The sequence below is a fragment of the Schistocerca piceifrons genome, chromosome X (genome assembly GCF_021461385.2).
Source record: "Schistocerca piceifrons isolate TAMUIC-IGC-003096 chromosome X, iqSchPice1.1, whole genome shotgun sequence".
In the NCBI taxonomy this organism is placed as follows: Eukaryota; Metazoa; Arthropoda; class Insecta; order Orthoptera; family Acrididae; genus Schistocerca; species Schistocerca piceifrons.
The window spans coordinates 313350899-314504331 of NC_060149.1; the positions used below are offsets into that span (position 1 = coordinate 313350899).

Genomic DNA, 1153433 nt, shown 5'->3' on the forward strand with positions numbered 1-1153433 from the left:
AATGACGAGCTCGGTTTCTAATTGTTTGTATCTGACATCGAAACTCTGCTCATAGAAACTAACTCTCGTAGAGCCCCAGATGCGTCCACAAAATGATGGATACTTCAGCAATTATATGGGCTGCGAAAAATCTACCATACCAATGAAAAACATTAAACTGGCGCAATGCTTAAACCAGGCAAAACCTCCTGAAAATCCTGAATTCACCAACTTATACAATTTCTGATAAAAAAACCATTCGGTCATTCTTATGTAATCCGGCGCTGATCAGTACACGTCACGAGAGGTGAACCCGCCATTATAAAAGGAGGTGGAGAGTATTATGTTGTACAGAAGCAGTAACAGCAGAACAGGTCAGTCAGGATAGTTAAGTGACTTCGAACGTTGACTAGTCACTGGATATCATCCGAATAAAAAAAATCCATCAGGGATATTTAAACCCTTTTAAAGCTCACAATCCACATATTTCTGTAGTCGATGGTAAGCGGCGCTTGAGGTGGCGGGAAGAGGGCACCACTGGACACTGGATGACTGTAACCGAGTGATTCGGAGCTCTGACTCACGCTGTACCCTGCGGCAATCCGATGGAACGGTTGTAGTTTGACGAATGTTTGGAGAACGTTGCCTGCCTTCGCGTGTAGTGCCAGCAGTGAAGTACAAAGGCAGTGGTGAAGCGGTACGGGGGTGTTTTTCGTGGTTAGGGTGTCGTGCCTTTATTATGCTTAAGAAAACGCTATCAGAGGAAGGATAGGACACATTTTACAGAACCGTGTACGGCGGACAGTAGAGGAAGAATTCGGAGATGACGAGTGTTTGCATCAGTATAACAATGCACCCTGTCATAAAGCATTTTCTTTGACGCAATGTTTTGGTCACAATAACACTTCTGTAATGGTCTAGCCTTCCCAGAGTCCCAACCTCAGTCCAATGGAGCACCTTTGGGAACAATCAGAAGGTCGACGTTGCTACAGCCCCAGCGTCCAGAATCAAAACATTCTGTGCTTTCGGCTCTTGAGGAAAAATGTGCTGTGCCATTCCTCAATAGACACTCAGACACCAGATTGTATGTGGTGTCCACAACAGATATCAAGGCATTATAAAAGCGAAGTGTAGACACGTCCCATATTAACGTACACTTACAGTTGTTCGGATACTTTTGATCAGATACGGTATTCTTATTTCGTGCTGTCTGTAGTCTGAACACAAAAACGATTTTCCGACGTAAGATAAAGAGAAACTGGTATACAGGCACAGTCAGCTCTTTCGACCTGATGAACGGAATGGCGCGTAGTGGAATAGATCCCACGAGACACCAAAGGCACCAAAGGCATTGAAGGGTAAAGTACCCCATAACCACTCAACCACCGCCCATAACCATCTGCAGAATTATCGAATCTGCAGTGCTCGTACGTATCACTCTATGGTGTCCGTGATGTGTCAATAGGATTAAGGTCGGAGATGTTTCCAGCAAGTGTTACGATCAGATAGCCTGGAGGGTTAGAGACGGGGACGGGGACAGGGTGATAGAAGACGCCCCAAGTCTAGAATTTGTTTTTCAGACAATTCGGGAGCGACGGCCTGATCAGATGAAGTTACTATACATCCATGTTGTGCTGTAGGCGCGACCGCTACGGTCGCAGGTTCGAATCCTGCCACGGGCATGGATGTGTGTGATGTCCTTAGGTTAGTTAGGTTTAAGTAGTTATAAGTTCTAGGGGACTGATGACCACAGATGTTAAGTCCCATAGAGCTCAGAGCCATTTGAACCATTTTTGTGCTGTAGGCAAGAAAACGGATGTAAATGGTCGGATAATAGTTTATGTGACATTCGTCTGTGAGAGACAATGGAAAAGGCGTCAGGATTTCCATTTCAGGGCATGTCTCTCCATTGGCAGCCTGGAAAGTGCACCGTTTCGTGTCCCCATCCGGCCGTCCAGGCTTAGGTTTTGCTTGATTTCCCTAAATCACTACAAGCAAATTTCGCCATGTTTCCCTTGAAAAGGGCACGGTCGATTTCCTTCCCCATTCTGTCGTAATCCGATTTTGTGCTGCGTCTCTAATGACCTCGCTGTCGGCGGGACATTAAACATTAACCTTCCTTCCTTTTTTGAAAGGTGCACCAACATGCACTGCGACTTGTTAGATCTTCTCACATGCCATGTGACGTCTCTGATGCGCACCACATGTTGTCAAGCAATGAATTACCGAGTTATAAGAGGCGATCAAAAAGCTTCTGTCTGAGAGCGTTGCTGCAGTTTATATGCAACGTAGCGTGACTCCAATGCGGGTATACGTATATGCACTGACATGTATACAAGGGATTAGTGTAGCATTCGTGTCTTTTCGATCTGAGTGAGGTAAAAGCAGGAACGTGAACTATGGAAACGTGCTGTTATTCTTTTCGTGTCTGTCGAAGGACAAACACCGGTAGACATCCATCGGAGAATGAGGAACGTGTATGAGGCAGAATGTCTGTCGAAAGCCACGGTTGTGAAATGAGCACCAAGTTCCGTCATGGTCGCTGCTTCATAATAGCGCACGTCTCCATATCGCAAAAGTCGTAATGCAAAAGTTAAGCCAACTCAAGTGGAAGACACTCGAGAACCCGCCCTGTAGTCCTGACCTCACATCATGTGATTATCACGCCTTCGGTCCATTAAAATAGGTCCTGAAGGGTCGATGATTCCAATTGGACGAGGATGTGCAGCAGGCAGTTACGGACTTCTTCACCCAGCAGGAGACGGTGTTTTACCAGACAGTTGTCTTCAATATGGTACGTCGGTGGGAAGGTTATCTCAATGCTCACGGCAAGTTTACCTGATTGGCATACCTATTCTGGACCTACGGCCTTCGAACGGAAACTTTTTTATTGTCCCTTATATTTGCAGTATTTTGGCTTATCTATCCATTGTTACAATCCGTCCTAGTCGACGCGCGTGTCCTTTCATCAACTCGTTGTTGCCCGCTGCCATAATCTGCGTCAGCGACCATTTTTCTCGAATCAAGGTAAGTACGGTACATGATTTAAACGTGACCCTAGAAATCCCAGTGCCTGCGCAAGTTCGAAATCATAACGCCCCACTCGTCAGTCAAAAATGGTTCAAATGGCTCTGAGCACTATGGGACTTAACATCTGTGGTCATCAGTCCCCTAGAACTTAGAACTACTTAAACCTAACTAACCTAAGGACATCACACACATCCATGCCCGAGGCAGGATTCGAACCTGCGACCGTCACCAACTATCAAATGTACTAATGTCACCCGCCGATTTCCTCCCCATCTTTCCTCAAACAGAGCTTGTGTTCCATTTCCAATGGTTTCGTCCTTAGATCCTAATTCTGCTTTTCTTTCTTCCAATTATTGACGCAAATATTATTAAATACGCTGAATTTCACATTTGCACCTGTCTACATGTATATTTCATCCTAATGCGCCAGCTTTCTCTTATTTTACAATATTAATAAGCGAGGCCCTTTTTTACAGACTTGACGGAACTTTATAGTGTTGAATTGTTCATTTTGATTAGTTATCCATTATGTTCAGTACTCTAACAATGAGCAAACATTAATATTTTCCGCCTGAACAGGGTCTATGAAAATGTAGTGGGTGTGGGTCATGCAATGCTGCTGAACAGAAGTTAGGAAATTTGACTACTGAAATTAATTTATAACCACCAAAAAATTTATCAAGGTCATCTTTCTTTGTCAGAATATATTAAGAAGTATAACTTTACAAACTATTAAGTGTGTTTTCTCGACTGACAGGTAGATCAAAAATTAACCGTGTTTTTCATAAATATGTCGCTTGATGTCACGAAGCGGAGACGTAGCATGAAGGATTTACAATACTCTGTACTAGAGCAGAAAGAACTCGTTCATCTTTTTTGACAGATTCTCTTGTTCTGTTAAGTACACAGATTACGATGCTGGACGAAAAAATATTATTTACTTTTTGTCCGCCGAATATATTTGATGGAGCGCATTTTGCTGGCGTTAAACATCGCTGAACGTTGAAGAAAATTTAAACCATTGAAGCCCACTACCAATTTTCATAACGGAAGAGTGATAGTCTTCCGATTCTGCAATGAATTCGATGACTCTTCAGAATACTGATGTGGGGTCAAAGATTCACCAAGTATTCACGTAAGGCTGAAGGGCGATTACCGCAGGATGACGGCTTAAAGCTTGCAATCTTCCTACCAATGCGTTTGCTACACTGGATGTGGCTTCACAAGAAGATTCGCATACACATTCCGTGTATGCATCGCTACCCTGTACATAGACGTTAATTTTGCTGTACCAAACTGACGCATGTTTCTATAGAATTCAAACTTGATCAAAATTATGAAAATGGATTGGTTAACTCTATATCTGCGGGTTCTGTTTGTGCTGTTTCATGTGCTCTAAGCTTTGGCTAAACTTCGTCGTATACTGCAAAACTTTTTGGGCTGTAGCTACTTTTAAAATTTTCTATTGCTTGATATAACAAAGCCTTTTGTCAGATAACTTCAAAAACAGAGTTTCATAAGTTTCGATTAAATTCGTGTGGTCGGAAATAAGGAGACCTAGACTTCCGGACCTCCCATATCCACAGATTTACAGACATCCACACGCGAAACATGCACAACTTGTCTGTAGAGTGCATCTCTCATGAACAACATTTACCTTTATTATGGTACCGACGACGCAAGAAGCTTCTCTGAATCGGATAGTAACACTCACAGCTGGAAACATTGCAGTTATTTCTCATTCCTGGTAGAATGCAAGCTTCGGCTTCGCTCTTCTTTCTCCTTCGGTAGGTCACCGTCATCGAGGAACTAAAGGCTAGATTACAAAGTTTACCCGTGCTCTAGAGAGTTTCCTAAAATATGCAGTAGCCAAGCCTTGCTGACCTCACGAAATTAAAAAGTAACGGGGAACGAGGCCATTAATCACCAAATATTATATTGCGTGAAAATGTGCCGTCATCGACATAGCGTTGTAAAAGGTTAGGCTTTAAAGTTCCACAGGCAACGAGGTCATATATAAACTCAAAATAGGCGTTGCTGATGCTATTTCTGTAATACAAATACGTTCATCACGCAGCTACCAAAAGCCTTAACATTTCGTTAAGCTCTGATGACGGTAGCGACGCGATGTGGAATGAACGCAAAAAGACACGAAGAGGGTTGGGGCCCCATCCAGATCATTACTCGCTTACACATCACCTACAAATGGTTGGAGATAGGTTTAAGGCGTGAAAATGTCTCCAGAAGTCGTCCGAGATTTGCACTGTTGTGTAGGATCAATCCCAAATGTCAGGTGATCCGCAGAGATGATGAAGAGAGGGACCAACAACAAGCAGTCCCATGTCCGTGGAGCGTTCCTCAAAGTATTCCGAAAGTTTTGGGAGCCGTGTGATGGTGCGCTGTCTGGATAAGGTACAGGTCGTCTGTAGAAAGGAAGTAGGTTAGTGGATTACGTTCGTGTTATTAACTCTTCATTTCTGGACACTATCCCTATGTCGTTTGCTGGTGAAATATGATGGCTGACGCATAGAGAACCCCATGTCAACCTCTCCAACACAAGGCAACGGTGCCTTATTGGCACGCCTAAACAGCTTTTCGCCCTTAATCGTACACGGTTTTTCGTGTGTAACAAGGAGTATCGTGACTGATCAGTCCACACACCGTTCTTATCCATACTTCGAGAGTGGTGGTCCCATACTAAGCTGTTTGTCATGTGACCTGCGATGCGGAGAGTTATATGGGTGACATGGTGTTTCAGTACACCTCAGCGGCTATTTGGTTCTGCATGGTATGGCTGTACACTGATTTTGTTTAGCAAGTTGACTGCCATGAAGCCACCGGCGGACACAGGAGAGGTTCTCACCTGACGATTATCTTGTTAAAGGTTTTGAACTTCGTTTTACTGCAGCTTTTCACACCATCACCTGATAGACTGTACTAAACAGAGTGCATTGTGTGACCGCCGGAAAGTACAGGGCGTCAGGCGTGAGACACTAGCACAAAATAAACAGTATACAGAAAAAAAACAAGGGGCAACTTCTTTGATTTGTATCAAGTCAAGCGTTGCGCTCGGTACCATACCAAAAGCGCTTAAGGGCGAAACGAAAGCTGTTTACTAGTACGGTCTGAAATGGACGTTCTTAAGAAACGGTAGTAATGTAACAGGCTAAATGAAAACATTTACGAAAGGAAACGGTAAGAAAACAGTTTGTGGTAAATCTGTAGCCAGCAACCTCTCACAAAAGCTTTTAAATTCATTGTGGTTCACATATGCAAGCTGCCATTGCTTTTAGATTCAGGTGACAGTGAAGCTGCTTTGTTTTGTAAATATCTACTTTTTTGCAGAAATTTTATTTTACTTCTTAATTTTTTTTCTTGGACTTTGAGCTGCTAAATCAACTTCACTTCCAACAGAAACAGCTGTTATGGGACACTCTGCAGGAGTATCAGTGTTTGTATCAATGATGAAATTTTCATTTATGTTTTGAGCCTGAAAGTAACACACACGCACATTGCTTTAAATAAAGACGGTATGCTGCATTAAAATTTAATTTATATAAATGTTTTGAATTAAGCCCAGACCTATAAGTTCTGTTTAACATATTAGGTAATATGGATCATAGTTGTTCAATATTGAAACTTCTGTCAAGCTTTGTCCTAAATAAGAGACATGTTTCAATTTATTCCATTTTGTAACTATTGGTGTAGAATGTCTTCGTCTTGGTCATTTTCTTCAGCAGTAAGTAAAACAATAAATCGCGATCACTAATTTCAGAAACGTGCGTCTTCTTCAACAAATTGTTCACGACTGGGCTGCAGGCTACTTCCACGTGGAGCCGTCTGTAAGACCTGTTTTCTCCATGCTGCACTCAGATGTGGCTTCCCTTCCAAGTCTGACAACAATTTCAGTAAGTTAGCTACGTTTATTACAGAGCAACGTATCACCTTACATGGGGTATAAAGGGACTACAAGGTCATCAGTCCACCTTATATGGCTCAATCGTAAACTAGCCAGCGACCACACTTCGCTCTTCAACCCCTTAAAATTTTATGTTCAGATTACTTGGCAATTAAGTATCACAGTAATTGATTGGTTGGTTGATTTCGGGGAGGGGACCAAACAGCGAGGTCATCGGTCCCATCGGATTAGGTAAGGATGGGGAAGGAAGTCGGCAGTGCACTTTCAAAGGAACCATCCCGGCATTTGCCTGAAGCGATTTAGGAAAATCACGGAAAACCTAAATCAGAATGGCCGGTCGTGGGTTTTAGCTGTCGTCCTCCCGAATGCGAGTCCAGTGTGCTAACCACTCGCCATCTCGCTCGGTATCACAGTAACTATGACGGATGTCGAAAAAATAGACACTTTACTATCGAACTGTGATATGAAACTGTAAGATACGAAATAAATCAGTTTTGTGTGCCAGTGAGTTTCCTCACACTTAAATGAGAGGTATTATATACAGCAGTGAAGAAAACGCAAGTAGAACCTATGGTGTCACCGCCAGACACCACACTTGCTAGGTGGTAGCCTTTAAATCGGCCGCGGTCCGGTAGTATACGTCGGACCCGCGTGTCGCCACTATCAGTGATTGCAGACCGAGCGCCGCCACACGGCAGGTCTAGAGAGACGTCCTAGCACTCGCCCCAGTTGTAAAGCCGACTTTGCTAGCGATGGTTCACTGACAAATTACGCTCTCATTTGCCGAGACGATAGTTAGCATAGCCTTCAGCTACGTCATTTGCTACGACCTAGCAAGGCGCCATTATCATTTGCTATTTATCTTGTGATGCATGTACCGTCAGACCGATGTTCACCAATTATGGATTAAAGTTAAGTATTCCAGAAGCTACGTACTATTTTTGCTACTTGTCCTGTTCCAGACCTCACGCCATCCTGCGTGAACTTAAACGCGTGCCCTTCGGCCTCCCGTCCTAGTGGATTGGCTTCATTTACACACAGTATTCTTTACAGTTTAATGAGCTCGTATTCCTTACAGCAAGAAAATCGTAAAACTCATTTTTCTCGTGTAGTGTCATCAGCTGCTTCGTGGGGACCGTTCGTTACTTGATTATGTGGCATTTTCTCTCACCCCTGTACATTATATATTTATAACATTAATAGTACATCAAACAACTGTTTACTTTTAGGTAGGCCCATCACCTAAAACGCACAATAAATAAAATAAACAAAACGCCTGCGTTAGACTTTGGCTTCAGACGTGACTGTCCACTCAGTTTCAATATGGCAGACTTCGCGCATGCGCACTAGATTTTGGCGCATGAATTGGAGCTGCGTTTCCATTCTGTATACTCTCTGTTTTGTCTTCTAGTACAGGGGATCTCACGCATAGAAAATCGCGCGCGTGCAAAGGGAGGGGCAGAGAGTGCCTGCACGGTGCATCGATGCGACTCGACTTAATTCGGCCTACTCGGCTTTCATGGTGAAGCCGCTGTGGAGCGCCGCCGAGTGTGTTGATTGAGAGCTAACTCAGATTGAAGCAGAAAAGCGCAAGACAGTTTCTAGAATAATGGAACATCCTGCTACGAAAAAAGCAAAGATTTCCAAAATTCTATTTAAACTGGAGTGGAAAATTCCTTGTATTTTTGTTAGTTGTGACGATAAAGCCAAATGCTTAATCTGCAGTACAGTCATGACGTGTATAAGAAAATCGTCTGCTGAAGGACACTACAGCAAATTGCATTCACAAAAGTATAGTGAATTTGTAGGGGACGCCAGAGAAGAAGAATTAAGGATATTTTAAACTCTAGCAGAAGAGAATTCTAATCCAAAAATGAGGTTTGTAACATTGCTTTAGCATGTTCATGTTGGTTGAAGATCCTGAAAAACGCTCTGAAGTTCGTTTATATTCCTCCTAAATTTGTGTTCGTTTTCGTTTTCGCTTATATTATTCCCAACACAATATTTTTCTATAATTTAGGGCGAAGAAGATGAAGGATGCTGCGAAAGGACTCTTATAGCTGGTATAAAGTCGCTTTAAATCTAGCAAGAGGTGGGAAGCCGTTCATTGAAGGGCCATTAATAAAGTATATTTTGTTGGATGTAGAAGAGACAGTGAATCCCTCATTAGTTCCCGTATACAGCAGCATTCCACTTCCCAGTATGACAATATCTTGCCGAATCAGTGACTCTGCTAAAAATTTGCATGGACAGTTGGCATCCAAAATTGAAAACCTCCTATTGTACTTCATGAGTCCACAGATATTAGCGACACAGATCAGTTAGTCATTTTTTGCGCGGTGTGGACGACGACCTATACGTAACGGAAGAGGTCCTGGATGTGATTTCGATGAAGGACACTATAACAGGGGCGGATATTTTGAAAGCGGTAACCACAGATGGGTCGCCAGCAATGCACGGTAAAGTAAAAGATATTATTGGTTTACTGAGGGAAAACGTTAACATGCCGAATTTAACTTCCGTTCATTGTTTCAGACACCAAGAAGCTTTTTGTGCAAAGGGTATTGGTCTTCAATAGCTGATGAACGTAGTGGTGCGTATCGTGAACTATATTCGTTCTGAAGGGCTCAATCATCGTCAGTTCAAAGAAATTTTGATTTCATTTGAAGAGGAGAATCCATGCTGAGGTACGGTGGTTGAGCAAAGGGAAAGTGATGACCCGAATTTTTTTCAGTCTGGAACCGCGCGACCGCTACGGACGCAGGTTCGAATCCTGCCTCGGGCATGGATGTGTGTAATGTCCTTAGGTTAGATAGGTTTAAGTAGTTCTAGGTTCTAGGGGACTGATGACCTCAGATGTTAAGTCCCATAGTGCTCAGAGCCATTTGAACCATTTTGAACCCGAATTTTTCGACTACGCCACGCCGTGGCTCAGTTTTTCGAGATCATTGGACGTCTGGAGCCACTATTGCATCACCCTGAATCGATAGTTGATTTAGGATTTTTGGCAGACGTTACGGCTGTCCTAACCGGCTTAAGACTTAAACTCCAAAAATAAAATAATCTCATCAACGATATGGCGGGCAAAATAAAAGCTTTACAACGTTAACTTTAGCTCCTCAAAACCAACCGTTCAGAGAAAAGTATGGAACACTTTATAGAGCTAGGTAAGCGAAACATAAATTTTGCCTTTATTAGGGCATCCGTATTTTGAAAATTGCTTTATTCAGAATGGTACTATGATTTTTTTTTCTTCTGACAGCATCCGTGTGGGATGAAACGTGCTTTGAAAAATACGCCGTGGTGCTACAATCCATTGAAAATTAGTTCAGAAACCGATACCAGGTAATGTACCAATACGTCACTAACAGCAAAATAGAGTCGATTTTGTTAAATGTACAAGTGTTACAATATATTAAAGACTACAGTCCACAGCAACTGATTATTAAAACATTTCTCCTTTTAGTACTTCAAAGCAAGTTTACACATTAATTTCATTTATTGATGTTTATGTAATGGAAAATTACTAACTTTCAGCCAATAACTGATGCGTTTGTAAAGCCATTTTCCATAGCAACTGAGACAAGTACGTCTCTCGATTTACGTTTCCAGCTAATAAATTTGCAAACCAATGATCACCAAAAAGACGTATTTTACGACATCAAAGATTTTCTCTAATTCTACCAGAATTTGTCGAAGGAAGAATATCCCAAACTGCACAGAGAAGGAGCGAAGATTATTTATATGCCTGGTTCTCCATGTGTATGTGAAAGGTTTGTTTCCTGTTTTGTCATGTGCGAAAACTAGACTGCGTGCAAGTATTTCTGACTGTAATTTTGAAAATGCTCTAAGAATTGCTGTCAGGCGATCTCTCGTTCCAGATCTTCGTAGCATAACTGCAAATAGAAAAAGGGGAAAATAGAAGAGATAATTTTCTGTTGAAACCAAATTTAAAATTATTATTACTGTCATAGTCATCATCATCATCATTATCATCATCATCATCATCATCATTGCTATTATCATTTAAATTTCTTTTTCACCGGTAATCTTCACCTCCAAACTAAGCTCTCCGCCCACTGCACGTAAACATTTGGCTATAACGAAGAAAACAGACGTGTAGTTTTGGAAAAGATCGAGACAGGAGGGGCGAGCGAGAAAAGCGTAAGGAAAGAGAGAGACGGCGTTACTGTGCGAAGGCGGGGAGTGGGGGTTTGCTCCGTCGTCAACATAATGAAGGCGTCCTCTCGACTCTACACTGCCCGATGCGCTGGCACAAACATCCCGAGAGCCCCTGCTGTAGTATGTCCGCTGGGGCCTCGCGGCAGCCAAAATGGTTCAAATGGCTCTAAGCACTACGGGACTTAACAGCTGAGTTCATCAGTCCCCTAAACTTAGAACTACTTAAACCTAACTAACCTAAGGACATCTCACACATCCATGCCCGAGGCAGGATTCGAACCTGTGACCGTAGCAGCCGCGTGGTTCCGGACTGAAGCGCCTAGAACCGCTCGACCACTGCGGCCGGCCGTGGCAGCCAACGTGTTAATTAGAGTGTGTTTTACCGTACTACGGCTTACGAGTGTATATCCAACGCTATAATGTCCAATATACGACGGCGCCTTCTGATGTAAACACGTTTTTTACTACTGGGATGGGGTGTCTCCTGACTCTGTCATATGTGCTGATATCGTGCATCTTGGCCATCCTGCCTTCCACACATTTGCCAACATCCTAGTCACGTGATTTGTCGATATATTAATCAACTGTTTGTGGAAGACGATAAACCTTTCTTACAGACTGCTGTCGCAGATTTCTGTTTATTAAAATATAAAGATTGTCATTCCACATAAAGCTAACCTTCTTATCTGCAGCTTTGTGTCGTAAATGTGTAGATCAACTACAGTGTTCATATGTAACTAAGAAAACTATACTTTAGCAAGTGCTAAATAGGACGAGGGTAAGACTGTGATTAGTTCGAATTTCTTACGTTTTCCTGTAAGAATTAATGGATTTACAGTCAAATGTACACACCTGGTCATCAAAAATACAACAACAACAATGATAGCAAGCAACGAAATTTTACATGTCGCGTGTATACAGCAGAGTTGAAAGAACACATGCTTGAATTTGAAGGTAATTTGCTGATATACAGGGTCCGAAATACAGTATACAGGTGTGTCACCTCTTGCACCAACAATTGGACAAACCCGACTGGACATCGAGTCGAACTAATTTGGATAAAAGTTACAGGTACAGTGTTTCCAGTGGGTGAAAGATTTGGAGAAAGTGCAGCCGAGCTCGAAAATCGAACACCCTCTGTATCAAGGTAGCTCTTGACAGCAGGGCAGCATACAGTCTTGCAATATCGTGTTTAAATCTAATGTCACAGATACCTCCAGGACAGGGTACAGCCTCTGAGCTTAACATGCCAGAAATGGGCACCACTTATAGAAATTAGGGGCTATATGGACTCAATTGCACCCCAAACCGTGACTACAGGTTACAAGCTTGTGTATCGACGACGAATGCTGTATAGCAATATTCGCTCCCCTCGGATCCTGCACATATTAATTCGTTCACGCAGAACCTGGACTATACTGCAAAGACGACGTCGTGCCGCTTCTTAACCTGTGTTGCCATTGGGTGCACCATTGGCCGCGTCAAGGAAAACCGCAGGAATGGTCTCCGTCCTGTATGTGCTCCAGATGTTATCGTTCTATCGGTGTGGATACTTCTGTTGGCACACACCAGCTCATTTCCTGACTCAAAGAGAGTGATGTGGCTATGCGATCCTGCCAAATCCAGCGAAAAATATGTCAGTCCTCTTGAGTGCTAGTCGCATAGGGCCGTTAGGATCCTGTATGGCTTTGAGCAAGGCTCTTCTGAACCCATAGTTTCTGTATTTCCGTGACAGTCATAGGATACCGACCGATACGAGCAGAAATATTTCGGAACGATTAACTGCGAACGATAAGCTGCTGCCATGATTCTGTGGCAGTTCAATTCCAGCACCTGCTGGTTGAAGTTTCTCCTTCTTACATGTGGTATAACATGATCTTATCACATGCACTAACATTCAGATGCGATTTCTGAATTAGAAACCCGCTCTGTAATCTTCCCTTTTCTACAGTCTACTTGTCTTACTCCTAACGACCTATCCAAGTTTGTAGTACACTTCATGGCGATTTGTTGCATGCCACCTTCATGGTTTTTCCGTTTTAACGGCCAGCAGTGCTTTTTTAAATGTTCACTACATGCAGGTCGTACAATCATTCGTTGTGGAGCAATATTTTATTTTGAGCAGTTGTTGTGCAAGTTCTTCCTTTAGCCTCAATGTGTCGGTTGGGCTCGTACATTTATCACAGAAACTCTGCCACATATAGCAAAACGTGTGAAAATTGTGAGTTCGAAACTCCTACACTGCTTTTTATTTGCCGGCGACTATGCTTTAGAGACGCAGTGGAGTGCTAAAAGAATCGTCAGAGACCGCTCCCCACCTCGGATTCCGATAGCTCGCTTGACACTCTTCTCCATCGGAAAGGATATTGGGAAAGAGAGATCTGCAGGGCCTTTCAACGCACGAACATCTCTTAAGAGCTGTCTGGTAAGAAAGGAGGCACAGATGAATATTAGATTTCTGCGTTGTGTGATTGTATTGTTTCAAAGGTCGAAAGCACTAGGAAGCATGAAACTATTATCTGGGACTCTGCTAAAGTCACATAGTCTCTCGTACTGTGTTCGCATTTTGTGATACAGGTTTCTAGGAGTTGATAAATGCGACACAAATGTTGGAGCTTTTGTTCGTTGTGATTTTAAGCCGAAGCTAGTCGGATGACAGCGCTGAAATATGGGGTGAGTTAACGTTCACCGAAATTAATATGTCTCATTAAAAAATCTATGAAGTGACCAAATACTCGTCCTCGGATCTACCCAGCACGTCCCACCGTAAACTGAATGACAGGTATATTGCAGAATAATCAGGTTCGTACTAAGACGTTGATTATGTCCTTTCGTACTAAGACGTTGATTATGCCCTAAGGTAGCTATCTTTAGGCCCTAGCACATTGCCAACAAACACCACACACTAATTCTCAAGTAAAAACTATCACAAAAATACGGATCAATGAATTCTGGTATATTTATTGGTTTTTGTGATCACATAACCGACAAATTATGTTCAATTTACTACTCTTAGGCTAATATGGGAAACGGAGTTGTACAGCACGCAGGTATGTAAACGTATTAATTGTAACGTCTTAGTGAGTGTTCAAATATACGGAGTCAGTAAATAATGAAAAGATGGCAAAATACAATCGTAAATTTTTAGTAAAAAATATGTAGGTCAGGTTCTGCGTGTTACAGCTGAATTCGTTTTAATGACGAACAATAAGAATGCTGAACACAAAGGTCTATTCGTTCTAATGCTACGAAGAATATATAAATCAGGGAAACAGGTTCGCTCGCGTAAAGCGGAAAATCCGGGTTAGACTAACAGTCCGACACAAATTTTCATTATCATCATTCCACTATACTGCTGATAGTTGTACGTATTCGCAACTGTGAATGTATTGTATGAATGGCATCAGTGGACCGGCCGGGTTGGCCGAGCGGTTCTAGGCACTACAGTCTGGAACCGCGCGACCGCTACGGTCGCAGGTTCGAATCCTGCCTCGGGCATTGACGTGTGTGATCTCCTTAGGCTATTTAGGTTTAAGTAGTTCTAAGTTCTAGGGGACTGATGACCTCAGAAGTTAAGTCCCATAGTGCTCAGAATCATTTGACATCAGTGGTGCCAAGTTGTCTTTTGCGCCAGTTGTCTTTTGGGCCTGAAAAGACCACGTACATGCTATTGAAAGGGTATCTTTGAAGAGACACGATCATGAAATTAAATGACAGGTCGATAAAGAGAGCTTCCGTCACTAGATACTTAGCCGTCTTTTTGGACGAACGACAAAATTATAGTACACGTGTTGAAGAAATGAGCAAGAGAGGCAGTAACAAGATGAACAAAATTATTAGTCTAACCTGTTACGATTATAAGCTTCCAATGCAAAGAGAAAAACCGTGTCATAACGCTATCTTAAGTCGATGGTGGGATACTGTGCAACTGATTGAGCACGCAGACTTCTGCTCATAGCGCCAGCACGGGTAATTAACAGAATCTAACGCGGAAAACTTCGATTGACAGGAACTTTTGGCACAGTGTCAGTTGAGGTCTTGAAGAATACTTGGAAGATGTCCATTTGATCTCTAGATACGGAAAAAGGCGGCTATGTATTCGCTGAATAAAGAACAATAGCATGAAGTACTGAATTTAATAGGAATACACTATCAGATACTTCATCTACGGCAGAAACGATGGGATGGTACCCATACAGCGTTGCGCACTTATAGTTTTAGACGAAGTATTAAAGAGAGTATGGGATTTAAGCAACTGAATTCCTCAAGAGGCGTGACAGACTTCTTGACTAGTCATGGGCCCTACAGCGCCACCGATTTGGTAGAAGACAAACCTCAGACTGTGCCTGTGGTGAAGAACTTACGTCACAACAAACCATCTGGGGATGTCCGCTATATGCCGATTTGATAATACTCATTGGCTGCAGTAGATTTATATATTTATTTAGCGTATGGCGCTACACACATGGTTTACACTTATTTCATTATGCAATTATATGATAAAATACACTATAAAATACATAAGTGAAGGATACATATTCAGATAAAATATAATACATAAACACAACAAAAAGTAACATCACAGCAGATATTTTGCGTTACGCAAGTCTTCAAATTCTGGCGTCCAAATTGGCGATCCATTCGAGGCAGGACGGTGTGGCGTTGAAGAAGTCAGCCCGACTACCCTGGTAGGCTCTTAATTCACAGTCCTGGGCGATGTGCTGTATTGTTTGACTAGGTGCCCCACAGTCACAGCTAGGGCTGGGAAGCTTTCCCCACTTGAGTAGATTGTGTGCACATAGTCCATGTCCTGTTCGGATTCCTTTTAGGCTTTTCCATAGCTGTCGTGGAAGTTCAAAGCCCTTAGGTTTCTCTGATGGAAAGATAAGTTCACGGTTGTCAGGGGATGCACTATCACTCCAGCTCTCGTGCCATTTAGTATCCATGATGAAGTTGGCAGCTGACAGTTGTTGAGCCAATCTTAAAGGGGGATTTTGGAGCGGAGTCGTGTTCTTTCCAAAGTGGGGACATCGTAATGGATAGGAAGTAGGGGGTTATTCATTATTTTTGTGTATTCCTTCATCAGAGCTTCCTGTCTTCGTAGGGAGGGTGGAGCTATATGACTAACTGTTGGAAGCCAATATAATGGGGTAGTCTTTAAGCATCCAGTTATGGTTCTTATAGCAGCGTTGAGTTGGGCATCCACCTTGTTTACATGCTTGCTGGTTAACCACGCCGGTGCACAGTACTCGGCTGCAGAGTACACTATGGCGAGTGCAGAGGTTCGTAGTGTGTCTACTGCTGCTCCCCAGTTAGTGCTGCAGAGTCTCTGAATGAGGCTGTTCCGTGGGCTTATTTTATTGGATACATTTTCCAGGGGTCTTTTGAAGGATAAAGTTCTATCTAGAGTGACCCCCAGGTACTTTGGATATGGCTGATATCGCAGTTGACTGTTATTCATATGAGCCTTCAGCTCGCAGTCAAGAATTTTTAAACTCGTCTGAAATAGTTACTCGCTCCCCACCTGAGACAGCTGCTGGCGCTCATATGACTTGCAGTCTCACGTGGTGTGACGTACGCACCAAGGCCTGTCCCCCTTGTGGGCATTGCTAGAACCGAGGTGACGTAGGCCGCCGTGTGGGTGCACTCCTTAGGCCGTCGGTTCACGTGACGAGCTATAACTAACGGTGACGTGGCGGTCTACAGGTTTTGTGAGATCAATTCCTGCTGTTTCACGTTGAGGAGCTGTTTCTTGACGTGAAATACGAAATAATTCCTGCAACATTTCGGCAACGTGCCACATAAAGTAGAAGCAATAGGAAGCAACAACTCTCGCTACATCACAAGCAGAAATGAAGACGCCATACTGTATTTTTCGTGTCCACCAGAAGCCCATAATCGGTGGTGTTGATGTTATGCGATACACCCTACGAATATATGCTGTTTTTAAGCAACAGCACATTGAATTTCTAGAGAAAAAATCGTTATTGGTACGATTTGTTGTAATGAAATGACGAGAAACGTCATATTGGTGGTTAACTAACTTCCGTATTCAATTTTCGTTTTATAGCTCTTGTGTTCTAAGAGTAAGTAAGCCATTTGATGGCAATGACCCACTGATGATTCGTGAAAAAGATGCTGTTCTTTTTAGGATTTGTTATAATTAAGTGTCAATTATTAACATTTCGGCGATTAAAGCGTCTAGAAGGCTGTAACATAAAGTACGAAGTCACTGCTAGCTGAGTTTCAGTATGGCGTAGTTGACTGAGACACCAGAACAGAGGGTGGATCCTGTTGTATCAAATTTATGTTTCTCACCTTCGCGTTTTCTAAAAGGTTGTAGGGCTTTCTATGAAATTAATGGAAATATTTCCGGAGCAATTGATATTATGTAAATATAAGTGCACTCTACGTAAGTAGTTACTTTGTTTGATTTGGGAAACTTTGATATGATTATGTCCTTACTGGGTAGACATGTACCTTTCATTTCTTCTGATTACATGTTCTCAGATATTGCAGTTTTTATTTATGTATACAACAGACATAACGTGACTAGCATATGGTCAAGGGAGGCAACGTGAATTTTAATAGAGCTAACATAGGAATTCTGCGCTCGTCCATTTCTGTGAACAAACTGTATGGGTTGCGATCCAAATAAAGCCGACAACTACCGCTGCACAACGCTAAGCTCGCCCCACGTGCAATGACGCTTTGTCTCGTGACATTGGATATCCTGTCTGCATGCACGTCAACGTTAGCTGCCTGGTCCCGTGTGCCGGCGGCTTTACCGACACCAACGATGCTCCCTCAGAACAGGGGAGTCGTCCTCTGTAACCAGGGAGAGAACAAATAACGGAAAGGCACAGGCAACGACAACGCGTTGCCGGCCGCTGTGGCCGAGCGTTTCTAGGCGCTTCAGTCTGAAACCGTGCGACTGCTACGGTCGCAGGCTCGAATCCTGCCTCCAGCATGGATGTGTGTGATGTCCTTAGGTTAGATAGGTTTAAGTAGTTCTAAGTTCCAGGGGACGGATGACCTCAGATGTTACGTCCCATAGTGCTCAGAGCCATTTTTGACAACGCCTTTCTCTGCGCCCACAGAACCTGCAGACCATGCGCACGGACCGAGTGCGAATAAGTGCACTGTGGACTGTGACAGCAACTGACGTCATTATAATCGTAGCAAATACAGTTAGATTTGGTAGTAGGGGTAGTTTATATTTATAGATGAAATAGTTTTTCTAATTATTATTATTATTATTATTATTATTATTATTATTATTTTTGTTATTATTAGTTGTATTAGTAGTAGTAGTAGAAATAGTTCGCGTGATGGACGGCAGAATTGTGCAGAAGATAATAAAGCATATTGCAAAATTTGTATAAGAATATACAAGGGTTGGAACTTTAATAGTGGCAACTATTTATTTACAGCTCGTGCAAAATAGATACGTGTTTCAAAGTTTTACTGACCTTCAAAGTAGTCACCAGCATTGTGTATAACCCGTTGCCAGCGATGTGGAGGTCGTAGGATACTCTTAGGAGGGCCAGTTGTGTTGACAGTTCGAGCGTCGTTGTCTATTGCTCGACGAATGTGTAGCAGTTCTGAAGCGAATGCCGTGAAGTGTTTCCTTCAATTTAGAAATCGAGTTGAACTTACGAGGGCTTAAGTCAGGGGAGTGCAGTAGGGGGTATAGCACTTAGCCCCATCAGACAAATAAATCAGTAACAGCTTCCACTGTACGTGCTTGAGCATTGTCCTGCAAAATGATGGTCAGGTCCTGCAGAAAGTGTCATCACATCTGTTTCTAAGCTGGTCGTAGGCTGTGTTCCAAAAATGAACAGCATAGAGACAGAAGTTATGACACTTTCTGCAGGACCTGACCATCATTTTGCAGGACAATGCTCAAGCACGTCCGGTGGAAGCTGTTACTGATTTATTTGTCTGATGGGGCTGCTAAGTGCTATAACTCCTACTGCACTCACCTGACTTAAGCCCTCGTAAGTTCAACTCGATTTCTAAATTGAAGAAAACACCTCACGGCATTCGCTTCAGAACTGCTACAAATTCGTGGGGCAATAGACCGCGCCGCTCCAACTGTCAACACAGCTGGTACTGCTAACAAGGGAACCTCCCCATCGCACCCCCCTCAGATTTAGTTATAAATTGGCACAGTGGATAGGCCTTGATAAACTGAACACAGATCAATTGAGAAAACAGGAAGAAGTTGTGTGGAACTGTGAAAAAATAAGCAAAATATACAAACTGAGTAGTCCACGGGTCGCATATGCAACATCATGGACAAAGTGAGCTGAGAAGCGTCGTGGTCCTGTGGTAGCGTGAGCAGTTGCTAAACGAGAGGTCCTTGGTTCAAGTCTTCCCTCGAGTGAAAATTTTATTTTCTTTATTTTTGCATAGTTATTATCTGTCCGTTCGTTCATTGACGTCTCTGTTCACTGTAATATTAGTAGACGAAAGGACGTGCCTCTCCAATGGGAACCGAAAACTTTTGATCGCAAGGTCATAGGTCAACCGATTCCTCCACAGGAAAACACATCTGATATATTCTATACGACACTGGTGACGGCATGTGCGTCACATGACAGGAATATGTTGTCGACCCACCTAACTTGTACACTTGGCGAAGGGGTGAAAAGATTCTTCTTCCTTGCCCGATTTAGGTTTTCTTGTGGATGTGATAATCACTCCCAAAAAAGTGATGAAAACATAAGAGTTTGTCACATAAACTGAAAATAAAAAATTAAACTTTTTACTCGATGGAAGATTTGAACCAAGGACCTTTCGTTCCGCAGCTGCTCACGTTACCACGAGACCACGGCGCTCCAGCGTTCCCAGTGTCCTTGACGTTGCCTATCTTCCCATAAACTACTCAGTTTGTATATTTTGCTTATTTGTTCATAGTTCTACACAACTTCTTCCTGTTTTCTCAATTGATCTGTTTTCAGTTTTTCAACGCCTATCCACTGTGCCAACTTATAACTAAATCTGAGGGGGGTGCGATGGGGAGGTTCCCTTGTCAGTATCCCTATAGAAGTTACCGACGGATGAATAAAGCAGCTGGAAGTACTGTTACTACTAATACTATTTTGCAGTTTTTAAACATTGCAGAATCCAGTGGAATGTAAGTGTAAACCCTAGCAATCATAATTTCTGAATTGCTTGGTTTCTCCCTCTAATTATCCCAATCGTAGATTCCTGGTTTGCTAGTGACGGACTAGGAAAAAGCCTAGCCACATGCATTGCAGCTGACGAATGGTATCTTTTAACACAAGCAGCAGTTTATAACACTATTACTGGCGTTCGCGTGCGTGTGTGCCACAGTGTTTCCAAATAACATAACTTACAAACCTGTCACTAGGAAGCCAAATACAACACTACCACTGCAGTTTGCCTAAATATGGCTTAAATGCACAGTAAACGTTACCCTCTGGGAGGATTATTTTAATTTGACCGTGTGTTACCTAACAGACAGAGAGAATCGGACGTCAATTTCGTAATGGTAGCAGTTAGTAGATACGAGAAAGACTAAAATTTTGCAAGAAGTTACAGTAACAGAGTTCTTGTAAATGAAATAATAAAACGGTCGCCAGCCTAGTTAGGCACAATAATGTGAAAACATTATTTTGAATGAATCTATCTTTACTCTTGGTAAAGGAAATTTCATTAATTCTTTCTCATTAAAGTGCAATGAACACCTGCAATAAGCAGACGAACTACACAGTGAATAGCAGTAGTTACAAACAGCATACATAAACAATCATAAAAAATTTGGACTTTATCCCTGTTGACCGTAATCTTCACTTTTTCATCTCACTACTTTAGCACAGGAATCATTCCCAAACGCTCTCACAAAATCAAGTCGCATCTGATGAGAATTAAAGTTTGACTAACACACATATACACATTACAAATGCAATAAGATAAACAGATCACATGCCTTTTTTTATATATTCTTTTAAATGATTACTTCAGGTTTCTTTAGCTAGAAAACATCTATTTAGTTTGATTTCTACCTGATATAACAGATTGGAAAAGGGGCCCACACACTATCCCTTCTTTATATACACAAACAATGCACACTTTCATAAACTTTTACAATTATGATGAAAGCTGAATTACTTCCTCACTTAAGATCCTATATCTTACGATATTTTAATACCATTTGCACCGACAATACTCTCTACAAACTTCAGCAAAGACTTTAATTGAAAGTTAACTTCAAATTGGATTAAAATTTAAGTGCCTCATAAGCAAGTGGTTTTAAATTAACCTCAGTTTTGTTCATCAATACCATAACTTTGGCACTTTCCAACTGTAGCAATTCATAGTAAATTAAATCTTTTCATCTGATAAATATTATGTGCCCCTTACATTACTCGTGAAGCGAGTAATTTTCACTGACAATCTTAATGTTCCTACACATTAAACAATGACACTTGTAAAGTAGAAACTATTCAAAGTAACTTGGAGTTTTTCATAAATTCAACGTAAAATAAAATAGATTAATATCAGTCTTTCACAAACAGGACACTCGGACTGAATTACTTTGAGGAAAGGACCCTACTTGGTTAATTGAAGAGGAAAATTTCATAGTTCAAATACCTGTTTTTGCAACACTTGAATTATTATTGCAAAACTGAACATACACATACACACAGGTTCATACTGATATACAATTCAAACCTCCTGAAGTTGTTGGAGCAGTGGCGCACTAGCGGTGGTGAGCACGTGGCAGCTACCTGGTCTCTCATCTGGCGGATTATTGCTCTATTTCATTTGTTCTTGGGATCGTAAATATTAATTTTAGAGCCATTCCCAATGCGAGAGCACCCTTCTATAGCAGTAACCCCATCCGAGGCTGTTCCATCGTAGATGAGGATACCGAACGCCTCACTCGGCACCTGCGGTTTTGACTCCACAACAGCTGGCCTCTGACTCATGTGCTCTCTCGCTTCCCGCTCAGCCTGGCCGCCACGTCCACCTTTTCTTTGCGCGCCAAACCACTTCCGTAGCGGAGGGGAATCACTATGTCTTTTGTATTATACAATGCAAAATCCCTAAGTATGAACCAGTTTTTGCATTGCAGCTTCTCATACAGAAACAAACATATTTAATAAAATTCCATTATTTAAGCACACTGTTACGTTAAACAATTTATACATCATAAAGTACCAGCTCCCTCCAATGATCCAAAGAACTTAACTAGTAACGCGTAAATACTTCTTAAATAAAATTGCACTGTACCGATTGCTCACAATCGATTGTGGTGTTACAAGTTCTGTGAACCGACTCTACAGGTGAGCAAGGAGCTTCTGGTTCGAACATGGTCGCTTAGACCGAAATCGTGTTCAAGAATTAATAGAAAAAGAATTGTTGCGATCTGGTCTGAGTGTTTCTGTTATCCTGTTAAAGATCATTGCTGTCGTTCTACTACGACATGAGGAATTATTGTTTTATGTATCTCAGGAAGAAATTTTAACACCTTCATATAGCTTACTAAGCATCACACATGTTGTACAGCAACATCCCTCGGTCTTCCATCGCTGTGTCAGTTCTGAACTCAGTTGTCGCTATGTTTTGGTGGCCTTCTTGAACTCAAGAATAGTTAGAGAATTGCGTTTCTAATGTCTGAAAAGCGGTATGTGCAATTTTTTAGAGCAATGCTGTTGATCGTACCCTCGTGTAAGTGATGATTCAGATTGAAAATAACAAAGTAGGTTGAAACTGATCAGTCGTGAGCTATACATAATTCTTTGTTGTATAAAAAAGCCTTGTTCTTGGAATAATAATACAGTGTCAGTAGTTAGGTCATTGTCCAAAACGTGGGTACCTCACAGTTTTATTTTGATAAGTTCGTGTGAGTAAATATACATTTATCTGGTAACATACAAGTACACTACTACTTCGCGTTGTGTCTTAACCGCATACACAACTCACAAACTACAGCACATTGAGCAATGAGGATACACAGCGCAAAGGTGGTAATTGTTCCCCTGTCTATTTCATTCGTGAATGGTAAGGTTGAAAACCGACTGCCAGACGACTAGCTCGTGAATCCAAATTTGATTCAAAATGGTTGAAACGGCTCTGAGCACTATGGGACTTAAACAGCTGAGGTCATCAGTCACCTAGAACTTAGAACTACTTAAACCTAACTAACCTAAGGACATCACACACATCCACGCCCGAGGCAGGATTCGAACCTGCGCGCGGTTCCAGACTGAAGCGCGTAGAACCGCTCGGCCACCACGACCGGCAATCCAAATTTTACGCATATTAATTTTACACTGGTCTTCATTATGTATTATATATGGGGGGTAGCAATTTCATCCTAAGAGAAATACAAAAATACAAGAAACTGCATTGGAATTTTGACAAATAGCTTGAGGCTAATTCAAAGTAAATGAAATATTTCTATGTCCTCCTGTGAAGTATAAGCAGTCTTGTGGTGAATTTTTATTTGAACCTATACATATCGTAAATATGTCGTAGTAAACTGAGATAAAACTGCTTGAATTCCACAGCCCACTCCAGTGTCTTTGTCAACAGAGCAACTGACTACCACAGAGAAGACGGGAATCCACAAATGTGACGTCTGTAGAAGCGCCCCTTGGACAAAAGACTAAACCGGCCTCAACGGTAATGCGTCACCTGCATAGAATTGTTCTCATCACACTATAAACTATGAAACGCATTTCTTCATGGGGTCTCTGTATCGCTTACATGCACTGCTAAGTACGTAGCAAGAAGTTTTAAAATTATCAAAGAGCGTTTTTATTTCGGCAGTTTTTTTGACAACTTAATCCTAGTAATTTGAGACATATGGAAAAATCAGATATGTTTCTTGATGCATGTGATCATCAAGCCAGGAATTGGCAACGTTCCTGAACGAACGCTCTTTTTTATTCTTGAAGTAATAGTTGTGTAGGCAAATAAACGAGACAGACTTATCTGTGTGCATCAGAATTGTATGTGCAACTACCGCTGACCAAAACTACGTAACATGAAGCGACGTTGTTCTCCTAATTTCCCGAAGTATGAATTCCACAAAAGTGGTCTGTCAAATTAATTTTGTTAGGTGTCCTCGAAATTCACTCTGAAGTACTAGCTCCTAAGTCTTAGTAAACAGGTCAATGAAATTCAATAAACCATATTTGTTTTAGATGTCAGTGAAAACTAAATACAAACGAATGCTATAATGACAATGTAGGTTGACGTAAGCTAAGAAACTAAAGAATTTTTTCCTAGAAATACAGTAAAATTGAGTCGGATATCTATCTGTATTTTTTTCGCTGTAGGTTCACTGTTCCACAAAGTGCTGTTAAGTCACTACAACAGGGATTAAATATAATTTTCGATTGTGTTTTCGTTATATTTGGAAGTTTTATAGCCCGCTATTTATTTCATCGATTCCTTTCTCTTCCGGAGACTGTGATTTCACGCGGGCAAACGGAGGAAATCCAGAGCTCTCACAGCGGTGGCAGTGTCGTTGCAGTACTGGCATGAACGAGCATGTTCGCCGTACTTTCTTACAATATTACTCCTCCCCAGCTTCCTACTCAGCCCTTCAGAGACATTGCAGCCAACTCCAGAGTGACACTCATGCTGGCTGTACTCCACCCCACGGTTCATTGCTCCCCTAACTGCCACCGTCAGCGTCTGAGTGGATGAAGTTTTTCCCTGACGGTGATTTTTAGTGTAGGCGAATTTATACCAAACAATTCGTGTGAGAGTTTTCGCCAAGCAAGAGACAGAAGATAAAGGAAAGACTCGTTGTGTAGCTGTCATTTATGTTCTAAGAAAGAGTTATTTAGGTGCTAATAGGAGCGCTCTCAAAAAATGTTCAAATGTGTATGAAATCTTATGGGACTTAACTGCTAAGGTCATCAGTCCCTAAGCATCCACACTGCTTAACATAAATTATCCTAAGAACACACACACACACACACACACACACACACACACACACACACACATGCCAGAGGGAGAACTCGAACCTCCGCCGAGATCAGCCGCACAGTCCATGACTGTAGCGCCTAAGACCGCTCGGCTAATCCCGCGCGGCAGGAGCGCTCTAACGCAACGCTTGGACACAGGACTAGGAGCGCAATTAAAATCACAGCTGGGTCATTTGTTTGTCCGCACTCAGTCTGGTCACATTTCAATCAGTTTTTGGCGTAGCCGGCCGATCAGTGCTTCATCGTTCGTATTAGGCAAATCAGGATGACACTATTGCTGGTGCACCTGCTCAGTACACCTTTTCTACAGGTCTTTAATGTTTGTTTTGAAAGAGCAGACTTACCTTTTCTCCATCAAGAAGTTGGTGAATTTGTCTCTCTAAAGTAAGAGGATCTCTAAGCCCCACCGTCCCCCATCAAGAAAAAATTCTTGCTGATACCGGAGATCGAAGCAGAACTCCCGTACGCTAGTAGCAGAGTCTGAACACTCATCTGCACAGAGGAATTACGTTCCCACTGATGCCATAAATCACACCTAACGAACGGCAGGTTGGTCACCCAGAATCACCACTGCAGAATGTTTCACCCAAACTTTTCATTATGATTTCGATGTCGACGATGCATTATCCGCAATCTTCCTCTCCGAAACAAGTACAAAAGGGCACGCCTAAGGGAAAAAATTGTTCAGTTGTGATGAAACCGCTGACGTAATATTAAAAACAAAAGCAGAGTATTGAAAGGCTGTTTAAATTATTCGTGTTTGAAATGTATTTTAACTTTCGAAACTGAACAGTATATCGACGGAACAAGTAGCTGTGAGTATACAGCTGTGCACCGCCAACCGTCGGTTCTTCATTCCCCGTAAGTACCGAGAACAGTAAACAGAGTTAACACACGGTCTTTGTCAAGCTGCAGCTCCACCGGGTACCGGATCCCAGCGCTGTAGTTACTGGACACACCAAATGTTCTCTTCTACGGGGGAATGACGAGGCAGCCGTAAAGTTTTCTTTTTGACGTCGATTGGTTTTCAGAGGCGTGAGAGTTGAGTTCAAAGCTTTAGCGAGCTGGGAATCAGTACGCCAGTTTGCAGAGTTGTTTGCCTGGAGTATATCGACAAACGCTTTTGTTTGTGTCACATTACTTGTGGAAAGGTGAACACTATGACCTTTTTCCTTCTTTTACGCCTGTCTCTCTCTCTCTCTCTCTCTCTCTCTCTCTCTCTCTCTCTGTGTGTGTGTGTATGTGTGTGTGAGTGGAGAGAGAGAGAGAGAGAGAGAGAGAGAGAGAGAGAGAGAGAGGGAGGGAGAGAGAGAGAGAGAGAGAGAGAGAGAGACGGAGAGACAGACAGACAGGGAGTGTGTATTCTGTCCCATTTTGACGAGGTGAGAATCGGCCACGGGTGATAGTTCTGGTTTTCCCAGTTGTTTATTACAACAGTGTTCGTAGTACCTATTGTTAACTTTATACTACAGCCACCCAACATAACGTTCTATTTCATTTCTAAACGTTATCCCATATAGTTGAATGTAATATCATTTGACTTGTGATCACTTTTTGTCTTGTCTGTTTTCTGTTGAGCTAAGTTTTTGATTACTGCGAAGATTTGTAGTCTTCCAAAGAAATAATTAACCAATTTAATTTAACCCTAGCATTACCAACGTATTTTTTGTTACATGTAATACCAACGGGGGGGCCTCAAAGGCCCATAAAGAATACCACAATTAATTTTACCATAAATCAAGTTTATTTACTTCTGATACCTCTAATAACAATTCAAAATGCTTAGACATTGTTTTTGTATACTGGATAATAAAAGATGTTATTATAATAGGAATAAAATGAACAAATCACGAGATTCAGTTTATATATTTTTTGGAATAATGTTTCAAAATAGTGTTTTCTTATAAAAACGACTTTTTTAATTCGATACACTACATGAAGCAAACAAAATTTACTGTCTCATTCTGCAACGCATTTTTCACACAACACTGTCTTCCTGCAGTGTTTCCCACAGACGTGTTTGTGGCACTGAGAGCAGGTAACAGTTGACTTTCCCAGCTTGTTGTACTTGATCTTTTTAGATGCAGCTTCTTGGCAGCATAGGTGGCACCGTCCACGTGTTCCTGGTTCTGCTGTTGAGGATGATGGTTCTACAGAGCAGCTGAGCTTCCGTTGTGTGATGCTTTCCATTGCCATTATTACTGGCTTCTGAAGTCCATACAAACTTGAGATCTTATTAGTTTGAGACCTAAGTTAGTGATAAAAACTCTTCTGCGGTTTAGCAAATTCTTTTTCCAATTCGGAAAGTTGAGGAGGAAGAGTGAATATGCATTTATTGCTGCTATGTCAATGAGTGTGTAGAAGAGGGACAAAGGCCATCTTCTTGTTCCTCTCTTTGTGCTGTAGTGTCTTGCCATCTGGTCTATGGTGTCCACGCCTCCCTTTGTAGAATTATAAAAAAGATTTATGTTAGTCTTTTTTGAGTCTTCATTCAACACCCCTTCTGAGTGATAAGTTGAAAGCATCAACAGCAGTCGTTTTGGCTTCTCGCGGACTAGCGTTGATGCAAGAGTAACTGGTGGCCTCTGTGTCTGAGGGTCAGTATAAGCAAAGATGGAAGAGTGTAAACTGCGGCCAGTTGTAGTCTTCAGCTCTTCAGGTATGTGTCGTCTGTTAGACTGTAGGGTGCCAACAAGTGTGAGGTGAAAATCATTCCATAGAGTCTCAGCAAGCTCCACTGAAGTATAGTACCGATCTGTGGTAACATTACGGCCTGATTTTTCAATAGGTTTTATTAGTCTCTTTACAATTTCCATCGGTCCATTTGAATGCTGTGTATTTCCTGACTTGCCTGTATAGATGTCCATGCTGATCACATATCTAGTCTCAGAATCAGACAGCATTCGAATTAGAATGCCGTATTTTCCAGGTTTTTCTTTTAGAAACACCTTGAATGGACAGCGACCACGGAACAAAGACAACATCTCATCCACTGTTGTATGTAGACCAGGAATGAAATACAATGGAAGTGAAGAATTGAAGCTTTGAAAAATTTCACTCATTGGAGCAAACTTGTCAGTCTGGCGACGAATTTCTCTTGTGTTCTTATCATCAAACCTCAATATTTTAGTCAATTCGAAAAATCGGGTCCGACTCATTGATCCATAGTACACTTGTCGGCCCTGAAGCAAAGACCATAAATCTTGGACAGGTATCTTATTGTCATGATTTGAACCCATGATTAGCAAGAGTCCTACATAACAAAATAACTCATCTTCATCTGTATGCTGAATATCTAGTCGAGAAGCCTCTTCATTTGAGTGTAGTTTTATTAGATTCATAATTTGAGGTGTAAAAAAGAGCTCTATAGCCTCTTTCGGAGACGCAGTTCTTCCTTGTTGTCCTAGCCCCATTCTTTCTCGCACTATATTTTGTACAGAACGCCGATATTGTCGAGATGGCTTCGTAATATACTCTCGTCCACTTTTTGCAATGAATTTATCACATTCCGTATCATTATCATCTGGTGGATTGGCTTCAACCTCATCTTCATTCTCAGACGATGAATCAGTTCTAATTTCTTCCACATCATCATCCACTTCACTTTCCTCTAAATCTGATTCGTTCAAAACTTCTTCTAGCACTCTTTCAATGGAACTATCACGTAAACGATGTCTACTCATGTTGCTGGTTCAACAGCAGCAGAAACACTGAAAATAACAATGGTCCGCTTCATAATAATATGTCTGAAGGCAACAATGCCAAAATTCGTTTCATGGTAAGAATTTGAAACGAGAGACTCAACCTCGTAAATCTTTCCTTGCTATTACCAACGGGTGGGCTTCTAAGGCCCACAGAGAATTAAATCAAGTAAATGAATTTTAATTACATTTTTATTCCGAAATTCTGTAATGACTCAATAGTACATTCAATAACGAACAATTACCTTTGCTTTCAAGTTCATATATCAAAGGGTGTGGATACAACATAGAAAAACTGAGTCAGTGGGCCTACGAGGCCCCCCCGTTGGTAATGCTAGGGTTAATCTGCGATTAGAATTGCGTACGCGATATTAGCGCTATTTTACTGATCTCACTATTTCAATGAACTCAGTCACATAAAAGCAGCAAAGAAGTCAGTCTCAGAAAAATTCATAAAACAATTTATATTTTTTCTGTGGGTTAATCTCAAGTTTTCCTTCCGTGTTTCACAACTTATGTCATAACCCAGAAAACTTTTTTCTCACTGTTTTTTGACTAACACACATGTACACATCAAAAATGAAATACGATAAACAGATCACATACATTTTTTATACATTTTTTTAAATGATTACTTCAGGTTTCTTTAGCTAGAAAACAACTATTTAGTTTGGATTCTACCTGATATAACAGATTGGAAAGGGGGCCCACGAAGTATCCCTTCTTTATATATGCAAACAATACATATTTTTCGTAAATTTTTAGAATTATGGTGAAAGCTGAGTTACTTCGTCACTTAAGATCATTTATCTTACGATATTTTAATACAATCTGCACCGACAAAACTCTCTACAAATTTCCGCAAAGACTTTAATTGAAAGTTAACTTCAAATCAGATTAAAATTCAAGTGCCTCATAACACCACTTGTGAAGCAAGTGGTCTTAAATTAACCTCAGTTTTGTTCATCAGTGCTATAACTTTGGCACTTTACAACTGTAGCAATTCACAGTAAATCAAAACTCTTCATGTGATGAATATTATGTGCCCCTTATACTACTCGTTCAAATGGTTCAAATGGCTTCAAGCTCTAGGGGACTTAACATCTGAGGTCATCAGTCCCCTAGACATAGAAATACTTAAACTTAACAAACCCAAGGACAACACGCACATCCATGCACGAGGCAGTATTCGAACCTGCGACGGTAGTAGCACCGCGGTACCGGACTAAAGCGCCTAGAACCGCTCGGACATCAAGAAATGCAAAACAAGAATAATACAGTACAGTCGAATCCAATCAGAGGATGCTGAGAGAATTAGATTAGGAAACGGAACACTTAAAGTAGTAGATGAGTTTTGCGATTTGGGCAGCAAACGATGATGCCTGAAGTAGAAAACATATGAAACATAAACTGACAATGACACTAAATGTGTTTCTGGAGAAGAGAAATTTGTTAACGTTGAATATAGATTTATGTTTCAGCAAAACTTTTCGGGAAGTATTTCTATGGAGTGGAGCCATGTATGGAAGTGAAACATGGACGGTAAATAGTTTACACAAGGAGAGAACAGAAGCTTTTGAAATGTGGTGCTACAGCAGAATGCTGAATATTAGGTGGGTAGATCACGTAACTAATGAGGAGGCACTGATTATAATCGAGGAGAAAAGAAATCTTTGGCACAGCCTGACTATAAGAAGGTGTCGGTTGATACTACAAATTCTGAGACATCAATGGATCATCTATTTAGTACTGGAGCGAAGTGAGGGAGTTATAAAACGTAGAGGGAGATCAAAAGATGAATACAGTAAGCAGATTCATAAGTATGTACGTTGCAGTAATTATTCGGAGATGAAGACGTTTGCAAAGGAAAGAGTAACATGGAGAGCTGCATCAAACTAGTCTTCCGACTGAAGACCACAACAACAACATGTTGCAATGAAATATACAATAAGAGCAAATTAATAAAAAGGTTTTTTATCTAAGGATAAATTGATTTATATGACACCGCAAGATTTATGCTGAGCAAACTGATGATTTATTCAGTACGTCATTTAAAAGAAAAACATAGAAAATATGGGTCTACAGTAATTCATTTAAACGTTATCTCACATGGTGATTTTTCTGTTACTGTACTACAAGGTGTGGTCGCTGGGACCCCTATGTTTAAACCGAGATGTATGATGTAAATAATTTGAAGATTTTAATTATTTTTTTCAAATTAAGTGTTCGTTAAATACCCTTGGCTGATTTTATCGCATTAAATAAAGCCCGTAGTATTTTACTTTTTATTAGACCAAATCAAATACTTTTGCGAGGTTCTTTATATAGCACACATAAACGACGTATTACAGAACTGGTTTTACATTCTGAAAAATTATAGTACCACTGTAGCAAGTAAGTTTTCACACAAAACTAAATTGTAGGGTATAACTTGCACATAAAAATTTCACTCGATAGGTACAAAAAGGAAGTCTGCAATATTGGTATTCAGCGTTCTGATCTATGTTTTCTTTTACCAACACTTTTGAGTAACAGTTTAGGTACACTATGTGATCAAAAGTATCCGGACACCTGGTTGAAAATGACTTACCAGTTCGTGGGGCCTGCCATCGGTAATGCTGGAATTCAGTATCGTGTTGGCCCACTCTTAGCCTTGATGACAGCTTCCACTCTCGCAGACATACGTTCAGTCATGTGCTGGAAGGTTCCTTGGGGAATGGCAGCCCCTTCTTCACAGAGTGCTACACTGAGGAGAGGTATCGATGTCAGTCGGTGAGTCCTGGTAGGAAGTCGGCGTTCCAAAAAAACCAAAAGTGTTCTATAGGATTCCGGTCTGGACTCTGTGCAGGCCAGTCTATTACAAGGATGTTATGGTAGTGTAACCACTCAGCCACAGGCCGTGCGCTGTGAACAGGTGCTTGATCGTGTTGAAAGATGCAGTCGCCATCTCCGAATTGCTCTTCAACAGTGGGAAGCAATAAGATGCTTAAAACACGAATGTAGATTTGTGCTATGACAGTGCCACTCAAAACAACAAAAGGTGCAAGCCCCTTCCATGAAAAACACGACCACACCATAACACTACCGCATCTAAATGTTACTGTTGGCACTACACATGCTGGCAGATGACATTCACTGGACATTCGCCATACCCACACACTGCCAACGGATCACCACATTGTGTACCGTGATTCATCAGTCCACACAACGTTTTTCCACTGTTCAGTCGTCCAATGTTTACGCACCTTACACCAAGCCAGACGTCGTTTGGCATTTACCGGCGTGATGTGTGGCTTATGAGCAGCCGCTTGACCATGAAATCCAAGTTTTTTCACCTCCCGCCTGTCATAGTACTTGCAGTGGATCTTGATGCAGTTTGGAATTCCTGTGTGATGGTCTGGATAGATGTCTGCATATTACACGTTACGACCCTCATCAACTGTCGGCGGTCTCTGTGCTGTACGTGTCCCTTCAGGTTTCCACTTCACTATGACTTCGAAAACGTGGACCTACGGATGTTTAGGAGTGTGAAAATTTCGCGTACAGACGTATGACACAAGTGACACCCAATCACCTGACCACGTTCGAAGTCCGTGAGTTCGGCGGAGCGCCCCATTCTGCTCTCTCACGATGTCTATTGACGACTGAGGTCGCTGATATGGAGTACCTGACAGTAGGTAGCAACCCAATGCACACAATATGAAAAATGTATGTTTTTGGGGGTCTCCGGATACTTTTGATCACATAGTGTATTTAAAGAATACACAGAAAGGTTCCTATCACCATTGTCCTAAAGTTCTTCCTGTGAACCATTCTCGTGTCCGCCAGGAGTGTTATGATCACTGGCTACTGCAAAATCATCGTCTGTTGCGTCTATTTGCTGATCTATATCGCTGACATCTTTCTCAACCGAACAACTAACAATTTCATCAAACTTAGGATCGTAGTCCATTACAATGATCAACATATCAAAATCTGTGGAATTATGAGCAGTTTCACACAATTTATTCACTATTAATTCCAAAAAAGCAAGTGAATGGAGCTGAAGTTCTATAACGCACATTCTATGCAGTTCGTGAGCTATTGGAGTTCCCATTAAATGCCAGAATCGAAGTCGTGCTTGCGAATTTTAGAGTATTCGCGCAGCTGCTTGCCACACAAAAGCAAACTCTGTACCACACTATCAGCTCCCTGAAGTTTTACACGAAGACTGCTCTGCACCAGTGCTGACTACTGAAAGCCGTTTCCAAGAGCGACTTCATGACAGAATGCTTGAGCAACTGTCATTTAGCGCCGATGAGATCCCACGTTTCCGCACCAAAATTCACAACTACTTAAAAGTACAGAAAATGAACCGGCAGTTGAATAGTAATCAAGTAAACAATTTCAGACATGACTTCAATAAAAATTTTTTCTCCTCCTGGTTCCATCAAAACCAAACGCATTATCCTATATATAGAAGCTTGGACACAAATAATTAAATCATGGATCTACCGTAAACAGGCTTATGATAAATAACAAAGAAATACACGTTAAAACACATGAAATAATAAACACGGCCCGCTCTATTGACGCATCTTCTTACGTCCAATATATTGTTGGTATCAAATCTTACAAACAGTTTACCATTTTTTAAGTTAAGGTTTTTTTAATACTGCTTGACTGAACTTATAGTACACTACAATAGGAAGCAATTAATAACCTAGACAAATGTAATATGGGACTTAACATCTGAGGTCATCAGTCCCCTAGAACTTAGAACTACTTAAACCTAACTAACCTAAGGACATCACACACATCCATGCCCAAGGCAGGATTCGAACCTGCGGCCGTAGCAGTCGCGCGGTTCCCGACTGAGGCGCCTGGAACCGCTCGGCTACCGCGGCCGGCACAAAGTTACATAACTAAAAATAATTAGCATACATAAAAATGCAGTAAATAAAGTACGTAGAAATGTATGGTTTCCTGTGAAGACAGGTTCAGTGTTACGCTCTCATACATCATTTTGTTTGTCGTGATCAAATGGTTCACATGGCTCTGAGCACTATGGGACTTAACATCTTAGGTCATCAGTCCCCTAGAACTTAGAACTACTTAAACCTAACTAACCTAAGGACGTCACACACATCCATGCCCGAGGCAGGATTCGAACCTGCGACCGTAGCAGCCCCGCGGTTCCGGACTGAAGCGCCTAGAACCGCATGGCCACCGCGGCCGGCTTTTGTCATGATCGTATGATTTGTCGAATAGTTAATTGCACTCAACAATTTTTGTCAGAGTATTCATTTACTGCAATCACCTAACTTCTATAAGTGTTTGAGATAGATGTTACGTTACTGTGTTAGTAAATGCGCCTCAGCATAGTGGGTATGTTATATGATTGGATTTGGATTGTGATGGATTGTATTATCTCTGAATTACAAAGTGTTTCAAGGTAGCTATATTGTATCATGTTGCAAATACCACCATTTTACATTTCACTCACACACCAAACCAGGCTTGCTCCCGACCAGCTGCTTCCCCAACTCCTGCTTCCTGGGAAAAACCACCGATCAGCTGTTGCCAGGCGCTCGTTTGTCGGCGATAGAGTGCTCCCGCGGAAGTCTTCAAGCCATCAGCTTTCGCCACGGCTCCTTCAGCCGACACAACACTTAAAATCCAAAACTCAAAAGCTTCACTTAGCTGATATCTCCTAGCATATGGTTTTCGTTGCACCAGTCAAAGATCTGCACATTTCTTAACACCGTTTCTGTTTCACCCAGTGTGAAATTTTCGGCTTCAATCTGTTTTTTCTTTCGCTTTGAGACTTCTTGTTGTCTTAACTTTGTAACCTTTTTCCACATTGTCCTAACTGCGAGTCATGTGAGAATGTAACATTTTATTATCATTCTTAGTATAGGGAGGGATTAAGGCTAGAGTCAATGTGCCACTCACAAGAAGAAAGTAAATACACCCTCGTACTTACACGTATTGTTTAAACACCAATCTTCGTGCCGGCCGTTGTGGCTGAGCGGTTCTAGGCGCTTTAGTCCCGAACTGCGCTGCTGCTACGGTCGCAGGTTCGAGTCCTGTCTTGGGCATGGATGTGTGTGATGTCCTTAGATTAGTCAGGTTTAAGTAGTTCTAAGTCTAGGGGACTAATGACCTCAGATGGTAAGTCCTATAGTGCTGAGAGCCATCTGAACCATTTGAACCAATCTTCGTCATTGTTATGTAGGTCTGTTATTTCATATTGCTTCATAAGAGTTTTTCGCGCTCACTTTTCTCACTCTCTCTGTTGCAAGTTGATTAAGACGTAAGTAGTCTGTGTTCAAAATGCGATATAATGGCTGTGCTGGTCCTAGCGTTTGTTACATGTTCCGAAATTCATTTCTGCACTTTATTTATTTATTCTATTGTAGCCTGTTAGATACAATTTAAACACCAGTTATATCGATGCTTACATACCCGGGTTGGAACTTTAATAGTGGCAACTATTTATTTGCATCTCGTACAAAATAGATACGTGTTTCAAAGTTTTACTGACCTTCAAAGGAGTCACCAGCAATGTGTATAACCCGTTGCCAGCGATGTGGAGGTCGTGTAATACTCTTACAAGGGAACCTCCCCATCGCACCCCCCTCAGATTTAGTTATAAGTTGCCACAGTGGATAGACCTTGAAAAACTGAACACAGATCAGTCGAGAAAACAGGAAGGAGTTGTATGGAACTATGAAAAAATAAGCAAAATATACAAAGTGAGTAGTCCATGTCCACGATAGGCAACATAAAGGACCGACAAACCACAGCAGCGCCGTGGTCCCGTGGTTAGCGTGAGCAGCTGCGGAGCTAGAGGTCCTTGGTTCAAGTCTTCCTTCGAGCAAAAAGATTAATTTTTTGTTTTCAGACAATTATGAAAGTTCAGGCACTCACACATAATCAGCTTCGCTCTCCAAAATTCCAGGACATGTTCAGATTTGCTTGGACATATGCAGGATTTGACGGTCTACACACGGAAAAATTTGAAAACGTAAAAAACATATGTTTTGACAGAGCACAGGGAAAAGTGTGCGAGTGTGAGACTTTTGGATTCATTTGTTGCAGTTTATGTGACAAACTCTTATGCTTTCATCACTTTTTGGGAGTAATTATCACATCCACAAGAAAACCTAAATCGGGCAACGAAGAAGAATCTTTTTACCCATTCGCCAAGTGTACAAGTTAGGTGGGTCGACAACATACTCCTGTCATGTGACGCACATGCCGTCACCAGTGTCTTATAGAATATATCAGACGTGTTTTCCTGTGGAGGATTCGGTTGACCTATGACCTTGCGATCAAAAGTTTTCGGTTCCCATTGGAGAGGCACGTCCTTTCGTCTACTAATCGCACGGTTTTGCGGTGCGGCCACAAAACACAGACACTAAACTTATTACAGTGAACAGAGACGTCAATGAACGAATGGATACATCATAACTTTGCTAAAATAAATAAAAAATTTTCGCTTGAGGGGAGACTTGAACCAAGGACCTCTCGTTCCGCAGCTGCTCACGCTAACCACGGGACCACGGCGCTCTTAATCCCGGAATGTCCATGATGTTGTCTATCTTCGCGTGGACTACTCAGTTTGTATATTTTGCTTATTTTTTTATAATTTCATACAACTTCTTCCTGTTTTCTCGATTGATCTGTGTTCGGTTTTTCAAGGCCTATCCACTGTGCTAACTTACAACTAAATCTGAGGGGGTGCGATGGGGAGGATCCCTTGTGAGCACTATGGGACTTAACATCTATGGTCATCAGTCCCCTAGAACTTAGAATTACTTAAACCTAACTAACCTAAGGACAGCACACAACACCCAGCCGTCACGAGGCAGAGAAAATCCCTGACCCCGCCGGGAATCGAACACGGGAACCCGGGCGTGGGAAGCGAGAACGCTACCGCACGACCACGAGATGCGGGCGGTAATGTAGCGGCCACATGCAGTAAGCGTTGCTTCACGCAGTGGAGAATGGCAAAACAGAGGCAGCCGGCGATCGCGGCATTGCGAAGTAGGCGCGGCACAGATAGCCTTGCTGACAGTTGCAGTCTACCAAACGGCTGACGCAAGGACGCACGCAGACCGAGCGCCAAGCGAAGCCTGGAGAGTGCTGAGTAAGGGAAGTGAGGCCAGCACGCTAAGTTACGGTGCAATATACTGTGGGAGTAATAACAAGAAGCTGCCACCAAGGGTAAAACACGTCCTCCTGCCGGATATAAATAGTGGAGAGCAGGCAGCAAAGGACAGAAGCCGTTAGGAAGCAGTTCGGATCTGAGGACGGACGTGCTCCGTGTCCGAATGTTCAATCTTCGTAGGTGACGATTCCGGAAGTCTGTTCCAGCTCGCAGGAGCCATTCGTTCGCCGCCAGATGTCACCTTCAGCTCTGGGGGTCTGCCCGAGTCCGGTCGGCACCATGACTGACTAACTACAGCGAGAACTTCCAGCAGGACCGGCCGCAGCGCGGTCTTGGGCGCAGGCGCCCCCGGGGACAGACGCCCGGACTCCACAGCAACCCGGCCCCACGGCGCGTGGTCCGTCCATGACGGCAGCTCGCGGACATCGCGACTGACTGCTTCCCAGCCGCCGGTGCAGCAGGCGGCGGCAGCTGACCTCACGGCGACGCGGCTCCGTGGGGGTGCCATACTGGGCTGCCGAGCGGCGACGAGTTCATCTCAACCACAGGGCATCCTGACTTCAGCGGAGCATTGGTGGCGCGCGTTGTGCGCATTGTCGGAGAATCTACACAGCAGCAGCCAGGCGGAAGGATCCGCAGGGCTGGGTAGCAACGACGAGGGAGAAATTGTAAAGAAAGCTCAATAAATAATTGTAAAACTCCACGCCGTCTCAGTCTTTGGCGCAGCCACTGTGTCTATTGCTAACGAGTACTGCAGAAGTCATAACAAGTGGCCAACTGACATAACAGTAGTGATTAAGCGGTGCCAAGCAGAGATGAGGTGATGGCTCCATCAACAAAGGCAAACACTCTACAGTGACGGTATCAATAAACTGGTATGTCGTTTCGAGAAATGTGTTCCTCACCAGGGTGACTTTGTTGAGAAATAAATATGCAGACATGAAGAATAAGGATGAGGATTGTTAATAACGTCTGTTTTGTTTAAAAAGCTTAACGAATTTTCACATAAAAAATACGAAAGCTGTACTTTTTAGCACGGCCTCGTAAAAAGCTATTGCTAAACTGTTCATTCCTTACTCAACATCAGTCACTGCACACAGCGAACACACTGTCAGCTGACATTAGGACCAAGGTGATAATGTTAGATTACCGTGTAGAGCATCACAACTAGCAAATTTGCTTGTCTAAAAATTTTCAGCACTCTCGTGTAATGATTAACATACCAAGCTGAGAAAGGTGATAAAATGACGAAATCTCTCGGACCTCCATCCGGGTGGCTGTGTTGTAATTCTGTGACGTCTCAATGAGTGTCACTCTCATCATCTTCTAATGAAGGCATCACCAGAAGATTACGAAATGTTACTGAATGTTAATGTAGTCACTCGGATGAAACCCGAAAAGATTTCTTCAGCAGTATACGACGGGAAGTCTACATTCTCGTACAAAGAGGATAAGATGCGAGTGCTACGCAATTCAGAGTTTAAGTGTGATATTTTACAGAAAAAATACTGTGGTATGAAAGTGTGTTACATTTCTTTTAAATCTCTACTCTGAGTAATATAAGTAATCTTTCACAGTATAGAGTTTGCCCTTAACAGGTACTTTTAAATTTTCTTTTTGAGCCGGCCGGTGTGGCCGTGCGGTTCTAGGCGTTTCAGTTTGTGACCGCTGCGGTCGCAGGTTCGAATCCTGCCTCGGGCATTGATGTGTGTGATGTCCTTAGGCTAGTTCGGTTTAAGTAGTTCCCAGTTTTAGGGGACTGATGACCACAGATGTTAAGTTCCATAGTGCTGAGAGCCATTTGAACCATTTTCTTTTTGAGTAAGTTTGCTTTAGTAATCTCCTTAGTCTCCTCAGGAAATTCATGTGAAGTTTTGTTCTTTGGCAGAAAACTTGATTTTAGTTTTCTGTTTATTCCTTTCTGGTAAATGTAAGTTCATTGTAGATCCTGTTCCATAATTATGGACGGAGCTGTTAGCAAGATTTTTCATCTGGGTACTCCTGTGATTAATGTACTCATTTTGTGCTGTTAAAACCACCAATTTTTGAATAAATTTTTACCATAAGCCGCTCGATAATTATTTTTCGTTAGTATTCTTACGGTCTTTTTCTTTGGCTGAAAAACTGTATTCATAGTTTGTGCATTTCTTCCCCAGAAAAGAATACAGTAGCTAAGAGACGAAAGTATATATGGATAGTATGAAACTGAAAGGCACTGACTATTCCGCACTGATGAGAGGGCTCCAAGGGCATAGCATGCTGACGAAATTCCTACAGTCTGTATAAATTCGTAGAAATTTTGCGTTTGTTGCGCATTTTATGCAAAACACTGTCTTCATAATTTGTGCATTAATTCCCGAGAAAAGAATGCAATAGGTACGAGACGAGAGTATATACGAATACTAGTATGAAACTGAAAGGACACTGACTGTTACACTATGATGACAGGCCTCCAAGGGCATAACATGCTAATGAAATTCTGACAGTATGTATACATTACCAGAAACTTTGCGTTTGCTGCGCATTTTACGCAAATATAAAAAAAATATATATATAAAAATAGATGTTCGATAATTTGTCTTGTTGCTAACGTGTCATGCTGTTAGGTTTCTTTTTATTACTTGGTTTCACGTTGTATTTGCAGCAGATGTTTCGAACGCTGTTAAGAGTGATAGACACTTCGCAATGTCTACAAAGCACACGCAGAGAAAGGCTTCCTGATAACTGAACTGACAGACGGAACGTTCCTTTTTATTTGATGCAGATTTAAAATTCTTTCCCAACTGAAGAATTCATCAAACATTTAAACACCTTGCTCATGGAGTACCAAACGATATGAACTGAAAAAATTGCTGGTACCCTGAGGACTGTGAAAGCTAACAATCTTTTTTATTCGTATTCACGTATGACGGTTTGCAGTTTGGTGAAGAGAGGGTGCATGTAGCTGCTTGTTAGAGCGTGTCTGAAAATTTGTGTTGTGAAAGTGAATAATAACTACTGAAAATCAAAGGCGAAGTTGGTCTCTACGTAGCTGGTGTGAACTAAATGTCCTGAGAATGGAACAACAGCAGTGAAGGGCAGTCATCATGCTTAGCGCTTCACAGTTTTCGAACTGGATTTTCATGTCTTTAAGAATATAGACAAGTTTTATACGATTTATACAAAAGCTCCACAGCGTTTGCCAATGTAGCTGAAGAAACTAAAGAATTTCCCATCGGGAAGGGCGTAAAAAAAGGTGACTTTCTATCTTCACAAATTTTCTCAGCAGTCCTCGAAAAAGCAGTGTCTAAATTAGATTCGAAAAGAAAGGGAATCCAAATTCTGGGAAAGAGATTAAACAAGCTGAGGTTCGCTGATGATATTTAACTATTTGCGAATAGTATAGGAGTTCAAATGCTGGTTAGTGAAGTTGAGTCGGTCTGCTATGTAGCTGGCCTCAAAATGAACTACGATAAAACCAAGGTTATAATGAATGAATGTACACCGTAGAGAAATTTATTTGTTGGAAGCATGCAGCTTCAAATGGTCTGGGTCAATTGCTAAATATGACAGTAGACATAAAACCAGAAGTATTCTACATCTACATGGTTACTCTGCAATTCACACTTAAGTGCCTGGCAGAGGGTTCATCGAACCATTTTCATACTACTTCTCTACCATTCCACTCTCGAATAGCGCGTGGGAAAAAGTAACACCTAAATCTTTCCGTTCGAACTCTGACTTCTCTTATTTTATTATGATGATCATTTCTCCCTACGTAGGTGGGTGTCAAGAAAATAATTACGCATTGAGAAGAGAAATATGGTGATTGAAATTTCGTAAATAAATCTCGCGGCAAAGAAAACCGCCTTTGTTTCAGTGACTGCCACCCCAACTCGCGTATCATATCTCACCTCTATTGCGTGATGACACGAAACGACGTATCAAATTAGGCTAGCTAACTTATGGAACATGCTCCTCAGTTTTGTAGTCCAAGATGTAGTCGGAGCTAAATAGAACAGTCTTTGACCAATGTATACCGCCAGTAATAACTTATGGCTGTGAGTAATGGACACTGAATGAGTTCATTGTCAGAAAACTAACAGTGCCCAAAGAGGAATGGAAAGATCAATGTTGGGCTACAGAAGGGAAGACACAAAGAAAGCAGTTGATATCAGACAGCGATAACAAAGGTCAGTGACATAATGGGAAGATAAATACCTCGAAATGGCAGCGGGCTGGTCGTGTCGCTCGGAGAAAATATGGTAGGTGGTCAAAAGAAGTACTACATTGAAGAGCCAAAGAAACTGCTACACCTGCCTAATATCGCGTACGGCCCCGAGAGCACGCAGAAGTGCCGCACCGTGACGTGGTATAGACTCGAATAATGTCTGAAGTAGTGCTGGGGGGGTAACTAACACAATGAATTCTGCAGGGCTGTCCATAAATCCGTAAGAGTATGAGGGGATGGAGATCTCTTCTGAACAGCACGTTGCAAGGAATGCCAGATATTCTCAATAATGTTCATGTCTGGGGAGCCTGGCGGACAGTGGAAGTGTTTAAACGCAGAAGGGCCGGCCGAAGTGGCCGTGCGGCTAAAGGCGCTGCAGTCTGGAACCGCAAGACCGCTACGGTCGCAGGTTCGAATCCTGCCTCGGGCATGGATGTTTGTGATGTCCTTAGGTTAGTTAGGTTTAACTAGTTCTAAGTTCTAGCGGACTAATGACCTCAGCAGTTGAGTCCCATAGTGCTCAGAGCCATTTGAACCATTTTTTAAACCCAGAAGAGTGTTCCTGAAGCCACTCTGTGGTATTTCTGGACGTGTGGGGTCCTGCTGGAATTCCACAAGTCCATCGGAATGCACAATGGACTTGGATGACTCAGGTGATCAGACAGGATGTTTATATATGTGTCACCCGTCAGAGTCATATCTAGGCGTATCAGGGGTCCCATATCACTCTACCTCCACAGGCCCCACACCATTACAGAGCCTCCATCAACTTGAACAGTTCCCTGCTGACATGCAGGGTCCACGGATTCATGACGTTATCTCCATAGCCATACACGTCCATCCGCTCGATACAATTTGAAACGAGACTCGTCTGACCAGGAGAAATGTTTCTAGTCATCAACAGTCCAATGCTGGTGTTGACAGGGTCAGGCAGCGTAAAGCTTTGTGCCGTGCAGTCCTTAAGGCTACACAACCACCATGACTTAAAGCAGAACTGTTCCCATGAGTGCATATGAAACTGGAGGGCCGCCAGATCTTACAGATTGGTAAGACATTCGTGAATTACTTTCGAGAAAGAAATTAGGATTAGAAAACGTAGTTATTTTCTCCTCTTGGTTTCAATACGTGCGATGATACATTTGTGTAACACTTATGAGATGTGAAACTCCTAGACGTTGAAGTTGTGAAATTTAAATAACAAAAGAAAATAACAAATGTTTGAAGAGTTAAGTACTGAGGTTTCCGTTCAATACACAAAATCATAATCGTAATCACACCATCGGAAATCAGTGCACGATAATAGTTGAAATTGGACATTGTGGCAGCAAGGGGGATTGTAGGATACATATACCACTGAGATTCAGTGACTTGCATAATACGAAAAGGGAGTAAAACAAGTTAAAACATACTGCTACATGACAAGCGAAAGATACTTGCGTACTGCGACTGCAGTACCCTTTCAATTTACTACAAATGACTTACTATGAAAATTTTGCCAATTTCTTGTATCAAGACTAGCTATTTCCAACAGCTTGAAATATAAATCTTATTTTTAACTTGGCATATAACGGAGATGCTGACCCATCCTGGATTTCCATTGTTTGATTTTATTTTTAACTTAGTACAATAAGCACATATGAATTTCCTGTAATTTTAACGTAACACAGCTTACTTATTTCCTGGCAAATTTTATGTCTCAGCTACTGTTACATATAACATGTGTTGTATCCGCCGACTTGATATTTACCGCAATTTTGTCTTTTCACTGGCCATCTAGTTTCACTGTCTTAGAATTTTACTGTGTACTTCTCCCTACACACTTGCAACACGCAGTATTTGTTTTACATACCTGGATGATTGTGGAACCCAGTAATTCAGCGAGACTGACAGCCTCTGTTTGTTTAGGCAGTCTTAGCTACACAGGAGGTACCGAAACAAGCGAGTTTATGGAGGAATAACAATGCCAGCATACAGATGCTTCATTAAATACAGTCTGCAGTAGCTCTGTATGCAAATGAACTGAACACTTCCAAGCGGAATACACTGTCTTGTGGCAAAACACCACTTATGGTGCCGTACGTGAAGGTTCTAAGACACATTTCATTGACTTATTAAAGGATAAACGTTTTTATTCCAACTGATGTATCTTTGATTCCCAACACATTAGGCCTACTCCCTTCAGTCACCTTTTGCAGTTAAGAAGTCGTAATACTTGGGATAATCTAAGGTCAACAGAGGATATAAGATTTTTCCCAATAGAGTTTGGATAATATTTCCAGTGTAATGGCGCCTTAATGATAAATTTTATTACGCTAATGAAACAATGACACATTGTAATTCATACTACTATGTCTGGAGCGTATGTAGTAACTGTTTCTTGAAAATTAAGACTTATGATTCTATTAAAGCATCATAACTTCCCTCTTAATACTTGCAGTCCAATCTGTTAGTGCATGTAAGCCAACTCACTTGGAACGTGAATGTAGTCTATGAGAGAGTCAGATAATTGTTTAAAATTCATGCGGTAATATTTGCGTATTTGCTTAGCGTATGTGATTGATTAAAAAAGAAGGGCCTAACATTTGTGAAAATGACCATCGAATATTGCTGAGCAACTCTTTGAGATTTTAAATATCTGTCGGACATTTTTCAACAATGTCATTTACAGTTTATGACTTGTAAACTAAGATGGTCATATCTCTCTCATACTTGACAAAAGCCGGCCTTAGTGGCTGAGCGGTTCTAGGCGCTACAGTCTGGAACCGTGCGACCGCTACGGTCGCAGGTTCGAATCCTGCCTGGGGCATGGATGTGTGTGATGTCCTTAGGTTAGTTAGGTTTAAGTAGTTCTAAGTTCTAGGGGACTGATGACCTCAGAAGTTAAGTCCCATAGTGCTCAGAGCCATTTGAATCACTTGACAAAATTTAGCTGTCACGTAAGGCAAGAAACACATATAATAAATATCTCAGACTTCAAAAAGTGCTGTAAGAAATGAAACAATGCGGAACATAAATTTAAATAAATGATGACAAATTATTTCTAGAGGATAGACACGTAGTTAGCCCGCATCTCGTGGTCGTGCGGTAGCGTTCTCGCTTTCCACGCCCGGGTTCCCGGGTTCGATTCCCGGCGGGGTCAGGGATTTTCTCTGCCTCGTGATGGCTGGGTGTTGTGTGCTGTCCTTAGGTTAGTTAGGTTTAATTAGTTCTAAGTTCTAGGCGACTGATGACCTCAGCAGTTGAGTCGCATAGTGCTCAGAGCCATTTGAACCAACACGTAGTGGTTCGTAATACTTTGTACGATATTGCTTCATAAGGCATAAAATCTTCTACCTCGTCTCTTGAGAGAGCAGGAATGGGTGTGTTTGATTGCTTGTGTTGAGAGTTGGTAAGTGGAAACTGTTTAAACGACTAGAATGCAATATTCATGTGACGAAATGATTTCGCATTTCACTAGAAATTTGAAGTAGCGCAAAAGCGTTTGTCATTGCTGGATGACACAATTTTCCTTGTCCATTCTTTCTTGATTGTGAAAAACCGAGTCGCTGATTCCCATAACAGGTAGGACGCATAAATCTAAAAATCTAGTCAAGTAGGAACGTCACACGTGTGTAGATATAGACCTATATGCGTATTATCGGAGAAACAGATTTGGTAGTTATCTGGTCTCAGTGCATGATCTGCTACTGCCTATTTGTGTTTCTTAAGGTGGATATTAAGGTTTCTTTTTCTAGTTCCTATGTACATTTGACTGCATGTGCAGGGGAATTTATTTTCAAAAAGTGTGTCATCAAATCAGAAGTGTTGCTACGAGGATTGTATGGTTTACCAAAAATTCATAATCCTACCATTCCATCAAGGCTTATCATTACCTGGACTGACAGTCCGATCTAAGTGACTGCCAAACGCTTGGCTACTCTCCTGCAGCCGTGTGTAGGAAAAACTAACACCTCTATTAAAGGTTCTGTCATATTATCGAAAAATTAACATCCTTCAGTTTGAGTCTAAGAGATATGTACGCTTGTCTGCGTAAGCTTGGGACAGCTGCCATTGATAGCCATCGTCACCACTGATACAGAGCTCACCCTACAACTTTGAATTTTATGTAGCGGTTGTGTCATAATTGCAGTTGTGGCAGTTTAATCAAAATGTACGACTACTACGGAACAAAATGTTCCGCGGTTAGGTAAGTCGTCGTCACTAAAGCATGAACATAAATTCCGGCAGCAGAGTTCTGGCAGTGGAGTCGAGAGTTCGTCAAACCCAAGCCCAGTTAATGCCGACAGAGCTTACCGAGGTGCTCGCCACTTCGCTCGACTTAGGTAGCACGTGCAGCTCATCTAATCTATTTCTACATCTAATGCTACAGAAGCGGAACGCATTAGACTCCATGACAGCAGAGATGTAAGGTGGGCAGACGACAGCCCCCTGCGTATGAGCTGTAGTTTAGTGGTACGGCAGCTACCTCCTGCCCTGCACTTCCGGAGCGCATGCAAAGGGATGTGCTTCCGCAGTGACAGAATGCACGTGACCAACCGCTGCTACTTTGATACGTAACTGGCCTCAAGTTTCTCGCTGACAGAGTACATAGCTCTTAGCTCTCTCACAGTGCGGGGAGCCTCACGGATGGAAGACAGCTGCTTGTTACAGATTTCCGAGGTGGAATTGGGCCACCCAGTTTAATACAGCAACATATTTAGAGCAATATATGAGCTGTATGAGTTGTTACAAGAGCCAATTAAGATAGCAGTACCGGCAGATTGGATTTCATTGCAGAGGGGAGAATCTCTTGATGTAAACGAGTAAAACACATAAAAATTACTTTTAAAAATTGTGAATCCGTCACTGTTTTCACTAAAAATAGTGAATTTCATTGCTATGTGCTTAACATTTATGAGAATTTAGGTGGCCCTGTCGGTTGTAAAGAAATGACATCAAAAACATTTCCTTCGCCACATAACGAAAAACTTTCAGAGTACTATATTTAATAAATTAAATAACTGAAATATCTAGTCACATCTTTGATCGTCTGCAACGTGATTTAAAGCATACATTTGTTTTATAAGATATACATCTATCAAAAAAGTATTGCATCACACGTCCCCAAAACTCCAGAAGATAGACGTTGACTTTGGATATTGTATCAGAGAGACAGTCCCTTTGACTGTTCAGAGATGTCACTGAACCAGCCCAAAGATGTAAACAACCATGCATGAGCAGCTCCTATTGGACGAAGTTGGTCCGACAGCCGATCAGTTCCAGTCGTTCCACCAGGAAGGAGGTACATGGCTCATGCTGTCTGTAGTTCAACCATGCCTAGACGGTCTATACCGTGGTTTGTGCCAGGAAGGGCCCTTAACAAGGGAAGTGTCCAGGCATCTCGGAGTGAACCAAAACGATGTTGTTCAGATATGGAGGAGATACAGAGAGACAGGAACTGTCGACGACATGCCTCGCTCAGGCAGCCCAAGGGCTACTACTGCAGCGGATGACCGCTACCTACGGATTATGGCTCGGAGGAATCCTGGCAGCAACGACACCACGTTCACTAATGCTTCACGTGCAGCCACAGGACATCGTGTTACGACTCAAACTGTGCGCATTAGGCTGCATTATGCGCAACTTCACTCCCAACGTCCATGGCGAGGTCCATCTTTGCAACCACGACACGGGTACAGATGATGATGATGATGTTTGTTTTGCGGGTCGTTCAACTGCGCAATCATCAGTGCCCCTGTAAACTCCAAATTTTTACGCAGCCAAATTTTTTTCATAGTCCAATCTAGCCACTGCCACGAATGATGATGATAATGAAAGATGAGGACAACACAAACACCCAGTTCCCGGGCAGAGAAAATCCCCAACCTGGCCGGGAGCACGGTACAGATGGGCCCAACAATATGCCGAATGGTCTGCACAGGATTGGCATCACGTTCTCTTCACTGATGAGTGTCTCATATTCCTTCAACCAGACAATCGTCGGAGACGTGTTTGGAGGCAACTTGGTCAGGCTGAACGCCTTTGACACACTGTCCAGCGAATGCAACAGGGTGGAGGTTCCCTGCTGTTTTACGGTAGCATTATGTGGGCCGACGCACGCCGTTGGTGGTAATGCAAGGCGCCGTAACGGCTGTATGATACGTGAAGCCATCCTCCAACTGATAGTACAACCATATCGGCAGCATATTGGCGAGGCATTCGTCTTCATGAATTACAATTCGCGCCCCCATCGTCCACATCTTGTGAATGACTTCCTTCAGGATAACGACATCCCTCGAACAGAGTGACCATGTTATCCAGACATGAATCCCATCCACCATGTCTGGAATGGATTTAAAAGGGCTGTTTATGGGCGATGTGACCCACCAGCCACTCTGAGGGATCTACGCCGAATCGCCGTTGAGGAGTGCGACAATCTGGACCAACAGTGTCATCATGAACTTGTAGATAGTATGCCATGACGAATATAGGCACGCATCAATGCAAGAGGACGTGCTACTGGGTATTAGACGTACCGCTGTGTACAGCAGTCTGGACCACCATTTCTGAAGATCTCGCTCTATGGTGGTAAAACATGCAACGTGTGGTGTTCATGAGCAATAAAATGGGGGGAAATGATGTTTATGTTGATCTCTGTTCCAATTTTCTGTACAAGTCCCGGAGCTCTCGAAACCGGGGTGATGCAGAACTTTTTTTGGTGTGTGTAGAAGGAAAAATGAAATGGCTCTGAGCACTATGGTCATCAGTCCCCTAGAACTTAGAACTACTTAAACCTAACTAACCTAAGGACATCACACAACACCCAGGCATCACGAGGCAGAGAAAATCCCTGACTCCGCCGGGAATCGAACTGGGAACCCGGGCGCGGGAAGCGAGAAAGCTATCGCACGACCACGAGCTGCGGCGTGTGTAGAAGGAAAGAAGACTAATAAGAGTTTAACATCCGTATAACATCGAGAATGTTAGAGATGGAGGGGAATGTCGGAAGTAATTGTTCTTGGTCTTTTCGCAGCAGCCATCCTGGCAATCGGCTGCAGTTTCGTGAGTACGCAATACCAAACCTATCTATGGCGTGTTGGTAATGAAAGCAAGTCTAGCCCCTAAGCGTCTACATTTGCCTGACAAAACGAAAAAATTCACAAATATGAGTGCCTTGCTCCACAGAAAATATTCTACATTTTTCACGGGTTTTTCATGATTCACTCAATAAACTGCTGCACATTAGTGTGAAGTCCAGTTAAATCCAAAATTTTTTAATAGGATCAGGAGAATGAGTCACCAGAGTCGGCACTCCACAAACTCAAGACGTTGGGCAGATGGGATGTGCACGTCAGTCAACCCCTGAGTCTCAAGGATCTAGATGCTGTAGCTCACAACTTAATCAGCATTTGCATAAGAACTCCTGTTGTTTATCACTCAGCTTCTATCCAGGATACTTTATTGAGGATATTTTCGCTGATCGTGGAAGAGTCCCAATTTGGAATTTTATGGAACTGAAGTGGACTGTGGCAAGCGTCATCACTAATCGGAATCGGAAGTGTGCATTACTGATTACAGACTTGCAAGCTCAGGAAAAAAATACCTATAGATGAATATTATTCGACGCAAATATATCTTGTTGAAAAAACTTTTGGTTAATTTTATCTAAATATCGGATTTATCCCAAGTATTTATTCGCGAGTTTTGTGGTAACAGAGATTGGTAAAATTTCTGATAAGACTGGACATAGTATCAGATGTTGTAACACAAATGAAACAGTAAACGGCATTTGTTTTTCCATATTGCTCTTTTCCTATTTTATCCCAGACACTCAGCATTTAATTTTTACTATTTATAGTTCGACATTCTGCAAATATATCATATTTAGTTCCCACAAAGCAGGATGGAAAACTTTTCATGGTATTTATTAATACTAATAACGTTTATTGCATTAATTTTACCTGCGTCTTTTCATGTTTTTTGTAGTTGAGAACTGTAATTTTTGTACACGCTCTCGTAATGTACCACTGGGCTTATATCTTATTTGTTCGTTGCACATTCGCCTCTAGTGATCTAATTTCATGCCAGTAACCTAAGATTAAATTTTATGCGCCATTGCTGTGGCCGGATTGTGAACACTTGCAGCCGGTGCGATTAACCAGTATACCTCCGCTTAGGAAAGCTCTCATTTAAATGCTAATGTCGAATAAAGTGACGAAGAATATGAGAGGGTTCTCGAAATGTAACTTTAGTTTCTAGGAGAAAGAATGACATACGAAGTACGCAGCAGCAGTGGGTCAATGCCAGTACTGGGCAGAAATGTGCTGACATCAGCATCAGTGTGTTCTTTCTTGGAGTTATCTAACAGCTGACACAACTACACTTGTCACATTTCGTGGAAATCAGCATCAGCACTTCCTTATCTCCATGGTCATTCCAGGAACTGCATCTGGCCACGTGCACTGTACTCCCCACACCTCCACCACCTGTGCCTCCACTTGGCAGCCTATTGCATGCAATGCAGTAGAGAACCTGTGATCTTGTGATATCACAAGAATAATATAATATGTAAAATGCATAATATCAACATACATGCCAAATATGATAAAGTCTGTTTTTCCTAAAATACCGAAAATTTTGTGAACTGTGTTTGTATAAGTGACTTCCAAAACTTCATTTAAGGAATGGCTCACTTGTCACACCGGTAAATTTCATTTCAAGCTATGTATCATTCGCCACGGAATATTGCAATGAGTAGAGAGCATATTTCTCTATAGACAATTAAAAACCAACAGTTGCTTGTAAAATATAATAAAAAAATATGATTACACAATTTTTGAACATGAATTTTATCCTAAATAGGAAACGAGCATAGTTCAATGTTTGTACCACAATTTTCCTACTGTCGCCAACTGTCGAAGTATTCGTAATAAAGTTCCCGAATTTACTGCCCTCCAGGAAAGTTCTCGTGCTCAAATTATTCTTGGAAGCGAGTGCTGACTGAAACCCAAAGTGGAAAGCTCTAAGATATTTAGCGAGTCGTGGAATATATATAGAGAAGACGGATTAGAGGTCATAGGAGGAGGAATGCCCATTGCTGTTGTCAAAAATATTGTCTCCATTGAGGCTGAAGTTGTGTGTGACAGTGAAGTCATCTGGTCACATATAACAGGTGTAGGTGAAACCAAGTTAATTCTTAGACGTTTCTACCGGTCACCCAATTCTGCTGTGACAGTTCTAGATTTACTCAAAGAAAGTCTACGGTCAATAGCGCGTAAATACCCAGATTATGCAATATTAGTTCTAAAGTCATTCAACTAAGTCATTTAACTAAGGCGTTTGATAGTGTTGATCACAAAATATTGCTCCAGAAGTTGGACATCATGGAATACGGGGAGTAGCTCACTTCAACAACAGACAGTAAAAGGTCATTATCCACAGTGTTGAGCATGGCTATGATGTGGGTTCTGACTGGGGCATAGTCAAATCGGGGGTGCCCCAGAGATCAGTGGTGCGACGACTCCTGTTCCTTATTCATATAAATAATATGCCGTCAAGTATTATAGGTGATTCTAAAAATATTTCTGTTTGCTGATGACACTAGCTTGGTAGTAAAGGATGTTGTGTGGCTTTCAGATACTAGGCAAAACTCCAATCTGCATTTAGATCGCTCTTCCGTGACTCTTATGCAGAAATGTGCCTGCTGCATCCATTTTCAGTAAGCTAATAGAAGAATTCAAAAATCTTAGCAGTAGTCCACGCGCTTTCAAATCGAAACTAAAGAGTTTCCTAATGGGTCACTCCAGCTATTCTGTCGAACAGTTCCTTGAAAAATCAAGCTGATTTCTGTGTTATGTTGTTGATTACGTTTACATAAACTTATGGCTTATCTTTTACTGGGCTCGTGAATATTTTATTTTGTCTGTTGTTAGTTTTATGTTGTAATTTCATGTACTAACACGTTCCATGACCTTGCAGATTTGCTCCTCAGTTTTGTCCTACGGGGCTAGACGTGTAAATTAAAAATAAATAGAATAGTCGTAGGCGACTTGAACCTACCGAGTGTAGACTGGAGTGTCTATGGATTCATTACAGGGGGCAAAACAGACAGTCATGCGAAATACTTTTGGAAACATTTTCCAAAAGTAATCTTGAGCAGCTAGCTCGGCTGCCTACATGCAGTGGAAATATCTTACACCTCGTAGCTACAAACAGGCCGAACTTTATCGACATGTCAGTATAGAAAACGGGATTAGAGATCATAATGTCATTATAGTAACTATGATTACGAAAGTTATTAAATCAGTTAAGACAGCTAGGACAGTGTTTCTGTTAGACAGAGCAGATAAGCAGTTATTAACGTGTCACTTAGACAGTGAATTGGCATCACTTAGTTCCATTAAGATATATGTAGAGGAATTACATCCAAAGTTTAAGCAGATTGTAAATCGTGGTCTGGAGACTTATGTGCCTAGTATGTGGATAAAGGATGGAAAAGACCCACCATGCTTTAATAACAAAATACGGCGGATTCTGAGGAAGCAGAGGATGTTGCTCTCTCTCTCTGTTCAAAAGGGAATGCATAAAAGACGACTAGCGAAGGTTAGTAGACATTCGTGCGTCTGTGAGAAGATTGATACGCGAAGCATACAACTACCACTGTCGCAACTTAGCAAAAGACCTGGCAGAGAACCCGAGAAAATTCTGGTCGTATGTAAAATCGCTAAGCGGGTCTAAGGCTTCTATTCAGTCCCTTCTTGACCAGTTCGGTGCGGCAGGTGAAGATAGCAAAACGAAAGCTAAAGTTTTAAATTTCACGTTAAAGAAATAGTTCACACAGGAGAATCGTACAAACGTACCGTCATTTGATCATCGTACAGACTACTGTATGGACGACATTGTAATAAGCATGCCTGGCGTAGGGAAACAGCAGAAGGATTTGAAAGCAAATAAATCACCAGGTCCGAATGGAATCCCAGTTCGATTTTACAAAGAGTACTCTGAGGCATTGGCCCCTTACCTAGCTTGCATTTATCGTGCATTTCTCCCAAATCGCCAAGTCCCAAGCAACTGGAAGAAAGCGCAGGTGACTTCAGTATATAAGAAAGGTAAAAGAACGGACACGCAACATTACATACCAAAATCCCCAACCTCTGTTTCTTGTAGAATCCTTGAATATAATCTCAGTTCGAACAAAATAAACTTTCTTGAGATAGAAGCTCTTGAGCATGAATCAGCATGGTTTTAGAAAGAACCGCTCGTTCGGAGCTCAGGTTGCCCTCTCTCACATGATATACTGCAAACTATGGATGAAGGGCAACAGAGAGATTCCATATTTCTAAATTTCCGAAAGCATTTGATACGGTGCCCCATTGCAGGCTTTTAACGAAGGTACGAGCATATGGAATAAGTTCACAGATAAGTCTCGAAGACTTATTAAGTAATACAACCCAATATGTTGTCTTCGATGGTGATCGTTCATTGAAGACAAGAGTATCGTCAAGAGTACCCTACGGAAGTGTGATAGGGCCGCTCTGTATACATAAATAATTTGACGGACAGGGTGGGCAGCAACCTGCGGTTGTTTGCTGATGTGCCGTGGTGTACGGTAAGGTATCACAGTTGAGTGACTCTAGGAAGACACAAGACGACTTAGACAAAATTTCCAGTTGGTGTGATGAATGGCAGCTATCTCTAAATGTGGAAAACTGTAAGGTAAAGCGGATTAGTAAGGAAAAGAAACCCGTAATGTTCGAATACGGTATTACTAGTGTCCTACTTGACACAGTCAAGTCGTTTAAATATCTGGGCATTACGTTGCAGAGAGATATGTGGTGGAGCGAGCAGGTGCGAACTGTGTTAGGTAGGGCGAATGGTCGACTTCGCTTTAATGGGAGAATTTTAGGAAAGAGTGGTTCAGCTGTAAACGAGACCGCATATGGGACGCTGGTACGACCTATTCTTGAGTACTGCTTGAGTGTTTTGGATCCGTACCTGGTCAGATTCAAGGAAGACATCGAAGCAATTCAGAGGTGGGCTTCTAGGTTTGTTAGCGGTAGGTTCGAACAACACCTAAATGTTACGGAGATGCTTCGGGAACTCAAATGGGAATCCCTGGAGGGAAGGCGACGTCTTTTCGAGAAACACTATTGAGAAAGTTTGGAGAACCGGCATTTGAAGCTGATTGCTGAACGGTTCTACTGCAGCCAACATACATTACGCGTAAGTCCCATGAAGATAAGATACGAGAGATTAGAGCTCATACGCAGCTATATATATATATATATATATATATATATATATATATATATATATATATATATATATATATATATATATATACTAGCAGAATTAGCTCCCAAATTCTACGTACTCCAATGCTTGTTTTCCATGCCTGATAATAGTTGATACTTAGGAAGGTAGGCCAAAGGAACCGAACTTGTGAAACTAACCTGTCTATACTTATAACTGCAGAAAAACACGTGTTAGATGAAATTCTAAGCTATACAGGCCAGCACACAAGCAAATTGACAGTCTGAATGTAACCAATTAGGACTACTCTTGGTGGAAGTCACAATATACCCTCAAATTTCGGAATTAACTTCTTTTCAATCATCCTTTTAGGAAGGTCAAAGGTAAAGCATCATGTTGTTCAGTAGAAAAAAAAATATAATTGATGATACTGATTGTCAATTTTTCCTACTGTTACAAATGACAGAGGCCTACAGGAGGATATGTATAATAACAACTTTCGAAAAGTTTGAATCAGAGCAACAGTGGCAAGGCTCTCTAAAAGTTTTATAGACTGTATTTTCTACCTTATTTTCCACATCTACAATGTTTCAATATTTTAAAATGTCAACAAAATACATCAGCAGCGTGAAAAGTGCGACATTTACATTGATTATCTGTGTCCTGATTGAGGTTAGGTGCAAGGAAAAACGCCAGAAGACTCAAATAAATTACTTTACCACATTTACAACGTCACAATATAATAAAATGCGTCAGAACGTGTAATGTTAGCGTTGCATCAGTATCTAAATGCATAAATTGTGTATTCGATCTGTGCGGCTGCACTACAGGAAACTGTGACTCCTGAAAATAAAACCTGTAATCAGCTACACCAACAACTAATTAATGTACCACACACACACACACACACACACACACACACACACACACACACACACGTACACACAATTGTCTTGTTGGGAAAGAAAGGAATAAGTGTTTGATTTTAGGAAGGGACAAGACGCTTCATTCCGATATATCACTTTAACAGCAGAATACAGGAACTGTTTGTAAATACACACTGATGGGGGAGACTACCGAAGACGGTAACAGTGAAAAATGTGATATTTACAAAGACAATGTCAGAGTCGATATCTCGGAAATAAATAAAATTATTTACCACTAATTGTGAGGTGTCGCACGTTTTTCGAGCGCAATGAAGCTCAAAAAATTAAATATTGTACACTAACTGAAGCCAAGCCGGAACAATGAAAATGACAAAATCAATAATTTTTGGGTTTTTATGTTATAAAACATTTGGAGTCTTCTGTTAGTTGTTGATGCGTAAGTGGCCGTGGTGCACTAGTGTCTCAACTCGGACAGCACTATTCATTTTCTTTAGCAAGGTTTTTTTTTTGTAGATTTGGCAACCCTTTTTTTTTTTTTCAACTTTATAGGCCTTGATATCTGTGACCAATGAATATTCAGATGCCTTGACACAGAAGGCATGCGGTGTTTCTTGACTTGTAGAGTTTTCTGTCTTTTCATTATTTACACATGAGATTTTGAGTAGTTGACGAATTCTGCTCATAACTGATTTACGTATTTTGTTTATGGCTGTAAATATGCCCTATTTTAGCAATGAAGCATTTAAGAATAGAAGCAATGAGTGGAATAATAAAGCTTTTGTGGTTTCGATGGGAGTTCTGTTCATTCTATTTCACTAACCTCTACAAATCTGTGCAAGTAAACTTCTTCCAGCAATAAACTTGTTGGCTGCATAAAAAAAATTTGAAAAACATGAAAGCAACGATGATGTAAATGAAATAATTGACATTTTATTGCTATTTAAATTCTTGAAACAATGTATTATGCCAAGTTTGCAAAGAAAGAGTACTCGAGTTAAACCTTATTTCACACATTGGTTTGGCACGTAATACGTTACTGAAGTGTGACAAATGTGGTGTAGAAGTTTAATTTTCTAATTCGAATAGTATTTTTCGTATTGACAACAGTGGAAAAAATATGTATGAAATAAATGTTATGCTAGTGTATGTCATGGGTTGTACGTGATAGGACTGTGCTCCAGAAATAATGATTATGTGGAATTACGACTGTGACAAAACCACCAACCAAGCTTGGAGTTTATAACGGCCTGTTGTGATCTGCTGCTGAAGATGTTGCATGGGCAACAATGAAGAATGCAGTTGAATAATCTCTGTCAGGTAATAGAAATTGGACTAGAGAACTGACTGTTGCTTCAGATTGGTCATGGCAATGGAGAGGTCATAAATCTCTAAATGGAGTAGTGACAGCTATCAGTGGTGTCAGTTGTAAAATTCATGGTGTTGCTGTTCCCTCCAAACATTATAGATGTAAGGGGAATTACAAAGAACACAGTGAACTTTGTGAAGCAAATTTTCATGGCACGAGTGGAACAATTGAGTGAGGGAGTGAAAAAAGTTTTTTCCCAAATCAGAGGAGTGGTATAATATACTATATATTAACAATCTATGGAATAGTGGTTGTAACAGATACACAACTGTAGAAGATCTCAAACATTATGGCAATGAAGGTCACAATAACAATCAGGAAAGCATTTCACATATGCAGAATTTCACGGAAGCTGCGCATACTGAAGCAGACATTAAGATCCCTGAAGCTAAGAGATGAGTCAACTGATAGATTGCAGAGGTATTAGGGCTGTGCAAATAGGTGAAACACAGGTAATGTTGAGCATATGAGAAGAGCAGTATAGGCATTATTTTTTCATACTGAATCAACAAATGAGTATCGAAAATGCTCACTGTGCCCCGCAGGTGATGACTCTTGGTGTAAGTACCAATCACAAAATAAGTATGACCACAAAACAGTTTGTCAGATGTTGTAATTGATGTAAGCAAGCCAGTATTCAAGGATTTATCACAGCCAAGTTTATTGGAAAAGTGCCCATATGGGAAAGCACAACGTCACAATGTAAGTGTGAAAAATTTAATTTGGGTTAGGATTCCAAAAAGAGTGTTTACACACATAGAAACTTTGCGCTTTGGAAAGTATGATACAGTGTCAACATACAATGCAAGAAACGTGATCAAATGGTCAAGGGCGTGCATCGTGTGGCCCAATAGCCGCTCACTGACTGTAAAGAGTGTCTGCTAGGTGATGATGAGGTCTCCGCATATGATGCAGCAAGCACAGGCGCCGACTCCATGGGGCTTGAGGGGGCCCAAGCCCCCTTCAAAAATTATTAGTTGTATTATGATTTGTAAAATCACAAAATAATATTGGAATTTTTATTTTCCTTGTTTGACAATATTTGCCTTTTAAAATACATTCAGTAATGAGTTAAAACAAATAATTATTACGGTAGTAAGCAAGTTAAACTGAAAACGAGTGGTATGAATCATGGTAGTGTTACAGTGCTGCGGGCACACTTAGAATTTGGCCCGGAGCGTGAACATGCGAGTAAAGTCTGGCGCCGGCGGACCAACGCTGCGGCCACCGCGACATCAAAAGGACTGGAGCAGAAGCACCTGGAACCCTCCGCCTCACGTCGTCTTGACACTTCGAGGCATTACGACGACGCGGCTACATTAAGCCCACCCTGCTGTCGCAGTCATTCAGTGTGGATAGTTCCGTTCAGTGCATGCTGCAGACGTGTTTAGTGTTCAGAATTTAGTGTCTAGTGGATATTTTATATGACTATGTTTTATATAGTCTCTTAGTGTATTGTGAATTAAGTTTGCAATGGATAAATTTGTTACCAATAAGGCACGCTTCGAAGTTGATGATACTGCAAGTCAACCTCCAACAATTATTGTGTTGTCAATTGCTTCGTCGTCTTCAGGCGAGAACCGTTCACATCTGAAACCTGGACAATCCAGTTAAGGGAAGATCATTTCAGTAGTCTTGGTTGATGAAACATACATGGATAGAATTTGAAGCATCTACCGAAAAAGTATTTTGCAAAACCTGCAAAGAGGCAGATGCTAAAAATCTATTACAATTTTCTTCAAAAAAGAAGATGCATTTACTTCCGTAGGGTTTTATAACTGGAAAAAGGATTTTGAAAAATTCCTCTTCATGAAAATACGTTTACACATAATGAAGGTGTTCTGAAACTAAATTCTATCACTAACCGAAGTGTGGCCTCCCAATTGAATGAACCGTTAGATAGTGATATGAAAAAAGGCCGTTTACCTCTTGAGGCAATTTTTACTGCCATGCAATTTCTATGCCGACAACGACTAGCAATTAAAGGGCACGAGGATGTAAACTCAAATTTTTTTCAGTTGTTGGAACTCCGGAAGAATGACATACCTGAGTTTAAAGACTGGTTAGGGCGATCGGTGTATAAGTGGACGTCCCACGATATTCAAAACGAGATCATTGTTTTGAGAAAGGTATTGGCTTCAATGAGAAGACTGAACACTTCTCTATTATGGTTGACGAAACAAGTGATTTTTCGATCCACGAAAAAGTGTCATTTTGCATACGCACTGTCGATGATTCCTTAATCATCAATGAAGACTTTATTGGCTTATACGAGACCCCCAGCACTGAATCACAATCTCTGTTTAGTATTTAAAAGAAGTTGTTGCTTGTCTTGATTTGTCAGGATAACTTGAGAGGACAGTGCTATCATGGTGCCTCGAATATGAGAGGTAAGTTCAAAGGACTGAAAAAGTTAGTTTTGGATATACAACCAAAAGCACGTTATGTGCACTGCACTGCTCACAGTTTAAATTTGGCAGTTGCAGACAGTCTCCGCCATCTTACGTCTATGAGGGATGTTGTTGTTGTTGTGGTCTTCAGTCCTGATATCGGTTTGATGCAGCTCTCCATGCTACCCTATCCTGTGCAAGCTTCTTCATCTCCCAGTACCTACTGCAACCTACATCCTTCTGAATCTGCTTAGTGTATTCATCTCTTGGTCTCCCTCTACGATTTTTACCCTCCACGCTGCCCTACAATGCTAAATTTGTGATCCCTTGATGCCTCAGAACATGTCCTACCAACCGGTCCCTTCTTCTCGTCAAGTTGCGCCACAAACTCCTCTTCTCCCCAATTCTATTCAATACCTCCTCATTAGTGATGTGATCTACCCATCTAATCTTCAGCATTCTTCTGTAGCACCACATTTAGAAAGCTTCTATTCTCTTCCTGTCCATACTATTTACCGTCCATGTTTCACTTCCATACATGGCTACACTCACCGTCCATGTTTCACTTCCATACATGGCTACACTCCATACAAATACTTTCAGAAACGATTCCTGACACTTGAATCTATAGTCGATGTTAACAAATTTCTCTTCTTCAGAAACGCTTTCCTTCTCATTGCCAGTCTACATTTTATATCTTCTCTACTTCGACCATTATCAGTTATTTTGCTCCCCAAATAGCAAAACTCCTTTACTACTCTAAGTGTATCATTTCCTAATCTACTTCTCTCACCATCACCCGACTTAATTCGACTACATTCCATTATCCTCGTTTTGCTTTTGTGTATGTTCATCTTATATCCTCCTTTCAAAACACTGTCCATTCCATTCAACTGCTCTTCCAAGTCCTTTGCTGTCTCTGACAGAATTACAATGTCATCGGCGAACCTCAAAGTTTTTATTTCTTCTCCATGGATTTTAATACCTACTCCGAATTTTTCCTTTGTTTCGTTCACTACTTGCTCAATATACAGATTGAATAACATCGGGGAGAGGCTACAACCCTGTCTCACTCCCTTCCCAACCACAGCTTCCCTTTCATGCCCCTCAACTCTTATAACTGCCATTTGGTTTCTATACAAATTGTAAATAGCCTTTCGCTCCCTATATTTTACCCCTGACACCTTCAGAATTTGAAAGAGAGTATTCCAGTCAACATTGTCAAAAGCTTTCTCTAAGTCTACAAATGCTAGAAACGTAGGTTTGCCTTTTCCTAATCTTTCTTCTAAGATAAGTCGTAAGGTCAGTATTGCCTCACGTGTTCCAATATTTCTACGGAATCCAAACTGATCTTGCCCGATGTCAGCTTCTACCAGTTTTTCCATTCGTCTGTAAAGAATTCGTGTTAGTAATTTGCAGCTGTGACTTATTAAACTGATAGTTCGGTAATTTTCACATTTGTCAACACCTGCTTTCTTTGGGATTGGAATTATTATATTCTTCTTTAAGTCTGAGGGTACTTCGCCTGTCTCATACATTTTGCTCACCAGAGCGTAGAGTTTTGTCAGGACTGGCTCTCCCAAGGCCGTCAGCAGTTCTAATGGAATGTTGTCTACTCCTGGGGCCTCGTTTCGGCTCAGGTCTTTCAGTGCTCTATCAAACTCCTCACGCAGTATCGTATCTCCCATTTCATCTGCATCTACATTCTCTTCCATTTCTATAATATTGTCCTCAAGTACATCGCACTTGTATAGACTCTCTATATACTCCTTCCATCTTTCTGCTTTCCCTTCTTTGGTTAGAACTGGGTTTCCATCTGAGCTCTTGATATTCATACAAGTGGTTCTTTTTTCTCCAAACGTATCTCTAATTGTCCTGTGAGCAGTATCTATCTTACTACGAGTGAGATAAGCCTCTACATCCTTACATTTGTCCTCTAGCCATCCGTGCTTAGCCATTTTGCACTTCCTGTCGATCTCATTTTTGAGACGTTTGTATTGCTTTTTGCCTGCTTCATTTACTGCATTTTTATATTTTCTCCTTTCATCAATTAAATTCAATATTTCTTCTGTTACCCAAGGATTTCTACTAGCCCTCGTCTTTTTACCTACTTGATCCTCTGCTGCCTTCACTACTTCATCCCTTAGAGCTACCCATTCTTCTTCTATGTCTTTAGACAAGGACTTAATAAACAGCGTAAGGGAGTCCAACAAAAGGATGGGACTTTTCAGAAGCATACGCTATGAGAGTGTCAACGACCAAGCTGGTCTACGGCCCCTTTGCCCGAATCGATGGACTATGCGAGCTTCTAGTATCTTGAGAATATTGAAAAACTTTGAAGAACTTCAAGAGTTTTTTGAAACACTTCCTGCAGAGGAAAAAAGAGAGGCAGGTTATAAATGTGCAGGCTACCTCGAGTCAATGTTACAATTCAAGACGTATTCCTTTTTACGTCTTTATTGCCATGCAATGAACCCAGTACAGGATGTCAATAAAAAAATACAATGCTCTCTTGTAAGTGTTGCTGATCTGGAAAAAATATTCAGGGCTTGATTTGTATATTGAATGGAAGGCGTGATAGCTTTGAATCCTTTTGGGAATTATGTTTAAAAGAAAAGCCTTCTCAAGTTGATGATCCTCCGCTTCCTCGGAATCGGAGTATACCAAAGAAGTATGAAAACAACGAAGCCAGCTCACCGCACACTTTCAAAACCCAAGGGAATACTACAAAGCTATCTACACTGAAGTTTGTGAAACGGTGCAATCTTGCATTACTGAGCAGTTTGCTTCAACTGGACTCACACTGGTCATTGCAGTTGAACAAGAGTGCTTGCTTTTAGTAAACAGAGATGAAAGAAATTTGGAAAAATCAACTGAGTTTCTCAAAAATTACCTAGACATTGAGAGACTGCGCTTACACTTGGATATGTCAGCCGATATCGCTAATAAAAAAACAACTGGTCCTAAAAAACATGCTTGATGTAAGAAAGTACATTACATAATAACCTGCAGTTCAAGAAATGTTAAATGAAGTAGTGAAGTGCATTAAGCTTCTCCAAGTAGTTACAGTCACGACAGCAACAGCAGAACAGTCTTTAAGCGCCCTTAGACGTCTGAAGTCATATCTCCGATCAAGAATGGGACAGAAGCGATTGAACAACTTGGCTGCTCTTCATGCCCACCGAGATGTTTTGGATGAATTGGATATCCGACCAGTCATCAGCGACTTTTTATTCAGTAATCCAGTCACACGGTCGACATTTGCACCTTTCTAAAGACACTCTAGCCCTAATAATGGCATTTAGAAAAATATTAAATACATACGTAACGTTAAATTTTCAGTTTCGAAATATTAGTACTAGGTTAGTACTGTATTTCTATATTACTATAGTACTGTATTAGTCATTTTCAAATACCTAAATATTTTTAGGGTGTTAGACCTAATTAAAACCAGCTATTTACATACTTTTTGACTGAAAGTATTGGGCATACTGTATTAACTTTATTAACTGTATTAAAGCATTAACTTTGAGATATTGTTATTATTTAATGAACCCTGAGCCTTGTTCAGAGTAAGCTTACATTTGCTATTTCACTTATTAATCGAAGTGTTATTACTACGTGACAGTAATATTTTACGTTTTATTCTTTTAATGATAATTTAGGATTTATTTAAATATAATTTCAGTTTTTTCAGAGATATACATTCACTGATAATATGACTCTAAAATGCTTAAAAAAACTTTAAAACTCACTATTTTTCATCTAAAATTTAGAAAATATCCCGGGGCAAGACCCAATATTTTTTATAAGTCGGCGCTCCTGGCAGCAAGTAGTCTCTCTCACCGCAAGAATCATATAGCTGGGAACAGGATGGATTGTGATTTTGACCCTGTGCAAGACGCCTTAAGTGTATTGAACACCAGCAAACAGTATTTCCAATGTGGTCCTCTCCACTCTGTATCAGCTGCTTCCATGTTATGTCAGTTAAAGAGTAACTTACAGAATAGCCCTCTGCGTGTTTAACAACGTTTCCACAGTTTATATACTAGTATACAGGTAAATCATCAACTATATTCTATCTGTATACAGGTTCAATAAATGCACTCTGACCTAGACAAATACGACATAAAGATGCTATATTAGAACAGGGGGATAACACTGTTCTCCACGACACAGACAGCGGCACAGTCTGTCCGTAATGAGCTGGAGCTCCGTCGCACACAAATTAAATTATTCCGTTACTTTATTACTCGGCTCCATTTTGCGGAATAAACTGCTACGTCATTAATTTATGCACACCACATTGGGATTCACATAGTATTCTGCCTCACAAGGCTGCACTATAAATTTACTTCAACGGATTTGAGACGCTCTACGTGATTCTTCATTGTCATGCAGCAATGGTAGGAACGAGCCTGCTTTGGTAATAGTATAAAGCCTCCTGGGTGGAGCATATCGTTCGTTTCGAGGTGACATCTCACATATAAAACGACACCTGGAGTTACACTATTCGGTAAGGTAGTTGGGTTTAACTGTTTAGACTAGATGACCTCCAAGTGTAGAGTAAAACTTATTTAATGTAGTTATAGGTCAAATCACAAGCTCAGGGGTGAGCAAAGATGTTAGTAACCACCTTATATTTTATAACGTCAACAAGCACGCGACTACGGGAAACTTTTGCGTCTTCTTGGCTAGAGAAGACGTTATTGTGAAGCAGGACACCACTATAGTAAAGAACGCGTGTTTCATCCCTGTCAACACTATTTAGATATGTACACAATGACTCTCATCTTTCTTTTCAATTACTCTGTTATGGAATATAATTATGATACTTCAACAGAGCTATCTCTGCTGTAATCACATTATTTCGTCCTTGTTTTCTGTGTATTACGATGTCGATATCATTGTATCTGCAAACTGGAAATGTCTTGCCGTCGCTCTCGCACACACTGCAATGTTGAAGTACCATAGTTGATAATACTTACAGCCATTTGGTTTAAGCTTTGATTGTTGGGGTCCAAAAATGAACGATATGATGAAGGACTTGATATTAAGCGAACACTTCAGCTTTAACAACGTTAGTGGTTGGTGGAATCTCTGACTGCATTTGTTGTTGTGACCCACCGAAGTTTAAAATGCAACTACTTCCGCATCTACATCCACCAATCAGAACGTTGTAGAGAATAACATCACGCATTACGGGATTTGTTTAGTATTTATAGTAGTACTCATACAATGGTACGCTTAGAGGGAATGTCTTGCGTCACGCGCTAGACATATTTGATGCCTCTTTTTGCTTGCACTGTGTGCGAATCCTTACATATAATACGAATTTATTTTTGCTCGAATTTTTGTAGACGTCTTGTGTATATTAAACGATAAGCATGCATGTTAATGAGCTATACAGGCAATTGAGATGTCGCAATATTTAATTTTCGGAGCTTCATTGGGCTTATGAAGTGTGAGGCGCCTCACAATAGAAGGTAAGTAATTTAACTTATTTCTGAGATATCGACATTGACACTGACTTTGTAGATGTGACATCCCCCACTGCTGTCATCTTCACTAGTCTTACACGTGACTGTCAGTTTTAAACAGCTCCTATCGTTCTGCAGTTAAGTTCAAATGCTTCAAATGGCTCCAAGCACTATGGGACTCAACGTCTGAGGCCATCAGTCCCCTACACTTAGAACTACTTAAACCTAACTAACCTAAGGACATCACACACATCCACGCCCGAGGCAGGATTCGAACCTGCTACCGAAGCGCCTGAAGCGCCTAGAACCGATCGGCCACAGAGGCCGGCGTAGTTTAAGTGATTTATTATAATAAAGCACCTTATTACACCTTACTCGTTTCTTACCTAATAAGACGCGCGCGTGTGTGTGCGTGTGTGTGTGTGTGTGTGTGTGTGTGTGTGTGTGTGTGTGGACCGGCCGTTGTGACCGAACGGTTCTAGGCGCTTCAGTCTGGAGCCGCTACGGTCGCACGTTCGAATCCTGCCTCGGGCATGGATGTGTGTGATGTCCTTAGGTTAGTTAGGTTTAAGTAGTTCTAAGTTCTAGGGGACTGATGACCTCAGATGTTAACTCCCATAGTGCTCAAAGCCATTTTGTGTGTGTGTGCACATGTGGTGGTACTTTAATTACCTGTTGGTGTAGCTGGTTACATGTTTTATTTTCGAGAGCTACAGTTTCCTGAAATGCAGCTGCGCAGATTGAATACACATTCCATGTATTTGAATCCTGATGCAATGTAAACATTTCATTTTCTGTCGCATTTTAGAGCATTGTGGATCAAAATGGCTCTGAGTACTATTGGAGTTAACAGTCCCCTAGAACCTAGAACTACTTAAACCTAAACCTAACTAACCCAAGGACATCACACACATCCATGCCCAAGGCAGGATTCGAACCTGTGACCGTAGCGGTCGCGCGGTTCCAGACTGAAGCGCCTAGAACCGCTCGGCCACACCGCCGGCCGAGCATTGTGGCATCGTTGATTTGTAAAGTTATTGCTCTGAGGGTTGCAGCGTTTTTTATGTACTTACCTTCAACTAGGTCCTAGATAATCGACATAAACACCGCACTTTTGCTGTTGCTGACGTACTGTGGTGAAATTTTAGAATATTGTGACGTCATAGATATGGAAAATAAGATAGTAAATACAGTATATAAAGCTTTTAGAGAGCCTGCCATCACAGATATGATTACAGTGTTCGTCAAAAGGTGCTGTAGTACATAGCCTCCAGTAGGCCTGTGTCGTTTCGTAATAATAGCAAAAACTGACATTAATACTATCAGTTATATTCTGTCTAGTGACATCACAATGTCTGAATGTAGCTGGCGTGCCAACAGTACTCTGCAGATCCACACAGTGACCCATCCAAGTGCTAGCCAAGCCCGGCAGCGCTTAACTTCAGTGATCTGATGGGAACCAGTGTTACCACTGCAGCAAGGACGTGGAAAATAATTGATTTTTGACTCTGTTGCTTGTTGAATCAAGTGTTGTACTTAAAAAGAAGCAATTATTGTTTTTACGAGTGCAGACATCGTTTTCTATAGTGCAGCCATCTGTTGGCGACAATAAATAACTCATAGTACAACAAATCAACACTGCATTTTTTTCTACAGTGCAGTTATTTGTTGGTGACAGTAGGAAAATCGTGTTATAAAATCGAACTATGCTCTTTTATACAGAAAATCCATCTGCTAGTGGCAGGAGCAAGTGGGATGTGAAACAGGACTCGATTTTATTTCGCATTTTCATGGTCTGAGGATACTATTCGAGTTGTAATTCATGTTCAGTAACTGTATGTTCCTAATTCATTATTTAGGGTGGAGAAAAATTCTATCACGAAATTTTAACCCTGGATAGCTAATGCCAGTAGGAACCAAGATTACTAATGTTGTGTAGGTCGGCAACGCACAATTTTTAAACTATGGAAACTTGGCGCCACGTGCTCCGATTGGCTGCGGGATTGCTCTATTGCCAGATGCTGTGAACAATGCATGACGGTGAATGCTTCGTCTGCCAGGGATCGCGATGAATCCATGGCGGCCTGCATGCTCGGTGGTAACGCGGCAGCCTCCCACTCTGGGGGCGAATCCGCCGGGGTCCCAAAACATCCATTGTAGTTTCATAAGACGTACCGGGAACCAACCCGTCAACACCTGTTAGTTCGCGTGCAGAAAGTCTTTTACAAACTGCGTCAGTCACCAAAAAGGGCCTAGGACGTTGTTTACTCAAGGCAAGTGCTCGAACTGGCGACCCTCTGATGCGACAAAAGCTTGGTACGTCGAACGGTATTTTGGCGAACTCTCTTAAAGATTCCTGGCATTGCCCTGATGTGATTGGCGGCATGTTGAATGGGATCCATTAATTCCTCTTCGTTTCTAGGTGGTTCGCGTCCGGGTGGGTGAACTAGAATACTGAAGAATCCCCACAGTATGATGTCCGGTGGCGTGAGGTCTTGTGATCGCGGGGACCATGTCTTACGAGCACCGCTGCCAATTACCCGGCCGTCGAAGAGTTCATTTAAATATCGGCGCACAGCACGACTGTTACGTGCGGACGCCCCATCATGCTGCAACACCATGCATAGTCGTATGTCCAGGGGAACATTTTCCAGGAGGCTGGGTAGAGTTTGGTTCAAATGGGTCTGAGCATATGGGACTTAACTGCTGTGGTCATCAGTCCCCTAGAACTTAGAACTACTTAAACCTAACTAACCTAAGGACATCACACACATCAATGCCCGAGGCAGGATTCGAACCTGCGACCGTAGCGGTCGCACGGTTCCAGACTGTTGCGCCTAGAACCGCTCGGCCACTCCGGCCGGCTGGGTAGAGTTTCTTGCAAAATGTGAGATAATTTGCCTCGGTAAGTCGAGGAGGTAGGCAACGATCCCAATCAGATGGTCACCCTCAATTCCTGTCCAAATGTTGAGCGAAAATCGTTCCTGGTGTCCGTGGACGTTCGTGACGTGAGGATTTCCCCTTGCCCGGTAATGAACGTTTCTAGTGTTTTAAAGGCCATACCGATGGAAGTTGCACTTGTCGGCAAACAACAAAATGGTGGGGCAGTCGGGATCTCATGCGACACGTCGCAGAAATCACCCGCAAACCCTAGCCCGAGTTCATAATCCGCCACCGAATTTAATTCTTGGGCAGGGTGGAAACCAAATGGATGCTGGCCGTCGTCTCTAGTAGCTGTAGATGTAGGAAGTATGCAGCAGACCTCAGCAGTTACGGTGGCTAGGACAGTTGCAAAGTCTAAGAGAAAGAAGAAGATTCTGATGTTAGGTAGTTCTCATGGTAGAGGTGTAGGCCAGCAGTTGCAGGAAGTGTTGGGGAGTGAGTACCAGGTCACCATAATTGTGAAGCCTAATGCAGGATTGGCTCAGGTGACTGTTAACATAGGGGGGTTATGTAGGGATTTTACTAAAGAGGACCAGGTAGTGATTGTGGGTGGGGTTGGTAATAGTATTGACAGGGATGGAGAGTATGACATAGATGGTGACCTGGAAAAGATAGCCACTCAGACTGGCAACACGAATGTGCATTTCGTGGAACTGTTCCAGCGTCACGATCGGCCTCATCTTAATACAACCGTCAGGCGTAATAACATGAGACTTGGGGGTGCGCTAATGACAGAAGGCATGAGTCACATTTCAGTGGTGTCGGTGGAGTCTATCAGCAGGACGGGTTTCACTAGACATGGCCTGCACCTCAACAGGTATGGAAAGGGGAGGTTGCCAAAGCTTATAGGTGAGAACATAGGTGGGGGTGGTGGGATCACTCTTCGGAAAATTCCTGTAGTAGTGGGTGTTAGAGCTGTACCTTTTTTAGATTGAAGTCAGCTGATAGGTATTCCTGCTTAAGGGAGGTCTCTCTAACAAAGAAACCACTTTCGGCAAAGCTTAGGTATCCGATTAATGAGGGAATTAGTATATTTTATCAAAATATACAAGGTATTAGAGATAAAGTTAGTGAACTGCTTATAGATGTTGACTCTGAAATTATTGGTATATCTGAACACTTCTTAAATAAGGAGATAATTCAGAGGCTTCCTTTACCAGGATACAGGTTGGCTGGCAGCTTTTCTAGGAGCTCTTTGCGGTGTGGGGGAGTAGCCACGTACGTGGAAAACGGTATCCCATTTGATTCAATTGATGTTTCAAAGTACGGCACTGAAAAGGTGTTTGAATGTTGTGCAGGTGTGGTTAAATTTAGTGGAGTTGATCCAGTTGCTGTAGAGACGTTTGTAAACCTTATCAAGGAACGAGAGTGGCAAGATGTTTATAGTGGTGATACAGTAGACGATAAATATAATACTTTCCTCAAGACTTTTCTCGTGCTCTTTGAAAGTTGCTTTCCGTTAGAACGTTCAAAACAGGCTACTAGCACAAACAGGCAGCCTGGGTGGCTGACTAGAGGGATAAGAATATCCTGTAGAACAAAGTGGCAATTATATCAAAACGTTAGAAATAGTCAAAATCCAAATGCAGCAGCCCATTGCAAACAGTATTGTAAGGTGCTTAAAAAAGTTATTAGGAAGGCAAAAAGTACGTGGTATGCAGATAGAATAGCTAAGTCTCAGGATAAAATTAAAACCATATGGTCAGTCGTAAAGGAAGTGGCTGATCTGCAGAGACAGGTCCAGGATATAGAATCAGGGCGTAGTGGGAATGTCCGTGTTACTGATAAGTCGCATATATGTACAGTATTTAATAATCACTTTCTGAATATAGCAGGTGAACTAAATAGAAACCTAGTCCCAACAGGGAATCATATAGCGCTCGTAGAAAAAAGTGTTCCGAGACTGTTACCTGAAATGCTCCTCCATGATACTGACAAGAGGGAGATTGAGTTAATAATTAAATCACTAAAGAACTCTCATGGATATGACGGGGTATCTAGCAGAATACCGAAGTATTGTTCTATGTATGTTAGCCCAGTACTAAGTATATCTGTAACTTTTCCTTTAGGAGTGGTCGGTTTCCTGACCGATTAAAGTACTCGGTGGTGGAGCCACTTTATAAAAAGGGAGACAGGGATAATGTTGACAGTTATAGACCTATTTCTATGCCATCGGTGTTTGCTAAATTTATCGAGAGGGTTGCATATACAAGGTTACTGGAGCATTTAAATTCACATAATTTGCTGTCAAATGTACAGTTTGGTTTTAGAAATGGTTTAACAACTGAAAATGTTATATTCTATTTTCTCTGTGAGGTTTTGGACGGATTAAATAAAAGGTTGCGAACGCTAGGTGTTTTCTTTGATTTAACGAAGGTTTTTGACTGTGCTGACCACAATATATTACTGCAGAAGTTGGACCATTATGGAGTAAGGGGAGTAGCTTACAATTGGTTCGCCTCTTACTTTAAGAACAGAAAGCAGAAGGTAATTCTCCGCAATATTGAGAGTGGTAGTGATGTTCAGTCCCAATGGGGCACTGTTAAGTGGGGCGTTCCCCAAGGGTCGGTGCTGGGGCCACTGCTGTTTCTTATTTATATAAATGATATGCCTTCTAGTATTAAAGGTAATTCAAAAATATTTCTGTTTGCTGATGAAACCAGCTTGGTAGTGAAGGACCTTGTGTGTAATATTGAAACAGTATAAAATAATGTAGTTCATGATATAAGTTCGTGGCTTGTGGAAAAGAATTTAATTGCTAAATCACAGTAAGACTCAGTTTTTACAGTTTCTAACTCACAATTCAACAAGAACCGATATTTTGATCAGACAGAATGGGCATATTATAAGCGAGACGGAACAGTTCAAGTTCCTAGGCGTTCGGATAAATAGTAAGGTGTTGTGGAAAGCCTATGTTCAGGATCTTGTTCAGAAACTAAATGCTGCTTTATTTACGATTAGAACAGTATCTGAAATAAGTGACAGTTCATCACGAAATGTAGTCTACTTCACATATTTTCATACGCTTGTGTCATATGGTATTATTTTTTGGGGTAATTCTTCTGATTCAAAAAGGGTATTTTTGGCTCAAAAACGGGCTGTTCGAGGTATGTGTGGTTTAAGTTCGAGAACCTCTTGTCGACCGCTATTCAATAGTCTGAAAATTCTGACATTGCCCTCACAGTATATATTTTCTTTAATGTCGTTTGTTGTTAGCAATATTAGCTTATTCTCAAGAGTTAGCAGCTTTCACTCAGTTAATACTAGGCAGAAATCAATTCTGCATGTGTAATGCACTTCCCTGACTCTTGTGCAGAAAGGAGTGCAGTATTCTGCTGCATCAATTTTCAATAAGCTACCACAAGAACTCAAAAATCTTAGCAGTAGCCCAAACACTTAAGTCTAAACTGAAGAGTTTCCTCATGGCTCACTCCTTCTATTCTGACGAGGAGCTCCTGGAAGAGCTGAAAAATTAAGCAAATTCCAGTGTTACATTGTTGATTTTTTTTATTTAAACTTACGAATTGTCGCCTGAATATGTTACTTATATTTCATTTTATCTGTTTCTACTATCGTGTTATAATTTCATGTATTGACTCGTTCCATGACCATGGAGACTTCTCCTTAATTTGGTCCCACGGACCAATAAATAAATAAATAAATAAAATCCCTCAAAACCTCCAAGACTAACCGATGAGTGACCCCCACGTCGCGTCCAACCGCTCGAGTACTTGTCATAGGTGCTTCCTTGAAGCGCTCGAGAACAATCTCTTCAAATGCACCATCCCGTCGTGTTCGAGGTCTTACAGCATCACCATGATGTCCCGCTAACGAGCCTGTTTCGCCAGGTCGCCGGTGAATTGCTGTAAACGTTTGCACATGTGGGTGGCGTCTTGTTGGGTACCTCTTCTCATACAACCTTCGAGCTTCATGGGCATTACCGTCGGAGAGTCCATAAACAAAAACCATATCTCGTTGTTTTTCAAATGAATACTGAGCTGCCAGTCTTAGTGTATGATTAAATCGCAGGTGACGTGTGCTCCGAAGCGAAGCTTATGTGTGAATACCTCTGATGTGAGGTGGAGACGAACATCAAGACTTATTCGACACGTTTGCGAATGACGTTGGGGCAGTGACGAGGCGAGGGATGTTTATATGTGTGAAATGGTTCAAATGGCTCTGAGCACTATGGGACTCAACTGCTGAGGTCATTAGTCCCCTAGAACTTAGAACTAGTTAAACCTAACGACATCACAAACATCCATGCCCGAGGCAGGATTCGAACCTGCGACCGTAGCGGTCTCGCGGTTCGAGACTGCAGCGCCTTTAACCGCACGGCCACTTCGGCCGGCTTATATGTGTGAACTCACAACCATAGCGCAGCCCGTCAACCGCCGAACCACAACAGGGCAATCCCACGGCCAATGAGAGCGCGTGGCGCTAAGTTTCCGTAGTTTAAAAATTGTGCGTTGTCCACCTACACAACATTAGTAAATTTGGTTCCTACTGGCATCAGCTACCCAGGGTTAAAATTTCGTGACCCCATTTTTCTCCACCCTTCATATATTTTATAGGCAAATGTTGGTTTTAATTGTTTGTAGAGAAATACGCTACCTACTCGTTCCCAATATTCCATGGCGAATGATATGTAGCCTCAAACGAAATTTGCCAATGTGACTGGTGAGGTAATCCTTAAACGATTTCTTGGGAGTCATTAACACAAACATTGCAGAGAAAATGTTTAATATATTATACCACCAGAAAAGAAATTCTCTACTGCATTGCATGCAGTTAGCTGCCTAGAGGATGGTGGGAAGTGAGGGAGGGGGACAGGGGCACGAGCGTGACAGCACATGACCAGATGCGGTTTCTGGCATGAACTTGAAGATAAGGAAGTGCTGATGCTGATGTCGGCGAAATATGACAAGAATAGTTGTGTCAGCTGCAATATGACATAAGAGATAATGAAGTGCTGACAATGACGTCGGCACTTTACTACGCAGTACTGACAGTGACCCACTACTTGCAATGACCATCCGAAACTATAGTTCTGAAGGACTCTGTTTCGGTTTATTAAACTGTTAGCTGCACGGGACCCCCCATGTCGTCAGCAGCACATCAGAGCATAGCATTTTTGTTTGTGTGTTGTGTAGCGGCCCAGGATGAGAGTGGTCACTGCAATGTAGTAGTCGTGGAGTGGTGTGTTTTGTAGATGGTGGTGCCGTGCAGAGGTGGCTACGAAAACTGAATTAAAAGTTATAACATTTTATTTAGTCTTGAGCTACAATGTTGAACCTCTCTGACGACCCCAGATATGTGCTCTGAAGGTGCTTGGTTTACTTGTAGTAACAGTGACATCAGAAGGTCACAGCAGCAGGATGGTCGTTTCATGAATGCATCCTGCTTTTCTGACGCTGTTTACCTCACTTGGAAGCACATGCCTGAGATAGCAATACGTGGCCCTGAGTGAGCAGTGATAGTGATGCAAAAGCCCACTATGGGACTTAATATATGAGGTTATCAGTCCCCTAGACTTAAAACTACTTAAACTTAACTAACCTAAGGACATCACACACAGCCATGCCCGATGCAGGATTCGAACCTGAGACCGTAGCAGCAGGGCGTTTCCGTTGAAGCGCCTAGAACCTCTCGGCCACAGCGGCTGGCTCCCTCATGTCTCCAAATGAGTCAGCTACTGAAAATTGCCCCATTGACTGATCGCATTGATGATTTCCCCTCACCTTTGGTCAAGGGGGAGGTCGTTTCAAGGTGTGGCAGGCAGCGAAACACTTTTCAGGAGAGCAAACAAAAGGTCTCCCCAGTTCGTCTGAAAAATGGGTTTCAGGTGCTATCTGTGGCTGACCAAGATACTGAGCCAGATGTAGTCGTTTGTCCTGTTCCAAAGTAAGCATATCGACGCGCTAGATCTCGACATTCACAGTCGGTGGGAGTACTTGTAGAATGGGAGCTACACTGTCAGGCGCGTAATGAGGCGCCTTAGAGATAGGGCTTACATGGAGGGGAGGAAATTCAGTGTGCACTCTGCGTGCATGCTGAAAGGGGTCATTCCAGATGTGGAACGAGTGATTCTGGGTGCCGTGAAGAACACAGGGTGCCTCCAACTGCATTTAATGGCACATGTCGTTAACAATGATATGTGTCGCTTTTGATCAGAAGAGATTCTCTCTGGTTTTGAGTTGCTAGCTGAAGTGGCAAGGACTGCCAGTCTTGACGCCTTCCTGAGAGACAATCTCCAGTCCGTCCCACCTAACTATGTAAGTGTAGACCAGATGTGGCTTAAATTGAAAGAAATAGGATATGCGGCAATTGAGAGAGTTACATCGAATGAATTAATAGAAGATAGTACTAATACACATAGTTCGCAAAACAGTAAAGGACGCTGTTGCAGAAGCAACGAGAAAAGCATGCAAAAAAAAAAAAGAGAAACCAGAAAGAATCCAAGGTTGGAGATGTTTTACTGAAGCTAGAAACTTAGCGTGGGCTTCAATTCGATATGCTTTTAATACCGTCCTCTTTATCTCGATATCTGACAGAAAATACAAAGAGATTCCGGTCGTATCTAAAGTAAACTAGCAGAAAGACACAATCAATACCTTTTCCGTGTGATACCAATTATACCGTTACCGATGACAGCGCTACTAAAGCGGAGTTATTAAACAAAGTTTTCCGAAATACTTTCTTCAAATAAGACGAAGTAAATATTCCACAACTTGAATAAAGAACAACTGTCAACAACAGTAACTTAGAAACAGATATCCCCGGTGCAGCGAAACAGCTAATCACTTAAAGCAAATCTTCCAGTACAGATAGTATACCAGTTAGCCAGTTAGGTTCCATTCATAGTACACTGAAAACATGTACAAACGTTGGTCCGACGGAAGATCCATACCAAAAAACTGAAAAGTTACACAGGTCACACCAATACTTCAGAAGGAAATACGAGTAGATGAGTTAGAGACCCATGACACTGTCATCGATTTGCAGGAGGATTTTGGAACATATACTGCGTTCGAACATTGCGAATTGTCTCGATGGTGACACATAGTGATACAGTGAGCACAGATTCAGAAAATGTCGTTCTTGTGAAACACAGCTACCTCTTTATTCGCACGAAGTAATGAATACTGTAGACAGGGGATCTGAAATTGATTCCATAGTTCCATATTTATAGACACCGTTCCTCACAAGAGACTTATAGGCAAATTGCATGTCTATGAACTATTTCCTCAGTTGTGCAACTAGATTCGTAATTTCCTGTCAGAAGGGTCACAGTACGTAGTAATCGACAGAAAACCATCGATTAAAGAAGAAATCGCAGAGGGAGGCCAAGACATGAATACACTAAGCAGATTCAGAAGGATGTTGGTTGCAGTAGCTACTCGGAGATGAAGAAGCTTGCACAGGATAGAGTACCGTGGAGAGCTGCACCAAACCAGTCTCTGGACTGAAGACCGCCACAACAACAAAGGAGAAGTGAAATCCGGCGTTCCTCAATGAAGTGTTATAGATCCACTACTGTTTGTAATCCACATAAACGATTTATGAGATAACCTGAGCAGTCCTCTCAGATTCTTTGCAGATTATTCTGTCATTTACCGTCGTGTAAAGTCATCAGAAGATGAAAACCAATTGCAAAATAACTTAGACGGGATATCTGAATGATACAAAAAGTGGCAATTGTCTCTGAGTAAGGGAAAGTGTGAGGTTATCCACTTGCGTACGAAAATAAATCCGTTGCATTTCGTTTACACCTTAAACCACACAAACTTAAAGGTTGTAAATTGAACTAAATACCTAGGAATTATAGCTATGAACTTAAATTGGAACGAGCACGTAGGTATTGTTGTGGGAAGGCAAACCAAAGACTGCATTTCACTGGTAGAACGCTTATCACATGCAACAGGCCTGCTGAAAATAGTGCCTACAATACTCTTGTCTGTCTTCCCGTAGAGGATTGCCATTGCTATTTGGGATGGGATCCTTACCAGACAAGACTGACGGAGAACATTGAAAAAGTCCAAAGAAAGACAGCTCGTTTCTTATTATTACGAAATAGGGGAGAGACTGTCACGGATGTGATAAGTGATTAGGGGTGGTAATCATTAAAACAACGGCGTTTTTCGCTGTGGCGAAACATCTTCAGGAAATTTCAATAGCAAGCTTTCTAATCTGAATGAAAATATTTTACTGTTGCCAACCTACATAGAAAGGAATGATCATCAGAATAAAAATACAGAAATTGGGTCTTGTACAGAAAGATTTAAATGTTCATTGTTACCTCACCGTACAAGAGAGTGCAAGGGTTGAGAAATACTCTGAAGGTAGTTCGAAAAACCCTCTGTCACGGACTTACTGCAGAGTAGTCATGCAGATGACGTCATTATCGAAGAACAAGAACCACAAAACTGAAATACATGAACCCTTTTTAGTAATATGCTGAAACCGTATAGTAAAAGTCATCAAAACTCATTCTCAGAAGTGTGAATAACGTAATGAAATGTTATGGTGAAGTATCCTTCCAGTTAAAAATGACAAAAATATTTACTACTTAAATTACTTCCCCTAATCGACGCTTCTCAACTTTTTAATGAAAGATGGGAACGCAAATTGTTTTCTTAACGTCAGTTTTCTACAGAAAGCGACATTGTACGAGAATAGTGCCACCCCTTACGCAGCTGATATTTACTGTGGAATAACAACTGAAACAGATACTGATACATTGCAGGCAGTTCACTGCATGCGCCATCGTAGCTGCAATGAAGAGATATTTACTTCTCGAGTTAGATGGCTCGTAATGATTCGTTACTGAGTGACTGTATTGTCTTTGGGTCCTAGAACATCAGAAGGTAGTTTGCTTTTTATGCAATGGACTGACCGTTAACAACGCTTCGGTATGTGGTACGTAATAAATCCCTCATGTTACTGGTACTCAAAGTTAAGAATATTTCATTCAAATATTCATCTGATTGTACTGATTAAATTTTACCGCGGTTTTCACATATCGCTCAATACGATAGTTAGGACTGTTCCTCAAATCGGCCTACCTAAAATCTTCAAAATTCTCCTCCTTAAGTACAAAAGCAACAAGGGTTTCTATACCAAAATGGGAGGAATAAGGCAGATTTCGCAGATCAATGAGATTTGTTAGGTAATCATCCGTATATTCCGTTCTGTCGTTTTGGAACTAAATAGTCCTCTTGGCAGGAAGAAGTCTGTGTGCGCATCCAAGTTACTGCCATTCTTTTCTTCTGTCGATACTTGCAAATATGTGCCAGTTACACGATATCCTAAGGGAATGATTTCGAGCGAACTGAACATACTCTGATTTGATCATCATCGGTCTCACTCACCTTGCATAACGCACTTTACGTTACGACAAGAAAGATAAGGGCACGTGCCTACAGTGTTTATCCCAAGTCTGGATGCTGTTTCCCTCGGTAAGCTTTCTCAAACGAACGTTGAATATGTAAAGGAGGTTACTTGCAACGGAAGCTGCAAGCGGATTGCTCGTCTGATCAGAGAGAGTCCTGGAATGCATAGAAAAATTCTGGAATGCATAGAGAGCAGAGGCATACCGTCAATTCTAAATATGTTTGCGTTAAGTTGTAAATCGGCATTATTTACTTAAAGCATTATGCGGAATGCATAGAGAGCAGAGGCATACCGTCAATTCTAAATATGTTTGCGTTAAGTTGTAAATCGGCATTATTTACTTAAAGCATTATGCCTTTCGACCAGTTGAATCGTTAAATATCATTTACTTTTAGTCTTTACGCCTGGTCTTCGGCGTCCACTCAGCGGAAGACCCTGACAGCGGCTCATAAAATCGTGAGAAATGTGCACTGCTCTTCCACTCTAAATGATACCTCCATTTCTGAGGGTGTTCTATGAAGGTATTATTTAGGTTACTGATGTGAATTAATGTGTCTCTATCTCTAAGGTACACTTATGGCCGGTAGGAGAACCAGAATTTCCGAAGCCTAGATTTCACTAAATCCTCGCTCCTCTACCTTTCCTTCGAATTGTGTATGATGTTTCGTTTATTCGTCCTCGACGTGAAAGGAAAGAGGGTGTTCACGTTACAAAGAAACTATTTCTGGTAGCCAAGTATAACGTAAGAGCTTTATTTAACGTCTAAGCGTTCGCCTCCGGTAGCTGAGTGGTCAGCGCGACAGTATGTCAATCCTAAGGGCCCGGGTTTGTTTCCCGGCTGGGTCTGAAATGTTCTCCGCTCAGGGACTGGGTGTTGTGTTGTCCTAATCATCATCATTTCATCCCCATCGACACTCAAGTCGCCGAACTGGCGTCAAATCGAAAGACTTGCATCCGGCAAACGGTCTACCCGACGGGAGGCCCTAGTCACACGACATTTACATTTTACATTTAACGTCTAAACACCATAAAATCATAAAATATTCAAGAATGGTAGTAGGAGTAATCCACTAAATTACAGACTCATGTCATTAACGTCGATATACAGCAGCATTTTGGAACATATAGTGTATTCGAACATTATGCATTACCTCGAGGAGAACGTTCTATTGACACACAGTCAACACGGATTTAGAAACCATCGTTCTTGTGAAACATAACTAGCTCTTTACTCACACGAAGTGTTGGGTGCTATTGACAAGGGATTTCAAATTGATTCCGTATTTCTAGATTTCCAGAAGGCTTTTGACACGGTACCTCAAAAGCGGCTAGTAGTGAAATTGCGTGGTTATGGAATATCGTATCAGTTATGTGATTGAATACGTGATTTTCTGACAGAGACGTCACAGTTCGTAGTAACTCACGGAAAGTCACCCAGTAAAACAAAAGTGATTTCTGGCGTTCCCCAAGGTAGTGTTGTAGGCCCTTTGCTATTTCTTATACACATAAATGATTTAGGAGACTATCTGAGCAGCCGTCTTAGGTTATTTGCACATGATGCTGTCGTTTATCGACTAGTAAAGTCATCAGAAGATCAAAAGATCAAAACAAATGGCAAAATGCTTTAGATAAGATTTGTGTATGGTGAAAAAATTGGAAATTGATCCTAAATAACGAAACTGTGAGATCATCCACATGAGTGCTAAAAGGAATCCGTTAAACTTCCATTACACGATACATGAGTCAAATCTAAAGGCCGTAAGTTCAACTAAATACCTAGGAATTACAATTACAAACAACTTAAATCGGAAGGAACACATAGAACATGTTGTGAGGAAGGCTAACCAAAGACTGCGTTTTATTGTCAGGACACTTAGAAAATGTAACAGATCTAGTAAAGAGACTCCCTACACTACGATTGTCCGCCCTCTTTTAGAATACTGCTGCGCGGTGTGGGATCTTTACCACATAGGACTGACGAAGTAGATCGGTAAAGTTCAAAAAGGGCAGCATGTTTTGCATTATTGTGAAATAGGGGAGAGAGTGTCAGTGAAATGATACACGATTTGTAGTGGACATCATTAAAACAAAGGCGTTGTTCGTTGCGACTGACTCGAATAGCGGTAAGGAATACAGTAGAAGACGAATAAGTATCTTCAACAGATGAAATAGTGAAGGCAGCAAAGGATCAAATAGATAAAAAGACAAGGACTAGTAGGAATCCTTGACTAACACTGGAGATTTTGAAATTGAGGAAAGGAGAAAACATAAACAATTCAACAAATGAAGCAGGCACAAGGGAATACATAAATTTAAAAATGAGACTGACAAGAAGTGCAAAATTGCTAAGCAGGAATAGCTAGAGGACAAATATAACGATACAGAAAAATAGATCACTAGATGAAAGATAGATGTTGCCTACAGGAAAACTGAAGAGCTCTTTGGAGAAGAGAGAAGAAGCTGTATGAATATCAATATCTCAGATGGAATATCAGTTCTAAGCAAAGAATGAAAAGTTGAAAGGTGGAAGGAGTGTACAGAGGAGCTATACAAAGGAGAGGAACCTGCAGGCAATATTATAGAAATAGAAGTGGACATAGGTGAAGGTGAGGTGTGAGATATGATACTGCGAGAAGAATTCGACAGACAATGAAAGAACTAAGTGTGGTGTCACCGCCAGACACCACACTTGCTAGGTGGTAGCCTTTAAATCGGCCGCGGTCCATTAGTATACGTCGGACCCGCGTGTCGCCACTGTCAGTGATTGCAGACCGAGCGCCGCTACACTGCAGGTCTAGAGAGACTTCCTTGCACTCGCCCCAGTTGTACAGCCGACGTTAATAGCAATGGTTCACTGACAAATACGCTCTCATTTGCCGAGACGATAGTTAGCATAGCCTTCAGCTACGTCATTTGCTACGACCTAGCAAGGCGCCATTACCAGTTTATATTCAGTGTAATAATGTCTAAACAAGAGCGATGTTCTCCAATTGTGGATTAAAGTTAAGTATTCCAAGAACTACGTTCTTTTCTTTATAGGATAATTACTTTACCTTGTTCCAGACCTCACGCCAATCTACGTGAGCTTAACGCGTGCCTTTCGGCTACCTCCGAGTGGCTTGGCTGTCTTGCCACGCCACTACACTAAGTCTTAACAAGGCCCAGTAGCAGACATCATGGAAGAGTAACGATGACAAAACTCTTCCATCTGGTGTGGAAAATGTATGAAACAGGCGAAATATCCTCATACTTTAAGAAGAATATAACAATTCAAATTCCAAAGAAAGCGGGTGGTGACAGGTGTAAGTATTACCGAATTATCACTTTGAAAATTCATGGTTGGAAAATACTAATACGAGTCCCTTACAGAAGGATTGAAAAGCTGGTAGAAGCCGATCTTGGCGAACATCAGTTTGGCTTCCAGAGAAATGTAGGAACACAAGAGGCACTACTGATTCTATGACTTCTCGTAGAAGATAGATTAAGGAAAGGCAAGCCCATGTTTATAGCATTTGAGTTCTGTTGGCGGGTCTACCTCTGGACATCACTCCAGACCACACATGGATGGATCCGCCCTGAACTTAATGTTGGTGGATCCACTTCTGCACCTTAACCTGAACCTCTCCCAGACAGTGGGGGCCTTCACTAGAAACCAACACACAAATATCGTAATTAAGCCATGTTTGTTCACGGTAGGATAAAGTCAGTTCCTCCAACATTATTATTATTACTATCTGTTATATAAATGTTGTAGTTTAGACAATACATACAAGGATTTGACAGCTGTAGCTGGACTGCATTCTGTGTTATTAACAGATGAGAAAGTGCCCAAGGATGACATCGTTGTAATGTGGTCATGGAGTGATATTTTTTGTGACTCAGCAGACATAAAGTTGTATATAACAATCATGTAGAGTCAACACACACACATAAATATATATATGTAAAAATTAAAATTTAATTGTGATGGGGGGCTGGAATTCGATAGTAGACAAAGGAAGGAATAGAAAAATTGTAGGTAGCTACGGATGGGGGGAAACGAATGAAACAGAGAGGCAGCTGGTAATAAATGGGTTGGCTTCATCAGTTAGCACTGTGTATTGATGAAATCCTTTTTTCTCTGGTTCGACATTTGGAGCAGGAAGAAGAACAAGGCATTTTGCAGACACACTGTTGGTTCTCTCTGGTTTTGTGGAGGGATCCAAGTCACTACTGGATACTCAAGGTACTTGGTAGCGTAAGCAGTAGAAGAAGAAATATTCTTTACACATAGAATAAAGATAAGACTATGGAAAATATGGAAAAATATAGAACACAGTAAAAAACTATGGAAAATATATAGAGTAAATAGAGAAGATTCACAGAAAAGCAACACGTTTCATTACAGATTTATTTAGTGAACGGAAAATTGTCGCGGACATGATCAGTCAACTCCAATAGCAGACGGTGGAAGAGAGGTATTATACTTCACGTTACGGTCTACTGTTAAAATTTTCAAGAACATACATTCCTAGAAGAGTCAACCAATATATCTCTTCTTCCCAGGTGTATCTCGCGAGAAGACCATGAAGTTAAAATTAGAGAGATTCAAGCCTGCGTAGAGGCTTCCCAGCAATTATTCTACTAGCAAAACAAACGCTACTGGAACAGGAAAATGGGGAAATTGACAGTGGTACACAAAGTACCCTCCACCACACATCGCAAGGGGCATACGGAATACAGGTCTAGATGTAAAAATATTTACAGTATGGTGAAGAAATATGGAAAATTGTGATACCAAAATGGGAACACATAATATCTGCAGTCATACAGGCAGAGTAATCGAAATTTGTAAAATAAGCACCAGATATGTATGATGACAGCTTCTGTTGACTGTTATAAAAACTTGGTAAGATAATCAATAAGCGCAGATATTCTTGTACATGTAATAATAAAATGTGGAAGAAAATATAAAAATGAAGAACATGAAATATGTGGAAAAGTATGGAAAAGAATCTGATAGGAGAGGGAATTAATAATTCAGGATATCTATATTTATAAAAAGAGAGAATTGAAATTTGTGGATTATACATTACATGAACGTAGGCGATCGATGACACCACACATTCAATGTGAAAAAAGAGGATTGTGTACAATGAGTAATCAGAATTTGCAGAAGAGGCTGTAGGACTTTATGAAAAACATAGATGTAAGTGAAGGCATGGTGACAAGACAAAATTACCATATTCTCCTACATACGGGTCATGCTGTTTCAGCAACTGAAACATCGGAACATGTTTTAGTAGGGAAATGCATGAAGCCATTTGGAGTAAATACAAAGAAGCTGTGGATATATCATATAAAGCAGAGCTGACTAATGTGAAAATGCATACCGGTATTCTTATGTAAAAAGCGTCTGGGCTATTGCATCACCTTTGCTGACATAATGCAAGGCTTCGCTGGGACTTTTCAACAATGAAGGATTTTGTACTGGTTGCTTTATATTGCATTAGAGACAAATATTCTCAGAATCTACAGTCATTTCCTCAGGGATTGCCATATATCACCTATAAATGGGCTTGGTTGATTTGGGCCACGTGTGGTTTGTTAGGGTGATGGCATTGTCCCATCAGAGCCGTTCTTATCTGAGATCGTAGCGCTGTCTGGAACAACCAGCAAACGCCAGTCGATGCCCCATAGTTTCATGTTTAACATATGCCATCGTGCATTATTATTTTAAATAAACACATACACTCTTGTTACATACTAGAACTAGCCAACTTTAAAATGAGTGTTCTAGTGGAATGATTGTCTGTGTTAGTACTGTCCAAAGATTTTGATGGATACTGCATGATATTCTACCCTATGCATCTGATTCCATTACTCTGCTGGATCCCTGACTACTCTTCATGAGGAAACTACATTTCAAAATTGAGGGGCTGCATATATAGCATAGAAGAATTGTTTTAAGGGAACATTTGGTAGTGGTGGAAGGTGGTATCATACAAAAGTACTGACAATCATATTGGAGACTGTCGCTTGGTGAAATTCTGTGTTACACACGTGATTCTATTGCACTGCTGCAGGGATGACTATTCGTTGTAAGCAAATTACGTATCAAACTCAGTATGGGATGTATATCCTCTAGAAGACTGTAGTATAGTTGGAACATTTGCTAACATCAGAAGGTAGTAGTACACACATCATTACTGAACTTATAAAGTAAGACTAACAGATACACTGTCATCTATGATATAAGTGTTACTTCAAGACATTATGTTTCTCTAATTTTCCTTCCAAGGCGGCAGGAGTTGCATTACGATCCTTGTGTATAATGGACATGTTTACTGTTGAAAAATCGCAGGGAATATGCTGCAGGCAATATATTACTTCCTCGCACAAATGTGATGTGAAACGGCCCCAATGAGGAATTTACAAGTGCTTACCAAGATTCCTAACATAAACCAGTTGGCAGTTATAACAGTCGAGGGGCATGAAAGGGAAGCAGTGGTTCGGAAGGGAGTGAGACAGGGTTGTAGCCTCTCCCCAATGTTATTCAATCTGTATATTGAGCAAGCAGTAAAGGAAACAAAAGAAAAATTCGGAGTAAGTATTAAAGTCCATGGAGAAGAAATAAAAACGTTGAGGTTCGCCGATGACATTGTAATTCTGTCAGAGACAGCAAAGGACTTGGAAGAGCAGTTGAACGGAATAGACAATGTCTTGAGAGGAGGATATAAGATGAACATCAACAAAAGCAAAACGAGGATAATGGAGTGTAGTCGAGTTGGGTCGGGTGATGCTGAGGGAATTAGATTAGGAAATAAGACACTTAAAGTAGTAAAGGAGTTTTGCCATTTGGGGAGCAAAATAACTGATGATGGTCGAAGTAGAGAAGATATAAAATGTAGACTGGCAATGGCAAGGAAAGCGTTTCTGAAGAAGAGAAATTTGTTTACATCGAGTATAGATTTAAGTGTCAGGAAGTCATTTCTGAAAGTATTTGTATGGAGTGTAGCCATGTATGGAAGTGAAACATGGACGTTAAATAGTTTAGACAAGAAGAGAATAGAAGCTTTCAAAATGCGGTGCTACAGAAGAATGCTGAAGATTAGATGGGTAGATCACATAACTAATGAGGAGGTATTAAATAGAATTGGGGAGAAGAGGAGTTTGTGGCACAACTCGACAAGGAGAAGGGACCGGTTGGTGGGACATGTTCTGAGGCATCAAGGGATCACAAATTTAGCATTGGAGGGCAGGGTGGAGGGTAAAAATCGTAGAGGGAAACCAAGAGATGAATACACTAAGCAGATTCAGAAGGATGTAGGTTGCAGTAGGTACTGGGAGATGAAGAAGGTTGCACGGGATAGAGTAGCATGGAGAGCTGCATCAAACCAGTCTCAGGACTGAAGACAACAACAACAACAACCTAGATTCGTTCTTTCCATTGGAATGGAGCAGGATGAGAATTAATGTACTCTCCGTCACAAACCGTAAAATGGTATGTGGATTGACGAATCTTATTTATTAGCACAGTCGCTATATGTCTATACACTAGAATCGGCTCTAGAAGCTGTTGTATTTTGAATGTCATTTAGGCCCCTATAAGAAATACGTAGATCACACACGTGGACAAGTTTGCCCAGCGCCCATGTCAGGTTTTGGGATATACCTTTCTCTAGGTGGAATCTAATATCATATATATCATAGACTAAGCACAGTATAATTGAAACTAATGGTTTATTTGGTATTGCTGTGGGGAAATATAACTACATCTCCTCCTATATTCTCAGCATTAAAAACTGTTATCATCAAGACACACAGCAAATTTCTTCTTGCTTTTGAAAAAAAGTTACATTCTTGTCATCAGCCATTCTGTTTCCGTCATTGTTACATCACAGTTTTGCCAATGGTTCGACAGAGTAGAGGATACTTTGTGCGGATTTTATCTCAATAATTTTAATAATCACCCATTTCGATATGCTTAATTCTTCTCACCTGTTAATTTCTCTATTCTCTAAAAACAGCTTGTGTTTAAATTAGAGTACACTCACGCAAATGATGATCAGTCGTATGTATACAGGGTGTTTCAGAAGTGATAGTCAATAATTCACACATGGGAAGTACAGGCCAAAAGTAGCTAAAAATCTCCAGAAAACATTGGTCCCAGAACCAACCGTTACCGAGATACCGCATTTATTCTGGTTGGGAACCAACTGTAAACGTACCTGGATACCGCGGTATTTACGCTGGTAACTCAAGGTTTGGGATCGACTGTCTGTTTGTTTACGCATGCACACTACTTCCCTTTCCCCCTCCGTGCACTGTGCCGTATCGGCCTCACAATGAGTTACGAGAATGAAGGCATCATGGAAAGATGTTACACTAATGAAGAGTACGCTGGCATGAACCTCAAGTATGGCAAAGCAAATGGCAGTGTCCTGGAGGCTGCACGATTGCAAGAAGATGCTTTTCCTCTCCGCAGGTAGTCCGACAGGCGCACATTTATCCGGTTACATCAGCGCCTTAGAGAAACTGCGAGTTTCGTACACCATGTACGAGAAAGTCGTCCCAGATCCATAACACCCGATGTTGAGGAAAGGATGTTACACATTGTACACAAACTTCATAGCACTTCAACAAGTAGGATTGCTACCCAAGAACGTGTCCTGAGTTATAGCAGTGTGTGGGGATTTTACATCGGCAAGTACTCTATCCATATCATCTCCAGCGAGTGAAAGCCGTCAACAATGGAAACTTCCCCCCTAGGGAAAATTTTTGCCAATGGGCGCAACAACAGTGTACATTGAATCCCCTTTTGTAAGAAGTATTCTGTTCACAGATGAGGCTGGATTTAGCCGTGACACTATTTTTAGCTACTATAATTGTCACATTTGGGCCGATGTCAGTCCTAATGCAACAAATGTATCACGACATCACGGGCGTTACTCGTTGAACGTCTGCAGGACTGCTCGGAGACCGCATAATTGGATCATACTTTCTACCACACAGACTAACGGGATAGCAGTACATGCGGTTTATGCGGACTGTACTTCCGGATGTACGTGATAATGTCTCACTGAACCGTTTTTGTTGATATTCAGCTTATACCCTCCTTTCGAGACACTATCTAATCCGTTCAGCTGCTCTTACAAGTCCTTTGCGGTCTCTGACAGAACTGCAACGTCATCAGAAAACCTCAAAATTTTTATTTCTTCTCCCTAAACTTTAATTCCTTCTCCAAATTTTGCTTCAGTTTCCTTTACAGCTTGCACAATGTCCAGACTGAATAACATCAGGGATAAGCTACAACCCTGTCTCAGTCCCTTCTAAATCACTGATTCATTTTCATGCCCCTCGACTCTTATAACTGCCGTCTGGCTACTGTACAGATCGTAAATAGTCATTCGCTCCTTATATTTTATCCTTGCTGTGTCTCATTACTGGAAATGTTCTCGGTTATTACAGAAGTGTAATAAAAACAGTTTAGACTCTTTCTAAGACTGCCATCATATTGTGTCTGCAATCTGTTTCTGATAGCATACACACTGCCTCTACTCTCAGTTGCGTAGGTGCTGCTGGCAGGTGGGCGTCTTTAAAAAGTGGTACGACAGATTTCTGGAAGAGGCAGGTGCAAATTCCACGCTGGTGAATGCTTGACTGCCACCGAGAGCAAGATAGGACACGGGATTCTCCATTTAAGAGGTATGCATAATTTTATGTCCTGCGTGACGTGGGTAGAAACTGTTGATCCTCGCTTGCTCTAAGGCGTACACAGAACCCCAGCGAAACGAATAGACGTTGCTGAAAGTCCTGAACAGACTGAGTTCACGGACTGAACCAAGCACTAACAGGACCGGGACGTAGCGACGTTAGCGTAGGTATACAATAGTTCCAAATCAGTAACCACTTTAGATCGGAAACAACTTGGCAAGGCACTGGCGCGATACAAAGTGTTACAGAGTACAGCAACAAATGAGCCACATCGCGAGCCCGAGCCACAGGCTCAGCGGCAAACAGTCGCCACCGGTGGCGCTGCGTGACGTGGACATCTCGGCGGTGGCTCCCCGTAAGACGGCGCGCCGCAGTCGCAGCCGCAGCTCGCAGTCTTAGTAAGTTTGTTGTATTTACGTCCGTGCTAGGAGAGGAATCCGAATCGCTAACGGATGCAAAACATAGGTAATTTTTCGGCAGTTTCTGTTCGTCCACACGTTGAAGCCTGTTAGTTGCAGGAAGAGGCGTGGCAGTGATTATCTGAGCCAGACGGTGCATGCATGTGATGTATAGAGGTGTTGGCTCCCTCACTCAAATACGAGCATTTTTGAGGAGAGCACTCGGTCCTGCTAACATTACCCTGGGACCACCGCGCAGAGATATGCTATGGTGAGATTCGTGTGGAGCCTTGAGACTATTAAATGTGGGATTTCACGTATCATTTTTTTTAGTTTCTTTCTTTTGAAAAAAGTGCTCATCCAATGCTAGTGGTGGATATTGCTTATAGTGTAAAATTGGTGATGTGTTGTGAGTTTATGTACACTACTGGCCATTAAACTTGCTACACCACGAAGATGACGTGCTACAGGCGCGAAATTTAACCGACAGGAAAAAGATGCTGTGATAAGCAAGTGATTAGCTTTTCAGAGCATTCACACAAGGTTGGCGCCGGTGGCGTCACCTACAACGTCCTGACATGAGGAAAGTTTCCAACCGATTTCCCATACACAAACAGCAGTTGACCGGCGTTGCCTGGTGAAACGTTGTTGTGACGCCTCGTGTAAGGAGGATAAATGGGTATCATCACGATACCGGCTTTGATAAAGGTCGGATTGTAGAAAAAAATGTTCAAATGTGTGTGAAATCTTGTGGGACTTAACTGCTAAGTTCATCAGTCCCTAAGCTTACACTCTACTTAACCTAAATTATCCTAAGGACAAACACACACATCCATGCCCGAGGGAGGACTCGAACCTCCGCCGGGACCAGCCGACAGTCCATGACTGCAGCGCCTGAGACCGCTCGGCTAATCCCGCGTGGCGGGATTGTAGCCTATCGCGATTGCGGTTTATCGTATCGCGACATTACTGCTCGCGTTCGTCGAGATCCAATGACTGTTAGCAGAATATGGAATCGGTGAGTTCAGGAGGGTAATTCGGAACGCCGTGCTGGATCCCAATGGCCTCGTATCACTAGCAGTCGACATGTCAGGCATCTTATCCGCATAGATGTAACGGATAGTGCAGCCACATCTCGATCCCTGAGGTAACAGACGGGACGTTTGCAAGACAACAACCATCTGCACGAACAGTTCGACGACGTTTGCAGTAGCATGGACTATCAGCTGGGAGACCATGGCTGCAGTTGCCCTTGACGCTGCATCACAGACAGGAGCGCCTGCGATGGTGCACTCAACGACGAACCTGGGTTCACGAATGGTAAAACGTCATTTTTTCGGATGAATCCAGGTTCTGTTTACAGCAACATGATGGTCTCATCCGTGTTTGGCGACATCGCGGTGAACGCACATTGCAAGCGTGTATTCGTCATCTCCATACTGGCGTATCACCCAGCGTGATGGTATGGGGTGCCATTGGTTACACGTCTCGGTCACCTCTTGTTCCCACTGACGGTACTTTGAACAGTGGACGTTAAATTTCAGATGTGTTACGACCCGTGGCTCTACCCTTCATTCGATCCCTGCGAAACCCTACATTTCAGCAGGATAATGCACGACCGCATGTTGCAGGTCCTGTACGGGCATTTCTGGATACAGAAAATGTTCGACTGCTGCCCTGCCCAGCACATTCTCCAGATCTCTCACCAACTGAAACGTCTGGTCAATGGTGGCCGAACAACTGGCTCGTCACAATACGGCAGTCGCTACTCTTGATGAACTGTGATATCTCGTTGAAGGTGCATGAGCAGCTGTACCTGCACACGCCATCCATGCTCTGTTTGACTCAATGCCCAGGCGTATCAAGGCCGTCATCACGGCCAGAGCGTCCGCAGCTGGTGGTCGTGCGGTAGCGTTCTCGCTTCCCGCGCTCGGGTTCCCGGGTTCGATTCCCGGCGAGGTCAGGGATTTTCTATGCCTCGTGATGACTGGGTGTTGTGTGATGTCCTTAGGTTATTTGGGTTTAAGTAGTTCTAAGTTCTAGGGGACTGATGACCATAGATGTTAAGTCCCATAGTGCTCAGAGCCATTTGAACCATTTTTGAACGGCCAGAGGTTGTTGTTCTGGGTACTGATTTCTCTGGATCTATGCACCCAAATTGCGTGAAAATGTAATCATACGTCAGTTCTAGTACAATGTATTTGTCCAATGAATACCCGTTTATCATCTGCATTTCTTCTTGGTGTAGCAATTTTAATGGCCAGTAGTGTATTTAAGGGTAAAATTAAGGAGTGATAAGAAATTACACGAAAACGTAAAAGTGAAGACGAATGAGAGACAGATCTGCTGGAAGAATTTTCAAAAACTGCATCTGTATAGAAAGTTGCATACAAAATCCTAATTCGGCCAATTTTATGGTACCATTCCCGACGTTTGGTGCCCTTATCAATTACGGGGGCGTGCTGAAAAGTAGTGCCTATCAATTTTTATGCGAAAACTATTAAAGGTTCTTAAATGAAACAAACGTCACTTATATTCTACATCTTTATTCTTCATATCTACACATTGGCAGCACTCTGCCACTGGAGGGCTCCGAATTGTAGCGTGTAACATGGTGATACGTAACGTAACTATGTCGGTGCGTGAGTTTCGAATTCGAAGAGTTAATCCACACATAGCAAACCTGTGATTCCACACTGCAATGCCAGACCACACACGAGTGCTGCGACATCTGCGGCAATCCGACACCTTGGGTTCACTATAATCGATCATCCTCCATACATTCCCGACTTGACCTCATATATACTAGTCTGTTTACAAAACTTAAAGTGTTCCTTCGAGGACTTCACTTTAATACTGATGAAGGGGTGCGAACAGAAGTGATGTTGTGATACCGTCAACGAAGTCAAACATTGTACAGTGACGGTATTAACAAAATGGTCTCTCGATGGGAGAAATGTGTTTGTGACTGCTGAGAAATAAATATGTGGACGTGAAGAATAAAGATTTAGACTGTTAATAACGTCGGTTTTATTTAAAAATCTTTAACGGTTTTCACATTAAAATATCAGTGGCATTACGTTTTAGCTCTCCGTCACATGCATGGCCACAGATAATGGAATATATGAAGAGACGTTCTAGTAGGGTTGTACCAGGCGTTTATATGCCATATAGAAGTGTAACAGTGATGCTAGAGAACTTAAAGGTGAATTTTGAAAGAAATGTGACGTAGCTCTTGCGAAAACCTGTTGGGTAAAAGTATAGAACTTGTGTTCGAGAAAGACTGTGCGATCATTCTGTTGCCTTGCTCGAATAAATCAAGAGAATGAGATTAGGAAGACCAGGACGCCAGCAGAAGCATGTAGATTGTCTTTTTCCGCTCGCTTAAGACGCTGATGGAATGGGACAGAAAATCACCGACATTGTTGTGAAGTACTCTCTGTCTCTACCTTGCATTGTAACGTATAACGTCTTGAGTCATCAATGGAACGAGAAATGAACTACTGAATTTGGTACAAGAGAGATGTCTCAGTTACTAAAAATTGTATTCGTGTTCATGTGGAGAGAAGTTCAGTTTCCCTTCTCGTATCGTTTTTCAAGTTTCCCTGAATATGTTTCAATAAAACACAGGACGGTTACATTTAAGAGGCCATAAATGAAGTCCTTCCCTATCCTTTCAGAATCCGAATTGATGCACGGGCTATGACATCCATAATGACGAAGCAGTAAATTTTATATCCCTCTTCCTGCAACCTGGACCTGGACCTTAATTATGTTTCATGAAAAGTATGATTAAGTATTTAACACACTACATTAGTTGTAATATAATTTGACGAACTGGAACTGAATACGTCAATCAGAAGTTGAAAGTGAGGTAAAGATATTTTACAGTATCTTAAGAATTTGTTGATGCCTCCGGTCAGCCTCTGACTCGTTATTAAAATGAATATTACTCACCTGTAAAAGCTAATGAAATGATGATTCTGCTACAAAGGAAAGAAATCGATTCCATATATTCCATGAAACTTCCCTCTCCTTCGAAGATGATCTATCAACTAAAATTAAATATGTGCTATCTTCTGTCGTTCCTTAACTTGATTATGACAATGTTCTATGCGGCAAAGTGAGTAATATATAGAACAGAATCATACGGAACAACAACTTACCGCAACTTCAGATCACCACCAATTTAATGCTTATTGAAAGAAAGCATACACACACACACACACACACACACACACACACACACACACACGTTTCTCCCTCTCTAAATGCGCCCCCTTTTCACTTCAGTACCACCCCAGCCTCCGCACAGAGTTACATTCAACAACACGAAAAAAAAAAAAAAAAACGAAAGCTGAACTGCATCGCAGCACAAAAAATAAAACACAAGAACGCACCACAGCAGATGGCAACACTACAGGCAGTAAACAGGCGTTTAAAAACATTCTAATAGAACATGAACTGGAAATTTTTTTGTGTCTGCAAATGTTGATAACAGGCCATACTGAACTGTAAAGGACAGCAAAATACAGTTTCACTGAGGCACAGATGCAGAAAAAAGGCCACAAAAATCTCAAATACAGAAAAATATGTACTGCTGGCCGCAGACGATGGTTTAAAAATAACAGAAACGGAATGTGTATTGCTGGCGTTTCCGCATACATTAAGCCTTTCTTACCAGTTTTGGTGCTATTGAAATACTATACCGTATTCCTAAATTGGTATATTTTAAGCTAAAGAATTCATTAGAGAACTTTGCTTTGCATTTTCGTAACTTCGTAGTACATGCTCATCAAGCTACCTCCGTCTCTAGCAAATAGCAAGAGCCGGCCGCGGTGGTCTAGCGGTTCAGGCGCTCAGTCCGGAACCGCGCGACTGCTACGGTCGCAGGTTCGAATCCTGCCTCGGGCATGGATGTGTGTGATGTCCTTAGGATAGTTAGATTTAAGTAGTTCTAAGTTCTGGGGGACTGATGACCACGGATGTAAAGTCCCAAAGTGCTCAGAACCATTTGAACCAAATAGCAAGAAGCAGCAGCAAATGGTAACTCAATAAATGCAAGCGTTTCAGTGCAGCATTTGACGTCTATTTAAGTGTGTTCAGCCAGACAAACTGATTTCTTCGCACAGTATCTGTACATGATTTAAGTTATTTGGCATACAGTTTTGATGGTTTTTCCCGTTATGACATAATACTGTCCATTTGTCAAAACTGTTGATTACAGAGAAGTATATTGTTTTGAGTAAGAGTGTCTCCTACCATTATAAGTGTAAAAGCGATGTCAAAACACGTGGTCGGTTTACTTTGTCAGTCACAACAAACATATCGATTTCGTTTCAGGTGAAACAATCCGGCTCTCTGCTTGGACCTGCAGAACTGGAGACAGCAGCTGCTATGAATCAAAGCTTTTCGAGTTTTCCTTTTAAGTTTTGAGTTTGTGTTTTTTTGTACAGAGACCTCAACACAACCCTCATAATCAGTTCAGTGATACGAGACCTTGTTTTTAATCATTTCACTATAGTAAATCATGTCAGTCATGATGAAGTGGGTGAGAGTTTACGAAGGGAAGCACTGTCACACGTAGACACCGGAATAGGATACTGCTTCTCCGGCGGAAATTGATTCCCGAAGATAGTGCAGCAGGAACTACGAGAAGTGATGGCCTATCTCCTCCACCGCCTTGCGCGGCTATCAGAAATTGACGTTGAATGTCAGGTATTGCCGACAACGTGGCTGCGGTTGTGAAAAAAGTTGATATCTTTGTGAAAGGGTATAAACGACTGTATTTTCCCCGAGCTTCAGTATAACGTAAGCGATCACACGTCTTCAGTTCCTGTATTTCCGTTCCTTAATTCGCGGACCGGGGAAGTCGTTCGTTCCCGCAATTTACAAAGACCAGTCGTAGCGAACATGGTGAATCTTCATAAAGGGGCCGGCCACATTCTCCACAAATGGTGTCGTAAGTAAATCGGGAAGACATATCCCAAGGCGCCAGCATTTAAAGCATCACAGCTGGAATGGTAAATATGGCCACTCATCGCAGTGACATATCACGATTTTGACCTTACCCGGAGGCTAATACCCTTAAAGGCAAGCACAACATAGGAAGTGAGTCTTTCGTTTCTCCAGATGTTCCCGTAGCTCTTCACACGCCTGCAGCGTTAGGTCCCAGCGAAAAACTAAACCCTGCACCATGTTTAGGTTCTCATGGGTGTTATAGAATCAGGTAGATAACCAAGCTGATCAGAAGAGAGTTACGCCAGGGACTGGGTAGGGACTGCCATCTTAATTAAGATGGAACCGCTTTGTACTTTACTGAGGGTAGAAAGTTCGCTAAACACATTTTCAATATTCTCTACAAACAACAATATCGTAGTGGAGAGAAAGGGCACTCCATGTGTTCGGTGTAAAAAAGAAACTGAGAGAAGTAAGTGACTCCACGTCACTTAGTTTGGCTTTCCTCCGATGGCGTGGCCGAGGAGGGAAAGTTACTACGGTCATAAAGGTTTGCACTGAATTTTGGCCAGTCTGAAGAGACTTTTACAACCTTGCGGCCACCTGCTGCTTACTCCCGTCTTTCCGTAACGCCAAATATCCGCCATGATGCTGGCTAATCTGAACGAACGCTCTTCCTACAAGCGCCATCTAGCCAGGGCAAAGGCCACCTGCCTTTACGCTGATCCCTGCAAAACAAAAATTCTCGCAACTGAATATGACGTAAGAGAGTTAGTCATCGGTGCGAGTGAAATTGTGCTTCCCTTCTCTGTGTTACTACAGATTGTAAGTAATTGCCTGCATTTATCCTGGAGTAGTAGAATGTGTAAGGGACCTAGCTGCGTCTGGCCACATCGGAGTAAAACACTGAATTTCTCAAATATCTACCAATCTGGTGTCTTGAAGTGATGTCGTCGTCCTAGCGCAGAGGTAGCACGTAGATCGTAAGTCCTCTGCTTTCGGTATGAATCTTCAGTGAAACAACGAAACAGGGTACGTGACGGATCGTGCAATAATAGTGTGTTCCCTACACGACTAGGGAGCTACCGTTCTATGGGTACCTCCGCTCCCCTATGGACTGGATACTGTGGTGTGTATTGGGTGATCCATCCCGAACAGATCGCACTTCTGTAAAAAGATTTGAAAAGATGAAGGTCAAATGTAGATGTGAGTACCAAGCATAAGTTAATCGACATATGTGATGCAAAATAAAGGAATGAAGTGGGGGAAGTAGAGTTGCACTCTATCAAATCTACGGTTCGGTGGTTTTGGTACAGTACATAAATGACATGGTACATTGTAGGATTATCGGTAGTACTGGTAGCATTGATAGAAAAAGAAACATAATTGAATGTATCAGCGAGAAACTGGAAGAGGAAGACTTCTCTTTATTGTTTGTTTGTTTGCACATAATCAAAACCGCATATCATTCAGTATTAGACCACTGAGTGTTTTATGTCTTTCAAAATATAAATTACATTTTATCAGCAATAACAATTACTTCATCACGTCACTTCTACGCTTTCGTGTAACCAAATCAATTACTATGAATGCAAACGCAGTTTACATACATGACTATATAAAATTTATGTTATTATTGTTGTTATTTTGTATTCAGTAGAAAGTTCTTGACCATGATTATAGGCAAGAGTTTTCTGTTACAACTCATAAATGTGAAAGTTGTTTATTAATAACAGAAACATGTTTTATAAACTCTAGGAGGTATTGAAGCGATGTTTGATACGTTTTTGATTGGTATTTCTTCACGGTAAGAAAACATCCTACGAGAACTGCTGGAATCTGCGGAGCGCTCATCTCACGGGATAGTTCGTGAATTTGTATCGTTGACAGATGTTCTACGGGTTGCTCCAAAAACCGTGTGCTCTCTCGAGGCAATACTTGCCCGTGTTATATAGGGCCGCGATGTAGATGCTTCCCTTTTTCGGCGCCCACTTCCGTCACGGGGACTCTCAGGAATTTATGGCATGCGGCGGCGCCCAGCTGCTCACGGAGGCCGCAGCTTCGCATTCAACATGTATGGCCGCAGCCACCAGCGGACGCTGGGGCATTCCTACGCTCTCGCACAATTTCTCTCGTCTTAATTGCTCCAACTAATAAGAATTCTTCAGTCTGTCGGAAGTGGCTTTTCTCTTTATCCCTAACTCCTACGTACGAGAGCCGAAGGCATTGGAATATAAGTCGAATATTTGATGAACATTTCAAGCTGCCATCTTTTGTGAGTACCTACGAAGCGAACATGGGGTTTAAGCTATTGCAGTACTACATGCTTCCCTGCGCTCAAATTTTGCTCTCTGACCACATCGTTCTTCATTCTTATCCTCTAGAACAGAGTGTCTACTGACAACCTACCTCGCTCGTAGGACGTACATTATGACTTCTCCCCACAGCTGTAAAGCTACCGTAGGCTTTCATAAGTAAGCGTAGACTACAGTAGTTTTCCTAGTAGCATTAGTCGTTTAGGATCGTAACTGCGTCACCTGTGTGTTGCGTACACTGATAAGCCGAAACATTATGACTACTGTCCACGGCGACATAGGATGCCGCCTGATGGCGTTCCGGGCACCTGACGCGGTGACAAGCGGAGCAGACACGGACGGGGGATCTCCCTAACGAAGATATGGGCTGCAAATGGGGAAATCCATTGCGATAAGCCACTTTGACAAAGGGCAGATTATCATTACACTGAGCCTATGAACAAGTATCTCGAAGATGGCGAAACTGATAGAAAGTTCACGTGCTACTGTCGTCAGCATCTATGGAAAGAGGTAGAAGGACAGTGAAACTGTCACTGGGTGCTAAATGTTTGGACGTTCACGATTCTTCACAGAATTTTGGGTTTGGTGGTTTGTCTGGTCTGTAAAGTAGGATAGATGGTCATCTGTGGAATCTTTGCAAAACGAGCACAATGCAGGTGCACGCACAAGCGTTTCGGAGAACAACCTTCATCGTACATTTTTGAACATGGAGCTCCGCAGAAGACCACCCTTATGTGTTCACATGTTGACCCAACGGCATCGTCAACTAAGATTGCAGTGGGTACGGGACCATTGGGATTCGACCGTCGATCAACGGAAACATGTCGGATCTTCGGGTGAAATACATTTTTGCTACACTAGGTCGATGGTCGTCTCTACAAACGCCGTCATCGAGGTGAACGGCGGGTCCAAACTTGCAGCGCGCCACGGACGCAGGCTGGTGGGAGCAGTATTGTACTACGTAAGACATTCTCCTGCGCTTGCATGGGACCTGTGGTAGTAATCAAAGACATGCTGACAGCTGCGAATCATCTGCATCCCTTCATGCTTGATGTCTTCCTCAACGCCGACGTCATCTTTTGGCAGTATAATTGTCCTTGTCTCGGAGCAAGAAGAACCGTCCTACGTAGTTTAAAGAGCATTATATTGAACTCACGTTGATGTCTCGACGACCATATTCGCCTGATGTAAATCCCATGGAACCGATCTGGGTTGATATCGGGCACGACACCGAGCGGGTTAGCGCTATGGTTAGCGCCCTGCACTCGCATTCGGGAGGACGACGGTTCAAACCCGCGTCAAGTTATCCGTGATTTCCATTGATCGCTTAAGGCAAATGCCAGGCTCGTTCCTTCGAAAAGGCACGGCCGCTTTCCTTTTCCGTCCTTCCCTAATCCTAGCTTGTGCCCCGTCTCTAATGACATCGTTGTCGACGGGACGTTAAACACTATTCTCCTCCTCCTCCTCCTCCTCTAGTGCCATCACTGAGTACGCAAATCAGCGGCACGTTATTTACACGAATTACATGACCTGTGCATGGACGTCTACTGCCACATACCTCCACAAACCTACCAACAAATCGTCAGAGGCCTGATGCGTAGAATCAATTACATATATCGTTCCCAAGACGGACAAAAAAGCTATTAAGCAGGTAGTCATACTGTTTTGGCTCATTATTGAACATATCGGCAATACCTCATTTCGATCGCTTTGTTTTCACATGCGATCAGTGTCTTTCTAGATTCCCATAGAAACCGGAAATGGTGGATCTTCTAGAAACTGAGTGATGGTACATAAAATGCCGCATAACCTATGGAATATGTTTGTTTTGCGTAGTTATCTTCGTGTGTGTTACTTAAAATGAACAGTATTTACAGCAAAATGTAAATTGCCAATGTTTCGTTCAGGTTTTATTCGAAAATTGTTGATTTGTAATGTGAAACAGAAGGATGATGCTTTAAAACTAGGAAACAGCGCAGAGTTATCATACAGCGCTAGTAAACGCCGTTTCCTGAAAAAAAGGAACGGAGACAATTTAAAGGAAAGGAGTTACGTAAATTTCCACATATACACTTGAATACTTTGCTATCGTAACACGAGGAGAATGTACAGTCTTAGACAGTAAAACTGACCGCCGGCCGGCCGCCACAGAGACAAAGTCCGAGTCATTCACTTAAGGTTGCCAAAAACACTGACCGCCCCTGACAACTTTAAGTCCGGCAATCTGCACAATCTCGCAACACTGTAAGATGCGGAAGTGTCAGGAGGAAGTATTATCTACTTCCGAGACGTTGTCGGACTACATGAACCCGTTGTCTAGTGGCAAGCGTCGTGCGTTCTAAACTTATAGTCGCCTGTTCGCGTCCAATTGTATTTCTTTTATTTTTTTTTTTTTTTACCACAGTCGGTCAAAACTTATGAGTCTGACTGAACATCGAAGATAATTCGCTTAACATTCTACCCACCAGCAATAACAAGTATTCCAGAAACAATTCCACAGGATAGCTCGTGGCTGCGAAGCGATCATAACAGCTTACGCTCGAGCGTTTCCTCGCACTGCAGCGGCTACCGGCCACCGGCCAGACGCCACCCGCCGCCTGAAATCCGGCGCCGCCCAGGTGAACGCGTCGCGACGCTGTCAGTGTGTGTCTCAACTTTCATTTTCGAATTTGAAGTTCTAGTTATCATCTGGCAGCTAAGCAATGGATTTCGCAAACTTGAAAATCATGAACTACAGTTAAACATTGTAAAATTGAGTCGCAAGTGGAAATAGGTGTAACATCTGCAACACAACGTTTCCTTTTGGTATAACAGAGGGGTGAATGCAGAGGAGGCAGCTAGAAAGATTTGAATTGTGTGTGGAGCGAGTGCTTTTGGGAAAAATACGCCAGAAAAAGATATTCTTGTTTCAACGAAGATCGTTCTGGCATGAATGATTTTCCACATTAAGGAAGTCTCGACTACTGATATATGTGATAGATTACCATTTTACCATCACGCGACATTTGCATTCAACAAGCAAAGTTCAGAAGTCTGGTGTAGGAGTACTGCATGCTCTAATTCCAATGCTAGGGGCTACAGTCTGGAACCGCGGGACGGCTCCGGTTGTGGGTTCGAATCCTGCCGCGGGCATGGATGTGTGTGATGTCCTTAGGTTAGTTAGGTTTAAGTAATTCTGAGTTCTAGGGGACTGATGACCTAAGATGTTAAGTCCCACAGTGCTCAGAGCCATTTGAACCATCTAATTCCAAACAACAAAAATCAACGGAGTGACTATTATTGAATGTCATCAGGTCGCTCATTGAGCATTCGTATCCAGTACTGTTACTGGTAACGTGTTATGATGCCTTTGTCGTTAACTTCCTAAGAAGAAATGAAATGCTGAGCCCCTCCAAAAGACATAAACTCGAGCAAAGAGTAGTATGAACATAATATTTTACATCTGATAGCTCCAAAAGTGTGTTTTGGGCTACGAATTCTGCCCCAAGGGCTGTGTGCAACACATCTGGAATTTGTTGCCAACAACTGAGACACCTTTCGGTCTTAGCGTAAGAAAATCGAGCAACACAACTACATCACATGTGCTACTGTATGATAACACACTTCTTGATTTGAGAAACAAAACTATCCAGGAGATTGAAATTAAAGTCGTCTCTCAAGCACTTGTATTGATAGAGAAGTCCTCTCTCAAGCACTTGTCCCTCTCGTCATATATTCGTAAAGATTTACCTTTCCCGCTCTTGATCGATCAACCGTCAACGCAATTCATTTCTAGACGAAAATACTCTTAAAACTATTCTGGTATAATGATATCGTTGGAACCAGTAGGTTTCTACTGGCGTGGAATTTGTAAATAACTTTAGCATTGTCAGATCGTTTTAGATATCGTGAAAGAAAATTCTTTTGCTGATTCATTTCTCTTTGATGATTACTGTTGCGTTTAGTAAACTAATGGAAAATCCAATTAAAATATTCACTGTACTAATACAAATTAAACTCAGCTTACTACAGAAACATCACGACGGCATACTATATTAATAAAGCATTAAGTATCTGTAAGACGATTGAGCCTATTTTAACACGAATTAGTAGGACATTACCGACTTTTGACTTCGAAAAGATCTGTATACACATTTCCTGTATCGTTCGCAATTATTATGAAAATGTGGCATTTCATAGATAAAATTATGTATTCACAAACAACAAAAAATATGTCGTCATTATGAATTTGGCAGTACCGTAAGGTTTTCGCTCTGACACTAAGGGTTACTGAAAGTAGCAAGGCGCATTTTGCTCGAGCGTTGTCTTACGATTCCCTTATTGCGTTTGTATCTGCCTGATTATAGCTCTGCTAGAAAAGAATTAAAAATCTGGCTCTCAGCGAGTCTCGAAAGGCGAACGAAAGCAGCTTGCACCTGGTAGCCAAACATGTTTCTCGGGAACAGGCTACTTCCTAAAGTAGGAAGACATTCTTTTGTGGTTGAATTGTTGGCAAATGTCAGTCAGACGTGTGCCGTTGGTCTAAGCGTTTCGGTGTGTTGAATTTGTACCAATTATTTTTCTACAGGTTTTTTCTGTCCCAAATAGAGAGTTGAAGTCTCCCATTAGTATTTTCACGACTTCTTGGTGAATTTTGCTCATAGTATTTTCGAGTGTATATCTTTTATAGGGGCTCTGAATGAACATAGTCATAAGTCGATTGTTGATGGATGCGATTTCTTTGACAGAGTTGATGATAGATCTGTATTCGAGAAATGCAGTGCCGAAGATTGGTACGCCTTTCGCTACCTTTCGTAGTATTTTTCTCTTGAAGATGCCATGGTTTCCGTAATGCAAGTTTTAATTGTCAACTAATCGTGGTTCTTGAAGAGCAATGACGAGAATTTTGTGGCGGACGATTTCTTTTGTGAGATTATTGAGGTTTCTTGTTTGGAGCAATGTACCGATGCTTAGTTTTTAAATGAATGTTTTCTGCTTGTAGGGAAATTTACCAGAGATCTTCGATATTCTCTGCCGTGCTAACCTGGATTCCCCAGAGTGCGAAAATCCAGCTGACGCCTATCGGTGGCCAGGTTAGGTACCACCTGGGGTAAAGTTACCTTTGCTTGCATAGTTCATGTTTTCTTGTGTTTCATTGGTTTGGCCTGGGTGATACCAGGACCGGGCAGGACCAGAGGGTGTTGAAGCCTTTGTAAGCAAATATTTTCAGCCAAGCTCATTGAGATAACAGACGGTGACCAGAGTAGAGGTGATTATCACTCAGATGTGTCTGGATTTTGGGTTTAACGGATTGAGTAGCCGTTCAGGATTGTGTTAGTATTTGGTTCACCCCAAGTATTTCAAAAATGGTTCAAATTGGCTCTGAGCACTATGGGACTTAACATCTATGGTCAGCAGTCCCCTAGAACTTAGAACTACTTAAACCTAACTAACCTAAGGACAGCACACAACACCCAGTCATCACGAGGCAGAGAAAATCCCTGACTCCGCCGGGAATCGAACCCGGGAACCCGGGCGTGGGAAGCGAGAACGCTACCGCACGACCACGAGCTGCGGACTCACCCCATGTATTTGATTTCCTCGGTACCACCCATATGGGGGACGGTTTCCCCTATCGGCCACAGGGGATTATTATTATTATTATTATTATTATTATGTCATCAGCAAATCTGATATGGAGTATCTTCCCTCTACTGAAATAGATGTGTATTATTCGATTCAATATGTCCATCAGATAAATTTGGGTTATAATTACGTTACATTGCTGCTAGTCGACATATTTCTCACTTTTTCTTAGACAGTTGCTAGCTTTTACTCCATCATAGGAATTTATGTGAGCAGAACTGTAGCAATAGAGACGTTCAAATTAGCCGATTTCTGTAATTTCATTTCGATACAAGATCGTCCTAATCGGATTCAGCCAGTCAGTCTTAATGTGGATATCCGATTACGACTCTCATCATATGATACACTGGGTGAACCACATTCTTAATCGGACTGATGAATCCAGATCACTTATCTATGACAGGGAATGAATTCTTAAACACTGTGGAAAATAATAATCCATTGTGGTTATTACAAATACGTTATTTAAATATAAATATATGAACTAACGAGATAACAATGTATTTACAGGAGCAGAGACCCATCCATCATAGTAGAGCAGCGGGAGATTAGTTTCAGGGCCAAGAGAGGATAAAGCTGTTGCCGTTTGTTCCACGATCACCGAACATCAACCAGATAGAGAATATGTGGGCAGAGGTAACAAGGTCATTGCCATGTGTCCCTACAAATGCAAGCGACCTTTGGACGAATATAGAAAACGTATGGTGGGAAGTAAACCATCACGCTACACTGTCGACGACTTAATGAAATCAATTCCCCTACGCCCTCGAGAAATCTTACGTAATGATCGTGGGTGGGTTGGTTACTAAAAGTATACTCGTCCACAAAGCCCATGTGGACAATTATCTGATAATCGGTCAAGCTTTGCTTTGTCGCAGCTCTTTAGCATACAACAAGTCCATTTACGTTCACTCCCCTCCTTACAATTCTTGCAATGCAAGGTAATTGAAAAATCTCATCCACTCTACGCCAACTGAGGAACTGACTGGTGCATGTGTTGTTCAACCCACAATAGTTGTCACCCTCACTGGAATCAATGACTGTTTGTGTTTGTGTTTGTGTTTGTGTGTGTGTGTTAGCGCACATGTGTGTATTCAGCAATGACTGCCAGCTGCCACAACACTTCACAGAATCCTTGCGGCAGGCAACACAACTGTGCGTGCACTTCAGACTTCATTCAGTGAGACGTCAGGAGATGGATGAAAACGCCAAATTAACGTCGGTTAACGCGCGCGCGGGCGCGCGCGCATGCGTTTGTGTGTGTGTGTGTGTGTGTGTGTGTGTGTGTGTGTGTGTGTGTGTGTGTGTGTTTTCGTGTTAACGCACAATCTGAATCAATACTATTAACATTAGAGAAACAACCAACAATAAATATTGCATCAAATATGACTGTAAAGTACTTTAATGCGATGGGAAGTTACAAACTGAATTTTTACCCATCCCACCTCCTGCGTATTACTTTAAGTAAGAGGTATTAACTCCATAGTATCGTTAGCAGAGACAGTGCGCTCTTGTTGTCGAGGCTCGCGACAAGTGCAGCGATGAGCAGTGCCCAATGCCGCCGCCATTTGTTTATGTTGGCTGAGCGTGGACACTGCAGCAGACGCTTCGCCCTAAACAAAAAGAAATCACCTTTGCTCTGACTGCAGTGAGCGGATATCACTGCCTGCATGTTCTTATAGTAACCAACGTGAGACTCTACTTACAGGTGCCATGGAGCAATTGCAACGGGTATCATGTCATTAGTCATCAGAATACTAAACAGTGATGAAATGTCCACTGTATTTGAATCCCAAGAAAATAGGAACCTTCTCACAAAGGAATGTGAGATGATATCAAAATATATCCAACATACAAAAATTAATTGGAGGGCTTTCATGTATGCAGTAATAGCACACAAGGAAATATTATGTCTTGGAAGCGTATATTTCATTTCCTCTTCTCATATTAACGCCCTTGTTTTAATATGAAGTGAGAAAATAAACACGAAAAACTAAAGTTCCTGAGAAGCATATAAGTCATTTCCTCTTCTCATATCACAACTTTTGTTTTAGTATGAAGTAAAAATAAACAGAGTTCTGAAGCATGATATGACACCAGATTCTTATCGTAGGCGCTATCCGAAACGCCAAAAGCAGGGAGCTGTCCATTATTTTGTCCAACAGTCTGTTTCCTTTCATGTATTACTCCCACTAGGAGATTCTTATTTAAGGACTTGTGGGCATCAAGTTCTTCAGCAGAACAAGCCTTATGTTATAGTGCTAATTACGGTATGGAAAAAATGTAACAAAGAGGAGTTCCGCTAGAGCAGTGAGGATATTTGCACATGTGTGTATTCAGCAATGACTGCCAGCTGCCACAACACTTCACAGAATCCTTGCGACAGGCAACACAACTGTGCGTGCACTTCAGACTTCATTCAGTGAGACGTCAGGAGATGGATGAAAACGTCAAATTAACGTCGCTTTCCGAGTCGTATTCAATCCAGAATGAAGTGTTACTAAGGTAGTTGAGCGTTCTAGCAATTACACTTTTATGATTCCCATATGAGTATTTCGAAAGCCAAAAGAACCCGTTAGTGTGAAACTATCGGGAACTGCATAAATATCAAACTGCAAGAACTTGAGACAATACGTGGACTCTTCGCTGGGGGACCTATTACTGTTATTTAGCACTCTCTCCGTCCTAGTCGTAATGCAAATGGAACTTCAGAGGCGCTTTCCGCTATTCTTGACAAACATCAGCAACCTGTAATCACTGAGAGTCACAACTGCGTGATGATAATGGTTCAGGTTGTCAGTAGTTGTGGTGGTGTTGTGCTGTCAAACTTCTTACAGTAACATGAATGGTGGCGCACATAATTTAGCGCTGACTACCTCCTTAAGTAAAGATAGTGTTGTCGCGTCATCGCTTGTCTGTATTTGGCCTCAGCTTGAGTAATCCGATTCAACTAACATAGTACTCCAATTGCGGGCTCCTAATACAGTATGACAGCAGAGATTATCGTGCGGGTATTACATTATTTCTGCAATGAAATGCTTAACAAATCTTACTCTCAGCTATGCAGCTGGAATGACTCATTACACAGGTACTCCATGTTGCACTTGGTTAAGTGATCCGTTCGCTGCAATCCTGCTTGTACTGTTCATAAATACTCGTATACTTCAGAAATGGTTCAAATGGCTCTGAGCACTATGGGACTTAACTTCTGAGGTTATCAGTCCGCTAGAACTTAGAACTACTTAAACCTAACTAACCTAAGGACATCAGCCACATCCATGTCCGAGACAGGATTCGAACCTGCGACCGTAGCGGTCGCGCGGTTCCCGACTGTAGCGCCTGGAACCGCTCGGCCACCCCGGCCTGCATACTTGTATACTGACCATTCTTTATTTGACTAAATATGAACTACAATCTGATTCGCATGTATATGACTTGGGTTAGCGCTGGCACAAAGGTATGACTATGGGTTGGATGCCGTTGAAGTCCTGTTACATTGATGGCAAGACAAATGTTCGCAAATCACCTCTATTGCCTCAAAAAACAATTGCATCTTAAGTAACGAAGGACCGACGTCCACACTGTCACAGCGCGTTGAAATACAGCAACGACGGCAGATGAAAATTTGTGATAGACTGGGCTTCGAACCCAGACCTTCTGCTTACTAGACAGACGTTCTGATGACTGGACTATTATTTTTTTGTTTAATTTTTGAGAAGACTTTCAGCACCAGGTAGGCGGAGGCAAAGAGGGCGGGGGTCGAAGATCCGAGGCCTGGCCACAATGCCCCTCCCATACCTGCACTGAGCAGCTGCTATTATTCCCATGTATTCCATGTTTGCACCCGTATATTCTTTTAAATTGTAGAACAAAACTGAAGTAGTAATTTAGGTAAAATAAATTACAGATTGCCGCCTCCAGTGGAGTGCGTTCCTTGTAGAACATAACTTATAACAATGGAAAGGGTGACGGAAAAATCCATAACAAACATTCATTCAGAAATATATTCACATTTTAATTTATTATGCACTGGATGCATATGAGGTCTGTAAGGAAGCCATATATTTTTCAACAAATAAAAGAAATTTCGGAGCCGGTGGGATTTTGCCAAATTAGAACAGTTCTGATTTTAGATCCAACGTAAAAGAGGATTCCAGGAATAAAAAAAGTGAAAGAATAGTATTCCTTTTCTAATGAATAAAAGTGCCCACCGCTTTGTAGATAAAAAATTTAAAACCATTCCTTATATTTATTATTCTTCTTCAGCTTGAAATGTTCTACTGCAATATAGAACATGTACTCTACTAAGTTTTGTTTTTTTATGACGTAAAACACACACTGTCCCAGAAGCCACGAATAACTGTTATTCTTTGCGGACGGGTAACATTTCCAGTCGGGTTGTAAAGCTTCAGTTATCGGTATTTGACGTTCTGCGGTTCTATTGACAGTGCTAACTTCTTCGTAGTCCAGTTCCAAATTCTGATTCTGTTTTCACATGAGAAGATGTGCGCTACAGGTTCTATAAGCCGTCATTTGTCGCCGTATGGAGATGGTCTCAATTTGATTTTACATAATCGTTCCACTGTGGGTATGGTTTCGTTTACAAAGTCGCACCATACGGCACTTACTCTAGTTGGTATAATTTTATTGTTGATATTTTTCCAGACGTTCCTCCAGTTTTTTGTAGGATAAGTTACCGGAATTGGTTTGTGAGGACGATGTCTGGTAATATAATCATAAACGGTTCTAGTGTTGGTTTGTGCTCGTGGAAGTCTTATACAGCTCCAAACGCCATAGTACTTTCGGACGTAATCTAGGCTGGCGTGCTACATTAACAGGAGCGTTCCTATCCCCAGGATCTAACGAGAGGAACAGAAGTTTCGTGATGCCTGTGTTAGTGGCGTGTATTAGTTTAAAAACACGTCTTTAATTCCAAGTCTTCCGTTTTGCCTCTGCAAAGTCGCCGTGCCGAAGGATACTTTGATGATATTTTGTTTCCACAGATACCAAGAGGCTACAGCTTATATTTTTATGTGCAGTGACCTGCAGTATCGGTAAGACTGCTCCGACGTAATATATTTTTCTAAGTATGTATGTATTTATAATCTGAACTTTGTGCAGTCGGTCTAACGATCGCATGTCATGGTCCTTCAACATGGTTCTGATGACATTAAGTTTCCGCTCCCGATTGTTCGTGGCCATGCGCTTGGGATTCGCCCTTAACTACAATCCGAGTTGGAGTCTCTCTTCAGTTACATCCAACCAGTGCGCACCTATTGCACTATTGTAAGAACCGAGATGCAGTATTTTGGTATTAAAGTTTTGTAAATCCAGGTTCGAATCTGGTCAGGCACAAATTTTCATCTGACGCTGTTGTTCTATTTTAATGCCCATGACAGCCTGGACATCTGTCGTTCAATCTTTAATTGATTAAGAAGTCTGTCTATTTCGATTCGTAGTGTCTGTTCTTTCGGAAATGCCCTAAGAACAGACATACACGCGCACACACACACACGCACACACACACAGACACACACACACACACACACACACACACACACACACACACACACACATTTATATCATAAGTGCTATTCGGAAAACGTTTGGCAACTCAGTGATAGTGCCGGACTGGAGCTGCATCAACCTACTCATTTCACTAGATATTGTTGTAATTTTCTGAACAATTCCTGTTTAATAAGTGACAGCGACAGTGTCTCTCATCGTTTACTTTGTCGGAAACCTGCTTCTTTCTGCCCTAGGCTATACTATAACAATGAGTGATTGCTCACATTCTTGATACCTCACTGGACGTGCTACTGCAACTGTAGCCAAAGATTCAAATCCCACTGGAAAAGTATGTTTCAAGTCAGATGGTTCTGCTCCTCCCCTACTGTCATTGAAAACGATCACAACGAAATTAAGTATAGGTATTCTATGAAACCCTTGAGTTCATACTGCGGTGCTGTGAAGATGAAAAAGTAGTTTTCACAATTATCAGATGACAGATGGAACTTGTCAGATTCCACTAATTATGGTTGCATCATTAACTGTTGGTTCACAGGCACTTTTCTGCCGCTTATTGTAACTGTTATTTGTATGTTAGAGCTGGAAGAATAGAAACATCAAATTTTCGCCATATGGAATGTTCGAATTCACCTTACGTCTTCACGTTTCGAGCAAAGGCAGAATATCCAACAGGAAAGCTGACAACAATAAGCCAGGCCATGCCTGTCTTCTGGTGGATGTGCCAATGACAGTGATTGTACAGCAAAGAGGCATTGCCAACTCAACCACTGGAGAAGCTCCAAAATTGTGAATCGCGTCTGGTGAATACGCTTTCAAGGTTTCGATCCGATTAAGACAGTAAAACACAAATAATTGTCGCAGTTATTAATATATGACATTTACTTTGCATTCAGTGCATCGATGTATTACAAGTAATTGCACTCTAGCCTCTAAACCTAGTTACAGAAATGCGAATAAGACTCATGGGCATATAATGAGGATCTTGCGGCCCTTGCCACCCGCAACTTTGAGATGAAGCTGTAGTCACTTCCGAGGTCACTCACAGAACACATCAGCTGGTATCCTTCCTGGCACGATAACTGAAACTTGGCAACAGCGCAGAATATGTTTGGCAACTCTGTGACCGACGAGTTACTTCCTTGATGGCACAGAACTATCCTGCTAAATTCACTTGATATTATCGTGTCATTTCAATTGAATACTGTAAGTGATTTTCTCTTGAGACGTGACATAAGGATATCAGTTAATGCTTTTGAGTCAACGAAAGTGGTTTCACACGGGAAATACAACTACTCTCGTCTCTTATGTTGCGATTTATTTGCCATAGCGACTACTGAGCCAGTAAGTACGTCAAAGACCCGCACCTGTTCGCTAGCTCCTAGGTAACGTGCTTGCCTGTCAGGTGCACGCTGCCTTTGTTCGCCTTTCGACATTCGCTGAATGCAAAATTTTTAATTCTTTTGTAGCAGAACTACAAGCAGGCAGATACAAATTCAATGAGGGAATGGTAAGACAACGCTCTAGCAAAATTCGTCTTGCTACTTTTAGTAACCCTTAGTGTCAAAGCGAAAAACCTTACGGTACTGCCAAATTCATAATGCCACTTTTATTTTCTGCCGACATACTTGTTGTTGTTGTGAATACGTAATTTTAACTATGAACTGCCACATTTTCATAATACTTACGAAGCAAATCATGTGAGGTAACACTTCACCAACTTGTCGGGAAGGTGGAAAAAGCACTACCCTTTCTGGATGCTATCTGTATCTTCCTGGATGTCGAGGGGGCTCTAGTAATACGACCTTCGAGTAAATGGTTAGAGATGAAGAACCTAGTGGTGAATGAACTCATAGATGAGCTGAATGCGAGAGACTACTCTTGAAAAGAATAAGTAGACGATTTATTCACAGTAAGACTTAGAACATTTGATAGTATTGTTAAACCTATGTGCACTGAACATTGTGAAAAAGTATTTAAAGACAAGCCGCACGAAAATTGGTGTAGTATTATTTATGGGGAAGCATGTCCAGCACATATACTGAAAAATTATGTTCCTCGATGAAACTTTAGAGAGGGTTGAAGTGTATCTAGAGGAAAACTATTATGGACACCTCACATAAAGAATATATTCCACTGCGAAAGATAATCTTATAAGCACTAGAAGCTGCTGTATGGTAAACGGGGGTCTAAACCCAGTACGTACTGGATATACACCTCTACAAAAATACCAATGATAATTTATTGTCATATAATATGAACAGTGTCGAACAGAAGGTGGCTGCTAGGGAGTCTCGCAAAGTGCAGAGACTGGCCTGCTTTCACAAACAGACGGAATTAGCAGGACATCCACTCTTGGGATGGATATTAGGCTAGACATGCCCGCCTTACACCTGTGGCTTAAAATGGAGGCCGCAGCAGGGACATAAAGGCTAAAAATTGTAAGTAACTGGATATAGTTAGAATATACGGAATCCCAAATCAGTATGGCGATGGCTGGGGAAATGCCGACTAACTATACAGTAACTTCTAGCTGCTTCAATAAACCTTGCCATGTAACAGTTGGAAGCAGGGAGCAGTGGAAGAACGAACCACTACACCGTTCAGGAGACATAATATAGTGGTATACCGACAGGTCGAAAACAGATGAAACCACCGGGTCTGGTGTACTGCCTAGAATCTCTTTCGGGAAGATGGCCACAGTATTACATAGTATCTTCTATCGGCATGTGCGCGGAGGAGAATTAGAGTAGACCCTACAAAAATCGTAGCATCTACTTTTATTCAGACAGTCAAGCAGCTCTGAAATCTCTATCAGCCCCTGCGACCGAAGGTCGTTGCAGAACGCCATGAAGCATTTTCTTTCGGACATATCCGAAAGAACAGACACCATACATATATCCATACACAGAGTGTTTCAGGAGGAACATTAGATATTTTAGTAGGTGGTAGTACAGACGAATTGCATAAAAAAATTCCATATAAATGCGACCACTTTTTATTTTGTACAGAGATACAGCTGTTAGTACGTAACCCTAACAAACTCAAAGCAAAGGCAACGAGGACATTCAAAGTTGATTTTCAAAAATTCCCCCACCAACTTCAATGCACATTTGACTTCTCTTGATAACACCACGTGTAGGTCGTCTTTGCGTTCTTTTATGAGGGTTGCACTATTCATAATCCGAACGATCAAATCGGCTCTTGGGTTTACTTTTTCTTTGTAGACTTCGCCTTTAATCATCCCCGCAGGCAAAAATCGAAAGACATAAGGTCCGGGGACCTTGAAGGCCAAGAAAAGTGCCCATATCCAATGATCCATCTTCCAGGAAATGTTAGGTTTGGATAATGTGTCACCTGACGACTAGAATGTCCAGGAGCCCCGTCATACTGGAGGAACATACGCATTCTTGTAGCCAAATGAACCTCTTCCAATGAGGCTGGAAGCTCATTTTCAAGGAAGTGTAGACAACTGGGTCCTGTAAGGACCAACATACGAAACGAAAATGCATTGAAACCAGCTATCTGTATGTTCAAAAAAATTGGACGCATGTTATATGTCATTATTTCAACAATTTGTCTATACTACCATCTCCTAGAATACTTACTATTCCTTCTGAAACATTCTGTATAATTATTTGGGTCTCCACGGGTCATCGAAAGATTTCAGTGCTAGATGCACGACATCGTCCGACCCTCGCGGGAATATAGTGTGGACGCAAGCTAATGGAACAATGGCCGGGTGGTACCGCGCATGTGGTATGCGGCAAAAATGGGAATTCGCGTCTGACGAGGAGCGTGTGTAGATAGGTGCTGCAGAGTTGACTGCTGTGTCATCATACTATCCAGCGTCGGTGGTTCGAATCCTCCCTCCGGCATGGGTGTGTGTGTTGTCCATAGCGTAAGTTAGTTTAAGTTAGATTAAGTAATGTGTAAGCTTAGGGACCGATGACCTAAGCAGCTTGGTCTCATAAGTTCTTACCACAAATTTAAAAAAATTTAATACCAAAATACTGCACCTCGGTTCTTACAATAGTGCAATAGATGCGCACTGGTTAGATGTAACTGAAGAGAGTCTCCAACTCCGACTGTGGTTAAGGGGGAATCCCAAGCGCATGGCCACTAACAACTGGAAGCGGAACCTTGTTGAAGGACCATGACAGGACCGGATCTTCGACCCCTGAACTCTTTGCCTCCGCCTATCTGGTGCTGAAAGTCTTCTCAAACATTATCAAAAAAAATTGTCCAGTCATCAGAACGTCTGTCTAGTAAGCAGGAGGTCTGGGTTCGAATCCCTGTCGGTCACAAATTTTCATCTGCCGTCGTTGCTGTATTTCAACGCGCTGTGACAGTGTGGTCGTCGGTCCTTCGATATTTAAGATGCAATTCTTTTTGAGGCAATAGAGGTGATTTGCGAACATTTGCCTTGCCATCAATGTAACAGGACTTCAACGGCATCCAACCCTTAGTGATTACTTTGTGCCAACGCTAGCCGATGTCATATATATGCGAATTAGATTGTAGTTCATATTTAGTCAAATAACGAATGGTCAGTATACAAATATGCAGCCGGGGTGGCCGAGCGGTTCCAGGCGCTACAGTCGGGAACCGCGCGACCGCTACGGTCGCAGGTTCGAATCCTGTCTCGGACATGGATGTGGCTGATGTCCTTAGGTTAGTTAGGTTTAAGTAGTTCTAAGTTCTAGCGGACTGATAACCTCAGAAGTTAAGTCCCATAGTGCTCAGAGCCATTTGAACCATTTCTGAAGTATACGAGTATTTACGAACAGTACAAGCAGGATTGCAGCGAACGGATCACTTAACCAAGTGTAACATTGAGTACCTGTGTAATGAGTCATTCCAGCTGCATAGCTGAGGGTAAGATTTGTACTATGTTCGTTAAATCGGATTACTCAAGCTGAGGCCAAATAAAGACAAGCGACGACGCCACATCACTATCTTTACTTAAGTAGGTAGTCAGCGCTAAATTATGTGCGCCACCATTCATGTTACTGTAAGCAGTTTGACAGCATAACACCACCACAACTACTGACAACCTGAACCATTATCATCACGCAGTTGTGACTCTCAGTGATTACAGGTTGCTGATGTTTGTCAAGAATAGCGGAAAGCGCCTCTGAAGTTCCATTTGCATTACGACTAGGACGGAGAGAGTGCTAAATAACAGTAATAGGTCCCCCAGCAAAGAGAAGAGTCCACGTATTGTCTCAAGTTCTTGCAGTTTGATATTTATGCAGTTCCCGATAGTTTCACACTAACGGGTTCTTTTGGCTTTCGAAATACTCATATGGGAATCATAAAAGTGTAATTGCTAGAACGCTCACTACCTTAGTAACACCTCATTCTGGATTGAATACGACTCGGAAAGCGACGTTAATTTGACGTTTTCATCCATCTCCTGACGTCTCACTGAATGAAGTCTGAAGTGCACGCACAGTTGTGTTGCCTGTCGCAAGGATTCTGTGAAGTGTTGTGGCAGCTGGCAGTCATTGCTGAATACACACATGTGCGCTAACACACACATACAAACACAAACACAAACAGTCATTGATTCCAGTGAGGGTGACAACTACTGTGGGTTGAACAACAGATGCACCACCCAGTTCCTCAGTTGGCGTAGAGTGGATGAGATTTTTCAATTACCTTGCATTGCAAGAATTGTAAGGAGGGGAGTGAACGTAAATGGACTTGTTGTATGCTAAAGAGCTGCGACAAAGCAAAGCTTGACCGATTATCAGATAATTGTCCACATGGGCTTTGTGGACGAGTATACGTTTAGTAACCAACCCACCCACGATGATCACGTAAGATTTCTCGAGGGCGTAGGGGAATTGATTTCATTAAGTCGTCGACAGTGTAGCGTGATGAATTACTTCCCACCATACGTTTTCTATATTCGTCCAAAGGTCGCTTGCATTTGTAGGGACACATGGAAATGACCTTGTTACCTCTGCGTTAACACGAAAACACACACACACACACACACACACACACACACACACGCTAGCGCACACACACACGCAAATAGTCATTGATTCCAGTGAGGATGACAACTACTGTGTGTTGAACAACACATGCACCAGTCAGTTCCTCAGCTGTCTATCTGGCCCTGAAACGAATCTCACACTGCCCTGCTATGATGGATGAATCTCTGCTCTTGTAAATAAACTGTTATCTCGTTAGATCATATATTTATATTTAAATAACGTATTTGTAATAATCACATTGGATTATTATTTTCCACAGTGTTTAAGAATTCAGGCCCTGTCATAGATAAGTGATCTGGATTCAACAGTCCGATTAAGAATGTGGTTCACCCAGTCTATCATATGATGAGAGTCGTAGTCGGATATCCAAATTAAGACTGACTGGCTGAATCCGATTAGGACGATCTTGTATCGAAATGAAATTATAGAAATCGGATAATTTGAACGTCTGTATTGCAACAATGCTGCGCACATAAATTCCTATGATGCAGTAACAGCTAGCAACTGTCTAAGAAAAAGTGAGAAATATGTCGACTAGCAGCAATGTAACGAAATTATAATCCATATTTATCTGATGGAAATTTTGAATCGAACAATACACATCTATTTCAGTGGAGGGAAGATACTCCAAATCAGATTTACTGATGACATAATAATAATAATAATAATAATAATAATAATAATCCCGTGTGGTCGATAAGGGAAACCGTCCCCCATATGGGTGGTACCGAAGAAATCGAATACTTGGGGTGAACCAAATACTAACACGATCCTGAACGGCTACTCAATCCGTTGAACCCAAAATCCAGACACATCTGAGTGAAAATCACCGCTACTCTGGTCACCGTCTGTTAGCTCAATGAGCTTGGCTGAAAATATTTGCTTCCAAAGGCTTCAACACCCTCTGGTCCTGTCCGGACCTGGTATCACCCAGGCCAAACCAATGAAACACAAGAAAACATGAACTATGCAAGCAAAGGTAACTTTACCCCAGGTGGTACACAACCTGGCCACCGATAGGCGTCAGTTGGATTTTCGCGCTCTGGGGAGTCCAGGTTAGCACGGCAGAGAATATCGAAGATCTCTGGTAAATTTCCCTACAAGCAGAAAACATTCATTTGAAAACTAAACATCGATACATTGACCCAAACAAGAAACCTCAATAATCTCACAAAAGAAATCGTCCGCCAAAGAATACAACGAAAGGTAGCGAAAGGCGTACCAATCTTCGGCACTGCATTTCTCGAACACAGATCTATCATCAACTCTGTCAAAGAAATCGCATCCATCAACAATCGACTTATGACTATGCTCATTCAGAGCCCCTATAAAAGATATACACTCGAAAATACTATGAGCAAAGTTCACCAAGAAGTCGTGAAAATACTAATGGGAGACTTCAACTCTCTATTTGGGACAGAAAAAACCTGTAGAAAAATAATTGGTTCAAATTCAACACACCGAAACGCTTAGACCAACGGCACACGTCTGACTGACATTTGCCAACAATTCAACCACAAAAGAATGTCTTCCCACTTTAGGAAGTAGCCTGTTCCCGAGAAACATGTTTGGCTACCAGGTGCAAGCTGCTTTCGTTCGCCTTTCGAGACTCGCTGAGAGCCAGATTTTTAATTCTTTTGTAGCAGAGCTACAATCAGGCAGATACAAACGCAATAAGGGAATCGTATGACAACGCTCGAGCAAAATGCGCCTTGCTACTTTCAGTAACCCTTAGTGTCAGAGCGAAAACCTTACGGTACTGCCAAATTCATAATGACGACATATTTTTTGTTGTTTGTGAATACATAATTTTATCTATGAAATGCCACATTTTCATAATAATTGCGAACGATACAGGAAATGTATATACAGATCTTTTCGAAGTCAAAAGTCGGTAATGTCCTACTAACTCGTGTTAAAATAGGCTCAATTGTCTTACAGATACTTAATGCTTTATTAATATAGTATGCCGTCGTGATGTTTCTGTAGTAAGCTGAATTTAATTTGTATTAGTACAGTGAATATTTTAATTGGATTTTCCATTAGTTTACTAAACGCAACAGTAATCATCAAAGAGAAATGAATCAGCAAAAGAATTTTCTTTCACGATATCTAAAACGATCTGACAATGCCAAAGGTGTTTACAAATTCCACGCCAGTAGAAACCTACTGGTTCCAACGATATCATTATACCAGAATAGTTTTAAGAGTATTTTCGTCTAGAAATGAATTGCGTTGACGGTTGATCGATCAAGAGCGGGAAAGGTAAATCTTTACGAATATATGACGAGAGGGACAAGTGCTTGAGAGAGGACTTCTCTATCAATACAAGTGCTTGAGAGACGACTTTAATTTCAATCTCCTGGATAGTTTTGTTTCTCAAATCAAGAAGTGTTTTATCATACAGTAGCACATGTGATGTAGTTGTGTTGCTCGATTTTCTTACGCTAAGACCGAAAGGTGTCTCAGTTGTTGGCAACAAATTCCAGATGTGTTGCACACAGCCCTTGGGGCAGAATTCGTAGCCCAAAACACACTTTTGGAGCTATCAGATGTAAAATATTATGTTCATACTACTCTTTGCTCGAGTTTATGTCTTTTGGAGGGGCTCAGCATTTCATTTCTTCTTAGGAAGTTAACGACAAAGGCATCATAACGCGTCACCAGTAACAGTACTGGATACGAATGCTCAATGAGCGACCTGATGACATTCAATAATAGTCACTCCGTTGATTTTTGCTGTTTGGAATTAGAGCATGCAGTACTCCTACACCAGACTTCTGAACTTTGCCTGTTGAATGCAAATGTCGCGTGATGGTAAAATGGTAATCTATCACATATATCAGTAGTCGAGACTTCCTTAATGTGGAAAATCATTCATGCCAGAACGATCTTCGTTGAAACAAGAATATCTTTTTCTGGCGTATTTTTCCCAAAAGCACTCGCTCCACACACAATTCAAATCTTTCTAGCTGCCTCCTCTGCATTCACTCCTCTGTTATACCAAAAGTAAACGTTGTGTTGCAGATGTTACACCTATTTCCAATTACGACTCAATTTTACAATGTTTAACTGTAGTTCATGATTTTCAAGTTTGCAAAATCCATTGCTTAACTGCCAGATGGTAACTAGAACTTCAAATTCTAAAATGAAAGTTGAGACACACACTGACAGCGTCGCGACGCGTTCACCTGGGCGGCGCCGGATTTCAGGCGGCGGGTGGCGTCTGGCCGGTGGCCGGTAGCCGCTGCAGTGCGAGGAAACGCTCGAGCGTAAGCTGTTATGATCGCGGCGCAGCCACGAGCTATCCTGCGGAATTGTTTCTGGAATACTTGTTATTGCTGGTGGGTAGAATGTTAAGCGAATTATCTTCGATATTCAGTCAGACTCATAAGTTTTGACCGACTGTGGTAAAAAAAAAAAAAAAAAAAAAAAAAAAAAAAAAAAAAAAAGAAATACAGTTCGACGCGAACAGGCGACTATAAGTTTAGATCGCACGACGCTTGCCACTAGACAACGGGCTCATGTAGTCCGACAACGTCTCGGAAGTAGATAACACTTCCTCCTGACACTTCCGCATCTTACAGTGTTGCGAGATTGTGCAGATTGCCGGACTTAAAGTTGTCAGGGGCGGTCAGTTTTATTGGCCACCTTAAGTGAATGGCTCCGACTTAGTCTCTGTGGCGGCCTGCCGGCGGTCAGTTTTATTGTCTAAGACTGTACAACAAAATTATTTGTCAGTATGCTCTGTCTTTTACCATCACATCAGGTTCCTGTTGCGTAATTATTCTTTTTTCCTCATTTCAGCGTTACTGGTTTCATATGAGCAATATCTCCTAGAAAAAATCCTTTGTTTGCAAGTAAATAAAGAGCTATGCGGGAAGTAAGTTCTGATGGGTCGCGAAATGGAAACCACTGCGAAAATAAAAAATTTTTTATTTGCATTAATTAGCTACACCTTACAGCTATTTCTTTTCATAGGGCCGCGCCAACTTAGACATTTTCCGTAGCTTTGTACCAACTTTCCAATACCCTTGTCGCAGAGGGCAGCTGCCAGTGCTTTCCCCCAATTCTCTACGCTGGTCTCCAGTTCGTTGCCTTTGTCAAAATGTTGTCTTCATACCCAGAGGTTCACGTGAGCAGAGATGAAACTCTGAGAGAGGCAGTTACGGGCTGTATTGTGGGTGATCAAACACTTCCCTTCGTAAATGCTGCAGAAGCATCTTCATTGGCCCTGCAGAATGTGGCTGAGAATTGACTTCAAGAAGGAAACACATGACTATTATTTTATGTAGGCTGCATAGCACTCCATCTTCAGGCCACAAGTGGCCCATCGGGACCATCCGACCGCCGTGTCATCCTCAGATGAGGATGCGGATAGGAGGGGCGTGTGGTCAGCACACCACTCTCCCGGTCGTTATGATGGTTTTCTTTGACCGAAGGCGCTACTATTCGGTCGAGTAGCTCCTCAATTGGCATCAAGAGGCTGAGCGCACCCCGAAAAATGGCAACAGCGCATGGCGGCTGGATGGTCACCCATCCAAGTGCCGGCCACGCCCGACAACGCTTAACTTCGGTGATTTCATGGGAACCGGTGTAGCCACTGCGGCAAGGCCGTTGCACTAGGCTGCATAGGTTTACGCGAAATTTCTCTCCCGGCACTCGTAGGCGGAAGGAATATTTTCCAAGCATATTTATGTGGTCACTGTGCGCTCAGAGCGAAGTGACGCGATCGACGGGCGTATTGATGACATTTCCGAACACATATGTGCATAGCTTCATCGGAGCTTCACAGTGGTTTCCCTTTCGCGACCGATCGAAACTTACTTCCGAATGTCCCTCGTAGAATTTGAAGGCACATTGACGAAATAAAGTAGAGGAGTCTTACTAGGCACAATCTAATAAATTATTAATCAGCTTAAAGCATTTATACAGATAAATGTAGACACCTTACGGTGTGTGGTGCCGGACACTTCTATTCCTGATCTCATGCCCCTCTTTCTAGTTCCATTCCTGAATGGTGCTTAGGAAGGACGAAAATCGGTAAACCTCTGTTTGATCTCTAACTTCCTCCATGTTCTCGTCATGGTAAGTTCGTGAGATGTATGTGGGAACAAGTTATATGTTTCTCGACTCTTCTTGGGAAGTACTCCCTTGGAATTTCAACAGTAATCCTCCTCATCTTACACAACGCCTCTTTTGTAGTATCTACCAATGGAGTTTCCTGACAATTTCCGCCACGCTCTCTCGCTTACTAAATTACCCCACTACGAAACGGGCCGCTGTTCGTTGGATAACTTCAGTCTCTTCTGTTAACATGCTCAGGGAAGGGGCCCAGACTAATGAACAGTATTGCAGAATCGGTCGAGCAAGTGTTTTATAATTTACTTCCTTCGTGTTTCTTTCGTGGGTGAATTATATTCCAGTAAAATTCTTCTAATGAATCTCAGTCAAGCATCTGATTTTTATACAATGTGGTCGTTCTCTCTTAGGTCATTCCACATTGTTATTCGTAAGTATTTTATGGTTGTCATCGTTTCCAGTGTGTTATCGAGAACAGGGTACTCCAACAGTAACGAACATTTATACGTAATAAGTTACATTTATTAACCTTCAGCCCGATGATAGAAAGGAAGAACAGTACTCCCACAATTCACAGTGAATCTGTTTCAGAAGTGAATCGATTATTGGATTTAAAAAAAATCGTTTTGACCTTACCCATTTATCTACCTTTGTGGAAAGTTTAAACCGAGTCGTACTGGTTTAACGTAGAGATGTGGCGCACTGCAAAAGCCTGTCAGAAAAACCAGTTTTTTTTTGGCGTAAAATCCAAATGAACCAATTTTTTTTTCAAATAGGTCCGATATATCGGTGGACCGAATTTGAAACATCAGTCTCGCTCCAGTCGGCAGTTATTTAAGGGTGATGCTTTTGAACGTAAAATCCGAATGGTGCACGTACAAATTGTGATACTGGCTGAGCCAATTGCCTCGGGGCGAGCTCCGGTTCGTCGTTCAAACCTTGCCTAATATACTGTAATGTAGGTACAGTAAGACAGATGTTAGAATGGCTATACAAATGGCAGCTTGTTCGGGCTGAAATAAATGATTTGTACCCCATGTTCCTAGCTCAGATAGGAACCGAGAACCAAACCCCCCGCCCCCGATATCGCAAATCTGCGCACGGCCTTCTCAGGCATATTTGTTACAGCGCTTCCGTACCGAAACTACTAGAGCGAGATGGTCAATGATCACTTCAATGTGGATGCACAAACACGCCCGGACTCCTATGGGAATCAGCGATCGCTGCGAGTAATGAGGGTAATGGGCAGGGGCCCTACGGCAGTAGTGTGTGGATAAGTTGGAGATTTGACACGCGTGTTATTATGGCCGCGTAGGTCAAGGCGACCGTTCGCGAGAAATGGAAGAATCTGGGTTCGAGTCCTGGTCCAGCACAGATTTTCAACTTTCCTAGTTGATTTAATTCAATGAGCAATAGCAGGTTGTGTCGTTATTCCTCTGATTAATTTCAGAAGTCTTATTTCAGTACTTTGGCCCTGTCTCTATCATATTCGTTTTGGTACTGGATAGATGAGGTTGATCTGCGTACTGATTTTAGGAAAACTAAAACTTCTGAGAGTTTTTAGTCAAATAGTGGTCAAAATTTTACATTCGAATTCACTCAACGCTTTTTCATTGCTCTCCTTATGCTCGTCTTGACTTCTTCAGTGCTTTGATTTGGTTTAAATCTGTGACAAAGCTTTTTATGACTTCATAGCAACTTTCTAATATAGCTATTTAACAACTAAGAACTTTCCCAACCCTGACAAGCTTGCTCGACACGTACGAGTCTAGCGTGTAATACACGACGCTTTTCAAATTTATCCACTTGTGCTCCCCATTCCCGTCCTCAGAGTTGACTATTCGATACTGACTGCTCATATACTTTACTAGTTCTATTCACTCACTCTTGCTTAGCAAATACCCTTTTCCCCCCTTTTGTAACATTGTTTTTAATGCCTGTAGTCATTAATGTTATCACTGCCTTATGACCACTGATGTCCTCCTGTAGGTTTACTGATTCGAAAAGATAGGATATATTAGCTGCTATGAGATCTAGTACTTCTCAAAGACTCTCTTTCATGTACTTTTCTGCCAGATTTTTCCATAAAAACCTCAAACGAATCGAACTTTTGGATTGCTAATATTATTATTGTTAGAAACATGTTATATTCAAACTTTCTGTAAATTGACTTCTTGGTAACAAACAATTAAATACGAAGAAACGTTCAAACACACACACAGTAAGTCTTTTCACGCCGCCAACATGAAACGAAAAAAAACCTAATGCTTAGTTGAATTGTTTACTTATTTTATTGTACAATATAATTCTCAGAAAAGTACGAAGACACTATTGTCTTCGAGATACGGACACAGGAAGAAGTAAAACGTGTTATGAAAAAGTATGGTGAATGGAATGACAAAATGAGGACATGTACAAGCTCATCGAGACACATGTCGAGATGCGTCACGTAAATCGAATACCCTAAGGTAAACAGATTTACCAACTGTTGCCTTATCAGCATAGTTAGTGAGAATACTTCGCTTACCGTGAAAGCAGTTATGAATAAACATAATATTTATTACAGAAAGGCAAAAGATAGGAATAGACATGCATACGATATTAATGAAAGTAAAGGCAAAGGAAGCTGTGAGGACAAAATGCATTCACGAGTCGTTGAAACGCTTCCGAAGATTCATGAAAATTATCGGTAATGTGCTACACTGAAGCTGATCACCAACAAATACTATCAACGGAAACATCATCAAAATGTGACATATGCTGTCACAAAGTCGGTGACTGTTTCAGATTGATATAAAAGGGATTGGAGATTAGCATGGCCGCTGTTAACGTTATCAGTTACAAAGATCTGGTGTTCTAATTTGTACCACACAAACTGATTATCCAAGAAAGAGAGAGTAGGTTGGAAACCTCTGGAAACCTCACTGAGTTACTGCAAAGTATTCCAACAGAAGATAATGCCTGCTGCAAACAGTTTCTTTTGGAGTGGCGCAGGCAACCAACACATTTCGACAAATACACTGCGCAAGGGAATTAGATGATCACGTTTTCGAAAATACGTGATTCCCACTCACTGTGACGCTTAAGTTTGAAATTTGGCTCAAAGTTGCGTACAGCCTTCCTCTGTAACAGTGCAAATGCGTGGCGTTCTGCAGCGTCACCCTCGGGCTCGACGAAGTTTCAGACAGAAAGATGTTGACGCCCACGAAGAAGAAGCCACAGCCCAGAAATTCATGTGACGTATAAGATGGGTTAATGATATAACATTGGCACCCAATCTCACTACAATTCTGCTCAATGCCTCCGTGGCTAAGTCACACGATCGGTGGGTCGTCACAGCCCATCTTACCCACAGTTCACTCTTCTTTAGACACCTCTGCGATGGACGTCAGAATCGCGTCACCCAGCACTGAAATCACGCAGTTTTCTTATGAATGGTCGAGGGAAACAATCCAGACACACCGCCGCTCGGAATCGGTACGAAAAGGCGGCAGGGGGCGGCATAAAGTGCGTCAATGAAACCATCTGTTTCCCTGGAGTGTTAATTCCCACACATTTCGCGGTCTGAAACGACAGTTCTCAGTGCGATGAGCAACAGGGAGATGTTCTTGACAACCTTTTGACACTGCTGACATCCTCGGACGTTGCAACCCTTCTCGAAGGACATAGTGGGGCTGCATCCCCACGAACGTGATGGCACCCGTTTGAAGAACAGCGCCACAGCGAGTTTTGCTCTCGTGTGCTCGTTGGAACCACTAGAAAACGTTCAGAACCATTCGACAAAATTTGATGGTGATCCGAAGGAGCTAAGGGCACATATGATTTTTCAGTGTTCCTATTTTGTGTCCTCCTGGGCGTGATCACGGGGAAATGAGTTATTGAGACATGCATGAATAATACTGCAAAGAGTCCCTCTAAAATTCTCCAGCTCGGAGAAACCCTCTGTGGCAGCTGCCCACCTTTATTGAGACGTCCTTGGCGCGAGCAGATTGGAACCCCTTTGCCACTCTCCGATTCCGTATGATCTACTATCAGGCGCAAGAGCAGAATCGTAGCGGCAAGGGAGCAGTTCCGTAGCCTGCCTGCGGACACCTGGTACTCTCGTCACGGGTCCTGTCTCTATAGGTTAATTTTTAAAATTCTCAGTGAAGATGGGTGGGTGCCACCGAGGGATCAGCCGAACTGAGGGGTATTACAGGAACTCTTTACTGTCTTACTCACGCATGTGTAGATGTCGCATCCCCCCTTCATCACGTCACAGGAGAACGCAAAGTAGGGGCGCTGAAAAAGCTTCTAAAAAGGATCATGTTGATGTTTATGGGGTCCGGCACATACGTTCACTCATCGCCGCTGATATCGCACACATCGTGATGTAGCTGATATCAATAGCCCCTTTCCTTTCGTTTCCTTTCTGCTCCTTTTTCCTAAATTCACATAATTTGCATCACAGGATTCTGCGTGGTGTCTGTTCTTCCGGACAAGTCCGAAAAAACAGGCACCACGCGTTCATACAGTTTGTAGGATTGCTTGTAACTCAGATCGCTTAAAACGCAGAAAATTACAACGAAACCTGTCAACATCAACGTATCGGTATCCGAAAACTATTATATATTATAGCATTACACTACTCCTTAACCCTTGAACTTTTATTGTTGAAATATTTACTACGTAGCAAACACTAAAAACAGAAATATTCCATCTGTAGGAAAGCACTTTCAAGAGAGAAAGTGTTTCTCCTCACTAACCTGTTCCACTCTCAATAATGAGCAGCTTCAGGAACACGCGTCCTTTGCAAGCAGGTGGATGCGCGCTTTATAGGCATCACACCCGGTATCCTACCAGTAACGCGTCCCGATGTAATACGATGCGCATCAACAGGTGTATGTCTACAACACTGCCGCAACATACCAATAAATATATGTGATTAAACTGTTTATTTGCTTGGTCACACCAAATCTTCTTATGTAGTCACCGCCGATTGCTGTCCACTATATTTCATTATCTATGCAGAAAGTAACGCTTTATCTAATGACTTCTTCACAAGAGCCTCAGTAGGCCTCTTTCTACATATATGTTATTTTTGTTCAATTCTTTTGCGATGTCTTGGTCATCGATAACGGCACAAATCGGCAATGTCGTATATCATATAGTAACTGTAACTGAAATAAATAATCGATATAACATTTATTTAAATTAGCAACTCAGTCATTCTCCAGATTTAGAAAATCTTCTAACCGATATTCCTGGGACGATGTATAGAGTTTTACTGAATGACTATCTGAATACCCGGCGTTGCCCAGGTATGTATACATTTCAATTATTTGTTAGCTCTTCCCTTCATTCCCTCCTCTTTCTTCACGTTATCAGTCCCACTGCAACAGGAGGCTGATGGTTCTTACCCACACAATATTCATCTCAGATCGTCAACAATATGTGTACCAAATCTGATTTCAATCATTCCAGGGGTTTAGGACGAGATTTTTACCTGTGGCTTTGCACGCGTATACACATGTAAATATATATTTCTCATATATGTAACAGATTTAACACGTATTTATACACACATTCCACCTGTCTCTCTAGCGAATTTCGCCCTGCAGTGTGAATTCGACGGAGCTCAGTTTTTAATGGCGTCGTATCTCCTGAACTACGTGCCGTACAATGATACAATTTTGTAAGGACATTGAGCAGCACATGTGAATACCGTCTGTGAAATGTGTTGTGAATACAGTTAGTAGCAAAGAACTAATCAATTTAGGCTTCATGCATAATACGGTAGTTCTTCGCGTATCTCAGTGTTTATGACGTCATATCTTCTGAGCTACGTATTCTATAATCATAATTTGGCAGGTACGTTCAGTGGTCTATGTAAATGTCGTCTGCAAAATGTGTCGCAAATACAGTTAGTAGTAAAGGAATAATAGACTGAAACGCCATGTTTCACTCGGCACTTTTACTGAATGAACAGCGAAAATGTAATAAGCGATAAACTTTTTACGGTTCATCATTTCGTGGAGGCTGTCAGCGAGAGAAAGTTTTGTAAAGATTTGAAATTACGTGTAAAGTTCGTTGCAAGTCACTAAGCGATCTCTCAAATACTGGATGAATATGTCTGGGTATTCACACGCCATGGGATAAACTGTTTTTCCACCCCGACCTCTTTCGTAAGTAGATGGTTCTTACACCAACAGCGATTGTTTCCAGGCAGTAAGTGATACGTGTACCAAGTTTGATTGAATTTGCTCCAGTAGTTTAGGAGGAGATGTGGAACATACAGAATTCGCTAGACTCCTCAGGTTATGATTCTGCTGAACTGCATTTTCTACCAGCATTTTCTACCAAGGAATAAAACTTTACAATAAATTAGCAAAAGAGATTAAAGAAAGTGCAAAAATACACTTATTTAAAAAGGCAGGTAAAAAGTAGCTGTTATGCAATACATTTTATACATTGAAGAATTACTTAGATAAAACAGAGTGGGGGTTTGGTAAGAAAAAGTTACACAAACAAATAATAATAATCATTCTAAAAATCCAACATTCCACATAACACCTTCAGACTACGTTTTTCCCCTTCGTTTTTCCTGTTCTATAAATACTTACCCCCAAGCTGTGCATAGCACAACACTAACACCTCTTCCTCTTTCTGAGCTCAACATCTCACTCATTATAGAGGGATGCTGATTCAGTTTTTCAGGATAGCAAATGGGAAGTTGTGGTACGGAAAATGGGCCAGAGAGCACCGGTGTGTGCGTGTGCGTGTGCGTGCGTGTGTGTGTGTGTGTAGTCAGTGAAGTGTTACGAAACAATGTGTGTATATTGTGTACAGTGACTGACAGTGAGATATGAGTGAACAGTGTGGCATTACATTATTTAATAAGTTATTTGCAAAAGAAGTATTATATACCAGGAGTAAATGTAATGATAGTCTCTAACTAGAAGTCTGTAAATGTATGTGTATACGAATTAGCATATTTTAAATTACTCTAAACTTGTAAATATTTTGAGATGTCTTACATCCTTGTAAAAAGAGATCTACGGATAAATGAAGCTACTAGTACTACTAACTGCATAGCTTTATTGTCTATTAACACCGTATAACCTGCAAAGGAACGAAGAGCTACCAGCGTATTGTATACACGCGTTAAGTCGAAAAGCTTTCCGAGTACTGTCAGACTCTCCCACATTTAAATAAATGTGGGAGAATACATTGCTGCTGATTAACTTATCTCCTACATGTATTTGCTTTGTTGAATAAATTGACGAAAAAAAGCTATGTAGTATCCACTGCACTAATACAAAAGACTTACAACTGATCATAATAAATTTACGAAAATAAGTTACTGTTAATAAAACAAAGTACCTCAAATTGTCACGAAACAGGAGGATAATACGCACTTTCGCCTTCGAAACTGCCTGTGTCTGCATCCAGTCCACAGTTGTATTGAAAAAGCATTACAAGACTACTACAAAAATATTCAAAAGTAGTAGCCGCGGAAGTACATAACAAAATCCGGATAACTGACTGTTCAGTGCAACAGTTAAACCAATAAAATTCACAGAAGCACGAAAAGCCGACTGTAAGAATTGCAATCCAGCAAATTTTTCACTTTAGATCTACAGGGTACAGAATCAAGATAGTGAGAAAGCGTATGGGAGAGGAGTTTTGCTTGTTTTTTTTTTTTTTTTTTTTAATTAATTGTCGAGCTCTCTGCTTGTAGCTCTTTTACAGAACATATACAAATCTTGTCTGCAGTGACGTTAGAACCGAAAATTAAAACTGGCTTCCGCTTCAAGGGAGAAATCTTTAATGCTACGGTATCATACAACTGCATCAGACTCCTTTCTTGTTCAAATCGTGGCTAAGCAAGAGAGTTATTCACAACTTAAATGACAGAGTAAGCTGAACTTTTTGTTGGAACGAGCTTCCTGTACTCCAAAACAGATATTTGCTACTTCTATCTCATGTCCGTTAGTGAGAATAATTCAGATTATTTAATCTAAATAACACGAAAATATCGAGTGAATCCACCAGGCCAATTCTGATGGAATCCAGTATTTAAAGTGAGGGCACTTGGTTGCCAAACGTATTCTGTAATGTTGCCAATTCTCCATTGTACTAGTGACAGGCAGAACATGTTTGCTCAGGCGATGTGTTGCTTGAGCTGGCTGGCACTGGGGAAGATCGCCCTTAGAAACGCGGCGTCGCCGGATGCCACAGCATTGACTGGGAGCAGAAATACCTCGGTAGCTGTCGTCGGCATTTTTGTTTTCCTGCCTTAAGCGAACTGCAGATTAAATAACTCATTCACCGAAAGCGATTCTGTCTTTCAGCATCACCAGATGCTGTTACCATAGTGAGTAAATGACATTCATTTTAATAATATATACCCGATAACATTTTTCCTTATGAATGCTTGCATTCGCGCCACCTCTAATAAGAAATGACACAAATGAAAAGACAACAATAAATGTTTGTGGATGCTCGCAGATTGTAATCAAATTTCATGAACTGTGAATAACATATAGTTTCAACTCAGAAAAGCAAACCGTCCAACAACTCTTTCGCAATGACCGAAAAATAGGACTCGAAAGCCGCCAAGATAATTAAACAAGTGAATCATTGCAGTGCATGTTCGATTCCTAATTCTGATAACCTGAAAGAAGAAGCAGTTGTGATTAAAATGAGAAACTAAAAAGGAACAATACCGACAGTAATGTGTCAAATATGTCATTCTTAAGCAAAATGGCGATTCATTCTACAAAAACCAAAGAGACGAAAAGCATCGTCTACTCGTAACGATTACGATATAACTGCTGGTGGTGCTTTTTCAATAAAAATGAGAAGCGCCTGAAGACTGAGCTTTTCAATCTGAGATAACATAAGACAGAGAGGAACCAAAGTAACAAGTCGAGGCTATCCTAGACGAGTGTAGGAAGGAATTTCTATGCAGTATCTCGCAGTTGACGCGTTTCCCTCGTAGTTTATTTTCCGGTTATTTCTCGCTAATGACACCTGTAGACTATCACAACCTTCATGTGAGAATTAGAGAAGTGTAATTGTTGAAACAGACTTCTAATTCTAATACAACGACACTTTTGGCCTGATTTGGCTCAGTGGAAAACGTTAACGGAAAGGCCTAATAACGTTTGAAAGATGGATCCTGTGCATATCAACTTGTCTCCTGATACAGTTCCTAATCGGCTCTAGCTTAACTAAATAGCTGAGAATCACATAGATAGGATAAAACCAGAAAGCCAAATCGGCATGTAAATTGGACAAGTGTCTCCTTACAACACTGCGGAATAACTGGAAAAAGCTAGGCATTGGCAAGGCAACGAATTTAGATGAAATGAAGTTGATGAATGGAATTTACCGTTCAAGATAAAACCTAAATCATTTTATCCATAGCCGGCCGCGGTGGCCGTGCGGTTCTAGGCGCTGCAGTCCGGAACCGCGGGACTGCTACGGTCGCAGGTTCGAATCCTGCCTCGGGCATGGATGTGTGTGATGTCCTTAGGTTAGTTAGGTTTAAGCAGTTCTAAGTTATAGGGGGCTGATGACCTAAGATGTTAAGTCCCATAGTGCTCAGAGCAATTTGAACCATTTGAACCATTTTTTCCATAAAAATTTCCGTTTTGAAATCGCCAGTACATAGTGAACAATCGCCAAATACGAAAACGTCTTTATTAGTATAACAAAGTAGCCCACATTGTCAGACGTTAGCAAGATAATACGCACTTTCGCCTTTGAAACTGTCTATGATTACGTTCAGTCCACAGTCGTACTGGAAAAGCGCTACACGAGTACCACAAAAGTATGCAAATAAAGCAGTAGCCAAGATACATAACAAAATTCAGATAAATAACTGTTCAGTGCAACAGTTAAGTCAATACAACTGATAGAAGCAGGAAAACCAAGCTGTAACAATTGCAATTCAGCATGTTTTTCACTTACAGCTACGCGGTACAGAATCAAGGTAGCGAGAAAACGTATAGAGGAGTTGTCCCGACTATCGACCTGCCTGCTAGTGGCTCTTTCACAGAAGAGGTAAAAATCTTGTCTTCAGCGAGTTTAACGGACTATTGACGTGTTCGTTATAAGTAAATCCACCAAAGTATGTGCCGTTTTGCCTGTCAACCCTACAGTGCATGCTTTTACTGGCAAGTGAAGAACTACATTCGCTCATTACGGAAGAGTCGTACTGCTATCGCACACCAAACGGAAACCACAAGTAGAAGCGATGCAATTAATGAAATACACTCCAGATCTGTAATCAACTGCGGGCTCCAGCTGTCGAAAATATGATTGACATGCCTGGTCTGACGCGAAATTATCGCCAGGTCGCGAGGTATTTAGCGCCGTTAACAAGGTTTCTTTCCGTAATGATATTCTGACTACATACTAAAATATGTGGATGTGCCATACAACTTTACCACTTTGCTCGTGGTGTCTGACTACATGCTTTTAATGTTTTTATGATATATAACCATGGGGAATGCACTACTGTAAGGTGGGCAATTCATTTTGATTTTTGTATGTTATCGATACCCACGTCAGAGAGAGAGAGCAAGTTCTGTTACTGTTAAACAACCTTTGGCCTTGATGTGGCACAGTCTTCGCCTCTGCGCAGTCTGATACAATCTTAGATGAAGTGTGGAAGGTGATGGGCATATTTAGCAGTGCTGTGTAGACTTTTAATGGTATCTGTTATATGAAGAAAAATATATTGTAAAGGACAGCAAGGAAGGATATGATGTACATACTCAGAGGCTAAAGGAATATAAATTTTGAATAATGTTATTATTTTTGAAGAGAATAAGTTTGAGATAAGACCGCAGCACTGCGCACCTAATTTATTGAAATAATTATTGGCAGCTAGTTAATTTTTTTCACTCGCTCAGAGCTGAGAGGACGATCACCCCACTCCTCTGAGTCATACATTAACATATTATCCGATTAAGCTATCTCTTTTTTATAGAAATTCTGTGTTAACGTGGTACCCTTTTAAAATCATTGTTCACTTTGTTAAGCATTGTACTTTTCAGACCAATGTTACATGTGAAGATCATGCGAAGTTTTACTCTGTCTTTTTGACTACATACCTCATTCTAAAATCGTTGTCTTGGAATATCAGTTCATAGGAATAGTTACTGTCCCAATCCCACTGTTTAAAGGTTTATCATAAGCATTACCACATTCCACCATATGGTATGCAACAGTTTCAAAATTGATAGGAAATTTTATTTAAAAATAGAACTATAGCTTAACCACTTCTGCTTGCTGTTTGCGGTTGTGCTTTAGAGACATCTGCAACAATGTTGACAAGACGCGAGGTAAGTGGAAATTTTGATTAGGGCCAGATAAATGTTTTATTTCAGTTCCGCATTTAATATAAAGAAAAGTTGTATTTAGACCAGTTACAGTTCAGTTCAAATTAGGTTCTCTTTAGTAGAAGATTAGCATATGTATTTATATATATGGAAAGCGCTGGACGCAGCAAGTGAAGCAGAAGAGGGTATTAAAACAGGATTATAAATAAATGTGCTGGTTTTTGAAGATGACCAGGGAACTAATCGCTGAAAATCCGGATGAACTTAAAATATTGGCAAAAAGAGTCTTTCAAGAAACAAACGAAATTCGATTAGAAGTAAACGATGAAAAAACCAAATTCATGGGGGTATAAAGAAATAACAGAACAAAAATACGGGAAACTCTGCAGATCGATAACCGCATGTTTGAGGAAGTAAATGAGTTCAAATATCTGGGGGTAGTAGTAAACAACAAAAACGATGACAAACAAGAAATAGAGGCGAGGATCAAAGCTGCATCCAGAGCATTGTACTCAACCAACAAACTACTGTCACCTAAAATTTTTTCAAGAGGAACTAAAGTAAGAATATATAAAACCATACTCAGACCAGTATTACTACATGAGGTGGAAATATGTGGAATAGATAAATACACGGAGAGAAAGACAAAAGTTTTTGACAATAAAATCATGCGGAAAATATTTGGACCAACTTATGTGGGGGGAAAATGGCGAAGAAGAAAGAACAAGGAACTCAGGCAGCTACATAATGAACCACATGTAATTGCATAAGCCAAGACAAGAAGACAAAGATGGGCCGGCCATGTACATAAAAGAGAGCAGGGATCTTTACAGCGAGAAGTCTCAGAGCATAAACCGGAAAAGACGATACCTCTAGGCAGGCCGAAAATGAGATGGAGAGAGCAGGTTCTCAAGGATCTCCAGGTTCTGGCACCAAGGAAAGAAGATGCCGAAGACAGAATACTGTGGAAGAGGCTACTCGACGAGGCCAAAAACCGACTGCGGTTTGTGGTATCAGGGGTGTAAGAGTAAATAAGTGTACATCGCAATGAGGTGAGAAAAGTCCTGGGATACCTCCTATATCATGTCGAGCCTTCTTTTCCTCTGCATAGTGTAGCAATTCGAACTGGTGTGGCTTCAGCAAGTCGGTGGAAGTCCCCCGCAGAAATATTGAGCCATTCTGCCTTTATAGCTGTCCGTAACTGCGAATGTGTTGCTGCTGCAAGATTTTGTGCATGAACTGATCTCTCGATTATGTCCCATAAATGTCTGATAGGATTCGCATTGGGCGATCTGATTGGGGAAATAGTTTGCTCAATCTGCCCAGAATGTTCTTCAAACCAATCGTGAACAATTGTGGCCGATTATTTGGTGCACTGTGATCAATAAAAATTCCATACTTGTATGCGATAACCAAGTCCATGAACATCTGAAAATGATCTCCAGGTAGCCGAACATAACCATTTCCAGTCAATGATTATTTGAGCTGGATGAGAGAACCTAGTCCAGTCTATGTAAATACAGCCCACACCATTATGAAGCCGCCACCAGCTTGCACAGTGCCTTGCTGACAACATGGGGGGCATGGGGTCTGCAACACACTCGAATCCTCCCATTACCCGCTGAAATCAGGACTCATCCGACCCGGCCTCGGTTTTACAGTCGTCTAGGGTCCAACTGATACGATCAGAAGCCCAGGAGAGAAGCTGCAGACGATGCCGTGCTATTAGCAAAGACTCTTGGGTCGGTCGTCTGCTGCCACAGCCCGTTAACGCCAAATTTCGCAGCACTGTCCTAACAGATATGGTCGTCGTACGTCCCACATTGATTTCTGCAGTTATTTTACATAGTGTTGCTTGTCTATTAGCACTGACAACACTATGCAAACGCCGCTGCTGTCAGTCGTTAAGTGAAGGTTGTCGACCGCTGTGTTGTCCGTGGTGAGAGGTAATACGTGAAATTTGGTATTCTCGATTCAGTCTTGACACTTTATATCTCGAAATATTGAATTCCCTAACGATTTTCAAACTGTAATGTCCCATGCATCTATCTCCAAGTATCATTCCGCTTTCAAAGTCTGCTAATTTCCGTTGTGCGGCCATAATCAAGTCGGAAACCTTTCCCCATGAGTCACCTGAGAACAAATGACAGCACCGCCACTGCATCGCTGTATTATACCTTGTGTTCGCGATACAACCGCCATCTGTTTATGTGCATATTGCTATCCCATGACTTCTGCTACTTCATTATCTTCAGGATGAATCACTTAAAATTTGGACCGAAAATATGGCAGATATGAAATGTGCTATTGATGTGCGGTTTTCACAGAGTGGCTCCTGCCAATAAACAGATTGTAATAATAATTAGAAAGTGTATTTTTTAAGAATATAAACTTTTGTAAATGGAACAATGCCTGTTGACAATTTAGATTAGGTGGAATTAGAATATCAAATTGGTTCAAATGGCTCTGAGCACTATGCGACTTAACTTCTGAGGTCATCAGTCACCTAGAACTTAGAACTAATTAAACCTAACTAACCTAAGGACATCACACACATCCATGCCCGAGGCATGATTCGAACCTGCTACCGCAGCGGTCGCTCGGTTCCAGACTGCAGCGCCGAGAACCGCACGGCCACTCCGGCTGGCTAGAATATCAGTAGGGTTTGTTGCCGGATTCTAGTGGGAGTCGTTTATGAGAGATCGTATTTTGAAAAATGTCCACAAGGATACATGTTCGTTCCATTCAACCTACATAGTTGCTAGGTACGATGTTCTTATGTTTGCTTACAGTATGCTTGTGTTGTTCCCGAATGCATTGGGACTTGCTAGTCAGTTATTGTGATACAGTCCTACGAGGATAAGGAGATTAGTGTTTAACGTCCCGTCGACAACGATGAGAAGAGATAGGGAAGGAAATTGGCCATGCCCTTTCAAAGGAACCATTCCGGCATTTGCCTGAAGCTATTTAGGGAAATAACGGAAAGCCTAAATCAGGATGGCCAGAATGGGAGTCCAGTGTGCTAACCACTGCACCACCTCTCTCGGCGTGTGACAGGCCAACCAGTAGGTCTTGAATGGATGATGGGATTTACCAATGCTGAAAAAGCCGATATGCTCATGGTGTATGGAGAGTGTAGGAAGAATGCAATTCGTTCTTGTATGGTGTTCTAACATTCTGAGTGGTGTCTGTTTGTTCTATATCGTGTCTCCCTACCACTTTCGCACAACGACGCTCTGAGCGTGTTTTTTAGGGAATTGACTAGTTTGAACCTGGGACCTGTTGCTGGTAAGGAGACGCCAGACCACACATGACATGCAGAATCAGAAGAGTTCAGTGAGACTAGCGATGATATAACTAAATACTTAATGATTTCAAGGTCAGCTCCACTGCACTCCCTGTAAAAGAATCTTAATACTAACTAAATTTAGTGGAAGGGGTTCAAGGCTTTCCTATTTTTAGTTAGCTAGTAAAATAACGTCGAAAAAGCAGTTAAGTTTACCATTGGAAATTTTATTCTACTCACAAAACATTGTTTATAAATTGCACTATTGATAAAGGGAAATGTTTTAATACAGGATGGTAAAAACCAACTGCGTTCAATAAAAATGTGAACGAATATTCCCTGAGTGGGTTTCCAAGTTCTACAATGGATCGAAGGATGACCTATGCCATATCACATCTATAATCTAGGTTTAAATTAAGTTTCACAAAAGAGAAAACTATCAAAATGGTCTACAGTGACCCTCAATTATCTTTAATTACTTAATTAACTTGTCGTAAATTACAGTGGCTGATGTGGCTTCTCAATAACTATATAACAGAAAAATCATCGCGTTTCAGATTTTTACTTCAAGTGGCAAATGTGAACACCATGAGCTTTAATTGACGATCGACACTAGTATTACGCAAAAAGGGGGTGTAACAGATGAGACTTCTGCAGTTCTGAGTGAAGCTTCATGCGCTGTTATGCGGCATCGCGTGCGTTCATTACCTTGTCGGTGTTCGTCAGGAAGCGGCGGGCAGCACAGCTCCGCTCACCTCGCCGTCTCCGAAGCAACTCTCTCCTAACTTCTCCTTACTACAATTTACCGAAGTTGGTTAAAAAAAAAACTATCTGGCTGTGTTTTCATCTGACCAATCATGGTCTCAATGTTAACCTTAAGCTCCGCCTACAAAAATTCTGTCTATCCAATGAGAAACGTTATACTTTTCGTGGAAGGGCAATGTTTTTAAAGTTTGCAACGTAACAGAGACGCGATAAAGTCTCACGCTAAAACTTGCAGCTGGTGTGGTCCTTTTAATGTTATCGTAAGATCTATACTGTTCTTCTGGAGGGCTCTATCTTTTAACATGGTCTGGGGGGTGGTCCTGACGTAACACAGACACGAAAAAGTCTCACGCTAAAACTTGCGGGTGGTGTAGCCCTTTATGTGTTATTGTAAGATCTATACTGTTCTTCTGGAGGGCTCTAGCTTTTAACACTGGCTGGGGGGTGGTCCTGACGTAACAGCGACGCGAAAAAGTCTCACGCTCCTTTTGCGGGTGGTGTGGTCCTAGCGGTTATCTGGCGACGTGGGTGTCCGTCTGTCCCTTATCGTAGGGCCTTCCAGCTTAACACGGTTCTGCTCTCGGCTTCTGTTCTCGTTTCTCCCCTCGGAACTGCGTCTGTCTCACAGTGGGAAGGTATGACATGCATTTAGGCATTCTTGTGTTAGTCTGTGGTATTCCATTTGCTCACTCGTTACTCGTATTACTTTGGTTAATTTAATGTCACGATTTATTCGGAGCTATGTGATATACTACTGGATTTGCTTATCATGTCAGGGTTTTCATGGAAGGTGTTGGATTTGCCTGACACCTTACAGTGTACGTGGCAACATTTCCCAAAAAGACTTCAACCACATCGGCAATTATTTATCAACTTCTTCAGCCAGTTACGTGGAAGTGGTAGTGTAACACATAGAGAACGTAACAGAAGAAAACAAGAGATGACAGAAGAGGGAGAAATTAATGTTGTTGTAGCTGTTGCAGTTAACCCACACGTTTGTTCCCGCGCAATCACAAGAGGAAGAGGCGTGTGTCACCCAAGTGCCGTATGCATTCTCCATTGGCATGGATTTCATCCCTAACCCATCTCTCTCCATTAGAAGCTGAGAAGAAACGATTATGAGAATCGTGTTAGTTTCTGTACATGACCATTAAGACAGGATATTCCAGTGGTAGTTTGTCTCTTGTTTAGTGATGAAGCTACAATTACCAGGCATGGCACCGCCCCCTGTGACCGAGCGGTTCTAGGCGCTACAGTCTGGAACAGCGAGACAGCTACGGTCGCAGGTTCGAATCCTGCCTCGGGCATGGATGTGTGTGATGTCCTTAGGTTAATTAGGTTTAAGTAGTTCTGAGTTCTAGGGGACTGATGACCTCAGAGGTTAAGTCCCATGGTGCGCAGAGCCATTTGAACAATTTTGTTGACAATTTCCGGTGGCTTCGTCATGTGGAACGTCAGCATCCATGGAATGTAAACGTGTGGTATGGGATAGGAAATCATCAACTCATAGGCACGTTCTTCACAGACGTAACAGTGAACGCGCAAGAGTATTGCAGCTGCCTAAAAGACCATCTCCCACGGACGTTAGGAGACGTTCCTCTGCAGACAAGGAGGAACCTGTGGTACCGACAAGATGGCTGTCCAGATCATAGTGCACGAATACTACAGTGTGTCTTCACGAATTGTTTCTAACTCGTTAGAATGGATGCAGGGCACCTGTATCTTGGTAGGTAAGTCCCACGGATCTGACGCCTGAAGACTTTTTCTGTGAGGAAAGCTGAAAGACGCTGTCTACAAGGACATACCAACGATACATGATGATATGCAACGACATATTACGGCGGCCTACAAGGGCATCTCCGCTGAAATGCTAGCACGTGAGCAGCAGTCGTTCCATATCAGACTGGAAGCATGTACTGTCGCTGCCGGTGGTCATTTTGAACACAGGCTGTGATGGTCAGTTGTCTCGTTACTGATCAGGATACACATAAGTAGTATACTTACTTGTGTTGTTCTTTAGTGTGTGCTATCACAAGTGTCTGTATGGGAACTTTTCAAAATACGATATCTCGTAAACGACTCGCCCTAGAATCCTGCAACAAACACCACTGACATTCTAATTTACCCTAATTTTAGTTTGTTAATGTTCGATTTAAAAAAAATTGTATGTTTGCACGAAAATACACTTTCTAAGTTTTACTGCAATGTGTTTATTGGCTAACAAAATGGTTCAAATGTCTCTGAGCACTATGGGACTTAACGTCTATGGTCATCAGTCCCCTAAAACTTAGAACTACTTAAACCTAACTAACCTAAGGACATCACACAACACCCAGTCATCACGAGGCAGAGAAAATCCCTGACCCCGCCGGGAATCGAACCCGGGTATTGGCTAACAGTATGAGCCCCTGACTACCAAGCAATTCCGTGAAAACCGCACATGAATAACAAAAAAAAAGACAGGACTGGATTTGAACATGGAGCACAAAAATACGAAACCGTGCCCTCAGCCGCTGCACTACTGACTTTCTTGGTTTTATGTTATGCAGGATATCTGATGCAGCAGTGTCAGAGCTTTGATTGTCATTTTCTCGGAAACTATTGAGGTTTAAGGCAGCAATCTATGGCGGGTTCCCTTGCAAGATATAGTTTAGGGAAACTGCTGATGTAATTTTACGCCCGCTCATGGAATATGGCGTTCGTTCAGTATTTCCGCTCAAGAAACGTAGCTCTGCCAATTCCTACGGACTGAGAAACTCATATGCTACCGAAAGTAATCACCACATTCCGCGTCCTTCAAGACTGCTAAATGATATTACGCTTGTTGCAATAAGATGAAACCGTATGATGCCGGGAAAACCGACATGTTTCATTTCAAGTGATTTGTGGACTTTTTTATTTTCGTTTTTAGACTCTATTCCTGAAACTATATCATTTGTGGGCTTTCAGCTTTTCGATAACATTTCTGGGTGCTAGTTGAGAATTTCTTCGCACTGGGACTGGGATGACGATAGTACTGTGTGGTGGAAACTCCCCACTGTGACATCGAGTTACCGAAGTCTTTAAAACATATAACTTGAAATTCATTTGTAGTAATACAGTGCATAACAAATAACGTTTTTGTTAATTCATTGAACACAGCAGATAAGTAAAAGAGATAAATTAATCAGCAGGAAAGGATTCTCCCACACTATCTAAACCAGTCTGACAATGTTCAGATGGTTTTCCGATTTCACGGCTGTAGATAACTCGTTCATAACATTTCTTCTCCTCACTTGTTATACTGCGTTAACAGAGAGCAAAGCTGTGCAGTTCAGCTTAACGATGGTACTAGGGGCCTCGCGAATTCTGTCAACGATTGTACTTTCATTTTTATAATATGTAAGGATGTATGGATATTTCAGTGCACCTTAATTTATGTAACCGATTACATCCAAGCAACGTTATGACTATTCATTCTACTACTATAGTGCCCATTCCAACATCACCGCTCATCACTATGTAATTTTATTGTTAGCAACAAACACGCAAATACATCCACTACAGAGGGGAAGAGATGTTCAAATTACTCCATGTTGATTCATCAAATTTCTTCAATGAACTTAGTGTTGTTAGACTCAAACTAATCACCATCAGAATCATGATATATAGTCAGGCAAGGAAAATCCCTTTAAAATTTGAGGATTTCAATAATCAATATCCATGCGAAACGGAAAGAAAGACAAACGTCAATTGACATTTAGGCAGGAAGAGAAGTAGTTCTACGTTTTAGAGCTGTACGCTGGTTCCTTGACCAATATTTGCACACTCTTTCAGCTGACAGTTATTCACTGAATATCTACCTGCTTTTCAGTACAAGCACTATTCTGATCCCTGTCTAACCATGTGTTGAAACTAACCAGTCAGAAACTGTGAAAACGTGCAAAATATCGTCCGAATTGCAATGTAAAACATCAACCATGCATACCTTTTGAAACGTACAATTTCATTAAACTCAGTAACGTATAAAAAAACTTAATATTTATCATTGCTCATATGCATTTGAAAAACGTGTGTCCATAAAAGTAAGCTTGCCTTTACTGCTATTTTCAGAATCACAGTAATATTTAGTAATTAAACGGCTTCTGCCTTTTGGCGTTCAATTTATCGAAGTGCTGCAACAGCAGCAAGTGAACTGAAACCCAAATGCTACACGCTAAGTGTGATTGCTGTGATAACTTTGGCTAATAGTAAGATATTTGGCAATTGAATCAGGAGATAAAATACAGCCCTGAGAAACTGTGAATTTGTCGTTAATGTTTAGGGATGTATGTTGTACCTGGAGGATGGTGTACGTAAGAACACATGATGTTCACTGGTCGGTATTTCAATCTAGTGACCGATTTTCGAATCACATGAAGGACCGTGCGCTAGAGACCGCCGTAAACAATAGTCATTTCCTACAGTTTTTGTTGTTGTGAGACATGAGCTTGTGTTTCACGCAACGTTTCTAAACATTACATGTTCAACGTATTTAAGTGCTGTACAATATAGTAAAGAGGTTTTGAGCATATTGTTAATTCTTCAGTTGCAGAGTTTTATGGTGAATACAGTTATGTATATTTTTAAAACTGGAACATAACGTGTGGACGGTCAAGCCATACTTCGTCAGCCGTGCACGAATGTTGCACCTTGAAAAGGAACGCTTATTACCATGGAACACTTGATATTTGCAAATGAACTGAGTTTACCTGTCTCTAATATGTAAATCTGTGTTAGTTATCATAGCTTTTATTCTATTTTTTTAACGTGTGTCTGAGATTTGATTATACATCTTCTTTAGTGCAGTAGAGTAAAAATGTAACACAGAGACTATTACTTACAATATTGACAATATTTCATCGACTGAAACGATTTTAATTTTTGGTATAACATTTGTTCCTAGGTACATAGCCATTTTGTACCTTGGAACAGTTTTTCACATTTGATAAAACCTTACTTTTACGAAATAATTTTTGTAGTTTCAAAGGAGGACTGCAGCACACATAAAGTGTATGCGGTCATTTAAAAGCGGTGTAAGAAAATATATCAAAAGGTGAAAAGTGTTGCAATGGTACAACACTCCCCCACTCACAAATTACTTTTTCTGGCACACTGATTCAATTATTCCCGAAGATCATATCCGTACGCCATAACAAAATTTACAAAGCTACTATCAGAATATTTTCCAAACTTTTTACAAAAAATTAACGTATTACTAACACTACGTACTGAACTAACATAAGTTGTGGAACATAAATCAACTTATTTTTCTGCGTAAAATCCTTCTGACAGGCTGGTTGCTGATGGCTGTCCATGGATATTGAACACCATAAATACGTTCATTATTCTTCAGGCACTGCTTGTCATCCATTTTAAAGATCAGTACTTTAATGTGGAATCCGAAACCAAAACAATGTATCGTTAGTTATGAAGGTCACAATGTACGACTAGAATACAAATCAGCAAAACGTAAGGTGAACCAAGGATCGATTCTCTGTTTCTGGAATTTTAATATGACACTCCAATGCACAACCGCCAAGCCACATCACAAGACTGAAGTACCTGAAATTCATGACGTAAGATCTTTACCTCAAATTAGGCTCTTAAAGCGATTACTGTAGGAGATATGTGGGTCGTAACATGGTCCAACGAAGTTCTCATCTGCGATAAATGTGATATATTTGCAGTGTCAAATAAAACATGAAATTGTTAAACTAGAAAAGTTCCACCATCAGAGAAATCTGTATATTTCAGGGTGTGAAATAGTGAAGTGATCTTCACTCTTTAAGGACAGAAATTTGCGAACGTATTCAAATTCCTATGTAGGGTGTAGTAGAAGTGTAGATGTTAACTTTCCAGTACTAAATGACTCTCCCACAGTGCAGCACTAAACTTGGTCACTATGGTAATCAATAATTTTGTGCCTTTTCATCGAATTCCTAGGATTCTGGACAGTCATTTCTACAACAGTGGAACATAATGTTGAGTACAACATTAGTTTCTCACGCGTTTATTGATTAGACACCAGAACTTATTCCTGCAGTACCAGTGCTGATGTCTATTAGGCGTGCAGTATCAGAGTAACTGAGCAAGTGTTGGTATCTAACGAGGGTAGGGCAGAAGGCTGTGGTTGTTCCGGTGCCGGGGAGCGGTACAGCTGCGGCGCTAATATGCATTCTGGGGCCAGGTAGCCTTGCGAAACAAAGGAGGCGAGAGGCGGCGTTGACCAGAATTAGCCCCGAAGCCTTCCTTTGTTCCTCAAAGGCACGCGCCGCTGAGCCCGGAAAGCCTGTAGCAGCCCTTCACTTCATAATGGGAATCACAAGGACGATGTAATAAGACTTTGTGGGAGTACATTCTGTTCTTGCGGAGAAGGAGTGTCCACTGTAATTAAAGAAAATCGCGACGTCGGGGGAGAAACGTTTTAATTAACGGTAACTACTTTGTTCTAAAGAGTCTCCAATGGGACTCATTTAAAACACAGATTGTGAATGAATATCATTTGGCCTCTTGCATGAATAGGAATGTACTAACACAAAAATCTGTTAATTTGCTTCCATGGTGATGTGACCAGAACTTCTGGTATTTCTGCGACTCTATTGTTGAATCAGCCATGTATTTCCAACACCGTGTCGATTTTATCTTTCGTCTGTTAACAAATTATCAACTGTACTTTCTTTTGTAATTATTACATAAGCTAATATTATAATCTGAAAGCAACCGAGAAGATGATGATAACTGCAGGAACCGAATTTTATCTTTCTGGGATAGCCCATATTAACATGATGTGATGCCAGGGTATTTGTTTTTCTCCTGCTAGACTGACTATTGCAAGTAACGTTTTAATGTACCCACAAAAGACAGACTGTCTTTTAATGTCAAGAAATATTATTCCTTTCTCAAGGTTAGATTAGGTAGATATTTTAAGGTTATATTAGGTTACGTTGGGGGTGCCTGTCCCTCCCTGATACAAGTATACCAAGCTGAAGTAAAACAGTATCAAATAGTAGCCATTTAGAGAGTAATAAAAACTCCTACTACTTAGAATTAGATAAGTATTCTTTATTATTCATAGCCTCTTGCAGATGTTACCGAAAAGAAGCTTTTTTAAGGTGTACCGTAGTTAAAGCGCGAGAAATTACATATGTTGTAGTAGTTGTACCAATGTAAGTCGTACCAAAAGGGAAGCTTTCGACTACTTTTCAGAAAAAGTAGTAACTGCTCTAAATAATACTAGCGCCTTAATTTTTCTAAATCTGATGTTCCAAATGCCATATCCAGTGATTATTTTTGTTAGTGGTTCTTTTATTTTTATTGGAAGTACACGGAAGACGTAAAGTTCTAAGACTTTTCTGTAGACGCCACTACTGTTTTACAAATATACGTTGTGACTGGATCAAAGAGCTGGTCCGAAAATCATTGTCAAGAGATAATGTCGTACAATAAGCTGTAATACAGCACTGTAACAGTTCATATGTAACAGAGCAGCACAATGACGATAGGAAAACTTTCAAGTAAAATCTCGACATCATTCTGCCAACATGTTAATTACTTTATACGTAAAAGACTGACATCAAAAACAGCTCTACCTAAAATTTTAGACTTTAGATTTTATTATTTGTGCTTTCTGTTTTCGTGACTTACTTGTTGACTTTCTTTTACATAGATGACAGCAAAAACGGGGCCAATTTTGGAAGGATATCGGAACTGCACTTATTCTCATTACAGGCTATTGGCTTAGCACCATCACTTCCATGTCATTCGCAGCGAACTGTAAATTATTATATTGTAGACTGTACTCTCTAACTTTTTTATATACATAAAAAGAAATAGTAAGCGCTGGCTGCTCCACGCAACAGACGTATTACATAGCGCGCCAGACAGTAGAACATTAAACTCATCCACCACGGACACGTTGCAAGTTTTCTACAATATAGCTGAATGTCTTTTTCCTGCAGCAATAGAATCGATTCATCCCTCGCCCCTTCCCACTCGCCCCATGCCACCCAGTATCTTTCGACCTTACTAATTAGCCATTTTGAGTAATATAGCCGATAATAAGCCATGAAAAACCTGATATAAAATGCTGATAGGGGGAGTATGGGACATATACGAGCTGTGTAGCACTCCACGCCATAAGCAAAAAAGGGATCCGTATTGTGGTCCCAGCAGTAGCAGTAAAATGTTGTTACAACCAACTACGAAGTTCTAAGAAAGTTTCGTCTAGATGGAAGGAAGCAGTGACAGTGAAGTGCCCTGAGACTTCAGTTTTCCTTATACGTATTTGTTGCAAGGTTCTCAGTAATAGAATCTTGCAGTGCCTGTGTTGTTAAGAAGAACGATGCAATGTTCTTTCGGACACGCACGCATACAGCCGCTATGAAATACATGAAATTTTTTCGCAGTTGCGAATACGGACAACTACCAGCTGTATAAGGGAATGACGACACTGAAAATTTGTGCCGGACCGGGACTCAAAACCGGATTTCATACTTTTCACGAGCGGTCGCCTCAATCGCTTTGGCTGTCCGTATACGACTAACGGACAAACCAAAACTTCCATACATCGTCGTTCCTGCATCACAAACTGTACTAAAAAAATGTTCAAATGTGTGTGAAATCTTATGGGACTTAGCTGCTACGGTCATCAGTCCCTAAGCTTACACACTACTTAACCTAAATTATCCTAAGCACAAACACACACATCCATGCCCGAGGGAGGACTCGAGCCTCCGCCGGGACCAGCCGCACAGTCCATGACTGCAGCGCCTAAGACCGCTCGGCTAATCCCGCGCGGCGAAACTGTACTCGTACACACATTATGTGCAAATATTTTGTAAAAAAAAATCATTATGTTGATTTATATACATTAACTACGTAACTGTATTGTTACGAAATATTGTCATTTGGATACGTTAGAGAATATTACATTTAAGATAGGTAACGCCCGAAACTAGTGCGGTGAAATACAATACTACCACAAAGCAGCTTACGCCGAACAGTTAATTAATAAGATGACATATTTATAGTTTCTTCAAGTTGGAGAGTACGAAACGTACGAGACATTTACATGCTTACTAGCGTAATATTGTATTCGTCTCTCTCTCTCTCTCTCTCTCTCTCTCTCTCTCTCTCTCTCTGTGTGTGTGTGTGTGTGTGTGTGTTCTCTCTCTCTCTCTGTGTGTGTGTGTGTGTGTGTGTGTGTGTGTGTGTGTGTGTGCGCGTACATTACACACACACACACACAGAGAGAGAGAGAGAGAGAGAGAGAGAGAGAGAGTTATAGATGAATAATGTTCCTGGCCCCATACAGAGCGCAATCGCTGGGTAGAAGAATCGGCGTGTACAGTTACCATTTTCGTTCCGTATGTTGCACGCAGCTAGGGGTCTTAGCGTTCGTCCGCTTATTTTATCACGTAAAGCACTTCTCTCCTGCAACTGCTGTGCAGTTGACTGCTTGCATTCATTCCTGTATGGAGAATCTATTTGTCCTCGAAACACTGACGTTTAACAGTAGAATGAAAACCCAGTCCAAGTTGCAAATATTTACTTTTTATTCATTCGATAACTAGTTTCTGGACGACACCTATTTTCAAATCATCATAACACAGTCGAAAATTGCATTTCCGAAGATGTCAAAAATGTGCAATGCACATTTACAGCCCATATTCTGAGTTGTCTGTATGCACTGTAAATGACATTTTTGATGTCTTCGGAAATGCGATTTTCGATTAAATTATGATGAGTTTAAAATGCACATTTACAGCCCATATTCTGAGTTGTCTGTATGCACTGTAAATGACATTTTTGATGTCTTCGGAAATGCGATTTTCGATTAAATTATGATGAGTTTAAAATGGGTCTCTTCCCGAAACAAGTCATCGAAAGAATAAAAAGTTAATCGTTCTACTGATTAACAGAAGTTGCTGACCCAAGCTGCTCCAGCATGCTGGAAGTTCGTAGTGACGTTTAAGGCTATAGCGAATGAATGAATGCAGACAGTGTTGTACAGAACGACAGACGACGGTTTGTTGTGACTTGTTCTAACAGGAAACACTTCTAAGGTGTTCAACGAATTCGAAAGTGAATTTATGTCAATCGCTGTGACAGAACATCCTAAGCAGGTTTGGTCTTACGTTAAATCAGTAAACGAATCAGCCAGTCACTCAATGGCCATATCGTCACCCAAAAAGTGAATGACAGATGGAAGGCAGAAATACTAAATTCCGTATTTCGCAGTTGTTTCACTGACTAAAACTGTATTCCTCCGAATACGAAATTGACTGACGCACTAACAAATGAGGAAAATTGCTCAACGGAAGAAAGGCGATTGGTCATGGTGGGGTATCTACACGATACTACATAGGATGTGCGAAAGAGATAACTCCTCTAATAGCAGCAATCTATCCTAGGTCACTGAAGAAAATAAATGTTACAGCTGATTGGAAAACCGCGCAGAGCATTCCCATTATCAAGAAGGGTCTCCTAACAGTCACGCATCTCTAATCCTATCTCACTGATGTCAATCTGTTGCAAAATTTCGAAGCACGTTCTACTCTCGGAGAATTACGAAATCTCTCGAAACCGAAAATCTATTGTCTCAGAATCAACAAAAATGTCAACTTGTGAAAACCAGCTCGCTTTATTCTCCCAAGAGACCTACAAGGGACCTACGGTCGCAGGTTCGAATCCTGCCTCGGGCATGGATGTGTGTGATGTCCATAGGTTAGTTAGGTTTAAGTAATTCTAAGTTCTAGGGGACTGATGACCTCAGAAGGTGAGTCCCATAGTGCTCAGAGCCATTTGAACCACCTACAAGGGACCCGAACTGGTACCGTCATTCTTGACTTACGGAAGGTGATGGATACAGTTCTGCAGAGCCTGGTAACGAACAAAATGTGAGCGTATGAGAAACGACACCAGCTTTATGGCTGGAAGTTTCAAGACATTCTTCAAGAGTGATACTGTTGTAAAAAGAGAACAGAGAAGTCTGAATTCTGGATAAGGTAGCTGTTTTTTTCATGTTAGCACTTGCTTTGTTGTCTGCAACCTACTACAGGGCTTGCTTGAATTTTGCCATTCTTATTACTATCCAAACATGTTAATTTCCAGTTATTTTGCCTCACATTAGCATATGTGCCATGGTTCCAACCCAATAGTGTGTTAGCTGTTGGACATACTACATTAGGTATAGTCGGGATTAGTGAAGGTCGGTAGCAGGATGAACAAGACTTCTAGTCAGGGGAGTACAGGGTTATAAATACAAAATCAATGCAGGAGTAGGTGTAATAATGAATAGGGAAATGGGAATATGGTAAGCTATTATAAATAGCATAGTCAGCGCATAATCTTAGAGAGGATGGACACAGACAAAACTCACCACATTAATACAAAATTATACGCCAACTAACTCTGCGGATGATGAAGAGATGAAAAAAGGAATAATAAGATAAAAGAGATTATTGAAATATATAAGGGAGAGGAAAATTTAATTGTGATAGGGGACTGGAATGCGATGATAGGAAAATGAAGACAAGGATAAGTAGGAGGAGAATATGGACTGAGGGAAAAGAATGGAAGAGGTAGCTGTCTTGCAGTAATTTGAGCAGAGTATAATTTAGTCATCTCTACATCTACATCTACATCTACATTGATACTCCGCAAGCCACCCAACGGTGTGTGGCGGAGGGCACTTTACGTGCCACTGTCATTACCTCCCTTTCCTGTTCCAGTCGCGTATAGTTCGCGGGAAGAACGACTGTCTGAAAGCCTCCGTGCGCGCTCTAATCTCTCTAATTTTACATTCGTGATCTCCTCGGGAAGTATAAGTAGGGGGAAGCAATATATTCGATACCTCATCCAGAAACGCACCCTCTCGAAACCTGGCGAGCAAGCTACACCGCGATGCAGAGCGCCTCTCTTGCAGAGTCTGCCACTTGAGTTTATTAAACATCTCCGTAACGCTATCACGGTTACCAAATAACCCAGTGACGAAACGCGCCGCTCTTCTTTGGATCTTCTCTATCTCCTCCGTCAACCCGACCTGGTACGGATCCCACACTGATGAGCAATACTCAAGTATAGGTCGAACGAGTGTTTTGTAAGCCACCTCCTTTGTTGATGGACTACATTTTCTAAGCACTCTCCCAATGAATCTCAACCTGGTACCCGCCTTACCAACAATTAGTTTTATATGATCATTCCACTTCAAATCGTTCCGTACGCATACTCCCAGATATTTTACAGAAGTAACTGCTACCAGTGTTTGTTCCGCTATCATATAATCATACAATAAAGGATCCTTCTTTCTATGTATTCGCAATACATTACATTTGTCTATGTTAAGGGTCAGTTGCCACTCCCTGCACCAAGTGCCTATCCGCTGCAGATCTTCCTGTATTTCGCTACAATTTTCTAATGCAGCAACTTCTCTGTATACTACAGCATCATCCGCGAAAAGCCGCATGGAACTTCCGACACTATCTACTAAGTCATTTATATATATTGTGAAAAGCTTTCTATAAGAATCATGAAACAAGGTTGTATACGTGGAGGAGAACTGGAGGCATCTTTAAGTTTTAGACTGATTATACACTGAAGAGCCAAAAAACTGGTACGCCTGCCTAACATCGAGTAAGGCCCCCGTGAGCAAGTATATGTGACGCAATACGAAGTGGCATAGACTTGACTATGTCTGAGGTAGTGCTGGAGGGAGCTGACAGCACGAGTCCTGCAGGGCTTTTCATAAATCCGTAAGATTACGAGGGGGTGGAGATCCCCTCTGATCAGCACGTTGGAAGGCATCCCTGATACCTTCAGTGGGGAGTTTGGCACCCAGCAGAAGCGTTTAAACTCAGAAGTGTGATCCTGAAGCCACTCTGTAGCAATTCTGGACGTGTGAGGTGTCGCACTGCCCTGATGGAATTGCCAAAGTCCGTCGGAAGTCGGAATTCACAATGGACATGAATGGGTGCAGTTGATCAGACAGGATGCTTACACAACTGTAACCTGTCAGAGTCGTATCTGCACGTATATGGGGTCCCATATCACTCCAACTGCACACGCCCCACGCCATTACAGAGCCCCCACTAGCTTGAACAGTCCCCTACTGACATGCAGGGTCCACGCATTCATGAGGTTGTCTCCACACCCGTACACGTCCATCTTCTCGATACAATTTGAAGCTAGACTCGTCTGACCAGGCAATAGGTTTCTAGTCATCAAAAGTCCAACGTCGGTGTTGATGAGCCCAGGCGAGACGTAAAGCTTTGTGTCGTGCAGTCATCTAGGGTATACGAGTGCGCCTTTGGCTCCAAAAGCCCATGTTGATGATGTTTCATTGAACGATTCGCACGCTGACACTAGTTGAAGGCCCAGCATTGAAATCTGCAGCAATTAGCGGAAGGGGTGCACTTCTGTCACGTTGAAAGTTTCTCTTCAGTCGTCGTTGATCCTGTTCTTGCAGGTTCTTCTTCTGGCCGCAGCGATGTCGGAGATTTGATGTTTTACCGGGTTCCTGATATTTACGGTACACTCGTGAAATGGTCATACGGGAAAATCCCCACTTCATCGTTACCTCCGACAGGTTGTGTCCCATCGCTCGAGCGCCGACTATAACACCACGTTCAAACTCACTTAAATCTTGGTAAGCTGCCAGCAGTAACTGATCTAACAACTGCGCCAGACACTTGTCTTATATAGGCGCTGCCGACCGTAGAGCCGTATTCTGCCTGTTTACATATCTCTGTATTTGAATACTCGTGTCTATATTAGTTTCTTTGGCGCTTCAGTGTATAACGGCACGACCAAAATTTCGGAACCATGTTTCGAATCTTAAGACATTTCCAGATGCAGATGTCGACTTGCAAAGGGAAATGACCCTGAAGGTAAAATTGAAGAAAGGGAGGAGGAAGTACATGAAGACGTGATATGACACGATACTGCGAGAAGAATCTGACAGAGCACTGAAAGAGCTAGACCAAACAAGTCCCCTAGATTAGATGGTATTCCCTAAGAATAGGCAGCCATGGCAAAACTTGAGTGCAAGATGTAAGAGAGAGTAGAAATAGCCTCATACTTCAAGAAGAATGCTATAACTCCAGTTTCACAGAAAGCGGATGGTGACAGGTGTGAATATTACTGCCTTTCTACATCTACGTCTATGTTCTCACGATCCCTGTAGGAGTGAAATGTAGGGAGTTGCAGAATATTCGTTGAGTCATCACTAAAAGCTGGTTCATGAAATTTCGTTAGTACACTATCTCGGGATAGTTGCCGTGTATGCTCAAGGGTCTGCCAGTTTGGTTCCTTTAACATCCCTGTGTCACTCTCACGTGGGTCAGACAAACTGGTGACTGTTCTTGCAGCCCTTCTCTGTATACATTCAATATTCCCTGTTAGTCCTATCTGATACAGGTCCCAAATAACTGTACAATATTCGAGGACTGGTTGCACGAGTGATTATTAAGCCTCCTCCTTTGTAGAATGATAGCATTATTTTACCAATAACTCTAAGTCTGCTCCCTACTTCACCTATGAATGATTCTATATCATTCCCTTTCATATCACTACTAAGTTTTATACCCACGTATTTCTATGAGTGGCTGATTCCAACTGTGGCTCACTGATATTATATAAATAGGATACTATGATTTTTCATCTTTTGAAGTACATAGTTTAATATTTCTGAACATTTGAAGTAAATTGATAGTCTTCACATCACTTTGAAACCTTATCAAGATTTGACTGAATTCTTGTGTAGCATCGTTCAGACTGCACTTTGTAACAACTAACTGCATCATCTGCGAAAAGTCTTAGGTTACTACTAACGCTATTCATAAGGTCATTAATACACTACATGAACAGGAAAGAAATCCGCACACTTCCCTGGGGCAAACCCGAATTTAGAGCGACATCTGTTGATGGCTCCCCATCCAGCATAACTTGCTTTGTGTTGCCTACCAAGATATCTTCAATTCAGTAATAAGTTTTGTCTGACAGCCGGCCGAAGTGGCCGAGCGTTGCTAGGCGCTACAGTCTGGAACCGCGCAACCGCTACGGCCGCAGGTTCGAATGCTGCCTCGGGCATGGATGTGTGTGATGTCCTTAGGTTAGTTAGGTTTAAGTAGTTCTAAGTTCTAGGGGACTGATGACCACAGCAGTTAAGTCCCATAGTGCTCAGAGCCATTTGAACCATTTTTTTGCCTGATATCCCATTTGATCGTACTTATTGTGACAAGAAAGAGTGTGTTACTGAGTCAAATGCTTTTCTCAAATCGAGAAATACTGCATGTCTCTGACTGTCTTGGTCCATGGTTTTCGGTACGTCTTGTGAGGAAAGTGCGAGTTGGGTTTCAAGCAGCAGCTCACACCAGGAACAACCCAGGTTACCTAGAGCCTCCACAATACTTGTAGTATACCCCTTATTCTAGGTCAAAATGACCTATTTTCAATTAAAAAACACATATTTTAGTATAAATTACTTAGAAAAATTAATAAAAATGAATATTTTTATCGTCACATTCACTCATTATAAATTGATAATTTCTTCTCACTAAAGGTGAATGTAATGAAATAAATTAAATATTTTTTATAAAAGTTAACATAAGAAAATAAATAAAATGAATTATAGTGAATCTAAGAAATCTATTCCTTACCTAAGATTTTCCTAATTCTCTCTTCTTGAGCAGCCATAAGGTTTTTATGAGCAGTTGTTTTCAAACGTTTTTAGAGATCATTCTTGACTACACTTCTACCACATTCTCATGTAACTTTAATTTTCAGATATTCATTACAACATTATTTACATTTATTATGATATCCATCTTTTTCATACTTATCTTTATAAACTCCTTCATTATTTCTTTTATCCACACAATTACAACACTGCATTAGCTGTCTGGTATTATCCATTTAAAAGATATAAAATTGAATATAAAAATGAAAGTTTTATAAAATTCACATTGAGAATTCAATATTAGGAAATCTATCATTTCTATTTATAAGTTTCTTCATTTCTTTATAGTTCAGTTTCATCTGTTCTTTTTCAGTTAATTGTAAATCCCAATCAGTAATTAAATTATATTATCTATCTGGTAACATAAACCTAAGTTTATTATTAATCTCAATATAAATTTTTACTCGATATCCACTAATTAATATTCATATCCAGTAATATTATATAAAACATTTACCTCTAACCCAGTTTTTTAATCTCTTTCAAGATTCTTATGTTGTTAAGATTCTTGATTAGCCTCTCTTTTGTATAGAAAACATTTCATTAAATTTTTTTTTTATAATTTGTAATATCTATATGGTAATTTATCTATTTTATTTTCCAAAATATATGTTTTGTCATCAAATGGTCTCAGTGCTTTCTTTTTTATTTAAGCTGTGTATATTTTGTGTTTTCACTTCAAATCATATCTCTACTGTTAAACAAACAATCGTTATAATCCTCAAGGCTTGTCCTATTTTTACAATACACATCTTATCTCCTTTAGATTTTTTTCTATTTTATCACCAACTTTATAAGTGTACATTTTTTCTCTCAAATCACAAAATTCTTGCACTATATTTTAATTGCATTTATCTTTCATTTTTCCTAAACATGTCTTGTTTACATTCAATCAATTTAAAAGATCAATGTTATGAAGAAATTGAACATCCAGACTGAAAGGAATATGGCTTCAGCTCTAGCTGCTACTGATAAGCAGTGGGTAACCAAAGTACAGACTGCTACAGAAGCTGCTACCAAGGAGTCAAGGATAAAGAAAAGAACGAAGGGAAATATTAGGAGGATAAGAAAACAGGAGGCAAGCTGGAGTATGCAGCTAGAATGTTATAAACAAGCATAGTGGTATGTTAATAAATCTGTAAATTTTCTTTTGCAATTTACCGAAAACTTGAATTTTCTATCATTCAGGTACACTTTTCTCCCAACTGACTGAAGTTAACTCACAAAAATTGGTACAGATATTTAGAATGACCTCCTCTACCTCCCTTGCGTACTATTTCCTGAACTGATGATGATTTCTGTGATATTTGAGGTACATTTTTAAATACTTTTGCTGTAGTAAAATAAATTACTTGTTTTTCCACAGATTATATTCAAATCAGCATATGAATAAACACAAATTATAAAAACAAAACTCGACAAAAACATTAAAGAATGATCAGCATCCGGGAAGGAAATTGGAGGCATAAAACACTTATGTGAATGTTGTCTGTATTCTGACTCTTTTCCCAAGCTGTTTAATTAGTGGTTAAAAAGAAAATGTTACCACAGTGAAATAGTGTTCCATTTTTTATACTATTACAAATATTGATTTCTGTATCAAAATCAAATAAATATCTCAAAGATTTTTTGGGAAATTATTTGATTAATGAACCAAATTCTGTTAAGAATATTAGAGACCCCTTGCACTATGAGGGTGAGGATAATTCCAAAAAAGCAGCCCATTAAGGGGCATGTTCTCAATCATAAATAATCATTTAATAATTCAAATGGTTGTTTGCCATTTTCAACACTGCATCCCAAGACAAACCATGCATAGTAAACTGCCAAGATGGATCACGACCATATGCTTTTATACAAGTTTATCTAAAATTTATAAAAAGCACATCAGACAATAATACATCAGTTTTAGAATATAGATCATGATATTCAACAAGATATTTAAAACTAAATTTTCTCCAAACTATTTTGCATGTTTATAACCTTCATCACTTATTTCACAGTCATTCAGTTTATTATAAAACTCTTCTTTTGCTGGTAATTGTGTCTCTTCAGAGTTCTTCCAAGACTTCATTTAATGATATGGATATGCACCTTTTCTGATCACATATTTAATAAATCTTCAGAACAAAACTTACGAAAATTTTTCATTTGACCACTGTTCAGATTTTTAAAAGTTTATCAAATGAAGAAGCCATAAATTTAAATATGTTAATAAATACCATTTTTAAAATTTATGTCATCTTACCAGAACTAATAGAGCTATCTTTGTCGTTTGGGCTTAAGTCTATTTCTTTCCATGATAACGAAGTTCCTTCACAAACAGATGCAGATCATATCTTGATAAATTATGTAAACAAATTGGTACAAAGTAAGGATGTTTTAATGTTAAATTATGATTATTACATGACAGATTTATATATTCTCCAATAAACTGATCATGATGTCGAACCTTTACATTTTTTTGTGAGTAATGACAGTTACGCAGTGTACAAACTTTAGATATATTATGTTTCAATTTTTCTTCAGGAGTTAATAGTTTCATTTCCTCAATTTCAGAATAAATCCTTCCAATTTCTTTAACCACTTTTTATAATACATTCTATAAATTTCTTATGACAAGTTGACCCTCTATAAACAACAGACCTTTTATAATCACCATTCATATATTTAATATAATAGCACAAAGCACTAGGATCCACCTAGTGCCTCTGCCGCCGTTGGATAAGCAGCTGCCAGCAGCAAGTCGTATAATCTTAGCTCACTTATTTGTTACATAGTTTAATTCTTAATTTTTTGCGTGTTTTTGGGTACTTGCATTGTTTAATTCATAAATTTCGGGCGTAATATAGTATTTGAAAGTGGTAGCATCGCGTTTTAGTACCTGAATAGTGTAAAATCGCGTAGTCTCCTTCTGCCACCGAGCAGTGTGTCAGCAGTGCGCAAGTAGCAGCATTACTGCTTTTACTAGGCAGTCTTGTATTTTAATAACCGTTTAAATTTTGTGTCGAATTGTTTGTGCTCTCTGTAGATTAGTTCAGACGTTCTTTGCACAATAGTATTTAGCATGGACAGGGACTGCAACTGCTATGTTCGGATGCAGGCTGAGTTGTCATCCCTTCGCCCCCAGCTTCAGGCAGTGTGGTCTTTGGTCACACAGCTTGAGGCTGTTCCCAATGGGCATCACTGTGGGGGCCGGACGGGGGTTTGTCGGGGCGGCCAGCTCGTCCCATGCATCCCCCGACTGGACTACGGCTGTGGCTGCCCAGAATCACATTGAGGCTGACCCCTCACCTGTGCTAGAATGGGAGGTTGTCTCGAGGTGTGGCAGGGGGCGAAAGACATTCCGGAGGGCTGAATGGAGGGCCTCTCCAGTTTGTCTGGAAAATCTTGGACATACTGATAACAAACAGACCCGAATTTTTCGACTCTGTAAGCACAGAACAGAGAATTAGTGATCATAAGGTCGTTGCAGCATCCTTGAATATGGAAGTAAATAGGAATATAAAAAAAGGGAGGAAGGTTAATCTGCCTAGCAAGAGTAATAGGAGGCAGATTTCAGACTAACTAACAGATCAAAACGAAAATTTCTGTTCCGACACTGACAATGTTGAGTGGTTATGGAAAAAGTTCAAGGCAATCGCTAATGCGTTTTAGACACGTACGTGCCGAGTAAAACTGTGAGGGACGGGAAAAACCCACCGTGGTTCAACAACAAAGTTAGGAAACTACTGCGAAAGCAAAGAGAGCTTCACTGCAAGTTTAAACGCAGCCTAAACCTCTCAGACAAACAGAAGCTAAACGATGTCAAAGTTAGCGTAAGGAGGGCTATGCGTGAAGCGATCAGTGAATTCGAATGTAAAATTCTGTGTAGCGACTTGACAGAAGATCCTAGAAAGTTCTGGTCTTACGTTAAATCAGTAAATGGATCGAAACAGAATATCCAGACACTCTGGGATGACGTTGGCATTGAAACAGAGGGTGACAAGCGTAAAGCTGAAATACTAAACTCCTTTTTCCATAGCTGTTCCACAGAGGAAGACCGCACTGCAGTTCCTTCTCTAAATCCTCGCACGAACGAAAAAATGGCTGAAATCGAAATAAGTGTCCAAGGAATAGAAAAGCAACTGAAATCACTCAACAGAGGAAAGTCCACTGGACCTGACGGGATACCAATTCGATTCTACACAGAGTACGCGAAAGAACTTGCCCTCCTTCTAACAGCCGTGTACTGCAAGTCTCTAGAGGAACGGAAGGTTCCAAATGATTGGAAAAGAGCACAGATAGTCCCAGTTTTCAAGACGGGTCGTCGAGCAGATGCGCAAAACTGTAGGCCTGTATCTCTGACATCGATCTGTTGTAGAATTTTAGGACATGTTTTTTGCTGGCGTATCATGTCATTTCCGGAAACCCGGAATGTACTCTGTAGGAATCAACATGGATTCCGGAAACAGAGATCGTGTGAGACCCAACTCGCTTTATTTGTTCATGTGACCCACAAAATATTAGATACAGGCCCCCAGGTAGATGTCATTTTCCTTGTCTTCCGGAAGGCGTTCGATACAGTTCCGCACTGTCGCCTGATAAACAAAGTAAGAGCCTACGGAATATCAGACCAGTTGTGTGGCTGGATTGAAGAGTTTTTAGCAAACAGAACACAGCATGTTGTTCTCAATGGAGAGACGTCTACAGACGTTAAAGTAACCTCCGGCGTGCCACAGGGGAGTGTTATGGGACCACTGCTTTTCAAAATATATATAAATGACTTAGTGGATAGTGTCGGAAGTTCCATGCTGCTTTTCGCGGATGATGCTGTAGTATACAGAGAAGTTTCAGTGTTAGAAAATTGTAGCGAAATGCTGGAAGATCTGCAGCAGATAGGCACTTGGTGCAGGGAGTGGCAACTGACCCTAAACATAGACAAATGCAATGTATTGCGAATATATAGAAAGAATTATCCTTTATTGTATGATTATATGATAGTGGAACAAACAGTGGTAGCAATTACTTCTGTAAAATATCTGGGAGTATGCGTACAGAACGATTTGAAGTGGAATGATCATATAAAATTAATTCTTGGTAAAGCGGGTACCAGGTTGAGATTCATTGGGACAGTCCTTAGAAAATGCAGTCCATCAACAAAGAAGGTGGCTTACAAAACACTCGTTGGACCTATACTTGAGTATTCCTAATCAGTGTGGGATCCATACCAGATTGGGTTGACGGAGGAGATAGAGAAGATCCAAAGAAGAGCGGCGCATTTCGCCACAGGATTATTTGGTAAGCGTGATAGCGTTACGGAGATCTTTAGCAAACTCAAGTGGCAGACGCTGTAAGAGAGGCGCTCTGCATCACGGTGTAGCTTGCACGCCAGGTTTCGAGAGGGTGCGTTTCTGGATGAGGTATCGAATATAATGCTTCCCCCTACTTATACCGCCCGAGAAGATCACGAAATTAGAGAGATTCGAGCGCGCACGGAGGCTTTCAGACAGTCGTTCTTCCCATGAACCATAAGCGACTGGAACAGAAAAGGGAGATAATGACAGTGGCACATAAAGTGCCCTCTGCCTCACACCGTTGGGTTGCTTGCGGAGTATAAATGTAGATGTACATGTAGATATTCTAAAATATACTTTCCATTAAATTTATTTTGAAATTCTATTATAAAGTATTCAGACAATATCTGATCACTTATGTATATATTCCCAATTTACTTTATCTTTAAATTCTCTTATAAATTCTTCACATGACCTTGATCACATGATATTTCAATCCATTTAATTTATCCTGAATTCCTCACATAAATTTTTCAGATATATTTGGTGGCAACGATATATAATCCAATCTAATTTCTCCAGAAGTTCTCTCATAGTGATTACAAGTAATTTTTGAATCAATGATAATGTATATATATATATATATATATATATATATATATATATATATATCCTACCTAATTTATCCAGAATTGCTTTTACAATACTTTGAAGTAAATTTTTTTATTTGGTACTATACACCAATTCAATTTGTCCTGAAATTCTCGACTAAATTATTTTGGTAATTTTTCACAGTTTGATATATTATCCCAGTTTACCTTATTCTATTAATCTATGATAAATTTTTAAGGTAAGATTTCTTTATCTGATATAATATTGCAGTCTTATATGTCCTCAAATTCTGATATGAATTTTAGTCAGTTTACAGTGTGATATAATTCTCCAGTTTAATATGCCTCAAAATTTTCTCATGAATGTAGATTTAAATTACGATATGATATTCAATTCCAAATTAATTTCTTTATGAATTCTCTTATAAAATTTTCATATAATTTTTTATATCTCGACAAATGTCTCAATCTAATTTATCTTGAATTTTTGTAATACATTCTTGACGCAAATATCGTTCCAGTATTTGCATAATATTCCAATCTATTTTATCTTGTAATTCTCTCATAAAATCCAATCTGCCCTCATGTCTATTTCTATCCATATTCAATCAAACCTTCATTATCAACAATTTTAGTTCTATATGTATCAACTGTTGTCAGTTACAATTTTCAAAATTACAATTAGTCAATGCAATGAGTTATCCTTTAATTCCTAATTCTTGACTTTACCTTTTAGTTACATTGTAATATAATTTTTCACATCAATGGAACAATTATAGCAGTCTTCAGACTTTATCTTGGTGTTGTTACTAATTTCTTCATTATTAAGGTTTTTTAATAAGCTCAATAAATAGATGTTTTCTCAGTTTTGACAAACGCTTAAGTCCTAAATGATTTGAGGTACCTTTCAATTCTTTGGCTTTTAGACTAATTACTCTCCATTTATTAAGAAATAAATTTTATTAGAATTGTAAAAAATGTAAAAACGTCATTTTCCTTTTAATAAATCAGCCCAGAGTTTGAGGAAAGGAATGTGTTAAATACAAATGATATTAAATCATTTTTATACCAAGTTTCTGGCACCAAAGATCTGACACCTGAAATTCCATAATGAATAAGAGATACAAGAGTCAGAATTTCTATTGGAAAATATAATAGCTTATAAAATTTATTTTTAATGAATGGCTACTATTCCAAGTACATATAATGCAGTTGTTACTAATTCAGAAAAAAATATGGTTCATATGTTATAATTTATTCAAAAAAAATCATTAATTAGATTTACAAATATGGTTTAAAGATATTGAGGTTCCTTTATTTCATCAAGAAACTAATGATGTTTTAATAAATAATAATATTTTATGTTTTATTAAGTATGAACTTTCAGAAATTTCAAATAAATAAAAAAGTATGTATTGGACTGCATTAAAAGGTATAATCTAGAATATATAGAAACAAATTATAATGATTCATTAGCTTTAGAATATGTATGTATACAGAATTATATATTTATATTTATATTTCGTTCATCTTTTTTTAATAATTTCTGGGTCATATTTTGCAAACATTTATTAGAGGTGAAAAAGTTTAATGATACACTCTTAACATCTAATATTTATATTTACCATTCTTGTGCCAGTAAGAGCTAGCTTTAGCTAGTGGCTTGTTTAACATTTGTGCTTGATGTTTGTGTTGTTATGAAACTGGGTATTTTATTTCTGAACTTAATTTCAATTGGTTTTCTAAACAATTGTAAAAAATGCTAATTTAACATCCCAACATTTACTACACACTTCTATGAAAAAATAAAATTTTAAATCACCCCAACAAACTCGTGATAAATATGACTTAAAATAATGTCCTCGTGTCTGAAAGTATTTAAGAAATTACAGTTCTCTATAACTAATTGTTTTGGTATTTTTGAATAAGTTTGAGCTAAATAAAAACAATCTATTCGTTTATGTCTTCCTTTAGTAAAATATTCTCTAACTGTATTCAGATTTTCAAGAATGACGGCATCAAATACTACTACTGAATTATCTAGACACTGATCTAATGGAATAATTTCTTCATTATTCTCAATAAAAGCAATAATGTTTTCGTTATTGATGTCTTCAATTTTTTATGTCTTTTTATAAATTCTTGACATTTTGGTTGATCTAATCATTTTGAATAAACATACAAATCATTAATTGTATTCCAATTCAACCATTGTGGAGCTGCAAAATAAATACTTTTCCACAACCACTTTGTCATATTATTGCACACTGAATAGTCTACCATTTTTAGTCTTTGATTTCTTTACTGGAATTATATATTTTGGGTCCATATCTGTCCTTTATTTTAATAATTGTTTTTTAGTATAGATGGATCAATTATTACAGTTAAGTGGTAAGTCATCTATTCTTAAAAACAGATTAACTGTTCCAATAAGAGAAACTTATAAAATTAATTGGTTCTTATACAACTTTTTTAACTCCAAATATTACACTGAAAAATAATAGCCTATACTGAAATGGAGAAATGAAAAAATCCTGTAGGTCAGTATAGTTTAAAAAATTTAGAAAAATTTATTCATTAAAAAAATCCAAATATTCACATTAATGCTGTTGAAATTTTAGATAGGGTTACTACTGAGAGTGAAGTTAAATTGTATATATACTCCTGGAAATTGAAATAAGAACACCGTGAATTCATTGTCCCAGGAAGGGGAAACTTTATTGACACATTCCTGGGGTCAGATACATCACATGATCACACTGACAGAACCACAGGCACATAGACACAGGCAACAGAGCATGCACAATGTCGGCACTAGTACAGTGTATATCCACCTTTCGCAGCAATGCAGGCTGCTATTCTCCCATGGAGACGATCATAGAGATGCTGGATGTAGTCCTGTGGAACGGCTTGCCATGCCATTTCCACCTGGCGCCTCAGTTGGACCAGCGTTCGTGCTGGACGTGCAGACCGCATGAGACGACGCTTCATCCAGTCCCAAACATGCTCAATGGGGGACAGATCCGGAGATCTTGCTGGCCAGGGTAGTTGACTTACACCTTCTAGAGCACGTTGGGTGGCACAGGATACATGCGCACGTGCATTGTCCTGTTGGAACACCAAGTTCCCTTGCCGGTCTAGGAATGGTACAACGATGGGTTCGATGACGGTTTGGATGTACCGTGCACTATTCAGTGTCCCCTCGACGATCACCAGTGGTGTACGGCCAGTGTAGGAGATCGCTCCCCACACCATGATGCCGGGTGTTGGCCCTGTGTGCCTCGGTCGTATGCAGTCCTGATTGTGGCGCTCACCTGCACGGCGCCAAACACGCATACGACCATCATTGGCACCAAGGCAGAAGCGACTCTCATCGCTGAAGACGACACGTCTCCATTCGTCCCTTCATTCACGCCTGTCGCGACACCACTGGAGGCGGGCTGCACGATGTTGCGGTGTGAGCGGGAGACGGCCTAACGGTGTGCGGGACCGTAGCCCAGCTTCATGGAGACGGTTGCGAATGGTCCTCGCCGATACCCCAGGAGCAACAGTGTCCCTAATTTGCTGGGAAGTGGCAGTGCGGTCCCCTACGGCACTGCGTAGGATCCTACGGTCTTGGCGTGCATCCGTGCGTCGCTGCGGTCCGGTCCCAGGTCGACGGGCACGTGCACCTTCCGCCGACCACTGGCGACAACATCGATGTACTGTGGAGACCTCACGCCCCACGTGTTGAGCAATTCGGCGGTACGTCCACCCGGCCTCCCGCATGCCCACTATACGCCCTCGCTCAAAGTCCGTCATCTGCACATACGGTTCACGTCCACGCTGTCGCGGCATGCTACCAGTGTTAAAGACTGCGATGGAGCTCCGTATGCCACGGCAAACTGGCTGACACTGACGGCGGCGGTGCACAAATGCTGCGCAGCTAGCGCCATTCGACGGCCAACACCGCGGTTCCTGGTGTGTCCGCTGTGCCGTGCGTGTGATCATTGCTTGTACAGCCCTCTCGCAGTGTCCGGAGCAAGTATGGTGGGTCTGACACACCGTTGTCAATGTGTTCTTTTTTCCATTTCCAGGAGTGTATATACAAAAGGTAGTAGTGGAAATGTCTTTGGGTTTAGCAGACAAGCTGCTGAAGCCAATAGAAAGATTGTTGATAATGATGATCCTAAAATTATTCCATTCGAAAATAAAATATAAATTTTAATGTAGCCGATGGAATGGATGTTAAACATACTGATCAATTTCATTGAGAAACTAATGTTATTACATCATCTAAACCAAATGCTGATCATGGAAGACCGATAATATATGAGCCAAATTAACTTCTAGGTATTCCTATTTTTGTTACTATTCAAAATTTCCAAATTACTATAACTGACAAAAGTGACAGTGTGATAGACTTTAATGATGCTTGTCTAACAGTTGTTTTAAGAGATCTTAATAAATTTCGTTCTTAATAAATCATGAAAAAAATCGAGAGTTAAGGTTTACTCATCCCCTGTTAATGAGAAACCAAAAAAATTATTTAAATACACCCAACAAGCATACAGAGATTGAAATAAAAATTGGTGATATATGGCTTCATCTGCACAATTAGCCTTTACATACGACCAGAATTTCTTTGGGTCGTTCAACTGTATTCTGGTCAGTCATTGAAGGCTTCATGTATTACTCTCTTGACTCCTAAATGCGTATCATTAAGAGGCTGTCTATCTATAGCCTTATGCTTTGTTTCATTTTTATTATGCAGTAGAGTTACTGCTGCGCCTGTATTTAAAGGTTTCGGTGTATGTTGTATACTACTTCCTCTGCCAGTACGTCTCTGACCTACGGGTTAACACACCCGTCGCCCACATGGAACCCTTCTCCGGAGACTATTTACTAATACCACATGGGCATCACATGTTAAAAGACACAATACTAGCCCACCACAGTGTTATTACGCTTTGTCACCCGTGGCCGTTATCGGAAACACGTGATGATTTGACAGTAAACAAGTACAATGGTGAACAAGGAAACCGAATGGTACTGTGAGTGATTTCAAGACATTTGTGCACATACTAACAAGTGTTTACGCTTGTCTTCGTGATATATCATGATAAAAACTCGCGATAAGCCGACTGAAGCGCCCTCACTCACTCCCAGGGGCAATAATATCGCGGTCGACCAATTCTGCATACAAACAATCTGTTGATTCACCGTTTGTTACAGGCTCCACCGGGAGCACAGGCTGCGCTTCCGAGCAGGTCAAACACTAGGAGACTGGCGGCAGTGCTATTGAGGAAACAAGTGCCGTCCGCAGGTCAGGTGGTCGCGGACGTACCTCCTCCGGCTGAATACTTAAGTCCAAGCACAGCCTCCACCAGAACAGTCACTTGCTCACTCAGTTCCGGAGCAGAAGGCGACTACACTCGTAGCTCATGAATCAGAACACGCTGAGACTACCCAGACTGCTCCGTTCCCTACCGCCATCTCCGCACTCCACGTTAATCCATACGGAGCGGAGCCTTTTCTCTGAATTTTTAACATGCCAGTGAGCTTTGTTTCCGTTATTCTAACGCGATCACGAACGATCTTGAAGTTCCTTTTGGAACAAAATATTTGTGAATTTGTGCCGTGAATAAATTGTGTATCTTACTTCAACTTGGGGACATCACTTACTACATCATGCATCACCAAGAAGTAGGATATAATAGTGCAGTCCGACAAAAATGTGATTCAGACATGCATGTATGTCTCAAGGAACAAACACTATTGATAATCTACAACCGTATTAATTAATGAAATCTATTCGCAAATTGTGAAAACGATATTACATCAGCTGTTTGGTTTACTACTGACACATGAAAATTTGAGCGAGACCGGGACTCGAATTAAGATTTCCCTTCTATCGTTGGCGGTCGCCTCAGCCACTTTGGCTATCCACGCAAGCCTCCCGTATCGATACAAACATCCGTATATCAATATTTCTACGTCCCAACGTTCGTTTGATTCTTTTCTTCTCGTCAGATGGCCTTGCTTTGGCTTGAAATACGCTAGTGAAGTATCTGTATCTCACAGTGCCTGTATAGTTTGATGAAAATATCCTAGAGATATGCACGCACGCATTTTTGTATTTATTCTTCCTGTAACAGCCTCATGGTCACCGATAACAATTTCGATGTGAACATCCTCAAAGAAGTCGAGTCTTTTATTGTCATTACGAGGGGCATTTGAAAAGTCCGTGCAAAAATAAAAACTACTTACGTGTTTGGGGTAAACCTTTTTCTATTTTTCGACACAGTCTCCTTTTAGACTTATACATTTCGTCGAACGCTGTTCTAATTTTTTGATCCCTTCCGAATAATAGGGATTGTCCAAGTCTGCAAAATAGCTGAAATCACCTCCTCGTTTGAATGAAATCTTTGTCCCACCAGCCATTTCTTCAAATCGGGGAACAATTAGTACTCCGAGGGAGCCAAGTCTGGAGAACAGGGGGAATGTGAAACGAGTTGGAATCCGATTTCCGTTAATTTTGCGACCACAACTGCTGAGGTGCGTGCTGGTGCATTGTCGTGATGGAAAAGGACTTTTTTTGCAGTCCAATTGCCGACGTTTTTCTTGCAGCTCGGTTTTCAAACGGTCCAGTAACTATGAATAATATGCACCTGCAATAGTTTTATCCTTTTTCCGATAGTCGATGAGGATTATCCGTTCCGAATCCCAAAAGACAGTCGCCATAAACTTTCCGGCCGAAGGAATGGTCTTCGCCTTTTTTTGGTGCAGATTCTCTCTTGGTAACCCATTGTTTAGATTGTTGTTTGGTCTAAAGAGTATATTAATGTATCCGTGTTTCATCCACAGTGGCGAAACGACGATTAAACTCCTGCAGATTCTTCCTGAACAGCTGCAAACCATCATTGCAACACTTCACACGATTCCGTTTTTGGTCAAGCGGATAGGTTTCTTATGTCCAAATGTTTATGCAAAATATTATGTACCTGTACATTCGGGATGCCCACAGCACTAGCAATCTCACACACCTTAATTCTTCTGTCATCCATCACCATATCATTGATTTTATCAATGATTTTTGGAGTCATAACCCCCACAGGGTGTCCAGAACGTTCAGCATCACTTGTACCCATATGGCCTCTCCGAAAATTTTGAAATCACTTATAAACTGTTCTAATCGAAGGTGCAGAGTCACCGTAATGTTTATCAAGGTTCTATTTAGTCTCCTGAGGCGTTTTTGCTTTCATAAATGTTTAATCACCACACGACATTCTCTTTCGTCCATTTTTTGACAATCACTCGACTTCCTTGATTCACTCGAATGCCAAACACAAAGAAATAGACCAATATGACTGAAAAATTGTGTGCGTTCGTTCCAAAGATGCTACTAACTAAACATGATCTCGATACGCGCCAGTGGTTCCATCTCTCGGACTTTGCACCGACTTTTCAAGCACCCCTCGTACATGTAATATATTTCCATCATGTGGAGGGTCCCGAACTATCAGTTTAACAAGTAATGGTTCCAAAACACTGATACGAATTATTTACATAAGAATCGCAAAATGGTAGGAGCCATCCTCAGGGAGAAACAGTTTGTGTTTTGCAGAAATATTGTAATACGCGAGACAATACAGACCCTATGACTTATCATAGAAGATATATTAAGATAAGGCAAACCACGTTAACTGCCTTTGTATATTTGGAGAAAGTTTTTGACAATGTTGAGTGGAATGCACTATCTAAATTTCTTAATGCAGCATAGGTAAAATAGAGAGAGCGAAAAGTTATCTACAACTTTTACAGAAAACAGACGGCCATCATAAGAGTGGAATGGTATGAAAGCGAAGCAGTGGTTAAGAAGGGAGTTAACAGGGTTGTAGAATATCACAAATGTTATTCAATCTGTACACCGAGCAAGCTGTGAAAGGATGCAGAGAGAAAGTTGGAAAAGTAATTAAAGTTCAGGGAGAACAATTAAAATTTTGTCGCTTGCCAATCACACTGTAATTCTGTCAGACACAGCAAACGACCTGGAAGAGGAGTTGAGCAGAATGGATAGTGTCTTGAAAGTAAATTACAAGAAGTGTATTAAAAAAAGCAAAACAATGGAATGGAATGCAGCCGAATTAAACCAACAATGCTGAGGGAATTAGGTTGGGAAATGTGACACTGAAAGTAGCAGATGAGTTTTGCTATTTAGGCAGTAAAATTATTGATGATGGCCGAAGTAGAAATGATATAAAATATAGAACGACAGTGGCAAGAAAAGAATTTCTGAAGAAGATACATTTGTTAACATCGGATATAAATATAATAAAGTCTCCCAGGTATATTCCCGAGTCCTTTAATATCAAAAGTATATCAAAATTTTTATTTGACAGTAAAAACAAATTGCTACCTTTCGCATCGTCTGGTGTATATAAAATCACATGACAGTAGTCTGAAAAAGTATATACTGGTCAGTCAGACAGAGCTGTGGCAATTAAATTATCTGAAAGTGAGAGAAGCTGTAGTTTAAGTAAGAAAGATTCAACCTTTGTTGATCATCTTTTAACAGAAACCCATTCATATGATGTAGAATATGAAGTTTTACGTTCTGTTGAGAAAAGCTGAGAGACGACTCCACTGGAAGTACTATAAGTCAACAAACACATGACTCAGTTACATTTTTCCCTGTTTGTAAATTAAAAATTTTCGTTACAAATACTAGATTCAGATTGTAAATTCATCTTATTTCTCATCAATTTTTAAATGTATCCCCACATAAAAATTTTGTTTCTCTATTTTTTAGTTAATTTAATTATTTGTATGCGATAAAAAGTGAAAGTTTCCTACGTAAACACTACACATCTTTTGGGTATCCTCTGTATCATTAGCACCTGTGTAAGTCGCAAATCATTATTATTTGTTTGTGACATTTATTTGTAACCTGAAGATGGCCTAAGAAACCAAGGTTCATAAACGAATAAATAGTATTTTCCACTACATTAGACATTGTTTTCCTTTTAACGTAAATTTAAGAGTTAGAAAGGGTTTTCTCTGGAGTGTAGCCCTCTACAGAAGTGAAACGTGGATAATAAGCAGTTCAGACAAGAAGAGAATAGAGGCTTTTGAAATGTGATGCTATAGATGAATGCTGAAGATTAGATGGGTAGACCGCGTAACTTATGACGAGGTACTGAAGAGTGAAGGAATTTGTGACATAACGTGAATAAAAGAAGGAATTTGTTAATAGAATACACTCTGAGACATCCAGAAATCGTCAGTTTAGTATTAGAGGGACTTGTGTGTGTGTTCAGGTGGAGTGGGGGTAGAGACGTGCAAGGATAAAAATTGCAGAGGGAGACGGGTATAACAAGGAGGTTCAAACGGATGTGTGTTGGGGTTGTTGCTCGGAGAAGATGAGACTCGCACAGGACAGAGTAGAGTGCAGAGCTGCATCAAATCAGCCTTCGGAATGAAATCCGTAACACTTATACTGTATACTGATATTTTCATATTTTAACTCCATATACTTCACTTTTTACTTTTATAAGGAACAGTTGTTCTCTCCACTTTGCCGCCATTTATATAATGGATAATGTGAATGACACCGGCCATTTTCGTTGATTACAGCGCTTGCATTTCAGTATCCAAAATTATGGTATTACTCTTTATGTGAAAAGGTTAAGCATATTATTTATACATTATAATGGTTATTAGGAAATGTCCAATACGTCTCTGTGGCATACACCGACGGAAAAAATGCAACACCAAGAACAAGTTGTGCGACATAAACGAAAGGTGGTAGGCATGTTTATACACCTGACAGACGATGTCTATTCAAATTTCGTGCCCGTCGCATAAGAGTGGAGTTAGTAGCGCCAGTGGGAGGATGCAAGTCAGATTTACTTTACATACACACTGTAACGGTCATGAGCGATAGCTACATTTGAGACGGGACGTAGTGAGTTGATGTCAATCACTAACGCCTTTAAAGCGACAAAGACGCCATGATGTACATCTCACTGAGTTTGAACGACGGCGGGTAAGAGAGCTGCGAGAAGCAGGATGTTTCTTCTGTGATATTGCAGAAAAACTTGACAGGAAGGTAGCCACTATATATTATTGCTGGCAGCAGTGGTCAAGAGAATGTACGGTCGCAAGAAGACCCGGCTCCCGACGACCACGTGGCACTACGACAGGGAAGATCATCGTGTTCGGCGTATGGCTCTGGCGCATCGTACTGCATCTGCAGCAGCAATATGAGCAGCAGTTGGCAACACAGTGGCACAACGAACTGTTACAAATCTGTTACCTCAAGGACAGCTCCGAGCCAGATGCACTGTAGCGTGCATTCCACTGACCCCAAACCACCGCCATTTGCCACTTCAGTGATGTCAACCGAGAGCTCGTTGGAGGGCAGAGTGGAGGTCTGTTGAGTTTTCTGATGAAAGCTGGTTCTGCCTCGGTTCCAGTGATGGCCGTGTGTTGATTAAAAGGAGGCCAGTTTCGGACGTGCAAGTAAACTGTCTGCGTGCTAGACGCACTGAAACTACACCAGGATTTATGGTCTGGTGTGCGATTTCGTATGACAGCAGCAGCCGTCTCATGTTTGTCCCACGCTCCCAGACAGCAAATTTGTACGTCAATCTGGTGATTCAATCTGCTGTGGTGCCATTCATTAACTACATACCACCGGGTGTTCTCCAACAGGTTATCGGTCGCCCACGTACCGCTGTTGTAACCCAACATGCTCTGCAGCTTGTCGACATTAGCCTTGGCCTGTTCGATAACTAGGATCTGTCTGCAATAGAGACATCATCAGACGACAACTTCAGCCTCATCTACAAATAGCATTCATCGTTCTTGTGTCAAACGGCAAAGTGCAACAGATATGCAACTCCGTCGCACTAACTGACATCCGGCTCCTGTACAACACAATGCGTGCACGTTTGCATTCAGTATTCTGGCGGTTACATCGGTTATTAACCCACCAGCGTTTCAAATTTGCAGCGCTTTATCTCGCGCATACGTTAACCTATGATCTTGCAAGGTTAATCACTGAAATATATTACCTACACAAATATATTCGAGAAGTTTCATTGCTCTATATTAATACTTTTTGGGTGTTCTGGTTTTTTTCGTCAATGTTTTTGTAAATGTTGTACGTTTATACTAACACTTGCATTAGGCCTTCATCCTACTACTAGCTTTATATTCCTTATGCTCAACACTCGTTATATGACGCAGTCACAAAGTCTGTGTCTCATATTAGCACGTACATTAGGTTGGTACGGAATATTACACTTCTAACATCAGATAAGATACGTTTTACATTGATACATTTGTGTTTGTTCTTTCTTATTAGCATTCGCTTTTCTGTCTCCAGTCTGCTCAAGATTTGATGTTGGCCAATCTTTAACACTTGTTATGTGATTCATCTGCCCGTTTTGTTCCTTATGTTAGTATGTGCGTGATGATTACATTATGCTACTGTACTAGATTTCAGTCATGTAACATTAGATGTGATAAGACGTATCTGCTCCTCTTTCATGTCAGTTGTATGCAGAATAAGAGAATGATCTTCTTCATTTACACCGATTGAAATGTTTACACATCTGTACCAAAAGCTATATTATGTGTTTATCCTTGATGAGAAATTGTGATGCTTATTACCTAGACATGAAGAAAGCGCTGTACTTGTTATATGACTTAGATGTAATTACGTTTCTTTCATGTAATGCATTATTCAAGTCCTCCTTATTTACTATCTACATCTACATGTTATTCTATGTTATTCTTCGGTTTCACTTGTTTATGCTATTGATTCTTAAATTTTACTAGTTTAATTTTCCCTTTACTCACTAAACTGTAATTTCTAGTAGCTTTTTTACTGCTTTTCTATCTAGAGTCGATATTTTACGTAACATGTAATTTCTTTTAACAGTGAATGCATGAATTTGCACGAGTTATCCCTTTGCTTATTTTTTGTTTTTCATAACAAACATCTATGTTCGGATATTCTTTGATGTGTTTTATACTTAGGTGATGACTAGTTATAACTCTGATTTCACACTGGACACACCAACTCCTTTGCAATTACGTCTCTTTCGTTCTGTGGATGTCTAACGCTTCAGATGGGGCGATAATTATATGGGTTGCCATACTGGTGTGCTATAACATATTGTAATCTGATCCTTCGCAAGTATTAAGTTAAAACAATAATATGTAACTGACAGGACATAAGAAATTTCTATTTACTTCATGTGCTGTTTTAAAGTACACAGATACCGTGATAATAGTGTGAACCGAAAACGGTAATTACAGTAAAAGACAATTAAATCTGTGGGACGTGCATTACCTAACATCTATTGGCAATCGTCTTCAAAAAATCCTAGAGACCTGTAGTGAAATGGAGGGTTTATTTTTCGTTCAGGTACTGGCAGATGACCCTCAACTCATATATATAACTTATCACATACAAATGCGCGAAATACTCACTATACTCACTACTTTTTTATTAACTGTTTGTCGACAATCACTGCAAAAGTGTCACGTCCATTAAGTATCTGGCAGCATTCGTTCGGAGAAATCTGAAGCAGAACGGCCACATAAAACTATAGATAGGATTGGTAAGTACCTGATTGAGATTAATTGAAAGATTCATTAGGAAGCTTAGTCTTCCTACGAAGCAGGTAGTTTACAAAACCCTTGTTAGATCTGTACTTGATCATTGTTCCTTTGGAAATCTACAAGGTAGAACTGATACAGTACACAGAGAAGATCGAAAGAATAGTAGCGCGTTTCATCATCGGTTCGTTTAGTTAGAGTAAAATTGATACGGGATTCTCGTCGAGCTGTAATGGAAGTTGTTGCGGGACAGGCGTTGTGTATCTCACGAAAACCCTATGGATGTAAAATTAGGTAGATTAGAGCTCATGCAGCGTCTTGCCAGCGGTCGTTCGTACACCACTGCCGTTTGGGACAGGAAAAGAAAGGGAAAAGGAAGAGTTGAAGTGTAAGTTATAAACGAAGAACCCTTCGTCACACACCACAAAAAGTTCAAGGAGTAAGGGCATAGATGTAGACATACCCTCTGACACACAGACTAGTGCTACAGGGAGCACATTCTGATCATTTAATGAACAGAATAATATTAAGTGTTATAGAAACTGGTGTGACTCAAATGAAAGCTTTGTTCTTGACTAGCCTTACGTTGTGTGATCAGTGGATCATTCCGCTGTCTGGGTAAATTTCACACTTGGATTTACGTATAAATTGGGAAAAATGAACGAAAATTTAAAAAAGGAACGAAATTCTTGTAGAGCTCTGGGAGCACTCCAGCTTCCTTCGTCTTTTTACTGTAGTTAATATCTGTCAAATTCAGTCAGACTACTTCCAAAACTGAAACTATGGTTGTGGCCCTGAAATACAGCACACCGTGTTTTCCAGGCACATGTGAGAACCGATTGCAACTTGAATTCATCGGAACATGTTTATTTTGAGTTCCACCTTCCTTTAACGGGTGCAGCTGATAGTGCATTCGATGTGTTTTAAAAATGATAGGGGTGATTTAATTTCTGCTGTCACTGTCAGGAATATTTTGGTCTTTGTTTGGAACGGAGCAAATGGTAGTAATATTAGCGTCATGAGCTCATGGCAGGGAAATAACTGTTCAGACAGTTCCTCATTAACTTACATCCAGTATTGCACCCCATCATCTCAGATGTCACTCTTTTGCTAGTTTAGCGCTCTGCGATCTTCTCGTATGACGTTCAATGCTGGTTGGATACGGCTGTAATAATGGTTTAGTGGCCCGCCCAGTTGGCCGTGCGGTCTACCGCACGCCTTTCCGGGCGGGAAGGAACGCCTGGTCCCCGGCACGAATCCGTTTTGCGGATTTGTGTCGAGGTCCGGTGATCGGGCCAGTCTGTGGATGGTTTTTAGGCGGTTTTCCATCTGCCTCGGCGAATACGGGCTGGTTCCCCTTATTCCGCCTCAGTTACACTATGTCGGCGATTGCTGCGCACAGAAGTTCTCCACGTACGCGTACACCACTATTACTCCACCACGCATAACATAGGGGTTACACTCGTCTGGTGTGAGACGTTCCCTGAGGGGGCCACCGGGGGCAGAACCGCACAATAACCTTGGGTTCGGTGTGGGGCGGCGGAGGGGTGAAGTGGACTTCGGCAGTCGTCGTGGGGCTGTGGACTACTGCGGCGGGGACAGAGCCTCTCCGTCGTTTATAGGTCCCAGGTTTACATACAGTACAATACAAGTGGTTTATTGCACGCTTCAGAATCAGTGAAAACTGTAGTAGGTGGTTTAATAGATGCTAACAAGGGAACCTCCCCATCGCACCCCCCTCAGATTTAGTTATAAGTTGGCACAGTGGATAGACCTTGAAAAACTGAACACAGATCAATCGAGAAAACAGGAAGAAGTTGTGTGGAACTATGAAAAAAATAAGCAAAATATACAAAATGAGTAGTCCATGCGCAACATAGGCCACATCAAGGAGAGTGTGAGTTCGGGAGCGCCGTGGTCCCGTGGTTAGCGTGAGCAGCTGCGGAACGAGAGGTCCTTGGTTCAAGTTTTCCCTCGAGTGAAAAGTTTACTTTCTTTATTTTCGCAAAGTTATGATCTGTCCGTTCGTTCATTGACGTCTCTGTTCCCTGTAATAAGTTAAGTGTTTGTGTTTTGCGACCGCACCGCAGAACCGTGCGATTAGTAGACGAAAGGACGGGACTCTCCAATGGGAACCGAAAACATTTGATCACAAGGTCATAGGTCAACCTATTCCTCCACAGGAAGACACGTCTGATATATTCTATACGACACTGGTGACGGCATGTGCGTCACATGACAGGAATATGTTGTCGACCCACCTAACTTGTACACTTAGTCCGCAGCTCGTGGTCGTGCGGTAGCGTTCTCGCTTCCCACGCCCGGGTTCCCGGGTTCGATTCCCGGCGGGGTCAGGGATTTTCTCTGCCTCGTGATGACTGAGTGTTGTGTGCTGTCCTTAGGTTAGTTAGGTTTAAGTAGTTCTAAGTTCTAGGGGACTGATGACCATAGATGTTAAGTCCCATAGTGCTCAGAGCCATTTGAACCATTTATTTTTGTACACTTGGCGAATGGGTATAAAGATTCTTCTACCTTGCCCGATTTAGGTTTTCTTGTGGATGTGATAATCACTCCCAAAAATGTGATGAAAACACAAGAGTTTGTCACATAAACTGCAACAAACGAATGCAACAGTTTCACAGTCCCACAGTCTTCCCTGTGCTCTGTCAAAACGTATGTTTTTTAACGATTTCAAATTTTTTCGTATGTAGACCGTCAAGCAAATCTGAACATGTCCTGGAATTTTGGAGAGTGAAGTTGATTATGTGTGAGTGCCTGAACTTTGATGATTGTCTGAAAATAAAAAATTAAACTTTTCGCTTGGGGGAAGACTTGAACCAAGAACCTCTCGTTGCGCAGCTGCTCACACTAACCACGGGACCACGGAGCTCCCGAACTCATATTATCCTTGATGTGGCCTATCTTGCGCATGGACTACTCATTTTGTATATTTTGCTTATTTTTTTCATAGTTCCACACAACTTCTTCCTGTTTTCTCAATTGATCTGTGTTCAGTTTTTCAAGGTCTATCCACTGTGCCAACTTATAACTAAATCTGAGGGGGGTGCGATGGGGAGGTTCCCTTGTAAGTACAAATCAGCCCTAAGAAAAATATACGCTATTTGATTTCTCCAACGTAACTCTAATCACTGTGACTCTATTCACTTTAAGAAACGGGGACAAAAATATCAGTTAACTCTCGTCAAGAAAGTATGACTGCATATGCGTTGTATTTCTATGAAACACGATCAGAGAAAATGTACAATTAATTACCACAAAGACTTCATGATCTACACCTGCCCACTATTACACCCTCGTGTTAAACGAGTTTCGAGATCCACGAAACAATGCAAGGTGTTGTGATTACATATGCCCTAAAAAGAGTCCTTGCAATCTTATGACACATGGCACACTGATATGAATACAAGGTACACCATGAAACCAGCCATTCGCAGTGAATATCAAAGAGTGTGGTGTCCGTCCGCCACGGCTATACATAACGCCAACACTGGGTGTGAAATCTCTGGATGCCAATACACAGCACACAAATGCGTTTGGGAAACTAGTTTGCCTACCTTATTATCATCATTCCTTATTGATTTACTTACCTTATTAACCCTCCTATCCCTATCCTTCGAAATTCGAACCCGGGTTCTCCGATTCCCAGCCAGTTATCTTGGCCGTTGCTCTATCGATGATGGCGGCGAGATGTGTTTACCATGTGGGTACAAAAGCGGCAGTTGTAAAAGTTTCTTACCTCGATTTCTGGAAAAGTTTGCGTTTGCGGACCCCATACCTGACGATGAAAAATGCTCTATTTACAATTATCTATCGATCCCTCCAGTTTTGAGTCGATTGCTCGTCATAACCTTTAGGGGTGATTTTCTCAAACTTGCGGGGGTGTTGATCCAAAATATCTTAGAGTCCTTCATTTCAGGTTGTACACAAGCGACCTGCCAAATTTGAGCCGAATCGGTTGGACGTGTCTGAGGCCTTCCCCTTTGAAGCCATATCAGTTAGTTGTGATGCTGACATGAGCTACAACAGATTAAGGGGGAGTAATCTAGGAAGGAGGCTGCAATGTTGCTAGGCTTGGTCCGATGGACTGCTACATGAAGTAGAATGCCCTCTTGCAGGTGCCCATGATACTTAACTGTGCTGCTTAAGCGTTGCCACATTACGTTGTCAGCTCAGCGGGAAATTTTTGTATGCGTTAATCTTGGCGACTGGTGATCCATTGCCATAACGGACTCACACACTATGAGGGACGATACGACATTTCATAAAGCACGGGGTCTCTTTTGTAAAGAGAGCGCGTTTAGCAGGTCTCCAAGCACACAGGATAAGCTCTCCAAACCGAAGACTGAAGATACGCAGTCGGACGGGAAGTGTATGGTTTGGAGGTTGCCGCGAAACTGCTATCCGTGGCGCCTGCTGTTACGGCTGGAAGGCCTCGGGCAATGAGGTAAGATAACTCTCTAGTTACTGACTTTTAGTACGTTGTTGTCCATATCCATTATCCCTTTTAGAATTTCCTCTTTCGTAGAATCTTCTCCATAATCGTAAAACCACATTGCCACCTATGATACTTTCCGGCAAGTGCTGACTGTAGCTGGTCTCTAATCTGTGAGTGATATGGCCAGGCGCATTGTCATCATATTGTGTTCCATGTGACATCCTGCTTCCTTCCAACACGGCTGCTGTTGCTGAACGCACAGAATATATGGTCAGAACCATTATATCCAGTACCTCTACTTATACGGATTATTGTAGGCACAGTAAGCACTCTTGTACTTACGTACGATATTGCGTGTTTACTTACTGTCTCGAAGAAGTTTAGTCCGCACTATTTCGAATCTCTGTAATAAGTTATTTTAAATACATGAACGTAGATAAATGTAAATACTACCTCTTCCCTATTATGACTCCGTCTAGATTCTCGAAGATTTCCAATTTCGTAATTTTATAAGCCTCTACTTGTGTTAGAGGCCTATATCGACCGATCCAGTTTCTGTATTTGCCTGTTTTACGCAACGCCCATATACTTTCGAGTTTCCCCGTGCTTATCTTCCTACTAATCCTGTCGTATCAGCGATTTCATTTTATTTCAAGTATCTCAGTTCTACCTTCTCATCATCGTCACTAAACATGATGCCCAGTACCTTCGAATACCGTGTCTAGCGCTTTCGTAGCCTACCGGTTTTGAAAGCTAATCTCCAAAGTGAGATCTCCGATAATATTACTTACTCCACCAATCATGACTCAAAACATCACTAATTTCTATGATATAAATAAAAGGGCATTACAAACAATGGTTATCTAGCATTTATAATGCACTTTAATTTACCGTACGGTACCTCATCGAGAGTGTTCTCAGTGTAAAGTTAAGTAGCAACTCAGTTCTTCCAGGGCTCTGAGGAGAACTTGGTAATGCTACTGCAGGAAACATTTAGCTTTCATCTGCATTGTTCTATTACAAAACGACGAAAAAAATTCTAATTGATGGGGGAGAAATCAGTAATCTGTGTCTAGTTCTTTTGGAAATCAGTCTACAGTCCAACAATGGAGCAGCCGCTCCCAATAAAGAAAAACACCTGCAAATTTCGATAAGTATAGCAACTGTAGAAACTAATCACTCCCAGTAGCATTTTATGAGACATAAAACATTATTGATCGTATTCCTCCAGCAGGTGATGATTTTCGCTCTCCTTCAGATAAAAAGTTTATGTTCTGGCACCAACATTTACCCTGTATCCTCTCCCAAATACATTACCAACAAATCAAGTCTACTGTTACAACGTTACGCAGCACAAGTATTCGCCACAGTCAACGGCACTATACAGTTACGCATCAGGCAGATGGAAATTTGAAGTACTATCAAACTGTTATGTTTCTACCATGCATGAGTCACTGTGGACTCAAAGATCTAAGAATGTCCTCATTCGACTTTTCATAGGAAAGACATACTATGCAGATTGTGTCACAGATATTTGCTTCCTTTAAGGAATAAAATGAATCACAAGTGCGCATAAAAATCAGATAGCGATATCATAGGGAAGACTTACTTGAGAAGATTCTTAACTTCGTTTTGACTCATGACTCAATTAATGTTGTATCAGTTCTTAGTATTCCTTCCGCGTCACACGGAGATTAAAAGTGAAGGAAAATGTTACTTTTTATTATTTGGTAAAGTGAGAGAATTTTCAGTAATATGTTTTTGGTGTCTATAATGCCAAAGATACTTCGTATATTTTCGTTGATTTGAAAGTTTTCGTGTATTAATTACGACTGAGCCATTTTAGAAGCTTCGTTCCTGTGTGCGAAGCAGCTGAATGCTCAACATACAGGTAGTCTCATTAACAGACAGACTGGTATTTATTTAAATACATCTTTGGTACGGCCTATTACACTACAGGGCGGGGAAATAGATGGCAGGATAACAGAATTCCGGGATAGAAAGAAACACAGCAGAGGAAAGGAAATACAGTACTAACCCGACTATAGCAGTTGCTGAAAGTGACCACCACTCATCTCTTGGCACTTTTGGGCTTTGGTCAGCATGTTGCTGAAGGCGGATCGAAGCTGGACTGCTGGAATTGCAGCAGTCTCAAGGGAAATTTTCTGCTGCAGTTCCTGTTGCGATATACCTTAGACTTGACGGCTCCCCACACAGAGTAATCGCACACTGACAGATCGGGTGACCTGAGTTGCCAGCTAGGGCAGCGACAAGACTGACCTCTGCTAACAACTCTGTCAGGCGTGAAGATCGTGTAAATGTGCTCCAAGGTTCGGCCGGCTGTACGGGCAGTTACTCCATCCTGCTGGAAGATGCTCACTTTTCTACATCTGCTACAGTCACGTTACTATTGTATTTTCTTTCCTCTGGTGTGTTTGTTTGTACTTCGGAACTCTGCTCTCCGGGCCACTTTTATTTGTCATACCCTGTACAAGGACGCGGGGTCGCCGTGTTTCTTCTGTGGCATCTATGGTATTCATTGAATAGCGTAAAAGAATCCCAGAGAAGCAACCGATGACGCTAAATACGATATTTCAGTGCCTGCATTGTCCAGAAATATTATGCAAAAATCTTTCGGACATGCATGCACGTCTAAGAAACAGGTACTGTGGCGACTACAGCCGCTATGAAATGCACGAAATGTATTCGTATCTGCGAGTATGAACAACCATCAGCTGTATAATGGAATTTAAGACAGCGAAAATTTGTGCCGGACCGGGATTCGAATGTGAATTTTCCGCCTATAGCGGACGGTCACCTTCCTATTAGGCTACCCGAGCACGACTCACGGCAGGACCCAAACTTCCAAGTGTTGTCAAACATGTGTCTACAATTTGCACTCGTATATTCATTATGTATATGCCCATACAAAGCACACATTTTAATTTAAAGTCACTTGCCCGGTGTCGACAAATACACACGACGTTGCGGTGCTTGTGTTGTTTGGAAATACGATGCAAAGTTCCTACAGGCGTGCATGCATATCGGAAGGAACAGTCACTGTGGCGACTACAGCCGTTATTAAATAAATGAAACACATAGCCGAAAAAAATACACCCTTTCAAAGGCTTCCAGTTCACTCAAAATTTATTGTTGCAACAGTGCACTTGTAGTACATGATCACTAGCACAGGCGGTTCTGAGGTATCAGATATCGACCCATGCTGAAACACCCACACTAGTACGTGGTGCAGCCTCCACGGGCAGAAATTCAGGCACCGGCGCTGGCATCCAGTCGGTCCTGGGATACGGTATACCACGTCTGCTCTACCATTTCACGTAGTTGTGTAAGATTTATTGGTTGACGGATCGCATGATCCACTTCTCGTCCCCTCGTATCCCACACGTGCTCAATTGGAGAGAAGTCTGGAAATCGTGCTGGCCAGAGAAGTTGAGTTTTATGGGCAGCGTGTAGGCGGGCATTATCCTGTTGGAACAGCACATTACCTTCCTTTTGCGAAAACGGAAAAAGGACGTCTCGAACAACATTCTGCACGTACCGAGCGCTCCAGAGACACCAAAGGTGATCGAGAGTTGTAGCTTACCGTACCCCAGACCATAAGGATTGCGGTGAGGCCAGTCTGCCTGGGACGAATGTGCTCTACGAGACAGCGCTCACTAGGTCTACGTCGTACACGCAAACGGCCATCACTTGCGTACAGGCAGAATCCGCTTTCATCGCTGAAAATGGCGGCGCGCCACTACATCTTCCAAATTATTCTCTGACGGCACCAGTCGAGTCGTGCACGTCGATGCTGTGGCTCATAAGCCATCTTATCTGTGATGTCGTAACTGTACTATCTTCCGCTGCTGCCCTTAAAACACAACGACCCTGGTGGGCCTCTGTACTGCGTGGACGTCCAGAACCTCCTCTACTGGTGTGAGAATGTTCACGTTGCACAACAAATGCAGCATGTCCACTTTATGTGACAGTTCTACAAAAGCGCCATCCCCCCATTCGGAAAGCCACAATTTGACCCCTTCCAAACTCGCTCAGTTGGTTTTACGAAGCATGACTGATTCTCCGTGGCGTGGTTGCCTGTTTGCTTCACATGCTTTCACCACATGGAGCCCTCTGGTTTGAGCATTTCCTACTGTAGGGCAGACACAAAAGGCGCTCTGGTAGCTATGCAATTACGCTATTCGTGGTGGACGACGTTGAAACCAGAAACAGTACATCTACTATCCACCAGGAGGCATATATCGTCATCGGATCAAAATAATTGTCGTCTTTCTAAGTATACATTTTTTTCCGTCAGTCTATATTCGCATTTGCAAATATGAACAGCCGTCAGCAGTATAATGGAACGACGACAGCGAAAATTTATGCCGGACCGGGACTCAAATCCGGATTTTCCGCTTATCGCGAGCCACCGCATCACCATCTTTTTCAATGGAACCTACCTGCCGCCAACAGGGAGGGGTGGGGGAAAGTGCGCAGAGGTTGCAACCTGCGGCCTGGCCACCATGTCCCGTTCCCTTCCAATGGAACATAGGAAATCGTACTACCGCGAGCGGCCACCTTATAATTTTTTTCAGTAGAATCTGCCGGTCGCCAAGAAGGAGGGGAGGAGGAAAGTGAACTGTGACCGCAACCTGAGGCCTGGCCACTACGTCCTGTTCTCTCCCCCTAGAACGGGAACACTAAGCGTAGCAGGGAACCGACATCGAGAGATGGTGGGAGTGGCATTTCGCCACACTCGGTGGGTTTATTTAAACAAAGATTTTCAGAGAAGAACATTGCAACGACTAAATAATAACTGGTAAGAAGGTGTGTTAGATGCGTCAATCGGCTCCTCATTGCAGGAATACCCCAACTCTGGGGTGGATTAAGAAAGACACTACAAAGAAAATTAGAGAAAAAAAGCCTGAATTGGAGACTACAGACAACTAAACAATGTCGTTCATTAAGGAAGTGTCAAAAATCAAGGACATCTTTCTCGCTGTCAACAGACAAGTAGTGAACTGCCTGTCGACAAATCCAGTTCACGGAATTCGTCTTCGTTTGTGGAAAGTATCCCAGCTCCGGAAACGGAGCATATGATAAGGAATCTGATGAGGAGTCATATGGCTAATTAAGGCCAGCATCTGCCGCACCAATAACCAGATACATGTCACCGATCTGCACACCAGCTGATACTCATCTGTGCGCAGAACATCACTGATCCGCACACCAGGCGATGCTCGTCCATGTCTAGAACATCAGCGACTCACAACGGGGTGTCTGCAAGGTGAATCCCATGAAAGCGTGACCGGCAAGGAAGGTACCATGCCGACTGTCCGTCGGTTGTAAGATAAAGAACGCACACCAGGCGCCTGACGCCACGCCAGTCGACGTAGGGATGCTTCCCCTCCATCACATTCGATTACCTATTCTGCTGAAGATAGCTATAGACCACTATCGTGGACTTCAAGCGCGTCGGAAATATCCTAGTGCAGACATAGCTGAGTTCAAGGTAAAAATCGTGGTAGTAAAAGAAGGGTGGTGGGATGTCCGAAACCTGAATAGGGGCTGAGAGAGTGTGTGGTGCAATTGCCTCCAGCAACTGGCTGGTAAGGCACATAGGACAACGACGCCGCAGCACCATTTGAGAGCTAACTAAAAGGGCTATCGCTCTGTCAGGGACTTGGCACAGGTCTAAACCGTCCCTGGGCCATGTGAGGTGAGTGTCTCGTACCTAATATTGAACAGCAAGCTGTGGAAAACTACGAACCAAATGCCACTAGCATACGGCGGGCCTTGGATGATGGAATGGGAAGTGTCCATTCAAGGTGGAGGATACGTGACGCCAATTATACATTCACATACTGTGTCCATTGCAGAAGATGGAGTGCTCATAAACGATGGTCTAGTTGCCCAGCTCTTAATTGGGACAGTAAGTGCCGGCAGTTGAGGGCAATCTTGCGCCGCAGATAATTCGAGATATCGAGTCCTGAGCATGAGATAGTAGCAGTTACACGACATGGAGCAGCGATGTCCTCAGCAAGCCCCACACCTACAACCTTAGCGCTAAAGCTGCGGACATTAAGGCAGCTACCAGAAGTAACTCCCTGACCTCAGCCCCGCTACAAAGAAAGAGAACGAAATTGTCTGCATAAACAGTGTAGTGAAAAACATGGTCACCGAGAGACATCCCACACAGACGTTTAAGGAGACCACATGCAACGTTTCCATGGCGAAAGCAAGCAACAGTACAGAGAGTGGACAACTGTGATGCACCGAACAAAGGATCAAGATGGAAGGAGCTAGATGGTAATTTTTGAGCACACGCGATGTCCCTTCATGATGTGGACGCATTACGACATAAACGGTAGTATCACGGTAACCCATATTGTGGAGCGCCCTTTCCAGATAGTCATCATCAATCCTTCGGAACTCCTGTGTAGTCAAGTGCGGACAAAATTCCAGGCACATGACGAGCATGAGGAAGAGCGATTATGTCTCGATAGTGACAAAGGGCAGTGAGGATTTTATTGACACTTACCAAATACGTTTGATCAGGTGAAACCACATACCAGGCCGTCTGCTTAAGCCATGCAGTCAACCGTCAGGTATGATCTCCGTGTCACTATTGAGCAATGCTAAGGGGGAACAATCGCATATCCGTGATTTAACCTGAGGATTTTGGATGGGAATGAGGAGACCGTCGTGGAAATCGTCTGGAATCTGCACGATATGCGACATAAGGTCCAGAAAAATTTGGGACCACACTGGCGCCAGAAGGGAACGAAATATCCTATATCACTAGTGGCAGGCCATCAGGGCCAGGGGACTTGTTCGTAGAACCCGCCAGGGTAGCAGCATGAACTGTGCCCTCTGTGATGTCGGCAAGCAGATCCATCGTTGCACCTCAAGGAATCAAGCCCAAAGAGAGTCAGAAGACTGCTGTAATTTTGGCAGGATGGAGGCGCTGTGCGGAGTACAATGTAACATAATGTGAGTGGAGGGCAGACCCTATATCCCGCTGAGTAATAAGTGCCGCCCATCCACAGTTGTAAGAACATCAATTAAAGTCTCATGACGGTAGCACCATTCCGCTTTCACGTGGTACGTAGATGGCTGCTCCTGCACGAACCCGTTGTGTGTGTGTGCCCTGACCATGGCCCCTTCAAAGTAATGTCGAGAGGGGACAGTGAGCAGTGCCTTGGCGCGATTCAAATTACCTAAAGCTCTTGCGAATATGGCATCATAGTGTGTTCCTGGAGAATGATAAAGTAGAAATTCTGGGCTCGTCGCCGCCACCCTATGACCTTCCTTCAGCAACCAATCAAGGCCTTGCAGTGGGCTGACTTTGTGCAGAGGACCCACTATGACAGGACAGACTGGTATGTATCGTGGCGTCGACAACAGACTGTCCACATTGTCTGAATGAGCTGCCGGCAGTGCGTTGAAATAAGTTATATCGTGTTCAGTTTCCATGGTCCCCGACCATGCCACGCCCTTTGGCGGCAGAGATTGACGGCACAGATATAGGCGTCACGGTCAGTGAATGCTATAGGCTTGATTTCAGCAGCCTGCATCCCACTGACAATATAAACACAATCGAGGTGCCTGGAAGAATGTCCAGTGAAAAGCCTACAAGATTGAGGTGACAGGCAATTACAGCTAGTGCCACACATGGAGAGTGACACAGCAGTTGGTCTTTGGGTGCCATCATGGATTTGAAGTCGCCTCCCATGACCAAGGCATCCTGTCAACCCAGGAAGAATGACTGCCATGGAGAAGAAAGTGGAGCATTCATGGGGGCTATCCAACCCAGATGGCTGAAAAATGTTGATGAACCTGTCGCCACCAAAAGTGAAAGCCCGGCCTCTGGTGTCCGGGAGGTAGGCAACTGCATCAGCTACAATACCACCCACTAGCAGTAGGGTTAGCATGGGAGATATGTGCCTTAAAAGCCATGGTGAGCACAAAAAGTTGCAAAAAGCACCTCCTGAAGGAAGGCAACGTCAACGTCACAGCATACAGCATTTCATACAGTACTGCCAATTTATGGCTATGTGGTAAGTTTGAAAAGCTGGCATCGCCAGGAGGGTGGGCCGTGCCCATTAGGCTGCCGTGGAAGGACACATTAGTGTGACAGGAAGGAAGCCGACCCCACCAAGGGGGTTCCATCGGCCTGTATACCTCTAGAACGTCCACCTTCAGCGTCGACGTTGTGCGCTGAGGAGGCAGACGTCTCGTCAGGCTAGTTCAGTGGAACACCAACAGAGGTGCAGCAACATGTAGCGTCAGACACAGATTGGGGGAGAAGGGCTACTGCATCAGATGCAGGTGGGAGAAGATCGAAATTCGTATTTTGATGCAGACTGGAGGTGGAGAGAAACGTCACGTTGTCTAGTGCCAGGACATCGGAGGACAGCGCATCATCTATAGGAGGGTCGTCATCCTGTACACACATCTGATGGAGGCAACCATCAGAAGACGTACGGCGCAGTCGCTTCCATTTTCTTGATGAGAATTGCTACCTATCATGCGTTTCCGTGTTGGATGGCCGACGACTGTCGTCCGACATGTGGACATATGGCAGAAAAAACGGAGGTCGGTACAACCCCAAGATCAAATACCATGGAGTCGGGACAGATGGGTAGTGTCTGCTGGCGGCCATCGCTCGTTGGTACTGCCTCCGACGGCAGTGTAGGAAAGACAGGTAAAACGTCCATCGCGTCGTCCAGAGGAGTCAACGCCCGTACTGAATGGTACACAGTGGGCGCAGCAGGCAGCCCCGCAGCGGAGGCAACACAGTGGGCACTGCAGAGAGAGCGATGTCTCTAATCAGCATCTGAACCATTCTACGTCGGAGACATTCAGAAGGGACATGGCTTTCCTGGCCATAACCTGCACAAGTGCACGGCTGGCCATCGTACATGAAGACAGCCCTGCAACCTTCAATAACCAAATAAGAAGGCACGTTTTTCCTCAGATCAATTTTTATCTGACGGACAGCACTGAGCTCACGATAGAATGTCTTGCACATTTCAGCAACGTGGTTGATGAAGTTTCCATAACGTCTACAGAAATCATTTACAACGTTCGTCTTCACCTCAAACGGGAGTTCGAAAACCATCAACGTTTGGGGGGCCAAAAACAGCATGATCAACCACGACAGCCCCTATATTGAGATCATTAACATGTTACCGTACAACATTGGCGGACAGCTCTTCATTCGCCATCTTTATGTACGTAGTGGTGCTAAGGATTGAAAAAAGTATTCCGATAACATCTTGCGCTGGAGACTCATTTCTTCCCTTTTAAACCATTCCAGTTGGTACGCTTATGATCGTTCATGAACCAAAGGAACAGTAATTTAACCGTGGACTAGAAGCAGGAAAACGTCATGATGGTCGATGAAATCAGACACGAATACAAGCTACTAAATAGAAGTAAACAATCGTGAACTCGCTCGCAAGCAGCACAGTAGGTGAGAAGCATACAAGACGTGCTCGCCTCACCACTGATGAAAGCAGACTGCGGTTACGCTACCTGAGCACGACTCACTGCCAGACCCAAACTTCCATATGTCGTCAAAAATGTGTCTACAATCTGCACTCATACATGCATTATGTGTTTTCCCGTACAGGGTAGACATTTTAACTGAATGTCGCTTGACAGGTATCGGCGGATAAATAAATATTGCAGTGCCCATGCTGTTCAGAAATATGGCAAAATTCCTACGGACATGCATGCATGTCCGATGGAACAGGCACTGCGGCGACTATAACCCTTATGAAATACATGAAGTAAGTATATTTGCATTTGCGAATATGAACGACCATCATAGGCGAATCTATTTCGTGGATAAAGCTATAGGTTGCGACGATTGCAACAACTGACTGATTGTGAGACTAGTTTGACGCCACGTTATGATTTGAACAGTTAATCTGACCCTTCATTCATTAGGCTCCTTCATGGCACAAAAACAGCAAAAATGTCTGGGGTCGAAATATCGGGTGGTGTCGATTATTACGTCAGACAGCGAGATGCCAAAAATAAAAATTCTAAAATAAAGTTACTTACCGGCAGGTGGCTCCGTTGTGGCAGGTATTTTGCTGCAGGTTGCAGAGGGGCCCAAAGCCGCAGTGTGAGCCCCAGAAACTTGGCCGACATATGCACTCATATTGCCTGAAACACACCAACAGCCAAGCGTCACGTCTAAACAGGTACTGTTATGTCATTTACTGGCTAAAATAATACAAATATCTTTTTACAAAACAGCCTGTTGGAGTGGACAGAAACATAGTTTATTCTGGACTGAAGTGTCATAAACAATCCACAGCTATATGTACTGAAAAGAGAACTGCTGCTGTTGTCTACAACTCTGATGGTGTTACCACAAACAAATGTTATTTAACTGCAGAGACACTTTTGGAGACAACTTAAAAAATGTCCTCCGAACGTGTCACGTTGGGTGCAACAGCTTCGTTTCAATAGATTATTACGCCCCGTACAAACACCTTGTCTCCAAAGACATCGAGTGAGACTAGGCAATGGTAAATATCCGAGGTGCATATGTGAGAAATCCAAAGAAATGGATGATGGCGAATTATATGCTCAACGTACGAAGAAGTCTACGAAACCGTCTGATGCATAACCCACAGAAACCACAGTTCGCTTACAAGAAGCTCTTGAGTGCTAGGTCACAGGTTCGATACTTAGTAAAACTCATTTGAAAGCGCTGTGTTAACAATTACGACAGGTAAAGCATTAGCTGCTAATGACTCATGTGCATCAGGAGAGCTACAGAGCATGAGTGCCCGGGAGGTGCAGAGGTCAACCTTCTATGGAATGTATGTATTGCGCTTCACAAAGTGGACATCGTCGACATTTCAAAAAATGTTGAAAACGAACCATTAACTTGCACCATGAACACTTAATGAAAAATGGCACCCCACAATGACCACAAATGTTTGCACCATCGAGATCGAATGCGAACGCCTTAGGAGTTACAAACTGTGCAGTACTTTCAGCTAGATATCCAGTCTTAAAGAACGCGCAGAGAATCACATTGATGTAACGGGGTCATGAGATCCGATGGGACGGGACGGCATGCAACCGAATATGAAGTCGTGGAGCTTGTCGTGCAGCTGGGTATCCTTTAAGGCGTAGCTGTAGCTAATGTCATAATATATTTTATAGACAGGAAAAAAAACATCCAGATACTGAATTTGTCTAGTGGTTCCAGGTGTTACAAACTGCGTCGTCACACACTTTCCGGGACGGATAATTTGCTCTAAAGGAGTAATATTTTTATACGCAGACCGAGAATCAAACAATAGCAAGTTATTTTTACCAGCCATTGGCTCATATCTTACGTCTATTTTCCCATTCTTACTGTTACGTACATATTTCTTCCTGCCCTTGCAAGATGACGCACACGAGAAAGAATCGTAGGGGTCAGCGAACCTCAACTTATCGCAGCAAATAAATAGCTTTCCAGCCAATTTAACATCCAGGCTAACAGTCAGCATAAACTGTATATGAATGTGTTAAGGCATTGATGTTGGCTGGTCTTGATACAACTCTCTTGGTATATCTAATTTTCGGGACACCTTTCATATGCATTTCCTCTTCAATGTCAGATCGGTCGGAGTTAAAAGCTACTTCCGTAATGAACGGTGGGTTACGTTTGTTTAGCTCGTCTACAAATTTTCGGGCTGATTCCGCAATTTGCTGTGCATGATGAAGTTGATGATTCGTTTGAAATTTGGTTATCTTATGTCTTCCAACTCTGTAACACTATTCGAGGCTATGCAACTGTCCACTGCTTCCCTTGAAATCACTGTAATCGATGTCGCACGAAATTTGATGTGCATAACGTAGTAGGTCACTATCAGGCACAGCCCATAAGATATTTCGAGTATCCTTGAAACCTGCAAACACCAATTTTTGTAACAAGTGCGCCTTGTCCTCCCTTGTATATCTGAAGTTTTTGTTATGCACTACACGGTCGTAATGTTGCGGAATTATTCGAAATCTGTTCATAATTGTTTTTTTACTACGTTATGGATGCTCTCCCATGTACTTAATTGTTTTCAGTGCCTGCTCCTTGGACGATTGTCCTTTACTACGTTAGACTGGAGGTGGTATTTGTGACTACCTGTCCGACAAGGATGATGATCTAGGTGGCACGACACCTGTTTCATTATCACTTTCACTTGTTAAGCTCGTATCGTCATTATTGTACTCCTCATGTACATTGTCACAGTCGAGCGTATACGACACTTTACATTCCACTGGTTCATGTTGCAGAAATGCTTTACAGCAACCAGCCACAAATTGGTTTTAGGTCACTTTATTCAAAAAGTATCGTTACCGGTTTCGAATTTTTTATAGTTCATCATCAGACTGTGTATTTATTTTCGTGTACTACAAATCAAAACATGTGGTGCGCATTGAAAATTCGTTTTGTGACCGAACGAAGGTGGTTTACAATGCAATGCAACGTTTTTCCTTGAGAATGTACTTCATGCCAAGAAAACTGCTAATACAAATGCACCAGATTGGCATTTCGCGGCAACTCACAAGAAACCAGTGTATAATCTGTATTGATGAAAGCATGAAAAAACCGTCGGATGATGAACTGTAAAATATTCGAAGCCGTTAACGATACTTTTAGAATAAAGTAACCTAAAACAAATTCGTGGCTGGTTGCTGTACACCATCAACAATTTAAATCCACGTTCTATTATGGAGTATAAGACAGACACACGAAAAGTTGCGATACTCTTCTTGGATTTGCACTCGAATCCTCAAGCCCAACTGACAAAATATTTCGACGGTGCAACTGGTCATCGCCTTCAGGTGAGACGCTGCTGTTGCTGAGTGTCGTCGAATGGATCCCAAACTTTCTTCTTCACTTCCCGGTCTTTATAGGCCAGTAGATGGTGCTAGGCGCATGAGCGAAATACTGTGATCGCGCCATCGGTGGTAAAGGGAAACAAAAACGAGGTAGCGCTGCCGTAACTAATCGTCAAAATCTTCTGCCGATTGAATCAAAGAATGTCGTCTGAAATGCTTGTCAGTGCACGTTTCCACGACTTTCTCAGAGGATAGCCCATTTCTCTGTTAATGAGATTAACAGCCAAAATAATTTCAATGGACTCTTTCAGAACATTATTTTAGTAACAGGAAGCGGTAGCAAACAGTTGTATAGTATTAAACTGCATCGTGTGTGCATCGCCTAAGGAATGCTCCACTAACGCATTTCTGTTGGGATGTTGTAACCTTGAGTGGTGGCGATGTTTCACACATCTGTCCTCAACAGTACGAATAATTTGACCAATGCATGCTCCGCGACAGTGGCATGCAATCTTCCTCGAATAGACACTGCGCTACCTTAGCCCAAAACGATGGATATGCCAAGAGATTTTAAGAGAAACTCAGATTTTTTTTATCTACAAGATAACTGTTACAACTTTTTAGAATAATTTCCATTATCCCTTATACACTTTTCCATCCTTTGAAACCACTTCAAAAAGTGTCAATCCAATCTCCTTTAGGGAAGCCACTTACAGCACTGTTGTACGCTGCGATAGCCTTCATCGGATGGAAAACGCCACCCAAGAACTTTTTCCTTCGGTTTTGGGAACAGGAAGAAGTCAAACGTGGTCATGTCATTACAGACAGAGCACAATCTCGGAATAGGGAAGGATGGGGAAGGAAATCGCTCGTATCCTTTCAAAGGAACTATCCCAGCATTTGCCTGAAGTGATTTGGGATAATCATGGAAAACCTAAATCAGGATGGCCGGACGCGGGTTTGAACTGTCGTCCTCCCGAATGCGTGTCCAGTACGCTAATTACTGCGTTACCTTGCTCGGTTTTACACTGAATATAGATTAAACAGCTTATAGGAATAAACAAAGTTTAAAGTTTAACGTTCCATCTACTTCGAAATCATTGCAGGTGGCGGAGAAGACCTAGTGGACGAAATGTTGGAGAAAAGCGACTTTGTTAAGTAAATTATTGTCGGATGCTTTTACCGGCCATCCGATTCCGTCTTGAGAGTTTTCATATAATTCTTTTTGTGCAGTAGTTTTAAATACTTTTTTTCTCAAAACTGTCTTGAGCAGCTAGTTCGACAGCCCCACTCAGTGGAAGTATTTGGCACCTTGTATCCTCCGGCGGGCCTTGCCTTATCTCCGGCTTCAGTATAGAGATGTTGATTAGTTATCACGATGTCATCACAGCGACTATGGTCACTAAAACTAAAAAATCGATCAAAATCTAAATGACTACTTTGAGATTAAAACTTAAGTGCCTGGTAAAGGGTTCTTCAAACCAACTTCAGAATATTTGTCTACAGTACCTCTCTCTAATAGCACGTGGGCAAAATAAGTTGTTACCAGAGGAATTTTAAGAAAAGTGATTTGTTCCAGCGAAGGGAAGCCAACTGCGCCCTACATCAGGAGTAAACCGCACAAGGGTAGGATTCTGTTAATCGATGAAAGTTCAGAATTAAGGAGAACAGTGGCATTTGTTAGGCAAATAACAGTAAGGAATAAGAAAGATCATCTTGTGCACTCAATGTGAATGCCCTGGCACCAACTGAGCAATTTGAAAATGCTGTTCTGGGAGCCATGGAGAGAGCAAGAGGCGACACAGTGTGGTGCACGGCCGGCCGCTGTGGCCGAGCAGTTCTAGGGGCTTCAGTCTGGAGCCACCCGACCGCTACGGTCGCAGGTTCTAATCTTCCCTCGGGCATGGATGCGTGTGATGTCCTTAGGTTAGTTAGGTTTAAGTAGTTCTAAGTTCTAGGGGACTGATGATCTCAGATGTTAAGTCCCATAGTGCTCAGAGCCATTTGAACCATTTTTGCGGTGCCCGATTGAACGAAAACAGCTGTCGCCTTGCCTTCGGGGCCATATTAAGATCATTCCAGTAACACAGAGTAAGATGAGATCAGCTTTTCCTCTCGAAATTTCAATGACGCTTACAATCTGCAGTATTGTCTCAGGAGCTCATCGTCCAGTTCTTGATGTTGAGAAGCTCGGGAAGATTGTGCCAAGGGCTTACAAGTTCTGTGACATACTAGCATGTGACTTCTTTGACCTGCGCCAGAGGGATGAGAACTGTAGGGTCCTTCTAAATGTCTCAGGGTGTGGCGCTGTAATTTCTCCCGAGCTGCGGTGAGACGGGTGTGCCCGGTCGAGAATGGACGTGGCAGTGTGATGGACAGAGAGTGGCCATCGCGTGGCCACACAACGATGCGAAGCCAAGCCCTCTCGTACTGACCAGTTAAAGGCGAGAGGCGGCCTCGCCAAATTTTCAGACTTAGGCGTGAACAAATTTTCCGTTGTACTGATCATCTGAGCACGTGTTATACTAGTGTTCGAAGCGTTTCACTTATTTGGTTGTATCGCATGAGCCTCACTAGATACAGAAAAGCAAGAAATATTCTTTTAATGAGCGTGACTCGTTGAACATTTTGATAACGCATTAGCATTGCCAATAGGTAATTTACCTGAGAGTCCTTAGGGCACACAAAACTGTCTCATAAAAAATCTTGCAAGATTAAAAACTATTTGGCCAATGGTGATACTGTATCGATCTAAATGGGAGATTAAATAGGTGGGCAACATACATCTGTTGATTTACCCATCTTTGTTGGCAATATTATTAGAGTGATAAAATTAATTTCTATACAAATTTGAGAAAAATCCTGTCTGTCGAGAAAATCAGCAACCAGTTGCACAAAAGAAGTTCTATTCCTTTGCCGGTTTCAGGCGCCTAGTGCCATTCTTCAGAACATTGTAATTATCGCATTATTAGCGAGCTCCAAAACTAAATAGGGGTATGCAGCACATCGCTGTAGTAAAATATGTTATACGGAAAATATCATAGCAATATTGACTGATTGTGTATTGCTTGTGTAACGACAGAGAGGCTTCGTCCCGTCGTAGCCCTCAGTGGTTCACAACCCCCTCAACAGGCCACAGAGGTCCACCCAGCCCCCCCCCCCCCCCACACACACACACACACCGAACCCAGGGTTACTGTGCGGTTCGGACCCAGTGGACCCCCCCTTCCACCCTCCCCCCCCCCCCCCACTTCCTCCAGGGAACGTCTCATACCAGACGAGTGTAACCCCAAATGTTTGCGTGGTAGAATATTTATGGTACAGGGTGATTCAAAAAGAATACCACAACTTTAGGAATTTAAAACTCTGCAACGACAAAAGGCAGAGCTAAGCACTATCTGTCGGCGAATTAAGGGAGCTATAAAGTTTCATTTAGTTGTACATTTGTTCGCTTGAGGCGCTGTTGACTAGGCGTCAGCGTCTGTTGATGCTAAGATGGCGACCGCTCAACAGAAAGCTTTTTGTGTTATTGAGTACGGCAGAAGTGAATGGACGACAGTTGTTCAGCGTGCATTTCGAACGAAGTATGGTGTTAAACCTCCTGATAGGTGGTGTATTAAACGTTGGTATAAACAGTTTACAGAGAATGGGTGTTTGTGCAAAGGGAAAAGTTCTGGACGGCCGAGAACGAGTGATGAAAATGTAGCAAGCATCCAGCAAGCATTTGTTCGTAGCCCAGGAAAATCGACTCGCAGAGCTAGCAGAGAGCTGCAAATTCCACAATCAACTGTATGGAGAGTCCTACGAAAAAGGTTAGTTATGAAACCTGAACGTCAACTACCCGAGGCGATGGATCGGCTGCCATGCAGCCCGTGACAGAGCACTTCATCACTGGCCTCCAAGAACCCCTGATCTTACCCCCTGCGATTTTTTCTTATGGGGGTATGTTAAGGATATGGTGTTTCGGCCACCTCTCCCGGCCACCATTGATGATTTGAAACGAGAAATAACAGCAGCTACCCAAACTGTTACGCCTGATATGCTACAGAGAGTGTGGAACGAGTTGGAGTATCGGGTTGATATTGCTCGAGTGTCTGGAGGGGACCATATTGAATATCTCTGAACTTGTTTTTGAGTGAAAAAAAAACCTTTTTAAATACACTTTGTAATGATGTATAACAGAAGGTTATATTATGTTTCTTTCATTAAATACACATTTTTAAAGTTGTGGTATTCTTTTTGAATCACCCTGTATACGCGTACTTGGAACTGCAACTGAGGCGGAATAAGGGGAACCAGCCCGCATTCGCTGAGGTAGATGGAAAATCGCCTTAAAATCCATCCACAGACTGGCCGACGCACCGCACCTCGACACTAATCTTCCGGTCGGATTCTACATCTACATTTACACCATACACCGCCAGCCACCTAATGGTGTGTGGTGAAGGGTACTTTCGGTACCAATATCTGATCCCTCCAACCCTGTTCCACTCGCCAATAGTGCCTGGGAAGAATGATTGTCGGTGAGCCTCTCTATTGGCTCTAATTTCTCGAATTTTCTCCTCGTGGTCAATACGTGAGATGTATGTCGCTATTTGGCGTGTTTACTCTAATAATCATGTCGTTATCAGACATATACTACGCTGCTGGCCCTAAAGAAGGAAAACATTTTGTAATTGGGCAAATTCTGAGCTGAAAGGCAGGTATTTCTGGGAGGTTCAGACCGAGGATGTACAACGACGGGACTGACGCTGGAATGATGAGAGAGTTTCGGGCGACGATCGGCGCTGGGCTTTTGTTAATCTGCACAGTGAATCGTCCACATATTTCGTTTTGAGACTTTTGGCCATTAGGGCGTTTGTGCCCTCAGCATTTGTATAAACCCGGACATTTGGCCATGTTTAGGAATCCGATTTCGTTTAGTGGTTTCTTTGACTTTAATTTTTCAAGTGCATTTACGAGAACTAGTATTGTTTCCAGTTGCGAGTGCTGGTCGACTGTTTTCCAAACAGTGAATTATTCTGCACATTAGCGTCCATCACACAGAAATTTTGCAGGTGTTTGATAAGAAAGATTTGTCTCAGCTACAGTAATTTACAATAGATTGCCTGCTCACTATCCTAACATTTGTTATAGACTATGCCCTAAAAACAAACGACACTGACATAATGTTCCACAGTATTTGTTATTTTACAAGCCACCATCGTCAGGTACAAAGAGAAATCTTCTTAATAAGCGCGTTTGGGACATGATGTGAAATTAAGCACACATGGAGCAAAAAAGTACAAGCCAGTCATTGAGGTAAACATAGGGCGATAAATTACATGAAGTTGTCAACGACACTGAAAGTAGTATCTCGGAACAGTCATAACTTTTTAAAATGCAGTTAATAGTATAAATTAAATGAATTAGCAGTACGTGCTGTCAGATAAAGAATACAATAGGACACAATTAGTCGGTAAAGAAGAAGGTGGTGTTGCACTAAATTGTCAATGCAGCATCTACAAAAATGGTTCAAATGGTTCTGAGCACTATGGGACTTAACTTCTGCGGTCATTAGTCCCCCAGAATTTAGAACTACTTAAACCTAACTAACCTAAGGACATCACACATCCATGCCCGAGGCAGGATTCGAACCTGCTACCGGAGCGGTCGCGTGGTTCCAAACTGAAGCGCTTAGAACCGCACAGCCACACCGGCCGGCGCAGCATCTACAAACCAAATTGTTTGCTGAGTAGTGGATTATCCGTGAACGTGATTCTGGATGCTGGAGATGTATTGTCTCTGTAATTACTGGCGTACTATAGATTATGAGGACACTGGCACAGAACTTGATAAGGAGGGCCGGCCTGAGGGCCGAGCGGTTCTAGGCGCTACAGTCTGGAACCGCGCGAACGCTACGGTCGCAGGTTCGAATCCTGCCTCGGGCATGGGCGTGTGTGATGTCTTTAGGTTAGTTAGGTTTAATTAGTTCTAAGTTCTAGGGGACTGATGACCTCAGCAGTTAAGTCCCCTAGTGCTCAGAGCCATTTGAACCATTTTTGATAAGGAGGGGAAGAGGAATCATTTTCCAAAAGAAGCGTTTGCTGCAAGGCAGGGAAATGATGCCGATGGAAACAGACTTTACAGTAGAACAGATTCAGGGCAAAGTAGATGAAGTGATGCGGAGTGTGTGTGTGTGTGTGTGTGTGTGTGTGTGTGTGTTTACAATGACATTACGTAGTACTGTTTTTGTCTCTGTGTTCAAAGATATGCAGGGCGTCTGTTTTAACTGAAGACACTGAAATATCTCGGAAACTACAATACAAATCGGATCAAAAAGAATCATAATTTCAAAAATGGTTCAAATGGCTCTGAGCACTATGGGACTTAACAGCTGTGGTCATCAGTCCCCTAGAACTTAGAACTACTTAAACCTAACTAACCTAAGGACATCACACACATCCATGCCCGAGGCAGGATTCGAACCTGCGACCGTAGCAGTCGCGCGGTTCCGGACTGCGCGCCTAGAACCGCGAGAAGTCATAATTTCAATTTGTTTGTCCTGGAGTGGGACACCCAACGATACCACACTCGAACCTCCCCCTCACCCCGTGCGTGAGTGGCAGGCGGCTACTTCGAAGTCTTAGATGGGAACCCCTATTTTTTTATTGCAGATTAAGATTCTACGGAAAAATCTACACACCTTTTGTCTGAAGCATTTTCTTCGTTTCGCCACACATGGCGCTGTAATCGATGAAATAGAAATGGGCACACAATAGTAATTTACGACGTGCTAGTCAACGGCCCTTGAACATCCAATGGCAAGTGGGACCCCTATTCGGAACGTTGTATTCCTCCGACATATCGAACAGAGGACTCGACGCGCCATTATGGCCATGTAGCGAACTACGACGTATCGTAATAGTCAGTGCACTGCGACCATAGTTCACGTATCGTGCAGACGTAAAACGGATAACGGCTCTAAAACATTACAATACTCGTGCAGTTTTTATTGCCTGAACACCTACCTATCTTTTGGAGAACAGGATTTGCAAGTGGACGATGAATGTTGCAACCACAGAAGAAATAATTGAAATGATCATGATATACGGGGAATGTAGCGCAAATGTTGGGGCTGCTGTTACCTTGTATGCCGAGCGTTTTCCAGAGAAAGCTCTCTCGTTTGTTCTTCTACAAGGTTGCGAACACCGGCAAAAGGAAACGAAGCGAACGTGTTAAAGCTTGAGCTAACGAAATAGCTGCACTAGCGGCAGTTCACCGTAACCCACGGATAAACCCTCGGCAATTACACCGCGATTCCGGTGTATCGGTTCGTAGTATTGTCACAATACTGCATCGTCGTAAGTATCATCTATACCACGGGCCACTGCATCAAGAACTTCATGGTGCCGATTTCCATAACCGGTTAGTGTTTTGTGAATGGGCACGTCAACAAATGCAAACGAACCCCTCGTTCTTTGCCGGGGTGCTGTTTTCAGTTGAGTGTACATTCACAAACCATCGCAGCCTTAATCGTCATAACACGCATTACTGAAGTGTAGGCAACCCCTACTGGTTACGGCAAGTTGATCATCAGCGTCCGTGGTCGGTTAACGTATGGAGTGGCATCGTGTGGAACGAACTCATAGGTCTGTATTTTATCAACGGCACGTTGAATGTACGCAAATATCGAAAGTGTTTGGAACAGGAACTAAGGGTACTATTGGAGGATGTTACCCTGGACATTCTGCAACGTATGTGGTTTCAGTATGATGGTTTCCCAGCGCATTACGCAGCTGAAGAACTGGAGGTATTAGACCGTGTTTACACTGGTCAGTGGATCGGCAAAGGTGGTGCTATCAACTGGGTCTCTAGGTCACCGGATTTAACGTCGCTGGATTTCTTTCTGTGGGGATATTTAAAAGATAAAATGTACCAGCAAGTGCTAACAGGTCGTGAAGACATGGTCAACCCAGTCAGAAACGCATGTGCAGAAATTCCCGCAGATATGATTCTGTCCTGAGTACAGTCATCTGACAAGTGGACCACGAAGTGTATTGAAGTTTAATGTTAAAAAATATGTCGGCTCAACCACTTGTTTATAGTGTAAAACACTAAGATTGACGCGTTTCGGAAGTCAAGCTTCCATCATCAGAATAATAAAAAGTAAAAGAACCTGTTAAAACTCGCTAAAATGGAACATTCACCAGGCAAAATAAAATTGACAATAAAATTAAAACATCGTGGCTACTTCCCTTGTTGCAGCCGTGTCTTTCAAGGTGCATCTCCACATAGTCGTCAAAATATTAAAAACTCTAAAATGGTGTCGCCTACGGTGTTCGACATCTAACCACATGTGTTTGGCTACGTGGTGTGTGATATCAACGAAGACGCACGGGCGGTTTACGACGATAGAGGGGAGAGCCATGACTTTAAGTCATTTTCAGCCAGGTGTCCGGATACTTTTGGTGACATGGTGTATATCTTGTTTTAAAAACACTGGTCCCTTAACTATTGTAAGTAAACAACTGAAATGTTCTAATTAAAATGTTATATTCTGTGTTATTTATGTCTACTGCCTTTCATTTGTGTGTCTGTTGGTAAAATAACTGAAATGAGTGATGAACAAGATCATACCTCAGTTGTTGTTGTTGTTGTGGTCTTCAGTCCTGAGACTGGTTTGATGCAGCTCTCCATGCTGCTCTATCCTGTGCAAGCTTCATCATCTCCCAGTACTTACTGCAACCTACATCCTTCTGAATCTGCTTAATGTATTCATCTCTTGGTCTCCCTATACGAATTCCCCCCCCCCCCCCCCCCACGCTGCCCTCCAATGCCAAATTTGTGATCCCTTGATGCCTCAGAACATGCCCTAGAAACCGGTCCCTTCTTCTACTCAAGTTGTGCCACAAACTCCTCTGCTCCCCCATTCTATTCAATACCTCCTCATTAGTTACGTGATCTACTCATCTAATCTTCAGCATTCTTCTGTAGCACCACATTTCGAAAGCTTCTATTCTCTTCCTGTCCAAACTATTTATCGTCCATGTTTCACTTCCATACATGGCTACACTCCATACAAATACTTTCAGAAACGACTTCCTGACACTTAAATCTATACTCGATGTTAACAAATTCCTCTTCTTCAGAAACGCTTTCCTTGCGATTGCCAGTCTACATTTTATATCCTCTCTACTTTGACCATCATCAGTTATTTTGCTGCCCAAATAGCAAATCTCATTTACTACTTTGAGCGTCTCATTTCCTAATCTAATTCCCTCAGCTTCACCCGTACCTCAGTTAACTGATATATATTGTCATTTTGCTAGTCTAGTTCTATTTAAGAGATACATTTAAAGGTAAATGTTGATAACAATGGTACAGAGAAAAATGGCTCTAAGAACTATGAGACTTAACCTCTGAGGTCATCAGTCGCCTAGGACTTAGAACTAATGAAACCTTACTAACCTAAGGACATCACACACATCCATGCCCGAGGCAGGATTCGAACCTGCGACCAAAGCAGCATGAGACGAAAGATTCCCTCCCAGAGCAGGACAGGTGCGCTCAGAAAGAAGAGACGTTCGACAGAAGAGAGCCGTGTTGAGGCTGCGTGAAGTTCAGAGAACCAAGCCGTCCCCACTGGCCAAGTAGAAACATCTGCCACGCGCAGATGTGGGGCTTGGGCGTGACCAGATGCTCCGCTGTCTGGTCAGGTGAGTACGAGTAAAAAGAAAGGAAGGAAGATTAGGATTTAACGTCCTGTCGGCTGATAGGTCATTAGAGACAGAGCACGGCTCGGAATGATTCGAGGATGGAGATCGATCCGGCAGTGCCCTTTGAAAGGAACGATCACGTGGGATATATCTGAACCGTCGTCCTCCGAATGTGAGACCAAGTTGTTTAAAAGAAATGCGCCACGTCGCTCAGTGAGTACTAGCAACGTTACTTTTGGAAACGTGTTACTCAACTGTTTGTATAACAGTAACCTTACGAGATACAGAGAAGCCAGGTGCATTTTTCTATAAAGCGCAAGCCCCTGAACATTTCAATACAAGCCGACCGGGGTGGCCGAGCGGTTCTAGGTGCTACAGTCTGGAACCGCGTGACCGCTACGGTGGCAGGTTCGAATCCTGCCTTGGGCGTAGATGTGTGTGATGTCCTTAGGTTAGTTAAGTTTAAGTAGTTCTAAGTTCTAGGGACTGATGAACTAAGATGTTAAGTCCCATAGTTCTCAGAGCCATTTGAACCATTTCAATACAAGATTTTTATCGGTACCGTCTAACATGACAGATATTCACCAGGCTTCAGGAAATGGTCTCTGAAAAATATTTTCAAATCCAAAACCATTTGACCAACTGTGATACAGTGATAATCAAGGTATCGGATTAAAGATTGTAAATACTATCTTGTCGACAATATCACATTTCACCGATAAAGTACGTTTTGTACTAATTTGATCAACCTTCTGTTTAATTTGCTAAACAAGACCATGATACTTGATTTATTTGATAAATTAGTTTATTTTCAGTCAAGTGATGTTTTCGTAATAACTTCGCCTTTTATTGAATTTCACTTAATGTTATGAGAAAGCTAATTGTGCCACGAGAAAGAGGAGTTAATTGGACTTGAGAATATTATGCCACGTTTTTCGTTAGTAATAAATTTTAGTTTAGTAAAATTGTGCATTGTTATTTATTACATTTTTACTAATTTTTGGCTGCAACGTCCATTGTGAAACTTTCTTTGACTTCGCAACTAAATCAGGGCAAAAGTATGGAAGACCCAATGCAATTAGATTTGACCCCAGCCGTGAGGATATGGAAATTGTGGTTTCATACTTTAGAAAATTCGGAAAGAATAGTAGGTAGTTTTGGAAAGACAGGGGAAGGCAGCCCGGGAGGTGGAACCCAGTTTTTGACCACGGTCGACGCTGAATGGATGTCGGTTGGCACAGCGAATCGACCGTTTGTTCCTGTTTGAACTTAAAATAAATAACGTGTGTGCCTTCCGGACCTTAAAACCCCCCGGTGATTACAGTCCGACTCTATTTAGTAGTTTCTCTAACTTTGCCCATTTTTCCGAATGGATGTCCAAGAACTTGTAACATTACTGTTTGTGACTGCGTGCCGAGTAGTTGAATTTTCATCTGGTGGCTACGGTCGGGTTTTGTATTCGTTTGAAGCTGGTGGGCCAACAGGACTTTAAATTATTTGTCATGGTCACAGCTCGAACAAGTATTTCTTTTTGTAGTACAATAAACTGTCGGGACTTCCATATTATATTTTCCGAACAGTAGTTTACTTTGAAAATAAGCGCTAAGAACTTAGAATTTTTACACAGTTGTTTACACTGAATGGGTGCTCACGACTCTACCTACACACATTAAATTTTTTGTTTTAAGCACATGGATAACACAGCAACTTAAATGAATGGTAGCAAAGATAAGACAGAAGTTACATGCTCCATTTTCAAATCCTCCCTCTAGAAAGGATGATGCAGCGGTTCTGCCGAAGTTTAATTCTCGTACCACTGCAAAGATGAATCACATACACGTTAGTGGCAACATACTTGAGAAACAGAAGAAATAGTTAAAACTTAACAATGTCGCTGGGTCGGGTGGAATCATTGTTACATTCGAGTCAAATAATTTGTAATTCAGCTAACCCCTCTCTTAACCATAATCTCCCATAGATGCCTCGAACAAAAGCACTGTGCTGTAGTTGGAAGGAAACGCAGGTCCCTCTCCACTAAAAGAAGAGATCCACAAACGTAACGTTCATTATCATTGACAGGCATCTATTATAAGCCACCAGAAGATATTCTGAGTTTAAAAATGATGAGAATTACCTCCTTCATGCCTAACAACATGGATTCTGGTAACAAACAGTCTCGAAAATCCAGCCTTTTTTTTCACCTGGCGTCATGAAAGTCATTGATCAAGGTAACCAGGTAGATGTAGTATTGAGCATGCACTTTTCTCAAGTCAAGAAAGACTTCACCAATGCTTACTAACAAACGTCAATCATGCGTTGTAAAAAACGCTGTTGGTGACTTGACTTCTTGTTGGAAGGATACAACATGTTATATTAAATGAATAGTCATCGACAGATGCGGAACTAACATCAGGTGTTCCCAGGGAAGTGTGTTGGCACTCTTTTTGTTCATGTTGGACATTAAAGAAATGACAGACAGCGTGAATGGTAACTTAAGACTTTTGAAAGTGATTGTACATCAGTAAACGCAGAAACATTTTATAGTATGACTGTAATATCATCGAATCATAGCTGGAAACAGTCAAATACAAACACCTCGGTTTAATAAGTTGTAGGAATATGAAACTGAATGATCGCAAAAGCGAAGCCGGAGAAATCGGGTGGAATGTTTCGGTTCGTTGGCACAATATTGGAAAAACGAAGTCAGTCTGAAATGGAAATCGTTTACAATCCTTTCTTGCAACCCATTTTTGAATATTTCTCATATGTGTAGGACCTATACAAGACATACCTAACAAGGGATCTAAAAGAGTCGAAAGAAAGGCAGCACAAATTGAGACAGGAGGAGAAGCACGTAAACGGCGAAAACACTGAGACAGCAGACGCTTCAACATATATGCCAAATATTCCGCGACAACCAACTAGCAATATTTGAAGAAACAGTATTACGGAAGGAGTCTACGGTATTATTACAACCTGCGAAGTATCGCTGCCCCCCCATCCCCCCCCCCCCCCCCCCCCCCCACACATACACACGCACTATGTTCCTTGGACCTTGCCGTTAGTGGGGAGGCTTGCGCACCTCAACGATACAGATAGCCGTACCGTAGGTGCAACCACAACGGAGGGATATCCGTTGAGAGGCCAGACAAACGTGTGGTTCCTGAAGAGAGGCAGCAGCCTTTTCAGTAGTTGCTGGGGCAACAGTCTGGATGATTGACTGATCTGGCCTAACGAAAAAGGCCTTGCTGGGCTGGTACTGCGAACGGGAAAACTACAGCCGTAATTTTTCCCGAGGGCATGCAGCTTTTCTGTATGAATAAATGATGATGGCGTCCTCTTGGGTAGGATATTCCGGGGGTAAAATAGTCTCCCATTCGGATCGCTGGGCGGGGACTACTCAGGAGGATGTCGTTATCAGGAGAAAGAAAACTGGAATTCTACGGATCGGAGCGTCGAATGTCAGATCCCTTAATCGGGCAAGTACGTTAGAAAATTTAAAACGGGAAATTGATAGGTTGAAGTTAGATATAGTGGGAATTAGTCAAGTTCGATGGCAGGAGGAAAAAGACTTCTGGTAAGGTGAATACACGGTTATAAATACAAAATCAAATAGGGGTAATGCAGGAGTAGATTTAACAATGTATAGGAAAATAGGAACGCGGGTAACCTACTACAAACAGCATAGTGAACGCATTATTGTGGCTAAGATAGATACGAAGCCCAACCCTACCACAGTGGTTCAAGTTTAAATGCCCACTAGCTCCGCAGATGACGAAGGGATTGATGAAATGTATGATGAGATAAAAGAAATTATTCAGATAGTGAAGGGAGACGAAAATTTAATAGTCATGGGTGACTGGAACTCGATAGTAGGAAACGGAAGATAAGGAAACGTAGTAGGCGAATGTGGAATGGGAGTAAGGAATGAAAGAGGAAGCCGCCTGGTAAAATTTTGCACAGAGCATAACTTAATCATAACTAACACTTGGTTCAAGAATCATAAAAGAAGGTTGTATACGTGGAAGAGGCCTGGAGATACTGGAAGGTCACACATAGATTATATTATGGTAAGACAGAGATTCAGGAACCAGGTTTTAAATTGTAAGACATTTCCAGGGGCAGATGTAGACTCTGACCACAATTTATTGCTTATGAACTGTAGATTAAAACTGAAGAAACTGCAAATAGGTGGGAATCTGAGGAGATGGGACCTGGATAAACTGAAAGAACCATAGGTTGTAGAGAGCTTCAGGAAGAGCATTAGGGAACGATTGACAGGAATGAGGGAAGGAAATACAGTAGAAGAAGAATGGGTAGCTTCGGGAGACGAAATAGTGAAGGTAGCAGAGGATCAAGTAGGTAAAAAGACGAGGGCTAGTAGCAATCCTTGTGTAACAGAAGAGATATTGAATTTAATTGATGAGAAGAGAAAATATAAAAATGCAGTAATTGAAGCAAGCAAAAAGGAATACAATCGTCTGAAAAATGAGATCGACAGGAAGTGCAAAATGGCTAAGCAGGGATGGCTAGAGGACAAATGTAAGAATGAAGAGGCGCATGTCACTAGAGTTAAGATAGATACTGCTGACAGGAAAATTAAAGAGACCTTTGGAGCAAAGAGAACCACTTATATCAAGAGGTCAGCTGGAAACCCAGTTCTAAGTAAAGAAGGGGAAGCAGAGAGGTGGACGGAGTATATAGAGGGTCTATACAAGGGCGATGTTCTTGAAGACAATATTATAGAAATGGAAGAGAATGTAGATGAATATGAAATAAGAGATAGGAGATATGATACTGCGTGAAGAGTTTGACAGAGCACTGAAAGACCTAAGTCGAGACAAGGCCCCGGGAGTAGACAACATTCCATTAAACTACTGACAGCGTTGGGGGGGGGGGGGGGGGGGGGCAGGCCTAGATTTATGAGACAGGCGAACTACCCTCAGACTTCAAGAAGAATATAATAATTCCAATCTCAAAGAAAGCAGGTGTTGACAAATGCGAAAATTACCAAACTACCAAATTAATAAGACACGGCTGCAAAGTACTAACACGAATCCTTTAGAGACGAATGGAAAAACAGGTAGAAGCCGACATCGGAGAAGATCAGTTGGGATTCCGTAGAAATGCTGGAACATGTGAGGCAATACTGACCCTACGGCTTATCTTAGAAATAGATTAAGGAAAGGCAAACCTACGTTTCTAGCATTTGTAGACTTAGAAAAAGCTTTTAACAATGTTGACTGGAATACTCTCTTTCAAATTCGAAAGGTGGCAGGGGTAAAATACAGGGAGCGAAAGGCGGTTTACAATTTGTAAAGAAACCAGATGGCAGTTATAAGAGTCGAGGGGTATGAAAGGGAAGCAGTGGTTGGGAAGGGAGTGAGACAGGACTGTAGTCTATCCCCGACGTTATTCAATCTGTCTATAGAGCAAGCAGTAAAGGAAACAAAAGAAAAATTCGGAGTAGGAATTAAAATCCATGGAGAAGAAATAAAAACTTCGAGGTTTGCCTATGACATTGTACTTCTGTCAGAGACAGCAAAGGACTTGGAAGAGCAGCTGAACGGAATGGACAGTGTCTTGAAAGGATGATATAAGATGAACATCAACAAAAGCAAGACGAGGATAATGGATTGTAGTCGAATTAAATCGGGGAATAAGAGAAAGAAATGAGACGCTCAGAGTAGTAAATGAGATTTGCTATTTGGGGAGCAAAATAACTGATGATGGTCGAAGCAGAGAGGATATAAAATGTAGACTGGCAATGGCAAGGAAAGCGTTTCTGGAGAAGAAAAATTTGTTAACGTCGAGTATAGATTTAAGTGTCAGGAAATCGTTTCTGAAAGTATTTTTATGGAGTGTAGCCATGTATGCAAGTGAAACGTGGACGATAAATAGTTTAGACAAGTAGAGAATAGAAGCTTTCGTAATGTGGTGCTACAGAAGAATGCTGAAGATTAGATGGGTAGATTACATAACTAATGGGGAGGTATTGATTGGAATTGGAGAGAAGAGAAATTTGTGGCACAACTTGACTAGAAGAAGGGATCGGTTGGTAGCGCATATTCTGAGGAATCAAGGGATCACCAATTTAGTATTGGAGGGCCGGGTGGAGGGAAAAAATCGTAGAGGGAGACCAAGAGATGAATACACTAAGCAGATTCAGAAGGATGTAGGTTGCAGTAGGTACTGGGAGAACCTTGTCCAAGATAGAGTGGCATGGAGAGTTGCATCAAACTAGTCTCGGGACTGAAGGCCACATTAAAGAACGTATCGCTGCTTAAGGACTGCGAAGACGGTAGATCGCAGGGGTTTGCAGACTATAGACGTAGATGTAGACAGTCGTATGTTGTCACCACACTCCTGAATAAAAATACAAGTGTAAAATGAAACAATGTCATCCTGGAAGAAAGTGCTCTTTCTAGGAAACTACACTGTAATGTAGCACAAGATATTCTACCCCAGAGAAACGATAAGGAAATACCGCGTTTCATCTACATCTACGTGACTACTCTGTAATTCACACTTAAGTGACTGGCAGAGGGTTCTTCGCACTAGCTTCCGACTATTCCTCTACCGTTCCACTCTCTAACAGATTCAAATGGCTCTAAGCACTATTGGACTTAACATCTGAGGTCATCAGTCCCCTAGACAAAGAACTACTTAAACCTAACTAACCTAAGTACATCACACACATCAGTGCCCGAGGCAGGATTCGAACCTGCGACCGTAGCAGCAGCGCCGTACCGGACTGAAACGTCTAGAACCGCTCGGCCACTCTCTAACACTTGAATCATTCAGTACGAGCTCTGATTTCTCTTGTTTTATTATGATGGCCATTTCTCCTTATGTAGATTGGTGACAATAAAATATTTTAACGTTCAGAGCGAAAGTTCGTGATTGAAATCTAGTGAAAAGATCCTGCAACAACGAAAGTCGCTTGTGTTTTAATGACTGTCATCCTAACTCGCTTATCATATCCTTGACACTCTCTTCTTTTTTCACGCGATAACACAAAACGAGTTGCCCTTCTTTGAACTTTCTATGTCCTAAGTCAATTCTATCTTGTAAGAATCCTATACTGCACACCAATACTCCAGCAGAGAACGAACAATCGTTGTGTAGGCTGTCTCTTTAGTAGACCAGTTCCATTTTGTCAGTGTGCGTTTTCACGTGAAGTACAAGGTAACAGAACCATCGCTGACACATATAGCTGTAGTCCTTTAAAAGAGTATTATGGATTAATGCAGCTGTCATTAAAACGTCAGATTACAATAATTATTGTTATATGTAATAGATGCAGCTGTGATTAAAATGCCAGTTAACGTTTCATGAGGATTTAGTAATTTTTTTATTTTTAACACTTAACATGAATGATTATACCTAAAAATTACAATTATAATGCGATTTCTTCCCTATCATCATCTACTTATAAATGCACTGGTGTGCGAAACGTAAGGACGAAAGTATCTTTGGCATGACGTGACACTGCCAAGTAACATAGCTCGATGAAACTTGGACCAGACATAGGAAAAACTGCTGCTGTGCAACGCAAAAGGTAACTGAAAGAAAGACGCTATGAGACAAACAGGAATGACACTTTTATTCAAGGACAGTAATTACACTGTTGTCACCGCAATTCACGGTTGTCCCATGAACACTGTGAAAGGTTGAACATTGTTTTTAATAGGATGTGTGTTCACCACGGTCAGTAATACCTGCTAAGCAACATGCTCCCATGCGAATCACGATACTGGTACCGAGCGTGGCTGACAACTATTGGGTGGTCGTTGGAGCGTATGGACATGCTGTAGTAAGTCACCCTATCGCATCGCACAAATCATCCATTGGATTTAAATCGGATGAATGGGTAGGCCAGTCAATTCGCCGAATATCCTACGTTCGAAAAGCTCCTTTATCTGCGCTCTTTGCTGGGGTCACTCATTGTCATATATAAAAAGGATGTCAGGGCCCAGTGCACACTTGAAAAGTCGCACACAGAGAAGGAGTACAGTGCCACAGAAACGTTGATCGGTGCGTGTGCCGTGTTCAAAGATTTAGATGTCAGTACCCCCATGCAACATTATGCTTCCTGTAAGAACCAGAGGGTAATCTTCTCTCTTGCAAATTGACTCTATCGATGCCGGTTTCACTGATAATGAATCGCTGGATACTATGTTTGGTCGATAGTTGTGTAATTTCTAGCTTTTTCTGGAGAGCTACTTTTTACTGAATTAATTCGTTCTTTCTATTTCTTTATCCTATCATATAGTTATGAGTGGTGGGTTTACGGATTCCGCTTAATAGATCAGAAGTTCACTACTCATTAGAAGCAGCTACACTGGTAGCGGTGGTTGTGTGTAGGGACTGAGAGGTTTTTTATGTTAGAGTGTCTCGGGAAGCTACCGAAAGAGCATGCGTCTAAAACGGTACAGGGCAAACACAGGACGGTAGACCTAACAATAACCGGTATTCTACACTCATGTTCATAAATTAAGGATAATGCTGATACATGGTGAAACAACGCTCTGGTGGCCGGTTTGTGGGTTTTAATCACCTCGGGGTATGATCATGCGGTGCATTTGACCTGCGGTCGTCGCACGGTGCCACTGGCAGCAGTCCATATATGCAGAGGTGTGTTGGTGCATATCAGAGTACGAATGGTTCAAATGGCTCTGAGCACTATGCGACTTAGCTTCTGAGGTCATCAGTCGCCTAGAACTTAGAACTAATTAAACCTAACTAACCTAAGGACATCACATACATCCATGCCCGAGGCAGGATTCGAACCTGCGACCGTAGCGGTCGCTCGGCTCCAGACTGTAGCGCCTAGAACCGCACGGCCACTCCGGCCGGCATATCAGAGTACGGTGCAGTGAGTAAGTGTGCAGACGTGCAAATGGTTGTGAAAACATACTTGAACTGCCATCAACAAATAGCAGTATGTTTTCACAACCATTTACACTTCGATTGGGCTCCTGAACTGATCATTCAAAACAATTTTCTGAAAAAGCATTCAGTACAATTTCGGACGTCGTTTTGTGGCTACAATCGGCCATCAACAAATAGGGGGACACTGCAGGAGCCTCCACGAAGTTTGCGTTCACCACTCGAACAACAAGCAATCAGGCGTCCCCTGGAAACGACCTAGTCGGCCAATCCTGCGAACACCGGAGCACCAAAACCAAAGATGACAAAACAACTCTCCGAAGAGACTCAAAAAAGGCCTTTATCAAGACCATCGCTAGTGACAACTTCCTGCAATATTGAAGGCTTATCTGTAAAGAAAGAAATTTTATTATCTGACATGTGCAAACGAAACAACCGTGATGTTTTAGTGATACAAGAAACACACAGAGCACCAACTAGCCATAGACCAAAAATACAGGGCATGAAATTAGTTCTTGAGAGACCACACGAAAGGTACGGAAGTGCTATATTTGTGAAACCGAACTTAGACGTTTGCTCCTGTGCTCTGACCTGCGAAGAAAATATAGAAATTTTAACTATTGAACTACATTCATGTACTGTAACATCCGTGTACAAACCACTCAGTGCGAGGTTCAAATTTACGGAGCCTGGAAATTTCCATTCAAAAAACATTAAAGTTGTACTAGGAGATTTTAACTGTCACGGTCTCGCATGGGGTTATAAAGAGACAAATGACGATGGCGAAATGCTGGAGATCTGGGCAGACCAGGCTAAACGGAAATTGATACATCCAAAGTTGCCTGCATCATTTGACAGCGGAAGATGGAAACGATGATATAATCCAGATAACATCTTTGTCTCCGAAAAGGTATCCCTGCAAACTGTAAAGCAAATCGAGGACCCAATTCCAAGATCGCAACACAGAGCAATAACTTGCTGCATTACTGCAGTAATCAAATCAGATGTAATGCCCTTCAAGAGACGCTTCAATTTCAAAAAAGCTCATTGGGAACTTTTCACAGAGGACCTTGATAAGGAGATCTTGGAAATTAAACCAGAGATACAATCATATGAAACTTTTATAGACCTTGTCAAGAAAATCTCTCGACGGCGCATACCTAGAGGGTGCCGCACCCAGTATATCGCTGGACTCAATGGTAGCAGCAAGGAAGCTCTGAGAAAGTATGAAGAACTGTACAATAAGGACCCCTTCTCAGAGGAAACGATCCAGGCAGGTGAGGTACTGATGTCTGGTATCTCCAAAGCGAGAAAGGAGAAAGGAAAAGTGGTGTAACCTCCTACAAGAGACGAACATGAAGCACAGCAGTAGGAAGGCATGGAATCTGGTCAAAAGTCTCAACAACGACCCAACAGAACCACAACCAAATTACAGTGAAGTTACACATGATCAGATAGCTCACTAACTACTCATGAACGGAAAAACTAAACAGAAGATCAGGAATGGCAAAATTAAAAGAAAATTGAACGAGGAGATTAGCTTCCTAGCTCGCCCGTTCTTCATTCAGGAGCTACAAGATGCCATCAACGATTTGAAGAACAATAAGGCCGCTGGCCTCGACGATCTGAGATCTGAGCAAATTAAACATTTTGGACCGGGAGTGCAAGCATGGATCCTAGAGCTAATGAATAACTGTATTACAACAATGCAAATTCCTAAACTGTGGAGGAAAGCTCGGGTTATTGCGTTACTAAAACCAGGCAAAGACCCAGCTGAAGCTAAAAATTTCCGGCCTGTCTCACTGCTTTGTCATTTATTTAAAGTGCTGGAGCGAATGATCCTCAAACGCATAGCTGATTATGTGGACAAAGCCCTCATTAACGAACAAGCTGGATTTCGACCAGGAAAATCATGCTGTGGCCAAATCCTTAATCTCACACAGTACATCGAAGACGGCTATCAGAGAGGAGAAGTAACTGGGTCGCATTCCTGGATCTCAGTGCTGTATATGACACAGCTAACCATAAGTTGCTTACACAGAAAGTGTATAATGTCACTAAGGACTACACCCTTTCTACGTTCGTGCAATGCATGCTACAGAACAGACGCTACTATGTAACCTTACAATCTAAAAACAGCCGATGGAGGACACAGAAAAATGGACTTGCACAGGGTAGTGTCTTAGCTCCAATATTATTTAACATCTATACCAATGATCTTCCCATCAGCCACCAGACACGAATGTTCATATATGCTGATGATGCAGCAGTGGCCACACAGGATAAAACCTTTGAATAAGTGGAGGAGAATCTCACAGGAGCCTTAACAGAACTTGCTACCTATTACGACGGCAATAATCTCAAACCAAACCCTAGTAAATCTCAAATATCCGCCTTCCATCTTAGGAACAAACAAGCCAAACGGAAACTCCGAGTCATGTGGCAAGGGGAAGAGCTGAAACATACAAACAGCCCAAAATACCTGGGAGTAACATTGGACAGAGCACTTACTTTTAAGCAGCACTGTCACAACATTAAAAAAAAGGTCTGTGCCAGGAACAACATACTGCGGAAGCTAACAGGTTCATCGTGGGGAGCTCAACCACATGTTTTGCGCACCACGGGTCTGGTGCTGAGTATCTCAGCAGCGGAATATGCGGCGCCAGTTTGGAGGAACTCTGCTCACACTAAGCAAGTTGACGTCGCCGTAAACGAAACTGTACGTATTGCCACAGGATGCCTCAAACCAACTCCCAAACTACCACAGACATCATTTATCCCATCATAGGCATAGCACCACCCACTATCCGCAGACAAGTAGCCGCCGAGATCGAAAGATCAAAACAAAAGCATGATCCTCGGCACCCGATGCATATGCACCGTAAACAACGTGTCCGGCTGAAATCCCGCAGGAGTTTCATTGAAACTACCGAAGAGCTCGCCACCAAGCCCGAAGCAAGGCGGCTATCTCTTTGGGAAGAAATGGTGCCACACTCCACAATGGAACTACTTGAGGAGGGATCTGCAGGGTTTCAACTACCTTTTACAACTTGGAGGTCATTAAACCGGCTGCGCACTGGAGTAACTGGGTGGAAATCAAACCTATTTAAATGGGGTTACAGTGATAGCGATAGGTGTGAATGCGGAGCAATACAGGACTTGGACCACCTACTGATTTGCCCAGATATGTCTACAACATGCACTAAAGATGATATTTTGAAAGTCAATGACAAAGCAAACTACGTTGCTAATTACTGGGAAGGGAAGATATAATTGGTGCATCCGGACACGGAAGATGAATCAACAAATAATCCTGAGAAAACAAGGAGCATCGTGATGGATACATAAATTAGTGACCATAAGGTTCATATTGCGAGACTGTATGTCATAACATCCAAACCCACCACAAAAAAACACAAAGTACTTCTATGTAAAAAGTAGATAAAAATTCGCTTGAAACAAATCTAAAAGACAGCCGTAACTCATTATGATCTGATTATTTCAGTGTTAATCACAAATGGTTGAAAATCAGAGAAAATGTTGAGAGAGGACAAGTCACTTTCTCACATATTTTCATATTCATGGCTACCCTTTAATGTTGTTATTACACCCTAAAAATCATTTTAGTGAGACAACAGGAAGTTATCAACATCAGCAGGCGTTAATGGGAGCATGTACATTGTCGCTGCATGCGGGATATTTGTGGTAGCCCTCCCTCGAATAATATTTTCTGGAGTTGAGAACAAAGAGGCAGTTTGGTTATTTAACAGTAATTCTTGCAGTAGACATTTGGGGCTTGGGAACACGTGCGGATTCGAGAGAAGAATATTTCAAAGCACTTACCAGGGATAGAACGCTGGTCCCAGGGATTTCTCACACCAGTGTGGAGACAATGCTTCGACCAAAGAGACGATAAACTGTCTACCTGGATCTAGGAGAGAAGTGTGTCGCCCACCCAAGGCGTTTCAGCAGTGAGATTCTGGGTTCACCTTTGATCTATTGATAGACCCGTCACGTGGTGTCGCTCCTTTGCCTGCCAAGTTCCTTGGGAAGCTTCAGCCTTCAGGAAAATTTTAGGATGGCATACAACATTTATAGTGGCTCTGAAATAATATTTGTTTGTACACAAAAGAACTTCTCTTAGTTCACCTGAGGTTCCAGGTCGGATATGCTGTAACGTTCGGCTTATCCTGATAATGATCTCTGTGATAAATGTGTTATTCACTTCAGGCCTAAACGGGAAGTTAAAACACACTGTCCAAAGTGGCTGCGGGAAAAACAATTCAGTAGTGTAACTTCGTCTCCTCCCTGTGCAGGATTTTGTGTGTAAGGGACTGGCTGCTTCTCCAGCAGGGGAAAGAATATTATTAACTCTGGTTAGGACTGGCTGGATGGCAGAGCAGATGAGCAAGAGGGAAGAGATGGCATTCGTGGAGTCTTGTGATTGGCACGAAACCCTTGTAGGGGAGGTTGTGTGGGTGCCCTTTTCGAATTTCCTGAAGTTAGATAGAAAGGGATAAGTTGAGGAACGTGGATTCTTATTCAGACTCCGGTCTGGCAAGAAAATTCTGCTCTAGACTCTAGTTATGAGTGGGCTAGATTTTGGACACTCGTCCTGACCATTAGTTTGCACAGGTGCTGTCTTCACTGGGAAGCCTGTGGTGAAGTCAGCAGTACAAACAGTTTAAACCTCAGTCATCTCGACAACTCGCTGTGCTGAGGAGAATCTTATTTAGGTCAGGTCTGCTGCCTTGATGTTTGATTTCCTTGTTCTCTCTGCCGTATAGTGGAGTCAAACTGGTCCATTGTGGACCAGTGAACGGGAGTTTCACACTCTGGAATCTGCCAAGATTTCAGGGCTCCATCAGAGAGGAACTGTGATCCATCTAATAGATCACCAGTCCATGACTTCGCATATTTCGTGCCTGCGACAACGAATAACAGACGCAGCACATTGCTACTCTGAAGACACTTGCAGCAGTACTGTGCACGGTACCGCCACTTGTTATCAACTGCAAAAACATAGTATACTTTCTGTGTAGAATAAATCCATCAAAGTCTATTAGATAATTTCAGATTGCGTTATTCATGCTTTGAGCCAGGGTGACTGGATTAAACAGATAAACAGTCAACCAAATGCCACCCAGTGGAGTGCTCGTTATTTGTTGCTTTTATTTGCGTTGGCAACATTTTGTGATATATTTGTCACCCTGCTTAACTTTTGTTGTTTGTCCTATTTCATGATCAATAAAAATTTGCCCTATTTTTATAAAATATTAATCCCATGTTGATGTATTATTCACCCATCAATCACTGATTACAGTAGTAACATGGCCACCGTTTCATTAAATTATTTCAGCATTCAAGCTTCATTTAAGATTGTGATAAAAGTGATGACCTCCAATGTAGGCTATCAACAACAACCAGTGTCAGAGGCCAAAATAAATTTAGCAGATGCGTGGCTAGGTAGACAAGTAGATGGCTTACAAGTTAAAGTGACTGCAGTCAGGGAATAAACTTACAGTCGCCTGTAGCATTTCAAACTGCAACACCAGTGTAGTCTTCGTATTTGGTGATCGTGGACTAGGATCCTGAAGTGATGGCACCTTCTCTGACCGTCAGATGTGATTTCCACTACAAGGTTTCTGTTTTCCCATGTTGAAATTCATTTGATGCAATGAGGTAAATCAGTTTTGCGTAACCATAAGAAATGCTGGCGCTGAATACACTGATAATTTGTAAATTTTTTTTTGTTGTTCTGTTGTATTTTCATTCATTTGTAGTTGTGATTTCTGTGTCACTTGTCGATTCTTCCTAATAGAGAACGTCGTTGTGTCAACGTTTAGGATGGCAGATCATTTAAGGCTCATGTACGTTGTCGTAGATTAGGAAGTGTTTTTTATGTGATATACGTTGACAGGTATATAGAATTAGTGGTTCGCTATAGTAAATTTCAGGGCAGAATTATGTGTCATTGCGGTGAGGAGCAATTGAAACCTCTTAGGAATAGGAATCTCAATGCATGCTTACGAGAAGCAAGGCACGTTCGCTCCAAAGTAGTGATAATATTCGAATCTCATCACAAATGGATCAATGTCAGACCGTTAGCACTAATCAAGAGGAAAGTGCGGAGAATTCTCAGTCGAATGTAGTAGCTGACCTTGCGGATATGTCGAACGCAAGATTTTCTGATTACGACCAGATAATTCAGTCAGGCAACAAAAGCGAAGGTGAAAACGTAGCAGAGCGCTATGTATACTCTGCAGACATGGCAAGACGTACCGTTAGTGAGAGTGGCGGATGACACTCACGAACAAAGCCTCACAGAGTGATGGAATCGCGTCTGTCTAGTCCTGAAAGTATTAGCGGAGGATCTCAATTTGAGGCCCTCATGCGATTCGTGCAGGGAGGGGAGAAGAAGACGCAAGAAGCAGAGAGGGAGAGGCAGGGGAGTGAGCAGATAGCCATGAAGGAGTGGGGGCATTAATCACGAAGAAGATGAAGGAGATACAGATGGTAGCTGAACAACTTGTTGAAAGTATAGAACTGGTTAAGAGGGAAATATTGAGTATTAAAGAAGAGGTGGTGTAGGGAAGCAGCCTACTCACGCTGTAGTAAATTCACATCAGTTTCCATTGTCTGCCAGCCAGTCTGCTGTAACTAGCTCTGACATCATAAATGTTGCGCAATACTTTAAAAATCAAGCAAATGACCTAAAACTTTTCTAGCATGTCAGGAATAATACTAAATTAATGTGTGTTAAATATCAGTTCGATAACTTCAGCCATTTTCGAAATTTGGACGTTTTTCTGAAAAAATCATTGGCGCAACAGAAAAGAGCTAGAGACTTCAAAATTTATGTTTAGATTCATCTTTCATAATGATTTAATAAAAACAGTACTTTGGATTTCACAAATTAAGATTTTAGTGGAAATCCGTGATTTTCTGGTTTTCGTCTCAAAACTGAAGGAAGCAAGATAGATTAAGTAGGCTAATAAATAAGGCTAGGATGTTTAGATTTAAATAGGTTGAAGGTCCGCTATGACTATGAAGATGTGAAAAGTTTCTTTTGAATACCTATAAAATTATAGCGATAGCGGATCTCAAAAGGGCCAGTTCAGAGCTCATCTACTGCGTGCAGTGTAATTTAATTAATTCTCTCGCCCAAAATATTTAACTTAGCCACGTCAAAAATTTATTATCAATACTTACCTGCGTGCTGAATGCACATTTAAATTAAGAGCTTCATCGGCCATCAGCAAAAGAAGCTATAATTTATTATGTAACTTGAAGTGGTGCGTTACTAGCCCAGAGGCTAGTCGGGAAAGCCGATTTGATCAGGCGTTCCCTTAGCCGTCCGCACCGCGGCTTTATATATAAGAACGTTGCGCGAAGAGAAAAGGCCCCAGTTCTCTCCAGACACTGAATAACATGCCATCTGCGTCGCGAGTCGCGTCGCATCGGTATCACTGCTGCAAACAGCCTCGGGTGCCGTATTAAGTTACTAGAGATACGCGGAACCATGAAATCATTTCAAGTGAAGTGTTATTTCTGGGATGATTTTCATTAACTAGCTTCAGTTTGCGTATTGTCGTATTTTCACGTGCCGTCGCGGGACAGACATGCTACCAATTATTTAGCGTGGCGTTTAATGAAATACTCTCATCAAATTATGGCGAGCATTCATTTTTAACATTTAATTCGGACATTTATAGTTGCATCAGCGCATTAGACTCTGAACTGCTCTGTTAGTTAGGTTGTAGGGATACTTGTGTTTTTTATCAGTGAATTTCAGAATATACTCAACTATTTTGGAAAATCGTTTTTGATTAGAAATCCCGGACATCTCCTAATTCCTCAGAGCTATAAGCTGCAGCTATAATTGTATTCTCAGATGAAGTGGGCACTAGGAACTCTAATTACAGGCTTCACGTTTTGTTAAATCACGTTCTGGGTGCTAAAAAGTAAATAGAGAGCCAGTGTTGAGAACGGCGAAAGACAGCATTAACAACATTCTAAAAGCCAGAAACTGATTCAACATGCAAGCATTTATACAGCAACAATATTTTTCAATAAGTTATTCGCCGCCCCACATATGGTGCATCGGCCGGGAAATCAACTAAGTGAAAGTGATTTTTAACTATTCGGATTCGCGAGTGAAATGCGACATGCAACTGAGTATAGAACAGTGAATGTGTTACGTGTGCATGTGGATGACGCAATTGGATTAACAACACATCTGGATTGACGGAGCTGGCACTGAGTCTAGCGGTGCTGCCGGCATCGCGAGAAGCCAGTCTCGCCGCACCGAAGTCGTCCGCTGGAGCAGCCGGCGCAGCGCGTGCAATTGCGGGCCACGCAAACACACAACAGCCGTCGGAGAGCCGTCTGCAGTTCAACGTGCCACATCGCATCAGGAATCCTGGTACGCCGCGCCGGCAACGCCATACGTCGTGCAGAAGGAACTAAGTTAAGTGAAAAGCTGTTAAAAATTTTACTAACCTGCACTAAAAGACTGTCGGCGATGGAACCGCCAAAAGAAACTGAGGTTAAACTTACATCAGAACCTATGTCTGTTGAGGGAACTGTAAATCCAGACAACGGTTCAAGTGTAAATATGCATGAAAGTAGTAATGTTAAAGTGAAATATGAAGTATTGTCTCCTGACAGTAGTGTGGGAAGGGGCAATGATTCAATAATAGAGACCCCTGTAGTAAAGCAGAAAGCAGAAATTGTTAATTTATTGGATGATAGTTTCTCTGTTGAATTAAAAATGAATCAGGCAACAGAGGTGGTAGAGTTTAAGAAGGAGAAGTTAGATATGACTAATCAATCAGAAGTTTCATTTAGTTTTGATGATTCTGGTGTTGGAGCTAGTTTTTCGTCAGCTGAGTGTGATAAAAAGCCAGCTAGTGAGCAACCCAAAGATGCTGGGGCTGTTGATTTAAATGTTATATTACAAGCAATAGCTGCCAGTCAAACAAATTTTAATAAACGGTTTGAGGCAATGGACAATAAATTAGAATCCAATAATGCTGAATTAAAGTATGAGATTATGGCCAGCCAAACTAATTTTAATAAACGATTGGAGGTAATGGACGATACCTTCAAGGCTGGTTGCAATAAGTTGAAAGAGGATCTAGACAGTTTGAATTATAAAATTGATTACAATCATGAAGATATTAAGAAAAGGATTGCTCAACAATTTTCTGGAATGTATAAGACAATAAAATCCGAAGTCGCTGAGGTTCGCAAAGACTTCCATATGGAAGATGCGAAGCTGGAGCACAAGTTAACAGAAAAGATCGAGGCGGAATCTGAACTGTGCTCAGATAGATTTAAAGATGTTAATATAAAAGTAAACATATGTCAAGCAGAAGTAGGAGCAATCAAAACTGACACTACTCATATTGTACAAAGAGTAGATAATGTTGAAATGAAAGTAGAAAATATTAGTACTAACATTGCTGACATTGAGAGTAAAGTAGCTTCAGTAACTTCTGGTAATGGTAGTATACAACAAGTTGTAGCTGCAAACGCCGCTTTTATCGGGTGTCGGCAGTTCTTGCGGTTCGATCCAGATAAAAATATCCACCCGCTAGATTTCTGGAACGATTTTGAAGATGTGATTCCACCAACTTGGTCTGAACGAGAGAAAATCTCATTTATTAGAAGCCATTTAGCAGGTGACGCCATGCGTTGGTCAGCTGATGTTATGTTGAAGTGTAAAACATTAGCGGAGTTTAAAACAGCTTTCTTTAATGAATATTGGTCTAGTAATAAGCAAAATGAAGTGTTGAGAGAATTTTGGAGTGGAAAACGCTTCAATGCAGGCAAGGAATCTATTGAAGAGTTTGCTAGGTCATGGATTTCACGTTTATCGCATTTGGACGAAAAGCTGAAACCTGAAATGATAATACTGGGTCTTGAAGCCAAACTGCCATGGTATTGGCAAACTAGAATTATATCTGCCCCTAGAGACAATCTGGATCGTTTCATTGAGTATCTGGAACGTGTAAAACGTGTTGCGGCCAATGAGGAGCAATCACGTAATGACAGAAATTCTAATAACCATAGTAGTAATTTTAGGAACGAGCAAAATGGCAATGTAAACATCAGAACAGTAGGTGTTCGCCATCCTAAGAGAGGTAGCAATTGGGGAAATAATTATCAGAACCAACAATGGCATCCAAATGACAGTAATGTTGTTCCAAACAGAATTATGCGGGTAAACAACAGTGCGGAAAGCAATGCTATGCCAGCTAACTATAATGAAACTAAAGGAAACAGTAGTAGGCCGAGGCAGGAAAACTATTCCCGTCTATGAGGACACTGGCGCTCACCAGGCGGTTACTTTTCCTAAGCCAGTAGTTACGGGAATTGGTAAGACAAATCAGAATACTCAAACTGAACAGGTGGATGAAGTGTCGGTAGCATCTAAGGATACAACAGAAATATTAGATCACTCACAGTATTTGATAGATACCGTGTTAGAGACGCTTTCTAAGTGGGAAGAGAAAGAGAAGGCGCAGCAGTGTAACGATAGGGAGGAGCTACAAAATACTGAATTGACAGGTGAAGAAGCAGAAGAAATTCATGCTTATATTTACGATGAAGATGATGTGCTCTTATCTAAAGTGCCTGTGCAGGATGTTGATAATGTACTAATAGATTTAGGACAGGAGATAAGTGAGAATGTAGAGGGTAGGCTGTTGAGGGTCGATGAACCCAGTAGCTGTGACCAGTTGTCACTTGAGAAGGAAACCGATGATAATGGTAAAAGTGGTTTAGCTGTAACTAGTGTTATGCCCGGTCTGGAGACGCAGAATCGCTCAGACTACAGTAATTTGGATTATGTTCAGCAAACTAAATGTAATGAAGTCGTGCGGTGTTTCGATTTAAAATTAATAGACCGACTGGAAAAGGCAGCTGAAAATGTAATTCAGGAAACCCCTACACTCTGTGACCTAAATGTAATGAAGACAGATGTCGATCACTTTAGTTGGAGACAAATCCAAAAGGAACTACTAGATGAATTTGAGGAACCACCTGTACAACCTAGAATAAGCCACCCTATAATAATAGTGAATATGTTGGGTATCAATGTACGTTGTCTCTTAGACAGTGGAAGTGAGGTGAGTGCAATATCTCAGTCCTCCTTTGATGCATTACCTGGTAAAGACAAGCTTACAGTAATGAGGGTATCAGGACTAAGAATAATTGGTGCTACTGGCAAGGTTTCAAAAACGGTAAAGCAAGAAGCTTTACTACCCTTTAACATTAATGGTAATTTAATTGATCATCCATATTTAATTGTAAACAATCTCAGTATTGAGGTTTTAATTGGCATAGATTTCTTGTCAAAATATCAGAGTGTTGTTGACTTTGAAAGAAGCCAGTTAAAAATGGTCTTGCCAATAACTGGAGTAATTATAGTACCTTTTAGTGATAAACATGTAGTAACTGATCATGAAACTTGGGGGCTGCCTATACGAGTTCTGAAAAATAGGAGGTATTGGGACGAAGGTGTTAATCTTAGTAACAGTAAGCTGAACACAGAAGAAGAAGCAATTATTTTAGACAAAATAGAAGCTAAATTGCAGGAAATCGATAAGTTTTCAGCCAATCAGAAGGAAGAACTGAGACAGGTTCTAAAAAGGCATCATAAGGTATTTTCAGATCGACCTGGCATAGTCAAAGGTTATTAATGAATGCTGTAGGGAGGAGGTTGTTCTGTAACCTCTACACAGTGTGGCAGCTGTGCAGTCCCAGCTGTGTGAGATCTTCTTTCCCTTTCAGGTCTCACTCATTCTTCCTCTTTCCTGTCCTCAAAAAAATTTTCGACCTTTCCTTTCCAAATACTAAAATTTTCCGTTATGACTATCAAGCCAGCATTAAGCTAATGAATGCTGTACGGAGGAGGTTGTTCTGTAACCTCTACACAGTGTGGCAGCTGTGCAGTCCCAGCTGTGTGAGATCTTCTTTCCCTTTCAGGTCTCACTCATTCTTCCTCTTTCCTGTCCTCAAAAATTTCGACCTCTTCTTTCCAGACATGAAAATTTTCTGTCATGTCTATCAAGCCATGAGTTATGTAACCATTCTATCTACCGATTAGTGAAGAAAAATACCTAATGTGACAAACCTAATAGTGACAAACAATAGAGAAGTATGACGTAATTAAGATACAAATGTATTTGAGTAACAATTATGTATAGTACCCTGGTAATATAGTAAGTACAAAGTGTTGTTTTATTAGAAATGGTCCACCAACAGTAATTTAAAAAGATATATGAATTCATGTACAAGCAGGATCTGAAGTGGTAGTGAAACCTAGTGTATGCATTAGAGCTAACTAAGAAATAGAAAAAGAGATTGCTTCGTGTTAGGAAAAATATGCAGATAAGTTGTAAGGATGAACTCACCTTGTGTAGCAAAGAAAGGCAGTGTAATAGAATTGAGCAGTGTTTGTGGTTGAGACGTGAAGGACACGTCCCTGAAGTATTTATAAGGTTGAAGCTGGCCGTTATTTGGTGTAGTGTGTAACAGGACACACCTACACGTATTGAGGTTATTAGTTGGAGGCGTGAATGCGACCATAGGTACCCTTATGTTAGATGAGACAGAGCAGCTCATGGTGTCCTATAGGTTTAAGGAATTTAGCATTACGCTTGGCCATAATTACTTAATGCATTTTAGTGGTAGGTCGAGAGAGACTACCTGAGGTTTCAGCGTCCGATCGAGTGGAAATGGATTGCCACGTGAGCAAACTAATCAGCTGCAATACACTATGAATATGAAATAAATGTGCTATCCTATGCTTTAAATATTAATAGAGTGAGTGTTAAATAAGTACATACACTAGCAAAATAAATAAATAACATACTGACAGACGTGAAACATTATTTTAGCTCAGCATAAATACACTTCAAAGTAAGTAAGTACCTAATTGCAGATGTGGAACTGACAACAGCAGAGGACCAATAAGTGGATTTAGTAGTCAACTAAACGTAGTGTGTTTTGAACACTCACAACCTGCGTTACTCATATGTACAAAGAAGCTGAGAAAACTACTAATCAAATCATACTCATACTATCTCTAAGAATAAGGTAATCAAAGATGAGTCAGTTAAGTGCTTAAAATACAAATGTATCAGGAATGTACCGAGCATTGGTTCAGTATTCCGGCCCAGAAATAATAAATTCAGATTAAATATGATTTATAATTATATGCCTTGAGCATAAATTTTCTCTAGTACGTGACTAACGGCGTTTTGAGCCATTTGTTTAACGATTTTATGACAGATAAGTAACTGTAAGAGTAAAATTGAAAAAGTTCTGTTAACTTTGTTCCAGTAATATATTGAAGGATAAAATGTATATAACTCCATTTCATTGTGACCCACCCATAGATATTAAGTGAACAGAGCCTGAGGCACTCTTTTTGTTTGTTCTACAGGACAAACCAGATAATGGCAGCCTGGTAGCTGCGTGAAAGCGTGGAGTGACTTGGACACAACTCACAGTGACCCCTCCCCTTTCCCCCATGTAATTTAGAGAGAACGTGACGGACGCACACCATAGCAACTTCCCCTCCTCTACCCTTGTGAATGGAAGTGTAGGACGCCAGCCAAAGCGGCTACAACCACGTGTGTAAAAATTATTTGTGAACTTTTCTTTCAGGTTTAGAAAAGACTGCTAAGAGATAATCATCTGTTGTTGTATCATCAATAACTGTGTTATTTTCTGTGAATTTGTGTATGTAAAAATGTATTTAATGGATTTAAGATTTTCATAATTTTACATATTTTTGTGTGTTTGTTTGTCTAAGGCAATATGTATGCCAAAGTGTTTCATTGATTTTGCTTAAATTTTGAGGGATAATATTGCTTGAAAGGCAGTGAACATGCCCGCAATTTAAATAATTAATGTAGGTAGTCAGTTTTCTTTTAGTGTTTCTACATGTTTATATTTCAATTTTGATTTTTCATAGGTAGTTACACTGTACTCTTGCTTCACTTTTTGTAATTAAATTTTTTTTCATTCATTAACATTCATAAACAAAAAATTTAAGCAGAGGGTGATGTAGGGAAGCAGCCTACTCACGCTGTAGTAAATTCACATCAGTTTCCATTGTGTGCCAGCCAGTCTGCTGTAACTAGCTCTGACGTCATAAATGTTGCGCAATACTTTAAAAATCAAGCAAATGACCTAAAACTTTTCTAGCATGTCAGGAATAATACTAAATTAATGTGTGTTAAATATCAGTTCAATAACTTCAGCCATTTTCGAAATTTGGACGTTTTTCTGAAAAAATCATTGGCGCAACAGAAAAGAGCTAGAGACTTCAAAATTTATATTTAGATTCATCTTTCATAATGATTTAATAAAAACAGTACTTTGGATTTCACAAATTAAGATTTTAGTGGAAATTCATGATTTTCTGGTTTTCGTCTCAAAACTGAAGGAAGCACGATAGATTAAGTAGGCTAATAAATAAGGCTAGGATGTTTAGATTTAAATAGGTTGGAGGTCCGCTACGACTATGAAGATGTGAAAAGTTTCTTTTGAATACCTATAAAATTATAGCGATAGCGGATCTCAAAAGGGCCAGTTCAGAGCTCATCTACTGCATGCAGTGTAATTTTATTAATTCTCTCGCCCAAAATATTTAACTTAGCCATTTCAAAAATTTATTATCAATACTTACCTGCGTGCTGAATGCACATTTAAATTAAGAGCTTCATCGGCCATCAGCAAAAGAAGCTATAATTTATTGTGTAACTTGAAGTGGTGTGTTACTAGCCCAGCGGCTAGTCGGGAGAGCCGGTTTGATCAGGCGTTCCCTTAGCCGTCCGCACCGCGGCTTTATATATAAGAACGTTGCGCGAAGAGAAAAGGCCCCAGTTCTCTCCAGACACTGAATAACACGCCATCTGTGTCGGGAGTCGCGTCGCATCGGTATCACTGCTACAAACAGCCTCGGGTGCCGTATTAAGTTACTAGAGATACGCGGAACCATGAAATCATTTCAAGTGAAGTGTTAATTCTGGGATGATTTTCATTAACTAGCTTCAGTTTGCGTATTGTCGTATTTTCATGTGCCGTCGCGGGACAGACATTCTACCAATTATTTAACGTGGCGTTTGATGAAATACTCTCATCAAATTATGGCGAGCATTCATTTTTAACATTTAATTCGGACATTTATAGTTGCATCAGCGCATTAGACTCTGAACTGCTCTGTTAGTTAGGTTGTAGGGATACTTGTGTTTTTTATCAGTGAATTTCAGAATATACTCAACTATTTTGGAAAATCGTTTTTGATTAGAAATCCCGGACATCTCCTAATTCCTCAGAGCTATAAGCTGCAGCTATAATTGTATTCTCAGATGAAGTGGGCACTAGGAACTCTAATTACAGGCTTCACGTTTTGTTAAATCACGTTCTGGGTGCTAAAAAGTAAATAGAGAGCCAGTGTTGAGAACGGCGAAAGACAGCATTAACAACATTCTAAAAGCCAGAAACTGATTCAACATGCAAGCATTTATACAGCAACAATATTTTTCAATAAGTTATTCGCCGCCCCACAGTGGAGAGCGTCCAGAAAACATCAACAGAGACGCGAGAGGTCATTGATTGGAGAGTATGAGGATCAACGTACATCAGGGAACTAATTTACCGTTTTGTCTATTGTTACAGTGGCGATCCAAACGGAGAAAGAATGGAGACATTTTTTGTAACACGTAAAGCAACACGTAACTGGGAACTGATGACAGTCATAAGTTTTAGATGTGTGGTTGCAGGAGCAGCTGTCATGAGAGAGAGCATCTACGCAGACGAATGGGAGCGGCGTTTCAGACCACTTTGGAACTAGGTGACGGTGCCTCCGGAAGTACTAAGAATACGAGTATATATAGCATAGTCATAATCTAAGAGTAGAGAGGGCTTAGAGGTAAAGGTGACAAGTGTTGGGCAAAGAGAATAAGTTAATACTAAGTCTTGTGTGAAGGGAGTATGTTTGAGTGATGAGTGGATGCAGTGCTGGCCTATCATGGGGATATGTGTGATGGGCAATGGTATATACACAAATGTCACCCACAGACCAGAGATACTTCACACCATATTTTTAAGACAATTGTAACCGTTACAGATGTCATGTTTAGTCAGTATGATAACAATTATTTCTTTTCTTCATTTTATTACAGTCACTCAATCATACATGGGCCCATACTGTATTTATTCAAAAAGCTTGTTGCTCTATTCATAAGAAACTATTTGTAAAAATCGATATAAAACCTTGGCACTGGCACGTGCCATAAGGGTGTGCAGATCTTGGGAGCTGTCAAACCTGGTATCGATGTAGCCTGGGGGACGTTGCGAGGTAGCACACTGTGGTCAGTGACGCCGACCTCAAGAAGAATAGCTGCAGCGCAGATGGCGCACAGAGCAGCCGAGTGCCGAGTAGAGGGTCGGTTGGCAGCGCCGAATCAATGCAGGGACAGTTGGGGATCAGTTAGCCGCCTTTGCAACCTCACTAGAGTGAATGCGAAGGGGAAATTGTGCCACGTGCTGCGGCTGCCATAAACCAGCCTACCCCGAGTGGCTATGAAGGGTGTCGGCCCGCTAGAGAAGCGACCCAGTGAATGCGAATTGGACCTGCTAGGCAGGAGGCTCGTCCATGACGTCACACCACGCCCTCAAAGGACCTGCAGACAAGCCAGGACCCCAACAAGTCCTGGAGGAATCCCCCAGGCGGACACACGGTTTACGGAAGGCGTGCAGAGTCGGATGGCCACTATCCCCAGTAGTCGTGCACTATGACACAGACAAGCCGCCACCTGACGACTGTGGAGACGTCACACGCTATCCACTGGGACACTGAGAGACAAGAACTCATCACTAGCAGATGGGTTGTGCACTAAACGCAACTCTAAATTCAAATCGTTCAAATGGCTCTGAGCACTATGGGACTTAACAACTGAGGTCATCAGCCCCCAGAACTTAGAACTACTTAAACCTAACTAACCTAAGGACATCACACACATCCATGCCCGAGGCAGGATTCGAACCTGCGTCCATACTGAAGCGCCTAGAACCGCTCGGTCACAACGGCCTGCTAAATGCAACTCTGTCTCACCATATAATTTGACAGAAGACTATACTCCTTCAGCTACCCAGTCGACAGGCTGGAGATGTTGGATGGCGTCCATCAACACCGGTGTCTCATTTCCTCCCACCACACATCATATCCATCACACCCATATCCATCACTCCAGGCTACCAATTGCTGCCAGGTAGAGATGATTCAACAGCCCAGCTGCCTTTCTAATGCTGCTATGGACTAGATGTGAGGACCAGAGCTATCCACTGCTGCTTCTACATTAAGTGTTGAGGAAGGGCAACCCTCACTCTGGCGCAACCTTGCTGCACCTTGATGCTCCAGCCAGTCCTGAGACTGAGTGTGTGTTTAGTGCCATGGTTTATATGTGTGGCGTTGTAAATGCAAATCATCTCGCCAGAGGCCCTCGCAGAGGGAGTGATACGTTGTTTTGATTTTTTTTTGTAAATTTGTGGTAAATACTATGGGACCAAACTACTAAGGTAATCGGTCCCCAAGCTTACACACTACTTAATCTAACTTAAACTAACTTACGTTAAGGAGACACACACACCCATACCCGAGGTAGGACTCGAACCTCCGACGGGGGGTAGCGAATCGTGACAAGCAGCCCTAGACCGCGTGGCTACACCGCGCGGCTAGGTTGTTTCATGTAACTCATATTCTCATGTAATTCTGTATATTTTCTTGTGAAACGGATTTAATCTATTCTAATAATGAAGATAGTTTGTCAAGAATTTATGTATTGTATTGTATGTTAACCCCGGGGGCCTAGAAACGACGGAGAGGCTCCGTTCCTGCCGCAGCATCAGTGGTCCACAACCCCACGACGACTACCGAAAGTCCACTTCACCCCTCCGCCACCCCACACCGAACCACTCTTTCAGAGTTATTGTGTGGTTCGGCCCCCGGTGGACCCCCCCTCCCCCCCCGGAAACGTCACACGCCAGACGAGTGTAACCCCTATGTTTGCGTGGTAGAATAATGGTGGTGTACGCGTACGTGGAGAACTTGTTTGCGCAGCAGTCGCCGACGTAGTGTAGCTGAGGCAGAATTATGGGAACCAGCCCGCATTCGGCGAGGCAGATGAAAAACCGCCTAGAAACCGTGAAACCACCCATGGCAGGCTCACCGGACCTCGACACAAGTCCGCCGGGCGGATTCGTGCCGGGGACCAGGCGCTCCTTCCCAATCTGGAAAGCCGTGCGTTACATCGCACGGCTAACCGGGCGGGCAGCATTTGCGTAAATTCTATTTGAAAAGCGTGATAGGCAAATTTCTTGCAGGTAGTAGAAACAATATTACACTGCCTCAGGAAATAAGAACAACAGATGTTTCTTAAATTATAATTATTGTTCGTTGATGTATTATGGGTGACTGAAACCTGTTATATGACAGAGCAGGGGTAAATCATTGAGGCGGAGAACGGTTAAAAATTCATGGAATTGTAATATGCTTAGGGACAATAGCCGTCTCTGACCTCAGAAATTATATGAATGAGTAAAAATACTGTTGCAAGACGTTCTTAACCGCTTAGCACTTGTTTATCTGAAGGCTGTGATGTAGCAGTGGCCCTAGGATGCACATGAATCATACTACACTCACCAATGTTCATATGTTCTTCTTGCAGGCATGCAGCTTTGTGTAAGTGTGTGACCCCTGTGTTGAACGAGGTTAAGTGAAAGTGGTTCTCTCATGTGTGGTCTTGGTAGGCAAAGTCGTAACACTTACGTTCTCATGGCGAGACCTCAATAATAAAAAAAATAGTTAAAATGGCTCTGAGCACTATGGGACTTAACATCTCAGGTCATCAGTCCCCTAGAACTTAGAACTATTTAAACCTAACTAACCTAAGGACATCACACACATCCATGCCCGAGGCAGGATTCGAACCTGCGACCGGAGCGGTCGCGCGGTTCCAGACTGAAGCGCCTAGAACCGCTCGGCCACCAACAGCCGGCACCTCAATAGTATTTCCTGATTTTCTCTGTACCACGTCACACTATAATATTTTGAAGTGAGATACTACACAGGCGAAAATCAACCATAGATGGAGGCAGTGAGAGAGGACAAGACACTCTCTCACTTATATCAATATTCAAGGTTACTCTTTAATGTTGTTATTACACCCCACATATCATTTTGGTGAGATGACAGGAAGTTATTAACATTGGCAGGCACTGATGGGAGCACGTACATTGTTAATGCGTGTAGGATCTTTATGGTAGCTCTCCTTCGAATAGTACTTTCTGGCGTTGCGAACAAGGAGGTAGTTTGGTTATTAACAGTGAACCTTGCAGTGGACATTTGGGACTTGGTAGCTATGTGCAGCTGTTAGGGAGAATGGCTCTGAGCACTATGGGACTTAACATCTATGGTCATCAGTCCCCTAGAACTTAGAACTACTTAAACCTAACTAACCTAAGGACATCACACAACACCCAGCCATCACGAGGCAGAGAAAATCCCTGACCCAGCCGGGAATCGAACCCGGGAACCCGGGCGTGGGAAGCGAGAACGCTACCGCACGACCACGAGATGCGGGCTGTTAGGGAGAGGAACATTTCAAAACCCTTAAGGGGACAGAAATCTGGTCACAAGAATTTCTCGCTCCGGTGTGCAGATGATGCTAGCAGCCAAATAGCTGAAAAACTGTCTCACTGGATGTACCTGTTAGGCGTTTCTGGCCACAGCAGCAACAGCAGCACAGGAAAGAAGTTGGTCGCCAAGGCAAGGTGTTTCAACAGTGTGGTAAATGCCCACTTTGTAAAGGGAATGCATCCATAAAAATCCGCGAGGTGCCATTTTCGCTTTGGACTGGACTCTGTTGAAGGAGCCATCTGGTGGTGTCGCCCCTCTGATTGCAGAGCTTTTTGGGAAGCTTCAGGTGTTCCAGAGAATTTTAGGATGGATCATAATATTTATGGCGGTCCTGATGTGGTCTATATTGAGACAAACAAGTACTTCTCTTAGTTTAGCCGAGGTCCCTGATCGGAGATACTGTAAAGTTCGGTCCATCCAGATAAAGATCTCTGTGATAGATGTTTTGTTAACTTTATGCCTAAACAAAAACTCAGAACACACTGCTTAAAGTGGGAAAAACAATTCGGGAGCATAACATCTTCTCCTCCATGCGTAGGATTTTATGAGTCAGGGATTGGCTGTTTCTCCAGCAGGAAAAAGAATGTTATTAGCTTTGGTTACGATTGGCAGGAAGGTAGAGTAGATGAGCGAGAGGGAAGACATGGAACTCGTGCAGTCTTGTGACTGAGGCGAAACCGTTGTAGGGGCGGTTGCGTGGGTGCTCTTTTCGAGTTTACTGAGGTTTGATGGAAAGAGCGGCTTCTCATTCAGACTCCGGTCTAGAGAGGAGATTACGCTCTTGACTCTTATTATGAGTGGTTTATACTTTGGACACTCATCCGGAGCATGATTTTACAATGGCACTTTTCTTGGCTGGCGAGCCTGTGGTGAAGTCTTAGCTGTACCGACAGTTTTGACCCAAGCCATCTCTGACAATTCAGTGTGCCGAGGTGAATCTTCTCAAATAAGATCTGCTGCCTTGATGTATAATCTCCTTGTGCATACTGCCATATAAGGAAGTCAAATTGGTCCATGGTAGGACTGACGGGCGATAGTGTCACACACTTGAATCCTGGATTTCAGGGCTCTATCAGAGAGTAATTGCGATCCATCTAACACATCGCCGACCCGTGACTTTGAATATTTCATGCCTGTGATAACGTATTGTAGGCACTGAACATTGCTACTCTGCAAACATTTGTACCACGACGGTCATCTGAGACAGCGCTGCGCATCGAGAAAGGAGTACAGTGTTGCTGCTCTGACTTGACAGGGGAAACAGAATCACAGTCTCGCCACATGTTCTCAGCTTCAAAAACATGGTATAAGGTCTGTGTAGAATAAAACCATCAAAACATATTCAGCGTTAGATAATTTCTGATTGCATTATCCATGTTTTGATCCAAGGTGACTGGATGAAACAGGTAAACCTTAGTCTTTACCAACCAAACTCCACCCAGTGGAATGCCAGTTGTTCGTTGCTTCTATTTGTGTTGCGACAGTTCATGATTTATTTGTTATCTCGCTTAACTAGTGTTGTTTGTCTCATTTTATGATCAATAAACTTTTGCCTTTTTGTTGTAAAATATTAGTCTCAAATTGGTATATTAATCACCCATCAATAGTTGACAACAATAATAACAGGAACCCAATTTCATTAAATTATTTCAGCATTCAAGCTCTATTTAAGATTCTGATAAAAGTGGTAACCTCCAATGCAGGCTATCGACAACAATCATTGTCACAGGACAGAATCAATTTAGAAAATGGATGGCCAGGCAGAAATGTGGAAGGCTTACAAATTAAACTGACTGCTGTCAGGATATAAACTTACAGTCGCTTGTAGCCTTTAAAATCATACCGCAAGAGCAGTGTAGCGTTGCATAGTATGGACGGCAGTTGAGAATTATGCAGGGTGAGTCACTAACCATTGCCACCTAGAATAACTCCGAAAGTAAGATAGTAGCTGAAAAGTTTGTGAGACAAATGTTGCATGGGACAACGGGAACCATAATATGACGTTGGTTTTTTGTTGCTAAGTGGGGTCGCGTCAGAGATATGAAGGTCAACTTTGTTTTTGTAAATGGGATACGAACATTTGGTACTTATTTTGTGATAGCGACTATCGAGACGAATCCAATGATGTGTAACAGTAAGGTCTTTGAAGGTCAACGAAGGTCAAAAAGGTGGCATGAACGTCCATTTACAGAAGGTGTTCGAAGTGATGACCATTGGTATGAATGCAGTGCTGCAATCTTCTTATCATGGACTGAGTAATATTGGTTATCACTTCGGCACTTATCGAAGCCCATGCTCTGACAATTCTCTCTCGTATATCGGGCAAATAGTAAATATTCGCCGAATACGGCGTATCCATCTAAGCTGCCACTGACATGTAAACACCATTCGACGGTTTCGCAATACAATACTTATATGAACGGTAAGTCTGGTATCGTCGAATCAAGCGAATGTAAATTACGTCATTCTTCGACGAACAAGTCGATATCCTTCTCATTTATGGAGAATGCCAACGAATTTCAGTGAGAACTAGAGACTTATACACTGAAAGATATCCTCGACGTACTCACCCTACAAGTCATACATTTAAATATGAGTATGATAAGTTGAGAACAACTGGATATTTAACGTATTGGAAACATATCCGGCAATGGAAAGTTACTAACGAGGAAACGGAAATTGGTACTCTTGCCACTGTGGTTCGAGATCCTTGGGTTAGTTAGCGCCAAATCACAAGGGAATCTGGCATGAGCCAGAGTAATGTTGTTCGTGTCCTGCATAGCCATAAATATCATCCTTACCACATCAGTCCCTACCAAGAATTAAATGGTACGGATTGTATGCGTCGCATTGAATTCTGCTGATGGCCTCAACTTCAGAGGGATGATACATTTATTAATTTGATTTTATTTACTGACAAGGCTACATTTACGAACCACGAAAATGTTAATTTGCATAAAATGCATTATTGGGCAACTGAAAATCCTTGTTGGTTGCGATAAGTTTCACACCAAAAACCGTAGTCGGCGAACGTATGGCATGTGGGATTCTGGAGGACAGAGTTATAGGCCCCAATTCATTGAAGGAAATCTTAATGGCAGGAAGTACACAACATTCCTGCAAGAAACATTACGTCTGTTACTGGAAAAAATACCTTTAGGAACAAGGAACAGAATGTGGTATCAACACGATGGGTGTCCAGCACATTTTTCGCTGATGGCTAGAAATAAGTTGCAGAGACAATTTCCAAATCGTTGGATTGGACGCGGAGGAGATGTGTCGTGGCCGGCTCGTTCGCCAGACTTGACGTCTCTGGATTTTTTCTTGTGGGGATTCGTAAAAGACATTGTTGATAAAGACGTTCCAGCTACACCTGAAGATATGCGAGAGAGAATTGTCGGCGGCCGGAGTGGCCGAGCGGTTCTAGGCGCTGCAGTCTGGAACCGCGCGACCGCTACGGTCGCAGGTTCGAATCCTGCTTCGGGCATGGATGTGTGTGATGTCCTTAGGTTAGTTAGGCTTAAGTAGTTCTTGGTTCTAGGGGACTGATGACCTCAGTAGTTAGGTCCTATAGTGCTCAGAGCCATTTGAACACTCGGCCCTCCACCTCATCCCGTGCGTGATAAGGAATACCACTCAATACATGATAAGAAGACTGCAGCACTGCATTCATACCAATGGTCATCACTTCGAACAACTTCTATAAATGGACGTTCATGCCACCTTTGTGGCCTTCGTTGACCTTCAAAGAGCTTACTGTTACACATCATTGGATTCTTCTCGATAGTCGCTGTCACAAAATAAGTACCAAATGTTCGCATCTCATTTACAAAAACAAAGTTGACCTTCATATCTCTGAAGCGACCCCATCTAGCAATAAAATACCAGCGTCATATTATGGGCCCCGTTGTCCCATGCAACTTCTGTCCCACAAACTTTTTCACCTCCTATCATACTCTCGGAGTTATACTTGGTGGAAATAGGTAGTGACTCACCCTATATACCAAATAAATCAGTAAGAGATGCCACTGACGCCCATAGTACACAAAACGGATCAGATCGGTGTTGGAGAAGCAACGAATAAAATCATGCCAAATTTACAAGAACGCAAAATTCCCGATATTCGAGAAGTTTTACAGAAGATCGAAATTTATCGCTAACTTCAATTCGAGATGTTTTTAATAGTTTCGAAATTTTGCGGAAAACCCACCGAGACTTCGGTCGTATGTAAAAAACACAAGTGGCAATATGCAATCCTTACCTTCACTGCGCGATAACAGTGGTGGTATCTCCGATGACAGTCCCCGTAAAGGAGAGTTACTAAACACGGTTTTTCGATACTCCTTCACCAAAGAAGACGAAGTAAGTATTCCATAATTCTAATCTAGAACAACTGCCATCATGTGTGATTTGGAAGTAGATATCCTCACTGTAGTGAAGCAGCTTGAATCATTTAATGAAGACATGGCCTCCGGTCTAGATTTTATGCCAGTCAGCTTCACTTAAGAGAATGCTCCATATGCTGATAAACAGCTCCACACTTAGCGCTCATGTAAAACCACTGGCTGGTCGAATGATCCGTGCCCAAAGACTGGAAAGTTGCAAAAGTCACACCAGTATTCAATACAGCAAATAAGGGTAACACACTAAATTACTGACCCATATCACTAACGTAGATTTTTTGTAGGATTCTGGAACATACACTATAATCGAACGTTATGAATTACCTTGAACAAAACGATTCATTGACAAATAGTCTGCACAGATTCAGAAAATACCGTTCTTGTGAAACACAACCAGCTCTTCATTCTCACGAAGTAATGAGTGCTATCGTCAGGGAGTGTCAATGCGATTCCATATTTCCGACGGCCAAAGTCACCGTTCCCCACAAGTGACTTCTAATCAAATTGCGTGCCTATGGAGTATCGCCTCAGTTGTGCGACTGGATTCTTGAGATCCTATCAGAAAAGTCACACTTCGTAGTACTTAACGGAAAGTCATCGAGTAAAACAGAGGTAACATCTGGAGTCCCTGAAGGAAGTGTTACAGACCATCTGCTGTTCCTGATTGACATAGACGACATAGGAGACAATCCCAGCAGCCCTCATAGATTGTTTGCAGATGAAGCTATCATTTACTGTCTTGTAAAGCCGTTAGATGATCAAACCCATTTGCAAAATGATTTAGATACGATGTCTATATGGTTCGAAAAGTGGCAACCGATTATAAATAATGAAAAGTGTGAAGTCATCCAGCACTAAAAGAAATTTCGTTCATACGATAAACTACACAAATCTAAATTCATCTGAAAAATTAAGGATTACAATGACGAATAATATAAATCGGAGCGATCATATGGATAATGTCGTAGAGAAAGTAAACCAAAGAGTCCGATTTATTGGCAGGGCACTTAGAAGATGCAACAAGTCTACTAATGAGATTGCTAACACCTCGTTTGTCGACGCTCTCCTGGAGTATTGCTGAGCTGTGTGGGATCCCCTTTTGACGGGATTGATGGAGGACATCGAAGAAGTTCTAAGGAGACAGCTCGTTTTGTATCAACCCAAAATAGGAGAGAGAGTGCCACGGACATGATAAGTAAACTGAAGTGGCAATCATTAAAACAAAGGCGTTTTCGTTGCGGCAGGATCTTCTCGTGAAATTTCCATCAGAGACTTTCTCCTCCGATTGCGAAAATTATTGTGGGCTGCCACCTACATAGGGAGAAATGAACATCGTAATAAAATGAGAGAGATCAGAGGTTGGATAGAAACATTTAAGTGCTCGTTCCTCCAGCTCGCCGTTCGAGAATGGAACGGCAGAGAAATTGCTAAAATGTGGGTCTATGAACCCCTGCCATATACTTAATTTGTGAATTGTAGCGTAATCATGTAGATATGAAAATATTCAGCATGCTTCTCACAGGAAAATACGTACATACTGAAGAACTAGTCATCCAGGTATTCTAACAATGAATTCAAACATTATTGGTAAAAATAGTAACTATAATCAACCATACAAATTATACATTTTAATGATGCTGAAATTCAACGTTTAAACGTACGAGAACAAATGTCACAATTTACATTTTAACACCAATGTAACACCGTTGAACGTTATCCTTGTATAATGACTGTCTTTGGTAGTAGGTTGGCGCCAAGTGTGGTTCGAAAGTTATAATTAAGTAATGCACCGTGATGGTACTGTAATGGGCTACTAACGAACAGTTTGTGCCATTAGTGTAAGTTTTTCAATATCTGCCAGATTAAATGCAAAGATATGTATTTTCAATATGACAGGAAACTTCGTAACAGAAGTCTGGAATTTCAAAAAAGTACTGCAGTCGTTTTGTACAAAAAAGTACTACAGTCGTTTTGTAACAACTCAGACCTATACACTGACACCGCAAGAAGATAATCTGAAACGATTTTTTTCTGTTTTTTTTACCACTGCTGCCGTTACAAATTTCACGTATTTGCGATAAATGTGGTTACGCATAATACGCAGCGCAAATATAATTAACAGTCACAATTCATTACTAATAATAGCTCAACAGTAGTGGTGGCTTCTGACTCCCGACCACCGTATCACTTGGACCACGAAAACGACCACGTTCGGCACTGTCCCCTTGTATATTACGTGTTCCCACATCTCGCCATATAAGGGTACGTAATACATCGAATAACACTGCCGAACAAGATCGTTTTGGTTGTGATTTTATGTTGTGGGGAGGCATTATGCTGTTTAGCCATACTGACCTCCAAATCTTTGAACACGGTACACTCTCTGGTCAAAGTTATTGTGAAATCGGACTTCTTACCTATGTACACCTTTTCAGGGGTGCATTCGGCCCTGAATTCATTTTTATGGATGTCAGTGCGCGACCGCATCCAACAGCGCCGCTGAAGGAGCTCTTGGCGCGAGAGGATAGTAGGCCAATGGAGTGGCCTGCCCTATCACCCGACTTCCGTACCATAGAAGACATGCGCGATGCGTTGGGAAGACATATTGCAGCACGCACATACGCACCAACGACCATCCAGCAGTCGTCAAAAGCGTTGGTGGAGGTGTGGAGCGTCCTACCACAGAACTCCTTTGCAAACTTGTGGCCAACACGGGAGCACGTTGCAGAGCACGCATTGTCATCCGTGGTGACCACACACTCTAATAGACCCAAGACCCATGTCCCGAATTTTTTAATGTCCACCTGGTCATCATGCCTCGCAGTGATTACAATCTAATTATTGTCTTTGAATAAAAGTGACACTTCTGTGTGTCTCACTGCGTATTTCCTTCAATTATCTTCAGTACTGCACTGTAGCAGTTCACTGTACACTCGAAGGCAAAAAAAAAAAAAAAGACACACCGTGAAGGAATTATCCGAATGGGACGGAAATTGTTAGATGAGATTTGCATGTACAAACAATGATTACAGTTTCAGAAAAATTGAATGATTTATTCAAAGAAAGTGCTTCACAAATTGAGCGAATCAGTAACACGTTGGTCCACCTCTGGCCCTTATGCAAACAGTTACTCGGTTAGGCATTGGTTGATAGGGTTACTTGATGTCCTCCTGCGAGATCTCGAGCAAACATTTTGTCCATCTGGGCGTTAGATCGTCAAAATCACAAGCTGGCTGGAGAGGCCCACCCATAATGCTCCAGACGTTCTCGATTCGGGAGAGCTCCAGAGACGTTACAGGTCGAGGCAGGGTTTGACAGGCACGAAGGCAAACAATAGAAAATCTCGCCGCGTGCGGGCGGCCGGGCATTGTCTTGCTGAAATGTAAGCCCAGGATGGATTACCATGAATGGCAACAAAATATAGTCGACGTACCGCTGTGCTGCAAGGGCGCTGCAGATGGTAACCGACGTGGTTCTCCTATGAAAAGAAATGACTCCCCAGACTATCAGTCTTGGTTGTCGAGCCATATGGCGGGCGACAGTCAGGTTGGTGTCGCACTGCTGTCCGGGGCGACTAAAGACACGGCCTCACCCACTGATCTCATTGACTGGCATAGAATTGTATTCAGTGAATAATTCCACTTCAGACTGAGCTCCGATAACCCGGCAAAGATGAGTATGGAAACGCTCCGGACAGCTGTGGGAGTCTTACTGTCGCCCACCATACTGTCTGAGAACCAGTGGTGATGGTCTGGGCAGTCATTTCTTTTTAGAGTAGGACCCCTCTGGTTGTCATCTGCGGCAGTGCACAGCGGTACGTCGATCCACCGTTTCGTTGTCCTTCATGGAAAGCCACCCTGGGCTTACATTTCAGCAAGATAATGCTCCCTCCCACATGGGAAGGGTTTCTAGCGCTTGTTTTTGTGCTTGAAAACACTACCTTGGGCAACAGAGTCGCTGGATCTCTTCACAAATGGAAACATTTGGAGCACTATTGGCAGGGCCCTGCAGGCAGATCTGCATTTTGATGCCCTGACGCGCCGATTAGACAGAATTTGGAGTAACATCCCTCAGGAGACATACAGCAACGCTATCAATCAATGCCAAGCCTCATAATAATAAGTAAGGATTGTACAGTAAACTCAGCAGTGGCTAACTAATAAACAGTATTTTTTGTGAAGTATGTAACGCAGCTGCCGATGAAGTAGTAACGGGTCACCTGGTGTTACAGTAACTTTTCTCGTGTTCCCAGCATTATTCTCTTTTTAGCTGCAGCAATCAGGCCCCCTAAGTGAATATCCCTTCATGCCTCGAGTGGACCATTTTTACTTTTCACTCTGAAATATACTCCAGTAGATACGACTGGTGAAAAAGTACATCTTTGATAACCGGAAAAATGAGTCAAGAGGGCTGACTCGTGCTTTTTGTGAGATTAAACTGATTGATGGCGGTCGGTATTTACGTAGAAGAAAAGTATGTGTGGAGAGTGTGGTACACTTCTTTAGAAATTGGTAAGTCGTTTGATTTACGCGTTGTGAATAATCAAATTTTGAGAGGCATTCATTGCCCTGTGTGTGGAGGTGAAGTCGCTCTCCTGCTGGCAGGGCACGTGTAGGTCCTCGTGCGTCAGAGCGCCGCCCTTACAGCGTCAGCACGAGTAATCCGAAACTTCCAGCGTTGCGTCAGGAGCTACCAGCTGTCGTTCCTTTGCGCAGCATCCCTCTCTCCCAATGGCAAACTACAGCTTTATGCATTCTTCTTACAACCAAATAATATTAAAAAGTCGGTTGGAACAACAGTTGTGTGACATTCAGTCAAACCAGCAGAAATGTGGCTACTGGCGGCAAACTGAATCCGTAAAATTAACTGTGAAAGAACAAATACTTTCCTAGCCAAAATTTACATAAAAAGAATCGCCAGTAAGCTGATATTCCGTCTATTATGTACAGGAGTGAACTATAAGAGGCGAAGATTCAGCAGGAGACGTTTGGCAATATAGTGGATCTTTAAGATATTTACTGTTTTCTTCGAGGTGAGATAACTACATATAATGAGTTGAACTCCTTGTGTTACCGACGAACTGAAGCAGAGGTAAACGTTATTGACGATTGACAGGTCATATAGAATAATTGCAGTTGGAAAATAAGATATTGCGAGATGAATGGGTGTCGAGCTTTCAGACCATTATGTATCCCAAATATACGAACTTTCTTTTGCTGTGGAGGCAGAATATGAACCGAGAATGAAACAAAAAAGAAGTAATGGAAGTTGAAATAAAAAATACAACGTCGACGGACAATAAAGATGAAATATTCTTAGTCCACTAAACTAAGATCAATAGACTGAATCGATCCTAAGAATGACAGGCTAAAAATAATATCTATAAGTACTGAACACCATCTAGTTGTTGTAGAGACTGAAATCAAAGGTTACTGCAACTGTTGACCGCAAAAAAGGTAGAGTCGTGAGTAATAAGTTAGAGCCGACAAGTAAGATGTGTCCACTGATTACACAGGGTGATTTTTTACGCCATGTACAAACTCTAGGTATTGATCTATGAGAGGATACGGAACAAAAAAGGCCTAATGATCTTAAATTCGGAAATGTATGGTTTCCTTCTGGGGACCATATATTCAGTCATATATTGTTACAGGGATTGCTGTCTAATACTCGCTGTACCGTGTAGCCAAATATTCAGTATGTGTTGAAAATGGTTTTTTGTGCCTCAACGCATACGTGTACGTGCCGCAGCATGTTCTGTCTCCTACGTTCACATCGGCCAGTCTGCATCCCAACAATGTCAAAGACAGCATGAACACACTGCTCCAGTGTCTCCACATCTGGAATGGGTGCTGTATACACGATATTTTTGAGATGGCCCCATAACCAGAAATCGGTCGGGTTGAGATCCGGTGAACAAGCAAGGCATGAAATTGGACCAACTCGTTCGATCCATCACCCAGGGAAGACACGAGTGAGATGCCTCCGGACGTTAAAGGTCAAGTGGGCTGGAGCACCATCATGCAGCAGCCACATAACCCTTCGAATCATCAATGGCACTTCTTCCAACAGGGGAGGCAAAGAAACGCCGATAGTTCCTGTCTGTTAGGCGACGTGGAAAGAAGACTGGTCCCAAAACACTGTCACCAATTATCTCGGCACACGCATTCTGATGATGATGATTCGCTGTCACTACACCATGGGGGTTCTGCATACTATCCCTCAGATGACCGTTATGAAAGTTGAAGATACTACTCCACATAAAGGTGGCCTCATCTATGAATAGGATGGATGACACAAATACCGGAATCGTGGTTGCCTGGTGAAGAAACCAGTGACAAAACTGCTCCCAATGTTTTCTCATGCCGCAGAGATCGTGTTCCGTATAATTTATTATTATACAGTGAGATTAAACGAGATAAATACTGCTAAGTTCCCCAGAATGGTGACAGCATTACGAATTATTGATTCCGACGGTTCGGCCAAAGGTATGGAGAAGGATAATTACAGATCATTTCATATTTGCAGTCGCTCTATTGCGTGGCGGGAAGAGTTCGGCCACATCCACTACGAGGAGACCACCAGCTGACGTCATGGAAACACATTTTAATGTACTCGTGGACTGTGTAGATGAGATGGTTTACCAACAAAAAATGTCGCCATATGCATATCACGAAATCAGCCAGCAAACATTCCACTTCATTTTGCGTCAATGGTGGGCCGGCTCATTGAATTAGAGGCTATGGCTGATCATTTGTTCGTGGAAGGTAACATGAAAGATTAAAACCTGAATGAACTTGTAACTCCAATGTTCGCATCAATAACGTACAGAGCTGAAAAAAGAAGAAAAACGACAGGCGATACTATACGGGTGAGTTGGAAGAGGACTGTCAGAATCAACAGTCAGATTACTTAGTCAAAGGAGAAACCCTCCTCAGTTACGCTAAGCTTGCTGATGAGAACATGAATACGGGAAAGTGTAATGTTAGTATATGTACTAACGTCCACTTTTGTTAAAAGCATACTTCTGACATCGGCCTTTAGAAGCCTGTCGTTTGGAGCTTACGGAACTCGAGATAAAGTAAAAAGTCGTGCCACAGAAAACTGTGAAAATACGGACCTCTGAACAAGTTCGCTTCACTCTATGTATGATACTTTTAAAGCAAAAGCTGTCGAATTGCAGGAACCATGACATATATACTGTGAATGAAGTTAAATACAAGATCATGTATGCAAGGACATGTTACTATACTTCTTCCCAGATTAGTTCACTAAAGGTTAACAAATAACCTTACAGTTGACAGAGGAATCAGATAGCATTCTGTTTCTATCACAATCTTTCTTTTTTTGTCATCTGAGAGGAAAAACTTATTAGAGGTATAGACACGCATGCAGGAAGCGGTGAGCGTAGAAATAGTGGCAAAGACTTCTTTATGGTGCACTGAGTACATAGTCAAAACCCTTACAGCTGTCACCTAAATATATCATTCATATTAGGTAGACTTAATCGCATGTAAAATTTGAGAATGAACGTCATGAGGGATGGAATGGTAATGACGCATATGTGCAGCTCTTTTGAGCAGCTGAGGGTGGACGTGAGTGGGTGAAGAACCTTACACGAGAAATGATGTCATACAATACTTCTCAGCTACAGCAGTTCACGGGCAAGTTAATTCTAAGGCGCTGACTGTAATACATTATTATTTATAGGATTGGAGATTTTCACTCATTACACAAGTGGCACTTTTATGCGACGAACATAACCTGCTTAACCCTAGAATACTCAAGCTATTTTATCACTGTATATAGCTGAGTGAATCTGTGAGACTCGTTAGTATTTTTCTTTATAATATTATTTTTGCACTAAGACAACAATCAAAATATGAACAAATACTACTTCAGCAACGTTTTATTAATATCAATATAGAAATTTAATGTGGTGAAAAAACAGAAAATGGCTCTGAGAACTATGCGACTTAACTCCTGAGGTCATCAGTCACCTAGAACTTAGAACTAATGAAACCTAACTAACCTAAGGACATCACACACATCCGTGCCCGAGGCAGGATTCGAACCTGCGACCGTAGCAGTCGCTCGGTTCCAGACTGTAACGCCTAGGACCGCACAGCCACTCCGGCCGGTCGAAGAAACAGAGTTCTTATTTATTTTTCTAAGATTCACTGAATGATAGACCGTGCAAAAACAGATCCTGTATAATTGTTATAAATTTTTATCTCATATTGGTAAACTTTATTCCTGAAAAAGTTATTTTCGTGTTTTGTTGTCACAGAGAGCAGTTGTTCTACATTATTACAGAGGCTGAATGCTCACCACATACATTTCTTCTGCAGTTACTACAAACAATTTTCTGCAATCTTCCTTTTTTAGGTTCGCACGTGTAACAACGCTTTTTCTTTGCAGCGGTTCTTTTTCTGTTATTACTAAACTGGAATCTTAAGGATCATGCAATGGAGAACAGGTTAATGAAGTTCCTGTTTTGGTGTTCATTTCATATGTCGTTATGTCGTTGAACCAAAACTTCAAAGAGTTCGGCAAGAAATTTCTAACGTCTATATTTCCCCTTTTTGATCTGATATGTCCAGTTTTTATTGAAAAATACTACATATGTAGCAACTCCACAAACATCAACTGATTTCGTGAATAAGGGCAGGGGCCATCTTCTTTTTCTTTTCTAGGTGCTGACAGGTGTGTAAATTACTGATCTACCAGTGTAATAAGTCACGGTTGCAATTCCTTACAGAAGAATGGAAAATCTGGTAGAAGCCGACCTCGGGGATGATCAGTTTGAGTTCCAGAGAAATGTAGGAACAGGGGTTTCAATACTGACCCTACGACTTGTCATAGAAGATAAGTTAAGAGAAGTTATAGAGAAAACATTTTATAATCTTGATTGGAATACTCTCTTCCAAATTCTAAAGGTAGCAGGGGCGACGGACTGGGAGCAAAAGGCAATTTACGATTTGTACAGAAACCAGATAGCCGTTATAAGAGTCGAGGGGCACGAAAGGGTAGCAATAGTTGAGAAGGGAGTGAGGCAGTGCTGTAGCCAACCCCCAACGTTACTTAATTTGCATATTGAGTAAGCAGTAAATGAGACAAAAGAAAAGTTTGGCGTATGAATTAAAGTCCAGGGAGAAGAAATAAAAACTTTGAGGTTTGCCGATGTCATCGTAATTCTGTCGGAGACAGCAAAGGAGTTGGAAGAGCAGCTGAACGGAATTGGCAGTGTCTTGAAAGGAGGATATCAGATGAACATCAACAACAGCAAAACGAGAATACTGGCACGTAGTCGAATTAGATTAGGAATCATGGCAGTGTCTTGAAAGCAGGATATCATACGAACATCAACAACAGCAAAACGACGATACTGGCATGTAGTCGAATTAGATTAGGAAACAAGACACTTAAAGTAGTAGATGTGTTTTGCTATTTGGGCAGCAAAATAACTGCTGATGGTGGAAGTAGAGTGGATATAAAATGTAGAATGGCAATGGGAAGAAAATCGTTTCTGAAGACTTGTTAACATCAAGTATAGATTTAAATGTCAGGAAGTCATTCCTGAAAGTATTTGCATGGAGTGTTGCCACGTTTGGAAGTGAAACATGGACGATAAACAGTTTAGGAACGAAGTGAAAAGCAGCTTTTGAAATGTGGTGCTATAGAAGAATGCTCAAGTTTAGATAGATAGATCACGTAATTAATGAAATTTGTGGTACAATCTGACTAGAAGAAAGGATCGGTTGGTAGGATACATTCAGAGGCACAAAGGGATCACTAATTTAGTACTGGAGGGAAGCGTGGGGGGTAAAAATCGTAGAGGAGAGCAAGAAATGAATACAGTAAGCAGATGCAGAAAGATGTAGGTTGTAGTAATTACTCGGAGATGAAGAGGCTTACACGGGATAGAGTAGCATGGAGAGCTGCATCAAACCAGTCTTTGGACTGAGGACAACACAAGTATGCACCATCTGACGTAAAGAGTCTACCCCAACTTTCGTCTAATTATAATATGGGTACATGAGGTACACTATTTTTACGAATCACACATATAAAAATAAAGAGACGGAAACACTTTATTACTTCGTTAATGCAGGAATAATGGAACACAATACATAAGAGAATTCACATGTTTGAGTGCCTATTTTCCAACCTGATCAAAGAAGATAAAACTAAAATAATTTATTTTTATACAAGCTATCTGCTTTTGGTGGTCGATGTATCGCTATTGTCATGATATTAGCCCCCCCCCCCCCTCCCCCCTGCTTTTGTCAACTGAAGGGCGCTGCACTACAGTTTATACACAAACCACTACACTATATGTCGCTGTTACCTGAAGCCCTTTGATATGCGGAAAGCGGCATTTAATGTCTACCGGTTCGTGAGCGGCTAGGGGATGAAAGGCGCCGAAGAAAGTAGTGAAACAGTCGGAGGCATCTGTGACCGGCTGGGGATCGTGTTAGAATTTGATAACCAGTCGATGTAAGATGGCCTTATGTGGTCAGTTTTAGCAATATTCTTGTGTCATTCATGTCAAGGACGAAGGTTTTGTCTGAGAGACACAAAACTTTGAATGGGCCTTTTGATCGCCCCTTCGCGAACCCAGACGAAGGAGCAGGGATGCAAATCTTTATGACAGAAGATGGGTTTAAACCATGAGGCGGAAGTTGTGGTGGCGCAAGTGCGTCCAAAGAAGTATATAACTGCAATGTGTGTCGGAAGAATTCAAAAACATCAAGATGCATGTCAGGGACGAGGGAAGGAGCAAAAAATCGTCTTTAACCCTCAGAGATTCGCCATACGTAAGCTGGGCGGGGAACAGCCGATATCTTCTTTTAAGGCTGTGCGCAGGCCAAGCAATACCATGGGCACGGCGTCCGGCCATGAGACAGACTGACACGTCGTTGCTGCTTTTAAGGTACGGTGTAGGCGTTCTACCATCCCTTTACTTCCAGTACGTTAGCTGGTAGTGCCGACGTGACCACACTCAAATAAACACAATACCTCTGGAAATAATTGGCACTCAAACTGTTTGTCCCTGTCCATTGTAACGGTGTGTTGGATGCCAAAACGTGCAAACCACGTAATTATCAAAGCTCGAACAATGGAAGCAGCAGACATATACGTAACAGGGACAGCTTCCGGCCACCGTGTAAGCCAGTCAGTTACCGTACAATGTAGTGGAAGCCTTGTGAAATAGGAAGAGGGGCAAAGATATCCACATGGATATGAGTGAAACGTCCTGAAGCGGCATGGAAAGAGGATACCAGCACGGATACATGAGGGCAAATCGTTGTAATTAATCCACAAAGGCCGGCAGCATTGGCAACATCTAGATCACTGGCGACAATCACGCTGTAAACCGGGCCAGAACACTTTATAAGCTAGCAGTTTAGCGGTAGCTCTGATTCCCGAGTGAGCTAGGTCATGGTAAATATTGAAACTAGGTGGCGCCACCGAACAGGGATGAGCGGGCGCATTTTGTTTCACACTGCATCACACCAAACTTTTTGTTGAGAGCCTTGCATAGCGAGGAGCTTGAGATATAATCCATTGCATTACCTATCCTGACGACACTGCCGGAGGAAAGGGTCAGCTTCCTGACTGGTGACCACTGCGTGCCAATCGATGATGGTGAGAGACACGCAATCCCATGACAGGAAGTCGGCCACGACATTGGCACGGCCGGTGATGTGCCAGATGTCGGTGGTGAACTGCGCTTTGCAATCCGCTTGGCAGAATTGGTGAAGAGAGCTGAGCTCAGTTACTTGTTGCAACAGGGATGTTAGAGGCTTGTGGTCTGTAAATACCGTGAAAATGTGTCCTTCAAGCCAGGGTCTGAAATGATTGATGGCCATAAATATTGCGCGCAGCTCTGAATCAGCGGCACTCCAGCGCTGTTGTTGCTGTGAGATATTTTTTGGAAAAAGTGCCAGTGGATGCCTAGAGGACGACACAAGTTTTATTAATACAGCTCCCACTGCAGATTGGGTAGCATCAACCATCAAACCCAGTGGTGCCCCGTTGATAGATAGTTTTAATAAGAAGGCCGTAGCAAGTGACAATTTGACAGAATTAAAGGCAGAAATTCCTTCATGTAACAAAATGTGAATGGCTAATATTGCAATATGCATAGGGCGCTGCCATGTTTGTGCTGCGTTGCGAAGGCCGAATGGCATCATATTGTGTTCTAAGAGTCCGAAGTCCGTAATTATGGCTGTTTTGTGCTTATTTCTCTTTGCCATCGGTATCCGCGAAAAAGCTTTGGTGAAGTCAGTAACGCTAAAGTTACAGGTGCCCGTGTTATTAGAGTTCATGACATTCGGAACAAGGTACCTGCCTGGTACGGCACGGCACTGCGGGCCCGATAGTGACCGCACAAACGGCGTATGTTCTGTTTTCTTCTTGACCAAGTGCTAAGCTGAAGCCCATGAGCTGTGAGACCTTGTCACTGATTCATCTGATAGCATTTTAGTGAACTCACATTTAGCTACGTGCAACTTATCCGGAGGGAGACGTTACGCTTTCGCAGCATCTGGATGCCCAGCAGTAGCGGGAATGAAATGAAACGTAGATTGGCAACGGTTTTTACGGGCCAGCGCAGGGTCAGTAAGGGCAGGATACTCTGGCAGCAGCTGTCTGCCAAGGTCTCCATCCTCCGAACGCAGGAAGGTGAAAGAGAAAGAGCAAGGGTCTCCTGTACTGGCCGTGCGCTGACAATTACGAAGAGTGGCACACGCGTCGCTAATTTTGCAGAAATGACGGACACTTTTTTGTACATAGCTGCATTGCTTTCGCGCAGGCTTTTGATGGCACTCTGTTTGGCATTGCGGCGGGCTTGTGCAGAAATTTGACCCGTAAGCCTGTGATAACTCTCCTGTATCTTCATTATATTTCCGGCAGAACGAGTCGGTACCTTATCGCGCGACGCACGCGTGGGCTTCCCGCATGGGTACGGAAACGGTAACAAAACCTTTTGACGCCGTACCGCTGACATGGTTTTCGCGCCTATCTTCGAGTGACGGATCCCTACGAAATGAAACAAAGCGTACCGACGAGGTGGAGGTAGTAGGAGAGAGTGATATTTTGTATAGACATTGATGCACTTAACCCGGTATCGCAGCAAAATTACGCAAAAAATCAGCGCCATAAATCAGCTAAATTTCGATTACGCTAAAAACCACACAAATCTGAAGGCTGTGAATTCAACTAAATACTTAGGGATTACAATTACAAATAACCTACCTTTGACATCATCAACCACGAACGTCCAAGTGGGTTGCAACTCATCACTGAAATCGAAAGTTACGACGGTGGGAACTTTAATAGTGACAACTATTTATTTACAGTTGGTACAAAATAGATACGTGTTTCAAAGATTTACTGATCTTCCAAGTAGTCACCAGCATTGCTTATAACTCGTTGCCAGCGATGTGGGAGTCGTAGGATACTCTTAGCAGTGCCAGTTGTGTTGACCGTTCGAGCGGTGCGGTTTATTGCCCGACAGTTTGTAGCAGTTCTGAAGCAAATGCCGTGAAGTGTTTCCTTCAGTTTAGAAATCGAGTTGAACTCACGAGGGCTTAACTCAGGGGAGTGCAGTTGGTGGTATAGCACTCAGCAGCCCCATCAGTCAGACAAATCAGTAACAGCTTGCAATGTACGTGCTTGAGCATTGTCCTGCAAAATGATGGTCAGGTCCTGCAGAAAGTGTCATCACTTCTGTCTCTATGCTGTTCATTTTTGGAACACAACCTACGACCAGCTTAGAGACAGAAGTGTTGACACTTTCGGCAGGATCTGACCATCACTTTGCAGGACAATGCTCAAGCACGTACAGTGCAAGCTGTTACTGATTTGTTTGACTGATGGGGCTGCTGAGTGCTATACCACCTACTGCACTCCCCTGACTTAGGCCCTCGTGAGTACAACTCGATTTATAAAGTGAAGAGCCGGCCGAAGTGGCCGTGCGGTTAAAGGCGCTGCAGTCTGGAACCGCAAGACCGCTACGGTCGCAGGTTTGAATCCTGCCTCGGGCATGGATGCTTGTGATGTCCTTAGGTTAGTTAGGTTTAACTATTTCTAAGTTCTAGGGGACTAATGACCTCAGCAGTTGAGTCCCATAGTGCTCAGAGCCATTTGAACCATTCTAAAGTGAAGGAAACACTTCGCTTCAGAACTGCTACAAATTGTCGGGCAATAGACAGCACCGCTCGAACTGTCAACACAACTGGCACTGCTAAGAGTATCTTACGACTTCCACATCGCTGGCAACGGGTTATACACATTTCTAGTGACCACTTTAAAGGTCAGCAAAACTTGAAACACGTATCCATTTTGTACGAGCTGTAAATAAATAGTTGCCACTATTAAAGTTACAACCCTCGTAATTGCTTCGTTCCAAACGTGGTAATGAAGTGTTAAGGGCCCTCTATTGTTCCTGATTTATATTAACAACATAGGAGACAATCTGATTAGCCGTCTTAGATAGTTTGCAGATGATGCTGTCCTTTACCGTCTTGTAAAGTCATCAGATCATCACAACGACTTGCAAAATGATTTTGATAAGATATCTGTATGGTGCGAGAAGTGTAAATTGATCCTAAATCAGGAAAAGTGAGATGTTATTCACATGAGTACTAAAAGAAATCAGCTAAATTTCGATTACGCGAAAAGTCACACAAATCTGAAGGTTGTGAATTCAACTAAATACTTAGGGATTACAATTACAAATAACGTACACTACCTTCCATTAAAATTGCTACACCACGAAGATGACGTGCTACAGTCGGGAAATTTAACCGACAGGAAGAAGATGCTGTGATATGCAAATGAGTAGCTTTTCAGAGCATTCACACAAGGCTGGCACCGGTGGCGACACCTACAACATGCTGACATGAGGAAAGTTTCCAACCGATTTCTCATACACACACAGCAATTGGTCAGCGTTGCCTGGTGAAACGTTGTTGTGATGCCTCGTGTAAGGAGGAGAAATGCGTAACATCACGTTTCCGACTTTGATAAAGGTTGAATTGTAGCCTATCGCGATTGCGGTTTATCGTATCGCGACATTGCTGCTCGCGCTGGTCGAGATCCAATGACTGTTAGCAGAATATGGAGTCGGTGGGTTAAGGAGGATAATACGGAACGACGTGCTGGATCCCAACGACCTCGTATCACTAGCAGTCGAGATGACAGCTATCTTATCCGCATGGCTGTAACGGATCGTGCAGCCACGTCTCGATCCATGAGTCAAAAGATGGGGACTTTTGCAAGACAACAACCATCTGCACGAACAGTTCTGAGTCAACAGATGGGGACTTTTGCAAGACAACAACCATCTGCACGAACAGTTCTGAGTCAACAGATGGGGACCTCTGCAAGACAACAACCATCTGCACGAACAGTTCGACGACGTTTGCAGCAGCATGGACTATCAGCTCGGAGACCATGGTTGAGGTTACCCTTGACGCTGCATCACAGACAGGAGCGCCTGCGAAAGTGTACTCAACGACGAACCTGGGTGCACGAATGGCAAAACGTCATTTTTTCGGATGAATCCAGGTTCTGCTTGCAGCATCATGGTGGTCGCATCCGTATTTGGCGACATCGCGGTGAACGTACATTGGAAGCGTGTATTCGCCATGGCCATACTGGTGTATCACCCGGCGTGATGGTATGGGGTGCCATTATTTACACGGCTCGGTCACCTCTTGTTCGCATTGACGGCACTTTGAACAGTGGACGTTACATTTCAGATGTGTTACTACCCGTGACTCTACCCTTCATTCGATCCCTGCGAATTCCTACATTTCAGCAGAATAATGCAAGACCGCATTTTGCAGGTCCTGTACGGGCCTTCCTGGATACAGAAAATGTTCAACAGCTGCCCTGGCTAGCATATTACCCAGATCTTTCACCAACTGAAAACGTCTGGTGAATGTTGGCCGAGCAACTGGCTCGTCACAATACGTCAGTCACTACTCTTGATGAACTGTGGTATGGTGTTGAAGCTGCATGGGTAGGTGTACCTGTACACGCCATCCAAGCTCTGTTTGACTCAATGCCCAGGCGTATCAAGGTCGTTATTACCGCCAAAGATGGTTGTTCTGGGTACTGATTTCTCATGATCTATGCACACAAATTGCGTGAAAATGTAATCACATGTCAGTTCTAGTATAATACAGTATATTTTTGCAATGAATACCCGTTTATCATCTGCATTTCTGCTTGGTGTAGCAATTTTAATGGCCAACAGTGTAAATTGAAACGATCACATAGGTAATATTGTGGGTAGAGCAAACCAATGACGGATTCATTGACAGAACACTCAGAAGGTGCAACAGGTCTACTATAGAGACTGCTTACACCACGCTTGTCTGCCCTATTCTGGAGTATTCCTGTGCGGTGTGGGATCCGCATCAGGTGGGACTGACGGTTGACATCCAAAAATTACAAAGAAGGGCAGCTGGTTCTGTATTATCGCGAAATAGGGGAGATAGTGTCAACGACATGACACGTGAATTGGAATGGCAATTATTAACAAACGCTTTTTCGTTGCGACGAGATCTTCTCAGGAAATTTCAATCACCAATTTTCTCCTCCGGTTGCGAAAACATTCTGTTGGCACCTACCTAAGTAGCGAGAAAAGATCATCACGATAAAATAAGAGAAATCAAGGCTCGCACAGAAAAATTTAAGTGCTCGTTTTTCCAGCATGCTGTTCGAGAGTGGAACAGTAGAGAGACATCTTGAAAGTGGTTTACTGAACCCTCTGCCACAGGCACTTTATTGTGAATAGCATAATAATCACGTAGATGTAGATGTAGAAATGTGAGAGAAGTTAGCTGCAGTGAGAATACGCACTTGCTCAGTAGAGTGGCTCATATTCTGCGACTTAGGATAAACACTTATCTCAGATCCTGAGTCCACTAAACAATTGTCCTTTACGAAATGTCTGTGTGAACCTGTCACTATAGACACATTCCTTACTAAACGGATGACATCTACAAAATATCAGAATCGTAATGCTGAAATTCTTGCTGTTAAGATCAGTCAACATGCTCGAAAACACTACTGTGTACCAACATTTACAGCCAGCGTAATATAAGGGAAAAGAGCTCATGCACAAATAGACGAACTCCTCTCTCTCTACCTTTAGAGTGGCACATAGTACCATAAGGAACATGTGTCTGTATGTGTTCTAAGAATAATTACGAGGCTACATCATGGTCGAATGATTGTCTTATAGATGACCTAGAACTCGGCTGCCAGTATAGCTGTATCCTGTATCAATTTCCAGGTTAAAACTAAAAACACTCAACATATTGATTTATGAGCCATTATAAGCCATGATTGTCTTTTATTTTTAAGTAGAGTATCAAAATATTGCATCCTAGCATTAGCGAACATTCCATAAAAACTACAGTCTTCCATAACATGTACATATCCAGCTAAAACTATGAGATGGATTCGAATTTTAGCAGACATAATCAGAAAACACGTCTCAATCAGTTCCATCAAAGCTAGTATTACTCACCTCCAGTAGATAAATGGTGAAATAATTTTAGGTAGAAATATTCGGTAATTTTAATAGGTTTCCTTTACAAATAATACATCCTATAGCATTAGCAATGCATAAATTATTCTGTATCACCACCAGCCAGACTCTCTACAGCAGATGCGTAATTGTTCTTTCCATACGCAGATTTACTCTCACTAGGATTTGCCATACTGATTCATTTAAAACGAATAAACAGTGACGTGCATGTGCAACATCAGCACTGTCAATATGTCAATACACCGGGGTTTGGCACTTTGTGTAAGCCTTCATCACTTCGTTTTGGTGGGGTGGTTGTGCTTCCACAGAGTCATACCTACATTAAATCTCTGGATGGCAGTGGGTTGATTCAAGGTCTGTCTATCTTAATAATTTTATATGGCTGTCACTTTTATTACTCTGTAGGTCAAACCCTGGAATGCATATTATGACGTTAAATAACTAAAACTATAGGGATACAGTTCTATAACCGATTATTCGTCCTTTGTGTCAGGAATTCATGGGACTTTTTACACGCCAACCACATCTACCTTAACTCCCTGGAATGTTGTGTTTTAGATCTCATAAGGACCTGTCTTAGTATTTACCACTTCTCTCTCTCTCTCATGTATTCCCTTTTGCATGCATATCGTAAATATAGGATGATGATTATTCGTAGTGGTGACAGAAAACCATTTTGTGGCTAAAGATGGAAGCACTTTCGGTCATATAGGGTCATTACGTTTCAACAACCTAATATACAACTGATCAACACATTAAATCCTTTAGATATCAATACAACCACTACTTAGGCCTTACCTTTCCATTATAAGTACTATTCTCACAAGATTTTTGTCCCAACATTCTTAACATACCATTAAAATTGACTTAAGAGGAATATCGAGCTGTGCTTGGAAAAAATAAATCTCGGTTATAAGCAAAAATTCTTCAAATAATTTAACAACCAGTGGACTACGACAGGAGGAGCTCGCAGGATGGCAGACAGAACAGTCGACTCAGCAGTGATGCACAGGACCTACCAAACCGAGCAGCAATGAGATATGAACTGTTGGTGACGCTCGATTACAGCGTCCCTGATGATTCGGTTATCACAGCAGCCGTGATCTACCATACAGATCTGCTGTTGTGGTCAATATTGATTGTGGCTATCAGTCCTAATTCGGCGATAATTTTATCTGGTGGTATTGTCGAGTAATACTTACGTCGTGGCGGCCGGAGTGACCGATCGGTTCTAGGCACTACAGCCTGGAACCGCGCGACCGCTACGGTGTCAGTTTCGAATCCTGCCTCGGGAATGGATGTCTGTGATGTCCTTAGGTTAGTTAGGTTTAAGTAGTTCTAAGTTCTAGTGGACTGATGACCTTAGAATTTAAGTCCCATAGTGCTGAGAGCCATTTGAACCATTTGAACTTACGTCGTCTTTGTCGGAGACGGAGTTAAGAATCTCCATGTAGTAGATAATTAAAACTGAATGCAAACAGAACATAATTAATAAGCTTTCGTCGGTCTTGCCTCTCAGGACTGTTTAAGACAATTTTAGAGCATTCTTACTACTTCCAGTAGATGAACTGCCGCTGTTCCTCAAGTTGTCCATTAGCACACAGTGTAGTGGAGCACACTGTAAATACTTTTTGTTATAGTTCCAAAATGTTCAAATGTGTGTGAATTCCTAAGGGACGAAACTGCTGAGGTCAACGGTCCCTAGACTTAGACACTACTTAAACTAACTTATGCCAAGAACAACACACACACCCATGCCCGAGGGAGGACTCGAACCTCCGGCGGGACGGGCCGCGCAATCCGTGACATGGCTCGTCAAAACGCGCGTTCGTTCAGCGCGGCGTTGTAGTTCCAAAACACTTAAGCAGTCTTGTACTGGGTCAAACACACCACCCATTCTGTATTTGCATAGTGTAGTTTCCAGCCTAGTAATACAACGACGTTCAGCCACGGAGTATGTAAAAACTCCTCATAATCACCTATGTGGACATTTTATAAATTCTATAAGGTGCTTGTAACAATAACTTTGTTCATGCCTGGGTTTGTGATTTGGCGTATAAACTTATTGTATACCTTTAATCTAAAATAGGTGGTCATCCACTTTGAGCAATCTGTTCAGCCTGTCTTATCGTTGCGCGCAATCAAGTAGTTGTTTCCTTGGCAGTCTCCTACCATGTAGAAATCGTAGTATGATTTTACGTACTCGATATATGTGGCGTCACCAATACTAGAGTATCTAGTCATTAAAGCTCCTCTGGACGGATTATACCCAATCTGTATAATACACTCCTGGAAATGGAAAAAGAACACATTGGCACCGGTGTGTCAGACCCACCATACTTGCTCCTGACACTGCGAGAGGGCTGTACAAGCAATGATCACACGCACGGCACAGCGGACACACCAGGAACCGCGGTGTTGGCCGTCGAATGGCGCTAGCTGCGCAGCATTTGTGCACCGCCGCCGTCAGTGTCAGCCAGTTTGCCGTGGCATACGGAGCTCCATCGCAGTCTTTAACACTGGTAGCATGCCGCGACAGCGTGGACGTGAACCGTATGTGCAGCTGACGGACTTTAAGGGAGGGCGTATAGTGGGCATGCGGGAGGCCGGGTGGACGTACCGCCGAATTGCTCAACACGTGGGGCGTGAGGTCTCCACAGTACATCGATGTTGTCGCCAGTGGTCGGCGGAAGGTGCACGTGCCCGTCGACCTGGGACTGGACCGCAGCGACGCACGGGTGCACGCCAAGACCGTAGGATCCTACGCAGTGCCGTAGGGGACCGCACCGCCACTTCCCAGCAAATTAGGGACACTGTTGCTCCTGGGGTATCGGCGAGGACCATTCGCAACCGTCTCCATGAAGCTGGGCTACGGTCCCGCACACCGTTAGGCCGTCTTCCGCTCACGCCCCAACATCGTGCACCCCGCCTCCAGTGGTGTCGCGACAGGCGTGAATAGAGGGATGAATGGAGACGTGTCGTCTTCAGCGATGAGCGTCGCTTCTGCCTTGGTGCCAATGATGGTCGTATGCGTGTTTGGCGCCGTGCAGGTGAGCACCTCAATCAGGACTGCATACGACCGAGGCACACAGGGCCAACACCCGGCATCATGGTGTGGGGAGCGATCTCCTACACAGGCCGTACACCACTGGTGATCGTCGAGGGGACACTGAATAGTGCACGGTACATCCAAACCGTCATCGAACCCATCGTTCTACCATTCCTAGACCGGCAAGGGAACTTGCTGTTCCAACAGGACAATGCACGTCCGCTAGTATCCCGTGCCACCCAACGTGCTCTACAAGGTGTAAGTTAACTACCATGGCCAGCAAGATCTCCGGATCTGTCCCCCATTGAGCATGTTTGGGACTGGATGAAGCGTCGTCTCACGCGGTCTGCACGTCCAGCACGAACGCTGGTCCAACTGAGGCGCCAGGTGGAAATGGCATGGCAAGCCGTTCCACAGGACTACATCCAGCATCTCTACGATCGTCTCCATGGGAGAATAGCAGCCTGCATTGCTGCGAAAGGTGGATATACACTGTACTAGTGCCGACATTGTGCATGCTCTGTTGCCTGTGTCTATGTGCCTGTGGTTCTGTCAGTGTGATCATGTGATGTATCTGACCCCAGGAATGTGTCAATAAAGTTTCCCCTTCCTGGGACAATGAATTCACGGTGTTCTTATTTCAATTTCCAGGAGTGTAATTATGTTTTCTCTAAGTACAACTGTGACGCCATGTTTTTCACTTCTTCTGTATAAGTAATAACATATATATATATATATATATATATGTGTGTGTGTGTGTGTGTGTGTGTGTATGTATATGTATATGTATAAATATATTAGAGATGAACGATGAAAATGTATTCTCAACCTTTAGCACGGATATCAGTCCATTAAGAGGCATACTTCTCTGTGATTCTAATAGGCCACTCATACTCATAGTTTTCTAGGAAAGCATCCAAGAGTTCTCCCCCAGGCACTTCAGTGTAGTGTTTATGTCGCATCTGGACTACACTCCAAGTATAAATGCAGGTATCCAATGTGACCTTATAGTATCCAGATTTCCTACCAAATTTTCTGACATTTCCTACATTTTCCAATATTTCCCATTTTGTTCACATTCAATAAATAAATGTACACGTATAACTGTTCTCTTATTGCTTAGACGACCAGATGTGGCTTGATTTTTTTATGCCATTAAACTTTAATACAGAGCCAGAGATCAGCCAGGGTATGTACTTCTTCCTCCAAATGGTAACTATATTAGAATCACTGCGCAATGTCCCTCCAAATGACTGAGATCTATGCTAAAGACTGGGAAAGCAATCTCATCGTAGAACTCTAGGAAAAGAGTTACATATTTTGTTGTTACTTATACAGAGGAAGTGATAGACATTGCGTCACAGATGTGGTTAGAAAATACGTAATCGTTATACATATCGCGTAATTGGTCGAGAGGAGTTGTAATTAGTAGTTATTGGGGTAGTGGTGGCGCCACATATAGCGATTACGTAACGTCAGACCAAGACTTCCACATGGTACGAGACTGACAGGGAAACAACTATGTGAATGTGTGCAACTGTAAGAAATGTACAAAGTTATTCGTAACCACCTTATAGATTTTATAAAGTGTTCGGACATGTGACTATGAGAAAGTTTCACGTACTCCTTAGCTAAATAAACACCGTTGTATTACCAGGCTTGAGGTTACAATAGAAAACTACAGAAGTAATCGTGTGTTTGACCCAGTACAAGACTGTTTAAGTGTTTTTGAAGTATAACAAACAGTATTTACAATGTGCTCCACTATACTGTGTGCCAATTACATCCATGTGGTGTCCACTAAGGGATAACGTGTGGAACAGCAGCAGTTCATCTACTGGAGGTAGTAAGTATACTCTAAAATTGCCTTGAACAGTCCTGAGACTCAAGACCGAGGAAAGGTTATTAATTATGTTCTGTCTACATACAATTTTAATTATCTACTACATGGAGACTCTTAACATTGTATCCAACAAATACGACACAGGAGTTACTCAGAAGTACTGTATTAAATCACGAGAAATATATTTATCTCAGTTCCGGACAGTGTTCTAGACAAAACCATCAGATAAAGGTGTCGACGAATTGGGACTGGCACCCCCCAAATCATGTTGAGCACAATAGCAGCTCTGTGTGGTGGGTCACGGCTGCTGTCATGACTGAATCATCAGGGACACCGTAATCGAGAGCCACGCACCAGTTCATATCTTATTGCTGCTGGATGCGGTAGTTCATGTCCATCATTGCTCAGTCCCTTAGGGTCGACGGCTATTCTATCTGCCATCCTGCGAGTCCTCCTGCCGTAGTCCACCGGTTGTAAAAATATTTGAAAATTATTGCTGATAAACCAGATTTATTTTTTCCAAGCACTGCTCGATATTCCTCTTAAGTAAATTTTGATGGTGTGTTAAGAATATTGGGAACAAAAACCTTGTGACAATAATTCTGGTAATACAAAGGTAAGGCCTAACTGGTTGTTGTATAGATATCTAAAGGATTTAATGTGTTGAGCAGTTGTGTATGAGGTGGTTGAAAGGGTATTGACCCTATATGACCAAACGTTCTTTACTCACAATGTTGTTTTCTATCATCAGTACGAGTAATAGTCATCCTATATTTGCGATACGCATACAAAAGAGATTAGAGAGAGAGAGAGAAGTGGTAAATACTAAGACTGGTCGAGATGAGATATAAAACACAACATTCCTGGTAGTTAAGGTAGGTATGGTAGAAATGTACAGAGTCCCATGTAATCATGACAATAAGGGCAAATAATCGGTTATAGAACTGTATCCCTACAGTTTTAATTATTCAGAGTCGAAATATATATTCCAGGGTTTGACCTACAGGATAATAGAAGTGACAGATAAAATTATTAAGATAGACAGACGTGGGATAAACCTAGTACCATCCAGAAAATTAGTGTAGATACGATTGGGTGGAAGTACATCCACCCCAGCAAAATCAAGTGATAAATGGTTACACAAAATACCAAACTGTGTACTGACAGTATTGATGTTGCACGTGCAGACGACTGTCTATTCGCTTTAAGCAAATCAGTACGGAAAATTATAGCGACAATAAACCTGAGAACGCAAAGAACAACTACGCATCCGCTGTAGAGGGTCGGGCTAGTTGTGATTCAAAATAAATTATGCTTTAATAATATCATGGGATACATTATTTGTCAAGGAGACCTCTTACAATTACCAAAGATGTATACCTAAGACAGTTCCGCAATTTGCCTACTGGAGGTGAGTAATACTAGCTGTGATGGAGTTGGTTGTGACGTCTTTTCTGATTATGACTGCTAAAATTTGAATACATCTTAAATTTTTAGCTGGGTGTACACATGTTGTTAGGTTTAAGTAGTTCTAAGTCCAGGGGACTGATGACCTCAGATGTTAAGTCCCATAGTGCTGAGAGCCATTTGAATCATTTGTAAATGTTGTGAAAGGCAGTGGTTTTAATGGATTATTCAGTAATTGTAGAATGCAAAGCTTTTATACTCTTCTCAAAAAAAGGACAATCAGGACATATAACGGTTTATAAAAGAATATGCTGTATGCCTACAATTTTAATGTGGAAATCGATTACTCAAAATAGTCAGTCACACTGGCTACCAAGCTCTAGATCACTTATGGAAAGATTATTCGATCATGACGTAGCCTCCTAATTATTTTTGGAACACAAATAGACACATGTTACTTATGGTACCATCTGCCACTCGAAAGCTAGAAAGAGAGAAACGCATCTATTTGTATATGGTCTATTTTCCCTTATATTACGTTGGCTCTGAAATTGATTCTCAGTAGTGTTTTCGAGCGTGTTGAATGATCTTATTAGTAAAAATTCCAGCAATAGTTTAGTAAGGAATGTGTCATAGCGACACAAGTCATTTCTAAGAATCAGGTCAGCAACCTAACAAAACACAATGGTTCATCATAGCTTTTTTTTCTTCTTTGTACGAAACAGTGCCCGAGTCTGTCTTGTGGGACATCGATAGTAATGTAACACTGCATACGTTGTCAGAGTGACTTTTAATGAGTTCCATTGCGATAGCAAGAACGACATACGTTACTGCATATTTATCTCAGAAGTTTTTCCTAGTACAGTCGACTTAATAAAATCTCGTTGTGTGCCTAGACTCCACTACCGGAGCTCCCAGAATTATTAGGCTCCTGATTTATGCTTCGTCATCAACGACTTTGTGCTGCCGGAACTCTAACGACATATGAGAGGTGGATTCTAGATAGAATTTTAATGTCCAAAATCTGCTGATATTGCAAGTAGGGAGTGTTTTTCCGAGTAAATAATGCTTTTTTTTTGTTAGTAAGACTGTACACAGCAGACCACAACGTGAAATATAAATTAATTTTAGAGTGTATACAGGGTGTTACAAAAAGGTGCGGCCAAACTTTCAGGAAACATTCCTCACATACAAATAAAGAAAAGATGTTATGTGGATATGTGTCCGGAAACGCTTAATTTCCATGTTAGAGCTCATTTTAGTTTGTTCTTCCACCTACGCTCAATGGAGCACGTTATAATGATTTCATACGGGATACTCTACCTGTACTGCTAGAACATGTGCCTTTACAAGTACGACACAACATCTGGTTCATGCACGATGGAGCTCCTGCACATTTCAGTCGAAGTGTTCGTACGCTTCTCAACAACAGATTCGGTGACCGATGGATTGGTAGAGGCGGACCAATTCCATGGCCTCCACGCTCTCATGATCTCAACCCTCTTGACTTTCATTTATGGGGGCATTTGAAAGCTCTTGTCTAGGCAACCCCGGTACCAAATGTAGAGACTCTTCGTACTCGTATTGTGGACGGCTGTGATACAATACGCCATTCTCCAGGGCTGCATCAGCGCATCGGGGATTCCATGCGACGGAGAGTGGATGCATGTATCCTCGCTAACGGAGGACATTTTGAACATTTCCTGTAAGAAAGTGTTTGAAGTCACGCTGGTTCGTTCTGTTGCTGTGTGGTTCCATTCCATGATTAATGTGATTTGAAGAGAAGTAATAAAATGAGCTCTAACATGGAATGTAAGCGTTTCCGGACACATGTCCACATAACATATTTAATTTCTTTGTGTGTGAGGAATGTTTCCTGAAAGTTTGGCCGTACCTTTTTGTAACCCTGGTACCCTGGTAGCATTATCAAGAAGGCCTCTAGAGTTTCAAGCAGCGCGTGGGCAATCCTGTGCTAGAATTTCTCACCTGCCGCATTGCGACCGACAAACTGTTACTTATCATACTACAGCCGTTGGAAAGGAAATCTGGAGCTTTGCTCTTCGGTCACTGCCCTCCGTCTCCCAGTTTGCGTATGATTTTTCCCGCGGTTACTTGGAGCCAATGAGATGGCTCTTCCACATGAGTAGTGGGCACATATACGGGAATGTGTTGCACGAATGATGTTTTCTCATTATTCACAGGTCTGTCTGAAGACTCACAGTGGCTTCTGTAGTAGTGAGGTCCTGGGTACATAGAAACAAACATCTTTTCGTCATAAATACGGTGCTGACTGCACAGTTCTCAAATACATACGATACGTTTTCCTAGTAGCCATTAGGCATATGTTGTTTGGATTTTTAAAAATCATGTTGGTAATTGGTCTTTGGAGGATATGCTTATCAGTATACGGTGCTTGATGTCTGAGGTCACATTTTATACTACGAGGGCTATCCACAAAGTACATTACGTTTTCGTTTGTGTCCGTTAGGGGCGGGGCTAGCGCGGCCATCTTGGTGTCATGGCATTCCGCCGCTCAGTCGGCATCCTGCCGTGCTTAGTGAGAGGTTCGTGCTGTACTCCGTTGAAGTTACTGTAACAGTTTGAAATGTCAGCGTTAATTTAAAATCCCGTGAAGTGTGAAGTGCGTGCTGTAATAAGATTTTTGACTGCAAAAAACTGTACACCGATAGAAATCTATCGGCAGCTTTGTGAAGTGTATGGGGACAACATAATCACTGAAGGTGGAGTGCGTCAATGGGTCATAAAATTTAAAAATGGCCGAACTAACGTTCACGACGAAGAGCGAAGTGGAAGACCCAGCACAGTGACTGCCGAACTTGGAAAAGTCGATGCCGCGGTCCGTGAAAACCGTAATTTCACAATAACGGAACTCTCCATGAGTATTCCACAAATTTCACGAAGTTTGTTGCACGAAATCATTACCGAAAAGCTTGGTTACCACAAGTTTTGTGCAAGATGGATACCAAAAATCGTGACAGAGATTCACAAAAATCAGCGAATGGCTGCAGCGTTAACGTTTTTGGACGCTTACGAGAAAGATGGAGACTCATTACTCGTTCGCATCGTTACTAGTGACGAAACATGGGTTAAGCATGTGAACTACGAGACAAAATTGCAGTCAATGCAGTGGGGGCACACAAATTCCTCCCCAAAACCCAAGAAATGCATGCAGACAATGTCGGCAAGGAAGGTGATGGCGACTGTCTTTTGGGACAGAAAAGGTGTGATTTTTGTGGATTTCCTGGAAAGAGGCACTACAATAAACTGTCAAAGGTATTGCCAAACTCTGTACAACCTCAGAAGAGCAATACAAATCAAGCGCAGGGGAAAGTTGGGATCAAAGATCTTGCCGATTCACGGCAACGCCCGGGCTCACACGGCAAATGCCACTCGTGAAGTTCTCGAATCTTTTAAGTGGGAGTTGTTTCCTCATCCACCGTACAGTCTCGACTTGGCACCGAGCGACTTCCACTTATTCCCAGCAATGAAGAAGTGGTTGGCTATGCAGCGTTTTGATGATGACGCACAGCTTCAAGAAGAGGTAACCACGTGGTTGAAGGCGCAGGCGGCCAAATTTTACGACGAAGGAATTTCCAAGCTCGTCCATCGCTACGATAAGTGCCTTAATTTAAATGGCGACTATGTAGAAAAGTAGTATTTAAGTGTGGCTTTCATCTGTATATAATAAAAAATTTCCAATACTTTATTTATTTTTAATTCCAAAACGTAATGTACTTTGTGGATAGCCCTTGTATAATGACATGTGCGAGTCCATCTATGACTTGGTATATAGGACGAGTTAATTTTTTTCTGCTGCTCTGTAACCATTTCTGTATCTCCTTTGTGTGTGGTGATGTCATACATGATTATTTCCAAATCTATTTACGTGTCTTATAGTGACGTAATATTGCTAGACCCCTCTGCCCCATGAAACATGGACTTTTCCATTGGTGGGGAGGCTTGCGTGCCTCAGCGACACAGATAGCCGTACCCTTGGTGCAACCACAACAGAGGGGTATCTGTTGAGAGGCCAGACAAACTTGTGGTTCCTGAAGAGGGGCAGCAGCCTTTCCAGCAGTTTCAGGGTCAATAGTCTGGATATAACATCAACCAAAACGGCGTTGCTGTGCTGGTACTGTGAACGGCTGAAAACAAGGGGAAAATACAGTAGTAATTTTTCTCGAAGTCATGCAGCTTTACTGTATGGTTAAATGATGATGGCGTCCTCTTGGGTAAAACATTTCGGAGGTAAAACAGTCCCCCATTCGGGTCTCACAGATGGGGACTACTCAGGAAGACGACGTTATCAGCAGAAACAAAACTGGCGTCCTACGGATCGGAGCGTGGAATGTCAGATCCCTTAATCGGGCAGGAAGGTTAAAAAACTTAAAAAGGGAAATGGATAGTTTCAAGGTAGATATAGTGAGGATAAGTGAAGTTCGGTGGCATGAGGAACAAGATTTCTGGTCAGGTGAATACAGGGTTATAAACACAAAATCAAATAGGGGTTATGCAGGAGTAGGTTTAATATTGAGTAAAAAAAGTAGGAACGCGAATAAGCTACTACGAAGACAAGATAGTCAAGATAGACACGAAGCCCACGTGTACTACAGGAGTACAAGTTTATATGCCACCTAGCTCCGTAGATGATGAAGAGATTGAAGAAATGTATGACGCGATAAAAGAAATTATTCAGATAGTTACGAGAGACGAAAATTTAATATGGGGGACTGGAATTCGATGGTACGAAAAGTAAGACAAGGAAAAGTAGAAGGTGAATACGGACTGGGGGTAAGCAAGGAAGGAGGCCTGGTGACACTGGAAGGTTTCGTATAGATTATATAATGGTAAGACAGCGATTTAGGAACCAAATATTAAACTGTAAGACATATCCAGGGGCAGATGTGGACTCTGACCACAATTTATTGGTAATGAACTGTAAACTAAAACTGAAGAAACTGCAAAAAGGTAGCAATTTAAAGAAATGGGATCTGGATATACTGAAAGAACCAGAGGCAGTAGAGAGTTTTGGAGAGAGCATTAGGGAACGATTGACAAGAACAGGGGAAAGAGATACAGTAGAAGAAGAATGAGTAGCTTTGAGAGATGAAATAGTGAAGGCAGCAGAAGATCAAGTAGGTAAAAGGACCAGGGCCAGTAGAAATCCATGGGTAACAGAAGAGATACTGAATTTGGTTAATGAAAGGAGAAAATATAAAAATGCAGTAAATGAAGCAGACGAAAAGGAATACAAACGACACAAAAATGAGATCGACAGGATGTGTAAAATGGCTAAGCAGGTATGGCTAGAGAACAAATGTAAGGATGTAGAAGCATGTATCACTAGGGGTAAGACGGATAATGCCTACAGGAAAATTAAAGAGACCTTTGGAGAAAAGAGAACCACCTGTATGAATATCAAGAGCTCAGATGGAAAACCAGTCCTAAGCAAAAATGGGAAAGCAGAAAGATGGACAGAGTATATAGAGGGTCTATACAAGGGCGATGTACTTTAGGACAATGTTATGGAAATGGAAGAGGACGTAGATGAAGTGGGAGATATGATACTGCGTGAAGAATTTGACAGAGCATTGAAAGACCTATGTCAGAACAAGGCCCCGGGAGTAGACGACATTCCATTAGAACTATTGATAGCTTTGGGAGGGTCAGCCATGACAAAACTCTTCAATTTGGTGAGCAAGGTATATGAGGCAGCCGAAATACCATCAGACTTCAAGAAGAATATAATAATTCCAATCCCAAAGAAAGCACATGCCGACAGGTGATAAAATTACCTTACTATCAGTTTCACAAGTTACAGTTGCAAAATATTAACACGAATTCTTTACATAAGAATGGAAAAACTGGTAGAAGCCGACATCGTGTAAGATTAGATTGGATTTCGTAGAAATGTTGGACCACGAGAGGCAAGTCTCTACGACTTATCTCAGAAGATAGGTTAAGGGAAGGCAAAAACACGTCTCTAGCATTTGTAGATTTACAGAAAGCTTTTGACAATGTTGACTGGAAAATTCTCTTTGAAATTCTGAAGGTGGCAGGTATAAAATAGAGGGAGCGAAAGGTTGTTTACAATTTGTACAGAAACCAGATGGCAGTTGTAAGAATCGAGGGACATGAAAGGGAAACAGTGGTTGAGAAAGGAGTGAGACAGGGTTGTAGCCTATCACCGGTGCTATTTAATCTGTATATTGAGCAAGCAGTAATGGAAACAAAAGAAAAATTTGGAGTAGGAATTAAAATCCATGGAAATGAAATAAAAACTCTGAGGTTTGCGGACGATATTGTAATTCTGTCAGAGACAGCAAAGGACCTGGAAGAACAGCTGAACGGAATTGACAGTGTGTTGATGGAGGATATAAGATGAACATCAACAAAAGAAAAACGAGGATAATGGAATGTAGTCGAATTAAATCAGGTGACGCTGAGGGGATTAGATTAGGAAATGAGACACTTAAAGTAGTAGGTGAGTTTTGCTATTTGGGAAGCAAAATAACTGATGACTCGTAGTAGGGAGGATATAAAATTTAGACTGGCTATGGCAAGGAAAGTCTTTCTGAAGAAGAGAAAATTGTTAAAATCGAGTATAGATTTAAGTACCAGGAAGTCTTTTCTGAAAGTACTTGTATGGAATGTAGCCATAGACGGAAGTGAAACATGGGCGATAAATAGTTTAGACAAGAAGAGAATAGAAGCTTTCGAAATGTGGTGCTACTGGAGAATACTGAAGATTAGATGGGTAGATCACGTAACTAATGAGGAGGTACTGAACAGAATTGGGGAGAAAAGGAATTTGCGGCACATCTTGACTAGAAGAAGGGATTGGTTGGTAGGACACGTTCTGAGGCATCAAGGGATCACCAATTTAGTATTGGAGGGCAGCGTGGAGGGTGAAAATCGTAAAGTGAGACGAAGAGATGAACACACGAAGAAGATTCAGGAGGATGTAGGTTGCAGTAGTTACTCGAAGATGAAGAGTCTTGCACAGGACAGAGTAGCATGGAGAGCTGCATCAAACCAGTCACTGGACTGAAGACCACAACAACAACAACAATACTGCTAGAGTTACATGTCTGCCAGATGTAGTCTACCGTCAACGGTCTCCTAGGATTGTACATTGTACAGTATTTAGTAGCTAAATTACTTTCCCCGAAGTACCGGTATGGATCACGTGGGGGGCGGTGGGGGAGGTTGCCGGGGGAATGCATATGTTTCATCTGTCCTGTTCGTGTCTGAGGTATACTCATTATTAATGAACAGATAAGTTTTCGTAGCAAATGCACCAGTGGGATGACTGTGCAGCAAATGATTTTAGAATTCTATGGATCTGTCGAAATTACACATCATACGCATATTTTTCCGTGCTTAGTATACGAGGCTTATAGTAATGTCGCATATACTTGCAGGATTTATTTTGTTACGAGTGTTCATTGTACCTGGAAGGCAGCCTATTTGAAAATGAAGTCACCCAAGCTAGTTCAAAAGCATGACGATTGGAGGGAGAAGGAGGGGAATACGTGTTTGGCTGGTTCGGAAAGAAAGGATGGTGGGCAGAGATGTGTTTGTCACTTAAACTGTTAGCAGCGGTTATCCGCCCGTAAAGAAGTCGAAATATTTCCTCTGGCGAGAGTGTAGGTACCTACGAGTTAAGAGTGGTTTGTCTATTTTTTCCACAGAGAAATTATAGATGAGCTGCGAGAAGGAGTGCTTGGAGCTTAAATTGTTAGCAGTGTTAATCTGAAAAAGCGTCGACATATTAGGACAGGTTTTTGCTGTGGTGGTACGTCCTCTCCCTGTACGACTGAGAGCCATTTTGTGACAGCTGCTAGGTCAGAGGAGATTACACCTACACTGTACAAATTTCGTTACTACGTCTGGGGAGACGATCTGGCGTAGTGTTAGACAGACATGTGGACCTCTCCCGTTCGCGAACTGATGACAACGATCGGATATGGAGTTCAGTACAGTATCGGCATTATTCAGTGAATAAATGTGAGTGTGTACCGTTCTTTGATATTATCATCTACCACGTTGGATCAGTTTGTCGATATTGTCCAGAGCTCGGGAGCTCTTCGCCAGAACTGATATAGCGGCAGTGTTAGGCACCAACAGCAATTTTCTCGGCAATTGCTGGGTACTCGAGAGGTGCGCTATGAATAATCTCTCTTTAGTTGGAAGCATCATAATTTTAATATGACCTCACATAATCTAGTAATGTAGTGTGGTATTTCTTATACAGTGTCTATGGCTTATGGAATTCTCTATGACGACACTATTTAGGACATCGTGTTCGTTTCCAACACTATGATGTCATGGAGTGGTGGCTTAGCATTGATATATAAATCGGGACCAAAGCTGAGAACATAATGACGTCGATGTGACGCGATGCGACGTAGTGACGCGAAGCGGCGCAACACGACTCTGTGAAGTGACGACGGGACATGACACTACTCGATGTTGACACATAACTCACGTAATTGGGTACAGTGTGCAAAATTGTGGAGAATAAGTAGAAATCAAAGTACTTACATATTATCTACCTGGATGTGGCATCTGCTGGTGCCTCGAAATATTAAACAAATACACTTAGAATATCATAATTTGTTATAAACAAATACACAAAATCTCTACCGAGTGAGGTGGCGCAGTGGTTAGACACTGGACTCGCATTCGGGAGGACGACGGTTCAATCCCGCGTCCGGCCATCCTGATTTAGGTTTTCCGTGATTTCCCTAAATCGCTCCAGGCAAATGCCGGGATGGTTCCTTTCAAAGGGCACGGCCGACTTCCTTCCCCGTCCTTCACTAATCCGATGAGACCGATGACCTCGCTGTCTGGTCTCCTTCCCCGAAAGAACCAACCAACCACAAAATCTCTCTCTATGCTCCAGAGTGCCTCTAGTCATGAAATAGGAAAACTGTGGAAAATACTTAAAACTGGGGAGATTATAGAGAAATACGCAAAAATGGGAGTACTTACGCCTCTGTCTGTGTGTGGCCTCTGTTGGCATCACATAATATTGGTGTTAAAAAATAGAACTCCAGTGACGTGACTTAACGTATTTGTTATTAATAAATGGACACATCCTCTTTGTATGCTGTCCAGCCGCACAGTAATCCCTTGCACACGAGTGTCGCAGTTGTACACTGTAGCGCCAAAGAAACCGATATAGGCATGCGTATTCATGTACAGAGATATGTAAACAGGCAGAATACGGCTCTGCGGTCGGCAACGCCTACATAAGACAAGTGTGTGACGCAGTTGTTAGATCAGTTACTGCTGCTGCAATGGCAGGTTATCAATATTTAAGTGAGTTTGAACGTCGTGTTATAATTGGCGGACAAGCGATGGGACACAGCATCTCCGGGATAGTGATGAATTGGAGATTCTTCCGTACGACCATTTCACGAGTGTACCATGAATATCATGAATCTCCTAAAACATCAAATCTCCGACATTGCTGCTGCCGGAAAAAGATCCTACAAGAACGGGACCAACGACGACTGAAGAGAATCGTTCAACGTGACAGAAGTGCAACCTTTCCACAAATTGCTGCAGATTTCAATGCTGGGCCATCAACAAGTGTCAGCGTGTGAACCATTCAACGAAACGTCATCGACATGGACTTTTAGGAGCCGAAGGCTTACTCGTGTACTCTTGACGACTGCACGACACAAAGCCTTACGTCTTTCCTGGGCCCATCAACAGCGACACTGGACGGTTTATGACTCGAAACATGTTGCCTGGTCGGACGAGTCTCGTTTCAAATTGTATCGAGCGGATAGACGCGTACCAGTATGGAGATAACCTCATGAATCCATGGACCCTGCATATCAGCAGGGGACTGTCGAAGGCCGTGAAGGCTGTGTAATGGTGTAGGGCGTGTGCAGTTGGAGTGATATGGCATCCCTGAAGCATCCCGTCTGATCACCTACAACCATTCATGTCCATTGTGCATTCCGACCGACTTGGTTATTTCCAGCAGGACAATGCGACACCCATACATCTAGAAATGCTACAGAATGGCTCCAGGAACACTCTTCTAAATTTAAACACTTCCGCTGGCCACCAAAGTCTCCAGGTATGAACATTATTGAAGATATCTGGGATGCATTGCAACGTGCTACTCAAAAGAGATGTCCACCCCCTCGCACTCGTAAAGATTTATGGGCAGCCCTGCAGGATCATGGTGTCGATTCCTTCCAGCACCGCTTCAGACATTAGTCGAGTCCATGCCATGTGTTGCGGCATTTCTGTGTGCACGCGGGTGCCCTACACGATATTACGCAGGTGTACAAGTTTCTTTGGCTCTTCAGTGTGAAAGATGAAGGTGTGGTTCCAGAGGGGAGGGGATGGGGCTCTCGCCATATATTTGTCACATGACACAGTTGTATGGGTGTTCGCGTGGGTGACCTTGATAGATTCCCGATGGTCCCCCGCGAGGGGGGGGGGGGGAATTGATTGGGGGAAGAACGTAGTGTGTAGCCCAATACAGAATGTGTAACATGACACCGGATGCGATATGATCGTTATCTCAGCAAGCACTGGCTCTGTATTCCTGCTTGCGTCGTACAGCAATAATCAGCCGGTATGACAGATGGTTTCAGGCGTAATCAGGAGAACAGTTTATAGCTACTAAATTTTACGCACAGTTCTGATGCGAATGTCCTTCAATCTCCAGTTTTTGTCTTTACTAATAATTTCTTTGAAGAGCCGACTTTATACGCATGAGTACCTTCGAATAGATGAACTCATTTGTGAAGAATCTTATTCAATGAAATATGATGGCGTGTCTTCACTTTACATAGCGCCTAGAACCGCTCGGCCACCGTGGCCGGCTGAGTCAGTCTGGTTTCAATACATGTGAGCGTGGTATTTAAAACGTCTGCAGTCTTCCAATTCCCAAAGGCTGAGAACCAGTGGTAGTATGGACTCTACTGTAGACAACTCTGACGTACTTTGACCCTGGATCCACACTCACTGTAGGGATGATTCGGTGGCATTGCTTGCGAGTGTTTCCTGCGGGCACTTATGGGCGGTTTAATTACTGCTCTATCATTGATCTCATCTTCTTCAATTTTCTACCTTTAGCTACGATAATTGTACTACCTCTTCATAATAGCTGGGTGTAACTCTTTTACTGGGCTTTACCAACAGGAAATTTCTCACAAGCTTTATCCAACTAGTCTGTAGTCCTTGTCCATACTAAATTTCTTACTAGTTTCAGACAAGTCTGTGGCAGTAATTCGTTTTAATCTAAGGTAAAAACTTTCACAATTTCAGTCGTAGAAAATGAAGATCAACATTTTCTGAACATTTTCCCTCAAACTACGTCTGCCCCTATTGCATTCCATATGCGTCAATTTCAGCAAGTGTCCTACCATTTGTCAACTTCTCGAAAATTATATTATATGAAATCACTGCCAAGACGTTTTGATACGTTCCTATTTTTCTTCTTTTAAGTTTAGAACACATACGTTGCAACAGGCAGAATTATACTGTTACTGCTGCGCCAAGATCCCATCCATCCTCTTTGTACATCTTCTGGCAAATATACCCTCACTGTTTTGTGGTCTCTTCTCAGCACTGATCCCAACGGATTTCTAATCCAAAGGAGCTAACACAGCAGTCGCGCTCTCTGCCCGGTGACGTAAAGCGTAACGAATGGTTCAAATGTCTCTGAGCACTATGGGACTTAACATCTGAGGTCATCAGTCCCCTAGAACTTAGAACTACTTAAACCTAACTAACCTAAGGACATCACATCCATGCCTGAGGCAGGATTCGAACCTGCGACCGTAGCAGTCACGCGGTTCCGGACTGAAGCGCCTAGAACCGCACGGCCACGGCGGCGGGCAGCACGTAACGGATTAGTGACCGTGCGAGACCTTCCTACAGAGTACTACTCGCTACTTTGTTCACAGTGTCGTGTGACAGATTGGCTACAAATATATGTGCTATTGGACATTAATAATGACTGCATTGCAATATTTTCCGTGTTAGGATCAAAAATGCGTCAAATGACTCTAAGCACTATGGGACTTAATATCTGAGGCCAAAAGGGGAAAAAGGTGGGGGAGGACGAAGGGGGGAGAGTGGAGATGACAGTGGCAGAGGAGATGGGGGAGGGAAGAAGGTATGGGGGGTAGGGGAAACGCGGAGGGAGGAGAGGGGAGGAAGGGAGGAGGGAGAGAAGGTAGAGAGGGTGCCCTGAGGAAAAAAACACAGGAAGTGGAAGAGGAGGAACAAAGTTGATAGGAGGGGTAGGTGGAGGGAATGAGGGCATCATCAGGCAGGGGGAGCTGGTGGAAGCCACCTTGGGAGAGGGTAAGGAGAGTGGAGATTAGTGTAATACTAATTTACCACGTATTTTAAGTTTGCTTAACCGTTAACGGTCGCAGGTTGCGCTAGTCAAACGTATACATGTGAGGTTAGAATTCACTGTCAGTATCACTATTCCTAATCAAACGTATAAAAACTGCTACCTTCAATGTATCGAGTCTAAATTACACTAATAAACGTGAATACATCACATCGTGGTGCTCATCGAACCGCGCATGTACACTGCAAGCCATGTGACACGTTGCATTATCCTGCTGGTAGATGGCGTCCTGCCATGGTAAAACAAACGGCTTATGATGATGATGTTTGGTTTGTGTGGCACTCAACTACGTGGTCGCCAGTGCCTCTACAAAATCCCAATTTTTTCACAGTCCAATTCTTTTCACAGTCGAATCTATCCACTGTCAGGAATGATGATGATGATGATGAACTGATGAAGACAACACAAACAACGAGTCCCCAGGCAGAGAAAAACCCCAACCCGGCCTGGAATCAAACAGCTTATAGAGGCGAACATGGTCGTTAAAGTTAGATGCATACTTGTGTTGATCTATTGTGCTTTTCAGAATGACCAGATCACCCAAGCGCTTACTGTGGAGGCCTATACGCAGTAACGTTCGCCAAACGGTCGTTGAGGGGACGTAGCTGTTAGCACCTTGGTTCATCTGCGCAGTCAGTTGCATAACAGTTGCACTTCTAATCGCCTGTACACCATGCCTCAGCCATCATTCGCCCCCTCCATCTATGGTCCATGGTGCACAGATGCCGAGGCTACTGTTTTGGATAGCGCCAATTTGCCATGCGTGGTAAACTTTATCCATGGCGGCATGTGAACAGATTACACACTCAGCCATTTCGGAATTTCTTTTACCCTTGGCTCGAGAGCCAATGATCATGCTCTACTGGACGTCAGATAAATTGCTCCATTTGCGCATTATGACAACGATGAACTGTTTCCTGCGTCACCCTGACATGCATTATATGTTCTCAATTGCTATTGCTGCCACTTGCCACCTATGAGTGGTTATTGACGTCCAACATAGCCGTTAATCACACTAATGTAACTGGACCTTGGAATTATAGTATGTAGTGTCTCAGTTCCTGTGTCTGAAGTTGTGATTTGCCAAATAAATTTTCACTTCCCACACAGCTAGTATTGACTGCTCAAATATATATCATTTTCTGTAAAATAACTTAAAATTAGGACTTTTAGTTTTGTACAGCCGACGACATTGCCGCAACGGTGATACAGGTTCTCGTCAGGTCACTGACGTCATGCGCTGTCGGGATTGGCTAGGACTTGGATAAGTGACCGTCCGGGCTGCCGAGCGCTTTTAGCAAGCGGGGACCGCGAATGGCCGCCAGCTGACCCCTGTTGTGTGTGCGACGAGGGGCAGGGACGCAATTTTAGGACACAGGCAGGCACGGAAAATGCATTGAGATAAGGTTTTACGGTGCAGCCCAGTACCAGTTTTCACTATCTACGGAACAATACCGGCAAACTCGCCCTCCACTAAGTCGGCATAGTAAGGAATCTTCCCAGCAGAGGAGCGACCTACTTTTTATTGTGCGGCTCTCGGTCCCCCACCTCCCTTAAAAAAAACACGGCCTGTCTTTTAAGCTCAGCTGGAGGTTCAGCGAAGTTCGTAGAAGACGGGAGTGAGAAGGCCCGTTTTTACACATTCCTATATTTTCTATAGTTTGCTCTGGTCTGGAAACAAGTAACACCTTCCAAAAGATATCTTGTTTGCCGTCATTTACCACGAAGTGCAGAGGTGACTGGTGGACGCCACCACAGTGGGATTGGAGGACTTTGCAACCCACAGGCCGAAAGAAGCATCCTGAGAACACGTGAAAACACAGTGCTGTTTCAATACTTTTCCTTATGAAACGATCAGTTGGTTGACTAAGAAACATGCGTTCATGATGGAATTCCTAGGCACAGAATTCTTAGTACAGAGCAGGCCGACTGACACTGGATTGGAAGCGATGGTTTTTATAATCTTTGGTGAGAGTAAAACTAAAAATCGTATCTGCTAGAAGTAGGAAAATTCTAGTTATTGATGAACAAAATACCTTAACGCGAAATCACTCGCACAGCAGACGCTGGGAGCACAGTGTCTTCACTCATAGCCAGACCTTTGCATTATACTCACTTCGCTTTAGACTCTTCATCAGACTGCAGTTGTCTTCACTTCACGTCACTTCACAGGGAGCGTGGATGTTTGTGGACACAGAGATGGAGAGAGGTGAAGGCAATATCTGCAACTAGCTTTTAGCTGTCAGAATTGTGGTGACTTCCACCTACACATCTGCAGTCATCACATCTGTTCAGATTTGTGGGAAGTTTGGACAGCGGCTTCGGTGGGTTAGGTTGCAATGAAGTTAGGAATTTGCCGAATTCAAGCAAATTCAAGCAGGCTCATCATTACTGAAATGTAAATTAAAGGTGGGAGGGGAGGGAGAAAGGAAAGAGAAGGGGTTATTGATAGCTGCATCTGGACTTTTCGCGGAATCAGAGGCGATGAGTGAAAATGTGTACCGGACCAGGATTCGAACCCGGGACCACCTGCTTACTACACAGTTGAGTCACCTACTGCGCCACGCGGATGCAGTGGTTGTTGCAACTCCGCGCTCTATTCTGCACGCCTCTTGGCCGACCCACACTGCCACGTAAGTGCCACCTACCCGCAGTTCCTGTCGGTATCCTCCATGCTCACTTCATGGAGATTCTACATCAGCACTGCAGAAGGTGGATTCTTTGCCCATCGAAACCAATCAATTATACAAATGGTTGGTGTCTGTTCTTTTGGACGTATTTGAAAGAACAGACACCCTGCATATATATAATCACCACGACTGAATTCATAGGCTTGGTGTACGATAGCTCTCGTTATTTCTTTCTGTCATGCCATCACTGTATTCACGGATACACATTTCGTTTAATGATTGTGTTAGGAAGTGGTTTATCACTGTCATACATATCCTCATCGACATCCTTCCCAGACACTTTGTGTGCTTTCTTTTACAAACAATTTCATGTGTCAGTTTTGTGTTCTTGAATTGCGTGTAGGGAAATATTGTAATAATTTTTGTTAATCTCTGCACACAATAACATGTAATATAATTGTGGAAATCTCGGTATTTGGAATTCAATGCTAGAGCCACCTTGTCATTAAAATTGCTTTAATATAACTCAGTTGTGGAACTTCATTAGGCATTGGGATATCAGGGAGAAATCTGCCTCTAGTAGTCCATTTGATTCAGATCGGGCTCGATCACAATGCCATTTCACACAGTAGTGATATAGGAAATTCTTGCACGTAAACGCTTTTCTTTTTTTCCTAGTGTTAACTTATAGCCACATGCTGGCAGGAGCAGTTTAGCCCCCAGCGGCAGCTACAGAAGCAGCAGCAGGAGCAGATGCGGGAACTGCTCAAACGGAATGCAGACTTGCTCCGTACTCACACTGCACTGATGACTAGCCAAGCATCTCTATAGCAGCCTTCTCTCCCTCGCCATCCCCGATGCCAATCGCCGGTTTCGAAGAGTTTGGGAAAAGGTGGGAGAATTAACTGCTCCGGGTCATGCTGCACTACCAGGTAAGGCGTATCGTCAGTCCAGCTGATAAGGCCGCTTTGTCATTGTCCAGCGGTGGGGATTTGTGCAAAATCTTGCAAAATTTGAAGCCCCCTGCTGAGCCCGAGTAACTTCGAGGAGCTTTGTCAGTTGCTCGAGCAGTATTTTAGACATCAAACCCATGAGGTGACGGCACACTTGTAATTTCACCAGCGCTAAAAACGCCCCGGGCAGTTGTATGCGACCTGGATCAAGGACCTGCAAGGTCTGTCGTGCAAGCTTCGGTTAGAGTGTCCTCGTCTGCGGACTGGCTGATTAGGGACGTGATTTCGCTGTATGCACCTGTTTCTGAGGTACAAACTAGAACATATGCCTTGTCCGACCCCTCCATAGCCGAAGTGGCCCAGATTGCTGAATTACGGAAACTTACGGCAGGAGCAAGGGACATACTTTCCAGTAACTGGTAGGTGGCGAAGTTAGATATGTTCGTTAAACAGCCACTAGTACCACGTGGGATAGACCAGGCGACCATGCCTTCCATTGAGTCGCCGTGTGATGAGACCTACGACGATTTGGGTGCGCTGACATTAAGGTACTCCCTACCATCACCCTCGGCAGCATCGGCGGGTACAAATAAGTCAAAGATTCCTGGTCCTTCTCGCCACGTTTTTTGGGTTCTCAGCTTCGCTCTCCTTCTGTATTTGTTATCGCTCAATAGGCCAGACGGTGGTGTTGCCTCGATTGTCATGTGGTATATACTTGACAGGACTGTCCATTACAGACCCCAAGTGTAGTGTATGTAGCAGCAGTCTGTGACGTTCAGCGACCCGCAGGACGGCCGTCGGAGGACCTAGAGCTTTCCCTGGATCTATAGACTGTCTCCGACATCATACAAGCGTTGTCCCGGCACATTCTGCTAATGTTGGTCGCTGGCGCGCGAGCGACTGCGTTTCAGGTAGATATGGAAGCGATGGTCGCGCTCATTAAATTAGATATGTACAGCATCTTGGGTGGGCCTGCGTTGCATTGGCCATTATGTAAAGCTGTAACTTATAGTAAACAGTATGTCATTTTGCGGGAACAGTTTTCCGCCTCAGCACATTTCGGGAATGTGGAGGAACAACTTGTGTTGCTGGTAGTTATTTCACAATTTGCGCAAAATACTTTTGGGTTAGGCGCCTTTCTGGTTTTGGCTTCTGGACAATGGACAAAGAACATTTGGAGTCTCAGTTGGTCCACTTTCAAGATTTGGATTCTTTGCTATGGTCATTTAACCAGATTTTTGAGAATACCTTGGGTTGGGCAGAAAATTTCTAGATACACGTCTCCCTGGAGCCGTCAGCAATATGTAAATTTTGTTCTCTGCCATTGGCCATGTGAGACAGGGTTGCAGCATTGGCAGGACCTTGGCGTCGTTTCTCCTGTTTCATGAAGTCAGTGGGCCACCCATTTGGTGGTGCATCAACAGACAGATTGCGTCGTGAGTCTTTGCGGTGATTTTAAACAAAATTCCATGGCCGGAGCAGCTGTTGACGAATTTGTCAGGTGATCAGTATTTTTCATGTATCGACTTGCGCACTCCATACCTACAGTTGCCGTTGGACACCGCTTCTCGGAATTTATTCGTGGCCAATAGCCCTTTGGACTTCATGAGTTTAATCCATGGCCCTTCTGAATTTCGTCTGCGCCAGAAATTTATCTACGATATTTCGAGCAGTTAAATCGGGACATCCCCTGTCGCGTCAGCTACCTCCAACCGCATCTGGGCCATAGGCTCCACAAAAGAGTATCATTTAAAAACTAAGCAGGCCATTTTCCAACGTCTTCTTTGTATGCTGAAAAATGTAATATTTTTCTCCAGTGGCATATTTCTTACGTCAAATGCTTAGCAAAAATGCCCTTGTCTCTACATATGAGTATATCAAAGCCATCATCAACCTACCTGTGTGCAAGAACCTGAAGGTATCCTAGTCCTATTTGGGCAAGGTTTCATATTATGCTAACTTCATCCCCCTGGCCATGCACATTTGCCATCCGGTTATCTGACTTTGCCAAAAGAGCGTCAGATTTGTATGATCTGTAGGCTGTCAACGGGTTTTTCAGTAACTCAAGCAGTGTTGCCTTATTTTACGCAGGGTAAATCATTAACTGTGGCTGACGACGTGCCCCAGTATGACACAGGAGGAGCCGTGTTGCACCTGAACCCAAATGGCACCGAGCAGCGGTATAGATTATGTACCGTAGAAACCTTCAGTGGTGCAATGTAATTATTCACAGGTGGCAAAGGAAGCACTAACTATTATTTTTTGGCATTAAAAAGTTTCACGTTTTCTTTTATGGTGTGAAGTTCCCATTCATCACCAACAACAAACCACTGGTTTCCTTATTCACCCCTTGTTCCAAGCTAATGATAGGACTGTTCATCAATTGTAGAGGCGGGTGCTCTTTCTCAGCTGGTTGGTTGATTGATTTGTTAATATGCGGAATGGGACCAAACAGCGAGATCATCGGTCCTATCGGATTAGGGAAGAAAGTCGGCCGTGTTCTTTCGAAGGAACCATCCCGGCATTTGCCAGAAGTGATTTAGGGAAACCACGGAAAACCTAAATGAGGATGGCCGGAAGCGGGTTTGAACCGACGTCCTCCCGAATGAGAGTCCACTGTGCTAACCATTGCGCCATCTCTATCGGTGATCTTTTTCAGTAACTATTGCTAGGACTCCCCCCCCCTCCCTCATCCCAGCATGTTAATGGGGATGCACTATCGCAGTTACCAGTGGGACCATATCAGAATTTCGATCGAAAGGAGATCTTCGTTTTCGTTTTCGCATTGGATGATGCCTTGCAGCGGATATTGGCCGATTTTCCTTTGACGTCACGGGAGGCTGCAGCCCACACGATCTCCGACCCGACCTTTTGGAAAAACTGTTCAGAGCACAATTAGCGAGGTGTACGTTTTTCTTCCTGTGTGAAAACCCCATACTTGCCGTGGGGGAGCAAATCTGTCGAGTGGTCGTCCTTCCAGTATTGTGCGCTAGCATACTCCAGTTGCTGCCTGCGACGTTCTGAGGTAGGTCTCGTCTGAAGGCTTTGACGTGACCTCACATCTACAGGCTCTCGATCGAGTGTGTTACTAAGCATCTTGTGTGGGCTTGAATGGCTGTGCTCAGAACCAGGCTCTGACAGTGCATCAGATTTCCTCTTGGCCAGTCCCAGAGCACCAGTGTGATTCGGCGATTGTCGATTTTGAGGATAACTTTTTGGGAAGCAAGTGGTTTGATAGTGTTGTCCAGTTTTCGATATGAAGTGAAACGATCTTCCACGATATCTACGACTTCTATTCGTATGTTGTCCATTATTTTGGCTATTGAAGGCTCCCCCCCCCCCTTCCTCCTCCCAGACCGTCGTATCTAATAAAGGTGGGCAATGTGTGTCATGGGAGTTTGAAGATTTTGGCATTCGCAATGATGTCCAAAATCTGACTGCCACTCTGTTTCACCCAGCTTCTAACTCGGAGGTGTAGCACTTCAGTTGGGAGCAGATGACTTGTTATTCCGATCAGCTGCGTTCGCGAGCTTCTTGATTCGTGGCGCCATCATCTTCATAACAGCCAGGCGGAGGAGTTGGTCACGGCGATTCCACAGTACGACCCCCCCCCCCCCCCCCCCCGCCGCAAAAGCTTCAGCTCCGTGCATACCCTCCGTCGCCCTCATTTTCTCTTGCAGAATAGGGCGCCGGGGCAGTGTCTCCTGCGATTTTCACGTGGAGCCGGTGCCCTCCTTTCCTCACTCTCCGTGGGCGGGTCCTCACTTGCTCCAATACAGGACCAGCCGTTCTGCCAGCCTCCGCAATCTGCCGCCACTCCACCATAGCTGTCGCCTGTACCAGTGTTGCTTACTTCGGGACTAGTCCACTTCCAGGGAATCTCGGGCCCTCTATCGTCTTGTGACGGAGGTCGTGGGACAATCCTGGCCATTTTCGGTCCTACGCAACCTTTTCATAGGGTGTGGATATCGATATGGACGCAAACGTACTGGTGTCGGTCTCGCGACACAATAGTGCGGCAAGCTGTCATTTATGACGCGCGTGAATTATTTTACGGATAGAACAATCGACTCAGATGTTTACCTGTTGGCGAATATAGGCCAGGATCGTCATTTCTTTCGATGATTTCAACTGCCTCGGACCTGGCCTTTGCCTTGCACCGTTCACTGTTTCCGTGTGGTTAGTTGTAGATCGACTCGCACATCGAGTTTCGCTGCCTCTTCCGGGATTCAGTTTGGTAGTCGAACCACCGTCGGCTAGTATAGGTAAGTCTGTGCCAATAGTGACCACGACGTTGTCAAGCCCTGTGCAGATACAAAACAGGCCGTAATTTATTCCACGACTATGATACACGTTTGTCCTGCTAGCAACAATCCAGATAATTCTTAAGGCGCTCATGTTTAGATTCAGCGATGAGAAATTTCCTGAGTTAACAACAGTAAATCATTTCATATGTCACAGAATACTCTAGTGAAAACTAACCCTTTTGCTGAGATGGCAGTAGAACTTTTGTGTTGGCCATCATGCCGATGTGGGCGTGGAGAGGCTCCACCTATTAGAAAGACTGGTTAGACAGCGTAGTGGATATTGTACGGGACTGACATGGGGAAGTTGGTGGGTTCGAATTTCACCAGGTGCCTTAAATTCTTTTTCAACTTTATCCAATGAGTTTGATCATTACTTTTATTCAGTTAATGGGTTTAAATGTAATTTTTTATTTATATTCTCTTGTCATGTTATTTTGATCACCATAACTTTTTTCAGTTGGTCTCGCATTTTTCTTTATATCATTGTCCCCCACCCCCCCCCCCCCCCGCCGCCCCGTAAATTTTATGGATGCAATTTAATTATATTTATGTATCTCTTATAATATTGTAACATTTGATAATGAAGATCTAGCGGTTAAAAAACAAAATACCAAATAATCTCTTTATATTGACAATGCAATGATGTCGAAAATTGGACAAAGCAACGCAGATGAAGATTTAAACGAAAGAAGGGGTTGTAAGTAAAACGAAATTCGAGCAAAAGAATGAATGCAATAACATAGACGAAAATACAGTGTGATAAAACGAAAGAAATTAAATCGGAATTACTACATAAAATTAATTAAAATCACATGAACAAAGATTCCACGTGTAAAAAGAATGCTGACAAGAAAAATGAGAGCAAATGAAAAAGTCGATTCGATGATTAAAAGGATTTGACAAACGCATAAGATTAAAGAATTACATTTAATCCAATTAACTAAATAAATATAATTATCAAAGTCATTGTGATTAGGTTTAAAAACAATTTCAAGTACCAGACGAAATTCGAGTCCACATGTGAGGCTCTTACCATACTCATTGCGCTACCAAATCAAGCTACATCACACCATCTTCTTAAAACTATTGCACGTCACGTAAAATTCCAGAATAGTTTTTTGTCGGTTACTTGCAAACTATGGCCCACGAAGGTGAATGGCTGCAGCCTGTGATACCTGGGAGCTTAGTCTACATCATCATATAGAATTATAGATGGTTTCAAAAAGTCGATCCCACTGCTGGGGACCTCTCCTTGTTAGACGTTATGATGAATAGGAAGATGGCAAGAAATTACAATTTTAGCTGATACAGAATGCACTGTGATGCTAGAGTACTTTAAAGTACTCATCTGCTGAGTCCCTGAAGTTTACCTTTTGGTACAGTCAAGAATGAAAAACGTTCGTAGCGAACATTTAGAAAATGTGAGAGACAAAACTGGTACCAAATTTAAATTAATAAAGTTGGTTCAGCAAGTGCTCACAGCCAAGTTTCTTGCAGTCACTTAATTTGTTGTATCAAAATTCATAGGAAAGTGGAGAAAGACATGGATTACATTCAAAACAGCGTGACTCTTTCTGAACACTTTAACAAAACTTCGATTTCAAATTTGTTAATTTTCTGCTACAGACACAATTTTTATGGACAAAAAGGCATTCTGGATGCCATTTGAGTTGGTTGTTCTTCTCTTTCTTGGGATACACGCAGAAGTTTGTCTGTCGCGGTTGTAAAGATGCGAGTCGTGTATTGGGAAGCGCGCGGCAGCACGAAAGTCACGAGAAGAGTCTTCCACGGAGGTGAGATGACACTAGCAGCAGGCAGTGACGAGGCCAGATTTATCGGCCAATTACGTCGTGAGCGACTTCGACACGTGGCTGGCTGGCGCTGCGGCGCGGAATCACTTGAGGCAGCGAGCAGCGAGCGTGCAAAGCCAGCCCCTTCCGCTCTCCTATATGCGCCGTCTTCACGCGGCTCACTGCCCGTGACGCATACGGAATGTGACGGCACAGATCAATTTTTAACATCTACATCTCTCCGAAATTCTCACATGCTGTATTATTCGACAGTGACAAACACGGACTTCCTTTCCTTAGTGCTCTGATATACGCACAGGTTCAGTAGTACTCCGGGACTGCACTAAGGTATTTTTAGTGCTCATATACATTCTCGTAGAAGCAATTCTAAAGTTACTTGTAACCGTCAAACGCTCTTCGTTTGATGACGTATACGAAGGACGTAGAAACTTCCCTTGAATTTCTTTATTAAACCGTTCTTCATTTCAGTATTTCTCGAACTCTACGATTTGTTATACATTATAGTCATGTAGCGAAAAGCATATGCGGCACGAAATTTCCTTCTGGGTTTACGCTATAAATACTTCGTAAGAGGAAAAGCTTAGAAGCTTTACAAACTTCCACATATAACAGTTTGCTTTCTGAGGCTACTAATACCGTGGGTTAAGACGAATCCCCTGTTTGTTGATCATGTTTCTCTCAAAATGTTTGTTATCCTGACGGTAGGAAGCTTTTTTCTAGACCTATTCTGAAACTTTGGACTTATTACGCAATGCAGTTACAAAGGCTTCGATTGGTATTTGGTTCATTGCTATTACTGGGTGCAAAGGTAGTTCACGTCCGTAGTAAAATACTACACGTACACCATGGGTAACGCTAAAGAACTACAAGGATACTGGCAGACATACAAATTTGGGATCTCGTGGTAATTAAATAGGGTGAACATTAATAAAACCGACAAACTGCAGGGACGGATTCCTGACTGAAAATAGAGTAAAAAAAGAGCCTATTAACATGTGTCTGGAAATGCATCCTTTCCATGGTTGATGGCGCTGACAAATGACAGTTCCTCTGACAATGTGCTGTGTGTACCTTGTGTGTTGCAGGCTGTGTGATTGACGCAGCGTACGGTAAACAGCAGAATGATCCGGTATTCATTTCGGGAACAAGCCGAGATGACGTCTGTGAACGGCCAGGCAAATGGATATGGTCGAGAGATCGCACGGCTATACCAGAACAAGTACACTCACAGACACCAACCACATGACACAACAATTCAAGCCCTTTCTGGGCGTTTGTGTGATCATGGATCCTTTCAGACAGACGAACGTGCAGGGAAGTGGAGGACTGTGCACATACCAGATTTGGAGGACCAGGTTTTACAGGATATTGAGACGGAACCTAGTACAGGGTCCAGGCAAGAGACCCGCCAACATGGTGTAAGCTGAAGTACGATTATGTGTATCCTGCATGACAATCGCTACTATCCCTATCACCTGCAGTCCCATGGTGGCCACTTGGAACATCTCTTATGACGTGGGTGCGATGCAGCTCTGTATGTGTTGCGGGACGATTTGTTGTCGTTGCACGCACACCATCCACTTCCGGACACATGTTCATAGAACCTTTTCTCCTTCATTTCCAGTAAGGAATTTATCCCTGCAGTTTGTCGGTTTTAATAATGTTCACCCTGTATACAGGTGGCATATGAAACAAAGGAAACCTGATTAGATAAACCGGAGACTTAATCCGAATCTACCTACTGAATAATAAAGACATAAGAAAATCAAAATGGTAATACTAACAAGTATTCTTTGATAATAAGATTGACGTTGCTCTCGTACATGAAGATCATCTAAAAAACGACGAACAGGCACAGTACAGAGCTAAAGGTCCTGGGTATGACATCACTGGCATCACCTGTCATCGTGCATGGGGTATAATTACCTATGCCCGAAGTGATAATGAAAATGTTCTCCTGGTCTCTACTAATACCAATAACGATATCCGATCGATCTTAGTAACTTTTGTCGACTTAAGTGCAGTAAACGTATATACGTTACCTATTACCTGATGGCCTGGTCTAGTGCTACAAACTCGTTCACATCCAACGAAATACAGCTGTACTGAAGACGTTAGCAACCACTCACTATACAGCAGAAACGTTCTGAATGGCGAAGCTGTAGCCCAATGGGCTAAGCAGCATTATCTTCACATTGTGTTCGATGCCAAAGATCACAGGAAGCTTTAAGTCTGAGGCGCGAAATAGGAAACACAACCCTGACTAGGCTTTTGTAACAACAAGTGAAAGTAGAATGAGATTTTCACTCTGCAGCGGAGTGTGCGCTGATATGAAACTTCCTGGCAGATTAAAACTGTGTGCCCGACCGAGACTCGAACTCGGGACCTTTGCCTTTCGCGGGCAAGTGCTCTACCAACTGAGCTACCGAAGCACGACTCACGGCCGGTACTCACAGCTTTACTTCTGCCAGTACCTCGTCTCCTACCTTCTAAACTTTACAGAAGCTCTCCTGCGCAGGAGAGCTTCTGTAAAGTTTAGAAGGTAGGAGACGAGGTACTGGCAGAAGTAAAGCTGTGAGTACCGGCCGTGAGTCGTGCTTCGGTAGCTCAGCTGGTAGAGCACTTGCCCGCGAAAGGCAAAGGTCCCGAGTTCGAGTCTCAGTCGGGCACACAGTTTTAATCTGCCAGGAAGTTTCAACAAGTGAAAGTAATAAAGCGATTCAGACTTTCAGAAATGTTCTCAAAGACTTCTCGAGAAGCTAATACCACCCAATAGCACTGGAAATAGGAATTCGAACTGCGATAATAACATCCTTTCCGAGACCCCAATGGAACTTCAAGAAGCCGTGCTAGACTAATTCTATATCTAATAGTGAGAAATGCTTTGAACGAATATCCCCCTTCAACCCACCTACCACCACACCACTCGAAATAACTACAAGCTGTTATTAGGAGTTCTAATTTATAATAGATCAAAAACACCACAAGACGATACCGCAAGTAATACATACCAGGCTGGAACAATATAGCAAAAATCTCCATCAACAGGTCGTGGAAAGCAGAGACTCCGAAATTGCGGATGACATACTCCGAACGCTAGATGTTGCACGAAGACAAAAATGGTCTGAGCTGACTGAGAATACAGACTTCAAGCACTCCAGTGAGTATAATGGAGCCTACTAAAGACGCTGGGAGCTAGTCAACTGATACACCGGGAAGAACCAGGAATGATTGCAAATCAAGTACCAGCCCCATTTAACATCACTATCAGGAACTTCTAAAGACTGACCGAGCTCCATACAAGAGGTATTAAAAAGACCTGGACCATTTAAAAGAAACACGTCGAGAAAAAACGAAATGCGTAGTGCCTTTTACTTCTTTTACTCAACAGCTCAAAAGAAGAGCCAAATCTCCAGGCTTCGACGGAACACACACTGAATTCATCACTAATTTCTGTAAACATGACACTAAATGGTTACCCAACTTCTTCTCTGATATAGTGAAATCTAATTACCTTGCAAAGGTTTCGAGAAAACAAAAGTGATAGTCATTCTAAAACTATAGAAACAAAAGGCAAAGCTGAGAGGTACTGACCTGTGGCTCTTCTAACTTCCTGTTACTAACTACTGGAGAAAATGATTCTTAACAAAATAGTACATGATATCAATGTAAGCATTCCAATCGAACTAACTAGATTTAGACACGGGCAAGGCTGTATAGAACAGGTACTCGATGTAACAACACATACTGAAGTTGGTTTCCAATAACGACAAAAAACATCAGGGTTATCTATACACTTCACTACGGCCTATGGCTCAGTGTGAAGTGAAGGTTTGCTGTATAAATTTCTTCGTGTAATTCCGTGTAGAGCACAAGCTTGGCTCCTGAACAACAAGCTTGTTGACAGATCCTTCCAAGTAATTCTGATCAGAAATAAAAGTTCCTAGATGCATTAAGTGTTCCCACTTCTCGCCATTATCAAACGTGATCGTTTTGGTAGCCCAGTTGGAGGAGACATAATATTGCAAGGGTGTAGTGACTTTCAACTCTTTGAACACAATACACTCACCGGTTTTATTGTGACTCTGTACTCTTTGCCCATGTGCGTCTTTTCAGGGCTGAATTCGCCCCTGACTACATTGTTATAGATGGCAATAAGCGGCCGGCGCAGGTGGAGGAACTCTTACAACGAGGGGATATTCGGCAGATGGACCAGCCTGCTCCTTTCCCCAACTTAAATTCCAGCTGAAATGCGTGGGGTGCGATAGGAAGACGCATTGCACAACATCCACAAGCAGCAACAACCATCCAGCAGTTATCAACCGCACCGGTGGAGGAATGAAGCGACCTACCACTAAAGCCCCTTACCAATATTGTGACTAGCATGAGAGCACGTTACGGAGCATGCATTGCTGTCCGCGGTAATCACACACCCTATTAAGATCCATGTCCCGCCTCTAATTGCAAATTTCTTACACTTGCCTTCTGTACTATACTAAAGCATTTCTTTCCATCTATGGTCCGAGTTTCATCTGCGTATGTTACTTGCCAGTGACACGTCATACAACAGTCACTTTTGTCTTTACGTTTTGCAAACTAGTGTGTTCTCGAATACCTGGCAAGCCATGAAGAATACTACAGAAAGTGGAGACTGACCCCAAATGCATGAAGGACGGAATGTTTTTGATTCCATCTGAATAACAAAAATTTGAATCGAAAACTCCAAATAAATTTTACTAGGTTTCAAATTAAATACAATACTATCTCAAACCATCTAGGAACTACACTGGAAGGACTCTTACCTACCAACAGCAGTTGACCAGTACAGCTGGTGAGGTTGTCTCAAGGAACAACATAATACAGAAGCTCTTCGGACCGACCTGGCTGCATCAGCCACAGTTCTCCGATACTCGGCCCTGGGTATATTGAATAGCACACCAGAATATGGTGCACCAGTTATGGATCGATAGCCATCATATAGGGGAACTAGATATTCAGCGCAACAATGATAGTCATCATTGATTGCGTTACCCCCCCTCCAACTGACTCCAATGCTCAGCACCATTTATGCCCGACAACTCCGCCGACAAGAGGCCTTGGCACGTGAACACAAGAAGATCAATGGGGTACCGCTCCTGCTCATCCGCAAAGATAATGCTGGTGTCTCCTAAACAAGACTGGAGTCCCACCACCCCGCATTCAGATTAGCTGAGGATCTAGTCTCTACTAATTTTACCGTCATCCGCCCCCGGTACGTGAAGTGGTCAGCGCAACAGACTATTAATCCTTTGGGGCCGGGTTCGATTCCCGGCAGTGTCGGAGATTTTCATCGCTCAGGGACTGGGTGTTGTGTTGTACTAATCATCATCATTTCATCCCCATCGCAGAAGTGGCGTCAAATCGAAAGACTTGCACCCGGCGAACCGTATACTCGACGGGAGGCCCTAGTCACCCGACATTTATTTATTTATTTTACCGTCCAACTTGAATGGCTAGACGTTTGGAGAAACACAGTGCCAGAAACTACATTGAAGCGACAAAGAAATTGGTATAGGCTTGCATATTCAAATACAGAGATATCTAAACAGGCAGAATACGGCGCTGCGGTCGGCAACGCCTATATAAGACGACAAGTGTCTGGCGCAGTTTTTAGATCGGTTACTGCTACTACAGTGGCAGGTTATCAAGATTTAAGTGAGTCTGAACGTGGTGTTATAGTCGGCGCACGATTGATGGGACACAGCATCTCCGAGCTAGCGATGAAATGGAAATTTTCCCGTACGACCATTTTACGAGTGACACCACGAATATCAGGAATCCGGTAAAACATCAAATCTCCGACATCGCTGCGGCCGGAAAAATTCAACGTGACAGAAGAGCAACCCTTCGGCAAATTGCTGCAGATTTCAATGCTGGACCATCAACAAGTGTCAGCGTGCGAACCATTCAACGAAACATCATCGCCATGGGCTTTAGGATCCGAAGGTTCACTCGTGTATCCTTGACGACTGCACGACACAAAGCTTTATGCCTCGCCTGGCACGTCAAAGCCGACACTGGACTGTTGGCGACTGGAAACAAGTTGCCTGGTCGGACGAGCCTTGTTTCAAATTGTATCGAGCGGATGGACGTGCACGGGTATGGAGACAGCCTTATGAATGCATGGGCCCTGCATGTGAGTAGGGACTGTTCAAGCTGGTGGTGGCTCTTTAATTGGATGGGGCGTGGTCAGTTGGTGTGGTATGGGTCTCATGATACTATACGTCTAGATATGACTCTGACAGGTGTCACGTACGGAAGCATCCTGTCTCATCACCTGCATCCATTCATGTCCATTGTGCATTCCAACGGGCTTGGGCAATTCCAACAAGACAATGCGACACGCCACACGTCCAGAATTGCTAGAGAGTGACTCCAGGAACACTCTTCTGAATTTAAACACTTCCGCTAGCCACCAAACTCCCGAAACATGAACATTATTGAACATATGTGGGATGCCTTGCAACGTGCTGTTCAGAAGAGATCTCCACCCCCTCGTACTGTCACGGCTTTGTGGACAGCCGCGCAGGATTCATGGTGTCAGTTCCCTCCAGCACTACTTCAGACATTAGTCGAGTACATGTCACGTTGTGTTGCTGCATTTCTGCGAGCTCGCGAGGGTCGTACACGACATTAGGCAAGTGAACCAGTTCCTTTGGCCCTTCAGAGTATTAATAGCCATATTAACATGGCTAATAAATCTAGCAGCTTGGAGCTGCCACGTAAAGAATGGACAGCTGTCAAAAGAATACGTACAGGTTATGGCAGAAGTGCGGATTTGCTGTTTAACTTGGATACACTACATACACGCCATCGTGACTGTGGTGCGGAGCGCTAGACAGTATTCCATATCGGTCAAGTTTGCCAAAAACGAGCATGTTAAGGTAACTTCGTGGACGTGCTCAAATTATCCCCAGCTGCTACAGAGTGGACTGAAAATTAGATATTAAAATTTAGTTAACGGTTGTATTTTATTTTTGACCATGAATTTGCTTGTCTTTCACCATTAAAATGTCCCTGTATAAACAATATTTTAGCTTATATGTGGTATGTATCATACGATAAATAAATAAATACAGTTATTCCAGAGTTTATACAGGCTCCAAAAACTCCTCTAAGGTTCCCCTCAGTGTTGGCATACATCTATGGAATTTTTTCGATACTTTCGCCATTAAAACCTTTCTGTTGGCATAATGAGAGGGAACTTCACTGCCAGACCATAGCTACAAGTCTCAATAGCTAATCTGTATATTTGCTACGGCAGACAGAACGATTCTTTAAACCAACGAGTAAGAACACTCAGCGGACGTAGCTCAACAGAGAAGCCTCAAAGCTATGTGAAATGAAGTCAGGTCCAGTCATGTAAAAGTTGAACTTTAACGCTCAACAAGCTGGCTAGCAGAAGAAAGATTAATATGAGGATAGGGTAATTATGAGGGATAAGATTATAATCCATCACTCCCAGTCATAAGAGTGGTCTTACAGACTTAAATAATGATAAAGATAGCTGGACTGTAACAGAAAATAATCTGAGAGAATAGTTGTGTTGGCTATTAAAAAAATCCGAGAGGAGCGAAGCCGTGTTTAAGGCACTGAATACAAATTTCGGCCAGGTGGAGATCAAATCCATTGCACTACTCCCTGCAACTAACGACGCACTAAAGTAATGAAATTCATACACCAGTTTAAGAATATGCAGAATAGAGCATTTGACAATTCGTACGAAAGTGTCGTTCACATATCACTGACAAAGGAGTCAAAAGTCTGCCAGTTCGTTTAATAAGTAAGCAGTGCAGTATTTCAAGAAAATCCATCGAATCCATTTCCAGTCACGCAGAGTAAGTAAAATGTATATGAGACGATAATGTGAGAACATTTCCTTATATTGCCTGCGTTTCTAAGTCCAGGCTGAGAGGCTTACTTTGGTAACCAAGCCTGTAATAGTTCCGTTGAGTGTCTAATCTAATTAGGAAATCCTGTATAGTGTATGTAGCAAGGGTCTGCAGTCTCCTCTGAATAGTGAATCGATCGGCATCACGAGAAGCGTAATTGGTTTAGGACTGTACACTGATAAGGCTGCTACAGCTACAGCCCCAGTAATCAGGTTGGACAGCCCACTGCCCCTTAAAGCTCCCCTATGCAAGTCTTTTCTTAAACAACAACGTAGCTGAGGATTTCTAAGAAGCATCAGACTCGCACGCTGGTGGAAAAGGGTTAAATCCTATGTCCGTCCAATAGCGTTTAATTAATGAAATCGATTAAGCAGTGGCTATAACAGTAACTGTTTGTAAGATTGTGTTGAGAAGGAGAGGCGAGATTTTTGAAGATGGTGATTCCTCGCACCAATAATGCGGCCCATTGGAGACATTAGCCGCTGAACACAGTGCTATGGTAAGTCAGAGCATCAGCTCGTTCACATCTGCGCTGAACCCATTGGTGATATGTCGTACTATAGGATCTCTTGAGACACTTGCTGGTTCTATCGATCAGCTATCGAGATCCTGTGTCGTATAGTCGTCATCTGTTGAGCCAAACAGCAACGACCTGGTGTGTCTTGTGGTCTGTCCTATTTCGATAGGGGATTATTTTTTGGCCAGTAAGTGACTTTATGTGAACATGACCAACTATCTTTTGGGGATACAGGGATTCATTCGTCTTTGTCCACCTGTTTGATTCTGGCACAAACCTGACACTCATATTTTTACAGTCGGAGTGAAAATCAAAGTTTTCTGTACTGATTCGCCTTTGTAGCTACACTGTCAGTTACTAGTGTTAATCGCTACCTCACTTGCCTGTTCTTTTTCAGATTGTCTCCAATGGGCCGCCTTATTGGCGCGAGGAATCACCATCTTCAAAAATCTCGCCTCTCTTTCTCAACACTATCGTCTGTTTGTGCAGAGACAGTTGCGTTGTGTCCAAGCTCCTTAACCGTGGCAGCGAAAGATGCTGCACGGGACGGTGACTTTGGTAATATTGTAGCTCTTTCATACTTCCGAATACCGAAGTCATTTTGGCACTTCAATTTGATTCCAGCTAGAGATTTTACCAGGCTTCAAGTGTTGTGTTACTATTACTTTTTTCCTTTGCGTATAAATTATCCTCATACACATTGCCCATTCCTACATGTGTATTAAGTATTACTCGTGCCAGCACACCATCCGAGCCGCTGTGAGTATTTTTATAAGACCTGCCATATTTGATTCCCAAGGGTAACTGTGGATATACAACTAGAGTTAAACAGAGCGCTGAAACTTGAGCAAGCCTAAAAGAACACTGGTGTGGCAGATACCAAGCATACTAATCGCTAACGACTATTTCGTCGCAGTACCCATTCATTCTAGTGACACGAAAGACACCTTGAGACTGAAGGTTTTCTGTCAGAAATTTGTATCGTCTTTGCGATCCAAGGAACGAAACAAAGACGAATTTCCCTTTGGCACACAACCTTCTACCATCGCGCTCCACCGTCATCTTCGAAGCTAGCCAAGAGATTTGTTTTTAGAGGGCTGACAGTGATAACCAGCATCCAGCTGGGGAACCCCAGAGTTTTAAATCCTGTACCGTTTAAAATAGCCGACTTTATTGAGATGTTCTTTATTTGCCACAATTCAGAGGCCACATGTAGATTATTGGACACGGCGCACATAATTCCACAACGAATGCATCATTGTCCTCCTTACAATGTCAATAACGGAGCAATTCTGTCTATAATGTCTCGATAACCAACCACAACGTGCATGTGTACAACTTAGTGCAGAGCGTAACTCATTATCTAGAGTCACATCATTATCCATAGTTAGAGTTTCGCCGGTGGTTGAAAACGGTGCAGTAAGATTAGTCAAAAGAAAAAGTTGGTTGAAAATTGTTTAATAACTGGTTTAAATTGTACAGATGGATGGGCTGAGGAAAAAAACAAGGACGTGCTGGAAAGTAATGACTCAGAATTTTTATATGAAAAATCTTGAAGCTTGTTAATTACAACAGACGTTAGTAGCATTCTACATCTTTACTGTCCATGTTGACATATTTACAGTGTTTCCCAATATAGTCACTCTGGCGATGAACTCGTTTCTCCCAACAAGATGCCAGTGTGCTGATACCGCCTCTGTGAAATGTCTGACTTTGTTAATGGAGCCACAACCTAACCTCATTTTCTCCTCTTCATCACTATCAAAGTGAAGTCCTCGAAGGTGTTTTTATGTTTTGGAAACAAATGGGAATCGAACGCGGCACGTCGGACTATATGAAGAATGAACGGTGAGAGTGACGAGAAGATATCGGACTGCTGCAGATGCCACAGCGGTCATGTGTGCTCTTACATTGTGATGCTGAAGGTGAGGATGCCTCATGTGTGGACGTACTCTTTGAATTCGAAACTGGATTACAGCACGCTGTTTCTTATCCACCGACATAGTTGCATTACACAATGCCATGTTACACGCTGCAATTCTAAACCCTCTAGCGGCAGACGACTGCAGATATGTACACATGAAGAATAAAGATGCGCAGTGTTGATAACGTTTTTTTTTATTTAGATGGCTTTAAGAGTTTGACACAAAAATTTTGGAGGCATTACGTTTCAAATCGGCCTCGTACATCTTAAGAGATTATATTCTATATTTTAGACTCAACATTTACGGTTATTGTGTGAAATAATTACTTCATATCAAAATAAATTTGTTCCAGGCAACAGTTTTGCAAATGATTTTATTCCAGTCTTTGATCACAATATCAATTCTTTAGACGATGACCGGTTTCAGTCCGTAATGACCATCTTCAGATGGACATGGTGTAAAAAACATCTGAGGATGGTCATTACGGACTGAAACCGGTCATCGTCTAAAGAATTGATATTGTGATCAAAGACTGGAATAAAAAACATTTGACAGTATTGGATCACTGTTTGTATACGCGACTGTGTTCTACATATACATCTACACGGATACTCTGCAAATCACATTTAAGTGCCTAGCAGAGGGTTCATCGAACCACCTTCACATATCTCTATTATTCCAATCTCGTATAGCACGCGGGAAGAATGAACACCTATATCTTTCCGTATGAGCTCTCATTTCCCTTATTTTATCTTTGTGCTCGTTCCTCCCTATGTAAGTCGGTGTCAACAAAATATTTTCGCATTCGGCGGAGAAAGTTGGTGATTGGAATATTGTGAGAAGATTCCGTCACAACGAAAAACGCCTTTCTTTTAATGATGTCCATCCCAAATACTGTATCATTTCTGTGACACTTTTTCCCATATTTCGCGATAATACAAACGTGCTGCCTTTCTTTGAACTTTTTCGATATACTCAGTCAGTCCTATCTGGTAAGGATCCCACACCGCGCAACAGTATTCTAAAAGAGGACGGACAAGCGTAGTGTAGGCAGTCTCCTTAGTAGGTCTGTTACATTTTCTAAGCGTCCTGCCAATGAAACGCAGCCTTTAGTTAGCCTTCCCCACAACATTGGGGAACATGTTGCAGTTGGTGAAACAGTTTTGCACTTGGAACAGACGAAATAACTGCAGGAAACAGAAGATAGCAGCACTTCCTTGTTGCTTGAAGTTAAATATCAACTGATTTGTCAAATACTCACACAGTTATTGACTCATTTGCAATATAGAAACACTGAGTTCCCACGCGATGAAATAAAGGCACTTGAGGTTTCCGTATATCTGTTCGACCAGGATTGTATCTGAGCTTTCACCGCACTGTCAACAATTTTTCTGTTCGTACTGGAGCCAAACTGTTTTAGGCTTTGGCTTGAATCCGTCCATGAATGGACCAGCTGCGTCCTAACGAAGGTAGTACATTTAAAATCGTGGCTGCCAAAGTGCACAAAGTTTGCTTAGGGCACAGTCCACCAACTCGGTGGAGACACGGAATTAACAGCAGCCCAGAGAAAATCTTTCCAAAAGAATTTAACACCAGCTCGATTCTGTGTTGGATTTGCAACAAGAATTCCGGAATCAAATTGGAGAAAATTACTTAGAGTTGCTACATAGTTCATTGCTTGACTTTCTTCATTTGCAGTAAGAGATCCTACCTCATATCGCGGGTCCAGAAGGTTTGCTGCAGGGTGGATCGTATTGCACCTAAACTCTTTCCTACTTTTCACGCCATGTCTTATAACCTATTGGCCTTCAGAAGAAGATAATATAGTCTCCTGCAGCACTGCCTCTTTGTGAGAAGATGTCACAGAAAAAAGCTTCCGACAAAATAGTGCTGTCTGCTTCTGCTCGCGTTTTAGCGTCGGGCATAACTGTGTTACGGTTACCGCAAAGCCTCTTCTAGTTTCTATCACGACTCATTCTCTGGTGCGGCAGTCTTCACGACCTTGTCGAGCTGTACTTGGGAAAAACAGTTGTTCCCAGAGCAGTTTCCCTTTTCTGTAACAAGCTATCAAAACATATTGCTACAGCAGCCCATCGCGTTCGAGGTGGCTATTGACTGTGACGGATAATGTGAGGTATTTCTCTATCCTCTTAGCCTCCAGTATTGCATCGGCAGCATGGCTGTACTCCTGAGATTTAACAACCCTTTTGGGCACACACAGCAAAGTTCATGAGGTGGTTTTATAGCCATAACGTCTTTCATAAGTTGGCTGATGGTGTGCGATGCACAGTCTGTGCTGGCGATCTGCGGCTATCGTTGGTGGAAAATGTTTGTTGCAGCCAGTATATTTAAACCGCTGTCTGTTATAACAGCAACGAACTTTTCAATGTATCTTATCGATAACGTCGTTGATAGTATCCGCACACTATTGGGAAGCACCCTTTGGCCCTCCAACATGAATACTCTTTTAAAATATTGGATGCAGTGTGGTTATTACGAAATTAATCACACTTTGGTCGGTAACATCTGTTTAGCCATCCACAATTACTACGAGATAATGTGACTTCTGGATCTTCTGCATAACAGCTGCGTACAGACGGTGGTAATCAGCGTATAGAAGGCTTCCTGCAAGTGCGCGACGCGTAAATGACTCATAATTAGCTCGTATCTTCTGGAAGGAATCTCTTCAGTATTTTGTTTCTAACAGTGAAAGCGGCAGAATATGCACTGCTCTAGTAATACATTTGTCAACTCTGTTGTCGGCGATAGTCACAGATGGAATAGCAGACGCTGGTATCGGTAACGGTACTTTAGTCAGCTTAGATACCTCTACAACCCACGACATGCTCTCTGAGGAAGAAGGCGAAGGCACAACACTACTTCTTTCGGTTTCTATTTGCGACTGTCTCTGTGTCTTTCTTGTCGCACGTTGTGACAAAACTATGGATTATTTAATAGATTGTGGACATACCTGTCGTTCATGCATCTACAAAGAGGTAATATAGTGATACCATACAATGACCGTTTAAATAAAGTCACTGAGAACTGCCGCAGTGCTGTAGACGGCATACTACCAGCATAATGAGCATGTAAGAGGCGTGTGTGATTTAATGGTGAGTGGTTTGTCGCTTCAAGAGTCGTACTGTATTAGTAAATTTTATGAACATGTCTAAAAGGCGTATAATTAATTCGAATAAGGTCGTATTGCAGGCCTACGGAAGTCTGAACCGTCCGTTAGAAAAATTGCTGAACAGACTGGACGCAACGTGTCAGCTGTATGTCACTGCCGGTGCACCATCCGAGGAATGCATGTTCATAGTCGTGGCTCTGGCCGGTAGCATCGTTCCAGTAATGACGAGCAGTCATTTCTGAATGCATGGCGACTACAGGACATACTATCAACAATGTTGTGCCCAGAGTATCTATTAAGAGACTTACGATCTGTTTCGTGGAAATAAGCTACCTGGATTCCCCTCATATTTCACCAACATGTACGCCTTATTCAATGACGCTATGAGAGGCACTAGTGGAGAGACAGTAACGAGAACAGTCCTCCGCGTACTGTAGAGAGCATTGTCGTTCATGATAGTGGCAACCACCGGTGTGCACCGAACATTGACTCGCAGGATCAACTTTGCGCAGTGTGGCATGGAAGGCCATAGTCAAAAGTTACCTTATACCTCTGCCGTTTTTTGGGAACGATAAACAGCGCTGACTACATCCAGAAAATCATTCGTGCCACTTTCTTGATATTTCTAAGTCAGCGTGGTATACCTTAGCGGAAGAGACAGATTCCGGTGAGAGCTATCTGTCGGTATGCATGTGATAAAAAGTGTCAAGTGTTTCGGATAGCAGTTGGTCTAGGGGCCATTTGTATACTGAACTGAAGGATGGCCTGTCACTTTCCTACAGTACAGGGACGAAGTATGAATGTTACACTCTTCCTTCTGCTTAGGCAAACGGAGCATTAGTTCATGGGCGGTTCCTCGGAAAGTTCCACAAAAATGGTTTCGTTGCTATATTTTCACCGTCACCGGCGGACGAATTCGCAGATGAGGATTCTGAGACCGCCACACACAGAAAATTGTCAAAATTCTTACTACATATTCCTAAGCTTCCGATCTCGATCAAACTGGAAAATTTTCTTGATATCTTTATACACTACTGGCCACTAAAATTGCTACACCACGAAGATGACGTGCTACAGACGCGAAATTTAACCGACAGGAAGAAGATGCTGTGATATGCAAATGATTAGCTTTTCAGAGAATTCACACAAGGTTGGCGCCGGTGACGACACCTACAACGTGCTGACATGAGGAAAGTTTCCAACCGATTTCTCATACACAAACAGCAGTTGACCGGCGTTGCCTAGAGAAATGTTGTTGTGATGCCTCGAGTAAGAAGGAGAAATGCGTACCATCACGTTTCCGACTGTGATAAAGGTCGGATTGAAGCCAATCGCGATTGCGGTTTATTGTATCGCGACATTGCTGCTCGCGTTGGTCGAGATCCAATGACTGTTAGCAGAATATGGAATCGGTGGGTTCAGGAGGTTTATACGGAACGCCGTGCTGGATCCCAACCGTCTCGTATCACTAGCATGGCTGTAAGGGATCGTGCAGCCACGTCTCGATCCCTGAGTCAACAGATGGGGACGTTTGCAAGACAACTATCTGCACGAACAGTTCGACGACGTTTGCAGCAGCATGGACTATCAGCTCGGAGACCATGGCTGCGGTTACCCTTGACGCTGCATCACAGACAGGAGCGCCTGCGATGGTGTACTCAACGACGAACCTGGGTGCACGAATGGCAAAACGTCATTTTTTCGGATGAATCCAGGTTCTGTTTCCAGCATCATGATGGTCGCATCCGTGTTTGGCGACATCGCGGTGAACGCACATTGGAAGCGTGTATTCGTCATCGCCATACTGGCGTATCACCCGGCGTGGTGGTATGGGGTGCCATTGGTTACACGTCTCGGTCACCTCTTGTTCGCATTGACGGCACTTTGAACAGTGGACGTTACATTTCAGATGTGTTACGACCCGTGGCTCTACCCTTCATTCGATCCCTGTGAAACCCTACATTTCAGCAGGATAATGCACGACCGCATGTTGCAGGTCCTGTACGGGACTTTCTGGATACAGAAAATGTTCGACTGCTGCCCTGGCCAGCACATTCTCCAGATTTCTCACCAACTGAAAACGTCTGGTCAATGGTGGCCTGGCAACTGGCTCGTCATAATACGCCAGTCACTAATCTTGATGAACTGTGGTATCGTGTTGAATCTGCATGGGCAGCTGTACCTGTACACGCCATTCAAGCTCTGTTTGACTCAATGCCCAGGCGTATCAAGGCCGTTATTACGGCCAGAGGTAGTTGTTCTGGGTACTGATTTCTCAGGATCTATGCACCCAAATTGCGTGAAAATATAATCACATGTCAGTTGTAGTATAATATATTTGTCCAATGAATACCCGTTTATCATCCGCATTTCTTGATGGTGTAGCAATTTTAATGACCAGTAGTGTATTTCTTTTCATGTGAGTTACATACTTAGCTGCAGGAGGGAGAAGAAGACACTCAGCGTAAAAATGCTCCTATTGGAGTACAATAAAGGCGAATATGTTCCTGTTTATTTAAAAGACTGTAAAGAGGGGTGCCAGCTACCGCGTTCTACCATCCTCAACAGCGTTGAAAATTTTACCAAAAATTTTGGCATGCGGTCATATCCATCCATTTTTATGCTGAGAGAGAAGAAACTGGCAGTGGCAAACAGACAGACAGACATACTGAAATACTGGAAGATAGTAGACAGTGGTTGCGTTATGGAAAGGGCGAAAGAGACAATGGCAGTGTGGGAGAAAGACAGGTACACAGTGACATAGTTGACAGTGGCAGAACGATGCTAGGAAAAGAATGAAGGAGACAGTGCCGGGGTGGGTTGGGGGGGGGGGAGTGATAAAGAGAAAGGTAAAATGAAAGTGGATGTTAACCAGTCATTGTGAGAAACAGAGTACATGACAATGACAACGATGAAGAGAAAGATATTGAAAGTGAGAAGAGAGAGCAGCAGTACGAAGAAAGGAATGAGATATTAGCAGTAAAAGAGAGATAGTGACAGTAAGGGGAGACTGTAATAGTAGAACAGAACGAAGGGGACTGTGGCTGTGTCACTGTAGACAATGACGGGGAGACGCAAAGAGATGAAAATGAGTTGGGCTGAATGAGTAAGTGACAAAGGGCAACCGAGTGGGTGGGTATGAGTGACTTGCAGCGATGAACTAACGAGTGTGAGTGAGTTACAGATAGGGGAGCATATGGGAGTTTGAGATGAGTTGCATACTAAAAAAAAGGGCGAATATTTTCGAATGCCATAATTTTTAGGAATATTCTTAAAGGTGCTGAGGAAGGTAGGATGAGGCAGCTGGTACCCCGCTTTTCAGTCAGAATCCTTTAAATAAACAGGAATTTATTAGCATTGTTTTGCTCTGATATGATAATCTCTTGCTAATAAATGAATATCCCTTCATTATTCACAAGTTTGCTTAGCTGACGGGAGGCCATCACTAATTACCATATTTGATTACCGTTGAGAATCTACAAAATTAACGGAATATTTCATACAAGAGTATGCACTAATATTGAGACCTAGGTATTGTAACGAATATAAATGTAAACGAAGATCAAAATTAGATGACACTGAATGCGAATATTAGGATCGTCAATTATCCGAGGAACAGACGTGCAGTCCTGAGTCCATAACTGGAAAGAGGGAGGTGAGAGACGCCCTAATTATTGTGTCAGCATAAAATTAACATGTGTTTTGACTCTTTTCAAAGATAATTACGTAATATAACTGCTACAAGTCACGATGATTCATGGGATACTTAAGATAGATATATACTGTTTAATACCAATTTGACCAGAAATTAAGCGTTAATATCATGATAAAATTATTTAGTAAATATCATGTGTTGCTGAACTTTTCGTGTCTGATGCATCAAAACAGTGTTGCCCTTCCAAACTCGAATGTGGCGGTGGTGGCGGGGGAGGGGTGGGGGGAGATAACTGAAATAGATGCATTTGTGTCAGGTAACTCTGTCAGTTTCGTAGGTTGTCTAGTCTCGTTGATAAAGGTTTTGTCGTGAGATATGCTAACTTGAGGACGTGAGCTTTCGGAGTGATTTTGTGTTTGGAGCATAATGAGCAACTCGTGATACTTCAACTTTTGAAGGGATTTAGCGCTGGGAGTGATAGTGGACTGTATCCTCTAAACGTTGTTGGAATCTAGGACAGTTAGGCGGTGCTTCGGTGGGACATGGTAGAATTTAATTCAAGGAGTCAGTTATTCCCGACTAGTTCTACAGTTCACCACACTCTGCACCCATATCTGAAGATAATAAACTATTTAATAAACTATTAACTGAACTTAAGTTCTCAAGAGTCAAGTACCGTAACCAGAAATCAACCTTATATCATAATCATTTTTTTACATATGTTTTGGATTAACAATATTTTCAGGAACAGAATGCAAAAGTACCTGGAAACCACTTTGACCACAAACATTAAGTAGCTATCTGCACACTGCGTTCCATTACCCCGGCAAGATCGTCGACATTAATAAAAATAAACATTTTATCTTAAAACCACAGACAGAGGCAGAAGCATCGCAGAGTATTTGGTATCGAACGGGTAGACGCAAAGAGAGATAGTATGAGGAATCATTGTCGTATCAAGCAGCCGCGGAAAATATGTACTGTCTCTAGACATTCTATCTTAACTTTTTTTCACCTGACATCTACCTCCAGAAGTGCTTAGAGCTCGTCCTATGAACAACTGCATGTGATGATAACACTGCTCGCAGGACAACTTGAGCCTGTCATGAAGATTATAGTGCACCTTGCGAAAAAACTGCGTCGTCAGGGTTCAAATCACTTTGAGTTAAAAACTCTGTCCAACACATATGATTACATACCTTACCAACAGCAACTACTCGAATGCCTGCGATTCGGGACAAAATCCCACTGTTGAGGTAAACGAAAGATAAACCATAGTTATCAGTGCACTTATTTAATCACTAACATACCGTGGGAGAGCCAAACATGACGAATCTGTTCTGCCAAAGCAAGATACACTAAAAAAATAAAAAAAAACGACGCACCACGAAGGAATTATCCGAATGGGACGGGAATCGGTGGGTATGATTACATGTTCAGACAACCAAATGATAACAATTTCAGGAGCAAAATTGAATGATTTATTCTGGAGAAAGCGCTTCACAAATTGCGCATATCAGTAACGCCTTAGTCCATCTCTGGGCCTTAATGCAAGCGATTATTCGGCTTGGCGTAACTGATAGGGTTGTTGGATATCCTCCTGAGGAATATCGTGCTAAATTCTGGGCAACTGGTGCGTTAGATCGTCAAAATCCCGACCTGGTTCGAGGGGCCTGCCCATAATATCCCAAAAGTTTTCAATTTGTCAGAGACCCAGCGACCTTGACGATCAGTGTGGGGTTTGGCAAGCACGAAGACAATCAGTAGAAGCTCCTTCAGTGTGGGAGGTGGCATCATCTAGCTGAAATCTAAGCCGAGGATGGCTTTCTACGAAGGACAACAAAATAGACCATAGAATATCGTCGATATACCGCTGTCCTGTAACAGTGCCGAGAATGACAACCAATGGGGCATTGCTATGAAAAGAAATGGCACCCCAGACCATCACTACTGGTAGTCAGACAGTATGGCAGGCGACAATCAGGATGTATCCCACTACTGTCCGGGACGTACCCTCACGTCTCTGGACTGGAATCTTACTGACTGGAGTAGAATAGTACTCAGCGATGAGTTCCACTTGGAACTGAGCCCCAGTGACCAGCAAACATGTGTCTGCAGACGCTCTGGACAGTGGTGTCACACCAGCCTGAGTGTCACCCACCATACGGCCCGACCACTAGGAGTATTGATCTGGGGTACCATTTCATTTCATAGCAGGAATCCTTTGGTTGTCACCCGCGGCACCCTTACAGAGTAGCGGTACGTCGACGATATTATACGCCCCGTTTTATTGCACTTCATGGAAGGCCATCCTGGGCTTACATTTAAGCAAGAGTTTCTACTGCTTGCCGCGCGGGGTAGCCGTGCTGCCTTGGACGTCTTGTCACGGTTTGCACGGCTGCCGTCGTCGGAGGTTCGAGTTCCCCCTCGGGCATGGGCGTGTGTATGTGTTGTTGTTAGCGTAAGTTAGTTTAAGTTAAATTAAGTAGTTCGTAGGCCTAGGGACCGATGACATCAGCAGTTTGGTTCCACAGTACTTACAACAAATTTCCAAATTTTTTTTTACTGTTTGTCTTCGGGGTTGCCAAACAGAGTCTTGGCCAACAAGGTCGCCAGATCAATCCTCAACTGGGAACGTCTGTAACAGGTCTCTTCAACCAGCTCGGGATTTTGACGATCTAACGCGCCGATTGGATAGAATTTGGACAGATATCGCTCAGGAGTACAGCCTAAAACTCTGTCAAACAGTGTCAAGCCAAATAACAGTTTACATAAGGGCCAGAGGTGGACCAACCTGTTGCTGTCTTGCTCAATTTGTGAAGCTCTTTCTCCTGAATAAATCGTCCAGATTTTCTGAAATTGCAATCATTTGTTTGTCTGTACATCATCATCATTCATCATTTTCTTGGGCCTTTGTCCCACTTCAATGCGGGGTCGGCCCTGTTACTATGGATTTGGCGACGTTAGTATCAGAGGGTGGCAGGATGCCCTTCCTGTCGCCACCCCGTACCCCTGGGACGGAATTAGTGTACCCCAGCTGTCTGCATCTAGTGTAAGCCTTGCAAGTGCGAACGAATGGTTCAAATGGCTCTAAGCACTATGGGACTTAACATCTGATGTCATCAGTCCCCTAGACTTAGAACTACTTAAACCTAGCTAACCTAAGAACATCTCACACATCCATGCTCAAGGCTGGATTCGAACCTGCGACTGTAGCAGCAGCGCGGTTCCGGACTGAAGCGCCTAGAACCGCTCGGCCACAGTGGCCGGCTAGTGCGAACGTTTTCAAATATCTGCGAGTCGTGTAACAGAGGCGGGACGTGGGGACCAGCACAGTATTAACCAATTGGGATATGGAAAACTGCTTAAAAACCACATGCAGGCTTGCTGGCACACCGGCCCTCGTCGTTAATCCGCCTTGCCCATGTTGGCCAAAAAACGTCATGAAATTACGAGGGTCGTTCAATAAGTAATGCCCCACATTGCTTCATAAAGTCATTAACATACATAGACAAACGTCTATGTAAGTGCTTCCCATTTGATGTTTGTTCCGTGCGCCGGTCGTCGTGGCCGAGCGGTTCTAGGCGCTTCAATCTGGAACCGCGCGACCGCTACGGTCGAAGGTTCGAATCCTGCCTCGGTCATGGATGTGTGTGATGTCCTTAGGTTAGTTAGGTTTAAGTAGTTCTCAGTTATAGGGGACTGATGACCTTGGAAGTTAAGTTCCATAGTGCTCAGAGCGATTTTGTGCGGCGGTGAAGTTCCGAACCTTTCTGGCAAATGGGAGAGCTGTAGTACAGAGTCAAAATGGCGTCTACATACGACTCACGTTACAAACAGCGTTCTGTTATTGAATTGTTGTCTGTAAAAAAAGAAACAGTGGTGAACATCCATAAACGTTTGTGTGCAGTGTATGCCGATGCTGCAAATGATAGGAGTACAGTTGGGCGATGGGTAAAGTAAGTTAAGCCTCAGGACATGCAGAAACAGAGCCCTATGACCAGCCACGCTCGGGACATCCTATTACGGCAACTGCTCCAGACGTGCTGAATCATGCCGATACCATTATTCGTGCCGACTGGCGCATCACACCTCGACAATTGGCTCTACAGTGGTGGGTCAGCATTGTAAGCTGCGTCTGCAGTGCTCGAGACTGTCGGATATTCAAATAGGTGCTCATGATCGGTTCCACGAATGAACAGTGGACCACAAAATTCAAAGAAAGGCCATTTGATGTGCATTGTTGGAGCGTTTTCAGACCGATGGAGAGGCCTTTCTGTCACGGATCGATATGGGGGAAGAAATCTGGGTGCATCACTTTGCGCCGGAAGCAAAAAGGCAGTCCATGGAGTGGCGTCATCCTCATTCATCACAAAAGAAGAAATTCAAGACAACCTCCTCTGCCGGAAAAATCATACAGACAGTCTGCTGGGATTGTGATGCCGTCATTCTCGTGGATGTGATGCCAAGATGGTCCACCATCATTTCGGAGGCCTCCGTGAATACTCTGAATAAACTCAAGAAGTTTCCGAAGTGTTCGATTCGAGAAGAATCCAGAACAGATCTTGCTCCAACACGATAAAGCAAGCCCACACAAAAATCCGAGAACCCAGGAACACATCGCCAAATTGGGTTGGACATCTTTGCCTCACCCACCCTACAGTCCAGACGTGCACCCTCGGATTTCCATTTCTTTGGGTCGCTTAAAAATTCAGTACGGGGAACACACTTTGAAGATGACGAGAGTGTCAGTCATGCAGTGAAAACATGGCTACGCCTATAGGACAACAGCTTTTACCAGCAGGGAATACATGTTCTTCCACAACGTTGGCGTACGGCCATATAGCGTGATGGAGACTATGTAGAAAAACAGGACATGGACAAGACACGTTGATGTATATGGTCACCAGACATGTTCTGAAAAAAAAAATGTGAGGCATTACTTATTGAACAACCCTTGTATTAATAATTCGAACGGAATTTGGTATCTGGAGGGCAACCATGGTGTACTAAATTTTTATTTAATTGTCTTGATCGAAAAAGTTTTCTGAATAGAATTACCAATTTCTCCTACGCAATTGCTATCTTGAGAATCTACAGTGAGTACTAGCACATTACGCACATTAAGATTTTAAAACAAAGCACAGAAGTTGTAACAAAAACACTACATGCGTCTCATTCTGCCGTGCGGTTATAGGCACTTCAGTCTGGAACCGTGCGATCGCTACGGTCGCAGGTTCGAATCCTGCCTTGGGCATGGATGTGTGTGATGTCCTTAGGTTAGATAGGTTTAAGTAGTTCTGTTCTAGGGGACTGATGACCTCAGATGTTAAGTCCTATAGTGCTCAGAGCCATTTGAACCATTTTTGAAGCTATCATTGCACATGTTGTGTTTTTTTTCCGTGTGGTAATTTCGTTTTCCTGCCTCATACAGGCAGGGGAGGGCTGGCAGCAGCTCAGTCCACTGTTCTTCAGCCAACTGGCTTTTCAAAAATACAGAATGGTGATTACATAGAAAGGGGGGATAAAAAGGGGGACATAAAAACACAGTAAATGGAGATGATGGGAGTTAAAATATACACTAAGATGGGGACATGCACTGGGGGACAGTTTAAAAAGTAGACATAAAGTTAAAAGAACACATCTGGCAAATCAAAGTGCACTTAAAAAAAAGGCAAACACAAGTCGGCAACAGGATAAAAATCACACAGAGCATGACACGTAAAAAAACCACTGGAAACGACGGAGCACTCATGAAGAAAAAAGAATCGCTTGTAGGGACCTTCCTAGGGAGTGGATACTGGAGACGAGGGAAAAAGAGGAGAGGAAGGTGCAGTGTGGGGGCTGGGGGGTGGTAGGAAGAGGAAAACAAGGGGCAGGAGGCGCACCATTGGGCAGGAGACGAACAGGGCGGGAGCTGAAGAGGGAATTCAAGGCAGGAGCGAATGCAGAGACACTGAAGGGGAATACGGGAGAGGGAGGGGGTGTAGGAGGAGGAAAGCCGCTCAGGAGAAGGGAGGTGGAGGAGAGGGAGCCCTGAAGAGGAGGCAGGATGAAGGTGGGGTTAGAGTTGGTAGGAGGCGTAGACGGCACAGCGAAGTTCATCATCCGGGAGCGGTAGGTGCTGCAAGTTGTGATGGGAAAGGAGGTGGAGGGTATAGAGATGGAGAGAGGGCAGGAAACAACTGTAAAGATGCGACAACAGGCTGGGAGTGGAGAGGAAGTGGTGACACGAGGGGCTGGGGGGAGGGGGGGGGGGAATCGAGTCGGCGGGCAATATACAGGGTGTGGATGTGTTCAAGAAAAAGAAGAAGGTGGGGGAAGGAGATGTGGTCATAGAGGACGTGCATGGGGGACAGAAGGTGGATACGGAAGGCGAGGCAGAGTGCATGGCGCTCGAGGATTTGGAGGGCGTTATAGAGCCTGTGAGGGCAAGTTGTGGTGGCTCTGAAGTTACTCTTACAAAGGAAGAAAACGTAATAAACATGGAGAACATTCATATTGTCGTGTTTCTCGTAGTCCAGTTTATATTTTGATTAGAACAGCAAATAATGAAACTGAAAATGAGACATGGATGGATGCAAAGTAATGATAAAAGGTAAATTACAAGACTATTTCAATAAAATAAAATACAGATAATATAGTCTATAGTGAATAGCTAGATGGCACTAGTTTCTCATAGGAAATAACTTGGAATGACGAGTGATATGTGGCATCTAGCGATGATCACTGCATATCACCACCTTCCCACTATAAATTATGCTATCTGTTCCTTATTGTTGTTGTGGTCTTCAATCCAGAGACTGGTTTGATGCAGCTCTCCATGCTACTCTATCCTGTGCAAGCTTCTTCATCTCCCAGTGCCTACTGCAACCTACATGCTTCTGAATCTGTTTAGTGTATTCATCTCTTGGTCTCCCTCTACGATTTTTACCCTCCACGCTGCCCACCAATACTAAATTGGTGATCCCTTAATGCCTCAGAATATGTCGTACCAACCGATTTCTTCTAGTCAAGTTGTTCCACAAATTCCTCTTCGCCCCAGTTCTATTCAGTGCCTCCTCATAAGTTACGTGATCTACCCATCTAATTTTCAGCATTCTTCTGTAGCACCATATTTCGAAAGCTTCTATTCTCTTCTTGTGTAAATTATTTATCGTCCACCTTTCACTTCCATGCATGGCTACACTCCATACAAATACTTTCAGAAACGATTTCCTGACACTTAAATCTATATTTGACGTTAACAAATTTCTCTTCTTCAGAAACGCTTTTCTTGTCATTGCCAATCTACATTTATATCCTCTCTACTTCGACCTTATTTTATTGATATACCCTTGTGGTTTACTCCTGATCTTTACGTCTGGTCCTGTTTCATTTTTATTTCTATTACTTGCTGTTCTACTCAGAATATAAATCAGAATATGAGAAACAGGACTATCTGAAAGTTCCCTGAAGTTTATTACGTCTTCTTCTTTCATAAGACTAATTTTAGAGCCACTGACTCATTAGTTTCTAGGCATCACCTTCCAAAATATTAATCCCTCTCAACAACCCCCGTACCCTTCAGCAAATTTACGTTGCTGCCTGCTCAGTACTCCATGTGAACACCCAAGCCACTCTTCCAGGTAAGGACAGCATTCCACCGACTTACTGGCACCCATGCCATGCCTCACTATCCATTCCTTCACAACAACCTTCCCTTACCCAACGACCTGTGCCAAGCCAAACTCTTTGCGTCCTATCTCTCTGACATCTTCTTCTCACTTTGATTATTCCCAGTTCCCTACTGCTAAGAACACAGAGATACCACAGTCCCACCCTACCCTCCCACCTTTCAGTACTTCAACAACATACCGGAAACAGGATTAAAAACCCCAATCACAGCACAGAACATAAAAGAAGTACTCCCAAAACGAGGTTCACTTCGTTTTCACCTGTCTTGAGATACTTGCGTAAATCTCTCCACTACTAAGACCTGCTATCCACTTCCTATCATCTCATCATGGCGTGACTGCACTATAGTATCCCAATAGCAACATCCACTCCCTATCCGCCAACCACCCTCTTTTATGCATACACTGTCCGGACATAACACTGATACCTTCATCCTCAATGCAACGTTCCTCCAACCACATCACATCATCTGTCCGTCTCCCTGTATCCTCTACCACACTCATAACCCTCTCCCCTGCCCACAAGAGGAGTAGAAACTGACCATTACAGTAACACCTCCACCTGGCCACAATCATTACTCAACCATCCCACCAAACACCCTATCCTTAGGCTCTTCTTCAAAACCATCACTTTTACCTGTGCTACCGTCCACATCTGATGCAACAGTCGCATCCTCTATGATTTCCTCACCCACATCGACCATCATTTTCCTACTTTATTATTGCCATTGACCAAATCCTTCCAACGTGACAGTGTCACTATCCCACAGCACACTCATCCTGAAAAAAAAATCCCCATGTAATCCTAGCATCTCCAAACCTCCTTGGATTCCTCACTGCAGAAGTACTTTATCCAATTGGAAATGGTCATCCACCTGTTCTCCTCGCCATATTCTGCACACTACCCCTTACCCATGCACCCCATCCCAATATCCATCCAAAAGTTATCCATGACTATTGCTGTATCAATTGCAATGCCTACTGGAAACTTATTGATACCTGGATTGAAAGTCACCAGATGGAAGCGACTCATTGATATCTCCCATGCCACAGTCTCCCTGCTACAGACCTTGTAAGATGCTGTCACCACTCATATCCATACTAACATTATCTATCTTCATCACCCCACTCTCCCATCACAACCCATACTCCTCTGTAAATCTCATCACTTACATCGATCCTTCCTCTGGGCTTGGGACTGGCTGGGATGCACTCACATGCCACCAGTAAATACAAAAGCATTTTAGAAATTTACTCAGTGTCAAAAAAACAAAAAAAGAAGAAGACTGGCACCAGAGATGCAGCAGACTCAGCGCAACACTCCCAGATAACTCTTCCAGGTACAAGACAGCATTCCACCGACTTACTGGCACCCATGCCATGCCTCACTATCCATTCCTTCACAACAACCTTCCCTTACCCGACGGCCTGAGCCATTCAAAACACTTCGCATCCTGTCTCTCTGAAATCTTCTTCTCACTTTGATTACTCCCAGTGTCCCACTGCTAAGAACACAGAGATACCACAGTCCCACCCTACCCTCCCACCTTCCAGAAACAGGATTAAAAACCCCACTTACAGCACAGGACACAACAGCAGTACTTCACAGAAAATACAAACATACCCTGGTCGTGACTGTGCTGCCTATCGCCAGCACAAAGAATGCCCATCTCCTCTCTCTTTACCCTTGCCACTCTGTATACTATCATCCTCTCCAATGGCTACTACCATGACCATTGGAAAATCTCCAAATCTTTTCCTCAAGCCAAAAAACCACCATTGATACCCCCTGATACAAATCCACCTGCATCCCCTCATTGTTTAGCAACGACTTTGAATCCATATTCTCCCTACTCATTCTCTGCCATCTGCAGCAACACCATGTACTTCCTGTCATCCAGTGTGGCTTCCACCTCTTCTTCTCTGCTGATGACGAACTCCTCTCCCACCAAATCAACAAATGTAAATCCACCATCTTTGTCTCCCTTTACCTAGAGAAAGCATAGAACCAAGTATGGAATTCTGGTCTCCATTCCAAAATCCAGACTTATGCACTCCCAATCAACTATGCCCACCTTATTATAGCCTTCCTCTCCAGTCACCCATCCTACGTTGTTGTTAAGAACACCAGTTCCTGTACCTTGCACCACACTTCAAGGGTGCCCCAAGGTTCTGTTCTCTCTCCATTCCTTCACCTCTTATACATTACCAATATGCCAAAAACACCTGCTTCCACCAACCTCCTGTAGTATGCTGATGACACTACTCTCCTCATCCGCTATCCTATGCTCCAGAAACCCCAATGATAGCTCCAAATCCAACGCAATTAGTTTACCTCCTGGTGTAACTAATGGCTCGGTAATATTAACCATTCCAAGAGCCACGAAATAAAAATAGAACACACCAAGTGAATCTTTCGTTCTGTGACTTCTATGTCACCATTTACGACCACCCCATCAAGGTAACTAACACAGTGAAATACCTTGGACTATTTTTCGACTGGCAACTATTGTGGAATCCTCACCTACTAACATTCCAGCAGAAAGTTCATAATAGACTAAAACTACTAACTGGTCAACCATGGGGACCACATCCTTCCACTGTCCTTCATAGGTACAAATGCCTGACCACCCCATCTTTTGTTATGCAAATTCCCTCCTCACCTCACTCACATTGAACACCTCTGAATAACTTACATCATTCGTAAACTCAGCTCTATCAATCCTATTGTGTCCCTTCTCCTTTTCAATCCTAGTGTGCTGTCACACCTCTGCCTACACATTCCACCAATCCTTCACCTGCACACACTCCATGTCCCTCCCAAAGAAATTTCAACTGTTTCCCTCTCCCATACCACGAACTCTGCCCTGACATACACCCATCCTACCAAATCTGAATCCATCCTGCCCTATCCAAACTCCCACGGGCTTCCTCCTCCTCCTCCATCTCTTCCCCTACAACACCTTCTCCTTTTCCCTTTCCCTGTCGTCCCTCCACCTTATTTTCCTCACCAATCTATAGATACCAATACCAGTTACTCATCTCTCAGTGTCATCCACAGCCACCTCTGTCTCTTCACCACTACTCTCCTACCTCCCTCCATACCCACCCTTCTTTTCATGTACAATCTACCATCCCAGGGAAGTTGCTTTTTCAGTTTTAGTGGAAGTTGGTACTGCTCCATTTTTAATGGTCAGTGTATCTTCTGTCATGTTCAGTGTTTCAAGTGTTTTCTTTCCAAGTGTTTTGTGTTCATCAAGTGTTTTTCAAGTATTTTTAACTATGCTGTCTGCCCACGTTTTTATCAGTTTTTCTAAACACTTCATAAAGACATCATTATATTATTTGTATTTCTCCCATTCACATCACCTTTTCAACTAGTTTTAAATTCATAATAGATATGTTTCCTTGTTTATGTTTTTGTTTTGTTTTCGCATCTAAGCTAGCAGTAAGCTCTACTAGCTGACGAGCAGGTGACTTGTAACGCTGCCAGCCCAGAAACCCACCCACGTGGGGCGAGGAAGAATGGAGTGCCAACAAAGAAAAAAAATCGTAATATTCGATGGTGATTTAGTCCCTCTCCCACTGCAGACCTGCCCTGAAAGTAATCCCACCCCTGAAGTTATCTTCACCTCTCCTAACCTCCTTGGATGCATTACTGCAGAGGCCATCCACCCCATTGTAAGCAATCATCTCTCTCTCCTATTCACCATCCCTTAAACCACACATTCCACCCTGTACCCACTCCTCCTGCCTCTCCCAAACACAACCAGGACTACTCAATACCAATTGAGATGCCTACACGGAATTCATTGCTACCCTATTCAGAAGCCACCCCTTAACCTCCCAAATCAATAAAGACATCCACCACGCAGCCAACGTCCTACAACAGATCTCGCCAAACACCATAACTCAACACATCCAGACAAATCCAATCCATCCACACCATCCCACACTTCCTCCAGGTGCTCTTTTACTCCTCCATGAATCGTGTCGCCTTTATCGATCTTTTCTGTAGATCCATTTCAAGGACACACATGCACGCCACTGAGAGCTACAGTGGTACATCTGCAATATGCTGAACGCTAAGAAACTCCACGTTTGGCGCCAAACATGTACGAACCTCAATGTCGCACTGCCCATAAACTCTTCCAAGTACTGGGAGGCATTTCAACGTTTTACAGGCAACAACCCTGCTCCATTCTAACCCCTCCTGAAAGATAATCACCCTGTCCCTCACAAACTAGACAAAGCCAACCACATTTAATCTTACCTCTCTCACACCGTCACCATCCCAGACGACCCCCACATCGATTATTTCTTATTCTCGACAGTGAACGAGCGTACGAATACCTCCCTCACACTCCCAGCCCATAGCTTCTAGTACCTCGACAACATTCTACAGACAGAACTCAATATTTCAATTAACAATACTAGATCTTCAACACATATCCCTTAACAAACGCAATACTGCTACGAGTCACGACAGCATCACCTACAGACATCTGAAAGAATGCTGCCTTTCGCCCCTAGAAATCCTCGTTAACTTTTATAATATAACCCTTCGCATGGACACCTATCCTGAGGCATGGAAAACCTTTCAGTCCTTCTCTTCATGAAACCTAACAAATCTGCCACTGACACCTCCCCCTTCTGTCTCATCAACCTCATCTCCGCGTTTAGCAAGGGTTTTAAATGCATCCTGTCATGCCATATCCATAAACACCTACAACAATACCTACCCATTCCTGTTCATCAGTGTGGCTTCCATCCCAATTTTCTTTCTCTTGATCTCTAAAAAGAATATCACAGTGCACAGCATTCTGATCTCCTCTTTAAGCTCCAGATGTATGCACTTCCTATAAATTATGTCCGCTTCATAGAATCCTTTCTCTCTGAACGCATCTCTTATGTCACCATGAACAACACCAACTCCTGTCCCTTAAATCCCAGTACAGGTGTAGCACAAGGTTCCATTCTCTCTCCTCTCGCCGTAGCCTCTTCCTTCCATTCATGTCCTCAAGTATGCGAGTGGTAACACGTTCCTCGTCCTTTACCTTACCCTCAAGAAATCCCAACGATTCCTCCTACTTCATTTAAATCAGTTCACCTCCTGGACCAACCATTAGCTTCTCAAAATCAACCTACCAAAATTCAGGCAGTAATTATAGGCCGAACTACCTGCAGCTTCCGCCCCACGACTTTTACCTTAGTATTTATGACCATCATATCCAGTTAACTAACACACTAAAATACCTTCAACTTACACTTGATCGCCAACTGCCATGGAAGCCTTATCTACCAACGATTCAACAGAAAGCCCAGAATGGACTAAAACTACTAACTAGCTGAACATGGGGATTACATCCTTCCACAGTCCACCACATCTACAAATCTCCGAACTGACCCACGATCTACTATGCAAATGTGGCACTGACTTCCACTCTTCCTTCCTTTTATCGCACCCTGCAGGTCCCCAAACGCCATGCACTCTTCTTATGCACTCTTCTCGGACTTTCGGATCCACTTACCCTCCCACACCCACATCCTCTACCAACTTATCGAATTCCCCTCCCTTGTCTTCCATCTTGAACACCTCTGAATATCCAACGTCACCTAAAAACTCGACACTACCCATCACCTAGTTTCTTTCCTGCTAACTGATCCTGGTACTCTGCTGTGCCTCTACCACCACATTCCCCCAACACTACACCTTCGCACCCTCCACATCTGCTCACAATGTAACTTTAATCGCCTTCGCTTACCAGACCGTGCAGTCCGCCCTGATATATACCTGTCCTACCAAACCTAAAGGAACCCACCCCCCTCCCCCTGCCCGAGCTGCCTTCCTCTCCACTCCTTTCTACCCACATTCTAACGCTTGGCCCGGTACAGCATTCCCCTTCACTCTCCCAAATCCGTTCTCCAGACATCCACCCACACAAACACCCTCTTATACACTACCTCGACTGCTGCTTTCAACTGATAACCCACTCCCTGGGAGTCTATGCCCACTCGTCACTTCACTCGTCCGTGTCCCAATCTTAATCAGTCAACATGTCAGCTTTTACGTTTTAACTTACGCAACTGCCCATTCGTCTTTTATATTTTATCTTTTGACTTATGCAACTCATTATCTGTCTTTTCACTGTCTGAAACATTCATTTTGTCTTCCACCATGTCCAATTTTATAAAATGTTTTAGAATTTTTACTCCTTTATGGCTGAAGAGCGGCGACTTGAATCCGCTGACAGTCAGGCGAGGAGGATGAAATGACAGTAAACGAAAAAACTACACCAAAATGTATTCAATTTTTGATGTAATCAGTTTTATTTTAAAATTTTGTTAAATTCTGGCCAGATTTAAGCTGTCAGAAGACTAATAACTTTTTCATGGGTTTACACATTCTTTAAAAACATGTAGCTTTTTTATGTGTAACTGAATTTTAATGAACTGTACTTTTAAATGAACTTGCTTTTAATTACATTGTATAACTGCTGTACGTTACGTATGCATCAACAACCTTTAGGACACTTTTGCATCGCATATACAACCGGTTGAAGCTTGTGTGGCTGTTATGATTCATGTTAATTTTTACCTATTATGACTTGGTGTACTGGAGCAGAATGACAGTCATATAGTGTATTTGTTATAACTTCTGGCACGTTTTAATCTCTCAATATGGTAGTTACTAACGTACTTTTTTTACTCCCAGTGTACATTCTGAAACATTCTATTCAAGAAACTTCGCCATTCTACTTTCAAAATACACAGAAACACCAGCGACATCATATCTATGTCTAACTCAAATTATTTCTTCGAACTAAGTTCAAATGGCTCTGAGTACTATGGGACTCAACTGCTGTGGTCATCAGTCCCCTAGGACTTAGAACTACTTAAACCTAACTAACCTAAGGACATCACACACACCAATGCCCGAGGCAGGATTCGAACCTGTGACCATAGCAGCAGCGCGGCTCCGGACTGGAGCGCCTAGAACCGCCGAACTAAGTGTTTTCTTTTAATGACTGAATAGAAAATGAACTTAAACAAAGGAAGATTAGGGTATAATGTACTGTCTACTACGAGGTAACCAGAGCTGGGGCAATGCCTAGGGCGGTGTGCGGGTATGGAATTAATTCCGCAGTGTGATTTTGAAAGGAAGCATTTACACTAAAAGATTTGAAAGGCTGGACGGAGTTTGAACCGCCAACCCTCCGTACAGTAGTCGTCCTCTCTCAGTACTTTCCACATCCAACACTGAAGACAGTTATCCTTTTGCATTTGATAGGAATTCGAATCCAAATACATCGAAACTTGTAAATACACAGAAACGTCACATTTCACATATTTAATAAATTTGTCATCCTTTTCCTCCACCTTGACTTTTCTTTTGTCAAAAGTAACCTTTTACAATCACATTTCCTTAGTATCAACATCCTTGTCCCCTTAGTTTTGATGGTGTGTACATAGCCCTATCTTCTGGCGTCAACTTTCCTGTTTGTAGCAGCTTGAGGGTGCTTGTGAGCCTCCTGTAGAGCGAGCAGGACAATAAATTGAACCATTCCAAACTTTATTTTTTATTTACTTTCAGTTCATAGGTTACCGTAAAACAAGGAACCATTGAAGATTCCCGATGAATGATGAACTACGACGCTATGCACTGCTATGCAATAATATACACATTTTTAGTAGTTACCGTATACAAAATACATTTCTTCTTCCAGGAATGTAGTTGAAACCAAGACATAACGCACACTTCTATGCCCTTGTTTTAAGCTGAGGCAATAAATTTGCCTATAATTATTGAATTATTCATTTAAGATATCAGTTATGAATAATAATACTGAAGCGTCCATATTTCTCAATGATGAGTGCATGGAAAAACAGTACGCCCTGCATCGTTTTTTCACACATCCACTGGCTAGCCTCTACCGACTACGGACGCCAAGCTGCTGTCCTCACTGCTGAAGACGTAGTGTGTCGTACACTTACGCGCCTCGAGACACCTAAAGTTGCCGATGCAACATCAACAAACGCCAGCAAGACCTTAATTAAGTGTGTACCCTACAGCGAGAAGACAAAGCCCGGTCCTCCTCTGGACGCTAGGTCTATGCCAGCAATCACAGCTTCAATCTCTGGATGATATCGCACCGTCTACGTCAGCCAAAAGGGCCGTCTCTCAGACGTAACCCCTGTAACTGTCATAATTAGCCGCTCTACAAACCTGAAGACGAAACAATACGTATTATTTACATAATGGCATCTTTCTTCGTAAGGTATCGCAGACGCAACACCCCTAGCCACACGGCTCGCCGAGACGGTGGCATCGATGTCCCGCCGCTGGTCCTCGGGCTGTTGAACCCATCATCTCGAAAGGAGGTCCTAGACGGCCTTCCTGGCACACTTACAGGCCTCTTCGGTAAATAAAAGCACAGTGAGCTACGATTCTGTTGCCTGCCTTGGGCACTATTTGTGATGTTGAAGTCTGCTTTCAGGATCCCATAGTGTGAACTCCACGTGTCAAAAAGAGCACTGGGCAGCCACCTCGATTTACGACCGATCATCGGCTGCCCGCTGCACACAGAGATTGGGGTGTGCTGGGTTGAAGGTGCGTCCATCTCGCAAATTCCAGATGTGCTTAGAAACATTGAAGTCAGGTTACCTGAGGGACCAAACATACATCTTCATGTTTATCGAGTGCCCCTGAAACCACTATGACAAAACAGGATGTCGATTGGGTAATGACCTTATTACTGCAAACAGCAGGTCGCCTGTAGATTGCTGTGGGGCACTAAACTGTTGCACATAATCGCATAGTAGGTTCCAATGGCCGGTGGAAGATATAATATATGCCTCAAGAACCTCACTTTAATTCCATTTGAGCGTGCTCCAGATGAGACTACGTTCACAAGCTATCTGAACGAAGCACTGATAGGGAGTGGAATACATTGTCTCACGCATTTTTTGAGGAGCACTCAGCCTACAAACTTCGTCTATCACGACTTATCTATCAAGGCGACCTTTCTGCATGCTTCGAGCGTTGAATTTTGTTATTTCTTTGCCAATGCTGGTTTCTGTGATCTACTCGTATGGCGCTCAGTGAGCAGAGGTTCATGTGTGTGCTGTGGGTTGTGCTTCCAATAGCAAATAGGTGGTTTCGAAAAGTTAACTGCCATCCCTGTCTTAATTACGTTGTTGCTCACCGGATTCAAATCTGGCGGCTGTTTTCCTTGAACTGAGTTATTCAGTAGAACGTACTTCACACAATGGTATATGTACATCTTTATACCTGGACGGCATCAGAGGTTCAGTATTCCTTGAGTCAGACATTGATTCCCAGCGAGATCAAATACACAGATACCAAGCATTTTGCCCATCCTGTGCATGACATTCCATTGACGACTAGCATAAGTTCTGGCGACACCCATGTCATGTGGCACTTCAGACTATTGCATTGACCGTAGTAGAAGGACACATCTCTCTCTCTCTCTCTCTCTCTCTCTCTCTCTCTCTCTCTCTCTCCTCTTCAGCTACCTCCATATTAAAACTGATCACTGTGTGGTAAGCATAAGCTATTTTCCATTCAATAAGAATCTCAGTTTGTAGAGCTGCCTCGAGTAAATGTATTTTTCGAACGCATAGCTACTGAGCCGAAGTGAAATAAATTACTATGTTTTGTGTAGAACAGGAAAATATCCGCTGAAATATCTGAAACATCATAGCCGATGTATAACTGCTTTTATCACCACTTAATGGTTAAACGCGCGGTTCATTAACGTCGCCGACAGAAATATCACCGACTCAAATTAATACGACCACCTGTTTGCATCCGCAGCAATCGATTTATGCAGCAGACGAAGCGTTTGTAAGAGATCGTAATAAACAGAACTCCTGTTTCGACAGATATTCGGTGCCACGCTGCCAGCACTATGTCCAAGAATCCTTGAACGTTAAGTGGCGGTGTGTATACAGCAAACACGACTACGTAAGCTGTGCAAAAGAAATTGGAAAGAATTAATAAATGAAAAAAATTGAGGATAGGAGGAAAGGATGTGGTGAGAAATACTTTGATGTCTTTAACGTGCCCTTCGAGCCATTGTCTGAGAATTCAAACCGTCTGAAAAGCAGCAGTTCTTTAGCTATGTGCCGGTGACCGTCATATACAGAGTGAACATGAATAAAACCGGCAAACTGTAGGGACGGAACCCTGACTGGAAGTGGAGAAAAGAAGGTCCTATGAACATGTTAATGGAAATGCACCGTTGTCACGGTAGATGGTGCTGACGTATGAAAGTCCTCTGATCGCGTGTGGTGTGTTTCTTGCGTGCTGCAGGCTGTGTGATTGACGCAGCGTACTGTAAGCAAAAGAATGGTCGGGTATTCATGTTGGCAAGAAGCCGAAGTGGTGTTTGTGTACGGCCAAGCAGATGCAAACGGACGAGAGGAAGCACGGTTATACGAAAACAAGTACCCTCACAGACACAAACCACATAACACAACATTTGAAGCCCCTTTTGGACGTTTGTGTCATCATGGATCCCCTAAGACAGACGAACGTGCAGGAGGTGGTGGACAGTGGGTACACGAGATTTGGAGAAGCGGATTCTACGAGATATTGAGACGAACAAAGTACAAGTTTCAGACAAGTGGTCCTTCAACATGGTGTGATCCAATGCCGCACGACAACCAGTACTATCCCTATCACCTTCAACGAGTGCAAGGATTATCGGCAGTGAATTTCCCTCTACGGGAAGGATTTTGTCGGTAATTTTGGATCAGACCATAACACTTATGAGATTTCTGTCATCAGTCCTCTTTACCGACGAAGAAACCTTTACCAGAACTGGCATCATCAGTCTGCATAATTGTCACCTGTGCGCCACAGACACTCCTTGGAGAGTGGTTGTGGCGTCTCATCAGCATCAGTGTGTGGGCAGGGATTCTTGGCGACCACATACTTGGACCGGTTATTATGCCACAACCGCTCGACGGGGGAACGTACCAGGACTTCCTGCGGAATACTCTACCTCGACTGCATGAGAATGTGCCGTTTACGTTGTTTCCGCATGACGAAACACCTACCATTTCCTCGTGACAGTTTCCCGACACCTCAACATCATCTTCTGAGAACGTTGGCTAGGAGGTGGAGGCCCTGTAACATAGGGTGGTAGGTCACCGGACTTAACCTCCCTGGATTCCTATCTCTGGGGGCACCTGAAAAGCGTTTTATATTCCCCCATTCAGATCTCCGGCCGGGGACAACTCAGGAGGACGTCATTATCAGAAGAAAGAAAACCAGCATTCTACGGATCGGAGCGTGGAATATCAGATCCCTTAATGGGGCAGGTAGGTTAGAAAATTTAAAAAGGGAAGTGGATAGTTTAAGCTTAGATATAGTTGGAATTAGTGAAGTTCAGTGGCAGGAGTTAAAAGACTTCTGGTCAGGTGACTACAAGGTTATAAATACAAAATCAAATAGGGATAATGCAGGACTAGGTTTAATAATGAATATAAAAATAGGAATGCGGGTAAGCTACTAAAAACAACATAGCGAACGTATTATTGTGGCCAAGATAGACACGAAGCCCACGCCTACCACAGTAGTACAAGTTTATATGCCAACTAGCTCCGTAGATGACGAAGATATTGATGAAATGTATGATGAGATAAAAGAAATTATTCACATAGTGAAGGGAGACAAAAATTTAATAGTCATGGGTGACTGGAACTCGATATTAGGAAACGGAAGAGAAGGAAACGTAGTAGGTCAATATGGAATGGGGGTAAGGAATGAAAGAGGAAGCCGCCTGGTGGAATTGTGCACAGGGCATATCTTAATCATAGCTAACACTTGGTTCAAGAATCATGGAAGAAGGTTGTATACATGGAAGAGGCCTAGAGATACTGCAATGTTTCAGATAGCTTATATAATTGTAAGACAGAGATCTAGGAACCAGGTTTTAAATTGTAAGACATTTCCAGCGGCAGATGTGGACTCTGACCACAATGTATTGGTTATGAACTGCAGACTAAAACTGAAGAAACTTCAAAAAGGTGGAAATTTAAGCATATGGGACTTGGATAATCTGAAAGAACCAGAGGTTGTGGAGAGTTTCAGGAAGAGAATTAGGGAACGATTCATAAGAATGGGGGAAAGAAATACAGTAGATGAAGAATGGGTAGCTTTGAGAGATGAAATAGTGAAGGCAGCAGAGGATCAAGAAGGTAGAAAGACGAGGGCTAGTAGAAATCCTTGGGTAAATGAAGAAATATTGAATTTAATTGATGTAAGGAGAAAACATGAAAATGCAGTAAATGAAGCAGGCAAAAAGAAATACAAATATATGTAAGGATGTAGAGGAATGTATCACTAGGGGTAAGATAGATAGTGCCTACATAAAAATTAAAGAGAGCTTTGGAAAAATATTAAGACCTCAGATGGAAACCCAGTTCTAAACAAAGAAGGGAAAGCAGAAAGGTGGAAGGAATATACAGAGGGTCTACACAAGGGCGATGTTCTTGAGGACAATATTATGTAAATGAAAGAGGAGGTAGAAGAAGATGAAGTGGGAGATATGATACAGCGTGAAGAGTTTGACAGAGCACTGAAAGACCTAAGGCGAAACAAGACCCTGGCAGTGACAGCATTCCATTAGAACTACTGATAGCCTTGGGAGAGCCAGCCCTGACAAAACTCTACCATCTGATGAGCAAGATGTATGAGACAGGTGAAATACCCTCAGACTTCAAGAAGAATATAGTAATTTCGAATGAAAGCAGGTGTTGACAGATGTGAAAAGTACCGGACTATCAGTTTAAAAATTCACGGCTGCAAAATACTAACACGAATTGCTTACAGACGAATGGAAAAACTGGTAGAAGCCGACCTCGGGGAGGATCAGTTTGGATTCCATAGAAATCTTGGGACACGTGAGGTAATATTGACCCTGCGACTTATCTTAAAAGATAGATTAAGGAATGGCAAACTTATGTTTCTAGCATTTGTAGACTTAGAGAAAGCTTTTGACAAATTCTGAAGGTGGCAGGTGTAAAATACAGGGAGTGAAAAGTTATTTACAATTTGTACAGAAACCAGATGGCAGTTATAAGAGTGGAGGGGCATGAAAGGGAAGCAGTGGTTGCTTATTCAATCTATGTATTATTCAATCTATATATTGAGCAAGCAGTAAAAGAAATAAAAGAAAAATTCGGAGTAGGAATTAAAATCCTTCGAGAAGAAATAAAAATTTTGAGGTTCGCCGATGACATTGTAATTCTGTCAGAGACAGCCAAGGATCTGGAAGAGCAGTTGAACGGAATGGACAGTGTCTTGAAAGCGGGATATAAGATGAACATCAACAAAAGCGAAACGAGGATAATGGAATGTAGTGGAATTAAATCGGGTGGTGCTGAGGGAATTAGATTAGGAAATGAGACACTTGAAGTAGTAAATGAATTTTGTTATTTTGGAAGCAAAGTAACTGATCATGGTCGAAGTAGAGAGGATATAAAATGTAGACTGGCAATGGCAGGTAAAGCATTTCTGAAGAAGAGAAATTTGTTAATATCGTGTATAGATTTAAATGTCAGGAATTCGTTTCTGAAAGTATTTGTGTGGAGTGTAGCCATGTATGTAAGTGAAACATGGACGATAAATAGTTTAGACAAGAAGAGAATAGAAGCTTTCGAAATGTGGTGCTACAGAAGAATGCTGAATATTAGATGGGTAGATCACATAACTAATGAGAATGTACTGAATAGAATTTGGGAGAAGAGAAATTTGTAGCACAACTTGATTAGAAGAGGGGTAGGTTAATAGGACATGTTCTGAGACATCAAGGGTTCACAAATTTAGTATAGGAGGGTGGCGTGGAGGGTAAAAATCGTAAGGGAGACCAAGAGATGAATAAACTAAGCAGATCCAGAAGGATGTATGTTGCAGTAGGTACTGGGAGATGAAGACGTTGCACAGGATAGAGTAGCATGGAGGGCTGCATCAAACCAGTCTCTGAACTGAAGGCCACAACAACAACAACATGCTGAACCAGATTCTATGTGCAGACCCTTCAACAGCGTGTACACGACTCCTGTGACGCTATTCGGAGAGAGGCCATAACGTACGAAAGTGTGCAACAATCCATGATGCGACGAATCAACGCGTGCATTGCACTCCATGGAGGGCACTTTGAATATCTGTTGTGACATGGATGCGTTGCAGTTCTATACTGTGTTCCGTGACGATCTGTTCTCGCTGCACGCACACCGTCCATTTCCGTACGCAGATTCGTATTACTTTTTTCGCCCATTTCCAGTCAACAATCCGTCCTTGCAGTTTTTCGGTTTTATAAATGTTCACCCGGTATATTAATGGTAATAGTGGGTTCCTCGAACATGGTCCCCACACTCCGACATACATCCCTTTCATGACGTAGAGAACACGACTCACCGATAAAGGTAACCAGTCAGCAATCATCAGTTCAATTCAGTGCAGTGGAGTTTTGATAATGATGAGAAAATTCTGTTTTCTCAGGCTGATGCATCGTTGTTCCCAAGGGTACCGGCATCATCCGCTAGCTTCACAAAAAAGTTCGCTGAAATGATACAGTGGACTTGAGGCTGTTTGGCTTAATTAGATTGGGGGAGGGCTAGGGGGAGAGCTGTTACTTTGTAGGATATCGTTTCACCTTCACACAGTGCCGTAAGAGTTATTTAGAGTAGAGATTATTGGCACACGGAGCTCTCGCTATTGTTTCCATTACTAACACACTTTAACCACAGGTGGGTGTAAAGGTTTCTGAACTATCGGCTTTCATGAGCCGAAAACAGATCTTTGAACATGATACTCTCCTCGAGTGAATCTCTTCCTCTACCCACACCAATGGCAAGCGAAATGCGTTAAGACAGCGTGCCAATAACTTCATGTTGCTCCAACGTCAGTGGATTACGCGGGAGTTGCTAAAGATACACCGTACCTACACGTTTACTCTGCTAGACGCTATAAAATACGTCACAATGGGTCCTTCGTACCAATATTAGCTCTTTCATTCGCGTATGCTTCTGATTGGTTGGTTGGTTAATTCGAGGGATGAGACAAAACAGCGAGGTCATCGGTCCCATAGGATTATGGAAAGATGGTGAAGGAAAGCGGCCGTGTCCTTTCAAAGGAACCATCCAGGCATTTTCCTGAACCGATTTAGGGAAATCACGGGAAACCGAAATCAGGATGCCGGACGCGGGTTTGAAACGTCGTCCCTCCGAATGCGAGTCCAGTGTGCTAGCCACTGCGCCACCTCGTCTGGTTATGCTTCTGAACGCATCCAAATTCCCCTTACCTTATTCTCATAGTCCCTATCTGAATTATATGATTGTGCTACAACAATCATCGGACAGTCTTCCTCGAATACTTTCTTTCTTCCGAAGGTTTACATTTAAGCTCCCTTAGCGTCTCTACTAAACTTTCATATGGGCTAAAAAATGGTTCAAATGGCTCTGAGCACTATGGGACTTAACATCTGAGGTCATCAGTCCCCTAGAACTTAGAATTACTTAAACCTAACTAACCTAAGGACATAGCACACATCCATGCCCGAGGCAGGATTCGAACCTGCGACCGTAGCAGCCGCGCTGTTTCGGACTGAAGCGTCTAGAACCGCTCGGCCACCGCTGCCGGCAATATGGATTATATCGAGCTGTTACAAACCTAGGAGGACGTCTCTTATTTCGTTCTGTCTGGTGTTAAGGCTACTTTATAAAGATACCTACCTCTAGAGCAATACTCAAGAATTGGTTGCAGTTGAGTATTGAATGCAATTCCCTTACGGATGTAACGTTCCTTCCCAAAACCCTTCTAAGTGTTCCATATAGTAGACCTTTGCCACTAATTTTGTAATCGGAAGCCATCTGGTTGCATTTCTTTGTTACAGAAATTGTTTTGCATTTATCCACATCTGAAAACATTTGCCAGTCATTACAGCAACTGAAAATTTTTTTCCAAATAATGAAATATCGCTGCATTTCCTTAAGATCGTTCAACAGTAATACTTACGTACAGGCAAGAGCGTCGACAGCGATAAATCTAATAGTGTTGTTGACTCTACTTGATAAATTCTTTATGTATATTGAGAGTATTAGCGGTTCTATTATACTTCGTTGGGGATGCTTGATGTCACGTTCGTTTTTATCAAACTTTTACCGACTAGTACAAAGTACTGGGTTCTAACAGTTCTGCATGAGTATGGTAATAATATCCATATTTGCTTTACGGTCATTAGAAGAATCTGAATTCCGTCTTCGTAACTACCACAAAATAAGATGATTATTACATTTATTAAATGAGATTTTTTAGTTTATTGGCTTTCCGGACCTGTCCATACAGCAATCTTGATAGTGGAATGTCACGAATTACGGAACCAACGCGAGGAAAACAGAACAAACACTCCCTAAACGGAGAAAATCTCCGACTCAGTCGGGAATCGAACCAAAACACCTTCTGTTAACAGCCCGCAGCGCTGATGTGCAGCTACCGAGGAGGACAAAGTAAATGAGTTCTAACAACATAATATTCATTGAATCATACACACGGTGTGCTCGTGTTCTGGTGCTTAGCCGACGATCGGGTAAAGTGTCTCGGAAGTCTTTCAATGGGCTGCCAAGACAAACTCTACCTGTTCACCAGTGTCCATTGCTCTGTTTTTTTTTTTTTCAAGATTATGTGTGAATGAAGCAAGCTGAGTTTCACACGAATGATTTTTCTTGGTTCGGGATGATTCTGTGAAGAAAATTTATTTTCCTCTAGGAATTTCATAACTTTCGGCCTATAATATGATCAAGTATCCTGCAATAGGCGGACGTCAGCGATAAAGGTGTGTAATTCTGCGCATCCATACATTTAGAATTTTTCCAAACAGGAGTGGCCAGCGCTCTTTCCGTCCTCGCGGGACTCTTCATTGTGAGAGGTTTTTCGATAAACAGGAGCCACAAAAGGGGATAATTTCGCAACATATTTAATGTGAAATATAATTGGAAATCTGCCAGGCCCTGGTGCATTGTTCAGTTTGAGTGGTCTCTGTTGTTTTTCAATTCTGTCGGTGCTTACATCAATAAGTGCCATTTGTGAGCTCTGCAGCGGTCAACCAGTGCCATGGCAGTAGCATAATGTGAAATTATTTTTTCTGAAATAAGGAATTTAAGGTTTCATCTTTGTGTCTGGTGTCATCAGTTTCAGCGTCAGATTGATCCACTAGAGACATAATGGAATATTTGGATCCGTTCGTCACTTAACGAATAAGCAGAACTTCCTAGGAATTCTGTTGCACCTTCCGTGAGCATCTGTCTGTAAAAATTATGTTGGGCTTCATCCACAGCCCTTCTCAAGCAAGCACGGGTTGCTAAGTTTACTCTAACAGTTTCCATGTAATCAACTGTGGGTAGTAGTCTCTGTTTTCGAAACGTTCTCCGAACGGCACCACTAAAGCAACATAGGTATTTTCTGCCTTTTATCAGTTTACTTGCCATGTATTTATCTTCACTGCACTTTGCATTGTAACTGAGCTTTGATCATAATTGTTCTATATTTGCTACATCTAAAATAAACGGTCTCAGTTCGTCTTTTAAGTCGGTTGTTATTAATTGCCTATCCGTTCTGCCATCTTAACTTTCTTCATTACTTTTTCGTCTCTGGTGACCATTGTGGCTGTAATAGCATTAATGTTCATTAACCTCTTTGTCTGTGGTGAAACTCCCTGGAAGATCTCGTCTCTTTGGGGTCAGGAGGTATAAAGTGCGGTGGGTTGTCATAAAGTTGAAATTATTATCTCGAAAAATAGGTGGATAATTACTTTTCGTTTTCTTGCAGGTGCATGTCTACAGTCCTGGAAAAGATTAAATGTTCAATAAAACCGTAACACGACAGTGGAGGAGCCAAAATAAAATGGAGAAGCCCATTAATAATATGTAGTATCGCGCGGTAATTCTTTTTCTGCATTTGAGGGACATAACGCCTCAACAATCCGTGCTGATTTGGTGAGCGTATACAGCAACAATGCACCATCATATCACACAGTGGTGCGGTGGGTTGTCATAAGGTTTAAATTATTATCTCGAAAAATAGGTGGATAATTACTTTTCGTTTTCTTGCAGGTGCATGTCTACAGTCCTGGAAAAGATTAAATGTTCAATAAAACCGTAACACGACAGTGGAGGAGCCAAAATAAAATGGAGAAGCCCATTAATAATATGTAGTATCGCGCGGTAATTCTTTTTCTGCATTTGAGGGACATAACGCCTCAACAATCCGTGCTGATTTGGTGAGCGTATACAGCAACAATGCACCATCATAACACACAGTGGTTAGGTAGTGCAGTTGCTTTCAGTGTCGTCAAACAAGAATGAGTTAAAAAGAACGGAGAGGTGGAGTCTTTCTTTGGAAAATTGGGAATTTCAAGAGAGATGGAGGCCATTGTGCTAGATGTTCGGTTTATTACAATTTAGGTGATAGCGATAAAAGTGAAAATCAGTCATGGATGTTACCAATATCTTGCACGACATTTTGTACATGACAAATTTCACCGACCGTTGGGTGGCACGACTGTTCAGACCCATTCAAAACGGATACCGAAGGCAATCTGCTGTCGAAATGTTGCAGCTCTTTGAGGCCAGTCCAAATGACTTCTTTAACGGCTTAACGAAGAAAGCAGTGTTAACATCATATTACTTCGTGGACACTTGGCTTCAACGTCGAAAACAGTGAAGATCCTGTCACCGTCAGGCAATGTACTGCACGTTGTTTCATGGGATTACTATTGTGTGGCGCTAACATGAGGTAAACAGCCACAGAAACACACAACCTAAATCTCCTGACGAAGTTGCGGGAGAAACCGAGGAGGAAGCTGTCCAAGTGGGTATTTTTCTGCTCCAAGACAACGCCCTAGTTCATTCTGCACAGCCCATTGCCTCTCACGCTGCGTCGCTGTGCTATCAGATTTTTCATTGCCCTTCATGTTCTCCTGACACGACACCCAGTCACTTCTTTGTATTTCCCCTGATGAAGAAATTACTGTGTTGGAGGAATGTTCAAAATGACGACGAGGTGATTATCGAGTTACAGCGTTTCCTAAGTAGCAAAAACAAAGACTTTTATAATCAGCGATCAAAAAGTTTCCGTTTTAGGGCGTTGCTGCAGCTTATATGCAACCCAGCGCGTCTTCGATGCGGGAATACGAGGTCTATTCTGAAAGTACATCCACATCTACATTTATACTCCGCAAGCCACCCAACGGTTTGTGGCGGAGGGCACTTTACGTGTCGCTGTCATTACCTCCCTTACATTTGTGATCTCCTCATGAGGTATAAAGAGGGGGAAGCAATATATTCGATACCTCATCCAGAAACGCACCCTCTCGAAACCTGGACAGCAAGCTACACCGCGATGCACAGCGCCTCTCTTGCAGAGTCTGCCACTTGAGTTTGCTAAACATCTCCGTAACGCTATTACGCTTACCAAATAACCCTGTGACGAAACGCGCCGCTCTTCTTTTGATCTTCTCTATCTCCTCAGTCAACCCGACCTGGTACGGATTCCACACTGATGAGCCATACTCAAGTATAGGTCGAACGAGTGTTTTGTAAGCCACCTCCTTTGTTGATGGACTGCATTTTCTAAGGACTCACCCAATGAATATCAACCTGGCACCCGCCTTACCAACAATTAATTTTACATGATCATTCCTCTTCAAATAGTTCCGTAGGCATACTCCCAGATATTTTACAGAAGTAACTGCTACCAGTGTTTGTTCCGCTATCATATAATCATACAATAAAGGATCCTTCTTTCTATGTATTCGCAATACATTACATTTGTCTATGTTAAGGGTCAGTTGCCACTCCCTGCACCAAGTGCCTATCTGCTGCATATCTTTCTGCATTTCGCTGCAGTTTTCTAATGCTGCAACTTCTCTGTATACTACAGCATCATCCGCGAAAAGCCGCATGGAACTTCCGACACTATCTACTATGTCATTTATATATGTTGTGAAAGGCAATGGTCCCATAAAACTCCCCTGTGGCACGCCAGAGGTTACTTTAACGTCTGTAGACGTCTCTCCATTGAGAACAACATGCTGTGTCCTGTTTGCTAATAACTTTTCAATCCAACCACACAGCTGGTCTGTTATTCTGTAGGCTCTTACTTTGTTTATCAGGTGACAGTGCGGAACTGTGTCGAACGCCTTCCGGAGGAAAAGGGCATCTACCTGGGAGCCTGTATTTAATATTTTCTGAGTCTCATGAACAAATAAAGCGAAACATGAACAAATAAAGCGAAACGATCACTGTTTCCGGAATCCATGTTGATTCCTACAGAGTAGATTCTGGGTTTCCAGAAATGACATGATACGCGAGCAAAAAACATGTTCTCTATGTCAGAGATATAGGCCTATAGTTTTGCGCATCTGCTCGACGACCCTTCTTGAAAACTGGTCGGATGGGTCGCGAAATGGAAACCACAGTGAAAATAAAAAATGGTTTATCTGCAACAGTTTCCTACACCTTCTAGATACTTCTCTACATAGCCGCCGCTCCGACTTAGAGATTTGTCGTAGCGTTGTACCAACTTTCCAATGCCCTCGTCATAGAAGGCAGCAGACTGTGCTTTCCGCAACTTGACTGCACTGGTGCAGTTTGTTGTCAGTGCCAAAATATTGTCTTCATAGCCAGCAGTTCATGTGAGCAGAGATGAACATCTGAGCTAGCCAAGTCCCAGTTGCACGGTGGGTGACGAAGCACCTTCCGTGTAAACACTGCAGTGACTTCCTCATTGCCTCTCCAGTGTGCGGCCGTGAACTGTCATGACAGCGCAATGCATGACAGTACATCATGTGGGGTTGCATGAAATCAGGCGAAACCTAGCAGCGGGCACCCATACTTGGCGTGAAACACTATTGTTTGAGGCATCTTTACGTGCTCACTGTGTGCTCAGATCTGGAATGAGCGACGTGACGCGATCGACAAACATACTAGAGACGCTGTCCAACAAATCTGTGCAAATCTTCATCGGATTTTCGCTGTCGTTTCCATTTGGCGACCTATCAGACCTTACTTTTCGAATATCTCTCGTATAAGCACCGACGTACAGGCAAGGGGTTAAGACGTCGGCACACGGACCATGCATCCGAACGTTGAGCGTTGAGCGTGCCGAATTTCTGACGTCATAGCGTGGAAGAGCACGTTCTGGAGTGTTTCCGAACGTCCAGAGGAATGAATATCTGGCATGTCAGATATTCTGAGCGTGCGTCTGAGCGTTGACCAATGAGGTGGAACAACGCCACCTACATCACACGCACGCCATCTCCCTTCAGTACAGAGTTGTAAGGAGCCATATTGACAGTCATTTCAAGCCTATATGTATATATGCTGTTTCTGAGCACCAGCAAATTGAGAAGCACTGGAAAATCCGTTGTTAACTGTGTGATTCATTCCAATAAAATAATGAGAAACATCATATTCGTGGCAAAAGAATTATTGTAACTTGCGTATTATGAGAGTAGGCTATTTGAAGACAGCCACACACTGAAGATCCTCCCAAAACGCATTGTTCTTGGTACAATTTGTCATAATTAAATTTCAATTAGTAACATATCTACGATTAAGGTTTCCAGCAAGGGTAACATAATATGATCAGCTCCTCAGGGTTTGATGTTGGTTTAGCGTGCTGGCACGGTAGCTCAGCGTTTTCGGTCAGAGGGCTATGTGCCCTCCGGAAAAAAAACGAACTGAGTTAATCGATCGTCAACGAACATAAACGGATGTCTTACGACGTCCGCCCCGAGCAGATGCAATGAACAAAAGCGAACAAAATGAGATTAAAAAAAAAGCGTAGTGAGCAGCGTTACTGTCCCACAGTAAAATGTTTGTTGGGGCGGTGGTTCGCGTCTTGACATTGCCCATTTTTTTGCGTTTTTATTAGGTTCTGATACTGTATTATTAGTTTAATATAAGTATATACTATAATATTTGATGTTATGTAAATATTAGTTCACCTCTTTTTGAGGGGTGACTTAGTTCGATTGGCTTAATTTACAGGACAGCTTGCGCTATTTGTATAAAGATATTTTGATCCTTTTTTTTTTTTTTACGCTTCGTAATTCACATGTTGCAAAGATCCTGCTACTGGGCGGGAACAGTGATCAAGTACGCGGAGAAGTATTCCAAATTTGTACCGCACTGTTTGTAATGGAACTTTTGTAGGGCTGTGTCCTTATTGATTGGACATGGTACTTTCCTTTTCGTGGACGATGGAGGAAATGTGCGTTTTAATAGAGCTAACGTGGGAATTTTACTCTCGCCCCTCGAGTAAACAGTGTGATTTACGAACTAGAAACATCCCTCAACTGCAGCTGGAGTGCGATGCGATCGCGTATACCACGTTCGGGCCCACGTACCGTATGAACAAGTCGTATCGTTCCTGAACGTTCAGCAGCACGTTGAACTTGGCGCGCTCAACGTTCACGTTGACAGCACAGTCCGTGTGCCGACGGCTTTAGTGCGGCCTTGGAATGGAAACGTTTTGATCACCCCATAGAACCAAAGATTTCGTTAAGTCGTACATCGATGGAAAAAATGAGTCGCATTGAAGGATGAATATGAAGAGTTCAATTGCGTCTCCCAGTATTTAATACAAAGAAATATATCGATAGTGTGACATCAACTTACGAGAAGTCTGCTGCTGCGACGCAGTCACCGTTGAAGGAGCACTCGAGCGCGTTGCAGGTGTGCGCGTGGACGGGTGCTCCGACCTCGAACGTAATGTTGAAACCGTAGACGTCGAGCAGCGTGTCGAGCACGCGCAGGTGGTGGCCTTCGAGTGCGTCCAGCTGGAAGTCGATGATGAGCGCGGGGTAGCCGGACCACAGCCACTTGGTCTCCGTCACGTTTTGGTCCGTAACGCGGTGTACCACTTTGCGCCCGTAGTTGTACGACTCGCTCTCGTAGTAGCTGTATTCCGTCACACTCAGCCCCGACGTCACGTACACCTGGTAAAAGCATTCTCTGTCAACAACTTAATAGTGCTAATAACCATCTTCGGCGATTTTATTTCAGATGTGTAACTAGACTGAACTTAACCCTTTAATGCGCTACTTTGCACATCTGCAAAGCATAATTTGAACTGATTTTTCTCTGCTGTGGGTCAGAATTTCACATTGAAGATTCTTTTGCTTATTGTAACTGACGATGCCCTAAACGGATACTGCTAAATGTGACCACCTACACGTAGTTTCGCAGATACGAAAAATTATTTTATATAAAGTGAAAGATTGACGATAATTTTTCCTATATTCCTTGGCAATCCTGCACGTTCTAACAATACCACCACTTGCAAAATTGTTAGAAATCAGATTAATAATGTTGCTCACGCAGCATATGTTCGCTTTATCGGGCAGCAACAAAGTTATTGACTGTGAATGGAATCGTCAAAATGGAAATAATGAAGTCACTATAAAAGTCATTAATTTTGGCACTTATCTTGAATGGATTCCCACGTAGATTTCGTCGAAGTTGTTATGGCTCATGTTGTTGATTCTAGGGTGATTCCACTTTGACTGCTAAAAGGTTCAGATCTGTATTTTAGCAATATTTGAAGACCTAACAAATGCGGTTTTCAGGAAATTATTAATGTCCAAACAATCCCAGATCAGAACAATCGTATGATAGAAATAATTTTCGACTTGGTGTTCACGATTCACATTTATATTAAAATTCTTGTAAATTCACACATACTACTTCTTAATTGTCACATCATCAAGAAAAGTTTTGTATTAATCTTCATATATTTAATTTCCACTTTTACCAAACACAAGACTTGACCGTGCTTTTACAAAGCGAAATAACAACTTAACTTCTGCAAAGTGAAACAAAGACTGCTCTGTGCTCATTCGCGCCAAAACGGTTACAAGTAAGTCAAAGATTATGACAGTCTCACAGAAATGAATACACACAAGAACCATGTCACTGTAATATATCGATACATCGGAGTACCTATACATTAATAAAACCAAATGTGAATATTGTCACAAAAATATGTCTGTTACTTCGCAGAAAAGTAGTACGATATTACTGGTATCGAGAACTGGGGTTGGAGTGCCGTAATGGTAACGTAAATAAAGAACCATTACAATGTGAAAATAATTATTAACGGTTATTTAAAGAAAATGCAGAATAAAGGGTTAAACGAGCTTTCATCTTCCAAACTTTATAAATGAAATGACAATTTCTGTCTTTATGAAGTTAGTAGCATTATCGTGAGATAACAACCGTTAATAGATCTTATCATACAGTTCAACTTTATTCAGACAAATGATGTAGCGAGCGAGACAACATTCCTGGATTCATCAGATGCTGTCGATACATTACAACGAACTTAGATTTCACTCTTGTGCACCGCGGACCGTCACTTGGGACGAAAAATTACAATAGTGTCTAGGTGGAGAACCTGAAATGTTGGCAGATGCCTAGAGTGCTGCATTTGTGCCATTTGGATTAATAAATCGTCGTTTCCTTAGCTGGAAGGTGCTCCCACCGTTCACGTAGTCTCTTGATAAGCTATTTTCGATATTTTTCTTTCTTAAGCAATATCAGAAACATTAGGTCTGTGATATTACTTCTTGTAATACGGTTTTTGCTTTGGAGGCAAGTAATGGTCGTGTGACTACATACTGTGATCTCTTAACTGATATAGCCGTTTATAAACTGTAGAACACTTTACCTGATCAGATGTATCTGGACACCTATATGTAGTGCGGAATCGACCACTACACGAGTAACAGACCCATCAGGGACATTTTATTCCTTCCATAAATGTCATTGTGAAATGAAAAGGTTAATGAAAAGTTAAACCAAGGCCAGGCAGACCTCATGTGTTGACGGAAAGGGACCATAGAGCACTGTGCAAGGTGGTAGTACAAAATCGCATGAAATAAGCTGAAAGAACAACTCGTGAGTTTCAGAATGCTACTAGAAGTCCAGCTTGTACAATGACTATAGGAATACATTGGTCGAGGAGCTCCTTGTAAGTCACCCAGTTACGTAGTCAATGCTGGGCAACGCATGGGGTGCTATGGAGGGCGTCGTCCTTGGACAGTACATGACTGGAAACGGGTGATTTGGAGGGACGAATCAGGCCATGCCCTGTGGAAGGGTTTAGTGTTAGTGAATGCCTCGAGTAAGTTTCTTGCCAGCAGTGAAATATGGAGGAGGGGATGTTTCGTAGGTTTTCGTGGTTTGTACACTACTGGCCATTAAAATTGCTACACCAAGAAGAAACGAAGATGATAAACGGGTATTCATTGGACAAATACATTATACTAGAACTGACATGTGATTACATTTTCAAGAGATTTCCGTGCATAGGTCCTGAGAAATCAGTACTCAGAACGTCCACCTCTGGCAGTAATAACGGCCTTAGTACACCTGGGCATTGAGTTAAACAGAGCTTGGCTGGCGTGTACAGGTACAGCTGCCCATGCAGCTTCAACACGATACCACAGTAGATCAAGAGTAGTGACTGGCGTATTGTGACGAGCCAGTTGCTCGGCCACCATTGACCAGACGTTTTCAATTGGTGAGAGATCTGGAGAATGTGCTGGCCAGGGCAGTAGTCGAACATTTTCTGTATCCAGAAAGGCCCGTACAGGACCTGCAACAAGAGGTCGTGCATTATCCTTCTGAAATATAGGGTTTCGCAGGGATCAATGCGAACAAGAGGTGACCGAGAAGTGTAACCAATGGCACCCCATACCATCACGCTAGGTGATACACCAGTGTGGCGATGACGAATACATGCTTCCAATGTGCGTTCACCGCGATGTCGCCAAACATGGATGCGACCATCATGATGCTGTAAATAGAACCTGGATTCATCCGAAAAAATGACGTTTTGCCATTCCTGCACCCAGTTCGTCGTTGAGTACACCATCGCAGGCGCTCCTGTCTGTGATGCAGCGTCAAGGGTAACCGTAGCCATGGTCTCCGAGCTGATAGTCCATGCTGCTGCAAACGTCGTCGAACTGTTCGTGCAGATGGTTGCTGTCTTGCAAACGTCCCCATCTGTTGACTCAGGGATCGAGACGTGGCTGCACGATCCCTTACAGCCATGCGGATAAGCTGCCTGTCATCACGACTGCTAGTGATACGAGGCCGTTGGGATCCAGCACAGCGTTCCGTATCACCCTCCTGAACCCACCGATTCCATATTCTGCTAACAGTCATTGGAACTCCACCAACGCGAGCAGCAATGTCACGATACGATAAACCGCAATTGCAATAGGCTACAATCCGACCTTTATCAAAGTCGGAAACGTGATGGTACGCATTTCTCCTCATTACACGAAGCATCACAACGACGTTTCAGCAGGCAACGCCGGTCAACTGCTGTTTGTGTATGAATAATCGGTTGGAAACTTTCCTCATGTCAGCACGTTGTAGGTGTCGCCACCGGCGCCAACCTTGTGTGAATGCTCTGTAAAGCTAATCATTTGCATATCACGGCATCTTTTTCCTGTCGGATAAATTTCGCGTCTGTAGCACGTCAACCTCGTGGTGTAGCAATTTTAATGGCCAGTAGTGTATAGGGATTCCTGGCTGTGTTTAAAAATTATTGAATGCAGAAGGATATCAACAGATTTTATACGATAGAGAAACATTTCGGAGACGACAACTGTACCAGCACCCAGTGGTTTGTGGTCAATAACATCCTTGAATGTAGGTGCCTCCCCAGAGTCCTGACCTGTACCTAATGGAACATCTTTGAGATAAGTTAAAACGTTGACTTCGCTCCGGACTCTAACGTCCAAAATCACTACCTTCTCTGGTTTAAGTCTTGAGGAAGAAATGACAGCCAATCCTCCAAAAACATTCAGAAACCCGACTCAAAAGTGCCCATAGCAGAGTTAATGCCGTCAAAGAGGTGAAGAGTGGACACACCACATATTAATGTCCACTGATAGGTATCCGGATACTTTTGATCAGATGATTTATAAGCACAATTAGTAGCATTTGTTCGTGTTTTTTTTTATTTAACTTGTAGAACAGCCCTGCTTTGACCTTCGTCAATGTGAAAGCCAGCCTCAAAACTAGGTTATTACTGTAAATAGTCTTCACGGGTTTGCCGCCGGATCACGTTGTGAAAATTTCACAATCAACTGTCCAACATCTTCAGGTGGTTCAACCCTGCTCGTGGCTAGGTACGACTGACGGTATCCACACGCCGACGCCCCGTTATTAGAACGCGCAAGAAGAATGCGCAGCCACGGACATCGCATATGCGCAGTGATTTGCCATATTCAAACTCCCTCTGCCGAATATCGCAGAGCAGCTCTCCCGCGCGTGCGCTCTACGCTGCGTTTGTCAACAGTGCTGCCAGACGTTACTCACCAACGGCCGTACTAGGCCAGTGTTATGATGGGCCTGTTATCGAAGAATCTTGATCTTCGCGTCGTGATTTAATAGCAGCCAACGCAGAGTTCCAGGCTGTGCTAAGCTGAAATCCGGTATCCTTGTTGATGAGTTTATGGGCTGTACGGATATGTATTGCTTCCTTAACGACACAGTCCCAGAAATATGATGCCGTTGAAAAAACTTCCGTCTTTTCATAAGTCATACAATGTTCTGTATTCAGGCAGTGTTCCGTAATTGCCGACTTATTATTATCAGTAATTGCCTTCACTTCCGAGCCCACATCGTGATTGTGGATTTACAGCGTTCAATAGCGAGGTTACTGGTGATCTCACTAAAATAGTCTGAGACGAATGAAATGAAAACATGTAAAACTATAAGTATACAAAGCACTAACCATCTTACCGAAATTAGTTTCGCATTTTCCTCTCACATTGACCTACGCAGTCAAGCCCAATAGCACAGATTGTAAAAATATGCAAAACATGTTGTTAAGATCTTAATTTACATAAAAAGTAAAAGCTAAACTAATAACTCATTACTAGCTTATCACATTCATCTCATCGTTTAATAAACTAGAGAGCGGGTCACACGGTAAATTAGCCTTTGTCCTTCGCAAACTGAAGAATCCTTTCGTCGGTGCAGAAAGAAATGTTTCGTTGGTCTGTGCACCACCTGCAGTTGAGTGAGAAGAATTTCTTCATCTCGCCTCAGTGGCTGGAATGAAATAGCCATAGCTGGGTAGTTGATTTTACTAGCTGCAGATTTTTGTCTCACTTCCAGCCACTCTGCTTCCCACCGCCATGAGGCTCGGTACCTCAACACGATTGTATAGGGTATAGAGGGACGACACACTGATACACGGAGGTTTTCGTACAAGGTTCCTTACCTGCCACGACCGCTATTAATCTCTCTGAATTTTTACGTGCCCAGATATTCAGCAGAATGACACCTCCTTTCTCAGTAATTGTGGGGGGGGGGGGGGGGGGGAGAGGGAGGGGGGCAGGGTGTTAGGCAGATATTTTCTAAAAGTATTATTTTGATGGCTGCCTGCAATGTGTAGACTAAAGGACACATAGATGGTCAAAGCAGACGACGAATCTCACAGTACAAATACTTCCACCTTCAACAACCCCCTCAAGCTTGGATGTAATGACGACTACGGTAAACTAGTTTGGTAGACGAATTTTGAGGCCACACTCAGGGAAAGCAGCCAGGAGCGCCTCCCTTCTTAGACCTATCTTCGAATATTACCGTATAATAGTGGTACTGTTTTAGAATGTCTTGAAACATTGAGTTAAAAAGAAACGCAGAAGTGCAATCTTTATTGCAGCACAGTAATTAAAAAAAGACATGGGCAGCCAGACTTCCAGGTTTTTCCAACCCTATATTTGGGTAGCTTTTTATCCTGAAACAAATGCCACTACTGGGTGCCTAGCATTGATCTCAAATACCCTCGTCACTCGCAATTTCCTTTGTCGAAATGTGCATTGATAACGGGTGAGCACAGGTTTAGTGTGATACTTTTTCTGGAAGAGCAAAATCCAATAAAATTGAGGCATCAATACTAGCTTACGCCAGACGGAAAGTGACGGCTTCGCAGTCTCACAAGTCACAAAACATACCTGGTTAGTCCTAAACGCCAGCGTAATTCACGTGTGATGGACAGCGATTAATACTCTTGTGATACGTAGGTGTCGCTGATACATAAACCACGTGTCCATAATCTAGCCAGTACCTTATGAAAACTTTATAAAACTGAAGCAGACGCATCTTGGCTGCTCTCCGGGACCTATGACTAATTTACGTCGAGATATCTGCTGCAACTCGTAAGTCATTATTTCAACAACTCGATGTAAACGAAAAGTTTGGACAGAAAAAACAATATGTCACATTGATGAAGAATATTGTGATATCGTACGCCGTTCCTGCGTGAAAAAATATTATGTGATATCTTCCAGAACAACATATTTCACAGTAATCTCCGACAGAATCAGGGCATGGTTAATGCAGGGAGACATCCTGAGTCCGCAGTGATAGGAACTAAGGAGTTTGTGGTCATTACGATCAAGACCTGGCAACGGTTTAGCATATGTTCCAACGAAGGAAGACAGGGTTTAGCATCCCGTCGACATAGAAGTCATTAAAGACGGAGCAAAAGCTCGGATTGTGTCCAGGATGGTAATGGATATCGGGCGTGCCATTTAGAAGACCCAACCAGGCATTTGCCTGTGCGATTTAGGTAAATCATGGAAAACCTAGATCTGGATGGCCGGATGCGGTCTGGAACCATTGTATTCTCGAACGTGAGTCCAGTGTGCTAACCACTGCACTGCCTCTCTCGGTCATATGCTCCAAGATCTTTCCTGCCCATCTAGTTAAGGCAACACTTCACAAGCAACAGGTGCATGTAACGTACTTCACTGATTTCAAGAAGGAAACCAAAATTGTATTCTCTATTAGCGCACTACAACACAGACTTAAAAAGTACGAATTCACTAGTGTGAGCAGTGGAGCTATTAATACTGTGAATGTAAACACCAGTAGTAGGGCAACAAGGACGCCGGCGCGTTTTGTTAGTGTGGTTGCCTATATCAGGAGCAGGTATGCACTCAGGGGCTAACTTATTGTTCTCCTTTGATTGACAGGTCATTAACCTGTTGTTCACCTTTGATTGACAGGTCCTTAACCTATTGTTCCTCTGCCCCCTCACCCTCCCCCACCCGCAGGAAACCTCCAACCCTGGCAATCCCCTCACAGCTACAGCCACACTTTCAGGTCTGAGTTATTGGAATAGCCCCTCTTATCAATTTAATTGACTACTTGATTAAACTGATCAATTAATTAACACCTCCCTATCTGGTAAATAGCCCCTCCCTGAAATTGGCAGGAAAAAGACTCAGTTGATCAGTCATTTGGAGGGAATTCGATCGCAGTGTATGGAATATTGTTTAAACAATTTAGACAATGTGTGGAATATTGTTTAATTAAAAAAATTATGGGTTTCAAAGCAGTGTATGGAATAAATGTAAATTGGTGGCTCTGTGGTGGAGAGGAAGGATCTCATAACATGAAATTCAAGGGTATATTGTTTCCTTATAAAAAATTCAGTTTGCGGGGGTTAGATATATCTTGCTCATCATTCTCTGCTGTTTGGAATGATTTAGGTCTTGTATGAAGAAATTATATGGGAAAAACATGTTACATAACCTAATGTTTGTCACTGTAGTCTAGGTGTCTTAACCTAATGTTTGGCCCTTTGTCGGCAATTTACGTATTGTTCTGTTAAGTGGTTTTCAACGTCACCCCAATCCTTTTAATCTATTTAACCGCCTTTGATACCAAATTAAGTAACTAGTTATGTCCTCCAACCATTTTCTAGTACATTTCTTGAATTTCACACGTTTTAGAACGCCATTTCTGGCGCACTCTTCTTTGTCACCCACCCCCATCCCCTTAAATTGTTGTACTGTGTTTTACAAAAAAGCTTTTGCAAATTAATTATGCTGAGTAATCTATTGTTCTGCACTCAGTCTGCTCTTCTGCTCCTTGTCACCCACCCTCCCACCCCACCCCTCAATCACTAACACCATACTGATATAAAAAATTTATGCGAATTGATTAAATCGATGTCCTTGACATGTGTGGAGTACTTTTTATAATTCCCAACATCCTATTGGTGAGGGAAATCGATGGAATATAGTTTAAACAAAAGATCGCTAAAAAAACATCCTGCCACCCAACACTGACCCCGCCGACTCCCACACGCGCTTTGCAGGGCCACCAGCGAGACAAACGCCGGACCACGACCCACCACTCTCAGGCCACTGCCATCTGCCACCAGCAGATGAAAGTCGCGTCTATTTTCAGCTATACAGTTTGAATTCTTCGAGTGTTATACTGATGTCACATTTCTATGTAAATAACAGCCATGTCCCCCTCTGTATGCGCTATAAAAATACGGGTCATTCCGTCTCACATGAGAGACACGTCGGCCGCGCCCACGTGATTACCTGCTCTGTATGGCTGACGCATAGAAGCGAGATGTGTGCACAGTGTGGCTGTAATTTTCGTGGTTCTACAGCTACTGGTCTGTAGTTGCCCTAACGCCGCAGTGTCAGATGAGGGACAGCATCACGCCAGAGATGGATGCTCTGCTTCAACTTGTCTTTGAACACATGAACAAAGAATATATCATATAGGTCCAAAAAGAGGGTCACTATTCTTCCAACTGTCTAGTTTAAACTACTTTTCTAGGTTATCCAACTACCCACTTTCCACAACCGAAATACACTCCTGGAAATTGAAATAAGAAAACCGTGAATTCATTGTCCCAGGAAGGGGAAACTTTATTGACACATTCCTGGGGTCAGATACATCACATGATCACACTGACAGAACCACAGGCACATAGACACAGGCAACAGAGCATACACAATGTCGGCACTAGTACAGTGCATATCCACCTTTCGCAGCAATGCAGGCTGCTATTCTCCCATGGAGACGATCGTAGAGATGCTGGATGTAGTCCTGTGGAACGGCTTGCCATGCCATTTCCACCTGGCGCCTCAGTTGGACCAGCGTTCGTGCTGGACGTGCAGACCGCGTGAGACGACGCTTCATCCAGTCCCAAACATGCTCAATGGGGGACAGATCCGGAGATCTTGCTGGCCAGGGTAGTTGACTTACACCTTCTAGAGCACGTTGGGTGGCACGGGATACATGCGGACGTGCATTGTCCTGTTGGAACAGCAAGTTCCCTTGCCGGTCTAGGAATGGTAGAACGATGGGTTCGATGACGGTTTGGATGTACCGTGCACTATTCAGTGTCCCCTCGACGATCACCAGTGGTGTACGGCCAGTGTAGGAGATCGCTCCCCACACCATGATGCCGGGTGTTGGCCCTGTGTGCCTCGGTCGTATGCAGTCCTGATTGTGGCGCTCACCTGCACGGCGCCAAACACGCATACGACCATCATTGGCACCAAGGCAGAAGCGACTCTCATCGCCGAAGACGACACGTCTCCATTCGTCCCTCCATTCACGCCTGTCGCGACACCACTGGAGGCCGGCTGCAATATGTTGGGGCGTGAGCGGAAGACGGCCTAACGGTGTGCGGGACCGTAGCCCAGCTCCATGGAGACGGTTGCGAATGGTCCTCGCCGATACCCCAGGAGCAACAGTGTCCCTAATTTGCTGGGAAGTGGCGGTGCGGTCCCCTACGGCACTGCGTAGGATCCTACGGTCTTGGCGTGCATCCGTGCGTCGCTGCGGTCCGGTCCCAGGTCGACGGGCACGTGCACCTTCCGCCGACCACTGGCGACAACATCGATGTACTGTGGAGACCTCACGCCCCACGTGTTGAGCAATTCGGCGGTACGTCCACCCGGCCTCCCGCATGCCCACTATACGCCCTCGCTCAAAGTCCGTCAACTGCACATACGGTTCACGTCCACGCTCTCGCGGCATGCTACCAGTGTTAAAGACTGCGATGGAGCTCCGTATGCCACGGCAAACTGGCTGACACTGACGGCAGGGGTGCACAAATGCTGCGCAGCTAGCGCCATTCGCCGGCCAACACCGCGGTTCCTGGTGTGTCCGCTGTGCCGTGCGTGTGATCATTGCTTGTACAGCCCTCTCGCAGTGTCCGGAGCAAGTATGGTGGGTCTGACACACCGGTGTCAATGTGTTCTTTTTTCCATTTCCAGGAGTGTACATGCCCATGGATCATTGTATATAGGACTTGTCAGAAGATTTTTGGTAGATTAGCGAAGAAGACAAACAAATACTCTAATACCAAATCTTTATTAATTTTTGCCTTTACATTTACGTACAGATAACAACTCTTTCCTTAGTTTTGTTAGGTGTAGTTTTAATAATGTTCAATTTCATTTTTAAATTATCAGTTAAATTCACGTCTGAATCATCTGTTTCTTTATCAAGCCACTAATTTGACAAACACGAGGAAGGTATGTTTTCGAGGTCCAGTATACATCTAATTTTTTTCCTGCTAATTATCTCTTTTATGGCTTTGCCAATTAGTTCTTTTCCATACGGCAGTTTTTCTAGACTAGAGCATTAGGGACCTTTACTTTTTCCTCTTATTTTATCCATGACACTGTTGTTATAACACTCCACATCCTCCTGGGTGTAAGCTGCAAGTTCTTCTGCTGCACATTCTTGCTTAATTTCGGGATGGAACTGTAAGTTTACAACTTTTGCAAACGAATTGCCATTAAAGGAAGTTATTCCGTTCGTTTTAAGCTCTGCAAATGGTTGTTCTATAGCTATGTGTATGACACTGAGCTCATCACATTTAGCCAGCCGAAGTGGCCGAGCGGTTCTAAGCGCTACAGTCTGGAACCGCGCGACCGCTACCGTCGCAGGTTCGAATCTTGCCTTGGGCATGGATGTGTGTGATGTCCTTAGGATAGTTAGGTTTAAGTAGTTCTAAGTTCTAGGGGACTGATGACCTCAAATGTTAAGTCCCATAGTGTTCAGAGCCGTCTGAACCATTTGCATCATCACATTTCAATGTAATGTATCCGCCCTTTTCAGCAGCTCCAAGGAGGAATGGAGGTTGATAAAGATATTTTTCGTGTGTCCTTTATGCTCCAGTCCGTCGTTTTCGGCCAGTACTCCTACATATGGACACTCACCACTGCTCTTTACAGTGAACGATATTATCTTGTATTCCCCAGTCGTAGCTACATTTATGCATACACTGTGTTTAAAGCCATCCGTAAATCTGGCCTGCACATCCGCAATAGCCTCTCCTTTTTTTCTATTTGCAGCTTAAATTCTTTCTTTACATCGGCTGTCTTCTCTGTATTCTCAGTTTTTTTCGTTACTCCGAAGTCTTCCATTTCCTGTTTCCTTTTCCGTGCACATAGCGCATTAACTGTAGCTAAAGGTGTAATCTCTCTAATGGGAAATGGTATAAGTCTGTGTGATACATGTACTATTTTCCTTAGGACTTGTGGAATGAGGTTGTTCATGTCAAACAATCCCAGTTATTCAATACCTACATTGGCCGGTACTGTGGAGAACAGTGTTCTGGACTGAGAAAAATAAGTTACTCCTGTTTTAACATAACATTTTTGTATATTCCTTATATGGTCTTTATTCGAGTCAGAGTTAAGAATGTCCACGTAGTTTATAGGTAGATAATAAAAACTGTATGCAGACAGAACATAGCTGATGATGTGTTGGCAGAAGAGCCAACACCGTTTTGCTAGAGGAGGCCGAAATGCACGCCTTTAATCTCACGCAGACTGGCGTGAGGTCTGGAACAGTTAAAGGAGTTATACGATGAAGAAAAGAACGTAGCGGCTGGAATACTTAACTTTAATCCATAATTGGAGAACATCGCTCTTGATGATACATAATTACAATCTCAATATAAACTAGTAATGGCGCCTTGCCAGGTCGTAGCAAATGACGAAGCTGAAGGCTATGCTAACTATAGTCTCGGCAAATGAGAGCGTATTTGTCAGTGTAGCATCGCTAGTAAAGTCGGCTGTACAACTGGGGCGAGTGCTAGGACGTCTCTTTAGACCTGCCGTGTGGTGGCACTCGGTCTGCAATCACTGACAGTGGCGACACGCGGGTCCGACGTATACTAACGGACTGCGGCCGATTTAAAGGCTACCACCTAGCAAGTGTGGTGTCTGGCGGTGACACCACAGCTGATAAGCTTTTCCCTGTCTGGAGTATCTGGAAGACTTACTTGTACACCTGTCAATTTTCGGGTGTTCGTGTTACCCCACTACACAAACTGTAGAACGTTATTAGACACAACACAACAGTTATTCTGTACGTTACAGGTTAAATGACACCACATGGAAGCAAGTGCCACAGAGTAAAGTTGAGCACATTGTAAATACTGTTCATTAGTGTCTAATACACTAGAACACTCTTGCACAGGGTCGAATACACAATCCATTCTGTAGTTGTATATTGTAGCCTCCAACATAGTAATGTCATGCTGTTTTGCCAAGGAAGATCTAAAAGTTTCTCGCGGTCCCATGTGTGGACACTTTATAAAATTTATAATTTCCCATTGTTGCTGTACCGGCAAGCAGTGCTGACTCAAAGCTGATTTATTGCAATTTATGCTACTCAGAATTCATTATTGAACGCCTGCTGCGACGAGGAAGCTATTTCAGATACGTAGGCCAGCTTAAGAATCTCGCTAATTGTGGGTCTGACGATCCCAGTGCCAAACCTAAACTCTTTGTCCGGAGCGTGAGAGACCTGGCAAATCTGTGGACCACGCTGCGCAAGACTGGCCATACTTATTTGCACATGGTTTAAATTTGAACCTTGCAGTCACAATGTGAATTTGTTGAGTGAAATGTTCGCTCAGCAAATCACACAATTCTTCGAACGGAAGACTGTATGGTATAACTGCTTAAGACAATAAGAAGGAAGTTTGATATTCACGATCCGAAATGTTACTAACATTGCAGTAGAGAAGGAAAAGACTGAGATAGATCTCCTGGTGCTCCCATACGTTCACATATCTTTTATCCAACATTTCTATGTATCTATTACAGTGTGGGTAAGGTCCTTTTCCACAGTTTAGCAGCGCAGTAGAGCGCAAACCCACACGTAAACTTTCAGATTCACAGGCGTGAGCAGCGAAACTGCGAACACTGCGAACGTAAACACCCGTCTAGCAGGCTGTCTGTTCAGGCTGTGATCAGAGCAGCATACGGAGAACCAGTAATAGAAGTCGTAGTTGTCGTATACCAGACACAAAATTCCAATAGCAGACAACAAGAAAAACAAATAAAATATCCGAGTCGATGTAACAGGTCTAATATGACGCGTAACTATAAGCTTCATTCAGAGCTTTAGTGCGCCGTGAAGCCAGCTTTATATCCTTGTCTCCAGCAAAGAACGTAGCTAATGCAGCCGCTTCTTGCGCCTCCCTGTGAAACAGGCCTCAATCCTAGATCGCTATAGCTTGCAGACGTTGTCAGTATCTTCTGTAGGACACAAGTTCCCCCTTTACGAGTTGGGCAGCTAACTACTCTGTCATATCTTACTAAAAAAATTTTGTAGAAGCATTTGCTTTGATATCTCTCCAAGGTACCGCAATTTGCTGTACTTAAATGGGTTATGACTAGGCATTTTCTGACGGGGCTCAGTGTTAATTCCAGCTCCCACATTAGTAACCGGCAATTGCGTGCCTCAGTTATACTTGACTTGAGATCCACCTGACCTACTTCTACCATCGCTTTATATTGACTGGATGTTGGATCCAGAATGGCAGTAACTATTTTCTTAGTTAAATGCTTCGCATTGTCTGGGCGATGTGTCTGGGTGTTGTCTGACGACATAGCTCATTCATTACAGCTGTTGTACATGTCTCACTGGGTTTTCCGGAAATTCTAATTATGGGTTTCCATACTTGAGCCGAGTTAGTGGAAAGATTTAAAGAGTTTGGGAATTCTTGCTACTTCCCCTTCTTGATTTCCTGAGTGCTTGAAAAATTAGGTAGAATTTGGTCCTTGACGTTAGAAATGTTTCGGGATCTTTGCAGTTGGTCGGCAACTGAACCCGCAGAGAATCACCTGCTATAACTTGATCACAGTGCAGCACTTCTCATTCCAAAAGAGTACTGGAGGTGCCCATAGGCAACCAGAAGACTTTGGGGCCGATACACCAATGGTTTAATAAATCACCACCGTACTCTGTGTCGATGCTCGAACAGCCATTTGGCTGTACAGCATCCAGTGACTCTTACTGAGCATCCAATTTGGCGCCTTATTTTCAGACACTGCTTGTATACCATAAGCATTCATATGTAGAAACTACCATTGGAGCAGAAAACATTTTCCGTTTCCCACTGAGCAGGGTTGACCAGAGTACGAGATCTATTTTAGTGACGGACCCAATAACAGCTCTGAACTGCGAGCTCTATTCTTTGCTCATGAGGCGCAACACTTCCAAGGAATAAGACATGCGTCAAGTGAGGGAAATATTGTGGTAGATTTTATAGCACACAACTTGGATTTAGATCCAAACACAGGAGCAGTGGGTGGGGGAGCTGTGCGCCAGATCCCTAACTCAGCCAAGAGAGGCAATTCCCTGAGAACGATAGGAAAGGTCATATGAAGCTTCAAGGAAGCGTTACGGAATCGGCGAGGATTAATCCTAGTCTTCTTTGGGTGTATTTAATTCATTAAATCTGTTTGACAACCACTGGTGACCACAGTCAATAACACAGGTTCGCTGAAGTCACTCAGAGCTCGTTTTGGGCTACACCCATTTTTATAATTCAAAGAAAATAATGAGAACAACGCACTATTTTGTTCGTTATACGATCGCATGAGGTGAAATGCACATTTATTAGATTTTTGTACATTGAAGTCGTGACAGCGAGAATAGTTCTTCACTTTCCGTGATTCAAGTAACTGTACAAAGCATTATTTTTGTCACGGACAGCAGGAAAATGACTCGTATTCAGAAAGGCTCGAACTGAATTAATTAAATTATGTGCGAAGGAAAGATGTGATGAACTTCTTCTTTACGGGAGATATGAAAACTGTAAATGAAGCGCTTTAATTGGAGTGTGATTTAGCTGGAAAATGATGACCGCCAGATAATAAGGCCCGTAAGCTTTTCATTGGATGCATACAGTCTCTGGCATAGGGAAATATCCACTATCTTTTGAGACTAAGTTTCTGGTGTAACTGCTAGCAATCGAGTTAGTGCTAATGCTGAAACAGGACAGAGACAACCAGAAAAATTTTCATAATGAAATTTCAGAACTGACTTGTCACATTTTCTGGAAAGTGACCGATAATCAGCGCTAAGAGCTACAGATAGACAGAGCACGTTCATTTATCTTCTTAGGTTATTTGACGAATGTGGTGATGTGATGGGCATCTAACAACCAAGTAAAATAAAACAGGTCTACCAAATCATGAAAAACAGAGGACACCGTACAACGGAATAAACTCTAGAAAAGAGAGAACGTGAGACTGACAACGTTTTATGTCGAAAAAAAACGCTGCATCTGTCTAGTTAGTTTAATGAGGTATCTGAAAACGTATTCTGTTCGAGAGTAATCTTGAAGGAAAGTGCCGATACGACTTTAAGAAAGATAAAAGTAAATGATCAAATACCTCCTGGATCACCATTTCTTTTATTAATGATACCGATTTTGAGCTGCACTGTAGATCAGATTTGAGGCCTTAAAGGTGCGCTTTGTCAACAGTGGGATGAATGATATTGATATTAGCGTTGACAAACTGCACTTTGCGGTGCCAGATCTGAAGATAATCTGCAATGGAGATCAAAAGTGGTAGCTGTTAATAAAAGAAATTGTGATCCTGGCGGTGTTTGATGATTTATTATAACCACTGAGATCACAGACCCTGAGTCATAGTCTCAATTACGAAAGATAACAGAACTTATTTTAATGGAAATAATTACTGTATACTACTATTCTAGATTACTGCTTCCATTCTTCAGACACTTTTCAAAACATGTGAAAAGTTTTTAATAGTACCGCTGTAAAAAGTTTCCACGTGTAACGATAATCACATGGTGATGGCTACTGCCTTCGAAGAACGGTTAATAAAGGAACGATTTAATATGGAGAAACAGGATAAAATCACTGAGAGACTATCCATCGCCGTAGAGACGGCGAGGTAACTGTTTTTCAGCCAAACCTATGCTCTTTACTGTACAAATCCTTGCATCTTGAACTGAATCACAATTTTTTCCGACATCCTATCCTTATGAACCTAGTACAATTTAGAGGCGAATCTCTGTTACTAAAGTATTTCATGGCTTCGAAACATTACCCTGAACATACATAAGCTGGCCATTTCGATCCTTATCATCTAGATGAACACATGTCGCCACTTTTATACCGTTAATACAGTTCAAGCTGTTTTTAGAACAAAATCACGTTAAGAGCGCAGTGTCTTTAGTAGTCGCGAACGAATCACACACTTTAAAGAAAAAAAGAAAAAAAGTCAGCTTCCTGTTTGGATATACGAAAGCCAAACAAGTCTATAGTTTACACCACTGCTCGTTAAAGTAATAACGCTTGTGTTCGTAATTGTCGCTCATAGTATTAACCAATCTTAAAAAATACTAAAGTAAAATCAGTTCCTTCTAAATCCTAAGACTATCTAAACTCTTTTTTATCATTTCTCCGTCTTCCACTCCACCTGATCACATTAAGTGACTAGAAAAAATAGTTTCAGTACCAGTAATGTAGTCGACAGAAACTGTAGCCGTTTGATTGTGTCATTGTGACTGACAAGTGGAAATAATATATAAATAAAGACTGTTTCATGTTGCAGCTGATTTTGCAAAGTATACCGTAGTTTGATTAATGGCGCTAATGTTTTGATCAAACAAACTTGTCATTTCAGTAGAGTGGAAAATCTTGTACAGTAACAGAAATTCTACAGCAAATACTTTGAAATTCAGAGGTAATACCAACAGGCAAAATAAAAATTTTATTGAGTATAGCCAGTGATGTGATGAAGCATTCATAGAAAGACATAAAATTCCTTTAGGGTAGAAGTTTTGCGGGAATATTCATATTTTCACCAACATTAGGTGCTTCAGCTGAGTCACCGAGCGAGGTGGCGCAATGATTAGCACACTGGAATCGCATTCGGAAGGACGACGGTTCAAATCCGCGTCCGGCCATCCTGATTTAGGTTTTCCACGATTTCCCTAAATTTCTCCGGAATGGTTCCTTTGAAAGGGTACGGCTGATTTCTTTCCCCGTCCTTGACAGAATCCGAGCTTGTGCTCCGTTTATAATGACCTCGATGTCGACGGGACGTTAAACCCAATATTCCTCCTTCTGCAGCTGAGTCTGCTCTTTGTGTTGTGCCGAAGAGCCGTTACCAGTTACGAAATTCTAAACATCTATTAAGAAACAAAATGTACGTCCAGATCAATTTTAACGACAAGTTCGCATTAATTTACAGTTATACCATTCATCAAAGTGTCTGTGGTCAGAGTGCTAACACTATAAACGCATTGTTTATTACCTGAGTGAGATAGACGACAATGCTGGGCGAAGGCGAGTTTGTGAGGATGATCCAGCGGCAGCGGATCGGCACGGGGAATGGGCGCGGGAAGTTGGGCGTGTGGATGACCCCGCGCGCGGAGCTGTTGAAGAGGCCGCCGCACGCCTCCTCCGCCCCCACCGCCGCCGCACCCAGCCACGCCGCCCACACCAGCATCGCCGTCCTCATTTCCTGCGCAGACAAAGCCCTCTGCAGGTATGTGCGGCTCCGGGGCGAGGAGCAGCGCGCGTTCCGCCTTACGGTAACACTGCACACAGAGACGAACCGCCTCGGCACCTCTCCAATGCGACAGCTGTCTCATTCACTGCGTCAGCCATTGTGTGCTAAAATAATTCATTAAGAGGTGTGTGGATAAGGAAACAACTGCGTAACAACTTGTTTGTTGACGCAGCCAACGCTGTTACAGATGTTATAATGGTTCAAATGGCTCTGAAAACTATGGGACTTAACATCTATGGTCATCAGTCCCCTAGAACTTACAACTACTTAAACCTAACTAACCTAAGGACAGCACACAACACCCAGCCATCACGAGGCAGAGAAAATTCCTGACCCCGCCGGGAATCGAACCCGGGAACCCGGGCGTGGGAAGCGAGAACGCTACCGCACGACCACACAGATGTTATACTACTGTCAAAGTTAAATAGGTAAATGCTCCACAAGGTTATCTAGTTCCTACAGCCCTAGAACTGTCTATATCTACATCTACATCACTACTCTGCAATTTACACTTAAGTGCCTCGCAGAGGGTTCACGGAAACATCTTCACACAATTTCTCTACCCTTCCGTTCTCGAACATTTCGGGAGAAAAACGAGGACTTCTGTGTTTCCGGGCGCGCACTGGTTTCTATTATTTCATTACGATAATCATTTCGCCCTATGTAGTTTGGCGTCGGCAACGTATTTAGACATTCGGAGGACAATTCTGGCATTGAAATTTCATCCAAAGATCTCAGTGGAACGAAAACCGCCTTGTTCTACAATGAGTTGGCAAAAACCATGGAATACCTACTAATATCGTGTCGGATCTCTTTCCGCCCGACGTAGTGCAGCAGTTCGACGTGTTGTGGACTCAATAAGTCGTTGGAAGTCCTTGCAGAAATACTGAGCCATGTCACCTCTACAGCCGATCCTAATTGCGGACCTTCTGATGGTGCAGAACGTTGTGCACCAACTGGCCTCTCGATTATGTTCCATATATGTTCGGTGGGATTCGTGTCAGGCGATGTGGGTGGCCAAATCATTTGCTCGAACTGTCCAGAATTTTCATCAAACCAATCGAGAACATTTGGGGTCCAGTCACATAACGCATTGTCATCCACAATAATTCCTTGGTTGTTTGGCAACGTAAAGTCCATGAATGGCTGCAAAAAGTCTCCAAGTAACCGAACATAATCGTTTTCAATAAATGACCTGTTCAGTTTCACCAGAGGATCCAGTTCATTTCACGTAAAAACAACCCACACCATTATGGAGCCATCACCAGCGTGCACAGTCCCTTGTTGACATCTTAGGTGCATGGATCCATGGGATCTGGCTACACTCTAACCATAACATCAGCTCTTACCAACTGAAGTTGGGACTCATCTGACCAGAAAACGGTTTTCCAGTCGTCTAGGGTCCAAAAGATAAGGCCATGAGCCCACGAAAGGCGCTGCAGGCGATGTCGTGCTGTTAGAAAGGGCACTCGTGTCTATCGTCTGCTGCCATAGCCAATTAAAGCTAAATTTCGTGTCACTGTCTTAACGGATACGTTTGTCGTTCGCCCCACATTGATTTCTGCGGTTATTTCACGCGGTGTTGCTTGTCTGATAGCACTAACAACTATAAACAAACGTCGCTGCTCTCTGCTGTTAAGTGAAGGCCATCGGCCACTGCGTTGTCCGTAGTGAGAGGTAATGCCTGAAATTGGGTTTTCTCGGAACACTCTTGATACTGTGGATCTTGGAATATTGAATACTCTAAATATTTCGGAAATGGAACGTCCCATGTGTCTTGCAGCAACTACAATTCCATGTTCAGACTCCGTTAACACCCGGCGTAAGGCCATAATCACGTCGGAAACCTTTTCACGTGCATCACCGGAGAGAAGCTCCGCCAATGCACTTCCCTTTTATACCTTGTGTACGCGATGATACCGTCAGCTGTATATGTGCATGTCGCCATCCTATGGCTTTGGTCGCCTCAGTGTAATTATTGCCACCCAACCTCTCTTTTCACGTCCGTGATGCTCTCCTCCGTATTTCACGATAATAGAAAACGATCTACCCTTTTTTGATCACTTTCGATGTTCTCCACCAATTATATCCGGTGCGGATTCCATAGCACGCAGCATTACTGCATAAGACTGATGAAAAGCGTAGTGTAGACCCGCTGCATCTTCGAAGTGTTCTGATAGCGAAACGTAGTCTTTGGTTCGCCTTCCCCACAACGGTGTCTATGCGATGGCTCCACTTCAGGTTGTTCGCCACTATACTACCTAGGTATTTAGTTGAACTTGTAAGTGACGTGCACTTGAGTGGTGTTTATGAAGTGAGTGGAGCCCTGAGCCATATTCTGATGGCTATGAAAGCCACACGCAAATGGAAACACTAGCTGACATTAAAATCAAAGTAAAAGGCTGGATCGCCACAAACTCTAGCCACACGATAAACAAGAGGTTCGATTGAGTTGGAAAATTAATTAATTTAGTCATTAGAAAAAAAACTCATGAATGAACATTCGTTGTAATGTCATAAAAATTGAACGCAATTATTAATATGATCCAGGGATTGTTCACGTACGTCAAATATTAAATTAAAGTAAAAAGTGCGTGAACGCTGTGAATAAGAGCAGCTTGCAGCAACATTCCTGAAAACAAGATCTGTTCTAAAGAAATTGTTTTACATAAAAAGGAACACTAATTATTGGACCTGTGCCCATGGAAACGCTATGTATGGGCTAACAAGGAAACTACAAGGTGAATGGCGTAGGTAAAAAGAGACGTAACATCGGCACACTGGATAAGACTTGAAACAAAATTACATATTTCTTAAGACAATGATATAAGACATCTATATAGCTGCTGCTGCCTGGTAACTACGTACGATTGCTTGTGAAACGCTATACAATTTACAACAGAATTTCTTAATTTAGAATCGCGATCGGAATTAGAGGGTGGCAGGAAAGGTTTAATATTCGCATTCAGACCCTCGGAGAGCTAGAAGTAGACAGCCCATCTCACACTAAAGCTTCTCCCACGAAACCCCGTGGCCACGAAGCCCAGAGATGAGTCTTCCGCCACCAACCTAACCCCGGTAACTTTCACACTAGGGGAACAAACCTGTTTTTGCCTACCTTAAAACTACAAGGGTAGGCCATTCTGTAAGACTACCGCTGATTCTCTGCAGCAGACTAAACCACCGTAAAGTAAAATGAAACACACCCACATTCATTTACTCACGCATACCAGAGAGTTCTGGAATAGGAGAACAAGGGATAAACATTTTATGGAACCATAGTCGTGAGTTGGGTTACATATAAGAACATGGAAGACTTATAATTTCATACTACCGTGTAACCTAAATTTAACGGAGTCCTGTTAGTACTCACGCCGATGACATCTCACTTTTCATTATTTAGAATCAATTGTCACTTTTCGCACCACTCAGATATCTTGTCTAAATCATTTAGCAGTTGGTTTTGAGGTTCTCTAGACTTTACGAGGCGGTAAATGACAGCATTATCTGCAGGCAGCCTAAGAGGTCTCCTCAATTTACCTGCTAAGTCGTTTATATAGATAAGGGGCAACAGAGGGCCGGTAACACTTCTCTGGGGAACGCCACATATCACTTCTGTCTTATTAAACGACTTTTCATCAATTTCTATGAACTGTGATCTTTTTAATTGGAAATCACGAATAGAGTCACACAACTCAGAAGATACTCCACAGTCACGCAATTTGATTAGTAGTCGCTTGTGAGAAACGGTGTCAAAAGCATTCTGAAATTCTATAGATATACAGGGTGTCCCAGCTATCTTGTCCACCCAAAATATCTTTGGAACAATAACAGCTATTGGAAAACGACTTTCACCGGTATCAATGTAGGGCTGGGGCCCATGAATGTACATATTTGGAAACATTCTAAAACGAAAGCATATGTGTTTTTTAACACAAACTGATGGTTTTTTTTAATGGACCTCCTATATTTTTTCTTCAGCAATCTATAGCATGACAAAGCACATACACAATGGCGTTGATTGCATCGCAATATTCCCATTACATCCCGAGATATTAAGACGCGAAGTTGACGCTTGAAACACCCGACATGCGCTGCTAGCGCACGTCCTGAGGCTCAGGCGTGAACCCCATGCTGCCCGTAATCGCGATGTGATTGACATGTGTAGTCACACCTCCATACTTATCAAGAGGTCCGAAACGAATAATATGGTCTGCTGCCATCAACTCTCATAAGCACATAATGGTTTCCCTCTTGCACGTATTACGTATCTACGTACACAATATGAACCAGTACCGATCGGTGTACACCCGTCAGGTTGTCTTATTTATCCTGCACACCCAAAATAAGGTTTATCTAATGCGTTATATGACCCATCGTGCCTGTCGCGCAGGGCCTGGCTCTACCTAGTCAAGTGTCCAACGTAGTTGCCACTACTGCCACAGTTACCACTTCGCCTTTTTTATGATTTGTGACCCATGCAAACTCCTGTACTCCACCACCCTCCGAGCATCCCATTTATTGTTGCTTTGGCGTGCACTACACCGCTTGCCAGTGTAGTCGTGCATCAGAGTAATCTAGTGACGGCACGGAGGTAGTACACATTGTGAATAAACGTTGTGTTGTGGAACTTATACTGTATAGTATAATGTACACACATGAAGATATGGTAGAAATGCTGCTGATCTATGCAGAATGTACATTGACGGGAAATACGTTATGAGATTGCTTGTTTGTTGATAGTACTGTTAGCGAACATTATGATTATTACGTTAATATGTCTGTTTTCTACGCTACTCTACATACCTGTACTGTACCCTGTTGTAGGTGGACGAAATGCTGTTCAGGCAGAACGACTGTACAGAAGACGATTCCCTGACAAGCCATCGCCTTCGCGCCGGATGTTTGGTCGTCTCACATCTCGTCTACGTGAAACGGGAAGCTTAAATCCAAGACCTCGACATCGTCTTAGAACACGCACAGATGAACGTGCTGAAGTTGCACTGCTCGCTACCATAGCTGTGAATCCTCAAATCAGCACACGTCAAATTGAACGTGAAGTTGGTGTGTCGAAATAAAGTGCACAGCGTATTCTTAAACGTCATAAATTTCATCCTTACCATGTTCATTTACACCAGGATCTTCATGGAAATGACTTCCGCAATAGGGTAACATTTTGTCGGTGGGCTCAGCAAAAACTTCTGACTAATCCAAATTTTTTTGCAGACGTTCTCTTTACCGCCGAGGCATCATTCTCTAACAATTGTCAATATGAGGAATATGCTTTACTGGTCCGCAGACAATCCAAAATGGCTCCGTCAGGTAGAGCATCAACGTCCGTGGAAAGTTAATGTTTGGTGTGGGATTATTGGAGATACCATTATCGGACCTTTCTTTATAAATGGCATCCAAAATGGCAGACAATACTCCAGATTTATCCGACACAATCTTCCTGCTCTCTTAGACACCGTATCTCTGAACCGGAGAATGGTCATGTGGTATCAGCATGACGGATGCCCTGCACATAACGCCTTACGAGCACGACGACTTCTGAACCGTAAGTTCCCTGGTAGGTGGGTTAGACGAGGTGTCCCAGTTAGGTGGCCTGCCCAATCTCTGGACCTTACACCGCTGGATTATTTTCTTTGGGGAGCAGTGAAGGACGCTGTTTACCAACGTGAATCAACAACACCAGAGGACATGAAGCAACGCATTATTGATGCTTGTACAGCCATCAAAGAGGAAACAGTAGCACGAAGTAGGGCATCCTTCATCCGCAGAGTGACCCTATGTATGCAAGCCAATGGGCATCACTTTGAGCATGAGATGTGAACGCTATGTATAGTATGTAATGCTGGTATCACAGTGGAAGTTTCTACAAAGGGCCATTTTACCCAGTGATGTTAAGAAACATTTGTTTGCAACAATTTCTCATTTAACGCATTAGATGAACATAACATTGATAATTATGTGATAATAAAACTAATTGGTTAAAAATGTTTGCATTCATCTTCTATGTCCTACCTGAACTTCCCAAATCAAAACATTTTTACCTAAACAACGGTAAAAATTTTAGTCCACTTGCTCGTTTCACTAAAACCATCAACATGAATATTACTATTACGAGTGAATGATTAACTGTCACTTGCGCTAGATTTACAGTAAAGTAAAGTTTTAACGTTGAACGGCATTACCTTTTTAGTAACGGATTAACGATAAGCGAAGTTAACTTTGTGAGTAACGTTGCGGTACACAGATATGCTACAGAACCGCATCACCCGTAGCCTATGGGATAAATACCTGCTGGAATTTACGACGTTAATGCAGGATGGCAGCAGACCGTATTATTCGTTTCGGACCTCTTGATAAGTATGGAAGTGTGATTACGCACGTCAATCACATCGCGATTACGGGCAGCATGGGGTTCGCGCCTGAGCCTCAGGACGTGCGCTAGCAGCGCATGTCGGGTGTTTCAAGCGTCAACTTCGCGTCTTAATATCGCGGGATGTAATGGGAATATTGCGATGCAATCAACGCCATTGTGTATGTGCTTTGTCATGCTATGGATTGCTGAAAAAAAAAGGAGATCCATTTAAAAAAAAACATAAGTTTGTGTTAAAAAACACATATGCTTTTGTTTTAGAATGTTTCCCAATATGTACATTCATGGGCCCCAGCCCTACATTGATACCGGTGAAAGTCGTTTTCCAATACCTGTTATTGTTCCAGAGATATTTTGGATTGACAAGATAGCTGGGACACCCTGTAGAATCAATTTGCGATATCACTAATTAGCTGGGGCAACCGGCTTCGCTCAGGGAGCTGATAGTTGGAGTAAATGGATGAACTTTAAAGTATAAGACACAAAAAATTACTGAAAATATATTCTAACTACTTACAATACTTGTTTCTAAACAACATTCTTCATTTCGTTATACGAGATACACACATTAAAAAAAGTTTTACATCACCCCGGTTGCCAGAACTCCTGAAGATAGACGTTGAATGTTGATATTGTATCACAGACACAGTCCCTTTCACTGTTCGGAGGTGTCACTAAACACGCCAAAAGATGTAAACAACTATGCACGAGCAGCGCCTATTAGACGGAAGGCACTCGACAGCCGATCAGTTCCAGTCATTCCACCAGGAAGGAGGTACACGGCTCGTGTTGTCTGTAGTTCAAGCATGACTAGACGGTCAATACCGTCCGCGTCCGCATTGTTACTTTGTGTCAGGATCGGCTCTCGACAAGGGAAGTGTCCAGGCGTCTCGGAGTGAACCAAAGCGATGGTGTCAGGACATGGAGGAGCTACAGAGAGAGAGATACTGTCGATGACATGCCTAGGTCAGGTTGCCCAAGGGCTACTATTGCTGTGGATGACCGCTACCTACGGATTATGGATCGGGGGAGCCATGACAGCAACGCCATCATGTTGAATAATGCTTTTCGTGTAGCCACAGGACGTCGTGTTCGACTCAAACTGTGCGCATTTGGCTGCATGATGCGCAACTTCACTCCCGACGTCCATGGCGAGGTCCATTTTTGCAACGACGACACCATGCAGCGCGGTACAGATGGGCCCAACAACATGCCGAATGGACCGCTCAGGAAAGGCATCATGTTCTCTTCGCCGATTAGTGTCGCATATTCCTTCAACCAGAAAATCGTCGGAGGCGTGTTTGGAGGCAACCCGGTCAGGCTGAACGCCTTAGATGCATTGTCCAGCGAGCGCAGGAAGGTGGAGGTTCTCTGCCACATTGAGGTGGCATTATGTGTGGCCGACGTACGCCGCTGGTAGTCGTGGAAGGCGTCGTAACGGCTCTACGATACGTGATTGCTATCCTACGACCGATAGTGCAACCATATCGGCAGCATGCTGGCGAGGCACTCGTTTTCTTGGACGACAATTCGCGCCCCCATGGTGCACATCTTGTGAATGACTTCTTTCAGGATAACGAAATCGCTCGACTAAAGTGGTCAGCAAGTTATCCAGACATGAACCCTATCGAACATGCCTGGCACAGATTGAAAAGGGCTGTTTACGGATGACGTGACCCACCAACCACTCCGAGGGATCTATGCCGAATCGCCGTTGAGGAGAGGCACGATCTGGCCCAACAGTGCCTTGATGAACTTATGGATAGTATGCCACAACGAATACAGGCATGCATCAATGCAAGAGGACGTGCTACTGGATATTAGAGGTACCGGTCTGTACAGTAACCTGGACCACCACCTCTGAAGGTCTTGCTGTATGATGGTCCAACATGCAATGTGTGGATTTCATGAGAAATAAAAGGGCGGAAATCATTTTTAAGTTGATCTCTATTCCAATTTTCTGTAAAGGTTCCGGAACTCTCGGAACTGAGATGATGCCAAACCTTTTTTGATGTGTACAAATATGAACAAATTATTCGAATACTGGAGAGGAAGCCACGTATAGGTAACCGTGGGAAAAGCAGTAGTCTTTGAGGCTGATGCCGCAATGTTTTAAAGGTAACCTTTCATTTTGATAATTGTAAAACTGTAAGATAATTTGATTGGAAATTGCAGTCTTTCAAATAAGAATGCCTGTTTAGTAGAGCTTGCTGGTATTTTGGAAATAAACAGTATGTTCTTTCTTCTTTCCAGATGTTGTTAGACTGCTGATTGACGATCATCCTTGCTCCATTACATAGTTTTGGTGAGATGAGATTTCTAAGTAGTATGATCGGAAATCTAATTTTAGTCGAAGGCCGTGTAATGGAATTCCTGGTACCTGCAAAGATTTTAGAAATTCTGGTCAACAGTTACATCGTGTAGATCGATATGTATATTCTCCCTTCACCGGAATTTTCTTTTGACTATTAAGATGTAGTGAAAGCTAGAGGTGATTATCCTCATGACTAAGCGCCAATTTTCATTTATAAATAGTAAGTAAATTAATCTTCAGACATACTCCTAATTACATATGAGACCCTCTCAGTACTCTAGTATTATGTCGTATTTGGACCACAATTTTGCAGTTAATATTAGATAGACAATTAATATATTAAAGAGATATGAATCACTTCGTACATTATCGTCTTTGCAACAAATGACCGCTCAGTGATGCGGTTTGCGCCAACAAGGGTATCATAAGTATGATGGCACAGTGTTGGGGCGTATGCGATTAACCTCGTTCATCTGAAATCACAAAAGACTAAATAAAGCGTTTAGTAATATGTAATACGACTTGTGACATTTTAATAATATTTGTTTTTCCGTTACAAAATGGTAGAAAGTTTGAATTTTGACTCACAAGGCTAATAGTGATTTTATCGCGTCGCTTTGACAGCTTATAATCATGTTAGCTACTAAAACAATAACAAACAGAAATGTGGAACACAAACAGGGTAAACAATTTCTCCCCCCCCCCTCTCTCTCTCTCTCTCTCTCTCTCTCTCTGCCCCCTGCCTCTCTCATCCTCCCTTCCTCCCTCGCTCCCTCACACTCACAAACACACACAAACACACACACACACACACACACACACACACACACACACACACAGAGCAAATCAATAAATATCAAACCACACACAACACAAAGAAAAGACGAAAGATAAACGCACAGTGACCGTTGCCAACACTACATACTGCACACACACACACACACACACACACACACACACACACACATACACACGTTCAACACACAATTAAAAGTGCAAGTGAGATGTTGTAATAACTGCGGGTGAAAAAACGTCAGAAATCGGCCATCTGGAGTATAGGGACTGAGAAAACATATCTCCAAGACCACACACATGGACCAGCAACACTGGAAATCGTATATAATACCAAACGGTAATTTAACCTCACGAAACTAGTCCTGCAAAAGTTTCTTCTAACCTGCAAAACAATCCTACCACATAATGCATATACTAAACATATTAAAACAGGCCACTGAAGATGCTTTAGAAGTTAAATAAGGGAAACGAGTTTTGTAAAAAACAAAATGCCTTTCATTTAACTGCAAAGACGGAACCGCTCGGCCACAACGAATACCCACAAATTTCAGGTCACATGAGCTGCATCATATATTTCATGAGGAAGCAAGTTGTGTCGAAGTCCATATATTGTCAACCACCACAGAAACGATGATTCAAATGCTATAAGGAAATGGACATCCAGAAAAAACAAGAAGCCATTTGCTGTAGTATATGATCAACATAATTGAAAAATGATGTAAGAATCTAGCGAAAAATCCGGTGATGTTGACGTTCGGTATTTAAAATAACTCCGCCCGGACAGGTGTTGAAGGCACAATGGTACCGACAGACTGCCGCGCCATCCTCAGTCTACAGGCGTCATTGGATGCGGATATGGAGGGGCATGTGCTCAGCACACCGCTCTCCCAGTCGTTGCCAGCTTTCGTGACCGCAGCCACTACTACTCAGTCAAGTAGCTCCCAGATTTGCCTCACAAGGGCTGAGTACACCACACTTGCCACCAGCGCTCGGTATACCGGACGGTCACCTAGCCAAGTGCTATCCAAGCCCGACAGTGCTTAACTGCGGGACCTGACGAGAAACGGTGTTACCACGGCGGCGAGACCGATGGCGACTGCCGATGTTTACATGACGTTACTCGTGACGAATTTCCCCTGTGTGATCGTCTACGATGACTCCGTTGTATTGCCGCTATCAGCGTTGACTGTGGTTTGTGCACCTATCTGTGCTGGACTTAGGTTTTTATCTTAAGAATCGAACTGAGATTCGATTTCTTTTCTACTTCCTCCAAATGAGGCACTTATGGCTGGAAATACCTGAATGTGTATTAGCTCTTATGGCGTGGGTTAGGAGGTAGAAAAAGAGGTACGCCGGTCGCTGTGGCCGAGCGGTTGTAAGCGCTTCAGTCTGGAACCGCGTGACCGCTACGGTCGCAGCTTCGAATCCTGCCTCAGGCATGGATGTGTGTGATGTCCTTAGGTTAGTTAGGTTTAAGTATTTCTAAGGTATAGGGGGTTGGTGACCTCAGATGTTAAGTCCCATAGTGCTCAGAGCCATTTGAATCATTTGAAAAGAGGTACCATCTTCCTACAAGGGACATTTCATAAATAATGCACACAATTTTTTTTGCATATCTGTTTACATTGCTTCAGTATAGTCTACTAACTTCTCTATGACTGAATCGTAACGTCTCGGAAGCTCTGTTATTCCATCCAGGACATCACTTCTGGTCATTTGTCGAATGGCTCGGGTAACGGCGATAGAAAACTCTTCTGGAGAAACATAATGACGCCCACGCATAGGTTTTTTCAACTTCGGGAGCAAGATGAAGTCTGGTGGACTCATTTCCGGGCTGTACATAGAATGCGGCAACACTTAACACTAAGTATTTGCGCAGTTTTTGGGCCAGAACATTGTGGGAGAGCATTGTCGTGGAGAATGAGTGACCCAGCTTCGAGTAATTGAGATCGGGTGTTGTGCATTTTTCTGCGCAGGCTTTGCATGAAGTTATGATAATACACTGGTGTGACACTTGTTCCACCTAGGGCTCTATCTGTCATGATAATTCGTTGGTAATCATAATCAAAAATCATCATTTGCTTGAGCTTTGATTGGGAAGATTGATTTTATTTTATTTTATTTATTTATTTATTTATTTATTTTTGACGTCGAGGACCTACAGCTCTCCACTCATTAGACTGTGATTTCCACTCTGGTTCAATGTCTCTACTCCACATTTCATGAATAGCGACAATTCGACACTAGAATGCTTGATCTATACAGTCGAATCATTTTTTGAGCAAAGTTGCAATGTCCAGGCATTTCTGCTTCTCTTCAGCTATCAAACAGTGTGGGCCCCACCTCGCAGAAATTTTTCCCTTCTTCAGATCTATTTTCAGAATAAGGAATAATGATGTTGGGAGAATTCCCGTGGCTTCAGAGAGTTCCTCACAAGTGATACTGCGCTCTTCTTCAAGGGCATCTGCCACAAGTTTCACATTTCGTTCATTGTTGACGTTCTTGGCCTTCGCTGTCTCGGATTATTGCCTGTGCTCATACGATCAGCACGAAAACGATTAACCCAACGTGAAACTGTGCTATAGCCCTCTGTAAACTCGCCACAAGCTTCACTTAACACGCTGGATTTCTGTCGGGTTCTTGCCACGAGGGTTTCGATCTTGATATACGACCTCTATTCTTCAGCAGTCACAATACCCGAGACCCTCGTAGGGTCCAGTTCTTCTCGCCAATTTTATGTTAGAGTACATAGAGTAAAAACAAAAACAGGTGCTTCTTCCTCAAGCTCCCAAATACATCTGACATAAATTTCATTGTTGTTGCATTAGACAATCCAAAGTAATACCAACCTGTGAATTATTTACGAAATGTCCCCCGTGCAAACTGTTGGGGCGATGTGGATGTCTGTCTGCGTCGAAATCTGTCAAGGTCGGCGTTGTCGACGAGGAGGAGCTTAAACTGGTGGTTTTGGTAGTGTCTTCTATGAAGGCCCCGGGCAGAATAAGGCCCAGTAATGTCCCCAAACTAGGAAGTGGAAGAGCTGAAGCTGCCTCTGTTCTGGCCATGGTCTAGTTGCGGTAGGCACTGGTTGTAACTAGAAGGTGTAGGGAGTTGGCGGTGGTGTTGTCTAGTGGGTTGCAAAATGTTCAAATGTGTGTGAAATCTTATGGGACTTAACTGCTAAGGTCATCAGTCCCTAAGCTTACACACTACTTAACCTAAATTTTCCTAAGGACAAACACACACAGCCATGCCCGAGGGAGGACTCGAACCTCCGCCAGGATCATCCGCACAGTCCATGACTGCAGCGCCTGAGACCGCTCGGCTAATCCCTCGCGGCTCTAGTGGGTTGCGTTGTGGTCGTTTGTTCTAGGCTACGGTGCCCGCCGGGTAATAACTGCTGGTGACTAAGGCTGCGGTTGTCGCTGGAGTGGGTACAGCGTCTACCGCTGATTGAAGCGGAAATTTGGAAATTTGTGGTAAGGTCTTATGGGTCAAAATTACTGAGGTCATCGGCCCCCAAGCTTGCAGACTATTTAATCTAACTGAAACTAACTTACGCTAAGGACAACTCCCATACACCCATGCCCAAGGGAGGACTCGAACCTCCGACGCGGGGAGCTGCGCGGGCCGTGATATGACGCTCAGACCGCGTGGCTGATTGAGATGGTGGCAGAGTTGGCTGCCCTCAGTGGAGACCACAAACATGTGGCGTCCGCGGGACTGAGTAACGGTGGCGGGCGTCCAAACACATCTGTGCCCAAATGTGTGAGCTCAGAGTGGCGGGAACAGTGTTGTACTTTGTAATGTTGGACAGGTTCCAGCGGCGTCGGATACAGTAGACAGAAGAAGGAGTAATGTGGCCAAGAGTGGACAGTTTCAGTCGGGTTTCTTTGCCAGTGTAAAGGTGTGTAAGAGAAATATAAGAGCACACTTTCATGTGAAACGTTATACTACCTTGAACATGTGTGCATAAAAGGGTTACACTATATGCTGTTACATGAGCTGTAACATTGCGAGTGTAATGAGTAGTTTTGTGATACAAACTGATGGCCTTTGTGGATCATGACAATCAGAGACAAGTACTCAGTTGTGTAGCATTTCATCAACGTGGTTATTATTCCCTATAACGTGATGGAAGCCTCACAGGTGTAACAAGGGCTCTTCAATAGTGTGGTGACGACAGCAAGGTACATAGCGTTGAGGGGTGGCCACACGTGGTCTTAATGGGCGTGGTGTAATGTTTCACCGAAGATAGGCAACAGTGAACAAGACTGCGATGCTGTTACTAGCCATGTTGCGCACTACGTACACGCCTTAGCGATAATTTCAGTTTCAGTGCACACGCATTAAGTTTTTCCCTGATCATCGTCTAGTTGCTACAGACAACCAATCCATGTACACAAAGTCGGAGGGATGACTAGTCAGTGTTTTGCATGTACTGCCCTCAGAAACAGGATCCATTGCCATTCGGTGCGAAGGGTACAGTAGTTGTGCAGGACTGGGTTGCTGGCTGTCGAGATCTTTCATTATGTTCTTAAACGTCATGCGGACACTTATTAGCGGGATAAAATTAACGATTTACGCTTCAAGGAACACTTCCCAATCGAGGTTCACGTGGCAGGTAGAATAGCGACACAAAGAAAACCATCAGAATGCAAGCTCACAATGGCTACTTACATGCAGTACTGCCAGCTGGTTATATTTAAACATCGCGACAGCGTTCAGGATGGAGAAATCACATTACGAAAGTGATCCATTTCGCCTCTGAGGCATTCATTCTATAGTCTTCAGGCCAACTACAGAGGCAGACTGTTTCTGAAGGAACGACCAGCGTCGAATTGCTAACAGGGGTCGGCGTCCAACTCTGCAAAGGTAATATTGCCGAACAACTTCAGAAACCTCGTCGCGTATCGAGTTGCGACGGCAACAGTCGATGTAGAATAAAGGCAGCAGAAACGGGTCGTCGCAGATGCTCCTGGACAAAATTAGCAGTTCCACTACATCAGTAATAGCATGGGAAGCCCTCAGGAAACACAGACTGTCAAGAGAAGCTGAACTGAGGAAGGAGGACTTCGAAACAAAACATATAGATATTAGAAACCAGGAGAGCATTTCACTGCCATTGTCGATGTGGATCTGCCAACTGTGTCTTCTATGTGATGGCGGTTGGTCACGAAATCTAACAATCCTGAGACCTACAACAGCCCCTTCACCATTTGGGAGATGGATCGGTAACATTTGACGCTCGCGTTTCTGCACATGATCACGACATAATAACCGTTTTTAATATAATACACCGGTGTACAAAATTTAAAGACGAAATAAACTTTTCCAAGATGTGTCACTACCAAGTAACATATGTCATTGAAACTTGGACCATACGTAGAACGAACTGCTTCAGTGTAATACAGATGGAGCTGAAAGAAAGTGGTATTTAATCGGCGGAACGACTAGTCCTTTCCATTCGCCGAGTGAGCTGTCGTTCCAAAAACTCCTCCAGTTACGCTGTTCGATGTGGTCATGTATTGTCGTCCATAAAAATAAAGTCATGGCCGTATGTACCCCTGAAAAGACGCACATGGGGAGGAATAAAATGTCAGAATAACGATGACTGGTGAGAGTACCGTATCCAAAGATTTCAACTAAAAGACTTAGTTTCTATTTGGAAAGTGCAGTTTCGTAAACACAGGTTGCTGTTTTTGGACGAATGAAGACCATATAAACGACAATGAATAAATCGCAGGATTTCAGTCATTCAAAAACGTTAGTCAAGTTTCCCGTAGGAAAGGCTTTGGCAATAATGCGAGTGCTTGCTGAAAAGTAATGCCTCCGAATTTGTATGCGAAAAGTCTTAAAGCGTTTTAAATAAAACAAATGTTATTAACATCGTACAACTTTATTCCTCATGTCTATTTATTTGCGACACTCTGTCACTCCGAAATGTAGGATGTAACATGGTGGTGTGTAATGTAATTACATCGGTGTGTGAAATGCAGCGTGCTGTAACCGGGTTCCGAATTCAAAGGGTCGTCCACACATGGAGCACCCTCTCCTTGAGCGTCAAAACACCAGACCACACACGAGAGCTGCAACATCTGCAACAACCCGACGTCTTGTGTTCCCTGTCGATCATAATTCATACAGTTCCGAATTGGCCCACCAGACTTTCAAGTATTTCAAAAACGTAAATAACACCTTCGAGGACCTCTTTTTGATAGTGATGAAGTGGTTCAAGCAGAGGTCAGGTTCTGGCTCCATGAACAAAGGCAAACATTCTACAGTGATGGTATCAACGGGGGAGAAATGTGTTTGTCACCAGAGAGACTTCGTTAAGAAATAAATATGTAGACATGAACAATAAGGATGTAGAATGCTAATAACATTTGTTGTATTTCAAATGGTTTAAGAGCTTTCACGTAAAATATCCGAAGACATCTCTTTTCAGCACTTCCTCGTAGTTTCCTCTCTCACATATGACAATAGGGAAGTTCTTCGTGGCAATACCGTAAGTAGAAATGTGCGCTGTTTGTGCAATAAAGTTTGTTTTATTTCATATGTTTTAAGAGTTTTCATATAAAAAATCCGGAGACATTTCTTTCCAGCACGTACTCGTAGTTTTCTCTCTTACACATGACATACACGGAAGTTCTATGCGGCAATTCTGTTAGTAGAAACGTGCGTGCTGTGGGTTTTTGACGTCTTCGTTCATAGCGAAAGACTGTATACTGCCTAAATTGACCTTACACATGTCGTTAATGAGTGTACACCTGCAGCAGGAGACATATCGATGTTGAGTAATTTAATGGTTGTAAGGAACTCGACGATGGGCAAGTAGTAGAAACTTTTGATTAAATTTCACAGTAAAAATTTTATATCCACTTTCAGGTGGACACAGATGCGTCGCTTCAAAGTTGCACTCTCAATTGTTAAAAGACAGTGACTAGCAGATTCCTAGAAGCTTGCTATTTTATTCACAGGTCTCTTTCAAAAGAACTACTGGTGCACTATCAAACTTGTTACTCACACAACGAGTTTCAGAAAATACCTGAATATCATTTCTGCCCTCGGGTGGTCTGTGTCGCACACTTGGAGAGACTCTTCTGCACGAATGAGCTCGGGTAGCAACATTTGTATCTCATATCAAGCTACAGTCACAGGTGGCAATATCTCCTTTTATCTGCACTCTGTCCATCCCATGTACCATTAAAAAAGACATGAAGTCGAAATTTGACCATTGCTCTAGCTTGGCGTACTGGAGTTCATAATCTCTGTCACGCTGCTTGCTCCTCTTCATCTTTATAAGAAACGCAGTGGGAATTTACAGCCGTGTAGACGTGAAACGTACCATTAAGACGCTTGCAGTAATCGGCTCTTATCCCATTTCGAGGCCTTATGAGCTGTTTGTCACGTTAAAGGGAAGCATAGTTGAGCAGAAGTGGAATTATCGGATGCACCCAACGCGAAGGATCTGAAAAACGTTATGAGGGTTAACATGCCACGCCACTGTCGCTATCGACGTTCGCCACTCTGGATGACCATCATACCCCTCATACTCTAAAGACTGTTTGAACAACTGTAGGACACATACTGGCCTGAGTGAACGATGAGCAGCAGGAAGATATTGTAATTAAGAGCACTCCAAAGCAATAACTCACACAAAATTTGGATACACTGTTTTTCACAACTTCGAGTAGCCAGGGTGATGTAATATTAACAAAATACAACTTTTTCATCATGTTGTTGAATGGCTTGGTTTCTTCCAGCGACTGTAGAGGTTACAAGATGACTTAGAAGAAAATTCTAGCCGGTTTGATGAATGACAGATAGCTCTAAATGTAGAAAAATATAATTTTACGCGTAATGTTAGAATACAGCATTATTACTGTGCTGCTTGACACAGTCACGTCGATTAAATGTTTAGGCGTAGCGTTCCAAAGCGATATGTAATGGAACGAGCATGTAAGAATCGTAGTAGGGAAGGCGAATGATCGACTTCGGTTTATTGGGAGAAATTTATAAAAGTGTGGTTCATCGATAAAGGGTACGCTAGTAAAAGCCATTCTTGAATATTAATTGAGTGATTGCGATCCGTTCCAGTTCGGATTAAACGAAGACATCGCAGCAATTCAGAGGTCGGCTGCTATACTTGTTGTGGTGTCACCGCCAGACACCACACTTGCTAGGTGGTAGCCTTTAAATCGGCCGCGGTCCGTTAGTATACGTCGGACCCGTGTGTCGCCACTATCAGTGATTGCAGACCGAGCGCCACCACACGGCAGGTCCAGTCTAGAGAGACTCCCTAGCACTCGCCCCAGTTCTACAGCCGACTTTGCTCGCGATGGTTCACTGTCTACATACGCTCTCATTTGCAGAGACGACAGTTTAGCATAGCCTTCAGCTACATTTGCTACGACCTAGCAAGGCGCCATATTCAGTTACTATCATTACTATCTTCAAGAATGTATTCTGAACAGATAATATTGTGAATCATGTACTATCAAGAGCGACGTTCATCATTAATGGATTAAAGTTAAGAATCAAACTAATTACGTCCGCTTTCTGAATTCTCATTCCTTGTAAAGTTCTAGACCTCACGTCAGTATAGTTCTTCCCTCCTCACGCCAGCCTGCATGATCTAAAACGCGTGCATTTCGGCCTCCACTCGTAACACGGTGTTGGCTCTTCTGCTAACACAAACCTTGTTACCGGTATGCTTGAACAACACGCCATTATTACAGTAATTCTTCTCGAAGTCAATGCGAAGTTCTTTCCACGGGGCACTTTTGAGGAAATGTAGAGGACCAGCGTCTGAGGCTGACTGCAGAAGGATTCTACTGACACCGACGTAAATTTTGTGTAAGGATAACCAAGATAAGTGATGAGAAATTAGGGCCCTCGCGGAGGCATATGGATAATAGTTTTTCTCTCGCTCTACTTGCGAGTGGAACATTAATAGAAATGACTAGTAGTCGTATAAGATACCCTCCGCTACAAACCTGACTGTGGCTTGCGGTGTATGTTTGTATATGTAGATGTAGAAAGTAGGGTATAAAGCCAATCAACTACATCTTGTAGCAACAGACTTTCTACCAAAATCCTATCGCCGGAAATGATTACTGAATCTTCCGCCCATAATAAAGTAACATGTGGGCGGCAACTTTTAAATTCCGCGACCTGTGTTTGAGCGTCACTTTCATTATCTTGTGTCGAAATCAACATTCACATATAAATCAGCGTGCACTTTCTATTTCCCACTTAACGGAAATGTTACGTAATATCAAAGCACTGCGAAAAAGAAGCACATTCAATTTGGATGTCAGGATTCGATGGGGATGTTCAGTTACTGAAAGACAGATTAGGCAACCTGTTCTATGTTTTAAGCCGATCTACTAATATGTGAACCCAGGTGCTCTTTTACTCTTTCCCGTGGGCCCTGATCGGGAATTCGATTCCTCGGAGGTGTTCTGCTTCCTGATCGTTGCTAAAGCTTTTGTGCTCTCTAGAGCTTTTCTAAAACACGGAAGCCACGGACAATGGTAGCGCTTCACAGGAAATCCAGCTACTGGGTGTTTGTAAAAGTACGTCTAAGGGGACGGGTGTTAGCCGGCCAGTGTGGTCGAGCTGTTTCAGCCGGCACGGTAGCTCAGCGTGTTCGGTCAGAGGGCTAGCTGCCCTCTGTAATAAAAAACTGAGTTAATGAATCAACAACGAACTGAAACGGGTGTCTTTCGACGTCCGCCCAGAGCAGATACAACGAACGAAAAAACGAACAAAATGAGAATAAAAAAAAAAATGGTTCTAGGCGCTTCAGTGCGGAACCGGGCGACCGCTACGGTCGCAGATTCGAATCCTGCCTCAGGCGTGGATGTGTGTGATGTCCTTAGGATAGTTACATTTAAGTAGTTCCAAGTTGTAGGGGATTGATGACCTCAGATGTTAAGTACCATAGTGCTCAGAGCCATTGACGGGTGTTAAGACCCACCTTTGTCAACATACACTCCTGGAAATGGAAAAAAGAACACATTGACACCGGTGTGTCAGACCCACCATACTTGCTCCGGACACTGCGAGAGGGCTGTACAAGCAATGATCACACGCACGGCACAGCGGACACACCAGGAACCGCGGTGTTGGCCGTCGAATGGCGCTAGCTGCGCAGCATTTGTGCACCGCCGCCGTCAGTGTCAGCCAGTTTGCCGTGGCATACGGAGCTCCATCGCAGTCTTTAACACTGGTAGCATGCCGCGACAGCGTGGACGTGAACCGTATGTGCAGTTGACGGACTTTGAGCGAGGGCGTATAGTGGGCATGCGGGAGGCCGGGTGGACGTACCGCCGAATTGCTCAACACGTGGGGCGTGAGGTCTCCACAGTACATCGATGTTGTCGCCAGTGGTCGGCGGAAGGTGCACGTGCCCGTCGACCTGGGACCGGACCGCAGCGACGCACGGATGCACGCCAAGACCGTAGGATCCTACGCAGTGCCGTAGGGGACCGCACCGCCACTTCCCAGCAAATTAGGGACACTGTTGCTCCTGGGGTATCGGCGAGGACCATTCGCAACCGTCTCCATGAAGCTGGGCTACGGTCCCGCACACCGTTAGGCCGTCTTCCGCTCACGCCCCAACATCGTGCAACCCGCCTCCAGTGGTGTCGCGACAGGCGTGAATGGAGGGACGAATGGAGACGTGTCGTCTTCAGCGATGAGAGTCGCTTCTGCCTTGGTGCCAATGATGGTCGTATGCGTGTTTGGCGCCGGGCAGGTGAGCGCCACAATCAGGACTGCATACGACCGAGGCACACAGGGCCAACACCCGGCATCATGGTGTGGGGAGCGATCTCCTACACTGGCCGTACACCACTGGTGATCGTCGAGGGGACACTGAATAGTGCACGGTACATCCAAACCGTCATCGAACCCATCGTTCTACCATTCCTAGACCGGCAAGGGAACTTGCTGTTTCAACAGGACAATGCACGTCCGCATGTATCCCGTGCCACCCAACGTGCTCTAGAAGGTGTAAGTCAACTACCCTGGCCAGCAAGATCTCCGGATCTGTCCCCCATTGAGCATGTTTGGGACTGGATGAAGCGTCGTCTCACGCGGTCTGCACGTCCAGCACGAACGCTGGTCCAACTGAGGCGCCAGGTGGAAATGGCATGGCAAGCCGTTCCACAGGACTACATCCAGCATCTCTACGATCGTCTCCATGGGAGAATAGCAGCCTGCATTGCTGCGAAAGGTGGATATACACTGTACTAGTGCCGACATTGTGCATGCTCTGTTGCCTGTGTCTATGTGCCTGTGGTTCTGTCAGTGTGATCATGTGATGTATCTGACCCCAGGAATGTGTCAATAAAGTTTCCCCTTCCTGGGACAATGAATTCACGGTGTTCTTATTTCAATTTCCAGGAGTGTATATCGTTTTGCGCTCGACCTTTCATCGTAATAGCAAGTGATACTGATAGAAATTACTGTGGCTACTTCTCACTTTTCTCTTTGTTATGTGGTACACGCTACACCACTTCGCCCGTAGAAGAGGAATATCCAATACTTAACCTATACAGTCTCGGCTGCTGATGGCATGGTTCTCGCCACAAATAGACACTTTATGCTAGAGATTTGCGTGCGATGCAAGTTTTATAGGTGGCTTTGCCACGGTTCCGCAATTTTCCTGGCCATTAAATGCTAGCACAGCGTGTCGGAAAACACTGGTTCCTAAAATATCATGAAGTATTTGGTGTGTAGGACTGGTTTTTTAAGCTGATTATGTCTGCTTTCTTAACACATATAGCAGATCTTGAAAGTTGCTATAATATTGCTTCTACAGTTCACAGTTGACTTTTTAATAATACTTCGTTAGTCAGTAATCCTTTGGCTCTCTGTGTAATTCGTGAAGGTTTTTTAGGTTAGAGAAACGTATCTGTATACCGGATTCGCAGTTGGAAACAGTATGCCACAGAGAAAATATCGGTAAACCGATTAGTGGACATTTATAATGGGTGTGGCTACCCTTCGTCTTCATGGCGCCTTGAATAGAATCTTACCTGTCAAGATGTCAAAAACCTTAAAACGTTTTAGTCACGCTTAAAGTCAGTAAATGGACCAATGTCTTTTGTTTAGCTACTCGTCGATCATGGAGACACCAAAACGAAGACATTGACATTGAGGCCAAAATAATAACTGTGGTTGACGAAACTACTTACAGACAAAGATCACAAAGCAGCCTCGAACTTCGGCAGCCGCACTGGTCTAAAAATGCCACATATACAAGTATGTACGTGCATACCAGGAAATCAGAAAGACTCACTCAATACAGGAAAGGCAACTCAGTTTGATACAGTGCTCGTTAAATTCTATATGGAAGATGTGAAAAACTGTAAAGCTATCATACTGACGTCAATGTACCAAAGACTTATGGAAACATTCTGTGCACCTATACAGTAGATTTACTATAATAATGCACTTAATTTCCGAAAGCTCATACATTTCTTTTACGATCGTCATATTGCAGCGCAGATTCATAAGGTGATACTTGAATCTAGAAAACAAACGAAACACAAGTAGCGCCTGACCGTCAACCACTAAACAAAATACGTGTGTACAGGATATTCGATTACTTGTGCGATTGGGTTGAGGGCATAGTCGCGAGCACCACCAGACTTATTTATCGTAATAGGGAGATATCCTCACTGGCGGAAACAGCGTCCTGCATACCTCAAATTAGTCTTAAATTTTTGTCAAATTGAGAATCAATTTTTCAAACTTCGATAAATGTAAAAAAATAAATTTTTGATGAAACACATTTTTAAATATCATACGCAAATACTATATATATATATATATATATATATATATACGAGACAATTAAACATTTACGACGCATTCGTAGGCACAAGTCTGATTGTGCGTTTGATTACTCTAAATGTTTCATTTTTCATATCAGAGTTTTTTAAAAGTCAATAAATTCAAAGATGGAAGTTACAGATTTTGTTAATATACACATTCAAGGTTTTTTCTTTATCATTTTTATTTTCAACATTAATTAGAGAGAAGGCTACATTACTGTTAAATTAGCATAGACATACAATAATACGTGGATATCATATTTTTCCGTAAATTTTTAATAAGCACAACTGCAAAACAGCAATAAACGTTGTTGAAATACAACACAGACTACTGGTTATAAGAATACTAAACTGGAAATCTATTAATGACTTTAGTGCACTGTACTTCCCTATTCCCTATTTTTATTAGTATGCCATGTTGTTCCAACACTTTATAGTATTCAGTCGGTGAAAGAATGTATTCCATTCTTTGGTAGCCTTTCCCCACTCTACCAAACACGTTGGTAGGAGGCCTATAGCTGTGACCATGAATAGGGAAATAATACCCCAGCTAATTAAATTTCCAGCTTTCTTCTAAGGCCATTAGTAGGCACATAATTACTGTATTTTCATTCTGAATTGTTTTGTCTGTGCTCAGGAATGAATCGTAATGCACCAATAGTATAGCCAAATCTGTCTCGAATACAATATTTCACCTCAGGAGAGCTTTGTTATTGGCTGATTCTCTTGCATATCAAAATATACTTTAATCAGATTTGGATTTTTGCATAGAACTTTTTTACATGAAGCTGTGCAACCAATGGTGTGTTATTAATTGTTTCTTTTTCTCCAGATTAAGTTCCTTTTTTAATGTCAGTAGACGAATCCAACTTATTGAGTATGTATCTGTATGGGGAGTTTCAAGTCACAAATTAAGGCAGTGACAGAAAATATGTTTGTACATGAGAAAAGAGCAGGTGGGAGGACCTGGTGAGTCCCCCTTTTTTCAGAAATGTTTCCACGTTTTTATTGTATTCAGCTCAGATGGTAAACACCCTCATTTCAACTTTTTCTTGAATAAGGGCTACCTCTTTACCCATATGTTTCTATATAATCTTTTATAGCTTCTATCATTTTCTTAACTTTATTATTGGTGTAGTCTCCCCCATAGTTTTCAGTCAGTAACTTCTCTATTAAATGAACTTTATTGGCCAAATCTGAGAGTCTGTTTTAAGACATCCCTGATGTTGCTTGAAATGTTGCGGCACATACGGGTACTACTTTCTGGCCATTTTCTTTCCTTATATCGTACTTCATCGAAACAAAATTCTTCCTTTTTGCTTCCTTCTTGATGTCTTGCAGTTTGGTGATGTGATTAACATGTATTTTAGTAATAATTCATCCTGGACTGTTTTGCTAAAACTGTTCACATGATAATGAACAGTTGTGATATTATCGTAAGTGAGATCAGCTGCTCTATATTCTTCTCTTCTTAAGGATTTTCAGTTAGCTTGTATATCTGGCATCCCATGTGGACAGGCAATAGCTGGCGTTTTCTTCTTCTTCTTGGATGCTTTCACTCTCGACCTGTACCTCCTACCACCTGGGCACCCAGTTACATGCAATTAACCTCCATTTTCTAGTTTAACAGCCTCCTCTTTTAGTGCAAACCTTTCTCTGACAAAGCTGGCTGATGGGACTTAACGTTGTTGTGTATATATATTGTTGGTTCTGGTGGCACGAGCTTGGCCACAGTTTAAGCTTCTTTCCGGGAGACTCTCTCAAATCATAATTGACGATGGTGTCCTACATTGTTATTCTTACTTCTGTCTTCAGAAGATTGCATTTATCTACTTTTGCTTTTACTAGCTGCGAGACAATGGAGGTTTTTTCCAGAGTCGTAGTTTTCAACACTCTATAACAACATCAGGTATTAAATTTTGACCAGACCGTTTCAATAGATCCCGCATGGCTACAAACTTGATTTATAAGTACAAAAATATGAATTTTGAAAAACTGAGCATTTATCGGCTTTTGAAAAAACGCTCCTCAACTGTTAAGAACTGCAGAGAGACTTGTTGATAATAGGCGTGTACTGCAAAAACTAGCAGCTGACTGTCAACATACGTAACTACAGAGTTATTTATGCAATTACACAGGAAATAAACATTCTATCATATTTGAATATATAATCACTTAAAGTAATCTGTCGCAACAGTCAATGTCTAGATGCATACATCTGGATTTAAGATGAAACGACCGCATAAACCTTGTCGTGAGGAAAACCGGTGCTCTTTTAGATATATTAGAATAATCCTGTGTACGTATAACGGTCGTGTGAAGGCACTCATATACAGCACCTTCCTCTGGCATGTTCTTAGTATTTTCTGACCGTCTGTAACGCTCATCAAGTTGGATTAATCGTGTTCATGTAAGGGGACAAGATTTGGCACCTTACAGTGCTTTCGAACCACATTGTGACAGGTACTTACAGTGTGTTTTGATATCATTTGACAAGCCTGGTGCCGTTTTATTATGAAAATAGACTATCATTGACATAGTCAAGTACACCTTGGTACAAATAACTGAATTTCACTTGTATGTTGGGTTATTGGATTTAATGTAGCGTGGCTTTGTAAAACTCAGTGGAGAGAAGCGAAACTGGTTTCACCGTCGCCGTGCGGCGAGGCGTTGGGGCAACAGGAGGCACAGTCGGGAATCGGATGGCGACAGGCGCTCAAAAGCCATTTCTGCGGAGGAACTCAACTCCAAGAGATCTCTAGGGACAAGCAGCCGACCCGGGTGCCACCGAAGGCGCCAACTTTCGCGAGGATACGACCATAACTAAATCCGAAGGACTCAATGACTGCCAGTGGTTGGTTGATGCCGAGATGTCTGGACACAAACCTTTTAAACAATGCAGAAGCAGTCCGGAATGTGTCGAGCAGCACTACGGCGTCACCAACCGTTAGCACGCTAACACATCCGCCAGCCTGTTTCCACGATTTTATCGCGAACGTCTTCGATGACTGTATTTGTATGACTAGATGGGAGAAGGAGTTCGTCACAGGAGGTTCAACTGGAGAAACAAAACTTGAGTAAGTGGTTGGCTGGAGCTTTTTAGAGTGAGAAGAGTGGAAGTACGAACTGGGGGTACTGAGAATGTGATTCTCCCGTCCTTACTTAGGGAAGAGATAGCGTGAGGTGAGCTGGAAAATGGTTCAAATGGCTCTGAGCACTATGGGACATAACAGCTGAGGTCATCCGTCCCCTAGAACTTAGAACTACTTAAACCTAACTAACCTAAGGACATCACACACATCCATGTCCGAGGCAGGATCCGAACCTAAGACCGTAGCGGTCGCATGGTTCCAGACTGATGAGCTGGAAAGCCAGCAGTTATAGAGAAGAGGACTTCTGTCTGAGCCTCCAAACTGAGAGGACGTCTGTTAGCGGAGTGGCCGCGCGATTTGAGGCCCCATGTCACGGATTGCGCAGCCCCTTCCGCAGGAGGTTCGAGTCCTCTCTCGGTCATGGGTGTATGTGTTGTTCTTGGCATAAGTTGGTTTAAGTAGTGTGTAAGAGTCTAGGGACCCATGACCTTATCAGATTGGTCCCTTAGGAATTCACACCCATTTGACATTTGAACATGTGAACACTTCTGTTATAGCCCCCCCCCCCCGGCCCCATTCCCGGGCTAAAGAGGACTTCTGTTTTCTCTTCCAGCGTTTACCATACCATACAGTTATCGGCGTAGCCCTTTTTTGGCTATACACTTGTGTGTGAGAGGTTCCTGGATTCCGACTTCGGCTGGGAGTTCCCGTCTTACGTTTGTCGTTGACAATGAAGAGATTTAGACAGAATTTGGTCTTAGCGGTTTGTGGACAGTGGTCTGTTGTAAGACGGTTTAGGTTTCAGTGCACTGAAAACATTGCGAGACTGCAGCCTTGTCTCACAGTGCACGATACCTCAAGAGTTGTCACTGTGTGCTGTTTTAGATAGTGAAATAGGAACCCACTCCGGTATTCAGGGAAGACAGTGTAAACTGCTGGGATCAACTGCAAAAGTTTTTTCACTAAGGTTTCAAGTCAACTGATTACAGTAATACAGAAGCGAGGTCAGTCAATTCATGTAGTGTCTCAGATCACATTATTCACAACTGAGCAGAATTAGGTAGCAGAGAGCCACTATCAATTTATTGCAGTCACTTAATGTTTTTTTGTGTTCGATGGATATTTTGTAACTTGTTTATTGCTCATGTTGGCTGAACTGGTTTATTTTGAAATAAATTGTATAGTCAAGAGTAGAACTTGTTCATTCAGTTGAAGCATAGTTTACCATTCATCATTTGATGTGCTGTTATTGCGCTTACCAAATAACGTTCAGAGGAAGTAGTTGATTTGTATCAGTAGGGCATGAAACTGAGCATTTGGCATTTGATTATCCTCACATTAATTGGGACAGGCTCCCAGGTAGATGCTATTTTTCTTGACTTCCGGAAGGCGTTCGATACAGTTCCGCACTGTCGCCTGATAAACAAAGTAAGATCCTACGGAATATCAGACCAGCTGTGTGGCTGGATTGAAGAGTTTTGAGCAAACACAACACAGCATGTTGTTATCAATGGAGAGACGTCTACAGACGTTAAAGTAACCTCTGGCGTGCCACAGGGGAGTGTTATGGGACCATTGCTTTTCACAATATATATAAATGACCTAGTAGATAGTGTCGGAAGTCCCATGCGGCTTTTCGCGGATGATGCTGTAGTATACAGAGAAGTTGCAGCATTAGAAAATTGTAGCGAAATGCAGGAAGATCTGCAGCGGATAGGCACTTGGTGCAGGGAGTGGCAACTGACCCTTGACATAGACAAATGTAAAGTATTGCGAATACATAGAAAGAAGTATCCTTTATTGTATGATTATATGATAGCGGAACAAACACTGGTAGCAGTTACTTCTGTAAAATATCTGGGAGTATGCGTGCGGAACGATTTGAAGTGGAACGATCATATAAAATTAATTGTTGGTAAAGCGGGTACCAGGTTGAGATTCATTGGGAGAGTCCTTAGAAAATGTAGTCCATCAACAAAGGAGGTGGCTTACAAAACACTCGTTCGACCTATACTTGAGTATTGCTCATCAGTGTGGGATCCGTACCAGATCGGGTTGACGGAGGAGATAGAGAAGATCCAAAGAAGAGCGGCGCGTTTCGTCACAGGGTTATTTGGTAACCGTGATAGCGTTACGGAGATGTTTAGCAAACTCAAGTGGCAGACTCTGCAAGAGAGGCGCTCTGCATCGCGGTGTAGCTTGCTCGCCAGGTTTCGAGAGGGTGCGTTTCTGGATGAGGTATCGAATATATTGCTTCCCCCTACTTATACCTCCAGAGGAGATCACGAATGTAAAATTAGAGAGATTAGAGCGCGCACGGAGGCTTTCAGACAGTCTTTCTTCCCGCGAACCATACGCGACTGGAACAGGAGAGGGAGGTAATGACAGTGGCACGTAAAGTGCCCTCCGCCACACACCGTTGGGTGGCTTGCGGAGTATAAATGTAGATGTAGATGTAGACAATCCACAAGATAATTTCGTTTCGCAAGGTACTCATATTGTGGAACAATTAATGTTTTATATATGCACTAAACCAGGGCCGACCACGGCGTGCCAAGCTTCACACGTGCCGTGTGTGCGTGCCACGGACGGGTCTAGGCACGGCCATTCACTCGGCTTTGCTCGATGCTTCTCGGAAATACGCCGTACAGCGCGATATTTCATGTAGCATTACGGTGCGGCATATTTCAGATGGCACAACTCTCTGAGTTCAGCAGAATCTTGCTGTCAGCGCCGTTTACCCTTGGCTATTTGTTCGTGATATGAACGACGTTCGCAGGCTCAGTGGCTATTTGCACAAAAAGTGAAGAGACTTAGACAGAGTTTAGCGGTTTTTGGGCAGTTGTCTGCTGTCTGACGGTTTAGGTTTCAGTGCACTGAAAACATGGCGGGGCTGCAGCCTTGTTCACAGTGCACGATACCTCAAGACTTGTCATTGCATTCCGGCAACACACAAAAAGAGGCAGTCCTACAGATCTGTCGTCGCAATCCTTTAAAACGAGTGGAAATGACACAAGAGAGGAATGAGAATTCTCAGTACTGCTGATCTGCTATGAAAGAAATTACAATACCATGCAGAAAGAATTTAAATATTTAGCTGATAATGAAAGAGCAAAAGATTACAACGATCGGCAGACGGGATTCATTGTTCTGTATATCAACAAGCACACTGTGTTAATTTTGCAGACCTAGCACACGTGAAGTATTTAGTGGTAGGAATACTAAAATTTCTGAAGTCAGACGCATTGTATCATTCTCAGTTGCAACCGTTTCCAATGGAACTGACCGATGAGTATATATATTCATATATACTGCAAAGTACATTGGTGAAGTCAGAAATAATGCCTGGAACGATTTTTCGATTTAAAACTCGCTGTTGTTGAATTTACAAAGGAAAAAGAAGTACAAGAACGAAAACTAGAAAATCCAGAATGGAGTGCAGAATTTGCATTTAAGTGGACTTGACTGCAGACTGCCCGCACCGTTTGCCGTTTCAGTTGAAAGCACCCCTGTGCATGTGCAGATGTAACTGATTGATCTGCAAGGTAATACCAGTTTTAACGACAAACTTTTTTACGTTAAAACTGTCCACGCCGTCTACAATTATTTCCTCAGGCAGCGTTCCAAAATCTCTATAATGAGGTTGAAAAAGTTATACAATATTTCGATCTACATATTTGTGTGAAAGACCTTTTTTTAAGTGTGAAACCAAGTTAGTCACGCTTATGTGGTAACGTGAGACGAAACTATAAAATGGTCCATTTTCTGACAGTTAGTACCAGATAAAAATTATACTCGTTCTTAGCGCACCAAAGATAATGAAATAATTCCAAAAGCGTTTTTTGTTTGTGGTCTGCAGGCTGCAATGTTTAAATCCGGAAAAAGCTCAATTTGAATTTCCCGCCATATCGTTGTTCCACCAGAGGTCGCGATTGGCGTTCTTGAAAGCCATAGGCATATAGTAAACAGCCAAAACCTCAGAATGGCCGAGATGTTAAGGACAAGTGCGGAGTACAACTGAAGAGCTGCGATTATCGAAAACATTCACGCTTGGCGTTCGCGCACTGAAATAGTTCGATTCTTCGGGTACATAAGATCAACTGTTTGTGATATCGCGGTCAAGTGTAATGCTTCGGAGAAGTGTGGGAAAGAAAATCTCATTCGAGGAAACGCGTGTCACGAACTGCTGTAGTCATCAGGCGCTGATCATCAGGCGCTGATCTCGGAGGACCCGGGGCCACAGCTGAGGATATTGGCGTCAGTATTGAATGTCAGCGAGCGAACAATGCGTCGGGTGGCAGAGGAGAACCTCATATGAGCCATTTAGTCCAAAACTGGCTCTCGGCTAACGTTGACATATTCTGGTCAAAGGAGTTCTGACCTACCAATAGCCCGGATCTGAACACCCTCGACTCTATGTTTGGAGGTTCTAGGCGCGACAGTCTGGAACTGCGCGACCGCTACGGTCGCAGGTTCGAATCCTGCCTCGGGAATGGATGTGTGTGATGTCCTTAGGTTAGTTAGGTTTAAGTAGTTCTAAGTTCTAGGGGACTGATGACCTCACGAGTTAAGTCCCATAGTGCTCAGAGCCATTTTCTATGTTTGAAGCGTAGTCGAAAGAGTTACCAATAAGACGAGTCACCCTAATATTGTATCTCTACTTACCGCTACCGATGCAGCAAACGCGAATATGGACAGCGCTGTTTTTATGAGTTCGTGCGATCGCTTCAGGACAAGATCGGAGGCGGTCTGGCAGAAGGGGTTACATCGCATAATGTTACTCTTGAAAGAAACCACTACTAATATGTAAGAAGATTTTCATTTTCATTTGGATTTTGTTTTAATAAATTTGCTTTCACGAAAAGTTTCATTTTTCCAGATTGAAGTGCCGCACCCTATATGTTGATGCAAAATGTGAAATATAAAACCATGCATTCCTCAGTGCGACTGCACTGCCATTTTAATGTGGCACAGTTTCCCCCTCTTCCCAATCCTCATAATCACACAGCGTGGCGTGTCGGTGGGGGAAATGCGCCAGCCAGGTTGCGCGCTTTGGCAATCTTGCAGTGGCACGGCCCAGGAGCCAAAATCTTACCACCTCTGCTCTAAACATCTCCTCCAGAGAGTATTTATGGGTGACAGGGCCACTCTAGTAGTAGGCTAAACGATGTTCTACACCACTTTTGATATAAAATTGATATGAAAATTAATTAGATTGTTACAGCTGATTGATATATGACCTTAAACTGTTTTTCTGCTGAGTGGATTTTCATGTAAAACTCCCTCTTCCTCTCCCCTTAACCTATTGTTGTGTTAATTGATTTATGACCCCTGGGGATTATCCGTCCTTTTGAGAAACCCCCACCTCTTCCCGTCCCCCTCCTCCTTATCCCCTCCCCCCTAGGAAATGTCTAGCCCCTTTCCCATCCCTCTCGCCAATAGATGCACAATCTTGATGTCAAATTCATTGACTAATTAATTAAATCGATCAATTAAGTAACCATTAACCCTCTGGGAAATCCCTCATCCATCCCCTCCGATACTTCAGCCACCCTCCCCTCCCCATCTGAAAATTGGTGGCAAAAGGACTCATTCTGTGATACAGGGGAAGGATCTCAAGGTACAAAATTGTAGTCATTGTCAATTACATAGCAGAGGATACACAGTTTATTTACGAAATTCTTCTTCCAGTGGCTGAATCTCTTTATTTGGTGGGGAAAGATCACATCTAGCAACTACATGTCCTAATTATGTAATTACACTGCTAGAGATTCGAGGTGTTGTCTTGTTGGAAAATTTTTGTGTGTGTTACCATGTTGACATGCAGGGATCAACTGAGCTAGTTCACAATGCCACCACCAGAGGACGTCCCACCCCTAACCCTTACACCCTCCCTCTGCACCTCTTCCAGGAAAAACTGATAGGAAAAAAGACAGGGTCTGTGCTGGAGAGGAAGTATCTCACAACAAAAAACGCAAATCAATGTCCATAATATATTGATGCAGACTTTTTATTTAAGCAGTTTGCGAAAGAGAGGGCTCCCCCACATGGATAGAGCTCATGTCGACAACACCCACCCCCACTTCTTATGATGTAATAACTGTAAGCATCGAGGAATGGAATGAAGTACAGTGTAGTCGCCGCCGTTTGAGGTCGCCCTGTGCATGTATCTGTCGTCTGTTCGTCATCACAGAGGTTACACATTGTCCTAATTACAGATCACAATACTAAATACCACCAACCATAGACCGAATGTTGGCCTCCTTTGATCTAGCGACCCCAAAACAATCTTAAAGTGGCGGCATTCTGATGATCGAAAAATTCCACACTCGCTTCCTGTTGGTGTCTCTCTCAAGTGACTACTACCTGTTTGTGTGTGTGAACCAACGTCTCCAAATACACAGACAGGGATTTTCATCTTTCCTCAGAATACATCGACATCTACATCTACATACGTACTCCGAAATCCACCATACGGTGCGTGGCGGAGGGTACCTAGTACCACAACTAGTATGTTCTCTCCCTGTTCCACTCCCAAACAGAACGAAGGAAAAATGACTGCCTATATGCCTCTGTACGAGCCCTAATCTCTCTTATCTTATCTTTGTGGTCTTCCCGCGAAATGTAATTGGTGGCAGTAAAATTGTACTGCAGCCTGCCTCAAATGCTGGTTCTCTAAATTTCCTCAGTAGCGATTCACGAAAGGAACGCCTCCTTTCCTCTAGAGACTCCCACCCTAGTTCCTGAAGCGTTTCCGTAACACTCGCGTGATGATCAAACCTACCAGTCACAAATCTGGCAGCCCGCCTCGAATTGCTTCTATGTCCTCCCTCAATCCGACCTGATAGGGATCCCAAACGCTGGAGCAGTACTCAAGAGTAGGTCGTACTAGCGTTTTATAAGCGGTCTCCTTTACAGATGAACCACACCTTCCCAAAATTCTACCAATGAACCGAAGACGACTATCCGCCTTCCCCACAACTGCCATTACATGCTTGTCCCACTTCATATCGCTCTGCAATGTTACGCACAAATATTTAATCGACATGACTGTGTCAAGCGCTACACTACTAATGGAGTCTTCAAACATTACAGGATTATTTTTCCTATTCATCTGCATTAATTTACGTTTATCTATATTTAGAGTTAGCTGCCATTCTTTACACCAATCAAAAATCCTGTCCAAGTCATCTTGTATCCTCCTACAGTCACTCAATGACGACAACTTCCCGTACACCACAGCGTTATCAGCAAACAGCCGCACATTGCTATCCACCCTATCCAAAAGATCATTTATGTAGATAGAAAACAACAGCGGACCTACCACACTTTCCTGGGGCACTCCAGATGATAACCTCACCTCCGATGAACACTCACCATCGAGGACAACGTACTGGGTTCTATTACTTAAGAAGTCTTAGAGCCACTCACATACTTGGAAACGAATCCCATATGCTCGTACCTTAGTTAGGAGTCTGCAGCGGGGCACTGAGTCAAACGCTTTCCGGAAGTCAAGGAATATGGCATCCGTCTGATACCCTTCATCCATGGTTCGCAAGATATCATGTGAAAAAAGGGCGAGCTGCGTTTCGCAGGAGCGGTGTTTCTAAAGCCGTGCTGATGCATCGACAGCAACTTCTCTGTCTCAAGGAAATTCATTATATTCGAACTGAGAATATATTCGAGAATTCTGTAACAAACCGATGTTAAGGATATTGGTCTGTAATTTTCAGCATCCGTCCTTCTGCACTTTTTATATACAGGCGTCACCTGCGCTTTTCTCCAGTCCCTCGGGACTTTACGTTTGGCAAGGGATTCGCGATAAATGCAAGCTAAGTAAGGAGCCAATGCAGTAGAGTACTCTCTGTAAAACCGAATTGGAATCCCATCACGACTTGGCGATTTATATATTTTCAACCCATTCAGCTGCTTCACAACCCCAGGGATGTCTATTACTATGTCCTCCATACGGGAATCTGTACGAGACTCAAACGGCGGTATGTTTGTACGATCCTCCTGCGTGAAAGATTTCTCAGATGCTAAATTTAAAATTTCAGCTTTCGTTTTGCTGTCTTCCGTTGCCAGTGTGTGACTGGATGGAAGCCTTCGACCTGCTTACCGATTTTACGTAAGACCAAAATTTCCTTGGGTTTTCAGCAAGATCTTTTGCTAAGGTATGACGGTGGTAGTGGTTGAATGCTTCGCGCAACGCTCTTTTTACAGCAGCACGAATCTCTACTAACTTTTGTCTGTCTTCATTCTCCCGATCTTTGCCGGCCGAAGTGGCCGTGCGGTTAAAGGCACTGCAGTCTGGAACCGCAAGACCGCTACGCTCGCAGGTTCGAATCCTGCCTCGGGCATGGATGTTTGTGATGTCCTTAGGTTAGTTAGGTTTAACTACTTCTAAGTTCTAGGGGACTAATGACCTCAGCAGTTGAGTTCCATAGTGCTCAGAGCCATTTGAACCATCTCCCGATCTTTCTTGTACCGCGAGTGCAACTGCCTTTGCTTCCTGAGCATTCTCCGAATTACGCTGTTAAACCACGCTGGGTCTTTTCCGTCCGTAACCCACTTTTACGGCACATACTTGTTCAATGCGTGATTTACAATGTGTTTAAAATTTGCCCTTAATTCTTCCACGTCCATCGTACCGGAAGTAAATGAAGTCGATTCATTTACTAAGTGGGATGCTAACAACTGCTTATCTGCTCTTTCTAGTAAGAATACTCTCCTAGCCTTCTTGACCGCCTTTTAACTTTCGTAACCATAGTCGTAATGACAACATCATGATCACTAATCCCTGTCTCAACACTGACACCGTTGATGAGGTCTGGTCTGTTCGTGGCTACCGTGTTCCTATTGGCTAATCCTGGGGACAAAGGGAGACCTGATGCCATCTGATATCAAAAACAGAGGGAAATATTCCATTTGCACTACCCTACCCAAGTAATTGTATAATAATTGACAGGAGCCAAAAAGATCGCATAAAATACTCACCACCATGTTACGATGACCCTTATTTATAATAAAAAAAATTCTTAACGTTTGAGTATCACACACAAACATTATGAAGATCAACTAATTTAATTTCCGCCACAAATGGATCTGAGCGCTAGATATATGTGAGGTCCTGTGTGCACCAACAGTTCAGGACACAAGCATCCTGCTTCACCACAACATTGCTACTACACATATCTGGCGAAAACATCCTACCGTTCACACACATCAGCGATCGCAAAGAGTGTGCTGTCCGCCAACTGCTACGAGCAATGGCCGAGCAGCTGACAGGGACATTGCATATTCTCACGGAAGCTGCTCAGGAAAGACCCACACATGCATTGGCCACGCCGACAGTTGCAGGGCCATCTCCTGGCGTCAATTCACTGACCCTGCTGAACACTCAGAGGTCGGAGGGACTGTCACCATCAATCTGCATGGAGGGAATTATCGTCCAGCTCAAACACCCATCATAGTGAACCTTCTCATGCAACACACGTCCGCTTCTGTCACCTCTCATCCAGCATGCTACACACTTTGGTAGTCAGCCATCCAGAGAACGCTGCCGCCAGGACTTGTCCCCACTGCCACGAGCAAGAGTCGAAATATCGGCGCATTCTTTGGAACTAATTTGTGACTTCAGGTCGACCGAAGTCCTGTCCACATTCTTGCCGCCGGCAACGTTGCACTGTGAGACAAGCAGCAGTAGCTTGGATGTACACCCCTTATTGCAGTTCCACCCAACGCAGACTCCCCCCAGTTTTAAAAAGCCACTTTACTCAATCCGAGACAGGGATGTCGATGACCATAAACCTTGAATTTTTCACGTGAAATGTAGATTCCTCTCTTTTACACAAGTTATTTTCGAAGGCAGAAGTAATCATCAGGGCTTACATGCATTTCCTTAGGCTATATTTCCACTAAGTATTCTCTCACAAGGTAAAAAAAAAAAAAAAAAAAAAAAAAACACTATTCGAATTAGCTTAATATCTGTTATGTCCTGAATCACAGAACTGGAATATTAATCTCATTTTTGACTCATGACGGAGAGCTAAGATCTACCTCTGTCACAGGATGCTCCCTCACTTTCGAACTCTCTTAAAATAATCAAATGCTTTGTCACATAAGAAGTCTCACAAGGAACCAGGGCAGAAAATTGTAAAAATCAGGGTTATACTGTGTACCACATTGTAAATTCGGTAATACAGAGAAATTAGGGCTCATAAAGAGGCATATATTTAGTCTGTGCACTCGCTCTATCTGCGAGAGGAGTAGGAAAGGGAATGACTAGTAGTGGTACAGGGTACCCTCCGCCACACACCGTATGATGACTTGCGAAGTAAGCGTATAGATGTAAATGTACTCTACACATTAAGATAACATTCCATCCAGCTGTAGGCCCATAAACCTCACAGAATATTGTTGCTTCTTATTAATCGAAAAACCAAAAGATGGAGCCTCTGCATGTAACCTCCTTCATCCTAATCGGCCTATTGGATTGTAATATAAGTGACCATGATCACATATGCCTAATGAAACTTTACAGTGAATAAGGCTTTTGTTACCGAAACAAATAACGGCAGGTAGTAGGACAAATGTGCAACAGACCCTTCTGAAGGAACAATCTATTGTAAACGTAATCTAAATACTGACGATAATTTTGAAATGGGTGGAATATAGTGCAATCGCTCATGAACCTCACGGGGGGAAAAGTGTACCATGTAATATTTACTATAAAAAATACGGGTGAAACAAAGAATATTGATTAGCTAAAAAGAGGATAATTAAACGGTCGCCAACCCACTAGGGCAATGAATCTCCAGAATCTTACGCAAGGTAATGGCAAAGAAATTTGAGGAAAGAATCAGTGGCATGGCAATAGAAGTTTGTCACACTTTTCCACAACGCAACAGTTTATGAGAAAATAAATGAGTGAGAAATCACTGAGTTTACAGTTACTTATTCTGAAATACTAAGTTTTTAAAGTAAAGTTAAATGAAGTTACTGGTTAAATAAATTACTGGCAACAACTTAAATTTTGTTATATAAAAAATGACTTTCAGTAACCTCAGCGTAACTTAATACAGAATTTAGAAGAAAGGCAAACAATTTACTTTTGACTATTGAAAAACTGAATTGAATTTACTTTAAGTAAATGGCCAACTGATTATTTTTAATATAACAACTGTAAAATGCATACCAGGCCAGCAGAAGTCACTCGCTAAGCTACGTACAGAATAAATGAAACTGTGCACTCTTAATGTGTGTTGCCGGCCGTGCGGTTCTAGGCGCTACAGTCTGGAACCGAGCGACCGCTACGGTCGCAGGTTTGAATCCTGCCTCGGCCATGGATGTGTGTGATGTCCTTAGGTTAGTTAGGTTTAATTAGTTCTAAGTTCTAGGCGACTGATGACCTGAGAAGTTAAGTCGCATAGTGCTCAGAGCCATTTGAACCATTTTTAATGTGTGCTGTACTTATGTTATTAGTTTGGGCAATGAATTTTTATGTTACTTTAAGCGAATGAAGTTAATACTAAATACTGCAAAGTAGTTAAGCCTCTGTTATGAAAGAGAAGAATGAACAGTTACTGGTGTATAAAATTTAGACTGAAACTGGTCATTAACAAACAAACAACACTGGTAGTAAACAGTGAATCAGTTTTCATAATCTTACAATAGTCCGTGATTGCATGGAAAGGAAAAGACCCTGCTTGGTAATGCTGTCTGAGGACAGTGACAACACAGGTGTCCTACAAGTTTTAACTATTGCAGGTTATTATTCATGTTAGTCACACTTTGTGAAAGAAATGCGACAGCATAATGCATCCACAATGTTAGTTACATTTTCTCACTTAACAATCTTATGACGCTGTAGCAGTTAGGATGATGAAGAACGTGGCCAATGACAATGCTGAGCTGCTGCTGTTGTTGCTCCAGCTGCTGGTTAAGAACCCGAATTGCCTTCAGAGTCATGGATAATTATGGCACAGGCAACAGTTAAAACTGAAACTTCCTCTGCCTGTCCACTCCTACCGTGCTCTCAATACTCGCTCGTAATGAATTAAGTGCGCCTACACAGCTGCAATCATAGCTGAACATCGCATCTGTGGTAGCTCCCAACAACCAATTCCTCAATCTTTCATGACTCAAGCTGCTCTGGTTCCTCTGTGCTCATAGTGTGACACAAACACTCCATACACAAAGATGAACAATGCACAGCTACTGCCACTTCGTCGTTGCTATCGACACAGTAAATATAAAGTTCCCTTGGCTATTACCCAGCAATTAACGTTATTTACGATATACTTTCAATCAATTATACATATTCAGAAATACATACACTACTACACCCATTACTGATTAAATATAGTTTCTGTAAGAAGGCATACGGATTCAGAATTAGAAGAACAGTAAAAGTTTTCAATGGATATTCAACGCCGAAAATTTCTGGATGGTGCAGAAAGTATTTTATCTATGTGTTCGGTATTACATGCTGCTGATTGTCTTTCAGTAAAAATCTTCTTATTAGCTCCCCGTTTTCTCACTATGGTCACTTCTTCAGACATATCTGAGCGTTTGTAATGCAGGTGCCCACAACACGTAGAAGAACCGAGACAGAGCTCACCTCAAACCTCCCCTTTCGTCAGTGTATCATTATCTGATGTATCTCACGAATCTTCCAGTCTTTATACATAGCTTTTGAATCCACATGATTTAAATGAATAACAGATGTGCCCCGCCAAGTCTCAGACCCCTACTAACCCTCTTGAAATCCCATCACATTCTGAGAGCACTGTTACATTTCCGTTAGCTAATAAGCTGTCTAGTCCTCCACCTGTCACTGACTGGCAGAGAGCTATCACACCAAGAAAAATAGCACATTAACGTACAGGAGGAAATCCACAACCACGCTGAGTACACACGGACTGCATAAACAAATTCAGAAGCAAAACACCTACGATTCATAGATATCGAATGACGGTTTATAAATATCACCTTGTGAATGTCCTGATCTCCTTTATCATATTCCTATGATTACTACATTGGAAATACAACAATGCAATGATGTCAGAGACTTCGTTGACAGCACAGTATCTCTCTCTCTCTCTCTCTCTCTCTCTCTCTCTCTCTCTCTCTCTCTCCCTCTCTCTCTCTCTTTCTCCCTCTCTCCCCCCTCCCTCTCTCTCTCACTCTGCTCGTTATTTTTATAACATCCAATGGAGTAAAACTATGAACTATAAAGCTTCACTAACATCACCCAGTAGAGAACTCAATAAGGTATTAACACGTATCTGTCTTCCGACATATCAAGTGCCCTGTAAGCCATAAAAATGAATGGTGGTGTCCAAAGATTTGGTGGTCAGGATGACTGCCAACTAGGACCCCGAAACAGCAATCTTATACCTTGGTGCGACAGGCCCCACCAGTATGAGGAATGAATGCTTTTGGTTTCTCCAAAAATGGAACAAATATTTGTCGATAAGAACCACCGCCTATGTTGTTGGAGCAGCTCAACTTACACCATGTGATGTCCAGCTTTCTATGAGAGCCGGTGGCTTGAAATGTGTTAATGCAGGTGTAGCGCTTGATGCAGACCTCAAAGTCATGGTGGAAATACAAAAGTATGGCTTTGTACAAAGCTGGAATCACACACTGCTTGGATGTTTTACAGAAGAAAAACATTGTATCAAACTGTGTAGGAAATAATGACATAGGAACCCTCTCTTGTGACTGATGGTCTGTGGAATACGGCCGATAGAGCTTTACGCAAGTCTGTGCAAGCGACTTCGAGCATTGGCCACATGCTCCAATGGACCAATAAAATTATATTTGATGTGCTTGACGTCAACATACAAATGGTGCTTGTTTCTGACATATCGGAAGAGAGAGATGTGTTAATATATCATCGACATCTCTACTGTGTGACATTAGGGAAGTTTTTACTGTTGATAGTTTATCTCCGTTGGATGTTATAAAAATAATGAGCAGAAGAGAGAGAGGAAAAGAGAGAAAGAGAAAGAGAGAGAGAGAGAGAGAGAGAGAGAGAGAGAGAGAGATTGCTGTCAACGAATTTCCTGATGCCATTACACTGTCGTATTTCTAACGTAGCAATCATAGGAGTACAACAAAGGAGATCAGAACATGTACAGGGTGATGTTTATAGAACCCCATTCGATATCTATGAATTGTAGGCATTTTGCTTCTGAATTTCTTTGGTCAGTCCGTGTATGCTCTGTATTGTTGTGAATTTCCCCGTATACGTTAGGGTGCCATTTTTCTCTCTGTGCTGGCTCGATGTCTACGCAGTGATGGGTAGAGGACTAGATAGCCTTTTAACTAATGGAAATGGAAAAGTGCTGTCAGAATGTGATTGGATTTCGAGAGAATTAGCAGGGGTCTGGGATTTAGCTGCGGACATCACTTACCCGTGGAAATCGTGTGGATTCAAATACTGTATATCGAAGACTGGAAGATTCGTGAGAGTATGGCAGATAAGCGGTACACTGACGAAAGGGGAGGTAAGAGGTGAGCTCACTATCGATTTATCTAAGTGTTGTGGACACACATATAACAACATCTCAACGAACCAACTGGAATCTAATACGAGGATTTTTACTTAGGGACAATGACCAGCAGAAGTTCCATCTTTTGTTTTATCAATAAATAGAAGACAACTTTTTTCTGTGATGTTTGTGTGCCTATAAATGGATGGGATAACATCTTAATAGGCAGAGTAAATTTACATTTACATCTATATGCTTACTCCGCAAGCCTTTGTGTGGTACGTGGCTGAGGGTTTCCTTTACCACTACTAGTTATTCCCTCTCCTATTCCACTCACTCCTTATGGACACTAATTTCTTGTATTTTAAGTTCGTAGTCATTATATTGGCGGTGGTAGATTCATTCTGCAGTGAGCTTCAAATGTCGGTTCTCCGTAGTGTTCCTTGATAAGAACATCTCCTTCCCTCCAGGCATTTCCATTTGAGCTACTGGCGACTGTAATCAGACAACTGTAAAAGAATTATTCACCATGCAAAATGACTCTCATGATCAGATTAATTAACTAGACTATCAATTTGATACCATTGATGTGGCGTCAGGTTGGTGGAGGCGAGGGCTAGAGTACCACCGACATGAGTCGTGAGCTGGAGTGATAATCAGGCGATTTTTCGTTTTAGCGAGATCTTTTAACGAAATTTCAATTTCCCATTTACACAGGAGAGATCCATATTACCGAATGTTTAATGTGATATGAGGTAGAAACCCTATATTTACAACTTCTCTGTGATGTTACTTAAGGGATTTCATATGTGACAAAGCATTTGATTACTTTCAGAGAGTTTGAAAGCGAGCAAGCATCCTGTGACAGAGGTAGATCTTAAAACTTCATCGTGAGCGAAAAGTGAGTTTAACACTGTAGTCCTGTGATGCAAGACGTACCGGATATCAAGCTGAATAGAACATTTCTCTTTTTAACCCTATGAGTGAATAACTAGAGGAAATATGGCCTCTGCCATATTGTTACAGGATTTTCATAACAAGTAACGGTACTTTAGCAATATGAAATGGCGTGTAAGCCCTGATTTCTTCTGTCTCCAAAAATAGCTCGTATGATAGTGAGAGATCTACATGTCGCATGAGAAATTCAACGTGTGTTGTCAACAACATCCCTGTCTCGGATTGCGCAAAGTGGATCTTTCAAACTGGGGAGTGTCTATTTTGGGGTGGAATTGGAACTAGAACTATACATCCAAGCTGCTACTCCATGTCCTATAGTGCGCCTCATCTGGTGACAGAAGTTGCCAAGATGCTTTGGTCGACCAGAAATCACTGATTAGTTAAAAATTGTGCGCCAATCTGTTGGCTCTTGCACGCGGCAGCAAGGACAAGTCCCAGTGGCGACATTCACTAGATGACTGACTGGCAAACAGATTAGTATGGCCGGTGAGTGGCAACACAAGCAGACGTGAGTGTTTTGTGGGAACATTCAATATGATGGGTGTTTGTGGTGGACGGTTATTCCCCTATGTAGACTGATCAGTTTACCGCTTGGTGACAGTCTCTCTGACCTCAGAGCATTCGGTAGGGCTGGCGTGTGGATGCTAAGGGATGGGTGTGGAGCTGCCAGCATGGCTGATAGGTGTGCGGGACTCTGCTGACTGCCACCCATGAGACATTGCGAAATCTCTGCCGATGGCGCGGCCACAGTTATCAGGAGTCAGCAAGGGTATGAATGCTCTTCTGAATCACGAGTGTGTGTGATCGGAAGTATTTTTCACCAGATATGTTTAGTGGAAAAATTACGGTGGTGGAGGGTGCTTGTGTTCTGAAACATCAATGCGTACAAGACCTCAGAAATATTTGATATATTTGAGGGGAAAATTTTATTACTTGATTTGCATAATGTTTGCATGTGATACTGAAACAATCAAAATATGTTTTTATTAGGAAGAAGGATCACCATAAGGTGGTTTTCAGTTTCTTATGTGATCTGTTTGACTCCTGTAAATTGTTAAACAATTATTCTGATAGGGTAATGCAAGTGGAATATTTCCCTCTATTTTTGGTATCAAAATTGCATCAGTTTTCCCTTTGTCCCCAGAATTAGCCATGGGAACACAGTATTCTTCTTGCTTCTTTGCATATGTTGGTTCATACACATAAGCAGGAAGCAGCTGCTTGAGAGAGACAGGAACAAGAAGCGAGTCTGGAATTTTCCAATCAACAGGATGCTGCCACTTGATGCCTTGTTCGGGGTCGTGAGGTCAAAGAAGGGGCCGACATCCGGTCCGTTGTCGGTGGTATTTAGTACCACTATCTAATTAGGGCACTGGGTGCTTTTGACCTCTGTGGCAGAGCCTCACAACAGACTCACATGTGGGTGACCCCAAACAGCGGATACTATACCGCACTTCATTCAGTTTCTCGGTGCTTACAGTTATTACACCACTGGCCATTAAAATTGCTACACCAAGAAGAAATCCAGATGATAAAGGGGTATTCAATGGACAAATACATTATACTAGAACTGACATTTGATTACATTTTCACGCAATTTTAGTGCATAGATCATAAGAAATCAGTACCCAGAACAACCACCTCTGGCTGTAATAACGGCCTTGATATGCCTGGGAATTGAGTCAGACAGAGCTTGGATGGCGTGTACAGGTACAGCTGCCCATGCAGCTTCAACACGATTCCACAGTTCATCAGGAGTAGTGACTGGCGAATTGTGACGAGCCGGTTGCTCGGCCACCATTGACCAGACGTTTCCAATTGGTGGGAGATCAGGAGAATGTGCGGGCCAGGGCAGCAGTCGAACATTTTCTGTATCCAGAAAGGCCCGTACAGGACCTGCAACATGCGGTCGTGCATTATCCTGCTGAAATGTAGGCTTTCGCAGGGATAGCATGAAGGGTAGAGCCACGGGTCGTAACACATCTGAAATGTAACGTACACTGTTCAAAGTGCCGTCAATGCGAACAAGAGGTGACCGAGACATGTAACCAATGGCACCTCTTACCATCACGCCGGGTGATACGCCAGTATGGCGATGACGAATACACGCTTCCAATGTGCGATCACCACGATGTCGCCAAACACGGATGCGACCATCATGATGCTGGAAACAGAACCTGGATTCATCCGAAAAAATGACGTTTTGCCATTCGTGCACCCAGGTTCGTCGTTGAGTACACCATCGCAGGCGCTCCTGTCTGTGATGCAGAGTCAAGGGTAACCGCCGCCATGGTCTCCGAGCTGATAGTCCATGCTGCTGCAAACGTCGTCGAACTGTTCGTGCAGATGGCTGTTGTCTTGCAAACGTCCCCATGTGTCGAGTCAGGGATCGAGACGTGGCTGCACGATCCGCTACAGCCATGTGGATGTCTGCCATAACGACTGCTGGTGATACGAGGCCGTTGGAATCCAGGAGGGCGTTCCGTATTGCCCTCCTGAACCCACAGTCATTGTATCTCGACCGACGCGAGCAGCAATGTCGCGATACGATAAACCGCAATCGCCATAGGCTACAATCCGACCTTTATCAAAGTCTGAAACGTGATGGTACGCATTTCTCCTCCTTACACGAGGCATCACAACAACGTTTCACCAGGCAACGCCGGTCAGCTGCTGTTTGTGTATTAGAAATCGTTTGGAAACCTTTCTCATGTCAGCACCTTGTAGGTGTCGCCACCGGCGCCAAACGTGTGTGAATGATCTGAGAAGCTAATCATTTGCATATTACAGCATCTTCTTCCTGTCGGTTAAATTTCGCGTCTGTAGCACGTCATCTTCGTGGTGTAGCAATTTTAATGGCCAGTAGTGTACATAATGGGAAATGAGGATGGAGGGAGATCTACGCAAGAGGGGGAGCCCTGTCTCCCAGTAACTGATTAAATAAAGAACGTACATAAATATATTATTGACACTGAGTTTGAATTTTGTGTTGTGAGATGTTCCCTCTCCATCACAGACTGAGTCTTTTTCCAGCCAATTTTTTTCTGCGAGGGGTGGAGAGAAATGGGGTGAGGGGTCATGGTCTGTTGCCGGCATTGTACACTAGCTCAGTCAATCCCTGTATGTCAGCGTGAGCACACTTACACAAACTTTCCAACAAGACAACACCTCCAATTTGTAGCAGTTTAATTACGTAATTAGGACATGAAGTTGCTTGCTGTGAGCTTTCTCTACCAAATAAGGAGAATCAACCCCTGGAAATTGAATTTTATAAGTAGAGAGTATAGCCTCTACTCTTTAATTGACACTGACTTCAATTTCATATCATGAGGTCCTTCTTCTCCAGCACAGACTGAGTCCTTTTCCCGTCAATTTCCAGAAGGGAGAAGCAAAGGGGAATCGGGCATTGGAGGGGACTGCTGTGGGATTTCGCAGGAGAGAAGGGGTTGATTAACTGATCGATTTAAATAATTAACCAATTATTTTGATATCAGAATTGGGCTTGTAGCGGCGAGGGGGAGGGAAGAGTAGTTCGAGCTTCCCAAGAAGGGTGGGAGAGGAGGAAAGAGAAGGGAAGGAGTGAGGGGTTTCTAGGGGTCATAAATCAATTAACAAAACAATAGCTTAAGAGGAGTTGGATAGGGAGAATTACATGAAAAGTCACTTACCAGAACAATAGGTTATGGTCATAAATCAATTAGCTGTTACAATTTGATTAATAATATCAGTTTAATATAAAAAATTTTCGTAGAAAATTATTTACCCTACCACTCACCCTTAAATATGCCATTTAAAATTACGTTGCGTAATGAATACACCGACAGATACCCTTAGTTTGCATATCTAGATACTGCTCATCAGAGAGGTATAAAATTGCACACACAGGTTTGTTTCGTCTGCATGTAAGTGAGAGACACTACTAGGGAGACATTGCCTATCACGTTGAGTATTACATTACAAAAGGAGTTACTATGTATAATAATTTCTCCATAATATATCGCTTGTAATTACCAAGACCGTAAAATTAAAGAAGTAGGTACCTGTAGGTATCGGTATCGACAGTCTCTTTCCCTGCTTACTATTGGCACCAAAGTACCTCCCGAAAGCTAAGCGCGTTTAAGTGATCGCTAAGGGGAGGCGCGCCGACCCTGGATCGAATCCGTCCGGCGGATAAACAAGAGCCAATGTGCCGGCACCCTTAAAGTGGGTTTTAGGCCGATTCCCAGGTAGGTGAACAGCGGGGTGATGAGCACATCGCGCCTCAGGTACACGATTCGTAAACACTTAAAAAACGTTCTTACACTTGCAGATGATGTAACACCTGACACAGACAGATGAGGTATCAAATTCCGTTTCGGAGGGATGTGGTGGTGTCAGGATGGGCGTTTGGGCACCCACTTTCACAAACAATGTCAAACGTAAAACATCATAGCGACCCTGTGTAGACACGGGATGAGGTCAGCAGGAAGAAAAATCCGCAATCGCATCATAATCGAGGAGAAATCATTCTGGGTACACAGGGCGCTATCCACCGCACGCCATATGGTTGTCGACAGCGTAAAGATGTAGCTGTGGATGTGGGTGTAATTAAATTATATTCCCGCAAGTCAGGTCTCCCAGTTAAAATTATCTAGCTAAATACAAGGGCGTTATGGAGCTCCGTCAGTCTGCGGTACGCACCGGGCCGTTTATCATTATACAACAGTGTAGATCCTACAGCTACACACCGCAAGATGTTGTGGTTGTTGGTATGTTTAAGGGGGGACTAAACAGCGAAGGTCATCAGTCCCCCATTCCAAAATCAGGCGAGCCGAAAAGCTAAGGAGCAGATAAAAACCAAAGGGGGAGGAGACGTCCCCCCAGGCGCTAAAAGAACACAAATGCAGCAACAAACACTACAGACAAGAACAGGACAGAGGAACACCAGACAGAAAGAAACAGAAGAAAGTAAGATGGCCGGAGACTGGTTGACTGACCACGAGAACAAAAATGGGAAAGAGCCAACCATCTCACGGCACACCAGAACAGCAACAGACACAAGGACAAAAGACACAGAAAGGGAAAGGCGCAGGACCTCCCTAAATCGAACCATAAAACGGACTACCACGGATAAAATTTAAAACGTCATCAGCCATGGAGGCATCGTCAGATAAAACCAAAGCCAAAGTGCCCGGGAGATTAAAAGATTGCCGGAGTGTGCGCAGTCGAGGACACTCCAGCAAAATGTGGCCGACCGTCAGCCGGGACCCACACCGACACAAGGGGGGATCCTCCTGACGCAACAGATGGCCGTGCGTCAGGTAGGTATGGCCGATGCGCAGCCGACACAGGACTACCGAGTCCCTGCGAGAAGCCCGCAGGGAGGAACGCCACACATCGGTCGTCTCCTTGACAGCCCGCAGTTTATTCGGGGCTGTCATGCCACGCCACTCAGCAGCCCACATCCCACTCAGCTTACGGCGCAACACCAGCTGCTGGTCGCGAGCCGTAAGGCCGATCTCCAAAGCCGGGGCGTCGATCGCCCCTTTGGCCAGCCTGTCTACACGTTCGTTCCCTGGGATGCCAACATGACCGGGCGTCCAAACCAGGACCACCGAACGACCAGATCGGGCAATGGCGGAAACAGATACCTGAATGGAGGACACCAGAGGAGAGAAGGGATAGCAGCGGTCAATGGCCTGAAGGCTGCTCAGGGAGTCACTGCAGATGACGACGGACCTACCTGAGCAGAAACGCATATGCTCAAGAGCGCGCAATATGGCCACCAGCTCTGCAGTAAAAATACTGCAGCCAGCCGGCAAGGAGCGCTGCTCAACATGGGTACCATGAGCAAAAGAGTAGGCAGTGCGACCATCAACCAGGGAACCATCAGTGTAGACAGTCGCACAGTCCGAAAATGAGGCGAGGAGAGCAAGAAAACGGCGACGGAGGGCCACAGGCGGAACCGAGTCCTTGGGTCCCTGTGCCAAGTCCAGACGGACGGACGGCCGGGACAAACACCAGGGAGGCGTAGGTGTACGGACCCGGAAGGGAGGCAGAAGAGGGAATGACCCCAGTTCTGACAGCAGGGACTGGACACGGACAGCTATGGAAAGCCCAGACCTAGGGCGCCGTTTGGGCAGATGGAGGACCATAGCAGGGAAAAGCAGGCGACGATTGGGATGATCTGGCGAGCAATGAACATGGACAGCATAGTCGACAAGCAGACGATGGCGGTGAATCCGCAGTGGAGGAACCCCGGCCTCCACCAGTAGACTATCCACGGGGCTGGTGCGAAAAGCGCCAGTGGCAAGCCTAACCCCACAGTGGTGTATGGGGTCTAACAACTTTAACACTGAGGGGGACGCAGACCCATAGGCCAGGCTCCCATAATCAAGCCGGGACTGCACAAGGGCTCTGTACAACCGCAGCAACGTGCAGCGATCTGCACCCCAAGACGTGTGGCTAAGGCAGCGGAGGGCGTTGAGGTGCCGCCAGCATGTTTGCTTCAGCTGAGTAACATGAGGAACCCATGTGAGCCGGGCATCAAACACGAGTCCCAAGAAGCGGCAAGTGTCCACCACTTCAAGCAGGTGGCCGTCGAGGTAAAGTGCAGGATGAGGGTGGACCGTCCGACGCCTGCAGAAGTGCATTACTCGAGTCTTGGCAGCAGAGAACTGGAAGCCATGAGTCAGTGCCCATGATGCTGCCTTGCGAACGGCGACTTGCAGCCTGCGTTCGGCGACTCCCGTAGTCGTGGAGCTAAATGAGATGCAGAAGTCGTCGGCATACAAAGAAGGAGACACCGACGACCCCACTGCTGCTGCCAGACCATTAATGGCCACTAAAAATAAGGAGACGCTCAACACCGAGCCCTGCGGGACTCCATTTTCCTGTATATAAGAGGAACTAGAGGTGGCACCGACTTGCACCCGGAAAGAGCGGCGCAATAAAAAGTTTTGAAGAAAAGCCGGGAGCCGACCACGAAGACCCCACCCATGCGACGTGGCAAGGATGTGATGCCTCCATGTGGTGTCATACGCCTTCCGCAGATCGAAAAATACAGCAACAAGATGCTGACGTCGGGCAAAAGCCGTACGGACAGCAGATTCCAGCCGCACCAAATTGTCCACTGCAGACCGGCCCCGACGGAAGCCACCCTGGGATGGAGCGAGGAGACCGCGCGACTCAAGGACCCAACACAAACGCCGCCCCACCATACGTTCGAGCAATTTGCACAAAACGTTGGTGAGGGTAATGGGACGATAGCTGTCCACCGCCAGTGGGTCCGCACCGGGTTTCAAGATGGGGACAATAACGCCCTCCCGCCATTGCGACGGGAACACGCCTTCGCTCCAAATGCGATTAAATATCGCGAGAATGTGTCTCGGGCAGTCCCTGGAGAGATGCTTCAGCATCTGCGCGTGGATGCAGTCTGTGCCTGGTGCTGTATCAGGGCAATCGGCGAGGGCGGCGAGGAATTCCCTCTCGCTGAAAGGAGCATTGTATGTTTCAGAACGACGCGTGTGGAATGAGAATGGCGTCCGCTCGGCTCGCTCCTTTAGAGAGCGAAAGGCGGGGGGATAGGATGCAGTCGCAGAGCTCTGAGCAAAGTGCGCGGCTAGCCGTTCAGCAATGGCGGCAGCGTCCGTGCAGACAGCGCCGTCCAAGGAGAGCCCAGGGACACCCACAGGGGTCTGGGAGCCATAAATCCGCCGGATCCGGGACCACACGTGCGAGGACGAGACACGGGAGCCCAGGGAGGAGACATACCTCTCCCAGCACTCCTGCTTACGCCGTGCAATAAGACGACGGGCGAAGGCACGGAGCCTCTTAAAGGCGATGAGGGTCTCCAGAGACGGGTGCCGCCTATGACGCTGGAGAGCCCGCCTACGGTCGCGAATAGCCTCAGCAATCTCCGGCGACCACCAGGGGACAGCCTTCCGCCGAGGGAGGCCAGAGGAACGGGGGATGGCAGCCTCGGCCGCCGAAATGATGGACGTGGTGAAAACACGGACGACCTCGTCAATGTCACCCTGTGGTGGAGACGCAATGGTTACAGCGGAAGTAAAAGCTGGCCAGTCAGCCCTGTGGAGAGCCCAGCGGGGCAAGCGCCCAGAAGAATGACACTGTGGCAGTGACAAATAGATGGGAAAATGGTCACTGCCACACAGGTCAGGATGCACCCTCCAGTGGAGGGATGGGACAAGTCCAGGGCTGCAAATAGAGAGATCGATGGCCGAGAACGAGCCATGGGCCACACTGAAATGCGTGGGAGCACCGGTGTTCAAGAGGCTAAGGTCGAGCTGAGCCAACACATGCTCCACGGCCCGACCGCGATCATCGGAGACAGTCCCACCCCATAGAGGATTGTGGGCATTGAAATCGCCCAGAAGCAGCAATGGTGGCGGGAGTTGAGCCAGCAGCGCAGCCAAGACATGGCGGGGGAGCTCCCCATCCGGAGGAATGTAAACAGAGCAAACAGTAATAGCCGGCGAGAGCTCAACCCTGGCAGCAACTGCCTCTAAAGGCGTCTGAAGGGTACTGGCGAGCTACAGACAGAGTGGTGAACAAAGAGGCAAACCCCACCTGACGCTCGTTGTCAGGCAGCACGGTTCTTATAGTATCCCCGATAACCGCGAAGGGCGGGGGTCCGCAGTGCAGGAAACCAAGTTTCCTGCAGAGCAATGCAGAGAACAGGGGAATCACTCAGAAGCATCCGGAGCTCTGGCAGGTGGCGGAAATAACCGCCGCAGTTCCATTGGAGAATGGAAGCAGGAAGGGACTGGGAGGGCGTGAATGCGACTAAGAGGCAGACAGCGCTTCAGAGCCAACCGCCGCCACTGGGGGAGAGTCAGCTGAGTCCATAGGAGAGGCCCCCAAGGGTTCCGTGAGGGCGAGATCCGCGGCAGAGGCGAGGATCTCCACCTCATCCCCGGAGCCAGGACGATGTACAGCAGGCGGTGCTGAAACCGCCGGAACGTCCTTCTTCTTGGACACATTCCGTTCCTTCTTCTCACGTCTGCCCTTGGGGTGAGAGGGCTGGGAGAGCTTCTCTGAAGGAGCGTCGGAGGCTGACGACGACGCAGAAGCCCTACGACCAGCAGGTGGCGGAACCTTCAGCCACTGGCTGACATCTGGCTGGGAAGGAGAAGAAACGGAGGAAGGGAGAGCCCCGAGGGACCCCTTCCGCGAGAGAGGAACCGGCGGAGGCAACGCCGCCGGAGAAGGAGGGGGAGGAATCGAGCCTCCCGGTTGTGGAGCAGATGTCACTCCCGAAGTAAGCTTGGGGGGAGCGACAGAAGAGGGTTTGCCCCCAACTGCTAAGGGGGCAAGAGAGGAAGGCTTGCCCCCAGGCACGAGGGGGGCAGACAGAGATACATGGCCCCGAGGGCCCACTGAAGGCGGCACAGATGAAGCGACAACCGTCGCTCGTGCGGGCGACGATAACGTGGCTGCAGCATAAGATGTTCGAAGGGAAGCAGGATACAACCTTTCATATTTCTGTTTAGCCTCTCGATAAGTAAGCCGGTCCAGGGTCTTAAATTCCATGATCTTCCGCTCCTTATGAAGAACGGGGCAATCCGGCGAGCATGGAGAGTGGTGCTCCCCACAGTTGACACATACAGGCGGAGGCGCACATGGAGAATCGGGATGAGAGGGGCGTCCGCAATCTCGACATGTAGCGCTGGATGGACAACGGGAGGACATATGCCCAAACTTCCAGCACTGGAAGCACCGCATCGGGGGAGGGACGTATGGCTTCACGTCGCAACGGTAAACCATTACCTTGACCTTCTCGGGCAAGACATCACCCTCAAAGGCCAAGATAAAGGCACCGGTGGCCACCCTGTTTGTCTTGGGTCCTCGATGGACACGACGGACAAAATGCACACCGCGTCGTTCCAAGTCGGCTCTCAGCTCGTCATCGGATTGCAACAAGAGGTCACGATGGTAAATAATCCCCTGGACCATATTTAAGCTACTGTGGGGAGTGACCGTAACAGGGACGTCACCCAGCTTATCACACGAGAGCAACGCTCGTGACTGGGCTGGGGAGGACGTCTTGAGGAGGATGGACCCATTCCTCATTTTTGACAACCCCGCCACTTCCCCAAACTTATCCTCCAGGTGTTCCACAAAAAACATAGGCTTCGTCGGAAGAAAGGAGTCACCATCAGTCCTGCTGCAGACAAGGTATTGCGGTACGTAAGGCTCCCGCTTCGCACTAGATCGGCGTCCCTCCCATGGCGCAGCCAACGAGGGGAACGTCTGAGGGTCATACTGCGCAGCATCGAAGTCGACTCTACCTCGCTTAGAGACGCTGGTGGCCGTGCGACCACCAGCTTGATGTGATTTGTTGCGCTTCATTGCGCCACATCCGCCCAGATGCCACCTACTCCGAACGAGGGCTCTCCCCAAGGGCGCCACCCAGCCAAAGCAACGGGTACCTGGCCGATATCCCGTTGCCCGGAGTCCCCGTGCCCCAGACAAGATGGGCACATACTCCTTGGCATGCATGGGGAGGAAACAGCTCAGGCATCTGTAGTGCGATCCCTGCGTGGTCAGGGGGCTACCACCAAGAGGGTACATGACGACCCCACCACAACGGACTGGCTACCGTGCTGGATTTTAGGTGTTTAAAGGGTCCACAGTTGTCGTAGGCGCTAAGAAGAAGAGTGCGCACAAGGCGAGAAGGAGACCACCCAGAAGATGTTGGGCGTAGTCCCCCCCACACGACAATAGGTAACATGCAAGATGGTGGAGCATGATGGACCAATACAAAAACACCACGTAAGGTGTCCTTCCCCAAATGGCACGCACTGACGACGGAAATTTGGAAGAAAAAAGGAGGTCAAACCCAAGAGGGGACCATCACAGAAGGCCGAAACGTTTGAGACTCCTTTTAGTCGCCTCTTACGACAGGCAGGAATACCGCGGGCCTATCCTTACCCCCGAACCCGCAGGGGGTACACCGCAAGATATCTTATGGTGTGTGGAGGAGGTTATTTTGTTTTCCACTGTAAGTTCTTTCCTTTCCTGTTCCAGTCGTGAATAGTGCGCTGGACGAACTACTGTTGCCAAGTCTCGGTGTCAGGTCGAATCTTTCTAATTTCATTTAAACTTAACTCGCAGTGACACCACTGTGTCCCTCTTGTAATGTTTGCCACTGGAGTTGGATGTGTATGTCCGTGATACTTTCGCCATTAGTAAACGATCCTGTGACGGGACGCACCGGTCTATTCTCTGTTTTCCTGGTCCCAGACTGACGAGCAATATTCTAGCATCATTGGAACGAGGCTTTTGTTAAATTATCTCCTTCGCGGCTGGACTAAACTTTCTCAGAATACTTTAAACGAATCTCAGTCTGGCATCTACCTTATTTTCGATTGGTTTTGTGTGGTCGTTCCTCTTTAAATCACTCTGTACGCATACTCGCATTTCTTTAACAACTGTGATTGCTTCCAGAGATCGTTCTGCAGTCCTATAATGATACAATAACCTTTCTTTCAGTCTATACGTTATATTCACATATGTTGAAGGTTGGCTTCCAACACCTGTTCTTCCTCAGTATTCTAGCGTTGCTACTTAGCTATATATAAAAGCATCATCCGCGAACAGTCTCATGGGGCTTACGACGCTATCTGCTTGCTCATTTTTATCCAGGGTATTCTATTTATCTTGGATTCCCACCATAACTTCTTATCCACAAGCAAAATAAAAATAAATGTATTGATTAAATAATGTTCAGCTTACAGCCAGTCATTGGCAAGCAAGATTATCTTTCTTGTATCCTTGTTCGTTACGAAGATATGAACATCAGTATCTCTGTTTAAATAGCACCCTATAATTTTTATTCGGTAATCCACTTCCTCTCCTCAAGACCTTTTCTGTAGTACTGCAATCCATTCTGAGCACAATAATACGTAGAACGTCCGTTGGTGTTGAAAGTGGTGATCATGGACAGTCATATATTCATCCATGCGTTGGATGAAAGAATTCATCGTTGCTCCCAGTGTTGCCTCTTGAAGTGAATTACAAGCAAGCACGATACGTTGTTGCATGTAGTTTGGGTTGTTGGAATATCGAGAAAGATATCGCCTTTTATGCATACCCAAAGAGTAAAATGAAAAGAACCTAAGTCAGGAGACCGAGAAGCCGATGCACTGTTAGTCCACGACCAGCTCATGTGGCAGGATATCTCAGATTCAGAACATGACGTGCACGCAAGGCATTACGTGCTGAACATCCATCGTGCCGGTACCACACAAGCATCTTGGTTCATAGCGGCACTTAATCTACAAGACGGCGAAGAGTTCTCATAAGGAAGTTGGCATATTTCCTGCCATTTAGGTTACCATTAATGAAGTAAGGGCCAATAATTGTATTACCAATCATCCAACACCAGACAATAACTCTCAACTGACGCTGATGTTCCACCTGACTAAGGCATCGTGGGATTCCGCTGTACCAATAATGCATATTCTCTGTATTTACCTGTATTTTGTTTGAGAAGGAACATTCATCGGTAAAAAGAACATCAGAGAAAAACTTCTGATTGGTGAGGATTTGATGCCGTGTCCACTAACAGAACTGTACACGATCCTAGAAATCATTGCCATGAAATTCTTTGCTTAAATGTACGTGTTAAAAATGGAACTGGTGACATGTTAGAGTGCTATGTACATAGATTTTAGGAATGCTAATCGCCTGTCCTAGCTTTCGTGTGCTAATATGTAGATTCATCGTAACAGAAGCGAGAACATTAAATTCAGCGGCTTCGTCTGAGGGAGCTCTACATCAGCGATGCCTTGGACTGAAACCACCCGTTTCGTAAAATGTTGCAAAAAGAAGAAAAAAAAATCCGTCTGGAGGTAATGCCTGAAATTCGGCATTCTCGGCACACGCTTAACACTGCGAATCTCAGAATACTGAATTCCCTAACGATTTCCGAAATGAAATACCTCAGGCGTCTAGCTCCAACTACCATTCTGCGTTCGAAATCTGTTTATTGCCATCGTGCCGCCATAGTCCCATCGGAAACCTTTTCACATGAATCATCTGAGCACAAATGATATCTCCGCCAATGCATTGCTCTTTTATACTTTGTGTACAAGACTACCGCCATCTGTATGCGTGCATATCGCTATCCCATGACTTCTGTCAGCTCAGTGTATTTTCGTTTGTTTGCTGTTAAGTCCAACAAGTGGACGAGTTACGTTGCCCTGGGTATCTGCACTGTGTGCCGGCCGGAGTGGCCATGTGGTTCTAGGCGCTACAGTCTGGAGCCGAGCGACCGCTACGGTCGGAGGTTCGAATCCTGCCCCGAGCATGGATGTGTGTGATGTCCTTAGGTTATTTAGGTTTAATTAGTTCTAAGTTCTAGGCGACTGATGACCTCAGACATTAAGTTGCATAGTGCTCAGAGCCATTTAAACCATTTTTTTGCACTGTGTGCTAGTGCTGGAGGTTCAGACTACGTTTTCTGTTACATTTTCAATAACATCATGTTTACATGAATCATACACAGTGATATATTTTTGAATAAATCTTGAGGAGAGAATATGGGTTATCGAATAAAAAATACGTGGTGACCTTTAAAAAAGACCTACTGCTGTTCATATCTCCGTAATGTACAAAGTTATAAGTCAGGCAGTCACGTTTGGCTGACATCCCTCTGGTAGATAACAGCGTTTGGGCTATAGATTTTTTTATTTTTCTTCTGGACAAAACACTTAATTTGGGGTGGTCAGAGGAAACTGGGAACCCTGTATGGCTCGATAACACACCATTGAGGTAAGCTAGAAGTTAATTTGAGATCTGAATATTTCTCTCCACTAAGGATGGCGTGAGGTGTGTAGCTTTCCAGAAAAGTAGTACCACTTTGGAGACGTTTCACTGACTTCAGAGTACCTGGTACCCCACACAGCGCTTTCAGTGTATAGGAAGGTTACAGAGACCCTAACCCACTCTGTAGCTCAGGTCGATGACGCTTGCGTGACCAGTGGTTGTCGACTGAGGGACAGCCAGTTCGGACCCTTGTGATGGCAGTAGTTTTCACTATCTGCATTTGACAGGTAAACGGACAACAGCTGGTGGCGCGAAGCTCCCGATCACCAGACTTAGCGCCAATGTCGTCAGTTAAATTCCAAACAACTCCACATTTTCTAATGTGAGGGTATGTGAGACTGTTGATGGTGATCCATCAGTCGGTATGGGTCGTTAAGCCTGGTGGTCAGCTTGGTGCTACAGGAGAGGAGTAGGCCACGTGCCGCTAACGCGTTTCATCCTCTCCCTTCCCTCATCGTTATACAACGTAAAAATCACACTACATCACGCACCCGCTCAACAGTCGCTTACACACAACAGATAAACTTAATAACTTTCAAATGTCTTGACCACACTTTTATTATTTCCAAAATTGCCCTACGCGTTTCGTCATTCCGTTATTTTCAGGGACTATGAAATACAATACAATGATAATATCAAAATATATGATAAATATGTTACATTTAACCGTTGATTGGAGACATACAAGGGCTATTCGGAAAGTAAGGTCCGACCGGTCGCGAAATTGTAACCACAGTGAAAAAATAGTTGTTTTATTTGCAACAGTTTGCATCACCTTCCAGCTGCTTTTCGATGTAGTCGCCGCTCTGACTTAGACGTTTGTTGTGGCGTTGTACCAAACTTCCAATACCCGCGTCTCACAAGACAACCGTCCGTGCTTTCTGCCACTTCTCTGTGCCGGTCTGCAATTCGTTAGCTGTGCCAAAATGTTGTCTTCATATCCAACGGTTCATGTGAACAGAGACGAACATCAGGGCGAAACAATTTCAGGCTGTATGGTGGATCATCAAACACATTGCCCCTGCAGTGTGGTCTGGGAATTGTCATGAAGAAGGAAATGCATGATGGGTACATTATGTGGGGTTTCCTGAATTCGGGCGAAACCTCTCAGCAGGTACCCACACTTGGAGGGAGACCTGCTCCAGTCGACTGCGCGATGCCACGCAGGACAGACCGAGTCACGCGCACAGTCAAGCACACTGTCCGCCGCCGGCACCATCGGCCGCTCTAATTAACATCTCAGGCAGCGGCGGACTAACAACAGGTTATGAAGTCAGGCCTCGCCCTCTCAGGCAGGTCGCACTCGGGAGCCCAGCATGCGGAATCAGGCAGAATGGTTGGACTACAATCACACACTACTCCTTCCCAATTCAATAGCTGTCGACGACACCAGACCTCCGTATCACTGGACGGGACACAAGACTCTGAGATGAACGTGGTATAGGACTCGCCAGCCAGATACAAAATGATGCCATTTACTTTGTCAAAAGGGAGGACATCGCACTTAATGCAGCGGAATCGCCGAGGTACAAGGTTCATCATATTCTGAGCCATCGAACATGTCGTAAAACGACGATTCTCAACCACCCAATCAGGACGAAGGCCAAGAGTTACAATTTATTGTCCGTCAACAATCTGGAAGAAAACGCGAAAACTTATATGAAGAGGAGGACATCGATAAACGACAGCACCCTCTGCCCACTTCACACAAATACGCACCGCTACAGCCTGACAACATTCAGATGGTCATGTCAACAGAAAAGAGCACAGGTGGAAAGAGAAACGACTCAAACCCCGCACCCTCGCAAAACCCTCCCGTACCACCAGCGAGGATACCATCTATTACCATGGAATACTCAGGGCAATACCTACTCCTCAACTATGAACTGAAGAAACATGTCGAGAGACCCATAAGGGTGATTTATAAGGACGACACAATAAAGTATCACTTCTCAAACACCATTTTTTACACACTAATCGCCAACCGACAAGTCTCTCAAAGTAATTATCAAGTATCTTCCCGCCGTAATCACAGAAGAGGAGGTAGCACAATATCTGTACGACACTGGTTTTCAACAAGCCAGGATCCATCAGCTTAAATCGAGAGACGACAAAACCAGCAAGCCAATAGCACAGTCAGTCCGCTGTGTGACTCTGCCAGAAGGCCCAACCAGCGAGTCAGTATATGATGTCAAACATCTTCTCGATACCAAAGCGGTAATTGAAGCATACCGATTAAAAGAGGGCCTCCACAACGCAGAAGATGTCAAAGTTTCTTGCACGGCCAGTTATTGCCACCTGTTACCTCAGTGTGTGACGTGGATGAGCCATCACCCGTCCAAGCCTTGCCAAAAACCTCCAAACCAAAACCCAAAATGTGTAAATTGTGAAGCAAACATCATGCTACATGGAGAGGATTCCCAAAGTTCGAAGAGGCACTGCGGATTTACACTGCGCAGGGACAAGCAGCACAGACCAGATAACAACCGCTTGCTATCCCACTCACCTGACTATTGCCAACGAAAATTAATCTCTGTCCTTGCTCGGAAAATGACAAAGTCCACAGCCGCCTGTCCCATTTCAATTGGCAACAGAGGAAAACAACCTAGCGCGTCTACAACGGACGCACATTCCCAGTTCTACTTCTCGGAAGCCATGAAGATGGTTACTGACGCAACAGATTTTTTAACGACTCTTCGCCACAAGAACATTTTTCATCGTTATTCAAGAGACCTTACGAAAATGTAATGAAGCACCAGACTTCCTACCAAAACTAGTCACCCTAGCAAATGGAGTCATGAGGATATTCGCCCCAAGTAATGGCCCGCTGACCGACGAGGCTGGATAAGCTTTCACTTTTTATATTCAACGCGAGCGGCGCCCACACCAAAAAGGTGGAACTCGGGGATTTCCTTACGCATTTTGTGTGTGTGTGTGTGTGTGTGTGTGTGTGTGTGTGTGTGTGTGTGTGTAGATTCCTTAGGGACCAAACTGCTTAGGTCATCGGTCCCTAGACTTACACACTAATTAAACAAACTTAAACTAACTTATGCTAAGAACAACACACACACCAATGCCCGAGGGAGGACTCGAACCTCCGGCGGGACGGGCCGCGTAGTCCGTGGCATGACGCCACAAACTGCGCGCGTTTTAAGATCAACTTTCTCTTCCTGACGAAAATGCTCCTCCCTCTCACCTAACCTTTTAACTCACGCAAAATGGTGGACCAATAAACGAGGGGGCGGCATGACCTTATATAGCAAGAGATGGATTACACACATTCCTCTCGCACAGCCACAGATTTGCATCTCTGGAAGCAGTTAATATCTCCACCTGTTTTGGCGTCATTTCATTGGTTGCGGCGTATCTCAGCCTTCAGAGGCCTTTCGTCGAGGTTGACTCTTTGCTACTATTTGCTCGATCCAAGAGAATTATACTGTGTGGGGATCTGAACGCCAAGCATTTCGCGTTGAATTCGCGTAGTACCACTCCACGAGGGCCAGCTGTATGGCTTGACGAAACGACTGGAAGCCATCACATACGGGTCAGACGATCCAAGTCACGTTCCAAACAATCTGGCCCACAGACCCAATGTGCTGGACATAGCTACCGTGAAAAATCTAACTCGATCTGCGCCTCCAAACCATTAACGACCTGACGTCCGACCACAATCTGTTGGTCAGTATCGTCGCAGATGTAGAAGCACATCTACACACTCCAGTATAGTAGACTACGATCTAGGGCCAGTACTAGACGTTCCTTAGCAACTATGTTCTTCCCACAACAGACGTATAGACAACAGTCCTCATAGAGGAGGCCGTCTTTGCACGGACCGGAAAGAATCGAAGGGCCTAGCGTCAATCTACAGTCACAACTGTTTGGCGCCCTTTCTACAGTGGAAAGTTTTCACCACTGCTCCAAGACTTGAAGAACCCTAAAAACAACGTGCGAAACTGATGGTAGTGGTACCATAACCACTAGGACCGATAAGAGCTTAAACGTCTCTCTCGGGAGTTACATTACAGAGCCGTTGAATTCTGCCAAGGAAGCTAGGAAAGTAAGATGGCTGTTCTCACCTTATATACCAGGGATGATTGGAGCCTGGTCTACGGGTCTGAAAGTGGCGCTTCTGGGACCAGTTTGATTCACTGAGCAAGGCTGAAGTTTTTGCCACGACGTATGCAGCTCGAAATATCTTAGTACATGAAGATGCCGCCGCAGAGGAGAGGATAACAATATGACGACGGGGAGAAGACATACGACTACTCGGCAACCACTCTGTTCATGGTCTGGACGATATAACGAATGAACAGCTGAATAACTGCCCCACAAACTACTGGTATTGATAATCCTCATCTTTAATAGTGGCCTCCCACTACAGTACTTGCTATTCGACTGTAAGATTGCTCGCGTAGTACCACTACCAAAGCCAGGGAAGGCCATCTCCAACTGAAAACCATCGGTCCACGAGCCTCCTGCCAGCACTCTCCAAAGTACTCGTACCCGGATTTCTTGATTATAGCGAACGTTCGCCTTACCATCAGGCTATCCGAGCACGACTCACGTCGAGTCCCAAACTTCCATATATTGTCAATCATTTATTATTATTTATCTGCAGACTCCGGGCAAGCGACTTTCATGTAAAATGTCTCACTGGTATGCCAATATACGTAATGGATGTACGAGTACAAGTTGTAGACAAATGGAAGTTTAGGTCTGGTCGCGAGTCGTGCCGGACAGCCTAATAGTAAGGCGACTACTAGCGATAATCGGGAAATGCAGGTTCGAGTACCGGACCAGCACAAATTTTCATCGTCGTCATTCCATTATGCAGCTGATGGTTGTTCGTATTCGCAATTAAGAATACATTTCATGCATTTCATAAAGGCTGTAGTCGCCACAGTGCCTATTCCTTTGATCATGCATGCATATCTGAAGGAACATAGTATCGTAATTCGGAATATTACAGGCGCTGCAATATAGTATTTAACTGCTGACACTGGGCATTTTGGACAAATGATTGACGACATATGGAAGTTTGTGTCTGGCCGTGTATCGTGCTAAGATAGAATAATGCATACGCCAAGGAATAGAGGCGGAAGATGTGGAATACTAACCATCGACCCAGAGTGTTGCCCTCACTGTAGGGGATGTCCTATTGGTGAATGTTTACGGAACGTCTGGCTCGACGAGCAGACACGAACCCACAACCTTTTACACAGAGGAAGTGTCACCGCTATTTCGAGGACGCCAGAAGAATTATATTGTCGGCGGTGCTTTTAACTGCCTTCCGAGGAACGTGAACCAATGCCCAGACTTCGTGCCTTGCCCGGCGTTACAGAATCTGGTCCAGGATCTGGCACTGCATGACACCTGTGAAATGACGCACGGGGACAGCCGCGCATATATGTACTTTGCAAGCTACTCAGCCAGTCGAATAGACAGGGTGTACGTAACACGTGGGCTACGAGGCGACTATTGAGGCCAAGGTGTGGCCTACTGCCTCTACAGACCACCATACTTACATTTACATCGCTCTGCCACGACAAAAGACATGGCGCAGCAGGGGCCCATGGAAGCTCAACGTTTTCCACCTGCGTGATGAGGACTGTTTAAGGGAGGTTGAAGACACATGGTGTCAATTCAAAGAGTCCAATGTGGTTACGATTCAACGCTTAAATGGTAGCTCTGCTATGTGAAACAAGCTTTACAAAGAACGTTCACACGATATGGCCAAGATAAGTCACACTGGCAACGGGCGACTTCAGAATTTTATTTCACAGTCCTACGTGAGTTGGCGACGCAACCACCGTCTCCCAACCGTCGGCAGGCTGTCCAACGTATCGAAGCTCAACTGCTCCGTCTTACGGCAGTGAAGATGGAAGGAGTTAAAGTAACTGCGGGGATGATCGATGGATTACACACCGAAGGGCCGTCATTACACTATATAATGAGAGAAACGAGGCAGCGACTACGTACACTCATTCGGGATGTCGCCGATGGATCGTGGGGTACATTACAGAAGGATATTGCACGTGCTCTCGCTCACCACTATCGCAGTTTCTATGTGGATGACCAACTGGACAGAGCAGTACTCGCTGACGTGCTTCGCGAAATGCCAATGGCCGAGCATCCCATTGAAGTGGACGGCGTTATGGCTGAAATCACCATAGATGATCTGGACGCTGCCCTAAAGTCTGGTGCGTTAAACAAATCTCTTGGGCTAGATGGGCTCCCTCTTTAGTTCTACCGCATCTTTACTCTTCTGATGGGGCCGTCATGCCTACAAATGTACAACGAACTCTCAACACCTACCTGATGGGTCTCTACCGAGTTCACGGAGTGTATCAAAAATGAGACGCGTTCCAAAACCAAGTGGTGGTCGTAGACAACAAGACAACTAGCCTTTGACATTACTGAACGTAGACTACAAAATCTTTGTACGTATCCTTCTTGCCCGCCTTCAAGCGGCGATAAAGGACAAAATACATTTAGATCAAAGGTGTCGAGATGGGAAGTGCAATATACATACAGATCTAGGGGATTACCGGGATGTCATAGCACTGATGTCGGCATGTAGATTACGAGGAGCCCTAGTGGCTATCACGCTTTCGACCGAGCGGACCATGTGTTCCTAGGTGCAGTCATGCAAGGGGTGAGAATCCCCTTTATGTTTGTTGACACGACCTTTAGGTTGATTCACGGCGAGCATTCCATAGCATTAGTGAACGGAGCCAGCTCAGAACCTATCACGATTCAGTACTCAGTGCGGCAATATTGTCCCCTTTCGGACATTTTATTTGCAGTCGCTCTTCAGACTGCACTACACGGCCTCTGACGACGCCCTGAAGGTGTCTCACGACGGACCGCATCTTTCCAATGCCGCGTTTACGCCGAAGACGTTGTTCTTTTGGTCAAGTCAGGAGATGAAATCCAGGCGGCGCTGGAAAGGCTTCAGCAGTATGGAATGGTGGCGGGTAGTGTCATTAACCTACGAAAGACCCGCTGTATGGAAGTGAGCAGAGGGCTGTCACCAGGGACAGCAGTGTCCAGCACCAAGGTCCCCACTCTCACGTGTCTGGGAGTGGTGTACCATGAAAACATACGACGTACAGCAGCTGGTAATTATAGACGACTACTGCGACAGATTCGTGCATTGGTACGGCAACACGCACTGTGCGCCACAGATGTATTCCAGCGCACACATTATGTCAACGTCTGTTTGGCGCCAAAAATCAGTCACTCGACACACATACTGCCGTTGCCCACCACGGTCGAATCAAGACTGTAGTCGCCCTTCGGACATTTGGTGAGTGCTGACCTCCTCTTTAAAATCCGCTACGATACCTTGACGAAGCCACCGAGAGGGGGAGGCATCGAACTCGTAGACGTGAGTAACAGGGCGCGAGCGTTATTTCTTAGTAGGATGCAACGATATTGGAGAACCGAGCACGTCACCATAATGGGCTCTGTGAGCAACGAAGTGGCCCCCCATTGACTCCGTTCACCAGCCAATGTTGGCCACATCACGGCACCACTCGCACACCTTCGGGACTTCTTCGTCGAATATAGTTAGGTTCAGGACAGTCTGCCAGAGACCAGACCGTCCACAACGAATGACGTATATCGAAGCTCCCTTCGGCAACAGCCTCGCAATCTGGTCGAACAGAAATACCCGGCGATGCAGTGGCAGGGGCCGAGGTAAGTGCGTTGTGGTATGTAGTGGTGAACGGCAAATCCCGAACCGTCAACGATTACACTCTATTCATCTGATCGGCAGGCCGATATTGTTCCGTTGCGCGATCGTCGACTCGGACGAGCATCGTTTGGTTTTTTGGCAAGGGAATCGACTGTTGGCTTCTAACGAGAAAAATGCTGGCCCTTTTACTCCGTACGGCGCACACGGTCATCAAAGCTGACGACCTACTGTTCCCAGACAAAGTATACTTTCCCACCGCCAGGACAATCGTTGTAAACTGGATAAAGGGGATGGCGACGTATTATCTGTATCGCACCGATCACAAGAATGTCATAGACCTTGCGGCGACACGTGACATATAGAACGTGTTTTCCAACTACTTGGGTTCGTTATTCACGGACTCTCCGGCTAGCTGGGGTGTTCTTGGTGTCCGGATGTGAGAACTGAAAAGAGTCGATAGCTCAACGCTCAGGAACTTACGTTCATGTCTGACATTGTTTTTCAGTTAGCGAGAAGCCGACCTGGGTCTTTGCAGGGTCCCGTTTTTCCTTTGTTAGTGAATTCTTTAAATCTAAACGGCGCTGGGACCCGGGTTACGTTTGACTGTGTAGAATTACACCTTCAGTTTCTGTATTTTATGTTTTGCACCTAAACAAAGCAAAAAAATAACCAAACAATCAATTAAAAATGAAATAAAAATTTAAAAAATAAATAGAACACATTTCATCCCTTGGACCACATCCCCAGGAAAGGGAGAGAGGAGACATTGTGGCCAGGCTTCGGGTTGCGGCCCCTGACCACCCTGCCTTCCCCAACCCAAAAGAAAAGAAAAAATGGTAAGGCAACCGCACGCGATAAGCGAGAAATCAGGGTTCGAGTCCCAGTCTAAAACAAATTTTTACTGTCGTCATTCCACTATGCAGCTGGTGGTTATTCATATTCGATAACAGCAAATACATGTCATATATTTCATAACGTCTGTAGTCGCCGCAGTCCCGTTCCTTCGGACATGCATGCATGTACCAAGGAACATCGCATCGTAATTCGTAATAACACAAGCACCGGAATACCGTATCGTATCGCCCAGCAATGACCGAATGGGATGTTGTACGCCCAGACCAGTTCGCCTTCCAGCCACGCCTGACGGTCGAACTCTAGCTCCTCCGCGTTACGGAGTATACGGCATATAATGTGAACCAAGGGAACTACACAGCGGTGACGTTTCTCGATGCTGAAAAGCCATATGATCGAATATGGGAAAATAAGCTACTCACCAGACTGCATGTCGTTTCCACCTACCTGGACTACTGCATGAATATTATTGACAGCTGTCTTCAGTATAGGCGATGCTTTGTCCGAATTGATGGTCAGCGGTACAGCGTTCAATAACTGCCGCAGGGCATCCCTCGAGGCTCTGTTATGTTCCCGATTCCACATGAACTGCCGTTACTTCCACAATCTGACCTTGGGCAAATCGCGGACGATACAGCGACCCTTACCAGTAGCAGGGGCGGTAGGGGGCCTCGTATGTCAGCTTACAGTTACTCAATTATGGACTGCAGCAAAAAGCATAACCCTGAATGAAGAGAAGACGCAGGGCATTATGTTTACTCGCCGTCAGCCAGAACTCGCAGAGCGTCTTACATTACACAACATCGCATTCACTTGGACAAATTGGGTGAAATTCCTGGTAGTGGTATTGGAAAGGAGACTCCTCTTGAAGGATCATGTTGAGGGAAAACACAACTGCTCCATGGGCCTGTTTCACCAATTATACCCACTGCTATCGCTTCAATATCTCAACGTGAATACCAATCGACACCTTTACCGAACAACGATCCTGTCGTCAATCTTATATGGATACTCTTCCTGGGGGATAACCCCTCACAGCAATCTCAAACCGCTGCAAACCCTACAAAACCGATGCCTAAGGTTAACCCTTGGAGCACCAAGATGTGCAGGGACCTCCATTAGGAACTACACATGGAAACCATCATGGACGTAATCATATCATCCACATAAAAACAGCCCTCTACCATTGAATCACGAAAGCCCACTACAAGATATCCCGATTATGTGAGGTCTGTCGCCTCTGAGAGGTAACATCGCATCATAGTTTCCCGCACCATCATCGAGTCACCCCAAGGTCATAACAAAGTAATGCACGTTTATAAACAGAAAAACGAGAAAAAATAATGTAACGTTGTGTGACAGAAATGTAAAGTCAACTGGAACAGTGTGTAACATTAAGTGAAATTTAATAAAAAATGGTTGAAATGGCTCTGAGCACTATGGGACTTAACATCTATGGTCATCAGTCCCCTAGAACTTAGAACTACTTAAACCTAACTAACCTAAGGACATCACACAACACCAAGTCATGACGAGGCAGAGAAAATCCCTGGCCCCGCCGTGAAATTTAATAAAGTGACCAACACCTTAGATAGGTCAAAGGACCTAGTACCCAATACCCTTCTCACATGGAAATAAAGAGCAAATTATCCCTTCACTCTTTGCACCCAGGAAACCCAACCACGAGGTGGGAGTACCTCTGTGACACCATCTTTACGTGCCCACTGTGTGCCCAGAACTGAAAAGAGCGACACGATTCGATCGAAAGGCATACTAGAGACACTACCAACGTATTTGTGCGGAGCTTCATCGGATCTTCACTGTTGTTTCCATTTCGCGACATGTTGTAGCTTACTTTGCGAATAGTCCTCGTAATATAGTGAGTAGAATATATTTTTTTAGCTTACTAATGTTACGAAAACTGTAGAAAACTGTTCAATAGATGCATTTTATCTCGTCAACAAGGATAAAATTAGAAACCAAGTGGACTAAATCGCTAGGTGGCGCCCGATAAGAGGTACGATGCTGCATTTGTTTGTTCACAACGTGTCGTTCCCCTTCATGACATCTTATTAACCATTTTAATCAGTGAACAGTTCATGGAAATCAGCTTTCATTGTTTTACGAAATATATATATATATATATATATATATATATTGTTTTTTTTGTTGACAAAACATTGTGAACAACAGTTCTTTCGAGCAGTGGGAAGTAATGTAGTAATGTAGTGGAAGAGGCCGCTAAGCGGCACTTTTGTGCTTCAGACATATTTGCTTGTTAAGAAACCAAATTTTCTGAAAACTTACAGCGTATAAATTAATAGCATCAGTAAAAGTTCATAAATATGTTTCTATAATTACTTACAAAATAAAGAAACATCAGTTGAGGCATGCATCACTCAATTCTGAATAACAAGCGGCGCCTATGCATAGCCATTTCCGACAGTGGGAGCAAATGCTTATGCGCCGTACAGGAAATTCAAACAATTTGAGATGGCACAGGCTTTGAATTCCATACATCAGTGTCATCAATAGTATATGATATCTATCCCAGAATGCCTTTTCTATTCTTAACCCTCAAACATCAGTTTAACTAAAACACAACTTCCAAACACCACGTGGTAAGGGGTTTTGCGCATGGAGGAAGGAAACTCTTCCCGATTAGGTGACTGAATCTATGCTTCAGGATCTCCCAGTAAATAAATCCATACGACTCTTCATTTCTATCTTCGTGATTGTGTGGCCGTTTTTCTTCATTGTCTCATATATGATAAAAATCTCATTTTCTTGGAGCTATTACGCGATGTATGCTTACATAGCACTCCACTCCAGTGCAGTTAATACAGACTATGTTGTAACGTTTGCCTTTAGAAAAGTAGCCATGAACCTTTTCCAGGGCCGTTGCTATATATTTTGTCGCCCTAGGTGAGAATTGAAATATGGTCTCCCCATTAACTCTCCCCCTATACCACCACCAACATGCAACGGCAAATCTCCTATTATACTTTAACCATTAGACTAACGTGACCAGACGTCCTCATTTTCTGGGGACAGTCCTCAGCTCAACTGACGCATGACATATGATATGCAAGGACAAAAACAAGAAGAGGAACTGAGGAAGATATGGTATCAAGTAGTGACAAGCCAGTGCACGAGCCCCGCTTCAGTGCTCGCCAGAGATGAAACAGAGTCATGTATGTTTCCGTTTTGTGCTCAGTAGGGGCTGCTTTAGTTTCGAGGTAGGTAGAGGCAATGTGTTTACTTTCGTGAAAGTAAATAAAGACTTATTAAGTGGCTGTTCCGCACATTTTTGAGAAAAATTCGTTGTTTTAGTTGTTCTTCTATTTAATTTTTTTTCCTCGTTTACTCACTTTTATCGCTGTCTGATTTTAATATTCCACTCTTTGCCAATCCTAAAATTTTGCCACCCTCGGCGTCTGGCTAGTTTCGCCTAATGGCAGAAACAGTCCTGATCCTGTTCAATAAATGCTTCGTAAATAAAGTAATAAATTTGTAGTCTGGCGCTCCTGTACCAGTAGAATATGTACAACGTAGCTGTCTCACCACGTAAGGTTTCAACTTTTGACTCGAACTTGATTTTTACCACCAATCAAGTTGTCGCGTTTGCTGCAGGGGTCATCGCATCGGGTATTGCCTCTGCAAGCCTCGCGGCCGTCTCTGTTTGTGTGCGGGCACTGCACCAGTGAGCAGCGGCCGGTGGCGGCGGCTGGGTGCGGGGCTCCCCGCAGGCCGCAACGCCGCCGTGGGAGCGCGCAGCTGTCGAGGCGGCCCGAGGCGCAACTTGCGCTGCGGCCACCGCCAATGCCCTCAGAACTTGCCCGCGCTACGGATGCGGTACAAATTACTCCCCAAGAAACCCAACGAGCGTCAGTGACAACAGCAATTATTTCCAATACACTGCAAACTAAATGATTTAATTTCACTTATTATTCCCAAAAGGAAACCTCCTAGTGGATTAAAACTCGAGGCTCGAGCCCGGAACGTAGAACTTACTGTTCAAGCTATCCAGGCACGATTCACAGCGTCAGTTCCGCCATTACTGCTCTCCTACTTCCAGGCTCTCTAGAGTGCCTTGCAGGGCCAACACCACAATAAAAAATGATATCGCGAAGAAAGTGGCCAGCCACAGCCTGAGGAATGTTTCCAGAATGAATTTGCTACTCCGACGCAGAGTGCAGAAAGGCACGGTACTGTGTCTGATGTGCCAGGAAGCTTCAGTTACTGTTGTTTCACGTTTAAATCTCCGTTAACTAGTACGTAAAACGCGCTGATGTCGACTGTACTTCTGCACTGCCTTGGTATTTATTACGTCACGGTTTATATTTGGCCCCTACACCTATTGATCCACACCTAACCTGGTCGCTTAGCCTGGTGCGCTAACTGGAGGGGCGCAGAGCCGGAGCCAAACAGGATCGAATCCGTGCGCTCTACTAGGTATCGTTGTTTCCACAAAGATTGCATTGGTTTCCGGTGGTGGAAGGTTTCGCCGTTGTCCGATTGGGCAACGTTTCCGGGGAGCGCTGGCATTTTACTTTCTTCTTTGTAGCATATAAGTAAAATGCACACGTGGAGGCACCAGATAAGCTGTCCAATAGCAAATGGGGTGCCAAACCTACCGTGGTCAGAACTTCAGCCCAAGCTTTGTGCTTCTCAACTGCCGAATATGCCTGCCCGGTATGGTGCAGATCCGCCCACGCAAAAAAGGTAGATATTAGCTTGAATGAAACATGCAGGATAGTGACAGCCTGCATGAAACCAACCCCCATAGAAAATTTTCACAGGGCCGCAGGTTTCACAACCCTTGACTCACGTAGGAAAGCCCATGAACATACAGGGAAACTAAAACAAACTTTTGAAGCCCGTCACTCAATATTTGGCCTAGATTGTGGCCCCAGAAGACTCTAATCCAGACGCCGTTTCCTAACTTGCGCCTTAGATGAGCCCCCCATCCACTATCCACTAAGAGAGGATCCACCAAGCGGCGTTTCTGGTGGTTGGAAAACGTGGAGAATGCTTAACCGCATCAGACCTGGGGTGGCTCCTGTGAAATCTAATCTGATCAAATGAGGCTTTTTGGAGGAAAATGACGACAAATGCGACTGCGGCACTCGACAGGACATGGAACATCTTCTACAATGACCTGCCTGCCCCCACAGATGCACCCTCGACGATCTATGGCTGGCTAAAGAAGAAGCATTGGACATTGCCCAATACTGGGCAAACAAATTGTAGTTTCCGGACACGAAAAAGTAAAAGTAAGTCCACAAACATGTAGCTCATGTGCCTAGGAAAATATCCTCCTCAAGTAAAAACTCATAACACACTGAAAACACTAATACATTTCACAAATGGACGAAGTACCCGTAGTATCCGATTTCCCCCCTCCTCTACTTAACCGTGAATTACTCTGGACTCTGAAAGGAACATAACCATTGTGGAGAATCTTCTCAGACCGCCTTGTTATTTATTAAAACCACTGCTTCGCTAAATACATTTTTTGTTAGTTCCTGTTGTTCATTTCACTTTTTGTATATAGGCCTTATGGGAATCTGAATTTGCACGAGTTAAAACACTTTTACAACTGAAAGACAACAAAATTTGAGTATATTCTTATTTCATGTGTTACTAAAATAAAAGTAGATAGTTACCTCTCTACTCATTAACAGATCATCATCAGAGAGATAATATTACAGATTCACAATATAACGCCATGGAAAAACACATTTCAGTTATGAGGAATTGTATGTGAAATTAACTTTGAATTTACTACTCATTGCTTCAGCGGAGAGCGGCTATTGCATTCAACAATACTATGAAGTGAGAAAGTTTGTCACATTTTAATTTTAAAAGATGAAAGTAATTATGCAACAAGAGGCTGTGAATCATATTTGAATCACTTTCAGGCTGTAAGCGTTTCCTGCAGACCTTCCAAGAATATTCCAGACAAATCGGAACATCACAACTTCACACGGATATCTTGTTTTGCTTTTCAAACGAGGACGGCAAAAGGCACAAGTTTTTCGTTTTCAAATAATTCTTTCTGTGCTTGAGCCTCATACTACCTAACCAGAAAGGCTTTCTCCGTATCTATTACTTTTTTCTCCTAGATAGTCTTCCAGATAGTATTTTTCTACTTTTTTTCGCCCAGAAAAGTCTTTCAGGCTTTCCAGTGAATATCATTAGGCTTGCTTGGCTTTGAAGTATTGTAAGTAGGCTGTTTAAGTTTTCTTACTGGTAACGCCACGTAGCGCTCTGTATGAAAATCACTGGCTGTGCTGTGTGCAGTCTGTGGCTAGTTTGCATTGTTGTCTGCCATTGTAGTGTTGGGCAGCTGGATGTTAACAGCGCGTAGCGTTGCGCAGTTGGAGGTAAGCCGCCAGCAGTGGTGGATGTGGGGAGAGAAATGGCGGAGTTTTGAAATTTGTAAGACTGGATGTCATGAACTGCTATGTGTATTATGATTTTTCAACACTATTAAGGTAAATACATTGTTTGTTCCCTATTAAAATCTTTCATTTGCTAACTATGCCTATCAGTAGTTAGTGCCTTCCGTAGTTTGAATCTTTTATTTAGCTGGCAGTAGTGGCGCTCGCTGTATTGCAGTAGTTCGAGTAACCAAGATTTTTGTGAGGTAAGTGATTTGTGAAACGTATAGGTTAATGTTAGTCAGGGCCATTCTTTTGTAGGGATTTTTGAAAGTCAGATTGCGTTGCGCTAAAAATATTGTATGTCAGTTTAAGCACAGTCATGTATAATTTTTCTAAGGGGGCGTTTCATGTATCGACCCTTAGCCGAGGATACCTCACTGGAATCTTCTGATTTTTTTCTTGTAGTTTGTGTACGTAGTGTAGCTATTGTTTATTGCTAGCGCGTAATTGTAGAGAGAATCTCCTTTGTAGTTGCAGTCTTTCATTGTTGTACAGTAAAACAGTTGTAGCATGCATGTAGATTTGCACCAAGTATTTCGCAGCTGCGCTTGCAATTAACTAGATATTATTTTCAGTGCTATGTTAATGTGTTCGCTTATTTTTGCTCTTCAAATTGTGTTTTTCTGTGTTGTCGTGTGAAATATTGTGACAATAATGGCGTGTGAAAAACGTAATGCTAGGCTCCAAAGTAAACTGAGAAATGACAGTGAAGACGAAAGCAGTGTGTTAGCGCCACCATGTAATGAATTAACTAATGTTCAAAGTAGTAATTTGGTAATTATGCGTAGGGAAATGGAACGGGCTGCAAATAATGGTGTAGGCAGTGAAACAATTAGTGAACAGGGAAGCATTATCGATCGATCGGTCGGCAACAGCTCGCCTCAGGATTCTGAAATGACAGGACACAATCTTGCAAATACTGTAGATTCAGGTTTTGCGTCCTCACCGTTTTCTCAAATAAGTCAAGACACATTTTCCGCTTTTCAAAATGCGAATATTGCCGGTTCAAATGCACTGCCGAATAGCACTAAGGAACATGTTTCAGACACCAGTGCACTGTTATTACAGTTAATGCAACAAATGGGACAAAGGCTACAAAAGTTAGACACAACGCTTGAACAAAATCGGAAACAAATGGGACAAAATCTTCAAAAGTTAGACACAATGGAACAAAATCTTCAAAACTTAGACACAATGGAACAACACCAGAGACACACAGCAACAGTTAGACGCAACGGAACAAATTCTTCACACCACGCTTGAACAAACACGTGAAGATTTAACAACTGAGTTACGTAACATTGAATCGAAATGTCAAAAAGTCTGTAATGACGTAAAAACACAAATTTGTGAGCATTTCCAACCTATTTTTTCGCGTCATGAAAATGCATTACAGAATCAAGAAGCAGGCATTAAAGAACTGCAAACTATTGTTCATGAAAATCACGACACCTTGCAAGCTAAAATTGACTCAGTTGCATCTACCGATTCGGTTACGCAACTTGCAAAAACTCAGGAAAACTTAAAGGACACAGTAGATACGATTTCAACACAAATGGACACTCTGAAACTTGGATCAGAAAAACACACAGAGGAAATAATTTCACTATCGGTTAAAGTAGCAGAACTTTCAGATCAGTTCACTAACTTATCTACAAAGGTAGATGATAATCTGAATGACACAAGACCTGTAGCCATCACTGACACAGAAGAGTATGAACAAATTAAGAAATTCAAACAAAATCAGAATCAAATTAATAGGCAATACAAAAGAGAAATCCGGGAAGTACAAGATCAGTTGGCACAAGTAATACAAAAATTACATATTTCAGACGACACTCGCGCTCCAACACGGGAAGAGGAACTTAGAAATACGGAAAAGCCACAAAATAATAACACAGGGCATTTCGGAAATTATGAAAGAAATTGGCAAAGTGCACCGAATTTTGAGATGGAACCGCCGACACGACGTAACAATGACCGATATGCTACTCGCCGACACGATGATTTTGACTATAAGCTGTTCATTACTACACGTAAATTCAAAACATTTGAGAAGTCTCGCAACGACATTCACCCACAAGCGTGGCTCCATCAATTCTCTCACTGTTTTCCTCCCAACTGGTCATTAGAGCACAGATTAGAATTTATGTGTGGCTACTTAGAGAATGAACCAGCTGAAAGAATGCGATCGGTCATTCACGATTGTCACAGTGAAGGAGAATTTTATCATGCCTTCCTCTCAGCATATTGGTCTCAAGCTACACAAGACCGAGTAAAACATAGCATCATAATGATGAAACATTTCGAATAATCTGAATTTTCCAGTCTTGTGAAATATTTTGAAGACATGTTGCACAAGAATCAGTACCTGTCAAACCCATACAGCCCCTCAGAACTCATCCGCATTTGTTTAATCAAACTACCTGAACATTTACGACATATTATTTTGGCAGAACGTTGCAAAGATGACATTGAAGCTTTTCAGGGACTGTTACAAGAATTGGAAATTGACGCTGACAATCGCGGAACGTGAAAACAGGAATACAACAATTACAGGTCACATCCGTCACAATTCCGCGATGAAAGAAATAATAACTGGACACGACAAGGCTATTTTTACAACGTAAATCGTGACCAAAACAGACACCACCCGCATGACAACCGTTGGCAGAATAGTAGTTACAGAGAAAGATCGCATTTCCGTAGTAATGAATATGACAGAGATAACCACAGAAACAGACAATATGGGAACCAAAACAATTGTTACCATGGGAGACAGAATAACTTCAGACGCAACAGTTCAGAGCGCAGTTACAATTCAGGGAGACATTCTCCACCATGCGACCAACAAGAAAGTGATTATGAAATCTACTGACATGACGACAGACGATATAATCGTAACGACAGACCTGAATTGCATCAGAACTGGCGAGATTCAAACAGAGCAGGGCACTCTCGACAAGGTGAATTTTTAGAAGTTAGGTCTCCTAATCCCAATAACGATGCGCGCCAACAAAGGAACAGACAATGACTCGCACCGCAGGCAGCCGCGTGCGCCAGCTGGCTCAGAGAAAAATAACATAAACGCTAACCTTAAGAAAAATTTTAGCATTTCTTACAGATGTATACAACATGATAATTGCTTGAAGCTGAAACTCTGCGTACTATGAAGAGTAAAGGTTTACACCAAATTTCACATGTAAAACCGTTTATTGATAGATAATCTGCTTTTTAACTTTGTCTTTGCCATAAAATTTTTCACGTCACGCTACTTGTACAATTTGTCACACTGAGAAACTGTTAACATGTAACTATGTTTCAAAGTTAACTATCCAGTCAAGAACCAAGAGAACTTATTTAAACAGAAATTACGAATGCATTGTTATAGCGAAAAGACGACACAGTGTTATTGTGTGTACACATTCTTGCTTGTTAGTGGCACGATTACGTAACGACCATAAGTCTCACATACTCAGAACATGTACCGGTACTGCTAATGAGATTTTAATGCAACATTTTGGTTTACTTGAAAATACATTCTGGATTTAAAGTACTTTCTGAGAGATATCAGATGACACAGTGGTTAGTTTATTTGACAGCTGCACGATTATATCACGACGCTACTAATGAGTGACACAATTCATATTATTGCTTTTGCGTTGTATCTGCTTTATATCTGCACAGTTTTTCTGTATTATTCTGGAAAGTAAAACATGTTTTAGTAGTAACTTTTGTGGTATAGCTACAATGACACAGCCTTTTCCGTAGCACAACAATACGTTACATTATAGTACTTTCTTGATCACGGTAAGGTACGTAATAACTACGATATCTATACGCAAAGAATTTCACTTTCGTTTGTGATGAGGTAAGTACATTGACTTCGGCAGAACTTTGCTTGCAGAGGACGATAACTACGACACTCCCACAGAATTATCTTACAGCAAGACGCACACTTAGCGCTACAGGACACGTATTTGAGCGATTAATTTTGTACTTAAATCATTTATTTTTAAAGATATTTGAAGTACAATGATACAAAGGTTTTCCGTGATACAATTCATTCCATTGCTGTAATCTGTAACACCTGAGGGCATAATTACATTAATCCTCAGGGGGTACATGCTTACTTTGTGTACCATGTGTTTGGCAAGCACAAGGAGCCATATCTAATATGGTATTTGCTTATACAACTTTACACATCGGTACCATATTTCTCTAACACACAAATTACACAGCTATCTGATCATTTAACTGAGAGATAAACATTTTTTTACTACATCAGTGACACATGTTTACGCAATTATACAGTTGGGTAACTTCTCACTTATGAAATTGTATTTTGTCTGTACTTTGTGAACTGTTCATATTTTTTTGGAACCATTGCGATACTCTATGAGAGCTTTGAATGATGTATTTGGTAAGGGAGCATGATTTTAAAGTACGTTTGAGGTAGATGACACTATTGAAATGAGCAGAGAATTTTTTTTAGGTTTTGACATTATTGCAGAAAGCTACGACGTTTTTGAGATTTGACTGAGGTGTTATGATGTTATTTTTACGACGACGATGTGTATTATGCTTATGGAGTATGTTTATGATCAATAAGATGATGCTACCATATATGAGGAATTTGATTATGCTACGTATTTATTATGATGAAATATTGAAGAAGTGTCAACGAATACGTATATGAATAATGAGTAGTGGTTAGGGACTCTGATTTGTGGAAAAGGATGTTGGAAACCAAGAATCGTGCTTTAAGAGTTATGAAATGCGTGTAAATGCGTGAATGTATCACAATGCCGACGAAAACGTTTTGAACACTGTTATATTCATAGGATTTTGTTTCTACACATTTGCAACGCAAATTCTTGACCTGTGAAATTTTTTATATGAGACTGTCACTCTAATGCAAACTGATGTCGTAAATATTTCAGTAAGAAAGTTAAGTGACCACCTTTACGTAATGAGTCGTGGGCACCCAGCTGCGTGTCAGTCGACTGGAAAAAAGCCATTAGTGTGTGCCTTTCAGAGGCACAGGTGGAGAAAAAAAAGGGGCCATTATCCTCGCTATTGACATTCCTTTGTAGAAAGCATTGCAAATACAACACGCTCAAACTTGAAAACATATGATAACACTGTGGAGGTCTTAATTTATGATATTTACTGAAATGCCTAATGAAATGACGAGAAATATTTCTATGTCTATACACCTGATTATGGCTACTGTCTTTCTAGTTGAGATATTTTTTTAGTACCTTATTAAATGCCATATGGCTAATGAATGATGTTTCATGCCTTCCTTTGTACATATTTGCTCATTTTCTTTAATATCTAGTTTCTAGCTGCACTGCAGCATTGGTTATTATGAAATTTAATAGTTCAGATACACTACACTGTGAATAAATGTAGCAAAGTGACAGTGTGCGAAGATTATTGTCAAAAACTAGTTTCAGGCAAAATTTCATTCTTATGAATAGACCGTTTCATTTCATGATCACTTCTTCTCTGTGACTATAACAGGGAAACTTCAGACTACCATGCAGAATTTCGTTGGAGCAGCACCAGAGGACATTGGTGGCAACAAGATCGTTGCAGTTATGCACAATACATCTATTTAAAGAAACACAGATACATATTCGCTTGATTCCTTCCTAAGAGACCTAAGAGACAGTCTCCACACTTACCAAATTAACTACGTAAGTAGAGAACTGATATGGCTTAAATGTAAAGAATTAGTATCGCTGGCAATTGAGAAATTTATGCAAAATAAATTAACAAGAGACGTAATTCATACCAAATGGTACACTAAACACGTCAGGCCAACGTTGCAGAAACAACACGAATGGATATCACATTTAAAAGAACACAGAATCTCCAAGTTTAGTGATGCTTTACAGAATTTTCAGATTTAGCATGGCCACAATGCCAGATGCTTTTAATAATTTCCACAACGAACCTCTGTCTGTACATCTGTCAGAAAATCCAACGAGATTCTGCTCGTTTGTTAATTATGTCAGCGGCAAGACGCTATCAATAATTTCATTGTGCCATAGCAAAGGATATGTTAGTGATGTTTTCAGTGCTACTTAAGTGGAGTTACTGAAAGCGGTTTCCATTCAAAAAAGAAGCGTTTTTTAGATTTTTTTCAGATGATTCAGTCGTTTACCGTCTAGTAAAGTAATCATAACATGAAAAACACTTGCAAAATCATTTATACAAGATATGTGAACGGTCTGAAAAGGTGCAATTGATTCTAAATAACGAAAAGTGCGAGTACTAAAAGGGAACCGTTAAATTTTGGTTGCACGACAAATGATACAAATCTAAAGTCTGTCAATTAAACTAAATACCCTCGGATTAAAATTACATAGAAAATGTGGGAAAGGTGAACCAAACACTGCGTTTTATAGGCAGAACACTCAGAAGATGCAACATATCTATCGATAACACGCTCATTCGTTCTCTTCTGGAATATTTCCACGTGGTATGGGAACCTTACCAGACAGGATTGACGGAGTACATAGAAAAAATTCAAAGGGCAACTCATTTCGTATCGTCTCGAAATAGGGGATACAGTGTCACGGATATGCTACGCAAGTTGGGGTGGCAATCATTAAAACAAAGTCGTTTTTCGTTGCGGCGATATCATTTGACAATACATCAATCACCAACTTTTTCCACCTAACGCGACATTTTTTTGATGCCCGCTTACATTTGGAAAAATTATCATCGTAATGAAACAGGAGAAGTCATAGCTCGCTCGAAACATTCAAGTGTTCGTTTTCCCCGTGCGCTATTGCGGAGTGGAACGGTAGAGGAATAGTCTGAAGGTGGTTCGATGAACTGTCTGCCAAGCACTTAAGTGTGAATTGCAGAGTAGTCATGGAGATTAGTTTGAAAGTACGTAGACGCAAAGCAAACTTTACTTTTGGCATTAAGCAAGGAGCACCAACAGTCTCCTCTTTATTCCACTGACAAAACTTTGCAAGACAGTGTTTCATTTCCTACTTCCGCCGTACTACTTAGAATTAAATCCAACAGAACTTGGCTGGAATCTCAGACGTAATAAGACTCGAAGCCGTAATACGTCAAGCATCTCGCTGTTTAACGTGAAAAATAACTGGTAATGCTTTTGCTACTAATAAATAAACGTCTTGTGTCAGCTAACCTGCTGCAAGGCTTTAGACGTAATGCTTCTTAGGCGACTTACACGTCGGTTTTGTTGCCTTTGTATACAAGCAGCTTCAGTTGGGTTCAGAAGGCTGAATGGACCTCCTTCTAGACCTTTCAACCAGACAAAAATTGAGGTGGCCACCAGTAGCCGAACCTGGACCTCGTCAATACCAAGAAAAAATGTGAACAACTTTTTTGTTTTTTTTCCTTTAACGGTATTAGTAAATTAGTGAAACACTTCTTCAGGAGGGGAGGGTGAGGGGAGAATTTAAAAGTTTAATATGAAAACTAAAATCTTTCTTCTTTTTGGAGTGACAATTTCATCATAAAAGGAAACATAAAATGAATCATTTTTCTCAGTGGAAAATAAATAAAAAAACCTCATTTTCCCATAAGAAAGAGGGTCTTCACTTATAGCAATAAAAGAGTACAAGAGAGATAATGACAAAATATCGTTTTCTAAAACGGATAAGGCTAATAATTATATAACTGATCAAGAAATAACATACTGCAGATTAAAATATTTAAAATAACTTAGAAAACTAGCTGCATCCTTATGAGCATACTCCTGTACCTCAGTACAGCACTTCGCATATAATCATTGAACTTTTTGCCTGGCTGTAATTTCTAGAATCTTTGTTTACTTTTTTTGTACCTTTGCTTGATGTTGTTTGGTAAGATGCGTCCGTAATTTGCTTGGGTTTCTTTCTGTCTTTGTTCATAAAATACGTTATGCTTCCTTTAACTGAATTATTTGTATTCCTTTTTTAAGTGTGGGCAACGTATTACTTCTGGATTTGCGAAACATACTGGCTTTACAACGTTTTGGGACGTTCTGTCAATGCAGCCGATTTTTTGTATGGCGGGGTGTCACATTTCTTCCAAGCTTTTGGATACAAATATATTTTCATCAATATTTACTTAGTTTCGAGGGCGTGCTAAACCGTAATGTCTCCGAATTTTTAATGTGAAAACACTTAAAGTTTTTTGAATAAAACAAGCGATATTAACATTCTACATCTTTATTCTCCATGTCTACATATTTCAGTCCCTCTGCTACTGAAGGGCTCCGAATTTTAGCGCGTAACATAGCGGCGTGTAACGTAACTATATCGGTGCTTGAGAAACAGCATGATGTAATTCAGTTTCGAATTGGAAGGCTTCTGCCACACACGGAGCACCCTCTCCTTCAGCATGACAATGCCAGACCACGCACGAGCACTGAGAAATCTGCAACAATCTGACGCCTTGGCTTCACGGTCATTGATCATTCTCCATACAGTCCCGATCTGGCCCCTTCCGATTTTTGTGTGTTTCCAGAACTTAAAGAACACTTTCGAGGACTTCACTATGATAATGATGAGGCGGCGAAGCAGAGGTGAGGCTTTGGTCCCGTCAACAAAATCAAACATTCTCCCTCGACGGTATCAACAAACCGGTCTCTCACTGGGAGAAATGTGTTTGTCACCAGGTTGTCTGTGTTGAGAAATAAATATGTAGAAGTGAATAATAAAGATGTAGAATGTTAATAATGTACGAGATGTGATTGAAAAGTTTTATGAATGGGATTGTAATTGTACAATGGTGGTGCTTACATGCTGCTGTGATGTATCTCCTTCAAAATAGTCCCTTTCTGACTGAACACACTGACTCCAATGGTGTTTCCACTTTTGGAAATATTCCTGGAAGTTTTTTCCTGGAGTGTGTTAAGAATGCTCTCCGTACTTGCCTGGATGTCTTCAGTTGAGTCAAATCGCTTCCCTTTCAGTGAAAATTTCAGTTTAGGAAACAGGTAGAAGTCCGCAGGGGCCATATCAGGTGAATATGGCGGTTGTTGAAGCACAGGAATTTCGAATTTGGTCAAAAATTCAACGATGCAGAAGGCACGATGCGCCGGAGCATGGTCATGGTGTAGTATCCAACTTCTGTCTTTCCACAATGCATTCTAGGGGCGTCAGTCCGGAACCGCGCGACTGCTACAGTCGCAGGTTCGAATCCTGCCTCGGGCATGGATGTGTGTGATGGTCTTAAGTTAGTTAGGCTTAAGTAGTTCTAAGTTCTATGGGACTGATGATCTCAGAAGTTAAGTCCCACAGTGCTCAGAGCCATTTGAAACATTTCCACAATGCGGGCCTTTTCTTCCGCACCTTTTCGCGCAAACGCTCAAGGACACATTTGTAGTACTCCTGGTTGATTGCCTGTCCCGCAGGGGTAAATTCATGATACACAATACCGGTAGAATGAAAAAAAATCAACAACATTGTCTTCACCATCGACCAGCTTTGCCGTGCCTTTTTTGGTCGTGGTGAATCTGGAGTCTTTACTGTAAAGAATATACTTTGGTTTCAGGATGATACCCATATACCCACGTTTCGTCACCTGTAATTACCCTATTTAACAAATGCGGGTCATGTTTAGCCCGATTAATCAGTTCTTGGCACACTTCAAGCTGGTATTGTCTCTGGTCACATGAAAACACTTTTGGAATGAATATTGCGCACACTCGACACATGTTCAGATCTTCAGGTAAAATTGACTGAACTGCATAGAAACATAAATTAAGTTTATCAGCAATCTCCCTAATTGTAAGTCTACGATTAGAAAGCACTAAGTCGTGAACTTTCAGAACATTTTCATTTGTCTTTTGAGGTTGGAGGACAGCCTGACCGTGGTTCATCTTCAAATGTATCACAATGATTTTTAAATCTGTTGAGCCTGACAAAAACATTTGACTGGCTCATACAATTATCTCCAAAAGCTGTTTTTAATAGTTCGTAAGTCTCAGAAACAGATTTCCCGGTTTTAAAACAAAATTTCACACAAACTCGTTGCTCCATTTTTGCATCCATTTTCACACAGACAGAATCGGGCAACAAGCCCTAACAGACCCGCACTCAACCAGCGACCCCACCGAACTAAATAAAGGAAACACAGTTTCCTGTCAGAGCGCGTTCAAGGACAAGGCAATGACTCACTCCCCAGCCTCGATGTACCTGCCCGCCAAACCAGTAAGCAGTAGCAGATCCGTTCTTAAACCTTTCCAATTACACCTCGTATGTTTTATTCTAAAAGCTTTAGGCGTTTTAACATAAAGAATTCTGAGCTTTTAGTCTTCAGTACACCCCAATACCTATTGAAGACATCAGTGAATCATATTGTGTAGTTCTGAGTTCGTAGCTATTTTCCTCTTAACAGAGAAATACCAGGTAGATTTCACTTTATACTGTGGGTCACGGATGTTGGCGTTCCTCTACGATGAAAACAATAAAAGATTTGGTATTTCTATGCAGTTATATTGCCATCCTTGCCTTCCATTGCGTTCTTGTGCACATCTTTCACTTTGGTCCTGTCCTTTCCTTGAATTTTTAGCTGAAAGTGACCATAGTGTATTAAAAGATATTTGACGAGAAAGAGTTCATTGTGTATATGTTGAACATTAACTTGAGTTACAGCCCGGATGGAACTGTCTCGTTGAGTAAGTGTCCTTTTCTACTGTTTATACCTACTGCACACGTATATCGCTCTTGATTTATTAAATACAGCAGCATTATTTAGTCCTCCTTTATTGGAAGCAAGTGTCCATGTATTGTATGTTACTCCCAAAACGTGACCCCGTGTCACAAAGTGGTTTTTTGCCGACAACACTCTCTTTCGCTACAATCTGTGATAGTGGTAAGGCTGGTGCCACACTGTTAATTTTTGAGACCGCTAGACTATGCGGTCACTTGGCTTTGCTGCTGTAACATTAGATTTTACGTCCGTGTCATTGGAAGACTTTAGAGGCTGCGTATCAGGCCAAAAAAAGTGTGTGATGACTACTGGAGGAGAGATAATTTGACAGGCGAAGAAACTGAAAATATAGTAAAACCAATTGGCACAGATTCTAACAAAGAGTCGGCATTATCATCCGTTACTCAAACAGCAAATTGTGAATCAACACACACAACTCAGGAAGATAACCATATAATTACGGAATTAGTTTTGCGGATAATTCAAGCGAAACGCCACCAGCAGCAATGATGAGATATGTTGTACACTTTTCCTGGGAATTAGTGTGCGCTTTTCTCAGTGGCGCTTACTGAAGTGTAGCGTCTAACAGTGCTCCACTTGCAGAAGTATTGAAGAGCACACCGTTCCTGCCTCCCCTCCCTGCTTCTCAGATGTAACTATGACAATATTGCCACCCTGTCCAGGTAATCATTTAGCTTTTCCAGATTACTATTATTAAAAACGTAAATAAACTCTGTCAGAATAACAGTAACTCTGTCAGAATAACAATATCTACTGTTATCAGATCCATATCATCTCCAGCTGCTATTGCACTATTTAAGAAGTTCCAACCTAAAACTGGAGATGTCATGGCTTAGTGAGAGAATGACTCAGAAGGAAATTTCAATGTGAAGGGTAGAGGGAAAGTGTGAGTTTGAAATATGACTGAGCACAGTAAATTTGTCCTTGCTAGTAGGTATACAAAAGAAATCTGTCACTGATCAGTTGTAATTATTTTGCCATTTCAAATAGGGCGTACAGGATAGAAAACATGGGTTTTATTAGGGTAGCTCGAAATGTCAGGTAATAAGTACTGTGCGACAAAAATTTTACTCAGGAAATCTAGGAAATCAAGTTCTCGTACATATTATTCTTCCATATAGAGATAAGGGCAGCTATAGATCTCCTCCAGTGGCAAACAGGTCTGTTCGAAAACGGCATTAAAAGTCGGAGTCCAGGTCTAGGAGCCAGTTAATATCAACATCCCGAACATCGGTTTTGGTTCTGCAGTGACGACGATCCTAAGAGACAAAAATCGCTTTGTATGAGACCATGGCTTTACGAGGGGAATTATAACGCAGTAAATCTGAAACGTCAATTCAAATCATGCGAAACCTAGACCGTTTACGGTCGGGCGATGTACTGCAATAACATGACATCAGTATAAAGTAGTTCCACCAAATATGCTCCTGCAACAATTCCAGCTTAGCGCATTAGCTGGCAGCTGTCACGTTTATCCATGTATGAGGAAATAGAGTAGCACCACACCATGCATGTTCTAAAACATTTTGGTTTTAAATGTCTTCCTAGTTGCCTTGTTTTCAACTGTAAAGGGCGCCCGAAAAGGTAGAGGGCTTTAGTGCATCTTATATGCAACGTAGCGCGACCTCTACCCGTATATACACAGATGAACCAAAATATTATGACCATTATGACCAATGCCCACTGCGTGGTTGTATGCAGCTTGGAGGCGCTGAGAGTTCGTGACGCGGTAAGAGAAGTATATGAGCGGAGCAGACACGAATGAGGAATCATTCTAGGGACGATAAGTGGCGGAAAGGCGGAAATTCGCCGACTTGAGCGACTTTGACGAATGGAAGCGAGCATCCCGGAAACGGCGAAAGTTGTCGGCTGTTCGCGTGCTACTTTCGTAAGCATCTACGGAAAGTTGTTGAAGAACCCTGAAACCACGAATAGCTGACAAGAAGTTGGACGTCCATAATTCATCACAGAACATAGGGATCGGAGGCTTGCCCGCTATCTACAGCAGGATAGGCGGCGATATGTGGCAGATTTGTCGACAGAGAACAGTGCTGGAGCAGGTACAAGTGTTTTGAAGCACACCGTTCAGTGCACATTGTGTTCCGCAGCAGAGGACTCCCTCGTGTTCCCATGTTGACCCAACGACATCTTCAATTATGATTACAGTGGGCGCGGAATCATCGATATTGAACCGCAGATCCATGGAATGGTATCGCCTTATCGGGTGACTCCCGTTTATTTTTCAACAGATCGATGGTCGTGTCCAGATGTGCTGTCATCAAGGCGAACTGCTGCTTGAAACATGCAGTGCGCCACGGATGCGGGCCGGTGGGAGGAGTATTATGTTATGAGGGACATCACCTAAGCTTCCACAGTGCCTGCGGTAGTCATCGATGGCACCACGAGAGCTGTGGCCTATGTGAACATAATTAGGGACCACTTGTAAGCCAGCTGGGGTGGCCGAGCGGGTCTAGGCGCTACAGTCTGGAACCGCGCGACCGCTACGGTCGCAGATTTGAATCCTGCCTCGGGCGTGGATGTGTGTGCTGTCCTTAGGTTAGTTAGGTTTAAGTACTACGTTCTAGGGGACTGATGACCTCAGAAGTTAAGTCCCATAGTGCTCAGAGCCATTTGAACCATTTTGAGCCACTTGTAACCCCTTATGCTTGATGTCTTTCTCAACAACGATGGCGTCTTCCAGCAGGATAACTATTCGTGTCACAAGGCCTGAGTCGTGATGCGACGGTTTGTGGAGCATAATTGTGAACTCACGGTGATGTCCCGTCCATCAAATTCGAATTACCTGAATCCGATGAAACCCTGCTAGGACGCTGTTGGACGCCAGCTCCGCATTAACAAACAAACTGCCCTTGAATTACCTGTCTGTAGGCGTCTGGTGTCACGAACCTCTCGAAACTTATCAAGTACTCTTAGAATTCATGGCACGCAAAATTACTGCTGAATTGCGTTCCGGAAATGAAGTAACACGCTTTTAAGTAAGTGGTCATAATGTTTTGGCTCATTAGTGTATACTCTAAGGTGACAAAGTCATGAAATAGCGATATAAACATGTACAGATGAAGGTAGTGTCGCGTACACAAGGTATAAAATGGCAGTGCATTGTCAGAGCAGTTATTTGTGATCGGGTGATTCAGGTGAAAAAGTTTCCGGACTGATTATGCCTGCAGGACGGGAATTAACAGACTTTGAATCCTGAATGGTAGTTAAAGCTAAGCACATGGGACATTTCATTTCGAAAATCGTAAGGGAATTAAATATTTCGAGATCCACAGTGTCAACAATGTGCCGAGAACACAAAATTTCAGGCGTTAACACCACATAAAACGTAGTGGCGACGGCCTCCACTCAACGACCGAGGGCAGCGGCGCTAGTGTGGAGTTGTCTGTGCTAACAGACAAGCAACTGTGTGTGAAATAACCACAGAAATCAATGTGGAACATACGACTAGCGTATCCGATAGGGCCTTGGGGCGAAATTTAACGTTAATGGGCTATGGCAGCAGAAGACGATTGTAAAACCATGGTATTGTCAGATGACCCCTGATTTCAATTGGTTAGAGGTGATGGTGGGGGTCGAGTGTAGCGTAGACCCCACGAAGCCATGTACCCAAGTTGTCAACAAGGCATTGTGGGACGGGGCCATCTCGTCAAGCTAAAACGATCATTGACTGGAAATGGTTACGTTCGGCTACATGGAGACCATAATATGTAGCCATTTATGGTCTTCATGGTCTTCATGTTCCGAAACAACGATGGAGCTTTTATTGGGCCACAGTTGTTGTCGAATGGTTTGAAGAACATTCTGAACATTTTGAGCGAATGATTTGTCCACCCAGATCACATGATATGAATCTCACTGAACACTATGGAATATAATCGAAAGGTCAGTTCGTGCACAAATTCCTGCACCGCCACCACTTTCGCAGTTATGGGCCCCTATAGTGGCAGCATGGCTCAATATTTCTGCAGAGCACTTCCTACGACTTGTTGAGTCCATCTACTTCGAGTTACTTCACTTCACCGGGAAGGAGGAGTTCGGACATGATACTGGGTGGTATCCCACGACTTTTGTCACCTCAGTGTAAGCACCGACGTGAAGCCAAGGGATTAGTATCACATTCGTGTCTTTAGGCTGTGCGTGCGGTAAATGCAGTACAGTGAACTGTAGTGACATTATAACCAAATTCACTCAAATAGGACCAAGATGGTGCTACTCTTTTGCCACCCGGGGTGGTCGAGCGGTTCTAGGCGCTGCAGTCTGGAACCACGCGACCGCTACGGTCGCAGATTCGAATCCTGTCTCGGGCATGGGTGTGTGTGATGTCCTTAGGTTAGTTAGGTTTAAGTAGTTCTAAGTTTTAGGGGACTGATGACCCGAGAAGTTAAGTCCCATAGTGCTCAGAGCCATTTGAACCTTTTTTTTTGTTACTCTTCTCTTGATTATCGAAATACAAACACCGTTACACATCCGTCGGAGAATGAAGAATGTGTATGTGACAGTACATGTGTCGAAAACCAGCAGCGTAAAAAGCCCCCGATGAGCAGTTTGATACGACACACTTGTTATTGGTCAGGTCAATAACTATTCTATGTTCGACGTATAAAATGTATCGCAATGCACATTTCGTTCAATGAAGTTCATTAATGTATTGAAACACTTTTTTGCGGCGTAGCGCAGTGTACTTTGTCAGGTGAGGCCGAGATGAGTCGCTCACATTGACGCTGGTGTAATACTTCACTGTCCAGTCACATTAATGTGACCATCTGTAAAAAGATCGAATAACCACATTTTGCAGCGTATATCGCTGCAGGACGAGCAGGAAGAGAGCCAATGAGGGTTTGAATGGTACCGAAACGGATGTGGAGCCATACGGGCCCCACTGATATGGCCATCTGCACTAGATTTCTCAGTTGAGGATCCATAGCGTGATCGAAGTGATCCCACAGATTCTAGATTGTGTTTACACCGGGGAATTTGGTAAAGTCATCCTGGTGCTTTTTGAAAGATGCCAATAGTCTGCAGGCTGTGTGGCACGTCACTTTTTTCCTGTTGACACGTGCAGTCATGGGGATGAAATATAAACTGGATGTAGGGGTGGACATGTTCCCCAGGGATAGCTGGATACATTTACTTGTATTGATCCATTGTGCTTTCCAGAAAGATGAGATCACCCAGGGAATCCTACCAAAATATCCTCCCAGACCATATCGCCCCCTCCTCTGGTCTGGACCTCCACGACGGTTGTTTTTGATGATGTTTACTTTCAGTCCGATGGAGCATAAAACGTGATTCATCAGAAAAGGCCACCTGTCGCCACTCAGTGGACGTCCAGCAGCGGTACTGGGACGGAAATTCGAGCTTTTGTCACCGATCAGCAGCAGTCAGCATGGGTGCATGAACCAGGAGCCTGTAGCGGAGGCCCATATGCAGCAACGTGTGCTGCATGGTCATTGAGGAGACACTGTTGGTAGCCCCTTGGTTTATCTGGTTGGTAAGTCGTTCAACACGTGCACGTCTTTCTTCCATACACATATACTAGCCGTTTTTCACACCTGTGTTGACTCACTGTTGCCTCAGCACCAGTTTTTGTATAGCGCTATTTTACCATGTACGGTGGAGAAGACGAAACTGACAGTTTTGTTGACTCTCTTATTATCTATATACAGCGTCTTCCTTAATTTTTTGTTAAAGATTATCCACTAGTGGTTGCCAATATATGAAGTACCTGTAGGCGTTTTACTTCTTGAGAATTACATTTGGCTAGTCTGCCAGTTTCACTGACAGACACCAGATCAAAGCGGGCCAAAGGACAGCATTAAATTAATGCCGTTTGTAAAAGGTGACAGCAACGCCAGGTACGACAGCATTCGCTAAAAGACTGTTGTTTGTATTGGATAGGAGGAAGGGACGCCCCCTGTGAGTTGACACCATGTGGACAGCAGGTAATGCCACGTCCATCTTCCTGCAGCTACTACATTCCTAAAGCGTTGTGAATTACAGTTAAGGTCCCGGAAGGAGGGCAACAATAAACACTGGGTGGAGAATGCAGAGAAGATGGCTCTAGTCTGCCGATAGGAGAGCAATGTACGGGTGGACACTTTGCAGGCACTGTGAAAGCTACAGGTATCTATGGCTCTATGCTCTCAGCAGAACACGGCAGGAAAGGTTCAAATGGCTCTGAGCACTATGGGACTTAACTTATACGGTCATCAGTCCCCTAGAACTTAGAACTACTTAAACCTAAGTAACATAAGGACACCACACACACATCCATGCCCGAGTCAGGATTCTAACCTACGTCCGTAGCGGTCGCGCGGTACCAGACTGTAGCGCCTAGAACCGCTCGGCCACCCCGGCCGACGGCAGGAAAGGTGTGAGACTAACTTTCTCACCCAGTAAATACCCGTAGCTGGCCAGTCATGTTTGTAAAGCAGATAGGAACCTTAGGAGGGTCATAGGAAATAACATGCTAACACGCTCCTTTGAGGCACTGACAGGACTGAGCCAAAGCACATTCCTTTCTTTAGATGCAGGCCTCTGGGCGCGAAACTGCAGGAATTTCACTGGTCAGCCTGGTCTGACGTAGCAGTTTTGGAAAATTATTGAGAAGTACAAGGACGCTGCAGGAAAATTAACAGTTGTCATTGAATTACTGCTCGTGAGAGACTAGGATTGGCTCTCGAAGAAGGGACGAATCTTATGAAGGAAGACAGGAGGAAATAAGGTGACATTTCGTCCACTGCTAGTGAGAGAATCGCTTTGAACTCTGAATGCAGAATTCGGTGTGAGAAGTAGTAATTTCACTTTGCAGCTCCAACTGAAGCATGATGTAAAGTTTGCGTTAGGTTGCTTTTCGAGATTCACACCCATTGTCCAACACAGTGGCTGCCAACAGCAGCACTGACGGACAACACAACGATGCTGTTAAATAAAACTTGTAAGATCGTGCAATGAGCTTCAGCGTACATAGGTCGCTACGTACTCTGTAAACGGTAGATTGTTAATGAGTAGGAAGAAGACGCCCTTCTGGGATGCATAATTTTACGGACTCAAATTCTGGCAGTCAGTGTCGTCAGATCGCGGAAATAGATCAGTGTGCTAATAATGTAGCAACCTACCTATCGGTTCCTTGTCTTGAATCTCCGCCAATCTTAGCTACTTGTAACTGTTTCATGTTCTTGTGATAATTTGTCAGTGAATAGGATGTTATTAAGCATGTTTGTGTTACACTTCAGTGCAACTAATGCACTCGTTTTGTGTGAGGATTTATGATAAACAATAGAACTTAGGGTAAATTTGAATTTCTATACATACGTGTCTTACCTGTTCACAAAATTAAATTACGGTGTCACTATTCCACTACCCTTTTGAAGTCTGTAGCGCCATAATTCAGTGTTAATAAAAATCCTAGCATAAAAAATGATTGTGTAAAGTTTTCATTGGGCATCTACAAACCGATACAGGTTAATTGACTAAAGGTGTAGGCGGTTGGGTAGTACAACAGTATACATACTTTAACCTCTGAGGCACGCAAATAGTTTACAAACTTAACCGTTTCGGAAATGTTTCCACCCTTCCCCCATAAGCCGATGATCATGCACTTTTGGACGTAAGATAAATCTCTCTGTTTCAGTTATACGACAACGACTGCATGTTGCCTGTGTCCTCACCCCCCCCCCTTCCCCTTGCCCTTACACACTTTCTGTACCATCTACTACTAGTGGTGCCAGTTGTTGTCTGTGTGTGGTTACTGCACGTTGACATCAACACAGGCGTTGCTCACATTAATGTGACTGGGCTGCGTAACACATACCAAAGAGCTAGTCTGAAACACTTGGGCGAGGCGAACGCAAATTATTGCGACACGTGCATTGTAGCAAAAGGGATCAACTTCATAGATGTACGTTTTTGTTACTTTCGACAACTCAGACTTCAAAATTAATTGACGCTAACTAAAAATGCCAAGTATTCACGTTCTGATAGACGATTAGGTCTCATTAGTGTAAGCTGTTGTCAGTTGCACACAAATGACGAAAACAGTAATTATTTTTTTAGAAATGGCTTTATACAGGATTACGACACAGAAGATCTTACTTACAGTTTCGTGCTTTGTTTATAAGTTTCTTATACATAAATGTTGCTTATTTGGAAATCTAAAACACGTTCACCTTTGGAAGCATTTCTCCTGAAATGTATTTAGAATGCAAGATTTTTTATAACAACACTACAACAGTTGCCACGTGTATTGCTTTCCTGAGGTCAAAAGATTATTGAGAAACAAATTTTTGATAAAGAAAAGTCTGTACATGTCATGAGTGGGGTGCAAAGTTCCGTATGAGTGGTTTATATACAGGTTGGAGTCTCAGACCTACGTCACAAGACTTTTTCTCGGAAAGGAAATGTGTGTGGTTAAATAGTGCTCTCAAATTTTAACATGTTTTCTTCAGACTGCTCTTTGATATCTTGCACCAGTTCCATGATATCAAGAGAGACTGTGTGGTGTTGACAGATTTAGAAACACTTGAGATAAGAAAAAAAAAGTTGTGTGTGACTTGACGTATGTTTTTCAGGTGCAGCGAATGAAAGACGTTCTTCCGTAATTCATAATTTGAATACACTTAATGTCTGGCATTTTAAATTCAATATATTCTCTCTTGATTTTAGAGGTACTATTCATGTTTATAAATTACATTTACAATTTTTAGTTTGCGCTAAGACCATTTCAAAAAGTTTTTCACCTTCTTGTAAACAGAACCACCACACTCCAACGTGTATGTAAAAGAGACATCGAAGCAGGCAACGATTAATAAAACTACCAATTCCATTTCTAAATTTTGCTTGAAGATTCTGTTGTGCTCTTCAGTCTGAACGCCGGCCGAAGTGGCCGTGCGGTTAAAGGCGCTGCAGTCTGGAACCGCAAGACCGCTACGGTCGCAGGTTCGAATCCTGCCTCGGGCATTGATGTTTGTGATGTCCTTAGGTTAGTTAGGTTTAACTAGTTCTAAGTTCTAGGGGACTAATGACCTCAGCAGTTGAGTCCCATAGTGCTCAGAGCCATTTGAGCCATCAGTCTGAACACTGATTTGATGCAATCCTCAACGCTCGTCTGTCTCAGCAACAAGGAGGAGTCGTAAGACAAAAACGAAGGCTGATAAGCCTGTTTCTACATTTGAAATATGAGGTCTACTCAAATTTCGTGCCAGACGCATAAGAGTTGGGTTGTTTTGGTGGGAGGAGACCAAACAGCGAAGTCGTCGGTCTCATCGGGTTAGGGAGGGACGGGGAAGGAAGTCGGCTGTGCCCTTCGAAAGGAACCACACATCAGCATTTGCCTGGAGCGATTTAGGAAACTCACAGAAAACCTAAATCAGGATGGCCGGGCGCGGAGATTGAACCGTCGTCCTCCCGAATGCGAGCCCAGTGTGGTAGCCACTGCGCCACCTCGCTCGGTCCCAGACGCTAGTAGCGCCACTATGAGGATGCAAATCAGGTTTGCTTTATATACAGGCTGTAACGATCATGAGCGTTAGTTACCTTTGAGACTGGATGTGGTGAGTTGATGTTAGTCAATAATTTCCCTCAGGGTAACAAAAATGCCATTATCAACACCTCAATGAGATTGAATGAGGTCGTGTAATAGCGCTACAAGAAGCTGGATGTTCTTTCTGCTACATGCCGGAAAGACTTGACAAGAATGTAGCCACTGCACACAATTACTGGCATCGGTGGTCAGTAGAATGTACGGTTGCAAGAAGACTGGGCTCTGGACGGCCACGTGGCACTACCAAGAAGGAAGACTGTCATGTTCGGCGTATGGCTCTGGCGCACCATATTGCACCTGATGCAGCAATTTGAACAGCATTTGGAATCACAGTGACAGAACGAAATGTTAGAAATCGGTTACTTCAAGGACAGCTCCAGGCCAGAGGCCCTGTAGCGTGCATTCCACTGACTCCAAACCACCATCATTTGCGACTTCAGTGGTGTCAAACGAGAGCTTATTGGAGGGTAGGGTGGCGGTCTGTTGTGTTCTCTGCTGAAAGCTGGTTATGCCTCGGAGCCAGTGACGGCCGTGTGTTGGTTAGAAGAAGGTCAGTTGAAGGCTTGAAACCAGGTTTTCTGCGTGCCAGACACACTAAACTTGCAACTGGAGTTATGATCTGGGGTGCGATTTCGTATGACAGCAGGAGCACTCTCGTGGTTATCCCACGCACACTGACTGCAAAACCGTACATCAATCTAGCGATTCGAGATGTTGTGCTGTCATTCATGAACAGCATTCCAGGTGTTGTTTTCCAACAAGATAACGCTCACCCACGTACCGCTGTTGAAATTCAACATGCTCTACAGAGTGTCGACATGTTGCCTTGGCGTGCTCGATCATCAGATCTGTGTGATATAGAGCACAGGTGAGACATCATCGGACGACAACTACAACGATATCCAAAAACAGCATTAAACGTCCCTGTATTAACCGACTAAGTGCAAAAGGCGTGGTGCTGCATTCCACAAACTGAAATCCGGCACCTGTAGAGCACGATTCATTCACGTTCGCATGCTTGCATTCAACATTCTGACTGTTACACCGATTATTAATGCAGTGGTTAATCTGGGGCTTACATTAACGAGTGATCTTGCAATGTTGATCACTTACATACGTAACCTAGGCAAATGTATTCATAGAATTTAATTACCATACATTAATTAATTTTTTTGGTGTTGTGATCAGTGTCTATACAGGGTGAGTCGCGAAAGATGTAACAGCCCGTTTATTCCGGGGGCGATTGCACGTATCGGCATGCGGTTTTCGGCGAATCATAGCGGACTATGGGGCACATACGTTGGTACATGCACAATAACCACAACGTTTATATTGACCAAGATAATGAGGCAAGTACATGTTTTTTAAATGGGACGCAATACATTTTTACCATCATTCGAACGCTCTGGAAAAGCCGCGTATAGTGATGTAACGCATGTTGCTATTGTGATTAAAACTTTGCTTAAAAGAGGGCGGATGAGGATTTACCTACGTAACGTAGGCCGTGCATGCTGCATAGAGCACGGCAACTCGGCCTGCGGGTCGCGCGATGCGTGTTTACGGTCTGCAGCCGCTTCCGACCGCCTCGACCTTCAATCGTACAACATTTCCCAGCGTCTTTTAAGCGAAGTTTTAATCACAATAGCAACATGCGTTACATCACTATACGCGTATTTCCCAGAGCGTTCGAATGATGGTAAAAAAAGGTATAGCATCCCATTTAAAAACATGTACTTGCCTCATTATCTCGGTCAATATAAACGTTGTGATTATTGTGCATGTACCAAAGTGTGTGCCCCATAGTCGGCTATGATTCGCCGAACACCGCTTGTCGATACGTGCAATCGCCAACGGAATAATGGGGGTGTTACGTCTTACGCGACTCACCCTGTATATGGTTTCCGTTTTTTCTGACATGCCCGAAACAACAGAAACCACATATGATTCTGCGGCCTTTATTTGATAATTAATCAAAGGAATAATGACATTACCTGCTACTGGGAACTGAATTAAATCAGTCGGAAAAGTTGAAAATTTGTGCTGAACCGGGAATCGAAGCAGGTTTTACCGTCTCTTACGAACGGTCGCCTTGACCGTCTTTTCTATTTTTTTTATCTCATTTTGTTCGTTATTAGTCGTTGTATTTGTTCCGGGCGGACGTCCCAAGACGCTTGGTCAAGTTCATCGTTGATCCATTCTCTCACGTTTTTTTGTTACAGAGGGCACCGAACACACTGAACTACCGTGCCGGTGCCGTTTTGCTATCCGGACACGGTCCCTGACCGACCGTAATACCCAACCTTTCCACTGCTGACGTACGACCGCTACCCATTACTTCACTGGTCGCAGCAATCGCTGATTTTGGCAGGAATTCGGGATTGGTTGTGCATAGACAGTGAAAGGATGATTGGGCGTCGTTGCGAGTAATGGGAAGGGGCACTATGTAAGTAGAGTATGGATATGAACGAAATTTAGGTCTGTCAAGATTCGTGTCCGATAGCGAAGGCGTTCAAGGCAGCCGTTCACGAGAAACGGAATAATCCTGCTTCGGCCATCATCAGCTACTTTGCTGCCAAAACATCGAAACTCATCAACTGCTCTTAGTCTCATTTCGTAATCTGATCTCTTCAGCATCGTTTATTTAATGCGACAGCGTTCCATGACCCTTGTTGTACTTTTGTTGATGTTCATCTTATAACCTCTTTCGATTCCGTTCAGCTGCTCTTACAGGTCCTTTGCTGGCTATGACAGAATTATAATGTTACCTTATTTCTTCTCCATGAACTTTAATTCCTTTTCCCAAAATCTCACTGGTCTCTTTTACTGCTTATTCAGTACACAGATTAAATAATATCCACGATACACTGCAACCTCGTCTTACTTCCTTCTGAGCTATTGTTTTCTTTCCATGTCCTTCCACTATTACAACTGCAGTATGGTTTGTTTACAAACTGTATATAACCTTACGCTACCCGCATTTCTTTCCTTCTGACTTCATAATTTCAAAGAGGTTAATATTGTCAGAAGCTTAAGAATACAAATGCTATAAATGCACGTTTTTCTATCTTTAACCGATCTTCTAAGATAAGTCGTAGCGTTAGTATCGCCTCACGTGCTCCACTATTTCTCCATAAACCAATCTGATGTTTCCCGAGGTCTGCTACTACCTGCTCTTCCATTCTTCTGTAAGTAACATGTGTCAGTATTTTGTAACCACGATTTATTAAGATAATTGTTCGGTAATTTTCATACCTGTCAGCCCCTGCTTTCTTTGAAACTGGAATTATTACATTCTTCCTGAAATGTGGGTGTATTTTGACTTTCTCATATATCTTGCACACCAGGTAGAATAGTTTTGTCATGGCTGGCTCTCTCAGGGATATAAATAATTCTGAGGAACTGTTGTCTAATCCAGGGTTTGGTTTCTGTTTAGATCTCTCAGTGTCCTATCAGATTCTTCTTGCAGTATTATAGCTGTCTTCTGATCCTCGTCTACGTCTTCTTCCCTTTGTATAATATTGTCTTCAAATTAATTTCCGTTGTAGATCCCCTCTATACATTCCTTCCTCTTTTCAGCTTTTCCTTCTTTGCTTAGTACTGGCTTGCCATTTGAGCTCTTAATATTCATGCAGTTGCTTCTCTTTCCTCAGAAGGTCTCTTTAATCTCCTTATAGGCATTAATTAGTTTTCCCTTAGTTATATATGCTTCTACAGCCTTACATTTGTCCTCTAGCCGTACGTATTTAGCCATTTTGCACTATCTACCAATCTCATTTTCAAGACCTCTGCACTCCATTTCGCCTGCTTCATTCGTTGTATCTTTTATAAATTTGGCTTACATCAGTTAAATCAAATATCTCCTGCGTTATGTAAGGACTTGTTCTAGGCCTTGTATCTTTACTTACTTGATCGTATTTGCTCATCTGCTGTTTTCATTATTTCGTCTTTCGAAGCTACGCATTCGTTTTCTGATATGAGGATTGTCCAGAAAGTAAGTTTCGATGGGTCGCGAAATGGACACCACAGTGAAAACCTGATGACGCTTTGCACACATGTATTGGGTAGTGTCTCTAGTATGACCGTCGATCGCATCAAGACGTTATTTTCAGTTGTGAGCGCCCTGTGAGCGAATAAAGGTGCCTAGAACAATGATGTCTCCCGTCAAGTAGGAGAGCCCACTGAGAGGTTTCGCCTTAATGAATGCAGCCCACCTAACACATCTGACACGCAGTTCCTTCTTCATGGCAATTCTCAGCAGCACTCTGCAGGGGCAGTGAAGATGCCCCTGCAGCCTTTTCCATGGGAAGTGTTCGATCACCCACAACACAGCCCTAATTGGCTCGTCCTGAGTATCATCTCTGTTCACATGAAACGCTGGATACGAAGACAACACTTGGGCGCAGGTTAAGCGCTATATACCAGCGCAGAGAATTATCGGAAAGCACAGGCGGCTGTCTTCTTGACGATGGTGTTGGAAATTTGGTACAACGCTCCGACAAATGTCTAAGTCGGAGCGGCGACTATGTAGAGAAGTATCCGGAAAGTGTAGCTAACTCTTACAAATAAAATGTTTCTGATTTCAACTGCGGTTTCCATTTAGCGACCGATTGGTACTTACTTTCTGGACAACACTCGTATTCCCCTCCCCTGTTTCAGCCAAACGTTTCGTAATGTTCTCCCTGAAACTCCCAATAATGTCTGGTTCTTTCAATTTATCCAGATCCCATAACCTTAATTTCGTACCTTTCTGCTGTTTCTTAAGTTTCATAACGAATAAATTGTAGTCAGACATGACATCAGCCCCTGGAAATGTCTCACAGTTTTAAGTCTGATTTAGAAATCTCTGCCTTATCACTATGCAATCAGTCTGAAACCTTCCAGTGTCTCCAGGTCTCCACCACGTATACAGACTTCTTACCACATTCGTAATCCAAGTCTTAGTAGCGACTAAATTATGCTCTGTACAGAATTCTAGCAGGAAGGTTCCTCTTTCTTTCCTCTCCTCTAGTCCATATTTTCCCACTGTTTATCCTCCTCTTCCATTTCCTGCTACAGAATTCCGGTCCTCTTCACAATTGTATTTTTCTCTCACTTAGCTTCCTTTTATCTCATCACACATTCTTTCCATCTCTTCGTCAGATGTTTGGCGCACGAATTTGTTCTACAGTGACGGTTGTTGGCTTCGCGTCTGTCTTGGTTACGATAGTGCAATGACTATGCTGTTCACAGCAGCTTGCTCATATTCCTATTTTCTTATTCATTATTAGACCTATCACTACATTACTCCATTTGATTTTGTATTTATAAACGTGTACCAGCCTGACAGGAGTCCAGATCTTCCTGTCATTGCACTTCACTTGTGACAGAAACGTGCATCAGTTTCCTCACTAAGTAGCTGCCTCAAAGTATAGTATCACTGAATTAGAAAGTGAACGAGAATTTTCTATTATCTTCTTTCAATCAGCAAATAAATGACATCTAAACGACTCCATGAGATTGGTACGTCATTAGCAGCACGTAATAGTATTACTGTCATTGCTAAATACAGAACTTTTCAGTCTCCCGTCGCTACATATAACGGCGAATATAATACGCTGTTGCCGGCCGGAGTGGCCGAGCGGTTAAAGGAGCTACAGTCTGGAACCGCACGACCGCTACGGTCGCAGGTTCGAATCCTGCCTCGGGCATGGATGTGTGTGATGTCCTTAGGTTAGTTAGGTTTAAGTAGTTCTAAGTTCTAGGGGACTTATGACCACAGCAGTTGAGTCCCATAGTGCTCAGAGCCATTTGACCCATAATACGCTGTTATGACGTTACTCATGCTCTGACTACATGATATTTTCATATCTAGAAATCTCGTAGTCAGTGAGTTCATTCTGGTGGTGCAAGGAGGAGGTTCAAAAATCACACGGTCATTAGAAACAGAACGTACAGTTGCTCTGTTGTTGACTCATTACATGTAACACAAATGTAAGCGTAACAAATGAACTTATTCAAGTAAATTTCGTCCCATATTAACGAAGATAATGACTACTACATGTGTCTAAATATGAACTGATAAAGTATTATCTCCTTAAATCATCATCCGACTGTCCTCAAGTAGCTTTTTATGTTGTACTACTACACAGTTTTGTGAAATGCAAATCGCTGTAATTACTCCTCCCCGTCATTTGCGTAGTTCGATCTTCATCCTCAGCAGACTCCCTCTTTTTTCTTCTTTAATGCAAGATATGGTGCACCACTATCTGTTCCATTTAATGTTAACAGCATGCAATAGATGTCGTTAAAATGACTATTACTTACGTTCGTTAATCATGTGTAAAATAGGTTATGGTTGTCCGCCAGTGACTGAAAACGATCATCTGAACGATACAGATAACTACTGGAACATCATATGTGCAGCACAAATTCTATGGAGACTCCCAAGTCAACAAAACAATACGCCAACCCATCGCTTCCAGATTCTGGTAGATGCGGCACTCCATGAGGATTAAGGTACATATAATGAGTCCGTACATCTTCAATCAGAGTTTTCAAATGAATTTTCCGAAAATCGAGCTGACTGCAATAAGATACCTGAATTCCAACTAGTATGATTAAAAACTTTTGCTATGTTAAAGATCATCACCCTGTCTGAATGGCAGGGTACAGCCTGACACTATGTACAGACACTAAGCAGTTCAGTTCTGTCACAGCTAAACACAACTACTTCCAGATACCACAACGGAAGGGATGTAACATATTGCTGAGTGCGAAGACACAGGAGACCACTACTTACCATAGGAGAATGATGATGGATTTCTGCCACTGCCACGCTTACATACTCGTAGTTACTGTGACAGCGAAAATCCTGTACATCGGCAAATGTTTTGCCAAATAATGATGTTACATGTTACTGGCGTAAAACTTTACCTGCACTAATTGGTGTTTTATATGAATTACGCCACGCGGGATTAGCCGAGAGGTCTCAGGCGCTGCAGTCATGGACTGTGCGGCTGGTCCCGGCGGCGTTCGAGTTCTCCCTCGGGCATGGGTGTGTGTGTTTGTCATTAGGATAATTTAGGTTCAGTAGTGTGTAAGCTTAGGGACTGATGACCTTAGCAGTTAAGTCCCAAAAGATTTCACACACATATTACTGTCAAGAGAGTAGCGTTAACTCAAACAGTGAGACGGAATACAGCCTTTTACGCCATGAGCATGTCACCCATGTAATGCATACTACTGACGTAATTGGGAGAAGCAATATTCTCCACAGGAGTTAATCTTGATCTTTCTACCACTCATATATCCCACGTCTGCCTAACGGTTTTATCTTTGACATCCAGACAACAATTGCAATGGAGAGCTGCAGAAGTAAATGAGACGATGCTGACGGGATTATTGCAGAAAATGGGACACTGGAAGTAGTAGGCTGTTGAGACAGCAAAATAAGGGACGATGGCGAGAGCAGAAAGTTGTAAAATGTAGATGGCAACAGCAAGTAACGCATTTCTCGAAAGAGAAATTTGTCAACATCTAAAATAAATGTAAACGTTAGGAGTTTAAGAAGCAGGTATTTTTTTGGACGGTAGCCTTGTAAAGCAGTGTAACGTGTGACATAAAGAGTTCAGACGAGGAGAGAATAGAGGTTTTTAAAATATGGTGCTACGGACGAATGCTAAAGATGATACGTGATCACCAACGAGGAAGTAACGAGTGCAATTACGCAGGAATGAAAATTATGGCACAGCTTGACTAAAAGAGAGTATCGGTTAATACAACAAGGAATCGGTAGTATGATAATGAAGGGAAATGTGTGGGGTAAAAACTGCAGAGGTAGACCAAGCAGTTTCAAATGGGTACGTGTCACACTAATTGTGCAGGGTTGAAAAAGCTTGCACAAGATAGACTAGCGGAGAGAGCAGTATGAAACTAAACTTAACAATGACGACCACAACCAACATTATTTTCTGCAAACAACTATTTCAAATATAAAACTAATGTTTTTAACTATATCTCACACCAATCACTCTCAAATGACTGTGTTATTTATTTTCTACCATCGTTAAGGCAGAGTCATCTCGTCAAACGAATATCTACAAGCATCTTGTTGTTCTAATTATTGCGAAGTAATACTGAAGTCCTTAGTAGAAAACGGGATTCAAAATCTCATCTTTAGCAGACCTAGCATTAAGGACAGGACAGCTGATGTAATTTCTCTGTATGAACCTTATGAAGGCTATACTTGTGTTTATGATATAGATACTCTTCGAGTATTTGCTGCACTAAATGATTATAAAAAGAGTTGTTATTAAGTTATTTTTAAACATTTACAGGTGTTATAAATATCATATATAAGCGTTGTTAAATTAGTGGAAGTGTTAGTGAAGTATAAAATAAGATTAAACGGGGTAAGAAGCGTATTTTTCTTCTCGCGCCTGCACCACGAATCCTAGGCCTAATTTCACGCCCGCAAATCGAAGTAAACAGTGAATCGACCAAGAATAGCTCCAATGCTGACGATTTAGCAAAATACAAGGATTACTGTAAAATATTAAAAAAAGTAATTCAGACATCTAAACAAATGCAGTACGAGAAGAAGATAGCAATGTCATGGAACAAAGTAAAAACAATATGGGATATAGTGAAACAGGAGACTGGTAGAACCAGAAAGGAACAGGAGCAAATAGCACTAAGGGTAGATGACACATTAGTAACTGATGGGCATAGTGTGGCAAATCTATTTAACAAGTACTTTATATCTGTTACTGATAGAATGGGATTGTCAGGATCAGTAAATAATGCCCTTGAATATCTGAAACAAGCCTTTACAAATAGCTTCAGGTACATGAAGATGTCACTCACTTCACCAAAAGAAATAACTTCCATAATAAAGTCTTTGAAAACAAAGCATTCTAGTGGTTACGATGAAATATCGACAAAGTTAATTAAGGCATGTTCTTGTGAGTTTAGTACAATTCTAAGTTACTTGTATAACCAGTTAATTATAACTGGGAAATTTCCTGACTGGCTAAAATAGGCAGATGTTAAGCCCCTATTCAAGAAAGGGGATAAAGAGATACCATCAAACTACAGACCGATTTCACTTTTGCCAGCATTCTCAAAAATGTTAGAAAAAGTAATGTACAGGCAGCTTCTCAACCATCTGACCACAAATAACATATTATTAAGAACACAGTTTGGATATCGAGAAGGCTATTTACACCTACAGTGAAAATGTACTTAATTCATTAAATAACAGGTTACAAGCAGCAGGTATTTTCTGTGATTTGTCAAAGGCATTCGATTGTGTGAACCACAACGTCCTTTTAAATAAATTAGAATTCTATGGTGTCAAAATGGTTCAAGTCATACCTCACCAACAGGAAACAAAGGGTGTCAGTGCACGGGACTAATGAATTAAGTCATCAGTCATCATCAGAATGGGAAGAAATTACATGTGGTGTCCCACAAGGATCCATCTTAGGGCCATTGCTTTTTCTTGTGTACATTAATGATCTCTCATCAGTTACACTGCCAGAAGCAGAGTTAGTTTTGTTTGCAGATGGCACAAGTATTGCAATAAATAATATGTCGAGTGTAGTTCTAGAACGATCTGCTAATGATATTTTCATGGATATTAATAAATGGTTTAAGGCCAACTCACTGACATTAAACTCCGAAAAGACTCACTATATGCAATTCAGGACCTGTAAGAGGTTTCCACCCAGCATATACATAAAGTATGAAGAAGAGCAGATAGAAGAGGTCGACAGTCTTAAATTCCTGGGACTACAACTTGATAAAAAATTGAGTTGGGAGGAGCACACCACAGAACTGCCTTTACAAATCTGTATTTGCAATTCGAGTGTTAGCAGACATAGGCGACATAAAAATGAAAAAGCTTGCATACTTTGCCTACTGTCATTCCATAAGATCATATGGTATAATATTTTGGGGTAACTCTTCAAGTCAAACAAAAGTTTTCAGAGTCCAAAAGCGTGTAATGCGTATTATTTGTGGAGTAAATTCACGGACGTCCTGTAGAAACCTCGTCCAAGAACTGAGTATACTAACTACTGCCTCTCAGTATATTTACTCCCTAATGAAATTTGACCTAAATAGTATATCTATTTTCCCAACAAACAGCTCAGTTCATACATACAATACCAGGAACAAAAATGATCTGCACAAGGGCTTAAAACCACTTACTTTAGTTCAAAAAGGGGTTCACTGCTCAGGAACACTCATCTTCAAAATTTTGTCAGCAAACATAAAAAATTTTGTTACAAATAAAGATCAGTTTAAAAGGATTCTGAAAGACTTACTAGTGGCCAACTCCTTCTACACCACTGACGAATTTTTTAATAGAAACAAATGATGTATTGTACATATTCATACTATTAGTATTGTTATTTCAGCTTTTAAAAAAATAGACATGTTCCACATCCACAAGGATCTCCTCAGCACGGATCTATGGAACGAAAAACTAATCTAATCTAATCAAAGAATATCTAAAACTCACAGTGATATTATGTATTTTTAAGAGTGTTTAACGAAGAGATTAATGGAGAAAGTGAATTTGCGCGATTCTTGACAAACGGCTAGATGAGTGTTTCAAGGTAATCACCTTCAACGGAAATGAAGATGAGCAAATTAGAATTTTATTACGTTACTTCCTGAGAAAAGTAGTGATAGAGGTGGCACAGTGCCTAAGGCAATGGATTTGCGTCCTTAAGGAAGGGGGTTCAAATACCAGACTGACAATAAACATTTCGATCCTCATGGTTCTCTAACTAGATTAATGCGAATACGGTGACGGTTCAGCTGCAATGAGACTCGGATGCTCTGGCTTGGTCGTAAGTGCAATATCTTTCGACAATCCTCCTCTAGGTCCTGGTAAGTTCACTGACTATCCAACACCCTGTCGTTCAGATACTGTTACCCCTACAAAACCGATGTAATGTGATCCGTTGACTGTCGCATGGATTTATTTTTCTTGCGTTGTTACAGAGAAAATCATGAGTGGAATATGATAGGCACTCACATTTGACACGTGCATTTGACAGGTGCAAACAATAAATTGAAATTGTTGAGAAATGATGATGCTTTACAACTGCATCCAAAGAAAGTCAGTTTGAAATACAGTTTCAAGTTCTGGTTAAGAAAAACAAAACAAAAAAAACAAAAACAAATTACATATCTAGTTTCAAACATTGACAACCAATCTATTTAAAGTGAGAACATGTTGTAATAGGTGGAGTGGCGCATCTCTGTTTTGAGTGCAAATTATTTCATAGGTGTTATTTGTTTTCTTCCATTACAATCCGTTATGCTTGCGTGTAAACAGAGCTATATTTATGTTCGACAACCAGAGATTATTTCCAATTGTTACCACAAATTCAGAAATTGGGTAGTAGTCTATGGCTATTTTAGGTTAAACGTAGTTTTATAAAACACAGAAGATAAGTAAAAGCGAACAAGGTGATGTACTAAGCTTAGAGATCGTTGGTCATCGGAGAAAAAAAGTTGTTTTGAACGCACCTCTCAATGTCTAGGTCGTATAAAAGCAATTTGCTAACAATTAATTAGAGTAATTGTTTTATCACCCATTATTTTCTACTCATTTATTTCTAGTTCAATTAGCAACTCCATTAACCAAATATATTTCCAGTTATGTATTTATGTAGAATATGCCAACGAAAATCGTGTTACAGTAAAGAGAAGTATAGGAGGAACGTAAATAAGAATATGTTACTAACGTCTGAATTCCTTCTGGAAGCAACTTTACGGAAATATTATGTGCTTTAGATTGGAAAACTTGGTCGCATTTGCTTTGGAACTCGTTTGTAAGAGACGCTCGTTAACAAAAGCTACAAAAGAGGTTCGCTTAATAGACACAGCTTTTTTTAGTAGAGAAACATCGTTGCTCTTACTGTTACATCGAAATGATGGCATCACATTTAGCATGCTGACTGACCTTTGACAGTTATAGAGGAGATAACGTAATTATCAATACACAACCAAACTGTTACTATTACATTACTTATTTCAGTATAGAAGCTTTTTGGAATTTAAAAATTACGTTGCGTGTTAATTTTTCTGAATAATTACACTTTAGGTAGTGCCAAATACTGCACACCATTGCTTAGTCTCTAAGGAAATACTGGAGAGTGTGGGACCACTTCGAAAGAGACATTATAAGCTGTAAATATGTTACTTTCATTTGACTCAGTAATTCAGCAACATTCTGGATGATATTAGTGATCGAAACTGAATTTCAATAACTTAGATGTTTTTTTAAGCAACGTTTAGTTCGTTGTCTTCACCTTAGCAGCACCACGATACGTCTTTATGGCAGATATAATGCAAATTACATGTACAGGTATTAGTGCCGGGCGCTGTGGTCGAGCAGCTCTAGGCGCTTCAGTCCGGAACCCCTCGGCTGCTACGGTCGCAGGTTCGAATCCTGCCTCGGGCATGGATGTGTGTGATCTCCTTAGGTTAGTTAGGTTTAAGTAGTTCTTAGTATATGGGACTGATGACCTCAGATTTTAAGTTTCACAGTGCTCAGAGCCATTTGAAAACAGGTATTGGAGGCTATTGAACAGATTTTCGTACACGTAAGAGACAGAAGATGCAACATTTTTAGCCCACGATTGTGATGGTTGCACTTCATTTATGGAATGCTCAGGAATACCCAGGTACCTCTGTAGGCGGGCAAACATTAACAACTAAAAATGTCAGTGAAATGGCCATTACTGGAGTATATAGACCAAAAAGTCGAGAAATATCTTGTTACGTACGGAAAGTAAGTGAAATGGTTGTAAGTTGAATTAATTTAATCCGATGACTGTACAACGTAGCTCCGCGCAACGCCACGAATGGGACAGTCGACCGGCAGTCTGGAGCCACAAGATGCGGGTGGACGAAGCAGCCGCTGTGGCGTGGCGCCAAGTGTGTCAGCTTCTTCTGATAATGTAATGGAGACTGCAGGAGCACTAAAGCTATTCTACTTTTAAACGTTTGTTCAGCCATAAACTTAATTTCGTCCTGAGTTGTTCAGTAAAAAATGTACCAGTACTAGATGACAATGGGAGCTTCCTGCTATTTGCTCGGCATCGACATGATGCATGACGAAGTGGCCGTATATGCAGTTATATAGATAGATATGGGCTGGAAGTAATTGCTACAAGAACACTGATATAACACCACATTTTCTTAAAACTAACATTGTAGAATTTTTGGACAATCGCAGACACAGCTTCTGTTAATGACTGAATGACGGGCTCACGTCTAGTAGCAAATGAGATTAATGACTTTCTTAATTCCACGAATCAGAGTGAAACGTTAATAGTGCTCGTATTTCAGAGGTAGTTTTTCTTTTGTTACCGTACGATAAAGAAGATAACTGATTACGTTTGTCACAAAACGAAAACTGAATTTAGTTATTTGGAAAATTTATCGCTTTTTTTGAGTTTAAATAGGGGCTATTAAATCTGTAAAAGACTTGGAAATGCGGCACTTTGATAGAGACATCAATACTTGACATATGCTTGAAATTTATCGTATTACCGCAAGTTCTCAACGCCCTTAATTTTCTTCAGAGTGTTGCTTTCTGCAGAACTGCATTGAATATAAAGATTTAGGAGCCTAAAGCAAAAGGAAAATGAGAAGGAATCTACTGACAAGAGGAAATGCTGAACCAGAAGAAACTTCCGCTTTTATATTCACATTTACGTCTCTGAAGCTACCAGAATGTTGGATCTATTTTCATCACTATTAATGTGTGTAAGGGCTCCCAGAATCATAATCTTCATAGTCGAGCCTGTGAAGCATATATTGAGGAAAAGCAAATACAGGAAATTAAGTTGCTGACTCTTGTTCCTCAAATCTCTCCTGCAGTTAAAGGAACTACACAAAGGAAAAAAAAACTCGTATCTAGATCGTTCAGCTGACAGTAACACACACACATACGTAGGCATATGCCCCTGAAATCGTAGACCTGCTGCAAAGCCTTTTCTCTCTCCCGTTCAAAGTGGGATCTCTCTAGAAAATAACATCTCACATCTCATGGAACATTCGAGCAGGAAGAAAGGTATATAATCTCATTCAGAAAGGAAACTGTTTTTCTCTTGAAAGAAAAACGGACTATACAATGAACGTCATAATAAGGCAATTAAATTGTAGAGCTCGATTACATTGGTACTATCTGACGTGTTAGAAGCTGATCGTTTCAGGGGCAATCTATCAGTTGAGATCATCTTCTGGATGAGGTATCGAATATATTGCTTGCCCCTACTTATACCTCCCGAGGAGATCACGAATGTGAAATTAGAGAGATTCGAGCGCACACGAAGGCTTTCCGGTAGTCGTTCTTCCCGCGAACCATACGCGACTGGAACAGGAAAGGGAGGTAATGACAGTGGCACGTAAAATGCCCTCCGCCACACACCGTTTGGTGGCTTGCGGAGTATAAATGTAAATGTAAATGTAAATGTAAGGCAATCGACGAGTCCCTCAGCTACCCCTCCTGTATCACAGGGTTCCAACTCGCAGAAAACAGTGAAAGAAAGAGAAAAGTCTCACGACTAAGAGTACATTCATTCATCACAGTCAATGCACATAAAGTGCACTTTGGACGTACATATTAGGAATATGCATCGTGATAGGTTTTGGCACACTTATCAGCTCATTCTGTTCCCTTCATCTATTGCATCTGCATTTATACTCCTATTTCACTTGCTAATGCAGCGAGGAAGAATGCTAGATATAGGTCTCTGTACGCCACTTAATCTCTCTAATCTTATAATCTTACTCCCATGTTTCCCCTCGGAGGTGTACAAAGAAGGCAGGGGTCTTTCTCGAACACCGTTCATCTAAATTTATCTAATAGGAACATTCTATCGCAGTTTCAACAGCAAATTTCTGAATTAGTACAAAGAGAGCTGCCATTCATTAGACCAAGTGGATGTACCGTCAAAGGCCTTCATAATTTTCTTATGATCGACTAGTGATGATAGTTTCTCATTTTTTCAACACAACCGTCGGTGAACAGACTGATTGTGATGCTGGTCCTTTGTGATAAATTACTTACACTATCTGACCGAAAGTATCTAGACACGTGTTATTCAGCATTAATATGGGGTGTGTCCATCCATCACCTTCTGACTCCTTGAACTCTGAATGGGATACTTTCAGTGAGATTTCCGAATGCCTGTGAAGGAATAGCAGCGCATTCTTCAGAAAGAGACGAAACCAGATAAAGTAGTGATGCCAGACTGTGGGATCTGGAGCGAAGCTGGCTTCTTGACTCATCCCAAGCGTGTTGAATTGGATTCAGGGCAAGACTCTGGAGAGTCCAGTACATTTTAAAAATGTTATTGTCTATAAGCCATTGCTTCACAGATACTGTTTTGTGACAGGGTGTATTGTCATGCTGATATAAGCAAACATCGAATCCGAGCTGTTCCTCTTACTGTATGCGTTACATATGGTGTGAAATGTCATCATATATTTCCGTATTTAGCTTTTTCTTAAGCGCTGCAACCTAACCACGTATCATAACACTATGTTCTCCGTAGTTCCATGTTGGTAATACGCATGATGGCAGGTAACAATCTCCAGGGATTCGAGATACCCAAACCTTCCCATTGGATTCCTACAGGTTATACCATGATTTATACTCCAAATCACTCGTTTCTAGTCATCCAGTGACCAATGACGTCGCTCCTTACACCGTCTGCAGCGTCACTTATCACTGACTACAGAAATGTGTGTGTTATGAGAAGTTGCTCAATATTCTAAGCCATTATCCTTTTACTTCCTATGCATAGTCATTGTGCTTGTTGGGCTGCTGTTAGCAGCTCGGAATCCAAGAGTGATTTCTTCCGCTGAGATCTTTTACAACTACACTATGCAATGCTCAACGCTTCCTGTCTGTCTGTACAAGAGGTCAGCCTGGTACTGATTTAGCTGTGTTTGTTCCCTCACGTTTCCACATCACAGCTACGTCACCAATTGTCTACCTGAAGAGTTTAGAAGGGTTGAAATATCCCTGATTAATTTGATACTCAGGTGATATCCAATGACTCGTCCACATTCGAGATCACTGAGCTCTCCTGTCCGACCCATTTTGCTGTTACTGCACTTCTACTGACAACACAATACACCCCCCAGCCTCCTTTTACACTGGCAGTCATCTGCCCTGGCATCCAGTGGACAGTTCTACATTAAATAGCGTGTACGAATACTTCTGATCAGATAATGCTCGTATCATGAGAAAATCAATGATGCCATTATAACTCCATAGTTTACACCCAATGTTTCACTTCCAATGAACATTCGCCGTAAGGCATAACGTGTGAGTTCTGTCAGTTCCTCCAGTCCACAGCCGGCCACGGCGTTCCAAACTTAACGCGTGCAGTGTATGCGGGCCAAAGGTCCCCGGCTTTGCTCCGTCCTTCTCTGAAGTCCCTGAAGCAGTGCATAAGGTGCTGACGATCTACCCAAGAAATCACCAAATGCTGTACATGGATGGGCACCTAAAGTAGTTAATACATAGGATTAGTAATAAATAGGATAAGCAACATAATTTATCTACTAATAACCATTTGAGTGTGTGTGTGTGTGTGTGTGTGTGTGTGACTGGCGGTCAACGGCTGGAAGAAACCATTCCGAGGTATTCAACGTCAGTCACATTCGGTGGTGGTACTAACAAATCTTTCTTCTATCCTATCTTCGGTTTATATTCTTCTTAAGGAACAACAAACTTTTATTTGTATTTCAACCTTAAATTATTGTTATTTTGAAAAGTATCATTCTTTGTAATTCTTGTAGATAAAACAAAAGAAAAGAAAACTGTAAAAAGATGAAAAATGAAAATTGTAAGATGTACGACCTGTTTTAAACATCAGGTAACAGGTCTATAATTCGGCAATAAAGAAACAAATAAAAAAAAACAGCGCGACGTTTTATTTTGCCATTTAGCATTGCGGTGCGGTATCTTGCGGTCCGCATAACTCTGAGTTCGACAGAATCGTGATGTCAGCGCTGTTTACCATTCGCTACTTCTTCGTGGTATGAAGGACGTTCACAAGTCCAGTGGAGTTTGCATGGAAAGAGGCAGTCTAGCGATCTCTTGTCAGAAGCCTTTAAAATGAATGGGAATGAAAGAAGAGAAGGATGAGAATTCTCAATTTGTATAAGCTACGGGTACTATTTATTCGCTACGAAGTGACATTATGGTACCATGCAGAAAGAATTTAAACATTCAAATTACAGTGAAAGAAAAAAACATTATAATTATCGACAGATTGGATTCAGCGTTCTGTACATGAAGCACTTTGTGCTACATCTACAGACATGGAGCACTTGAAAAAATTGTAGGTACGAATACATTAAATTTCTGAATTCACTCCTATTGTTCCATTTTTAGTTGCAACAGTTTTCAGTGGAATTGAATGAAGAGCATGGGGACTTCATTCATTAGAGCAAAGTCCGCTGATTAAGGCAAGGGGCATGCCTAGAAAGATTTTTCGATTTAAATCTCCCTATTGTTGAATTTATGAAAGGAAAAGGAGTGCTGGAACGAAAATTAGAAGATCTGGAATGGATTGCAGACTTCGCATTTTAAGTGGACTTGACTGCACTTTGCCCACGGTAAGACATTACGAGGTAACTTCTTTCTGATTTGATGGGGTTGTATTTAAAAGGAAAATCGCGTTGTAGAAGGGACACATTCTGACAAAGACACTCCACTTCCCGTAAGCTCACTGGTGTTAAAGAAAAGATGAGATTTGAGGACTCCATTGTGGTCTTGCAAGAACTACAACGGTAATTTTATAGAGGTTTGAGGAGACCGTCACTCTTACATATATTTTAGAGACCATTTGCCGTTTCAGTTAAAAGCGCCCTGTGCATGTACAGATGTAACTGACTGACCTGCAAGGTAGTGCCAGTTTTAATGACAAATATTTTTACGTTAAAACTGTCCAGGACGTCAACACTGCTTTCTTCATGTAACTTCTCCAAGTCTCCATAACACGGCTCCAAAAGTGCTACAATAAGTCACGATTATTGCAACTTTAGTGCTTTTCAGTATGTCTCATTTGTGGGAACATGCAGCAGTTAAATATTGGTATGGAAGTATCTTCATATGCAAAGAAATTTTTAATGCCTCTTTCTGTGTATTATTTTCAGTTACAAGGTAAGATGGATTCTCAACAGACAGGATTTAAGTTTTGAATCAGTTCACTGATTTTATAGATAACTAGAGCTTGCTAGACATTCTGGTAGATTATCCACCAGGAGCTGGTATTGGAACTGTAGGTTTCTTTCATAGGTTTTCTTACGGAAGTTACCATTAAGTTCCAACAGTCTAGCTCCCTACACTCCCTTTTGAGACAGGAGTGTTACTATATCTGTTTTTCGTAATATTCTTCGAATTTTATCGTTAGCTCATGGAGGTTCTTCACCATGTTTCATTATTTTACGTAGCATGAACTCATCTAGAACGCGATTTATGATACCTTTTAGCTCTAGCGACAATTCTTTCGCATCTGTCGGATTTGAAATATATGTTTTGAGTATATGTTTGAAGTAGGTTGTTAGTAACTGTGCATCTGCTCCAACAAATTTTAAGATTTCTTTGGCTGTACTCTTGGAAAATTTTTTCAAGTATCCCCAAAGTTGCCCTTGTAAGAGATACTAGGGCCCTTATAAAACTGGTATATGTTAGAACTCTGTTACCTTATCGGTTTGCTGAAATTAGAACGACTTTATTAAGTAACGAAGCAGCAAATACTTCAGTTCTTAGGGGGAAGCTCCGATGACTGGTCCTCCTCCATTGTCTCAACGTTGTAAGTAGCTACCTGAAACCCGTTACGTATTTTCGAGCCATCTTTGAACATTTTGTTTCAACAAGTCCAATAACAGTATAATAAAGGCCAGTTTTCTAAATTTAAACAATTCGCAGATAGCGTCACATTAGTAACTTGACTACCGTTCGCTGAATAATGATTCATTTTTTGGGACCATCTTTCTCTAGCAAACTTGAAATTTCCTTTTGACTGAGAATTTATTACGACCACGTCGTACACTATAACATTAGTATTAAAGGCCTGGATTTCTTCCTCTGAATCGCAATGTCTTACATATGATATTTTGATGAACGTGTTTTCCATTGTTATAGATGATTATTCGTGTAGTAGCTGGTGCGAGAATCACCAGTTCCTTGTTTGTGACTTAAGTAGCTATCATCCTAAGAAAGACTCAAGTGACGTGTAGGATATGGGATTCTAGGTCATCTAAGACTTTCAGTCGAGACAAAGAAGCAGAGCTGTGCAGCAAGCAACCAAATTTCGTTATGTTACGCGTTAAAAGTTTTTAAAGTTGTAAACTGATTTCAGCATCAACTGATCTAGTTAGAACAAGCTAGAACTCAGAAGATCTGATTTCAATTGTGGATTTTGGGCTGGAGCTTTCCAATATGTCTCTGCCACCAAGGCGAATATGATGCCAGTTTTGTTTGTTGAATTACTGGGACTGCTGAAAGGAAAGTACATCTAAAGCTACATTGTGCCTGATGAAAACGATCCGTTCTCTTCTACTCGTTATTACTTTCGTGTATGTATCGTTGATATTCTACATCTCCTCGTTGACAGGATAAAGTAATCACTCTCTAATATTTGAAGGGTCAAACGGAAAAGTAAAATGCTGAGGGATATAGTTTTCCTTTGGGAAAGATTCCACTAAATATCTGACCATCCGCAGTGTGTGTCGTACTTGTATTGCGTAGGTAATGGTAGTAACATTTGCCCATTTTACAAGTAATACTCTTGTCACGTAAGTCCTGTCGAGCAGTAGAATTTGAACTTTATTATAGGCATCTTTAACATCCAAAAGGGGTGAAAGTATGAGCAAATTAAAAGCCTGATTCAGTTGTGCGTATATTAGAAATCGTAGAGCTTTTTTTCTGCAAAAAAAATAAATAAATAAATAAAAAATAAAAATAAAAATAATGAACATAATATATTACATAGTCTGTAACAGCGCTGTACAGATCGTTTTAAACTATCGTGTTCCACAAAATCTTGCAGAGACTAGACATTAAACGTTAGACGTGAATGCTGATTACGAGCACTGTTTTCTCATTCTGTTTTGGCAGGGATGCGATATGGAATATCCTCCACTGTTTAGGTACCTGAGCCTTTCGTGATAAATCACTACACAGCTCAAGAAGTACAGGTTCCAGAGCAAAGGAAAGTGGAAATCCATAGCTCAGCTATACTTACTTGGGCGGTTTCTCTCTATTTCAGGCATTTAAGAATTTAATACATTCTAAAATATATGTCTAACTATAAAGCAAAACTGGAATCCTAACGCCGCAAAAAAATTAGCGATTCATTCATACTATGTGATATGTAAGCCACCACAAATTGATCCATGAACGTCTCTGTATATTTTTAGCATGATTGTATTATATTTTTATCATGGGTGTTGTGCCGTGCGTTCATACAGCGCGGTGGTCGCACGTAAGACGCAGCCACCGCCTTCTCGAGCACCGTGTGCCAACGCTCCAGTGGCAGCAGCGCGGCATACCTCAAACGGCTCACAGTGGGGACGCCACAAGAGATGCAGCAGTCATGCCGCTGGAGTTGACGGAGCCAATCAGGATGCAGGCCCATGTGATTAAGTCGCGTCGTCGCGGCCCGGAAGGGGCGTCGTCTGGGGGGCTTCCTGGAGTACAGAGTAGGTCACCTCTCAGTCCAAGGGCTGTTGCTGTGATAGAGTTTACGGGAGATGAATTTTGGCTGTGGACTTGGACACGAGTGGTTCCGCTGAGTTACGTTTCACCTTGTATTCAGAATAAATCTTCTAAGCTGTAATTAATTCCAACTTTTCATTCGGTAGTTTATACTTCGGACACAAGAACGAGTATGCTCAGCAAACAATCTATTTTTTTATAATACGTGTGAAAAAATATGAGATTTCGGGATACCGGATTAACTACGATCGCCTTTATTGCAAATCGTATCCTTCCTAAACGTGAAAACGTTCTCATCTCAACTGTGGATTGAGATGATGATACCTAAGAACAACTGGCATAATCACAGAGTGTTGCATAGACTTTTTCAAACTGCGTGTAGGTTCTACTTAAGGTGGCACAAGGTCCCATGATTCGAAAAGCTTGTTGCCTGACAGCCTCATAAATCGGTATGCTTGCTACAACAAGAGGCACCACTAAACAGAGAAGGGCAGAAAAGGTGACAGAAATTTAAATGAAAAATTGTCATATGTCAACGGTGTCCGAAAGAGGCACCCTAATATATCAGTTAAATGACAGCCGGTGAAATGAAAAACATAATCAACACTGCACAACACAGTGAAAGGGTCACGTTTTGGAAACCCCGTAATTTTGTCCCTTTGTGAAGTAGGAGTTCGAAGTTTGGTTTACCTTTGTAATGGCCCAAAAGCGTGGCTCCCTGCGAAATCACCCTCAGGCTCGGCAACGCATCAAACAGCCAGGCATCGACACATGCGGAAAAAGGTCAGAGCTCAGAAGTTCATGCGAGGTGTAAGGTGTATTAATGATGTCACATTGGTACCAAATTTCACCACAATTCTGTACAACGCCACCGCGGACGAGGTTCACGATATCTTTCCTATATCTCACCCACACTCTTTACGTATTTGCTGTGGAGTTCAGAATCGCGACACCCAGCGCCGAAATAAAGCGGTTTTCTTAAGTGTGGCCGAGGAAATCTTTTCAGACACATTGCCGTTCAGAATCGACATAAAAACGTCTCGGGAGGTGGAATAGAGGGCGTCAATGACACCACCCATTTTCTTGTGTCGTTCCTTTACACACATTTTGAGGTCGGGAACGGCAGTTTGTAGTGCGATTTGCAGCATAACGGCGTTCTTGAGAATCTTAGACACTGCTGACGTCCCCCAGACGATTCAACCCTAAGGCCATCTTGGGACTGAAACAGGACTGAACGAGATGTGATCTCTTTGGAGCATAGCGCGACATTTTTTTTTCCTGGGTAAAGAGTGGAACCGATAAGGTCCATTCAAAACCATTAAATCCTTTCGACGAAATCCGTATGTGATCTGAAGCAGGAAGGAGCCTTTATCGGCCCTCATGTTTCGCGCCCTTCTGTGGGATATCATGGTGGGAGTGGGGTGGGGGTGTTGAAACACTGGTACGAGCGTGAATTAAACGGCGAAGACTCCGTCCGAAACACATCGGTTCAGAGACACCGTCGATGACGCCCACTTCCCTTTGCTGAGCACTTTAAAAATGTTCCTGTACAGAGACACAGGACACAGCACTCACTGTTGACGGTGGGATAGGCAACAGCTACGACATTCCTCACGTTTTGAACGCAGCGAGCAGGCTCCATGGCAGCAATAAAGCGACAATCCGTTGGGGTTGTGTCGACTGGTTACCAACCCTGCAGTCACACAGTCATCGATAAATGCATGTCTCTGTACAGAGAAATTTGTAAAATGACCATCAAAGGTGCATGGGTGGCACTCAAGGTGTCGCCAGACTGGGAGGTCTTACAGGGACCCTTTGCTATTTTGCTCATATACTTGTAAATATTGCTGTCTCCCGTGATCATGCCACAAGAACTCGCAAAACGGGAGTGCTGAAAAAGTGTGAACACACTTTGATGCCTCGGATCACATTAAAATTTCGTCAAATGGTTTTGAGCACCTTTATACCAAAACAAATCTGGAGTCGCAAACTTCTCCAAACGGTTCATAACATGTTTACCGGGTGCTGCAGTCCCACGATACCATTAGAGAGGGGTTGAATCGTCCGGAGGGTGTCAGCAGTGAAAAAGGTCATTAAGAACGTCCTTTCGCTGCACATCGCATTTCTATCACTAAATGTGTGTAAATGAACATTCCAGAGCAAGGAACGGTGTATTTCCGATGACTTTTTGTGTCGATTATGAACGATGATGTGTCTGAAATGTTTTCCTAGGTCACTCTTAAGAAAACCCCGTGAATTCAACGCTGGACGTCTTGTTTCTGATCTCCGTAGCAGATGTGTCAAGAGAAGGAGTGAGATGCGTGCAAGGGAGAGGGGGTTGACCGTCGCATCGTGTGAGACGCCCACTGTGATAGAAGGACGTATGGTGAAATTTGGTGCCAATGCGACGTCATTAACCCATCTCACACGTCACATGATATTCTGAACACTAGCCTTTTTTCCACATGTGTCAACTCCTTGCTGTTCGAATTATTGATGGGTCCGAGGGTGACGTCGCTGGCCGCCACGCTTTTTCACCTTTACATAAATCAGCTGTAGGCATTCGAGCCAATTTCCAAACTTCTGAATCCCAATGGGGGGAAATGACGGTGTTTCAAAAAGATAAACCTCTAACTGTGTTGCGTAGTGTACTCGTACTTGTCTGTTATGTGTTTAGCAAAACTAGATTTGAAAGACCGATTGATTCCGTTAAAATCATTTACCCACTCAATAACCAGTCAATTACGTGAGTTCAGATCGCCAGCAAGGTTGTTTATTTCTGGAACTGTGTGAACAAGCTTGACAATTGAATGGCTGTAATAATCTAAATATCTAGTAATATCATAATATCGAGTGGTAACATATCAATAAATCTCGCCATCCTGATCTCTCTCTCTCTCTCTCTCTCTTCCTTGGGAGGCAAAATTGTGCCTGAAATAAGCATAGGTAAAGGAAGACCGATGGAAGATTAACGTCATCTTAAAAGCCTTTTTCCAACAAACCCGGGGAGTACCACATAAGGGGCCTTTTTCAAAGCTAAAGTGAGGACTGCAATTATCTGTGAGTCGAATGGAATCAGGCGACCGCCAATAAAGCTCGAAGAGCTCCTCTGTGAGCTATGGTTGGTACACAGTGAAACTTGCTTCAAATAGCAGAAAGACAGAAAATTTTGAAGATGTCGCAGGCGATTGATAAATGGTATGGCAACTTTGATGCTACCTTCAGGCATGACTGGGACGATTTTAGTGCCTACAGTACAGAGATATGGAACTTGAGAAACCAATACCACAGTTTCTCTGGTTACTAAATGCAGTTCTATGTTAAAATTCAATAGTTTCTTTCTCTCTTCTGGAGGTAAAATAGTTCTCCCATTCGAGTCTCCGAATGGGGTCGTCAGACAAGAAATACTGCTGATTAGAACGGACACGTGGTAAGCTAGACCGCCTAGGTAATACAGGAAACTAACGAATCTAGAGGTATTAATCGAAAGGGTGCAGACTGAACTTTAAGGAATCAGTGAAATGGGATGGGCAAAATAGAAGGGTGTTGTTAAATGGGAATTATAGGATTAATTACACTAGGTTAGATAAAGACAGAACGAAGAGAAATAAGAAGGTTAAGATTTAACATGCCGTCGTCGACTAGGTTACCAGAATATGAATGGCCAGACGGGGATTTCTACCTCAATCCTCCGTTCTTCCAAATGCGATTCCAGTGACTTCCATTGCACGATTTCGCTCGAGAGACAATGGGAAAGCATGAGTAGGAATAATAATGAACAGTGAAACTATCAATCAAGCAGACTGTTGTCTCCAGGTAACAGACAAACCAAATATAGTGAAACTGAATTTATGCCCCACCAAACTTTGTAATCGGTTAAATGCACATGTTAATCGCAGATGTGGATGGCAAAGTGAAGAAGTGTGCTAATCGTAGAATATGTCAAATGTTAAGATAACTTAAGTCATTAAGTGAAAAATATTTTTTCCAGTACACAATGAAATAAATTTCAGCATTAGATCATGTTCTCTTTGGGAACATTAATGAATAAAGCTGCTCAATTTAATATTTATTTCTAAGACGACCATGAGATATAGAGTGGTAAATATTCCTAACAATGAATCAGGAGGAAAACAACTATGCATGGTAGATCCATGGTAATTATAGCAGTGTATACTGAGTGGTAAGAAACAGGCTGAAAACTCTGTAGAGGTGTTACTAGTTATTTAGTTAGTTAGTTACACGTTACATAGATCTTTTAACGACACCATCATCAAAATGGTCTGGAACGAATCAGTATGCAGAATACGCACATATGATTAATGTTTTCATTAATGAACACAGTTTTTTTTGTCTTAGTCATTCATCATACAACTACACACAATTTCTTTCTTACTGGCTACCAGTTTTTAAGTAGAAATTCGTCAGAGGAATAGAAGTTTTCCAAGAGGAATGGCTTAAATTGGATTTAAAACTTGCTTCATTGCCTGTCAGGTATTTTAGGTTATTGGACTAAATAACAAAAATTTTTGTTGATGCACATTGAACTCCTTTATGAGCCACCGTCTGTGTTAACAATTGGCAATAAAGATCATTTATCTCTCTAGTGTTGTAGACAACACTGTTCTTCTTAAGTTGTGATGGATTATTTATGACGTATTTCGTTAGCAAATAAATGTATCATGACGGTGCAGTTTAAATGCCTAGCCCCTTGAAGGGATGTCTACAGGACGCCTGTCAGTGAACAGCACATATTATTCTTACTGTTCATTTGTGTGCAATCAATACTTCCTATCTAAGTGATGAACTACCCCAGAAAATTATTCTGTAAGATATTATACAATGGAAATATGCAAAATATGTCAGGAGGCTGATACATTTGTATCCAAGATTAGCAATTATATTAAAAGCAAAAGTAGCTGAGATCAATAATTTGAGAAGTTCAGTTTCTTCCACTTCAAGTTTTCATCAACATATACACCCACAAATTTGGAACATTCTACCCTATTTACTGACTCCTGGTCATTTGCTACATTAACTGTTGCTATGTCTATGTCCTATACAGAACTGAATGTAGTGTGTTTCTTTAAAATTTAGGGAGATCCAATTTTCAGAGAACTACCTAATAATTTGTTGGAAAATATCACTTACCAACTCTTCTGTTGCTTTCTGTCTAATTTGATTTACTATAACACTAGTATTATCTGCTAAAACCATCAATTTTGCTTGCTGAATGTTAAGTGGAAGATCATTCACATATAAAAGGAATAGGAATGGACCCAAAATTGAACCTTGTGGGACTCCCTCAGTGAATTTTCTGTTTTTCCGATATTGTCTAAATTATTCAGCACAACAGTTTGAATTTTGTTTGTATTAATTACGCCAGTTGTGCATAAAGTCATCAATTACATAAAACTTGAGTTATTTCAAGAGAGTAAAGTGATCTAACAATCAAATACATGGGAATGATCACAAAAAATACTGACTGGCGATATGTTATTACTTGCTGTTTGATGAGTGAATGTATAAATAGCATTCTCAGTAGAGTAACACTTCTTGAATCCAAACTGTGATAAGCTAAGTAAATTATTTCCACTTAAGCATGCAAATTATCTCGAGTACATTACTTTATCGAATATTTTGGAAAAAGGTATCAGCAAGGAAATTAGATAATTGTTTATGTCTGTCTTGTCACCTTTCTAAGTAATATATTTAACAACTGCATATTTTAACATGTCTGCAAAACTTCCCTGTGCTTTGTATAAATTACTAAGTACATTACTTATTATGTTGGAATAATTTTTCAGTATTCTGTCTGAAATTCCATCAATGTGATATGAGCTTTCGTGTTTTACAATTTTTATAATTGTGTGAATTTCAGTGAGAATGTTGGTGCTACTTCTAGTTGCTTAAAGTTGCGTGGAATAACATTTTTCATACATTTTCTTGCTATGGTAATAAGAAAAAGATTTGGTGTTCACGCACAGACATCATGTAAGTATCTCTTCAAGGAGCTAGACGTTTAAACTGAACCGTTTAATCGTATACTTGCTGCTGCATTTAGAAAGTGCTTGCTAAAAGTACTTGAAAATTGTGAATTATCAGTCACAACATTTTCATTTCGTTTAGTTATTATGGACTCTTGCACATTAATGGGCAGTCCTGTCTTCTGTTTGACAAAGTCGCATATAGTTTTAACGTTGTCATTTGCACTATTTATTACTGTCAGCACATGCATACTTTAACGAAAGTCATTAAAATATTACAATATTTTTTGCAGCAGGCAAGTAATGTCGGATCTTGACTTGCTCAGGCCTTTACCTAAATTTCCCTCTTTCTCTTGCATGAAATTTTAATTCCTTTAGTTATCCACAGCCTACTTGTTTTGTTAATGGATCTTCTGTGTAACATTTTAGGAAAACAATTTTCAAATATTGACACAAATTCACTGTGAGATAATGTAGTTGATATTAGCATGTCTTTCTTCATATACCTCATCTCTCACAGCTCCTTTTAGCTTACTCCAAAATTCAATGTATCCTGTTCTCATTAATAAGCCTCACTGCTTTGTATCAACCTTTCTCACGGTCGTAAGGTGCCATACTGTTCATTTTCAGTAACTATGAATCATGCTGAGGAACTCCATTCACAAGTGGTTACTCGTTAATGGCTTCAGCCTGAGCGCTATCTACAAGAATGTTATTCGTCAGTGTCCTACTATTTTGCGGCATACAAGTTGAAAACTGACTACAGAAATTAGATTGAAACGCCCAAATAATAATTTCAGTTCATTCCTCCTGTCTGTATCTTTTAAGAAATTTACACTGAACTCTCCAAGACTACTAACTGTTTCTTCATTTCTGACAGGTAGCTCAATAATGCATCCAAATTTCTCATAAATATCTGAAAGTATCCCATAGGGGATCTGTGGACTGTTACAATTATCAGAGTAGTATTCTGCAGTACCAACTCACAAGCACATGCTTCTTGGCTCTGATCAACATGGAAGCTCTTTGTTTCGATATTTTTGGCCTTTTGCATAAGTCCCAACTCCTCCTTTTTCATTGTTAACCCTACTCGAAAATTTTGCCAGTCTTTAACCCCTGATATTTAACTTCTCCATCCCTGTGATTACGTGGTATTTACAGAGACATAGAACATCTATTATTTCATATTTTTCCGCATCTTCTAGCCATAAAATAAGCCCAAGTATCTTGTTTTCCAACCCTCTAACGCTGTAATGAAAGAAATTAATTTTATTCTTCTGGAAACTATCGCACATATTATTTTACTGCTCTAATTTCTTTAAATACTCCCTGTCTGTATCCTGACTCTAACATAAACAATATGCCCCTTTTGATTCCAACAATCACAGGGATTTCGTCTTGTGTGCTTGTGGCCTCTCTTACACTTGCTGCAAGTTGCTCAGCTAACCTTTCCCTCCCTCTTCTAGTCAGGTGTAGGCCACGATCAATGTATCCCTATCTCCCAATCGCAGCAATGGAGACAGCACAGATATCGGACTTTGTTTCAGTCAAAAATAACTCGCTCAGCTCTTTGTTCACATGGCTAACAGATGTTTTAACCCAGGGCTGGTCGTGTCGCTGCAAAAACTAGACAAATCGCACTCGAGTGTGTGCTGTAGCTGCTCCAATTTTCTCTAGGTCACCTTCAATACTATAAGTGCTATTCGATGATAAGGTCCGATCGGGTGGAAATGGAAACCATGGTGAAAGTTCGATGAAGCTTTGGACAATGTCCCCAGTATGCCCATCGAATGCACCACATCACTCTTTTTAATTCTGAGCACAGAATTAGCAGGTAAAGATGCCTAGAAAGTAGTGTCTCCCGCCAAGTGTGGGGGCGTGATGAGACATTTCGCCTGACGCCATGCAGCCCACGTAACACAAGTGTTTTGCGTTTCTTTCTTCAAGACAATTCTCGGAAGCCCTCCGTAGGGACAGTGAAGATGTTCTTGCAGTGTTTTCGGTGGGAAGTGTTTGATCACCCACGATACAACCTGTAACTGGCTCCCCCTGAACTTCATCTCTGCCCACATGAAGCACTAGCTATGAAAAAAACATTTTGGCCTAGAAGCTGCAGACCAGTGTAGAGAATTGGCGGCAAGCACAGGCGGCTTCTTCCTATGACGAAGGTACTGGAAAGTTGGTACAACGCTGCAACAGAGGTCTAAGTCGAAGCGGTGACTATATTCAGAAGTAGCTGGAAGATGTAGCTAGTTACTACAAATAAAATATTTTAGATTTTCACTGTGGTGTCCATTTCGTGACCAATGAGACCTCACTTTCCGAGTGGCCCTCGTATATTTTAAGTTGGTAGCCGATCTGTTTCCTGTTCCTCCTACTATGTGTATCTTATTGTCACCATCAAAATCTCTGCAGAAGGACCGTATGTTCTTTGTCACCTGGCTAAGCTTGGTGCTAGGTTTCACGATGCTTCTGGCCTTGTATCCTGTAGTTCCATATTAGCAAGCCAGGTATTTTTTTCCAACGTAACTTTTCTTCTGAACTAGCCTTAAAGTCGTTCCTACGAGTCTGTTGCACCCTATTAATCTCAAAAACTGGTTGAGGCTCTTGTCCTACTTTAGATAACAAGTCAAACGGATTGTAGTGTAGGCTGTGCAGCACCGTTACTTTGCACCAAAATTTGCCATTCAGGCTGTTGCGCGCGTAAATTCAAGCGGCCAACCAGATACAATTGGTTTCAATCGTTCTCATAAGGTGGATGATAGCGCACAAACAGCTCTGCCCTTGGCTCGAATTCGATCCTTAACTACCGTCCCATGTCTCATTGTATCGTTCTCTTATTCGATTTCAGAAAATCAAATGGAGAACACGTTTCGAGCTCTGAGTGGCCGCTTGAACTTTCGCTCGCAACGGTCTGATTAGTTAATTTCAATGCTCATTAACTCGGAAAAGGCGCAATGTATCAATTTTTCTCTTAACAATTATTTCTCAGCACAAACTACTATGCAACACCCTTACAAGCTTTCGAGACTGTTTCTGACCACCCTGAATGTCAAATCGTATTGTAAAGCTCGAATGCAGTCGTCGCTGAACACAGGGAGCAGAAAACAAACAAAATGTTTCGCCATGGGAAGCGAAATTAGAGGGAAGAACGAAGAAATTTATTCCAGGCAAAAGTCAACCGCTGAAAACACTATCTTCGAGAGCCCTTGAGAATGATCTACATATAAGAACAAGGAGATAGAAGAAAACATCAGACTTACTATATTTTGCTGAAACAAAAATTCAGGATCAAATTATAGACTGCGAGAATTGTTCAGGTGCTAAGAATGACAGTGACTATAACTTAGTACTAATAATCTGTCAGTTGAAATTTGCGAAATTAATGAAAAGGAATGTGGTAAGTTGGAAATCAGACAATCTGAAGGCAATGAGATATCAGACTGCCTTCCAAGAACTTGTCACATAACAAATAATGGCACTTCTGGGAATTACTGTTAGGGAAAATCAGTATAATGTCCATAAATGATGAGTAGTAAATGCAATAGATAAAGTTCTGGGACTGAAAAAACTCCGAAAATAATGCCAATGGGCAAAAGATGAGATACTGGAATTAATAGTGGTGGATGCAACGGTACTGCGCGCTGTCTTCTAGAAGACAACTGGGAGATCTCTGTTGACCACACGGTAAGCAGCTGGGTAAACATTATCAATTTGGATACTAGGGTTCCATTACGAACAACAATGCAGGTCTCTAGCACTGTGACAAGTTCGAAATGTGGCCAAGGGAAAACGTGAAACGAAGCCTGTATCAATGACATCTGCTTTTCCATGTGTGCGGTCCCATACTGGGAAGTGGGTCAATCACGTTTTGAGTTTTGAGCCAATATTATATGTATCGCCATATCATAGGTCTGTATGTCGCCGTCTTGGGATAGGTAACGATTGTAAACTGACGGAATAAAAGCCTTCCGGATACTGGTCAGCCCTATAGGCAACATTTCCGTGATGGGCTCGTCTTTCAAAACGAAAACGCTGAACCATGTCGTGTCCACTCCCTGAATACCTTCCGCCATGGGCAAGTATCAACTGAATGGAATTACATGCGATACCTGCTGAGATGAACCAGACTGAGAGGCGTTGGGACCAGATGGAGATTGTACTGTTTCGTCACAGGAACCTTAAGGTACATTCGATAACTTCAGGAGGATCGCTTCCAATCGTATTCAAGGCTTCGGCAGCAGTATCTCGGCCACATTGCGGGCGATACGCCAAGGAGGATCCAAGTATGGTACAGTGCAGAATGCGGAACAACACGGTATGGCATCTTACCAGGAGCAGATATTGATTTCGCAAGTGTGAAACGATGAGCACTTCTGAAGATAAAGCTTTATTTCGTCACTTCAAGTGTCCTCCTGAAAAATATTTCCTTCCCGCACTGTTGGTAACTAAAATGAAAAGACGGTCATTCAAAACCAAGTGCCGACATACTGAATGATATACAAACGAAATGCTAAACAGTGAAGCAACATTGCCTCACGCCGTGAAATCTCCATTCACAATGATTAATTTTATTTGGTCACACGATTTCTATTGATTCTCCCTTAAAAATACACAGTCAGTTAACCAGGTTTTGCTCGAATGCAATTCGACCTTCTGTTCATCATGTCATTCCATTTCTTTTTGTAGTTACGCGCAGCTCATTCGAAATTAATGAATGGTACGTTCTTACGTTTAATATTGTGTCCACCGCATGTCATTGTTCATTTGGCTTTATAGACGTTTCGTACTGATTTTGATTGCTGATACCCCTGGATGCCAGTTCTCGCACGACGTGCGTGAATGTTGCATTTGGCGCTTCTGCATCTGAGTGTCAGTTGTTATTTTCTTAAAGTAAAAACGCTCTCACATCTTAATCCTCACCAGAATGTAATATATTCTCCAGAAACATGGCTCAGTAAATTATCTGATATAATGCAAAACAGTAAGAGTCATTTACCTCTCGCATTCTCTAAGGCACATCCGAAATCACTTTGTGTGCGTGTATAATTTCTATGCAGACTAACTAGCACTGCAACAAAGAACACTGTACCTTCAGTTTACCCTAGGCATACTTCGAAGAATGAGGAGAGCATGCTCAAAATGTCTTCCTCACTCCAAGTGTTCTCCTGAACAATATTTCCTTGGCAGACTGTTTGGAACTAAAATGAGATAACGTTCATTCAAAGTGAAGAGTTCACCTGCTGAATTATCCACACACGGAACTGTAAACAGTGAGACCACTTTGCCTCACCCTGTGATATCTCTAGTCACAATGATTAATTTTATTTTGTTGTATGATTTTGGAGACAATATATACTGATTCCCTCACAACCTGCGTGGGGAGCGATAGTAGCATCAAATCCATTACGACTGACGGCCAGGTATCTCCAGCTACCACCGAAGTCGTTGCACTCGTCGTGAAAATCACACCCGCACTGGCGATGTATCAGTAATTTAAATGTGGACGCACTCCACTGAGTCACCAATACTTCTACGCATTCTCATTCCCACTTTCAAGTACGTCAGCGAATAATGAGGAGCCAATCAAGCAGTGTGGAAGCCAGCCCCCAGCTGGGTTTATCGATACATGTCGCGGATCACGCCGGACAGGCGTAGTGCCAACGAGGTGTTTATTTTCTTACTGGCGCCACCGGCTTACGGCACGCTTAGCAGATACGGTGTGCAAACATCGTGCCGAACCTGTATCAACGTTGTACTGTTCTAAGACAGATTATTTAGTTAAGGGCTTAGACTTCCTATGTACCTGATAAAATAACTAAATGTTGACCAACAATAGGAGATTGTGGGTCCGATTTGATGCAAAACACTTTTGTTTTTTATTTCTTTACTTCCCAAACTAGTTTCAGCGGCAATATCGCCATGATCATCGAGGTCTTTAATTCTAAAACATTCAGAAAAACATATTTACAAACATTCTAAAACATGACTTGGATACTGTTTGGTTCCAAACATTTTGTTCTGGGAACAGTTTCTGAACGTCTTATTTACTCTAGGTCACAACATGGTTTTTACATTTCTTGCTGCTGTTTCCAGCATATTTTCTGTGTTTCTTCGACATACAGCATGCCATCTGCAAATGTGTGAGTGGCTGTTAGCAAACAAATATGAAAAGTGAACTTAGGTATTGTCAGCGTTATAGTACTAGGATTGAAATAGTGTTAGAGATACGGTTGTGATGTGTAATTGGTTGTTACGTAGTTTCTCATGTACTCAGATTTGTTGGGCGGCTTGAAACTGCTTTTAAATATACAAAAAACATAACTTTTGCACTTTGTTCGTAATCCGAAACATTGTGCCATCTCGCTGTTCGCGCGTGTCACGTGAATGTCTCGCATAATCTGAGAAGGTTACGAAAATTGTAGCGGGTGTTCTGACGAATTCTGTTCCTGGTTGTGGCTTTTATTTACTACCGTCCTGGAAAAGTGGAAAGTGTTGCTGTCACCCTTCAGAGCTCTCATGTTCTCTGTGTACCCTGTTCGGAAGTTTCCGCTTGTTTGCGTTATGCACTGGGCCTGACAGGCGTTACATTTGAGTTGATGTGTTCTAGAACAGATGAATTTGTCTGAGGTTGTTTTGTCTGATCTTAGCCTTTGTTGAACTGTGTTCTTTGTACCGAATGTTGCTGGGATCCCTTGCATTTTCAATATGTTCCCAATTCTATGTGCTATTTTATTACTGTATTAGTGTGTACCATCCGTTTCTGATTCATGGTGTGGTGCGGTCTGCTATTTTGTGAGCGTGTTCTGCCTCGGTGTTTTCAGAACCTTTGGTTGTGCTCTTGAGTGGGTGGCACTATTATTATCTTTCACTTTTGCGTTGTTGTTGAGCTTGTCTGTGGTGTCTGTTCTGTAATCATTTTCAACAGCAATATGTCTGATTACATTTAATTGGTCCGCAGCTCGTGGTCGTGCGGTAGCGTTCTCGCGTCTCGCGTCCCGCGCCCGGGTTCCCGGGTTCTATTCCCGGCGGGGTCAGGGATTTTCTCTGCCTCGTGATGACTGGATGTTGTGTGATGTCCTTAGGTTAGTTAGGTTTAAGTAGTTCTAAGTTCTAGGGGACTGATGACCATAAATGTTAATTCCCATAGTGCTCAGAGCTACATTTAATTGCTGTGTGTAGTTTAATGGCTTAAGAGATGTTCTGTTTATCCTGAGGAGCTTGTGTGTGAAACTGGCATATTTCTGAGGTTTAGAGTGGCTGGATGAGCTATGGATTACAGTACGTGTGTATGTGGATTTTCTGTACACGGAAAATTTATAATGATTGGGTGTTACTTGTAACTGTAAGATCCAGTAAATTTACTTTCTTTTTTTTCGGTTTCGAATGTAAAGTGGGTTTGTGGGTGTGCTGTGTTGATGTTACTGTATAGCTCGTCTACCGTGCCTTGTGTTTCATATATGAGACAGATTATGCCATGCGCATACCGGTAGCAGTATAGTATTTTGTAACCTTCTTGTTTTAAAATGTTGTTGAATAATGTGCTCTCTATCTGATCCAACAAAATGTTGGCTAAAGTAGCACTGATGGGGGACGCAGTGACTAGGTCCTCTCGTGCAAATAAAAGTTACTTCACTTTCAACAATTACTTTTATTTGCAACAAGTGGGGCTACCCATCGGGTCCCCCATCTGTGGAACCTTAGCCAATATATTCTTGGATCGTATAGAGAACACAATACTCAAAAACACTGTAAAACAAGAAGGATACTAAATAATATACTGCTACCGATATGTTGATGACATAATCTGTCTCATAGATGAAACACAAAGTAGAGTAGAGGAGCTACATAGTAATATCAACACAGTACACCCACATGCTGTATGCCAAAGAAACGGCAACAAAAAGCACAGAAAATATGACGGAAACAGCGGCAAGAAATTAAAAACCATACTGCCACATACTGCCAAATAAGGCATTTTCAGACTGTTCACGGAACACAATATTTGGAACCAAAGGGTACACATGTAATAATGATCTACAATGTTTGTAGGTATGTTAATTTTTCTTTTTTTGCATGTTGTAGAATCAAAGAACCCACTGATTATGGCGATAGATACTAATTTAGGGAATAAATAAATAAAAAAGGTTTTTTGAGTCAAAGTGACCCGCAGTGCCATATTGTCGTTTTTTATGCAAATATGGACCAATGGTAGTGTTTAAAGATAAAATGATTGTAACTAAATGTTTCCGGACATCAAGGGCTAAGACGCTACGATGTAAGACAAATATTTTTGTTGTAAGATAATACAATCTGAATTCATTATCACTGCTCGGGTCAAGGCTTCAAGGAGAACGAACTTTACCAGAATGTATTCATCAGCGGCATATGGGCCCAGAACCTGGGTTGGCGGTATGTGGTGCCACTGGATACACAGCACCAGTACAACTGGTTCCCTTTGGCACTCTAAAAAATGATAATGTGTATCTTACAACAAGTTGTGTTGACTGATGTTAAAAAACAGAATCCCGCTCAGCAAGAGAACCTATGAAAAAGAAATGAGCAGAGTCATGCAAATAGCTAGGAACAATGGGTATGACACACATGGAGTACACAGGCTCAATCAAAAAACAAAAACACAAATACAAAACAAACACAACACTTCCAGAACACAAGATTCACAAGCTGAAAACCTAAAAACACACTCAACAAACACACACAATGACAACACCACACAGAAAAGAACCAGATGGTATACTGTGACTTACACACATAAATTAACACACAGAGTTTCGAACATCCTAAAGAGACAGGGCTTCCAAATAGCATATAAGACAGAGCAAACCCTCCAATCACACCTAAGCCAATCAGCTACTAAGAGGTAAAATTACAGCAATCAGGAATATATAAACGTGAATGTTGAAGTTGTGATGCAGTATACATAGGCATGACATGCAGGAATTTTAAAACACGATACAAAGAACATATCAGGTGTTGGAAGTACGAAACAAACCATTCCACATTTGCAGAACATTTTAAACACCATAACCACCATCCTACAAACATAGAACAAGAAATGAAAATAGTGAGAATAAGCAACCATGACTAACATCTTATACAAATGCAAGAAAACTTCCACATTCAGAAAGCCATCGCTGAAAACATACATGTGATAAATAAACAAACACAACACACACACACACACACACACACACACACACACACACACACACACGAGCGCAAAAGAAAATGCATACACCAAATACAGATCACAGATACACTCGAAAGTTGCAATAACGTTCGATCTTTGGCAATAACATTCGACAGTCGGCAACACAAACCAAAATATTACATCAAAACAAGTGCTCAGTTCCTAGCGCTGTGAAATGTGGGGAAAAAAGCGCAAGTTGCATTTATAAGAAGGGGAACCGCACCAAAAATGGAACAGAAGCGTAATATGAAGTAAATCGTCCACGAAACATGTAAGTACAGCTCAAAATATTACTACATAATAACAAAAACCAACCACCAGAACTGTTTATAACCTATAGATACATTGTCAAAAATGAAAACTAAATAGTAAAAATATGTACATATTCCAGGCCAATGAAGATGACTTGCAGATAATAAAGGTGAAACGCGTATGGCACGAAAATTGTGTTTCATTCAGTTGTAGTCAGACAGTCCAAAAAGTAAAAATTATGAATATACCGTAAAATTTGGAAATTTCTGTATGCAAAAATATAAACTCTTTCCACAAAATGTTATTTGGCCTCATGAACACTATATCCCTCCCTTGAATATGTGACTGCAGGAAAGAAAGGGTCGCTCACGTATCTGCAGGTTGGATGTGAGGACATTTACCTGAGTATCACCGTTGGAGGCGCATGTGCTGCATTAACGGTGAACTGGATGCACATATTCCCTAAATTTTTAAACTGATTCAGCAGAAGACGTTACTCGAACTCGTACAATCAGACTTAAGTGTTCATTACTGCACAACGGTAGCACGAATCCTGAGCACTTAGCCAGATGTTCCAATCACCAACAGTCAATGGGTGATTTCAACTGCAAAGTAATTGTTTAAAAAAATTAATACAACACATTTTAAATTCGACTACAAAATAATTCTCCAATACGAATGCAAATCCCCAAACCTATTCAGACAGCCCGGTTAACTCGTGTTTGTAAATTTTTAATAGCTACGAAACTGTTTCTAAGGTTTCAAATAGAAAACGTGGAGTACATGTAGTGCGAAGCTGATGCACGAACAGTTCATTATCAACTGCATGCTCCCCACGTTTTTGTTCTAAATCTTACAAGTATTTCACAGGATTATCTGTGTGAGGTTAGGAATTTGTATGGACTAAGAGAAATTATTTTATAATTTTTAGTCCAATTTAAAAACGTGTTATATTAAAAATTAATATTCGTTTAAGTAATTATTTTCTGCTTCTTAGTCTTGTTGGTTTGACGTTTCTAAATGGATTTTAAAAGTTTTGATGAGATTATAAGAACTAAAACTCTTAAATTTCACAGGGAGAATGACTTTTTATTTAAATTTTTGTAATATTTTAATTTCAAAACTAGCTTTATATCTGCAGCTTCGCCATTGTAAGTGAATGTCAAATGTATGGTACACATCTCCTCCTCCCTCTCTTTCCGTCCATCTTCTCCTACTCACTCTCTCTACCAACCTCCTACTCCCCCTCTCTCCTCTCTGTCTCTCTCTCTGTCCATCTCCTCCACCTCCTCCCACTATTTCTATCCACCTCATCCATCCCCTCTCTCATCATCCATTTCCTCCTCTACCCCTCTCTGGTCAGACCATCTGCACATATACTCCCAGAATCACATTCCAATACAATATGCACAACATCCCAGTTGTGCAAGGCAGTCTAGATGTGAGGTGTTACCAACTGTTATCACGCACATACCTTCGCCTACCAAAGAACTCAACACATCGACCAGAAAAGGAGCTAATATTGCGTTGTCACAAAGCTGTAAGCATTTTTAAGATTATCAGGTCACTAGCTCATACAAAGGTTAATTTAATTTGTACCAAACAGACAGACACACAAGAACGCGGCCTAATAAAAATGAATTAATAACTTGTAGTATTGATTTGTGAACTCTGTGTTCACCTGTGTTATCTGGCAGTTGTGCCTGCCTATAACATTTCACTAGCTTAATATTGTGGACAGTGGATAATTAATGAATAGAATGATGAACGTTATGCAGGGATTCATACTAACACTAGGCGGCAGGATTCTTGATGTTAAGGGAACAGGCTGTGATGGAACTTATCTCTCAAAGGTTTGTGTATGGTGATGTTGAATCTGAAAATTATATTCAGTGTTGATCAAAAGGGTTATTTTGTTTCTTAGTATGTTTACATTAATTTACACATATTTGAAATTTCTTCGCATCAACTGTGAGTTAGTTTGTGACAAACTCTAATTTCACAACCTTTCTCATGCTGTGATTACAGTAAAACAGTCTTTGTAGCAGCAGTTTAATTTGAGGTTTATTTGTGTTGAGAGCGTGAAAAATACTATCGTACCTAACGTGATGCCTGTGTACACAGGGAAACATGAGAGGCGATGGAGAGCAGCCTTTGTGTCCAGCGGAAGCGTTGTCTGCTCTCCAGACTTCGCAACGCCTAAGGTCGCCGTTACCCGGTACAAAGGGGCTCGGCTGCGCCGTTGGCGTGCGAGCAAGTTTGTCCGCCTGAAATCAAGCGAGAGGGCGCTGGACGAATATGACACCAATAGTTACAGCACATTGGTATTTGTAATGTTGTTATATAGTATTTATATCACAAAATAAAGCTCAATGGTGAGAGATTCTTCCTAATTCATAATGACGTAGTGAGACTATGCAGCAAACGAAGTATTTAAATAACCACGATCGGGAAACGAAAACGTACTTGCTGGCTAGCTCAACCTCTCTTCATACGGACTGCAGACTACACTGTCTACTGTCCTGTAATGTTACACCGTGTGTCTTTTCATGTAATGTGTAAGACGTTTGCTCTGCAGCTTATGGTAATAGTAATATACTTAACCAATAATGGTTTTTCTGCGTTCCTGTAGTGGAGTACGTATTTATGTGAATATTTAAATGGAATATTGATGCACTAGCTGAGTATAATTAGAGTAATCTCTAACCATCGGCGATACATTAGGTTCTAGAATATTTCAGTTACACCCAGGGAACATGATACGTTCTCCTTCTTTCATATTTTCAAATTTCATGAGCGCTAATGTTTGTAGTATATTCACACCGATTAATTCGTGCTTAGAAAAAACAACAAGCTGTTCCTGGTGCTTACGTCCACGTTTATCATGTTCGCGCTACTGAAATTTAAGGAGGAATTTGGTTGTCTGATCTCGGATGTTTTTAACTCCAGACAGGTTATGAAGGCGTTCTCATTCTTGCTGTCAGAAAAAAACCAGACGTTATGGATCGTTTTGTGTTCAGTTCACTACAAGATTTTGGGGAATATCTTCGATATTGTGCATACAATTGTGCGGACATGACCCTGTATCAACATCTACACCTACATCTACACTCTGCAAGCCACCCATACAATGGGTGAAGAAAAAGGAGCAAATTTGTGGAATTCCTAAGGGACAAAACTGCTGAGGTCATCGGTCCCTAGAATTACACACTACTTAAACTAACTTATGCTAAGAACAATATACACACCTATGCCCGAGGGAGGACTCGAACCAAGGCGGGAGTGACCGCAGAATCTGTGACATGGCGCCTCTAACTGCCAAGTCACTCCGTACGGCTAATGGATAGATAAGAGTAGTATGTATAGCACTGTCACGCTTCCCTTTCCTCACCGAGTGAGGTGACGACTGGACTCGTATTCGGAAGGACGACGGTTCAAACCAGCATCTGGCCCTCCTGATTTAGGTTTCCCGTGATTTTCCCATATCGCTGAAGGCAAATAGCGGGATGGTAACTTTGAAAGGGAACGGCCGTATTCCTTCTCCATCCTTCCATGGTCTGACCTTGTGGTTCAAATGGTTAAAATGGCTCTGAGCACTATGGGACGTAACATCTTAGGTCATCAGTCCCCTAGAACTTAGAACTACTTAAACCTAACTAACCTAAGGACATCACACACATCCATGCCCGAGGCAGGATTCGAACCTGAGACTGTAACAGCCCCGCGGTTCCGGACTGCAGCGCCTAGAACCGCACGACCACCGCGGGCGGCATCTCAGCTTGTGATCCCTCTTTAATTACCTCATTGTCGACGGGACATTAAACACTAATCTCGTCCTCCTGTTATTCTCTCCCTGTAACACTATTACTGATGCAATCTATAACTGCCTTATTGAACTTATTTGTCTGTTTTTACTTAATGTGACTTCTGTATAACTGTGCTATTTGATGTAGCACATTTGTCAATGTTTTATTCATTATTCATGATAATTTTTGTAATTGTAATTAATCTATGGAACTAATTTCAAAAGTAATGTACTGTAAAAGAATGGAAATGTTAAAACGTTGCTAGTAATACTGGTTCACGCATAGGGCAAGTACGTTTGTAATCATGTAAAACATGGAGGGAAGCCCCTCTGCAACGAAACTGGCTTGGCAGGAACAGAAAAGGTGGATTGGTAAGGTAGGGTCTTTTGGGACCAAACTACTGGGGTCATCAGTCTCTAAGATTACGCATTACTTAAGCTAACTGAAACTAACTTACGCTATGGATAAAACACACACACACACACACACACACACACACACACACACACACACCCATGCCAAAGGAAGGACTCGAACCTCCGACGGAGGGAGCCGCGCGGACCGTGACAAGGTGCTCTGGACCGTGACAAGATGCCCCAGACCGTGCGGTTACCCCACATGGCAGAAAAGGTGGATCTGGCGGTCGAGCCGTGAGGTTCTTTTGTGGAAAGAGCTAGTCCGTGGCTAGCAGGCTAAGTGTTCGCATTATGTGAACTGAAGAAAGCAATAAGAACAGCAAGATTATAAAAGATACATCGGATGTGGGAGTAATTTGGCTTATTGTTCATGGCGTACATTTGCTAGCTCTGTACTACGACAATCCGACGCTAAGAAAAAAATTTTCAGAGCAAGAAGTAAGAGCCATGGATACTTTTGCCGCCTGTTTTGAATAGCCACAGAAGATCGGCACTGCCACCACCTTCGTCTCAAATTATCTGTTGAGTACTGTATAACTGTGAGAACCAGTTATGTGGTTTCTTTTTCAATAACAAATTTATGTCCTATAAAATTTGTGTTAGGCAGCCGTATTCCTTAGTCACTTACCTAGACAGGGTACAATCACAAGTGCAAAGATATTTCCGAGTATTCTAATTTATTGAACTGGAAAGTCATGTCAGAAGACTTTCACTATATTTAACATACTACAAATAACCTTATAGGTCGGTCAACCACAGCTAAGGAACTTATACATAATGAGAAAGACAATCAAACAATTTAAAAAGAAAGATGGTAAAATAGTCTATATTAAATTGAAAGGATGTCCAAATACGCAATAGCTCCCCGTTACAGAGCTGGCCACGCACTGAATCTATTTGACGCTTGCCAATACATTGTAGAATGTTGGCAACACCCACGGATTGTGTGCCTCTTAAATCTTTGTTTGTCCCGCGGATTTTGACGACGATTTTATACTATGCTATCCGAGCACGTCTTTTGACAGAGTTTTAGAGATGTTTTACTGATCATGCACGGTTCGGATCGGATTTCCATCTGCCGGTTCACCCATGGTTTTACCAAGGACTGACATGTTTTTATACGCACTTGCACCTCGGAAGTCGTGGAACATAAAGTATTAGTTTTATATGACCTGGACATATACCTACAGGGTATGAAACCGATCGTCATACAGAGAGAAACACATTTATACAGCTATTGCGTATTTGGACTTTCACTCAGTCGAATATAAACAAATTTAGAATCTTTTATTTTAAATTGCTTGATTGTCCTTCAGATTATGTACATTTAATATACTTTGTGGAGTTGTAAGTCTCATAATTACTCATTGCGAGTAAGTTTGGATGTAAACCACGTGGTTTTCATAAAATGATAGTTAAAGTTTCACCAAAGTTCAGTTGCAGGCAAATATTTATAAAATTCAACTTAAACATTGCTCTTATTGAAATCTCTGTACAGAATTACATGTACATGCAAAAACGGTGATGATCTAGAACTGTTACTGGTTAGTAGACTTTGAAGGTCCAGCATAAGAATTAATTATTATGCAGCTTTGGAAGTAAGAGTGCTTATAATTTCGTGTGTGTATTGTTAACAGTTTTTCTCATATTGTGTTTTGACTAAAATATTCATCCTTGATCTAAGTCTACTGATAGATTAGTTTCTGGGTCCCCTTGCTAACTGTGGAGTCGGATTTAGGTTTATTTAAGTTTTATATTACAATTACAGCATTAATGATGTTCACTTGTCAGCTCTGTAACATTTGTGTGCCATATTAAGTAGCTGGCTACGTCTACAAAACTATGCTGGATCAAGGTATCACATGTTCCATTTGAGCTAAATGGTAAATGATCCTTGAGAATACAAATAATAATAAGGATATAGAACGTAGTTACCTGACAACCATTTCAAGGACAGTCTTTTCCAAAACGTAAGCTGATAAAAGAACCTCTTGTAAAAGATAATATTGCTCCACCATTAGTAGTTACCTAAAATACTCAGTATCTTTCTGCTTTAATATACAGATAGCGTCACTGAGAGCCAGTTATACTAAAAATGGTTAATATTCCTTCTGTGTTATTTATGCCAGTCATGATGCTTGATGAATTGCGCTAGTAATTGGGATCTTGTTTGCAAAACATAATTTCCGTATGAAGTAAAGTCAGTCCAAATAGTTATATTATACGAATGATTAAGGTCAAATTAAAATCCTTTGACAGGAGTAGCATTATCGGTGTGTTGCTAATTTAGTAGCAGCCGGTAGTGTATAATTCCCCTCCCCCCCCCTACTTTTTTTTGTTCTTTCTTGTTCCAGTCGCGATGGTTCGCTGGAAGATAGATGCTGGTAACCCTCCGCGTGAACTCGAATATCTTACGTTTTACCTTAATGGTCTTTTCGCTAGATATACCCAGGAGAGTAAAGTAGTGTGATTGTAACTGACTCTAGCAGGAAAATACGCTTACGGATTTTAACGGTTAACCGCACAACGATGTACAGCACTTCTCTTGTAAGTGTGTCACTGTAGTTGACTTAGCGCCAACGTGACGCTTTTGTGTTTTTGCGAGAAGAATCTGTGTAGATATACACTTCTCTTATTTGGATCTTCTCTATTTACTCTATCAATCCTTTCTTGTACGCGTCCCAAACTGACGACCAGTATTCGAGTTTCGGTCGGACGAGGGTTATGTAAGCTACCTCCTTCGTGAGTGAATCAAACTTCCTGAGAATTCTTCCAATGAATCCCAGTCTTTCATCTGCATGTCCTGAGATTTGTTGCATGCTATTCTTCCACTTCAAGCCACTAGCGGGCGCGTGCATTCCTCCAACATTAGTGGGTACGCGGCGTACTTTGTACTCCATACGAATACAGCACTACGGTGCAGCCGTGTTTGAGGAGTACCTCATTTATTAGTACTCTTATTATTCCGAGTTGTTTAATTCATAGTATTTGTTATAAGTGGCTTCCCTGTAGTAGAATTATGTATAGGGGTTCTCAACATTCAAACCATAAACCGGTTTTGTTTTACTATTTAACTTAAATGGCTTCTCTCGTTAAGATTCACAGTTTCTAACCTTATTGTAATAAACCAATGTGCTTTCAGAATATTTTTTTTTTGTTTACCTTTTATTGACATTGCAGATTTTCTTCGGTTTACTCTGTCTCCTCCTATGAAATACATCTCATTTACAAGCCCATTATATCTTCACTATAATCATCTTCAGGATAGCATTCCTGCTCGATTTGTGAATAATGTTCGTTATAGTTAATGGCTTCATCTTCTTATTCAGAACTGTATTCATCCCCATCTGAAGAGGTCTACTCTATTTCAGCATCGAGAATCGTATTGGATAGCTCATAAACTTCGTCAGCTGTTATGTTTTTACACGATCAGAACGAAATAACATCTTTTGTACATTATAGGACACGTGCATACAAAATCAGACACAAAACACGAGCTATATTAGTGAAAGGAGAAAAAATAAGCAGTAGAAATTTTACTTACATGACCAGGCTCGTAGTGCATTTTTTACGTCAAACGTGACACAATCAACTTTAAACTTCTCACAGACGTGCTGTAGTTGACCAACAGTGGAAAGAAACTTATCAGTACGTTATCAGAAGGAATGATGAAGGAAGAGCTGTTTGCCCAGGCCCAAAAACGATGTAAACTTGCAAAAATTAAACTTTATTAGCGTTTTTTATACGCCAGCACGTCCGCTGGAGAGTTGAATCACTCCATACACATACTGCCAGATATTTGATGGGTCTTGCAGCTTCCAGTGCTTTTTTGGCAATCGTGTAGTCATACAATAACGGGTCATTCCGCTTATTTATATGAAAAACGTCATATTGGTTTATGATGAGGTTACTCTGCAATTTCTTGTCATTGCGACTTCTCTGAAAAAAGAAAGGAAGAAAGAGTACGGTTTAAAGTCCCGTCGAAATTGAGGTCATTAGAGACGTAGCACAAGCTCGGACTGTGCCAAAGATGGGGAAGGAAGGTGGCCGAGCCCTTTCTATGGAACCATCCCAGCATCTGCCTTCAACGACTTACGGGTATCACGAAAAGCACTAAATCTGCAATGCCGGACGAGGATTTGAACCGTCTTCCTCCCGAATGCGAGTCCAGTGTGATAACCTTTGCACCTCCTATCTCGGTAATTTCTCTGCAAAAACAAGCAAAATCCGCGGACTGCCTCATGCAGCTACCGTTGTTATCCACTAGGCCACTTACTTGTACTGTGAAAAGTAATAGCCCTATAACATTCCCTTGTGGAAAGCCCGAAGTTACCTTTGCCTCTGAAGATTCCTCTTCGTTAAGAATGACGTGCTGTGTTGTATTTGTTAGGAATTCCTTCGTTCAGTCACAAAGCTGATTTCATATTCCGTACTTTCCCTTCTTTTTCGTAAGGCGACAGTGTGATACTGTATCGAGCGCCTTCCGGAATTCAAGAACACGGCATCAGCCGGGGCGCCGAAATACACCGCCACCTGGGTCTCGGGGAGAAACAGATCGAGTTGTGTTTCACACGATCATTGTTTGCGGACTTTATGTTGATTCCTACAGAGGATACTTTCAGCCACATGAAAAGCCGTAATAAGCGAGCATAAAACGGTTTCTACAAGTTCTGTACACATTTTCGACGATCTTTCTTGGAACGAGAATGGCCAGTACTTTTTTCTTAGGAACGCTTCGTTTTCCTACCTATGCTAGGTTACTATGCAAACACTTTTGGATTGAAGGACACACACACACACACACACACACACACACACACACACACACACACACACACGCACACACACACACACACCTATGCCCTTCCAGCCGACACCATGTAGGGGCGCCTGCGCACGTGTGTGTGTGTGTGTGTGTGTGTGTGTGTGTGTGTGTGTGTGTGTGTGTGTGTGTGTGTGTGTCTGTGTGTGTGCGTTTGTTTCACTCTAGCTCGTCAACGGATAACTGCGAAGCTAGCAAGTTTTCTTTCTTTCGTGTGTGCTTATCGACAATTCAACGCTTATGTTATTCGGTGAGTGGTCTCCTTTAATCCGAAAGTATTTACATTCTAAAAAACTTTCCTACAACGCTTCTGCATTTCGTTGAGTAGTGTCCTTTAATCCAAAAGTATTTTTATGGTAGGTTACTGCTAGAACAGGAACCTGAAAGCCTTAATTCGTATGCTGCTTGAACCTAAGACCAAAACGTTTTAGCATTTTACACCAGTTTGCTAGTCAGAATAGTAGTTTCGCATTCGTTGAGAGCTTAGAACATGTCTCTCCTTGCCCTAAATTTTAGCTTCGTTTTTCTTTTGTTTGGCTGCGAGATTTAATCGTACAATGAAGCCGTCTTTGATTTTGTAGCAGCTGTTTAGCATGCCTGTCTAGCCACTCCAAATCGTTCCCATCCCTTACGATTTTGCTGGATAAATACTTCTTTAAGGAGTTTTGTCCAATACTTTTCATCTTTGTCCATTTATTCTCAATATTTTCGGTCTCAGAGACGAATGTTTCGTGTTGACTACTCAGGTAATTTGAACTCTGTTCTTTGGTTGGTTGATTCGGGGTAGGGGACCAAACAGCGAGGTCATCGGTCACGTCGCTTTAGGAAGGATGGGCAAGGAAGTTGGTGGCGCGGTTTTAAAGGAACTATCGCGGCATTTGCCTAAACCGAGTTAGAGAAGTCACGGAAAACCTAAATCATGATGCCTAGACGCGGGTTTGAACCGTCGTCCTCCCAGATGCGAATTCATATGCTAACCATTGCGCCACCTCTCTCGGGTAACTCTGTTCTTTGTCACATTTAGTAAGCAGAAGTATTCTCCGAATTTTCCTTACATTCCTTTTGAAACCAGAAGTCAGTGACGCTATAACTATACTAAGATATGTAATCATCTGCCCTACGTTAACTGAATCGAAACACTGAGACCTGTTTCTAGCCAGTAAATGTAAGATTTTACCCTCACTAGTCGGACGCTTGTTAATTCTCAAGATAATTTCCGGAAAAAGACATTCTGAACAATCCCATGCGAATTCCTGTCCCTACTACTCGTCCTAATTATTCGAATCTCCCGCTCTAGAGCTGGTAAGTTGAAGTATCGCAATAATACAATAATATGATCAGGAAATTTTCCGTGAAAGTTTCCATCCTACTGCTCCTGAAGTACGGCTTCTATAAAAGCATCTTACTACCATGTTTGACTAACCTTAAACGCTAACTTCATCCAAATATTAAACTAGTCGGATTCTGTACAAATTTCTCTAGATAATATCGTATGGTTACATTAACCACCAGCCTACACCCTATCATTGCGATATATACTTCTCGACAAAATAAAAAAAAAAGAAGTTACACACGGAAAGGGTGGAGGAAACGAATTTTTTTTATTTTATTTATCTATTGCTGTTAATCTGACTCCGCCATCGTCTGTTCCTAAGGCAGATCGTTATAGCCTACAGGGAGTTACAAAAGGTACGGCCAAACTTTCAGGAAATATTCCTCACACACAAATAAAGAAACGATGTTATGTGGACATGTGTCCGGAAACACTTAATTTCCACGTCAGAGGTCATTTTAGTTTCGTCTGTATGTACTGTATTTCCTCGATTCACCGCCAGTTGACCCAACTGAAGGAAGGTAATGTTGACATCGGTGCTTGTGTTGAGATGCGACTCATTGCTCTACAGTACTAGCATCAAGCACATCAGTACGTAGCATCAACAGATTAGTGTTCATCACGAACGTGGTTTTGCAGTCAGTGCAATGTTTACAAATGCAGAGTTGGTAGATGCCCATTTGATGTATGGATTAGCACGGGGCAATAGCCGTGGCGCGGTACGTTTGTATCGAGACAGATTTCCAGAACGAAGGTGTCCCGACTGGAAGGCGTTCGAAGCAATTGAGCACGGAACATTCCAGCCTATCACTCGCGACTGGGGTAGACCTAGAACGACGAGGACACCTGCAATGGACGAGGCAATTCTCCGTGCAGTTGACGATAACCCTAATGTCAGCGTCAGAGAAGTTGCTGCTGTACAAGATAACGTTGACCAAGTCACTGTATGGAGAATGCTACGGAAGAACCAGTTGTTTCCGTACCATGTACAACGTGTGGAGGCACTATCAGCAGCTGATTGGCCTCCACGGGTACACTTCTGCGAATGGTTCATCCAACAATGTGTCAATCCTCATTTCTACATCTACATCTACATTTATACTCCGCAAGCCACCCGTCGGTGTGTGGCGGAGGGCACTTTACGTGCCACTGTCATTACCTCCCTTTCCTGTTCCAGTAGCGTATGGTTCGCGGGAAAAACGACTGTCGGAAAGCCTCCGTGCGCGCTCGAATCTCTCTAATTTTACATTCGTGATCTCCTCGGGAGGTATAAGTAGGGTGAAGCAATATATTCGATACCTCATCCAGAAACGCACCCTCTCGAAACCTGGCGAGCAAGCTACACCGCGATGCAGAGCGCCTCTCTTGCAGAGTCTGCCACTTGAGTTTGCTAAACATCTCCGTAACGCTACCACGGTTACCAAATAACGCTGTGACGAAACGCGCCGCTCTTCTTTGGATATGGATGTGTGTGATGTCCTTAAGTTAGTTAGGTTTAACTAGTTCTAAGTTCTAGGGGACTAATGACCTCAGAAGTTGAGTCCCATAGTGCTGAGAGCCATTTTGAAAAGCAATGGTCCCATAACACTCCCCTGTGGCACGCCAGAGGTTACTTTAACGTCTGTAGACGTCTCTCCATTGATAACAACATGCTATGTTCTGTTTGCTAAAAACTCTTCAGTCCAGCCACACAGCTGGTCTGATATTCCGTAGGCTCTTACTTTGTTTATCAGGCGACAGCGCGGAACCGTATCGAACGCCTTCCGGAAATCAAGGAAAATAGCATCTACCTGGGAGCCTGTATCTAATATTTTCTGGGTCTCATGAACAAATAAAGCGAGTTGGGTCTCACACGATCGCTGTTTCCTGAATCCATGTTGAGTCCTACAGAGTAGATTCTGAGTTTCCAAAAACGATATGATACGCGAGCAAAAAACGTGTTCTAAAATTCTACAACAGATCGATGTCAAAGATATAGGTCTATAGTTTTGCGCATCTACTCGACGATCCTTCTTGAAGACTGGGACTACCTGTGCTCTTTTCCAATCATTTGGAACCTTCCGTTCCTCTAGAGACTTGCGGTACACGGCTGTTAGAAGGGGGGCAAGTTCTTTCGCGTACTCTGTGTAGAATCGAATTGGTATCCCGTCATGTCCAGTGGACTTTCTTCTGTTGAGTGATTCCAGTTGCTTTTCTATTCCTTGGACACTTATTTCGATGTCAGCCATTTTTTCGTTTGTGCGAGGATTTAGAGAAGGAACTGCAGTGCGGTCTTCCTCTGTGAAACAGCTCTGGAAAAAGGTGTTTAGTATTTCAGCTTTACGCGTGTCATCCTGTGTTTCAATGCCATCATCATCCCGGAGTGTCTGGATATGGTGTTTCGAGCCACTTACTGATTTAACGTAAGACCAGAACTTCCTAGGATATCCTGTCAAGTCGGTACATAGAATTTTACATTCGAATTCACTGAACGCTTCACGCATAGCCCTCCTTGCGCTAACTTTGACTTCGTTTAGCTTCTGTTTGTCTGAGAGGTTTTGGCTGCGGTTAAACTTGGAGTGAAGCTCTCTTTGCTTTCGCAGTAGTTTCCTAACTTTGTTGTTGAACCACGGTGGGTTTTTCCCGTCCCTCACAGTTTTACTCGGCACGTATCCGTCTGAAACGCATTTTACGATTGCTCTCTTTACAGATGAGACTTCATTCCAACGTGATCAAATTGTAAATTTTCACAATCAACATGTGTGGACTGACGAGAATCCGCACGCAACTGTGCAATCACGTCATCAACACAGATTTTCTGTGAACGTTTGGGCAGGCATTGTTGGTGATGTGCTGATTGTGCCCCATGTTCTTCCACCTACGCTCAATGGAGCACGTTATCATGATTTCATACGGGATACTCTACCTGTGCTGCTAGAACATATGCCTTCACAAGTACGACACAACATGTGGTTCATGTACGATGGAGCTCCTGCATATTTCAGTCGAAGTGTTCGTACGCTTCTCAACAACAGATTCGGTGACCGATGGATTGGTAGAGGCGGGCCAAATCCATGGCCTCCACGCTCTCCTGACCTCAACCGTCTTGACTTTCATCTATGGGGGCATTTGAAAGCTCTTGTCTACGCAACCCCGGTACCAAATGCAGAAACTCTTCGTGCTCGTATTGTGGACGGCTGTGATAGAATACGCCTTTCTCCAGGGCTGCATCAGCGCATCAGGGATTCCATGCGACGGAGTGTGGATGTATGTATCCTCGCTAACGGAGGACATTTTGAAAGTTTCCTGTAACAAAGTGTTTGAAGTCACGCTGGTACGTTCTGTTGCTGTGTATTTCCATTCCATGATTCATGTGATTTGAAGAGAAGTAATAAAATGAGCTCTAAGATGGGAAGTAAGCGTTTCCGGACACATGTCCACATAACATATTTTATTTCTTTGTGTGTGAGGAATGTTTCCTGAAAGTTTGGCCGTACCTTTTTGTAACACCCTGTATAGCACACACTTGTAAAACCAAACCCCCCTGTACACTCCTGGAAATGGAAAAAAGAACACATTGACACCGGTGTGTCAGACCCACCATACTTACTCCGGACACTGCGAGAGGGCTGTACAAGCAATGATCACACGCACGGCACAGCGGACACACCAGGAACCGCGGTGTTGGCCGTCGAATGGCGCTAGCTGCGCAGCATTTGTGCACCGCCGCCGTCAGTGTCAGCCAGTTTGCCGTGGCATACGGGGCTCCATCGCAGTCTTTAACACTGGTAGCATGCCGCGACAGCGTGGACGTGAACCGTATGTGCAGTTGACGGACTTTGAGCGAGGGCGTATAGTGGGCATGCGGGAGGCCGGGTGGACGTACCGCCGAATTGCTCAACACGTGGGGCGTGAGGTCTCCACAGTACATCGATGTTGTCGCCAGTGGTCGGCGGAAGGTGCACGTGCCCGTCGACCTGGGACCGGACCGCAGCGACGCACGGATGCACGCCAAGACCGTAGGATCCTACGCAGTGCCGTAGGGGACCGCACCGCCACTTCCCAGCAAATTGGGGACACTGTTGCTCCTGGGGTATCGGCGAGGACCATTCGCAACCGTCTCCATGAAGCTGGGCTACGGTCCCGCACACCGTTAGGCCGTCTTCCGCTCACGCCCCAACATCGTGCAGCCTGCCTCCAGTGGTGTCGCGACAGGCGTGAATGGAGGGACGAATGGAGACGTGTCGTCTTCAGCGATGAGAGTCGCTTCTGCCTTGGTGCCAATGATGGTCGTATGCGTGTTTGGCGCCGTGCAGGTGAGCACCACAATCAGGACTGCATACGACCGAGGCACACAGGGCCAACACCCGGCATCATGGTGTGGGGAGCGATCTCCTACACTGGCCGTACACCACTGGTGATCGTCGAGGGGACACTGAATAGTGCACGGTGCATCCAAACCGTCATCGAACCCATCGTTCTACCATTCCTAGACCGGCAAGGGAACTTGCTGTTCCAACAGGACAATGCACGTCCGCATGTATCCCGTGCCACCCAACGTGCTCTAGAAGGTGTAAGTCAACTACCCTGGCCAGCAAGATCTCCGGATCTGTCCCCCATTGAGCATGTTTGGGACTGGATGAAGCGTCGTCTCACGCGGTCTGCACGTCCAGCACGAACGCTGGTCCAACTGAGGCGCCAGGCGGAAATGGCATGGCAAGCCGTTCCACAGGACTACATCCAGCATCTCTACGATCGTCTCCATGGGAGAATAGCAGCCCGTATTGCTGCGAAAGGTGGATATACACTGTACTAGTGCCGACATTGTGCATGCTCTGTTGCCTGTGTCTATGTGCCTGCGGTTCTGTCAGTGTGATCATGTGATGTATCTGACCCCAGGAATGTGTCAATAAAGTTTCCCCTTCCTGGTACAATGAATTCACGGTGTTCTTATTTCAATTTCCAGGAGTGTATTGTAGAAGCTCTTGGTCATAATTTGGAAAGTGCCGAAATAATTGTATTCAAATTTGTGACTGATCATAGTTTGTCACTAACTCACAGTTGTGTGACAAGTAACATCGCTGTTACGAGTACCTCATTAACAACGTGTTAATGCACATTTTTAACCCAATATAGCAGCAATTCTGCGTGGATTCGGCAAGTTTTCGGAAGTATGTGGTAAGTGGGAACAGAAGTTCTGTTGCTGTGTGCTTCCATTCCATGATTAATGTGATTTGAAGAGAAGTAATAGAACGAACTCTAACATGGATAGTAAGCGTTTCCGGACACATGTCCACATAACATATTTTCTTTGTTTGTGTGTGAGGAATGTTTCCCGAAAGTTTGGACGTACCTTTTTGTAACACCCTGTATACATTGCAGTTTGACAGTGAATATGCAACATTAATAACGAAATGGAACTTCTTAGGTTGAGCGGGTGTGTGATGTTATTTCAGTGATTACAATGTCATGTCAAGATTACAAACAACTTGGCAGTATGGAATAACCCAACACGCCCAATGGCCTGGATGATGCATTCGGTTTGAAGGGAGACATAAAGCCATTGTATTCTCTCCTGAGGCCACCTGTCCCAGAAAATGGCCCTTGATATCCTCGGTATTGGTAGTGGAGTTTACGTCCGCGCTGGTTCCACACATGCTCTATCGAGGACATATCTTTGGATCATGCTGGCCATCGGAGTACCTCAGAGTCACGCAGACAGTTCCCAGAGACAGGTATCACGGGGGAACTAGCATTGTCCTGTAGATAAATGGCACCACGGTACTGTCGCATCGGATGTAACACATGAGGACAGAGATTGCCCGTGACTTGCATTCGGCCGTCAGTTTTGCCTCAGTCACTACCAACTGTGACCAGTTGTAACACCCGATGACTTTTCACACCATGACGCCACGCCAGCCGGCCGAAGTGGCCGTGCGGTTAAAGGCGCTGCAGTCTGGAACCGCAAGACCGCTACGGTCGCAGGTTCGAATCCTGCCTCGGGCATGGATGTTTGTGATGTCTTTAGGTTAGTTAGGTTTAACTAGTTCTACGTTCTAGGGGACTAATGACCTCAGCAGTTGAGTCCCATAGTGCTCAGAGCCATTTGAACCATGACGCCAGTAGTAACACCGCCGTGCATCTCCGAAACAGTGGAAGAGTAGGCTCTCTATCCAGGTCGCCGTCATACTCGCCGACGTTGATTACCCTGGCTAGAACAGAACTGTAATTCGCCGCTGATCACAGTGCGACGCCATTCGTGAGCAGTTCATGATTTCCAGTCACGGCACCACTCTAAATCCATCCGTTTGTGTTGTGATGTTAACGGCAGCCTACCTAATGGGCGGTAAATCCCTAGTCCAGCTACTTTTAGCCTCCGACCAATGGCGTAGGATGACACGGAATGTTACAGGAAATGAATTACTTGTTCTCGGATGGCAGGCGCAGATGTGAAGAGGTTAGAATGTGGTTTATGCACAATATGGCTATCCTCCCTTGCGATACACAAATGTCATCGAACATGACTAGTAGATGAAAATGCCTGCACTCACCTTACCATACAGTCCAACATCTGACCATTGTCACTTTACAATGCCTCACATATCAGATACTGCACGACAATCCGGCGAAATGCAGAGTCACAGTGAGGCCCCTTAAAAACTCTGTTTGGTGCTGATAACACTGTCTCACACGTTTGCGCACCGTGTCCATCTAAGTTAGCACTCTACGTGTGACCCAGCACAAGTTGATTAAACAATGTGGTGAGAAAAGTAATTAGACAGCGATGTGCACATAGACAGATGCCGATAGTATCGCGTACACAAAGTTTAAAACGGTAGTGCATTGGGGGAGTTGTCATTTGTACTCAGGTGATTCATGCGAAAAGATTTCCGACGTGATTGTAGCCGCACGATGGGAATTAACAGACTTTGAACGCAGAATGGTAGCTGCCGCTAGAGGCACGGGACATTCCTTTCGGAAATCGTTAGGGAATTTAATATTCCGAGATGCACGGTGTCAATAGTTTCCTGAGAAAACACAATTTCAGGAATTAGTCTCACCACAAGCAACTCAGTGGCCGACGGCTTTCGGTTAACTACGGCGTTTGAATAGAGTAATAAGTGCTAACAGATAAGCAACACTAAGTGAAACAACCGCAGAAATCAATGGGGACGTACCATGAAAGTATCAGTTAGGACAGTGCGTCGAAATTTGGAGTTAATGAGCTATGGCAGCAGATGACTGACGCGATTGCTGTTGCTAACAGTACGACATCGCCTACAGTGCCTCTCCTGGGGTCTTGACAAAATTGGTTGCCACCAAGACGACTGGAAAACTGTCAGGCGAGTCCCAATTTCCATTGATAGGACGTGATACTAGGGTTACACTGTGCCACAGAACCCACGAAGCCATGGAACAAAGTTGTCCACAAGGCACTGTGCAACGAGGCGGTATCTCCATAACGGTGTGGGCTGTGTTCGCTTGCAATGGACTGGGTTTTCCGATCAATCTGAACCGATTATTGACTGTAAAAGATTATGTTCGGCTACTTGGAGACCATTTGCAACAATCGATGGACTTCATGTTCACAACCAAAGATGCAATTTTTGTGGATGAAATTGCGCCATGTCACCAGGCCACAATTTTTGCGATTGGTTTTTTAAGAACATTCTGGACAGTTCCAGCGAATGGTTTGGCCACCCGTGTCACCCGACATGAATCCCATCGAACATTTACAGGGTATAATTGAGAGGTATGTGTGTTGACAAAATCCTGCACCGCCTACACTTTCGCAGTTATGGACGGCTAGAGAAGTAACATGTCTCAGCAGTTCTGCAGGGGACTTCCAACAACTTATAGAGTCCTTTCCACGTTGATTTGCTACTCTATGTCGGGCAAAGGGAGGTCCGACACGATATTGGGAGGTATCCCATGATTTTGTCACCTCAATGTGTACGCTACCATGCCTGATAACAACACTAAACACTAACAACACTAATGCACTCTGCTGGCCATTTTACCTACCACAGAAACTTGCATCTTTAATCATTTACATGTTCCCCGTTTGTGTATACTCACACGAAGTAAGAATGACATGTGACCATGTCTTTAGGGTGCTTCAATTTTTCTTGTCAGGCAGCGTACATTCCAGTGGAAATTCAGAATTTTATTGCTATCTAGGCGCCTTACCAGGACAGCTGGTTTGTATCTTGGGTTATTCCCTGGTCTTACATTAGTAATTACTGCCCAACGCACTTCGGTGGCGGCTCGGGATAATGAAACCAATAGAAGTCTTATTTTCCCTTCCCACCCCTCCCCCAATCACCTGTAGAACGCCAGAAACATCAGTAGTTGTGTGGTCAAAGCTGCGAGTTGATTGTGAAAATACATGTCCCTTAAAACATTGTTAACAAGTACAAGTGGATACTATTTAGTACAGATGTGCTGCACCGAGATTTTCTATCGTAGTTGGCATGTAAGAAACTAAAATTCTTCATTACAAAGTGGCTGCTGCATATCTCGTCTGGAACAATTGAAGTCACCGAAGTAAAAGATCATAATCAATTTCAGTACAACATACTCATTGCTAAAACTGTCGAGATGGTGCGGTGGTTAAGGCATTAGATTAGCATGGGGGCGAGTGTGGCTCAAATTTAGATTTTCCGTGCTTTCCCTGAAGTGCTTAAGGTAAATTACGGTATTATTTATTCGAAATGGAAAAATAATACGTCCGATCGCCTTCTGCATCCTTGTATCCGAACTTGTGCTTCATCTCTAATAACCTCAAAGTCGACAGGATGTGAAACCAGAATCGTCACTCCGTTCCTCCCTTTTCATAAGTTGTCAATGGTGCTGTTCTTCTTGCGCTAACCTTTGCATTTTGGCCTGCCCAGGGATATTCCTAGAATGATATCACTACATAGACTTATTCTGGCTTTAGATCTAAGCCGGTACAGCAGTCGCACTACACGTACAAGCTTTATGAAGAAGTGCGTTTGTGGCAGGTGTGCGGCCGGCCGTGTGTGGGCCTGGGCGCGTATTTGCGTCGCGCAGCGCAGCTGACGTTTTTGCGCCTGCCTTGCGGCGGCCGCTGCGTTATCAAAGCCCACTGCCCGCGTCTGTAAACACCCCAGTAATGTTGCCACCGTACAAACATCAACACGCGTCCGAAATTTCCAGCTTGACACTCACCCTTTGCTTTCATTTTTGCTGACCGGAGGTAAAATACCACAGCACACAGATATTCATTTATTAACTGTCTTAGTACCACCTGCATACTCGTACGTAGTTTGGCATGTTTATTTTCAAATAAGAGCAGCTTCAGTATGAAAACAGTTTGTATGAGGTTTGTGTTTATAGTTTTGAACCACGAGAGTCGGATTCATTACGAAAAGAAGAACCTCCCGACAGTAATTTATTTAGTTTATACAACCAGGAAAACGAAAACTCAGCCCCTTTAATACTACACTACTGGCCATTAAAATAGATACACCACGAAGATGACGTGCTACAGGCGCGAAATTTAACCGACAGGAAGAAGATGCTGTGATATGAAAATGATTAGCTTTTCAGAGCATTCACACAACGTTGGCGCCGGTGGCGACACCTACAACGTGCTGACATGAGGAAAGTTGCCAACCGATTTCTCATACACAAACAGCACTTGTCCGGGGTTGCCTGCTGGAACGTTGTTGTGATGCCTCGTGTAAGGAGGAGAAATGCGTACCATCACGTATCCGACTTTGACAAAATTCGGGTTGAAGCCTATCGCGACTGCGGTTTATCGTATCGCGACATTGCTGCTCGCGTTGGTGGAGATCTAATGACTGTCAGCAGAATATGGAATCGGTGGGTTCAGGAGGGTAAGACGGAACACCGTGCTGGAGCCGAACGGCCTCGTATCACTAGCAGTCGAGATGACCGGCATCTCATCCGCATGGCTGTAACGTATCGTGCAGCTACGTCTCGATTCCTGAGTCACCAGATGGGGACGTTGCAAGACAACAACCATCTGCACGAACAGTTCGACGACGTTTGCAGCAGCATGGACTATCAGCTCGGAGACCATAATTGTGGTTACCCTTGACACTGCATCACAGACAGGAGCGCCTGCGATGGTGTACTCAACGACGAACCTGGGTGCACGAATAGCAAACCGTCATTTTTTCGGATGAATCCAGCTTCTTTTTACAGCATCATGATGGTCGCATCCGTGTTTGGCGACATCGCGGTGAACGCACATCGAAAGCGTGTATTCGTCATCGCCATACTGGAATATAACCTGGCGTGATGATATGGAGTGCCATTGGTTACACGTCTCGGTCACCTCTTGTTCGCATTGACGGAACTGTGGACGTTGCATTTCAGAAGTGTTATGATCCGTGGCTTTACCCTTCATTCAGTCCCTGCGAAACCCTACATTTCAGCAGGATAATGCACGACCGCATGTTGCAGGTCCTGTACTGGCCTTTCTGGATACAGAAAATGTTCGACTGCTGCCCTGGGCAGCACATTCTCCAGATCTCTCACCAATTGAAAACGTCTGGTCAGTGGTGGCCAAGCAACTGGCTCGTCACAATTTGCCAGTCACTACTCTTGATGAACTGTGGTATCGTGTTGAAGCTGCATGGGCAGCTGTACCTGTACACACCATACAAGCTCTGTTTGACTCAATGCCCAGGCGTATCAAGGCCGTTATTACGGCCAGAGGTGGTTGTTCTGGGCACTGATTTCTCAGGACCTATGCACCCAAAGTGCGTGAAAAAGTAATCGCATGTCGGTTCTAGTATACTATATTTGTCCAATTAATACCCGTTTATCATCTGCATTTCTTCTGGTGTAGCAATTTTAATGGCCAGTAGTGTATTTATCAATAGAAACCGATTAATAATTACAAATATTCAAATTCCAGGAAAAATAATCGAATTATAGAACAAATGTTACGTAACTCATTACTTGTTTCATACATACGTTTTTGATACATATGTATTACCGCACTTAGATCTACCATAAAATAGTTTTATTCATCCGCTGTTGAATACTGAACTTCGACATACTGTTGTTGTGGTCTTCAGTCCTGAGACTGGTTTGATGCAGCTCTCCATGCTACTCTATCCTGTGCAAGCTTCTTCATCTCCCAGTACCTACTGCAACCTACATCCTTCTGAATCTGCTTGGTGTATTCATCTCTTGGTCTCCCTCTACGATTTCTACCCTCCACGCTGCCCTCCAATACTAAATTGTTGATCCGTTGATGCCTCAGAACATGTCCTACCAACCGATCCCTTCTTCTAGTCAAGTTGTGCCACAAACTTCTCTTCTCCCCAATCCTATTCAACACCTCATCATTAGTTATGTGATCTACCCATCTTATCTTCAGCATTCTTCTGTAGCACCACATTTCGAAAGATTCTATTCTCTTCTTGTCTAAACTGTTTATCGTCCATGTTTCACTTACATACATGGCTACACAACATACAAATACTTTCAGAAACGACTTCCTAACACTTAAATCTATACTCGATGTTAACAAATTTCTCTTCTTCAGAAACACATTCCTTGCGATTGCCAGTCTACATTTTATATCCTCTCTACTTCGACCATCATCAGTTATTTTGCTCCCCAAATAGCAAAACTCCTTTACTACTCTAAGTGTCTCATTTCCTAATCTAATTCCCTCAGCATCACCCGACTTAATTCGACTACATTCCATTATCGTCGTTTTGCTTTTGTTGATGTTCATCTTAACTCCTCCCTTCAAGACACCATCCATTCCGTTCAACTGCTCTTCCAAGTCCTTTGCTGTCTCTGACAGAATTACAATGTCATCGGCGAACCTCAAAGTTTTTATTTCTTCTCCATGGATTTTAATACCTACTCCGAAGTTTTCTTTTGTTTCCTTCACTGCTTGCTCAATATACAGATTGAATAACATCGGGGAGAGGCTACAACCCTGTCTCACTCCCTTCCCAACCACTGCTTCCCTTTCATGCCCCTCAACTCTTATAACTGCCATTTGGTTACTATACAATATGTAAATAGCCTTTCGCTCCCTATATTTTACCCCTGCCACCTTCAGAATTTGAAAGACAGGATTCCTGTCAACATTGTCAAAAGCTTTCTCTAAGTCTAAAAATGATAGAAACGTAGGTTTGCCTTTCCTTAATCTAGCTTCTAAGATAAGCCGTAGGGTCAGTATTACCTCACGTGACCAATATTTCTACGGAATCCAAACTGATCTTCCCCAAGGTCGGCTTCTACTAATTTTTCCATTCGTCTGTAAAGAATTCGCGTTAGTATTTTGCAGCCGTGACTTATTAAACTGATAGTTCGGTAATTTTCACATCTGTCAACACCTGCTTTCTTTGGGATTGGGATTATTAATTCTTCTTGAAGTCTGACGGTATTTCGCCTGTCTCATACATCCTGCTCACCAGATGGTAGAGTTTTGTCAGGACTGGCTCTCCCAAGGCCGTCAGTAGTTCTAATGGAATGTTGTCTTCTCCCGGGGTCTTGTTTCGCCTCAGGTCTTTCAGTGCTCTGTCAAACTCTTCACGCAGTATCATATATCCCATTTCATCTTCATCTACATCCTCTTCCATTTCCATAATATTGTCCTCAAGTACATCGCCCTTGTATAGACCCTCTATATACTCCTTTCACCTTTCAGCTTTCCCTTCTTTGCTTAGAACTGGGTTTCCATCTGAGCTCTTGATATTCATACAAGTGGTTCTCTTTTCTCCAAAGATCTCTTTAATTTTCTTGTAGGCAGTATCTAACTTACCCCTAGTGATATATGCCTCTGCATCCTTACATTTATCCTCTAGCCATCCCTGCTTAGCCATTTGCACTTCCTGTCGATCTCATTTTTGAGACGTTTGTATTCCTTTTTGCTTGCTTCATTTACTGCATTTTTATATTTTCTCCTTTCATCAATTAAATTCAATAATTCTTCTGTTAGCCAAGGATTTCTACTAGCCCTCGTCTTTTTACCTACTTCATCCTTTGCTGCCTTCACTACTTCATCCCTCAAAGCTACCCATTCTTCTTCTACTGTATTTCTTTCCCCCATTCCTGCCATTTGTTCCCTTACACTATACTGTACTATAATGATGAATTTCAGTTATAGGTGATGGCCTTTAAAAGCCACTCTCTGATACGAGCATGTCTGCATGAGAATGTAAATATTCGTAGAGGACCATTTACAGAAGAAATTAAACGCCTCACTGTATGCTAGAATTGTCGAATAGTCAAACAGCGCGGATCGAATAAATATATACGCTTTTCTTTGCCCTCACACCACAGCATTTGTGTAACTGCACAAGGACCATAACTGGCCACAATGACAGTTAACACTTCATCATTCATGCTTTTCAGGTGTTTCGTCAGACCTTAGTAGCATCATCCGAGACAAACTCCGTGAGAACAGGCCTTGAAAGCCCTACGGTATCGAACAACCGCCGTGTCATCCTCACCCCATAGCCACTTTTAAAGTAGACTATCACATTTCCACTGTTCTTGTCATGATAAACCGACGAGACAACTGCGTTATTTCCTTCTGTTGTTGGTACTGATTGGAGGAACACTCATCGCAAAGCACTACGATTAAGTCCTCCGACTGCCAAATCAACAAGGTATTCAGAAGTTGCTTTCCAGGGAGATAACATTGGAGGATACAAACGCCGCCCCACAACTACGAATATAATTTTACAAGACGTCTTGGGTTACATGGTTCTTCTCTTCAGTCGAACATTCTGGTTATCTAATGACATACTCTCAGTCAAAATATTACCACCACAACATTAGGAACTGTTAAAGCGTCGATTTAAAGTAAAACTGTAAATACGTTCCAATATTTCTGTTTTGAAATTTCAGAGTAAGTTTCCTCGCTAAAGAGACAAGCTCGTATGGGCTGACAATGAAACTATCACATGATGGAGATACAATCAAGAACCACAACAACACAATTATCTGCTTAAAAGCGCGTTTGTGCGCATTTAGAACGCTGCGCAGCAATTAATCTGATTCGCATGGATGTGGCAGATTCTTGGTGGGTTTCCGGATGGATATGTCACCAAAAATTCAAATGCAGTTCACGCGATTCCCTTAAATTATAGTCCTGTGGCTTGTGGATGCAGGGATAACACCAGATAGCGCCCCAGATGTGCTACATGGCGTTCGGATCAGGTTTATTTGATGGGCAATGTCAACGCAAGTCTACTGTCTTGCTTTTCAATCCACTGTAGCACGATTCTGGCCTTGTGTTACGAGCAGTTATCCTGGTGGGAAATGTCATCATCGTTGAGGGAGACTTCAAGCATGGAAGGATGCAGGTGAAAAAAATAGATGATTAGGGTCTAACACCACTTTAAGGTCTTTAGAGACAGAGCACATGCTCGAACTGTTTAAAAGGCTGGGGATGGAAATCTTCCATTCCCTTTGGAAGTAACCATCACAGCATTTCCCTGGAGCGATTTAGGGAAATCGCGGAAATACTCAATCTGCAAGGCCGCTGTCCTCCGGAATAGGTATGCAGGTCGCCAGCCATAATATTCACCTAATCTACAGCTATTATAGTGCTTTCAGTTACTACCATAGCTTCCATGGCCGACCAGATGAATGCTCCCCATAGCGTAGTACTTCTTCCACCAGCCTGCAACCGTGTCACGGTGCATGTTTCCAACAGCCATTCACCTTGATATGACGTATTCACACACGAGCTCTGAAGTGGTGTAGCAAGAAACGTGATCATTCGACCAGATCATGTTTCCATTGATCCAGGGTCACACTTCGAGGGTCACGCGCCCACTGCAACTGTAACAGACGATTTCATTGGGTCAACACTGCAATACGTAAGGATCGTTTGCTGTGGAGCCTCATATTCAACGATGTGCGTTGAATGGCGTGCCCTGAAACACTTGAGCCTACACCAGCGTTGTACTGTGTTGTCGGGTCCGTTGACAGAGTGGGCAAACCCTCTCACCTCTACTGTCTGTAATGGGGCGTGGCCGTCCAACAACGTGTCGCCTACACGTGGTGTCACTGTCCTTCAACCACTATCCATATACGCTCTCGACAGTTGTGTACGAACAGCCATCTAGCCTCCCCATTTGAGAGATGCTCTCTGACACGTGCCTGGTCATAGCTGTGTGTTCTTTGTTAATTTCGCTTTGGCAGTGATTTTTCCCATGTGCGACCTGTATCGTTGCACGAACGATTTCTCTCTCGTCTCTTCCCAGATTAAATACTTTCGTTAATGTCACCAGGAGGCATTCAGTCTCGCGGTGGGCATCTGTCATAACACTTTGGATCACTGGTGATTTTGTAAGTAAGCTGTTTATGTTTCTCTATATAAGTAGGCTGTTTATGTTTTCTCTATGTAAGTAGGCTGTTTATGTTTTCTCTATGTAAGTAGGCTGTTTATGTTTTCTTATTGGCAACGTTACGTAGCGCTCAATATGAAAATCACTGGCTGTGCTGTGTGCAGTCTGTGGCTGCTTTGCATTGTTGTAATACTCGCCATTGTAGTGTTAGGCAGCTGGATGTGAACAGCGCGTAGCGTTGCGCAGTTGGAGGTGAGCCGCCAGCAGTGGTGGATGTGGGGAGAGAGATGGCGGAGATTTGTAATTTGTCATGAACTGCTATATTTATACATGATGATATCAAGGTAAATACATTGTTTGTTCTCTATTAATATCTTTCATTTGCTAACTATCCCTATCAGTAGTTAGTGCCTTCCATAGTTTGAATCTTTTATTTAGCTGGCAGTAGTGGCGCTCGCTGTATTGCAGTAGCTTGAGCAGCGAAGATTTTTGTGAGGTAAGTGATTTCTGAAAGGTATAGTTTAATGTTAGTCAGGGCCATTCTTTTGCAGGGAATTTTGAAAGTCAGATTGCGTTGCGCTAACAAAATATTGTGTGTCAGGTTAAGCACAGCCTATTGTGTGTCAGGTTAAGCACAGCCATATATAAATTGTTCAAAGGGGACGTTTCATATGTCGACCCTTAGCCGAGGATACCTCACTGGAATCTTCTGATTTTTTCTTGTAGTTTGTGTATTTAGTGTAGCTTTTGTTTATTGCTAGCGCGTAATTGTAGAGAGAATCTCCTTTGTAGTTGTAGTTTTTCATTGTTGTAGAGTAAAACAGTTGTGGCATGCATGTAGATTTGCACCAAGTATTTCGCAGCTGCAATTAACTAGACATTATTTCCATTGCTACGTTATTTTATTTTGCTCTTCAAATTGTGTTTTTCTGTGTTGTCGTGTGAAATACTGTGACAATAATGGCGTGTGAAAAACGTAATACTAGGCTCCAAAGTAAACTGAGAAATGACAGTGAAGACGAAGGCAGTGTGTTAGCGCCGCAGAGTAATGAATTAACTGATGTTCAAAGTAGTAATTTGGTAATCGTGCATAGGGAAATGGAGCGGGCGGCAAACAATGGCACGGACAGTGAAACAATTAGTGAAGAGGGAAGCATTATCGATCGATCGGTCGGCAACAGCTCGTCTCAGGAATCCGAAATGACAGGACACAATTTCGCAAATACTGTAGATTCAGGTTTTGGGTTATCACCGTTTTCTCAAATAAGTCAAGACACATTTTCTGCTTGTCAAAATGTGAATGTTGCCGGTGCAAATGCACTGCCGAAAAGCGTAGAGAAACAGATTCCAGACACTAATACATTATTATTGCAATTAATGCAACAAATGGAACAAAATCAGAGACAAATGGGACAAAATCTTAAAAAGTTAGACACAGTGGAACAAAATCTCAAAAAGTTAGACTCAATGGAACAAAATCTTAAAAAGTTAGACTCATTGGAGCAAACTCTTGAACGAACACGTGAGGATTTAACTGCTGAGTTACATCACATTGAATCGAAATGTCAAAAAGTCTGTAATGACGTAAAAACACAAATTTGTGAGCATTTCCAACCTATTTTTTCGCGGCATGAAAATGCATTACAGAATCACGAAGCACCCATAAAAGAACTGCAAATTATTGTTCATGAAAATCATGAGACCTTGCAAGCTAAATTTGACTCAGTTGCATCTACCGATTCGGTTACGCAACTTGCAAAAACTCAGGAAAACTTTAAGGACACAGTAGATACTCTGAAACTTGGTTCAGAAAAACACACTGAGGAAATGTGTTCACTATCGGAGAAAGTAGCCGAACTTTCGGATAAGGTCACTAACTTATCTACAAAGGTAGATGATGATCTGAATGACACAAGACCTGTAGCCTTCACTGACACAGAAGAGTATGAACAAATCAGAAAATTCAAACAAAATCAGAATCAAATTAATACACAACACCAAAGAGAAATCCGGGAAGTACAAGATCAGCTGACACAGGTAATACAAGAATTACGTATTTCAGAGGACACTCGCGCTCCAACACGGGAAGAGGGACTTAGAAACACGGAAAAGCCGCAAAATAATAACACAGGGCATTTCGGAAGTTATGAAAGAAATTGGCAATGTGCACCGAATTTTGAGATGGAACGGCCGACACGACCTAACAATGACCGATATGCGACTCGCCGACATGACGATTTTGACTATAAGCTGTTCATTACTACACGTAAATTCAAAACATTTAAGAATTCAGGCAACGACATTCATCCACAAGCATGGCTCCATCAATTCTCTCATTGTTTTCCTCCCAACTGGTCGTTAGAACACAGATTAGAATTTATGTGTGGTTACTTAGACAATGAACCAGCTGTCAGAATGCGATCGGTCATTCACGATTGTCACAGTGAAGGAGAATTTTATCATGCCTTCCTCTCAGCATATTGGTCTCAAGCCACACAAAACCGAGTAAAACATGGTATCATAATGATGAAACATTTCGAACAATCTGAATTCTCCAGTCTTGTGAAATATTTTGAAGACATGTTGCACAAGAATCAGTACCTGTCAAACCCATACAGCCCCTCAGAACTCATCCGCATTTGCTTAATCAAATTACCTGAACATTTACGGCATATTATTTTGGCAGGACGTTGCAAAGACGACATTGAAGCATTTCAGGGACTCTTACAAGAATTAGAAATTGAAACTGACAATCGCGGAACGCGAAACCAGGAACACAACAATTACAGGTCACATCCGTCGCAAATCCGCGATGAAAGAAGTAATAACTGGACACGACAAGGCTATTCTCACAACACAAATCGTGACCAAAACAGACACCACCCGTATGACAACCGTTGGCAGAGTAGTAATAACTACAGGGAAAGATCACCTCTCCGTGGTAATGACTATCACAGAGACAATCAGAGAAACAGACAATATGGGAACCAAAATAAATATTATCAGGGGAGACAGAATAACTTTAGACGCAACGGTCCAGCGCGCAGTTTCGATTCAGGGAGAAATTCTCCACCACGTGACCGACAAGAAAGAAACTATGGCATCTACCGACATGACGACAGACGATATGATCGTAACGATAGACCTGAACTGCATCAGAACTGGCGGGATTCAAACAGAGCAGGGCCCTCTCGTCACGGTGAATTTGTAGAAGTTAGGTCTCCAAATCCCAATAACGACGCGCGCCAACAAAGAGACAATAGGCAATGACTCACACCGATGGCAGCCACAAAACGTTCTTATGACACTAACGACGCAGCTGCCGTAGCTAGTAATTACGTAAAAATGGAAGACATTAGGGACATCTTACTCCAGGAACACGACATAAAACATAACAATATTGCATATCCTGTGATTCACATTACAGTAAATGACGTAAAATTTACGGCAGTACTTGACTCTGGCAGTCCCATCTCAGTAATTAGTGAAACAGCCTTTAGCAAATGTAACAAATCGAACGATTGCCCTACACTTCCGTTACGTAAGATTAAATTACAAGGTGCAATCTTTGGAAAAAGTGTAGATGTACGCCAGCAAACCAATTTAGAATTCTTTTGTCAAAGCCACAGCTTCTCTATAAACTTTCTTATTGTTCCATTATTGTCGACGGAAATTATATTGGGAGTAGACTTTTTGAATGAATACAAAGCAATCTTAAGCTTTCACGATGCTGAAATAAGTTTAGAGAAAGAAGGTAAGTCAATAGCTTTGAAATTTGAAGACTGGCTCTCAAACCATGACGAGGAAATTAATCGGCTTTACCTTCTGTTAGACAACAGTTCGGACTTTTCTACGGAACTAGACACTAACAATCACTCTGCAAGTACTGACAGGGATGATATCGACGGCGCATTTGACATTAATAAGTTAATTCAGAATAAAATTCAAACAATTGAGAATTGTAATGACACCGATAGGCAGGACCTTTTTGAGATTTTACAAGCACATTCCACAGTTTTTACTCATAAAACAGGAACAATCAAGGGATTTCAATACCAATTTCGTGTTCGTGAGCATAATAAATTTTGTGTTAGACCATATGTAATTCCAGCACATTATAGGGACCGTGTTAGAACAGAAATACAATCTATGCTTGACGAGGGCATTATTGAGCCTGCAGTAAGCTCATACAACAATCCATTACATGTTGTTGAAAAGAAAAATGGATCGATCAGACTTGTCTTAGATTCGAGACAAATCAATACTATCATTATTCCTGAAACAGACAGGCCGCAGACGATGGAAGAACTTCTTCAAAATTTTAATGGTGTAAAAGTGTTGTCTTCCATTGATCTCAGATCCAGCTTTTATCAGATCGAACTTCATCCAGAATGCAGAAAATACACAGCTTTCCTTTGTTTCGGCGTTTGTTATCAGTTTCGGAAACTTCCCTTTGGTTTGAACATTTCTTCAGCAGCATTTATTCGCGGGCTAAATTCCATATTACCTGAGTTCTTAAAACGTCACATCACCTTATATGTGGACGATATTCTAATAGCGGAAGCTTCATGGGAACAACATAATCGCATCCTCAACAGTCTGTTACGTATTTTTGCAGAATCTGGAATTACAGTTAACTTGGAAAAGTCTGAATTCGGTAGGACAAAGGTGAAGTTTTTGGGACATATTATTTCTTCTGGAGGCATTCAGCCGGATCCTGAAAAGTTAGAAGCAATCAGAGCCATTCCAGTTCCATCCACAAAAAGACAAGTCCGCAGTTTTCTAGGTCTCGTAAACTTTTACCGTCGTTTTCTGAATATGCAAATTCTTGTTACACCAAAACTTTGTTCTCTCACTGGAAAAAATACTATTTGGAACTGGGACGAACAAGCACAATTGGAATTCAATTCTTTGAAAGAAGCGTTACTTCACGCGCCAATACTAGCTCATCCTGATCTGTCACAAGATTTCTGCCTTAGTACGGATTCTTCTAAAGTCGGTCTTGGTGCCCATTTATTTCAAGAAGCCATAGAAAATGACACTACCATTCAGAAAACCATTGCTTTTGCTAGCCGAGTGCTAACAAAATCGGAAAAAAATTATTCCGTTACTGAATTAGAAGCTTTAGCTATCGTTTGGGCATTTAACAAATTCCGTTTCTTTCTTTCTGGTAAGCACGTAAAAGTATACAGTGATCATCGTGCATTACAATTTCTTATGTCTTCAAAATTAAATCATGACAGGTTAAAACGTTGGGCATTGTTTCTGCAAGAATTCCGCTTCACAATAGTCTACATTCCCGGCAAGGAGAACATTGTTGCGGACGCACTGTCACGCGCACCGGCTGGGCTTGAGAAAAGTACCACAGAAGGCAACCTCGAGAAAAATTTCAGTATTCTTTACATTCAGAAAGTCGCCTTTGAAAACTTCATCACCACATCTTTAAAGGACATTGCTCATGAACAAGATAAAGATCCGATTTGGAAAGACATCAAGAGCAAATGGCATGAAAAGACACACACACAGATTCGGCATTATTACCTGGTTAGAAACAACATACTCTTCAAACGCTGCACTGTTGATGACAAGCTATGGGTACTTTGCATTCCAGACGATTTTGTTAATAAGCTCATTTGGTACATTCATTTCAGCTACGCACATTTTGGCCCACGAATATGTTATCATATTCTTCGAACGACTTGTTATTTTAACAATATGGAAAAGCGAATTCGAAGAGTCTTGTCTATTTGTAAACTTTGTCAAAAGGCGAAACCATCTACTGTCTCACATCGTGCTCCGTTGTTTCCTATTATTCCTGCTAAATTAAAAGAATTTGCTGCTGTTGATCTCTTGGGACCGCTTGTCAGAACATCCAATGGATTTTCGTACGTTCTAGTCGCTGTTGAACTTACTTCAAAATTTGTTTCTTTCACTCCGTTACGTAAAGCCACTGGACGGTCTGTATCCAACGCCTTTGTTAAAAATTTCTTACGTGAAGTTGGACACGTTAGTAAAGTCATTTCAGATAACGGACCGCAATTCAGATCTGCTGTTTGGTCACGCATGCTTCGCAACCATAAAATCAAACCTGTTTTTATTTCATTGTACTCACCACATTGCAACCCGTCTGAACGGATTATGAAAGAAATCAATAAGCTTTGCAGACTTTATTGTCACAGAAAGCATCAGCATTGGGACAGATATTTACACTTATTTCAAAACGTGCTGAATGAAATGCCTCACGACTCCACTGCTTTACCACCTACTCTTGTACTGAAGAATGAAGAACCACCGAACAGAATCAGAGAGCTTGTACCTTTCCCGAATACACGTAAACTTCGACACAAAGACATAATTGATTTGGCTCTTAAAAATATAAAATCTGCAGCAGTCAAAAGGAGAAAACTACACGGTAAATCAAATGCAAAGAAATTGTATATTGGTCAGAAAATTCTCATTAAAGCTCATTCATTGTCACATAAGAAGAAACACTTGAGTCACAAATTCTTTCTAGTTTACAATGGACCTTACAGAATCCGACGTATACCACATGATAATTGCGTTGAAATTGAAACTCTGCGTACTAGGAAGAGTAAAGGTTTACACCACATTTCACATGTAAAACCGTTTATTGAAAGATAATCTGCTTTTTAACTTTGTCTTTGCCATATAACTTTTCACTTTACATTGCTAGTAAGCGTTGTCAGACTTAGAATCTGTTAACATACAACAATGTTTGAAGTTAAATATCCAATCAAGAACCAAGAGAACTTATTTAAACAGAAATGACGAATGCATTGTTATAGTGAACAGACGACACAGTGTTGTATTTGTACATTCTTGCTTGTTAGTTGCACGATTACGTAACGACTATCAGGCTTACATACTTAGAACCTATACTGGTACCGCTAATGAGATTTTAATGCAACATTTTGGTTTACTTGAAAATACATTCTGGGTTTAATGTACTTTCTGTGAGATACCAGACGACACAGTGGTTAGTTTATGTGACAGCTACACGATTTTATCACGACGCTACTAATGAGTGACAATTTACAATGTTGCTTTTGCAGTGTTTCTGTTTTATATCTGCACAGTTTCTCTGAATTCTTCTGGAAAGTAAAACATGTTTTAGTAGTAACTTTTGTGGTATAGCTACAGTGAGACTGCCTTTTCCGTAGCACGATAATACGTTACAGCACAGTACTTTCCTCATCACGACAATAAGCGTAATAACTAAGACATTTATACGCAAAGCATTTCACTTTTGTGTATTATGAGGTAAGTACATTGACTTCTGCAGAACGTAGCTTTCGGAGGACGATAACTACGACACTTCCACAACAAGGCGCACATTTAGCGCTACAGTGCACGTATTTGAGTGATTAATTTTGTACTTAAAACATTTATTTTTAAAGATTTTTGAATTACAAAGAAAGTTTTCCGTGATACATTTCATTCCATTGCTGTAATATGTAACACCTGAGGGTATAATTACATTAATCCTCAGGGGGGTACACGCTTACTTTGTGTACCATGTGTGTGGCAACCACAAGGAACCCTAGCTAATATGGTATTTGCTTATACAACTTTACACGTCGGTACCATATTTCTCTAACACAGAATTACACAGCTATCTGATTATTTGACAGAGAAACAAACATTCTTTTTACTACGTCAGTGACAGATGTTTACGCAATTACAGTTGGATAACTTCACACTTATGAAACTGTATTTTGTCTGTACTTTGTAAACTGTTCATATTTTTTCGGAATCATTGTGATACTATGAGAGCTTTGAATGATGTATTTGGTATGAGATCATGATTTTTAAAGTACGTTTGAGGCAGCTGACACTTTTGACATGAGCAGAGAATTTTTTTAGGTTTTGATATTATTGCAGAAAGCTACAACGTTTTTGAGATTTGACTGAGGTGTTATGATGTTATTATTACGACGACGATGTGTATTATGCTGTTGAGGTATGTTTATGATCAATAAGATGATGATACCGTATCTGAGGAATTTGATTATGCTACATGTTTCTCAGGATGAAATATTGAAGAAGTGTCGACGAATATGTATATGTATAATAAGGTAAGGAATAATGAATAGTGGTTAGGGACTCTGATTTATGAAAAGGATGTTGGAAACCAAGAAACGTACTTTAAGAGTTATGAAATGTGTGTGTATATGCGTGAATGTATTACAATGCAGACGAAAATTTTTTTGGACACTGTTATATCAATAGCATTTTGTTTCTACAGATTTGTAACGCAAATTCTTGACCTGTGAAATATTTTTATATCAGACTGTCACTTTAGCCGTAAATATTTCCGTAAGAAAGTTAAGTGACCACCTGCACGTAATGCGTCGCGGGCACCCAGCTGTGTCAGATGCCTGGAGAAAAAGCCATTATTGCGAGCCCTTTTCAGCGGCACAGGTAGAAAAAAAAAGAAAGGGAAGGCCATTGTACGCGCTACTGACATCTCCTTGTTGAAAGGATACTGTGGAGATCGTAATTTATGATATTTACTGAAATGCCTAATGAAACGATGAGAAACATTTCACAGCTATTGTCTTGCTAGTTAAGAAAAATGCCATATGGCTTGCTTTATGTATTTATTTACACATTTTGTTTAATATCAAGTTTCTAGCTGCACTGCAGCAATGGTTAAAATAAAATTTAATATATGTACTAATATAAATATTTTATGCCTACAGATCCAGTAAATAATTTTATGATCCATCCAAAACAAATGAGGGAGCACAAAAAGAAATTTCCCTTCACAGGAATTGCATAAATAATTTTTTTACGATTTGGTAACTTATCTACTAGCGTAAGTTTTTGTGATGCATCACTCTAATGTTAAGATGTGACATAGGTATTAGACATGGCCATTTTAGTGTAATATTTTTTCTGCTTGCGCTATGTCATGTTTAGGTATAAGTTGCTGCTGTCTGCCAGGCATAGTGTTATTGAATTTGACTTTTGCTCATTTATGCTGCTAGCTTTGCCAATTTGCATTTTTTTGCATTGCTGTTTGTGTTGATTTGTTATGTGATGCTGCGTTGCCTCGTCCCTTAGTTTAGCATCTGAGCTCAGTAGATTTAAGTTAGCTTAAGAGGGGGTAGCCTCTAAGAGAATGAGTTGCGATGAATTGGAAGAAATGCATTGAGAAAACAGGTTTAGGTAGGATTTTCTTGGAAATAAATGTTGAGGTACGAAATGTGTGAACATTTAAATACAGAAAGCATGCTTAGATAGAATTTTTTTGGTGGAAACAACGGATGAAATAAGAGGAAAGATATATGAAGTTTTAGGTTGGACTACAGTACCAAATGTTACACTGAAAACGAACCCTGTCCTTTCCTTTTGTGTTATCCCAGTACGTGTTTGTGTACCCTTGTGTATTTGTTTTCTTCCTGTCTCTGTGTAGTTTCATAGAATTTTTTCTTCTTTTAATATTAAGCTACATTCACTATGATGAGGAATACTGGTATCCTCAAATATAATTGGCATTAATAATATGTTATTTACTTTGTAAACATATTAGACATTATTCATTCTGTTTAAATGCTCATGTGTGAAGTTGATGTTTCGCAAGTTATTCTGATCTTCTATGTATGTACTCATGTCATAATTCCTGTAACACTGATGTATATGTCTATTTCTATTCTTTTGTAAAGCCTGTACTACAAATGTTATCTGTATTGTTATGTTTTTAATGATGTATTTTGTACCTTTGTTATTGTATTCTTATGTTATAAAATTGTAATTGTCATCAGTTCATGATATTATTAACTTGTTAGTTACATTTCACTGCACACGTTTCTGTTGGTCATAGTATGTGGACAATATGTGAGAAGTTGGGACTGTTAGTGTTTGCATGTGTGTTGGTAATTCAGCAAGGGACTGGATAACAGTATTGCTGGTTCTAAGGACAATTAAAAGAAAAACTTTCTGAGTGCACAAGTGGTGGTTTATGGACTTGCTATATTCTCTGCAAGAATCTTCGATGGTGATTGTGCACCTGCACAGTCGCAACGGATGGCTGCTGGCCGTCTATACCAGGACTACAGTGGGTCTGCACCTCTGGTGGCCCACCAATACCATTATCTCTACAAGGACTACAGTGGGTCTGCATCTATGATGACCTACCAATACCATTATTTCTACAAGGACTGCAGTGCGTCTGCACCTCTGGTGGCCCACCAATACCGTAATCTCTACCAGGACTACAGTGGGTCTGTTCTGTGATGACCTACCTACCAATATTCTTCCGAACTACGACTGACTCTGCTGTGGGTTTGCTCTGTTGTGGCCCATTACCTGTATGCATGTCAAGAGTCAGCACTGTCTTTCCGTTGGGAGGACAACACTGCTTCTTCAAGACTCCATGGAAATCCACTACTTCCGTGTGCATTTTCTTTTACTGCTCAGACTTTGAGAAAAACACTGCTATTCTCCTGTTATGTACGATTACGACTGTCTTTATGGACTGTGAGACAATTTTAGCTTTTGACCAACATTGTATCAATAAGTGTGTGCATTTGATTTCTTTGTTATTGTAATTATGAAAAATTTTATCAAATCATTATTGGCCACTGCCCAAAAAAAAAATTTGTAAAATTTTTTGTGGGGAGCATGGGGGCTATGTAAGTAAGCTGTTTATGTTTCTCTATGTAAGTAGGCTGTTTATGTTTTCTCTATGTAAGTAGGCTGTTTATGTTTTCTTATTGGCAACGTTACGTAGCGCTCAATATGAAAATCACTGGCTGTGCTGTGTGCAGTCTGTGGCTGCTTTGCATTGTTGTAATACTCGCCATTGTAGTGTTAGGCAGCTGGATGTGAACAGCGTGTAGCGTTGCGCAGTTGGAGGTGAGCCGCCAGCAGTGGTGGATGTGGGGAGAGAGATGGCGGAGATTTGTAATTTGTCATGAACTGCTATATTTATACATGATGATATCAAGGTAAATACATTGTTTGTTCTCTATTAATATCTTTCATTTGCTAACTATTCCTATCAGTAGTTAGTGCCTTCAATAGTTTGAATCTTTTATTTAGCTGGCAGTAGTGGCGCTCGCTGTATTGCAGTAGCTTGAGCAGCGAAGATTTTTGTGAGGTAAGTGATTTCTGAAAGGTATAGTTTAATGTTAGTCAGGGCCATTCTTTTGCAGGGAATTTTGAAAGTCAGATTGCGTTGCGCTAACAAAATATTGTGTGTCAGGTTAAGCACAGCCTATTGTGTGTCAGGTTAAGCACAGCCATATATAAATTGTTCAAAGGGGATGTTTCAATTTAAGTCACTAAAACTACGACATGGCATTAATCTGAAACATTGGTGGGGAGAGGAAAAATTTGTGCAGCATATCTTACCCACTCTTTGTTTGTAAGCTTTATTACGATGTGCATAAAAAATAATTACAGTATCGCAGTGCCGCTATGATACAGCTAGTTAGCTAGTTAGTTTCATGTTCCATGGATAATTTACATGATAAATTGAGAGAGGACAAGTCACTCTCTCACTTAGTTTCCTGTTCAATGCAACACTTTAATCACTTTAATGTTGTTATTACAACCTAAACATCAGTTTTGTGAGATATCAGGAAGTTATCAACATTAGCAAACTTTGATGGAAGCATGTACATTGTTAATGAATGTGGGATCTTTATGGTAGCTCTCCTTCGAGTAACATCGTCTGGAGTTAAGAACAAGTGGGTAGTTTGTTTATCCAACAGTAAATCTTACCCTGGACATTTGGGGCTGGGACGCTACGTGCAGCTATTAGGGAGAGGAACATCTTGAAGTACTTACTGGTGACAGAACACTGATCCCAAGAATTTCTTCCACCAGTGGGAGGAGAATGCTTTCAGCCGAAGAGCCGAAAAATAGCCTACCTAGGTCTACCTATTACGTGTTTCTGGCCATGTCAGGGAGATAGAGGCACGAGAGAAATTGATTGCCCATTCAAGGCATTTAAACAGTGTCGTAAACGCCCATTGTGTAAAGGGATGATCACCATAAAAAATTTACGAGTTTCCACGTTCAAACTTGGACTGGACACAGTCGATGGAGACATCAGGTGGTGTAATCCCTCTGCCAGCCGAGTTTTTAGAGAAGCCTCAGGCCTTTGGAGGAATTTTAGGATACAACGCAACATTTATAGTGGCAGTGAAATAGTCTGTGTTGGGACACAAAAGCACTTCTCTTAGTTTAGCCAAGGCCTCTGGTCGGACATGCTGTAATGTTCAGCCAGTCCAGATAATGATATCTGGGATAAATGTGTTTTTCACTTTAGGCTTAAATGGAAACTCAAAACACGCTGCCTACGGTGGCCGTGGAAACACAATTTTGAAACGTACCGTCTTTTCCTCCCTGTGTGGGAATTTACGACTCAGGGAATGGCTGTCTCTCCAGCGGAAAGAGAAAGTAATTAACTTTGTTTTGGATTGGCCAGAGGGTAGAGCAGACAAACGAGAGGAAAGACATGGCATTTTTGGAGCCTGGTAGCTGGCACGAAACCCTTGTGTGGACGTTTGCGTGGGTGTGTTTTCGAGTTTACTAAGGTTTTATGGAGAGGGAGGAGAGGAGAAACGGGACTTCCGATTGAAACTCCAGTCTGGAGAGGAGATTCTGGTTCAAATGGTTCAAATGGCTCTGAGCACTATGGAACTTAACTTCTGAGGTCATCAGTCCCCTAGAACTTAGAACTACTTAACCCTAGCTAACCTAAGGACATTACACACATCCATGCCCGAGATTGGATTCGAACCTGCGACCGTAGCGGTCGCGCGGTTCCAGACTGTAGCGCTTAGAACCGCTCGGCCAATCCGGCCCGCAGGAGATCCTGGACTTGATTCTTGTTATGAGTGGGTAGCTCTTGGGACACTCGTTCTGAGCATGACTTCACACTTGCGTTGGTCTTGAACGGGCCACCTGTGGTGAAGCCTTAGCTTTACTGACAGTTAAGGCCTCAGTAATCTCGGACACCTCATGATGCTAAGGAGTCTTATTTGTATCAGGTCTGCTACCTTGTTGTTTGATCTCCTTGTGTGCACCGCCATATGAGTGTGTCAAACCGGTCCATGGTATGACTTGCGAACAGGAGTGTCACACTCTGGAATCAGCCAAGATATTAGGGCTCCTTCAGAGAGTAATTGCAATGCATCAAACAGATCACCAGCCCATGACTTTGCATATTTCGTGCAGGCCATAATGAATTACAGGCGACACATATCACTACTCTGCAGACGCTTGCACCACAACTATCACCTGAGACAGCACTATACACTGAGAAAGAGTTATAGCATTGCTGCTCCAGCTTATTCGGGCAAACAGAATCACAGTCTTGCCACTTATTCTCAGCTGCACTAATGCTGTATAACTTCTGTTTAGAATAGATCCATCAAAGTCTAATCAGTGTTTGAAAATTTCAGATTGCTTTATCCACGTTTTGAGCCAGAGTAAACAGATGAACCTTAGCCTTTGCCAACCAAACGCTATCTAGTGGAGTGCTAATTATTTGTGGTTTCTATTTGTATTGCCAACAGTTCATGATTTATTTGTCAATTCACTGATTTGTGTTGTTCATTCTATTTTATGATCAATAAACTTTTGCCACTTTTATAAAAAAAAAATTAATGCTCCGTTGATACATTATTCAGAAATCAGTAATTGACTACAATAATGACATGGCCACCATTTCATTAAATTGTTTCAGCATTCAAGGTTTATTTAAGTGATAAAAGTGATAACCTCCAATGCAGGCTAGAAACAACAACCACTGTCAGAGGGCAGAATCAGTTTAGCAGATGTATGGTCAGGTAGACACGTGGAAGACTTACAAGACAAAATGATTGCCATAAGGCAACTTACAGTTGCGTGTAGCCTTCCAAATCAAACCGCAAGACCAGTGTAGTCCTCCATAATCTTAACGATGTGGAACAAATCGCTTTACATTCATATCGCAAATTAATTTTTAAATATCGCAACATGTTGATATTTATAAGTTTTATTTGTTTTTTATGGTTTTGAAAAATCTTGCGTATGTTTAAAATGATTACCCTAACAAAAAAAAATTAATTAAAAGCTGAACACACCTTTAAGACTCAAGTTTAATCACTGTACAGAAACTGATTACCTAACATAATGAATTTTTGGCCCTAGCTGTGGATCCTGAAGTGGAGAATTGCATAACTTTAAAATGAGATTAAGTGAAGGTGTTATGAGAAACAAGTTTTAAATGAACACATGAATTTATTAAAAAAAAAAAAAACATGAAATGCATCTGACTATCTAGCAACTTCAGTTAATATTACATAGCTGCGCTACATGGATTACGTCCCTTGAATCTACTGGTTCTCAGAGTTACTTGAAAGTCTTGAGTAATTGCCCATTAGATGCAAGTGACGTTCTAAAAATGCCCCTCCAGCTTCTAACTGAACGGACACAGTGACTGTTGGACTGACAGCCAGACTGAGCAATACAGGCATTTACCCAAAGCACCGCTAGACTTCAGACAGATATCTGCATTGATCTGACGAAATTCTGACCAAGGGTTGTCCTAATGTGCTAGTCTTTCTCATAATGCTCGCATGAATTACCAGCATGAGGCGTGCAGAGCATTTCTGGCGTGACTGTCCCTCTGAAGTATAGGGTGAGGGACATGGTTCCGCCGATACGAACTCTGAACCTTGGATGAACTCCTAGATTCACTCTTGTCTCTGCCTCTTGACAAACTCTTCGATGTCCACTCGCCCCTGTTCCAAAGCAAACTCCTAATTTTGGTCTGAATCCTACAGCTTGCTCTTTCCTCCCGCTAAAAGAACACTCATCTGCCAGTGCTTTGACTGATTCCTGTCCAAAAATCCCGCCAAAAAAAAAAAAAAAAAAAAAAAAAAGAAACACGTCACGTTAAAACTCCAGTGACGTTTCTATCCACCACTCCTTTCCAAAAAATTTCTCCCTCTGATCCATCTTTCTCATGTCACAAGTGTTTTTACAATCATGTGCTTTCACGTCCAGAAGATAGCCCCACATCAGAGACGCTCAGAAAGCAACAAATTGCGCTAAATGCTAGTCTCTTCTTTTGTAGCATGCTACCGCATTCCTTTAGGAAAGTGCTAGATTGATGTCTGCTGAAGGCACTCTTCAGAACACGGTAGAGTTCCCGTCTCCCGCTGACAAAAGGGCGTCTCCTCTGCACTGCTCGGCCGTCGGGCTTGGGACTAGTCATAAATGAACGATATCACTGTTCCCCCAGGGCCCGCTCGGCGCTGCTGCTTTCACAGAGACAACACCTTCTGTTACCTGCTCTGTGCGAATGCCAGAGTCCCTGTTGGCTGCTTGGGCCCACTTTTTTGTTACTTTAGACAAAGCGTTGCTTCTCTCAGATCCAGCGTACACCCTGTTTCCAAGCACTCCGAGAGAGCAAAGGAAAAGATGACCTGCACCATATAAAATGTAGTTAAGACGTGACATTACTTGGAGGTCAGAACATACAATAACTGCAATCAAATTCGCTTTTATAAGCCTTTGTTGTTATGTTGTGCCTCCTTGTTAGCCTCTTAGTACAGTGTAATTCTGATATTAAATGAAAAGGGACATGCCAAATGGCTTACTGCTTTTCAGTTTTATTATTGTTTTTATTGTTATTATTATCATTATTATTATTAAATACAGAGAAGTGAGTCAGTAATTCCTAGCCACTACTTTTTACACGGTACGCTAGTAGTAATTCTTCAACGGTATAGAAGGAGTTGTCAAAGAGAAACTATTTCAGTTTGTTTTCAAATTTTCTCTGCTGTATGTAAGACATTTTATATCACTGGGTAAGTTATCAAAATTTGAGTCACAGCATTGTAAGCCCCATTTAGTGCTAAATACATTCTTAATGTGGAGTAGTGAATATCATTTTTCGTTCAGGTATTGTAATTATGTGCATTATTGTTCCTTTTGACCTGCAATGGGTTATTAAAAACGAATTTCATGCTGGAAAAAATATATTGTGAAGCAGTAGTCAGAATGCCCAACACCTTAAACAGATCTCTACAAGATGATGATGGATTAGCATGACATATTACTTTCACAACAAGTTTTTGAGCAATGAAGTCTTTCTTCTGACAGATGAGTTACAGAAATGGCTCCCTTTTGTTTACATTGTCTAAATATTGTACACTTAGAATACAATGATTCCAACCTGATGACCAAATTTTTACGGCAATGGTTGTAGTGTTAACTGCGTGAAAGATTTACCTGTTTCTAAAATGTTAGAGGCATCATATCAAGAAAACTCTGGACGAATTCACCGAGGGGTATCAAAAATAAGTCTGAAAGCACTAGTTAATAGAAACCTACTGTAAGTGGCAATTTTAACCGCGAGCTTGTGTTATTCAGTTGCCATGTTAATTAATATTAATCTCTGGCTCGAAGTAGCTCCTTATGTTTTCAATATTACTTTCCCTTTCTGTGCATTAAAAGTAACAATTACCTGCTATAGCTGTTCCGTTTCGAACTTTCTACTAACAGACCTGTGTATGATACCAGTGAACGTTCCTGTACAGTGTAGCGTTCCCAAAGTAAGGCTTTATTTTCACTTTTCGAAGTCCTATTGACATTGTGTTGCGTTAAGATGCATCACTAAATCAACTGAGAAAAGACCGGGTAAGGAAATGTCGACAGCCTGCCGAGGCATCCATGCTGTCGTTCGCCAGTGATGATTTACGGACAGAATTGCTATAAGAAATGAGGACTCGACGATGTTACAGAAACAATACCTCCCGAGTAAACGCTCAGTGTGACATTTCACTTAATACAAGGCATTTTAAACGAGCACTCTCACTCCATTATTCACATATCAAATAGCATGTTATTCTGAAACTTCCTGGCAGATTAAAACTGTGTACCGGGCCGAGACTAGAACTCGGGACCTTAGCCTTTCGCGGACAAGTGCTCTACAATCTGAGCTACCCAAGCACGACTCATGACCCGTCCTCACAGCTTCAATTCTGACAGTACCTCGTCTCCTACCTTCCAGACTTCATAGAAGCTCTTCTGCGAACATTGCAGAACTAGCACTTCTGGAAGAAAGGATATTAAGGAGACATGGCATAGCCACAGTCTAGGGTATGTTTCAGAATGAGATTTTCACTCTGCAGCGGAGTGTGCGCTGATATGAAACTTCCTGGCAGATCAAAAGTGTGTGCCGGACCGAGACTCGAATTCAGGACCTTTGCCTTTCGTGCGCAAGTTCTCTACCATCTGAGCTACCCAAGCACGACTCACGACCCGTCCTCACTTGCAGAACTGAAGCTGTGAGGACGGGTCGTGAGTCGTACTTGGGTAGCTCAGATGGTAGTGCACTTTCCCACGAAAGGCAAAGGTCCCGAGTTCGACTCTCGGTCCGGACACAGTTTTAATCTGCCAGGAAGTTTCATATCAGCGCACACTCCGCTGCAGAGTGAAAATCTAATTCTAGTATGTAATTCTCTTCATGTCCGAGTCTAACTTTGAGATCTTCACCGATGACATTGAATAACTTTTAGGGTGTATCAATAATATGTTTAAATTCTTCGTCCTGCAGTGAACACCGTGTTGTAGTAAATCGTCTTGCAAGGTTAGAGTTGTGTTCGACTCTTGCAGTTCACGATTAATGATCTCACCAGAAGGAGCACTCGAATACAACCAGCAACCCGCCCATATATCAGCAGAGAAGTACCTGCAGACTGGAGCTGTGGGCGTAAGATGTGAGTAATCGTATCTGGATAATTCATCCAGTGCTGTGTCAGATGTTCTCAGTCTGTTGTTTCTTTAACCATCACGTATATAATCATTATCATAAATGTCCAACGTTTTATGAATACATCCCTTGGACGTTCCATTGTTGCGCTGTGTAAGGACATCGCTCAGCGATAAACTTTTACGCTAATTGACGATGGGTACTACTATGGCTGACAGATCTATGCTCTCGGATATTCTAAATGTGTGAATGGTTGATAAAGTCTTTTCCGGTATTACTCCGCTCATTTATGTGAATAATGCAACCATGTATTGATATCAGTTGCGATATATCTTAAAATAATTGGTTTCGGCTGACATATTTTTTCAGGAAAGACATAGCAACATCATTTCTGAAAATAATTATTTCGAAATTTTTTCTTGTGATACTTTGTATAGTCCCAAGTAATTAACGAACGATTAGTTCGGAAACATGGACTACGTAACTACCGCAGCATGCATTAATTTATATTACGTCGCTATCACACGTTTAGTGGGCCTTTTTTTCCCCTATCATTGAAGTATTTTAGGTCAACGACGACAGACCAGTTTAGGTATGGCCATGCGGCGTATTTTAAACTCAGTGTACAGATTCCTTAAGGTCTACCACATCGTCATACTATTGATATTGTTTGTCATTCGTAGAACTTCACCAAATAACACTGAATTTTCAAATCCACAGGCATCTAGTAAAGTATTTTACTTTTACGTTATCGGATGTGCAACTGGCGAAAGTATATTTGACGTCCTTATCGATAAATCAGGCAGAAAATTTCGAAATTCCATATAGATTAATGTAATCTCGCCAAAACGTGCAGTTCATCGCTATGATGCGAGCATGTGGAAGTTACGACCGAGTTTACGCACACGTACGAACAACTTGCTGTCTTTACGTGAAACGTTTCACTGCCGCAGTGGTACCAAACTTCAGTGTTTTAGGAAAGAACCCAATGAAGGCTTTGCAGAAATTCCTCTTGCCAGACCTTAATATACATGTTAACGATGTAGGAAATGGAAATTTGTCTCACTTTACGCCGCTTAAGATTGAAACATAGAGGTGTTGAAGTGTAAAATACCGTCAACGCTCTTTTTGACTGATCGCTTTTGGCTTGTGCTTGTAAGTAAAAAATTACACAAAATTATTTGAAAACTCGCAGTTATAGAGTACATAATATTTGTGACTGTGGTAGACATGATGGAATTGATTACTTAGTTTAACTACAGGGAAAAATGGAAATTTGTGGAACTACTATGAGACCAAACTGCTGAGGTCATCGGTCCCTAGGCTTACCCACTACTTAATCTAACTTAAACTAACTTACGCTAAGAACTAAGGACAACACACACACACACACACACACACACACACACATGCCCAAAGGAGGACTCGAACCTCCGACGGGAGGAGCCACGCGAATAACTACAGGAAATTCCTAGTCCTGAGAAGTAGAACTCAGCCAGTTCGATGAAATGGAGGAACCCATGTCAGTTTTTAAAAATTTTTCTCCAACTGAATGCCTTTCATTCCTTTGGAGCAGATTTATTGCCAATCTCTGACGAAAATTTCGCTAATCAAAGTTATTTTGGCTGAAAACCAACTGTCATCTCATATATTCCAGTTTTACGACCATGAAGATGCATCAAATGCTTTTGTAAAGTGTCAGAACATTCTCATCTTTGAAGATTAGTCGGTAATAGACAAAGTCTTACGCGCAACTAAAGGCGAAGTGTATCCCAGTATGCACAGATCTAAGACACTAGTACACAATGATTGTGTGTCTTTAACACTCAATACACACTTACGAAGCCCGTTCATTTCTGTATGAGGCTGTGATGTGATTCCCCAGCCTTTCTCAACACCTTCAAAGATAGTCATACATTATTTGCACCAGCCTACTAACCTTTGTGCTCATATTATGCAACTTGACATTACTTCAAATGATATATGAGGATTATTCCACAACTGGAGTAGGTCTTCGTAAATGAAGTGTTTTCACATGTGATGTCAGTCTGCCAGTCAACGACCGGTTTACTGTCCTATCGGCAAGCACTGACATACATACTTCATTTTTAAACAAGGTCGCAAAACATATTACACTGCAGTTATTAGACGCATGTGTGTTTATGTGAATATCAATTGACAAACTTGCTGTATATCCCAATGATACAAATTTTACGTTAGTTAAAAGTAAACGTATTTTCTCCGTAAGTATATAGATTCATGGGTGGAGCTGACGAAATACAGGCTGCCTGCTGTCTCCACGTTTTCTTGCGAACTAACTTATGGTGCATAAATGAGTGTGGAATCTGAACTGCGGAACGTTACATATTAACACAGCTTTACGTCTTTTGTGGAAGTGTTGGAGCTATTCGGACACGCACATTACGCAACACACACCCTAGAGCCTCTCCCCTATCTCATTACACATAGATTAGCGACAGATAAGAGTCTCAGCATCATGGATGTTTACTTGGTACGGGGCGGCTTACAGAGCAATCGAATCGATAAGCCACACCTGTCTCCTGAGTCCTGCAAAATGGAAAGTACCTAAGGGAATTCGGCTACGCTTGGCATTTACGAGTCTCTGGGGGCTCCTGGGCGCCGCAAGTACTCTATGAATGTTTCGGAAACTATCATGTGACGTGGTGTGTTTTTCATAGGCAATGGTTGCCTTGGCTTAAGAATCTGTAACACGAGGATGGTACAAAGTCTACAGAAAATCTCTTGGCTTCAGAACGTGCTGTAACCTAAGCACAAAAGCAAAGCTTTGCCTCGAGTGATCTTTATTTCACTGGAAACACCTCGTTTTCAATTCCTCCAATGGATGGGTACACTGCCAGGAAGCATTACATACTCCGTCAGCTACACAAACACAGATAGTTCTTGAGGGAATCTTACCAAACTAAATTACAACTACGTTGTTGAACTGTGGGCGACCCAATGTTACAAATGGCCTCCAAAACATTCCGAAATTTGAATTTTGCACGCGCATAAACTGGCGTGCAAAACTTAAGTTTGAAAATAATTTTCGCTTGATTTCCTTTTTTCATTTCAGTGGTTCAACATGCTCCATTACAGTATTTGTAATGTTAAATGTTTAGACACCAAGATGCATTAAGAAAAAGTCTAATTATAACGAGTTACAATAGTATGGATGAAAAGTATTCGAAACAGAAAACGTACAAGATTTTCGGGTATAACATGATAAAAATATACTAATAATTACATTCACAACAGTAAACTTCTTTATGATCGATATGAAGTTTCCAGGTAATTTTCAATTGATGTGACACTGATACCTCCTGCTGTAGGTTCAAGTCCTCCCTCGGGCATGGGTGTGTGTGTTGTTTGGCCGAGCGGTTCTAGGCGCTACAGTTTGGAGCCGCGCGACCGCTACGGTCGCAGGTTCGAATCCTGCCTCGGGCATGGATGTGTGTGATGTCCTTGGATTAGTTAGGTTTGAGTAGTTCTAAGTTCTACGGGACTGATGACCTCAGACGTTAAGTCCCATAGTACTCAGAACCATTTGTGTGTTGTTCTTAGCATAATTTAGTTTAAGTGTGTAAGACTAGGGACCGATGACCTCAGCAGTTTGGCCCCTTAGGATTTCACACACATTTGAACATTTTGACACTGATAAGTAACTCGATGAAACTTGGACCATACAAGATAAGAACTGCTACAGGACAGTAAAGAAGATAAATGCAAGAAATACGCAATGACACGAACATAAATGACCCTTTAATTCAAAGACAATAATTTAACAGGATTCTGAATAGGGAGTTTGATCACTATGGCGGAAGTGCATGCTGTGCAACGTGCTCCAACGCTGGTCACAAGATTGGAAAGGAGCTCTTGTCTTAAGCAGCCCTACTCCTCCAGCACCGTGGTTCACAACTACTGGATGGTCGTTGATGCATATCGACCTGTTGCACTACATCTTCTCAATGCATGAAGTCGGGGGAAATGGCATGCCAGTCCACTGGCTCGAAGAGCTCCTCCACCTGCGCTGTTTAATGCAGTTGCACGTTGTCATCAATAAAAAGGAAGTCAGGGCCGAATACACCCCTCAAAAGGCACACATGGGGATGAAGTATAGGGTCACAATAACGTCGACCGATGTGTGTACTATGTTCAAAGATTTGCGATAGTGTCAAGAGCGTATGGACTGGATCAACGAGGAGTGCGGTCGTCGTCTCGGATAAGAGGAGATTCAGTCTGTGTAGTGATTCTGGACATACCCTCATACGGCGAGAGTTGTGAAGACGTAGTCCACCAATTTATATTGCCGAACATAATAGTTTTGGTGGACCACGTGGGGAGGCATAATGTTGTATCGATATATTGACCCCCAAACACGTGAACAGAATGCACTCATCAGTAAAAGTTATTGAGACACAGTTCTCCTTCACCATGTGCGCTTTTTGACGGGTTCATTGGGCCCTGAAGTCATTGGTTGGGATCCGTACTTCAACAGGAAACACGGAACCGTAACACGATCACTTTGTTGTCTGTCTATCTGTCCATCTGTCCGACTGTTAAGACCCTTTTTTCTCAAAAACGGGTAGAGGTATCAAGTTGTAATTTGTGTTCGCATTGTAAAAAATTGAAGCTTTTATGTCAATGCAATGAAAAGATGCAGCTTTTATGTCATGTATTTCGATACTTACAAACTCACCCATAAAAACCCATAGCGCATTTGCCGCTGATCTAGAATCATGAAATTTGACAAGAAACAAGATTTCACAGTACACATAAAGAGAAATAACAGAACATTGTTGATTTATAATTCTATCACATGAAAAACAGCCGGCCGCTGTGACCGAAGGTTTCTAGGCACTTCAGTCCGGAGCTGCGCGGCTGCTGTGGCCGCAGGTTCGAATCCTGCCTCGGGCATGGATATGTGTGATGTCATTAGGTTAGTTCAGTTTAAGTAGTTCTAAGTGTAGGGGACTGATGATATGAGATGTTAAGCCCCATAGTGCTTAGAGGCATTTGAATTTGAAAAGCAAATTTGCCATTTGTTGTCCGTCCGTCTTTCTGTCGTCTGTTAAGACCCTTTCTTCCGAGGCACAGGTAAAGGTATCAAGCTGAAATTTGTTGCGGGTACTAACGTCTACGGACCCTTGGCAGCGTGAAAAATGTAAGCTTCTAGAAGCAGTCAAAAGATATGGCCGTGTATGGCACATATTTTGATATTCGCAAACTCACTTATAGCGCCTATAGTGCACTATTTAAATACACGTCATGTTTAGTAGTATAGTGGTACAGAGCGTGCCTGGGAATCGAGAGGTCATGGGATAGAACCTCCGTAGGAACATGGATTTTTCAGTCTTCATTTTAACTTACCCTCACCTCTGAACGATGTGACGTATCGCCAGAAACAAAACGTCGTTCGGATTTCACGTTAAACTCTAGGTCCCTTATCCGTAAGTGGGATCGGTCAGCAAAGACTTGCACCAAGCCTGTTCAGAGAGTGAGCCCAACTGCAATTGTCCGGTTTTTGTGGATGACTGTACGTGACCGCATTGAACAGCGCAGGTGGAATAGCTCTTGGAACGAGAGGGTAGTCGGTGAATGGACTGGCCTGCCCTTTCCCATAGACTACGTGTCGCGCCAGGGATACGTAAACAAGCAGCAACGATCATCCACCAGTTGTCAAAGGTGATGCTGGAAGATTGGAACGCCCTTCCGCAAGAACTTCTTACCAACTTTGTGGGCACCGTGGTGACACGTTGCAGAGTATGCACTGCTGTTCTTGGAGATCATATACCCTATTAAGAACCATGTGTCGCCTTCTGAAATGTCCAGGGGATCATAATGAGCCGCGGCGAATTCAGTGTAACTATTGTCTTTTAGTAGAAATGTCCTTTCTTCTCGTATTATTGCGTATTTCTTTCAATTACCTTGTGTGTTGTACTGTAGCCGTTTCATCTATGCATAGTCCAATTTTCATCTAACTCTGTTACTTCGCAGTCACACATCATCAGAAAGTTAACTTCGTCCTTAAATTTTGCACACCAGTGAATTTAAGAGTACACTGAAATACCACTAGGTGTCCATCGATTCAGCCATCTTGCGTCGGTGTCCCTTGTCTCTGCGAGCTAAGTGGTTTGGTTGGTTTTTGGTGAGAATATTTCCTTTGGCTGACTTGAAAGAGCAGCGGAATTGTATAAAGTTTAGTTTTAAACTCCAGTGGGAGAGGGAGGAAGGGGTGGTGATTACATAAGACGTGCTCAGAAGAGTACAATTAAGTCATCAGGACCACCTGAAGATGGTAACCAATGAGCTTGCCGGAATATCACACAATTTGAATGACGCCTTCCGGCTAAAAAACGCCAACACTCCGATGTTAATTAAATCATCTGCGGTATATCCCAGCCTGACGAGAAATAAAAACAGTAACACAACAACCATACTGAGGCTTAATACAAAAGCTACCGACTGATAGCACTGTTCCTATCGTAGTGATATGTAATTACGATGGCAGAACACCAGCGTACTTGGAGACAGTCGCCAAGTGTCGTAATTGCATACACACCTTACAGGAAAAAATTTTATAAAAAATAATAATATTTATGACAGCTATAAAACAGGGTCTGAAATTTACGGTATTAAAGATCCAGACAAATTATTAAAACGTTATATAAGGAGACATAAAGTGTTATAGGAATGTAAGTTGGCAAATAACTCTTAAAATAAAATTCAGTCGTGGTGTAACGAACACTAAAATAGGTGACGTGAAGGCATAGACAGAGTATCATCACTTAAATTAACAATATACAATACAAAGTTTTAAAGCAAATAGAATCTAATGTATGTAAAACAGAACACGAATTTCTTAGTCTTCGAGAACAGGATAAATAACAGACTATGCTTAACTTGCCAAATAGGCGTTCTACCAAGACGCTCGCTAGTAGAAAAATATGATAGTTAATATCCGGCACTTGTTGGCACGAATCACAAAAAGGAAGCGGCAGTTATAATACAATGAGGTGACAAAGCTCGTGGACAACCTCTTAATCTCGTGTCGGATCTTATTTTTCCCGGTGTAGTGCAACAACTCGACCTGGCATGGACTCAACAAGTCCTTCGAAGCCCCGGCACAAATATTGAGCCATGCTGCTTCCATGGCCGTCCATAACTGCAGAAGTTGCAGGTACAGGATTTTCTGCACAACTGACCTATGTACTAAGATCCATAAATGTTAAATGGAATTCAAGTCAGGCGATCTGAGTGGCCAAAGTCATTCGATGGCATTATCCAGAATGTTCTGACATGGCGCATTGTCATCCACAAAAATTCCAACGTTGTTTGGGAACATTAATTCCATGAATGGCTGCAAATGGTCTCCAAGTAGCCGAATATAACCATTTACAGACAATGTTCGGTTCTGTTGGACCAGAGGACTCGGTCCATTTCATATAAATACAGCTCACAGCATTGTGGAGCCAACACCATTTTGCAAGTGCTCTGTTGACAACGTGGATTCATGGCTTCGTGGTGTCTCCACCACACTCGAACGCTACCATCAGCTCTTACTAAGTGATATCGGGACTCACCAAACCTTGCCGGCCGCGGTGGTCTAGCGGTTATAGGCGCGCAGTCCGGAACCGCGCGACTGCTACGGTCGCAGGTTCGAATCCTGCCTCGGGCATGTATGTGTGTGATGTCCTTAGGTTAGTTAGGTTTAAGTAGTTCTAAGTTCTAGGGGACTGACGACCACAGTAGTTAAGTCCCATAGTGCCCAGAGCCATTTGAACTCACCAAACCTGACCATGGTTTTGCAATGGTCTTGAATCCAACCGTTATGGTCACTATCCCAAGAGAGGCGCTGGAGGCGATATCGTGCTGTTACGCAAGGCATTCTCGCCGGTCGTCTGTTGCCGTAACCCATTAACGCCAGATTTCGCCACACTGTCCTAACGGATACGCTCGTCGTACGTCCCACATTGACTACTGTGCTTACTTCACACAGTGTTGCTAGTCTGTTAGCACTGACAACTCTAGACAAACGCCACTGCCCTCGATCGGTAAGTGAAGGCCTTCGGCCACTCGGTCGTCCGTAGTGAGAGGTAATACCTGAAATTTGGTATTCTCGGCACACTCCGAATATTGAATTCGTTAATGATTTCCGAAGAGGAATGTCCCATGCATCTAGCTCCAAAAAATATTCATAGTTCAAAGTCTGTTAATTCCCGTCTTGACTACAAATGAACTACCCTTTTATAACTTGTGAATTTGGTACTAGCGCCATCTGTATATGTGCATATCGCTATCCCATGACTTTTGCCACCTCAGTGTTCATTGTCGTATGGCGAAAGACATGTACTTAGAACAATGTCACTTTGTCCAGTAAGAATCCTTTTGGTTTTTTTTGGATTTCAACGAATATCAAGACATCTTTGTGCTATACCTTCGGTTTTGTATGACTTCACATTTGTTACTATTGGTTTTAGTCTTTGATTTCATGAACTTTAATGTAGCTGTCAAAGGGACATCGTATGCTAAGTCAGTAATCATTGACGTCCGGCGTCTACCGCAGTAGCCGAGAGGATCGTCGCATCAGATGAGTGGAGCAGGGCGCTGCCAGACGCCAGGCGACACAGAAGCTCAACCCGCTGACTACGCGAGTCGCTCAGCGGATGCTGACGGTGCGCACAGAACACAAGGCACAGTCCACTGCTGTGCCTTGAGTCGGCGACGCACATCCTCACGCTGATAACTGTAACACACGTAGTCCTGTGACTGATGCCAGCTGCCATTAATACACTGGTGGAAATGTAGTGTTCCACCATGAGGAACCATTTGGATACTTATCCAACTTTGAGGACATATTCATCACACACCAGGTATTATTCGATTACACATTAATTCCACTTTGAACTAACATCCGTAAGAACATTAGTATGAGGCGTAATAGGGATGGTGAAGAACATACGGTTTTTTTCGTGTGGAATGGAAGTAAATAGCCTGTGAATGTCATCTTCAGGAATTTCATGACATTCATGAAACAAATGTAGCGTCAGCTCATCAAAATTGCTCGCTGAAGGCTGCTCCCTGCCGTCTCTTACAAAAATCAATATAAATCTGCGAAACAACGTCCATTGCTGCTGATCAGTTTTGTGGAACTGTTGATTACGGGTGATATGGAAGGGATGAAACGTATGTTCACGCAGTATTCGAAGGACGCTTAATTGACAAATTTCATGTTGAGATATCTAGATATCTTTATTTCGCTTTATTTAGTATTTAGTGTTTAGATACCTTTATTTAGTAGTAGTTGTTGTTGTTGTTGCGCTTTCACTCCAAGGACTGGTTTAGTGGAGCTCTCAATGTTATTCTGTCCTGTGCAAGTCTCTGCAGCTCAGTAACGATTGCAATCTACATCCTTTTGAATCTGCGTACTATATTCATCTTTTGGCTTCCCACTACTATTTTTACCCACCACATTTTACTCCAGTATTAAACTGGTCATCTCTTGACGTCACAAAATTTTTTCTATCGACCAATCTCTTCTTTTAGTCAACTGTTGCAACAAATTCCTTTTCTTCACAATTCTGTTCAGTATTTCATTAGTTTCAGCATTCATTTTTAACACCAAATTTATAAATTTTTCTGTTCTTTTCTTGTCTGAACTGTTTATCGTCCACGTTCCACCTCCACATAAGACTGCAGTCCAGACAAATACATACATCAAAAAGTTTTGCATTACCCCGGTTCCCAGAACTCCTGAAGGTAGACGATGACTGTGGATATTGGATCACAGACACAGTCTCTTTGACTTCTCAGAGATGCAACTAAACCAACCCAAAGATGTAAATAACCATGCATGAACAGCGCCTATTAGACGGAGGGGTTCCGACAGCCGACCATTTCCAGTCATTCCACCAGGAAGGAGGTACACAGCTCGTGTTGTTTGTAGTTCAGCCATGCCTAGACGGTCAATACCACGGTTCGATCGCATCCACATTCTAACTTTGTGCCAGGAAGGGCTCTCAACAAGGGAACTGTCCAGGCGTCTCGGAGTGAACCAAAGTGATGTTGTTCGGGAATGGAGGCGTACAGAGAGACAGAAACTGTTAATGACATCCCTCGCTCAGGCCGCCCAAGGTCTACTACTGCAAGGGATGGCCACTACATACGGATTATGGCTCGGAGGAACCCTGACAGCAACGCCACCATGTCGGATTATTCGTAGCCACAGAACGTCGTGTTACGACTCAACCTGTGCGCAATAGACTGCATGATGCACAAATTCACTCCCGACGTCCATGGCGAGGTCCATCTTTGGAACCACGACACCATGCAGCGCGTTGCAGGATGGCCAAACAACATGCCATATGGACCGCTCAGTGTTGGCATCACGTTCACTTCACTGATGAGTGTCGGATCTGCGTTCAACCATACAAACATCGGAGACGTGTTTTGAGGCAACCCGGTCAGGCTGAACGCTTTAGGGACACTGTCCCGCTAGTGCAACAAGGTGGAGGTTCCCTGATGTTTTGGGGTGGCATTATGTAGGGCCGACGTACGCCGCTGGTGGTCATGGAAGGCGCCGTAAGGGCTGAACAATACGTGAATGCCATCCTCCGACCAATAGTTCAACCTTATCGGCAGCATATTGGTAAGGCGTTCGTCCTCATGGACGATAATTCGCGCCGACATCGTGCACATCTTATCTTTCAGGATAATGACATCGCCCGACTAAAGTGGCCGGTATGTTCTCCAGACATGCACCCTATCAAACATGCCTGTGGTAAATTGAACAGGGCTGTTTGTGAACGACCAACCATTCTGAGGGATCTACGTTGAATCGCCGTTGAGGAGTGGGATAATGTGGACCGACAGTGCCTTGATGAAGTTGTGGATAGTATGCCACGACGAATACAGGCATGCATCAGTGCAAGAGGACGTGCTACTGGGTATTAGAGTTACCGATGTGTACAGCAATCTGGACCACCACCTCTGAAGGTCTCGCTGTATTGTGGTACAGCATGAAATGTGTGGTTTTCATGAACAATAAAAAGGGTGGAAATGATGTTTATGTTGACCACTATTGGCGTTTTCTGTATAGGTTCGGTGAACTCTCCGAACCAACGTGATACAAAACTTTTTTTGATGTGTGTACCCTCAGAAAAGAATTCCTAACACTGAAATCTATATTCTGCCTTAATAAATTTCTTGTCTTCAGAAATGCTTTTCTTGCCAATCTACATTTGATATTCTCTCTGCTTTGGCCACCATCAGTTATTTTACTGCCCAAAAGGCCATTCTCATCTACTACTTTTACTGTATCGTTTTATAATCTATTTTCCTCAGCATTTTATAGCGATGAATTATGAAACTGATAGTCCGGTAATATACAAACCGGATTTCTTTGGAATTGGAATTACTACAGTCTTCTTGACAACAGGTTCGCTATGCCATTCGTAGCACCTAAACCGCATTCCTATTTTCTTATTCATTATGAAACCCACTCCTGCATTACCCCCACTTTGATTCTGTGACTTTTATGTGCTATAAATTGCTATTATTTGCTGTAAATTTTAAATAAAAAGGCATATAGCTACCAGTAACAAATTATTGGAAGTAATTTTCTTCTAATGTAAATGTCAAAAAAGCATTACAGTGCATAACTGTAACTAGGGCCTATACATGGCAGATAAACTGCTAGTAATTATTTGTCTCCTGCTTTTTGTAAGTTACTTATTGCCGACATAAACGTCCTCGTACGATGTATGAGGACGTGAAATGTGATCCGTCGGTCTTTGTCAAAAGGACAGTGAATTAGCCTACCTACAGATCTTTGCTGAACTTGTTTTGGCATCCTGCCTTTTGGCCTCATTTCTGAGTCCCTACGTCTCATGCATATTAAAAGGTTGGAATCCTGGAGGCGGAAACAAACGTAGACTTACAGGGAACATTCCTTCGGTTACATCATTGCCAAGACGAAGACTAGATGACGACATGTAGGACAAACAGTCTTACCTTGAAGGGAGTACACGAGAGAGAAACCGCATAGTACTCCTGTTAATCAATATACGAGATTGCAAATCTGCGTAAATGTTTTGGCACTGTTCTTGATGTTAAAGAATGGAGAAGCAACAATAGAAATTTTCATTATTCTCATTTAAAGGAACATATTAAATCTAACCGATTAGTTAGAGCTGAACGGTACTGAGAATACCTAAATGCAGTAGGCTACAAAACTACCTGTAGCGTGAGCGGGATTATTCATTTTGACATATCACATGTCGTCTATCCTTCACGATTGTATGTTGACATAAATACTTTGCGGCTATTATTTTAATGAACTCCTGATTATAAATGGAGGCGCTCTGGGGACCAAAAGTCACTACATCATCTTTCTACTTTGCCACGTACAATACAGAGTCTTATCTTGGTCAGATCAGATGAGAAATTTCTTATCACAGCTGAACTTCACAATAACTGGAAAGAATGTACTAAAGAAATACTGGAGTACTTATTTGCAAGCTACTTATATCGAATAGCTATTATACCAAGATGTGAGCTCTGTATTAGCAAGCGACTATAATGGAATCCAGAACCTAAGTCCAATTGCAGTTTGCCTATCTAACGGCTTCTAGGGGCAACAAAAATTTGATTATCATATATTTCGCGTAATTACTGGCCGAATTTTAAAAATTTAAAATGGCGTGTTTATCTGCTCATTGAGATGTATGATCTTATGTTGAACGTTTAACACAAGACAAGTATTACAGTTAGGAACTGTTTGTGTGTCTTGAGGTAGCGTAATTGACAGCGTATAGATACCCGGATTATATTCATGCAGTATCTGAGAATGAGGGCATTTAGCCACTTCCGACAATTTTACACACAATTTCAAATCTTTATGAAACTTGTCATGACTGACACAGCCCCATCGCATCCCCCCCCCCCCCCCCAAAAAAAAAAAACATACACACACAAAATGATGAAAGGAAAAATATTTATCGGTTACGAAATTATCCTTATTCACACATCAGAGATGATACTTTAATTTATTACTTTACTGCCAAATGTATTCGCGAAGCAGTCTACAGACATTATCCACACACAGACCAACCATTGAATGTGAATGAAAATTATAGCACTTTGCGACACATAGTTCTGGACATATGACGTAATACACATTCAGAGGCGTGAAAAACAAGCTTCTGCTTAAAATGGCATGCCGTGAATCTACAACATCAGGCATGACTAACTAATCAATAAGTAGATTTCATTTCATGTCAGTAAACACTGGCCATAACAGTTCAGTTTCACTCATTTTGCAAGTCCACCAGCTTTCACCCATTCTTTTGGTTGCCGTTTCGTTCCTTACGTGGAGTAGTTGATCCACTTCATATGTACGGTAACAAATCGATGCAAGAAGCTTAAATTATTTCTGAAATCGACCAAAACGTACGTAGAAATTTTATCAGCTTTCAACAAACGCAGCACCCAATTTTCACAAAACTTCATATTCTTTCTGATTTGCCTTTGGCGTAGGCAATTCTATACGTCTATAATCTCGTATCTTCCAGTACGATATTGTGTGTTTCCTCTGTTTTCATCTGGGGATACCAGTGTCTGACGAATTGTTACAAGCGTGGGCTGGCTGAATAAACAAGGCAGACACGAGCCAAGGCAGCAGCTCTGCGACGTATACAGCATCTTATCTGGGGCTGGAAGGACAGAAGGACCGCAGCTCGTAAACAGTGCTGTCACGCAACGCGGTGCGGTATCTACAGCAGGGAGCAGGGAGCACGTCTCCGTAAGCAAATACACGTGGCATCCAGGGGGCTCAGCTCAGCCGCACGCGGGCCTCGGACGACGGAATGGACCGGCCAGCCTCCAAGGCCGCCCCAGTGAACCGACAAAAATACAGATTCTTTGTGAAATCGTAGGAGCCAGCAGGTAGGAAATTTATGCGCCTTCAATTTATAATCATCCCTAATAATCCCCTTCTGTTCTATAACATTAAATTTCGATCTGAACTGTACGAATGCTCTTAAAGATATTCACATATCTATCGTGACATTTTGCTGTCTCGTACTGAACTGTTATCGAAAGCATGACTGTTTTCTTTCTACAAATTTATAAACACTATTACAGACACGAAACATACACTACTGGCCATTAAAATTGCTACACCACGAATATGACGTGCTACAGACGCGAAATTTAACCGACAGGAAGAAGATGCTGTGATATGCAAATGATTAGCTTTTCAGAGCATTCACACAAGGATGGCGCCAGTGGCGACACCTACAACGTGCTGACATGAGGAAAGTTTCCAACCGATTTCTCATACACAAACAGCAGTTGACCGGCGTTGCCTGGTGAAACGTTATTTTAATGCCTCGTGTAAGGAGGAGAAATGCGTACCATCACGTTTCCGACTTTGATAAAAGGCGGATTGTAGCCTATCGCGATTGCGGTTTATCGTATCGCGACATTGCTGCTCGCGTTGGTCGAGATCCAGTGACTGTTAGCAGAATATGGAATCGGTGGGTTCAGGAGGGTAATACAGAACGCCGTTCTGGATCCCAACGGCCTCGTATCACTAGCAGTCGAGATGACAGGCATCTTATCCGCATGGCTGTAACGGACAGTGCAGCCACGTCTCGATCCCTGAGTCAACAGATGGGGACGTTTGCAAGACAACAACCATCTGCACGAACAGTTCGACGACGTTTGCAGCAGCAGGACTATCAGCTCGGAGACGAAGGCTTCGGTTACCCTTGACGCTGCATCACAGACAGGAGCGCCTGCGATGGTGTACGCAACGACGAACCTGGGTGCACGAATGGCAAAACGCCATTTTTTTCGGATGAATCCAGGTTCTGTTTACAGCATCATGACGTTCGCATCCGCGTTTGGCTATATCGCGGTGAACGCACATTGGAAGCGTGTATTTGTCGTCGACATATTGGCGTGTCACCTGGCGTGATGGTATGGGGTGCCATTGGTTACACGTCTCGGTCACCTCTCGTTCGCATTGACGGCACTTTGAACAGTGGACGATACATTTCAGATGTGTTACGACCCGTGGCTCTACCCTTCAAATGGTTCAAATGGCTCTGAGCACTATGGGACTCAACTGCTGTGGTCATAAGTCCCCTAGAACTTAGAACTACTTAAACCTAACTAACCTAAGGACAGCACACAACACCCAGCCATCACGAGGCAGAGAAAATCCCTGACCCCGCCGGGAATCGAACGCGGGAACCCGGGCGTGGGAAGCGAGAACGCTACCGCACGACCACGAGATGCGGGCGCTCCACCCTTCATTCGATCCCTGCGAAACCCTACATTTCAGCTGGATAATGCACGATCGCATGTTGCATGTCCTGTACGGGCCTTTCTGGATACAGAAAATGTTCAACTGCTGCCCTGGGCAGCACATTCTCCAGATCTCTCATCAACTGAAAACGTGTGGTCAATGGTGGCCGAGCAACTGGCTCGTTGCAATACGCCAGTCACTACTCTTGATGAACTGTGGTATCGTGTTGAAGCTGCATGGGCCGCTGTACCTGTACACGCCATCGAAGCTCTGTTTGACTCAATGCCCAGGCGTATCAAGGCCGTTATTACGGCCAGAGGTGGTTGTTCTGGGTACTGATTTCTCAGGATCTATGCACCCAAATTGCGTGAAAATGTAATCGCATGTCAGTTCTAGTATAATATATTTGTCCAATGAATACCCGTTTATCATCTGCATTTCTTCTTCGTGTAGCAATTTTAATGGCCAGTAGTGTATCACTGCCATTTCTCTCATACCCCCTGAAAATCTAATATAAAATACATAGCTACTTCTCTTTTGTTAATGCCATTGGCAAGCTGAAAAACTATAGTACTGTACTGTGATATTTTCAATACACATTGTTTACAGTTTTCACGTAAATGACATTTTTTGTCTCAGTCTTATTTCACTTGTGTGGCTACATGCATTCCACATCCTTTAAATAATTTCTTTTAGGTTATAACGATCTTTTAAAAGATTGGTAGCTAGCCACTTTAAGCTACAGAGTCTAGTCACGCCATCGTTGTGCTCTTCCCAGATTACAGATGAGACTAAGAAGAATTTTTCCACTTTGAATACATACATTTTTTACCCCTTTGAATTTCTGATGAAGCCAGTTACTGTTATAAATGATCATATGTCCCTTTTTTTGAGTAATCAGTCTTCCGAGAGATATGATGCCGCCCGCCACGAATTCCTCTTCTGCGCCAGCCTTTTCGTTTGAGAGTAGCAATTGCAACCTACGTCTTCAATTATTTGCTGGATGTATTTCTATTTCTGTCTCCCTCTACAGTTTTTACCCTTTGCAGCTCCCTCCAGTACCATGGAAGTTATTCCCTGACGCCTTAACCGATGTCATGTCATCCAGTCCCTTCTTCTTGTCAGTGTTTTCCATATGTTCGTTTCCTCGCAGACTCTGCGGAGAACCTCCTCACACCGTACATTATCTGTCCACCTGATTTTCAACATTTTTCTGTAACATCACATCTCATATGCTTTGATTATCTTCTGTTCCACTTTTCCCAAGGTCAATATTTCACTTCCATGAAATGCTGTGCTTTAACAGTCCATTAACAGGAATTTCTTTCTCAAATTAAGGTCTATGTTTGATACTAGCTGGAATTCCCTTTTTGCCAGAGCTTTATTGTCCCCCTTGCTCATCCGTCGTGGGTTATTTTGCTCCCTAGGTTGCAGAGTCCCTTAACATCATCTAATCGTTTTCATCAATTCTGATGTTAAGTTTCTCGACATTCTCATTTCTGCTACTTCCCATTACTTTCATTTTTCTTCGATTTACTCTCAGTCCGCATTCTTGTACTAATGAGACTGTTTATTCCAGTCAACGAATCCTGTGGAGGGTGACAGTGGCTTGATGCGAAGTGCGACTCCCATTCTACGCGCTACCACTGCCGAGAACGAACCTGACTGTGCAGGAACACTTTACAGTTTCTCGTTTCTGTGAAGTGTTACACACCTGACTCATTTTTTGGCCATCGTCTTTGTCAATTAGACCATCTCGTACCTTAATTTCAACTGCCTCTTTAATGACACAATCCCAGAAGTAGGAAAACTGCCAAAGTACCTTGGATCTGTTGTAATCGAAACTATGGTCGGATTTTACACTATGGTCTGCCACAGCTGATTTGGTGGTCTGGCGTATTCAGCGTCGTGTCTCTCTTCTACCGTGCATATACACTGTCCAGTCACATCAGTGTGACCATCTGCCAAAAATCCGAAAATCACCTTTTGCAGCGCGGACAGCTGTGAAAAGTGTAGAAAGACCGTCAGAGAGGTTCTGGAAGCTACTGACAGGGATGTGGAGCCATGGAGACTCAGCACCGAGGTCAGCTGCGCTAGGTTTCTCGGTTGAGGATGCATGGCACCAGCAGCCCTATTCTCGATTGGGTTTAAATCCGTGGAGTCTGGTGACCAGAGGGTACAGTAAACTCATCCTGGTGCTTTTCGAACCACGCGTGTACACTGTGAGCTGTCTGACATCTTGCATTTTCCTGTTGGTAAATGTCATCGTGCCGCGGAAAAACAAACTCCCGGTAGGGATTGACATGGTCCCCGAGGAGGGAGGATACTCGTGTTCATCCAGTGTGACTTCCAGAATTACGAGACCTCCCAGGGACGGCCACAAAACAGTTCCCCATACCGTAACGGTCCCTCGATTGTGGCAGTGTGTTTCCTCTCAGACGTTTCACGCCGTACGCGCCAAGAACCATTTGACCAATGACGCACAAAACATGATCCATCTGAAACTACCACCTGTCGCCACATAGCGGACATTCAGTTGCGATTCTGGGCTGCAAATTCCAACCTTCGTCGCAGATGAACAGCAGTCAGCGTAAGTGCATGAACCGGGCTCCTCCTGCGTAGGCTCACACTCATTAGCTGAGCGGTCAGATGCTCATAAGTTGCAAGTCTATTCGCCTGTACAAATCTCCTAAGCCACCGTTCGTCCCTCTCATCTATGGCCTGTGGAGCAACAGAGTTGTCACAGGGCCCATTCTGGATAGCGTCATACTTTAACTACGGGGGCATCTAAACAATTTACTGACATAGCCGTTTCGGAAATGCTTCCACCTTTGGCTCGAAAGCCAATGATCATGCCCTTTTGGGCGTCCGATAAATCGCTCCGTTTCCGCATTACGACAATGCGTGTTCCTCCTGACACACTTCGTTTACCCTGTACTATTAGTGCTGCCACCTGTCGCCTGTTGGTGGTTATTTCACGATGACGTCGATTCGAGCCGGTGGTCACAATAACGTATCTGGACAATGTAGTTACTCCAACATATGCCTTGCCGCGGGGGATTTGTAGACCTTGGTTTGATAAGGCTTATACATATTTGACACTATGTCTCTCTAACAAGGGGAGGCCGCCAATTGTGAAATTCAGATTCGATTCATACTGCGCATAATAAAAGCTCATGGCCGGAGGTGTAATGTGGCAAAGCACCAAGATGCACTTCTCAGCCGTTGTCGAGAAAATCGACAGTTAAAAGAAACCGTTCGGTGAAATACTCTCTACGATTAATAACTTTCAACAGCATCGTGGCGCAGCGGTAAGCGCTCGGGTTCGTAATCCGAAGGTCGCCGGATCGAATCTCGCGCCATGCAACCCTTTTTTTGTATTTGTTTTTTGTAATTCAAATATATATATATAATTCCCGGCAATCAGTTGCAACAATTATGCATATAATAAGTTGTTGAAAGTCGTTTGTCGTGCAAAAACTGGCGACTTCGAACATCATTATGTTTTCCGCAAACAAAGTTGTATTTCACAAATGTTATTAATTGTCTTCATAATGTTAACCACGTATAGTTATTGGAAGACGTAGAAACGGTATTCCGAAACGAATACGTGTAGCGGAAGTCAAACGTTCGAATTAGAATAGAGACCCCACGAACACAAATTTGCTGCGGCATGTATGAAATATAAACTCCGTTACTCGCTCGTTACACTTGAAGGACAGATGTTGAATTGGCCGAAACGAGCCGCCGCATAACAGCGTAGTTGCCTGCTGACTTCGAAAGAAGGTAGATGCGGTCCCTAGCGCAACTTATAACATTGTCGAAAATCAGTGCGGACGGGAGAGCTTTGGTACACCCCGTTAAAAAAACGGAAAAATGGAGGCGGTACAATTGGAGAGCGATCCGCCTTCACCAACATGCAGTCGAGCGAGTTGAGGTGATTGAAAAATTCACCTAATCTGTCTTGTTCAGATGGCCAAATGACGAATGCGTATTTCTAGTAACGGTAGATAAAGGTTGCTTTTAGATAGGTTTGCTCCAGGACCTTCTCCTCGAAATTTTTCATATATATATTTGAATTACAAGAAACTACTAATAAAAAAAATTGCATGGCGCGAGATTCGATCCGGCGACCTTCGGATTACGAACCCGAGCGCTTACCGCTGCGCCATGACGCTCTAGAAAATTATTAATCGTAGAGAGTATTTCACCACAACGGTTTCTTTTAACTGTCGATTTTCTCGACAACGGCTGAGAAGTGCATCTTGGTGCTTTGCCACATTACACCTCTGGCCATGAGCTTTTCTTACGCGCAGTATGAATCGAATCTGAATTTCACAATTGGCGGCCTCCCCTTGTAAGATTTTGCTGAATTTTCTTGTCACCGTAAATTTATACAAATGGCATGTGATTTGTGCTAATCCTTGTTTGCAGCTGCGGTCTATCTAAAACATGTCTACATGCACTTCCTATCTGCTTGCTCGCAATGTTGTGACCAGGTAGTTCAACTTAGTTGGAAGGCTGTCTTGATCTCAGATCGACTGCGCCATGCGCATAAAATGGCTTCCCGCTGGGAGCTGCGGCGACTACTTGGGTTGCATAAATAAACATCAGTGGGAGTAGGTTTTCTGTACACACAGTGTTCCAGCTTGGCATATGGTTTCCGTTTCACCAGGATATCAAGACACGGGAGGACAACATACTTTGCATCTCAATTGTAAACATACATGTTGCAGTGGAGCGAGTTGAGGTGATTGAAAAATTCACCTAATCTGTCTTGTTCAGATGGCCAAATGACGAATGTGTATTTCTAGTAACGGTAGATAAAAGTTGCTTTTAGATAGGTTTGCTCCAGGACCTTCTCCTCGAAATTTTTCATGGATTAATTCGCTATAACCGTCTCTGAGTTCATAATAGTTTCCATCGAACAAGAAGAAGTTGATATGATCACACTCTCGCAGTCTGAAATATCTTGCTTGTCAGTCCCATCGGACACTGAATAGAACTACAAATAAGACTGTTGGCATTCCGCCACAAATGGACGCAGGAGATCAGCAAGGTATTTGGCCTAACTTTATGTAGCTGCTCCTATATTTCCGACTATAGGCCATATCCCATACAGTCGTGGCACACCTGCTGATCATGGTCAAGGTTTCTTGACAATATTCGCGCCGAAGTGACTGTGAAAAAGTTCGTTGGAGTTTGTTTGAAGGTTACTTGTGAGAAATCCTCCTGTTTTCGTGTACTGTATATCACCAAGACCCATATACCTTCTGTCCGTATTCTGAGTGCAAGAGCAACGCCGTAGCGCTCCCTAATGTTAGTGGGCAGGACGACCAAATTTGGATCATCATAGAACTTAATTTGGGGATGGCCGTTCTTTCAGCCTTTGAAATGTTGCTCTTCGGCGGTGCGGCTCTGGTGATCGCCCGACGTGTTTCACTGAGCGGACACAAAGCAAAGCGTTTCCGTAGAGTGAGACCCGCGTCCGGTGGCGGTAGAGTGAAGACTGGGGACCACAATTCGCTGCCCACCATCGCTATGCTCCACCGAGGCTAACGGACGGACAGCGTGAGGAGCAGAGTGGTGATGGGAGTAACGGACAAAGTATATATAGGACTCCAGCACAAACAGAGCAGCAGTCGTCTGGAACCAACTGAGGATGGCACCAACTCTGTTTCCCAAAATATCGTGCAGAACTTACGACGTGACCCCGACAGGCACCTGAGATTTTTACTAGTTAGAAAGAGGTCACAGAAAAATTTCGTTTCTAGAATTAACTTTAACCATTTAAAGTTATTTTTTGCACCAAATAATATCGATATGAATAAATAATAATGACGTAGTCCAACACTACTTAATTGAGATTACTAAAAAAATGGAAGCAAAATGATACAATTAAAATATACACTCCTGGAAATGGAAAAAAGAACACATTGACTCCGGTGTGTCAGACCCACCATACTTGCTCCGGACACTGCGAGAGGGCTGTACAAGCAATGATCACACGCACGGCACAGCGGACACACCAGGAACTGCGGTGTTGGCCGTCGAATGGCGCTAGCTGCGCAGCATTTGTGCACCGCCGCCGTCAGTGTCAGCCAGTTTGCCGTGGCATACGGAGCTCCATCGCAGTCTTCAACACTGGTAGCATGCCGCGACAGCGTGGACGTGAACCGTACGTGCAGTTGACGGACTTTGAGCGAGGGCATATAGTGGGCATGCGGGAGGCCGGGTGGACGTACCGCCGAATTGCTCAACACGTGGGGCGTGAGGTCTCCACAGTACATCGATGTTGTCGCCAGTGGTCGGCGGAAGGTGCACGTGCCCGTCGACCTGGGTCCGGACCGCAGCGACGCACGGATGCACGCCAAGACCGTAGGATCCTACGCAGTGCCGTAGGGGACCGCACCGCCACTTCCCAGCAAATTAGGGACACTGTTGCTCCTGGGGTATCGGCGAGGACCATTCGCAACCGTCTCCATGAAGCTGGGCTACGGTCCCACACACCGTGAGGCCGTCTTCCGCTCACGCCCCAACATCGTGCAGCCCGCCTCCAGTGGTGTCGCGACAGGCGTGAATGGAGGGACGAATGGAGACGTGTCGTCTTCAGCGATGAGAGTCGCTTCTGCCTTGGTGCCAATGATGGTCGTATGCGTGTTTAGCGCCGTGCAGGTGAGCGCCACAATCAGGACTGCATACGACCGAGGCACACAGGGCCAACACCCGGCATCATGGCGTGGGGAGCGATCTCCTACACTGGCCGTACACCACTGGTGATCGTCGAGGGGACACTGAATAGTGCACGGTACATCCAAAGCGTCATCCGACCCATCGTTCTACCATTCCTAGACGGGCAAGGGAACTTGCTGTTCCAACAGGACAATGCACGTCCGCATGTATCCCGTGTCACCCAACGTGCTCTAGAAGGTGTAAGTCAACTACCCTGGCCAGCAAGATCTCCGGATCTGTCCCCCATTGAGCATGTTTGGGACTGGATGAAGCGTCGTCTCACGCGGTCTGCACGTCCAGCACGAACGCTGGTCCAACTGAGGCGCCAGGTGGAAATGGCATGGCAAGCCGTTCCACAGGACTACATCCAGCATCTCTACGATCGTCTCCATGGGAGAATAGCAGCCTGCATTGCTGCGAAAGGTGGATATACACTGTACTAGTGCCGACATTGTGCATGCTCTGTTGCCTGTGTCTATGTGCCTGTGGTTCTGTCAGTGTGATCATGTGATGTATCTGACCCCAGGAATGTGTCAATAAAGTTTCCCCTTCCTGGGACAATGAATTCACGGTGTTCTTATTTCAATTTCCAGGAGTGTATTTCGATGTTCGTAATAAATTAATAAGCTGCAGAAGCCTCAGAATATATCGAATTTTTCTGATTTACCCATCGTGCGTGTTTCCAGAGTTCTATGTTAGAGGGAGTACTGTATTTTATCTCTCTTCTTGGAATGAACATTCTAGAATTTTAAAAGTTAGTATGCCGACGATATTATAAACTATTTCACTGTCGCGAAGACGCGCTTTCACAGAAACGAAAGTCAGTGGTGATATCCACCCGTACTTCTCTGTAACGGTCCACGAAAGACAACGGGTTCCTTAAGCCAAAATACTCAGAATGTATTCAAAACCATCCTCTGAGACACTGTGATAGAGCTCGGGTTCACTGTGTATATTAATCCTATCTGGTAAGTGTCTTACACAGACGAACGATACTTAAGAAACTGTCAAATGTTTCTTAAGCCACCTCTTTCTTCCGTGAGTAACACTTGCTTAGGATTCATGCAGTGGGTCTCAGTTTGGTTTGTGCTTTTTCTGCCATTAAATTTATGTGGCAGTTCCGCTTTAGGTCGCTTCGAGCAATTGCTCCCTGATATTATATGGCTGTTTCTGGTTACAGTAATTTGTCACAAATAGCCTACTCACACAGTTGTGGAACATTGCACTTAATTATGCGTTACGTTTATACTATTTGATCAAAAGTATCCGGATACCTATTACTGGATATTAATATGGAGTTTGTCGATCTTTCACCTTTATGACGGTTAACTCTACACGGGACACTTTCAGTGAGTTGTCTCAAAGTGTGTGGAGGAATGGAAGCCCATTCCTTCTCAAGAGACGAAATCAGAGATGGTAGTCATGTTGGAAGTTGGAGTGCGGAGTGAAGTCTACGTTGTAACTCGTTCCAAAGTTGTTGAATTAGGTTCAGGTTGGTAACCTGGCCAGGCTAGTCCATTTAAGGAACGTTAGTGTCCACAAACTGCTGCCTCACTGATACTGCTATGATAGTGAGTTATGCAATGCTGTTAAAAATAATCATCGTCTCCGAACACTTCTATTTTTATGCAGTGCTCAATGTTGTAAACTGTGTTCATATCCTTCTGGATTTAGTGTTTCCCTAAGCACAATATTTGGACCAGACCCTAACCAAGAAAGACACCCCAATGCCGTAACATCACTTCTTACGTACTTCGCTGTTGGAGTTATAATTGATGGCAGATACCGTTCTCCAGGCATTCGCCAAACTGAAACTCTTCCGTCGGACTGCGTCAGGGTACAGCGTGATTCAGTATTCAAAATGGTTCAAATGGCTCTGAGCACTATGGGACTTAACATCTGAGGTCATCAGTCCCCTAGAACTTAGAACTAATTAAACCTGACTAACCTAAGGACATCACACACATCCATGCCCGAGGCAGGATTCGAACCTGCGACCGTAGCGGTCGCGCGGGTCCAGACTGAAGCGCCTTTAACCGCTTGGCCACACCGGCCGGCGATTCAGTATTCCAAATCACTTGTTTACAGTCATATAAAGTCCAGTGAAGGTGCTGTTAACACCACATCAAGCGTTGCTTAGCACTAACTACAAATATGTGTGGAGTATAAGGGGTTCCACGATCACTGCATTTAAATCTTTTCAACTCCCTAAGCACAGTCATTGTACTAGCTTGACGGCTGGTAGCACTTGGGAACTCACGAATAATTGCTTTCACTGATTACATGGGATCTGTTACAACCACCGCCGGCCGAAGTTGCCTGCATGGATGTGTGTGATGTCCTTAGGTTAGTTAGGTTTAAGTAGTTCTAAGTTCTAGGGGACTGATGACCTCAGAAGTTGAGTCCCATAGTGCTCAGAGCCACTTGAACCATTTTTGTTACAATCACCCACCTCAATGCTCGACGGTCTCTGTCCTTCAGTACATAAGGTAGGTCAGTTCTTGGTTTAACTGGGATGTTTCTTCACGTTTTTACTTTACAATTACATCGCCAATAGTCGAATTGGGCAGTTTAGAAGGGTTGTGCTTACCCTGATGGATTGATTGCTCATATGTCATCTAATGACTAGTGCACTTTTGAAGTTCCTGAGATCTCTTGAACGACTCATTCATCTGTTACTACTACTCTGCTGATGACACAATACTGCCCACCTCCCTTAATAGTGGCGGGTCTGCGTCTGAAGGCATCTGCTAATCAATTCTGCATTACATGGAAATGTCTATACACTTTTAGCCCGTTGAGGGTCAAATGGGCCAGCCGATATGGCCGAGCGGTTCTAGGTGGTTCTAGGTGCTTCATTCTGGAACCGCGCGACCTCTACGGTCGCAGCTTCGAATCCTGCCTCGGGGATAGATGTGTGTGATGTCCTTATGTTAGTTAGGTTTAAGTAGTTCTAAAAAATGGTTCCAATAGTTCTAAGCACTATGGGACTTAACTTCTGAGGTCATCAGTCCCTTAGAACTACTTAAACCTAACTTACCTGAGGACATCACACACATCCATGCCCGAGGCAGGATTCGAACCTGCGACCGTAGCGATCGCACGGTTCAAGACTGAAGCGCCTAGAACCGCTCGGCCACTCGGCCGGCTAAGTAGTTCTAAGTTCTAGGGGACTGATGACGTCAGATGTTAAGTCCCATAGTGCTCAGAGCCATTTGAATCTTTTTTGGGTCAAATGGCATTCCCATGCGTTGCAACTTTCCAGTATGTAACACCATCATCCACAAACACTTACACTGACCTTCCGATGGTATCCAGCATTCCTGGATCCAGCCACAAAGCTAGTCCGATATTCTGTATGCTCGTATCTTGTCTACTAAAGACAGTGCGGAACTCTGTCGAATGCCATACGAATGTTAAGAAAACACCGTCAACCAAGCGCTACCCTCTATTTTCATACACAATAAAGTTGCGGGTCATGGGAGACATTTATTAATCTTAAATGAAAAGCGTATCTGTCTACTTCCAACAAGCGATGTGTTTACCTTTATCAGATCACAGGTCTAGGTGTCTGCTGTTAATAAAGTCGTAAAACAACTCCATTTTGACCTACTTCTATAGCCTCGTGTGGATCTTGGTGTCATGGAACATCAGACAGGGAGCTCTGCAGACGGCGATAATAATACTGTCCGAATCGTCGAACATAATGATTCAAGTCGACACAATGGAGTACATAAGGTCGTAAGTCTTCTCCAAGAGATATATCACTCCAAATAATGCTAATCAGCCACAACATTATGACCACCGACCTACTATCGATATAAACCCGTCCAGGAGAGCAGCGTAACCTGTCAAGGAGTGACTGCTAGTCAGACACACGCACGGTGCGTATGGTATCTGTGAGCTTGCTGTCCGTGTGTAGAATGGGGAATGCTCGCTATCTACCTGAGTTTTACCGACGGAAAATTGTGATGTCCCGGAGACTCAGCACGAGCATTTCGGAAAGTGCACGACTTATCGGGTATTCGAGGAGTGCTGTGGTGAGTGTCTTGAACACGCGGCGAAACCAAGGTGAAACTACGTCCAGGCGTCGTGGGGTTGTGCGGCCACACCTCATTACAGATGTCGGACGTCATAGGTTGGGCAGACTGGAAACACGGGACAGGCGGCGAACTGTGGCGGAACTAACATCAGGCTTTAATACTTGACAGAGTACAAGTCTGTCTGAACACACAATGCACCGAAGACTGCTAACCATGGGCCACCGCAGCGGACAATCCATGCATGTCTCACTGTTAGCACCATAACATCGGCAACTGCGGCTGAAATGTGTACGTGAACATCGGCACTGGACGTTAGGGCAGTGGCAGAACGGTTCATGATCTGATGAGTCACGATACCTTCTTCATCATGCCGATGGAAGGGCGCGATTCCGTCATCTTCAAGGGGAACAGCTCCTTGACACCTGTACTGCAGGAAGGAGACAAGAAGGCGGCGGCTCCATTATGCTCTGGGGAACACTCACGTGGGCATCCATGGATACAGTGAAGCTCGTGCAAGACACTGGTTGCAGTCCACGTACACCCCTTCATGACGATCATGTTCCCGACGACACTGGCATTTTTCAATAAGATAATGCGCCATGTCACAAGACCAGGAGTTTTATAGAGTGGTGCAAGGAACACAGTGACGAGTCCCAATTGATCTGCTGGCCCTTCAACTCACCAGGTATGAACACGATCGAAGACATCTGTAATGTTATTGAACGTGGCGCCAGAGCACATCGTCCCCCCCCCCCTTCCTCCACGTAATTTACGGGATTTAGGTAACTTGTGAGTGCGGATGTGGTATCAACTCTCTCCGGCGACCTACAAAGGCCTCATTAGGTCCATGCCACTACGCGTGGCCGCTGTTATCCGTGCCGGAGGTGGCCATACCGGTTATTAGTTAGGTGGACGTAATATTCTGGCTGATCGGTGTATCTCCAGAACTGTCGCAACAACGTACAGCACTTAAACTACCACAATTTCGGGCAAATCAGTAAACGCATAATTATTGTCTATGAAAAAGTAATGTTAATTTGTGATGAGATCTGTTTTTCCAAAGCACTTACTAGTAGGATGTGATCAAATTGTACATAGTGCAACATATATTAACAATTGATACCAGACGGTTCAAAGTGATGCTTTGTTTAATCAATCAATTCCTTATTAAAAATCCAAACATAACAGAAATAATTTTCTATTGAATCAGTTCTTACTGACGCAACTAAAGTAGAACGGCATCTTATTACTCCCGCTGTTCAGCATTGCCGGAAGGGGGAGGGGGGTGATATGATACAAGGCGACTTTTAGTTGGTAACCGTCATCCAGTTCCGATATGGCTTAGTGTTTGTGGATAACTCCCTCAGTCGCGTGGACAACATACCACAGTTTTCTTACTTGTTAATTAATAAGTATATACAGTATTTATTTGAGTAACATTGGAAGGCTCCTTGTTGGTAAGGCGGGTAAGGCGGGTACCAGGTTGAGATTCATTGGGAGAGTGCTTAGAAAATGTAGTCCATCAACAAAGGAGGTGGCTTACAAAACACTCGTTCGACCTATACTTGAGTATTGCTCATCAGTGTGGGATCCGTACCAGATCGGTCTGACGGAGGAGGTAGAGAAGTTCCAAAGAAGAGCGGCGCGTTTCGTCACAGGGTTATTTGGTAACCGTGATAGCGTTACGGAGATGTTTAATAAACTCAAGTGGCAGACTCTGCAAGAGAGGCGCTCTGCATCGCGGTGTAGCTTGCTCGCCAGGTTTCGAGAGGGTGCGTTTCTGGATGAGGTATCGAATATATTGCTTCCCCCTACTTATACCTCCCGAGGAGATCACGAATGTAAAATTAGAGAGATTAGAGCGCGCACGGAGGCTTTCAGACAGTCGTTCTTCCCGCGAACCATACGCGACTGGAACAGGAAAGGGAGGTAATGACAGTGGCACGTAAAGTGCCCTCCGCCACACACCGTTGGGTGGCTTGCGGAGTATCAATGTAGATGTAGATGTAGATGAATGCACATAATGTGTACAGTACGAAATTTAAAGACAAATATGAAAAGGAGTGAAGTTCGCAGTTCATAACTGCTACAAATGATGTTAGGATTTCTTAGTGCTAGGAGAAGAACAAGCGCCATAAAAAGGCGTCAAATACATCATTGCGATATTTTTGCTAACTTGCAAATTCTCAACTCAGACATTCAGGACGGCATGTGTCCCTGCTACTGGTATAGGGGTCACTTTCTTATAGCGGTCTGAGAATCGTGCTTAACCACACTTGCAGCCAAAATTAACATTTACCTATACAGCTATTTTGAGCTGAGGGTTCCGTTTCTTAGAGCACTTACTTTAAGGAAATGATTGTCGATGCGGTCTGCAACAGAACTAGTCGAGACATTTCGTTTTAACTGGATAGTCTTACGCCTTGTAAAACCATCCTAGGAGGAATTTTAAGCTATATCGCTCCATTCGAAGGCCTTTGGACAGTTTGATATTTTGTGATTGTGTTCGGTTGCTGTTACTCAAGCTGTTTAGTGTTGGTCAGTTGTATAGTTTTCAGTCACTAACCACTAACATAACGGATCAGTTACCCAGAGTTCTGCGTCTCTGACGAGAACGTGGAAAATCCAGCGCTACAAGTCTATAATTCAACAGCATTTGACGTCGATCACACAGTCATTGTTTTATATCACGGTTCACATTAGTACAGCTTATTTTCATTATTTTATATTTTCCAAGCTAATCGACTATTTATTCACTATTTTATGAAGTGCAGAGCTTAACAATTGCATACATTTACAATTCTTATGTTGTTGTACACCGAAATAAACTGTGCAGACACCAAATTAGGGATTGTACGCAACGTATACAATTCCATTTCCTTTTCAAAAACAGAATTGTCTGTTTTGTGTACGATACACCAATGTTCGGAAAAATAAATGACCGCTTATTTCAGCAGCTGATATATTACACTACTTAAAGAAGTGTTTGACGTTAGATCTGCACGTTGTACCTAATCTGGAAAATTACATTATTCAGACGCTTTATTAGCTTAACTTTGAAATATCGTATATTCCGCAAACGGAAACGGGACATGACCAGGTGAAGAAGCATGACGTGTGCTACAATATGACGAAACACTCATTTACAAAGTACAAGAAAAATATTAATTTTAGTTACCCAGATAGTGAATTATGAGACGTGAATTAACGTCACAAAAGGAACAGATTTAAATTTGCTTGTCTCATTTGGAGTATCCCCACTACTAGGAAAGCATTTTGTGTGCTATTCTATGAAAACACAAAACAAGATGGTCAAAAGAAGTTCAGAACAGAGGACGAATATGGAGGGGTTCAGTACTTAAGTATCTAGGCAATTGTAGGTGACGAAAAATCTTACCATAATATCAGACGGAATAAAGGTGAATTTCTAAGGAAGACCGCTATAGTGAGTTAAAATATGCTTATGTATAATGTTTACTAGAATTTACAGCTGCAGTGGTATTTACCATAATATCAGACGGAATAAATGTAAATTTCTAAGGAAGACCGTTATACTGAGTTAATATATGCTTAGGTGTAATGTTTACTAGCATTTACAGCTCAGTGGTATACAGAAGGAAAGATGGGAAAGGTTTGCCTCATCCAAAAAGTTATTCTTGGTTAATTAATTAATTAACTGACGGATTTTGGCAAAGTAAAATAGAGCGCGGCGGTTTCCATCCCCATTTTTGTGCAATTCGAGGTTGTACTTGGTGTTAAATGAACCTCTTGCCGACGTAACGGTAAACCCTAATTTTCCCTCAGTTTTTAGTTTTACTTTTTCTTCAAGCCATGTTATGGGGCAAAGTGAACGTGTCCAAGATCTACGCAGCTTATACAAATATCCTGCACTTTATGTATGGAACACACTCACTAGAAACTAAATAATTTGTCCAAAGTTGTCTGTAAACGGTTAAGCTTTTAAGATACACAATCATAAATAGGAAAATGCCACATTCCATCGGGTAGCCGTCGTATAAACAGTAATCTGGAAGTTCTTATTAAATGGGCTACTAGAATGATGATGCACTGAAGGAATTCCCTAACTTCATATTCAAAAGCAAACAAGAATAGAATACAGTTGGCTGTCCAGGACTAGACACACTGGATACGCTTCTATGTGCTGTAATTTAAGGAAGGCTGGTTGGTCTAAGTTTGTTGATATGTTGAATTTTGAGGTCTATACTAAACTCCACAGCAAGATTACCACAATAAATTAGTTTCAGCCGTCAATAACCGTTCAAGAATTTCCATAAATTGCAGTTGTCCCGCTTCATGTAGCCCAAGGTTCGGACACTCCACTACACGTGGTAGACCTAATGCTACTCTATTCTTTGGAAGATATATAATTAGAGACACTGTTCATCAATAGTACAGGTGTATTATTTGTCAAAATTAGTAAACGAAAGGAATTTAGTACCTTTTAATGTGGTGCGATTGTGGGACTTCTAAAGTTCGGACATTTCGCCAGAAAAATTTCGCAAGTGTTAAGGGTGTTTCTTTCATTTGGAAACGTTCTGGAAACACAAAACCATTCATAGTCCTGGTATGCTTAGGAGGTTAACTGACAAGGACCGCCGGCCGCGGTGGTCTAGCGGTTCAGGCGCTCAGTCCGGAACCGCACGACTGCTACGGTCGCAGGTTCGAATCCTGCCTCGGGCATGGATGTGTGTGATGTCCTTAGGTTAGTTAGGTTTAAGTAGGTCTAAGTTCTAGGGGACTGATGACCACAGATGTTAAGTCCCATAGTGCTCAGAGCCATTTGAGCCATTTGAGCCTGACAAGGACCACTAAACACTAAGGTGCGAACCATTCATGTCAAATATTGCACGTAACTTCCGTCACAGCTATGGTACTTAGGTTGTTAATTGAAGGATCTGTCGAGCTGCGGTAATACTTATTTTCACTGCAGTGTTGTTGTGAAGACGCCACAAAGCAGGACTTCCTTTATAGTGGTACAAACAACGTCTGTACCGAGTCTTCGCTGAGAAGAGAGGCTGTGACTTTAGTTTCACAATGAATGCAGTTAACAACTTGCCAGAAGTGACTCCGACTCGTGATACGTTACTAAGTCGCAACGTAATCAATTACAGCATTTTACGGCACGTCAATTCCTATCATAGGCTCCGACTCGCGATACGTTACGAAGTCGCAATATAATCAATTACAGCATTTTACGGCACGTCAATTCCTATCAGACGGAGATCCGGACCAGGCTGGTGGGTTGGAACTTCTTGAAGAGTTCAGGAATATACAGCACGATCTCTTTTTCCCTCTCCTCGGTGACTCCGGGACATTTGGCTCTTGCTACCCCGCATGCAGCGAGATTCTCAACAATTGCTTGGTGTTGGAACCTATGTAAAGTCGCTTGCCTTTTCCTGATTGCAGAGCTCCACTCCACCGTACCAGGTACAGCTGTCGTAGCCGTTCTCAAAAAGTTGGACTGTATCAATCAGCTGGTAGGCGTATCACAATAGTTACGTGACCCATCTGTTCTTGAATGCTGCCTAGATGTTCAAATGCAGCCATTATGCCCACGATAATGCATACCTTGATAGGTTGTGAATAGAAACCAGCAGGCAATCACCATTTTCAACATGCCAAATCAAATGTGCACGCTTGAAAAATTATGTGATTTCTTAATTATTGGCAGCAGTAATGATCAGGCAAGTAGTTCATTACGTATTTAAAATGTTATACTATGTCTTGCAAAATAATCATATTATTGAAATCCACAGCGTTCATTTAAGTCGTTTGAAAATTACACGGCACGAAAAAACGAGACAAAAGAGAAGAGAAACGTTCAAAATGAAAAACAATTGATTCTTTTTCTCATATTTTGTGCAGGAACATCCACAGCAGTCAGATTCATTCTCGGAGAAGACGACACCTGGCGGGACTGTTACGTGTGCAGTAACATCTGCACGTTGTAAAGACCTTGTTCTGCAACACGCGTTTCCAGCTTTGCAAGAACGCAAATGTGTCCACATTATTATTTTCATGGAAGATGGGGTGACCCTACATATCGCTTGGCAGGTGAAAAATTTGCGTTGAGAAACCTTCGGTAACGACCACATCGTCTCTATGCAATTACAAGACCTGTGGTCTTCCAGATCCGCCAGCCTAATTCCATGCGACTTTTCGTGAGGATATCGGAAAGAGATAGATCCGGGCACATACTGATCTGAAGGATACCATGCCCACCACATATCACTCTGATTACACCGAACATGCTGCGAACAACTGTTGTCCATACCATGTTACGGATGCAGCATGCTGCTGAGTCGGGAGATCATATTGGAACATCCTAATAAGCGTGCTAGAACCATCGTAATCATGTGTTTCACCGTACCTCCCATTTTTCTGCATCCACACGAAATTCTGACTGCTTAGAGCGCCATATTTTCACCTGATAGCATAAAGTGGAACTATAATTCTTTCAGCCTACTCCACGAGTACGCCGATTTATGAACATACTATAAGTACTTGACTCATACAACTAAGGTTAGTGATAACTTCAATTTACCCTCGATACGTCGGCGAAAATGTATGTTTAAATCAGGAGGTAAGCATACAACATCATCAGAAATTGTGCTAAACACGTCCTTTGAAAATTATTTCGAGCAGTTAGTTCATGAGCACATTTGAATAGTAGATGTTTGTGAAAACACATTGGACCTCTTAGCAACAAATAATCCTGAGCTAAAAACGAGCTTCAAAGTGGATACAGGGATTAGTGATCGCTAGGTTGTCGTAGCGAGACTAAATATCGTAAATCCAAATTCTCCAAAAATAAACGAAAAATATACCTATTCAAGACAGTAGATAAAAATTCACTTGATACATTTCTGGCACACAATCTCCACTCCTTCCACACTAACGGTGTAAGTGTAGACCAGATATGCCTTGAATTGGAAAATTGTATCGATAGCAATTGAAAGCTTTATACCAAACAAATTCAAAAACGACGGAGTTGATACCCCATGACACACAAAACAGGTCAGAACACCGTTCCAGAAACAACGAAAAAAGCATGCCAGATTTAAACGAACGCAAAATCCCCAAGGCTGACGATCTTTTCACAAACTCCAAATTTAGTGCGGACGTCAATGCGAGATGCTTATAATAGTTTCCACAACGAAATTTTGTCTCTAATCCCGGCAGAAAATCCAGAGAGATTTTGGTCGTATGTAAAGTATGCCATAGGTAAGACACAATCAAGTCTTCTCCGCGCGACAGCAATGGAAATATTATCGATGACAGTGCAGCTAAAGCAGAGTTACTAAACACATTGTTCCGGAATTCCTTCAACAAAGAAGACGAAGTAAACCATACACAATTCGTATCAAAACATGTGCCTACATGAAGTACATACCCTCAGAGTAGTGAAGGAACTTAAATAACTTAATAAAAGTAAATCTTCCTGTCCAGACGGCATACCAATCAGGTTCTTTTCAGAATATGCTCATACAATATATCGGTACTTAACTATCATATAGAACAGTTCGCTCGATGAAAGATCCGTACGCAAAGGCTGGAAAGTTGCACAGGTCACACCAATATTCAAGAAAGGCAATAGGAATAATCCACTAAATTACAGGCCTATATCATTATCGTCGATATGCAGCAGGATTTTGAAACATACATCAAAAAAGTTTTGCACTACCCCGGTTCCCTGAAAATAGACGTTGAATGAGGATATTGTATCACAGACACAGTCTCTTTGACTGTTCAGAGGTGTTCACTAAACCCACCCAAAGATGTAAACAACAATGAATGAGCAGCGCCTATTAGACGGAAGGAGTCCGACAGCCGATCAGTTCCAGTCGTTCCACCAGGAAGGAGGTACATGGCTTGTGCTGTCTGTAGTTCAACCATGCCTAGACGGTCAACACCGCGGTTCGAAAGCATCCGTATTGTTACTTTGTGCCACGAAGGGCTCTAAACGAGAGAAGTGTTCAGACGTCTCGGAGTGAACCCAAACGATGTTGTTCGGGCATAGAGAAGATGCCGAGAGATAGGAACTGGTGATGACATGCCTCGCTCAGGCCGCCCAAGGGCTACTACTCCAGTGGATGACCGCTACCTACGGATTATGGTTCAGAGGAACACTGACAGCAACGCCACCATGTTGAATAATGCTTTTCGTGCAGCTACAGGACGTCGTGTTACGACTCAAACTGGCGCGCAATACGCTGCATGATGCACAACTTCACTCCCGACGTCCACAGCGAGGTCCATCTTTGCAACCACGACACAGTGCAGAGCGGTACAGAAGGGTCCAACAAGATGCCGTATTGGCCGCTCAGGATTGACATCACGTTCTCTTCACCGATGAGTGCCGCTTATGCCTTCAACCAGACAGTCGTCGGAGACGTGTTTGGTGACAACCCGGTCTGAACGCCTTAGACACACCGTTCAACCAGTGCAGCAAGGTGGAGGTTCCCTGCTGTTTTGGGATGGCATTATGTAGAGCCGACGTACGCAGCTGTTGGTCATGGAAGGCGCCGTAAAGGCTGTACGATACGTGAATGCCATCCCCCAACCGATAGTACAACCATATCGCCAGCATATTGGCGAGGCATTCGTCTTCATGGATGACAGTTCGCGCCCCCATCGTGCACATCTTATCCTTCAGGATAACGATATCGCTCGACTAGAGGGGCCAGCATGTTATCCACACATGAACCCTATTGAACATGCCTGGGATACACTTAAAAGAGCTGTTTATGAACCACGTGACCCACCAACCACTCTGAGGGATCTACGCCGAATCGCCATTAAGGAGTGAGACAATCTTGACCAACAGCACCTTGATGAACTTGTGGATAGTATGCCACGACGAATACAAATATGCATCAATGCAAAAGGACGTGCTACTAGGTATTAGAGGTACCATTGTATACAGCAACCTGGACCACTGCCTCTGAAGGTCTCTCTGTATGGTGGTCCAACATGCAAAGTGTGGTTTTCATGAGCAATAAAAATGGCGGAAATGATGTTTATGTTGATCTCTCTTCCAATTTCCTGTACAGGTTCCGGAACTCTTGGAACCGAGGCAATGCAAAACTTTTTTGATGTGTGTATATTGTATTCGAACATTATGAACTACCTCGAAGAGAACGGTCTATTGACATATAACAATACGGATTTGGAAAACACCACGCTTGTGAATCACAACTAGCTGTTTACTCACACGAAGTGTTGAGTGCTGCCGGCCGGAGTGGCCGAGCGGTTCTAGGTGCTACAGTCTGGAACCGCGCGACCGCGACGGTCGCAGGTTCGAATCCTGCCTCGGGCATGGATGTGTGTGAAGACGTTAGGTTAGTTAGGTTTAAGTAGCTCTAAGTTCTAGGGGACTGATGACATCAGCAGTTAAGTCCCATAGTGCTCAGAGCCATTTGAACCATTTGTCGAGTGCTGTTGACAGGAGACTTCAAAATGATTCCGTATTTTTTTTTCCAGAAGGCTTTTTGACGCCGTACCTCATAAGCGACTTGTAACAAAATTGCATGCTTATGTAATATCATCTCGGTTATGCGACTGACTTCGTGATTTTCTGTCAGAGAGGTCACAGTTCGTAGTAACTGACGGAAAGTCATCGAGTAAAAAAGAAGTGTTTTCTGGCGTTCCCCAAGGCCGTACCTCATCTATATAAATTACTTACGAGACAATCTGAGCAGCCGTCTTATGTTGTTTGCAGATGGTGCTATCATTTACCGTCTAGTAAAGTCATCAGAAGATCAAAACAAATTACGGAACTATTAAGAAAATGATATCTGTATGGTGCAAAAATTGGCAGTTGACATTAAATAATCAAATGTGTGAGATCATCCACATACGTGCTAAAAAGAATCCCTTAAACTTTGATTACACGATTAATCATACATAAAGGCCGTAAATTCAACTAAATACCTGGTAATTACAATAACGAACAATTCAAGTTGGAAAGAACACAAACAAAATATTGTGCGGAAGGTGAAGCAAAGATGCCTTTTTAATGTCAGAACCCTTAGAAGATGCAACATGACTAGTATAGAGACTGCATACACTGCACTTGTCCGTCCTCTCATGGAGTACTGCTGCGCTGTGTGGGATCCTTATCAGATAGGATTAACAGAGCACTTAGAAAATTTTTTAGGAAAGGCATCACGTTTTGAATGATCGAGAAATAGGGGAGAGAGTACCATGGACATGATACTGGCTTTTGGGTGGACATAATTAAAACAAAGGCGAGATATTCTCATGAAATTTCAGTGGCCAACTTTCTCCTCCTAACGAGAAAATATTTTGTTGACGCCAACCTATATAGGGAGAAGGGATCATCATAATAAAATGAGGGAAATCAGAGCTCACACGGAAGGATATATATGTTCGTTTTTCCCACGCGCTGTTAGAGTGTGGAATTACAGAGTGTTATTGTGAAGCTAGTTCGATGAACCCTTTTCTAGGCACTTAAGTGTGATTTGTAGAGTATCCGTGTAGATGTAGGTGTAGACGTAGATGTTTCAGAGTCCTGCAATGTATACAGCCTGCAATGTACACATCCTGCACTGCAGCATTCACAACACTGCAGTTTCAAAATGTTCAAATGTGTGTGAAATTTTATGGGACGTAACTGCTAAGGTCATCAGTCCCTAAGCTTACACACTACTTAACCTAAATTATCCTAAGGACAAACACACACACCCATGCCCGAAGGAGGCCTCGAACCTCCGCCGGGATCAGCCGCACAGTCCAGGACTGCAGCGCCTAAGACCGCTCGGCTAATCCCGCGCGGCTGCAATTTCATTACAACCATTCTATATGAAGGAGTGATCAGCAGGAGGTCACTGCAGGCTCTGGCCAAGGAGCTGATGGTTTCAACTTCATCATTACTTGATTCGCTGACGTCACCATCGGCACTCCCAGAATTTCCTCCTGCTCCCCCATTCCCGTGTATCAATCACCTTCCCCCATTTCCCCATGGCCAATGGCATTATGCTTATGCAGCGTTGTCATCATGTTGCCGGCCAGTCACTATCGGTCCCCAGAGCACAAACGGCGTGCAAGCTCAGTACCGCATCCCTTAAACGATTTTAATTTTTGTAATTCGATTGCCTGAGTGTCATCATTCGCTACCTGAACTTCGTAGTTACATGACTACTATTACGTGCCAGAAGCAATCACTTGGGAAGAAGATGATAATCGATAATGATTTATCAGTTCTGTGTGTTTCAACAACATGGTTACTATTAACGAAGTCAATCTGTATGAGGGCAGCACCTAACGCTGTGTTGCTTCCATGCAAGACGTAGAGGAGTACAGAATTTGTTTTTGGTAGTGTATGTGTATTTTACAGACTTGATGACCTATTGTGATAAATTAATAACGTCATAGCAGTATCTGTGTGCGCTATGTATTTAACGTTTATATTTAGGTTTGGTTGTTATTGTTACAGGGACCGGTCTGGTGCTGGCAGAGCCACAACAATCTCCATAGGCAAGACTGAATTTAGAAGTAATTCAAGCGAAGTGACAGTGGGCTGCATGCCATCAGATGTACGCAATGCAATTTAATCAGCCACCATACCCAAAGAGCAGCCAATAGCATATTATTTTATTATTATTATTGTTATTATTATTATCATTATTCAAATTACGTGACACTCTAGTGAAGAGCAGAGTAAAAAAATCCGGATGTAAGATACTTTGTCAGCATAAAATTATGACCTCATAGTGAAGTGTGCAAAATGTTAGTCGAGTGGTACCAAAACTGGAAAATCGTAGTATTGGCTGTACTATTGGCAGAGTGGTAGGAGACTAAATCTGGAAACTAGATGTAAAATTGGAAAATTTGGAAGGACGCGAAATCTGGAAATTGGTAAAACTTGTACGATAGGTCAATATGCAGATGCATCTACCAAAAGAACTCTCTCGGATACGTAAATGGGTCAGTTCCTGCAGATGCGCATTTACATGGCATAGTCGAGTGCTATTCATTAATGATTGCTGCAGACAGACTAAACAGCTGGTGTCTCCATATTACAGTACGACTTTCTAAAGTATTCGTTTAACACAGGTGCCGCTTAGGCAGCAGCAGCAGACCTGAATTCGCATTGTTGCAAGCCTCAACCTACCCCTATACACACACATTTCTACCAAGCCGGTAACTACTAATAATACTAAGTATTTTTGTAAGATGCAGCTTGTCAGGACTAATTGCAGACTAATATTCTGTCTTCTGCAGTGTTTAAACCAGCACCTTTGAAGCTATGCAAGTTTTATGTAGAAGCAGTAATATAAAAATATTTTTTCACCACAGTGATCTCGAATGAAGATTTTATTGAATTATAACAGAGTCCTACCAGCAATATTATTTCGTAGATCAGAAAAAGAACCAGTGTATCTAATACAAACTATTATCTATGTATCTACTGTCTTATTATTTAACAAGGAAATCGAGACACTGTTATACAGGCAGCTAACACCACGACTTGTAGCATACGGTTGACCTATTTTTTGTGTTAAGCATCGGATTGCGATGTTTCCCTTTCACGTACGAAGAAGATATTAATTGAGAAATCTTATCCTTACGCCCTTTCTTAGATATTATACTGCTGAAGTGCGGGTACACTGAAAATGATGTTAACATATCCACGCGTCCTCCTGTCCAAGTGTGATTAGCCATAAAAAGTAGTGGTTACCTTTAACATGAACAGGGGCCTTGCCTCCAATAGAAAGAAAGAAGAGCGTTTACTGCTTACCAAAGCGTTGACGTGATGTACCAGCCCAATGCAAGACAGTCACCGTGTGAGTACTTTGAATGAGGGATATTTCAGCGTAAGCATACCCTAACTTCTCTAGCCAGTCTAGTATTAAGATATAAGTGGAATATGTACGAAGTATGTACTTCCTACACATGGATAGCAGACTTTCTGCGCATAATTACAAATGCATCACCACAATGTTACGCTGAAACCGCGGACAGACACCATTGCCCCACTGGTCCGCTTCTGGCAGACGCGCTGTGAGCCAACAGTGAGCAGCGGTACGTGGCCATGAGAGGTATCCAGCATCCCACATGCGTCAGGTATGAAGCGTTTCTCGCTGAATGACATGCTCCTCCCAAAAAAGCCACAGCTACGTCTTCTGACAGATGTGACGCACGAAATCAGAACCACATCACAGCACATATCAGCCACTTAGAATATTTTCCTGCCTTGAAACGTAAAATCAGTAACACAAATGGAATTACGTAGTTTATTATAAAAATATATATAACCACTAGAGCGTACACCAGTGTAGTGAGGGTAATATACTTACTGCCCTCAAGCTAATTTACAACGGACATTGTGTTTATAGAGTATATTGCGTTGAAATTTTATACCAAATACTAAATATGGTATTTAACGTTATGTATGAACACTGACAGAAAGAAATCGCGTTGTGCGATATAAACGACAGTCGGTAACTGTGCTCCACAACTGAAAGATGATGTCTACTTAAATTCCATAACAGTCGAATAAGAGTGAGCCTTGTAGCAGCAAGGTGGGAATGCAAATCACGTTTGCTTTAAATACACACGGTAAATGTCGTGAGAGTCAGTTACCTCTGAGACTTGATGTGGTGAGTTCATGTAAATCAAGATTGCTTTAAAGGCGACAAAGACGCCATACAACTTACTGAGTTTGAATGAGGACATGTAATGAGGCTACGAGAAGCTGGATGTACCTTTTGTGATATTCCACAAAGACTTGGCAGGAATGTAGCCACTGTATATAATTGCTGGTAGCGGTGGTCACTGAAATGTACGGTCGCCGGAAGACCAGATTCCGTATGGCCACGTGGCACTACCGAGAGCAAAGAACATCGCGCTCGACGTTTGGCTCCGGCGCATCATACCGTATCGTCAGCAGCAATTTAAGCAACGTTTGGCGCCACAGTGACACAAAGAACTGTTACAAATCAGTTATTTCAAAGCCAACGCTGAGCCAGAGGTCCTGTAGTGTGCATTCCATTGACCTCAAACCACCGTCATATGCTATTTCAGTACTGTTAAGAGAGAGCTCATTGGAGGGCAGAGTGAAGATCTGTTGAGTTTTCTGATGAAACTTGGTTCTGCCTCAGCATCAGTGATGGGCGTATGTTGGCTAGAAGGAGGCCAGTAGACGGCCTGCAACCAACCTCTCTGCATGCTAGACACGCTGGCAATATACTTGGAGTTATCGTCTAGAATGTGATTATTTCGTATGACAGCAGGAGCACTTTCGTGGCTATCTCACGCACCCTGACTGCAAATCTGTACGTCAGTCTGGTGACTCGACCGACTTGTTGTCCTGCCATTCATGAACAGCGTTCCAGATGTGATTTCCAACAGGATAACGCTCGCCCACACATCGCTGTTCTAACCTAACATGTTCCACAGAGTGTCAACAAGTTTCCTCGCCTGCTCGATCATCAGATCTGTCTGCAATGGAGCACACATGGGACATCATCGGACGACAACTCCAGTGACATCCACAGCCAGCATTAACAGTCCCTCCACTGACCGATCAAGTGCAGCTGACATGGAACTCTATCCCACAAACTGACATCCGGCACCTGTGCAACACACTGTATGCACGTTTGTATGCTTGCATTCAACATTCTGGTGGTTACACCGTTTATTAATGTACCAGCATTTCACATTTGCAATGCCTTATCTCGCACTTACATTAAACTGTGATTTTGCAACGTTAACTACTAACATATGCTACCTAGACAAATGTATTCCCGAAATTACATTACTCTACGTTAAGTATTTCTTATCATTGCGTTTTTTTTAGTGTATTAAAAATAGTCGATAAAGTCACTCCCAGGGAACACGCGATCAGTACTGCGGTGTTGCGTGTGTGAGTTTTTTTTTTCTTTCAGGGCCCCCTGATCGACTCGAAATGTTTTGCAGTTGAACTGTTTAAGTTAACATGTAATTATAACAATGCAGATGAAGTGGGACGATTTATAGTGGGACATTTTACGTAGAAACGTGTTCTGTGACGCATTTCCTAACCATGAAAAACACTTTGAACAACTTTTGCCCTACTATGCGTCAAACCATCTTTTGAAACATCGTCGATGAAAGCATATCTCCTTCTTTCAATGTATAAACGCTGAGCCTGAGAACTAGGTAACCTGGAACATATCCTAGTTGTACAGAGTGACTCTTTGTACACATTCTGGAGTGGCATTGGTCCGAAGCCATATAATGATACCACCAGTCTTATTCTAGAACTGCATTAAAAACAACCACCGATTGTGGCAGGCAATGTTCCGCAGCTTTCGTTTTTCTCGCCAGGCATAGAACGTATGTGTGGCTGCTCTAGCAGCTGAAGATAGGCAAACACTATTTGCGGGTGACGAGGGATGTGCCTGACCATCATGTGCAAGAGAAACCTCGTGGCCGAACTTGTGTCGAAGTTTCTGCTGGGTACAATTTTAACGTGCTTAAGAAAGATGTGCGGGCGACGTCGAGGATGTTGCTGAACTTTGTGATCTTAGAGGGTCACTCTTTCATTTTATTCACGTGTATTTCAATATCGATTCCTCCCGTTATCACGACACAGGAGGGCGTGAAAAAAATTGATGGAGAAGCACAAAAACACGTTACTGCTTCGGATCATGTTCAGCTTTCATAGAATGGTTTTGGATGGAGTCTAGTGATTCCACCCCATATAGCACAGCAAAAATTACTGTCACTGTACATCTCAAAGGGGTGAGATCACGTTAAGTGGAGTTTCAGACACGCTATGTTTTTAGAGAAGAGTTGAAACGCCCAAGCGGTGGTAGCAGTGGCCATTTGTTAAGAACATCGTCATGTTGCTCAGAGCACTGCGAGCTGCCGTTCTCGACCGCGAAATGTGTGCGAATCAACGCGCCAAGGGAAGGAGTGGTCTTACTGACGACCTTTATGCAGCTCCCAGAGGACTTTTCGTGTCTATTCTGAGCGGCGGTCTGTCTCAAAGGTTTTTCTCTACCACCCATATGAAAACCGCGTGATTTCAACGCTGGATATCACGGTTCTGACTTCCATCGCAGAGACGTAAATAAAAGTAGTGAAATGTGGGTAAGAGAAGTTGTGACGACCTTCTAATCGTGTGACACGTCCATCGTGGCACTCGGCAGAATTATGACAAAATTTAGTGCTCATCTTTCAGCTCATGTGAACGTCGGAGTCGTGGCCTTTTTTCGCATGTGTCGACTCCTTGCTGTTTGGAGCGTCATCGAGCCCGAGGGTAACGTCGAACGGTAACATCCTTTTAGGCCGTTACAGAGGAAAGTTGTAAGCAGCTTGGGATCAAAATTCAAATTTATGCCTTATAATGGGAGACAATTACGAGATTTCGAAAACGTGATCATTTAATTTTTTTGCGGCGTGTCTTAATGTAAGGTGCAGTGATATTACAGTGTGTGTGTATATTCTACAGAACTTTGAGTCCTCTAGTGGATTTTCTGCTACTGAAACTAAAAATGGTATCCAATACTACCATAATTAATCTCTCTTGCCTCTTAATTAACACAATTAGCAACAAAATATTGAACATTTTCTTTAAACACTCCTCAAGTATCGTTTCTAAGTACGAGACCGTCTAATGCATTTATATTAAATATTCGGGTGCTGTGAATATGCCTTAGTCATCAGTTACGTTATAATTATTATTATTTATTTACTGGTGTCACCTTCTAAGGAGCACGTGGAACCATTAATTAGCGCTGGTCCTCTTAGCTTTCTTGTTCTTCTTTTCTTTCCAAAACTTCCTCATTCTTTCACTATGGGTCTGTCTTCTTTCTTGTGTGTACGCGTTTTTCAATTTCAGATTCTTTTCCATCGGGTTTTTGGTTGTGAACTTACGAGAGTTGCTTTTCTGTCTGTACGCAGTCCGTGTGCTTTCTAATGGGTCAATACTGAGTTCCGTAAGATCATTTTGGGTTTCTGTTAGCCAGCGTACCCTGGTTTGTCGAGTTCCTCTGATGATAAGGAAGATTTTCTTCGTCATTCTAGAGGCGTCCATTCTTGCTAAATGTCCGTGTTCAGTCTTTGAGTACAGTTCTTCAGAGCTTTTGCCCATCCAGATACCATCTAGAATCTTGGGTCCAAATATTTTCCTGAGTATTTGCCTTTCCATTTTCTCAATGTCTTTAATGTTGATGGTTAATGTAGATGTTTCAGTTGCGTATAGCGCTTCTGGAAGAGTGACTGTATGATAGTGGTGAAGTGTAGCTTAGGTGGATAGCGATATCTTATTGTATGTGTTCCAGGAAATTGTATAAGCTTTACGTAATTTTTCTGTTCGTGTTTTGTGAGCTACGTATTCGTTGCCATTGTTGCTGATCATTTCAACCAAGTAGATGAAGTACTTAACTTGTTTGATGTCACCATGTTTTGTTGCAAGTGGTTTCAGATTTGAACTTTCGTAGTCCATGAATTGTGTGTCTTCGTAAGAAATTTCGAGTCCGGTTTGGATGGCAGCCTCATGAAGTTTCTCGATGGCATGTTTGGCTTCCTCGGGAGTCCGCGTGGTTATTGCTAAGTCATCAGCAAATGCAAGGCATTTTATGTTGATTCGTTTGTCCTTTGTTCCCATATTTATTCCAGGTATTTCTTTCTCCCACGTCTTGATAATCTTGTCCTGTACCAGGTTAAAGAGGAATAGGGACATCCCATCACCCTACCCCGTCTCACTCCTGTCTTAATTTTAAAAGGTTCAGAATTTTACTTTTGAGATTGTGTCTGTTAAAGTCTGCTGAATTAATGAAGTAGTTTTATTATCTACACCATATTCACGAAGTGCACCGAACAGACTGGTGCGATGAATCGAGTCGTATGCTTTCTTTAAATCTACGAAGGTGACTACTGTGCAGTACGACTGACGGTGTTTCAGTATCATCTTCAGGTTCCAAATTTGTTCTGCGCAGGGTCAATGTGGGTGGAACACTACCTGATATTCACCGACCATATTTTCTGTCTGTTGTTCTAATCTGGTGAGAAGAGCACGTGAGAGCACTCTGTAAGCGACTGGTAGGAGGGAAATGCCTCGATAGTTGTTGATCGGTCTTGTCGCCCTTTTTGTGTAGAGGGTGAATTAAAGCAGTTTTCCAATTTCCTGGTATGACTTCACCTTCCCATATACTTGCTATGATAGTTTTTAGTCTGTCAATCAAGAGTTCGCTTACGTTATAATATTTGTTCGACAATTAGGTCACCGCAAGCGTGAATTCCCTTTTTTTAAAGTCTCAGCCAGTCCTAAATATGAATTTTTTCAAGCCCCAGCGTGTCAGGATTTGATGTAGATGAATATTCAAACTACTGTCGTATGTAAATCGGTGCCATTGGGCTCCTAGCATCAGTTAAGTTGTACCAGAAGCCTGCTATTCTTCAACACATAATTTAACTGCTAGCAACTGGCAGTGTTAGTCCATGCACTCATCTAGGCGTGCTGCTTAAAAATGGTTAGCAATTTTGCTAGAATTAATGGCTACATTCAAGTTTCGTATCTAGCAGCAAAGTATTAGGCACTTTACTTTAAGCACGTCACTAATATAGAAACTAAATGGCAAATAAGGAACTACTAAGAGCAGACACACCCTCAAACGTATAAACCAGTAAACGACAATTATGTCAATAACGCAATAGTGTACGTTAAAACGGGTGTGGTGCCCTATCGCCAGAATTATGAACTATGACCACCGCCCGTCTTTTTCTTCTACATATTCGTGCGTTAAAGTGACACCCATGTTACATCCTAACGCAGTAAGACGATATCTACAACAAAATTTCCATTTATCTGCAACGTTTTGATGACTGTTTTTCGTTCTACCACGTGAAATCCCCACCAACACATAGGACACACGTTCTCGACGTCACGATCATCTCGCCCGCCAAATATGTTAGCTGAGTTGCCCACTGTAGACAGCCTTCAAGGTGGGTAAGAAAAACGTCATTTCATAATAGTTACGTTGTTCACTTTCTTAATGAGCTATTCGAGTGTGTAATGACATTAGTGCACAAATGTAAACTTGTTTTCTAGAAGCGCGCTCTGCCAAAAGAAATTCAGGGGCGTTTCCATAGCGCTGTGCTGGCTACGAGTGTGTAAAGCGGCGGCGTGGTAAATTAATGTCGTTCGCGATAATAACGTTTCGGAACATTGGAAGAAAACGTGTCCTGCATCCATGTATGTGTCAGAACCATATGTTAACGCACGGAACCTCTCGTACAGCAACTCGTCGCCATGCCACCCACACATACACACACACACACCTAGAGATTTCACTGGCCTTGATGATACGCGTGAAATATAATGGGTGGCCGGCAAGCATCTTGAGTAATTGTATACTCATTCCAATTTACCGATGTAAAAACCGCATAAACAGTGTGTATCGCACATGTATATGAACTGGAAGGCCTCTTGAGACACAGCCACACTTTCAAAATATTGAACAGCTACCGTTCGCAACAGTGTAACCTACCGGCTTAGTCAGCAAGCATTCCTCGTGGCTTTTTGTCCGGCCCTCTATACATGTTGGTTAGTAGTCAATAAACAGCAGGCGTCTCACAAACATATATCCATGTAAGCAACAAACTCAGCAGTTTCTCATTCACATCAAAGTCCAAGGCATTATACGCGTTTCGACAACTCCAGTACATTCATACTGTCGATGCAACAACCTACCGTGAATAATAGTTAGTACAACGTTGTCGTGATGACGCTGCATCCCCTCTAACATTACAATACACGTAAAACACGAAGGATCTGCGACATCTGTGCAGAATTAGCTAGTGCTATAGTCTGATAATTGTTCAGACGTAGTAATGTGTAAACATTGGTCTGGTTTATCATCACCACAATAAAACAGGTTCTCATGGAAGAGTTACAACATATTTTTCGCGACAATTATACATACATTAATCGAACGTGGTAAGTGTCCCGGGATGATGGGCCAACCCAGCCCAGTATTTTGTACATAACGCACCACGAAAATCCGAAACATGTTTTGCAGGTGATAAACAATTATAGATTGGATCGAACATGACGTAATTGGGGGAATTTCATTACTGGGTATTAACATTGGTACAGCGTGGTGGAACTGTAACACATTTACACATACTGTGTTACATGTTGAATCATTAGAGAACTAAAATGATGTCATGATCATGTGACAAACTTATAAGCTTTTAGTAGGTGATGCTGTAAGTCTGCTCGGAGAGATGTATACCTATTTTTTGTATTCCCGTAGTTACTGACATGATGGAGGCAATGACTCATATTAGATATTTTTAATTCTTGCCACTAGCAATAAACGTCCGGAAAGGTAGTTCTTCTGCCTGCCATAGTAACCAAAAATAACAGTTATATTCCCCAGTGTCATCATCTTTCCCACTCTTGAATCTGTAGCACGTATACCACCTAGTAACGCAGCTGTCTAATCAACCTCCTGCCACTAGCAATATTCCGTTAAAGGCTGTCAGTCTTGTACAGCGTGCATAAGTGGCAGTAGAATGAAAACGAGACCGATGGGAAAAAAGTGAGTACCTATTATATCACAGGTAATCGCCATAGCTGTTAATACAGTCATCCTGCTGTGTGGCAAGAAAGTCTTTATGGATAAATCTTAGCTCTTGACCACGGAACAATGACAGTACCTTGGCGTACACCTCTTCGTCCAAGACCTATATACTTCATGAATATCTTTGTCAAGGCTTCAAAAACATGGAAATCGCATGGGGGAGAGATTGAGACTGTATGGAGCATGTGTCAGGGCTTCCCAACAAAACTTCTTTAACGTAGTCGAAACACCTTGGTAACATGTGTGGAACCACATGTTGCGAAGGCTGTACCGAGTACGCTACAGTAAGTTTCGCTGGGAAGGCCTTACACATACTCCATACGACTCCGATCTCTTCACATGCGTGTTCCATATATTACGAGTCCTATTTGCTTTGGACGTAGTGGTGCGTGCCTGGGTATAATCATGGTTCGATAGGTAACCGCAAACATTTTCCCATGAAGGCTTTGACTGTCTTCACTCACAGTGCCATAGAATTATTAACGGTTATGGCGATTACGTTTGAAATAATAAAGAGTTTAGTTAATTTTTTCCCATCTCTATTTTTTTTTCATTTTTCTGTACCTAATACATGTCATATTGAATTTGAAATGTAATTTGCTTGTGACAGACAGACAGTCATGCGGTAGAGAAACAAAGAATATCATCAAGAAACTGTCTACAACGCGACTACCTGTATCGATGTTAAAAAATGACTAAATTCCTCCAGCTGTATTTAGGTGTTAGTTTTATTAGCAACTCGTTTCGATGTTGTTACATCATCATCTTCAGTCCCTAAATTCAAGATACCATACCTGAACAACCAATGCAACAACAGTAATTTATGAGATATTATACAAATCAATTCTATTATAATCATACTGCATAATGGATAATTTTAATGAAACTAATTATATTTTTGGACATTTCCGTTAAAATGCCATCACTCTGGACATTAGCCATTTACGTGGTATTACTAAATACAGGGTTATTACAAATGATTGAAGCGATTTCACAGCTCTACAATAACTTTATTATTTGAGATATTTTCGCAATGCTTTGAACACACATACAAAAACTCAAAAAGTTTTTTTAGGCATTCACAAATGTTCGATATGTGCCCCTTTAGTGATTCGGCAGACATCAAGCCGGTAATCAAGTTCCTCCCACACTCGACGCAGCATGTCCCCATCAATGAGTTCGAAAGCATTGTTGATGCGAGCTCGCAGTTCTGGCACGTTTCTTGGTAGAGGAGGTTTAAACACTGAATCTTTCACATAACCCCACAGAAAGAAATCGCATGGGGTTAAGTCGGGAGAGCGTGGAGGCCATGACATGAATTGCTGATCATGATCTCCACCACGACCGATCCATCGGTTTTCCAATCTCTGTGTTTAAGAAATGCCGAACATCATGATGGAAGTGCGGTGGAGCACCATCCTGTTGAAAGATGAAGTCGGCGCTGTCGGTCTCCAGTTGTGGCATGAGCCAATTTTCCAGCATGTCCAGATACACGTGTCCTGTAACGTTTTTTTCGCAGAAGAAAAAGGGGCCATAAACTTTAAACCGTGAGATTGCACAAAACAGGTTAACTTTTGGTCAATTCGGAATTTGCTGCACGAATGCGTGAGGATTCTCTACCGCCCAGATTCGCACATTGTGTCTGTTCACTTCACGATTAAGAAAAAATGTTGCTTCATCACTGAAAACAAGTTTCGCACTGAACGCATCCTCTTCCATGAGCTGTTGCAACCGCGTCGAAAATTCAAAGCGTTTGACTTTGTCATCGGGTGTCAGGGCTTGTAGCAATTGTAAACGGTAAGGCTTCTGCTTTAGCCTTTTCCGTAAGATTTTCCAAACCGTCGGCTGTGGTACGTTTAACTCCCTGATTGCTTTATTCGTCGACTTCCGCGGGCTACGCGTGAAACTTGCCCGCACGCGTTCAACCGTTTCTTCGCTCACTGCAAGCCGACCCGTTGATTTCCCCCTACAGAGGCATCCAGAAGCTTTAAACTGCGCATACCATCGCCGAATGGAGTTAGCAGTTGGTGGATCTTTGTTGAACTTCGTCCTGAAGTGTCGTTGCACTGTTATGAGTGACTGATGTGAGTGCATTTCAAGCACGACATCCGCTTTCTCGGCTCCTGTCGCCATTTTGTCTCACTGCGCTCTCGAGCGCTCTGGCGGCAGAAACCTGAAGTTCGGCTTCAGCCGAACAAAACTTTATGAGTTTTTCTACGTATCTGTAGTGTGTCGTGACCATATGTCAATGAATGGAGCTACAGTGAATTTATGAAATCGCTTCAATCATTTGTAATAGCCCTGTACAAATGAAGCACAATAGTTATCTTATAGGTTAGTATCCGGTATTACACAATGGGAGCATACAAAAGCTTAAGCGACAAGCCGTTATTCTAATGGATAATAATATAGGCGTGGAACATCGCATTTTTTAAAAAAAATAATGAACTATAAAAAGGAGAACATATGCATTTATAGTTCATTATTAAAAAAGAAATACAATGTTCGACATCTATATTACGAACATATTGCGACTTTAAATTGACTCAGCTGTTCGCGCCACATTAAAACTTGTGTCACAATACAATGTCCATCAGACATTCATGAATATCTGAAGGAACAGAGGCTGTCACTGACGACTACAGTTGTGATAAACATTACGAAATAGATCCGCATACTACCATTATACAATGAAGTTAGCCGTTGGTGACTCATGATAATTTGCGTCAGACTCGGACTTCAACTAAAATTTCCCGCTAATTCCGAGCAGTCGCATTAACAACTTCAGCTACCCAAGCATGCCTCCAGGACACAACCAATCTTCCATATGTCACGTAGTCGCAACACTTACACTCGCACAAGTCATGAATCTCACATAGGGAGAAAAATCATAATATAAATGATGACAGTGTCTGTGTTCATGTAACAACGGCATTTATTCCAATATAATGTCCTTCAGACATAAGTGAATGTCTGATGGACACTTTACAATGAAGATAGAGACACTCTACAAACACAGACATTGTAACCATCAAAGAATTGTTCTTTTAAGTGCAGTTATATACCAACATTACTCTAAGAGAATATAACTGGTCGAATATAACTGTTCGAAAGCTGTTGCCAGGAACTAGGAACTACTGTTTGACATGAAGATGCGGGAAAGCCTTTTGATGCCTAAAATTCTGGACCAGGGCATTGAGGGTGCTGTCATTGATGGTGGACTGCATGCTGACCGCATATAGGTAGTTAGAATAAGCGTCCATGATAATGAACCACATGTAGCCACAAAGGGGTTGCAGAGTCGAGGTGAATGTAGTCCAAGGGGCGACGGGGGGTGGGGCAGGAAATGAAAGACTGGAGAGGGACAGTTTGGTTTTGGGCACATGCAGAACAGCATCATACCATGGCCCCCACGCCTTTGTTCAGGCCCAGCTAGTAGCACGCCGACTTGCAACTTGCAAGGCCTTGCGTCAGTGACATATCTCAACACCTACAATGTAGGAGTTGCAAAATGTGAGGGTGCAGGGAAGATGGGCTAACTACACAACGATTATACACCTCCGCATCAAGCGGGAGAACATTGGAGACGACCGACAAACTGTGGGAAAAGCGACCCTAGGACCAGAGTTCTGGATGTGGGACTTGTAAAAATAAGGGGACCACCTATACAGCACATAGTGCATGATGCACCAAATGACATGGCCGTGGCATGTGTCTGTAGCCGTGCAAGTACTTGTAATGGGAATCGCATCCAAAGCTTCTGTCGTTCGATGTCAGTGCAAAAACAGGATATTTTCCTTTTGGTAAAATGCTGGGCAAAGCCACAAAGGAAGATGAGAAACAGCACCCGCATTTGCGTGTTGCATCGTTGGCTTGTATATGTAGATCATCGCGTTACAACTGTAGGAGCTGAGGAAACGTGCCCAATGTTGGAGCCATTGTGCTGTGTGCCGGAAGTGGGGTACAAGGAATACTGCCAGTGGTTCATAGTCTGTAATGAGGGTAAACTCTGTCCTGAATAGATAACCACGGAACTTTTTAATGGCATAGATATTGCCAAGGCCTCTTTTCCGATTTATGAGCAGTTCTTCTTTGCGGATGCGAGCGGATTCAACACATAGGCAATCAGCTACTCAGTACCGTCATTGATTCTATGATCCAGCACTGCACCAATGCCATATGGAGAAACAACAGGAGCCAAAATCAGTGGATGTGACGTTGAAAATGGCGTAACGCAACAGACACTTCAGCTGTGTGAAAGTGTGCTCTCAGTCAGCTGTCCATCTGCACTGAATGCCCTTCTTTCACAACTAGTTGAGGGGATGCATAACGTGGGCGGCTTGTGGAAGGAACTTAGAATAATAATTTACCTTTCCCAGAAACGCCTGCAGCTCCTGCAAGTTTGGGGGGTGGCGTGGAGTGTCAGTGGCAGTAATTTTGTGATCAGTGGACTGGATCCCTTCACAATAGAATAATTGTCGAGGTTTCCCACATGCTCCTGAAAAAACTGGAGTTTGTATAAGTGGCCCTTCGTATGCAACACTGTAATGAGGGTACTAAGGTTGTGCAGGTGGTCACGGCAGGAAGCGTCCATGACAGTTAAATACAAGCAGGGATGGACGTGACTAACTGTTCCACGTATCTGTGGAAAATTGCCAGTGTGGAAGACATTCAAAAGGACAACCTATCGTATTTGGATAAGTCAAATGGAGTGTTTATAACTATAATGTGTTGTGATTCCTCATCCGGTGGGCATGCAAGTGTGTATCGGCAAGGTCAGTCTTAGAAAAATATTGATCCCCAACAAGCTTCATGACGAGGTCCTCGGCATGTGGAATGGGGTAAGTTTCCACTCTTGCCTAGGCATGGATTGTCGATTTCAAATCTCCACATATCTGGAGGGAGCCGTTGGGTTTCGCGGCCACTAACAACGGAGCGGATCATGCATTTGTTTTGACGGATTCAGTTACTGTTAGTTTGTGGAGGCGATCAAGTCCATGCTTAACAGCTGCCTTTAAGATGCACCTGGAATACACCTGGCAGAAATTGGGCACTGGGTCTGTACGTAAAGAGATATGAGCCTGGAAATCTGTGGTGCATTCCAGACCAGGTTCGAACAGAGCCGCAAGGGTGGTGCATAGATCATGGCGCTCTTGGAAGGGGAACATATCTGAAATTACCTGAACCCAATTGTGAATGGAATTCGAAAGAGTGAGAAAGCATCCTGACGGAAAATGTTGGCAGCTGAGCGAAAATCGACAGCAGAGTTTTCAGACGTATGGCCTTTTCATATGGAGAATTGATTGTGAATTGACAGTGGAATGGAATCAAGCTTTCACCATGCACGATCAACGTATGGGAAGGCAGGGCCAGTGCGGGGAAATAAAGACGAGCACGGATTTAGATGTTAATCAAGGAAACGGTAACCCTGTGTCAGCGTCGAAACGGACATCCCGATCAGATCAACAGCATAGGGAACTCATTACCGACTGCAGAGCTGCTGCGCTACTGGCTTTGAAGAGCAGGCGTGTCCTCCCCTTGGTGCTTGCAGCGGAGATGGTAGCTCTCACAGACTGCAGAAGTGCCGTCTAGCGGCCGTCATCGAGGTCCATGCCTGCCGGTGGGATTTCATACTCGCCAGGCAGGGATAACTGAATATGCTTTACAGAGCTAGCGAACAATAGGTGGATAATATACAGTACGTGGACAGTGCACCTAGTGCTGCTGTAATCATATTATTATTAAAATATGACATCGGATCGAAAGATCTCATTAATTAGCTATTCTGCATACTGCTGTAGGTTAACTTCACTACCCTACTGGCTGTTGTTTGATACAAGTGCAAATTGTGGTATCGGTGCATCGCTGTGGGAACAACTACACAACTTGTATCCATACCTCTGTGTATAGCAGTGACTGCAGGCTTGAGGACTGACACTGACTGCATTTCCCCGGGAATGTGCTATGGTGCGCCTAGTAATAGTATTAAATAACACAGTGTGCTTTAGCTAAATATTTTTAACAACAAAATGCTTCCCATACTGAGTATATCTGTAAAGCATACAATTTAAATAGCGAGAGGAGGAGCCTATGTAAAAGATTAATTACGCTAAGATGTGCATCGAAACGAACCATCGTTTTTTATTAATGCCTGCTAACAGAACAGTAGTGGCGGTGGGACCCATGTTGTACAATATCTTTCTTTCTCCTCACTGGCACACAAAATCACTGCTTCCTAAAGGCGTTGTATGGTGGTTAGTAGAATCAATGAGCACCCATGTATTAGCACGAAAATATCTTCTGCTGAATTAGTGAGAAAACACATGTATCTGACAGCAGATGTTACTGCATATAGACATTCATTTCTCCCTCGCTCTATTTGATAGTGGGACGGGAAAGGAAATGACTAGTAGTTGTACAGAGTACAGGGTAGCTGTAAATGTAGACGCTGCTGGTCAGTGCTGGCGCAACTCTCCTATGAGTCTCGCAACTGTTGTAGGTGTAGCAAGTGTCACGTTGGTGCATTACTGCTGTCATCTCAGTGACGCAACGGCGTCACATCGGCGTCGCACCAGTGTCATGATGGCGTCATGTCAGAGTCACACCAGCATCGTGTTAGTGCACTGCTGCCATGAAATCTGAAGCTGATAGTATTTCATCATCGTAAGTCCCAAGCCCATAGCACTGTGTGTGTCTGCTACCACCAGAAGCTAGCAGTTACAGGTAAGTATCATCAAAACACATTTTCATATGGGTTCATCACTGACAGTCTACCCACTGCAATGTGTATCAGTTTGATAAGCTAAGATTTCTAGCTATGCATGTTTACATGCCAACAACACAGTATTTACAACAGGCTCAATGTACTCTGTACCAATCAACCCCATGTTGTGCTATAAATTGTAATACAGATTCCAACAAACACGTATAGTAAAGTGTGTGTTTCTACTAATAAATCACAAAGTAATTAGTTAAGATGGAGCTGAACTACTGACACCTAGGTTCACTGGTGACCAGAAATAAATGTATTACACTCCTGGAAATTGAAATAAGAACACCGTGAATTCATTGTCCCAGGAAGGGGAAACTTTATTGACACATTCCTGGGGTCAGATACATCACATGATCACACTGACAGAACCACAGGCACATAAACACAGGCAACAGAGCATGCACAATGTCGGCACTGGTACAGTGTATATCCACCTTTCGCAGCAATGCAGGCTGCTATTCTCCCATGGAGACGATCGTAGAGATGCTGGATGTAGTCCTGTGGAACGGCTTGCCATGCCATTTCCACCTGGCGTCTCAGTTGGACCAGTGTTCGTGCTGGACGTGCAGACCGCGTGAGACGACGCTTCATCCAGTCCCAAACATGCTCAATGGGGGACAGATCCGGAGATCTTGCTGGCCAGGGTAGTTGACTTACACCTTCTAGAGCACGTTGGGTGGCACGGGATATATGCGGACGTGCATTGTCCTGTTGGAACAGCAAGTTCCCTTGCCGGTCTAGGAATGGTAGAACGATGGGTTCGATGACGGTTTGGATGTACCATGCACTATTCAGTGTCCCCTCGACGATCACCAGTGGTGTACGGCCAGTGTAGGAGATCGCTCCCCACAGCATGATGCCGGGTGTTGGCCCTGTGTGCCTCGGTCGTACGCAGTCCTGATTGTGGCGCTCACCTGCACGGCGCCAAACACGCATGCGACCATCATTGGCACCAAGGCAGAAGCGACTCTCATCGCTGAAGACGACACGTCTCCATTCGTCCCTCCATTCACGCCTGTCGCGACACCACTGGAGGCGGGCTGCACGATGTTGGGGCGTGAGCGGAAGACGACCTAACGGTGTGCGGGACCGTAGCCCAGCTTCATGGAGACGGTTGCGAATGGTCCTCGCCGATACGCCAGGAGCAACAGTGTCCCTAATTTGCTGGGAAGCGGTGGTGCGGTCCCCTACGGCACTGCGCAGGATCCTACGGTCTTGGCGTGCATCCGTGCGTCGCTGCGGTCCGGTCCCAGGTCGACGGGCACGTGCACCTTCCGCCGACCACTGGCGACAACATCGATGTACTGTGGAGACCTCACGCCCCACGTGTTGAGCAATTCGGCGGTACGTCCACCCGGCCTCCCGCATGCCCACTATACGCCCTCGCTCAAAGTCCGTCAACTGCACATACGGTTCACGTCCACGCTGTCGCGGCATGCTACCAGTGTTAAAGACTGCGATGGAGCTCCGTATGCCGCGGCAAACTGGCTGACACTGACGGCAGCGGTGCACAAATGCTGCGCAGCTAGCGCCATTCGACGGCCAACACCGCGGTTCCTGGTGTGTCCGCTGTGCCGTGCGTGTGATCATTGCTTGTACAGCCCTCTCGCAGTGTCCGGAGCAAGTATGGTGGGTCTGACACACCGGTGTCAATGTGTTCTTTTTTCCATTTCCAGGAGTGTAGGTAGCTGGAGAGGACATGGGGGAAATGATAACAATTTTTGTAGGGAATATATTTTGGTTCATTTAAACATACACATTTATTTACAATCATTGCATTGTAGCACAGTTTTTCACACAAAGGTGTCACCCATAATCCTTAAATTTAGCCTTTCTTGCACTGAAAAAATCAGGCATGAGTACATACATTGGGATACGACCTGTGAACTCAGCCCCTAAGAACTTAATAGGTTTGACACACAGTTTGGTACAGGGGGATTGTAGGAATTGAGACTTTGCTCCACTTGATCCATATTATCGTATTGTTGTGTAGATGCTCAACAAATTCATAGTACACTCCTCCGTACATATGGGCACAAAGGGCACAGCCTACCTGTGGCAACTGATTATGGACGATACAAGCCTTTATGTTTAACAACACCAGAATGTTTCACATACATGTTCATGTGTCATGAAGTTCATTCAAGCATTACCTCATGAAACATATCTACCACAGACACCTCACGACCAAACTCACGAATGTCAATCAGAGTATGAGATGGATCATGCTCGTCTGTCATCTTCCTCTCTCTATATTACATCATACCACTAATATAGTCCCACTTGTGCCGTGAATACTGAACTTTAGCATGAACTATTTGTGTATTTTCCACTCCTATTCCCAAGCCAAAAGCACAGTCCAGTGATATTCCCACATTAATGAGTTCAGACACACTGGTTGTCACATTATATGTGTCAATGGAAAGCAGCACTCTTGAGAGGCTGCCTGTGCCTTGGTGAGCTGTGTTGCTTCCAGAGGCAATTGCTGCTGCTGTGGCTGTGACGAATACTTGAATGACACTGGGTTTGTTAGATCCTGTAGGGAGTGACTGTAGCTACTGTCATTACAGTAGGTTGTGAAAAACATGAACGTCCTCGTTCAGTATCAGATGGTAGTCTATAACAATAATAAAAATAAAAAGTTAGTGTAACGACACACATATACAACAATAATAATAATTAGATGTGGATGGGCAAAATACTTAGTGATGGTCTTCTTCTTTCCAGCTGATCACTGATGCTGGTATTTCATAGTGGTCATCTGATTGCAAAATGTAGACAGCAAATGATGGAGTTCACTCAATTGAACATCAAAACTGCTAAAGGGGTGGGGGCTGAGCTTACACGTCACTAGCACAAACGTCAGTGTTCTTAAGGCCCTCCAGTGATTGGCTGACAGCATGATGAGGTCAAGGCACATATATACTGCCGCTGTCCACGGCGGAAGGAGGGAGGAGAAGGGGGAGGAATATCTGAGAATGTTGATGCTCAGGTCAGAAATTCCAGGAATACTGATGCTGACATCAGCAACTATTGGGCCAGATGTTATTATCATTCCCTTTGCAGCCCTAAAGCCAGCCGGGGTGGCAGAGCGGTTCTGGGCGCTACAGTCTGGAACCGCGCGACCGCTACGGCCGCAGGTTCGAATCCTGCCTCGGACATGGATTTGTGTGATGTCCTTAGGTTAGTTAGGTTTAAGTAGTTCTAAGTTCTAGGGGACTGATGACCTTAGAAGTTAAGTCCCATAGTGCTAAGAGCCATTTGAACCATTTTTTGCAACACTAAATATATGCCTGGGCACAAATACGCTCTGTTTGCTTTTGATTCTTAGGCTGCTGTAGCTGAATAACAACTGGAGCTCTCTTTTAGGGAACGGCTTGAGTCTTTTTTCATAAAGAAATCATGATACCAAAAAATAATTAATGCAGAGTAATGAAATTTCAGGTCTAGGTACATATGTAACTGATTAACATTGCAAGATCACAGGCTAATGTAAGAACAAGACAAACCATTATAAATGTGAAACACTGCCACATTATCAACCGGTGTAACCGCTAGAATGTTGAATGCAAGCACCTAAACGTGCATGCATTGTGCTGTACGTGTGTCGGATGTCAGTCTGTGGGATGGTGTTCCATGTCTGTTGCAACAAGTCGGTCAATACAGGGACAGTTAACACTGTTTGTGGATGATGCTGGCATTGTCGAACGATGATGTCCCATATGCCCTCAGTTGGAGACAGATTTGTGGTCGAGCAGCCAAGGCAAATGTCGGCACTCTATAGAGCATGCTGGGTTACAACAGCGGTATGTGTGCGAGCGTTATTCTGCTGGAAAACACCCCCTGGAATGCTGTTCATGTATGGCAGCACAACGGGTCGAATCATCAGACTGAGGTACAATTTTGTAGTCAGTGTACATGGGATAATCACGAGAGTGCTCCTGCTGTCATACGAAATCGCACCCGATACGATATCTCCAGGTGTAGGTGCAGTGTGTCTAGCACGCAGACACATTGGTTGCAGGCCCTCAAGTGGCCACCATCTAATCAACACACGGCCATATCAGGTACCGAAGCAGAACCAGTTTTTATCAGGAAACACGACAAACCTCCACCCACACTGCCCTCCAATGAGCTGTTTCTTAACTCCACTGAAGTCGCAAATGGCTGTGTTGTGGCGTCAGTGAAATGCACGCTAGAGAGAGTTAGGTTCGGAACTGTCCTCGAAGTAGGCGATTTGGAACAGTACGTTGTGTCACAGTGACGGCAAACCGTGCTCAAATTGTTGCTGCCGATACAGTACGATGCGACAGAGCCGCACGTCGAACACGATGGTCTTCCCTCTAGGTAGTGCCACGTGGCCATCCGGACACAGTCTTCTTGCAACCGTACATTCCCGTGACCACCGCTGTCAGCAATCATGTACTGTGGCTACATTCCTGCCAAGTCTTTCTGGAATATTGCAAAAAGAACATCCAGTTTCTCGTAGCCCTACTACACGACCTCGTTCAAACTCGGTGAGGGGTTGATAATGGCGTCTTTTTAGCTTAAGAGACAGTCTTGCCTAACGTCAACTTACGGGGTCTATTCTCAAAGGTAACTAAGCTCCCTACCGTTACAGTGTGTGTTTAAAGCAAACCTGGTATGCATAAATATACATGTCTGGGAGAGAATTTGAATATACAACTTTCAGATGTACAAACACGCCTACCAGCTTTCATGTATGTTGCACAACACCTCCTTGGTGTTCCGATTTTTTCCGTGAGTGTGTATACATAACTTTGAATATCAAATTTTGTTTTTGGTGCTAAAGGTTAACGCAATAATCTGCATAAATACAATGCCCATTGTCAACTTGCATAAGAGCTGTGGGTTTCTACGTCCCACGACGTTGGTGTATGCTCCAGTGGCTATACTTTGTTACATAGTAAATTATACAATTCCATTGGTGTTACAGATTTTACCTTTTAAGGCCGGAAAATATTCTAGTTGGCTGATTTGTGCTTTGCAGTGGTGCTGACATTATCTTTGTGATGTAGAAACACGCTTACCAACTTCCGTTTTTCTCGCAAAACCCCTTCTTGTTGTTGTGGTATATTTTCCGTCAGTGTGATATTAGAAAGTACATGATGTGCTTGGGACTTAAAAGTATATTCAAGAAAAGCTCTGATTCCATGAACAACTGAATTGTGGTAGGTAACTCATAATTTGACCACTATTGTCTGTTTTGCCTTAACAGCTAACGCCCGACTGACATGTAGCTTTTCTAGACGCTAACAGTTTTTTTTTTTTTTGTGGAAGTCTCTAGGAAAATGCATGTGTACTTCAGGCTGGACGAGTTCCTTGAGGGGCTTGCCGTTTACGCTTCCCACAATCTAAGAGAATGTTACAAGTATTACCACACACCCTCCTCCTTTTTCACCAAGATACTGAGGATATGAATAAAGCACAATGTACAATATCAATGCCTTCTCTGCGCGATAGCAATGGAAATACTATCTGAAAAAGCAGCGTTACTAAACACAACCTTCCGAAATTCGTTCACCAAAGAAGACGAAGTAAATATTCCAGAATTCGAATCAAAATCCCCTGCCAACAGGAGTAACGTAGAAGTAGATATCCTCGCCAAATCGTCCGGTGCAGACTGTATACCAATTAGGTTCCTTTCAGAGTATGCTGATACAATAGCTCCATACTCAACAATCATATACAACCGTACTCAAAGACTGGAAAGTTGCACAGGTCACACCTGTATTCAAGAAAAGTAGTAGGAGTAATCTACTAAATGGAATGCAAATATTATTAACGTCGACATGCAGCAGGATTTTGGAACATACATTTTTTCGAACAATATGAATTACTTCGAAGAGAACAGTCTATTGACACACACACTCAACACGGATTTAGAAAACATCGCTCTTGTGAAACACAAATGGTCCAATGGCTTTAAGCACTATGGGACTTAACATCTGAGGTCATCAGTCCCCTAAACTCAGAACTACTTAAACCTAACTAACCTAAGAACATCACACACATCCATGTCCGAGGCAGGATTCGAACCTGCGACCGCAGCAACAGCATGGTTCCGGACTGAAGCGCCTTGAACCGCTCGGCCACAGCGGCCGGCTTGTGAAACACAGCTAGCTCTTTTCTCACACGAAGTGTTGATTGCTATTGACAAAGGATTTCCAATTGCTTTTGTGTTTCTAGATTTTCAGAAGGGTTTTGACACTGTACCACACAAGCAGTTTGCAATGAAATTGCGTGCTTATGGAATATCGTATCAGTTATGTGACTGGATTTATGATTTTCTGTCAGATAGGCCACAGTTTGTAGTAACTGACGGAAAGTCATCCAGTAAAACACAAGTGATTTCTGGCGTTCCACGAGGTAGTGTTCAGGTCCTCTACTGTTCCTTATCTATGTAAACTATTTACGAGACAATCTCAGCAGCCGTCTTATGTTATTTGCAGATGATGCTGTAGTTTATTGTCTAGTTAAGTTATCAAAAGATCAAAACACATTACAAAAAAATTTTAGGAAAGGTATCTGTATGGAGCAAAAATCGGCAATTGACCCTAAATATCGAAATGTGTGAGGTCATCTACATCAGTTCTAAATGAATCCTCTAAACTTCGGTTACACGACAAATCAGTGAAACCTAAAGTCCGTAAATTCAACAAAATACCTAGGAATTACAATGACAACAAGTTAAACTGGAAAGAACGCATAGAAAATGTTGTGTGGAAGGAAAACCAAAGGCTACATTTTACTGGGAGGACACTTAGAAAATGTAACAGATCTACTGAAGACACTGCTAACACTACGCTTGTCCATGCTCTTTTCGAGTACTGCTGCGCGGTGTGGGATACTTAACAGATAGGATTAACGGAATACATAGAGAAAGTTCCAAGAAGGGCATACGTTTTGTATTATAGTGAAATAGGGGCAGAGTGTTACTAAAACGATATAGGATTTGGGGTGGACATCATTAAAATACACGCGTTTTCCGTTGCGGCGATATCTTCTCGCGAAATTTCAATCACCAATTTTTTCCTCCGATTGCAAAAACATTTTGTTGACGCCGACATACATAGGGAGAAACGATCTTCATAATAAAATAAGAAAGTCAGAGTTCGGTCGGAAAGATATAGGTGTCCGTTTTTTCCGCGCGATGTTCCAGATTGGAATAATAAAGAATTATTGTGAAGGTGGTTAGGTGAACCCTCTGCCAGGCACTTGAAATGTGATTTTCAGATTATCCAAGTAGGTGTGCCATTTCAATGCTTTGTGAACACATTCCGTTGAGCTAGTTAGCATGTCGTATTTGTCGACTGTATCCGTCATACTCGTTATAATTCAACACACATTTTAGTTTCAATTTTTCGGTATTAGTTTGGCGGTCCATTTACATAACTGATAACTGCAGCTGTATGTTAAGTCTTCAGCATACATATGTCTTTTTTTGTCACGTCACTTTAAAGCCATCATAATGTCTGTTGTCCTACATTCCATCTCATCTCTTTACACTTTGGCATCACGTTTCGGCGTACCTTTCCTGTTCATGCGAACTCTACCTACTGTATTTGCTCTTCTTTCATGCAAGTAGTGGATGAGCATGCCTCGGGCATGGATGTGTGTGACGTCCTTAGGTTAGTTAGGTTTAATTAGTTCTAAGTTCTAGGCGACTGATGACCTCAGAAGTTAAGTCGCATAGTGCTCAGAGCCATTTGAACCATTTTTGTGTGGACAATGGAATACAACAATATGGCCACCCAAAATATCATCGAATCCCTCCATCTTTCTCTCTTACCACGTTGGAAACACTGTGAAAAAAGACTCATCTGACCAAAAGACATTCTTTCATTGCTTCACAGTCCAGGTTTTATGGCTTTGGTACCACGTTTTGCTGCTACGGGCATTTGCATCATTGACGTGCTATTTTGCTCAGTTCGCGCTGTGTTGTTGCTGACACGTTTTGTGAGTCCGAAATTAAGTTCTGCAGTCACTTTTTTCAGCAGTTGTCCTCTTAGTTTTCGTCACAATCCTCTTCACTGACCGCCTCTCATGATCACTCAACACGCGCTTTTGTCCGTATTGTGACTTCATGGATCATGCTTTTCCGCTTTCGCTCTATGCGGTATATATCTTGGATACGGTGCCTCTAGAAATAGCAAACACGTCGGCTCATTTGGTTACCTACACAGCCGCCATACGAGCGCCAACAGTTGGCTCGCATTCAAATTCTCCTAGCTGTGACGTGATGCATTCGCGACTACACAGCACACTGTAATGATCACGACAGACATATGCAACATATTAAGGATACTGCATAGCGCCGTTCGTGGTCAAATACAAGAGCGTAACCTTCAAGCTTGGCTAACATCTGTACTGATGTTCAAGAATACATTTCTCTCGGTGCTTCCATATTTTTTTTTTTCCAGCCTCTGTACGTCATTAGCACTGGAGGTACAACAAATGTACGCGGATGTATACGTCCCTCGCTGTTAACAGATTAATTGAGAATGTATGATACACGATCCCATAGAAATGGTATGAGACACTGAAACCGGGTATGGAGTTAAAAATAAATATATTATGTGTCCGAGGTGGCAAGAATGATCCTCTCACTACGTTGTTTATGTTTCTTTTACTTTAGCTTTCAGTGCTGCAAGTAGTGCACCGCTTTCCGTTTTTCAGAGAATGAAACTTACTTTACTTGAATTTTTACGCTAAACTTTGTCACAACTACGTTAACTAAAAATAATGGCACGAATAAACTTAAGCTAAAGCGATGAGTAAAACAGAGTAGCGGAAATGTGTAAGTAACGTTGCAAAGCTGTTAAATATATACAAGCGTACATATGGCCCGTTCTCGTGTGTCATCGGAATGGTTAGTGTTACATTAACATTGGAAGTGGATGTGCGCCAGACGAAGTAGAAACGTGAAAGCAAGTACCACGATGCCGCGGAGTCACGTCAAAGAGGACAATAGAAGCCTTTGATTGAGTTCAGTCTGCGCACAGTGATTGGTTTCCAGTAAATGGATTTGAGTGCATTTCGGCTCTTGCAGTGTATAGAAGAGGGATGCACTTGGAGAGGGAATACTAGACAATGAAACGCTCGACGCTGGGCACTGCAACGAATGAAAACGCGTCGGCTATGACGTCTGCTGCAGGCCCAATTGCTGGCAGCCCTTTCGTTGCGATGGATTCCATTGTCCTGAAACTACAATCGCCTCAGACTGCAATTGGCACGTCAGCGACAAGCAAAGCGACAAAATCAAGTGTTTTCGAATTCACTTTACCTGTTTTGTAATGATGGTCAACGCATTCACTCTCGGTCACAAAATATGACAACCCCTGCTGTTGAGTGACTTAGCGGACAAACACCAGCAGGAATAGTATGGGGCAGATTTTTACCTCGACTACTAATTTATGGAGGAAAATCTGAATAGCAGTCATTATATCAGAATAAGTGTTAGTGTGCGAACTACTATTTCGGTTTGAGACAACTTTGTATGCCTAGTTTATCACCGGGATATTAAAGTTCCTGGAAACTCTTCGCGTCCTTATACAGGGTGTTACAAAAAGGTACGGCCAAACTTTCAGGGAACATTCCTCACACACAAAGAAAGAAAATATGTTATGTGGAGATGAGTCCGGAAACGCTTACTTTCCATGATAGAGCTCATTTTATTACGTCTCTTCAAATCACATTAATCATGGAATGGAAACACACAGCAACAGAACGTACCAGCGTGACTTCAAACACTTTCTTACAGGAAATGTTCAAAATGTCCTCCGTTAGCGAGGATACATGCATCCACTCTCCGTCGCATGGAACCCTGATGCGCTGATGCAGACCTGGAGAATGGCATATTGTATCACAGCTGTTCACAATACGAGCACGAAGAGTCTCTACATTTGGTACCGGGGTTGCATAGACAAGAGTTTTCAAATGCCCCATAAATGAAAGTCAAGAGGGTTGAGGTCAGGAGAGCGTGGAGGCCATGGAATTGGTCCGCCTCTACCAATCCATCGGTCACCGAATCTGTTGTTGAGAAGCGTACGAACACTTCGACTGAAATGTGCAGGAGCTCCATTGTGCCTGAACCACATGTTGTGTCGTACTTGTAAAGGCACATGTTCTAGCAGCACAGGTAGAGTATCCCGTATGAAAGCATAGCGGTGAATCGAGGAAGTACAGTACATACTGACGAAACTAAAATGAGCTCTAACATGGAAATTAAGCGTTTCCGACCACATGTCGACATAACATCTTTTCTTTATCTGTGTGTGAGGAATGTTTCCTGAAAGTTTGGCCCTACCTTTTTGTAACACCCTGTATATCACGGTTCAAAAATGGTTCCAATGGCTCTAAGCACTATGGGACTGAGGTCATCAGTCCCCTGGACTTAGAAATACTTAAACCTAACTAACTTAAGGACATCACACACATCCATGCCCGAGGCAGGATTCGAACCTGCGACCGTAGCAGCAGCGCGGTTCCGGACTGAAGCGCCTAGGACCGCTCTGCCACAGCGGCCGGCATATATCACGGTAATGTTCCCCCTTTAGGCAAATTTCAGTTGAACAATATCACTTTGGCCTACGGATCTTAGTGGGGAACTTTTTTATGCGTTTCAACTAAACGTTAAGATATTTTTATGTGAGGCTTTAAGTAAATTTCGAAATGTTATACTGAAACGCAGATCAGTAGCGACTATAATAGACGCTCCAGTCTCAGTGTGAATACCGTTTAAATTCGACGCCAGCGTGTAATAACCACTTACAGACGGTAGGTGGCAGCACTGGAGGATACATAAAGTGTATAGGGGCAAAGTGGTGAAGAGTGCAGACGTTGTATTGCGGAAACGTAGCGATTGATCTGACATCCAAAAGGGCATAATCATTGGCTTTCGGACCAAGGGTGGAAGCATATCCGAAACGGCAAAGTTTGTAAACTGCTCGCGTGCTGCCACGGTTAAAGTGTACCGTGCATGGCAGAATGGCACTATCCAAAACCGGCGCTGACGCAAATGTGGTGCATCACGGACCATAGATGACAGGGATGAACGGCTGCTGCTGAGATTTATGTGTGTGAATATACCTGCTACTGTTGAGCCACTGGCTGCCCAGATTCACCATGGGGCTACCCACAATGTCTCCTCGACGACCGTTCGGTGAAAGTTTGTAGCATACGGGCCTCAGCATCAGGCGCCTTGTTCATGCAGCCATGCTGACTGCTGTTCATCTGCGACGAAAGCAGACATTTACACACCAGTACTACAACTGGACGTCCACTGAGTGGCAATAGGTGGCCTTCTAAGATGACTCACTGTCTGTTCTCCATCAGAGTGAAAGAAAACACTCTGCAACAATTGACGGAAGGGTCCAGGCCGGAGCAGGGAGCGTTATGGTCTGGGGAACGTTTCCGTGGCATTCCCTGGATGATGATTGTGGAATCCATCAACACACGTATACACCTGTTCGTGGGAACCATGTCCACCAGTACATGCAGTTTATTTTATCTCGGCACGACAGTATCTACCATCAGCACAATGTAGCGTGTCACAGCTTGCAGTGTACGTGTGTGGCACGAAGAGCACCAGGATAAGTTTACCGTACACCACTGGCTACCATACTCCGCGGATTTAACCCAAATCGAGTATCTGCGGGACCATCTCGATCGTGCTGTTCGCGCAGTGGATGCTCAACCGAGTAATTTAGCGCATCTGGCCACAGCACTGGCGTCAGCATGGCTGCACGTCCCTGTCAGTACCTCCCAGAACCTCACTGACTTTCTTCGAGCACGCCTCGCCGCGGTCCGACCTGCAAAGGTGGTTGTTCAGGTTTTTGACAGCTGACTACATTAAAGTGACGGCGCAGTGCAGTTATACACTCAGTAAACTGGGAGAAATAAAAAAGTATAGCAAAAAATACATATACTTCACATTATCACGATACAAAGTAAATCGTCTACTATGACGCATGAGAGAGCAGAGGCGATTGTACAGAAATAGTGTGAGAACACTAAGAATATGGACTGCAGATGCTGTTGTACGCCAACCCAAGGCACGACAGAGCCAGAACAGCTGCAGCTGAGCTGACCGCTAAAACTAAAGTCCATGATTGTAATAAATATTGTGAAGAGTCAAACCACTTCTCCCTGGTCCGTTTTAGAGATTATGCGATACGGTTTTTTTAGAGTTTTGCCTGATCCAACACATCAAGCAACCTAATGAATGAGGATCTGGACTTTTATATTACAACGCAACATTGTATGCGATGGAGCGTACTTTCAACCTCTGACGTTGACGTGGGTGCTAGAGTCTAATTTGTAACATATTATTGAAAGTAACAGTAGTAGAGTCAGTGCGCAGGTAAGGAGGCAATGCGTTAAAGGTGATAAAAGCTTTTGTTTGTCTTGTAGGAATAAAATAGGTAAGACCGAGTAGCATTTATTTCGATTTTCCTTTTGAGTAGGAGGGATAGGATGACGATAACTAGAGAATTAGTGGAATTTCGAGTTTTTCCCAATGACTCAACACCATGCCAGCCAGTGTTTTAATTTGAAGGAATAAATGAACACTGGTCCAGTTTGCCTGTTGCTTATTTGGTATGTACATTTAAAAAGAGTGAATGTACAATAATTAAAATTTTATAACTGAATAAGAGAAATATGACCACTCTAAAACTAAATTTTTGATGAAAAAATAACTTCACTGAAAGTAGATTGCTAGGTATGTATGCTAACTTATTTTTACCAATAGTCCAGTTTCGTTATTCAGTGTCACAGTTTCAATTAACTCAGAATAATCAGATGAGACTCAGTTTTAAACTATAAATTAAAATATATATATTCTTTTACATGAAATAAAAAAGTTATTGTTTGTTTTTTTTTCTGTGAAAACAACTGCACTGTAATATCGCTCAAACAGAGATAGCACTCTGGCAGCTACTGGCACATTACGAATTATTACGATCCAAAGTAGGATTAGGCGTCATTCACGTTAAAACTATAATCTATTTGTCATTAATAAGATAGTTCAATCGTGGTGATATAGTTTTGGTGAAACTGTTTAATACGAGGTCGCACTGCTGTTGACGTATCTCGTAAATAAATAACAAAAAATCCGAGTGATACATCGTAGTGGCATTGGGCGATTATTGCTCAACGCTTCTGCCTGTGTACAGTCATATTGGTCCCCCCTGGGCGTACTAGATATCACCTTATTACAAATAAATAGCAAAATATTAAAAACGCTATTGCGACGAAATTAATATTAGTCGTCACTGTCACGTTACGGAGCAACAGCAAAAAAGAAACGCTATCTGCCAAGCGACGAACACGTCCCCTTATTATGTCACTTGTTAGCAGGTTTTGGATATAACAGGACGAAAACATGATCGTTGCGATCTTTCAGCAACGATTAAGATGCTTTGTTTGTCGGTTACTGTATTCTTCTACTAGGAGATCGCGTACATTTCTGAAGTAGGGGAGAGTTTTGTACCTTGGAGCACTCTTCAGACTTACGTCTCAAGCCAGCCCTGTAATAGAGGTTTAATATATTTTCTTATTCTATTTTGAAACACGAGTATTCGTTTTATGTCTATTGCTATCTTTTTCTGAAATTACAAAAAATAGACCGGAAAAGTAAAGTTTTTCAAATGTGAAAAACTATTCCAAGGTACAACTGATCATTTACCTAGGTACAAATAGTGTATTCAAATTTAAAGTATTGCAATGGAGGAAATTTTATTAATACTGTATTTATTAGTCCATGCGTTACTTTATAACTATACTTCACAGCAATAATTAGTAATTGAAATCAGATTAAGAAGAAGTATTATCAAAAAGCGATTATTGTTAGAAACAACTGGAAAGAGAAGCTGTAAGAGCTAACACAAATTTTCATTTTCATGGGGGAAATTACTAAGACATTAAAGAAACTCAGTTCATTTGCAAATATCACGTCTCTCATGGTAGATGACCTCCTTCCTTTTCAAGGTACAAGATGGTGGAAGACCGTGGAAGTAAGATTTAACCGTTTATACATTATGTATCCTGATTTCAGAAATTACAGAACTTTGCATACCACAAAACTCTCTAATTAAAGAATTAACAACATCTTCTAAATAACTTTAATATATTATACGTCATTAGAACACATAGCGCTCGTAATATTAATAAAATCTGCAGAAAACATAACCTCTTATCTCACAACCACATAAGCAATAGAAGATACCAGAAACTGCTTCTAGAGTTTCATGTGATTCTAAAATAAATTACTAGATCAAAGCAAGGCCCAGGTAACTTCATTTGTTCCTAAGTACACAAACCTTCAGCTACAAGTCTCTCCCATATTGATAACTTTTGTGTTATCTTGAAACCAATAGGTCGCATCAGTCACATGCATTCTTCTTTGGACTGCAGTTTTCACTACCTTCACTGTGTGTTATATGGGGCATCACCTCATAAAATGCCTTATGTCCTTGAAGAAATGCCAATCATGTTTCATTTGGAAGGGAAACTTCGGTCTCATCGTTAGGGAGCACAGTATTTAAGAAGAGAATATAACTTTTGCCTTTCTCTGAGACTTATTTTCTTCGTCTCGTTTGTATATTCATGTTTTACATGCAGAATGTGAACATATTAAATAATTTCCTAAGCTTTTTTGTCATGTTTCTTCATATTGTTTCCAAACTCTCCAGCGCTGCTCTATGTTGGTGGAAATCCGTGTGTAAGCTGTGCGAGAACGGGATTTCCCTGCATTTTTAGAGGATTTTTATAAGCTGAGAATGATCGACCTCCATGTTGTTTTCACTCTGCGTTTGACACAGAAAGAAGAACCTACCTCGAACACCTAAAACCGAATAAAAAATTTATCTCATCCATTGGAAGTAGTTGATGAAAACCTGCGACTGTTAAAATAATAGTCTTGTTTATGAAAACACTTTTCTGCTACCAGAAATGAATTTATTTTTAGTTACATTTTGCGAGACGCGTTTCAGAAAATCGTCCCATTTTCATGCTACGCCACTTATTCGTGGTGTTTTCGATGCATGATCTGTAGCATTGTTCTATTAGGCCAGACAACAGTACCATGTAGCACCTCACATTTCGAAAACATCATGAATAAATTGTAGAGTACACAGGAAACGCAGGTGCAAATGGGAATCATTTCACTAAACGCGTCTTGCAAAATATAAATAAAAAGAAAGTCGTGACTTGTGGCAGAGAAGTTATTTCGTACACAAACTCACCGAATAAAAAGAATTTCAAAATACGAATATACGTCTGTTCTACCAGCCATAAAGTTCATTTGGCTGTAAAGCTCTGCTTTTGCATACACTCGTTGTTGAAGGCTACTGGATGTAAGGGCTACATAAGCACATGTCGCTGAAGAGACTGTAACAAGTAAGAGACAGTCATACGTCTTTTAGAACGTACAAGTTCTAGGTTCTGCGTCTTGTAGATTTTGTACACTTGCTAACCGACAAACAGTAGCTCGAGATAGATAATCGATATTCCGTTTTCTTGCGTCACTCTTTTATCTACACCCAGATTCCTGCTCGGCTGTATCGGTTACGTTAACATATGCATGCTAAATATCTGGCTATGAAGCTGGTATTCATGTTCGGTCATTTGATAATGTGGTCACTGTTATTGCTAATACTGGACTACAGCAGTGTACATTACATACACCGAGGATGAATTAGCACGTCAACGTCTTTCCCTTATCAAGTGGACACACTGTTCCATTCCTCTTTGTTTTAATCACTTATTTGAAAATTCACATTTTCACTTTGATGACGAATAAGGGACGAACATACGCCAGCACCGAAACGTCTATTTTGATAAATAATAATGTGCAAGTACTGCATATGCCACCATATGCTGTTTGAAGTAGATATTTAGTTTAAAAAAAATATTTCATTTATGAGTGTTGTGAATCTTGCGGTCACAATCATCTCTTTCACGACGTTATTTAGCGACTTGCGCTTATTTAGCAATTTACATTTCTGTAGTCCCTAGACTCGTTGACCTTCAGAGATCAACTTTTCACAAATACAGAGTTTTGTAGATTGGTGTTAGAACATACATAACTCCGTATTTTATAATAATTTTTATGTGAGCTGCAAGAAAGGTGTAATTGTCAGTACCCCGCGATAAGAGAATAAGATTCATTTAACCAGAATAGCATTTTGATGCCGAACGCCTAAGCATGGTAAATTTCGAGCAAAACTGTAAAAGATATAATCAGTGTCTGCGTCCCAAAGTGCGAGCAGTAATAATGACAAAAAACAATGTACTACATATTTGGTGTCGTGCAAGATGTCATTTTCACCTTGCTCGTTATTACCTAGATAAGTGTAGTAAAACGTTACTACTCTCCGAATACTGGTGTATTTACACGAATGGCTGTAATATCCAAATCTGGTTCTTGTACACTGTTATGACGTTCTGTGTGTATGGTACTTACAGACCTGTCAAATATTCAATTCTCTATCCGCAGCTTTTGAGACAATTCTTACCGGACGTACAAAAGTACATTTTTTAACTAATTTAGATATACAGTCATTAATCTAGGATGAATTGGGAGGATCCTTAATGTGTTACCAGCAGGCTTTTTGTAGTATAGCTCTGCGTACACTGTTTTACATTTTAGTCTCGTTTACTCGTTTCACTATACCGTGTATGTAAAATTTGTTTTATGTCGAAAACTGTCTTTTGTTAAGCCTATGTAACTTCGTACCAGGATACGACTTAAACTAAAGTATACTCTGAATTGTCAAAACAAACTGTATTATAACATTTCCAGTGTTGAGATTGCTGTATGAGCACGTTCCGAAAGCCAATAAATGAAGAAATTAATACCCTAAATTTCTAGTATTTAACCCAATAATGTAGAAAGAGAAAAAGACAGCAAAAGAATTATGTTGCGTATTTGAACGTAACTAATATTAGAAGAGAAAACTTGTGGTTGTACTGTTTTAGGCAGTATTAGATCCTTTGCGTGTGTGAAGATACGGCGATACTTATTACAACAGTAACTGGAAGCACTACATAACTTCCTGGTAATGATTTTTTTCCATTTCGAAATCAGTGTCTTTTTCCGATTCACGAAGCACATTTACACGCGGTCAACTTTAATAGCCCATCAGCGAGGGAGGGCTACATATGTACGCAACAAAATCGATATCAAAAGAGCCATTAAATGGAAAACAATAATGAGTAAGCCATTCCGATAGCTGTAGAACAGTGCGTTTTGGAGAGACGGGTTTAATTACCGGTAAAGTCATGTGACACTGGCAGGTGTGACACGAAATGATGTGATTGGGTACCAGAATTGCAAAATGTTTTCTGTCACCCGCGCTATTGCAACGATTAATCGCGAAATATCGGTTAGCGTCGATATGTGAAATTGCTCAAAGTGGATTACTGCCGATTGTGTGGAACCTAATGTTCCTTTTCTGTGCTATTTATTGTAGATACAGGTGATAACAGTGGACGGTATCAGTTTCTAGACAGATCTGACATGTTAAACCTGGGGTTTCAATCCTGAACCTTGGCTTTATTCGGTGAGTCTACAACCAAATAATATCTGCAGGAACAATCTACAAATGAGCCGAGGACTTTGGCCTATTAGTATTTATCTCCTCTTATCCGAGTTCCAGGAACATCCTTCAAAAGTTTCTCCCAAGATCGTAAGTTCTAAATGGCGTAGAGATTGGAAAGCGGTTTAGAGATGCTGATAGACTGGCTGAATGTTTGACATGGGTCACTATTCGTACATGGAGAACTGCAGAGCAATCATGTAGATGTAAACGTAGATGTAGAAAGTTATTTTCCCTGTTATCAATTATTTAGAAAATTGTGCACGAAGTAAATCCACGGGAAACAAATGAAGATTGTGATCACAAGAACGTCAGTGGTTAGCACGTAGGTCAGTTTCAGAAATAAGATGCGTTCATTGGGAAAGTATACAACAAATTATTTAATCTAGGAAAATCATAGTTTTCTGTCTAAAATTCTTACTGGTCTGTTGATATTTCAGCTAGTGCAGTCAACAGGTATAATCCTCATTGGGGCGTCCTCTGACTATTACCCAAAACTGGTGGGCAATGGAAGATTAGAGGCTTATACCTAGAGGCTGGACGAAATATTTGCATCTTTTTGAAGGAGCAGTGGGAAAAGTATAGAAATATTTCTGCATCTCTCAAATGGTAAAATGAGTCTAACGCTCAGTTTTCATATCATTACACACGATCATGATAAACATTTGGGAACTGTATAATAAACTTAAGTAGGCACACATACAAGATACGGCGCTGTATTTGTAAAACCCCTGAAGCATTAATTAATTACTTGCTTACCATGCAATTTCTATTCTAGTTCTAGTTTTATTAATGTTTACTGCTGACGGGGCACTGACGGAAGAAAATTCTAAATGAGAACTAACTCGCATTGGCCAGTTGATAACAGGTTTAACACACAGACAGGCTAAGGAAGAAGCGTCTCTTGCTGTGCTGAGTTGAATTAGATAGAGTGAGCTTTCGACAAAAAACGTTTGAGGATAGTGTAGTTGCCTTGTGAAGTGAAGTTCTCCGGGTTCGTTTTCAGGCTTGGACACAGATATAGATTTCAGAAACGCCAACGTATTCTACAAGCTATATTTTAATGTAAATAGGAGCTTTTTTTAGTGGCACGCATTCAGCTAACATAGTTTCGTTCTTCCAGAATGAAGTTCCAGTCTGGATCGGAGTCTGGGCTGATACGAATCTTCATGGCAGATTAAAACTTTGTGCCGGATCGAGAACCGAATCTGGGACCTTACTCTTTCATCGGTAAGTGCGTTACGAACTGAGTTACGAGAGCGTGCTCCTAGCTTTAGTTACACCAGTACATCATTTCCTACTTTTCACATTTCACAGAAATTCTCCTGCATAATTTGCGGGACTGGCGTACCTGGAAGAAATGATACTGCCGAGACATGGCATAGCTGCAGCCTCAGCGTTGTTTCCTAGATTTGAGTCTCTGTCCGACACATAGTTTTAATCTCGCTGTAAGTATCAGTTTCACACTTGTTTCAGGCAGTACTCTGTGTCTCATCAAATGACACAAGTCGGAAAAAGTCTGTGTTGGACGTTTGCCAATATAAGGAAAGCTTCTATTCCTCTCTAGAAAAAAAGGAAGCTTGTACAATAGGTCGTATTTGAATCCAACTTGTAGATACTGACTGAATAGAAAATGCCCCAAGAATAATTGAAACTAGAATGTATGCTCCCCAGTTGGTAGTTGTCTCATTGGAATGATGTAATGGTAGCACCGTACGGGACGCTCTCGCATTACCTTAGCGACTACAGCCCAACTGAGGACGCAGTTTTGCGAGATCTATCTGGAATAGGAATCATGATCATCAATTATGAGGCATTGTGTCCCACAGCATCCTTCAAACAGCTCTAATACGCATGCTGGGACATGGATGTGAATTGTTTCCATTTGATGCCTGACTTGATGGGTTCTTTCTGTGAGATTTCTCAGTCATCTTGACATAATATCGTTTCCCCGTATATATCAACTAGCAGCAGTATGTTATTCCATGGTAATAGCTCAATACTGGAGGAACAGCTGTGTACTAAGGGTACTGTCAACTCTACTACACACTGGTAACTTTCATGTATGGATTGTAGCAAAGACTGTTGATTTCTTACTTCCATCATGCTACTGAACCTTATATAACAACAGGGTTCCCATATTCAAGAACATACATTTTCATAAATTGCCAGCAACCATTAAAAACATGGTTTCAGATAAAGCGTAGTTTAAAAAGAGTTTCAAACATTTTTTGGTGGGAAATTCCTTCAACTCTATAGATGAATATCTTAACAGGGACTGTTAAACCAGCTTAAGTAAAAATGTCTGCGGCCCCTCCCGTCGGAGGTTCGAGTCCTCTCTTGGGCATGGGTGTATGTGGTGGTGGTGGTTAGTGTTTAACGTCCCGTCGACAACGAGGTCATTAGAGACGGAGCGCAAGCTCGGGTTAGGGAAGGATTGGGAAGGAAATCGGCCGTGCCCTTTCAAAGGAACCATCCCGGCATTTGCCTGAAACGATTTAGGGAAATCACGGAAAACATAATGGGTGTATGTGTTGTTCTTAGCATAAGTTGGTACAAGTTAGTTCAGGTAGTGTGTAAGTCGAAGGACCGATGACCTCAGCATTTTGGTCCCTTAGGATTTCACACACACACACACACACACACACACACACACACACACACACACACACACACAGTACTTGATCACAACAGTCAAGATTAGGTATTTTTTGTATGATAAACTTATTAAAAGGGCATAAGTGTGTTTCATTCAGAGAGTGTATTAATTCTGTAAATATTAGCAGTTCCAGTTTGCTGTGAAGTATTCACATATTTTGACAATCTCCTGACAAATAATCAGAGACGTGATTATTACGTTAAAATCAAAAATGGCTCTGAGCACTATGGGACTGAACATCTTAGGTCATCAGTCCCCTAGAACTTAGAACTACTTAAACCTAACTAACCTAAGGACATCACACACATCCATGCCCGAGGCAGGATTCGAACCTGCGACCGTAGCAGTCCCGCGGTTCCGGACTGCAGCGCCTAGAACCGCACGACCACCGCGGCCGGCTACGTTAAAATGTTCTATATTTTTATGTTATACTTTCTGAGATATCCACCCCCACGAGAATCATTTCATTTATGTGTGCATGGAACGCAAACTGAAACTGATCTAATCTCTCTAAAGGATATCACATATCGTCTAGAATTTGAAAGATTTTATATCCTCCTAAGCGATAAGTTAACGTCAGGATAAAAATTATGCTACAAATTCCATGCGTTGCCGAGCTAATAAGTTTCTCGAACGTCACGCTAGGTCCGGACCAGGCCACATGGCGCAGGTCTCATGGGATGCGTCCGAGGCAGTAGCCTCACAACTGACCGAGACGTTTCGAAGACCATCCACTACCCATACCAATGTAAAGACTGGAGATGCCAGAAACGCACCATCAGCTTCATCATCCGTTCTCAGGAGCGTCACAGAAATACGTTACGCATGTCCATACACATTCAGGGCTCCTGATGGAGACTAGGAGTTGATGTGGAATCTCACAGAAACTCAACCACTCTCTCCAACTATGGAGGTCTCCAGCCGGACATCTCCAGCTAACAGTACCCAGCGCCTCTGATATCCCAGCCTTGGCCGGAGATCTGCTTCATTACAAGCCGGAAATGGTCCTGTCAGTCAAAACAACTCCAGCGGCCTATCCCCTTTGCTATCGACCCCCCCACTGCCCTCATCGGTTAGGTAAAGGGGGAAATGTTCTCGTCTCATCTCCCATTGACGACGAGGCCAGTGGAGACTGAATACAAGCTCCGACTGGACAGGGAGAGGGAATAAACGTGGAATTTCCTGTTAGCGATTTAGGGAAACCAGCGAAAACCTGACTTTCGGCGGCTGCGGAATTGCCCTACGCATCCACATGATGGCAATTTTACGAGTATCTTGTATCTCTCATACCTTGCAAGCTGTATTGGTTGATACACTGTCCTAAAATTGGAGTACCACTCTGACATATAATATCTGTGACTTTCTTAAATGATTAATTTGGAAATAACGTGGTTGAATACCTTTGTAGTCCTCCGCTATTCATTTACACAGGTACAAAAGTCTTGCATCACCCCGATGGGTTGTGCAGGCATGCTGCTACTGTAACTGTTCCTGTACCGACCGGAAAGTCACCCCTATCGTTGTTCATAAACGTAAAGACAGTTAGCAATGAGTACTAGTTACGTGTGTGCCGCACTCTAGTGGACTGCAGCATTTCAGTTGAAAATAAAGCACGAGAGTTATAGACATTTGTGAAACAGTAGGGTGAACATCCATCACGCCACGAACTACAATCGCGACCAATGATCGGGTCCGCATCATCACGTTACGTGCAGAAGGCTTGTCCACCACGAATGGTGCTCGACGAGTGCACGGGAGTCAGTCATGTAGTGCGCATATAGCAACTATTCCGACTGACAAGTACTTTTGAGGACTTACTCCACACAGGTAGCCTTCGTTCGACAGGTGCACATCATGATCGATATATACGGTTTTTGAGTCAAATAACCGTGGACTAAGTTCACCAGAACTGAGGCCAGAATTCGAAGAGGCTATACGACGTGTTGTATCACATCGGATTGTTAGGAGACGACTGAGTGACGCAGATCTCCGTTGCCAACGACCATGCAGAGTACCAAATAGTACACCATAATATGAATTCCGTTACAGATGGACAACAAATCATGCAAAATGGAAGCCACTCGATTGGCGTCGGGGGTTGTTTACGGGTGAAAAATGATTCAAATGGCTCTGAGCGCTATGGGACTTAACATCTGAGGTCATCAGTCCCCTAGAACTTAGAACTACTTAACCCTAAATAATCTAAGGACATCACACACATCCATGCCCGAGGCAGGATTCGAACCTGCGACCGTAGCAGACGCGCGGTTCCGGACTGAAGCGCCTAGAACCGCTCTGCCACAACGGCCGGCTTTTACGGGCGAAACTCGGATCTGTTTTTACCCTGATAATCAAAGGTCACATGTTTGGAGACAACCCGGTTATACTGAACGCCTTCAACACTGTGTCCTACATACGCAACAAGGTGGTGATAGAGCGACGACAGGGGTTGGCATTAAATGAAGCCGCTGTACACATCTCACTACTCTACAGTACAGGATGAGATTCTGGAACCAGTAGTGGGATCGTGTTGTCAACATTTTGGTTACAATTCCATCTTGACGGATGATTCCCTACGTGCTCATTGTGCTGTTCTCATGAATACGTTCCTTCAACATGCCAGTGCTACATGCCAGGTTATTGCTAAAATTGTCTCCCAACGTATTTCAGGATATTACACGCTGATCCCCTTGATAAATGTAGTCATTCTCTTACGCTGCTTCATAATTGCAGCCAATATTCACTACCACGGGTGACAGTAAAATCTACTGCTTTCTTTTATTTTATTATGTGAGGAAATGCACAGTTGAAAACCTTCGAATTGGCTGGGAAGAGATACGACTTCTCATAAAACGAACAGGCTGGACCATAAATTCATTAAGAGTCCAAAGATGAGTTAAACCCAGGTAGCCAAGATGGCAATCGCGCCACCCAACCCCCGCACTCCGGGCAGGGTAAGAGACAGTTATTAGCTGAAAAAATAGCATTGTTCAAAGCACCATGTAAAACGATCTAGCCAGGTGTCACTTTCCAAAGGCCAGTGTGAGAAATGTCATTGCCTCAGAGGCCATACTACGGAAGAACAGTCCTTTTAAACTTTTACAATCAAGCGTTCCTGCTGTTTATAGTGTTACGTTCTGTAGAACCAGTACTTTCTTGTGCGTGCCTACATGGGAGCCTTTCAACAGGTCCACTTCATAATCACATTATGGAGTGGGAGAAGTCCCCTAGCCGGCCGCTGTGGTCGAGTGGTTCCAGGCGCTTCAGTCTGGAACTGCGCTGCTGCTACGGTCACAGGTTCGAATCCTGCCTCGAGCATGGATGTGTGTGATGTCTTTAGGTTAGTTAGGTTTAAGTAGTTCTAAGTCTAGGGAACTGATGACCTCAGATGTTGAGTCCCTTAGTGCTTAGAGCTATTTGAAGCATTTGAAGAAGTCCCCTGCTTCCTCCCAACGCCACAGCGGTACTGGTTAATAATAACGAAATCCACAAGAGGAGGTGCCTGTTTAACATTATTACTAAATGTTCACTGGGTGGAACTCGGAACGTCTTCCACAACTGGATGGCGAGATTGTTGCTCTAGCATAAACAGCTAAGTGTGCGAGAGGTAAGTTAGAGCACACTTGCTGCTAAACCACAAAGAGTAATGACTTGGTGCAGAGAAATCGTGCACTTCGTTGCTGTCATATGGAAGGTTGTCTCCACTTTAGCGCTGAGTACAGAGGGTGAACTGAAGTCAATCCCGGGCCACTACCGTCGCTGCCTTCCACATACACGCGAGACTAGTTTGGGAAGATGGGCCAACATTGCAAACACCAAAACAACAGAGACAGAATGTTAGTAAATTCCCCTCAGGTGTCAACTGCATATTTTTAATGTCTCACAGTAATTAGCTGTTTTCAATATGCACTTTCGCAATCTTACTAATGTTTGCACTTATTTTTCCATGGTGTTTCTATAACCAACTAACCACTCTTTAAATCACCGGTCATGTCCATGAAATACTTTCATAATTATGCTTTCATCATGCCCACCCACCTTTTCCAAGGTTAGATTTCACCATTACAGTCCCTTGTCCAACTGTTAAATGTTCAATCAGCTATATTAGCTCGTAATTCAGATCTTGAAGTTTTACATTAATAATCTGATTGTTATAATGACAATTTGTTTCCGTTACATACGGATGATCTCTTCTCTCATTAATGTGTCTCTGTGTGTAGTGTGGTACCCATAGTTTAATGCCTGACTGGGCAACACCTACTAAATATTTCAGTAAGACATTTTGTGGCGAAACAAGCGCAGTATTATTGTGAGAGATACAGTGGCGAGCGAGTGTGCCGGGACTTATCCCAGTTCACTACTACAAGTGCCATGCCATCAAACGTGCCTGCGCGTAGCATAAAAAGTATTGCGGCACAATCTAAGAATGGAATTAAAAATTAAAATAACTTTTATAAAATTTGTTAGTGTATGCTTCATTATATTAATGTTAACATTGTGAAGTCACAGAATGATGTAAAGAATATGTTTAGCTAAATATATTATTTTAAGAGAAAATATGTGGCGCTGAATAATGAAGCTAGAAAGCCAGAATTGTTCAGAATGTGCAATTGTCTGTCGCAATTAAAGGTCACAAGTCGCAATTTGATCAGTGTATCATTTTGGTCGAAATGGCGTTTTATGGAAACTTGAAGGCGCTAAGTATTATTGCCGGCCGAAGTGGCCGTGCGGTTAAAGGCGCTGCAGTCTCGAACCGCAAGACCGTTACGGTCGCAGGTTCGAATCCTGCCTCGGGCATGGATGTTTGTGATGTCCTTAGGTTAGTTAGGTTTAACTAGTTCTAAGTTGTAGGGGACTAATGACCTCAGCAGTTGAGTCCTATAGTGCTCAGAGCCAAAAAAGCGCTAAGTATTATATTCAGAAACATTATATTCGTATACCGCCTCAGTTTGATATAAAACCGCGAAATATGTAACGCCAATAAGCTACCTCTATTAGTTTTCAATTTATTTACTGAAAGCAAATTTTGGAACGAAAACAGCCCTATTCATAATAGCTTAAGTATAATTTGTATTTGTTATAGAAAGTTCTAATTACAGAATTCGATTACTCTGATGAAATAGTACAGCTGTACCAAGTTTCAAAACTTTTGTGTAAATAACAATCATTACAAGGAATCTAAAAGAGGTTGTTCAGAGGTCATGTTCTGCTGTCGGTTCCGCTCTAAAAATTCGAGCTGGCAAAGTTTACTTGCAGTCGAGCCAAAACTGTAACTAAAGCCAACTTAACTCCATTCATATAAAAATTAAGAAGGTTCTAAATTGTTACACAACAGAGGTATTAATTATTACGTGTCCAAGAAAGATGCCATTTAGATGCTGCTGCATGTGCCTAGAGCGGTTGATATCAGACGTTCTGTTCGGCAGTTTGCTGCTCCCATATACAAATATGGACGGAGAGGCAGTAGAGGAGACACTTCGCACAGAGCTATCAATCTCTCCGTGTTAGTCAAACGCCGGCATACACTGTCCCTCGGGTGACGAGAGAACTAGGCACCTACCAAACGCATGTTTTCTTGTAAAGGTAGGAAGTGAATTCGCGAGGACTGCACACCATCCTGGATCGCTTAGATTTCCCGGAAGCAACTGTGTGTGTGCAGCTGTAATGTTGACAAAACCGCGTGGCAAGTGGCGAGATTATTTTTCACTTTTAAGGCGAGCAATTAACTTCTGGTGATTAGAAGTCAGGGCAATGGACCATTTTACCTGTAACTTACCGTAGAGGTCGCCTCTGAACGGCTAATAGTGCTATTCCTAACAGGGACATTATTATTGTTATTATTATTATTAGAGATATTATTATATATTGTATGTGTAAACGTTTACTGAATATATCAATCAGTTAAAACTCTAAACATTTATTTATAGTGGTCGTTTCCTGATACTGTTGAGTAAATAGGAAAAGGAACATTTTCTTTCAGTGAGTACGAAGATAAATGTGGATTTGCAGACTGACACTTACGGTCAGTATGTTCGCCATCGCTTTCAGGCTATAGTAAACAGCCACTGCCCTACAATTTCTCTTTATGTGACCCTATCATTTCATTTAAACTCATCTTAGTGGTCTTATCGGCTTCTTCCCTAAGTCACCATAGATCGGACTACAGCATCTATGGTAAGTTGAACCGCACAAATTTCAGCCCACACTACGCTCAACAGAATGGAGTGGTCTGCCTTTTTCCAACGCGTGAATCCAGTCGAACAAGTCTGGGACAAAAAACCATGTGAAACAAACGAATTTTTCATTACACAATTTTTTAATTTACTTTAATTTTTTATTAGATTGTCTGTATACTTTGCAAACGAATAAATACGTATACTTCAGTCATTGTTTTTGTTTTCTGTGCCTTTAATTTCGAAATAAATGGATGATGGAAAACTTTGATGGATAACTGTATTTACATCTCTGTCTCTAATAGCCTTGTCAGCTCTCACCTTTCTCTCCAGACCAGCGCCACGTCTATCGTGTCATACCATGCAAGACTGTGGTCCACAACTGAGGAGTCTCATTTAGACTCGACTCTTCTCGACTCAGTGATTCTTTATGGAATATCAGCGTTTATCACGTATAACTCTCAGATCAGCTAACTATTATGTAGCACACGCACCCTTATGCACAGTGTATTCCGTGCACTATGTGCAATTTTCTTTTTTATTAACTTTGTTGACGCTAGGACTGTGAGTAGGTTCCTCTGTTGAACTTAATAATGATAATCTCCAGAGCTTGTAAATGTGTGTACACATGTATAGCATATGCATTAGGTTTCAGTATTAAAAAATGATAGAAATAGTAGTAACAGATATCTCGCAGTATAGTGGAGAAGATACAGTATGACCGTGAACTTTATTAAATATCTACTAACTACTTACTTTTCATCTGGGAGGTCACTGCCAGTGACGAAAAATGCATGCAAAACCAACCTGCACACCTCGCCATTTACACTGCGCTCAAAATGGACTAAATTAGTGTCTATCTCTGATAATACAATCATCCCGCAGCTGTATTAAAATCAGCCCGTTGTGTTACCAACACCACAGAATGCACAAACGACTGAACGTCCTAGTGTTCACGACCGCAACAGAAAACACATAGTTACGTATTCGGATTTCAATTATCGCACATTCAGAAATGAGTCCGCTGTGTTACACCCACTGTGAGAAGCTGATTATGGTAGCTTATGGAACGAGTTCAAATATTCATCGTCTGGCTGTGCTACGTGCACACGCTTCTGCTGTACTTAGCCATATGCTTTTGCTAATATTTACTTAATGTTGCTCCGAGCGCCAAGTTTACCAGTAAAATATATATCGTTATATGTTTCTGATACTATACAAATTAGATATACACAGAGAGATATGATAAACATGCAGCCAATCACGTTTAATTTGTATTTACTGTACTTTCTAAAAAAACATGTAAAACTTTACGGAGAGATATCTTAATTTAATACGACAAAAAAGTGATTAGTTCGATAGCATCTATATAGCCTTCTTATGCAGACTTTCTGTTGTATAACAGGAGACTGTAAATGAGTCACAGAATATAAAGTAATGAATTGCAGATACAGATTGTCCTATCACAAACAACTCATAAAAACTTTGCAGAGATAGCGAAATTGACAGGAACGCTTGGAACCCACATACTGAACGCAGAGTGTCCTACGACGATTTGGTTGCTTTCAATCTACTCCTTGGTAAAAGAAGATGAAAATAAAATTTCTTCTCCTTGGTAAAAGAAGATGAAAATAAAATTATACCAACGTAATACGTCTAGAAACCCGTTCTTACACTGTTTTTTAGTAAAAATACATCAGTATTCAGGTATACACATACCATACTTCTCTACTGAAAAGTAATTTCATCCCTTTTCGTAACACAATCGAGCGAGTAATAATTCCTATAGTTTTCGTACCGTTCATGAATCATTGTCGCCAAGGAGAAGGACATTCGGAGAAAAGGCATACCCAGTAGCGACTTGTCTTCTGGAAGATTTATGTTTTCTTTCATAATCCTGTCGTTACCGATTCCACTGAAAATTGACGAGGAAATAAACTTGCGACGGAAAAAGTGTGGTTGAAGAATGTTTCTCTGTGTGTTATGTGTCATGCTGGAGACAACACTGCAACAATAGACTAATTTTAACGGAGTAATTTGAATGAACTGTGATGTGGAACTGCTGCTTCTCTCGAGCAAAAAGTCAAAATTCGAAATAAAATTAATAAAACAGTCCGCCACACAACTTGAGAAATTAATCCTGGTAGAAGTAGTCACAGTAGTGTGTGTGTGTGTGTGTGTGTGTGTGTGTGTGTGTGTGTGCGTGCGTGCTTGAGAGAGAGATAGAGAGAGAGACAGAGAGCTAGTCAGTATTTGATTCTCTACTTACTAACACACCAGAAAATCTTGTTCTGGACTTCTGTTTCTGAAAGTAATTAAGCTTTTTTCTAATACTTTCAAAGTTATTCATCTCGAATTTGAGTGAAGAAAATGTCCCATTCATTGATGCTAAAAGAAACTCTGAATTAGCAACTCAAGGGAATGTGTTCATCAGGTTTTTGAGCAGCACGTTTCGAACAAACAGTTCTCCCGGTTGGGGAGCGAGAGTTAGTTATATACTATGTTACTGACTTACCACTGTATATGTTCCCGTGTAGATCGTATTACTAGTGAAGAAGCACTGAATGGGAGTTTATGGCACAACATGACACGCACATCTCGATCTTCAGTCAATTGATGGAGGGAAGAGTGGCAATATAATATTTTAAGTGAAAACTAAGGTTTGACTTGAGTAAGCACATTCAAACGGATGCAAGTTATAGAAATTAAGCAGAAGATGAAGAACCTTGTACTGGATTCACTACTGTAAATACCAGAATGAAACCAGTCTTAGGACAAGAGAAATGCAACGTGTTTCAGCTTTATAGTGCTCAGCGCGCTTGAAAAATATCCAAGTATGGCTACAAACGATGATAGAAATCTAGCCCGTTTGAGAAAGGAAGGTACCCAGTCAAGGGTTACAGACGAAGAAGAGCAATGACTTCGACTGTGGATTTTGAAGGAAGTCTCATCGATGAAGGAGGTAGAAAAGTCTTTCTTCCTTCCGAACATAAGTTCAGACACACCTCTTCCCCAATCAAACATTTTTGTGGTCAGCGTCAGTGGATCCTGTTTGAACTTCTGAAACAAAGTACTTGGTTAACTTCACCAAACTTAGCTGTCAAACAATTATTCACGATGCAAATATTCAGTGGGAAAGTACTCCCAGTGGTGAATATAAAGGAAGGTCGGTCATTATCATAGGGAATGCAGCTGGACTTAATAAAAGATCCAGGACAGCACAAAACACCATCCGAAGATATGTGGAGAATCTCGAAATACAAAGCAAAAATCATGAAAAGTCTGGAGCATTAAACTTTAACTCGATACTAAACTCCGATAGATTAAAACAGCTAAACTAAATCTAGGGAAAAGGGAAAGAAACTCATAGTTATCGCATTATAAGAAAAAAATTGATTGATGAAAATACAATTGACGCGGAGAAGTATAGGTTCTCCAAAGAAAACCTAGGCAGAAGAATCGTGAGGAATATGTCTCGTCCTGGAAATGCATGGAAATGCATTCTGCAGAAAGAGGTACATATTATGCTCCATTACAAAATTTTAGTACCGATGTAAGAGACTAAATTTTAAATACGCAGAAACTTTAACTTATAATCAACTGCACAGTCTCCTTCAAAGAAGAGAGAAGAAAAATGCCAGAAGAAGTATAATAAATCAAGAACCAATTGGAAGACGAAATAAGTAATATTTCGAAAGCCAGTGTCAAAATGATAGTGGAGGACTTGCATAAGTAGGACACAATCCATCACTCATAAGAACTGATAAGGCTGAAATAAGATAGGAAGAATTTCGCAAGGCCTTCAGTCTAATATTTGTGTCTACGTGCTTCAGTAACCCATTCCTGAAAGAAGACCTGGGCATCACCAAAATGGAACTTAGAAGGTATTAAATACATAAAGAGGTAATACCCAGACAATACCAGAGTAACACTAAAGATGGCAAACAGCAGGAGGGAACCCCTATTGAAACAGATTACTGTCTGTCGAAAATAAAAATTCGAATAACCCCTCAAGGAACCATGAAGAAGGAAACTGATATTCACAACTTCAGCTCAAACAGTTAAGACTGGAAAAACAAAATAACCCAAAATATCACTAAAACAGCCAAAGAAGTATTTCCTCTATGAAGATCTATAATACACAGATGGTGAAACACAACCTCTGTCAAAGCTCTGAATAACAAAATCCAATCGTAGAAAAGGTGGTTCTCTGATAAATCCCATAGAAGTGTACAGAATACCGAGAAATAAAATAATAAAAAAGAAAAACTGCAAAAGCATTAAGAAATGCCGAGAAGGAAATTCAAAAAGGGGCAACTCTAATGTATCAAAGAATCTTTTAAAAAGAACAATGCAACAGATTCCACGAAACTTAAAAAAGAAACTGCAGAAATATTAGTCCCCAAACCTGCACTTTAGTAACGGTTCAAAAATGGTTCAAATGGCTCTGAGCACTATGGGACTTAATTTTTGAAGTCATCAGTCCCCTAGAACTTAGAACTACTTAAATCTAACTAACCTAAGGACACTACACACAGCCATGCCCGAGGCAGGATTCGAACCTGCGACCGTAGCGGTCGCGCGGTTCCAGACTGTAGCGCCTAGAACCGCTCGGTCACTCCGGCCGGCTTTAGAAACAGTACTGGAGTCCAGTCACTCTGTAACAAATAGAGCTGTGCACTACTAGTGAGGTACTTTGAAAAACTTCTGATCTATGAAAACAACGATAAATCTTTATATTACGAGAATCTGAAAACCTGTATCCCTCACCCTTGATTTCAAAGAATTGCAAACAATAACACTAGGTATTAGGAGAAGATGAAATATTAGCAAAATACTGAAATTAGCTAGTCCAAACTTGAAAATAGTCCTACACAAGCCAGCTCCAAATATGCAGAAAAAGAAGAATGGAAATCTGCTTTATTCTATCACTTTACAAGAAGAGTTACAAAATATGTAGAAATATCTATAGAATTATCTCTCTCCTGCCACTAAGTTTTAATTTTGTTGTTGTTGTGGTATTAATCAGATAGGAAAAGCAAGTCAATAAACACACAGGGAGATATGAGGCAAAATTCCGGGACGGAAAATAGTGTGTAGAAAAAATTTATATCCTGAACTCAGTCAGCTCCAACACAACTCAGTATCAAAACAGTAACTTCGGATGACTTTACAAAGGCCTATTCTTCTCCCGACAGATCAACGCTGCTCTGCACACACCACGAAATCAGTGTAGATGATAAAACGAAAAATTTTATTAATCAGTCTCTCACAAGCACTAAATTTGAAGTGAAATTCCTCGGTGTACCTCAGAACCATTCTAAACAGGAATTGGGGCCCGGTATGAGGAAGTAATATCAAGCGTTGCCTTTAATTTTGTCTCGAAAAAAAAGTCCAGGAATGGCAAAGGCACTACAAAAAGCTGACTTAGATCATTAAGTAAGACTAGGACAAAAATCTAAACGTACCAAAACAACTGTCTTGCATTTGCAGATGACATAGCGATCTTCGCTAAAGATAGAAATTGAGCCATAATTCTACTAAACCTTTTCGGAAAATAGGTGAGAAAAGAGGCTAAAATATCTATACGCAAAACTAAATACATAGGTAACATCTGTGATACTCCGAAATCACTAGAAACAGACTCTGAAAGGTCCGAAAAAGTACAGAATTCAAAATATTAAATAAATAATTCATACCAGTTACTTACATAAGGAAGCAAACGGCATCGGTGCAGGAAAGGCTGAGACAGCGCAACAACTCTCCAAGACATCGATACAAATTATAAAAACTGATGTACGTACCTATGTAAGCATGTTTGTACGTTCCACATCTCCTCCTAAATCACTAGGCCGATTTTAGCTGAACTTGGCGCACACATCATTTACTGTCTGGGTAGAATCACTGTGGCATAAGAATCGTTCACGTATCAAAGGGGCGAGGGTGGGTGTGAAAAAATAGTGTAAACAACGACGCAGGAATACCCACCCTTTACCCATCTAGGTTTTAAGAATGAGAGCACGTAGAGAATTGCAAGAAACTTTACATAAATTAGTAAGCTTTACGAAACTTTTCGTCTCTGACGACCCACACAAATTACGAAAAGAAAGATGTATATCGCTTGCAGTAAAACATTTTCACTGTTCATGCAGAAAAACTGCAACATGAGACAGACGTTTTATTTTATTAATTATTAACTACCACCTTTAAGCGAGACACATTTACTGTATTCACATATAGCACTGAATGTACCAGAGAAATTGCATCATTTTATGACTCTTAGGTCACGAGATATGACGTCATAAACACTGAGATGCCTGAGAAACCACCGCGTCATGCAAGATTTTTAAATTTATTATTTCGTTGCTACTGCTCTATTCGCAACACTTTTCTCAGAGGGTACCCGCATTTGCCACTTTCTATGCCAACAAAACTATATCATTATACGACACATGGCTCAAATACTGAGATGCATAACAAATCGCCGCATTATGCACGACGTTTTAAATTTATTAACTCTTTGTTACTAACTCTATTCACTACACATTTCACAGATAGAGTAGCCACATATACTACTGGATGTACCTGCAAAATTATGTCACTGCACAGCACATAGTTCAGAAGATTCGACGTCATAAACCTTGAGCTGTGTGAAAATGAAACTGCAGAGCGAAATTCGCAAGACGTACAGGTGAAATATGTACACGAATACGCGTGAAATATGTAAAATATGTAAGAAATCTATGTGACATGTTCGTATGCGAGCAAAGCCACGTATAAAAAGATCATCCTAAACCCCTGCAACTATTCCAGTCAAATTTGATATACATATTAGTTACATGCTGGAAAGGAGTGAGAACCACCAGCATCCTACTGGGGTGAATGTGATAACATGGAGGGAGAAGTGATTACAGGGAGACGGACAGACAGTGAAGGGGAAGGTGGAGATAGTCACAGACAGGAGGAGGAGGAGATGGACAGTGATACAGGAGGGGGAAATGGACAGAGATAGGATAGAGGGAAATGGACAGAGAAAGGAAAGAGGAGGAGATGGACAGAGACAGGGAAGGAAGAGATAGGCAGTGAGATGGGGAAGATGAAGAGACAGGGGGGGAAGAGGAAATGGGCAGAGAAATGGAACAGGATGAGATGGACAGAGAGAGGGAGAGGAAGATATGGACACACAAAGGAAAGGGGAGAGATGAACAGGGAGAGGGATAGACGGAGATGGGCAGAGAGAGGGAGAGGGAAAAAGGAGAGGGACAGACAGTACGGGTGGACGACGACGACAGAGAGAAAGAAACGGTGGTGGAAATGGAAACAAAGAGGAGGAAGGAGGAGATGGACTAATAGAAAATTGTAGTAAAAACATACCCAGGCAATGCTGGGTACTCAGCTATGCAACAATTAGAAAATCTATATCCACGATTACAAAATTCGGCCATAATTTAGCTCTACTCAGAGTCGAATGCACTAGTCTACTCATAGTTGCAGAAATCGAGGAAATACAGACACATGAGGAAAAAAATACTTTGAAAACCTCTGTAAGTGAGGCCTAAAGAAGGTGAAAAAAGAAAATGCAAATTAAAGAAAGATATAGAAAGCTATAGAAAATTACGAACACACACAGACCCAACGCGGTAAAAAATTGTGATACTTTTATTGGACATATAAAACGGGTGGAGACAAGCAGACTAGCCAAACAAATATTTGAATACTTCAACAATAAAAATAAATAGATCAATGAAACTGAAAAACATCCAGAAGTATAAAACAAATGTGTCAGAGGAAGATACACAAAAAAGAAAAAACTTCATAAGAAAATTAAGAAACTTAATTGTTTTCACGAGGCAGAAACAAGATACAAAGAAAGAAACAAGATTAGCGACTGTTTCTCGTCGACGGTGCCATTACTAGAAACAGAACAATCACTCAGTTAGAGAAGATCATAGAACACATTATCAAAGGAACTTTAGAAGGACCCTCCTTAAGTGACAACGAATACTCCTGCATACGAGTCCACTGCTTTACTCATTGTGTTAGCTTTTTCTGAGTTAATAACAAAAGGAATACGATTATCATATGTACGAAAACTGAACCACACAGGAATAACAAATACGTTTTAACGGCCACGACACATCGGAAACGTGCTGAAGAATCAGTTAAAAATTCCGTAAGGATAGAATTTAAACTAACGTTAGATATATTCACTCGTAATGGTCTCCCATATTTACTATCTTTACCTTGTATAAACTTGTTCCGCCGGCCGTGGTGGCCTAGCGGTTACAGGAGCTACAGTCTGGAACCGCGCGGCCGCTACGGTCGCAGGTTCGAATCCTGCCTCGGTCATGGATGTGTGTGATGTCCTTAGGTTAGTTAGGTTTAAGTAGTTCTAAGTTCTAGGGGACTGATGACCTTAGACGTTAAGTCCCATAGTGCTCAGAGCCATTGGAACCATAAACTTGTTCCGTTTAAATACGTTAATATATAAAGGCCCATCATTTCGGTAAGCAAGAACGAATTTAGTAGCATATTAACGGTATGAAAATGCATAACTCTATTTCACATTGTACTGAGAAGACAGTACTAGGTAAGCTAAAAAGTAATACTGTGTTGAGCAAGCCACTATGAAGACGCTTTTTATGGCAGCATAAAAAGGATCGTAGGAAAAAGTTAATATTTTCAAATGAGTACCTCCACGCTGATATAAGATGAACGTGTCTATTACAACGAGAACGGAATTCTCGTTGTGGAAGGAACATCAGACCGTAAAAAATTCTGAAAATCTTAATTCATGGCCTAAATTCACAGAGAACTATGAGCAGCTCTAATTGGAAAATTATCTGGAAAACTGTTCGTACAAGTAGCGGAATGGATACGCAGATGTACAGAGTTATTGCATCGATTCAAAACTGATACCAATTAGCTCACACCAAATGGTCCGGAATGTCTAGCATTATCTGTGCTGTGTTGCGTGCGGTGCGATACAAATAAGCATGCGGCGACAGTAATTCGACTGAACGAGAAGGTAGTCATTGGCAGAGAAGTTTCGTTCATTAATTTTAGCTAGCAGCATTGCATTAGTTCCTCTAATCACTCACTTTGAAGTGATCGGAAATGGCCTTGATGCGAATATGTAGATGCCTAATCAGTTATTAAAAGGCACAGGCACTGAATTAGTAAATAACCGTCATTATTCGTTTATATGGCGGTGAAATTAATTAACTGTTGACTAAATATCGCAAAATATAGCACTGAAATTACTCCTAGCATTGTCACTGGAGATAAAGATGAAGCAGGAGGTGAATATAAAATAGACTTTCGTCCATTTCTTCTGCTATTTCATTGACTCAGTTCTCTTATTTGATGTCTTGAAGAAAACCTATGGCTGCTATGTTTGTCTTCTGTAGACTTTGAGGTTGTTCACATTTGAGAATTGGGTAATGAGGTCTGACAGGAAAGGCTAAGCTAGCTACTATCACACATGTATGAAATTTTGTTCTGCTTAAATTTCTCTTTGCAGTGGGAACACGAAATTACTGGTGAATATAAAGACTATGGGTCACATACACTGTAAGAGAGAGATTATTGTAAATAACATGTCACATCCCAGACCACGAGGGCCCACGTATGACTTTCTCTAATCGAAGAAACGCTGAACCAGACTGAGAGGTACTGAAAACTTCTAACCATTAATTGTTACAGACTTAACAATAAACATCATAAAAACGAAAGCTTAGAATGCCACAACTTGCAGTTTGTTTCCATAGGATTTATTCATGTTCAATAGCAAGCCGGGAATTAACATGGAAACATCACTTCTCTCTTTCGGACAGACGGAGCTGTTATAATTGAAAGTAGTATAGTGAATGTAAAAACAACTTTTACGAAACAATTCACATGTGTATTACTTCTTCTGGAAAGCAAATGTCGCCCACCAAGTTTAATATGAAGTTTCAACAGACCGATTACGACGATCAGTATTGTTGTTTTACTCCAAGATACGTTGCAAGGAGCTCAGGCCGTAAATCAGGACTATGTTGGTCAATATGGTGGTGATAATTCATGCACCGCTAATTTTTGTGCTTGTTTCCCGCAAGACTGTTTCAATGAAAACTCTTTCCACTACTATAACTTACTGGCTGCCACAGTTTAGATGATTCAAATGGCTCTGAGCACTATGGGACTTAACACCTACGGTCATCAGTCCCCTAGAACTTAGAACTACTTAAACATAACTAACCTAAGGACATCACACACATCCATGCCCGAGGCAGGAATCGTACCTGCGACCGTAGCGGTCGCACGGTTCCAGACTGAAGCGCCTAGAACCGCTCGGCCACACCGGCCGGCCCACAGCTTAGAGTTCACATCGTCACCATAATAATATACATGGAATATTGATCTTCACACTTGAAGACAGCCTTCCTATCCATTTGTACTCGTGAAATCACGACAAACAAGGGGCATAAAATGTACTCCAATGGTTTTATACGAGGCTAGGACAAAATCGTATAAGATAGTGTAGGGCCACATGTAATTTCCAAAAATGTGTGAATTCTCCCGGAGGTAGATGAAGTTCAGTCCTGAATGAAGGTCAATAGAATATCATGCCATTCTTCGATAAAAAAGAATCATTCAGTCTTCCTAAGAGATGCTGGGTGTTGGTCAGGGATGTAAAACTGATTTTCGTATACAGACCATAACGTCCTGATAACACTCACGTATCGTGATTTGGGCGACCAGGAAATATTTGTTATTTCGTCTTCAAATCCTTGAAGCTAATCTTGAAGAGTTCCAATCATGTTATTCGACGGACAACCTCACTGAACCAACATTGTCGAGAAATGTAGTTCACATACATGTTGTCTTCTATGTTTTTTGCCTCTTTTTCCCGTAATAGGAGATATGCTAGTTAATACACCGTATTCTACAACTGAAATGGGTCTTATTAATACCAAACGCGTTACGCTTGAGCCTAAAGAATTTTCAAAAAAATGGTTCAAATGGTTCTCAGCACTATGTGACTTAACTTCTGAGGTCATCCGTCCCCTAGAACTTAGAACTACTTAAACCTAACTAACCTAAGGACATCACACACACCCATGCCCGAGGCAGGATTCGAACCTGCGACCGTAGCGGTCGCGCGGTTCCAGACTATAGCACCTAGAACCGCTCTGCCACCCCAGCCGGCAAGAATTTTCAGTGGTCACTGTAACGATAATATACTTGTCTTGCAATTTGGTATGCTAGGATCATGAATACTTTGAATGCCTTACTTACTACTACTATAAACAGTGTTAGTTCTTATCCTTACTCACGGTTTTTTGCCGTTTGCATCAGTCTTCCTGTTCTCTCACATGTCTGTGCTAGATTTTAGCGTAAAGTACGTTCACTAAATTAAATATATTCACATTTCTGTGTTGTGAAGAACCAGTATCATCTTGCCATTTCTTGTGTTTTATTTTGCTATTGCGGGAAGCTTTCATCTGTTGCTTCTTTTGGTGGTTGTGAAAGCATCTCTAATGGTAATCGCTCTCTCTCTATCTCTCTCTTTCTTTATCGCGCGCGCTTTTGTGTGTGTGTGTGTGTGTGTGTGTGTGTGTGTGTGTGTGTTTGCTTGTAAAGGGAGCTATCATGATCTAACTACAGTGTGTGTAAATTATTGCCTTACTATGGTACACTGGTGGATGAACTTCGATGTGGATACTGCCTATCGTGTGATATTATTTTTTGACATCTAGAGGAGTTGTTCTTTCTCTGCAATATAACTCAGATAATTTAAATATGGTTGATAGGCCTTATCAAGTACCTCCACTTGAACGAGACTGTAGGAATCACTGGAAACTACAATACGTCGTCCAAACTACTATAAAACCTTCACGATGGAAAGGAAAGACGACAGAGTAGTAGTTAATGGCACATCAACAACTAGGCCAATAGAGACATAGAACATAGAACATGGGTGGAGAAAGGAGCGGGCCGTTTTCTTGTCGATGAAGCCATCCGTGACTTCTCTTACCTGAATAGATTTAGGAAGACCGTGATAAAATTAATTCTAGATGATTGGTTCACAATTGTGAGAAATCTTCTTGATAGTATGCACTTCACTGCGTGAGATGACGCAATGGTTAGCACAATGAACTCGCATTCGGTAGGACGACAGCCCAAATTCGGGGCCGGCCTTCCTGATATGGATTCTCCATAGTTTCCCTAAATCGTTCCAGGCAAATGCCGATCGATTTCCTTCCCCATCCTTGAAACATTCCGAGCTTGTCGTGAGCTCGATGTTGACAAGACGTTGAACCTCAGTCTTCCTTCTATTTAAGTATGCCTCCCGACGTGTTCTCCTTAGCGCACGCGTACTGCCGTAAGAAACAGCGTAGAAGTAGATTAGTCGACTCAGATAATATGGTTCAATTGGTCGGCAACTTTGGGTTTGTAATTCTTATTCACCGAAACTTCATCCTTGGATTCACGTGTTTGACATTCGACAATAGCAGTACTAAGCTTATTGTTCTGTTTATGCAGTTCCCATCGCATTGCTGTCGGTTACACAATGTTCTTTAGCTATGTGCATGATAAGCACGCTCGTAACGATGACCTTCGAAATAGAGCTACCATCCTTCCGTAATGCTGTCCTGACGCTATTAAAGATTTTCATTTTTCGTCCATTATTATGTTTAGTCAGCGAAGTTTTCTCATTAAGCTTGTATAATGTTATGACTATATTCAGGGTGATTCCGTGATGATGTTACAGACTTTTAGGACTGATGAAGAAGGGTAAACGTATCAGTTTGAGGTGAGGAACCATGGTCCATAAACGACAGAGTCGAAAGTTATAAGCTAAAAGCGATCCGATACCAGTGGCATTCGAATACATGTACCGATACTGTTGTTGCTAAAACTATAGTGAATGTAACTTACAGTGGTGGTAGTATGGATAAAAAATCTAGCAAATAAGAGCTCTAAAATACATACCCTAAGAGCTACGAGCAATTGTACAGTATATGAGATGTTTCACAGTAGCGAAGATGAATACGTGCTCATAGCTTTTAAGGTATGCATTTTAGAGCCCATGTTGACTAGATATTTTTATTTTGTTTTGGAAAATTGACCAACTCTGAAATTTACAATCTTAGCAGCAACAGTACCGGTACATGTATTCCACTGTCAGATTGCAGTAGTTTTGACTCTGTCGTTTCCGAATCATGGCTCCTTACCTCGCTTTAGTACATTTACCCCTCTCCATTAGCTCTGAAAGTACGTAACATCATCACGCAGTCGCCCTGTTTACACCATCTCTACATAATATATAATGCATTTGTACCTATTATCATGACTGCAACAACCTAAAAGGTACTGAGATTTTGATCTCGTTTGAGGTGTAAGGTACTTCAACACTGCAATCAGCACATACCTAATGGCTGCATATAAATCTTCCAGGAATGTAAAGGTACATGGGTGAATGAAAACATAAACAGAACCATAGTAAATTATATATGTTTTTATGAGACGCGCGTTATTTTGCGCAGCCCCTGTAATCGATAAACGATCCATAAATGAGATTTACATTGCCAGACAGAAGAAAATAGCAATATCCTGATGGAATCAACTAAAAAGTATCATGTTTTTCAAGAGGCAAAATATAATTCATGTAAATTTATGTCCGTGATTAAATGTTCAGTCCTGTAACAGTGTACCTCTTCAAAAAGCCGTATTTGTAAATCAACTTCTAGGATGTGGGTGTTTACCGTTATAGAACTGAATCACGGTTGGAACTTTTGTTTTCAGTAAATTATCCACCAGTGTGTTGTAAAGCACGACAGAACAGTAGCCACGTAACAATAAGGTAAGTTGAACATTGAGCGAGAATAGTGGCAAAGAAAAACTGGTTTCTGCTGCGCTGCAAAGAATATAATGTCGTGGTCTCACATGGTTGAGCATTGTCTTGCTGAGACACAGTAGCGGTAGTGCGCCGAATGAAGCGTTTAACGTAGCATCTATAATTTGTGATAGTGGGCATTGCTGGCAGTATACTCGAGTCCCATCCGTCTTTATCAAAGATAAGATCATGCCCGCTATTCGTTCAGTGAAACATCTGGAAGATATACTGGTCATCGGGGCAAACCGTCCCCAACTCGGGGCACAAGGAACGTGGGAACACGGCAAACAGTAGGCAGTGGGTGACAGATCACATTTCGGAAGTGACCATTTATACATTCAATTATTGTTATGCTTCAGTACACATTCAAGTGTCCGTCATGACATAGACGCCATGGGACGAGGTGGAAGAAAGAACAGTAAAGAAAAGAAAGAGCTCCAGTAGGTTCGTGTGTTAGTGCTCGTAACTGACATCGCGGGTGATAATTTGAGAAAAAAAAGTCATGTAACGCTGAAGTATACCGACTGAAGGCCTTATGAAGTTGTTGCACTAACCTTTGCTTTTATTAAAGGTCTGAAGGAAAAGTAACATTTCTTATAAGCACTGCTGGTCTTGGTAGTTTTCGAATGATTGTGACATTCACGACCTGTATGGTCATTCCACTAGATATAATTTTAAACAATAGATTATTTTCTCAATAGGCGTTACCTTAGATTTTGATTTATAAATTTTTAATCTTTACAAATGGACCTACAGTCATCCGACCGGCTGTCGGATCGTGTTTGTTATGGGTGACATCTTTCCTGAATTGGAGAATTAAACTAGGTGTTTGACTGTGTACCTGCTGGAGTATCTGCCAGTATTTTCCTTCTTTCTCTCCTCCCTCTTCTTCTTCTTCTTGGAGCCTTTATTCCTTCTTACCCACCACCACAACCACCACATCACTTTAATCATGTTCTCCCATTTTTCCATTTCCATATACATCTTTGAAGTTATTGGTGGTAACATTGCCTTCACATGTAACTTTAATGCTACCCAGATGACACGTTTGGAATAGCTATCTGTTTAGAATTAGGGCTATAATGTTCCTTATAGTGGTCAACTGGATTTAAAACTTTTTTCAGTGCAGATTACAGCTGTCCTTATTTCCGGAAGCGTTCTTATCCTTTAAGTGTTTCGTTAAGGTTTCAGGACTTATGGATACGAAACAAATCTTCCTTAGGGTCTGTCCAGAGTGGGATTTGAGCAGTAACATCGTTAAAGATCGTCTAGTTACATGAATTGCAATGAAAGTGATGTGTAAGTGACCTCCTCGATGACGACCAGAAAGTTGGCGGGGATGCTACCATTTTGTGACGGTCAACTTTTCATCATAACGACGGTATCTTAAACGTATTGTACTGTGAATCGTATGAAGACGTATCTCTGAAAAAATGACCTTTCGTCTCAGAACTGATTACACTATGACGAATGAGTAACACAATAGCTCAGGAAAAAAGACTTCAGCGACAAAATCAAATAACGCCATAAATTATGATAGCCGCCGACAGTGAACAGACTAAAAGAGCGCAACTCGCTAGTTTTCAGTAATTCAGTATCTTAATATCCAAATTATCAACGACACAATTCACCCAGTAATTGTGGCATTAATTAATTGGGATAAATCCTTTAGATCAGCTGAAGGGACAGCGTTACACAATGTCGCTTTTGGAATAACAGTAGATAATGACGGACGTTCCAGCTTCTGCACTGTACTTAGGATGATGCAGTGGTTTTTAGATGATTATTTGAAAAATATTGTAAATATGTACCATAAACTTTATTAGTAGCAGAAAACAGTTCCTTCCTTATAATCAGATATGAAAACGGAAGTAATTGTTGTAAAAGAATACTAAAAATGCCGTTAGTTTCCAGGATATATCGCTGTATATAATATTAAAAAACAGTAGATGAACGACTAAGAAAATAAAATGTAATGTATTGTCTGAGAAAATGTATCCGGACATCCCTATGTTATGCGTAATTGTGTTGTGGACTGGCAAGACAGCCAGTCTACTAGGAGGAAAGCCGAAAGGCACGCGTTTAAGTTCACGCCGGCTGGCGTGAGGTCTGGAACAGGTCAGGGATATGAGACTAGCAAAAATAGTACGTATCTGTTGGAATACTTAACTTTAATCCATAATTGGTGAACATCGCTCTTGACGGTACATGTTTTACAGCATCAATAGTAACTGGTAATGGCGTCTTGCTAGGTCGTAGCAAATGACGTAGCTGAAGGCTGTGCTAACTATCGTCTCGGCAAATGAGAGCGTAATTTGTCAGTGAACCATCGCTAGCAAAGTCGGCTGTACAACTGGGGCGAGTGCTAGGAAGTCTCTCTAGACCTGCCGTGTGGCGGCACTCGGTCTGCAATCACTGATAGTGGCGACACGCGGGTCCGACACATACTAACGGACCGCGGCCGATTTAAAGGCTACCACCTAGCAAGTGTCGTGTCTGGCGGTGACACCACAAATTGACCACCAGATATCACGAGAAATGAACCCGCCAGTAGGTGGGGAGTATTGTGTTGTCAGTAGAGAAGCTATCACAGCAGAATGGATTGTTCTGGTGAGCGCAATGCCTTCTAACGTGGACTACTTATTATGTGTCACCTGAGGATCATATCCATCAGGGACATTTCAACCCTTTTAAGGCTGCCGAAGTCAACTGTGGTGTGACGGTGGAATGGAAACACGAAGGAACCACCACAGTTAAACCAAGATTGGTCAAACCTCATTTACTGACAGACCGAGACCATCGAGCATTGTGCAGGGTGGTTGTAAAAACTGTATCAAATCAGAGGAAGAAATCACTCGTGAGTTCCAAAGTGCTACCACCTGTCCAGCTAGCACGATGGCTGTACGTAGGAAGTTATAAGGAATCGGGTACAATGGTCGAGCAGCTCATAAACCACCCATCCTCTGGTCAGTCCCAAGCAACGCTTCACGTGACAGTGGATGACTGGAAGCGAGTAAATTGGAGTGATAAATCATGCTGTACCCCGTACAATCCGATGGATAGGTCTGGTTTTAGCGAATGCCTGGAGAACGCTCCCTGGCATCGTTTGTGATGCCAGCAGTGATGAACGATGCATCTGGTTTTACGGTAATGGGATGTTTTTCGTAGTTAGGTGGTGGCCGCCATATTGCGCTTAAGGATATACTAAATGTGGAAATATGAACACATTTCACACTACCGCATACTGCATACAGTAGAGGAACAATTCCGAGATGATGGTTGTAACAGCATGACAATGCAGCCTGTCATAAAGCTGCATCTGTAAGGCAATGGTTTGCTGACAGTAACATTCCTGAAATGGATTGGTCTGACCAGAGTCCCGAACTGAATCAAACGGAATGTGATGTATGCTGAGCTATCCCCTGCATTTTTCCGCCACCACATTAGCGTGTATGCTTTGCGGGACAGGTAAGGCCCCCGCTTGACGTTGGGAGTTGTTTGTAATAAAAAAAAAATCATGGTACTAATCAACCACGATATTATTGCATTTCGGAAAGACGCGGTGATGTTACTGTACAGAAGAACAGTAGTGACTAAGGAGAAAGAATCGCACTGTCAATGCTTTCAGATCAATTGTGCACATACTGGCAATCCCAATTCTGTGCTGACTCACGGTAAGCCGAGTGAAAAACCCTCACTCCCAGGTGCAATAATATTGTGGTCGACGAATTCTTTATACAGTCAAGCCGTTAGCATCCGCCACAGCATCAAGAGTGCCAATCTCGAGTAGAGGCAGGGTTAATGTCGTGGCAGAAAGGGCTTCGGGCATAGCGCTACTTCCCTAAGCTACGACACGTGCCCTCGCCGCCGGACCGTGCTGGAACAGTTCCGTTCCAGGGCTTCACGTCGGCTGCACCAGTACGTGACAGTACGGAGTCATCGTCCTCGCCGTGAACACCTGCCGGTGACGACATGCAGGAGCGCCGGCTGCCGCTCGCAGGTGGCACGGCACGCTGCACATCGCCCCACCTGTGGCTGTCGTCGTCCGAGGTATCGCCTCCGACATCTGCTGACGCCCAACGTCCTGGAACTACTGTAATCCCTCTGGCAGCTGTCGCCGTCCGAGATATCGTCTCCGACAACTGCCAATGCCCGACGTCCCCCAAGTACCGACATCTCAAGGCCATACTCCGAGTGTCAGGTTGGATCCTGACGTCAACCATTCTCGGCCCCTCGTGCTTCGCCGTGTATTACGAATCGTGGGCTTCGTCATGTAGGCTCATCTCAGGCAGCGTCTTAGAGAGTCTTTCTGTTGTCCTTTAGTTGTGTTGACATTCATCCAAGGACTCTGTAGTTGGGTTATGCCGATGATTAACAGTGTTACTATAAAGTGTCTTTCATCACTCCTCAGTAAAAGGATACTTTGTGGAACACTTCTGGGATGAGTTAGAACGCCGACATTGGTCCACAATTCAGCGTTCTCCATCACTACCTTCTCTGGTTTCTGTTCTTCAGGAATAATTAGCTGCCATTCCTCCACAGACGTACAGAAACGCTATTAAAATTGTCCCCATCATAGTTCTGGCCGTATAAAGGCGAAAGATACACACTTTCCGTAATAATCTTCACCAACTGGTGTCCGAATACTTTTGATAAGATAGTGTATTTTTCACTCATCGAGGTAGCACGGTTACTAAACTCGTATATGGGATAGACAAATACTTGCTCATCCAACCAAGTTTTTCGCAGTTCCCTGGACCACTTGAGGCAAAAGCTGGGATGAGTTCCTTAAAGAACGGCCGGCCGAAGTGGCCGTGCGGTTAAAGGCGCTGCAGTCTGGAACCGCAAGACCGCTACGGTCGCAGGTTCGAATCCTGCCTCGGGCATGGATGTTTGTGATGTCCTTAGGTTAGTTAGGTTTAACTAGTTCTAAGTTCTAGGGGACTAATGACCTCAGCAGTTGAGTCCCATAGTGCTCAGAGCCATTTGAACCATTTGAACCTTAAAGAACATCACTACCAAAATCGTGCTTTGTCTCTCAAGGCCTCGTCCTAGAAGCGATGTTAATCTCTAACCTTCTTTCTTTCCTTCTGTATAATCTTATGATCATCCATTTGCAGTCATGGTCCTGGATGCCACAGACATTAGCAAATAAAAATTTTGTTCTGTCACTGGAATATGTGCCCTTGCTTAAATTCTGTAGAAAGTGAAAATTTGTGTAGTTTATCCGTTTATCCGTTTTGTATGGAAGAAATCTGAAAACATTGTCCGCGTGGTTATGCGTTGGGTACAATCCACCTTAAACTGACAATTTTCAGCAACAATTAACTCACTTTTGGATCAATATTGATCACCGATCTGCGTACGCAATATAATTAACAAATAGAGTGCTAAAAATGCACTAGCAACAAAATGACAATAACGCGGCACTGAACACAGAAGAAAGTCATTTTTCCGTGGGTAACTTGACGAAAGTCCTAGAAAAGCTAGGATGTGTAATGTAATAATCCTCAAACGGCGCCAAGTTATATGCTGTTTTTATACCGGTACTCTATCATCTGTATCTACAGAACAAAAAGGAATAATGGCCTTAAAATGGTCAAGTCACTAGCAGCTAACTTCAGCAAGTAGTCTTTAAAAGAGAATTTTTATGCCATCCATTACTTGAGAAACCGCATTACGGAAATATAACAAATGAATGGACAGTAATATCTGTGGAAATTCTAAACATCCAGAAAGAATGGATCAATGAATACAGACTCGGTGTATGGGTCAGTTAGCATAATGATAATAAATGACTAACACTGCAAAGATATCCTGCACACGTAGGCCCGACTAAGCCTCTTCTTGTGTAACTGGAAATGTCTGTGTTATGGTGTGAACTGTAAATTAATTGCACAACGAAGGTGAAATGCTACAGTGAGTGCCTGTAACGCTACTTCATCGTCGAGGACCACGATATCAGCTTAAAATTTACATGGGAGGAAATATCATTCTCCAAAAAATGAGTTCATTATATTGTGATAATTTGTCTCTAACATGGACGTCGTGCATAGGTACGACAGTAGTGCACATGTAAAAGTAGTAGATACAACAGCATCTTACGAATCGACCAGCGTATACTGGACCATGAAATTTTACCAGCACAATGGACAACCAGTTTCTTGTTCGTCCGATTATAACAAACAGTTCAGTTTCATACACAGTGTTGACTGAAGCTGGGAATTGCAAAGTTTGTGGACTTGTCTGTAACGGCATTTGTTTGATGCTAACTGAGTTGGTAGTGTCCGTGTTACAGTGTCGGCATCTGTTGTCTATAAAGGCCGAATGCCTCATAATGTAATGTACATGATAATGTCCTCCCTTGAATGCTAATCTCAAAAGGTGGTATATTCATACGAATCCTACGCTGATTGCTACAAGCTTATAAAGTCCACTGAGAAGCGGACCGGTGTGACCAGCTAGTCGCTGCCAATGGGCAGCCTGATTTTCTAGCTGTGCATGCAGATGGATTCCAGAGGCCGCTCGTGGCACCTGAAGATCCGCTAACTGCATACACAGTATCAGATTACGCCTTCTTCACTGTCACTGGGTCCATTAGAATGGTTGGGGAAACTATAAACATTTGGAAGCCATGGTCACATTCGTGACAATCGTCCATCGAGTCTATCTGCCCGTGTAAATAAGCCCATTTTGATGTCGCTTTTGTGACTGTATTCCGCTAGCTTGCACTGTCCAGAAGGATACACACTTGCTGTAAAAATGTCCACTAACTGGTGTCATAATCCTTTTGATAAGTTGGTGTATTTATGGCTTATTGAGGTAGCGCGGTTACTAAATTCGTATTTGGAATAGACAAATACTTGCTAATCCAACCAAGTTTTTCCCTGAATCACGCAAGGCAAAAGCTGGGAGAGTCTCTTAAAGAAAATCACTGCCAACGAATGTCAAGTTTGTGAGTTTGGGCCACCACTCGACATAACATGCGATCTCTATGTCTACGTACTGAGGACAACTGATATACATTGAAGGATTTGGAGGCCAAGGTTCTATGTCTTCTTCAGTATACATTATAGGATACTTTTCAGCGGGATAATATCATGTTACATGTGACGTCTGGTGTTCAATTCTTCAAAGAAGAACTGGGGCACCACTGCTTCCCAGGCTTTCACGGTTACTTAACTTGTCACCCGTCGGATCTGTCTGCATAGTCAACAATGTGTTCATCGTCGTGAGAGACAGCATATGTAACTGGACTTCTGTTAGGATGTTGCCTTATCAGATCGTTAGAATCGTGAATAACAGCTAAGTCCGCAATTCATTACTGGAAAATGCTGCAAGTTTGCAAAGTGTCGTTTATTCCTCCTTGAAATAAGTATATGAGCATTATGAGAGTGAAAGTTTCTAATTGCAGCTAGATTTTCGAAACTAATGAATAAGATATACAATGTTTCAAGGAACGTACAGTAGTAAACTTACGATTTATTGTCACTGTAGCTAAGCAGATTTCAAGTTCTGTTTCATAATTTCAAGTGTCAATTTAATATGGTTTTGTAGATATGTTGTATCCGTATTGTCGACTGAGTCACCAACAAACAGGTAAAGGGCTCATAAAAAAGTAATAAACGACATTATATTCGAAACGATGGACTGTTTGTAAGAAATTTTGCGATGGGTGTGGAAGAAGATTCTCACAGGACAACGATATTGCAATACACATTGTATATCTTAACTTGAGTAACACATTGTAAAGTGGCATTTAGTTACGAAAGTTAGCAAAGAAGCTATTATTGTACGCTTTAATACGAAATAGCGAATGCAAATGATCTCTGGACGCTTTTGCCGCAATCGTTGCCACAGTCCTCTTCCAACAGTAAATATTTGGTTATTAACCAGTGCAGCTCCCCAATCAGAGTTAATGAACGTCTGTTTTAATGCGCTGTGTAAAACGCTGACGAGTTAAAACAATGTAACTGGCTAACAGGCCACATTTTTCACTCAAATTTCGTTGGCATACGAATAGAGAAGAGGAAGTAGGGTACAGACAGGCCGAAGTATGGTTTTTATTTCAATCGAAAACATTGTATTTATCATGAAATGCCACGCAGAGCAGCGCTGGAAACCAGTTGAGTGTAACATTGGCATTAATGATCCAAATGAGTTTTTGGCATGTGCTCCACGTAACTTACATGGACACAAGTACACATAAAAGCAGTGTAAGTAATAAAAAAGTTGCGAACTAGACTCTAGAGCACCATTACCTTACCTGTTTCGCCGACGAATGTTGACTTTCCATACATAGTAATTCTTGAAGTGCGCTCATCTTAAATCTGTATGAGCCACGGTTCCATAAATTCAGTTTCGGGTTAAGAGAGGTGCAAGAACTGTAAGTTGAGATTTCGGATGATTTTAAATTCCATAACACTCATCTGCAACAGTTCAGGTATTCGGCGACCACAATACTGTTTGGTGACAGAACCTTGCCATCAAGGTCACAGTGATAATATATGGAAGACTAGAGTCGACCTGCAAGCCATTCTTGAACCTTACACAAGCTGATGATCGTTCTATGGACATAACGGTCGTATGTTCCAATAATGATGTTTTATACTCTGACGATCACCAACACATTATGTCTCTGTGAGCCTTACACCACTCAAAAAATATCTACATGAACATTGAGGCAATCATCCCATCGACGCACTACGTTGGAGATACTCGTTTGGTAAAACACTGTCCAGCAGCCTGAAGAATTCCGTAACTGCCCTGCTCCACGTCCTGTCCGACAGGAATCGTTGTATAATTTTGGAACACGTATTATGTTCGAGTACAATGACTTTTATGCAGACTAGAAATCTACTCTGTAGGAATCAGCATGGGTTTCGAAAAAGACGATCGTGTGAAACCCAGTTCGCGCTATTCGTCCACGAGACTCAGAGGGCCACAGACACGGGTTCCCAAGTAGATGCCGTGTTTCTTGAATTCCGCAAGGCGTTCGATACAGTCAATCTGCCAGCGTGTGCAGTGCCAACAGTAAAATTCGGAGACGGTGGTATTATGGTGTGGTCGAGTTTCTTATGGAGGGGGCTTGCACCCCTTGTTGTTTTGCCGTCGCAGTATAATAGCATCTTTTAAGCACCTTTTTGCTTCCGACTGTTGAAGGGCAATTCGGGGATGGCGATTGCATCTTTCGATACGATCGAGCACCTTTTCATAGCACACCGTCTGTAGTGGTGTGGTTACACGACAATACTACCCCGGTAATGGACTGGTCGATAGCTCTCCTCAGTGCACCTCTCCGTGAAGAATGGGCGGTCATTCCCCAAGAAACCTTCCAGAACCTGATTGAACGTATGCCTGCGATAGTGGAAGTTGTCATCAACGCTAAGGGTGGGCCAACTCCATATGGAATTCCAAGATTACCGATGGAGGGCGCCACGAACTTGTAAGTCATTTTCAGCCAGATGTCTGGATACTGTTGATCACATATTGTATGTTCGGAGTCCCCAGGTGGCGGCGAGGACCGTCGGTTGGTGAAGAAGAATACAGACATCTCAGGCAATTGTCCAGGTCTACGATAAGAGACATAAAAGATAATAATCTTCAGATTGAGCCAACTTCTTCTCGGCACTGTAACTTTTAATTTTTCAGTTTCCCCTCATATGTACGACTTCTCCTTAGCTTTCAGTCATTGGTAAGAAGTGATATTTTGTTCCGTTAATTGTAGAAGCTGTTACATCTCGTTCGAACTTCTTGCTTTCTGTCAGTCTATCAGCGATTCTATTGCCCCCCCCCCCCCCCCCCCCCAGGTTCGTTGAGTTTCTCTGTTTTGTTAAGAGCAGACCTCACACAACAAGGGGCAGGAATCGCCGGGTGGAACCCGATGCTGATCCATAGTCAACTCCTGCTGCTTTGCGACAAGCGGGCAGCTGAACTTAACGACCCCACCCGACTGATAAATCACTGAGTGTCACATGTCCCCAACTCATGAAACATTCACAGAAGGTTAGTAACTTAAGGATACTGGAACAAACGCTGTTGATTAGCATTCGTAGACCGTGGCCTGTGCATCTCCCCGAGATATAGAACTGAGGCGTAGTTGAACATTCTTGGCAACGTCTGGGCCCGCTGACATGTTGCCAAGGTTGTTTCGATTATGCTACAGAAATTTTGCTGGAAAGGCCTTACACAGACTCCATACAATCTCGACCTCTCCCCACGCGATTTTTATGTTTCTGAAGCCCTGAAGAAAGAATACGTGGCCTTCGATTTGCTTCGGACAAAGAGGTGCACGCCTAAATACAGTCGTGGTTCCGTAGGCAACCCCAAACATTTTTCCATGAAGGCACCGACGATCATGTCTCACAGTGAGATAAATGTATTTACACTTATGACGATTTCTTTCAAAATTAAGAAACAGTTTACTTACTTTCTCCATGCGTCTCGTTTTCATTTGACTGACACTTACACCTATTTTAAAAATGCTGTCAATGCAGAAACCATACCGACAATTATCTAATACATATATCATAGTATTCACAAAAGACTAGGTAACTTGCAGCTTGGACGTAGACGAAAAACGTTGCGGTACGAGGAAACCAGTGACATGAAATGAAAGCGACAGTGAAATAGTTACTGCAGAGTGGACTACGCCACGATTGTTGAGTTGAAGACGTGACAGCGTAAGTCACACAAATATTTGATAAGGAAAGAATGGAGCTATTCTCAAGTTTATCAAGGATAGAGTGACGAAGGAAGAGTGGCAAGAACTTAAAGTAGTCAGGAATAATAAGCACAAATATGCACCGTGAGAACTACATAGAGAAAACTTGCTACAGGCTCATAAAAAAAAAAAAAAAAAAAAAACAAAGAAAAGAAAAAGTGATGTCAGGTCAAGAGCTACAGTTGAGTCAAGGTCATTTACGCATCCCACTGCTGTATACATTCACGACAGCACCTATCCGGAAACTTAAAATCCATACGGCAAGACGAGATCCCTGAGAGTTGAAGTGGACTTCGCATGGACGCTTCACGCCTCTCCCACGACCAATCACATAAAGCGATTTTCATTACTTTCGGTTCGCAACGACTCAGTGTTGCCACAATGTTAGGCGGTTATGGATTCCAATTAGTGTTTCGGCAGGAGTTTTGCGTTTAGTGGCTGAGAGTAGTTATCAGCACTGCTAGTTGTCAGGGATCTGGAACAGTCTCGGTTTTAGTAACTGTTTAGTGTAGAATTTAATATTGGCAGAGACTGTAACAGCTGTGTTCGGATGCAAGCTAAGTTGCTGACCCTTCGCTCACAGCTCAAGGTAGTGCTAACTTCGGATGCAGCTTGAGGCTGTTATGGATGAGGTTCACTGCGAGGCGCCGGATATGGGGATCTCCAACCTTCTCCCTTGAATGCAAAACTACTTTACATGACGCCAACCAACATAAGGAGAAATTATCATCACGATAAAATAAGAAAAATCACAACTCGCACAGAAAATTTACGTGTTCGTTCTCCTCGCATGCTGTTTGAGAGTGGAACGGTGAGGAAGTAGTCTGCAGGTGATTCGACGGACCCTCTGCCAAGCACTTAAGCGTGAATTGCAGTGTATTCATGTAGCTGTAGATGCAGATCTTCTTTCGCTGTATCAAGCATAGTTCTGAGCGAAGTGGTGTAGTGTTTCAGGCACTGGATTCTGATTCTTCGCTAAAAGTAACGACCCATTTCACTCTTGATCCTTTCTGATCTAACCTTAATCTTCCAAGAAAATAAACAGGATTCAGAATTTTACTGTTGGCACTACACACGCTGGCAGATGACGTTTACTGGGCATTCGCCATACCCACACACTGCCATCGGATCGCGACATTGTGTATCCTGATTGCTCACTCCACACAACGTTTTTACACTGTTCAACCGTCCAATGTTTACGCTCCGTACACCAAGCGTGCGTGATGTGTGGCTTAAGAGCAGCCGCTCGACCATGAAATGCAAGTTCTCTCATCTCCCGCCTAACTTTCATAGTACTTGCAGTGGATCCTGATGCAGTTTTGAATTCCTGTGTGATGGTCTGGACAGATGTCTGCCTATTACACATTACGACCCTCTTCAAATGTCGGCGGTCTCGGTCAGTCAAGAGATGCGGTCGGCCCATACACTGTACGTGTTCCTTCACGTTTCTACTTTACTATCACATCGGAAACAGTGAACCTAGGAATGTTTAGGAGCGTGAAAATCTCTCGTACAGACGTATGACACAAGTGGCACCCAATCACCTGTCCACGTTCGAAGCCCGTGAGTTCCGCGGAGTGCCCCATTCTGCCCTCTCACGATGTCTAATGTCTACTGAGGTCGCTGATGTGGAGTACCTGGCACTAGGTGGCAGCACAATGCGCCTAATATCAGAAACGTATGTTTTTGGGGATGTCCGGATACTTTTGATCACATAGTGTTCGACAGTGGCGCAGTGGGACCTGCAGAACCCTCAAGGCTTATCCACCGGATCCGGGGTGCCCGGCAAGGAACTCTCGCTTTTTACCTGCGCCTCACAGCTCTCAGCTCGTCGAAAACTATCCGTCTTTGGTTACACAGACGCATTCAATAGTTCAATAAATTTTCCACCCAAGACAAGTTACCTTGTGAGATATTGAGCAATTGTCAAATTTTCTTTTTTGTTTGAAAATTCATATTAATAATGTACTCGTTTTTTTAATGTGTGTGTTTCTCTATCATCAGCTTTTCCTGCATGTAATTTGTGCCTTGCGGCAAGGATGTGAACGTTGCTGGAAACCATCAAATCGCCTGATAGTTCAGGAACACAGCCTCGGCACTGCAAAAATAATTAATGCATAATTTGGCAGCCGACATGTTCCTAAAAGGAACGAATACTTAATTTGACGCTCAGCGTCAGGCACAATTTTTAAATTTTTATTTTACGTTCTGACACACATCTATAACAGTCATCTATGTGTCAATAGTGAACGTTAAGCCCTAGAAACTAAAGCTGTCCAAATGTCTTCAACTATAAAGTTTTCCACCATCCATGAATTACATAAATAAATGAAACTTGTTGGTGTTGTAATTCGAAATCTACTTCTGCCTCCATCCACATACTTTGAAAAACAGTGTGAATTGCTTGTCAGAAGGTACTTTAGACTGTAACACATATTAGAGTTTCTTTCTGTTTCAGCTGCGTGTGGAGCGCCGGAAGAATGATTGCTTAAATTGCTCTTTGTGCTCTGTAATTTGTCAGTCTTGTCTTCGCGGTAAGTACGGGAACGATACGTCGGGGCCTGTCGTATATCTCCAGATTCTTCACTTAAAACTGGCTCTCTAAACTTTGTAAGTAGGCTTTCGCGCGGTAAATGGCGTTTATCTTCAAGCGCTTACCAACTGAGGTCTTTCAGCTTTTCCGTGACGCTCTTCCGTAAGTCAAACGAACCTGTCACTACTAGTTTCTTCTTCAATACTATTTAGCTGTATCCTTTTACCGATTCCCGCAGTTACTCAACAAAACTGCAATTTGCGGTCTTCCCTGGTTGTGATCCCACAGCTATATCTGAACCATCGTTGTATAATGACCTTATTGGATCTGTATATTCCCTCCATCTGGTTTTCGAACTGCGTAACATCTTCCAGTTTTCGTCTGTGTTGGTTCATTGGGACTCGATGTTGTCTTATAACTTTGAGTAGATTTTTCCACATAGCCTCTGCATAGTATTATCAGTTTTGCGCTGAGAGTTTTTGCGAGTATTTCTAGTCACAGGTATTGCCTTGTGCTGGCTGGTGTGCCGGCATCAGTGAGTAGGGAAATTTAGCCATTACACTCCTATTGCTTGTAATTTTCGCTTTAGCTTTTCATTTGTATTCCCGATCGAGATACTGTGCAATATCACGAACCTGTGTACATTTCGTTGTTGTGTTCTTGGTACTGTGTCCAGTGTACTGCATCAAAAAATGGCTCTGAGCACTATGGGACTCAGCATCTTAGGTCATCAGTCCCCGAGACTTAGAACTACTTAAACCTAAGGAAATCACACACATCCATGCCCGAGGCAGGATTCGAACCTGCGACCGTAGCAGCAGCGCGGACTGCATCACAGTAAAGAGAGAAACTTGCAGATGACATTCTATACGAATTACAGAATGCCACTGATTGGATGTCGCCAAACGTGTCGCATACTAGTTTTCCCCAGCACCACCTGCTTAGATGACCTAAGCTCCTGACGCTAGAACATACTGTCTGGTCCTTATACACAGTGAACATTAATAAAACCGAAAAACTGGGAATGGAGGAAAGAAGGTCCTATGAAAATGTGTCCAGAGATGGATGGTGTGCATGCAACGACAACAAATCGTTCCGGAACACAGTACAGAGCTGCATCGAATCCACGTCACAACAGACGTTCAAAGTGGCCCCCGTGGGACTGCAGGTGATAGGGATACATATAATCGTACTTTGGCTTACATCATGTTGGCGCATCATTTGCCTAGTCCTCGTACTAGGGTTCCTCTCAGTATCCTATAGAATCCGCTCCTCCAAATCTAGGGTACGCACAGTCCGCCGCCTCCCTGCATGTTCGTCTGTCTGAAAGGTCACATGATCCCACAAACGCCCAGAAAGGGCTTGAAATGTTATGTGATGTGTTTAGTGTCTGTGAGGGTACTTGATTTGGTACAGCCGTGCTGCCTCTCGACCGTTTCCATCTGCTTGGCCGTACGCAAACACCATCTCGGCTTGTTGCCGACATGAATACCGGGCCGTTCTGCTGCTTACAGTAGTGCGCTGCATCAGTCACACAGCCTGCAACACACAAGGTACATGCGGCACGTGGTTAGAGGAACTGTCATTCGTCAGTGCCGACTACCGTCTTAACGAAACGTTTCCGGACACATTTTAACAGGACCTTTTTCCTCCATTTCTGTTAGGATTCCGTAACTGCAATTTGTCGGTTTTATTAATGTTCGCCCTGTACTTATTTCCGTGTAAGTATACACTCTGTGGAAACGCCTTTCCGTAAAAAGTTAAAATACAAGTTTGTGATCTTTTTGTGTGATCAGTGTTAGCAATTAAACTTGGACAACTAACATAAAAATATATTTCCAGAGGGTGGAGCCCCACGGTTCATATAAATATTGGAAAAACTTCATTTTACCGTCTTGACGCACAGATGTTATAGACTGAAAATGTAATATATATTACGACATGATAACAATGTACATTTCATGGTTTTATCACCTACATCTACATGGATACCCTGCAAATCATATTTAAGTGCCTGGCAGAGGGTTCATCGAATTACCTTCACAATTCTCAATTATTACAATCTTGTACAGCGCGCAAAACACGAACGCCTATATCTTTCCGTACGAGCTCTGATTTCCCTTATTTTATCATGGTGATCGTTTCTCCCTATGCAGGCTGGTGTGAACGAAATATTTTCGCATTAGGAGGAGAAAGCTGGTGACTGGAATTCCGTGAGAAGATTCCGAGGCAACGAAAAACGTCTTTGTTTTAATGATGTCCACCCCAAATGCTGTATCATTTCGGTGACACTCCCTCCCCTATTTAGCGATAGTACAAAACGTGCTGCCCTCCCAATAATGATTTTATGTTTCGCCTAAAAAGGAGTTGTGAATACTTTTATGAACTTGATGATGGTCGAACGATAGAAAGTGGTTGTGTAAATAAAGTATTTTACAACCAGTTCAGAGTGGTAATATTACGTTTTTCAATTAACGTCTCTTTCCTCACTCACAAAATTCTCTATTTGCACATCCATGTACATGTGGCGTGTATCACATTTCATGTGGCAAGTTCGCCTTGGGATGTTAAATCAAGACATCCTTTCCCTTATCGCTACTGCAACATGACACTATTTGTCGTTACTCCAAACTTATTTCATCCTTATTTCCATTATTCCCCGTTTGATTCTTACTAAAGGTCTGCCTGTACATTTCTGTCACATTTTAATGTAATATTTTTGAAGCATCGCTAATTAAATTTCCAATATTCATGTCAAACACTTCTCCATAAACAATTCACGGATCGTTTTCTCTCATTTAACGTAATATTTGCTGTCGTCCGCAATTCCTGGTAATCACTTTCTGGTTTGCTATACCATTACTGCCGAACTGTTTTTGCACATCATCTGGTCTTTTCCTGACAGTGGTACAGTCTAAATATTCGTTGCGATATCATCCACAGCGCCGCATTACATCGTACTCGCAGCTTCTACGACAGCATCTCTTCTTAATGATAACCGCAGTACTTCGCTCTTAGGATTCCGATATGTCGGTGATACAGTTCCTCTCTGTTCTCAGCACACAGTGGTGTCGCAGGAATGTAGATGTCTCAAATTACACGTATTCAGAAATCGACTTCACTTTGAAATACACGAAGGAGGATGGGCCACTAGTTGCATAGCTACTTATATAATCCAAAGAATTACTACAGGGAAAATTGCAAATTTGAGCAAATACATGGTATGTCACCTTACACCGAATGAAAATGTTTCCCAAAAGATGTATCACAAGTGAGAAACATCATTCTATCTGTAGTCGTAATGAGGTGGCACATTCGACACATATTCATAAAAATGGTGCAATATGTGCGATCTCCTCTCCGTTTACGTTGGTGAAGTGGATCCATATCATGGAGGTATTCTCGCCAGATCATCCTTTACGTGCTAAGGTTTCGATTTAATACTGTCATTAGCCTATAGTTACTGTTGTCAAGGGCACTGAAAATGTATCCAGGAGTGTCAGGTGATATCTACACATGGAAATAGATTTTTTTTTGGGAAAGCTCGCTTTACGATCACAGAGAAGGTTGTAGACACGGATATACCTCGTAAATGTGTGAAACCGCGTTACCACCACTTGACAGAATTTAAAAAGGACCTCACTAAGGATCTCCATTTGCCCGTCTGATAGAATAGTGCAGTATACTGATTTGTGAGGCTTTCGGATGTGACAGTGACTCGCTGTTGGACTGCATGGGAACTTGATGGCAGGCATAATCGTCGTCAGCGTTCAGGCCATCCACGTGTGATCACCATGAGAGAGGATTGCCGTACTGTGTGCCAAGAACTTCGTGACGCCTTCACATCTGTGTTACCATCCGGGGATAAGTAATGGACTCCCTGGAATATTCTGTGTCATCCCACTCCATTGGTCTGAGACTAACAGCATATGGACCAGGGAATAACCGTCCCCTGACCATTAAGAATAAAACCAAATACCTGACTACGGAGTGATGCCGTGACTGGGAAGCATGGACTGTTGATAAATAGCGTCGCACATTGTTTTTACGATGAACTGCGGTTCTGCATTACCCCAAATGACCATAGTCGGTAAGTATGGTAGTGACCTGAGGAGAGATCCCATTCTTCCAGCCGGCCGCGGTGGTCTCGCGGTTAAGGCGCTCAGTCCGGAACCGCGCGACTGCTACGGTCGCAGGTTCGAATCCTGCCTCGGGCATGGATGTGTGTGATGTCCTTAGGTTAGTTAGGTTTAAGTAGTTCTAAGTTCTAGGGGACTGATGACCACAGAAGTTAAGTCCCATAGTGCTCAGAGCCATTTGAACCATTCTTCCATTGTTTTGGAAAGCCACTCTTGGCGCTATAGTGTGGTGAGACAACAGGGATGACTTCAGGTCACGGCTGGTAGAGATAGAGGGCATACTGAAGGCTCAAAGGTACGTCAAGAACATCCTGACTTCCCATGCGTGACGTATCATGCGAAAATATCGTGGTGCCACACTCAAGGAAAAAAAAAACCACAATGCCAAAAGAAGGTGTGCGACAGAGACGAAAGTTGATAGGCATGTTTCTACATCTGAAAGATGACGTCTACTCTTATCTCTCGCCAGTCGCTTAAGAGTGGCGCTAGTAGCGTCACTATGAGGATGCAAATCAGCTTTGCTTTAAATACACGCTGTAACGGCAGTGAGTGTTAGTTACCTTCGAGACTGGAAGCGTGAGTTGCTGTTAGACAAGAATGTCTTTAAGGCGACAAGGACGCCATTATCACCACCTCACTAAGTTTAAACGAGGTTATGCAACATGGTTATGAGAAGCTGGATGTTTCTTCTGCGACACTGCAGAAAGACTTGGCAGGAACTTAGCAGCTGTACATGATTGCTGGCAGCGGTGGTCACGAGAACATACAGTCGCAAGACCGGGCTCCGGGCGGCCACTTGGTGCTACCGAGAGGGAAGTCCATCGTGTTCGGCGCATGGTTCCGGTCCATCGTACTGCATATGCAGCAGCAATCTGAGCAGCAGCTGGCACCACATTGACACAACGAATTGTTAAAAATCGGCTACTTCAAGGATAGCTCCTAGCCAGACTCATTGTAGCTTGCATTCCACAGACCCCAAACCACCGCAATTTGCTACTTCAGTGGTGTCAATACAGAGATTATTGGAGGGCAGGGTGGAGGTCTGTTGTGTTTTCTGATGAAAATTGGTTCTGCCTTGGTGCCAGTGATGGCTGTGTGTTGAATAGGAGGAGGCCAGTTGAAGGTCTGCAACCAACCCGTCTGAGTGCGAGACACACTGGACCTACAGCTGGAGTTATGGTCTGCGGTGCGATTTCGTTTGATAGCAGGGGCACTCTCGTGTTTATCCCATACACCATGACTGCAAATTTGTATGACAATCTGGTTATTCGACCTGTTGTGGTCACATTCATGAACAGCAACCAGGAGACGTTTCCTAACAGAATAACGCTCGCCCACATACCGCTGTTGTAACCCAGCTTCCTCTACAGTGTGTCGACACGTTGCCTTGGCTTGCTCAATCACCAGATATGTCCCCAATCGAGCACATATGGGACATCATCGGATGACAACAAAAGCATCAATCGCTAACAGCATTATCCGTCCCCATTTTGACCGATCAAGTGCAATAGGCATGAAACTCCATCGCACAAAGTAGCATCCGGCACTTGTAAAACACAATGTATGTATTTTTGCAGCTTGCATACACCATTATGGTGGTTATTAATGTACCAGCATTTCACATTTGCAGTGGCTTATTTCGCGTTTCCATTAACCTCTGATCGTGCAATGTTAATCACTTAAATATGTTACCTAGAGCCGCGCGGGGTAGCCGCGCGGCCTAGGGCGCCTTATCACAGTCCGGGCGGCTCCCCCCCGTCAGAGGTTCGAGTCCTTAATCGGGCATGGCAGTGTATGTTGTCCTTAGTGTAAGTTAGATTAAGTAGTTTGTAGGCTTAGGGACCGATGACCTTAGCTGTTTGGTCCCATAAGACCTTACCACGAATTTCCTATTTGTTACCTACACAAGTGTAGTTCCGAAGTTTCATTATCTGCATTAATTGTTTTTTGCTGTTACGACTTATTTTTTACTGTCAGTGAATTTTTAAACAGGGCAATGCACGTCTCTCTCTGAACTATTTGCATCACAGTGAGGTAATCACGTGGCCAGCAGGGTTTCGGTAACTGTCATAAACATAACATGTGTGACCAGCTCGGTCTCAATGATACTACCCAGCTTATCGAGGACAAGGTACAACAGTTATTGGCCAGTTTGCCTCAGGATAGGATGCAACGGTTTTATAACACCGTTCCCAAACGAATCACTGCATACAACTAGGCCAGAGGGCATGCAAGCGCTATAAAAATAAGTCGACTCATGCACCCGTGCTTTTTCAGCGAAAATATCTCTGGAAAAAAGATAGATACTGAAAACGATTTTCACTGGTATGAATGTAAGACAGGGGCTCATGAAAATAAATGCTATGAGACAGTCTAAAATTTAAGCATATAACAGTCCAATACAAACTTACGTTTTTTAATGGACATCCCATGTTATTTTTCACACAATCAATAACATGGAAACCCACCAAAAGAACAGCGTTTCAATTGCAATACGTCAATTACGTCCCGCAAAGCGAAACACGCCGCTATTCCACATCTCGAGATGCTCATAATTGCGATGCGATTATCGTACGTAATCTTACTACCACTGTTGTCACTAGGACCGAAAGCAATAACAGGGTTTCCTACCACAAAGATTGATAAGTGGGATAACGCTTGCATCTCCGGATGTGCATAAGCGGCGCCTTTCGTTGATTCAAGCGTCAACTTCGCTTTGCAGTTTCTCGGGATGTAATTGAGGAATTGCGGTGCAACCAGCACAATTCATTTAGTGATTTTTTATTTTATTGTTTGCGTAAGAAATGATATGGAGTGTCCATTAAAAAAAAAAACGTAAGTTTGTGTTGAAACTTATATTTGCTTAAGTTTTAGAATGTCACATACTGTTTACTTTTATGAGCCCTTTCCTTACACACATACAAGTGAAAGTCGTTTTTCAGTATCTATCTGGTTCCAGGGATATTTGTGCTGAAACGTTTAAGTAGGCGACCCTGTATATACAGGGTGACTTACATAAGAGTAATCAGAAGCATTTTCTCTGGTGTCTCGACACATATTTTCAATTTCGTTTTTGCAACTTGTAGCTGGTGTCAGCCCAAACAAATAGTGATCATCACATGTTTCATGCGACGCCCAGCGTCGACAGAATGAGAGGGGTGAGAAATCGTCAGGAATGCTAGTTAGATCGTTGCGGGGTAATTATTACCATCCCATGGCCAATTTTTGTATCGTTCCTTGTTCAGGGAAAACAAACTATGAACACGTGTGGCGACGCCGTCTCTGACATGCCGCTTGAATTTGGCCGCGCAATGGCCCGATTGTCTATCTTCAATGCTAATTAACTTGGAAAAGGCATAATGTATCGAATTTTTTCTTAACAGTTATTTCTTAGCACAACCTACCCTACAACACCTTTACAAGCTTTGCGGACTGTTAATTTTAATCCATAATGGGGGGATAACTCAAGATGGAGATGAGATACAGAAAAATGTTTTAGACAAAGTTTTTTGGTAGTAAAGAGGGTCACATATTGCTACTTATGGCTGTGACCTTGAAAGTGATTTTCAAGGTTATTTAGAGGTTAAAGTGATTTTTTTTAATTGTAACCCTAATATTAGATTTAAGATTTGAAAAGAGCGACAAATTGTACACACAAAATGATAACTTATTCGAAGTCATGGCGAGGTTCAATGAAAAAAAAAGTTCAAAACGGCTGACAGGTTTTTAGCTGTAGTTGGGATTAATCCGGAACAGAGGAGGAACACAATAAAATGCAATGTTAGATACAAATTGGAAGGAGAGTAAGAGGTCACGTGTTATTACCATTAAACAAGATCTTAAATGTAATTATCGAATTTGTTTCGCAGGAACCCCTGTTTATGGCGTCGGATTTAGAAGAACCGAAGAGAAAACTCAACTCCCAAGTTTTCATTAACTTGTTTACTCACAAAAAGAAATACATCATAACGTATAAATGTTATTTTGCCATTTGCAATAAAGAAAAAATCATATATAAAACGTAGATTATTGACTTACTTGATTATCTTCATTGAACCTTGCCATGACCTCGAATAACGTATTATTTATACGTAACATTTGCCGCTGTTTTCAAATCTTAAATCAAATATTAGGGTTCACATTTAAAAAAAAAATCACTTTGACCTTCAACTCATCTTGAAAATCACGTTTAGGGTTAAGGCCATTTCTATCAATACATGTCCTTCTTTGCCACCTACAACTTTTATGTAAAACGTTTTGCTGTATCTCATTTTTTAACCAAGTTACTCCCCATTATGGATTAAAATGGTCCACCGTTTATATGCCAGTGCAGAAAATATATTATATAGCAATTTTCTGCACTCGCGAATTCTGGTGATGAAACTAAGCTCTATCAAGAGAATTCATGTGGAGTTCCGTGGAGATGAACGCTATCCGTGATTATGCTGAATCATGGGGGACGTCAAGAATCATTTGAAGCGAGCTATTTGGGCAGGATTAAGAGACTGAACTGGCATTCATTCAGGCAAGACGAAGTAAATCTAAATTTTTGGCTAGGAAAGTAACTGTGTACTCAGGGTTGCTGTCTCACAAATTCTTTTGCGTACGTTATCAGCTATACAACAAAAAATTGGTTCAAATGGCTATGAGCACTATGGGACTTAACATAGGAGGTCATCAGTCCCTTAGAACTTAGTACTACTTAAACCTAACTAACCTAAGGGCATCACACACATCCATGCTCGTGGCAAAATTCGAACCTGCTACCGTAGCGGTCGCGGGGTCCCAGACTGAAGCGCCTAGAACTGCTCGGCCACACCGGCCGGCGCTAGACAACATATCCTAGTTTAATGCTTCAGACTTCCCTTTTTGTGCTGTATTTTTCTCAGCAAATTATAACAGAAAGGCATAATAGTGATATTATATGTTTTGTACAATAGGGTGAATGTGAAAGGAAGGAAGATTAGCGTTTAACCTTTCGTGAGCGATGAAGTTATTAGAGGCGGAACACTACTTCGGGCTGTGGAAGGATGAGAAGGCGATCGAGCGAGACATTTGAAAGTAACCACCCCGGAAATCGTCTTAAGCTGATTAGGGAAATCAAAGAAAACCGAAATATGAATGAGCTGAACCGCCGTCCTCCAGATCACGAGTCCAGTGTCTTACCACAGCGCCAAATTGCTCTGTCAGGGTGAATGTGATACGGAAAGGGACTGATTGAGAAGATGATTGTGGGAGAATTTATGGTATCAGTTTATGAGGTTTCAACATTATTATAAGGATATTTCAATAAGTGACCTAATGACCGTACGTTTATCGCCGAGTTTAAGAACATATACCGTTACTATCTGGCAGACGGAAACGAAATCAAACAACGGAAAAATAGGTTTGGTGCTATTTTAAATACGCATTTGAAGAAAGATCTCCAATAGTTGTAGATGAAAAATTTATGTGGTAATAGATTCTTTCCACTTTTGCATTCGTATGCTTCACGGAAGGGCTGCATGGAGACTGCTGTATCTTGGTGTTCTAGTGTAAGTGGCTTCTGTGCTTTTCTCGTGTACTACTGTATGCAGCTGCTAGACGATTTTCTTACGGGTAGGATCAAAAGAGCGTATTAGATGCAAAGATATGGAGATGACGTGACATTAATGGTATAAATTACTCGCTTTCAAAGAGCGGCCCGAGCAGAGTACTGACGTACGGCATTGTAACTCTTTGGGAAGTAAAGGAAGCTATTCCTTTGTTTTTCCCGTTGGAGAGCAAAACCCGATACGTTTTCTAGTGAAGGCAAGAGAACTACTCGCAGCAACGTAAATGGCTTATCAAAATACAGGATTATTACAAATGATTGAAGCGATTTCACAGCTCTACAATTACTTTATTATTTGAGATATTTTCACAATGCTTTGCACACATATACAAAAACTCAAAAAGTTTTTTTAGGCATTCACAAATGTTCGATATGTGCCCCTTTAGTGATTCGGCAGACATCAAGCCGATAATCAAGTTCCTCCCTTCAATGAGTTCGAAAGCATCGTTGATGCGAGCTCGCAGTTGTGGCACGTTTCTTGGTAGAGGAGGTTTAAACACTGAATCTTTCACATAACCCCACAGAAAGAAATTGCATGGGGTTAAGTCGGGAGAGCGTGGAGGCCATGACATGAATTGCTTATCATGATCTCCACCACGACCGATCCATCGGTTTTCCAATCTCCTGTTTAAGAAATGCCGAACATCGTGATGGAAGTGCGGTGGAGCACCATCCTGTTGAAAGATGAAGTCGGCGTTGTCGGTCTCCAGTTGTGGCATGAGCCAATTTTCCAGCATGTCCAGATACACGTGTCCTGTAACGTTTTTTTCGCAGAAGAAAAAGGGGCCGTAAATTTTAAACCGTGAGATTGCACAAAACACGTTAACTTTTGGTGAATTGCGAATTTGCTGCACGAATGCGTGAGGATTCTCTACCGCCCAGATTCGCACATTGTGTCTGTTCACTTCACCATCAAGAAAACATGTTGCTTCATCACTGAAAACAAGTTTCGCACTGAACGCATCCTCTTCCATGAGCTGTTGCAACCGCGCCGAAAATTCAATGCGTTTGACTTTGTCATCGGGTGTCAGGGCTTGTAGCAATTGTAAACGGTAAGGCTTCTGCTTTAGCCTTTTCCGTAAGACTTTCTAAACCGTCGGCTGTGGTACGTTTAGCTCCCTGCTTGCTTTATTCGTCGACTTCCGCTGGCTACGCGTGAAACTTGCCCGCACGCGTTCAACCGTTTCTTCGTTCACTGCAGGCCAACCCGTTGATTTCCCCTTACAGAGGCATCCACAAGCTTTAAACTGCGCATACCATCGCCGAATGGAGTTAGCAGTTGGTGGATCTTTGTTGAACTTCGTCCTGAAGTGTCGTTGCACTGTTATGACTGACTGATGTGAGTGCATTTCAAACACGACATACGCTTTCTCGGCTCCTGTCGCCGGCCGCGGTGGTCTCGCGGTTCTAGGCGCTCAGTCCGGAACCGCGCGACTGCTGCGGTTGCAGGTTCGAATCCTGCCTCGGGCATGGATGTGTGTGATGTCCTTAGGTTAGTTAGGTTTAAGTAGTTCTAAGGTCTAGGGGACTGATGACCACAGATGTTGAGTCCCATAGTGCTCAGAGCCATTTGATCCATTTTTTTCGGCTCCTGTCGCCATTTTGTCTCACTGTGCTCTCGAGCGCTCTGGCGGCAGAAACCTGAAGTGCGACTTCAGCCGAACAAAATTTTATGAGTTTTTCTACGTATTTGTAGTGTGTCGTGACCATATGTCAATGAATGAGGCTACAGTGAATTTATGAAATCGCTTCAATCATTTGTAATAGCCCTGTATAACAGTGAACTACCAACAGCTTTTTTGGCATGGTGTCATATTTTACGGAATGTGTCCGATATTATTACGGATATGCCATACGTAGTCTGTAGTGATGCATATGTTCTTGTAGAAAACAGCTTTACATTTGTTCAGTATTAAACTAATATGTTAATATCAACACCGTCTAATAGTTTTTCACTCGTACACATTTTGTGTTTGAAATGAGTAATTCATTCACTTGGTGGACGGATAAAATTTCACAGCCTGTGACGAGTTCTAGAAAAAATATTTTATTAGTCTTATTGTCGTGCAATATATGCAGTAAAAATAGGTAGAAGCTAAGTGTCAATAATTCCTTCCACATTTACTTACATACCCTTCACTGAGGTGTAGCCTTATAATGTAATACACAAAATGTATTATTACAAATGACTAACAAACGCTGGCCAGTGTGGCCGAGCGGTTCTAGGCGCTACAGTCTGAAACCGCGCGACCGCTACGTTCGCAGGTTCGAATCCTGCCTCGGGCATGGCTGTGTGTTATGTCTTTAGGTTAGTTAGGTTTAAGTAGTTCTAAGTTCTAGGGGACTGATGACCTCAGATGCTAAGTCCCATAGTGCTCAGAGCCATTTGAACCATTTGACTAACACACTAATATAAACATCTACATTTTGAATGTGCCTTATGCAACGTAGAAACACAGTTGCAGTGAAATATGCAAGGATCGGTGTTCGTATCACAACGTTAGGAATATTATCCAAATGGTTGAAAGGGCTCTGAGCACTAAGGGACTTAACATCTGAGGTCATCAGTTCCCTATAACTTAGAACTATTTAAACCTAACTAACCTAAGGACATCACACACAACCTGCCCGAGGCAGCATTCGAACCTGCGACCGTAGCAGTCGAGAGGTTCCAGACAGAAGCACCTAGAACCACTCGGATACACCGGCCGACCAGGAATATTATTATTATCTCTCTCAATATGGATTTACAGCATCCATAAACGGCACGAAATATTCATTCAGAAAAGTTATTTCAGCTAATGGCAAGTGTTACATTCCCTGTACTGTTATTGGACATTTCAGTCACAAGTATAAAAGCTAAGAATTGTTTTTATAATTCAGCACCATATCATGAAAGTTTCTTTCCACTACATTTTGTACTTTTAAATGAAGCCAGAACGTATTCCAACATACTCTGCGAACTCCCAAGCCCAAGTACGAAAATTAGCCGCAGCAAAAAGTTTAAACATTCGAACACGTCTCAAAGTCATAGACAGTTTGGTTTCTACTTTATAATTTTCTCAGTACGTTATATGGTACTGTGGAAGTTATTGAACTCTATTGAGGAAGGTAGTGAACTCGTAAAAGCTGTGGGGATGATATGTTTCAGTGAGTAACAACGATCCTGGAGACGATAGAGAGAAACGACTGTTGCGTCTGCGAGTTGCCTACACGCCACAGTTCGGAAAAGTTTCTAGTGTTGCTTGACCACGTTGGTCAGAGTGCATGTAGGCTAGGAGCTTCATTTTAATAGCATACATTTTTAACTAAATGGTCGCTTGCTCGGCGTATTGGGCGGCGGGCGGCAGCGCGGAGCGTCCAAGTTGCGGTGGCCGTTGGCCGGTGGCACGCGGAGGAGCATAAAACCACAAACAGCCGTCGCACGCTCAGATGATACTCCGGGGGCCGCGTAAGCAAATTACGCAGCATACATCACCCGCCGGCCACAATTAACGCCCAGTCTACAGATTACACGAGGCGCTGCGCACTGCGCGCGGCAATTTAAACACTTGCCCCCGCGCGAACCGATGCGCTCTGTACGCAGGAGCACATTTTATTGTGAATTTATTTGCACCTAGGTACAGTCATAATACGGTGACGTGTTTCTCTTGGACACAGTTAGGATCGGGCCGCAGCGATACACTCACGTGTTGTGTAAACGAAAAATATGGCTTAAAGTCGATGGTGAAAATAGTGTTCCCCATTTGTTTTCCTCGGATATATAACTTGAACGGAGTAATTGATGTATGGGAACGACCGAATGAAAGAATCATAGCACAGAGTGTGAACGGGGTTGCGATCTACTAGAAAAATACGATTTTAGTGCATGGAACGTCCCCTACCTGGTGACACTGGACAGTTATTTCGGAGAAAAATAGGTTCAAAATCTCGCTCGTCTGTCCCGGCCTTTGGTTTTCGCGGGGTTACCAAACCCCGTCGAATGACACGAGCAGTGATTCCTCCTACGGTAACACCATTTATTGTTACATAAATACGACTGAAAATAGTGTACAACTTCTACTCCAACTTTTCTGGAGTGTATGTAGACATTCTCTGTGTGACACGTTGAGAACGTTTGCTGTTTCGTATTGATAGCACTTATAATGCGCTCATCGGCTACCATACTGAAGTACTATGAGACAAACATTTACAGAAAAGCATAAAAATGATATAATGATAAATTTAATTTATAATTCAATGTAGTAACTGATCTCGATTTTCACCCACGTCTACAAGTGTAAACCCAGTGGTACATTGGTCAAAACAATTTATACAAACCATGTTATGAAAATAAAATTGAAATAACAGGAACGTTGCTAAATTCTCCAAATGCTAATGATAAAAAGTTAGAAAAAGTGTAATCTGATGCCACGTAAATTACAGAGAGAGCTACACAATGCCGCATTTGAATGTAATGTAATGTATGTGCATGGGATAAAATACAGGAATTAAAACGCAAATTGAAACATGTACAGAAACAAGACTGAGTCACAAAACATGAAAAGAAGGTGGCAGCAATTGAGAAGGCAGTCTGACATGGTTGTAGCCTATTCAACGCTTCCAACCCCCCCCCCCCCCCCCCTCCCCCACCACATATGTTTTACTCAGTCTTACCATGAGCGAGTACTACAAGAAACTAAGGGCGAATGTGTTGTATCAAGAATTAAAATTCTCGGAGAATAAACAACTTTTTTAAAGATTTGCCGACATCTCTACTCTGTATGAGACAGAAAACGACTTCGACAATTAACTGAACGATAGGGAGAATGTCTTCAAAAGTTGGATACAATGGAATTAAAACGAATTCCGCCATTGCTGGTCACAATCCCGGGACATCATCTCACAAGTGATGAAGGAAGAGCAGGAAGTGTATGAGGCTCGTTAAATCCACGCACTTCCCGACGGCAGCACCCGGTCTGTGGTACTATGTGTAGGTGGTCAACTCTCTCGAATGTGAAAGACGAGATAGTTATCAAGAACGTCGTGGGAGAAAGAGCCTTGGGGAACGAATCCTAAAGAAAAACTTAAAATCCAGATGCGTCTGTTCCCGTATCGGGCGTGCGTCTACTTTCATTTCCGAGACAGCTGTTCTTTCGCAACTATCAATCTTACAAAATTTTTTTCATTACTGGGTGGGTCATAGAACCTCTTCACAAACATAACCGCACAAAATTACTGTGAGGCAAAACATACTGAGTATAGTACTGCAGGTGGTTTAGTCGGGGGCCACAAACTGGTCCTTGTAGGGCAATGGATCCTGGGGACCCTACATCGTATATCAGAATGAGAACCCATAACACTAAAAACTCAGGAAAACATGCAATAACAATGTAAACACTAATTTGTAACATAATGAAGACAATGAATGCTTTTAAATACCCATAGAATATTACATTAAGTTACTAGCGATTGATGGAACGATATATCCACCGGGCACAAAATGAAAACAGAAGACAAGCCCACTAGAATGTAGAGGGTGACATTTCTTGAACTGTAGGAAAAAACGTAAATTAGTTAACAACTAGGGCGTGCACACACTTTATGAAACATGTAAACCTCACTACAGATATTCGGATTTAGGTTGTGATATTTTCTGTATGCCTGCCATCATTGGCGATGATGCGGCGCAGACGAATAGCGAAATTCTGCATGACCTGTTGAAGTGTCGGAAAATCGATGCCGTCAATGGCCTCCTGAATGGCTGTTTTCAGCTCAGAAATAGTTTTGCAATTATTGCTGTACGGACCCGGAGAACATAGCGGCCAATCGATGCCCATGGCAGTGGCCTCTGGGTACCCCAGAGCCAGAATGCGGTTTGGGCCTCTGCTCCTCCAGGACATCAAACATTCTCCTCCTACGATAAGATCGAGCTCCATCTTGCATGAACCATATCCTGTCGAAATCAGGGTCACTTTGGATAATGGGGACTAAATCATACTCCAAAACTTTCAAGTACCGTTCGGTAGTCCCAGTGCCATCATGGATCATCGCACCGATTATTCCGTGAGTGGCCGTTGCACACCGCACTGTGACACGTTGAGAGTGAAGAGACTACTCGATCGCGAAATGCGGATTGTCTGTCCTCCAAATGCGCCAATTTTGCTTATTGACGAACCCATCCAAATGAAAGTGGACTTTGTCTCTACACGATCCGTGCATGTGCATACTAATTCCCATCATGCCCCGCTGCCAACCGTGAAATTCGGAAGTCCTAACATGAACCGCTTAGAACTTATGACAATTTGATTTCATGGAGTTCAATAACTGTCATCCTGAATTAGAAGATGCTCCAGGAAAACGACCTGAAACTATGGAGAAGTAGAATTCCTTCATTAGACACATTTTCGAAGAACTGGAGAACAAAAAGAAAAGAACATTCTTGATCTTCAGAAACGCCAAACGGAATTCGAAAACGATCGACAACCAGAAACAGAATAGAACTTAAAGGAGAATAACATTATAGTGTAGCAGCACCATCGTTTAGGATAGGGAAAGTTAGTTTTGTGCAATATTCTGAGAACAAGTTACGTGCCATGAAGCGGCACATATGGCAAAACAGACGTACAGGCGTGTATAAATAGGTGCTGGTTTCTAAGGAGATTAATTCACGTATGGCAGCTCTCCTAGACGGCTGGGCGTGTCACACCACTAGTTACACGCAGCAGCAAATGGGACGCCAACATTCCAGTACAGGGTGGGTCGCTAGTTTGACCCTCTGCGGCCGACGCGGGGTCCGTAGCCAGCGGCGGGCCACTCCACGGCTCGTTACCGCAGTCAGTCTCCCTGAGTTCCAACACACACCGGAGGCATCCTGAGGCGAGGGCCACCGATTAGGACTTCGGGTCATGGGCGCTTGTTGTCGCTACGACCTTAGCCATGATGGCGAGAAGCACGCAGCTGGCCGCCTGCAGCTCATACCGAGTGGTGCTAAGTTGGTGGGGATGCAGACCGCTGAGTCAATTGCCAGCATCCTGATGATGCCACAACTCCACTGCCGTACAAGGCCGAAACACAACAGTGCGTGCACGGGTCGCTGAGGAAGCCATTCCGTTGCAAGCTGTTTTGCAGACAACACAGTGGTGTCCTCCTCAGCATTGCGGGACCCAGTAACACAGATTGAGAGGAACGGGGGCACTGTTATTTGAATCAATCAATCACTTGGAAAGCTCTGACAAGTCTTAATATGGTGCCCTCTACCTCTTCCTGCTACATTTGGTGTTGCTGTTACATTCGGTGACAGAAGTTGCCACTACATCTGGTGTCAAAATACTGGACATTGTCTGCCCAGTACGACGTTTGAGCCCACCGCCCGCATTACATTCACAAGATGTGATGAGTTTTGACCAGTTTTCTTTTGAATATTGGACGTTTTCTTGCCTTCTTGTGTTTTTGGGTATGGCTGATGGCAGGCCATTTTAGATATTTTGCGTAGGCACATTATTTTTTTTTTTGTCAGGATAAGTGTTAGTGTGTCTGGGGAAGTAAGATTTATTATATTTTTCGTGGCATTCAATTACTTTTGTATTGGTTTTAGCATGATGTTACTGAGTATGATGATACTGAGGTGTAGGGAGTGGGGCTATTGTTGTACTTAAATATTTTGTTTCAGGACTAACTGGGAATGAAAGCAACACAATGACAGAGTCAGGGACGTGAGGTATGTGGAGATGGTGGCTATACCAAATCAACAGGCAACAATGGTCACGGAAGCGTTAGTAAATAACTGGATTTTGAAGTTTGACGTACTGGAGACAATAATTACTCACCAAGGGACCAACTTCATTTCGGATTTAATGAAGGAACTGTGTAAAGCGTTGACTGTAAAGAAGTTGAGATCGAGCGCATTGCATCCACAGGCCACCGGAAGGACAGGACGAGTACACAGAACAATTGGAAAGATGTTGAGTTTTTATGTGGATTCTCATCACCGTCAGTGGGACGAGTATTTGAAGCATGTTGTATGCGTGTGCATACAATGCAAAAGTCCATACAAATACCGGTTTGTCTCCATATGAGGCAGTGTAAGGGCAAAAAGTGCCATCACTGTTTGATTTGGTGAGGCTACAGAAAGGAAGGACCGGTGAATCTGTACGTCAATTCGCAAGGACACTCGGGATGTTTGGAAACAGGTACAAAAGGCAAATGCAAAGGCTTTGGAAAGGCAAGAAGACGCGGTAAAGCGGAAAGGAAGCTTACCGCAGTATAGAGTGGGGCAATGGGTAATACTGTCCAGTCCCTATACTCAAAAAGGTAAAACGAAGAAGTTCCTCACGAGCTATCAAGGGCCATACCAAGTTGTTGGCCATCTGCTGGTGGCCGAGCGGTTCTAGGCGCTTCAGTCTGGAACCGCGCGACCACTACAGTCGCAGGTTCGAATCCTGCCTCGGCCATGGCTGTGTGTGATGTCCTTACGTTAGTTAGGTTTAAGTAGTTCTAAGTTCTAGTGGACTGATGACCTGAGATGTTAAGTCCCATAGTGTTCAGAACCATTTGAATCAAGTTGTTGAAACAACATCCCCCATTACTGTTAAGCTTCAGCTGCCAACTAGAACACCGATAATACTCACTGGGCGGTTACGGCCATTTAATGGGTGCCCGGATGTGATTCCAGGCATGTCACAGGAAGGAAAGAGGAACAAAGAGAGAGTGAAGAGAGGTGCTAAGCCCAGAGAAAACCAGGAAGATAGAGTACAGCATGAAGTACCGTATGCTTTGTGATCCAGAAAGTAGTAGAGTACTTGCAGTTTTTTTTTGTTTTCGTTTCATGTATCATTGGGTTAGTGTAATGAAGCATTGTATTTTCATATGTTGTATGTATTTTCGAATATAGCCTGCTGCGGACAGCAGTCCTTTTGAAGAGGTTGGAAGGCTGATGGTGATCCCTGTCCTCAGGTCACTAAAAAGGGGAGCGTTGAGCAAGTTTGTTGAAGTGAAAACTAAAGAGGTATTGCTGACTTTGGCAACTAGAAACCGGTACGCCAAGATGGGAAAGGAGGAATTACGAAGCTGCCATAAAGGGAAGTATGGCTTGTCCAGCCAGGGTGGTATGTACCAATCCAGACACATGCCCGATGCAGTTATTTTTAGCCACGAGGAAAGGAACATCATGGAGCCAAAACTGAGCTTCAACAGGTCGGGCTGTATTGGATCTTCTCCACCTATGAGAATTTGATAGTAGTATCAAGTTTTTTTGAGCGGGGAGTATTTGCAGAAGCGAAACAAATAAAGCTATAGCGAGCCAAAATTGAGCTTGCGACGAGTTGAAATGCATTAGATCTTCACCACCGACGACAATTTTGTAGTAGTAGCATTTTGTTTTGAGCGGGGACTATTTGCGGAAGCAAAACGTATAAAGCTCGAGGGGAGCGGAATTTTAATTAATGACACTTAGTGTAACATAATAGGTTAAACCTTCCACTAGCCAGTATCAATTTCAGGAATCACACAATTGACTGTTACACAGCCACAGATGTACTGGCCAGAAGCCACATTAGAGTTTTAGCCAAGGCAGAATCTGACCTTGTTAAATCAAACTCTGGAGCCAGGTCCGATGAGACCCGCAAACCAGTTCATTTTAGAGCAAGAGGGGCGCATATCAGCCGAACAGCTTGTGCAACATGTCCCTCAGTATAGGAAAAGGCAATGGCAAATAACGATCATTATGAGCACCTCTGTGCCAAGTGTCATCACAGCCGTAACTTTGTTATGTGTTGTTTTCTCTCTGATTGGGCAGAGAGCTAATTCCAAGAGGGAACCAAGGACAGTCCAAGTCCCAGTGGGCGTGGACGATGACCGCTGAGTCAACTGCCGGCATCCTGACGACGACGCAACTTCGCTGCCGTACAAGGCCGAAACACAGCACAGCGTGCACGGGTCGCTGAGGCAACCATTCCGCGCCAAGCCGTTTTGCAGACAACGAAGTGATCTCTTCAGCGTTGCAGGACCCAGCGATGCAAATCGAGAGGAACGGGGGCACTGTAGATGGAAACAATAAATCACTTGGAAAGCTCGGACGAGTCTTAATACGGTGCCTACTACCTCTTTCCACTACATTTGGTGTTGCTGTTACATTCGGTGGCAGACGTTGCCACTAAAATGGACTTAAAAGTCAAAACTTTGTAGTTATTCACGGTGGCATTTCAGTTTCAAGATTTCGGTAATTAATTTTTCAAGACAAAGAGGACTGTCGCCTTCATGCCAAAATTTCAGTTACCAGTCAACTGCGAACCTGTGGAGGACAGTCGTCTTACTGATTAAACTACATACCACCGGATGATATGGAGATCAAATAGATCATAAAAAGCCTAAAAAATAACAAAACATCCGACAAGCATTCAGCTGTTGCGGAGCTTCATTAATGTTCTACGAAAAAGTAATAGAATAGTCAGTGAAACTCCTTAAACAGATCAATGAAGTGCAAAACTTCTCAGACGCCTGGAGTGTTAGACATTCACCCACTACATAAGAATGGGGATAAAACAAATCTCATCAACTACGTAGACATATCACACATTTCAGTTTGATGGTACATATTCTCCAAGGCACTACGGAATAGAACTGAGGGAGCGTACCAAGAAGGATTCAATAAAGAACTGTCATGCAAGGAACAGACCTTCACCTTAGAGAAGTTAGTGAAACCAAAATAACTAGCTAGAGATAAAGAGGCAATCATGAGATTTCTTGGTTTGAAGAAGGCATATGGCTCCATACATCGAAATAAATCTGTCAGTTGGCCGGGGTGGCCAAGCGGTTCTAGGCGCTACAGTCTGGAACCGCGCGACCGGTACGGTCGTGAGTTCGAATCCTGCCTCGGCCATGGATGTGTGTGATGTCCTTCCGTTAGTTAGGTTTAAGTAGTTCTAAGTTATAGGGGACTGATGACCACAGTGCTCACGGCCATTTGAACCATTTTTTTGAAATTTGTCAGAGTGGTGAAGGAGATTGCATTAAATGACAAGGCAAAATAACGTATACAAGAAACACTGAGCAACGCCACAAAACAAGTTAAATTGTTGGGAGAGCTATCAGAACAATTCCATATCAGAAAAGGAATAAAACAAGAATACGGTCCCTCACTAAGTCTGTCTATTTTGTGTCTTGGAGAAGGAAATCCGAAAATGGCAGTAAGAAATGACACGATATGACATCTTCAGAAGGTATCATATTAGGTTACAGTGTTAAATTCAAATTCCTGGTCTGCGCAGATGGTTTGCACTGGGATAGCAAAAGGCATGAGGTACCTCCTAATACCGCGCAGGACTTCCTTTGTCCCGACGTAGTGCAGCAGCTCGACGTGGCATGGACACAAGTCGGTTTAAGTTCCCTGCAAAAATATTAAGCTGTGCTGCTTATATACGTATGCAGAATTCCGAGTGTTGCCCGTCCAAAATATTGTGCACGAACTGACCTCTCGGGTATGTTCCATAAATCTTCGATGGGATTCACGTTGGGCGATTTGGGTGGACAAATAATTCGCTCGAGTTTTCCAGAATGTTCTTCAAACTAATCGTGAACAACTGTGGCCCAGTGACGTGCCGCATCGGCATCCACAACAATTTGATCATTTTTTGGGGACATGAAGCCCATCAATGGCTGTAAATTGTCTCCAAGTAGCCGAACATAACCATTTCCAGTCAATGATCGGACCTGTTGGACGACAGGATACGACCCAGTCCATTTTATGTAAACACAGCCCACACCATTAAGGAGCCACCACCATTTTGTACACTACCTTGTTGTCAACTTGGGTCCATGGTTTCGTGGAGACTGCGAAACTCCCTAAATCCATCATCAGCTCATAACAACCGAAATCAGGGTTCATCTGAGAAGACTACGGTTTCCCTGTAGTCTGGGGACCAATCGATATGGTCACGAGCCCAAGGGAAGCGTTACAGGCTATGTTGTGTCGTTAGTAAAGGCACTTACGTCGGTCGTCTGCTGTCATAGCACCTTAACGCCAAATTTCACCGCTCTGTCCTGACGGATACGTTCAAAGTCTGTTAATACCCGTCGTGCAGCCATACCAACATCGGAAACCTTTTCACATGAAACGTCTGAGTACAAATGACAACCTCGCCAATACACTGACCTTTTATACCTTGCGTACGTGATACTACCGCCGTCTTTACATGTGCATATCGCTGTAACATGACCTGTCACCTCAGTGTAATATCATTGCAACCAAATAAGTAGAAGTCACAAAAGAAACAGCGTGTAAGAAAGCATTATAAATTTCTATTAAAAAGACAAAGTACACGAGCACAGATGCAAAAGATTCAAAGTATGCCCTGAAGAGAATGTACAGTGACAACCAAAGTACACGGAAATTCAAGTACGTAGATGAGATTCTTAGTGAGAAGCCAGTGGTGAAAGACAAAATCCAAGAAGATTCACACTATGTCAGAACACCCAAAAATCTAAATCCCTATCTTGTGTATAATTCAGACACCATAATACCATAGTCAGGTTTCAGAGCAAAACTGATAGGAGTGGTGGATCTGTCTACCGAGAATGCAAAATATTATCGGAAGGAGAGTGAGCGAATGTGCGTCAGAGAAGGCGGTAGTATAATCAAAGCACTTTGTTGGCAGAAATCACGTAACAAAATGAAATAAAACTGAAAGAATAAAATAAAACAAAATAATAAAGTAACAAAGATGTGTACTAGACGAACTATCTTCGAAAATGAGGCACTAAAATTAACAGACGAGAATGGTTCAAATGGCTCTGAACACTATGCGACTTAACTTCTGAGGTCATCAACAGACGAGATTTTCTATTTGTCAGCAAATAACTGACGATGGCAGAAGTGTTGTTGTTGTTGTTGTTGTTGTGGTCTTCAGTCCAGAGACTGGTTTGATGTAACACTCCATACTACTCCATCCTGGGCAAGCTTCTTCATCTCCCAGTAACTACTGCAACCTAAGTCCTACTGAATCTGCTTAGTGTATTCTGGTCTCCATCTACGATTTTTACCCTCCAAGCTTCCCTCCATCACTAAATTGGTGATCCCTTGAAGCCGCAGAACGTGTCCTATTAACCGATCACTTCTTCTAGTCAAGTAGTGCCACATATTCCTCTTCTCCCCGATTCTGTTCAGTACCTCATCATTAGTTACGTGATCTACCCATCTAATCTTCAGCATTCTTCTGTAACACCACATTTCGAAAGCTTCTATTCTATTCTTGTCTAAACTATTTATCGTCCATGTTTCACTTCCATACATGGCTACAATCCATACAAATACTTTTACAAAAGACTTCCGGACACTTAAATCTATACTTGATGTTAACAAATTTCTCTTCTTCAGAGACGCTTTTCTTGCCATTGCTAGTCTACTCTACTTCTCTACATCGACAATCATCAGTTATTTTACTCTCCAAATAGTAGAACTCATCTACTACTTTTTGTGACTCATTTCCTAATCTAATTCCCATAGCAGCACCTGATTTAATTAGACTACATTTCATTATCCTCGTTTCGCTCTTGTTGACGTTCATCTTATATCCGCCTTTCAAGAAACTGTCCATTCCGTTCAACTGCTCTTCCAGGTCCATTGCTGTCTCTGACAGAATTACAATGCCATAGGCGAACCTCCAAGTTTTATTTCTTCTCCATGGATTTTAATTCTTACTCCAAATTCTTCTTTTGTTTCCTTTACTCCTTGCTCGATATACAGACTAAATAACATCGGGGATAGGCTACAACCCTGTCTCACTCCATACCTAACCACTGCTTCCCTTTAATGCCCCTCGATTCTTCTAACTGCCATCTGGTTCTTGTAAAAATTGTAAATAGCCTTTCGCTCCCTGTATTTTACCCCTGCCACCTTCAGGATTTGAAAGAGAGTATTCCAGTCAACATTGTCAAAAGCTTTCTCTAAGTCTACAAATGCTAGAAACGTAGGTTTGCCTTTACTTAACCTATCTTCTAACATAAGTCGTAGGGTCAGTATTGCCTCACGTGTTCCAACATTTCTACGGAATCAGAACTGATCTTCCACAAGGTCGGCTTCTACGAGTTTTTCCATTCGTCTGTAAAGAATTCGTGTAAGTATTTTGCAGCCGTGACTTATTAAATTGATTGTGCGGTAATTTTCACACCTGTCAACTCCTCCTTTCTTTGGGATTGGAATTATTATATTCTTCTTTAAGTCTGAGAGTACTTCGCCTGTCTCATACATCTTGCTCACCAGATGGTAGAGTTTTGTCATAACTTGCTCTCCCAAGGTTATGAGCGGTTCTAGCGGAATGTTGTCTTCTGCCGGGGCCTTGTTTCGACTTAGGTCATTCAGTCCCCCGTCAAATTCTTTGCTTAGCACCGCATCTCCCATTTCATCTCCACTTACATCCTTTTCCATTTCCATAACATTGCCCTCAAGTACATCGCCTTTGTATAGACTCTCTGTAAACCGCTTCAACCTTTCTGCTTTCCCTTCTTTGCTTAGAACTGGTTTTCCATCTGAGATCTTGATACTCATACAAGTGGTTTTCTTTTCTCCAAAGGTCTCTTTAATTTTGCCGGCCGCAGTGGTCTAGCGGTTCTAGGCGCGCAGTACGGAACCGCGCGACTGCTACGGTCGCAGGTTCGAATCCTACCTCGGGCATGGATGTGTGTGATGTCCTTAGGTTAGTTAGGTTTAATTAGTTCTAAGTTCTAGGGGACTGATGACCACAGATGTTAAGTCCCATAGTGCTCAGAGCCAGCCATCTTTAATTTTCCTGTAGGCAGTATCTATCTTACCTCTATATTTGTCCTCTAGCCATCCCTGCTTAGCCATTTTGCTCTTCCTGTCGATCTCATTTTTGAGACGTTTGTATTCCTTTTTTCCTGCTTCATTTACTCCATTTTTATTCTTCCTCCTTTCATCAATTAAATTCAACATCTATTCTGTTACCCAAGGATTTCTACTAGCCCTCGGCTTTTTACCTTCTTGATCCTCTGCTGCCTTCACTATTTCATCTCTCAATGCCACCCATTCTTCTTCTATCGTATTTCTTTCCCTTGTTCGTGTCAATCGTTCCCTAATCCTCTCTCTGAAACTCTCTACAACCTCTGGTTCTTTCAGTTTATCCAGGTCCCATCTCCTTAAATTCCCACCTCTTTGCAGTTTCTTCAGTTTTATTCTACAGTTCATAACCAATAAATTGTGGTCATATCTGCCCATGGAAACGTCTTAAAATATAAAACGTTTGTTCCTAAGACTCCGTCTTACCATTATATAATCTATCTGAAACCTTCCAGTGTCTCCAGGCCTCTTCCACGTATACAACCTTCTTTCATGATTCTTAAACCAAGTGTTAGCTATGATCAAGTTATGCTCCGTGCAAAATTCTACCAGGCGGCTTCCTCTTTCATTCGTTATCCCCATTCCATATTCACCTACTTCATTTCCTTCTCTTCCTTTTCATACTATCAAATTCGATCCCCCATGACTGTTAAATTTTCGTCTCCATTCACTATCTAAATAATTTCTTTTATCTCATCACATATTTCTTCAATATCTTCATCATCTGCGGAGCTTGTTGGCATGTAAACTTCTACTACTGTGGTACGTATGGGTTTCGTGTCTATCTTGGCCACAATAATGCGTTCACTATGCTGTTGGTAGTAGCTGACCCATGCTCCTATTTTTTATTCATTATTAAGCCTACTCTAGCAATACCCCTATTTGATTCCGTGTTTATAACCATGGAGTCACCTGACCAGAAGTCTTGTTCCGCCTGCCACCGAACATCACTAATTCCCACTATATCTGACTTTAACCTACCCATTTCCTTTTTTAAATTTTCTAACCTACCTGCCCGATTAAGGGATCTGACATTCTACGCTAGCATCCGTAAAACGCCAGTTTTCTTTCTCCTGATAACGACATCCTTCTGAGTAGCCCCCGCCCGGAGATCCGAATGGGGGACTATTTTACCTCTGGAATAATCTACCGAAGAGGTCGCCATCATCATTTAACCATACAGAAAAGCTGCATGCCCTCGGGAAAAATTACGGCTGTAGTTTCCCCTTGCTTTCAGCCGTTCGCAGTACCCGCACATCAAAGCCGTTTTGGTTAATGTTACAGGGCCATGTCAGTCAATCATCCTGACTGTTGTCCCTGCAACTACTGAAAAGGCTGCTGCCCCTCTTCACGAACCACACGTTTGTCTGGCCTCTCAACAGATATCCCTCCGTTGTGGTTGCACCTACAGTACGGCTATCTGTGTCATTGAGGCACGCAAGCCTCCTCACCAACGGCAAGGTCCATGGTTCATTGGGGGGAGGGGGGGGGGGGGGAGATTGGAAGAAGTAAAGAGAATGTAAAATTCCGACTATCACTAGCAAGAATAGCTTACCTGCAAAAAGTGTAATATGCTAGCATCGAGAATCAGTTTAAGTTTTAGGAAGCCTTTTCTGGAATCAGTGGTTTCTGGGACTGGACACATATGGAAATCATATGCGGACGATTATCAGAAGTGGTAATAGGAGAACAGACGCTTTTGAAATGTGGTGCTAACGAAGAAGGTTTTAAGATTAAATGGTTATATGGAATAACTTACGACGAGGTACTGAATCAAACTGGAAAAAGGACTTTATGGAACAAATTGACTAGAAGAAGAGTTAGTTTGATGGGACACAACTCGAATAATCAAGGGACAGTTTATTAAATAAGTTTTCGAGGCAAAAATTGTAGAGGGAAACCGAGGTTTGAATACACATATCACTTTCAAGTGAATGTGGAGTGCTGTAGCCACGTAGCAATGAAAAGCCCTACACAAGATACAAAAACAACGAATCTGGCTGGTTCTTTTTGTGTGTGCAGTGACGTGGCGGTGAAGAGAAGAGGAGGTGATGGAAGCTGAGAGGGGAATAAGCTCCTGGGAGGTGTTACTAGGACGTCTACTTACTCCACGTGCAAAGGCAATAAACACCATTTGCCCCTTGTGCAAGCAATTCGGAATTCCTTAAACACATGCAGGAGGAGTCCATGTCCTGTACTTCGGATGATAGTGGACCTAAAATTTTCCGTAATTTGCAAGAGATGGCTCATTCTTGCCGGCTGTGCTCTACACGAAAACCTATAATTATAGAAGAATAACAAACAAAAGCAACTGAGTGGTGTCTTTAGCGGTAAGGTCATAGTTTAAATGGGCTTACCAGAACCGTGTTCATTATATCAAAGTTAGCAATTAGCTGTGGGGAAAAGATGCCGTGATATTAACCGAGCAATACACTGGAGCGCGTGAGCGCGCGCGCTCACACACACTCACTTACATACACACACATACATACACGCGCGCTCGCACGCACACACACATATGCATTCTTCAAGAAACATAGAAAGAAAACATTACTGCACCACAGCTGTTCACAGTAAGCAGTGATTTGTCAGGGCCTAACCGGGCTTGAGAGGATGGAACATGCAGCAAGGTACGATAATGACGAGACGGGTTCACGTTGAAGCCGTGACGTCGATCAAGATGCGCTGAGAGCGACTGACCAACTGACCTCTTAACGATGAGACGCTAGCGGCTTTAAGGCCTATAGTTTCGCCGTTCAAGTTTTACCGCTGAGCGGCTGTCACTACTTGGCTCAGGATATCAATTAAAGCGGGAGTGAGCTGACGGAACCACTGCTGACTGTTGCTCTACACAAACCAGTTGCAGTAACCTCCCACAGCTAGCAAGACGCGGCCACATAGTGTCGTAGGCAGCGGATGCGAGTTGAGAACTAAACCCTTGGATCCAACTAACTTGTACATTTACGTTATGTCTGTTTGAAGAGAGGGAAGAGCTACAGTTTCTACCAACCATATGTAAATAAAGTACTACGTATGGAGTAGCAGCCAGTTTGAAGACGGTTGTGGAAGCCTATTTTTCTTACCGATTGATTCATATTCATGGATATACATATATAGAGAATCAAGATGCTTTTTCTGTGTCATTTTGTCGCGTGAAGGGAATATGCAGTATAGGAGTGCATATTTATTTCATGTATCGACCAGCTTCCTTATCGCCATCCTCTCCATTTCCACAGATAATTTCTGGTTAGTCAGTTTCTGTGAGCATGTTGGTCTGACTTGACTGGCGAGGGAAACAGTGGTTTCTTGTGTAGCTCGTGCTGTAATATCGGTTCTGTCAGCTTTTTCCAGAGCAGGATCCTAGTTCTTTATCCACGAATCAGAGCACTCCCCAATTTATGATACTGGCAGATTCCTCTAGAAAGCGGGTTCGTTCTCGACTAATCACGACAGTTTCCGCTTTTCAGCATCGGCATTTTCAGCCGTCCAGCCCCCACCCCTGTAGAGTGCTCTCTGGTGCCCATCGCCTCGACTGGACATTTCAAAAAGGGGAGACGTAGTCCAGAGGTTGAAATGGTACGACTTTTTGTTTCCTTGAAACATAGATATATTCATGCTTCAATTGGAGCGACCAGGTATTATTTCAGTAGGAGAAGTACATTTCATTCTGTCTCTAGAACGTTCGGTAGTGTTTTTATTTCATTTCAGTGAATCGAACTAGTTTATGTGCAACAGAAACATCTAGATAAGCACCTGGCTTCGTTCACGATCGAGGCAATCATGTCATTCAGCAGTCGTCTCTCATTTGACTATGTGCCGCGTATTCTTGATTACCGCGTATCACGTTAATCCTGACAAAATGATACCCGGATTCTGGTTCATTTTTTTCTTCCTCTGAACGACCCTTATTCTAATTGTTCAAAATTTTATTTTACACAGGTAGTTCCGCAGGACCAAACTGATGAGAAAATCCCCACGATTATGGAGCGAGTCAGTACATGAAATTAACGTTTATAAAATAAGATTTAGACGAATTCTATGCAGATGACAAGCTGCGAGTATATATTATCGTAACCTACAATACAACATAGTAATGAGCTTAATTTTCGTCCAGGAAGGAGAGAATAGAAGGATTGATCCCAGAGGAATTCTTCAGTTTGGTCCGGAATGTGCAAGGATTACAATTAATTTTTTTAAATTCTTGTGGTAGGTTACTGAAAATGGGTGCAGCAGAACACTGTACGGCTTTCTGCACAAGAGGAGAGACTGGATTTCTGCCTAGTATTAACTGAGTGAAAGCGGCTAATTCTTGGAAATTCAGAATTGGCCATTGTCAGAATTCCCAGACTCGAGAGCAAGGGTCCCAAGAGGTTTGAGAATTTACACTACACACTGTTCGAACTGCTCTGAGCTAAAATTACTCTATGCGAATGGGAAGACCTACCACAGAATATAATTTCGTTTGTCACAAGTGAATGAAAATAAGCAAGTTAGACTAAATTTCGAGTTGGACCCACACTTATTGCAAATACTGTTATAATGTTATATAGCAACACTGAGTTTGTGAAGAAGATCCAAAACTTGGGCTTTCCATGACAGTTTACGATACACACTTCTATAAAAAGTCAGTACACCATTTTAGAGATTTCCAATTCACTCAAGATTTATTGTTGGTGCAGTGTATATTGATTACATGAAATGGGTACATTTACATATGTGTAGCACAAGCAGTTCTGAGGTACTAGGTACCGATCCATGCTGAAACACCTATGTTAGTACGTGTAGCCTCCACGACTGGCAATGGAGGCGCTGACTCTCGCATGCAGTCGATCGTATCCTGGGATACCGCGTTCTAGTTGTGGGGTACGCAGAGGCCATTGGCATGAGCCTCGATTAGCCGCCATATTCTCCGGAATTGAACACATGCGACTCCTTTTTGTGGAGCTGTATTAAACAAAAGGTATACAACAACAACCGCAAAACCATTCTTGAGCTGAAAACAGCCATTCAGGAGGTCATCGACAGCATCTATGTTCCGACACTTTAGGGGGTCATTCAGAATTTCGCTATTCGTCTGAGCCACGTTATCGCCAATGGTGTCAGGCATATCGAACATACCATAATCTAAATCCGAACATCTGTAGTGACGTTTACATGTTGAATAAACTGTGAGCACGCCGTAGTTTGTAATTAATTTACGTTATTCATATTATTCAATAATTGTCACCGTGTACAACTTGCATCTGTGTGTACAGTAAAAGTCGTATACTTTTGTAATTACTGCCTGCTACTTACAAATGCTACCAACACACAACAGTCATTCGTTGCTGTTGTAACTGTTGTCTCCTTTCCTACTCAGAAATCAGTGTACGCTTCACCAATGAGAAAGTTACAACTGTTCCCTCTAATTATAGAAGATGGAAAATGTATTGCAGAAGGTGGCACAATATCTGATCATGGCGGGATCCAATAGAGCATATTGGTACCTCAAAGGGCAAAGTAAAGAGTCTCTCGATGCACTTTGCAATTTGATTGTGCACCAGGACGGTTTCCCGACATAGCTATAGACGCCATCGTCCTCAAATTTCGTGTTCAACAAGTCAAAAAATTATCAATTTGCAAACAGAGTTTCTTTGTTCAATATGACTAGTTTGCCGTTCGGCACAAGATACTAAACGTTATCGGTGTTTTACGTTACCTTAAGCATAAAGCTGGGGTGGACCACGGAAGACGTAGGAGCTACACTATGTAATCAAAAGTATCCAGACACCCCCAAAAACATACGCTTTTCATATTAGGTGCATTTGTGCTGCCACCTACTGCCAGGTATTCAATATCAGCGCCCTCAGTAGGCATTAGGCGTCGTGAGAGAGGAGAATGGGGCGCTGCGCGGAACTCACGGACCTCGAACGTGGTCAGGTGATTGGGTGTCACTTCTGTCATACGTCTGTACGCGTGATTTCCACACTCCTAAACATTCCTAGGTCCACTGTTTCCGATGTGATAGTGAAGTGGAGACGTGAAGGGACACGTACAGCAGAGAAGCGTACAGGTTGACCTCGTCTGTTGACTGACAGAGACGGCTGACAGTTGAAGAGCGTCGTAATGTGTAATAGGCAGACATCTATCCAGACCATCACACAGGAATTCCAAACTGAATCAGGATCCACTGCAAGTACTATGACAGTTTGGCGGGAGATAAGAATACTTCGATTTCATGGTCGAGCGGCTGCTCGTAAGCCACACATTACGCCGGTAAATGCCAAACGACGCCTCGCTTGGTGTAAGGAACGTAAACATTGGACGGTTGAACAGTGGAAAAACGTTGTGTGGAGTGACGAATCACGGTACACAATGTGGCGATCCGACGTCAAGGCGTGGGTATGGCGAATGTACAGTGGAAGTCATCTGCTAGCGAGTATAGTGCCAACAGTAAAATTGGGAGGCGGTGGTGTTATGGTGCGGTCGTGTTTTTCATTGAGGTGGCTTGCACCCCATGTTGTCTTGTGTGGTACTATAATAGCCCAGGTCTCCACTGATATTTTAAGAACCTTCTTGCTTCTCACTGTTGAAGAGCAATTCGGGGATAGCGATTGCATCTTTGAACACGATCGAGCATCTGTTCATAATGCACGGCCTGTGGGGAATGGTTATACGACAATGATATCCCTGTAATGGACTGGCCTACACAGGGTCGTGACCTAAATCCCTTACAACACCTTTGGGATGTTTCCAGTAGGTGTATCCACAGTGGGAAGTGGTCACTGGAAGAAGGTCCTCGTTTACTTCCCACTGAGCTGATTGTGCAAGAGATGGAGAGCAGAAAGAGAGGTCGATGGTTGACGATGACCCAGTATCAGCCGAGAAATGACTGGGACTGCCTGTGTTAAGGATGCACAGCTCCTGATACATGGTGAGATCCACCGAGACTCGACCCTTGGGGCAAGTATAGGTCGAACCCCATAGTACATTATGGACACTGAAATCACCTAGAAGGAGAAATGGGCAAAGGAAATGTGCTATAATATCTGTGAGAGTCTGAAAGTCTATTGCATCCTGTGGAGATAAATACAGGTAACAGATAACGATCTTTTGATCCACATGGACAGTAAAGGCTACTGATTGTAGGTCAGTAACCAAGGCGAGAGCAAAGGAGTGGTGTGTGGTTTTGACAAAAACAGCAAAACCTCTCTTAGCCTTGCAACATTTGCCACAAGTGGCTTCACCCTTACATCCTAAGGTGGTGTGCTCCAAATGCTGGAATTTAAAACAGGCCACTGAGTTGGGGACATATGGCCATATATTTAGGTGAAGGAAAACTGCCTCGATATGCTCTGGGAGCTTCATGCTATTGAAGATAACGATGAAGGAGTCAGATTTTATGAGATCCCCATTCACGCTTTTCGGTGTGTTTTGCACATCAACGATCCAATCCTGAGTCCACTCAACTTTCAATTTCTCTTGCAAATGGTTCAAATGGCTCTGAGCACTATGGGACTTAACTGCTGAGGTCATCAGTCCCCTAGAACTTAGAACTACTTAAACCTAACTAACCTAAGGACATCACACACACCCATGCCCGAGGCAGGATTCGAACCTGCGACCGTAGCAGCAGCGCGGCTCCGGACTGGAGCGCCTAGAACCGCACGGCCACCGAGTGTTAAGAAAATACACGATAAAAGTAACTAGTCACTATTGATAAAGCTATTTATTTACACAAATAACGCAATAGCCGGTTTCTCTAGAAGGCTGTTCACGTCTCGATACATATTGTTGTTTACATAAATTATAGCTCTGTATTCTCCTTGCGGTGGAGGTTTCTTGGGGTGGTGATGCCATAGAGCAAAATACGGTATTAGAAACGGCCTATCTAAACGTAACTACCTCTAATAACGACTGGTCACGATGTCAACCAATTTTCAAGGTTGAGTAGTTCTAGTTTACCTAAGTCAAAAATCTAGCGTCATTTTGTTGCAATGTTGTTCGGTTGAGTTCACGATATAGTGCAGACTACGCAGGGTGGTCAAAAACAGTCTCGAAAGTTTGTAAGCGTGTTGCAGTGTAGGGTGTGCTGAGGAATAATTGTTAAGAAAAAAAATCGATACGTTTTGCCGTTTCCGAGTTAATTAGCATTCAAGTTGGCCAATCAGGAGCACCAAAGACGGTGTCGCCAAACGCGTTCTTTGTTTCGTTTCGCAGAGCAGAACAAGAGAACGATACAAAAATTAGACATGAGACGGTAGTAAGCATCGAATCCGCGTCGAAGGCTAAGCAGTCTCGTGCATTATTATCCAGGCTATGAGAACAACTGACACTAATTGTATCTGGTGGGCTGCTTGAATTTGCGATAGCAGCAGCCTGTCCGGCTACGTTCAGTGCTGATTAACAGGGAAACATGGCAACGTATTAATTTTTTTCCTTAACACTTATTTTCTGAGCACTACCTACCCTTGCAATACTCTTACAAGCTTTACGGGCTGTTTCTGGCCACCCCATATAAAAGCACTTATTTGATGTATATACCGGGTGCCTCACCTAATAGTCGTCAGGCGCATTTTCTCTGGTATTTCGGCGGATATTTGCAATTGGCTGGGTCTGCCCAAACAATTACTGATCGTCATGTCTTTCATGCGACGGCCAACGTCAGCAGAAAGTGTTGGTTAGTATCCCATTACAAACAAAATGATTTTTATATAGGAAATTTACGTGTCCATTCGATAGAGGGATTCCAAATTAGTTTAGTCCGAATTCATTTCATTCATATGTGTGAACACGAAGAATAAACAGCAGTCTACCAGCGACTCAGTAGCACTGAATGCTTGGCTGTTTCAGTCATTGTGTGCTAGGGCAACGCTATCGTGGCTGGAGTACTGGGTATTCTTCGAGTACTATTGTCCCTGTTAATACACCTCAATAAAACAAATATCGCACTAGACTAATCTAGGACCGCTCTATCGTACAGACACTTAAAATTCTGTTTTAAGAATTATTTTGTTTGTAACGGGAAACAAACCGACGCTTTCCGCCGACACTGGGCGTCGCATGAAAGAAGTGGTGAGCACTATTTGCTTGGGCTGACTTCAGCTACAGATGAAAACACTGAATTGCTAGTATCTGCTGAAACACCAGAGAAAAGGTGTCCGACGACTCTTAGGAGAGACGTCTTGTATACATTGTGAAGGAAAAATGCCGGAATTGGCGGCCGGCATGCGATTCCTCATCCCAATTCAGCAGTCTGTCTAGAAAAACCTACTCCCTCTAATAAGATTAAGAGAAACGCAGTTTAAAAAAACGAGACTCTGGCAACGCTGTAACTGCGTGCAGCGTCGCCAAGAACAGGTAGCACAAACTCTGCTCTGTGCCGGAGTTGTCCCTTTAGCTCAGCGTGTTCGGTCAGAGGGTTAACTGCTCTCTGTAACAAAAAACTGAGTTAATGGATCAATGATGGACTCTAACAAGCGGCATTTTTTGTCCACCCTGAACGAACAATAGCGAACAAAATGAGATCAACAAAAAAGAGTGTGAAGAGGCATTCTGCAGTGAACATACGCAGCCTCGACGATGCTCGAGTAGCGTTTATGCCAAACATTTTTGCTCAGATAAAGCACAAAATCCAATTTACACCTCCACAATGCGGTGTCTTGTGCATTTCTTTCTGTTACCGTTACCTTTATTTAAACGTTAAGACATAGCACGAATCAATTTCCCTGGAAACGCTTGATTTAAATAGTTACCCACATCCATTTTATTCTGTGGCGGTGCAGCATCATGTTGAAACCATAGCTGTCGCCGAACCTCAAGTGGAACATTTTCTAAAGCGTGGGACAAAGTATTGTAAAGAAACGTACGATATAGGGATGCATTCAACTTGTCCATAAATAGATAAAGCCCCAAAATCACTCTTCCCACGGTTTCCGCCCACAGGTTGATGCTAAAGTGTGCCTCAAAGACACGTTCACGAAGGCGTGGAAGTTGTGTTCCAACCGGTAATGGCTGTTTTGGAAGTTGAAAATATGTTCATGAGTGAAACTAGAGGCGTCAGTCCTTATCAAATTATTTATATAATGTTCGTTATCTGACACTTTGTGCAAAAGCCATTCACAGAAGTGTACCTGGCGATTGCTATCTTCTGGCCGCTGGAGCTGAATTAACGTGTAATGATATGGATGCAATTCATCATGCAACACCCCAGCAACCAGTCTGAGATATCTGGAACTGCCTTGCAATAACACAGGTTCAAAATGGTTCGACTGGCTCTGAGAACTATGGGACTTAACTGCTGTAGTCATCAGTCCCCTAGAATTTAGAACTACTTAAACCTAACCAACCTAATGACATCACACACATCCATGCCCGAGGCAGGATTCGAACCTGCGACCGTAGCAGTCACGCAGTTCCAGACTGTAGCGCCTAGAACGGCACGGCCACTCCGGCCGGCAATAACACAAGTACTTCAACTAGTACACTGATGAGCGGTTTCAATAATCGCGTCGTCTGTTTGTGGACTATGTCTAGTCCGGTTTCCCGAAGACATTGCTCCAGGCGACGAAAAACATTCTTTTCGGGATGGCGCCTTAGAGGGTAGCGCGCAGCAGTCACACGAGTGCCAATAGCAGTTTGGTTATGGGCTGCACCTAACACCAAAAGCATATGGATATATTCATTGTTTGTGTACGCCATCGGGAATCTGCGCTACATGAACTTGACAGGACCAGTTATGGTTGTGCACTGCACAGTTAGTAGACACATGCATGTAGTTCAATGGATCCCACTGCCATGTTATGGACTATTGTCATGTGACAGAATGATGTCCTTTTCATCAACGGCGAGAAATAGGAAACGGACGTCTAAAAAATAAAAAGGAAACTAATGACGATTCGAATCATAGCTACAGGGTGGATGTCGGTTTGATGTCCCAGCACTCTATTCAGTTTTTTTCCCCTTTTCTTTGTTTAAAATTTGTGCCAGTTCATGACTCGAACCCAGGTCTCCTGCTCCCTTTTTTTGTAAACGCAGGTGTGAACATTTTTTTTACTTAGCATGGTTCTAATTTTTTGTTATTCTTTTAAAGAATACAGTTTATGCACGGGACTATGGAAATACCTATCAGCATGTTTAAAATAGTTACATTTACACAATCTTGACAGTCTTTCCCTTTTGCGAAAAAATGTCGTTAGAAAGGAAGCGAAAACACGAAAGGCCCTTCCAGTTTTATAAGATACGTGATTGCCTTCCGGAACACATTTCAAAACGTGGAGACAGAAGGTATCGAGACGCGCGGGCTGTCCTGACTCGCAGCCGTGTTCTCGATGCTTGCACAGTAACGGTGAATTCGGGTGGTGGCTCTCTGAGAATGTTCTAGTGTCAACAACATCATATTCGGCCGTTTATAATATACAGTACACAGTAACTTCCTTTAGCAGGTGTTCTGCATTTCCCTTCATTCTCGGGAATGTCGTCAGGGTAATGTAACGACGACACTGAAATAGTATGAGACGCGGTTCCTTAGAGGAAGGCCAATATGCAGAAGAGCAGTTGCCACACTTCCTATTCCGCTCCACAAACCAGTCGGTGGATGTCTGTATCATGCATGTGGTAGGTCTAGCACAACAGCGTTGCTGCGAGATGAATTTTGTGCAGACGTGATTGCGTGACGTATTTTCCGTTCACATAATAGTACCATGTAGTTCACACCGCCATCTATAAGCTGGAGTGGGGGGGGGGGGGGGGCAGGTGTATCTTACATCAGATTGCATTCCAGTCACCCGTAGGACATTTGATTTTGATCAAGTTCTGTTACCGCCGCAAGGTGGGCTGCCGTACACCCTGCGAACCGTGGGCAGATCGTAAATGCCCAGCATCTTCCTTAGCAACTATATTCTAGCAGAAACGTGCGGCAGTGGGTCAATGCTGTGGGGATGTGGTGAATATCTGTCAGTGGGTCCACGTTGGGTGGCACAATTTCCTTGACGAGGAATGAGGTCAGACTGCTGTGGTAGCGTTTCCAGTGCCATAACGTCAGTCGCACGAATAACGCCAAACCCTTGACGTACTCATTCGTTGAGTCCTAGGCCGCCGACCATCACAGGGAGAGTGAGCGTTACGTATCTCACTTTGAAGACATGTCCTTGGTTCACGTGATATCCGACGGCTACCTGGAGTCTCTTCGCTGTCGCTCGCGGAATTGGATAGATTCTTGCCAAATGTGTAAACTTCGGCGCCAAGAAGGTGTTAACTAAGTCAGTCTTTTGGAGCGCATCAAGGATCGCCAGGAGAGTAGGCGGATACAGGCGCGGATGTTGCTCAAGAGAAGTTTGTAGTTGAGAGCTATTGTATGGCGTGTTGTATCAGAGCACACCACCCGCAAACATTTCATCTAAGTGACCACCCTAATGTACCCATCCGGTTGCGCAGGTAACCCACGACCAATGTTTACGATTCCCGATTTTGTCTGTTCATGTGTGCGTCAGACGATATTTTGTAAGCCTCAAGAGCTAATTCTATGGCAATATGTTCGTCCGAGAGTATCAAAAATACCACATCACCCGCGTACGCTCGGTACACAAATTTATCCCCTCGCACATTGATGCCCTGTAGCGTACTTTGGACTTCCATCGACAGCGGATCGATCGCAAGTGCAAATAGGGCCGTGGAGATGGACACCGTTGCCTGACAGAGCCCTGTATCTGTATTGGTCTTGTCAGAAGTCTGCGGACTAAGATCACTAGCTGCAATCCGTGAAGAAGTCACATTACTGTCGTGATGAACTGTTGTGGTATGTTCACGGCTGCCATCGTTGTGCACAGAAAGTCATGGCCAACTGCATCGAAAGCTTTCTCTTCTTCGACCGAACGTACCACTCCATGAATTCTTCAGGCTTCCGCGATGGCTGTTAGATAGCGGTAGGCACATAATGCCAGGTAAATAGCGCGTTTGTCAATGCTGCTTTATTTACCATTAGAACAGTATCTGAAATAAGTGACACTTCAACACGTAAAGTAGTCTACTTCGCATATTTTCATACGCTTATGTCGTATGGTATTATTTTTTGGGGTAATTATTCTGATTCAGAAAGGGTATTTTTGGCTCAAAAACGGGCTGTTCGAGCTATATGTGGTGTAAGTTCGAGAACCTCTTGTCGACCCCTATTGAAAAATCTGGGAATTCTGACATTGCCCTCACAGTATATATTTTCTTTAATGTCGTTTGTTGTTAGCAATATTAGCCTATTCCCAAGAGTTAGCAGCTTTCACTCAGTTAATACTAGGCAGAAATCAAATCAGCATGTAGAATGCACTTCCTTGACTCTTGTGCAGAAAGGAGTGCAGTATTCTGCTGCATCCATTTTCAATAAGCTACCACAAGAACTCAAAAATCTTAGCAGTAGCCCAAACTCTTTTAAGTCTAAACTGAAGAGTTTCCTCATGGCTCATTCCTTCTATTCTGTCGAGGAGCTCCTGGAAGAGCTAAAAAATTAAGCAAATTCCAGTGTTACATTGTTGATTTTCTTTATTTAAACTTACAACTTGTCACCTGAATATGTTTTTTTATATTTCATTTTATCTGTTTCTAATATCGTGTTATAATTTCATGTATTGACTCGTTCCATGACCATGGAGACTTCTCCTTAATTTGGTCCCACGGAACAATAAATAAATAAATAAAAAAGTCAAGGGCTGGCTTTAAGCGAAGTGCCAAAATTCTTGCTAAAACGTTGTAACCACTATTGAGAAGTGTCCGAGGCCGGTATTGGCGCACAGGGTATTCCGAAGACGTCTTCGGAACCTGGATGATCAGACCCTGCGTAAAAGTCGCGAGGTAAGAATGCTACGGGCGTCATCAACTCCAGGAATTGTCTTAACGTCGACGTTAGCTTATCTAGAAATTCCCTGCAGAATTCTGTGGGCAGTCCATTGGGGCCAGGGGATGTATTCTGGCAACTTTCCGCCAGAGCATTCGTCACCTCCTCTTCCGTCATGTCTAATTGCATCTCAGCAGCAGTCTCGCGGTACAGTTTGCGTGGCAGTGTCGAGAGCATTTCGTCAACTGCAGCCCCACCTGAGGTCTTATTATTGATGATCCGAACGTCGATGACCTTAAGTGCTGCTCCTCTCGCAGAAGATAAATACTCGACGTCCGTAACTTCGACACCCTCTTTGGTTAAGATACCAGTGTCCAGTTGTTATGTGGTGCCTGGGTGGATATGAGCATTATAAGCTCCCAAAGAGTGGAGCTCTGCGTCACTCACCTTCTTTAACAAGGCGAATCGACGACCGCAGCCCATAGCATAACACTTAGAAGCTGAAATTTATGTCTACTGCTGATTTTATTGACGTTTATCGCCGTTATTCGATATGCTTGTTGGGAGTTGATTCTGCAAATCTCCGCTAAATATTCTGCGGCTCAACTCACCGTTCTCTCTCCAAGAAGGAGTGTGTTTCATATAAATCTACATATACATCCACATGATTACTCCGTACCTTACAGTTAAGTGCCTGGCAGAGGGTTCATCGAACCATCTTCCAGATGTTCCCCTGCCGTTCCACTCTCGTACAGCGCAAGGGAAAAACGATCACTTAAATCTTCCTGTGCGAGCTCTGATTTATTTTATTATGATGATGATTCCACCCTATCTAGTTGGGCGTCAACATAATATTTTCACACTCAGAGGAGAGATGAATTTTGTGCAGACGTGATTGCGTGACGTATTTTCCGTTCACATAATAGTACCATGTAGTTCACACCGCCATCTATAAGCTGGAGTGGGGGGGGGGGGCAGGTGTATCTTACATCAGATTGCATTCCAGTCACCCGTAGGACATTTGATTTTGATCAAGTTCTGTTACCGCCGCAAGGTGGGCTGCCGTACACCCTGCGAACCGTGGGCAGATCGTAAATGCCCAGCATCTTCCTTAGCAACTATATTCTAGCAGAAACGTGCGGCAGTGGGTCAATGCTGTGGGGATGTGGTGAATATCTGTCAGTGGGTCCACGTTGGGTGGCACAATTTCCTTGACGAGGAATGAGGTCAGACTGCTGTGGTAGCGTTTCCAGTGCCATAACGTCAGTCGCACGAATAACGCCAAACCCTTGACGTACTCATTCGTTGAGTCCTAGGCCGCCGACCATCACAGGGAGAGTGAGCGTTACGTATCTCACTTTGAAGACATGTCCTTGGTTCACGTGATATCCGACGGCTACCTGGAGTCTCTTCGCTGTCGCTCGCGGAATTGGATAGATTCTTGCCAAATGTGTAAACTTCGGCGCCAAGAAGGTGTTAACTAAGTCAGTCTTTTGGAGCGCATCAAGGATCGCCAGGAGAGTAGGCGGATACAGGCGCGGATGTTGCTCAAGAGAAGTTTGTAGTTGAGAGCTATTGTATGGCGTGTTGTATCAGAGCACACCACCCGCAAACATTTCATCTAAGTGACCACCCTAATGTACCCATCCGGTTGCGCAGGTAACCCACGACCAATGTTTACGATTCCCGATTTTGTCTGTTCATGTGTGCGTCAGACGATATTTTGTAAGCCTCAAGAGCTAATTCTATGGCAATATGTTCGTCCGAGAGTATCAAAAATACCACATCACCCGCGTACGCTCGGTACACAAATTTATCCCCTCGCACATTGATGCCCTGTAGCGTACTTTGGACTTCCATCGACAGCGGATCGATCGCAAGTGCAAATAGGGCCGTGGAGATGGACACCGTTGCCTGACAGAGCCCTGTATCTGTATTGGTCTTGTCAGAAGTCTGCGGACTAAGATCACTAGCTGCAATCCGTGAAGAAGTCACATTACTGTCGTGATGAACTGTTGTGGTATGTTCACGGCTGCCATCGTTGTGCACAGAAAGTCATGGCCAACTGCATCGAAAGCTTTCTCTTCTTCGACCGAACGTACCACTCCATGAATTCTTCAGGCTTCCGCGATGGCTGTTAGATAGCGGTAGGCACATAATGCCAGGTAAATAGCGCGTTTGTCAATGCTGCTTTATTTACCATTAGAACAGTATCTGAAATAAGTGACACTTCAACACGTAAAGTAGTCTACTTCGCATATTTTCATACGCTTATGTCGTATGGTATTATTTTTTGGGGTAATTATTCTGATTCAGAAAGGGTATTTTTGGCTCAAAAACGGGCTGTTCGAGCTATATGTGGTGTAAGTTCGAGAACCTCTTGTCGACCCCTATTGAAAAATCTGGGAATTCTGACATTGCCCTCACAGTATATATTTTCTTTAATGTCGTTTGTTGTTAGCAATATTAGCCTATTCCCAAGAGTTAGCAGCTTTCACTCAGTTAATACTAGGCAGAAATCAAATCAGCATGTAGAATGCACTTCCTTGACTCTTGTGCAGAAAGGAGTGCAGTATTCTGCTGCATCCATTTTCAATAAGCTACCACAAGAACTCAAAAATCTTAGCAGTAGCCCAAACTCTTTTAAGTCTAAACTGAAGAGTTTCCTCATGGCTCATTCCTTCTATTCTGTCGAGGAGCTCCTGGAAGAGCTAAAAAATTAAGCAAATTCCAGTGTTACATTGTTGATTTTCTTTATTTAAACTTACAACTTGTCACCTGAATATGTTTTTTTATATTTCATTTTATCTGTTTCTAATATCGTGTTATAATTTCATGTATTGACTCGTTCCATGACCATGGAGACTTCTCCTTAATTTGGTCCCACGGAACAATAAATAAATAAATAAAAAAGTCAAGGGCTGGCTTTAAGCGAAGTGCCAAAATTCTTGCTAAAACGTTGTAACCACTATTGAGAAGTGTCCGAGGCCGGTATTGGCGCACAGGGTATTCCGAAGACGTCTTCGGAACCTGGATGATCAGACCCTGCGTAAAAGTCGCGAGGTAAGAATGCTACGGGCGTCATCAACTCCAGGAATTGTCTTAACGTCGACGTTAGCTTATCTAGAAATTCCCTGCAGAATTCTGTGGGCAGTCCATTGGGGCCAGGGGATGTATTCTGGCAACTTTCCGCCAGAGCATTCGTCACCTCCTCTTCCGTCATGTCTAATTGCATCTCAGCAGCAGTCTCGCGGTACAGTTTGCGTGGCAGTGTCGAGAGCATTTCGTCAACTGCAGCCCCACCTGAGGTCTTATTATTGATGATCCGAACGTCGATGACCTTAAGTGCTGCTCCTCTCGCAGAAGATAAATACTCGACGTCCGTAACTTCGACACCCTCTTTGGTTAAGATACCAGTGTCCAGTTGTTATGTGGTGCCTGGGTGGATATGAGCATTATAAGCTCCCAAAGAGTGGAGCTCTGCGTCACTCACCTTCTTTAACAAGGCGAATCGACGACCGCAGCCCATAGCATAACACTTAGAAGCTGAAATTTATGTCTACTGCTGATTTTATTGACGTTTATCGCCGTTATTCGATATGCTTGTTGGGAGTTGATTCTGCAAATCTCCGCTAAATATTCTGCGGCTCAACTCACCGTTCTCTCTCCAAGAAGGAGTGTGTTTCATATAAATCTACATATACATCCACATGATTACTCCGTACCTTACAGTTAAGTGCCTGGCAGAGGGTTCATCGAACCATCTTCCAGATGTTCCCCTGCCGTTCCACTCTCGTACAGCGCAAGGGAAAAACGATCACTTAAATCTTCCTGTGCGAGCTCTGATTTATTTTATTACGATGATGATTCCACCCTATCTAGTTGGGCGTCAACATAATATTTTCACACTCAGAGGAGAAAGTAGGTGATCGAAATCTCGTGAGAAGAAGACGCCGTAACGAAAAATGCCCTTGCTTTAATGATTGGCAGCCCAATTCAGGTATTATATCCGTGGCGCTCTCTCCCGTATTTCGCGATAATACAAAACGTGCTACCCTTATTTGAACTTTTTCGATGTCCTCCATCGATCCACCACACAGCAATACTCCAGAAGATGACGTACAAGTTTAGTGCAGTCTCTTTAGTAGACGTGTGGCATTATCTCAGTGTTCTGGTTTGCTTTACCCACAATATTATCAATGTCATCATTCCCAATACGTTTCACCTGCAACTTATTATATCGTGTTTTCCACGACACCTATGCTTTCGTCTGCGTCCTGTGCTGTCATCGGTGTTTTCGTCGTTCCTGCATCCTGGCTGTCACGCTCAACATCATCCGCCTATCAACAGCGTTGTGGGCAGGGGCGGCTCTGTGTAAGAACGGAATTTGTTGATCTGGACCGCTGCGTGGTTCGAGCTTGTCCATGGGCGTCGCATCACTACCTTCACCACCACACTGATCTCGGGTCATCCTTTCTGTTTGTGTCGCTGTTATTTTGCACAACTCGTCGCCGTAGTACTGCGCTGCGGTCGTGCAATTTGTTTGGTATTTTCTCGATGTGAGCGAACTATCTCGTCGGCATCAGGTGGCGCGATACCTTGTTTCTTGCGTTACTTTGTTGGCTCCGAGGCGCGAATCCTTCCTTCGTATCGAATGTTTGAGACTGTTCCGTACATGGAGCTTCTGACTATCCTCTTATCTTGTGAGTCACGTCAGTGTCGACATCCATCCCTTCTCTTCGTATGGAATCATGATGCGACAGGACAGCGGTACTTGGACTTGGAACGTTTTCCACCCTTCTCACTGGCTTAGTGACTACTGGTCCATTCTGCCGCGCTGCTGTATCCAGTGGTCTATTGGTAGGCACCTGTGTGGGGTGCGGGGGTGGGGTGGGGGCAATGGTGCTGTTGGTGCCGTAGTACCTCACGCCGTCTCGACATGTGTGGGGCCATGCTTGGGATTGTTGCATTTCAAGGATTTCTCTCACCGTCTACTGCGCAGTTCGTCGTTGTAAGCATTCTGATCGTACCTACCCTTGGCACAACCGGAGCTCGTGTGATTTCCCCTCAGATACAACGATCGCGCCGCAGCCACAAATGTGTACATAACAGGGGACGTGTTTCAGGAGATTAATTCTGACTTGATATACAGTGTTGAGAACAGAATAAGCCTACGTTTGCCAGCCGTGGTGGCCGAGTGGTTCTAGGCGCTACAGTCTGGAACCGTGCGACCTCCGCGGTCGCAGGTTCGAATCCTGCCTCGGGCATGGATGTTTGTGATGTCCTTAGGTTAGTTAGGTTTAAGTAGTTCTAAGTTCTAGGGGACCGATGAACTTAGAAGTTAAGTCCCACAGTGCTCAGATCCATTTTTGAAGCCTACGTCTCAAAACACATCCATTTTTCTTCGTAGGGGGAAGACCGGCCCGTATTGCTGCACAGTCGACGGTTACTTAACTGGTAGTTCATAAGGATGCACTTTTCTTATCCTAATGCCCGCCGGCTCTGCCAGTACATGCCTACATTGTCGTCAGAGAGAAGGACCTTATAAGAACCGCCACAGCAATGGTCATTAATAAACTTAACATGTACAGCACTTTCTACTACTGAAAGACGAATGCCGGTCGAGTTTGGCCACTTCTCTCAAATCCATAAAATTTCAAGTGCTTTCCGTCGAGCAAATTAGTTTGCAGATATGAAATACAAAGTCAGTTTTCGTACAGAGTTAGCCACGTGAACGTCGTCTGTGTACTCTAAATGCTCCGCTGCCGAATAACACTCGCCGCTTCCTCTAAGCTGTTTGTTGCGGCTTGGACGTAAACACCACGTCCTCGCCGCACAGCCTCTCGAGTCAGACTGCACTCAGTGAGCTACGACGGCTGGTCCGGTAGTGAAGGGTGCTACACTGACTCTGTAGATTCCGATACGCTGCACGATATGACAATACATGTGTAAAATGCACCCGACCTGATTTTGCTAGATAAACTTTTGTCTTGAATTTGGATGAGAAATCGCATACCGACCTCCAAGTGCAGCATTTTTCTTCACCCTATACATCCACACTGCGTAAAGCACAAAACCGCCATTAAGGACATTTACATTCAAACAGTTAGTTTCTAACATCGTCCTTGTTGTAGGGCATCACTACCCCAAGGAGTTTTCACAAGGGGAAATAAATAGCCGAAACCTTATGTAAACATATTCCCGTTAGTCAGTGAGAGACCGTCACCGAGATAGGCATGCAACTCCGGTGGCCGTCGCTAGAAAAGGACATTTTGCATCGCAAGGAACCTTGCTGTTAAAATTCCAAAAGACGGCCATTCGCGAGTGGAATAGGAATTGGGAAGGAGAAGGGATGAGTGGTCTAGAACGTGCCCTCTGCCCCTTACTGCAATTTGGGTTGCCGAGTATTAATGTAGGATAAAAACACGGTACAAATTGACTATAGTAAATAAACTTCCGTTTTACCACAACGTGCTTTACAAAAAGGTAGCAGGTTTCCACTAATTAATTCTCCATGTTCTGGTTTTTAATTACCGAAGTTAATGCAGTAAGGCCATACGCAAGGCGGACGCCACAAAAGGCCGTACAGAATTCCAACACGTTAACCTGTTATTGGTTTCAAACGTCATATAACATATTGCTCCAGCAGATATGCGTAATATTTCATAATGTTCTTACTGGTATCATATAACTGTACGCTGGCGGCTATAATTTCCACAAAAAGATGAAAGAGCAATGTTCCGAACGATTAACCTAAAACAAAGCACATTTCAGCAGAGGCTAATTTTATTTCCCATTATTAATAAGTGTCGCTCCATATGTCTATGGTGTTATAATTAAGTATTTCATATACAAGAAGTGACGTTACGTGATACAAAGTGTTCTCGGACAGAGCAGGGATCGCACCCTATACCTTCGGATGTGACGTTTGGCAGTTACCGATTAAGCTTTATAATTTCCTCATCGTATTTTTAACAACATCAAAGGAAACTATGTTATACTATTTTACTTATTAATCAGCCGTGACGCCTTATAACAATGACAATCGACTGCAAGGTTACCTTTTACGTATAGCACACCCTAAAATTGCACGAAATTTTTACTCTGTACGATTAGTTTAATATAGTGAGCCATAGAAGTATACAACATATATTATCATCTTTTTCTTCATTTTTACCTTGAGTAACGATGAGGAGGGAATTTGGTGTTTCTCATAACAAAACGTGAATCAAACACACGTTTCTTTATTTTTAAGTAGATGTGTACCCGGCGTTGCCCGGGTATGTATTTTTTTCAACTTCTCTTAGTTCATTTCCTCATTCCCCCTCTCTCTGTCCATCTCCACCACTCCTCCTCTCTGTCCACATCCTCCTCCCTCACTTTCCGTCCACCTCGACTTACTCACTCTCTGTCCATCTTCCACCCCCCTCTCCCTGTTCCATCTCCTCCCCGTTTCTTTCCTTGTGCATCTCCTCCTCTCCCTTCTCGCTGTCAATTTCCTCCTCTTTCCTTTCTCTGTCCATTTTCTCCTCCCCCTCTGTCTGTTCTTCTCCTCTTCCCCTGTCTCTCTGCCCATCCCTTCTTATCCCTGTCTGTCCATCTCCTCTTTCCTTTCTCTGTCTCTCCCCTCCTATCCCCTCTCTTTGTCCATTTCCCCCTCTCCTCTCTGTGTCCATTAACTCCTCTTCCTCCTTCTCCTCCTCATTCTCCTCTTGACCATGCCTATCTGCTCATTTCCCCTTGTTGTTTGTCCATCTCCTCGTCCTCCCTTCTGTGTCCACGTTATCATACTCAGCCAAATAGGAGGCTGGTAGGACCTACACCAAAAGTATTTCTTTCCAGGTTGTAACTAATACTTGTACCAAATTTGATTGCCCGCATCTCGTGGTCGTGCGGTAGCGTTCTCGCTTCCCACGCCCGGGTTCCCGGGTTCGATTCCCGGCGGGGTCAGGGATTTTCTCTGCCTCGTGATGACTGGGTGTTGTGTGATGTCCTTAGGTTCGTTGGGTTTAAGTAGTTCTAAGTTCTAGGGGACTGATGACCATAGATGTTAAGTTCCATAGTGCTCAGAGCCATTTGAACCATTGAACCAAATTTGATTGAAACCTTTCCAGGGGTTCACCATGTGATTTTCACCTGTGGCTTTGCTCGCATACGGACATGTCAGATACATTTCACACATATTTAACATATTTTACGAGTATTTATACACATATGGCTCAGGAATATCTACCGAATTTCGCTCTTTAGTTTCATTTTCAAGAAATTAAATATTTATGACGTCGTATCTCCTGAACTAAGGGCTGAGCAATGAAATAATTTTGCAAGTACATCCAGTGGTATATGTACCTACTGTCTACGAAATTTATTGTGAATATAATTAGTAGTAAGACGTCATGCATAATGCTGCAGTTCCTCCCGTGTCTCGGTGTTTATCACCTGAACTATGTGTCGTACAATGACATATTTTTGTAGGTACATTCTGCCACAAATGTGGATACGGCCAGCGAAATGTGTTGCGATAAAGGTAGTAGCAAAGACATAATAAATTAAAACGTCAGGCAAAATGCAGTAGTTTTTTCTCGCACCTCACTATCTGACGTCCTATCTCCAGAATTATGTATCGTATAAATATATATTTTGGTAGGAAGATTAAAACAACTCGCACGATGCGATAGTTTTATCGCATTCAGTGTTTCTGATTTCGTTTCTCCTGAACTCCGTCTCGTACAGTGACGTATTTTTTCTGAAACATTCACTGGTACGTGTGAGTACCGTCTGCAAAAATTTGTCCGGAACACAATTCGTAGTAAAGCAGCAGTAAATTGAAACGTAGTGCTTCACGTGGCAATTTTACTGCATGAAGAGCTAAAACATAGTAAGAGACATTTTTTTCCTTTTATCATTTTATGGGGGTCGTTGGCAAGAAAAAGTTTCAAATTATATGTAAAGTTTTTTAAAAGTCTCTAAGTGCTCTCATTCTGAAATACTGGATGACTATATTATGGGTATTCTCACGTCGTGGATTACACTTCTTCGTTATCCCCACTCCTCTGATGGATGGGTGGTTCTCTCCCCCTTTCCAGACAGTAAATGATATGTGTACCACGTTTAGTTGAAATTGCTCCAGTGCTTTAGAAGGAGACGTGGACCATACATATACACATACATCCAGTTATATAACTTGTAAGAAATTTTTATTTTAACGATACTCATCATTTCATGTGGCTTCTATAAGAAACTCATTTATGACACTATTCATCCATCTATCCACGAGGTTATGACATTAACGTTAACCGTAATTGTTAACCTTGGTCTGCCAACTTTCAAAAGTAAGGAATTACCAGTCAGTGTGAAGGAGCTCTATCTGGTCAAGCATACTAGCCAGATAGTAAAGGTTAGTATATTAGGTAGTCACAGGGACGAGCGTAAACGTGATCCACTTCGGTAGCAAACGACGCTGGTCAAGAGTTACAAAATTACAACTAGGCACCAAAAATATGAACAGTGGTATAAAAAGAAACTAAGCACAGCTACTGCACTGTACCAGCGTGACAAGTGCAACGAGACTAAGATCTCGTCTGTATTGCCGAAAATGTGCGCATTACAAGAAATTTAATCGAATAATGTAGGTACAGTTTTTAACATTTTGGCTTATACCAGGACGAGGAGAAAAGTAATGCTTCCGAATTTTTTATGTGGAAAATCATAAAGTTTCTTAAATAAAACAAACGCTATTAACTGCTATGTCTTTATTCCTCACGTCTACATATTGGCAGCCCTCTGCCGTGAGAGGTTCAAATGGTTCAAATGGCTCTGAGCACTATGGGACTTAACACCTGAGGTCATCAGTCCCCTAGAACTTAGAACTACTTAAACCTAACTAACCTAAGGACATCACACACATCCATGCCCGGTTCCGGACTGAAGCGCCTAGAACCGCGCGCCCACAACGGCCGGCCGCCGTGAGAGTTCTCCGAACAGTGACGTATAGCACGGCGGTGTGTAACGTAAATATGTCTATGCAAGAGAAACGGCCTGCTGTAATCGAGTTTAGAGTTCGAAGAGTTCGTCCACACATGGCACACTCTTTCCTTCAGCATGGAAGTGCACACACGAGCATTACGACATATGCAACAATCCGACGCCGTACGTTCACAGTCATCAATCACTCCCATACAGTTCCGACTTCGCCTCATCCGATATTCATCTTTTTCAAAAACTCAAAGAACACCTTGGAAGACTTCACTTCGTTAGTGTCGAAGCAGTGTAGGTGGAGGTGGTGTCGTGCCTGCGTCAACTAAGTCAAACATTCAACAGTGATGGTATCAGTAAAATTCGCTCCCGTTGGGAGAAATGTGTTCGTCGCCAGGGTGAATAAGCTGAGAAACAAATATGTGGGTATGAAGAATGAAGATGTAGAATGTTGATGTCACTTAGATTATCTGAAAAGCTTTAAGAGTTTTTACATAAAAAAATTCGAAAGCATTACTTTTCAGCAAGTCTTCGTACGATGTAAGGAGACTAGGTATGAACACTAATGGTAAGTCAGATAATAACTAATGATTTTGTACATAATATCTTCCAACACAACCCTGTATCCACTATGCTACGGTTGCAGCATCACTTAACATGCCCATTACCGCGAGGACGCCAGCAGACACAGCAGAAAAAAATGCTTCAAATGGCTCTGAGCACTATGGGACTTAACATCTATGGTTATCAGTCCCCTAGAACTTAGAACTACTTAAACCTAACTAACCTAAGGACATCACACACATCCATGCCCGAGGCAGGACTGCGACCGTAGCGGTCGCGCGATTCCAGACTGTAGCGCCTAGAACCGCTCGGTCACCCCGGCCGGCAGGACACAGCAGAGTTTCGCGCTTGATGACACGTACCCGGCGCCGGCAATACGCTCCGCTCTTTTTAATATAGTGTATCTTGTGACGTTGTGTAAAGTCGCCAGAAATAAAATGAAGTTCAAAGCGCTGAACAAGATGTTGTACCTGATTTCCTGTACATCAGCGTCATTTCAATAGAGATTTATTTATTTAGCATATGCCATTACATATGAACCGCGACTCGCAGTTTTGGATTACATAGTTTTACAAAATTTTACAAAAGTATATTAAATTCATAATTTATAATTTAAAAAATCAGTCTATAAATTAATATCTAATTTGTCGATCCATTCAAGCGCCGCCAATAGAGAGATTCAAATTAACACACAGGACTGAACTGCAGTACACGTATATATTGCAATAAACTTGCTGGAGTATGTGGCCGCCCGCGGACTCACGGTGTCCAGCGTGAACCTCTGCTCTGTCCGCCGGCGGATTCATGGCGGTCAACATGTTAACTGAAGAGTGATACGTAAATTGGACTTTATTAACCTGAATACGAAAGAACGCGGATAATCTCGGCCGAGGTGCCATTGGACAGCATTTATGACTGAATATTATATATGTAAAAATATACAGCAAAGATATAGCCATAATTGAGTAGTGTTAGAATTCATGCCTTTTGATATCCAAATACGATCACACTGCACACAGACGCCACATTATCACAAAAACGAGCAGGGGTGCAAAATTCGGAAAAGTACACTTAACGAAGAGCATTGCTGTAATGAATCGTGATTAAATTTAGCTGTAATGAGCATAAGTTGCGTTTTCATCATTAGATTATGTTGCAGTGCCAAAATACCGAAAAAAATACAAATAATGAACTCGTTACATCAAGTAAAATTCATAATAATGCACTGGATGTATTGACCGTAACCATGCAACACTTCTTATTGGCGTGATTTAGGTTTGCGTCCATTCGTTTCAGCTCTGTTTAATCCTCACAGAAAAAGCACAATGTGAGATGCCAAAATGATCGGTAGGCTAAAGTGCCTACTTTGAATCTCTGAACATCTGGCTGATCATATAACATACTGTAATGAACGTAGGGCCTAGACTCGTAACGTGTAGTTTTTGCAACGGTAGCACGACAACCAACTGGAAGTGGTAGGCAGCACCCGTAAACAGGGGCGGAAAGCAGTGCTCGTCACAGTCCGGCAACAGAGATAACTTCCCTACCACTAAGTATCCTTGTAGCCGGCATGAATTATCGCTGTTGACAGTACAGGTCCGTGAACAGCCCTACCGCCTGCCCAGACTGAGGCACGATTCACGATGGTTATACTAACCCTTTTCGCAGAGGTGACACTACACTATGGGCTAGCAGTCACGATCGGAAAGTAATCAAGTATTTACATATAGTTTCACGGTTACATGGCTCTGGAAATGTTTTCTCCACTGAAAATAGCGTTTCCTGTCCTCAGTATGTCTGTCTTCAGCTACAGGTAACTCAAATTGCAACAATGGTGACGATAATTGCTATGCGTCAAAGTACAACAATGCAGGCGTCACTCCATTGAAATACGGAATGTGATCGTATTGTTTTGCTTGTGGTACAAGCAAACACTATACCATTGTATGGGTGCATGAAATGGAACAAACGGGTGTGACATGAATGAAATTAGGAATAACGTTTTTAATTGCTTCAAGAAAGAAGCTCCAACGGAGGCTAATCTTCGGAAACTGGAAAGAAAGGCCTTTGAAACTTGGCCTTTGACAGATGCAGTGGAGAGCCCAAGAAATATGACGACGATAATGAAGTCACTGTACGCTTAATTGCTTCGTTCACCAGCAAAATCGACATGGAAGCGGTCGACTGAGATGAACATTCCGTGCATCTCCATTCGTGTTCCGATGAAGAAACAACATTACCGTTCAGTTTCGACTCGCCAGCATCAATGAATTAAGTGAACATGATATGAATACGCATATAGGGAAAGGTTGAGATATTTAAGACTTATGAAAGAAAATTCGTTTCTACGTTATTCCGTTCTTTCATGTATCTTTTTCCATTAAAAACAATTTCTGCTGGAGCTTGGGAGTCGTTTCATGTTCCTGTCTACCTTCAATATTGCTTCTTACTTCGATACAGTAAAATTAAACATTTCCTACTTCGAGTTTTGGCCCACCCGTTAGAATTCTAGTGGTGCTGACCATGCATCTGCGGTGTGAAGGGACCGCACTCTTTTATTTTAAAAAGAACACCTAGGCATTTTTCAGCGAGTAGTTTTCGGACGTAGGTTGGGTGGTCGGCAGGTTAAGACACGCTGTGGTGGTCTGTCGTCGGCGAATTTTAGAACATTGTTTGACGATGATAAAACTTTTCCGGTAGCTATCGCACTTAGAAATTTTCGTGGGGCTCTGAACTGCTATGGACAGTAATGGATCGGCGTAGTCTGTTCGGTAAACATTACTACTGCCTTGTAGTGCTACTGAATCTGTGATGTGTAGGAATTAAAATAGACCCAAGTTTAAACTTTAATACTTCAGTGGAGGTTACATTACAGTGCGTGCTACATCAACAGCGATATCTTAAATGTAGTTCCTCTTTTACGGACTAGTTTTCATTGGAGTAACCAGGTACTGCAGCTCACCGCAATAGATACTTACTGCGTCGTTTGTACAGTCTCCCCTTTGCCCACGAAGAATCCTGTGGCAGTGTATATTTTGGGAATCTACCTAGGATAAGTAGTAGCGTCAGGTTTAATACGAGTTCTTAAGCAGTATCAGCAGCTGGAAAGACAGCAACGTCGCTGAAATTTTGAAATTTTTCAATGAACCCACATTAAGAAAGTCATTTTGATGATAAGTTAACAAGAACTTGCTGTTACTGACAGTTTTAAACATAGATACCTGCTGTCAATGTAATCACCCTTCACTTAGCATATTCTTGTGAAAATAGGTTTATTACTACCGTACCACTTAATCCTTCCCCCATGAACCATGGACCTTGCCGTTGGTGGGGAGGCTTGCGTGCCTCAGCGATACAGATGGCCGTACCGTAGGTGCAACCACAACGGAGGGGTATCTGTTGAGAGGCCAGACAAACATGTGGTTCCTGAAGAGGGCAGCAGCCTTTTCAGCAGTTGCAGGGGCAACAGTCTGGATGATTGACTGATCTGGCCTTGTAACATTAACCAAAACGGCCTTGCTGTGCTGGTACTGTGAACGGCTGAAAGCAAGGGGAAACTACAGCCGTAATTTTTCCTGAGGACATGCAGTTTTACTGTATGATTAAATGATGATGGCGTCCTCTTGCGTAAAATATTCCGGAGGTAAAATAGTCCCCCATTCGGATCTCCGGGCGGGGACTACTCAAGAGGACGTCGTTATCAGGAGAAAGAAAACTGGCATTCTACGGATCGGAGCGTGGAATGTCAGATCCCTTAATCGGGCAGGTCGGTTAGAAATTTTAAAAAGGGAAATGGATAGGTTAAAGTTAGATATAGTGGGAATTAGTGAAGTTCGGTGGCAGGAGGAACAAGACTTTTGGTCAGGTGATTACAGGGTTATAAATACAAAATCAAATAGGGGTAATGCAGGAGTAGGTTTAATAATGAATAAAAAAATAGGAGTGCGGGTAAGCTACTACAAACAGCATAGTGAACGCATTATTGTGGCCAAGATAGACACAAAGCCCATGCCTACTACAGTAGTACAAGTTTATATGCCAACTAGCTCTGCAGATGATGAAGAAATTGATGAGATGTATGACGAGATAAAAGAAATTATTCAGGTAGTGAAGGGAGACGAAAATTTAATAGTCATGGGTGACTGGAATTCGTCAGTAGGAAAAGGGAGAGAAGGAAACATAGTAGGTGAATATGGATTGGGGGGAAGAAATGAAAGAGGAAGCCGCCTTGTAGAATTTTGCACAGAGAATAACTTAATCATAGCTAACACTTGGTTCAAGAATCATAAAAGAAGGTTGTATACCTGGAAGAATCCTGGAGATACTAATAGGTATCAGATAGATTATATAATGGTAAGACAGAGATTTAGGAACCAGGTTTTAAATTGTAAGACATTTCCAGGGGCAGATGTGGATTCTGACCACAATCTATTGGTTATGAACTGCAGATTGAAACTGAAGAAACTGCAAAAAGGTGGGAATTTAAGGAGATGGGACCTGGATAAACTGAAAGAACCAGAGGTTGTAGAGAGTTTCAGGGAGAGCATAAGGGAACTATTGACAGGAATGGGGGAAAGAAATACAGTAGAAGAAGAATGGGTAGCTCTGAGGGATGAAGTAGTGAAGGCAGCAGAGGATCAAGTAGGTAAAAAGACGAGGGCTAATAGAAATCCTTGGGTAACAGAAGAAATATTGAATTTAATTGATGAAAGGAGAAAATATAAAAATGCAGTAAATGAAGCAGGCAAAAGGGAATACAAACGTCTCAAAAATGAGATCGACAGAAAGTGCAAAATGGCTAAGCAGGGATGGCTAGAGGACAAATGTAAGGATGTAGAGGCTTGTCTCACTAGGGGTAAGATAGATACTGCCTACAGGAAAATTAAAGAGACCTTTGGAGAGAAGAGAACCACTTGTATGAATATCAAGAGCTCAGATGGCAACCCAGTTCTAAGCAAAGAAGGGAAGGCAGAAAGGTGGAAGGAGTATATAGAGGGTTTATACAAGGGCGATGTACTTGAGGACAATATTATGGAAATGGAAGAGGATGTAGATGAAGATGAAATGGGAGATACGATACTGCGTGAAGAGTTTGACAGAGCACTGAAAGACCTGAGTCGAAACAAGGCCCCGGGAGTAGACAACATTCCATTAGAACTACTGATGGCCTTGGGAGAGCCAGTCATGACAAAACTCTACCATCTGGTGAACAAGATGTATGAGACAGGCGAAATACCCACAGACTTCAAGAAGAATATAATAATTCCAATACCAAAGAAAGCAGGTGTTGACAGATGTGAAAATTACCGAACTATCAGTTTAATAAGTCACAGCGGCAAAATACTAACGCGAATTCTTTATAGACGAATGGAAAAACTGGTAGAAGCGGACCTCGGGGAAGATCAGTTTGGATTCCGTAGAAATGTTGGAACACGTGAGGCAATACTAACCTTACGACTTATCTTAGAAGAAAGATTAAGAAAAGGCAAACCTACGTTTCTAGCATTTGTAGACTTAGAGAAAGCTTTTGACAACGTTAACTGGAATACTCTCTTTCAAATTCTGAAGGTGGCAGGGGTAAAATACAGGGAGCGAAAGGCTATTTACAATTTGTACAGATACCAGATGGCAGTTATAAGAGTCGAGGGGCATGAAAGGGAAGAAGTGGTTGGGAAAGGAGTGAGACAGGGTTGTAGCCCCTCCCCGATGTTATTCAATCTGTATATTGAGCAAGCAGTAAAGGAAACAAAAGAAAAATTCGGAGTAGGTATTAAAATTCATGGAGAAGAAGTAAAAACTTTGAGGTTCGCCGATGACACTGTAATTCTGTCAGAGACAGCAAAGGACTTGGAAGAGCAGTTGAACGGAATCGACAGTGTCTTGAAAGGAGGATATAAGATGAACATCAACAAAAGCAAAACGAGGATAATGGAATGTAGTCAAATTAAATCGGGTGATGCTGAGGGGATTAGATTAGGAAATGAGACACTTAAAGTAGTAAAGGAGTTTTGCTATTTAGGGAGTAAAATAACTGATGATGGTCGAAGTAGAGAGGATATAAAATGTAGACTGGCAATGGCAAGGAAATCGTTTCTGAAGAAGAGAAATTTGTTAACATCGAGTATAGATTTAAGTGTCAGGAAGTCGTTTCTGAAAGTATTTGTATGGAGTGTAGCCATGTATGGAAGTGAAACATGGACGATAACCAGTTTAGACAAGAAGAGAATAGAAGCTTTCGAAATGTGGTGCTACAGAAGAATGCTGAAGATAAGGTGGGTAGATCACGTAACTAATGAGGAGGTATTGAATAGGATTGGGGAGAAGAGAAGTTTGTGGCACAACTTGACTAGAAGAAGGGATCGGTTGGTAGGACATGTTTTGAGGCATCAAGGGATCACAAATTTAGCATTGGAGGGCAGCGTGGAGGGTAAAAATCGTAGAGGGAGACCAAGAGATCTATACACTAAGCAGATTCAGAAGGATGTGGGTTGCAGTAGGTACTGGGAGATGAAGAAGCTTGCACAGGATAGAGTAGCATGGAGAGCTGCATCAAACCAGTCTCAGGACTGAAGACCACAACAACCACAACAACAACCACTTAATCAGTATTTTTGCTACATCTTCTGAATTTTATAGTGTTAATGTTTGGAATCAAACTGGGTTACTGCGCCTCAGTGATGAATGGAATAGGCTACCGACGGATGTCACTATCAGGTAGTCAGCCTTTAAACTATAAGGGGCAGTGAAACGAAAAATTCCTGTTTCGTAGTAAGCGTTCGGACGCTGCAGGTATCACAACCACAAACGCTCTTGCACTTTCTAGTCTGACTGAAATAGACGTCTACGCACGTCATTCTTCAAGTTTCCAAAGATGTGACAATCATACGGTGAAAGATTTGGGCTGTGCGGTGGATGTTGCAGAGTTTCCCAACCAAATCGACGAAATGCAGCTTTCCTCCGATTGACAGTGCCGGGGCGGGCGTCATCGTACAACGGAATGATTCAGTCCGACTGCATTTCTGGGCCTTTTGACTTTACGGCATGTCACAGTCTCTGTGAAGTGCCTTCATGCCGTTGAACGCTGGTTGTCGTTCCACGATCGAGGAACTCGACGAGCAGAGGGCAACTGCAGTCATCATGACCTTACTCGAACTTACGTGAACGGCTTTGGATTTCTTTGGCTAGAGAAATGTGGGATTTTTCAACTGTTGGCTTGGCCGATTGCCCTCAGGCAGCCAGAATGCGCTCGACCGGAATAGTCCTGTTGCACGATAACGCCCGCCCCCACATTGCCAACAGGACTTAGGGCACGCTTCAGACATTTGGTTGGTAAACACAGCAACTTCATCTGTACATCCCGAATCTTCAACCGTGCGATTTTAACATCTTTGGTGACCTGATAAAAGTCATGCATGGACGTAAGTTTTAGTCTGACGAGAAAGTGCAATATTGGATGAGTTTGTGGGTCCGTCAACGGTCGACCACGTCCTACAAAACAGGAATTGATCGTCTCGTCTCTTAGTGGTATAATATATTCACGTGGGTAGTGATTGTTTTTGAATGGAAAAATTACATAGTCCCGTAGTGGCGGGTGTGTCGGTTTTCATTTGACTGCCCCCTTGTGCACACATTTTCAACAGGAGACATTTCATTGCATAGAGAGCCGATCTTCAAATTCCCTTACAACTTGTCACCAACTTTGTCAGTGAAATGACTTAGACTGAACTAGTTCCACAGAAGGCGACATGCTAAGTAAACAGCACTATGAATCAATAATTATGAGCCTGCTTGATGATGAAAATTTCGCGAAGGTGTATGCTACGTAACGGTGATAGATAAGTCTCACTGTATGCTGTTCAAATGTGTGAGAACCGCAATGAAATTGTTAGTTGAGCGACTGGTAACATAACAGGCAAGTGAAATAGGTCATCTTATTGAAAGGCATTAAAACAAGATCATTGAACAAGAGATGAACCGTAATGAAACAAACACACTGAAATTTTTCCAACTGGATCCACTTGCAAAAATATTTCTGCACTCTACTTCTCTGAGGTGGTGGTGGTTAGTGTTTAACGTCCCGTCGACAACGAGGTCATTAGAGACGGAGCGCAAGCTCGGGTTAGGGAAGGATTGGGAAGGAAATCGGCCGTGCCCTTTCAAAGGAACCATCCCGGCATTTGCCTGAAACGATTTAGGGAAATCACGGAAAACCTAAATCAGGATGGCCGGAGACGGGATTGAACCGTCGTCCTCCCGAATGCGAATCCAGTGTGCTAACCACTGCGCCACCTCGCTCGGTCTACTGCTCTGAAAGTACGTAACACTACATAACAAAATTTGCGTCATCATTATTGTGGAGTAGCGCTTCAAGATGTAACAGTAAGAATCGGTGTCACAGAAACGCTGCCTTTATATGCTAAAATTTAGGTAACCCAAACTTTCAAAACAGTGAAGTGGAGAAAGCAATATGAGCTGCAGCACGAAGTCACGGAACTACTACCATCGCAACCAGGCAATGATGGCAAGGTCACCCGAAATCGATTTTCGCCTTCGTATTAGTTACGCAAGAAAATAAAGAAAACAAATCGTAAAAGCTATAAAACTGCTCCGCTTACTCGTACTGCCTGATAGCCTATTTCATCGCTTGCACTTTTTTTGCTGAGCACGTTAACGTACTCTACAACGCGTTCCAGACAGGAAAGCCAGCAACCTTTTTATTTTTGTGGCAAATGTAAAGATCGTAGTTCCAGAGGATCTCATCTACTACTTCAGTAATGACAGACATCTAATAATCCAAAACAATTAGGTTCTATTGAAAAGCCGGCCGGAGTGGCAGAGCGGTTCTAGGCGCTAAAGTCTGGAACCGCGCGACCGCTACGGTCGCAGGTTCGAATCCTACCTCGTGCATGGATGTGTGTGATGTCCTTAGGTTAGTTAGGTTTAAGTAGTTCTAAGTTCTAGGGGACTGATGACCTCAGATGTTAAGTCCCATAGTACTCAGAGCCATTTGAACCATTTGAACCATTCCACCAGGAAGGAGGTGCACGACTCGTGTTGTCTGTAGTTCAACCATGCCTAGACTGTCAATACCGCGGTTCGATCGCGTCCGCTTTGTTACTTTGTGCCAGAAATGGCTGTCAAGAAGGGAAGTCTTCAAGCGTTTCGGACTGAACCAGAGCGATGTTGTTCGGACGTGGAGGAGATACAGAGAGAGACAGGAACTATGACAAGCCTCGCTCAGACCGCCCAAGGGCCACTACTGCGGTGGATGACCGCTGCCTACGGACTGTGGCTCGCAGGGACACTGACAGCAAAGCCACCATGTTGAATAATACTTTTCGTGCAGCCGCAGGACGTTATGTTACGACTGAAACCGTGCGCAATAGGCTGCATGATGCGAAACTTCACGCCCGACGTCCATGGCGAGGTCCAACTTTGCAAACCACGACACCAGCAGCGCGGTACAGATGGGCTCAACAACATGCCGAACGGACTGCTCAGGATTGGCAATCATGTTCCCTTCACCGATGAGTGTCGCATATGCTTTCAACCAGACAATCACCGGAGATGTGTTTGGAGGCAAACTGGTTAGGCTGAACGCCTTAGACACACTGTGCAGCGAGTGCAGCATGGTGGAGGTTCCCTGCTGTTTCGGGATGGCACTATTTGGGGCCCATTTACGTCGCTGGTGGTCATGAAAGGCGTCGTAACGGCTGTACGATACGTGAATGCCATCCTCTGACCAATACTGCATCTATAACGGCAGCATATTGGCGAGGCATTCGTCTTCATGAACGACGATTTGAGCCCCATCGTGCTCATCTTGTGAATGACTTCCTTCAGGATAACGATATTGCTCGACTGGAGTGGCCAGCGTGATCTCCAGACGTGAACCCTATGGAACATGACTGGGATATTTTGCAAAGGGCAGTTCATGGGCAACGTGACCCACCAACCACTCTGAGGGATCTATGCCGAATCGCCGTTGAGGAGTGGGATAATCTAGATCAACAGTGACTTGATGAACTTGTGGATAGTATGCCACGACAAATATAGGCATGCGCCAATGCAAAAGGACGTGCTACTGGGTATTAGAGATACCAGTGTGTACAGAAATCTGGACCACCACCTCTGAAGGTCTCGCAGTATGGTGGTACAACATGCATTGTTTGGTTTTCATGAGCAATAAATCGGGCGAAAATGATGTTTATGGCCGGCCGCTGTGACCGAGCGGTTCAGGGGACTTCAGTCCGGAACTGTGCTGCTGCTACTGTCGCAGATGCGAATCCTGCCGCGGGCATGGATGTGTGTGATGTCCTTAGGGTAGTTAGGTTTAAGCAGCTCTAAGTCTAGGGGACTGATGACCTCAGGTGTGAAGTCCCGTAGTAATTAGAGCCATTTGAACCATTTTTTGATGTTTATGTATAGCTCTATTCCAGTTTTCTGTACTGGTATACCAAGGATATCATAACCCGTCCACACTGCGCCTGCCATCCGAAAACAACCAATGAGCTGCCTGCAACATTCTGTGTCACCCCGCAGCATTGGTCGGAAGACAGCAGTAGCTGGACAAAGGAATTACGTTCGCATGCCTAGGCTACCGTTAACGCCACAACAGGAATGGCTGCGTTTGAAGTGGTTGCGTGACTGATGAACAGGATCGCACTGCTTTCAACGATGAATCGCGGTTCTGCACTACCCCAGATGACCATCGTCGGTGAGTGTGGCAGCGACCTGGGAAGATATCCTAATCTTCCAATCTTTTGGAAAGGCACAGAGGTGTTTCTCCTGGCGTCATATAGAGGCGCGTCATCGGGTATGACTTCAGGTCACAGCTATTAGTGATTCAGGGTACTCTAACGGCACAATGGCACTTCACCGACTTCCAGTATCCTTACGTGTTACCTGTCATGGGACTGTATTATATTTCCTTTTTTCCAAAAGACAATGTTGATCCACACATGACACATATCTCTATTTACCGTCCGCTAGCCGGCCGCTGTGACCGAGCGGTTCTAGGCGCTTAAGTCCGTAACCGCGGTGCTGCTACGGTCGCAGGTTGGAATCCTGCCTCAGGCATGGATGTGTGTGATGTCCTTAGGTTAGTTAGGTTTAAGTAGTTCTAAGATCTAGGGGACTAATGACCTCAGATGTTAAGTCCCATAGTGCTCAGAGCCATTTGAACCATTTTGAACAATTTATGTTTCCTCGGAGTCTTTCACGGTGGCATGCTTCTATAAAATCTTCTCGATTTGCAGTCGGCGTCAGTTCGAATAAAACACACGAGCTCTCGATAGCTGTCTCCATCATCGTCATCAAGAGTTAAAATCACTGACTGCTGGGACCGCCACGGTGTTCTGCTTATACATATGTAATGGCAGCGTCTGGAACATTGCAGAGTGGCCGGAGTGAGGAATGCGCGTAAGGCAAGTTGGGCAGCTCCTTGCGGCTCCGTGCCCGCTAAAGCAAAGGCGTAAGCGTAACTCTTGTAGGGACTCGAAACCGATAATTTCAAACGTGCGCCAGGCTCTTGCGCCATATGACATCACTCGGACCCGCGGCGGGTCGGAGCCGCTAGGACCCGTTCGGGCGCGACACTGAAGTCAATTCTACTCCAGTCGGTGAGGTTCCAGTCCGAAGACGTGTCTGGGAACGCTCCGGACAGCGGTGGGATGTCAGCTTGACTGTCGCCCGTCATATGACTCGATAACCGGGAGCGATGATCTGAGGTGCCGTTTCTTTTCATAGCAGAGGCCTTTTGTTGTCACCCGCGGTAAGCGCAGCGGTACGTGGACTGTATTCTATGTCCCGATTCGTTGTCCTTCCAGGGAAGCCATATTGGGCACAGAATTCAGCGACATAATGCCTGCCTCTCACTGCGAGAGTTCATACTGCTTTTCTTCATGCTTGCCAAACCTTACCTTCGGCAGCAGGATTGCCGGATCTCTCCCCAACTGAAAATGTTTGGAGCATAATGGGCAGGGCACTACCACCATCTTGGGATTTTGTCGATTTAACACGCCAATTGGACAGAATGTGGTGCAGTATACGTCAGGAGGACATGCGATAGCTCGATCAATCAAATTCAAGCCGAATAAATGCTTGTATGTGGACCTGAGGTGGACCAACGCGTTATTGACTTGCTCAATTAGTGAAGCTCTCTCCATTGAATAAACCATTCATTTTTTTTCTGAAATTGTAGTCATTTGTTTGCCTATACACGTACATCACATATATCGATTTCCGTCCCAATGAGCTAATTTCTTCGCGGTGAGTTGATTTTTTGTCTTAGAGTATACGTAGCATAACAATAACATAATAGCTGACACCGCCATGAATTTTCTAGGGAAAGTTTGTATTACATTTTGTGCAGCCCACTGATGTTATGAATAGGCGTCATACGCTGAGTTGGTATACACAGGAAATTTTCTTAATTCTTTTTCATTAGGCATAGTAGTAAGCTGTGTTACTTCTCTCCTTATTGTATATACGCTTCCGCAGTGCTTTGTTTACGACGAGACTTCACGAAGAGGCGATGTGCAAACAAAGGTATCGTATATCACTGCTGTGTAGCTAATTCATTAAATGTTATTTTTCTTTATGTGTATTATGACCTGCTTCCGAGAAATTTTGCAAATGCTTGTTTTGGGAGTAAAGCATTGAGGTTTCTTATTATAACAATTTAAGTGGTGGGATAATGGGCCCCTTTAGTAGACTTAGTGTACTAAAAGCAGGCCTATGTAATACGGCGTGTTTACCATTCCCCGTCAAGAGAGGGACTATTTTCTGACGCGCACTGACATTTTGTGATCCGGATGAAAACGACGATAAAAGCCGCGGAAGTACTGAAATATCACGAGAGAATTTAACCAAAATGAAACCACGCAACAGTCATTACTCATGTGGAAGCGGATAACTGCAGTGTGGAAGAAAGGACTCCCAGTGGACCGCAGGAAATACTCTCAGCTGAGAGAAAAAATTGTTCTGCGCCTTTGTTGTAGCGAAGGAACTCTTAAATAAAAAGCAAAGTGTCATACCGTTGCCGGCAACTGATTCTGGTGGATTTGTTTCTGTACGTAAGCGTTCCGTAGTACACAAAATAACGCAGTTCAACAGAATTTCTCACCCCTCAATACTCCATTTCCTCAGTGCTTTACATTACGTTACTACTCTTTCGTAATTGCCTGGTGGTGTATTGGTAGCGACTAACGTTTTAAAACATGTACAGCCATTCGATTATGCCTGTACACGAGCAAACGTCTTCGAACGCACTTGACAGGTACCCTTCTCATGTACTTCCACGACGATAATGTTAGAATGGCAGGCCATTGATTATTCTTTTCATCCATTCTCTAAAAACTGAATTTTTTTTGTTTAGTCGTCGCTGGATGGACTGCTTCAGTAGTACTTACTAATAGTATACGTGTTGATTGAATTGTATACTGTGACCTCATTTTAATAGCTTCCCATTCTGGTTGCCATTTGTTGTAATTCATGGTACAGCGTAGTTAGTGGCAGCAATTCTGCGCTGTTGCTTGTGTGGTAAATGTAGCGTTAGAAGTGTGTTAAAAACCAATACAAAATAAACACTCGAAACGAAAGCTAATCACACGAAAATTCAATAGATAATATAGGAAAATGGTTTGGCTGACTCATACTTTGTAAAAAAATCTGCAGCAGCCAGTTTGCAATGTAAAAACATTTAAGTTACTTCTGAAACTGTGAAATTGCCATTTCATTTCAGAGATAATCATTGATGAAGAAATAACCCTTTTAATCGTTTGATGTATCAAATGCTAGTGTAGCTCACCAAACTCTGAACACTGTTTAGATAATCAGAGGTGATACATAGTTCCTGAATGTAAAACCATATTTAATTAAGTGTACGAAGTTAAAATGTAACTATATCATTGTCTAAAAATTCCACTCAAATATATAGAGTCGTCAGAAACAAGCTTGTAAAGTTCAAATGGTTCAAATGGCTCTGAGCACTGTGGGACTTAAACATCTCAGGTCATCAGTCCCCTAGAACTTAGAACTGCTTAAATCTTACTAACCTAATGACATCACACACATCAATGCCCGAGGCAGGATTCGAACCTGCAACCGTAGCGGCCTGCGACCGTAGCGGCCGGCAGCTTGTAAAGTTTTTTCAGGGAAGATGTGCTGAGAAATAAATGTTACAAAGAAATTGGATACGTTGCGCCGTTTCCGAGATACCAAGAAATGAAATTATCCAATCAGGCCGTTGCGCACGTAACTTGAAGTGCGCCGCCAGATACAATGTTTGTCATTTCTTCCTATAGCGTAGATGATAGCTCCCGAGACTGCTCAGTATTCGGTTCTGGTTCCATCCTTACTGCCATCCCATGTCCAAATATTTTTGTATTGCTCCCATGTCCAGATATTATTGCATCGCTCTCTTGTTCTGATTTAGAGAATCAAACGAAGGACACGTTTAGAGACACTGTCACTGGCGGGCATCTTGAATTTGCGCGCGAAACTGTTTGACTCGCTAACTTCAATGCTAATTAAGTCGGAAATGGCACAACGTATTGAACTTTTTTTTTTTACAATTATTTCTCATCACAATCTATCCTGCAACACACTTAACAGCTTTTCTGGCTGTTTCTGACCACGCTATAGATAGTGAATGTTTGGGGAACAATTGATTTAAGTACGTTTCTGCTCGATGGAACGAGGTAATGAACTGCACCCCGTAATTTTAAGAGAAAAATATTGTCTTTTGACTTGTTTCGTTTCTTACCGAGACATATTTCGCATTTATGTAACACCATTAGTGGAACTCAGTTTATTTCTGTGGAAAACTGTGCTATATATTTGATTTGTTTTTAATGTTATTGATAGATTCCTAAAAATAGTTTTTCGTGTTTGATGTGTTTGTACATCTTCACGAGAATCTTTTACGACTTAGATTTAAGAAATTGACATGTAGCAGGATAATTTACTGCATACAACACTCAGTCATAAGTAACTAATTCGATGGTGAGTGATCATAACAGAATAGGAGCTTTTTCTGTTTTTTGATCTCAAATAATAGCACTGAAAACCAATCGAAGCTGTGATATATTTTGCCACAGCAGCTCGCTGATAATAGCACAGAGGTGTTGAAGCAAACTTAAGTTAAAAAAAAACAAACAAAGGAAATAATTAGTGGCTTACAAAACGTACAGTCCAAAACCCATATTTACTTGGAAAAGAAACGAAAACAAAAAGTCTACATGACGTTCCAAGCTATAATTATAAAAGCCTAAATACATGGAAAACATTGGAAATAAAATAGACAATAACTTGGTGAGAAACTGGCGTATAATGAGAAGTGAGGGAAGAAGTTACGAAAGAAATGTTGTATGGATTACTAAGACCAATAATGTGTGTCAAAGTTTCGACAGTGGCGGCGAGCGAAGAGGCTGCTGTTCCCAGTGTCACCCACTGGTGAAGTGCTGCCAGTGGTGAGGACAAAATGATCTGGACGATTTGCAGCTGCGATATTTCGCACTCTGCAGAGGAACACGAGAAAATCAATTTTGTGAATAGGATGTGGCTTGCTTTCCCGATTTTCCACTTTGTCGTCAACCAGTCGTGGACAGATCTACAGGATGCTCTATTTATCGTGACCACACCAAATAATTTTTTGTTCAGGAGTAAAATAAAAAAAAGTGTAACAAGAGGGACTCTACTCATGTAATTGTATTTCTAGTATCCTTCTGCGTTTCAAAGATATGAACATCAGTATGTCTTTTGTTTTTTGTTCCTTAATTCCTTAATCCATTTCCTCTTCTCAGGGCCCATTCAATAACATACGAGTAATAATAGACACAACAATAAACTTAGTAAGCAGCTGAAACGAGCAATTTTAATTACATTGTGTAGTACTGTAATTCATTTCGCCCTTAAAAAGTGGCAATATATTTATAGGTGCCCAAAGTGTTGTCTATAGATAGTGGTACGCTGGTCGAAGCGTTGGCTGACAGAGTTTGTCGCTTTTCCATTGTTGCCAACTGAAGTGAATTACAAACTACTGCGATGTTTCCACCTGTTCTTACTACAGTCGATATATTCATCACGAGAGAATCAGCAACTATAGTGCTACTTCAAAGAATTCTCATTTATTCTTGTCTCAGCTACACATTTTTAACTACATGACGTATTTAGAACACTCTGGATCATCTTCAGATCTAAAACAATTCAAAATTAAAATTGTACCTGTAATATTTTACAGTAAGTGCAAAATAATTCTACATGAATATAGAATTTAGCTAGTTAGTTGCGTCAGCAACTCGTCTTCTCTGCGTCAGAACTGACATCAGAGTACTCTGTTTTGCAACTGTCATCAGTGTTTTAAATTGGTGTCTGGTACAGGTAGGGGATAGCAGAGGGTAAAAGGGGGGAATAGTGACATGGGAAAAATTGATTCAGGGAAAATAGAATAATGTAAAAGTTCTCGTTAAAATGTTAATAGTATAGAATAACGAGTGCGTAAATTGCATCAGTTATGAAATAGTAAAACTATAAAATCGAGCGAAGGAACTGAGAGCGGGAAAAGTAGAGGGTGGGGAGGAGGGGCGGTCATGAATGCTGAGTATGTTACGAGTTTACCAAGAAAGGGTCTTCAACTAAAACTGTAAAAAGTCAATTATGTACAAAAAATTGGTTCAAATATCAAGGCTGTCGACCAATGGATGTGTAAAACCGTAAATGATACAAAATAGTAAATTATACAAGTGGAAATAAAGTAATTAAAATTTGGTTAGTGTCTTAAAGCATAAAAAAGTGAGAAACACTGACAGTATAAAATCATAAGTGTCATGCTCTGAAAGTATAGAAATTAAATGTTATAAAAATTATCGTTGAAATATTAAAAATATAGAACAATCGATGTATAAATAGTAAAAGACATAAAGATATTAAAACTTTAGAAGCACAATTATATAGAGTACCTAGAACTGAATTGTCATTAAATATTAAGAAATTTAAAAGAATGAAAGTATAAAACCATGAAAAATATAAAACAATACATTATAAAAGTGAAATTATGTGTAGCAACTGAAGCTACAGGGAACAGGATCGCTCCTTGCAACGCCACCAAGTAGAAACAAATGCAATTAACCGTAACTATCGCATCCTGTTCTCTGTTGCTCCATTTTATAATTTTACTAGTTTATACTGTTCACAGTGTACACACTCATTGTTCTACACTACTAATATTTTAACGATAATGTTTTCTTAATTATCCTTTTTTGTGATTTTAGCGTAAAACAGACTCTTTTTAAAGTAATGACATCCCCACCACTCCCCTTCGGTGCTTCTTTCTCCTCTTCCAATCACCCTCGCTCCATTTTCCCCTGCTTCCTCTTCCTCCTTTCCCCCTCTCCTCTCCTCACCAATACGTATACCAGATTCAAATCTAAAACACTGACAGCAGTGCAAAACACAGTATTATTATATGACGTTCTCAATAGGCAAGACGGTATGCTGACGAAACTACTCAGGAAAATTCTACATTTATGTACAAATCTTTCCTACTTACTGTAAAATATTATACGGTAATGTTTAGTTTTACTTTGTTTCAGATCTAAAGACGATCCAGGCTGGCCGGAAGACGTCACATAATTAAAAATGTCAAACTGAGAGTGATGATTAAATGAGAACTTCTTTTCTGCTGTTCTCTGGAGTTGCTGGTATACCGCGAGAAAATGTCTTTTACGCATACTAAAATGGTTCAAATGGCTCTGAGCACTATGGGACTAAACATCTGAGGTCATCAGTCCCTTAGACCTTACTACTACTTAAACCTAACTAACCTAAGGACATCACACACATCCATGCCCGAGACAGGATTCGAACCTGCGACCGTAGCAGTCGCTCGGTTCCGGGCTGAAGCACCTAGAACCGCTTTTTTTAAATCTGATTTTGTTCGTTTTCGTTCGTTGTATCCGCTCGTGGCGGACGTCGCAAGGCACCCGCTTCATTTGGTCGTTGATGCATTAACTCAGTTTTTTTTTATTACCGAGGGCAGCTAACTCTCTGACCGAACATGCTGCTTTACCGTGCCGGCAAACCGCTAGCCCACCGCGGCCGGCTTTTATGCATACTCAAAGAAGACAGTCGAAAGGAGTTAAGTCAGCAGACCGAGAAGTCGAGTCCTCTGTTCCTCCATGGAAAATCGATCTACAGCTACAAATACACAGTTACTCCGTAAGCCACCGTACGGTGCATGACAGAGGGCACCCTGTATCACCACTAGCCATTTTACTTCCTGTTCCTCTCGAAAACTGAGCGAGGGAAAAACGACTATATGCCTCCGTATGAGCCCCAGTTTCTCGTATCTTTGTGGTCCTCAAGCGCAGTGTATGCTGGCGCAGTAGGATCGTTCGGCAGTCAGCTTCAAATGCTGGTTCTCTAAATTTTCTCAATAGTGTTTCTCGAAAAGAAAGTCGCCTTCCCAACATGGATTATTCCCTTTTAAGTTCCCGAAGCATTTCCGTAACACTTAATTGTTGTTCGAACCTGCAGGTAACAAATCTAGCAGCTCATCTCTGGATTCCTTCGATGTTTGCCTTCAATCCTACCTGGCACGGATCCCAAACACTCGAGCATTAGTCAAGAATAGGTCGCACCAGCGTCCTGTATGCGGTCTCCTTTACAGGTGAGCCCCCTCTCCTAAAATTCTCCCAATAAATCGAAATCGACCATTCGCCTTCCCTAACACGGTTCTCACATGCTCGTTCTATTTCTATCGCTTCGCAACATTACCCCAAGATAGTTAACCGACTTGACTGTGTCAAGCAGGACACTAGTAACGCTGTATCCGAACATTGCAGGTTTGTTCTTCCTACGCATCTGTATTAACTTACATTTTTTCGCATTTAGTGCTTGCTGCCATACACCATACCAACAAGAAATATTGTCGAAGTCGTCTTCTATCTTCCTACAGTCACTCAACTTCGACACCTTACCGTACATCACAGCATCATTAGCAAGTATCAACGGATTGCTGTCCACCTTGTCCCCCAAATCATTTGTGTAACATCAGCGGTCCTGTCACACTGCCCTGGGGCACACGTGACGATACCATTGTCTTCGATGACCTCTCACCGTCGAGCACAACTTACGGGGTTCTATTACTTAACAAGTCTTCAAGCCACTCTCATGTTTGTGAACTATTTCCATGTGCTCGTACCTTCGTTAAAAGCCTGCAGTGGGACATGTTAAATGCTTTCCGGAAATACAGACATATGAAATCTGCCTATTACCCTCCATCCATAGTTCGCAGTATATCGTGTGAGAGAAGGGCAAGCTGAGTTTCGCACGAGCGATGCTTTCTAAGACCATGCTGGTTCGTGGGCATAAGCTGCTCAGTCTCAAGAAACTTTAATTTATTCGAATTGAAAATATGTTCAAGGATCCTGCAGCAAATCGCAACTAAGGAAATTGGTCTGTAATTTTGCTGGTCCGTTCTTTTACCCTTTTTATATACTTGAGTCACCTGCGCTTTTTTTCAGTCAATTGGGACTTTGTGCTGCGCGGGAGATACAAGATAAATGCAGGCGAGGTAAATGGGTCAAAGGCGTAGAGTACTCTTTGTAAAACCGAATTGGTATTCCATCTGGATATGGTAATTATTTGCTTTCAAATCTTTCAGATGCTTCTCTACACAAGGGATACTCGTTACTCTGTCGTCCATATGGCAGTCTGTCTGATGGTCAAATGATGGTAAGTTTGCACGATTCTCGTGTCAGAACGATTTCTTGAACGTGAAATTTAAAATCTGGGTTCTCGTTTTGGTATTATCAACTGCCACACCAGACTTGTCAACAAGGAACTGAATTTAAGCATTAGACCCGCTTAGCGATTTTATATACGACCGGAATTCTCCCTGGCTCTCTGCCATATCCTATGCTACGGTGTGCCGGTTCTAGTTGTTGTATGCTTCGGGCATAGATCTTTTCACAAACGCTCGAATCTCTGCTAACCTTCGCTTGTTGTTATTTTTGCTTTCTCTCTCGAACCGAGAGTCCAACAGCCCCTGCTTCCCCATCATCTTCCGAATTTCGTTATTAAACCATGATGGATCTTTTCCAACCTTTATGCACTACCTAGGCACATAACTCTCCAGGCCACGATTTACAAAGTGTTTAAACTTTGCCCACAGTTCTTCTGTGTCCATCTTACTAGAAATAATTAATGTCAATTCACTGTCTAAGAAAGATGCTAACAACTGATTATCTGCTCCGTCTAGCAGAAGCACTGTCCTAGTCCTCTTGACTGATTTATTAACTTTCGTAATCATAGTTGCTATAATGAGATCACCATTGGTAATCCCCGTTTCTGTAGTGACATTGTCTACATGGTCCGGCCTATTTGTAGCTACCAGGTCTAAAATATATCAATTGCGTGTGGGCTGCCGAGCTAACTGCTCAAGACAGTTTTCAGGAAATGCGTTGAAAAGTATTTCGCATGACGGTGTCTGTACCTCTGCAATGAATCCCTAGACATCCCAGTCTATACTCGGTAGGTTAAAGTCGTCTCCAACTAGTATTGCATGTTCTGGGTATTTACGCGCTACTGACCTTAGACTTTTTTTGAACGGCTCTAGAACTCGCACAGCGGAATCGGTTGGCTGGTAAAAACAACCAGCAATTAACTTGGTTTCACCTACACCTGTTATCCCCGACCAGACAACTTCACTGTCACACTCAACTTCGGTCTCAAAAGAGATAATATTTTTCTCAACTGCGATGAACACTTCCCCATCTATGCCCTATACTCTGTCTTTTCGATGTACGTTCCATTACTCGATAAATATGTTAGAGCTTTCCACCTCGGGTTTCAGCCAAGAAAAAAAAAAAAAAAAAAAAATGTTCAATTGGGTGTGAAATCTTATGGGACTTAACTGCTAAGGTCATCAGTCCCTAAGCTTACACACTACTTAACCTAAATTATCCTAAGGACAAACACACACACCCATGCCCGAGGGAGGACTCGTACCTCCGCCGGGAGGTTTCAGCCAGCTCTCGGTCCCAAAAATAATTTCACCGTGAGAACTTTCCTCGAGGACAGTAAATACGGGAACTTTATTGCAAATATTTCGACAGTTTACTGATAAATTTTTGAGGGTCGAAATGTCTTAATTCTGAATGCTGTCTGAATTCTCTTGCTGCGTATCGACTGGTGAGTGTTCATCAGAGCACCTCAAACTACCGTCTAGCCCAAAAAAAACCCATGAGCACTGCACAAGTACTCTTCTACCCGAGTAGCTGCTTCCTTTGTGTCGTGCACCCCTGATCTATCAAGGGCGTCCTAAATATTCTCACACGACAACGCAGGTCTAGAAATCTGCAGCCAGGACCGTTACAGAGTCGACGAAGCATTTGGCTGAGATCCTCCACTCGGCACCAAACCAAAGGACCCCGATCTCGTCTGGGAACGATGCTACAAATGTTGAGCTCTGCTTGCACCCCACGCACGAGGCTAGCAGTCTTCACCACCTCCGCCAGCCGCCTGTTTGAATTGAGGATGACCTCAGAAACGATGCGATAGGCGCCCTTGGTGCCGACGCGAGTCATAATTTGCATACGACACACCCTGCACGCTCTGTATCCGCAGGCCAGGTCGTCTCCATATCACGGATGAGGCCAACCGGTAGATATACCGAGCACACATTAGCTTTCTTTCCAGCCCTGAACGCTATCTGCCTAAGGTACTCCATAACGCGCGTAACGTCCCGATAACCAATTAACCCTTCTCCCCATATGTCTGCTCGGATCCTGATGAAGGAGCGGCCACCTCTCCACTCATAGGGTGAATGTGTGAGACCAGGCGGCCAGTCTCCACATTGGCCCTCCGAATCGAGCGATGGGAACGCATTATCACACGACACTCACCGTGTTGTGAGGGCGGATCCGCCGCGTCGGGTGCACTAAGAGGTGCTTCGGAACAGAACCAGCGAAACCTTAGGTGTCCAATGCGACGTGCCAGATTCTCCGCCACCTCTACAACCCGAGGCAGCAGGCTGAATGTGACTGACCACAGCCAAAAGCGCACTCAGCTGTTTGCGAATTGTGGCCAGCTCCTCCTGCATCCGCACACAGCATGCAAACATCCTAACCATCTTAGCAAGACTAATTGAAGAAGTAAATTATAAAAACAGACAGAATCTTAGATGTGCAACTTTCTACCCTCCTGTTGTGTCACTGAAGGATGCTGACGCGTTAATGAGCTATGTAGCTGACTTTTCAGTGAGCAACTACTGAGCTACAGAGTGAATTAATTTCCACCTACAAAAACGCGAGATTAATAGCCTTAAACAGAAAAACACGCACGAAATTTAATAAATATTGTACGAAGAAAACACAGAAAACGACAAACACTTAACTTACTGCTCTGTGGACTTATATCAGTCGACAGCTGGAGCCTGACTGACTGGTTCGCTATAGGAACAGACGTTTGCTTTCAAAACGAAACAAATGCGTAGCTACTGAGCTACAGATTGAATAAACTTGCACTTACAAAAACGCGAGATAAGCCTCTTAAACAGAAAAGCATGCACGAAGTTAAATAAATATAGTATGAGTAAAACACAGAAAAAGATAAACATTTCTGTGGTGTCACCGCCAGACACCACACTTGCTAGGTGATAGCTTTAAATCGGCCGCGTCCATTAGTACATGTCGGACCCGCGTGTCGCCACTGTCAGTGATCGCAGACCGAGCGCCACCACACGGCAGGTCTCGAGAGACTTACTAGCACTCGCCCCAGTTGTACGGACGACTTAGCTAGCGATGCAACACTGACGAAGCCTCGTTTATTTGCAGAGAAGATAGTTAGAATAGCCTTCAGCTAAGTCAATGGCTACGACCTAGCAAGGCGCCATTAACAGTTGCTATTATTTATACCGTACCGTCAAGAACGATGTATACAAATGATGGATTAAAGTTAAGTATTCCAGCAGCTACGTACTTTTCTTTATAGCATTCATTACGTATCCTGTTTCAGACCTCACGCCAGCCTGCGTGAGTTTAAGCGCGTGCCTTTCGGTTACCCGTCACTGTGGACTGGCTGTCTTGTCAGTCCACAACAATTTAACTTGCCGTTCTGTAGATGAATATCAGGGTACCTTGGATTCAGAACAAGACGTGCACGCGAAGCGTTATGTGCTGGATATCAATTGTGTTAGTACCACACAACTATTCTGGTATTTAGCGGAACTTAAGCAAGAATTCGTGTGAGAAAGTTGGTGTGAGCCTTGTGTTTTAGTTTACCGTTGATGAAATAAGGGCCAATAATTGTAGTACTAAACATACCGCACCAGACAGTAACTCTCAATTGACACTGAAGTTCCATCTGTTTAAGCCATAGTGGTTTTCATTAGGCCAATAATCCAAAATTTATTGGTATTTGTCTGTTTTTTGTGAAGGAACATTCATCGGTAGAAAGAATATTTGAGAACAAATTATGGTTGAGGAGGATTTGCCGCTGTGCCTACTGACAGAATTGTACAAGATCGTGGAAATCATTCCCATAGAATTCTTGGTGCAACTGATAAGGATGGAACTGGTGACATGTTAGAATTTGATGTACACTGGTTTTAGGAATCTCAGTCTCCTATTCAAGCTATCGTGTGCTCACGTGTAGATTCATTGCAATACAGGCGAGAACGTAGAATTTGGCGGCTTCGTCTGTGCGAGTTTTACTACGATAGAGTTGGCCTGGGTTCAAACTTCCCGTTCCCTGGAGTGTCACAGCAAGAACAGAAAACATATGTCGGGAAGGTGGAATCTTGTCAGGATATCTATCTCTGTAGGATATCCCAGCCTGAGTAGCATTACGCCTCCTTTCAACCACAAAAAAGTGAAGTAATGATGAATCTGTTTTTGATCAACTACTGTCTTTACTGTACGCAACTTGTCACTTGAGAGTACTAGATTACTGTATATGTACCCGTATTGTACACAAAAATTATTGCAGTTATTGTTCTGCCAACGTATATTCTCCATAGACGAGTACCATTTCTACCTTCTCTTCGTTAATACACATTGTACTCACGCAAAACATACAATTGAAGATGGCTGGCTGAACCATCGGTGCGCAGTTTCTTTATGTTTTCACTTGTTTACTGTCACTTTCAGCAAGTGGAAGAGTTACGTTAACACGCACGGTATGCTAACACAGGAGAATCTCAGTCAGTTTTATGTTACAATTTTAATGTCGTCATGTTCACGTGATACGTTTCTGATCTCGTCTTGAGGAGAGGAAGCGGATTACCGAGTAAAATAATATAGGATACTATTTTAAAAAAGATGTGCTGCTGTTCATATCTTCGTAACGAACGAAGTTACACGAAAGGTATTCATGTTGGTTAACGTCCACCTGTTAGCTAAACAACGTTTTCTTAATACATTTCTTTATTTTTTCACTGGATAAAAAGTTATTCGGGGTGCTACAGCTAGTCTTCGGAAAGTGAATACTGACATCAGAAAGGTTACTGGAATGGCTGTACGTCTTATATGAGAAGGACCAGAAACTAATATCGTTTCTGCGCATATCGATATTCGTTTATTATTTATTAGGACATAGTGTGCTTCATGGTCGCACCAAAGACTTTTACAGGTTAGAGTGATTTGTTTAATCTAAAATAATTAAATCTTAAATTTTTTGCCATTTGTGCTGAAATGGACAACCAAATACCAGGGGAGGTACATATCCGGCATCGTATGTTTTTTAAGTTTTTGCAATGGTAGTAACGCAACAGTTGCTATTGAAAACGTTTGCGATGTTTATCCAAGTGCATTAGACGTCCGTAAATATCAAAGGTGATTTTCTAAGATCAAATCCGGTAACTTTATCTTTACGACACGTATCGATAAGGAAGACCAACAACTCCAGACAATAGCAGAGTGGCCGCGCGGTTTGAGGCGCCATGTCACGGACTGCGCAGCTCCTTCCGCCGGAGGTTCGAGTCCTCCCTCGGGCATAGGTGTGTGTGTTGTTCTTAGCATGAGGTAGTTTAAGTAGTGTGTAAGTCTAGGAACCGATGACCTCAGCAGTTAGGTCCCTTCGGAATTCACACACATTTGAACAATAGCATGTCAACGACGGAAGTGAAAGTAAATCCGTTACAGACAATCGGGAAATATGAAACCCTCTTAACCAAGAACATTTGAAGCAGAATGGTAAGGACAAACAAAGCTAACCGATCCATCACATGGAAATTATTGCTTCAGAGGCACAATAGAGAAGCGATTTTTGATCGCTTGCTCAATGGAGATGACACATGGGTCCTCTATGATAACCGAAAATGCCAAAGGCAGTGGTTCTCTTCAAATGAATAGCCATGAAGTGCAGCTAAGTCAGGTTTATACCCCAAAATGGCACTTTTCTGCTTTCACTGGAGTACTCTCGGGGTCATTCATTTTGAAGTGCTGAAACCTGAGCAACTGATTGGGTAACACTATGTTTAATTGAAAAGTACCCAGCGATTATCAACAGAAAAGGTATTATTCTGCAACAGGATAATGCAAGATCACACTGTGCAAGACGAACAACCGAAAAATTGAATGAATTTGCTTAGGAGGTATCACCCCACACATCACAAACAGCCCATATTGTGGCATCGTATTTCCATTTATTCCGATCGCTACAACATTTTCTATGCGAAAAAAAAAAAATTGTAAATGGGGTGTTGTCCAAAATGGCATTCCGAGATATTTAGCTCCAAAAATAATCTTTTTATCGATCTGGCACTGAAAATCTGCACACTAGATGGCAAAATGTTGTTGATAATTGGGGTAGTTACATCATTGATTAAAAATAAAAACTTGGTAACAATTTATTTAGAAAATTTAGTATAAAAAACGACATTACTTTCCGGTCCCTCTAATACATTCATCTGAATCGTGAGAGAGAGAGCTGGAAAGCAAAATGACTGCTTACTCCTTGGGAATGTCACGAATCAATGTGAACGTGTTTAACGTGCTCAAAATTTAGAAGGAAGATATCTTTCTGTGATGCATAAATTTTGTTTGCACGAAGTGAATAATATAGGGTTGCGTGATATCAGAAGTAAAAGCGATATTATGTATGCTCATGGCATCGAATAATCAGTTTCAGTTAGAAATATGTATTTCAGTCGACTAATTAGATTTAACCAAATGTTGTATGTCTTGTTTGGTGCGCAGCGGCACCTGTGATTAGCCGCTTCCCGCAGTGGCCCACTCCGACGTAATCAGCTGCATGGAGTCTGGAGCAAGAAGTGATTAATTTGGCCGAGAGCCAGGCGGGGACTCCTGCTTAAAGCTGGCCGGCTGGCAGACCAACCCTTGTTATGGGCGATGGGTGATCTCTTCCTGCACCGCGATACTCACTCTGCTACGTGACCAGTCACGGCTCATCCTTCTAGGACGGCGATCTACTTCTGCAGAACTTACTTTTTGCTCAACTGTTTTTAGTCCTTTTATCTTCGACATCATTCTTTCAGAATGAAATTTTCCCTCTGCGGCGGAGTATGCGCTAATCTGAAACTTGCTGGCAGATTAAAACTGTGCCGAATCGAGACCCCAATTCGAGACATTTGTCTACCACATGCCCACAAAAGGCAAAGGTCCCGACTTCCAGTCCCGGTCCAACATACAGTTTTAATCTGCCAGGGAGTTTTTGACATCATTCCTCTTCAACAGAAATCAGCGATTAAACAATTAGTACGGTCCTACAAATAAGTCAACTATGACAGATCTGTGGGGAATGGAAGCAACACTGAGTTCCCTCTGGTTGCAAGAGCAATAACCGTGCTGAAGTTATGCCGTACAGCTCACAAGGAAAGTTCAGAGAATTTGTGACTGTAGTTTTATGATCCAGGACAAATTACTGTGACTAAATTTCAAATTCTGAGAAGAACGTAATGGAAAATAACAGAGAGTTTAGTAACGAAATTATGTTGGTTTACAATTAAAGAAACTCAAGCATTTTCTTACAACGAACGAGAAACGAGAAAGGGAGGTGCTTAACTTAATGCCATTATGATTTCGAAACTATTAGAGACGGATTATAAGAAATACTCAGTATTAGACAAGAGCTTTAATGTACAGGCTGAATAGCACTGTGGAGAAGCGACAGTCCAATCTCAATCCCTTCTCAAAAACTCCTTCTCTTTCATCTCATTCGACTTTCCCTGCTACCTTAAGAATTTCTGATGTATGTTTCAGTCCACTCTGTCAAAATCATTCTCTGAAGCTACAAATGCTATAATAATCTTGAATCTATCTTCGAGACGAATCATTGGGTCGGTTTTGCTTCATGTGTTCTTACACTCGTTCGTAAATCAAACCGGTCTTCTCAGTGGCCAGCTTCGTCTTTCCATTCTGCTGTAAACTCTTTCCTGAGTGTTCCTATGATAAATGCACTGTTAAAAGGTGTAGAAAATGAGCGTTTTTGAGCGCTTTCCCATAACATACTAGGGTATGCTGAAAACTAATGCCTCAGAATTTTTTATTTGAAAACTCTCAAAACCCTTTAAGTAAAACAAACGTAATTAACATTCTACATCCCTTTTCTTCATGTCTACGTATTTGCAGCCCTCTGCCGCTAGAGGGCTCCTCATTGTAGCGGTTGACATGGCGGTACGTAACGAACTATATCGGTACCTGAGAAACAAAGTGCTGTAATCAAGTTTTGAATTCGAGGAATTCGTTCACACATTGAGCAACCCCTCCTTTAGCATGGGAATGCCAGACCACACACCAGCGCTGCAACGTCAGCAAAAATCCGACGCCTTGGATTCACTGTCATCGATCACCCTCCATACGGTCCTGACGTAGCCGCATCCGATTTTCATCTGTTTCAAAAACTTAAAGAAAACCATCGACGACTTCATATGGACAAGGACGAAGCGTTGCAATGAAAGGTGAGGTTATGGCTCTGTCAACAAAGTCAAACATTCTACAATGACAGTAACAAGGAACGTTTCTCTCGTTGGGAGAAATGTGTTCGTCATGAGGGTAACTGTGTTGAGAAATAAATATGTAAACGTGATGAATAAAGATGTAGAACGTTGATAACTGAGTTTTCACACAGAAAATTCGAAGGAATTAACCTTTGCACGTGGAGTGTGTCCTGGAAGTTTGTCTGTACCCCTTTGTTACACTGTGTAGTATATAGCAGCGACCTACAACAGTGAATATGGCTGTAGATCAATAATACAAATAGATATAATTAACTGAATGAATTTTTCACTCTGCAGCGGAGTTTACGCTTATACGGAACTTCCTGGCAGATTCAAACTGCGTGCAGGACCGAGACCTACCGACTGAGCTACCTAAGCACGGCTTATTACCCGTCCCCACAGCTTAAGTTCCGCTATTATCTCTCTCTCTCTCTCTCTCTCTCTCTCTATATATATATATATATATATAGCACTGGTTTAATGGAGCTCTCCACGCTTTCCTATCCTGTGCAAGCCGCCTCATCTCTGTATAACGTCCATTTAAACACGTTTGATGTAGTTAAACCTTAGTTCCTCACCACAATTTTTTGCTTCCCCACTTAGCCAGGAACAAATGGCTGAAGGGGACAAATCTGGCACAGGCCAAAGCAAAATTTGAGGAGGTCCGAAAGACTAAACAAGCAATTCTGAGAAGAGCAAAGAGGAAATACATAAGGAATATGATCACTGAAGCAGAAACAGACTTCAGAGGACAAAAGACGAGGGAAATGTTTCTGAGGGTGAAGTACCTCTGCAGAGGTCACCAGGCCAAGCAGAAATTTGTCAAAGACTCCTGTGATAAGATCCTGACGAACGATAGGGACATAGCTGAGAGTTGGAAAGAGTACTTTCGACAGCTGCTAAATTATGATGAACCCGAACTGCAGTTTGATTTCCAGTACCCAATTACACCCGATGCAGACTATCCCCCACCTACCTTGGATGAGATAAAAACCAGAATCAGACACCTTAAACAGAATAAGAGTCCAGGTCAAGATGGAATACAGGCTGAAATGATCCTGGCAGGAGGAGAGAAACTTGCAGAAAAAATACACCGACTGATACAGGCAATATGGACCAAAGAAGAACTACCAGGAGAATGGAAAACAGCTCTTATTTGTCCAATACATAAGAAGGGCGACAAACTGAAATGTGACAACTATCGAGGAATCGCCCTGCTTAACGTCTGCTATAAGATCCTGTCCAATTGCCTCGTACATAGAATTCAGCCAGTGGTAGAATCGGTGATTGGGGAGTACCAGGGAGGTTTCCGGCCAGGACGGTCAACAGTAGATCACATCTTCAGTCTGCGGCAGCTCACTGAGAAACTGGGTGAATATGGTAAAGATTTGCATATTTTATTCGTTGATTTTAAGAAGGCCTATGATTGCATGCATCGCAAGAGCCTGCTCAACTGTTTAAGGGAGTTTGGCATAGCAAAGAAACTCATCAATATGATAAAGATCTGTCTGAACGAGACACATGCAAAGGTGAAGATGGGAAATCGCGTAACTGAGGAATTTGAAATTGTGACAGGACTCAGGCTAGGAGATGGGTTGTCCCCTATTCCTGTTCAACTTTGCCCTCGAGAAGATCATACGCGAGACCTTCCAAGAGAACGAAGGGATTGAAATCGGAGGAAAGAGACTGGCATAATTAGCCTATGCAGACGACATCTGTTTACTCTCTAGGTCGGAAGAGAAGTTGGAGCAAATGACCAAAGCACTAAAGGAGGCTGCCAGCAAATTTGGGCTAAACATAAACGAAGCTAAGACAGAGTACTTCGTTATGACGCGTGGTCATTGTCAGACTGCTGATCATCTACAATCACTGCAGGTTGGGGACCATTCCTACAAGAGAGTGCAAGAATTCAAATACCTAGGGCACTTTTCACTGAGAACTCGTCATGTGAAGCAGAGATCAATGCCAGAATACAAGCAGGAAACCGATCTTACCACAGCCTAGCACAAGTGCTTCGGTCCAAATCTCTCTCCAGACAGTTCAAGATTCGACTGTACAAAACCCTGATCCAGCCTGTTGTTCTATATGGCTGTGAGACATGGAGTATCCGAAACAGGACTTCCATAAGCTCCTTGTCTTTGAGAGAAAAGTGCTTCGGAAGATCTTCGGTCCGGTTCCGGATGCAGATACAAGGGGATTGGAGGATCAGATACAATCAAGAGCTCGAGGAACTATACCAGCAGCCCAACATAGCAGGAGCTGTCAAAGCCAAACGAATCCTGGCAGAAGGAGAGAAACTTGCAGAAAAAATACACCGACTGATACAGGCAATATGGACCAAAGAAGAACTACCAGGAGAATGGAAAACAGCCGGCCATGTGGCCCGGACGGAGGATCACAGATGGCCTCGGAAGCTCCTGGATTTCACACCTACAGGAAAGAGACCGCCAGGGAGACCCAAGAAGCGTTGGAGGGATGGACTCCATGAAGATTTAAAACAAATGTCAATAGATGTGGACGAATGACGGATAGCAGCAATGGACAGAATACAGTGGAGGAGGAAACTTGTAGATGCGTGCGGTCCACTGGGCCTGATCACGTAGTAGTAGTAGTAGTAGTACTTATTTTCTTTAGCAAATTGACTATTCGTTGATGTCTCAGGATGTGTAGCATCACCCAGTCCCTACTTTTAGTCAAATTGTTCCATAAAGCTCAATTTTCCTTTATTCGATTCAGTATCTCCTCATTAGTTGCTTCAATTACAATCTAATTTTCAATATTCTTTCGTGGTGCAACATTTTAAAAGCGTCCTCCCTATTTTGATAAACTTTTGTGAGACAGGAACGTAAATGTACGATCGGATTTACATGATTTTGACTGAAGAGATCCCGTCTAATGACCAATGGCACAGCGCTGCAAATCATTTCATAAAGGGGGTGTCCCAGGGGGAATGGTCAGTATTCACAGATATTAAAGGAACGATAATTTGAAGCGAAATGACACATATGGGCATATGCCGTATTTAGAATGGTTTCCGAGATCGAATTTTTGTTGCCCCGGCCGGCCGCAGTGACCGTGCGGTTCTAGGCGCTGCAGTCTGGAGCCGAGCGACCGCTACGGTCGCAGGTTCGAATCCTGTCTCGGGCATGGATGTGTGTGATGTCCTTAGGTTAGTTAGGTTTAATTAGTTCTAAGTTCTAGGCGACTGATGACCTCAGAAGTCCGATAGTGCTCAGAGCCATATAAACCATCTTTCTCTTTTTTCCCCTAGGCTGCAACTGGTACGGAGTTTCGGATTCGGGTACGATGTGTGACGTTTTGAACAGTGCGTGTACAAACACAGTTAACTTATGCTCCTCTCTGATACACTCTCAGTCCCACGCACTGTTTCACTGACAACACACCACGGACAACTGCGCGTTGAAACTGCTGTTGTAATGCCAGAAAGACATCCAGGCCAAAGAGGTCGAAATCAACGACGTAGGTTTCTTTGGAATAAAACGTCAAAAAGTGAAGGTGGGTACGAAACATTCGTGAGCCCCACTAGCCCAAAAATAGTGTAGATTTTTGTTCAATAACAAATGAACGATATCTTTGCATTATAGATGCTATTTGCTTTGTAAATAAAAACATCGAGTCTAAAGCACATATGTTAAGCTCGGACTGACATAATGAATATTTTTAAATGTGTGTAACGTGTCACAGCGAGTTGTTTACAATAAATTTGCTACTTACCATGCAACAGCTTGTGTAACGTCCTAGAAGGGTATCGGGGACCTTGGCAAGACGAAGAGCCATTCGCTGGAGCATATCTAAATGTATATAACTGTTTCACCTTTTATCTAAAGAAATGCGGCACATTAGCACTTTTTACCAGAAAAGAAACATAAAAGTGACACAAAATATTCAAATATCCTTCTGCAGTGCTAGAACTGGCGGCCATGTTTCTGCTGAAGACTTGTATGTAACTGGAAACGTTAGTCATCTGAAGATGTACATTAATGACCAAAACCGGTTGTGGCTATTAAATAAAAGCATTTGTTTCTGAGCCATCTTGTGGGTTACCTACATCATGGGCAGGTATGCACTCAGGGGCAAACCTATTGTTCTGTTAAGTGCTTTTCCATGCCAACCTACTGTTATGTTAATTGGTTTCCCATGTCAACCTATTGTTCTCCTTTGATTGACAGGTACTTAACCTATTGTTCTGCTAAGTTCTTTTCTATGTCACTGTACTTAACCTATTGTCCCCCAACCTCTCCCACTCCCATCCACCCTCAGGAAGGAGCCACTGTGTTAGTGTGGATTGCCTACATCAGAGTAGGTATGCACTCAGAGGCGAACCTATTGTTCTCCTTTGACTGACAGGTACTTAACCTATTGTCCTGTTAAGTGGTTTTCCATGTCACTGCACCTAAACTATTTATCCCCCATCCCCTCCAACTCCCCTGCCCCCATCACTGCTACAGATACACTTTCAGGTCTGAGTTATTGGAATAGCCCCTCTCACTCTTATTTATTTGGTTGACCACTTAATTGAGTTGATCAATCAGTTAACCTCTCTGGTGGGAAAGTTCCCTGCCCCTCCGCCACGCCCCCCTGGCGGGAAGTTCAAATTCTATAAGGACAATGCAACCTGTACTGACCCAAGAAAAGGGTGGAACATAATTTAGGTCACATTGATTACTTAATTAAATTGATCAATTAATTAACCTCTCTTGTGGGAAAGTGCCATGCCCTCTATGGCGGGAAGTTCAAATTCCATTAGGACAATGCAACCTCTGCTAAACTATGAAAATGATGGGGAAAAAAGGGCACCTCCACTAACCTGAGTGATATGACCACAAACTCTTCCTAGGAATTGGTGGGAAAAATACTTATTTGATCCATCATTTGGAGGGTATTCGATTGTAGTGTATGGAATAATGTTTAAACAATTTAGACATTGTGTGGACTATTGTATATTTAAACAATTTAGGGGATTCAAGGCATTGTATGGAATATATGTAATTGGTGGAGATGAAGGACCTCATAACAGTAAATTCAAGGGTAGACTGTTTATTTACATATAAAAAAAAATCACTTTGTGGGAGTTGGATTTCTCTTGCTCAACATTCCCTGCTGTCTGGAAACATGTAAGTCTTGTAAGAAGTAATTACATGCAGCATACATGATGTATAACCTAATATTTGGCACTGTACTCTGGGTGTAATAACCTAATTTTTGGGCATTTGTTGACACTTAACCTATTGTTCTGTTAAGTGGTTTTCCATGTCACTCCCATTCTAATATATTCTACCGCCATTGATACCAAATTAAGTAATTAGTTATGTCCTCCCACTATTTTCTGGTACATGTTTCGAATTTCACATGGTTTTGAACGCCATTTCTGGCGCATTCATCTTTGCCACACGCCCCATTAAACCTTTGTACTGCAATTCACATAACAATTTCGCAAATTAACCTAGTGTTCTGCACATAACTTGCTGTTCTGCTCCATATCACGCACTCGCGCACTCCCTCCCATTAACTACTGTACTCCTAACACCACATTGATGTAACAAATTTATGCAAATTAATTAAATTGGTATTATTCAGATGTATGGAGTAGTTTTCCTTAATTCGCAGCATCATATTGGTCGGTGAAATCGACGGAATATAGCATAAACAAAAGATTGCTAATAAAGAACGTCCCACCACTCGACACCGGACACTGCTGCCGGCCCCGCGGCAGCCTTTGCCGCCGCCGCGAGCCACTGCCAGACGCAAGTCAGCGTGAGGCATCGCTCCCACACCGCTGCTGGTGAAAGTTGGATCTATTTTCGTGTATAGAGTTAGAATTCTTTGAGTGTTATACTCACGTCACAAAACTCCAAGGTGCACTAATGCTGGTCCCATACGCCATGACGCATAGCAATGGTAAGGTCCAGCACCGAGAGAGATGTTCGAATGCTTGCCAGAATAGAACAGGGTGCACATGAGAGACGCACCTAACCCCGCTTAACTGCCCAGCGTGACTGTCACAACACCGCGAAATGCGCCTGCGTAGCTACAAACCTTCACAAGCGCATCTAACAAGGTTCTCAATCTTATACTATGTAAAAAATAAAAAACCGAGTCGACCTCGCGTAAATTGTATACCGTCCCAGCGACAGTTAAAGCACGCTGTCCTGATGTCTCAGCTTGTATGCATGGAAATTCCTGCATTAACATAACCTATTTACGAAAATAACGCTGAATAACGTCGAATACAGTCATCCTCGCGGACCTAACGTGGTACCCCGTCCATCACGTGTTACCCTACCTGCTTTCAACAAACAATAACGGAACCTCCGCTATGTAGAGGCTCCTATATCCCAGCACAAAGGTTGTGAATGAATCGATCATTATCATTGGCTCTTATCAAACTGCTGTTGCTGCCGATATCGAAGTACCGTTCACCTTTTTTCCTTCTGCAGACGAGACTTTCAGCACTTATCTTACAGAGATTGCCATATTGCGCAGGCAGTCAAATGTTACAAACTACCCTACATAACTAGAATGAACTTTTCACTCTACAGCGGACTGTGCACTGATATGAAACTTCCTAGCAGATTAAAACTGTGTGCCGGACCGAGACTCGAACTCGGGACCTTTGCCTTTCGCGGGCAAGTGCTCTACCGACTGAGCTACCCAAGCACGACTCACGCCCCCTCCTTACAGCTTTACTTCTCTCAGTACCGGGTGTCCTACTTTCCAAACTTGACAGAAGCTCTCCTGTGAACCTTGCAGAACTAACACTCCTGAAAGAAAGGATATTGCGGACACATGGCTTAGCCATTCAGGAGTGCTAGTTCTGCAAGGTTCGCAGGAGAGATTCTGTAAAGTTTGGAAGGTAGGAGATGAGGTACTGGCAGAAGTAAAGCTGTGAGGACGGAGCGTGAGTCGTGCTTGGGTAGTTCAGTCGGTAGAGCACTTGCCCGCAAAAGGCAAAGGTTCTGAGTTCGAGTCCCTACCCTACATAACGTCAAATAAGGAAAGATTACTACTCAATTACACTGCATTCCTATCGAGGACAGGAGCTTGAATATTAGAATTTGAAACTGACCTCCAATCCATCAATATATCACAGCATACCCTACACTCGGTCAAATGCGGAAAGACTCCTGCTCAATTGCACTGCTCTCTCACTGAGGAGCATAAATAATAGTGCGCGAAACCGATCTCCAACCCACCAATATATCACTGCGTACTGAGCCGATGTAGTAAATGTACAATTCATATCCTGCAAAGCATGCTTTGCTTCTTCTGGTCGGTTGCAGATTAATTTGCTAACAGTGCTGCAGGGCAGGTTGGTCAACGACAGTGTGAGGAGGATCCTTCACTCTTTAATTTTACCCTAAGATGGAGAGAATGCAGCGTGACTCCCATGCACAGAGAGATAGATCGTAAATTAAACACTATTCTCGAGGTGATAGAAATATGTGAAGTGCTGTCTGCTATACTTTGATGACTTATGTGTTCGAGAATTAACACTGAATGGATGTAGTGCACAGTCATCTACCCATGTTCACAATGATACTCGCAAAGTGGAGAAAGGGTGGATTAGCTATGATACGGAAAATGGGAAACATGCTGTCATATTGTTGGTCGGTGTTGAAGTTAATGTAAAGTTGCTAAAATTGTTTGCAGTATCAACTGTGATGCTTATTATTAGAGTACATCGATGGTGTCTTTTCCATCCCATCTGTGCATTGGCACACTGTTTGTTACAACATAATGATTGACTGATATCGCTCTCTTGAGTTGGGGAAAGATTTTGGTGTATGGACAGTACCTTCTGGGGTGGATAGCACCGAAACACTGAACACATACATGAGTGCAATATGAGGAATCAGTTGAAATGGGACGCAGGGCCATCAGCTATTCCATGTGAGTGAGAGACTCGTATAAACGTAGAGACCGTGAATCATCTTCAGACTGTAGTTTGGAGACCTATGCCAACGCCATAAAACTCTTCCAGTTTGCTTACGTTGTCACTGTCTTTTACTTAAAATCAGCCTATGTGTGGCGTGTTATGCTGTCTGCCGTATGAACATGATTTACACCATGGAATGTGTAGTTTCCTGCGAAAGGTCATGGATCAGAACCTCTTAATGTCAGTTTAGAATCTGGCACCTGCCTAACGCGTGGCAGAAAAACGAAATGTTTGGCTTTGTTCAAAAGTGCGTTAGAAAACTGTGCTTCAAACAACTAAACAGGACCAGAGGGAGTGTCTTTTGCGACTTAGTATGGTCTGTGGGATACGATCATTCACCAAGAGTACAGGTGATCAAACTTTAAAGTGGCCCCTGCAGTGGCTGTGTATTTAATAGGATCGTGCCACAGAGGCAGCAGTAGCAGCAGCAGTTTGATGTGTAAATTCGGTAAGGGACGGGGTATACCGTTAGGAATGCTTGGAGGGCTGCATGCTGCGCTATTCTGGGAAGCATTGCAAAACCTGTTTCTCCACACTGGACCACACCGCCATTTTGCGTCATTGCACCAGCATCAGTGCCTATATCGGATGAAGTTAGTGGACCTTTTATAATTTGTAATTTTTCTCTGTTTGGATAGAAAATAACGATGATAGCATGTTGGACTGATTGATTTGAAGGGATGCGGATCTGCTTCGGACTGTAGTATCTGCATCTCTTTTGGATACATACCACCTTGCGCGCATTTCCATCGAATGGTCAAAACACGGTCCTGTTGCGCTAACTCAGGTCGTTCTGTTTCTACACGGGTTGAAGAAGGGGGTGGATATGCCTTTCTCCGACTTCTGCTAAGTTCCGACTTAAATTGGAACGATCAGATGCGAAAAGCTGTTGAAATGGGGTCAGTTGCAAGATGCATAGGGGGTGACTAGAACCACGTTGGAATATTACTGTAGCAGCTAGGCTCAGGAAAGGTGACTCATTTCGAGATATGGGAGTGCCAGAAATATGATTGAGTAGTGGTTGTAATCATTAAAGGAATTGTCAGTATGATGCAACGCAGGTATGTGCTTGAATGGAAAGACCTGTTTCCAAATCCCAGACATCATTTCTAGCAGATAGCGTATCACTAGAGATCTAAGAAACTAGTGTACATTTTCTTACGACCTCAATCAGCACATCGTCTACTATTACAGTTTGTGTTCCTTCTCAATCAGTCATCGCCCATAATTCAGCGGACATATTGCGGAACCTCTGACATGGTATCGAGACAGAATGCGCTACAAATACTATAGAATTATCTAGCTTGGGCGGCGTGAGGGAGTCGTAAATACCGCTTACATACCATATTCCTTAGCCGAATCACTTTCAAATTGCTGTAATTTTATCACGAGGTTGCATCGAGGGCTACGTGTTGGTCTGGTAATAAACATTCCTACGATCACCGTCAGGGTATTTGTCCGGAAAAAACCACCTCATTCAGAGATAATGTAGTACTGCAATTTGTAAAGCGTGTATAGCTTTTAACATGGATACCTGTGTGCACCTGTAGAACTAAGACCACTTGTTACATTAACGTACAGTAGTTGTTGAGAATCTGGTTTTTTCAACATCTGGCCGTTTGCATCTCTCTTTCTACGACATAGTGGTAGTACACGCAAGAAAAACCTAAGAGACATGCCCACCCATCGTAGCTTTTCGGTCAGTATTGTTTTGCATTGTGTGGAATCATTTATTGGTCAAGTATTATAATTAGTAGTAGTGGGGGGCGCGTGATACGTTCGCATTTGAGCATCAGGCTTACAATGTATGTGTTTGTGTTCCAACATGTATAAAGGAAATGACTTTGTCCAGTCATAAGGAAGGTACAGATATTTCCATTTCCAGAGCCACAGCCTTCAGCAGGGTGTATCTCCGACACTTCGCTCATTGTCGAATGCCGTTCAATTGAGACCGCGATCGTAACATTTAGTTGTAAGTACAGGGACAAAATATATATGAGACTCATTTCTTAGGACGATTGATTCTACCTGTGCGTATTTTGCCTGCAGCGCCGACGACCGGTGCGGGAATGATTCACGTTTCCCGTTAACGGCAGCAGCTGTCCGAATGCAGAGACCTGTTGGAGTGTAGGAATGTATCTGAGTTAACTTTGCCATCCTCTAGACGACTAATACTTAGTATGTGTTTGGCGGCTTCCATGATCAAGTGGAAATTTGAGGAGGTTGTGTATGGATGTGTGTTTGCGCTGGACCGTTATTCCCTCTCATGTAAATTGTTCGGTTGACTGCTTCTGCATATTTCGCGCCGTTATTTAGTTGAGAGAAGGTCGATTGTGGGGTTTGCATCTAGCATGTGGAAGACACGTTTGACGGGTCTCTAGAGATGAGAAACACCTTAGTTGACCTTGTAAATTATAGGGATGATTTGGAGTCTGTTACATCACCGAGATCGATATTCGTGGAAGGAAATATCAATTTTCGTCTGTTTGCTTCTAGTTACTCTGCGGTCTAGATACGCTCCACCTAGCTTAAGTTTCGGGTTTGTATAGAAATAATTCCCAGTCTATATACAGTATTCGGAGTTATGCTGCGTGAGCGATCGGCAGGATGCTGCCTAGTGCCTGATATCGAGAAGTACCACGAAAATGGTATAATATTATAGTGAACTATGCGAAAATACGTGTGTTCTTGTAATCCTCGAGTCTGGAGATGTGTATAGAAGAGCGAGCAAGCAAGGAAGCATGTTCGGAGCAGAAACATTAACGTGTTTGTGCCGATGGGAAATTATCCCGTATTTGTGGGACAGTTCTGTGAGTGACTTCGGTCCGCTGAGGGTAGTCTGCTCATGCGTTGTTGTTAGATGACTTGTGATCGTCGGCTGAGGGAAAATAACTAGTGTTGTGAGGGGTATACAGGGTGTTACAAAAAGGTACGGCCAAACTTTCAGGAAACATTCCTCACACACAAAGAAAGAAAATATGTTATGTGGACATGTGTCCGGAAACGCTTCCTTTCCATGTTAGAGCTCATTTTATTACTTCTCTTCAAATCACATTAATCATGGAATGGAAACACACAGCAACAGAACGCACCAGCGTGACTTCACTTTGTTACAGGAAATGTTCAAAATGTCCTCCGTTAGCGAGGATACATGCATCCACCCTCCGTCGCATGGAATCCCTGATGCGCTGATGCAACCCTGGAGAATGGCGTATTGTATCACAGTCGTCCACAATACGAGCACAAAGCGTCTCTACATTTGGTTGGTACCGGGGTTGCGTAGACAAGAGCTTTCAAATGCCCCCATAAATGAAAGTCAAGAGGGTTGAGGTCAGGAGAGCGTGGAGGCCATGGAATTGGCCTGCCTCTACCAATCCATCGGTCACCGAATCTGTTGTTGAGAAGCGTACGAACACTTACACTGAAATGTGCAGGAGCTCCATCGTGCATAAACCACATGTTGTGTCGTACTTCTAAAGGCACATGTTCTAACAGCACAGGTAGAGTATCCCGTATGAAATCATGGCGGTGAATCGAGGAAGTACAGTACATACTGACGAAACTAAAATGAGCTCTGACATGGAAATTAAGCGTTTCCGGACACACGTCCACTTAATATCTTTTCTTTATTTGTGTGTGAGGAATGTTTCCTGAAAGTTTGTAACACCTTGTATATACGGTACTGTCTGTATTCACAGTATATGTTCAAATGATGTAAAACGGATGCTTTTGTTTAGCGCAGGATACGAATTGTACGTTTACTACATCAATACGGTACGCTGTGATGTAATGATGGGTTGTAGTTTGGTTTCACGTCCTAATATTCAAGCTCCTGTCCTCGATGGGAGAGCAGTGTAATTGAGTAGGCGTCTTTCTGTATTTGATGTTATGTAGGTTAGTTTGTAGGAATTAATTCCCAGTGCAATATAAAGATATATGTAAAATAACGACTGAAAGTCTCGTCTGCAGAAGGAAAAAAGGCGGACGGTGCCTCGATACCGGCGGCAACAGTAATTCGATAAGAGCCAATCATAATGCTCGATTCACTCACATCCTTTGTTCTGGGATAAAGGAGCCTCCACACAGCGGAGGGAACGCTTGCGTGTGTTGAAACTAGGAAGGGTAACACGTGATGGACTGGGTACCACGTTAGGTCCGCGAGGATGACTGCATTCGACGTTATTCTGCGTTATTTTCGTAAACAGGTTCTGTTAGGGCGAGAATTTCCATGTATACAGGCTGAGACATCGAGAAAGCAAGCGTTTACTATTTCTGGTATGCTATACAATTCCCTCGAGGTCGACTCGGTTCTTATTTTTTACATAGTCATGTGACATTAGTATAAGATTGAGAACCTTGTTAGATGCGCTTGTGAAGGTTTGTAGCTACGCAGGCGCATTTCGCGGTGTTGTGACAGTTACGCTGGGCAGTTAAGCAGGGTTAGATGCGTCACTCATGTGCACCCTGTTCTATTCTGGGAAGCATTGGAGCATCTCTCTCGGTGCTGGACCTTACCACGCTATGCGCCGTCGTGTATGGGACCAGTGTGAGGGCGACTTGGGGTTCTGTGACGTCAGTATAAAACTCGAAGGATTCTAATTCTATACACTAAAATAGACCCAAATTTCACCTGCAGCGGTGTGAGAGTGATGGCTTGCGCTGGCTAGCATCTGGCGGTGGTTCGCGGCGGCGGCGGCAGCAGCGGCGTCGGGCGTAGAGTGGTGCGATGTGTTTTTTATTAGCAATCCTTTGTTTAAGCTATAGTCCATCGATTTCACCAACCAATTGGATGCTGCGAATTAAGAAAACCTACTTCATACATATGAAGAATGCCGACTTATTTAATTGGCATAAATTTCTTATATCAATGTAGTGTTACGGAATGCGTGAGTGGGTGATATGGAGCAAAACAGCAGGTTAAGTGCAGAACAATAGGTTAATTTGCATGATTTCTAGGTAAAACGCAGTTCGAAAGTTTAAGGGTGTGTGTGGCAAAGAAGAATGCGCCAGAAATGGCGTTCAAAACCATGTGAAATTCGAAACGTGTACGAGAAAATAGTGGGAGGACATAACTAATTACTTAATTTGGTATCAATGGCGGTAGAATATATTAGGATGGGAGTGACATGGAAAACCACTTAACAGAACAATATGTTAACTGCTGACAAAGGTCCAAACATTCGGTTAAGATACCCAGAGTACAGTGCTGATAGTTAGGTTATGCATCATGTTTGCTCCATAGAATTACTTCTTACAAGACCTATGTGTTCCCAGACAGGAGGGAATGATGAACAAGAGTAATCCAACCCCCACAAACTCATTTTTCTTTTTTAATAAATAAACAGTATACCCTTGAATTTCCTGTTATGGGAGCCTTCCTCTACACCAATTTCCATATATTCCACACAATGCCTTGAATCCCCTAAATTGTTTAAATAAATAATACTCTACACTATGTCTAAATTTTTTAAACACTATTCCATACACTACAAGCGAATACCCTCCAAATGATGGATCAACTGAGTCTTTTTCCCACCAATTCCTAGTGAGAGGTGGCAGTCGGATGACTTAAGTTAGTGAAGGTGCCCTTTTTCCCTCCATTTCCTTAGGTTAGTAGACGTGGCATTGTCCTGATGGAATTCGAACTTCCTGCCAGGGTGGGCATGGCAGAGGGCAGAGCACTTTCCCACCAGAGAGGTCAACTAATTGATCAATGTAATTAAGTAGTCAATCAAATACACAAGAGTGAGAGGGGATTTTCCAACAACTCAGACCTGAATGTATACCCGCAGCAGTGAGGGGCGCAGGGGGATTGGAAGGGGTGGGGTGGGGTGGGGGGAATAGGTTAAGTGTGCAGTGACAAGGAAAACCACTCAACAGGACAGTAAGTTAAGTACCTGCCAATCAAAGGAGAACAATAGGTTCTCCCCTGAGTGCATACCTGCCCCTGATGTAGGCAACCCACACTAAAAAAAATGCACCAGCATCCCCTTCCTTAGGTGGGAGGCTAGTGGGAGTGGGTGGGGGCAATAGGTTAAGTTCAGCGACATAGAAAACCACGTAGCAGAACAATAGGTTAAGTACCTGACAAACAAAGGAGAACAGTAGGTTGACATGGAAAAGCCCCTAACACAACAATAGGTTTGCCTCTGAGTGCATACCTGCCCCTGATGTAGGCAGCCCACAAGATGGCTTAGAATCTGTCTGCTCCCGTCTCCACCCCACCATACGACTCTGTCTTAGTACTGTGTAATATACTACAAATGTTTACAACTTTGAGCCAATTTTCCAACGTTAATAATAAATAAAAGTGAAATCTTAAAGAGCGCTCAGGTACCAATTAAAGTAATAATAAACAGTACATATTTAAAACGAACAACATCTTACAAAGTATTACACTAGCGCGAATTATTACACAAACACGAATTAATTTTGTTACTAATCTAAAGACACAAGTATTCTGCACATTTTAATAGTAAAAGCTGTCCTTTAAGTTTCGAAGTTAAAGCAATTTACTTTCCTTGCTGATGCGTGTGCAATAAATGATTGTATGATGGTAGTGCTGATTTAAATTCAGACGGTTCTGGCGCGAGTTTCATGCGGATCTGCCACGCAGCCGCAGATTTCTGCCTCTATACTGCCCCAGCGACTTGACCGCTACTAATGGCTTTTTTGAGCAAGTCTGGAAAACAGCAGCCCTTTCAATTCTCCGAACTGGAAATTCCGCATACCGTCTACCAATACAGAGAACGTCCAGTCCCGCAAATTTCTCCTCGAGTTCTCCACGCCCGGCTGCGTACTCACGGCCTTTCATTCTTGTACATTAAATGCATTCCTTTTGGTGTTCCTCGCCGTAATTTACGAAACACTCCAAGCCCCATACGCACAAGTTTTTCAGAGACTATTTGCGTATCCAGGCCCTTTAGACTTTCATTCACGACACTGAAATTACATGTCCACACAAATCAAAACACAGGTGATCATTTTGTAACCTTTCGGCGTATGTTCTTTTCGTGCCTGAACCATGCATTGTCCACCTTTTGTTTCAGTATAAGGCTACACTTCAGACAATTACTCCCAGAAAAGTCTTCCTGCCATTTAAATTTCTATTAGATACTAAAATATTTCTCTTTTATGGAAACACATTTCTTGCTACCCTGATTTTATATTTTATATTCTTTCTTATTCGGAACATTGCACTAGCACTCGCGTGAACGATGGATCCTAGTCCGGCCATTCAGATTTAGGTTTTCCACGATCTCCAAAAATTGGAGAAGGCAAATTTTGGGATGGATCCCTTGAAAGGGCACGATCGATGTCCTTCCCCATACTTCCTTAATTCTATCTTGTGTTTCATCTCTAATGACGTCACTATCGACGGAAAGTTGAATTCTAATCTTCCTTCCTTCCCGTTACCTCAGCCATCGTCATTTATTCGCTACCTAAATAACAAATCTTATTTCCACCTTTTAGTATCTCATTTCCTATGAAGGTCTCAGATCTAAAATTCTGTTTTCTGTGACGAATCAGAGTTGCTGAAAGATGTCACCTATTAACCAATACGCTGCTTAGAATCGCAGTCCCTTGCATAGACATTCAACGACAGGAAGTGAAAGGTGATAAAGTTTTTATAAAAAGAAGGACATACGTGACTTGAAAATTCACTCAGAATCATTTGATTTAATTGGATTACACTCCACTATCTTTGTGTTATTGTTGTTGATGTTCATGTTATAATTTAGTTTCAAGAAACTATCCACTTTTTCACATGCACTTCTAAGTCCTTTGCCATATCTGACAGAATTACGTCATCTCCGTGAACCTGAATTCCCGTTCCAGATATTTCCTTGGTTACGTTTACTATTTGCTCAATACACAGAATTCACAACATGGGTTGCGGTATACAACTCATTTCATTCCCTGATTTCTCGCCCTTTCATGTCCCTCCACCCTTGTAACTGGGGCCTGGTTTTTCTTTAAGTTGTAGATAACCTTCTACAACCTGTTTTTATACGTCCTACCTTGAGATTTTCAAAGAAAGTTTTCTAGTTAACATTGTATAGATACACCTATAAATTTTCAAAGTGCTGTGAAGGTGGATGCGACTTTTTTCAATCTTCTAAGAGGAGTCATAGGAACGGTTTTACTATGCACGCTTCTAATTTATTCAGAGAATCGAACTGATCTTCCCAAAAGTAGGCTGCTGCCAGTCTTCCCAACCTTCGGTAAGAAATTCGTGTTAGCATTTTGTAACTATTATTTATGAAACTAATGGTGTTGTGATATTAATACGTGTCATACACGCCTTTTTTGGAACTGGGGTCTTTACATTCTCCCATACTTCTGCGAGTATTTCGCCTGTCCCATACATGTTGCACATCAGAAGGAATTTTTTTATCAAGGTTAGTTCACCGAAGGATCTAAGTGGGGATAGCTACTTTAGGTGCCTGTATCGACTTAGGTCTCAGGTCTTTTGGAGCTAGGTCAAATTCTTCTCGCAGTTTCATGTCTCCCATTTCGTCTTTATCTACTTCCTTTTTCCTTCACATGATATTCTATTTAGGTTCGTTTCTTTCTTATAGCTCTTATATATATGCGCAGTTTCGTTTCTGCAATGTGTTTCTAGAGTCACCCCAAACAAATGCTGTTCATTACGTCTTTCATGCGACGCTCAGTGTCGATGTACAGCGTCGGTTTGTTTCCCGTAACAAAAAACTGATTTTTGAAGCGGTATTTTACGTGCCCTTTCGACAGAGCGGTCCCAGATAAGTCTGTTGCAGATGTTTATTGTATCTAAATATATTAAGACGGACAGTAAAATAGGAAGGATAGCTGATGCTTCAGCAGCGACAACACCACCATTGCCCTCGCCAACTCCTACTTGCATGCAGCAGAGTTGCACAGTCGCTTAATCTTTGAATTCAGACTGGTCCACATGCACCAATTTACAGTATTATGTGACATCAGAGGCAAAATGGCTGAAATTTTGTATCCAGAAGTAGGTCGCACTGGCTTACTTAAAAGATGGAGCTCTATGAAGGTCTCAGAACTAAAATTTTGTTTTCTGTGACGAATTAGAGTTGCTGAATGATTTCAACCCAGTAATCACTACGCAGCTTAGAAAGTCCCTTGCTTAGACATTCAACGACAGGAAGTGAAAGATGATAAAAGTGTTTCTACGTTTTTAAGAAAAATGGGACATATCGGACTTGAAAACATTTTGACGAGAGCTCTGTTTGCGGAACTGATTCATTCTGAATAGAGTAAATGAGGGACTGGTACTGCTTAATTTTACATAATCCCATATATGATCACATGTGGCCGGATTTTGATAACTTTTCTGGTGTATGGGGACCCGTCAGCTTATTCCTGGTATCACTGGAGCGTTCTATGTTGTTTTATGCTATTTCATAACTGACGTCCGCTAAACAGCGAAAAATAGCTGACTGTGAACGCTGGGTCGTTCAATTCTTTTCACTGATCAGAACATTACTTGCTTGTATTGCACCAGATGATGCAACTAGAATGCTGCGGATTCGGTCGTGATTATAAAAGAATCGGTTTTATCTTAAAAATGGTATATCCAAACTGTGGCTGCCCTCAATGCAAAGTCTCCTGAAGAGAGTAACTTTTGAACACTTCTAAGACCTTTGTACATTCATTGAATTATTACAATAAAGTCAATATAAAAAAGCCTTAATACAGTACAAGGGCATAATGAAACAGAAATCAGCACATACCGCCATACTTAAAAAAAATAATTGCCTTGATTTTCACAGACTAGTGAGGTTTGTCATATAGAATAATACAGGAAACTATTTTACAAGGATATTCTAAATTCATTTCTCTCAAAGTAATATTTTCTGATTTACTCTATTTATTCACCCATGTTGTCAGTTGCGTGCTTGACTGAGATTTGAAGTCGAAACTTTGAATCCGACCTTATGGGAGCAGCACTGTCCAAGAGAACCAAGAGTTCAGTTTCAGCTTCCTGTCTGCCACAGTGTCTGTTTATTAGGAGGCTAACACATTTTTTAATATTTTTATTTTGCTTAACACAGTAAGTACAAATCTGTTCTACATCCAACACGGTAATGATTGCCTGTGTACCAACTGTTTTCTCACGTTACTGAAATACATTTATGCAGATGTACCCTCCTGAACCATTTATTCGCATAACCAATCATCACTTTTGTCACAGCCATGCCGGTAAAAGAGCATTATCCTTAGCCTATTCCAACGAAGTCTTTGGTATGCCGTTTCACATTTTTCTAACTAATCGATGTGATCCTCGTGCAGTGGTTCCCATTCTGTGCCGGAGCGCCTGCTGGAATCCTGCCAGCATACACAGATAGCTGTGCCAGTCGATCTCTCTCTCAATTGGCACAAGTCAGGGTCCATAATAGCCGTGTCACGTGAACGTTACAAGCCTCCGGCCGAGTGCGAGTGCTCTCCAGTTGGGTTAATTGGAGAAATCTCATGATCATGATAGGAAGCCTTAAGATTTACGGAATATGTCATGGAATGCCTGAAAACTGCATGTATATTCAGCCAAGCAAAAGATTTCTTCATGTGTGATATTACATAATTAAAAACGCGTAGCTGAAATGCGTTACTACCAATGCAAACTAGATGTTTCGTAGGCGTTCATATTTAAGCAAGCAGGAAAAATACGACTCCTTACGGTGGAAGAAGAAGTATGTAGCATAGCATCAAAGTCAGAGGCACACAACGTGCACTTTTAAATCGTGTCCCCTTGCTTGCAGAAAGCGAGCTCCAGTTGGAAAAGTTGGGTACTTCCCGGTTATTCAGCATCAGTTTTTGCCACCAGCTCGCAGAGGAAATCAAAATATTTCCACTCGTTCATAGAGAAAGTAGACGAAGTAAGCCTTAGCTGTCTGACTCACACTGAGCCAATGTGTGGCTTCCGACTCATCAGACGTGCTGTTTCCTAGAGCGCACACAATAAGAATGAGGTCCTGTGTCATCATTCAATCACATCGACTTTTGTGTTGCTTCTGCGTTGCCGTGTTCATGTGCTGGGAAGCAAACTGACTTAACAAATAAGGTCGAATACTAGTATTATTTAAGTGACGTGATACAACTCTACATCCTTGTAAGTTACTTAGTTTTAGTGTGGTTTCCTTTAAGCGACCAATAGGTTGATATGATCCTTAAGGTCACGCACTACTCCTACTTCCTTTTTGTTAGCTGGTACAGCCACTTTTCCGATTACCAGGCGAAATACGACACGTTCATACTGCATCTGCATCAGGTGAAGCAACAGGTAAAAATATGTCAATATCCCTGGAATTACGGTTCTCTGACATTTGGAGTTACGATATCCTCCAACTTTTTTCTGCCATATGCTGGTAATATTTTGGTATGACGTGCTCAAAAATGAAGACGAAATATCAGTGCCGTGGCATATGCCATCCCCGGCGCATGCATTCTCCTGAGCATGTATGGTGTTCACTTGCAATAGCTTTTGTAACTAGACCGTCATATCTCGCAACTGCCTTACGAGGGGACCATCAGACATGTTAATAATGGATTTTGATGTGTCGTAGGCATGTTGTAGAGAGACCTGTCCTGAGTACCTGACTAGCGGCTTTTAATGCAACGGTCTCTACGTTGAAGTTTCATGCGTACCCATCATAACTATAACGTTAACCGCGTTTGACCAAAGCTGCGCAGCGCAGGTGCTAATGTACATGCTTACCACGCTGGCAGAACGAGTTCAAACACTCCATCTGTATTTCTATCTCCGTTTCATTTTGCAGAATATCATTATACAGTATATGTCGAACAACATTATTCATAAATAGTCATTTTCGACGTAGTAATGTCATTAACATACACTGATGGAAAAAACAATCAAAACACCAAGAAGGACTTGTAAGATATAGGCCGTCCGGAGTGGCCGAGCGGTTCTAGGCGCTTCAGTCTCGAACCGCGCGACCGCTACGGTCGCAGGTTCGAATCCTGCCTCGGGCATGGATGTGTGTGTTGTCCTTAGGTTAGTTAGGTTTAAGTAGTTCTAGGTTCTAGGGGACTGATAACCACAGATGTTAAGTCCCATAGTGCTCAGAGCCATTTGAACCATTTTTTGTACGATATAAACGAAAGCTGGTAGGCGTGTTTTTACATCTGAAAGATGTTGTCTATTCATGCTTCGTACTAGTCAAATAAGATTGGCACTAGTAGCCATTACGAGGATGCAAATCAGGTTTGCTTCAAATACACATTGTAATGGTCATGAGCGTTAGTAACTTTTCAGACTCGACGCGGTGAGTTGATGCCAATCAAAAATGCTTTTAAGGCTTTACCGAGTTCGAACGAGGAAATGTAGCAGTGCTACAAGAAGCTGGAGGTTCCTTCTCCGAAACTGCATTAAAACTTGTCAGGAATGTAGTCACTGTATATGATTGCTGATAACGGTGATCACGTGAATGTGCGGGAGCAGTAAGACCAGTCTCCGGACGGCCACGTGGCACTGCCGAGAGAGAAGTTAATTGTGTTCGGTGTATGGCTCTGGAGCACGTTACTGCATCTGCAGCAGCAATTAGAGCAGCAGTTGGCACCACAACGACACAATGAACTGTTATAAATAGCATACTTAAAGACCAGCTCCAATCCCAGCGCGCTGTAACGTGCATTTCAACTGACACCAAACCACCGGCCGTTGCGACTTCAGTGGTATCATTCGAGAGCTCAGTGTACAGCAGGATGGAAGTCTGTTTCTTTTTCTGATTAAAGCTGATCCTGCCTCGGTGCTAGTGATGGCAGTGTGTTGGTTAGAAGGAGACCAATTAAGGGCTCGCACCCTACCCGTCTGTGTGCTAGTCGCACTGGATCCACATCTGGATTGATGGTCTGGAGTGCGATTGCAAATGGCAACAGGAGCACTCTCGTGGTTATCTCACGATTCCTGATGGCCAATACGCACATCAATCCGGTGATTCGACCTGTTGTGGCGCCACTGATGAACAGTAGACAAAGGAGTGTTTTCCAACAGGATAACGGTCGCCCACACATCGATGTTGTAACCCAACAAGTTTTACAGAGTGTCGACATGTGGCCTTGGACCGCTCGATCACCAATCTATCTCCAATCGAGCACGTATGGGACATCATCGGAAGACAACTCCATCATCTACAACTAGCGGTAACCGTCTTTGTATTGACCAACAAAATGCAACTATATACCAAAAACTGTGATCCGGCACCTGTCCAGCACAATGCATGCGTGTTTGTATGCTTTCATTCAATGTTGTACGGGTTACTAATGTACCAGTATTCCATATTTGCAATGGCTTACCTCTCGCTTATATTAACCTGTGATCTTACAATGTTTATCACCTAAATATTTTACCTTGACAAATGTATTCCCAACAGATAATTGCTACATATTAATTTTTTGCGTGTTGCAATCTTTTTCTGTCAGTTGCTTCAAATGTGTATTCAGTTTGTAGTTCGTAGGTGAAATTCCAAATATCTGGACAGGTCGAAACAGTTCACAGCGATGGATGAATTATTACCAGCTGCAGAAGGATTCCAGATACAGACGAACGTACTCACCCTTAATTTTGACCTCGATTATGTATTTCAAAACTCTCAAACTGGGTGCCAGTACCAATCGATGTACAACAAATCCCTTGCGAAACAAGGAGCTAAATGTGATTTGAACAAGATTAGACGTTCCCCCACAACACAGTACACTATAATTGCGTCAGGAAAGTAGTCATTTACGTTTTGCTATGTATGCTAGGACTATACGAGAAATTTGATAGGGTTCTTGAAAAAAGAAATGACAAGTAGACCCATAAATTTAGAAATGTAATTGTAACCTGCACGCGATCGAGGAGGTTCATGAAAGTGCTGTACGAATAGTTTATAAAATCATTCATTCTTCCGTACGTGGGACAAGAAAAATATCTTCACATTATTGATTCCTGGGAGCTGGCACACTGATCAGACACTTTACATTCATATCTTTGTGTGTGAAAGACAAGCACGCACTTGCACCGTAAAGCTTATCCCACCCGAATGCACTTCAGTTTACCAACACTTTGATGATCGTTTTTACAGGCAAGTTAAAACAAAAGGAATTGAAGATACTCCCGAGTTGCTAAAGGCTAATACAGAAATCGCTGCGAGGGAAGATCTGATAAAAAATATTCCTTGCTTCTGCATAAATTTCGTGCACCTGTTTCGACAGGAATGATCAAAAATACGTGGCTTGCATCTGAAATGATAGAACAAAGAAATGCCTTTTAAAATTTAAACGATCTGTGTTTTCTGACATCGCTTCTCAAAAATCCATGTACTTGACAGATAGTTGCTTTTGTTAAATGTCATAGTGCTCTACAAACTTCTGCTTCTGTTCTGTTTTAGCACAGCAAGCGGTAAAGAGTAACATGATTACGTACTTTACTCTGTAACAAACGGAATCCATATTTGAAGAAAGTTTGCTGTTTTGATTTATTAACGAAATTACTATGGTGAAAATGACTACATCTGTATAATTTTGCATGACATATAAACTATTTAATGACATTCTGTACGATGAAATTGAAAAATAATAGTACACGGGTGGGATTTAATCCCGTACAGCCACGCACTTTACCGCTGGGCTACGCTCGCTCGATCAAATATGATAAACGTTACGGATGTAGAAGGTACATATAAAACTAAAACATCGATTCTCTGGCAAACCAGGTACCGTCGCATGAAAAGCCGCTTACCAGGTACTCAGGAGAGATTCCTGTACAAAGAACCCAAGACCCTTCAGAATTCGTGATTAATTGGTCTGATTGTCCCCTTGTTAAAGCGAGAGAAAGTTTACTAGAGGTAGAAGCTGTGTCTTATTAGCTCAACATGACTCTTATAAAGTCCTTACCACAGAGTTACAAGGCACTGTTGATACTTCGATGTGACCACACACCGACTTACAAGACAACTGCAGTTTCTTCGCTTGCTTCTGAGCTGTTACACTGGTACAAAACTTGTCGTCTCATGTGTTCAGTTTTATAGAAAGGAACTATAAAGTGGTTATGGTCATATTTTCCAGTATATTAAACTATGTTGGAATATAGATTCACAGATGTGCATCATAGTGAATGAAAGGTTTACATTTAGATGTTGTTGGTATTTCGACTGTTCGCCTAAGTATTTTGGACGGTGCAGTAAAAATAGTTTGAACATTCTCTTATGTTATTTATTTAAAAATCGTATATCTTTCGTATCTCACTGTCATACATAACAGCTAGGCGAACCAACATTTCCTGATATACCGCCCTTCTACAGTATATATAATGATGTCTTCATGTTACCCGATTACCCAACCGTCTGTCGCCGTATATACACTGCTGGCCATCAAAACTGGCAGGTAAGGACGGATAGCAAATAACAAAACTTTAGTTACTGTGCATATACAGTTTGTGGGAAGCTGCAGGTGATTAAGGGGAATACCGAGTGCGAAACATAGAACACAAAGCTTTCACGTCTGGCAGCAATAACGACTTCTATCCAGCTGGTCTTCGTGTCAAACTCAGCTGCGATGACATTGCGTGCTGATTCAGCTCTGAGTCAGAGATCATCAATACCAATGAATGGCGAGTGGGATATCAGTCTCTCTGCAATCCATGACCAAATTATTTCAGTGGATAAGGCACCTAGAGAAAGTACTGTGAACGACAACAATGGAACACCCTCTGTATCAAAGTATGTCAGAGCAGCATGGACTACATGCTGTACTGCGTTATGTTGTTGCAAGATAACATCACAAAGATGTGTAACGTGGGGCACTACGACGGGCATTAACATTTCAGAAATGTATCGGCTGCTGTCTAAGTTACTGGCTAGACGATGATATTGCGTACTGAGTGATGCCACATACCAGAACACATGGAATGGGCCTGTCTGATGATGTGGAATGCAATCTGCCATCATTCATTTTACTCGGAGCCTCCTGCACATTTACGTTAATCTTGTTGCTGGGGCTCCTTTGAAGAGGCAACGTGACGCCACTCTCTTTTCAGTGATGTTTTTGGGTGCACCACTGTCACCGTACCCATCATCGCTGCCGCACCAAAGGAAGCTGCACCAGTAGTCACTGTGACGACAGTCCGTGGTGCTCCAGACGTCGTCGCACCCTCCGCAATGAAATTGTCTTGCAGCAAACAAGCCCATATCTTGAGTAGAGGTATATGACATAGTGGTAAAATCTTTCGTTTTCGGGCGAATATTTTGCTTGTCCTCTGCTGTGGTAGTCATGTGGGGCTGGTGCGATCAAGCAATGGTGATGAGTATGATCCACCTGGAGTAACTGACTTTCAAGATTGCATGACAGACGTGGGATCCTCATCAATGCGACAAGCAACAGCTTAGAATCAAATTGCAGTCTGTAATGGACACTGGTGTAAATTTTCAACATGTGCTGGTAGAAACTTCTCCGTCTTATACGAGGCAAAAGATTATCTTCTCACAAACAACCAACATAAATATTAAGGCCATTGCTTAATCTTTCCTTATATACATCAATTCTTATGTACGAAACTGACTTGATGCACAATGATGGAAAAAATCGCTACATCAATAAGAGGTTGTGCAATGTAAAAGAAATTTGGCAGGCGTGTTTCTACATCAAAAAGGTGATGTCTATTCGTACTTCGTGTGAGTCGTGGCACTAGTAGCAAGTATGAGGATGAAAATCAGGTTTGCCTAAAACACACGCTGTAATGGTCGTGAGCGTTAGTGCCTTTAAGATTGGACGAGGTGAGTTGGTGTTAGTCAATAATGCCTTTAAGGTTCCAAAGACGCCAGTATCAACACCTTACTCAATTTGAACGAGGGCGTGTAATAGGGCAACCAGAAGCTGGATATTCCTTCTGCGATACTGCAGGAAGACTTATCATGAATGTAGCCACTGTACATGATTTCTGGCAGCAGTGATGACGAGAATGTACAGTCGAACAAGACTGGGCTTCTGACGGAATGTGGCATAACCGAGAGGGAAGACCATTGTGTTCGGCGTATGGTTATGGAGCATTGTAATGCATCTGCAGCAACAATCTGAGCAGCAGCTGGTACAAGTGTGACACAATGAACTGTTACAAATAGGATACTTAAAGGCCAGCTCCAATCCAGGCGCTCTGTAACGTGCATTTCTCTCACCCCAAACCATCACCGTTTGTGACTTCAGTGGTGTCAATCGAGAGCTCATTAGGCGGTAAGATGGAGGACTGTTTCGTTTTCTCACGAAAGCTGGTTCTGGCTCGGTGATATTGAAGGCCGTGTGTCGGTTAGAAGGAGGTCAGTTAAGGGTCTGCACCCTCTCCATCTGTGTGCTAGACACACTGGATTTATGGTTAAGGTTACGAGTTTGAATGATGGCAGGAGATCTCTCGCGGTTATCCCATGCACTCTGACAGCACAATTTCAAGTCAGTCTGATGATTCGCAGGTCATATCGTGTCGTGTTGTGTCATGCTGCGTTGATGAACAGTATTCAGACAGGATAACGCTCGCCCACATACGGCTGTTGTAACCGAACGTACTCCACAGAGTTTGGACACGTAGTCTCGACTTGCTTGATCCCCAGATCTGTCTTCAATCGAGCTCATATGGGACAACTGTAGTATCATACATAAACAGCATTAACCGCCCCTGTACTGACCGACCAAGTCCAACAGGCAAGGAATTATATCCCACTAACTGACATCCCACAACTGTACAACACAATGCATGCACATCTGCATGCTTGCATTCAACATGCTGGTAGTACATCAGTTACCTTGCACTTAAATTGACCTGTGAGCTTGCAATATTAATCACTTAAGTACATTACTTGGCCAAATGAATTCACATAATTTCATTATTCTACATTAACTACTTTTGGAGTTGAGATTTTTTTATCACTGTTTATTGCATTGTCGCTATTATTTTTTGGGTGCTCCCAGAGAAATAACAGTTGTTCTACGGCTGTGCTGAAAGCCTCACAATGCTGGTAATGTAGCAGAAGCGCATTGCAGCTGCATAACAGGCCACAGGGTTACTACAGCATTGAGCCAGAGAGGTGGTAGTGCTAGTTAAGCTGATGGAATAAGTTCTGCAAGAAGCACAGAATCATATGCTGTCTTTGCATAGAGCTTGTAGAATAACAAACAGGAGAGTAGTAGAGTCATACTAATACAAGGCGAGGGAGTATGATGTAGACCAGTATGTGAGAAGTTGGATACAATTTACGAAATGTGCACATATGATTCATAAGCTAGTTCCATTGCAAAGATTACTGGAGGCGACTGGACCTTTCAAAATGAGTGGGACGGACATCATCGGACCATTTAACAGAATTCCTGTAGGGAACCATTCTCTGTTAACTATTATTGATCACTTTTCCATGTATGAAGAAATGTTCGTCATACCTAATCAAAAAGCAGCAGCATTGGCAACAAGCATTCGTCAGCAGCTGGTTGCTCAGATTTAGTGTCCCAAAAATCATAACCATCGACCAAGCGACGAAGTTTATGTCGGATTTGATAAAAACCTATGGAGTGCATGCATCATATTATTGGTAGGATATTGAATAACTATGTAAATTCGCACCCTAATGACCTGGATATACACCTGTCATTTGTTGTGGCAGTATATAATTCGCAAGTCCATACCAGTAATGTGCTATCTCTGCATGAGGTGGTTTATGAAAGGAAGATACCATTGCCATTTGACACAGTCAAACCGAAAATCGTCAAGTACTGAGTGTCTGTGAAGCATGTTGACAAGTTGTTGAAAGAGGTAAGGAGGCATGATCAAGGCGGCAAACACCAAAACCCTGGAGCATCAAGGGCATATAGGGAATCAGATGGTAAGATTACTACTACATGGGTTGGAACAGTGGGTAATGTTATCAGACCGTTTTAACCTCAAAGCTAACACCAAACAAATTGTTACCTGATATGAGGGACCATATCAGGTAATTGAATCAGTGTCACTAGTTAATGTCAAACTTAAATTAGCGACTCATACAATGACAATTCATATTGGATGTTTGCAACAATTTCAAGGTGTTTCAGATGCGTTTGTGGGAGTATCGTGAACCACCAGAGAGAAAATGAGCATTAGTAAGAAGAAGGGGGAGCATCAAGGCTTTGTGCTACCCTTTCATGAAATCCCATATGGATTTAGGTCAAGAAAGTAGGAAAGGATATTTAATGTTGTGTACTGTGTTGCGCACAACCAAGCAGTTAAGCTTAATTGTGGTATTAGTTGGGGTGTGTTGTTGTGTAATGGTCAGGAAGCCAATGTGTGGCTAGATCGCATAATTTGGTTGTGAATGTTTAAGGAATAAGTCTTTTGTTGAGTTGTGGGCACAGTACTGCAGTTTTGTTTTCAGTTTTTATTGTTTGGGTATTTAAGTAGTTGCTTCTGTGTCTACTGGGCAGCAGAGCTTGGCAAAGAAGGGGGGGGGGGGGGAGGGAATGGGAAAGGATGAAATGATTATTTTTCCCTGTTCACAGGTGGCTCCATGCCACGGGAACAGATGAGGAGAATTCTAGTCATGGCAGTGCTTCGTCTCTTTACCAGGAATGGAGTGGGGTGCTGCAAGTACAACCAATGATTTTCAATAGACAAGAGTAGTGGTATCAGGTACAGATGAAGCCATTCTCCATGCTTTGTACTGACAGATGAGTCCAATACTGTTATCACCAGATCAATTCCTGTTATGCATCCGAAAAGCACAGAGGAAGTCTCCACCAGAGTTGGAACTCGATGCAAGGCCGAGCAAGTAGGTCCTAATGTCGAATTATCACATAGCAACAGCTGATACCAAGATGGAGCAAACAGACCTTCGTGTATTGATTACTTTCGTTTACTTGTGGTCACACACTATTCAAATGTTTCGCCATTATTGCTTACTGACTAATGTAGACGAACTTGGGGAGGTTCCTACAAGTTAAAACAGAGGAAGTATATTTGATTTCAGAGGATGGGGTTGGCACACAGTGATGTCATCTGGAAAACTCCGGCATTGTCAGAGGGAAAGCGTTCAAATCTGCTTGACACAAGTAATGTAGACTAGCATAGCTACATGCAAAATTATTTGCAGCGAAATACGACAGATGGCCAGCATTGTCCATGTAGCATCCTTGAGCCACAACCCCACTACCAGCAAGTGGGGCCACACTGGGTCTGTTCTGTGGACAATGCTTTAGCGGTGGTAGCTAACTGCTACGAGCAGGGCTGGCTCACAAGAGGTATACGACTGAACAGCATGACAACGGATTAATAAATAACACAACAGAATGCGACATAAAGTGGCCGACATTTCACCTGTCAGCTGCTGTTGTAGGAGAGACCATGTTAAACATTGCGCAGCCACAGTTGTAGTAGCCACATAAGTTCATCTGCATTATGTGGAGGGTCGCTTAGCAATGTCACCGTCCAGTAAAAGAGCACCCATTTCCGATGGTAATCCCCCCCCCCCCTGCCGATGCCTCCAAGTAAAGAACAACAAAAGTGTAGTCAGATGTTTTTCTTTCAATAAAATGATTTAAAAGTCAGTGTTACATAGATTTTTTTATTAGGGTCGGAACGAGAGCTTCTTTATAACTACTTACAAGTCGCCATTCGTCTTCTAAACTATTAAAAATTCTCCATTCCCTCAGGTCTAGCCTTCCATCACACTACAAGCTATCGTATGGGCGCTCGTGCCTCCAGTGTATCAGATATCACTGGATTCGTTAACTATTCGTACATAAAGCAGAATGGTGGAGTACAGAAATTTAGGGATACGTGTAGATGTAGTAAGAACGGATGAATGTGCGAAACTTGGAGGCCAGGGAATGGGGTTTTTAGTTGACCTTTGGAATGAGCACTATTGGTTGCTCTCATGGAGAAGACCTGTGATGACACAGTGAGTGAGACATGACGTTATTAGCTGTTATATGTTTTTAAGAGGTTTAATGTGTATAGTGTAGTTATTAATGAGAGTGCAAGTTCTATGTAATAATGTGTGGAAGGATAAGCAGTATGGATGGCCAAGGAGCCAGTGGGTCAGAACTATAAAGTGAATGTGCAGCCTCTCTACATAGTTGTTCAAGTTGCTTAGTATTAAGAAGAAAACTGTAAATAATGTACGTTATGGTCAAGCGCGTGGAGTTTTTTTGTTGTAAACCTGTTACAAGTATAGATCCAGGAGCCAGGTTTTCCCAAATGGGGGCGATATGTTGTGCCGCCGATTTTTTCGTTTTTTTTTGTGCTCCTGGGGAACTGGCTTCTCTGATATGGCTGCATTGAAAGCCATGAGCAGCCGATAGGTACTGAGGCATCGGTAAATCTATTTCATCAATAGGCCTGATTATCCACCAAGAGGCGGACCACGCTACACCTCACAATCCTTGTTATGAAGCTGACGTGCAGAGAGCTATGTAAGGTGCTAGGGCGTTACCACATCTTTGAGCCATAGAGGTATCGCGTTGTACGTGGTAGGTAGCATTGCATCAGCATTAAAAACGTATCATTAACCAGTATATATTCTCCTTGACGTTTAGCAGAGACATGGATAGTTTTGCAGCTCCCAACACAATGCAAGGGCCACGCCTGTTACTAGCAGGTTCTGGGTCAATATGCTGCCAACGCCGGTCTGGGCCACCATCCTCACCAGAATAGCTAGTAGTACTACGTTCTCCATCAGGACATTTAGCACTGTGCAACGGATGAGTGACCTCCAGGCTCTCTCCAGAGGCAGCCGAACTTCTGACTTGGAAGGCAACAGTCCATGTCCAGGGTGGCGTCGCCGCCTGTGCACCAACATCAGGTCAAGCGTTCCAGCACCCGCCATCTTCGCTCACTGGGCCGAAATGGTCTTCTGGCTCCTGACTGTCTCCACATGAATTGTGGCAGTCGTATTCACCGCTGGCACTTGTCGAATGATGCCACACTGTGCAAATTGAGGCATGTGTTGCTAAGTGAGCTAAACAAGTGCCAGCATGGCTGCGTGTAGATGTCACAGAAACTACGCTGCTGGCAGCCGACTTCCGCAACTGTCAGTGGGACCGGGACAGACCTGAGTGGTAGTGTCTGCGGCATCACAGCACTCGAATGTTGTAGCTGCTTTGTCTTCCTAGTATCACTGTCTCCACCACCCGCCACACCTCAACATCGATACCATTGTGGACCCTCACCCCAGGGCTACCACGGTGCCGTCATGCACATTTTCTCTGGTGTTTCGGTAGATATTTGCAATTTAGATTCTTCAGTGTGTAGCTGGAGTCATCACAAGTAAATGCTGCTCAACTCATCTTTCGTGCGATAGTCAATACCTACGGAAAGCGGTGGTTTCTTTTCCATTACAAGCAAAATGACTTCAGTTTAAGAAAGACAATAGGAATAATCCACCAGATTACAGGCCCATAGCATTAACGTCGATATGCAGCAGCATTTTGGAACATATATTGTGTTCAAACATTATGAATTACCTCGAAGAGAACCGTCTATCAACACACAGTCGCTTCGGTTTTAGAAAACATCGCACTTGTGAAACACAACTAGCTCTTTACACCCACTAAGTGTTGAGTGCTGTTAGCAAGGGATTTTAAATTGATTCCGTATTATCAGATATCCAAAAGACTTTTGCGACTGCGCCTCACATGCGGCTTGTAATCACATTGCGTGCTTATGGAATATCGTCCCAGTTACGCAATGGATTCGTGATTTCCTGCCAGACAGGTCTCAAAAAATGTTCAGATTTGTGTGAATTCCTAAGGGACCAAACTGCTGAGGTCATCGGTCCCTAGACTTACACACTACTTGAACTAACTTAAGTTAACTTATGCTAAGCGCAACACACACACCCGTGGCCGAGGGAGGACTCGAACCTCCAGTGGGAGGGGCCGCGCTATCCGTGACATGGCTCCTCTAACCGCGCGGCCACTCCGCACGGCAACAGGTCTCAATTCGTAATAATTGACGTAAAGTCATCGAGTAAAACAGAAGTGCTTTCTGGCGCTCCCCATGGTAGTGTTATAGGTCTTCTACTGTTCCTTTTCTATATAAACGATTTAGGAGACCATTGGAGTAGCCACCTCAGAGTGTTTGCAGTGATGCTGTTGTTTGTCGACTACTAAAGACATAAGATGATCTATAAAAACCTCAAAATGGCTTGGAAAAAAGTCTGTATAGTGCGAAAATTGGCAGTTGACCCTAAATAATGAAAAGTATGATCCGTTAAACTTCCTTTACACGATAAATCAATCAAATTTAGGGGCTCTAAATTCAACTAAATATATAGCAATTACAATTAGGAACAATTTAAATTGCAAAGAGCACATAGAAAATGCAGTGAGGAAGGCTGAAAAAAGACTGCGATTTATTATCAGTACATTTACAAGATGCAACAGTTGTACTAAACAAGCTGCATACACAACGCTTGTCCGTCCTCTTTTGGACTACTGCTGCACGGTGTGGGTTGCTTACCACATAGGATTAACGGAGTTCGCCGGGAAAGTTCAAAGAAGAGCAGCACGTTTTGTATTATAGAGGAGTAGTGGACAGAGTGTCACGGACATGATACGGGATTTGGGGCGACATTATTAAAACAAAGGTATTTCTCGTTATGGCGGGATCTTCTCACGAAATTTCAATCACCAACTTTTTCCTCCTAATGCGAAAATATTTTGTTGGCGCCGACGTACATAGGGAGAAACGATCGTCATAATAAAATAATGGACATCAGAGCTCGCACGAAAAGTTATAGGTGTCCGTTCTTTTCCGCACACTGTTCGAAAGTGGAATAATAGAGAATTATATCGAAGGTGGTTTGATGAACCCTCAGCCACGCACTTAAGTGCGATTTGCAGAGTATCCATGTAGATGTATATATAGAGCTAGATGTAAGGTGGGACTTTACCTACCCATTCAATAGAGCTCCTCCGAACTAGTCTCGAGCGATATTTGGTTTATCGGTACGTATTAAATGGAAATTAAAACACGAAGAATAACCATTACTCATGCAGCGACTGAGCAGAGCTGCTGCATGACAGTAATAGTCAACTCAGGCCAGGGCAGTGCTGTCACTGCTGGAGTACCGGTTATTCTTTGTGTTTTACTGTGATTGTTAATACTTATCGATAAAATGAATATCGCACTAGGCTAATATGGAACCGCTCTATCGAATGGTCATGTAAAACTTCGCTTTTAAAGTCGACACTGGGCGTCATATGAAAGTAGGGTTTCTTTATTTTTTTGCGGGGATGGGGGGGGGGGGGGGCTGACTTCAGCAAGATATTGTAAAGACGAAGCTGCAAATATCTGCCGAAACACCAGAGAAAAAGCGCCTAGCGACTTATATCCTTCTCTCCAAAGTACCAAAGTAGACCTCAAAGTCATAATAATAATACTGATATACGGTGACTGTGATGGCGACGGGAGATGCGGCAGTTCATCCTTGTGTTAACAAAATTAGGCCTACACGATGCGATTTGTTTGAACAGCGGCCCTGTTGTCTGGAGCTTACAGCAACACCACTGGGGAACAAACACTGTAGCTTGCGATGGACCTGATCAGTCAAAATGGTCACGTGATCACTGGCAGCAATGCGACCTTGCAGAGTAATCGTGCGGCCCACGAAATACTACGATATGGGTGCCCAAATCATCATCGAACCCTAACATATTTCACTCTTGGGACGGCAAACTGGACCAGATGATGAAAAGAGAGTGAAACAAGACTCTTCCAGCCAGATCACGTTCTTATTTTACATAATAGTCTACTTTTTATGCCTTCGATACCATTTTTCCATTTAAGTGCATGTGTACCACTGATGAGTGGTTCTGAAATTCCAGCTCATCCTTCAGCTCCCTGCTTATGGAGCTGCCTTCATGTTGTTTTGGTGCTGACGTGATTCGTAAATGTGGCGACTTTTGCAGACGTCGTACTCTTATTTTTCGTCACAACCATCTTCAGTGACCTCCGTCAGAGTGCTCAGTACACACTTTCATTCGCATTGAGACTTAGTGGATGATATTGTTCCGCTTTTCCCGTATGCGGTTTAAATCTTCGACGCGGTGCCTGTTGAAACACTAACACTTCGACTAGCTTAGTTACTGAAGCACCCCACCATACGAGCACCAACAATTAGCCTACGTTAGAACTCCGACATAATACCTTCCCAACTATACAGAACAAAGTTCTGGCAACGACTGACATTCGCAACGCATTGAGGATATTGCACACTTGCCGTTAGTGGTCAAATACTAGTGCAACCGCGAAAGATGAACACTTGGCTGGCAACAGCGCTTATGTTCAAGCTTGCGTTTCTTGCAGAGTTCCCATATTTTTGCCCAACCTCTGTATGTATAGTATCTGTTCTTGAAAGACATCGTGTCGGTACGATGGCTGAAGATGTAATGCAACACATGCCTTCCATGCAAAAATGTTTTTAAAATCCAGTCCCAAACACACTAAGTATACTAAAAAAAAATGATATTAGCTGCGATAAATACTGGTCAGTTTGGTATCCTTTCAACATTGCAACAGATTCTTACAATCTACACTGTATTGTATCGCCATCACTTTCTAGATATCTCGTCTGGAGTTATTATGGATTATACGATGTAGAAGACTGTCCTTCGCAGCCATCACACCCTCCACTCTGGCGAAGTAACTTTCGAATAAGTTTTACATACTAATACGTAGCTAAATCCACTCCTAAGTTTTACATCCTTCATGACTGTAAGGTGTATGTTATGCGGTACTATAACTTGCCCCGAGATTCAGATTTCACGATGCCAACGTCAGTCTCAAAAAAGCTTTACCTTATGCTATAAGCGTTTCATTACTAAGTAAAACGTGTCAGTTTCCAGGCTCAGCTCATCGTTAGGCAATCATTCTGAATATGTATTACATTTTAATTTTTGTTCTGAATGACCACTTGAAAGTGAGGCGAGGCTCGAAAGCGTGACGAAATGTTCACTGTAAATATTTAATTTTCATTGTTTTGTCATGGGCTCTCAGCCGCGTAACTCAGAAGTACATTTTCTCGTCGAGAGCTACTCACCCGAATTGCGACCAAAGCCAGAATTTCTGCTTTACGGTTTGTACTGCTATTCCTGCAAAATACTCTGTTATGGTCCTTATTTTAAGAATAACTCAGTATTGTTACGAAACGAAATTATTACTTCCAAACAGTTACCACAGCACTACTAGACTAGAATTATTGATCATTCCGTTTACCAACATCTAGATCCTCTCTTCAGGTGACTCACAAGTATGTTTGTCACAGTGCTTTTCAATGTAACTTGGCACTTTCCTTTCAGATCAAAGGTAGAAAACGTGGCGAATAACTGCTTATAAGCCTCTGTGCGAGATGTCGAGAGTTTAATATTGTATTCATTGTAAGTACTGAAGCGATAAACAAGAAATTCAAGAATACACATAGATTTCCATATTAAAATTAGTTCTTTTTTCTTGTTAGCTACTATCATGAGACAGACAAGTCTGTTAGCATTCGTGCTGATTTTCTTCATACATGCTCGATGTAACACCCAACTTGGATCCCCACAAACGATGGGATTCCAGTTTAGGTTGTACTTATTTTGTAAGAAACAGACTTTCTCCTTATTTTAACAATAATTCGAATCACCGATCTTTGCACTTAATATCCACAAGCGATGTACTGTTATTGATGCTCATGTGTTGTAACTACCTCTGGTCGTGACTCACGAATCATGTAGTCAGTAGATAATATAGAGGGTAGTCATAAACAGTCTGAAAGGCTTGTAAGTATTTTACAGAGTAGGTTGTGCAGAGTAATATTTGTAAAGAAAAAGTTAATTAGTAATGAATTTGTCAATCAAACGGTTACACACGCATATTCAAGCGCCCCGCCGGAAACGGTGTTGCCGAACGTGTCACCCGTTTGGTTTCCTAAAACCAAACAAGGAATAGAAAGAAAAATTGGATATGGGATGTTCGTAAAAATCGAACCCTAGCCAAAGGCTGAGCATTCTCGTGCGCTATCACTGACTGTATCTGGCGGGCCCCTTGAATTTGAGTACGCAGTGGCGTGGTTGACTAACGTCAGTGCTAATTAAAAGGGCGCAACACATCTAATTTTTTTTTCTTAAAAATTATTTCTCAGCACACCCTACCCGGCAACACCCTTATAAACTTTTCACAATTTTCCTGACCTCCCTGTATTTTAACGTTTCGCGATGTGTAAAACTTTACATTTAGATACATTAAGAGTTAACTGCCAGTATTTGCATAAACTGATACGTTCCAACATCCGATTGTATGTGACTGTATATATCTGCAAGTCACACCCTCAGAGATAACTGTGCCATTGACTGAGCTTGAAAACAACTGTCCGCAAAGTGTTTTGCGCAAAACACGATGAGTAAACGTGATATATAATGGTGTACTTCCAAATTCAATGTTCAGTTGACAAAACCTAAGAACCAAGACCAAAATACGAAACACAGTTTTATATCCTAATGCCTTCAACAACAATGTAAACAACAATGTACACACTAAGTATCGACCATCTATGATACGTTGTGCCCAACAATGCCCATTCAGCTGACGTAACGTCTAATGTGAGTTTTCACATAACTATCTTTCGCTGCTTTCGATTCGTCAGCAAAGGTTTAAGGGGGTTGGTTGCATCCATCGCTTATTGTTCAATAAGAAAAAAAAACTGCCTTCAAATTCCTCTAACTGCATAAGAAACAAATGCTAAGATGGTGATCGGAAACTTAGAACAAATCACTATTCTCGAAAAACTATTTCCGATAAAAGTCAGAAATTTTATTTAAACCAGATATTGAATATACCGTTCACTGGTTCATTCTGACAGCCAGAAATAGGTAACAGCTAGGAACTATAATCAAAGTCCTGCACCAAGTGTAGTTAGAAATAAAATATTCAAGGATGTAAACTGAGTCATGAGCCCTCATACAATACAGACTACACCGTAAAATTACAAAGTTCTTAGCGTTCATGCTCAAAATAAATTATTGTTCAGCAATGGAAGAATAAACTTAAGTCCCTACTGTTCGTTGTACCACAAAATAAACGTAAGTTGCAACTGTGTCTTACACAAATAATTACATTTTCAGGCTATCCATAATTTTTGTAAAGCCACAAATAAACAGACGACCTGAGTGAGGCTAAAATTAAAAAAAAAATGCTTTACAAGCACTCGTAACTGTAATTGTTAAAAGTTCTCGATAATGCACACCAAACATCGGGAATGTCCGAGAATCCACCAACGGCCGACTAAACAGCGAAGTTTTTTTACAAATTCTGAGGCTACTTGCGTAAACAGTTGTAAATCTACATAGAACCTGGCGGTTTACATACCGCGTAGAATGATGCAGGTTCGACGTCTACGGTGTCCATAATTGAGTCTCCCCCTGTTGCTTCATTCTGGCCCTTCTGGCTGGACCCCTCTTAACTAACTGTCGTTAAGCTCCAAATTTGCCCTAGATCAAAATTACAGTTTACATATCCTTAAAGATAGTTAAAACGTCATAACAAATGCTCTTGTGCTGATGAATTTGAGATGTCTCAGTAAGTTGAGCGACGAGCAGTTCGTTCACAAGTAATAAAAATATAACTAAAACTATGGCACAATTTTGCTATATTTTAATATTACAGTAGTTAAAATTAATTACTAAGAAACACAGTGGCACACGATTCTTATGGGAAATGAGCTCTTCGTGCTGTTAGTGCAATCAGTTTTGACGTAAGTATGATATAGAATTTAAATTATGGCCAATTTGGTTAAGAAATCATTAATTGGTTGAAAATAACGTAATAAATCATAAGTGTGTATGCATGTAAGACGACGAATTGTCTGGCCTAGCTTATTTTGACTACGGACCACTCCGTAAACTTACCAATAAAATTCAGAGAACAGTGCTACGTAAATGAAAGTTATTACTTTCATAGAACTTAAGCTATGTAAGCAGCGCACGCCAAGGAAGTTTTCTGGAGGCATGAATGCTGTGTGTTACATATTGAACTGGCGTTTGGAGTGACATCGCATCATGAGGTAAGTAATATTTTTACAACCAACCAACATAAATACTGTATGCGAATCATGGGTATATGTATGTGTGAGTGACTCGAAACACAGGTTGCTCGTATATTCTCTTTACAAACTCCTAGGACTTGTAGAGGGGAGTGAGTACATAACGCTTTGAGTAGGAACCCATGTCCGGAAACGTCATCCAACGACACTACAGGATGTCAAAATTATAGGCGCCGGCGCCTATAAATGTATGTATGTCCAGGGTGATTCCTTGATGATATTACAAACTTGATGGCGAAGAAGGAGAAATACATCAGTTTGAGATATGGATCCCTGTACCGGAAACAAATTAGTTGAAAGTTAAAAGCGAAAACCGAACTGTTACCTTTGACAGTGGAATACATGTTCTGGCACTGTTGCTACTAAAATTGTTGAGTAGGAAACGTTCATAGGTGGTAGTATGGACCAAAACTAGAAAAAATGTCTAGTAAACTTGGGCTCTAAAATGAATACCTTAAGAACTACGAGCACTTGGACAATAGAGGAGAATGTCTTTCACGCTGGCAAAGACGAACATACGCTCATCAGGTATGCATTTTGGAGCCAATGTTTACATAAAATTTTTTCTTGTTTTTGTCCTTAATATCACCTATGAAAGTTGCATACCCTATATTCTTAGCCGGCCGAAGTGGCCGTGCGGTTAAAGGCGCTGCAGTCTGGAACCGCAAGACCGCTACGGTCGCAGGTTCGAATCCTGCCTCGGGCATGGATGTTTGTGCGGTCCTTAGGTTAGTTAGGTTTAACTAGTTCTAAGTTCTAGGGGACTAATGACCTCAACAGTTGAGTCCCATAGTGCTCAGAGCCATTTGAACCTATATTCTTAGCAACGACAGTACTGTTGCAAGTGGTATAATGATTTACGCTTGCAAATTTGACTCGTTAGTTTCCGAACCAGGGACCTTTACGTCAAACGGATGCATTTAGCCGTCTTCATCGTCCTTGAATCACCCTGTATATACATACATTTACAGGCACCGGCGCCTATACATTTAACGCTCTGTAGTGTCGTTGTATGATGTTCGCGGTCACGGGTTTCTGCTCAATATATTATGTACTCACTCCTCTCTACAAGTCGTATAGGTTTTTAACGGGAATTTCTGAACATCCTATATATCGGAGGTCCAAATAAAAGAAAAAATATGAAAAAAACCATGCATGATCTGCAAGTTTAGCACTTGTTACAGCACTTCTCTTCTGAAGAACTATGATACAATCTTGAGACTCCTTGCCTTAATTTTTAGTCGTAAACTCCTTATGGCAGGCTTACTCGCCATGTCACGCAAAGAATCGTGTCCAAATCTAGGTTTGATTTAAGGAAAGCAGGAAGTTGAAAGATGATTCACCTGCTGCGCTCCTGAAAGAACGCACTGTATATAAACGAAGCAAAGCTGCTGCAGTAGTTTTTTGGAAAACGTTCTGCTTGAAACATAAAACATATAACATCACATATTTTGGATTCATGTGTTTTGTCGCTGTGCACCTGTTCTCGAATGATTGCAGGGAAACTATTTGTTACAATTATTTAGTTACTTCAAATTGTAAGTCTCACATCACAACCTGATGGGGTTATGTTTTAGTTATTTGTCATATTTATTATGATACTTAAAAGATGAGTGCCTAGCTGCCCGTTGTTCGAAAACTTTGCAGTGAATTGAGGGTGCGAATTGCGATTGCTAATCTGATGGAAGCAGAAATTGGCAGTCTGAAATTGTCATATTTTGAAATGCGTCTCTCAAGCATCTGTAGAAGTATTTCGAGATCTCGTGTATTCATCTCCAAGAAATTTCTGAATCACATATAAAAGCATTGTGCACATGTTTTATGATCTTTAAAAGGCCTAAATTTCTTCATCGGCATTGGAGATTCGTTTAGCAGTCTTCTGCATACCTTGAAAGTGTCCAAACAAATGACATCTTTCGCCCCACAACGCAGAGAGTCATTTTTTTACCCAAGGAAGGCAGAAAGCTGAAACCTGAGGCATCTGCTGGGCTGCTGCAAACACGCTCTTTATGTAAAAGAAGCAAAGCTAATTCCTTTGCTGAAGTAGATTTTCGTAAAACGTTTTACTTTCTGTATAAAGAACTGAAACACACAAGTTTTGGATTAGAATGTATTTTCGGTGTTCAGTTGTTCTGAAACAATTGCAATCACCTGTATGTCACTTAGGCGACTTGTACAGGGTGGGGAAAATAATAGTGGCCTGGATGAGTGGATACAATCAGACGTGAATTTGTGACAGCATTAACAGAGGGGAGAAGAGCTACAGTTGGTTCCAACGGGATGGAGCAACTGCCCATACAGTCGGTCGAACCTTGGGGCACATTTACATCACCATCACGTCTGAAAGAGTCTCTAGCAGTGGTCAGTCTTGTCGTAGTCTTAACTAGCCACCAAGGTCACTTGACCTGTCAGTGTGCAATTACTTCGTGTGGGGGGGCCCTCATGTCTAAGGTGTATCGCAACAATCCCCATAGTCTTCAGGAACTGGAGCAGAATATTTTGGAGAGACTGAAGCAATTCAGGTAGTCCAGCTTCGATCCGCCTTCAGAAACTTGCTGAACAGGGCCCAAATGTGCGAAAAGATGAATGGTGGTCACTTCAAACACCTGCTATAGTCTGGTTAGTACTGTATTTGCTTTCCTCTGCTGTGTTTCTTTGTATCCTGGAACTCTGTTCTCCAAACCACTTTTATTTGCCCTATTCTGTATGTCTCTAAGCAGATATCCTACAGGGGAATGGGGAGCTACACTGCAAAGTGGCTTCCGAACCATTTTTTGTGTCTGGCGAAACTGCACACCACTGAGAGGTGAATGCTAGGTTAAAAGACAGACTGAAGAAAAGTGGCCATCCGGAACTGGAGCCCACAACCTCTCTGTTTCCATCCACACGCTCTACCGTTTATCCACCATACCAGGTACGGATTTAGTTATACTAGCTGCACTCTTGAATCACTGATGCTCTCTCGAGTTACGACTGTTGTTCGCTAGGAGGCATTTTCACAACTACTCTTTAATTCGTAATACATAAGAAAATTTCTACAAATATTTACGAATTATATGCACAAACCATCCTCGTGAGTCAGTGTATCTATTATTGAAAAGCGGATGAAATGCTCACTACAATTCCTGAGATTAGCTTGTGTATACGGGAGGACGCGAAAAGTAAGTCCATATATACGGTACAAAGATGTAAAGGATACTATCCCAGTACGTAACGCATTGTTGCAAAGTATAGATGTCTTTCATGATTAATGAAACAGTGCTTTGATCACAATTTATGCAAAGTAGCGTTTTATCGGAGAAATGTGATATTTTCGTCATAAGTGGGTACATTAGCAAAAGCGTCTGACAAGCTATTTAATTTGACTCCCTGACTGTTATTGTTTCATTATTGGGTAAATACTTACAGATTTTACAAGATTTATCTATTACCATTTTCTTAATGACAAATCCTTGATTAATGTCAGCTTATGTACTTCGTACCTGTACATATTAGGTATCGGTGTTCAACTCGCCGAGCTCTTTAAAATGATGTAATGTGCCACTTTGCATCCTCTACAACTACCGCAATACGAGCATGTAAGTGAAACGCTGGTAATACTAGCATAACACGTGCTCAGTCAATTAGAAAGACAATTTCCGGTCACGCCGAAGTGTGAGGACTCCGTGTGCCAGCTTCTACATGGTCACAGCAGGGCGTTTCGGCTGTGCACTGACAGATCTAAGTCGACACATCACGCCACGCTGCTCTTCTGCCGCGAGCGTCATTTGTCATCTTCCAACACCACAGGTCGAAGGCATCGTTGGCGCCTAGATAAATATGTTTCTCACTTCACTGGCTGGTTTTGGGTAGTAATAACTCCCTGACATTTTCTGTTATTACTGCTAAACACAGTGATGACGTATCTAAAATTTAACAGAAATGTCATGAAAGGAAAAAGGAAATCTATAGATAATGATATGAACGCTTCTTTCAGCAGCACATAGCTATCTACATACTTCCAACTGACCCTTTGAAATTAGTAAACATTCATTATGTCACCATATACGTAGAGACTATGCGCTGGACACCCGTTGTAAGATATCATGCAATGTATTCAAAGGTGAATAAGAACACACACCACCCGTAAAATTCATATAATCAATGCAGTAAAATGAGTGAGATCGAATGGACATGGTTGGACGCCATAATAAGTGTATGGCGAATGGAAATTTTGTTATCGACAAATACTGTTTAGATTGTTTAGAGCTGTTTCTCGATTTCAGATCGGACCATTACTTTTGGTCCATGAAAAAACGAACGAAGTTGTTCATGAAAATGTTTTACGCAACGGCAAGGTTCACACACTGTGCCGATAGTTTGGAACTTGAACTTTCCTGCAGCAGCACGGTATTGCTCCTGTTCTCAAATCAAAGTCGACTGCATTTTGATCCGAAATATATGCTTAGATGTCCTGCTGAAAGCCCTGAATTGAACGTAATTGGATATCTTGAGGATAAACCATAACGTCGTTTACGTGTCACATAATTTCATTAAAATATCAGTAAGAAGCAATCGTGATGATGAAATGAAGAAAACACCATGCGCAGAGTATCACAACATTCTCGTAAATTAAGACTTGTAGTGATATTAAAAGGAGTTTCTACACTTTGACACGTAACTGGTATGTTCTGAATGGACCACAGCTTGTGACTACCGTGTCCGTTCGGTACTATACACACTCACTAATAATGAACGTAGTCGATCTAATTCCTTTTCATGAGAGAGAGGTAAGGAAAGAAGGAGTTTATTAATCGCAAAATAGTATAGTTTAGTTTCAGTTTAAGAGAAATGTCATCTGTTCGTGAAACTAAAAGTGTTTAGTGTGGAGCGAGTAGAGTTGCAGTCGTGGTGTGTGAATTAAGGACAGTTCATAAGTTTGTTAATGTGAAATCAGGAAACTAGACATTCTGCTGAATTATAATTTTGGGAGATTTAGTATTTCAAATATAAATGACCGTGTTCCCTCAGCGCCTATCTACAGTAAACAGTCGCAGATGTCTTGAGAAATCACTAACGTGAAGATGGACTTGCTCCGTTCCGTACTGTGTTCCCGGCGATCGATAGGGACAGTGTAAGCGTGCGAAAGTTTTGTTTCTCAGTTATGAGTAGTACCCCGCTGTCACGCCTCCTGTGGTATATGGGCAAGTAAATTACTCGATGAAACATGTCTGTTTTGTGTCCCACTGCAGTGGCCAGCGGCGCAGAAAGTGGAATCCTGTTAGGTTTAACTTGGACGCTCGCCAGTTTGTAAAACGACAGGCCCCGTTCGCAGTGTACGCCTGCGTATAGCGAACTCTAAGCCACATAACACAGATCTCTGTATCTACAGTCTTCTCTTATTCTTTGTATTTTTATGCAAAGCCAATTTTCCTTTCACAGAAAAAGTGATTGTGTATCCACGTAACTCTTGACAAGACCGATTCTATTCTTTTTCTTTATCTGTTTTGTACTCTGGGAATAAGTTGGCTAATATTACAGGTTGACCTTACCATGACATCAATTTCTACCTGTCAATTCGCATAAACGAAGCAGCACTGAGCTAGAGTGGGCTTACCGTATCATTCTTCGTTTAGTAGGTCAACATATAAACTTTGTAATCCACTGAACAGAGCGTGGTTGAGAGCACACCTTATTGTAAGCCATTCAGATCACGTATTTATCGAAGACAAAATGACTGTCCACTCACACAGGGTGGCCAGAAATAGTCCGAAAAGCTTGTAAAGGTGCTGAGAAATAATTGTTATGAAAAAAATTCGATATGTTGTGACATTACCGAATTATTTATCACTGATCTTAGTCAATCACGTCGTTGCGCACGCAAATTCAAGCACTTTGCACGCCTTAAAATGTGGTAATCCACAAACATCTGAGGGTCCGCGAGTTACCATTTGTACAAGTGCAATTAGAATGTGCCTTTTACTGAATTGATAAATTTAAGCTGGGTGAGCAAAAGCCACGTTTGTTAGATTTGAGGAAACCAAACAAAGAACAAGTTAGACGACATTGTCTCTGGAAGGCTGCTTGGATTTATCCGTGTTGTGTCTTTATTGGCTAACTTCAATATTAAATAAATCGGAAACGGAACAACGTATAATTTTTTTTCTGAAGAATTATTTCCCAGCCCATCCTCCCTGCAACACCCTTACAAGCTTTTCAGACTGTCTCTGACCACCGTGCATGTGCCTCTGGAGGTGCCATAAAATGCTTCAAATGGCTCTGAGCACTATGGGACTCACCATTTGAGGTCATCAGTCCCCTAGAACTTAGAACTACTTAAACCTAACTAACCTAAGGACATCAAACACATCCATGCCCGAGGCAGGATTCGAACATGCGACCGTAGCAGTTGCTTGGTTCCGGACTGCAGCGCCTACAACCGCTCGACCACCGCGGCCGGCGAAGTGCCATAATCTACCTTATTCTCATTACTGCTATGTGAGATCTATGATGAAAGCAGCAGAATTATCGCACAGGCTTCCTAGAGTTACACTTTTTTGTGTTTACTCGACATCATTTCGCAAGACCAACGTCGCCTATCTTCCAACGACTACCAGTTGAGCTCGGCGAGCATCTCTGTCATAGAGAGTGTAGCTAAATTCACTTCAAAACTTTTGAGGACAGGTCCGTTACGAGAAAACAAGAAAAATTGGAGAGTAAGCATGGACTCTAAAATGAATATCTTCTTAACTATGAGCACCTCCTCACCTTCGATGCTGTGAGACACATCTCCTGTTGTGCAAAGTCTTAGTTTTCCATATTTTCTGAGAAGCTAGTATGGACCAAAACAGGAAAAAAATTCGTTACAAATTGGCTCTAACATGAGTCCTTAATAGTAACTTGTTCAATAAAATAGATGTGTTTCACAGTAGCGAAGATGAGCCTGTGCTCAGAGCACTGTTAGTATGGATTTTAGAGCCAATGTTCACTGGACATTTTTAATTTTTTTGGTCCATACTGTATCCTCCCAAAATATTAAAAGAAGGAGGGTGCGGTAGATGAATTTCGCAGTATCGAATGACTAAATGTTCATAGCTCTTAAGGTAGGCAATTTAGAGCCCATGTTTAATGGATACTATTTTCCTGTTTCAGTGTAAGGAACGTGTCCTCAGCGTCTGTAAAGGGAATCTACTTACACCCCGTATATTTTTATGAGCTATATCAACCTGTTACGAGCCTATCAGCGGGTCTTCGAATTTGTCTGACGTCTGTTTCCACGCAAACTCTCGAGAAACGGGAACAGCCCTCTAGAATTTTTCGGATGAGATTCTAGTATGGATTAGCTTTACACTTTCTACTTGCTGTTGTTGTGGTCTTCTGTCCAGAGACTGGTTTGATGCATCTCTCCATGCTACTCTATGCTGTGCAAGCTTCTTCATCCCCCAGTACCTACTGCAACCTACATCCTTCTGAATCTGCTTAGTGTATTCAACTCTTGGTCTCCCTCTACGATTTTTACCCTCCACGCTGCCATCCAACGCTAAATTGGCGATCCCTTGGTGCCTCAGAACACGTCCTACCAACCTATCCCTTCTAACCAAGTTGTGCCACAAATTTCTTTTCTCCCAAAGTCTATTCAATACCTCCTCATTAGTTATGTGACCTACCCATCTAATCTTCAGCATTCTTCTGAAGCACCACATTTCGAAAGTTTCTATTCTCTTCTTTTCTAAACTATTTATCGTCCACGTTTCACTTCCCTACATGGCTACACCCCATAGAAATACTTTCAGAAACGATTTCCTGAAACTGAAATCTATACTCGATGTTACAAATTTCTCCTCTTCAGAAACGCTTTACTTGCCATTGCCAGTATACATTTTATATCCTCTCTAATTCGACGATCATCAGTTATTTTGCTCCCCAAGTAGCAAAACTCATTTACAACTTTAAGTGTCTCATTTTCTAATCTAATTCCCTCAGCATCACCCGATTTAATTCGACTACATTCCATTATCCTCGTTTTGATTTTGTTGATGTTCATCTTACATCCTCCTTTCAAGACACTGTCCATTCCGTTCAATTGCTCTTCCAGGTCCTTTGCTATCTCTGAGAGAATTATAATGTCATCGGCGAACCTCAAAGTTTTTATTTCTTCTCCATGGATTTTAGTTCCTACTCCGAATGTTTCTTTTGTTTCCTTTACTACTTGCTCAATATAGAGATTGAATAACATCGGGGATAGGCTACAACCGTATATCACTCCCTTCCAAACCATTGCATCCCTTTCATGTCTCTCGACCCTTGTAAGTGCCATCTGGTTTCTGTACAAATTATAAATAGCCTTTCGCTCCCCGTTTTTACCCCTGGCACCTTCAAAATTTGAAAGAAATTATTCCAGTCAACATTGTCAAAAGCTTTCTCTAAGTCTACAAATGCTAGAAACGTAGGTTTGCCTTTCCTTAATCTATTTTCTAAGATAATTCGTAGAGCCAGTATTGCCTCACGTGTTCCAACATTTCTACGGAAACCAAACTGATCTTCCCCGAGGTCGGCTTCTACCAGTTTTTCCATTTGTCTGTAAAGAATTTGTGTTAGTATTTTGCAGCTATGTTTTATGAAAGTGGTAGTCCGGTAACTTTCACATCTGTCAACACCTGCTTTCTTTGGGATTGGAATTATTATATTATTCTTGAAGTCTGAGGGTATTTCGCTTGTCTCATACATCTTGCTCACGAGACGGTAGAGTTTTGTCAGGACTGGCTCTCCCAAGGCTATCGGTAGTTCTAATGGAATGTTGTCTACTCCCGGGGCCTTGTTTCAGTGCTCTGTCAAACTCTTCGCGCAGTATCATATCTCCCATTTCATCTTCATCTACATACTCTTCCATGTCTTGAAGTACATCGCCTTGTATAGACCCTCTATATACTCCTTCCACCTTTCTGCTTTCCCTTCTTTGCTTAGAACTGGGTTTCCATCTGAGCTCTTGATATTCATATAAATGGTTCTCTTTTCTTCAAAGACCTCTTTAATTTTCCTGTAGGCAGTATCTATCTTACCCCTAGTGATATATGCCTCTACATGCTTACATTTATCCTCTAGTCATCCCTGCTTAGTCATTTTGCACTGTCGATCTCATTTTTGAGACGCTTGTATTCTTTTTTTCCTGCTTCATTTACTGCATTTTTATATTTCCTCCTTTCATCAATTAAATTCAACAGATCTTCTGTTACCCAGGGATTGCTACTCGCCCTCGTCTTTTTACCTACTTGATCCTCTGCTGCCTCCACTATTTCACCTCTCAAGGCTACCCATTCATCTTCTACTGTATGTCTTCCCCCCATTCTTGTCAATCGTTCATTAATGCTCTACCTGAAACTTTCTACAACCTCTAGTTCTGTCAGTTTATCCAGATCAAATCTCCTTAAATTCCCACCTTCTTTCAGTTTCTTCAGTTTTAATCTACAGTTCATAACCAATACATTATTGTCAGAGTCCACATCTGCCCCTGGAAAAGTCTTACAACTTAAAACGTCGTTCCTAAATCTCTGTCTTACCATTATATAATCTATCTGAAACCTCCCACTATCTCCAGGCCTCTTCCACGTATACAATCTTATCCCATGTTTGTTTAACCAAGTGTTACTTCTCGGAAATCATCTAATAAATGTAAGTCTCTCATTCGTCATCCCTATCGTAAATTTTACCTTATCGTCTTATTTTACTACAATTCGTAGTATTTCCGTTACTAAATGAATGGAGCTATATATTCACCGTTGGGACCCTGTCTGGTTTATTTTCTTTGTTTTGGGCGTTATCTCGTATTTAAGGAGAGCTTTCAGTCATTATATGAAGTGATTTATTTTTTACATTTCCTTTGGATTGTCCAAGCCGACATTTACAGGTACTCAGCAGTGTTGTTTCCGAAATCCTGATGGTGCTGTTAAATCCAACTTATCAACATGTATACTGGAAACATCAATGAGTTACTACTCTTCCCTGGCACACTTACGATCCTAATCTCGTCTTTGATTTCTGTTGAACGTTCGCCTTCACGGTAACGAACTGTGATTGAAGAGTTATATATTCATTGAGCCAGTTGTACGTCTCTGTTCGATTTCATCTTGGTTAGCTCTCGACTGTGTGGTACAGTATCGAACACCTTCAGGAAATCGTGGGAGACTTATCTATCTATTCCCAGTACCGACTGTTTACAAGAGCTCTCGTGTGAATGAAGTAAGCTATGCCTTACACGAGCGGTTTCTCCTCAGTCCTTCAGATCCTTCAGTAGCAGTTTAATTTCCTTAAGGAATGTCATAGTGTTTGAACATATATTCTAGATTCCAGAAATAAACAGACGGAAGCGATATTGTTCTGTAATTCTGTGAATCAATTATTGTACTCATTTTGTAAATAGGGGTGCCCCGGACTCTTTTCGGGTGCAGCTGACTGTCCATTTCTCAGTATTCTCTTAGAAAAAGCCAAAATATTGTGACTGTCAGAGAGATTACTGGTAACTGTATTTCATCCTATCCAACTAGACTTTGGAGCGTCGAATTAAGCGATACAGAGAGTTTACACATCGAAGCAGCATCTTCACCATGGGGAATAATGACTACAGGGATCGAATTTGGGTCTGTTCTTGTTCTTACATGGCAGTGGTGAGTCATCATACATTCAAAAAGCAATTATGAAAATATAAATAACTATGAAAATTCGTATAAATAAAATTTTCTTTGTGATTCATAACTTGTTCTCTGCATATAGACTGTTGCTGAACTGAGGTAAAACACAGTACATGAAATTCAGTAGTGTACGCTCTCTGATCGGCCTGTTAGAAGTAACAATCGAGAGTGAAACAACAAATGGAATACAACATTCTAAGTACTGAGATGTTTTTATTCATATGAATCTGACCCGGAAGCCTCATGTTACAGCTCATCTTAAACGTGTAAGCTCTGCAACTTCTGCGCTGCAGACACACTATATGATCAAAAGTATCCGGACACCCCCGAAAACATAGTTTCTCATATTAGGTGCATTGTCCTGCCACTTACTGCCAGGTACTCCATATCAGCGGCCTCAGTAGTCGTTAGACGTCGTGAGAGAGCAGAATGTGGCGCTCCGTGGAACTCACGGTCTTCGAACGTGATCATGTGATTGGGTGTCACTTGTGTAATACGTCTGTACACGAGATTTCCACACTCCTAAACATCCCTATGTGCACTATTTCCGATTTTATAGTGAAGTGGAGACGTGAAGGGACACGTACAGTACAAAAGCGTACAGGCCGACCTAGTCTGCTGACTGACAGAGACCGCCGACAGTTGAAGAGGGTAATAATGTGTAACAGGTAGACATCTATCCAGACCATCACACAGGAATTACAAACTGTATCAGGATTCACTGCAAGGGTTATAACAGTTAGGCGGGAGGAGAGAAAACTTGGATTTCATGGTCGAGCGGCTGCTGATAAGCCACACGTCACGGAAGTAAATGACAAACGACGCTTTGCTTGGTGTAAGGAGCGTAAACACTGGACGCTTGAACAGTGGAAAAAAGTGGTGTGGTGTGACGAATCACGGTACACAATGTGGCGATCCGATGGCAGGAGGCGGAGGAGATTAGTGTTTAACGTCCCGTCGACAACGAGGTCATAAGAGACGGAGCGCAAGCAAGGGTGAGGGAAGGATAGGGAAGGAAATCGGCCGTGCCCTTTCAAAGGAACCACCCCGGCATTTGCCTGAAGCGATTTACGGAAATCACGGAGAACCTAAATCAGGATGGCCGGAGACGGGATTGAACCGTCGTCCTCCCGAATGCGAGTCCAGTGTGCTCCGATGGCAGGATGTGGGTATGGCGAATGCCCCGTTAACGTCATCTGCCAGCATGTGTACTGCGAACATTAAAATTTGGAGGTTGTGGTGTTATGATATGTTCGTGTTTTTCAAGGTGGGGGCATGCATTCCTTGTTGTTTTGCGTCGCACTATCACAGTACAGGCCTACATTGATGTTGTAAGCACCTTCTTGCTTCCCACTGTTGAAGAGCAATTCGGGGATGGCGACTGGATATTTCAACACGATCGAGCATAATGAACGGCCTGTGACGGAGTGGTTACACGACAGTAACATCCCTGTAATGGACTGGCCTGCACAGAGTCCTAACCTGAATCCTGTAGAACACCTTTGCGATGTTTTGGAACGCCCACTTCGTGCCAGGCCATACCGATCGACATCGATACCTCTCCTCAGTGCAGCACTACGTGAAGAATGGGCTGCCATTCCCCAAGAAACCTTCGAGCACCTGATTGAACGTATGCCTGCGAGAGTGGAAGCTGTCATCAAGGCTAAGGGTGGACCAACAACATACTGTATTTCAGCATTACAGATGGAGGGCGCCACAGATTTGTAAGTCACTTTCAGCCAGGTGTCTGGATACTCTTGATGACATAGTGTAATATCAGAGTACGAGGATGAAACAGTCAAACACTTTACATACTTCTCATTTCTTCGTTCAGTAACGTCTCATAGAATCATATTCTGGGCTAACTCATAATTGTGGGAAAAAAGCTGTTTGTAGCACAGAATCGTGTAATATGGATAGAATGTTGTGCCGCACCAGATCCGCCTGTAGACATCTCTTTAAAGAGTTGGGCGTACTGACAGCAGTCTCACAATATAAATTTCTCTCGTAATTTTTTTGTCAACAGCCAGCTGCTGGTTGAAAATAACAATAACATTCATAAATTTAACACAAGCAGGAGAAATGCTTTACTTTGTACATACATCTCTCGGACTTGGAAGGGAAGGACCAGTCCGACTTGTCGAAACTTACCCTAAAAATTTTCACGCCGGTACAATACACCGAAAGAGATGTACTGTCAAAATTTTAGCTGATAAGGCTTAATGAAAATATTTTAATGTATGAAATGTACTCATTTTAGCGCACGAAGAACCGTTGGCGTATGAGCAGACGTAACCGTGACGAGAAGACGTAGCGCCTCGTAGTGCTAATTTCAAAGTGAACACACGTGAAACTCTTGTGCCAGAACCAGCATTGATCTCTGTCTTCAGAGCTGAGTCAGATCGCTGCCTGACATGCTTATAGTCTCTGATGGGGCGTGGACATACAACACCTTGTCGTCTACTCGTTGTTTTACCGTCCGCTAACCACTCTCCTAGATGATAACGACTGTAGCATATGAACAGCCGACCAGCTTCGCTGTTACCAAGAAGTTCGGCCACAGGCACCGGGTCATAACTACTTATCATTCGCCAAAGTTGCTTATGTCAGTGGATTTTCGCAAAAAATGGTTCAAATGGCTCTGAGCACTATGGGACTCAACTGCTGAGGTCATTAGTCCCCTAGAACTTAGAACTAGTTAAACCTAACTAACCTAAGGACATCACAAACATCCATGCCCGAGGCAGGATTCGAACCTGCGACCGTAGCGGTCTTGCGGTACCAGACTGCAGCGCCTTTAACCGCACGGCCACTTCGGCCGGCGATTTTCCAATTTGCGACCCCTTTCATGGAGCTGCAATGAATCGTCATTCGGATCCGCTACACTTGTATACGTACATTCTTTACCACGTCATGTGCCTTCTGCCCAACGTAGTGATCCGTGGTTTTACGTATTTAGATCACTGTATTTATCTAGACGGCAGTCCCCGATGTTTAGAGCTTCAGTCACATTTGTCTGCTTTTACTGACATGGAACTTTAAGTTTTAACCTCTTCTTCTAACTAGATTGTTACTGTCACCACGACCAAGCAGAGATACTGTCTTGTCTGTACTGAAAGCCTTGCTCCGTCTGGTGAACATCACGCCTGAAATTGTGCCATTTTTGCTTATCTTTCTCATACTGTTACGCTTTCCAAAAGATCGGTTCTGTTGTTAGCCAAGAGGTCTAAATTATTTCTTTCGCATGTGGACTTTATCCGGATTAGATGTTGTTCGAGGTAGTTGTGTGACTGTTTTCAGTATTGCTTCGCCAGGCTCGCTATTTCATCGTTTCTCCTCAAACGTACCTTAAACATAATAGTCGTAAACACGTAATTTGGAATCCGAAAACTGTGATACATTCAATTTATGTGTTCTGATTTATATTATATTTGAGCTGGGACACGAAATGTTGTCGAGAGCGATATCGTTAACCATTCTCTGTTGTATGGGCAATGATTAGATGAAATATTGGCCACGTCCATGTCATAGGTCCTATCCAACCAGTTGTCAAAATTTGGATGGAATTGTACATTGGGAGACTGGCATGAAATTAGCAACGCTATTTCCCTTGAACCTGTAGCACCATTCCATGAGTGGCGTGTTTTACGTTTTGCTGGTTTAGAGTAAATGACAATGAAAAAAGGGTACAGAGTGTAGTGTTAGGCTTTCGTTTTCCATGACGATGAGAACAGTAAGAGGTGAAATTATTCCACTGTACATAGTTTACTTCTCTGATACTATTAGGATAAGTTAGCATCAACTGCTTACTTTGGTTTCTCTTTTTGTAATGAAGAGCTTAGTGCAAATTATACAAGTTCCCCCGCCAATATATGACACAGGCACCTAACCAGTCCGAATCAAATATTTAACTATATAATCGGTTTCCCCCGATCCTTGTACAATGATATAAGGTTAGAAAAGCTTCATTGCGAAGTTAATTAGATTTTTATCGTAATTCATCTACATCTACATATATGTTCCTCAAAAGACGGTACGGTGCATGATGGACAGTTTCACGTACAACTACTAGTAATTTCCTTTCATGTAGCACTTGCAAGTAGAGCGAGGGGAAAACGACTAGCTAAAAACCCCAGTTCGAGCCCAAATTTTTCTCATCGTATCTTCGAATCCTTACACGAAATGCACGTTGGCGGCAATAGTATCATTCTGCAGTCGGCCTCAAATGCCGGTTCTCTAAATTTCCGCAATAATGCCTCTCCAAAAGAACGTCGTCTTCCCTCCAGGGATTCCTATATGAGTTCATGAAGCACCTCTGTAATACTTGCGTGCAGCTCGAACCTACTGGATAAAAAGGTTTTGTGGAAGATTGCCTTCTCAAAAAATAACTATTTATTCATTTGTGTGACCCAAAACAAAAATAATCCGTATCGAGTCAACAGAATTCAGCAGCACAGAAACATATTCGGCGCGTAAACGGCTAGTGGTAGTGTTTTGTAAAGGGACATCCTAAGAATACATTTTTAAGGTTCTACAGTAGCCGAACGTGTTCCATTATGGACGTTGCGGCTCTATGACACTGTTACCGGAGCTCGTCCCATATGATCTTAGTCTTTCACTTCCCTTCTGGTCCACAACCTTAAGAGTCGTACGTCCGCGCCGACAGAGGCGAGGACTGCGTGACAAGGAGTTTTCACCAGCCGGTTGTCACGGTGAGAACAAAATGTTGGCATTTCCCCGTTAGTGACAGTTATTTCCATGAAAACAGGCGCACTCCCCAGAAAAGGACAAATTAAATTTTCAGATAGGCCTACTATTGTTTTTAATGATTGACCGTGGAAGTATGATAAACCAATTATTGAAGCTTTCTGCTGCCTATTACCAAATTCGCTGGAACACTTGGTCTCACCTGAACATTTGCTGTTGTCTTGACTTCGTTTCGTCTAGCAGCGGTTTCTGACAGCGAAAAAGGATATTTATAGGAGATATCAGGGGATTAAAGAAGAGCAGAAGACAGAGAGATACGGTAAATAAATTATTCCAAAAAACACACTGAAATGCGTGGTAGATTACTACAATATAAAAACGATTACTTCGCCCAAATTTAAACCAAAACTGGAAACGTCTTTCTGCAAGTCGTGACGAATAAAGCAAGTAACTAAAACGGAAACGAGCGCCTGAATAACTCGTCCAGCCCTTGGTTAGAGAGAGTGCTCTGAGAGCTGCGTTAAAATGAATAGTAACCAATAGAACTGAGATGACTGAAATACAGGCAGCGCCAGCACAGGCTACCTATTGCGAAATGATGTTTGGCTGTATCACGCGTATCGATCGGAATGGTAATGGTCACAATACCGATCAAAGTTGTACTAAGTCGAGTTGCGCGGTCCGCAGCTGCTACCAAGAACAGCAAGCACGTACACAGACATGAAAGTGTGACAAACAAGTCGCTCTAGTGAGGACAGCGACCTGCTTAAGCCACGAACTGTGACCGACTGAAATGAAATGGCGAGCACTCTCTCTCGTCACTTTTGTTAACGCGAAAACTGCATCACAGTGCGCGTCCGCCAGCAGAAAGATAACTCCGTGGCCAACCTAACGAGGGTGGCAGCTACAATTTGTTCCTGCCGGAGAAGCAACGCCTCACAACTTGTGGGTTTGGGGTACGAAAAAGGCGACAATTCTGAGAAGGAAGCGACAAACTAGCGTCCCGCCACCACTGAGTAGCCGTGGCATGAATTTCCAACTAACAGCTCGCCAGTCTTCATGGATTTTCACCATGTTGCTAAATATCAGGAATAATATATCTTGGGTTTGGAAAATTACTCCACCCCCAAGAGCCGACAGTCCTCTGATTGCGTTGGTCCGTAATTTCCGGAGAAAATAAATTTGTTGCCATCTACTTCACAATTAATTCCACCGCAGAATGAGATTTTCACTCTACAGCGGAGTGTGCGCTGATGTGAAACTTCCTGGCCGATTAAAACTGTGTGCCCGACCGAGACTCGAACTCGGGACCTTTGCTTTTCGCGGGCAAGTGCTCTGCCAGGAAGTTTCAATTCCACCGCATTTTGAAATAATAGAGCAACCCGTGACCACTATCAGTCGATGCGTAATTTTATGGATAATCCACATCAGCGATCGAAAATCTAAATTATCTGTTAACTAATCACTCTCTTTCTACCAGGGAGCTGGAAAGGGCTGTAGTCGGTTCTTCTACAGAGGCGGCCACGGCGTGCCGCATGTATGGTGTGCGGGGATGGTGCGCGCGCTGCCGGTGGGCCAAGTCTCGTCTTCCTCATCTGTGCTCGTTTCTTCCCACGAGTACTAGGTACAGTACGACATTTCATTTAGTAATACCGTGCGGCATTCTTGGCCAGCGCGACTCTCTTCAGTTCGGCAAAACCGTGGTGTCAGCGCTGTTTACCTCTCGTTATTACTTCTTTGTTCTGCACAACAAGAAGCAGTTTGTACTAAATTTTCATGCCTGTACCACGTGAAGAAACTGAACGGAAGTTCCAAGTACAGGTCCAGTAACTGTTTGCGCAGAAGAGACGCTCTACCAATCCACCGTCATAAACCTTTAGAAATTAATGTGAATAGCGGCACAGAGGGATGAGAATTCTCAGTATCTATTATGCAGTTATATAATCGACGTGTACTTCAAATATGCTATGAAATGACATTACAGTACCAAGCAGAGAGTATGAAAAGACTTGTTTAACAATGAAAGAGCAAAAAAATTTCAACTATCAATAGACAGGGTTCATTGTTCACAACATCAAAAAGCACATTCTAATAAATTTGCAGACCACGTGAAGACATTTAACTGAATTTATGAAGTCGCGAGCATTATTCCACTCTCTCTTGTAACAGTTTTCGATGCAACTGAACGAAGAGTACAGAGACTTTATGTATTACCGTGAAGTACATTAAGTGGCATCCCTGTCACGCTTTTTCGATTTAGAGCTAGCTCTTTTTCACTTCATGAAGCAAAAAGAATCTAGGAACGAAAATTAGAACATCCGGAACGGATTTCACGTTCTGAGTGTACTTGACTGTATACTGTCCATAGCGAAACAATGCAAGGTAAGAAACTACGTATTTCTGATTTGATGCGGATGCATTTAGAAAGACTAACGCATTGTAAAAGAGACAAATTCAGATAAAAAACACAGTCCGGTTCCATAATCTCACAGGCGTTAAAGAAAGGGTGAGGTTTGAAGAATTCATTATGGCCTTGAAAGAATTAAATTGACGGTTTTCCATACGGTTTTAGGGTCACTTTCAGTCTTACACCTGGTTTTAAGACCGTTTGCCGTCACAGCTGAACGCGGCCTTGTGCATGTGCAGATGTAACTGATTTTGTTATGTTAAAAATGGCCAGGGTGATTACACTGTTTTCCTCAGGCAGACATTCCTCGTCTCCATAATGATTTTGCAAACGTGATAAAATATTTCGACCATAATATGTGTGTGAAAAGGTTTTTTTCGTTTATGAAAGTAAATGAATCACCATCAAGTGGAAACTTAAGTGCGAAAATCTGTGAAGTTGTCTTTGTCTGTATGCCGACAGTTCGTTCCAGATAAGAATTATATTAAGTCTTCAGTGTGCCAAAAATAGTTAACTACTCATAATGCTGATAATTTGTTTCATATGTGATCTATACAGTTGAGAAATATGCACCCAAATCGTATGCAGTACGACTTTCAAGATAACAACAGCTTTGTTTACAAGGCTGCATGCATATATTCCTGGATCAATGAACATACAGTTTCCCTTTCGTATCTTTATCAAGTTTATCACATGCTTACAGTAACACAGTCCCACAGGTGATATAACAAGCAGTATTTATACCGAAATCTGCTGTTTGTGTGACGTTTCTGTCATCTGTCCTGCTTTGCACAGCCCCTAAGCTGCAAACAGTTCCAAAGGTCTACCCGTATTTTTCAAAAATGTTCAGATATGTGTGATATCTTATGGGACTTGACCTAATCAGTTATCAGTCCCTAAGCTTACACACTACTTAACCTAAATTATCCTAAGGACAAACACACACACCCATGCCCGAGGGAGGACTCGAACCTCTGCCGGGACCAGCGGCACAGTCCACGACTGCAGCGCCTTAGATGAAACCAGTCATCAGACAATTACCACGCATTCTCACCTATCCACACTGATCTCAAAGACAGATAAACTTTCTAGGTATTCAAACTGTTGAGCCAAAACATTACGAAAACTGCTTATCACGAGGATGATAGCTGCGTGTTGGCGTTGCAGCCACTTCACGCATAAGGAAAATGTGTAAATGGCTCAGACATGAATGGGAAGTAATTCTAGCAACGACTCAGGTTGAAAATTGATAAATCCACTGACGTAAGCTGCTAAGACAAAAGCGAGACTATTATGACCCGGTGTCTGGGAACGAATATCTCGGAAACGGCGAAGCTGATCGGCTGTTTGCGTGCTACTGGCGTGAGCATCTATGGGGAGATTGGTCGAAGGGCGGTAGCACCACGAATAGGCGACAGGGTGTCGGACATTCTTGCCTCATCACAGACCATAGAGGTCAAAAGCTTGCCTGCTCTACTCAGTACGACAGGCTGTGATCTGTGGCAGATCTGACGACAGAGTACAAAGTTGGTGTAGGCGCACAGCCTTGAACATGGGGCTCCTTAGCGGACGCTTCCTACGTGTTTCCGTGTTGATCCAAAGACATAGTCAATTGCGGTTGCAGTAGGCACGGGATCATGAAGTCTGGTGCATTAATCAATGGGAACATATCGCATTTTCGGATGAATCAAGTTCTTGTTACACCCAACTATGCTATCACCTAGGTGAACGTTTGCTCGAAGCATGCCCCGCTCCGTGGGCGCGGGCCGATGGGGGGGGGGGGGGGATATCGTGCATTCACCTGGGCTTCCATGGATCTGCCGTGGTAATAGAAGACCCCATGACCCCTGTTGTGTATGTGAACATTTCTGCGCAACACCGGCAAGCTTTTATGCTTGGTTTCTGACCCGACAGTTATGACACCTTGCAGCAGGTGCAACAGGGCCAGAATCGTGCTACATTAGTTTGCGGAACTCACGTTGACGTTTTGTGTGCCATACCCACCTGACCTAGACGTGATGCAACACATATGGAACACTGTCGGGTGCCAATTCCGCGATCACAAACCACCGGGCCATAATTTACGGGAATTACATGACTTGTGAGTAGAAATCTGGTACCACACACCTCTGGATACCTACCAAGCACTAATCGAACTCATGTCACACAGAATGTCTGCTGCACTGTGTTGCAAAGGTAGACCAACACGCTATTAAGCAGGTGGTAGTAATGGCTTGGGTTATCAATGTATTTCATAACAAGCAGTAGGTTCTCTTGATTCTAGAATTCACGCGTAGTTTGTCATGTATCTCGCCTCGTATTGTCCCTAAAATATACACAGTTCCAAAATTCCATCCTTATTTACCACGTACAAAATGCTGACAGCCACGTCTAGTTACTTTCAAGACGCATTCATTTGCCCTCACTTTTTCAGAGTCAACTAAACCTGCTAGGGACTTACACATGGTGTAATTAATATAAGTACATATATTTTTATAGTATGTTGGTTGCTTTTTCTCTGGGTGAAACAATCTTCCCACAAACACTTCACAAATTCTCTACCTGATTTTCTCTGCATGGTCGTAACTGCACCAGTAAGTACATTACACCTGTCAGTATACACTACCTGTTTTGCGTCCACGTGTTCACACTTCAACATATGACCTCGAGCACAGTGGAATATAAGAATTAGTGACTTGCTCTTGTCACATATACTGGGAATTACTAACCAACCCAGACAGATAAAAGCTGTGCGGTGTGGCCGCGAGGTCTTAGGCGCCTTTCCACGGTTCGTGCGGCTTCCCCCGTCGGAGGTTCGAGTCCTCCCTCGGGTATTGGTGTGTGCGTTGTCCTTAGCGAAAGTAATTTTAAGTAGTGTGCAAAGCTAGGGACCGGTGACCTCAGCAGTTTTGTCCCATAGGAACTTACCACCACCACCACCACCACCACCACCACCAGAGACACAGAACTTAGAATAGCTATAATCATTTACGTCTGAAAAAGACGTAAATACTGATCAACGTTGTTCGGTGCGCTGTCTTCAGTCCTCAATAGAAATGTCTGCATTTATACACATTACGCCATATATAATATGCTGACGTTAAAATTCAATCCCATGTATACCTTAGCCACCATTCTTACTACCATTAGTTGGCATTTCTGCCGCAAATTTTTCATATTTCATTCATACTAAATCCACCGCTGTTGAAAAGCTGTAAGTCATGTGTGATGAACCATTGTTGGCTATAAGCAGCTTAAAAAGCAATGGCTGCTCACTTAAGTGAGTGCCATGACGTTGGACGTTATACAGCTGAGGGCGTGGTTAAGAGAAAACCAGATAAAAGCTAACGAACTAAATGAGGGGCAGGGACACAGGTATCAGCCTATTCGCAATGTAGTAGGAAAATGTTGCAGTACAGGTAGTGATTCTTACGTTAGAAGTGTTAGAGGTGTCATTAATATTTAAGAAGTACACTACTGTATCTAATAATTATAGCAGTTTGAGCTTCTTTTTCTCAACAACTAAAATGAAGATAATACAAATATTGTTGTGACACCAATTTCGTTTCTGTGGCGAAATAGTAATTTCGAATTACTTGCACATATGCCTCTACACGCTCATGTTGGTGACTGACATTTTAATGTCATTTATCATCTACATGGTTACTTTGCAATTCACACTTAAGTGTCTGGCAGAGGGTTCATCGAACCATTTTCATGCTACTTCTCTACCATTCCACTGTCGAATGGCACGTGGGAAAAAGGAAAACCTAAATCTTTCCGCTGGAGCTCTGATTTCTCTTATTTTATTATGATAATCATTCCTCCCTAGGTAGGTGAGTGTCAACAAAACATTTACGCATTCGGAAGAGAAAGTTGGTGATAGAAATTTCGTAAATAGATCTCGCCGCAAAGGAAACCGCCTTTGTTTCAGTGACTGCCATCCCAACTCATACAGCAAAAAATGTTTGTTTCTTAACATTAAAATTATTTTACACTCTTGTGTTACTCATGTCGCTGGTGTATCATCATGTTTGTCCGTTTGATAAAAAATTTTATGACTTTACGTAATTCAGAATGTGTACATTAAGAATAACCACAAATTCGGCTCGTGAGCCGTACCCAGGCCTGATTACCATAGAGTTCAGGGAGACTGCACAGTTGCTCCTCCAACACTCCATGCTCTCTGAGCGGGCAGAGGGGTGAGAGGGGTATGCGGTGAACGCGCCGTATTCAAACGACAACGCAGTCGAACTGCATACGAATTGTGTTCATATTTCTCAATAACACAAATCACAAATGAAATTAATTTTCAGTATTACTTAATTATTTTTGGCACACGGAAGACATAACATAATTCTCATCTGGCACAAAATGTCGGCATACAGTCGGGGACAACTTCACATATTTTTGCACTCAGATTCCCACGTAATCGTGACTCATTTACTTTCATAATCGGAAAAAGCCGTTTCACACACACACATATATTATGATCGAAATATTTTATCAGTTTTGCAAACTCATTAAAGAGACGTCGAAACTCTCCCTGACGAAACAATGTAGTCGTCCTGTGCAGTTTAAACATAAAAGGACTTTTCTTTAAAATGGGAATTACACAGAGGATCAATCAGTTACATCTGCACACGCTCAGGGGAACGCTGTACTGAAACGGCAAACGGTCTCAAAATCAGATGTAAGATTGTAAGTGGCCTCTCAAACGTTTAGAAAACTATCAATGAAATTCTTTCAAGGTCACAATGAATTCTCCAGACCTCGCATTTTATTTAACGCCTGTCAGTTTAGGGAACTGGACTGTTGTTTTTGTCCAAATTTGTCCCTTCTACAATGTATTGCCTGTTTAAATGCATCCTCATCGAATCAGAAATACTTTGTTTAATCGCCTTGCAGTGACTCATTATGGACAGTGTGCAGTCTGGTCCACTTAGAATGCGAAATCTGATATGCCTTCCGGATGTTCTAAAATCCATTCCTGCATTCTTTTACCTCCAAAAGTTTAACAAAAGCGATCTTCAAATCGTAAAAGCGTTCCAGCCATGCACCTTGATTTAACCGATGTACTTTGTGGTAATACATAAAGTCTCCGTACTTTAGTTCAGTTGCATCGAAAACTGTTATAACAGAGACTGGAATAATGTTTGCGACTTTGGAACTTCAGTTCAGTTTCGTCAAGTGGTCCAAGCATGGCTCTGAGCACTATGGAACTTAACATCTGAGGTCATCAGTCCCCTAGAACTTAGAACTACTTAAACCTAACTAACCTAAGGACATCACACACATCCATGTCCCAGGCAGGATTCGAACCTGTGACCGTGGCGCCCGCATCTCGTGGTCATGCGGTAACGTTCTCGCTTCCCACGCCCGGGTTCCCGGGTTCGATTCCCGGCGGGGTCAGGGATTTTCTCTGCCTCGTGATGGCTGGGTGTTGTGTGCTGCCCTTAGGTTAGTTAGGTTTAAGTAGTTCTAAGTTCTAGGGGACTGATGACCATAGATGTTAAGTCCCATAGTGCTCAGAGCCATTTTGCGACCGTAGCGGTCACGCGGTTCCAGACTGAAGCGCCTAGAACCGCACGGCCACACCGGCCGACGGTCCAAGCAAGAAAATTTAGCACAAACTACTTCTTGTTGTACAGAACAAAGAATCCCGTCCCTCATTTATTGTAATTTTTTGATCTTTCATTGTCAAATAAGTCTTTTAATCTTTTCTACATGGTGTTCTAATGTCATTTCATAGCAAATTTTCAGTGCATCCCTCTCCTCTGTGATTCGCATTCATTTTTAAGGATTTAAGATAATGGATTGCTAGATTGTCTCTTTTTATGCATGAGCCTTTGGACCAGTGAACGTCCTTCATACGACGAACAAATAGTCAGGGGTGAACAGCGCTGACACCCCGATTCTGCCGAACTAAAGAGAGTCGCGCCGGACGAGAAGGGCCGCACCACATAGCCAAACGAAATACCGCGCTGTACCGAGTACTTCCGGGAAGGAGCGAGCAGAGCTGAGGGAGGACGAAGCTTGGCACGCTCACAACCTATGCGGCACACCGAGAAGAACCGACTACAGCCCTTTCCAGCTTCCTGACAGAGAGAGGGAGAGTGATTAATTAACAGAAACGAACAAAGCTGAATCCGGACGAGCCTTGTCGCTCCCGCGACCCGCACACCGTTGCCGCGAGCCGTTTGGCAGGCCGCGGAGGGCCCAGGTGTAGAGTATTAGAACGTTTTCTGATCAGTAACTGAAAGCAGGATGAGAGCAGTTTGGATACAACATATTTATTAGCTGCAGAAAATAGCTGTTTAGTCACGCGTAGGTATGTTAATTTATTTGCATCTGCGAGTAAAACTGAGCGAGGTGTCGCAGTGGTTAGACACTGGACTCGCATTCGGGAGGATGACGGTTCAATCCCGCGTCCGGCCATCCTGATTTAGGTTTTCCGTGACTTCCCTAAATCACTCCAGGCGAATCCCGGGATGGTTCCTCTGAAAGGGCACGGCCGACTTCCTTCCCCATCCTTTCCTAATTCGATGAGACCCATGACCACGCTGTCTGGGGTCCTTCCCAAAAACAACCAAACCATCTGCGAGTAAAGTAGTGGAATATTCGCCGGCTGCAGTGGTCGTGCGGTTCTAGGCGCTGCAGTCTGGAACCGCGAGACCGCTACGCTCGCAGGCTCGATCCTGCCTCGGGCATGGATGTGTGTGATGTCCCTAGGTTAGTTAGGTTTAACTAGTTCTAAGTTCTAGGGGCCTAATGACCTCAGAAGTTGAGTCCCATAGTGCTCAGAGCCATTTGAACCATTTTTTTTTTTTTTTTGGAATATTCGATCACAAAATTTTCGTGCTTCAAATGGCTCTGAGCACTACGGGACTTAACAGCTGAGGTCATCAGTCCCCTAGAACTTAGAACTACTTAAATCTAACTAACCTAAGGACATCACAAACATCCATGCCCGAGGCAGGATTCCAACCTGCGACAGTAGTGGTCGCGTGGTTCCAGACTGAAGCGCCTAGAACCACTCGGCCACTCCGGTAATTTTCGTGCTTTTCAAATGTATTACCACCACTTCAGTGAAATGATAAAGAAACTGGTACAGGCATGCGTATTGAAATACAGAGATATGTAAACAGGCAGAATACGGCGCTACGGTCGGGTAGGCCTATATAAGAGAACAAGTATCTGCCGCACTTGTTACATTGGTTACTGCTGCTACAATGGCAGGTTATCAAGATTTAAGTGAGTTTGAAAGTGGTGATGTAGACGGCGCACGAGCCTTGGGACACAGCATCTCCTATATAGCATAGAAGTGGGGTTTTCCGATACGGAAATTCTTGAGTATACCGTGAGTATATGGATTCCCACAAAACTTCAAATCTCCGACACCACTGCGGCCGGAAAAACACCCTGCAAGAACGGGACCAACGACAACTGAAGAGAATCGTTCAATGTGACAGAAGTGCAACCCTTAGCAAATTGCTGCAAAAAATGGCTCTGAGCACTATGGGACTCAACTGCTGAGGTCATTAGTCCCCTAGAACTTAGAACTAGTTAAACCTAACTAACCTAAGGACATCACACACATCCATGCCCGAGGCAGGAATCGAACCTGCGACCATAGCGGTCTCGCGGTTCCAGACTGCAGCGCCAAATTGCTGCAGATTTCAGTGTTGGCCCATCAATAAGTGTCAGCGTGCGAACCATTCAACGAAGCATCACCGACATGGGCTTTCGGAGCCTAAGGGCAACTCGTGTACCCTTGACGAATGCTGCACCTGTGCCCGTTAATACCGACATTGGACAGTTGACGACTGGAAACTTGTTGTCTGGTCGGACGAGTCTTGTTTCAAATTGAGTCGAGCGGATAGACACGTACGGGTATGGGGACAACCTCATGAATCCGTGGACACTGCATGTCACAAGGGGACTGTTAAAGCTGGTGGAGGCTCTGTAACGGTGTGGGGCGAGTGCAAATGGAGTGGTGTGGGATTCCTGATGCGTCTAGATTCGACTCTGAGAGGTGACACGTACGTAAGCATGCTGTCTGATCACCAGCCTCTATTCACGTCCATTGCGCATTCCGATGGACTTGGGCATTTCCACCAGGTGAATGCAACACCGATCACGTCCATAATTGCTCAGATTGGCTCCAGGAAGACTCTTCTGATTTTGAACACTTCCACTGGCCACCAAATTCCCCAGACATGAACATTATTGAGAATATCTGAGATGCCTTTCAACGTGCTGCTCAGAAGAGATCTCCACCCACTCGTACTCTTACGGATTTATGGACAGCCCTGCAGGATTCATGGTGTCAATTCCCTCCAGCACTACTTCTGGCGTTAGTCAAGTCCATGCCACGTCGTGTTGCGGCACTTCTGCGTGTCGCGGTGGCCCTACACGATATTAGGCACGTATACAAGTTTCTTTGGCTCTTCACTGTATATCGCCAGGGGTAGACTGTAGAACAGAGGTGCTAGGACACTATGGACCAAAGTATTTGTTACATATTTGTCGAATGTAAATGAATAGGTTGGAATTCCATTTTACTGTTGTGCATGCTAACATCAGAAACTCACACTGACTTTGAACTCTAATTGTTTGTATTTGGGATTATCAATTATTTGTGTCATTAGATTCCATTTCTCTATATGTTTTCTGCATTACGGCATTTCGCCACCAGTTATTGTCCACTAGTTGTATTGAATACATTCAACAAGATCCAGCATGGATAAAGCAACATTTAAATTAAATGTAGCCGTGAAGAAATGTATGATGAGTGATGTAAGAATAAATGGATGAAAAAGTATTTATTATGAGTAGCATCTTTTTTCCTCTAATCACTAGCAAGAGTTTTAACTACCCACGCACAGCGTAGAGGCCTGTAGAACTGCCGCCGCGTACCTAACACAGTTTTGTTGCTTCTTACGTCCATTCAACTAGAAAATAAAAGCTGTACTCAAGGAACGAAATTTTTTCTTCCCAGGAGAAAAGTAGAGTAGAAACCTTCTCAGCTATTCAAGAACACGGAATACTATAATTTATTGTAGGAGGAGCGTTCAATATGTAATGCAACACATTTTCTCCGTCAATTTCGGTTGAATAAATGCTGAATTTGTTGTGAGGCATCGTGGAATATTCCCACTTCAGCCTCTATAAATTGTTGGAGTTTCGATAGGTGGTGATGCTACGCGTACCCTTCAGGCTGGTGTCTGTACCGGAGGTACGTTCCAAGCAGAGAACTGTTATTGGGTTTCTTTTGGATGAAAGCCAGAGGACCGCAGATATTCATCAGCGCTTGCAAAACGTCCACGGAGGCAAAATCAGGGTGAGTCGTTATGGAAGTCGGCTATCATCACTGCATCAAGGCTGCGCAAACCCGTCCGGTCCCACGCGTGCTGGCCGGCCGCACACAGCTGTAACGCCTGTAGTACTTGAACGTGCAGAAACACTCATTCGAGGAAATCAGCGGATCACTATCGAACACCTCGCTGTTCAAATGAACGCCTCTGTTGGTAGTGCTGACACACTCGTCCGCCAGCTGGTTTCTCGCCGCCTAACAGAAGACCATAAAGAGGAACGAAGCACCATCTGTGTGGAATTGCTTGCACGTTACTAGAGTAATCAAGACAACGCCACATACTATGAAACATGGTTTTATCAATTCTAACCGGAAATAACACGACAATCCATGGCGTGGCACCACACCACCTGCCATTCGAAGGAAACGTTCAAAGGCTCACCCTTAGCCTGTAAAGTCTTTGCGACGGTCTCCTGATACTCTGAAGGGATTATTCTGTTTGATGTCCTCCCTCATGGTGCAAACTACCAACTTCGAAGTGCATTGTGCTACCCTCAAGAAACTGAAAAAAAGGACTTGAGTGTGTTCGTCACCACAAAAATGCAAATGCGTTTCTCCCTCTCCATGACAACGCAAGAGGCCTCACACAAGTTTTCACACCATCGAAAGGAGCTCACAAACCGTCGTTGGTCGGTTCTTCCTCCTCCACCCTACATTTCAGATCTCGCACCTTCCGACTTCCATCCGTTTGGCCCAATGAAGGTTCACTCCGCGAGAAGCAGTACGTGGATAATGGAGAGGTTATTGATGCAGTAAGGCGTTCGCTCCCGCTTTTCCATTGCACTTCATTGCATTCTAATAGCATTATCCTTTTCCCCGCTGATATGTCAACTAAGATCCATATTTTTAATTCACATTATCAGCAATGTGATACACTGCAATTCAGACACAAAAAATCAGTAGTACACTCACCTGTTCCAGTGTCAAAGACATATACAGATAGTGATGTGAAATATTTGATTATTTCAGGTCTAATTTGTATAAATAATTCCTGAAAAATTCTCAAGAAAGCTCTTTAATTTTCTGATTATTTAAAAGGAAGATCACGAAAAATTGTAAATCATTGCTGATGTGCAACGTGGTGAAAGTTTAAAACTTTCGAGACGTTCTCGGGTTTCTAGCCGCGTCAAGTGATTAAAATTACACGAACTTTCGGCCAAGCACCCATTGGCGATTGCCAAGTGGTACGACTGCCAGTGGCCTGCTGGTACGCCCCTTATACAGGGCGAAGAAAAATTCGAGCACTTGGACTTAGCAGCGCTATTTCTCACATACTGACAGTACAGAAACGTCTCTCACAAAATTTCGTCCTGCACATATTTCAGGCCGTAAATCGACATAAAAGATTGGGAATCTGTTAACACCGTAGTCACATGGACGGGAACTACGACTGCCAGCAGACTGGGCAGAGCTGTGCAGTTGGTGCAGTGGGTGCGTTTTGGGTTAGCATGCATGAGGTCGGGGGTTCGAGTTTGGTTCGCGGCTTATTGGTTTTTATGTGTTAAAAATAGTCTGCGTGGTACGGTATCTGGCGTCTTTATTGTCAGTCAACGATTACAGTAGGACTTCCACAAAATATTTGCAGTTACTTACTACGAACGCAGAAATGGAAGTAGAATCGTTTTCATTGGGCAGTTTTTATAGAAGCATTTTGCACTCCATGGACTCGAGTTATTTCACACACTGCATCTACTAAATTCCAAATCTGTCTTATGTGTACCTTCTCCCAATGATCCCATCGAAATTATTTGTGGAACACGTTGCTAGCCCTGCTGGTGACGTAAGGCCCTAAGGAAATGTAATGGACCTGAAGAATGGCAAGAATAATAGTTTGTATTAACTGGTGGGACCACTGAGGGAGGGTACACAGAAAACAAACTTGGGATCTAGTGGATGCGGTGGTACGAAAAAATTCGCGTCCACGACATGCAAATAGTTTCTTTAAATACTCGCCAATGGAAACGATTGTGGTATTTCCGTTTCTGTGTTCGTAGCGCTTAACTGCAGATGTTTTGTAGAACATCCACTATACTCTCCGTAGACAATTAAGACGCCACATACCATACCACGCAGACTACTTTTAGCACATAAAAACAAATAAGCCTCGACCCAAAAGCGAACCATTGACCTCCTACATGCTAATCCCTAACGCTATGCACTGTACCAACTGCATAGCTCTGCTGCTATATTCTGACAGAGGTCGTTACAGTAAACGTGATTACAGTGTTGCCAGTTGCCAATTTTTAACGTCCGTTTACTGCCCGAAATATGCGCATGACGAAATTTTGTGAGACATGTTTGTATTACTAAAATGGGAGGAAGAGTGCTGCAATGTCCGAGTTCGCGAAATTTTCGTCACCCTGTATACACTAGCTGCCGGTTGTGATGTCACTGGTGCTAGTGGCATCGCCACAGTTACGCATACGTTGCCTCCGCTTTCGATGTGCCCACTTCAACTGCGCAGTAGCTGGATCCCATGCATGCCGTGTTCAGCTGCATCCCACAGTCTCTGTTTAGGGTGTTGTCGGTGTTCTTTATTTCAGTGGCTTCTCTAATTATACAATCTCAGAAGCCGTTAGAGTGAGCGGATGTTTCGTAAAGCTATATCCGTTGTACTTTTCTAAAGCATGCGCGACTAAAGCAGATTTTTTGGGGTAGCATAAGTGATAAAACCTCTTATGCTACTTCCAGCGTTCCCACCGTGAATACTGTCCGACGTAAGATTGGTAACACTCGCAAGGTATCTTGTAGATCCTAAGTGTTCTGAGGCCTGCTGCACCCTTAAGTGTTCTAAGTAACTGATGGACATTTCTCGGAGGTCTAAAGGTTGATTTGATCTTGTATCTTTTCAACAGCCGGCTTATCTTGTCCGACACGGAACCAGAGAATGGCAAGAAAGCAAGTTTCTTTTCCTGCTCCTCGTCGGAGATCTTAGTATTGGGATTCTTGTTTGAAATCACTTCATTTATTTGATGAACGTTGTAGCTGTTGTTCCTGAAGGCCTTGTGTAGGTGGTTTAGCTCATGGGGCAGATTAAAAGCGTCTGTTATCATTCTTGAACAATGCACCAATGTTTGTAAAACAGTGCACCTCTGTGCCGGGTGATGATGGCTGATGGTGTGCAAGTATAGATCCGTGTAGGTGGTATGACCAAGGTATCGAAGAAGGACAATGCATTCTCTTTTTCTACTTCCATTGTGAACTGGATGTTACTGTTAAAGGTGTTGACAAGTTTCGAGAACTCGTCAAGTTCCTCACGTATCGAAAGAAATAACTAGGATTTAATGGCGTCATGTCTAAGGCAACATTGTAAAAATTTCCAACAGCTGGAGCTAACGGCCTAGTTATTACAACGCTGTCGGTATGATCGTAATAATGGCTTTGTATGAAATATAAGAAGACGTAAGAGTGTACTTAAATAGCACGACCACGTCACTTGCAAAGAACTGGAATACTAGGTTCAAAGAGTCTTTTTTAGGCATTTTCGTAAACAATGCCACCGCATCAAAACTGACCATAATGTCACCCTCACTAAATCAGAGACGGTTAATTCGGCTGATAAAATATGCTTGGTGTTTTAATATGATGTTCACAGTGTCCCATAATTGGAGCGAGAACGTTTCTCAAGCACTTCACCAGCTTGTATGTTGGTGAACCAATGGTGGATACGATGAAACGGAATGGCGTCCCATCCTTGTGCATCTTCGGTAAAACATAAGCAGTAGGTAAGAATCTTCTTCCACAGGTACTTATACCAGCCTACTTCTTATGCTTTACTAAAGATCCACAATGATGGGAGGCCATTCCGCTTAATCGTATCTATCATTGATTCAGTAACTTACAAGCTGGCGAAGTACGTGGCCAATCTCTTCGTTCCACATGTGGGACACGGCGGACATCATACTAAAATACTCAGCAGATTTTATCAGCCGAATTATTCGCCTTCGATTTAGTGAGGGTGAAATTATGGTCAGTTTCGATGTGGTGTTACTATTTATGAATGTATCTATCACAAGCTCTATGGACCTAGTATTCCAATTCTTTGTAAGTGACTTGGTCGATCGGTTTATGCACATTCTTCCGTCTTCATATTTCCTGTACGACGGCCAGTATTACAATCAGACGGACGGCGTTGCAATGGCTAAGCCGTTAGCTCCAGTGGTGAAAATTTCTTCATGGAGAAATTTTGATGATATTGCCTTAGACACGGTACCATTCAATCCTGGTTATTTCTTTCGATACGTTGACGACACGTTCGTCGCTTGGCCCCACGGACGTGAGCAACTTGACGAGTTCTCGAAACACCTCAACACCATTAACAGTAACATCCAGTTCACCATGGAAGTAGCAAAAAGACAATGAATTGCCCTTCCTCGACGTCCAGAAAAAAGACAACGAATTGCCCTTCCTCGACGTCCACATCCGCCGCAAACGAAATGAATGCCTTGGTCACAGCGCTTATAGAAAATCCACCTACAACGATCTATATTTGAACGTTATCAGCCATCATCAACCGGCACAGAAGTGCAGTTTTTTATAGACACTGGTGTATCGTGCAACAACGGCTATAACGTTGGTGAAATAAATGAAGTGATTTCACATAAGAATCACAATAATACGATCACCGACGAGGAGCAAGAAAGCAAATTTGTTTTCTTGCCGTTCTCTGGCCTACAGGTCTCCGACAAAAATCCATCAATTATTGAGAACAGTTAAAGACGCAGCAGGTCTCAGAACTCCTGGAGTCTACAAGGTCCCTTGCGAGTGTGAGCAGTCTTAAGTCTTCAGACAGTGCGCAGAGTGGAACAGCACAGGAAGGAGCATAAAGGTTTTATCGCCTATGTTACCACGAGAGATATGTTTTAGCTAAGCATGTTTTACAAAACGGACACCGAATAAAATTTTACGAAACATCCGTCGTGACTCGCACAAACGGGTTCTGGGATTGCGTAATTAAAGAAGCCATTGAAATAAAAATCACCGAAAACACGCTAAATGGAGACGGTGGCCTGCAGCTCAGCACGGAGTGAGATTCAGCGATCGCGTGGGAACGCCGGGTCGACGAATGCCCCACTTGAGTGAAATCACAGCGGGCAGCTACTGTGTATAAGGAGCGTACCGACAACCCGCTGGTAATCATACCACTTGATAATGGCCAGCGAGTGCTTAGCCGAAAGCTCTTGTAATTTGATCAGTTGACGCGGCTGCAAACCCAAGAACTTTTTATTCAGTGTTACCTCCGCGAGACTCTGTATTCTACACTTTCGAGACGGATACCGAGGCAACACGTTTTATTTTCTTATCTCCTTGCTAACTGCTCTAATCATACCAAATTTTACAGGCAACAACACAGATCCTACTGAATGTATCTGCTAGATTACATCATTGCACGACACATGATTCGCGATATATTACGTCTATGGCTATGGACCATTGCTGTAGTGGGACTCACGCCAGTCTCGAAACTGTGAAAATACTATAACGTCGTCAGCAATTTGTGCATCCTGTCGAGTCGAGCTCCATGTATGAATATTGGCATCAAATTGGTCATGGAAACTATCGTTGTCATTTGTTCTGTCTCAGGAGAAATTCAGTCTTTATCGTCACATAATGTGGGGCTGAAGAACTTTACAGAAGTAAATTAATGTCCCTGTTAGCCTTATCGAGAACACTATTGTTAACATCAGGTTTCTTAGGCATCATATTTAGTTTGACGAATTATCATTATAATATAATAATGTATGTTTTTTGCATTATGGGTGTCAGATATTACCTTTGTTCGAACAACTTTAGCCTCTGCATTATGAATTTTATCCACTAATTCGTTGTTGTTCTGAGCTGAGAAGAAAAGGGGAGACAGAAGCGTTAGTCTTTGTGGTGGTCGTTAGAGACGAAGTGTTTTCCCGTTTGTACGAAGACAGAGAGGAGGATGTATCAAGATATTGTTTAAGTGAATTAGAATAGTTACCACACACACATAGGAGTGCTAGATGTTGCTTTAAGTCCGACACTTCCCAGACTTTCATTCAGGCTTCATTACGTGAGCGCAAGAGAATATAATGCAGGGCGGTGAACCCCTACGTCCTTAACCCTACGTCTTTCGTGCTCACTGTAAGAAACATAATGTATGTTAGTATGTATTTAAATGAAACAAGGAATAGCTCCTAATTTTGCTTTTGTATTTTCAACTGTATTAGTTGTCGTCCACTTAAATTTTGTAGGTTGTTTTTCTCTCAACCACTACACTCAGATTCTCGACACATTTAACACTTCCTAAGCAGTATATGAGTTTATGGCTGCCTTCCTTTGATTTTACCACTGAACAAAGGAAGAAAAGTTATAATTCATTGTCCTGTAGTCATTGAGACCATTAGACAATTAATATCAGCTAGGATCGGCATATATGTGTAGAGTGTCATTTTGTACATAATTCAAAGAACCACTCCGTATTTCGGTTTAGCCGGCCGATGTGGCCGAGCGGTTCTAGGCGCTACAGTCTGGAACCGCGCGACCACTACGGTCGCAGGTTCGAATCCTGCCTCGGGCATGGATGTGTGTGATGTCCTTAGGTTAGTTAGGTTTAAGTAGTTCTAAGTTCTAGGGAACTAATGACCTCAGAAGTTGGACCCCATTTTATTAGAGTATTTTTGCTTCGACTGGTTGTTTCTATCATGTCCTTGAATACTGACAATTCCTCCTGGGACGCCCAGTATAAGGAAATAGATATTTGGGAATGGTTGTATAGACTGAACATTACTCCATCATTTAAACGACTCCGCAAACAACTGATGACAGTACTGAAAGGAAGTATGACAAGTAAGTTACTATTGTAGAAAATAACGAAAAAAGAAATCTCAAAAGTGTGCGTACTTGCAGGTATTATATTTAACATCGTCGATAGTGTATACGGTTAGTGAAAACATAGATTTTGTTCTAGGGGTAGGTCAGCTATAAACAGGTGGTGGCTATTTGCTCCCCACGTAGACAAATTTATCTCATGATTTTTAAATCAAATATTAGCAATGATTGAACTGTAGGATTATATTAGCAGTTCTAGGCGCTACAGTCTGGAACCGCGCGACCGCTACGGTCGCAGGTTCGAATCCTGCCTCGGGCATGGATGAGTGTGATGTCCTTAGGTTAGTTAGGTTTAAGTAGTTCTAAATTCTAGGGGACTGATGACCTCAGAAGTTGAATCCCATAGCGCTCAGAGCCATTTGTACCTATTTTGGTTTATGAGACTTCAAAAACCAAAGGAAAACCTAAAGCAGAGTTGTTCCTTGGGGATTTGATGCTGTCTTCTCCCGAATGGAGCTGCCTTATTTGAACCACTTTACCAGCTCGCTTTGTTTACTCATATGTGAAAAATTGCTTTTTAAATTTGGTTAACATGTACATGAAGGGATAAACTCTTCACAAATAACGCGAACAAGGAAAAATAGTTTTCCCTTGGGAACATGACTCCATTCCATTGAAAATAAACAGTGTGTTAACAAAGTAATTCTGACCTCAATGCGTGACTCTTCACGAAAGTTCTGTTGTGATCTGCGAAAAAGCCGCAGCAGCTGGTATGACGGGCCGCCTGTGGCTGAGTGATCGAAGCCATCGTTCTGTGCCGCCTCATTCCGTGAAGGCGCTTTAATCAGCCGCTGCGACCTAGATTGGGACCCGGGAGATGGGTGGCCCTGAAAGAGGGCGTGCACCCCTTATGGTCCTTCCTGAGTGGCATCATCCCCTACCAAATGCATTCATCCAAGTCGTGGCAAAAGCAGCAATCACGGAAAATTGAATCTTGAGGAGGGGAGGTGTAAATCAGTTTCTAATATAGTTAGAAGAAGGTAAAGGTTGTTCGTATGCAAAATACATGTAGAACTGTGAAACGATTCAACTCAATTCTAATGCAGAATTTTTTAAGACAACTGCGTTCAATTTGCATTATCAATCTTTCGATTTGGGATCCTCATGACTTATGTGAACAGCTGAACTGCTTCGGAACTATCTTCTCAGTTTATTTACTAGCTATAGCTTTCAAACCTAATAGAAGTACATAGTAGAGAAATGTTTTTCACCAGAGATTAATATTGTGTCACAGTTATTTCATTTGTTAACACTCTAATTGGTTCATGAACGATACAAATCATGATCAATTATGAAGAAAGAACCAAGTACACGTGTTGGATGACTTAAGGATGCTGCTGAAAGGAGAATAAGTAAAGAAATTCATTAATTCATTTCAATTCGTCGTTCATCATTCAGTTCAATTCATCGGGTCTACAATATGAATATAGCTCTTTCTAGCAGCAACCTTAAATTACATATTAACTTACGTCAATCATGAATAATAAGATTGTTTCTCATTGAATAAATGATTGAATTCAATAGTCATTTTTCTGTAGGGGAAGGTAACGGGATGCTAAAAAGTGCAATGAACAGAAAGATAAACAAAAAGAAAAAATAACAACAAATAAAGGCATACTCGTACGAGTGGCATTCGATAAGTAATTCAACACCTTTTTTTCTGAAAGCAGATTGGTTTTATTCAGGATTCCTGTACACCATATTACTATCCAAATTTCGGCTAGATAACATTATTTTTTACCATAATCTCCGTTCAATGCGACGGCAATATACCACATATATAGGAAAGCGTGTTGCCCGCATGGAAAAGGCAGAAGTATAAATACGGATTTCAATGGAGGAGAGGATAATACTATTGGAATACAATGGAGTCTTTTACTGATAAGCAATTTAATTAGCTACATACCTTTCTGCGTTTCGAAAAACTCTGTTTACTCCTGTGGATAACATGTCGTGGTCTTCATCGTATTGGCTTCCGTACGGTTCACTAGTGATACTAAGGTGCGTACCTTTGACCCATTTCAACCTTTGTACAATATCTCATATAATCAGGAACTATCCTATTTGTCGAATTATCTAAATGCTGCCATCGAAGCGTGTCAACACCCGCCTCTAATCACCACTCCAACTCATTGTCCGTACTTCGGTTGTCCTCAAAAGTACTTTTCTCTAGTATTAGTTGCAGTGGCATTGATATTCGTATGTAACGGTGTATTCTCCCAAGAGCGACGAGATGCATTTGAATAATACACGTATTATCATAATTCAGCACTAAATTGTAAGATTGTAATATTGTGATTCATTTTCCTGCGGAAACTGACTGCAAGCTTCAATATCATCACAATAATGACCATGACAGAGGACCCCTTTGGGACTAACATTACATAAACTAACGAACTCCTGGTAGGTCATTTATACTACCACCAGCGAAATGCAGAGTGTCCGACTTTGGACACTGAGTACCTCACGATGAAGTCATCTGTCTTATCAGTCAACTGCAATAACTGCCATTTAGACGGCTACTTCAAACTTTGGTGACATATTGCTGACATGTCAGGACGTCTGTCGAGGTGTGTGCAACGTAAGATTTCTACAGCGGAAGATAACTGTAATTCAAATGCACTTACATGTGCATGCTCTTACATACATTATATTAGCTTCGTATGTCAGTAAAAGAAATATGTGTTTACTAAATAATTTATCTTACTTCTTGCGTTTTCAAAAAAAATGGTTCAAATGGCTCTGAGCACTATGGGACGCAACTGCTGAGGTCATTAGTCCCCTAGAACTTAGAACTAGTTAAACCTAACTAACCTAAGGACATCACAAACATCCATGCGCGAGGCAGGATTCGAACCTGCGACCGTAGCGGTCTTGCGGTACCAGACTGCAGCGCCTTTAACCGCACGGCCACTTCGGCCGGCTCTTGCGTTTTCGAATCCTTCACAAATGAATACTTCGGATAACTCTCTTTAGGGTTAATTTTTCCTACAGAGCTTACAGTAAGCCAGAAAAGTGTCCCAAAGTGATAACCGTGTTTTACGATCCAATGTATTATACATACATCCCGTGCTATCAGGATGAGGATAATTACTAGAAAATTACTAGTGCATCGCTCAAGGTCAAGAATATTCCATTAAAAGGCAATTAACTGCGACCCGCGTGAACAGACCAGCTATAAAGTTTTATGCATAACTCTACAGAAGCGAGTCGGAATATGCCACCGCAGTTGACTCTAAAATTACGTGTACCATAATTCATTCGATTATAGAGAACACTGAGTTACAAGATCATATACTGCATGGTCTGTGTAAACCAGTAGACAGCACAGAACACCGTTTGATGCCGTATAAGGTCATTAGATATGCAGTTGGAACTAACCTGCAGATTAGTTTCAATAATAAAAGTCACCTCCTCATTGTTTACAGTCAAATGTTTAATCGATGATTCATTAGTTGTGTTTAACTTAACAACTTCATCTTTCTCTAGACTAAACGTTTGAATTAAGAATGATTTGTCAGATTGTGAGCACATTTTATTATAGTGATAGGTGTTGCCTGTTTTTGTTTGAAAGGAAAAATGCCCCAAACTAGAAACTTACCTAGCAGTTTAATTCTATCACACCTATATGAGTTTCCTCAAAGAAAAGTTTTCAAATGGTTCAAATGGCTCTAAGCACTATGGGGCTTAACATCTGAGGTCATCAGTCCCCTAGATTTAGAACTACTTAAACCTAACTAACCTAAGGACATCACACGCATCCATGCCCGAGGCAAGATTCGAGCCTGCGACCGGAGCAGCAGTGTGGTTCTGGACTGAAACACCTAGAACCGCCACAGCGGCCGGCAAAGAAAAGTTTTCCTTTACAATAATTTACAAAAAATAAGACAATTTTTTTTCGTCCCAGGCTGATTCTTTAGAAAGGAAGTCTGTCACTTCGTGAATACTAGTCAGTTTCGGCCTTGTGGCTACTTTCAGGTGATTTCTGCAAAATATGCCACACATACATACAGTACAGAACTGTATTCTCATTATAAAATAAGTAATGGTTGTGGAAGCTCGTACATGTGTTACATCAGGATTTTTTTTTGTACCTGACTAAATGTCTTATACGTATATGTTACAAATACCTAGCTGGAAACAATAGACGAGCCAATTATAGAAGCTAACATGGGCACCGTCTACACATGTCAAATAAAACTGAAAAGAAAGTCACATAATTTACCTTTGTCCGATATACGCTGAACCGCCAAAGAAACTGGTATAGGCACGCGTATTCAAATGCAAAAACAGGCAGAATACAGCGCTGTGATCGGCAACGCCTCTACAGGGTGTTACAAAAAGGTAGGGCCAAGCTTTCAGGAAACATTCCTCACACACAAATAAAGAAAAGATATTATGTGGACATGTGTCCGGAAACGCTTAATTTCCATGTTAGAGCTCATTTTAGTTTCGTCAGTATGTTCTTCCACCTACGCTCAATGGAGCACATTATCATGATTTCATACGGGATACTCTACCTGTGCTGCTAGAACATGTGCCTTTATAAGTGCGACACAACACGTGGATCATGCACGATGGAGCTCCCGCACATTTCAGTGGAAGTGTTCGTACGCTTCTCAACAACAGATTCTGTGACCGATGGATTGGTAGATGCGGACCAATTCCATGGCCTCCACGCTCTCCTGACCTCAACCGTCTTGACTTTCATTTATGGGGGCATTTAAAAGCTCTTGTCTACGCAACTCCGGTACCAAATGTAGAGACTCTTCGTGCTCGTATTGTGGACGGCTGTGATACAATACGCCATTCTCCAGGGCTGCATCAGCGCATCAGGGATTCCATGCGACGGATGGTGGATGCATGTATCCTCGCTAACGGAGGACATTTTGAACATTTCCTGTAACAAAGTGAAGTCACGCTGGTGCGTTCTGTTGCTGTGTGTTTCCATTCCATGATTAATGTGATTTGAAGAGAAGTAATAAAATGAGCTCTAACATGGAAAGGAAGCGTTTCCGGACACATGTCCACATAACATATTTTCTTTCTTTGTGTGTGAGGAATGTTTCCTGAAAGTTTGGCCGTACCTTTTTGTAACACTCTGTATAAGACAACGAGTGTCTGGCGCACTTGTTACATCGGTTATTGCTGCTACAGTGGCAGGTTATCAAGATTTAAGAGCGTTTGAACGTGATGTTGTAGTCGGGGCACGAGCGATGGGACACAGAATCTCCGAGGTAGCAATGGAGTGGAGATTTTCCCGTTCGACCATTTCACGAGTGTGCCGTGAAAATCAGGAATCTGGTAAAACATCAACTCTCAGACACCCGTGCGAACGGAAAATGATCCTGAAAGAACGGGACCAACGACGCCTGAAGAGAATCGTTCAAGTTGACAGGAGTGCAACCCTTCAGCAAACTGCTGCAGATTTCAATGCTGGCTCATCAAGAAGTGTCAGCGTGTGAACCATTCATCAATATGGACTCTCGGAGCCGAAGATTCACTCGTGTACCCTTGGTGACTGCACGACACAAAGCTTTGCGCCTCATCTGGGCCCGTCAACACCGACATTCTGTTGTTGGTGACTGGAAACTTTTTGCCCGGTCGAACGAGTCTCGTTTCAAATCGTATCGAGCGGATAGACGTGTACGGGTATGGAGACTGCCTGATGAATCCTTGGACCCCGGATGTCAGCAGGGGACTCTTTAAGCTGGTGGAGGCTCTGCAACGGTGTGGAGCGTGTGCAGTTGAAGTGATATGGGATCCCTGATGCGTCTAGATACGACTCTAAGAGGTGACACGTACGTAAGAATGCTGTCTGATCACCATCATCTATTCATGTCCATTGTGCATTCCCACGGACTTGGGCAGTTCCAGCAGGACAATACGACACCCCACACGTACAGAATTGATACAGAATAGATCCAGGAACATTCTTCTGTGTTTAAACACTTCCGCTGGTGACCAAACTCCCCAGAATTGAACATTACTGAGCATGTCTGGGATGCGTCGCAATATGCTGTTCGTAAGAGACCTCCATATCCTTGTAACCTTAAGGATTTGTGGACAGCCCTGCAGGATTCATGGTGTCAGTTCCCTCCAGTACTACTTCAGACAGTTGTCGAGTCCATGTCACGTCGTGTTGCGGCAGTTCTGCGTGCTCGCGGGGGCTCTGCTCGACATTAGGCAGGTGTAGCAATTTCTTTGGCTTTTCACTGTACCTACAAAATAGGTAATGTAGGCGACGTTCCTCCTCGCTCGTTAACAGTGTGCACGAAACGTGAGACGGTATACAAGTACAGACGTATCAGCATCTCGGCGTACCTTTACACGGTTCTGATATCGGGTGCTTATAATTAAAGTGCAGCTACTCACGGAGGTCTAGTTTGTGCTGTAATTATCGTTTGTCAGTGTAACATGGAGGTGTGTTCTGATGCATTAATGTGGAACCGATAAATACTGGAAAAAGGTGCTTCCACTATTGGCCACCAGGTGTAAATCTGATGTTGTGAGTGGACGAAAGACGTATAAAAATATTTCCATATGTTATGGATTAGGGACGGGACGTGGTCAAACAAGTGAGAAAGGCATGATCCTATAACACTGTATAGAAGAGAAACGTTCTACTCAAAAATTTTGGTAATGCAAGAGAAGATTTAAATCATTTTTCTCTTTTCAACACAGGTTTTTACTTATAAATTCTGTTCTCATAGTTATGTCGAGGGTTTAACTGCAGCATGCAGCCTTAACTGAAAGGCAGACCGATGCATTTAGCTTCTGTATCTTACACAAATACAATGTGATAGAATGGTGTCATGTATGGCGGCTAGAAAACTGTAATTTGTCAGAGACTGCAATTTCCACTTTGTGATAAATTACATATATTCATATAAATTAATATAACGTGTACAGCAGGTAAGGGTACCGCGCGAGCTTGTGAATATTTTATATCACTATTGTGCAAGTGAATGACTTGGTGCAACCAGTGCACGTTAGCTGCACATTTAAAATGTGAAGTAATGAGTCAATGTATGTTACTTAACTGGTACACAGAGACAAAATAATCAAAGCCACATGTAAGTGGCTAAGCAGGAATAATAATGTTATGTGAATATGACCTAAACCTCTGTGATATAATAAGTTTGAAGATTACCAACCTGTATAGTCACATATAGCGGTATAATATTAATCTAATACGTCATATACTATGTAAAATGAGCAAATATCTATTTTTCGTGAATGAATAAAATTATTTCATGATTCAGAACTATGGTACTAGTCACTGGATGGGATCCAGCTTTTCAGAATTATCTAGTGAAAACACTGGGAATTTAAATTAGTAACTTGTATGCGGGATTTCAAACAGAATTCGACAACCGACTCGGAGACGGAATGTCAGCCTCAGTTGTTTTTCAGAAGGTGTACTATACTTCCAAGACAGAGATCGAGAGAGAATTCTGCATGAACATGTAAGATATTAATGGATACCGAAGGAAAGTAATGAGACAGTGTGAAGAGAGATTGTATGAGACGATCTAGCTAAACGAATGTACGGTTCCCTTAATTTTCCCTAATAACAGTCAAAAATGTTCGCACTATTCTGTGTGGAATTAACAACGTAACATATTAGGTGAGCGTAACCACACTTCCTAGCACTGCGGTAATCAAGGCAGGTATAGATAAAAATATCCTACACTATTTTTGAGCTCAGTAGGCATGCACAGTATGCATTTGCTAACTTACTCAAATTCCGAGTAGTGGTCTTTCAATGTGGAGACGGTATTTCTGGATATTCTGCAACTGCACCAACTTGAAGACGCGTAAGGTTGCTGTCCGCCAGTCGTGCAAATGTTCTAGGCCTTGTGTTCCTCACAGGACAGTGGAACAGCGTGAGCTCTGAAAACAAACAACTTTCTGTTGGTATGAATGGATATCAAGTCGTCTGAAAAATAACACAGAAAAATTCTAAACATTTATTTCTTTGACGCCATCTGTGTAATACGTAACCATCTGCCATGTGGCAGAAAAGAAGAATCGCCTTGTCATTTCATAACGTTCCTTGAATCCATGCCATTTTGCGTTTGCTACTAACTGAGGGATATTTCACTACCGCTCACTGCAAGTCATAAATAGTGACAGTCAAACAAGAAGACAACGTGATTCAATTCTTCATTCAATAACTTTTAAAGAGAAAAATATTTTTTTGAGTCGAATCAATACGACAAATGTTCATGTAAAGGCTTCCCTTCTTTTCGTAAACGACACTCAAATAAAACCCCAAACCATCGTGGTTTATATATATAGACTTCACCTTAATATCTTATGAGACATCCATAGCTTTAGGAGCTTCTGCTTCTGGAAGGTACAATATTGTTGAATAATTACCCCGACAGACCAATATCAGTATTCACCCGTAGACTCTGCCCTGGATCCATATCATGCGAAATCAATTATCGTTAAAGTAACTGCTATCTGAAAACATAACATTTGCCCAAAAAAATGAAAGTCAAAAAAACCGCCCATAATTTCGAATGCATCCTCTCTTGTTCTTGATCCGTGAAAAATGTTTGTTATTTCTATTGACGATTCTAAAGATATTACTAGTTCGCCAATGAATGTTGAAACGTTTAGGAAATCACTGGCCTACGACAATGAGAATGTAATGCCATACGTCACTAAAAGACGTAACTGATCTTTTCTGTACATATAATTACTGGTAATTCTGAAATTTTTGTCAAACTTATCTATCTTACCAGTATAGGTTAGAAATATTTCTATGAAAGAAACCTGCAACTGTGTAGGCTATAACGTGATACTGACGAAAATGAGTTCTGCACTCATCATTATTTCGTATACATACAACCATTTTTGAGCTTATTTTTTATCTGAACATTTGTCGGCTAGTAAATAAATTTACCTGGAAGAAGCTATTGCTCCCACAAACAAAACACCATGAAGCAATAAAGCGTAGGATATCCCACAGGAAGAAATGAATATAAATGAGCATTGCAGCATTCCAGCTTATACGTTGGTGGTTTATATTTGACGCTGAATTAAAATTCGTTGGGAAAATTAATACACAACGAATAGAAACAGAAAGAGGAAATTTGTGTACTTCACAAAGGAAGGTGAAGATGGGAATGATAATGGAACAGAAGAACAAACAATGGGAAGTATGGCTAAACCTAAAATGTCCTTTACACTCTCTGTGTATAATATCAAACTTTTTTTCACTGTCGTCTACATAAAATTCTTGATTGCTGTAGACATGGTTATATAAAGTTCATTGCAGATTCCTGTGAATGCCGTAGAACATTTATCTACATACTTGGCTCCATGCTTGAGATAACTGGCGTGTTGTGGAACCAGGTGAGTATTCATTTCTTGTAGAAATTCATCGGCTCCAATGAAAACAAGAAAACTACTTATTGATACTCATGGAAGCAATATAATCGTCGTTGTGAAACATCTATTCCGCCCAAATGTCGTAACAGCCGTCTTCATCCAGTCCTCAGTCGTCTACTTCTCTCTTAATTGTCTCATCTTTACTTTGTGCATTCATACCCACTTAAAAAACTTTGATTCACTCATGGTCTCGTCCTCATAAATCTCATACTTTTGACCTTGAATATCTGTTGCTGTTATGTCCTACACAATCTTAAATCGAAGAACTGTCCGAGTCTCACGCGGCATTAGTGTCGACTTGTCCACATTTATGAGTAGCATTTATCATGCTAGCAGACGTTACACCGTTTATGAGGTGCATGAGCAATAAAGAGCCACATTTTAGTGTTGCCAAGTCCCTTGAATAGAACCTATTTGTAGGGTGATACTAAAATGGAAATGACGTGTGGCTAGGGCCTCCCGTCTGGTGGACCGTTCGCCTGGTGCAAGTCTTTCGAGTTGACGCCACCTCGGCGACTTGCGACTTCGGGCCGTTACGTATGACATTCCGTCGCGCTGACCACTCACCTACCACGGACGGCCAAGGTTGATACTGTATATCGTATATTCTTTCATACTGCGTACACTAGCAAATGGTAATTCTGTACAAATGTTGAAACATTTCCTCTTCTGGTAGAGCCCTACACACTTGCTCTTCCATTTCAAAGCTCATGACAGAAATATAACATCATCGAATGGTAGTTAACTAACCGGGAAAGGAGAAGAAACATTGTAAATTCCGTGAACCTACAAATTTTTCTTACAAGAGTTCATTATTGGTAAATCAATTTTCTGCTGAGATGGATTATGGAGTGGTAATGAAATGATTATCTATTAGCCATCGAACACTCTCCATTCCTCTTCTCCTATATTTTCTATTTCTTCGTCGTGATATAGTGACAATACTTCAAGTCGAGAACAGCACCGCCAGCAAACAATCTGAGAGCAATAAGCATTCTATCTGCCTTGTCGTTTGTAAACAGCTGAAACGGGATTCTATTCATTTTATTCACACCTCAATTGTAAGACATATACACATAGACCAAGGTTTACAGGACGCCTTTCAGAGATCTAAGAAGACAGAGTCTAGGGTTTATAGATTCACACTACGTATCGGTGTTACTAAAACATGGAAACATGATTACAATCGGCTGCATAGTACCACAGCCCATTCTCAAGGAAGGAAAGAATGTACATCACAGGACGTCTGGGAATGGGGGGAAGCGCAGGATCGTCCACCTGCCAAATATCGAAATTAAGCTCGTTGTTTCTCTTGCCGCATGTCAAGAGATTACTTTCCGTTTTCTGTTTACCCATTTTCGGAATTGATAACGAACCAATCAAGCATACACTCTTTTCACGTCTTGACTGCAGTCAAATGGTTAAAGAGATTTCATCCGCGTCGTAAAGACACCTAAAAATTACCAGTTAGGATGCTAAATACAACTTGAAGAGCTACTTGATCGAGAAGTAGCGGCTCCGGTCTCGTAAACTGACAAACGGCCGGGAGAGCGGTGTGTTGACCACTTGCCCCTCCATATCAGCAACTAATGACGCCTATGGATTGAGGATGACACGGCATTAGGTCGATACTGCTGGTCCTTCATGGCCTACTCGGGCGGAGTTTAGATTTTATGATACTAAATATGGATAGTGTTTTCATTTTCAGTCATATTTTTTATTTTAAGTCTACTTACTTAAATTCTATAATTCCCTCACTAGTTCTATCACCTTCCATAGTGGGTTCTTTTGACTACATATTTTACCTTGTAGATGAATCATAGCAGCTAGGAATTTGAAATAAATCTTATTTCCTTTCGTGACAAAAATAAAAACACCTACAGCCGTTCTTATGATTTTATTTTATTTTGTCGCTGCCAGTTTCGACGCTTCATTGCGTCATCTTCAGACTGTTTTGATGCGGTACAGGTTGATACGATCCCCATGCATAACCCTTCAGTTTCCAGCATTACTGGATTCACAGCTAATGTGTCAGCACTCCAACCATCAACTGACAACTCACAGTTCATCTTCAGACGGCTAGTTCACGTTAAAAAACATTTTACATTAGCTTTCAGTTTTTATTTTCCCAAATGATCAAATTTCCTTGGGGTAGTGGTGCTCAACAACCAAACAAGATGTGAGACAAAATGTCTTTTTTATTTGTAATTGTTCCTCACAACGATTTTAAGTGATGTAAACAAATAATTAAAATGAAGGATGTTTTGGTTACTCACGTTGAAAAATCAGCGCCATTACGTTCCAGTGCTGACTGCTTGCGATCATAGAGCATCGAAGACTGTATGATGCGCTTTTCTTATGTATATGTAAACACATAATCTAAAGCACTACTCACTCACAAAGAAGCTTCATAACATGGAAGTATGTATACAAAGATGGCGATATCGCAACCATAATAATGCGAAAGACATCCACTCTCAGAGATACATACATGTATGTGACAGTAGGTTCAAATGGTTCAAATGGCTCTGAACACTATTGGACTTAACATCTGAGGTCATCAGTCCCCTAGAACCTATAACTATGTAAACCTAACAAACCTGTGGACGTCACACATCCATGCCCGAGGCGGGGTTCGAACCTGCGACAGTAGCAGTCGCGCGGTTCCGAGCAGAAGCGCCTAGAACCGCTCGGCCATCGCTGCCGGCTGTGGTAGTAGGAATTTGCAAATTTCTAATGTTCTGTTACTTATTATTTATATGAAAAGAGTACTGATTACAATTAGGATAAACAAATAAATCAGCCAGTTTGTTATAAAGTGTTACTACAGTTGTATTATGTTAATATTATGGTATACATTGAAACCAATGTGAAAGAGAAGAGATGGTGTACATAAATAAATATTACAGCGTGCTCATATTATGTAAATACTATGGCATACATCAGAAGCAAAGTAGATGATCTGGGAAGGGTGCACATAAAAAAAATATTCCAACAGTGGATATTATATGTATATATAGCTGAAGGTATCGTATGACAAAGTAAGCTGTTATATATTAATCACCATTTCATGTTGGGTTTATGTCTGCATGCTTTTATTATTAGAGGGAGAAGTGTTTACTTCATTCTGGAAAGCAGGTGAATTAAGTTGTGAAGAAAGGCTGCATTGGCTAACTTGGTCTGTTCATTGAGGAGATCTCGTACGTCAGAAGAAATTTGATGTCTGAGACCATAGCGCGTGGAAAACGTTTCAAAATTAAAAATGAGTCCCTTCATAACAACAGAGAGTCCGGTATACCTTTATTTTGCATATTGGTACGATAACAAGTTCGCTACCAAACAGTTGATAAATGGCTGCATTCGACAGATTTATAGTTAATTTAACGGTCTTTGTGGAGAAACGTACCCATTGTTACCTTCACCAAAAGCGAACAAAATGCTACGAGATAATGATCCTTTGATGAAAAAATGATCATTTTGAAAGCAATTAATTATGAAAGTTAACGGTAACGCACTGTATGTTCCAGTCGCCATTGTGTAAACAAAGCCGAGACAAACAAACTGGTATAGGAGACCTTTGGTCTATCACGCCTAAAACTGACCTACAAAAGATAACTAAGTTAGAGAGCATGAGTACCGTGCGAAATTTTCTCTAAAATGGTTCTTGAGTATTAAAAAAGACCCTTATTCGAACACCTACAAAAAGTAAACTTAATGTTTGTGTAAATTTTACCTCAAAATATAATGAATTTTAAAGGCGTAAGACTAAGGACTGAATCATTCTGTTTGTCTGGCCTGCTTGCTATGAAGCTACTGTGGTCCTAAAGGATAAGTTTACATCAAAATTTAGGTGTAATTAGTTTTTGCAAACGTTTATAAAAGTCTTTCTTCTTTCGTTACCCTCACGGGAAAGTTTAAATTAATAATGTTAACGAAATAGCCGACTAAGCCGATGGCGTAAGAGAGCAAGAGGTTACTGAAAATCTCGCGAGGCGCTATTGCCAGGTAGCTTGGCTTGCTTTGTAGGCCAATTTGGGTTATCAACTTCCTCAACGAGACTTCAACTAAATACTGTACTACGTTGTAAACAGTTCTCGTTTACAAACTGCATGTTTTGTAGTGGGCGTACGTTTACGACTTTATTTTACCACACTTCGACGATCCAAACTAATTTATATTTAGGGATGTGAAAACAACAGAAAAAGTTTGACCCATTCACTTAAGATAATGTTTTAAAGTACCAATCTTGTGAGACAGGAGAAAAACAAGTCGTTTGTTTTACGTAGTATGTTTAAGATAAACCTATTTCATTCAATATTTTTAATACGTTTGCGGGTTCAAATAAAAATATTTACGTACATATTCTGAAGCATTTAAGTGCAACTGAAAATAAGAAATATTGTTAAATTCGTTCAAAAAAAATGTCAGTATAGGTTACGAATCGACTGATACGACAAAGAGTTTTCCTACCTGGCATTCGATTCGGCTGATTCTTATAACTGTATAATTTAAAATAAATTATAGCCAGAGTTATGAGAATAAAATATCCCACAGTCGTTTCTTCCGAATGCATCATCTTGCCGTGGAATAATTAAACCGCAACTGTCCACCGAACTTCTCCGCAAGCAGGTAAATGACCTTCGAGCGCCGGACGAATTTCCGTTGAGCTCCGGGTCGGGTTTAAGTGGTTCGAGATGAGAACTTTGTCGGCTGTCAGAGAAGTTCTAGTGGAAGGATTTCTAGCGGAAAATTTACTTAGGATTTCTATATCTGTTTTCCCCGTCGGAGTAACAGTAAATTATATTTGACTACTATCACGGACGCAGATTATTTGATAACGAAGACATCATTATTGTTTTGCCATGGTTACAATTCCACTTGCAGTCCAAAAGTGTTCCAATACTCACAGTGAGCTGTTTATCGCAGGATATGTGGTAACTAAGTATTTCATCGATATTTGCTCATCAAACGAGATTCAAAATTAGGTGTGCTTTCCTCAGTTTAGCAGTCAATATGACGCCCATTAAGAAATCTTAAATTACATTCTTGCTAAAAATACTCCGTTTGTAACAATACTTCCTAGTCGGCTGGAGTAGTCTCATTTGAACATTAAAATTACTGATAACAGATGTGGGATGGAAGGCATACATTATCACCTTTACCACAAATATACTAAACTCCAAGATTACTTGTAACGCTGAAATTCTACAAGAAGTCTGTTTACATAATCTTCAATAAATAATAACATGCAGGCGACACCATATCCAACGTGGTGTACTATTACCACTTACTGTTAGTTCGTGCAACCAAGGAAAATTTTAGCGAGGTTTCTCTTGTAGCACTATTGTGGTCTTGTTATTGACAGAAAACGACGCCCTGTTTACCACAGTAATTTCTACACACTTAACTTTATTTACACCATTATTTGTGATAAATAGGGTTGCGGAGGTATTTTCTCTCACTGATACATGGACATACTAACGTGCAGTCGTAAAGGAAATCGGTTTGTCCCCCTCATGTGTTCCTTAGATGTTGCAACAAATGATGAGGCTATTTTCGAGGATGCGTTACGGTAGATGACAGAGTGTTGGTGCCTAGTTGCAGAACTAAGAGAGTTAATCTCGAAGGAGGAATTTGGAAGCAAATTAAAGTGCACGTGAGAAGGGTGAGTAACGAAATATTATCGTCAAACTCTACGTCGATGATGACGTCATTAGAGACGGAGGACAAGCTCTGAAAGGCGAATAATGGTGATGGAAATTTACAACGTCAACTCTGGTATTTGCCCTAAGCAATTTCAGGAAACCATTAAACACTTTAATTAGGATTGCTGGAACGGGATTTGAACCGCAAGACTCATGAATTTGAGTCTAGTGCCTTGTCACTGCGTCACTTCACTCAGCGAGGGGACGTGAGAGAAGTCTCGTTAGCATTGCCACTGTAACCTGGGATAAATTTCTGAAAAAGTAAATGAGTAAGTAGTGCAAGTATTGTACAGGGAGGATGACACCAAAACCATTTATAAATATTTTATATAACAACTGAATTTATTTGTCGGAATATTTATGTTTCTGCTCTTGGTCACGATTCAAAAATGATCCAATTTCATTATTTTCTCTTTGTGATGTAAAATTAAAAATCAATTTAAATACGTATCTCATTCGACAAGTAGTAGTAGTTTTACGAAGATGAAATAGAGTGAAATGTGTCGTGCATATTAGTAATGGCTGGAGAGGAAGGAAACTTCTTATCACATTTCTTTTCCTGAAAGGCGTCTCAAGAGTATCATGACCTTAACTCCTCACTGTTCGAATTAATTACCAGTTAATTGTCGTTACAGGTCCACTTCTAAACATCGTGTCAACTGGTATTTTGACTGATTTAAAGTTACAACATTGTTAAAAAGCAACAGGCGGTCATTTTATATCTATAAGATGCAAAGATCGCGGGAAAATCTCAGGTTATAAATATTTTATAGTATAATTTTATCGTATATTATAGTCACATGTTACAGAGCTCGTGACTGTCAGCACTTTGTGCAAATATCTTCTGACAGGTATGTGTGTGAGCATTTTGCGTTTTTTCTAGGGCGTATGTTACGAGCATTTTGTATTATGCAATTCTTGTAGGTGGGGAGCAAAGCGAGACAAACGATTGACGGCGGAACTAAATATCTCAGAAATCCGCAGTGTGACAGTCTGATTACAGTTTACATCGTACATACTTTCCATCAAGAGGCACTCAGTATCTTCATGCTCGATGTAAGTAGAAAGAAGAGTAGTACTTAATGCAGTATTCTGTACGCTAGAAACGCCGCTAAGTTTTCAGTCTTGATCGACAACACTATATCTTTGCTACCTGGAGCGTTTCCTGTGCCTGTACTCGTTCTTTAAGAAGTATAAATTAGATTACTAAAGTAACAGTGTGTCAAATTATTATTCTTTAAACTACGATACGGAGCACGGACACACGATACTTGTCTTTGCACCCATCGCTGAATGACTCCATGATGTACAAAACAGTGTCTAGAATAGCAAACAGCGTATAGCGGTACATCGATAACGGTTGTTTTGGTGGACGAGAAACTAGCCGAGAAATCAGTTCACTCTCTCCTCGTTGTCAAAACCGGAGTATATTTTGGGCAGCACATGTTTTCTTCATAATATTTTAAAGGTGCTTCAAGCATAATAAGTGAAAAATCAACAAAAATTTTATGTTTGTATTGATATTATGATTGTTATCAAAAAGCTTTAAGTTAAAAAAAATGGTTCAAATGGCTCTAAGCACTATGGGATTTAACATCTGAGGTCATCAGTCCCGTAGACGTAGAACTAATTAAAACTAACTAACCTAAGGACATCACACACGTCCATGCCCGAGGCAGGATTCGAACCTGCGACCGTAGCAGCAGCGCGGTTCCCGACTGAAGCACCTAGAACCGAACGGCCACAGTGGCCGGCTAGCTTTAAATGACGTATGTAGGGTAATTTACTAGAAAACATACTGAATGTTTTCAAGCACAATTTTATTTAAGAAGGAACCGGGTTTCCTTCATTGCCCACGCTATTTAAGATATTTATAAATGAAATTATCAATATATGCAAAATAAAATGAAGGATTCCAACACACCGAGATGAACAGTTTCTAACTGACACCTTTCTGCAGATGACCAGGCTATGTTCGTGTCTACTTAAACGACCTTCAACGAGCTGATGGTCCTTACATATAATGGCAAAACAAAAGGGTCTGTAATCTAACCACATCGACAAAGAAGATGAAAGTTATGGTCTTTTGTGGAAAAGAATATCTAAGAGCTAAAACCATAAAAGAGAGTAACATATTGGAACAAGTCCATATACACTCCTGGAAATGGAAAAAAGAACACATTGACACCGGTGTGTCAGACCCACCATACTTGCTCCGGACACTGCGAGAGGGCTGTACAAGCAATGATCACACGCACGGCACAGCGGACACACTAGGAACCGCGGTGTTGGCCGTCGAATGGCGCTAGCTGCGGAGCATTTGTGCACCGCCGCCGTCAGTGTCAGCCAGTTCGCCGTGGCATACGGAGCTCCATCGCAGTCTTTAACACTGGTAGCATGCCGCGACAGCGTGGACGTGAACCGTATGTGCAGTTGACGGACTTTGAGCGAGGGCGTATAGTGGGCATGCGGGAGGCCGGGTGGACGTACCGCCGAATTGCTCAACACGTGGGGCGTGAGGTCTCCACAGTACATCGATGTTGTCGCCAGTGCTCGGCGGAAGGTGCACGTGCCCGTCGACCTGGGACCGGACCGCAGCGACGCACGGACGCACGCCAAGACCGTAGGATCCTACGCAGTGCCGTTGGGGACCGCACCGCCACTTCCCAGCAAATTAGGGACACTGTTGCTCCTGGGGTATCGGCGAGGACCATTCGCAACCGTCTCCATGAAGCTGGGCTACGGTCCCGCACACCGTTAGGCCGTCTTTCGCTCACGCCCCAACATCGTGCAGCCCGCCTCCAGTGGTGTCGCGACAGGCGTGAATGGAGGGACGAATGGAGACGTGTCGTCTTCAGCGATGAGAGTCGCTTCTGCCTTGGTGCCAATGATGGTCGTATGCGTGTTTGGCGCCGTGCAGGTGAGCGCCACAATCAGGACTGCATACGACCGAGGCACACAGGGCCAACACTCGGCATCATGGTGTGGGGAGCGATCTCCTACACTGGCCGTACACCACTGGTGATCGTCGAGGGGACACTGAATAGTGCACGGTACATCCAAACCGTCATCGAACCCATCGTTCTACCATTCCTAGACCGGCAAGGGAACTTGCTGTTCCAACAGGACAATGCACGTCCACAGGTATCCCGTGCCACCCAACGTGCTCTAGAAGGTGTAAGTCAACTACCCTGGCCAGCAAGATCTCCGGATCTGTCCCCCATTGAGCATGTTTGGGACTGGATGAAGCGTCGTCTCACGCGGTCTGTACGTCCAGCACGAACGCTGGTCCAACTGAGGCGCCAGGTGGAAATGGCATGGCAAGCCGTTCCACAGGACTACATCCAGCATCTCTACGATCGTCTCCATGGGAGAATAGCAGCCTGCATTGCTGCGAAAGGTGGATATACACTGTACTAGTGCCGACATTGTGCATGCTCTGTTGCCTGTGTCTATGTGCCTGTGGTTCTGTCAGTGTGATCATGTGATGCATCTGACCCCAGGAATGTGTCAATAAAGTTTCCCCTTCCTGGGACAATGAATTCACGGTGTTCTTATTTCAATTTCCAGGAGTGTATTCAACTCCCTGGACTATTATATCACTTATACTAATGACAATGATCGTGAAAAGATCTACAAAGGTAGTTACACATGTTAGAAGAACGGCCCCAAATTTTATCGGCATGCACGCGACAGGATGTGTTCCTGATACGGATATGTTCTAAAACGCCGCGCTAGAAAATCGGTTTTTCTAATGCTCCTATCCCAAGTTATGTTGGTGATCAAAGGGTAGGGTCAAGTATTTTGGATATCCCTTGCGCTAGAGACCATTTGTATAGTCAACCGAAGGATCGTCCTAGTGTGGCTATCCTACAATACAGGGTCAAAGTATGAATATTACACACTTCCTCCTGTTTAGGCAAATGGAGCAAATCGGGTGCTTCTCTTTGCACCTGATGTGGCCTACGGTGGGCTTAATGGGTCATATGGGAGCACCATTAGTTCATGGGCGGTACCTTGGAAAACCCGTCCCAAGAAAGGAGTTAATTTGCTATATTTTCGCGTCATTTGCAGACCCAGCCTAGAATTCCGAGACGGCTGTACATAACAAATGCCTGAAATTGTTACAATATTCCGATTTCGAACAATTTTCTTGATATCTTTATCCGATTCCAAATTACAGATGTTCAGAATATTCATACTTCTACATGTAAATTGCGTTATGAAGCTAAATATAAGTAATTAATAACAGCAGAAAATTGGTCAGATTTTAACTTTATATTCTCTAGGCATTTATCTAGAAGAGTGATGTCACCGTTTTCAAAAACCTTTATATGTTATCGAGAAACACCCCAAAATTTTGTTTTTCAGGTATCAAATCCCAGCTGCGGATTTCGAGACGGATATGCGCAGCAAATGGCTGCAATTTTTACGATGTCTTCCTAACATCCAGATCTCGAACAACTTTGAAAAATATCTTCATATCTTTATCGATTTCTGAGATCCAGTGCTTCAAAGTAACCCAACCTGTACCCGTAAAACATGCATGAAAAATCCAGTGTGAGGCGAAAATGTATTTTTAAAGTATTTCCGTGATCATCTGGGGACCCCATTTGTAGTACTGAAGTATAAGCTATTTTTATTTTTATTTTTTGTCTTTTGTACGTTAAATCATGTCTGATGTCTTAAATTAGTTCTGCGTTATTTCAATATCACGCAGGTAAACTATCTAAATTTTACTGGTCAATACGTTTCTTTTCATATGAGTTACAGAACCAGAGGAAATGCTAATATTTAAGCACAAAAATTGTGAAAAAGTTCCTCTTTATTTAAAGGAATTTTGACTGAAAAGTGGAGTACCAGCTGCGTCATTCCAGCTACTCCAGCCTCTTCAAAAATTTTGGCATACGAACACACGCACTTTTTTATGCTGAAAGAAAGGCAGTGGCAGTGGAAAAGACACGGAAAAGTAATAAAACACTTGAAAATGGTAGACAGTGATTGTGTTATCGAAAGATCGAAGGAGACATTCATAGTGTGAGAGAAAGAGAGGGACACAGTGGCAGCGTAACATAGTTAACAGTGACAGAACAGTGCTAGGAAAAGAATGAAGGAAAAAATGCCAGGGATTATTTGGGGGGGGGGGGATATAGAGAAAAAGAAAGAGAAAGTGGAAGGGGGTAAGAGCCAGTGATAATGAGAGACAGAGTTTACAACAGTGACAACGAGGGAGAGAGATGATAGTGAGAAGAGACAGCAGCAGCAGGAAGGAAGGAATGAGATATTAGCAGTACGAGAGAGTAAGAGGGAGAAAGTGACAGTGAGATGAGACGGTATTAGTAGGACAGAACGACTGCAAATGTTGCTGTGATACAGGAGACAATGACACAGAGACGAAAAGAAACTATGACGGGAGTTAAGCTGAATGAGTGAATGGGAATTGCCTAGAGGGAGTGGATGGGTATGAGAGAGTTACAGTGTGTATGAGTGGGTCACTGTTAGGGGAGGTTGTGGGAGTTGGAGGTGAGCTGCATGTGAATATGTTCGTATGCAAAAATTTCGGGTAATTTTTTAAAGATGGTGAGGAAGGTAGAACGAGTCGCTGGTGCCCCACTTTTCAGTCAGAGTCTTGTAAATAAAGAGGAACATTTTCGCATTTATTGTGATCCGATAGGATCATTTTACCGCTGGTAATACTACAACCGTACCTTACTACTCTGCTAATCCGAAGTATGGTTTTTAACGAGGAAACAGGTACAGAGAATGGAAGCGGCAGTGCCGAGACTTCTAAAATCCTTGGCAGGATACAAATTAGAAGATCACAAAGAGAACAGTGACATAAAAGAGGAGCTCCATGTTCTAGGAACAGTCACGACAGTCTATTAAGTGTAGGCCAAAGTAGGCTAACAGGAAAACCCTGTGATTTTAGACCCAGTGGTATAAGAAGAATTCGACGACCACGGAAGTGGTGCGACCAGCTTTAAATGCTTCGTTTCCGAAAAGGTAAGCGTCTCTAATCCAAAAATGTGCATTGTGAAGAGAAACTTAAGGGCAACATACGTGGCCATTTGTAGCTAATGGGGAAGAAAGAAATAATATACGCAAGACACGTTTTCAAATGTTGATTTTCAAAGCCGGCCGGGGTGACCGAGCGGTTCTAGGCGCTACAGTCTGGAACCGCGCGACCCCTACGGTCGGAGTTTCGAATCCTGCCTCGGGCATGAATGTGTGTGATGTCCTTAGGTTAGTTAGGTTTAAGTAGTTCTAAGTTCTAGGGGACTGATGACCTCAGGAGTTAAGTCCCATATTGCTCAGAGCCATTTGAACCATTTGATTTTCAAGTACGTCAAATACAGGTCATCGGTCCTACTCTGTACATAGTGTCACATAGAGGGTATATTCGAAAGATTTACACCCCTGGATAAAAGCTTGTAACTTTTCTAGAAATACCGTGCATATAATTGGTAAAATAAAAAAGATAAAAATAATGTGTAAGTACATTTTTTCACTGCCTTTTTTTAGTAGTAACGTTTTTGTAATATTTCCTTTCACTACTGTCAGTATGTGGTTTCGAGACACTTAACGTGATACAGTGATGTTTATTACTCAGAAACATTCCAGAATGACTATTTTCTTAAAGATACGCTATGAACTTCAGTTACTCGCTAACGACGTTACAACAATACATCACTCGCATTGTTAGTCGTTGTTTTAGAGCACTACATTATTTAAGAAGATAAATATTAAGGGCAGTGTACACTGATATTTGTTATGTTCGGTTGTTTTGGGGGAGGAGACCAGACAGTGAGGTCATCGATCTCATCGGATTGGGAAAGGAAGTCGGCCGTGCTCTTTCGAAGGAACCATCCCGACATTTGCCTGGAGCGATTTAGGGAAATCACGGAAAATCTAAATCAGGATGGCCGAACACGGGATTGAACCGTCGTCCTCCCGAATGCGAGTCCAATGTGCTAGCCACTGCGACACCTCGCTCGGTCTGATATTTGTAGCTAATGCCGAAGAATAAATTTACATGCACAAGCGAATGTTGTTGGAATTCCTTTTTCTTTTTAAAAAAGATGAAAAAAGAAAGCAACGTAAACGAATGGAGAAAACTTTGTTTGTATTCTCCAATAGATCGTTTTGCGATCGCATAATGGTCACGTCAAAACAGGCAGTGCCTCGCTGCCCTGTGAGCTGGACTTATTGGAACTATCGGATCCTGTCTCTGTCTCTGTGTTGGGAGGTAAATTTTCTACTACAGAACCCATATAAACTGTCTGACAGATGTATTCCGGGAATGACGACCTAACAATAACGGCTTTGTTGGTCATATGATTTGGTTTTACGGCCTGCGAATTGCCGACCAGTGCTCTTTCCATCAGTCCAGTTTTCTTAGACATTACAACCGGACTACACAAATTTATGTCGAAACCGCCAGTCAAATGTCTTAAGGAATGACAATCCAGCCAGGTCACGCGCGCTGGAACTCGCAGAGAAACGAGGAATTTTTAAGGCACCAGAGATGCTACAGCTTTAACCACAGATACCCCAACGTAACTTAAGCCGAGGGTCACATGACGACTACCTACCTTAAACAATGGATGCTCTAGCTGTTTACAGACAGCAGCTATTTAGCCTTGTGTCTACTCACAAGCACAATTCCTACTATACATCATCTCGGAAGAATGCACTAAACCAAGCGATCCGAGAGTGACAACTACATGATTCTGGCGCTCTTGATAACGTAAAGCTACACTACTGAAATAAGATCCTACAAAGGAAAAAACGGGTGCCGGTGCCTTTTAAACGCCGGTAAGTACGAAGATATCGACACTTTCGCGGGAACGAAGACTCCAGCGACTGTTGTAGTATAGAGGCCAAACGCTACTTACACTATTAAGCTGCCACTTCCGTGCAAACGTAACACAAACAGCAAACGCGTGGGCTGTGTCCCGTGGAGCTACTGGCGAGAATAAATATGGGGTTGTGTGACGGCGGCCGGCTGGAGGAGAAGGCCTGAGCGCAGCAGTTGCGGCTGCGGCGAGGCCACGAGTGCGGCGGGCGTGCTGAGCGCGTGACTCGGCCGTGGGCCGTGCGCTGCTGAAACGCGACGCGACGCGCCGCGGTCGCCGCTGCTGCGTGCGGCGCAGCCGGCTGAAAATAATTCCGACGGGAGGTCCGCTGAGCGAGCAGCGAGCAGCCTGCAGCGGTGCGAGGCTGCGCCGCGCCCAGGCCCCTCGCTCCCCAGGCCTGCCGGGCTCGATAACGCCAGCCACAAAACTCCCTGTCACGTCCTAACGAATGAAAGGCCAGTCCCTCCGCCTACTAGCGGCACAATGAGCCATTAACTGGCCAGCTGCCGTTACGGATTCTACACTTATCTATTGGAATGTCTCGTTAAGTTCGTTCGCTTTTCGTTACAGTGCAGTCACAAAGAACGCCTGGCAATATACCTCCACGCTGCACAGTTACGACAGAGTGGTTGCTGGCCTATATGCTTACACACTTCACACACAAGGTCGTGCACAGTATAGCTAAACAAGGCGGATCGGTTTTGTAAACAAACAATTTATTTTCTGCTGTATACTCCATTATTTCTCTGGAAGTATATAAATGCGATTTTTCCAAGATGTGGAGATTTTCTGGTCGACGATCTATTCGAGGTTCAGTCTACAGTCCTCCAAGGAGGTGAGGCGTTTGCCATTTAGGAAATTCAGTAAGCAATAGAATACATGAAAGTTGGATGGGGCAATGTCTGGCGAATATGGCGGTTGGGATAACGCATCCTACTTGAAAGAACGCAGTTTGTGACAGGTCACCATAGAGGCATGTGATCTGGCGTTGTCGTGGTGAAACACGACTACACGACTTCGGGTCTCAAATTCGGTCGTTTCCCATCAATGGTTGCCTTGAGACGATCCAATTGCGAGCAGTATCTCTCGGAAATGATAGTCTCACCCGGAAGCAATTCGTAATACAGGAATCCTTCACAATACCACCACATGCATAGGAGAACCGTTCTCGGATGCGGCCCTGGTTTAGGAAACGATAGTGGTGGCTGCCCTGTCTTGCGCCGCGATTAACTCATCCCCAGTTACCAGCCGTTCCGGAAAAGGAGCATTGTGACTGCATCTCAACAAGGAACCACAGAGGGACACGCGCTGAATCAAATTCGCTTTCACTCACAAGGGGAGGCCACGACGTTTGGAACGCGGATTTACTGCAAACTTCGCACACTCGTAGTACTCCATGAGGATAACAAAATGTGTAAGCAGTAGCGCGTACTTGTCAAGCGTTATTGAGAAAATCGCAAGGTAATTTCGGTGGTCAAATATATACCTGCGTGTGGCCATTTTTACCATTAAGCTGCGGCAGCCGAGTGGTTAGCGCTCAAGCACAGTTATCGCTGGATCGAGTCCCGAGCGTCAGTTTTTTTTTTTTAATTTCAACAGAGTCATTTTGTTTACTATTTATATTACAATTGATATAATGGGAAAAATACGTGTAATCGGATGAACTTTTATTAAATTTACAATGTTATTTGGCAGTCTACAAATTTTTATTATCACAAATAATATAATACACTACTGGCCATAAAAATTGCTACACCACGAAGATTACGTGATATAGACGCGAAATTTAACCGACAGCAAGAAGATGCTGTGATATGCAAATGATTAGCTTTTCAGTGCATTCACAAAAGGTTGGCGCGTGCGGCGACACCTTCAACGTGCTGACATGAGGAAAGTTTCCAACCGATTTCTCGAACACAAACAGCAGTTGACCGGCGTTGCCTGATGAAACGTTGTTTTGATGCCTCGTGTAAGGAGGAGAAAAGCGTACCATCACGATTCCGACTTTGATAAAGGTCGGATTCTAGCCTATCGCGATTGCGGTTTATCGTATCGCGACATTGCTGCTCGCGTTGATGGAGATCCAATGACTGTTAGTAGAATATGGAATCGGTGGGTTCAGGAGGGTAATACGGAACGCCGTGTTGGATCCCAACTGCCTCGTATCACTAGCAGCCGAGATGACAGGCATCTTATCCGCACGGCTGTAACGGATCGTGCAGCCACGTCTCGAGCTCTGAGTCAACAGATGGGGACGTTTGCAAGACAACAACCATCTGCACGAACAGTTCGACGACGTTTGCAGCAGCATGGACTATCAGCTCGGAGACCGTGGCTGCGGTTGCCCTTGACGCTGCATCACAGACAGGAGCGCCTGCGATGGTGTACTCAACGACGAAACTGGGTGCACGAATGGCGAAACGTCATATTATCGGATGAATCCAGTTTCTGTTTACAGCATCATGATGGTCGCATCCGTGTTTGGCAACATCGCGGTGAACGCACATTGGAAGCGTGTATTCGTCATCGCTATACTGGCGTATCACCCGGAGTGATGGTATGGGGCGCCATTAGTTACACGTCTCTGTCACCTCTTGTCCGCATTGACGGCACTTTGAAAAGTGGACGTTACATTTGAGATGTGTTACGACCCCTGGCTCTACACTTCATTCGGTCCCTGAGAAACCCTACATTTCAGCAGGATAATGCACGACAGCATGATGCAGGTCCTGTACGGGCCTTTCTGGATACAGAAAATGTTCGACTGCTGCCTTGCCCAAAACATTCTCCAGATCTGTCACTAATTGAAAACTTCTGGTCAATGGTGGCCGAGCAACTGGCTCGTCGCAATACGCCAGTCAATACTCTTGATGAACTGTGGTATCGTGTTGAAGCTGCATGGGCAACTGTACCTGTACACGGCATCGAAGCTCTGTTTGACTCAATGCCCAGGCGTATCAAGGCCGTTATTACGGCCACAGGTAGTTGTTCTGGGTACTGATTTCTCAGGATCTATGCAGCCAAATCGCGTGAAAATGTAATCTCATGTCAGTTCTAGTATAATATATTTGTCCAATGAATACCCCTTTATCATCTGCATTTCTTCTTGATGTAGCAATATTAATGGCCAGTAGTGTATTTATAACCTTGTTTTCCATGTTTTGACGAAAAATACCATCCTGCATCTTGTAATGTGGAAAGCGACGATTAATTGCACATCTTTCGAAAGCCGTGCATGCCGGTCAAAACTTGCAGGTAACAGATACTTTCGGGCTCCTTCCAGGTATAAAGGATTTCTCAAATCACGGACAAGCACACATTTTCAGTATTAATTTATGCGTTTGGTCGTTTACTAGTCGATAGTTCTGAATATTATATTATTTGTGATAATAAAAATTTGTAGACAGCCAAATAAAATTGTAAATTTAATAAAAGTTCATCCGATTACACGTATTTTTCCCCATTATATAGATTGTAATATAAATTGTGAAGAAAATAACTGTGTTGGAAATAAAAAAAAGAAACTGACGACCGGGACTCGATCCATCGATACAGTGATTACGGGGCTTGAACGCTAACCACTCGGCTGCCGCCGCTTCATGGTAAAAATGGCCACGCGCAGGTATATATTTGACGAGCGAAATTATCTTGCGATTTTCTCAATAATGCTTGAGAAGTACGCGTTACTGCTTATACATTTTGTTGTCCTCATGGAGTACTACGAGCGTACGAAGTTTTCAGTAAATCCGCGTTCCAAATGTCTTGGTCTCCCCTTGTCAGTTCCAGAGGAACCTATACATCGCGAATATTTACGTAACCCAACTTCTTCAAGTTCCTGGCTACAGTATCACGAGCGACATTAAGCTCCTGCGCCAAAACCCGCGTTCTCATGCGTGGATTGTTGACTATCATATCATTAAAGCGTTCCACGTCGTAACCGTTGGCCATCCAGATCGAGGCTTGTCTGTTGGGTGAAATTCCCTGCTCGAAATCGACTAAACCACTTCTGACACGCTCGAGTCGTTACTGCATCGTCCCTGTATACAGCACAAACCTTTTGGCGGCCTAGTGAGGTGGTTTCCCATTACGATAGTAAAACGGCATAAGATGTCGGAAATGTTCCTTCTTGCTTTCCGTAGCTTGTAAACACACGTCAACTCTGTTCCATCCAACGCCAGGTACAAACACAAACTGATACATCCAGTGGCGCGTCACGTTGTCGACCTCTACGTCGTAAGGGCGGTTAGGCAACTGTGTTACCCCGGTTGAGGGGGGGCATGGCGGGTGCAGACTTATGAGACAACCCAGTAGTTCCACGTGCGACAGTATTGCGGTCAATGGATCTATACTTCACAAGTCACGTTGCAGTGTGTGGCGGAGGGTACTTTGTGTAACACTGCCACTTTCCCCCTTCCCTGTTCGCAGGATGACGAATGTCGGCAAGCCTCCGTGTGGTCTCGAATCTCTCTTACAAGGGGAAGTCCTCAGACACGGCCAACCGATTCGGCTCAAATTTGGCAGGTAGCTTGAGTACAACCTAAAGCGAAGGAATCTAAGATATTTTGGGTCAACACCCCCGCAATTTTGAGAAAATCACCCCTAAAGGTTATGACGAGCAATCGACTTAAAATTGGAGGGATCGATAGACAATAGTAAATAGAGCATTTTCATCATCAGGTATGCGGTCCGCAAAGGCAAACTTTTCCAGAAATCGTGATAAGAAACTTTTACAACTGACGCTTCTGTACCCACATGGTACACGCTTTTCGCCGACAGCGCTAGTAGCGCAACGGCGAAGGTAACTGGCCGGGAATCGTATATCCAGGGTTCGAATCTCGTAGAAACCAAGTGGGTGTTATTCTTTTCGTTTGTATTTTTCGATATCTCAATTGATAGGGATAGGGTGTCTTATGACGTCCGCCCAGAGCAGATGCAACGAACGAAAGCGAACAAAATGAGATTAAAAAAAAAAAAAAGCGGCCAAGGTAACTAGCTGAAACTAGCTGGGAATTGGAGAACTCGGGTTCGAATCTCAAAGAAACCTAGCGGATGTTCTTCTTTTCGTTTATATTTTTCCATATCTCAATTGGTAGGGATAGGAGGGTTAATAAGGTAAGTATCAAAAAGGAATGATAATAATAAGGTAGGCAAATAAATTTCTCAAACCTGTTGGGATAGTAAACAACTAAAATGTTACTCCAGGTCACTTTACAATGGCTCTTCCAGTCACGGTTACGTGTCCTCACTTTTCTTCAAACAACTAGATGGATGGTTCTTGTCATATAAACATTCGATACAAATATACTCACGGCACCAAGAACATATAATGAACGTAATCTTTCGACAGCTACACTGTTCCTTCCGAAGAGTAGGCGGAAAACAAACTTGGTTTACATTTAAAAATATGTCTTTTTCGGGAATTAATTTTGATGCGCACCACGCATGTGATATTATTGCCTGAAAAATCGGTGCTGAAAGTTGGTTATGAATTATGCTGCGAATAGTTATTGCATCCGTGCGGTTGTGCCATCCCCGCTCGGTTTCCAGAAGCACACTGCATCTCTGAAGCCTGGAAATAAAGTTTTTAACCTGGCGATAGAAATAAACATCACACAGCTGGCACACAAGTGTGCAGTTTGGCGGTATTACTTTTACTGTGCACGTCGGCTGACCCTCGTCACATGTTACTTACGGAAGAACACTGTATTCATTCAAAACGTATTTCATTCGGCGCATTAACGATGGAAAAATCACTACATCTATCCGAGAGGTTCGCGGCAGCCTAATGACGGAAAACAACTCTTTCAGATTGACTTCTATAAGGCTCGTGCTGGACACCTTCACTCTTGCAGGTTCACAACTATCATATGACGAAGAGGCAACAGGGACAACATAACTCTCCCACGTGTATTCTGCACCGTGCCTCGCTGTAAACAAGCGTCGTGCGGTTGGCTATCTGTAATCCCTCGTGAGGAATTCGTGGCACTCTTACTCGTAGTTGTTTTCATGTGACAAAGCTTAAAAGTTTAATACTTTACTAACACACGGCGTTTGGGAAATTAGTTTGCCTATCTTATTATTATCATTTCTTATTCGATCACCTCTATTCCCTCTATCAGTCCTATCTAGTACGGATACCCTACTGACGAGCAATATTCAAGCACTGGTCGAACGAGCGTTTTGTAAACCGATTCCTTGGCTGATGGACTGCATTCTCTGAGGATTCTTCTAGTGAATCGCAATCTGGCAGTAGCCTCACTCGCGATTAATTTCACGTGGTTGTTACATTTCAAATCGGCACGTATGCTTATTACTAGGTGTTTTAGGGAACTAACTGCATTCAGTGACTGTTCTGCAATTGTGTAATCCTATATTAAGGAGTCTTTCGGCCTATGTATTTGCAATACGTTACATTTGCTTAGTGCACGTTGAGTGTCAAATGCCAGTTCCACCAGGCGTCGATCCTCTACATGTCCTCCTGCCTCTCGCTACAGTTTTCTAGCGTCGCGTATTCTCTGTATACAACAGTTCCATCCGCGAAGATCCTCATTCAAATTCCGACAATATCTACTGGGTCATGTACGTACATTGTGAAAAATAATGGCCCTATCACACTAACCTGGGGCAAGCCTGAAGTTACTTTTACGTCTGAAAGTTTTTCTCCGTTCAAATATATTGTGCTTTGTGCAACGAATTCAAAGATGCACAATAGTGCGATCTTCTTATGTGAAACAGTTTTGGAAAAAGACGTTTAGTATTTTCGTTCTCCGTTTCACTGCCATTATGGTCACAGAGTGTCTGCTTCGATCTTTTTACCGATTTAACATAAGACCAAAACTCCTTAGGATTTGGTGTCAGGCCCGTAGGTAGAATTTTACTTTCGAATACGTTGAAAGCTTTACGCTTGATTCTTCATACGCTAATTTTGCTTTCGTTTAAGTTTCTTTTGTCTGTGAGGATTTGACTATGTTTAAATTTGCAGTGAAAGAGCTGTCTGCTTTCGTAACAGTTTTCTGATGCGGCCGTTGAATCACGGCTGGTTTTTCCCATGCCTGACAACTCTGCTTGACACGTAGCTATCTAAGGTATTGCACAATGCTCTTGAACTTTGTCCATTGATATTCAACATTGTTAATGCTAAAAATGAAATTTTCTTGCAGGCCGCTCACGTAATCTGAAATCTGTTTCTTGTCGCTATTGCTAAGCAGAAAGATCTTCCTCCTATTTACAGCCGCGTTCAGTGATGCCGTAACGGCCTTGTGATTACTTATTACCTGTTCTATGCTCAGTCGGAAATTTTGCTTCTGTTTACCACTAGAAGGTCTAAGATGTAATCCTCAGGAGTCAGTTCTCTGATTAATTGCTCAAGGTAAATTTCGAATACAGAGTTTTCAACGATTTCACAATGTCATAGCCAACTAAATATTCCACAGATGACACGGACAGGGTTGTTTTACTTCCTCTTCTTCTTCCTCTTCCGCCGTTTTCCCGTTTTTTTCTATTGGGTCGCCATTGTTATATGGACTGAGGCAATGCTAGTGGGGTCGGTGACCGGATGTCTTTACTGATGTCACCACTCTCCTCGGGACGGGATCTGTATAGCCCATCTGTTCACGTCTGATAAATCTATGTTCAAGTGTGAGAAAGTTTCTTAAATATTCGCGTAGCGTGCATTTGAGGCGGGAAGTGGGTACCAGCCTGTTATGTTGGATGTGGCAAACCGCCTACACCAGCCGTCGTCGTCCATGCGCGAGGCTGATTCAATCCAGGATAGGCTCTTTGTCCCGCACCCAGGAAGCAGCTCTGTAGCGCCCTCGGATATCAGGGTGAGTCGGACGCTGACAGGGTTCCTCGCCGAAAGATTGTACCCCTATTACACCGAGTATCTGCAGTACACTCGTGGATATTTCTGTCAACACTGAATTATTGCTATAATACTGTGAGAGACTAACAAAGGTTCGTAGCATATTAACGAGCAATTCTTAAATTCCGATAGTGTGGAAGAAACGGCTTTTTGCTTTTTACATTCCAAGAGTAAGTAGTATGGACCAAAAAAAGAAAATGAAGATACTCCAAGAGCAGTGAATACTTGTTCAGAAAAAACGGTGTGTTTCACATTAGCAAAGATGGGTAAGTGCTCATAGCTCTTAAGGTATGTACCATGGACCCCATTTTATTAGAGTTTTTTGCTTCGACTGATTGTTCCTGTCATGTCCTTGAATACTGACAATTCCTCCAGGGACGCCCAGTAAAAGGAAATAGATATTTGGGAATGGTTGTATAGACTTAAAGTACTCCATCATTTAAATGACTCCGCAAACAACTGCTGACACTACTGAAAGGAAATATGACAAGTAAGTTACTACTGTAGAAAATAACGAAAAGAGAAATCTTAAAAGTGTGCCTACTTGCAGGTATTATATTTAACATCGTAGATTTGTTCGGAAAAGATAATGTATACGGTTATTAAAAACATAGCTTTTGTTCCAGGGGTAAGTCAGCTATAAAAAGCTGCCGGCTATTTGCTCCCCACGTAGACAAAATTAGTTCATAATTTTTTAATCAAATATTAGCAATGATTGAACTGTAGGATTGTATTGGCACTAACGTTAGGTGTCTCACAGGCAGTCGAATGAAAACGAGACAGATGGAGAAAAGTTTATTATTCCAAAGTAAAGCCGTCACTGTTAATATATTTATCACACTGTGAGACAAGACGGTCAATTCCTTCACGGAGAAGTGCATCTCTTCGTCCGAAGGAAATCGACGTCCACAAATATCTTTCTTGGGGGATCCAAAAACATGTAAATCGCATGAGGAGCGGTTGGGGCTGTATTGAGGGTGTGTAAGGCCTTCCAAGCAAAACTTCTGCAGCGCAGACGAAACAACCTTGGCAGTATGTGAACACGCATTTTCTATCAAATAACCCCAAATCTTCGACATAGTAAGATCAAATATAAAGTAAAACGTCATTAGTGAGATATCTCGCTATTTTTGACCAGAAAATATTTTGTGGAGGACAATATTTTCCTTCTCACTGCCTGCTTTCAGCCACAATAATTTCAACTCAGATTTCGTAATTACTTTGTGTGTAAATTAAAATACACTCGAAACAAAAAATTTTGTCCTTCATAAAGTTCTGAATGTGAAGCTTGCTAAACAACTAATAACTGGAAAATAATTTGTTTCAGGCTATACATAGAGAATCTCAGATGTCTAAAACATGGTAGACTACTGTATTTATGATTACAAGAAACACATTTCAAATAATATAACGCCCAGTTTTAAGGCTTTAGAGCACTTATGGGAAGGACAGCATCGTTCAGAAGAGAGGTCCTTCCAACTGTCCACATCATCTCCAGACTACATTATACGGCTGTAAAAGGATCAGTGTGTCAGAAGATACCTGTATGTTTTGTCAGTGTACCTCCTCCTAAATCAAATGACTTAGAGGCTCTCAGCATTTACCACACAGCTCTCCCACCCATTTCTCAGGTGTGGGAATCTTAATACTCACCACGTGCTAGAAGTCTCCCATATCACTTACCTCCTGCGTTTAGTTGTGGAGTAACTCTTGTCGAAAGAGTTCTTATGTCCTATGAACAAGGGATTCACTATACCCTTCAGAAATACTAGGGACCTAAAGAGGTGGCGCAATGGTTAGCACACTGGACTCGTATCCGGGTGGACAACGGTTCAAACCCGCGTCTGGCCCTCCTGATTTAGGTTTTCCGTGGTTTCCCTAAACCGCTTCGGGCCAATTTAGAGATGGTTCCTTTGAAAGCGCACGACCGACTTCCTTCCCCATCCTTTCCTAATACGATAGGAGCGATGACCTCACTGTTTGGTCCCCTCGCCCCCAAATCAACCAACCTATACAAACGGGTCATTTTCCATCAATGATGTGCTTGTGCTCCAGTGGCCACTTTTCAGCCTGCATACACCGTGGAGAGAGCTGTCTTGGAAAGTACCCCACCTAATAGAATTTCCGGAATGCAGAACGCCTTACAGTCCACTGGTTAGTTCCGGTTGAGAAACGGATATTTGCAGACGTGCTGCGTAATCCGGATTCTAGCTTTGTTGGCAAGTTTTGTGTCATCTGCAGGTGTTTCTAATTTTTGACAGCATTTTCCTGTCTACTGTGTTATTGGCTGCTAATTATCTATTAACTTCCTGGTTTTATTAGCGAACTTTCTGTCACGTTTCCAAGGAAGATACCGTGCAGCTGAGTTCGAAAAGTTTCCACGCACTGTGCAACTACGTTCATTGAATGTACACGACTGGATTGTTTCTGTTTTCAGCGTAGATGTTGATTATAAAGTTGTTCGTGCCTTTTACCTCAAGCCTGAAGTAGAAAATTTCTGTCTGAAAGAAGAACTAATTAAGTATGGTGAAGTTAAAATTTTTATAATTGAACGGTGGTCCAGTCAACATACATTGCCAGCTATTAGTGGTGTGCGGTGTATAAAAATGCAAATGAACGACAATTTTCCGTTTCATGTCATGGTTACCCGATGGAGGGTGCAGGTTTCATACTTAATCCAAGCTTCTATATGCTTTATGTATAATGAAAGCGGTCGTCTTCGTCGTCCTAAACGATTCTCGTTTTTAAATCTCTTTGCGGCAATAGAAGAAACTAATATTAGCAGAGACCTTAACCGAAATTCAAGTACCTGACGAGGTTCGTTCATCTGGATAATGAAAACATCTAATATATTACGTGACAAAGATTTGCCGCCGCTGGCAAGGCAAATCGACATCCACCAGTCTCTTCCTAAACACGTTGCTTCATTGACAACTGCTAAGAGACGACGAACATAAGACGGGAACAGTTTCGGCTACGGCATTAACGGAACGTGCCAGTCATCTAAAAAGGACACTCAGTAACATGAGTCTGACACACTGTTCGATAATAAAATTTCCAGTGATTCCACGACACTGGTTCTCAACCAGTTACGGGGCCGATAATAGAAGTCGTGCCCACAACTTCCGCTCATATTGCCCGCCACCAGGTGCCTCACCGATTGGAAACAAGTTATGGGACTAAGGAAAACAAATAAGTCGTGGAACCTAGTGACGGTAATCAAACTTCTTGGTGTCAGCCTACCATCGTTAAAATTCCGAGTAGGGTAGCCTGTATATACAAACGGGAGAATAGTGGCAGTCATAATTTAAATACAAACCAGTTGAAGGAGAATCCACCAGAGATACATGTATTCAAAGTAGCAGTAAAGGAGCAGCAAGAGGCCGACATCCTCCATCTGTAGAGCGAGGTAGCGGCAGTACACGTAGTCGTCCAAAAGTACAGTCCATTACCAAGGAAAAGCACCTTAATAAAACACCTAAGTGGATGTCATGAATTTGACACTGTAAAAGATGCACAACTGGAATGGTCTGAGGACTTAAAGTAATCATACAGAATATCAAACCAACAAATTAAGTAATGTTGCAGGCACACATAGTTCTAACTTTGAACATTTACAGAATCACAGCGATTTAAAATAGCTGCACTACAGCAATTCATAAATGATCCTGAAGCCATTTCCTCTTACAAGAAGTGACACAAGTAAGCTGAAATGTACCTGGGTTTCGAGCAATCGTGATCTTCGCCCTCAAAGAAAACACAAGGACGGCTATCCTTATGCACAAAGGTATCTCAGTCAGAGATGCTGAGGAACCTGAATCCGTGAGAGGGATCGCGTGCAACATTTACAGCATCACCCTTCTAAACGTTTACAATCCGTCAGGCAGTAACAAAGTGGTGGAACAAGCTGCCTTTTTTAAAGATGAAATAGTTTACCTGCACAGATAAAAAATGTCTAATCTACTCATAGGAGACGATTTAAACTGACCGACCAGTGACTGAATTTAAACTTATATACACAATTACATGACCTTGTGAAGAATCTGCGGCTTAAGGATACCTGGGAATCAAAACATCCCACACTTGTGAAATACACTTTTCTGCGGTCGACTTCGAGGATCCGAATCGATGTGATAAACGTAACAGATATCGCTTGTTAACGACTGCTCACTACAGATGTCACCCCCGCTGCAGTTTCAGTTCACTGTACATTATCTGTGACGTTAAGCACAGACAGCGACCCACAAAAAGGTATTGAGGACAATGGTTGTTAAACGCCTGCCACTTATATCGCGAATACTTATGTGACACAGTCAGAAGAAGATGGACCATTTTCCAGCGTTTATTCGACAATTTCACGACAAAAGCCGACCGGCGGGCCAGACTTGCCAAAAGACGCCAAAGAATACCTGTTTGGTGGTAAGTTCCTATGGGACCAAACTGCTGATGCCATCGGTCCCTAGGCGTTCACACCACTTAATCTAACTTAAAATAACTTACGCTAAGGACAACACACACATACACACACACACACACACACACACACACACACACACACACACACACACACACATATATATATATACCGCGCGGCTCCAAAGAATACACCTAGTAATTCACAGAAGATATCAAATCAGTGAAGTGATGAAACCGGGGATTGTACTTCACCATCCTTAGACAACTGTACGAAAATCGCAACCATATCTAGGGTAACATGCAACAGATAATGAAAATTAAACCGAAACTCATTTACATCGAAAGCAATCAATTAGATTGTGTGAAAATTAAATCCAAAGGAAGATCTGTAGTAGAAACCGCGACACCATCTATGTGTCGCTTCGTCAAATATTAAACCATTCACAGACCCACATTCCCAGACGAAATGCAGAGGATGCGAATATACTGGCTAATTTAAAGTAATTGAAATACCCTGCGCTAAAAAATGAAAGTTTCTCTTTTCTGAAACCCTATAACTTTCCTCTTTTGCGACACAGAAGTATGAAATTTGGTTCACAGATGTCTACAACCTTCCTCTGAAATTGTGCAGAAACGTGGCACCCTGCAACGTCATCCTTGTGCATGGCAGCTGTTCAAGCAGCCACGTGTCGACATATGCGAAAAAAACGTCAGAACTCAGAAGTTCATTTGTGGTGTAAGGTGGGTTAATGACGTAACATTTGCACGAAATTTCCCCACAATTCTTCCCATCACCACCGATGACGTGTCGCATTATGGTAAGAAAGTCACCCCCACATGTGTCTTTCCTCTTCTCCTAACGCATATGCGATTGAGATCAGAAACGTAATGTCCAGGTTCGAAATCACGCGTTTTTCTTATAGGTGAGCGAGGAAAACATTTCCGTCCCGCCGACGCTCACAATCAACGCGAAAAGACCTCAAATACTGGTATAAAGGACGTCAATGGAACCACTTCTTCCTTTGGTACGTTCATTTACACAAATGTCGCGGTCATAAACAATAGTTTACAGTGCACTGTGCAGCCAAACGACGTTCTTGAGAACACTAAAAACTGCTGACACTCCCTGGACGATTCAACCCTTCCCGAAGGACATCGTGGTCCAGCAACCCCACTGAAAGAGATTGTATCCCTCAATTTTTGTTTTGGTATACAGGATGGAACCACTAAGGAGCGTTCAAAGCCATTCGAGGAAATTCGGATGTGATCCGAGGCAGAAAAGGGTGTTTACGATTTTTCAGCTCCTCTGTTTCGTGCCCTCGTGTAGCATTCATGAATGAAATGGCAAATGGTCGCTCTAAGACCCTCCAGTTTGGCAACCACCTATGTGCCACATGTGACCACTTTAAAACTGTGCCTGTAGAGTACCCTGACTTATTCATAGATGCCTGCGGGCCGGAAATCCCTTGACCTCATGTTGCTGAGTGGAGCTACAATTATGCTCTAGCACCTTTTTGTGGGTATGCGGTGTCTGAGGAATGCCGAAAGAATTGCCTGCCTACAGGTGCTAAGGACTCAGTCAAAATATCTCTGTATCGGTTCATAGCTGTGCTTTATAGTGCTCAGCAGAAATTTGTGGCTGGCACAGAAGGTCGTGCCGAACTAGGCGTTCTTAAAACTATACTCTGCTGTTTTATTCACGTGTGTGTCAGTGTCGTACACCTCCATGACCACCACACACGAGAGCTAGAAATAGGCGAGCTTAAACGGCATAAACCCCTCTGCTGCTTTGAGTCACGATCAAATTTCGTAGAATGGCTTTGAAAGGTCCCTAGTGGTTTCACCCCCTATATCAGAGCGAACACTGTGGTCTCCCTGCACTCCAAAGGGGTCAGTTCATGTTCAATGTGGTTGTAGCCCCATGATATCCTTAGAGAAGGGTTAAATCTGTGAGTGGAGTGGATATAGTGTCAAAGGTTGTCAAGAACATCGTTCTGTTGCACATCACACTGTACACTGACGTTTATGACAGAGAAATGTCTGTAGATGAACGCTTCAGTGGAAGGATAATTTCATTGACTCCTTTTATGCCAAGTCCTGAGGCCTTTTCGTTTCGACTCTTAGCGGCTGTGTGCCTGAAATGTTTTCCTCTTTTGCCCATGGTATCAACGACGAGCGTCGCTGTTCCAGCCTCCATCGCAGAGGCGTCGAAAGGAGGGGTGCAATGTTGTAAGAAGGGCTGTGACAACCTTCTTATCGAGTGACACATCCACAGTGGCGTTGGGGAGTATTGTGGTGAAATTTGGTGATAATGTGACATTACTAACACACCTTAGAGCTTGTATGAAGTTCCGAGCTCTGGCCTTTTTTTCCGGGTGCGTCGACTCCTTACTGTTTGATGCGTTGTGAAGCCCGCCAGCAGTTTCACAGTGCTCGACGTTTTTGCGCTATTAATGAGGAAGGTTGTTGGCATCTGTGAGCTAAATATCAAACTTTTGCGTCACAATGGGGGAAAATGACGGTTTCAAAAAGGGACCCTTTAATTCTTTTGCGCAGGGTACAGCTGCATTAACGGAATCTCTACGCCGTTGTCCCACAGATGAGGATTTAAACAACTGTGAAACAAAAAAATTACTGATGACGGCAGCAGAGAATTTCTAATTGACTTTAGTGTGGATGAACTACCTGCATTCATTGTTAAATCACCACCTCACGAAGCTCCAAGAACGGACGGAATTCCCAAACAGTTTTATCAAAAGTTCTGGGATATCATCGGGACTTCTTTTAGCGCAGTTTTGTTTGACATATTTCGTTGTGGGATTGTGACTAACGAGATGAATGAGCGCCAAAATTTTCTCATACCAAAGAAGAGTGAACCGAAACACTTCGAAAATCTGTGGCCTATTACACTGCTGAACTTTGGCTACGAAATCGGCACCACAGATATGAACTGCAGGATTTCACTGCTGATTAAAAAAAGTAGTCGAAAAACATCAAGTTCGTAACTCCGGATGTACAATAATATCAACTGTTTCTTAATTAGAGACGTCACATCAATATCTGCGCCCTCTTTTTCACTTTTTTCCATAAAACCTTTGATTTTGTAAAACGTAATGAGAAAAATGGAGAAAATTGGTCAGAAAGAGATTGTAACAAAAGTCATTCGGATTATGATCACTAGCATGTCTACTAGGGTACAAGTTAATGGACCGTGAAAAAAATCTTTTATCATTTAGTGGTATTTATTACTGGGGAGTCCTTTCAGTATGTTTCTATTCCGTCAGTTGCTGGAGCCATTGCTGCTGTTTTTTAACAAAACCTCATGTGGTATTTCAATGTCTGATCAACCGCTAGTTGTAAGAGCATATACTGATGACGTTACGTTGTAGTAAAAAGAGGAGGTGGCACCCATGAAACGAGACATTTACGAATGATACGTCACGTTGGGGCCATAACTCAGTGACCGCAAATGTAAATTCCCAGAAGTCAACGGATTCGGCAACCTAGATATACCGTTACTGTCACAAAACGCTAGGAGACACCTTGGACAAGTGACCTCTTAGAATGGCCACAAAAAATTTGAGATTCGTAACAAACAAAATGAAAAGGAAACTTGTGGGAAAACAACTGGTGCGCCGTGAACATAACTGTACAAATTAAGATCATAAACGCTGAAGTATTCTTCAAAGAAAACTAAGTTGCACCGTTCTTTCCAATTCTGAAAGTGAAAGGCACCTGGATAATGCGACTAACATGCAGATGCGTATGGAAGGGAAGCATATTGAGGCTGTCGTATGATACGTCAGCTAAATAGAAGTAGTGTGGTGGCTCGAAGTTGTTCACATCGTCGAAATGGCAACGGTGTTGTTCGAGAATAATAACAGTGCTGAACGGAATTCCTGGAAATATCAGAACAAGCTTTTCCAAATCATATGCCCAGCAAGTTTGCAATACCCAATCGACATAAGAAAAATTGGCTACAAGTATATATTAGAGAAATCTACCTCCAATTAGGTTATATAGATGTTAGTCTACTAAAGAGGAACTATCTGATAACAAGAGATCTCCATCGCGAACGGAAATGGGCAGCAAACCCAACAATATATAATAAAACGACCGGCCTCCGACAGCGAGACTATGTCAACAAACGTAACCCTTAAAATACATGAGTACATCTTAAGTTACATCCACATGCTACAGAGCTTTTAACGATACAATTGCAGCCAACGGAAAGCTCGACAGAATAGGGCATAGTGACATGGATAAATGCCGCTCATCTCGATTAGTTGATTCCCACTTTCACCGTTTCCCTTGCTATGGTCATTTATGCAACTAGAAATCGATCAGGAATAGAATTGCCCTGCCGATAAGAAGCTCTTAAACCATCTACACAACAGACTTCCTACTTCGACCTGCATCGAAACTGTACCTCACCACAACAAACAATGCTGAAATGTGGTTGCTCGGACATTGTGTCAGCTACAAACAATTACTTGGCAACATACTGGAAATAACACTTGACAGAAGTGGAATAGGATAATCCATACGAACACTGAGACAAGACAGAGAAGACAACCAAAACACATTAGAAAAAGGCATTTAAGTTGGAGGATAAATTAATTTTAACTCTCAAAAAATCATATTACTAATTCTTCTTTATTTAAATTATTGAAGACACGCATTATTTTGTGATTTTTCATGAAGGTCATTACCATTCGTTAACAAAATTATCTGCTTCATAAAACAAGAAAAATAAAACTAGATCTTCGTGAACATGAAACAGAGTTCAAGTGAAACACGTGATAACGCCACTGATGTATCCAAAGTTAAGTCATCATATATACAGAGTGTTACAAAAAGGTACGGCCAAACTTTCAGGAAACATTCCTCACACGCAAAGAAAGAAAATATGTTATGCGGACATGTGTCCGGAAACGCTTACTTTCCATGTTAGAGCTCATTTTATAACTTCTCTTCAAATGACATTAATCATTGAATGGAAACACACAGCAACAGAACTTACCAGCCTGACTTCAAACACTTTGTTACAGGAAATGTTCAAAATGTCCTCCGTTAGCGAGGATACATGCATCCACCCTCCGTCGCATGGAATCCCGTCCACAATACGAGCACGAAGAGTCTCTACGTTTGGTGCCGGGGTTGCGTACACAAGAGCTTTCAAATGCCCCCATAAATGAAAGTCAAGAGGGTTGAGGTCAGGAGAGCGTGGAGGCCATGGAATTGGTCCGCCTCTACCAATCCATCGGTCACCAAATCTGTTGTTGAGAAGCATACGAACACTTCGACGTGCAGGAACTCCATCGTGCATGAACCACGTGTCGTACTTGTAAAGGCACATGTTCTAGCAGCACAGGTAGAGTATCCCGTATGAAATCATGATAACGTGCTCCATTGAGCGTAGATGGAACAACATGGGGCCCAATCAAGACATCACCAACAATGCCTGCCCAAACGTTCACAGAAAATCTGTGTTGATGACGTGATTGCTCAATTGCTTGTGGATTCTCGTCAGCCCACACATGTTGATTGTGAAAATTTACAATTTGATCACGTTGGAGTGAAGCCTCATCCGTAAAGCCTCATCCGTGGAGGCCAATCAGCTGCTGATAGTGCCTGCACACGCTGTACATGGTACGGAATCAATTGGTTCTCCCGTAGCACTCTCCATACAGCGACGTGGTTGGTTGGTTGGTTGTTTCGGGGAAGGAGACCAGACAGCGAGGTCATCGGTCTCATCGTATTAGGGAAGGACGGGGAAGGAAGTCGGCCGTGCCCTTTGAAAGGAACCATCCCGGCATTTGCCTGGAGCGATTTAGGGAAATCACGGAAAACCTAAATCAGGATGGCCGGACGCGGGATTGAACCGTCGTCCTCCAGAATGCGAGTCCAGTGTCTAATCAGTGACGTGGTCAACGTTACCTTGTACAGCAGCAACCTGACGCTGACATTAGGGTTATCGTCAACTGCACGAAGAATTGCCTCGTCCATTGCAGGTGTCCTCGTCGTTCTAGGTCTTCCCCAGTCGCGAGTCATAGGCTGGAATGTTCCGTGCTCCGTAAGACGCCGATCAATTGCTTCGAACGTCTTCCTGTCGGGACACCTTCGTTCTGGAAATCTGTCTCGATACAAACGTACCGCGCCACGGCTATTGCCCCGTGCTAATCCATACATCAAATGGGCATCTACCAACTCTGCATTTGTAAACATTGCACTGACTGCAAAACCACGTTCGTGATGAACACTAATCTGTTGATGCTACGTACTGATGTGCTTGATGCTAGTACTGTAGAGCAACGAGTCGCATGTCAACACAAGCACCGAAGTCAACATTACCTTCCTTCAATTGGGCCAACTGGCGGTGAATCGAGGAAGTACAGTAATTACTGACGAAACTGAAATGAGCTCTAACGTGGAAATTTAGCGTTTCCGGACACATGTCCAAATAACATCTTATCTTTATATGTGTGTTAGGAATGTTTCCTGAAAGTTTGGCCATACCTTTTTGTAACACCCTGTATACATATGACTGTGTATGCGTACGTATGTAAGTGTGTGTGTGTGTGTATGTGTGTGTGTGTGTGTGTGCTAGGTCTCCCTATAAATCTGTAGTGAGGAATCTGATTATCTAGGCCAGAAAAGGAAACGTTTTTGAGACCATGGTGGAACACTTTGCTCGATTTTTAACTTCATACATGAAACATCATAACTTCCAAATTCATGGAAAGAATCTATTTTAATTCCGCTTGTGAAAGCTAGGAAATAACGAAAATAATGAAGTAGGTTCTATTTATCGTAGAAAGCCTTAACTTTACTTCAGGTGGAGGTCGAGCGGTTAATACAAGATGCACAAAATGTTTGTTCATTTGAGTAAAACACTTTAATCTAAAATACTTAATTTAGATGCATTTATGTCCACTTGAATGACAACGTCTGTTTGTTACTGCTGCCGAGTACAAAAAGAAATGTATAAATTTAACTAGCTACGTAGGACACTCACGTGTCAATTTAACTTTAACATTTGGTACATAGTCCGGATTAATAGTACTCGCACTGCTGGATCCGAGCTATATTGATACTGTTGTATTAATCGACGATCATAGAGTGGGATGAGCCGCGCTGCACTGTGACACAGAACTAGCCTTCAAGCTGCGGCTGCGTATGGATCCTTTTGAGGGTGTCGTCGTCGACGACTGTCATTCATGGCTGTGTCTGGTAGCGACGTTCTTTAGCTTGTGGTGCGTTGTGGACCTTGCTCTTCAGATGACATAATGACACCACATTCCTTCCCCCTAAACCTCTGCAACGTGACGACAAGGGGAAGCCTGAATACAGACACAGATGAGGGGACAGGGACTGCAGCGATGGCCGTTGGTAGCTCCCTGTCTGCATCCCGGTATGTACCTTGGGAGTGACTACGAACACCGAGAGAAAAACTGGATATACGGTGTACGCCTACATCCAGTGACGTATACGCTGGTATGTGTAGGATAGCTGGACGACTTCCAGGGGCGTTGTGATGGCTGTCCGTGAGAGGCGTCTCCACAGACAGACATCGGCTGTGGCTGCAGGATCTAAGTCGAAGACGGTCTCCATTGACACGTCTTCAGACAGCGCTGACCGCTACGGGCACAGAGGTGGAAATGGCTGTAGATGTGGACGCCAGAGGCATGGTGGGTCTGCGGGCAAACCTTCTGTTGCAGAACCACTGACGTAAGAGTGCCGCAGCTGCTGGGAGTCGTTACGTTGGAGCATCCCAGAGTGATCTTGAACGACGTATAACGAACAATGCAATACTTGTGTGATAGCAACGTGCTCCCAACGCCGTGTCTTGCCCAAAACTCGACGTATAACGAACAACGCAATACTTGTGTGATAGCAACGTGCTCCCAACGCCGTGTCTTGCCCAAAACTTAAAACGAAACTTCTTCCTGTGGCTGATAGTACGTCTGACTCAGTGGAACGAACTGTTTCCATGGTGCTCGCAGAAGATGCAGCAGGATACGGTGACGACGACCGTGTAATAATTTTGCCGGTGACTTCCCGTCATGTGGCAAGGAGTGGAGGGAGGACATAAAAGTCCTTACGGCTTGCTCCCATGAGTGGAAGGAACAGAGTTTCGCCGTATGACGTTTGAACGTTTGAACGAACCATTCAGCTTCAGCGTTAGACCGAGGGGGAAATAGATGACAAAGTTGATACAGTGCAAGCAGTAGTTGTGGATGTCATGGGTTAGACAAAAGGAAACTTTCTCTACCTGTCGACAACCAAAGGCATCATGTGTTCGAGTATGGACCCGGAAAATCCATGTGTATACGTTTCCACGATCTGGACAGATGTGGCCCTGAAGAAAGTATTGCGGCGTAGCGGATTTATACTCCGCACAAACATTGCAATGGGAGGGCATTTGCTGAATCAAGTCGTCTGTGAACTACCAAGTACAGTGACTGTTTAACATTCTGTCCTTTCACTGTTGAAACACGTCCTTCCGTTCTTGCTAGCGCACGAAGAGTTCATCTTTCCAGCACACCTGGTTCACTGGAGCTGCAATTTGAGCAGCGTGTGCAATAAACTTAATGTAATATGTCAGCTTTCCCAACACGGCCCATAGCTCCTCAATGCTACAGGGTGTGGGAAAATATTTGGTCGCTGACAAGTATGAATGAGAAGGATGAATATCCTACGCGTTTTTGACATGTTTACATTTACATCTACATGGATACTCCGCAAATCACATTCAAGTGCCTGGCGGAGGGTTCATCGAGCCACTTTCACAATTCTCTATTATTCCAATCTCGTATAGCGCGCGGAAAGAACGAATACCTACATCATTCCGTACGAGATCTGATTTCCTTTGTTTTATTGCGGTGATCGTTTCTCCCTATGTAGGTCGGTGTCAACAAAATATTTTCGCATTCGGAGGAGAAACGAGGAGAATGTCCTAAATGTTCAAGTTCTCCGTGGAAGGAGCACCTTCCCTTGTTGAACTTTAAGCCAGCCACAGCAAAAATGTTAAATAAACAATCTAAATTTCCCAAATGTTAAGCTGGCGTACAATGTGCAACAACAATAACATGCTAATACTTTGTACATGAAGGGGCTTTGGCTGTTAATTGATAGAGGAAATCTTGAAAAATAGTAGGAGCTGAAACACTTCAAAATTGTAGTCTTAGAAACTGGAACAAACCCAGGTGACTGTTGATCACAAAATATTGCTTGCACTGCTCGTCCAGTAGTAACTGTAAGTTAATGCTGTGAGTCATAGTTCTAGAAAGAATCGTCATCCCTGTCTCAATCTGGCTGTTAATTCCTCACGTCATGGGAGAGGAAATCCACGATGGATTTACACAGGCTTTAAAATATGCACACAGAGGGTAAACTCGTTATGTCTTTTTAAGTCGACCAAGACGGATGCCCACTGGCTTGCAGAAACACGTTCTATCACCCCAGTGTCTTTCCATTGTTGCAGTACCTGAGCAACTTGCTAGCTTAGAGGACTCGCGTAGCATGATAATATCGTGGTTGTGCCTTATCTTTAACAGTAATGTGCGCCTCAAAATCTTTATTCCTTCCTACATCTGGTTCAGAATATTCACTGTGCTTATTACACAAGTCAGAAACATTAGCATGACGAACTGAAACACTGAAAACTGATTTGCAGCACGTTGTCTTGAATGCACAGGATGAATGCTTGTGATGGTTCTGCACGATCATTTCGGAAGCTTTACGACTTATCGAATGTTCGGAGAGTGCAATGATGAATATCTCAACACGTGAAACCACGTAAAGACGTCGTGGGGTTGGGCGGCCACCCCTCATTACAGATGTCGCACTTCGTAGGATGAGCAGAATCATAAAACAGGACAGGCGGTGAACACTGGAGAAACTAACATCAGTCTTTAATGCTGTGCAGAGTAAAAGTGTGTCTAAACACGGTGCACTGAACACTCCTAACGATAAGCCTCCGCAGCCGACGACCCATACATGTGCCAATGTTAACACCTCGGCATCGGCAACTACGACAGAAATGGGCACGTGACCTTCGGTACTGGACGTTGGCGCATCGGTAGAGGTTTGCACGGTCTGATGAACCCCATTACCTTCTTCATCATGCTCATGGAAGGGCGCAAATCTGTCGTCTTCCAGGGGAACAGCTCCTTAATATCTGCGTTATGGGATGAAGACAAGATGGCGGCGGCTCCATTATGCTGTGGGCAACATTCACGTGGGCATTCATGGGTCCAATGGAGCTTGCACAAGGCCTCATGACGGCCAACGAGTATAGCACACTGGTTGCAGACCACGTACACCCCTTCGTGGCGATCACGTTTCCCGATGACAGCGGAATTTTTCCAATAATATAATTCACCATGTCACAAGGCCAGGAGTGTAATTGTTCGAGGAATACAGTAGCGGTTCCAATTGATGCGCTGCCCCCCCCCCCCGATTCGCCAGATCTGAACCTGATCTGACAAAAATGGGATGTGATTGCACGTAGAGTCAGAGCTCATAGCCCCGTACCCGGAATTTACGGGAATTTGGTAACCCATGTGTACAGATCTGGTGCCAAATCCCTCCAGCGACCTAACAAGGCCTCATTACTTCTATACCACGACGCGCCTCCGCTGACATTCGTGGGAATGGTGGACATACAGGCTATTAGGTAGATGTAGATGGTAGTAGTGATCTGGCTGATCAGTGTACTCGCTTCTTGGTTTCTTTCACGACTATAAATGGGTTGTCCCCTGTGCACTAGCGTATTGTGGTTGTTGTTACAAAAGCGGTAGCTGCCGGACGGTATTCCTTCTGCCTATCAGACAGTTTCGACATATCCTTTGTCTATTCAAAAAGTCTATTCTGCTTGTCGTATCACTTTCTTTGAACTTAGGACATCTACTTAGTCTGTGTGTTGAACTACAGAATTCACAGTGGGCAGTAGTTGAAAGAAATATTTCTTGGAAACTTTAGCCTCCTGCGCTAGCATGCTTCATGGCCGGCTGCTGAGATTGGTACAGCCTTTTTTTTTAATGGATAGGCTAAAAAGGCTGACGGCTGCTTTCTAGAAATGCCACCAAATCATTCAGAGGAGTAAACACTGTTTCCTCACATTCACACTAACATGATGCAGCAAAATGTGTGGCAGTAATACCTGATGCAGTGGAATGTCGACTTGCATGCCCTCAGTCACGTTAAGACTCTCATTAGTTTGTTGATCAACATCCAATCTTAAAGTTACTTTCCATAACGGTGAGCTTTCAGTCAGTTTGCGAGATTCACCAGAGACACATGACAACAAAAACAACACCACAGGTCATAAGTTAAGGCTTTATTGTTAATTACTAATTCCTTATAGGTTTCAAAAAAATGCATAAATTCTGCATTGCTACGATTAAATTTTGAGCAGTTAAATTTCTGCGACCTCTATTTCACGTGCACTGCATGAAGTTGCAGAATGAGTAGGTAGGACATCTGACTGGAGTAATGTCATTATTTTTTATTCACCTGTCTACATCGTGAGATTCTTCCAATTCGTGAATTTCTAACTGAGTTTGGATGTCTTTGTATTCATCTTTACTTGTAATTAACAATGACTGCCTTACTAAAATGTCGTTTAGATTTGATACTTCCTGTAAGCTGTTAACAAATGTGGAGAGTCTAGTCACTCGTGACCTGATCACTGCAGTTTCCTTAAATAAACTTTGTCTTTTCGACAGGCTCCGTGATTAATAACATTAGTACAAAGGGGAACAGATTAATGAAACAGGGCCAGAGCGTTTACAGAGCAGGACGACGGTACCTGTGATGCGCGTGCTGGGCTGCAGCTGCTGGCGGCGTTAGCGATGGATAGCGCTTGTCACTGACATCGTGTTGTCAGAACTACGAAGCTGGGTTACGACGTCTGCTGGCTTAAGATGTGCTTCGCAACACGATTCACACGGAATCTGTAACCTGGAAAGCACTACTGCAGACGTACCTCACTGTTGATACGTTGGAGAAACTCATAACGGATACTCGTAGTTAATGATATGTAAAACTCGAAAGGAAGTAATATTTGTGACGCAACGCGTTCGAATAGTTTTATTCGCACCCGGAGATTAAAAATGTTGCCAGTTGCCGAGCGGGATTAGCCAAGCGGTCTTAGGCGCTGCAGTCATGGACTGTGAGGCTGGTCCCGGCGGAGGTTCGAGTCCTCCCTCGGGCATGTTGTAAAACGCACGGTAGTTCTGCGCTGCCTCACTCTTTCCACAGAGCAGACGAAAGCATACACTCGTTGCAAAGGAAAGGCGGTTGAAAATAAAAGTACGTAGTTGGTAAAAGTGGACTATATAATTAACGCCACACTGTTAGAACAGTTACAGATGAATCCGAGCAGCGTAGTCGTCACAGTCAGACTTACTTTCCTTAATCCTTGTCCGTCCGCCCCCGTGTGTCGAAGGCCAGGTAGAAATTCTTACTTGCAGCGAGTGTTCGGTCGCACTGCGCCCTTGCAAGGGCACCTTGCACCTATGCAAAAGAGGTCACATCTAGCCTAATTTCCTAACAGAATATCTGAAGCACTCATGTAATCAAACAACAGAATCGTCCACACTTGTCTTGCGCAAGCTTTCATAGCTACCTCGAGTCGTCTGGAGTTTTCAGTAGTTGTTACGTGTTATACAACATCACAGTAGTAAAGATTTGGCAAGACAAAAGACAGGACCAGCTTTCTATTAATTTGTGATGGAAAATTTTTCTAAATTTTTGGATTTCGTGTAGGCCAGGGACAGGTTTCCTGCGCTCTGGAAGAGTATGTTATTCCCAGTTTACATGTTCATGTAAGATTGCCCCAGATGTTTTATAATTGTTTATACGGTAATTGGATACCATTAATAAGTAGCAGGCGAAATATTGTACGAAAATGTGCGCTGATCAATTTTCGAAATGATACGAAGACGACCTGTGACTTATTAGGGATTTTAAACTAAAACTTGTATTTTGTTCCCAGAGTGCTATTGACCAAAGGTCGTTATTCATACCCTATACAGCAGCATCAATGTTCTTAGGGCTGGCGTACAAGTAAATATCAGCTTATACGTCAGCCTTATCCGAGTAGTGGAGGAGGTCCTATCTGCGGTTATCGATAGTGCAGATTGCAGATATCAACACGGAGGTCATAAACAGCCTGAAAATCTTGTAACGATGTTACAGGGTAGGTTGCACTGAGAAATAATAGTTAAGAAAAAAATTCGATACGTTGGACCGTTTCCGAGTTAATTAACTCTGAAGTTAGCCAATCAGGCAGCCATGCACGCAAATTGAGGCGGCCCACCAGACACTGTTAGTCTCAGTTGTTCTCATATCGTAGACGACAGCGCATGTGACTGCTCAGCCTTTGGCTCCGGCTCAATCCTTACTACCATCCCATGTCTCACTTTTGCATCGTTCTCTTTTTAGCTTTTAGGAAACCAAACGAAGAATACGTGTGGCGGCACCATCTCTGACGGGCCGCTTGAATATGCACGCGCAACGGCTTGATTGGCTAAATTCAATGCTAATTAACTCGCAAATGGCGCAAAGTATTGAATTTTTTCTTAACAACCATTTCTCAGCTCAACATACCTTGAGGTCGTCTAAAAAACTATTCATACTGTTTCTCAGTACCCCATACACGTTTTGGCTCATGTAGGCAACAATGACGCCCGCCTCTTGCGAGAGGATGTGCTAAAGATTGTTGGACTTACTCGCGGGATTCAAACAGGGGTTACAATTTGCAGTGTTGGACCCAAAAATGATGGAGGTCATTTAATTTTGAGCTGACAAGAGAGGATCCCATCCAGACTCTCTATCCATTTTGGCTATGTTGGCTACAGATTTCCAGACCTTTGTTGTATGATGAGGCATTGCAGGATTCCCTTTGTATGGTTCTCGTTAAATATTTCAGAGCTTTCTGATGCGGAGTTTTTCCAACTCTCGGTCCCGAGTGTAATCTGAGTGCAATAGTTTTCCAGGCAGAACCATAAATTCAGGAACTTTGTTACAAACACTTTGACAATTTACTGTTAAAACCGAAACGTGGGAAGTTACTCTATCTTGTACACCATCTGATTTCATTTTTTGCATTTTAACTGGTAAGCGTTCATATCATAGCGCCCGTCCTCCCCCACATACTTACGTGTACCATTGATGATGAGCCACAGGCGGAGTCCATATTCCAAAATTTCCGGAAAGCGTTTGACACGCTGCCCCACAGTAGACTATTAACGAACGTGCGAGCATGTGGAATAGGTTTCCAGATACGTGAGTGGCTCGAAGATTTGTTAAGTAAAACGACCTAGTACTTTGTCCTCGACGGCGAGTGTTCGTAACAGACAAGGATATCGTCAGGAGTGCTCATCAGAAAAGCAATAGCACCACTCATTTTCTCTACATACATACACGATCTGACGGAGAGGATGAGCAACAATCTCCTGCTGTTTGCTGATAAAGCTGTGGTGTACAGGAAGGTGTCGTCGTTGAGTGATTTTTGGAGGACGCTGGATGACTTACACAGAATTTGTTTGTTGCGATGAATGGCACATTGTTCTAAATGCAGAAACAAACAAGTTAATACAGATTAATCCTGCAACCTTAGAATACAGAGGTAGTAGTGTGATGCTTGACGTAGTCAATGTCTATATGCTTCCGTACGAGCCATGGTTTATCTTATCTTCTCTTCGCAGTCCTTACGCGAGATGTACGTTGAAGATTGTATAATCGTTGTGCAGTCTGCGCGAATACCGGTTCTTTAAATTTTGTCAATAGTGCTACGCGAATTGAACACCTCTAGGGATTATTATTTGAATGAAATGATAATTAAATTGGCACCCTAGCTGCAAACAGGCGTTGATATAGATCATTGGGGACATGATGGAAATGTGTGCCTCGACCGGGACTCGAGCCCGGGATCTTTTGCTTACATGACAGATGCTGTATCCATCTGAGCCACCGAAGGCACAGAGGATAGCACGCCTGCAGGGACATGACTTGCACGCTCCCCGTGAGAGCCACATTCCCAAGATGTCCACACCACTACATTCGTAGTGAGCCTAATAGATGTTTGCCCATCAAACTCATTACTCGTGGCACATTAATCCACCAAGCACCCTACGAGTTGCGGCATAGCGTGTGGGTTCGCACAAGACGGTCAATGGCCGGCTAGCCATATTTCAACTATATATGAAGGTAGTATCTGTTCCCGAAAGAATAGATACCATTGATGACCGTGCAGATTCTCTAGAATGAAATGACAATTAAATCAACACCCTAGCTGCAAACAGGCGTGATATACATTTCATTCTAGAGAAGCTGCACGGTCATCAATGGAATCTGTTCTTTCGGGAACAGATATTACCTTAATATATAATTATTATTTTAGTTCACAGATTATTTCTGTAATACTCGCGTACGGATCAGGCCTACCGGTAACAGGTCTAGCAGTACACCTCTGAACTGCTTCCATATCTTCCAGTCCAACCCGTTGGGGATCTCTAACTCTCGAACACTAAAGAATGGGTCGCACAAGTTTTCAGTGCGCCGTCTCGTTTACAAGAATTCTCCCAGTAAACCGAAGTCGAACACTCGCCTTCCCAACTACCGACCTTACATACTCGTTCCATTGCATATCTCTTTGCTACTATTCTCATAGATATTTAATAGACATTGACTACGTCAAGCATCACACTACTACCTCTGTATTCTAAGGTTGCAGGATTAATCTGTATTAACTTGTTTGTTTCTGCATTTAGAACAATGTGCCATTCATCGCAACAAACAAATTCTGTGTAAGTCATCCAGCGTCCTCCAAAAATCACTCAACGACGACACCTTCCTGCACACCACAGCTTTATCAGCAAACAGCAGGAGATTGTTGCTCATCCTCTCCGTCAGATCGTGTATGTATGTAGAGAAAATGAGTGGTGCTATTGCTTTTCTGATGAGCACTCCTGACGATATCCTTGTCTGTTACGAACACTCGCCGTCGAGGACAAAGTACTAGGTCGTTTTACTTAACAAATCTTCGAGCCACTCACGTATCTGGAAACCTATTCCACATGCTCGCACGTTCGTTAATAGTCTACTGTGGGGCAGCGTGTCAAACGCTTTCCGGAAATTTTGGAATATGGACTCCGCCTGTGGCTCATCATCAATGGTACACGTAAGTATGTGGGGGAGGACGGGCGCTATGATATGAACGCTTACCAGTTAAAATGCAAAAAATGAAATCAGATGGTGTACAAGATAGAGTAACTTCCCACGTTTCGGTTTTAACAGTAAATTGTCAAAGTGTTTGTAACAAAGTTCCTGAATTTATGGTTCTGCCTGGAAAACTATTGCACTCAGATTACACTCGGGACCGAGAGTTGGAAAAACTCCGCATCAGAAAGCTCTGAAATATTTAACGAGAACCATACAAAGGGAATCCTGCAATGCCTCATCATACAACAAAGGTCTGGAAATCTGTAGCCAACATAGCCAAAATGGATAGAGAGTCTGGATGGGATCCTCTCCTGTCAGCTCAAAATTAAATGACCTCCATCATTTTTGGGTCCAACACTGCAAATTGTAACCCCTGTTTGAATCCCGCGAGTAAGTCCAACAATCTTTAGCACATCCTCTCGCAAGAGGCGGGCGTCATTGTTGCCTACATGAGCCAAAACGTGTATGGGGTACTGAGAAACAGTATGAATAGTTTTTTAGACGACCTCAAGGTATGTTGAGCTGAGAAATGGTTGTTAAGAAAAAATTCAATACTTTGCGCCATTTGCGAGTTAATTAGCATTGAATTTAGCCAATCAAGCCGTTGCGCGTGCATATTCAAGCGGCCCGTCAGAGATGGTGCCGCCACACGTATTCTTCGTTTGGTTTCCTAAAAGCTAAAAAGAGAACGATGCAAAAGTGAGACATGGGATGGTAGTAAGGATTGAGCCGGAGCCAAAGGCTGAGCAGTCACATGCGCTGTCGTCTACGATATGAGAACAACTGAGACTAACAGTGTCTGGTGGGCCGCCTCAATTTGCGCGCATGGCTGCCTGATTGGCTAACTTCAGAGTTAATTAACTCGGAAACGGTCCAACGTATCGAATTTTTTTCTTAACTATTATTTCTCAGTGCAACCTACCCTGTAACATCGTTACAAGATTTTCAGGCTGTTTATGACCTCCGTGTTGATATCTGCAATCTGCACTATCGATAACCGCAGATAGGACCTCCTCCACTACTCGGATAAGGCTGACGTATAAGCTGATATTTACTTGTACGCCAGCCCTAAGAACATTGATGCTGCTGTATAGGGTATGAATAACGACCTTTGGTCAATAGCACTCTGGGAACAAAATACAAGTTTTAGTTTAAAATCCCTAATAAGTCACAGGTCGTCTTCGTATCATTTCGAAAATTGATCAGCGCACATTTTCGTACAATATTTCGCCTGCTACTTATTAATGGTATCCAATTACCGTATAAACAATTATAAAACATCTGGGGCAATCTTACATGAACATGTAAACTGGGAATAACATACTCTTCCAGAGCGCAGGAAACCTGTCCCTGGCCTACACGAAATCCAAAAATTTAGAAAAATTTTCCATCACAAATTAATAGAAAGCTGGTCCTGTCTTTTGTCTTGCCAAATCTTTACTACTGTGATGTTGTATAACACGTAACAACTACTGAAAACTCCAGACGACTCGAGGTAGCTATGAAAGCTTGCGCAAGACAAGTGTGGACGATTCTGTTGTTTGATTACATGAGTGCTTCAGATATTCTGTTAGGAAATTAGGCTAGATGTGACCTCTTTTGCATAGGTGCAAGGTGCCCTTGCAAGGGCGCAGTGCGACCGAACACTCGCTGCAAGTAAGAATTTCTACCTGGCCTTCGACACACGGGGGCGGACGGACAAGGATTAAGGAAAGTAAGTCTGACTGTGACGACTACGCTGCTCGGATTCATCTGTAACTGTTCTAACAGTGTGGCGTTAATTATATAGTCCACTTTTACCAACTACGTACTTTTATTTTCAACCGCCTTTCCTTTGCAACGAGTGTATGCTTTCGTCTGCTCTGTGGAAAGAGTGAGGCAGCGCAGAACTACCGTGCGTTTTACAACATGCCCGAGGGAGGACTCGAACCTCCGCCGGGACCAGCCTCACAGTCCATGACTGCAGCGCCTAAGACCGCTTGGCTAATCCCGCTCGGCAACTGGCAACATTTTTAATCTCCGGGTGCGAATAAAACTATTCGAACGCGTTGCGTCACAAATATTACTTCCTTTCGAGTTTTACATATCATTAACTACGAGTATCCGTTATGAGTTTCTCCAACGTATCAACAGTGAGGTACGTCTGCAGTAGTGCTTTCCAGGTTACAGATTCCGTGTGAATCGTGTTGCGAAGCACATCTTAAGCCAGCAGACGTCGTAACCCAGCTTCGTAGTTCTGACAACACGATGTCAGTGACAAGCGCTATCCATCGCTAACGCCGCCAGCAGCTGCAGCCCAGCACGCGCATCACAGGTACCGTCGTCCTGCTCTGTAAACGCTCTGGCCCTGTTTCATTAATCTGTTCCCCTTTGTACTAATGTTATTAATCACGGAGCCTGTCGAAAAGACAAAGTTTATTTAAGGAAACTGCAGTGATCAGGTCACGAGTGACTAGACTCTCCACATTTGTTAACAGCTTACAGGAAGTATCAAATCTAAACGACATTTTAGTAAGGCAGTCATTGTTAATTACAAGTAAAGATGAATACAAAGACATCCAAACTCAGTTAGAAATTCACGAATTGGAAGAATCTCACGATGTAGACAGGTGAATAAAAAATAATGACATTACTCCAGTCAGATGTCCTACCTACTCATTCTGCAACTTCATGCAGTGCACGTGAAATAGAGGTCGCAGAAATTTAACTGCTCAAAATTTAATCGTAGCAATGCAGAATTTATGCATTTTTTTGAAACCTATAAGGAATTAGTAATTAACAATAAAGCCTTAACTTATGACCTGTGGTGTTGTTTTTGTTGTCATGTGTCTCTGGTGAATCTCGCAAACTGACTGAAAGCTCACCGTTATGGAAAGTAACTTTAAGATTGGATGTTGATCAACAAACTAATGAGAGTCTTAACGTGACTGAGGGCATGCAAGTCGACATTCCACTGCATCAGGTATTACTGCCACACATTTTGCTGCATCATGTTAGTGTGAATGTGAGGAAACAGTGTTTACTCCTCTGAATGATTTGGTGGCATTTCTAGAAAGCAGCCGTCAGCCTTTTTAGCCTATCCATTAAAAAAAAAAGGCTGTACCAATCTCAGCAGCCGGCCATGAAGCATGCTAGCGCAGGAGGCTAAAGTTTCCAAGAAATATTTCTTTCAACTACTGCCCACTGTGAATTCTGTAGTTCAACACACAGACTAAGTAGATGTCCTAAGTTCAAAGAAAGTGATACGACAAGCAGAATAGACTTTTTGAATAGACAAAGGATATGTCGAAACTGTCTGATAGGCAGAAGGAATACCGTCCGGCAGCTACCGCTTTTGTAACAACAACCACAATACGCTAGTGCACAGGGGACAACCCATTTATAGTCGTGAAAGAAACCAAGAAGCGAGTACACTGATCAGCCAGATCACTACTACCATCTACATCTACCTAATAGCCTGTATGTCCACCATTCCCACGAATGTCAGCGGAGGCGCGTCGTGGTATAGAAGTAATGAGGCCTTGTTAGGTCGCTGGAGGGATTTGGCACCAGATCTGTACACATGGGTTACCAAATTCCCGTAAATTCCGGGTACGGGGCTATGAGCTCTGACTCTACGTGCAATCACATCCCATTTTTGTCAGATCAGGTTCAGATCTGGCGAATCGGGGGGGGGGGGGGGCAGCGCATCAATTGGAACCGCTACTGTATTCCTCGAACAATTACACTCCTGGCCTTGTGACATGGTGAATTATATTATTGGAAAAATTCCGCTGTCATCGGGAAACGTGATCGCCACGAAGGGGTGTACGTGGTCTGCAACCAGTGTGCTATACTCGTTGGCCGTCATGAGGCCTTGTGCAAGCTCCATTGGACCCATGAATGCCCACGTGAATGTTGCCCACAGCATAATGGAGCCGCCGCCATCTTGTCTTCATCCCATAACGCAGATATTAAGGAGCTGTTCCCCTGGAAGACGACAGATTTGCGCCCTTCCATGAGCATGATGAAGAAGGTAATGGGGTTCATCAGACCGTGCAAACCTCTACCGATGCGCCAACGTCCAGTACCGAAGGTCACGTGCCCATTTCTGTCGTAGTTGCCGATGCCGAGGTGTTAACATTGGCACATGTATGGGTCGTCGGCTGCGGAGGCTTATCGTTAGGAGTGTTCAGTGCACCGTGTTTAGACACACTTTTACTCTGCACAGCATTAAAGACTGATGTTAGTTTCTCCAGTGTTCACCGCCTGTCCTGTTTTATGATTCTGCTCATCCTACGAAGTGCGACATCTGTAATGAGGGGTGGCCGCCCAACCCCACGACGTCTTTACGTGGTTTCACGTGTTGAGATATTCATCATTGCACTCTCCGAACATTCGATAAGTCGTAAAGCTTCCGAAATGATCGTGCAGAACCATCACAAGCATTCATCCTGTGCATTCAAGACAACGTGCTGCATATCTCGCTGACACCACTGAAATGATATGGCGGTGGTTTGGGGTCAGTGGAATTCACGCTACAGGGAGTCTGGCTCGGAGCTGTCCTTGAAGTACTCAGTCTGTAACAGTTCGTTGTGCCACTGTGTTGCCAACTGCTATTCAAATTGCTGCTGCAGATGCAGTACAATGCGCCATAGCCATACACAGAACACGATGACCTTCACTTACGATACTGCAACGTCGCCGTCAGCAGCCTGACCTTGCGGCCATACTTTCCCGTGTCCACCGCTGCCAGCAATCATGTACAGTGGCTACATTCCTCCCAAGTCTTTCTGTAGTATCGCAGAAGGAACATCAAGCTTCTCGTAGCGCTGTTACACGACCTCGTTCGAAGTCAGTGATATGACGATAATGCCCTCTTTGACGCCTTAGGGGTATTCGTGACTAACATCAACTCAATTAGTGCAGTCTCTAAGGCAACTAACTCTCTCGACCCTTAAAGCATTTATTTAAAGAATTCCTGATCTGCATCTTCATAGTGGCGGTACTAGCGCAACTCTGAAAAGAACTCATCTTTCAAATGTCGGACAACTCCTTCTTGGTATTACGATCTTTTTTTCTGTCAGTGTATTTTGTAAACCTATCTACACTATTGGTTTTTCGTGCGCGAGATCTTTCTTGATAGTATCTCCAGTCTAGGAATGCTTCCTCTTCTGGCTGTCAGAAGTTCGTGGTCTTGTGGTTAACATCGCTGACTCTCTATGACAGGGCCACTGGTTCGATTCCCATCCGGGTCGGGGATTTTCTCCTCTTGGACTGTGTGCGTGTGTGTGTGTGTGTGTGTGTGTGTGTGTGTGTGTGTGTGTGTGTGTGCTGTTCACATTATTTCATTCTCTCATCATCGACGCGGAAGTCAAATAATAAGACATGCACCAGGTGTCCGAACATCAGAGATGGAGTCTCTCGGCCAGTAATGCCAGACGCCTAGTTCCTCTTCTAGCTCAACACTTCCGTTTTTTCCCATTATGGCACAAATCTAGTTATTAATGCTCTGTATTTGATGGCAGCTGGTAGTCGGCGCCCTACACAACAGTTTATATCGATATGTTACGTTTTCCCCCTCGGAGGTTCGAGTCTTCCCTCGGGCATGGGTGTGTGTGTGTTGTCCTTAGCGTAACTTAGTTTAAGTTAGATTAAGTAGTGCGTAAGTAAAGGGACCGATGACCTCAGCAGTTTGGTCCCTTAGTCAAAAATGGCTTGGTTCAAATGGCTCTGAGCACTATGGGATTTAACATCTATGGTCGTCAGTCCCCTAGGACTTAGAACTACTTAAACCTAACCAACCTAAGGACATCACACAACACCCAGTCATCACGAGGCAGAGAAAATTCCTGACCCCGCCGGGAATCGAACCCGGGAACCCGGGCGCGGGAAGCGAGAACGCTACCGCACGACCACGAGCTGCGGACAGGTCCCTTAGTCCTTATCACAAATTTTTTATGTCACGTTTGCCTGCACAGTAAGTTTCTCACGCGCGATAATGACTAACAAACAGTCAGGATTCTTCTGATTGCTTTCATTTTCCCACTTCGACCCGCATAAAACTAGCGCAATCTGTCCATTCCATGGTATATTTTCTAGATGGCAACTGACAATTTATTTTCTGCATCTACAGAGTTTTTCTCGCATTCATACAAGAACTTCCGTAGGGATGCTATTTTTTTACTATTAAATCCAATCACCTCCTTGATTTATTTAATGACTGCTGCTGTCATTGAGTCCGTGATTGATTGTGTGGGATGAGCAAAATTTGACTGGCCCGTAAAATATTTCATGCACCTCAAAACAGACAACCCAGGTTACAACATCCGCATCCGGGGCAGGTGACATAAGTTGGGTTGCCTATCTTAAGGGGAAAGTTTTATTTTTCCCACTCTGTACAATGGAGTATAGCGTGTCGCCGCTGTACAGCGCTGCGCTTACCTGTGTTACGCAATCGTTTTTCCGAAAACAGTCACGTAACGCACGTAACGTATGCAAATTCATATTGAAAGACCAATTTGATAGGAATATTTAATTGATGGCGAGGAATATGATAAACTGCAGTACTAGTGATTGTCAGTAACTGATTAATGCAACTTTATTCTTCTTTCGCTCCTGATTCGGCAGAGCAAGACTTAGAGGAGCGAGACACCACTGAAAGCGTCCAGCTATGATGTGAAAGCATCTCCCGTGGCGTAAACTCGTTGCGAAAACATTGTTCAAACTGAGAGCGGAGCGAGATGATTCGCTGTGTAGGAGGTTTTATTGTGACCAAATGTCGGAAGTTGACTGGTTCCCCAGGAAGCACCTTTAACATCTCTATGACGTTTCGTGGTCTCGCAGTTTAGGGTGTTTGAAAACGGGGGACGTCGCTGAATGTGTTGAATCTGCAGAAAAACAATATTTATGCAATGTAAGAACCACCAACTTTGGCTAACTTAAATAAACGACAGGTTGGATTGACGAAAGAGGACCGCCTCATTGGTTACAAAGATAGAGACAAAATGAACCGACTTTTTTCTGTGGAAGGTGCTGGGACGAACGTAATTGGTTAACCAGCTAAAAGAAGGGTACTAGTGTTTTGTAAAGAGCATTTTCATCGGTCGACGATAGGAGGAGCCTAGCCAATCTGAATTTAGTAAGATACGCGAAACGCATCGACGTAGGGTTTCATTTTTATCAACATTCGAGGAGAAATCACTTCTTCCCCAACTCGAGCTCGATCTTCGGCAGCCTCCGCCGCCAGACTTCACAGCTTTGAGTCGCAGTCGACACAGCCAGTCTGCCGCGCCGCCTGAGTAAATGTATTGGGGACTTGAAGAATTTCGAGCTGATCTGCAGTTAGCCGCTAGCAAGTGTCGTTGGTTCCACCAAAGACTGATCCTACAGCCACTTCAGCCTCCACCTGCAGTACTATGGTGAGACTGAGCCGCAATCGCGAGACAATGCGTACGGATATCAAAGTAATTTCATAGTAGCTCAGTTACTTCAAGCTTACCTCTGAAGGCTTGTATTTTAATGCCAATAAACAGTCTGCTCTCAATTACAATCACAGGCGTGACGTACTCCCATCTATGGTACTCTCTGTTTTCAGTTAATATCACGACAATCACTGAGCGACAACAATTAATTCACTTGCATTATTATAAACATCTTTCCCCACGACCTCTATATCAGATATGCCAATGCCTTATTTATATTAATGATACTGTTTGTCATTTGTTTCTTTTCCAATAATTTTATCGGAATAAATGAAACGAAATGTCACTCGTGTCACATTTGGTAGTCATTAGTTTCTCAAGTCATTATTTTGGCGGGCACTCTAATATTATTGCAACACTTGCTAGAATCACCTTGCAGTTTTAAAATTAAGTTACCTTGGATTTTTGGCGACGCCTGTCTAGGATTTGCTGATCTGCGATCTCCTAATGCAGTAGTTAGATTTGTGGAACTTAAAATTTCTGAGGATGATGTATGTTACTACCTAAAAAATAATTAAATTCACATAACAGAAAACATTTTTCAATACTGGCGCGTAACCGTTTATATATATTTTTCTCAGATATGAAGGAGCCGCAGGACGACATTCACGCAATAGATACGAGGACCGTATGAAGTTGCGTTTCTGAACGAAAACAATGTGGTTAACACATAAGTTCAGGGACAAGGTAGTGACAAGATATAGGATATAGAAATCAGAGGAGCGACAGTTGGCCTAAAGCAGAAAACGTAGAAGTTACAGGTCACAGAGGTGAAGCACAGAGTGATGAAGACGGCGAATCCATACCGCCACTATGTGTAGTAAGCCTGTTTGACTGGCGGATCTTTTTACTCGAATAATTTAAACAGAGCGACGAAAGAAGCGACATGTGAATTCAGAATTACCAAGAAAATAATGAAAAAATGAAAATTAACGCAAAATTACTCAGTAAAAACGAGGAAAAGAATGAGGCATAATTGAAGCAAGTAAGTGAAAGCCTCGAAAAGTGCGACGAAGAGAACGACACAAGATATAATGAAAACGAGCAGAAACGAGATGAACGATTTGAGGATAATGAGAAACAGTTCAAAAATTCTATCAGTAGGCTATACGAACATGTAGGGGCAACAAGACAGAAACCAAATTACCGCATCAAGAAATGTGAAGAACTTCAGATAAAAAACAGACACAAGTGATAAATTCAAGAGTTTACATATTAACACAGGACACTAAAAGCAAAGCTGACGAATTAAGGAAACATGAAAATACCAATACTAACGACACTGAGGAAGTGTGACAATAAAGGGATGAACAGATGGAGATCGTAGAGAACGTAGTAGAATACGTGGAAGTACTAAACACAATAGTGGAGCAGTTATCAAATCGTCAGGAAACCGCATCTGATAGAACAATAGCGACAAATCTCAATGAGCATGCCGAGATAAGAGACTTGCTGCAGTTTACGAATGCACACGAACCCATAAACAGCAGAAAGAAGGAGATGTTTGACGCACTCACCAAAGAAAAGAGGATAGTAGACTTTCCAAAAGCAATAACTGGAGGGAAAGTATGTTAAGTCAGAGCGAAGCAGAATGCAACAGAGGGGAACACGAGATTCCAGATACGACAGAAATATTATGCCGCATCAGAGGAGAGCCATCGCGCTCTCATGTACCAATAATTACCATGGTGACTATCGATACAATATCTTGCGACATGGAAGAAGAGGAACTTAGCAAGCAGTTCGCGTCGGTACAGATATTTTCAGTGTTTCCGGATACCACGAATCGTCCACTCCCGCAGTTGTGCACTGGAGAATTCCGTGAGACATTATCATTTCCTTCGCCGCCTGTTTTCAAATTTTTCAGTGCCCACCTCAGAGAGGAAACGGCTAAGATAATGGGAAAGATCGTGGGACAGTGTAGCACTTACGAAGAATTTACGCGTGCATTTATAGATGAATACTTGACTTAAGTAGAACAAGAACCAGTAAAACTAGGAATCGCGATGACAGAGAACTACTTAGGATTGAGAGGGTAGGGTCCAATGCAATATCTCAAACACATGGTGGTGAGGAACAGATTTTTAGATGTGCCGTTTGAACCATCTGAAGTCATACAACTTTGCCTGTCGAAGCTCCAACGTCAGATTCAAAAAGAAATACGGATCGCTGGTAATAACATACACGACGTTAAAGGATTATAGCAGTTACTACCTGAGTTCGGCTATCACAGGAGCAGGGAAAAGAGGGCGCCAGTACATTCCGTACAGGCAAATTTTCCACTGGTACATTAACCAGCATATAATTAGGAATGGGGAATAAGCCAGCCACCACGAATAATCGGCTAGGGATGGGAAAGAAGGAATTATCGGCAGCATAACAGCAGAAATAATTGGAGAAATGACGACGTAGGAAATAATGACCGGTGAGATGATAGGGAAGAGTAGATATTTTCCAAGTAGAGGACCTGACGCCCGACAGAACGAACAGAATGACGGGCAGAGGAATGACGCTCGAAACTGTTTGGAGAGATCCTCTCCTCAACGAACAGTGCAATGTAGCAGAACACTTGGATCTTTCTACGCAGAGGATGAAGAAATAAGTAATATGTTGTTAGGAGAAGGAGAAGAAGAAGAAGAAGCAAGATATGATAGTTCCCTATTGAAAATATAGATATTAATGGTAGGTTAGTCCAGTGTGCAGCTAGTACAGATAGCCGAGTTCTTAATTTAGACGAAGATATGTGTGATGTTTGTGGTAGGAGGAACGAAGAAGAGTTCAGTATCATAAATAATCGGGAAACGTTAGTGGAAGATATAGACGAGAACCGACATGGATTATGTAAATGAGAACTAAATAGGGAATGCGGGAAGGGAACCTCAGGAACATGGAGAATGTGACCGCACCATTTAAGATTTCGTATATAGTAAGAGAAGAACATTAATGAAAGAAACGCCCCCTCGATTGTAAAGAAGAGGTAGGATCACTTAGGAGGTAAGAGTTTATTGAGGTACAGGAAAATATCGAAGAAGTATCAGTATTTGAACAGCAAATTTTTGTATACGTTTTGTGGACCTTACCAGGTACGAGGAATTGTTCACAAAACGTCGTGGAATTGAAGACTTTACGGAGTCATAAATCAGTAGGGAACCACCATATTTCACACATCAAAGTATTTAAGGAATAATAAATGGCAGAAAATTGAACCTAGGCGTAATATCTACTCTCCAGTTTGTCATAGAGAAGAAATAATAGTATTACCACAAGCTGATCCTATGATTTAGATTAAACATACAGTATGAAGTTGTTGTGGCGTACAGATTTCAACATGCTACGCTTTAACATTCTGTTTTATTTATTAATAAGAGCGCCTGTTACCTGAGGTTTTGGTCTCTGTTGTACCTGGTGAAAAATTTTTAAGATTTTTTGTTCTCTTAGCTCTCCTCCCTAACTGTTAGGAATTAGATCCTTGTTTTTTAACAGAGTCGATGACTAATCAAATTATATTTTAAATTACCACTAACACGCTAATTCCTGAATTATTTATTTTTTTAGGTTGGTGCATATGTTGGTAGCGTTTTCCCTTTGTATGTTGGTATTCTGGTTGTTAGGGGTTTATTTATCGATTGTGATTTTTTTATTTGTAGATCATTGTTGCTATTTGAATTTACATACCGCCACTTTGTCATCCGGAGATTGTGAGTAGAGCTGTGGGCGCTAGAAAATGGAGAGCCAAGTGGAGAAATAGGAGCATTTCCGACATGTTTTCCTCTTTGCGTTCAGTTGGAGGGGGGGGGGGGGAGGGTGATAGCAGTGGAGGAAGCCAGAAACGTTTGCACCGTTTATGGAGATAACGCCATTGGACAGAGCAGAGAAAATGGTTTTCTCCTTTCAAGCAATATCATTTCGACATTTGTGACGAGCCACGTTCAGGAACACCTTAGGGGCATGATGAATAGTCCACAATGATCCACGTTAGTTTACTCTAGATCAGGACAATATAATAAACTGTGATCATTCCACCATTGTGCGACATTTGGTGCAATGGGAAAGATTCAGAAATCGGATATATGGGTATCGCATACTCTAAGCCAAAATCGCAAAAATCAGCCGGTGGCCATATTTGCATCTATTCTTGATCGTCCTCAACTGGCTCGTAAACAGCACCGACCATTTCTATTCTGTATCGTTACTAGTGACAAGAAATTGTGTCTTTATGCTGACATAGTGAAAAGAAAGGAATGGTTTTTCCCAAACAACGTAGCAACTGCCTGTACAAAGACCTGTGAGCATTTACAAAAAAAAAAAAAGAAAAAAGTGTTGGATATCTGATGGAACGGCGACGGTGTAGCGTACTACGAATAGCTTCCTCGAGGTGCGATCATCACTATTGACATCTGTGGTCAACAAGTGAAACGTTTTGCAGACGCAGTCCAAGAACTATGACGAGGAAAACTGCGTGAAGTGATGCTACCCCACGATAACGTCCACCCGCACGATGCTAAACTGCCAGGTTGGGAAGTCATAAGGCATCCACTTTATTCACCTGTACTTGCGCTCTCAGAATTTCACCTTTTCCGCTCTCTGTCGAACAATCTTCAAGGAACTTCCTTCTCGAATGAAAATGCGCTCCAAACGCGGCTCGACGAGTTCTTCACTCCAAAGGCACGTGATTTCTACAGACACGGAATCGCAAAGGTACCCCTGCGAAGACATTCTGTTGTAAATAGTGAATGAGATTGTATTATTGATGATTAAAGTCTGTTTAAGTGTATCTGCTGTGTCTTTTAAATTTATGGAACGATGTTACGAAGTTACGCACCAATCCAGTGTAAAACTACACATGATTTTAAAATGTTTCAGAACGCAGTTGAAGTTCAGAATTAAATGAGAGAATGTAATACAGTGAGTTGATACGAGTGAAAATGGGAGAGTGATTTCAATTTTGTTGGCGTTAGCATTTATGCATTTTTTATCTTCAACCGTTGTACGTACAGTGGCGAAATAGGCCCAATGCTAACGTACCAACATTCTAGTACATTTTGAATTCAGATCGCATTCTGGTACATTACCGTTTTTTTTGTCATTGCAAGACATCTACAATGCCGTGGGCCCAAGAGAAAATAAATTGTTGACTCTAATATCGTACCACACTATGGGGTACCTCCTGCGCTTTATACGCATAAAAATCAAGATGACAAAATTAATCTACAGTATAAAATTTTACAAACTGTGCATCAAGAACTAAATCATCCCGACATATCTAAAAATCAAGATTAGAGCAACACAAAGATTCATCACATCACCAGAATCATGAACTTCGGATCAAGTCTTTGGATAGAAAATTAAATTAGAGATAAACTCGAGCAGAAAGACGTTTTAAATCAGAACATGTATGTAGCACACCTAGCTCTTTGATATAACGCCAGCCCAGTAATATCTGACCAACTGCCGAATCTTATAGACAAATTTGTGTACTACACAAGCAAAGAAATTCGCTTAAACCATAGAAAAAATTCCAAAATCTAATGATTGCCCAACATACAGCAACATGATCAACACAGAAATACACTTCTTCTTTCCAGTTCTATACCAGAACAAAACCTTTAACAAGTATTAACTTCACAATGTTGATAGATAAAAGTATAAAGTACAATAACAACCAAAACCAAATATCAAACTAGTAAAAAGCGTCATTACAACTACTAAATTGGCTATTGACTCAGCTAAATTGTCTATTCGTCAACAGATTGAAATATCCTTACAGTCATGACATAATAGAGAAAGCTATAACCCAAAAGCACACGTATAACAAAACAGCAAAGAAAGAGCACGCCACCCTTGGTAACATAAACCACAAGCTGATTACACACAGTGCAAAAGTAATCGAAACAGTGAAAGCTAATAAAAAAGCACCCCGTCTTCAGGCCACGAGTGGCCGACCGGGACCATCCGACCGCCGTGTCATCCTCAGGGAGGATGCGGATAGGAGGGACGTGGGGTCAGCACACCGCTCTGCCGGTCGTTAAGATGGTATTCTTGACCGAAGCCGCTAATATTCGGTCGAGTAGCTCCTCAATTGGCATCACGAGGCTGAGTGCACCCCGAAAAATGGCAACAGCGCATGGCGGCCTGGATGGTCACCCATTCAAGTGCCGACCACGCCCGACAGCGCTTAACTTCGGTGATCTCACGGGAACCGGTGTAGCCACTGCAGCAAGGCCGTTGCCGAAAGCTAATAGCCTAGTGATAATGGATAAAAATAACTATATTAACAAAACATAGGACTCTTTTATATCAAACCCTATTAAGAAACTGAACAGTGACCCCACAAACAAATAAGCAGCAGAAATTAAAAAAGTAATAAAAAGCCATGACACACTGTTAACTGATTTTTAAAAAAGAGCATGTATAAACACTAATCCAAAAATACCCAAACTACACCGACAACCTAAGGTGCATACAATTTTAATTTCGATAAGTCCTGAAGTCTTGAAGTCTTGTTGATAGTCCAGCATTCCAGATTCATAAAAAGCTAAACTACTGACTGGAAAATACTACACCTATAACAGACTATTGACAATTAAAAATTCAAGAAGTGTAGCACATAAAATAAAAGACACAAAAATTCTACAGAAAATAAATTTCTTTCCTTTGACATCAATAATTTATATACAAACATTCCAATCCGAGAAACAATTACCATCATAGAAGAGAACTTATTACAATATAGGAAGCTATCTACGACGATAATACAAAAAATCATGAAACTTTTAAAACTGGCACTAAAACAAGATTCCTTTAAATGTAACAATGATGCATACAGCCAAGAAGAAGGTGTTGCAATGGGATGTGGGATGTAGCATTGCAGGAAACGAAGCAGACATCTTCGTAAATACTTTAGACGCTAAATTCTTCAGTCCAACTAAATCAGTAACGACGAAAATAGTATACTATTTCCGGTACGTTGATGACATTCTGGTAATAGACGGATCCAATACAGACATACATCATGAAACGCTGTATGAACTACACCCAAAAATCAAACGTACAATGGAACCTGAAAGCAACAAAACTATAAGAATTTTGGACCTGACAATCAAAAGTAGCAACAATGAGCACAAATTTGAAATATACCGAAAACACAAATGTTAGACAACATTAATAAAAAAACTCTTCCCACCCGCAAACACACAAATATGCATTGTTTAAAACACTGATTAACAGACCAAAAAATCTACCTTTAGAACATACAGCCATACAAAAAGAATTGGCTGTCGTTACTTACATAGCTCAACAAAATAATTTTGATCGAAGCATAGCGAGGAAAACTATGACAAATGCCACAAATGTACATCCATTAAGAACGGTAGGGACATAAAATTAACGAGAGCAATACCCAAAAAACAAAAGTTCAAATACACACCGATATATTACACAGGACAAATATCTAACGAACTGAACGCATTACTAAATAAAACAGCAGTTAAATTCGCCTATAGAACCAGACACAATCTCAAAACACTAATCCATTCCGATAAAGCAAAACCACCAGTATGTACACAACTAGGAATATTTAAAATAAACTGCAAAATCTGTGATAAATTCTATATAGGACAGATGGGCAGAAACTTTGAAATTAGGTACAGGGAACACACAAGAATTGGCGACACAAACCAATCCACGTTCGTCAACCATTTAAATACATAAAATCATGAAACTGATCACATAACAAACGCAGTGAAAATCTTACATATAACACCAAAGGGATCTGAACTGAACGTTTTGGAAGAAATAGAAATCTGTACACAATCACGGATAGATCATAATAAAATAATAAACTAGCAAGTGGAAGTTTTGTAGATAACCTTACTGAAACCATACAGCTCTATTAGGGTTAATCGTAATAAAATAAAAACACAGATATATATACACTACAAAAATTTAACAAACATAATAATACCACGCCATAGATAATTACGATACATAGACAAACGAATTAACAAGTTGTAACCATACAGCATCGCTGGATTAGCAGTCAATCATAGCTGTAGAAACCACAACACCGTATACAAGCGATAAAAGACCTAGCTTACATTGGGGAACAACAGCAATTAATAGAGTGTAGTTAAGTTCAATATTTAAAAATTTGACTGCCGTTGGAAACGCACTACGCAGCAATAAGATTATAAGACAGCGACAGCGCCACGACGAAGTATGGAAGCAAATACCGTACTAGCACACAGTGAAACAACATTGTCATTAGCTATAACGTTAAAACTTTTAACAAAGGCTATTGCTAATGTAAAACGTCTAGCACATTAATAATTACATCAGCATTTTGATACATTACCGTTTTTATATTACGTCATTTGCAAGAGATCTACCGTTCTGGGGGCCGAAGAGAAGAAATAAAAAACAACAGAAAAATTGCTGTAGGAGTCTAATAACCTAACTATTGAGCAACGTAAACACGCAGACAGGCAGACAGACAGACAGACAAACAAACAAACACACACACACACACACACAGACACACACACACACACACACACACACACACACACACACACACAGACAGACAAGCGCGCATGCGCACGCACATATTTGCCTTTCCTATGAAGTTCCATTGTTTAATGTAGGTTTATATTCCATTTTGTAGTCCATGAAACAAATGGATCGTGATTGAGAGAATAATATTCTTTCTCTCCTCTGGATCTTGGAGACTATAATCGTACTTTTAATCCCAGCAGAAAATAAAACGCTCTAAGTCAATTAGTAACTGAAATTCGTGTTATAAAATTAGGGGAAGAATGTAAAATTATGATCAGTATCGGGGAACTTAGGAATTTCCGAATGCGAGCAATTTAACTCAAATATAAGGGGGCTTGTCAACAGGCAACGTAACTGAGAGTACTTTCAGCCTACGAGTAGTTCACATCACCTCAAAGTTGATTTCGGATATGTGACAAATTGTAGTCGGTAAAATAAGCAGTCAAGTCGAGATGTACCTCCATACAGTCACTTATGAGGCACATTTATGATAGGGCAATGCGACTAACGCATTTTTTTAACTCAGCCTTGAGGACAGATCAATCTGTAATTCTTGGGGTATATGAATCTCGATGCATCACGTTTTAGCGGTATGCTTTGATTTTCTGTCGACAAGAGAGCAGCTGGAAATATAAATGTGAATAAGCCCTCTATTTTAGCCGACGATGAGATGACCGCTGTGCGCGTTTTAAAATGATTTCCTCTCAAAGCTTTAATGGAAGTTATTTATATATATATTGCAGAGTAGAAGGCTCTCTTGCCTTTATTTGTCTCGCACTCAAAAAGCTTCACATATCCGGCCCATTACTTCAGATATTTCAATCGTTTCCATATTTCAGTCAGTTGTTATTCTGTATTAGCAGACTCAATTAGAACTTACCCGTGTGTGTGTTTGGGCATGCATGTGAGTGGTTTAGCCTTTTCTGAAAGGTTTTAAATCTATTTTTTGAGTATGTTTGAATAATTTATAATTGCAATCTTTTGAACCCTACCAGTTTGCAGCGCAGTGATAGTCTCTTTGACGAGCTCATCATCAGTAACAGCATTAACAGAGAAATATAGAACTACCTTATCTGTGACAAGAATGGGGTAAGAACTTATATATTTATCGTAGGATAGACGACACGAGGGTTGAGATACTACAATTTAAGGAAGCAAGAGAAAGATATTCAGGGAAGGGAAAATAAGACAGGTCATCCGAAATATATTCGGAACGAGGAAATAAAGTGAGGTTTTAGGTACGCTAACACTGAAACATTTAATTAATCGATTCGAAAGAGACAATATACTATTCAGAATTAGATCTGGCGTTGTCGCAGCACATTGCTGTGTTATATGCCAATTTAGCACTTCGAGAGTCGCCGGTGCTTCGTTCTAAAGCTTTTAGTATAATTTTCCCTACAGATAAAAGTTCAGAATTGTTCCGTCTGATGATCGTTTCCCGAACGATCGATCCGTCGATCTCCTGACATTCTGACCAAGCGAGGTGGCGCTGTAGTTAGTGCACTGGACTCGCATACCGGAGGACGACGGTTCAAATGAAAGTCCGACCATCCTGATATAAGTTCTCTGTGTCGGCGTGGTTCCTTTGGATGGGCGCTGCCTATTTCCTTCCACATCCGCGAAACAATCTGAGCTTGAATTCCGTCTCTAATGACCTGGACGTCAGTGCGACGTTAAGCCCTAATCTTCCTACCTTTTTTCCAGATGTTCTATTAAAAAGGTATGTAATTATCTGTGTGGAATGAACGGGACATACGTTATTGTTACTTAAGAATGTATGTTAGAAGCTGTAGATACTATTTAGAGTCTGATTAGTTAAATAGGGATCAGTGATGCAGTGCTTAAGAAGCCTGCGCATCTCGTCGACAAGCCATGGTCGTTGCTTATCCATTTCTCACCGCCAGCATTCAATTCCAACTGGCCAGTACTGTATATCGAGAAGAATGGATTGCCAGCGGTTCGTGAAAATGCTTCAGTAACAAACAAAATCTTACATAGATACGGCATTTCACTTTACATTTCTCGAAAACATCATTCGGAAAACTGTAACACATTCTGAAAGTCATTATTATGAGGCTGTCGATGGGGCTAAACGTGGAAAGAATGAAATGCGTTGGTAGGTACATTTACAAAATCTACTTTTGTTAATATCTCTTGTACACTCAAGCCGCTACGTAGTGATAAGTGAAATATTTGTTACCGTCGACAAGATGTTAATTGCATTTCTCTCCTCTATTGCTGTACTTTTCACTGACGTATTTCATTTTTCTCATTTAAATAATCTTAATTTTCTGTAACGTTTATAAAGACAGAGACCCATGCACGATCAGGATTCATGGCATAACGTAAAATCATATCCACTTTATCGACTGTCGAGCGTATTGTGAAAATCCGAGTAGCTTCACAAGCAAGTCCTCTGATCGCTACAACAACCGAACAAAGTCTGATGGACTTCAGATGCACAAGTGAATACACAAACAGTATCTAATTTAGACAGTATCCTGCCTTTAGTACAACAGAGAAAACGTCTGATCAAGTTTCACATTTGCAGATGTCCTCGTCAAAGCCTTTTTCCAGTACTGTAGAAAAAAATATCATAGTTCCATTAAAACAATATGTGTCATGACTAGCAGCAGTAAACGTAAAAAAGTACTTGCGTACATAGGAATGTTTCTCACGTTGTCTGCTATACTAAGTAAAACCGCATCCCTATAAGTTTACTTATTCAGAATATATCTCTGACATTCATATTAGCTGTTTCACCCTGCATATCGAATATAGTTTACAACTTTTTTTTCCTTTATTATATTTCAATTCCCCACCGGGGCGGGCTGGGAGCAGCATATGCTCTGCTCTTCAGCCGAAAGACAAAGAACAAACAACAGAAGACATTTAAAAAGAACAAAGGAGAAAACATGGTGAACATAGATATATAAAAGGGGGAACATCATGGAAGACAATAGACAAAAAAAAGGGGCGACTGTAAAATGGAGATAAAAACCGAATAAAAGTAGCGCACACAAAAAAACCACAAACTGGGACAATTAAAAGAACACAAGGCACAGTATGACGGGAGCATAAAAGTATCGACGGATGGCATAGCACATAACAAACACTGACATTAGCACTAAGTACAAGGCCAACAATAAATTAAAATCACACCTCTCGACGCACGGGAGAAACAGCACTAAACACAACACTGACGTGATACACTGACGATGATGAAAACGGAGAATCTGCCAGGCGCAAGAAGATGAGGGAGGGAAAGAGAGAGGGAAGATGGGTAGGGGGCGCGCCGAAGAGGGCCAGGTAGGGAGGGACTCGGGAGGGAAAGAGACAAGGATGGGGTGCAGGGTTATATGGTTAACAATCACTGTCCGTCTATTTGTAACCTCCAAATGAAACGTTTCACTTCGGCAGACATTTTTTCAATCATGTTATGTATTTTTAGTCAGCAACTTTCTTCCTTGCTAGTCTGTGACAAAGTGACACTGTATCTCAATTTGCTCATGTTCGCTTCACGTCACAAGCAATATGCAGCTACGATAATTCCTACGCAATGAGGTGACAGAAGTCATGGGATAGCGACATGCACGTATACAGATGGCGGTAGTATCGCGTACACTAGGTATAAAAGAGCAGTGCACTGGCGGCCGTCATTTGTCATTCGTCAAAAGGTTTCCGTCGTGATTATGGCTGCATGACGGGAATTAACGGGCCTTGAACGCGGAATGGTAGTTGGAGCAAGACTCATGGGACGTTCGAGTTTCGGAAATTGTTAGGATATTCAGAATTCCGAGATCCACGGTGACAAGACTGTGCCGAGAATACCAAATTTCAGGCATTACTCCTCACCACGGACAACGCAACGGCACATGACCGTCACTTAACGACCGGGAGCAGTGGCGTTTGCGTAGAATTTTTAGTGCTAATAGACAAGCAGGAACCACAGCAAGTAGCATGACAGGCGGTAGACGAGAAAACTAGGATTTAATGGCCGAGCGGCTGCTCATAAGCCACACACGCGCTGGTAAATGCCAAACGACGCCTCGCTTGGTGTAAAAAGCGTAAACATAGGACATCTAGCGATGCGATGGCAGGGTGTGAGTGTGGCGAATGCCCGGTGATTGTCATCTGCCAGCGTGTGTAGTGCCAACAGTAAAATTTGAAGGCGGTGGTGTTGTGGTGTGGTCTTCAATTTCATAGAGGGGGCTTGCACCCATTGTTGCTTTGCCTGGCACTATCACAACACAGGCCTACATTGATGTTTTAAGCACTTTCTTGCTTCCCACTGTTGAAGAGCAATTCGTCGATGACGATTGCATCTTTCAACATGATCGAACACCTGTTCATAATGCACGGACTGTGGTGGAGTGGTTACACGACAATAACGTTCCTGTAATGGACTGGCCTGCACAGAGTCCTGACCTGAACCCTATTGAACACCTTTGGACCATTTAGGAACGCTAACTTCGTGCCAGGCCTCACCCACCGACATCGATATCTCTCCTCAGTGCAGCACTCTGTAAAGAATGAGATGCCATTCCCCAAGAAACCTTCCAGCATCTGATTAGACGTATGCATGCAAGAGTGGACTCTGTCATCGAGGCTAAGGGTGGGCAAACACCATACAGAAATCCAGCCTTACCGATGGAGGGCGGTAAGAACTTGTAAGTCATTTTCAGCCAGGTGTCCGGATTTGTTTATGACGAGTATCACTTGCCACTCGCTACACCATGCTTCGATACTCTGAAGATCTTTATGCATTTTGCTACAAAATTCTAGCGCTGCGACTTCTCCGTATAAAACAGTATCATTTGCGAAAAGCCTCACATAACTTCCGATGTTGTCTGCTACGTCAGTCATATACAGGGTGTCCCATTTATCTTGACTACCCTAGATAACTGTCTGTCCAGATGCAAATTGCAGAATATTTCAAGCAAATGTTCTTTAGCCGTCAGGAGGACATCAATCGGCATGATTGCCTTCGTTGTAGCTTTGTTTTTTACAAAGATATGAACAGCGGTATGACTTTTTTTTAAATTGCATCCTGTATTTTTTATTCGGTAATTCATTTCCCCTACTAAAGACCTATTCAAAAATGTATCACAGTGTACCATTCACTGAAACACAACGTTAATAATTACATAACACAACATTGACTTTGAGTCTCGGAGCACAAACTCGTCCACTTGCTGGAGTTGTCAGAAAACAAATGAAAACCAAGTAAAACCATAACACAAAATTGACTTTGACTCTCCTGTACCATTGCCCAGGACTAGAACATTCAAAGGTGCTCAAGAGTGATGACCCTGGCCTCCGATACACTGGTGCACTCGTTGAGTGAAAGAATTATTTACTGCTTCCAGTGTTGCCTGCTGAAGAGAATTACAAGCAAGCACGATACGTTCCTGCATATCCTTTGCAGTTATTGGAATATCGCAGTAGACAACATCTTTAATGCATCCCCAAAGAATCACCCTGTATGCCTCGTACAATCATTCGTTCTGGATATACGGAAGGCAGTTCAGAGTCAGAATCAAGTGGTAAGTGAAGGAAGTAAACTTTGTCGCACGGTCGACACCAGTGTCATTAGAGGTGCAGCTGAGAAAACATTGAACGAGTCTGGAATGAACCGACGGTTAAATTTTTTAGGAAACTTTAGCCAAAGGTACATTAGGGACACCCCGTAAAAAATGAAGACATGAAAACCGGACAGTGCTCTGAAACGATTTCTTCCCGAATAGAGGTCACCGACTTAACAGCTATGCTGTTCGTGCTTTGGCAGTAATATTAGTGTAATGTTGACGCCGACGGCATATTTGTGATATATAGCGTTCAAGGAACTACGAGAAACGATTACAGGCTTGTTCCGTGATGCTCTATAGAAATTGGTCAAAATACTAAGTAGAAAACATCTAACCATAACAATATTTACTTTTTTTTTACTATACCATAAGGAATTTCTAGATGTTACCACTATGTCTTGATTGTAATCACTTAGAGGCCTAGTATTAGCAACTGAAATAGCGTTTCAGGAAGATGAGACGGGTTATAAAATCAGAATATTCTTTATCGCACTAAAATCACGATGAAATAAAAGAGTGCCACGTTGTAAAGTATTTTCATTGACTTTGTTCTTCATTGTTAAGTTTCATTATGGCTATACTCGCACGGAAAAGAATAATGTTAGAGAGAAACCAAAATACTAAATTCCATTGTCCCGAAAATGTTTCACTGAGGGAGCACCGTAGTGACAGATACCAAAGTAAGTGGCCACAGAACAGAAAAACCAACTAAAACTGCTCAATAGGGGAAAGGCGACTGAGCCTACATAGCGTATTCGAAAGAACTATCTCGTCTTCTATTAGCTGCCTACAGCGTGTCACTCAGTGAGCCTCTTTGCGGATAATGCTGTTGTATACAGAGACGTCGTAAAAATGTAAAATTGTAGAGATACGCAGGAAGATGTGCAGGCGATCGACGAGCGTTGCAGGAGTTGGTAGTAGACTCTCAAGATAAAGAAACTATACGTAAATAGGCGGAATGGCCCGTCATTGTACGTTTAAACGTTTCCCTAAAGCGCAGGAGCAGTGACATTCATTAAATAATTGGTAATATGTGTACGGAGCAGTTTTAAGCGAAACGACCTCGTAAAAATAACGGCAATACAAGCCGAATCCACACTGAGATTCATTGGAAGAATCGTCAGGTAGTGTAGTCCACACCCGAAGAAGGTAGTTCATAAGACGCTTTTAAACAAATGTATCCGTTTAGCTCTCTCTGTCTGGAACCCATACCAAATAATACCAAATAAGATTCACAGAGGAAACAGAAAAGGTCCCAAGAAGAGCAGCGCTTTTCGTTACAGGCTTGTTTACTAAGCGCGAAAGGTTTATGTAAATACTCATGGAACTCCTGTAGTAGATGTTACAAGAGAGACTTTGTGCATCATGGTGTGCCATATTGTTAGAATTCCGTGAGCGACCTCTCCTAGTAATGCTCATCAGCATATTGCTTCCTCCTACGTACATCTCGGGAAAAGCTTATTACGGTACAATTAAACAGAATCGAGTTCATACGGATTCTTACCAGGAACCACTCTCCCCGCGAACAACTCGCGACTGGAACACGAAAGCTGAACAGTGACATTGGTTCCAAAATATCCACTTATTCAGTCTATAACATGGTTTTTGGAACAGAGATAACATCTAAGTGACGTTCTTGAAATGTATGTAATGAGATGTCAATCTTTCAAAGAGATCATTACGTAGCAATTCCCTGCAACAATAACAACACCCCCTACTGTCAGCAAAATTCCGTTCTCTATTTTAGTGTTGAAGAAAACAATAGATGACATGATATAAAATTTTACTCTCCGTATTTTCACGCGTTGAGAGAGTAGTCGCAAGCAGAAAACTATCTCGCAATTCGCGTATGCGCAGATGCAGTGACATTATATATGCATCGACGAGTTGCTCTTCAGGAGCCTGGAATTCACAGTAATCTGTCTTGCAGCTAACGGAAAAATAAGAAAATATGAAGAAGGTTATCCCTGCGTGAATAACGAGACAGAAAAGCAGCGACAAGACTATAAGCGAGTTAAGAGGATTCGCGCTGCTCTTATCTAGAGAGCCATGCGAAAGGGATTCTAGAGCTGCTGCAGAAGAAAGTGAGACGTTCGTGTAATCGCCATTGGTAGAACTTCAGAAAAGAGAATTTCGTCTGTGACAATACAGTGAATGAATCTCATGAATTATACGCTCATTTTCTACGAATTTTCCGATTTTGTCACCTGTACTAGGCCACCACATTGCGGAGTTCTGTATTAAGGAATATGCGTTTGAATTACAGGGCGCCATATGTTGTTGTTACTGTGTACATACACACAGTTGCAAGGGGTCAATTTTTTTCGCTTATCCTCACACTGATTTTTACTCTTGCTCGTTACTAGCCGTACCACAATTCGGTAATAAAATATGCTACCGTCTGTAAATGACCAAACGAGTACTTCATAGTCACTTTTACCACACTTTGGACATTCTTGTCGTCTGTTAGACATGAAATTTAATATCATATACCAGTTATGAGCTGGCAAGTCTCGCTTCTATGAATCATGCTTTCTGAACCTATCGGACTTGCGAGTAGGAAGCTGCAAAACTACACTGCAATATTTCGTAGTACTTTATATTCAACCAAACAGAATGTCAAGATTTAGTGTAATCTGAGTCTAACTATATACTCACTTAATGTGTTGTCAAAAGTTTTCTAAAAATAACGACCTGGGTGCGTAATATAAAATAAGTCTCAATATATAGTCTGTTGGGGCTCTTCAACATTCTCCATAGTGCTCTGCATCGTCTCTGAGACTCATATACAGATGTAAGAAAAGCAAAAAGGGTACAGAAAGTATGTTGTATGAAATTCAATAGCGCAGTAATTGTTAGTTCTTCGGGTTATTCAATAACATCTGATAACGGCAAAATGCGACTTTTAACTACTGCTATTTCATAACGACTGCTAACTTGTGCTGTACTCCCCCTGAACTGTAATATGTGTACCATTTTGTGTATCCCTGCAACTGACATCATGTCAATGTATTGCGATGAATAAACGTGATTTGTATTTAAAAAAGCAAGGTAGTGTTGTCAGCTGAAACATGGTAATGTCTACAGAGAATAGCTGTGTTTAGATGTAATACATTATCATTTTATTGTGTAATTATTTATCACTGAAAAAAAAATTAAAAATAAACAGGTCAGAAGCTATGTGCCACCATCCAACTTCTACCATAAAGAAAATTTTATTGAACAGATCACTTCTATATCAGCTCACATACTCCAAAATTCATGAAATAAAACTTAACTAATACAAAAGTTAATAGTTACAAGTTGCAATTAAAAGGCATAACTTATCATATTATTGCTGTCAACGGAGGTTTTATGGTCTTTCACTATGGCAAAAGTAAAGTTACGCTTCTGAATTTTTGTTCCTAAACAGCAGTTGAGAGCAGCGGAACTTTGAAAAAATTGTGTCTTGTTTAAACAGAAGGCTCTCATGCAAGACCCACCGTAATGCCTCCAGGCAGCTCCCAAGTCTACTCAAGTTGCTGACCCCATTATATCAGAAGTTTCGTACTTCAGGGGATGCTGAAGTCCAGCTGACACATAGTGTCGGCAACACTATCGTCTTGCTGCCATAACAAGCCTTTGTTAGGGCCAAGTTCGACCTCTGTTACCCTGAAGTTTTAACGAGCGTTAGTTATAACTTTGAGTTTTATTTGTTCTCAAATGACATATGGATTACCTAGAGGAAGTTCGGTATGTCTTTGATAACACAGCGTAACAAAATTTAAGCCACGTTTTCGTCTATCGTAATATTTTAAAGCTTGCTTACAAATTTGTCATGCTGATAAAGGATATAAAACTTTGCTTTGCATAATTTCGATATGTTTACATGTAATTTCAAAATACTCACTCTCACTAAACCTAGACTAATTATAAGCAACTATTGCGTTCAATATATATGTTCGTTTATGTGATGCTATCTTCGTTCCACAGATTAATCTCCAGTTATAGCTCCCCTTCATAACTGTACACCTTCTGTGGTATCATTTTTCTGTAGACTGAAAGTCTCGGTGAAAACGTTCACCATATTCTTCACTCACATCTCCCAAATTCTATCTAAAGAGATCAAAAAGTGCGTTTTAATTGACCTATCTGCATTCAAGGGCATTGTAACCTACAAGAAGAATCAATTACACTACGTTATTTTCAACAATATTCAAAAAGTACAGCTTTTTATCTGTTTAGTTGTTAATACCTTATTAAGTCCTCCAAATCTGCCTGTTTCGGAAAATATGGTTCCAATGCTCTGTCTTCGTCACAGTCGCTTAAACCAGAGTCATTGTTAGCACCCGGTTGCTGTTCTTGTGATAAATGACTTGGTAGTACTGGAATTGGTAACTCTTGACTTTGTGGCACTGGAGCAATAAATGAGGCTACGGTAGGGTGAACCAAACATATTCATTTCTTTGTATTTCCGTAGCTTGATATTTACAGTACAAAAATAACAATACCCACGAAGGTGTATCGACTCTCTCCAAAATCTAGAAAACGCATGCTGTTTCTTGTCCCACAAAGCCATCCTTCCAATGTAGATTTGCAGTTTCCACATGACACATAAGAAGTCCATGAAATATTCAGATATACAGGGTGTTACAAAAAGGTACGGCCAAACTTTCAGGGAGCATTCCTCACACACAAAGAAAGAAAATATGTTATGTGGACATGTGTCCGGAAACGCTTACTTTCCATGTTAGAGCTCATTTTATTACTTCTCTTCAAATCACTTTATTCATGGAATGGAAACACACAGCAACAGAACGTACCACAGTGACTTCAAATACTTTGTTACAGTAAATGTTCAAAATGTCCTCCGTTAGCGAGGATACATGCATCCACCCTCCGTCGCATGGAATCCCTGATACGCTGATGCAGCCCTGGAGAATGGCGTATTGTGTCACAGCCGCCCACAATACGAGCACAAAGAGTCTCTACATTTGGTACCGGGGTTGCGTAGACAAGAGCTTTCAAATGCCCCCATAAATGAAAGTCAAGAGAGTTGAGGTCAGGAGAGCGTGGAGACCATGGAATTGGTCCGCATCTACCAATCCATCGGTCACCGAATCTGTTGTTGAGAAGCGTACTAACACTTCGACTGAAACGTGCAGGGGCTCCATCGTGCATGAACCACGTGTCGTACTTGTAAAGGCACATGTTCTAGCAGCACAGGTAGATTATTCCGTATTAAATCATCATAACGTACTCCATTGAGCGTAGGTGGAAGAACATGGGGCCCAATCAAGACGTCACCAACAATGCCTGCCCAAACGTTCACAGAAAATCTGTGTTGATGACGTGATTGCACAATTGCTTGCGGATTCTCGTCAGCCCACACATGTTGATTGTGAAAATTTACAATTTGATCACGTTGGAATGAAGCCTCACCCGTAAAGAGAACATTTGCACTGAAATGAGGATTGACACATTGTTGGATGAACCATTCGCAGGAGTGTACCCGTGGAGGCTAATCAGCTGCTGATAGTGCCTGCACACGCTGTACATGGTACGGAAACAACTGGTTCTCCCGTAGCACTCTCCATACAGTGACGTGGTCAACGTTACCTTGTACAGCAGCAACTTCTCTGACGCTGACATTAGGGTTATCGTCAACTGCACGAAGAATTGCCTCGTCCATTGCAGGTGTCCCAGTCGTTCTAGGTCTTCCCCAGTCGCGAGTCATAGGCTGGAATGTTCCGTGCTCCCTAAGACGCCGATCAATTGCTTCGAACGTCTTCCTGTCGGGACACCTTCGTTCTGGAAATCTGTCTCTATACAAACGTACCGCGCCACGGCTATTGCCCCGTGCTAATCCATACATCAAATAGGCATCTGCCAACTCCGCATTTGTAAACATTGCACTGACTGCAAAACCACGTTCGTGATGAACACTAACCTGTTGATGCTACGTACTGATGTGCTTGATGCTAGTACTGTAGAGCAATAAGTCGCATGTCAACACAAGCACCGAAGTCAACATTACCTTCCTTCAATTGGGCCAACTGGCGGTGAATCGAGGAAGTACAGTGCATACTGACGAAACTAAAATGAGCTCTAACATGGATATTAAGCGTTTCCGGACAATTGTCCACATAACATCTTTTATTTATTTGTGTGTGAGGAATGTTTCCTGAAAGTTTAGCAGTACCTTTTTGCAACACCCTGTATAACCGGCAATCCAAAGTAAGTTTCATATGCATCACGAACATTTGTGCCTAATACAGTGTTATCTTCAACTTGGTTAGACCCAATTTAATACCCACAGATTTTCACCTAGTTCTGCTTGCAATTATTTAAATCATCTGCAAAGACAACACAACAGCTTACACCCCGTTTTGAATAATCTACAAAACAGTGGAATAATTTTGCACATGAATGTTATCTTCTAATTACCTTTGGTACCAACAACGAAAATGAAGGTACAACTGGTAAAATACAAGACACTAGCTGCTGTTTGGTATTTATTTATAGAAGTTTTTTATTCTGTGTCTAACAAAAACAAGTATATAGTAAATACTATAAAAGATGATTGTTATTTGGACAATATTCTGGTCATTTACGTGTTCTGTAGGACATTTCTATTCAGAAGGTGCTGCTAAATTGACATGACGTTCTTAGTAAATGTCTGCACGAAATTTTACAGGTCAGTATTTGTTTACTTACCTCCATCTCTTATTAGATCATAAGACATTCCTGAGTAGAGATAGACGTAGTCTCCAACGGTCATACTATTCGATTCAAAGATCTTTCTAGAAAAGAGGTCAGCGACAGTTTTTGTGCCAGAGAAAACTAGAATTCAAAAGGGAATGAGTATAATTCCCTGTCACAAATGAGACTGCTCTCTATTGAAAGTTCAGCCTCAATAAAGGTACTAACGTGGCAAAAAACCGAGGGACAACATTGGAGCCTAAGTCGTATCTCTGTTGTTGATATTATCTGGTCAGCGCATGAACTGATTCAAGCGAGTCTCATGTTCATAACTTCAAAACACTGACTATATCGAATGTGTTCTCAAAGTATGACTATTTTAGCAGGTCACGATGCGAATTCTATGTTTGATACTATAGATGGCCACGCATTACAATAGGATGACACACCATAGTGTGTATCGTTATTTTTGTGCTGTACATATCAAGCCACGGAAGTACAAAGAAATGAATATGTTTGGTTCACCCTACCGTAGCCTCATTTGTTGTTCCAGTGCCACAAAGTCAAAAGCTACCGCCGGCCGGAGTGGTCGAGCAGTTCTAGGCGCTTCAGGCTGGAACCGCACTACCGCTACGGTCGCAGGTTCGAATCCTGCCTCGGGCATGGATGTGTGTGATGTCCTTAGGTTAGTTAAGTTTAAGTAGTTCTAAATTCTAGGGGACTGATGACCTCAGATGTTAAGTCCTATAGTGCTCAGAGCCATTTGAACCATTTTTTCAAGAGCTACCAGTTCCAGTACCACCAAGTCAATTATCACAAGAACAGCAACAATGGCTCTGAGCATTATGGGACTTAACATCTGAGGTTATCAGTCCCCTAGAACTTAGAACTACTTAAACCCAACCAACCTAAGGACATCACACACATCCACGCCCGAGGCAGGATTCGAACGTGCGACCGCAGCAGTCGCGCGGTTCCAGACTAAAGCGCCTAGAACCGCTCTGCCACCGCGGCCGGCTGACAAAAGTCATGCGATGGCGATATGCACATATACAGATGGCGGTGGTATCGCGTCCACAAGTTACAAAAGGGTAGTGCACTGGCGGAGGGGCCTTTTGTAGTCCGGTAATTCACGTGAAAAAGTTTCCGACGTTATTATGGCCGAACGACGGGAACTAACAGACCTTGAACGTGTAGTGGTAGCTGGAGCAAGATGCATGGGACTTCCCATTTCGGACATAGTTAGGGGATTCAATAATTCGAGATCCACAGTGTCAAGAGTATGCTGAGAATATCAAATGTCAGGCATTACCCGACACTACGGACAACGCAGTGGCCGACTACCTTCACTTAACGACCAAAAGTAGCGGCGTTTGTGAAGAAGCAACACTGCGTGAAATACCAGAGCGGCGAAATTTGGCGTTAATAGGCTATGGCAGCGGATGACCGACGCGAATGCCTTTGCTAGCAGCACGACATCGCCTGCAGCGGTTCGCCTGAATTCTTGACAATCTCGGTTGGACACTAGACGACTGGAAGACTGTGGACTGGTCAAAAGAGTCCTGCTTCCAGTTGGTAAGTGTTGACTGTAGGTGCCAAGTGTGGTTCAGACCCCACGAAGCCATGAACCCAAGTTGTCAACAAAGTACTGTTCAAATTGGTGGTGGCTTCCTAATGGGGTGGGCTTTATTTACATTTCGTAGATTGGGTCCTCTGGACCAACTGAACATAACATAGACTTGGAGACCATTTGCAGCCATTCATGGACTTCATGTTCCCAAACAACGATGGAATTTTTATGGATGATAATGCGCGATGTCGGCGGGTGACTGATTTGAAGGACGTTCTGGACAAGTGGAGAGATCAGTCGGTGCACAAAATCCTGCACCGGCACCACTTTCGCAGCTATGGAGGCAGCATGGCTCAATATTTCTGCAGAGGACTTCCAGCGACTTGTCGAGTTGATGCCACCTTGATCTGCTGCACTACGCCGCGCAAAAGGATGTCCGACACGATGTAAGGAGGAATTCCAAGACTTTTGCCGGGGTAGGCCATTTATTTCCAAAAATTATCGAAATAAGTCTGACGTGCTGTTCATTATACTTAAATAGTAATGGATCGTCTCAGTTTTGGAAATGTATTACCGTGTTCTGAACTTCAGCCTTGAGGAAACATCATGAGAAGAACACCGGCATAGACCAATGGCCTTTGCAGTCTGGTCCCTTCAACACCCACAAACCAAATCCGACATAAAGGTATTCCGCTAGCGAGGAGGATAAACATTGCAGATATGAAAGGCGAATGTGCTGATTGTTCTGTGAGCGTGGCAGGAGTTGACAATTGTTACCCCTGTATATTCATATGTCAAAGTTACACTCTCCTGTTATTATGGAAAATTAGTTTCACCTGCTCTGCTGTGAACTGTAGCGTTAACAAGTGTCACAACATATCCTTGCACCTATCTCGTTACACAACAGGTGTCGGCCAGTAGCCCTAAATATACAGAATGGGAAGTAGATCATTAGCATTATGTGACTGTGGACGAGAAATCCCTGAGCATGCGGTTCTGAGATTCATTCTCAAAACAGAAGGTAGGAGGTATGAACATCCTTAGGAGGAAACGTCGTTCTTAGAACACCGAAACACATATGTTATCGAACACTGAAAGAACTATGTACCTGGTGATGAACTAAGATAGTACTGAGAAGATATTACCGGTAGCGATAAATACAGAGGTTTGAGAGACGTTAATATACTATTCGCCAGTAAAATTCCGTCATAGAGGTGGACTGCAACAAAGGCCAAAGTGGTATGAAGTGGCATTACTACATCCCCTAGCACATCAGCAGCATCCATACAAATTATGTGAAAGTAATGTGATCTACACTCTGTGATGTAAAAAAAAGACAAAACGGGTATCTGACTCAGAAATCTCATTTCACTGTTGGTTGTTAGTGAGAAGGTCGTGTTGTGCCTCACGTGAGAAGGCGACATGTCTAGCAGCACGCGTCAGCAATGCGACAGCCCCGTGTCGTATTGAGACTGTCGTTTCTCGTTTCCCGATATTGCTGCTGACGTTGATAGGGATCCGAAGATCGGCATGCGTATATGGAGTGAAGCACCTAAAATTTGCACAGCAGATATTGCGGAAATGGAAAGTGCTATTTATCTGCGATTTTCGCAGATTGGACTGGTAGTTAGCGGTTAGTATTTTTCGTCGATACACAGATTGTAGCAATACTTAGAAAGTGTATTTTAGTGCAAACATACACTCTTTTAAGTGGAGCAATACCTATTGACATTAACAGACTAATACATCTACACCTACATCTACATGACTACTCTGCAATTCACATTTAAGTGCTTGGCAGAGGGTTCGTCGAACCACAATCATACTATCTCTCTATCATTCCACTCCCGAACAGCGCGCGGGAAAAACGAGCACCTAAACCTTTCTGTTCGAGCTCTAATTTCTCTTATTTTATTTTGATGATCATTCCTACCTATGTAGGTTGGCCTCAACAAAATATTTTCGCATTCGGAAGAGAAAGTTGGTGACTGAAATCTCGTAAATAGATCTCGCCGCGACGAAAAACGTCTTTGCTGTAATGACTTCCATCCCAATTCGCGTATCATATCTGCCACACTCTCTCCCCTACTACGTGATAATACAAAACGAGCTGCCCTTTTTTGCACCCTTTCGATGTCCTCCGTCAATACCACCTGGTAAGGATCCCACACCGCGCAGCAATATTCTAACTGAGGACGAACGAGTGTAGTGTAAGCTGTCTCTTTAGTGGACTTGTTGCATCTTCTATGCGTCCTGCCAATGAAACGCAACCTTTGGCTCGCCTTCCCCATAATATTATCTATGTGGTCTTTCCAACTGAAGTTGTTCGTAATTTTTACCACCAAGTACTTAGTTGAATTGACAGCCTTGAGAATTGTACTATTTATCGAGTAATCGAATTCCAACGGATTTCTTTTGGAACTCATGTGGATCACCTCACACTTTTCGTTATTTAGCGGCAACTGCCACCTGCCACACCATACAGCAATCTTTTCTAAATCGCTTTGCAATTGATACTGGTCTTCGGATGACCTTACTAGACGGTAAATTACAGCATCATCTGCGAACAACCTAAGAGAACCGCTCAGATTGTCACCCAGGTCATTTATACAGATCAGGAACAGTAGAGGTCCCAGGACGCTTCCCTGGGGAACACCTGATATCACTTCAGTTTTACTCGATGATTTGCCGTCTATTACCACGAACTGCGACCTTCCTGACAGGAAATCACGAATCCAGTCGCACAACTGAGACGATACCCCATAGGCCCGCAGCTTGATTAGAAGTCGCTTGCGAGGAACGGTGTCAAAAGCTTTCCGGAAATCTAGAAATACCGAATCAACTTGAGATCCCCTGTCGATAACGGCCATTACTTCGTGCGAATAAAGAGCTAGCTGCGTTGCACAAGAACGATGTTTTCTGAAACCATGCTGATTACGTATCAATAGATCGTTCCCTTCGAGGTGATTCATAATGTTTGAATACAGTATATGCTCCAAAACCCTACTGCAAACCGACGTCAATGATATAGGTCTGTAGTTAGATGGATTACTCCTACTACCCTTCTTAAACACTGGTGCGACCTGCGCAATTTTCCAATCTGTAGGTACAGATCTATCGGTGAGCGAGCGATTGTACATGAGTGCTAAGTAGGGAGCTATTGTATCAGCGTAATCTGAAAGGAACCTAATCGGTATACAATCTGGACCTGAAGACTTGCCCGTATCAAGCGATTTGAGTTGCTTCGCAACCCCTAAAGTATCTACTTCTAAGAAACTCATGCTAGCAGCTGTTCGTGTTTCAAATTCTGGGATATTCCATTCATCTTCCCTGGTGAAGGAATTTCGGAAAACTGCGTTCAATAACTCCGCTTTAGCGGCACAGTCGTCGGTAACAGTACCATCGGCACTGCGCAGCGAAGGTATTGACTGCGTCTTGCCGCTTGTGTACTTTACATACGACCAGAATACATGGGCAAATTAGTATGTCAGTGGTGTTTGTTGCAGGATTCTTGTGCGATTCAATTACGATATGCTGCATTTTGGAAAGATTCCACATCGACACTTGTTTATGACATTCAACTTGTGTAGTTGCTAGGTACGACGTTGTCATGTTTCCTTACAGTGTGCTTGTGTGTTCCTTGAGTGCGCTTCGACTGGCTAGTCGGTAATTGTATGACAGTCCAAGCAACAGGCCTTGAATGGACGATGGGATTTACCAGTGCAGAAAAGGCCGACATTCTTATGGTGTATGGAGAGTGTAGGAAGAATGCAGTCCGTTCTTGTAAGTTGTATGCGGCAAGATATTCCAATAGATGTCAACCATCTCGGCAGTTATTTATCAACCTTTTCAACCAGTTACGTGAAAGTGGTAGTTTAACACCTAGTCAACGTAACAGAAGGAAACAAGTGACGATAGTAGGGGGGAAATTAATTTTATTGCTGTTGTTGCGGTTGATCCGCACGTTAGCTCCTGCGCAATCGCACAATGAAGTGGCATGAGTCAGGCAAATATCCCACGCGTTGTCCGTCGACATGGGTTTCATCTCTATCACATCTCTCTCCATCAAGAGCTGCACGTAAACGATTATGAGAATCGTGTAAACTTCTGTATATGGACATGAAGACAGGATACTCCAGATGTGTCATGTATCTTGTTTAGTGATGAGGTCACTTTTACCAATCATGGCCAGGTATATCGCCGTAACATGCGCTATTGGTCTTTTCACAATCCCCACTGGTTTCGTCAGGTGGAACGTCAGCGTCCATATAGTGTGAACGTGTGGTGTGCTATAGTGAACCATCGACTCATAGGCCTGTTTTTCATAGACGGAACACTGGAGGCACGCAAGTATCGCAGCCTCCTAACAGACGATCTTCCACGGATGCAAGAAGACGTTCCTCTGCAGACTAGGAGGGACGTCTGGTACCAACACGATGGCTGTCCAGCCCGTAGTGAACAAACCAATGCAGCACGTCTTCGCGAATTGTTTCCAGATTGTTGGACTGGAAGCAAAGGACCTGTACCTTGGCCAAACCGTTCCCCGGTTTTGACTCCTGTAGACATTTATCGCTGTGGGGAAAGCTGATAGTCGCTGTATACAAGGACGTACCAACTACACTCGGTTATATGCAACAAGTATTACTTCAGCCTGCTCAGACATCTCCGCTGAAATGATAGCATCTGTGTAGTAGTCGTTCCATACCAGACTGGAAGAATGTACACTCCTGGAAATGGAAAAAAGAACACATTGACACCGGTGTGTCAGACCCACCATACTTGCTCCGGACACTGCGAGAGGGCTGTACAAGCAATGATCACACGCACGGCACAGCGGACACACCAGGAGCCGCGGTGTTGGCCGTCGAATGGCGCTAGATGCGCAGCATTTGTGCACCGCCGCCGTCAGTGTCAGCCAGTTTGCCGTGGCATACGGAGCTCCATCGCAGTCTTTAACACTGGTAGCATGCCGCGACAGCGCGGACGTGAACCGTATGTGCAGTTGACGGACTTTGAGCGAGGGCGTATAGTGGGCATGCGGGAGGCCGGGTGGACGTACCGCCGAATTGCTCAACACGTGGGGCGTGAGGTCTCCACAGTACATCGATGTTGTCGCCAGTGGTCGGCGGAAGGTGCACGTGCCCGTCGACCTGGGACCGGACCGCAGCGACGCACGGATGCACGCCAAGGCCGTAGGATCCTACGCAGTGCCGTAGGGGACCGCACCGCCACTTCCCAGCAAATTAGGGACACTGTTGCTCCTGGGGTATCGGCGAGGACCATTCGCAACCGTCTCCATGAAGCTGGGCTACGGTCCCGCACACCGTTAGGCCGTCTTCCGCTCACGCCCCAACATCGTGCAGCCCGCCTCCAGTGGTGTCGCGACAGGCGTGAATGGAGGGACGAATGGAGACGTGTCGTCTTCAGCGATGAGAGTCGCTTCTGCCTTGGTGCCAATGATGGTCGTATGCGTGTTTGGCGCCGTGCAGGTGAGCGCCACAATCAGGACTGCATACGACCGAGGCACACAGGGCCAACACCCGGCATCATGGTGTGGGGAGCGATCTCCTACACTGGCCGTACACCACTGGTGATCGTCGAGGGGACACTAAATAGTGCACGGTACATCCAAACCGTCATCGAACCCATCGTTCTACCATTCCTAGACCGGCAAGGGAACTTGCTGTTCCAACAGGACAATGCACGTCCGCATGTATCCCGTGCCACCCAACGTGCTCTAGAAGGTGTAAGTCAACTACCCTGGCCAGCAAGATCTCCGGATCTGTCCCGCCATTGAGCATGTTTGGGACTGGATGAAGCGTCGTCTCACGCGGTCTGCACGTCCAGCACGAACACTGGTCCAACTGAGGCGCCAGGTGGAAATGGCATGGCAAGCGGTTCCACAGGACTACATCCAGCATCTCTACGATCGTCTCCATGGGAGAATAGCAGCCTGCATTGCTGCGAAAGGTGGATATACACTGTACTAGTGCCGACATTGTGCATGCTTTGTTGCCTGTGTCTATGTGCCTGTGGTTCTGTCAGTGTGATCATGTGATGTATCTGACCCCAGGAATGTGTCAATAAAGTTTCCCCTTCCTGGGACAATGAATTCACGGTGTTCTTATTTCAATTTCCAGGAGTGTATTTCCGCTGCCGGTGGTCATGTTGAACTCAATCTGTGATGGTCAATTATCTCGTCACTTGTCGGAATCCACATAACTAGAATATGCTCTTCTGTTGTTTTTAGTGAGTGCTACTTCGGATATTGTACAAGTGTCGGTGTGGGAACTTTTCAAAATACGATATCTCGTAAATGAGTCGCACTTGAATCCTCCAACCAACACCACTACAATATACTTTACCCTACTTTCAGTTTACTAATGTCAATAGGCGTTGTTCCATTTAAAAAAAGTGTATGTTAGCTCAAAAAGTAGGCTTCACAAGTTTCATTACAACCTGTTTATTGGCTAACAATACAAGCCCCGGACTACCAATCCCGTTTGGAAAACTGCACATTAATAATGCTTTCCATTCCTGCAATACTTGTGGTGCAAGTTGTAGGTGATTCAACCTGTATACAATGGCGATCAAAAAGTTTCCGGGTGAAGGCTTTGCTGTAACCTATACGCAACGTAACGTGATTCTGATGCGGTTATATGTCAATGACGTTATCTTTCAACAACATAACATAAACCTGCATGCTGTCAGTGATGTTTAGATATACTTCGATACAGAGCGTCGTCCACTGTTACCCTGACCAGTAAGATCCTCAAAGTTTTTATCGACTGGCAAAGAAAAGTCATGGGCTCCCAAGAGACTGGCACAGAGGTGAAGCAGCATGGATTGCCATTCCCGTACCTGGAACCAAAGCTCAGTTCACCTCAATGCCCTGACAGATTTGATTCATTATTGCTGCCAGAGATGACAGCTCTGTTTAGCTAATTTCGCACTCTATACACACCTTAATCTCCTGCAAGTTTAATCACGTATTCTTTCTACTATGCTTTATGTGCAAAACGAATAAAGTTTCGTCTTTCAACTGGTCATAAAGTCATGTACAATGTATGGTTTTGTGAGAAAATGTTAGTATATGGAATTACCCAATAATTTATTATTAGCATCCTGGTTTTCGCGATGACCATCTAGTACTTTCCCTACGGAACTATTTATTTACTAAAATGGAGACCGCAAAGCAGCCAGAATTTTTTCTTGTTTTTAAATCACGCAGTTCGGTTTAGGCAGTAGCATCAATTGATCCTCTTTTTCATATGACATTGACAGCTTTAATTACACGGTGCCCGTTACACATTGCGTTAACATCTTATCTGCACGGACGTAATAAAGGGTCCAACTCTGCGGGCTCCACGCCTTGAGGATAGAGGCCGTTCTTTAACGTCTCTTGCCGGCGCTGCAGCCAATTTCTCTCCTTCAACGGGAAACCACACACACATTTTTCTGAGAGCTCTGGCACAGAGACGTCAGCTTGTTTGAGACGACTTGTCGGCCTCTGGCACGGCTGCTGCCGCCGAATTTGCTCACCCACTTGCCAGGATCGATTAGCGACCGCAGCTTCAGCAAACAGAGGTACCTTGCCTCAGACGCACTGTCACCCGGCGAACCATAAGCCATCACTCGCTACCCGCAGTAGGAAGTTAATGCAACTGCGAACTTTGACTGCAGTTAAGCAGCTAACTCTTATCCTTTACGAGTGATGTGTGACTGAAGCCTGGGAAGTGTCAATATATTTCGTACTACGTGAACTGAACCGTGAAGAGGACCGAGCGAAATGTTAATTGAGCCATAGTTACAATGACAGCGTTAAGCAGCTTTGGATTTAGTCATCACTCGAAACAGCCAGTACAACGCTGCATTTCATGTTTTGACAATGTACTTGAACGAGGAAAACTTTATGAATTTACTGTGGATAAAACACTGAAATGTGAATGTGAGTAACTTGCCATTAATACTTTGGAAACCAGTAATGATATGGCCTATAAATTTGAAGCACACTATATAAGCTAGCCAATCAAAACGCGTAGTGTAGTCACTTTAATTTGGTCACCATATATGTTCGACGTCAACGTGGAATAACCACTCACAGACGACAGGAGACAACATTAGCAGTGGAGGGTGAATGAAGCGTGTCGAGCCGACGCGGACAGTAGTGCAGTCGTTGCAGTAGTGCGAAACGGAGCGATTTATGTGACGTCCAGAAGGGCATGATTATTGGCTTTCGGGTCGAAGGTGGAAGCATTTCCGAAACAGCTATGTTTGTAAACTGTTCGCGTGCCGCCGTGGTTTAAGTATACCGTGAATGGCGAAATGGTGCTGTCTATAACCTATCCCGGGGCAGATGCGCTTCACCATGGCCATAGACGACAAGGGTGAACGACGTGTGTGGAGATGTGGACGGGCGAACAGACGTCCATCTGTTGAGCAACTGACAGCCTAGATGAACCGAGCTGGAATATGCACGGCAATATCGCAACTGGACGTCTGTTGAGCGACGATAGATGGCATTTCCAGATGAATCACGTTTTATACTCCATGGGACAGATGGCCATTGGCGTGTACTGCGTGGAACGTCTGAAAGCAAACACTGTGCAGAAAACGTCGGAAGGGTCCAAGCCGAAAGGCAGTCAATCCGTGATCTTGTCATTCTGGAAGGCAAACTGGATCAGCATAGAACTCATCTATTCTTGAGGACCATGTCCACCCCTAGAAGCAATTTGTTTTTCCTAAGCAGGATGGCATCTACCAGCAGGACAATGCAACGTGTCACTCAGCTCGCAGCGTATGTGTGCTGTTCGACAAGCACTCCGTACTCCCTTGGTCACCGAACTCCCCGAATTGAAACCCAGTCGATAATCTGTGGAACCATTTCGATCGAGCTGTTCTCGCCATGAATCCTCAACCGAGAACCCAAGCGGAGCAGGCCACCGGAGTAGAGCCAGCATGGCTCCAAATCCGTGTCCGTACCTTCCAGAGACTCATTGAGTCTCCTTCTGTATGTCTCGTAGCGATCAGCGCCGAAAAAGGTGATTATTCAAGTTTTCGACTGATAGTAACATTAGTGTTATTTGACAGTGTATAGTTATCCACTGGTAGCCTTGCAGGGCACCGAGCGAGGTGGCGCAGTGGCTAGCACACTGGATTCGCATTCGGGAGGACGACGGTTCAATCCCGCGTCCGGCCATCCTGATTTCGGTTTTCCGTGATTTCCCTAAATCGCTCTAGGCAAATGCCGGGTGGTTCCTTTGAAGGGGCACGGCCGACTTCCTTCCCCGTCCTTCCCTAATCCGATGAGACCGATGTCCTCGCTGTCTGGTCTTCTCCCCGAAACAAACCAACCCCCCTTGCAGTGCTGCCATTTATGTAGAACTTGTAAGTAAAACATAGCCACGATGTTATATGTACATGATAGTCGGTTGTATGAAATTAACACCTTAAGATGGTCGGTCTGGAGGCGTGACAGAGTGGCAGAGATGACCTTCATTGTTTAGAAGTGGCAATGACTACACGGTGAGTGAAGTTGCCCGATTTGCTGGTGTACGAAGGCAGAATGTCCAATGTGTGTACAAAGAACAGTGTACCACTCACTGGCATGTAACATGACTTCAGAACAGTGGTTGTAAAACGATCTTAACAGACAGCGACTGAAGATAAATTTCACACTTTTATTCTGTGGGTGTGGGCAGGTGGCGGGAAGGGGGGCAATTTTTTTTCACAGACCTTCACCTCTTCCTCAAATATAGTCTGCTGTCACCTTCATATTTAACGTGCTACAGATACCTACGATTTTTGTAATAAGAACAACAAACTAGAAAATATTATTTATATCGGAGGTTAGTACGGGACTTTTGCTTGTGGGAGGGAAAATCATGACCTCTATGTAAGCCCCGATTTGAATTCGCTTTGTCAGTGACACTCGGTTTCATATCGGAGAGGAATTGTTGCTGTCAGTAAATGCAAGTCCATTCAAATGGTTCAAATGGCTCTGAGCACTATGGGACTTAACAGCTGTGGTCATCAGTCCCCTAGAACTTAGAACTACTTAAACCTAACTAACCTAAGGACATCACACACACCCATGCCCGAGGCAGGATTCGAACCTGCGACCGTAGTAGCCGCCCGGTTCCGGACTGCGCGCCTAGAACCGCGAGACCACCGCGGCCGGCGCAAGTCCATTCCAATCAGATTCCGGGCGAATATTGGATAGCGAACTGCATGCAATGGGCATCGTTCACAGGGCCACATAAAGCTGCACATCATCAGAGGGCTGAACAACACAGACATTGGACAGCAGGTGACCGGAGACGTTTAGCGTTATCGAATGAGCCACCATTTCAGCTGTTTCCGAATAGTGCGAGGTGGCTATTGCGCCTACAGCCAAGTGGCTGTTTAATGTGCAGTGTGTGGAGTGTGTAATACAAACCAGAGGTGCTTTTGTGATGGTTTTGGAGTGATTTTCATACTACGACTTAAATCCACTTATTCAGATTATCGTAAAAATGCACCACGATATATATTTAAACAGTCTAGGTGACTAGTTATGGTCCTTTCTTCCATATCTTCGTAATGAGTAGACTGTGGACATTCCCGGCTTTCAAGATAACAAAATATGTGTTCAGCCCTTGTCTGAGACTATTTGGAACAGAAGCAATCAGATGTCCAGAGTGCTTATAAAATATCGCCTCAGCGCATGCTCCATCTAACAAGGAAATGGTCAAATACGATACCTCGAAAAATTTTTCACACGGGTAGAATCCACCAAAAGAAATGAATGCACTGTCAAAATTTTAGCTGTGCACTGCAAGTAATCAAAAAAAGTATCTTAAAGTTACTCATGTTTGAAGCATGAATACCCGCTTATAACAGCACTTTATACAGCCCTTTCTGTCTAGTTCGGAATCGGCGAATAAGCAGACGCATCCGTGACAAGAGAACGTAGCGCCATCTAGCGCGAAATCCATAATGCACACACGTGAATATTAAGCATTTGGAACCATATCAAAAATGACTCAAATCATTTAATTCTGGAAAACTTGTAGTTCATATCGACAGCTAAACTGTTACACAAGTGACTAGTGGAGGACAGAAAAATTAAGGCGTTGCGCCGTGTCACGTTACAGACGATTTCCTTCAATCAGGCCTTTAACATCTTGATATGAAGAGGTTTCGGATGTAGCATTGAAAATTATTCCTTCCCATGTTCTCAGATTTTGCTACGTTGTTTATAAGAATTCAGCTACTAAATAGTCCTTTTTTAAATCGTTGGTCCTACTTTGCCTTGAGGTTCTGGAAGATGGATATAAAGCTCGCTTGTGTTTCAAGCTTGTGCAACAAACTTCACGCGAAAAGATAAAGTATGGTTTGCACACAGTTCTTGCACGAAACGTGACTAATTGGCTTTATACACAGCACGTTCGTGGATAACAAGATGCTTTGGCTTCATGTCAGCTACAAATTTCTTTACAGTATTACCTGTTAAAGAGGTGTCCTGCACATGTTTAATTGAAAGAAAATTTCTAATTTCGCGATTCCCTTTTCCGCGTAGTTTCCTGACTCCTTTTAACCAAGTTGAAGAAGCATGGAGGTCAGTAATGTTCATGTCATTCAAAATTCAGAAGACCTAGTGTCATAGGTCTCCCTTGTTAACAGTGCACACACTCACGAGCAGTTCTAAATCTTTTGAATAAATTTTCTGTCAATCTTTTGCAAGTTTCATTTTGGTGCATATTTCATACTTTGTGTATGTCTTTCTTCTACTTACACAATTCACTTTCAGATTTTACGAAACGAAACCAGCTTGGCACACGCTTAACTTTAAGTATATTCTCCCCCCTCCTTCGTTTAACCAAAAAATTTAGAAATTTTTCTTTGTCACAGAATGTGAATACTGTACATGCGTTAATTCGGCTGGGAAGATAGTGAATTCTTGTTGTGCACTTTATTTATCACAATAATTACCGTTCTAACAACAATTCATGCAATTGTCACAGTTATTTCTTGTATTTTTATAGCTGTTGTCCTACAATTCCTAACGAAATGCTGACATCATTCGAATGAACGTTAAAGAAATGAACTACTAAATGCACATATGCAGGTCTTCAGGAGAAGGTGATCACGCTTGCATACGATGTTCTTCGTATTTCATCGTTGTAAGATTTAAATTATCATTGGATTCCACGTCACTGTGAAACTCTAGGAACCGAACAAAGACAGATGCTGTTAACAAGCATACGCGAAGGAAACACACTGAAAATTAATTGAGCTTTATGATCATTCTTAACACTTAGCGATACCGCAAAGACAATTGCAAATTATTACGGATATTAAATGATTTACAAATTCGAGAGAATAGCAAATGTGAACAATGGTGGCAGAGAAACAATCGACTGACACTGAAATTCACTGTACATATTACGATCGCGTTGTGCCGTGATATCTGTTTACCGATGTGACGTCGACCACAGCCAGGCGCCCACCGTGTTGCGTGTGCACTGTCTGCTACAGCAATGGTAGGGGTGTACAGTCCTCCAGCTGCCTGAAGAGCTACAAATTTGGCAGTTTTCAACATTTTTTTAAAAATATTTGCAATGTGTCTTAGCAGCTGAACTTTTGACGTTGTGTTTCTTTCGATGTATTCTTCCTGTATAAAAAATTTCAGGACAGCTTTCGACATACCAGGTGGGACTGTTCCCTTGTAAGTGATATAAAGTAACCAGTGAGGTAAGTGCTAACAGTTCAGCCTCGCCACAGCATTTGTTTAAGAATTCGATGTTTTCGTGTAAGCCAGCCTATAAAGTAATTCGTCGAAATGGAACAACACTACCCTTCTAAGAGCAGATTGAACACTACGAGCGTCAGTGATAATGTCGGCTCTCAAACTACAGGGATGAAACACTGTCGTCTGTACTGTAAGACAATCGATTCTCCCGCTGTGTCACACATTGGTATAAGCCTGGTAAACCGAATTTCTATTTAAGTCTAGTACGTTTAGATTATCTGATTCAAATCTTCTTGTTAATCTAGATGTTGAGGAAGTAGGTGTGATGGAAAAGAATGAAACTGCTCAAAAGCACATTGCAAAATATCGTATCAGGTTTATGAGCCCTAAGACAGGCACTGAATTTATTTGAATTCATAAAAATACATTTGCTATTCCGGTCAAAGCAATAAATGGAACGATCTCATGAATCAACGTACGAGAAACAATGAAAATGATTTTACTTCTTTTAGTTACACATGACAAAGTTAATATAAAAGACATGGAAGCCCGTGAGGAAATATTTATTTACATACATCTATCTGGGTGAAGTGGCCTTCAAATTAGTATTTTTCCTGTCGCTCATTGTGCGAATGTGACATATAAGAAGAAGAATACTATTGGCACGACATTCAGTACGGTACTCGTGAAACAGATACTTAGAGAATATGAATTTATATGTAAAACAAGAAGCTAATTTGCTTGGGGATCGACTGCAGTGATACTAGCTGCAAACATTAAGCAAACTGTAGAACTACCAATAATTCTAAGCAATTTTCTGGCAGACGATAATAGTTTAAAAATCTATCATTATATTATAATATGCCACCAAACGTCAATATAGTATTAACGTTGCGATTTAATGAACATTCGTAGTAGTTTGGCGTTAAAATTCGGCTTGCACAAGATCTTGGTCTTAGTTTCAGTTGAAAATTACAAAGCAATTCATTGAATTACTAAAAACTGCAGTTAAGCTTCTAAAATAATTCTGATTATGACGGCATTAATACTTATAGCTTACTCTCAAAACAAGTGGTATTTGTGAATTGCTCATTTTATGCAAGTTTTCTTTTATTTTGTTGTAAAAAAAGACCTTAGTCTCACGAGAGCAATTATCCACTAATTACGGTAATCCGCTGTAGAGTAGCAGAGTACTCGTTCAAATGTTCAAATGGCTCTGAGCACTATAGGACTTAACATCTGAGGTCATCAGTCCCCTAGAACTTAGAACTACTTAAACCTAACTAATCTAAGGACATCACAAACATCCATGCCCGAGGCAGGATTCGAACCTGCGGCCGTAGCAGTCGCGCGGTTCCAGACTGAAGCGCCTAGAACCGCTCGGCCACCCCGGCCGGCACTACTCGTTCAATGGACCACCAGACTACTTATGAAAATGAGAATGGAATAGAGGCTAAAGGTCATGGGCACGCAGATAGTATTAGGAACCTTACATGTGTTAAGTGAAGGCCGTCGGCCACAGCCCTGTCCGTGATGAGAAGCAATACCAGAAATTAGGTATTTTCGGCTCACGCTTGACACTGTTAGTATCGTAATACTGAATTCCCTAACGATTTCCGAAACAAAATTCTCCAGACGTTTAGCTCCAACTAAAATTCCAAGTTTGTTAATTCCCGTCGTGCGGCCATAATCACGTCTGATGCATTTTCACATGAATCACCCGAGAAAAAATCTCCGCCAGTGCATTGCTCTTTTATGCCTTGTGTAGGCGATACTACCCCCCCATCTTTACACACACATATCACTATCCTATGAGTTTTGTCACATCAATGTAAATTGACATCTCAAATGGATCTTTTGCTGGGTGCATGAAATAACCTGCCGTTGCAGCGGCTGTAGACAAGGTGAGCCCAAAAGCTTATAGATTTCCTGGTTAATCACGCAATTAACCTGGATTTAACATTACTGATATCCTAATCAATCAATAGCTTATTAGGCGCTTCGCTGGGTTATGCCGTTACGGGAGTTAAACGAAACATCGACGCTTGGTTGGGTTCTGCCGTCCGGTGTGCTCTGGCGAACAGCTGCGTATCGGTCCACAGTGCTCCTTTCTTGTTCTGGCACACTGCTGTCGAGTGCGCTCCCTTGCGACAGCCGTGACATGGTCGAAAAAATGTGGACGCCGGCCACGCTCGTGGCGCTTCGAACAGACGCCGGCACGGTAGCTCAGCGTGTTCGGTCAGAGAGCTGGTTGCCTCTGTAATAAAAAAAAACTGAGTGGAAGGATTAACAAACGAACTTTAACGGAGATAGCATGACGTCCGCAACGACCAAACCCAAAAAAAGAAAAAAAAAACCGTCTGGACAAGACTTCAGCATCAATTGGGCAAATCCGACGCCGAGAGGGAATTTTTCTTATTATCTAAGGAACGTGTGGAGGTTTGCGTCGGTTTACTACGTATATTTAAATCTACTTTGGAGCGGCATGTTCACATTTCGGTTCAGCGCCCCATTATTCTTGATTATCTCCTGCATCTGTCCCTGTTGTAGTTGTTATAATCACACATGTTCCTGCTGTTGCTTCTACGGCATTATTCATCGCTGCCAAAGCTCCAGAAACGTTTGATCCATAGTTACAAGCTATTTCAGACGTGAAAGTCAGTCTCTTTGCCAATTTTGGAACGCAGAACCCGGGCGAGGAAGTGCCAGTCTACGGTTTCTGAGGAAAAGAGGTGAGTGGTCGTGCACATTTAGAAACTGACAGCAATCTACACGTAAAACAAAGAATAGTTAACACGGTAAAAGGAAAGCCAGACTACGAAACCGAGAAAAATAAGCAAGAACAAGGTGTTGCCGTGTGCGAATAGTAATGTCGGTGACCTAAAAGCTTCGTATGCATTACAAACGGTCGAGGAATGCTCATACTCTTTCCTCCTTGCCTACATAGCTAAAGAGATTTACGAACGGATGCAGCATCCACACCGCCTGCAGTGCGACCGTGAATCCTGACAACTCTGAACGACCAACGCTGGTGCGTTCATCTCGATATCGATGTCTAAATCCAACGAAATAGTAAATCATGTATTTTCAGTGAACGACTATCAGCCTGCAAAAGTGTCTCAATATGAGAACTGATGTATGAAAGAGAGATGCTTGGTATAAGTACTAAACGATTGGGTTCTGTGCAGGAAAACGCTTTTTGGACTTTTTTTTAAAAGAAACATGCTATTATCGCGTCTTTTGATACTTTAACGAAAAGTCTCTTACCGAAAAATTCTCTTCATGTGTCTCCCACATAAAAACACATATTTGGGAGGTGCACCCCAGTTCGTGATCTAACAAACAAGAAATTTTATATTACATTTTGGTTTTACAGTACACAATTTACTATATTTCTAAATTCTGAAAAGTAAAACTTTTTCTGTTGCCTCTGAGTACACTTTTATAAGCTTAGAAAGATCTCTGCCAACGGGCTTGCCATCCGTAATGAGGGGTGGCCGTCCAACCCCACGACGTCTGGACGTGGTTTCACCTTGGTTTTAGCTACGTGTTGAAGACACCATAGCATTCCTCGAACACCCGGCAAGTCAGTTTCCGAAAAGATTGTGCCGAGCCTCTGGGTCATAACAATCTGCCCTCGATCAAATCTCAAATAGATTGCGCGCCTTCCTATGCCTACACAAGGACAGCACACTCACTGATTCTACACGAACCGCGCGTGTGTCTGACTAGCAGTCGTTCCCCGCCAGGTGACGCTGCTATAGCCTGGTCGGATTTGTAACAATAGTAGGTCGTTGGTCATAATGTATTGGCTGGTCAGTTTATTCTCAAAGCAATTATACGGCAACAATGCGTCAAACACAATGTTGATTTCAGTGCGGACTGTATTTCTTAAACTTTCCAAACTACTGAAATAAGTAGACTCTTAAGTGTCGCCAATGAAGCAGCGTGCTGACTCATTATCGAGTTACACAGACAAACCACATTGTGCCATATACGGTCTTGATTTCAGTGCAGTGTATAAATTTTTTATGTCTTTTCTGAAAAACTGCAAATTGTCATTAATGATTTTCTTTGGCAGTAATCCAGAAAATCAAATTAAAAAGAGTGTTTTTCAGCAAAATTCATCTGTAGCTCCTATTTCCTCTGTGAAAATCGTAATAACTTCCTTTCAGACCTTGAAGTAGGATTTAGCACTTTTTAAGTTCTATAAGATTAATATCTGAAAATACGTACCCTGTTTATCGCTCCTGATGCTTTTAAGACCACGGAGACTGGATGCCACCCTAATGTAAATTACAAATGGTTCAAATGGCTCTAAGCACTAAGGGACTTAACATCTGAGGTCATCAGTCCCCTAGAACTTAGAACTACTTAAACCTAATTAACCTAAGGACATCACACACATCCATGCCCGAGGCAGAATTCGAACCTGTGACCACAGCAGCAGCGCGGTTCCAGACTCAAGAGCCTAGAACCGTCCGTCCACAGCGGCCGGCTGTGAATTTCAAGCCAAATTGTTTGTTGACTTTAGAAATTTTCAAAGGTTAGTTGAATGATGATGTTAACTGGGAAGATGGTAAAATTTCTCCCAGTAACTACGCAGATACTTACATTCTGTATAATTAAGTAACTTTGTGGCTACCGCAGTCTTTAATCGCAGACAGTGGTTTAAATGCTTCTCTTAGAAATATAATTTGTTTTCTGTGCAATTTTCTAAACACCCTGTGCGAGTAACAGCGTGGATTATTATAGGGATGTAATAGCCTTTTGGCGTTTCATTTATTTCTCCCCATTATAGACATGCATTAACACGAGAGCATCCATTAACGCGGAAGCGTAAATGATCACTGTTACTTGCGTACGTGTCGTAATAGCGAAGGGATGTATCTTCTGTGTGCTTTTCACAAGCACAAGGCACACATATAGAGAAATACGGTTGAAAATGGTACGACATATCCTATGAACCTTAACACTATGTTGCATAAAACGATGATTAAAGTGAAATAGATAGAAACTGAACGGAAGCTATCCTACAAGACCCACAAAAGGACATGATACGATTCCCGTTGTGGGTGCCTCAAACGTGACGTCTGCATCGTATTAACTTTACTTGGACAGCTATTGGACTAGACTCAACGATCTGTCCGCCGAAGACGACAACGAAGTGGAAGGTCCGAAACGACTTCCCGCTTTAAAGGGAACCACGCGTAACTGTTTCAGGGAATGAAGAATGTTAGGAATGAATGACTCCAGTGTGGCCGGTTATAGGCGCCTCAGTCTGGAACCGCGCGACCGCTACGGTCCCAGGTTCGAATCCTGCCTCGGGCTTGGATGTGTGTGATGTCTTTAGGTTAGTTAGGTTTAAGTAGTTCTAAGTTCTAGGGGACTGATAACCTTAGAAGTTAAGTCCCATAGTGCTCAGAGCCATTTGAACCAATGAATGACTCGGCACACTTACGTCAATGAATTATTTCGACTCAGTTTCTAAGAAGGCCGGTTTAGTATACACCTTAACAACTCATTTTAAATTAATTTATAGGCAGGAAAACTACTTTTAAATTCCTTAATAGGTATGAAAATTACATTTAACTAGATAATCCAAAAACGAGTTCTGTCTCCATATTTTCCAGGCAATTCTCTTTTTCTTTCATTGTCTCCGACAGTACGCGAGCAATAAAAGCTTTTATCTTCTTACTACGACGAATCAAAGAAGCGCCTAGTCAATTATACTTGTACCTTGCAAACCGCAGTGATGTTTTGGTAGAAGTTACTACTTTCGTAAAAGCTAAAAACATTCTGAAGCCAAGACTGCATAATTTTTTTTTATTTAAAACAGCAGGTTTTGGCAGGCTTTGTTGTCATATTTGGGTCTTAAAAAATATTTTTGCTATGAAACGTGTTCATTTTAAGTTGGACGTCTCGCCAAGTTGTCACATGGATAAAAAACAGCACATTATAAAAGGTTTGTTATAATTAAAATATTTAGTAACATAAAGCCCCTTGTGCAAATGGCTATGTTCATACATACACCGCTCACAGATGAGTGCTACGTCACAACGTCACAAAAACACATTACACAAGAGCACATCTGTTTTTTAAGATCTGGAGATGACAAAAAAGTCTGTCGTAACCGGCTGTTTTAAATAAAAAATATTTATGCGATCTTGGCTTTAGAATGATTTTAACAAGCAAATCAGATCGCTCCTCCTGTCTTTTCAAAAGAGAAAATTCAGTCAGTACTAATTTTTATAGGACTGGTATGTACTAACGTCGCATATAGCATACTGTGATTCCAGATAAGACCATGTGTAAAAATAAAAAATTAAAGTAGTTGTGACTGTGATGTCGACCTGCGAAGAAAGCTGTGTCAATTGCAATTAGGTGGAAGTATCAGTATGCATAAATTTTGTCACCCTGAACGCTAAAATTTCGGACACCAGACTGAATAGTACATTAAGCAGTGGTAGAAAGGGAATGTCTGGAGTTATATAACACCTGCATCGACTTGAAGAGCTAAATATATTGACAGTTAGTGATCGTCAATGTCTTCGGCATGTGGCGCTCTCTAACCGCCGCGTTCCGTCGGAAGACGCCCAGAAGGTGCATCAAAAACCTCGAGTGCCTTGATTGTCAGCCATCGAGAGAGATGGCGCAGTGGTAAGACACTGCTCTCGTATTTGGAATGATGACAGTTCAGATCGCCGTCCGGCCATCTAGATGTAAATCGTTCATTGTTTCTCTAAATACGGCAAGGAGAATGCTGGGTTGATTTCTTTGGAAGGGCGTATCCCATTTCCTTCCACACCAAATGTATTTCAAACTGCCAGACACTGGTATTGGACTATAATGAATGGCTTGAGTAGAAACTGGTAGAAGAGGTGAAGCGATGGTCCTATTTGCTTATATTTTATGAATGCTCCTTGTTCAAGCATTTAAATTGTCGTGGCATGATTCATGACACAGCACATCCATTTTTCTTCTTCTTCCTCCCCTTGTTTTCTATTTTTCCTTCAGTTCACTAATAGGTTTATGCATGCTGTTGTACCCTCATTTGCATAGAAGGCTTTCGTCCTGAGAATTGATTCGCATCACTCGCATCTGTGAGATTATGCGTTCTTGTGGCTTGGTTGCTCAATGTTAAAGTGCTAGACTATTCTAAGATGTAGTGTTGGATCCAAATTCGGGCTGAATGTCACTCATTGCTTTTATCACCGCTGGCGATAAATGATGTCTGTGAAAAATACCAGGTAGCGTCGTGGTCTGTAGATCATATTAAAGTGTTGTTCCCCACATAACTGGAAACCCAAGTCGGTTCAAAGGTCGAAAGAAGCCAAGGGCGTACCGCCCCCAATAGAAGCAGGCCTAATAAAACACTGAGGCGTTTAGACCATCTTTCACGTTGAAGATATCGTCTGCATTTAAGAGAAAACAAAATAATTAATAATTAAAGAGGGCTGATAGAAGATCATTACGGGTTGTGGAGAAATGTTGAACACGTGATGGGAAAATGATCCTACGATTTATCTTACAAAACCAGTTGATGAAAGATATGGCTTGTCCTTCTTCGCACATTTGGTAAGAGATGGCGTCATTGTTTCTGAAGCGGACACAAAAATCAAGAATTTTTGTCGTTTTTCTAAGCGAATGATTCAGCAAGAAGGCACTTAAATCCAACTATGATGACTAAGATTATAAGTATGTTCCGTTGGTAGTTCATCTCCGTCTAAGTGTCTGACTAATTACCTGAACAACTTACCTTGATGAACTTGTACCGCAGGATCAGCGCGGCAAACGACGTATTTACCTTATTTACCTGCACACAACAAACAATAAACTATCTGTTCAGCTCACAGCGCTCATTCCGGACCAGAATGTCTTTCCCATGTGAAGACATTCCTGCCATTTGTTAAGAACGGTTGGAACTGTGTGTAGAAGGCCTACTCCACTTAATGACAAAGAACGTGTATGCTATCATGAAATAAATTATGTCACGCAGTTATGTAGGTCCACCCTGTCTTTTATACTACATTCACTTGATTTATTCCCCTGTCATCTCGACAGCTTTGGCAGGTACCTATTTAAAATATAGTGTCAACCTTAACCCTTAGCATACTTTTGGACTGATTCCAGTTTTCCAGCCAATATTAACTAAATATAATTCTAGTTATCGAAGTAAAGTACCACTCTTTATCGTTTGACTATTTGCTCCATGCATTCCTGCCACAATTCGGTTTTTAGGGCCTTAGCAGCTCCTATCACTTTTCTAAGTTTATGTCGTGTAAGAATCTTGTTTCGACGAAAGACTGGGAAGTTACACAAGTCATCCCAACACTTCAGAGAGGAAATAGTAATAATCCGGTGAATTACAGATCCATATCACTGACGTCTATTTGTAGCAGAATTTTGGAACTTAAGCTGTGTTTGAACGTTATGAAATACCTCGAAGAAAACGGTGTATTGACATATAGTTACAAGGGATTCAGAAGCTGTTGTTGTTGAAACATTAACTAGCTCTTTATCCGCACGAGGTAATGAGTGCTGTCAACAGGGGATCTCAAAATTATTTCATATATCAAGGTTTCCAAAACGCTTTTGACGCCGTTCCTCACAAGGCACTTCTAAACAAACAGCGTGCCAATGGAGTATTGTCTGTTGTGTGACTGGGTCCGTTATCTCCTGTCAGACAGTTCACAGTACGCAGTAATAGACGGAAAGTCGAGAATAATGGAAGTGAAGTCTGGCGTTCCCCAAGAAGGCATTATATGCCCACTGATCTTTATGGGTCGCTCCCACTGTTCTCGTTGCAGTTTTCCTCTTCACTGTATAAAGCTCCAGGTTTCCTTCAACTGGGGATTTCAGATATGGGAGACAGCTTTATTGCTATATTTTTAATGCCGCCTATTTAATTTTTCATTCCATCTTAATTCTCAGAGACATATTTATCAGTTTCTGCTTCCTGAGTGTACTGATTAGACACCTTTGATACATATACCAGATGTATCTTCATATGTTACATATATTTTATAAACTTCTTTATTTGTTTTATCTTCATGCAGTTTCTTTTCTTTTTACCTTTTTGTTTTCCCAGTCTGTGATACTACAAAGAAATAGTCAGATCTTATGCACATCTATTAAACACTCTCTGGTTTTAATTTTCCTTTACTTTTTCACTGCTAATCATGTAATCCATTTGAAAACTGTACACTCCAGACGGCTATTTAAATTTGTCAATATATTTCCCACAGAAAATATGTACATTAAATCTTACTGAGCTATGAAAAATAATTCTGTTTTCATTTTCTGTGTTCTCCACTGTTCCAACTATGTTTGAAATATTAGTATTGACCGCTCTTATATTTGGAATTCAAAGATTTAGTACCTGATTGATGATGTTATATTTATCTGTCTACTATTTGAATCAGTTGTAGACTTTTATGGATTTACCTCTCCTTTTGTCTTCAGAGGTATATGCAGAATTTACCATGGGATCTCATTTAAAAAAACTCTAAGTACAGTACATCGCAAGGGTATTAAAATGGCCACAGGAGTTTGTAGTGTAAGCCCCACTAACTGATTATGTGCAAAGGCAGTTGAGAATCACCATTCAATATTTTGTGAGGGTTCCTACTGGCCGAAGAAGCGCACAAGCCTTACTCGTTCCCACAGTGACTTGCTTTTACTATTGCCGTTAATATTCGTGCTACTTTAGAGCGACTGTACAGAGATCACGAAAGAATAAAAGAGCCATCTGGAATACTAACAAGAGATGCAATGTAGTCTATTACCTTTTGTCGATGAAAAATACTTCGAGCAAGGAAACGTTTTCAGACTTGTTTCCATACTGAATGGTGTTTCGCAGGGTACCTTTAGGACTTTCATTCTCTTTATTCTTGCTGTAAACGGTATTTCATTCGAAGTAAGAAGTCATGTTCCTCAATAACCAGAATTTAATTGCAGATCAAATCAATTAACTAACAGTGTATAAAACCCTTGTTGATACATTATGTGACTACGATTCGATACTATAGGGATCGGCTGTACCTCACCATTTAAAGACTTGGTTATGATTCCCCATGATGACTTTAGGTCGGACTCAGGGACCTACCGAACCCGTCTCATATCCAGCCTCCGCTTTGAGAATGCTGAACCGTTTTGTGGCACCTTCTCACGGTATGACAAGCATCCACAGATAGGTCGAATGTAAGACAGCTCCTTTTCATCACTATGGCTGCAAAATACATAGAGCGGGTGACAAGCAACATTCGTCGATTAGCGCAACAATCTCCCATTGGAACGAAGGAACACCTTCATATCTGTTTGTCAACAGAGATGAATGAAGTATTCTTCATGAATGAAAGTTTACAGCAATCTACGCGCCTGTCTTTTTTGTGCAAGAAGTATCTTAGTAAAATGTTGTTTGAGTTTATCGAACACAAAATGCTAATTAACGATGAGTCTCAGCAGAGGACACCCTTGCGACTACTATCGTCTTCTGTTCTCGTGTTATTAGAACTCAATTACTCACCCACTTCATACGCTGAGATGTGGCCGACCTTGGAGGCTCTGGAGCAAATGAGACCTCAAGGTGGTGGAAATTCATTGTCTGCTCTACTCACTTTAACAAGAATTCGGATATATTTACTAAAGGAATAAACTGATCCAAAACAGTAAGATTCTCCAACAAGAGCAGGAATAAGAGGGGATATTCTTCTCGGTACAAGAAAATAAACTGACTAAGGGAACTTACTATGGAACGATCCAATCCGACATGTTGAAACCTGCCGGAAAATTTTCTCACTGGAAGAATACACAGATAGAAATGCACTGCCGAAATTTTAGCTGCTGAGGCGCTACGTCATCCTAAAGACAGAGGTGTCATTATGTCCAGGCCAAGAGTCCAGCAGAAGCAACGAATTAATTTCTGCAACTGGTAAGAAGTTGTTTCGGTTAAATTACTGAATATTATTCTCTCTCATTTTTCTAGATTTTGCTATGTCGGTTACAAGATTTTGGCAACTAAGCAGTTACTTATTTTTAACGCGATAAGAACCACTTAGAGCAGGAGTCTATACAGCCCTTTTTGCCTGGCGCGCGAATCGGCGAATAAGCTGATGCAGCCTTGACGAGAGAACCTAGCGCCGCGTAGCTCAGCGTAGCACCAAGTTCAAAGTGTACACGTGCGAATTTTAAGCACTTAAAGTATTCCAAAAATGTCTCACTTCATTAAGTTTTTGAATAACGTGCATTTCATACAGACAGCTAAACTGTTCCAGATGTAACTGCTACATAAGTGAGCAGCAGAGGAAAGAAAATCAAGGCAGTGTGTGATGTTACATTACAGAAGACTTCCATCAGTCGTTAATTTAAATTATTGACGTAAAATATATTACAACAGATCCTGTAACACAGTACTTATGATGACTTTTCAATAATGTATATTTTGCTAACAATGAAACATTTCGTTCTTTATTCCTTATAGTTATCTCAAAAATGCGAAATGCCTTTTGGAAAACGAAAAGAAAACATTTTCCTCACATTAGGCACACCTGATAAAGGAAAAATTAATGCTTTCAAGCACTTTACTGTAATTATTAATTTTATTTACACAGAATTTTGATAGGGTAGCAAATGGTCGTGACCGTTCTTCATATAATGCTACGTACTAGGCATACGTGATCAAATTTGTAAAACGTGGTGTTGGGAACTGACAATGTACAAACAACTCATGTTTAAGAATAATATCGGAAATTATACTGTCCGACAATTTTCTAAAAAATGATTTACACCGTAGAAATATTTCTTTATCGAGAAGCTGGACCACACTAATACTTCTGAGAGGGATGGCAAACGAGTTATTATGTCCAGGCCAAAAGCGTAACAAAAGCAATGAATTAATTTCTACTACTGGTAAGAAGACGTTTCGTCTGTATAACTAAAAATTTTTCTCTCAGTTTTTCCAAATTTTTCTACATCAATTTCAAGAATTTTGCCGCGAAACAGTCTTTTTGTAAATTTTTGGTTCTAGTTTGTAAAAATTCGAGTTTAACAGCTAGTTGTTTACTCAAAGATATGACATATATCGTATAAAATATCTTTAATTAACAACTAAATGTATCAACCAATACACCTGTAAAACTTCACGGTAATATGTATAAATATTCGGACTATGAATGCAATCAGCTAATAATTATCAAATTAATTTATCTTCGGAATCATTTTTGTGCTGATTTCTCGTGATGAGGTACATAACTCGAGTTACCTGCAAAGAATTTCTAAAGTTAAGCTGTAGTGAATGGAAATAACAGTGTTTACGTGGTTAATGTGTGTTACTGGTGTTAAAAGAAGAGAATGTTTTTCATGTAATGAAACTTTTGTCTGCACAACATTTGTTGAGACGCCTTATTTATTTCACAACACATTACTGGAGATCAAAGTTTCAATTTCAACATCTATCACTTTTTACCACCATACGTAACATTAACTACGATCGGAATGAGGGTAAAAGACGGATTATTTTCAAGCCATTACTTCTGAAACTCATAATTCGCAATAATGAGAAGGCAATAGCCCTTCGTGGAGGTTTCCACGGATCGTTAATTACCTGACATAATCCGTTAGATGACGCTAAGGCTGCAGCAGAATAAATCTACCAAATCCGTAACGAGAAAACTTCACAACACAGGAACCTTGGCTAAGTCTTTACTTTTTTCGCTTCTCAATATCCACGTAAATATGAAACATGACGTTTACATCTTCATAATTGAACGCCGTATCGACTATAATTGACTGTAACTATTCATGTTCATAGTTGAAATGTTCATGCGTAGTAAGAGACAATATGGAGGAAAACTGTTGCTGCTAAATCAACTCAAGATCTATTTTCCAAATGTGTATACACCTCGTTACTTCCTGTTTCCGTATTGTGAAACAGTATTTGAAGTAATCTACTGTTGACCAGCTTTCTGAATGAAGTAAGTATGTATACTGAGGTATTTTCACAGTTTTTGTTACGCTCAAAGCCGAAATTTGCCACAACATTTGTGAAGAAATGGTTTGTGTGGTTTTCTCCCGCAACGTTAAGAGATGGAAGAAGCATTAATGCAGAGTACAAATGTGAGTGACTTAAAAGTTTCTGTTCAGATGATCTACACTTCATCTTACCTCTTTCATTGAGAAATATATGCTGTCCATAATTATACACTACCGGCCGTTAAAATTGCTACAACACGAAGATGACGTGCTACAGACGCGAAATTTAACCGACAGGAAGAAGATGTTGTGATATGCAAATGATTAGCTTTTCAGAGCATTCACACAAGGTTGGCGCCGGTGGAGACACCTACAACGTGCTGACATGAGGAAAGTTTCCAACCGATTTCTCATACACAAACAGCAGTTGACCGGCGTTGCCTGGTGAAACGTTGTTGTTATGCCTCGTATAACGAGGAGAAATACGTACCATCACGTTTCCGACTTTGACAAAGGGCGGATTGTAGCCCATCGCGATTGCGGTTTATAGTATCACGACATTGCTGCTCGCGTTGGTCGAGATCCAATGACTGTTAGCAGAATATGGAATCGGTGGGTTCAGGAGGGTAATGCGGAACGCCGTGCTGGATCCCAACGGCCTCGTATCACTAGCAGTCGAGATGACAGGTATCTTATCCGCATGGCTGTACCGGATCGTGCAGCCACGTCTCGATCCCTGAGTCAACAGATGGGGACGTTTGCAAGACAACAACCATCTGCACGAACAGTTCGACGACGTTTGCAGCAGCATAGGCTATCAGCTCGGAGACCATGGCTGCAGTTACCCTTGACGCTGCATCACAGACAGGAGCGCCTGCGATGGTGTACTCAACGACGAACCTGGGTGCACGAATGGTAAAACGTTATTTTTTCGGATGAATCGAGGTATTGTTTACAGCATCATGATGGTAGCATCCTTGTTTGGTGACATCGTGGTGAACGCACGTTGGAAGCGTGTATTCGTCATCGCCATACAGGCGTATCACCCGGCGTGATGGTATGGGGTGCCATTGGTTACACGTCTCGGTCTCCTCTTGTTCGCTTTGACGGCACTTTGAACAGTGGACGTTACATTTCAGATGAGTTACGACGCGTGGCTCTACCCTTCATTGGATCCCTGCGAAACCCTACATTTCAGCAGGATAATGCATGACCACATGTTGCAGGTCCTGTACGGGCCTTTCTGGATACAGAAAATGTTCGAATGCTGCCCTGGCCAGCACATTCTCCAGATTTCTTACCAATTGAAAACGTCTGGTCAATGGTGGCCGAGCAACTGGGTCCTCACAATACGCTAGTAACTACTCTTGATGAACTGTGGTATCGTGTTGAAGCTGCATGGGCAGCTGTACCTGTACACGCCATCCAAGCCGTGTTTTAATCAATGCCCAGGCGTATGAAGGCCGTTATTACGGCCAGAGGTGGTTGTTATGGGTACTGATTTCTCAGGATCTATGCACCCAAATGTGGTGAAAATGTAATCACATATCAGTTCTAGTATAATATATTTGCCCAATGAGTACCCGTTTATCATCTGCATTTCTTCTTGGTGTAGCTATTTTAATGGCCAGTAGTGTAGATACAACAGAAGAAGCGGCGTGGTGTTAGCAGACAGAACGACCGAACCAGCGGCAGCAGCTATCACAACAACTCCATTAACGGTGTTAGCAGTAGCTGGAAGCTCACGAATTGATATACTGGAGGTGGAGGATGGACCTGCAGTTTCAGCGCAACGAAGCTACAGTCAACAAATAGAGAAGTTCAGTTCCATCTCTTGTTTGCTTGCATCAAAATATTTTTTTAAATGGAAGGAGACGATAATTCTGTAGTTGTGAAGGAAGAGGATATGATTCAGTTTGATGGAAGTACCAGTCAGGCAAGCACTACAAGACAGTGAACTGTGGGTGAGTTAGAAATTACTGCTGTTTTTTCCTAATTGACAACAGTTATCTGCAATTGTGGGAGATGAACAGCGAAAAAATGTTTCAACAGATGTAACTATGGGAGAGGGTACCAGCTGTTTCAGTAATAAATTGAACGATTTTAGTAATACCGATTTATTTGACGTTAGCCAGGGTGACATAAATGAACAGTAAACAAGAGAGGCAGATGCCAGACTTGGTATATTGCGAATAAAGCAAACTGGACACGAAAGTGTAAAGGAGATGTTAACAGCATTAAAGCAAATGAAGCAAATAAAAATTTAATTACTGATCTTAAGCATAATTTTAATAGGAAAATTGATTAGCAGTCCAATACTCTCGGTGGTTTAGCTGGAGAGCTTAAACAGTTCAGAGTTGAAATTGAGACTAAGTTAAAGAACCAGACTTCTGATCTAAAGGAAATATAGCAACAAGAATTGAAGGATTTTGATGAAAAGATCAAGGTTGAAGTTTCAGAAATTGAGTAAAGTAGTAAGAAATCTCAGACACTGAGTGAGGTGGCTTAGTGGTTATCACACTGGACTCGCATTCGGGAGGACGACGGTTCAATCCCGCGTCCGGCCATCCTGAGCTAGGTTTTCCGTGATTTCCTTAAATCGCTACAGGCAAATGCCGGGATAGTTCCTTTCAAAGGGCACGTCCGACTTCCTTCTCCGTCCTTCCCTAATCCGATGAGACCGATGACCTCGCTGTCTGGTCTTCTCCCCCAAAACAACCCAACCCAAAATCCTCAGATAGTGTTAGAAAGGAATTAGCAGAGACTGCACAAAGCGTAGCTAATGAAAGTCAGCAAAGAATAGGTCAGATCCAAGAAAATGTTCAGAAAGTAGAGCAGAAAATCGCTAAAGTTCTAGGTGTATGTGAAAGTGAGTAAACAATTTAGAGTAGTAAAATGAATGAGGAAAGTGAAAACAGTTTCAAAGCTGCAAAGGTTGTGTCTGAACATGAGGAAGAAGTAGAAATTAACATGAGTCATTAGACTGATCAGGTGGGGTAGTAGTAAGTGAACTGCATGATCATCACAACAGACTAACTAAAGGAGAACATATCACAAAAGTTGGTACTAACTGTATGGGTAGTTGTCTGATAAGAATCAGCTGAAGTAGCTTACATTACTAACAGAAAGTTTTTACGTTTTGATCCTACTGGACATGTGCATCCAAAGGAATTTTGGAACGGTTTAAAAATGTGTTACCAAGATTGTGGACCGATAGGGAAAAGATCGGTTTTATTTCATCAAAATCTATAGGGGAAGCCAGGACCTGGAGAGTGAATACTACTGAAAGATGCGATACTTCGGAGAAGTTTAAATATGCATTTTTTCAAAGAATGTTGGGCTAAACAAAAGCAGATGGAAATGCAAAAAATTTTCTTGGCTGGGGAAACGTTTACTCCCAGTCCGCAGAGTGTGAAAAGATTTTCTTTGAAGTTGGTTACTAATTTATCGTATCTCACAAACAAATTAGAGCTAGAGCAGATTACATTGGGTTTAGATGGGAACTGCCTATGAACTGACGAAACAAAATAATTGCTGGTCCCAAAGGCGTCATTAATAAATGTACTAATTATTTGGAAAGAGTAGAGAGACCAACACTAGAGGAGGAGTGGGCTAATAGAAACTTTAGGCCTCCGAATAATATGGAACGTCGACGGGGTATAGCATGTAAACAATGTGACTGTTTCTCGAGGTACTGGTTGGAGAAGAGGAGGCGCAAGAGGCTGGCGCCGTTCTAAGGCATACAGGCAAACTAACTCCCATCAAGGACGTGCTAATAGATTGTCAACTCCAGTACATAATGACAGTGTTATCCAAAACAGAGGGGAGTTCGAGTGGAAGAGAGTGCAGAATCACAAAGTACGCGAAACTTAATGCAGTCCATGAAGATGTTAGCGTTAGCAGGGCGGGAAATGGTAGTTCAAACCGTTAGAAACTCCTTTTGTGATATGGAATGGAGGAGTGACTGAATTAAGATGTAATGATTAGGGCAGTACGAATGAGACAAATGAAGCAAATAACATCAAAATATGTGTATTTATGGTATCTTAGGTGATTTTCTGAATAGGGACAGACGAAGGAAACAGTGCAGTAATGAGGATTTAATATATATGTGTGTACAGATGGTGACGCAGGTTCAAATCAACAATGAAACTTGTGGAATGTAGTAGACTAGGAATCTCTCCACGTAGAAGGGGAGAGCATATACAGTAAAGAATTGCATGATTTAGACGAGAGAAATATTGTATAGTTGATTAATGAGAATTTGTTTGTAATACGGTCAGAGGTGCATGAAGAGCATGGCCATAGTGGGGATCAGCTAAGTAATGGATTAGAGGAGGTTCAGGAAGAGAGTGGTGATGTGTCATTGTGTTTGGTTTGTCATTATGGGATAGACTGACTGCCACTAAGAGGATAAATATTGAAAATTATCCTACAAGTATCTGTGTAATTTCAAGGCAAAAGGAAGGTTCTGAGAACAGGGAAGTTGTAAACGATTTGCTGGATGAATCTGAAGGCACCAATAGTGAGGAGAAGACAGTGTAACCTGTAGTTAAATTAGTGGTATAGGGAGAAGAAAAACAGTGTTTAGCTCACAGTAATAGTTATCTTTGTGCTATTAGTCATATGTGAACAGATACTTTCCCAAACAAAGAGGAATTAGTAATAATGCCTGTTATGGGGATTCAAATAATTGTAGCAAGAAGAAACGTTAAGAAACCTTTTAAACATGAAGTCTTGCTGCCTCTTAAAACAAACAGTATACAGTTCTATCATACTTTCCTGATAATTCAAGAATTAAGTGTGGACATGTTGATAAGGGTGGGTTTCTTCAATAAAAACGAAGGGAAGCTAAATTTCAATAAGGATGCTACGATGTCGAAAATACAGGGAAGAAATGTAACTATACCATTTTCTAGGAAAAACACTCTAACTACTGAGGAGTATGAGTGTTTTCTCGTTAGATATTGCAGAAAAAGGGACTATATGGAAGGGTATAATGAGTGTGGTACTGAGGAAATGGGGCTTGATCCACAAGAGTTGCAAGTTGTACAGGAAAATATTGAAGTGAAAGTAGAAGGAATATCTGAATTAAATGAAAGGCAGAAGGAAGAGTTAAAAGAGGTTTTGATTAAGCATAAAAATGTTTTCTCAGATTATCCAGGATTAGTAACAGACTATGAATGTTATTTGTTTGTGAAAGAAGAAGCACAGTTTTTCAGAATACCTATGCCAATTGCAGAAAAGCAGAGTTATGCGGTAAGGGACTTAATCCAAAAAATGCTTAAGTGGGGCAGTATAGAAAAAGATGTGTGTACAATAGTCCATTAATCGTGGTTATTAAACGAAATCGATCTGTCTTGTTGTGTTGGAAGCTAGAGCTTCGAAAATAAATGGAAATTTGTGGTAAGGCCTTATGGGACCAAACTGCTGAGGTCATCGGTCCATAAGCTTACCCACTACTTAATGTAACTTAAAGTAGCTTGCACTAAGGACAACACACACACACACACACACACCCATGCCCGAGGGAAGAGCTTTGAATAAAAACAGTTATACCAGAAAGTGATAGGCTTGAAAACATCGATAAACTGTTACAAAAATTTAAAGGGGCTACGTCCTTGAGTTCAATGGACATGATGTGTGGCAACTGGAATTTGCCACTAGCAAAGGAATCCAGGAAGTATGCAGCATTCTCATTTGAAGGTAAATGTTATCAGTATAAGATTGTACCATTTGGGCTAAATACAAGTGTTTGTGCTTTCGTCAGAGCTCTGTCAAAAGGTTTAGGTGACGAATTAATGAGTAAAATAACTGTTTCTGTTGACGACGGAATATTGTGTGTTATTATACAAGATTTTGGAGCCACCTCAGAAAGAGGGGATGAAATTGAAGTTGGATAACACTGAGTTTATTGAAAGGGAATTGAAATTTTTTGGACATGTCATTAGTGGCGAGGGAATTCTTCCAGATACGACGAAAATTGAGGATATAAGGGAATTTAAAGCTCCCACCAACAGAAAAGAATTAACGGATATGTATGGGCTATTCGGATTTTATCATTGTTTTGTACCAGGACACTTGTTTAATGCTCCATGTTTTAGAAATCTGTTAAAGAATGATTAGCTTGTAAGTGGACTGTGGAGTGTCAAACAGCATTCGAGGAACTGAGAGAAGCTTTATGTAACAGTGAAATACTTCACCATCCCACTTCACTAAACCTTTTTCTTTAATGATGAAAGCATGTAAGTATGGAGTTGCTGTATTTGTTTCAAGTGGATGAGGAAGAAGAGGTAGAGGTTCACAAAAGTATAACTTTTGCTAGTAGATCTTTGCAGCAATCAGAAAAGAATTATTCTGTTTCATAACAGGAGCCTTTGGGTGTTATATTTGGCTTACAAAATTTCGTAAGTATTTACTGGGGCACAAAGTGATGGTGTACAGTGATCATAGAGCACTGACGTTTTCACAAATATGGAAACGTCAGCATCCACGATTAACTAGGTTGGCTTAATACGTTCAGCAGTATGATATTAAGCACATTAATGGACCTGCAGATGTGCTTGCTGATAAATTGTATCGAAGTGTAGAAGAAGGGCTTGAGAATGAGAATCCATTGTTGTATAAAGAAGGTGTACACATTTTTGCTCCAGTGATCAAAGTGGATGGGGAAGATCAACTGAAGAGGGTTTGTAAAAAACTAAGGCGAGAACAGAATATTGATGATAACCTGAAGTTACTTAAAAGGTACTTGAGAAACCCAGAATATAATAGTGTAGCAGAATATTATACACTGAAACTCCAAAGAAACTAGTATAGGCATGTGTATTCAAATACAGAGATATGTAAACAGGCAGAATACGGCGCTGCAGTCGGCAACGCCTATATAAGACAACGAGTGTCTGGCGCAGTTGTTGATCGGTTACTGCTGCTACAGTGGCAGGTTATCAAATTTAAGTGAGTGTGAACGTGGTGTTAGGCGACTTCTGGATACGCGACACTCAAGCGACAAGCAGCAACATCGGGCGAAAAGCTTGGGTGTCCTGCGTACGAGACGCCAAGTCGCACTACAAGATGGCTGCTTAGATCCAACCAGGTGTTTCTACAAAAGAGCGTTCCTAAACTGTAAAATACTGTAACTGGACAATAAGGCTACAGAATTTGGTTTACTTGAGAAAATAAAGCAAAAAGGAATGCTGTGCATGAAATTTACAAAGGGAAGAATCTCCATGGAAAATATCATAAATATCATAAATTACGAAGATCATCAGACAAATTCTCCGCATACACGTGAATCAGCAGGCGAGCATTCATCTCATCAATAAATTAAATACGAATGTTTTTTTTTACATGATCAAGAACTTTTAACAGCCAATAAATGCAGGGGAATGACTATTAAATGACTACTTACTCCAAATTCAAACATAACTACACAATTTAATATCATTGAACAAATGATGGCTGTGCTGTAGGGGTAGTGTATATACACTCCTGGAAATGGAAAAAAAACACATTGACACCGGTGTGTCAGACCCACCATACTTGCTCCGGACACTGCGAGAGGGCTGTACAAGCAATTGATCACACGCACGGCACAGCGGACACACCAGGAACCGCGGTGTTGGCCGTCGAATGGCGCTAGCTGCGCAGCATTTGTGCACCGCCGCCGTCAGTGTCAGCCAGTTTGCCGTGGCATACGGAGCTCCATCGCAGTCTTTAACACTGGTAGCATGCCGCGACAGCGTGGACGTGAACCGTATGTGCAGTTGACGGACTTTGAGCGAGGGCGTATAGTGGGCATGCGGGAGGCCGGGTGGACGTACCGCCGAATTGCTCAACACGTGGGGCGTGAGGTCTCCACAGTACATCGATGTTGTGGCCAGTGGTCGGCGGAAGGTGCACGTGCCCGTCGACCTGGGACCGGACCGCAGCGACGCACGGATGCACACCAAGACTGTAGGATCCTACGCAGTGCCGTAGGGGACCGCACCGCCACTTCCCAGCAAATTAGGGACACTGTTGCTCCTGGGGTATCGGCGAGGACCATTCGCAACCGTCTCCATGAAGCTGGGCTACGGTCCCGCACACCGTTAGGCCGTCTTCCGCTGACGCCCCAACATCGTGCAGCCCGCCTCCAGTGGTGTCGCGACAGGCGTGAATGGAGGGACGAATGGAGACGTGTCGGCTTCAGCGATGAGAGTCGCTTCTGCCTTGGTGCCAATGATGGTCGTATGCGTGTTTGGCGCCGTGCAGGTGAGCGCCACAATCAGGACTGCATACGACCGAGGCACACAGGGCCTACACCCGGCATCATGGCGTGGGGAGCGATCTCCTACACTGGCCGTACACCACTGGTGATCGTCGAGGGGACACTGAATAGTGCACGGTACATCCAAACCGTCATCGAACCCATCGTTCTACCATTCCTAGACCGGCAAGGGAACTTGCTGTTCCAGCAGGACAATGCACGTCCGCATGTATCCCGTGCCACCCAACGTGCTCTAGAAGGTGTAAGTCAACTACCCTGGCCAGCAAGATCTCCGGATCTGTCCCCCATTGAGCATGTTTGGGACTGGATGAAGCGTCGTCTCACGCGGTCTGCACGTCCAGCACGAACGCTGGTCCAACTGAGGCGCCAGGTGGAAATGGCATGGCAAGCCGTTCCACAGGACTACATCCAGCATCTCTACGATCGTCTCCATGGGAGAATAGCAGCCTGCATTGCTGCGAAAGGTGGATATACACTGTACTAGTGCCGACATTGTGCATGCTCTGTTGCCTGTGTCTATGTGCCTTTGGTTCTGTCAGTGTGATCATGTGATGTATCTGACCCCAGGAATGTGTCAATAAAGTTTCCCCTTCCTGGGACAATGAATTCACGGTGTTCTTATTTCAATTTCCAGGAGTGTAGTTCATGATAACGTTGTAGGTAAAAGTCCCAGGTTCGATTTTGGGCATTTTCATAGTTTTACTGACTCAGTTATAATACTGTATACTAAGTTTTATGTATGGTGTTTACACTGCATCACAAAGCATATTTTTAAGGTCTTGCCAAAGAACTTGATTTTCACACCTATCCCCGTATATCACACACATTTAATTCCTAATAAATTACAATGAACCATGAAATTTCACAGATATTTGATGTTGAAAACGTATTTCAGCAGTCAATGTTAAGGCCAAGCGTTTCGATTATTCTAAATAGTCTGTAAAAGGGAAGCTCACAAAATTTTTGAAAAGAGTCAAACGTTTTGTGTCATGATTTGTCTAAAAGTATGAAGTAAAAAATATTACGGAAATGTTTGGTGCACCTCATTTTCTGTTCATGATTTCTAGCTTCATTCAAAGGCACACAGAACGTTTCTCTGATCTATGTATTTCTTTCACACAAATTATGGGGCGGCTGGTGGATTTAATGCTGTTATATAATGTTTGGTTTGTAATGTAATGTATATGCATTTCCCAGCCGGTTAACCATATGTGGGGCGGCGGGTGGAATTAATTGTTATATAAATGTTCCTATTATTTATGCTGTCTTTTGCCGTTCTCAACACTGGCTCTCCAACTACAATATTGGCAACCAGAAAGTGATTAGCAAAACGTGAAGCCTGTAATTAGAATTCCTAGTGCCCATTTTATCTGAGAAATACACTTATAGCTACAGCTTATAGCCCTGAGGAATTAGGAGATTGTCTGGGATTCATAATCAAAAACGATCCTGTAAAAACTTTCGCTATATTCTGAAAATCACAGACCAAAAAGAATCCACACAATCCAACTACCAGAGCATTTCAGAGTCTAATAGTCTAATGCACTGATGCAACTATAACTGTCCTAATTAAATGTTTAAGTGAATGCTCGCCTTAATTTGATGATAATGTTCATCAAATGCCACGCTAAATAATGGTAGAATGTCTGTCCCGCGGCGGCACGTGAAAATACGACATACGCAAACTGAAGATAGATCATTAAAGTCATCCCAGAATTAACACTTCACTCGAAAATGATTTCATGGTTACGCGTATCCCGATTAACTTAACACGGCATCCGAGGCTGTTTATAGCAATAATACCGACGCGGCGCGACTCCCGGCACAGGTGGTGTGCTATTCAGCATCTGGAGAGAACTGGGGCCTTTTTCTCTCGCGCAGCGTTCTTATATATAAAGCCGCGGTGCGGACGGCTAAGGGAACGCCTGATCAATTCCGTTCTCCCGACTAGCCGCTAGGCTAGTAATGCACCACTTCAAGTTATTGAATAAATCATCGCTTCCTTTGATGATGGCCAATGAAGCTCTCAATTTAAATGTGCATTCAGCACACAGGTAAATAATCATAATAAAAGTCTGACATGGCTAAGTCAAATGTTTTGGGCGAGAGAATTAATTTAATTACACTACATGCAGTAGACGAACTCTGACCTTGCCCTTTGGAGATACGCTATCACTATAGTTTTATAGTTATTAAGTTGAAACTTCTCACATCTTTATGATTATAGCGGATCTCCCTTCTACTTAAATTTAAACATCCTAGTCTTATTTATTCGCCTACTTAATCTATCTTGCATCCTTAATTTCTAAGACAAAACCCAGAAAATCATGAATTTCAACAAAAATTTTAATTTGTGGGATCCAGAATACTGTTTCTACTAAATTATTATGAAAAAGGAATCTAAATATAAATTTTTAAGTCTCTAGCTCTTTTCTGTTGCGCCAATGATTTTTACAGAAAAACGTCCAAATTTCGAAAATGGTTAAAGTTAAGGAACTGACATTCTACACATATTGATTTAGTATTACTCGTGACATGCTAGAAACGTTTCAGGTTATTTACTCGATTTTTAAAGTATTGCGCGACATTTAAGACGTCAGAGCTAGGCTGGCACACAATGGAATGACTGATGTGATTTTTATACGGCGTGAGATGGCTGCTTCCCTACATCACCCTCAACTTAAATTTTTTTTTTAATGTTAATGAACAAAAAATTTTAATTACAAAAAGGGAAGCAAGAGTACAGCTTAACTCGCTATGAAAATTTAAAATTGAAATGTAAACGTATAGAAATATTAAAAGAAATCTTATTACCTATTTAAATTATTTAAATTGCTGGCATGTTCACTGCCTCTTAAGCAACATTATCACACAAAATTTAGGCAAAATCAATGAAACACTTTGGCATACATATTGCCTTAGACAGAAAAACACATAAAATATCTAAAATTATGAAAATCTTAAATACGTTCAATACATTTTTACATACACAAATTCAAAGAAAATAACACAGTTATTCATGATACATAAACAGATAAATATATTTCTTAGCAGTCTTTTCTAAACCTGAAAGAAAATTTCACAAATCATGACGATTTCATTTTTACACAAGTGGTTGTAGCCGCTTTGGCTGGCGTTCTACACTTCCATTCACAAGGGTAGAGGAGGGGAAGTTGCTATGGTGTGCGTCCTTCACGTTCACTCTAATTTACGTGGGGAAAGGGGAGGGGTCACTGTGAGTTGTGTCCAAGTCACTCCACGCTTTCACGCAGCTACCAGGCTGCCATTATCTGGTTTCTCCTGTAGAACAAACAAAAAGGGTGCCTCAGACTATGTTCACTTAATATCTAAGGGTGGGTCACAATGAAATGGGGATATATACATTTTATCTTTCAATATGTTGCTGGAACCAAGCTAACAGAATTTTTTCCATTTTACTCTCGCTGTTACTTAACTGTCATAAAATCGGTAAACAAATGGCTCAAAACGCCGTTAGTCACGTACTAGAGAAAATTTATGCTCAAGGCATACAATTATAAATCCTAGTTAATTTCAATTTATTATTTCTGGGCCGGAACACTGAACCAATGCTCGGTACATTCCTGATACATTTGTATTTTAATTACTTAGCTGACTCATCTTCGATTACCTTATTCCTAGAGATAGTATGAGTATATTTGATTAGTAGTTGGCTTCTCAGCTTCTTTGTACCTGTGAGCAACTTGTGGTAATAGTACAGTTCTGAGTGTTCAAATCACACTACGTTTAGTTGACTACTAAATCCACTTATTGGTCCTCTGCTGCTGTGTCAGTTCCACATCTGCGATTATGTACTTACTTCATCGAAGTGTATTTATACTGAGCTATAAATAATGTTTCACGTCTGCCATTATGTTACTCAATTATGTTGCTAGTGTATGTACTTATTTAACACTCACTCTATTAACATTTAACGCATAGGATAACACATTTATTTCATATCTATAGTGTATTGCAGCTGATAAGCTTTCTCACGTGGCAATCCATTTCCACTCGATCGGACGCTGAAACCACAGGCAGTCTCTCTCGACCTACCACTAAAGTGCATTAAGTAATTATGGACGAGCGTAATGCTAAATTCCTTAAACCTATAGGACACCATGCGCTGCTCTGTCTCATCTAACATAAGGGTACCTATGGTCGCATTCACGCCTCCAACTCATAACCTCAATACATGTAGGTGTGTCCTGTCACACACTACACCAAATAATGACCAGCTCCAACCTTATAAATATTTCAAAGACGTGTCCTTCACGTCTCAACCACAAACACTACTCAATTCTATTACACTGCCATTCTTTGCTACACAAGGTGAGTTCATTCTTAAAACTTATCTACATATTTTTTTTGTAACACTAAGCAATCTCTTTTACTATTAATTAGTTAGCTCTACAGCATACAATAGGTTTCACTGTCACTTCAGATCCTGCTTGTACACGAATTTGTATATCTTTTTAAATTACTGTTGGTGGACCATTTCCAATAAAACAACAATTTTGTACTTATAATATTACCAGGGTTCTATACATATTTGTTACTCAAATACTTTTGTATCTTAATTACATCATACTTCTCTGTTGTTTATGTCACTGTTAGGTTTGTCACATTAGGTATTCTCTTCACTAATCGGTGGATAGAATGGTTACAGAACTCATGGCTTGATAGCCATGACGGAAAAGTTTTTGTATTGCAAAGTAGAAGTCGAGACTTTGGTGGATAGGAAAGATGAAGAGTGAGTGAGACCTGAAATGGAAAGATGATCTCACACAGCTGGGACTGCACAACTGCCACACTGTGTAGAGGTTACAGAACAACCTCCTCCCTACAGAATTCATTGGTTTCAGAAAATTTTCGTATTGGAAAAAAGGGGTCAAAATATTTGTAGATAGGAAAGATGAAGAATGAGAAAGACCTGAAATGGAAAGAAGATCTCATACAGCTGGGACTGCACAGCTGCCACACTGTGTAGAGGTTACAGAACAACTTTCTCCTTACAGAATTCATTAGCTTAATTATTGGCTTGATAACCATAACGGAAAATTTAATATGTTGGAAAGAAGAGGTCGAAATTTTGGTGGATAGGAAAGATGAAGAATGAGTGAAATCTGAAATGTGAAAGAAGATCTCACACCGCTGGGACTGCACAGCTGCCACACTGTGTAGAGGTTACAGAACAACCTCCTCCCTACAGAATTCATTCACTACGTATGAACTTCTTTAGGTCGATCACGTTCCTGAGACCTAATATCTTTTTACTCTTAGGGTACTCTAGCCTATATGCATTGGCATGTGGTTTTCCTATGATCCTGAAAGGTCCTTGGTATACGAACATGAATTTCTTTGTTTCTGCATTTATTTTCTTTGATTTTTCCTTGGTTTTGACAAGGACTAACTGACCTATTTCAAAACTGGTGGGTACAACTTTTGCGTCATGACGCTTCTTCCTTTCCAATGCTCTTTTTCTTGTATTTTCCCTAGCCATTAACTTCTTCTCGTCTGTGGATATTTGCGTTAGAATAGGAAATTCTACCATATCTGCAATCACATTATGCGGTTCTTGTCCAAACATCAATTCGCAAGGTGCAAAACCAGTTGCATCATGCCTTAAGTTGTTAATTACATTCTCAAAATACTTCATGTGCTCTGCCCAACTTCAGTGTTTGCGAGCACAATAAGTCCTGCAAAGCCTATTCAATTCTCTCATAATTCGTTCACTCATATTTCCTTGGGGGAAATACGCAGATATTTTTTAATGTTTCACTCCGGCCTTATGTAGACATTCCTTAAATCTATCAGAAGTAAACTGAGGCCCATTGTCTGACAGCAGATTCTCCGGAACGCCAATGTTCACGAAGAAATCTTTTTCCAACTTTTCTACCAACGTTTTTGCATTTGCTTTTTTAATTGGGTATAGCTTAACATATTTACTAAATCCATCCACAACAACAAAAACATTGGTGCACCCACCTCTCGAAGCAGGAAGAGGGCCAAACAAATCACAAGCCAGTAATTCTAGGGTTTCAGTTGGCTCTACTGAATGCATATCCCCTTGTATTCTGGTGTTAGCAGCACGGACTTTCTGGCACACTACACAAGATGCTAGACGCTTGGCAACACGGCAATACATGTTATCAAACACAACCTTCTCTTTTAATTTTGCAATGCACTTCTTTGCACCATAGTGCCCATACCTCAGGTGTACATAGTCGATAAGTAAGTCTACATGTTGTGAGGGAATGCACAGCTTCCACTCTGAAACTCCTACATTTTTCCTTCTAAACAGAATACCTTTATGCAGACAATAGTATTGCGATACCTTAGGGTAGTTCGCATTTCCTAAATAGCTCTTCACTAATTTCAGATGGTCATCTGCATTCTGCATTCTGCTCACGTCTCAAGTTGTTAATCACCCTCTTTAATGCACTTTCTTCCTTTACTTCGTGCAACGGAAACATTCGTACTTCACTTAGGTCTGTTGCTGTAATTCCCGCGTCATCACAGAGCTCCGCACTTCTAGATAACCCATCAGCTACCAGAGTGTCTTTCCCTTGAATATATATAACCTCAAGGTCAAACTGCAGGAGATACAATGACCATCTTACCAAACGAGCATTCCTCAACTTACAGGTCTTTAAAAAGATCAACGCCTTATGGTCACTGTAAACAATTATCTTGTGACCCAATAGATACTGCTCAAACTTCTGTACCCCAAATACAATTGCCAATGCTTCCAGTTCTGAGATGCCATAATTTCTCTCTGCTGCCTGTAAAGATCGACTTGCGAAAGCTATAGTCTTGTGAACTTCTTGTTCGTTCTCTATTTCTACTTGGAATACCTCCACAGCTATACCATAGCCACTAGCATCAACAGACATGCAGAATGGTTTTTCAAAATCAGGATGATGTAAAATAGGACTATTAATTAAAGATTGTTTAAGCACCTCGAACGCCTGTTGACATTCTGCTGTCCAAACCCAAGGGGTATTCTTTTTCAGCAGGAGGTGAAGACAGGGCGCATTAAAAGCCCGATCACTAACAAAACGCCTATAGAAGCCGAAAAGACCGAACATCGATCTCAACTTCTTCTTGTTTCTGGGAGCCTCAAATTTTTCAATGACTGCTAGCTTGCCTGGGTCAGGCAGAACACCTTTTCCACTTACCATATATACCAAGAAACCTATTTCCTCTTTAACGCACTCTGTCTTTTCAATCTTTAGTTTCATACCACCTCACTCAATAGCCTCTAACACTTCCTCTAATAAAACTATGTGTTCTTCCCAGGTAGGATTTGCTATTAACAGATCATCTACGTAGACTGTTATTTTATTAATTAAGGCTGGTCCTAAAGCATGGCACATCACACGTACGAACGCACAAACAGAGATATTAAGTTCGAAAGGTACCACACGGTATTGGTAACAAACTCCTTTATACAAGAAAGCTGTGTACTTCCTTGAACTTTCCGCCAGTTGTAAATTCCAATATCCACACGTGACGTCCACAGAAGTTAAGAATTTGACTTCCCGGAACTTTTGCAATAACTCGTCCATGTTCTGCGGTCTGTCACTTTTCCTAACCACTATTTCATTCAACCAACGAGCGTCCAAGACCAATCTGACACTCCCGTCTCTTTTTGGTACAACAACAAGAGGATTATTGTACTCACTGACCGCTTTTTCAATCACACCCCACTCTAGCATTCTCTGTATCTCCATTCGAACAGCCTCCTTCCTAGCTACATGTATTTGGTATGGCTTCCTGAAAAACACTTGGCCAGTTTTCACCTTTAATTGACATTCATAACCTTTGACCATGCCAGGTCGATTTGAAAATACCTTATGATGCCTTTTTAAAACCTGTCTCAGTTCTTCCTTCTGATTAGCTGAAATTTTATCGATTTCCTGCAATTTAGCTTCTATTTTGTCCAAAATAATTGCTTCTTCTTCTGTGTTTAGCTTACTTTTACTAATATTAACACCTTCGTCCCACTGTCTCTTATTTTTCAGAACTCGTATAGTCAGCTCCCAAGTTACATCATTAGTTACTACATGTTTATCACTAAAAGGTACTTCAGTTACTCCGGTTATCGGCAAGACCAATTTTAACTTGCTTCTTTCAAAGAGAACAACACTCTGATATTTCGACAAGGAATCTATGCCAATTAAAACCTCAATACTGAGATTGTTTACAGTTAAGCAAGGATGATCAATTAAATTACCATTAACATTATAGGGCAGCAAAGCTTCTTGTTTTACCGTTTTTGACACCTTGCCAGTAGCACCAATTATTCTAAGTCCTGATACCCTCATTGCTGTAAGCTTGTCTTTACCAGGTAATGAATCAAAGAAGGACTGAGATATCGCACTCACCTCACTTCCACTGTCTAAGAGATAACGTACAGTGATACCCAACATATTCACTATTATTATAGGGTGGCTTATTCTAGGTTGTACAGGTGGTTCCTCAAACTCATCCAATAGTTCCTTTTGGATTTGTCTCCAACTAAAGTGATCGACGTCTGACTTCATTACATTTAGGTCAAAGTGTGTAGAGGTTTCCTGAATTACATTTTCAGCTGCCTTTTCCAGTCGGTCTATGAATTTCAAATCGAAACACCGCACGACTTCATTACATTTAGTTTGCTGAACACGACCCAAATTACTGTAGTCTGAGCGATTCTGCGCCTCCAGACCGGGCATAACACTAGTTACAGCTAAACCACTTTCATTATTATCGTCGGGTTCCTTCTCAAGTGACAACTGGTCACAGCTACTGGGTTCATTGACCCCCAACAGGCTATACTCTACACTCTCCCTTACCTCCTTTCCTAAATCTATTAGTACAGTAACAACAACCTGCACAGGCACTTTAGATAAGAGCACATCTTCCTCATCGTAAATATAAGCATGAATTTCTTCTGCTTCTTCACCTGACAATTCAGTATTTTGTAGCCTTTCCCTACCGTTACACTGCTGCGCCTTCTCTTTCTCTTCCCACTTAGAAAGCGTCTCTAACAAGGTATCTAGCAAATACTGTGAGTGATCTAATATTTCTACCGTATCCTTAGATGCTACCGACCACTCATCCACATATTCAGTTTGAGTATTCTGATTTGTCTTACCAATTACTGTAATTACTGGCTTAGGAAAAGTAACCGCCTGGTGAGCGCCAGTGTCCTCATAGACGGGAACTAGTTTTCCTGCCTTGGCCTACTACTGTTTCCTTTATTTCCATTATAGTTCACTGGCACAGCATTGCTTTCCGCACTGTTGTTTGCCTGCATAATTTTGTTCGGAACAAAATTACTATCATTTGGATGCCATTGTTGGTTCTGATAATTATTTCTCCAATTCCTACCTCTCTTAGGATGGCGAACACCTACTGTTCTGATGTTTACATTGCCATTCTGCTAGTTCTTAAAATTACTACTAGTGTTATTAGCATTTCTGTTATTACGTGCTTGCTCTTCATTGGCAGCCACACGCTCTACACGTTCCAAATATTCAATGAAACGATCCAGATTGTCTCTAGGGGCAGATATCATTCTCGTTTGCCAATACCATGGCAGTTTGGCTTCAATACCTAGTATTATCATTTCAGGTTTTAGCTTTTCGGCCAAATGTGACAACCGTGAGATCCATGACCTGGCAAATTCTTTAATAGATTCCTTACCTGCATTGAAGCGTTTTCCACTCCAAAATTCTCTCAACACTTCATTTTGCTTATTACTAGACCAATACTCATTAATGGAAACTGTTTTAAATTCCGCTAATGTTTTACACTTCAACGTAACATCAGCTGACCAACGCATGGCGTCACCTGCTAAATGGCTTCTAATAAATGAAATTTTCTCTCGTTCAGACCAAGTTGGTGGAACCACATCTTGAAAATCGTTCCAGAAATCTAGCGGGTGGATATTTTTATCTGGATTGAACCGCAAGAACTGCCGACACCCGATAAAAGCGGCGTTTGCAGCTACAACTTGTTGCATACTACCATTACCAGAAGTTACTGATGCTTCTTTACTCTCGATGTTAGCAATGTTAGTACTAATATTTTCTACTCTCATTTCGACATTATCTACTCTTTGCACAATATGAGTAGTATCAGTTTTGATTGCATCTATTTCTGCTTGACATACCTGTATGTTTACTTTTATATTCACATCTTTAAACCTATCTGAGCACAATGCAGACTCTGCCTCGATCTTTTCTGTTAACTTGTGCTCCAGCTTCGCATCCTCCATTTGGAAGTCTTTGCGAACCTCAGAAACTTCGGATTTTACTGTTTTATACATTTCATAAAATTGTTGAGCAACCTTTTTCTTAATATCCTCATGACTGTAATCAATTTTATAATTCAAATTGTACAGATCCTCTTTCAACGAATTGCAACCAGCCTTAAAGGTATTGTCCATTACCTCCAATCGTTTATTAAAATTAGTTTGCCTGGCCACAATCTCATATTTTAATTCAGCATTATTGGTTTCTAATTTATTGTCCATTACCTCAAACCGTTTAGTAAAATTGGTTTGACTGATCACAATCCTGTTATTTACCTCAATTATATCAGATTTTAACTCAGCTGTCATTCTAGCATTACCGGCTGACAATTTTGCATTACTGGCAGCTGTTGCTTGTAATATAACATTTAAATCAATAGCCCCAGTATCTTTGGGTTGCTCACTAGCTGGCTTTTTACCACACTCAGGTGACGTAAAACTAGCACCAACACCAGAATCATCAAAACTAAATGAAACTTCTGATTGATCAGTCATATCTAACTTCTACTTCTTAAACTCTACCATCTCTGATGACTGTTTCATTTTTAATTCATCAGAGAAACTATCATCCAATAAATTAACAATTTCTGATTTATACTTTACTACAGGGGTCTCTATTATTGAATCATTGCCCATTTTCTCACTACTGTCAGGAGACAATACTTCATATTTAACTTGAACATTACTATTTTTATACATATTTACACTTGAACCGTTGTCTGGATTTACAGTTCCCTCAACAGACATAGGACCTGATTTAACTCTAACCTCAGTTTCTTCTGGCGGTTCCATCGCCGAAAGTCTTTTAGTGCAGGTTAGTAAAATTTTTAACAGCTTTTCACTTAACTTAGTTCCTTCTGCACGACGTATGGCGTTGCCGGCGCGGCGTACCAGGATTACTGATGCGACGCAGCGCGTTGAACTGCAGACGGCACTTTGATGGCTGCTGTGTGTTTGCGTGGCCCGCAACTGCAGGCGCTACTCCAGTTGCTCCGGCGGACGACTGCGGTGAGGCGAAACTAGCTTCTCGCGATGCCGGCAGCGCAGCTAGACTCAGTGCCAGCTCCGTCAATCCAGATGCGTTGTTAATCCAATTGCGTCATCCACATGCACACGTAACACTATCACTGTTCTATTACTCCGTTGCGTGTCGCATTTCACTCCAGAATCCGAATATTTAAAAATCACTTTCACTTTTACTCAGTTTGTTTCCCGGCCGATGCACCATATGTGGGGCGGCGGGTGGATTTTAAATTGCTGTTATTTATTTGAATGTAGAAACACTGCTAAGACATAATTATCTGTTTATGTATCATGAATAACTGTGTTATTTTCTTTGAATCTGTCTATGTAAAAATGTATTTAATGGATTTAAGATTTTCATAATTTTACATATTTTTATGTGTGTGTTTGTCTAAGGCAATATGTATGCCAAAGTGTTTCATTGATTTTGCTTAAATTTTGAGAGATAATGTTGCTTTAGAGGCAGTGAACATGCCAGCAATTTAAATAATTTAAATAGGTAATAAGATTTCTTTTAATATTTCTATATGTTTACATTTAAATTTTAATTTTCGTAGGCAGTTAAGCTGTACTCTAGCTTCCCTTTTTGTAACTAATTTTTTTTTCGTTCATTAACATTAAAAAAAATTTAAGTAGAGGGTGATGTAGGGAAGCAGCCTACTCACACTGTATAAAATTCTGATCAGTCTTTCCATTGTGTACCAGCCTAGTCCGCTGTAACTAGCTCTGACGTCATAAATGTTGTGCAATACTTTAAAAATCGAGTAAATAACCTGAAACGTTTCTAGCATGTCACGAGTAATACTAAATCAATATGTGTAGAATGTCAGTTCCTTAACTTTAACCATTTTCGAAATTTGGACGTTTTTCTGTAAAAATCATTAGCGCAACAGAAAAGAGCTAGAGACTTAAAAATTTATATTTAGATTCCTTTTTCATAATAATTTAGTAGAAACAGTATTCTGGATCCCACAAATTAAAATTTTTGTTGAAATTCATGATTTTCTGGGTTTTGTCTTAGAAATTAAGGATGCAAGATAGATTAAGTAGGCTAATAAATAAGGATAGGATGTTTAAATTTAAGTAGAAGGGAGATCCGCTATAATCATAAAGATGTGAGAAGTTTCAACTGAATAACTATAAAACTATAGTGATAGCGTATCTCCAAAGGGCAAGTTCAGAGTTCGTCTACTGCATGTAGTGTAATTAAATTAATTCTCTCGCCCAAAACATTTGACTTAGCCATGTCAGACTTTTATTATGATTATTTACCTGTGTGCTGAATGCACATTTAAATTGAGAGCTTCATTGGCCATCATCAAAGGAAGCGATGATTTATTCAATAACTTGAAGTGGTGCATTACTAGCCTAGCGGCTAGTCGGGAGAACGGAATTGATCAGGCGTTCCCTTAGCCGTCCGCACCGCGGCTTTATACACTCCTGGAAATGGAAAAAAGAACACATTGACACCGGTGTGTCAGATCCACCATACTTGCTCCGGACACTGCGAGAGGGCTGTACAAGCAATGATCACACGCACGGCACAGCGGACACACCAGGAACCGCGGTGTTGGCCGTCGAATGGCGCTAGCTGCGCAGCATTTGTGCACCGCCGCCGTCAGTGTCAGCCAGTTTGCCGTGGCATACGGAGCTCCATCGCAGTCTTTAACACTGGTAGCATGCCGCGACAGCGTGGACGTGAACCGTATGTGCAGTTGACGGACTTTGAGCGAGGGCGTATAGTGGGCCTGCGGGAGGCCGGGTGGACGTACCGCCGAATTGCTCAACACGTGGGGCGTGAGGTCTCCACAGTACATCGATGTTGTCGCCAGTGGTCGGCGGAAGGTGCACGTGTCCGTCGACCTGGGACCGGACCGCAGCGACGCACGGATGCACACCAAGACCGTAGGATCCTACGCAGTGCCGTAGGGGACCGCACCGCCACTTCCCAGCAAATTAGGGACACTGTTGCTCCTGGGGTATCGGCGAGGACCATTCGCAACCGTCTCCATGAAGCTGGGCTACGGTCCCGCACACCGTTAGGCCGTCTTCCGCTGACGCCCCAACATCGTGCAGCCCGCCTCCAGTGGTGTCGCGACAGGCGTGAATTGAGGGACGAATGGAGACGTGTCGTCTTCAGCGATGAGAGTCGCTTCTGCCTTGGTGCCAACGATGGTCGTATGCGTGTTTGGCGCCGTGCAGGTGAGCGCCACAATCAGGACTGCATACGACCGAGGCACACAGGGCCAACACCCGGCATCATGGTGTGGGGAGCGATCTCATACACTGGCCGTACACCACTGGTGATCGTCGAGGGGACACTGAATAGTGCACGGTACATCCAAACCGTCATCGAACCCATCGTTCTACCATTCCTAGACCGGCAAGGGAACTTGCTGTTCCAACAGGACAATGCACGTCCGCATGTATCCCGTGCCACCCAACGTGCTCTAGAAGGTGTAAGTCAACTACCCTGGCCAGCAAGATCTCCGGATCTGTCCCCCATTGAGCATGTTTGGGACTGGATGAAGCGTCGTCTCACGCGGTCTGCACGTCCAGCACGAACGCTGGTCCAACTGAGGCGCCAGGTGGAAATGGCATGGCAAGCCGTTCCACAGGACTACATCCAGCATCTCTACGATCGTCTCCATGGGAGAATAGCAGCCTGCATTGCTGCGAAAGGTGGATATACACTGTACTAGTACCGACATTGTGCATGCTCTGTTGCCTGTGTCTATATGCCTGTGGTTCTGTCAGTGTGATCATGTGATGTATCTGACCCCAGGAATGTGTCAATAAAGTTTCCCCTTCCTGGGACAATGAATTCACGGTGTTCTTATTTCAATTTCCAGGAGTGTATATAAGAACGCTGCGCGAGAGAAAAAGGCCCCAGTTCTCTCCAGACGCTGAGTAGCACACCATCTGTGCTGGGAGTCGCGCCGCGTCGGTATCATTGCTATAAGTTACTCGAGATACGCGTGACCATGAAATCATTTTCGAGTGAAGTGTTAATTCCGGGAAGACTTTAATGATCTATCTTCAGTTTGCGTAAGTCGTATTTTCACGTGCCGCCGCGGGACAAACATTCTACATCTACATCTACATCTACGTCCATACTCCGCAAGCCACCTGACGGTGTGTGGCGGAGGGTACCTTCAGTACCTCTATCGGTTCTCCCTTCTATTCCCGTCTCGTATTGTTCGTGGAAAGAAGGACTGTCGGTATGCCTCTGTGTGGGCTCTAATCTCTCTGGTTTTATCCTCATGGTCTCTTCGCGAGATATACGTAGGAGGGAACAATATACTGCTTGACTCTTCGGTGAAGGTATGTTCTCGAAACTTCAATAAAAGCCCGTACCGAGCTACTGAGCGTCTCTCCTGCAGAGTCTTCCACTGGAGTTTATCTATCATCTCCGTAACGCTTTCGCGATTACTAAATGATCCTGTAACGAAGCGCGCTGCTCTCCGTTGGATCTTCTCTATCTCTTCTATCAACCCTATCTGGTACGGATCCCACACTGCTGAGCAGTATTCAAGCAGTGGGCGAACAAGCGTACTGTAACCTACTTCCTTTGTTTTCGGATTGCATTTCCTTAGGATTCTTCCAATGAATCTCAGTCTGGCATCTGCTTTACCGACGATCAACATTATATGATCATTCCATTTTAAATCACTCCTAATGCGTACTCCCAGATAATTTATGGTATTAACTGCTTCCAGTTGCTGACCTGCTATTTTGTAGCTAAATGATAAAGGATCTATCTTTCTGTGTATTCGCAGCACATTACACTTGTCTACATTGAGATTCAATTGCCATTCCCTGCACCATGCGTCAATTCGCTGCAGATCCTCCTGCATTTCAATACAATTTTCCATTGTTACAACCTCTCGGTACACCACAGCATCATCTGCAAAAAGCCTCAGTGAACTTCCGATGTCATCCACCAGGTCATTTATGTATATTGTAAATAGCAACGGTCCTATGACACTCCCCTGCGGCACACCTGAAATCACTCTTACTTCGGAAGACTTCTCTCCATTGAGAATAACATGCTGCGTCCTGTTATCTAGGAACTCCTCAATCCAATCACACAATTGGTCTGATAGTCCATATGCTCTTACTTTGTTCATTAAACGACTGTGGGGAACTGTATCGAACGCTACCATTATTTAGCGTGGCGTTTGATGAACATTATCGTCAAATTATGGCGAGCATTCACTTAAATATTTAATTTGGACAGTTATAGTTACATCAGCGCATTTGGCTCTGAACTGCTCTGTTAGTCAGATTGTGTGGATTTTTTTTTATCTGTGATTTTCAGAATATAGCGAAAGTTTTTACAGGTTCGTTTTTGATTATGAATCCCAGACAATCTCCTAATTCCTCAGAGCTATAAGCTGTAGCTATAAGTGTGTTTCTCAGATGAAGTGGGCACTGGGAATTTTGATTACAGGCTTCACGTTTTGCTAATCACTTTCTGGTTGCCAATATTGTAGTTGGAGAGCCGGTGTTGAGAACGGCAAAAGACAGCATAAATAATAGGAACATTTATATAACAATTAAATCCACCCGCCACCCCACATATGGTAATCGGCCGGGAAATGCATCGTTTCCACATATTTAAATAACAACAATTATTCAGCTGTTCTACATTACAAACCAAACATTATATAACTACATCAATTCCACCTGCCGCCCCACATAATCATTTCATAAAATAATTTTTCTGATTTCTTTCATTTTTTAATTTCAAGTTTAATTCAGCAAGCATGATCTTACTGAGTCCTCATTTGCCTTCCTAACGTACTTGATTCGAAGAAAGCCTTTCTGACATTTAAATACCGCCCCTATTATCTTTTTATGTGCAAAATAACTAGGTCAACAGATGAAATTTTTGACACTTCATTTACAGCACGTTTTCGTGAAATATATCAATTCTTCTTCAGCTTATATTAAGTTTTCGTTAATTACCCTGATTACTTTCAAGCAGTTAAATATTTTCTTGCCGAACTAGACCTCATGCTGGTCACTTAGATACCCCATTTACCTGTTTCTCTCGCTTTGTTTGGCTTTGAAAATTTGGACAAAACCTCATGGTGTAAGTTATGGGGAGTCTTGTTATCGCACTGCTCACGCGTTTACGAAACCTTATCGAGTGTTAATTATATGATAAAACAGTCCTTTCTGCATGCTGTCATTTCCAAAATTCGTCGTTTCGATATCTTGAAGGTTTTATGAGATACGACAATTTTTATGACCACTTGATCCCCGAAGCGCAGGAAAGGTTCGAACGCGCCGCGAACGACCCGTCCGCCGATATAACAACCAATATCTCAAGAATGAAAAGGGATATCATTCTGGTCTCAACTTTAAATACAATTTAGATATTACATTTCATACGCAATAATGTATGGCCTTAAATGAACTATACGGAGAGCCTACACAGTGTGATTTTACCTCTGCAAAGTCTTAAAAATTTCGTGCAGCCATGTACTCAATTTCGTGCAGCACAGTAAGTATGACGAATAACGGAAATAAATTCAGACCTTTATCGTTTAAAGATATCAATCTATAGGTTGCGGAAGAATCAGGTTTCTTCACCGAATAGTTTTCTTAAAATCGGATATTAAGTAATTCATAGCTGCCGTCGCGTTCGCTCCAGACACGTGGCTGTCGCTCACTGTCGCGCGTACTGCAGCGACAAGATTCAAACACGTTTGAATTCAAACATCGCCAGTTGCATTGGAAGACAGACAGCGACACAGGACACTTCGGTAACTATACCTGCGGTTATGTTTTGCCGCCTGAAGCTGTCGCGCGCTGTCGCTCGCTCCTGTCGCTCACGTAGGACAAGGTCTTGTTGGTGCACGAGTGGTGAGACACAGCATCTCCGAGGTAGCGATGAAGTGAGGATTTTCCCTTACGACCATTTCACGAGTGTGCCATGAATATCGGGAATCCGGTGAAACATCAAATCTCCGACATCGCACCAGCTGGAAAAAGATTCTGCAAGAACGGACCAACAACGATTGAAAAGAGTCGTCAGCGTGACTGAAGTGCGACCCTTCCGCAAATTGCTGCAGATTTCAATGCTGGGCCACCAACAAGTGTCAGCATGTGAATCATTCAGCAAAACATCATCGATATGGGCTTTCAGAGCCGAAGGCCTACTCGTGTACCCTTATGACTACACGACACAAAGCTTTACGCCTTGCCTGGGCCCATCAACACCGACGTTGGACTGTTGATGACTGGAAACATGTTTTGGACAAGATATGGAGACAACCTCATCAATCCATGTACCCTGCAAGTCAGGAGGAAGCTGAAAAGCTAGTGGTGACTCTATAATGGTGTGGGGCATGTGCAGTTCGAGTGATATGAAACCTTTGATACGTCTAGATATGACTCTGAAAGGTCACACGAACATAAGCATACTGTCCGGTCACTTGCATCCATTCATGTCCATTGTGCATTGCGACAGACTTGGGCAATTACAGCAGGAGAATGCGATATCCAACACGTCCAGAAATGCTACAGTTCAAGGAACACTCTTCTGAGTTTAAACACTTCTACTGGCCACCGAACTCCCATGACATGAACATTTTTTAGCATATCTGTGATGCAACGTGCTGTTCAAAAGATATCTCCACCCCCTCGTACTCTTACGGATTTATGGAAACCTGCAGGATTCGTAGTGTCAGTTCCTCCAGCACTACTTCAGACATTAGTGAAGTCCATGCCACTTCTTGTGGCGGCACTTCTGCGTGCCCGCAGTGGCAGGTGTTCCAGTTTCTTTGCTCCTCAGTGTCAGCTGCGCAAAGAACTCTTATTTGGGAGGAGAAAGAACACTGAAATTCAAGGGAAAATATGTTTTCCTGAGCAACATGTGGCTGTGTTAATTGACTATGTACAAAACGAATGGTTCAAATGGCTCTGAGCAATATGGGACCCAACATCTGAGGTCATCAGTCTCCTAGACCTTAGAACTACTTAAATCTAACCAACCTAAGGACATCACACATCCATACCCAAAGCAGGATTTGAACCTGCGACCGTAGCGGTCACGTGGTTCCAGACTGAAGCGCCTAGAACCGCTTGGCCACACCAGCCGGCGACTATGTACACAAAATGTTTAGTCATTATGGGGCAACTAAACGTATCTCCAAGTTAAGTGAGACTGTTTTTTTAACTACATGTGGAGGCCTGTAGAGAAAGGAGTAGAGATGTGTGGCATACATCAGAAAGTAACGGCAACTAACAGGATATTACGTGGTCAAATGTATGGTTTGAAACCACAAAACGAACTTGATCTAGTTGCTGTGGACTTGTTCGGGCCTTTGCCTGTATCAAGATTAGGATGTGAATACGTTAATGTGCTAGTTGATGGGTTTATCAAAGCTGTAAAATTAAAAGAGGAGGATGTGAATATGTTAATGTGCTAGTTGATGGGTTTATCAAAGTTGTAAAATTAAACCCTGTTAGGTAAGCAAATGCAAAAACATTAGTAAGTAAACTGCAAAAGGCCTACTTAATTACAGTGGGGAGTATCTAAAGCCATGTCATCAGACAATGGCCCACTGTTAATTTAAAACAGTTCAAGGAGTGTTTATAAAGTAAAAATATTGAACATACTAAAATTTCAGCATACTTTCCTGTTGTCAGTCTTCCTCTTCTGTCATTTTAAACTTTGTTCTGTCATATTTAATTTTTCTCACTTCTGAAGTAAAGTACAAGCAGCAGGAGATATTATCGTGTTGAAGATTATAAACAAAGAGAAATGTTTAATTGTGAAAGCAAGGGTTAGCAGGAGATATTATCGTGTTGAAGATTATAAACAAAGAGAAATGTTTAATTGTGAAAGCAAGGGTTAATGTAATTTGAAGTGATTACAGGGTGTGGTAGTGTGAATGAAGTTATTAATGATGATTTGAGGTAACTGGAGATTGAGGGAGGTTGTGCAAATGAAAAATTGTTTGTGGATTTTGAGTTGGTTATGGAAAATTTACTGAACGTGACGTGATGGAATATATTAGCAAATGGAGACTAATGAGGAATAAGGGATTTGGTTGCAACCAAAAGTATGTTTTCATGATGAAAAACAGATAATGATGGAGTAACATGATCTGTTACAAGGATACAGCGTGTTTTTCTGGTGGAAAATTATTAATAGATTCTTGTAACACACAAAAATACCGGATGTGACTCTTGAAATTAACTGTTTATGGTGATGTAAAGAATGTAATGAAATTTGAAAAGGAGAACACTAATACTGACATAAGGTAAACTCATGTGTGAGAGAGTTGGACAGAAAGAACATGAAAGGGAAAAATTAAGTAATATTTTTTTGAATTTGTGCGTAACCTATGTCTATATTAGGTCAAAACATTATGGCAAAGATAGTGAGAGGCATTAAAACTTCACTATAGTATTTATACCACATGAGCGACTGTATGTGAGTTTCCCACCAGGTTCGCTGAGAGCGCTAATGCACTGCTTCCTGGACTCGGGTAGGCGCGGCGGAACCTGATCGAATCCGCCTGGCGGATTAACGGCGAGGGTCAGTGTGCCAGCCAGCCTAGATGTGGTTTTTAGGCGGTTTTCCACACTTCAATAGGTGAATACTGGGCTGATCCCCACGTCCCGCCTCAGTTACACGACTCACAGACATTTGAAACACATTCACACTATTTCATGATTTACGCTAGACGCAGGCAGCTGTGATACACTGATTCCATCTCGGGGGGTGCGAGGTTGTGGCAGGAAGGGCATCTGGACACCTATCCTTGCCAAATCCGATTGTAACCATGCCGACCCTGCACAAATTGCGGGATTAAGTCACAAGTGAAAGAAGAAGCGTCTGTACGTGAGTTATAATGAAGGAACTGGTATAAGGAGTGGTAACTACACTATGTGATCAAAAGTATCTGGGCACCTGGCTGGAAATGACTTAAAAGTTCGTGGCACCCTCTATCGGTAATGCTGGAATTCAGTATGGTGTTGGCCTACCCTTAGCCTTGTTGACAGCTTCCACTCTCGCAGGCGTACGTTCCATCAGATGCTGGAAGGTTTCTTGGGGAATGGCAGCCCATTCTTCACGGAATGCTGAGCTGAGGACAGGTATCGATGTCGGTCGGTGAGACCTGGCACGAAGTCGGCATTCCAAAACATCCCCAGCTTGTTCTATAGGATTCAGGTCAGGACTCTGTGCAGGCCAGTCCCTTACAGGGATGTTATTGTCGTGTAACCACAGGTCGTGCTTTATGAACAGATGCTCGATCGTGTTGAAATATGCAGTCGCCTTCCCCGAATTGCTCTTCAACAGTGGGAAGCAAGAAGGTGCTTAAGTCGTCAATGTAGGCCTGTGCTGCGACAGTGACACGCAAAACAACAAGGGGTGCAAGTCCCTCTATGAAAAACACGACCACACCATAATACGACCGCCTCTGAATTTAACTGTTGGCATTACACATGCTGCCAGATGACGTTCACTGGGTATTCGCCATACCCACACCCTGCCATCTGATCGCCACATTGAGTACCGTGATTCGTCACTCCACACAACGTTTTTCCACTTCTCAATCGTCCAATATTTACTCCCCTTACACCAAGCAAGGCGTCGTTTGGCATTTACCTGCGTTATGTGTGGCTTATGATCAGTTGCTCGACCATGAAATCCAAGTATTCTCACCTCTCGCCTATCTGTCGTACTTGCCTTGGATCGTGATGCAGTTTGGAATTCCTGTGTGATAGCCTGGATAGATGTCTGCCTATTACACACTATGACCCCCTTCAACACTCGGAGGTCTTGTGACTCTATCCATTGTTCCAAGCAGTCCTGTTGCTCTTGAAGTTTTTGCTGGCACAGCATTAATTGCCACTGCCGAAATTGTAAGAAACACTGAGTCCATGTCTACTACGTTCACTAAATGCATGCTGGGTTCGAGTCTTGTGCCTTGAACTACGGCTGGAATCCTTGTCCCAACTTCCATACATGCTTGTGTGGTTCCTGTGTACCAACATTAACAGCCTTTACTAATCCACCATCGGAAAACCACAGGACGAAGTTATAGATTCACAAAAACTGAACGACCTGTGTCGAGCAAACGTGATTGAGAATTCCAAAACGAAAATATGGTAAACTACATTTTCCACTCTTCAGACTTGGTAGTTCTAAATCTAACCTGGCCTATCATTTGACAAAACTATATTGCTTCCAAATACGTGAAAATAGTTTTCCATACAAAAATTGCTTTTTCTCGCAACAATGGAACATCTACTTCCTGTGCATTTTACAGTATTTGTAAAACTTTCCATTTTCGCTAAGGAGGCGTCTCTCTATTTTAAACGAAGTAAATTCTCTAACCTAAGCACATCACACACATCCATGCCCGAGACAGGATTCAACCTGCAACCGTAGCAGTCGCACGGTTCTGGACTGAAGCGCTTAGAACCGCTCGGCCACAGAGGCCGACCACACCTGTTCATCCAGGGGTCATGGAACAGTGCAACTGTAACCGGCACCACTCCCAGCACTTCCAGGCAAGTAACATTTCTTTTATGGCTTTCCTACGCACATATCTTCTGTCTACCGAACCGAAATTGTTGAATTGGCCTCCAAACCTAAGCCTTCAGCAGACCCAGCACTTCTAAATTTTCTGAAATTTGTATGTTACTTCCCTAGCATTTCTGACAAAAGTGTGATTTAATAGTAGCCAGAGAAGAAATTTTACAGTCACAAACGCTCTAATCAGTTATCCATAAACATGAGAAGCTGAACGTCAAGGTCTTACCCACAAATGCTGTTTTACATATACTATCTCGAGTTGCAATAAATCGTATGCAAATTCGCTTGTTGGAGGTGTAATCATCTGGTCCACTCCAGATCAGGCCATATGTTTACAAGCACTATATTAAATCAGTCCAATCCTAGTCAATACTCACGACGTTTCACATCAGCCATAACCCCATTCGAGGAGCAATATGGGTCTTTTGTCATTAGATAACTACGTTCCTACAAAAAAACTGTGGAACACGGGATCGGATTGCAAAACTTCCAGTAGCAATAGCATCGTGTCTTCTGTTGAAATTTCTAAATCTACAACTTCATACATACTTCGCAAACCACCGAACTATGCAAGCGCCGGCCGCGGTGGTCTAGCGGTTGAGGCGCTCAGTCCGGAACCGCGGGACTGCTGCGGTCGCAGGTTCGAATCCTGCCTCGGGCATGGATGTGTGTGATGTCCTTAGGTTAGTTAGGTTTAAGTAGTTCTAAGTCCTAGGGGACTGATGACCACAGATGTTAAGTCCCATAGTGCTCAGAGCCAACTATGCAAGGCAGAGGATATCTTGTACCAGTACTAGTCATTTCATTTCCTATTCCACTCGCGAAAAAGTCTTCTTTCATTCTGGGATTCCGATTTGGGTTCACGAAGCATCTCCGTAATGGTCGCGATTGATAGAACCTATCAGTAACACATCTAGCGGTTCGCTTCTGAATTATCTCGATGTCTTCGCTTAATCTGACATGGTGGAGATCCCAAACTTTCGAGCAGTTCTCAAGAGTGCGTAGCACTAGTGTTCTATATGGGATCTCTTTTCTGCATGAGGTGTTGTTGTTGTTGTTGTTGTTGTTGTGGTTTCCAGTCCTGAGACTGGTTTGATGCAACTCTCCATGCTACTCTATCCTGTGCAAGCTTCAAGCCCTTGATGCCTCAGAACATGTCCTACCAACCGATCCCTACTTCTAGTCAAGTTGTGCCACAAACTTCTCTTCTCCCCAGTCCTATTCAGTACCTTCTCATTAGTTATGTATAAGATCATAAAATTCTCCCACTGAACTGAAGTCGACCGTTCGTCTCCCCTACCACCGTCGCTGGCTCTGAGCACTATGGGACTCAACTGCTGAGGTCATTAGTCCCCTAGAACTTAGAACTAGTTAAACCTAACTAACCTAAGGACATCACAAACATCCATGCCCGAGGCAGGATTCGAACCTGCGACTGTAGCGGTCTTGCGGTTCCAGACTGCAGCGCCTTTAACCGCACGGCCACTTCGGCCGGCACCACCGTCGCTTTTTACTCGATCCGAGGCTACGTGACGGTCAAACGACATACCGATTTACGTAGGACCAGAATTTTCTCGAGTTCTCGGTGAGATCTATCTTTGTGTGACCACGGCATTTGTTGTATGCATCATGCACCAATAATTTTTCCAGACTCATGAATTTCTACTAACTTCTGCATATCGCTGTTCGGGCGTTCTTTTTTAACCGAAAGTGCATCTTCTATGCTTCTTCAGAATTTTACCGAATTTACAGGGTGTTTAAAAAATAACCGGTATATTTGAAACGGCAATAAAAACTAAACGAGCAGCGATAGAAATACACCGTTTGTTGCAATATGCTTGGGACAACAGTACATTTTCAGGCAGACAAACTTTCGAAATTACAGTAGTTACAATTTTCAACAACAGATGGCGCTGCGGTCTGGGAAACTCTATAGTACGATATTTTCCACATATCCACCATGCGTAGCAATAATATGGCGTAGTCTCTGAATGAAATCACCCGAAACCTTTGACAACGTGTCTGGCGGAATGGCTTCACATGCAGATGAGATGTACTGCTTCAGCTGTTCAATTGTTTCTGGATTCTGGCGGTACACCTGGTCTTTCAAGTGTCCCCACAGAAAGAAGTCACAGGGGTGTCTGGCGAATAGGGAGGCCAATCCACGCCGCCTCCTGTATGTTGCGGATAGCCCAAAGCAATCACACGATCATCGAAATATTCATTCAGGAAATTAAAGACGTCGGCCGTGCGATGTGGCCGGGCACCATCTTGCATAAACCACGAGGTGTTCGCAGTGTCGTCTAAGGCAGTTTGTACCGCCACAAATTCACGAAGAATGTCCAGATAGCGTGATGCAGTAATCGTTTCGGATCTGAAAAATGGGTCAATGATTCCTTTGGAAGAAATGGCGGCCCAGACCAGTACTTTTTGAGGATTCAGGGACGATGGGACTGCAACATGGGGCTTTTCGGTTCCCCATATACGCCAGTTCTGTTTATTGACGAAGCCTTCCAGGTAAAAATATGCTTCGTCAGTAAACCAAATGCTGCCCACATGCATATCGCCGTCATCAATCCTGTGCACTATATCGTTAGCGAATGTCTCTCGTGCGGCAATGGTAGCGGCGCTTAGGAGTGTCCGCGTTTGAATTTTGTATGGATAGAGGTGTAAACTCCGGCGCATGAGACGATACGTGGACGTTGGCGTCATTTGGACCGCAGCTGCAACACGGCGAACGGAAACCCGAGGCCGCTGTTGGATCACCTGCTGCACTAACTGCGCGTTGCCCTCTGTGGTTGCCGCACGCGGTCGCCCTACCTTTCCAGCACGTTCATCCGTCACGTTCCCAGTCCGTTGAAATTTTTCAAACAGATTCTTTACTGTATCGCTTTTCGGTCCTTTGGTTACATTAAAACTCCGTTGAAAACTTCGTCTTGTTGCAACAACACTGTGTTCTAGGCTGTGGAATTCCAACACCAGAAAAATCCTCTGTTCTAAGGAATAAACCATGTTGTCTACATCACACTTGCACGTTGTGAACAGCACACGCTTACCGCAGAAAGACGACGTACAGAATGGCGCACCCACAGACTGCGTTGTCTTCTATATCTTTCACATCACTTGCAGCGCCATCTGTTGTTGAAAATTGTAACTACTGTAATTTCGAAAGTTTGTCCGCCTGAAAATGTACTGTTGTCCCAAGCATATTGCAACAAACGGTGTATTTCTATCGCTGCTCGTTTAGTTTTTATTGCCGTTTCAAATATACCGGTCATTTTTGAAACACCCTGTATGATAAAACCACGGTGGATCTTTACCGTCCTTAATCCATGTGTTTCTCACATACTTCTCCAGAGTGAAATTTACAAATAGTTCAAATGGCACTGAGCACTACGGGACTTAACATCTGAGGTCATCAGTCCCCTAGAACTTAGAAGTACTTAAACCTAACTAACCTAAGGACATCACACACATCCATGCCTGAGGCAGGATTCGAACCTGCGACCGTAGCGGTCGCGCGGTTGCTGACTGAAGCGCATAGAACCGCTCGGCCTCATAGGCCGGCTGAAATTAACAATGTGTTTAAACTTTACCTATAATTCCTGTGCGTCCATTATGTTGGAAGTAGATGACGTCCATTCATTGACTAAGTGGGATGCTAACAACTGCCAATTACCTCTTCCTAGCGAAAACAGCCTCCCTGCCGCCTGGGTGGATTTATTAACTCATCACCGACGCTATGAAAACATCATGAAAACTAAACCCTGTCTCTACATTGATGCGATCAATAAGATCAATCATCTTTGCACCTACAAGGTCTAAAATATTTCCGTTTCGTACGGGCTGTCGAACAAGCTGTTCAAGACAGTTTTTAGAAAAAAGTACTGAAAAGTACTTCACAAGACTGCCTGTCCGTACCACCTGCAATGTATCCATAAAGCTCCCAGTCTATACTCGATAGATTAAAGTCGCCTCCAAATAGGTATTGGTATTTGCACACTACTGGTCGTAGACTTCCTTTGAACCATTCTAAACTGTCACTGTGGAATATGGTGGACGGTAAAAACATCTAATAATTAAATTGAGTTCACCCAACCGCTACACGCGTTTCGATAACTTCACTGTCAGACTCAATTTCGCCCTCGTTACATACAGTATTTTTGTCGACTGCAATGGAACTCCGCATCTTATGGCGTCTGATCTCTCATTTGCAGTATACATTCCATGCCTCGCTAGGTATTTCAGAGCTTTGTACATCGGGTCTGAGCCAGAATTTGGCCGCGAGAACAATTTGAGCGCGACAACTTTTGTGGAGGGCTGTAAATTGAGGAACGTTTTTACGACTACTTCTAAAATTAATTGTTAAAATTTTGACAGTCGAGGTGTGTGTACTCCGTAAGTGATCTAGTTTTGCTCTCTGCGTATCAACTGCCGAGTGTGCACCAGAGGATCTCAAACTACCGCCGAGCTTTAAACATTCCAATGTGCACTCCACAAGTACTCTGCTACCTAAGTAGCTGCTTCCTCTGTGTAGGGCGCTCCTGTCCTATCAAGGGGAGTCCTACAGCTCTCCACATCATAATGCAGGTCCAGAAATCTGCAGCCAAGACTGTCACAAAATCGACGAAGCTTCTGGCTGAGACCCTCCATCAGCTCAAGACCAAAGGACATCGATCAGTGCCAAGAACGACACTACAGATTGTGAGCTCTGCTTGTATTCCACAGGCGAGGCTAACAGTCTTCATCACCTCTGCCAGCCGTCCGTATGAACTGAGGATGACCTGAGAATCCAAGCGACTGACATCACTGGTGCTCATGTGCACTACAACTTGCAGACGACGGCACCATGCACTCGAAATAGCTGTAACTGGATCGTCCTCCACATCTTGAATGAGGCCGCTTGGAAGCCGTTCTGAGTGCACACTTGCTCTCTTTCCAGCCCTAGACGCTATTTCTCTAAGAGGCTCCATAGCGTGCCTAACATTGCTGCTCCTGATAACTAGCAAACGCCTCCCCCCTCCCGTGTGCCTGCTCGGACCCTGGTGAAGGAGCGGCCACCTGTACACGTCTAGGGTGAATGGATGAAGCTAACCGGCCAGTCTACGCATTAACTCTTCACCTCAACTGATGCGAACGCGTCACCACCTGCCACTAATTCTGCAGTGAGGGCAGATCCTCCAAACTGGATACACTGCAGAGTACCTCGGCAGCAGAGCCCATGAACGAAACAAGCGCTCACCTGGCGTGCTCCATGCGAAATGCCAGATTCTCCACCACCACAATAACCTGGGGCAGCAGTTTACCTACGGTTGAACACGGGCACAAGGGTGTTCAGCTGTTGGCGAACTGCGGCCAGCTCCTCCTGTCATCCTGAATCTGCACATCCTGTCCATTCTAGTAATAATAAATTAAGAAGTAACAATAATAGCACAAAGAGAAGTCTGATGAGTCACCAACAGGAGCTGACGTCTTACTGAGCTGTGTAGCTGTCTGTTCAAAAGAAAGGACATCTGTGATTCAGACTGCTCAAATCTTCACTTTACAATTACTAAAACTTTATATTATGCCTCTTGGAAAAAAACTAGGTGAGGAATTTCAGAATTGAACTAATATAAACAGAGAAAAAGCGAACATTTTAAGCTCCTTGTTTCCACGACAAATTGCGGAATCCGGATTGCAATGACTTACCCTTAGCGGAGACTTTACTCAGCTAGCTCGCCCCTCTGCGCTTCATAGATCACATGCAGATAACCAGTCTCCTACATCATATTCAGATTCAGACTGCTCTCGCTGTTGCGCCTTCCTGCATGCCTACAGTCTTTTCGTATGCCCAACCGACAATGGTATCCTCATAAACACGCATGCTGCTCGGAATGACACAATCTCGGCCACGTTGCCACCGTCTGCAGCAGCCACACACGTCTTACTGAACCACGGTGCGAGCATGGACACATTGACGTCATCTTTCCTCAGTGCAATGCTTTCATGGAGAAACTGCAGGAAGTGTGGATCATATTTGCAATTTTCGGTCACCTGATTACATTTCGAGAGGATACAGGTATATCCTTGCCTCTCATAAATGAGAATACCTGCGCTCAGCTTTGCTCTTTCCAATTGAATCCAGCCCATCAGCATCTAATGAGCTACAACCGTCATAGCATCATCCTTCGTGATCTCTGAGAAGTGATGCCCTACTGTTTCAGGTAGTGCTCTAAATATTTTTGGTCTCAACCATTTCATACAAATGGCTTCCAGCCTGACTTTTAAGTAAAAATTGTTCCCCTGTGTTTCCTTTCGATGATCTTAAGAGATTATGTGAGGAGATTTCACTTTTCTACGAGCCCAGGCTTGGTTATGCTACCAATTTCACAGACTCCCTAGGGTTCTATGGCCCACAGGGCACCCCTTGTCCTCAGCGGTGATCAACCTGCTTCCATAGCTGACTCTCTTTAAAGTAAGTACGCAGTTTAACATAGTAAATCAAAATATAAGTACTTGTATGTTGGCACTCACTAATACTGAAAAGTAATGCAGTCAGATTTGTGTATTCTGTGCTCAATATCTGTAGGCGTATTACATATTATGCATATTACTCAGTCGAATTTATCACTTCGCTGACAGAAGTGGCAATCCACTGCCACTAAAGTGTTCCGAATCGTATCAACTAACACAGCGGTGTGTCGCATAACTACGTCGGTGTGTGAGGGACGTTTGGAAAAATGAAAGCACGAATTTTTCGAGTTTATTCAGACATAGAGCACCTTCTTCTTCAGCATGACAGTGACGGACCACACACAAGAGCTACGGCTTCTTCCGCCACTCAACACCTTGGATTCACTGTCATCGATCATCCTTCGTACATTCCTTGGTCGCATTCTATTTTCATCTGTTTACAAAACTTAACAAAAACTTTCAATGACTTCACTTTGATAGTGATGAAGCGGTGCAAGCTGACGCGACGTTGTGGCTCGGCCAACAAAGTCAGACATTCGACAGTGACTGGTCTCTCAGTGTGTTCATAGCCAGGGTGACTATTTTGAGAAATAAATATGTAGGCATGAACAATAAAAATGTCGAATAGTAATAAACTTTGTTTGATTTAAAAAGCTTAATGAGATTCCACATAAAAATTCAGAGACATTACTTTTCAGCATGCCCTCGAACTAATTCATATTTCACCATCTCGTGGAGATTAGTTTATTCTTATTTAATTAAACCCTGTCATACATTTTTAACGCAACGCAACGCAACGGGACCGTTTCGTCAAAATGGTCGCGTAAAATCCGCAGTGACCTGTGCTGAGCTAACTGCCTGGCTTACATCCTAGTTACTTATGAAATAAGGAGAAAATGTACGGATATCGTCTGACTTCTTTTCAAAACCTTACAACGCAGTGGCCTCTGTTGCAACTTAGAGAGATGTGTGGTGTTTAACTAAGAGGTTGATTACCTGAAAAATCTCCATAGTATAGATGGCTTACATCTGACTAATTGAAACAAAGAAGCCACGATCAAACTCTTTTAGGTGACTAATCTTACAGAATTAAAATCCTCCCTGGACAAAGTCAGGTATTAGAAATTTATCCTGTATGAATAAGAACACTCCAAATCTCCTAATCTCCCGAGAAAAAAAGACGCTAAATTTCAGTTGAACATGGCTTTCCTCCAGACTCACGATCGTCCACACAAAACAATACTATGTATTTGCTTGTGGCAGCTGGGCGTTGCAGGAGCCGTATGTGGTGTGTGTGGCACATTTGGCCTCCTGGTTTGAGTCGTGTGAAGTTAGCACCCCTTTTTCGAGAAATATACATTTTTTTCACAGTTCTTGTTAGATGTGCCAAAGTTCTAGAGTTCTTTGCACAAAATTTCAATAGTTCTGCAGAAACTCGTACAACAGTTCTGAGGACAGTTCTGAACAGAGCCCCAATAGCTCTATCGAAAATCCAAATAACATTTTTTTGTGCAGCTAATAGTTTGCGAGACAATTGCAATTTAAGGAGAAAATCTTTTCACTTATTGTGAAGTTGGCACCCTTTTTTTCAGAAATGTATTTTTTTCAGAGTTATTGATAGATATGCCATAGTTCTAGAGTTCTTTGTACAAAATTTCAATAGTTCTGCAGAATATAGCGAATAAAACAACGACGTATAACATAGCTCATTCAGGAACCCTTTCCTTCTGATACAATTCTTACTGTTGCCACAATAAATCACTTGTACATATATTCCAAGCGTATTGATCATTACAAAAATATAACCATTGACCAACGGCGCACATTTCTTGCAGCGTTGTACAAAGCATTCAGCTATTTATCATGTTTGTCATTATTATTTGATTTTTTTTACTGTTATTATTATTGCTTTTATTATAATCTGTACGTATAGCACCTGTTGTAAAAATACTGCCAGCATTTACTTTATTAGGTCTTAGTCATGTTTATCATTATTATTTGATTCTTTTTTACTGTTATTATTATTGCTTTTATCATAATCTGTATGTATAGCACCTGTTGTAAAAATACTGCCGCATTTAGTTTATTAGGTCTTAAGTCACTAGTCTTTATTCATATTGTCACTGGAGTAAGCTAATTTTCTCATTTAAACTATGGCCATGATGTAACTCTGATGTGTGAAATGCTGCATGTGTGGAACACTGGTCCGATGTAAGAGAGGACCTGATGACCCTAATCTGATCAGGTTAAGTAAATATATAAATATTCGCTGTGAAAATGAAACCACACTTAATGCTATTGTAAAATTTACGACGGATGGCTTCCGTTTTCTACAGTGTCGGCGTTTATCGAATTATCTTCATCCAAACGTGATGCCAGGATCACACACTTCCCCTTTGTAGGTACAGGCGAATCTAGAGTTCAGTCTTGTGGAAGCCAAAACATGAACTTTGGGGAGCCCTTCTTTTACTGATAGCAACCTCTAGAGAAATCTCACGTTTGTTTTTCTTCATCGTGCCAACAAAATAAAAATTCTCCCTTTATAGCTCTATTACCATTCCAGTACTAGCAAACCAGTTGTCCGCTGTCACATTTCGTCCTGACTGATGTATAGGTTTACACAGTCACAGAACAACATCAAAATGTTTATTGCTCAGTTAGTAAATCCTTCTGGTTGCAACACAGCGTATATTTCCAAATTGTACAGGTAAAATACTTAAGAACACGCAAAAGCATAAATTTTAAATCCATACTTGTTTGTTTTGATAGGTACATACTGGCGAAAACTGCACCTTCCACAGAATCATTCCAGCTTCTTGTCTACTGTAACATTTTCTCCGAGGGTATAAGATTTCTGCTATTTTTGCGTACAAACACAGTAAATATATCCTGACTTGCTATTAGCTTGTCTAATTGTCTCCTTTCATCACGAACAGCGCAACTGTAAAATCTAAGGCACTCCACAATAAATTTTAAACGTTTTATGTTCATTTGCGAGGTGAAATTTTTCAATGCCATCCTCATCAGTTCCACACAGATCTTCCAGGCTTTAACAACAATTAAAAACAAGAGACTGATGAAGGCTTGATTTTAACCCTCTCAGACGCTGAAATGAAGCTTCGACGCTCTCAAAATGCTGATTGGAATACAAAACTACAATAGACAAATATCGTTATCTATGAGGCTATTACAGCATCACAAAGGCTGCTTTGGCTGCGCCTATTGGTCCAGGTAAATTTCGAATAATTTCATATGCTTTAGATTTCTTCAACATGATCTAGTACATCCCACTTAAAATAATAAAATTCCTATAAAATAACGCAACCAGGTGCAGTGTATTAATTAGATATTTGACGTTCAGGCAGCGGACACTGACGATTAAACAGTTCAATCAGAATTTAAGAGCATTTTACATTCTGGATTAGCTTTGTACTACTTACTACGTTGATAAATAAATAAATTAATTGCTGAAATGAAATACGAATGGGCACAGTGGATAAAAACGAGCAATCGGCTCATATCTCATTAAGAGAGCATTAGCGTCGATACTGAATCATACAACAATGAGAGGCATACACAGAAAGGAAGCTATAACGAGAAGGCGCCAGTGCTGCCAATTGTTGGCAAGTAATTTACAGAATCACACAACAATGAAAAACATACGGAGAACGGAAGCTATTAAAGAGAAGGCGCCAATACTGCAAATTGTTGAAAAATAATTTACAGAATATCTCGACATGTATCAATCTGAACAGCTGCGCCCGATGGAAGGATAATAAAAACTATGATACGTCCCTGAGACCTCTCAAGACCAAAAAATAATAAACAAAGCACAGCAACAATGCAAAAGTCGTGGCACTACATCTGGAAACAATGAACACGTGAACTGCGTCTTCTAAACAATCGGCAAGTGACGTCAGCATCGTATTTACGATAGAGGTAGCATCAACAGCTGCACTTTTTGGGTGGCGCGTGCATTTCGCTCCTTGATCTGCCCCTAATGACTAAACGTAACAATACTACTCACTATCATGCGAATAATCATTATGCTCGTTAAGTCAGAGCTCTTCTGCAGTCGGCGCCTGTTGTGCAGTCGGTGCTGTTGCGTAAGTGATATTTATGAACCATGATACCAATAAAAATGTACAATCTACCAGAATTGAAAAGTCTTCTCAGCATGAAGGAATTTAAAGTAATCGATGATAGAGGCATTCAATTCACTCCGTCTCATCCGGTCTTCCAAACAACGGTCCGATGCCATGACCGACATCGGCTCGAAAATGTCTTCAAAACATATTTACACAACAATTAAAGAAAATCGTCATGATCTGCTTACTTTTGTTGGAAACACCTTCAGGCTGGAATGTTTCGTTGAAGAAAAAGACGACGACAGCAAAGATGAGTCGTGGAATGTTTTTGATTCTTCGTGCAACAAGGACATGATAAAGCAATTTGACTTACTACCGTCAGCAAAAAAATGGTCTACCATAAAACCAGCAAAGAGGAAAGTTGAAAAGCCTTCAAGACTGGAAATAGGGAAATGGACCGATTTGATGGCTGATAAAATTTATGAACATCACAAAATTCCATGTGCCTTTTCCTTCAAATACGCGAAAGGTGTGAAAGTTCAAGTTCAAAGTACTTCTTGAAGATCAAAGAAAGATGTACAGAATGCGGAGCCACTTTCGAAGGGATTGCTCTGAAGAAGCCAAAAAAGAACACCGACATTATTCTGAACTGCAGACTTTCAAACTTTTCAGACGATAATAATCACCTGAAAAGAAGACAACTTCGTGGCACGAGAAGACAACAGGTAGCTGCTAAATTGGTTGATAACAGGATGCCTGCAGCTCTTTGGCGAAATGATGAAGCGAAAAATATGTCTTCAGAGACATGATTCCTCCAAATTTACCAAATGCTGATGTCTTGAGAAAGGCTAAAGAAGAGGAAAGGGACAAACGATTTGGTATAACAACTAGTAAGCCTGTTGAAAAGCTGCAAATCGCAAAACATACAATCCATCGGGACGAAATTCACGCAATTGGATTCGACCCATTCTTCTGTAAATATTGGCTGAAAGATCAAAGTCAGTTGCACAAATATTGTCATCAAATCAATAGCAGTGTATACGATTCATGTTTCAGATGACGTGTATCAACTGGGAGTCACATTTAAATTGCATGTTCTTCCAGCTGATCTGAGCCGTTCTAGGCGCTACAGTCTGGAACCGCGCGACCGCTCCGGTCGCAGGTTCGAATCTTGCCTCGAGCATGAATGAGTGTGATGTTCTTAGGTTACTTAGGTTTAAGTAGTTCTAAGTTCTAGGGGACTTACGACCTCAGAAGTTAAGTCCCATAGTGCTCAGAACCATATGAACCATTTTTACTCCATCATTAAAACATATTGCAAATGCTGAAAAGCATTCTCATTTTACTTTATGCCATGTAAACATTTTTCCTGCACATACGACAGTCGACAAGTTCTTCAAAGATATTACATAAATGAGGTTCTACGGAAACTGCGGCGCCCAAATGAAACGAAATTACATTTAAGCACGAGAATGACAGGTAGTCTACTGTACATGAAGTGTATATTTTTAGAATCAGGAAGAACCAGAAGAATTTTATTATGTAAAACAGTAACTGTTTTGAGCTCTCATGACATCCAGGACCCGATAACAGCTAAAAATATGCCCAAGACCCTCATGGATGAAAGTTTGGTGGTAACAACACCAGACGCTAGGATACATAAAAACATGTGCTGTCTGTAACGAATAAATTTGAAATTGCAATCATTAATATTGTTGCAAACATTTCTTCTAGTTAGAAATGAAGTGTGGAAGTTTGATGAGTTACACTACAGCGGGAGTCAAAAGTCTTAACAATGTATAGAAATGTAAGTATATTTAAATGAATATATTGTACAAATGAACTAAGTAGTACGTTTAAATCCTAATTCAGTACATGACTGATAGAGATGTTATTGTGTTGAGGGGATACAGTATTAACGTTAATAAGGAGTTCGAAATTTGTGAACAAGAACCTCGTTTATTTGGTCCTCACTAATCCGGATTTCAGGTTTATCCGGATTCATATTTTGTGTCCCTTGGTATTTTTCTCTTTTTTTCTTATAACACGAAGATATGTAGTCGGTGAGGTACATATACTGCTTATCACTAGGCCGGTAATTTAGTCTAGTACTGAGTGATTAAGGAGCTCAGAGTGTGTGAATGACATTGTTTCTCAAGTACGGTACATTAATATAACGGTGTATTGGTGCCCATCAAGTATGTTGCATAGGAACCACGCCAACAGCACTCATTCACAGCTCATTGTACGTCTGGTGCGCTTCTCGACAGGTGTGACACCATCTGGTTAGTGGCGTGTGTGAATGTATCTGCTCTCTCAGCCGTCTGTTTGTTTTGCACTGACGAGCCTTCTCTCTTTGAATCATCTAAGCGTGCACATCTCACGCTTCCACCCACAGTTAATACAGTCAGTCTTAAGAAAGTGTACCGGCATTTGTACAGTGCTGAACATTTAAACTTTTTGTATTTATTAGAATATATATCCGGATTTTCGGTTATCCGGATTACTTCCGGTCCCACCTAGTCCGGATAAAAGAGCTTCTTGTGTACTACACTGCACATTGTAACATTGTTTTTGTCTCACAAAATTCCAAAATAAAAATGAGAATTTACGATCCGTCCTCATAGCTGTGCTTCCAGCAGTACCTCATCTCCTGCGTCCCCAATTTCGCAGAAGTTGTCCTGCGAAAATTGCAGAAGTAGCACTCCTGGAAGAAAGGATATTGTGACGATATTCCTTCTTCACAGCCTGGGGTTAGAGACCCGGTCCGGCACACAGTTTTTATCTGCCAGTACGTTTCACATCGGCGCACACCCACTGCAGAGTGAACACACTATCTATTTCATAATCTATTGGCACCATCAAAATGTTATGAAGGTTTTTAAAAGAACTCTTTCGATGCTATCCAGAACTGTCAGCAAAAGGGTTGTACCAATTTATTATAATGAAGACCAAGTGAGTCTCTCGTAAATGATATTATCTCATTAACTGTTATCCCCACAAAAAATGTTATTACAGTTTTCGGTAGAACTCTCAGGGTCCTATTAAGAAATGCCATCAGGCCTTATGTACGAATTTATTACTTTTACATGACAAAAGTGAGTCCCACATTAATTATCTCATATAATGTCATCGTCACAAAAAATGTTATTATAGTTTTTGGTAGAGCTCTGTGGGTGCTATTCAGAACTGTCATCAGAACTATTCTATGAATTTTGTTTTTGTAGAGAAAGTGAGTATCAGATTAAAATAATTATCGTATAAACTATTATCGCCACAAAAATTTTCTTATCATTTTCAATACAACTCTTCGGGTGCTGTCCAGAACTGCCAACAGAACTGTTACACAAATTTATTTTTACCAAACTGACAAATAATTTTTTACTATACCAAAATTTTGCCGAATTGTTGTTTTCTTCCCGAAATTCTGCTGAAATATTCGTGTTTCGAGCAGGGAATTCTAGAACTATTGCATACATATCAAGAACTATGAAAAAATGTATATTTCTCGTAAAAGGGGTGCAAACTTCACGGGAAATGCTCATAAGCATTCCTTATTAAATGCAGTTACTACGTAAACAATTACCTGCACAGAATATGTTACTAGTATTTTCGATAGAACTCTTACAATGCTATCCAGAGCTGTCATCAGAACGTACGACTGGACATAATTTGTTTGTAGGGTAAGTGAGCCCCACAATTAATCAGTTATCTTACAATCTATTATAACTACAAAAAATGTTATTATGATTATCGATTGAAGTCTTGGGGTGTTATCTAGAACTGTTCATCAAAACTGTTGTACGAATTTATTTTTTTCTGTGGAGACAGTGGGTCTAACATCAAAGCAGTTACCGTATAAATATGATCACCACGAAAAGATGTTACTAGGATTTTCGATAGAGCTCTTGGTGTTCTGTTCAGAACTGTTGTACGAATTTACTTTTTGCGAAAATTGACAAAGAATGTTTTAGATATGAAAATTTTTTCGCGTATTGTTGTTTTCTTCGCTATATTCTGCAGAACTATTGAAATTTTGTACAAAGAACTCTAGAACTATGACATATCTATCAATAACTCTGAAAAAAATATATCTCTCTGAAAAACAGGGTACCAACTTCACAGTAAGTGAAGAGGTTTCCTCCTTAAATTGCAATTATCTCGCAAACTATTAGCTGCACAAAAAAATGTTATTTGGATTTTCGATAGAACTATTGGGGCTCTGTTCAGAACTGTCCTCAGAACTGTTGTACGAATTTACTTTTTGCGAAAATCGACAAGAAATGGTTTCGAGACCGTAATTTTTACGAGTATTGTTGTTTTCTTCGGTAAATTCTGCAGAACTATTCAAATTTCGTACAAAAAACTCTAGAACTATGGCTTATCTATCAAGACTCTGAAAAAATATATATTTCTGAAAAAAGGGTGCCAGCTTCACAGTAGGAGCTCTTATGGAGTTCTTAATTAAGTTGCAATTACCTCTTAAACTATTACCTGCACAAAGAAATGCTACTAGGATGTTCGATAGAACTCTTCATGTGGTGTCCAGAACTGTCATCAGAACTGTTGTACGAATCTATTTATATTTTCTGTAGAGAAAGTGTGTCTCACATTAAATCAATTTATCTCATAAACTATTATCGCCATAGAAAAATGTTATTGGGATTTTCGATAGATCTCTTGGGGTTCTGTTCAGAACTGTCCTCAGAACTGTTGTACGAGTTTAATTTTTGCGAAAATTGACAAAGAATGTTTTCGATACGAAAATTTTTTTCAGTGTTGTTGTTTTCTTCGCTAAATTCTGCAGAACTATTGAAATTTTGTACAAAGAACTCTAGAACTATGGCATATCTATCAAGAACTGTGAAAAAAATACACATTTCTGAAAAAAAGGGTGCCAACTTCTCAGTAAGTGAAAGGATTTTCTCCTTAAATTGCAATTATCTCGTAAACTATTAACTGCACAAAAAATGTTACTTGGATTTTCGATAGAACTCTTGGAGCTCTGTTCAAAACTGTGCTCAGAACTCTTGTACTTATTTACATTTTGCGGAAATTGACAAAGAAAGTTTTCGATACGAAAATTTTTTTGAGTATTGTTGTTTTCTTCGTTAAATTCTGCAGAACTATTGAAATTTTGTATAAAGAACTCTAGAACTATGGCACATCTATCAAGAACTATGAAAAAAATGCACATTTCTCGTAAAAGGGGTGCTAACTTCACACGACTCCTGGTTTGCTGCACTGAAGTAAGTCATGGCACGTGGTGCTGACCTGTTATTTTCGTACGCGTCTGGGTTGTTGGTAGTGTTCTTTGTCTGTCGCGAAGCGTCGTGGTGTGGGCAGTTCCCCGGGCCACATAGTGTCACTTTACGTTCCACATGTACTTTTTAGTAATTGCATCGGTTGATTCTGTGTATACCACTCGTTGCTTTGTTTCTATTTAAATGTTTCGTCTTTCTGTGTTTTTAAACTCGTACATATGTTTCGTATGACTCACTGTTCCCGATGAGAATACGTATTTACCTCTTAGAGTTTTCTAAAGTTTTTCTGTTTTTAAGTTTTCTGTCGTGATTGACTAAAAGATGTTCATTTTGCTGGTTAACATATGCATAGTCGTTGTGGTTATTTCGAACTGACTACTGAGGCACTTTTATTTTCGTTTTAAATGTACAATTGAGTCTGGTTAATTAATAACTGGTAGTGGGTTTAGTGTTGGTTTTCTGTGTGCGCAGTGCGTTTTGGGGGCATCGTTTGGTTTTACACTGGTGTTACGCTGTCACAATGTAGTTTAGGTGTGTGGAATTTTAATACATGAATTATGCATTTTGTATAATATTACGTCACGTAGACTGTGATTGGGTATGAGACGGTTGCCATCACGCTTTTCTTGGTTAGCAACTACATATAAGGATGTGCTCGGCCCTTGTCACGTTGGTGTAAGTTATTCTCTGTGTTCCCTTTCTTATAGAATCTTCGTAGTGCATTGTCTTGTTCTTGGTTTTATTCCGCTAGGTTTCCATATGGACATTTCTAAGTTCGTGATCCTTTTTCTGTATTATATATATATATATCTGGCTACTGGTTTTACTGACTGAATTCTGCTAGGTTAGTTTGTAGGCAGTTCTCACATATAATTACAAGATTTGTCACACGAGATGGTCTTCGGCAGTTGTTGGTCGACATACATCATGTATGTTTACTTCACGAACAGTTGCTTTATAGAGATGTGTCTAAACTACATGGAAAATGAGAGGTTGTAAGGAGTTATTCAATGACGGTGGATGTTACTAATGTTGGCAACGTCATTTTACGTCCAGTAAATTTCCGGAAATTAGTACACATTGGTACTTGTTTCGTTGTTACTGTGGAGATATTGCATTTATGGGCTTTTACTTACATAAGTTACACGTTTGCTACGCTAGGGTCATAGACCTTAGGAATATTACTGGGTTGCTGTATAGTAATATGAATGGAGCATGTGTTTTTTACTTCAATGCTATTTTTATGCTAGGCTTTAAACCGTTTTTACAGTTGTTTATGTTTCGGAGGTAACTGGAGTACAGGTTAGTTCGTTCACTTTGTATTATCAAATGATCGTCTGTTCATTAGGTTTTTGTTGCATTTGTTTACGCCAGCCGTTTGGTATTATGTTATTCGTCTGTTTAGTTTTTTTTTTATTATTGGTACATCCAGTTTTTGTATGTGTTAACGATAGGGATAGATGCGATTTCAATTGCTTTTCTGGTGTAATTCGTTGTACGCGTGGGTTCCCTCCGGGTATGATACGTCATTGGAGTATCTGATAACTGGATAAAAAAATTACAATAAATAAATGATTGAGCGATATGCGTTAGATGCTTAATTTTTTGTGTGAATATCGATAGTATATTTTTATTATGTAATTTTGTGATGTGACTAATCCCCTCTTGAGTGACTAGCTAACTTTTGTTGTCTGTACTCTCATAACTTTCTATAATACAATACTGTTTTCTGTACACGGGAGCCTGAAGATGACGCTTTTTGGCGTCGAACATAGTAGCATGTTTTGAATAAACGACCTTGGATTCCAATACAGCAGTTGGTTTCAAATCAAATGGATCAAATGGCTCTGAGCACTATGGGACCTAATGGCTGAGGTCATCAGTCCCCTAGAACTTAGAACTACTTAAACCTAACTAACCTAACGACATCACACGTATCCATGCCCGAGGCAGGTTTCGAACCTACGACCATTGAGATCACGCGGCTCCACACTGAGGCGCCTAGAACCACTCGGCCACTCCCGCTGTTGGTTTCAATTATCATTATTCGAGTACTTCAGTTTTAGTTGTGCAATAAAGTTTAGGGATGAAAGACAGTCAGCGTCAAGGTAACAGCATCATCCAGAAATCCTGAAAGCACATTGGTAATTAAGTAAATCATGAAACGTACAGATTACGGTCTATTTTTAATCATATTATGCAAAGAGAGAAGAATGCATATTTCTTATCCTGGTATCTTTAGGATGACTCACAGAATAAATTCACTACGTATGTGATATAGTCTGTGAACACGTCTTTTAAGTTTTAACTCTGCGTGTAGCTGCTTTATAAAAGCAAGATTGCCTAAAATAGTGTACATTGCTTACTTCACCCCTGCGACGATGTGAATGAGACATTTGGACTCGTAACGGCATAGACAACACCACGTGGTATAAAAGAGTGAGGAGAGTGGTCTGAAATTAACTCTCGCGATAGAAAAACGTTTCGTTAAGAGGCAGAGTATATGCAAAGCTGAGGCAATATTCAACGATGTGAGCAGTTTAATTGCCTCTACCGCAGTGCGTGGTGAATCAGAATACGAAGTGATCTGGATAAAAACTCAATTTCCAGATCAAATTATTGGCACGGTAGCAATCTATCGTGTTGAATTTATAAGAGAAAAGAATCAGATATGTTCAATTACAGTCCAAAGCAGATTACGCAGCTGTCATCTGTCCATGTATTTGAGATCAGATTAACAGAAAGTTGTAGAATGATATGGAAAAAAAGTCAAAGTGACTCCAGTGCACAGTAGTAGGCACTCTACGGTGAGCTCACGGACAGAGCCAAACCACGTATTTGATCAGGACTGGAATACGGCTTCCGGTATATTATTCTCCGCCAAAAGAGCTATGAACACTCACCTGAAAAATCGTTTCTAAGATTCCATATCTTCATAATTTACTTTTACCTCCCCTCTAACACTGTGTTGTTACTTCAGTGACGGTACAGTAGTCTTTGTGGAGTTTCGGAACGAAAAACAAATGCTGAAGCTATTAGTTGTAGAAAATTTCAGCTGGAAAACAGTAGTCGATGTTAGTTTGAGATTCATTTTAAAGAGATATTCAGAATGCAGTTTTATGCCATCTGATGGGAATTACGAGTAGCTATATTCGTTATCATATATTATACTTATTTTGACTGTCGATGTGTTTTAAAGCTGTCTGGAAAATAAAAAATTACAGACAACCACGCTACATACAATATGTAACTGTGTCATTTTCCGCACTTTGAAAAAGAGTCTCAAAAAGATTTGTTGAAGACTCTTGGCTCATTGGAAGCGATGTATTTGCTTGACTTACTATTTTGTCATGTATGAGTTACAACGCACGACCTTCGTGTATTGCCTAACACGCAGAGTGCTAACTTGAGATGCTGTGAAGTGAGCCAGGCTCGGATTAAATCGCTCACTGGATTATCGGGCACTGGTCTAGCAACAGTGGTCAGTCTGAGAGTTTTTTATGGGAGGTCTCCTGCACTCATCTATAAAAAACCAAATTGACTTAGGCTGCATAGTCTTAACTACACGAAGGAAATTTAATATTTCTCGTAATCACCACAGTAGCAGTAAGGATCTCACAAGTTATTTACATCTCAAAGGGACATCAGAATATTGATTAACATCTTCAAAGAACTTAAGAAACTGACATGGTACTTTCTAACTAGGCAGCAAGGAATCCCGGCTCGACTGAACGAAAAGTATGTCTGGAAATAAGTTTGGAAAAAATCTTAACGGTGCGGTGGTACAAAACAATTGCTTTTCCTATACTGTACTCTATAAATGTTAGTTAACCAGGCATGAGGTGAAATTATATATGCTCGACAATGGGTAAGCAATCACAAATCTGTCATCCATTTACGAGTAAAAGACAAGCGGCCAACTGAATTAACGGAATGAAACTAAGTGAAACCCATGCTTCCACATTTTTCGTGAAGCTCAACAAACTCCGTCCGACCCTAGCATCCTGTTTACCGATACCTCGCTTATAAAATTAACTCCTTTCATCGCAGAGAGAAGTCTTCGTCTGCACACATTCGGCGCTGATCCCAAAGACTCTGAAACTGCGCCGCTCAGTACCACCCAACACAATGAAGGACGCCAACGCCAAATTCTCCAAGACAGTTGCTGAGAATAAACTTTTGCCCCGATGGGAATCTCGCACCGGAATGTATTTCGTACTGTCGTATCTCAGTGCCACTTAGTTTCTCCTCAGAAATATGCATAGCTTGATAAGACCAATCAAAATCGTACATTTTTCGATCCTCCAAATCGATGAGAGGAATGCGAAGTTGCTGTCCCCTCCCAAATGAAGTTTAGTGAGTGGCTGATCCGATTTTACTACCCGTTATTGTAAATGTTTGTTGTTGGGTGAACTTAATGGCACCAATTTGTTACGATAATAGCTATTTAATGACTCTGGAATGCGACCACTAGTCTTGCGCCCCCATATAGACCTTGTGGGGGCTGCCATGACTGCAGGCATGTCTGCAGCAAAGCACACTTCGAAGAATAGCTTGTGAGGGAGAGCTTTGTCGAAAAGCTCTGAAGCCAGAATGTCGCACCAGTTGTACTACGGAAACAGCTTCTAGATGTGTAACTGAATCGTCTCCCTCAGGGCAGACAAAATGGGAAGGTGTGTCTCGCCGTAGCATCTCACCCACACCACACAGAGTTGCTGGATTTCTGATGGTTCGTCCACTCCAGCCTTTCAGAAGTAACCAGCATTCGGTGAACAGGCTGTACATCAATATATAACTGTTTTTTCCTGGTTTGAAAAGAAATAAAGCATCTTCACTCACTCGAAAAGCCACCATATGAAAATATAAGTAGAGGTCGAGAAAGTGTTTACATTACGATCAGCTGCTTTCCAGAGATGTATCTAAACTGCATGGAAAATGAAAGGTTGTAAGGAGCTATTCAGTGATCTCATGCAATTGTTTCTGGCATTTAAGTATGGTGTAAATTAGTGTATTATGTAACAAGCACTGTCATGAAACAAGTCCACCGTACAGTTGGCGTATTTGTTTCAGTTCCCCACCATATACGCATCTCTTCCTTATAAATGTAGTGAAAAACAGTACAAATTTAAATTTACACGATTCTCATGTGGATCATGCACACAACTACTACCCTCTGGAACAACAGGCGATTCTGATGACGGGAAGAGCCCATAGGTGTTGTTTATTCTTCAGTAAAGCAGTTCTTCAATTGATTTTCACCACTTTAAGTTGATATATAGCCAGATACCTATATCTACGGAAAATCAAGCAATACATTGTAAACTGAAATCGAGTATAGCCTTAAATCAGACAGAACATGTCTCATATGATAACTTGCCTGTTCAACCATCTAGTTATTAAAAATGAAATTTATTGGTTGAAGCTAAAAATTTCGAAGACATATAAATACATAAGTTAAAATGAACAGTTGAGATCGTGATAATATTTGTTTATTTCCTTGTTTCGGCTCATGTTAAAACCATCTTCAAAATTTTCGCCACTGAAATGGTAGGAACAACAAAGTTACAAACAGTATTATTGCAAATGGCCTTAAAATAAGATACAGAAGAAGCTTTAGCAAAAATTGCAAATAGTACCATTGTATGTGGCGTTAAAAATAGAGAAGGGTTATAGCGTTTACCCCTATGTCTGGTGCTTGAGGTTCCTCAGTTTTCTAGTGATTCCACAATTGTGCACAGTGACTGATGGTTGTGGAGCCACAGGTTAAATTGCGTGGAATTCTCCATTTTTAACGCCATATACAATAGTGCTATTTGTAATTTTTACTACTGTTTCTTTATCTTATTTTAAGGACATATGTAATAGCACTGTTTATAACTTCGTTGTTCCTACCCTTGCAGGACCGAAAATTCTGAAGATGGTTTTACCATAAGCCGAAACCGCTAAATTAACAAATATTATTGTGAATTCGACTGTTCATTTTGACTTAAATACAGCATCAGGTCGCTTCTCTCCATAGATTATGTTGTCTAAATTCATGTCACATAATACAGTTACGAAACTAAAACATTTTATGCATACTTCTTGTTAGACCAGTAAGATCAATAATATTAAATGCTCTCTCGGTTCCCGTAATAGTGTGCCTGAGGGAAGAATAATTACGTCAATGGGTGCACAGATGAATATATTTTTAATCAAGAGGCCAAGAACGAATTTGAAAAATCTGTAACCTAATTTTGTAATAAATATTTCATTGTTTCCACTGATTATTTTTTATTAACGCACGTATTTCTGTAACATCTCATATGCTCTGATAATACGGATATTAATTTGTGTATCACATCTCCACTTACTTTCATTGAAAATTTCATTCACTCTGTGTTAGTTTCCAGATCACGTAATCCAGTTATCCTGTCGGCTGGCGCTTAAAGCTCTATTCCTTTCGAAATAAAAGTGTAATAAAGTTCTACTTTAAAATTTTAGAAACGGCTTTTACACCATAGTGAGCCTACATGATTCTGAGATATCGTTGCCAATTAAACGCATATCTTCTCAATATGTAAAATGTAGTGAAATACAAGTTACCCAACAAAAATACACTATGCGGTGTACCGACCGCATGGGACTACCTTTTCATTGCTTTTTTTGTTGGCAAGGCTGAGTGAAAAATTAACTTAAAGTTATAAAGTTCCGAATTTTTAAGCACAATGATTAAGTACCCGTGTATGGAAGTATATGAGTGTACTCCTACTGTAGATCCAACAAAGCATGCTGTTATACTTTTCCAACGTCGAGACATGTACGTGTAAAGATCAACGTACAATGGTCAGGTGTTTCGAAGCATAAAGAAAAGGATGAGGACTTCTGTTGCTTAATCATGCGTGTACTGGCGCAGAAATTTACAAGTGGCATGAGGAGTGGCAGCTAACTACAAATGTAGAAAAATGCAAGTTAATGCAGATGAGTAGGGAAAGTAGTCCCGTAATGTTCGAACACAGCACTAGTAATATGCAGCTTGATATTTTCAAGTAAACTTAATATTTAAGCGTAACGTTATAAGTCGTCATGAAATGGATCGAGTACTTAAGGATTGTAGTAGGGAAGATGAATAGTAGACTTTGGTTTATTGGAAGAATTTTAGGAAATTGTGGTTCATCTGTATATGATACCGCGTATAGAACACTAGTGCAACCCAGTCTTGAGTACAGCTCGACTGTTTGGGATCCCCAGCAGATCGAAGCAATTCAGAGATGTGCTATTATACTTGCTACCGGTATGTTCGATCAGCACTGATGCATGATGTAGATGCTTCTTGAACTCAAATGGGAATCCCTGGAGGGAAGACGACGCTCTTTTCGCGAGGAGCTGTTGTAATGAGACTGACTGCAGGACAATTCTACTGCCGTCAACGTGCGTTTCCCGTAACGACCACACAGACAAGACAACGGAAATTAGAGCCCTCACGCGGCATATAGTCAATCGTCTTTGCCTCGCTCTGTTCGCGCGTGGAACAGGAAAGAAAATGACTAGTAGTAATAAAAACTACCCTTCGCCACTCTCCGTAAGGTGGGATGTGGCTTATGTATGTACACTACTGGCCACTAAAATTGCGACACCACGAAGATGACGTGCTACATACGCGAAATTTAACCGACAGGAAGAAGATGCTGTGATACGCAAATGATTAACTTTTCAGAGCATTCACACAAGGTTGGCGCCGGAGGCGACACCTACAACGTGCTGACATGAGGAAAGTTTCCAACCGATTTCTCATACACAAACAGCAGTTGACCGGCGTTGCCTCTTGAAACGTTGTTGTGATGCCTCGTGTAAAGAGAAGAAAGGCGTACCATCACGTTTCCGACTTTGATAAAGGTCGGACTGTAGCCTATCGCGATTGCGGTTTATCGTATCGCGACATTGCTGCTCGCGTTGATCGAGATCCAATGGCTGTTAGCAGACTATGGAATCGGTGGGATCAGGAGGGTAATACGAAAAGCCGTGCTGGATCCCAACGGCCTCGTATCACTAGCAGTCAAGATGACAGGCATCTTATCCGCATGGCTGTAACGGATCGTGCAGCCACGTCTCGATCCCTGAGTCAACAGATGGGGACGTTTGCAAGACAACAACCATCTGCACGAACAGTTCGACGACGTTCGCAGCAGCATGGACTATCAGCTCGGAGACCACGGCTGCGGTTACCCTTGACACTGCATCACAGACAGGAGCGCCTGCGATGGTGTACTCAACGACGAAACTGGGTGCACGAATGGCGAAACGTCATATTATCGGATGAATCCAGGTTCTGTTTACAGTATCATGATGGTCGCATCCGTGTTTGGCAACATCGCGGTGAACGCACATTGGAAGCGTGTATTTGTCATCGTCATACTGGCGTATCACCCGGCGTGATGGTATGGGGTGCCATTGGTTGTACGTCTCGGTTACCTCTTGTTCGCATTGACGGCCCTTTTAACAGTGGACGTTAGATTTCAGATGTGTTAAGACCCGTGGTTCTACCCTTTATTCGATCCCTGCGAAACCCAACATTTCAGCAGGGTAATGCACGACGCATGTTGCAGGTCCTGTACGGGCCTTACTCGATACAGAAAATATTCGACTACAGCCCTGGCCAGCACATTCTCCAGATCCATCATCAACTGAAAACGTCTAGTCAATGATGGCCGAGCAACTGGCTCGTCACAATACGCCAATCACTACTCGTGATGAACTGTGGTATCGTGTTGAAGCTACATGGGCAGCTGTACCTATACACCCCATCCAAGCTCTGTTTGACTCAATGCCTAGGCGTATCAAGGCCGTTATTACGGCCAGAGGTGGTTGTTCTGGGTACTGATTTCTTAGGATCTATGCACCCAAATTGCGTGAAAATGTAATCACAGGTCATTTCTAGTATAATATATTTGTCCAATGAATACCCATTTAGTATCTGCATTTCTTCCTGGTGTAGCAATTTTAATGTCCTATAGTGTACATGTTAATACAGAGCAATGACTGGTTTACTTCGCTCTGGCCACTTGCACGATGTGGCTACGTCGGGTAACGCCATTTTACGTATCGAGTTAAATGACAGGCTTGGTGGCATGTAATGCACGACAAAATTGCTACAGATCTGTACACTGACCATCGCTTTCCATGCCAAAGCGCCAATGACGTACTAGAACAACTCAAAGTTTCTGTTAGGTGAATGCCAAAGTGTCTTTTGCCTGGTTTTAAAGAAATTTGTGTGAACGTGTGTGAAACTTTCCTGATAAATTCAGTAGCTGAAGGAGAGCTTTTCTTAAAACATTTTCCTTCCTCCTGCTACTTACTGAGTGCAATACATTCAACCAAAGAATAAAAGAACTAAGAACGAGCGCCAATATACATTTACACCTAAACCCAATTAATTCCGTATATTCTATGGGCTGGGAAAGAAATATTTTGAAAACACAGAGCTGTAGCCCTGAAATAATATATACCAAAAAGGTACCCTATAAATAGCGTGTCATTTTATAATCAGTTTGCGAATCGACCGACAGCTACAATCAGGTAGAACTGTCGTGATTGCTTGATTTCCTTCGTATTGCTAATTATTCTGCCAGGACATAAACAGTTCAGTTAAAGATGTAGAACATTCGGCCTTACAGTGTTGTCTGTCACATCATGCAGACTCGTGTGACGTAGCACCAAGGCAATTCTCTATATCAGGAGGCACTAGGATTCATTCGATGTCAAGAAGTTTAGCAATGATAATAAAGTGAAAACTAATCCAATTCATTTAAGTATTTCCTTTATGTAGAATCTAGGCATTGGTAAAGCATTGGCACTCTTGAAATGATTTTAATGGAGCCTATGTCAAAACGTGATATCACGTGTTGAGTCGTCCTTTACGTATGTACGAAGTACAGAAAGGGATCATTTGTGTCCTGAAATACGTGAAAATTGTGTTTTCTTGTAAAATTGACACAAATTTTTAAAGGTACGAAGCAGCAGAATACTTTAGAATGTTTGGAATGCAGAGTCAGTAAGTACGCCTCGGCCTCATAAAGCCGTACTAGCAGTAGTGTGTGGTGGGCCGTTGAACGGTCAAGCTATATATCAGCTCCAGCCAGTTGTAAACTTTACGACGACAATTATGTTTCGTCGGCGTCAAAGGACCTCATAAAACCAAACTAAAGCATTTCAGCCGTGACGAATGATCGACCTGAGTGATGTATCAGTATAAACGCCAAAATACGCGTGATAACAGTACTACTACGATGCATGTGTCGAATGAGTTGAGGGAACAGCAAATGCGATTGTAACCTATGAAAGCAAACTTCATTACGAAAATATGGGTATCTCGTTTGCATAGAAATGGCAGACAGTGAACCTTTTTTAACAGTATTATCAAACCACAGGAAACTGCGGTCGGTCCGATATTTTCCGTTCTCACGGCTCGATGCCATCTGCAACATTATAGATTGCGGTGGATTCGCTTGTGGCCGTTTACCTTTAGACAGCATCAGCAAAGCCTCAGACTGCATTCGGCACCTGAGCTTGGGAATAGGTGTGCGGATTTGCAACAGGTCGTTTTTTAGAACGAGTCCCTTGGGTAGAAGTGATGGCCTCATGCGTTTTGTTCCATCATACTGGACGGACGGCAGGTTTTATGGTGCACGAGCCATTAGGTATCATCGGCGTTCTCGGCTTTTACGAACGACGGCGCCTTCTATAGCGGCCGCTACGTCTGACAGAGTATGGAAGCAGAAATGGGACCATATATACAGCACTTCCCAGCTTCGAACCTCCAACAGTCGGATCAGATTCAACTTCTTCTCTACTCTTCCTGTCTTCTGAATGTCTGTCGAATCAGATACTTAAATTTATTCCCTGACGTAAAGTTATTTTGTTGCTAAGTAGGTTGCAGTCACGATGCTCTAACACTCAGCAAAACTGAATTATGACTGCAGATTGAAGTAACAGGGCAAAACTTACAATATGAACACTCTCGTCCTGATTGAGTGGCACAACGCACATACATTCTCCGCTACAAAAATTTTCCGATACCTAAAATACTGTTTGTGAACCAGTTATGCGATTTTAATGGTTTTATAATTTAACAACGGTTACTTAACTAAATTACAAATTTTGTTCAGTTTAAACTGTTCGCTGGTGACACTAACATATTTATATATGTGAATACGGCCGGTAGTTTCCAAGATAACATCGTGCACTAAACATCCATAAATCTTTTTTAGAACAGCCACCAGTTCATAGAAGATGACCATAGAAGACGTACAGTAAAGCCTATTCCCGGGTTCGATTCCCGGCGGGGTCAGGGATTTTCTCTGCCTCGTGATGACTGGATGTTGTGTGATGTCCTTAGGTTAGTTAGGTTTAAGTAGTTCTAATTTCTAGGGAACTGATGACCATAGATGTTAAGTCCCATAGTGCTCAGAGCCATTTTTGAAGTAAAGCCTATCTTCCCTGTTTACCCAAAATAGCAAGCGTCAAGATAAACCGTTCTTGACTTCCTCTGATAGTTGATGATTATGACACTCTCTTATCCGTTCTGTACAGTGTTCTCGCAGATTCCATCTCTCGTAAGATTTTATGAGGGTTATGCGAAAAAACTTGCTCTCCTCATAGCAGCAATCTATCGTAGATCGATGGCGCAGCGAAGGGTACCTAGCGTGTGGATAAAAGCACAGGTCATTACTGTTTCCAAGAAGGGACGTAGGACAGGCGCACCCTATTATTGGCCTATATCGCTGATATCAATCTGTTGTAGAATAATGAAACATTTTCATGCTCACGTATTATCATGTTTTTAGAGAACAAAAATCTCCACCACAAAAATCATTATCTAGAGGTAGATGTGGATATGAAAACATCCACGTAGATTCTGAAAACAGATATCTTACGAAACTCAGCTTGCTGTGTTCCTCCATGACATCCACAGTACTATAGAGGTCGGCGCTTAGGTTGATTCCGTATTCCTCGACTTGAGGAAGGCATTTGACACTGTCCTGGATTGCCGTTTAGTAAAAATTCTACGAGCTTACCGAGTACTGGACCAAATTTGCGATTGTATTCAAGACTTTCTTGCAGAAACGTCGCTCATAGCGGAACAAAATCGTCAGATGTAAACGTAATTTCGAGAGTATGACAGCCGGCCGCGGTGGCCGTGCGGTTCTGGCGCTGCAGACCGGAACCGCGGGACCGCTACGGTCGCAGGTTCGAATCCTGCCTCGGGCACGGGTGTGTGTGATGTCCTTAGGTTAGTTAGGTTTAAGTAGTTCTAAGATGTTGAGTCTCATTGTGCTCAGAGCCATTTGAACCATTTTGAGAGTTTGACAGGGAAATGTGATGTGACGATTACTGTTTGCAGTGTATATAAATGTTCTAGTAGAATATGTAAGAAGCTCTTTAAGGCTGTTCTCAGATGATGCGGCTGTCTTTAAGAAGACAGAAACTCTACGTAAGGATAGTGACTTGCAGAAGAGCCTACGCAGGACTAATGAATGGTTTTGGAACTGGCAGTTGACCCTGAACACAAAAAAATATAACACATTCCACATACATAGAAAATGAACTACTGTGTAACTACTTTGTTGATGATAAATTCCTAGAAACATTAATTAACGTAAAATATCTAGGAGTAACTATCCAGGGTGACCGTAAGTGGAATGACCACAAAAACGAAATAGTAGGAAAAGCAGATGCCAGATGATATTCATAGGAACAATCTTCAGGGAATGTAATTCATTGACTAAAGAATCGTCTTAAAAGGCGCTTGTTCGACCGATTCTTGAGATTTGTTCATCAATCTGGTATCCTTCCCAGGTACGAATGATGGAATAGACACAAAAGATCCAGCGAAGAGCGGTGAGTTTTATCGGAGGATCGTTTACTGCTCGCGACAGCGTTACAGAACAGAGATGGTCGACAAACTCCGGTGTCAGATGCTTCAAGAAAAGCGTAGTGCATCACGGAGAGGTGTGCAGTTGAAATTTCGAGAGAGTGCTTTCCGGGAAGAAACGGATCTCATATTACCGCCTCCCACATACATCTCGCGAAATGATCACAACGAGAAAATTCGAGATATTAGAGCTGATACAGAGGTGTGCCGATAATCAACCTCCCCACGCAAAATTTGGGATTAGAATAGATAATGAGGAATTAGTTAGTGGTACCTAGAGTACTTTCCGCCCTGTAATGTCAGGTGGCTTGTGAAATACTAATGTAGGTGTAGTAGATCCTGTAGAACCTTGGAAACGCACAGAGCTGCAAAAAATCAAACAACACTACTGACCATTAAAATTACTACACCACGAAGATGACGTGCTACGGAGGCGAAATTTACCGACAGGAAGCAGATGTTGTGATATGCAAATGATTAGCTTTTCAGAGCATTCACACAAGGTTGGCCTACAAAGTGCTGACATGAGGAAAGGTTCCAACTGATTTCTCATACACGAACAGCAGTTGACGGGCGTTGCCTGGTGAAACGTTGTTGTGATGCCTCGTGTAAGGAGGAGAAATGCCTACCATCAAGTTTCCGTCTTTGACAATGGTCGGATTTTAGCCTATCGCGATTGCGGTTTATCGTATCGCGACATTGCTGCTCACGTTGGTCGAGATCCAGCAACTGTTAGCAGAATATGGAATCTGTGGGTTCAGAAGGGTAATACGGAACGCCGTGCTGGATCCCAACGGCTTCGTATCACTAGCAGTCGAGATGACAGGCATCTCTTCCGCATGGCTGTAACGGCTCGTGCAGACACGTCTCGATCCCTGAGTCAACAGATGGGGACGTTTGCAAGACAACTACCATCTGCACGACAGTTCGACGACGTTCGCAGCAGCATGGACTATCAGCTCGGAGACCATGGCTGCGGTTACCCTTGACGCTGCATCACAGACAGGAGCACCTGCGATGGTGTACTCAACGACGAACCTGGGTGCACGAATGGCAAATCGTCATTTTTTCGGATGAATCTGGGTTCTGTTTTAGAGCACCATGATCGTCGCACCCGTGTTTGGCGACATCGCGGTGAACGCACATTGGAAGCGTGTATTCGTCATCGCCATACTGGCGTATCACCCGGCGTGATGGTATGGGGTGCCATTGGTTACACGTCTCGGTCACCTCTTGTTCGCACTGACGGGACTTTGAACAGCGGACGTTAGACTTCAGATGTGTTACGACCCGTAGCTCTACCCTTCATTGGATCCCTGTGAAACCCTACATTTTAGCAGGATAATGCACGACCGCATGTTGCAGGTCCTGTATGGGCCTTTCTGGATACAGAAAATGTTCGAGGGCTGCCCTAGCCAGCACATTCTCCAGATCTCTCATCAATTGAAAACGTCTGGTCAATGGTGGCCGAGTAACTGGCTCGTCACAATACGCCAGTCACTACCTTTGATGAATTGTGGTATCGTCTTGAAGCTGCATGGGCAGCTGTACCTGTACACGCTATCCAAGCTCTGTTTCACTCTATGCCCAGGCGTATTACGGCCAGAGGTGGTTGTTCTGGCAACTGATTTCTCAGGAACTATGCACCCATACTTGTTGAAAATGTAATCAGAATGGTTCAAATGGCTCTGAGCACTATGGGACTTAATTTCTGAGGTCATCAGTCCCCTAGAACTTAGAACTACTTAAACCTAAGTAACCTAAGGACTTCACACACATCCATGCCCGAGGCAGGATTTGAACCTGCGACCGTAGCGGTCGCGCGGTTGCAGACTACAGCGCCTAGAACCGCTCGGCCACTCCGGCCGGCGAAAATGTAATCACATGTCAGTTCTAGTGTAATATATTTGTCCAATGAATACCCGTTTATCATCTGCATTTCTTCTTGGCGTACTAATATTAATGGCCAGTAGTGTATATGAATATGACTTGATCTTTGGATAAGAAATCTAATTTAAATAATACAACGGGATGCCATTTCGATGCATTTATTGATGAATACCGCAAAATAATTCACTGTCACTTATGTTGATACCCTGACTTTCATAGAATATTGAAAATCAAGGCTGCGGACATGTAGTTGAACCAGGAGTAAATCTTAATGCAGACTGTCTAACATGTGTGAGACTGTTTCTAATCTATCTTCTTACCACAGTTGTACAAGGACGCTGTTTGAGAGTTTTAGGAATTTTGTGTTGAACCTACGAGGTGCAAGGTAGGAAGATACCATTTCATGCATGCAGAGTTCAGAAGAGTGCAGCAATACAGACAGCGATGTAATCAGACAATGATCTCAATGTCAGTTCCAGTACACTCCCTGTAAAGGAAACATTATCGCTAAAAGAAATTAGTATACGGGTTCAGGCGTAACTACATGTTAGCAACAACGAAAATGTTTGGTTTTCGTTATTAAGGTTTATTTTTACTGTAAGTATGACTTCATGACATAGCAATGTTAGCAAAATTAAGTACAGGATTGTAAAATATTGATATTGAGTGTTCACAACTGTGAAGTGAAATTCCTAAATATTATAAGGTGCTTTAATGGTAAGATGGTTGATGACTATGTCTGGGTATCGATAAAAATACAAAAAAAATGAAATACATTTGGGGCCAGAGATATCAATTACGCTAAAATTCGCAATGAAAGTACCCGATATTGAATGGGGGTCGGTAAAGAGCAATCAAAAAGAGGTACATAGTTAAAACAATTTCAAAACTTAAGAGTATGAAGCCCTCAACAATGGGTGATCAATCCTTTTCAGTAGATCAAATATCTCCCGTTCCTGCTTCAACTAAGCCTGACAAATTATGAATATGTTTAACTAGAGGGCGTGGTTGAATTTACAAAAATTAGGAGGGATGGAGACGACCGCAGTGCTGAGTGTCAATTGAATATCACTTTCTGGTGTAGTACGAGCGTGTGTGTTTATCTTTGGTTGGCGGCGGCAGTGACTGCTGTCGATGTGAGCTGTGAACCTGAGAATCTATTCTAAATCTCTCTTGACTGTTAAACACCAGTCGGATACATTTCCTACCGCTCTGTTGTGGCCCAGACTTCTATTTATTTCCTAGCTAAGGTAATTGGCATGGTACACGCTATTTGGCTGGAATAGTGCGTAGGTTGTTGCCCTCAAATCACTGGCAAGTGTTAACTGTCAGTGCTCAATGTGATTCTCCATACTAGTAGACTTTTCAGTTTAATTCCTTATGAGTTAAGACAAGCCTGTGAACAAGTAAGTGTTCACACAATGACTCTCGCAATCGTCTCAGGTTGGTGCGACTCTCCTTGCTGAAACACTAGACGATTTCCAGCAACAGAAGAATCGAATTACTCTGTATGCAATTTGCCTGTATCAAAGCTGGTGGAAACGCGTTTTCTTTCTGGCCGATTGAAGCAATCATACATCTTATAACTCCATCCATTAGAATTTTTGTAGCCTATCACAGGCGTCGTTTCATCTTATGGCAGAGTTTAATCTGCTACGTAATACTGAGATAAACAGCTTTTCTTTCATGAGAGTTGTAACACAGGTGACTACAGTGAGTCACCAACGTTTTGAGTTAGGTTTCGCTGGACATTTATCTTGCATCTCCCATCGTGTTCCTGCAGAAAGATTTTCCAAAGGGTCGTCGTTAAAAGCAGGGAAAAGTGCTGATTCTGCCGACGACTGAAACAGTGGCTCCGGCGTCTCATTGTGTCCACTAGATGTCCAGTTGTGAGGTTTTGGCCGCACGTGATAGCCGTGCCGTCGTAAAATTCTTATTCGCTAACAGTTACGTCTTGTAGCGCGGGTAAGGAAATTAGTTGCATGCAAATACTAATGTGAGTGTTAGTGGTTTATGTTCACGAAATGCTGGCTTACTTATTAGATCTGCTTATCAATAAAATTTGTGCAGTTTCACTTAACTATGTCGTGTGAGATATCAATTTAAGCGAAATTGTTTCAGGAATTCAATGTAAGCAGTCGAATATTTTCTGTATCCAGAGAGGCCCGTGCTGGACCTGCAACACGCAGTAGTGCATTATCCTGCTGAAATGTAGGGTTTCGCAGGGATCGAATGAAGGGTAGAGCCACGAGTCGTAAAACATCTGAAATCTAACGTCCACTGTTCAAAGTGCCGTCAATGCGAACAAGAGGTGACCGAGACGTGTAACCAATGGCACCCCATACCATCACGCCGGGTGATACGCCAGTATGGCGATGACGAATACACGCTTCCAATGTGCGTTTACCGCGATGTTGTCAAACACGGATGCGACCATCATGATGCTGTAAACAGAACCTGGATTCGTCCGAAACGATGACGTTTTGCTATTCATCCACAAAAATGACGTTTTGCCATTCGTGCACCCAGGTTCGTAGTTGAGTACACCATCGCAGGCGCTCCTGACTGTGATGCAGCGTCAAGGGTAACCGCAGCCATGGTCTCCGAGCTGATAGTCCATGCTGCTGCAAACGTCGTCGAACTGTTCGTGCAGATAGTAGTTGTCTTGCAAACGTCCCCATCTGTTGACTCAGGCATCGAGACGTGGCTGCACGATCCGTTACAGCCGTGCGGATAAGATGCCTGGCATCTCGACTGCAAGTGATACTAGGCCGTTAGGATCCAGCACGGCGTTTCGTATTACCCTCCTGAACCCACCGATTCCATAGTCTGCTAACAGGCATTAGATCTCGACCAACGCGAGCAGCAATGTCGCGATACGATAAACCGCAATCGCAATAGGCTACAGTCCGACCGTCATCAAAGTCGGAAACGTGATGGTATGCATTTCCCCTTCTTACACGAGGTATAACAACAACGTTTCACCAGGCAACGCCGGTCAACTGCTGTTTGTGTATGAGAAATCGGTTGAAAACTTTCCTCATGTCAGCACGTTGTAGGTGTCGCCACCGGTGCCAACATTGTATGAATGCAGCATCTTCTTCCTGTCGGTTAAATTTCGCGTCTGTAGCACGTCATCTTCGAGGTGTAGCAGTTTTAATGGCCGGTAGTGTAGCTGGAACTGCACACGCCATCGGCACCTGTAACATATCATTTCTTGGTTACTCCTGTGTGTTAGTCCGGTTCGCTACTGTGGCAGCCTGGTGCAGTTTCCAGTTGCAGGAAGAAGTCTGCTTTTGTTCAGTCTGATGATGATAGGTCGTTAGTCTCATAGTCCTAAATCGGCGGTGGTCGGGGATGACGAAGCTGATTCGAAAGGGGAGTAATTTTCCCGTGACGGACAGTGTTACTCAACATCTGTTGCACAGAAACTTGTGAAGATCCAGGCAGGAAGCACTTGCATAAGCACCATATGCATACGCAGGGAATGACCATCCAAAGCACTCTAGACCAACCTAATAAATCACCAGATCGCAACGTCCAAAGGAAATATCGGGGACTACCTGTAAGAGCGGTCAACAGCTCCACAGTTTGGAAAATGTACGGTAGTACTTGATAATGAATGAGTGACTTCAGCTGGATATGGTATTATTAAAGATACTCGTGTGATCTTCCTATCGAGTTTCAGTGCAATGGATGGAATCAATATGTTTGTTGTATTTTATTTCAAGAGACACGTGTTAAATACTGTACCTTTCATAAAGACGTGAAGTGTAAGCATAAATTTTTCATTTACACTGCCCAGTTAACGACCAGAACCACTTATTTAGCTTGTAGAGTACTGCAGCGTGGAATACTTCTATACTCCACGATTGAATTTAGAATGATATTTAAAATGTAAAGCTATCGGAGTTACAAGTTATTTGGTTCTATTTCATGATTCGATGTCCACTCCTGTAGTGATGGTAAAAAATGTAGTGGCGAAATTTAACATTTTGTAGTTTAGCCCGTTACGTGACTTACCTACTTTACTGAATGTATAACAAACAGTTTAGAGAGACAGCTCTGTCTAAAGAGAAAATATTAATTACCAAATGCTGTCTTTTACATTTGATGATTTTCCTGTATTCTTCAGTGTACACCTCTGGCCTTTGTCGAACACTGGTTGCCACAGTTGCTTGCTACAGATACAGATACAGTGTTAGTCTGTTGATTGGAAATATGATCTGTCGATCAGTGTTACTAGAGCCACATTCCTCTGGGTTCAAGGAGTAGGTCGTAAGCTATAAGCATCTCCAATAACACATCCGATCTCCTCCCACTCTCAAATTTGCTCCCATAAGCAGTTGCTGGGAGAAACTTGATACACCAAAACATTGAAAAAAGTTCGTAACTGACATTATAACTCTGCCAGTTGTACCATCAACTATGAATTTTTAATGCCTATCCACATCGCCCTCACCGTTTTTCTGTCGTTGAGTACACCATGCTTTATCTTTTAATCACCGGTGAATCTGTTTGGGTGCAGCCATTTCTGTGTACAAGCATCTAGCCGAATACAAGGAGAAACGAATGAGGATTAGGGCTTAACGTTTCGTCGACAACGAGATCTTTACGAACGGAGCACAGGAACAGATGGGGAAAGGATCAGACAAGAAATTGGCTCCATCATTTTCAAATCAACTTTAAGCTAAGTTCACAAGAAATTTAACAAACCGCCTCACAAGAGAACTGGATTTTCCTCATCCTGTTTCGGTAAAGTTCCTGCTCTCTTGAGAAAACGCTTGAGTGTAACATCAGATTTCATCTGGCCGTTATAAATTATCGAAAAACTTTCGTCTGTGTGGAGATTTGGGCACTAATGGAGGCTCTTTAAAATACCAGGTTATTCAAGGTATTTAAAGCTCCTGAAATATGTCTATGAAAAGGCAACGATGAATGGATGAAGACCGTATCACCAGTAAGAACCAAATAGGCAAAGGAGTCCGCTAAGGTGACACTATCGCTCCGATACGGTTCTCCCTTGTACTGGAAGATGTTTTGAAATAATTAGGCCCGAATAACAGAGGAATATAAATCAACGGCACATATCTGAAAGATCTGAGCGTTGCTGACGATGTTGTGCTCATAAGAGAAGACCTGAAAGAACTAAAGAGTATGATCCAAGAACTAAAACTTGTCTCTGCAAAGATTAGCTTGGAAATGAACATCAATAAAAACTAAAGTATATAGCCCAGACAATCAGCCACTTACTATCGGAAACCAGCCTGTAGACGCTGTTGATAAACACATCTACCTTGGTCCCAAAATTAATAAATATAAATAATATAATTATAAATAATAAAAATGGACAAATTCCTCGCAAAAGAGGACTGAGCTGGCAGCTTTCCAGAAACTAAGATTTATCCTGGCGAACAAGGATTTCCCAAATAACCTGAAGGCTAGTCTCTATCATATGTGCATACTGTCAGTTGCAACCTACGGCCTGGAGACTATGATTGTAACTAAGGCTGCTGCTCTTCAAGAAAAGCACACACAACGAGCCATGGAGTGGCGTACGCTAGGAGGCAGCCTCAGGGATAGGATTCGATCAGAGGACATTAGGAGGAGAGCGGATGTAACAGACATTGTAGAGAGAATAGCAAAACTGAAGTGAAAATGGGTCGGACACCTAGCTCCACAAGATTAAAGCAGGTGGACCCCTAGAATCGTTGTCTGAAGACCATAGCACCACAAGAGACGCGTTGGAAGACGCAAAAACAGATGGCTTAATGACGTGGAGCTAGTGGCTGGAACACGATGGTACCAGGTTGCGCAGAATCGAAGACAGTAGAAACATATGGAAGATGCCTATATCCAGTAGGGAGTAAGACAGGCTGAAGAAGAAGAACAAGGAGGATTTAAATCTGTATGGCAGTATGGGTATGTAAAACTGCACCCTCTAGAGTGTGACCCCGTGTTTCACCGGTGTCTTCTGGCTTGGCCTAGACAAATACAATGGATAGTCATCTTGTGTTAATTATCACCTCAAAAAGTCAATCTACGGTTTTGGAAGCGGGTGGTTGTGTTAGTGTTTACCTACATATTCACCATTCAGTACGACAAATCATTCCCTAGGATGGATGAAATTGTGGAGACTTTGCCTCTAGACGTCTGTATTTTGTCTGTTTAGGAAACGTCTCATCTGGAAAAACCCTCGTCGTGATTCTGGAATTGCTGACACGCCATGGTTTTTCCACGCATGGGAAGAAGAAGAAGAAGAAGTCTCTGGGTGTAATTTCAGCAGAATACGAGGGAGGAGATGGGCGATGTGGAAAGATGGAAGCAAAATTTGATAGCCCAAAGAAATAGCTTGTGTGACTGTATCCTGTACAAAATGAGATAGGTCTCTGACGTGGAGCAGAAAACATATCATCGGACAGCTTCCCGCGCCGCTTTGTAATGATATCTTCCAGTAACCACATCTAGAGATTTCGGTACTACAATCCAGAGACGGTTTGCCTCTTTTCGAATATCATATATTAGCACCACACCACGGCAGTCCAAAGAAACGCTCAGCCTCACGTTTCCTGATGATGGATGGTTCATCGTCTTTTTCGTGGCCGTGAGTCCACATGTCTCGACTGTTTGGTTCGATACTTTGTCTTGTATCATAGTGACTGACCGACCTCCAGTCCACGGTAGAAAAGTGGCTAAGGAAGTACTCTGGATTGGCCTGACACTGCTGTAACATGTCCGATGCTGCCTCGTCTCGGAGAGCTTCTCCAGAGGGTGTGAACTATCGCGGAACACAGTGAACGACGATCTGTGTCAAAATTGGTGAATCGTGCAAGATTTTAAAGACTGATTCGAAATTAATTTTCACTTGTTCCAATAACGCGTCGACTGTGATACGTCCGTGTTTTGGCATCCTCACCTGTACTATTCTTGCGATTCCTAGTCGTACACAGAGGTGGTCTGGCACTTCGTTCTTCGTCATTCAGACAGGAACCGCCTGCGCTACCTAGCCACACTTCCACATGACGGTCCACTGTTGCCGTATACTTCCACCATTTTAGCACGGACTGTTGCAGCTTTGTACCCTTCAAATACATAAATAGATTTACTGCCCGATACTGAACTTCATCACTGGACCGCCCCAATTCGTCTGGCACCTCTAGCTGCTTGCTACGGTGCTGTGGCTCAGGAATTTGACTGTGTACCAGGACTGCAGTCACGTAGCTCCCCATAAACGAAAAATTAATTATGTAACTTTTCTGAGAGTATAATTAAAATTTCATTACTACGCCTCGTATATACTGTCTCATTCCCGAAATGAGAGAACGAAGGCTTTCACGACCGGATGAGACATTGCTTCTGGTAAACGTTTTCGGCATATGAGGTAGTGGTCCATGAAATTCTTCTGTTCCTAACGTTTCGTCCAGAGCTGCACTAGACATCTTCAGAGGCGTTGCTCCACCGTTGAGTCTTTCCGACTGACTGTTCGGACGTCTGAGAGCGACATACGTACTGTAAGAAAGGGGACGTGGCTGGAGTTACACGTGACAAGCAGAAAATCCTTCTCGAAGATAAGACTTAACTCTCTACAGTCGTCTTGTCAAAAATAAAAAAACTGTTTAGTGATTCTGCAGAACTACTGTCCGTATGAAGTTTCATCGTCTTCTTTCGTATTAAAACTATCCCTATGATTCTATATTTCAGTCGCTTCTCTAAATCGCTGTGGATAGTAGTTCATCGTCGTAGATACAATTTTTGTTCCAGAAAACTCCACTTAGTGACTGCGTGATTGAACAGAATGCTCTGCTGTGGCTGCTTTGTCTATATTCCCTATGCCGCAAAGACTTTTGTGTTCCTGTAGCCGTGTATTCACGCTTCTTTTGTTTGTTACCACAAGCACACGCCACATATTGAGAGAGGAGGTCGTTTATCCTTTACAGGCAGGAGTGCTTGATTTATTTTTCCATGTTGATCTAAAAACCGATCTAACGTCAAGTTACTTTAATATCTTCCCAATCTGATTTGTTTCTTTGCCGATTCGGGAAAATAGACAAATCGGCTTAGCAGAGCATGCTCTTTAATCAGGAAGTCACGTAATGAAGTTTTCTGAAATAAAAATTGTATTTGCGATGCCGAATTTTTATCCACGGCTATGAAGAGAAGTCATTGGAATACATAAACATTGAGATAATTTAAATAGGCAAGAAGCGGTCCGACCCGTCAGTCGGAAAGAATCAAAGGAGGCGCAACGCCTCTAAACATGTACAGCGTATTTCTGGACGAAACATCAGGAACAGACCTTATACCTCGAAGGGTTTATCATTCCCGAGAGTCTATGAACAATGCATTATACCTGCATCGTCTGTTATAAAGTAGCAACTATTATTTACACTCTTACATGTGTACTGCAGCTTACATCCTTACAATGGGTTTTTGAAAATTTTACCATTTCTTCTATTATATATATGAAGCAATGACAGAAGGTAAACTTACAGAATGCCTTTGGAAACCGAGAAAGAACGACTTTACTTTGTGGTCTCTTGACGCTACATCCTGCCAACTGGGGACTCTCAGCCAGAAATACGGTCTTCACGACAAAAGGAGCACAGAAGTCCTGGAAAGTCTGACGCGGCAAAAAGATACGCATAGAGACCGAATGCTGAATGCTACTGAGCTGTGTTTTTCTTATACCACGAGAAGACTAACTGCTGACCGACTAACTTTGAGGCAAAATTTATCATCCGGGTGTCACAGAAATCTCTCTCACTCTCCGACAAGGCTATAGGCAGAGTTTTGATTCTGGATTCATATACATTTCCTGTGTTTTCTTGCATCCTCATAGGTTTTCTGACAGATACGACAGATTAAATCATTTATTATTTGCAGCAGTTGACCATTCCTCCGCCATAAATCATTGCTGTTTATCATTAATGACGAGTCGAGAAATTTCAGCATTGTTGTTTCAGACCAACTGCATTTTTCATTGGGATCTGATACCAGATTCAAATAATTAAACAAAGAATAAACTTCTTAGATGGAGGCACAACTCTGACGATTCACTACCGTTGATATGCTTTAATTGTCGGTAACCAAAGAAAAATTTTACAGTGTAGAAAAAGAGGTTAAAAATTACCAGAAATTATAGGAAAGTGATTCAGTTGTTACAGTAACGAATATAAAGATGAACTTCATAAAAGCGTTTATGATAGCTATAAATGGAGGGTATCTTAGAGATGAAACGACATAGTACCGCACCGTAAACACTAGACACATCAGGAGAAGAAGACAATAAAGTGATACTGATCATGTTAACTGAATCTTCAGTCGGTTCTTGGTAGAACAACATTATAATAAATGAAAATCCCTAGTTTGCTTTTGTTCTAGAGTATTACTTTTATTGTGTTAACCGGTTTTCGGCTTAAAAGGCCATCTTCAAGCATTTACTGAGTATTGTCATCAAAGAAGTTACAACGTTTGTAAACAACATTGGAAGAGAAGTTTCCTTTTGAAACACTACCTGCCTCTGTACGAAAATATGATAGAAATATTACAAAACTAAAGATCAATGCAATGGCCGTATATATACTGTAGAAGTGACGTAGTGGATGTGTGCCGCTGTTTACAACAAATTCTGCAATATATCGTCATCTGTGTCAGCGTCCAGCGAAGGGCATCGTATATCGTAAGCACTGGTATGGATGGAATTTAAACAACAGCTACTATGAAGGTATAAAGTTTTCCAAGCGATCGGACAGGAAGTATTCCACTATAAACGGTAGAATACAGAGCCTAAAATATATTTGTCTTTCTAAAAATATAGACAATCACCTATCGACAATGACTGCAATACCTACACTTCAGCGGAAAGTATCCTGCAATATATGTTAATGACACAAACTCAGTCACTTGGACACGGCATAAATTTTTTTTTCGAAATTTGTGCTAAGGACTATGGGACCAAACTGCTGAGGTAATCGATCCCTAGGCTTAAGCACTACTTAACACTACTTAAACAAACATACGCTAAGGACAACACACACCCATGCCCGAGGAAGGACTCGAACCTCCGACGAGGGGCGGGGGGGGGGGGGGGGGGGGGGAAGGGCAGCCGCGCGAATCGTGACAAGACGCCCAAGACCACACGGCTACCCAGCGAGGAAAAAATAGCATAAAAGACCGAAACCTTGGCCCTAATTAAATAAACAACAATAAAGTGAAATTGCGGTGTGTTCACTAAAAAAAGTGTAAACATTGTCGATTACTCGTACCTGTCCTCCAGCAGAACGTAATTGTTTTCATGAAGAAACAGCTCAAAAATGGTTCAAATGGCTCTGAGCACTATGGGACTCAACTGCTGTGGTCATAAGTCCCCTAGAACTTAGAACTACTTAAACCTAACTAACCTAAGGACAGCACACAACACCCAGCCATCACGAGGCAGAGAAAATCCCTGACCCCGCCGGGAATCGAACCCGGGAACCCGGGCGTGGGAAGCGAGAACGCTACCGCACGACCACGAGATGCGGGCGAAGAAACAGCTTATTGAAATAGGTTTAAGGTGAAGGCATTGCTTCATAACCTTAGTGGTCATCTATTTCAGTGTTTATTTATGGTAGCCGAAAGTCTTAAAATAATTTTGATCCTATGTAACCGAAATATATGCCTAAAATTGTGGACGTCGCCTTCAATAAGCACACACACCCTTCGGTTGCAATCGATGGTGTCAGTTGTTCCAAATAACGTTGGGAAACTATAGATTTGTTAGTTGCCCAGAAAGTGAAACTCTTATGACGAAACAGACCGAACATTTCGTAAGATGCTTCAAGAAACACTCAGTGAAAACGTGTGTTGGCTAATTTCATTTTCGGGAAGCACTTAGGCCCATATTACACAGGCATATACACACGCTCCACAGTTAACAAAATACACTGAAGCGCTAAAGACACTGGTACAGGCATACGTATTAAAATGCAGAGATATGTAAATAGGCAGACCACGACGCTGCCGTCAACAACAATTGTCCGGTGCAGTTGTCAGATCGGTTAGTGCGGCTACAATGGCAGGTTACCAAGATTTGAACGTGGTGTTGTAATCGTTGCACAAGCGATGGGACACGGCATCTCAGAGGTAGCGATGGAGTGGAGATTTTTCAGTACGACCATTCTACGAGTGTACCGTGAATATCAGGAATCCGGTAAAACATCAAATCTCCGGCATCGCTGAGGCCGGAAAAAGATTCTACAAGGATGGGACCAGCGACGATTGAAGAGTATCGTTCAGCATGACAGAAGTGCAACTCTTCTGCAAATTGATGCAGATTTCAACGCTGGGCCATCAACAAGTGTCAGCGCGCTAACCATTCGACGAATCATTTTCGATATGGGCTTTTGGCGCCGAAGGCCCACTCGTGTAGCCTTGATGACTGCACGACACAAAGCTTTACGCCTTGTCTAGGCCCGTCAACACTGACACTGGACTGTTGATGACTGGAAACATGTTGCCTGGTCATACTAGTCTCGTTTCGTATTGTATCGAACGGATGGACGTGTACGGGTATGGAGACAGCCTCATGAATCCATGGACACTGCACGTCACCAGGGGACCGTTCAAGCCGGTGGAGGGTCTGTAATGATTTGGGTCGTGTGCAGTTAGAGTTATATGGGACCCCTGATATGTCTAGATACGACTCTGACAGGTGACACGTACGTCAGCATACTGTCTGATCACCTTCATCCATTCATGTGCATTGTGCATTCCGACGGACTTGGGCAATTCCTGCAGGAGAATAGGTTAAACACTTCCACTGGCCACCGAACTTCCATGACATGAATATTATTGAGCATATTTGGGATGCCTCGCAGCGTGCTGTTCAGAAGAGGTCTCCATCCCGGCGTACTCTTACGGATATATGAATATCCCTGCGGGATCCACGGTGTCAGTTGCCTCCAGCACTACTTCAGACATCAGTCGAGTCCATGCTACGTCGTGTTGCAGCACTTCTGCGTGCTCGCGGGGCCCTACATGCTATAGGTAGATGTAGCAGTTTCTTTGGGTCTTCTGTTTGTAAGATAAAGTCAACCTGGTAAACTATATTTTACAAACTATCTCTGAAAATCTCCTTTTCAGTTTAATACGGGCCTTAGCTGCATTTATTTTGGTCAGTACGTGCTCGGGACAAGAGATTTGTACGGACAATGTTTGAACTACACGACAATAAACGAAATTCTAGAACAGGCTGACACGTCCTGGGAATGTTCTCCTGGTGTGCCACTTATACCTGGAAGGTAATTTTTTATTGTACTATTAAACTAATTTGACGGCAGATTTCAAATTCTGGAAAGCACTGGCCATGAGGAGAATATGTAGGAAAGACTTCTACATCGAGATCCGGGATACATAGTTAACATCACATTCTAACTCAGAGAGGGATAAAACTGAAACTAACAGTAAATGGGAAACGTCTCTAAGTTTGAGGAATACTGATGTAACTTGTAAGATGTTTAGCGTCTTTAATAATAAAATTAAGATCATATTTACGAGGTAAATAGCTCATAAGCGATGATTAATTGTCCCTGCCTTACAACGTGTATTGATCTTGACACGTTGTTGAATCACCAGCGAAGTCTTACAACCTACATCAGACGACTCGAATATTGTTTATTTATCTATGTATGTTCACCAGAATCACAAATAAAGAAAACCAAAGATTTTTGGTTGGGTTCTCAAAGAGAAACCACACAGCATAGCATATACCTGTATACCACCATGAAAACAGCGTGCAATGTGGCCACGACCATGCTTTCTGCTGTTCTTACTGCCTTACGAAAAATGCCAACCCTAATGCACGCTCAATAATGAAGAGAATGTCTCGAATTACTTCTATGTCACAAAGAGAGATGGTTGGCGTTATTTAAAGTTAATTACGTATGAGATAGTATTAACGAATCTGTTCCTGTCTTCCACATCTATGCTTCTTAAGGCCTTAAGAACCCTGCCGTTCTGAGTGAAATATTTAATATTGCAAATGCGAGTATTTAGGCGTATAAATGACAATTGTAATTTATTGATATCTCGCCTTGTCTAAACTAGAAAATTGGAAGGTAAATATGAATTTAGAAATTCGGATGAAATTAGTTGAGTCATACGTATGTTTTTGAGTGACAAAATTTTGGCCAAGAAGATCGTCCCTACAGAGCAATTGATTGCCATTGGTAAGTTACTTACATTGTGGTTTTTGTCGTTGTTGTGGTCTTCATTCTGAATACTGGTGTGATGCAACTCTCCATACTAGGGAAGCTGTGGAAGCCTCCCATCTCTCCAAAACTACTGCAGCCTGCATCTATTTTAGTCTGCATTCTACAGTCAAGCCTTGATTGTCCTCTGTAAGTTTTACATCACCTCATTTTGCCCCCCCTCCCCCACCACACTTACGCACCACCTCCATCCGTTATCAAACAGGCGATTTCTTGATGTCTCATTATGTGTCCCAACAACCAACCCATTCTTTTCTCCACAATTCGATGTAGTGCCTCTTCATTAGTTATCCAAATTGTCCATCTATACTTCATGATCCTTCTGTAGCACCACATCTCCGATGCTTCGACCGCTTTTCTGTCTGAACGCTTTATCGTCAGCGTTTCATTTGCATACAGGGCTACACTCATGACCAATACTTCTAAATAAGAGTACCTAACAGTCACTTAATTTCGATATAAATAAATGTTTGTGTTTCAGAAACTCATTGCTTGCTTTTTCCTATATGCATTTTACACTGTCCAGTCATATTGATACGACCACCTGTCAAAAGCTTTTGCAGCGCGTACAGCTGCGAGGAATGCAGGAACAGCATCAGTGAGGTTCTGGAAGGTACCAACGGGAATGTGGAGCCCTGCCGACTCTAGTACTGTGGCCGAGCGGTTCTGGGCGCTTCAGTCCGGAACTACTCGGCTGCTACGGTCGCAGGTTCGAATCCAGCCTCGCGCATGGATGTGTGTAATGTCCTTAGGTTGGTTAGACTTAAGTAGTTCTAAGTCTAGGGGACTGATGGTCTCAGATGTTAAGTCCCATAATGCTTAGAGTCATTTGAACCATTTGAACCATCCAGTACTGTGGCCAGTTGCGCTAGGTTTCTCACGAACAATGTTATGTCCTAGCCAGTAATGCCACCCTAGCCCGCTGCCAAAAGGTTGGCAGCATCAAAGTTCGGACGCCGTCCGCATAAGCAGCGCCAGCGATACAGGAAATCGCCGCAAGTCTGCGCGCGCCACCGCTGGCTTCTGCATTCTTAAGCGCTGGAGTCGCGAGCGCTAGGTCAGTTCTGTATTCGCCGCTCAGTTGTATACTCGCCATCGAATTGTGTACTTGCTAGTCAGTTGTGTGTTCATCGCAGCAGAGTTGTTGTTTGTCGTCAGCCGACGCTGACCTAGCCGCTCCGACTCGAACTAGACAGATCTCTGTAGACACTGAGTTCACTACTGTGTTTCTGTATCTTCGTGAATAAAGATAAGTACCGACTTTTATTTAATCAGAGTGTTTGGGTTTTCATCTTTCTGTTCACTGTTCCAGCGGACCGGTCGGCCCGCTATTAAAAGTGTGGCGGTGACTTCGTAAGCCGTTTCTACCGCGAATTGTTTGTCGCTACGAACACCGCCACAAAAAACAACCCGATAGAGGTTGTCCCACAGATTTCTGATTGGATTTAAATCCTGAGAGTTTGGTGGCAAGGGGAGTATGGTTAGCTCTACGTGGTGCTCTTCGAACCACGCACGTACACTGTAAACTGTGTGACACGTCCCATTGTCCTGCTGGTAGATGCTATCATGCCGAGGAAAAACTAGCTGCATGCCACAAAAGCATTCCCTAGACCATATCGCTTGCTCCTCCGGCTCTTGCTTTCAGACTTTCACGCAGTACACGCCAACGACCATCTGTCCAATGGTGTATAAAACGTGAGTCATCTGAAGACGCCACCTGTCACCACTCAGTGGACGTCCAGTAGCCGTGCTGTCGTGCAAATTCCAGCCTTCGTCGCCTATGAACAGCAGTCAGTATGGGTACATGAAATAGGCGCCTGCTGGGGAGGCTCATACGTAGCAACCTTTGCTGAACGGCGCTGAGGAGACACTGTTCGTAGCACCTTGGTTTATTTGGGTGTTCATTTGCTTAGTTGTTACGGGAATGCTTCCACCTTTTGGCCTTAAAGCCAATGATTATGCTGTGTTGGACGTCAGATAAATCGCTCAGTTTTCGCATTACGACCACAACTGCAATGTTGTCCGAGACCCCAGACATGTTTTGTATTCCCTCCACTACTAGTGTTGCCGTTTGCCATCTGTGCATGGTTATTGCACGTTGACGTTGAACATAGATGGTGGTAACATTAATGTGACTCGATGGTGTCTTTTCCGTCTATTTTGGCAGTCGTCAATAATTTTGGTGCTCACTTTCTAATCTAATTAAATCAACAACGCACGGTTTAATGCAGCTATATTCCTATAACATTGTTTTACTTTTGTTGGTGTTCGCTTTTGAAATCTTTTATAGACACTGTCAGTTCCGTTCAACTGACCTTCATAGCTCTCTGGCGTCTCTAACAGTATTACAGTACCACGGTAGACGTCAGAATTTTTATATCTTCTCCATGAATTTCAATTCTCTTTTCAAATCCCTCTCTGCTTTTTTTTAATATTTGCCCGAGGTACGGATTGAATAACGCTAGGGATAAGCACCAGTCCTGTATGACAGCCTTCTCAATCATTCTTTCCGTTTATGGCGTTCGACGCTTTTGGATGCAGTGTCGTTTCAGTACAAGATATAGCCAACCTTCGCTCCATTTATTTTACCGTTCTACCTTCAAAATGTCAATGAGTGTATTCCCTTCAACATTATCAAAAGCCTTCTCTAAATCTACAAATCCCTTTCTTCAGTCCATCTTCTAAGACAAGTAGTAGGGTCTGTATTGTCTCGTGTGTTCGTACATATCAGAAACTGATCTTCCCCCTGGACGGCTTTTGTTAGTCTTTTCGATCTACTGTAAACAATTCGTGTCAGTATTTTCATACATTTATTAATTAAACTAATGGCTCAGCAATATACTTCCTTGTGAGATTTCACATTTTTTGGAACTGGAATTATAACGTTCTTCTTGAAGTCCGAGGATATTTCACCTACCTCAGTTATCTGGCATACCAGTCGCCTCGCAAGAAAAATGGATCCCTTATTGAATTGTTTGAGTACATACACTAAGCAAATAACTAAGATATTAATTTTCGTCGGGCCCACCTCAGTCATTGACGATAATTAGGCTATAAATTGTAACAAAGTAGTAATAGTGACTCGGAAAGTTCACTACACAGCAACAAAAACTTTTGATCATTTCCCCAGTAAAGCCAAATGACAAGTCAGAAAGCAAGTTTTAAATCTAACTTAAAATAATTTATCCTGGACAACGCATTCTATTCCATTCACGAATTTTTACTACATAACTGGCTGCCAATAAAAAATAAGAGTACCTAGATGAGTACGACTACAAATATAATGTGTTCAATAATGTTAACACTATCTATTTCGATTAAAGAATTGTTGGAATGATCTATGGAACATGTAACTAACCGTATTGGTAATATTATTCCGAAGTAGCCTGCCGATGGGTACCGTGTATACTCTCATGCGTCCAAAAAGACTTAGTGAAGGGTTTAAGCTGTGAAAGTAGCATCTATATGCTGTTGTGGTACCATCTGAAGTGGGATATAACACCGAAAGCGAAGGTGATCATATTAGTGCGTGCTATTATTGTCCTCTGAAGCTGGCCACCATGAACAGTGCTACAGTACTGACTATATTGCTTCTACGTCGCAAATATCCTCTTATTATTGATATTCGTAATTGTCAAAGGAGAAAAACTGCCAATATCCAAATCGAAAATATACTTTTTTTTTCTTTTTTTGAACGTATTAAGAATGTACCTAAGATGTTGAAAGTCTCATGTAATGAAACCGTTTCTGGTCTGTCGGCAGTCAAACTGTCGTAGTGTCTGTGGTTTGCCGATAATCACTTATTAGCCGCCTAAGAAAGTAGTCCAAAAAAATTGCCTCACAAAGAAGTCGGGTCCTCAGAAGGGGAGTGCCTTCACACAGTAGCAGTGTCACCAAATTGCATACCCGGGGAATCATCCGGAGGCTACGCCACTGAAGCATCAGTACATTATTGCGGACGGTGAGCGTGAATTGGCCATACGGGTTTATTGTGGAGCTCAGGGTACCGCAGATTTTCAACGTGTGCGGAGCTGGGCACGGGAAACGTATAATTTAAAAAGCACGCTCACTTGTGCTCGACATCGAACAAGTGGCCGCAATCTGTCCGCCGTTGGTCCTTTATTTCTTTGTATGGTCACGAATATATACCGTGTGATGCGGAAATTGCAATCCACAGGAATAATTTCAATCAGGCCTTCACAACAAATGTTATTTCTTTACCAGTCAACCCATTCATCTGGTATGTAGTTCACTGAACATGTCTGTGACGTTACTACAATAGCCAGTATATCTGACAGCTATTTTAATTCTGAGCGTCCCTTTATCGTGTTCCTATTTTTCAGAAAGAGTAGTAGTAGGTAGTACATTCTAGAATTTGATCACAGAAATCACGTTTACTTTGGAGGAGAATTTCACATAACAAGTAAATTAATTACTTAAGTTGGAGCGGTAAATATGAGTAAATTAGTTGTACTGACGTATGACATATCCTGATACTAAATATTACATTATCAATGTTTCAAGTTCTTGGGCAACCTATCATCACAGTAGTATAAGAAATTAAGCTGTAATGCCAAAATAAGTCAAGTAGCATTTGAATTATTTTATGATGAGCATTATGCTTTTCATATCCGCCAGCTGTATTGAGACAGTTATAAAAACTGAACAAGGCAGTATGTGACTTTTCTATCTACTGCAGCTTGGGCCAACAGCGTAATGGCACTTACCTGTGCTGGCAGATACACACATTTAAACTTGTTTCTGTTTTCTACAAGCATACAACGAACGTGAACATTTCCCTGAAAAGAATGACTTATTGAAAAAACATGTTATTAAAATATGTATTGTCTTCTTACTAATATCACAACAAGTAGGAGTGTTTCAAAAATGATTTAGCAAATAAATTTGAGCATTGTTTCAAATGGTTAAAATTGCTCTGAGCTCTATGGGACGTAACATCTTAGGTCACCAGTCCCATAGAACTTAGAACTACTTAAACCTGACTAACCTAAGGACATCACACACATCCATGCCCGAAGCAGGATTCGAAACTGCGACCGTAGCAGTCGCGTGGTTCCGGTCTGAAGCGCGTAGAACCGCTCGGCCACCGCGGCCGGCTGCATTGTTTCCTCAGAGCACTTTTATCAGTGTTTCTTGCAGTTCTCCAGGATATTCTATGTTGAATACACACCGCATAACAAAGTCAAAGTTTTAACGAGTTTTGTAAGACATTTTATACCTTTCCTGATCTCATACGATGGTGTAATTGATAACAAGACGGAACTAGCGGAGGCCGGCCATTATGCACAAGCTACATGTTATCCACCATTTAGCACGGAAAAGAATATTTCCTCATAAACATTCAACACATCTTTCATCATTATTTTGACGAAGAAAGTATTTGACAATCTACTAGGCATAGAGCATTATCGTCCAGATTCATGAAAACAGCAATGTACTGAACTAATGTAGTTACTTTGGCAAAACATTTTGTCTGTGAAACCAATATGTTTTAACAGCTCTAAAAAGTGAAGCAACTTTGTCCACTATTACTTCTTGATAGCAACAAAAGAAGAAATTCGTGATGTATCACAGATTAGCAGTATTCAACTTTTATGTATCGTCACGTCGAATGCCTCAGCGACCATAGTCTGCGCGCGGAATTCTCTTCGATGATTGGTTGTATAGTCACTACACATTGATATGAATTTGCCGAAGTATTTTGATACATGATGCGGAAGAAGTAGCCAGTGATGATACTATCCGTCTCTTATTACCTTTTGCCGCGCGGGATTAGCCGAGCGGTCTTGGGCGCTGCAGTCGTGGACTGTGCGGCTGGTCCCGGCGGAGGTTCGAGTCCTCCCTCGGGCATGGGTGTCTGCGTTTGTCCTTAGGATAATTTAAGTTAAGTAGTGTGTAAGCTTAGGGACTGATTACCTTAGCAGTTAAGTCCCATAAGATTTGACATACATTTGATCATTTCTTATTACCTTTTAAAGAATTTTAAATTGACAGTTCTCTCTTTCTATACTACGTTTCTCAGAACGACGTTTTGAAAACTGGGGACAGATTTCTTAAGCCAAAACAAGAAAGAAATGTCCAGTAAATACGGACCCTAAAATGCATATCTTATGAATTATGAGTACTTGTTCAGTAGAGGAAATATTTTTACTGTAGCAATGATTTTAGAGCCCATGTTTACTGGTCGTTTTCTTCTTCTCTTGGTCCATACATCTCCTCCCAAAACATGGAAAGCAAAGAAATTTCAGTAGAAGCCCTTCAGTTTGCTTTATCGACGATGATTAAGTGCTCATAGCTCTTAAGTTATGTATTTAAGAACCCATGTTTACTGCACATATTTTCTTGTTTTGGCGTATAGAAAAATATCCCCAAAGTTCTAAAACGTCATTCTGAAACACTCTCTCTCTCTCTCTCTCTCTCTCTCTCTCTCTCTGTGTGTATATATATATATATATATATATATATATATATATATATATATATATATATATAATTCGCTGGAAATCAACTACCAGCACAGTTCTACCGAAAACATAAAGTACTGTGAAAGTTACTACTGAGGACAGTGAGATATCCGCAAAATTTGAGCAAATTGTCGGAGCGAGCACTTATTTCAGTCATCAATATTACGACGAAAATTTACAAGAAAACGTGACAAATGTTCTTTGATAAGATAGTTAAATTACATAGTGTTACTCAACAGACCTATATTCTTTTAAAAGTGGAGCTATTATGCAGTATGAAACATTGCTATTCCATTATTTAACGGGTGTTGTTGTGCAGACAAAGGAATCCCTCTCCCGTAAAGAATATACTAAACATTAGCTAAGTACAGTTAAAAATGTAATAAGTGTGAAACTTAGAACTTCCAGATTGACAGATGAATTTGTCTGCTTGTTTCAGGTCTTTGACGCATTCACCGGGTACTTTTATTAATCTGGCAAGCTCAAGGACATAACAATAAAAGGAATTTTTCCATTTATTGCTTTGACGACAAGCTTTCTGGAAACTCAAAGGAATAATATCTGAATGTATAGGATACTCATTGAATTACATGCTAAAAAGTAACAGATACATTTTATGATTAAAAATTCTAATGACCAAATGAGGTCAAAGGACATGTAAAATTAGGCTGGTTCTTTAATTAATTAGGCTCAGAATCGTTTGGTCCTTGGTGATAAAGGGTGTTCCGTATGTAATCAGTACATCTGCAGCATAGCCGTAGTCTCACCAAAATAATGTTAAGCCGCTCGCTGTCATGGCAGACTTGGCTGCCTGCTGTTGCTTGTATGACTCTGCAGCCATAGCCCTGTTCCACGTCTGCAGGTACGGGCTACGATTTGCAAGTGCAGAGGACGCGTCATTAACATGCGACGGCTGTCACAGTCTGACCCATGGGCTTATCTCCAGGTATTCTGAGGGGACGACATCGCTGATGAAGCAATCAGTGTGGACTTCCGCAGAACACCGCAATCTGGCACCGGCGGTAATTATCCCCTTGTTTGAAGACGTCTTTGTCCCTGAACGAGAATAGTTGCAAAACTGTAAGAGGCCCATTCCTACGTAGTGAGAATAAGTGGTCACCACAGGTGACGTTAACTACAGTGATGAGTCAAAGTACGAAGCCGAGTTGAAAAGTAACACCTCCCAATTTTTAATGAGAAAATCCTTAACGCTTTTTAAATAAGAAGATCGTTATTGACTTTATACATCTTTATTCGTGATGTCTACGTATTTGTAGCTATCGACTAGGAATTGTAGAATGTAACGTGGCCGTGTGTGACATAACAATGTCGCTGTGTGAGAAACAGCTTGTTGTAATCGATATTCGAATTCGAAGAGTTCATCCACACATGCAGCACTCTCTCCTTAAGCGTGACAGTGCCAGACCACAAAAGAGCACTGCGACATCTGCAACAATACCACCCCTTTGCTTCACTGTCATCGATCATACTCCATACAATCCAGACTTGTCACCATCCGGTTTTCATCTGTCCCCAAAACGTAAAGAACACCTTCGAGGACTTCATTTTCAAAGTGATCAATGCGTGTAAGCAGATGTGAGGTTGTGGGTCCGTCAGTGTAGTCAAACATTATAAATCGAGCTATGTGACACAGTGATTAGCCCAATGGACTCGCACACAGGAGGACGACGGTTCAAACCCGCGTCAGGGCATCCTGATTTAGATTTTCCGTGATTTCCTTAAAACTTTTCAGGCAAATGCTTGGATGGTTCCTTTGAAAGGGAGTGGCCGATTTCCTTCCCCATCCTTTCCTAATCTGAGCTTGTGCTCCGTCTCTAATGACCTAGATGCTGACGGGACGTTCAACACTAATCTCCTCCGCTTTCCTCCTCAAACATTCTACAATGACGGTATTAACAAACTTGTCTCCAATTGCGAGAAATGTGTTCATCACCAAGGTTATTATGTTGAGAAATAAATATGTATACACGAAGGATAACGTTGATAACATTAGTTTTATTTAAAAAGCCTTAAGGGTTTCAACTTAACAATTTGGAGGCTTTACTTTTCAGCACACCCTCGTAATATACGTGCAGAAATTTCTTGATACCTCTCCTGTACTTAACTGCACTCAGACTTAGTATTTGTCAGTGGATAATATTCCATATTTACATTAATCCTCATGGTCGCCACAGATCTTTTTCATGTCATCGGTATAATACATGACGACATGACTTTTAGTATATTTTTTCGTTACAAAAATGTTGCTTGTGTGTCGTGGACCAACTTTTCAGACTTCTGAGATTGGTTCCTGTTTCTCGTTATCAAAACCGCAGAAACTAATTTTTTTGCCTACTGCTTATAGCGACAACTATTTCTAATTGCATTGTACGTTATACCATCAATACCTGAACAAATCATTGTTTTGAAGAATGCATGGGAGCATTCAAACACAATTATCCAGGTACGTAGGCATCGTTATATTGGTATTCATTTGCCCCTTAATTAAGAGAGCAGAAATTCGATAGAACATATACCCATACTTCGCTTTCATTTCGCTGCCATACGATTGCATGGCCTGTACAACTAACGTTTGAGATTAGGCGCTTTCACTCAATTCAGCAAGGCATCAAAAATGTAAGAACACAAGAAACGGTGATTTTATGGTGAAAAATACGTAAACATGTATATCACTATCACACACAGGCAGTGGTATCAACGTCTTATCATCTTTCCATAACTGATGGTGCCTCTCACGGGCACGATGAATTATAAAAGACGCCTAGGGTTTTGTCTCTAGCAGAAGTCGTTTTGCATGACGTGATCCATCACTACTAGAATATATGTACATATGATGGTTGTACATTTTATAGGCGAGACACAGTTTTTATTGATGTGTATATGATTCAGTGTGATAGGATAAAATATAAAGCTTATGAAACATCTTATGGTTATGTGAAACAAGTGTCAGATACAGGTTGGGCTTATAAATAAAAAAGCGTCCAAATGATGATCATTATATGCTTTTCTTGACTGTGAATCTTCTGCTCCACCAACGCTGCAAGATAAAGTTACACACTCCAAACAAGCAGTACGAATTAGGATGTTAAACTATTCATTCGACCAGCACAAGCGGAATGATGTAGTCTGTATATAACAGCTTATTAAATGTCGGTTCTTCCACGTGTCATACCCTCGGTATTGTAGATTTTCATTATCACAGAGGTGTCTGAACTGCATATGATGTATTTTCAGTAGCACATCAGGCGATTTAGACCCATAGTTAAAGGTATCAGATAGATTATATTATGGTAAGACAGAGATTTAGGAACCAGGTTTAAAATTGTAAGTCATTTCCAGGGGCAGATGTGGACTCTGACCACAATCTATTGGTAATGACCTGTAGATTAAAACTGAAGAAACTGCAAAAAGATGGGAATTTAAGGAGACGGGACCTGGATAAACTGAAAGAACCAGAGGTTGTACAGAGTTTCAGGGAGAGCATAAGGGAACAATTGACAGGAATGGGGGAAAGAAATACAGTAGAAGAAGAATGGGTAGCTTTGAGGGGTGAAGTAGCGAAGGCAGCAGAGGATCAAGTAGATAAAAAGACGAGGGCTAGTAGAAATCCTTGGGTAACAGAAGAAATATTGAATTTAATTAATGAAAGGAGAAAATATAAAAATGCAGTAAATGAAGCAGGCAAAAAGGAATACAAACGTCTCAAAAATGAGATCGACAGGAAGTGCAAAATGGCTAAGCAGGGATGGCTAGAGGACAAATGTATGGATGTAGAGGCCTATCTCACTAGGGGTAAGATAGATACTGCCTACAGGAAAATTAAAGAGACCTTAGGAGAAAAGAGAACCACTTGTATGAATATCAAGAGCTCAGATGGAAAACCAGTTCTAGGCAAAGAAGGGAAAGCAGAAAGGTGGAAGGAGTATATAGAGGGTCTATACAAGGGCGATGTACTTGAGGACAATATTATGGAAATGGAAGAGGATGTAGATGAAGATGAAATGGGAGATATGATACTGCGTGAAGAGTTTGACAGCGCACTGAAAGACCTGAGTCGAAACAAGGCCCTCGGAGTAGACAACATTCCATTGGAACTAGTGACGGCCTTGGGAGAACCAGTCCTGACAAAACTCTATCATCTGGTGAGCAAGATGTATGAAACAGGCGAAATACCCTCAGACTTTAAGAAGAATATAATAATTCCAATCCCAAAGAAAGCAGGTGTTCACAGATGTGAAAATTACCGAACTGTCAGTTTAATAAGTCACAGTTGCAAAATACTAACACGAATTCTTTACAGACGAATGGAAAAACTAGTAGAAGCCAACCTCGGGGAAGATCAGTTTGGGTTCCGTAAAAACACTGGAACACGTGAGGCAATACTGACCTTACGACTTACCTTAGAAGAAAGATTAAGGAAAGGCAAACCTACGTTTCTAGCATTTGTAGACTTAGAGAAAGCTTTTGACAATGTTGACTTGAATACTCTCTTTCAAATTCTAAAGGTGGCAGGGGTAAAATACAGGGAGCGAAAGGCTATTTACAATTTGTACAGAAACCAGATGGCAGTTATAAGAGTCGAGGGACACGAAAGGGAAGCAGTTGTTGGGAATGGAGTAAGACAGGGTTGTAGCCTCTCCCCGATGTTACTCAGTCTGTATATTGAGCAAGCAGTAAAGGAAACAAAAGAAAAATTCGGAGTAGGTATTAAAATTCATGGAGAAGAAATAAAAACTTTGAGGTTTGCCGATGACATTGTAATTCTGTCAGAGACAGCAAAGGACTTGGAAGAGCAGTTGAATGGAATGGACAGTGTCTTGAAAGGAGGATATAAGATGAACATCAACAAAAGCAAAACAAGGACAATGGAATGTAGTCTAATTAAGTCGGGTGATGCTGAGGGAATTAGATTAGGAAATGATACACTTAAAGTAGTAAAGGAATTTTGCTATTTGGGGAGCAAAATAACTAATGATGGTCGAAGTAGAGAGGATATAAAATGTAGGCTGGCAATGGCAAGGAAAGCATTTCTGAAGAAGAGAAATTTGTTAACATCGAGTATAGATTTAAGTACCAGGAAGTCATTTCTGAAGGTATTTGTATGGAGTGTAGCCATGTATGAAAGTGAAACATGGACGATAAATAGTTTGGACAAGAAGAGAATAGAAGCTTTCGAAATGTGGTGCTACAGAAGAATGCTGAAGATTAGATGGGTAGATCACATAACTGATGAGGAAGTATTGAATAAGATTGGGGAGAAGAGAAGTTTGTGGCACAACTTGACCAGAAGAAGGGATCGGTTGGTAGGACATGTTCTGAGGCATCAAGGGATCACCAATTTAGTATTGGAGGGCAGCGTGGAAGGTAAAAATCGTAGAGGGAGACCAAGAGATGAATACACTAAGCAGATTCAGAAGGATGTAGGTTGCAGTAGGTACTGGGAGATGAAAAAGCTTGCACAGGATAGAGTAGCATGGAGAGCTGCATCAAACCAGTCTCAGGACTGAAGACCACAACAACAACAACAGTTAAAAGTTGCCATTATCTGTATAAAACTGTTACGCAGGTAACGTCATTCATGGCCAGAAAATACTATTACTTTTCATTATATCGTAGGTTTCCTGAAATTAGCACTAGCACGAACTAGGATTCAAGTGGCATAGCCACTATAGCAGACTTGCTTGCCATCATTGACATTGTTTGTACTTTACGACAGTTCCTCATCTTTGGCTCTAAGTGGACGGCTAATGAAAAATGAAAATGGTTGACCTCGAAGTGGGAATTTAGATATGAAAGGACACAGAGTGGGACAAGAAAAACTGATGAAATATGTTAATAATTAACAGTCATTTTGCTAAACGAATCTATGTCCAACCAATATGAAGGTTTTTAAATGCTTCAAAATCGCCATATCACAAGCGGAAAGTTATTTGTACTTGTGCAGTATTAAATAAGTTTGAAGTTAGTAAAAACTGGGAGAAAATGCATTGATAGAAACGTGACCTCATGATTCCCTTGGCAGAAACTCATTTCCTAGAGTCAGCTCCTCTTATCAAACAGGAGTGATGAGGGAGAGGTTACGTTTCCAACCTGGCTTCAGATCGGCTATAACGGAGTTGAAAGGGCGGATTTGTTTTCAAACGGCCTTGGGACTAGCTGTAGCTGATTTGAGAGGGTGGATACTTGAGATATTCTCCATCCATTCCACGATCTCGTATCTTTAGTATCTTTTTTATTTAGGTCAATTGGGCTTGGATTGAGTAAAGGTAAAAATAAAGAGAATGGTGGAATGTGATATCCAGGATTTGCCAGGAGTGGATGAGGGGAAGCAGGCAGGTCGAGATGTCACAAATTATAAGGAAGTGAAGTGTCAGTAACTAGTTTTGAGCAAGACGACGACAACTCCACGTACTAATACACGAATACACATTACCAACTTCGGCTAGTTTTAGCCACTTTGATTTGTAGAAGTATTACACTAGTTGTCACTGCATGATTCACCAAGAGCAGCAATACTTAAACTTATACTCTAGAACTGCACATCATTCAGGCAAATAACTACAGATAGAGTTTTTTTTAATTTGTTATAGGATTGTAAACTCTCGTAAATGAAATAGTGACCGGAAAATGAGGTGCATCGCCTGTTTCTAGTGTTTTTTATTATTCAGTTCAAAGTAGTATGATTAAATTATTATCAAAAAAATTGAGAGAGATTAGATATGATACATTTGGTCAGGGGACATTTAGTCGATTTCTTGAGAAAAGAGGAATGCGGTGTTCACTGTTGCTAATTATTTGGTGGCTGTGAATTCTCTTGCACTCTACGAAATACCTGAAAACATATCATTGTGTGTCTGGACTGAAAATTTCTTCAACAGGATGTAGCAGGTGCTTCATGGGCTGAGGTATCGTCTTCAAACCGTGAGAGTAAGCCAGATATATATCATAAATCTGTAAACCTGTGACTGGATCACAACTTTTAACATAGCAGACGAAATCAAGTGACTTGTCCGACGATGTTTTCCTTCATCAATGACAGGTCATGAGCAATGACGAAATTTATAAAGCAGAGACTGCTCGAAAATGGTTTTGCACATTGAAGAATGCATTTTAGAATAATGATTGTGTTATAGCTGAAATGTAAGGAAACGTTATTGATTACTCATAATTAAATGAAAAGCCATGTCGTTATTTGAGAATATTTTAGAGTTGAACGTTAGCAAAAGCCACACTAGGTGCAGTGAAAGGCATTGGAGAAAGCAGAGACTGCTCGAAAATGGTTTTGCACATTGAAGAATGAATTTTAGAATGATGATTGGGTTCTAGCTGAAATGTAAGGAAACGTTATTCATTACTCATAATTAAATGAAAAGCCATGTCGTAATTTGAGAATATTTTACAGTTGAATGTTAGCAAATGCCACACTAGGTGCAGTGAAAGGCATTTGAGAAAGCTTTACTTGTCAGTGAAGGAACTAGCTTACAAGACTTTCTTGTGACGAATTCATGAACATCCAAAGAGCATTACCGTCTCAATAAAAATGAAAATTAGTGAGGCATGAAAAAACACCTTTACTAATAATGGCGGGAATGTTAACGTACTACGAAAGGGTCAGAGTAGTGTCTATAACACTATAACAGAGGATACTGCAACAAAAGAAATTAACTTCGCGTGATGGGCTACTAGCAAATTTCCGGAAACTTTTATTCACATAAAAGTGTAAGAACATTTTAGTCGCTCCTGTGTAAATGCTGCTTAAGGATTTCATCGAAAGAACTACGCACTGATGCACATAATGAAATGTTTATTATTCGAAGAAATGGTTAAAATGTTTCTAGAACAGCACTCTATACCACACACTAGGTTCTTCTACAACTGTAGAGATAGACTACGTCGGTTGCATACAAGGGTATTTTATACTTCGAAGCTCATTCCTCTCGAAATCACCGTTGGCTAGCGGTAGAATTTTCGTGTAATGCCGCATGTTTTCTCATTGGCAGCTAATCATAAATTAAAATTGCGTACAACTCAGTTGCATATAGATTTTTCTTAATGTTTCAAAAAAATTTGAAGGAGGCTGAGCATCATTATTGCCCCTGAAACTCGGAATTTGACGGGATGGTTGCATATTGCGACCATTCTTACTGGCGATGGCTGTCAGATTTCTCTTTCAGATCTTCAGTTACGCATGTTTACCACGAGGATTTAAAACTTTTTCATATGCCCGGTGATGACTGTACTGATTAAACATTTAGCGGTACACTTGCTTGTATGTGACATGGTTAAGATATTCCGGATTATTGAAAATAGCAGACAACGAACATAAAGAATAACTTTATAGTTGTGCCATTAAGTTGCAGATAACATTTAATGTCATGTTTATACACAATTTTTATAACTTCGTACAGTCCTGTTGTTCATGATCTCATCTTTTGGAAAGTGTTTTAGGGATTAGTTTCCTATTGTTGAAGACTATCGAGGGAACCGCTCGCCATTTACCTCTCCTCCAAATCCGGACATTCGTTGGAAGGAGGTTCCCTACAGCGGCCTTCCTTACCTCCAGAGTTCCTTCTTAATCTCGGGCTCCTAGTTTTCAAAGTCGTTTGGAGAGGACCGCAGACGTCGCGCCGACCTAAACTGCATAAAAGAATGGGGTCATAAAGTTTTAATTTCCTTCCCTTTATTGGAATTCGAAACTAAGTTCTTCTTCGGTCTGTGAGCTCTGAAAGTGCTTGTCCTCCCTTCGGATAAACTCTTCAAGTCCTTGTACATATAATAACTGTTACCGAACTTTCCCTTTTCAGCACTCGCAGGTATTTCTTCAGTAGCTTTTCAGTAGCTACCCGTGCAGAAGTAGAAGATGAAACACAATCTTTAAGTGGATGTACAGGGTGTCCACAACTAAAGTTCCAGTTTCAAAACGCTTTAGAAAAAGAACTGCTACTCAAAATGACGTCAAATTTGAACAGCATATTATTGGCGTAGGAGAAAACGCCACGGGACAAAAAATGAAATAAAATGAAATAAAATAAAAAAAATTAAAAAACGGAATCGCAATACGACGGCTATGGTTTGAGTTGCATATTTCACCATCCGTACTGTTCAATGAGCATAGCTGCAGAAGTTCGGCAGTCAACAGCCGTGGCAGTTTTAATTTGGTAAGCCCGTCCACCAGGGTAAGGTCGTACCAAATAGGATGAATAGGATGAGAAAAATCGGTTTTTAATTGTCCTGTGAACAAAACCACATGAAATACAAAATGACATCGGATTTTAATTGTTCTTGGACGAAAAATCGCAATCGCATAAAAAGCAAAATGGTATTTGTGTTTAACCGTCGTGAGGCTGCCGCAAGACAATATGCTGTCCACCGTTTTCTGCTACAAGTTGAAATCGAGAAACAGCATGTTCCACAACATATCGGAGTGTCTCGGCGTTCACGTTCAGAATGCGTTGCTTAATGCGGGCCTTCAATTCATCTACGTTCGTAATTCGAGCACTAAACACATCTTTCAGATAACACCACAGCCAGAAGTCACACGGATTACGTTCAGGTGATATGGATGTAAGGAAACGACGGCTGATAATTCTAGCATTTCGGAGGCGTCGCTGCAGCAGCCACTTCACTGGCAGTACAATGTGCGAAGAAGCACCATCCTGCTTGAAAATGATACTACCCACACATTCACGCTGTTGAAGGGTGGGAATAACGGTGGTGCGCAAAAGGCTACCTGTGACGGCACAGGTAACAGGACCCGTCGGGCACATACCCTCTTAAAAATACGGCCCTACGATAAACAACGGCGTCAACCTACACCACGGGGTCACCTGTGCGCAATGAAGTTGTACCGGTTGATTTGGGTGTTGATTCCCGTTGCCGATTAGCTGCAATTCTGCGAATTCACGCGTCCTTACAGATGGAAATGGGCTTTGTCTGTCCACAGAATGTTCCAATCATTGTCCACTTCCACGCGAGCAAAAAATTCCAGACCGAACGTTTTCGCCGGCCGGAGTGGCCGTGCGGTTCAGTCTGGAACCGAGGGACCGCTACGGTCACAGGTTCTAATCCTGCCTCGGGCATGGATGTGTGTGATGTCCTTAGATTAGTTAGGTTTAATTAGTTCTAAGTCCTAGGCGACTAATGACCTCATAAGTTAAGTCGCGTAGTGCTCAGAGCCATCTGAACCATTTGAACGTTTGACAATGCTGGGAGGTCAGCAGGAAGCAACTCCTGAACATGTATGATTTTGTATGGCTAGAGAAGCAGGATGTTTCGTAGGCGTGTCCAACGTTTCGGCAATTCCTCATGCACTGCATATCTACACACCACCGCTCGACAACTCCTGTAGTTCTGTGGCCATATCTTGGGCAAGACGTCGGATCAACTGCTTCTCTCCGTGTGCCACATAGCATTCCAAAATAACCTGTCTTTCTGAATTTTGTGATCTTTTCCCCATATCCTTTGCAGATATTGGACCAAAGCCTTTTTTAACTACGTTGAGTGTCGAGAACTTCTGGAGGGCTGCTGGAGCACAGTCACCGTTTTTGTAAAAGAGCTTTACTAGCAGCATGCGATACTTCACGGATACAGCATTGTTGCTCGTCTCGACCGCAGGCTGAGGATCAGCCGTGTGCCGCGTGTCTGTTGGTATGCATATTCTGACGCTTACAGAGCCATATAGTGATCAAATTTCCGTCAGATTTTTGTTCCATAACGTTTCCCCTGCGCCATTCTATGCTGTTCATATCTGACGTCACTTTGAGCGGTGATTCTTCTTCTACAGCGTTTTGAAACGAACTACACTACTGGCCATTAAAATTGCTACACCAAGAAGAAATGCAGATGATAAACGGGTATTCATTGGACAAATATATTATACTAGAACTGGCATGTGATTAGATTTTCACGCAATTTGGGTGCATAGATCCTGAGAAATCAGTACCCAGAAAAACCACCTCTGGCCGTAATAACGGCCTTGATACGCCTGGGCATTGAGTCAAACAGAGCTTGGATGGGGTGTACAGGTACAGCTGCCCGTGCAACTTCATCACGATACCACACTTCATCAAGAGTAGTGACTGGCGTATTGTGACGAGCCAGTTGCTCGGCCACCATTGACTAGACGTTTTCAGTTGGTGATAGATCTGGAGAATGTGCTGGCCAGGGCAGTAGTCGAATATTTTCTGTATCGAGAAAGGCCCGTACAGGACCTGCAACATGCGGTCGTCCATTATCCTGCTGAAATGTTGGGTTTCGCAGGGATCGAATGAAGGGTAGAGCCACGGGTTGTAAAACATCTCAAATGTAACGTCCACTGTTCAAAGTGCCGTCAATGCGCACAAGAGGTGACCGAGACGTGTAACCAATGGCACCCCATACCATCACTCCGGGTGATACGCCAGTATAGCGATGACGAATACACGCTTCCAATGTGCGTTCACCGCGATGTTGCCAAACACGGATGCGACCATCATGATGCTGTAAACAGAACCTGGATTCATCCGATAATATGACGTTTCGCCATTCGTGCACCCAGTTTCGTCGTTGAGTACACCGTCGCAGGCGCTCCTGTCTGTGATGCAGCGTCAAGGGTAACCCCAGCCACGGTCTCCGAGCTGATAGTCCATGCTGCTGCAAACGTCGTCGAACTGTTGGTGCAGATGGTAGTTGTCTTGCAAACGTCCCCATCTGTTGACTCAGGGATCGAGACTTGGCTGCACGATCCGTTACAGCCATGCGGATAAGATGCCTCTCATCTCGACTGCTAGTGATACGAGGCCGTTGGGATCCAGCACGGCTTTCCGTATTACCCTCCTGACCCCACCGATTCCATATTCTGCTAACAGTCATTGGATCTCGATCAACGCGAGCAGTAACGTCGCGATACGATAAACCGCAATCGCGACAGCCCACAATCCGACCTTTATCAAAGTCGGAAACGTGATCGTACGCATTTCACCTCCTTACACGAGGCAATACAACAATGTTTCACCAGGCAACGCCGGTCAACTGCTGTTTGTGTATGAGAAATCGGTTGGAAACATTCCTCATATCAGCACGTTGTAGGTGTCGCCACCGGCGCCAACCTTGTGTGAATGCTCTGAAAAGCTAATCACTTGCATATCATAGCATCTTCTTCCTGTCGGCTAAATTTCGCGTCTGTAGCACGTCATCTTCATGGTGTAGCAATTTTAATGGCCAGTAGCGTACGATGTGCTCCTTCTTCTTACCACCGTAGCACTACAGTTCTCGTTGCAGTCACGCTTTTTCCCTTCCTCTCATACTGTTCTATCCTGTGTTTGAACCACTGTTCGACTTTGGTCATTTTCACATTTATTTTCGATCGCGAAACTCCTCTTTGCAGCTTCTTATATTTCCCGGCCGATGCACAATTTGCGGCAACACACCATGCGGAATTGTGTTAGTTAAAATGTCACCAAAAGTTCTAAATTTCACACCGTGTACTAAATTTAACTTTCTTCCACATTTTACGTAGGTTCTGAAACAATTTGTAACGAAACACGACAATATTAATAATTTTCATCGGAGCGTCTATCAATAGGTCTGGTCACTATGAGATCAAAGCCCCGACTCCACTCATCTCTCTACACAAAAGAAGTTCCTAGTTTCCAAAATACGCCCGAATATGTTAATTTATGATTGGCAGAGAAACATCACAGCCAATCGGAAAGCAGCATAAAACCCGCTCAGTACCGCGCATATATAGAGAACCAATCAAAATTTGTCACTGAATCAGAACAGTAAGCTAACATAAATAAATTTTGAAAACACACTAATATAAAATTAACTCCTTCTTAACAAAACTACTTTACCGAAATAATAATCTCAATTCCCCAGTCCTATAAACAGACGAAATAGTTTATATAAAATTCCCCGGTACGAATGACTAACACCCATGTCATTCTCGAACATTTTTCATGAGACTAATTACTTCAATGTATAGTACTAAAACTTTTCACACAACGCTATTTCATATTCAAATCGTTATTCACTCTCATAACTAAGCACAATTATGATAGTAATTAATAGACAATTAGAAAATTAAACAAACAGAACGGCAAATAAAAATGACAGTACCTTGACTGCAGCTCAAACAGTGTCTAATAGCTAGCGGCCTCTTCCTGATCACTTATAAACTACATACACTCGGCAATCTGCCTCCACCTGTTCTGCGCTACTCACACTGCACGTCTGTTTGCTGCTTTAATGATCTCAATAGGCACGATGTAAGGCGGTGCGCCTCACACGGCAACAGTGAACAGCCAGGTTCCAGGAGCGCTTCACGAGGATGATGAAGATCCTGGCTTCTGGCAGTACATGCGATCTGGCCTCTAGTTGGCGGGACCAGGCACATCGCCAGGAGCGCCACCTATCCTGAGTTGCAGTAGTCCCCAACCCCTTGGAGTCGGAAATGTCGATATCCTCTGTGGTGGATTCGACCTCGTTGGCAGGGCGAGCTACTAGACTGTTGATAGGAATCGTCTTACGGCTTCCTCGGTGTGTATCATGTTTCCTTGAACGAAGTGGGGAAATCTACACCTACAGCTAAATGCATATTTCCTGTACGTAGCACTAAATCACAATATCACCTTGCTTCTGGTACGAATAATGCGAAATGCTGTTCGGTTACTGTACTGTCTGGATTGATTTCAAACAGTGTAACGGCAAACACTTTCTATACCTAAAACTATTTGTATATGACGCTTCTCTGTTACATTTATTTTTTTATGATTTCGTGATGCTTTCTGAGGTCACTTCTTTATTTGATGTAGGGTTGTACAATTTCGACCATAGGTCACTTTCAAGTACCTAAAACGAAAGGATTACACAACGGACAAATCATCATCGCTAACGAATTTAACATAGGAACAACTCATATCCCTAGATATGCTAGGTAGATCATATTCTATGCAGTCATGGACTGTGCGGCTGGTCCCGGCGGAGGTTTGAGTCCTCCCTCGGGCATGGTTGTGTGTGTTTGTCCTTAGGTTAATTTAGGTTAAGTAATATGTAAGCTTAGGGACTGATGACCTCGGCAGTTAAGTCCTATAAGATTTCACACACATTTGAACATGTTTTTTAACATATTCTATTTTATGGACGATTCATTAATGGTATATTATGCCATGTACGTCAATGCTCCTTTAACTGCATGTGAATTGTCATAAAATAAATTAGAAATAGTTTTTCGCTATTTTAGGAACATGTTACTTATGAGCAGTTGTTGCAAATCTCTTGTAAGGAAGATGTTTTTAAGGTACTTACGCTAGCAAGATTATAAATATTTTTACAGAAATTTGTTGATTAAGCTACAATTCATAACAAAGACATATATTGCTTAATTAACAAATTTCAGTAAAATGATTATGATCAACTTTTTCAGAAATTTGTTGGTTAAGCTATAATTGATAACAATGACATATATTGCTTAATTAACAAATTTCAATAAAATAATTATAATCTTCCTAGTGTAAGTACGTTAAAAACATCTACCTTATATATAAGAGCTATGCAACAAATGCTGAATAGTAACGTGCTCCTAAAATAGCGAAAAACTATTTCTAATTTATTTTGTGACACATACATGCAGTCATAGGGGCAAGGACATGCGTGGCATTATATACCGTAAAAGCATCGCCAATAACTGCCAGATTCCGGACATGGACTTCATGTCATATAGTATTCTCAGGTCAGTTCCCAGAAATGATGCGAGATTGAATACTAAGTGACTGGAAACTAGAATGTCAAGCAGTTAAGATTAAATTATCATGCAGTGCTTAATAAGTAATGTTTAAGATGAAACTGAAATTCCAGAGTTGGCTGTGACGAAACACACGACAGGACCATTGTCACGTGACGGGCAAGTTAAGTTGGATTCCTAGTTTTTTTCCGCTAGTGAAGACTTTCTTCAGTGCTCATTACGCCTATATACACGAGTGGTGTTACGAAATTTAATTCAGAGATACTGCAAGGTTCGTATGACGGTAAACGTACCCACCTCACATTTGTCAGGACATCTGACGCACAAAGGGATTCCAGAAATCCATTGCCACTTCATTTTAACTCTGGAATTCATCAGAGAGGAAACCACGCGCTTTCTGTTACTACAGAGGCGTGTGCGTCAAGTAATTTCTTTCAGCGTGAGAGCGACATCTATTATTGCATTCGAAAACAATGTGCCTTTGCCTGTACACTATCGGTCGCCTGTAATAATGTTTTTCTATCACAGGGTGGGAGAAACTTCGATAAAATAATAACTGTTTCAGTGTATTATGAATGAAAAATACGGGACACTCTTTGAATAAATAATTTGACATTGCATGAACATTGCGAGTATCCTGACACGCTACACAACTATTATACGTCAGAACACCACAAGTACGCAGATTCTTCGTCTATTTTAGATTTAGTATGTTAGATGACGGTATGAAATGAGTAACAGGTGAAAACATATGGGCACTGAAGTATAATTTTTCTGAACCAAATCCTATCTATATCTGAGACTAGTTCTACTTCAGACCTGTTTACTTTATCGAGCTTATTCAAGCTGTAGATGAATACGATTTCCTTGGAAACTTACAAAAATAAAAGCCTGTATTTCTATCATGATGTCAAAAGCGAGTTTCTTTATGTGAATGTAATGGAATCGTAAGGAATCAAAATTGGGAAAATGTAATGGACGACACAGTAATTCAGTCGGTCATTGCAGAATATGGCGAAAATGAGATAAGGGCGTCGTCGCTTTCTTTGACCCTGTGTGCACGTCTCTATGCCGGACAGGGAGAATTCTCTTGATCTTAAACCCGGAGCGGACTACCGCAGTCATTCCAGAAATGGGATAAATCAGCGAAATGTCTCCTTTCTGCGCTGAAGTAACGAAGGCGTACACACGACAGCCAATAAGGTGAGTTCTGGGAAAATGGCGGATAAGCTGGGTATAGCAGCCAGTTCTTAGGAAAAAGAGTGTTGGTTGGAAAGACGCACCGAGTAGTAAAACAAGAGAACGATGAAGGGAGATAGCAAACTAACTTTTAAAAAAGGATTACATCGTGAGGTTGAATGTAGCTGTCTATTAGTTACATAAAAACGTTTAAGGTAATATTACCCAGTATGCTTTAATCTTCGCAGATGCAAAAAAGATAGTCTGACATTCTAAATGACAAAGATCCTTTGCATGTTACTACAAAATGAAATCGTTCGCTAGCAAAGAGGAACAGGTTATTCATTTGCAAAGTTCCTGCAAATGACATATCATGAAGAGCGACAATGCAAGGACAGAAGTGTATAAGAAAGCATCTGCCAGCCTGTGCAGTATAGACAAGAGTCAAGTCGAAGAACTGCGTAATCTCTTTATTAGGGAGAATCCCAGAAACACAAAAGAAGGTTGAAAGAAAAATTAAATACCATATGAGGGGAAAAATTGTATCTGATCCAACGATGTATTCAGTCTTTCCCAACTTGAGATGCTTACCATACTACTTCGTGAATTTTTATCTCTGCTCTTCGGCTGGCCACAAGTGGATCACTGCGGCAAGTGTGAGAAGCTAGAGGCTACAATAAGAATTTCAGATTTGTTTCAATCGCGGCCTGCGGTTACAACTGTAACGAACCTAAAGCTACTTATTGACGACTTGTTTTGTGCACTGTTTCCGAATATTAAATTTAGTAGTTTTCAATCCTCATCCAGATATGAGCAGTGTGTACGTTTCGCGGAGTACAAATGCAGCTGTAGCGGTTCTTACGTGCTGACAAAGTTGTTTGTGCCCTGTTATTCGTATATTAAATTTAATAGTTTTCAACAGTGTCTCGCGCTGCTTCTGCAGAAATAGCGCTTTCCTAAACTTTCGGAAAGTTTAGCCCACTGTGTTTTATGGAGTTGTTTGTGGATTTAAGTCATTTATTAAATTTAGTACACTAGTTTTCAGCTGCCGTTTCTCATTGTTTGAAGGGATATATTTCAGTAAAATTTTCGTTCAATATGTTTAATTTCGTTGAGGGTTCCAGAGGTCGCTTGGATTTTTGGTTTTAGATTTGAAGTTTTTGAGGTATTGGTATTAGTTGTGGTTTAGTATTTGCTTTCGTCGAAGAGAGCTACATTCAAGATCATTATAGTTAGTTCTTTAAATAGTTTTGCTGTTGTAACTGAATTTAGGTAACGTAGACGTTTAGTTTTTTCAGTAACTCTTAACATTTTACTGTGAGCGAGAAGTGCGGGCTTTGTCCTAGTTTTGTGAGTAGTGGGTTACGGTGTGAAATTTGTTCAAAGTCTTTTCGTTGGGGGAGTGCAGTGGGGAAGCCAGTGGCCATTCTAGCGAGATCCTTTCCTGGAAATGCAGAATTTGTAGCAGAAATAAGTTGGTAGAGGAGCAGGAGCGTAAAATCGGTGCCATTCAGACGCAGCTATAAAAGGAAGTGAGGAACTAAATAGGTTGAGGAGGTTGACGGGCGCTAGGGAATGGGAACTGGCAGTTGGTAAGAAGTCAGCTAGGAGGAAAAGACACTCGGACGGTTGTGCTTTGCGTATAGCTGTCAAAGTTTAGTGGAGCTGTATGTGTAGGAAACATACAGTAGTTCTTAGCAGTTAGAAAGCCTAAGTCAGTTGCAAATTCTGACAGAAAGATGAAGTTTCTGCTGGCAGAGGTGTGGGCCAGCATTTGCAAGAAGTATTGGGAAGTGAATACCACGTCACCAGCATTGTGAATCCTAGTGCAGGGTTGGTTCAGGTGACTGACAGCATAGGGGAGTTATGAGGGAATTTTACGAAAGAGAATCAGGTAGTGGCTGTGGGTGGCGCTGGAAGTAGTCTTCATCGGGACGGGTAGTATGGCGTAGGTGGTGACCTGGAAATGATAGCTACTCACACTGGTTGCACTAATGTGCACTTCGTACAATTGTTTCAGCATCATGATCGCCCTTGTCTTCATACTGCCGTTATGCGTGATAACGTGAGACTGGCGAAGGCGCTGATAACGGAGGGCATGGCGCAAATAACAGTGGTGCCAGTTGAGTCTATCAGTAGATCGGGTTTCACTAGGCATGGCCTGCACCTCGATAGGTTTGGGAAGGGAACGCAGGCAAAGCTTATAGGTGACAATGTTGTGGGAGGTGGTGGGATCATTCATGAGAAAATCCCTGTAGTAGTTGGTGTTAGAGATGCACCTTTTTTAGACCGAAGACATCTGATAGTTATCTCTGCTTGAAGGAAGACCGTCTAACAAAGGAATCACCTTCAAAGGAGGCCGGATGTCCAAGTAGTGAAGGAATTAGCATTTCAGAGGGTTCCCTTACCAGGATACAGTATGGATGGCTGGTTTTGAAGGAGTTCTTTGCGGAGTGGGGTAGTGGCCATGTACGTAAGAAACAGTACTATATCTGAGTCCATAGACGTTTCTCGGCACTGCACTGAACAGACATCTGAATGTTTTGCAGGGGCAGTTGAATTTAGTGAAACTAAACTTCTAATTGTTGACGTTATAGGTCCCCTAACTCTGATTTCAGAGAATTTCTGTTCAAGCTAGAAAGTATTCTTGGTTCACTTCATAGGAAGTACCACAAATGTATGTGATTATGCAAGAAAAAGGATGTTGGAAGATCTCCTAAATTCGTATGATCTGATGAAGACCGTATTTTTTCCAATCAGGTTGCAGGGAAACAGTTGCATAGCCATAGATAATATTTTTATTCATTCTTCATTACTAGATGGGCATTCTGTTAGTAAAAGGGTGAATGGCCTTTTAGATCATGATGCACAAATTTTAACACTAAACGTTTTTGTACTCAAACAAATGTTGCATATAATTACAAACCATGTAGAAAACCTAATCCAACTGCAATAGCGAGTTTTTGAAACCTCGTTAAGGAACAAGAGTGGCAGGGTATTTATAGTGCCGATAGCAAAGATACCAAATATAAAGCTTTCTTTAACATATTTCTCATGCTCTTTGAGAGTTGCTTTCCATTAGAACGGTCTAATACACGGTACTAGCAGTAAAAAGCAGCCTGGGTGGCTGACTAATGGGATAAGGATATTATGCAGAACGAAGTGGGAATTACATCAAAATGTTAGAAATAGTCACAATCGAGCTACAGTAGCCTATTACAAACAGTGCTGTAAGGCGCTTATTAGGAAGACAAAGAGTATGTGGTACGCAAATTCACATGATGAAATTAAAACCATATAGTCAGTCGTGAAGGAAGAGTCTGGTCAGCAGCACAAGGTCAACGATATAAAGTCAGTTCGGAGGAAAAATATTACTGTTACTGATAAGTCAGATATATGCAAAGTATTTAACAATCACTTTCTGAACATTGCTGGTGAATTAAATAAAAACACAGTTTCTACAGGGCATCATATAACTCTCTTGGAAAATGCCTTTCCGAGACTGATGTCTGAAATACTCCTCTGTGATATTGACAAGGGGGAGATTGAGTCAATAATTAAATCACTGAAGGCTAAGGAGTCTCATGGGTATGATAGAGTACCAAGCAGAACATTAAAGCACTGTGCTGCACATGTTAGCCCTGTACTTATCCACATTTGTAATTTTTCCTTGAAGAACGTTCATTTTCCTGAATGATTCAAGTACTCAGTAGCAAATCGCTGTATAAAACAGCAGAAAGGGGGCGATTTAGACAATTTTAGACCTATATCTACGCCATCAGTGTTTATTACAGTTATTGAAAAGGCTGTGTATGTGAGGATAACTGATCATTTTATTTCACATAATTTGCTATCAATGGTACAGTTCGGTTTTAGAAGTGGTTTAACAACTGAGAATACCATATTCTCTTTTCTCTGTGAGGAAGTAGATGGATTAAACAAAAGGTTTCGAATGCTAGGCATCTTTTTTGATTTAACTAAGGCGTTTGATTGTGTTGATCACAAAATATTGCTCCTGTAGCAGGACCGTTATGGAATACCGGGAGTAGCTCACAACTGGTTCACCTCTTACTTTAACAGAAGACAGTAGAAGCTCATTATCCACAATGATTATAATGGTTATAACGTGGGGTCTGAGTGGGGCACAGTCAAATGGGGAGCGCCCCAGGGGTCAGTGGTGGGGCCATTCCTGATCCTTATTTATATAAATGATATGCCCACTAGTAGTACAGGTGATTCTAAAATATTTCTGTTTGCTGGTGACACTAGTGTTGTGGACTGGCAAGACAGCCAATCCACAGTGACGGGTAACCGAAAAGCACGCGCTTAAACTCTCGCAGGCTGGCGTGAGGTCTGAAACAGGATACGTAATGAATGCTATAAAGAAAAGTACGTAGCTGCTGGAATACTTAACTTTAATCCACAATTGGGGAACACTGGTCTTGTTGATACAGTATTATCATTTCAATATAACTTGGTGATGGCGCCTTGCTAGGTCGTAGCAATTGACTTAGCTGAAGGCTATGCTAACTATCTTCTCGGCAAATGAGAGAGTCTTCGTTAGTGTCTGTTGCTAGCTACGTCGGCTGTACAACTGGGGCGAGTGCTAGTACGTCTCTCTAGACCTGCCGTGTGGCGGCGCTCGGTCTGCCATCACTGACAGTGGCGACACGCGGGTCCGTCGTATACTAGCGGACCGCGGCCGATTTAAAAGCTACCACCTAGCAAGTGTGGTGTCTGGCGGTGACACCACAACTAGCTTGGTTGTAAAGGATGTTGTGAGAAACATCGGAACTGTTTCAAATTGTGCAGTTAATGACATAAGTTCATGGCTTGTAGAAAGTAAATAAACGCTAAATCACAGTAAGACTCCGGTTTTTTTCATTTTCTAACGCACAATTCAAAAAAACCCAACGTTTTAGTTTCACAGTATGGTCGTACGATTAGTGAAACTGAACGATTCAAATTTCTTAGATAGGTGGTAGATAGTAAGCTGTCGTCGAAAGCCCACGTTCAGAACCTTGTTCAAAGACTTAATACTGCTATTTTTACTATTCCAACGGTATCTGAAGTAAGTGATAGTTCGACACCAAAAGTAGTCTACTTTGCTTAGTTTCATTCGCTTATAACTTATGGTATTATATTTTTGGGTAACTGTCCCCATTCTCAAAGAATATTTTCGGCTCAGGAACGGACGGTTCAGACAATAAGTGGTGTCAGCTCGCGAATCTCTTGTCGGCCACTGTTCACTAGTCTGGGTAGTCTGACATTGGCCAACCAGACCGTTGTCTCACTATGTATCAGCATTATCCTTAATTTATGAGCATGAGTATAGTATAGTATAGTATAAACTGAGTGAAAGCTGCTAATTCTTGGGAATAAGCTGATATTGTTAACAAAAATCAACAGTAAAGTACACACACACACACAGACACACACACACACACACACACACACACACACACACACACACACACACACACACACACAACGGCTTGCTTGCCACAAAACAGCACATGAGAATTAAAACACAAAGTGTTACGGGCGTAATTATCCATAATCTAATTTGTATACGTATTACGCTGTCAAAACTACACTCCGTGTTGGACAGCGACAACAGGTGAGGAAAGGACACTGCCTGACATTACGTCAATGGCCAGGGCAGGTAACCAGATTGGTAACGACCACAGGGCAGAAAATTACGCTGATGAACTTGATTTGTAGTCAGCCAATATAGTTAATTCCACCACATGGCGGCTAAATTTCAGCAATACAAGCACTTGGTGTTATTCACAGCAAAACCTTCCCAACAGCGAACCACCAAAACGTACCACACAACATGAATGGACATGGTTTGAGTACTTAAAACCACTACTCAACTTTGACGTCCTGGGACAGTGAACCACGAAGCTCGTAGCGATCGAGCAGCTCCACACACGCTCTGACACTGTGCAGGGACCGCCAACGGATCCAGCCGACTACACTGCACGAAGATTAACTCCCTGGTCCGCAGCAACCGACCGACTCCTCTCAGAATGCCGACAACATCTAAAATAGTCGTCAGGAAATAACGCCAACTACACACACAACCTGACAAACACTTGCACGAAGACCTGAACGATACCTAACAGTAATTAAACACGCATGAAGACAAATTGGGAGTGGATGCACACACACACACACACACACACACACACAGCCGGCCGCTCATGAACGATCACTGAGCCAAATCGCATGGTCCGATAGGACGACTGACTGACGATCGACCAAGACCGCGACCCGGCTCAAATGATGGGTGGCGGTAATGGTCGGGCGAGCCATGTCGATGCAGACCTCACTGCTGCTCCAACCCGGCTGCACTAGTGCCGCATTGCAACTCCCCGACTGGCAGGTCCGGACAGTGCTCCAGACGCGTTCCAGCTGGCTGGCAGACCCGAACTCGTAACCCGAACTCGTCTACAACAGACAACGACCGGGAAGTAATAGCAGTCGAGCAAAGATACTACAAGAGGGGATATATTGATACGCGCTGCTAGCGCCTGTCACAGTCAGGCAAAGCACCAACTCAGTGACAGTAGTAATTTAAATTAACGTAGTGAGGTGGACATACATTAAAAACTGGGTGTAAAATACATGATGGCGGGAACGAGCCACGCACGACTCAAGTATTGCACTCCTCCACACCGCCCCACCCCCCCACACACACACACATAAAGGGAGCTAGACCACAAATGGTGAAACTGGTCCTTGATATTCGAGATATTTGCCCTGGAATGGAGTTGACGTCAGAGTTGGTTCCATATATATTACATATAAAACAGATCTGTGGATTTTGCTGGCCTCTGGAGTACCTCAACATCAAGCAGGCAGTTCATTGGGACCCGTGCCATTAGTGGGCGAGTATTGTTCTTTTGAAAAAAAAAAAAAAACATCACATTACTGTCACATGAGGGGAAAAACACGAGGATGCTGCATGACCATGATGTACCATTCCGCCTGTTCATCACTGAACACGCTGCAAAGACATCCATCAGCTGCCCATTCTCCCCGGTCACAGTGCCATTCCAAACGCAGCCGTTTGTGTTGTGGTGTTACAGCAGCTTACACATGGACTGTAACTCCTTGGTCTGTCTGTTAATAGTCTCTGACCACAGGTGCGGGGTGACGCAGAATTCTGCATGTTGTCCACTAATTGTTCTCAGATGTCAGTCCCAAATATGAAGAGGTTACGATGTGCATTTTGTATAACATAGTGACACCCTGGAGGACTGAGGTGGGTGTGTCAGCTGTATAAAAAGAGTACAGCGGAGGGCCGAGCATCGACGCTAGTGGCATCAGAGCTCATGTCTCCACACTGTAGACAGCTTGCTCTCTGCAGGAACATGGCAAGGTAGGCATAGAGTAGCGATCGGGGGAGACTGGGACCCTGTGCACAAAGAGTTTATACATCAGGTCGTCATGGTTCAAATGGTTCAAATGGTTCAAATGGTTCAAATGGCTCTGAGCACTATGGGACTTAACATCTATGGTCATCAGTCCCCTAGAACTTAGAACTACTTAAACCTAACTAACCTAAGGACATCACACAACACCCAGCCATCACGAGGCAGAGAAAATCCCTGACCCCGCCGGGAATCGAACCCGGGAACCCGGGCGTGGGAAGCGAGAACGCTACCGCACGACCACGCGGTCGTCATGCCTCTATGAGTTGAACACCCTGGGAACGTAAAGGAGCACCACCTCAAGGTACTCAGGACGCTCCAGCGCTCCCGTGGCCAGTTTCAAAAGCCACAGTAGCTGATGGAATGTCGAGTGGCCCCTCCAGCAGCTGAACTACTCATCCATGATGTGGGCGCTCTGCAGAAACCTGATGAAGAAGCTGGCTCGTGTAAAGCCTCTCCAAGACTTTGAAGACGAACAGCAGTAAGCTGATCGAACAGAAGTGCTATGGCAACTATGGTTCCTTTTCAGTCTTCACAATGACCACTTCTTCTACACGATACACGTTACCATACAGAAGGCTAGACACTGGGCTGCAGTGTGGGCTTAAAGATGGTGAGCAACAGGCAATGAGCAGCAGAAGGCAACTGCCGCAAAGATGTGTTATCGATCCCATGAGAACCGCCAGCCTTCTTTGTATTGAGGCACTGGTGTTCCAGTTCCACATCCTCCTCCCTGATGGAGTGGTTCACGTCATCGTTATCTATGGCAGCCAAGAAACTGAATAGCCACTCCTATGCCAAGTAAATGTGCTTGTGGTTGACCAGGTCCACCGCTAGCGTAAAGTTTTCCATGAGGGCGTCAAACAAGGCGCTGATCTTGGCGTAAGGGGCTTACAGTCAACACCCTGTGCCACTTGCAGGGTCAGAATCTGCTGCTGCCGATGGAGAAACTGCTCCATCAGTCACAAAATGCTGCCATCGGCTATAAAGAGGGTGGCAATTTTGGCCACCTAGTCTCAGTTTCAGTTCTTGTCGACTGTTTGGCGTCAAGGACTGGAGGCAGCAACTATCACAACGAGTCTGATAGCTGGGGCAGATGCATGGAAAAGGCTGCATCCACTGTCTGCAGCATCTGACATCTGAGGTGGTCCAGTGCTGTGCCAGCACCAGTGATGACAGGATGGCAACCTCGAGTACAGTTATAACTTGTGGCAGGAAACACTCTGTCAACAGTGCAGAGAGAGTGTTGGAAGCTGGGTCGCTTTGTGTTGTCTACATCCATATAAAACTGCACTGATAAATTGAAAAACTGCAAGACAACAGTGTGCAGTGAGTTAATGCAGACGCAAAGTGGCCAAACCCATTGATAATGTCAACTTCTAGGACATCAGATGGACGCCAGTTCGGGTAGAAGGCGGGATCATATGGTCCCAGGACATTTTCTCCATGCTGTTGGGAGACACAGTTGCTGTTGCTGCTGACCCATGAATTCCATTCCGTGTGCTTTGCTTAGTCTGCAGCACTAAAGAGCTCCCTCTATGTTTACATGAAATGTTGAAGTTTGCCCGCTCAAGTGCCCCTCTGGGCAGACCATATGCAGTAATGAAGGTGATGATTCTTGTTGAAGTGTAGACAGCAACACCTGTCGCCTCCACATGGTAATACCTGGTAGCTGCGCCATGGTACTGGAGTGACGTCTTAACATAGACTGTGCTGCCACCACTAGCCATTGATCTATCTTTGCAGTAGCTGAAATAGCTCGCTGCATGCATGGAGACACTATTTGTGATCAGTTTTGCAGATGAGGTAGACATCAATGGCCTCATCAGATAGCAATAGACAGTGTTCACCAACCTAAGTACAGAGGCCATTTGTATGCCACACACAAATAATACGTCCATGGGTGAGGGTGTTAACCATTGTGCTGCTGTTGGTGAGTGGGAGATATGGCCTGGACAGTGACTGTGACTCTGGAGACTAAGAGCCCTGGGAGCTACTGATTGAGCTAGCTGAGAGACTGCAGGAGCGATCAGAGCTGGCTGCTAGTGGTAGGTACCACATAACTGGGGTGGGAGCGACATTGGGCCCACTGCCATAGGTACAACAGCTGGCAGATGCTGTAAAAGACAGGCTGATGGCTGGTCTGTAGACTCAGGGGTGAATGGCTGTGGAAGGGCACACTGCCCTATGATCTGCTCTGTGGACAATAGTTGCAACATTGGCAGAATGCCTGTACCAGATGGCCTGGGCTGGAAGAGAAGCCCTGGATACACTTTGAATAATGATGAAGGTAGTGGGGCAGGTTAATTAGTCGGTCACACCTGTCGCAACATGGTGGCAGTGAAGATCATACCAGACTGCACCTACTGATATGGTGCAGTGTCTCCATTCTTCTTGGCATCAGGTTGCTTGACAGCTGGACAGTGGTAGTAGCTCGTGGCGTATAGCTCGCTCCAGTTACAGCAGTGTAGTGTATCTTCATGAAGATTCAGACAGTCTCTGTTGTGGTGTGGGCAGCACACTTCATGCAGTGGACGGGCATCATGTAGTAGTGGCACATGTGATCCCTGTCATGAAAATCAGTGTATATGGCATCCTTCTTGAAGCTATTCTACCATAAGTGTCAGCCTCTGAGTCGAGCTGGAAGATCTTTCTGTTATTCATGTTGTATATGAGAAAAATGAGGAAGAGTGCTATATTCACGTGAGTGTGAGAGGACATTATACAAGATGTGGAACACATGCCGAAGGTGAGCTCCTCCAGTTCTTCGTTTAAAAAATTTGGAGACATCTTGAATGGAAAGCGTGGAACACCACCTTCAGCAACTTCAGAGGCTCTGAAGAGTATATATGACAATGGATGCCCTCCTTAGTAATTCTATGAACTTAAGGCAGTCGTCAGTGGAGTGCAGAATCACTTTCCAGAGGTCTCACATGGAGATGTGAATAAAAGATGGCGTGGAAACTCCAGTGAGCTTCAGTTGGAAGGAATTAAAGTCTTGCCTATACTGGATTACGATGGGCAGTGAGAATGGATCCGTCTTCACCTGCATGGTGTCATCACAACCACCGACCGAGTTAGAGATATTCCCGAACCAGTTGACCATGTGTAGTGGTGGATTCTGATTTTGTACAGCAGTACTAGCGCTTTGATTGCGCTAGAGTAGTATAAAATCTAACTGAAATTGTGGGTCAGTGGCTTAGATGCTTTGGCGCCCTTCCTGGAGGCCTTCTTCACAGGCTACTACCTGCATGTAACAGCAGAAGAAGTGGTGGAAGATGTTTTCTTCTTCAGTAGTTGGATGACGCTTGCACGAAGCATGCACCACGTCCATCTGAGTATGATAGCTTGGTGGGTTCTAGATTTAAAGGGACGTGGTTTAAGGGAACGATTTTTAAAGGGAGAGTAGTAAAGCAGGACGGGTTCAGAATAGAGTGGGCGTTGTTGATAAGATGAGGACATGTGGTGTCAGTTTACACAATTCGCTGACTTATATTGAAGGTCATCCCCACTCCCTCCATCCCAGAAAACCCCCAGGAACTGATCAAGGTACACAGGGGAGTCTCCACAGGCAATTGTGCAATAGTTGTCGTTTGATATAAAATTGGAAGGAAACACCTCCGTATCTCTGTCAACCTATGGGAGCATAGGAAAATGGCTGGAAACAATGCACCAATAAGAGTTGAGCTCCACCTTATCTTCCTTTATAAGTAACTCAGCTGTGTGTAGGCCTCTTCACTGGAGATTTGAGCATCATGGGTAGACATTCACGTCTACTAAAAATAAATTATTATTAACAATAACTCTTTAATGGCAGGGCTTGGAAATGATATCAGTAATGAAACAAATTAAACGTTTTATTTGCAATAGCTATTTGTTTCTGATGATGTATCTCACAGCGGTTTTATAGAAAGCTAATTTTTGTATGCAGTAATTCGGTAAGCTAATTTTTGTTGATGTTTTTCACTGCTGAGTCTTTCTCACACACTGTTTATATTTGCAAAGTTCCTGCAAATGGTTCATATGGCTCTAAGCACTATGGGACTTAAGATCTGAGGTCATCAGTCCCCTAGACTTAGAACTACTTAAACCTAACTAACCTAAGGACATCAGACACATGCATGCCCGAGGTAGGATTCGAACCTTAACTTAAGACTATGATCTAGGTACGAAAAGGGGTCGCTACCCTTTCAGTTACCTAGTTTCAGCACTTCTGAAGACCATAGTATATAAGGGACATTTTAGGATTTTTGGTAGGGTAGCAAATAAGAAAGCATGATATACTCTCATACAAAAACTTTATTAATTATTGCATTTACATTTACACACAAAAAACAACTCACTCTTCATTTAGGGACCGATGGCCTCAGCACTTTGGTCCCATAGGACTTAGCACAAATTTCCAATTTCTAATTTCTCATTTCATTTTTATTTGGTGTAGTTTTAATAACTACCTGCTTAGTTTTTAGTTTCTAGTTCAAATCTATATCTAATTCAGCCTTTTCTTTCTCCAGCTAGTAGTCTCACGAATACAAAGAAGAAATATTCTCTAATTCTAGCAGATGTATAATTTTATTCCCTGTAAAATATCTGTTTTCTGGCTTTAAGAATTAGCCCTTTTCCTCCCAGGAGTTTTTTAAGCGAGAGAAATCATGGATTTTAATTTTGCCTCTTATCTCCTGCACAACACTATTGTTACAACCCTCCACATCTTCGTGGGTGGACCTTTGCAAACCTGCTTCATATTCTAGCGGAATTTCTGCACAGAATTTAAAGATTACAATTTTTGCAAATGACCGTCTATTAAATGTTGTTATTCCATCGGCCTGAAACTCCGCAAATGGCTGTTCTGTTAACAGGTGCAGAACATCCAGGCTGCCACAGCTTGGTAGAATATAAGCATTAATTTAAGCAAACCGGAATGTGGGTCCGTAAAAAAATTTTGTGTATCCTTTAATGTAGTAAACAATCGCAATTCCATAGATGTCGGCAGGTATTCCGGCATGTGACAAATTTCCATTGCCATTTACTGTGAATGTAGGTATTTTATACTCCCAAGTCATAGCTAGTTTTCGACATACACTGTGTTTAAAGCAATATGTAAACCTTGCTTACACATCTGCAATAGATCCATCATTTCCAGCTACAGTTTATGTTCGTCCTTCGTGACAACTGTATTAGCCATATACTCCATTTTCCTATTCTTGAATCCGATAGTTTCCGTTTTCAGTTTTCTTTTTCGTACACGCAGCACATTAACTGCTTTTGAAGGTGTTATTTCTTAGTGGGGGGATAACTTAAGCCTTTGCAATACAATTACTATTTTTCTTAGGACTTATGTGATAACATTATTTGTGGGTAGCGGACCTGATTTGTTGCTATCCCTATCTCACGACATTGTGGAATGTCCTAGATTCACAGAAATATGTTTTTCCTGCCTTAATATAACAGTTCTGTATAAATCTTAGATAGTGTTTGTTGGAGTCATTGTCAAGAGACTCCACATTGTTTGCAGGTAGATAACTGAAATTGTATTCACACAGAATACAACTTATAAGCTGTAGCCGTCTTGAGTGTCTGGAAGACTTATTAGTACACCAGCCAAATTTTGGCGGTCCTTATTTCCCCAGTAGACGAACTGCAGCACGTGTTAAACACAACACAGCAGCTAAGAAAATGGCTCTGAGCACTATGGGACTTAACATCTGAGGTCATCAGTCCCCTAGAACTTAGAACTACTTAAACCTAACTAACCTAAGGACATCACACACATCCATTCCCGAAGCAGGATTCGAACCTGCGACCGTAGCGGTCGCGCGGTTCCGAACTGAAGCGCCTAGAACCACTCGGCCACCGCGGCCGGCTAACACAGCAGCTGTTCTGCAAGTTATTTATTAGCTGACACCACATAGATATGATTGGCACAGAGTACAGAGGATCATATTGTAACTATGGTTTTTTAGGGTTTAAAACACAAACAGTCTTGCACAACGTAAAACAAACGATCCATTCTGTAGTTGTATTCTGTAGCCTCCGGCCTGGTAATACCATGACTTGATGTTCCTCGTAGTCGCATGTCTGGACACTTTATAAAGATTGTAAGGTGGTTACTGATAACTTTATTCAGGTACAGAGTTTGTCCAAAGGTCGAAACACCTGCAATATGATCTGTGATCAAGTGGACTTTGAGGAGAAATTATATTAAAAAGGGAGATGCGTGGATCATTTAACAATGATCTACTTGGTACAATCTCCCAGTTCGTCACTGCGAGACATAATGTCAAGACGAAGCCACTGTTCCTTCTACACGGGAACAACAGTGTGACAGCAAGAGGCATAGCGGAAAAAATTAGCAAGGAAGCACTGGAAACCATTTTGACGAAACATAAGCAGCCTTTGCGTGTACCGTATAAAGCGCAATTAGCCGAAGTTAAATTGGATGTTCTAATGAAAGAACCGCCTGCGATATTGCACCAGATTTTGTAGGCGAATATTACTTTCGGATTCCGACAAAGGCAAGATTTCGGCGGAATATTTAATAAAGTGGAGATGTGTAACCACCCTACATCGAACTACGACTCCTGCGTGGAAGGAGGCTGCCAGAAACAGCAATGTGGTGGTCGACAACCATAAGACTGTTGGAATACAATTAACCAGAATGACCTCCAATTTTAGAGATATCCAATGAATTTATACGTCAAATCACAAGCCCAGAACTGAACAAAGTTACCAGTAACCACATTACAGACTTTTTGTACATATATAGGCCTACCAGAAACTTTTACGTCTTCCTTGGCTAAATATCATGATATAACCAGGCTGGATGCTACAGTATGCTAGTATGGATTGTTTGTGTGGAGAAATCTGACTACGACTGGAGAAACAGAGTATCTTCATTTTCAGTGTACAGCAATGGAAATTGGTCATGTGTAGGAGTACTGCGCTAAATAAATGGATTTGAGATTGTTTACTACATTAAACAGACACAAAAAAATTTCTAAACCTCCATTCCCACTTGGTCAAATTTTATCACGTTGTGATGGCCTCGATGCTGCACACCTATCAACAGAACAGCCACTTGCGGAGTTTCAAACCGATGGAATAAAAACATTTAACAGACACTCATTTGCAAAAGTTGTAAGCTTTAAGTGCTATACAGAAATACCGCCAGAGTGTGGAGCAGAAGGGCTGCAAAGGTCCACCCACGAAGATGTGGAGTGTTTCAACAATAGTTTTATTCACGAGATAAGAGGCAAAATTAAAATTCATAATCGCTCTCGTGTAGCAGAACTGCAAGAAGGAAACGGGCTAATAGTTAAAGACAGAAAACAAATATTTTACAGGGAAAAAAATTAGTTATTTGCTAGAATTGGAGAATATATCTTCTTTGTAATTGTCATTTTACTGACTGGAGAAGGAAAAGGTCGAATTAGATGTAGATTTGAACTACAAATTAAAAACTAAGGTTGTTGTTATTAAAACTACACAAAATGAAAATGAAGAGAAGGTTGTTTTCTGTGTTTAAATGCATATGCAAGAATTAATAAAGTTTTTGTACCAGACTATATTATTCTTTCTTATTTGTTACCCTGTCAAGAGTCCTAAGAACTCCCCTATTTAAGATGATCTTCTTGTGTGGGATGTTGGTAGCTGTGTGACTTGAAAAGTAGCTGAAACTTGGTAGTTGAAGGCGCAGTGACACCTTTTCGTATCTATATGATAAATACGACAGTGTAAGACAGAGAGAGGGGCGCATTGGTTAGCACACTGGCCTCGCATTCGGGAGGACGAGGATTCAATCCCGCGTCCTGCCATCCTGATTTAGGTTTTCCGTGATATCCCTAAATTGCTTGAGGCATATTCCGGGACGGTTCCTTTGAAAGGGCGCGGCCGACTTCCTTCCCCATCCTTCCCTAATCCGATGAGACCGATAACCTCGCTGTTTGGTCTCTTCCAACAGACAAACCCAACCAAGAGTGTAAGGACATCTACAAACGTTTGCTTTGCAGATTAATGTATACAAAAATTAGCTTTCTACAAAAAGCCACTGTTAGATGTATCAGAAGTACATAGCTTTGTGAATATAAAATTTTTGATAATCTACAACCAAATTATTTGCAGAGCTGTATCGAAGAAAAAAATGTTAATAATAAACCACAGAGTTAACTTGTTTTATCATTTTTATTACTTCAAAACCTTGCTATTACAAAGTTATTGGTAATAATAATTTGTTTATAATAGACTTTAATGTCTCTCCATTACGCTTAGGCATGGAATGAAGCGGCTTACACACAGCTGAGTTGGTTATCAAGGGTGAGAAGGTGGCAGAGGCGAAGCTCGAATCTTAATGGTGCATTATGTTTCCCACGATTTTATTGTGATCCCACTGGTTGACAGAGACACGGAGAGGTTTCCTTCCAACTTTATATCACTCGACCACTATTACACAACTGCCTGTGGGATTCTCCTGAGTTCAGTTCCTGGTGGTTCCCTGGGGTAGAGAGAGAGGCGGTGACCTTGAACAAAATTCGATGAAGTGTGTAACCTGACTCCGGATCATAACAATAACGTGCACTATTTTCCGAACCCGCTCTGGTACAGTACTGTCCCTTTAAATTGCGTCTCTCTTTGTATCTAGAACCCTGTCCTACACAAATATTCTTTCGAATGCCCGCTCTCAGATAGAAGTTCAATGGGGAACGCGAGATTTACTTCAGGAGTGTCGCCCATGGCAGCGTGTTGGTCCACGGCATGTATGGTGGCGGTAGACCACTAAATAAGTGTAGCCAGCGGAACGTGCAAGAGAAGAATCTTGCCTGGTCCGTTGATATGAGATGGTAAGCGCCTAGCATTAAATCACCTGAATCGTACCGGTGTTGTGGAGCACCAATGGCGATCAAAATGGTTCAAATGGCTCTGAGCACTATGGGACTTAACTTCTGAGGTCATTAGTCCCCTAGAACTTAGAACTACTTAAACCTAACCAACCTAAGAACATCACACACATCCATGCCCGAGGCAGGATTCGAACCTGCGACCGTAGCGGTCGCGCGGTTCCAGACTGTAGCGGCTAGAACCGCTCGGCCACCCCGGCCGGCACCATTAGCGTGACGATGAGCAATGATGTACATGATTTGCGACATTCATTGCCCAGTACTCGCCACTGATGTTCGAGGCTGTGTTAGGAAATAGCGCACGAAGCAGGAACTTCTTCCACGCGACGATTGCGTTGTAATGAATTCTGGTCCAAATCTTCGATCAAGACCGAAAAACGGGTTATCGTAAGTTGAGGCCGCATGGGGCCACCGTATGCCCATCTGACAAACAATTCTCCTCCTTTATGGCCTTCCGCGTCGTAATTCTGAATGAGCGATTGCGAGCGCCAACGCGAGCTGGAGCGAGCCGACCGTCAACGTCTGTCGCTGTTCACGTCCCTTGTATACCCTACCAGTCATGATAACAACACTGAACAAGAACAGCACTGATGCATTCTTGCGGACTTCCTACTTGTCACACAGAACTGCAACTCTAATCATTTACATACACATGGATGGTGTGCACGAGTACGAAGTTCACATCCGACCATGTCTTCTTGTTGCTTCACTTTTTCTTTCAGTCATTGAATATGGGTGAACGGACTGTCACGACGCACAAGAATCACGTTTCTCGAATAATGGAATTATACTTTTTTCGAGTATTTAATGTGATATTTATATATCAAGGATAGGATCTGTGATCATCTCTATATATTTCAGGAATTCGGTAAACGAAAGAAAGCACTTGTAACTGCCACAAAATTGCGCATACGATACGTGTGTAGTCTGCTTTTAACGCAAGTGAGGGAATACTTAGGTACAATGGACTTTTACATTTGCCATGCCCAAATGAAGTAGGAGGAGAAAGACTTGCAGAATGTCTATGGAGATCTGGCAGTGAACAAAAGCACGGTGAGTCGTTGGGAGAGGCAGCTCTCATCATCGCAACAGGATCGCGCGAGCCTCTCCAGTATCCCGCATGCCGGCCGGCCGCACACAGCTGTGACGCCTACAGTGTTGGAACGTGCGGTCACTCTCATTCGAGGTGATCGACGGATCACACTCAAAACACTTTGCAGCGTAACTCGACGTCTCTGTTGGAAATGCTGATACTCTCGTCCACGATTTGGGATATACAAAGATGTGTGCCCACTGGGTTCCTCACCACCTGACAGAAGACTATAAAGAGCAAAGAAGGACCTTGTGAGGGAAATCACTTGCACTTTGCGAGGCTGAACGTGACAATTTCTTTCGTCGAATATCGTCACAGGTGATCAAACATTGGTTCATCAATTTGAACCGAAACCAAAACGGCAATCCATGGTATGACGCTACATCACCACACCTCCGAAGGGAAAGTTCAAAGCCGCACCCTCAACCAGTGAAGTCATGGCGACGGTCGTCTGAGACTATGAAGGGGGTATTTTGTTTTATGTTCGCTCTCATGGTGACACAATCAGTTCTAAAGTGTACTATGCTACCCTCAGGGATTTGAAGAAATGACTTGAGCGTTTTCGCCGCCATAAAAATGCAAACGACCTTCTCCTTCTCAATGATAAAGCTAGGACAAATGGCTCTGAGCACTATGGGACTCAACTGCTGAGGTCATTAGTCCCCTAGAACTTAGAACTAGTTAAACCTAACTAACCTAAGGACATCACAAACATCCATGCCCGAGGCAGGATTCGAACCTGCGACCGTAGCGGTCTTGCGGTTCCAGACTGTAGCGCCTAGAACCGCTCGGCCACTCCGGCCGGCCAGAAATAAGGGTCTTTAGCCAAAAGAGTGGGATATAATGTAGTCCATTGGTATCCTAAATAAAACCAACCTAATTTCAGAAGGAAAAACCTAAATGTGTTGGATTACTTATTGAATGCCCCTCGTAATTGTAGAAATATTCGACCATGCACCATGCGGTTACATACCAAGTTCCAGAAAACTACAAACGCTTATTTAGCTCATAAAAACATGAAGATTAGAGTTTAACGTACCATCGATAGTGAGAGAATTAGAGACAGAGCACAAGCAAGGGAAGGATAGGGAAGGAAATTGGTGTAGCATTTTCGAAGGAACTATCCTGGCATATGACTCAAGCGATCTAGAGGAATAATAGAAAACTTAATTCTACTCGTAGGTTGATTGACTGGGATACGAGCCGTTGTTCTTCATAATGCGAGTGCAGAGTGCTAACCATCGTGCTACCTTCCCCCGTATCTAAAATCACACTGAAAATCTGACATAGTTTTGGGTCTTTGGTCCGTCAATGACACACCGTGCTACTGACCTATACTACTGGCCATTAAAATTGCTGCACCAAGAAGAAATGCAGATGTTAAACGGATATTCATTGGACAAATATATTATACTAGAACTGACAAGTGATTACATTTTCACGCAATTTGGGTGCATAGATCCTGAGAAATAAGTACCCAGAATAACCTCCTCTGGCCGTAATAACGGCCTTGATACGCCTGGCCATTGAGTCAAACAGAGCTTGGATGGCGTGTACAGGTACAGCTGCCCATGCAGCTTCAACACGATACCACAGTTCATCAAGAGCTGTGACTGGCGTTTTGTGACGAGCCAGTTGCTCGACCACCATTGACCAGACGTTTTCAACTGGTGAGAGATCTGGAGTATGTGCTGGCCAGAGCAGCAGTCGAAAATCTTCTATATCCAGAAAGGCCCGTACAGGACCTGCAACATACGGTCGTGCATTATCCTGCTGAAATGTTGGGTTTTGCAGGGTTCGAACGAAGGATAGAGACACTGGTCGTAAAACATCTCAAATGTAACGTCCACTGTTCAAAGTGCCGTCAATGCGAACAAGTAGTGACCGAGACGTGTAACCAATGGCACCGCATATCATCACGCCGGGCGATACACCACTATGGCGATGACGAATACACGCTTCCAACGTGCGTTCACCGCGATGTCGCCAAACACGGATGCGACCATCATGATGCTGTAAACAGAACCTGGATTCATCCGAAAAATTGATGTTTTGCCATTCGTGGTTCATGGTGTGGGTTCCTGTAGTCATGTCCTAGTTCATGAACCGCGGGCAACGTATGAGTGGCCAAGTAAGTGGTCCCGACTGTCGGGATACCAGTTACTTTGGAAAAAGGCTGGGCATCTCGGACATATTCTGAGTCGTGGTCACCTTTGTGCTCATACGGCAAAGACTACCAAATCCACCGGTTAGTCCCTCAGCCGTTAGGGGTAAAACCCAATGGGACTCGGGGCAAGTAAGGCTAGCAACCTGCTTCCCTGGTACATTAAATATGATGCTGGCAACAATCAGAGCAAAATGCCTCGGACCTTTGGAGGTGACGGAGTCCCACCTCTAACTGACAAACCAGGGACTCCTAAGATACGACTTGGCAAACAAATGGTAATGAGATGGGGAGCTATTAATATCAATGGAGGCTACTCTTGGAAGAAGGTAGAGCTGGCAGAGGCTGCAAGTAAGATGGGGCTGGACGTTTTAGCTGTTAGTGACATTCGGGTAAGGGGTGAGAAAGAGGAGGAAGTGGGAGAATACAAGGTCTACCTGTCAGGAGTCAAAGCAGGAATAGCACAATGGGGTGTAGGGCTTTACATCAGGAAAGAAATGGAACCCAGCGTAGTTGCAATAAGGTATGTAAACGAACGACTGATGTGGATAGATTTGACAGTGTCTAGCAAGAAAATTAGGATTGTGTCAGTATATTCGCATTGTGAAGGGACAGATCAAGATAAGATGGATAGTTTTTATGAGGCACTCAGTGATGTAGTTGTTAGAGTAAAGGACAAGGACAGTGTTTTGCTCATGGGTGATTTTAACGCCAGGATTGGAAATCGAAAAGAAGGGTATGAAAAGGTTATGGGTAAATTTAGAGAGGATATGGAGGCCAACAGGAACGGGAAACAACTTTTGGATTTCTGTGCCAGTATGGGCTTAGTAATCACAAACTCCTTTTTTAAACATAAGAACATTCACCGGTATACTTGGGAAGGCAAGGGAACCAGATCTGTCATTGACTATATAATAACAGATCAGGAATTCAGGAAGGCTGTGAGGGACACACGTGTATTCAGGGGATTCTTTGATGACACTGATCATTATTTAATCTGCAGTGAAATTGGGATTGTGAGGCCGAAAGTGCAGGAGGTCAGGTCCATATGTACACTCCTGGAAATTGAAATAAGAACACCGTGAATTCATTGTCCCAGGAAGGGGAAACTTTATTGACACATTCCTGGGGTCAGATACATCACATGATCACACTGACAGAACCACAGGCACATAGACACAGGCAACAGAGCATGCACAATGTCGGCACTAGTACAGTGTATATCCACCTTTCGCAGCAATGCAGGCTGCTATTCTCCCATGGAGACGATTGTAGAGATGCTGGATGTAGTCCTGTGGAACGGCTTGCCATGCCATTTCCACCTGGCGCCTCAGTTGGACCAGCGTTCGTGCTGGACGTGCAGACCGCGTGAGACGACGCTTCATCCAGTCCCAAACATGCTCAATGGGGGACAGATCCGGAGATCTTGCTGGCCATGGTAGTTGACTTACACCTTCTAGAGCACGTTGGGTGGCACGGGATACATGCGGACGTGCATTGTCCTGTTGGAACAGCAAGTTCCCTTGCCGGTCTAGGAATGGTAGAACGATGGGTTCGATGACGGTTTGGATGTACCGTGCACTATTCAGTGTCCCCTCGACGATCACCAGTGGTGTACAGCCAGTGTAGGAGATCGCTCCTCACACCATGATGCCGGGTGTTGGCCCTGTGTGCCTCGGTCGTATGCAGTCCTGATTGTGGCGCTCACCTGCACGGCGCCAAACACGCATACGACCATCATTGGCACCAAGGCACAAGCGACTCTCATCGCTGAAGACGACACGTCTCCATTCGTCCCTCCATTCACGCCTGTCGCGACACCACTGGAGGCGGGCTGCACGATGTTGGGGCGTCAGCGGAAGACGGCCTAACGGTGTGCGGGACCGTAGCCCAGCTTCATGGAGACGGTTGCGAATGGTCCTCGCCGATACCCCAGGAGCAACAGTGTCCCTAATTTGCTGGGAAGTGGCGGTGCGGTCCCCTACGGCACTGCGTAGGATCCTACGGCCTTGGCGTGCATCCGTGCCTCGCTGCGGTCCGGTCCCAGGTCGACGGGCACGTGCACCTTCCGCCGACCACTGGCGACAACATCAATGTACTGTGGAGACCTCACGCCCCACGTGTTGAGCAATTCGGCGGTACGTCCACCCGGCCTTCCGCATGCCCACTATACGCCCTCGCTCAAAGTCCGTCAACTGCACATACGGTTCACGTCCACGCTGTCGCGGCATGCTACCAGTGTTAAAGACTGCGATGGAGCTCCGTATGCCACGGCAAACTTGCTGACACTGACGGCGGCGGTGCACAAATGCTGCGCAGCTAGCGCCATTCGACGACCAACACCGCGGTTCCTGGTGTGTCCGCTGTGCCGTGCGTGTGATCATTGCTTGTACAGCCCTCTCGCAGTGTCCGGAGCAAGTATGGTGGGTCTGACACACCGGTGTCAATGTGTTCTTTTTTCCATTTCCAGGAGTGTAGGAGGATAAGAGTGGAGAAACTTCAGGATAAGGAAATCAGGCACAAGTACATAACAGCGATCTCAGAAAGGTACCAGTTAGTTGAATGTAGTCAATTACAGTCATTGGAAAAGGAATGGACAAGGTACAGGGACACAGTACTAGAAGTGGCTAAAGAATGTCTTGGAACAGTAGTGTGTAAAAGTAGGATGAAGCAAACAGCTTGGTGGAATGATACAGTCAAGGCAGCCTGTAAAAGGAAAAAGAAGGCGTATCAGAAATGGCTACATACCAGAACCCAGGTAGATAGAGAAAGTTATGTTGAAGAAAGAAACAAAGCCAAACAGATAATTGCAGCATCCAAGAAGAAATCGTGGGAAGACTTTGGAAACAGGTTGGAGACTATGGGTCAAGCTGCTGGAAAACCATTCTGGAGTGTAATTAGCAGTCTTCGAAAGGGAGGTAAGAAGGAAATGACAAGTATTTTGGACAGGTCAGGAAAACTGCTGGTGAATCCTGTGGATGCCTTGGGCAGATGGAGGGAATATTTTGAAGAGTTACTCAATGTAGGTGAAAGTGCGATCAGTAATGTTTCAGATTTCGAGGTAGAATGGGATAGGAATGATGATGGAAATAGGATCACATTTGAGGAAGTGGAAAAAATGGTCAATAGATTGCAGTGCAATAAAGCGGCTGGGGTGGATGAAATTAAGTCGGAACTCATCAAATACAGTGGAATGTCAGGTCTTAAATGGCTACACAGGATAATTGAAATGGCCTGGGAGTCGGGACAGGTTCCATCAGACTGGACAAAAGCAGTAATCACACCAATCTTTAAACGTGGTAACACAAAAGATTGTAACAACTACAGAGGTATCTCTTTAATCAGCGTTGTGGGTAAAATCTTCTCAGGTATTGTTGAAAGGAAAGTGCGAGTATTAGTTGAGGACCAATTGGATGAAAATCAGTGTGGGTTTAGGCCTCTTAGAGGCTGTCAGGACCAGATCTTTAGCTTACGGCAAATAATGGAGAAGTGTTATGAGTGGAACAGGGAATTGTATCTATGCTTTATAGATCTAGAAAAGGCATATGACCGGGTTCCTAGGAGGAAGTTATTGTCTGTTCTACAAGATTATGGAATAGGAGGCAAACTTTTGCAAGCAATTAAAGGTCTTTACATGGATAGTCAGGCAGCAGTTAGAGTTGACGGTAAATTGAGTTCATGGTTCAGAGTAGTTTCAGGGGTAAGACAAGGCTGCAACCTGTCTCCACTGTTGTTCATATTATTTATGGATCATATGTTGAAAACAATAGACTGGCAGGGTGAAATTAAGATATGTGAACACAAAATAAGCAGTCTTGCGTATGCGGATGACTTAGTTGTGATGGCAGATTCGATTGAAAGTTTGCAAAGTAATATTTCAGAGCTATATCAGAAATGTAAGGACTATGGTATGAAGATTAGTATCTCCAAAACGAAAGTAATGTCAGTGGGAAAGAAATATAAACGGATTGAGTGCCAAATAGGAGGAACAAAGTTAGAGCAGGTGGACGGTTTCAAGTACTTAGGATGCATATTCTCACAGGATGGCAACATAGTGAAAGAACTGGAAGCGAGGTGTAGCAAAGCTAATGCAGTGAGCGCTCAGCTACGATCTACTCTCTTCTGCAAGAAGGAAGTCAGTACCAAGACTAAGTTATCTGTGCACCGTTCAATCTTTCGACCAACTTTGTTGTATGGGAGCGAAAGCTGGGTGGATTCAGGTTACCTTATCAATAAGGCTGAGGTTACGGATATGAAAGTAGCTAGGATGATTGCAGGTACTAGTAGATGGGAACAATGGCAGGAGGGTGTCCACAATGAGGAAATCAAAGAAAAACTGGGAACGAACTCTATAGATGTAGCAGTCAGGGCGAACAGGCTTAGATGGTGGGGTCATGTTACACGCATGGGAGAAGCAAGGTTACCCAAGAGACTCATGGGTTCAACAGTAGAGGGTAGGAGGAGTCGGGGCAGACCGAGGAGAAGGTACCTGGATTCGGTTAAGAATGATTTTGAAGTAATCGGTTTAACATCAGAAGAGGCACCAATGTTAGCACTGAATAGGGGATCGTGGAGGAACTGTATAAGCGGGGCTATGCTCCAGACTGAACGCTGAAAGGCATAATCAGTCTTAAATGATGATGATGATGATGATGATGATGATGCCATTCGTGCAACCAGGTTCGTCGTTGAGTACACCATCGCAGGCGCTCGTGTGTGTGATGCAACGTCAAGGGTAACCGCAGCCATGGTCTCCGAGCTGATAGTCCATGCTGCTGCAAACGTCATCTAAGTCATCTAACTGTTCGTGCAGATGCTTGTTGTCTTGAAAACGTCTCCACCTGTTGACTCAGTGATCGAGACGTGGCTGCACCATCCGTTACAGCCATGCGGATAAGGTGCCCGTCATCTCGACTGCTAGTGATACGAGGCCGTTGGGATCCAGCACGGCGTTCTGTATTACCCTCCTGACCCCACCGATGCCATATTCTGCTAACAGTCATTGGATCTCGACCAACGCGAGCAGCAATGTCGCGATACGATAAACCGCAATCGCTATAGGCTACAATCCGACCTTTATCAAAGTCGGAAACGTTTCACCAGGCAACTCCGGTCAACTGCTGTTTGTGTATGAGAAATCGGTTGGAAACCTTCCTCAAGTCAGCACGTTGTAAGTGTCCACACTGGCGCCAACCTTGTGTGAATGCTCTGAAAAGCTAATCATTTGCATATTACAGCATCTTCACCCTGTCGGTTAAATTTCGCTTCTGTAGTGCGTCATCTTCGTGGTGTAGCAATTTTAATGACCAGTAGTGTATTTGATAAACACGAGAACACTTCAGAAGTAGATATTAAGGATTTTCCTGTAGCAAATTCGTCAGAACCTAGATCTTGTCGATTAAAGGCGTTTTTGACGAAGTTCATGAAAATAATTAACATATCAGAATGGATAGTTTCTATGTTTCCAGAAAGACAAACATATTACTTGTAACATATTGATGTGCATGAGCTCTCTGCTCGAGCAGTGTTAATAGTAATTATTTTAAACACCCTCCTTCCACTTGTAAGGGCCTCGGTAACACACCACCGCAATGTCCATGTATACAGAAGCGTGTAGCTCACACAGAATAACAAACAGCATACTAGGGAACAAAGCAGTTCGTAGCTGTGAGAGTACGCGGAAACGTACCTCCACAGATAATGCTACGGATAGCGCACCCCTTTGCATATCTAACTTGCTTTTCCTACGCCTTCAGCTAATAGCCTCTTGCTAATTCAAAACAAGATGAAATACAAGCGTAATTGGTTTTGTCGTGACACCTATCGGTTAGCCATCAGAGACGGAACTGTAGTCCAGTAGTAGAAAAATGAGGATGAGCTGTACGTCTCTTGTTGCAGGAACCCGTTTTAGCATTCTTCTACACAATTTGACTAAAACTACAGACAATCTCAAGTGCCGTGGACTGGCGTTGGATACCATATCTTTTCCAGTATGAGTTCTGCGTCGTAACACAATAGCATATAACTAAGTAGTGACGAAAGTCACAAACATATTTAAAAAATGAAGATCCTACTTTAGTTTGAATTTTCCTGACATAAGAAAACCGTATACCGAGCAGAAACCGAACCAGCAACTATGCCTTTCAGTAGTAATGCACTTAACAACTAAGCTATCCGGGTACACCTCACGATCCGCCCTCACAGTCTCACCTGTGCCATTACGTCCCTCCTGCTTTCCTAACTTCATAGCAGCTCTTCAGCATACCTTGCAGGAAGTATCAAAACAGGGCACACTACACCTCGAAAGAATCACTCTGGCAACAATTCGCAACATGGAGGACAAGCAATTTTTAAGTAATATCCTTTCTTCCAGTAGTGCTAGTCCAGTAAGGATTGGACTCTTATTGACATTTTATTTTAGTTATTTACCCTTTCGGTGTTTCATACTTTTGACAAACTGCTGTGATATGCAGCATGAGAGCACGATTAGGAACGTTAAAGACTTCATCAGTGATATTATGGCTGTAAGCTGGCTGCTTCCATAATTCGGCTTTCACATTAATCTTAATTTACAGTAACATGCTGCGCATTTCATCTAACAACAAAAATATAGTTTCTATCCGTAAATTACGCTAAGAAGTAAAAGGAACTATCACATAGAAACAAATGATTTTTGGATTAAAAATGTTTTCATTATCTGCCAGAGTCCTCAGTTCATAAGATCGTGATTATGTTTTTTGTCTGCAAGCTTCACTGCTTTCAGTGCAGCCGGCCGCGGTGGTCTCGCGGTTTTAGGCGCGCAGTCCGGAACTGCGCGACTGCTACGGTCGCAGGTTCGAATCCTGCCTCGGGCATGGATGTGCGTGATGTCCTTAGGTTAGTTAGGTTTACGTAGTTCTAAGTTCTGGGGACTGATGACCACAGCAGTTGAGTCCCATAGTGCTCAGAGCCATTTGAACCATTTGAACCTTTCAGTGCAAAGCTAAAGTTAAATTGTGCTTAATGGAGATCATTTTTGTTCTTGTTATATTTTGGAATATCACATTTCCTTTCACTCTGTTCCTGGTTCTTTAAAACCAACTTAACACGAGGTAAAACAGTTCATGAGTCTGTTACTAATATGCTAGTTTTCTAAGTTGTGACCACATGTGTTTCAAGAATGGACAGTAGATATTATCTTTACAGCACATTTCTTTGCTAACGAACACTTTGTGTCTAAAAGTGACATTTCCATTGAAGGCTATTGTTTTAATGAATGTAGAATGAAAAAGAAGCCATTATCTAACTCAGCAATCACATGCACAGAAAATAATGTCGAATCTAAGCATTTGAGGAATGAGTTCGAATAAAAGTTCTGATCATTATGCTCAACTTAAAGTTTTGAACTCTTCCTTCATCTTACTTTCTATTGTTACTTATGATGATACATCCTCTGTTTTACAGAATGTGGAGAGCTGTGTTATTTGTACTTTAAATGGTAGACTATTTACGAAGAACATTTTTTCTATATTTTCTTGTTCTCTCTACTCTTTGTACTTCGTTGTTGATCTCTTTGTGCAGCTTGCGTCTACACTAAAATGATAATTTCAATTTTATTAAAGAAATATGAAAAATAAATTGCATTTAGCAAGAACGCTAATTGTTCCAATATTGAATCCTATGGACTAATGGACTATCAGGAGTGAGATTTCCCCATTCAGAGAAAGACTCATCATGAAAACTGGAAAATAAGATGATTTACTTCCTTTAAATGCGTTAAATGAGCAATAAATTGAAAGAGGCATCTTTGAAGCTTGTGAACTATAAAGTTTAAGTTACTCCAAAGGAATGTTGTGAACTGCACAGTAAGGGGTTAGAGAGATCACAAAAAAATTTCCATCACCTAAAATAATGTCATCCAAATATTTTACTACACTGTCACCGAAATTTTTGGCGAGACACTTCGGAAACTAAAATTATGACTTCCTGAAAGTCTAATATTTTCTGTTATCTACCACCAATCTTATGCGCTTTATTAGTTTTATTTATTAGTCACTTTTTTAGTTTACGGTGACTTAGGTCAATTTTTAAAGCCCTTCTAAATTAGGGATATAACAATCCCGTACTTTAGTTTGTCTGTGAAGACCATGTAAGAATGATGCAGTACGTAATATTTTACTTGAAATATTACGAACCCCAACACAGTTTTGCGCTTAAGGGAGCTAATTATTTTCCTGGTGTTCTGGAGAAAGAAAAATACAGATTTGACTGAAAGCGTGTGGTACGGATTTTAAAACAAACTGCATTTCATCGTCTTTTGAGTTAACCATACCTATTTTCTACTGTGTTTTGCAAATTATCGTTAAGCATTCCGACAAGTGTGTTGTCATGAAGCACTCGTTCACTGTCTTTAAATACTGAATAATCATCTACATCAAAAGATTTCCCATTTGGATTTACGCTGTTTCCAGTATTATTTTTTAACTGTTCTCACTAAGGAACAATATATTAACGCAGATCAGAAACAGCCTACATTAGTCACTCTAAGCTGGCCCACTGATGGACTAAAAACCCTATCTGTAATTTATAATTTATATGTCTGCTAGGTATGTAAGCGCGATTCCGGAAAAAGCTCTTGATAGAATGGAATGATTTAGGAAATTCTGTATAAGCAACTGTGGGTACGAAACACGCATTCCGCAAAAAAAAAAAAAAAAAAAAAAAAAAAAAAAAAAAAAAAAAAAAACCTTTTGTCTTAGCCTTTATGTTCAGGACTTCAATGATGTGTCTAATCGAGAGCACCGATTGAAAAGTTTCATCAAACACTAATTTATTATGAGAATTTTTCAAGTTCTTCGTAGCCGTAAAAGTAATGAGACTAGGGTTGTGGTGTTCTGGAATAAGTTATTATAAAAACTAGCTGTGTCTAAAATCAATGACTTATTGTAAATAAAAGTAGCAATAGCGCACATACTTTATTCCTACAGCTAGCACACCTCATACTTTTTTTTATGTTTAATTGAGACTGCGGGTCTAAAGTGCATGTATTCCACAAAGTATAAATTTGAACATTCTGTATTTACCAAGTGAAAACAGAAAATTGTGTTTGATGATTTAGAACTAATGTAAATACTTCCCAGGGGTACTTTGCCATATGTAATAATGCACAACTGAATTGCATCCTTTATTTTCAAAATAATAAGAAAATTGAAGTATATCCACATATTCAACTGTTACTTTTACTCTTCGTTGTATGCAAGAAAAATACTTCCATTGCAAAATATACACTGCTCGGCAAAATTTAAGGACGAGACAGATTAAGTAACATAACATATTAGCAACTCAGTGGAATTGAATGGAAGTTGCGGAAGCATGCTGCTAGAGGTCTCCCATTGGTGCACAGAAAACTGGACGTCACAAGGAGTAAGATCAGTATGACTATATACCGAATTGAGTTGGCCCAGTAACACTAGACCTTAGATGGACCAGGAAAAGAAAGTCTGTGTCAATTATCGAGCAGTTACGGTGTACTGTGGTGGTGGTCTTCATTACAACAGGCCCGTAGAAAACATTTGTATGAATTCACACGTGGAGAATTGTCAGGAGACTGGAAAAAGGACGAATGTAGCCTAGAATTTTCGTATTGCCCACAGCATTGTTCCATGTACATTGAGAGTGGTACGATTCTCAAGCAGTGCTACCTGAAGGAGACGAGGTGGTCACCCACGACCACAACAGCAGCAGATGACCGCTACATTGTACAATAGGCAAGAAAGGACCCTCGTCAAAAACAAGGCGCAAATAGAACATTTAACAAGAATGCAAGGCACATAATCTCACGCTCCACAGTGGCACGGCGTCTGGATGGGGATGGTCTCTTTGCCCGACGTCCAGTACGTTGTACTCCTTTGACAAGCGCGCATCGGAGGCACCATTTCCTGTATGAGAGCCAAGTTAGTGTGAATAATGATCCTGGACGTACCCTAATATGGCGAAAGGTGGGAACACGTAATGCACCCAGGAATATTGTCGAAGATAATCGTTTCCGTGGTCCAGATGTTAAGGTGTGGGAGGCATAATGTTGCTTGGGCATGCTGATCTCTAGATCTTTGAACACGGTACACTGAACGGTCAACGTTATTGTGACACTGTACTCCTTCCCCATGTGGGTTTTTTCACGTTGGATTCGGTCATGACTTCATTTTTATGGATAACAATGCCGTAGCGCGACCACATGTATCAGCGACCATACAAAAGTTTTCAGCCGCACTAGTACAGGAATGGAACGCCCTACCGTAAGAACTCTTTACCAGCCTAGTGGCCAACATGGGAGCACGTTGCATAGCGTGTATTGCCGTCCACGGTGATTAGACGACCTGTTCAGGAGAATGTCCCGCTTTTTTTAGTGCCTACAGTACCATCACAAATCGCAGTGAGTTAAGTGTAATTACTGACTCAATAAATGTGTCGTTTGTGGTCATCTCATTACGTATTCTTTCAGTTACTTTCTGTACTATACTGTAGCAGTGTGTGGCCTAAGTTTCATCGAGCTATATGTTACGTTGCAGTGACACATAATGCGAAAGTTACTTTCAACCTTAAGTAATGCACATCAGTGTATTTTGGTTTGTTCATTAAGTTATACGCTACGTTACTAGGAATTTTTGTCAAACATACACCCTGATGACATTTCTCGCAGTTTCCGTGTTTCCCCCTGCTATCGTAAGTCTTACTTTGATATAAAAGACGAAACTGATACAAAATGTTAATGTAATTAGCTTGAAAATTAACCAAAATAAGAATGAAAACAGTGCTGCAGAAACAGTTGCTTTTTATTTCTCGTGATTTACTGAACACTGTTGACACGTTCTGCATTCTAAAGGCTAAAATATGACATGTATCACACTTTTGTTTAAGAATTTATAATGTATTTCTTAGAGGCTCATGTTTTAGCCAGAACGAGGCGTGCGGTTCTCCACGGAGCGAAATTGCAGCATCTCGGGCCCTGCCGATATTGGCTGCGCCCTTATGTCAGCACCGCAAACCGGCAAATTGCACAAAAGTATAATGGGATGGCGAAAGGTGCGTGCCGCGGAATAAAAATTCAAATTAAAGGACTTTACCAAACGCCACCCTGAATTTCAAAAGCTGTTTCGGTAACTATCGCTTTCTTGTGACGAATCATCGAAGGTTCATGACTGTACATTGTTTACCTTTCTTTCAGGGATGTTATTAGTCGATCAAAATATTATTGCACCTAGGAGTGAGTCCGCTTCAGTCGGCTTATCGCGAGCATTTATCGTGATATTTCAAGAGGAAACGCTAAACGTGATCGCCTGTCCCCGGCAACTGCCACTGAACGACAAGTGCAATATAATCATGGTCGGGTAATATTTCTGAACCAAAACTGCTTTCCAGAGCATACCGTGAATTATATAAAATAACATACTTTAAAGAGAGACACAAAGTGACTCATCACGTTCTACCACTGATTATTACGAGAAAGGTTCTTAGATTCAGTTTACAAAACTAATAACTTCAGACACGAAATACATAAAAACAATATTCCAATATAGCCTTTTGCGAATGATAATTTCTGCGTACGTAAGGCACCCTTGGTTGACTGTGCATTTAGGATGTGAAAGTGTTGTGGAATTATCACTTTATTTTATCGCTTTCGGAGGCAAATGGGTTCGCTGCTGGACACTTCTTTCCTCTGTTGAGGATAGTAGATGAAGTAGCGTTTGTGTGCAATGCACATTCAAATGTAGCGAAACCCTCAACGATTCAAACCAATCTGTCCAGAAACTCAGTGCTACAGTGGCATTGAAACAGAAGACGACAGAGAGACGATCCATGTACCAAATTCCTTTTCGAAAACTATTTCACTGGGGAAAATCGTAATGCGGTTCTTCCTTTCAATCGTCATATGAACGCCAAGATGACAGATATCAAATAAGTGACTGTCACATAGAAAATCTATTAAAATCGCTGAATAGAGAAAAGACGACTGCACCTGCTGGGTTACTACTCCACAGCGAGTACGGGAAAGAGTTTGATAATGTTTTAGCAGTAGTCGATCGTAGGTTGTAGGAGGAACTAAGCTTTCCAAGTGATTGGAGAAATACTCAGAAATTCCCATTTCCAAGAAAGGTTGTCAAGAGATGTGCGCAATTATTGTCTTATAACGCTGACGTCAGTCTTTTGCAGAAGATTAGAACATGATTTAATCCCGCCAATTATGACCTTCTGAGAACTTAAAATCTTGTCTGCAGGAAGCTACATTGATTCCACAAACAACAATAATGTGCATCCCAGCTCGCTCTGTTCATGCGTGAGACCCAAGTGGCAGTATATACCGACGCCCAGGTAAATGCCGTGTTCTTTGACTCCCAGATTGATTTCGATACAGCTCAGCACTGTCGCCTAATGAACAACTTACGAAAGTGTGGAATATGAAACGAGCTTTGTGATGGACTCAGGAGTTACAAGCGAACAGAAACAGTATGTCAGTCCTAATGGAGATTAATCTTTATAGGTAAAAGTTACTTATGGCGTACGCCATTCTAATGGTATATGGATAGTACTGTTCAGAGTATGTATGTAAATGACCTAGATGATAACATCGGAAGCACCATGAGGCTGTACTAGGGTAGAATTTCTAATTAAAAAGGAGTTCCAACGCTAGTAAATTGTAGCAAAATGTAGAAGGACCTACATAGAATCGATCCCTGAGGCAAAGACTGAAACTGACGGTCAATATAAACACACGTAACGTATTGTGTCAGTAGGCGGAAATACCGGTTATAGTTTGATTAAACCACTGCATGGCAATCACTGACTGCACTCACGTTAATTAAAAATCTATGATTACGCGTAAAGAGCGAATTAAAGTGGAACGATCACATAATACCAACGCAGCAAAGGCAAATGTCAGATTCAGATTTATTGGAAGTATCCTCAGGAGGTAAGTCCCTCATAAAGCGCCCGTTCGACCGGTGCTTGAGTATGGCTCTTCAGTCTATGACCCTTACCAGATAAGAGCAAAATAATAAAGAGAGAAAATGCAGAGCAGAGCAGCTCGTTTTGTCAAAGGCTTGTTCAGCAAGCGCGAAAGTGTCAGGGAGAGGCAAATCCCAAAATCGCAGATGCTACAAGAGAGGAGATAATCATCACGGTACGGTTTACAAATAAAATTTCGAGAGTGTTGTTCCGTGAAGATTCAGGCAACACGTTCCTTTCTCCTACGTATATTTCCCCAAATCATCATGAAGGTAAAATTACAAAGCTCGGAGCTCATGTGGAGGCTCACTAACAGTGGTCCAGTTCACGTACCATTCGCGACTTCCAACAGAAAATGGAGAACATAAAAGTGGTCCACAGAGCACCCTCCGCCACCGCAATGTCGCCTCTGCGGTATAGGTACAGCTTTATCTTCTCGAATTATGTTCCATATGCTCGTACCCTGCCAACGACCCGTTAACACTTAACAGGACCCATCGCGCTTCTAGAAGAGATGCACCTGCTTTTCTGTATGCCCAGCGACGTGCAACTATCTCTGCATTCAACTGTTCTAAATAGAGTAGTACTTGGAAAATATGAGAACAAATATGCGAACTGGAATTCGTCGCCATAATTCTCATACTACTGTGGAGTGCATGAAATACTGTAGGTACGTCTCCTAGAGTCCTAGGTTCTGTTAAGTGTCCTGATATTTGCGACTGTGCTTACAGATTACTGTATATTCAACAGAAGCGGTACACAACGATAGAATTCAGAGGAAGCCATACCCCGAGCAGTCTCAACGTGGCGTTACAAATAGAATGATCAATCGTCACGTAGATGGTGAACATAGCAGGAACTACTTCATGATCCCGTTACAGGAAATTCAAATGGGTCATTCATCCGCCAGCAGTTACGTATGCCACCACAGAGTGCGCTGAATTTCGAAACTATCTCATGCATCTCGCAAATAGACCGCAGCTACACCTTAATCTGTCGAGCGAAAGATTTAAGCAAGCAGCATGTCGACACTGTGCCAGAAAGCACTCGGTTCTATCAGTTGCCGACCAGTTCCAGCGTATGACAGTTAATGTCGAGTTTCGAAGATTGGCCAAAGAGTTCATCAGTTGAGAGACAGAATCTAAAACACCATAGTCCACACTGAACTTCAGCTGGATTAGTTAGTAATCATGTACTGTGTCAGGCTGGATCAGGTTAAAAAACCTTTACATTAGTGCCACTCTTTATCAACAAAGCAAAAGCTGAGTATATTTTTTGATATACGTTCCATTAATAAATGATTGTTATCTTTTCTCATTTGTTTCCTCAGTTATTCTGGGCCGGCCGCGGTGGTCTCGCGGTTCTAGGCGCGCAGTCCGGAACCGCGCGACTGCTACGGTCGCAGGTTCGAATCCTGCCTCGGGCATGGATGTGTGTGACGTCCTTAGGTTAGTTAGGTTTAAGTAGTTCTAAGTTCTAGGGGACTGATGACCACAGCTGTTAAGTCCCATAGTGCTCAGAGCCATTTGACCCATTGGAACCATCAGTTATTCTGGTTTAAATATACTACCTTCTGACTAGGCCGTGGCAACGGCCACTTTCCCACTTGCCTCCTACCTTTTGTTGGGCACCTACGTCATTGGAGAATACAACACAAAAGGAATAGCGTTACGAGCACCTTAGGTAAACTATCTTTGAACGTGAAGAAGCATTTCGATTCCACTTTTGTGTTCAGACGTTATCAGACCAATAGTCCTGTCCACTAAGTGTAGGTATTGTTGATAAATGACACCGATTTTTACCAGTGATTTCACTTTGGTATACTTTGCACATTCGGCAAGAACTTCCACAATTTATTCCATTCATACAAACTTTTGAGTAAGATGCAAATTTATCATACTTCACTGTCACTCCAAATGTGGTAGAGAATACGCAAATAACACCGGTCGTATTACTTTCAAATTAAACATTGTTTGGAGACATAGAGGAGCTACGGTATAGTTACGGTTAAGATTGACAGCTCCTAAAATGCAAGAAAAAGCTGAACACTATGCGGCAACGTTTCTCAATCTTTCAGTATTCGCTACCCAATTTTCAATCGTGATTTTCATCGTGCCACTCCGCCCCCTACCCTCCACACACGATAACAATATTATATATATATATATATATTGTAATTTGGGTATTTTGACATTCAAGCTACTAAGTTATAACATTACAGATTACCAAAAATAAAAAAATTTATTGCTATTTTGCAATACCGATCCACTGCACAGACAAACCCAGAATCGATGGCCCTCTACTGGTCTCTGTCTTAAAGGCAGCGAGCGAAAAGCTACATAACCTCGGGGAAGTGCAAGATGGAGTGCGAGAGTAGCAAGACCGCTGTCTTCGAAAAACTTTGGTGTGGAAGCCAGACTCAAGGGAGTCATTAATGTTTACTAAACTTGTTTTTAATTTAGCAGTGAACTGTTAATTCCTAAATGAATTGTGCAGTACCGATACTGTCCTATGTATATGTGGACTACATAAGTGTAACCGTGAATTTTAATTTTTTATTACATCAGACCGTAGTTTGCTTTGCTTTCGTCCTTTCGTCCACCCCCCCCCCCTCCCCATTTAGTTGAGGATGGTTAATATACGGAGTTACATGTACGCACTCAAACAAATTTTCTAGTAAGTGCCGGTACCGTAAAAGGGGGTAAACTGAAACAAAAAGGTGCTAGAGACGTCCGAGGAAGTTCTGTGCTGTCGTGTCGGACGACAAACTGGAATATCATTCAGAGATTTATTTGTCTATGTTGGTAGTGAGCCAATCTAACAAGGATATTGGTAGTTTCAAAGTTCGCGACACTGCTGACTTTTTTTTTTTTAATCGGTGACAAACATAGACTGTGGTGCTGAATTTTATTACTTCGATCTTTAACTGTAAATACTAATCCATATTGTGTTAATATAAGTACCTGGGAGCCAATGCTGCAGTTCCGTCTTATTAACCAAAAGATTAGTTTGAAAATATACTTTTATCTGACATGGTTTTCGGCTAACTGAAAACTTAGAGTTACGTTTTTAGGATTTTTGAGGTGCATAAAAACAGTTCTCGGCATTTTTCTTCAAAAGAAGATAACGAATTTAAGAAATAACAAACCATCTGGCACCGTTCCCAACTCAGAACTTTATGCTGTAATTTAAGTATTTGGAATAAGTAACAAGTAATTTAGATTGTACGCTTGTAAAATTGGTTATTTATAAGGCAATGGTTATGTTGGAGTATTTTTTCAAAAAATGAGGCCAATTGATTACGTTTATTTTGACAAATCAGAAGTCTTGCACGATCAAGTAAATATTGTTGGAGTGATCTTCGTTACTTCTGAGGGTAACTACAACTTGTATTTTAAATACATGATCATTTTTAAAGATGATGTCAGTGATTTAACGTATTAACAAACAAAGTTCATCAATTTAATGTTAAAATATGGTACTTAGACATGTAACACCGTTTATTTGGGAGGCAGAATTCGTCCAATAGTGCTAGTTTTTATAATCATGACATAAAGTCACGCAGGAAGAATGCAACCAAACTGTAAAATAGTATGAGTTCTGTAAAACTGCAGAAATGGTCGCTGATACAACTCCTCAGGCGTCTACAAAATTAAATATGGTTCCTGTGAATCAATCTTAGTAGGTCAAACTGGAAGAAGCTTTGCCACTAGGTTTGGTGTGTTTATGTTTATAAAAATAATTCCACACCTGGGTGCCATTTAGCGCATGAGGGACACCTCGTACTTCCCACTTAAGACACATCATGTGGAGCCAAAAGGGTGTGAGTTAGATATTTTGGGAGAGTTGGAAATTTTTATACACCAATTGCGTGAGCCATCTTCAATGCCGAATGAACAGCTGTCTTCAAGACGCCAAGTGATCTTTAAAATATTTGAGAAATCACTAAACTTTTAATTCTCTGTATATCCCACCAGCTATAGCCCACTATACATATGTATTCGACCATGTAGTTGGTAGTAACACCTTTCACTTTTGTCGTATTTTATTAATTACGATAAATGCAGAAATAGTTTTGCTTATGGTTGCAACACATTCCTTTATTCTATCTACGTTTTGTGCTATTCTTTTTGCTCTATGTCATTTTAGGCCAATGTATTGTTCCTGTGCATACTTTTGGGTATGTACACAGATAAAAAAAGTTTTGCATCACCGCGGTTCCCAAGAACTCCTAAAGGTAGACGTTGACTGTGGATATTGTATCACAGACACAGTCCCTTTGACTGTTCATAGATGTCACTAAACCTGCTCAAAAATGTAAACAACCATGCATGAGCAGCGCCTATTACACGGACGAGATCCGACCGCTGATGAGTTCCAGTCATTCCACCAGGAAGGAGGTACACGGCTCGTGTTGTTTATATTTCAACCATGCCTAGACGGCCAACAGCGTGGTTCGATCGCGTCCGCATTGTTACTTTGGCCCATGAAGGGCTCTCAACAAGGGAAGTGTCCACGCGTCTCGGAGTGAACCAAAGCGGTGTTGTTCGGACATGGAGGAGATACAGAGAGAAGAACTGTCGATGACATGCCTCGCTCATGCCGCTCAATGGCAACGACTGCAGTGTATGACCACTACCTACGAATAATGGCTCGGAGGAACCCTGACAGCAACGCCATCATCTTGAATAATGCTTTTCGTGTAGCTACAGGACGTCGTGTTACGACTCGTACTGTGCGCAATGGGCTGCATGATTGGCAACTTCGCTTTTGACGTCCATGGCGAAGTCTATCTTTGCAACCATGACATCATGCAGCGCGGTACAGTGGGCCGAACAACATGCTGAATGAATCGCTCAGGATTGGCATCACGTTCTCTTCGCCGGAGAGTGTCGCATATGCCTTCAACCAGACAACCGTCGGAGACGTGTTTGGAGGCAACCCGGTCAGGTTGAACGCCTTAGACATACTGTCCAGCGAGTGTAGCAAGTTGAAGGTTTCCTGCTGTTTTGGGGCGGTATTATGTGAGGCCGACGTACGCCGCTGGTGCTCATGGAAGGCGCCGTATCAGCTGTACGATACGTGAATGCGATCCTCTGACCGATAGTGCAAGCATATCAGCAGCATATTAGCGAGGCATTCATCTTTATAGATGACAGTTCGCGCCTCCATCGTGCACATCTTGTGAATGTCTTCCTTCAGGATAACATCACTCAATTAGAGTGGCCAGCATGTTCTTTTTATGGACGACGTGATTTACCAACCACTCTGAGGGATTTACGCCGAATCGCCGTTGAGGAGTGGGACAAACTGGACCAACAGTGCCTTCATGAACTTGTCGGTAGTATGCCACGACGAATACAGGCATGCATCAATGCAAGAGGACGTGCTACTGGGTATTAGAGATACCGGTGTGTACAACAATCTTGACCACAACCTTAAAAAGTCTCGCTGTGTGGTGGTACAATATGCAACGTGTGGTTTTCGTGAGCAATAAAAAGGTCTGAAATGATGTTTATGTTGATCTCTCCTCCAATTTTATGTACAGGTTTCGGAACTCTTGGAACTGATCTGATGCAAAACTTTTTTTGTTGTATCTATTTTTCTTGAGGATTTGAGTCCCTAACTGCTTTGGCATTCAAAGTTATTCCGTATTTCATTTATTCATTAATGAGATGTTATTACTTTTCTACATTTTGTGAAATATTTCCCTTATTACTTACTTTAACCTTCTTACTTGGACAAACTTCCTCACCCTTTCCTGTGAGGGTGGGAGTGATTGCTCTAATTCTAAGTATGTCAAATTTTTATGTTTCATTGGCCAAAAGTAGGCTTTCTGGACATACTGAATTTGATTTTTTTTTTTAGGGATTGAGCCTCTAACGTCCTTTAGATATAAAAAACATTTGATTATTTGTTATTATATTTTGTTCTATTAACTATGAAGCATTTTAAAATGTATTATTACGTCTTTCATACTGATTTCCATTCCTGGGGCTTTGTTACATTATTTTATGTATTTCACCTTACTCTTGATTTATTTTAGTATCGTTCAGTGGTACTAGGTCAATTACTTGATCCTGTGAGTGTTTTTATTCGTGTCGTATGCCATTACTGGTTTTTTCCTTGTTTTACAACATTCGACTTTCATGAATCGTTTACAATTTTTGTCAATACGTCATTTGTTCATAAATGTGATTTTGTATAGTTACTTTGTATACCTCTCTCATATTTTTTTATATTCCTGTTCTATTGATGGCATTTTATATCAACATAAAAATGGTTTTGCGGTGTGTTGTTTAACTTTCTTGCTTTGTATACCTTTCTGAAACTTATGTATCATACTCAAGAATTTTTATGTAAATAAATTAAAATTTGTCATTTTGTTTTCGCCGTTATGCAGCACCACCTGTTTATGCTTCACCGCCCTCTGGTGGCGTAAATTGTCTACCTAGAAAGCATGATGTAGTTAATAAATTTGTCTGCCATGACAGCTGTATCAGATATAACATATATTTTTGCTTCTTAATACCTAGATGACGTTGGTGCGGGTGTTCGGTCTCTATATGACGAAAGGTTGTATAGCTTTGCATATTTTCTGTCATTTGTATTTTGGTTTCCAGACTATCTGATGAGGGGTATTTCTTGAAACGCGTCAAATAAAGTCATTTTTTATTTAGGTAGGGTCATTTCATTTAGTGACCAATTCATCAGTTTTGCAGCCGTCAATTTAATTCCAGTTTTGCACAGAATAAAACCTTTTTAGAACCAGATACATTTTGTCTCTTACTATCCGAGAAACAATGAAACGATTATCACAGCTGTTTCTATTCATACCTCTTGCGGGCTGAATAGAAACATCAAAACTAATTATAAGTTTAAAGAAATTCTTCCAATCCATCTGTGACATACAGCAAACCAGTGCTTAACAGTATTGGCTGAAAACAGTATTGGTTGCAATCCTTTTTTTAAAAAAAAATAAAAAACTAAAATTTCAACGTAGACTGTTTTCAACCAATACTATAAGTTTGAAGCTAGACACCAGACCCACAGTCTCATATAATTTTATTTTAATGAACTTTTTAAAATTATTATTTTTTCGTTTTAAGTTGAAAGCTGTTTCTATTCATCCATTTTACTGTCATTTATTTAGTTCGGTTACAAGAGATATGTTTCCTTTTGTCAAGCATTAAACGTTGCTGACCAGCATTCAAAGTTCATTCACTGACTGCGCAAATTAATTTGTATGTAATAAATATATGGTTACAGTCTAAAGATACATGTAACAAAACTGATTATTATCTCAAATACAAGTGACAAAATCTACCGGATCCCCAAATTTTGTTGTAGCTCCTCTGTGATTTATGATAATGATATCTTTCCCTTTAATTTTGTTGAAAAGGTTGAACGAATAGTTCCGTCACACAGCAGTCATAATATTAGATGGATTACAGGATAAACATTTACGTCAACGTAAAAATTTCGTTATTAGTTACATATCTCCGTCGTATTTACACAGAATTTTCTTTGCGGAAACGTATGGGCAAGAGTAGCGTTTTCGTTGTCTGATCGCATAACAACGGATATCATTCACTTTAAAGCGCTCCGCTGAAGTGTTGCATCACGTATATATGATTCAAGGAAAATTTCTATCTTAGAAATGTACGTTACCGTGAGGATAGTCATCCCACTTCTATTTTTCGTTCTTCCTGGCCAAGTACCAGCAGAAAGGTGCGACGTCACCTGAAAAATAAATTTCCCATTATTTTATAAGGAAAGGGACAATACTCAAAGTATTTCTTTATTGAGAGGCTTTTACAATGTCATTACAAAATTATAAGACTTCACAAAAGACAAGATACTAGGTTTTCTTGTTTCTAGTTACGTGACAGTCTTCGGAGATAATTGAGTTATTGATTTGTGTACAATAATTTATCATTTATTTAGTCGTTGGGGCCACATAGGACCACGTTAAGTCTTGTCGTACTTAGCACTGAGCCTGTTTTTTTTCTAAGCCCACATTTGTCTCATTCGTTGTGAGTGGGCCTGCTTGTGTTCTTCTGACCAAAGCACACCGCTTTTTCGGTAACTCGTCTCGGGTTATTCCGTTTGTCACTACCTTCTTCCGGAAAAGAACTCTGTCCAAAGCATCTGAAGGTCTTCTTTGGTTTTTTTAAATAATGGCATATTAATTTTTGGTTTTGAATCAAAAAAGGAGGAATATATTTTTGATTAACCTATTTCCGTCCATTCGTTTGAGGTGACTATAAAATCGAGCCCATCTTTTACGGATTGAGTCTGTTTTACTGTAGACTTCCTTGTTGGATCTGTTTTGATGGATACCATTCTTGTACTTGGATCCTAGGATTCTTATAATGATTATGCGCTCTTTCTTCTCCAGTTCTTCGAGTAGTCTTTTATCAGCGTTTAGGGAGAAGGTTTCTTCGGCATACAAAACTAATGGCTTAAAAACTGTTTCGTAGTGACACATCTTAGTGTTCTGGGAAAGACATATCTTGTTGCAGAACGTGCAGGATGTTCGGTAATTTATCTATATATTACGTATTTTGTCTATTTTAGATATGCTTGTCCTGAAATAATTACTGACGTTGGATGAGAAGTACACATCTGTTCAGATTATTTTGTATGTCACTTAAGAAACATGTAGCATTGAAAAGATGTTGTGGACAATTCAGACGAAAAGACAATGGGACATATCGGAAACGAGTGCTTCATCGTGGAGGTTGGTAAATACGAGAATATTGCATAGTGAATCAGTTTCTATAACTTAAGTGCTGTGTCTTCTAAGAGGGCTATTCATATTTTCACATAAATTAGGTAAGAGCTGAGACTCTGACGCGACAACTGTAATGGACAAGGTACTGAACCCCCTGACAGCCCTTCTGCCGATTCTCTGTAAGGTAAAGCAGTGACATGTATTCATATAGGTTATAGTATGTTACATAATAATGCATGCACAGGACTGTGAACAACTACTCATGTTTCTATATCAAGTCTTTCACCGAAACGCGGAGTGCATGTGTAAAATTAGCCATACTCAAACTGTAAAATGCTTTTAGCACGGTGCGCTCTGACAGATCTGTAACCGTAAATAGAATCTCAAACAAACCCCCCATATAAGGTGTTAACTGATGTGGGGAGGGGAGGGGTGGGGAGACGACTCATCGGATCTAAGTGTACGTCGAGATTTTCGTAGGGGTGGTTACTTTACTTTTAAACTCTATGAACGAAGCTACAAATCGCAACAATTAGCGGTTACAATCTTATGATTGTGGGATAACTGATGTGAAGCCATCTTACAACTGTTACATATGCAATATGTAGGGTATTCAGCACAGTTGTCGATTGTGTGATGATAGCCACGACATGGTTTGGGGCAATATTATCCCATTTTCTAGTGCTATAGTCAAGGAGACAAAAGAAGATTTAGAGAAAGTCCTCAGAACAATGGAAAGCATTCTATGCAATCAGTATGGAATGAGAATAAACAAGAAAAAGACTAACGTGATGGTATGCAGTTCAAGAGCACAATATGAACCTCTGATAATGAGAATTGGAAGAGAGAAGCTAGAGGTGATAGAGGAATCTACTTACCTGGGAAGCAAAATCACAAGGGATGGTAGAAGCATCAGCCGGCCGGAGTAGCCGTGCGGTTCTAGGCGCTACAGTCTGGAGCCGCGTGACCGCTACGGTCGCAGGTTCGAATCCTGCCTCGGGCATGGATGGGTGTAATTTCCTTAGGTTAGTTAGGTTTAAGTAGTTCTAAGTTCAAGGGACTGATGACCTCAGAAGTTAAATCGCATAGTGCTCAGAGCCATTTGAACCATTTTTTTAATGGTAGAGGCCGGAAAGAAAATGCGAGCAGAATACAAAAGGCCAAAATTGAATTTAATCGGAGGAGGAACTTACTCAGCAGCAAGAACATCAGTCTGAAAAAAAGGAAACGTATCATGAAAGCTTTTGTTTGGAGTGTGACCCTATACGGATGTGAAACTTGGACAATGGGAAGAGAAGAGAGAAGACGGCTAGAAGCCCTGGAGATGTGGTGCTATAGAAGGATGATGAAGAACAGCTAGAGAGACGAAGTAACAAATGAAGAGGTGTTTAGAAGAGTACAGGAAACCAGTTCTCTGTGGAGGCACATCCAAACAGAGACAAACTTGTAGGGCACATCCCAGAACACAACATCGTTGGAACAATAGCAGGAGGACCTATTAAGGGAAGGAAACGGCGCAGGCGACCAAGGATATCTTACATGCAACAGATCATGAATGACATTGGATGTAACACATACGTGGACATGAAGAGGAAGGTAGACAGAATAGAGGAAGGGCAATCTGCTGCAAACCAACCTCAGGGTTCAACACTGAAAGAAGAAAAAAAGAAGAAAAACAAGGAAACTAGGTAAAACTGTCCTCCTTATACCTACACACATATAAAAATTACATACGTCCTTAGTTACACCTACCTTAAAGAATTTTTTTATGCCATTAGGCCTTGTCAACAGCTTAAAAACAGGCTGCACACGTGTAATGTCCACTCAAACCATAAAGAATAAAACATCCCATGAGAAGGTAGGTTATAACTCAGGACATATGTAATCTTTGTATGTCTGTCGGTATAAGGAGGATTGTTTTATCTGGTTTCCTTGTTTTTAGCGCTTGAGAATGGGATACTGCTGTCCTGAAACATATTGTGGCTATAATAACACGATCGACAACTGCACTGGATATCCTACATATTGCTTATGATTCTGATTTTTTCGTGTCAATCAATAGCTTGGATACTGGAATCCTTAGTAAAATAATGTGATGCACATGTGGTAGAAAATGTCAAGTGGTGCTAGATAATGAATTCTTCACGGTTACACTGTAATCGGGTCTCACTTGCATGTCCCCACAGGGTGTGTTGTTATCTTTAATCCGAAAAATGTTTGTATGCAGCTTTCGATGCTTGTCTATCCTGTGCAAGCCTTCGAATAACTACTGCTACCTACATCCACTTGGACCTGTTTACTGTACTTTTGTGCCGGTTCCAAAATGGCTCTGAGCACTATGGGACTTAACATCTGAAGTCATCAGTCCCCTAGAACTTAGAACTACTTTAAGCTAACTAACCTAAGGACAGCACACACATCCATGCCCGAGGCAGGATTCGAACCTGCGACCGTAGCGGTCACGCGGTTCCAGACTGAAGCACCTAGAACCGCTCGGCCACACTGGCCGGCTGTGCCGGTTTCCCTCGACAATTTTTATCCCCTAGGCATCCCTTGGATACCAAATTGACAATTCATTCATGCCACACACTGTACGCTCTCAACCGATCTCTTCTTTTAGTCGACTTGTTGCTACAAATTTATTTTCTCCCATGTGCAATTCCGTACCTTACACTTAATTACACCATCTACACATCTAATCTTCAGTAATCTTCTGTAGGGGACTGATGATCTCAGATGATAAGTCCCTTGGTGCTTAGAGCCATTTGAACCATTTGATCTTAGGAAACAACTGGCTACAATCCGAAAATAGTAAATATAATTGGGATTTAAAAATTGGTTTGATAAGTTCCTCAGACGTAGAATATTTGTTCCCTATTGTCATTGGCCTAAGTTTTTACTAAAATACAAGGGTTGGAATTTAAATAGTGGAGACTATTTATTCACGAGCGATACAAAACAGTTACATGTTTGCACCTGTTACTGTCCTTCAAAGTAGTCTCCAGCGTTGTGTAGAACCCGTTACCAGCGATGTGGAAGGTGTATGCGAATGGAGCGGTCTAAAGTTATGGTGATTCTCGTGTACGAATGTGATGGAGTTATCCTATCGCATTCAAATTGTTCAAATGGCTCTGAGCACTATGGGACTTAACTTCTGAGGTCATCAGTCCCCTAGAATGTAGACCTACTTAAACCTAACTAACCCAAGGACATCGCAAATATCCATGCCTGAGGCAGGATTCGAACATGCGACCGTAGCGGTCGTGCTGTTCCAGACTGTAGCGCCTAGAACCGCTCGACCACAGTGGCCGGCCCTAACGCATTACCTTCCTCCACGGCAGACCGTCTATGCACAGTATTAGTGTTCGTTTTTGGAGCATCACCTGCGACTAGCATTGCGAAAGAAGCGGCGACACTTTCTCCGCAACCTACCTATCGTTTTGCACGACAATGCGCGGTCGCATACAGCGCAAGCTGTGGCTGCTCTGTTCGGTCGATGGGTCTGGGAAGTACTGAATAATCCACCATACTCTCCGTAATTAATTCCTTGTGTCTTTGATTTGATTCCGAAGATGAAGGAGCACTTCGTGGCATTCGCTTCAGAACTATTCCAGAGATTCGACAAGCAGTAGACAGCTCCATTCGCACCATCAGCAGAACAGGCTCTGCTAACGCTATACTACGCTTTCCACATCGCTGGCAACGGGTTCTATAGAACGCTGGTGACTACTTTGAAGGACACTAACAGGTGCAAACATGTAACTATTTTGTATTGGTTGTGAATAAATAGTTAACACTGTTTACGTTCCAACCCTCGTACAATACGTCATAGTAATTCATTTCGACATTTCGAGCAGTGTACTTCATAAGGATTTTAGGTAAATGAAAAGAGGAAAAAAGACGACGGTTAGATATGCCTACTGACGCTTGCTGCTTTTTATTGATACATTCACTAAGACGATCGCAGTCTTCCCTGATTGTCTGCTCTTTAGTATCAACCATTGTGGACTACGTATGTTGAAGTGAATTCATAGTTCGCTCTTAAGCCAAATTTGTCAATGGCAGTAGTTGAAATGGACAGCGTAATACTGTAGCATGGTCTGCCATATTCCCAGATTTAAAACCGAGAAACTGTTAAGTGTGATGTTACCTAAAACTCAACATTTATTGCATTTAGTCACTTCCTTACATGAGGATTGTTGTACTGAGGCGGCAGTACTCAAGAAGGAGCACAGCCTTTCTGGACAGGTGAGAAATTTAATAGACGGAGACTTCAGCAGGGAACATCGCCTTTCACGAATTTCTCTCTTCTAGCGTATTAGTCCGTGCTCACCTCAGGAGCTCTACTGAAGCGATCAGCCACTCTACATCTCATTTTATCTACAAAAACGAGTTACTTTAATATCTTTTAAAGACAGTATACGGCGCAGAAAATTCGTAACAATGCACAAGGCGTTGGGGAACGATGTTTACTTCTGAACCCCACAATCAAGCTACACCAAGCTACACCTTAGTAATTCTACGCCGTAATAACTGTTCCGATGCTACTTATCAAAAAGATTATGTATAACAGGCTCTGCGCATGTAGGAAATACAAGCGAGAGATTGTGAGACACTGAATGACAAAGTCATACCTTGGAGAGCGCTCAGACGATTCGATTATGAAGAAGGTCTGCAGTGCGCATGCCGATGGAAAATGGAAATTAAGTTCTGAGGTGGGTCGGTGGATGAGGGAAGGGGCTGTTACTGAATAACTTGTGCACTCTTCGCCATAAACTTTCCACCATCAAAAGCCTTGTACACAGCGTACATATTGAATTTTGGTTCCCAATAGACCATGTATTTATTGTGTTGTGTGAATATAACATTTCCCTAACTATTTATAAAGAAACTGTTTCCGGCGCGAAGTTACTGTATAATTTACGGTATGTGCAGAAGGGCTACCTTAATTGAAACAAAACAAGAAACTAATCTGTATTAGATTTACACTGTCTTTACCTTTCACCAGGAGTGCTGTTTAGTGAGAGGAGCTCTGTTGTAATACATCAACAGTATTAACGTACTTCTGCGATGCGCTTTGAACCCCTTGATAATAACTGGTGTAGAAAAGCTTTGAGCAGTTCTTCTGTTACATTTGAAAACCCTCAAAAAACCTATTGAACATAGAATAAGGCGAATTACTGCAGGTTGCTTCACTTAACACTCAAGGAACGGACACTAGTAAAATATCTGTGCTCAAAAAATAAAAGAAAACAGCAATGTGACAAGAAGAGAAATGTCACATAGTCACTATTGTTAGAATATGACTTAAAATAATGCAGTTCACTACAACAAGTGCCGAAACTTACACAAATATGAATATTAAATAACGCTAAACTGAAAAGAGATGAGAAATATATATTATTCCAATGTCTTTTCATCATTTTGGGACAAATATTGTGTGTTTTTCAAAGGTTAGGACTGTATATTCTAATGCTCAACACATTAGCTATGCTCACATGACGCCAGATTATTTGGTAATTTTTTCTTCCCTACGCACGTATGACATAACGAGTGTAACATCTTTGGACATCATTTCTATGTCCATTATCTCGGCTTTTCTTCACGTATTATTCCATATTGCTTCAGTCTCAGCTAAAGACATATACGAATTCCTTCTGTACTTAAACTTCGAAAAGCCAAATGATACAGAGCTAATGCGTAACACAGTATTTTTTAAAAAAATTGTCTTGTAACACTCCTTTCGCTATTGTTTAGATATAATATTCGTGCATTTATTATACTGCTCATATATACCACAGAAAACCCATGACCATAGCCAGGCGGTTATACCAAGTGTACAAAACGTCACTGGCTCGTACTCGACCACTGGTGCCGTCAGAGTGGAAAGATTCTGTTTACCCTACGTGCCGCATTCGTGTATCCTCACTCGTATGTAATGCTAGAATCACGCAAATTCCTTTTCAGGAACAACAGACACTAGTGAATAGTATGTTTTGAAGCTGAAGATTAAAACATTTCCTTTGGTGGTAGTGTACGTCAGTGGAATCAGGGGGTTGTTCTTTTTACTGACCCTCAAAATGAGTTGTCCTCATAGCACTATCAGTCCAATATAAATAAATCAAATGCCAAGTATTAATTACGACCTGGCTGGTAAGTGGATACAGATAGTTTCTAAACACAATCCAAGTTTTGTTCTTCGAGTTCAAATTCCTTCTCCGATTTATATTTACTCTACTCACGCTATTTCTCAATCCTTCCACTTATTTTGTTCAATGATTTTATACTTTTTTTGCAACTTTCGTTGGTCAATTATATCTCATGTTAAGCGTTAAAGGCCTTTTAGGTAAAGTACACGGATACGGCGCGCCAGTTTCAATCAGTCCACAAATTAATGTCAGACCGTAGCAAAAAAGGAATAAAAAACGATTTACGTTTTCAAATATGTTGTATTACTTACTATGTAACGTAGATAAGAAACTAGATATACCGAAGACATAATAAATAACGTTATAAAGGGGATGTCGATCTATGAAAAATAATGGACAGAAAACTTTTCTGCCTGCCGGCGTGGCCTGAGCGGTTCTAGGCGCTAACTCTGGAACCGCGCGACCGCTACGGTTGCAGGTTCGAATCCTGCCTCGCGCATGGATGTGTGTGATGTCCTTAGGTTAGTTAGGTTTAAGTAGTTCTAAGTTCTAGGAGACTGATGACCTCAGAAGTTAAGTCCCATAGTGCTCAGAGCCATTTGAGCCATTTTTTTTTTTTTTGATTGACTGGAAATGGTTATGTGCGGGTAATTGGAGATCATTTGCAACCATGCATGGACTTCCTGTCCCAAACAAGGATTGAATTTTTATGGATGACAATGCGCCATGTCAACAGGCCACATTTGTTCGCTACTGATTGGCAGCACATTCTGGACCATTCGAGCGAATGGTTTGGCCACCCAGACCGCCAGACATGAACCTCGTTAAACATTTATGGGCATAATCGAGAGAGCAGTTCGTGGACAAAGTCCTGCACCAGCAACACTTCAGCAACTACGGACGGCTATAGACGATTATGAAAGGTAGTAATCGTCTTCAAGATACTTTGGAGAAGCTCGTTTCATTGGATAACGCTATTCATTTTTTCTCTATGACGATAAATACGACGCAGATGTGCAGAGCTGTGAGGAATACTTATATTATGTCCAATCTGTTAGGGGTATAAGTGTAAATATTGTGATCATTGGCACCTTAATATGCATGCATTTCTGTGGGTTTATTGCTTTTTCTGTGCAGCTAACAGTCTCCCAAAAAAACACGTCACGTAATTTACTACTTAATGTTTTCTGCAGTCATAACTATATCACTATGTGAGATAAGCTTGTCACTATAGACTAACTCTTTGGCGTCCACACGTCCACATTTCAACACCTGACCTGCTGCCAAAGGAAAATAAACATTAATGGCGTGCTCTTTCCACGTGTACTAGACGATACTAACCAACCTATAAACATACTACTCCTAATAACTATAATTATTAGTCGTAAATGAATGTGTTTTACGCAACTTGCAACGCCTTCAAATACCACGGGCAAGATTTGCGTATTCTCTCACTTGCAACATGTAAACCATTAGTCCTACCAAAATATAAAAAAAAGTTTATTTTTGTACTAAGATCCGTTTCCGCAAAACGCCAAAGTTTCCAAATTAGCAAGAAAAACGTACAAAGTTACCTTAAAATAGGTATTTTTTGAATGTCTAGAAAACTGTAGCCTCCAGCGAGAAAGTATCACACTACAAAATTTAACTGCATTAAGTATCCTATACAGTAGTCCTGTTCATTTTCTTATATAGGTCTAATAGTTTGTATACAGCATGTTACACAGCATGAAAACCTCGTACGTGGTTTTCGAAGGCGTTGTGAGTTACTTAAAACCTATACGTACGGGCAGCTGTATCACACTGTTTATACACTGGGTTAACCACCTAAAACTTTCACTACACATATTGCGGAAATTTAAATTGCTATTGATGTACGGTTTTCACATTATGGATTGGTACCCAGGGGCTCGTATAATTAGAAAATAACCAAATTGTAATAATACTTAGAAAGTGTATTTTTGTGAAACATACACTTCTTAAATGGAACAATGCCTATTGGTATTAACAAACTAAAAGTAGGGTACATTAGAAACTCAGTGGTGTTCGCTGTAGCATTCTAATACGAGTCGCTTACGAGATATTGTATTTTGAAAAGTTTCACACCGACACTTGTCTGTACCATTCAGCCTACGTAGTTGTTACCTGTGGTAGCATGGAACGACTGCTGCACATGTGCTAGCACTTCACTGCACACGTCTGAGCAGCCTGCAATAATATGTCGTTGCATATCATCGAGTGTAGTTGGTATGTCCTTGTAGACAGCGTCTTCTAGCTTTCCCCGCAGAAAAAAGTTTACAGGAGTCAAATCTGGGGAGTGGGCCGGCCTAGATACAGGTCTCCTGCGTCCAGTCCAGCCATCTGGAAACAATTAGTGAAGTCCTCTGTGGCATGTTGCGCACTGTAGTTTGAACAACCATCATGTTGGTACCACAGGCTCCTCCTAGTCTGCAGAGGAACGTCTTCTTGCATCCGTGTAAGATGTTCTGTTAGGAGGATACGATACCTGTGCGCGTTCAGCGTTCCGTCTATCACACACAACACATTTACATTCCATGATCGCTGACGTTCCGCCGGACGAAGCCAACGGGCGTTGCCAACAGTCCAATAGTGCATGTTTCTGCGGTTTACCTGGTCATGATTAGTAAATGTAGCTTCATCACTAAACAAGATAGATTATACGTTTTGAGTTTGCTGTCTTAATGTCCGTGTACAGAAGTTAACACGATTCTGATAATCTTTTTTATGCAGCTCTTGACGGAGAGAGATGTGATAAGGATGGAACCCATGTCGACGGATAATGCGTAGGACACTTGCCTGACTCGCACCACTTCCTCCTGCTACTGCACGAAAACTGACGTGCGGATCAACCGCAACACAAGCAAGAACATTAATTTCCTCTCGTCTGTCGTCACTTGTTTTCTTCTTGGTCTAGATCTACACTACCACTTTCACCTAACTGGTTGAAGACAGTAAATAAAGGCCGAGACGGTTGACGCCTACTGCGATATCTTGCCGCATACACTGTACAAGAACTAACTGCATTCTTCCTACACTCTTCATACAAAATTAGCATACATTCTTTTTCCGCGTTGGTAAATCCCATTCTTGACTCACAACCTACTGCTTGGATTCTTGGATTGTCACACACTAATTGATAGCAGGTCACAATGCACTCAAGGAATACACAACTGCAACGTAAGCAACCATAACAGCATCGTACCTAACAACGACGCAAGTTGAATGACACAAACAAGTGTACGCGCGAGAAATCCTCAGAAAATGACATATCGTAAACAATCCGCATTAGAACACTACTGACATTTCAATTTGCCCTGCTTTTGGTTTCTTAATGCCAAGAGGCATACTTCCATTTTAAAAAACGTATATGTTTTCATAAAAAACACACTCTCTAGGTTGTTGTTGCTGTGGTCTTCAGTCCTGAGACTGGTTTGATGCAGCTCTCCATGCTACTCTGTACTGTGCAAGCTTCTTCATCTCCCAGTACTTACTTCAACCTACGACCTTCTGAATCTGCTTAGTGTATTCATCTCTTGGTCTCCCTCTACGATTTTTACCCTCCACACTGCCCTCCAATGCTAACTGTGTGATCCCTTGATGCCTCAGAACATGTCCTACCAACCGGTCCCTTCTTCTTGTCAAGTTGTACCACAAACTCCTCTTCTCCCCAATTCTATTCAATACTTCATCATTAGTTATGTGGTCTACCCATCTAATCTTCAGCACTCTTCTGTAGCACCACATTTCGAAAGCTTCTATTCTCTTCTTGTCCAAACTATTTATCGTCCACGTTTCACTTCCATACATGGCTACACTCCATAAAAATACTTTCAGAAACGACTTCCTGACACTTAAATCTATACTCGATGTTAAAAAAATTTCTCTTCTTCAGAAACACTTTTCTTGCTATTGCCAGTCTACATTTTATATCCTCTCTACTTCGACCACCATCAGTTATTTTGCTCCCCAAATATCAAAACTCCATTACTACTTTAAGTGTCTCATTTCCTAATCTAATTTCCTCAGCATCACCCGACTTAATTAGACTACATTCCATTATCCTCGTTTTGCTTTTGTTGATGTTCATCTTATATCCTCCTTTCAAGACACTGCCCGTTCCATTCAACTGCTCTTCCAAGTCCTTTGCTGTCTCTGACAGAATTACAATGTCATCGGCGAACCTCAAAGTTTTTATTTCTTCTCCATGGATTTTAATACCTACTCCGAATTTTTCTTTTGTTTCCTTTACTGCTTGCTCAATATACAGATTCAATAACATCGGGTAGATGCTACAACCCTGTCTCACTCCCTTCCCACCCGCTGCTTCCCTTTCATGTCCCTCGACTCTTATAACTGCCATTTGGTTTCTGTACAAATTGTAAATATCCTTTCGCTCCCTGTATTTTACCCCTTCCACCTTTAGAATTTGAAAGAGAGTATTCCACTCAACATTGTCAAAAGCTTTCAAATGGTTCAAATGGCTCTGAGCACTATGGGACTCAACTGCTGAGGTCATTAGTCCCCTAGAACTTAGAACTAGTGAAACCTAACTAACCTAAGGACATCACAAACATCCATGCCCGAGGTAGGATTCGAACCTGCGACCGTAGCGGTCTCGCGGTTCCAGACTGCAGCGCCTTTAACCGCACGGCCACTTCGGCCGGCCGTCAAAAGCTTTCTCTAAGTCTACAAATGCTAGAAACGTAGGTTTGCTTTTCCTTAATCTATTTTGTACGATAAGTCGTAAGGTCAGTATTGCCTCACGCGCTCCAACATATCTACAGAATCCAAACTGATCTTTCCCGAGGTCGGCTTCTACCAGCTTTTCCATTCGTCTGTAAAGAATTCGCGTCAGTATTTTGCAGCTGTGACTTATTAAACTGATAGTTCGGTAATTTTCACATCTGTCAACACCTGCTTTCTTTGGGATTGGAATTGTTATATTCTTCTTGAAATCTGAGGGTATTTCGCCTGTCTCATACATCTTGCTCACCAGATGGTACAATTTTGTCAGGACTGACTCTCCCAAGGCTGTCAGTAGTTCTAATGGAATGTTGTCTACTCCCGGGGTCTTGTTCCGACTCAGGTCTTTCAGTGCTCTGTCAAACTCTTCACGCAGTATCATATCTGCCATTTCGTCTTCATCTACATTCTCTTCCATTTGCAGAATATTGTCCTCAAGTACGTTACCCATGTATAGACCCTCTATATACTCCTTCCACCTTTCTGCTTTCCCTTCTTTGCTTAGAACTGGGTTTCCATCTGAGCTCTTGATATTCATACAAGTGGTTCTGTTTTCTCCAAAGGTCTCTTTAATTCTCCTGTAGCAGTAACTATCTTACTCCTAGTGAGATAAGCGTCTACGTCTTTACATTTGTCCTCTAGCCATCCCTGCTTAGCCATTTTGCACTTCCTGTCGATCTCATTTTCGAGATGTTTGTATTCCTTTTTGCCTGCTTCATTTACTGCATTTTTATATTTTCTCCTTTCATCAATTAAATTCAATATTTCTTCTGTTACCCAAGTGTTTCTACTAGTCCTCATCTTTTTACCTACTTGATCCTCTGCTGCTTTCACAACTTCATCCCTCAGAGCTACCCATTCTTCTTCTACTGTATTTCTTTCCCCCATTTGTGACAAATGTTCCCTTATGCTCTCCCTGAAACTCTGTACAACCTCTGGTTTAATCAGTTTGTCCAGATCCCATCTCCTTAAATTCCCACCTTTTTGCAGTTTCTTCAGTTTTAATGTACAGTTCATAACCAACAGATTGTGGTCAGAGTCGACATCTGCCCCTGGAAATGTCTTACAATTTAATATCTGGTTCCTAAATCTCTGTCTTACTATTATATAATCTATCTGATACCTTCTAGTATTTCCAGGATTCTTCCATGTGTACAACCTTCTTTTATGATTCTTGAACCAAGTGTTAGCTGTGATTAAGTTATGCTGTGTGCAAAATTCTACCAGACGGCTTCCTCTTTCATTTCTTTCCCCCAATCCATATTCCAATACTATGTTTCCTCTCTCCTTTTTCCTACTCTCGAATTCCAGTCACCTATGACTATTAAATTTTCGTCTCCCTTCACTACCTGAATAATTTCTTTTATCTCATCATACATTTCATCAATTTCTTCATCATCTGCAGAGCTAGTTGGCATATAAACTTGTACTATTGTAGTAGGTGTGGGCTTCGTGTCTATCTTGGCCACAATAATGCGCTCACTATGCTGTTTGTAGTAGCTTACCCGCACTCCTATTTTTTTATTCATTTTTAAACCTACTCCTGCATTACCCCTATTTGATTTTGTATTTATAACCCTGTATTCACCTGACCAAAAGTCTTGTTCCTCCTGCCACCGAACTTCACTAATTCCCACTATATCTAACTTTAACCTATCCATTTCCCGTTTTAAGTTTTCTAACCTACCTGCCCGATTAAGGGATATGACATTCCACGCTCCGATCCGCAGGACGCCAGTTTTCTTTCTCCTGATAACGACGTCCTCTTGAGTAGTCACCGCCCGGAGATCCGAATGGGGGACTATTTTACCTCCGAAATATTTTACCCAAGAGGACGCCAGCATCATTTAACCATACAGTAAAGCTGCATGCCCTCGGGAAAAATTACTGTTGTAGTTTCCCCTTGCTTTCAGCTGTTCACAGTACCAGCACAGCAAGGCTGTTTTGGTTAATGTTACAAGGCCAGATCAGTCAATCATCCAGACTACTGCCCCTGCAATACTGGCCCCGAGGAAGTAAAGCTTTCGTAGGGTGCCCTGGTTGCGAATTTAGAAGTGTTTGGTAAGGATGAACTAGACCGTGGTTTTACAGCAAATTACAGCTGAAGCACAGGACAGAGAATTAGTGGAAAAACTGTTGAGTGAGTACGTGGAAATATTTAATCCATTTGGTCCATTACCCGCAGTATCACTTGTTCAGCACCAAATTCTTATTGGAAGTGAAGCATCCATCTAAAACCGACTAATCAAGTTCCAATGCATTTACGACCCATGGAAGAGTTTATAGATCAGCAACTTAGAGATGACATCATAGAACCTAGCTGTAGTCCCTCGACTGTTCCGATAGTAATTGTAAGCAAATAATCACCAGATGGTTGCAAAGCATATCGTTTCTATCGTGAATACCGGTTCCTTAACCAGGAAACGGTGTCGGATGTCTATCCCATGACTAATATAACACAGACAGGGGACAACTTGGATCAGTGTCGGTACTTCACAACACTGGATTTGCGTAGTGGTTACCACCAGAAACAAGCGACGTTGTAGAATCGACCGATTGTTGTGCCAACGCCTTTGGGACTTACTAAACCGACGATGAAGGTGTAATTGACTATTTACTATCACTTGGCTTCTGTTATTAGCCAGAAGAGAGGGTCTCACTTGGAAGTTAGTGTACCAATACCACTAACTTGTAGATACTGCTATTTGGAGTGCTATGCAGTACACGCATATCCAGTAGCATGGGAGACTTTGCGCAAGTGCTTCTCGCTGAAGGTGCAGGAGATGTTGCTAGTGGCACCAGACAGACAAGTCATGCGTTAATGTCTACACAAGAGCCGTTACACTGTCGCACCGGACCAGTTACCATTTGCTCTTTGATGTTAGTTCATACAGTGCATAAATCTTGCGAGTTCGCGTTGTTTCGTTCTGAGAAGGCTGTCGCAGATGCTCTAAGGAACTATTGACGGAGAAGGGAAATACTTCCAGCGGGTAGGGCAGCACTGGTTGTATTTGGTGGCACAGCCGACAGTCGTTATTTGTACATGTTACAAGAATGGCAAGTTATATAGCACACAAAGGTTGGTTCTTCAGGGTCAAGGATTAATGGAGCTCGTTGTGAGATATCTTGATCCACTTTCCGCTTACCAGCTACGACAACAGGTTATAGCAATTAGTACCTTCCCCAGTTTTGCCTCCCTGAAAGCCTTTCGTTTCTTAACGACACCACTGACGAAGACCTGCTCACCTCTCTGGGTCAGATCATCACCACCCAACCTGGTTGTGTTACCATGAAAGATCTCTTAGAGCACATTGAAAGCTACAGAAGTAGTCAGCAGCAGCGATTGGCAGTCTCCGGTTCATCGACATCAGCCGCTTGCGTATTCCTTCTGGTGATCGTAGTTATATATTTCATGTTCGAGAAAATAAATGCCAAACTTCCACTCCTCCCTAGCTCCAGAACGGCACTCCCTCCCCAAACTACACAGTGTACTGAGCGAACACTCATGAAGACAAAAACCAAGTGTGCTCAGTATCCGTAATGAAAAATGGTGTACAAGAGGGGGAACTGTGGTGTATTTAGTAGTGCCAATCCACAATATATAGTTTCATAGAATGTGAACTGTGTAAATATGGTATAAGTCCACTATTGATAGAGGGTTCTAAGCCACGTAAATAGAGTCAAGTGTAAATAGAGGTAGAATGTGGGGACGCAGTCTTCTCATAGAGCGGACTAATGCAGAGGGCCAAATGATTAGAACAATTAAGTTGACTAAAGGAAGAAGTTTTACAGTAATGAAATTTGTTAAAATATGAAGCAATAATGGGAGCCAGAAATTGTATGTGTGTTCCATTCTGTTGCACATCTCAGTGGTGTGGAATCCTGAAGCAAGTGGGTCGGAAGACCGCCAAGTTAAGCAACATGGAGAACACTGCGTCGCCGACCAGTGTAGGACATGACAAGAGTCAGCTCGCCGTATCGAGAGGAGCAGTAATTGGGTCAGTTTCGCCAGCCGAGCAACACCAGAATATTCCACCCCCTACCGGGGAGGAAGAACGTCAAACATCAGCAACAGAAAGCTGTATTAAAGGACCCGCCGCCAGCTCGTTATCATTGATCATCGTGAGGTGTAGTAGTGATGCAGTCTGTGTCACTCACCGCCAGTTCGGAGTCGTCACTGTCATCACAGTCATCGTATTAGTCACCATCGTAATGCAGGTCGACGCCTAGGAGGTATCAGATTGACGCCAACGCTGTGATTATCACCATCGCTGTTGTCAGCAATCAGCCACCTGTAATGGGAGTCATCACCTGAGGGTGCAATATCGCCATCGTCCTGGGATGCTGCCTCCGCAAACACCGTGACTGAGGCCACAGCCGGGGACCCTGGCAGCCGACGCCAGACAGCCGCCACTGGGGTGGTCGCTGAGACAGGGTACTGACATGCCGCCGCCACGACCCTCAGACGTGGTCACAACAAAGGTCCACAGCACGTGGTTCCAGCCACCGCGTTACGACCCAAGAAGGCCACAGCGCCGCTGTCGAGTCAGCGGATTCCGATTACGCCAGCGGAGCCACAGTCGCAGCAGTGGGCACACGTGTGAGCGTCCGCTGGCCCCCTTCGTTGCCACTGAGAATATTACGAGCGGAAGCAAACTTCGCCCAGAGGGCCAACAACCAGTGTGTTACAGCTAATCAATAAATGTTGGTACTCTGTCATTAGGATCCATCCGGAGACACACCGCACCACCCTCTTCCTCACACCAAGCAGAGAACCACGTTAGAATCCAGCAACGGGCGGTTGAGTTTGGTGCCAGTTTACAGCTTTTTCTAGTACAGAAACGTTTTCCTTCAAGGGTATCCGTCAGGCGAACCGAATTTGTTAGTAGAGTGAACACCTATAGCAGCTAGCATGTGCGAGGAAGCAAAGAAAACATTGTTAAACTGGGACGGAGATGGCAGTCGCATTATATAGTCGCACTTCGCTGGTTTGGATGTACTAAATACATTACAGTCAGTGGCAGCAGAAACTCTGAATAGTAAATTCCGGGACTGTGAAGGCCGTATTGAAGCAATGCATTCCCTAGTAGAAGACGTCACGGCACACTGTAATGTTCTCACTCCGAAAATTCTCGAACATTTTTTGTTGAAATGTCTCAGAAATGGGTTATTCCTGCTGGAAAAAGAACTATTGAAGGAAATGTACTCAAATAGCCGAACTTTTTGGAAAAAGAATTTCATGGTGCTCTTGCTGCACAAAAGATTCGTGCCGAGTATCTGTCATCGTCTAACTTCACACTCACTGCAACAACTCTTCACATAAATTCAAATCAAGCTAAAAACTCGCAGAAACCTAAACTAGAAGCACAACCATACTGTGAATCTTTCCAAGCTTGCACTCGTTGGCTTCAGCCCGCAACCGCGCTGCTGCTACGGTCGCAGGTTCGAATCCTGCCTCGGGCATGGATGTGTGTGATGTCCTTAGGTTAGTTAGGTTTAAGTAGTTCTAAGTCTAGGGGACTGATGACCTCAGATGTTAAATCCCATAGTGCTCAGAGCCATCTGAACCATTTACACTCATTGCGCCCAAGGCTGCAACATAGTAAGTGGAGCCAACAATGTATTGCTAAACTAAAGAGAAACAATCGTTGAAACTTCCTGGCAGATTAAAACTGTGTGCCGGACCGAGACTCGAACTCGGGACCTTAGCCTTTCGCGGGCAAGTGCTCTATCAACTGAGCTAGCCAAGCACGACTCACGACCCGTTGTTTTATACGTCCAAACCAAAGTCACAGTCTGAAAAAGTGCAGTAAGACGTGCCAGATATTGTGTTCTAGGTTTACGACACGTCATCACAACCGAGTGAGATGGCGCAGTCGTTAGCGCGGGGTACTCGTTTCCGGGAGGACGACGGTTCAAACCTGCGACCGGCCATCCTGATCTAGGTTTTCCTAGATTTCCCGAAAACGCTTCAGGCAAATGCCGGGATGGTTCCTTTGAAAGGAAACGGTTGAGTTCCTTCCCCATCCTCCCTAATTCGATGGGACCGATGACCTCGCTGTTTGGTCCCCTCTCCCGAATCAACCAACCAACCAACGAATGTTATCACAAAGCTATCAGGAGTGACACTGCTACCTCTGTTCCATCTTCTCAGCAAGTGACCACTACTTGTGCAGGGAAAATCGATAAACAGATTTCAATAGCTTTTACTTACGCTGGGGCAGCTCGAGTTAGGGCCAGTGGACCGGGTGGATTAACCACACTTATTCGCTGCGTTCTGGATAGCGGTAGTCAGCCAAACTTCATTTTCTGCATCCAAATTGATGACCTGGGCTGAAGAACTACAGAACATCGTGACCTGTTTGTCGGCATCTCTGAAATTCCATCCGCTACTTCAACATATTTTAAAGTAGTTGAATTTTCTTTTTAAGTATATCTGGACAAATTTCAAGATGTCTTAACTACATAATCACTCTCCGCATTACCAATTGCACCTTCCAATATAAGAAAACTTGTGCGCACTAGGAGACTTCTGTTAGCGGACCCAAAGGATGTTACGGACGTTCTTCCCATTCGTCATCGGGGCAAATCACTGTTGGAAAACCGTTAAAAATTCCACTCCGGATAGATTAACGTCAATCATTGTCCTAATATCTTCCATTCTAGGTTGCGTTTTTATCGAGAGGAAATCAAGCGCCACACAATAAAGCTCATGATGGTAACCTGGATCAGTATAGAGGCAGCAACGTCAAAAAACCATATCTTACGACATTTCTGGGATTTAGAAGCAATGGGGATCACAGCGGACGAAACAAGAACTCCGAATCCGAGGAATTGGTCTTGTTGCTACATTTCTCAAAATCCTACTGCACTGAAGACGAAAGAAGATTGGTTTCATTCCCAAGAAAAAGCAAAGTTATGATGCCTAATAACCTTCAGCAAGTAACCTGAAACATATTTACGAGGCACAAATGATAGACCACATCAAAAAGATATATGTGGATTTCACCATCTGGGTAGACATTACGTGACACATTTTATCTGCCACATCATGCAGTAAAGAAAGAAATGCTAGGTGACACAAAATGGAGGATTGTATTACAAGATTCGTCGCTCTAGAAGAATGCACATTCACTGAGTGCCTGTTAGAAATGGGTCCTAATTTACTCCCTGACATTCTTTCAATATTAATCGATGAAAGACCTTAGTGTCAAACCGTGTTACAGAAATACAAAGACTGACAAATCCGTAACAGTAGAGACATTGCCTTGCTGAAAAAATCCCAGCTGATCTACTCTGCGGACGTATCACAGCAAACTTCAGCATGCTACTATATTGTTCCATGGGCCTGCTTAGTTAACAAAGAACCCAACGCTGTTGTCACAATTTACACTGAGAAGTGATTATTCCTTACCAGCAAAGGAGAAATTAACAGACGAAGCCATCATGGTAAAAACAGTACTCCCCATTTTAACAGGTACGTGGCTGGGGGGGGGGGGGGGGGAGGGGGGAGGGGTGGCGACAGGAAGGGCATCCGCCCATTCAAACCAACCATGCAGGCCGATGTGGAACAAAGGCACACGAAATAGAAGAGCGAAATACATCAAATGATCTTCTGTTAGAAAATTCTCGTCATTCTTCGTCGTAAAGGCCCTAGCTGTATTGTATAAAATGCAAAGAAAAGTTGACCATGGTGCGCTGGAAACACGGTTCTCGTTAGATGAAACTGCTTTATACCACTTTTTAAATAATGTACGGTGCAATTCTCCTCGAACCCCTCAAGGAGCCTTCCTGGCGGAGGAAGTATAAGAGAAGATGCAAGATGGAAGCAGTCGATGATACTCTGGATTTATCCATTGTGTGTATTCATTACTTGGTTGAGGTGACTGTTACCTGTTTTCAGAAGTGAAATAAGTGATCGACTTCCAGCTTTTGCCGTTTTTAGGTTATCTTAGAGAAGACCTTAGATTCTCCAGCCGTTTCTCTCAAAGATATTCACGTCCAATGAACAACGACTGCTATACATACACACACACACACCTGGTATAATTTACGAAGTCCACGGTCCTTAGTCTCAGTGACTGTCTTAACGACTACGTGGAACAACATGCCAAACGTGTAGTAGCAAAAATCTTTTGTGCTCCTTCTTGTATACTTGTAAAAGAGTTAGTAGTTAGGTTTAACGATCTCCTCGTCCACGCCTTGAAGACCCGATGGATGTCGTCGTGCCGCCGTGTCATCCTATGCCTTACGGAATCATTCGGATGTGGTATGGAGACGCCTGTGGTCAGCAGACACGTATCCTGGCCATTTTGTGAACTTTCAAGACTGGGATCCGCTACCACTCAGTCAAAGAGCTTCTTAACTGTCATCACGAGGCTGAGTAAACCCCGTACACATCCTACCAGCAGTAAAAATCCTTAGCAGTACATTGAATCGAACCAGACTCTTCCACACTGCAGTCAGCTACGTTGACCATTCGTCTGTGGCGGCGTACTCGGCTGTGGAGGCGTACAGTAACTACCTACCTGACCACTTTTTACTTTTTACACACTGTATAAACATTCTCTTTGCTATCTACACAGCAGAATTTTTTCTTTATATATTTGGTTGCTACACTTTATACATCTCACACAGCCAAATCTCGACAAGCTCTTCGCAAATAATACATGTCTTACTTTGCTCTTATTCAATTTCATTATATGGGTTCGAATGTTTTTATCTCATACGCTGTTGTGAAAAAATTTTTGGCACTTTGTTTCGGACTGAGGAATCATCTTGCCTTCCTTGATACCTTAAATGAAAATTACTATACCAGGTGTGAGTATTTATCTGTATAGATTTGGATTCGTTTGTTTTCTCAAGAATTTATATGTTTTGTTTCACGACGTAACATTCTACAGTTTTCCAGTTTTTTGGAACAAGAGCATACAGGATGGTGCGGACTGAATACATAGTTAGAAGGAGAAATTTTACCTAAGCCTCTCTGTCATGACGCAAGCTGTGATATATTGTCTCCCAGGTTTACACAGACTTCACATTAAGGGTAATACTTTGAAGGTGAAAGAACGAAGGCGTGCTGAAAAGCGATGCTTTCGAATTTTGTATGTGAAAACTATTAAAGCTTTTAAAATAAAACAAACGTTACTAACATTCTTCTTCTCTACGTATTTGTAGCCCAACATAGTCACGAACACATATCTCCCAACGAGATATCAGTCTATTGGTTACTTTTCAATGTCTAGCTTTGTTGAAGGAGCCACAACCTCACGTCTACTTGCACTGCTTCATCAATATCAATGTGAAGTCCTCGAAGGCGTTCTTTAATTTCTGGAAACAGAGGATAATCGGATGAGGCCAAGTTGGGACTATATGGACGATGATCGATGACAGTCAACCCAAGTCGTCGGATTGTTGCAGATGTCGCAGCACTCGTGTGTGACCTGGCATTCTCACGCTCAAGGACATGGTGGTCCACGTGTGGACGAACCCTTCGAATTAGGAACGCGGTTACAACACGCTGTTTCTCACGCACCGACAGAGTTAGGTTACACGCCGCCTTATTAGACGCTACAATTCGGAGCCCTGTAGCACTAGTGGGCTGCGAATATGTAGAAATGAAGAATAAAGATATAGAGTGTTAATAAAATTTGTTTTATTGAAAAAGTGTTAAAAGGTTGTCATATAAGAAATTCGTAGCCATTACTTTTCAGCAAGCCTTCCCTTATTGAGACTGGTGAATAATGCGTACTATCTTGTGTAAAATGGAAAGTCATTGAGAGACTGTTCAGATTATAGTAGTTCATCATACCAGATGCAGAAAAAATTGAATTAAATGGGAAAGATAAAACTGCTTCGGAAACGGTTACAAAATTTGCAGTAACCATCTTAATTTACGTTCATAAACCAACCATAAAGTAGAATGTCAGATATTTCATGAAAATTCAACGTAGACAGACATATTTCTATCACTATGTAATAAAAGGACAAAATAAATACATATTAATTTATTTGGTACTGCAGGAATTTAAATTAAATGGTATTGGAAACATTCATCGTATAAACAAGGAAAAAGATAAATACATATACGGTAGGTAGTTTACTGCAGAGGGGTGACCATTGAGGATGCGCCTCTGTAATTTTACACGAAAGGCAGTAATACAGTTTTAAGTTGTGATGTTACCGTGGTACGTTCCTCTAGCAGCAACTGCCGAACTGTGTCCACAACAATCAGATCTAAGTTAACATTTGTTACTTCATTGTTTCAAGAAAACAAATCAAAATATTAGTAGAGAATAATTTTTATAAAAAATCACTTTGTCTGCAACGATTACTCAATATAGGTCGACATGTATACTTAATGATGTTAAAAATCAGACTTAAATTTAGTTTTGAACTAGTGTATATGACACGCGAATGACTTCTGAGAATTTCAGCGATGGATAGGTTTTGCTATCACAATATCAGAGCATCGTTGTACTGTAGAGTTACGTTGTCATATTTCTACGCCGCTTACACCAAGTGTAGTTTCATATTTTGCTAAAATCGTTCGCCTTAAAAATTAGCATGAACCTATGTGTAACTTGATGCACGTAATGTCTTTGTCTTTCATTGCAGTATCTCTACAGCAAAATATGATTTGTGGTGGGAGGAAAATAGACCAAGTTTTTATGCTTCATCATATCCGCTGCGCTTTTATGAGATGATAAAATGGAATCCAGAAAGCTTTACTGCAGTTCACTTAAGGATAAAAACTTGGACGGTAACACAGAATATTGTTTCAATTAAATTAAAATTCTGTGTCAATGAAAGCCACCAGATCATCATAATATAAAATAAAATTTTGTAGGAGATATGGAATGAGATTTCTTTGATTCTCCTACAGAACTAGTCAGTAGACTGAAACGAGAATTAGAGAAAGTATAAGAATATAGCGTCAAACAAACAAAAAAAAAAAAAAATAAAGAGGTCGTGTGCTACAGAACTGAAGCATTACAACACTAGGTGCCAGAAAACTTACAAATTAAATGTTGATCATTTAGTAGATACCAATGAGCTAAAATACCTGACGTTTGTGAGGCAGAATACTGTCGCCCTTCCCTCACTCAGTGCCTTTCATGGAATCCATTCGCCCGTCCCTATGTCTGAAGCAGCACACTCACAGAGTACGATGATATCCGTAATCTGTCTGAATCTTTATAGTAATGCAGTAACAAAGAAATTGTAGGCAAAATAAATATCAGTGTCTTATTGTTGTTAGCTGTATTTCGTACTTTGCTCGCAAAAATGAGACACTTTATTACGCTGGAACATTCTCAAAATTTGTCCATACTATATGCCAAACATCTCACCGTCTAGTAAGAAATATTACAACCACCGCTTTCGTCATATGCCCAGATGTGTATTTCTGATTGCCAGAATGGTGGATTAGTTGGTCCAGTAAGAACGAAGGTCTTACACGTTACATAATAATTTGCAATTTTTACAGTCAAGATTTAAAAAGTATGTTTAACAATTAGTTACAATTTTTGTAATTTTGATATTAAAAATGGTGCAAAACGTAGCCCTGATTTGTTAATGCAATGACAACACATCACATTTTACACAATAAGTCGAAGATGAACTAAAGAAATCAATATTATAATAATGAAAACGGAAGCTCAAAAACCAGTTGCTATAAGGTAATATACTTAATATTTTACACGACAGGTCCGTTTCGGCTTCATTGACATTATCAAGTGACCTGCGAAAATAACATGGTTAAAATTTACTATATGTAAATCAAGGTTGTTTCATGTTTACATTTGCACTGGTACTTACATCTAGTTGTAAGCGACGACTGTATTGCATCTATAGCAATTTTTCTCTGTCAAGTGTTGGTAAGAACATAATAGGTTTTTTTCGTTACGCAACGTTAAAATACGATTTTGACATATATCTTGACAGTTCAATGTTTTGACAGTTCTTTACTACAACGCTGTATGTTTAAAGGTATATTCAGCTTAGCAGAGATATAACATAACACGATTTACGTATCGACAGATTACAACAACATTTACATGGATACTCTGCAAATAACATTTAAGTGCCTGGCAGAGGTTTCATAGAACCACCTTTACGATAATTCTCTATTATACCAGTATCGTACAGCGCACGGATAAAGCGAACATCTGTATCTGCCGGTGCGAGTTCTGATCTCCCTTATTTTATTATGGTGATCGTTTCTCCCTATGTACGTCGGTTCCAACAAAATAATTTAGCATTCGGAGGACAAAGTTGGTGGTTGAAATTTCGTGAGAAGATTCAGCCGCAACGAAAAACGCCATTGTTTTATCGATGTCCACCCCAAATCCTGTATCATTTCAGTGACACTTTCTCCCCTATTTCGCGATAATACAAAACGTGCTGCCCTTCTCTGAACTCTGTCGATATACTCAGTCAATTGTATCTGGTAAGGATCCTACACCGCGCAGTAGTACTCTAAAAGGGGACGGACAAGCGTAGTGTAGGCTATTTCTTTAGTAGATCTGTTACATTTTCTAAGTGTCCTGTCAATAAAACGCAGTCTTTGGTTAGCTTTCCCCACAACATTTTCTATGTGTTCCTTCCAATTTATTTTGTTCGTAATTGTAATTCCTACGTATTTAGTCTAATTTACGGCCTTTAGATTTGGCTGATTTACAGTGTAACCGAAATTTAACGCATTCCTTTTGGCACTCATGTGGATGACCTCACACTTTTCCTTACTTAGCGTCAGTTGTCAATTTTCGCACAATATAGATATCTTTTCTATATCGGTTTGCAATTTGTTTTGATCTTACGATGACTTTACTAGTCGATAAACGACAGTGTCATCTGCAAACATCCTAAGGAAGCTGCTCAGATTGTCTCCGAAATATTTTATATAGATGAGGAACAGCAAAGGGTCTTTAATACTACCTTGAGGAATGCAAGAAATAACTTCTGTTTTACTCGATGGCTTTCCGTCAGTTACTACGAACCGGGATCCCTCTGACAGGAAATCGCGAATCCAGACAATTCGATTCAATTCGGTTCAGTTTTCATTCCATAGATCCAAAAAGTGAGATGATTCTCGTGGGTGTGGAACATGTCAGAAAGTATAACATATTTGAATATAATACCTACTACCCTGACCATTTGTCAGGAGATTGACGAAATAAGTGATAACAATGCGGTAAAAGAAAACAGGTAATATTTACAGAATTAAAACGCTCAGAATGAAACATTATTATGCACTATTAATAAATTTATCATACACATAATACCTTATCTGGACTGTTGTAACCAACTGATGTCAAAACTGAAATTTAACAGACATTTTTACTGAAGTGGCTTAATAGATATTCATCTACAGAGTAGGAGTTGTCTATCAAAAAGTCTTTCAAACTCTGTTTAAACCGTGCTTTATCTGAAACGAAGTTTTTAGTGGTTACTGGCAGTTTATTGAAAATGTGTGTTCCTGAATATTGGACCCCTCTTTGGACCAAGGTAAGTGATTTTTAGTCTTTATGTAGACTGTTCTTTTTCCTAGTACAGATAATACGTATTGAACTATTGGTTGGAAATAGAGATATGTTGAATTAATATACTGAGAAGCAGTGGTTAGAATACAAAATTCCTTGAACAAGTTTCCACATGATGTTCTTCATATTACACCACAAATGATTCTTATCACACGCTTTTGCACCCTAAAAACTTTTTCACGGTTTGATGAGTTGCCCCAGAATATGATCCCGTATGTCATAATAGAATGAAGGTAGGCAAAGTATGGAAGTTTTTATATTAATATCTCCTACATCTGACTTCTTTCTCAATGCAGATACAGACTTATTTATGCGCTTAAGCCGTTCTGTGATATGCCCTTCCCAACTGAATTTCCTATCGAGTTGTAAGCCCAAAAATTTAACACTGTCAACCTCTTTGATCTGCATGTCGTCATATGTTATACACATAGTGAAAGGAAATCCCTTATATGTTCTGAACTGCATATAGTGGGTCTTCTCAAAGTGTAATGACAGTGAATTAACTTTAAACCATTTATTATTGTCAGTGAAAATTTGATTAGCAGCTATTTCTAAATCTGTACTTGACTTGCTACTTATTGCAATGTTTGTATTATCTGCAAACAAAACAAACTTTGGACAGGGCAGTGTAACAGACGAGAGGTCATTAATGTATACAGGAACAAGCAATGCACCCAAGAAGAAACATTGAGCAACACCACATGTAATTAATTCCCAGTCAGAGGAAGACTGACTGCTTACTGGAGAGGTATTTTGCAACGATAACCCTTGTTTCCTGTTATAGAGATAAGACTCAAACCATTTCGCAGCATTGCCGGTGACACTATAATATTCTAATTTACTTAAGAGAATGCTGTGGTTCCCACAATCAAAGGCTTTTGACAGGTCACAGAAAATGCTAGTAGCCCTTACTTTATTATCTAATGAATTAAGTACACTCTCACTATAAGTGTAAATAGCTTCCTCTATATCAGAACCCTTAAGAAATCCAAACTTTGACTTGGACAATATATTATTTCCAGTCAGATGCTTAAGGAGACAACCTTTTCTAATATTTTTGAGGAAGCTGGCAAAAGTGAAATTGGGTGATAGTTTGATGGTATCTCTTTATCCCATTTCTTGTAAAGAGGCTTCATTTCAGCATATTTTAGCCAGTCTGGAAATGTTCCGCTGATAGGAGATTGATTACGCAAATAACTTCTGATAGAACTCAACTAGCATGAGCTCTCTTTGATTAACTTAATTGATATGTTATCATACCCACTGGAATACTTAGATTTTAGGGATTTTATGAAAGATGCTACTTCTTTGGCAGATGTGAGTATCATTTCCATTTTACTGAAGTTATTGTTGAAGACTGGTCTCAGATACTCCATTACACTGTTCACCGAACCTGATAAACCCAAGCTGTCAGTAACAGAAATGAAGTACTTGTTTAGGAGGTTAGCAACACTACGTGCATTTTTACCAATGTCTCATTTATTTTTAGAGCTATCAGCTCCTCTTCCTTTTTGATCCCACATGTCTCTGCCTTCACTTTATCCCATACAATTTTTATTTTCTTGCCTGATGTAATTATCTTTTTCTCATAATAAAGCAGCTTCGATTTCTGGATTACTTGCTTCAATATTTTGCAGTATTCCTTGTAATGCATTAAAATTCTAAAATCAGAGCTGTTCCTAGATAATAACTGTTGTTGTTGTTGTTGTTGTTGTTGTTTTCAGTCCTGAGACTGGTTTGATTCAGCTCTCCATGCTACTGTATCCTGTGCAAGCTTCTTCATCTCCCAGTACCTACTGCAGCCTACATCCTTCTGAATCTGCTTAGTGTATTCATCTCTTGGTCTCCCTCTACGATTTTTGCCCTCCACGCTGCACTCTAGTACTAAATTGGTGATCCCTTGATGCCTCAAAACATGTCCTACCAACCGATCCCTTCTTCTGGTCAAGTTGTGCCACAAACTGCTCTTCTCCCCAATTCTATGCAATACCTCCTCATTAGTTATATGATCTACCCATCTAATCTTCAGCATTCTTCTGTAGAACCACATTTAGAAAGCTTCTATTCTCTTCTTGTCTAAACTATTTATCGTCCGTGTTTCACTTCCATAAATCTATACTCGATGTTAACAAATTTCTCTTCTTCATAAACGCTTTCCTTGCCATTGCCAGTCTACATTTTATATCCTCTCGACTTCGAACATCATCAGTTATTTTGCTCCCCAAATATCAAAACTCCATTACTACTTTAAGTGTCTCGTTTCCTAATCTAATTTCCTCAGCATCACCCGACTTAATTAGACTACATTCCATTATCCTCGTTTCGCTTTTGTTGATGTTCATCTTATATCCTCCTTTCAAGACACTGCCCGTTCCATTCAACTGCTCTTCCAAGTCCTTTGCTGTCTCTGACAGAATTACAATGTCATCGGCGAACCTCAAAGTTTTTATTTCTTCTCCATGGATTTTAATACCTACTCCGAATTTTTCTTTTGTTTCCTTTACTGCTTGCTCAATATACAGATTCAATAACATCGGGTAGATGCTACAACCCTGTCTCACTCCCTTCCCACCCGCTGCTTTCCTTTCATGTCCCTCGACTCTTATAACTGCCATCTGGTTTCTGTACAAATTGTAAATATCCTTTCGCTCCCTGTATTTTACCCCTTCCACCTTTAGAGTTTGAAAGAGAGTATTCCACTCAACATTGTCAAAAGCTTTCTCTAAGTCTACAAATGCTAGAATTGTAGATTTGCCTTTCCTTGATCTATTTTGTACGATAAGTCGTAGGGTCAGTATTGCCCCACGTGTTCCAACATTTCTGCGGAATCCAAACTGATCTTCGCCGAGTTCGGCTTCTACCAGTTTTTCCATTCGTCTGTAAAGAATTCGCGTCAGTATTTTGCAGCTGTGACTTATTAAACTGATAGTTCGGTAATTTTCACATCTGTCAACACCTGCTTTCTTTGGGATTGGAATTATTATATTCTTCTTGAAGTCTGAGGGTATTTCGCCTGTCTCATACATCTTGCTCACCAGATGGTAGAATTTTGTCAGGACTGTCTCTCCCAAGGCTGTCAGTAGTTCTAATGGAATGTTGTCTACTCCGGGGGCCTTGTTTCGACTCAGGTCTTTCAGTGCGCTGTCAAACTCTTCACGCAGTATCATATCTCCCATTTCATCTTCATCTACATCCTCTTCCATTTCCATAATATTGTCCTCAAGTACATCGCCCTTGTATAGACCGTGTATATACTCCTTCCACCTTTCTGCTTTCCCTTCTTTGGTTAGAACTGGGTTTCCATCTGAGCTCTTGATATTCATACAAGTGGCTCTCTTTTCTCCAAAGGTCTCTTTAATTTCCCTGTAGGCAGTATCTATCTTACCCCTAGTGAGATAAGCATCTACATCCTTACATTTGTCCTCTAGCCATCCCTGCTTAGCCATTTTGCACTTCCTGTCGATCTCATTTCTGAGACGTTTGTATTCTTTTTTGCCTCCTTCATTTACTGCATTTTTGTACTTTCTCCTTTCATCAATTAAATTCAATATTTCTTCTGTTACCCAAGGATTACTACTAGCCCTCTTCTTTTTACCTAATTGACCCTCTGCTGCCTTCACTACTTGATCCCTCACAGCTACCCATTCTTCTTCTACTGAATTTCTTTCCCCCATTCCCGTCAATTATTCCCTTATGCTCTCCCTGAAACTCTGTACAACCTCTGGTTTAATCAGTTTGTCCAGATCCCATCTCCTTAAATTCCCACCTTTTTGCAGTTTCTTCAGTTTTAATCTACAGTTCATAACCCATAAATTCTGGTCGTAGTCCACAGCTGCCGGTGGAAATGTCTTACAATTTAAAACCTGGTTCCTAAATCTCTGTCTTACCCTTATACAATCTATCTGATACCTTCCAGTATCTCCAGTCTCTTACAGTCTCCTTTTTGTCTCACATGATATCTTTATTCCTTGTGTAATCCACAGTTTACTTTTTGACTTCTTTGTGACTTGAGTTACTTTTAGGGGAAAACAATTTTCAAAAGAGGGGGTAACTTTATTAATGTATGCTTTGTATCTTCCATTTCAGTCAGAAGTAGTATAAACATCTATCCAGTTCATGTCTTTGAACAAGTTCCTGAATTTCTCAATTTTTGATCAATTTATTACCCTCCTGTACTCAGATTTAATGGATTTTTATCCTGACAAGTTTCAACATTTAACACAAGATGCTGCATGTCATGATCAGATAGCGCATTTAGTGTTGGTTCTGTGATATGACTCTTTTCCCGAGATTGGTCTACAAATATATTATCAGTAGCAGTCTCAGAGCATTTACATATCCTAGTTGCATAGTTCACAGTAGGGACTAAAATGAATGATAGTGTTACTGACTGCAATAATTGTTCACTGACAGTGCTTTTCAATAAATCCACATTAAAATCACCAGCAACCATTATTTCCTTGTTATTTACCATGAGATGGGACAACAGAGCTTTCAAATTTTTTATAAATACGTGAAAATTTCATGAAGGTGATTTGTATGTCCCTACTATTATAAAGAACTTATTATGAAATACTACATCTGTTGCACAAGCTTCTAAGAGCTGTTCTCAGCAAAATTTATTAATATCAATATTCTTGAAATCAAAAAAATTTCTAACAAATGTGGAAATTCCTCCTTTCTCTATATATTCTCTACAGTAGTAAGAAGCTAACTTGAATCCTGTAATATTTAACAAATCTGTACCAGTGGTCACATGATGTTCAGAAAGGCAGATTAGATCAACTGGTTTGTTCAACTCTAATTCTTCAACACAAGTAAGCAACTCATTAAGCTTACCCCTTAGTCCTCGGATATTCTGATGCAATAAGAATAACAGATTTTGTGCACTGGCTGATTTGTTTCTGACTTCCCTACACTTAAAAGACAGCTGATTTGTCACTTGTAACCACTGGTACTTTACCACCTGTGACAGTGCCCCCTCCCCCCTTAATTTATTTGCTATTAGCCCCGACAATTTTCCCTACCCATTACTGTTGAAGTGAAGGCCATGCCTAGAATAGTCCCATCTACTGATGGAGTAAACAGGAACCAAACCGATACAAGACCCCATACCTGAACCAAGCAGCTGTTCCACCTCTAAATTAACTCTCCTAACAGAAGAATTTAAATGATGCCGATCATGGCGCCTCAGAACAGACACAAGCGAAACACCTGTGCGTCTAGTTGCCGAAGCTATCTTTACCATGTCACTCTCAGTTGAATAATTAGGGTTCCCATCTATGCTGTTGCCCACCTCACCCACTATTACCACGGTGTCTTCCTTTGTGAAGTCTTTGCAAAGTAACTGTACATCCTCTATTAACTGACCCAGACTTGCATTAGGTTTAAAAATCTTGTGACCTGGTAACCTGTCCCTACTTCATCCTGCAACAGTTGGCCTCTACCATGTGAACTACCTAACAACAAAACTTTCTTCTTTTCTGACTTCTTACTTTTAAAAAACTTTTTGAAAGTTAGTTCTGTCCAGTCTGCTCTTACAGCTACATGAGGCTCGTCAGTTTCCAACTGTGACAACAGATCAAACCTGTTTTCCACATTCACAACCACACTGTCTGAGAACGTCCTACTCCTATTTCTTTTATAACCTGTTATCACTTCCCACCTCTCTTTTCCTTCTCCCCCTTAAACTCTCCAGATCTTGTTTCACTTTATCTAGTTCCGCCTGAAGGGCAGAAATCTGCTCCTCCTGTTCCATTATCTTCCTATCTCTACAGCAAATCCTACACAACCAATTAGCCTTCTTTATTTCCCCATTTCTCACGCCGGTAGTCACCCACATGAAAGGAACTGCAACAACCCTCACACCACACAGTGCAACTAACAATCCTACGGCAAGTCATACAGTTCTCTCTCATGGCAAACAAATTTTAGCTTTATTGTAAGATTACTCCATTAATATATTAAATTTCTTAGATAATTTAGCCCCAAAATTCGGATACTAATTCAAAACTTCTGGACAAACAAAAACGATTTAACCTGTATTGATTACGTGACAAAACAAAAAGTAAACAAAGAACTGAGCCTACACTATGTAAACTTTTCACTTATTTCGGATCTTTTCACTTCGCCTACTTACTAGAGAACCGAATAGATAGTGTATAAGAATACACTAACAAAACAAAGTTTACTTTATTGAAATAATCACGTAACTTACAGTATACCACAACGTAAACAAATCCTAGTCCAAGATTCGCACCTATGAAATGTTTTCTTTTTCCATAAAATACGCAAAAAATGTGAAACCTTCAACTGATAGCTTACAATCGGTATTAATTTACTTGTGATGTAATACTACCTTAATTAATCGTCATTATTCAATTAAACACTTATATTTACGTCTCATAACTGAGACGATATCCCATAAGCACCCAATTTCCCTACAATCCACTTGTGTGGTACAGTGTCAGAAGCCTTCTGGAATTCTAGAAATACGGAATAAATTTGAAATTCCTTATCAACAGCACTCAACATTGCGTGTGGGTAAAAAGGTAATTATGTTTCACAAGAACGATGTTTTCTAAATCTGTGTTGACTGTATTGCATAAGACCGTTTTCTTCGAGGTAATTCATAATGTTTGAACACAATATACGTTCCAAAATCCTGTTGCACATCGACGTTAGTGATATGGGCCTGCAATCTAGTGGATTCTCCTACTAACTTTCTTGAATATTGGAGTGTCCTACGTAACTTTCCAGTCTTTGATTAAGGATCCTTCGTCGGGCGAACAGTTCTATCGGATTGTTAAGTATAGAGCTATTGTATCAGCATACTCTGAAAGGAACCTAACTGGTATACAGTCTTAGCAATGCTATTTTCGCTGGTCGCTTGACAATGGAAATTAAGGGGAAACAAGCCTGTCGTGTAAAGTATTAAATATATTATCTTACTGCTGCTAGTTTTGGAGATTCTATTTTCAATATGTCTTATAATGACGTATACTACGCTACGGACCCAGTGGAACGTAAAAAAATATATAATAGTAGAAAGTATATGGCACCAACTATATGGCTCAGACCCGAAGTAGAAAGTTCTGAAACATCTAGCGAGGCATGGAATGTACACTGGAAATGAGAGATTAGGCACCATAGGAGCCGTGCAGGATTAGCCGAGCGGTCTGGGGCGCTGCAGTAATGGACTGTGCGGCTGATCCCGGCGGAGGTTCGCGTCCTCCCTCGGGCATGGATGTGTGTGTCTGTTCTTAGGATAAGTAGCGTGTAAGGTTAGGGACTGATGACCTTAGCAGTTAAGTCCCATAAGGTCCAACGAACATTTGAACATTTTTTTTTAAATCTAGGAGTTTGTAACGGGTATTTCCGAGCACCCTGTATACAGGTCCAGTGATGATCAACTTACTATATCCTACTTTACCCACGCTTCTGAGTCGTATGTACGAATTATTGTTCATAAGAGGCCACATCAGATTTCGCTCACTATATCGTTACCGTTGTCTTAATTACAAGCTGATGACCTTTTAAAGTTCTGCGAGAAGTTTGTATATACTGATTGTTTCTAAGGACTAATCATCCGTTGGTTCTCATTTAGTTTTGATTGATTCATATACTACAGCTTCGAAATGTATCTCGCAACGCATGATTACACCTCTTCAGTCTGTAAGATATATACTCGTAATTACTCTTTCCGACATGTTTCTTAGGCTGTTGCCTTTAGAATTAACATAAATTTGAAACAAAAAGTGCTGTAACAATTGTCCCTAAAACTACATATACTTTTTGATGTAGAAGTCCCTACTGCGTTAAACAAGTAGTTATAAAAAATTGATTCCAACAGAACCAAATTTTTTCTTAATAAAATATTTGGAATACAGATTCTAGACAAGTTCTTACAGGCAGTGGGTTGCCAGTGTAGGCATTAATTCAGGCTGTTGTACCTGCCACTCGGTGCCCACTGTTTGCGATTGATCTGGAGGAAACGCAGAGCAAGTGCTGGAGATAAAGGGGCGGAAGGAAGGCGTCCACTACTTGGGGCGCCCACTGCAGTATCTCCCACGTAAAGTGCTCCCTCTCGTCCGCGCTAAGCGACCTGCTCTCGTTAATGGAACTGGCGCACTGAATGCCAGTACCACTGGTCGCTTCATTCAAATAAAGATTTTCATGTCATGTTCCTAATAATGAACTAACTGGGAGATTACTCAAGAACATTATTCAAGTATCTTCTATCGCTAATGTCCTCAGTAGAAAAACAAAATAAAGAAAAAAGAAACAAAGAATAGAACTGCTACAGCTACACGAAACAAAAATAGCTTTTATAACTGCACGAGACTTAAGTACCGGGTGGTTATAATTAACGTGCAGCTACTCACGAATGTTTACTGCGGGCTGTAACCGTCGTATGGAAGCGAAACTTGGTAGATGTTCTATTGCGTTAATGAGGAACCGTTTTACGCTGAAAAAAATTAGGTCTAATTTTAGCCATCAAATGCAAATGTGGCGCTGTACAGCAGTTCATAGATATCTCCAGTGCTCACATTGAGCAAACTGTGTAAGTGGTGGTTAATTATGAAATCGACATTCCTTTTTAACTTGCTTGCCTTTTCTTCCCACATTCCGTTCCAAATCGATTACATATGTAAACAAATTCTATACATTTTAATTCATAGCGCCATATCTGCAACTGGTGGCCAAAATAGGAATTAATTTTTTTTCCAGCGTAAATCGGATCCGCATTAACACTTTAGAATGTCTATCAAGTTTCGCAGCCATGCCACTGGACCTATGTGAGAAGATGCACTTTAATTATAACTACTCAGTACATGATTTGAGTTTGTATTTTGTTAATTTCCGGATATTTTCATCACCGAAATTTTGTGCAACGTTAAACGTCCGAGGAAATGAATGAGGTAGCTCATGCAATTATTATTTTCACACTTGTAACTGAAACACGCATAACGAAATAAATCCGTAGGGAACCGTAAACATTTTCCCATGAAGCCATTGACCGTCTTGCCTCACAGGGGGATAAATGTATTAATAGTTTTGGCGACTATTTTTGAAACAATAAACAGTTGACTTACTTATTTTCACCTGTGTCGTTTTCATTTGACTGCCTTTGATTATGGGCGATAAGAGCACAAGGAAATCAAGTGCATATTTGGTTGTTTTGGACTTATACCACTTTTAAGTAGTATTTATGAAGCTGTTTCCAGATCATAGAAGACTCATGTCCAGATATTAAAAATAACTACTACAGGATTAGCAATACTGTTGAGCATGGAGGGAAGGAGTCTTTTCTTCAGAGCACAATGTGAACATGTCCATTGTCACAGATTTTATGGTTTGTTTTGTTGGGGTGTGAGACTTGATTAAAGCAGATTGTTGTTTATGAGTGATTCTGAAGACATGGAAGGTAACGTATTGAAATATCAGTGCTCCAGGTCAGGTAAGCTAACAATTACTTTAATAATTTATTAAGTGACTATCAACTAACGAATTAATATCCAGACTGGACTATTGAGTTTAAATGTATAAAAGAATTTTACGGCACATTTTTGTTTTCATGCAGGAGATGACAGGGCCTCTGGGACAGCTGGTGCTTCTGCTGCAGCTGAAAATAATATCTGCAATTAAGAAGGGGTAGAGAGCGCAGGAAGAAGACGTTTTCGACTTCGTGGGAGGTGGAAGAGGAATATGAGACGATGGCGGTGAAACTGTGGTGTAAGTGCACTATCTAAAAGCCTTCCTGCAAACGCCTCCCATTGCATGTTACAATGCCTCAATCAACTAGAAGAAGAAGAAGAAGAAGAAGAGAGAAAAAGGAAATATATTTCATTCGGTCTGGAAACTTAGTGATTACAGTAAAAAAAAATGTGTACCTTCAGGGACTTGTTGAATCAGCTCCGATTATGAGGTCTTGGGAAATAATTGGTTCGGAAAGACTTGACACGTTAGCTTCAAACATTTCTTAACGATTTGAGTGAGATCTGGAAGGGTGTGTAACATCTGCACATAATAAACTAATCTTGTATTCAGACTCTTGTACCGGCCAAAAGAAGAACATAAAAATGTCATTGTGTCTTATGAAGTTACGTCAATATCCGAACGTGAAGTCACAGCCACTGATCATAAATTCTTAATATCAGGACATTCTTACTTACCTGACGATGATGACTTTGGTTTAGTGGAGTAAGCCAGTACGAACAGTTTGCACATTTACACTCCAAATGATTGGACAGATATCGTTAGATAAGCAAAGGAAATTTTTCCCAGATTTGAGATCATTAAAAAGAAATTCTCACACTTCATATACACAGGAAACTCTGAGAATTCAGTAAAAATCAGAAAAAAAATTGTTTTTGATGGTTATTGCATAAATGGTTCACTATGAGATGATTACGTTATGGTCTACAGTCTCCTTTTACCCTTAAACAGGCTCTGAACCCAGAAGTGTAGTCTGACAAAGCTTACTCAAAAAACAAGCACGGCCACCTCGTATTATATTTCTGTAATATTCAGCAGGGATCTCTTTACACCAGAAGTCGACCAGTAACAAGAGTGTAGAAACAGGACGTGAAGCATTTACTGCTATACAATGCATCTGTGCATCACCAATTTTTCAAAACCCTGCAGTGTTACACTGCCAAAAGAGCTTTCTCGGCTTTGCAACAGCAAGGAGGTAAAAGTGAATACATTTTTCCTGTTTGGAAATATTTGTTTTCAGCAAACACAGAGATTAAAATTATAATCACATATTTGAGTACATGCTATTTCCTTAACAAAACCCGAAGACTAGAATAGAGAGGAACAGATAGGAACAATATATTCAGTGGACAAAAGAATCAAGTCCCAAATTTTATTTTTCTAATCAAGGTACCACGTAATATCATTTAAATTTAGCCTCCTTCAATATAAGATCGCATTATTCAAATTATCTTCTGTCATTAAAACATTTTAAAATCTAGAGAAAATTTTCTTGTAATTAATTATCCAGCAAAACTTCATGTCTATTTTTCTCAACACTTCCGTAATATGACTTGATTTCCTTGTGCACTGGACGCCCCGTATCTTTCCTAGGAAAATGTTAATGCTTCTGCAGTTAGTGCTTTATTTTAATATCACAAAAATAATGTTAGTTTCAGTCTTAGTATACTTGAAGATTGGGTGAATACCTATGGAGGAGTATTACCTTATAAAACTTCAATAACATGCAGTCAAATATTGGCATAAAATAAGTCTGGTAAAACATTTTTAAACTGGCTTAATGGGGAGAGGTATAAAGTCATGGAGTTCATGAAACGTAAAAATGTACAACTTAAGGCTCAATAATTCATGATTCACAACTAGAGCCAGTTATATCACACAAATTCCTTAAAGCGACACGTGTGTTGACATTTGATGAAAAGATCACATGGACTCAGTTCAGGCACAGCAAATGTCAAGCTTTCCAGTGGTAATATACCGAAAACTGTGGTGTGCTTACTAGCACATCGTTTACGAAATGCGTCACCATGTATGCTAGGATACAGTTCAAATGTGGCGGGCTCGTAATACGCGACATAACACGAATACATAAAAGAGAAGCACTAATTTCCACAGGCTTGCTTTACTTGCTGGAGAATAAAAGGCTACTTCGAAAATATTAAGCTTTCGAATCGTTAAAGCGTACGGAAAAATGAGCTCTATTGAATCCACTTTACTGTACAAGGGAGGAAGCTGCAAGACACCACTACCGATTCCCCTATTGCTGTTGCATCCTACAGCTGAGTGAAGTTAATGACCGTCAGCAATGCTCCGAGGGATATCAATTCTTTCTGATTTTACAGTCATAATCATTTCGCGAGATGTATGTGGCAAGTTGCTCTACACTTCTTGAAACATACACGATTGGAACTGTAACTGTAGACCTCTCCGTGACGAATAGCACCTTCCTTACTGCATCTTCCAACGTGCTTCTGTACGAATCCGGAATGAAGTTAGCCACTATTATCTCAATCTTCTGTAATCTTATAAGTCTTCTATATTCAACCTATTTGGCAAGAGTCCCACAGGGACTCAAAGCATTCAAGAACTGTTGTAACAACGATAGTGGACGAGTATGCTATCCCCGTCTTGGCTGTGTTATAGTATCCTAGGAATCTTCGAATGAATCTCTGTCAGGTATCTGTCCCTCTTAAAACTCTTTTTAAATTGTTCTAAATGGATACGTCGAAATATTTGGCGGTTGTGACCATATCCAGTAACTTATAGTCAACTACAACAATAATAGGTGTCTCGAATGATTTTTAAGCTCTATGTTAAATTGGATTATATATCGGGTCAACTCCAGATGCTGCCCAGATGATGCGCAGATGCTGCACTTCGATACAGTCTTCTTCTTGCGACTTGACTCACTTAGCTTCAGATCGTTTATTAATATTGTGAACAGTAATGGCTCTAGAAAACTCCCTTAGGATCAACCAGAAGCTACTTCCACGTCGAACATCCCGTTGAAAATTGCGTGCAGTCTGAACAGAAGTTCTCATCTCAATAAAAAATCTGGTCCAATAATCGGTAAACTCGTATTTTGTTCACAAATTGACTGCGGAATACCTTCCAAAGTTACAGACCATGGCACCAACCTATGCGTCGCCATCTAATTCCTTCTGCTTCTCCTCGATAATAAAAGCTCGCACAGCGACATATAAGCAGTTATTCATGCAACAATGAATGTATCAAGAAGAAACAGTAACTTATGGCGCAATGAAGGGTATTATCTTCCATGGATTTAGCATATCTTTGCAGTGTATAGATGTAACGGAATACAACAACCTACAGGGATTTCGCTAACGACACAAGCGCTACTGCCGGATTATCGCAAATGGGGCATCGGTTTCAGAGGAATTCCACGATTTAGGAATGGCCCCGCGAAAAACTCAGAAGTAATCGTTGCAAGATTTAGCGCTCGAGACTTGACTGACAGTTGCTATCCTGACCTCAAATACGCCTCATATTGGTGTCACAGACACCTTGGCGGTGTGTGCTCTTGCATTGCCAACAATGAAAGTTATTTTCGTTAATTGAGGCGCTGACATGGGGAGGGGGTAAATCGTGAAAAGCAAATTCGACAGGAGAAGAAATTTGACACTACGAAATACGAAGTTTTGTTTACAAAATGGTTACAGGAACCCCAAATTAAATTTACAAATGTGTTTACATAAAGCTGTCATATTTGTATAAGCAATATAATAATGGTGCACAAAGACTGCGTAAAAATGTATGATACTTTATGTACATGTTGTCCAACATCGCCACAAGGTATCTCTTCTTAGCATCCCTAGTGATGAGTCTTCGTCCAATTGGTTGTGGAAAACGAACTGCAGAGATGTTCTTGACAGATTTATCCTTTTTCAAAATATTGTGCTCCCTCAACGGTTCCCTATCATTGAAAGAATCTTTTACTCGTATTTCAATATGGGACAGCTTATTCCTCACAATTACAATCCAAGAACCTGAACCGGTCTTTACTGGGGCTGTATGCAGTTATGCATCACCTGCCGAGGTGAAATCATAGAAAGCTTCGAACGTGACCTTTATAACACTGAATTGTTGTACATTCTTTGCTTCTTTAATCATATCGCCTATTTCGTCAAGTGTCAATGGTCGTGAAACCTTTTTTCTCTTCTCTATTACGCCGAAACCTCAGTCACAAGGCATGTACGAATGCCCCGACAATAGAAATTTCAAATTCATATTTTCAATCTTACTGTTTATCACTGCGTAGATTAAAGCCATTAAAATCTCCCAATTTTTATTTTGGCTGGCGCAGTCGTCACACTACACAGACTCAGAGTAAATGATAGATATTTCAAAAATGTTCAAATGTGTGTGAATTCCTAAGGAACCAATCTACTGAGGTCATCGGTCCCTGGACTTACACACTACTTAAACGAACTTTAATTAACTTATGCTAAGAACAACACACACACACACACACACGCCCGAGGGAGGACTCGAACCTCCGGCGGGAGAGGCCGTGCAGTCCGTGACATGGTGCCTTAAACCTCGCGGCCACTCCGCGTGGCTCGACAGATATTTATCTTCTGCTCAAAGCACCTTAACTTCTCCAATTTTGGTTCCGAAACTCTTAATGCAGCTTCCGTATGTAATTCTCTTCAAAACTGCGGTAGCTATATTTGCTTTTACAAGAAACCCCACAAAGGAAGTGTACAGATAAGTTAGGTCGTTATAAAACACAAAACTAGGTGTTGTCACTGAATGTAAGGGAATAAACTTCATTGCGGACGTAAAATGTAACTTACCAGATTGTATGATACAGGTTTTGGAGGCATTTTGTCGTATCCTAGTAACGTTACTACCGAATCGCTAACAACGTAATGAACAGCCTGTCACAGAGTAATAGCTGTTAACTCGGTAGCTTGTTGACTTACTCCTATATCCATTTAAGCTTACGTGATGTTATTACAAGTGCCATCTTTCAGCGTTTGTAAGAATGCAACCGTTCTCAGCTTTGACATTCTATTACTTCTGTGCCACTGGCGACATGTCGTACTACCTTTCCGATAAAAATATCTGAAAAATGATTTGTTTTAACTTACTACCATCCCCATACCCGTGCCTTAATCGTTAGATGCCTGAAATAGGGTTGAATTGTGTTGTTCACATATCTACGAGAAGTTATGGTTTCCCTGGAAAAAGATGATCCCAGTAATTCGTGTTGCACTTTCGCTCACCAATCTTCTATTTTCACATTATGCAGAAGATCTTGATTTAACTAATGATGATTTTTCTAAGCTCCAGGGTAGATTGCTGTACGACCACATGCACCCTAGTAAATTCAGCAATATTACATTAGAAACGAAAGAATTTCTAGGGTCAACCTCCACGTCATGCAAAGATGAAATAGCCATTTACAGTAGTGGCGTCAAGAAACTATATCAGAATCCATTAGCTGATGCACTGCCGTCACATTGTAAGGTTTCAGTTTTTAAATAGCGAAAGGATTTTCTCGGACGTCTCCCCATTGTATCTTGTAACTCGTCCATTTCGGTGAGAAACTATACACCACCTAAGTGTGACAAATGCGCTGATGCGTATGCGGTGGCCGACCCAGGACTGGTTCTCACCACACGCAGACACAGTGCTTACACCGCAAGTTGGACACCCTTTATTTTTGAAATTACATATTTTCGAGAAAAAAGTCTGTAAAATAAAACCTACGCGTCCTTCCTATAACGCTGATATTGTTATCTGTTTCAGCTAGTATATCGCGTAGTCTAACGCATCTGTGAACGAAATTATTGCTTTCGATGAAAACGGACCCAGCTATTAACAAAGGTGAAGGTCCCTGTTTACTGAACCTAGCCGGCCGCTGTGACCAAGCGGTTCTAGGCGCTTCAGTCCGGAACCGCGCTGCTGCTACTGCCGCAGGTTCGAATCCTGCCTCGGGCATGGACGAATGTGATGTCCTTAGGTTAGTTAGATTGAAGTAGTTCTAAGTCTGGGGGACTGATGACCTCAGATGTTAAGTCCCATAACGCTCAGAGCCATTTAAATCATTTACTGAACCTAGACAGGCAATAAATTTGGTTTGTTCGCGCTGAGACTGATACATATTTGTGTCGAATGCTGGGATATGGATCGGAAAAGTAGCTAATTCTGTTACAAATTACATTCAGTAACGGGTAATTTCACTGTTGGCAGAGTGATTCAAACTTTTTGAGTTTCACTTATTTCTACTATCACGTACAGTCAATAGCAAGGTCATTATATAGACAGACAGTGAAAGTCACATGGATTGTTATTTCGGTTCTGTATGTTTCCTGCCGCAGGAGCAGACAGCAAAACATGAAATATTTCTGTCTGAAGCCTAATGGTGGAATTTAAAATATGTTAAAACTGTTTACAAACTTATCGTGCCGCACTATTCTTCTTCTTCTTCTTCTTCTTCTTCTTCTTTTAGTGTTCAACTCTGAGGTTAGTTTGCAGCAGAGCGCCCTTCCTCTCTTCTGTCTACCTTCCTCTTCATTTCCACGTATGTGTTACATCCAACGTCATTCATGATCTGTCGCATATATGATATCCTTGGTCGGCCAAGCCGATGCCATCCTTCAATAGCTCATTCTGCTATTGTTCCAATAATGTTGTCGTGTCGTACGATGTGCCCTACAAGTTTGACTCTTCTTGTTTGGATGTGCCTCCACATAGATCTGGTTTCCTGTACTCAACTAATAATCTCTTCATTTTTTACTTTGTCTCTCCAGCTGATCTTCTTCATCCTTCTATAGCACCACATCTCGAGGGCCTCTAACCGTCTTCACTCTTCTCTTCCCACTGTCCAAGTTTCACATCCGTATAGGGACACACTACAAACGAAAGCTTTCATCGTACATTTTCTTATTTTCAGACTGATTGTTTTGCTGGTGAGTAAATTCCTCCTCATATTAAATTAAATTTTGGGCCTGTTATATTCTGCTCGCAATTACTTTCCGGCTTCTACCATCCCTTGTGAGTTTGCTTCCCAGGTAGGTAAATTCGTCTATCACCTCCAGCTCCTCTCTTCCAATTCTCATTCTCAGAGGTTCACATTCTGCATCTGTACTGTGTACCATCACTTTAGTCTTTTTCTTGTTTATTTTCATTCCATACTGATGGCATAGAATCCTTTTCATTGTTCTGAGGACTTTTTCTAGATCTTTTGTCTCCTTGACTATAGCAATATCATCTGCATATCGTAGCATGTCTATCTTCTGTCCATTAATTTTGATCCCTACGCAAGTAGTTTCTCGAACTTGGTCTATAGCTTCCTGGATGTAAGCGTTCAATATAAGAGAAGACAGAGTACATAACGAAATTTATATTACTTTTTATTTACTTACAAAGTATATAAGCAACTTAACATGTATCTGCAAACAGTTTCACTAATACCGTAATATACGAATTAAATTTGGTCCATATACGATTGATGCATGGGTTGATGTATAGAAACGGTTAAATCTATAGAGCTATGAATCAAACTTACAGTCCGCAGCTCGTGGTCATGCGGTAGCGTTCTCGCTTCCCACGCCAGGGTTCCCGGGTTGGATTCCCGGCGGGGTCAGGGATTTTCTCTGCCTCGTGATGACTGGGTGTTGTGTGCTGTCGTTAGGTTTAAGTAATTCTAAGTTCTAGGGGACTGATGACCATAGATGTTAAGTCCCATAGTGCTCAGAGCCATACTCAAATTTACATGCTGATAATCAGTATTTAATGAAATTGCGCTAAGAGCTTTTCCATGTCGAGGCTTCTAAGCAAATTTACAGGGAATTCGTATGACTCTGTAGACGAATTTGTAGCACAGAGAAATGTTTTCAGTATACTTTCCTATAAATTGATGATCATTCTCATGTTAGAATAAAATCCCTCTAACACATTGAAACAAGGATGCGTCTGATGCTTACTGTGTCATTGTAGTAAACAGAACTGAAATGCTCTTGTTAGAAAAACTGCTGTCTGCCATATATTCGATAAGCGATACGGATCAGGTATTTCACATCCGGCGCTGAATTCAATTTTCGCGGTTCAATTTTAGGTTTGGAATTCTTTCATTCTATTTCTATTCTTGTCTTCGAACAAAAATAACAAACATCAGTGCAGTGATGTTACGAAACATACAAGAAGGATGCCCACGAAATGACAACACTCTCTGTAACTTGATTAGTATAAGAGAAAAATAAGCGAGTGGGCACAGAAATGAAGACAGAATGATACAATTTCGTTAAGAGCATACCATGGGCAGTGATGATTGATATATCAAATTAACCATACCCAATTCGAACATGTCTGCTGATTTTCTTCTACATGTGTATGTTTAACTTCTTGTCAGCAGAATGTATGAGCGATAATCGAAAAATCACGAGCGTAATGAAATATTTACTGTAAGTAGTCCATGTACTTAATTTTACTTAAGTGTTCGAAACGACAGATTCAGGCTTCTTTTGTAATATATACTAGAGCGCACTTGGAATATTTGTTACGTACTGCTAATGTTTTTAACGGCTGTTGAAGGTAATATGGAAACAGCAAAAAAAGACTTCTTCAAATCAAAGTGACGCGCGCGAAAACTAAAATGACTGAGACCAAACTGGAAAACGAAATTGCTTATACCAACCAATAACGAGTCGCATGTATGAAGAAGAGTGTGAAGACTGAAGTGGTGTGAAGATAATATATTTAACATATTAAAAATAATAAGCATTAAGATAACATTACCACGAACACCGCCTAACTGCAAGTCTGCACTAGCTAAAGTTAAGAACAGGGACCGCTACAGATCGTTGTGGTTACAGGAGTTAATGTAATGCAGCTCCAGAGAGCAGTGGGAACCAGAACTTCTGATTCCCGCTCACGCGAATGGAATTGTTCGTCCGGAGATGCAGTCAGCGAGTCGGTGAAAGAACCTTTAAACAGTTTCAGAAATGGAAGACCAGAACTTCAGGAGCGTTGGGTCCTTGTTGCTGTAACAGGTCAGCTACAGAAAGTTTTTTTAAAAAATTCTGTTCATTGTGTAAACGAATAATCACTCTTAGAGAAAACATTTTTATATGTAGAGAATTTGATTGCAATCTGTTTGTTTTGTGGAAACGGTCAGTCTGTAGAAACGAACCGCTATGGATATTAACACAGAGAGCTATCTCTTTAACAGACAGTTCTCATGTATATATGAAGTAAAAAAAAGGTGAAATTTTATTTATTTGAGATTTTATTTATTACTACCAGTCTGGCAGTTTTAATCTGAGATAATAATGTTATGCTGTAGCTACTGTAGTAAGTGTTGTAGAGATCATTTCAGGAAAACAGAACCATAATGTTGAGTTATGAGGAAGTCAAACCTACATTCCTCCATTCAGAGCCAGATTTATTAGTAGTCCTCTGGTCTGATGCGGCCCTCCACGATTTCCTCCCTGACGTCGAACTCTTTATCTCAGAAGTTGTACTTACGCTGAGTGTCTTCAATGCTCTGTTTGATACGTTCCTATCTCTGTTTCCCCCTACAGTTTTGACCATCTAGAGCTGCCTCAAGTACCATAGAAGTTATTTCCTGGTGACTTAACACTACCAATCATCTTGTCCCTTTTTCTTAAAAATGTTTTCATAGCGTTTCTTTCCTCAAATAAATTCCTGAGAACTTCCTTTATCGTACCAATCAACCTAATTTACAACATCCTTTGGAGCACCACATTTCAGGTGCACCGATTCTCTTCTTTCCCAGTTTTCTCTCAGCCCATGATTCACTTCCACACAATGCTGTGCTACAATGGTACATTATCAGAAATTTCGTCGCGAAAGTAAGCCCAATGTTTGATGCTACTGGAATTCAGATAGTAAAAATCCATAAAACAAGAGTGCGTTAACTACTTATTTTCAAAGCTATGGTTTCTGTACACAAATATTTCTTGCAATATACAGGGAATCACTGTGTATGTTATCAAACCAGGAAGGCATATATTTTCATAGTTTATACTGTACCAGTGGAACTGTGTTCTGAAAACACTAACTGACACAGGACGTTAGACGGTGACGTTTCCATCGATGTTATGTCCGTTACTGAACCTGTGAGAGAATTTGAGGATGAAAAAGGAATACGTCAGGAGTTATGATCCAAGAGTTCCGAACTTGTCGTCCGAAGATAAAAGCGAGCTGTGAATTTCGTAATCATGCCCACATGATGATGTGCGTTGATTTTAGTGAAATGAATTTTAAAAGTACGATTTCTGTAGACGAAGACGTGTCATAGACGGGCGTGGAGGAGGAAGATTTGCGGCATCAAAGTAATGACAATTACAACAAATAATTTGACTGGCAGTACTGGCATCAACAGAAAGGAAACTAAATCCAACAGAGAGCCTGTGCGAGATCTTCTGTAGCAATTACAAGAGACGGAGAGAAACTTCTCCTACCCCTGAAGCAGAATTCATGTTGAAAAATTCCACTTGAAACTTTGCTCAAGACTTTGGTCGTGAGCGTTAATGAGATGACTATCAGACAAGCTGATAAACGTGGTCCAAGTCCCCGTGGGCTGCCTTGAGGACCTCCTGCAACCGACGCCTACCGCACACTGATGCCGATACACAGTGACTGTTTGCCGGCCGAAGTGGCCGTGCGGTTAAAAGCGCTGCAGTCTGGAACCGCAAGACCGCTACGGTCGCAGGTTCGAATCCTGCCTCGGGCATGGATGTTTGTGATGTCCTTAGGTTAGTTAGGTTTAACTAGTTCTAAGTTCTAGGGGACTAATGACCTCAGCAGTTGAGTCCCATAGTGCTCAGAGCCATTTGAACCACAGTGACTGTTTCGGAGGCGAGCGGCATGTTCACTCCCACCACAATCTCTACCTGTCGTCTGGAAATGAACCAAACTAATACACATCAACGGAAGTCTAACGGATAGTGTTAGAGATTATATCACAGCTGAGATGATTTAATACCTCTTAAAAATAATAATCTTGATATCATACCAGAAATTTGTCCATAAAATATCAAAGGATAATTTACCATAAAGAAGTCTTTTACGCTTTAAATACTGGAATTACATTCTCCTGGAGACATATGAGTCTCACTTTTATCTTCGATAAGGATAAAAGCTGAAGCAATGAGATGAAGTTTAGGCCACAGCCAGGACTTGAACCCAGGTCTGCTGCTTACTAGGCAGATGTGTTAGTTACTACACCACTGCAGCTTTATGGTTACCACTGCTGCACGAATTGCACTAGTCAGATACTCTGCCTAACACAAATTTCAATTCACACCTTCAGCCCATTTTCCCCTTCTTAAATTGTAAGTATTGCCGAAACTGTCGGACAATGGAATAGCACACCAGCTTCTTACTGGGGAAATCCTGTCTGTACCTCAGGCGTATGTGATATGTTGATCTGATGGAGTTACATTTTCCTGGAGGCATATGGGTTTCATTTTATCTTCCATAGTATGCAGGAGACACGAGTTCAAGTTCTAGATGTGGCCTAAACTTTAATTCATTGCTTCAGATTCTATCCCTATCGAAACTAAAGGTGAGACTCACCTCTCTCCAGGAACATGGAAGTCAGTCATATCAGATCACCTAGACCTGAGGTACACGCAGGATTTCCCCATTACGTACAAATCTAGGGTGCTATTCCAACGTCAGGGAGCTGCGACGATAAGGACGACTAAGGTAGTCCGTGCAGGAGTGGCGGAAGTGCCACGGTGGTGTAGGGCTAGCACAACTGAAGGAGACCGGTGTTCAAAATTGCTGGCACGGTAGCTCAGCGTGTTCGGTCAGAGAGCTGGTTGGCCTCTGTAATACAAAAAATTAGTGATCAACAAACGAAATTCAACGGATGTCATGTGACGTCCGCAACGACCAAACACACACAAAAGAAACCTGGCTGTATCCCAAATTTTAATTCATTGCCTCAGCTTCTGTCCTTTTCAAATTTTGTTAAAGTACTGTCTGAAACTTTCTGGCAGATTAAAACCGTGTGTCGCACCGAGACTCGAACTCGGGACCTTTGCCTTTCGCGGGCAAGTGCTCTACCAATTGAGCTACCCAAGCACGACTCACGTCCCGTCCTCACAGCTTTACTTCTGCCAGTACCTCGTCTCCTACCTTCCAAACTTTACAGAAGCTCTCCTGCGAACCTCGCAGAACTAGCACTCCTGAAAGAAAGGATATTGAGGAGACATGGCTTAGCCACAGCTTTGGGGATGTTTCCAGAATGAGATTTTCACTCTGCAGCAGAGTTCTGCAAGGTTCGCAGGAGTAAAGTTTGGAAGGTAGGAGACTAGGTACTGGCAGAAGTAAAGCTGTGAGGACGGGGCGTGAGTAGTGCTTGGGTAGCTCAGTTGGCCGCCGGCACGGTAGCTCAGCGTGTTCGGTCAGTGGGTTAGCAATCCTCTGTAACAATAAAACTGAGTTAATCGATCAACAACGAACTTAAATGGATGTCTGTCGACCTCCGCCCCGAGCAGATAAAAAATCATTCTGTCTCTACTACCGTGCTGTTTTCAGACGGAAAACTGTGGCGTAATTTAACCTTACTGTCATACACTCCTGGAAATGGAAAAAAGAACACATTGACACCGGTGTGTCAGCCCCACCATACTTGCTCCGGACACTGCGAGAGGGCTGTACAAGCAATGATCACACGCACGGCGCAGCGGACACACCAGGAACCGCGGTGTTGGCCGTCGAATGGCGCTAGCTGCGCAGCATTTGTGCACCGCCGCCGTCAGTGTCAGCCAGTTTGCCGTGGCATACGGAGAGAGCTCCATCGCAGTCTTTAACACTGGTAGCATGCCGCGACAGCGTGGACGTGAACCGTATGTGCTGTTGACGGACTTTGAGCGAGGGCGTATAGTGGGCATGCGGGAGGCCGGGTGGACGTACCGCCGAATTGCTCAACACGTGGGGCGTGAGGTCTCCAGAGTACATCGATGTTGTCGCCAGTGGTCGGCGGAAGGTGCACGTGCCCGTCGACCTGGGACCGGACCGCAGCGACGCACGGATGCACGCCAAGACCGTAGGATCCTACGCAGTGCCGTAGGGGACCGCACCGCCACTTCCCAGCAAATTAGGGACATCGGCGAGGACCATTCGCAACCGTCTCCATGAAGCTGGGCTACGGTCCCGCACACCGTTAGGCCGTCTTCCGCTCACGCCCCAACATCGTGCAGCCCGCCTCCAGTGGTGTTGCGACAGGCGTGAATGGAGGGACGAATGGAGACGTGTCGTCTTCAGCGATAAGAGTCGCTTCTGCCCTGGTGCCAATGATGGTCGTATGCGTGTTTGGCGCCGTGCAGGTGAGCGCCACAATCAGGACTGCATACGACCGAGGCACACAGGGCCAACACCCGGCATCATGGTGTGGGGAGCGATCTCCAACACTGGCCGTACACCACTGGTGATCGTCGAGGGGACACTGAATAGTGCATGGTACATCCAAACCGTCATCGAACCCATCGTTCTACCATTCCTAGACCGGCAAGGGGACTTGCTGGTCCAACAGGACAATGCACGTCCGCATGTATCCCGTGCCACCCAACGTGCTCTAGAAGGTGTAAGTCAACTACCCTGGCCAGCAAGATCTCCGGATCTGTCCCCCATTGAGCATGTTTGGGACTGGATGAAGCGTCGTCTCACGTGGTCTGCACGTCCAGCACGAACGCTGGTCCAACTGAGGCGCCAGGTGGAAATGGCATGGCAAGCCGTTCCACAGGACTACATCCAGCATCTCTACGATCGTCTCCATGGGAGAATAGCAGCCTGCATTGCTGCGAGAGGTGGATATACACTGTACTAGTGCCGACATTGTGCATGCTCTGTTGCCTGTGTCTATGTGCCTGTGGTTCTGTCAGTGTGATCATGTGATGTATCTGACCCCAGGAATGTGTCAATAAAGTTTCCCCTTCCTGGGACAATGAATTCACGGTGTTCTTATTTCAATTTCCAGGAGTGTACTTACATTCAATAATCTACAGCTAAAAATAATCAATTATTTCCCTAACAAAAGTTTCTCATACGGTTCCTACACTAGTAAGCAATATTGAAAAATCAGTGTAACATGTATTTTGTAAGGTACCGCTTTCATGGGTAGCTATATTTCTTAAGAAGTCTTCGAATAAATTTCAGTCTGGTGTCTGCCTTTCTTATGATTAGTTTGATGTGGAAGTTCCGCTTAAAATCGTTCTATACACATGCTACCTTTTATTTTCTGAGTGTGACTGCTTGCAGTGACCGTTCGGCAATCGTGTTACATACTCGTATAATAATATAATTTTCCACCCATCTGTGTGTAATATGTTACTTTTGTCTATGTTGTGGGTCAATTATTATCCCCGGAGTCAATATCGATCCTCTGCATATCTACCTTTATTGAGATACAATTTGCTAGCATTGAGACTTCTCTATGTACATCGGCATCATCCGCGAACAGTTTCGTGGAATTTCCGACGTTATCCATTAGCCCCAGTATACAGTGTGAAACAGAACTTCACTGACTAAATTTCAGACGTGCTTCAGGGAAATTTTCCGAGTATTTTGGTATGTGGGACCCGTTGTCACCAGTGGCTCGTTACGGATAAATTGCATGTCATTTGACATAACAGTTTTCTTTACTGGAAAACCAACGTTTCAGCTACAGTTACTGTGCCATTCTTCTGGATATATTGTTCAGCAGACCTAGAAGAAGGCTACTGTAACCGTGACTGAAACGTTGGTTCTCTAGCAAAGCTTTTTTTGGATTATGATGCTGTACGATACACAGAAAACTATTGCGTCAATTGACTCTGATCCCGGAAGCCCACGCAGTTGTACATTTTGTTTCATCTATTGCCCTTGTGTTGGTATTACTTTGAAAATATATGCAAAACAGTGCAAATAACGACCTTATGCGTTGTGTTTCTTGTTCGGAACGACAACTGTTTCATTCGCCCAACTTGGTGTTGCAACATAAGACCTATTTGATCCTTGGCCCTCCGGCTTGCATTCAGTACTGCTCGGTCCTGTCTCGGATTTGTTTTTCGTGCAGTATCGTACGTTAACAGTGATACACAGTGATATGGGTAGGTTTACTGATGAAGATTCGGCATGTATGTCTCACGTCTATGGGTTCACTGGAGGCAATGGAAAAACGACACGATGACACTCTGCCTAAGTGTTCCCGCAGCGATGACGGCAAGTAAGCTCATACCTTCAAATAGCCGCGCGGGATTAGCCGAGCGCTCTTAGGCGCTGCAGTCATGGACTGTGCGGCTGGTCCCAGCGGAGGTTCGAGTCCTCCCTCGGGCATGGGTGTGTGTGTTTGTCCTTAGGATAATTGAGGTTAAGTAGTGTGTAAGCTTATGGACTGGTGACCTTACCAGTTAAGTCCCATAAGATTTCACACACATTGAACATTGAACCTTCAAATAGGAGGATGCCGAGCCGTAGCTATTTATGCTGGCCAGCCTAAAACTTGTTAGGTCACTTACGTTCAAACTCAAACGTCAGATCATTGAACTTCCACCTCAGGACGTTGTATCTCCAGCAATGCCGACAATCCTCTCAGTAACTTACGTGACAGCGCTCACATCTCCCCGCAGTGCCGAAAGCACCCTCCGCAGACCGATACCAGGCCGATAAGTCACACTGTAGAGTGGTAGAATTCAGTCCAATGTCATCGACACCACCGGAAATTGCAGGTACCTCTGCCAGCAGGATGGCAATCGATACACTTATCGTTCCTATAAAAGCCTTTGTGCCGTCGAGGAGTGAGTCAATGCCATCGTCCGACGCGGAAGGCCACACGCGAAAACAGCGCTCTCCGAAACGCCGAAAAGGATGTCGTATGACCACGTCTAAACACGGCAGCCCCACTCGCAGAAAAAGTGATCCTTCAGGACGCCGACCATGAGGCCGACATCATTGCCACTGACTCTACCCCTGCAGAACGTACGGCGTGGCGGGTGGAATTCATCTGTCAATCCTCTGCGGTGAACAATGATGAACAGAAAGGTTGCAATGCAGGTTGCGAAGCGGGTCGGTCCCTTCTCATCAACCAACACGACCTTATGGAGCGTGAACAGACTTTCGCGCCCAAATCGTGGCCCGTGAACGTCGAGACCCAGGATGACCCCCTTCCGGTTCCCGCTGAGACCTGAACAAAACCGAGAAGGACACGGTCGGCGGAATGTGAAGTCTCTCGCGACGTCCCCTTCTCTCCACCATCACCATGGATAACCCTGCCCAACCACTGCACCGCCAGGCTGACCGCCTGGCCATGATGGATAATATACACTCCTGGAAATTGAAATAAGAACACCGTGAATTCATTGTCCCAGGAAGGGGAAACTTTATTGACACATTCCTGGGGTCAGATACATTACATGATCACACTGACAGAACCACAGGCACATAGACACAGGCAACAGAGCATGCACAATGTCGGCACTAGTACAGTGTATATCCACCTTTCGCAGCAATGCAGGCTGCTATTCTCCCACGGAGACGATCGTAGAGATGCTGGATGTAGTCCTGTGGAACGGCTTGCCATGCCATTTCCACCTGGCGCCTCAGTTGGACCAGCGTTCGTGCTGGACGTGCAGACCTCGTGAGACGACGCTTCATCCAGTCCCAAACATGCTCAATGGGGGACAGATACGGAGATCTTGCTGGCCAGGGTAGTTGACTTACACCTTCTAGAGCACGTTGGGTGGCACGGGATACATGCGGACGTGCATTGTCCTGTTGGAACAGCAAGTTCCCTTGCCGGTCTAAGAATGGTAGAACGATGGGTTCGATGACGGTTTGGATGTACCGTGCACTATTCAGTGTCCCCTCGACGATCACCAGTGGTGTATGGCCAGTGTTGGAGATCGCTCCCCACACCATGATGCCGGGTGTTGGCCCTGTGTGCCTCGGTCGTATGCAGTCCTGATTGTGGCGCTCACCTGCACGGCGCCAAACACGCATACGACCATCATTGGCACCGAGGCAGAAGCGACTCTCATCGCTGAAGACGACACGTCTCCATTCGTCCCTCCATTCACGCCTGTCGCGACACCACTGGAGGCGGGCTGCACGATGTTGGGGCGTGAGCGGAAGACGGCCTAACGGTGTGCGGGACCGTAGCCCAGCTTCATGGAGACGGTTACGAATGGTCCTCGCCGGTACCCCAGGAGCAACAGTGTCCCTAATTTGCTGGGAAGTGGCGGTGCGGTCCCCTACGGCACTGCGTAGGATCCTACGGTCTTGGCGTGCATCCGTGCGTCGCTGCAGTCCGGTCCCAGGTCGACGGGCACGTGCACCTTCCGCCGACCACTGGCGACAACATCGATGTACTCTGGAGACCTCACGCCCCACGTGTTGAGCAATTCGGCGGTACGTCCACCCGGCCTCCCGCATGCCCACTATACGCCCTCGCTCAAAGTCCGTCAACTGCACATACGGTTCACGTCCACGCTGTCGCGGCATGCTACCAGTGTTAAAGACTGCGATGGAGCTCCGTACGCCACGGCAAACTGGCTGACACTGACGGCGGCGGTGCACAAATGCTGCGCAGCTAGCGCCATTCGACGGCCAACACCGCGGTCCTGGTGTGTCCGCTGTGCCGTGCGTGTGATCATTGCTTGTACAGCCCTCTCGCAGTGTCCGGAGCAAGTATGGTGGGTCTGACACACCGGTGTCAATGTATTCTTTTTTCCATTTCCAGGAGTGTAGTTAGCTCTCCTGCCAAGATCCAACTTCTGAGAGAAACAATATGAGCCACAAGAGTCGACTTCACATCCCTGCAAGAGGAGCGAACGACCGTACTTCCGAAATTTTATGGAAACTCAACGTACGTAACGCGTGGTGGTCCCACAGACACCGGGGTGGCGATTTTAGTGCGTGACGGTATCGAAACCACCGACATCACGAATCTTCCCTCTGCACGAGGATTAAGGATCCCGGCACTCGACACCAGATTCATTAATGTTTATGCGCTGTCGGTCACCACCAATCGTCGGTACCTGGCCAGGTTCTACTCAGCTGACATTGCCCAATCCCCCCCCCCCACCCACTTTTTCCACGATAGTACGAACAAAGGGTCTTCGCTGGCGATTTTAACTGCGTCCTTCATCCCAAGATATACGGTGACGCATCTTACCAGTCATTCGGAGAGTTGACTGGATCACATATGTGTGTGTGTGTGTGTGTGTGTGTGTGTGTGTGTGTCACAAGGTCTTACACAGGAAGCTGCCAAATGTTGACCTCAAACATTTTCTGACCACATTGGCTACATCTGCGCGGTACATCTCCAACCTAAACAAGTCTAACAGCCTTTGGAAGGTGAATGTAACACACCTCCAGGACCCGGACTGCCGTCGAGAAGTCGCCGCAACGTGGGCGAACTATGAACGCCGACTCTCACGATACCACTCGACTTTCACATGGTGGCTCCTCCGCGCCAAACCTGTAAGTCGCAAGACATTTACGCAGTTTGGTTAGGACGCGGCTGCGTGGCATCAGAGACCCTTGACTTTTACTATGCGGCGCTCAGAGACCTCGACGCTCTACCCCCATCGCCGGAAAGACGACGGGAATGACAATCAAGGCTTACACATTATCGTTGCCAAAGCACCGCTTAGAAGGCGCCGTAGTCCACTCGCAACGACATGGCCGTACAGCTGCTAGAGGTCCCCACCATTCACCACACGTTGCTGGACATGTGCCGACACCGTGGAACAAGCCGTAGGCGACAAGGCCACTGCGGAAGCGCTACAACAGGTGATATGCACTATCGACATGGCTACGGTGACGGTATTAATGGAGGAAATCTCGTCTGAAGAGGGGGCAGGCGGAAGTCAATAAGTTGGGGGAAGGGGATGCCTTGGACAAAAGTCACTAAGCCTCCAGGGCTTGATGGATTACGAGTCGAATTTTACCGGACCTCACGAGACATCATACCCCCTGCTCGGTTAGAATGTACCGAGATATCATGTCCCCAGACTGCACAATACCTTCTTCCTTCGTCGAAGGACTTCTCATACCAGTACACAATCCAGCAGGAGGGTAATCGGTCAATGACTATCGACCATTTACAATGTTGAACGCTGACTGCAAAATCTGCGCCAGGCTTTTGGTAGGCAGCATTAAGAAGACGTTGGTAACGTTTCCCAACCCAGAACAGACGTCGCAGGGTGGAGACGCCAACATACGAATGGCCATCGGCAACTGCAGGGTCTTAATAGTCACCGCCTTGGCATGCCGCCTGCGAGCGGCGATCGTTTCCATCAATTTCAATCGAGCATTTGATAGAATGTACCATAACCTCCTCCTACACGCAGTGGACTGTGTGAGATTACCCCCCATGCTCATTGTCATCCTGCGACGCCTTCTGCAGTACCCAGCTCTCAGGTCCAGGTCAACGGGCGGACAGTGGGCCCAATACCCATCAAGAGATATCTACGACGTAGTTGCCCCCTTTCTACCCACCTTCATGCAATCGCACTCGAGCCACTCCTCGGGGTCTTAACCACAGGCCATCTGGAATCACCTTGCGAGACATTACGATGCTCTGTAGGGAGTACGCTGACGACCTTTTACTGCTGATTCGTTCCGCCGATGAAGTTCGCAGCGTACTAAACTGGATCGGGTGATATGGACAGTATGCGGGCTGTCCATCAACAAGCCGGCTGAGCTGGATATCGGGTGCGGTCTTGTTTCGGCCGCTGTCGCCCCCTCCTGCTAGTTACTGAAATCAGATATTTGGGAGTCACGTTTACGAAGGTGTGCGCGGAACGGCCGCGGAAGACTATCGACGGTTCCTGCATATTGTACACATGATGGTGCGCCAGAACCTGCTCCGGGACTTGAACCAGCTGCTATGTGTGGAATACCTGAATCTCTAAGTGGCATCAATACTCAGTCACGTGGCACAGGTCCTGCCCCTACAAGCTACGATAGGTCGCAGACTTCTGCCCTTCATATGAACAACATGTGTAAACAATGGACCAGTGAACACGTCTCCCTCACGGATTGTTTACCGGAGGTCCTGATGCCGTACTCTCACGTCCCGACGGTATCGGTGGCGCATGTCGCAACAGAGCTCTCCCATGTATCGATATTCATTTTGGAATACAGCTGTGTGGCCTCGCCTCTCCTCACAATGGGTTTGAGTGAAGTGCGGTGGCAAGACTTTGGTAAAATGCGGACATCGGACGGAACTACGTTTTTATATTTAGAATGTGAAGAGGAACACCGGGATGGAGTTGGGCTATTGTTGACCAAGGCAGCAAAGGAGAGCCTTCTAGAATGGATACCTGTGTGCAGCAGGATCATTACTGCCAGATTTAAGACGAAGGTCAGAAACGTGACGCTCATCCAATGCTATGCCCCACAGAGACATCAGAGATTGAGAAGGAGAAGGAGTTCTATTACCTGCTACGAGAGACTATAAGAAAAGTGAGCAAGAAAGATATCCTCATTGTTATGGAGGACATAAATACCAAGGTGGGAGATAAGAATGAGGGTTTTGAACAGATAATGGGGGTACATGGCTTGGGTGAAATGAATGCTAATGGGGCTAGATTTAGTGACTTCCACGCAAGTCAAGACCTTGTAATAGGAGGGACCTCGTTTCCTCATCGGAGATGTCGTAAGATAACATGGGTATCCCCAGACCATATTACAGAAAATCAAACTGACCACATATCATTAACCAGGAGGTTCAGGAGGAGCCTGGAAGATGTACGGAATAGAGGAGGAGCAGACACCAGCAGCGACCACCATCTTGTTATTGCGTTTCGTAATTAAGATTGTGGCTTCCAGAAGGAAATTCGAGCCAAGGAATAGAAGATTCGACGTAGGTAAACTGAAAGATCCACAGATAGCTGAGGGGTTCCAGCTGGAACTACGGAATAGATTCCAGGCGCTGGAAATGGAGATGACTGAGGATAAGGACAAGGAGGAAATGTGGACCGAAGTTAAGAATACGTTTGTGCAAGTGAGTGAGAGACAACTTGGCTTTGAAAATCGCCTGCGAAGAGATTGAATATCCGAAAATACTTGGAGGAAGATCACCCATAGAAAGCAGGCCAAGGGAAGAGTAAATCAGAGCAGGACCAGACAACAAAAAGCACAGGCACAAGCTGATTATAGAGCGGCAGATAATGAAGTGAAAAGGAGTGTGAGAAGAGACCACAGAAGATAGATAGATAGATGAGCAGGTTGCTAGAGCAGAACAGGCAGCGCGGAAAAGGGATGTGAAAGAACTATAAGATGCTCTGAAAGAAGTAAGGAATAAGAAAGGGGAGATACTTACTACACATGAAGTACAATCAAGTAGGTGGAAGGAAAACTTAAATGAAGTTCTAAATAGAAGGTAGAAGAACAAGAAGAAACGGAATATAATGATACTAGTCCCAGCATTGGTGTAAATGCACCCACGAAAGCAGAAATTCGGATGGCACTGAAGCAGATCAAGAATGGGAAGGCGCCAGGACCAGATAATATAATATCTGAGATGCTGAAAACAGACTTGGACACGGCTGTCGAGTTATTGTACAGCCTTTTAGAGAAGAAATGGAGAGAGGAGGACCTGTCAACAGATTGGAAACGAGGTATTATCGTAAAAATACCCAAAGAAGGGGATGTTATTAACTGCAACAACTGGCGGGACCTTACCTTACTGTCAGTACCGAGTAAAGTACTTTCGAGGATCATTTTAAACGGCATGGAGGATTCTGTGGAAGCACAACTGAGGAGAGACCAGGAGGGTTTTAGAAAACATCGAAGCTGTGTGGACCTTATCAATACTCTCAGAATTATTCTGGAATAATGTGCGGAGTGGCAACACACCCTCTACCTTACCTTCATTGACTTTGAATAGGCTTTTGACTCTGTCAATCGAAGAGTCATTACGGTATACACTTGCAAAATAGGGCATTCCAACCAAGATTATTAACATCATCAAAGAAATGTATGAAGACTATGAATGCCAAGTACTACATAATGGAGAACTAACAGAGCTTTTCCAAGTTATTTCGGGAGTACCACAAGGGTGTATTCTTTCTCCAACACTATTTCTTTTGGTGTTGGACTATGTGATGAAGAGAGTGATGGGGGGCATAAGAGAGTTGTGCAATGGGGGATGTGAAATAGGCTCTAAGATCTAGATTTTGCAGACAACCTCTGCTTAAAGGCACAGCGATATCGAGATACCGAAGAGAAACTGGCCAGAAGAGGCAGAAGTTGCACGCCTCAAGATAAATGTTCGCAAAACCAAAGAAATGCAGCTTAATTCGACCATCACGAATAGACTGGCCATTAAAGGAGAGCACGGAGAACAGGTCCAATCTTTCCTCTATCCCGGAAGTATAGTCACGACTACAGGAGGCGCTGTGGAGGACGTCCGTAATCGCATCCTTAAAGCAAATGGGGCATTTGTACAACTGTACCCTGTTTGGAGAAACAGGAACATGTCAAAGAAGACCAAACTCTGGCTTTTCAGTAGCAATGTGAAGGCTGTTCTGTTGTATGGTGCAAAACTTGGCAGGTGATTAACCACATCAAAAACCAGTTCGAAGATTTTATCAACCGCTGTCTTCAGCGTTTCTGAAATATGAGATGGCCAGATGTAATGACAAATGAAGATCTTTGGAGGGACACAAATCAGCAACCAATCAATATACAAAACAAGGAAAGAAAATGGAAATGAATTGGGCATACACTGAGGTAACTAGATGGAGCTCTTGAAAGGGTGGCATTGGATTGAACCCCTCAAGGAGTTAGAAAAAGTGTTCGTCCCAAAAAGACGTGGAATAAGACGATCGAGTGAGAAGCTGCAGAGTATGGGAAAACCTGGAGTGAAGTGAAGAGACTTGGTAGGAATCCTACCAGGTGGAGGAATTTCGACACGGCCATATGTTCCAGAGGGAACGACAGGAACTAAGTCAGTCAAGTCACTGGTTTCGCGGCGCTAAAGCGACATCTTCAGGTGACATATGATTTAAACATTAGAGCGGACAAACTCGGAATCTTTTTTCCCAACATTCGTTGTCTATCAAATACAAAACACCGTTAAATGACGGTATGTTTTGGCTTAAAAACAGGCAAATGACACAGCACGTGGCCGCCTCATCTGTACGCTGTTCGATATAGATTGGAGAAGCTATCACTATTGTACGATTTGTTTTGGGCCAATCCACTCTATCGGAATTTTGCAGTTTTTAATCCATGAAATACTGTCTTTTAGCGGTGTTATGTATTTGACAGACAACGAATGTTGGAAAAATATATTCCTATCTTTTCCGCTCTAATGTGTTAATCATATGTCACCTGAAGATGTGGCTTTAACGCCACGAAATCGGTAGTGCTACATTAATAAAGGACCAAAATACAGCTGAAGCGATTATTAATACCCAAGATGAATACTCATAGCTGTCATTGCCCCACCTACAAGATTGTATGCAAATAAATAAATAACACAAATTATAGGCCTGTGGAGCCTATCGCCTTGGAAAAGTTTTGGGAATAGTTGGGTGCAACACCATTATAGTCACTGAGAATCTGCACATGTGTTTCCTATCCGTTTCCTGATTTAAAATAAAGCTGAAGTGTCTTAAGAATATCTGCTAGATTTTTAGACAGAGTTGTTGAAATTATCATGCATAGGTCTCTTAATTCTTGTTTCAAACAGTTTCTGATATCGGAACAGCTTGTGATACTGCTATCGAATTACGGCGGTTCAAAAGTGTATTACACAACACGCTCGAACTCTATGCATTCATCCTCAACATTGTCTTTATCGTTGCAACTAAGTCAGCTCCTCAGACATTCCGCATCTTATTTTCTGTCAGAGTTTCCAAGCAGAAATATCTTCTTACCTTTCCTTATATTCTCGTTTCATCTGTAAACAAGGACACTACACGGTCCAGTCACATTAATGTGACTACCACATTATGTTCGACGTCAACGTGTAATAACCAACCACTCACAGACTGACGGTGTCAGCACTCGCAGTGGAGGGTATATAAAACTGTTCGAGTGCCGCCGTGGTTAAAATATGCCATACATAGCAAAATGGTGTTATCCAGAACCAATGCGGAGGCAACTGTGGTGCTCCATGGACCATAGATAACGTGGGTGAACGACTGTTGCGGAAATGTGTGCGGGCAAATACAGGTGCAGCTATTAAGCAACTGACCGTCCAGACGAACCAATGATTTACCAGCAGTGTCTTCTCAACGCCCGTTCAGAGGTCGTTGCTGCGTATGGGCCCCCACACCAGGCACCTAGTTGATGCACACACGCTGACTGCTGTTCTTAGGTGACGATTGTTCAAATTTGGAAACCTATACAGCAACTTGACGTCCACTGAGTAGTGAAAGGTGGCCTTTTAGGATGAATCACGTGTTATGCTCCATCGGACAGATGGTCGTTGGCGAGTACGGCGTGAAAAGCCAAAAAGCAAACAAGGAGGGAATGTTATGGTCTGGGGAATGTTTCCGGGCATTCTTTGGGTGATTCGTCATTCTGAAAGGCACAATGGATCAACAGATGTATGCATCTATCCTTGGAGATCATGTCCACCTCTACATGCAGTTTGTTTTCCCTCGGCACGATGGCATCTACCAACAGGACAATGCAACGTGTCACTCAGTTCGCAGAGTTCGTTCGTGGATCGAAGATCACCAGGATAAGTTTACAGTGCTCTTCTTGCCATCAAACTTATCGAATGTAAGCCCTATCGACAAACTGTGGGAATATCTCGATCTGGCTGTTAGTGCCGTGGATCCTCAACTGAGAAACCTAGCGGAGCTAGTTCCAGCACTGGAGTTGACATGGCTACTTATCGCTGCTGGTGCCTTTCAGAACCTCACATCTCTCATCCTGTACGTCTCGCAGCAGTCCGCACTGCAAAAGGTGAATACCCCATCTGCTGTCTTGCAAACTTCACTGAATTTCTCCCTCATACCATGTGGGACTCGCACTTCTACACGAGAAGATATTGCAGAGAAAAGGCTTAACCACAGTCTAGTGGATAAAGAGTCGTGCTTGGATTGCTCAGGAGACAGAAACATTCCCACGAAAAAAAAGGTCACGGGTTTGAGTTCCGGTCGGAACACAGTTTTAATTTACTAGGGAGTGTCATAGCAGCGCACACTCCACTGCAGAGCGAAAATTCATTGTGGAAACTATCCCCTATGCTGTGGCCATGGAATGTCTCCACAATATCCTTTCTTCCCGGAGTGCTACACCCAAAATGTATACAAGAAAACGTCTATTAAATATGGAAGGGAGGAATTGAGGTACTGGTGAAAGTGCTGCGGGTTGTGAGCCATACATAGACAGTTCACTTGGCTGAGAACTTGTCCGCGAGAGGCAAAGGGAACCACTTTCGAGTCCTAGCCAGGTTAAAAATGGTTCAAATAGCTCTGAGCTTTATGGGACTTAACTGCTGAGGTCATGAGTCCCCTAGAACTGAGAACTACTTAAACCTAACTAACCTAAGGACATCACACACATCCATGCCCGAGGCACGATTCGAACCTGCGTCCGTAGCGGTCTTGCGGTTACAGATTGTAGCGCCTAGAACCGCTTGGCCACCATGGCCGGCTCCTAGCCAGGCACACAGTATTAATGTGCTACTAAGTTCCAACATTATCTTTGTGCGTTTTGTCATGACAAATGTTACTCTCTGTGACTGATGAGCCTGATATTCTTTCCTCTCTGAAATCAGAACGGAGCTTATCGTACCTGAAGAGGGATATCTCTAATCTGAAAAATTGGCCATGTTCACGTCTCACGTCCTCTGCTACCCATGTAGCCGCTTTCTGCGTGTAGCACACGAATGACCTACTTAGAGAGGACGTACACTTCTCCGCCCTGTACCGTGAGTCGAGCAGTCTGCATACAAAATCCTTAAAAAACAATCAGAGCCTCTGGTGTAGCCAAAATACTACCTTTCTAGGCTGCCTTCACGAACGAAGCCAGTCGCCAGTTTGAACCACGGGTGTTCTCCGCCCCCAGGTGCAACTGAAAAGGATAACCTCTCTCTTATTTAAATGAGAGCTTAAACGGAGGTTCGTTTGTCCTTAAGTTAAGACTTTTAGTTGATGCATTTGGCTGTAATATAAATGTAAATGCATAATTCTCCATAATTTGTACCTGATCAATCCACTTACCTGTTGGAAATTTTGTTGGTTGATGTTTTTATGAATCGAATTAGAAGTGGTGTCACTTCTGTGCTACAGTATTATTACATGCATACATTGTTCTACAAAAATTTTAATACAGAAAAAGACATTGATTATGTGGAGTGTGTACTCCACAATTTGCGTTGGTTGTTTTAGTGATGACGTATTTGCGATGATTTCAGTCATCGGAGGTACACAAATGTTTCTGTTTTGCTTTTTAGAATGTGCAATGGTGAACTTGCTAATGACAATGACAGTATAATATAGTAGTGTTAAAAAATCTGAATATCTTGAGAGTAAAAAGAAACTGTGTATGTCACACATCGATGTTGCCGTCCACTTTAAAGAATTTTTCGACTAAAATGTGAATATTATCCGAAGGAGACGAATATGATACTGTATGGAATATTAAAATGATACATAAATTACATGTGATCAGTTGATGACATACAAAAATTTTGGATGAGTCAGCCAAACTCAAAACACACTACAAAAATGTGACTTTTAATAGTGGGAGAAGTGTGTATATTGGTTGGGTCTCTAAGACAGGCACCATACTATCTCACTTCGTTTAAATTAGGGCAGATCCCTAAATTGTCAAACCAATCCAATCTTGTCCTAAAATTAGAGTCGCTTAAGTGATGTGCGGCGCTTTCAGGGATCTGTACGCCGGAAGAGCAGCTCACAATTTTAGTGGGCCTTCTCTCTGCAGAAGAATACCGTGTGCCTCTGGGCAAGGTCTCAAATGTCCCACTCTCAACCAAATGAGGTAAAGTCCTCCTGTCATAATAACCTGGAAAGCTTACACTATGATGATATTCGATTTTCATTTGTTCATTCACTTTTTCACTAAGTGAAATTTATTTTTTCAGCAATCATTAACATTGAAGATATGGTATGCAATGGAAGTACACTTACTCTCCCCCCAAAAAGTCCTCTTGGCTTCAGTCTCAGCTAAATCATTACGTTGGATTATGATGTATCCCGGACCGTAGCATAAACTGTTTTGTTACAGAAAGGAAAAAAAAACTGAACTTTCGTAATTGTGTTTCAGCATAGTACAGCTACAGGACTGCCTGAACAGCATGCACAGGCAAAGAGGAATTGAACTTCAAGTTCCCAATCATATCTCACTTGGCCCAATCCCGTAGGCATTACCCGTAATTTGGCATCAATTTCGTGACTTATTATGGAAGACTCTTCGCTACCACCTATGGGGGGGGGGGGGGGGAACGATAAAACATCGGAGAATGTCTCTGTCTCTGAACTATTTAGTGTAGACCACTAAAAAGTCACGTCCTAATTCAAGGTTGAATTTTATGCACAGGGTTGATCTTAGTCAATTTAATACACAATTCCCGTTTGTCTGACCACATAAAGTCATATACTCTTGGTACAACCTAGAGACAGAAATTGCACACCTATTTCATGGTAATAATTACTGACATTATATGTTGGATCGGTCGGCCTTCTCCCCAAGATACTTCAATTCAGACCCAATGAAATATTCATTGTTTCCAGAGTTCCCCACCGAGGTTCTGCACGTCTGGCAGCTAAGCAATATTTTCGCAGAATCTGAGCTCCATCCACTTCCCCAAATTATTGAAATACAGAATTATGGCGATTCCGGAAATACAATGAGATGTGAAGTACGCTGCAAAATTCGCGGAAAAACCATTTTTGGTTTAAAACGCGGATCCATTGCTTTCTGTTCAATTCTCGAGAGTATAAGGTGTCACTTTTAAATAACGACTCATGACTGAAGGTCTAGAGAAACTACAGCAAATCACAAGTCGCTGTAGAAGAAAGTGTTCTCCACTGACACTTAACGATGTTGGCTATGCTATATATATAACCAGTATTTGGTATCTCTCTAAATTATGAGAAACACGTATTAAAGTGTAAGTTTTTTGAGTAAATGGAGCTTTCTGGACGTAATAAGACATTTACAGTACCGGCCATTAAAATTGCTACACCAAGAAGAAATGCAGATGATAAACGGGTATTCATTAGACAAAGATGTTATACTAGAACTGATATGTGATTGCATTTTCACGCAATTTGGGTGCATAGATCCTAAGAAATCAGTACACAGAAAAACCACCTCTGGCCATAATAACGACCTTGATACGCCTGGGCATTGAGTCAAACGTAGTTTGGATGACGTGTACAGGTACAGTTGCCCATGCAGCTTCAACACGATACCACAGTTCATCAAGAGTAGTGACTGGCGTATTGTGATGAGCCAGTTGCTCGGCCACCATTGACCAGACGTTTTCAATTGGTGACAGATCTGGAAAATGTGCTGGCCAGGGCAGCATTCGAACATTTTCTCAATCCAGAAAGCTCCGTACAGGACCTGCAACATGCGGTCGTGCATTATCCTGTTGAAATGTAGGGTTTCGCAGGGATAGAATGAAGGGAAGAGCCACGGGTCGTAACACATCTGAAATGTAACGTCCACTGTTCAAAGTACCGTCAATGCGAACAAAAGGTGACCGAGACGTGTAACCAATAGCAACCCATACCATCACGCCGAGTGATACGCCAGTATGGCGATGACGAATACACGCTTCCAACGTGCGTTCACCGTGATGTCGCCAAACACGGATGCGACAATCATGATGCTGTAAACAGAACTTGGATTCACCCGAACAAAAAATGACGTTTTGCCATTCGTTCACCCAGGTTCGTCGTTGAGTACACCATCGCAGGTTCTCCTATCTGTGATGCCGCGTCAATGGTAACCGCAGTCATGGTCTCCGAGCTGATAGTCCATGCTGCTGCAAACGACGTCAGACTGTTCGTGCAGATGGTTGTTGTCTTGCAAACGTCCCCATCTGTTGACTCAGGGATCGAGACTTGGCTGCACGATCCGTTACAGCAATGCGGGTAAGATGCGTGTCATCTCGTCTACTAGTGATACGAGGCCGTTGGGATCCAGCACGGCGTTGCGTATTACCCTCCTGAACCCATTGATTCCATATTCTGCTAACACTCATTGGTTCCCGACCAACGCGAGCAGCAATGTCGCGATACGATAAACCGCAATCGCGATAGATTACAATTCGGCCATCATCAAAGTCGGGAACGTGATGGTACGCATTTCTCCTTACACGAGGCATCACAACAACGTTTCACCAGGCAACGCCGGTCGTCTGCTGTTTGTGTATGAGAAATCGGTTGGAAACTTTCCTCATTTCAGCACGTTTTAGGTGTCGCCACCGGCGCCAGCCTTGTGTGAATGCTCCGAAAAGCTAATCATTTGCATATCACAGCATCTTCTTCCTGTTGGTTAAATTTCGCGTCTGTAGCACGTCATCTTCGTGGTGTAGCAATTTTAATGGCCAGTGGTGTACATAAATTTGCTTTTATTTTTTTAAAATACAGGTTATTTGTTGATCGAATAAAATTATTTCTTTTATTGCCTAAAAATATATTCACTTTTATATAAATTAGTTTGATGTACGTGCAAATGTTTTATGAAAGTGAACTGACAGATGTTGTGTGGATGTCACCACTCACTCAAACACAACGTACGTCTGCCGTTTAGTGAGGAAATACCTCACTTCCATGGTAAATCTGCCACATGTGCTGGATGACCGGGAGCATCACAGTCAATTAAAACGCATTAGGAGTCTTAGTGCTCTTACAATGGCTGCAGGAAGTGGATGCTGCTTGAAAACAACATTGTCAATGTGGATAAAATATTGTCCTGGTGAACATCATTCAAATTTGATTAACGTTTCATGGTTGGGTCTTTTAAACGACATCATATTTGCTTTTGAATATAGAAATTATGTATTTCACAATTGCAATTTCGACCGAAACCAAAAAGGTGCTCCAAGTGCGCTAAAGCTTTCTTAATAGTCACATCCACCGTGTTCAGATTCTCAAAGGAAATAACCTAATACGATTTTGTTTATTCGCCCTCCGAAAAAGCGTCATTTATTCGTGGCTTTTGATCGATTTTACGTCAGATGCTTGTACAAGATGGCTCCTTTCCAGGGTTTTATAGCTGGTGTCACAACAGCTTACTGGCACGGCGCACCCTCTACCACGCACAGTGTTCGGTGGCTTCCTAAGAATATGTAGGGTGTCCCTCCTGTGAATCTTCAGGCGCATTTTCTCTCGTGTTTCGGCCAATATTTGCAATTTCATTTTTGTAAGGCGTATCTACAGTCATGCGACGCACTGTACTGACCGATCGCGTCGGTTTGTTTCCCATCATAAAGAGAATGATTTTTATAGTGGAAACTTACGTTCCCACTTGACAGAGAGGTCCTAAATTACGCTAGTGGAATATTCTTCTTATTGATATGTATTAATAGGGACTGTTGCCCTTCCGATGCACATGGTGGGTCGTTAGCAGCTAATGTTTTTCCTGTCATCATTGTTAATACAAAACTATGAACTGAGCATTGCTAAAGACTGAACTTGCGACCTCGCACTCAAGTGGTTCCCTGTTAGACTGCTAAGAGATTCTAAACAGAGAGAAAATCCACCTTCAGAAAGATCTGGGTCAGCAAACCTTAGTATAACTCAAAATTTTTACGCAATACTCATTCACTTTCATGACACGTTACTGACACTGAGGTCGAGGTTTCCTTTCTTTAATTTTTATTGAAATTACCAACGCACTCACGGTTGAGACGGTTAAACCTACATCCCAGATCTCTGTAACGCACCATATTGTTCCTGCCGCCAAATATAACTGATAATGGCTCTTCAAAATGGTTCAGATGGCACTGAGCACTATGGGACTTAACATCTGAGCTCATCAGTCACCTAGAACATAAAACTAGTTAATCCTAACTAACCTAAGGACATCACACACATCCATACCCGAGGCAGGATTCGAACCCGCAACCGTAGCGGTGGCGCGGTTCCAGACTGAAGCGCCTAGAACCGCTCGGCCACTGCGGCCAGCCTGATAATGGCTCTCGCACGGAACTTACGGTGACAAAGTACAGCCAGAAACGACTGTTTTACGATCATCGGGTTCTCCAAACCTGTATCCTAGGCGAGACTGATGGACATACCTGATGTGTACCCGGTAGAGACATAAACGAGGAACTGCTAGAACACTAGCGATAGCAGTACAGCTAGATATGGTCTCCACGGGCCACGCCTCTGTTACACCGCAGCATATCCATCAAGTTGAGCCGCCATCGACGTACGTATGCCATGGCAAAACTCTCATCAGATTTCAGGACTGGTTGATTCTTCTTTGATATGCGTGCATCGCTGACGTCTCGCTGGTATTCTTCAAGGGCTGATTGTATTTTCACGACAGACAAATCTCTGTGGTCATGGTCAAGAGAGGAAACTAGCATGAAGTGTCTTTATAGAAGATTGCACTGTAAAGGCAATCTTTTGTTTTCTATTTTCTGTTTAGTGTTTTACCAAATATCATCACCGAGCCACCACATCTGTCGACGAGCATGCTACGTAACGCGCTCTTTCACACATCGACGGCGGTTCTGCGTCATAAATTGTCCACCTACCTCGATACTCCTGCAGATCTGCCCACTTAACTCCTGACTGCTGTTACTTAAGGGATATCAGAAAAGCAGTATTGAAGAAACTGAGATTTCATAAGTACACGTCGGAGGCCGCAATAAGTACAAAAAGCTGAAAATAGTCTTCTGAACTCTAAAGAATAAATCGGAAATGGGTTGCTGTTCAAATTTCTAAGTCTGAAGGTCCTTTTAAACTTGCATTAGGATTTTTTTATTGCTATTAAGCAAGGTCATCAGCCCACATGTGTTCAAATCATTAAAGTTCCTGTTCACTGTCCTCGTCACACTCAAACAGCCAGAACGTTTCCTATCCAATTCCGAAATCATTTACGAGAGTAACACAGTCAATAAACTGTTATTTACTTTTGCACTCGACATTCAGTGGTTGTCTTTAAATAAAGTTTTTGCTCGCCACAAATACTCAGCAAAAAAAATTTACTTAGTGCCGCCACGCCTTTAGTTCAAAGTTTACACACGCGATTTTCTCCACAACAAAATATCTCTCGACTCTTAAAATTTCACAAACAATTAATGGTAAACACCAGCTACCTTTATCACTGTACCGAAACGCGGAAGTCACAATATCACTTCATTTTACACATAATGCGTTCGGACACTTTCAGCATGACCGGCTCCATCGAAAGCTAGTCCACCACTTCCTTCTTCTCTCTTCCTCTACAAGCACCTCTATCTCATGCGTTAGGTGGCAAACCGTCTCACTTCTTATTGGCTGTATAGAATTACGACCAATCAAAACTAACTTTCAGGGCGCAGCTCGCGCCAAAGTCTAGCAAGAAACAACCACTGCACTCAGCTCATTGACGTAATTAAATTAAGAAACTGAAAACTCTCTTGTTAAAGAAATAAAATGAAATAAACTTTGAGCTGCACTTTACGTCTGGAATTTAACTATATAGTCGCGAACGTTCTGGCTGTCTCTTACGTATTCAAATATGTTTGGACATCCGTCATCCACCAGTACGGCAACCACTGGTGGATTCTTTCCCACGATACAAAGCTGGAACACTTGCAAGTTCCTATAGAGAATTACAAACTGAAAATTTAATATTGGCGAATGTCCCACATACACTGACACAAGCACTCTTTCACACTCACCCTAACGCAAAACATAAATATCTACTTGAACATGCCGGCCGCGGTGGTCTAGCGGTTCTAGGCGCTCAATCCGGAACCGCGCGACTGCTACGGTCGCAGGTTCGAATCCTGCCTCGGGCATGGATGTGTGTGATGTCCTTAGGTTAGTTAGGTTTAAGTAGTTCTAAGTTCTAGGGGACTGATGACCACAGATGTTAAGTCCCATAGTGCTCAGATCCATTTGAACCATTTTGAACTTGAAAACTCCATGACGCGAACAGTTTCAATGTTCCTACCCACAAATCACAAATTCTTGACACTTTTTAAATTTATTGTTCACTTCTCACTTCCTTTCCCGTTGCTCTTGCAGTCGAACTGCACTTCATATTCTTAACACAAAGTCCTTCAGAACAGGCCTCTGATGGCCCAGCGCTACTGACCAACGGCCATGTCATCCTCAGCCATTGGCGCCGCAGGGTGCGGATATGGAGGGGCATGTGGTCAGCACATCGCACTCCCGGCCGTTTTCAGTTTTCGTGACGAGAACAGCCACATCTTAATCAGGTAGCTCCTCAATTTGCCTCACAATACCCCAGTGCAGCCCGCTTGCCAACAGCGTTCGGCAGGCCGGACTATCACCCATCCAAGTGGTAGCCATTCCCAACAGCGCTTAACCTCGGTGATCCGACGGGAACGGGTATTACCACTGTGACAAGGCTGATGGTGCATTCGTAACATAAATTTTCAATAAATAGTACCTTCCGCTCTAAATGCTATCTAATTTTCTCCCTCATAAGAATAGTAGATGCACCCGTCGCAATTTATCCAAATGCGATCTGATTTTCCAACTCAAAGGATGCCAAATGCATCCGTTGTCATTTATCGAAATGCGATAGGATTTTCCCACTCAAGGGATGTCAAATGCAAGATCTCCTCCCTTTACTGAACCCCCTGAAGTGTTTCAATGTAGTTAGTGAGTCCGAAGAAGACGACATAAGAGGCGTGCAGTATGACTGGGATAGCTTTCCCACCCAAGATTTTCTAAGATTAAGACAAGGCGTCCTTGGTTTGTCTTAGTGGGTCGTCGCGGAGGACTTCCTCCTACCTGCTTTGCCGCAAAGCTCTTGTAGTTGATGTCCCTCGCAGAAGCAATATTAGCACCATCGGATTCTCGGGAAAGTGCAATTCTAACAATTCTAAATCCTTCAACTGAAAGTGAAGATGCGCGAAGCAATATTACTTGAAATAATGTTCATGTATGCCTTTATGATGCCTTTAATGATAATAATGAAGCAATATATAACTTTTTAACTCAAAACTAGTAATTTCTTGAGAGCAGATTTTCCGACTCAACTAGTTAAGAAGGCAACCTATCGGCGACTGGCGACTACAGTGCGCAGCTCATTGAATGCTTCTGACATCTGTAGACGCAACATAAAATGTAAGTCTGGAACATAAGAAAATAAAATGTGGATTGAAAGTACGGCGTACCTTACAGCCTGCCTCAAACCTTCCGAGCTCGATAATTTTGCTTCCTTAGAATTCACGATTCAGTGAATCTGATTGACCCTGGTTTTTCGTTTAATACGTCCGGAAATATGTCTCATATACTTCCGTCGTTCACTCTCGGCCTCCAGGCTCAAAATTTTTTGAGGTACGTAAACCGTACGAGTACTCTGCAGTTCCAAAATTTGCCAAAAACGGCCCAATCTCATCGCCGTGAAATCAGCTGTTGAGGAAGAAGTAGATATTCTTGAAGTCTTATATGTGATACGACCAGATCAGGCTCAGAAGAAAACTTATCAAAAGTGGCAAATAGAAATACAGGGTGTTTCAAAATGATTCATCCGATTTCACAAGATTACAACTTTCAGACGAAAGAAGATAAAAGTTAGGGCTGATCTTTAACTTACGCAAAAAACCGAAACTTTTTTTATTTAAAATGAACCATTAAATTTTACAAGAGTACATCTTGTACACCCGTGCACATATAAAGTAAGGGACTATTTTTACTATTACGTTTAGTATACATGTTTCATTTAACTTCCTCACACGTTCGATGTTCCTTCACTGGTGGCAAGCGAAATATCTAAGCGGTAGTCAACGTGGTCCCATAATTTTGCGAGCATTTCTGAAGTCACTGCATTCTCTGCTGTTGCTTTTCGGCATACGCGTTCACCGTAATTTGTGGAAAGTGAGGCACACAGACGGCGCCTCTCACACACTCACATAAAAAAAGGGCAGACAGTGAGATATGGCGACCTTAAGACGCCCGTGATGTAATACCAAATCAGTACGCCCTTTTCCAGTTGAAGTGTTGTAGCTCAGCTCACTGTTAAGAAATGTTCTTGCATGAAACTGCCTGGCAGTTTAAAACTGTGTCCTGGACCGAGGCTTGAACGCGGAACCTTTGCCTTTCGTGGGTAAGTGCTCTACCGACTGAGCTACTCAAGCACGAATCACGTCCCGTCCTCATAGCTGTAATTCCGTCATTACCTAATCTCCTGCCGTCCAAATTTCACATAATCTCGCCAGCGAAACCTTAAAGACAGCAATTTAGTTCTGGAAACATCCCCCAGGATGCGGCTGAGCCATCTCTCCGCGATATCCTTTCTTACAGGAGCGTTAGTATTGCCGGTTTTGCAGCGGAGCTTCTGTGAAAATCGGAAGGTAGGAGATGAGATGCTGGCGGAAGTGAAACAGTGAGGACGGGTCTTGGGACGTGCTTGGGTACCTCAGTCGGCAGAATACCTGCCCGCGAAAGGCACAGGTCCCTACGATCGAGTCTCTGTCAGACAAACAGTTTTCATGTCCAAGGACGTTTCATATGAGCATATAATCCGCTGTAGAGTGAAAATTTGAGTCTATTTTCCGTACGTGCCAAAACCAGTGCTGTGGATCACTGTCCGACTTCGGATTGTTCTCGTAATCGTGGGTGTGGTGTCACTGCCAGACACCACACTTCCTAGGTGGTAGCCTTTAAATCGGCCGCGGTCCGTTAGTATACGCCGGACCCGCGTGTCGCCACTATCAGTGATTGCAGACCGAGCGCCGCCACACGGCAGGTCAAGTCTAGAGAGACTCCGTAGCACTCGCCCCAGTTGTACAGCCGACTTTGCTAGCGATGGTTCACTGTCTACATACGCTCTCATTTGCATGACGACAGTTTAGCATAGCCTTCAGCTACGTCATTTGCTACGACCTAGCAAGGCGCCATATTCAGTTACTATGTCTTCTGAACAGATAATATTGTGACTCATGTACCGTCAAAAGCGACGTTCATCATTAATGGATTAAAGTTAAGTATCAACCTAATTACGTCCGCTTTCTGAATTCTAATTCCTTGTCATGTTCCAGACCTCACGTCAGTATAGTCCTTCCTTCCTCACGCCAGCCTGAGCGAGCTAAAACGCGTGCATTTCGGCCTCCACTAGTAACACAGTGTTGGCTCTTTTGCTAACACAATAGTGGGAAAAGTCAGACTTCCAACGTGCCCAGCTATGTGCCTCTTGTAAACGTCTTTTCTGCAGAATAAATAAATAAATAAATAAAACAAAATCCACCTCGAGGTCCACCATGGTATTGGCTGCATTTATCCGTATGTTATGTTACAGAGTTTAGCTTTCCCACCTAAACTGAACGTAGCCTCATCACCAAACACTGAACATGTTTGAAAATTATCTCTGATCTGCAAACGTAAAATGAATTTACAACGTTCTACACAATCGTGAAAGGCTCGTAGCTGTTGTATCCCGTATGGCTTAAAACACAAACATCCCTGCGAAACACACCACACACACACGTTATGTATGGCTAACTCTAGGTTATCACCACGAGTACTTGCAAAACTCAGTTGGATTTGCGCTATATCTTGAACGAGCATCAGGAAGCAACTTTTCGAACTCCCATTTAGGTAGAAAACTAGTGTTCTGAAACTGCTAGCTCCATCGTCAAATGCTTTGAGCTGTAGAGGAATCAGCACTGTACTCGCAACGAAAATCACGCGCCAATGTTGTAACTAAATTTGACCTTTCGGAATGAAAAACTGAAAAACCTTTTGTTACTGTGTTATCGCCACCTACACCGACGCAAAACGGATAATGAAGGAGTGAAAAAGCAAGTTAGCTGCACTACACATGCACCACCAATTGTCCCACGTTTGGAGTCACTTAACTCCGATGTAATCCCCCAACAACTACACAGAAAACTGTGCTCATCGCAACTGACACTTGTAACGTGTTCAAGACATTATATAGGTGTCGTTCGTGGACAAATGCAACAGCGCAAACAGCAGGCTTGACTAGCATCTGCATTATGTTCCAGCGTACATTTCTCGCTGTGTTTCCATGCTTTTGTTCTACCCATGTAGGAGATACACTGACGAGCTATAGAATTACCACAACCTGGTTAACAGCGTGTTGGTACGCCTTTGTAACGGTTACAGCAGCAATTCTGCGTGGCACGGACTCATCAAGTTGTTCGTAGGTTTCCGACATTGTGTGGCACCAGTTACATAAAGGGGCCAATGGCCTTGCCGCAGTGCTAACACCGGTTCCCGTCAGATCAACGATGTTCAGCGCTGTCTGGCTGGGCTAGCACTTGGATGGGTGACCATCCGGTCTGCCGAGCGCTGTTGGCAACCCGGGTGCACTCATCCCTTGTGAGGCAAACTGAGGAGCTACTTGACTGAGAAGTAGCGGCTCTGGTCTGCAAACTGACATACGGTCGGGAGAGCAATGTGCTGGCCACATGCCCCTCCATATCCACATTCAGTGACGCCTGTGGGCCGAAGATGACGTGGTGGCCTGTCGGTACTATTGGGTCTTCCAAGGCCTGTTCGTCCGCAGTTTATTTTTAGTTTAGTTACATAATAGGCTTATGGTTTATAGGCGCGGAGCTGGCACCCGATAACTTCCTATATGGTTTAGATTGGCTCTAGATCGAGTGAACTTCGTTGCCAAACCAATTACGTGAGTTCACTACCATGCTCGTCAAACCACTGTAGCACCATTATGTGCTTGTGACATGGACAGCATTACTGCTGGAAGATACTGTCGCCGTCGGGGAAGACACCGAGCTTGAACGGTCTGCAATGAGGTGCACGTAATCCACAGCTGTTACTGTCCCTCAGACTACTGCCACAGGACCGATTAAAGCCCAGCTGAATTTCCTCCATAGCATTATAGAGTTCTCACTGGCCTGCGTCCGTAGCGCGGGGCATGTTTAGGGCAGACATTTACCTGGAAGACCACGTGCAACAACAAGCGTTTTTCATCCGATCAGACGACACATTTTCATTGGTCTGCGTTCGAAACTCGATGATTTTGCTCCTGCTGCTAACGTAACTTATGATGTCGTTGGGTAGGCGTGCGAATACGTACCGGCCGCCTACTGCGGAGCTCCATGTTCAACAAGGTGCACTGAACGAATTATCTCAGAAACTACTGTATTCGTACCAGCAATGCACTCTGTCGTCAAATTTGTTAGAGATACCCACCTATGCTATGTTACCTCCACGGTCTATGACAAAGATGTGGAAGTCCAATATGTCACCTACCCGTGAGCCGGCCGCTGTGGCCGAGCGGTTCTACGCGCTTCAGTATGAAACAGCGCGACTGCTACGGTCTCAGGTTCGAATATTGCCTCGGGCATGTCCTTAGGTTAGTTAGGGGTAAGTAGTAGTAAGTTCTAGGGGACTGATGACCTCAGATCTTAAGTCACATAGAGCTCAGAGCCATTGGAACCTACACGTAGTTTCACAGTCCCTCACCACCTTACGCAGATGCTTATGACAAGTAGCACGGGGACATCAGACAAGCTTCGCCGTTTGCAAGGTTTCCGTTCCCAGGCACCGGGCCATAAGAATCTGCAGTTGTTCAAAGACGCTTATGTCAGTGAATTTCCGAACTTGCGGGCCGAATCGCCGCTGACCTAATTCGCAGTTTGTCTCTTACCCGCTTGTATACTTTCCTTACCGAATCACATATCCGCAACACCATCACTCGGTATTTAACCTCGCACTGAGCAGTGATCATAGTGTTTTAGCTTTCCAGTGTATAGTCTTGCGACGTTGTATGGAGTTTTTCGAAACGCACTGTGTTTTTGCTGAAGCTGGAAGTTATCACCCTATCCACTCTTGTTGTAACGTGTGTCGTCCTAAACTGAACAGCGATGGCTCGTCACTGTTTCCGTAGGGTCGGATCACACGTATTTGCATTTGTTCCTTTTCTTATCACTGGAATCGTATAGTCTGCAAAGTAATGTTCGTGGGATCTCGCTAAAAATAGTAGCCCACAACACGTAGGATCAAGCGTGAAAGCGTGAATATCTTGAATGAATAATGTAATTTATTCATTAATTATACATTTTCAAGTAGTGGTGGCCAAATAAATGTTATAAGTGATCTATTTGACCCTCGGCCAGTATTATGACAGCTCAAATGGGTGGTTTACCTGCCGCCGATCGCTGTAACGTCATAGCACATGTTTACTTGAAACTACCATCAGATGATGACTCTTAAAAAGATGGTGTTAATAAATACGTCTTCCTAGCTTTAGCATTACTTCGACCATTTAATCTGAGTAGATGATGTGGCTGAAATTTTTAACGGTAACTGGAGCACCTGGTCACGTTAAAACCTTTTGTGTAAACTGTCGTGATATAATTCTCATGAGGAAGTCTAAAGAGAACTATGTACTCGTTTTCCAGACACTGTGCTTAAATGCAGTCTAAATATATGGCTCAAATGGCTCTGAGCAGTATGGGACTGAACATCTGTGGTCATCAGTCCCCTAGAACTTAGAACTACTTAAACCTAACTAACCTAAGGACATCACACACATCCATGCCCGAGGCGCGGTTCCGGACTGAGCGCCTAGAACTGCTAGACCACCGCGGCCGGCTCTAAATATATGAAAATACATTGTAGAGAAAGTGGGATCCTTGGGCCATGTTCTAAGTGCATTAAGTTATAAAACCACTGAACAGTGCGTAACGCAATTGACGTTCTTCCACGAGCAAAGAATTTTACGGAACTCCAAACGTTATAGGGGATAGTGAACTATAAAGCCAAATTTCTATAAAGTGACTAACATCACCTATCCACTGAACAAACTAGATCGCAAAAGTCCTTCATTCTAGTGGTCAGACACTTGTGACTTGACACTTCTAACGCTTGAGCGTAGATGTCATTCAGCGCTCTGCCTGACACCATATACGTAGTGTAGATTTCGGTCGAACCTGCCATTTAAGTACAGTGTGGCCTATTGGGAGTAATAACTCAGAAAAAAGACGACTGATTAGCACAATTTATACCATATACTTAGAAAACATTTACAACTGCACAGTGAATTTATTTATAAATAGAAAAAGAAGCCGTGACGATAATTTTTGGCATAAACAGTTCCACGTGAAACTCTTTTGCTAGCCTTTATCTTTCTGTTATACCATGTTAGATTGTATGAATTTTTCCTACTCATAATCAAGAGTAGCAGAAGAAAAGAAAGAAAGATACGTACGTATAAGGCAGTCAATAGAAAGTAGTTTATCAGCACGATGAAAAGTGTCAACACGCAGTTACTCAAAGGCAATTATTTTGGTCATTGAATAAGGACTGAATTTCCGCTTGGCATAATGAGTGACAGTTCCCTTAAACTATGGAAAATGCGAGACAGTGCTCAAACAGAGAAAGAGGATTGCATGGTATCCGAGTACAAGATTAGTAGTAAACTTATGAAACCCTTCAGATAGTGTCAATATTTAAAGAAGGTGAGTGGAGGACACATATTTGGCCGGCCGGGGTGGCCGAGCGGTTCTAGGCACTACAGTCTGGATCCGCGCGACCCGCTACGGTCACAGGTTCGAATCCTACATCGGACATGGACGTGTGTGATGTCCTTAGGTTAGTTAGGTTTAAGTAGTTCTAAGTTCTAGGGGACTGATGACCTCAGAAGTTAAGTCCCATAGTGCTCAGAGCCATTTGAACCATCTGACACATATTTGTTAGTTGTGTTTTCATTTGTAAAATATTGAGAATCCGATATATCAACATTTTAAGTACAGTCATTGCCACCGCTCGATTTACGGACAAAAACTATCGATATATTGAAAGAAAAAATATTGACATGTCGGCCTATAAAAATATCAGCTGCACATTTTAAATATACTGCTGGTTTTAGCGTTGTATACCGAAGTACTGATTCATTATTAGATATGCTGTATATGAACAAGCTAGCAGCCTGTCCATTCCCCTTAAAGCAAGAATTGAAAGCAAAATATTTTATTTGGAAATTTGTAAGTTAAAAATGGGACTTTGTGTAGGTATAAGGGTTGTATCGCAATAGTTGTTGGGTAGATTGTGTAAATGGTTCAAATCAAAATGGATCAAATGGTTCTGAGCACTATGGGACTTAACATCTCAGGTCATCAGTCCCCTAGAACTTAGAACTACTTAAACCTAAGTAAGCTAATGACATCACACATATCCATGCCCGAGGCAGGATTCTAACCTGCGACCGTAACGATCGTGCGGTTCCAGACTGAAGCGCCTAGAACCGCTCGGCCACCAGCTGCCGGCTGTAAATGTTTCATTGTCATGCAATATTTCATTCCAGCTAACCACTCATACCTTATTTTCTAAATCTGTCATTGGCTCTATGTTGAAAAAATCATTTTTCACACTGATGTGAGAAATTTGCGTGGTGAAGCTAAATGTTGCAGTTCCTGTTGGCATCACTGAGCTTCGATTACGTCATCAATTCCCCTCACACGTCTCTACCCGCCGCAAAGACCAATATTGTCATTTACATTTTTGTTCACCATTTTGGCAACTGCTTCTGAAGAACGCCGATGCGAAGAAATAGCACACTAGTGGCGTCAAAAATGGTTTTTTAACACAACTGGTGTGCTATTTCTTCACATCGGAAATCTTGTTATCTCTTTCACATCCCCACTCGCCAGTGCCATCGGACATCATCTTTCGTGCCACCTATACTTGTTACACACATTCAAAGAGAAACACTGGGCGTGATGAAAGCTTCAGAAAAAGTCAGACTCCTTCACACAGTGAAAGTAAAACTAAGTTACACTACAATTACAAAAGAACAATTTCAAATATTTACCGAAATATGCGAAAAAATATAATATGAAATAGGAAAGGAAATATCGCCTACATGTATCGTTATTTTCTGGGGGAAGTATCGATATATCGATATTTTATCTACAGTTCTAGTATGTACCGTGTAGAGACTATTAGAATAAGATAGCAGGGAAAGTCGTTTTCTCTCTACTAATATACAGGTTTTATCCGACAGAAAGTCATTAATACTGCCAAGGGATTGTCTGCGACGTTCTGTGCAACAGGGTCTGGAGTAGGTATAAAGATGAAAATTGAGAAGACGAAATGCATCTCTAAGTATGCTCCTTGTCTGTTAAGCTCTGGACATTGTCTTCAAATGGTATTACTTACGTTCCCATATCTACTTGGTAAGGCATTGTTGGAATAGAGTAGTTTCTTAACTTTGTTAGAGAAGTAAGGAGAAAATCGGCTTGGCTTTCTGTAATTAGTCATCGTGGAATTTGCTATGAGCGATTGTACGAGTATGAAACAGCAGAAATTCGAAACCACTAAGTCACTCACGGGGACGAATTCCACCAATTATGACTGTAATGTGTTTCAGTTGAGATGATTTCGTTTATAACGATAAACTATCTAGCTGCCATACGTGCAACAGTGGCAGACTTTTGACACCACGGCATTACGTATCAGGACAGATAAAAATTTCACATTAATTAGTTCTATCTGTGTGTTCTCTGGTTTCTTTTCATGAGGAGTGAAATTATATTCAAGAAAGAGTAAACATGTCTTGAGAAGGGAATATGAAGAAGAAACATGCCGTAATTCATATACATGTCCAAATCTACCCAGAAAACGTGAGAGATAGTAGATGCCCTGGATACTTTGTACACCACTATGTACAATATTAAATACACTGAAGCGCCAAAGGAACTGGTACAGTATTCAAATACCGACGTATGTAAATGGGCAGAATATGGGGATGCGGTCGGGAACACTTTTATAAGGCAACAAGTCTCTGGCGCTGTTGTCGGATCGGTTACTGCTGCGACAATCGCAGGTTATCAAACTTTATGTGAGTTTGAACGTGGTGTAATGGTTGGCGCACGAGCGATGGGACATAACATCTCCGAGGTAGCGATGAAATGGGGATTTTCCCGCACGACCATTTCACGAGTGTACCGTGAACATCAGATCACCGACATCGCTGCGGCCGGAAAAATATCCTGCAAGAAAGGGGACAATGTCAAATGAAGAGAATCGTTCAACGTGACACAACTATAACCGTTCTTCAAATTGCTGCAGATTTTCAAATGGTTCAAATGGCTCTGAGCAATATGGGACTTAACATCTGAGGTCATCAGTCCACTAGAACTTAGAACTACTTAAACCTCACTAACCTATGGACATCACACACATCCATGCCCGAGTCAGGATTCGAACCTGCGACCTGAGCGGTCGCGCTGTTCCAGACTGAAGTGCCTAGAACCGCTAGGCCACGCCGGCCGGCGCTGCAGATTTTAATGCTGGGCTATCAACAAGTGACAGCGTGCGAACCATTCAACGGAACATCATCGATATGGGCTTTCGGAGTCGAAGGCTCACTCATGTATCCTTGATGACAGCACGACATAAAGCTTTACGCCTTGAATCCGTGGACCCTGCATGTCAGTAGTGGTGGACTGTCCAAGCTGCTGGAGGCTCTGTAATGGTGGTGGGGCTGGGGGGGGGGGGGGGCGGGGGGGCGTGCGCAGCTGGACTCATATGAGACCCCTGCTACGTCTAGATACGACTCTGACAGTGACACGTCCGTACGTATCCTGTATGATCACTTGCATCCATTCATGTCCATTGTGCATTCCGACGGATCTAGGCAATTTCCCCCCCAAGTTGAGAACTGCTATCGAGTGACTCCAGGAACACTCTTTTGAGTTTAAACACTTCCTCTGGCCACCAAACTCTCCAGACACGAACATTATTGAGCATATCTGGGCTGCCTTGCAACGTGCTGTTCAGATGTGATCTCCATCCTCTCGTATTCTTACAGATTTATGGAAAGCCCTGCAGTATTAATGGTGTCAATTCCCTCCAGCACTACTTTAGACACTAGTCGAGTCCAAGCCACGTCGTATTGCGGCACTTCTGCATGCTCGCGGGTCCACTACACGATATTAGGCAGGTGTACCAATTTCTTTTCCTCTTCAGTGTATATGAAACGACAACACAAAAATTTAAGGAACGTAGGTATGTGTATGACCTAAAAAGTGAAATTTTTCTTCTCTGAAAAACTTTATATGCTAATACAAGACGTTACTCATATATTCACTGGGGAAAGTCTCTCCTGTTGAAGGCAGCAATTATAGATATGACTTTGTAACCAGTCAATGAGTATGAGGGCCAGCCACTGCAGCCGGCTGTTGCAATGGTGCTCCGCACTCTGCTCTGCAGGATTCTACCGCCAGTGGTAAACTGAACTGCTACATGCTGTAGTTCAGCCCGGCGTTTCCACCGCCGCCTACGTGATGGGGAGCTACCTTTAGTCATAACACACCTGCTCATCCGATAGGAACATTCTTTCGGCCCTGTGTATTAAACCGGTGCAGTCTCCACGACTATGTTCAGCCAACCCGTTGTACCCTCATGGGGTAGCGTTACCAACTAGGTGGAGACATCGATCTACACGCCATAAGCTAGCCCTGATGGTTCTGCGCTTCAAACGCGATCTACTGAAGTGAGCTCTTTCCGTGCGTGCCATCATCTGCCACACCAGCTGGTCTCTGAGGACCCTCGGTTCTGTTTAGGGTGCCTGTAGATTCCTGTCAAACGCGTTGGGCCGCAAATGAAGCGTGCCAGAGCCGCTGCGCCCTTGAGCTGACACCTGACTTACGTCAGCAAGGGCGCCGTCATCGCCAGGCACTGTTGTGATATGAGTGCATTCCTCTTTCTCAGCATACACTGTCTCTCACTACTTAGCAGCGGGGACTGAGTTGTGGGCTGTATTCAGCATGGTGCTGTGTGAAAGTCTTATTGACTTCGCGTTCGGCATAGTGTTGGAAATCTAATCCTACAGCGCGCCGCAAACGCCTCTCTGGAGGCAGAAGTGGCCATTCTGCAACATAAGTCCCAGCCAGTTGCAACATATTCATTGTATAGTGTTAAATGTAGATGAGATGTAGACTTAATTGTTTGATTTTTGTCAAGAACTTTCTGACCAAACATACTGTGAATGAGTTTCTACATTATGAATATCATCACTTCATTATAGAGATAGTTAATAGATAGAAACATACGTTGTGAATCTTCAAGCTACGTCAGTAAATATGCTATGTGGGCGGTTCTCGGGTGTTCCGTTGCATTACCTTGTGTAAATCCCAAAGTCGTTCTAGCAGCAACTTGTCTACGTATTCAACTGGCTTCTGACTTCAGAGTAGTAGCAACTGCTATTGCTCACACACAAGCAGTGTTCATATGGAGGCCACGTCGGGAAATCGTGCATTAAGGATGTAACTCACTGTAGCATATCGAGAGCTCTGTACCTGGAACCAAAGTGTATGTTTGGCCTTCCGTTTGTGCGCTGTCAATGGTGGTGCCACTGGGCAATGTTGTGATCAGCAGTCGAACAAATCTAGGTTAGTGTGAAGAAGCTATCATACTAAGTTCTTGTCTTTCTCACCTCAGTCTGATGTTGTAAAGTGTAGGCTTCCTGGATGTACTTAGTTGGAATTTTGACACACTATCAGATGCCAGCTGTTACTGCAAAATTACGGTATTGGCTGGAGATTTGAGGACCCTGATAGTATGCAATGGGCATAGGAAGTGGTTGCATAGAGTTAAACATTTGAGGTTAAGTAGCACTCGGTTCTGGACTGAGACTGCTGCGACCATCTCACTATGAAAGTCTGGCCAGCTGATCTTCCTCAGTTTTCTTACTTTTCTAGCTTTTGGGTATACCAATACAGCCAGTTCTTACAGTGCTGCCTTCGAAGGAATCACTCTATCGTTGCTACAGATACTGAGAAATTTAAAACAGATTTCAATGACCCACTGACTAACACACAAATTTATCCTGATTTATAATTACTTAAATAAGTAAATTTACGAGCATAACTAAGAAATAACGGCTTTAGAATTCGTAGATTGTAACCACGAAACAGGGGCTGCTACTGCATATTTATTGGATCAGTACAATTACTATCAGCGAATGCGGCAGACAAGAATATGAGAGGGTGTTATAAAGGTACTCAGACATATTCTCTTCAGTGGGTTTCTCCTACAAAATTCTCACTGTGTACTTGGCATCGCCTTACGCGGTGTACATGCAGCTCAGAGTTGCCACGAAGCAGACAATTTTTTCGGAGTGATTCAATCTCTTAACGACCTGTTCAGTTACAGTCCACAACGATGGCATGTTCTGTTGCAGAGTGTTGGAAGTTCTTCACATTCCATATCCGATACCCCTTGGAGTGCTCTGGTTGATGCTCTAAGTTCAACTGCAGCTGCCTTCGATAAGATTGTCACTGTTGTTGAAACTCCCAATAAGTTAAATCTCTCAGCTGAAACTTATTTTGAGGTACAGGTTTCTACGCATTGCGGGAGACATTTCAAGTGTTTAATTATGAAATAAATTTGACTAAACTTGTTGGCACCAACTGACTACAGAATCAAATTACTACATGCTCAAAATACTACCATCGATGTTGAGGTAAGACACCTTGACAGCTTATTAAACCATTTCATGATGAAACCGGGTACGAAGTGTCGTAACCGACAATCTAGAATCAAACTTGAAAACATGACGTGAAACATATGGGTTTTTATGGATATACGCAAAGATGACTGATGATCAGGTTGCTGAGGCATGCAAGTTATTTATCAATGAACACCATAATGAGGTGAGGACAGATTTAGAAGAAGAAATTAAATATTTGAAAATATTCATACTTCCAGTTATGTGTACTTGCTTTGAAACAATTATACCTCTTGAATAAGATGCACGAGTTTAAAATTTCTAGCTCATTTCAGAACGTACGTATAGCTATGCACATTCTTTACACTTTTCCATTGCTGTAGCTGAAGCAGACAGATCATTCAGCACTCTGGTTCGTGTTAAAAAGTTTGTCACATCAGCTTCGCATCAACGACGACTCACAGATTTGCGGAGCTTGACAACTGAATATATTTTGGCAAGGCTAGAATTCGATAGTGTGATTCAAATACTGCCGAACGAAAGTCCCGCAGAGCGCCACTGACAGTGTTATAGGCAAGTACGTTAAAGTATGCTACCCACTACACAACTCATTGCGATTTACATGCGAGTGCGCTGATGGATGTACACTGAAATGTATAATCACGCCAGGAAATGAGCGGGGACAGAACACTCCATATCGCAGCGTTACTTTTGTTTTAAAGTGAAGTTAAAGTAAATTAAGTTAATCTAAAAAATAAAATTAAATGGTAGGTACATAATATTACAATAATTCATTATCGAGCAGCATCTGAAGTCAGACTTGTAAGTTAACCAGTAGTATCAGTTTTCTCTATTGCCCTGCACGTCTCGGTCGAGCTATCACCTGTTTTCATAGCTGAGGTGGTCTTTGGTTCCTGACAACTGTCTTAATCACTAATTTTCAGAACGATGTTTATTACTATTCACTCAGTATCCTGCTCCATGAAAGCGTCACGGTGCTGGCATTCTTTCTTGATATACTTGTATTTAATCTTAGCACACTCATTCACTATTCGTCTGATTTGTGCATTCTTTCGAAGTGGCAGTGAGAAACTAGAGACATGGATTATGACAATTTTCGTATCTCTACATTCCAAATGACTCTGATTACAACAGAAAATTATACAAGATGTATCACAATAACTGTTTACCGTTTTCTGAAATAAGAGGGCATAAAAAAATTTTCTTAATAAAACTATGTTCACTAATGAGGCGTTTCGGAGTTATACTAGGATGAAGAAAATTGTATATTGTAATAAAAGTGTTGGGAGGGCTTCACTGGAAAATTAGTGTAAAATTTTGGGGACGATCTTAGCAATGGAACTACGAACAAGTGTGATATAAACTGTTTTCTTAGCACGAAATTATCATACACAGATGGAAAAAGTCGCAACACCAAGAATGAGCTACACGACATAACCGAAAGTTAGGAGCGTTTCTACATCTGAAAGATGATTTCTATTCAGATTTCGCGCTAGTGGCATACGAGTGGTTCTAGTAACGCCACTATGAGGATACAATCAGGTTTGCTTTCAATACGCTCTACAACGGTCGTCATTGTTAGTTACCTTTGACACAGGACGTGGCATGTTTGTTACGGCGTAAAGTCAACCGCCGCGATGCCACTCGGGAACGATAGAGAAGAGATGGCTGTGAGAACAAGTCAGCCAATCGCACGCTGACCGGACCTCCTTTCAGGACGACAACGCGACAGCACCAGCCCCTATGCGAAGAGGACATAATCGCCACGACCGATTGGTGACGCCCCAGTTGAATAGCAGCTTCAAGATTAACGACTTCGATAGCAGCGTCACGTTAGTCCCTTTCCTTGTACTCTCTGTGTACCACAGACTTCGGATTGTCCATACTGATGAAGATTGATTATTTTGTATGTCACCCTTTGCTTGCGACACATCTATTAAATTAGCAATGTTAAGCATCGTAGCCGCGCGGGATTAGCCGAGCGCTCTGAGGCGCTGCAGTCATGGACTGTGTGGCTGGTCCCGGCGGAGGTTCGAGTTCTCCCTCGGGCATTGGTGTGTGTGTTTGTCCTTAGTATAATTTAGGTTAAGTAGTGTGTAAGCTTAGGGACTGATGACCTTATCAGTTAACTCCCATACGTTTTCACACATTTGAACATTTAAGCATCGTAATTTTCTTATTGTAATAAAACTCATTAACACGACTTGTTTGATTGTTTGTCTAGAGAACAGAGTATGCTGGCTTCCGAGAAACTACAATGCTGATGTTAGTCAAGAATGCCTTTAAGGCGACAAAGACGCTACTGTCATCACCTCACTGAATTCGAACGATGTCATGTAATAAGGATACCAGAAGCGGGATGTCCTGTCTGCGACATTTGAGAAATCCTTAGCAGGAATGTAGCCACTGTGCATGGCTACTGGCAGCGGAGGTCAAGAGAATGTACGGTCCCAAGAAGACTGGGCTCCGAAATGTCACGTGGTGCTACCGAGAGGGAAGATCAACGTGTTCGGCTCATGGCTCAGGTGCATTATACTGCATCTCCAGCAGCAATTTGAGTAGTACAGGGCATCACAGTGTCACAACAAGCTATTACAAGTCTGTTACTTCAAGGAAAGCCCTGAGCCAGACGCCCTGTGGTGTGCATTCCACTGACCCAAAACCACCGCCATTTTCGTTTCCAGTGTTCTCAAGCGAAATCTCATTAGAGAGCAGGGTGGAGGTTTGTTGCGGTTACTGGCGAAATCTGGTTGTTCCTCGGTGCCAGTGATGACCATGTTTTGGTTAGGAGGAGGCCAGTAGAGAGCCTGCAATCAGCAAGTCTGCGTGGTAGACACACACGGTCTGAGGTTCGATTTCGTATGACTACAGGAGGAATCTTATGGTTATCCCACGCACCATGACTGAAAATATTTCTACGTCAATCTGGTGATTCGACTTATTCTACTGCCATTCATGAGCAGCATTCCAGGGGTGTTTTCCAACAAGATAACCCATCCATCCAGCGGAATTACCAGCTCCAATGCAATCTGGAGGTCCACCGCGAATAAACATTTCAGAATATTTGAACCTGGGAAAAACGAGCATCGGTGAGATAAAACAACCCGTAGCGTTAGAGGCACAAGCAAGTGTTACAAGAGTTCTCCTTTCGGCCGATGTGATAGCTCCAATTTTCTTTTGGCCACGAGCAGCTACTATTTTCTTATATTTTTGAACCGCTGTGACCCCTGTTTCATCAATGTTCCATATTCGAGAAGCATTAGACTGATATTTTTGGAGAAGTCGTAGATATATTGCAAAGAATGAGATAACGTTAGTCTTAAAGAACGACGTCGCTCGACTTAAGGACGTCGCTTCTGGTGTCCTTAAAGATAACTGTGGATTTCTGCGCATTAAATTTTGGACTCAATCAGTACCAGCTATGTTATTTTGATGCCGAGAAGGAGGAATGTTTTTAGCATTAATGTGCACACCGCATTGGTAAGCTAGATTCCTTACTTCTATAGGAAGTAGTCCAAAATATATTTCGGCGCATTTGAGTAAGTAGGAAGCCATCTTACCCTCTTCTTCTGCAGTAAATACTTGTCTAGGCTTGACATAACCAACTCTTAAACATTCATTATTCTTCTTTTCCTTCATGTATCAACAAAGAGAGACGTGACGTAATCCGAAAGTCTGACTAGCTTTCCGAATACTGCATTTTTTTTCTACAACTTCAGCTGCCGCTAACTCGTACACTTCTTGGCTTTGTGTTGCTCACTCTGACTTTCTTTTATACACCCTCATTCTAGAAGAACGGAAAAAAGTAGGTATCTACAACATAATGTGGGGCATGTTGTAACACGTTACAACAAGCCCCGGGATTTTGTTACAACTAACCCCATGGTATGATTTTTAACATTTATTAAGATAACCATTTAAACAATTCAGCAATCTGAAAAACTGTTAATCATTATCAGAGATAGATAAATTTGAATGTAAATAAGATATAGAAAGTTTGCAATTAGTCGATAATAATAACGCAAACCAAAATGTTACGACAGTACAATTTTATATTACCTAGCAAAAGTGAAGCGCGTGCACATTTCCGTTCACTGCGGCGGCCGGCGGGACACGCTATGGCAACATGATGCGGCGCGGTTTATAGGTGAAATCGAGTCAAAGAAATACGTTAATAAAGTTTAAGATCCTAGTGAAAAGAGCCTGTTACTACTTACCCCTGTTACAACAAGCCTTCGCTTCCCTGCATTCATTATGTACATTCCCGTGCTGGACAGATGTTGTACTTAAAAGTTGCTTGACAATACAATATTGCAGTGCATGTGTCGTTCCCATTACGACGGAAAGTTCCTTTGGACATGCATGGATGTCCAAAGGAACAGGCATTGCGGCGAATACAGCCGTGCAAACTTTGCATCATAATCAGAATAACACAGACACTGCAATATCTTATTTATATGCCGACTTTCAAATACAAAGTCTGACCTGTACGGGTACAGGCCACAGACGCACGGTTGACGACATATGCAGGTTCGGGTCTAGCCGTAGATCGTGCACGGATAGCTAAATGATAAGGTGACCGCTCACGACAAGCGGGAAATTCGGGTTTGAGTCCCGGTCCAGCACAAATTTTCATTGTCGTCATTCCACACTACAGCTGATGGTGTCCTTACTCGCAATGGCGAATTCATTTATTGTATTTCATAACGGCTGCAGTCACCGCAGTGCCTGTTCCTTTGGACATGCATGCATGTCTAAGCGAACTTTCCATCGTAATCAGAATAACACGGGCACTGCAATATCATATAGACAGATGTATTCCCAGAATTTCATTACTCTACATCAGTTAATTTTTGCTGTTGCAATTTTTTCCGTCGGTGTATTTAAATATAAAGAATACTGCAAATGCATTTACAAATGATAGTTAAAATTGTAGCAACCGCAGTCTGTTGTTGGGTTGGGTTGTATAGAGGAAGAGACCAAACAGCGAGGTCATCAGTCTCATCGGATTAGGGAAGGGCGGGGAAGGAAGTTGGCCGTGCCCTTTCAAAGGAACCATCCCAGCATTTGCCTGGAGCGATTTAGGGAAATCACAGAAAATCTAAATCAGGATGGCCGGAAGCGGGTTTGAACCGTCGTCCTCCCGAATGCGAGCCTAATGTGGGAACCACTGCACCATCTCGCTCGGTACAGTATGTTGTAATTCTGGTTGAAAATGCGTGTGGAAATGAGAAATGTGGATGCAGAAACTGTGCATGAAGGATATTTAACTTTCACTGTTAGTTCTGTAATTGGGAGATCTGTTTTTCTTCACTTTCGTAGAAAATCAGTGTTAGGAATTTTAATACCCAAAACTAAGTAACGGATTTCATATAAGGTATTCTGTGACTTATAACAACAAACTAACCTCTGTAGTTCATTGTTTCTATTTTAAGAATAGCATCTGAAGTAAAAGCGTGAAAAATGTAAGTGATGAGCGCTGGCTTTTGTACAGGAAATGAAACATTGGTAGACACTGTATTATTGGGAAGTGGTGTTTATGTTCATTTTCTCAACAATATGAGAAACATGAACCATGGACCTTCTTGTTGGTGGGGAGGCTTGCGTGTCTCAACGATACAGATAGCCGTACCGTAGGTGCAACCACAACGGAGAGGTATCTGTTGAGAGGCCTGACAAACGTGTGGTTCCTGAAGAGGGGCAGCAGCCTTTTCAGTAGTTGCAGGGGCAACAGTCTCGATGATTGACTGACCTGGCCTTGTAAAACTAACCAAAACGGCCTTGTTGTGCTGGTACTGCGAACGGCTGAAAGCAAGGGGAAACTACAGCCGTAATTTTTCCCGAGGGCATGCAGCTTTACAGTATGATTAAATGATGATGGCGTTCTCTTGGATAAAATATTCTGGAGGTAAAATAGTCCCCCATTCGGATCTCCGGGAGGGGACTACTCAAGAGGACGTCGTTATCAGGAGAATTAAACTGGCGTTCTACGGATCGGAGCGTGGTATGTCAGATCCCTTAATCGGGCAGGTAGGTTAGAAAATCTAAAAAGGGAAATGGATAGGTTAAAGTTAGATATAGTGGGAATTACTGAAGTTCGATGGTAGGAGGAACAAGACTTTTGGTCAGGTGAATACAGGGTTATAAATATAAAATCAAATAGGGGTATTCCAGGAGTAGGTTTGATAATGAATAAAAAATATGAGTGCGGGTAAGCTACTACAAACAGCATAGTGAACGCATAATTGTGGCCAAGATAGACACGAAGTTTATAAGCCAACTAGCTCTGGACTCTGACCACAATCTATTGGTTATGAACTGTAGATTAAAACTGAAGAAATTGCAAAAAGGTAGGAATTTAAGGAGATGGGACTTGGATAAACTGACTAAACCAGAGGTTGTACAGAGTTTCAGGGACAGCATAAGGGAACAATTGATAGGAATGGGGGAAATAAATACAGTAGAAGACGAATGGGTAGCTCTAAGGGATGAAGTAGTGAAGGCAGCAGAGGATCAAGTAGGTAAAAAGACGGGGGCTAGTAGAAATCCTTGGGTAACAGAAGTGATACTGAATTTAGTTGATGAAAGGAGAAAATACAAATATGCAGCAAGTGAAGCAGGCAAAAAGGAATACAAACGTCTCAAAAATGAGATCGTGAGGAAGCGCAAAATGGCTAAGCAGGGATGGCTAGAGGACAAATGTAAGGTAGTAGAGGCTCATCTCACTAGGGGTAAGATATATAGTGCCTACAGGAAAATTAAAGAGACCTTTGGAGAAAAGATAAGGGAAAGCAGAAAGGTGGAAGGAGTAATGTAGAGGGTCTATACAGGGGCGATGTTCTTGAGGACAATATTATGGAAATGGACGAGGAGGTAGATGAAGATGAAATGGGAGATATGGTACTGCGTGAAGAGTTTGACAGAGCACTGAAAGACCTAAGTCGAAACAAGGCCCCGGGAGTAGACAACATTCCATTAGAACTACTGACAGCCTTGGGAGAGCCAGTCCTGACAAAACTCTACTATCTGGTGAGCAAGATGTATGAGACAGGCGAAGTACCCTCAGACTTAAAGAAGAATATAATAATTCCAATCCCAAAGAAAGCAGGTGTTGACAGATGTGAAAACTACGGAACTGTCAGTTTAATAAGTCACAGCTGCAAAATACTAACTCGAATTCTTTACAGACGAATGGAAAAACTGGTAGATGTCGACCTCGGGGAAGATCAGTTTGGATTCCGTAGACATGTTGGAACACGTGAGGCAATACTGACCCTACGACTTATCTTAGAAGAAAGATGAAGGAAAGGCAAACCTATGTTTGTAGCATTTTTAGACTTAGAGAAAGCTTTTGACAATGTTGACTGGAATACTCTCTTTCAAATTCTGAAGGTGGCAGGGGTAAAATACAGGGAGCGAAAGGCTATTTACAATTTGTACAGAAACCAGATGGCAGTTATAAGAGTCGAGGGGCATGAAAGGGAAGCAGTGGTTGGGAAAGGAGTGAGACAGGGTTGTAGCCTTTCCCCGATGTTATTCAATCTGTATATTGAGCAAGCAGTAAAGGAAACAAAAGAAAAATTCGGAGTAGGTATTAAAATTCATGGAGAAGAAATAAAAAATTTGAGGTTCGCCGATGACATTGTAATTCTGTCAGAGACAGCAAAGGACTTGGAAGAGCGGTTGAACGGAATGGACAGTGTCTTGAAAGGAGGGTATAAGATGAACATCAACAAAAGCAAAACAAGGATAATGGAATGTAATCGAATTAAGTCGGGTGATGTTGAGGGAATTAGATTAGGAAATGAGACACTTAAAGTAGTAAAGGAGTTTTGCTATTTGGGGAGCAAAATAACTGATGATGTTCGAAGTCGAGAGGATATAAAATGTAGACTGGCAATGGCAAGGAGAGCGTTTATGAAGAAGAGAAATTTGTTAACATCGAGTATAGATTTAAGTGTCAGGAAGTCGTTTCTGAAAGTATTTGTATGGAGCGTAGCCATGTATGGAAGTGAAACATGGACGATAAATAGTTTAGACAAGAAGAGAATAGACGCTTTCGAAATGTGGTTCTACAGAAGAATGCTGAAGATTAGATGAGTAGATCACATAACTAATGAGGAGGTATTGCATAGAATTGGGGAGAAGAGCAGTTTGTGGCACAACTTGGCCAGAGGAAGGGATCGGTTGGTAGGACATGTTTTGAGGCATCAAGGGATCACCAATTTAGTACTAGAGTGCAGCGTGGAGGGCAAAAGTCGTAGAGGGAGACCAAGAGATGAATACACTAAGCAGATTCAGAAGGATGTAGGCTGCAGTAGGTACTGGGAGATGAAGAAGCTTGCACAGGATACAGTAGCATGGAGAGCTGAATCAAACCAGTCTCAGGACTGAAAACAACAACAACAACAACAACAACAACAACATGAGAAACTTATGAACCGTGCTCTTTCTTTGGGGGCCTCTGGTTTCTAAATACAATGCAGTGACATGTCGCAGTATGTATTCCTTCTTCGAACGTTTACAGGCTCTGTAATACAGGATAATGCTGCATCCAGCGTGCAACTGAACGTGGTGCTCAATGATACTTGTATGTATACTATCGCGTACTCTGATTCAACCTAATGTGCCACGAACAACTGTTTGTTTGCTCGAATTCCACCAGCAATATCTAGTGCAACACGCAGTGCCATTGTATACACTGCAATTGTTAACATAATTAGCTTAGTGTTTAATAAGAAATTATATTTATTGTATATTTAATCCCAATGAGTGCTTTTTGCGTACTTGCAATATCCCCCGAATTGTGTTACGTTTAAACCATGTTAGGCCTTCTTTAAGCTAACAATGTCGTGTTTTGGAATCCAGAATAAAACGAACCTACTTTCAGAAAAAAACGTGTTCACTACTTATTGAACGCCCCTCGTATGACGATACTAAAAATGAAAAGCGAGAACCATTTCGCCTATGAAAACAGGCGTCAGTTTCCACTGCTGAACTTCTAGCCATTGAAATATATCTAAGGTATGTCGTGACCGTAGCAGCTAACCATATTGTAACACTCACGGACTCGCTCTCCACAGCGCAAACACTGACACAATTGTTAAGACCAAAGGGAGTTGTTACCTACCATACCGAGAAACTGCTGCTGTATCAGAGTTGCACAGAACCGATAGGGAGGGATCATTTGTGTGGATTGAGTGCCATGCTGGGAATTTGAGGAATGAGAAGCTGGCCAATTGCCTAGGGACGCAACGACGAATGGCATAAAAGAGCGATGCATTCCAGTGGATGACCTCATTACTGTAGTTCGAAACACAACCAAAAGCGAATGGAACAGGGGGTGGGAGACCGAAGGTCTGTACAGGAGCACCTTTCGCAAAAAAATCTATCCTCGATTACCGAAAGATCAATTGGTGAAAACTGGTCTGTGAAATGCAAGTCAAGCGGCATAGAGTATTAGAGACAATTTGTAAGGATCAGTTCCGGCTAGCAACTCACCTACACCTGCTCCTGTCAACTCCCAGGGCCACTGTGAGCCGAGGCAGCGCGCGAGACAGAATGAATGATTGTACCTCATCTCCAAATACAGCAACCGAATGTTATTGTAAGCTTAAAGAAGGTCTGGTTGTGTTTCGAACTACAGTAATAAGTTCATCCGCTCTTTCATGCCATTCGTCGTTGCGTTGTGAAGTCTTTCACCGTCATAGAGAAGGAGAAATTCGTTTGCATTTTTGTGGCGATGAACACTCTGAAGTCGTTTCTTCAGTTTCCTGAGGGAAGTGCTATACACTTCAGAGTTGATTGTTGCACCGTGAGGGAGGATATGAAACAGAAGGCCGTCGCTATGACTTTACCGGCTGAGGGCGCGCCTTTGAACTTTTTCTTCGGAGGAAAATGTTCAAATGTGTGTGAATTCCTAAGGGACCAAATTGCTGAGGTTATCGGTCCCTATACTTAAACACCACTTAAACTAACTTATGCTCAGAACAACACAGACACCTCCGGGGAGAGCGGCTTCGTAATCGGGACATAGCGCCTCGAACCGCGCGGCCACTCTGCGCAGCATCTTCGGAGGAGAGGTGGTGTGGCGTCATTCTATGGATTTTCGTTTTGCTTCCGGTTTGAACTGATGAATCCATGTTTGATGGTCTGTGACGATGTTCGACAAAAAAATTGTCACGATCACCCTTGTAATGCGCCAACAATTTCCACAGATGGTCTTTCGTTCCTCTTTATACTCATCTGTTAGGCGGCGAGAAATGCAGCGGGCACACACCTTTGAGTACCCTAATGGGCGAACAAGTGTGTCAGGACCACGAACAGAGATGTCTAGTTGTGCAGCGAGGTGTTTAATTGCGAGCGGTCGATCACCTCGAAAGATAGTGGCCGTACCCTTCCAACACTGCAACAGTCACAGCAATGTGACCGGCCGGTACGTGGGAAATCGGACTGGTTTGGCTACGTGATTGCAATCGTTACAGACACTTCGTCCAACGGCCTCCGTTGACATACGCCTAAGTGTATCTGTGATACTCTGGTTTTCCGCCAAAAGATACTCAATTACAGCTCTCTGTTTGAAACGCACCTGCTTTACACATGCCATTTTGAAGGTTACATATAGCGCCCTCACCTAACGGAATTTCATGAAACTATAGGAGTTCTAGCGGGAATATTCCACTATGACCTATAACAAATTACTCATTTCTTCAACCGAAAAAAGTGTTGCATTACATACTGAACGCCTCTCGGAGGTATGGGCGACAGATTCCTTGTATTTAGACCCATCGCTTACACACATGCAGCACCTAGCTATTGTTGGAGATGGCTGATTAAGTTGCAGTTATTGATTACTGGTTTCTCAGACTAATTCAGATTAATACGTCTGTCCTGTACCTCACTGATATATATTCGTACTCTTACTCAAACTAAGGTAGCAGTCACGTTCTTCGATAGATGTTCTGGTAATTGTTCAGAGTTGAAAATGTGGTGGTGGTATTGATTTTTTGGTACAGTAACGGTCGGCGTAGTATAGCACTATCACATCGCAAATTTTATCAGCTCATCCAGAAGCGTTATGGGTGTTTCAGAATAAATTTTCTTGCGAGATGTTTTCTACGTATGGTAAGGATGGGTCCATTGTTTTCACTAGCAATAAGTTCGTCAGAGAGGATTCCAGAGATCCTACACAAAATCTCAGCGCTTTGCAACATACCAATCGATTGCCTGCAGCAGCTGCCTGGGGGCTGCGATCCACAAGTCCTGTGTTTGCCGTAGTGGCATGAAGTATATTCTGAGCACTTTCACGTTTGGCTTTTATGTGGTATATATGACGGGAATATCGAAGCTTATCTTCCATATGATGGCCTTGACATTTAAGGTACCCTTTAAAGGGAAACTGGCAAGAAACTTTCCGTATGGCTTCAAGCATTATGAGTCAGTATGTTCTGACTGCCGACTTATTTGGTGTACTCCGTTCACCTGGTGCCAGTCTCCGATGTGGTGTACTGGTTCGCTGAGGTTATTTTTAACGACCTCCAAATAAGACCAGAATCATAAAACCACGGATCATCGGCGTTCTGAAGTGTCTTAATTGTGTCTGACTGGATACATCGGAGGCCACTGGCATAAATGTTAAACAATATGGGGAATAAAATAATTGATCACTGTGCAAATGCCGTACTGGTCGGCCTCAGTGCGATAGTACCCTGATCTGAAAACATTATTAACCTCATGTCCGTTAACAGAGACAGAATCGTGTAGACGAAACTTCGTGTCGGCTATTAGTTTGTAAGATCTTGAGCGAGAATATGTAAGAAGACATTGTTGTATGAATGATTTAAGTTCGTATAAAACGCCATTAAATATTCATTCGTAGAATGACACAACTGGATGTCCACTTTCAGGAGCGATAACATATGCCGTGCCCTATCCACGCGGGAAACAGTTGAAAATTGGGTACCTGCTCTCTACATACCATTCTAAACGCCTTTTAATCATACATTCCAGAATTTTATGAACACAGGATAATAGAAATATTTGTCTACATGAATCGGACCGCTTTGCGTTTATCCCTTTCGTTAAAATGGGCACTACGATTATAGTTTTCATGTTTGTGACCTAATTCTGCCATTCCATGTTTTGTTTAAGATGCTTAATAACATCTGTTTGTTCCGTGCGTATATCAACTCCATAATGGGACAGCAGATGTTATTCGGTCCGCGGGCTGCACTTTTGGTTGATTGGACGATTATTTCTAGCTCAGTTAATGTGGAACTGGGCTGGAATAACACGCCGGCGGCGGCAGCGAGGCCAGCCAGCAAGGAGCAGTCGGGGTGCTTGTGAGCGGCTCCAAAAAAAAATACTGCAGTGGAAAGTCGGAAGCGCGGAGGACTGCCGAGGAATGGGAGAGCGTTCTGCGTACGAACTACCGTTCTTCCAACTGCAATACTTGTTCCATGCCAGCCGCGGTGGTCTCGCGGTTCTAGGCGCTCAGTCCGGAACCGCGCGACTGCTACGGTCGCAGGTTCGAATCCTGCCTCAGGCATGGATGTGTGTGATGTCAAATGGTTCAAATGGCTCTGAGCACTATGGGACTTAACATCTATGGTCATCAGTCCCCTAGAACTTAGAACTACTGAAACCTAACTAACCTAAGGACATCACACAACACCCAGCCATCACGAGGCAGAGAAAATCCCTGACCCCGCCGGGAATCGAACCCGGGCGTGGGAAGCGAGAGCGCTACCGCACGTGTGTGATGTCCTTAGGTTAGTTAGGTTTAAGTAGTTCTAAGTTCTAGGGGACTGATGACCACAGATGTTAAGTCCCATAGTGCTCAGAGCCATTTGAACCATTTGAACTTGTTCCATGGTAACAATATAATACGCTTTATTATGTTCAATACATTTCTGCCTGAGAAATTTGTTGTAAATTATATCCGTGGGCAGATGGGACCACGTCAGTCCACACACTGAGTAACTTCCTTGAAACTGCATTCCATTATGCTGTGAGGTCCTCCACATTTTGCACATCGTACATCACTGTGACACTGTTTCTGCGTGTGGCCATATCTAAATCATTTATAGGCAAAGTGTGTCATTTAACACCAAAGGCCCTGCCGAAGTGGTAACACCGGTCCCCGACAGATCACCGAAGTTAAGCGTTGTCGGGCTGGGCTAGCACTTGGATGGGTGATCGTCCGGTCTGCCGAGCGCTGTTGGCAAGCGGGATGCACTCAGCCCTTGTGAGGCAAACTGAGGAGCTACTTGATTGAGAAGTAGCGGCCTCAGTCTCGTAAACTGACATACGGCCGGGAGAGCGGTGTACTGACCACATGCCCCTCCATATCCGCATCCAGTGCGCCTGTGAGCTAAGGATGAAACGGCGGCCGGTCGGTACCGTTGAGCCTACTAAGCCTGTTCTGGCGGAGCTCAGTTTAGTATGACATTCTAACAATAAGTACCTACGCAGCACCTCTTACTCGTAATCTAGACTGGTGTTTGAGGTCTCTGAGTGGTAGCAAAGCAATTTTAACTGACGGAGGCGAGACATATTTAACTTCTCCGTGTCACGAACATTTTTTCAACATACGGTGAACATCAAAAATGTTTACTTTTTGAAGCCAGTTCCTACGTAAGTTCTTTGTCGTTGATGATAATATCTACATCTCGCATCAGAACTTCCTAGATGACAAAGAAACAACGTACATAAAATTTGAGTGAGTTGTGAGGTGCAGTAGCTGCAATACTGAGAACCCATTGTGCGTGTTTCTCTTTTTCCGACGAAGACTGTGGCGGAAAGCTTTTATTGTGCCTGTCTGCAACTTAGTGTGTCATCTCTACAGTAAGTAGCAATCTATTTCTTCCTACGTTGTTGATATTCCTGTCTGCAGTTTCCATGTTCCATTACTTCTACTAATTTTTATTTAGGGTAAATAAATATGCAGAACAATGTTATACGAACATAGATGGTTTGGAAGAGGATATAAGTATGTAGTGCACATGTCAACAGCGCAGCGAATACACGAAGAAAAAAATTAAAATTAGGTCATGTGTTTCAACGACAGATGATCAGAGTAGAAACAAAATATATATGAAGATGGTATCTGTTCTTTCGGACATTTGCGAAAGAACAGATACCATCTTCATATATATAGTTAAGGCTCACTGGCAATTAGACCGTCTTCTTCTGTGGGATGCACAAACAGTGTCCGAACTCTTACGGGAATCGGCGGTAAGGCCGCGAGTAATGAGTATGATGGGCAGGGGCACTATGAATACAGTGCGGAACAATAAGTTGCAAATTTGGGTCCGACGGGAGGCATGCCAGAGATAGATCCCTGCAGTTTCACTATTCTCTGTGTCCTCGGTGGCTCAGATGGATGCCGACACAGTAGCTCAGCTTGTTCGGTCAGAGGGCTGTGTGCTCTCTGTAATAAAAAAACCGAGTTAAGGAATCAGCGATCAACTTGAACGGATGTCTTGTGACGTCCACCCAGACCAAACGCAATGAACTGTACAGAACAAAATAAAAAAAAAAAAAGATGGATAGAGCGTCTGCCATGTAAGCAGGTGATCCCAGGTTCGAGTTCCGGTCGGGGCACACATTTTCAACTGCCCCCGTTGACTTATATCAACGCCTGTATGCAGCTAAGGGTATGCATTTCATTGTAATTTCATAGAAAGGAAATTCCGTAGCAACCTTTATTGAGAGGCAGAGTATTGAACACAAAATTATTGATACTGAAGGAACCTTAAACAGAGCAGCAAGAGTTTTCTTTGAAACTAAACAAACGGTATCCCACGGAAATCATTTTTAGTCTTACGTACCTCATTCGGTAAAAACGAAATTCTTATAATCACTTTGTGTTCCGTCCGTCTGTCTTTCTATCTGTCAGACTGTTAAAACCCCTGTATTATCAGGAGCCTGTAGACGTACAAAGCCGAAATTTATGTCAAATACTATGGTTTATGGTTTCTTGGCGGTGTAAATAACTTAAGCTTCAACGTCAATGTAGTCAAAAGGTAGGGCCATATATCTCACGTATTTTGGTACCATCAAACTCACTCCTCAATACCTATAGATGAATTAACCATACACATGTCGGGTCTAGTAGTCCAGTGTAAATCTTCTCCTTTTACCTTTTAGTTAATAGTGATAGTTTTACTCTTTATGTTACTTGTACTTTAATGCAACTTACGGACTAGAAGTATAATACAGATAGTGAAAAGAAAATATGTCACAACGAAGCAGAAGAAATGTGTTTTATTTAGCCTCCAATTCTCCTGAAAAGAAACAAGAACCTTAGTTTCTATAGATGACAACGACTGGATTTCGACAAAGTATCAGAATTCTTAGCATTTACAAAGAAGCATACACATAGTTTTTAGAAGGAAGGGAGACAAAGAATTTTAGGAGAAAGATAAATTGCTTTAGAGTTTAGAGATGAAGAAATATAGAACCATCGAAATAGACTTTCATGTATTATTACTTTCCTTTTTCGGTTGCACGAAATGAAACACTCTTCATACCATATAACTTTCAATTAAGAGTAAACCTTGTTTAAATAAATGACAAAAATAGGAGAAGTTTAATTTAAATAAATAACAATGAGTAGAAGTTGCCACATCAAACGAAATATTTTCGTAAATTAAATTCTTCAATTTCAAAGGACAAATGTTATGTTTTTACAAAGAAAAGAAAAAAGCGTTACAGCACGTGCCTGGAAACCCAGAGATCGCGTGGTCGAATTTCTATCGGACCACAGTGTGTTCAGTTTTCGTTTGAATCTAGCGTTCATCTTTCTACGATGTGAGGAGTCGCCAGAAACAACACGTAGATCAGGTATGCCTCGTTAAACAGTAGGTCTCCATGCCCCGGTTGGATAACTGGGGTAGGTTATGAACAAACAAGTTGCCGAAGAGGCGTCCAATAGAAAGACTTCCAGCTGGCCACTGAGCCGGAAGAAATCATTATTATTATTTCTTTATTTTCTCAGACGTTAAGTCTGGTTAAAAATGGAAAGTGACGCGGACCTTGATCAAGCGTCACTCCCTTTTAACTGTATGGTATGTGTTATATTGCATTTAGGAACTTTCGGGTAATTGAACATGTATCAATAATTACAGATTTCTGTAGTTGTATATATAAGTTCGGATGTAGCTGTATTGCATTGATGTACTGGTGGATATTGTGTGGTATGACTCCTGTAGTTGATAGTATAATTGGTATAATGTCAACTTTATCCTGATGCCACATGTCCTTGACTTCCTCAGCCAGTTGGATGTATTTTTCAATTTTTTCTCCTGTTTTCTTCTGTATATTTGTTGTATTGGGTATGGATATTTCGATTAGTTGTGTTAATTTCTTCTTTTTATTGGTGAGTATGATGTCAGGTTTGTTATGTGGTGTTGTTTTATCTGTTATAATGGTTCTGTTCCAGTATAATTTGAATTAATCATTCTCCAGTACACTTTGTGGTGCATACTTGTATGTGGGAACGTGTCGTTTTATAAGTTTATGTTGTAAGGCAAGCTGTTGATGTATTATTTTTGCTACATTGTCATGTCTTCTGGGGTATTCTGTATTTGCTAGTATTGTACATCTGCTTGTGATGTGATCTACTGTTTCTATTTGTTGTTTGCAAAGTCTGCATTTATCTGTTGTGGTATTGGGATCTTTAATAATATGCTTGCTGTAATATCTGGTGTTTATTGTTTGATCATGTATTGCAATCATGAATCCTTCCGTCTCACTGCATATAATGCCTTTTCTTAGCCATGTGTTGGATGCGTCTTGTTCGATGTGTGGCTGTGTTAGATGATACGGGTGCTTGCCATGTAGTGTTTTCTTTTCCCAATTTATTTTCTTCGTGTCTGTTGATGTTATGTGATCTAAAGGGTTGCAGAAGTGGTTATGAAGTTGTAGTGGTGCAGCCGAAGTATTTATACGAGTGATTGCTTTGTGTATTTTGCTAGTTTCTGCTCGTTCTATAAAGAATTTTCTTAAATTGTCTACCTGTCCATAATGTAGGTTTTTTATGTCGATAAATCCCCTTCCTAATTCCTTTCTGCTTAATGTGAATCTTTCTGTTGCTGAATGTATGTGATGTATTCTATATTTGTGGCATTATGATCGTGTAAGTGTATTGAGTGCTTCTAGGTCTGTGTTACTCCATTTCACTAGTCCAAATGAGTAGGTCAATATTGGTATAGCATAAGTATTTATAGCTTTTGTCTTGTTTCTTGCTGTCAATTCTGTTTTCAGTATTTTTGTTAGTCTTTGTCTATATTTTTCTTTTAGTTCTTCTTTAATATTTGTATTATCTATTCCTATTTTTTGTCTGTATCCTAGATATTTATAGGCATCTGTTTTTTCCATCGCTTCTATGCAGTCGCTGTGGTTATCCAGTATGTAATCTTCTTGTTTAGTGTGTTTTCCCCTGTCTATGCTATTTTTCTTACATTTGTCTGTTCCAAAAGCCATATTTATATCATTGCTGAATACTTCTGTTATCTTTAGTAATTGGTTGAGTTGTTGATTGGTTGCTGCCAGTACTTTTAGATCATCCATGTATAGCAAATGTGTGATTTTGTGTGGGTATGTTCCAGTTATATTGTATCCATAATTTGTATTATTTATCATGTTGGATAGTGGGTTCAGGGCAAGGCAGAACCAGTAAGGACTTAATGTGTCTCCTTGGTATATTCCACGCTTAATCTGTATTGGCTGTGATGTGATATTATTTGAATTTGTTTGGATATTAAGTGTGGTTTTCCAATTTTTCATTACTACGTTTAGGAACTGTATCAATTTAGGATCCCACTGTATATTTCCAATATTTGTAGTAACCATGAGTGGGGTACACTATCAAAAGCTTTTTGGTAATCAATGTATGCATAGTGTAGTGACCTTTGTTTAGTTTTAGCTTGATATGTCACCTCTGCATCTATTATCAGTTGCTCTTTACATCCTCGTGCTCCTTTGCAACAGCCTTTTTGTTCTTCATTTATAATTTTGTTCTGTGTTGTATGTGTCATTAATTTCTGTGTAATGACTGAAGTTAATATTTTGTATATTGTTGGTAGGCATGTTATGGGGCGATATTTTGCTGGGTTTGCTGTGTCTGCTTGATCTTTAGGTTTTAGATAAGTTATTCCATGTGTAAGTGTTTCAGGGAATGTGTATGGGTCTGCAATGTAACTGTTAAATAATTTAGTTAGATGTGAATGTGTTGAGGTAAACTTCTTTAGCCAGATATTTGCTATTTTATCTTTTCCAGGGGCTTTCCAATTGTGAGTAGAATTAATTGCTTGGGTGACTTCATGTTGCAAAATTATCACTTCAGGCATTTGTGGTATCATTTTGTATGTGTCTGTTTCTGCTTGTATCCACCGTGCATGCCTGTTATGTTGTACCAGGTTTGACCATATGTTGCTCCAGAAGTGTTCCGTGTCTGTTATGTTTGGTGGATTGTCTATTTTAATGTGTGTGTTATCTATTGTCTGGTAAAATTTCTTTCGGTTTGTGTTGAATGTTTGGTTTTGTTTCCTTCTATTTTCACTTTTTTTGTATCTTCTAAGTCGTTTGGCCAATGCTTGTAATTTCTGTTTCTTTTCATCTAATTGCTCTATCGCTTCTTGTTGTGAGATTTTACCTAACCTTTTTCGTTTTTTTTCTGACATTTCATTTCTTATAAATTGTGTTAGCTGTCTGACGTCCTTTCTCAGTTTTTCTATTCTGATCTGTAGCCTGTGTTGCCATGCTGGTTTTGTGGGTTTCTTCTGTGTGTTGGTTGGTTCTGATCTCTGCCTATTGTGTATATTTAGCGTCGTGAGTGCTCCTATATAAACCAGTAATTGTAACTCCTCCATAGTTGTGTTTTCATTTATTTTGTTGTGTATGATTGTGTTGATAGTTTTTATTGTTGTTTCGACTTGTGGCTTATTTGGCGGTTTTTGCAAGAATGGTCTAATGTCTGTATGTGTGTCTTTGTATTCTATATATGTCAGCTGAAATTTTTCTTCTATATCTAACATGTGTGTCACTTCGTGTTCTATTTGTGCTTGTTCTGGTGGCTGTCTTAAGATTTCGTTTTCCTCTGATTGTTTAATTGATGCGTGTTGTTCTTTGTTTGTTTGCTCTGGGATGTTTGAGTCCATTACTGTATTTTCTTCTTCTTCTTCTTCTGATTGCACATTATTTTGTTCCAGTATTTGTTGTACTTGTTGTTTGATGCTTTCTAATTCTGACTGGGGTATCCTGTTATTTTTTATTGTTACACTGATCTGATCAGCTAGTCGTTGTTCTGTTAAAAATCTTAATTCTGGGTATCTGGTAATAAATGTTGTGTATACTTGTGATCTGTATCCAGTTGTGTTGGTTCCTAGGTTTGTTGCTTGGTAATAACAGAACATGAGGTGTCGATTAACTTCATCTGACCATCTCATCCTCTGTCTTTGTTTTCCTTCTAGGGTGGTTGCAGGAAGCATATCCTGCAAAACACCTCTATTTGGGTTTAAATCATTTTCCAGTTGGCTAGCAGTGTCGTTACCATTGTGGGCGGGCATAGGGTTCAAGCGTCGTCCCCGACCATGACGGCGCTTGTCCGAGGCTTCTTTAGTTCTGTCCTGAACCAAGTAATCACACTAAAAGGGGGGTTAGCCCTATTAGTGGTTTGTTCTTTTCGTCGCCTTTTACGACTGGCAGAACATACCGGAGGCCTATTCTTTTCCCGGGCCTATTATTATTATTATTATTATCTACATACATAATAAAGAAGTTTGTAGGGGATCCTCAAAGCGTGAGTCCTACTAGCACATGTCTGGTTCTATTTCCGTGCATCGACGTGCTCATGTTATTGTGAGGTGAACCTCTATGACGGGTTACAGAAACTGGTAAATGACAGAAAATACCATTCTACATCGTAATAAGGTGTTTCCATATGAAATTAGAACGAAGGTCGATTCTTATGTGAGAAAATTTTGGACTGATACTGTTGATAATCGGTGTCGTCCCTTGATGGTGAGAACAGCGTCATGTTTCTCCTGAGCAAACTCTTCCATCAGTAATAGGAAGAGGCATGATGGACATTACGTGGTAGACAGAGAAATAAATGGGCGGTAGATGAACCAAAGACTTTCTCTACTGGAAAAATCAGAAAATACAGAGGTGTCGAGCTTTTTTAAGATCAGTAGATGACGTTTTAAAACATGCATGTGCAACACTGGCAGTTATGAATGTAGAGCATCGGAAAATTGAGAGAAGGATTCTATCATGCTGTGGATATAAAAACGCCGATGATGATAAAATATTCTCTGCACAATTCTTAACGGCGTCACCCTTCCAGCGATTTCAACAAGGACGAGAGCTACAATTGTTCTGGTGTTCCAATCCAGCGTTTTCATATTTCACTGATACAATATTATTTTGTTTCCTGGCGGATAGTTACATTAGCAACATCTAAATTGGAGGTGACGTTTGTTTAAGTTGACTTAATAACAGTAGCAGATTTTAAAATGTGCAGTCGCTCAAAGATTCTGCACTGTTAGACAATTTACCCCAGTTAGGAATTCCAGATTGCAGAAGTTAATCAATGTATAATTTACATCTAATATTTGAAAACTGGTTAGTTTAAATGAAGGGAAAGCTGCTATCCAGTGCAAAATTAACATAAACTAAAGGTTATTTCTTTTATGCCCTACAGCAGTTAACTCGTATTCTATGAACAGAAAAGTTAAATGAATATTTCTTTGTTCCAGAAACTGACGGAAGCCTAAGTTTTAATGAGCTTCTGCTTCGGCATTAAAGGCAACCATTCGTTTGCACTTCTGGTTTGTAGACCTCCAGGAGCACGCTAGGGTACATTTTTAAGGTCGAAAGCTGTAATCACGTCTTTGTTTAGTTGACAGCGCGTTTTATATTAACATATGAAAAAGAGGAGTTATCAAAAATAAGAACAATGTTTATGTTTTAAAAGCCTGATTAGAAAAGACAGCTGACGAACCTTATTTTCCCGCAGCGTATAACGACACCCCAAACTTTGAAAGCAGCATCAATGAGAGGAGACACACTTTAAGCGGCTTACTGTTTCGACGCATGTCGCGCTGCATCACCTCTAATGAACGCGCTGTCGACAGGTGGTGGACCCACAACGGAACAACAGAAAATTAGCGAAATAAACGTGTCCATCCAGCAAAGTTGTTTTTCTGTCAGCGCACATTAGTCACATGGTTCTCGGAAATGTTCGTTACGTTGCACTGTGGCCCTTTTACTGTTTATTTGCATATTTGAAATCCAGGTGTAGGGGAAGTGAGTTTCAGGATGAATAATATTCAAGTTTTCTTATATTCTCTAGGGCTTAATACCTTGCCGATCAGAGTTGCAGCAAATGCATCATTTTCACAATAACAATGATTCGGAATCTGTAATTATAGAGGTAACGAGAGACTAAATGAGTGATACTGAACGAGGGTTGTAGTTGCAATTTTTGAAATTTCTAGAAATAAGTTGAATAACGTTGAAGTATAAGCTAATTACTGACGGAACAGTAACTTCAGCGGAAAAGGATAGCAGGGTAAGGAGATTAGAAACATGGGGGGCATTCGTGCAAAGATATTTACAAAAAAACACGAAAGACATGTATCTGAATGGCCAATCGGAAATCTGAACGTCACTTTTTTTTAATCCAGTGCCTTGACCACTGTCCTACCTCACTCGGTTATAAATGTCGAGTATGCAGGTTTCTGCTACAGCATTTCTTCTGATCATGTCTAATCTTGCATCATAGTTCACAACCATCGAAATAAATACAATGTTTCCAACACCCTATTCAAATACGAGAGGAGTCAAGGTTAAATTCCAGCCCGGGCATTGTGATACTGATTATGAATGGTCGGCGGAACTGACTTCATGTTATCGCCAAGGTGTTGCTACAAGAAATTCCATAAACAATTATAAACCCAACATTGCTGGTATGGCGTTCATGTTTTGTTTTCAAGTGTTTATCTTTCAGTTGTATCTCAAAGTGTAAAGAAATGTATATCTAATAAAGAAATAAACAGTTTATTTACGCTGTTGAAGATTGTAATCGCTAGATTTTCCTTGGCTCGGTAAACAACAGCTATGAAATACTTTGAGACATATGGACACAGTTTGCCCTTTTCTTGATCTAAGTACTGAAAACATACTTCTATGCGACAAGAAACGTTTAACCTAGGAATAAAACCAACTTGTTCATTGAGAGTGTTTTCGTGCTCTTTGTATGTTTAGCATGCTTTCTTTGTCATTCTTTAAATATTTCTCATTCTTTAAATATTTTGATGACTAGCTGTACCCAGATAGGATGGAAAATTCGGGTGTAATATTTCCTCCGCGACATGGTCATTAGAGACGGAATATAATCTCCAATTGGAGCACGATGGAGAAGGATATCGGCCACTTTCAGTCAAAGAATCTTACTGGATTAAGAAATAACACGGAAAATCTGAATGTAGAACTCCATGGTTCCGTCGAATACGAGTCCAATTTCTTAACAATTGCACCACTTTTTCAGTTCTGAGGAAAATAGTTGCTTTGACAAGAATAGATTGTAAACATCAGCCATCCAGCAGATAAATACAGATTTATTAAACCTGGATCACACAGTTTTAAAGCTGTCTTTTTCAGAAGATACTGTACGTAGGATCACATACTATCTCCACCCGATGTGGCAGTCGTTGACTCTAATACATATGCGTGTCATACACTTAATCACGATTTATAATACTTGATTTAAAAGTGGTAGCTCTCTACCGTAGGACTTTGTCTTACAACTTTTTAAAATGCCAAAATTTGACAATTGGTCCAACTAAATGAAGAGTGCCACTTGAAATATCTGTATATATTTCACATTTAAATATAAAACGTGGCATCGGAACCTACAGAGTGTAAATATGCCACATACGGAGTTAATGAGATACGCCGACTCATGTCTGATGAGGTAGAGCCATTGCCTATCGAGACGAATCAGTCGTACGAATGCGTGGTGTCTGTTCATTCCGACATGTCCGAGCCACCACATTCAGTGCTTATACACACTTCTGTACGACTTCCTGCAGGAATCTCTGAGTAACGAGAATGGGGAATACGCACAGGGACTGCGGATTAGTGACGCTAGGTGGGAATGTGGGTGGGCTCGGAGCCGTGCCGAGGTAATCCGTGCCGTTGTGTCCGGATGACGCAGTGATTAACGCAACTGCGTAGTAAGCAGGAGATCCCGGGTTCTAATCCCGGTCGAGCACACATTTTCGCTTGTCGCTGCTGATGCTGCACAAAATCGTCACTCATCTGATATCAACTGAAGGGCTTATTTCAGTAGTGGTACAAGTCCATTTTTGTTCATATAGAGGTACAGAGTCCTGAAGTTAAACGTGCGCTGAAAAATCTGCAGTTGAGATATCAGAAATATTCAAGCATATGGCTTCTTGCTAGAGATGAACCTTTCTTTCTGCTTGTTTGGCTCATTAATGTCAGAAACAGTGTAGACAGAAAAGTACAGGTAATGGACTTGTACTTGTACCACTATTGAAATAAACCCTTCAATTATCTCTTCCCTTTATTTTCCCTTCCTTTCTTCCTCCTCCTCCCCCCCCCCCCCCACCTTCAACGTGCATTATATGTTTCACAGCGGCGGATATCGAGTGGTGTCTGTTCTTTTGGACATGTCTGAATGAACAGACACCATGCATTCATTTGATTACAGACATTGGCTGCCAGTGCTCATTAATTGAAATCAAGCAAATTTGTTGCGGACTTACAAGACAAACGCTCTGACCACTAGGCCATGCGAACATAGTAGTAACTGCAACTCCATGAACTACCCTAGCACGCCTGCCATCAGACCCCTACTCTCAAATTATCTACACGCTAGTAATGTAGCGCCCCCTGCCCATTATCCTCATTAGTCGCAGCATTTCGCTGATTCCCGTAATAATTCGTGCCTGGTTAGCATCAGAACTGAAGCCATTACTGGATGTCTCGCCTTAAGTGGAGGGGAGGACGAGTGATGGCCTAGAGTTCGTCATCACCGGATTTTGCACCAATGTCCTTGATTAAATTCAAAACCTCTCCGCAATGTCTCGTGGAGTGAGGGCATGTGATACTGTTAGTGGGGATCCGTCTGATGGATGGGGACGTTCGGTTCCATATTCAATAGCAGTATTATCACAAAACAACGCAAACGTGGGACCAAGCTACACGCACATTGTTTTCATCTACACGTAACGGATACATTTGAAGGGGAAGTTCATAAAAACACACACTATTTAGATGATGCAACAAATCCACAATTTTGGAAATACGACAATGAAATTTTTTAGCGTGCTTTACATTAAATTACCTAATTTTCAGTTACTATAGGGGCCTTGTATTGTATATATTCAAATTTTTGATGAAATTTAAATATTTCATTTTCAAAAAATAATGTATGTACGTTTTTCCCAGAAAATATTCGAGAAATCTCTGCAAGATTTCCACTGGTTAATCTGTTTGTGTATAGCAAAGCTTCACTCATGAGGTTTCCTTTGAATACATCGAATAGAATAATTTTAATAAACTTTTAAAACCCATTCTGTAAGTATTATACAAAATTCATGAAAATTTCCAAGCACTTTGCCCTCGTATCTCAGTATACACTCTGAATTTACAACTTTACCCTTTAGACAACATTTATTGGGTATACACACTACTGGCCACTAAAATTGCTACACCACGAAGATGACGTGCTACAGACGCGAAATTTAACAGACAGGAAGAAGATGCTGTAATACGCAAATCACTAGCTTTTCAGAGCATTCACACAAGGTTGGCGCCGGTGGCCACACCAACAACGTGCTGACATGAGGAAAGTTTCCAACCGATTTCTCATACACAAACAGCAGTTGACCAGCGTTGCCTGGTGAAACGTTGTTGTGATGCCTCGTATAAGAAGGAGAAATGCGTACCATCACGTTTCCGACTTTGATAAAGGTCGGATTGTAGCCAATCGCGATTGCGGTTTATCGTATCGTGACCAATCCAATGACTGTCAGCAGAATATGGAATCGGTGGATTCAGGAGGGTAATACGGAACGCCTTGCTGGATCCCAACGGCCTCGTATCACTAGCAGTCGAGATGACAGGCATCTTATGTGCATGGCTGTAACGGATCGTGCAGCCAAGTCTCGATCCCTGAGTCAACAGATGAGGACGTTTGCAAGACAACCACCATCTGCACGAACAGTTCGATGACGTTTGCAGCAGCATGGACTATCAGCTCGGAGACCATGGCTGCGGTTACCCTTGACGCTGCATCACAGACAGGAGCGCCTGCGATGGTGTACTCAACGACGAGCCTGGGTGCACGAATGGCAAAACGTAATTTTTTCGGATGAATCCAGATTCTGTTTACAGCATCATGATGGTCGCATCCGTGTTTTGAGACATCGCGGTGAACGCACATCGCAAACGAGTATTTGTCATTGCCATACTGGCGTATCACTCGGCGTGATGGTATGGGGTGCCATTGGTTACCCGTCTCGGTAACTTCTTGTTCGTATTGACGGCACTTTGAACGTGGCTCTACCCTTCATTCGATCTCTACGATACCCTACATTTCAGCAGGATAATGCACGACCGCATGCTGCAGGTTCTGTACAGGCGTTTCTGGATGGAGAAAATGTTTGACTGCTGCCCTGGCCAGCACGTTCTCCAGATCTCTCAACAATTGAAAACGTCTGGTCAATGGTGGCCGAGAAACTGGTTCGTCACAATACAGGAGTCACTACTCATGATGAACTGTGGTATCGTGTTGAAGCTGCATGGGCAGCTGTACCTGTATACGCCATCCAAGCTCTGTTTGACTCAATGCCCAGGTGTATCAAGGCCGTTATTACGGTCAGAGGTGGTTGTTCAAATGGTTCAAATGGCTCTGAGCACTATGGGACTCAACTGCTGAGGTCATTAGTCCCCTAGAACTTAGAACTAGTTAAACCTAACTAACCTAAGGACATCACAAACATCCAAGCCCGAGGCTGGATTCGAACCTGCGACCGTAGAGGTCTTGCGGTTCCAGACTGCAGCGCCTTTAACCGCACGGCCACTTCGGCCGGCAGAGGTGGTTGTTATGGGTATTGATTTCTCAGGGTCTATGCACCCAAATTGCGTGAAAATGCAATCACATATCAGTTCTAGTATAATATATTTGTCCAACGAATACCCGTTTATCATCTGGTTTTCTTCATGGTGTACCAATTTTAATGGTCAGTAGTGTAGAAATAAGGGTACAAAAGATCACAGTTCTAGCCTTCATAGAATCGGAAAAAAGGTACAAAAACTTTAAAAACACGTAAGTTTCAGGAAATGCAATCTGAAGTTCAATCTTACATTTTCTTCTTGTGTCATCTCTCCAGAAGGCCCCAGATGTGCGCTAAGGATCCTCTTTCCCTTCAATGCTTCTCTTCCGGTGTTTTGTTTTCTGTCTGCTCTCCTTTAGAAGGTCTACAACTGGCTTTTCAGCTGCAGAGACGCGCCATACATACATTTCTCTCAAGATTTCTTGACTGTAATTTCCTATCTCTATCATTAAATACAAGAACTTCATTATGAGTTGGAATTCAGACAACTGTAGCAGATGAAAATGTGATTTTACGGCACCGTTTCCACATGAGTGAATTTAGAGACATATTAGGATTCGGGGTTTTGTTTCTACGACACGGAACAGTGTCGCAGATGATCTATAAAACGAAAGAACATATATGACATCCTTCTAGATGTATCCCGCACAAGTTTGTTTAAAAGTAATCCACAGAATCGTTACTCACCGAGCTGATGTAGAAGTGTTGCTCCAAAAAGTGAGTGCGGCAGGAAGGTCGTGTCAAACATTTAACTATTTTCCAGGCACCTCGCATGCAATTTCATCATTGAAACTTTGGGAACTTACTGTCCATGAGTCCTACCAATAAGTGGAAGCCCCTTCCGCCGGAGGTTCGAGTCCTCCCTCGGGCATGTGTGTGTGTGTGTGTGTGTGTGTGTGTGTGTGTGTGTGTGTGTGTGTGTTGTGTTGTTCTTAGTATAAGTTAGTTTAAATAGTGTGTACGTCTAGGTACCCATGACCTCAGTGGTTTGGTCCCTTAGAAATTCACATACATTTGATTTGAATAAGTGAAAAATAAATAGAAAATTGACGTTTCCATAAAGTTACCTTCCACTAGGAATGTAGGTTCATCTCAAAGAATGTGATATGACTTTCAAATGATAAAGCATAGTAATCAGTCGTCCCTTTCTTTTAGATTTTATTAGGCAGATCAAGATTTCGGCTAGTGCCTGGCCATTATCAATACACTATTTCATATTATCACTGCATGTCCCAGTCAGTCCCTTGTTGTTCGGGCTTCTGTCACTAGTCGCTCAAAATTACTGACGCTTCCGATCAATTTCATGAACTTCCATCCTTAACACACAAATTTCACGCTTTGCGAAGGGAAGGTGCCAATCTGCACGAAGGACAGAAAAAACCTTTCTAATTAGACGGCTTAACCTGCCTCTCGGTGTCTCCCAACAAATCGTGCTATACGCCTCTACTTTATTTGTATCAGACTGTAACTGTAGCCATTTTAGTCAGAAAAAGGTTCCGGAAAATCAATGGCAGACGCTATTTCATCGGCTACATTTTGTCGATCTGCAGAGATGCGTGAAAGAGGTTGTAAAAAGGGCACTCGCAGATCTGATCATTTAACATGCTTATATCGCTTGTGTCCCATTTCAGATAGACAGTTCAGAGAATGAGGAAAAGATATGAAACTTTTATTGCTTTATTATATCAGCTACAACAGGGCTGCTTGCGAATGTGGGGCAAGAGTCAAAGGGTTACGCCCTAAGTTCAAATAAAATTTTGTCGTCTGGCTGACGAAACGGCGAAAGAAGGATACGTCCACTTCTGAAGTAGCAGAACGGCCACAATACCTTCACGTTGACTTGATGGCGAAGACAGCATTTCGGAAGTTACAGCGCACGTTTTGGTGAACGCATCAATCCTCTTACTCCCACATATGACACGCTAGAGAAGTTTATCTAAAACTATTCTGAAATATTGTCAATATTTAATGTAATCACTTTTTAACTCACGTCAGAGTTGCTCATCATAGGTGGGCAGCGTATTCAGAATAGGACAGGACTGGTTCTTTACAACAAGAACGCTTCGATAATTTCATCTTGTTTGTTTTTTCCACAGATATTCGACTTGCGATGTATTTGAAAGTGACTTAAGCTGCTCCACAATCTTAAGCTGAAAATCATATATAAAATAAGAGTCTTCCGTTTCAGCTGAACACAATTTACTCAGAGAGCACTGTTTAAACGTATCCGCCCTTGCTGCGATGTACTGACCACGGAATAAACGTAGGCTGTTAGTGGCTGGACCTTAAATGACGCATGTTATTTCACTGACGGTGCATGAGTAAAACCAATATTAATAAGCTACATTATAGAGTACGGCACCACTTGAAAGAAAAAAAGAAATAAATTAGGAAGCACGTTTAAATAATCGATGTGTAGGTGGAAAGGAATGTTAGCAAGGGCCTGTGGAAGACGTAATTCTACATTTTATTTTTACAACTTAATAACTCAAATACTCTATAAGAGGGCAAAAAACAAACAAATTCTTTACCGACAGCGCTTGAACAGCGCTATCGAAATTCCGTATTAGAGAAACATAGAAGTAGATATCCTCGGTGTAGCAAAGCAGCTTAAATCACTTAGTAAAGGCAAGGCCTCCGGTCCAGATTGTATACCAGTCAGGTTGCTCTCAGAGTATGCTAATAAAACAGCTCTATATTTAGCAATTATACACAACCACTCGCTCACAGGAAGATCCGTACCTAAAGACTGGAAAATTGCTCAAGTCACACCAATACCCAAAAAAGAGAAGTTGGAGTAATCCACTGAATTACAGGCCTATATCACTAACGTCGATTTGCAGTAAGTTTTTGGAACATATACTGTATTCGAACATTATGAACCTCGAATAAACGATTTATTGTCACATAGTCAGCACGGATTCAGAAAATATCGTTCTTGTGAAACACAACTATCTCTGATTATACTCATGAAGTAATAAGTGCTATCGACAGGGGATACCAAATTGATTCCATATTTGTATATTTGCAGAAGGCTTTCGACACCGTTCCTCACAAGCGTCTCCTAACCAAACTGCGCGCCTACGGAGTACCGCCTCAGTTGTGCGACTGGATTCGTGATTTCCTGTCAGAAAGGTCACAGTTCGTAGTAATAGACGGAAACTCATCGAGTAAAACAGAAGTAATATCCGGTGCTCCCCAATGAAGTGTTATAGGCCCTCTATTGTTCCTGATCTTGGTTCAAATGGCTCTGAGCACTATGCGACTTAACTTCTGAGGTTATCAGTCGCCTATAACTTAGAACTAATTAAACCTAACTAATCTAAGGATAACACACACATCCACGCCCCGAGGCAGGATTCGAACCCACGACCGTAGCGGTCACGCGGTTCCAGACTGAAGTGCCTAGAACCGCACGGCCACAATGGCCGGCAGTTCCTGATCTATTTTAACGTCATAGGAGACAATCTGAATAGCCGTCTTAGATTGTTTGCAGATGATGCTGTAATTTACCGTCTTGTGAAGTCATCAGATGATCAAAACGACTTGTAAAATGATTTAGATAAGATATATGTATGGTGCGAAAGTGGCAACTGACCCTGAATAAAGAAAAGTGTGAAGTTATTCACATGAGTACTAAAAGAAATCCGCTAAATTTAGATTACGCGGTAAGTCACACAAATCTTAAGGCTGTAAATTCAACTAAATACTTAGGGATTACAATTACAAATGATTTAAACTGGAACGATCACATAGACAATATTGTGGATAGAGCAAACCAAAGGCTGCGATTCATTCAGAAGGTGCAACAGATCTACTAAGGAGACTGCTTACGCCACGCTTGTCCGCCCTATTCTGGAGTATTTCTGAGCAGTGTGGGATCCGCATCAGGTAGGACTGGCGGTTGACATCCGGAAAGTTCAAAGAAGCGCATCTCGTCTTGTATTATGGTGAAATAGGGGATATAGTGTCACAGACATGATACGTCAATTGGAGTGGAAATCATTAGAACAAAGGCGTTTTTCATTGCGACGGGAGCTTCTCATGAAATTTCAGTCACCAGTTTTCTCCTCCGATTGCGAAAACATTTTGTCGCCACCCGCCTACATAGGGAGAAATGATCATCACGATAAAATTGGAGAAATCAAGGCTCGCACAGAAAAATTTAAGTGTTCTTTTTTCCGCGTGCCGTTTGAGAGTGGAACGGTAGAGAGACAGCTTGAAGGTGGTTCATTGAACCCTCTGCCAGGCACTTTATTGTGAATAGCAGAGTAATCACGTAGATGTAGATGTAGACAACGTGTCCCACAGCTCGCTGTGTACGTGCGTGGTTCGGTGAGCACCAAGATGATTTTTCAGCGTTCCCCTGGCCACCAAATACCCCGGATTTAAACCCAGTTTTCAGTCTGTGTGACCTCCTCGATCGGACTGTTCCCTCTATGCATCCTCATCCGACAAACCGAGAAACCTGGAATCGGCATGGCTCTATAGTCCGTTCGGTAACTTCCTAAAGCTAATTGACTTTATTCTTGCACGTCTCGCGCTGCAAACGCGTGGCTTTTCAGTCTTCTGACAGGCGGCCACATTATTGTTATTGGACAGCTTAGGTACGTACAGTAAATGCATTTTTGTGAGTTTTGCAATGAATGATAGGTTAGTTAAGGGTGGAGACCATATTGGTCATGGGCAGTACGTTGAACGAGCATGTCGAGACAGAACTTATGCAGATGTACGGTGTCTGTTGCAACCAGGAGATCCTGAACTTAGAAAGGTTTTCCTTAATTGATTTTCTTCGGACTCTATCTCTGAAAGCAGCATGGGGCAGGACTTGGTTAATTCTGGATCAAGTTCGCCTATAAATCTGTCATTGTACCATCAGGAGTTAAACAAGGGTGATACAAATATTTTATTAGCACTGCTCTTCAAAAGTAATTACTCGACTGAATGGAAGTTTGGAAGCATGTTGCATAGGTGTAACAAAGAGGACTAGTTCAGAGATAAAACCAATTTTACATCCACAGTGTACTGAAACTATTAAAAGACAAAAATGTAACAAAGGATACACAGGGTAGCCTACTACAAATATACTACTGATAATACAATAAGAAATAATAAATCGCCCATGGTACACATTTGGGATATTTCTAACGTAATTCATAATTATTTCTATGTATTTAAATTAAAAATGATATGTTCTTTTATATTTCCGGTAAGAATTGTTTCAAAAGCTGAGGAGAGATAATTTGATACTTCTGCAGGTCTATAGGTACCGTATAGGCAGAGCATGAGAACAGTATACAAGAACGAGATCTGGGTACTAAAGGACTACCTATTGATCCACTGGTATTCAGACGCATGAGGTACGTAGTGACATACATTATTTATAGATTGAGCGTTCCATGTCCTGTTGAGCAGCACTTGGAAATATAGTAATTTAATGGTGCTTTGATTTTCACCTTGCGATATAATTAGCAAAAGCATTAGATTAGCAGCCCACGTGACGTTGGCACTGTTGAACTCGTGCAGTATTTTATAAGTTGCTATGACACTTGACGCTAACAAGGTTTGGAGGCTACTTGGGAAGTGATGGCCAAGAGCTCTAAGATAGCTTGCAAGCAACTTTATGTGATACGTGTTCCAAGGACATTATAGGAATATATGTTTTGGATCTTCTTCTCTTCCATCAACACACAGTGGGTTTGCGCTTAATTTGAGTCAATAGAAGTGTTTTTGGAGCATTAAGCTCGAGCCGTGCTAAGCTCATCGATGTTTGTGTCTTGTTATAAGATGGTACTCTTTGAATCGTGGGATGAAATAGTGTGTAATGACTGTCTTTGAATTTAGATGTTCTCGATAATTCCTCTTGCCATTCCGAAAACAACAGATTTCTGGGGATGGGTATCATATCTGTGACGGGTAGTTTGTGATATTTGATAGTTCTATGTAGAGAGCTTTTCTTTCCAAGCATCCCAGAGCGCCCATTCATCCATACCATCACGATGTTGCGATAGCTACTCTGCACCCGAAACACAGCGTCGACAATTGCTGCTACAAGTATTATGATGGTTTCTAACTAGTTGTAGGGCTGATATTCTATCAGGGGTACTGGGTACTGTGTCTGCTTTGGTGGTCTGTGTGAATATCAGGGCTTCCAAAGTGGCATTTAGCTCAGGTCATAACTGTTGAGTGTCGACTCATCTTGTATAGGCCTTGTCGTTTGCTTCGGGGTACACAGAATGCACTACTAGCGCCGTAAATATACTTTGACTCATCCGTATATATCACGCACGCATCTTCAAAGTGAGACAGGAGTTCCATTGTCGTTGCGTTGTTCGGGTCCTGGACAAGAAACGTTAAACTCGTCCTGGAATCGGTCTGCACAGTCGCCGTTTCATATGACCTATTGTAGTGTGGTAGACGTGGACTTTTCCACATTTTGTGCCTTAATCTCTGCTTCTCCATATATTCAGCCGTGACGGGTTGAAGTTGTTTATTTGGCCTATATCTTCTGCACACACATTAGAATGTTCTCGGATATTTTCTACAAGGGACCCATATTTGTCGAAACAGAGCCGCAGAAGGAATTTCTTGCAGAAAAATATTCATCGCAGCTTTAACAGTGGTTCATTCGCTTCAACCAGTAATGCATTGTTTGGAGTTGACATGAACGCCCCAGTAACTATACGCTAAGCTATGCACAGAACGTTGAACGTCACAAGGATTGAGGTCTGTTTGAATATTGCGCCAAATGAGGTTCGGTCGCTACACTAGGCAGTTGAAGGAACGGGAAAGGACAGTGTTCGTCAAGCAGAGAACAGTTAACGGTGAATTATGGTGGTGGTCATCATTATAGCACGGCCCCGAGACAACATTTGGATGTCTTCACACGGAGGAGAATTATTGGGAGTCTGGAAGAAGGACGAAGTATGATGAGTGTAGTCCAAGAGTTTGATACTGCTCACAGAATTGTTTCGAGTGCATGAGGTGCGTTCGGCGCCACAGGCACTGATACCCGAGGGAGATGAGGTTGTAAACCACGGTCAACTACAGCAACAGATGGCCGCTACATTGTGCGACAGGCACGTAGCGTCCCACCGCAAACTACGAGTGCATTTACAACCACATTTAACAGGACTGCAAGGAACGCAATCTCACGCTCCACCTTGGCATGGTGACTGCGTGGGAGTGGTGCCTTTGCCCAATGACCAGTACGTTGTGTTTCGTTGACACCAGTACATCGGAGGCATCATTTGCTATAATGCTAAAAGCATGGTAACTGGACAAACAAGGAGTGGGGTCGAGAGCTCTGCTCGGATGATAGCGGATTCAACGTGAAGACGTGGATGTACCCTCACATAGCGAGAAATGTAAACAAATAATGCACCCTGGGACATTGTCGAACGTGATCGATTCGGTGGTCCAGCTGTGATGAGGCATAATGTTGTACGGACGCACTGACCTCCGAATCTTTGAAGATTCACCACTCCGCGTTACTGTGACACTGTACTTTTTCTGCCATGTGCATCTTGTCAGGGGGCATTCGGCTCTGACTTAGTTTTTGTAGGTGGCAATGCGCAAAGCATCGAACTGCGAAAGTACAGGAGCTCTTGGAACGAGACGATATTCTGCGAATGGACTAGCTTTCCCATTAACCCGACTTATATCCCAACGAGCACGCGTGACATGATGTGGGTAGAGGTATTGCAGCACGTCCACATGCACCAAAGATCATCCAACAGTCGTCAACGACACTAGTGGAGGAATGAAACGCACTACCACAAGAGCTCTGCACCAACCTTGTGACCAGCATATGGGCACATCGCAGAGCATGCATTGCTTTTTGTGGTGATCACACAACCTGTTAAGAACCATGTCCCGTGCCTTGTGAAATCCAGGGGACCACCGTAAATCGTGATGACTTCAGTGTATTTTCTGTCTTTTAACAAAAATGTCATTTCTGTTTGTCTCAGTGCGTATATCTCTGCGTTACATTCTGTACTATACTGTAGGTGTTTTCTGTATAAGGATCATGATTCATCGGGCTACGTTACTTGGCAGTTACAACCTAAAGCTACTTTCATTGTTAAGTTTTGCGCACCGGTGTAGTTAATGGTATCCACACTGGGGCAGTTTATTGCAAGAACGATATCGTACCAACGTTTTCATTAGTTATCTGGAACAAAGATGCACAGTAATCTGACAACATGACAGATGTTTGGGCGTCTTCCAGACCCTGACGCAGGTGTCGATCATTATAATTCAGTTTCGCATTTTGACGCTAACAGGGCGTAAGCAAATTTAAAATAATGTGTTACGTCGCATGAAATATTTTTTCTTTGCATTTAATAGTAACAATTAAACGAACAGGATGTCCCAGGAGAAATGATCAATATTCAGAGATATGACAGGAACGATCATTCAGAGCAAAAATATCCAGTAAATATGGGCTTTAAAAGGCACACCTGAAGAGTTATGGGCACTTGATCATCTTCACTACTGTGAAACAAATCTCTTATACCGAAAAATTTGTGAGACACATATGAAAAAGAAGGAAAAAATCAGTCCTCGGTGAATTTCATTAATAAAACCTTGTCGGAATATCAATCGAGTGAGTGTCATCTTGACTCAACATATTAACTAGTTACCTTCAGACTAATATGAAGAAAAGGTAATTCGTTGTCATGATGGTTGAAGACGACGCTGCCAGTCGGATGACAGACCGAATAGAATTCTTCAACCGCAAACCGTGTTTAAAACAGGTAAAATACTAATAATGTCTGCCTGGTGGTTTTAGGAGAGACAGTGAAGAACAGTTTACGGTCTTCAAATTAAAACAAAATTATTTCTTAATAAACTGTAACAATCGTATCTGAAACAATACAATAAATACATATTCAACGACGATGTTAGTTTACATTTACCAAATCCTGAGAAGTAGCAAAAATTATGCTGAAATCTTAGAGTATAAAAGTTTGTTTTGAGGTATCGACACCGTCTTCTTCGACTGCACATGAAGCCTCGCGCCTCTTTCTCATCTCTGCAAAAGGGCTATTTACATCAGCCGCCGCGACCCATTGCTAGAGAGTGTTCGCCACAGGCCGCCAGGTGGAGCAAAACACGCCACAAGAAGACGCCGAATTCGCTTCACATCACTGCCTGCAAATGTGATTGGTCCACGCGTATTTTTAAGCCGCTGCACTCACATCGCAGCCTTTATATCCTCACTGCCCCACGGTCCCATCTCACGCTGTACTCCTTCGTCGTGAACGCCGTCTCCTACATCGTTCCTTCCTCCGCACTCGTGACTAGGATACACTCACCCGCCACCAACAAATACAACAACACATCAGCAATTTACTTAATGCCAAAGAACCGCGGGACTGGCGCCAAACACGCACCAGACCCAATGCCACACTCCCAGTAAACTCTTCCAAGTACTAGAAGCATTCCATCGACTTATTGGCACTCATCCCATCTTTCACTACCCGACCCTTCACAACAGCAGTTCCTTACCAGACGACCTGAGCAAAGCCAATCACTTTGCATCCTATCTTTTCGACATCATCTCCATCCCTGATGACATTCACTTTGACTACTCCAAATTACCTTCAGGCCATGGATACCACGGTCCTACTCTGGCTCCTAGCTTACGTAACTTTTGTATTATTGCGAAATAGGGGAGATAGAGCCATAGACATGATACGTAAATTGGCGAAGCAGTCATTAAAACAGGCGTTTTTCGTTGCGACGGGATCTTCTCATGAAATTTCAATCACCAGTTTTCTCCTCCGATTGTGAAAACATTCTGTTGTGACCCACCTACAGATGGAGAAATGATCATCACGATAAAATAAGAGAAATCAGGGCTCGCGCAGAAAAATTTAAGTGATCGTTTTTCCCGCGTGCCGTTCGAGAGTGGAACGGTAGAGAGACAGCTTGAGACTGGTTCATTGAACCCTCTGCCAGGCACTTTATTGTGAACAGCAGAGTAATCACGTAGATGTAGATGTACTTGAACAACTCACCAGCAACAGAATTAACACACCAATCACAGTGCAGGACATAAAACAAGTACTTCATATAAAACGCAACGCAACTCCTGGCCACGACCCTATTATTTATCGCCACCTCAAAGGCTACTATCTCGACCTGCGGTAAACCTCCCAAATCCTACTTTCCCTCAAACCAAACAAACCTACCTCTGATACCTCGTCGTAGCATCCCATCTGCCTCACCTCAGTGTCTAGGAAGATCTTTGAATCCATCCTGTCCCGATGCATCGATAGCCATATGCTTCCCGTTACGCTGTGTGGCTTCCATTCCTACTTCTCTGCTGACAATCAACTCCTGAACCTCATCCATCTCCCATTCCGGTCTCCTTTCCGAATTTCAGACTTACGCGCTTCCAGTCAACTACACTGGTGTCCAGAATTAAAGCAACAAACGGAAACTTCGCAAGATTGCGCTTCTTTTGCCACAAAAAGTGTTAACAGGTGATAGCAAAGAAGAAACAGCGGAAGAGTACACAACGTCAACTGCTTCAACATACATAAACTGTTCTTCGTTTTTTCCAACATAACAGATTTGCACGCACATTGCGATAACTGGTTAATGTGCTCACTACGGTGTGTAACCAACTCTGGAAGCAATACACGCCTGACGACAACGGAACATGCTTTCAATGATATCATCAATCTCATGTTGAGGCAACAATGCCCATTGTTCCTGGAGATCTGCTCGCAAGTCTTGGAGAGTGGTTGGTGGATGCTGACGTGAAGCAGCCCGTCTCCCTAGTCCATCTCAGACAATTTCTGTGGGGTTCAAATTGGGACAGCGAGCAGACCACGCCATGGTTGCCGTATCTTCCGATTGCAAGAGAACATCAACTACCTTTGCTCTATGACGTCGAGAATTATCGTCCATCAATACGAAGTCCCTTGGCGCACAGCACCTCGCAACAAACGTACATGAGGTACCAAAACCTCGTCGCGATACCTGACAGCAGTTGAACCTTTCTTGTTCTCCCGTACAATTTCATGAAGAGGTGTTTGAGTCGTCAACATAATCCCTTCCGACAACATTAATGATCCTCCTTGATACTGGTCTGCTTCCACAATGTTCGAATTTCGAAATCGTGTTCCACATTCCCTTCAGATGCAAATCCTTCGAATATTACTCTCCAAATGAAATTGGGACCCATCCGTGAACAGAACATTGGCCCACTCTTCAACATTCCAGGTGGCATATTGACGACTCCACTCTACACGTTCCCTACTGTGAAGACGTGTCAGAGGCACAAATACAACAGGTCTCCGACAATAAAGACCACTGTGTCGAATCCGTCTCTACGTAATTTGCCTTGATACAACATGTCTAGTGAATGCTGCGAGGACAGATGCCAATTACTGCGTAGTACTAAGGCGTTACTGTCGAGCCCTTACGGACAAATAACAGTCATCTCTTTCTGATGTCACACGTGGTTGGCCCGGCCCCGGTCATCGTGATACAGTTCCGGAAATTTTGGAAATTTGAGGTAAGTTCCTATGATACCAAACTGCTAAAGTCATCGGTCCATAGGCTTAGACACTACTTAATCCAACTTAAACTAACTTACACTAACGTCAACACACATACCCATGCCCCAGGGAGGACTCGAACCTCCGACAGGGAGAGCCGCGCGAACCGTGGCAAGGCACCTACACCGCACGGCTATCTCGCGCGGCACAGTTTCGGTGTCTATAAACTGTCGCCCCCTTCAGAGCAACAACACAACGATTCACGTGATGTGCCATCGGCCCACATGAGTTTGCGACTGTCCTGCTTCCATTCTTCCTGCGGCCCTCCTCGCAGAATGTCTGGTAAGCGTCTTCTCTGTGCCATACTGCATTGTCTGTGGCTCTGCACACAACAATTGTGTGCCGCGCGGGATTAGCCGAGTGGTCTGGGGCGCTGCAGTCGTGGACTGTGCGGCCGGTCCCGGTGGAGGTTCGAGTCCTCCCTCGGGCATGGGTGTGTGTGTTTGTCCTTAAGATAATTTAGGTTAAGTAGTGTGTAAGCTTAGGGACTGATGACCTTAGCAGTTAAGTCCCATAAGATTTCACAAACATTTTGAACAACAATTTTGGATGTCGGACTACAAGGCTAACACTACTCCGTTTAATAGCTGACCTGACGTCATCGTGGGTGTGGTTTTCCGTTGACCGAAATGCCATCTTTCGAGCAGAACACGATCATACGGACATCTGTTGACAGTTTGTATGATTGAATCGTTAATTAGACACAGGACGGGGAAACAGAAGTTTGTTGCTTTAATTTTGGACACTCGTGTATATCCGACTTACTGCATCCTTTCTCTCCAATCGCCCCTCCTATGCCACTGTTAAAAACACGAACACGCGTACCTCCCACCTCAGTGCAGGAGGGCCGCAAGGTTCCGTTCTTTCCCTCCCCTTTACCTCTTACATACTACCGATGTGCCCAAACCACCTGCTTCCATCCACTGTTTTCCTAACCCTCTATCCTAGGCTCCAGAAATCTCAACGATCCCTCCAAAGTCACTTCAATCAGTATACCTCGTGGTTTAACCAATGGCTCCTTAAGATTAACACCTCCGAAGCCCAGGCAATAATTATAGGACGCACCACGCGCACCTTCTGTCTACATCTCTTCTACCTCACTGTTTACGACCGTCCCATCCAGCTAACACACTAAAATACCCTAGACTAACCTTCGACTGGCAGTTAACATGGAAACCTCACCTACTAACCATCCAACGGAAAGCACACAATAAACTAAAACTAGTAAATGGCCGAATACGGGGACAACATCCCTCCACTTTCCTTCACATGTACAAATCCCTGATGTGCGCTATCCTTTGCTACGCAGTTGTTGCACGGATATCCGCCCCTCCTAACTTCTATAAGTTCCTTCATATCCCGTACGCTATGCTCTCTCCTCGCTTTCCGCATCCGTTTACCTTCCCCCACAAGGATCTTTTACCAAGTCATGGAAGTCCCACCTCTTCTCACTCACTCTGAACACCTGTGAATAAACTACGCCATCCACAAACTCGACACCAACAATCCTACTGCCTCACCTCTTCTTTCCAATCCTAGTGTGCTGCTGCACCTCTACCTACACAAAGAAATTTCAACCGTCTCCCTCTCGTGGACCACGAACTCCGCCCCTACGTATACCCGTCCTACCAACTCTGAATGCAACCTATCCTATCCATCCCCCACCAAGGGCTCCCTTCTCCTACTCTCAAGATGCCATGCCTCCTGCTATCTCCCGTTCCTGTCACCGCCCACCCCCCTCCCCCCACAAACTGTTGTGCCATCCGTTCATACAGCACGGTCGCCGCACGAAAGACGCGGCCACCTCCCTCTTGAGCTCCGTGTGCCAACTCTCCAGTGGCAGCAGTGCGGCACACTTCAGAATGCTCAGATTGGGGGCGCCTCAAGAGATACAACAGTCATACCGCTGGAGTCGACGGAGCCAATCAGGATGGAGCCGTACGTGATTAATTCGCGTCGTTGCGACCCAGAAGGGCAGTCGTCTGGAGGGCTTCCTGGGGTACGGACAGGTCTCCTCTCAGTCACGACGCTGTTACTGTGACAATGTTTACGGGAGATGAACTTTGGCTACGGACCTGGATACGAGTAATTTCGCTGAGTTATGTTTCACCTTGTTTTCAGAATAAACTTTCTAAGTTGTAATTAATTCCGACTTCCCATTTGGTAGTTTGTACCTGGGACGCAACATATTTCCCAGGCTTCTAGACGGTTCTCTGGCGACGAGTTAAGGGAGTTGGAATTTTTTTTTTAATCTGTCAACGAATTTTCTGTGTCTGTTAATTGAGATTGTGTTTTTTTTTCTCTTCTTGTGAGGTATTTAGATATTCCGTTTTCAGTACAGCGTACTGCACTCAGGTCCTATTTTGTGGTCCTCTGCTGTCGCTTGTGTATTTTGTCCTCCTGTTCTTAGCTTTTATGCTAGTATATTTAGTGACACTCATCACATAAGATTTGTTAAAATGTCAAAACAACACGAACCTGTTGCTGTCGTTCCCACTACTGAAGTTTGTAATTTGCAGGCTAAGCTGTTCAACGAGTTGATTGCGGCATTAAAACAATCTGTCGCCCTGAAAACTCAGCTGAAGCAACAGCAGCAACAGCGAACACAGCCTGCACTACGAGTTCCATTTATACCTCTATTCTGTCAGTTTGACCCACAGCAAGAGGAATGGGGTGTATGTAAACAGCACCTGGAGGCACATCTCAGCATCTACAATGTATCACAAGAGATACAGAAAATTTTTTCTTATCCGTTGTAGGCACCTATACCTATAATCTTTTCCTGAAAATGAGACCTGACTATGGTCCTGAACGGACCGTATCCTCTCATTGCTATACAGTTATTTTGATCAACAAGTGCTAGTAGCAGCCGTGCGGTTCAAATTTTTTTTCGTCTACGTAAACGTTCCGATCAGTCGACTCGTCAGTGGGTCACGGAACTAAAAGGGTTGTTACGACAGTATCCATATAATTATGACTGCGGTAAAAATGTCAATGATCAGATGTTGCGTGACGCGATAGTGCAGAATTTGTGTCCCTAGAATACGTGCAGCTATCTTATGGCATCCTTTGTTATGAAACTACACAAATTTTTGGCATGCTTTCTCTTCTTCAGACGTCTGAGCTGCTCCCGTAACGTTCAAATTTAAAACAGAGCACTAGTACTATATATTCGTACTTATCATACGTAGAATTTACACATCCTAATACGCCCAAGAAACTGTAGGCGGTTACACGTAACTATGGTGGCAAGTTTTTTTAGGGATATTATTATATCTGTTTTTCTTCCCAGTTATAGCGTCATAATTGGTTTTCACTTCCTGTATAAGAGGGTTGTCCAGAAAGTAAATTACGATCGGTCGCTAAATGGAAACCACAGTGAAAGTCAGAAACATTTTATTTGCAAGGGTTAGCTACACGTTCCAGGTACTTCTCTACACAGTCGCCGCTACGACTTAAACATTTGCCGGAGCGTTATATCAAATTTCCAACGCCATCGTCATAGAAGGCAGCCACCTGTGATTTCCCACAATTCTCTACGCTGGTCTATAGCGCATAGCCTGCGCCCAAGTGTTGTCTTCGTATCCAGCGTTTCATGTGAAGAGAGATGATACTTAGGACTAGCCAGTTAGGGCTGTGTTGTGGGTGATCGAACACTTCCCATCGAAAAGGTTGCAGGAGCGTATTCACTGTCCTTGCAGAGTGCGGCTGAGAATTGTCATGAAGAAGGAAATGTGTGGCAGTTGTGTTAGGTGGGCTGCGTTCATTAAGGCTAAGCCTCTCAGCGGGCCCTCGTACTTGGCAGAAGACATTGTTGTTCTAGGCACCTTTAATCGCTCACATTGCGCTCACAACTGAAAAGAGCGTCTTGATGCGATCGACGGTCATAATACAGTCACTACCCAACCCATCTGTGCAAAGCTTCATTGGGTTTTCACTCTGGTGTCCATTTCGCGACAGATCGGAACTTACTTTCTGGACAACCGTCGAATATTTGGCTTCCATAGTATTCTTAGCGAAGTTCAAATTATTCTACGGATCTCAGGATTGCAGCTACCTCTTCTACACCTCTCTGGATACTAGAGTTTCCTATTTGTTGCACAACAAGAAAAATATACTGATATTCAACATAAAGCCTGTTGATATGAAAAACGACATTTCACATTGTTCCTTCTCCGATGTGTTAGCCATACGACATCTCTTTATTGGCTGGGTGCTAATAAACTTTGACAGGTCAGTCAGTCCACAGAAACTATTAAATCGTTAATAGTCAGGTTCAATACAATTACTAAACATTGAGTATCATGTTTCTAGAGAAGTCTAACACAACTGGAATCCGAAAGGTGAGCTAAATGCTGCAAGTAACAAACACAGTGTGATAAAATCAATTTACTAAATTCGAGTTACTTACCCAAAGGACGAAAACGTTTTGAAAGATGTTTTATACTACCAATGTCCAAACAGTTTGGATAATATCGCTGCTTTCTCTGTTATATAACCGAGAGAGGTGGCGCAGGGGTAACATACTGGACTCGCATTCGGGAGAACGACGGTTCAATCCCGCGTCCGGCCATCCTGATTTAGGTTTTCCATGATTTCTCTAAATCGCTTTAGGGAAATGGCGAGATGGTTCCTTTGAAGCGGCACTTCCGATTTCCCTCCCTAACCTTCCCTAATCCAATGAGACAGGTGACCTCGCTGTTTGGTCTCCGCCCCCAAACATCCCTCTAACAACCCAATACATTTTACATTCAAAACCAATCTAATCTGCTGAATCATTCAAACTGTTCACATTACTGGCGAAATGATCTCTACTACTTGAGAAACGCTGGCTTGCAGTTTTAGAAACCCAACGTTTCGGGGTGGGCTCCTTGACCTGCTCACCATTTCACACCATACAGTGAGCACTTGTAGACTGAGGAGGGTCAGACATTGAGACGTTTATGCTACGAGCTATAGTGTTGTTCACAGAACCGTCACATTATGGCCTTTGGAGCCATAATATTCAACTCCAAGCTTCACTTCATAGTTTAACAGATTGCATTAACTGATGTGTGACGTAACAAGTGGAGTCAGGTGTAGCCAACACATGGTACAGTGGGTTCCGTGAGATAATTCACCAGTTAGTAGTCAAACAATCTACAAGTACGAAGGCGTCAAATCTCTAAATTTTATTTATTAATATTTTTTAAAATTATAAATCAGACTTGAACACCGCCATAGCCGGTCCCAAGCCCGGTTGAAAAAGGAGGAGGGGGAGGAGTAACACCTCATAAAAAAAACCTTGGTTCACCTGGCCCGGGTGATAGTACCTCGTGAGGGCCCCTTGCCAGGGACATGGTGAAGACCTCAACGGCAGTGAAGGCGGAGATGAAGATCATCGGTACGGCGGAACTGGCGGAAGAGGCAACCTTGCTTTTTGGGATACTATAAAAGCTATCGTCCAAAGTTATTTGGACAAAGGGCACGACGGTTCCACAGGTTAGTGGCGGTAACCCTACAGCGTCTGTTCCACATGTTAGTGGCTGCTGATCTATAAAACTCAGAAGTGGAACTCTGAGCTTAACCAGACTGAAATCTCAATTTCAGTCACAAACCCAGTCCAATTAAATCAACATGGATACAGCACCTTCAAAGACAAATTACCCCAGTGGGTCAAATCTCACGGTTGAAAAACCGCAAGTGGTCTATTTGGATTCTGGGGAGACCACAGAAGTGTGCATGGAGGTAAATCGGAGTACCTCAAAACCCCGTAATGACAAAATCAAACCAAAATCTAGAATTTGGCTAATGACATTTAATGTAAATCATCTCTTAAAAATGGTAAAACTAAAAAACATCCTGGACAAATCCAGAGAACGTAAAATCAAAATTATTGCATTTCAGGAATCATGATATACAGATTAAAATCTTTTTGATCCGGAAGGATACAGGATATACAAAGGAAAACCTGGAAAACGAGCCATGGCAAATTGTCTACAATTTGGAACTGGATTTATAGCAGATACATCAATACTTGATTCAGTCGCAACTTTCAAATCTTACTCTGGTCGGCTCTCCACGATGACAATAAAATCAGCTAATAAGATATACACCCTAATCAACGGACATGCACCAACTAACATCACGAACAAAAACAAAATAGAAGAAGTAGAAGAATCCTGGAACCAATTAGATAATATTCTCCAAAAAATCCCAAATAACCATGTCAAAATCCTTATGGGCGATTTCAATGCACAAATCGGTAAAGAAAAGAAATATCGATATTGGGTAGGTAAATGGTCAGGGCATACACAGACCAACCGGAATGGCATGCGACTCATTGAAATCTGCAAAAACCATGACCTATTTTTCAAATCAACATTTTTCAAGAAAAGAGCCTCGAAAACGAAAACTTGGATCTCACCTAATCCATTACTAGGTGAATATCAGTTGGATCATGTAATGATCTCCCGCGTAAATACAGTAGAAATAATGAAACTTAAAGTCCTTAATGGACTAGACCTAGATTCCGACCATTACCCAACAAAATTCTCCCTAGATGTCATTCCAGAAAAAAGAAAATTCACTAAGAAATCTCCACACCGTAAATATGATGTACAAAAGATAAATTGCAGTGAACAATTTACAAAAGAAACGCAAAATTTAAAACCACAAAATTGGCAACAACTGCAAGCAGGACTTTTAAATGCAACTGAAACTGTAGCACCGCAAACAAGAACACGTAAACACCCATGGTGGACAGGTGAGTGTGACCAACTGATAAATCTCAGACAACAGGCGTGGCAAAATTGGTTGTGCAACAAAAATCAAAAGGCCCTGGAAGATCTCAAAGATACCAGGAAAACAGTCACAAAAGCAATACGAACAGTCCGTAAACAACACGAAGACAAAAATTGCAACACATAGAAAATGATTTCAAGAAAAACAATTCCCGGAATTTCTACAGAGCATTCAAACAAAAATTAACAAAGTACTCTCCTCCATCACTCCAGTTCAAAAATGACCATGGGGAAATTGCTCATACCAACACCGAAAACTGTGAAATTCTTGCAAAATACTTTTCTAAATTACTGAATTGTGAAAAGCCTGCAGAAAAATTTCAGTTCCTTCGTACACAACGAAACCCAGACTCAAAGCCACCAAGTTTACAAGAGATTAAAGAGATAATTCAGTCAATGAAAAATAACAAAGCATCAGGAGAAGATCAAATCATCGCAGAATTATGGAAAAAAGCAGGAGAAAATCTTATTGCAAAACTCAAAGAAATTATACATGAAATCTGGAAAACTGAAAAAAATCCCCACAGATTGGAAGACTGCAATCATACATCCTCTGTACAAAAAAGGAAGTAAAACAGACCCCAACAACTATCGTGGAATCTCTTTATTGTCAATAACATACAAAATTCTGTCTAAAGCCCTACTAAACCGCGCAGAACCTCAGCTGGATTCAAAACTAGGCGAATACCAAGGTGGGTTCAGAAAAGGTCGATCTTGCGTAGAACAAATCCTTAACTTGAAAAACTCAATGAAATATTTACATAGCACTTCAAACAAAAGTTATTTCATCACGTTTGTCGACTTTAAAATTGCATATGACAGTATAGACCGAGAATCCCTTTTTGAAGTATTAGCAGAATTTGGACTAGATCAAAAGACAACAAACATCATAAAAGAAACACTCACGGAGACAAAATCCAAAGTAAAATTTATGGGAGAATTGAGCACATAATTTGAAATAGACACAAGTACGACAAGGGGATGTATTTTCCCCAGTGCTCTTCAATTGTGCTGTTGAAAAAGTTGTTAGAGAATGGAAAAAAAGCAGGTGCACCAGCACACAGACTGGGACCAAGACGCAAGGGCATAGAATCAGACTGTTTAGCATTTGCTGATGACATGGCACTGATCGCACAAGACATTACCGATGCACAGAAACAGCTAGAATTATTACAAGGACAGGCAGCTAAAATAGGATTACAAATTTCATTTGAAAAAACAAAATTTATGACTGACGTCAAAGATGCACCTTCTGATCTCAAAATTGGTAATAACTGCATCTCTCGAGTAAAAGAATTTAAATATTTAGGTGAATGGATTGCAGAAAATTGTAATGAAAAGAAATCTGTCAGATCAAGAGTCCAGAAAATGGAGACGGCGTTTCAGTTAACAAAAAACATTTACAACAAAAAGAGTCTCTCGTGGAACTGCAAAATACGACACTATACAACAGTAATTAGACCTGAAGCTCTCTACGCATCTGAGACACTAAACCTTCAACACAGAACACTGAAAGTGGAATTAGAAGTGAAAGAACGTAAGATAATGTGGAAAATCCTAAGACCAAGAACCAAAGATGGGGTACATTATCCAAAACCCAATGCAGAAATATATAAAAATATCTCCAAAATAACAGACACAATGCGCATGAGAAGAATCCAATTCATGGGGCACTTAGAAAGAATGGACTCAAACAGGTTAACGCACAATATCCATACATTTTTAAAGAATGAAACTACAAGACCGAACTGGTACAAACAGACGGAAAAAGACCTGAGAGTATTAGGGTCTCCAAATCTACATGATAGAAATGAAATCAGAAAAATCACAAACACACAGAGTTTTGAGGAAGAAGAGAGAAAATCTAACCGACATACATGGTCTACGCAACGAAAGCTAGCCCATTCGTTGTTTATGAAGGAATACTGGGCGAAAAGGAAGGCCAACAAATGTTGATTACGCGTGGTCCTAAGTGATCCATCCGCGAAGAAGAAAGAAGAAGAAATCAGACTTGATTGTCTACCTTGCTAACTACATTCTGTAATCACTTATCGTTCACGCACTTGATAAGTAATTTTAGTAACAACTTTCAGTAACTTTAAAATAATGACATTCAGATGAAGCACTGCGTGCATCGTCGGCTCCCCAAACAATTTGCGCCAAGCAAAGTGTTTCTTGCAGATCACTACAGTCGGGTACGAGCAGTATGGTGAGACAGAGGGTCAGGTGCAGTTTAGTTTAGGGGCCGCACGATTACCACCAGAGCTGCGCACCTTAGAGAATGATCTCTAGTTACCGCGAACATGTGAGCAAAGCAGGAAAGATCAAAGTGTGATGTGTGTATGTTTCTCTGCAAATGGTGATTTTTACAACGTAATTAGTATACCAGGATTGTGAATGTAACGAACATGAACTGCGTTGCGTTTTACGTTGCAGGCATACGTTTGCAAAATACACTGCAGCACCAAAGAAACTGGTACACGCATGCGTATACAAATACATAGATATTTAAACAGGCGCAATAGTGCGCTGCCGTCGTCAACGCCTATATAAGACAACAAGTGTCTTGCGCAGTTGTTAGATCGGTTACTGCTACTACAATGGCAGGTGAACAAGATTCATGTGAGTTTGAACGTGGCGTAATAGTCGGCTAACCAACTATGGGACACAGCATCTCCGAGGCAGCGATGAAGTGGGGACTCTACCGTACGACCATTTTACGAGTGTACCATGAATATCAGAAATCGGGTATCAAATCCACGACATCGCTGCGGCTGGAAAAAGATCCTGCAAGAACGGACTAACAAAGACTGAAGAGAATCGTTCAACATGACAGAAGAGCAACCCTTCCGCAGATTGAGGCATATTTCAGTGCTGGGCCATCAGCAACTGGCAGCGTGCGTACCATTCAAGGAAACATCATCGATATGCGCTTTCAGAGCCGCAGGCCCACACGTGTACCCTTGATGACGGCACGACACAACGCTTTACGCCTCGCCTGGGCCCGTCAACACCGACATTTGACTTTTCATGACTAGAAATATGTTGCCTGGTCGGACGAGACTTGTTTCAGATTGTATCAATCGGTGGACGTGTACGGGTATGGAGAAAACCTCATGAATCCATGGACCCTGCATGCCAACAGGGGACTGTTCAAGCTGGTGGCGGCTCTGTAATGGTGCAGAACTTGTGCAGTTGGAGTGATATGGTACCCCTGATAGTCTAGATACGACTCTAACAGGTGACACGTACATAAGCATCCTGTCTCACCACCTGCATCAATTCATGTCTACTGTACATTCCGACGGACTTGTGCAATTCCAGCAGGACAATGCGACAACCCACACGCCCAGAATTGCTACAGAGTAGCTTCATGAGCACTCTTTTGAGTTTAAAAACTTCCGCTGGCCACCAAACTCCCCAGACATGAACATAGTTGAGCACATCTGGGATGCCTTGCAACATGCTGTTCAAAAAGAGACTTCCACCCGCTCGTACTCTTACGGATTTGTGAACAGCCCTGCCGGATTCATGGTATCAATTTCCTCAGGCAATACTTCAGACATTTGTGGAGTCCATTCCACATAGTGTTGCGGCACTTCTGCGTGCTAGCTGGAACACTACACGGCAGGTGTACCAGATCCTTTGGCTCTTCGTTGTATCTTGCTAGTAGTTTATGGCTTCATCTGCATCTTGTGTTATGAATAAAAGAAAGCCTTCGTCATCCCAGCGAATTTTGGATGTGTGTCAATAGTGTAGGAAGCCTTAGCCAACTTAATAGTAAGTATTACAATGTCCCTTCAAGGGCAACGGACCCGCGACCGGCGTTCTACTGCGGTACAGGGATTCAAACATCTTTACAGAATCTCCGTGTTCTCCTTTGATGCGTCAGAGCATAAATAGGTTCCACACGATTCCTGCATTTCCATTTAAAATGGGAACAGTTACATGTTATCTGTGGTAACACAGAGGAGCGAGTAAGTGAATATGCAGAGCGCATGTTACACTGGACGCTGACGAACGTCACAGTCAGATTTCAAAAGCGTTCTTCATTGTATCGAAATATAGCGCGATGACGAACTTCAAGATTCTCATGGGATAATTTACAGTCCTAGTTTTTTTCTGTACTGCTACTTATCTTCTAATGCACTGACCAATATTATTTTCTAGCCAGATGCATACTTAGCTATGATCCTAATGTTTCACGCCTGCACAGTTTACTAATTTAACGTTTCAAACACTGGAACGCCCACATACGCACACAAATACACACACACACACACACACACACACATACATGCACTGTCATATATTGACAACGTAGTGTCTAAATCTACGTGATTACTCTGCTACTCACAATAAAGTACCTGGCAGAGGGTTCAATTAACCACCTTCAAGCTGTCTCTCTACCGTTCCACTCTCGAACGGCACGTGGGGAAAAAACGAGCACTTAAATTTTTCTGGGCGAGCCCTGATTTCTCTTATTTTATGGTGATGATCATTTCTCCCTATGTAGGTGGGTGCCAACAGAATGTTTTCGCAATCGGAGGAGAAAACTGGTGAATGAAATTTCATGAGAAGATCCCGTCGCAACAAAAAACGCTTTTGCTTTAATGATTGCCATTCCAATTCACATATCATGCCTGTGACACTGTCTCCCCTATGTCGCGATAATACAAAACGAGCTTCCCTTCTTTGTACTTTTTCGATGTCATCCGTCAGTCCCACCTGATGCGGATCCCACACCACTCAGCAATACTCCAGAATAAGGCGGACAAGCGTGGTGTAAGCAGTCTCTTGAGTAGACCTGTTGCACCTTCTAAGTGTTCTGCCAATGAATCGCAGTCTTTGGTTTGCTCTACCCACAAGATTATCTATGTGATCGTTTCAATTTAGGCTATTTGTAATTGTAATCTCTAAGTATTTAGTTGAATTTACAGTCTTCAGATTTGTGTGACTTATCATGTAATCTAAATTTAGCGGATTTCTTTTAGTACTCACGTGAATAACTTCACACTTTTCTTTATTCAGGGTCAGTTGCCACTTTCGCACCATACAGATATCTTATCAAAATCATTTTGCAAGTCATTTTGATCATGTGATGACTGACAAGACGGTAAATGACAGCATCATCTGCAAACAATCTATGACGGCTACTCAGATTCTCTCCTATGTCGTTAATATAGATAAGGAACAATAGACAGCCTATAACACTGCCTTGGGGAACGCCGGATACTACTTCTGTTTTACTTACTTACTACGAACTGTGACCTTTCTGACAGGAAATCACGAAACCAGTCGTACAACTCAGGCGATACTCCTAGGCACGCAATTTGGTTAGAAGACGCTTGTGAGTAACGGTGTCGAAAGCCTTCTGGAAATCTAAAAATATGGAATCAATTTGATATCCTCTGTCGATAGCACGTTTTACTTCATGAGTATAAAGAGCTAGTTGTGTTTCACAAGAACGATATTTTTTGAAACCATGCTGACTATGTGTCAATAGATCGTTCTGTTCCATGTACTTCATAATGTTCGGACACAGTATATGTTCCAAAACCCTACTGCAAATCGACGTTAGTGATATAGGCCTGTAATTCAGCGCATTATTCCCCTTTCCCCTTTTGGGTATTGGCGTGACTTGAGCAATTTTGCAGTCCTTAGGTACGGATCTTTCTGTGAGCGAGTGGTTGTATATAATTGCTAAATATGGAGCTCTTTTATCAGCATACTCTGACAGGATCCTGGGGAGTCCTCGGCGGACAGTGTCGATAGATACGGGGCCTCGAAGGTGGCTATTGAGCTCTGCAGTCACTTTAGTTACCATAGTTTTGTGTTGTTTTGACACAGTTCGTGTTAGCGTACGACAATCTCTGTCATTTAGTTTTGATTTGCGTCCACTATTACGTTTACACGGTAATGTCTTTCTATGTTTTATGTAGAATGTCATGACTGTTGAAACACTTGTTCTTGAAACATTTAATAAGTAGGCTGTCTTGGATACTGATGCTCCAGCTAATAGGGCCCCCACAATCTGCCCTCTTTGGAACTCTGTTAGGTCTTTCATTACACGTCAACCTCGGCCTCTGAATGCAAATACGAAGTGTGCACTACTCGTGAACACCCTGCCCTGATGCCAATATTTACTGAACATTCACAGTCCAGCGCGACACGTGCCTTACCTGCGTTGCTGACCGTCAGTCACAACCATCCCGTAACTACCAATTTTCTCATTGTTTTGCCTATTCCCCGTATGTGCATGACATCCGAGAACAAGTAATGGCCTCCCTGAAACATTCTGTATCATCTCATATCACTGGTTGGAGATTCATTTATTTATTTCTCAAGGAAAAACCTGCTGCCTGTTATTATATAGCAGGTCGTACATTGTGTGATTTTTACATGTAATGTCATACAAGTTCAGTTTTGTTACTAGTACTTTTTTTGTTGAAAAATTTTACAATGGATAAAATAAATAATAACAAACAAATGTATGTATACATAATAAGTACAAATGTATATACACAGTAGTTTTGTTTAAACTTTTTGCTAACATAGATAGTGACAGTAATAAAATACATAATAGGTTGTGAATGTATATTACATTAAAATTAAAAGTGTATTTAATGGAAGAAACAAGAGATGGCAATTTGACTTAGATGTGATAATTCCTCCCTTTCTACAGTCTGCGTGTATGGTTATATCTGTTACATAGTTTTTCTTGACAATGGTAACGCTTAATTTAATACATTCATTAGCTCTGTTATAATGTGTTTCCGAACTTGAGAAAACAGTGGAGATTGGGAGTTGATTTAAAATGTCGTAGTCAGCTACATCAGGTGCGAGGGATCGGTGAAAATGGCTCTGAGGTTCCAGTCATACCTAGTGCAGCGGAAGAAGAAGAAGAAGAAGAAGAAGAACTGTCACATCTTCAGACAGTATTACATGCTACGAAATGGTATAAAAAGCAGCTACATAGCGTTTTACGTTTTTAGATTGATTTGATTCAGTGTTGTAGAATCTTTGCTTACTTTTTCTATGTTTGTATCTTTATTTCTTCTTCACTGGCTATGTGTGATATAGCATCCAATTCCGTGTCTACGCTTGTGTCTGTGTTGTTTACTATGAACAGCTGATCGGTCCGATGTAGAGCCTGTCTTATTGTAGCGTATGGTATCTCCTGTTTGTACACTGTGAGATCAAAAGTATTCGGACACACCCAAAAACCTACGTTTTTCATATTAGGTGCATTGTGGTGCCACCTACTGCCAGGTACTCCATACCAGCGTCATCAGTAGGCTCAAAATGGCTCTGAGCACTATGGGACTTAACGTCTGTGGTCATCAGTCCCCTAGAACTTAGAACTACTTAAACCTAACTAACCTAAGGACATCACACACATCCATGCCCGAGGCAGGATTCGAACCTGCGACCGTAGCAGCCGCGTGGTTCCGGACTGAGCGCCTAGAACCGCGAGACCACCGCGGCCGGCCATCAGTAGTCATTAGACATCTTGAGAGAGGAGAATAGGGCGCTCCGCAGATCTCAAGGGCTTCGAACGTAGTCAGGTGAGTGAGTGTAACTTGTCATACGTCTGTACGCGAGATTTCCACAGTCCTAAACATCCCCAGGTCCACTGTTTCCAATGGGATAGTGAAGTGGGAACGTGAAGGGAGACGTACAGCACAAAAGTGTACTGGCTGACCTCGTCTCTTGACTGACAGAGACCGTCTACAGGACAGCCGTTGTAGCCGAGTGGTTGTAGGAGCTTCTGTCTGGAACCGCGCAACCGCTACGATCGCAGGTTCGAATCCTGCATCGGGCATGGATGTGTGTAATGTCCTTAGGTTAGTTAGGTTTAAGTAGTTCTAAATGCTAGGGGACAGATGACCTCAGCTGTTAAGGCCCATAGTGCTCAGAGCCATTTTTGAGACCGTCGACAGTTGAAGAGGGTCGTAATGTGTAATAGGCAGACACCTATCCAGACCATCACACAGGAATTTCAAACTGCATCACGATCCACTGCTAGTACTATGAAAGTTACGTGGGAGGTGAGAAAACTTGGATTTCAACGTCGAGCGGCTGCTCATAAGCCACACATCTCGCCGATAAATGGGGAACGACGCGTGGGTTGGTGTAAGCAGCGTAAACATTGGAGATTGAACAGTGGAAAAATGATGTGTGGAGTGACGAATCACGGTACACGGTGTGGCGATCCGATACCAGGGTGTGGGTATGGCGAGTGCCTGGTGAACGTCATCTGCCAGTGTGTGTAGTGCCAACAGTAAAATTCGGAGGTGGTGGTGTTATGGCGTGGTCTTGGTTTTCATGGAGGGGGCTTGCACCCTTTATTTTGGTGGCACTATCGAAGCACGGGCCTACAATGATGTTTTAAGCACCATCTCGGTTCCCACTGTTGAAGAGCAATTCGGGGATGGCGACTGCATCTTTCAACACGATCGAGCACCTGTTCATAATATACGGCCTTTGGTGGAGTGGTTACACGACAATAACATCCCTTTAATGGACTGGTCTGCACAGAGTCCTGACCTGAATCCTATAAAACATCTGTGGGATGTTTTGGAGCACCGACTTCTTGCAGGCCTTACCGAGCGACATCGATACCTCTCCTCAGTACAGCACTCAGTGAGGAATGGGCTACCATATCCCAAGAAACCTTCCAGCAACTGATTGAAAGTATGCCTGCGAGAGTCGAAGCTGTCATTAAGGCTAAAGGTGTGCCAACACCATACTGAATTCCCGCTTTACCGATGGAGGACGCCACAAACTTTTAAGTCATTTTCAGTCAAGTGTCCGGATACTTTTGATCACATAGTCTATGTCGCATATAGTTCTAGGGATACCCCGTCTGCAATGCTGTTTATAGAGTTCCAGTCATCTTATCTTGGTATTAACTGCCCTATGTCCTGGTTTCCTAAAATCTGTCTTATGTGTCCTAGGGCATGAGAGATGAGCACTATGTGTTCAGATGTGCCATTGTCACCACAGGCACAAGCGTGAGTCTGTTTTAGGCCAAACCTGTGGAGGAGAAGCACAGGATACGGGCCATGGCCCGTGAGGAAGTGCACCATGCCACGTGTTGAGTTTGTGTACCTCAAATTCATCCGCTCTCGCATACTGGGGAAGAAAGAGCACACTCATCTTCCCTTATCGGATATGTCCAATTCTGTCTGCCATGTATCAGTTCTCCACTTGCTTAATTTCCGTATGTCGGTTATGTCTGATCCAGTTATTTCTCATATTTTGTCACGTCTTTCCCTCTTCAGCCAGTAGGCAGCTGGTCTGTGGCGAATTGTAATGATGAACGCAAGGAGCCGCGTGGGTTTACTCTCTAATTGGGACCTGCAGTTTGCAGGTTCCATGACCATAAGGTCAACACCGAATTCAACAATCCCGTTTGCCAGATCGTTGTCTTCTAATGCATTCAGTAGTGATTCTATGGCTATGTCCCAGAAAATCGTTCCGCATATGGATCCTTCCATACATCCCTTTGTTACTCTCTTTATTAACTTTTGGTTCCCAGTCTTCCGTTCCACTATACCGTTTTTACAATAATCTATCAGGCTGTTGAATAGAGCCAGTGGAACATTCATCTATAAGTCTTGCAAACAGCGCCGGACACCAAAGGTTGTGAAAGCACCAGCTATGTCAATTAGGATTGCTGCTATGTATTTGTCATTTACTGTCTGTGTCATTTCTGTGACCCTGTTTTCTGCGTCGTCGATAGATTTATGTGGTCGAAAACCAAACTGATGTGGGCTAAGGTCGAAGAGCTGCCGGTACGACTGAAGTCTATGGCACAGAAATCTCGTTTATTCCTTTGCCAGAATGTTAGTGACGCATATTGGTCTGTATATCTTAGGGTCAGTCGGGTCTTTGCCCTCCGCTTTCTTGATTATAACTGCATTTGCCGTCTTCCATATATTCGGTACTGTCCTTCTAGTAGAGCATCATTCAGTAAGTCTTTCAGATGCGGTACGATAAGGGATGCAGCTTGTTTGATGGTTTCTGGGTGGATGCCATCAGGGACCGGAGCCTTTTTGTTCTTTTTACTGTGTATTGCCAGTAAAACTTCCTTGTGAAGCAAAGGAGGCGGTGATACCTTCGTTTCCTCATCGTCAAATGTAGTTTGTTGGGGAGTTCCTGTGCTGTGCACCTCCAGCCTCTTATGGTGGTACCATCTGGTTTCTCCAATGTTGGTCGTACTGTAGGAGTCTTTACACGTTCAGTCCAGTTTAGACGGCTGTCCTAACAAATGTGTCGCAGGTCTCTTTCCTAGTCTTACGTAGTTCACCTTTGTATCGTGTTTTATCGTCACGATAATGTAGAAGTTTAATCTCTCTTTCCTGTGCCGTCTTTGATTTTTGATAACATGGTCGTTTGTCACGAATGTCTTTTCTTAGTCTGTTAAAAGTTCTGGCCATGGTGCCATTTGTTTGGGTGCGTCGCGTCCTGGAGGTGTTGCTGGAGCTTGTACTCTCTGTAAGACATCTGTAAGAACGTGAGCTCTGTGATCTATGCTTCCTTGGGTGAGACTCTTCACTCACGTGCCCTAGTTTTTGTCCTTTTGCTTTGCTTAGCAGCAACCTTTAATGTTGTAATGTGTCTGCGTCTCTGTCTGTGTTTGTTTTAGTGTATGTAGTTATTGCGTTATGTTCAGTGAGTATTTTCTTATGGGGCACATGCCAGTTCGCTACCTGCATTAAAGACGCGTTGTTTTCCAGACAAATGTCCATGTTTCTGCCTACTCCACTGTTTCCGTGTTAAGTTGGTGGCTGGACTGGTTTGTTTAAAACGAAAAGATTACATTCGTTTATAACGTTGACTATTATTTGTCCTTTGGCGTCCTTTCTGTCAGAGTGTTAGAGGTTGACCTAGAATTTATATCTGTTAAGATAAGTAGTCGCCTGCCATTTGCAAATCGAGCAATTTCTTTCATTACTTCAGCAAAACGCTCTATATGAAATGAGTACTGGGCGTAGGTCGACGAAATGATCCATGTTTCCCTGCCTGAAGTTAGTTCGACTGTAACCGTACGTTGTGTGAATAATTGTGTTATTTGCGTTACTATAATGTTTTTGTTTACTACAATGATTGCAGCCTTGGCCTTGTTCGTACCTGTAATTTGCTTGTACTTATTCTGAAGGCCTGGAATTCTTCCGTCTCGTGTGTATGGTTCTTGTACACACAGTATGTTCGGGCGTACCTCGTCCACCAGCCTACCAAGTTCTGCGGTCACCATCGTGCTACCCATACAGCTAAGCTGCAAGACTTTCACTATGGAAATTTAGTAAAAACATAGAACTGCGGCCCGCGCTGGGTGTAATCGAGGAACACGCGTCCATGCGCCCTTACCAGGCCCTTGTAGACCTTGTTAAGATTAAGGTTTTCATTTCTTCGTTCACATGATTTACGTAAAAGACTACGGAGGTCGAGTTTATCTGTTGGTAGATTTTCGGTTCGTAGAATCATTGTGTCTGTTTTTCATTCATGGGGTAGCGTATAATGTCGCCCAATGGGTGATTCAGTCTTGTCACCAGTGTTAGTGCAGTTTGAAAAACTCCTTCCCTTTCTAGTGGACTTAGGCGCAAGTTCTCTTCGATGTCATTTTATCCTATTTTGTTTCTTACTTCATGGTTTTGTAACTCTGTTTTTTGTGCTGGGTCGTGGTATATTGATGTCGTTCCCAGTTTTGGGTCACATGATGTCTCGTCAGTTGATGATTGTTGTGATTTTTTAGTGTGAGCTTTTTGTGTTTTCATGTTGTTTTTAGTATCCATATGGTGTGTGGTCACTTTTTGTTGTTTGAAGTTTTCTGTTTGCGTTTGTTTCTCATTGACAACTGTTTCTTCCACCTCAGCTGTCTTTTCGTGGGTATTGCCACTCCTCTGGCGAGGGAACAGTTCATTTGTGTTTATGTTGTTTCCGTGTGTCCAGATGTACTGGTGTTAGGCCTGTTTCATTATCCTGTTCGGAATGGGCTTGAGTGTGTCTCAGATGTCCGTTCTCTTTGTTATGTACTTCTGTTAAGTGTGGTGTGTTGTGTTGAACGATTATGTCATGGTCCTGTTCTTGGTGGGTATGACCGTATCCTGAATGTCTATCGCCATTTTTATATTTTTCTGATGTGTGTAGTATGTTGTTTCTAAGGCCTTCTTTACTCAAGGTTTCCTCTTCCAGTTCTTCTCAAAGAAAGGCCGCCGTTTGGAGTGTTGGTCACTGGAAAAGTTCGTGTTCGATGTGCCACGCCGCATTGTAGTCTATGACACCGTAAATACACGTGTCGTCGATGTAATCTGTTAGGATAAAATATTTTTATTGCACAATGTTGCAACTATTGAGGGGATTCATATCCGTTGGAGAATCTGCGGTCAGCAGCAGCCCAAGTTATTGCCTCCAGGCTACTGCACATCACCACGCTCTTGTTTTGGTTGCTGGTGTTTTGTGTTTGCTTCGGCGAGGTGGGATGCTGACATTCATATCCGTGTTTTGTTGGGAGAACGTCTGTACATCTCCGTAGTTGATACTTGTATTGCGGTGGTCTAGCGGTTCTAGGCGCTCAGTCCGGAGCCTCGCGACTGCTACGGTCGCAGGTTCGAATCCTGCCTCGGGCACGGACGTGTGTGATGTCCTTAGGTTAGTTAGGTTTAAGTAGTTCTAAGTTCTAGGGGACTGATGACCATAGATGTTAAGTCTCATAGTGCTCAGAGCCATTTGAACCATTTTGATACTTGTATTCATATCCACATCTTGGAGTCCAAATAGTGTTGTCTCACTGCTTTTGTTTTGGTGTGTGCTAGCTGACATTGTTGGTGACCATCATACTCCGTTTTTTTGTCATTTGTAGAGTTCTTTGTAAGGCATTCAAAACCCCCAGCTTTATTAGATGCTCTTTTCCTATTCTTGCAAGGAATACTGCGAATAATTGTTACTTCATGATATTCGATTTTTTTATGGCCGGGTTTCGCACATTTCTCGCAGATAGCTTCCCTGTCACATTTTCTTGACAAATGGCCAAAATCCCAATAGTTGAGATACTTTTGCACTGACACATAATCCATAAAGCGTAAAGATTGAAATTGTATGTACAACTTATCCCTCCGTATTAACAGTAATCTAATCCTTGGTGTCACGTCTAGAATATTATTTACCGCTCTTTCCGTTTCAGGGCCTGTTCTGCATCGTATTTTTAAATCTTGTTGGAGTTCCTCTTTGGTGATGTGGTCGCTGAGATTTATTTCAAATAGCTCTTCTATAAAGTCCTGATCTGTACGTGTTGTTGCAATGTAGTGTACTGCCAACAGTGGTCTTAGTTTTCAGGGTTCTTCGCATCGAATGTCCTTTAAGTTTGATGTTTTTCTTTAATAATCATCTTTTTGTGTGCTTGTATCTCAGTTTAAAGTATTACTATGTTTGATGTATTCCTTATTGCTTTTATTTTATCAAGTCTAGGGTTTATTGCTTTAGCTAAGGTTTCCCTTATAGCTTTTGCATCTTGGTTGATCTCTGATTTAAAAAAGAGGACAGCTGCCTGTTTATTTTTTGCTAATTCGATTTGTTCTACAGTTCTGGTTTTCGGCTTGGTGACAGGACCACCTGCCGCGATTGAAGAGAAAATCAGTGGTGTTGGCCACGCTCAGGTGCGCAAATTTTGATTTTCTTCCTTTATGGGTGCGATATCCATTTCCAAAGTTTCAGTTCTGTCTATTGCGTCAGGGGCATTTTCCGCCGCTAATTCCCTACGCAGTTTTTCGATTTCAGTTCTTACTTCGTCAAAATAAAATGGCTCTGAGCACTATGGGACTTAACATCTATGGTCATCAGTCCCCTAGAACTTAGAACTACTTAAAGCTAACAAACCTAAGGACAGCACACACATCCATGCCCGAGGCAGGATTTGAACCTGCGACCGTAGCGGTCACGCGGTTCCAGCCTGCAGCGCCTAGAACCGCACGGCCACACCGGCCGGCTTACTTCGTCATTTTGTCCACGAAATCAGATTTGGCCGATTGCTAAAGCCCATATTTTGTTCCTGACTTGCTGTAATTGTGGTCGACACCCGTATCTGCTTTAGCTCTGCTTGAAAATCCGCCAGAATTTCGTCTACAACTGCTATCATTTTTGATTCCATGTTTGTACGTCTAGGCGTTACATCCCCTGTTGAGCTTGTTTGTCTGATCGCTCCTTGTTCCCGTGTTGGTGTGTTGTCATTCTTGTTGCCGGCTGATGTTACTGTAATGTTTAATTTCGGCATCTGGCCGCCTTCTTCGGTGTTTGATGCAGCCGACACCAGCTTGCCCGCGATGTACGCTCCAGTGGCCGCGTACTTAAAATGTTTCACAAAGTGAGGTGGAAGTGGCCTACACCAGGCAATAATCGGAAACCGACAGCCAGCTCCCGATGTCTGAGTCTGCGAAAAACGGTCTTAACTTCTAGTATATAGTGTTAACTCTGCCTTCGTGTTCAGGCAGTATGCTAGTGTCAAAGTAGCGCGAGGAAATAAGGGCCACACGCCGGCTGAAAATACCTGCAGCCAGCTGGCCTATATGGTGTCCGCTGTGTCGGGCGCTGCTGTCCGGGACGCCTGCCACAACGAACAGCTGTGGCTCTCGCAGTCAGCCCGCCGCAAGCCGCGCTGTCAGCGCCGCCCGCGTCCGACGTCACTGCAGCCCGCTGCACACCGCACCGTCAGCGGAAGGCGCCACGCGTCGCCGCCGCCAGAGGACAAAGGCCACCCGCTCCGTCGACGAAACTTGCCACACGGCTCACAAGAATAAACTCACTAACACGGAGAAAAAAACCTCTCTAGCCGAAACTGCAGTCCCAAACTAGTCTTCACTGCGTAACGTGACAGACTACACCTTTAACTATCCGTGCAGAAACTTGTACAGCACTCCAACCACGTTTTCCTACCACAATCGCAACAATAAGGGGAGCGCTCGCCGAACACGTCCGCACGCCAAGCCACACCACCTTAAGTCGTTGGCGCACGAACCGTGCTGTCGAACGTCAACGTTGAGCGTGATAAGTTCAACGTGCTGCTGAACGCTCAGGAACGATGAGACTTGTGCATACGGTTCGTGGGGCCCAACGTGGCACACGCGATCGCAACGCACTCCAGCGGCAGTTGAGGGATTTTTCTAGTTCGTAAATCACACTGTACCCGGTCCAATCAATAGGGACACAGGCTCATAAAAGTTCCATTACAAACAGTGCGGTACAAATTTGGAATACTTCTCCACTTAACATAAACGTTATTTCATCATTCCCACATTTTAGTAAAACCCCAAGGTCAGTCTTACTTAATCACTGTTCCTACCCAGTAGCAGAATCATTGCAACATGTGAATTACGAAGCGTAAAAGAAGTAAAAAATTTTTATACAAGTAGCGCAAGCTGTCCTGTAGATTAGGCCATTCGAACAAAGTCAGCCCTCAAAAAAAGGTGAGCTTATATTTACATAACATCAAATATTATAACATATACTTATATTAAACTAATAATTAAGTATCAGGACCTAATAAAAACGCGTATGTTAGGGAAAAAAATGTGGAAGTGTTGAGACGCGAACAACCGCCCCAACCTAAATCCATTGCTGGGTAGAGACGCTACTATTTACGCTGAACCGACATCTCGTAACGTATCCTTAGGCATATTCTGTTACCCGTTGCTGAAAACGTAAATCGTAGATACTTATGTTACTAATCGAAATTTAATTATAACAAATTGTACCATAACAATGCATTTTGGGTGAATTTTCAGTGTGTCCCTGCCTTCAAATAGCGTACTCTCATAATACGCAAGTTACAATAATTCTTTTGCCACGAATGTGATGTTTCTCATTATTTTATTGGAACGAATCACACAGTTAACAACGGGTTTTCTAGTGATTTTCAATTTGCTGGTGCTCAGAAACGGCATATATACATTTAGGCTTGAAATGAATGCCAATATGGCGCCTCACAATTCTGTACTGAAGAGAGACGGCGTGCGTGTGACGTATGTGGCGTTGTCCCATCTCATTGGTCAAGGCTCAGACGCACGCTCAGAATATCTGACATGCCAGATATTGCTCTGCACGTTCGGAAAGACTCCCGAACGTGCTATTCCACGCTATGACGTCAGAGACTCGGCAGGCTCAACGCTCAACGTTCGGATGCACGGTCCGTGTGCCGACGGCTTTACAGTCTTGGTTGGAGACCAGCGGCAGGCGAAATAGGCAATTAATGTCCCATGCGTAAGGTACCGTCAACACCACAAGGCAAACAGCTCTTTTTGGAGTGCTCCCGTGAACGGAAAGCATGGAGCGTTGATGAACGGCGTCGCATTGGGCTCAACATCACGCTTCCGGGATAGCCCGGACAACCACCGTCGGTGACTATGGAGGCGACCTGGGGTGTGCCCCCATTCGTCAAACGTTTTGGAGTGGATCAGCGCTGTTTCTCCTGGTGTCATTGTCTGTAAGCCAACGGGTATGATTTCAGGTCACAGTCAGTAATGACTGAGGGGGCTCTGGTGACGACAGAAAGGTGTGTCACGTACATCCCGCGTCCTCGTGTTTTATCTCTGATGTGACAGTATAATGGTGCCATTTTTCACACAACACCAGTCTCTATAGGTGTGCGATGTTAAGACACTTCTGTGGCCAGCAAGATTCTCAGATCTGTCCCGGATAGATCAAATGTAGGAACAACTCAGACGTCAACTATGTCTTAGTAGCAGTACCCAGGAGGTCAACGACCACTCGCGATGGTTATGGGCCAGCTTGCCTCAGGAGAGAAGGCAACGGCTTTATGACACACTTTCCAACCAAATAAGTGTGTGCGTCCAACCCATAAGGGGTGCAAAGTCATCCGTATAAGTCGGTTCATACTGCCAAGTTCTTCGTAAATTTATCTTGGTTTTGTGGTCACTTGAATAACATCACAAAACCTCTAAACTCATGAAGTTTCATGTCATTTCTTCCTCCCCTCCTGCATGCTTCACATTTTTTTGTTAAGAATTAGGGTGTAAATATATATATATATATATATATATATATATATATATACTCCTGGAAATTGAAATAAGAACACCGTGAATTCATTGTCCCAGGAAGGGGAAACTTTATTGACACATTCCTGGGGTCAGATACATCACATGATCACACTGACAGAACCACAGGCACATAGACACAGGCAACAGAGCATGCACAATGTCGGCACTAGTACAGTGTATATCCACCTTTCGCAGCAATGCAGGCTGCTATTCTCCCATGGAGACGATCGTAGAGACGCTGGATGTAGTCCTGTGGAACGGCTTGCCATGCCATTTCCACCTGGCGCCTCAGTTGGACCAGCGTTCGTGCTGGACGTGCAGACCGCGTGAGACGACGCTTCATCCAGTCCCATACATGATCAATGGGGGACAGATCCGGAGATCTTGCTGGCCAGGGTAGTTGACTTACACCTTCTAGAGCACGTTGGGTGGCACGGGATACATGCGGACGTGCATTGTCCTGTTGGAACAGCAAGTTCCCTTGCCGGTCTAGGAATGGTAGAACGATGGGTTCGATGACGGTTTGGATGTACCGTGCACTATTCAGTGTCCCCTCGACGATCACCAGTGGTGTACGGCCAGTGTAGGAGATCGCTCCCCACACCATGATGCCGGGTGTTGGCCCTGTGTGCCTTGGTCGTATGCAGTCCTGATTGTGGCGCTCACCTGCACGGCGCCAAACACGCATACGACCGTCATTGGCACCAAGGCAGAAGCGACTCTCATCGCTGAAGACGACACGTCTCCATTCGTCCCTCCATTCACGCCTGTCGCGACACCACTGGAGGCGGGCTGCACGATGTTGGGGCGTGAGCGGAAGACGGCCTAACGGTGTGCGGGACCGTAGCCCAGCTTCATGGAGACGGTTGCGAATGGTCCTCGCCGATACCCCAGGAGCAACAGTGTCCCTAATTTGCTGGGAAGTGGCGGTGCGGTCCCCTACGACACTGCGTAGGATCCTACGGTCTTGGCGTGCATCCGTGCGTCGCTGCGGTCCGGTCCCAGGTCGACGGCCACGTGCACCTTCCGCCGACCACTGGCGACAACATCGATGTACTGTGGAGACCTCACGCCCCACGTGTTGAGCAATTCGGCGGTACGTCCATCCGGCCTCCCCCATGCCCACTATACGCCCTCGCTCAAAGTCCGTCAACTGCACATACGGTTCACGTCCACGCTGTCGCGGCATGCTACCAGTGTTAAAGACTGCGATGGAGCTCCGTATGCCACGGCAAACTGGCTGACACTGACGGCGGCGGTGCACAAATGCTGCGCAGCTAGCGCCATTCGACGGCCAACACCTCGGTTCCGGTGTGTCCGCTGTGCCGTGCGTGTGATCATTGCTTGTACAGCCCTCTTGCAGTGTCCGGAGCAAGTATGGTGGGTCTGACACACCGGTGTCAATGTGTTCTTTTTTCCATTTCCAGGAGTGTATATATATATATATATATATATATATATATATATATATATATAGGGCGTTGCCTTAAGAGCTTGCAAAAATGTAACAGGACATAGAGAATGATACACTGAAAAATTTGAGACCGGGAACCTGGGGTCGGAGAAGACAGCTTAAGGAGATATGGAAGCAAACTTGTCTACCGTTTTGTCTTGCATTACTGTTTTTCAGCTTATTTACAACTAACGTGCGTACAAGTTTACATGCACTGTGCTCTTTATGTACATGTACATTCTTTATTTCTGCAAGGAAACAAGGAGAACTAGCCTGATTACTGCACTGTAGTTCCCTCTCTAGATTGTCGCACAGATGACAAAATGGTAGATATCGAAACAGACGACAGAGAGATAGAGAAACAATTAAAATCGCTCGAAAGAGGAATGGCCGTTGGACCTGATGGGATACCAATTCGATTTTACATAGAGTACGTGAAGGAACTTGACCCCCTTCTTGCAGCGGTGTACCGTAGGTCTCTAGAAGAGCGTAGCGTTCCAAAGGAATGGAAAATGGCACAGGTCGTCCCTGTTTTTAAGAAGGGATGTCGAATAGATTTGCAGAAATATAGACCCATATCTCTAACGTCGATCAGTTGTAGAATTTTGGAACATCTACATCTACATTTATACTCCGCAAGCCACCCAATGGTGTGTGGCGGAGGGCACTTTAAGTGCCACTGTCATTACCTCACTTTCCTGTTCCAGTCGCGTATGGTTCGCGGGAAGAACGACTGTCTGAAAGTCTCCGTGCGCGCTCTAATATCTCTAATTTTACATTCGTGATCTCCTCGGGAGGTATAAGTAGGGGGAAGCAATATATTCGATACCTCATCCAGAAACGCACCCTCTCGAAACCTGGCGAGCAAGCTACACCGCGATGCAGAGCGCCTCTCTTGCAGAGCCTGCCACTTGAGTTTGCTAAACATCTCCGTAACGCTATCACGGTTACCAAATAACCCTGTGACGAAACGTGCCGATCTTGTTTGGATCTTCTCTATCTCCTCCGTCAACCTGATCTGGTACGGATCCCACACTGATGAGCAATACTCAAGTATAGGCCGAACGAGTGTTTTGTAAGCCACCTCCTTTGTTGATGGACTAAATTTTCTAAGGACTCTCCCAATGAATCTCAACCTGGTACCCGCCTTACCAACAATTAATTTTATATGATCGTTCCACTTCAAATCGTTCCGCACGCATACTCCCAGATATTTTACAGAAGTAACTGCTACCACTGTTTGTTCCGCTATCATATAATCATACAATAAAGGATCCTTCTTTCTATGTATTCGCAATACATTACATTTGTCTATGTTAAGGGTCAGTTGCCACTCCCTGCACCAAGTGCCTATCCGCTGCAGATCTTCCTGCATTTCGCTACAATTTTCTAATGCTGCAACTTCTCTGTATACTACAGCATCATCCGCGAGAAGCCGCATGGGACTTCCGACACTATCTACTAGGTCATTTATATATATTGTGAAAAGCAATGGTCCCATAACACTCCCCTGTGGCACGCCAGAGGTTACTTTAACGTCTGTAGACGTCTCTCCATTGATAACAACACGCTGTGTTCTGTTTGCTAAAAACTCTTCAATCCAGCCACACAGCTGGTCTGATATTCCGTAGGCTCTTATTTTGTTTATCATGCGACAGTGCGGAACTGTATCGAACGCCTTCCGGAAGTCAAGAAAAATAGCATCTACCTGGGAGCCTGTATCTAATATTTTCTGGGTCTCATGAACAAATAAAGCGAGTTGGGTCTCACACGATCGCTGTTTCCGGAATCCATGTTGATTCCTACATAGTAGATTCTGGGTTTCCAAAAACGACATGATACTCGAGCAAAAAACATGTTCTAAAATTTTACAACAGATCGACGTCAGAGGTATTGGTCTATAGTTTTGCGCATCTGCTCGACGACCCTTCTTGAAGACTGGGATTACCTGTGCTCTTTTCCAATCATTTGGAACCTTCCGTTCCTCTAGAGACTTGCGGTACACGGCTGTTCCTTCGCGTACTTTGTGTAGAATCGAATTGGTATCCCGTCAGGTCCAGTGGACTTTCCTCTGTTGAGTGATTCCAGTTGCTTTTCTATTCTTTGGACACTTATTTCGATGTCAGCCATATTTCGTTTGTGCGAGGATTTATAGAAGGAACTGCAGTGCTGTCTTCCTCTGTGAAACAGCTTTGGAAAAAGGTGTTTAGTATTTAAGCTTTACGGGTGTCATCCTCTGTTTCAAGGCCATCATCATCCCGGACTGTCTGGATATGCTGTTTCGAGCCACTTACTAATTTAACGTAAGACCAGAACTTCCTAGGATTTTCTGGCAAGTCGGCACATAGAATTTTACTTTCGAATTCACTGAACGCTTCACGCATAGCCCTCCTTACGCTAACTTTGACATCGTTTAGCTTCTGTTTGTCTGAGAGGTTTTGGCTGCGTTTAAACTTAGAGTGAAGCTCTCTATGCTTTCGCAGTAGTTTCCTAACTTTGTTGTTGTACCACGGTGTCTTTTTCACGTCCCTCACAGTTTTACTCGGCACGTACCTGTCTAAAACGACTTTTACGATAGCCTTGAACTTTTTCCATAAACGCTCAACATTGTCAGTGTCGGAACAGAAATTTTAGTTTTGATCTGTTAGGTAGTCTGAAATCTGCCTTCTATTACTCTTGCTAAACAGATAAACCTTCCTCCCTTTTTTTATATTCCTACTAACTTCCATATTTAGGGATGCTGCAACGGCCTT

The 1153433-nt window shown here is 42.4% G+C and overlaps 1 pseudogene; it reads right to left on the minus strand.

Moving 5' to 3' along the window:
• Nucleotides 1-827379: 827379 nt before the first annotated feature.
• LOC124723261 lies at nt 827380-827497 on the minus strand (annotated as a pseudogene).
• Nucleotides 827498-1153433: the final 325936 nt, after the last annotated feature.